The sequence below is a fragment of the Peromyscus californicus genome, unplaced genomic scaffold (genome assembly GCF_007827085.1).
Source record: "Peromyscus californicus insignis strain IS unplaced genomic scaffold, ASM782708v3 Scaffold_4__1_contigs__length_199733344, whole genome shotgun sequence".
Taxonomy (NCBI): Eukaryota; Metazoa; Chordata; class Mammalia; order Rodentia; family Cricetidae; genus Peromyscus; species Peromyscus californicus.
Window position 1 is genome coordinate 136,826,403 of NW_026294562.1, and position 1,153,433 is coordinate 137,979,835.

At 45.5% G+C, this 1,153,433-nt stretch overlaps 9 protein-coding genes, 4 long non-coding RNA genes and 1 pseudogene across 30 annotated transcripts; 7 read left to right on the top strand and 7 right to left on the bottom strand.

Annotated features, from left to right (window-relative positions):
- Nucleotides 1–34,788: 34,788 nt before the first annotated feature.
- LOC128123965 (sorting nexin-4-like) lies at nucleotides 34,789–36,614 on the bottom strand (annotated as a pseudogene).
- A 15,138-nt stretch (nucleotides 36,615–51,752) lies between these two features.
- Entrep2 (endosomal transmembrane epsin interactor 2) lies at nucleotides 51,753–478,589 on the top strand. Of its 5 annotated transcripts, XM_052761570.1 has the most exons (12): nucleotides 51,753–52,182; nucleotides 242,220–242,276; nucleotides 365,234–365,344; nucleotides 401,887–402,021; nucleotides 443,397–443,504; nucleotides 454,112–454,272; nucleotides 455,057–455,192; nucleotides 463,463–463,538; nucleotides 472,306–472,533; nucleotides 475,257–475,405; nucleotides 476,511–476,801; nucleotides 477,300–478,589. In XM_052761570.1, the coding sequence occupies exons 1-12, from the start codon at nucleotides 51,964–51,966 to the stop codon at nucleotides 477,330–477,332; spliced, it is 1,704 nt and encodes a 567-aa protein (XP_052617530.1). In that variant the 5' UTR covers nucleotides 51,753–51,963; the 3' UTR covers nucleotides 477,333–478,589. The 5 variants fall into 5 exon arrangements, with proteins under 5 accessions (XP_052617530.1, XP_052617528.1, XP_052617531.1 ...); XM_052761568.1 differs by having other exon boundaries at nucleotides 476,511–478,589; XM_052761571.1 differs by lacking the exon at nucleotides 365,234–365,344 and having other exon boundaries at nucleotides 476,511–478,589.
- LOC128124837 (uncharacterized) lies at nucleotides 264,866–272,755 on the top strand. 2 transcript variants are annotated; one of them, XR_008222991.1, is made up of 3 exons: nucleotides 264,915–267,353; nucleotides 267,462–267,567; nucleotides 271,957–272,755. It is a non-coding gene; the product is annotated as an uncharacterized LOC128124837 (long non-coding RNA). The 2 variants fall into 2 exon arrangements; XR_008222992.1 differs by having other exon boundaries at nucleotides 264,866–267,567.
- Nsmce3 (NSE3 homolog, SMC5-SMC6 complex component) lies at nucleotides 351,232–352,775 on the top strand. Its single transcript, XM_052761573.1, has one exon. It carries the CDS (start codon nucleotides 351,349–351,351, stop codon nucleotides 352,192–352,194), a length of 846 nt encoding a protein of 281 aa, XP_052617533.1. The 5' UTR covers nucleotides 351,232–351,348; the 3' UTR covers nucleotides 352,195–352,775.
- A 1,477-nt stretch (nucleotides 478,590–480,066) lies between the features above and the next one.
- On the bottom strand, nucleotides 480,067–712,241 carry Apba2 (amyloid beta precursor protein binding family A member 2). Of its 9 annotated transcripts, none has more exons than XM_052761564.1 (16): nucleotides 711,700–711,815; nucleotides 664,512–664,587; nucleotides 597,376–597,425; nucleotides 579,165–579,241; nucleotides 539,928–540,921; nucleotides 521,901–521,981; nucleotides 520,879–520,915; nucleotides 501,289–501,434; nucleotides 500,271–500,306; nucleotides 498,485–498,571; nucleotides 495,233–495,418; nucleotides 491,372–491,551; nucleotides 490,139–490,351; nucleotides 488,912–489,031; nucleotides 484,304–484,444; nucleotides 480,067–481,458 (listed from the first exon to the last, which is right to left on the bottom strand). In XM_052761564.1, the coding sequence occupies exons 5-16, from the start codon at nucleotides 540,879–540,881 to the stop codon at nucleotides 481,387–481,389; spliced, it is 2,253 nt and encodes a 750-aa protein (XP_052617524.1). In that variant the 5' UTR covers nucleotides 540,882–540,921; nucleotides 579,165–579,241; nucleotides 597,376–597,425; nucleotides 664,512–664,587; nucleotides 711,700–711,815; the 3' UTR covers nucleotides 480,067–481,386. The 9 variants fall into 9 exon arrangements, with proteins under 9 accessions (XP_052617524.1, XP_052617520.1, XP_052617523.1 ...); XM_052761560.1 differs by having other exon boundaries at nucleotides 597,376–597,429; XM_052761563.1 differs by lacking the exons at nucleotides 579,165–579,241; nucleotides 711,700–711,815 and adding an exon at nucleotides 712,128–712,241.
- On the bottom strand, nucleotides 633,522–634,487 carry LOC128123966 (uncharacterized). The gene has a single exon (XM_052760223.1). It carries the CDS (start codon nucleotides 634,485–634,487, stop codon nucleotides 633,522–633,524), a length of 966 nt encoding a protein of 321 aa, XP_052616183.1.
- A 55,208-nt stretch (nucleotides 712,242–767,449) lies between the features above and the next one.
- On the bottom strand, nucleotides 767,450–795,655 carry Mcee (methylmalonyl-CoA epimerase). 2 transcript variants are annotated; one of them, XM_052762624.1, is made up of 4 exons: nucleotides 795,515–795,638; nucleotides 786,816–787,030; nucleotides 781,032–781,369; nucleotides 767,450–767,743 (listed from the first exon to the last, which is right to left on the bottom strand). In XM_052762624.1, the coding sequence occupies exons 2-4, from the start codon at nucleotides 786,823–786,825 to the stop codon at nucleotides 767,591–767,593; spliced, it is 501 nt and encodes a 166-aa protein (XP_052618584.1). In that variant the 5' UTR covers nucleotides 786,826–787,030; nucleotides 795,515–795,638; the 3' UTR covers nucleotides 767,450–767,590. The 2 variants fall into 2 exon arrangements, with proteins under 2 accessions (XP_052618584.1, XP_052618583.1); XM_052762623.1 differs by lacking the exon at nucleotides 786,816–787,030 and having other exon boundaries at nucleotides 795,515–795,655.
- A 253-nt stretch (nucleotides 795,656–795,908) lies between these two features.
- Nucleotides 795,909–812,271, top strand: Mphosph10 (M-phase phosphoprotein 10). The gene is made up of 11 exons (XM_052712499.1): nucleotides 795,909–796,349; nucleotides 798,002–798,689; nucleotides 799,272–799,420; nucleotides 800,933–801,101; nucleotides 803,080–803,221; nucleotides 804,612–804,679; nucleotides 805,962–806,099; nucleotides 808,083–808,193; nucleotides 810,138–810,245; nucleotides 811,481–811,711; nucleotides 812,050–812,271. Exons 1-11 carry the CDS (start codon nucleotides 796,261–796,263, stop codon nucleotides 812,197–812,199), a joined length of 2,043 nt encoding a protein of 680 aa, XP_052568459.1. The 5' UTR covers nucleotides 795,909–796,260; the 3' UTR covers nucleotides 812,200–812,271.
- Nucleotides 812,272–815,835: 3,564 nt separating this feature from the next.
- Fan1 (FANCD2 and FANCI associated nuclease 1) lies at nucleotides 815,836–854,541 on the top strand. 2 transcript variants are annotated; one of them, XM_052759988.1, is made up of 14 exons: nucleotides 815,837–815,967; nucleotides 816,149–817,596; nucleotides 821,153–821,293; nucleotides 823,907–824,108; nucleotides 827,422–827,655; nucleotides 833,754–833,885; nucleotides 835,214–835,322; nucleotides 837,120–837,239; nucleotides 844,315–844,479; nucleotides 845,147–845,297; nucleotides 849,865–849,968; nucleotides 850,478–850,672; nucleotides 851,284–851,412; nucleotides 854,049–854,541. In XM_052759988.1, exons 2-14 carry the CDS (start codon nucleotides 816,390–816,392, stop codon nucleotides 854,184–854,186), a joined length of 3,027 nt encoding a protein of 1,008 aa, XP_052615948.1. In that variant the 5' UTR covers nucleotides 815,837–815,967; nucleotides 816,149–816,389; the 3' UTR covers nucleotides 854,187–854,541. The 2 variants fall into 2 exon arrangements, 1 of the variants encoding a protein (XP_052615948.1); XR_008222796.1 differs by lacking the exons at nucleotides 844,315–844,479; nucleotides 845,147–845,297; nucleotides 849,865–849,968; ... (1 more) ...; nucleotides 851,284–851,412; nucleotides 854,049–854,541 and adding an exon at nucleotides 835,849–835,939 and having other exon boundaries at nucleotides 815,836–815,967; nucleotides 837,120–837,232.
- An 8,567-nt stretch (nucleotides 854,542–863,108) lies between these two features.
- Nucleotides 863,109–917,825, bottom strand: Mtmr10 (myotubularin related protein 10). Its single transcript, XM_052759989.1, has 16 exons — nucleotides 917,552–917,825; nucleotides 916,988–917,048; nucleotides 906,346–906,482; nucleotides 904,187–904,259; nucleotides 903,438–903,580; nucleotides 895,104–895,194; nucleotides 889,225–889,408; nucleotides 885,192–885,279; nucleotides 885,021–885,109; nucleotides 883,730–883,860; nucleotides 882,600–882,669; nucleotides 881,825–881,895; nucleotides 876,583–876,752; nucleotides 871,195–871,365; nucleotides 866,630–866,812; nucleotides 863,109–866,079 (listed from the first exon to the last, which is right to left on the bottom strand). The coding sequence occupies exons 1-16, from the start codon at nucleotides 917,609–917,611 to the stop codon at nucleotides 865,483–865,485; spliced, it is 2,319 nt and encodes a 772-aa protein (XP_052615949.1). The 5' UTR covers nucleotides 917,612–917,825; the 3' UTR covers nucleotides 863,109–865,482.
- Nucleotides 917,826–936,445: 18,620 nt separating this feature from the next.
- Trpm1 (transient receptor potential cation channel subfamily M member 1) lies at nucleotides 936,446–1,007,711 on the bottom strand. 3 transcript variants are annotated; one of them, XM_052712374.1, is made up of 20 exons: nucleotides 999,445–1,002,674; nucleotides 998,902–999,025; nucleotides 998,021–998,093; nucleotides 997,117–997,217; nucleotides 988,225–988,395; nucleotides 986,898–987,032; nucleotides 985,865–985,915; nucleotides 982,931–983,071; nucleotides 977,248–977,540; nucleotides 974,707–974,935; nucleotides 969,593–969,715; nucleotides 968,721–968,852; nucleotides 966,399–966,527; nucleotides 963,549–963,800; nucleotides 960,468–960,642; nucleotides 958,093–958,113; nucleotides 956,719–956,863; nucleotides 955,299–955,501; nucleotides 954,513–954,645; nucleotides 936,446–938,071 (listed from the first exon to the last, which is right to left on the bottom strand). In XM_052712374.1, the coding sequence occupies exons 1-20, from the start codon at nucleotides 999,804–999,806 to the stop codon at nucleotides 936,904–936,906; spliced, it is 4,161 nt and encodes a 1,386-aa protein (XP_052568334.1). In that variant the 5' UTR covers nucleotides 999,807–1,002,674; the 3' UTR covers nucleotides 936,446–936,903. The 3 variants fall into 3 exon arrangements, with proteins under 3 accessions (XP_052568334.1, XP_052568335.1, XP_052568336.1); XM_052712376.1 differs by lacking the exons at nucleotides 936,446–938,071; nucleotides 954,513–954,645; nucleotides 955,299–955,501; ... (3 more) ...; nucleotides 963,549–963,800; nucleotides 966,399–966,527 and adding exons at nucleotides 1,002,707–1,002,878; nucleotides 1,004,272–1,004,396; nucleotides 1,005,423–1,005,636; nucleotides 1,007,602–1,007,711 and having other exon boundaries at nucleotides 968,158–968,852; nucleotides 999,445–999,619; XM_052712375.1 differs by lacking the exons at nucleotides 982,931–983,071; nucleotides 985,865–985,915; nucleotides 986,898–987,032; ... (3 more) ...; nucleotides 998,902–999,025; nucleotides 999,445–1,002,674 and adding an exon at nucleotides 982,072–982,774.
- Nucleotides 1,007,712–1,051,786: 44,075 nt separating this feature from the next.
- On the top strand, nucleotides 1,051,787–1,064,691 carry LOC128095009 (uncharacterized). Its single transcript, XR_008213132.1, has 2 exons — nucleotides 1,051,787–1,052,515; nucleotides 1,064,193–1,064,691. It is a non-coding gene; the product is annotated as an uncharacterized LOC128095009 (long non-coding RNA).
- A 26,007-nt stretch (nucleotides 1,064,692–1,090,698) lies between these two features.
- Nucleotides 1,090,699–1,115,410, bottom strand: LOC128125768 (uncharacterized). Its single transcript, XR_008223223.1, has 4 exons — nucleotides 1,115,066–1,115,410; nucleotides 1,113,427–1,113,661; nucleotides 1,112,947–1,113,092; nucleotides 1,090,699–1,091,792 (listed from the first exon to the last, which is right to left on the bottom strand). It is a non-coding gene; the product is annotated as an uncharacterized LOC128125768 (long non-coding RNA).
- A 12,595-nt stretch (nucleotides 1,115,411–1,128,005) lies between these two features.
- Nucleotides 1,128,006–1,131,912, top strand: LOC128094474 (uncharacterized). The gene is made up of 3 exons (XR_008212970.1): nucleotides 1,128,006–1,128,145; nucleotides 1,128,901–1,128,949; nucleotides 1,130,208–1,131,912. It is a non-coding gene; the product is annotated as an uncharacterized LOC128094474 (long non-coding RNA).
- The last annotated feature ends 21,521 nt before the right edge of the window (nucleotides 1,131,913–1,153,433 follow it).

Consider the following 1,153,433-nt stretch of genomic DNA (forward strand, 5'->3'; position numbering starts at 1 on the left):
ATTTGTTTTATTGATGATGGCTACTTTGATGGGGTGAGATGGTATTTTAATGTAATTTCAATTTGCATTTCCCTCATGGTTCAGGATATTGAACATCTTTCAAACGTTTATTGGTCATTTGTATTTCTCCTTTTGAGGATGTCCCATTCATGTATCCATTTATTGATTGGATGATTTGTTTGGTAATTTTTGTGGCGATGGTTTTAATTCAGAGGAGTCTCCATAGACTGGAGATGTCACTCTCCTCCGGTGTTTAGCTACAGAACTCCCATTTTACAGGCTCCCGCTTCACCCTGACAACTCTTGGCTTCGCTGTGCAGAAGCTTTTAAATCTCACACAATCTTGTTTGTCAGTTATTTTCTGAGCTTCCAGAACTCTTCTCAGGAACTCCTCGCCTACCCAAAGCCATAACTCAAGTTCCCTCTGGTTGTCCCAGAGTTTTGGGTCCTCCATTATGGTCTTTATCCATTTTGACTCCATATTTGTACAGGTGGAGAAGTCGGGGTCTAGTTCTACATGTGGATATCTAGAGATGAATGAAAGAGGAGGCGGGGCTTGTGAAGAGTGGGAGAGAACATGGATCTGATTGGACAACAAATAAAATTAAATAAATATAAGATGACAAAATAAAAACACAAAAGCTTCCCTCCTCTAAAAGATTCAAAGTACTTGTAAAAGTGCAGTGAAAAGAAAAAAGAGGAGACATAAGGGGCAAAGAAAAACGAGTTTTGGAGCCTTTTGTCTCTGGGTCTTCTAAAGTTGGCATCCTCCAGGTAGATGGATGGAGTTGGGGTCAAGCACACTTGTAAACCTGTCCTTCCTGTGCCCCGGGTGCTGAGCCTGTACTGGACACGTGTCCACCAGCATGGTCTTCACTCTAGGAGACTCCCGTTTTTTGCACACCAGAGGCCTCTGCTGGCCACACTTGGCTTTTCAGTCTGTTGGGCCAAACAGGCTTGGCCACCCTCGGGGGAAGCCAGTTTGTTAGGCCCTGGACTGGCTAATGTTCTAGCTGGAGTGTGCTGGCTCCAGGGCTTTGGGAGGGCAGAGGGAAAGACAGTCCTGGATAGGTGGACCCATTTCTGTACTTCTTAACCTATGAAGCATTTAAACAGCCTGCTGGAGAGATGGACAGTGGCTGTCATGTCACCTCTGAGCACCTTCAGAGTCCTCAGGCTCTTTTTTTTTTTTTTAGAAACTGTGACTCCAGGGGTCGATCCACCTGCTGATCTCAAGTTCAGGGCTTTCTGAAGTGGTGAGGCCAGTTACAAGGGTGCACGCCACTGTCCAAGCTGAGCTTGGTTTGTTAGCAACTGGCCTGTCCCTTTCGGCGAGTGCTTGAGGTGGCCATGTCTCACCCTGGGGCTGTCAAAGGTTAGATCACAGACCTGCCATTTTAAGATCTGTTACTTTGAGAAGTCAGACACAGCAGCCTGGGAGCAGTCAGACTGTGTTGTACTGCAGTCTGTCCCATGTGACAGAGCACGAATGAAAAATAAGTCCAGCCCCTCCCCAATGTGGCTGCAAGGTAAGTTTATAATCCTACCTAGTGCCTGCCTCTTCCCTTTGACCTTCAGGCTAGGCCAAGCTAGATCACGTAGCTGTCTTGCATCTCCTCTGGCCTTTGAAGAGAAGGCTCCCTCTCCTTTGAAGAAACCATCACACTGTCTATGGTATGATACAGTCCCTCTAGCGCTCTCCATCCTCAAGTCTCAAACATGCCCTGTCCCCATCCCCAAGATCTCTGTCCCAATAAAGCTTCATCTGGAAGGTAATCCAGGGCCAACTCCTTTCCTAAACCTTGCTATAGATTGCTCCTTGTTCCCTGGCCTCTCCCAGTCCTGCCTCTTCCTGGGATAGCTCAGTTTTAAGCAATATTATGTGCCCAGATATTTCCTCTGAGGCATGGAGGGTGACAAACTCCTGTTGATCTGTCCCACCAAGGGAGTCAGCCTCAGTAGCTCTGCATCCAGATTTGCGGCCTTGGGACTCTGTGGGCCAGTGTCTTTTCTCTTGGGCTTCCTCACTTGCCTTTTGGATGAAGACTCTTCTCACGTGCCTCTGGCTACACAGCGGAGCCAAGGGCTGCTGGCTTGTGTGTCTCCCCTCTGCCTGCGGTCCCCTCACTACCTCTGTGACTTTAGAGTTTCTGTGGAAGCCAGTCTGTGTTTATTGTCCTGCGTCTTCTCATTCATCCAGCCAGACAGGGACCTTTCCAAGCCCCATCTTCTTCTCCCCTTCCCTCTCTTTCCCTCCCCTCTCCTCCCCTCTCCTCCCTTCTCCTTCTTTTCCTCCTTCTCCCTCCCCTCTCTCTCTAAGACAGGGTCTCACTATGTAGCCCTGGCTGGCCTGGAACTCACTATGTAGACCACAGGCCTCGAACTCACAGAGGTCCATCTGCCTCAGCCTCCAAGTACTAGAATCAGAAGTGTGTGCACCACATCCAGCCATTCCCATTTTCATATACATTTCCTGGATGGCTGGTGTGACTAGCTTCCCAGTCTTTATCACTCACGTTTCTTTTTGTGGAACACCCATACACACCCTTTATCCAGTGTTCCACTGTGTTTTTTCATTGACTTATTTGCATATTACGAGAAGTATGCATTTTTAATTCCTGTTAAATGGGGGAGTGACAAGTATTGTCACTTCCTCTGCTGTGTATCTCGTGTTTTTTTTTTTTTTTTTTTTTTAGAAATCTTACTACACAGAATAATTAAGTTTTCAAATACACCCTTCAAGAGAGAAAAGGAACTTCAGGTCTTGTTCCTGGGTGGATTTTGTGTATCTTGCTCAGTGATTGACAGGGATTTCTCTGGCTCTGGGAGAGCCTTAGCTAGAGCTAGGCCCTGAGCAGCAGCCTCCCGGCTGCCTTCTGGTTTCTCTCCTCCGATGTCACCTGCTTTAGAGCGTCTCATGATTTTTATACGGAGAACAGAACCCAGGCTTTCGCAGGTGCTAGTTGAGTGCCCTGTCACAGATCTATAAGCCCAGCCCTGGCATCTCCCTCCGAGCATCAGTCAGAACGCCCCAGAGAGCTGTGAAATCCCAAGCCTATGGATCAGCAGGGCTGGGTGGATCACAGGCTAATTCTTACAAGTTCCCCACTGGCACTGGCACTGCTGTTTGGAGGCCACCCTTGGAGAACTGCTTCTCTGGATGTGGGTTTGCCACTTTGAAGCTTCTGGAATCTATTTATTCGCCCCTGTCTTTGATATTTCACCTAGGACCAAATCCTGTCACCTCCTGTCTGGGCGCCTTCTCTCCCCTCTTTGCGAAGAGCGCAAAACTGGATCTCTGCATTCTCTCCCTTCCACTCTTCCCTTGAGGCCTTGGGGTCATCTTGTGATGACCTGTACGTTGTTCAGCGCCCACGATCTGTCTTTGGTCCCTAGGGAATGCCACGTTCGTCTCTCACCTCGGGTATTTTGCATATGCTGTTTGCTACCTTGAATTCTCTGCTCCTGATGGTGCTATTTGGTCAGTTTGGTGGACCTCATTTACCGGGAGGTTTGTATATGGGTCAGATAACTGGGCTCTGACTAAATCTACCGATTGCCAGCATTACACAATCAAGCAGCTTTATATTTGGGGTTCGTTAAGTAGACCCCAGGAACACTCTAAGAAGCAGTACATGGGGCTGGAGAGGTGGCTCAGCAGTTAAGAGCACTGGCTGCTCTTCCAGAGGACCCGAGTTCAATTCCCAGCATCCACATAGCAGCTCACTATTGCCTGTAACTCCTGTTCAGAGGATCTGATACCTCCCCACAGACATACATGCAGGAAAAACAGTGATGTACATAAATACAAACAAACAAATAAATAAATAAAAGAATCAGTACATGCTTTCCTTTGAGAAAATGGCCCCTAAAGAAAGGCCCTTTTTGGACACTGGTGGTTAAAGTGAAGAAAACACCAGTGTTGGTGTCTAACTTAGTTTTTTTTTTTTTAAAAATTATATTATTCGAGGATTCCATACATTTTTACTATAAAATATGACCATGTCTGCTTCCTTTTCCACTCCAGCTCTCCTCATGTCCACCCAAACCGCCCCTTTCCAACTTCAGGTCTGTTTGATAACCCACTAAATCCAGTTAGCGCTGCCCACACATGCACGGATGAGGGGCTATCCTTTGGAGCACAGGAAAGCTACAAGCGGCCACATTCTCAAAAAGACTTTTCCCTTCTCCGGAAACTATTCACTACCAGTAGCTCCCGAGTAATGCCTGTAACCTGGAGATCTAACCTGTCTAGCCTAGGATTTTAGCTGGCTGATCTTGTTCAGGCCTTGTGCAGGAAACCAGGGCTGCAGAGTTCATGAGTGCAATGTCTGTGGGATGTACAGGTTAGCGTTCCTCAACATTCCCTCCCTTCCTCTAACTCTTAGATCCATTCCACCTCATTTTCGAGATGTTCCCCGGGCCATGATGGTGGAAACAGTCATATAGCTGATCTGTTTAGAGCCCGGCAGACACATGGTGTCTTATTCTTACCACTCTCACTCATTACGCACCCTCCATTGACCGATACCCACTGCAAAATGAAGCCTTTCCAAGCAAGGATAAGAGCTACCTAGGGCTATCGGTACAGAACTCCCGATTCTTTTCCCTCAGCCTCGTGAATTCTGGGGTTACAGATCCGTGCCACTGCAAATGACATTTTAAAAATTATTCCTTTTATTTATTGAGATTATGATATTAAATATGGTATTAGTTCATTGAAAGTTTCCTACAATGTGTTGTGATCATATTCCCTCCCAACTCTTCCAGATCTACCCACCATCTCTACCCACCCAACTTTGTGTCCGTTTATTTAAACTCTTCAAGATAAATTTATGATTCTCAGATATACTTAGATGTGTGGTCTGACTTTTTTTTTTAATCATTTCTTGTATTTTAAGGTTAAAATATTATTATATCACTTCCTCCTTCCCTTTCTTCCCTCCAAACACTCTCATAAACCCCTCTTTTCTCTATTTCAAATTCATGGTCTCATTTATCATTAATTGTTGATAAATATATATATTACATGTATATGTTTGTACCTACACACACACACATATACATACACACACACACGTATATATATTTAAAGACATAAACACAACTTGCTCAGTCTGTATCATGTTACTTGTACATACATGTTTCAGGGCTGACCACTTGGTATTGGATGACTAACTGATGTGCTCTTTGCTAAGGAAGACTTTTTCTCCCTTTCCCAGAATCCCTTCAATGCACTGAGTTCTTTGTGTAGAGCTGAGGCCGCATGGTCCTTCCTCTCCTCATGTCAGCATGTCTGCTGGTGTCGTCCTTGCTCTGCTCATGCTTAGGCAGTCGTGCTGGTGAGACTTTACAGGTACACTTCCTGACATTTTTAAAGAAAAACATTGGCTTAAAACAAGAATTGTTAAATTAATCCACTAAATGGAAAAATCTGTATCAGTAGCCTTATGTAGAAACAAAAATAGGTAAATAAGATGAAATAAAGTAATATGAACTTCTCCACTCTGTTCCTTGTGTTAAAGATCATTTCTAGCTTCACGTTGTGATGGATTTCAGCATATGACCAATTTTTTCATTGGTCCAATTTCTGCATTGTAAACTCTAAGTGCTTTTGCTTAAGTTTCCCAATACCCTGATATCCTGCAGCTTAATTTGCAACACTTGATGTCGTGTCTGTGCCTGTAATGTGGCCATTTCTCCTTCTGTAAGGAGACAACATAGGTTACAAATGACATTAGAGAGATCTTGTAGAGTAAATCTGCTATACCTCCTCTATAAGGTAATCTATAAATTGCAGCAAGTTAATGAATTGTTTCCCAAAATTGTTGTTGGAGTTGTTTTTTACTCTTTTTACTCTTTACTCTTTTGGGGGGCCCACCACCCAGCTCCCAAGTAAATCACAAGGAGGCTTATTCTTCCTTATAAATATTTGGCTTTAGCTTGGCTAATTTCTAGCCAACTTTAAAAAATTTTTTCCATCTACCTTTTGCCTCTGGGATTTTATCTTTCTCTATTCTATATACCTTTCTTTACTTCTTACTCCATGGCTTGCTGTGTAGCTAGGTGGCTGGCCCCTGGTGTCCTCTCTCCTTTTCTTGCTCTTGATCTTCTTACTCCTCCATCTTTCTTTCAAGATTTCCACTCCTATTTATTCCTTCTGCCTGCCAGCCCTACCTATTTCTCTCTCTTGCCTAGCTATTGGCTGTTCAGCTCTTTATTAGACCAATCAGGTGTTTTAGGTAGGCAAAGTAACACAGCTTCACAGAGTTAAAAAATGCAACATAAAAGAATACAACACATCTTTGCATCATTAAAACAAATGTTTCACAGCATAAACAAATGTAACACATCTTAAAATAATATTCTACAACACAAAATCTTGTAAAAGAACCAGCATCTGAGTCTTATGTATGGAATGTGATGGGATAAGCACAATATATTTCTATTTTCTCAATAAATGACCATTGTTCTAATGATTAAGTTTTTGGACAAATATAGATATACTACAAATAAGGCAGATCAAATTTTAGCTAATTAATGGAGATGCATGTCAGTCATAGGTGCATTAATGCTATTATATGAAAAGCAATAGAGGGTGGTCATCTCTTTCAAAAAAAATCTCTTTTAAAGTATACTGATATTTTCTTTTCTTTCTTTTTTGTTTAAGCTTCTCCTTTTTTAAAATTAAAGATAGATTATTTTCTCATAAATATATTCTGATTATAATTTCCCCTTCCCTCTACTCATCCCAGTTTCTCTCCACCTCCTCTCCCCTTCACTCCCTTTTTTGTCTCTCATTAGAAAAAAACAGGCTTCTAAGAGATAGCAACCATACATAAAAAAATAAAATATAATAAGATGGAGAAAAAAAAAACTATCATATTGAAGTTGGACATGACAGCCCAACGGGAGGGAAAGAGTCCCAAGAGCAGACACAAGAGTCAGAGACCCACTCCTTCTCATGGTCAGGAGTCCCCTAAGAAACACTAACTAATAGCTATAACATATACACAGAGGACCTGGTGCAGACCCCTGTAGGCCCTGTGCTGCTGCTTCAGTCTCTGTGAACCCACATGCACCTTGCTTAGTTGATTCAGAGGGTCTTGTTCTCCTGGTGTCCTCTATTTCCTGTGGCTCTTACAATCTTTCCACCTCCACTTCTTCAGAGTTCCCTAAGCTCAGAGGGGAGAGACCCAATGGAGACCTCCAATTTAGAACCTCTCTCCACATAATGTCTGGCTGTGGGTCTCTGCATTTTTTCCCATCTGCTGCTGGAGGAAGCCTCTGTGATGATGACTGGATAAGGCACTGATCATATTTGTCTTTCTAGGTCTGAGTTACTTTACTCAAGATGATCTAGTTCCATCCATTTGCTTGAAAATTTCATGATGTCATTAAAAAAATACTAGAGTAATACTCTATTCTGTCAATGTACCACATTTTCTTTATCCACTCTTCTGTTGAGGGACATCTGGATTGTTTCCAGTTTCTGGCTATTATGAATAATGCTGAAATGAACATGGTTCTGCAAGCGTCCTTTGGTAGGATGGAGTGTCCTTTGGATATATGCCCAGGAGTGCTATAGCTGGGTCTTGAGGTAGATAGATTCCCAGCTTTCTGAGGAACTGCCATATTGATTTCAATAGTGACCATGCAAGTTTGCACTCCCACCAGCAATGGAGGAGTGTTCCCCTTGTACCACATCCTCTCCAGCATGAACTGTCACTTATGTCTAATTTAGTTTTTTACACAGCTTAGCCTTTCATCAAATGACTAAACCTGTCATGTCCACATGCTTTGTGTGAAAATGAGAAAGCAGCATCATTTCACTGGCTTCATTTCAACAGTTGGAAGAATTCATAATTAATATTACTCAGGGGTGATGCAGTTGGGCTTTAATTAGCTTTATAAATCATAAAATACTCTATTCTAACATTTATAGACTAGCTTCAGATCTAAAAGTCATCAGAAAGTTCTCGATGTCATTTCAGCTCTTGGGGAAATGTATGCAAGTCAATGCCATTTGGGGGCACTGCTTGGGAGAGCTGCAGTCTCCAGCTCGGGGCTTCACGAATGTCAAGAATCTACACTGTGTTTTGAGCAGATGTCTTTACTTTCTGTACTGGGGGAAGGAGCATGACTTACTGTGTGCATTGAGTACAGGAGACTTAAGCTGGTGGCCAGCCTCAGTGGAGAACAGAAAGCAGCCAGTCAGATGGTGTCTGTTTTTGTAGTGCAGGCTCACCGAGTACATGCAGCAGCATTCTACCAGAGTAGGCAGGACTAACCACTGGGCTGTATTGTTCACACTTCTAACGGGAGAAGAAGCCAGGAGACCAGGCTTTACTTCTCCATGTTGAAGTGACTAAGACACTATAATGCTAGTGTTCTGACACATCCGTAGGTAATACGGGAAGAATTAGGCACCTAGTCCGTTACTTTTAAGATGGAGAGCATGAAAGTGACACACAGTCCATATCAGATCCTGTCCAAGAACTGAAGTCTCCTGGCTTCTAACACATCTGCATGGTTCTTACTCTGATGAAGGAAGCAGCGTTTATCTTATGGAGTGTTTTTCTTAGACATAAAGTACTGTGGTAGGTGTTTGGAGGTCAGGGCGGGAGGTGTGTGCAGATTACATCGCACGCCAAGGGTCTGGCTGACTTCAGGCTCGATCTAGATCTGCGAAGGCAAAATACCAACACTGGCAGTCTTCACTTTTCATAGTTCTGATAGGCATGAAATCTAGTTATAACGGTTTAGTTAAGTAACTCGTTTCCCAAAAACTTGACTCAGGTTTCAGTTGCCATGGCATGTTAGCTGAGAATACAAACTATAGAGAAAAGCTCTGGGAATGCTGGGTCCACAAACCCACATGTAAATAACCAGCTCCAACCGTGTTCAGTGACCAACCACGTCATTTCTTTCAGCGGTTGCAGATCGGTCTTCATACACCAAGTGCTCCGTCCATTCACTGCTGGCCATGGTCAATTCTGCTACCTCGTTATTTTCAGGAATGAGTCCAGGTAACATTTTAGAAGAATGGATAACCAAAAGGAAGGGTTACCCAATAAGAATCAAAGTATATATTTTAAAAAGGGATGAAGACATAGGTGAAATTTGAATTGCAGGAGTCCCAGAGGAAAAAGCTGACAAGCATTGAGTCTTCACTTTAGGCCACTGGCATTGAGGTGTTTGTTTCCAGAGCATGCCAGTGGAAATGCCTCCAAACACACAGGAGCTGTCCTGAATCACGCAGATCAGGAACGGAGGCCATTTCCTCAAAGAAGTTCCTGGGTTCCTTGAGGAGAAATTCAGTTGGCGTCTCTGGTGTCTTGGGCTACTGTGTTAGCTGCTTTTCAGTTGTCATAATAAAAATCCTGAAAAAGGCGATTTAAGGGAGAGCGAGCTTAATTTGGCTTATGGTTCCAGAGGCGTCCATCCATCATCACAGTGGGGAGGCGCAGCAGCAAGGGGCAAACATGGCGGCGGGGGTGGGGGGGAGGTGGGGAGGTGGGGAGGGAAGGAAGCGGAGAGATCACAGCTTCAACCACACCCTTAGCGAAGCGGAGGAGGCCAAATGTTCTCAAAACCTGCCCTGGGACATACTTCCTTCACCAAGGTCACAGCCCCTAAGCAACTCCACCAATGGAAACCAAGCGTTCAAGTACCCAAGCCAGCTGAGGGGCATTTCTCATTCAAATCACCACAGCCACCCCGGGGTAGGTAGACTCCTGGACTCCGAGGAGAGGAATCCAGGTCAGGCCACAGGGAGGAGTTGATCATGTGTCTACTGGTTTTGGGAACATGCATCCCATATTGGGTGTTGGGAGATTTGGGCTGTCTAATTAGGGTGGGCTGAACACCCGATGTCATTGCCTGGGGGGCTGCTTCTTACCTATGCTGGCCTTCAGCGTTTTTAGTGTCCTGTGGAGCCTCTGCTTGGGAGGTGGCAAGTCTGCTGTAAAAGGTCAACACAGCAGAAATGACAAGCTTACGAGAAATACCTGTTTGACTTGGGCCCATGGGATTCCTCTGTCACTTCAATAATCCTGCCACCTCTGGAGGCCCCAGGCATGAGTACAGAGTGATTTTATGATACCTAATGGACAGACATAAAAGCAGAGGGAGGGTGTGACAGGTGTGGCGCTATCCCCGGGAGAGTAATGTCAGCAAAATCCAAACCCAAACAAAAAGATGCTTCGGGAGAAAGGAGCCCCCGGGTGGACTTCAGGACACTCAAAGCATGATGCATAGAGCAGAGGGATCCTAACTTAGGAGGGTGTGCCAGCTCGCTGAGGCCCCGAGACACAGCAAGGTCACTCGCCCCTCGTTGCCATCCCTACCCATAAGAAGGCAGGCTGTGCCCTTCCAACCTTTCTTGTCAAGTTTCTCACAAAGAAATGAACAACATCGGTTTTTGAGTTCTATTGCTTTAACTTACACTGTGTGAAACAAATATCCATAGTCTGTTTGTTTCACTTACTTGTTCGTTTTTGAGGTGCTGAGATCCAACTCAGAGCCTCAGGAACACGTGGCAAGCACTCTGTCATCCGGTCACACTCCTAACCCAATTTCTCTATACATTTGTAAACTACTAGTAAGACAGATTGACAAGTTCGGACAAGCATCTTTTAATGTCATTGAAAAACCTTGCTTTTCCTATTGATTATTAATGTTTCTTTGTGTGGTTTCAGATCTCATGGCCATTATTATAGTTCTATGCTACCATTATAATCTATAACAATTTTTTACCAACATGCGCACTGTTTCTTACTTCTCCTTCTAGCTGAATCAGGGGCTCACCTACACGGGAAGAGTTAAACTATAGATTGTACAATAAGACATTATACAACAGGCATTGAAGAAACATAGGATTAACGGCTAATTAGTCAATGAGATTTTAACCATAGAGGCTTGCATTGTGGCCCAGGCTTGCTTTGAACTCTCTTGCCTCAGCCACCCGAGTACCAGCATTGCAGGCTTGTGCCACTGTTCCTGAAACAAAATAATTGCTATAAACCCTAATTTTCCTGTGAGATCACAGGAGGGAAAGACCCACTATCTAGACTGAGAGAAGATGGTGATGGTGGTGATGATGGTGATGATGATGATGCAAGATTCAGGATCTCCAGTTTGAACAGAACAGTGAAAGGAAGGTGGCAGTGGACGAGAGCAGAAAAGTGTGACCGAATTCACAGCTGACGAGACACTTGTCACACTCAATGTCAGAAGAGAGACTCTGTGACATTCTTCACCTTTAAGAATCTTTCTGGACAAATTATTTGATGTCAGAGTGCAGGTCTAAAAAGCAGTTTTCTAACTAAGCATGTTCAAATCACAAAGACCATGGAACAAGCTAGGAAAAATACGTGCTAAACCAACAGAATTATGCTCAGGTGCCTTCTCTCACTCTGAAACAGCGGTTGTCAACCATCCTGATGCTGCGACCTGTTAATACAGTCCTTCATGTCCTGGTGACCACCAAACATAAAATTATTTTCGTTGCTACTTCATAGCTGTAATTTTGCTACTGTTATGAATTGTAATGTAAATGTCTGATATGCAGGATATCTGATATGTGACCCCAGTGAAAGTTTCACAACCCAAAGGTTGAGAACCACTGCTCTTGAAGGTCTCCCTCAACTGGGAAGGTTCAAATTCTCCATATCCTGGAGTGATGCTGTGTCTCATAAGCTGGGCTGCTCCTTGGCTCTTGGACACGTAGACCCAGGAGATAAGACTCATTAACTCTTTTAATCTTAGAGCTAGAATAATCCTTGGTTTTTAATGAAATTTCCTAACTTGAAAAGGTTGACTGAAACTTTAAAAAAAAAATCGTTATCACTGAGCATGGAAAACAGCACAGTCCTGTGCTGGTTCAGGCTGTCTGTTGCAACTGCTCTGCCAGTCGGTGGCGCTGTTTTATATACAGTATTTATTTAGTCTTGATAATGCAGGGATTGCAACAGGTATGAAGAAACAGGTTTAGCAAGCTGAAGTAGCTTAACCAGGAGGGACTGAGGTCGGGAGCCAGTGTTTAATGCCTCATATGACGCTTTGTTCCCTACTCCATGAGCCTCTGCTGGCTCCTCAACCACGAGAACAAAATAACCCCCCAGCTATCAGCCTGCAAAGGACGTAGATCAGGACGGCTCTGCATATGTAGAAAGCAGGGCTTCATGGCGTGTCTCTCCAGGGCTTCCTCACTGGGATCAAGTTGAATCCATCTGTCCTTATTAGTCTAATCAAATGGGTGATCAATACGGCCTTCAACTATTCTCGCTCCACTATTACTTTCCTTACCTAAGCTTTCTGCCTGCCTTTGAGGGTGAGAATGTGGCCTATTAACTTCACTAACATGATTCAACAATTAGAACTGAGGCTGTGGCTAATTAGACAAACTTAAGTAAAACAAGGTGCTTGTTATTAGCATGTTACAAGAAGATAAGCTTTCCCTGCACGCAGATCGGTTCAGGGTATACTGTTGGATTGGGTCAAGCTTTTAGGTCAACTAAGAGACGGATGAATAGATGGAGGAATACAAGATTAATACATACACACACACACACACACACACACACACACACACACACATATATGATAGTTTTGCTTGAAAATAGTAAATCTAATCTTGGTGATAAAAGTCTTTTTTTTTTTTTTTTTTTTTTTGGTTTTTCGAGACAGGGTTTCTCTGTGTAGCTTTGCGCCTTTCCTGGGACTCACTTGGTAGCCCAGGCTGGCCTCGAACTCACAGAGATCCGCCTGGCTCTGCCTCCCGAGTGCTGGGATTAAAGGCGTGCGCCACCACCGCCCGGCTGATAAAAGTCTTTTAGCAATGTAATTATAAAACTAAATGCAATGACCCCCTGGACGCCCCAAGCAAAACTAGCAGCTAAGATTTCCCCTAAGCCTGTGGCTGAATCATATTTCTGAATCAATATGATCATCAGTTGTCAGCGAGTTAAATAATGGAGACATCTGCCCAGATGACGCTTTCAGAATAGCTTATCTGTAGCTCACCATCATTTGTTATTGGAGAAATACTAATTATGTTTCAATTATTGTTTATAATTAGATGCCCTCCCACACCTACCAATGATAACCCTCACCACAAACCTGATGATACCAATTACTGGAGGAGAGGAGCAGCAAGAGGGGCCCTTGTTCACTGCTGCTATAGATATGAAAATGGTACTGACATTTCAGAAGAGAATCTGTTAGATTTTTACAGTACCAGGCAGCCCGGTCATTGATTCAGAGGCCATACTCAGGTGACTGAAACTTGTTCACCCCCAAAACGCTGGTGTAAATGTTTACAATGGCTTTACTCATAATTGCTCCAAACTGTAAAAAAAAAAAAAATAAATAAAAATCAATGTATACTTCAGTGGGGGACAGATACGCACACTGAGGTAAATCCACACGATAGAATAGTTTCCAGCCATCAGAAGACTGAAATAGCAAGCCACAGAGTGTTGTGGATGATCTTCCTGCATAAGCATCGCTAATTGAAAGGAGTCAATCCAAAAAGCCACATGCTGTACAGTTGCAATCCTCTGGCAGTCATGAAAAAGCAAAGCTGTGGAGACAATAAAGGTATGAGTGACAGCCAAAGTTGACAGCAGAAGTTGAGTAGGTGAAGGATAGGGTATTTTGTAGGGCAAATAGTGCTATAATGGTGAACTCAAGAATCTTCCCAAGCCACATGAAGGAGTTCTAACAACTTTACAGTATAGAGTAAATCTCAGCCAAATTTTTTAAAATGAGAATTTTGGAGAACCCAGGATGAGATGTAAGACGTGACCAAAGGGTCTGCCTGAACCACAGATGTCTAAAAGAACCTCACTGAAAGCAAAGAAAAAAAAGTGCTGACTGAATCATGTTTGAAACCAATGGAGCCTGTTACCCGGCCCCCACAAAGGTCCATAAGTTAAAGGTTTGGTCTCCAGATGGCAGTGCTATGGAGAGGTGACTGGATCACTAGCTCTCTAACCTCAGCAATGGATTTTTCCATTGATGAATTCATAGCAGAATGACTGTCAGGGTTAGGGCTAAGTTGGAGGAAGTAGGTCACTTGGGTCATGCATTTGATGGTGTATCTTGTCCTGGTCTCCGCCCCCCCCCCCCCCCCCCGGGTCTGCTTCCTGCCCACCATTAAGTGAGCAGGTTCCTTTCCACTGTGAGTTTCTACCTTGCTGCAGGCTTAAAAGCAATGGAACCAGTCAACCATGGAGGGAACTCTCTGAAACCGTGAACTGCAATAAATCTTTCTCCTTTAAACTAATTTCCTCAGTATTTTGCCACATCGACTGAAGTTGACACAGAGTTTTACAAGAAGAAGACAAGGTGAAAAAGCTGTTCCCATGCAGTGTGGCTTGACGGCTCTGAAACCTGTGCCTGCACATGAGGACTAAAAAAAATGAAGTCAATAAAGCAGATGATGAAAATTACATTTCTCACTGTAGGAATGAGGAGTTATTAATAAATAGGGTATAAATAAATAGGGGAGGAGATTATAAGGATCTGTGTGGTGCTGGGTTAGAGGTAGAGAGTGCCACATGAAGACATGTCTTTCTTAACATAGACGGAGATGGTTACATCCAGAAAAACTTATAGAGATATGCACACAGGTTAGTATACACACATATATTTACCCACCTGTCACCTGAGAGGGCTCAACAGCAATGACTCCCCAGCAGCCTTGAGTATGTATAGTGTAGAGATGTTGATTTCTAATATGATTCTTCAATGGAAGCAACCAGTGTTCCTTAGAGAACAGTCGAATCTAGAACTTAGCGGGAAATAGAGACTGAGGCTGGCGCATCTGTCAGTAAATAAGGATGTGCTCACAAAAAAGTCTTCACATTGGTGGGGAACAAGGAGCAACTGCACCGAGCAGAAGCTTAATGATGTATGGAGTGTCTCTGTCATAAGGAGGTGAAAACCAATTATACTCTGTGGCTTTCATGCAACGAGGACAGTAAGGAGTGAGGGTAGAGAGTAACTCCACCACAGAGAGACTGACACCCAGTCCCTAGGGGTCAAAGTCACAGCCAACAGCTATCCTGGTGACAGTGTATGGCCTTGACATGACATGGTGAGGAAGGGCCTCTGCCACTTCTTCCTCCTCAAAACACAGTAGTTTAATTGATTAGTTTAATTAGTTAATATCCCCTGATTTCCAATTAAAAGAGTATCTACAAAACAACTAGTTCTAAATTCTCAAAATATGAAGGCCTTAAAAAATACAGTGTCTATAAATACTCACACCTGTGAGAAGTCAAAGGCGATATGACAACTAGATACAACATATATGTGAACTAACCTTAGGGAGAAAACTCGAATGGAGTATGGACTTCATTCATCAGGATGTGCCAGTACTGGTTCAGTAATTGTGATGAATCTACCGCATTGAGGTAAGATGTTGATAATGGGGAAACGGGAGCGCCGCACTATTCTTGTATTTATTCTGTAATAAGTTCCAAAATAAAGCGTCTGTTTTTAACATGGCAAGCCAAGTTGTTGCCCTACTTAAAGCCCTTCTAGTCACTCACTCATTCAAGAAAAAATCATACTGACTCCGAGGTTAGGATCCCAACACACGAGGCTGAGGAGTTAAACAAGATCAAAGTCAACTTCGAGCCTGTCATGTAATAAGGACGATGAGGTCTTTTGTACCTCACAGGAAGAATTTCAAGGAGCCAGGAGAGCCTGGTCAGGGACCCTACTGTGTCAGAGGCTAACAGAGTGAGAGGTGAGCAAGTTGGAAATTGTCGTGGAAGGAAGCCTGCTGCACTCCAATGTGGTTGGTGAAGGGCAAGGGACAGCAAGGTGGCCGGGGTTGGCAGGGCCTGTTGGGGAGCCTGTGGTCTCTTTCAGGATCTGGTTTTCTTCTAGAGAGTTAGGGGCCATTGATCTCATCTCCCCTTTTCAGCTACACGAAGACATGAAGATAGAGTGGGCTCTGGGCTGCATATTCAACACTGACCCCAGGTTGGGAATTAAACTTGAATAACTTAGTGTTTTGGAAATAATTATAGATTCACAAGAAAATGAAAAGAAGAGAGAGAGAGAGAGAGAGAGAGAGAGAGAGAGAGAGAGAGAGAAATTCCCAGGAAGGTCCCATGTACTTGCCAATGTAGCATCTTATAACTATAGTTCAATTTCACATCTAAAAAATAATATTGACACAATACACAAGCCTTGTTCAAACTTCAGCAGTCATACACACGTGTGTGTGTGTGTGTGTGTGTGTGTGTGTGTGTGTGTGTTTCTAAGCATCTGATCATGTGCATACAGACTCATGTAACCCATGGAAAAGATGCTGTACATGAGTCACACTCACCCACTCTTCACAATAACCACTGGGTGGTGGTTTTGCAATTCTATCTTTTATTTATGAATGACATGCTTGAGTGACTCGAGAAAAGGTGATAAACATTCTCTGAAGGGACCAAGGGAGCAAAGAGGAAGTATGAGCATTCCCATCCAGAGTGGAAATGGTGGTAAAAGGTAGACATTTTGGGACGGGCAGACTGTAGGCTGTTTACAGGGATGGCTTCCATGGATTCTGTACTTTGGAATTTGAATAGTTTCTGGTGAACAGATGAGGTGGGGGGCAGTTGGATGAGATGGAGAAGGAGATGGAGGTGAGACTTCCAAGGAGTTAGGAGACCAGGGATAACAGTGACTACTCAGGATGATGGCAGGTCTTGAACGGAGGGGCCACCAGGCACAGATAGTTGTGTATAAGCCACTCAACACAGAAGATTGGTGACTTTGGATTTGACAGCAGTGTGGTTAGCGTGAGCTCACAGTATATGACAGCCGAAAGTCAAGAGCCTCCCAGAGTGTAACTGAGAGATGTGCAAGGAACAGCCTGGCACCAAATTCCACAGAAGCTCCAGGGACGGCACATTGGGGCTGGAAGGAGGGAAGAGTCTCCCTGCCTCCCTCCCTGACCTAGACCTGTGGTCTGAACCCCACCCACTTGGCCTAGCCACAGGTGAGAGATGGAGATGAAATATGAGACCTAGAGTGACTAAGACTTCACCATGCCCTAGGTGCCAGGAAATCAGAGTGGGAGGAAGAGTAGGTTCCCCTAGAAATAAGCAACTCATACATTTTCTTAGTTGTTTAGTTTTAAGGCAAGGTCTTGTTCGTGTGTTTAAAGCAACACAGCAATGGTGAGATCTCCTGCTGTCCCACACAGATGAGAAGCACCCCTGCGTAGCACGTCCATCACACTGTGCATGCTGCCTGCCATAACCACCCAGCCAGCAAAGCCACTGTGGAGGCATTGCAATGCAGGAAGCCTTTGTGCAAAATCTAAGCGTAGTAGTTACTTTTCTTATAGCTGTGACCAACTGTCTGGCTGAAAGCAACTTAAAGAAGAAAGGGATTATTTTGGCTCACAGTCCAGATTTATTACAGTCCATCATGGCGGGGAAGGCATGGTGGAAGCATCATGCAGCAGCTGGAGACGCTGCATCCACAGTCAGGAAGCAGAGAGAGATGAGTGCTGGTGTTCAGCTTCATTTCTCTTTCCCCTTCTAAAATTCAGCCCAGGACCTCATCTCACAGAAGGGCGCCACTCACATTCAGGGTGGGTTCTGGAAACACCATCACAGGCATGCTCAAAGGTGTCTCTCCTAGGTGATTCAAAATCCCATCAAGATGGCAATCCATTTTGTCACTATACCTTTATCATTCACCTTACTTCATCTTGTCCTGCAGATGTTGGAACATCTCAGTCATCACAAGGTCGGGTACAGCAAGCTGTTCTGAGGGAGAGATCACATTCACACAACTTCTATGACAAGCCATGTTATGACTGTTTCATCTCGTCATTGATGACCCAGTACTGCACAAATTGAAGACATCTATGTGAGGATAAGGATGGTATCTGCAGGATTCAGCCCGGCCTGGTTTCCACCTAGCACCACTCATCCAGAGATAGCATTGCCCACAGTGGGCTGGGCCCTCCCACATCCATCATTAATCAAGAAAATGCCCCAAGAAAACTTACCTAAAGGACATTCCAATGGAGGCAATTCCTCAACAGAGAGTCCCTCTTCCCATGTGACTCTAGTTTGTGTCAAGTTGACAAAAACTAACAGGCACATTCAACTTGATTACACCTGCAAAGATCCCATTTCTAGATAAGTATACACTCACAAATCCAGGGGGCTTAGTTCTAAATCATGGGCACATGATTCAGCCCATAGCCCATAGATGGAGCATGAATGTCCTGTAGGAAATCTATCTGATCATAGATCAAGTAAATTGTCCTCCTTCATGGGGAGGGAGAGAAAGAGAAAGACAGACCTGAGATGTGCTTTGATAATTCCCTTCTGTGGCATGAAGATGAGGAGAAAGTTTCCCCTTGGCAAGAGTTGCCTAAATTGAATGATTTCGTTAAAGGAAGATTGAAAACCTACTTAGGCATCCATCTCCAGAACATTCATTATTTAGAAGGGACTGATTTGCCACAGCCTCATTTAGCAAAGAAAGATTGTCTCCAGGGTTTTTGGTGTGTTACAATGTTTTTAAAAGATTTTAGGGAGAAAGACAAATGTTTTCAGAAAGATAGGAAGGCAAAATTGTATTTGTGGATATCTATTTGGGAGACTGGCCTGTAATTAATGAGTAAGATGAATGTTGAAAGTATTAACAGTTACCTGCTTACACAGCAGTTTGTTGAACTGAGGAGAATCACACCTGATGTCTCCCGGGCGTTATTTGCATACCAACAGGAAGTTGTGTCAGGACACTTATAAAGCATTCTTATTGGCATGAATGACCATTTGGATTCCTTTAAAATCTACTATTGTATCAACCGTTCAGACTCCCTTCCTTCCCTCTTTCAAAGTCATCTTCCTGAAAGTTGCAGGGCTGATCAGCACTTTGTACGGTCTGCCCTGGAAACAGTGACACAGTGTGTCTATGGTTGTTTGAGAGCAGCCCTACTTACAGAAGAGAGGGGGGACTCTGTGGCCTCCTAAAGGTGCTTGGTTTGTCTCTTCACAGACTATAATTAAACTGGATGTTTTCTCCAAGAGGAATGCCTCCTCCTTTGTGTGGACCACGTAGGCAGAGCATTAAGGATCACAGGTCACTAGGATGCCACTCGGTTGCATACATTAAATGATCCCACTGCCTTGAAGCACTCCTTTGCCCATGAGTAGCCTACTCTCACTTAATTACAATGGTAATTTACACCTTTTACTGAGGAAGTTATTTCCTAAATGGTGCCCTAGTGGCCTGAACTAGCTATTACAGTTTCCAGTCCTACTTAACTTGGAAGACACAGCCTATTGAAAAACAAAACAAAACAGATGGACTTCATCTCAAACTCACCAGTCTGTGTTCTATTCCCGGGAGCAGCACACTGGCAGGCTGAGTTGGGAACTCTCTGAGAAGGGTCAGAAGCAAGAAGCAGGGCTTTGGAACTCTGTCTTGGTCATGCTAGAGACCGTGGTTAGCCAGGCTGTGGCTAGTCAACACAGAATCCTTGTGCCAATTAGAAAATGCAAAGGGACCAGCCCTAGTCAGGATGCTTGGCCTGGAGAGTGAAGGCAAGTTAAATCTGACTTCACTCATGGCTTCTTTGACTTGGAGTCTTTGATGTGGCTTCCTACTCTGTTGGCCAGTGACTGATTCCAGTTCCAGTCATAGGTGGAGACAAAGTCTTGAGGCACCATGACGAGGGAGTTGGGGGAGAAGATACTGGCATGGAATCTGAAAAACACGCATTTTGGCTGCAGGCCTACGTGCCACTAATGAATTCATTATTTCTATTCTATGCCTGTTCTAGGTCTCTGTTCCCAGGTATAAAACAGGAATTAGAACCCATGTCTTTTGTTGTTGTTTGCCCCCTCAATCTTGAAAAATGGACTCATAGGTTTGTCTCATAGAAATAGATCGGATGAGCCAGGCATGTGGTACATGTATGCAGTCCCATCACAGGGAGACTGAGGCAGGTGGAGTGTGAGTTTGAGGCCAGCCTAGGCGACACAGTAAGACTCTGGCTAAAAACAAACAAACAAACAAACAAACAAACAAAACCCCCAACAACAATACTCCCCCCAGACTCCACAAAGGAACCAATTAAATGACACATTGCTAGTCCAGACAAAGCAGAAGTTGAGGGGTAGCACACTGTCTGCCTCTCTTTCTTGATCCCCAGTGGTCCTTGACGCTGGCCACGAAATGCCCGGACCTTCAGAAAGGATATGATATGACACTCAGGAACCAGGATGGTTTTGAGATAGATATTCCAAGATTCTACCTTCCTATCTTCATTTTCCTAATGTGACACACCCACAGGACACTAGGCTAGTTTATTTATTTTGTGTGGTGTCTGGTGGGGAAGCACTAAAACACACCCATAACTGTAGGAAATGACACCAAGGAAAAACTCATTAGAGTCAGCTCTATATGCACGCTGAGGTCACCTCACAGTGGCAGCATGAGAGCTTCCTTTCTGTCTAGCCCTTCCTTTAAGCCTCACAGCAGCCGCGGGCATCCCCACCCCATCCTCACAAGGAAAGGACCGAGGGAGTATTCAGGAGTTTGCCGCTGGTTACACAGCTGGAAGGAGTTGCCAGTGCAGCCGGGTGTTTTGACGCTGACTCTACTATTTCTGCCTGGTCTGCGTGGCTGTGGTGGTGTTGATCAATCTGCAGATGAAAACTGGGAGAACCAGAGAGGTGACATTAAAATAGCTATAAATCTGCAGTGGGTAGACAGTGTGTTAGCATCTAAACGGCTGCAGAGGTGGCAGAGGGAGAGCCGAAGGGGGTGTTCACAGCCCCTGGTTTCCTTTCATTACATAAAGGGTTCCCTTGTCAAGCACCATCTGCGTGATGATATGCAGCCACTTTTTCATGAGGAATGAAGACACACAGAGGCAGGTTCCAGGAGAACAGCACATATATCTTTGTTCAGTGATGTCAGACACAAAATTGAGTTGTTTTAGAACCTGTTTTCAAACACAAGCACAAAAGTCATCATACAGGAAGGTCATGTTAAACAAGCCAGGAATAATAAACACTGAGCAAACACGTTCGGAGAGGAGATTTAATAAGCCTTTTAATCATATGATTTCTGTCCTTAAGTTTGCTTATGTGCTGTATTACACACAATATGTTACACATATGTTATATGTTGAAACCAACTTTGAATCCTTGAAATAAAAGCAAGATGGTTCTGGAGTAGAATCTCCATCATGCCCTCATGAATTCATTGTATCTTATTGAGAATTTCTGTGCCCATGTTTGTCGGGGGAATTAGTTCATATCTTTATTTTTGTTTTAGTTGTGTCATTATTTGGTCTCAGTTCTAGGGTGATACGGGGTTTATAGAATTAATCCGGCAGTGATTTTCATACCATTTTGTGGAGCAGGTGAAGGAGTACTGACGTGAAGTCTCCCTTAAATGTTGGAGAGAGAAATATGTCTGGTTGTGGGCTTCAATTTCTATCTTTCTTTTCCTTTTTTTTTTTTTCTCGGATGTGGTTTATGTGTCTGAGGAGACTAAAGATGAGTCAAGCATCTTTCTCAGTCACCCACTCTCCATCGTATTGATAAATTAATTGATTAATTTGTTGTCTATTTTGGAGAGTGTAGCCCCGCCCCACCCCACACACCACAGTGGAATGTCAGTGGCGCAATGCTTTACCTGGCTTTTTACGTGGGTGTTGGGGATCTGGACTCTTGTAAGCACTTTACCGATTGATTCATCTCCCCACTGTGTGGAGGAGACCTTATTAGTACCCCAACCCTTCTGCTTCTTGTGGACCTGCTTAAATGTTTTCTATCTTCTTGACAAGACTTCGGTCAGATCTGTCTAGGAATTTATTCATTACTTCTATATTTTCCAGTTTAAAACATGTAAGTTTTGAAAGTGTTTGCTAATCAACTTTTGGTTTTCTCTGGGATCTGTTAGGACAGCCTTATTTAGTTCTGATTTTTATTAATTTGGGTCTTTGTTTTGAGTAGTTTGCCTAAGAGTTTGTCAATGTTGTTTATTTTTTTTCAAAGAACCACCTCGCCATTTAATTGATTCTATATATTGTTATTTTGGTTTCCATTTCATTAATATCTGCCCTAATAATTAGTACTTCTTTCTAATGACTGATGTTTGGCTCCTTCTTGTTTTTCCAAGACTTCAGCATGCATCATTTGGTTATTGAAGACGCCTCTGCTTCTTTAATGTGAGCACTCATAACTGTGGACTTTCTTCTTAGAACCGTCTTAGCTGTGTCCCAAAGGTTCTGACAAGTTGTGTTCTCGTTTGCATTTGATTCAATGAATTTTAAATTTCTTCTCCAATTTCTTAACTAACTCGCTGGTCATTCAAGTGTGTATTGCTCAGACTCCCATACTTGTGCAGTTTCTATGGTTGCTGTTGATTTCTAGTTCTATTCCACTATAATGCTATCAGATAAAAAAAAAAGTTATCGACTGTTTTGCAGTTGATCAGACTTTCTTAGTGGTCTAGAACAGTGGTTCTCAACCTTCCTAATGCTGCCCCCCTTTAATGTAGTTCCTCATGTGGTGATGACCCGAATCATGAAATTATTTTTGTTGCTACTTCATAACTGTAACTTTTCTACTGTTATGAGTCATGATGTAAATATCTGACATGCAGGATATCTGAAATGCAACCCCAGTGAAAGGGTTGTTCGACCCCCAGGTTGAGAACCACTGGCCTGGAATGCGGTCAGTTTTAGAGAAGGTGTTATGGCTGCTAAGAAGAAAGCATATTTTGTTTCTGTTGGGTAGAATAGTCAATATTCCTAACATCTGTTGAGCCCTTTTGATCTATGGTGTAGTTTAACTGAGGTTTCTTTGTTGATTTTTAGTTTAGATAACCATCTAGAGATGAGGGTCAGGCACTGAAATAACCCATTCTTATTACAGGATCTACCTGACCTTTCATGCTCACTGGTGCTGCTCTTTAAAAAGAAGTCCCAATGCTAGAGTCACAATTGTTGTAACTTCTTTTAAAAATTATATCACACGCACACACGCATGCACAATGAACCACAGTGTACTGTATTGTGTACTACAGGAGCTTCCAGGCTGTTTTCCTGTTTCTACCTCCCATCTAGCCGCAGAAGTGCTAAGATTACAGAACATCTGTAATCCCAGCATTCCCATGCTGAGATAGGAGGTGGAGCTATGATAATTGATGGGAAGTTCATAGGCCTTTTAGCCTGAAGTATGTGGCACAGAAACAAAAGAGACCCTGTCGAAGAAGCAAGGTGAGAGGAAAGACCTGACTCCTGAAAGTCATCCTCTGACCTCCTTGCTCATGACATGTCCCATCTCCGCACACACCAGGGAATGCTGGGATTATAGGTATTCACCATTGGTTCTAGCTTTTGTGTATTTTTGGGCTTGAACTCAGGTCATTTGGTTGCAGAGCAAACATCTTCATCTGGTGAGCCACCTCCCTGGCCCTTTTATATCGTGCACACATACATGTGTACGTGCATGTGTGCTTGTGTGTGTGTGTTCATATGCATGTGCAGTTGCATGAGGCTGTGTGTGCATAGACCAGACATTGATATTGTATGTCTTCTCCAACCACTCTCCACTTCTACTTTTGAGACATGGTCTTTCATTGAGTTTGTGCTGCATCAGTTTGGCTAGGCTGGCTGGACAGTGAGTTGTAGGGATCTGTCTGTCTTGTCCTTGCCCACTTCCCAGTGCTGGGGTTACAGATACGCATGGCCATGCCCAGCTTTTTATATGTGTGCTGGGGATCTGATCTCAGCTCCTCATGCTTGTGTGACAGCCGTTTCTCTTCCCTAACTCCTTTCATATCTTTCCCGCCTCTCTATCCACCCAACTTCATGGTTTTGTTTCTCTATTTCTAAAAAACAGAAAAACACCAAAAACAAACAAACAAATAAAAAAACCAGGAAATAGCATCCCCCAAAAAACCTAAATCAAAACAAACTAAGAAAGAAAAAGAAAAGATAGCAAATTAGACAAAAAAATACTAAAACAAACCAAAACAAAAAACCACGGAGTCCCTTTTGTGTTGGCCAACTACTCCTGGGCACGGAGGCCATCCCACGGTATGGTTGATATACCTAGTGACACTCCACTGGAGAAAACTGATTTTCCCTTCCCAGCAGCTATCAATTGCAGACAGTTTCTTGGTTTGGGGTGGGACTGTGTCAACTTCCCCTTCTCATTGCTGGAAGTTTTTATGTTTGAACCTGTGCAGGTTTTCCGTGTGTTGACACAGTCTCTGTGAGTTCATCTGTGTATCCATTTTGTTATGTCTGGAAGACATGGTTTCCTTGGAGTCATCCACAACTGCTGGCTCTTACAATCCTTCTACGTCCTCTCCCACAGAGATCTCTGAGCCTTGAGGGAAGGGGTTTGATGAAAGCATCCCGGTTAGGGCTGAGTGCTTCCGAGTCTCCCACTCTCTGCTCTTCATCCTGCTGTCAATCTCTTTGTTAATTGCCATTGACTGTAAGAAGAAGCTTCTCTGATGTAAGCTGAGCTGACCTATGGGTAGAGGAGAATGTCATCAGGGTCATTTTATCCCTTTGTTCCTTTAGCAGAATAATAGTAGTAAGTTTTCCCCTGGGCACATGACCTATCTAGTCTCTGGTTCTTGGCCACTTTAGCAGTGTCAAGTATGGGTTCAACCTCATGGAGCGAGCCTCAAATCCAACCCAAAAGTGGCCATCTATTCCCATAACATTTGCTTCTGTAGCACCAGTATGTATTGCAGGCAGATCACTGTAGGTTGCAGGGTTTGTAGCTGGATGATATTGATGATTACTGTTCTCCTCTGGTGGTGTGTAGAGTAACTTCCAGAATCACGAATGCTAGTCAGTAGAGGTAAAGATTCCAGGTGGCCACCAGCTTGACTTCTTTATGCTATATAACATAAGTAAATGGTGTTTTAAGCATTTAAGGGCCTTACAATCAGGTTATGGAGAGTCACCAATAAATAGTCTTGGCAATAGCCTGTGATGTTTGGGGTAGGCTCTATGAGACCCTTTTGGCCAATCACTCAACAAGATGTGATTTATTCCTGGCATTGGAGGTTTGACTTGGTGACGTAAAATGTCTCTGTGGGGCATTGTGTCGTTCATTCTATGACAACTCCATTTAAATTCCTTTCGTATGTGTATGTATTTTTGGGACGCTTCTACATATGGCTTTTCAAAGCCTGTAGTGTTAGTTGTCCCTCACACTCCCTCCTCCACTCTGCCCTCCCATCTTCCTGCCATTTAACTGTCCAGTCTAGTCCCCTTTATCTCTTTAGAACACTGTATTCCCCATTACTTGGAAGAGCCCTCCCCCTTACTTCCTACCTAATCCATATGATTATTTGGATTGAAACATACATATCTAAATCTTTTTTTATTAAGAAATATTCATTTCACATACCACTCACAGATTCCCCCCCACACATATCTAAATCTTTTTTTTTTTTTGGTTTTTCGAGACAGGGTTTCTCTGTGTAGCTTTGCGCCTTTCCTGGGACTCACTTGGTAGCCCAGGCTGGCCTCGAACTCACAGAGATCCGCCTGGCTCTGCCTCCCGAGTGCTGGGATTAAAGGCGTGCGCCACCACCGCCCGGCTCACATATCTAAATCTTAAAAGCTAACATCTACACATAAGACAAAACAATGTAGTATTGGTTTCATTGAGTCTGGGTTACTTCACTCAGGAAGACTTTTGCTGGCTCTATCCATTTACATGCAAATTTCATTTTTCTTAAGAGATGAAAACTATTCCATTGAGTACATATAGCACACTTTCATTACCCATTTATCAGGTGATGGACCTCTAGGCTGTTTCCAAGTTCTGGCTATTTTGAATAGAACAGCAATGAACATGGATGAGCCAGTATCTGTAGTAAGATGTAGAGTCTTTGGGTATATGCCCAAGAGTGGTGTAGCTGGATTTTGTGGTAAGTCAGTTTTCAGCTCTTTGAGGAACTCCCACACTGATTTCCATCGTCTGTACCAATTTGCACTCTCACTAGCAAAGAAAAAGTGTTCCCCTTTCTCCGAATCCTCACCAGCATGTGCTGTTATTTGTTTTATTATCTTGACCATTCTGACTGATATAAAATGAATTTCAAAGTAGTTTTAATTTGCATTTCCCTGATGTCTAAGAATGTTGAACATTTCTTTGTTTCTCAGATGTGTGTGTTTCATTCTCTGTTTAGTTCTGTGCCCTTTTTTTTTTTTTAGATATATCCTGACCACAGTTTCTTCTCCCTCCACTCCTCTCAGATCCACTCTGCCTCTGTTTCCCTTCAGAAAATAGCAGGCCTCCCAGGGATAGCAACTGAACATGGCATAACAAGTTACAGTAAGACAAGGCATATCAAGGCCAGAGGAGGCAATCCAGGAGGAAAAGGGTCCCAAGTGTATTAATTGAGGTATTTGTTTTCTTGTTTAGGTTTCTAAAATTAATTTATTATTATTATTATTATTATTATTATTATTATTATTATTATTATTATTTTACTAATTTCTGGCCAAATTTTATTATGTTAGTATTTACAAAACTCAAAAGAGCAATTCAATTTCTAATCAAATATTGTAACAGTGTAACTCGAAGGTATATTCATTTTAAACCAATGCTGAAGAGTGATCATAGGAGAACATTAATAGTCTTTGCTTCAACCAGCACGTTTCCATAACAACACTGAATGTACAGTAACTTAATATGGTCTGGATCCTGAGCTGAGTTGTTTGAGACTGTGATAGTTGACACTGTGTGGTAAGGAGGAATGCACAGCGAGAAGTTTGTGGTACAGTTGGAACAAAGGTTACAGTCCAGTTGATGCCAGCAACACAGAGACAGCTGTCAAAGTCTCCTTAGATTCATTACATGTTTGAAACTGAACTACATTTCCAGTGTTACACACTCCAAAGCTTTTTAGCACTATGAAAATTTTTTTCTTTTTCATTCAGCACACTTTTAATTTGTGGGTTACTTACAGTAGAAATTGACAGTAGCAGGACCCCACAGAAGTTTTTTGATATGTTCTGGCTTCCACATCAGTTCTACATCTGTCTTAGTTAGGGTTTCTGTTGCTGTGAAGAGACACCATGACTGTATCAACTCTTATAAAAGAAAACATTTAATTGGGCTGGCTTACAGTTCAGGGGTTCAGTCTATTATCATCACGGTGGGGAGCATGGAGGCATGCAGGCAGACATGATGTTGGTCACATCTTCACCAGAAGGCAACAGGAAATGAAATTAAGCACTGGTGTGGCTTGGGCATATATGAGACCACAAAACTCACTCCCACAGTGACATCTTTCCTCCAACAAGGCCATACCTACTCCAACAAAGCCACACCTCCTTATAGTGCCACTCCCTATAAGCTTATGGGGGCCAATTAAGTTCAAACTACCATATTCCACTCCCTGGCCTCCATAAGCTTGTAACAATATCATAATGCAAAATACATTTAGTCCAACTTCAAAAGTCCCCATAGTCCATCACAGTCTCAACAATGTTTTAAAGTCCAAAGTTCAAAGTCTTTTCTGAGATTCATGTAATCTTTTAACTGTAATCCCCTATGAAATCAAAATAAAAAATCAGATCACATGCTTCCAACATATGATGCCACAGGATATACATTACCATTCCAAAACGTAGGGAAGGGAGCATTGTGAGGGTATACTGGACCAAAGCAAAACTGAAAACCAGCTGGGCAAACTCCAAACCATGCATCTCCATGTCTGATGTCAAAACGCTCTTCAGATCTCCAACGCCTTTCAGCTTTGTTGATCTCAACACACTTCTCTCTCTTGGGCTGGCTCCCCTCCCTGTTAGCAGCTCTCCTTGGCAGGTATCCCATGACTCTGGCATCTCTAACATCTTGGGGTCATCAAGGCAATTCAGGCTTCAACTTCATAGCTTCATGGAATGGCCTCTCTAGGCCTCCACTCAGGGACACCCCTGACACATGCCTGACTTCAGTGGCTTTCCTTGGGTGCAAAGGCAAATTCCAAAACCCATTTCTTCTATCCTTAACTCTAAAGCCAGAATTATGTGGCCGAAGCTGCCGAGTTCTGCCGCTTGCCTGGGCTGGAACATGGCCCCCTTGTTCAATTATATCTTCACCAGCTTTCTGTTTTTGATTGTTAACTTCACTGCCCAAGCTTGGCTGTCCTGGAACTTGCTCTGTAGAGCAGGCTGGCCTCAAACTCAGAGATCCACCAGACTCTGCCTCTGGAGTGCTGAAATTAAAGGCATGCACCACCACTCCTGGTTCTAAACTTTTCTTTAGTTCCTTTTCACAAGTTGGAATCTTTTTTTTTTAATTTTTATTTTAATTTTATTTTTTTTTTTGAGACAGGGTATCTCTGTGTAACAGCCCTGGCTGTTCTGGAACTAACTCTGTAGACCAGGCTAGCCTTGAACTTGCAGAGATCTATCCGTCTCTGCCTCTCTAGAGCTGAATTAAAGGTGTGCACCACCGTCTGGCTCAATTTCTTTTTTCAATGTCTTAAAAATTTTATTATACAAGTCTTTCACTTGTATGATTAGAGGGTTTTTGTTTGTTTGTTTTAGGCTATTGTGAAAGGCATTGTTTCAGTGATTTTTTTCCCCTCAGTCCTTTTGTCCTTTGTATATAGGAGGGCTACTGATTTTTGTGTATTAATTTTGTATACTGTTACTTTGCTGAAAGTGTTTATCAGTTGTAGAAGTCTCCTGGTGAAGTTTTTGGGTCTTTTATGTATGATACGATAGTATCATCTACAAATAAGGATGCTTTGGCTCCTTCCTTCTCTATTTGTATCCCTTTGATCTCCTCCAGTTGTCTTATTGCTCGAAGATTTCAATTACTGTACTGAATAGATAGGGAGAGAGCAGACATCCTTGTGCTCCTGATTTTAGTGAAAATACTTGTGGCTTTCTTTCTGTTTAGGATGATGTTACCTGTGGGCTTACTGTAAACTGCCGTTATCATGTTGAGGTATGTCCTCTGCATCCTTGGTCTCTCCAGAAATTTTGTTATGGATGGATGTTGGATTTTTTTCCAATGTCTTCTCTGCATCTAGTGAGATGATCATGTGATTATGTGTTTCAGTCTGTATAATGTGGTGGATTACATTTATCGATTTATGTATGTTGAATCATCCTTGCATCTCTGATATAAAGCCAACTTGTTCATAGAGGATATTTTTTAATGTGTTCTTGAATTTGGTTGGCAAGTATTTTAATGAGTTTTTAAATCTGTATTCATAAGGGATATTATATTAGTCCGTAATTTTCTTTTATTGTTTACTCATTGTGTTGATTTGGTATTGGGGTAATAGTGGCTTTGTAAAATGAAGTAGAAAATGGTCCTTTATTTTCTCTTTTGCAGAGTAATTTGAGGAGTGAGTATTGGTGTTAGCTCTTCTTTGAAGAACTGGTATACTTCTGATCGGAATCCATCTGGCCTTGAGCTTTTATTGATTGGGATAGTTTTAATTACTGTTTCTATTTCACTAGGGCTTTTGGGCCTGTTTAAACAGTATATTTCATCTTGACTTAACTTTGGTAGGTTGGATATATCAAGAAATTTCATCTATTTTTTTGGACTTTCCATTTTGGTGGGTTATAGAATTTTTAAAATACGTCCTTATGGCCTTCTGAATTCCCCTCTTGTCTGTTGTAATTTCCTTTTTCCCATCCTTAGTTGTATGAATTTGGATCCTCTCTCTGTCTTTTGCTTAATTTGGCTAAAGATTGTCAATTTTATTGATTTTTCTTAAAGAAACAACTTTTCATTTTATTGATTCTTTGGGTTGTTTGTTTGTTTGTATTTCATTGATTTCAGCCCTGAGTTTGATTATTTTTTCTCCTCTACTCTTTTGGGGTATTATTTCTTATTGATTTTCTACAGCTTTCAAGTGTGTCATTAAGTTATTAGTGTGAGATTTCTCCAGAATTTTTGTTTTTTTTTTTTTAACATAGCATTTAGTGCTATGAACTTTCCTCTTGGGACTGACTTCATTGTGTCCAAAGGTTTGGGTTATGCTGTGTTTTTATTTTCATTCATTCTAAAAAGCTTCTGATTCCCTTCTTGATTTCTGTCTCAATCCAATTTTCATTCAGCTTCCATGAGTTTGTATATTTTCTGAAATTTTGTTAATATCCAGCTTTAATTCATGGTGGTCAGATAGGCTTCAGGATTTTATCTCAACTTTTAAAAATATTTGTTGATTCTTGCTTTGTGTACTAATATGTGATCAGTTTTGGAGAAACTTCCATGGGCTGCTGAGATGAAGTATATTCTTTAGTGTTGGAGTAGAATGCTCTGTAGATGTCTGTTAGGTCCACTTTATGTATGATATTAAACTCCAGAATTTCTCTGTTTTGAATTTCTGAATGTCTTAGTCATTGTTCCATTGCTATGAAGAGACACCATGACCAAGGCAGGTATTGTAAGAGAAAGCATTCAACTGGAGGCTTGCTATAGTTTCAGAAGTTTAGTCCATTATCATCATGGTAGGGAACATGGAAGCTTACAGGCAGGCTGGAACAGTAGCTGAGAGCCACATCTTCCTTATCTGTAGGCAGAGATAGTGAATCTGAGTTTGGCATGGGTTTCTGAAATCTCAAAACCCCCCTGAAGTGACACACTTCTTTCAACAAGGCCACACCTCCTAATCCTCCTATTCCTTTCAAATAGTGCCACTCCCTAGTAACTAAGATTTCAAATATTTGAGCCTAAGGGGGGAATTTTTAATTGAAGTTAACATACTAGATAACCTGCCTTTTGGTGAGAGTCAGGTATTGAAGTCACCCACTGCCACTGTGTGAGGGCTGATGTGTGATTTCAGCTGTAGTAGTGTTTCTTTTATGAACTTGGGTGCTGTTGTGATTGGTACATAAATGTCTAGAATTCAGCTATCCTCTTGGATTTTTCCTTTAATAAGTATGTAGTGTCCTTACCTATCTCTTCTGATTAATTTTGGTTTTAAGCCTTTCTCATATATGAAAATAGCTATGTATGCTTGATTCTTGGTTCAATTTGCTTGGAATACCCTTCTCCATCTTTCTATCATAAAATGGTTAACTATCCTTAGTGGTAAGGTGCCATTCTTGGATGCAGCAGAAAGATAGATCCTGTTTTCTAATATAATCCGTTAACCTATGTGTTTTTATTGGGGAATTTATACCATTAATATTGTGAGTTTATTAATGAGCAGTGTTTATTAATTCCTATTGTTTTTGTTGTTGTGAGATTATTTATTAATTTTGTCATCTTTGGTGTAATAAAACTTCTCTTCAGACTGAAGTTTTTCTTCTAATGCCTTCTGTAGATCTGGATTGATGGGCATAAATTGCTGAAACTTATTTTTAATCCTGATTTTTTTCCTTTGTTGATTGTGATGGATAGTTTTGCTGGGTATAGTAGTCTGGACTGGCACCTGTTGTGAGAAACAAATGCCCAGGTCCTTCTGGCTTTCAGAGTCTCCATTGAAAACTCAAGTGTTATTCTAATATGTGACTTGGTCTTTTTCTCTTGCAGCTTTGTTTGTTTGCTTTTTCAAGACAGGGTTTCTCTGTGTAGCACTGGTTAACAGCCCTAGCTTCCCTGAAAGTTCCTTTGTAGACCAAGCTGGCCTTGAACTCACAGAGATCCACCTGCCTCTGCCACCCAAGTGCTGGGATTAAATGCATGCACTATCAGGCCCACCTTCTCTTGTAGCTTTTAGTATTCTTTCTGTGTTCTGCACATTTTATAGTTTGATTATTATGGGTTGTGGGGAGTTTCCTTTCCGGTCCTGTCATATCCTGTATGCCTCTTGGGACTTGATAAGCACTTTTTTCTTTAGATTGAGCAAATTTTCTTCTATGATTTTGTTGAAAAACACTTTCTTTGCCTTTGACCTGTGTTCCTCCTCACCCTTCTCTGTAGTTATTATTCATAGGTTGCTCTTTTCATATTGTCCCATATTTCCTGGGTGTTTGTGCCTGGATTTTTTTAGATTTAACATTTTCTTTGATTGAACTTATTTATTTATTCTAACTGGTCTTCAACACCTGAAATTCTCTCTTTCATGTCTTTTTAGTCTGTTAATGAGACTTACTTCTGAGGTTTTAGTTTTACAACCTGAGTTTTTTTTTTTTTTAATTTCAATTGGGTTCTTCTTTAGTGATTCCATTTCTTTGTTAAATTACACTTTCATGTTTTGAATTGTCTTCACTATTTCACTCAACATTTTTTGTGTTTTCATTAAAGCATTTATTCATATCTCTTTAAGTCTTCAAACATATTTACAATTGCTACTTTCAAGCCATTGTCTTATGCTTTCTTTCCTGGCCCTGATCATTCATGTTTGTGTTTTTTTGTGCTGGGATCTAGGCACCTGGAGTGAAGATGTTTGGGTTGTTTCTCCATGTAGCTATCCGGTTGTATCTTTGTTGTGTGAGCTTTTTCTTCTTTGGTTTCTATTGCCCAGTTTGAGCCCTAGCCATGTATGGTGGCTGTGACATTCCTGAGCCCCAGCTAAATGTGGTGGGTGTAGGGTCCTTGGGAGAGCATTCTGAGGGTAGGCGGAGAGTAAAAATGAGATGGAGATGGGGTAGAAGGAAAGGATGAAAGGGGCAGTTGGGAAGAACTAGAAGAACCCTCTGTCTGCACAAAGGCAGGGAGTCCCAAGGGATGGAGCCGGGCTGGTAGGAGGGGTTCAATCATGCGGGACCCAGGGTCAATCTGAAGAGCTAGCTGCCTGGATTATTGCTTGTCTTTTTCTTTCTCCCTATTAATATCTGCATTTTGCTATTTTTCTGTGTTGTGCATGATAGATTCCTTCCCATTTCTTCTGTGTTCAGCTATTTTTTTCACGAAATTTATTTTTTCCTAGTTTCCCTTGATTGAGACTGTCTTTCATATCTGTGTATAACATTCCGTTTTAGTTCATACACAGATATGAAAAATACTTTTTTTTCTACATTAATTTAAAAAGACAGTCTTTCTGGGCCTTTCTGAATATAGAAATCTTTGTTAGCTGTTATTTACTTTCAGGGCTTGAAAATCTGTTCTTCCTGGCTTTGGGGGTCTCTGGGGCTGCTCGGATGTGTTTGTGGGTGAGTTGGCCTCCTCACCTTATGCCTGCTAATACTTTTTTTTTTTTTGGTTTTTTCAAGACAGGGTTTCTCTGTGTAGCTTTGGAGCCTGTCCTGGAACTTGCTTTGTAGACCAGGCTGGCCTCGAACTCAGAGATCCACCTGTCTCTGCCTTCTGATTGCTGGGATTAAAGGTGTGTGCCACCACTGCCCAGCCTGTTAACACTTTTTAGTCTGTATTTTTGACATTATGACAGTGATACGCCTCCTGGAGGGTCACCTGTGATTACGCCACTTTGCAATTCTACATACCTTAAATTTCTTAAAAAATCAACATGGCATTTCCTTTATGTATTTTATATGTTTGGCAAACAGCACAAAAATCCAGTAACATTCGCACATTTAAAAAAAAGAAGTCGAATATTAAACAGTACTGAGGGTAGTTTTAAAACTATGGCCTATGCTGAGACACTTTGCCCAGCCTTGGTGCAGGGAAGAGGGGACTGGACCTACCTCAACTGAATCTACCAGGCTGGGCTGACTCCCCAGGGGAGACCTTGTCTTGTAGGAGGTGGGAATGGGGGATGGATTGGGGGGAAGGCTGGGGGGTGGAAGGAGGGAGGACAGGGGAATTCGTGGCTGATATGTAAAATTAAATTAATTATAAAATAAAAATAAAAATAAAAATAAAACTATGGAAATAATGAGTGCACACTTAAGATTCTTCAAACTAGCGGAGTGAAAGTGCTTGGCTCCTGAACATGTACACATTAAAACAACAACAACAACAACATAATTTATCTTTATAAAAAAATCACAGTGAGGCAACAGAAAAGCACATTACTGAAGGAGGCATCAACACATGTGCTTTGTGAGTGTCTTACACATGGAAACAGTATATCTCCTACCCTGAAATGCCATATGCGTGGAGCCAAGCAGAAGGAGTCGAGACTTGTTGCTGAGGTTAACCATTATTTGAGAATAATACTCCTCAGTTACAACTTTCTATATAGCCATTCCTGGATCACAATAACGTATCAATTCCACTGTATATCTGAGAAGCTGAGACTTCACTGTTGGCAGTGTAAAATTTCTGACCCGTATCAATATTTTGGTGGAACACAAACTGAAAGTGTTTTCTGGTGTTGTCAGATGGCACAGAGATCTATGAAAGGGGAAGGAACCCTCATATTTCACAATAAGTTTCTGCTGAGCTTTGCCAAACCAAACAGCTCAACTATAAGGCAAGATAAAATATACCCCTGCAGCAGAAGTGGGTCCTACCAGGTGAAGGTGGGAATTTCATCTTGGGAAGAAACCCTACATGGAAAGATCTGGGACTGTTGGCATTCAGGGGATCACATGAGAAACAACTAACATCCTGACATTGAGTCGTTGGTTCAGAAGCCTAACAATCTGTTGGAATATTTTATTAACTTAACGTTTTGGAATCCACACCAGTTCACCAAAGTTCAAATTGTAATATTTATTCTTGATTAAGATGTATCCTTTTGTGTTATATGAACACAACTGTACTTAGGTTAAAGAAAGCTGATTTGTTCAATTTACTGTGTGTTTTAATGTATATTAGATAGCAGCTGAGTTTCTTTTTACATGTGTTTGGGGTACTTGGAAGATAAAGTCAATTCCCAGGATTACATCTTGCTAAAGCATCCCTTAGCGTTGGTCCAGACTTGACGGCACAGCTAATGAGGGCTTCCTACAGGTCCCAAGCATTCGGTGTTAGCCCATGCATTTTTCAGAAATTCTCTGTCTTCCAGACTTTTAGACGTCAACTGCTGTTCCCCTTCATTTATCTGTTCCTTTAGCATCTTTATTCTGGCTTCTCTCTGCTCTGGAGTTTCTCAACCAAAGAGTTCGGTAGTCACTCCATTCGATGAGAATGTTCTCACAGCCCCAGTGGCCAGCTCCTCACATGACTGTTTCTTGGAAGCCAAGTCCTGAGCAGTGGCTCCTAGTCAAACTGCATAAGCTCGTGCTTCCTGCGCTCAGGCACAGGGCTTCTGGGGGAAAAAAGTACTCTTCAGCTGGTCTGCATAGTGTTCCTCATCTTCCAAAATATCATCAGTAGAAGATGCATACACGTCCATGTGATGCCAACACTCTGTGGTCCATCGCCCAATTCTTTTCGGATGGAATTCCATTCACTAAAAACTCTCCCACGATTCCCATGCATTTTATACACACTGAAGGGACCAGTGTGTTGCAGGGTTCTCCCCTCTGGACCCCGGATTAGGCACAGACCACACCCAAACACCGATTTCCAAACACAGAGATCCTTTATTAAGCAAGGCAAAGAGACAAGGTGACTGAATCTGAATCGGGCAGAAACAGCAGCAAGTAGCTCTTCTGAAAGGGTTACTTTTAAGAGGAAAAGTGGGGAGGTCTGCGTTAGAATGAGCTAGGATGGGTTGGTAAATTCTGATTGAGTATTTTAATTGGGGTAGCCAAACGGGGATTTTTGATCGCTGGACCTTGATGTTTTGGATCTTTTTGATCAGCCTCAGAGATGAATGAGGCAAAAGAAAGCGGCCAAATAAGGGAACAGACCTTGGATGGCCGGCTCTGTAATGTAATCTAATCTAGCAAGGGAGAGGTAAAGGCAAGACCTGCTGGTGCCATGTTTGCCGTGCTCCGGCCTGCTAGAGCCCTTCACACGCGGTAGAGTGGATCTGCTGCTCTAGCTCTTACTCCAAGGAGATGTGAGATGAGGTACCGGACTTCGTACTGCAGCGCTTCAGCTCAGTGAACTCTGCTTGAGTTTTTCGCTCTGAATGTTCCATTAAGAACTTTTAACCTGGAGTCGGCGGCCTTCAGTTGAAATCCAGTCTCATCCACAGTCTTCCCCAGCTACCTTCCTGCGTTAAAAACCAATAGAAGATTTTTGTCTCTACAAAGGACACGATGTGAAGTGACTCCCCCCAAGACACAGTTTTCTAAGCCTATCCGTCGTCTCTCCACAAAGTCTGGATCCATGTTGTCAGCGGAGACTTTATGATACACAAACTCTGTCCGCTGTTCTGGAAGAGGGGGCGCAACGATGTGTAGGTGGGTAGCACACCAAAAAGCAGTTTCTCACCAGCTGGAACTCACTGCACAGTGACTGTGAGAACCTACTGACCGTGACTCAGGGAGGTTACGTGCATTACTTCCGTGTTCACAGCGGTTTTTCCAGGTCCCTTTTCCGCGTCTGCAACACTGATTACTATTTTCTTTTCTTTTCTTTGTTTTTGGTTTTTTCGAGACAGGGTTTCTCTGTGTAGCTTTAGAGCCTGTCCTGAAACTCACTCTGTAGCCCAGGCTGGCCTCGAACTCACAGTGATCCACCTGCCTCTGCCTCCTGAGTGCTGGGATTAAAGGCGTGCGCCACCACCGCCCGGCTGATTACTATTTTCTGCAGCCAAAAATAATTTCCCACCATCCTGTCGATCCCTAAGCCATCTTCCTGGTCTCCCTCGATCTCCTCATCGACCACAGCTTCTCCTGGGGTGCCCAGCAGCTCCAGGGACATAGCGGCAGTTTAGCGCTGCCCTACCTGCCTCTCTGTTCTTAAATGTTTATTTCTTTTCCTAGATTTGGGAAATTTCCTGCTACAGTTTCATTGAATCCATATTCTATGCCTTTAGATTTTATTTCAGCTTTGGATTCTTCTATTTGGACTCTGGATGTTCCAGAGTTCTTGGACACTGGCCATATTTGTCTTATATTTTTTCTCTATTGATGCTTGAAATGTAACTTTTTCTCCATCTATGTTCCATCCCTGACAAGTTTTCTTCTGCTTGTTTAAGTCTACTGCTATTTTTTTCCAGTTTTTTATTTGATTCATTGAGTTTTCCCTTCCTAAATTTCTATTATTTTTAAAATATCAATTTCTTTCCTGAATTTTTCTTCATATTGTTGATTATTTCACCCATGCTGGTGACCTTTTCCTCTATGTTGCTTTCCTCCTCACTTTCTGCATTTAATTTATTAGGTTTTTTTTTTTTTTTTTTTTTTTTTTTTTTTTTTTTTTTTTTTTTTGGTTTTTCGAGACAGGGTTTCTCTGTGTAGCTTTGCGCCTTTCCTGGAACTCGCTTTGGAGACCAGGCTGGCCTCGAACTCACAGAGATCCGCCTGGCTCTGCCTCCCGAGTGCTGGGATTAAAGGCGTGCGCCATCACCGCCCGGCTAATTTATTAGTTTTTATTCTCTTTGAGGTCAACCGTTAATTTTTAGTATTAACTTTTGAAATCTTCAATATTTTGCAGACTTCAATAGCTTTGAGTTTAGTAGTTGAGGAATTCGGATACTTCTGAGGAATCATGTTGTGTTGCTTTTTCATATTTATTGTGTTTCAGTTTGTGCAAGTGTTGGTTTGGAAATCATTTTATTTGAGGAACTTCTGAGTAAGCAGCTTTTCCCCTCATACAATATATTCTGATTATGGTTCCCCCTTCCTACTCTCTGTTCCTCTCCATCTCCCCTCCCCTCCAGACCCACACCCTTTTGGTCTTGCCTTAGAAAACAAACAGGTATCTAAGGAATCATAATAAAATAAGATAAGGTAAATAAAAACCAAAGAAATTGGAATATGACAAAACAACCAAACAAGAAAAAGGGCCAAAGAAAAAGTACAAGACCTCGCACATATAGATATCCGCCCCCCCCACCCCCCGCCACATTCCATTGCACACTCAGGAATCCCATTAAAAACCCAAACCAGAAGCCGTAATATATATGCAAAGAACCTGTAAGGTAGGAAATAAACACCCTGACTTAACATTATGAGATGAGGATCCTCCAAAATGCCTTTGAGTTCATTTAAAGGTGGCCACCTAATGCTGTTAAGAGTGGTTTGTTTCCCCAGTGAGACTCACTTGGAGAAAACTAATTTTCCATTTGCAAGTAGCCGTCAGTTGGAGATAGCTTCTGGGTAGAAATGGGGGCATGTGTCCACTTCCCCTTTCAGTTCTAGGACCCCATCTGGTGCAGCCTGTGCATGCTGCCACCGTCTCTGAGTTCATACGTGCTCCAACGATGCTGTGTCTAGGTGGCCTGGGTTTCTAGTGCCCTCCATCCCCTCTGGCTCTTACACTCTTTCTGCCTCCTGTTCTACAGGATTCCCTGAGCCCTGAGGGGAGGGATTTGTTGGAGATGTCCCTTTTAGGGCTGAGGAGTCTAGATATTTCAGGTGTGCTGTTAAATTACTAGTTTGAGATCTCTCCAATTCCTTTTTGTAGCCACTGAGCGTTACAAACTTGCCTCTTAGAATCACCTTCATTGTGTCCCAGAAGTTTGGGTATGATGTATATTCATTTTCATCCAATTCTAGAAAGTTTTAAATTTTATTCCTAATTTCTGTCTTGACCCATTTTTTATTCAGTAGTGAGTTGTTCAGTTTCCATGAGTTTGTAAGATTTCTGTTGGTGTTGATATAACAGCTTTAATCTGTGGTGGTCAGGTACGCTGCAGGATATTATTTCAATTATCTTGTGTCTGTTTAGACTTTCTTCATGTTCAGGTATGTGGTTGCTTTTGAAGAAACTTCCGTGGGCCACTGAGAAGAAAGTATTTATTTTGTGTTTGGGTAAGACGTTCTCTAAATATCTATTAAGTCCACTTGGTTTATGATGTCAGTTAGCTCCCGCATTTCTCTGTTTAGTTTTGTCTGGATGACCTGCCGCTGGGTGAGAGTGGGGTACTGAAGTCTCCTACCATCAGCATGCCAGGGGATGTGTGATTTAAGCTAAAACAGTCTCTTCATTTTTTTAAAATTTATCTTTATTTTATGTGCATTAGTGTATGTATGTCTCTGTGAGGGTGTCCGGGTACCCTGGAACTGGAGTTACAGACAGTTGTGAGCTGCCATGTGGGTGCTAAGAATTGAACCCGGGTCCTCTGGAAGAGCATTCAGTGCTCTTAACCACTGAGCCATCTCTCCAGCCCCAGTCTCTTCATTTTTGCTGCCTCTTCTTGTTGCAGATTCAAAGTTACCGTTTGGTCTCTTCACACTTTTTCTAGGCCAGAAGCTGGAGCGCAGAGATGTAAATTTGGGAATGAGTACTGATATAATAGAAAGATGATTGGCTCTTGGAGTGTGCCATATGCCAGGTGCTGTTGTAAGGATTTTACATTGTCACATCATTTAATTCCCACAGGGACTCAAGAGGTGGGTAGGGTACTACCAGTGATTTCAGCGGGGTGTGGAACCATTCCAAGGCCATGAAGCAGGGTGGACCCATCTTCTGCCTGGCCCACTTTTCCATCCTACCTTTCACATACAAGAAAAGCCTCAAAGCTTGGATGAAAGTCACATAGGGGTTGAAGAAAGTCATCCTCAGCAAGAATGACCCACTGATTTCTGGAAGCATAAACAAAGGACAGGATGCTTTGGAGCAGAGTCCTGGGGAAACCTCTTGGAGAGTGGGGAGAGAAGTTGCTGATGGCCCAGGGTTCCATTAAACCCAGAGATGACATGCATGGAGAGGGCATCCCATTCTGACATGTAGGTCTCAGTGCTCTGCTCTCATTCACTATTCCTGTGGGGAACGTAACGGACAGGAAAGATGAGTGAATTCTGATGACTATTTTCCTGGAGCCCTCCTGTTTGTCCATAAGCAAGGCATTTTCCTTTGGTTTCTCATTGTAAAAATTGTTAGTGAAAGGGTTCTGGTTGAAGGTGACTCTCATGCTTCAAATCCAAATGATAAATTTCACTTCATTATTTTCTGTTCAGTTGATGGATGAGAATCACAATGTCTCATGTGGCTTGGTTCATAATTTTGATAGTTTTCCTAAAGGCAAAACATTTCCTTCATGTATAATTTTGTCAGAGTCAGTGTGTATGAATATGAATAGCTTCTTATTCTAATGAAATCATTAGAATACATAGATTTCTAATAACTTGATTTAATAATGCGAGTTGAATTAACTTAGCTGGAACTTCCTTCTTAGCCTCATTACCCTCTCTGGATAATCCAGCATCAGTTATTTCTCAGGGGATTTTCAGAAAATCCTAGTCAATAGCAGCTCGGAAGTGATAAGAATTTCCATTTTAACAGAGAGCTTAGGATACAGGATTAATTTAATAAATAGAGTGGACTACCACTATCTGTGAAGGACTGTGCCAGGAACATTAGGATGGCATGCATGACTGGGCAGGGCTCAATATTAGTGGAATAATGCTGCTCAGCATTCAGCTCCCAACATTTGCAAAATCCTTTTCTACTTGTGGTGCATTAAAATCTTATCAAGAGCCTATGAAGCAACAATATCTCAGGGTTCGTCAGGATGAGTGTTCTCCTTTCTGGATACTTGGTTGTCTTTCAGTTACTTTTTTCTTTTTCTTTAAAATACAGTTTTTTTCTCACGTAATATATCCTGGTCATCCTCCCTCTACTCCTCCTAGCCCCGCCCCCAACCTCCCCTCCCATCTGGATCCACTTCCTTTCTGTCTCTCACTAGAAAAACAAACAAGTTTCTAAGGGATAATAATACAACAAAGCGTAATAAGATCAAACAAAAATTAATATATCAGAATTGGACAAAACAAATACATAGAAGGAAAAGAGCCTGAAAGAAGGCATAAGAATCAGAGACCCAATCAATTGCACACCCAGGAATCCCACAAAAAACACTAGCCTGGAAGCCATAGTATATACAGAAAGGACACGGTACAGACCCATGCAGGTAATATGCATCCTGCCTCAGTGTCTGTGAGTTCATAAGAGCTTTGTTCATATTGATTTAGAGGGCCTTGTTTTCTTGATGTCCTCCATCCCCTCTGGCTGTTACATTCTTTCTGCCTCCTCTTCCACAGGATTCCCTTAGTCTTGAGGGGAGTGATTTGATGGAGACATCCCTTTTAGGGTTGAGTACTCCAAGGTCTCTCACTCTCTGCATCATATCTAGCTGTGAGTCTCTGTATTTGTTCCCATCTGCTGCTGAAAGTGTGTGACAATGTGTTGCTGTGATTAGTGTAATAAAAAGCTGAATGTCCAATAGCTAGGCAGGAAAGGATAGGCAGGATTTCTGGGGAGAGAGAGGAAGAGGAGGAGGAATCGAGGCAGGTGTATTATGCCAGTAGACTTGGAGCAAGTCGGACATGCCATACTGAGGAAAGGTAAAAGCCATGTGGCAGAACATAGATTAATAGAAGCAGGTTAAATTAAGTTATAAGAGCTAGTTGGGAAAAAGCCTAAGCAAAGGCCAAGCTTTCATAATTAATAATAAGTTTCCAGCTCATTATTTGTGGGCTGGTGGTCCAAAGATAGTCTGATAGGAAAGCTTGCTATAAGGAAGCTTCTCTGATGAAGGCCGAGCAAGGCACTGATCTACGAGTATAGCGGAATGTCATTAGGAGTCATTTTACTACTACATTTCTTTTTAGAACAGTAGTATTTGGTTTTCTCCCAGATCCTATGTAATCTCAGGTTCTTGATCACCCAAATAGTGTCAGGTATGGGTTCCATTTCAAGGAGTGGACTTCAGTCAAATCAGACATTGGTTGGTTACTCCCACAAGGTTTATGCCATCATTGCCCTAGCATATCTTGCATGCAGAATTGCATTGTAGATCACAGGGTTTGTGGCTCAAATGTACCTTCCTGAACCAAAGACCCTAGAATGTAGGGGCAAAGGCGCTATGCAGGTACCCACTCAACTTCTCCATGTTCAATAAGTTGTGTAGATGTTGTCTTCAGCAATGGGGCCTTGCCATCAGTGTGTGAAGAGCAACCTACAGTCTTGGCAACAAGACTGGGTTGTTTGGGGACCCCTTCAGACAAAAACTCAATTAGATATAATCCAGTCTTGGTATTTGAAGCTTCATTTGGTGATAAGAGATATCTCTGTCTCAATATTTGGCAATTTTATTTAGATCTCCTTCATGTATTTATATACTTTAGGAAGCGTCGATTGTATTGGATTTCAATACTACTCCTCAGATGGCCCTTAGTTTTAGCTATCACTCCCTGTATTCCCTTTCTCATCCTCCTTTCCCCTCCCCTTCCCCACTTGGTCCTCTTGCTCCAGTCCCCTCATCCCTCCATAATTATTTATTCTATTTCCCTTTCTGAAAGAGATCTGTCCCAGCTCTCCCCCCCAGTCCATCACTCTATATCTAACCTCTGTGGTTCTACATATTATAGCTTGGTTATCACTGACTTAGTTGTCTTTCAGTTATTATGGCTGCAAAAAGATAGCTATTTTTAAAGGCAAGAATAGAAACAAGCCACTTTCATACAGATGCTCTTCTCCATCAGTTTACTGGGACTTTCACGCTTCCAACTCCCCCACAGTGGTTGTCTGAGCCAACACACTCCAGAGTTGGAGGTAACAAGCAGGGGATGCTGGTGGTTCAGTCCAGTTCCTGTAGGCGCATACCTCGGAGGGGCGAGCTACCATCCTGTTATCCAGCTTCACTAATCAAAGTCCCTAAAGCAGCAGGTTTCAAGTTTTCCACAGCCTACCCAATAATTACTTTCTGTTTTTTTCTAAATTATAGCCATTCTATTGCATATGAAATGGTATTTCAATGTGCCCCTTTCTTACTGTGGTAAAATACATTTAACACAAAGCTCACCATTTTAATCATTTGTAAGTAAGCAATCCCGTGGCAATAGAGTGTAACTCACTGTTGTGTGACCATCATATGCAGTGTAAGTTTTTAATTTTCCCCAGCAAAATCCCTGTACCTATTCAACACCAGCTTTCCATTGTTTCCTCCTCCAGTGATCAGTCACAGACATTCTATTTTCCTTCTCCATGAATCTGACTACCCCAGGTTCTTCTTAGAAACATAATGGTTGTTTGTCCTTTTATGTCTGGTTTGTTTCATTTAGCGCAATGTGCTGAAGGCTTGCTTGCCCATGTGCATCAGAGTTTCCCGCCTTTCAGTGCTGAATGCTATTCTTCTGTCTGTGTGTATATCACATTTGATCCACTCATTTAGTGTGAGTGTGTGTGTGTGTGTGTGTGTGTGTGTGTGTGTGTGTGTGTGTGTGTGTGTGTTGTGCGTGCACATGCATGCATGCGCCATGGCAGGTATGCATGTGAAGGTCAGAGGGCAACCTTGGTTTTTCCATTCTCACCTTCAACCTTGTTTGGGCAGGGGGTCTCTGGTTAGTCGCTGCTATTGTTCATACACCAGGGTAGCTGGCTCCCAGCAGTTGTCCCTTCTCAGGCCTCCATCTCCTCGTAGATGTACTGGAAATGCAGATGCCTGTACACTCTTCTGGCTTTGACATGGGTTTAGGTATCCTAACTCAGGTCATCAAGCTTGCGTAGCAAGTGTTTCTCCCACTGGTCCACCTCCCAGTCTTCCACTAATTTGTTACTGGGTAGTTGAGTTGTCTATTGTGAACAATGCTGCGGTGAACCTGAATGTACAAATATCTCTTTGAGTCTGTGCTTTCAAATTCCTTTGGGTATGTACCCAGAGGTACACACTTCCTTTCTAAATCATAGGATAATCATTCTTAGCTTTGTTGGGGGAATTCTTATAGGCATTCTTATAGCCAATGACTCTATTATGTTATAACAATGTAAAACTTGTCTTATTTCCCCATATCCTTGCCAGCACATATTATTTTCTGGGTTTAATTTTCTTAATAATGTTCTTTGAATAATAAAAAGGTTTAGTTCCTTGAGTATGATTTACCTAATTTTTTCTTCATTGCTCATGTTTTTGTTTCTATAATTTACCAGTCGACTATTACTATAATGAAGTACCTGATATAATTAGTTTATAAAGAGAATGGGTTTACCTTGGTCTTTATTTTATTTTATTTTTTTTGCAGATTCCAATGCAAAATAGAGTGGATTCATTGCTCGGGGAGCCTCTGACTCACCTATCCGATTGCACCCAGATGACCGTGGCAGGGATTACGTGGTGAAGCAACCCTCGTCTCTAGAAAATAAAAGAGAAAAATGGAGGTGCCAGGCTCCACAAACTCCTTTGAGGGCTGTCTTGATTTCTTTTTCTGTTGCTATAATAAAATGCCCTGGCAAAGGCAATGTGGGCAAGGGAGGGTTATTTTAACTCAGCAGGTTGTGGTCCATCATGGGGAAGTCACAGCAGCAGGAGCTTAAGGCATCACAGCCACAGTCAGGAAACAGGAAACAACAGATATTTGTGCTGAGACCACTTTCTATGGTGATATTTTATTTGTACTGAAATGTGATTTTATTTGTATGTTAATAAATAAAGTTGCCTGGGGGTCAGAGCTAATAGCAAGCCATAGCAGAAGTCTGGCAGTGGTAGCACACGCCCTTAATCCTGATCACATGACAGGCGGATCTCTGTGTGTTCAAGAATACCACCAGCATGGAGACACACGCCTTTAATCTCAATACCAACCATAGAAGACCTGGAGGTCTGTATAGATGGACAGTGACGAGGAGGTCATGTGGTTGGGTTTACAACCAATGAGAAGGCAGAATAGAAAGTCAATAAAAAGGACAAACACACAGGAAGTAGGTCTCTTGCGGAGAGGGAGGACAGCAGCAGCAGTGAAGAGTAAGGTTTTTAATCTCAGCTCTTAGCTCTTGCTCTGACCTCTTCGCTTTTAACTCTGTATTTGGCTCTGTATTTCTTATTTAACAAGACAGTTATATCTACAACTTTCTGCTTTTTATATAGTCTAGGATCCCAGCCTAGGGAATGGTGTTACCCACAGTGGGCAGGTCTTCCCATCTCAGTTAACCTAATCAAGATAATCCCCCACAGGTATGCCCAGAGGCTGGTCTCCCAGGTGAGTCTAGAGCTCATCATAATTACATCGACTTGTCACAACTGTCACAACTCCACTCCCTGCCAATTTGAATTTCAAAGACAACATTTGAAAAATAGCTGCTCATCCCTTGTCCTCAGAATCCCATGCTTATCGAATAATGCAAACTACAGTTCAACCTTAAAAGTGCTTATAGTCTTTAACAATTCCAACAGTTTAACAGTCCCAAATCAACATCTTGTCTGAGACTGAGGTGATTGCCCAACTGTGAACTGCTACAAAATAAAAAATAAATAACTTTTTTCCATCATATAAGAGCACAAATAAATATTCTCATTCAGAATGGAAGAACAGGAGCATGGCAAGGTATGATTGGACCAAAGGAAGTCCAAAATCCAGCAGGGCAAAAACCAAATCCTGTAACTCTATGTCTGGCCCTTGATTACATTGGCTGGGCTCCAAAGGGCTGAGCTAGCCCTCCCCCCAGCTTTGTTATCTGCACCATACATAGCCTCTCTCTTAGGTTGGCTTTTATGACTATAGTCATAAAGTAAAAACTACATAGAGAAGACTACAGTTTTCCTCAGTGGATGTTCTTTGGTCCTGGCATCTCCAATATCCTGGGGTCCCAATTACAACTCCAACTTAACCTTCATAGCTTCACACAGTAATCTCTCAGGATCTTCTTGCAAGGACTCCAGCCATGCCACTCATTGCCTGCCCCCTGCTGATCACATGGACTCCATGATCCCCCTAATCTTGCATCTTTCACACCTCCCAGGGCAGTTCCATGTGAATGATGCTGCCAAGTTCTGATGCCAAGCTTGAGCTGCAGCTGGCCCCCTTAGACCACAGCTGCATTAGACCACAGCTAAGCTGTGGGAAACATATCCTCAGATATCTTTGAGGAGCAGAGAACCCTTTAGTTCAGGCCTCCTTCTTTCAAATGAATTTGGATCTTCCCATGGTAGAGTCTCAGATGGATGGGGTTTTATCTTGAGGACATCTCTCCTAGTATCCCAGTGCAGTGCAGGAGAAGTCTCTTTAGTGGCACTGGTCTATGTACCGATTGCAGCTGCTTTCTTACCACTGGCCTGAAGGCTTTTCCTGTCTTGAACTGTTCTCTGACAAACAGACTAGTCCCTTAGTTTTCAGTTCAACATCATTCAAGTTCTCAAGACATGGCCGATCGCAGCCAGTTTCTTTGACAGCATATATCCTGAAGCCTTGTTCCTAAGAGAGTCTTGTGATCCCCTGTGAAACTTCGGGATTCAGGCCTCTATGGTCTGCATTTCTCTTGGCATTTTTTTTTTGATAAAAAATGTTTATTTCTGTTATCATGTGTATGTTTGTGTGTGTGTGTAGGGTACACACACATGCTCGAGAGCATACACACACACACACACACACACACACACACACACACACACACACAAGTGCGTGGTATACATGTGGAGATTAGCAGACAACTTTGTGGAGTCAGCTCTCTCCACCTTTACACGGGCTCTGGGAATTGGACTCAGATCATCAGGATTGCACTGTTAGGTAGCAAATACCTTTACCCACTGAACCATCTCGCAGGTCCTTCCTTTGTATTCTTGTCTTCCACGCTCCCACCAGAATAGCTCACTAAACTCTGCATGATAGGCTTTTCTAATTCCAAGTACCAAACTCTTCCACACTCTAGCCACACAGTAGTTCCAAGGGTCTAAGAAACACATGGTTAGGTTGGTCAGAGTAATAACTCCACTTCTGATACTGCTTCCTGAACCATTTCTTTTCCTGCCACTGTGATGAAATATCTAGACAAAAGCAATTTAAAGAAGACGGGGTTTATTTTGGTTTATAATTCTAGTTCACTCTCCATCACGGCCAGGAAGTCAGAGCACCAGGAGCTTAAAGCATCTGGGTACACCACAGCCACAGCCAGGAAATAGCAAGGAATGCTATGCTCTGATGACTTTCTCCTTGCTATACATCTAGGATCTCAGCCAGGGAATGGTGCCACCCACAGTGGACAGATTATTCTACAACAGTTAATAATCAAGATAATGCCCCACATGCATGCTCAAATACGGGTCTCCCCGGTGATGCTAGAGCTCATTAAACGAGAGTTGAGGTTCACTATTACAATGGCATACCCTTCATGGCCTGATGACCTAACGACTTTTCCAAGGCCCTAAATTTAAAAGCCCTACCATCTCCCAACAGCACCACTCTGGGGACTAAGCCCTTAAATACATGGGCCTTTGTGGGATGCTCAACATCCAAACTATATCACACATGTAAGAATCAAAGTCAGAGCCATGGTCATGAAGTTTTATACCAATATCGTCTTCCTATGAATTTTATAGTTTTTGCTCATATATTTAGAGCTCTGATGTGTTTTGAGTTAATTTCTGTATGGAATGTGAAATTGAAGTCATACTTTTTATTTTACATATGCAAATACAGTTGCTCCAGAAACTTCAGTTGAAGTTTATTTTTTCCTGTTGAATAGTAGTTGCCTGACACCCTTCTCAAAGATTGGTTGGTCTTGAATGTGTGGATTTATTTATGGATTCTTAATTCTATTCCTATGGTGTCAATCTTTCTCCTCTGATAGTATCATATTGTTTTGATTACTACAGCTTTGTAGTAAGCTTAGGAATCTGGAAGTGTGAGTTTTCCTTTTTGTGGGGGAGGAGAAATCTTGGTATTTGTGGTCCCTGTACTTTTATGTAAATTTGAAGACTTGTTTTTCTATTTCTGCCAAAGATGCTGATGTCATAATGTGTTGGTTCTGTAGAATCACTTGTATATTCACATCTTAATATTGTATTTTTATCCTTGAACATAGTATGTCTTTTCATTCAGAGATTGAATTTCTTTCAACAATGCTTTGTGACTTAGGAGGTATAAGACTTTTATCCCCTTAAATACATAGTCATAGGACTGTACTCACTTAGATCTTACTGCAAACGGAGCTGATTCATTAATTTCCCTTTTAGATTGCTCATGGCTGGGGTACAGAAACACAACTGATTTTTGTGTGTGGGTCTCCTACCTTATAATTTGTTTGGACTTATTAGATCTCACAGCTTACATGTATATTTTGTTGGATTTTCTATATATAGGATAATGTCATCTGCAAATTGACATCATTTTGTGCCTTTCTTTTTAATTGTGATGCCTTTATTTTCTGTTCATGTCTAATTGCTCTTTTTGGTGCAATGTTGACTTGAAATGGTGAATGCAGATTTCCTTGTTGCAGCTCTGATCTTGGGGAAAAAAAACTGGTCTTTCAACATTGAGTATGAGATTAGCTGTAGCCTTTTCATAAATGCCCAATCCAATGTTGAAGGCATTAAGGGAAGGAGAGTTTGGAACAGTGCTTGTAGAAGTAACTCGAGCCTTAGGAAGATGTTACTCTCTCTGGAGAGGCCTTCCTAATGCTTTTGTCAGCTCTTAGAAGGTTGTGTAATATGGGATTGCCTTGCTGGAGGTCGTGTTTGAGCTTTCTGGGCAGTTTTACTCCGATGGCACAGCCATTTGGGGTTCCATAGCAAAGCAGGGAACTGGATTACCTGGTCTTCAGCTCTAGAAACCTCTGAACGCAAACTAATCATTTTAATCCTGTCTTCACCCACCTTGCTGGTTTCTTCCCCTCTTGGATCTTGGCATGATGTCCTTTCGTTTTCTCCATAATTCTTTCATAGATTTAAGAAAACACTCCAAAACATTTTATCTCGTTCTAAGTCACCTTGAGCTGATGTTGCTAGTTTTCCATTCCCAGAAGAGGGTGTCCCTTGGACCACTGCTTGTTGAGGGTAGAGGCTCTGAGTACCAGTTTCTTCTTGTTTAGAGAGGACACGAAAGGACACATTAATTTCTTATTTATCTATAGAAAGGTACATGCCGAAAGGAGCAAGAATGGAATGAATTGCATGGCAGGGTGAGACATTTGGTCAACGTTACTCAGTTTCTCACGGCAAAAGAGGTGAGCAACTTGCCTTTCACCAAGAAATTTAGCTATCTGTTTTGTTTTGCTCAAAAAATAATGGTTTAATCACTTAGTCTCATCTGATCCAAGGAGAAAAAGAAGTTGTCTTAAGTTGGTCCTGGAGGCTGCCCAAACTGCTATAACAGCATGGTGTGTTTTATAGGAGACAAATGCTGAGGATCAAAGGGGTCGGTGAGTTGTTAGGATCAGAGCAAGAGGGTAGGCTCACGGTAGTGCCATCTTCTCCCTCTTCCCTCTCCTCTTCTCCCCCCTCTCTTTCCGTCCCTCCCTTCCTTCTTTCTTCATGGCTTCAAGCCCACGAAATCAGCTCAGTTTAATTATAACTCCAGATTCTAAGATAACTGCAGCCACCATAGTCAACAGCATAGAATTCTAAAATTCTGCGAAACAATGTCCAATGAAATTATAGACTGGGCTCGTCCGCGATGTTACCACAGACCAAACCAGAACAGCGTCACTCATGCTGAAATGCCCAACTGAAGCTGAGTTCTTCTTCTGTCTTCCTGAGACATGTCTAACACTTGAGTTTCTGTGGCCTGATAATGGCATCCCCTCTACTTTAATCTTCACCAGGAAAGGCATTTGGAAACCACCAACCTTTTGGTTGGTTGCTATTTTTCTGCATCCCTTTTCATTTTTTCCATATTATTGGTGCTGTAGAGGAGAGTTCTCTGCACTTCTGACTTGGAGGGCTACCTGACTCACAAAGTGTTTGTTGTCAAATTATTTTGTTCCAAGCTCTTTTTTTTTTTTTAAACCAGTGGGACTAATTTTTAGGACAGCAAAGTAAGCTTAATTTTGGGATCAATCTCTTGGCTCTCTCCATGTCAAAGTTTGCAGTGGAGGTAGGTATTTGTAATTCATCTCACTCACGCCTCCTGCTTCTCGGAACTGTCGGCATGCCACTCATAAATGGAAAAACGTCTACATTTACTTCGGAAGCAATTTAATTAATAAATGAGAGTTTCCTAGAGACAGACCCCTAGCACTTCATCGTGTTCAAACCATCTCCCACAGCTCCTCAACCTCTCTATGTCTGCAGGTCTCCACTTTAACCCAATCTACTACCACCCCTGCTTCCCCCTTACACCACACACACACACACACACACACACACACACACACACACACACACACACACACACACACACGCTTACCAAGCTGATAGCAATAGCCTCTGGACCACAGTGTGACCAGAAAGCTCCTTCCCGTCGTGGGGTGGCAGGTGTAGCAGAATTTTCTATCCCACTGAACCCAGATGCAACTGACTTTGGAGCAATTATTGGTGTGCTGACAAAGTCCCCAGGAGATCAAAAGTCCCCCGGGGGGCTTGTCTGCTTTTGCTTGTCTCAAGTCTTCTCTCTGGCAAACAGTAGGGGTTTAACATAATTTTGACTAGTATACAATGTGGATAAGCTAAATAATTTGCTCATTTGTTATGCTATTTCTCTTTTGATGTGTCAGGGGCAAGGCGTCCGCTTGTTTTGTTCAGTGAGGCACCTTCCCCTAAGAGCCTTAAATGGATGGCTTCTGCTTAGACCCCTAGTCTGAACCGGTTTTCTGAAGAATGCATGAATGGGTGAGGGAGATGAGGGCTGTCCAGTATCACACTTTGAGATTGTTTCAAGCGGACAAAAACGCCGCCTTGAGAACTTCTAGACGGAAAATACCTCCAGGAAATTGGAATTAGTACTAGGGTGCTCCAAACACCTGGCCAGGGGCTTATTCATTTTACAGAGAACTGGGAGAGATGGCAGCAGTTGGTCACAGGCCAATATTTTGAGGTCAGCCACTTTATCCTGGGATTCCTATCCTCTCTCTTCATCCCTTGGCCATCCAGTTAAATTGGAAAATAAATCCCATCCCTGGTAAGGTGTTGGCTGATAAAGGCTTGAGCTATTGCCCCTTCAAGGGGAATTTGCATTTTAATAGAGGCTCGTCAAGCCCCAAAGGAATCAATATCTCTAACGCTGAAATTTCAAGCACCAGCAATTGAGATATTTTCAGGACACTGTTCAGTATTTCAAATCCAGCGGCGCGGGCGTGGGGTGGGGGTGGGGGCGGGGCTCCATAAGTCCCGCCAAGAGGCCATGGAAGACTGGCCTTTGCCTTTTATCTTTTTCAACTTTGCTTCTTATTTTTCGGTCAAGCCTTCATACTTCCAACACTTTAGGGCCCTTTCAACGTTAATAGGTTTAAAGCTGTCTCATCAACAGGGCCACAAAGCCATTACGACGACCGAATTTCCAGATTTCCTTGCAATTCCAAGGAAACCAGTCGTTATTAAAACTGTTGGCAAGAGGGAGTATAGGCGATTTATTAGGTTGTTACTATGTCCATATTTACATTCGTTTTGCATATTGTTTTAAAGCTCAAACTTGGGACTTATTTTATAAAAAGCCCCGCGAAGGAAAGGCGAAGGAAAGAAGGTAACTGCATGCCCAGAGTGTCCTAGGTGGCTGCTAGGGGAGATTCTAGAACTGCAGGAAAGCGCCTAGGCTTATCTTAGTCTCTGCTCTGCAGAGGGGCTGGAGGCCACCACGCCTGGGGTTCAGAGCAGCAAAGGCACATCCCAGGGCTCCTGGCCCTCAACGCCATAGGTCCCACAGCCCGGCTCCCACGCCGCAGCCAAAGGCTCCCCGCCGAGCCCGCCGGCTCCCTTGCCCTTGTGAAGACGCTGCCGTCCGCTCTCTCCTCGGGATCCTCCACCGACCGGGAGGAGGCGCCAGCGCGGAGGACACACCTGCGACTTCTCCCGCTCCGGGCTCCCCGCCTGGTCCCCGCTCCGGCTCCCGCTCCCTCCCGGGCCCAGCGCGCAGCGGCTGGGCTCGCTCCCGAAGCCCGCGGCGGCTCGCACCCGGCACGGAGGCTCGCGCCCGCGCTCGGCCGAGGGAGCGCGCGGGCGGGCGGGCGAGCGGGCGAGCCGGAGAGGGCGCCGCGCGGCCGGCGGGCCCTGCGCAGTGGCGGTGGTATGGGCGCGGGCACCGGCGCGGGCTGCGGGAGCCCGGCTTTCTGCCCGGGCCGGGCCGCTGGCGGTGACCGCGCGTCGCAGCCTCTGCTGTCCGCGGGGAGGCGGTCCCCGCAACCGGCGCAACTTGCCTCGGCGCCTCTGTGAGGAGCGCAGCGCGGAGAGAGCTTGCGGGGCGCGATGCCTCCGGCCGGCGGCCCCCGCACACCGCGCCCGCACGCGCTGCCCCGCAGCCTGTCCCGCTTGCGCGAGTGCCCGGGCCGTTCCCGCATCGTGCTGGCTCTCGGGGCCACGCAGATGGCGCTCGGATGCCTCATCGTGGCCGTGAGCTTCGCGGCGCTGGCGCTCACCACCTCGGCCCGCGTGCGCCACTCCTGCCCTTTCTGGGCCGGCTTCTCGGTGAGTGTCTGCGGCGGTGGCGCGGGCCGGGACCGGGAGCTGCAGTGGCGGGGACGCGGCCCGCGCCGAGTGGGGGCGCGGACGCCCGGGTCTGGCAGCTGCGGCTCGGGTGCAGTTTCCAAGTCCGGGCAGGGGAACTCCGGGGACCGTCGCGAGTCGCGCTGCCGCTCCAACGCGCTGCGCCCGGAGTTACTTTTCCGAGGGGAAAGGGACCAGGAGCCCTCCCCTCGCCACCTGGTGGGGAGCGGTAGGTGGCGGGTCTCCTCCTGGGGCAGCTGCCGGGAGCTCCGCTAGTCAGTGACCGACCCGGGCAGCTGGCGACAGTGACCGTGGTGGCGCGGCGCGGGGGCGCCCGAGCCCGGTGCAGAGCCGGTTGTGAGCGGCTCCCCGCGCTGCGGTCCTCGCCGGGGGCGCGCGGTGCTTCGCGTTCGGTTGCGGGTCAGTCCGGGGGAGACCGTCTGGTCCCTCTCTGGTCACTCACCTCCCTGGAGCGGGGACGTCTTGTTTCTCTTGTAAGCCCGGAATGGCCCTGTTGGACCAGCTGGCGACCGGGAGCCAGGAGTGTGCTTTTTGAACTCCAGACTGATTTTCAAATTCTTGACCCTCAAATCTTCCTTCAGGAAACATTTATTCAAGAAGCCATCGGTCTGAGATGATTTATTTATTTATTTAGGTATTTTGTGGCGTTTTGATGAAAGTTGCTTATTTTCTATATTAATAAAGAACGGGCATATGGGAATTAGGAGATAAATGCTGCACGGGTGTTTATAAAGACCGGCACTTGTTTCGAGAACTCTTGACATCTGTAACTACGTTTGGTCGCTGGTGCACAAATACATTACAGGCTTCCAGTGAACACTGTGCGTTTAAATTCCGCGTACACAGACAGACCCAAACCAAGCCTTTGAAATTAATGATCGCAGTTTGTTCTTAACTTTTGTAATAATAATTTAAAAAAAAGCTCGATCTTGATTTTATTTATTTATTTAGTTTGTAATGGCCTTTGTTCTTGCAAGTTCCTTGTCTGGTTTAAAATGAGATCCTAGCAAAATTACCCTTGAAACAAGGATCGATACAGGTGTGGCTGTTCATCCTAATGGGGGTATTAATTTTCAAAGCTTCTTTCAGGCGGGGTGGGGTGGGGCGGGGAGGGCTCATCTTGGATGACAGAACGGTGTGGTCACAGCTCCCAGTGTTCAGATCGATGAGAGGAGGTGGGAGGCAGCCTCTAGGGAGCCGTGGTCCAAACCCGCCCCTATATATAGTCTCCACACATCTGTTGCTCGGTTTTTAGCATTACTTAATATGCATTGTTTTCGTGTCTGTCTAGTGGGTACTGCGTTTCAGCCTGCTGGAACCAGCCTACAGGTGGCAGACTGGTGAATTAGGCTTCCTGGCTCTTTCCTGAGCCTCCCCCACCTTCTCTGAGTCTGAGCTCGATTTCCCCAGGGTTTGCCAAGAGAACTGCCTTTTTATAATAAGCCTTAAAAAGAAGACATTAATTGGAGACAGCAGAAAAGCATTTATGTTAAAACACACATTCCCTATATTTTGTTTCAGGAGTTGAGTTAAACATGTAAAACAATAATGCAGTTTGTGTTTCAAAGGCTGTACTGTTCAACAGCTCTAAGTGGTTGGTTCTAGTTTTCCCCAGTTCTGAGTCATATCCTGGTGTTTGTTAGGCTGAGTGCTCGAATTTCTCCGGGCTTTGGAGAACAGCACTGAAGCCACCACAAAATGTTCACAGGTTTTACCTCCTACCCTCTGTCCTTGAGTCTGTATCTTCATACTTAGTCAGCTGCAAGTGTTTTTAAAATTCTTCTTATTTTTCCTGTGCAGGGGATGGAACATCCCCATACACAGGTGACAAGTGCCCTGCCACTGAGCTGCATCTCCAGTCCTTAAATTCTTTCAATGCAGTGGATAGTGATTTTCACATGTTGTCTCTACCCTGCAGAAAGAATGGTTTGTTCCAGTTGGGACAGGCTTGCCTGTTGATGTGGTTGTGAGTAGGTAACACGGGTTCTTTGCCTTCCTTATACATCCTGCCCTTGGTATCAGCAGCTTCTGTTGCCATGGATTCAATCAACCAAGGAATGAAAATATTCAGAAAAACTCTTAATTTCTACAGAAATATGTAGATTTCCCTGTCCTTATTACACAAACAAAACATAGTAACCATTTACATGGTATTTATATTGCATTAGTCATTATAGGCAACCTGGAGATGATTTGAAAGCACGCAGGAAGACATGTGTGGGTTATATGCAAATTATATTACATATAAGGGATTTGAACATCCAACCATGGGGGCTGGAGATTCCTGAGATCAATCCCTTATGGATAATGAATATATTTGCCCTACTCCCTTGAAAGGTCCACTTATAGACAGGTGACCGAGATGGCTGGCTTTTATGGAAACCCACACTGGGCTTTGTGCTGGACTCTACTCTGTGAACCTTCTGAAAGGAATTCCTCATCGCTGTCTCAAGCTTTTTGATCATCTGTGATTTGGAATGACGAAGAATCATCATATCAGCAGTTCTTCTATTTAGGAAAAAGTAATACTAAGAAAAACAGTTCTGACTTTATTGAGTACACACTGTGGACCAGACCTGATGATCCCTTTTGCATGGGTCATAGGCCATTTCACTGGTGGCCTCCTGGACTGTTCTCATGTGCTCAGGGTCTTGGACAGTTCCCTCCCTTGGAATTTCCACGAGGTGCCTCACTTGTCTTAGCCAGGGCAATGCCACACAATCAAGCCAGCCTCTCTTCAGGGCCTGCTCCTCATACGGTCCCGGCAACCTGTGGTGAGGGACCTGAGAGGAGTAAAGAAGAAATAAGTCACTGTCCCAAGGTCACTGAGCCAAGAAGTGGCTTTGAACTTAGTCGCTCACTTTAGAAACACCAAGTCCAGCGAGTTCCAGGACAGCCAAGGCTGCACGAAGAAACTCTGTCTCGAAACAAAACAAAACAAAACGAACAGTAAAAAAACACCAGGTGCCTGACTGAAGATGACAGGTAACTGTCCACGGGGCAGAGGATGGAGGAGAGTCGGTTGGTGGAGGAATCCACCTTGGCAAGGCGGTCACACCCTGTGTTTCTTAGGAAAACCCTAACCATGCCTGAAAGGTAAAGGTTCAAGAGGAACTTGAAGATACATTACACTGGGAAAACTTAAAAGTCAATGTATATATGTCTGTCTGTCTATCTACCCATCCATCCATCCATCCATCCATCCATCCATCCATCCATCCATCATCCATCCATCCATCCATCCACCCACCCACTCTCCCATCCATCCATCCATCCATCCATCCATCCATCCATCCATCCATCCATCCATCCACCCACCCACTCTCCCATCCTCCTATCCATCCATCCATCCATCCATCCATCCATTTATCTATCTATGTGTTTGTGTATGTGTATATGTGTGTGTGAGATGTGTATATGTGTGAGTGTTCATATGTGTATGTATGTATGTGTGTATATTATATGTTTTGTGTGTGTCTGTGTCACTATATGATAAGTGTGTATATTTATATGTATGCATCTCTGTGTGTATGTGTGTAGGTACATGTATATGTGTGAATATATGTGTGTGCATGTGTATATGTATGTGTGTGTGCATGTGTATATATGTCTCTGTGTGTACATGTATGTGACTGTGTGTCAATGTATATATATATATATGTATGTATATATATATATATATGTCTGTGTATGTATATGTGTCTGTGTGTGGGTGTGTCTATGTGTTCGGGTGTGTACACACAGGATGACCACGTGGAGGTTTCTGTCCCTGACCCCCTGGCCCATTGCTTTCAGGTCCGTGGCAAGGACCACCCTGTGGTAGGAACGCATATCCTGCTTACTTTGAACCAGAAAGCAGAAAGAAGAAGGAAGAGGAAGGGGCTGAGACCCACCGTCCCTTCCAGGTCACTTGGGACCTCCCACTAGGCTCCACCTCCTTCCCGCAGAGCCTTGCAGGACAAAGTCTTCACCATGTGGGCCTTCAGAGGACATTCTAGAGCTAAACTATAGCAGGGCAGCTTGGCAAAGCCGGAGGCGGATGAGGCGGGCCAGCTGCGGCCAGAGGTCGGTGATGAACAACGAGCCACGTGGTACTCTGCTTCTGAGGACCACCCTCGGATGGTTCCCTGTGCCAGGCTGCGCATGGGTCGCCTCCCTCACGTGTGAACCTCCGGCGCAGTGAGTGGTGATTGGCAGAGCACAGAGCTGGGTGGGGTCTTGACCTGGTACCCTTCAGTGGCGCTGCTTCATTATTTTCTTTCTAATTTTGTCAACGCCCGGGACCCCGAGTAAGTGCATTTGAAATCACCTGCACGGCAGCTGCTGGCAAAGAAGCGAAATCTTTGTGTTCCCTTTAAGAGCGATGCCGCTAGACTTCTAAAAATATTCCTTAAGCAGTATGTAACTGTTGCCATAACTAAAATCCAGGAAACGCACAAATGTACACCCTCTCCTCCATCAGTGCTCTGCTGGTAGGAAACCGACGTGACCAGTGGTGTTTAACGTCCCTCCACGAGTTTCACAGTCACAAGTATATCAGAGTCCTCACATGTGACATGCCTCTTTTTCTTTTAAAGACTGTAAAAATGTGATTCTACCTCCCACGTTTTACTCCGTGGCTCCCTTTAAAATGTGATGCGTGGTGAATGGTCCTGGGGCTAATTGCGAACCCATTCCTTCAGTGGCTGTGTAAGAGTCCACACTGCAGGTTAGCACGGTTTATTCAGGTTCTCTGCTGCTGGGAACTTCCTGGTGACACAGATTCCATGTGTCTGATGCTGTTTATCTTAGATGGCAGTGCCTGCTTCTGAGAGTGACTTCCTAGGGTGGAACTGTTACTAGTCAAAGGGTGTTCCAGTTGGAATCTTGTGTTATTAGATTAGTTGAGGAGAAAGGTTATAATCATTCTCACCCCTGAGCCCTGCATAAGGATTTGATTTCCCCCACCCTTGAGACGTGGGATATTAGCAGCCGTGAGTGCTTTTATTAATCTGACGGGAGAAGATTGGCATCTGTTTTCATTTGAGGTGACTTTTCGTGGCTACTTTATTGTGTCTTGCAGATATCTTCTCACTGGGCTCAGTTCTTGCTGTCTTTTGCAATATTTAAGACTTTCCCAGTCATATGTCCATTTTCGCTTTCATAGTTTTGCCTATTTCACTCTGAGTTATCAATACAAAGGTCACACACATAGCCCTAAGATTTTCCTCCTAATACTTCAATTTTATTTTTTATTTTTTCTAGATGGGAGTTTCTCTGTGAGGCAGTCCTGGCTATCCTGGAACTCGCTCTGTAGACCAGGCTGGCCTCAAACTCACAGAGATCTCCCTGCTTCTGTCTCCCGAGTGCTGTGGTTAAAGGTGTGTGCCACCACCGCTTGGCTTTAATTTTATTATTATACCCACAACTTCACTGATCCAGAGTTTATTATTTTATTTTATTTGTGCGTTTGTGTATACACACACACACACACACACACACACACACACACACACACACACACACGCACACAGGACAAACTTGGCTGTTATTCCTCCTTAGGTGATATCTACCTTGTTTTTTTGAGGCTGAGTCTTTCACTGGGACCTGGGGCTCTGTGGTTAGCCTAGACGGGCTGTGATGAACCACGTGCACCCATGTGTCTCCACCTCCTCAGTGCTAGGATTAAGGGCTTGTACCACCATGCTCTACTTTTTACATGAGTGCTGGGGATTGAACTCAGGTCCTCCAGGCTGCACAGCGAGTTACCACATGAGCTATGTCCACAGCCACAGAACTGAATTTTTATAACCATGTCTTTACTCACTCAGCATTTTTTTTCACATACAACAGTAAGAAAGGGCCTAACTTTGTTTGCCTTGAAAGTTCATTTATAAGCAAGTCCTATTTTGGATTCTATTTAGTTTTTTTCTTTTCTCCCTTAATTGTCTATTTTAGGGTCAATACCTTTCCCCTGGCCCACTTTCCTCTTTCTCCTCCCCCCCCCCTTCAGGTGTTGGAGATTGGATCCCTGACCTTGTACATACGAGGCAGGCCATGTGCCACTGGGTCACACCTCCAGCCCAGTGGGTCATTTTGATCCTGCAAACTTCCTGGGCAAATGGGACCAACACATGGGGATCCGTGTGGGCAGGGAAGGGAAGCTAAGCCATGGGTGAACGAAATCCTTAGAACTATTATGCAAGCATTTCCCTGAAATAAAAAATCCTCGAGAGGTGCCCTGTGCGGATGGGAGAATCAACAGGAGGTGCAAGGAATCGAGACTTGGCCCTGAGATAGTGGCCCTCCTAGACCAAGACGGATTTGGCCGTCAAAGTGAACATCCCGGGCACTTGTAGGCCTTTTGGAATGCCGTAGCCCATTTAATGCTGGGGACTGAGGGAGTCTGTTCATTAAAACAAGATTGTTTAGAAAAGGTTTGAAATGAATGCTGGCCCAGACAAGCTGCAGAGCAGAGCTGAGGACATGTGCCCTAACCGTGATCCCCACTGCCCTGGCCTTGTGCTTAAGGATGCTTTCTCTGTGAGAAACAGATGCAGGATTGTTGGTCTTGTATTTTTCTGAATGCTTTGGGAGCCAGGCTGCTTGATGTGACGTCACCCCTACATGGTTCAGTGTGCTTTCTCCACTGAAGGATGCTATCTAGCCAGTGAAGACCTCTCCACTGAAGGATGCTATCTAGCCAGTGAAGACCTCTCTGGGTTAAGACATCAACACTGGAACATGCTTTCTGCCCAAGCTGCAGACTCTGTTCTAGTTCCATTAGACGTTAACGGTTCTGCTCTCTCTGTGGCCATCTGCTTTCCTCAAACCTGAAGCCCCCACAGGAGGAGACCAATGCTGGTTCATCCTAAAAGCTTCTTCCAAGGGAAACAGACCCGGCGCAGCATCCCGTCTGTATGCTTTGATTCTGTAAGAACACTTCCTTCTGTATTTCAGGCTTTTATGGGGGGAGGGGTGTTCATTGGAAGTTTTGAAGAGGTCAACAGCACTGTACCTTAGGGCTTTCCTGGAGGGAAGGGAGCAAAATGAAGCCTGTGGTGGTTTCTTACCATGGCTACACATCATGAGAAACTTGGCATGGATGCTTTGCAAACTTCCTGGTGAGTCCAGACCCCGTGGGAGGCATTTTACCACTGCAGAGTGGCTTTGGTGTGATGGTTCTAGAAGGAAAGATGTTGACACAGCTTCTGCTCAGCCTCTAGGACAGTGGTTCTCAACCTGTGGGTCGTGACCCATGGGGGGTTGCATATCAGATGTCCTGCATATCAGATATTGACATTACGATTCATAATAGTAGCAAAGTTACAGTTATAAAGTAGCAACGAAATAATTTTTATGGTTGGGGGTCACCACAACCTGAGGAACTATATTAAAGGGTCGCAGCATTAGGAAGGTTGAGAACCACTGCTCTAGAACCTCACGCTTCTTGGTACCCCTTGGGCTGCCACCAGAGAGGTGGCACACCCTCGGGTTCTTTAGACAAATACCTTGAGTGGGGACGAGGTAGCTCGCTGGGTAAAGGCGCTTGCTGCCAAGCCTGAAGGCTTGTTTGAGATCCCGGGGACCCACATGGTGGAAGGAGAGAACCAATTCCTGCAGGTTGTCCTCTGACCTCCACATGCATACTGCGGCATACATGCCATACATGCCCACAAATAAGTAAGTAAGTAAGTAAGTAAGTAAGTAAGTAAGTAAGTAAATAAATAAATGCAATAAAACCCCAAGTACCTTGAGATAATCATGTAAAGTGAAAAGGAATATTTAGCCTCCCATTTATAGAGGATTTGGCCCGTGATTGGTTGGCCGTGCTCGTGATGGGCCTGCAGTGAGGAAACACATTGTGGGGAGCGTGTAGTAAGGCAAACTGCTCATCTAGTGTGTGTGAGTGTGTGGGGGAGGGGTCTGGAATCTTGTTCTTCTTTTTGAGAACATAACCTTGCAATGACCTAGAGATCTCCCATTTGGGCCTCCACCCCGTAAAGTCCCATCACCTCTTAGTTGTGCTACCCTGGGAACAAGAATGCAGCACATGGGTCTGTGGGGGATCACTTAAGAGTCAAACCCTAGTGTCTGGTGGCTGTAATGGGTCTCTTTGCTCTCCTGGAGACTCTGGCTATGTGCCTGCTCTCCTGTGTACAGCCTGGACCTGCCTGTGCAGAGACTTGGCAGGTTGGGAATGGGATTTATAGGCCTGTGTCTTCTCAGCATGCCGGGCCTTCCTGGATTCTATTCCTGTGTTTAGTTACTTTAGCTGATCTTTCACCTTCTGATTTATTGAGCTATGAACAACAAATAAAAAATTACATGCATTTAAGATGGCAACATAGTGCTCTAGTATATCTCATGTGATGACTGCCCCACAACCAAACTCATTAACAACCCATCAGCTGACAACTGCCCGTTGGCGTTTTGTGGTGAGCCCATCAGACAGCCGCCATAGTCAACTTCCAGCATGAAGCACGCTATGAGCTGTCATTGTCCTGGCCTGCACTAGGAACCAGAACATGTACCTGAAGGTTTCTTTGTGCACTCGACTCACATCTCACTGGTGAGTTTGAAATGGTTGGTGGCTTCATGTAGTGATGAACTGCCTTCTCCTCCTCTTCACCTACGGCTGAGAGGTGTTGTATATTCCTTACGGGACACGGTACAGTGTGGTAGACAGCGGTTCATGAAGGGAGCCTAGAGGAGCCAAGAGTGTTAAAACACCGGCATTTTTAGGGGGTTCTGTGAGATACTGGGGCACAGTTAGTGAAATAAAGTGCGTCTTTGTATCAGCGGCTACAAAAGCCTGGAGTAAATAGTCTCAGAGGCTTCCTCCCCACCTCCTCTGAAACAGTGTCTCTTGTAGCACAGGCTGGCTTCGAACTTGTTATGTAGCTAGCTGTGGTTGGCTTTGCACCCCTGACCATCTTGCTTCCATCTGTCCGAGTGCTTGGTTTCCTAGTGCATGGGAGCACACCTGGATTATCTTAAATTTTTAGACTTTAAAATATTCAAATCTACCGTAACAAACCTAACCTTTAAAAATACTATTTTATTTTTTTTGTGTGTGTAAATATTTGCCTACATTTATGTATGCAAAATGTCTGTGCTTGGTGGCCACTGTCATGTGGGTGCTGGGAGCTGAACCTGGGTCCTCTGCAAGAGCAGCAAGTGCTTTTAACTTCTGAGCTCTCTCTCCAGCCCAAACAGCACATTTCAGATGGACATGAAAGTTAATTGTTCTGAAATGAATCCTTAAAACTTAAGCTGACTCTCTTGTAGAGAAAATTTGAAACATGATGAGATGGTAAAATTTTATTTGAAAAATAAGCCTTGCCATCATCTAATTATAAGATTAGTTCAGGCTTGTCACCTGTAATGAGATCAGTCAAAGTGAGTCATTTGTGTGTTTGGGGTCTGCATCTGTGGTTCTAACTGCAGATCAAAAGTACTCTGAAAAAAGCGGTATCTGTGCTGAACTTGTGCAGACTTTTCTAGTCATCCCTCCACAGTGCCGGTGCCTGTATGGAGCCTCGTTATGTTAGGCCTTGCATGCCATCGAGGAACAATTTAAAGCAAATGGGAGAATGTGTGTAGGTTCTATGCCAAGACATCCCTCTCCGCCGTGTGTGTGTGTGTGTGTGTGTGTGTGTGTGTGTGTGTGTGTGTGTGCACGCACACACATGCTTGAGAGGGCAGACTAAAACATCAAGTGTCCTGCTCCACCAATTTCCTCCATACACCTTTGAGACCAGGTGAGACCAGGTCTCTTACTGAACCTGGAATGAGGCTGCCAGCCAGCAAGGATCCTGCTGTCTTCATCCCCCACAGGACTGGGGGTTGCAGAAGTGTTCAATGACCATATCCAGCTTTTTATGTGGGTGCTGGGGATCCAAACTCAGGTCCTTAGACATGTGTAGCGAGTGTTCCTACCAACTGAACTATCTCCCAAGATGTTTTATTGCCATTTTACATAAGATACTTGAGCACCTTTGCATTTTAGTACCTGTGGGGGAAGAGTCCTAAAAACAGTTCCTGCAGACACTGAGAGATAGTCACAGACACTGAGGGGCAGCCACAGACACTGAGGGATAACCACGGACATTGAGGGACAGCCACAGACACAAAGGGACAGCCACAGACACTCAGGGTCACTGCAGACACCGAGGGACAGCCACAGACACAAAGGGACAGCCACAGACACAAAGGGATGACCACGGACATTGAGGGACAGTCACAGACACAAAGGGACAGCCACAGACACTCAGGGTCGCTGCAGACACCAAGGGACAGCTACAGACACAAAGGGACAGCCACAGACACAAAGGGATGACCACGGACATTGAGGGACAGCCACAGACACCGAGGGATGACCACAGACACAGAGGGACAGCTGTGGTGGCTCTCACTGAACGCATACGGTGGTCTGAGATACGTACGGTTTTGGAGTCCAGCAGCACTGGAAGGACGTTAGTGATTGTACCTGTCAAACATGTTGGTAAGCAGCTTGGCCTTGTTGAATATAAACTTACTAAATCCTCTGATTTAACAAATTATTATTTTCTAGTTACACCTAAGAATTTTTTTCAACCTCTCCCAAAGACAGGATCTTTATAGAAACTGACTTTTGGCCCTGTGTCAACAAAGAAAGAAAAACAGCGTCTATTTCCCACCTGCCACGTCCCCACATGCAGACACGGTGTCACCAGGTCCCCATCTCCTGGCTTGCTAGCACCCTTGGGCGCCGTTAGCGGGTGCGGGACACAGTGGTATTGGCTCTTCAAACAGGAGGGAAGTACACTAAGAAATGCCATGGACTGATGGAGGTGCCACATGACGCATGCCACATAGTAGAGACACACACATGCAAGTATACACATACATACAAATACACATATACATGCAAATACATGCAAGTATACTTGCACATATATACAATTACATACATATAAATACATACACAAATGCACACACATGCATACACAGATATACATACAAATACATGCATGTATACAAATATACATACACACACGCATACACACATACATTCAAATACATACAAATATATGCATAGACACAAATATGTACATATATACATAATACAATAATATACATGCACTATTACTCTATTACTCTGTTTTTGTTTTGTGTGTGTGTGTGTATGTGGTTCTATTAAACACCAGCTAACAAACCACAGCCATAGAGAAATCCCAGAATATTCTTAGTGCCCAGTGATATCCAGTTACATTTACGGTTCTTCCCAGCAGCCCAGATGATGTGCGGATTTCAATGACAAGGGTGGAATCGGAGCTCAAGGAATGAGGGAGCCAAGTGCTCCACTGTGGAGAAAGAATCTGGCACCATGTGCTCTCTGGCACTGGAAGCGGTGTAGCCAGCCCTGCCTTATCCATGGGGGATACCTCCCAAGACTCCCAGGCGATGCCCGAAAGCTTGGCTAGTGTGTTTCCTTGTACTTACCTTGCACTGTAGGCATAACTTCTGCAGTCTGAGGTCTAACATCAAACTAGCACAAAATGTTTCCCTTTCGATGTCGTGAATAGAAGATCTGTTCTTACTGTACGTTGTAGCAGCCTTAGCACATGTATTTTCCTTACTAAATGGAGAGGTTTCCATTGTTTACACAGGGAAGCACTTCCCACCCCCTGTTCTGCATCTGAGTTAGCCGCATGACTACTCTTGTGTGTTGGAGCTGTTATTAGGTAAAACCATGGTTACCCCAGTACAAATGCTTGGTAGCATGACTTTTGTCGTGGACGCACAGATGGCTTGGTAACTAGATGACCAAAGAGTCACCCACATATACAATTGGAGACATTGGATGTAAGGATGATTCATATCTCTGGCAGGACAGGGCAGGATGCTATGAGAGTCCACACTGCTTAGCACAGTATGTAGTTTAAAATTCACCAATTATGTCTGGGACTTTTCACTTAGTATTTTAGACCATGGTTGACTGTGGGAAACCCACAGAAAGCAAACCAGGATAGAAGTGGAGGCTGCTGGATATAGTTAAGGATGTGATGGTGATCTCAACTCTGACTTTAAAGTAGTATATGTTCGTGGCGATTAAAATTCAGAGAGTATGTAAGGCACAAACAGAACTGCATAACCCGTCCCTGGACTCCTGCTTGCTCTCCATTGCTCAGAGGTCAGTCTTTCGGGCATTATTCTTCCTCATTGGAGACACAAGCATCATTGTTTTTGTATCTAATGCCACAGTCTCGTGCCACTGAACTGTGGTTGGTAAGCCACCCTGTTTTTCCCCTCCGGTCTCCTCTCTGTTCTAGGTGCTCAGATATTTCACCACATGTACATGGAGGCCATAGCTGCTCCAATGTCTCTTCTTTGGTGCTGAACGCTTTGTAACTTGGTTCTTTCTAACCTGTGCAGTCTCGGTTCTTTTGAACGGAACTCCTGCAGAATATCAGACCTCCTGGGTTCACTTTGTGGGTTTCTTCATTTCTCTCCACAGTTTTTGTTTCTGTGCCTGTTGCTTTTCAAGCTGGGATATTTGTTCAAATCCATCCTCTGGACCGTCTAGTGAAATCTTCAGTGATGACTGCAGCAGGGAGAGAGATGGCTGATGGAAAGGGCACGGGAGTGTTGTGCTGCTGCCAATCCTGCCAACTGAAGCCTTTTCTTCCTCAGGGTAGAGAGGGTCTCACAGGGCCAAGGAAGCTGAGGAAGCTCCGTGTGCTCAGAAAGCTCATGAGACTTCCAAGGCCCCTCTGAGGTCCTGTCAGCATCAAGCAGTTGCTGGAGAAGAGGGGATTTCCATGATCTTGCCTGCCAGTGGTACGGCACCTCCAGTCATCCACACTGGAGTGTGCTTTTGGGTGATGGAGCGGCCTCAGAGTCACCAGTGCCTCTGTAAGCAACCTCCAACCCATGCTCCTGAGCGTGACCCCAGTGAACTTAGGTTCCCCGGGATAGACTTGGGTGGGATTGTTTCTTCTGTGCCCTGTGTCTCGTGTCTCCCCCAGGAAAGTCACATGACATAGACTGTCCCAAATATAGTTGTGCAAAGCTTTATTGAAGGGGCATGGTGGGGGGGGCAGTGGGAGAGAGGTACAGGAGGTCTCAGGGGTCTAGGCCACCCATGGGCAGCTCTCGGGGCCCTTTCTCTGTCACACAAGATGTCCTTGGGAGCAACAGACTCATCAGAGAAGAAAATATTTTCACCTTTCTGGTCATGGAGTGAAAACCAGGTTTCTTGATCAACTCAGGCAAAAACTAAGAGGAAACAAGTGTAAACTACTACGCCCAACATTTTCGCAAACATCTGACGGTTGCTATGGTCTGCTCCCTGGGCTGTCTCAGATCCTCCCTAGCACAGGCTGCCTCTGCGGACTGGCACATCCTTCTGGCTTTTAGCTGAAGATGATCACTGTGATGCTAGGTCCTGCGAGGCTCGTACAAGTTGGTGGTTGGGGGGCAGCAGACCAGGTGAGGGTCATCTGCTCGCTCAGATAGTAGTTGTTCTGTCTAGTGTTTGCCACTTTGACACCCACTAGAGTCGTCTGAGAAGAGACAGCCGCAGCTGAGGAACTGCCTCCATCAGACTGGCTCGTGGGCATGTCTGTGGGACATTTTCTTGATTAATGATTGATGTGGGCTGGTGGTCCTGGGTTGTGTAAGAAGGTCAGCTGAGCAAGCCATGAGGAGCAAGCCAGTCAGCAGTACTCCTCCATGGCCTCTGCTTCAGTTCCTGCCTCTGATTCCCCCGGTGATGGAATTTAAACACTTATTTAAACACTAAGTTGAAATAAACCCTTTCCTCCCGAAGTTGGTTTTGGCCCATGCTTTATTATAGCAACAGGAAGTGAACCAGGACAATAATCATAGTGACTTTTCTGTTCTCTTTCATATCTTATGTTAATTTCCTTAGTATTTGTGCAATTTTCTGGTTGTATTATTTGCTCATTTCTGCTTGATAGTCTTAATTGGAATTGAGCAAAATAAATTTTATGTTTGCACCAGGGACATTTCTTTTTTCTGTTAATTTTTCTGGAGCTATTGTGACTTCATTTTTCTTTAATGGTGGTGGTTCTTGATGATCCTTTGATGTCTATAGTGTTGAGGAAAAGAGAGGCTGGGCATATTTTCTTTACATGTTCTCTCTCTCCATTGAAATGTCCTGTCTGGGTGTGTCCAGGGCTCATCAGCTGACAGGCTTCATCTATGGATGCTTGAACTGGGCACAGTGAGCTCCTCTTTTGAAACAGTGTGTAATAATCTGAAGAACCTGCCTTGGGTATGACTACTCACTTTGGAGGCAGAAGGTTCATTTCCTTGTTGAAGGTAGTGTCCATTTGACTTCTGGAACACACACTAGTGTTGTTAGTGCCAGAGGTGTGAGGGGCTGAGGTACACACATCCTTTAGTACCTGCAGGCCAGACAGACTTATGAGTACAAACATTGTACTCCTCTAAAGCCCCTCTCACGGTGTGATGATGGGGAATGTCTTTCTGTACACTGTAAGTATGTGTTGCTCTGATTGGTTGATAAATAAAGCCTTTTGGCCTATGGCAAGGCAGCTTAGAGAAATCCAAACAGAGAGACAGGAAGAAGGTGGGGAAAGATGCCAGCCGCCACCAAAGGAACAACATGCCCGAAGACCGGTAAGCCATGGCCACGTGGCAACTTATAGATTGATAGAAATGGGTTAATTTAAGATATAAGAGTTAGCTAACAAGAAGCTTGAGCCATAAGCCATGGCCATGCAATTTGTAACTGTTATAAGCCTCTGTGTGTTTACTTGGGTTTGAGCGGTTACAGGACCAGGCGGGATACAGGAATTTTATAAGTGGTCGTGGGCCTTGGTGCCGGGTGAGACCAGGAAAACTTCCAGCTACAGTGCGAGCTGAGGTTCTACCCATAACTGGTCCTACCTTCTGCTCACAATTCACTTGTCCTCCTTTTCTCGTGTTCCGTGAAATGAACCACATCAGCAGGACTCCACAGGAGTGACTAGAGTCCAGGGCTGGTTAGCAGAGCCTGACTCTGGTGGCTGTCCCTTGAGCATGGCCCCAGTGTTCCGGATTGCATTCCATATCTCACGTTCCACTGCTCAGTGCAAGCTTTTCTGCTCTTATTCTAGTTATTGAAGGAATAATATTTATGACAATTTGAGTTGACCCATTTTCTTTTTCTTCCTGGGAAGCATGTTACTGTGTGTTGTGCCAGCTAAATCAGGGGCAGTTGTTGCTTTGGGAGAGAAGCAGGAACTTTCTGGAACAAAGAGCTCATTACTCTGCCTGAGTCCCAAAGCTAACTTCCTTGAGTCTCTAGAGAGACTGCAGCCGTGGAAAACAGGATTTATTGCAAGAGAAAATGAATATTGTTCCAGAAACCTTCCTTCATATACTGAAAGCAGAGCTAGAAGGCTCGAAAATGGTTTTATTCTTAAGTTCCATGTTAATAGGATGGAGGGCATGATGGAAGGGAAGTGCCCGTGGACTAGGAAGTAGGAAGGAATGGAAAGAGCCTCTCTGGGACTGGGGAGAGTTGTAGAGAGAGATTTGGAAGTGTAGATGGGACACAGCCCATCTACTGTATCCACATGGTAGACACCAGATGGGTAAACAGAGCCATCAGTGGTGGTTCCTGTACCCTCTGGAGATACCTAAGCCTTCTTATGCATAGGATAGTAAATATTTTGGGCTTTGTGGGCTGTGGGGGATTCTGTGGCAATTACTAAGTCTGCTGTTGCGATGAGAAATGCATAATACTGTGTATAAAAGCAGCAGGGCAATGCAGGCAAGTGTCAGAATTTGCTGGCCTCTTGTTGACATCTCTAGTTCTAAAATTTCCTATGAATTGCATGAATAGAAGAACACTATTTGGATTTCCGTGTTGATGGGACTTGTTAAAGGTAGCTTAAATACCCTTCTTTAAGGCCTAGCCTGCTGAGCCACCTGACCCTCCCACTCTCCCAAACTCCTCAAGCCACAGCATCTAGCTACCTGGGTCCCACATCCAGCGTCCCTGCTTAATCTGTTCACCCTTGCCTGCACCACAACCAACCTCTAGGCTTCCTCCAAGACTCACCCTAATTGCCCCTGACCCATAGGCCACCCCTAAGTCATACCCAGCCAGATCTACCACCACACTCCAGGCTGCACAAGGACACACATCAGCCAAGTCCCCTCTGTTCACCTGACTTCACACCACTTAAACCATTTCTAGCCTCAAGACCCAACCTTCCCTCAGCCTCCCTTCTGCCTCAACTTGCTCTCTCTGTATCAGACACAGAACTAACAAAAGAAATCCATATGCCCAGATCTCATCTCAAAAATACAATGTGAAAGACCAAGCCATGTCTCCTCTCCAAAGCCTACTAGTCCAATAGAATTTCAAAGAACAATTATAAACTTCAACAAAGAATTCAAGGAGTTCAAAGAAGTCACAAAGAAACAGTTCAATGAAATTAAACCGAAAGAACGTAAGGAGAATAAATGCCTGAGTGATGTTCAAGAAAACACAGAGGTAAGGCTGATGGACATGACAAAGATAATCCAGGACCTGAAAATGGAATTCAGTAGAAACATTGAAGAGGACTCAAGCTGAAATAAAGATGGAATTGAAAAAGTCCAGTGACTCAACTAGAAAATTCAAAAGGAAAGTCTTACATGTTGAGTGAATCAAGCAGAAGATAGAAGATCAGGACTCAAAGATAAAATAGAAGATCTAGACCACATAAGCAAGGAATATGAGAGTTAAAATAAACCACAGGGAAGAGGAAACACAGGACACCATGAAAAGACTAGATCTTCAAAATACAGGCAAAGATGAAGGAGATCACCAGTCAGTGGCGAAGACCAGATCTTTAATAAGATCATGGATGAAAACTTCCCCAAGCTAAGGAAAGACATACCATACAGATGTAAAAACCATACAGCATACCAAATAGACAACACCAGGAAAGAAAACCCCCAGTGTATAACAGTTAAAGTATTAAGTATACAGAGCAAAGAAAATATATTTAAGAGGCAAAAAACACAAGTCACATATAAAGGAAAACTCATCAGAATAATGGCTGATTTCTCAGTTCTGGAAAATTTGAAAGCCAGAAGAGCCTGGAGTAATGCATTCCAAGTTTTAAACAACCACAATGGCCAATCTAGACTGATATGTCCAACAAAGTCATTTTACATAGTTGAAGGAAAAAGAAAAACTTTCCGCAACATAAACAGTCTAAAAAATTATATTCAACAAACCAAGCCTGGAGAGAACATAGAAAGCAATATTTTGGGCTGAAGAGAAAAATGAATATAGCAGAGACACTGGAAAGAAATATGAAGCCATAATTACTGAAATAAAAAATACCATTGAGAATACCAGCACCACCAAAAACCAACACCGCGATGACCGCAGTTAACAGAAACATTTCAATAATAACTCCAATGATCTCAGTTCTACAGTCAGATGACACAAAATGACTGACTGGATCAACAATCGAAACTTCACATCCATTTTCTACAAGAAATATATCTTAGCTTTGATGCTAGGCCACCTTGCTGGGTATGGTGGCACAGGCCTTTAATCACAGCACTCAGGAGGCAGAGGTAGGCGGATCGCTGAGTTCAAAGCCAACCTAGTCTACAAAGTGAGTTCCAGGACAGCCAGATTGTTACTCAGAGAAACGCTGTCTCAAAAAGCAAAAACAAAAACAAAACAAGAAAACAAAAAACAAAGAAAGCTAGGCCACCTTAGATAATAAGATGGATGAAAGTACTCCAATCAAATGGGATCAGGAAGCAGGCAAATGTCGCTGTCCTAATGTCTGACAAATAGATTTCAAACTAAAACTATTCAGAATATCTAAAGAGGGACACTTCATTCTAATCAACAGAACAGTGAACCAAGAAGACATTGCTATCCTTAACATATGCATCAAACTCTGGTGTACTCAGTTTCATTAAAAGGTACTACTGGATTTAAAGACACAGATTAGCATCAACCCATTAACGGTAGGCGACTTCAATACTCCACTTTCTCCAATAGATAAGTCACCTAGGCAAAAAAATAAGCAGGGAAACATCAGAATTAGTTACATCAAATGGGCTTAACACATATCTATAGAGTAGTCTACACAAACACCAAAGAATACACATTCTACTCAGCAGCACATGGAAACTTTTCTAAAACAGACCACATCCTGGGACACAGAACAATTCTTTACAAATTCAAAACGATGGAATTAACTCAATGTGTCTTTTATGAACATAGTGCAATAAAACTTAAAATTGACAGCAAACGAATCTCTAGTAAATACACAAACTCATGAAGATTAAACAATTTGTTTTAATGATGAATAGGTTAATGAAGAAATCAAGAAAGGAAGAAAAAAATTTCCTGAACTAAATGAAAATGAAAACACAACAGAACAAAATCTCTAGGACACATTAAAAATGTCCTATGAGGGATATTTATAGCTCTAAGTGCTTACATTAAAAAGTTAGAGAGATCACAAATAAATGACTTAATGATGAAACTCGAAACTTTGGAAAAACAAGAACAAACCAAACCCAAATCCACTTGAGAGCAGTAAATAATAAAAACCAGAGCAGAAACTAATGGTACAGAAACAGAAAAACAATACAAAGAGTCAATGAGTCTATGAGCTGGATTTTTGAGAACATAAGCAAGATTGACAGGCCCTTGGCCCAATGAACCAATAGAAAGAGAGAGGACACAATTGAACAAAATCAGAAGTGAACAGGGAAACATTATGACAGACACCAGACAAATCCAGAATATTAGAAGGGAACACCTTTAGAACCTGTACTCCATTAAATTGGAAACCCTAAAAGAAATAAATGAGTTTCTAGATTCAGCCAAACCACCAAAATTAAACAAGAAGTCAACAGCCTAAACAGACCCCATAACAAATGAGATTAAAACAATAATAAAAAGCCTTCCACCTAAAAGAAAAGTCCAAGGTCAGATCCAGATAAAATCCTTGTTATTTTACCCACCTCTCCCCTTCTACTGTTTCTATCACACTCCCTTATTAGAGCACTTTGTCCACCCCCCCCCCGTCTTTCCTATTTCACCCAGCAGATCCCTTGCACCGTTCCCTTCTCCATTGCTCCCCCACACCTGCAGGGGTCCATTGTTACTTTCCTGGTTTCTTCAGTTACTCCAAGCTATGAACTCAGGTCTAGAGATTTGGAGGTAGGAGCCTCCAATGAGAAAGAACATGCTGTGTTTGTTTTTCTCGGTCAGGGTTACCTCACCCAAAATGATCTTTTCAGTCTGTCCATGACATGCAAAGTTCATGATCTCATTTTTCTTTACAGCTGAATGGTTTTCCATGGTGTATATGTATCACATTTTCATTATCCATTCCTCGGGTGAAAGTCAGTTTGTTCCCATTTCCCAGCTGTTGTGATTATGCAACGATGAACAAGACTGAGCAAATATCTGTGGAGTGGGATGATGAGTCCTTCAGACATCATCAAGGAGTGGTACACTTGGTCTTATCATGGGTTTATTTTTCAGCTTCGGGGGAATTCACCACACTGATTTCCATAGTGGCTGCACCGGTTTGTAATCCCACCAACAGCAAGTAAAGGTTCCCTTTCCCCCAACACCCCTCCAGCATGTGTTGTGGTTGTTTGGCTGAACTTTGCCATTCTGACTGGAGTAAAATGGAATCTCAAAATTGTTTTGATTAGCATTTCCCTAATTGCTAGGGAGGATGAATATTTTTTTGAGGTAGTTCTAAGCCATTTTTTCCCTTCTTTTGAGAACTGTCTGTTCATGTCCCAAGCCAATTTTTTGAATGGGTCATTTGTTTCTTTGATTCTTCTTTTGAGTTCTTTACATATTCTGGATATCAATCCTCAGCCAGATGTGTAGCTGGTGAAGATCCTCTACCATTCTGTGGTCTTCTTCCAAACTATAGAATCCAGGCTACTGTCATTCTTTGCAGAAATAGGAAAAAAAAACTATCCTAAAATTCATATGGAACCATAAAAGGCCCATGATAGCTTAAACAATCCTGAACAATAAAGACTAAAACAATGATGGAGGGGTTACCATTGCAGATCCTAAGATATACTACAGAGACACCGTAATAAAAACAATATGGTACTGACACAAAAAGAGCCATGTGGACCAATGGAACAATACTGATCAGGGTGGTAGGACTGAATGATCAACCATGAAATGTGGCTGTGTGTCCTATGTGGCAAAGGTGTGTTGTATATGTGATTAAAGGTGTTGAAATGGCCAGATCATGCTGGGTTATCCGGTGAGCCCAGTGTCAGCACAAGGGTCCTTATGGAGGGATACAGAGCATTTCTGTGGCCATAGATGTGATGACAATCAAGAGATTAGGATGCTGTAGAAGGAAGTCACGTGCCAGAGTCTGCAGGCAGCTGTTGAAGCTGGGAAAGACAAGGAAAGGGTTCTTGGTTCAAGAGAGGGAAACAGGTGCTCTGTTCATGCCTCAACAAGGAGAGAGGCCTCTTGACACCTTGAACTTAGCTCAGCGAGACCTATTTTTAAACTTCTGACTCCCAGAACTGTGGCATCAAACAGCTGTGTGGCTTCAAAACCAGCGGGATTGTAATTTGTTTGAATAGCGGTGGGAAAGGAATATGGTTGAGAAATCCAGGGGCATACTGGGGAAAACGGAAGACATTAGCTTTTGTTCTGGTGGTCCAAGCATGAAATATGAACAACCCAGCTGCCCTTCAGCCTAGCAGAGCCTGCTGGGATCAGAATGGAGCAGGAGCTGTTACCACACTCTTACTTCTGGCTCAGGTGACAGCATATGAAGTGATGTGTCTGGGTGGTCACAGTGTAAGCTAATCAGGACAGACACGAGACCTGATATTGTTGTGTCCTTACTTAGGGACATCACTCAGAGTGACTCACACACTATCTCACTTAAACCTTGCATTAATTCTCTGAAGACTGAGTTGGTGTATGCCTGTTTTTGTTGGCTAGAGATTGTCAGGCTCATTCCCTCTGAGGAGATCTCTTTGAGGAGAGGGTTGGGGAGGGATTTGTGTGGAAAATGGAAATTGCAACATGGCCTTGGATGGTAGGATAGAGAGCAAGTGTATGGATCCTGGGTGCTGGGTACCCGGCTGGGGCCAGGAACATGGACACAATTGGTATAGCCCACTTGTGTGTTTGGAAATCCGTGAGGCTTCATGTGTCCTACCTGGTGGTCCTGGATGCCCTAGCAGAGGAGGGTTGAGGCAGCAAAATGAGTCTGCCTCTGCTGAGCAATGACATTAGGGACCACAGGGCTGGCAGCCTGCTGCTCTCCAGGTGTCCCCATCCATTGCCTCTCTTGCTCCCAAGTTGTGGGTGGGTGGACTTACATGGGGTCAAAGACACTTGGCCTGGTGGATGGTGAAGAAAGTTTGTGGAGTGACTGAAGGGCTTCTTTGGCTTTTCTGATTTTGTTTTTGTTTGGCCTTGTTTTTTGCCATTTGTGGAAAGGAAGGATTGAATGTATGCTGCCCCCAGAGCAGACCACACTGAGGCCTGGTAGAAACGCAGAAACCCATCAGTCCCTCATCAAGCATATCCAGGTGGATAATGCGGTACTGTGCTGAGGCGACAGAGCAGGTGGCACAGGTTTCTCAGAGCACTGGTTGGTGAGTCTCCGAGTTCTTACCTGAGGGAATGGCAGGAATGTGGGGGACATGCTGGTCTCTACCTCCAGATCTGGGGGTGGAATGAGTTCTTGCTAGGTATTCTCACCATGTAGACCCTGCAGACATATTAGGCTCTTCCTCTTGGTCCCAAATGAGTGACATATTCACAGGGTCTCCCAAATGAGAATCTGAAGGCCAGGTATGGGGTTAGGGGGTTGCTACCGGAAGCTGGAGCCAGAGTGCAGAGGAAGAGCCTTGGGTGGGGGAAGAACCTGTGGTGGAGATGGTTCTAAAACAAGTTAATGATTCTCAACCTTCCTAATGCTGTGACCCTTTAATACAATTCCTTATGTTGTGGTGACCTCCAACCATAAAGCTATTTTCGTTGCTACTTCATAACTGCAATTTTGCTCCTGTTATGCATGCCTGCACACCATTAGTGCCTGGGACCCACAGAGGCCAGAAAAGGGTGTTGGAGTTCCTTGAACTGGAGTTATAGATGTGCACTGCTGTGTGGATTTGGGGACTTGAACCTGGGTCCTCTGGAAAGAACGGTCAGTGTGCTCTTTAGCTACTGAGCCATCTCTCCAACCCCATAGATTACTTGCCACAGAACAGGTTCCCAGATCCTCCTGATATTTTAATTGGTTTGCAGTAAATTTATGAGTCAATCTAGGGAGATTAATGACTTCATAGGTCTGAACCATTCTCTATGAGAGTATTATTATTTTTCATTTAATTTCTTTTTTTTTTTTTTTTTTTTTTTTTTTTTGGTTTTTCGAGACAGGGTTTCTCTGTGTAGCTTTGCGCCTTTCCAGGAACTCACTTGGTAGTCCAGGCTGGCCTCGAACTCACAGAGATCCGCCTGGCTCTGCCTCCCGAGTGCTGGGATTAAAGGCGTGCGCCACCACCGCCCGGCTCATTTAATTTCTTATTTATTTGTCTCTCTTCCATTCTGTAACGACATAGATGATGGTGGACAATCCATAAGAAAAAAGAGGTTTATTTAGCTCTCACAGTTTTGAAGGTGGGAGGTCCAAATATCGTGTTGTTCATTCTGCTGAGGGCTCCCCTGGCTGCATCACATCATGGTGGGTGGCGCTGTGGTGGTGTGAGATCACGTGATAGGACAGGGAGCCAGAAAGGGGATAGGCTGGCCATGGTCTTTGTAGTAACTCTCTCATAAAAACTAACCAGGAGCCGGGCGGTGGTGGCGCACGCCTTTAATCCCAGCACTTGGGAGGCAGAGCCAGGCGGATCTCTGTGAGTTCGAGGCCAGCCTGGGCTACCAAGTGAGTTCCAGGAAAGGCGCAAAGCTACACAGAGAAACCCTGTCTCGAAAAACCAAAAAAAAAAAAAAAAAAAAAAAAAAAAAAAAAAAAAAAAAAAAAAAACAAAAACTAACCAGGGATCCATGAGACCTTCCAAAGGCAGCACTTCCAGTGGCTGATGACAGCCTGAGGTTCTACCTGCTGAAGGTGCTCCTCTGGAAGCCAACTACGTTACTCCTCTCAAGGCTGTGACGAAACGCAGGACCTGAAGGGAGGAGTGTTCATTTTGGCTCAGAGCTTAAGAAAGGGACACAGCCCATCATGGCAGGGGTGTGACGCAGGCTGGTCACATGGGTCTGGAGTCAGGAAGTAGGCAGCAGACCGGACCAGGCTACAAAAACTCAGGCCCCCCCCCCCCCCCCCCCCCCCAGGAATCCATCTCCTCCAGCCAGGCCCTGCCTTCTCAAGGTTCTACACCTTTCCACACAGCATCACCACAGAACAGTGGGACAAAGCGTTCAGACCTGTGGGACTCCCACCTTCAAACCACAGCCCCGAGCTTCGGGAGCAGGACCATCAAACCATACTGTCGTCCATGGAGAGTTTTCCAGTTCTGAGAGAGTTCTGCCGCATCTGACCAGTTCTTTTCAGGTGTTACCGGGAGTGGGATTGTTTGATTCCTTCTCAGTGGGTCTTCTAAGTGGCTCTATCCATTTTCTAACTGGTTTTGCTTGTTTATAGGAAAAAGACAACTTTCAAATTTTATAGTCAACTTAATAAATACTCTTAATTATTCTAGTAGTTATTACTTTTTAACTCTTCTGTGGCTTTTAGGTATTTGTCATTTATCAGGGATAATAATGATGATGATACTTTATCTCCATTTATTGTTATCTAGATATTTTGGGTTTGTTCTGTCATCCCACAAAAACCATCAACTTTGTCTTTTTTTTTATTGCTTCGTATCTCTGTTGTGAGTCCTTGTGGTGTATGTCCTCTGCTTGATGGATTAGAGTCTGCCTGTAGTCTTCGTGGTGTGTGTGTGTGTGTGTGTCTATGTGTGTGTGTGTGTGTGTGTGTGTGTGTGTCTGTGTGTGTGTGTCTATGTGTGTGTGTGTGTGTGTGTGTGTCTATGTGTGTGTGTGTGTGTGTCTGTGTGTGTGGTGTGTGTGTGTCTATGTGTGTGTGTCTATGTGTGTGTGTGTGTGTGTGTGTGTGTGTGTGTGTGTAGGTACATAAATGAAGGTCAAAGAAAGACTCATAGAAGTTGGTTCCTGCAGATGGGTTCTAGGAATTGAGCATAGGTTGTCAGACTTTTGTGGTAAGGTCTGTTACCTGCTGAGCCATTATGCTGGCCCTATACATTTTTTTTTTCAATTAAAATGTGTTTATATTCTGGTGGTCTTAAAATCTTCAAAATTTTTCACGTTTTTGCTTTAAAAGACAATTAACTTATGGCAAAACTAACGAGGTAACAGTTATCAAGGAGGGTTTAAGCTCAATGAATTATATTTGTAGCCTTTACATGAGAGTATTATTTGCTCTGGTAGTTGTCTGACTTCGGCAATTCATGCTGAGATAACAAACTTTCCACTAAGCTCCTGAGAGAGCTTCCCAAGTGACTTTAGTTATTTATAATACCGCTTAGCTGTGAGTGGAGTAAAGGAGCATTTGCTGAGTGAGGTCATATACCTAACTCCTTGGCCTCCGCCATCCTTGCGAGGACTTGTTCAGTAATTGTTTTAACTGTGCATTTGTGGTGTTCCTTTAATCTGGTTTTGGAAGTGTTTGGGGAGAGTGAAGAACAATGATTTTTTTCTATTTATTTATTTATTTATTTATTTATTTATTTATTTATTTTTCATTTTACATACCAACCACAGTTCCCCCTCCCTCCCCTTTACTCACCACCCCCCCACCCCCCCACCCCCCATACACTCCTCATAGGGGGTAAGGCCTCCCTCAGGGAGTCAACACAGGCTGGCATAACAAGCTGGGGCAAGATCAAGTCCCTCCCCCTGCATCAAGGCTGAGCAAGGTATCCCACCATACGGAATGGGCTCCAAAAAGCCAGTTCACGCACCCAGGATAAGTCCTGGTCCCACTGCCAGGGGCCCCACAAACAGATCAAGCCACACAACTGTCACCCACATTCAGATGGCCTAGTTCAGTCCCATGCAGGTTCCCCAGCTGTCAGTCCAGAGTCTGTGAGCTCCTACTAGCTGGGGTCAGCTGTCTCTGTGGTTTCCCCATCATGATCTTGACCCCCCCACCCCTTGCTCCTATAATCCCTCCTCCCTCTCTTCAACTAAACTCCAGGAGCTTGGCCCAGTGCTTGGCTGTGGGTCTCTGCATCTGCTTCTATTAGTTACCGGATATAGATTCTGTGATGACAATTAGGGTAGTCACCAATCTGATTACAGGGGAAGGCTAGTTCAAGCACCTTCTCCACTATTGCTAGGAGTCTTGGCTGGAGTCATCCTTGTGGGTTCCTGGGGATTTCTCTAGCACCAGATTTCTCCCTAACTCCATAAAGGCTCCCCCTATCAAGACGTCTCTTTCACTGCTCTCCCTCTCCATCCCTCTCCCAACTGGGCCATTGATCCCTCATGCTCTCATCCCCCATCCCCTCCCCTCTATACCCCTTCTCCCCCAGTTTACCCAGGAAATCTTAACTATTTCCCCTTCCTGGGACAAACCATGCGTGCCCCTCTTAGGGTCCTCCTCTTTACCTAGCTTCTCTGTGGTTGTGGATTGTAGCCTGGTTATCCTTTGCTTTGTGTCTAATAGAGGAACAATGATTTTTTTTAATTAATTAATTAATTTATTTATTTGGATTTTTTGAGACAGGGTTTCGCTGTGTAGCTTTGCGCCTTTCCTGGATCTCGCTCTGTAGACCAGGCTGGCCTCGAACTCACAGAGATCCGCCTGGCTCTGCCTCCCGAGTGCTGGGATTAAAGGCGCGCGCCACCACCGCCCGGCAGATTTATTTATTTTTATTTTATGTGCGTTGGCATTTTGCCTGCATGTTGGTCTGAGTGAGGGTGTCAGATTTTGGAGTTATAGACAGTTGTGAGCTGCCATGCGGGTGCTGGGAATGGAGCCCGAGTCCTCTGGAAGAGCAGTCGGTGCTCTTAACCACTGAGCCGTCCCTCCAGCCCTGGAACAATGATTTTGAAGCCATTCTGTTTGACTCTGTGCTGTGGACAGTTGTCCCTCTCTGAAGGACCTTGTGTTTAGGAAGGAAGGAAGTATGAATGTCCTTCCTCTATCTAATTCCATTCCCCCTTTTCATTCTTAGAGTTAATTCTACCCCAGCTCCACATGAGGCTCTTGGTGAAAAACCAGTCACTATGCCCCACTCACAGAATGAGCTCACCACTCAGGTTCATTGGATTTCAAGACCCAAAGGAAGTTTCTAGAACAAATGCCCTCGTTTCCAGTCGTATGAGGATTTAGGATGGTGCTGTCACAGACGTTTAGTCACAATTAGGAGAGAGCCAGAGGAGGATTGTGTGGAACCCCAGACTCGAGGCAGAGCAGAAGGTACAGAAAAATCACGACTCAGTGACCCTGAGCACTGACAACAGCTCATGCCTGAGCTTGTCAGTCTGAAGCCAACGGGCTCCCTTTATTGTACGTGTCATGTGAGTTCAGAGATAAAGACAAAGACGCCCGATTTCGGACTTCCTATAATGAAAACTACAGCTCATTTCTATCTGCTTCAAACATAATTGTTTTCCTTCCGAACAAACTGAAGGATAGCAGATAGGACTCGAGTCTCTTATGCCGTGAGCTTCCTTGTCTTCTCCTCTTTAATGACTTGGCTAAGTTGAGATAGCTGTTGTGGATGTTATTGGTTTCAAGTGTGTGATGTATTCTTTCAATATGCAGTTTAATTTAAATTAGCATAGTTTTAAAAGTTGTGCTCAAACACACAGAGCACAAAGTTCTCTGTCAAGCACAGGAAAAGTGCAGTTCAACACTGTTCAGAATGCTCACATGGCTCTGTCATCATTTTCCAGAGCCTTGCATCTCATGCCCATCAAACAGATTCCCTATTTCCCTCTCCTCTCATGCTCTCATGGCCACCATTGGGTTTCCTGTGTCTATGAACTTGAATGTGTATGTAGTCTGTATAAATGGAACCTCACAGTTTAGTGCTGTGATGACTGGCTTACTTAGTTCAGTGTCCTCAGGGCTCCTCTGCATTGTTACATGTGTCAGAGTTCCCTTTCCTCTTGAGGCTCAGTGACATTGCAGTGCATGCATCACCCAGGCTGTGCCTGCTCACAGGTTGTTATGAATGCTGTTGCTGTGTGCATGGGTGTGCAGATGTCTCTTTGAGATGCTAATTTCAGTTATTTTGAATATATAACAAAAAAGGACTTTCTGGGTCTTCTGCTAATTCTATTTATTATCTATCTATCTATCATCTATCTATCCATCATCCATCCATCCATCCATCCATCCATCCATCCATCCATTCATCCATCCATCCACACACCCACCCATCTATCTGTCTATGATGCAGAGTCTCTCTATGTAGCCTTGACTGGCCATTTTGAGTGACTGTTCTGTTTCTTATCAGAACTCCCATTGTGCCTGTGTTGGCCCCTCTTTACCTATCTTTACTATTTTCTCATAACTGCTCTCTATCTTGTTCAGCATTGTATTGGTGTGTGTGTGTGTGTGTGTGTGTGTGTGTGTGTGTGTGTGTGTGTGTGTGTGTGTTTGCACTTTTGAGTGGGTGTACTTGCCTGTAGGTCAGCTTTAGGTGTCTTCCTCTATCACAGTCTCGTTTGAGACAATCTCTCACCCAGCTTGGATCTTTCCACTTTGGCAAGGCTGACGGACCAGTGTGTCTCCAGGAGCCACCTGATTCTACCCCCCCATCCCTGTGGCTATAGGCTTCACGGCCACATCTGGCTCTGTGTGGGTGCTGGGGACCCAAGCTCAGGTCCTGATGCTAGTACATCAAGTGCTTTCCCCACTGAGCCATCTCCCCACCCCCTGCACTGTTTGTAATTACTAAAATCACCATCCGTGCTGGGCCCCAACTTATTATCTCGTTGTGGACGGGATCGATTCCAGTTTCATTCATCTCCAGCACTCATTTTTTTGTTGTCTGAGAGTTTCACATGTGTGTATCTGTGCCTCATTCTTCTGTTAGTTCCATAAAGTGGGGATTACTTTGCTCGTGGGCATTTTGATATCTGCCTCCTTTTCAAGCCTTATCTAGCTCTTCCCTTTATTTTCCTCCGTCATTTCTGTCCTTCCCAAGTTGGCTGACATTTGCAGTCATTTGTTTTCTGGAATCCTGTTGGTGATTTTTAGCATCTTCGGGTACTTGGTATGACCCTGCTGCCACTGCCTGCCATCTTGTGTCACTCTGACCTTAGAGGAGTCACTCCCTTTACTTCTGCTTGTTAAAAGCCATGGAGTAGGGCTTCCCTTGTGTATGACACTGTCAGTTTGGGTACCATTCCGTATTTTTCATGTAGGATTTCCAGTGTAAAGTCATCTCACAGTGTGTCATACCTGAAGTCTCCTGACAGCGTGGTTCTGAAGGCAACAACAACTTCAAGTTTTGATTCTTGTGAAGTGTTAATGTCTGGTAGCAAAGCAGAAACGTGTTACGTATTTTCAGTGATTCTTGACTGAGCACACAGTTTCTCCTCAGGTGAGCCTGGTTGATGACACCAGCCATAAGCATCAACAATGCTTGGGGTCTGTTTAGGATAGAGATTGTATTCACAGTGTCCTCTTTTGACCAACTGCAGAAAAAGCACAATGGTCTCTTCATTTGTGGTTTCTCTTTCTTCGTTTTCAGTCACTCATGATCAACCACAGTCTGAAAACACGAGTGGAGAATTACAGAAATAAACACTGTATAAGTCTTAAGTGGTTTGCCAGTCTGGCTGGTGTCATCTCGTGCTGTCTGTTCAGGATGCGAATCGTTCCATTGTATATCCTATCCACATGGTATAGACACCTTTAGTCACCTGGCAGCTGCCTTCCTCATCACATCGACTATCACGGTACTGTAGTGCTTGTGTGCCGGCACCTTCTACAAGTGCCCTCGTGCCATGTCACGGTACCTCCATCCCCATTTCCTCTCATCACATACGCACTGTATCTTCTGACGCCATCACAAGAAGGGTGTTGTGCCACAGACATCTCCAACAGAGCTGTCTCATCGATGTTCAAAGATTAGTTGAAACATTAAATCAGTAAAATACTGTCTTTTCAGATTGTAAGCTTATTTTCATTGAAAGATAATGGAAAATATGAGAAATTGAATAATAAATACTATTTGCAAATGAAAAAAAGAAGAGTATTGTGCAAGGAAAGAAGAACAGAGGGAGAGACTATGTGCATACAATTTTTTATTATAGGATGTCATAATTGTTCCATTTTATTATTAATTTTTGTTGTTAATATATTAATATGTCTAATTTAGACATTAAATTTTATCGCAAATAAGTGTATTTATGAAAAGCAGTGTGGATAGGTAGGTTGGTAGGTAGTTTGGTATGGAGGGTGCTTTGAAGTATCCCCTCAGGATCAGGAAATGTGTTCTGAGGATGAGGAAGGACTCCTGCATTATGACTTCATCAGAAGAATTAGTAACAGACAAGGTGGCCATCAGCAACTGTTTTGTGACAAAAGTCTTGCCTCATGGCTGCAGTACAATATTGTGATTCACACCTATACGAAGGCCCTTCTTCTAGGAAGAATTTTAGAAAAGGAAATACCATGATAGATGTTGCTTCCATGAAAAATCCGGCTAATAGAAATGACATTCATCCCCACATTTCCCATTCTCTTTTTTAATGTCGTACTCTTTTTGAAAAAAAATATTAAACCAAAATTTTTAAAGTAATGATCTCACTATACAGTCCCACTAGCCTGGAACTTGTTATGTAGACCAGGCTGGCCTCCAACTCATAAAGATCTGCCTGCCTCTGCCTCTCAAGTGCTGGGATTAAAGGCGTGGCCACCACACCAAGCAAATGTCAAGCTGCCTGAGTATTAAGCTTTATTTTCATTCATAGAATTCCTCCGTGGTCCTGTTAGCTCTCTTGGCTGCTTAGATACTGCTCATTCGCTGCGCTCATGGTCTTGACCTTTCCCGCCCTTTAGTATTGACAACATAATTTCAAAGCATATTGGAAATCACCAGATGTCCTGCCTTTCCTCTTTGGTTAATCTCAGAATTTCACCTTATCCTTAATTGCATTCTGTATCTGTGGAAATGAAACAGCTGTTCTGGAAAGCCAGCTGGAGCTTAGGGTTGGAAAATATTCGGTCATGATCCTTACTGTGGATCAGTTGTTCTCATCAACTTATCCTGTCTTAAATGTATCAGGATCTTCCCCAAAGACCTAGCAGCTGATGCTTATTCAACTTCAGAACTTAGCCACGTGAAAAGCAGCCTTCTGCCCACTCAGTAATGCCTAGTCTTAGTGCGTATCACGGGGTAAGCTTATTGCAGATGTTTGACGGATGGATAGTCAGATGTGTAAATGGCAGTTCGGATTCCGCCCCATACATTGCTGGTGTCGATAGCTACATTCCACCAGAACCCTCATGCCTGGTGAAGTGGATGTATGCATAGCTCTTTCTCAGTTTGTTCCTCTCCTTGGCAGCTAGCAGATTTCTTTTGACATTGCTTGCACGAGACACCTCAATATCAGAGTGTTAACATGTGAAGAGAGGCGGTGTGAGAGGGGAATGCAGAACGGATCCTGGTGTTGCCATCCTGCTTGGCGGAAGATTTCTGCCATGGATCTGCCGAAGGCAAAGCCAAAGCCTGACTTCCCCTCTCCCCAGCACCTGGAGCGGTCTAATCCCACTTTGAAAGAATTTGAGATGCAATGTGCATGTAACTTTTACCTCACTATTTTTAAGAGTGCACTCGAGTAGTATATCCATATTGTTGTGGAGCCATTACAACCCACTAACTACTTGTAGGATTTTCTTCATCTTGCAAAACTGAAACTCTATTCGCCCATCCCCCCTCCCCCAGATAGCCCCTGGCAACTACTGTCCTATGCCCTGTCTCGGCAGTTTGATTACTAACTGAATTATTTTGTGTCAAGTGCTGATTAACCCAGAATGTGGACATGTCCTGCTCTAGTATCTACCTATCCAGTTTAGCATCTAAACTTGTGATTTCTTCTCTTCTCCATATTACTCTGTTTTGTAAAATTATTACATTTAAAGTCCTATTTAGAAATTTTCTTATGTAAATGGACGGAAAAAAATTGTTCAAAATGATTTTTTTTCAGCTCAGGGCATTGAACCTAGGGCCTTGTACATATAACTAGACTATCCCAGTCAAAAAGTGAAATATTTGTCTGCATGTATATGTGTGTGTGTGTGTGTGTGTGTGTGTGTGTGTGTGTGTGTGTGTGTGTGTGTGTGTTTGAAACAAGATCTTACTATGTTAAACTAGGTCTCAAGTGATCGGTCCTCTTGCCTCAGTCTCCCCAGAAGCTGGCTTAGAGGTTTGAGTCACCATGCCTAGCTTCAAAATATTTTGAATAAAACATTTGGTCAATATAAATTTATATAAAAATAAATAAAAAACAAAACAAATACTATATATATTTAATAGAATGTGCTTTGTAAATAGCTCTAGTTTGGCTCAACCTCATTTATAGGAAATCTGAAGAGTGGTAAAACAGAGAATGGGCCAAGGAGATAGCTTGGCAAGTTGGAAGGGCTTCCAGCATGAGCACTGAGTATGGATTCCCAGATTCCACATAAAAGCCAGGTGGCTGTGGCAGCCCCCCTGTAATCCCCGCCTGCAAGAAGTGCTGACAGGGAAGCTTGTCTAGCCAGACAAAATAAAAGCTCTGAGTTTGGAGAGAAACCCTGCCCCAGTGTATATGGTGGAGAGCAATAGAGGAAGATGCTTGAGATCAACATCCAGTCTCTACATACACATGTGCACCCATGCAACCACACACATGTGAACACACATGCAGATACTCACCAGTGCACTCACAACACACGTGCATGAAAACCAGGAACTAGTACAGCAAATCTGAGAGTATTTTAGTGACAGAACCAAAGCCTGCTGGATTGGTCCCTGTGATTTCAAGAGAGTCAAGTTTGCAAAAGACGTGGGGGCACTTTTTCCTATTGTCTTTCCTTAGCCTGGGATGTGCAAGTGGTTTCTGAAGTCACATTTCACATTTTCCAAAAGAGTTAAACAAAGGTTTCTTTCCCCACTAGGTAATTTTAGGGAGGAAAATGGAAAGCCTGTCCTCATCAGGTTCCTGAGACCAAATGGTATGTGTGAGCATGGAGGTAATGGTTTGTGTCTGTGTGTGGTGTGTCCCCGGGTGCAAGGGTCTGCTTCTTTGTCCACAGGCACAGTGGCAGGCCTGTGGCATCCACGAGTTTTAATGCACACAGCTACAACTCACTAGCCTGCCCTGCACCATGGCGAGTCACGAATCACTGGTGAGTAGAGCCTATCACTGACAGCGAGAAAGCAACTCAGATATTTGCATGCTCGTGTTCATGGCGGCATTGTTCATAGTAGACAAAAATATGGAAGAAAGCCATGCCCACCAACAATAAACAATTGGGGGGCATATAAGTAAATAAATAAATAAATAAATGGGGTATATGTGCACCCAATAGACTATCACCCAGCCTTGAGAAGGAGAGACATTCTTTGAAGTAGTTAAACCTTGAGGACATTATGTTAAATGAAATAAGCTAAGCCCCAAAGGATCAAGCTTGCCTTATTACACTTACAGGCAGTTCCTAGAAAAAAGGCAGATGGTGGTTGCTGGGGACTGAGATTGTGTCGAGAGCATGTTTCTCTTTCACAGGGACAGGCATTCAGCTAGGGGAGAGAGAGAGGGCTGGAGTGGATGGTGGTGGCTGCACAGTGGGTGAACTTCGTGACTCTGAACTCTTCACATAAAAGTGGGCTCCCCCCCGCCTCAAAAAGAGGGACCTTATGCCTGGTGCTAGAAACGTAGCCCACTACCCAGGGCTAGTGAGATCATGGATCTTGGAGGAGAGCCTGCAACGACCACTTCACTAAACCAGCACAATCCATAACTACATTTTAAATATTCATCCTTAATACTCACAGATAAGTGTAGTCCTCACCCCTCATCAAGGAAACTTCTCTTTGCAGCAGATGGAGACCATTACCACAGCCAATCAAAATGCAGAGTTGTGGAGCCCAGTCACAACTGATACATCTACTGTGCAGCTCCCGCACCTCAGGGAACACTCCAGAGGAGAGGGTGGAAAGATCGCAAGATGCAGAGAACAAGGAGTTTTCTGTGAGACCGTGTCTCCTGGACATGTCAGAAAAGTTATGCCTGTGAAATCTCACCAACACGGCTGCTGAACATGACCCGAACAAGGACAATGCTAACTGACCTGTTAACTACATGGACTGGGGAAAGCTCACAAGGCCTTTCCCTAGACAGAGCATTATAGGCAAGCAAGGGATGCCGAGAGTGGAATAGCACACCCATTGGTTGGCCAATACCGAGTGGTCAGCCCTGAAAACATACACACAGAAGTAATATTATATGGACTGAGAAGGTTGTATTTATGTATATGTTTGCATTTATATATTCGCACACATATTTATATCAACAATTACAGGAAAAGAGGCCATGAATTTCATGGGAGGGTTTGGAGGGAGGAAAACGAAGGAGGGAAGTGATGTAATTATATCTTCATCTCAAAAACAATTATTAAAAAATGTGTGTCCTTGGTGGTTAGAGAGATGTTTCTGTGGCTAAGAGCATGTGCTGCTCTTCCAGAGGACCTGAGATCAGTTCCTAGCACCTATATCAGGTACCTCACAACTGCCTGCGACACCAGCTCCAGGGGTGTCCAGTGACTCCGGTCTCTGACCTCCATGGGCACCTGCACTTACATGCACATACTCAGCTACAGAAACTCATATACGCATAATTTAATTAAAAGATTTAAAAAGTATGCTTTTTAAAGATCGAGAACAGTCTAAAAATTCACTATCAAAAAGATTTTTTTTTTAAGTAAGAAGATTGGGACAGTATTTGGATGGAATGAAAATATGGCAAACATGAGCCAGGAGCCAGCCAAACAAACCACAGGAGCCAGCTCATTCAGAGACGTGGAAAAGATAGACCTGGCGTGTGCTGAGATGCCACAAAGGACATTGCATATGGAATATGTACATTTTTACCCATTATGTTTGTTCTTGGTGCCATGGGCTGAACCTAGGGCTGTCTGTGTGTGAGGCAAACACTCTGCCGCTGAGCTACACCCCGGCCCGATATGTACATTGATGTTTTTACATGCTCCTTTAAAAATGGATGTGTTTGTTCTCTTGTGAAGAAAGACCTGTCCTACTTTGTCAGCGTGTCATTCCGTTACGTCACCCCAGCAGCCTGACCCCTGTCTGCTTCCTGCTGTCCCTGGATCCAGTCCTGACCCCTATGGCTGGTCCTCAGACTCCTGCACAGGCCCTGGGCTTCCCTCAGCCCTCTGGCAGGCCGGCAGATCCCTTCCATTATTGTGCCCGGCCACTGAGCTATCCAGTCACCTCCCATTAGATACACTTCTCAGCCTCTTCTTCTTCTGTCAGGAGATTTTTAGTCTTTTCTAACACTGAAGTGTGTGGTTCTTTCTTGACATTGAACTCCAGGTCCTTTTATGCCTTGGTGTGTGTGTGTGTGTGTGTGTGTGTGTGTGTGTGTGTGTGGTGTATGTATGTGTGTGCATGTGTGGTTGTTGATACAGGTTCTCATGTAGCCCAGACTGGCCTCCACTAACTGTGTAGCCAAGGATGACCTTGAGCTCCTAATCTTCCCATCTGCACCATGCAGGTGCTGAGATTATGGGTGTGGACCTGGTTATTCGTAACTTCTTTTTCTGCCTTGGTTCCGGTCACTGTTCACTTTCCGAGGAGGCTTTCCTGCTCTTAGGGGAGGACCCTGTCTCACCCTCACCCTGGCTTTTCTGCTCTCCCCTCTCCTTGTGTTGTCTTCGGCTCAACACTTCTCACCGTGTGAAAGCACATTTCTCTTGTATCTGTCTTTCCCCTGGGACACAGGCTCCTTCGGTGGGGCTTGGGGGGGATGTGTGAGCCTCATCTCCAGGCTCACACTTGGCTCACAGCAGGTGCCTAGGAAGCTGGGGAAACACAAGCCGGTGATCAGATGAGCTGAGTCTAAACGCCTACACACAGTGCTCTGGCCAGTTTTTTGGGTCTCCAAGGTGGGGCTGGTTGGCCCCTCAGCCTGCCATTCTTCTTGTTAAGCATTAGCATTCCACCCAGGGGTAGGGAGGATACAGACCCTGTGGATGCCTGGCAGTCTGTGATCATTAAGCCCAGGATGGTGCCGGTGACAAAGGACAGCACCAGCCCTGTCATCTTGAGATGCCAACCGAGCTTTTCAATGGACTTTGTTATTTAAAAAGGTACTTCCCTCATAGCAATGGACAGACCCCATTGTTCCAGACCCACGGTCTCCAGAATGTTACTTAGGACAACTATTTCAAGCCACAGGACTAACTTGTCTGCTTTCCATTTATTTGGAGGGTAGCTTTTCAACTTCTCATCTTTAGAGAAAGCTTTTAGCCATCCTGGTGTTGCGATTGTGTGGCCCTCGGATCACACTGTGAGGAGAGCTCCCTGCGGTGTGCGGTGTGGCTGCCTCATTTTATAAATGGCATCTTAGATGCTCATGACCAGGATGATTAGAGACTTGCCAGGACATGCTATGTTATACTGGAGGGCCATCCAAGTACTAGGCCTTTGAAACTTCATTTGAAAATGGCTGGACACCAAGTAGGACACACAGCTCCACCTGTCTTGGTTTGTTTTTCCCCAGGGATGTGCATCACCTGCCCCCACCCCCCCACCCCCCGCTGCCCTGTTCCTTTATGGTGCCTGGAACAATATCAGTGTGCCACAGTGGGCACATGTTTGAATTCTCCCTCCTTTGACCTCTCCTTGAAGTCTGTGTTCTTTCATTTCAACACCAAAGACGACGGGGAAAGGTTCCAGAAAGGGTGGGGTGACAGGAGGGTGCAGTGCAGGGAGCTGACCTGCCTCAGCCCCATGCACAACTCAGACTTTGGAGCCCCTGAGAAGCTCAGGTATGGAGGAGCAACTGGCCTGCAGGAGCCCTGTTGTCTAGACTTGTTCTGGGTAGCCAGTCATTCAAGAAAAAAGATCAACAGTGTTGGCATGTTTGGAGCAAGGTGATTTCTAGGTGGGCATGCATAATGTAAGGGAGCCAGGGTTTAGCACTGGAGTGTGCTGTTTGAACCTATATCACGAGGATGTCCTGCCAGCTGTGGGCAGGACAGCGGAGGCCACTGTCTCTGTCTGTGCAATTAGACTTTCCTGTTCTGTTTCTTAGGAATTCTGAAAGCCTTCCCATATTGTTCAGAATGGTTCTCTTTCCCACTTCGCTCACTTAACATAGAATCTCATGCTTGCAAATAAAAATTTAGAATCAGACAGGATTACACTAAGGAGTGGAGGCAGGTGAGAGGCCCACTGGGAAATGCAAAGCCACTACACTTTCCAGGTTAGGGCAGATGGATGTAATGGTCAGTCAGAGTGAGGTAGCTGGGCCTCAGAATTTAGCACCACAAAGGTAGAGTCAAGGCTATCTCCATGACACCATCAAGGGTTCACTGCATTTTCTTTTCTTTTTCAAGATGGAGTCTTGATACAGAGCCGAGACTGGCCAAATTCATGACCCCCCTTGCCTCAGCCTTGAGCCTCAGCTCCCCCTGAGTGTTGGATGACAGGTATGTCCTGTTACAACCTCTGCTCATACTGATTTGGATAGAGAGCTCTAGAGGGTGGAAAGAGCCAGGGATTTAACACTCTTGCTCATACCCTCAAAATAATTTTGGAATTTACTTTGTGTCTTTGCACTTCCTTTATGGGAGCTCCTTGGGAATCTTACAAGTCTGAATTCCCATTCTGGGCCATTTACAGACAGCGAAGAAGTGTATTTTTGCAGTACTCTTGTCTCCTTGCTAAAGCCACCACCTTTTATTCATGGTGACAAAATCTCTTGATTTTTTCCTGAACCAGGAAGGGTTTAAAGTATTTAAGGACAAAATAATAACATTGTATAAGAAGTTAGCTGCTCAGTTGGGTCGTTTGGTATTTACACGGCACATTTCTGAAGTCTATACCCGGTAGAACCTTCTGTTTATTTTCATCTTCTCAAACACCTTGATGAAGATGTATTCCCACTGGTTAGAGTCTTAAGGGGAAAATCAGAGGCAGAGTTCAGTTTACTTCAATCCCATAGGTCCCTTATGGGAAAGGAGAACAAGACACATGCACCATCTCCCCTTTAGCTAAGGAGAATATGCACACATAGCTCACTAGTGTGTCATTTGGGCTGATGTATGATGTTGCTATTTTTGTAGGCCACATATGGGCTAGTGTGGGTATCAGTATACATGTCAGCCTAATGTATCTCCTACAGTTCCTGAGTTGTGAGGAATCCTGGGCCCTGAATGTACCATGGCCAAAGGGAGAAATCAGCCCAATGCTGCCCCATCCCTTTCTTTTACACTGAGAATTTCATGTGTGCATATTACGTGCTTTGATAAAGCCCACCCCCCATTCCCTCTCCTCCACTCCCCATAGAACCCCACACTAGTCCCTCCTAATTCTCCTTAGTGTTGCTAGTGTGGACATGGGTGTAGGGCCATTTACTGCATGCGGAGCCTCTCAGGGGCTGCATCCTTGAAGGATGAATTCAGCCCAAAGTAGGACCAATCTACAGACCTCAACTCCTGCCCTGATGGTCCTATATCTGTCAGTTAGTCCTCCTGTCTAGAAGGTTCTACAGTATTCCAATGTGCCACCAGCTGGGGATTTTAAAAAGGTGAGCATGTTGGTTATATTTGACATTTAAATAAGAATTCTGATCCTTGTCATTAAAGAGCACAACTGTTCAGGAGAAAATAAAGAACTATTTCTTGTCCCATTCACTTCCCTAGTTACTCCATCGTTTTCTCATGGTTCCAAGTGTGACAACTGCATCATAGAAAGCCTCTTTCTGATCATGACCTGCCTCCACCCCCACCCCCCACCCCCAACACGTCATTCCACAGAGCTGGTGGCCAAGCAGTTTTTGGAGACCTAAAGTTACACATGGCATGGCTCTGAGAGCGGATGGGCATGGCACACCAGAAGTCCTAACCTTCTGGAGAGTGCTTCCTGGTTGGGTGTGAGAGCTGCTCTCACTCCTTCTCCCCCCTGCCCCCCCCAGGGTACTCTTGAGGAAGGTGAAGTGAGAAGTATTTAGATAGAAGGATAGAAGAATAGAAGAGAAAGAAACAGGTAGAAACACAGGACAGCCTCAGGAGGGCCTGGATCCTTATCCACCCACCCCTTCTAGCTCTTCTAAAGGGCTATTTATAGGAACGCCAAGGGGTGGAGCAAAGACCTCCCCCCTAGCTCAGCCAAGTGTAGACCCTTCCAATCACCTAGTAACCATGCACATGGTCAATCAGTCCTCTAATGCAGCCCTGCTGGGTAAAGCAAGCTCAGATCTCAGTGGGAAACCTTTGTGGCCCTTCACAGTTGGGCAGCAGGATGAGACTCTGAGGCCTGGGTTCTGAGCCTGGAGGGTGGTTATAAGAATCCTACCCCAGGGGAGACATCAAGATCGGGGAGAGGGGAATGCAGTGTCCCACATGTACCTGGCACAGAGCACACAGTGTGCTGTTCTTCTTTTCCTTCTGTAAAGTCTTGTCGCACAGTAGGGTCTGCTGCCTGTGCATTGTAAATATTTACCAGTTTTCATTTGGGTAGTTGAGAATCTTGGCTGTAAGGGTTATCTCGCCATTTATTGCCATTTGCTTAATTTCTGTGCAATGTGTATACTTTCCAAGTCTTTCAGTCTGAGGGTTGTTTTTTTACTCTGGGGGATGTCTCAGATTTATAGGTGTTTAAATCTGATAGGGATTAGAGCCAGCTGAATCCACATTTGCTGGTAGAGCACGTCCAGAGAGGCTGAAAAAATGTGTGTCTCAGACTTGAGCATGGGTTTAGCTGATTTCACTTGGCCAGCCCATTTGTCCAAGCAAGATTTTAGTTTTCAGTTAGAATTGGATGCTGTTTGGCACACCAGTGACCAGTATTCAGCCTCCACTTGCATCTCTTCTCCATAGTTGCTTGAGCAGCCGGTGTTGAAATCACTAAAACAAGTGTGTGGGAGGCAGCGCTGTGTGTCAGCCAGTAGGAAGGTATGGCCATGTTTTCTGCCCACGATGCTGAATAAATGTCTAAGTCACCCAGAGAAGTGTTGTTTTGTAGTATGCCTCGGCCATGACTACTCTACATGAGAAAGCCTTGCTTCCTTCTTTGCATCCTTACATTTTTATCTGTGCAGGATGTATTTCAAGTATGTCGGAACGTTTTAATAAACACAGGTGATTGTGCTAGCTTTCTGTTTGCTGCTGATGTTTTCCAAGTCGAATATTTCCTTCAGGTTGCAGTTAGGTGAGAGGAATCGTAACGCTTTCTGTAATGTAGGATGAAGGCTAAAAGTGGGAGAAGGCAGACTTTCAGCTCAGTAGGAGTAGGATCAGGAGGCCAGTTGTGCAGGATAACAGCTCTGGCTCACAACAGTGCAGTATGCTCTGCAGACTTGCTGCACATGTGAAGTGTTGTCCTCATGGAAAAATAAGTATGTGAGGTAATGGATGTGTTAATTAGCTCAATGTGGCCTTTCCTCCAGTGGGTACGTATTTCAAGCCATGTTGTACAGGATAGCTATATACACTTCAAATATTTTTACTAATTCTTGGAGGACCTCATACAATGTATTTTGGTCATATTCACTACCATTCCTCCCCTTAACTCCCGAGTTACCCACACCTTTCCACCCTCCCCCACCAGCTTCCTGTCCTTATTAAAAACATAATCCAATGAGTCTAGTTTGTACTGCCCATACACTCCTGGATGTGGGACCACCCACTGCAGTGTGGCTGACCTGCCAGGGTCCTCATCATGAAAGGAAGCTGACCCTCCCTCTACCAGAAGCCACGCACTGTTCACAGCTCCTCAGGGGTGCAGGAGGTTCGTGAGCCCATTTCACTTCACGCTCACGTGGTGGCTGCTTAATCCCATGCAGACACCACAGCTGCAGTGAGTTCATGAGTTCGGTGGTCCTGCCACACCCACTAAACACCGTTTCTACCCGGTCATCTCTGACCTCTGCCTCTTACAGTCTGTCTCCTCTCCTGCAATGGTCCCCGAGCCTTGGTGTGGGGTGTGATATAGATGTCCCATTTGTGGCTGAACACTCCACTGACATATTATCTACATTTGACCAGGTGTGAGTTTCTGCATCCACCGCACAAAGAAACTTTAAATAAAGTCTGAGAGTTAAACTGATCTTTAGGTATGGGATATAAATTTAGAGGGCAGTTTGATACTATGTTGACTTAGCAGAATCTTAGTAGGTTCACCTCTAGGGTCTGTGAAGTCCCCAGTTACAGTTCTTAGCCAGATTTACGGTACTCTGTGTTTCCTCCTGTGAAGTGGGCCTTAAACCCAAGCTGTAAGCAGTTGGCAACCCCATGTCTGTGCCACGATTACACCCATGGGCATGACTTGCCAGACTGACCGTTCTTGTAGTTCACAACGTTCACACCTGGCTAAGACTGTTGGTGACCTTTCCCTTCCAGCGATCTGCACAGCACTTGCTGGGACTATGAATGGAGGCCAGCAGGGAGGACATTTCCTAGTTAGTACCAACTTGATTTCTTCATGTCCCTTGACCAAAGAGTGTGGTGTCTTCAGCCTTCAGCCATAGGGTCTTATCATCAAATTCTAAGAGCAATGGCATTGGCCGTTGTTTGGGGGGTGGAGTCTCTCGGACATGTCTTACCAATAAATTGAGGGGAGGTATAGGGTAAATATATAGACAGATTTTGTTTGCCAAGTAAAACCAAAACAGGAAAAAGTAAAAAGAGTGTCCCAGGGCTGGAGAGATGGCTCAGTGGTTAAGAGCACTGACTGCTCTTCCAGAGGACCCGGGTTCAATTCCCACCACTGACATAGCCGCTCACAACTGTCTGTAATTCCAGTTCGAGGGGACCTGACACCCATGGCAAAACACCAATGCACATAAAATAAAAATAAATTAAAAAAAAGAAAGTGTCCCAGGGAGCTTTTTGTCACACACTCCAGCCTCATGCTTGGCTCTCCCCAAGTCTGTGTTTGCCTTTCAAATTCCAAGCCTCAGATAAAGACCGCTCATCCTCCTCCTGTTGAACTCAGGGGGACTTCTTTACCAGTGAGGGCAGGAAGAAAAGCTGGCGTGTAGAGTGTGGATGACAGCATGGACTGTGAGATGGAGACTGCTGGCTGTCGGATGAAAGAACAGGCTTTATTAGTCTGCTGGAGTGTTCTGGGATCGGTAATTTCCTACTAGACACGAGGACCGCCTTCTAACTAGGCTCTTCATGGTTGATGGGGATTTTCTCATGTGAGATATGGATCCACAGCCAGCTTGTCACTGGGGGATACCACAGGGTGTCCCCTAGCACCGGACAGGAAGAAGTGGGTAGGAATAAGGTAGGTGTGTCCCATGCATTGTTGGCAAAGAAGGATGTTGGTTTAATGGGTAACAGATTATGAATTAAGATTTGAGAATCTGTCCATCTGTTGCCCCCATGAGAGGCCATTTCCTACTTCACTATCATGTGCTCAAGAAGGTGGAAGGCAGCCATCATGCCACACCAGCAAACTTCCCCATCATCCAAAGCCTCTAACTTAGAATTTGTTGGAGAATTTGGAATGTCTGTGAAGAGTCTTTATGAAACAGATAGCAGGCATCCAAAGTATGTCTATTAATTGAGCCATTGGTACATAAAAATTGCAGATTTTCCTTCCTGTGTCCACAAGGAGAAACTTTGTCATAGAAAGAATTTCAAAAGAAGGAAAGAAGGGCCATTGGACATAAGAAGAGAACTGTCAGAAGGTAGGGCATGGCTTGTTCTGGGTAGAGAGTACACAGGACTGCCTATATCTCTGCGTATGACAGGAAATACTGAGAGGTCCTATGATTCCAAACCTGGTCAGAACACACAGCCCTGTGTTACAGAGCTATAGGATTATCACTTGGTATCTGTGGGGTGATTGGCTGTAGAGCTATCCAGGGTACCAAAATCCATGGATGCCTAAGCTCCTACATGAAATGGTGTCTATTTGCATCACCTGTACTCATCCTCCATAACTGTGAGAATCCTCTTGGGCTTCCTGTAGTATCACAAAAGTGTCTGATGAGGATGGAAGTGTACAGAGGTCATGTAACAGATCTCATGCAAAGTTTCTGATGGGGACTGGAGAGTACAGAGGTCATGTGACAGATCTCATGCAAATGTTTCTGGTGGGAACTGAAGTGTGCAGAGGTCATGTAACATCTCATGCAAAGGTTTCTGGTGGGGACTGAAGTGTACAGAGGCCATGCGACAGATCTCGTGCAGAAGATGAAATGGGAAGACAGTTTAGTCTTGGCTTCACCCTTCATTTAGTCAAACAAGTTAGGAAAAGTGGCTAGATTTCTCTGAGCTTCAGTGTTCCTCGAGTGCGGAGTGAACATAACATTGCTGTGTTTTAGAGCTCTTCTAAGCCCAAGTATATATAAATACTATGTAAATTGGCTGGAGAATCTTCATGATCTCATTTGAACTTTGTTAAATCAGTTCACCCCTGGATACCATTCTCTGTAGGGGAGACTTTGGGTGTGTATTACTCACATCTTCTTATTTTCTATGTTTTGATGTTTTACAAAACTTCCTTGGAGGGCATGTCCCTTCCAGGGCTACCCAGTTCTTAGAGCTGGCAATGAATGGCCTGTGAGTACATAGTGTAGATGAAATTCTAAACAGTCTTAGTAAATAAGAAACACAGAGCCAAATGCAGAGTTAAAGCCAAAGAGATCAGAGCAAAAGCCACGACTCCCTTATCTGACTACCTCGCTGTCGTCACTTCCCCCAGAGAGAGACCTTCTTTCTGTGTGACTTGTCTTTTTATTGCCTTTCTGTTCTGCCTTCTCATTGGCTCTAAACCCAACCACATGACTTCCTCATCACTGCCTGTCTATACAGACCTCTAAGTCTCTATGGTTGGTACTGGGATTAAAGGTTCGGGTCATCACCCGAGGTTTCTCCACAACGTTGGGCCATCATCTTCTGCCTATAGGCTTAGCATATCTGACAGATTGATTTGTGAAGTAGGATATACACAAGGCCTACAGTTCGACCTCACATTCGGTGAGAGTAGTCCATGTACCAGAAACATCTGAATTCCACTAGTGCCCTGTCATGATTCAGGATTTTCAATTCTGGAACATTGTTCAAATGCATCCCAGCCAGTCTAGATCCCACTTCCTCACCTATTTTCTTCATTAGGCTCTCACTGTGGACCACTATCCACGTGGCCTAGTCACCGCAGGTCCAGGTCTCAGAAAACTAAGACAACCTCTAGGCTCTGGAACCTGAAACCCATTTTCAAATAGCTCATCCTAAACCATTTACTCTCTCACCTTTTCCTTCTCATGGAAGCCACAGTAAAGGCTCATTCGCATCCTTTCCTCCTGGTTTACTGTGCCTCTAGACTGCTCTCTGCTTCCTGGTAGAGTCTGTCGTGAGCTGTGCCTCTAGCTTCTGGAGAACTGTCAAATGAAGTCTCCTTATGACAGTCACTGCTGCGTCTTTGTGTCTTGCACAGGGTGGTTCTCAAATGTTCAGCATGTGTACACGCACAGCCACGTAGAGCCTGAAATGGAAGGCTTTGAGCGGACAAATGTGATATGGAGACGAATGCCCAAGTCTGTCTCTGTTCAGCACCATCGTGTACAATCTCCAGCAAGGGAGCAGCGTCCTCAGCAAAAAGTTTGATAATTGATCACTGGTCACGGGCGTGAAGAAACCTTCAGGTTTCTATGAAGAGACGTAGCCAGCTGTTATAAGCCTCACACCAGAGGTGTGGCCTCATGGCGAAGCTATGTGAAGCTGACATTGTGTGCTTAGCTGTGCCACCTTCATGATTAGTGACTTTAAGTGAAGGAGAAGTAAAAGCTGGAGGGCTTATATAAGCTCGTCTTTGGTACTCATCCTCCTTGGTTTTGTTTGTTATTTGTGTGCCCTCTCAAAGCCCGCTGACGTTAGCTTGGCTCAGTCCTGAGGATCTCCTGGTGTGTGAACATTCTGGCCTCGTGAAGCGGTTGGTAGAGCGTGAGGACAGACGGAGGGAAAGCACAGGTTAATGTCTCTGAGCTTGTCCTTTTCCCCTTGTGGTGATCCCTACACAGCTCAAGCTGTGATGTCTGGGTCTCCTCGGGCGACAGATGGAACTTTGTAGGTTCTCTCAGTAAAGATTTGGACCTCACTGGGCCAGAGATGGTGGCTGAGCCGTGGGAGAAGACGAGGTGACCCAACAGCGATGGTCTGAGGCAGAAACCTGGAGAGCAGTGCTATTTCTAAAACTAGGGCAGAGAATTAGAAGAGGTGGAGGAATGACCCAAGAAGTGGGGAGAGAAAAAGAAGAGAGAAATGGTGCAAAAGACAGAGAAGGGTGTGGCCATCAGTGCCTATACTGGAGAGCATTGTCTATAGGCCTGGAGTGCAGTCGGTGGGTTTTCCGGGTGTTTATGGGTTCTGTTAGGGTTTTTTTTTGGCATCACTGTGACCACAATATCTGATAAAAAGACACCATAAGAAAGGTTTTGATGACTTGTGGTTTCAGAGGGTTCAGCTCTTGGTTGCCTGGCTCCATGTGTTGAGCAGACCATCATGGCTGTGGGGTTGTGTGATGAGGACAGCTGTTCACATCATAGGTGACAGGAAGTAGTGAGTGATGGAAAGGGGTCAAGGATAATATGCGCTAAGTGTTACTCCCAGGGACACCCCTTTTCCAGCCATGACCTGCCTCCTAAAGCTTCTAGAAATTTCCCACATAGTTCTGTTAGCTGGGAATCAAGCCTTCCACACAAGACTCTGGTGGTGGTAATGAGGTAGATAGTAGGAAGGAGAAGATGGCTGGAGCATTGGAAGGTAGATGCTGGATTTTATCGCTGGGGTTGTTGAGGAGTGTGGAGGAGTGTGGAGATGGGATATGAGTAGGGTGGTGCAGAGATCAAGGTTTGGTGGTGGTGGGGTGGTGATGGTGGTGGTGGCAGTGGTGGCGGTGATATGTGTGGCTAGCAAAGAGAATAGCACACAAGAACACAGATGGAGAACCAGGATCCAGAGTGTGCAGGGGGAGCCTTTGGAAGGAGCTCTGCCCTCTTCCTCCCTGACTTTTAATTGGGCATCCCATAATTGAAGGCAGGTTGATTGTGGTGGGGGCCCTCCAGGGAAAGCAGATTGAAGACAAATATTTTAAGGGCCATCACACTCTTCCTAGCTTCCCAGTGTAGGAGGAACCTCATCAGTGATTGTTTTGAGAAATAGATGGGTTAATATTCTTGGAGGACATCATGACTGGCATAGAGGAGGAGGAAGGACTCAGAAGAAACATAGTTTCCAAAGTAAACAATGGTTCAAATAAGTGTCTGTGGTCTCTATTTGAGATCTGACCTTAGTTGTTTATAATATTTTTATAATAATATGTTTTGTTTTTTAATATGTTTCCAGTTTCAAGTAACTGACCCTGAGGAGAAGTTATGGGGTGTAACTTGGGGTGTTAGTAATGACAGATTATAGAACCTTCCCTTCAATTGGAAACATATTAGAAAAAAAGAAATATATCAGCAATAACCTTGTTTTCATTCGACTCTGACATGTAGGATACTCTCTGCCTCTCACCCCTGTGGACCTGAGGCTCCTGTGCCTTAGTGAGACAGTCATGTGTGCACATAAATGCACACTCGTGCCACACCTTCTCAGTCTAGAGTAGTGAGAAGGCCGTATGTATGTGTGTGTGTATACAAATGCACACCTTCTCAGTCCAGTGTGTATGTGCCTTAGTGAGACAGCCATGTGTGTACACAAATGCACACCTTCTCAGTCCAGTGTGTATGTGCCTTAGTGAGAAGGCTGTAGCTGGAAGGTTTTTCCGGTCTCGCCCGGCCCCAAGGTCCTGCAGCCGTTCAGACTCAAATAAACATACACAGGCTTATATTAACTACAAACTGTATGGCCACGGCCTATGGCTCAAGCTTCTTGCTAGCTAGCTCTTATAACTAAACTCAGTCCATTTCTATTAATCTATATGTTGCCATGTGTTCTGTGGCTTTACCTGTGTGCCATTACATGCTGCTCCCTGGATGACAGGATGGTGTCTCTCTGCCTCTCCTTTCTCCTTTCATTCTCTCCCTTGGATTTTCCTGCCTGGCTCCATCTTGCCCTGCCATAGGCCCATGCAGCTTTATTTATCAACCAATCAGAGCAACACATATTCACAACATACAGAAAGACATCCTACAGCAGAAGGCCGTGTGTGTGTGTGTGTGTGTGTGTGTGTGTGTGTATACAAGTGCACACCTGTGCACACCTTCTCAGCCCAGTGTGTATATGGCTTAGTGAGACAGCCATGTGTGCACACAAATGCACACCCATGCATGCCTTCTCAGTCCATTGTGTATGTGGACGTCTGCCTCTGGCAGCTCTGGTGGGCTGGTGTGTTCACAGCAAACAGACTGTGTGTAAAAGAGGCTTTTACTTTCCAGGTTAGATGATCCCAGAGAAGACACCGACTGCCCTGTTTCCTGTTATATTGTCTTATTCCTGGGCCAGCCACAGTGGCTGGGGGGTAAAAGAATAGGAGTAGAAACTCTAAATAGGATCACATAAAATGGAAGAGAATTTATAAGAATGGAGCTTGAGGCAGATAAAATGACGTGTAATTTGATTTGTACGGTATTACCCAGTTATTTTTAATGGCTGCATATTATTCTGCTTTATGAACATTCTCTGTATAGTCATTCTCCTGTCCAAGGAGTTTAGCTAGTTTCTTTTTTGGCTTTTGGAATACAACAATGGTTCTCCAGTGCAGAGAGCGATGAATCACTGAGTTACAGAAGGGCTTGAACATATAGGACATCACAGTGCAGCACATCCCTTACTGTCCAAAGATGCGATTCTTCACCATGAGACTTGATTCTCCATCATAAGGATCTGCTGAGGAAGTATCATTTGGCTCACTCGATGGGTTCTGTTTTGGCATCTTTATTTTTGGGTTCCTTTCCCATTTGAAACTGGCTCGTTATCACTCATGTGGGCATGAGGCCATCGTACCAGATGGTCTTGACTGCAGGCATGCCAAGTGACTCTCACTCTGGGTGTCAGAGGCTGGCTCTCTGCTGGGAGTTGTCGGCCAGGAGGGTGAGCATCACCTCATTACTTCACAAGGACACGTGGCCGCTCCTTCAAATGCATTCTCTTTTTATTTCATTTATTTTTGGATCTGCCCTTAACATGGAGACTGTTGCTGCTTAGGAAGGTGTTCAAGGTCTCACTTGACTCCTTAATGGGAGTTCTGTGGAGCCAGATGCTGTACATTGTCGAAGTAGTAAGGGGAACACCTGTCTGGCTAGCCCCAACCTCTGCTGCTCTTCCTAGCTCGCAGCCTTTCGATAGGAGCCCTTGTCTCTGAGGTTGGGGATCATGGGATCTGCAGTCTTTACTAGCATGCCACCTGATGTGGAGAACTCTCCAGGTGTCTGCTGAATGAATGACATGAAAGCATAGTCTCCGCAGGGCTGATGTGTACCAAGCCAGTGGTCATGGCGGGGGAACCGGCTCACGGTTGGAATGAACTGTTTACCCAACTGGCCCAGGTGGTCAGAATTTCACCAACAGATCTGGGAAGCCTGAAAGAATAGAGGCCTGTGTGAGTGAAAGGGACCTAAGAAGAGGCCGCTGGGCAGGGTGCCCATCTTGGGTCCCTGGAGTCTGAACAAGTTTCCTAGGGAAGATTGTTGCAAGTAGGCACAGAGCCTTGTGTGTTGGATGTAAGATATATATATTTTGGAGGGAGGGGAGTCTGGCTGGGGCTTGTCTTAAAGCTGGAGTTTGTTAGGGGACTTGGGGGCGGGGGAAGAAGGGAATAGTTTGAAGAGACCTCTGTGCAAGAAGGGAACCATCTCACAGCCTGGGGAGGGAGGGCTTGGTCTTGAGTAAGGGACATTTCCCCTGCAACAGAGTCATTTTTTTTTACCAGGTGACTGAAATGTTCACAGTTGCCTTTCAGCTCACTCTACAGAAATGCTTCCCCCCAAGTGTGGCATTATATCATGCACATGGAATTTTAATTTTCCTTTTTGCATCCAAGCTTAAACAATTAATTCTTGTGCTTCGGTATATAGAACACACCTTCCCCTTGCCATGGCGTATTAAATCTACCCATTGGAAACATTTGGATTTAATGAATACAGAATTGATTAGCTCATTCTTGAAGTAAATCAGTTAAACTTGCTCATTTTGGAGGTGCAGAAGTTTCTTTCATAATTATTGAGGAATGTACATGTTAGGAAAGGGAGGGCCTGATTTCTTTGTTGGCTTTCTGGGGCTAGAGTACTGATTTTGTTTTTCAGTGCGTGGTTCTGTGAATTCTAACACATGGAAAGGGTCCTGAAAACACCACCAGTGTCAGGATGGAGACCATTAACTCTAAAGCTGCCTGGCGTTACGTTGCCCTCTCTAAGCCCTCCCATTGTTCTCTACTCTATACTTTGGTTTTGGAAACTTTCGTGCCCCTGGAACCATCACTTTGGCGTAATTAACTGATGGAGGCAGTTGATTCATCCACCTATGGAAGGTGTCTTGAAGTGACCTGTGGCTGGCTTCTTACACTTAGCAAAAATGTTTACAATGTTAACCCAAGCGGGAGCATCTAACACAGTTTTATTTCACACCGTGGCTGAGTGGAGTCCGTCGCGATACACTGTGTTTGTTTGCCTGTTTGTGGCGGGACAAACATTTGATTTTGCCTCTCTGGCTATTGTGACTAATGCCAATGCTAACATTTCTGTGTGAGCCTTTGAGGTTGAACATGCTCTCAGGTCTTAGGCGTGTAGCTAGACGTTGAATTGTTGGGTCTTCTGTAACTCAACATTGACTGTTCCAGGTCTTTCAAATTGTTTTCCAAATTGGACACATTATCTCACATCTCACTAGCCACAGTGGAAGCTTCTGATTTTGCCGCACTCACACCAACACGTGTTTCTCGTGATAATGGTAGGCAAGTACTCTCCCATTCAGCGGCATCCTGAAGTGCGCGCTCTCTGTCTCTCTGTCTCTGTCTCTGTCTCTCTTTCTCTCTGTGTCTATCTGTCTTTCCCTCTTTCTTCTGACAGGGTCTTGTTGAGTTGCATAGACCGACCTTTACGGCACTGTATAGGCTGGCCTTGAACTTGCAATCCTCTTACCTCTGCTTCACTAGTAGCTGGGATTACAGGTCTGTGCCACTCTCTACTTTTGATTTCCTTTTCCCTCATGAATAAAGATGCTGAGTTCATTGTCCTTTGAACATCTTGTTGGGAGAAATGTTGATTCAAATCCTTTGCTAGAGTTTTTAGTTGGATTGTTTTGATCATAACTGGGCTGTAAAATGTCAGATACATGATTAAACATTTTTTTCTCCTGTCCTGTGGATTGTCTTTTCATTTTCTCAGCAGTGTCTATCAAAGGGGACAGCTTCTAATTTTTATGAATCCATCTTCCTTATGTTTCGTTTCGTTTCCCTGCTGCCTGTGAACCATAGCTGGGAAACCGTCAGTGCTCATCCAGAACAAGGAGATGCAGTTCATTGTATTGTTTCCCCTAAGGGTTTCACAGGTTGGGCTTTTATACGTGAGTCTTGAAACCATTGTGACTTAAATTTTATGATGAGTAATAGGGGTTCAGTTTTCTTCCTTTTCATTTAGCTTCCCAGTTGTACTGTATGACTGGTTGAACAGTCCAGTCCTTCTGTATCGTGTTGTCTTAACGTTCCTTGAAAACCAGTTGCCTGAAGTGTAGGCTTATTCCTACACTTATTGCTGTGGTAAGTTTTGGAACCAGAAAGCCTGAGTCTTCCAGCTCGGTTCTGCTTCCCTATGTTGTCTTGGCTCCTCTGGATTGGGCATTTCCATGTGAGCTGCAGGATAGTCTTGTCTGTTTTAATACAAATCTGGCTAGATTTCGATAGGAATTCCATTTGATCTGTAGATCTCTTTGGAGACACTGGTATCTAAACAATGTTAAGTCTGTCAGCCCAGAAATGTGACATCTTTTCATTCATCCAGGTCTCCCTTCTTTTGCTCCAGTGATATCTTTTTATTTTCAGTGTACAAGGCTTGTGTTACTTTTGCTAACTATTTCTGGTGATGTTAGCAATGGAATTATTAATCTTATTTTTGATTGTTCCTTGTGTATGTACAGAAAGACAACTGGTTTGGGTTATTGATTTTGTATTGGAAACCTTGCTGGACTCATGCCTTTGCTGTACTTTTGTGGATTGCTTAGGATTTCTTATGGAGGCAATCAGGTCATCTACAAATATAATTTTACTACTTAGCCAGGCAGTTGGAACTCTGCCACAGCCTCTGCTTGCTGTTTGCATAGAGCCTTCACATCAGTCAGAGGAGACAATCCAGGGCCTTCTCGGGCCTCTCTTGGCCTTGAGACACAACCATTGTCAGGGACACAGCCCTTTGTGTGTGGCCTTTACATTTTCAGGACTATATTGAGCTTTTTCTAAGGTTCTGTAATGGGACATCTCCTGTCCTGTAAGATTTTTTTTTTTTTTTTTTTTTTTTTTTGCATCTCTGCAGCTTTGGTGGCCAACAGGTACCTTCCATTGCTTTGGAGAAACTCCTCCAGGAAGAGCCTTGTCACGCCGAGTGTACTCTGCTTTCCTAGTGGTTCTGCAGGGGGAGCCGCAGATGAGTCAAGTCAGGACAGTTCTCTGGGAACCCCTACTGTGCCCATCCAGGCACTGGCATGCACTGTGCCCTGGTTTTCAGGGTGCTCCAGAGATCTTGAGGTGGGATGGAAATAGGTCAAAGCTCATGCGCTGTGGGCCTCAGCATTCCTACCGAGATTCCTCTACTCGAAGAACCTTGCACAGATTGCTGCGCACTGCGTTAAAATATCCTGAGTTCTAAAAGAGTTGATTTGACAGCTTTCTGCCAATTTTCTCATGGCTTCTATGGAACAGAGAGTTTTTCTTGGTTTTTGCCAACATTATTCTTTTTATTTATTGGAGAGTGTTTTTATATACTTTGGCTACAAATTGTGTATTAGTTTCGTACTTTGTAAATATTTCCTGGGAAGTGACTTGCCTTTTCATCGTCATAACAGCGTGTTTTGAAGACAAGACATTTTACGTTCTGATGTACTGAAAATTGTGCTTCATCTAGAATTGTAAAGATTTGTTCCTTCTACAAGTTTATTTTATTGTGTGCATGAGTGTGCATGGGTGTAGGCAACTGTGTGCCACAGCATGCATGTAGAAGTCAGAGGGCAACTTGTGGAAGTGCATTATCTTCTTCAGTGTGGGTCCTGGGGACTGAACTCAGGTTGTCCGTGCTTGGCAGCAGACCCCTTTACCCACTGAGTCCTCTTACTGACTCTCTCGGGTTGTCAGGTTTGGCAGCAGGCGCCGTCATCCGCTGAGCCAGCTCACTGACTCTCTTCTACAAGCTTTCTGCGTTAACATTTTACGTTTGGTATCATTGGAAATGAACTCTTTTTAAAAAGAGGTATTTTATTTTTAATTATGCGTATGAGTATGTGTCTGTGTGTGGGTATGTGCATGTGAGTGCAGGTGCCCCGGGTGGCAGAGGCATCAGACCCTCTGGGGCTGAAGTTACAGGCCGTTGTGAGCTGCCCAGACGGGTGTTAGGAGCCCAACTTGAGTCTCAGTAAGAACTGGATGGGCTCCTAACTGCTGAGCCATGTTTTCAGCAGGAAGTTATCTCTCGTGTATGAATAGGAAACTTATTTTGCTTTTAGAAATTTCATTTTTCTGGCACCCTTTGTTGAAATGTTTATCTTTTCTCTAAAGAGTTGATTTTGCATCTTCATCAAAGTGTTTGTCCAGATATGGCGATTTCTGCCACAGACATTATGATCTGTTGGTCTGTTTGTCTTATCTTGAGGCTAACACTGTACTATCTTATGTAAGATATTTACCCCCTCCCCGTGTGTGTGTGTGTGTGTGTGTGTGTGTGTGTGTGTGTGTGTGTGTGTCACACATGTGATCAGAGAGGAAACACAATATTACATGTCTGGATCAGAAAACAACCATTTTATTACTCACTACAAGTTTTTTTTTGGGGTGTGGCAATCTGTGTCCGTTGTTGCCCGATACTTTTGTGTTTTGGTACGATTGGGAGGAAGAGAGGAGAGGAGAGGACTGGAGGCCAAGTGTGTAAGCTACTTTCTCCTGTGACAAAAGCATGTTAAGGAAGGAGAGTTCATTCTGGCTCCAAGTTCCAGGGTCCAGTCCAGCATGGGGAGACAGCTTGGCGGTGGGAGCTGGAAGCAGCCGGCCTCACTGTGTCGGCCGTCGGGGAGCAGACAGTAGAGAACCCTGGTGCTGAGCTGCTTTCCTTTACATTCTGTGCAGACTCTCAGCCCATGGATGGTGCTTCCCATCATTTCTTCCTACCTTAATTAATCTAATTAAGACAATCTCTCACAGGCATGCCCAGAGGCTAACTTAATTTAGATAATCCCTCACAGGCATGCCAAGAGGCTTGCCTCCTAGATAATTCTAGATCCTGTCAAGGTGATAATGTGAACCATCTCATGAAAAGCAGTGAGGGGAGGGAGGGCAAAGGGAATGGGACCCTTGTGAGACACGTCTCTCTAGGGAGAACAGGAATGTCCAGTTTCATTACATCTAAAGGCAGCCAATGGCTTTAGGAGAACAGTATTTAACCCCCACCTTGCAAAGGCACTATTTCATCTTTCATGGTGTTCAGATTTCTTTTCAGACATGGTTTCCATTGATGCTTCCTTAGACGGACAGGATACACAGAATTCATGGAGAAAGGCTCCTTGCCACACTGGGACTTCAGCATCAAGCCTTGGAGTACTCTGAACAGCCCCTGAAAGGCTGAGCTAGGGTCCTATTGTGGTTCTTCACAGCCATTTTGATTTTCTATGTCCTTTGACTATGAATGTGAATTTTAGAATTAGCGGGCTGTGTTTTCAATGGAGATGGCTGGGATTTGATGAGAACTGCTTGGCTCTGTAGATCAGGATGTTTCCACAGGGCTCTGGTGATGAGTGGGCTGGACTGGCTCTGGGTTGTCCTCTGAATGAAGGGTGTTTTGTGTCATTTTCAGCCTCAACCAACAGATCGAAAAAGTGCCCCCTGGGCTTGATAGCCAGTGATGTTTCCAGATGTTACAGATATCGCCTGGGGTGGGGAGAACCACCCGTGGTTGAAAGTCATTTCTGTTGATCAATTTGGGGAGAATTGATGACATAAAAATCCCATGTCTTCAGCTCTAGAGACATTATATGTCCTTTATTTCAGTCTTTAGCTTTACTCAACCGTGTTTAGGAGTTTTCAGCTGAATCTCATTGGCTGTTAGTGCAGAGGCTTTAGAAATGGTGTTGACTTCCTCATACTGACCCTGTATTTGCAACGTGGCTAAACCTAGCTGTTATGGTAAAATTTCACACAATGCTGTCTTAGTATTTTTTTTTAAATCTCCAGTTCTACTTTAGGTTTAAACAGTGGATTACTCTCCCATTTTTCTAACTTTTAAATAGGTATCGTGGGAGCCAGGTAGTGGTGGCGCACACCTTTAATCCCAGCACTCGGGAGGCAGAGGCAGGTGGATCTCTGTGAGTTCAAGGCCAGTCTGATTTACAGAGTGAGAGCCAGGACAGGCACCAAAACTGCACAGAGAAACCCTGTCTCGAAAAACCAAACCAAACCAAACCAAATCAAACCAAACCAAACCAAACAAAAGGCATCGTGGGAAGTGTTCTATAGAATTGATGAGTGTTGTTTCTTGTATGTGTATTTGTGTGTGTGTGCGTGCGTGTGAGTGTGTGCACACACTTGTGAAGGCTAGAGGGCAATCCTCTGTGTTGTTCTTCAGGTGCCATTCACCTTGCTTTTGGGCCTGAAGCTTCCCAATAGAGTGAATAGAGTGAGCTCCAGGGACCTGCCCATCTTCTGCTCCCTGTGCTGACTTTGCAAATGTGAACCACTGCACCTGGCTTTTTTGTGTGGGTTCTGGAGTTTGAATTCAGGTCTTCAAGTGCCTTAGTTTCCATTTTTGTTGCTATGATAAAATACCTCAATAAAAAAAGTAACTTTAAGGGAAGTTATTATTTTGGTTACAATTCCAGGTTATAGTCCATCATTGCAGGGAAGTTAAGGCCCGAACTTCAGCTCTCTTGTCACATCCAGAGTCAAGAGCAGAGAGAGAATAAGCTTGAAAACACTTCCCCGGTTGCTTTCTCTGTTCTGTACAGTCCTGAACCCAAACCAGTGAATGGTGCTGCCCACTTTCAGGATTTGTCATCCCACAACAATCAAGGTGATTAAGACTACTCTCCCCGCCCCCCAGACATAGTCACAGGCAATGCAATCTAGACAATTTCTCACCAAGAGTCTTCCCAGGTGACTCCAGGCTGTGCTAAGTTGAGAAACTAACTATCAAACACGTTTGTGAGGTGAGTGCTTTACAGACAAGTATTTTCCTCCAGGCCCTGATGAATACGTTTTATACGGGGCCAGCCTGACAGACTTGAAATGCCCTTGGTTTTGATGACAGTTATTCATCACGGATAATATAAATAATTCTGGAGGGATCCAGGTGGATGGTGGATTCATAGCTAATACATCACAGGCTGACTGGATCTTTGATGGCTAATTTGCTGTGCAATTAGCCCAGCAAATGTCAGCTGAAACTTCTTAAAGTCTACACATTTCTGCTGTCTTTTGTGTATGCTGGGAGAGAGCGACTTTTATCCCTAATGTTCCAGATAAAGCTGGAATTGTTATTCAGTGTGTAGGCTGTCGACTTAGACATTTAAAAAGCTACTTGTTTAAGGTTGGGCTTGAGTTCCTTGACTCGGTTCAAAGGGGAGTTCCTGGCTTCTGTGAGCGAGGAGGGCGTGAGAGAGACTGGGGGTGGTGTGCATTGTTTGAGACTATCAAGAAAGTGCTGCTGCCTGTGACTGTGTGGGTCCCACCTCACTGACTGGTTGAGGTGACTTGGTCGTGTTACAGCAGAGAGCATTTCTGGCTCTCCTGCGGAACAGGGGCTCCACTTATCCTGCGGCAGCGTGCACATGGTCTTGGAAAGCTGCAGCTTTACTCACAGACCCTGTCATCCGTGCGCTGTCTTTGCCTTCCCTGTGTGCCTGCTCTTCTTTGCTGTCCCCGTATGAGATCCTCTCGGATCTTTTCACGGAGCCATTCCATGAGGACTCAAGAAGCTTTCGCCCCTGTCACGAGTTTGCACCTCCTTCTGTGTGGATTTTTCTTCCGCGATGGTATTTTTAGTCTCTGTGGCATGCTTTCTTATCTTGTCTAGCTCTGTGCACGTGGCCCCCATTCTGTACCTTCTGAGCATAAGCTTCCGTGTGTTTAAGACCTCGATTCAGGGCATCTGTGCCTCCCTACAGTCTACCAGGATGGCAGTCTAGAGAGACCTTCAGATTTACTTCGGAGGTATTTTCTCCTTGGTGTCCACATGGCTTCACTGGCCTTTCATGTCTGCAGGTGTCATATGATGGGTACAGTACCCCCTACCCCACCACCCCAAGTTCCACCCCCTACCCCACCCTGCCCTGGAATTCTTTCCACGGTGTCATTTCTGAGAGCTCAACCATCCTCCAAAATGGGAAATTCCAGAAATAACCGAATCATTAGCTTAAGATTGCTTTGGAGGCATATATTGTTAGAACTGTTCTATCATCACTGCTGTTACTGTCTTTCTGTACCTAGTTCACCAGTTAAACCCATCCTAAGTATAGAAAAGGCGTCGTCTGTATGGGTTGGAACCATCTGTGGCTTCAGGTACCTCACAGACATTCCTGGAGCTCAACCCTGCTGCTGATTTCCACTCTCTCTCATCATGGGCTTTGACTTAGAATAACTTGTGAAGAGTGATCAGTTCCCATCCTGAAGCACTCGAGGAATTCAGGAAGGTGCAAAGAATTCGGGGAAGTACCAGGTGCAGCTTATGCAAGAGTGTTTTCTGATATGGACGCAAATAGAGACTATGTGCCTAAGAGGTAGGGGTGTGTGTGTGTGTGTGTGTGTGTGTGTGTGTGCATGTGTGTGAGTGCATGCATATGTGTGTGTTTTGCTCTAAGGATAGTTACTCAATTAGAAATTTATTTTAAGAAAAAAAGGATATAAGTATGTTTAATACCTCAGTAGAAAAGGTTGTACATTTCTTGAGTGGTTGGAGTAATTTTTTTTTAAGCCTTGAAGTCCATGTTTAAACATATTATTCTCTGAAGCTCTCTGATCTTTCCTGGTAGGGGCTGATTCCTCCAGTAAAAATGCTATTCCTGATATGTCAGAACGACTTGGGTATTTCCTCACAAGTGGCTTTTTTGGTGAGGTCTGCCTTGATGGCTTTATTTCCTCCAGATCCTGCCCCACGTTTATTGGTCTCACACTGTGTCTTCGGCCATACTGAAGAATCTGTGTGTTTGTTGGAGGCACTGTCCTTGTCTACCCTTTCCTGCACCCCACTGTCTAAAGGTGGGGTTTTCTATCCCTTAGGCTCCATGTTCTTCCCTGGGCCTAGAACAGTGCTTGGCACACAGCAGGTACCTAGTAAATGGATGGTGAAGATGGTGGCATCCTAAACAAAGTCTATAAACCTTATGAAACCAAATTCCACATGTCTAATGAGGAGCATGGCCATGTTATGGCATAGTTTTATAGATTAGAAGTAGAACCATTCCTTTAGTCAGTCTGGCCATGAAATGGAACTGATAGTTTATCATGGCCACTGTCATTTTCACCTTCCACGGAGTGTTAGTATGATGTTTATAAACAGCTTGGATGACAGAAACACAGACTCTGAAGTAGAGGGTATTGGACATAATAGCATGGCACCCTGGATTTCTGATCATGCCCACCTCTTCTCAGTGATGGGTTTTACCTGGGTCATGGTGCTACCTCTCCACATCAGGGCAGAGGGGTGGGGAGGGGGAAGAAGGAAGAGATTTAGGCTGTATTTTGAATGACCTCCTCCTCAAGCATGCTGCTTCAAGACAAACTTTGTATTAGAGTTCCCAGTCCCTCAATCATTCTTTGAAATTCAAGTTCCTAGGCGAGAGGTCTTCTAGCACATAAAACTCTTGACAAGCAGATCCACTTCATGGTTGGTCAGTCATACACAGTCCCCTGCACAGACCAGAGAGCTACTTCATTCTGAGTGTGGGTTCCTACAGATGCTCTCAGGAATGAGAGGGGGTCCATGGGAGATGCCAGCAAGGCCTTCAGAGCCAAACAGGGGAGCATTTGTGGAACTGTTAGCATCCTGTGTTTTATTTGCCACCAGAGAAGTGTGTGCTGGCTCCTCTGCATCCTGGATCTTTCCTGCTATGATTAATTTTATCCTCTGTGTGTATTGGCAAAGACAGGATGAGTTTGCTCAAGTTGACAGGCCATGTGGTCTCGCAGCCTCTCCCTGAGCTCTGGTGCCTGGGCATACATACTAGTGTTTCAGACCCAGTCCTTTGTAAACAAAGCTGTCCTTTTTTCCAAGCTGCTGCCCTGGGGGACCATCTCCACATATATCCCATGCCTCTGCCCTTTCAGAGTGACTCAGGTTCTTCTTAGCTGCTTCCCATGACTCCAGTAGACTCTGTGGTACAGAGTGTTCTTTGGTATTGGCCATCCCAGTGATGTGATTTTTACCTTGTGAACTTAAACCACAGAAGGCAAGGATGTAGGGAGAGGGGGACCCTTACTCACTGTTGGTGGGAATGCCAACTAGTGCAGTCACCATGGAAATTAGTGTGGAGGGTCCTCAAAAAAACTAGAAATAGATTTACCATCTGGACTTGTTGGGTCTTTTGTCAATTTGTCACAAACCTGCACATATCTGAGAAGAGAGGATTTTTTTAATTAAATTATTATTTTTGTTTTTGGTTTTTCGAGACAGGGTTTCTCTGTGTAGCTTTGCGCCTTTCCTGGAACTCACTTGGTAGTCCAGGCTGGCCTCGAACTCACAGAGATCCGCCTGGCTCTGCCTCCCGAGTGCTGGGATTAAAGGCGTGCGCCACCACCGCCCGGCTTAATTAAATTATTTTTATACAATCTATTTTGATGTTTTTCCTCTCCTCCAACTTCTCCCAGGTCCTCCCTACCTCCCTATTCATCCAACTTGATGTTTGCATTTTCTCTGTCTCTTTCAAAAACAAAAAACAAGAAACACACAAAAACAATCAAACACAAACAACAAAGGAAAACCAAACCAAAAACCAAAAATGAAAATGAAAATAAGAGAAAAACCAGTAAGACTGAAAAAAAAAGCCAAAACAAAACAAAAAGTCCACAATAAAGTACCATGGAGTTCATTTTGTGTAGTCCATCTATCCTGGACCCGGGGGCCTACACTGGGTTGATGTATCTGGTAACTATCCATTGGAAAAAAACTGATTTTCCTCCGTTGCCAGCCATCATTAATTGCAGCAGCTAGCTTCTTGGTTCGGGGTCTTGTGTCTGCGTCTCCTTCTTGGTGCTGGACCCCATCTGATTTGAACCCATTCAGGCCATGTGCACACTGCCACAGTTTCTGTGCATTCATATGTATATCAGTCCCCCTGTGTCTGGAAGACACTGCTTCTTGGGAGGCATCCATCACCCCTGGTTCCTTTTCCACATAGATCCCTGAGCCTTGAGGGGCAGGTTTGATGAAGACATCCCACTTATGACTGAGTGCTCCAAAATAGAAGAGAGAATCTTCATTAAGAAAATACCTCCATACAATTAACCTGCAATCAAGTCTGTGCAGATATTTTCTGAATGATTGATGTGCAAGAGCCCAGCCCACTATGATTGGTGACAACCCTGGATAGGAGGTCCTGGGTGTATAATAAAGCAAACTGAGCAAGCCATGGAGAACAAGCCAGTAAGTAGTGTTCCTCGATGGCCTCTGCTTCAGTTCCTGCCTTGAGTTTCTGTCCTGAATTCCCTTAGTGATGGAATGTGACTTGAGAGTTTTAAGATGAAATAAACCCTTTGCCCCTCAAGTTGTTTATGGTCATGGTGTTTTATCACAATGGATACCTCAACTAAGATACCATATGACCCAGCTATACCCATGAGTACATGGGTATGTACCTAAAGGACTCAAATCCTAATACAGAGATTCTTGTTCTTGCAAGAATTTTTATTTACAATAGCTAGAAAATGGAAACAGTCTATGTGTCCATCAACCAATAAATGAGTAATGGATATTATACACACACACACACACACACACACACACACACACACACACACACACACAATTTTATTCAGTTGTAAAGAAAAATGAAATTATGAAATTTTCAGGTAAATGGATGGAACTGGAAAAAATTAATACTGAGTGAAATAACCCAGACTCAGAGAAACGGATGCCATAATTCTGTTTCATATGTGAATCCTAGCTTCAAATTTTTAGATTTGTATTTAAATCTAATCTGGAGTGTCCAAAGAAGCCAGGAAACTAGGAAGAGGCCTTTAGGGAATGGATCAGAAGGTATTAAGGGAGGATCCATAGAATTTGATATTGTCATTCGTGAGAGACCTGCTCCCACGTTTTCCCTCAGGGTACTCTTGAGCAGGGAGAAGTGGGAAGTATATAGATAGAAATATAGAGGAGAGAGACAGATAGAAACACAGGATAGCCTCAGGAGGGCCTGGATCAAAATTCACCAGCCCCTTCTGTCTCTGCTAAAGGGCTTTTAAAGGAATGCCAAGGGGTGGAGCAAAAGATCTCCCCGAGCATAGCCAAGTGCAGAGCATCCCAAACACCTGGTAACCACACATGTGGTCAGTCCATCCCCTTATGCAGCCCTGCTGGGTAAAGCAAGCTCAGACCTCACTAGGAAACTTCTGTGGGCTCCTACAGGCATTATTACTAAAATACCACATTAAACCACAGAATATGGAGAGATCAGGCTGGAACTGATCTGGAAGCTCCTCCCTACTTACTAGCTTTCACAATGTTCAAAGGTACTGAACAGGCTGCTGGAGGAGAGAAGTCATCAACAGTCTACCCAGCTATGAGTGTTATGAGCTACTATAACTACCAGCTGGGCAAGATAGGCACACTGGCGCAATAGTGGCATGAATTTTATAGGGGTAACCAACTATTGGATTGATATTGGGTTAAAGGCCTGCCCCAGAGGACAGGCCTCATAGGCCTTAGGGGACAACCTACTACTGTGTTCTCACTAAATGGGCATAGCATCAAACTGCTCTCCAAATACTTAGCTTTATACTCATAGATTGGCGCATCTCTTACCCCTCACCAGAGAAGTTCCTTTATTTTTATTAATTATTTTTTTCATTTATTTTACATACTGACCACAGTTTCCCCTCCCTCCTCTCCTTCTATTCCCCCCTCCCTGGCCTCCCATTTACCCCATTCCCCATCCACTCTTCCTCTGATGCCTCCCATGGGCATCAACAAAGCATGGCACATCAAGTTGAGACAGGACTAAGCTCTTCACCCTGCATCAAGACTGAGCAAGGCAACCCAGCATGGGGAATAGGTTCCCAAAAGCCAACACAAACGCCAGAGACAGGTCCTAATCCCACTGCTAGGAGCCCCACAAATAGACCCAGCTACACAATTGTCACACACACATAGAGGGCCTAGGTCAGCCCCATGTAGGCTCCCTGGCTGTTGGTCTAGAGTCTGTGAGCTCTCATGAGCTCGAGTCAGCTATCTCTGTGGGTCTCTGTCTATGTCCCCCCCAGCTCATACAATCCTTCCTCCCTCTCTTGAATAGGAGTCCCAGAGCTTGGCCCAGTGCTTGGCTGTGGATCTCTGTATCTGCTTCCATCATTTACTGGATGAAGGCTCTCTGATGACAATTAGTATAGTCACCAATCTGATTACAGGAGATGGCCAGTTCAGGTGCCCTCTCCACTATTATTAGGAGTCTTGCCTGAAGTCATCCTTGTGGATTCCTGGGAGTTTCCCTGGCATCAGGTTTCTTCCTAACCTGGAAATGCCCCCCCCCCAATCAAGACACCTCTTTCATTACTCTCCCCCTCTGTCCCATCCCCCAACTCACCCATCCTGATCCCTCATGTTCTCATTCCCCTAACCCACCCTACACCCAGTTTACCCAGGAGATCTCTTCTATTTCCCCTTTCCAGGGAAATCTATGCATCCATCTTTGGACTCTCCTTGTTACCTAGCATCTCTGGGGAGGGGGACTGTGGACTGTATTCTGGTTATCCTTTACTTTACACCTAATATCCACTTATGAGTAAGTGCATACCCTGTTTGTCTTTTTGGGTCTTGGGTTGCCTCACTCAGAATGACTCTAAAATATTATCTTACACCTGTCAGAATGACTAAGATAAAAAACACTAATGACAGCTTATGTTGGAGAGGATGTGGAGTAAGGGGAACACTCCTCCACTGCTAGTGGGAGTACAAACTTATACAGCCACTTTGGAAATCGATATGGCAGTTTCTCAGAAAATTGGTAATCAATCTACCTCAAGACCCAAGGATGCCACTCTTGGGCACATTATCCAAGGAATGCTCAAGCATACCACAAGTACACTTGCTCAACTATGTTCATAGCAGCTTTATTCGTAACAGTCAGAACCTGGAAACAATCTAGATGCCCCTCAACCGAAGAATGGATAAAGAAAATTTGGTGCAGTTACACAAGGGAGTACTACTTAGTGGTAAAAAACAATGGCATCATGAAATTTGCAGGCAAATGGATGGGACCAGAGAAGTTTCTTTATGCACTCAATGGTGGTTAATTCAGAGCCTCACAGCTGGTCAAGCGCAAACAACAGGTGACTGTGGGATACTCAGTACTAAGAGGGACATCAATATTGCTCCCTTCTCCTAAGGTTCAGAGAACACTGTGGAAGAGCAAGCAGAAAGACTAAGAGCCCGAAGTTGGGCAGAGTTGCTGTAAAGCAGTGTCTTTTAAATGTGACAAAGCTGGGCTTGTGCACCTATGAACTCACAGCAGTTGTATTTGCCTACATAAGACCTGTGTAGGATTAAGCCAGTCAAAATTCCAACATGGATAGGGCAGGGGTCACTAAGTCCCAGCCCTTGCTGAGGAGCTGTTGACCGTTGATGGCTGCTGGGGGAAGAAAGTTACTTGTCTTCAGGAATGTGGCCCCTGGTAGGTTGTCCAGTGGGTGGCCCTACCCCCACACACATACAGGCAGCAGTAATTAGACCCTGTGGGTTAAAAAATACATGAATCTGGGAGGGGCATGTGTTGGGGGCTCTGGAAGAAGTTGGAGGGGTGAGTAGAAGGTGGCTGTGATCAAAATACATTGTATACTGGCATGAAATTCTCAGAGAACCAATCGATTTAAAAAGTAGTTGGTTTTATGCATGTATTGTTAAATTTCTTATAAATAACCCTTCTTCCCAGGAAGACTTATTGTTAGCATTGAGGTCCCTCACTTCTGCTGGAGATCCATGTTCCTGGTTCAGGATGCCAGTCTAACCTATCCTGGCTCCTTGCCTTGTCTGGCTTGAGGTGCTGTCCCTCAGTTAGGATTGTTGAACGAGTAGGTTGTGATCTGATCAAGTCTTCTGGGAAGTTCTTTCTTAATTGTAAGTTTTTAAACTTCCTGACACAGGTGTTAAAATGTTCATCCCAGATCCTTAAATGTAGGTTGCATGTTGATTCTGAGATTCTGTCAAGGAACTCTTTGCTGGGACATATGGGCCAGTGGAGCCCTTGTTAGGCTCCTGGGTTATGTGGTCTGGCCCATTCATCTGGTTGCAAGTCAAGATAAAGGGCCATAATTTGGTGGAGGCCCTAGGAATTTTGAGCTACATGTTCCTAGCAACAATTCACATTTCATTCTCCAGCCCTTGCTCATTCAGTGCACTTTAGGCTGACCAGCACCAGTCATTAGAGAAACCCATCTTCAACAAATAGGCGATTTTGAATCTTCTGCAGTCTGTGGTAGTAGCTATGAGAATCCAGATGTTGCACTCCTGGTGACAAAGTGTAGGTGTGAGGAAATGTTTCAAGGAAGGAGGTCTAGGGCCATGGAGGACTTGCAGAGGGGGGTAAAAAAGCCTGTGGAAGATAACGGAAGATCCTGGAAGATGGGTGGGAAGGAAGGTGGCTGGTAGGATGGACCCTGGTGACATCTGATGTGGCATGGCCAGAACAGCCAGCTTTGATGCTATTCCCATACTTTATAGCATCCTGCAGTGGGGCTGACTCCTGATGGAAGGCCAAAAGTGCCTGCCTTCTCCTACTACTGTCTTTGGTGAAGACTGTGCAGTCTCATGGGTCTCCTGCTCCATGTGGGTCTGTGGCTTCAGGGTTCCTACTTATCTGTGTGACTTGCTTTACTTTAGTATCATTCCCTGCTTCTCTCCCTCCCTCCTTCCCCCCACCCTTCTATTCCTCTTCACCTCTCTCCTAGCCTTTTATCCTGGTCTTCCTTACATCAGTTTAGAGCCTCCCCAAGCCTCTGCTTGCTCCTTCTAATTCTAGGTGTTGTCTGATGGCTTGCTAGTTCTCATCATATTCCTGTCTCTCGTAAGGTGCCAACTTCTCACTGAAAACCAACTTGCTCACATTCTTTAAAGTTGTTTTTTCCTTTAGAGAAAATTTTGATACACACATGTTCTAAGAGGAGTGCTTCTAACAGCCTGTGGGCAGAAGCAACCCAAGTATCCGTGGGTGGGTGAGCAATAAACAAAATGTGGCATGCACATATAGTGGAAGGTCGTCCATTTGACAAACAGGGAAAAAGGTTCTGACCCAGCATACAGCATGATGATCCTGGAAGGCATTTTGCAGAGTCCAGTTAGTCAGTTCCAAAGGGACACATCCTGCGTGATTCCACTTATATGAGTCCCTACAGTAGTCAGACTCCCTGAGACAGAGGGGAGCATGGTGTGGGGAGGGCTCTGAAGAAGGAGTGAAAGGGGTGTTATTTAATGAATATAGAGATGAGAAAGTTTGGGAGATCTGTTGTATAACAAACCGTATGTACTTAACATTTCATTTCTGCACACTTAAAAATAGACTGGAAGATTTTATGCCGTGCATTTTTGCTATTTAAAAACTCACCAAGACCAAACAAAAAGTATTCTGTCTTTACCCGTCACTCCATGTGCCTCCATTCGAGCTGTTTGCTTCTTGGGACATGCGTCTGTTTTGTGTGCCTACGTTTCTTACCTTGGCAGTCTCCTCTCTAGAGCGTAGCAGCCACAACGCTGAGTTTCCTGTTTTGTTCCCTGGAGGTCTAGAAAAGTTCTTAGCACCGGGGAGGCAGTTCATTAATAATGTGTTTTTAAATCTAGTCACAGTCAGCACTGACCCCAAGGCCCGGACATGGACTTTGAGGGGTTCTGGCAAGGTGGTGGGGAACCTCTATAGTGTATCCACTAAATTGAGACTTCAAGTTTATGTGGCAGTGCTGTGTGTGAAGGGGGACAGACAGGCAGGGTGTGGGCAGTGCTTCTGTTTGTCTTTGACCTGGAGCAGCGTTTACGATCTGGAGCTGCTCCTTCACTACTGGCTGAATGAAGCTGGAACAGCCTTGCTGAAATGAAAATTACTGTCTGTCCACATGTCCCACAGGTCCCCCTGTAGCATGGCAGGTATGTGTAACCCCTATGCACCCCACTCTGTGGACAGGGCAGACTCAGCTTTTACCAAGGGACCAGCAGTTTTCAAACCAGCCTCTGGGTAACCCTGGTGTTTTCAGCGCCTTTACAGATTGCAGGACTCGAGCTCTTAGCAACGTTCCGTTGTGATGCTCGGTCTTGATGACTCATTTGGCAGAGGTGCTCAGAGCTGAGTGTACAGCCAGGCTCATCAGTGGGCCCCTTTGTTTCTGGGTCATGCAAACTGGGGGCCCTCATTGTTGCTGAGAGTCTTTATTTGCCATGTTAAAGGGCAGAGAGAACACAGTTAAAACAAGGCAGCGAGGGAGCTGCTCTCCCTTAAGGCTCAGTGTGTAGGGCTGAGACCTCACACGAAGGGGAGTGTTCAAAGAGGGCTTTCCGAAGAAAGTCGCATGGCAGGTGTGAAGAAGTGGACTTGTGAAGACCCTGATGGATTCCAGAGAAGAAAGGGTCCTTGCACAAATACTCTCTGTAGCATTTACAGAGCACTGGCAGTAGGCCATTTGTGTCTAAAACCACAGCAGTGCAGAGCTTGGCAGTGGGTTAAAGAACTGAGGGTTCACAGGGGTTTGTGCATGGCCTGCTATAGCCATTCGAGACAGAGGGCAGGTATATTAGTCACTCTGGGCTGCTATGTGGCAATACCACAGACTGGGCAGCTTAAACAGCAGATGCCCGATGTCCCTGTTCTGGCGGCTGCAAAGTCCCCAGTGGATTTGGTTCCTGGTGAGGGCCTACTTCCTGGTCTGCAGATGGCTGCTCTGCTGCTGCGTTCTCTTGTGTAGGAAGAGCTGTGGTATTGCTTCATTGACTTCCAAGGGTGCTTATCCCAACATGGGGCTCCATACTCGTGGCCTCACCTAACCCTCATTGCCTTCCAGAGGCCTCATCACATAACTCTATCCCATTGGGAAACAGGGCTTCAGTTATTAACTTTGAGGGGACAGTTTAGTCTATGGAGAAAGAGAATAATGGTTTTGTTGTCTGGATATGGTTCTCTGGGCTTACACTAGTCCTTAACGAGGTTGAGCCGTTTCCACTTTTCCCCCTTACAGGATTTGTTAGTATTATGCATTTCCCCCCCGAGATACATCATAGTTGTATGGGGCCTGAAGCAATGTACTCTGGGAACCTTTTGGTGACAAGTAATATAAAAACATAAATATGCATAAAGCAAAGACAACAGGTGTCTGTGGGTGGAGCCTGAGCCTATGGGGGCCTCCAAAGCTTGATCTTCATTAGTTGCTTGCAAATCTTGTTGGTTCATTCTCTTTCTTTTTTTTTTTTCATTTAAAGATAATGTTTATTTACCATTTTTCTAATTTTAGCAATAATATAGTTCACTGTAGGAGATTTAGAAACTACAGGTGAGCTAACACATCTGGTTTAATTTCATAACCCTACAATAAAACTTGCTGGGAATAAATATTCATCATGGATGGGTATCTTGATTACAGGATGGGATTGTTGCATACAGCACCCTTCCCTTGCTGGAGGCATCTTTATAACAGAGGGAGTGCCAGTGTGTCAGCAGCATGCTTTCCCACTGTGGTCTATCTTTCATTTGGTATCCTAGATGGGCAGAGGCAAGAGAATGTCCTGCCTATGCTAAACTGCAAACCTCTTTTAAGGCTGGAGATGATGGGAGATCAGACATAAGTGGTTCCCAGGTGTCTGAGTAGCACTGCCACCTCACTGGTGTCTGCCATGTGCCTCTGGATGGATGGATGACTGCTGCCACCCTCCTGTTATCCTGTTGTGAAGATTAGTGCATTTCCTGTTTGGATTGTTAGGCCATTGGATGAAATGAGTTTCATTTGTCAAGCATTGTAAAAGTGTGATTAGGAGGCTGGGGAGATGTGTTGTTTAGCACTTTCCTCTGAAATCAAACATTTCAACTGGGAGGGAAGCTCCTTAAGAGACCTAAGGTGTTCTAAAGGGAGGGTCCTTAAAATTCAGGAGATAAACAACTCAGAAGCTTCAGGAAGTCCCTGAAACTGACCTGAGGCACTAGACTCCTTCTTCCCTAAGTGTATATAAACTGTAAGGACTGCTGAGAGCACTCCCAGACAAGTCAAGAGACGTCCAGTGCTGCTGGAAGAGGCTCTTTTCAACTTGCTGAGTTGCCTGCAGGTTGTACAGTGAGCTTCAGGTTTCCAGCCTTCATGAGTCGTCACCCATGCTGATGTGGGCTTTTGAGTCATTTATGCTCCTCTAAGTAATCTCAGTAAAACTCATTGGTTCAACAAGTTGGACTTTGGTCTTTGGTCTGTTGCTGCTTCTCTCTGGAATTCAGTATCCCCAAGAATAGTGTCACACAGCATGAGGTGGCTCAGTGGGTAAGGGCTCTTACTGTTCAAGCATGAGGACCTGAGTTCAGTTCCCCAGCAGCTGGTGAATACAGTCTCTCTCTCTCTCTCTCTCTCTCTCTCTCTCTCTCTCTCTCTCTCTCTCTCTCTCTCTCTCTCTCTCTCTCTGATTTCCTCCATCAAGCATCTATCAGAAATCACTTGGCAGGTTCCTGGCCAGGGTGGGATACATAGGTGCATTTTAGGTGTTTTCTAAGTACATCCCTGTCTAGTATCCCCTGAAGACTGATTCCCGGACCTTATGGATTCTAAGATGTGTATTCATTTACACAACGGCATGGTGTTTGCGTGAAACCTTTGCAAATGTTCTGTTTCCTATTAAATCTTCTCTTGATTACTTATAATACCCGATATGCCGTAAATGCTGTGTAAACAATCATTCTATGTTGTCCAGGGAATTACGACTTAGGAAAAAAGTCTTTTCAGTATGATGTGATTTAAAAAAAATTTGACTTACATTTGGTTGAATGAAGGATATGCATACATATGTTCACCTACATATGCGTGCATGTGTATTGTTGTTTTTGAGATAGTGCCTTTCCCTGAACCCAGCACTCACTGACTTGGCTAGACTGGTGGCCACCAAACCTTAGGGATCCTCCTGTGTCCACCTCCTCACCACTGGAATTTCAGGTGTTGGCCTAGCTTTTTACTTGTGTCCTGGGGCTCTGAACTCAGGTCCTCAACCTTACATGGCAAGCATTTCACTGACAGAGTCATCTTCTCTGTGCCACATGTCACACTGTTGTCTTCATGGGCACCACTGTATACTCACAGCTTGTCTAGTAAATCTCACTTGGCTAGAGGTGTTTTTATTTCTTTATTTACTAGGCATTTGATGGCTTGGCGGTTTTCTGTCTGTGATGTTGAGCTACACATCTGTCCTTGTGCAACTTCAGGAACGGCTCCTCAGGACCCTCCACCAGATCTGCTTCTGCCAAGGGTTGTCTGTGTTTCCTAGGATTTTAAAGGCTTGGTGACAGAGCTGCCACCCACCCCCATGTCCTCACCATCCTCTGGTGCCACCTCATGTGCTGGGCTTGGGAAGGGACACCAGCGTCACTGATTTGACTGATGAAAAATGTTAGCAGTGTGCTCCAGTCTTGCTTAGCATTTCATGAGTTTCTCATGACTATTTTTTCTCTTCTTTGTTGGCATTTGCTCTTTAAAATTCAAATATTTCTTCCACTCAGGTAAAATGTTCTTAATCTAGCTTCAAACAGAAAAGGTCAGAGAGAGAGGGAGAGAGGCTAAAACTCCTAAGAAGCATACATACATAATTCGGAATTAATGACTGCCTTTGCTTAGAAATACCTGCCTCAGCTTTCTTTCTTTAGAGTTTTTTGTCTTTTTTTTTTTAAGAACCAAAAACATTACAGATCCAGCTGCAGCCTTTTGTGGCCTCCTCTAGCTTGTCCCTCTCATAAACAAGGGGCTTATTTCTAATGCTTTATTTCTCTGTCTTGTAATCAATGTGTAGTGCTTTAAAAAAAACCACACATGCACTATTAGCTGTGTGTGCCACTCTGAAACTTGCATTTAGCAACTTGATTTTGTTTAGTGCATCCAACCATGTTGATCTGCATAAATCCTTTTGTAATTCCCCCTGAGAATATGCGTGGCCTTCTTTCTAGCCGGGGTTCTACAACTGCCAGTTCAAACAAATGGGTTGAAAATAGTTGGAGAAAAAAAATGGCATCTCTACTGAACATGTACATATTTCCCTGTCAGTATTTACTAAACAATTCAGTATATCAACTATTTATGATATTTACCTTACATTAGGTATCTCAAGTCAACCAGCTCTGACTTATGAGTATATTGGAGGATGTCTGCAAGTACTGTGCAAGCACCAGGCTGTTTTATGTAAGGCACCAGATTATGTCATAGCTTTTGCTGTATTCCTTAAATTTATTTTCAAACTGTTCACTGTTGGTATATAGATGTATAATTGATTTTTGTATATTTAACTTGTATTCTGTAATTTGGGTTGTATGCTTCAATTGTGTGTGTATATGTGTATGTTCGTTATAGAGTTGGTTTTTTTTTTTTTTTTAAACAAAATTAGGTCATCTGCAGGAAGAAATTAGAAATTCCTGTCTGTGGGTGCATTTTGCCTTCGTGTTTTTTTTGTTTTTGTTTCTGTTTTTGTTCCCCCCCTCCCCCGGTTTTTCAAGACAAGGTTTCTCTATGTAACTATGGTTGTCCTGGAACTCGCTCTGTAGACCAAGCTGACCTCGAACTCATGTAGAGCGAGTGGCCTGCCTCTGCCTCCTGAGAGTGCTGTGGGATGTTCTGTATGGCAAATGTGTTGCTAATTAGTCAATAAATAAAACACTGATTGGCCATTGGCTAGGCAGGAAGTGTAGGCGGGACAAGGAGGAGAATAAAGCTGGGAAGTGGAAGGCTAAGTCAGAGAGACACTGCCAGCCGCCATGGTGACAAACAGCATGTGAAGATGCTGGTAAGCCACGAGCCATGTGGCAAGGTATAGATTAATGGAAATGGATTAATTTAAGCTGTAAGAACAGTTAGCAAGAAGCCTGCCAAGGCCATACAGTTTGTAATCAATATAAGTCTCTGTGTTTACTTGGTCAGGTTTGAGCGGCTGTGGGACTGGCAGGTGAGAGAGATTTGTCCTGACTGTGAGCCAGGCAGGAAAGCTCCAGCTACAAATGGCGTCCAACGTGTTGGCAAGAGTTTCCACCTAAAAACTGAGAAAAAAGATTCTAAAATGGAGCTAAAAACAGTTCCTAATTGTCTCTCTCAAATGAGTGGCAGCTGCCGGTTTGAGCTACTTGTGGGTTCCTAGTGTGCGCGACCTGCTGTATGGCAGGAATGAGGCCTCTGCAAGTGGCACGTTAAGCTGCATGGTAGATTTAGACTTTGCTAGCACAAAACAAAAAAAAAAAAAGAGGTTTCTGGGCTACACGCTGCTTGGATAAAAGCATAGAACCACGATAGTTCCTAGAGCTGACAGAAAACCACTGCCATGTTGGGAAGCTGAGGTGGGCGGAGCCAGCAGCCACAGCTGCTGCAGCTTAAAGCCAGATTCACAATAAGACAGATTCAGATGTAATAGTTTACAATGTGTGTAAAAGATACGTAGGCTTGAAAGAGACAAAAAAGGTGATATATAGAGTTATAGAAACAAATACATAGTTTTAAAAAATAAAGTCTTTAAAGAGACAGTAAAGGTAATATAGAAAATAAGCCATGTAGAGATGAATATTACACAGAGAATCTGGATTGTGTTGTCTTTGGGATTTTTAACTGCAGAAAAACATTTGATTGTAAAAGCTGTTGAGTTAAACCAATATATATATTTTAAAGATACCTTGACTTCAAAATTTGGATATAAGGATATGTTGCTTTGGAAAAGAGTCTCTTTTGTTCCCACAGAAAGCCAGAGGCTAAGGATTTGTTCCAGATTAAGATACATCAGGTTTGACCAGCCAAGACCCCCTGAAAGGTCTCCGATGACACCATGGCCCAGATGATCCAACATCCAGAATGGTTTGAAGGCATCTGGCTCAGACAATACAGCCTCATGGACTATTCCATAATCCAAAAATTTTCTTTGTATCCCCATAAGCTACAGCGCCCCCCTCCAGCAGGAAGTAGTAAGAGAAGCTACGCCCAAATTCCCAAATTATATGTAATTTTACTTTGTTAAGGTTAAAACCTTCCTTTTTGAAAAAAAAAGGGGAAAGTGCTGTGGGATGTTCTGTATGGCAAATGTGTTGCTAATTAGTCAATAAATAAAACACTGATTGGCCATTGGCTAGGCAGGAAGTGTAGGCGGGACAAGGAGGAGAATAAAGCTGGGAAGTGGAAGGCTGAGTCAGAGAGACACTGCCAGCCGCCATGATGACAAGCCGCATGTGAAGATGCTGGTAAGCCACAAGCCATGTGGCAAGGTATAGATTAATGGAAATGGATTAATTTAAGCTGTAAGAACAGTTAGCAAGAAGCCTGTCAAGGCCATACAGTTTGTAATCAATATAAGTCTCTGTGTTTACTTGGTCAGGTTTGAGCGGCTTGGGACTGGCAGGTGAGAGAGATTTGTCCTGACTGTGGGCCAGGCAGGAAAGCTCCAGCTACACGAGAGCTGGAACTAAAGGCATGTGCAACCATGTCCTGCTTCCTTCATCAGATCATAGGTGGGAAATCAATCTTCTTCACCATCAGTGTGAATTTCTCATAATGTCCTTTTGCAAGCTGAGGAATTTTTTTTGGTTCTCTGTTGAGTATTTCTGACCATGAAAAGATATTGGAATTGTTCAAGAACCTTTTCCCCATCAATTAAGATCATCATGTGGATTTGCGCGCTATTCTGTTAAGGAGCTCTATTATGTTGATTGACTTTTGTATGTTGGATGGACTTCATATTTTGGGAATTCAGTCCTGTTTGACCATGGTAAATAATTCTGTTCACTTGTTGTATTAGTGCTTTTCTATCACTGTGATAAAACACTATGAGCAAGGCAGTTTATAGAAGAGGGCTTACAGTTCCAGAGGGAGCAGTCCATCATCATCACCATCACAGTGGGGAAGCATGGCAGCTGGTAGCCACGGTGGCAGGAGGAGCTGCGTGCTCACATCACCAGCTGTGAGCAGGAAACTGAGAGAGCCAGTTGAGGATTGTGGGAGGCTTGTGAAACTTCAAAGTCCCCCCCCCCACCCGTGACATACTTCCTCTAGCAAGGCCATACCTCCTAAGCCTCCACAGTGCTACCAACTGTGAACCAAGTATTCAAATGCCTAGACTATGGGAGCTATCTTATTCAATAACCATAATACTGTTGATTCTTTTTGCTAACAATTTTGCAACTGTGTTTTTACTGTCCTTTTCTTCCCCGTGATGTCCTTGGGTTAGCTATTCTATCTCGTCTCATGATGAATGAAGAAGTGCCCCTCCCCCCACCTATGCTGTTAATGGAAATAGTCATGTCTCCATGAAGAGAAATACAAACATTTTTTTCTATAAAGATATTTTTAGACACTAGCAGTGAAATCAGCTGGCCATAGTCTTGTTGAAGGTTTTATTTATTTACTTTGTTTTCTTGACATAGAGTCTCATTGTATAGCTCAGGCTAGCTTCAAAGTTGTGGTCCTCTTCCTGAGCCCAACAAGTGCTGATCTTATAGGCATGTATCACTCATTTGATTTTTGATGGAGACTTTTTTAAAATGAAAATTTCACCAAACAGTGGGTTTCATATCGCCACATATATCATGCCTGGCACATATTCATACCTCATTGCTCTTTCTTCTCTACCTTTTCCTCACTCTGCTGCTCCCCAGTAGTCCCTCTTCTATTTCATGTCATATATATTAGACATGGAAGAAAACATACAGTATTTTGTGTTCCCATTACCTTCTCTCGTTTCCCTGACTGTTAGTCCCATTTCTACACTCATGTGGTCTCCCCTACTTTCATGAAATATCTGTCTGCATCTCTGTCTCATCTCTCTGTACCCCATCACCTCTGCATCTCTGTCTCATCTCTCTGTACTCCATCACCTCTGCATCTCTGTCTCATCTCTCTGTACTCCATCACCTCTGCATCTCTGTCTCATCTCTGTGCATCCCCATCATCTCTTCACTTCTATCTCCATCTCCCATCTCCATCATAACCTACATCTTCTCTCTTACCTATGAATGTTTTAATGTTTGTGTCAAATTATGTTATAATCTCCTCTAAGATTTGATTGAATTTTCATTGTGTGTGTGTGTGTGTGTGTGTGCATGCAGTGCTGACTAGTTTTATATAAACTTGAGGCTAGAGTAATTTTGGAAGAGGGAATCTCAACTGAGAAAATGCTCACACCAGACTGGCCTATGGGCAAGACTTGGTCAGTTTTCTTGTATGATTGATGTGGATGGGCGCATCCCAGATTTCTGCTACTTAAGAGTCTAAGACAGATGGTTATAAGTTTGAGGTCAGCCTTGGAAACTGAGTGGAACTATGTCTCAAAAAATGTTTTTAAAGGTATGGATGAGCTTGTGGCTTTGTGTTAGAAATTCTCCTAGCATATGTGAGGCTCTAGTTTTGATCCTTACAAAAGTGTGAGAAAGAAAAAAATGGGTGAAAACCCTTCAAAGTTTTGGAGAGGTGTAGATACCCAGGTCTCTGGAAGCTCTAAGGTCTCCAGCTAGGATCAAGTCATAGAAGACATCACCAGGATGCATCACAATCAAACTGGCAGAAATCAAGACAGACGGGTAGCTTACACTGATAGAAAGCTTCTTGAGAAGAGCGCTTGAGCCTACAAATTCAAGATGCAGTGCTGCAAGACTGTCTTAAAACACAAACATTCATACAGATAAACCTAAACAAATGAAACAAAAATTCAAACTGTAACTTCATAGCAGCAAAAACAAGGGCCTGTCATGAACATGGGAGGGTAAGACCATCAGTGCATTTCTCAGAAACCTTCCAGACTGAGAGAGAGAGGAAGGATGGGAGATAATGTTAAAGGCAAACCAAATCCAACTCAACCCAAAACTTCAACTAAGGATACTCCACCCAGCAGAGCTGTCCTTCAGAAGCAGAGATGAAATGCTTTCAAACTGCCCACATGAGATGCCAAAAGGAGCCATTCTAGCAGAAAGGAAGAGTAGTGTTTGGTAACAGGAAAACACAGTAGCATAGAATTCACGAATAAATGAACAGAATCCCATTCAAATACTCCAGTTGTTGTGGTGTGTGAATTAATCATTAAGTACAATTAATCATAGTTATAGGCACCAAAGGCTAGTGGATATGTAATATTACATTTATGAGTTGTGAAATCAGTGACAAGCAAATGTGAATCAAAACAAACCAGCAGTGGCTCCATGTATACCAGACAAAGTATATTTGGAAGGCTATAATAACCATAAATACACGTGCCCTGAGCTTCAAGGTGGTCAAGGTTATATGGCAGATGTTGATGGATTTATGTAGGAAAAAGGGGGAGGGATGGCTCCATGGGAAAAGTACTTGCTGCACGAACATGGAGACCTGAGTTCAGTTCAGTAGCACCCATGTGGTGACTCCAGGCCCAGTGATGTATGTCTGCAGCCCAGTACTGGGGACAGAGACACGTGGATTCCAGGGCCTCACTGGTCAACCAGTCTACTGAAAACAGTGAGCTCCAGGTTCAGTGGGCGTCTTTGTCTCAAAATACAAGAGAGAGCCATAGAGGAGGACATCTAGTATGGACCTCTGATTTTCACACATCCATGCATGAGTGAGTGCAATGTGTGCACACATACTCATACACTCCAACACACACACACACACACACACACACACACACACACACACACACACACACACACACGTTCACGGTAAAAAGCAAACAAACTTTTTTTTTTTAAAGACAGTGGTCACACTGGAAGGTCTCAGCACCTCACTTTCCACAATTCATCAGCACAGAACATCACTAAGGAAACAGACTTCAGCAGCCTTGGAGAGTCCATGAACCCTACAGACAAACAGAGTATTCCATCCCACAACAGCAGAATATACATTCTTACCACCCAGAAGAGAAACCACAGAACAAAACTAGTTCTTAAAAGATAAAATTGATGTATTTTCTCTTTTGGAAGCTTACCTAGCACCTTCCAACCCATGATAAGTGCAGCTCTCACACCCCCTGACAAAGCTTCTTTGTCCTATGCCAACGTCTTATGTCTAATGCCCTATGCCTAGGTGAAGAGCTATAGGTGAAAGGCTGCTGAGGGAGAACCAGTTTCTTCAGGGATAAGACACCAGTTTAGGTGGTCAGCCCTAAACACGTGCAAATAAGCTCAAAAATAATTTGACTTGGCTGGGGTGTGTGTGTGTGTGTGTGTGTAATATAGAAGAGGTCATGAATTCAAGAGGAGGTTGGGGACAGAAGAGGAGTTGGAGAGAGTAGAGGAAGGATGAAAATGATGCAAATACAGTGTATTTGTTAATGTATGAAATCCTCAAAAAAAAAAAAGAAAAAAAGTAAAATTAATGCACGGTTAACTAGACTAAGAGAAGATTCCAATAAAATCAGACATGAAAAAAATGACAGCTGATACCACACAGATACAAAGGGCCAGAAGAGCCTGCTGTGAGCAATCATGCACCAACAAATTAGTTAATCTACAGGAAATAGATGCATGTCTAGAGACACAAGCTGTGGACAGTGACTTGGGAACTAGATGTTCCCAAGTAGAGTAAGGGACCACATTGGTTTAGTAAGAACTGAGCAGTGCCTGCATGGAGGAATTCTACCAAACACTGAAAGAAGGCTTACTCTAGGACTTTTAAACTCTTCCACAATAAAGAGGAGGGAGCATCTCTAAGCTAACTTTACGAGGCCAGCATTATCCTGATAGCCAGAAAAATATAGGCCATTATCCCTGTGAGCACAGTTCAGAAATCCTTCATAAAGTCTTGATAAGTTCACATCAGCATCCCCTTAAGAGGGTTATTGACCATGATTTAGAGTGTTTTATCCCAGTGTAGTTATGGCTCAACATGCACAAATCAAGAAACATTGCATAAGCATTAAAAAGAACAACAAAAACCATATCATTATCTCAGAAGACAGAAGAAAAGTTGAGCAAAATTTAACATCTTTTCATAATTAAAAAAACTTTTAAAAGTATGTATAGAGGGATATGTATAGACCTCACCACAGTAAATCAACACACACACACACACACACACACACACACACACACACACACACACACACACACCATATTCACGAGTCCCAGCTAGCATTGACTCATTGGTGAAGGGCAGAAAGTGTTTCTGCGAAGATCGGGAACAAGACCCAAGCCACTCTCATGGATTTCATTGAGCATAGTGCTGGAAGTCCTAGCAAGAAGACTCATTCTGATTGCCAAGGAAGAAATGGAACTGTGTGTTTTAGATGACATCATCTTACACATAGAAAATTAAAGACACACTAAAAATGGTCAGAGTTCATAAACAAATTCAGTAATGCTGCACGATAGGAAGCCAACATGGAAAAAAAAAAAACAGTAATGCTTCTGTACAGTAACAGTGTACAGAATCTGAAGAAGAACTGAGAAAGAACTCCATTTATATCAACATACACATAACAAGGAGCTTATGGGTAAGTTCAGCCAGGGAGGAGGAAGAAGAAAATGCAAACACTGAGAAGTATAACATGTTAGTGAAAGATACCTATGAACAAGCTGTGTTTAAGAATTAAAGACTCAGTATTGTTAGATATCCATACAGCCCCAATGGATAGACTCAATGGAATCTTAATGAGTTTTTTTTTGGGGGGGTGGGGATTGGGTATTTTTTTGTCTTACTGGCCTTTTGCTTGTATATTATGGTTTCTGATTTTGTGTTTTTATGGATTTTTGGTTTTGTGTGTATCTGTGTGTTTTTTTAAAATTATGGTTTGTTTATTTGCCTGTTTATTTTCTAAAGAGAGAGAAGAAAAGAAATAGTATGGAGTTTGGTGGGTGAAGAGGTGAGGAGAATCTGGGAGGAGTTGGGGGAGGGGAAACTGTGATCAAAAATTTTCAGTAAAAAAGGTTAAAAAAGGAATGAAGAAATACAAAAATCATGGAACTTCAAAGTCTTCAAAGAACTAGCATTTTTCAGTGAACAGAATAAAGACGGAGTTATTCTGTTTACCTGATTTCAAATAGATTATGAAGTATGTTCATCTAAAGAGCTTGGAGTGAGCATAGGCAGCACATACAGATCAATGGACCAGAGCAGAAAGCCAAGAACAACCCACAGATGACCAGAAACCCACAGCAAGAAAGGATGGTGCTCTGGTAAACACAGTTGGGAAAACTAGACATCTAATGCAGAAATGAAATTGCACCCATACCTGATGTTGCACACAAAAATCAACAACTAGTCATTTGAAAATAATTCCCCAAACCACAAAAATCCATGTTTACAGTATATGTTTAGGTGACACATGGGTGCTGGGAATACAACTTGGGTCCTCTAAAGAACAGCAAGTGTATTCAGCTGCTGAGCCATCTCTCAAGAGCCGTGGTTTCTTGTTTCTTAGCATGCTGAACAATTCATTTTTGTTGGAAAATGGACTTTTAGCTGGACAGTGGTGGTGTACACCTTTAATCCCAGCATTCAGGAGACAGGCAGGTGGATCTCTGTGAACTGGAGGCCAGCCTGATCTACAGAGCTAGTTCCAGGACAGCCAAGGCTGTTACACAGAAACCCTATCTTGAACCCACCCCCAAACCCCTAAAAAGAAAAATAGACTCTTTTTATTAGAGGGGAAGCTTAAGAGAGTAACTTACTTTCCTAACTGGGAACTTTTTGTTGTTTACCATAGACCATGGCCTCTTGTTGCTAACTCCATGACTTCTTCTTACATTTTTGGTCATGATCCTAGCCTTCATGGCTGAGCCATCTTTCCAGCCCATACGTGGCTTCTTCTTGCTTACTGTAGACCAGGGTCTCTTGATTACTGTAGACCATGGCCTCTTTTTGCTCACTGTAGACCAGGGTCTTTTTTTGCTTACTGTAGACCAGGGCCTCTTGATTACTGTAGACCAGGGTCTCTTAATTACTGTAGACTATACTTAAACTTTTTCCACTCATGACTCCTCTTCACCCAAGACATTGCCATATTATTCTGGATATATAGGTGTATAAAACAGGCAAACAAATCAGACATCTACTGATAATAAATTATAAACAAATCGGTTTTAAAATATCGTTTGGTATTCATATAATTTTACCATTTCTTTAAGGTAAAAACAAACTTATATACTAGTGAGGTAGATGTGCTTATTTAGTTTTTGCATAAAGAATTTTTTACATAAAGAAATGGCTGAATATTTGATACTGCAGGACACAGAACATCTTCAATGTTTTTCAGAGTTGATCAATATTTTGATTTTATGATTGTTATTTCTGAGAATGCTGCTTTGCATAAATACATAATAACAAACAGCAGGCATGTGTTTAGGGCCATTGTAGAAATTGTTGGAAATCCTAACCTAATCCTGAGCCAAAATCCATTTAACAATTTTTCTTTATGAAACTCAGAAACTCACACAATTCCTAAAATTAAACATTCCAACACGATGATCTAGTCCAGAGATAGACAATTGGAGCCTTGCATGCTGACGAGAGGCAGTAGGAAAGTCATAAAAACCACATTTCTACCGACGAGGAACATCTGTATGGTGCAGTAACTGCGGTCTCTTGTTGACAGCAGTCTACACTCAGGTGCCTCAGACAGTTCTTGTGCCCTGCATGGTTTGAGGTGTGTGCAGTGCAAAGTGCGCACACTGTGTGTTCAGACCTAGGCTGCAGTGAAGTCACATGACCCGGCATGGGCGAGCACTCCAGATTCAGCACACATCTGATTTCTAATTTAGTTCTGCTCGTTGTACTTGAAGCATTTTAGTGTTGCCGTTGTTTTTTGCAACTCATTCCCTGAACCCAGTTATGTGGTCCCTTATGATATTGTGACATATTAAAAAGCTGTGCTAGAGACTGTGCCTTTGTTTTTGTTTTGCGCTCTCAAGGTCTGTGTTCTTTGTAGGTTGTGGTCTCTGAAGCCTTTGTTTTGTCTTGTCTTCTCCTAGTGTCTTCAGAGAGCAGGGAGGGAGGTGGGCTGGAGAGGGGGGACTGGGGCGGGTGCGGGGTGGAGAGGGCAGGAGAGGAGAGGGAAAGGAGGCAGGCTGATTTTGCTGGCATTGGCACACCATTTCCATGCCATCAGCTAGCCAGGATATGGCTCTGCCTCTGCCTTAGCCCTCACATGCTAATTTTGATGCTAATTTTGCTGCCCACCTGATGTGGATGTTCGGGGTCTTCTTGGGTCTCCTCAGAACGGATCCTGCCTTGGGCACACATGTGCCTTTCTGAATCCCTGCGCCCCACAAGCCCCTCTCCTCGCCATGAAGTTTCTTCCTCTCAGGGCCTCAGCACGCTCTCCCATGCCTTGGTGATAATCTTCTGTTCCAGGTGGCTGTTTTCTGGGGGCACCTGCTGCTCTTCCACCCTCAGTGAGTTCTGTTCTGTGAAACTGGGAGACCCCCACCTTGGGTCAGTTCTTCATCAGTCTCCCACAGGTCAGTCCACAGAAGCACGGCGCCATGTGAGCCAGGGACCAGGGCCTGCACTGGAAGCTCAGACACTGTCTTCAAGACACCCCACCCCTTGTCTGAGGCCCTGCATTGCAATAAACAAACAAACAAACAAACAAACAAACAGCAAAACCTCAGCAACAACCCACAGGCGTTTCCTTCTGTTCCAACGGTTTTTCTTGATTCAGCATTTGTGTGGTGACGGTGAACTTTTTACTCTTTTCCTGGCTTCTGACAAAGTTGGCAGTTTCTGCTTGAGTTGTTGATGTTTTAGTGGAGGGGTATCCCTCAGAGATGCCTACTCTGTCCTTTTGCTGATGTGTCTGGGCAGAAGCCAGGAATGTTTAAATGTTGTCAACAAAATATAGTTTGGGCTTGCAGAGTGAGGCTGAGGGCTAAAGTTTGCAGGTTTTAGATGGAGTAAGTATTCGTTGAAACCCAATAAACAATAGAACAATAAAAACATCTAACTTACAACTTGTATTTGTGTCCTTTTCTGCTAGAGCCCTTTTTATTTTGTGTCTTTAGGCATGAAGATGATGTCTTTTAAAAAGCTCTTTGCTCCATGTTGTTGGCAATATATACTTTGTTGCTTTAGTTCATATTCCATTTAGTAAAGAATTTATTCCACTAGTGAACTGTATGAGATGAGACGTGGTGTGCCCTGGGAGGCAAGGTGTAAATTAATAGGGGGAGGGGGGATGCAGCAATTTAAGAAATGTTTTCTGTTCATGATAAGCTTGTTTTCTAGTAAATTACAAGCAAATAAAAATGTTTATGTGTGTGTGTGTGTGTGTGTGTGTGTGTGTGTGTGTGTGTGTGTGTGTTGGTGTGTCCATGTGTATGTGTTTGGAGTACAAATGATTGCACATGGCTCCGTGTTGTGATGATTTGACCTATGACTTTCAACTTTAAATTGATTCAGAAATGGTATACATTCAATAGAGATTTGAACTCTGACCCTAGAGATCTGTGCTGTCCTGCTTTCTGCCTGGTGACAGTGGGCTACATGTATCTCTGAGATATTCATGAGATACTGAGGGAGGCAGCTATCATTATAATGCGCTGTGTTTAGTGGTTTTCAGCTGAGGGTGGGCATATCTGGGTAGACCCTACAGGAAGTCAACTTTCCCATGATAGCTTCTGTATTTGTTATAGTTTATGTTCACACTGTGAACAGTTTTGGACTTGATGCTCAAAAAACACCAAAGTTAACTCTTCCTGCATCCCTGATCCTAGGCCTTCTGAACCAGTGGGTGAGGGCAGTGACTGAAGACTTACTCCTTTAGGACCCAGGATCGTTGACATAGTAACAAAGGAGGACATTTCAGCTGCCTAAGTGATGACCTTGGCAGGGCCTCCCAATCCACTTGAAGTCCACATGAAGGTGTGCAGACATGTGCTACAGCGAGTAAGGAAGGCATGAGGGAGATTTCTGTTTCAACTGAGTTCTTGTTATGATGAGGTGTGAGGTTTAATTGTTCTAGCTCTTGAAGGAACATGTTTGCTTTGACTTGAATTGTAACAAGTGTTACAATTGTTAAAGTGTTTTTAAAAAAAGATCTTTAAACACATGTGTCCTTGCTCCCAAACTTTGAAATCTAGAGGAAGTCCTGTCCATGCCCTGGACTGAACGTGTTCCCTGTGCAAGTCATACACATCCTACAGGAACCCCAGTGCCACGGAAGAGTTAACAAGCAGTACACTGAGTGGAGCAGGAGGATTTTTATGTGGGATTAAAACATCTTACAGTCTATATTGTATGTTGATTTTATCAGAGGTGAGATTTAAAATATACAACTGTATATTACTATAAGATATACAATTTTTATATTAATATTAGATATAAGATATACAATTCCCATATACTAATGTGGTTTCCCACAGAGTAATACAATCACTTATTTTATGGTTATTTAAAACTCCGACTACCAGAAATTTGAGAAGGTTCTTTTGTGGTTGTCAGGAAAGGGTTTCTCAAGTTTGTGTGATGAGCTGAGGACCCAGAATGGTTGATCCAGTAAGGAAAGAACAATCAAGCCAGAACACAGTGCTGCTGACTTCCAGGCCTGCCATAGAGGTAATTACGACAGTGTGCTGATGGTAAAAGCACAGATTGATCAGTGGGACAGACAGAATCCAAGAATAGACCCGTTCAATATAGCCAACTCACCCCCGACAGCAGAACAAGAGCAACTGAGTGGGAAAAAAGACAGCATGTTCAACACATTGTGCTGGGCATCTCCATTCGAGCTCTGCGCCAAGATCAACTATGGACCCGAGAGCCAAAGGCAAAACCTGACTGTATAGCGTCTCAGTGGTCAACAGGAGAAATCCCGATGATGTCAGCAGTGACTCTTCAGATCAAAAGGATGATATTCGGGAGAAAGAAGTGATATGTTAAACTTCATTTAAATTAAAGGCATGCTCCATGGAAGCCACTGTCAAGCCACAGACTAGGAGAAGATATTTGCCAGAGTCATAGCTGATAAAAGACTGTCACCAACACATACATGACTAACTACAGTAATACGAAGCCAGACGACCCAGGGAAAGCTTCAGAAGGTGATGGAAACAGACACCTCGCAGGGATGATGCACAGACTGCAGACAGGCAAACATGATCCACACGGCATGGCCTCGGGGAATTTTACATTAACGCTCCTCTGCATGCTGTGAGGACACCAGCCTGGGCCCTGCAGCCGTGCTGAGCATCAAGACCCCATGCTCACGCATGGAAGAATGCAGTAGAGTACAGTTTGGAGGATGGCTTGCAGTTCCGTCTTCTTTTTGACACAGAGTCTCACGATGTAGCCCAAGCTAGCTTCAAATCCATGGCCCTCCTATCTCACCAGGTGCACCATGCCTGGCAAAATGAAGTCTACTCTTACCATATAGAATAATTAGACTTCGGTTGTGATAAAGTAACTGACGCAAACAACTTAAAAGGACAGAAAGTTGAATTTGACTCGAGGTTTTAGAGGTTCCAGTTGATAGTTTTGGAGTCTGTCACTTTGGACCTGTGGCAAGGCAGAGCGTTAAGGCAGAGCAGTGTGAGTCGGGGAACGTTCTTACGCACAGTGGCTAGGCAGCAGAGAGAACATTATCCCTCAAAGGCACCCTCCAATGACCCAACTTCCTTCCACGAACATTATCCCACAAGGCCTGACCTCCAGAAGGTTCCATCACCTCCAGTGAGCCAGAGGCTGGTGACCATGCCTTTATACATTCTTGTGTCTAAAGAGCATTTCAGATCCAAACATCACATCTGATCATGTGATCACAATGCTTAGTATTTACCTGTGTGAAGTGGAAACCATGCACACACAAAAACGTGTGTGTGTGTGGTGTGAGTACATGTTCACAAGTGTGTGTGCACATGTGTATGTGTAGTATATATATGAGTATATGTTCACATGTATGAGTATATGTTCATATGTGTGTGTGTGGTATATGTGAGTATATGTTCACTTATGTGTGCTTGTATATGTGTGGGTACATGTTCCTGTGAGTGTGTGTGTGTGTACACATACATATATATATATGTGTGTATATATATATATACATATATATATATATATATGTATGTATATATTTATATGCATTTGAAGGCCAGAATTTGATTTTGGGTTGCTAAGTTGCTTCCCTCTTCATTTTTTGATATAGGGTCTTTCACTGAATCCATAGCTCACAGATTCAGCCGAATCTGCTGGCCTTCATTGTCCCGAGAGCCTCTTATCACTGCCTCTCCAGTGCTGGGGTTACAGGTGTGCACCACCGTGCCCTGATTTTTACATGAGGATCCAAACTCAGGTCCTCAAGCTTACGTGGCCAGCTCTGTACTGACCGAGCTGTGTCCCCAGCCCTGCATATGTATATTTATAGCATCTTCATTCATAACTGTGAAAACGTGGAAGCAGTTAGGATGTCCTTCAGAGGCGAGTGGATCAGTAAACCATGTCACATTCAGAAAGTAGACTGTGAGTCGCTCTGAAGAGAAGGAGCCGGTGAGGCAGAGAAATGCCTAGAGCCTTAAATGCGATGACTAGGTGACAGGAGCCAGTTGATAAAGGCCACAAACCAGACAGAACTATCAGATAATAAAAGCATTGGTAATTCTCATGAGTTAGAACAAAGGGATGAATGAAGTTCTTGGGAGTTTGAAGGCAGTGCACTTTCCTGATTGATACTGTGAGTGTGAGATTGCTCAGGAGTCATTCATCCAGACCCATAGAATGGACAGCAGTGAGGTAAACCACTGTGTGAAGTGTGGACTTGGACAGTAATGATCACGATGCTCCAGCAGGTTCATCAGGGTGTCTGGGGGGCACAGTATGTGCACATGAATGCAGGTACCTGGGCGGCAGGAAGAGGGCGTTAGATGCCCTGAAGGTGGAGTTACAGGCAGTTGTGAGCCAACCAATGCGGGTGCTGGGAACCAAAGTTATGTCCTCTACAAGAGTAGCATGTGCTCTGAATTTCTGAGCCAGCTCTCTAGCCCCTAGGCATCCTCTTTCTTGATCCCTTCAGAGCCGAGGTTACAGATGCCATGCCCAGATGTTTTTTGTTGTTGTTTATTATATTTTTAGAATATAAGTTCTGGGGATCTGAACTCAGGGCCTTGTTTTGTTCAGGAAGCACTTTACTAACTGAGCCACAAATGTGCCTCTCTGGTGGGGGTACACTGAGGAGGGCTGTGTGCGTGTGTGTGTGTGTGTGTGTGTGTGTGTGTGTGTGTGTGTGTGTGCGCATGTAGGAACTCTGGACATTTTGTTTCATTAATTAAATACATTTGAAAATATAATGTTCAGCAGTGTGCAGGGTAGAAGGCAGGATCTGCTTACGCATCAAATCTGAGAGTGCTCCTAACAGGGAAGGTGTTGTCTAGGGCTCTGTTCCATGATTTATAAAGGGAGGTGAAGGGACCGCTGTCTTATTTATGGCCTTATCCTTCTTCAACCCCCAGAGTGTACTTAACCAGGCCATGTGAAGCATATAATTTAATATTTTCCATCTTTATGCCTTATAAATGTTTCCTCCAGAATTTTCATTAGATTACATAAGTAGGTATTATGGAGTTCCTGAGTTTATTCACACTGAGCGCAGATGTGGAGGGAACATTCTGCTTCTTTAGTTTTTTATTTTTATATTACTAATCTCTTTGAAAGGGGTGATGCGAGGGAGGATGTTTTGATTCTGTTAATTCAAGCAAGTTTCTTAGGATCTTTCTGGTCAATGTGTGGCCCATATATTGGGGTTCTCTGCATCTCCGGAGGTGTCTGTTAGAAGTTCAGGTCCCGTCCAGAATATCGAATCCCCTTGGTTATTTGTATACATACTTGGGTTTGAAAAATTCCCTTTAGGTCTGGCTTGCTTAGCCCCACTCCATGCCCTGTAGGCCCCTCTCCAGAGTGGTACCAGGTAGTGGGGCATCATGGCTCTCTGACCTGGCCAGAGCTGAGGAATGGGAATTTGGAAACCTTGATCTGTATCTGAAGCAGTATATTCTTTGGTGTTTATGCTTGGTGGTGGCTGAGGTTCACTCTCACTCATGCAATTCCTTGGCTTCCCCAGAATCTCTCAGTGTTTGCTGCTTCCCCACCAGGCCCTCAGGAGTCCCCTCCTTGCTCACTGTAGGGGTTCCTTGTCTCTCAGGTTTCCCAGCTGCTACCTTCTCTGTAGCTGTGGCCTTTCTGGGTCCTACCCAGTCCCTGGGAAGTCAGAGAGATTTGGTATTCCATACCTCATGCTCTTCTGGTTCCTGTTGACATGCCTATGCAGGTGGATTAGGCTCTACTTCCTGAACATGCCCCCCCCCCCCCTGCTGGCAGATGAGCAGACATGCTTCAGTCTATTTCCAGGCCTCCATGAGCTCTGAGCTAACAGCTTCCAAGGAAAGGAGGATTTCTCTGGCTCACAGTTGGGAGGTTTCAGCTCTTTGCAGACTGATTCTATTGCTTTGGGTGCATAGTGATTCATGATGCAGGGAGGGTCCGGCAGAGCTATTTGTTCACCTCATGGCCAGGAAGAGAAGAAAGGATAGGGTGCCACTATCATCTTCAAGGTTCTGTCTCCTAAAGGCACCACTATTATTGATTGGTTTTGCTCTTTCGGGAGGCCTGCCACCCAGTTCCCAAATAAATCACACATGAAGATTTATCCCTAATAATAAATGCCCGGCCTTTGCTTGGCTTGTTTCTAGCCAGCTTTCCTTAACTTTAAATGATCCCATCTAGCTTTTGTCTCTGGGCTTTTACCTTTTACTATTTCTGTTTACTTTTCATTATATCTTACTCCATGGCTTGCTTTGTAGCTGGGTGGCAGGCCCCCCAAAAGAACAAAGAGCCAAAAGAGTAAGAATTAAAAACAACAACAATACACCATTGCATCCCAGTAAGCTTAAAGCTGGGGACTCAGCCTTTAACAATTGAGGACATTAAGATCCAAACTATGGACACTCCTGAAGACTGGACTGTTGGGGAATATTATTTTAAGGTGTGCTACTTTTGTTTATGTTGCATTTGTTTAACTCTGTGAAGCTGTGTTACCGAGTCTGTATAGAACACCTGATGGGCTAATAAAGAACTAGCAGCCAATAGCAAGGCAGGAGAAAGGATAGTCGGGGCTGGCAGGCAAACAGAATATATAGAGGGAGAAATCTGGGAGGGAAAAAGAAAGGAGTCAGAGAAGGAGGAGGACATCAGGGGTCAGCCACCCAGCTACACAGCCAGCCATGGGATATGAGTAAGATTTATGAACATAAGAGAACAGGAAAAGCCCAGAGGCAAAAGGTAGATGGGATAATTTAAAGTTAAGGAAAGCTGACAAGAAACAAGCTAAGCTAAGGCTGGGCATTTATAATTAAGAATAAGCCTCTGTGAGTGATTTATTTGGGAGCTGGGGGGTGGGCCCCCCAAAAGGGCAAAAACCAAACAACACTAGACACCCAGGTGTGTGTGTGTGTGTGTGTGTGTGTGTGTGTGTGTGTAGGCATATGCATGTGGAGGCCCATGGTACTGAATATCTTCCTCCTTGCTCTCAATGCTAATTTTGAGGCAGGGTCTCCTGCTAGTCTAGCTAGCCAGCTTGCTCTGCTGAGCCCATATTTTCACCTCCCCAGTGCCAGGATTCCAGGCAGGAAGCCACGCCCATCAAACATGTGTGGGTGCTGGGGACCTGCACTCCAGTCCCCATGCTGTGCAGCCAGTGCTTTAACCTCCGAGCCGCCCCCCCCCCCAGCCTCCTAGTTATTTCCTGCTGCGTGTTTGTGTTTTCTCTTTATATTGTAGTGAACATTTTCTGAATATTTTTGGATACGTGTCTTGTTACTTTCTTTGGCTGAATCCCTGAGAGTGAAATTATGGCTTCAGAAGAGATACAGTATTTTTAGTCTTAGATATCTTCAGACATGTCATCGAAATCCTACTGGTAATTAGAACCAATACAAATAATACAGCCACAATGTGAGACTTTAAAATCCTGAAAGAAAGCAAAGCAGAGGCAATCTGAACAGCAAGTTTTCCTGTTTAGTTCTGTTTTAATCTAGAGTCACACCAGTGTAATCCAGGTCTGTTTAATGAAAAAGCAGAAAACCTAAGTGTAGGGTTAGCCTGTCTTGACGTAGAGGCTCCTGCAGTGCCCACAGAAGCCAGTTACTGCCGCCGCCTCCAGGCCCTGTTTTTTGGAGGCCAGTTCTGCTCACACAACTGCAGCACTCTCAGACTCCCCACCCCTCTCACCCCAGCTCAGTGGGAAGAGTGGCCTTTGCTTGGCAGGGATTCTAGCATGTGTTCACTGCCTCGTATTGACAAGACCTCGGCGTCATGGACAGTGGAACATCCTAGTTCTCAATGGGGGTGCAGTTCAAGAGAAACCAAAGCAATGACGGGGTATGGAGGTGGGGAAGAAGTGGCAGCCTTAGCCTGTCGGGTCTTGAAATGTAGCTGGAGTGAGATGGGCCATGCCTTTCAAACACCTAGCAGATTTCAAAGACTGGGTGTGCTAGAAATATGTACAATGTGTAATAATTTTTGATGCTGCTTACCTGTTGAAATCACATGATTTTTATGTTGGATTAGAGGAAAAAATAAAATTAATTTTTAGCATCAATCTTTTTTTGTGACCATTAGGAAATTAGAACTCCAGACAAATGCTTGTATTGTATTTCTCTTGGATGATGCAAACTGGAAGGAAGCAGGCGTGATTTTCAAAAGCTGAACAACTGTCTGTGTGGTCCTTATCCGTTCATTGCCTCCCTGCCTGAACGAAGATGAGAAGGCTCAGGCATACTTCAGGTGTACCTGCCTCTTCCACCAGGCGGCACTGCAATCAATTTATACAGTTGGGACCCTGGGTAGAGTTGGTGTGGAGGTTGCTCCTTAGCCCCTGGTGTCTTTGACTTGCAGGAGGGCTCTTCACGAGTGGCAGCAGCTCTTTCTTAGCACATGCAGTGGGCTCAGGGTGGATTGGTGGGTGTGGGCTTGGTAGCTAGGCTTGGTAGGAAAATTCCCTGAAAAATTTCCTCAGAGCTCACGTTCTTCATTCTTCAACTCCAAGGGCTAACAACAAAAGCCCAAATCTTGGGATCTTTGTCTCCTAGCAACAGATTCTTTCCCTAACCCTTAGTTGTTTTTTTATTTTTTTATTTTTTTAAACTTTGTGTTGAAATCTAACAGATATGTACAGAACTGAACAAATATTTGAGAGCACAGCTTAATATGTTTTTACAAAGTGAATCTCTGTGCAGCCAGCCCCCACAGATCAGAAAGCCAGATGTTACCTGTTTCCCAGGAACCTCTTCATGATTCCCCAGTCACGGCCTCCCGAGGCCAAACCTCAATTCTTGATTTCAGCAGCATGTATTAATTGTGCTTGGTTTCGAATTTGTCATCAGGGAACCATACACACTATTCCGTAGTGCCCGACTTCTTATCTTCAATGGCGTCTTCTGAAAGGCCAGTGCTACTGTGTTGCATCGTTGTGGCTCATTTGTGTTCATTGCTGTCCAATGCTCTGCTGGGTCCTTGAGCCAGGTTCATTCATTAGGTCTGCTGTTGATGGACAGTTGGGCGGGATGCAGTGTGGGCTCTCTGGCATGACTGGGTGCATTTTTGTTCACAGCCTTTGATGAGTGTCCCCATCTGTGTGGATGGGTGTGCTACAACTTACCTGCCATGCAGAGAAGCTGTGCAGTTTCACAAAGGGAAGAGCTCTATTGAAGACTGATGGCCAGAAAGCAGTCTCTCCACTGTAGAGGGATTCTACGGTCAAGGGAAATGGAAGGTGTTTGGGTTAGAACTAGGGGTCTTGGTGAGATATCGTGGGATCGGCCCAACAGTCCATGTAGAGCTTGTAGATAATTCTGTCCCTTCCTGTAACTGCTAGTCTTACCCCTTGCTTCTAACTTAGGGCTCTGTCGCCTGGCTCTCCTTCCTCAGCTGCCACTCACTGGAGGACTGTAGTTCTCTCCCTTCCTGTTCATCGTCATAGCCTCTAATGTAGGCATAGGAGTAGAACTCCAGTGCATCTCATCGGTGAAGCATGACCTCAGACTGCCAAGGAGGAGCAGGATACCCAGATCCAGCAAGCAGGGTACCTGGACATGGTAAGGACATCTCAGGGAGCTGCAGGAGTGTGAATCAAACATATCCTCACACAAGGAAGGCAGGAATGTCCAGCTGTTACCCCAGTGCTCAACAACGTCAGCTCCTCTATTGCATTAGGTTAGCACAAATAAAATTCATCCCTGACCTTTCAAAAAGCAACAGGGGTAAAACAAAGAGACCAAGAAAGGTGAAAAATAATGAGCAAAGATGTATAAGGACAAACGAACCAGCATTAAATCAAAGCAGGAGGTACCAAAATGAATGTGAGGCTGGTTTATGCTAACAAAGGTGTATTCTGCAATGAAGAAAAAGTGGATTCACTAACAATTACAGAAAATAAACACTCCTAAAAATAACAGCAAGAAAAACAAGATCACAGCTTTCTGAAAGTTTCTCCTTTTTAGAAAACATGAAACAAAGTGAATAAATGCATGACTTATATGGAATGATGTAAGGTACAAAAGGATCATTTAGTAGTTACATACTAATCATCTGTTCTACCGACACAAACTAACCATGTGATTTAAATATCGATGAATCATTTAAAAACTGATGATAACTTCGAACTCAAGGAAAATATCAGCTTCTTTAAAAATGTTGAAATTGTATATCTATGGTCACCATTTCATAAAGTCACAGTTAGTAGCGGGGAGAGTTGGACAATTAGTTGTTTGGTTAATTAGCCAAACAAATGAAGCAGACACTTGGTCAAAATAACTTTTAAACCATAGGAGAAATAAATGTTTAAATGTTAGGCTCTTCAAGAAATGACATTACCACCCAATAGCAACCATACATACATACATGCATACATATATACAAAGATACTTACATATGCCTATCCATGGAGGAATAATTATAGTTTTAGTCCTTTTGTTGTTACTCAAGAAAAAAAAAAAAACAAAACAATTTTTGGGCTGGTGAAATGGCTCAGTCAGGCTGTGCAAGTCTGCTGACCTGAGTTCAATCCCTGGGTTCCATAGTGGAAGGAGAAAATCAAAAGTTGTCCACTGACCTCCACACATGGGCCATGGCTTGTACATGCCTGCACACACACACACACACACACGCACGCACACACACATGCACACACACACACATGCACACACATGCACACACCTGCACACACACACACGCACACACACGCACGCGCACACACACAGATAATAAATAAAAGAAAACAATTTTTAAAAATAATCTGAACACCTGCCATCGTAAACAAACCAGAAAAAAGCAGTAGTCCCATCTACGAGCTGTATGAGGAAGGAGTTAAGAGACCACTGGAGACGAAGTACTCAGGGAACAGAAAGTAAGAGTTGCTGGATGAGCCCAAGAACTTGTTCCTGGAAAAGACTAACGGTATGAAGATCATGTCTTAATCATCTTCCTCCCCCCAAGGCAGAAGTCGGAAGAAAACGCACCACGCTGAAAAGATGGGTGATGCAGGCAGAGGTAGACACACACACACACACACACACACACACACACACACACACACACACACACACACGGAGCATTTAGCTGCTCCAGTGGTTTTTTTTTTTTTTCTTTTTTTTTTTGGTTTTCGAGACAGGGTTTCTCTGTGTAGCTTTGCGCCTTTCCTGGATCTCGCTCTGTAGCCCAGGCCAGGGCCTCGAACTCACAGAGATCCACCTGCCTCTGCCTCCTGAGTGCTGGGATTAAAGGCGTGTGCCACCACTGCCCGGCTTGCTCCAGTGTTTTAAAAAATCCTATGGAAATAGTGTTTTTCTCTGAAAAGAGGCCCTCATATCTTCGTAGGAAGCAGCAGACACCAAAAGGAACGACACCTAAGGAGAACTTGGAAAAGGAGCTATCAAGGAGATATTTATAATGTAAAAGGGAGATGGTCCCAGCAAGCTATTAAAGCCTATTGAGGTATTTATTTCACTGAAATTAAGTGCCAATAGGATGCTCTGAGGAAAGCTTACTCGAGATAGGAAACATATTCGAGTCTTAACAAAATGTCTAACAAATCAATAACAAAAAATGAATAATTGAGTAGAAAAACAGCAAAAAAAAAAAGCGAATGAGCAGTTTTTGAAAGGAGAAACATGTAAGTGGATAGTAAAGTTAAGGAATGGGATTTGGATCTCAGAGAAACTTTACCAGCATTTAAAGCAGAGAGCCTTGTAAAGATGGCCATTTTTCCAGCACCTTCTGGATTTTGGAATTAGGTGAGTGCATGCTTGTATTGTATCCTCACCCACTTTCTGCCTATGGTTTGGTTGTGTTCCCTTAATTTTTAAACCTCAGTTTTCTAATATATAAGGTAGGTGTCAACATTCCTGACTGAGCAGTACTGAGAACTAATGTGTACAAACCTCTAAATCTATGTAGGGCCTCAGTGGCTACTACATAGATGCAAGCCACTATTGTTATTCTTGTCCACCAAATATCAGTTGACCTGAAGAATGGTAAAACCCACCGTTGGGGAACATGAAGAAGTGGGAACTCCTGCACACGCCCCTTCGCTTGAATGTCTTCTGAGGACAGTGACAGCAGCTTCCCTCTGCGTAGGCCACCTGGATTGTCACAGGAACTGTTTATTCTGAATGTCAGGGGAGGCTGGCCAGTCTTTGGGGTCAATTAGAAGGTTGATTCCAGAACTTTAATAACACGGGTGTTGGACTTAGCAGTCCTACTTCTCAATTTATCCTGAGCAAACAGCCCACTACAAGTGTGGAAACATGCACGGAACCGGTTCAAACCACACCCTGAACACCCTCGTGGCAGAGTTCCTTAGGCCCCTCCCTATCCTGGTGAGAGTGTCGCATTTTCTCGGGCTGCATTATGCCCTCACAAGCCAGGCATCACAGGCGCTCCCCTCCCCAGGACCCAGCCCCACGGTGCCACTAGCATTCTCTGGTCTTGGCAATAACCATATCACACAAGGAAGGGACAGGTAAAAGGTGTTGCTGTCGTTTGGATTTGAAATGTCCTCTGAAGGTCCCTGTGTTACACTTTGACCCCAGCCTGTAGTGCTGTTTTGAGGTGGGAGAGGGCGGGGGAGAGGGCTCAGTGGGTAAGGAGTTTGCTGGATAAACATGAAGACATGGATGTGAATCCACAGAATTCAAATATGCCAGGTGGTGTACTAGGGCATAGCTGTAATCCAGGGCTCCTACGGGACAGTGGAAAAATCCTGGGAAGCTCAGGGGCCAGCTAGCCTGACAGGTGCTGCGGCAGACAACAAAGACCCCCATATCAAATAAGGTGCAAAGCAAGGTCTGACACTTGTTTGTCCTCTGACCTCCACGTGTGTGTCATGGCATGTGCCTGTACTTACACATATGATTGTACTCACACATCACACACACACACACACACACACACACACACACATACTTGAAAAAAAAAATCAAAAGGTGGGAAGAAGTCAGGCCAATTGGGGCATGCCCTTGAAAGGGATATTGACCTCTAGGGTCTCCTTCCCCCCATCACCTTCTCCCTCCCCCTCTCCCTCCTCCTCCCTCTCCCTCCTTCTCCCTCTCCCTCCTCCCTCTCTCTTTCTCCCTCTCTCTCCATCTCTCCCTTTGCTCCTTCCTCTCCTGACCTCTACAGAATGAGCATTTTTCTCCCTCATGGTCCTGCCGTGACCCCTGTGCCCCACCACCATCTCAAAGCTTCTAAACCATGAAGCAAAATAAGCCTTTCTGCCTCAGAAGTTGATATGCCAGGAACTTTGTCGCAGTCACAGGACACCAGTCAACGCGGATGCTGTGTCTTCACTTACCATGAAAATTATCTGCGGTTGTGAAATATCCCCTAAGTGTATCTGTTGACATGAAAAATATTTATGATACATTAAGTAAAAATAACTTCATAAAAAGGATGTGTCTAGGATGAGCCTCCCAAGTCAACGTATATTTAGTTTGATGCTTGAGGGGAATTCTCAAGACTATTTATATCAAGGAATTAATGAGTTGTCCGTCATGGCCTGATGGGGGAGGGGCATTCGTTATGCTGGCTAGCATTTTCATGTGTTCAACAGTGAATATGCACTACTGTGACATGAAGCCAAGATGCAAAAGCAGCCTGTGTCCATCGGTACCAGGAGCCCCACCCACAGGCCTGCTCTGCAGCACCCTCCCACTGCTGTGGCTGTCACCTCTGATGGGGGTTGCGGGGAGCAAAGGTCAGCTGCTAGAACTCGGCAGGCCCTTCTTTGGGTTGTGAAGGTTGGAAGGAGGCAGAGGACTGGAGGTTGGCCACAAGACTGAGGACCAGAGGCTGGCTGTGTCTATTTTGGAGCCCGGTGGCTTCCAAGTGTCTTCCCAGAGGGCAGCGCAGCCTGCTGACATGGTGGAAACTCCCTCCTCCCCCTCCTCGTTGCTCACTTTGCAGGAAGGCCAGTGGCCATTCGGGGGTCAAGGGGGAGCCATGGAAGAGTGGACAGTATCTGCTCTGTGGGTTTGATAAAAGTAGTCACGGTCCGGAGACTTGGACCTGGAGAGGAAGGGGTGGTGTTCCAGGGGCCAGGATGGAGCAGCAGGGACACATGTCGAAGGCCGGTCCCACCTTGGTGGCTGGACCTTGGGGAAGAGCACACACTTCTTCTCTGAGGCTCTACACAGACCTTCCTGCCTGGGGCAGCAGGCAATTGGCATCTGTTTGTCGACAGAGCATTCTGGTGTCATTTCTCCTGGTGTTTTAGCTTAGATGCCTTTAGGCAAAAGGAGACCCTATGGGTGCTCAAAAATATGAACCCAGACCTTTTCCTTTTGTGGTGGTGGTGGTGGGGTAAGTTGGTGGTGGCAGTCAGTTTTACAGTGGTTCCCAACATTGTAATCAATATAATAAAATACACGAAATAGTTCTTCAAACTAATCCTATTAGATAAAAAACAGTTTTGTATGAAAACAACATTTTTTTTAGAATAAGAGGAACTTCAGATATTATAACCATGATAGAGAGGAGGTTTCATCTTGAGCAATCTCCAAGCTGACTAAATTCTGCACATGCTTGTCCCTTCTCTGGCTTTCAGGCTGTTGAACTCATAACTGTATAGATTCTAGAAGACATGTCTACAGAGGTGCACAGTAGGCCAGGGTCAGCAGCAACCAGCTTGGTCCTCAGAGACACCAATCATTGTCACCGGACTCACGTCTCTGTCTCCTGTATTTTCTGGGGACTCAAAGAGTGACTCTTGGCCTCTGTCTCTGTCTTTTTGGATGTCTGGGGTTGTGTGTATCCTTGGCTCCCACTCTTCCTCCCCAGCCTTCTTACCCACATTTTTATCCCATCAGCCTTGCTGGAAGACAGCTTCAAACTCTAGTGTTCAGTATATCCCATGGTTCTTTGAAGTAGATGGACCTTGTAGACCTTGTTCTGTGTCTGGGACCATGTGAGTTGACCAAGGGAGCCAGACATGTCTTTTTACAGCACTGTGGTCACAAGACAGGTACGTCATGTTCAGGTAGGACTTCCTACTCCAGCCAGCAGCAGTAGCAACCATGTCAAGAGTCTGCATAGATTGAATGCTTGCTGGGGATTGAGAGGCTGGCTGAGAGTGCCAGTGCCCAGCATGCTCCTTGGAAGCAGCTGTTGGGGTTGTAAACAGGCTCTACCCCCAGGCCATACTGTTCGTGTCCACCCCACCCCACCCCACCCACTCCATCTCTCTGAAAGAACCCCATGCTTGCTTCTCTGCATGTTCAATGTGAACACACATCTTTGTGGAGGGTCAGAGTTTGTTCTGGATTATTAAATTTAGGGCATGCAGGTTTTATAGGGAAGTAATGTTCCTATGTCCACAGGAAGGAAGGGCCTAGTACTGACATGAAAAGTCAGTATAAAAGGCTTTCTGGCAATCATTGTGTCTTTGTTTTTAAATTTTTCTTTTCTTTTCTTTTTTTTTTTGAGACAGGGTTTCTCTGTAGCTTTGGAACCTGTCCTGGTACTCACTCTGTAGACCAGGATGGCCTCAAACTCACAGAGATCCCCCTGCCTCTGCCTCCCAAGTGCTGCGATCAAAGGCCTGCGCCACCACACCCAGTCTAGTAGGGCTGTTCTTAAGCCAAGGTTGTGAGTGGCTTTCTGGCCTCTGTGGAGTTTTATTTAGCTGCTGCAGTATTTAAGAACGTCTTTTCATCAGGCTTGTAATCTCAGCGTTCTAGAGGCTGGGTCAGGAGGATCATTAGTTAAAGGCCAGCTTAGACTACATAGCCAGATCTTCTCTTAAAAAAAACAAAAAACAAAACCAAAAAACAAACCAAAAAAGCTTTATGTCCTAATTCTTAAAACTTGAGAGACTCCACAGTAAAACACATGCTAACCCCTTAGGCAAGAATAGGGAAATCCGGACCGCACTGGTCTGCAGTCTGTGAGGCAGCTGGGCAGGGCACACGTAAGTGGGGAGCTTCTCAGGTGACAAAGTAGCCTCCTCCCTGAATGGGACTTGTCTCCCTGGAAGAGCTATAGAGCATGCTTTCCTGAGGGTCCTTCCTTCTGTGACACCTTTGCCATCCGTCCCTCACAGCCAAGGCCTTAATGGACACTCTGTGACAGGTGTGGGGTATGTGCCATGCTGCCCGACACTGGGGTGTCACCTAACAGGATGCCTCCTGGCTGGATTCAGTTGATCCCTTGTTTGGTTGGAAGTATTAGGATTTTTCCATAAAAAAACGGACAAGTGACTTCTGCCCTAGAAGAGGGCCTGCCGCAATTGGTCAGGGACCAGTTACCTTGTCCCGGGCAGAGAGGTAGCCAGAGGTGGTAAGGAAGCAGGGAGGGCCTGAGCAGGGTGGGGCCTTGAAGAAGTCAGTGTTGACACAGTGAGTGAGTGAGTGTGTGTGTGTGTGTGCGTGTGCATGTGTGTGTGTGTGTGTGTGTGTGTGTGTGTGTGTACGTGGGGCTGGGGAGTCGGGGGTGGGTGGGGTGGAGCTGCTGTTCCTCCTTGCCTGGGTGTAAGTGTGGAGTAGGAGATAGAGGGTGGGACGGACCCCAGTGAGTGCAGAGACATTTCCAGTCCATTCTGTCCCCTTCCTAACTCACCTCTCAGGAACCACTGGGAAGCCTTGTGAGCAGCCAGCCACCGCCTTCAGCTTCAGGAGCCAAATTGCCTTTTCATTCTCCTTCTGGCAATCAAATGTAAGACGTGTGAGCATTAACTCTGAAATCTTCAAAGAAAAATAGAGAAAGAGGGTTCATATCTACATCTACTATTTTAGTTTAATGGAGCCGTAACTGGTATCATTAATTACATGAATTATATTATCAATATATCTACTGAAGCCTAGATGCCTTATCTAAACGGTTCGTCATTTAGTGCCATTTCGGGAGGTAGCTTTAGATTTTCAAAACCTGTCTTTCGGAAGCTATGATTTGCCTCCTGTCCCTCACCCTGAATTGTTCCTGGTGACACTGGTTGAATTAGATTAGGGACCTGGTTCCAGCGGCTGAGCTATCCCTAGGGATGGAGAAGGTGAGGCAGTCGATAATGTCAGGAGAGATTTGTTCTGTAAAATGAACATATTGAGGTCACTGGCTGTGGTCCCTGCTTGCAAATCTAGAGAAAGATCAAGAAAACCACTCTGTGGAGCTGCAGGCCACCCTGCAACACCCCACGTGCAGGTACTTCTCTGTCTGGGCCTAGCCCTTCGAGGAGTCCATGTGTGCCGCCCTCGGGGCTACGCCTGTCTCTTTCTACCCTTGGACTCCTGGTCTCTTGTTTGATGGCCATCAGCCTTGTCCCTGAAACAGAGTGCCCCTGCCTGCACACACTTCAGCTGCACACACTTGCCCGCACCTTCTGATTCTAGTTGTCCGGCTGGAGCTGCGCACACCCATCTCTGGGCGTGTGAGGGAAGGTACATGTAGCCATGCTAATCGTCATTTCCAGAAGGCTCCGAGGAGAGAAAGAATTGGGGAACACTGCCTTGCAGCCCCATGCCATGTTTTCAGAGAGCGCCTGGGGCCTCAGTGCTGGACACATGCTGTCACAGGCCTCAGCCTTGTCTGTCTGGTCTGTGCCTTGGCTTTGGTGCTCCTGTCCCTGTCCTGCTGTGGGGTTGTGCTGGCCATAGGAGCACTCATGAGGCTGTGGCCAGAGCCCTTGACTTCCTGTATTCCCAGGAGCTGCCAGTCCACCTTTCCATTTCTCACATGGCTTCTTTGTTCTTGCTGTATTGCCCTGCTCCCTGGCCTTCACCTCCTACTTTCTCCCACACTGATGCTCACTCCTCGCCCACTCTCTCCTCCCTCTGCTCCTGCCCTCCTTGCCATATTATCTCCTCTTTTCCTGTCCCCCTCTCTTTTCACAGTGATGAAGTTTCTTTGTCCTTTTGTGAAAGGCTGGCTCCTCAGCAGGGGATCATCACGGCTACACTTCCAGGTCCCTGGCTTCCAGGTTCAGCATGAATTTCCTGTGCCCTCTGCTTTCCCAGGCACAGCTCAGGCTCTAAGATATGAGTGTTCCACCCTGAGACCCTCACTGTTTTGAACCCTCTCTGCAGATTCCAGGGTCCCTGGGCTGCCCCCAGAAATCCTCCTTGGGGGTTTCCCATCATTGTGCACAGTGGTAACAGCGGGAGATGGTTTTGCTTGTTGTTTGTTTGTTTGTTTGTTTTTTTCTGTAGACAATGGAGCCTTTTCTGTCTCCTGGTGAGCTCTTACCAGTTATCTTGTTATGTGAAAATGGAGGTGATCTATGTGCAGGTAGGGCACAGGCCATGTAACCCTGCCACCTACCAACTCACTCTTGTGGGGCCATAAAATTCTCCTATAAGTCCTCTGGGGTTCTGTGGGACCCCACTGATAGCCACTGTCCCAGGCCATGCTCCACCAGATGAATTCAGCAGCAGGCAAGAGAATCTCAGTGCCACACCTTCAATGACTTTCAGCAGAAGTTTTGTGCTCACCGGGAGCCAAAAACCCAGTACACACCACCTCTGATCTGCATCATCTCAGTTAGAAAGCCTGGACTTTAAGATGGGAATAAAACAGTATATACAATTGGTAGGAGCCAAACTTTAGGTTTAGAATTTTGATCTGTTCTTGGGGAAGGGGTGTGCAGCACAATGCTATGCCCCACCCAGCAGCTCCTGGTCAGCCATGCCATTGTGAGGGCCGACAGCCAGAGTTTCACTGTGTTGCTCACACGTGGTGGTGTTTTGGAGACTGGATCTGAAGTGCAGTCTGACTTAATGATATTTTCCATTTACAGTGGGTTTAATGGGCTCTGACTCTACTGTGAGTGGAGGAGCATCTGTTGAAAAGGTGTGAGATTATGTGTGATGGTGAATCTGTTCATATAAAACAAGACATGATGTTTGTCAGATGACTCGTGAACCCAGAACACTTTTAATTGTGACTTGCCAGCATTTATTGGCAATTAAATAATAATAAATTCAGCTAGGAGGGAAGTCAAAGGAGGGATTGCTTACTCTCAGGGTTATCGTGTGTGTGTGTGTGTGTGTGTGTGTGTGTGTGTGTGTGTGTGTGTGTGTGTGTGTGTGTGTGTGAGTGCGCGCGCATGCGCGCGTGTGTGGTGCTAAGGGTTGTAACTCAGGGCCAGGAGCATTCTAGGCAGACACTATAACATTGAGCTACACTCCAGCCCCTCATCTCAGACATCATAAAGGCAAAGTACCCTCTCTTGTCACACTAATAGAGCTAGTTGCTGGAAGGTGACTGTCCAAGACAGTCATGGGTGTCACCTGACCTGTAGATGCTCATTACTTGATTGCGAGTCTGGTAGTTTCTGAAAGATTGAAAAGAGTTTTCAGGTGAGTTTGGGCTTCTGAAAAGGTGACATGGTTGCCCAGCAGTATCAGCCATGGTGGAGGTGGGTGGCTGGAAGTGAACAGAACTGGCTACCCAGAGGGGTGGGGGTGGGGGAGATGAACTGATAGCTGAGATGAAGTTTGCACAGGAGCTAGAAGCAAGGCCCTAGGGACTAACCAGTGACCTCTGACCTGCTGACACTGTCCTGTGACCCTTGGGATTGGTCACAGCAGCCCCAGGATCTTCTGGATTCACTGACCAGACTCTCCATGTCCTGCACCCACATGCACACACGTGTAGTAATGGCAATGCACTGGGGTGCCCTGGGATGCTTCTCTGCCCATCACAGAGGCCTCTGGCTTGTTCTTCCTGTGGTGATGTGTATGCTCTGATTTTCTCTGGTGTGATATGAAGTTTATATTTAATTCTGCATCAACCAATTGATCTTGTCACAGACTTTAAAAGCTGGTTTCAGGAAATCCATTCCTCAGTTTTCACAGTCTTCTTGAATATAATATAATATTGAACTCATATTGCTGAAAAACCAGTGGGTAAGCTTTTCTGACTTCTCACAGACACCGACTCTGGGAAAGGAGCAAATGACTTCCACGGTGGTAAAGAAATGTAGCTGTAAAGACATAGGGGGGTGGTGATTTTGCTATGGATTTTCAAGACTTCAGCCAGGGTCTCTGGAAGGGCCTTGTGGGACCCCTTCTGGGAATGTGTTGATGGAAGCCTTTTGGGCTAGAAGAAAAACTTATTTTTAAAACAAATTTTAACTTATTTAAAGTTTTTCCATCTTTAAAGTTCTTTTTCTTTTCTTTTTGGTCTCAGGATGAAATGTACAAAACAAGGGCCTTATGTGCGCACATCTTCATCCACTGGCCCTTCTTTACTAGTTTTTGAAAGCCTGAGTAACAGGAAGTAGTTGTTCATGTTTGTGGGCGGGGTAAGTGTGAGATTTCTGTCACAGAGTCTGTACAGATAATGCCAGGGCAGTTGTGTTTTGGAACCTTGTCTTTCTCTTCCAGCCCTCAGTAAAATATGCCATGCATTTTTTACCGTGATCACCGGCCCAGCTGTAGAACAGTAGGACCTACGGCTTGTATGTTTTTCAAAGTTGTGATTGTGGTAAAATGTGCCTGTATGTCTGCCTAACCATTGTGAGGTGCACAGTGCGTTCCCACTGCAATGGCGTCATCTCCAGAGCCTGCTCATTGCCCTCAATGGAGAGTGTAAGCATTAGACTGTCCAACCTTCTGCTAGCCCCTGATGTCCCAATCCAACGTGACTGTGGGAGGGTGCTTGAGAATGTGAGACACTGCCTGTCCTGGCTAGTTTCATGTCAACTTGACACAGCCTAGAATCATCCAAACGGAGGGAACCTCAATTGAGAGAACGCCTCTGTAAGATCAGGCTGTAGACAAGCCTGTAGGATAGTTTCTTAATTAGTGATCAATGAGGGGAGGGTCCAGCCCATTGTGGGTGGGGCCATCCCTGGGCTGGTGGTCCTGGGCTCTATAAGAAAGCAGGCTGAGCAAGTCAAGAGAAGCAAGCCAGTAAGCAGCAACCCTTCCATGGCTTCTGCCTCAGATTCCTGCCCTGTTTGAGCTCCCCTCCTGACTTCTCCTTCAGTGAACCATGCTGTGGAAGCGTAAGCTGAATAAACCTTTTCCTCCCCAGGTTTCTTTGGTCATGGTGTTTCATGTGAGCCCCCACATGATGAATTACCTGTAGAATCTGGTGTTCTCTGTGGCACACATCACATGTCTGTGCTCACAGGGGCAGTCATCTGTGTTGTTTCTGGATATGCGGGCAAGGGTTTCCATGTCTGGAGGCAGACAAATGACCTGAAGGCTGGGACAATTAGAAGGGCCGGCAAGGAGGAAAGCCAGAGCCAGGAGTGATGGGTGGGAGGAGTTAACCCAGCCAACAGCGATGAAGGGCACTGGGAGGCTGGTCCCCCCAAGTTCGGATGGAGTGGTAGAAGAACACATCCAAGGATATAGAGTAGGCCAAGCCTAGAGGAGTGAGACTGGCTAGTGTGTGGCCCTGCTGTGCCGTGGAAAGTCTTAATTGGCCTGTGGATGTTCACCTTTTAAGTCTTTTAGTCCTGTGTCCCTCCTGTGAGGGGTGATGTCATGGAAGTGGAGGATGTCATCCTTTTGCCTTGCAGTCTCTGTGCATTGGATGCCTCTGCCAGTCTTGGAAGGTTCTCTGACTAGGACAGAGCCCTGCAGACTTCAAATGCATTGTTATTCATCTGCATCTCACACTGTGTCTCCAAAGAACATCCTGTGTGCACCTCTGTCTCTGTCTCTCTATGTCTCTGTCTCTGTCTGTCTGCCTCTCTCTCTCTCTCTCTCTCTCTCTCTCTCTCTCTCTCTCTCTCTCTCTCTCTGTGTGTGTGTGTGTGTGTGTGTGTGTGTGTGTGTGTGTGTGTGTGTGTGTGTGTAGCTCTTCAGCATTATTAACTGAGCTGCCATCCTGGAAGCAGGATAATACTTATTCTGGATATTTTGTCCCGAGGGTGACAGGGATGTTCTGCCATTATCTACCCATGTTTGGCAATAGACGAATAGACTGCAGGTATGCTGCGTTCACAGACCCTGGGGTTGGAATGTCGCTCAGAACATTGCCTGGGTGCCTCTGGGGAAAGAGAAGAAAAGCTGCCCTGCTTGTGCATTGTTCTTGCCCAAACTCCCACACCTCAGAGGTCTCTCAACTTCTTTTGTGTTACCTGTCTGTCTGCTCTGCCTGTATTTGTCTGGACACACCCAAGGCTGCTCCTGTCTCTCCATCCTTACCTCTGCTCCTTTTGTTCAAGCTCCTGGGTCTCCCTGCGTGGGGGGCAGGGGGCGGGGCGGGTAGCATCCTTACTCAGTATCACATGAGTTTTTCAGGGTAGAGGCTCAGAAATGTCTATTCTGTCAGTAGCCAAAGAAAGCATTTGATCCAAAATCAGCTTAGTGAACTAATGAGTCTACAGGAGCATGGGTGACACCAGGATGTCACAGCAGCCTCCCCTGCCTTAGGTCAGTCAGCCTGGGCAGCTGCATCACAGACAGAAAGCCCACTCCAACATGGGCGATGGCTCACAAAAGTTGCTTAACTAAGGCTGTGACTGCTGTCAACTTCCCACCTCCTATATACTCCAGCACCTCCTCACAGAAAACAGTTCTTAAACAGTTCAGGCCTTCTAGCCATTAAAAGGAAAGCAACCAGTTAGCCTGGAAAGCCACTCTGTGTCCGTGGGAGGACGTTGACAGGTTCAGTCTTGTGAGAGACTTGTGGATGATGATCACAGATGCTCCGATTCGAGGCAGCAAAGATCATGTAAAATCTGCAATAAATAGCACCACCACACTTGGGCTCTCACCTGAGGTTGTAGCATTGTCTTCTGGGCCCTCACCTGGGTATCTATCACAGCATCCTCCCCCAGGCTCTCTCACCTGAGCACCACATATCTGCATCTGTACTCTTACCTTGTTATCACAGCATCCTCCCTGGGATCTCACTTGGGCATCACAGCATCCTCTTTTGGGCTATCACCTAGGCATCACAGCATCATCCCCCAGGCTCTTATGCAGCCTCCTTTGGCTTCTTACCTGTGTGACACAGCATGCTCCCTTGGGCTCTCCCGTGGGGCTTTTGTATCCTCACTGGTTTGTCCCTTTGCTGTTTTCTCTGCCCGCCTTCCCTTGGAGGTCTGCATAATCACTGCGGAAACCTAAGCCAGACTTCAGTGTGCTCCTGGGGGATGGCTTTCACTGCTTTCCCTATTTTCCTGCGTGCTTTCTTGCCTTTTCAGCTGTTGATGGAGATGCCCACACTGGCTTTCCCCCAGTTTACTCTTGTGTTCCATCATGTTGTTTGGTTAATTTTCCTGATCCTTAAGCCAGATTTTTCTTGCCTAAGGGGTTCCTGCCCTCCCTGATCACATATAAAGCAGTGCCTGCACACAACTGATCTTCAGTAAATATTTGTTGCACAAATATCCAGCAGAACCAGGCCTGGCCCAAGGTATCAGCTATCCCAGATCCTGTGTAGCAAACTGAAGGAATACTCACTTAAGCAAAAACTCACTGAATCTGAAATGGAGTCCCGCCACTTGAGAAGCCCGCCAGATACTCCCACTGATTAGATGTTAGTGATAGGCAATTAGTTTTCATTTGTTTGATTTTGGCCTTTTTATTCTTGACATATAATAATTGTGCATATTCATGGGATACAATGTGATATTTTGATTCATGTATGCATTTTATAATTATAAAATCAGAGCAATTAGCATACCCATCGCCTTAGACTTTTATCCTGTATTTGAAGTCATCCCTTTCAGCTGCTCTGTGATACGTTACACATCCTTGCTGGCTTCATTTTACTGTAGTGTGCTGCTGCTGTAAGGACACCAGGATTCATTCTTCCCATGTAGCTGTCCCATTGTACCTCTTCAAGGCAATGACTTTCTACTGTACGTTGATAAATTTTACTTTTGAATGTAAAGCATTTCAAAGTTTTAAATACAACTAGTATCCAGAAGAAGTCAGGATCCGCATTAAAGATTTTTGTGAGTTCTCACTTTGATCCTTGGCTATGCTGATGATGGACTAATAGAATCAGAGAGCTACAGAGAAACGTCTGCAGACACCTGGATGGTCCAACGGAGGTAACGAAGAACGGGAGATGTGACAGGGGACATAGCTTAGGTCAGATGGAGTGCTTGCTTAGCACGCTCCAGGCCTGGTTTCTAGCCCCAGCATTTCAAAACCCACAACTTAACAAATATAAACTGTTATTCTCATGGCTGCTCTTACTATTCAGCTGTAGGTATTAGAATGCATTTGCATTTGTTTAAGCAGAACAGCTGGTGGTGTTTTGTGGACTCTGGTCTTGAACCACTGATGGGTTTTAGCGTGTTACAGGACTGTCAGGCAGTTGTAACTTGAACCAAACATTTTTTTCCCAGTGACTCAGTTACCCTAGTTCATGCCACAGAGCTGGCAAATTTCTTCAATCCCTTCCAGCATTAAAGTCCTCTAAGTCAGGGCACTACTTCCTCACTCCACTCACCAGGTAGCTCTTTCATCTACTTGTGCATTAGAAGGCCCATCTCTTCTCTGGTGGCTTCTGGGCTTCTTGTCCCTTTGAAGGTGGTACCAGCACTGATGAGGGGGAGGGGACGGTGTTGTTGGATGCTGGACAGACTGACTGCTCTATGGGATGGACAGTTGCCACCTATACAGCTTACTACCCCAGGAGGAGCCCTTAAAGCCCTGTGCCTTCTCCCTTTCCACTACAGGCTGCTATGGTATTTTAAAAAATCCGGTACCCAAATGCAGAACATTTGTATCATGGGTAAATTCAGCTGTTCGTTTTGAAAGTCAGCGTTCCAGCCTGTTGAGGTGATCTCATTGCAATTTGGTGTGTCACCCTGATGTCATAATCCTTTCCCCCGACCCTGTCCCTTGTCTGGGCCTGAACTCTGTGTCCTGATAGACCACACTTGCTGCCTCCCAGGTGGTGCTGCCTGCTGACCCCTCCCCATCTCCACCGTCTTCCCGGGGCACACGAAAGACAGTGTTAACATCATATTGAAATAAAGGCCCTCATCTGCTTAGCAATCCTCTAATATGCCAATCTTGTAACCTTATTAAAAGAGAAAATGAGATGAGTTTGGCCCGGCACTTGCTTCCTGAAGTACTCCGAGCCTTCTGCTCTGATAATCCCCGCTCAGATCTGGCCCTTGATTGACAAGTGGTTTATTGGTGTGCAGCTTTTATGCCTTTCTTTTCTTTTCATCTCTACTGTTCTCTATTATGCTTTAAAATTAATACTTAAAAATCCACTGCACACACAACACAGTCCAAATCAAATGGCGACGAGAGGCTGGTGATGAAGGCCCACCCTAGCCCACCCCTGAGGACACTGGGGTTACCTCTTACACATTCCCAAGAGTTGTGTGTGTGTGTGTGTGTGTGTGTGTGTGTGTGTGTGTGTGTGTGTGTGTGTGTGTTTTCTTTCATCAACTAAGACAATATTTTAAAAAAGCACACCTAATTTGTGTCATGGTAAAATATTCAAAATTGACTCTACTAGCCACTTCTGAATATGTGTTCAGTGGCATTTCCAGCACCCATCTCCAGAGCACAGAAAACCTCTAACCATTAAACCCTGTTCCCCCTTTCTCCCACTCCTCACCCCTCACAACCGCCATACCCCTCCCTGTCTGTAGGACTTTGGTGGCTTGAGGCAACTCTAGTAGTATGATCAGATACTATTTGTCCTTTTGTGACTGGCTTATTTCACTTAGCATTCATTGGCCTTGAAAAATGTCCCCCAAGATGCATGTGTGATAAACTCCATTCCCTATGCAGTACTATTGGCAGGTGGAGTCAAGCTCCTCATGAGCATATGGGTTGCCGGTGTTATCTCAGGAATGGGTTTGTTACAAAAGCGAATTTGGCCTTCTGCTGCCTGCACTGTCTACTGCTCTCTTGCCCTTCCACGTGCTTCAACGGGATAATGTAGTCAAAGTCCTTAACCACAGGGCAATGCAATGTTCTTGGACTTTCCAGGCTCCCAAACTATAGGGACAAAACCTCCTTTCTTTGTAAATTACCTAGTCTCGGGTTATTGTTACAGCAACAGAAACTGGACTGAGATAGCCCTCGGGGTTCGTCGATGTGTAACGTGTCAGACTGTCTTTCTTGGTTAAGGCCGAATTATACTCTCTGTGTTTGTATACCAGTTTGCTTCTGCACTCAACCACTGATGGCTGCTTGGGCTGTTCCCGCCTTTCAGCTATCAGGAATAGTTGCTGAGGATGTCTTTTTGTATGCTGTGAATGCGTTGCTCTGATTGGTTAATAAATAAAGTGCTGATTGGCCGGTAGCTGGGCAGGAAGTATAGGCAGGACAAAGAGAGAGGAGAATTCTGGGAACAGGAAGGCTGAGTCAGGAGAGCTGCCAGCCACTGCCATGAGAAGCAAGATGTAAAGTTACCGGTAAGCCACGAGCCACGTGGCAAGGTAAAGATTTATAGAAATGGGTTAATTTAAGATATAAGGACGAGATAGCAAGAAGCCTGCCATGGCCATACAGTTTATAAGTAATGCAAGTCTCTGTGTGTTTACTTGGGGGACGCTAGTGGGAGAGATTTGTCCCGACTGCTGGCAGGCTGGGACACAGGAAAACTCCAGCTACAAGTAGTGCTTTAGAGAATGTAGGTGTACAGACCTTTGAGTCCATGTTTTCAATCATTTTGATTGTGTGCCTAAGTGTAAATGCTGCATCAGGTAGTCGCCATTCCTTTTGAAACTTAAACTGGTCGTATCTTGGTCTTGACTCACATTTAACTAGGGGCAGCCTCTAAACCTTGCTAGTTGGTTTGAGTTCTGTCATCTCTTTGCCTTTCTCTTGATGAGTTATAATCTGCAAATCTCACTGTTATCCTATTGTAAATGCACAGCTTGATGGTTTTAGTGAATTGTATGGTTTCGTGGTCACTTACCTAGGTTAAGGGTAATCCCTTAAATAGACTCCTCGAGGTTTGAGGAAGATTTCTTGTGCCCAGCCCTTATATCAGCCCTGGACCTCACACTTCCCTGGTTGAATCTTGTTAGAGCAGGATATGGTCATGTGGATTCATAGGATGGCAGGGGCATCTCTGCAGCCTGCCTTCCAGAGACCCGATGGGTCTAATGTATAACCTCCTGTTCTTCAGGGGGGTTGAGCTGAGCCTCCTCAATGCCTCCTCCACATGCACCAGCCATCCCAGATACTGTATCCTTGCTTACACATCCATAAAGGAGCTGGACTCCCTGGCCCATGATTGCTTTGTTTCTTTGGCCTTCTCAATCTGTTACCTCTGTGATTTCAGGAGGGAGAAGGGGAATAGAGAGCAAAGTAATCACTTATTACCAGAATTTCCTACTCTTCATTGTGCTGGAAAACACTTCAACAGGACCAGAAGGCACGCATTTTAGAGACATGTTTCTGTTACAATGTGAAGGATTCTTAGGATTGGGGTGCCTGTTTTTCTATGTAAGTTGCAGCAACTTGCCTGCCTGGTTCACATACACTTGGGACTGCAGGGGTCATGCCCACTGAGGGGCTGCTTTGTCGCCAAGATGTCAGAACTCCTGGCGGCTCCAAGTACATTAATTACTCATCATCGCATTTCCTCTTGAAGAATCCAATCTTGTCCTTAAAACATCAGATAAAGAATAGGTTGGTGGCTCTTCATGAGGATCAGACAACAACGGCATGCCTTGGCAGTCTGCCTTCTCAGTTTCTGCAGGAAAGAGCTGGAGCAGGGACTGGAGATGTTCGCCCGTCTTCACCGCAGTATTACCCCCAGCTGCCTGAAGTGCTTATGGAAGCGAAATGTACTGTCTTTGTGTCATAGAATATTATTCAGCTATAAAGAGAAAGGGCTTGTGACACAGGGTGACATGGATGAATCTTGAGGACATTGGGCTGAGTGAAATAAGCCAGTCACAAAGGGCGAAAATTATGAGATGCTACTCCTGGGAGACGTTGAGAGCACTCAGAGCCTCTCACGTGCAGGGATAGAGACAGAAAGAACAGTCCAGGCTGAGGAGAGGGCATGTGGGGATTTCCAGGCTCCGATGGATAGTTCCAAACCCATGTTCACGTAGAAGGTCCCTGTTACAAAATGACAGGATGTGGGAATGGTTGGGGGTGGGGAGTGGGGTGGCTGGAGAGGTGGGAGGGGGGAGATAAGAGAAGGTGAGAGGAGACTGTAATCAGAAAGCATTATATACATGTATGAAATTGTCAAAGAACAAATTTAATAAATAAACACCTTTATCTGTGAACCAGCTCACATTTCCTTACTTACCAGTAATGATACCGACATTGTTTCCGAGCACATTCTAAGCAATTATATCTGGCTGAAAAGGTTTTATGACAGAAGATTTAAATGAACTTGGCCTTTAGGAGATGAAGGGAAGTAAAGGGTAGTCAGAACAATTCTCTGTGGCAGCATGCTGATCAGAGTGACCACATAGAGCAAGGTGACACAGTTCCAGGGCTTTACAACAGGTGTGTCCAACACCCGAGGAGATGGGGTGAAACAGATTTCTTGCTGTCGGTCTGGTGTTGATGCCCAGTTACTGTCTTGAGACTCTATCGTCTGCGGGAAAGAAGTGCTTCATAGCAAGGCGCCCGAGAGAGTTGTAACTTGACAAGTTACCCATTAAATGAGTGCCACAGGAGATCCAAAGCAAGTATAAAGCTGGGTAGCAGACTTTCTTGTCAGTTTACAGTTCATGGAAGATTGACCTGCAGGTGACCTTCGCCAGCAAGCACTTATTAATTGGGGAAGTGGAAGAATGACCTGCATATTATTTTCTTTTATGGTGGTGAGCTAGAATCAGTGGTTTTTCAGTTGGAAGTTGGAACTGTAGAGTAGAGGTCTTCATCTTTGTACCCGCTAAATTTCTGAAATGTTCCAGTGGGCTGACCCTGGCCAAACAACTGCTTAGGAATCATGTCTGATATGTGTATTGTTTCATATTTTAGAGTTTGAGTGTTGACTCTGAAATGCTGTCATCAGGTGTTTTATATTGGCATAGAAGATAAAAATGGATCCCTTTTCCTATCCCTCCCTCCCCCTCTCCCCCTCTTCCCCTCTCTCCCTCCCTCTCTCTCTGTCTGTCTCTCTCTCTGCCTGCGTGTGTGTGTGTGTGTGTGTGTGTGTGTGTGTGTGTGTGTGTGTGTTTGGTTTTTCAAGACAGGGTTTCTCTGTGTAGCTCTGTCTGTCCTGAAACTTGCTCTGTAGAGCAGACTGGCATCGAACTCATAGAGATCTGCCTGCCTCTGCCTCCTGAGTGCTGGAATTAAAGGTGTGCGCCACCACACCCAGTTCCTTTCTTATCTCTTAATAAGGCATGGCAATATCAACATAGCCTGCAGGGAGAGGTTTTTATCACAAAAGAACTGACCTACCAAGTAATGTCATGACTGAATTGTGAATTGTGTTGACAGCGAGTCCTGTGCACAAGTTGGATTCCTCACACAGAGCGTGGGTGGTGACCCTGGGCTGCAGGCCAAGGCCCTGTGCAAACTCTGGCTTTACTCCCTCCTGGCTTTAGGTCACCTATAAGACACTTAGCTTTACTGAGTGTGGTTGGGGGTCAGTTGAGAGGTCAAAGCTATTTAGCTGTTGAAATAATCCATGCACAGCAAACTGTCAAGCTTCTAATATGATTCAAAGATAGCATGTACTCATGGTGATGATGAAAGGTATTTTATAAGCTGGTGGAACTAGCCCAGTTCACTTCGGTTCTTAGAGGAGAGTCCATCCCCAGAGCAAGATGATAGTCATGTTGCCCCTCTGTGGGAGCCCATTTTCAGGTTCCTCGTGGCTTTACCCAGCAGGTCCGAATAGAGGATGATTAGGACCACGGACCTAAGTGCAGGTGTCTGGGATGGTCTGCACTTGGCTGTGCTGGGGGGAGGTCTTTTGCTCCACCCCTTGGTGTCTCTATAAATACCCTGGGACAGAGACAGTCGGGGCCCGTTGGAATAGGTTCCAGGCCCTCTCGAGGCTATCCTTTATTTTCTGTTTATCTCCACAATATAAATCCTTCTATCTAATATTTCCTGCTGCTCACACTCAAGAAAACTCTGGGGAGCTGTGGGGTTGGTGGGTAAATGCCCACACCCCACCCCACCCATGTCACACTAGAAATTTTGTGGCACTGCACACTACCAAAGTCTATGGCCAGATTCTTATCCTCTCCCATGCCATCTCACTCTGTTGTGAGACTATTCTTAGGAAAAGGCTGGATTGACCAGGGGGACTGGGTCCGGAAGGCTTAGAGAAGTGCTTTGGTGGGCCATGGTGGCATTTATAGTTCCTTGGTGGGTCTACTGAATATATTGGAACAGAATCAGCCCATATCCCTTGCAGCCGTCCAGGGGAAAGGCACCCACATTGGACATTGTAGTCATCTAACTCTGCTCCTGAGATAGTGGGAGAGTAGAGCAGGATGCCCATGGAGTCAACTCTTGTCAGCTCTGAACAGGCTGTGTGTCCAGCTGCATCTCTGTCCCTTGGGGAAGAGAAACCTGAGAAAAATCGCACGGAGTCTATGAAGAAACAAATCAAAATAAAGCAAACTATGACTGTGTCAAGTAAAGGATGTTTTCTTGAAGAGTCAAGTATGATCCAGAAAAAGGTTGTATTCAGCGGTGGGCCACCCTCTGTGGAGAAGCTTGTCTTGCAGTGTTTGTATTAAAGTGTGCTCATCGCTCTGGTGGTTTGACATTGTGCTGGGAATGGGAAGGACAGGGAAGGAGTCATAAGAGCAGGTGTATCACTTCTGGGAGGGATTAGAAGTTTCAAGTTGGGTGGAAGAGTTAGAGGAATTGGATCAGGGTTTGCACATGCTTGGAATCACTCCTTTTCTGTGGAACCTAAGGTTCTATAATGGATGATGTTATGTGTCGACTTGCCCAGGCTAAGGGTAGCCCCAGTGGCTGGTGAGACTATTTGTGGAAGTATATGTGACGGTTTCCTAGAAGAGTGAGTAAAGACCTACCCCAATCGATAGGGCAACATCACCTTAGGTATGCTGAGGGCTTGTAAAAAAAAAAAAGGGGGGGCGGATTCTTTTCTCTGCAAAGAAAATTGATTGTCCCCCAGGACTGGCTCCTGCTTCCTGCTTCTGAACCCACCCCTCTTTGCTGAGCCTCATTCTTCCGAATCTGGACACTTTCCCTCATGGAATCTTCTGTGATTGGCCAGCAGTGTCTGTAACTTCTGCCATGTTGTCTGTTGCTTGGGTCTTAGTCGTTTCGTTCATGTTGGGCTGTACAAGGTTCTTTCTTGAGGTTTTTTATATTGGTGATCTTTCCCACAGAGGCTGTAGAGAGTGACACCATGTCTTCATTGTGCCTCCCCCACCCCTCTACCTCACCTAGGGCTGCACTCAGAACGACCTTGGGGAATTTAGTTGCCAACTGACTTGGAGACTTGGGACAGGTTTGGTTTTGATTAGAGGCAAACAATGGCCATGGAGTCATCCCTTTGGTTAAATTGACTGTCTGTCCATCTAGCCATTGATGATGCTTCATCCTGCTTCTTTGAAGCCCTTCATTGGCAACCTCATCGCTCCTACATGTAGGTAATTGTGAACATTTCTCTGGGTACCCTAGTGGGAGATCAGGTAACATTATTCTGGACAAAATTAAAACAGTTGTCATGGGGTCGGGCCAAGATTTGCTTTTGTGTTGATAGTAAGTGACACCCTGAAACAAAGTCTCAGGTGTTATGGAGAAAGAGAATGGTACAGTAGGTTAGATTGTCACCTATTGTCATTTACTGAAATGACCTTCCAGTGGCTGAGTCAGCAAGAGCAACCTGGAGCATACTATTAAGAAATAGTCTTGGCCACTGAACTGTTCCCACATCCATAATAGGAACAGAAACAGTGGCAGCTGTACCAGATATTAAATTCTGTGAAACACACCAGGCTAGAGCTTGGTAGCTTGGCCTAACACACACTCATGGGGACACAGCATGAAAAATTAGTGTGGGCATGAATGGGTGTTTCTTTTGTCTAGGCCCTTCATAAGCTGCTAGGCCTGCAGCCGAGGGCCTCCTCATGTGACTGACAGGTGTTCAGCTGGAAGCTGGGGTGCAACAGGGATTGTTGGTCATAGAGTCTCATCCCGCAGGCTTATTTCTGATTCCTTCCCATGCTAGTGACACAGTTGTATGGTGGTGAGTTCCTGTGTGCAGGCTTCTGCATGATCTTTGATACTGTTCTATTGGCCAAAGTGAGTCCCACAGTCAAGCCCAGTTTGAGAGATGGAAAAGAATTACATGTTTTTTTCATGGACAGAGTGACAAGCCATTGACATTTTGTTTTGATTTGTTGTAATCTACCATAGCTATTGTTGCATCCATTCATGTATAGATGTTCCCCGACTTACAATGGGGTTATGTCCCCAAACCCTCGTAAGTTGAAAAAGCATTTAATGTTCCAATAACCTCATTGAGAAGTTATATAAGCCATCATCAAATTGAACCATTAAGCAGGCACCTCTGCATAATGCATTATCTCTCTCCTGTTGTATAACAAATGGCCCTTAAACTTACCCACCTACAACAAATGCTGGCTTGTTCACAGTTTCTGTGGGTTGGAGAAGACAAAATACAGAGTGATGGGCTTAATCATGACATTTTCGTGCATCTACATCTTTGTAATTTGCTCCTACTTACCCCCTCTACAGGTCAGGGATCTTGGCCCAACTTCTTAGAGTGTTTCTGTTTCATCTTTAGCTGCCTCCAGGGAGTATCTGCTTCTAAGCTTATTCCATGATGACTCTAGTACTCCCTGGCTGGAACTGGGTGACATGTGAAATCAGAAGGCCGAGCCATTGGGAGTATCTCAGAGACTGCCTGCCGTATCCCGCCTCTCTGTATTAAATGTGCTCTCATTATCCTCCATAGTCAATCTAGGAAATTGAGACACTGACAGCAAGCATTGGAGCTGGGGTTGATCCCATGCTGAAGGACAATGACACCGCCCCAGCAATGGGGGGCATCGTGTGGGAAAGATTGATACGATTGACCACACATCCATTAGTGTGCTCCATGTGTCAAACACCATCAACAGAATTGGCAAATCCGGACACACGCTATCCACCTGCCAATCCATCCTTATTATACTAAAAGCAGTCATAAATCAATAAGGAAACATTAACATCAAATGGAAAGGGTCCAGATAGTCTCCAGTCAGCAAGAAGAAGCTGCTGAAGAAATAGAGAAGGCAAGCAAACACAAACACCGAACCTCACAAGTGATCATAGAAAGGCAGATTCAAAACATTCTTTTGCAGGGCAGGGCTTTGAAAGGTCCACACATTGGTACGGAAACTTAAATATCCACTCTCAATATGGATGTGCGTGTTGAAGAACAAATGCACTTCCAGACAACTGGAGGGAAGGTTGATGGGTATAACCTTCTGAAAAGTAAATATTTATGCCCTTTGCTCCCATCACCCGCTAAGAGTTCATATGAAATCAGAGACCACAATAAAACTTTTATAATAAGATATTCAACTGCTTTATTTATCTTGGTTGAAAAATTGCACACAACATGAAATACCACAATAGCAGGATGATTATAAAATGCTATTTCCAGATGCCACAGCCATGAAAACCATGTTTTCAAAGAGTATTCAGTTGGCTAGGCAAATCATTACATTATTTTAGATGCACATAACGTAATTCCTACTAATTGTGATCAATATATAGAGATATGTAAAAGATGGATGGGAGGGACTATGGGTATGGCTCAGTAGAAACAACGCTTGCTGAGTGAGTGTTAGGATCAGAGTTCAGAGCCCCAGAACCCATGTAAAAGCCAGTAGGTGTGGCACTTGGAGGATGGACACTGGGGATCCCCAGGATGAGCCAGCTAGTTAGACTAGTTAGAGAGGGCAAGCTCTGGGTCCAGGGACAGACCCTGCCTCAATAAAGTGAAAAGCTATTGATGGAGATGCCAAACATAACTGCTCCCCACCCCGTGTTCCATCCTACTTGTGCCCACACACGGGAGCATACATTTATACATGCGTGCACACCATATACAAACACAGGCCAAAAAAAGGCTTGCATGGGAACATGACAAAGTATTAACTGTTTATCGCTGCATACAGGGGTATTTTGTTTATTGCCGCCTTCTTCTTCTTCTTCTTCTTCTTCTTCTTCTTCTTCTTCTTCTTCTTCTTCTTCTTCTTCTTCTTCTTCTTCTTCTTCTTCTTCTTCTCCTTCTCCTTCTCCTTCTCCTTCTCCTTCTCCTTCTCCTTCTCCTTCTCCTTCTCCTTCTCCTTCTCCTTCTCCTTCTCCTTCTCCTTCTCCTTCTCCTTCTCCTTCTCCTTCTCCTTCTCCTTCTCCTTCTTCTTTGTATGTTTTCTCTGTTTCCTTCCTTGAGTGTTTATTACCCGTATAATGTAAAGAAGTGGTGGGAAACACCCAGCTAGAACAGACCTAGTGGGCGTGGCTCTACTCTGCATTGTGCTTGTTGTTGTTGTTGTTGCCATGGGGCAAAGCTGGCTGGTCCCTCCAGGACCCACGAGGTCTGTGGGGTTTGTTGACCCTGGGAAAGAGTCTGCTCTGCAGTCAGGATTTATTGCATTTCCCTACCAAGGCCAAAGGCCCATGGCTGTATTTCAGTTAAAGAAATGGATGTTTTTAATCTCTCAAAAACAGAGGTGAGGTTCATATTGACCTGTGCACCCCCATTCTTCTGCCACCTTTAGGACATAGTTGTGAAATTGTTCCGCCCAGGCTGAAACACCGGGCCACACTCTCTCTGTGTGCTGGCAGAATGCTGGGGATGGTAGCATTGCCATAATAGACCAAGATGTTTCTGGTCCTCCATGTGGTGCGGTCAGTTACCTCCAGGTGAGTTTAGGGGGGCGGGGAGCCAGGAGGCATGCTCCTTCCCTTTAGCTTCGCTGCCTTCTTCCTCTCAGTGTTCCTGACCGCCCCTCCCCGGACACACACACCACATGCTGCCTGCTGGCCTGGCCTGCTCTCTGTGGCTCTAACTCCTCCTTCCTGGTACTTTCTTTGGATGTGGCTGTTTTTCCTTTGACCACTCCTGCTCTGGAGTTTTGCTTTGAGTGTTATGTGAAGGACATCAGCTATAGACCTTCAAATATGAGAAACGCAACCTGTATTTTAAAGATGAAATTGCGCCGGGCGGTGGTGGCGCACGCCTTTAATCCCAGCACTCGGGAGGCAGAGCCAGGTGGATCTCTGTGAGTTCGAGGCCAGCCTGGGCTACCAAGTGAGTCCCAGGAAAGGCGCAAAGCTACACAGAGAAACCCTGTCTCGAAAAACCAAAAAAAAAAAAAAAAAAAACAAAGATGAAATTGCTCCCAATAGTAGCAGAAGTGATATAACACAAATACAAATACTAACAAAAGGAGACTCTGCATCCTGAAAAGTAGCTGCCCTCCTCCCTCCCTCCCTCCCTCCCTCCCTCCCTCCCTCCCTCCCTCCTTCCCTCCCTCCTTCCCTCCCTCCTTCTCTCCCTTCCACCCATGCTGTGTCTATCCTAGGGCATAAAGTAGGCAGGGCTATCAGTGTGGTACAGTGTCATTTCCTTTACTGATCAGCAGAGTCAAGCATATGGAACCTGCAGGTGACCCATGACCCACCATCGTCTCCCTATTAGGCACATACAAGTATGTAAGCCCAGTCCTTTCAAGGTGGTAGGCATGCCCTCCACCCTCAGAAGCCATGGATTCTGTACATGGGTGCAGCTACCTCTTTCTCAAAACCATAGCTGGCTTGAGATTCTCAGTGCTTATTCCTCCACGGCCTGCTCCAGTGTGAGAGACAGAGGGTCCAGGTCTCAGTGCTCCTGAAGAACACGTGACTGTGAGCTGGTCCTTGGTGCCACCCTTTCTAAATGAGCTGTGGGTTGTTTCTCTGGTCCTGGCTTGGAATTAATTTGGGGTTACCTAGAGAAGCAAATCAGTTAGACAAGTCAGAAAACGTGACAGGCACAGAAAAATCAGCACTTCATACTTCAGAACCCGTTTTTCTAGAAGAAAAGTTTTAAGTCCGTTCTGTGCAGAATGATACTTATAATTACTTTTAAAGCATTTTCCTGAGCTAGCCTCTGAGGACCGGGTGAGGGTTATGGACCCTTAGAGGAGCCCTTCAGGATGCAGGCAGGGATGGACTCTGCTCTGTACAAGTGATGATGCCTTCAATGATAGGCAGCCTGATGCCTAGTTGTCCTTAAGTCTCTGTCACACACAGGCATCCGCAGTTGCTAGCCATGCATGTTCTCTGCCTCTTTCCCCATCCCCTTCACTCCTACAGAAGCTCTCAGAGCGTTTAGTGTCTGTGGTGTAGTCCTCTGTGGGGTCTGTGTTTCTGTGCGTGCGTGTGTGTGTGTGTGTGTGTGTGTGTGTGTGTGTGTGTACAGCTGTTCAGGTGGCCCGCTGCTGGCTAGCCCTGCAGACTATTGGGAGAGAGAAGAAGTGAGCCTCTAAGGGCTGAGGATAAAGCTTGGTGATGTGGAGCTGTTGGGGGAGCTGATGCACCCACAGCATCAGCCCTGGACCAGAGGAAGCCCGATGCTCTTGCTGGGGTCTGGGAGGCATTCCCACCTGGGTTCAGTGGAAGCCTTCGGGGTGTATTTGGTGTAGTGCTTCTAGTTTATCTTATGTGGAGCAAACTCAGTGTTTCCTTAATGCAAATGAGTGCACAGTTATCATCGTAAGGTAAAAGAATCCAGATTGCCCAGCCTCACCATTGGCGGATGTCATAATTGACCTTACGAAGGGGTGGAGGCAATACATATTCAGTAGAACTATACCTTCAAGTTTGAGCTCTTCGTGGCTGGAGATATGTGTCTTTTGTGATGGTGAGCTGAGACTGATGGCGGCTCCCAGTGAGCCTTGCGAGCACAGGAGAGCTCACTGGGCACTGTGCTGTGTGGCTGAGTGAAGTAAGTGAGAGGTATTCAGTGCAGTGCTCCCCCACATGCTACTATGGCCTTTTATATGTTAGGCAAGTGCTCTGCTACTATGTGTGTATACAATATAATATATACATACATATATGCATGTGAGATATATATATATATATATATACATATATACAGATTATATATACACATACATACATGAATTGCAGGTGTATACTGCTAGGCCCTGCCTTAACTATATTTTCAATTTAGAATATTTTCAATTTGTGATGGAGTTATTGGGACAGAGTCCTATTGTGTCCCTGTGCCATTCATAATCTTTTTCAAAATGTTTGGCTTTAATTAAAACCACACAGTGCTATGGGATGTCTGCTGAGGATGGTGAAAATAATCATTGAAGTCCTAGGCCACCATGTTGGCCTGGCGATGAGGCTGAAGTTACTCACCTTTCTCCTTGGGCGTTGTTCTTCACTGCACAGCATTGGGTTATGCTGTTGCTTTAGTAATTAATCTTGCTGAGACTTGTGTCCTACCAAAGAAATAAAGGGTAATTGTTCACATTTGGTCTCTCTGATGGTTTGTGTCTGTGGTCACTTGTCAGGCTCCTTCATACATCAAAAGTGTTGAAGTTTCTCCACCCCAGGCTGGGGTCCTTCACAGAGCGCTGTGCTCAGAGCTGAGTGTTCCTAGATTTTCTGTAAGATCCAGTTTTACTTCTGTCTTTTTATACTTTCTTGTCTTTTATCTAGATAGTGACAAAGTCTTCATCATTTTGAGGACTGTCCCACCTTCCTGGGCTGCCCTGAGCTGACCCCTCAGGGCACCATGGACAACATCCTGGTTAGCTGTGTCTCTCCATTTGCCCTGTCTTGTGCTGGCATTGGTACTTCCGTCTCCCCTGTACTCTACTTTCTCTTATCTCTTCACCTTGACTGCAGAGGTCTGTAAATGTGACCCTCTTTAATTAGAATTCTGTCTTTCTTCTCCCTCTTCACTCTGATCCATCTATTCTTATTAGACTGGTCTTTTAAATAAAGAGCATTATTAGGTTACGACTGCTATAATGAAATACTTGAGACAATTAACTTATAAAGAGAAAAGACTTGTTGGGATTCAGTGTTTGCAGCTTGTGATAATTTGGGCTCACTGCATGGGCCTTTGGCTAGATAGCACCTCATAACTGGAGTACATCATGGAATAAGCCACTATTTCATCAGTCAGGAAGAAGCAGAAGAGAAAAAACCCAGGGATCTCTCATCCCCTTTGAGAGCATGTCTGCAATGACCTGAGAACCTCCCAGAAGGCCTCACTTCATTAAGGCTCTTGTAACTCCAAATGGCATCACTCTGGGGGCCTCTTCAACACAGGAGCCTTTGGGGAACAGTGTAAATTCAAACCCAAACTAAGAGACGAACTGAGCCTGCTGATGATGCCTGCCTCACTTGGCTTGCTTTGAGGTGATAGTAACATTTTTCTCTTCTCCCTTTTGGGTGATTTCATGCATCAAAGTGTTATGTTGAAGAAGTTTCTCCACCCCATGCTGGGTCCTTTGGGGTCACAGAACATGGTGCTCAGAGCTGAGTGTTCCTAGACTTTCTGAAAGATCCAGTTTTTACTTCTGTCTTTATACTTTCAAAGCTGTTTCCAGATTAATTTTTCTCAAAGCAATTTCTAAGAAGACACCAAGAAAACAGGATGGAAAGAGTTAGATTAAATTGCTTCACCTGGTTGAGCAGTCTAATTCTCCCCTCTGCTGATGTAATGGGATATTTATCATTTGGAGGAGGGCTCAAAAGCTTGCGTATGAACTATTTTATTATTCATTTGGGAAAATGAACCTTTGCATTATTCATTCATCCGATTCTTTTTTGGAACAAAGCCTGTGGCCTGTGGCTGGTTTCTCTGAATAACAGGAAGTATCACACTTAACATTTCATAGGTCAGTGTCAACATCCCATGCCAGGACCCTGCAGGGAACAGTCTGTGTGCATTTAGCATTTGGTACAGAGTGATCCTGACCTGGGCTCACTCCACACAGCAAGGGCCAGAGCTGCTTTACCTGTCCAGTATGCTCAGCCTGAAGTCCTGGAGGGAGGTGAATTCCACATTGTGAAGACATGGAGACCAGAACTGAGGAACCGGGGGCTCGGGAGACACTGCCAAGATCCTGAAGATCTTTATTTCAAATCCACAAAGCCCCACTGTCCCTGAGGGGCTGGAACCTAAGGACTCTCTGTCCCCTTTCTGTTTATACAAAGGGCCTGTGTCTACAGAGACCTGTTTAAGAAGCACAGCTGGTGCCTTTAATTAGCAAGGTGAACCATCTTATTAGAGTTACTAAATAAAACACAGTTGCTCCTCTGTAGCTGCAGGTGTCAGGTCCAGGGCCTCTCGAGGACACCCAAATATGTAGCTGCTCAAGTCCCTAGGAAGTATTCATCTCATACTATGTCCTTCACTTCATCTCTAGTTACATTACCTGTTATAGTGCACATGATCTGTAAAGCATTGTCATGCTGTATTGTTTAGCAAATGATACCAACAAAAAAGTCTTTATGTGTTTAGTCCGGATAGTATTTTTCTTCATATCCTTATTCTTCCATTAGTTGAATGCTCAGATGCAGAACCCATGGGCATAGAGGGCCAGTTCCAGCTGAAAGCTGAAAAAACTGCATTTTTCAAAAATTAAACATATTCAAGGTCCTATGTAAGTTTATTTTATTTTTAAGGGGAGGGTATGGGGATGAGTTTGAGACAGGGTCTCACAATGTAGTTTGGTACTCACTCTGTAGCCCAGACTGGTCTTCAACTCATGGCAGTCATCTTGCCTCAGCCTCTTGAGGGCTAGAGTTGTAGGTGTGAACCACCATACCCTGCTTGAATCTGGATATTTTGGAAGAGGATGCTAAGCTTAGCTCAGACAGACACACAGTGAAGGAGCCTCAGCCTGGCTAAGCTGGGGATGTTGTGCAAGACCTACCTGATTCTGTTCCGTGAGAGCTCACAGCACTCTCTTGAATAGGCAGGCTTGGTCCAATCTCATCTAATGTCAGAATGGTTTACCTCTTCCACGAAAATCTCAAGATAGCTGTCTTAGTTACTGTTCTGTTGCTGTGAAGAGACACCACAGCCAAGGCAGATTATAAAAGAAAGCATTTGACTTGGGGCTTGTGTACAGTTTCAGAGGGTTAGTCCACAATCATCATGGTGGGGAGCATGGTGCTGGAGATGTAGCTAAGAGCTTCCATCCTGATCCACATGCAGGAGGCAGAGAGAGTGAGACAGGACCTGGTGTGGGCTTTTGAAACCTCAAAGCCCACCCTCAGTGACACACCTCCTCCAACAGGGCCACACCTCTTAATCCTTCCTAAACAGTTCACCAACTGGAGATCAAACATTCAAATGTATGAGCCTATGAGGGCCATTCTCATTCAAACGAATACAATAGCCTTCCTGATTCTCTGTTTCAAACATTTTTTTAGAATCATAACAATTTTTAATATTAAATTTAAAATTTTAATTATAATTATGTGATTTTGTTCTCAAATTATAAGTGGGGTTGGCTTGTTGTATATGTGTATGGTTAGCAGAATAGTGATCTCTTCAGTTATGTTGTGTTTTAATCTTTGGAGCATACTGTGTTATGTGGAAAAGAGGAATTAAGGTTGTAGATGGATAAGGTGATGTATCCATTGACCTTGAGGAGGGACATGACCCTGTACTATCTAGGTGAGTGGAAGAGGGAGGCAGGGGAGCTGAAGAGAGGGGATGTGAGTGTGAAAGACTCTACAGAGAGGCACGTGACACTGTTGGTTTGCAGCGTGAAGGGCCTTGGGTTTGAGTGGGATGAGCATGCCACCAAAAATTGGGCAAGGATGCACATGGCTTCATTTGCAAGGCTCAGTGGTGAGACACAACATTAGATACTGAAAACTGTGTTGCTTTAAGCTGCTTAAATATGTGGCCTTTTGTTACGATAGCTGTGGAAAACAAACATCCAATGAAGCAGTATAAGCTTCTATAAGAAGAATGCCAAGCCAGCCCAACCCCTCTCCACAGTGCTGTGTAACCAGGCTCCCCCTTTCTCCTTCCTGCCTTTACCATACTGGCTTTGCCTAATGCCTGTCGCCTACAGGGCCAGTATCTCTCTAAGAAGCATGTATGTCTTCTCAACTGCAGGAAATTGGAAGCAGAAACAATGAGCATCCTTCATACACCACTTCCCCAAGAAGGCTTGCACACATCCCTTTGTGGAAATCAGTTCACATGGCAACTAGATAGTATAGGTGATTTGGAATGGGAGGGTTAGTTTGTGTCTTAGTCTGTTTGGGATACTGTAATAAAATGGCCTAGGATGGGTAGTTTAATTATTTCTCATAGTTCAAAGTCAAGGTAATGCAGAACCAGTATCTGATGAGGACTTCCATCTTCATGGACAGTGCCTTCTTGGTGCGGTGGGAGGGGCAAGCTAGCTCTGCTCTGCTTTATAAGGAAACAACTCAAAGTGATTTTTGTACTCTTACTTTCAATGTTGAATGCTTCACCTCTGATCACGGAAACATATTTGGGATGATTCCCCACATGGACACGTCTCCTGCAGACACTGACAGAGTGCCTTACAATTCAGCCTGGCTCAGCCTGTCTGCCTGGAGCCATCACCAAATTCCACAGTTTGAAGGTACAGCCCAGTTGCAATTCTCACATGGAAACTGTGTTTCTGACCTGCCAGCTATAAATGAGGGTCAGCACCTCTCAGTATCAAATTTGAATAATTTGTCAGCATAGCTTTGGACCTCAGGGAAACACTCTACTTGTAACCGTTTACTGTGAAGGGTACATAAATGTAGATGCCAAGCAGAGGAACAGAAAGAGCCAGAGCTGCTCTCAGGGCAGGGCATGTGAGAAGGGTTTGGGGCTGCCATGCCCTTTGGGGGTGTGTCATCCTGTAGGAAGTCTGTGTTTTTAGCTGTAGGAAACTCTAAATCCCATCCTTTTGGGGATTACTGATAAAAGGATTGGCTGATGGTCAATTTGACATTAAATTTTCTTAAGGTCAGGAGTGGTTCTAAAGTTCCATCCCTCTAAGGGCAAGGTGTTTGCCTTCCTGACGACCGTTCCCCATGTGAAGATGCCCAGAAAACCTGACTGCATGTCACTCACTCACTAGTCTACAGAGACCCCTATACTCTGTGCATTAATCCTGTTCAGGAGGGCTCTGTCATTTAAATATTAGGAGATGGAGCCTCTAATCACCTCCTAGAGGCTCCACCTCCCAATATTTAAATACATGAATGTGAAAATTGGCTAAGCACACAAAGAGCCTTTGGGCATCTTGGTACTTTATCAAATATGAGGAAGATGTCAGTTTTGATTTAAGACCTTGTCTTTTCTCTCAGTTCAGTTTATTCACATTTTAACCTCATTGTCATCTACAGCTTCTTCCTCTTCTGAAGTCCTGGTTTCTGTTCCAGAAGTCAGTGGTTGATTGGCAATGTTTCCCTTGCCTCTCAGCCATCCTCACTTGCTGGTTTTCTTGGTAGAACACACATTGATCACCTAGTTATCCAGCCCTAGCCACAGCTGCGATGCCCGTGCTGTGTCGGGGCTGGATCTTTTCTGATGGCTGACTGGCAATTAGTTAGTCCTTTTTCTTGGTCCAACTTACTAACACCCCAGCAGGGACATTCTCCCTAGACATCTGATGTTTGAGAGTGCCCAAGTTTTTTATTTTTAAGTCAGTACAGAAGGTCTTGAGTGTTGAAGGAGCTGGTCAAACCACATATTGCCTCAGCTTCCTGGGTGCGTGCAGGATCCTTCACTAGCCATTAGGTATGGATTTAAAGTGTAGGGGTGGAAGGCTGGTGTACAGCCGTAACTGGAGGATGACCATATAAGTGGTGACAAGTAGGGAGGTCAAAGTTCAGAGCCCTCTGCTCTAATGGAAATTACCTTTTGTTAGGCCCACCTGAAACCTGAGACGCTGTCAGGGCCGGGCCACAGATCACTACTTGGTTCTCAGCTTCTAGGACCAGGAGGCTTGTCTCTCCCTGAGCGACCCTGTCTTCATATACGAGGACAGAGATATGAAGGGTTTGCTCACAGGCTCTGGTTTTGCCCATTGAAGAGCAAGGCTGCTGCCCTGGCGGTGCTGTGCTGGGACCAGCAGCCTCTGGAGGTCCTCGGGGAGGCTTTGCCCCATGTGTTGGTTTTTAAAGAGTGCACAGTTCTACCAGTCAGTGAGAGCATTGTTTTCCTGTCTTGTCTGCTTTCTTATCCTTCCTTTAGTCATGGAGGCCCCAAGAGTTGGCACTCTGGAAGCTGACATTCTACAGTTTGGCCCACATTATTGTGCTGTGCCTTCTGCTGGCCCATGCAATCTTCAGTCTGGTGAGACTTAGGGTGAAGAAATGGGGGTGACATTCAGAAATTTGGTTGAGAATATCCCCTGAAGGAGGAGTTGGCAGTTGAATTCCAAAGTCTAGATGATTAGAGAATCAGGAGAGGAGAAAGGCTCCATTGTTGTTGGGAAGGGACCTGCTGGAAAAGAGTGATGGTTATAACTTTATAAGGGCAATGTTAACTCAAGGTTATTGCAGAACATTTTATGATTAATACACACCATTCTATTACATGCAGAATAAAAATTGTTCTCATCACACATCGGACTATGTGAAATGACATGCATGTTCTCTGGGACCATTCAATCAAATGAGGAAAGTAAACTAGGTCACTACTGTAGCAATCATTTAATTCAGCAGTGAGGAAGCCAGGGCAGAGGTTCAAAATCACTGAGGAAGAACTGTAGTTTTTAAGATTCTTTCTATAGGAAATTTGAAAACAGACCAAACTAATTTTCAGGGATAGATAGGAAAACAGTGGTTGCCATGGGGCTGGGGTCGACTGAAAGGTCATCCTGAGGTTCTAGCTTTGATGGTAACTTTTACCACAACAGCCATTTTTAACCTGGGAGAACGTTGCGATGTGGAATTATGCTGCCTTTTCAAGGTCTACACAAACTGGAAGACGTGAGAGTAAATGATGTTTCAGGGATGTTACAGTCCTAGAAACCACGCCATCTGCAAAGTGAAGATTTTTTTTTGAGATCTACCAACTTTAAGCTTAGTAATGACACAAAGTAGGTATTTGAAAAAATAAATTTCTGAGATGGGGTTGGATAGAGGTGGAGGGTGTTCTCTCTCTCTCTCTCTCTCTCTCTCTCTCTCTCTCTCTCTCTCTCATGTGTGGGTGTATCTGCTTGGGGTCAACGAGGTAACAATTACAGTACCAAGATCCAGTACGATTAACCAATGAGTCATCTTACTATGGCTCACTTGGTTGGCTCGGCTTTACTTTTGAACCCAGTACTTGAGGGTGGAAGAGAATGGTGGGGAAAACTGCTCATCCCATGTTGTCCAGGAAGTAAGGAGAGGAAGAGAAGGATCGAGGTTCCAGTAGTCATTTTCAAAGGCACACACTCAGTGACCTGACATAATTCCACTAGGCTCTACCTCCTTTAGGTTCTTCTACCCCCAGAGAGCGACATGGCTTGGTGGAGATCAAGTCTTTGGGACTATTTCATAACACTGCTTGTGCCATTGTCTCATGATGTTAAAGCACATTGCTTTGCTGTGGGATGTCCTGTATGTTAAATGTGTTGCTCTGATTGGTTAATAAATAAAACACTGATTGGCCAGTAGCCAGGCAGGAAGTATAGGTGGGACAAGGAAAGAAGAGAATTCTGGGAAGTGGAATGCTGAGGCAGAGAGACACTACCAGCCGCCACCATGACAAGCAAGATGTAAGGTACCGGTAAGCCACGAGCTGCGTGGTGACTTATAGATTAATAGAAATGGGTTAATTTAAGATATAAGAACTAGATAACAAGAAGCCTGCCACAGCCATACAGTTTGTAAGCAATATAAGTCTCTGTGTGTTTACTCGGTTGGGTCTGAGCAGCTGTGGGACTGGCAGGTGAGAGAGATTTGTCCTGACTGTGGGCCAGGCAGGACCAGGAAAACTCTAGCTACATTGCATAGTATTTATGGTTTGAGGAACTGACTTGTGTCCTTGGCCCACGTTTGTATCTTGAACTCATAGCCCCTAGTACTCCAGAGTGTGACTATACTTTGATACTGGGTCTTGAAGAAGGTAAGTAAAAATAAGATGATATGCTATTTTCACTAGGGAAGAGTATGACAGGCAAGCAGAGAGAAAGAGGATGCTATGAACGTACAGGGTGGTGACAGCCACGTACAAGCCAAAGAAAGAGTACTCAGGAGAAGCCAGTTCAACTCACACCTGCAGCTAGGACTTCTACACTTGGAACTGTGTGAAAGTAAATGTTACTTAATTCACCCAGCCTGTGGTACTTTGTTACAGCATCCCTTGCAGACAGATACATACCATTTTTGACACCCTCTCTTGACTCCCATTAATCAGGCCCTCTGAGCAAGACAGTTTAGGAGAAACTGAACTCATACATGAAGAAACACTCCTCAGGGCTCCATGACTGAAGATGTCACAGCTAACACTTTCTACTTGACTTTATCATGGAGTTTCTTTTGGGGAAAAGACAGTCTCAGTGTTAACATGGTCCTCAGTCAGGACATTTTGTCCTAGCCTGAAATTGGAAAGGACATAGTTCTTCAGGTTCTTGTGCCTAATGATTAGATGGGCAAAGTCAACGTTCACGTATATGTCTGTTCTCAATTCTTCTGTGGGTCTTCACACATTTTTATTGATTAAATTTATTCTTCAACAGTTCTGTACATGTGCATAGTGCGTTCTGTTTACTCTCGCTCCCACCCTCTCTTATCTCCTTTCTACCCTTCCCATCCCTCCCTCCTTCCCACATCCATGCCTTTTACTTTTGTTTTATGATCCACTGCTGTAACTAATACTATCTGTGTGGTTACATAATGTGAGGATTTAACAAGGCAACTCCATGTAGCTAAAAAGGAGGTTTGTTTTGGTGTGACTTACAGCCAGTAAAGGGGTTGGTTACAGGATCTAGGAGAGGAGAAGTGCAGTCCAGCGGGGTTCTCTGGAGAACTCTGACTCGGTCTGCCATCCAGCATCCAGGATCATGAGGAACCAAGAGGCCCGGCTCGTCCGAATCTCAAGTCTCAAGTCCCATCTCGGCCCCACCCCAGGGGCAGGTCATAGATAAGTGTAGCAGTTACCAGAAACCTCACTAGGGATAGTACTTCCAGGTCAAAGCTGGAACAGTTACCCTCTACAGTCACATGTTTTCAACTGTCCCCTGGAGCTTAGTGGGCTCACCAGTACATATACAGGTGCAGGAAATTACTATTCTTCTCTCAGAATCCATCAGTTGCCAGTAGTTCAGCATGGAGGGACAGAGACCCTGAGCCCCTCCCTGATCTACAATTAGTTATTGACATGCCTAGTCCTGTGCAGGTCAAGTACAGACAACAACATCTGCTGTGAGATTGTCTTTACCATGGCTATGCCGTGCTCTGAACGGCATTTCACAACCATATACCTGTCTTCTGACTCTTACATTCTTGTCTTGGTATCATGATTAGGGCTGAACACTCAACTGTCATTTATTCTGAGTATCTCAAGGGCCATGAGTGTCTGTATTCCTTGTTGTTTGCGGTAGAGAGAAGCTTCTCTGATTAGGGATGAGAGTAGTGTTTGTCTATGGGTATAATCATAAATATTTAGCATGCAATTTGGTACCATGTCAAATTGGCTACACAAGAGTAGTGAGTTCACCCATGTGACCTCCTGAGCCATGGTATTTTGACTGGACTCACAGTACCAGGTATGTATTCTCTCTTGTAAAGCCCGCCTCAAACAAGCCAGAGTGATTGGTTGTCCTCATAATGTGTATGCTGCTATGGCATCAGTGGGCACATCTTGCCTGCATGTTGATATTGTAGTTGGTAGAGTTTAGAGCTGGGTAACACCATTGATGCCTTTTCTATTCCAGCAGCCTAGAGAATACCTTCTGGAATCATGAGAGCCAGCTAACAGGGAGGAGGATTCTGGCTCAGTTCCAGCTTGCTTTCTGTATGTCTTGCAACCAAAGTGCGTGGTGTGCTCAGCAGTAGGGTCATATCTAGTTATGGTGAGCATCAGAAAGGAATAGCAAGAGTCTGTGTTGTTTCAGAGCCTTGGGGTCTTCCCCGATGAACAGTTCTTACAGAGATACCTCAAACCTAGGTCTAGGGTTTATGCTTGATAAATAATGGCTTGTAGGAGCAGTGTTATTTTGTTCTTAATGCTTACCAACAGTTAGCCTTAAGTTTGTGAGCCTTGGGTTTGGTCTTCTGCACAGCAGATATTGAGTAAAGCCTAGAAACATTGTATTGTCCTGGCACTGTGTCAAGGTGATGACCATGGGCAGGATCTCCATGCACACACTGTCGAGTTTCCCATCTAAGTGTTAAGTAGATCTAAAGGCTCTCTGTGGTCTGATAGCTACCAAAGAACAGAAAAGGAAAAGTCAAAGTTCTGGATTATATTATTTTCTGGATTTTAGTGCTCATTTTCAGATATTTTACTTTCTCATCTAATACAAAGACTATTCTTTTACTGTCCTTTTAAATACATCGCTTTACAAATAAATTGGACATACATTATAGAAAATGGGTCCAGTCCTAGTAGATTCCCTCAAACATACTCTTTCAGCATGCATATGTCTTATGAAGTTAGTTGTTACTTTATCTGCATGTGGGTATGTTGTATGTGTATACACTGCATATGAGAGTGCAGGTGTGTACATGCCATGCTCAGAGGACAACCTCGGGGATTTCTCACTTACTACCTCGTTTGAAACAAGATCTGCTTTTTGTTGCTGATCCAGGCAGGCTAGTCTGAGAGCTTCTGAGAACTCTCCTTTCTGACCATTTCACCCAAGAGTGCTGGGATGATTGACACATATTACCTACCATACCTGGCCTTATGTGGGATTTATAGATACAAACATGCTTTATCCTCTGAGCCATTTCCCTAGCCCTACTTATTCTTTTAAATAACTTAAGATAGTCTTTTAAAACCCACCCCTACAACTAAAAGTCCTTAGTAGATCCCTTATTTGACCACCTGTAAACCTGAAATCCCAGTACTCCAAAAAGCTGAAGCAGGAGGATCATGAGTATAAGGCCAACCTGGGCTACATATCAAGACTCCATCTTAAAAACAAACAAATAACCATAATCTCCTGTATTTAATCTTTGAGACTTCCCCAGACTATTGTTCCTCACTGTTTTGTGAATCACTGCCCATCACTCTTGACTATGCTGTGAATATATTTCAGGGTTTTTGTTGTTGTTGTTCTTGTCCTTTGATTTTGTTTTCAAGACAGGGTTTCTCTGTGTAGCCCTGGCTGTCCCAGAACTTGCTCTGTAGACCAGATTGGCCTTGAGCTCAGAGATTCACCTCCCAAATACTGGGACTAAAGACATGTGCCACCACTGTCCAGCTACATTTCAGTTTTTGATCTGATATCTCATGCATGGACATCTAGGTCATTTTCCACATTGTTGCTCTTGTGAACAGGGTGTGTTAAGAACATTCTCCCACTAACCTCAGGTACAGGTGTCCAATGCTTTTTCTGTGTTACATGCCCAAGAGTCAAGTTCTGGGATGGGATTGCTGATGTGCAGTACCAGGAGAGAATGCTGCAGACTGAGAAAATGCCCTTCACTTTATCCCTCCTTCCATTCTTATCTCTGTACGTCTTTCTCTCATGGCTTCATAGTCTCTAGTCCCAGGTATCATTAGGTCTTGAATACTTTCCCCAGTGAGATGAATATAAAAGGATTTTGAGTTTGTATTCTCTGATCATGAATGATGGTCACCATCTGTTCATGTGTCTGTTGACCACAGGAATGGGTGGATATGAAATAGTCTCAATTAGTCCTTGCTATGTCCTCAAGACTTCTGCCGCTTGTATTTTTTTCCCTTTCTTTTCATGGTTACTTTATCATTTTGTGAGTGTATTAGGGCCCTTTCATGATGCACGCACGCTTCACTGACAGGATCTCCTGAGCACTCTGTCTCTGTCCTATGAGGGAAGTAGACGGCACTCTTTTTTTTTTTTTTATGTCTCCTTTGCCTTCCTGCTGCTGCCACTTGTGTGGCTTTAATGGTAGTCTGGGACCTCGTGTTCATTTATGTGTGGATTCAGGAATTTTAAAACCAACCAACTCCATTTTTGGAAGACTGATGGTGGAATTTTCATTCACTGTAGAATCAGCTAATGTGACTGAACTCAGAGGTAGAGTGTCCTTTAACGGCTCTGAGATTGGTGCAGGTACAAATGCAGAGGAGCTGGGCACCCTTCATCCGCCTCCCCCACAGGTGAACATCTCACATAATCATGGTATGCCCATCAAATCTAAAAACAAAACCAACAACCCGGGCTAGGCTTCAGTAGGATTTTGCTCATGGCTTTTAGTGACCTGTTCCCTTTGATCATCATGACTAGTTTCCCTAATCTTTGGCAGTTCCTTAGTCTTTGCTTGATTTTCATAACCATGGCACTTTAAGGATTACTGGCTCCACGTTTTATAGAATGGCCCCAGCTTTGGGTTATCTATTGTTTCCTCACGATTGAACTGTGGTTGTGGATGCAGAGAATAGTATCACAGAGGTAAGACAGTCTTCTCACTCTCATGTGGAGACGTTACTGACGATGCTGTCTTCACTCACCTGGGCCAGGTGGTGCCCGCCCGTCCTCTCTTTGTAAACACCACCCTTAGCCTTCCTGTACTCACTACGAGTGCATTTGGCCGATACTCTATGGGAAGAGAGTAAGTGAGTGCTGCTTCCTAGAGGAAGGAACCGCACACAATTATGGGACACAAGTTAGCACCTAGTGACTAATAACTGCTCTGGTGAGGTACTTTGGTGAAATGCAAAGGCTTCTCCTGGCAATTCAAGCATTAATTTTAGCACCATTGAGTGTGCTCAGCAATTATCACCACGGTGGTGTTCTGACAGTAGGATTGTTATTCTCTCCCTCCCTCCTTCCCTCCCTGCCTGCTTCTTCCTCCCTCCTTTTCCACCTCTTCCCCCTCCTCCCTCTATCCGCTTTCTTCTCCCTTCTATCTTGTGGGGGGGGGGGGGGCGGGGGACAGCACCTTGCTATACAGTCCAGGAGCTGAGCTCAAGTTCCTTCTCCCTCACCTTCTTGGGTGCTGGGAATCTAGGTGTGGACCCCACACCCGGCCTTTATTCCCCCTCCCCCTCTTCCTTCTTTTTTGGTTTTCAAGACAGGGTTCCTTTGTGTAGTCCTGGCTGGCCTGAACTCCCTTGGTAGCCCAGGCTGGCCTCACACTCACAGAGATCCGCCTGCCTCTGCCTCCTGAGTGCTGGGATTAAAGGCGTGCGCCCCATGGCCCGGCTCTTTATTCCTTCTTTTTATACCTTTATTATTTTGAATCTTCCTAGAGGATGATCTGTCCCACCTTCCCGACTCACTCGTTTGTAATTTGTGTGTCAGGTGGGCTCATGGGTGTTAATTTTATTTTTTAGGTCATAATTAAATATTATGGTTATTTATTTATTTTTGCTCATATTGCTTGACCTCTGGCCACTTGGTTCTTGCTTCCCTTCAATATATGTCCTCCTTTATTTCTTACACATCTATTTTTTTCTTAGCAATTTCTCATTTTTCTGCCATTATAGGAGTCTCCAGGCTCATTTTATGTTTTCTGTGCCCCAGCCCTATCATCAGCCACTTGTCCATTTCTTCTTTTATCAGAAAATCCTGTTGGAAACTACTGGAATATAATTGCTTCTAGGCTCTCTTAGGGGACCAAATGAGGAAATACACATGTAATTAGGCCTAATTATTTGAAGCTATTATGTTCTGTAAAATATCAAAGATTCTGAACTAGTGAATGTTGCATTGTTCCCGGGAGGATTTCAGGGCCAGATGCCTTCCTCTCGTCATATTTCTGTCAATTGATCAATATTAAACCTTGTTTTATTTTATGTGTGCTTCTATTTACAGGTGTGTGTGTGTGTGTGTGTGTGTGTGTGTGTGTGTGTGTTAGATTCATTAACATTGGTCTTACAGCCATTAGCACTAACATTTGTGCCTGAACTTGTTTGCACAATATTTTTTTTTCTGCACTTAGGAACACCATGCAAACCTTTGACACTCTGCTCTGAGGTTTCTTAAGCATCAGACTCACCAACATAAAACACAGCATTACAAAACTGTGCCATTAAATAGGCTGTGAAATAGACACGCATTTATAGTATAAAAGATGCCGGGGGGAAGGCGAGTGCCACTTCCTTTTAGCTCATCTGGGAACATACGTGTTGGTGACTCGAGTTATTTGCTGCCACATATGTGTACCCACAGGGCTGCAAAGGGCCTTAACTATTGAATTTTGGGTTACAAGTAAATTTTAGTAAATAAGTGGATCAACAAGTGAGTAATTGGTAAATAACGAGGCTCTGCTTTATACACAGCAGCCTGAAGATACACACATGCCTGTATGCCTGCCTGTGTCTCTGTATCTCAAGCTAAACACACACTTATACTGACATTAACAGCCTTAACCCTGCACGGTGCAATTCAGTCCACCATCTTGCTTGTTTATATGAACAGAAGTTCCAGGAAACAAAGCCACATCTACTTCTGTAATTGTGGAGAGTAGATGTTACAGGTCTGGAGCCCAATTACTTGAATCACGTGGAGCCCCTTCAAGAGTCATGCATTTCCCACCTGTGTGTGTCCTAACATCCATCCTGTGACTATTAGGTCGTTCTTTGGGGAACATGCTACCAGACTCCTAATTTCCACTAGTCCAAAGGCTGAGTATGTTGTCATATAGCACCCCTAGCCTACACTGTGGGCTGCTACGATGTAGTAGTACCCGACGTCACAATAGCATAATGACTTATTCCCACAGGTGTATCTTTCAAATATCTTGATTTATGATGGTCTCTGTTCTGCTGTTACATAGAATTCATGACTCTGTTACTATATTGGAATATGGCATTTGGGGGTAACCTGGCTCTCTGTTCCCAGGCCATGGTCACTCATATTTGACTTAAGAATATGCTATTTCTTGTTCCTTTTGAGGTGAGAATTGTGCTTTTGCCTTGATGTTTGTTTTTGAAATTTTAAAATTGCATTTATTTGATTGTTGATTTGTGTATTTGTATGCTTCATGTGTATATGTGTGTGTGCATGTGCACATGTGTACGACATGCATGTAGATGTCAGAGAACAGCCTTGACTGTCAGCTTTCATCCACCTCCCTTATTTCAGACAGGGTGTTTCCACTGGATGAGTCAGGCTCATTGGCCCACAGGCACCTGAGGATTTCTCCGTCCCTGCCCCTAGGAACACTGGGATTGTAGATGCTTTTATGTGGATTCTATAGATTTTAAACTCATTCTCTCACACTTCAGTGGCACCCACTTTGCCCACTGACCCATCTCTCTGTCTTGCTCACATTTTTGTTGTTAGCGAGGCCGTTCATTGAAGAGATTGAAGGGGTGCAGCCAGTTGTCCCGTGGGAAGTCTCACATTCTAGATGGGTCTCGTCAGTTCCTCATGCTGCTGCTTGATGGGATGTGCTTTTCGGTCCTCCAGCTCCACTTTTCACTTTCTGGAGACATTGAATCTGTGATCTCTCTAAGAGCAGCCATTCCCGGAGGCCTGTGCTGTGTGGACTGTCCCATCAGTTAGTGATGTGAAAATTCAGGGCCAGAGCCTAGCATTTCTATCCAGTTCTGTCTTGCTGAGGGCTTGAGCTGCCCACTGAACCTCCAGGGTGGTACCTGGCAGCTGTAATTTTTTTTAACTTGCTGACAGGGTGACTTTGGCTGTCCAAATTTGAGTTGGATTCTTTCGACTCGCACAGTGTATTTGTATTTAAGTGACAAACATACCAGTATGTGAGCCAAGGTCAAGTCTGAGATGAAGCCTGACTGCTGTGGCCACTGAAGGGCTTTAGAATTGATGCTTGTCACTGGATGGGGGGGGTGAGTTCCCTTCATTCTCAAGGACAGCACTTGTCTCACTCGAGAGCCGAGGTCTTGATAGCAACTGTCTTGGGTGAAACATTCTGGGAATACATGTCCTTGCTGCACAGCCAGTGAGATTTGTACTTTGGAAATTCATGCACATTTTCTCCAACCCACAGGCGCTAATGAAGAGCTAATGAACCATGGAGCTGGTTCAAATAAATGATTACAATTGACAAGAGAAGTGCAAACATGGCCCTGATGGAGAATAATCAAGAGTGAGTGGAAAGGGAAGATTTTATTAATTATCCAAACTCAGAGCCTAGCTTCAGAACTGTGACAAGTTACAGAAGTTTGAGTGGGGACATTACAGTACACACTTAGCAGGCCACGTGATATAGAAATAGTTTTAGAGGATCATCTTTGACATTTATGTATTTATTTTTGTATTTAGAACTGGTTACTAATTTCTTCTTTGAATCTAGATAAATGAGCTGATTTTATAATTTACGTGTTTACTGATTTATATTGTTTTAGTTAGTTGGAAACTATTGCAATTATTACTATTATTATTATTACTATTACATCCTGGCCTTTGGCTGGTGCACTGCATAGAGGAAACTCCACAGTCCATTGAGAACTTGAGAAGTCGTTATTTTGTGGAAGGAACCACAGATCGCTTAACTGAGCTGATTCCACACCAGCCTCTGGCGTGGCTGGCACACACTGGCAAGCCACAGGCCAGACCAGAAATACCCTCTTTGCTGGATGACTACTGAAGCAGAATGGAAAGTCTAAAAGACAGTATACGTTTCTTGACTAATTATATGATACATATTTTAAATAAGCACACCACCACTCCTCTGTATTTAAAATTTGACTCTATAAAATCAACTTCTGCTAACAAAATGGCCACTTTCATCTGCTTTATGTATTTGAGTGCATCGAGATGTTTCAGGGAATGAAAATTCTCACACACTTTGAAAACTATTGAGCCAGAGACTGAAAAAGGCAGTGTTTTGTTGTTGTTTGCTTGGTTTTTTTTTCTTAAAGAATATCAATGTTATCTGAGGGCCATGCATGGCCCCTCTCAGAGGTGGGTCTCTTACAGTGGCCAGTGACGGTGAGTGTTCATGTGGGCGTGGGTATCACTTGCTGGGATTTTAAGGTTCTTGGGACTCAGGATAAGAATTGCATCAGGGATACATAGTAAGGTAATAGAAAGAGAGACCATTTATTGAGAAAGAGAAAAATCCTGGTGGGCAGGTGACCTGGGAAAAGTCATAGGCTCCAAAGGCACTGTGTCACTGGTCTCGTGACCTTTTACAGGTCATTGGTATAGCAGCTACTTTTCCTCAGTTCGTATCCCTGGACTTTCTGCCACACATGCTTTGCTGCATGTATCCAGGTGCAGAAGGGCTTTCAGTCTATGGCTTTGTTCCTATGTTAATCGCAGTGCCTTTCTCTCTACATCCCTGCCCTCCTCTCAGAACCTGCGGCTGTTTGCCTATAGTCAAGACCCATGGGATATTACTGGCATAAGGAAAGAAAATTTTCAAATGTTATAAACGAACCAAGCACCTACACTTCTCTAGTTGAATGTCAGGTGTTTTACAATACGACACCCGACACCGCACAGAAAATGACAGACGGTGACATCTGAACTCTTGCCAAGGATTTCACTCATTCTCGTATCCTGTAAGTGGAAGAGCCAGCAAGGATGATTCTGCTAACATCAGAGCGTTCTCAGGCCACATCCGACATCCAGCCTCTTACTGTTGGCCTCCCTGCTCGACTGGTTGCCTCAGTAGCGGCAAAGGGGTTAATCTTCTGGCTGATAGGCATGTCCTGCTGTCATGTCTAAGTAAATCAGGGTTGGCAGCCAGGCCTGAGGGCGTCATGGGATGAGGGACTTCCAGCAGCCAAATCTATAGCGCTGTGCTGACCAGGATGAGCAGCTCACCCAGGTGTGACTCTTTGTCTCAGCCACGGTGAAGGTGCACCCTCTGGGTCCTGTTAACATTTGGCACACATGTATTCCTTGGCAGGATTATCTCAAAAGAAGCTGAGGGTCTTATTTTGTGCCTGCCTTTCCTGTTCTTCCATCATAATGATGGTTCAGAACTAAAGGAGAATTTCTAAACTTATAAGTTTATCAAGTTTATAAGTTTATCAAGATGCTTTGAAAACTCGGGCAATTGTTAGCCTCATACACACACACACACACACACACACACACACACACACACACACACACACACACGGGAACACAGATGTTGTTGTGGAACTCTGCCTTCTCGGCGTGACATGACCATTGTCATCTTGAAATTAGAGCAGCTATGCCTACCTGAGATCCTTACAAGATTGAGCCCACTAACATTCCACTTACAAGTGGCACATGACTTTCCTCCTTTTTCCAACTGCTGGAGAGGGGACTCTTCAAGGTCTATCTGCCCAGGAGTCATCCACATTCCTGTAGACAATCCCTCATCAATGCCTGTGCAAGTAACCCCAATTAAACATACTAATTCACCCAGCTAGATTTGAGCCGAATAATTTCTTTCATCTGATTTTGGTATACTACCCAAGGTAAATAGACATTTGCTCACATCTACCTGCGAAAAGTTACACAATACTTGGCACCCAAACAGGGACATGACAGAGTCAAAGAGGAGTTTGGGGGTAGCAGTTACATCATCCCTGCTCTTGTGACAAGATATGCAACTGAAGCTAAGTTGTCTGAGGGTGGAGTACTCATAAGAGCAATCCTGGCGTGGCTCTCCTCCCTGCCTCTGCCTCTTGAGTGCTGGGATGGCATGACTTTTTTTTTTTTTTTTTTTTTTACTGCAGTAGCTGTTCATTGTCCTTGACATGGGCGATAAGACATACAGCTGAGAGTGCTGTGTCTAAAGCTTGGGCATCCATGGAAGAAATCTCAGGTTGGCTTTCCTCTATGTGGTATGGAGTAGCATAACTCCTTGGTAGTTGGGGTCAGATGTATAAGTATAGGATAACCCCCATGGCTGATGGAGTAGAGAAAATGTTGCAGTCCCCAGAAGTAGCATTATGGGATAGAATTGTAAGCAGGTTGTGGGCAATAAGATGTGCTATTGATATTCAGCTGGCTATCCAGAAAGAACTTGGCCACATAAGGGAGCAATTACATGAAAAAAAACCGTGGATGATACCCTTCACACAAGTTTCTGAATTGGGAGAAAAAGTAGGTAAAAAGGGTGAGATGGGATGGATCAGCTGGCTTTCCATTCCTTATTGTTGTGGATGGAGGACTATAAGGGAAGGAGTATGAACTAGATTTGTGCTGAATATCCCTTCCTAGGATCCTTAGGAAGAGTCGCACAGCAGAGGAAGAGGGCGAGGTTACATTATAGAGGGTTCTTCTTAGGCCTCACTTTTGATATTGTGTAGTATAGGAAACTGATTGCCAGGGAATACTTCTCCTCTGAACTGCTTGAGTTTGGAAAGACTTTTAAACAAGAAATAAAATAGGAACATGGGGGTCATTTGTGGTGAGTTGGAAGCAGAGAAACTGAGTAATATAGTTTCTCATCTCTCTTTGAGACAACAGCTACATAATCCAAAGCAATGTGAGAGGACTCAGTCCCTGCTGGCCCGACTTGTGTGAGCCATTGGGAATGCTTGGTTACCACTCAAGTACCAAGGAATATCAGCAACTGGAAGGTGACGGAGGGAAGAAAGGTATTACTGAGGGCATTGGGCATATGAGCGATGGTGTTTAATGCCGAATTCTTGGACTGGCTATGACTGTGCTCACAGGAGCGTTAAGAAAGAAGTTAATTTAGCAGGGACCCTGAGACCATCATGAGGCTTTAGTGACTCTGCTGAGCCCCATGGTGGATAATGATCCCTATAAGATAGGAGAGACTCTGGCAGACTTGAAGTTATTTACATCAGTGTGTAATTCAAGATGAGAAGATACTCGGGAGGGGACGAGAAGGGGGAAGCAGATGACGGGGCCTGTAGAATTCTGGATCACTCAGAAACAAATGTGGCAAAATCTTTGACAAGTTGGCATTCCTAGTGAAAAAACTTGACAGCCAAATCCTGTGCTTGTGAGTCAGAGGCCTTAAAGAAACAAGTCGGTGTGGATATAAATGATAAACAGTACTGATGATAAAGATTAGTCCCATTGCAGGAACAGACGGTTACCCCACATCCCTGTGCGTACTACGTACATTTCACCAAGCCTGAGCCCCTTTCAGCAGGCACTGTGGTCAGTGGAGATGCATTGGCCAATTCCAGTCCCAAACCTGCCAGACCTTGGGAGCTGCCAGCATGGCATCCAGCTACTCCTTCTTGGATCCAGGTGAGACTGGACAGTATGGATTGGCTTAGTCTAGCCATTTGTGATGAGGAATTATACAGTGTTCACAGTGTGAGGAGGTAGAGAGGCTCATTGAGAAAGAAGGACTGTGGATTTCAGAGAGGTAAATAAAATAATGCCTCCGTTCCATGCCACTCTAACCAATGTTACTCTTTTGAGGAAGTAATTAGCATGAGAAATGGGATCTTTTCCTGCTGCATTTGGACCTTGCTAAATATTTCAGTATCCTTCAATTCTCAAATCAATCGGCCCTTGCTTAGAATGGATGATGGAGGAATTTGGAAACTTTTCAATGCATAATGCCAACCTATAAGTGTCCTATAGATTCAGGAAAGAATTTGATATGTGCAAAATTTTAAAGGAACAAGGACTGGGAAGCAGTCCCCCATGGGGCATGGGACAGGCACAACTGTGAAGTTTTGGAGGTTTTATGATTGAGTAAGGTGCAGCTCATGTTCAGAAGGTGACTGAGAAATCCTATAATGGTCTGTGCCTGTAAATGTTAAAACACCAGTGTAGGAGTTTAAATATAGGAGACATCCTACACAAGTGGGAGAAACCATGCTCAGAAGATCTAATTACTAATTGAAAATTCCATTACTAGGGGTTGCCTCCCTCCCTCCAAGCTATTAGATGGGGAGGTCCCTGAATGTCCCCCAAACGATATAGTTATTGTCGCTCTGTTGATTAAATTCCAGAAGTAGATGGAAAAACCCATTGATAAAAACACCCCACACTTTGGTAGCCAGATATGGAGTCAAGCTGGCATTGAACTGTGGCTAACTTTCAGAGTTCCTGGAGGTGCTACATAGGCTACTGGGAAAGGATTGTCACCAAGTCCTGCTCAGTTATAGACCTGATAGACTCCATTACATGCCAGGCAAGGTTCACCTGTGTTTGTAATATGGGGACAGCAATCGTAAGTGCAACCAGTTGCTCTCTAATTGGATTTAAGGCTTGTTCTATAAAAGGAACCAACATTTAGTATTGTAAGCCAAGGTGAGCCTGTGACTGGGAAAGGTCACAGGTCTAGTGGAGAAGCTCCTGCTATTCTTTGGTTAAATGGATGTAATATCAAATTGCCTTCTAAACATTTATATTTAGATTTTGATGCTATTCAGGGAAGTTTCTTTCTGAAGTGGGCAGTGGTTACTGGGGAGACTCATAACCAGTCAATGTGACTGTTGCTCTGGCACAGTGGCTCATTGCTCAGCCCTAAATGTGATAAATCAATCATACGTCGGTACCATCCCTTCCAAGGATCCAGGGTTATCACAGAGGAGGGAAGAGGAAGAACGTAGGCTGGAGGAAGGGTAGAGTGTTCTGGAACTCAGTCCTTCAGGCAGGACATGATCATTGCTGCCTAAAATCAGAGCAGCTGTGAAACCCTCACGAGGTCCTCACCAGGGCTGGGCTCACTAAAACTACTTCACAGAAGGATGGCTCAGGAGGGAGTGAGTGAGACAGAGTATAAGACAGTGTGTGAGGCCTCTCCCTTCCAGAAGAGATGTGAGTGGTTAACAACTGCTGGAGGGCAGAGACTTTCAGTGGGGTAGCTGTCAGACCCAACTATGGTTCTGTAAGCCACCCTCACCCATGCTCCTGTAGGTAACCCTAGTTGAAATCATTAGTTCTTCAGGCTTGATGTGGGTGGAATCATTTCTTTGGATAGATGTTAGTGCCCTAACATGGATGAATGGATGCTTGTTCTCCCTAGGGGAAAAAACACAATGGAGATTAAGCAAGTAATGTTGAAAACAACTCTAGCCTCATCCAGGATGCCTCATCCAAGTCCCAGGTAGATGTAACCTCCGGCTGGATCTGGCTGGATCTGGGAGAGTTTCTTTTTTGATATCCGTATTACAGATGATCCTCTAACTCTTGAAGACTTGGCTTACAATATTTAAATTAACATGATGTCAAAATGATATTCAGTAGGGAACATATTCCAGTTTTGAACTTTGATATTTTAGAAGGCTAGCAGTATGTGGTCCAGACCTCTCTGGTCGTGCTGGGCGGTGGTGGGGAGCTGCACTTCTAGCCAGCCCCAGTTGTGAAGGGGAAACATACTCTGGAGTATTATGTCTTGCTGGTATCTGGGGACATCATAATTCATATTCTCACATCTCATCCTGTCTACAAAATTCCCATCTGTGTCTTCTGCTTCTGGTGTATTAATGAATTTTTGATATTTCAGCCTCCAATGCTTCTATCACGGTGTTCCCCATGAATTGAGAAGATCTGTATGTGAGGAATGTCCTCATGAGGGGCTGAAGTCTGACTGACTGGTCTCACCCTGGATCATATCCTGAGCACAGTGGAGCCACTGATCTCTATTCTCATTTAATAGTTTGCAAACAAAAAAATCCAGATGGAAACGGACTCCCCTCGAAAGGATGATAGGAAGGAATTTTGCTGACAGGAGAAAATGCCTCCTCTTTGTCCAGTCGAACTGGGTAAAAAGGAAATGCCTTGGAGTGTGGTGGGGGAGAGGGAGAACACGGGAAAGATCACAAACCAGACTTCTTGGTAGTCTTGGGGTGAACAATGGCTTTTGGGGGAGCAAAACTGCTCATTTGAGAGCCCTTTCCAGCCATGGCCGTAGCTGAGGTTCCCTGGACCCACGAACTCTGTTTTGAGAAACACGAGTCAGAGAGTCTTCATAACAGTTGGGCCGGGTCCGTCATGTTTCCTTGTGGATTCTCTTACCAGAATACTATCCGGAACTGTTCATTTGCACACAAGATGCTTTTTCAAGGTCTAAATCATCAGGTCTCAAATGTGAGACCCGGCTGCAGCAACTGCTGCCGCCTTGGTCTGCCCCTGCGATCGTAGCTCCAAAAGCACAAAATGAGCTCCAGGTAGAATTAATTCAGGTAGAGCCATTTGCTCATGCTTGCCTCAGGTTGAATCCACCAGAGTGGCGTTCTTCTCCCAGTGGCTTATTTGGCAGTGCGTGGAGGTGCCTTGTGCTCAATAATCTCAGGCATCTGGAATCTTAGTTATGATACATTGTATGGTTGCAGATTGGTGTGGGACCCTGAACAGGTGAAGGAATGCTGATGAAAGGCAAGAATGCAGCTTTAATTATCCAACTCTCCTGAATCATAAACTGTCAGATATGAGGTTTGTTTGCAGAGGCCAAAAGTAATTTACAGTGCAGACCTGTGCACCTGGGAAGCATCTTTTTCAAAGGCGAAGTAAACTCCAGCCCTAGTGCAGAGCAGTGGTCTCTTTCAAAGCAGAAACAATGAATGAAATGCGTGCAAATGCTTATACTGCTGAATTCTGCAATCAGGGAAGCCTGTAGGATGGCTTTGGAAGATTTCAGGGGACTCCTGAATTCCTCAAGATCGGGATGTATTCAAGCAGCATGTGAGTGAGAGCTAAAATAAATACAAGCTTTTGTTCAGTGGGGTTTTTGGTCATCTATTCACACAACATAAAAAGGAAGATGTGGGCCACCCTGCCAGGGTATGCAGCTCCGGGCTATCAGGGAAGCTAGTGCCTTTCCTTTTCATGAAAAGCTGAGGGTGGCTCACTCTTGGTAAGGAAGGTGTTCAGAATGTAGGGTGAAAAACTAGCTGTCCTAAGTTAAAGACTCCTTTGGTGTCTGTCTCCAAGGTCATGCCTTGAGAAGTGAGGGTGCTGGGGGGCTTCTCCTGTGGAATTTCCATCCAAGTGGGACGGGCTTTGTGGCAGGCTTGGAACATCTAATGATGGCTTTCCTCTACAATTGGTAGAATGAAATTTGAGTAAAAGAGACTTTCTGGAAATGGCTTTCTGTTGACTCCAAAACAATCATTTGAAACTAGCTATATTATGTGATGCAGAGTAAGGTATCATTAAATGGTTTGGGCTTTCTCTTGTGGATGTGTGAACTAACATAAACATCCTTAAGACGAAAATGTACAGAAATTGCCAGTGCCATTTGCAATTGCAAAGGGCAAAGGGGATTTTTGACTATTCGTTTACTTAAGCATTACTACACTGTGTGTGTGTGTGTGTGTGTGTGTGTGTGTGTGTGTGTGTGTGTGTGTGTGTGTGTGTGTGTGTTACTGGAGCCCTAACTATGCTCGTAAGTCACTTTACCACTGAGACACATGCCCACATAATCTACTCTTAGTTCAGAATGAAAAGGAGCAAAAAGGATTCTTCCTGGGCAGGCACAGCCTTTGTCACGTTATACTTGGGACGAGGTCGCATCCCCACAAATCCATCCTAATATGAAGATGTCACTGGTTGGAAATGGCTTACGACCTCCTCCTGACCTCCAGAGCACTGTAGGTTTCCACAGCACTGGAGAGCGTTGGAGTTGTCTCCTCTGGTGAGCAGCTGACTCACTGGGGCTGTGGTTCGATGCTGCTGCCCTTATCCTAAGAAAGCGTTATACTACCTAGCTTTGGACCAAGGAAAGATCAAAATTCAGAACCCCAAATATGGTTTCTACACTATCCTAAAGATGAAAAAAATAAGTCAAACTATTTTGAGTCAGGTTGAGCTGTATTAGATTCTAGCTACTTGCTACATGGAAAGGAAAATGTAGCCTAAAGGTCGAGTTAACTGGGCTTGGTTGTGTCCTCTCCTACTAGGCTCAATCCACTCCTCCTAACTATGATGTTGGAGTAGCATCAGTCTCAGTCCCAAGCACTGACTCTGGGTCCAATGTGCTGGTTCAGGTGGATATCTTAGGCTCTGGCAAGGGGAATGGGCATGATTGAGGCACTCTGCTGGGAGAATGCGATGAGAAGGTAGAGGACCAGTGACTGACCTTAGATTCTCCTTGGAGACAGATGCTCAGGAGGCAGTTAAGAATGGACCACAAAGGAGCTGCACGATTCTAGGCCTTTACAATTAGTCCAATAAGGTCCCTTGTAACAGTCAGGGGAAGCCACAGCTGACATCAGGAAGTAGGAGTGTGTAAACTGAGGCATAAGGTCCCTTGTAACAGTCAGGGGAAGCCACAGCTGACATCAGGAAGTAGGAGTGTGTAAACTGAGGCTGATTCTGAGACATCCCCCCCCGCCCCCGCAGCCCAGCTCCTGTAGATGTACACTGCAGTGGTGTGTACAGCCCCACGACTCTCACACTCCTCCATCAGCAATGGTGTTTGCTGGAACCAGTGTCCTGACATGGGCTGAAATGGCATGTGAGGGGGAAGTTCAGATCAGAAACACCTCCTATAACCTAAGATTTAACATGGTACAGATGCAAAGAGGGGGGCATCAGGGTACCTCTCTAGGCAATGATTGGCAGGAAGAGATTGCGACAGTGAAAAGGCATTGATGGGGAGGTCTGGTGAGCAACAGGCTGAAACAGAAGAGAAAACCAAAGGCAGTGGTCCAGACCTGACGTGTGCTTGGGGCATAGGGGGCCTAAGATGGCGAAGGAGGCCTAGGACCAGACGTGGAATGTATTCCAGTCCCAGGAGAATTGAGTTCTATATAGGAATATGCGGGCATTGCCTGGAGTGAGCCGAAGTCTTTTAAGTTACAATTAGAGCTGCTGCAGAGAGAGAACATGTCACTAATTTCATTTTTAACGGCTTTGCTCTGCCTGTCCATTTGAAAGTAAGGATGTTTTACAGTGATACCGCGTACTACAGCCAGAGAGCCATTTTACACAACAAAGGATGGAATCTCAGGCAATTTGTCATGGTTTTGCTGACTATCAAAATAGCCTGTTCATACTGAAAGAAAATGCAAATGCCTTCCAGGCTGCTATTATTACAGACTTTTTGATCAGAGTGGTCTTGTGCTCATTTCATTAATTTGAAGAATTGTAAAGAAGGGTTCTTACTCCAGAATGAGAGGCAATTGGATTGATTTTCTTACTTCTACATCCCACTCATTGCCTTTAAAAACTTACCTAAATTTTGTGTGTGTGGAAATAGGCTTATAAGATTTATTTTACTTTTCAATTTATTTATCTCATTCCCTCAAGTGGTCTGTATCTCCTGTGCCTGTAGACATGGAGAAGTATAAGATTCTAATCAAAGCAACAAGTTTACTGCTACTTAGGTCTAAAAATTATTTCAACCCAAAAGGTTCTATATGCTATATCCATTTGGGTGTAGAGGGTCTCAGAAAATGAATTTTATTATCAGAGTTGTGGTTTTGTGTAAGGCATGTCTATAAAATGTCCCTAGAGCAAGTTGTAAAATTTTATCGTGAGGGGAGTGATTCCTGGCACAGTCGGAGTTGTTAAAGGATGACACAGGTAGATCCCACTGTAAGTAGGTTCATAAAGAGTCTCTGTTATGTTCAATTCCTTATGTATTGCAATAGAGCTGTACTAGTCGGGGCTTAGCAGGGAGAACTTTCAAATAGTTCAGACAGTTGACACTGGAGCCGGAAGGGCTAGGGTCCAAACCACAGGTCCTGCCCTGTGGTTTTTTGAAAGTTTCCTGACCCGTGCCTGGAGAGCTCTGGTTTTCATCTTCAGAATACATTGTAATGGTTTGTCTCTCATCAGATCCTTCTGAGGATGAAGCGAAAGATGAGGCACAGTTTGGCTCACCATAAGCAACGACAATCCATAAATACAATTTAGACTTTAGGAATGGTTGTGTTTGGGAGCAGGTAACAGAAGCCAACTTTGGTAGACTTCTACAAAAAGGAGTTGCTGGCAAACTCTGGGGAGGGTGGAGCTCATAGAAGCAGGAAAGGGCAACCCTGGGTGTAAACGGAGGCAGAGCTTTCTGTCCCATCCACCTGATTATACCCAGCAGTCACTTCCCAAATTACCACACAGAGGCTTATATTAATTACAAATGCTTGGCCAATGGCTCAGGTTTATTACTAACTAGCTCTTACATTTAAGTTAATGCATTTCTATTAATCTTTGTATCGCCCCATGTCTTGTGGCTTACTGGTCTTTTGCATCTTGCTTCTTGGGCAGCTTGCAGCATCTGCCTTGACTCCACCCTTCTTCCTCCAAGTCCTCAGTTTGATTGAACTGCCTAAACTTTCTTGCCTTGCCATAGGCCAAAACTGCTTTATTATCAACCAATGAGAACAACACACATTCACAGCTTACAGAGGGACATCCCACGACACCTGGGACTCTGTACATTCTCATCAGATACTTTACTTCTCTTCTTTTGCCATATAAAAGATTCAGCCACTGATCTTCATTCAGTCACTGGCTTTTTGTGAGGAGGGGGGATCTCCAGGGAAGTTAAATCTAAATAGATAAGGCTTGGTGATACAGTGATGGCTGATCCCACTGCCCTCTTCTAGCCTCTTTGTGCTCTCTCATTCCCTTCCCCTATCTCCACTTTCTGTTCTCCATCTAGCCATCTTTCCATCTACTTGTCCATCCACTCATCCATCCACTTGTCTACCTACCTACCCAGCCACACATCCATCTGTATTAATCATAAGGCTGCTGTGTACCAGGCTTCCATTAGCATATGGAAGCAGAGATGTAGGCAATACAGACTGGGCCTCTGCCTGATGAGTGTACATTCGGGATTAGGAACGACACATAATAAATAAGTGAACCATTAATATCGAGACATGCATTTGGAAAGTAAACAAAACTACAGTGCCATGGGAGGCACTGGGCTTTGCCTTGGGCTGGGCTTCAGTGAAAGCCTCTTTGGGCTGATGACATTCGAACTGACATTGAAGATTTGAGTGGATCCAGGCATGGGAGAAGCCTCCTGTTAGTAGTGGAAGCAATCAAGTCTCTAGGTTATGCTCTGAAAGAAAGACTTTTAGCTTCTTCCCATGTCCTATGTTGTTGAAATCACTAATTTCCTTTTTTAATTATTGAGAATTTTATACAATGTGTTTTGATCATATTTACCCACGCCTCCCAGATCTACCCTTTCTTTACACTCAACTTCATGTCTCCCCCGACCCTGCATACATCAAGTCCAACTTGTGCTACCTCTATATTCTTGGATGTGGGGCCTTCCACTGGAGCATGGTCAACTTACCAGGGGTCCCACTGTTAAAGAAAACTGTCTCTCCCTCTCCCAGCAGCTGTCAGTTGCCAGCAGCTCCTCGGCTGGGGGTGGAACATCATGCCCAAACCCCCACTCCATGTTGTGATTTGACCTGGCTGGAGCTTGTATGGGGCTTGTGTATGCTGTTACAATTGCTGAGTTCATCTGTACAGTTGGCCTGCTGTGTTGGAAAGACACTGTTTCCTAATATACCAATCCATTGCTTCTGGCTCTTACACTCTTCCCAGTTCCTCTTCCAAAATGATTCCTGAACCTTGGGAGGAGAGGATGTGAAACAGATGTCCCATTTAGGGCTGAGCATTCTACAACCTCTCATCTCTACATCTTAGTGACAATTTTGTTTTCTTGGTTTTTGCCACCTCATTTTTCAGATTGTGCAACAGCAAGAAAAACTACCTTGGCCTTGGATGCCACATCTATGGTGGCCCACAGAGGCTTTTACTCAGACCCTTACTCAGGGTCAGAGAATCTGAGCTTCCTTTACCAAACAAGGCTGCATAATGAGATGATTTGACCATGGGTGTGTTTACCAGGTGTTTGGAAGGGTCTACACTTGGCTGTATGATGTGCTTAGATCTTGAAGTGGCGGGGGGGGGGGGGCTTTTGCCTCTCCCCTTGGCAAATTATAAAAAGCCTGTTTGAATAAAGCTCTGGGCAGCAGCTGGGTATTGACCCAGGCCCTCCCAAAGCTACCCTGTGTCTCTGTCTTTCTCCTTGTCGTCTATGTCTATCTTTTATTATTTCTATTATTTTCTCATTCCTCTCTCCTCCACCCAAGAATCTTTTGAAAGGTAGGAGCTGGTCGGAGCTGGACTCCCACAGACTCCCACAGCCACCTGAGTCTCTGGGACTCCTTAGCAACTCCTGTGCAGAAGTGATCCCTGGGTAGAGTGGCCAGCTCAAGTTCTTGTTCCCTCTTCCACTTTGGGCATTTCCTTGGATTTTGCCTTAGAATTAAGTTCCTCTTAGATAAGTATGGTGGTTGGGGCCATAACATAGGCTTCTGGGTGTCATGGAAGATAAAGGTTCAGGAGTATTTGAAAGTCTGGCCATCCCTGTTGCAGGATTTAGGTGGCCTCTGGTAGGCCTAAGCTTGGAAGTATTTTCACAAGGCTGTGGGCAGTATGGAACAGCACTTCATCTTGTTGGCATTTCACCACTAATGACTCATTTACTTCTCTAAGAACTTTGTGACAGGCGGCTTCAAATTATGACTACAGGTTTTAACCACAAACTAGTTTGTCCTTTCCTACCTAATTCAGCCAGAACTGGGATAGAGGGATGGAAAGAATTCAACTAACAATTGTGAGTGGCATATTTAATGGAAAGAAGACAACTTAATGTCTACACATCAAATACATCAGTAGAAAACTCTTCACTTCAGGCTGGTGACAGAGCTCAGCTGGTAGAATGCTTATTTCTTATTCATAAAGCCCTGGACGTGATCCCTAGCACCACATAAAACCAGCTGAGAACACACCTATCTGTAATCTCAGTATTTAAGAAGCTGAGTCAGGAGGATTGCTGCATGTTCCAGTCTGGGCTACAGTGTGAGACCCTGGCCATTCCCTCCTCGTCCCAACTCCAACACAGAATACTTAGATTCAAAACGTACCTTGTAGGTGTTCATCCTTGACTGCAGAAGGCTGGCGGATGCTTTGACTGTGTGCAGAGGGTTCTGGATGTGCCAACCGAGGTAACTTCAGTGTGGACACGTGACCAGCTGCCCAGCAGACCTCAGGCACTGCTCCTCCTGGTGTATCTTCTGTGCAGTGAATGTTGCAGCTTGGGTGTCTGATGACCCATGACTGGATTTTACACATTGTATTTGGCAAGCATTAAGGATGACTGATAGCGACATTTAAAAAAAAAATCATGCTTCCAAAATGTAGTGCTGTTTCGAGATGTTTTCATTATCCCCAGTTTTCTATCTGCCAGCGGATGACAGCATAGGAAGCCCCAAATCATGAAGCCTGTCAATTCTAGGGGCATTTAAAGAGAAACAGTGACACATGAACTGCAAAGACATTCTTCCTTCCCCCTAAAAATGTATGCAAACAGTTCAGAAATCTTACTTTTTTAAAATAAAATAGTTTTAAGAAGAAATGAAAAAGTAAATCTTAAAAAAATGGAATATATATATTTTGCCTGTACAGAAGTCTAGTTATCCAAAAAGATTACTGCAAGAACTAGGAAGGGATTTACCAGGCTAACCAAGGGCTCTTTCTATTTGGTTGAGCAAAGTGGACCTCTATTGAGTCTAGGGGTACATCAGCCCAGGTTTTGTGATTTACTCTTATTTTGTTCTACTGATTCATAAACATGGCTTTTTTTCATTTGATTTCTCAATTCCAGTTCAATTCTTGTAACAGATAGACCTAGGTACATACCATTATTACTTTTTAATTTTGGTGTGTGTATGTGTGTGTGTGTGTGTGTGTGTGTGTGTGTGTGTGTGTGTGTGCGCGCGCGCGCGCGCTCTGTTTATGTTAGGGTCAAGTAGCTTCATGGGTCATTAGTTTTCTACTTTTAAGGGTTTTGAAAGAGCAGGTTCCAGTGGTCAAGTGGTGATGTCAAGTTCAGTACTTTTTGCTTTGTAATCTGTTTGACCTTACTAAAGGTACAGGTTTAGGGGCTGGAGATGAAGCGCGGAGATAGAGGGTGTTTGTAGCATGCGTAGTCCCTCGGTTCCATCCTAGCACAGGTGGGAAGGGAAGAAAGAGAAGGAAGAAGGGAAGGAATGTTTGTAGATGTGTGGGCAGAAGTCTGTGCTCTCACCCAGGGAACCCATGAATGTGTTGCCTTACGTGACAAAGGGACAGTGCACGTGTGGTTAAGTAAGGTCCCCTTGGTGGAGATATTGTCTGGATTATTGAGGTGGCCCGGTGTGGTCACAGGGACCAAATAGCAGGAAGAAGGAGACTGGAGAGTCGGAGTCAGAGAAGGAGAATGAATGGCACCAGGGCTGGAAAAGGCAACGAAACTCCCAGGAGCCTCCAGAAGCGGGGCAGACCACATGGGACTCCTGACCTCCAGAAGGGGCGCAGCTCCACCAACCCATGTGGGGCTGACTCCTGACCTCCAGAAGGGGTGCAGCTCCACCAACCCACATGGGACTGACTCCTGACCTCCAGAAGGGGTGCAGCTCCACCAACCCACATGGGACTGAATCCTGACCTCCAGAAGGGGTGCAACCCATGTGGGACTCCTGACCTCCAGAAGGGGTGCAGCTCCACCAGCCCACATGGGACTGACTCCTGACCTCCAGAAGGGGCACAGTACCACCAGCCCACGTGGGACTCCTCACCTCCAGAAGTACAGCATGCTAAATTTGTGTTGTTTCAAGCCCTTGAGTGTGTGGCAGTTAATTTCAACAGCAATAGTATTCAACACTAATACACTGACCACATTTCAGATACACCATGTTAGATTGTCTGGGATTGAGGCTCAAACAATCTTCCTTGCGTAACTCCATCTCCACTGTGTTTCTTTTCTTTTCTTTTTCTTTTTTCTTTTTTTCATTCATTATACATACCAACCACAGATCCTCCTCTCATCCCTCCTCCTGCTCCCTCTCCCCTCCCCTCCTCCAAAAGGGTAAGTTCTTCCCATGGGGGCGGGGACAGCAAAACCTGGTACATTCAGTTGAGGCAGGCCCCTGCCCCTCCTCCTTGTCTCACGGGTGAGCAAGGTGTCAGACCATAAGTAATGGGCTCCAGAAAGCCAGTTCATGCACCAGAGATAGATCCTGATCCCACTGCCAGGGGCCCCTCAAACAGACCCAGCTACACAACTGTCTCTTGTATGCAGAGGGTCTAGTCCAGTCCCATGCAGGTTCCATAGCTGTCTGTCTAAAGTTCGTGAGTTCCTATGAGCTTGGTTCAGTTGTCTCTGTAGATTTCCCCATCATGATCTTAACCCCTGCCTTGCTCATATAATCCCTCTTCCCTCTCTTCAACTGGACTCCTGGAGCTTGGCCTGGTGCTTGGTTGTGGATCTCTGCATCTGCTTCCATCAGTTACTGGATGAAAGTTCTATGATGACAGTGAGGGTATTCACCAATCTGATTACCAGGGTAGGCCAGCTCAGGTACCCTTACCTCTGTTGCTAGTAGCCAAATTGGGGTATTCCTTGTGGATTCCTGGGAATTTCCCTAGCACCAGGTTTCTTCCTTACCCCATAATGTTTCCCTATATCAAGATATCTCTTTCATTGCTCTCCCATTCTGTCATTCCCCTAGCTCAACCATCCCATTCCCTCATGTTCTCATCCTCCATCTCCTCCCCTCTAGTGCCCCCTCACCCCCAGTTTACTCATGGGGATCTCCTCTTTTTCCCCTTCCCAAGGCAATCCATGTGTCCCTCTTAGGGTCCTCCTTGTTTCCTAGCTTCTCTGGAACTGTGTGTAGTCTGATTATCCTTTGCTTTACATCTAGTATTCATTTATGAGTGAGCATATACTATGTTTGCCTTTCTGAGTCTGGGTTACCTCACTTAGGACGATTTTTTCTAGTTCCATCCATTTGCCTGCAAATTTCATGATGTCATTGTTTCTTTACAGCTGAGCAGTACTCCATTGTGTATATGTACCACATTTTCTTTATCCATTCATCTATTGAGGGGCATCTAGGTTGCTTCCAGGTTCTGGCTATTATGAATAATGGTGCTTAATTGCTTTTTCTTGGTTTTCCTGGCCTTCTTTAAGTGATTTATTGATTTCCTCCATTTTTTGTTTGTTCCTCAATTTCTTTAAGAGAATTTTTTATTTCCTCTTTAAAGACCTCTATCATCTTTTAAAAGTTATTTTTCAGGTTGTTTTCTTCTGTTTCTTCTATGTTGGGATGTTCTACATTGCTGATGTAGAACCACTAGGTTCTGGTGGTGCCATATTGCTCTTTATGTTGTTGAATGTATTCTTGCACTGGCATCTACCCATCTCTTCCTCCAATTGGTGCAAATGGTGTCTGTGTCTCAGGGAGCAGCTCTTGGTCCAATCAGTACTCTTGGTCCAATTGGAGCTGGCAGGGTCTGTGTTCAGGGAGCAGTTATGATCTTATGGGATGGGTAGGTTTAGGCGGTGGAGTGGGGCTTGTTGGTTACAGGGTCCGGTGTGTTGGGGTGAAGTCAGGCCTGCCTGCAGGAGTCCTGCCTGCTGGCCTGCAACTGGGGCTCTTAGTCCAATTGGAGCTTGTGGAGTCTGTGTCTCAGGGAGCCCTTGTGGTCTTGGGGGATGGGTGGGTTTGGACAGTGGAGTGGGGTGGCGTGGGGCTTGTTGGTTACAGGGTCTGGTGGGGGTGGCCAGTCCTGTCTGCAGGAGTCCGGCCTGAGAGCCTGCACTTGGGGCTGCAATGAGTGGGGGTATAACCCCACTGTGTTTCTTATGAACAATGGAGTAGGGGAAATAATTTGCTCTGATGTAGCTGCAGGATAGTAATTAAGTCTAGAAATCTTTGAGAATGGGAAAATTAAGGACATGCAAATTGATAATATGTACTCAATGTTTATAAAATATATAGTCTGTGTAATTATATAGCAGAAATTTATAATTTGCTTTAAACATAAATAAATGATGTAAGCTCAAAAAGCAAAAGGAAATCAGTTAAACAATAACATGGTACCATCACTACTAGAAACCCAATGTCTACAGGCCCCCTTGGTCTGTCTTCTCTCATCACTAGTTTTTATGGGACATGAGGAAAAGTGCTCATGTTTAATCTCGATTGGACAGTTGTTTTCTCTTTGTGCATGTAGAGTACTGCCTATGGTTTTTAGCATCTCACTGATGAGTTGGTAGTCAGTGTTGGTAGCACTTATCAATGTTTAGGACCTATCATTACCCAAATCTATTTCTGTTGTTGTAACAATACCTAAAACTAGATATAAAATATATAGAGAGAAGAGTGTAGGTAATTCAGGCTGGTGGCTCTGGAGCCTGGGATATGCATCATAAGGAGGTTGTGTAAGATAAGGGCCTTGTATGCTTTACCTCAAGGTAGGAAGCAGAAAGCATGTGAGAAAGAAGAAAGAAACCATAGAGGGATGGCTTAACCTTTTAATAGTCTGTTCTTGATACTAATCTAGTTCTGTAAGAGGGAGAACTCACTCCTTCAAGGAAGGTCTTCACCCAAGAGTGTCCATCCCTGTCTTCTTACTACGTCCCAATAGGCCCCACCTCCCTACATAGGACAATGTCAATCAAATGTCAACATACAGGCAGATGTGGTGCAGGCCTGTAATCCCTGCACTGGTGAGGATGAGAGAGGTGGGTTGTGAGATCCAGTCCATAGTAAGAGGATATCTCAGAAAACAAAACTTCCATTGTGAGTTTTCCGGTGGACAAACCATGATCCAACCATAGCAGTCAGAGCTGGAGAGCTGGGTCAGTGAGTAAAGTGCTTGGGTTAGTGGGTAAAGTTCAGATTCCTCAGAACTTGCAGAAAAACTGGCATGTGTATCTGCAACCCCACCACTGGGAATAAAGACAGCTGGATCCTTATGGCTTGTTGGCCAGCCAGTCTAGTCCAAATGACAAGTTCTAGGTTGAGTGAGAAACTCTGTCTCAAAAACCGAGGTGAAAAAGTGATTAAAGAAGACACCTGACATCAACTCCAGGCCTCCACATGTGTGTGCATGGGTGAACACATCTACATGTATGCACACACAAAGACACACCCCTACCCTGGCGATCACATTCCATCTTCCATTGGAGTAAATGTTGCATGGGTGAATAGAGAAATGGAATAAGACTTTAAAATGACTGTGGTTCATGAACTCAGTGAGATTTGAGAGGAAGCCACACGTCAAAAGGGAAAAACTGGCGAAGTGTAACCGAGGCCGGGATATGTTTCTATGAGGAGAGAAACCAGAATATCCAAACAGGATGAGTGTGTGAGAGGACCAGCCAGAGGGTCACGTCTCACACCGAGGGGAATGAAACAAGGCTGGGGAGCTGTGATAGAAGCAGGTGCTCATAAAGGCATGGCTAGGTGCTTTAGCTTTGGTTTTGGCTTTCTAGAAAAGTCTCTGATAAATAAAATTAAACCAAGATGAACATTAACAGAAGAGGAAGGCTACATGTAAAGCAAAGCAAATCAGGTTGATACAAGATTTTAAATATTGTTCTATATATTTATTTATTGTGTATGTGCTTCCTGTGGTGCAGCTGTGACTTGTCTGGGTCAGGTTTTTCTTTCCACCAGGTGGGTCCTCAGGTTGGTGGCAAGCACCTTTACCTGCTGAGCCAACTTGCCAGCTGGTCCTGATCTCAATTTGAATGTTCAAGACCAAGAGCTAGAAGAAAAGGGCCCAGCATCTCCATGTTTTAGAGGGACTCAGTTGTTAAGCATGGATTCTATGGGCTTCTTAGCTCATTGGTGTCAGTGTGCAAATGAAAGTCACCCTCCGCAAGACAATGAATTCAGCCTCTGCGTAACACTTCTGAAAGAAGAAATTGCTTGAAGTGCACAAGTCAAATAGAAAAATTTATCAATAAAGATAAATCAGGAAATGGGAGGCAATGGTATAAATAATGCAGAAGTGAGTGGTACAAGCAGTGGAATGTAAAGTGAAGTTTGAGTTCTTGATGCTAATGCGATTTCCTCGATAAAACCCAGGAGGCAGAGTGGAGAGTCTAAGCCTGTGGCCAGCCATAGTATTTGCATTGATGCATGTGTAATAGACACCTAGTTTCAAACAGATGTTCAAAGATTTAGTCACTGGAGAATAAAAGCAACAAAAAAGTTGATAGAAATAGCAAAAGTCAGGAAAAAATGGAGAAACAAAGGCAATAAAATATAAAAATCTAAAAAAAAAATGGTAGGAAAAAAACCAGGCATGTCAGGTCATCACCATAAAAATAAATGAGTTACTTTTTTTTTTATTTATTTTGCAATACAATTCAGTTCTACATATCAGCCATGGATTCCCTTGTTCTCCCCCCTCCCGTCCCCCTCACCTTCCCCCCAGCCCCCCCTCCATTCCCATCTCCTCCAGGGCAAAGCCTTCCCCACAGACTGAGTTCAACCTGGTAGACTCAGTCCAGGTAGGTCCAGTCCCCTCCTCCCAGGCCGAGCCAAACAATCCTGCATAGGCCCCAGGTTTCAAACAGCCAACTCATGCAATGAGCACAGGACCCGGTCCCACTGCCTGGATGCCTCCCAAACAGATCAAGCCAATCAACTGTCTCACCCATTCAGAGGGCCTGATCCAGTGGGAACCCCTCAGCCATTGGTTCATAGTTCATGTGTTTCCATTCATTTGGTTATTTGTCCCTGTGCTTTATTCAACCTTGGTCTCAACAATTCTCGCTCATATAAACCCTCCTCATTCTTGGGGGTAGTGAAAGGCGAGGGTCGAGGGAAAGAGAGCTTGGGCGAGTGGGAGACCCCAGCTGGATCAACAACAGAGAGGGAGAACAAGGAATAGGAGACCATGGTAAATGAAGACCACATGAGAATAGGAAGAAGCAAAGTGCTAGAGAGGCCCACAGAAATCCACAAAGATACCCACACAACAGACTGCTGGCAGTGGTCGAGAGAAAGCCCGAACTGACCTACTCTGGTGATGGGATGGCCGAACACCCTAATTGTTGTGCTAGAAACCTCATCCAACTACTGAGGGATCCGGATGCAGAGATCCACGGCTAGGCCCTGGGTGGATCTCTGCGAGTCCAATAAATGAGTTACTTAATGTCCTCTGTAAAGGACAGTGTTTTGGGATTCATAAAATAATACAAAAAATTGGATTGTTGCTATTCACCAAAATTATGTTTACAATAACTGACCAAGGCAGTAACAGAGGTCAAGAAAAAGAAGCCACGGCTACCAATATGAGATCAATTAGCATGCAGTACAAAGGTGGTCTAAATAGAGTGTATTAATCAGGGGTCTCCAGAGGATAGTAAGGGATAGCATGGCTGTAGAACAAAAGGGAATTTATTGTAGTGACTTACCCAAAGGGTCTGGGTAGGCCAGCAGTGGCTGCTGTCTGCACACTGGAGAGCCTGAGAACCCGTAGCTGGGTGTCCCAGCCAGTCACACTGTAGCACTGAACGCAGGAGGACTCCTGGAGAGCCCCTGGTCTTCAGTCCACACTGGAGGGCCTGAGAAGCCGGGTTCTCACATCAGCGGAGAAGGCAGACACACGGTAGATGAACCTGCCAGACCTGAAGGCAAGCCAGCAAAGTCATGAAAGCTTTTCCCCTGGGCCTCCTTAAAGCTGTCCCCTCCAACCACACTCCGGGTGGATTTGCCCTCTTCAGTTAATGTAATCAGGAAAATCCCTCACCGGCCCGCCCAGAGGTTAAGCTAATCTAGATAATTCCTTACAGGTGTGCCCAGAATCATGAGCAAGTCTAGATCCTGCCAAACGGACAATATTCACCACCACACAAGACAAGAGGATTTAGAACTAGAAGAAACATGTCAGTCACTAAAGATGCTTGCAGATAGGCTGTCTTTCGGGTTTTAATGGTGGAAATTGAACGTGTTGAGTCAGGAGAATTAGAAAAAGGTGGGTTGTTTGGCAAGAACCAGATTCTTAGAGGCAGGTTTAATACACAGCCTGTTCCTGTGTCTACCAATGAGAGAGAAAGGCGGGGGGATTGGGTGCGAATTTGTGCATAGGACCCCTTGGATAAAGTCCTAAGTGATCAATAACAGGAAATGTGTCTGGGCTGTGGCTTGGTGCATTGCAGACGCTGCCCGCTGTTTCTGCCTCATGGGTAATATGAAAACAAACACAGAATCCACACCCACAGATCCAACCTGCTGCAGGTTGAAAGTATTCAAATCCACATGCAAACATTTCATCTTAAATAATTCAGCTTAACTGTTTGTGTAGCATTTCCTTGGTATTGAACATTGTCAGTCACTTAGAGATTACTTGAGGTCTGCTGGAGAATGTGTGTCGAATGGGTTCTCTCTAAACTGTTCCCATTTTACATATGGGACCTGAACATCTGGAGACTTGTGTTTGGGCCAGTGGTCCTCTAACCAGAGCCCCGAGGAGACTGAGTGTCCTAGTTAATATTAACTGTCAACTTGACAGAGCCCAGAATCATCTGGAAAAGAAACTCTCAATTGGCTCAGTGTTTTTACCAGCTTGGTCTGGGGGCCTTGTCTGTAGGAGATAGTTTTAACTATTAATCGATGCAGGAGGGTGCAGCCCAGAGTGGGTGGCACCATCCTTGGGCAGGTGATCTCGGCCTCTAAGAGAGCCAAAGAGCAAGCCAGCAAGCAGCCTTCCTCCACAGTTCCTGCATTAAGTTCCTGTCCAGGTTTTCCTCAGTGATGGACTACGACATACATGGAAGCATAAACCACATAAATCCGTTGATCAGCGTGTTTATCCCAGCAACCAAAGGACGTACTAGGGGATACACCAAGAGTTAGCAGTGGGCTTCCTCTGGTCAGCTCCTGTTGTGGGTGTTTTCTCACTGGGTGAGTACTGGCTGTGGCACCCTTAACCCTGTCCTGTTCATCCTGCACTGAGCGCTTGAAGTCTGTGTCTACAGCCATAGCAGCTGTATCTCTTTCCATGGCAAAGAAAACCCTGCGTTGACCACAGTGACACACATCTGTGATTCTAGCTACTCATGAGGTTGAGGCAGGAGGATTGCATGTTCAGGACTTATCTGCTCTACAAAGAGAGTTCAAGTCTAGTCTGGGAAACTTAGACATAGAGAAGGTCTGTGAATGTAACCTAGTGGCAGAGCACATGACAAGCACATGCAAAGCCCTGGGTCTAATTCCCAGTACCCCATGCTCCGTAAGGGAAAAAAATCTCAAGACAGATTGTAATGTATTTTTAAATGGCAAAGGTCAGCCTTGCCTTTATTTAAAAAAAAATCCAGAAAGGACAGCATTGCATTCGTACTGTCAGCAGTCGAGGCAAGGGCAGTTCTTTGCCCAGTAGGCCATTTTGTGCCAAGAAGACAAACTTCCAAATGGAAATGTCTTAGAAGCCCAACATTCTCTCAGGATCAGATTGGTGCTGCCAGGAGCAATTGTGTCTCACGTCAACAGAATTCTAAGTTATTTAAATGCCATATTCTCTAGGTCTATGAAGTGTTTGAAGATTACCTGTCCATCTGACCTATGTATCTGTAAATCTGGATAACCTAACTAATGTAACATATAGAGATGACAAGCATAGGTGACTATAAATCTATAAGTCTTATCTACCAAAATAACCTAAGGACTAAGGTTTCATGTAAACAAGGTAAACAGTCTATAAGCAAAAGTATGGTAAAGAACGATGACTTCAAAATTGTGACAATACACAGGACAGTACGAATGCAATGCTGTCCTTTCTGGATAAGCGGGACACAAGGAAAGCGACCACTGTACTCTGCCAAGACAGGGTAAGATGGCCTTTCAGAATTCCTGCTTCTGAAAATGATCTGTCAGATACTCTAGGCCGGTAGCCAATTTGAATGCACCAACAATGCTGAGAAACATTAGGTGACTGTCCAGGCTGCCAACTGTCTCGGTCTACTCTTGCAAGATTCCCGAAAGTTGCTTGCATCCATCTACCATTTCTCAGGTACCATTATATTCCTTCTCAGGTCTTTGATGGGATTGAAGACTAGCAGTTATAGTTACAACTTAGTATATATATAATCCCTTAGATAGAACATATTAAGTATTAGATTCAGGTTCTTTAGGATAGGACACCTTTTGGAATGATCTTTGTAACATACCATTTAGCTACGCTCTAGACTTCTCTGGATTTTAGTATGTGTTTCTTGCTTGATATTGTTTGCATTGATTGTAGTTCCATCTTATCTAGGGCATTATCCCTCATTACTCCTGGACAATATTTGATAACCATTCCTTTGTATATAATCTTGTATTAAGTAAGAACCTTCTTATTTAGACAAAAAGGGGGAGATGTAGTGGGTAGCCATTCCAGCTTTGGTCTGGAAGTTCCAACCCCCACTGAGGCTTCGGTAACTATCACGCCTACAAGGCGAGGCCAAGGGAGGGCCCTGAAGACCCGAGATGGGGACGCATGGCTTTCTCTGTTCCTGGACCCTGGACGGTGAAGGTTGACCGAGCAGAACTCCAGAGAACACCGCTGGACTGCGATACACCTTCCCCAGACCCTACGACCTACCTGTCCCTTCATTTGTAAGTTACGCCACTAATAAACTTTCTTTTTAACTAAAAAAAAATCAAATGAAGTCTCTGTGTAGAGTAAACTCTGGCTACAAATGCACTTAAATATTCCCATTGATTTTTCTGTGTCAGCCCTATGAGTGAGTTGTATTTTCTTCTCTGTAATTTTTCATATTACCTAATTTTAGCAACACAAGTATGCATTACTTAGATAGTCAGAAAAGGGTATTTTCATTTGGAAGATAAAGTGCGCAGCTCTCTCTCCCTGAGTTTCCCCTATAATTTTCCTCCTTAGTATTTTCTGAAGTATGCGCAGGAGTGCCTGCCTAGGAGAGATGCTAAGTATGCATTCTGAATTTTTAATAAAAGATTCTTAGGTCCCATTGGGGAATGGGGAAGGCCTGTGTTCTCCAGGCTAAACCCATTCCTTCCTGTCGTTATGTGTTGGGACTTGTTAGTTACTCCAACACTGATGTTTCCTGGTGGGGATATACTACATGATATTTTCAAGTCTCGTTGGCTATGGGACTTTCTGTATATATGTTCCCTGAGAAGCACATACTATGTAGAGAACATTTTCAGACACATAATGCTGAGAATCAGTGGTTCTCAACCTTCCTAATGCTGCGACCCTTTAATACAGTTCCTCATGTTGTGATGACCTCCAACCATAAAATTATTTTCATTGCTACTTCATAACTGTAATTTTGCTGCTGTTATGAATCATAATGCAGATGGATATCTGATGTATCACCCACAGAGGGGTCACAACCCACAGGATGAGAACTGTTGACTTAGCTTCTTCACTGGATTCAGTTGCATTCTGCCCCCCTTAGTCCTATTAGACCTATGAGATGAACTGTACACACCCAGGTCCCTCGGCTGTCATGTCTAGTCCAGCATTCCCCCCATTCTTCAATTTCATGGGCCCCATGCTCCTTCTGAACCACAGGCTCAGGGGCTGGTTTATATTTATATTTACCTATATTTGATACTCTCAAAGCAGTGGTTTTGAGTTCTTGTCACTTTCTATCTTGGTCTATGCATATGACAGCCTCTTTCTCCAAGAGCAACAACAAAACACAAAAACTAGTTGCTGGGGAGATGGCTTCTCAGGTAAAGTGCCTGCGACACAAACCTGAGAACCTGAGTTCAGATCCCCAACACCCAAATAAAAAAAAAAGCTGGGCATGCTTATGCATATCTGTAATCCTCTTGTCCTCAAAGATTCCCTGGTCAGGCAGTCTCGACAAGTGATAAGGACCTGGGTCAGTAAAAACCCTCTCTCAAGAGATTAGGTAAAGACAGATTGAGGAATATTGGCTTTTGGCTTCTACATGTATCACATACATGTATACAGATGCCTGCATGCACACACACACACACACACACACACACACACATCATATTACATACATATACTCCCCACATACACATCACATACATATACTCCCCACATACACATCACATACATGTGCACAGGGACCTGTATGCACAATGTATACATATCACATAAACACACACACACACACACACACACACACACACACACACACACACACACACACACATTTTGTCATGAAATGTGGAGGGCACAGTCTGTGTCACGAGTCAGATCTAGCCACCCATCTTCAACAAACCAATACAAATAACCAAACTAAAAGTGGAAAGGGATGTGGCCACGTTGGGAAGTGGGACAAAGAGAGCCGATGACTTGTCCAGGTCTGTGTTCCAGGTCCTGAAATGAGATTGACTCTTAAATAGAGAGCTAAGGGTGTGCACATCTAAGCAAGTCCAGCCAAGGGTGGTTCCATCCAGCACTGACCCATCACTGTCTGGGCTTCAGTCTCATCCTGTTTGGTGTCTGACAAGTTGTGTCAGAAGTCTGTGAACTGTGTGAAGTCTCTTTCCAGTAGACAAATTCCCATCAAGCTGCTGCCTTCTTCTCCCAGCGTGAGAGTCCTGGGGAAATTCCCACTTGTGTAGGTTCATTATTTCAATAGTGTGATAGCCAGATTGAGATTCAGAGGTGTCTCTTTAGCATATCTAAATTTATGTCAGGTAATTTGTATGATTACATCATACACACACACACACACACACACACACACACACACACACACACACCCCACACACTTCCTCATGATTTTGTAGGGAAGATGGTAATAGGTATAGGGTTTACTTTGCACAGCCAAGAGCCAATGACTTCCATCCTTATGGTGTTTTCTTTTGCCTTACAGCTACCTGGCATCTTTCACAGTCTTCCCTGATTTCACACACTTCATTTCTGTTGCTGTGGCAAATACACTGGCAAAACACCACATCGGAGAGGAAAGGATTTATTTGTCTCACAAGTCTAAAATATAGTTCATCATTTGGGGGAAAGTCAAGGCAAGAACTCAAGCAGCTAGTCGGAACATTGCATTGACAGTCAAGAGCAGGGAGACATGAAATACACCAGAGCCTGTTTGCTGTCAGCAACCTTTCTCCTCTCAGGCTGTTCAGGACTCCCTGCCTAAGGAGTGCGGCTGCCCACACTGGGCTGGACCTTCCAACCTCAGTTAACAAGTCAGTCCTCACAGGCATGCCAACGGCCGACCTGACCTAGGTAATTCCCCGTTAAGACTGTTCTCCAGTGGTTGTTCAATTTGACAGTTGACTAACCAGAAGAACATACAAACTTGTCGATGCTTGATGGTCCTCCTTGAAACTCCCAGAGCGGGTTACCCTGTTGTTTCTGTTTTTTCAGCTCTCTACTATAATTTAAAGACTGTTAGTTCAGCCTCAGAAGCCCCTTCGGATTCCAATGGTATCATTTACGTCCCTGGAGCGAAGTTAATAGGTGTATTGTGTCCTTAACTTAGGTGAGAGGCAACCTGCTCCGCCATTCAGCCGTTGTGTCCTCACTTGGAGTGATTTTCCAGGACTCTGCCTGGGCTGACTTCAGCAGCTGGCTGGAGGCTGGCTACTTTCCAGCTCTGAGAGTACTTTACTCATGAAATGATAATTGGAGAAACCAGCTGATCTTAATCCTTTTGGTGTTTGGGGGGTGTAGAAACATCAGCTTTCTCTTTCCCGGTGGTGCCATGAAAAATAGAAAGATTTAGGGATTCTGGCATAATTGAAGAGAATAAATTGTCTTTGTATTTAAAAATTTGTAAAGGGGCCAACAGTTTTCCCCCCGGCTGTAATAGATGCCAATGTTACTTAATGTGGTTTGGGCATTTAAGTTTTATGTTACTAGAAAGGAAAAGACATTCATGTCTAATTCCCTTTAAATTAATGTTTTATCATCTAACAAAATAATACAGTTTTAAAAGTAAGATATCAAATAGGATAGCATGGTGGTTCTCTATCCTAATTCGCCCAGAAGTAACTGCTTTTGACTACCAGCCTTCCCACAGCCGGGCACCATGATATCACATTCCTGTGTTGGATGCATGGTTTCTGGATGTTTGATTAATTAATTTTGAGCATCACCTTGAACACCCTTTCCTCCTCATTCAATAGGGTTTCACTGTGTTGCCCAGGCCAGATTCCAACCTTGTTATCTTTCTTCAGTCTCCAAGTAGCTGGACTTACAGACATGCATCACCATACATGACTTATTCGGGGCTTAAATTAGGGAGATGAACAGTTAACTTTCTACTCCACTATCCCTAGAACTTCCTGTTCCTCACCCATAAGAGTAGGTGTGTATGTAGCTAAATCAGTGTGTGAGTTTACGTTATCATGTCTACGCACACATTATTCTTATAGAGCTTTGTATGTTGGGTTGTATATCGCTACCTAACCTTCTATTTTCTTTCAGTTGACAGTTTCCTTCATTTTTTCGTTAGTTTGATTAAGACCTCTTTTTACAATAGTCTCTTACAAGAATTTTGTAGCAGGCCAGCTTTAGCAGATTGTTTTCTTGCTTCTGTTTTCTTCTCAAGACTTCATTTACTTTCTTGGGTTTTCTTGTGGCTGGTTGGTTTCTTGTGGCTCTTCAGGCTTGCCACACAGCGTCCCTCCTAGAAACTTCCTTGGCTTCATCTCTGGCATTCCACTGACTCATTTTTTTTTCTTTTTTTCAAACTCAGTTGTTTCTTACTCTGGATTTGCTCCCTTGTTTTGATGGAGAATCAACTTAATCTAAAGAGAAAATGACTCGTGCTAGTTCCAGCGCTGGGGAGGCAGAGAGAGGGGGATTCCTGGGCCTCCCTGGCAAGCTTCTGAACTCGCAGTCTGCATGCAATGAATAAGACTTGTCTAAGAGAAAAAAAATGTGGGTGGCATCCGAGGTTGACCCCTGGCCTTCTTCTGCACACATGTACATATGCACCTGCACACACATGTGTGAACATGCACATACGACGGTGTGGCAGTGGTAGAAGGCATGATGGGTTGTGTCTTTGTTCATTTTTACTCATATTGTTGCAGTGCTGATTGATGCCAGTCAGTCCCGACATCACAGACCTTGTGTTTGAAAGTTTTAATGAATAGCCATGTAGAACTCTTAGGGTGAAGGAATGGGAGGCTGTGATCTCTTCCACTCACTTTCCTTATTCTAGCCCCTCCTCCTTCCCGATTACTATGGAAAGTGGACCAAAGGTGGTGTCTTACCAGTTTTTCGTTACTATAATAAAATACCTGAGTCCGAGTACTTTTGAAGAAAAGAGGTCTATTCAGCTCATGGTTGTAGAGGCTCAATACAAAAACAACAGAGCGAAAGCTCTGGTGAGGGCCTGTTGGCTGCAACACCTCATGACGGTTAGCCCTGAGAGGCCTTAGGTGTGAGAAGGAAAGATCACCTGACAAGAATGGAGACCAGAGACACAATTCCTTCTGTGGTCAGACCCCAGCTGACCTAAAGACCTTCCACAAGGTCCCACCCCTCAACATCCTTGTACTGAAGACAAGACTTCACCACATGAGCCTTTGGGCATTCACTGAAATCACACTTTCCAGATAGCCTCTGAATTCAGGGTCCATGGTTAATAATTTCCTCAGAACAAGCCGGGACCTGTTGGCTTGAAAGCCTCCTGGTACCTATTTCAAAACTTATACCTATGATTCTTTTAAAATATAACTTAAGTAGATTTTAGTCATTGAAATCCTTCTTGCCTTGCATTACCCAAAAAACCTCCTCAGCAGCTATTGACCACTGATGAAAGAGTGCCTCTGGCTGTAAGACTAGACACCAACAGTGCTCTGCAGGGCTCTGACCCAGCGAGGACTGTAGTGCTGGAGAGTGACCACTGCATATGGAAGTCCCATCATTAACTCCCCCTCACCCTGTGTATTCCCTCCTCCTCTTCTGGGTGGCAGACCCTTGATCTTTAGACTCTGGACATCTCCCGCTGTGACGAACTTTCCATCCCAATCAACCTGCCCAAGCAGCACTCAAGGAAGCTCAGGCATCACTGCTTGTCTTGATTGTATCTCTGTCTTCAATCAGCCTACATACAAATCCCTCTGTCCCAGTTAGCCTGAATTCCCAAGGAGCCTGTTAGACCTGCATCCCAGTCTTGTCTGCTTGGGGGTGTACACAGGGCTGATGTAGACCTGCATCTGAGTCCTGTCTGCTTGGGGGTGTACACAGGGCTGATGTAGACCTGCATCTGAGTCCTATCTGCTTGGGGGTGTACACAGGGCTGATGTAGCCTGCATGAGTCCTGTCTGTATAGGGGTGTACACAGGGCTGATGTAGCCTGCATGAGTCCTGTCTGCGTGGGGTTATACACAGGGCTGATGTAGACCTGCATCCCAGTCCTGTCTGTGTGTGGGTGTACACAGGGCTGATGACTTTTCTGCCATTCTTGCTGTGTTAGAATGGGTCTGTCTCAAGGCTTCTGGATTTTCAGCACATTAGTGTTCACTCACTCCTTCCTGTTTATCTGGTTTTCCTCCCGGTCATTCTGCTTTGCTTTAGTGCAGGTTTTCTGATGATAAATTCTGCTTTGATTGCCTAAAATGGTCTTTATTTTGCTTTTTATTTTTTAAGAGAACATTTTCTTGGGTGTAGAATTTTAGGCTGGAGATTGTTTTCTTTTAAGATTTAAAAAATTTTTCCCCATCATTTCTGTCACAAGTTGTCTGTCAGAATTTGCTACTTCTTTGAAGATATGCATGCACATGCACACATGTGTGTCCAGGTGTGTGTTTATGTGTGCAGGTGTGTGTGTGCATGGAGGTGTGTTTGTGTGTATGCAGGCATGCATGCAGGTATGTGTATGTGTGAAGGTATGAGTGTGCATGCAGGTGTATGTCTAATGCAGGTATGTGTATGCAGGATTGTGTATGCATGGAGGTGTGTTTGTGTGTATGCAGGTGTGTACAGGTATGTGTATGTGTAAAGGTATGAGTGTGCATGCAGGTGTATGTGTTTATAAAGATGTGTGTGTTTCCATTCCTTTGCTCCTTTTAAGATGTTTTCTGTTTTTCATTGCTTTCTCTTTTATGTGGTTGGCCAACTTGGCTTTGCTGACTTTCTTGAGAAATTTGTGATTTAATATTTGTTGTTGTTTGTTTTTTGAAATCCCCAGACATCTTTTCATATCCTTTGTTTCTCTGGTTTGGATGTGGTTTGAGTGTACCCCACAAGGCTTGTAGTGTTGAACTTTGACCTCCTGTGAGGCTCTGAGAGTGTAGAGATTTAGTTTGATTAGGGCGTGTAGAGGCTTTAGAAAGGTCATTAATGTTAGCTGGTGTCTCTAAGGTGGTAAGATACTGGTGTCTTTATAAGTAAAGGAAGAAACCAGAACAAACGTGAGCTACCTGTCTCTTGTCACATGATGCCCTCTACTGTCTTGGGACTGTCAGCATGATAGCTATCACCAGATTCTTGAGTTTGTGTCTTTAGAACTATAAGCAAAGTAACACTCTCTTCTTCCTAAAGCTACCCTGCCTCAGATGTTTTGTTACAGTAACTGCTGTTGGGGTATTGAATGACCCCAGACATCCATATTGTTAGTGCTGGGTTTCCTGGGGTATGCTGGGAGGTGACAGAAACTTAGGGAGTTGGCACCATATGGTACTAATCAAAGGGTCTTCTGGGGCCCATGTTTTTCTCCCTTTTCTCTTTGCTTTTGTCTGATGAGGTGAATGGTTTATTTCTTGACTATTCCTGCCACAGTGTGGTGTCTTAGCAGAAAACAAAGAAATGTGGCCACTTGGTCACGGAGCAGATCTCCCAGAACTGTGAGCTAAATAAACCCTTTCTCTGTGTAAGAGAGCTGAAGTGTTGCCATGGTGACACGATGCTGTCATAAGAATAAAATCTATTCCTTTTCTCTCTGCCTGGAACTTCCATCTCAGCTCACACACAGACTTCCACAGAGGCTTTGATCTTTGCTTTGCTGGGGATGGAGCCCTATGCCCCGAGCATGCTGGGCTCTGCTGCAGAACTGCACTCCTCAACCTGATGCTTTACTTCCTCTCTATGGTTTTGAATGGGTTCATGTCTCACTTTCCCCACCTTCTAGTTTAGCCTTCTGCTATGTCTGATTTTTGTTAAACTCATATGTTGCATTATCCATTTAGGGAATTCAAGTTTTTAGTTTTACTTCTCTCTATTTTTTCCCTAAGATCGTCATTTTCTGGTGAAATTCTCATTCCCATCCTTTTGTTTATCCTCTCAGTTTTGTTGGACATGATAGTAAAAACCCTGTTTCTAAGTCGGTCACCTCCCTTCATTTTCTGGACTCTCTGGTGGCTGTCACCTCCCACCAGGCAGGTGTGCTGTCTCAGAGATGGCTGGAGCCCTGGTGAGGGGCAAGATGGCTTTGGTTTACTGGCCTTTGGGGATCATCTCTGCTATGCCACAGCCTCACCACCTTGTGTGCCCCAAGTACAACTGTTTGCTTCATGTTGCTTTTCAGTGGGGTTTTGCCAAGATTTCATACTTAACCTTTAAATTTGAAAACTGTCCCAGTGGAAAAAAGACTGTACCTCACCTCGTACCCCACCCTGTGGCCATGCTGTGGTCTCCCTTACACTGTCTTTCTGTGTTGTAGAACCCAAGATTGCAGGCTCCTGCTGGTGTTCAATGGGATTTGAAGCCTCTGGGACCTGGTTTCTGTATTTTCTCCAGCTTTGCTTCCTCTTCTTGTTGGGGACACAGACACACTTCGAACTCTGTGCTCCCTGGACAGGGAGAGCCTGTAATCCCACAAAATGCCTTTTAGAAGGATCAAATGGAACTCCATCCCTCTGGATGCTGTGGTAGCTTGTTTGTGGGCAGCAGGTAGGTGAACTATGGTGTACCAATGAAAGTAAATCACTTTCCAGTGTCACAGTCAGGCTCCCAAGGTGGTATCTGCTTTTAGCATGAAGCTGTGGATGATACATGAGGCTGGCTTCTGGGTCACTGGAGAGGCCGGCCACCTGTCTGCCATTTGTTGTTGGGTGAAGGATTCTACTTCATGACTTTCAGAGATTTGGGGGAAGACTATTTCTATTAAATGTCTTTTTATGTGGAGAGAGCTGTTGCTGAGAGCATGCTGTATAAATGTGCAGGTTTTTAGTAGTGTAGCTAGTTACACCATCGCTGTACATTCTTGCACTGTGCAGTACACAGCTTAGACTCGGAGTAGATACAACAGCCACATCTTTAGAGCATATTTGCTGTAATTTCTGAATAAATTATCCCAATCATTATTCTAAAGTGTTCTGAATCTGCTTCTATTCTTACCGCGGTTAGTATGCCACATATTATTCTATTCTGATTTTTTTTTGAGCAAAACATAATTGCTTTTGTGGAATATAGCCCCATTGATGGTGTAATCAAATATTAAAAATAGAATTACAGAGTTTTGCAGAAAATGCAATTAAAGAAGCATGAATGCCTGTGTCTTTGCCCCTATTCATAATGTTCCTTTCGGATTCGGGTTATTAGAGGAAATCGAATCTTGGTTTGAGAAAATTTATGTGGAAAGTCCTTGTGGATTATATTTTCAAGGTAATATGCACCTTCTTATCTATCATGACCATATGAAAGCTCCTTTTTAAAAACTCAAATTACTGCACGTACGCCTGGAGATTTAACGTAGTCTCACTCCCATTTGGAATTGCTTCTATGACGTAGCTCTGCAGCACCAGTGTGGACTCTTCATGGAAGTGATGGAGTATCTCCATGTTGACTCATGTTTTATGAGATCTGTGTCCTTGGGCAGGTTCCTTCTCACCTTGGAGACTTGGTGTCTCTGTAAAGTTGAGGTTTCATACGTAAGCATCATGAGGACTGTGGCTGAGCTGTCCCTTCGGCTCTACTCCAAAGCATCCACATTTCTGGTTAGTCATCATCATCTGTGGAAGATGAGGCAAAGTGTCAGAGCTGTAAAGAGTCCGGTGGAAGAGCAAGGGGAGATGGCTCTGGAGAAGTGTATTGTGGGTAGGGTTAAGCGGGGAAACTCAAGTCACATGGGTCTTGGATACTGTAGCATTTAGGGTATTTTACAAACCTAAAGAAACAAGAGAGAGAATCATTTGAAATACAGTTTGCTATACCAGATAAATTCCTTGGAAGAAGTGAACTGATTTGAGAGCTGTGGGCATAGACAAGGAGACATGATTGCCAGGCATATCAGCAAGGAGCAGGCTAAGAGTGTGGGCTGACCCCACGAGGTTTACCAGTGTGGTCTGTGGACATGAGTCAGGACAGGAAAGGTGACGTGGGTAGAAGACGTAACTAGAGGAGTTGTGTATCTGAACAAGAACTTTAGGAGCCTGGCATTCTCAATGGTATAGAAAAAATAATTTCCGGTGACTGGGGGAGGGGTTTGGTTTGTTGTCTCATTTGACAACAACAAAACCCCCGAAACACAATAACAGAAAAGAAAGGAAGAAATGCAGGTATTCCAGTAACTTTACTAAATGAGCAAGGAACAGACATAGTTGTTCTGGCAGATGAAACTGAAAACAAAAACCAACCGAGCAACCCATGGGCACGCTGCCCACAGGCATGCCTTTACTCCATGGGGGAGAGACTGGAGACACCTCTCCCAGCACAATGTCAGCAGTTATTTTATAATCAGACCAAATGTTTGCCTAGGAAACGTTCACTACATATACCACACAGATACAGGTTTATACTTTGTATACATCTAATAAAATAGCTGCAAAATAGCTAAAGAAACTCAGTTACATTGGAGATGAATTGATCAATCTTCTGTCAAAGGGAGAAAATTAGTCTGAAAAATATATATTTTTTTCATACAGTTTATTCTGATCACTGTTTCCCGTCTTCCAACTCCTCCCAGATCCTCCCCACCTTCCCATCTACCCAGCTGGACTTCCTTTCTTTCTCTTTGTCTTTTTTTTCTTAAGAAATTTTTTATTCATTTTACATACCCACCACAGATCCCCCTCTCTTCCCTCCTCCTGCTCCCATCCAGCCTTTCCCCCCAACCCACCCCCCATTCCCTCCTCCCAAAAGGTAAGGCCTCCCATGGGGAGTCAGCAAAGCCTGGTACATTCATCTGAGGTAGGTCCAAGCCCCTCCCCCCTGCATCAAGGCTGTGCAAGGTGTCCCACCATAGGTAATGGGCTCAAAAAAGCCGAGTCATGCACCAGGGATGGATCCTGATCCTATTGTCAGGGACCCTTTAAGCAAACCAAGCTACATAACTGTCTCACATCATGAAATTTGCAGGCAAATGTATGGAACTGGAAAATAACATTCTGAGTGAGGTAACCGAGACTCAGAAAGACAAACATGGTATGTACTCACACATAAGTAGATACTAGATGTAAAGCAAAGGATAACCAGACTGCAACTCATAGTTGCAGAGAAACTAGTTAACAAGGAAGATCCTAAGAGGGATGCATAGATCACCTTGGGAAGGGGAAATAGATGAGATCTCCATGAGTAAACTGGGGGAATGGCAATAGAGGGCAGGGAATGGGGGATGAGAACATAAGGGAACAGGATGGTTGAGCTCTTTGTCTTTAGAAAACAAACAGACAAACAAACAAAACCCTAAAGAAACCAGAATTTGTTTAAAAAATGAAAAAAACAAAAACAAAACACAAGAAAAAGGCACAGACAAAAAACCCATAAAAATACAAAATTGGAAACCATAACATATGAGCAAAAGACCAGTAAGGCAAAAATATGCTCAGACAGAGCTGTAGGAGACAAAATGTCTGTGAAAATACCATTGAGTTAGTTTTGTGTTGGCCATCTGTTGCCAGGCATGGGACCTGCTCTGAAGTGTGATTAATACACTCAAAAGGAGCCATTTTGATGTATATCATTTTATTGATAGACCATTGAGACAGAAATTTAAACTGATGTGACCATGTGATGAACACAGTTATCAAAGTTGATATAATTGACATATGCAGAATTATGCAAAGTGGAGATAGTTGCAAGTAAATATAATTTTAAAAAATATCGATTGCATAGAATCTGTAAAGTGAGTGTCAAAAATTTTGAAAAATGAATATGAAGAGATCACGTTCCCTTAATTAACTTCCCCAGGGAGGAGCACACCCATTGTTTAGTCAATACCAAACTGTCAGTCCTGAAAATGCACGTACAAGTGACATCATATAGACTGAACAGGTTGTATGTATTGATGTATTTAGGGATATATATATATATATATATATATATATATATATATATATATATATATAACAACAGTTAATGAAAAACAGAGGCCATGAATTTGAAAGAGAGCAAGGAGAGGTACATGGGAGGATATGGAGAGAGAAAAGGGAAGGGGGGAATGATGTAATTATATTGTTATCTCAAAAAGTAAAATAAATCATGTTTTAAAAAAATGAGTCAATGGCTAAAAGATGAATGACCTTAACATCTTTGAAAAGTTAAAAAAAAACATTTGAGTGACTCATTAGTCAAATAAGAAGTAAGGATGGGAATTAATAGCCTTAAGTACTTATAAAGAAGAAAGATTAAAATTGATTGAAGTAAACACTCATGTCAACTTTGGGAAGGAAAGCGGGTAAACTTAAAGATGACAAAGATACAAAGGTAAATTAATGAAGTAGAAAACAGAGCTACAGTAAGGAGGCTGTGGAGGGTCTATCCACCACACCCACATTTCCCCAGAGTGCTCTTGAGTAGGAGCAGCAGGAAATATTAGTTAGAAGGATGTAGGGGGGCGGGGGAGAAACAGAAAATACAGGATACCCTCAAGAGGGCCTGGAACCTAATCCATCTGCCTCCACTGTCTCTGCCCTAGGGTATTTATAGGAATGCCAAGGGGTGGGGCAAAAGACTTCCCCACAGCACAGCCAAGTGCAAACCATCTCAGACACCTGCACTCAGGCCCGTGGTTATCCTCTGTGTGGACCTAGTGGGTAAAGCCACTGGGAATCTGAAAATGGGCTCCTACAGGAGGCTTAACAAGGTCAAGTATAAGATAAAAATCTAAGAAAATCAGTGAGCATTGTTAGAATGAGTAAGAATAAAGAGAATACAAACAGCCACGAACATGGAAGGGGGGTGTGATTACGCATGGAGAAGTGATTGAAAGTGAGCAGTGGCATTTGATAGCTCAGTATAATGGACAGATTTTTTAGGAAAACATGATAAAACTTATTATAGGAAAAGTATTAGCTTAATAGAACTGTTTCATTCTGTAAGTGTTGCCTTTGAAATCAGCAACAGGGGGTTGGAGAGATGGCTCCATGGATTAAGTCCTTGCTGTGCAAGTGTGAGAACCTGACTTCCATCCCTGATATCTGCCTAAGAATCCAGATGAGGTGGTACATGGCTGTAATCACAGGACTGGAGAGGCCAGAGACAGGGGCATCCCTGGGCTGGCTAGCAGTCTACCCAAATCAGTGGGCTCCTGGTTCAGTAAGAGACCTTTTCTAAAAACTTAAACCAAAAATAATGGAGAGTGACTGACGAAGGTATCAATGTTGACCTTTGGCCCTCACGTGCATACCCACCTTTATGTGCACATGCACACTCACACATGTAGAAAAAAATCAGGAATAAGACATACCGAAATATTTGAAGTTTGTGTTAGGAGTTTATCAGCAGGTTACCTGGAAGATCAGTGTATCAAAACCCAGTCAGGTATATTTTTATGTTAGAAGCAGACCAAAGATGTAAAATGAGCCATTTATAATGGCACAAAAATAAGGTATCTAGACATAAATCTAATTAAAATGTTGGGAGCTGGCAAGATGGCACAGTGGGTGAAAGAGCTTGCTGCCAAGCCTGCCAACCTGGGTTTGAACCCTGGAACCTATATGATGGAAAGTGAACCAAAATCTACCAGTTCTCATCTGACCTCCATGCACGTGTCCTGGCACACACATACACAAATAAAAGCACTTAAAGTATTTAGAAAACTGTGTATGCAGAAGAATTTAAAACTCTGTTGAAAGACATTAAATAAGCTTCAATAATCAGTGAGCTAGTTAATTGAGCTGGGCAAAGTCCATGCTTATGAGGATGGTCATTTCTTTTTCTAAATTGATTTGGCTCATCACATTAATAACACTAATGGGAAGGGATGGAGAGATAGCTCCATGGTTAAGAGCGCTGGTTGCTCTTACAGAGAGGACTCAAGTTCAGTTCCCAGCACCTACACGGTGGTTCACAACAATCCATAACTCCATGTCTAGGGGATCTGGCGCCCTCTTCTGACTCCCACCGGCACTGCACACACATGGTGCAGATACAAACATGCAGACAAACACTCACACACATACAGTAAATAAATACATCTTGAAAGTTTTTCATAAAGATTAGCAGGACTTTTTGAGGAGGGAGAGGCATTTTTAATGAAAGAACCGTTGGTCCAAACTCAAGAGACTGCTGAAGAAGTTGAGGGACTTGGTGCTTCTGGGTACCCAGACTCATCTTGAAGCTGTAGAAGTGAAACATGGACATGTCTCCTGGGAAATGTGACCCATAGCCCAGAAGCACAGCTGAGCTGGCTCAGTGGTGGAGGGTGCAGCTGGTGGGGGCAGGTGAGGGCATGAATGCTGTTGGACTACTAGCTGTCCACAGATGGGGGCACTGCGGTGGTTTACTGTCTTTACTGTGACAGATGTGTGTACTGATGCACATCTGTAGTCCCAATGCTCTAGGAGCCAAGGTCAGGTAGTCCCTTGAACTCAGGAGGTCAGGACTAGCCTAGCCAACATACTGAGACTACATCTAAAAAAACAAAGCAAAACAACAACAACAACAAAATGCCAATGAGGGATGGCTCGCTTGTAGCTGAAAGTTTTCCTGGTCCTGCCTGGCTCCTGTGACCCCATGGTTCACAGCGCTCAGACCCAAGTAAACACACAGAGGCTTATATTAATTTAAACTGCTTGGCCATTAGCTCAGGCCTACCACTGACTCGTCAAAACATTTGATGCACAAACCTGATAGCCTGTGTTCTATCCAGAACCTATTTTTGAAGGAGAAACAGCTCTTAAACATTGTCTGACACACTCACACACACAGACATTCACACGTGCAGACACTCACAGACATTCACACACACACACATATATACACATTCACATTTGCATACATACTCACAGACATTTACATAATACACATGTCCACATTCACTCATGCACACACACTTAGACACGCACAGTCATACCACTTGGGCACACACAAGCCTGCACTCACATATCTGCATCTTACAAACACACACAGGTCAAGTGCCCATGCTTCACTTAATGAATTAAAACCTAAACCTTCCTACCACCGTGGAGTTCTGAACACTCCAGTCAGGAACTGGATTTCCCACCTGTCTATGTCTCTCTGTACTGAGATGCAGGGCCTCAAAATTTAACTTCCCAGGGATCAGATCCTTTCTTTGAAAGTTTTTGGAGAATGCAGTCCTAAGGAATTAGCAAATAGCAGAAGTAGTATCACAGAGCATATGTCAGTACTCAGTACTCCTAATGCTTGGGAGGGAGATTGTGAGTTCCAAGCCAGCCTGGGCTACATAGTGAGAGCCTATCTAAAAACAAACACACTCAAGAAAAAAGAAATTAATGGTTAAAATAAGTGCTCTAGTTCAGGAGAGAAGGTAAGGGCAATTCAAGGAAAACCGAGACCCTGGGAACTGTACTGTCCCAGGCCAGGGAACAGACAGATGAGGAAGAGCAGGGCATGAGATTCTGTAAGGATACACCCAAGCAGGGCAATTGTCTGTTCCAACATGGTGTGTGTGTGGGGGGGAGGGTCTCAGGTCTGTGGGAGAGCTCACCATGAATATTGGCAGATGAAAAAGAACAAAGTAATTAGCTGCACTTTAGTACAGTAGTGTGATTTTAGAAGGTATTTTTAAATGCTTTTAATTATTATACTCCCATGGCTTAGTTATGCACAGTATTTTCATCATCATATCGTCAGTGCTGAGTGATGATGGACTGCTGCTCAGCTGGGAAAATGTGGGGTCTCACTGCTGCCCGCAGGGGCGGGGGCCTTGGGAAAGTGAGGGCCCTCAAGCTCTCGTGAAGTGTCAAGTTTAGGAAATTGTCAACAGTAGCAGGAACAGCCCGCAGTCTTTCTGGAGAGCAGCCTAACTCCTCAGACAGTGATAAAAGTGACTCAGATCAGAATGATTAAATCAAACTCGCGTTCCTGGGAGCGTCTCTCTGTGCATTTTACTCACATGTTTTTACTTCCATGTCTTTGTGATTCCAGGCACTCGGAGACTAACAGTAGGTGACTCTGGGAGTAAATAATATTTTCATTGGACGAGCTGCTACGATGACAGTGGTGTGAACCTACAGATCACAGTGTAGTGAGAAAAGGTGTCCTGTCCAGAGAAGCTGTGTTAGTTCCATTTCTGTTAGTATAACAAATCCCCCAAGGCTGGGGACTTTATAAAGAAAAGAAGTTTACTTTGCTCACAGTGCTAGAGGCTGGATGGAAGGATCATGGGAAAGGGGGAGTGAGTGGTTAGATTTGCATTTTAACAGGACTATTCTACAGCCCAGAAAATAAGTTCCCTGTAGCAGGACAACTCTGTAGGAATGGCCTAGTGGTCCAGTGGGAGGTAACAGCCAGACATGGGATGCAGGATGGGCTGCAAAGTCTGCTGTGAGGTGATTAATAAGGTACACCTGGTGGGAATGGGTTTTTGAGGTTTGGGTGGATAGGACACGGGACCTGAGGTGATGCTGGGGTTCTGGTAGGCACACTAAGTGATGGAGGTAGAGGATGCTGAGAGAATAGTTGATCATGGGATTGGGGTATAGGTGGATAATGATACAGTTGGTCTACTGGGCAAGCATCCAACAGATCCCCCTGGGCCAGGTTATGTGGAGGCTGAAGGGTGGAGCTGGAGAATTAGGAGTGTGAACTCTCCCAGGATACCTCTGTGTGGAGGGAGACAGGGGCCTGGAGGAGACACGCTGGAGGGTGGGCACCTGCTTAGGAGAGGCTATGGAGGAGGGGGTAGGGAGGAAGCCAGGGGAGCAGGACGGCAGTTTGTACAAGAGACAGGGGCCGATGAGGACGAAAGTGGGTTAATTGATTCAGCCACCCAAGGCTACCGCTGAGTGAGCAGACTTGGGGTTCTGCAGGAGATGGATCAATGCCTATTGCTTGGTGGAGAACAGGACTAGAGAGAGAAAATAACCATCACAGGGTGCTGAATGCCTTGGTTGGAAGGAAAGGCGTCCTTCATGTCACTAGCCTGGCATACATTGTTCAATCCTCCCCACCCTGTGTTGGGCCTAGAAGTGTCTAACTCTCAGGTAGACATAGGCAGTGAGTGACATTTGAGGGCCGAATAGAGTCCTCTGTGTCCTAGTGAGGCAGGAGGGTAGGGAAGAGTAGGCAGTGAAGGTCTTACACAAAGGCTACAAAGCCAGCGTAGGAGAATGACCAGCTGGCCGAGAAGAAGGCTGGAACCAGCCAGTCAAAGCCAGTGAGGACTGATGGAGCCCATGTACTAGAGGCCTTCTAGAGTGTCTGAGGGTGACTTGTGGCTCATTATAATAAGGAAATCTCCACATTCTGGGAGGAGATTTCAGATGCTAATGAGACACAGGGTACATGAAGTTGTATGCAGAACTACCTGTAGATAGAAGATGTGCACAAAGCCTGTACTATGCAAATAACTCCAAAGCCATTGAAATGTGTCATCGAAGTCCCCATCTTTTGTACAGTGTGGCCCCCGAGCTCTGAAATATTCGGTTCCATTCATTCTTCCTTAACCATTTCTCTTGTCTGATTCCTAGATCAGGGGCCTGGAACCCCTCTAAGGGCATCCACTGAATCCCACTATCCATAAGCATCACCAGTGTATATCATTTCAATGTAGGTTGTGATTGGTGGGCGTGATGGATGGGACTCAATCACTCCACGTGCCTTCTTGCTGTAAGCAAGTGTTCCCCGCCCCCAGCTGCCACTGCCCTCCACTTCCCTCTGCCTCCTGTCAGAACCTCCCTAAGTGAGAAGACAGAGGATGTGAGGATGTACTCTGGCCTGAGTGTCAGATGTGAGAGTATAGGACAGTCAGGAGGGGACAGGCTAGCCTGGGTGGCATAGTTTTACTCCCAAGTTTCTGGGGCCACTATGAGAACTAGTGAATCTGGTCCCTGGGTACTTCACCCCAGGGGAAGAGTTCCCAGAAGGGCACACGTTTTGTACCTGGGCACAACACTTCAGTGTTCACCTGTGTTAAACCAGACAAAGGTGGCCTCAGGGAGTGGGCCTGCCTTTGGAGCTGGCACAAATAGCGTGAAGTTCCTAGCTTCAGCCCAGTGGCTTTTCATTCGGCCATTTGGAAATGAAGCAGCATTTTTTTTTGCTCCAGACAGCCTCAGTTCCTGCTGTAATTCCAGTGGATTTAAAGGTTGACTTGGGTCGGTGAGCCTGCTTTTGTAATTGTAGTTTGGTAGCTTTTCATTATACATAATGTGATTTTAATGGAATTAATGTTCTGTATCAAGAAATACATTGTTTTTTATTGTTGAGCAAAGAAAGAGGCTTCTAAAATGAGAGAACTAAAGTGCCCTGCAGTTTCTATAATAGTCTTTGCTGAGCGGGGTAATGGGCCCACTTGGAGCTTCCCGTCTGACCCTGGTCTTACAGGGTGGTCATGACTACCCAGCTGGCACCTTTCCGGGCCACTCAGGTCTTCCCACCCCGCCACATACCTCTTTGGTCAGCTGGTCACCCCTGTGCCATCACATACTGGAGATCTAGTTCCCTGCCCCTTTATGTGGACCAGTGACAACTATGACCTGGAACCCAGCCCTATCTGAGTGACAGTCAAGGGCCTTTGCTGTCTGGCTCTGACTGCCCACTTCTCCTACATTTAACATGAAAGGTTGGGAGTAGTTTTTAGGGTTTTTTTTCCCACCCTCCCTCCCCACCCCCCCGACATAGGTTTTCATCCACCTTGGAAGATAGAACCAACTACTATTGGCTTGGGTTTTAGTAATGTCTTTTTTATTGTATGTAAATCAGAAATACAAAAGAAAGAAGAGGAAGCCAAATGTGCTGAGGATAGGTTGAGACCCAGCCCTGGCTTCTCCACCTGCTTGTGTGTTGGTGTCCGTATGGACACACTCACTTAGCGGGAGAGTGATCCAGCTTCCCAGATGCTTGTCGCTGCCTTTTGCTTTTATTTGCCTTTCACCAGGTGTGAGCATGTCTTTGGGGCATTGGCTATATTTCCAAGACATGATTTTGTTGTAGCCGTGGGGAAGGGTTCAGCAAATAGCAGCATTCCCCTCTTGGTAATTACCTAAGTTATTTCTAGTTCTCAAATTTAACCCTTTGGCTAATGTCAGCAATTATTGTATGGATGTGTGGGATGAGTGTGTGTGTGTGTTTGTGTGTAGGGTGTGAGTATGTATGTGAGTGCTGGGGAGCTGAACTCAGGTCATGATCCTTGTTTGAGAAACACGCTACCAACTAAACCATTGACCCAGCCCTAGGACCAGCAACTTTAGACCTAGCATTGTGGTTTTATTGTAATGATATGCATTATTATGGTATGCATTACACTATAGGTCATTCAAATGATCATTTTATAATATTAAAATTAGTATTATAGAAAGTTGCACATTTAAAGGCAAGTGTCCCTTCCCCTCAGCTCCGATTCTGCCTCTCAGTGCTGAATTTCTCATGTACCCTTCCAGAGAGGAACACTGATGTCATATCATCACACATCGTTTCTTCTCATTTACTCCAGTGGAAGGGAGACCTCCCTCCTTCACATGTTAGGCCTTGTCTTGTTGACAGGTCAATCACCTTTTACATCCTTGCTCAGGACAGACTTGCCTCCTGTGCCACACTGCAGACCTTCACATGAGATGTAAACAGCATTCACTTCAGTGCTTCTCTGCTGCTGCATTCAGGGACAGGGTTTTGCTGCAACAGTCCTGTGTAAACGGCAGGGCACATGTCTGGCACAGGCTAAGTGCCTGGTGGTAGAGCCTCTGAGTGTGAGCGTGTGTGTGTGTGTGTGTGTGTGTGTGTGTGTGTGTGTGTGTGTGCGTGTGCGTGTGTGTGTGTGTGTGTGTGTGCATCTCTTATTGAGAGAGATTATGAATCTATGCCCCAAGCCAAGGACACTTGTGTCAAACTGTACCAATATCCATCATGTTTCAGAGTATTATTCCAGTAATATTCAACATTTAATTTTTAATATTTTTTTATTGAAAATAGATTTTTTTCATATCATATATTCTTATTATAGTTTTCCCTCCCCTGCTCCTCCAAGTCCTCCCCACCTCCCCTCCCATCCAGGTTCACACCTTCTTTCTCTCACTAGAAAACAGGCATCTAAAGAATAATACTAAAATAAAATAAATAAAAACAAACAAATCGGAATATGAAAAAGCAACCAAACAAGAAAAAGAGCCACAGAACAGGCACAAGAAAATACATATAGACACTGAGACACACATGTTTGCACACTCAGGAATCCCATAAAAACTAAAAACTGGAAGCCATAAATATGTGTGTATAGTAAAATAAACAAAAAGCAACCAATTAACCAAACGAACACAAAACCCTGATTCAACATTATGACACAAAGAATCTTCAAAGATGCCATGGAGTTCATTTAGTGTTGACCATCAACTGCTGGGCATGAGGCCTACTCTTTTTATTTTTTAATTAAATTTTTTCATTTATTTTACATCCTGATTGTAGTTTTCTCTCCTTTCTTTCCCCCGTTTCCTTCCCATGCCTCCCCTCTCCCCTTCCCATCCACTCCTCTGTCTCCATTCAGAAAGGGGCGGGCCTCCCATGGGTGTCAACAAAGCATGGTACATCAAGTAGAAACAGGACCAAGCTCCTCCCCACTTCATGAAGGCTGGGTGAGGCAACCCAGCATGGGGAATGGGTTCCCAAAATCCACTCAAGTGCCAGGGACAGGTCCTGATCCCACTGCTAGAAGCCCCATAAATAGACCAGGCTACACAATTGTCACAGACATGCAGAGGGCCTAGGTCAGTCCCATGCGGGCTCCCTAGCTGTTGGTCCAGAGTCCATGAGCTCCCAGGAGCTCAGGTCAGCTGTCTCTGTGGGTTCTCCCATCATGATCTTGACCCCCCTGGCTCATACGATCCCTCATCCCTCTCTTCAACAGGACTCCTGGAGCTCAGCCCAGGGCTTGGCTGTGGATCTCTGCATCTGCTTCCATCAGTTGCTGGATGAAGGCTCTATGCTGACAATTAGGGTAGTCACTAATCTGATTACAGGAGAAGGCCGGTTCAGGCATCCTCTCCACTAAGGAGTCTTAGCTGGGGTCATTCTTGTGGATTCTGGGGAGTTTCCCTGGTACCAGGTTTCTCCCTAACACCAAAATTCCACCACTGCCGCCCCCTCCCCCACCCCCCAACCCGCACCAAACAAGACATATCTTTCGTTACTCTCTGTGGGACCAACTCTTAAGAGTGGTTTGTTTCTCCATTGAGACTTTCTTGGAGAAAACTAAATTTTCATTTGCAATTGGTTATCAGCTGGAGATGGCTTTGGGTTAGGGATGAGCGTGTATGCCTACTTCTTCTGCCAGCTCTAAGACCACATCTGATGCAGACCCATGCAGGTTCTGTGCATGCTGCCACAGTCTGTTAGTACATGTGTGTGCCAGCCTTGTTGTGTCTAGAAGGCCTTGATTCCTTGATGTCCTCCATCCTCTCTTACATTCTTCCCACTTCCTCTTCCACAGAGGTCCCTGAGCCCCGAGGGAAGGGATTTGATGGAGACATCCCTTTTAGGGTTGAGGGTCCCAAGGTCTCTCTCGGCATACTCTCTGATTGTGGGTCTCTGTGTGTATTCCCATCTGCTGCAGGAGAAACCTCTGATGATGACTGAGCAAGGCATGGATCTGAATATGGCAGAGTATCATTAGGAGTCATTTTATTGCTATGTTCCTGTAGCAGAACAGTCATATTTGGTTATCCCCTAGGTCCTTAGCCCGTCTAGTCTCAGGTTCTTGGCCATCCAAGCAGCACTGGGTATGGGGTCCATCTCATGGAACTTAAATCAGATGTTGGTTGGTTACTGACACAAGCTTTGTTCACTCTTGTACCAGCCTATCTTGCTGGTGGGTCAGTCTTGTAGATTGAAGGGTTTGGGGCAGGGTTGGTGTTTACCTTTCTTGTTTGGTAGTGTGCAGGGTACCTTCCAGTACCATGAATAAATACTAGTCTGTGGGCCTGAAGACTCTAGGTGGGCACCAGCTCTGCTTCCCCATGCTCAATAAGTTGTGTAGGCCCACACTTCTGCCTTTTGCCATAACTTCACCAAAATATTGCCATCTGATGGGTACAAATATTTATATTATTGTTCTAACATTCTAAACTTGGAGTCATTTGAAGCAGGCTGGCTGTTAGAGGTTTATCCTCTGCTCAAAATGAACGGCCTCTTTTTAGAGTTCAGCTATTTTTCCTACTGAATTGTTCTTTTTGTCTTGGTAATGTAGACAAACCTCTTGTAAATTAAGAAAAAAAATCAATCTCTTCTACTATATCCATTATTAATTTATTTCTCCAACTTGGGATTTATATTCTTTTAAAATTACAAATCTGCTTTTTGCCCCTTGCCATAGATCATACTACATTTAAACATCTCCTCAAAATTCAGTGTTTTGTTCTCCTCCGGGTCTGCAGGTCAGTGTGGAGAGCTCCACTTGGTACTAGGCTTCTGCTTTCCAGGACTCAGACTTGAAGAGACTGCAGGCACATGTATGAGGAGGAGGCCAGAGTGCATGGGTGCTGGCTTTACAGGCCTTATGGGTGACAGTGTGTCCTGCTTCCACCTGGCGTGACCAGGCAAGTCTTTGGCCAAGCCTGGTTCTGAGATGGGAACACCCACTTCACCCACTGGCACATGAGAGCACAGTCTTATACCTTCAACAAAAACAGGTGGCAGCATTTAGTCACCCACACTAGTGTTTAAAAACCACAAACGTGAAAAGTTTTAACACATCGGTCTTTTCTGTTATGACCTCTGGTGTTGTCTTATGTTTAAGGCTGACTTCAAGATGGTTTTTAAAATTTTCTCCCATTTTCGTCTAGAACATTTAGGTTTTCTTCTTTGGTTCCTCTGGAATTTGTTCTCCTATGAAGATTAGAATACAGATTAAGTTTTGTTGCTTTCCAAGAGACTTAGCCGGTTCACTTTGTATTGCATGGATCATTTTATCTCTTTTAAATATTTTAATTGGATTTGTGCAGAACGTGTACATTACTGAATCCCTTCTGTCTTGAAAAGGAATGTTTTGCCTCATTTCATAACAAAACTTCCCTTGTCCCTCAGTTTAAGGCAGTGATTCTCAACCTTCCTAATGCTTCAAATACAGTTCTTCGTTTTGTGTTGACCTTCAACCAAAAAATTATTTTCATTGTTACTTCATAACTGTAATTTTGCTGCTGTTACGAATTGTAATGTAAATATCTGTGTTTTCCAATGATCTTAGGCGATCCTGTGAAAGGGTTGTTTGGTACCCCTGCAAAGGGGTCGCGATCCACAGGCTGAGAACCACTGATCTAAGACTTTCTTGGCAGTATTCTTGTCCCATTCCTGTCTGGTCTGTTTGTTCTAGGCCATCCCACCTCTTTACTTGCAAGTCTCATAACTGCAGTTTCAAATTTTATTCTTTTTTCCGCCTTTCCTTGCACACATATAGGAAAGCTGTGTGTCTGGGATTTAAGCACTCATGCCCCCACACGGCTTTCTACAGTAAACAGGGACAGTAAGTTAATGACTGTGCTGTCCTGTTTCCTTCTGCGCATGGACACAGCCATCACACACACCTCTGAGGATGGTCACGGCAGAGTTAAAATGTAAACGCATGGTAGGTGTCCAGCATGCAGCCAGTGCTCAATAAACATAACTACTGACATAATATTTTGATGTACTAATTGCTGTAGCAGGTAGTACACTGAATCAATCCTTCCTTTCTGTCTCCCTTCCCCGCCTTCTCTTCTCTCTTTCCCAATTCTCATGGATTTCTCAGTAATCCACGTTTTGTCTAGTCTTGCTTCCCAATTCCAGTTCTCATAGGTTTCTTTTTCACATTCAGTTTATCAGCTCGCTGCTTCAGATTTTTGTTGCTGTGTGTCTGAATTCCACAAGCCTAGTGGCTCAGAACACCACAGTGTTAGTATTTCTGAGTTTCCATGGGTCAGGAATCTGGGAACTTTGTGTCACATCTTCTGCATGGGTCTGAATGCTCTCCAAATGCAAAGGTCAACCTAACAAGTTCAAACATAATTTAGCCCAAGAATAGAAAATAGAACAATGAGTTTTGAATAGAAGAATGTAATGCTTTAGTAGAAATGTTAAGAATTTGAATTCAGCAGTACTCTTGAAAGAATGGAGCATGATGGGGGGTTCATATCTGGAGTGAAAAGATGCTTCAAGGAGGAGGAAGTGCATGAATTAATCATTAATGTTCATGAACAAATATGATTATTCAGGAGATGCAAAAGAGACAGTTGATAAAAACTTAATGATAGAGATGTATATATCTTGCTCTTAAAATTCGTCCGAACATACTGGTGTAGCATGCAGAACCGTGTGATGGCCTGGGACACCCTGCCCCGTGTGTACACATTTATTTAGCCCTCCTCCCTGCATGTCGGCAGGACTGTGGTTGAGATGGAATCCTTAAGTGAGTTACGGTCTGACAAATGGGAAGAATTTCAACATGTACAGTCACAAGCTTCTTATTCATGGAGATGCACTGTGGGAAGTGTGTTGGCAGTTCCACTGTTGAGAGAGTATTATGGAGTGTGCTTACACAAACCTGCGTGGGGCAGGCCAGCCACTCATCATAGGACTTCATTTTGTTTCTTTGATTTTCCTTTAATTGTGTGTCTGGGGGGAGAGGGATAGGAAGAGTGAGAGGGAAGGAGAGAGAGAGAGAGAGCCTATATGACCACTTGATCTAGACAAGCCAGATGAACAGAGTTGCTGCTGCCATCTCTGTGACAAAATATACAGCTTTATATTTTTTAATTAATGGGTGTGCATTCTAAAGTAATGGTTAAAAAGTATAGAACATTACACCTCAACCAGCAACATTCTAGAATCTGGGGTACCCACTATCATATATGTGGTCTCCCATTGGCAGAAGTGTGTTTTAGGTCCTGGGTCAATTTGATGAAGAAATGGGGCGGGGGCGGCGTTGTGCTGGGTGGGCCTAGCTTGCTGAGGGCCTTAGACCATATCACGTGTTGAAGCTGTGAGGCATGAGAGGAATTCTCTGGGTTTAACTGCTGACCACGAGGAAGCACACAGCCAGGCTGGGATGTGTCTAAGAGCTGAGAGCAGACAAGAAAATGAGGACCAGTCATGTTACCCTCAAAAATTCCACCAACAACCCTGGGAAGGGGCTCTCTGCCTTTGTAGTTAATTAATACTTTTATTAATGCGTGTCTTCCTTCTGGATGATCTTTTTGTTCCTTACACGATGCTGGTATTCTCAAATGACAGTGTTCTTTGCTGTACAGAAGCTTTTCAGTTTCCCAAAGTCCCTTGACTGTCTGTATTTATGGCGTTGGTCTTAGTGCCCAATGTCTTGTTCCGAAGTCCTTTCCTGTGCCGACGTGTTCAAGCCTATGCCCCACCTTCTCTTCTGTCAGATTCAGAGCACCAGGTCTTATGCTGGAGTTGAGTTTTGTGCAGAGTGATAGAGATGGATCTTTTTTCATTCTTGTACATGCAGCCATCCAGTTTGATGATCAGCATTTGCTGGAGATGCTGTCTTTTCTCCAGTGCGTATTTTTTGCTTCCTCATCAAAAATTAGGTGTCCATAGGTGTATGGACTTAACGTCTGTGTTTTCGGTTCAATCGCATCAGTCAACATGTCTGTTTTTATGCCAGTCCCATGCTGGTTTTATTACTTTGTCTCTGTAGTGTAACTTAAAAAAGCAAGAATGATGATGTCTCCAGCAGTTCTTTTATTATTTAGGATTTCAATATTGTTTTAGCTATCCTGTTTTTTTTCTTTTTCTTTCTTTTTTTGTGAGTATGTTTCTATATGAAGTTGAAGGTTTTTTTTTCATTTTCTATGAAGAATTATGTTGGAATTTTGATAGGAATTGCATTGAATTTGGATTGCTTTGTAGGATGACCACTTTTGCTGTATTAATCCTACCAACCCATGAGCATGGGAGGCCTTTCCATCTTCTGGTGTATTCTTTAATTTCTTCTATGTTTTAAAGTTTTTATTATACATGCCTTTGATTTCCTTAGTTAGAATTACCCCAGGATTTTTTTTGAGGCAGTTTTGAATGGAAATGTTTCCATGATCTCTTTCTGAGTGTGTTTGTTGTAAATGCTACTGATATTTATGTGTCAGTTTCATATCCTGAATATGCTGAATGTATTTTCTAACTGTATAAGTTTCCTGTTGGCCCTTTAGGGTCTTCTGTGGAGAAACTTATACCATCTGCAAATAAGGATCCCCTTGATTGCCTAGGTTGTCTTGTTGCTCTAGCTGAGACGTAAAGCACTGTATTGAATGGGAATGGAGAGAGTACCAAGAATGTGTTACCCTTTTTTTTTGAGTTGTTGGCCAAGGAGGCACCACAGACCCCTCAAAACATTACAGGCTATTGTTGGTGCTATTGGTTGCCCTATAGAACTCGGTGGCAAGAACCTATTGCTGAAGATACCACATATTTGAGTTATAAAATGGAGAAATCTAGCTGGTACTCTACTAGAAGCTTCATCCTCATTGGCTAGCTGATTGAAGATGCTATGCATGCTCCTGGAGGAGAAAAGTAATCATTGATCTCATCCAGCTGTGAACCCTAAAAAACTACAATAACAACTGAGCTGGTAAGATATGCCTACTAATGCGATAGTGACATGAATGTCATGGAAATAAGCAACTCCTTTTTGACGACTGGATTTAAAGTCTACTGCATGAGATAGAACCCATATCTAACACCATCAATGAGGCTATGAACCTGTGGCTAGATAGGTCATGAGCCCTAGGGGAAAACCCATTACTATTAATCTGCCAAATGAATAAATTGACTGCCAAATAGCAATAAAATGACTCCTAATGATATATTGCTATACTCAAAATCAGTCCATTGCTCAGCCTCTTCAGAGAAACTTCTTTCAGTAGATGGTAATTAACATGGCAATCCACAGTGTAAAGAGAATAAGAGACATTAGAATGCTCAGCCCTGAGTATGGTGTCTGTATTACTTCTCTCTCTTCTGAAGATGGGGAAGAAAGATTGCAAGAGCCAGAGGTGATGAGTGACTTTAAGGAATTAGTGTTCTCTAGACACAACAGGGCAGAGGAAGATATGAACTCACAGAGATTGTGACAGCGGGCACAGTGTGACAGCAAGCTCAAGCAAGACAAAATGGAGTTCCGTCCTTAACTGAGGAGCCATTGGCATTTGATAGCCGCTGGGTGAGAAAATGTCAGTTGTCTTCAATGGAGTGACACCTGGCATATATATCAACCACGTACCAGGGCAGGCCCCGTGCCCAGGAGTAGTTGGCCAACACAAACCGGACTTGATTTTTTTTTTTTAAGAGAGAATGAAAATAAAAAGTTGAGTGGGTAGGAAGGTGGTGGGGTGTCTTTAAGAAGGTGGGAGAAGAGAATATATATAGTTAAAACACATGGTACAGAACCTTCAAAGAATACATTTAAAACAATTAAAATATAGCTCAAAGTAAGGGTGACAGAAAGAGCTGTCATGCACAGGATGATGAGAGAGGAGAGGAAGAGGAGAAGGAGTCTTCAGAGAAATGCCCCAAACAAAGGGAAATATCTGACCTTTCAAGGGGGGACAGCAAAGTCTATGCCATGTAATGTAGTCTGGGATAGCCTATGTGACAACGAGCTTGGGGGAGCCAGGTACAGGGTAGGACCATAAATTAGAGGCTGTAAAACCATAGCACAGATAGCCTTTGAACTCAGTTTCAAAGAACTTGGGAAGGGAACATGGCCTGACTTCTGTTTCTGCAAGATCTGGTCCCTTAGAGTGGCTGGGACCTATGAGAGCACACGGAGGGCTTTTTGTGGAACGTTATGAGCTCCGTATAAGGGTGCAGCCCCCCACCCCAAGGAAATGGTGTGGAGGAGGCTGGGGCCACAGACTGAAAGTCACTGGTAGTGAGAAGGAATGGTGAAGAGTGAGTTCAAGAGGAGACACAGTCATGGGCGGGGCTGGCATGATGGTGAGTTTGTTTCCTGGTGGTAGAGAAGAATAAAAGACTAAGCAGCCGGTCACCAGAGTAGGTCAGTTCGGGCTGTCTCTCGACCATTGCCAGCAGTCTGTTGTGTGGGTATCTTTGTGGATTTCTGTGGGCCTCTCTAGCACTTTGCTTCTTCCTATTCTCATGTGGTCTTCATTTACCATGGTCTCCTATTCCTTGTTCTCCCTCTCTGTTGTTGATCCAGCTGGGATCTCCCGCTCCCCCAAGCTCTCTTTCCCTCGACCCTCGCCTTTCATTACCCCCACTCATGTCCAGGCTGTTCATGTAGATCTCATTCCATTTCTCTGTCATTGGGCGATCCCTGTGTCTTTCTTGGGGTCCTGTTTTCCGGGTAGCCTCCCTGGTGATGTGAGTAGCAGACAATTCATCCTTGTTTCATGTCTAGTATCCTGCTATGAGTGAGTACATACCATGTTTGGCCAAACACCCTAATTGTTGTGCTAGAAACCTCATCCAACTACTGAGGGATCTGGATGCAGAGATCCATGACTAGGCCCTGGGTGGATCTCTGGGAGTCCAATTAACGAGAATGAGGAGGGTTTATATGAGCGAGAATTGTTGAGACCAAGGTTGGATAAAGCACAGGGACAAATAGCCAAATGAATGGAAACACATGAACTATGAACCAATGGCTGAGGGGTCCACACTGGATCAGGCCCTCCGAATGGGTGAGACAGTTGATTGGCTTGATCTGTTTGGGAGGCATCCAGGCAGTGGGACCAGATCTTGTGCTCATTGCATGAGTTGGCTGTTTGAAACCTGGGGCCTATGCAGGATTGTTTGGCTCGGCCTGGGAGGAGGGGACTAGACCTACCTGGACTGAGTCTACCAGGCTGACCTCAGTCTGTGGGGAAGGCTTTGACCTGGAGGAGAGGGGAATGGGGGGGGGGCGTTGGGGGGAAGGTGAGGGGGACGGGAGGGGGGAGAACAAGGGAATCCGTGACCGATATGTAGAACTGAATTGTATTGCAAAATAAATTAAAAAAAAAAAAAAAAAAAAAGACTAAGCAGCCGGACAAGCCTTGTCACGTGGCTGAGAGCCAGACAAAGAACGTGAGTGGGCCGGGCGAGGGGCGGGGAGAGGTGGCGGTCCATCCCTCCATGTGAAGCTGACCAGGAATGGCTTGAGACAGAGCTGCGGTCTGAAGTGCTCCGGCTGTTACAGCTCACGAGGCAGCGTTCATCCCGGGCAGATCACTTACTCCATTTTTGCAACAGCTTCCTTCCCCAGGCACGGAGCAAACGCAGCCTCTTGGCGGTAAGCTGACTTCGCAGTAGCTGCTGGGCACACCTGCCATGTGTTGGGGGAAAGTAATTGAATTGGCCCTCGTCTTCCTTCTAGAAGGACGAGTTCCACTGCTGAAAATATTGCCTCATCATTTGCCTTTGAATTGGATCTGATGATCTGAACAAAATTCTTGATTGTAGGCATCAACAGAACATTCTAGCGTTAGGAAGACACGATCTACAGAGCTCGCGGATTCCAGGCCTCTCTGGCCGGCAGTGGCACCGTCGATGGAAAACACTTTTGGCTCTAATGGGGCCATTGCTACCTGACAGTCTATTGCCTTCTTCATCACCGTCTGCAGCAGGAACTTCTGACTCAATTCCAGTTTTATCCCTGGCCTCTCCTAGGTCGGGTAGGGAAGCGGAAAGAGCGAGCTGGTACCCTTGTAACTCGACGTGCTTGAAAGGTGAAGCCTCCCCTCTGAGTAGCCGCGCCCTGCCGCTCCCGTTTTTTTGCCTTTTCTTTCCACAGCTGTTTAATTACATGTTGCTCTTCTCTGACCTTCTGCAGTTTTTTCTACATTCTTCGCAAATTGTGGACTTTGAATAACAAAACCCATCAATTAAATGGGTCAGCAGTTTCATGGGGTGGTAATTTCACAGATAGCTTGATTCACAACCCCTTTCCTCATAGGCATGATATAAAATAAACCTTCAGAGCTACCGAGCCCCCAGAACGCGCCACAGCTCCTCACTGGAAGCTGGAGTTGGGCAAAAATAGCTCAAACTAAGACCAATCGTTCAAGGAGCAGAGGCTTTGAAATTCTTTTGTACTGTGCTCTGAAGGACGGCTCTCCCTCTCCTGGGTCACCAGTGAACATGGGCAGGTGTCCCTACAGAGGAAGTGTCCCCTCACTGGAGCTTGAAAGTCCTTCTCTGAACTGTGCTGGCATGGCCCTTGCTGTCCTTGGAACTGGCCCCAGCGTGTCTACACCGGGAGGCAGGAAGCCTGCTGCTTATGTGGAAGCAAGAGAGGGAGTGGTAGATATTGTAGAGTCCAGCACCCCACTCCAGGTAGAGTAGCATATGCAGTGATTTGAATCTTAAATGTCCCTGAGAGGCCAATGCATTGAAGTCTCAGTCTCCTAACTGGTGCTCCTTACTGGGAAGTGCTACCTGTGAGAGGTCATGTGGGACGCCCTTAGGTAATTGGATGAAAGCTCTTGGAGGGTTTTGTGGTGCATCCTTCCCTTCCTTCCTTTGCTTTCTGGCCCTGAGGCTTTTCTTCTTCACACACACCTTATTCATACTGTGCTGTCCTTACCGCAGGCAGGGGCAGCAGAGCTAGCCAGTTGTGCACCTAGACCTCCAGAACTATGAGACCAAGTAAACCATATTTGTGTGTGTGTGTGTGTGTGTGTGTGTGTGTGTGGTATTTGCATGAGTATGTGTTCATGAGTGCATGCTTATGTACATGTCTCTGTGTGTGCACAGACATGTGGGGAGGCCAAAGGTCAGCATCAAGTATCTGCCTCTTGCTCTCCACCTTACCTTTGGAGACCAAGTCTCTCACTGACTAGAGTTCATCAACTGACTAGCCTGCCTGGCCAGGGTTCCACCTTCCTTTGCCCCCCTACCCCCCACCTCCCAGCACTGGAGGTGTAAAAGATGTACCACCGAGCTCAGCTTTTACATGGCTACTGGGATTGAACTCAGGTCCTCCTGGTTACCCAGGAAGCCTTTAACCTACTGAGCTATTTTCCTATTCTATCTGTGCCCTGTGTAAGTGAATTATCTCAGGTATTTTGTTATGCTTATACTTATACTACATATTAATCAATTCTTGCTACTATACCAGAGCAGAACTCCATGGCTTAGATAATGTAAACTTTTTCTCACAGTTCTAGAGGTTACAAAGGCCAAAGCCGAGGTGCCAACATGGTTTGTGTCTCGTGAGGGTTATCTTCCTGGCTTGCAGACACTCGCTCACCTGTTGATGGCCCAGGAGAGCTTTATTTGGTACATTCATATGAGAGAGGGGTGGAGGGAAGGGGAGGGAGAGCCCCCTCTCCTAAGGGCACTTCATCATATAGGCAGGGGTGAGTGAGTAAGGCTAATGTCTGGGCATGGAAGAAGGCAGGGGACAGTCTAACGGCAGATGACTCAGTCCAGCTTTGCCGCTTACTGACCTTTGAACTATATAGTGAGCTCAGAAAATGATGGCAGTCTTGATGGGAATTTCAAATCAACCTGAAGAGGAAACTCTGGAGGTGAAGGAATGGAGCTGGAGTTTGAAAGGTGAAGCAGGAGATGGTGACTGGAATTGTAACAAGATGTCCACTAGAGAAATGGTCCTGCGATCTAACTTTAAAATGAGTTGAGACCATGGTGTCTATCAAGCAGTGATGGATCTGGCCTCACAGAGGCTGTTGGAGATGTTTGGGTATTGGGGCTAGAAGTCAAGTCGTGCATGGTTCTAGGGACCTTTGGAAGAGTTGGACTCGGATGCTCAGAGACCAGAGAGATAGAAGCCAAGGTCTCCCCAGCATTAAAGAGAGAATATCCGGAAAAGGATGCTAGACAGCACATGGTGGAGATTAAAGGTTGTAGTTAACTGTCAATACTGACTGGAGGATTCCTGTGCATTGACTAAAGCCTGTTGGCTGTAAGATCTGGTTCTACTGACTGCAGTCTGTGACTGTGGTGGGTCTGAATGAGAATGACCTCCAGAGGCTCCTGTTTGAATGCTTAGTCATCACTTGGTAGACCATTTGAGAAGGAGTAGGAGGTGTGTCTCTGGGAGTGGGGGTGGGCTTTCATGATTTAAAAGTCTACACCAGGCTCCTGCTTTTTGTCTCTGTCTCTCTGTCTCTCTGTCTCTCTGTCTCTCTGTCTCTCTGTCTCTCTCTCTCTCTCTCTCTCTCTCTCTCTCTCTCTCTCTCTCTGCCTGCTGCCTGTAAATCAGGATGGAAAGCTCTCAGCTAAATTGCTCTAGCACCATTCCTGACTGCTTCCCACCATGATGATCATAGACTAACCCTCTAAATCTGTAATCGAGTTCCAGTTAAATGCTTTCTTTTTTAAGAGTTGCTTTGGTCATGTCTATTCACAGCAACAGAACACTAAGACAGTGACCAAGCAGACTTTGTAGCTCTGTTAGTAGCATGAGCCTCACAGGTCTGGTGGGTCCTTGTGCAGTCCCAGGGGAAAAGTATCCAAGGCTTCCAGTTGGGTCCTTGGCCGCCTGACCCAGTCCCTCAGTGGCAGGTGTATGTGGTCCATCTTTCCAGGATCTCATGTCCAAATAACTTATTTATGATAAGGCCTCCTGAATGATTGTCTTGAACAGCAAGCTAGAGGCTCCTGCTCTGAATCTGTTTAGATACAGGGGTGCCTGGGCTGGCAAGGGATGAGATTTAGTCATGAGTAGCCAGAAAGGAGTAGCATTGTTTTGGAAAGTTGAGATTGTAAGAGGAACACCAGGTCTGGAAGGTTATGGCTTCAGATGCATTTGCAATGTGTTGAGTGGGAGAGCAACAGGTACCAGGAAAAGAAGCCACAGGGGGTGAGATGCCTAGCAGACAGGACAGAGCTCTGGGCCATGAGGGTTAGTCGGGCTGCATGATAGCTAGTTTCTCATGTGACTGGGGAGAGGGGACAAATATCTTGGGAACCTGGGATCAGGGATTAGGACTCTAAAAGATGCTGAAGAGAGCAGCTTGGAAAATGGGAAGAGCATGAGGTGATGGAGAACCACAGAGCCTGGAGGGGTGGGATCTCTTCGGTGCATGGTCCTTTAATGGGCAATGTGAACAGCACCTTGTAGCATTTGGTGACCTCTCTGTGACCTTGAGAAGCAGGGTTTCTGTTAAGTTGTGGAAGCTGAATTACGGATGTTGGATGGGAAGTAGCTTTGTCTCCATAGTCATTGGTTATTCCTGGACCCAGGGAGACTAAGAATATGGGAGCAAAGCCAGTGTCTTCCCTGATTCGTGTAGCCTGTAGAAAAGGTGGGCCTCGGGCTAGATGATGTCACACACTTGAACAGTGGTTTTCTAAAGTATGAACACACAGTGTATCAGTGTGCTAAAGATGACATGGGAGAAGAGAAGCAGGGGTGATAGTAGGGTCCAGGGCAAGGATAGTCAGGGCTTGGTCAGGAAAGGGCCACATGGGCTGCTGGGATTTGGAGTCTAGAAAGTTTCAGAGCTGTCCAAGGAGATATTGCTTATTATCAAGGTGGGAAGCTTTACTGAGAACACAGGGGCTGGAGGGAAGGTGGCATGATGGGCAGCCACATCACTCTTCAGAGTGGCCAGTGAGTAAGGGGTGGCCTAGCCTTTGCTCCAGGGGGTATCTCCCATCCTTTCTGTGATTGTGTAGAACTCAGCCAAGTAAGTTAGAGGACTGGAGAGCACTCAGCAGCTTTGTGGAGAGTCTGGAAGCCCATCCCTCACATACCCTGAAATGCAGTGCACGATGCAATCTGCTCTGTAGTGCCTGGGGATCTTGAGCTGCCAGGTGAGTGTGGTCACAGGCTGTGATCATCTGGAGTGGAGATCCAGCTCATGGGAACACCACTCTTGTAGTGTATGGATTTCACATGCCCTTTCATGGGTGGAACAGGTTGACGTTGATCTGAAAGATGGCCAAGTGTCTCACCTCCCTCTACTCTCCTTCCTTCCAGGTGCTGTTGTCTGGCCTCATTGGTGTCGTCTCCTGGAAGAGGCCTCTCTCACTTGTGGTAAGTGGTACCTGCAGCTCCAGGTGGCCTTGGACAGTGCTTCACCTGCAGAGGAGCGAGTGTGGCGGAGGCAGTGGCAGCCAGCTTTCAGCTGTTGGCAGGAGGTGGTGCCTAGTGTCTGCTATGTGCTGGTGGCAGACTTTTGTATATAGTGTCTGCTTACATGCTGACAGGCTTTCAAGAACTTCTGTGCATTGGCATGCTGGGTTGGCATGCTGTACTTCCCAGCATGCCCCTTGAGTGATTCCTAAGACTGTCCTACCACATCCTTTGTCTGTTGGCTTTGAGGCTATCCCTCGAGGACACACTGAGAACAAAGACATTTTGAAAGTCTGGATGCTGATGCTTTCTCCAGTCACTAAGATCTCTGTGTGCATGGGCAAATACTTACACAGGAGATGGGAACAACACACATTCTACCAAAGTTCAAGAAATGCTAGTTTGGGGGAAACTTAAGTAATTGCATGGATAAAATATTCTTTCTTGAATCATTACTGGGCAGGGTGAGGAGGCGTGGACCACACCAGGGGTGGGAAAGGGTGATGGGTTTTCCCTCTGAGAAGTACCCCAAGCATCTCTGTGTGTATTGATCTGTAGGCTGGTCTTCTCAGTGTGTGCATTAAAATATTGATGTGTCTGTGTCAGGACTAGAAGAAGAGCATTGATGGGCACTGAACAAGGTAGTGTGGTTATGTTCGCCTTTTGTATTAATCAATTATTCAGAATCTTGTTTTAAGTGATAAGACTGGGAGATAATGACGCATACTAAATATTAATGGAAATGGGAAAAAACAAATGCGTTTGTGGAGTGGAAGATACTTCCTTCATGAATGTGACTGTGATACTCTGAAATGGTGTCAGGGGAGATAGTGGCTTGAATTCGGTTGAGCTTCCTCTTGAGTAGTTCGGTTCACAGAAGAGTTTATTCAATTTTTTTTAATATAGAAAATTTCAAATGTGCAGAAAAGTAGAGGGGGAGGCTGATGTAGTGAATCCTGGTGCACCCTCCATCCTGCTTCAACAACAACAAAAAACAGCTGGTCTTTTCTTTTTTCTTCTGTGTGCTCTCCATACCGGCTCCCAGCCCTTCCCTTCTTGGATGAATGACCTTATGGCAACTCCAGCATGGGGATCAAGAAGCTGGCTCTGTGTAGGATGGGTTGGCAGTGCACACACTGGCTGGGGACCAGCCGTAACTTCTCAACGCAGGGACAGTGTGTTCCATTCCTCCACGTACCCCCACAGGACAAACAGATGAAGACCTTGGATGCCAGCCGCCTAACAAAAGAGACTGTGTTCCTTCGGATGGATGTAAAAACATAAAACTTTTGTCACCCAGCCACCCCCTCCTCTATTTCCTGTCCTAGTCCCAGAGTGGAGATCATCACAGGGTGGCCAGGATGCAGGTGCCTTAGAAATACCTTGTGGATGTGGCTCAGATGTATCCTGGGAAAGCTGGAGAGGTTTCGGAGCCTGGTGCAGGGAGGAGGGGATGGCAGCAGCTGGGCCTGCGGAGGCAGTGTTCCAAGTGATAGTTCCCGAGTCCTGCTGGGTGATTGGTGTAGGACCAGCTGCTCTCTGGAAGGTGCTCACATTCACCTTGCCTTGATTGATCTCCTCCCAGGGTCCAGCTGGAGGATGAAGGGCTTCACTGGGGACATGCTAGCCACTGCGCCAAACCCCAGATTTTTAGTGCCTCTGTGCAGTGCAGATTTACTCCCATTGACTCTCCTGTGCAGACTCTGCCCTCAGCAGATCCTTTCTCCACAGAAGGTTTTAGAGAGATTGTGGGTCTTAACATTTAGGGTCCCCCTATTCCCTATGCCTGTGGAGTCTCTGGGATTCAGTGAGGACACACGGGAGGTGGGGTTGGGTCTCCTTAGCCTAACAGTTATGCACATCCTGTGTACATCTCATGGTAAGAACTTGTCACCAGGCCATTGTTACATAGGAGGCTTGCAGATGCTGCCTGTCTGGACAGACACCTCTCAGAGGCAGCTGCACACTGTGGAGGGAGGGAAGTTTTGATGGGTAGTTATTTGTCTCTCCCATAAGAGTGTTCTTTGGTCTGTGCAGAATCCATGGATACAGAGGCCCAACTCTACATATTTACATATCTGTGTATCAGTCAGGGGGTCCCCAGAAAACACAACAAACAGGAGGTATCTAGCTAATCTCTGCCTGCTCATCTATTAGGGTATTTACTTTAAAGAATGTCATGAGATTGTTAGCAAGACCAAAATTTACAGCCTGGGCCTGTAGGCTAGCCCCTCAGGGGAGAGTGAGTGTCCCTTGAGTCTGAAGCCTGGTCCCTTCATTTGGGAGGAAGTCATTCTTTCTTCTCATAGGACTTTCAACTGATTGGATGAAGCCCTATGAGAAGTCCCCACATTAGGCAGGGCATTCTGCTTTATTCAAAGATTATTGACTTAAATGTTCATTTCATGTAAAATACATAGCAACATCAAAACTAGTGTCCCACCAAGTACCTAGCTAGGAATTATGTGCTTGCCACGTTGACACATGTTTTTGGTTGTTTTATTACTCTTTTGGGGGGGCCTGCTACCCAGTTCCCAAATAAATCACACATGGAGAGTTATTATTACTTATAAATGCCTGACCTTAGCTTGGCTTGTTTCTTGCCAGCTTTTCTTAACTTTAAATTATCCCATCTACCTTTTGCCTTTCTCTTACTTCTGTAATTCTTACTTTCCCTCTTACTCTGTGGCTGGCTGTGTAGCTGGGTGGCTGGCCCCTTGCAGCCTCCTCCTTCTCTTGATCCTTGATCTCTCCTCTTTTCCTCCCAGATTTTTCCCTCTATCTATTCTTTCTGCCTGCCAGCCCACTTATCCTTTCTCCTGCTTTGCTATTGGTTGTGAAGCTCTTCATTAGACCATCAGGCAAAGCAATACAGCTTCACAGAGTTAAACAAATACAACATAAAAGAATGCAACACATCTTTGCATCATTAAACAAATGTTCCACAGCACAAACAAATGCAACACATCTTAAAATAATATTCTACAACAGACACATGAAAGTAGCTGTCACTCAGGATTATTAGGTGAATGACCGAAATGCTCCATTTGCAGTAATACCATTCAAATACTGTGGGTAGCAATGGTGGCCCTTGGTTGAGTGTGATGTGTGTGCTTCTCTTCCCAGTCATACAGGCAAGAATCAATCACTTGTGTATTTTAGAAGAGAAGGGGAAACCTCCAGGCCTTAACACAACTAACTCATACTTGAACTCAAGTCCTTGACTCCAAAATCCTTTCTCCCACCCAACCTACCATGGGCCTCATAGACATCCCCTCGTGCCTGCTGGTTCTTCTGCCTGCTGCTTCGTCTCTAACTACACATCCCTTGAGTTGTACATCGCCTTTCACACTGCCACACCCCAGCCTGGATGCTGAGGACTCACTCTTACATCTTACATATGTCTTTCCATACTCATCCACAGGGTCTCATTTTTGCCACTTTAATATTTGTTCACTTGGCCCTCTCTTCTCTGTGCTTTTAGCAGGCCCCAGCCTCCTCTCACAACATCCTAGCATAGACGATTGACAGAGCTCGGTGCCTGTTCGGTTTTTTCTCAAAGCTACTTGGCATGCTCGTGCACACACACACACACACACACACACACACACACACATACACACACACACCAGTCAGTATCTGCCTAGGACATTACACCTAAGGCTGTATACTTCTTAATAAAGAAAAAAGGCATATTTAGCTCACAGTTTTGGAGACAAAGTACAAAATATGGTGGTCTCATTGGTTCAGCCTCTGTTGGGTCTCATGACACGTGGCATCACGGTGGGAGCGTGTGCAGAAGAGATAACACGATGGGCCAGGAAGTCAGACACTAGGGAGCAGCCAGCCTCATCCTTTCATAACAAACCATTCTTGCCGTAGCTCACTTCAGGAGACAGTCATTCCTCCCTTCTGAGGACACAACCACAGTGGCCTAACCTCCTCCACTAGGCCCTATTATCATCAAACTGAGAACCAAATTATAACCCATGAACCATATTTACACACTCAAGCAACAGCCAAGCCATGACATCATGTAAAGCATGCTACGTTCAGCTCTCCGTATTTAAGACCCTCTCAAGTTCCCCAAATCCAGAAAATAGAAGTAAGTTTTGTAGGTGATGAGTGAGTTGTGAGGAGCAGAGGCAGATGAGGGGAGGGGCTTGCTGGAGTCCTATAGCTAGAATGCCTTGAAGTCTTTTTTAGTTATAATTTATCCACTTCTCTCTCTCCCCCTCCAACTCTTACATATCTCCCCTATTCCATCTCAAATTATTGACCTCTTCTCTAATTATTGTTACACACATGCGCACATGCACACACACACACACACACACACACACACACACACACATACAACTTGCTGAGCCCATTTAGTGTTGTTCTTACATACATGTGTTTAGGGCTGACCACTTGGGATTAGATGACCTACCAGGGGTCTGTCCCTGGAGAAAATTGATTCTCCCTTTTTTAGCAGCCATTAATTGCCATCCAGGCGTGGGGCCTTATGAGGTTTCTCCCATTATGTGGGCATGTCAGTTGGCGTTGTCATTGTGATATTTTGTTTGGGTGACTATGTTGAGATTTTATGGATGAAGTTTCCATCATGCATAGAAAACACTATTTCACAGCAGAAGTTTGGGTCCTCTGGCTCTTAGGATCTTCCTGCCTCCTCTTCTGTGATGTTTCCTGAGCCTTAGGTATAGGCTAAGGTTGCATTATAGATGAATGAATTGGAGTTGAAACCAGGATATTTTCTAACTGTATCCTAAATACGTGTATCCTTATAGCTACAGATAGGTGTAGTTCTCTCCTCTCATCAAAGAATCTTCTTTTGCTACAGATGGAGACTATTTCAAAAAAATCTACAACTGGCCAAAACAGAGAACAGCAGACCTTGAAGTCTTGATTTCTTTTCCCCAAGCTGCTGTGTTTATCCTCTCCCTAATGATGGCCCATCTTTCTGGAGGTGCAAACGGACAGGGTCACTGTGAGCTTTCTAGCTCATTCCCAGGGATATCACTGGCCTTTTCTCCTCTGTGGTGACAGCCACAGTGAGTTGACTTCTCTGAAGGGAAAGCGTCCCTAATGGTGGTTAGAAAGAAGCAGTGTTAGATGCCTGCTGGAGTCCCTGGGTGAGTTCAGGGATGAGAGACCCTGTTGGTGGCAGGGATGGCTGCCTCCAGTGTCTGTCGACAGCAGCATCCCTTTGAGACTCTCACACATGAGCGGGTTATTAGGTGTGCTGTGTCTCTTCCCTTGCATGAGTCTGAGCCTCTTCAGCAGCTGTGGGTTGAACGACAGTCAAGCCTTCTAGCACAAAGCTGGTGACACACCGGAGGAAGGATCTGCCCTGGGGGAGGGGAAGGGGCAGCAGCCACCTGACCAGCACTTGGGGGGAGAAGACCTTGTGAGCATGATGCAAGAGGGATAAGATGAAGGAAAATGCTGTGCATGGGGCGGGGGGGGGGGGGGGGGGGGCGCGTGGTGCACACACTCCTGAAGTACTCTGTGAGCGCCTTCTCAGACACTGAAAGCCAACGGCAGCAGTGACAACAATGTACATTTTTGTTTTTGTTTTTGTTTTTTTTCACCTGGTGCCATTTGTCATGTAAAATGTCTCCTACGATTGAGGGACTTGTCCTGTTTGCAGTAAACTAATCCCAAGTTAGTGCCCAGACCACACAGCTCTAATTAGATGATGTGTCAAAAGACTCGAGAGAAGCACCTTGTGACATTTGTGATCCTAATGGTGACGCTCTCATGTGTAATCACAGATAACATGATTTCAAAAGCTTATGTCAACTAGCAATGCGTCGAACCCTGCCTCCCTACCTTATTTGAAATAATTATACTATGGGGACTGTTACATGAAAAGAGTAAAACTAACCCTTTGTCCTCCTCCTCCTCCAAAGAAACCATCCACAAGGCTGAAATATTTTTATATATAACGAATTATAGATTATCTCAGATATCACAGAGCATTGTGAATCTGTTTTAAAGAACCCTCCTCTGTGGCAATATAGGTACCAGAGAGATCTAGGGATGTATTTACTATTGCTTGCCTTTTATGACAGGAACCTGGCTTTTTGGTTGGCTCCTTTGTGAATGTGCTATTTCTCATCATAAGACTGTTTCATTGTTTGTGGGTTTCTTAATACATGGATCCTTCTCTGTTTTAAACAAACAATACTTTATAATGCTGTTGTCTTTTAATTTTTAATGACACATCTTTAGTTTATTATCTATCTATCTATCTATCTATCATCTATCATCCGTCCATCCATCCCTCTCTCTCTCTCTCTCTCTCTCTCTCTCTCTCTCTCTCTCTCTCTAACTCTCTGCATGTGTGTGTGTATGTATGTGTGTGTCATGCCACAAGTGAGGAGGTCAAAGGACACCTGCAGGAGTCATGTGGGTCCTGGAGGTCAAACTCAGGTCATCAGTCTTGGCAGCATATGCCTTTACTTGCTGAGCCATCCCTCCTGCCCTGTTTTTTAAAAAATTATTATTATCTTTTTAATCTTATAAAATCTGCTTAGTTTTTACCCCATTTATGTGGCAAAGTTTTATATGCCTGAGGCTATCTGTGCCTCATCATGTAGCCAAGGATGAGTAGTCACTGTCTCAGTAGGCGTTTTTGAATGTTAGCATTTCTCCTCATGTATGAAGTGTTTCCCCCTCCCGTTGCTGGATGTGGGTCTGTTTATTGATGTCTGTGCTATGGAATGAACCTGTTAGTCTCTCCTGAAGCCAGTACCATCACTTCAATTAACCAATCTTTCTAACAAATCATGATTTTGTTTTGTGACTAATTTTCCTGGCTATTTCTGTACATTTTTCTTTTTAACAAATTTTAGACTAAATGGCTAAAGTTGTCTAATGATTGTGGATTTATTTTCATCATGAATGAATTGATTTTTATCAATGAATTTATGGACAAATGATACCTATAATACTGATAGACATTTTTGGTTACAATTTCTGAAAAGCTATTAATATTTTGACTTCAGATCTGTTTAGCATACACTGCAGAGACTATACTCATTCTGATTATTTGTTTATTTTAGATACTTCAAGAAAATTTTGCTGCAATTTAAAAACAAATTATCTCTTCTTTGTCCTTTTTGGTATGTCTTTCTTGAATCCATTACACCTGCTAAATTGACCTTTTACATTAAATATTTCTATCAGTTTCTTGTCTTTTTCTTTCTTTCTGGGTATATTTCCTCTATTTTATTTTCCAGAGCTATTTGGGCTTCAACTACATCCATTCTACTGGTTAACCCTAGTATTAAGCTTTTCATTTTGACAGACACCTGTGCAATTTGATAAGAACTTTCTGTTCTAGGATGAATTTTTTTTCATAGCATCATTCACGTTTTATGAAACATGTGCCCCACAACCCACAGGTCAATTCATACCCTTTTCCCCCAGGCCCTCCTTTTGCACAACACCAGCAATCCCTGCTTGTCCTTTTCTAGTCACTGAAGAATTGCTAACTCTGTGAATATAAAGTGAGTGACTTATAGACATCATGTGGTTGGGTTGGGTTTTAAAAATATATGTTGTCAATGTCTGCCCCACAATTGAAGGCATTTTCCACTTAGCCTAAGTTCTGATAAGGAAGGATCATGACTCAAACTCTCTTTTCTTTCTAAGTGCCTTACATGTTAAAGTGTTTTTCTAATCCTCTGTTATTACCCTCTTTCATGTTTTCTAGCATAGTACTTGGTAATTTTGATTGTGAGCCTAGCCTTTAATGGCTGAGCCATCTCTCCAGCCCCAGCCCTAGCAGACTACTTTAATTCTATTCTTTTTATTTATTTATTTATTTAGGTTTTTTTTTTTTTTTAAAAAAAAAGAAGACAGGGTTTCTCTGTGTAGTTTTGAGCCTGTCCTGGATCTCACTCTATAGACCAGGCTGGCCTCGAACTCACAGAGATCCGCCTGGCTCTGCCTCCCGAGTGCTGGGATTAAAGGCGTGTGCCACCATCCATCACCCGGCTAATTCTATTAAGAATGTATTTTTGCATTGTTGTCTTAGTTATTGTCCTTGATAACAAGACGAATATCGTAATATATGGTAGCCTGCTTCAGATGAATACTACCTTAATGTCAATACTATACAAAAGCCGAACTTCTGTAACTCCGTTCTTCATTTTTTTGTGCTGTTTTATTTTATTTTAAATCAGACAGGAGAAGAGTTACGTTTCTGTGTAATACTGTCCCTTTCTCTCATTTCTTGTAGGATGTGTCTCATAACAAATTCTCCTAAGTTTTTATTTTGGAATGGCTCAAACTTTCCTTCATTTTAAAAGGATGGTTTTGCTATATATAGAATTCTTGATTCATAGGTTTTTTTCCTTTTATTCTATTTTATGGCCTTAACTATGCCCCATGTTGCCCTTTATCATATATGATTTAGGAGAGACTAGTTATTGATCTTGGGGGGATCCTTTGTGAGTGACAGTCACTTGTTCTTGCTTGTGTGATCTCTCTTCGACTTCAGCTTTTGACAGTTGACCTAAGACGTGTCCAGGTATCAGTTCTTTCAAGTTTGACCTACTTGAAATTCCCTGGGCTTGGATGTTTAGATTCATGTCTTTTATCAGATTTGAGAAGTTTGGGGCCACAACTTCTTCAAACCTTCTTGCTAACCTTTGTTTCTTTTCCTCCCATCCCCTCTCTACACTCCCTTCATGCGTGTTTAGCATCCTTGGTGGTGTTTCATGCATCGTTTAAGGGAACGGTTCTCGACCTTCCTAATGCTGACACCCTTCAATATGTTCCTCGTGTTGTGGTGACCCCCAATCATAGAATTATTTTCACTGTCACTTCATAATTGTAATTTTGCTACTGCTATGAATCATAATGTGAATATCTGCGTTTTCTGATGGTCTTAGGAGACTCCTATAAAAGGGTTATTATTCCACCCCAAAGGGGTCGCAACCCACAGGCTGAGAACCGCTGGCTTAAGGTCTGTTGTGTTTCTTGGCTCCTTGTTCCCCTTCTGTCCAGACTGGATGATGTCAATTAGCTGGTCTTTCAGATTCCTGCTAATTCCCTCTACCTACCCAGGCCTGCTGTTTTACTTCTCGGAAGAAATTTTCATTTGAATTTCTCTGATCTCTTTAGCTCCATAATGTATGGTTGATACTTTCTTATGACCCCTGCCACCTTTTTGCTATTTTCTACTTAGTGAGACATCATTGTCCTGTGTTTTTTTTCCTTTAGTTTTTTCCCCCTTAAACAAGATTTTAGGTCTTTCCAGTATATTTAAAAGAGCTAAGCTGAAGTCTTCAAGCCTGCCATCTGGCCTTCCTCAGGACTGTTTACATTGATTGTTTTCCACTCTCACGTGTGCCTTGCTTGCTATATCTCTCCATGTCACATAATTTCCTGTTGCAAATCAGACGTTTTCAAGAATAGAACATGGCACCTATGGCAATTCAATTTACCCCTCTCCATATTTCATTGTTGATACTGTTTATTGTAGACTTTGCTGCTTGCTTGTTTAGGGATTTCTTAACTAATTTTGCAAAGTAGTGTTCTTTGTCAGACATGCTGCTTTGCTGAATTGCCTACTCAGTAAACCCAGTAGTTAGCTGGATCATGGTTAGACAAAGATTCCTTTAAATGCCTGCAGCCAATGCCTAGTCTCTGCTAAGGGGTTGTGTGTGTCCCCTGGGACACGCCTTTGATGTAATGCCAGGCAGCTGACAATCTGCTTTAGCATTCACTTCCTGCTTACATTCAGTCCTAGACTTGGAGGCTACAATTTAGAGATGTCTCAAGTCCATCTTGGGCATAAACACAACTCTACACATCCAGGTGACATGCTGTGTTCCCAGAAGAATGCTGGGGCTTTTCAAAAGCTTATGGTCATTTTACTCCCTAGCTTTTACTAAAAGGCTTTTTGGATGCTCTTCTAATCTGCCATGGATATTATCTACTACTTAAGCGACTACAGCATGAAAACACTTACCTGTAACTGTATGTGACATTTCCCTCCCAGGGGTCAGACTTTTCATCCTGGGTGGGTTCCAAGTAAGGTAGAGTACAGATAACCATTGAGAATGTTCTCCAAGCTGAGATGTGAGATCTGTCACGTTCACCAACTGAATGCACACCTGGAAAGATCATTTCTCTGACCTCATAGAGCTCTGGTTTCTTGGTATCTCTTAGTAAGACCCATCTGTTATTCAAAGGTGTCATTGGGAAGATGTTGAACACACTTCTTTATCCTCTTGGAGTGTTTTAATGTAGCACATTTCATTACATTGTTTTTATGTTTTAAAAATAGTTCTTTGAGACTCTCCTACAGTGTGTTTTGATCTTATTCACCTTCCCTCACCCAAATCTTCCTAGATTCGCACCCCCCCATCCCTTCCCACAAATCTCTGTGTCTGTCATCCCCTCTTGCCCATCAAGGCCTGTTTTTTATTGCTCAAATATTTTTGAATGTGGCCTTGGGGTGTGGTCAGTTGACTGTCTCACTCCCAGCAGCCAGGCATTGCCAATAGCTTCTTGGCTAACTTCATGCCCAACTCCCCTCTTCACACTGAGATTTGCCTGGCTTGAGCCTTCCACAGGTCTTGTGCATGCTGTCACATGTGCTGTGAGGAGCCCCCCTGCTGTGTCTGAAGACACAGCTTCCTTGTAGTCGTCTACCACTTCTGGCTCTTTCACTCTTTGTGCCTCCTCTTCCACAGTGATTCCTGTACTTTTGAAGGAGGGAGTGAGATATCACACACACACACACACACACACACACGTGTGTGTGTGTGTGTGTGTATCATTTATATATATATATATATATATATATATATGATATATATCATTCATATATTCCATTTAAGGCTGGACATTCTATAGTTTCTTACTCTCTGTACCTCGGCCAGTTGTGGGTCTCTGTGTTGATCATCATCTATTGCAAATAGAAGCTTCTCTGATGAGGGTTGAGAAATGCCTTAATCTATGAACATAGTCCAGGACAGTAGGAGTTGTTTTAATACTGTGTCCATGTAGCAGAACAATAGTAGTAGGTTCTCTCTGAGGCACTGTGACCTGTCCAGCCATAGGGTCTTGGCCCAGTAATGATAACAGGTATGGGTTTCATCTTGTGAAGGAGGCCTTAAACCCAATCAGAAAGTGCTTGGTTACTTCTGTGACATTCCAGCCTCTATTGCACCAGTTGGCACGCCTTTCCAGGTCCAGTGTTATTTTAGTACATGTAGGGTTCACACCTGAGTAAGACTGATGATTACTTTTTTCCTCTGGCAGAATGCATAGCACCTTTAGAGCTAGGAAGGCTATCCAGTAGGGACGAAGCTTCCAGGTCAGTAGCAGCTTGATTTCTAATAGAGCACTGCTGGGACTGAAGAGGCCCTGGTACTGATGAATGCAATATGGATGAGTCTCAAAAGAAATACATTAAAGAAACCAGACTTGCTGTGATAGCACATAATTGTAATCCTAAATCTTGGGAGACTGCAATGTCAAGGTCAGCCTGGGCTGCATAGTGGATCCCTTTCAAAGAAAGACAGAAAGGAGAAAAGAGAAGGGGAAGGGAGACCAATCATGAGAGACCATATGATCGGGATTCTCTGGATGCTGGTGATGGAAGAGGAGATTGCTACTCTTAGGGCTTGAGTGAGGGGAATTCTTGAAGCATATGGGCATGAGGGAACCTCTGGTTTCTATGGAACATTCTATGCTTTCATTCTGGTGGTGTTTACATGGCTATCTGTGTTTGTTAAGATTCATTGACCTGTTCAATTAAAATGATTAAATGTTCTTTTCTGCAAATTAGACCTTAATAAATACAATAAGAACACCCCAGTTCAAATAACACATTCTATCTAATTGCATTAGTCATTAATATCCAAAACAAGCCCAGGAGGTACAGAAGTCATCAAAGAACTCCTCAATGGCTCTTAAGTTGCCACGTGCCCAAGAAGCACCAATGACATTCATTCAGAATTTTAGAATTTACATTTAAATTACATGTGAAATTTAGGTTTCACAGCAGACCTTCTGGCTTGGGGGTTGCTAGGATTCTGGCTTCTGAGTCTTAGGTAGAAATATCTAACAATGGTGACAGTAGCCAGGAAGGTGTGGAGGATCACAGAGTCAAGTGCTTATGTTGAGAACATGTTTGAAGCACCACTTATAGACTGTTTTTTTTTTCTACAGTGTTCTGTAGGAGAAAGACACATAGTAGATTTCAGAAATACTAAAGGTTCTCTGGTGTTCTTACAGTGTTTGAAAAATCACAGTATCAGGTCATAGATGAAAAATTCAGTCTCTTCCTTCAGTAGAATGGCTAAATTAGCAGGTGCATCCAGACAGAGGGTCATTCAGTACTAAGAAGAGATGACCTATCAAGCCAGGAGGAGACAAGGAAGAAACTTAAATGCTTATCACCAAGTGAAAGCAGCCATCCAGCAAAGTCTGCATGCCTTTGATAAAAGTCGCTCTGTGGAGAAGTTGCAAGGGAGTGGAGAATGTCCAACAATTAGGAGCTGTAGGGAAGGGATAACTAGGCAAAACTCGGTCCTTTTAGGGAAGTGAAATGCTTTCGTTGATACTGTAAATGTGAATGCACACCACTATGCATCTGTCTGAACCATGGAATGTTTAACACCCAGAGTGGGCCCCATCATAAGCCATAGACTTTGGGTCTTGATGAATTCGTGGGCTCGCTGATGATAACTAATGTGCCTTCGTGGTGGGGGATGTTGGTAGCAGCAGAGGCTGTGCATATGAGGAGAGAGGGAATAGATGGGAAATTTCAGGTCTCCCCTCTCAATTTTGCTGTGCACCTTAATTATAAAAATAAAACCTACTAAAATTCTTTAAATTATAAACATTGCAAAGATATAACCCCCACATTAGGATGCATCCAGTTTATTTGAAATGACCAATAATAAGGAAAATGCGTGGTCAATCTGTTGCCACTACACCAGCTGTTTCCACCTTCCAGATGGGCTGGAAAAACCTCTAGAGACAGTTGTACAGCGGGAGACTTGAATGGGCAGAAACCACAGCCACAGGGTCTCATCACTTCAGTGTGACTTCTCTGACAAAAGTGGGTATGACAAAGGGTATGGGCTGAGACCCATCCACATACTACCTCCACTTAGAGCTCATGATACCCAGTGAGGCACCTCTGTTGTCCCACTCAAAGAGAAACTGAGGCACAGGACAGGTGTGCAGCAGGTAGACATGGGTGTGCTTTCAGACAGGGCAGACTAGTTCATGATCAGAGTTCTCTGTGTAGCTGAAAGTCCTCTTTCATTAGCTCACTAGGGCGTGACTCAGACTTGTAGCTTGAACTGAGACCACAGCACATCAGACTTGAAAAATACTTGTAGGGCCAATGATTCTTTCACAGTTTTTGATTTGATTAGGAGCTATCACATAGAGGGAAGGTTTTTATTTTTCCTGTCTATGTTTATTTTCTTTAAAAAAAAATGCTTTTAATTGAAGTAGCTTTCTCCACTTTTTCCTTCCTCCAGCCCCTCCCAGCTATCTTCCCTCAAATCTTCCCATTTCCCCCACTCAAGCTGATAGCCTCCCTTTCTTTGATTATTATTGTTACATATGTGTGTATGTATGTATGTGTATGCACAAATCTCTCTATATAAATACAACTTGCTGAGTCTGGTTTTTCGGTGGTGTGTATATGGTTTGACCACTTTGCATTAGCCAACCAGTAAGGGGGCTCATCCTTGGGAGAGGCTATCTCATTCTCCCAGTAGTCATCAACTACCTACAGTTCTTGTCTAGGGGTTGAATCCCAGGAAGTGTTTCCCCTTCCATGTTAACATGCCCACTGATATTGCCTTTGTTCTGGTCTTGTTTATGCAGCCAAATCTAAGAGAAACTGTTTCACAGCAGACATTATTATTATTATTATTATTATTATTTTGGTTTGTCTAGTTCTCTGTTATTGCCCTCTTTCATGTTTGCTAGTATAGTACTTGATATTTTTGGTTGTGAGCCTAGCCTTTAATGGCTGAGTCATCTCTCCAGCCCTAGCAGACTACTTTAATTCTAATTCTAATTCTAATTTATTTATTTATTTATTTTGGTTCTTTTGAGACAGGGTTTCTCCGTGTAGTTTTGGTACCTGTCCTGGATCTTGCTCTGTAGACCAGGCTGGCCTTGAACTCACAGGGATCTGCCTGGCCCTGCCTCCCGAGTGCTGGGATTAAAGGCATGTGCCACTGCCGCCCAGCAGCAGACTTTTAAACTCTGGGTCTTACAATCTTTCTGCCCCCTCTTCAGTCATGTTCCCTGAGCCATGTATGCTGGAGCTGTGATGTGGATGTGTCTGTTGGGGCTGAATTCTCCGTGATCTGTTAATCTCTTGCATTGCATCCAGTCGTGGTTTTCTGGTCTCTGTTTTCTATAGAGACAGGCTTCTCTGATGACAGGTAGCAGCTATACTTATCTGTGGGCATAAGCATAAGATTTAGAACACAGTAAGGAATTATGCCAGTCTAGCCAAATGGTATTAATAGATTCTTTTCTAAGGTGCATGAACTCATTAGCTGGCTAGCTTTCCAGTCCTAGGCATGATTTTTCTCCTGTTGAGTGGAATGGGACTTAAGTATAATCAGGCAGCTATTGTTTGTCACTAGCATAATTTGCAGGGTTTTACATCAATTTAGGCAAGTGTTGAGATGGTTCTTAGGCTCAAGGTTACATCCTATCGCTGATAAACCTACCTGTGTGGCACAAAGAGACATCACGTATGTCCAAGGACTGTTGTGGACAGTGATCAACTCATGTCGTTACCAGAGCTTGCTGACATCATCTTGGAATGGAAGCAGTAAGTTGCAGGATTGGGAAAAACAACCTTACCTATTTATGAATAACCACCAATGACTAGTTCTTATCATGGTTTTGAGTTTATTAGAAAGCCATAGATGAAGAGAAATGGCTTTTCGGTCTTTCTCTTCAGCTAGATTCTGTTGCTCTTATTTTCCACAACTGCAGTATTTAACTTAACATGCAAATGCCAAGGAACAGGAAGTGCATGATGGATGAACGTCATCCAGGGTTAGTGTGCTTTATGTTTCTCTCTCTTCATTGCTATGCCGATCATTTTTCAATGTAAGAAATCTTAAAACCCTGGGCTGCATACATTATCTTCTTTCCAAAAGTGTCTTTGAATTTCCGTACTGACAGAAATGATTCCTGCTGTGCCCATCAGAAATTCATCCCTAGTCACACTACAAAGTCATATGTCTGACCAGATTCTATGGGGGGAGAAATTATGAATCACTTTAACCTTTAATGCGAGTTCTAGAAAGCCTATGGGGCTTTCTTCCTAAGCCGTGAATTGATCTCAAATATAACTTTAATATGCTATTAAAATATAGGTGAGTTAAAGGTTAATATATTTAATGTAAATCTGTTTGAAGTCATTATTCAGGAAATTCATTATGAATCCACTTTGGGAGTTTCTTACAGTCAGGAAAGAGCAGGACCTCTTTTTAAGAGAATATATTTTGCTTGGTCATATTAAAGATGAATCTTCATGGGTTAATTGTGAAGGAGAAGGAAATAAGCTGTACGTATACTTCCTTGTACAGGTCTTGGAAGCAATGAGAAATTTTACTTTTCAAGCAAAGCTGTTTAAGTATCTAAATCTTCTTGTCTCTTAATCTTCACAGTGCCAGGGCTACAGGTGTATGCAGACTTGTCAATGGTTTTTATGTAGATGCCGGGGATTTGAACTCAGGGTCTCATGTTTACACAGCCACTGCTTTTGCCCATTGAGTCATTGTTTCAGTCCCCATTCCCTTTACGTTGCTAGCAGTAGGACATGTTAACAGGGAAAGGGTGTCTAATTAGAAAACAGATCTAAACACACCTTTCCAGACCCTGTTGATGATTAGTGTTAATGGACAGCCTTACAGAAGTTAGAATTCCCTAAGAAATGGGCCCTTAGGTATGTCTTTGTGGGATTATCTTGATCATGCTAGTTGGGGTGAGAGGATGTATCCACCGCGGGTGGCGCCATTCCTTTGGCACCATTTCTTGGACTGTGTAGTAGTGGAGAGATTGAGCTGAGCACATTTGTTGTGTCATTGTTGCATTTGTTACATCCATTTGTTACACTCCTCTTCTGATTGGAGATAGGATCTGACCAGCCACTTCCAAGCTCCTGATGCCTTTATTTCCCTGCTGGAATGGACCCTATCTTGGAATCATCAGGTTAAATAAACCTTTCCTCCCTTAACTTTCTTTGGTCAGGATATCTCATCACAGCAATGACGGGGAAAAAACAAATAAAAGTAAGATACCGTGTGAAATTAAAAATTGCCATGGGAAAATACTCCTTTTTAGTAAAGCTGACAGTGATCTAGATTCCCTTAAATGACTCTAGTGAGGAATATAAGCTGCTTTATTTTGATCCATCAGGCGTGTTTTCAGTTAGAAATGTACTAATACTTTGCTTTTGGCAAGAGAGAATGAGCAGATTATATACAAGGTTGACAAAGATTCTTGATAAGGTAATTATGCACTCAACATCACAATGAGTTAAATGCATCATCTTAAAATTCACCTGGAAACAGTTGTAATAGGCTTTTCTTGATCGTTGCTTCTAAGTGCTGTTAGGAAAATCCTCAGAAAGAATTAATTATTCCCATGGCCCCATTGGAGAACGGTACACCTTTCCTATCAAAACAGGTGGTGACCTCCATAGAAACAGTGCAGAAGAGATGGGTCCTCTGGTAGCTCAGGAGGCCTGGAATGGGGTGTCACACCCTGAGTATCTATGTTTATAGTGATGACTGCTTTACTATAATCTGTGCCTCATGGTTAATGTGCTCTGAGTTGTGTATGTGGCCCCCAAGACCTTGATAAATCATCAGCTTATCATTGACAGTGGGCATCAATGAAGTTTAAACAAGTTTTCAACAGAGAAGAGTTTCCCAGCTGCTACAGTGTAGGCCGAATGTCTCTTGGTGTGCTTTGGCAATGGCAGGCTATGAAGAGGGTGACCTTGGGGTTCAGTTTCTCATACTGTCTCTACAGTGAAGGGCTGTCATCCCCCAGTGGTTCTCAGAAATGCCAGGTAGTATGGCTCAGAGTCTCCTGAACCACAGCCCCTTACAGACAATGGGACACATTGTGCAAAGCCCTGAGCCGTGTGCTGAACTGGACATCAGAAGCATGAGAGATGGTTCATGCCTTCAGGGCGTTCTAGGTGAGGAAATGATAGGATCTGGGCAAATGAACATGGTAACGTGTTAGTAAGCCTTCTGGCACTGTAACAAAACACCTCAGGTGATCTCTAAGGAGGAAATGTGTGTTTTGGCCCATGATTTCAGAGGGTTCCCTTTGTGGTGGTTTTGCCCTGTTGCCTTCAAGCCTGGGGCAGGCAGAACAACCCTAATGGAGCATGTGGGAGAGCAAGCTGCAGAACTGTGGAGGGGGAGGAGGGGAGAGAGAGAGAGAGAGAGAGAGAGAGAGAGAGAGAGAGAGAGAGAGAGAGAGAGAGAGAGAGAGAGAGAGATTTCCTCTAGGCTCTACATCCTCAAAGGTCCATCTCCTCCTGGAAGCACCATAGGCTAGGGACCAAGTTTCCAATGCATGGGCCTTTGGGGGCACTTATCCAACCCACGGCTGGCCATAAAATATTAAAATAGTATTACAGTCAGCCCTCAGATCAGTGGGAGATTGATTCCAGGACTCCCTGTAGATTTCAAAATAAGTGGACGCTTAAGTCCCTTATATTAAAGTAGAATAATATTTACGCACAAACTATTCTCTGATAAATTGTAAATCATTTCTAGATAACTTATAATACAAAATACAATGCAAATGGGATGAAAATAGTTGTACTGTGTTGCACAGAGAATAGCAACAAGGATAAAAGCTTGTATTTGTATAAATGCAGTTGTCCCACCCAAGTATTTTCAACACGTGGTTTGTTGAATCTGCCAATGAAGAACCCACATCTGTGAAGGGCTGATTGTGGAGGTATAGTGGGAAGAAGCTGTAAGAAGTAGTAAGTTAGAACTTAATCAAGGATGAATTATATACATATAAGAGAAAAGGAGGATGAAGACCTCTTGCTATTGTACAGAGCTTAAAACATCCTTTCAAGACCAGGATCCCGTTAGGGATGAAAGACGTGGCCTTTTCAAACACATAATTGGCTCTGGTCCTGGGGCAGTAACTACTACAGCATGGGTGGTTGGTCTTGTTTGCATTCTAAGGGTGTGGTTCATCATGTTCTGCTGCTTCCTCTGGGGTTAACATAGAGAAGATGGGTGCACGCTGAACTTGGTGGCCACAATGGGATTGAGCATCAGCGCTGGATAGATAGCACTTGGGCAGATGGATCAGAGGAGACTCTCTGCAAGTCAACAGAGCAGAATAAACTGTAGCAACCACCTCGACCAGCAAGGAAGACACAACACTGAGCTCTTCTTTCTGCCGTTTATTCAGGAACCTTGAACAATCTTCTGACCCCGGGGAAAGCCAGCCCACACCCTTTATAGCCACAGGGCACCCAACCCCGTAGTGCCACGTGGACAATGCCGATAGGGTCAGACATACGCAAGCAAGCCAGATTCCATGCCCAAGCCAAATAAGGAGTTGTTTATCCCAGAGAACACCTGCCATCGGGAAGGCAGAAGCCGGACGCCGGCGCCATCTTTGAGGCGCAGCTGTGCACGGCTCTCTAAAATAAACAAAATCCAGGAAGCAGGCAAAGCACAGGGTGAAGGGCCTGGGGTAAAAACAACTGTCAAAGCTCTTGAGAAAAAGTGTAGCAGTGAAGGAGTCTCTGGCCGGTTCTTGGAGCCTTTACACAGCCTTGTAGTAGCCCTCCCTCAGCCTGGGCTTGAGCACCCCGATATCAGGACCCCCAGATGGCTCACTTCCACCATGCAGTAGTTTCTAGAAGTGCTCCAGTAAGTGGATCTTTGGTTGTGAAGACTTTTGTCCCCACACTGAATGAGCACTCGATGTTTATGGTCAGCCAAGGAAAGAGCCAGCTGCCGGGGCAGATGGATCCTTCTCTGTCCAACTGGTTTAACCAACCAGCAAGCCAGCAGAGGGGAGAGTGCAGTAGGGTGACCCCTCAGCTGAGAATGTGAAATTCGGGGACCAGTGGCATGTTGGTGTGTGACTTGCTACATAAGCAATCTTTTTTGCAATTTTTATTATATATATATATATATATATAGTATATAATAAAATTCCTATACATACACACACACACACACACACATATATATACATGTATACATATATGTGTGCAAACATATATATATATGGGTGTTTTGCCCGTGTGTATGTCTGTGTACCATATGCATACCTAGTTCCCAAGAAGAGGGAGTTATGTAACTCCTGGGACTAGAGTTATAGGTATAAATGGTTGTGAGCCACTATGTGGGTGCTGGGAGTAAGAACCGGGTCCTCTGGGAGAGCAGCCAATTCTCTTAATCACCATGCCATCTCTCCAGCCCCTGTGTTGGTAGTTTAATTTGCTACTTTAATGGTGAGCTTCATAGCCTTTTGTTTTGAAATGTATGTCAAATTTGACAGGAAGTGGAGGATCTGCTATTTGGAGTGTTCTTGGCAAGAGTCATCTGGTGTACACCTTAGAAATCCCAACTCTGCTAAAATGCTTCCCCTTCCTGATGCACTTCCTTTGCCCTGGGGCCTTTGTGGTCTCCTAATAGAAAAAAGTCGTTAAGGAAAAAAAATGTAATACGCTGAGGTAGCTCTAATATAGGAAAAGTAATAGATGAAGTGTCATGAGATTCAAAATGCGTATTCTTTCAGAAAGAAGGTAATTACTGTTGTAAAGATATGGCATTAGGAGAATTATTACAGCTGGGAAGTATGTGATCTGTCTGTCCATGGCACAGTTAATTTTAAAAGTATCACCAAGCATACAAATCATAAGAATAAAATGCTGAACCATACTAATTGAAAGTGAATTTAATATGCGGTTCTGAGGAGCCGTTTCTCCTTATGCAGCTTTGAACAATGTCGACCACATAAGCTATTAGTTACCAACTTTTCTTTCAAATGCCCAGCTCCTTTTAATAAAGAGTACCACTCCTGTGCCTCCTCTCTGATCCCTGAGTAATCTCATGCTATCCAGTAAGTTATGGTGATAACGAAACATCCTGTGTTCTGATTTTTGTATGTGTGAATCAAATTACTTTAGGCTTAAGTGTTTTAACAAAACAAAAATCTCGATTAGGGATGAGCATAAGGCTCAACTTTGTTTTGGTGTCCGGTTTGTGTGTTAATAGTTGGAAAGTGACTGAAATTGACCGAAGAGGGCCTTACCTACACGATATTATCTGATGAGTAGCAGAAGCTGTTAGGCACAGAGAGACTATGGGAGCTGAGTCCTTCCTATGTGTTTGTTCTCCTCACCAAACATGGGTCTTTATAATGTTTTTCTCCAATAGTGTCTTGACAGTCCTGACCCTTTGTTCTTCATGGAGGTTTTAGGAGTGACTTGTCAGATCCTGTGAAAAATCCTTTCTTGAATTTTATTGGATCTGTGTTACATCTATCATTGGTGGAGTGTGGTCATCAGCCTGCTTTCACTATAACAAAACACCTGACATAATCAACCTCTAGGAAGAACAGATTTTTGTGACATAGTGGTCCAGAGCTTTCAATCCTTGCTTGGCTGGCTCCATCACTTTGGGCGAGGCAGGGTGTCATGGTGAGAGAATTATGTAGAGAGTTGGGTCATTCTCAGGGGTGTACAACAAGGGAAAAAGGAAAAGCTGTGGTCCTACTCTGGGAGGTGATTCCCAATGACCTAGACACCTCTCGCCAGGTTCCACCTCTTAAAGGTTCTACCACTTCCAAGTTGCTCCATGGGTAAGAGAGGACTATCCCCTTTAACAACACATGGGCCTGTGACAGACACATATCCATACCACATCAGGGAGGAGTTAATGTCTTTGTAATAATGAGTGGTCCTTTCCATAGGATACTGTATTTTCCCACTTACTTAGGCTTCTTACAAAGCAATGGTTTCTTTGAGGTGGACTTGCCTGTCTTGTAATGAATCTTACTTTTAACCACTCTATCAATGATATCTTTTCTGGTCTATCTTCTGATTTTATAAAGTATGTTCAGTCTTCCACTTATGAAATTACCCAAACCAAAGATAAAATACCATCCTCACAGAGAGTAAGATGCAGTTGTTTAAAATATGGAGTTGAGTAATTTTTTTCCAGCCAAAGTTAATGATCAAGGGACCCTCCCTCATCCTCATTGGAATAGAAGGCATGGTATCGTAAATAAAGCCTACTCAGAAGGACAACAACTTAAAGATATCCACGTGAAAAGTGAGTAAGTTGACATTTTTTATTCTGTTCATGTAAACCCCTTCTTATCACAATTATATGTAAAGACTCGAGTTATACCAACTTCTTTCCCTCCCCAACACCCCCCCCCAACTCTTTATCTTAGTTTCTTTTGCTGTAGCTCTGATAAAATAGCCCAACCCAAGCAACTTAAGGGAGCGAGGGTTTATTTTTTAGCTCACAGTTCAAGGGTGCAGTCTATCATGGTGGGCAGAGTCAAGGTGGCATGATCTTGAAACAGCTGGTCACCTCACGCCCACTGTCGGGAAGCAGAGAGCCATGCACATTAGTGTTCAGCTTGCTTTCTCTGTTCTGCACAGTCCAGGATCCTCACTCACTTAAGGAATGGTTCTGCCCACAGTTGAGATGGGTCTTCCTGACTCAATTCACCTCATCAAGATGTTGTTCAAATCTTAGATGGCCTTTTAATAAAAATTCCAGAGCCAGATATTGGGGTGAAAGCTGAAAGGTCATAGAAGCAGAGCAGCCAGCCACTAGTTCTTACCTCTTTGAAATCCTCAGTCTAAAGAGAGTGAGTTCCTGTTGCCTCACACCTTATATACCTTTCTCTACCCAGACATCACTTCCTGGGACTGAAGGCTTGTGTGCTTCCCAGTACTAGGATTAAAGGTGTGTGCCACACTGCCTGACTTCTATGTCTAATCTAGTGGCTGGCTCTGTCCTCTGATCCCTAGGCAAGTTTATTAGGGTACACAATATATCACTACATAATCCCTCACAGCCTTCCTCAGAGGCTAGCCTTAATCTAGATAATCCCTCACAGATTTGCCCAGAGCATTATCTCTGATGTGATTCTAGATCCTGTCAAGTTGACAACAGGAACCATCACATGTCTCTGTGGGAGTCCTTCGTGAGCCCCAGGTTTCACCCTCCCTATTGCTCCATGCCTGACTTTAGCTCTCTTTGGGTAGGTATATATATTTGGGGTGGATATATATATATATATATATATATATATATATATATATATATATATATATATATTACATATATCCCACTGGGTATGAAAAGGCAGCCATATGTCACTTTAACATAAGAACAATTTATTTAGGTTCAGAATTCTTCAGCAATCAGGTTTTTTGGCATTAGCAACTTGAGGAAAATTCTGAAGTCAAAGCAAGTTTCATTTTGTAATGAGAGCAGAATGTCTGTTCTGGGTTCTCCTGGGGAACCATGTATGATGGATTGTTCAAGTCTGTGCTTCTCCCCCCTCCACATGTGACATTTCTTTCTCTTTACATGTATTTCTCTGTCTTTTTGGTGTTTTTCAGCATTGCTTGAGTTCATTATCATCAGTGGCTTTTAAACTATTTTTTAAAGCTTTAGAACACTTAAACTGAAATTATGAAGCAGAACCACAGTTTATAAAAAGGCCTTAAAGACACAGTGGTTCTGCCCTGGCAGAGGCCCAGGGCTGTGCATACTGTTTCCTTAAAGGCTCAAAAGGGCACTGATGACGTATTCACATCAGAACGCCCTAGGAGACAGCGAATCGAGTCCACTGAGACCAGTCTCCAGACAGTTGAAAGGGGTGTGTGGTGTATCCAGAGAGAAAATAAAACTAGCAAAACTGGGGGGAATTTGACATTCTGCTCTGCAGAAAGCACTTTAAACAGCTTTAATTTTAATAGTTGGAAGTGTCTGGCCTGCCTTTCCCTATTTGCGGCACAGATTTTAATTGGGACTCTCTCCGCTCTTGTGAAGTCTTTTCCCGTCTTGGTGCTTTTCCTTCTGGATACCAGCTATTCTCATCTCCTCCCTTTCTGTCACTGAGATTCACTCCAGTCTCATGGAGGAAATGTCCTTTTATCCTCAAGTGACTCATCAAAATTATCCAAGGATTTCTTCTGCTATCATGAAAGCATCGACCTTAGAGTCAACCAGTGGCACCTTCGTCGTTTGGAACACACCCCCACTCTGTTACAGAAAGGCCTTATTTAGATGGCATGTGCTCGCTGCTTGCTTTGTTTGTGTGCATATTTATATACGTTTTGAAAGGAATGTGGGTTAGGGTTCTTCAAAGAAAAGTAACCAACAGGCTATCTACCTAATACACCAGTAGAAGGACTGTTACAGCTCACGAGGTCATGGAGACAGGTGGATTCTACAGTTTGACATCTGTAGGGAGACCCAGAAGATCTAGTGGCATAATCTAGTCAGTATTTGAGGACCTCAGAACCTAAGGGAGGATATAAATCCTGGAATCTGAAGGCCCGAGAACCAGGACAGGAGAAGATGGATGTCCTAACTCAAGGAGACAGTCTCCTCTCCTCCGCCTTTTTATTCTATTCTGGAACCAAATGGGATAGATCCTGCCTTCCCTCCCCATAGATGAGGGCGGATCTCCTTTACTCAGTCAGTGATTTGAATGCTAACCTCTCCCCAAAATAGCTCAAACACACCCAGAAACAGTGTTTGGCCAACTCTTGGGATATCTCTCAGCTCTGTCCAAATGACTCATGGAATTATTCCCTGTCACACAGGGTCGAGTACAGGGGCCTGTTAGCACAGTAAGCACAGCCAGGGTTGCTTGCATGTGTGAATGCTTTATGTGTATAAAAACTCAGCAAGAATACTCATATGCATGTGTGTATGCCTGCATGTACACACATACAGATGCACACACACAGATTCACATGCACAGTACAAAATTACCCACCTCCCTGTACATATAAGCCTGTCTAGGTAGGTCCTATCATCCCAGTGCCGAGACACAAACTTCATATGGTGTTTTTCATGACCTCTGCTGTGTAGTGAAGTCCCAGCATTTCCCTGAAGTACATCCTTTCAAATGAACCAAGCCATAAGGGATCAGAGAGTCTTTCCCATTACCTAAAAAAGCCTGTTGCTATTTTGTATGATGATGATAACAGATCACACACACACACACACACACACACACACACACACACCCCACATGTATAATTTTGAGAAAATTTTGTTTCATGATTTCTTAAAAAAATTTGTTTCTCTTCTAAGTTTACATCCTATGAAAGGAAGTAGGCACTTTAATGAACATGGAATATTCATATCACATGGGGAATGAATACACCTGAGTATCATCTTTACACGAGTTCTAAGCCTTTTTGTCACAAAAATCTGTATGACTTATTCTACAGAAACAAGAGCTGGGATTCCACTGTTTGCATATCTTGACTAATGGAATTTGAAAGGCTGTTAAAATAAGAAGGGAATAGTGCTCTGTGATAATAACGAAATGAACCAAATGATTGGTCCAGGGGGACAAGAAGAAAAAAAAAAACCTAAGAAATATCAAAAGGGAACTTACCAAGTAAAAAGGGAGGAAATCATTTGACAAATGAGATAATAGCAGCCGCCCCCAGGTGGAGCCGGATTGACTGCCGTAGCCAACAGGCATCATCAGCATGTCAGAGCGAGTAGCATCTCCGTGATAGAGGAGTGAGGAGGGACATGCTCACCAATGGCAGGATGCTGAGTGAGTGAGTACATCTGTCGGATGATGAATGAGCTGGTGACGCGGACCTGACAACGGGCAGGAGAAGATGCCTGGAAAGAGGAGACAGCAGGGAAACCCTCACTCCTGGACCAAAGGACTCTGAGATGCGCTGTCATACGCAGGAAGGGTCTTGCCCAGTCTGCTTTGGCCACTGTGGGAAACGTAAGAAAACTCCTGCTCAAGAGAAAGCTGAGACCCCTAGTGTGGGCCTGGCTGTTTGTGGTGTGTGTCTTGTTTATCTCCTCTAGGCTTTTCCTCCTCATTCCTCAGGATCGTCGTCTGTAAAGCAGCAGTGATGATGATAATCGTGCCATCCATCCTTCCCTGTGGGGTCATTTGAAGATTTCAAAATGCTGAAAATGTTGCCAGCACATAGGTAACTAGGAAGACTACTCTTGATTGCTGCTGCTGCTAACCTATCATCCTTACACTTTTAACTTAAAAAGGATTTGTGTATGTGTGTGCGTGCATGTGTGTGTGTGTGTGTGTGTGTGTGTGTGTGTGTGTGTGTGTGTGTGTGTGCGCGTGCGTGCACACGCGCCTCGCCCTGTGAGTGCTAATGCCCATGTCCAGAAGAGGGTGTCAGATCCCCTGGAGCTGGAGTTTTGGGTAGCTGTGAACTGCCTGGTGTGGATGTTGAGCCATCTCTCCAGCCCCTGTTTTCACCCTTCATTTGTTCCCCTCTTGGAGTGCAAACTTGACCTTGCACATCCTCAGTTCCTAGTTAAGCAAATGCCTCCCTCTCATGAGTCCTCGAGTCATGTCTCTTGGGCAAATGAAATGCTGATAAATGACTTATCTCATTCATAATAGTAGGAAGTAGTATAGACTTTAGAGGAAGTTCATAGGATTTTTGTTTGTTTTCCATTTCCAACGTGAATTTTCAAACTTTACCAACACCAGAGGTGAATTTAAATTTCTGTTTGTAATTTTTAATAGAAGTAAATGCATAAATCCACAAAAGGAGCGATTGAAGTAAGGACAGAAGAATAGTAATAAATTAAAAATTCAAGAGTAATAGAAGCAGTCAAAGAAACTCAACATTCTTTGAACATACTGTGTTAATATCTTATTATTAGATAAAATAGAAAAAGGAATAAAAAGGGAAAACAATGTAGAGATTTTAGTTGTGATAGTCGGCAACCTTGTGTCAATATATTTGAAATTTTCCATGAAATGCCTAGTTTTCATGAACAATTTAAAGAGCCAAAAAGTATTCTAAGAAATCGACCCAAATAGAGTAATACTCGTTAAATGCTTGAGTTAGACTGAGATGTTCCTGTTCCTTGCTAGACAGCTGAGCTTTATAACTACAGGTGAAGTTTACCTTAAGAAAACGTTAGTAGCCATCATTGTGTGGTTTGTAGCGTGCTCGGCAATATTTGTATATCACAGTGTGGGACAACTGTAAGCTGAGGTCTCTTAAGAATAACTGTTTTCAGTATCTGCAAACACAAAACATTACGGGACCAGTGTGCCCTCTCTGCCCCGCACGCCCTAGCTCCTGAGGAATCCTTTGACTTGTTGCTGAGTTTTCCTTACTGGAAGCCAAAACACTGCCTTCTCCCTCTTTCTGGCAGCTTAGAGATGTTTCCAATTCGTGCTATCGTTTATATTGTTAGTTTACAGTCTGGCTTGCCAGTATGCCGTGGATAGAAGTCCCCAAGCCAAAATTTATGTATTCATGATGGATGCCAATTTATATGCAATATAGCTTATATATGTTCCTGATTAGGCTGTTTCTTTTAGTAGACATGCTAACAATCTGGAGTCTACACCCTGGCTGTATTTTGCCTTTGCAATTGTGTAAACATAAAGCTGTCTTCTGATTTCCCTTCACACAATATGGGGGTCGAGGGTACTGCTCTTCTTTTTGTGAACTGTGGTGCATGCAGGGGACAGGGATACAAGCACTTCTTGGTGAAAGCAGATTTTTCAGGGTACACACAGTGTTGTTCATATAGGAAGGTCTGAAGAACTTTCTGGAAGGTGTGGGAAAGCAGATTGTGAAGTAAGGATAGCTCCTCACCCCTCCTGCGCCGCCCCCCGCCACTCCTCGCCCCAAGTCAGCATCAGCTGTGCACACGAGATCAAGCTGTGCCCACAGCCACAGCATCCCCTCTCCTCCAACCTGGCAGTTACAACCACACTTGATGAGTTAAATTTGAGGTGAAGTGCTCAAATTAGGTCAGAGGACACACTGACTGACCTCGTTGACCCATGTTAAATTATTTGATTAGAATTCAGATCGAAGTTCACATTTATGTGAAAAAAACTTGAGAACATGACCATTAGGTTTTCCCTCAGGCTGTTAAAGTTAGGAGGCTTTGATGTGGGTTAGCTTCTTGCCCAATGCTGAATTTTGAACGACAGCATTTTCCCTAAATGATGCCACGTGGCTGGAACCACTGTCTCTTGACTTCTTGTGTGAATTCTTCTCTATGACCTCTGGCAGTTTCCTGTTGGGCTGGATTTTTACCAAGGTGTGGGCCACTGTGGGCCACATTACAGAAGCCACACCTTGTTGTTTTGCTGTGTTACTTGGGTGAGAAACAAAGATCCTTTTCAAATTCATTCTAAACCTGCCCTTTCTGTGTTGGAAACTCTCCAACAGGCTAATAGCCAGGCTACCCAGTGTGTCCCCACCTCTCTACCTGCCATGTTTCACCTGACCCCTCCCCCCTCATCATCAAGCCCTAGCCACACTCCCCCTCCCTGTTCCCAGAGTCTAGACCCTTCTCTCCCCAGAGAGCTACAGTACCACGGCCTCATCTTTGAGTTTCTGTTGTTAGCATTCCACTGAGGCCAACCCCACTGAGAATCACCCATCCTCCTCCCGGTTTTGGTTTTCTCTGCTTGCCTCCTGTATTAATTTTGTGTTACTGCAGTGCGATAACCAACTTGTGCTACATATGAAATCAAGAGAGCTCTGTTTTGCCTCATGGTTCTGGAGGCGTATTTGCTTCGGGCCTCTGGTGAGGGAGGCATATCATGGTGGGAACAGGTCACGTCTTCAGTCAGAAAGCCGTGAGAGAGGAGAGACAGACAGGTCCCACAGCCCCTTTTGAGGGCATACTCCTGAAAGACCTTAAGGTCACCCATGAGGTTCTGCCTCTTAAAGATTCTACCAGTACCACTTAGAGACAAAGTCTTTCTTTCTTTCTCCCCACTCCTCTTTTTTTTATTTTGAGACAGGATTTCTCTGTATAGCCCTGGCTGTTTTAGATGACCAGGTTGGCCTTGAACTCACAAAGATCCACCTACCTCTTCCTCCCCAGCGCTGACATTAAAGGTGTGTGCCACCACCGCTTGGCAGGGACCAGGTCTTTAACACAAGGACCTTTGCGGGACACTCAACCAAGTCATAGCACTGCCCTTCGTTCTCTGATTTGTTCATCCTCCCACTCTTTGGGTTCACTCACCAGTGTTATTCCTGCTGCACCCCCAAACGGGGACTAGTTCCTGACACCTGGAAGATATGCTCGGATCTTTATTTGGGGGTTAAATCGATGAATTCAGAGTTCATAAACTACAGATGCAAGATGGGACATTTGGCGCTTGGAGGTTCTCCCTTGGAAACCCATTGACCTTTTCCATCCCGAATCAACAACCTAACCATATTCTCCATTCATCCCGTTCCGGGTCTGCTGTAAATTGTGACTGTTCTTGGCGCCTCCGCAGACACCTGGCAGTGAGCCGGAAGGTTGGTCCCCCGGCAGCATTCTTCCATTAATGCTTTGTGGTGCAAGAGAGAAACTGAAAGTCAGCTGATCTTTGCCACCAGGTACATGGAGTGTGCACCCCCCGCCCCGTGGAAACCAGCCTGCCATGCCACTGTTGCTGATGTCTGTGAGCCAGCATTGGCCTCTAATGAGTCCCTGTGTTTACTGTGCTGTTTGAATCCCTGGTTCTAGGTGTGTGTGTGTGTGTATGTGTGTGTGTGTGTGTGTGTGTGTGTGTGTGTGTGTGTGTGTGAAGTCATAATAATGTGTTCTTCTTCTAGTACTGTCTTTTCTCTGTTTCTAAGCACCTAGTATGGACCCCAGTGCCTTGTGAATGCCAGGGAAGCTCTCTACCACTGATACTCTGTTTCTACCCCTTGGTTTTTTTTTTTTGTTTTTTTGTTGTTGTTGTTGTTGTTTGGTTTTGTTTTTCGAGACAGGGTTTCTCTGTGTAGCTTGGAGCCTGTCCTGGAACTCACTCTGTAGCCCAGGCTGACCTTGAACTCACAGAGATCTGCCTGCCTCTGCCTTCCGAGTGCTGGGATTAAAGGCGTGCACCACCACCGCCCGGCTACCCATTGGTTTTTTGAGGCAAGGTCTTGCAACATAACTCCAGGCTAGCCTTGAATTTTTTTTAAAGGTTTATTTATTATGTATACAGTGTTCTGCCTGCATGCCAGAAGAGGGCACCAAATCTCATTCTAGATGGTTGTGACCCATGATGTGGTTGCTGGGACTTGAACTCAGGACCTCTGGAAGAACAGCCAGTGCTCTTAACCTCTGAGACATCTCTCCAGCTCCCTTGAATTTTTTTTTTTATGTAGTCTAGGTCATTATTGAACAACTGGTTTCCACCTTGCTGAGATCACACACCCAAATACTTTATGATACTTACGGTAAAAAATCATGCCTGGCACTGGATACATATCCAGCTACCCAGGGCTAAGGAAGTCAGAGATCTTGGAGAAAAGCCTGCTACTACTACTTTCCTAAACCAGTGTTATCCCTAACTACAGTCTAAATATCTGTTTTTATGCCCACAGACCAGTATAGTCCTCACTTCTCTTCAAGGAAACTTCTCTTTGCAACAGACAGAGTCTATTAGAGAAAACCACAATCAATCAAAATGCAGAGTTGTGGAGCCCAGCCCTGAATGATACATCTCCAGCACAACTTCTGCACCTAAGGCTCAGAGATCATTGAGAAGGGGCGTGAGCAGAAAGATCATAAGAGCCAGAGGAACAGGGAGTTTGCTGTGAGATTGTCTTCTGGAAATGTCAGAAACTACACCCATAAAGTCTCACCATCATGACTGCCCAAACATGACCTGAACAAGGACAACAGCAGTAGACATGTTGATGTGGACAGGAGAAAGCCCACAAGGCCTCAAGACTACACCAAGAACTCCAGGCAGTTAAGGAATCCTGAGAATGAGAGAAACAGTCTTCCCCCGGGAAGAGCACACCAACTGGCTATCCAATACCAGATAGTCAGTCCTGAAAATGTATACATACAAGTAACATTATACAGGCTGAGCAGGATGCATTTATGTATGTAAGACTATACACACACGCATACACACACACGCACACACACACACACACAAAACAACAATTATTAAAGAAAACTAGTCGTGAATTTAAAGAGAATGGATGAGGTACAGAGAGGATTTGGAGGTGAGAAAGGAGAAATGTAATTAGAATCTCAAAACCCAACCACATTTAAAAATGAAAAAAGAGATCAGCATCACTAATCAGTGGAGAAATGCAACTCAGAACCAAGAGATACCATCTCCCATCTGTTGGAAAGGTTATTATGAAATAAACAAATAATAAAAAAACATATTATTGTGGGATGATTTATGTCTCCAGTCTGTTGTAACACACATTTCCTTGTGTTTATGTGTTTGCATGTAAAATACAGTAATGACCCTGTGTGAGACAGGAAAACTTAAAAGTTAAGAAATCAAGCACAGAGGTCCTTACTAACAAGGATCAATTTAGTGACTTTCCCACTTTCTTATGATATGAAGGACAGACATTTAGAAGAAGCTGACGTTAGTTCCTGTGGTAGCCTGGAAGGTCCAGGCTTTTCTCAGCATGCTGGGCAGTGGCAGGAAGCTGCTGTCCCAGGCACCTGCCCGTCACCTGGGAGACAACCAGCCCTGTAGGGTGGTGTGCTACAAAGCTGCTCTGTGGGTTATGGTAATGTGGGGTATGCGTTTGGTGCATTGCAGCCTGTGGTATTTTCAGCTTGTTACAAGTTTATCAAGACATTCATCACAAACACAGCAGTGTTTCGGCGGTATAAGGCAGGAATTGTTCTTTTTTATAGAAATATGAGGTCAAGAAGCATGAGCTTCAGGCTGTATTTAACCTGCCTTCTCAAGGGCATTTCCGGTGGCTGTTTATGTCAGGCCATCCTCAATTGGCTCCAAACTTTTCTATGAGCTGTAAACAATTAGTTCTTCACCTCACTGGAAACACATCAGCACTCTTGATTTGTGAACTTAAAATTCTCATGTTTTTGCAGATAGACTGGAAAAGACTAGATAAGATCAGGTTTCACCCAAGGTCATCTACCCTCCTTTATTGCCAAGAATCCACAAAATGAGAGCATTTTCTGAAGGTCACATGACCTCATTAGAAAAAGAGAAAGAGAAATCTCTGAACAATGTCGCCACAAATCTTTGCTTACTCAGGCGATTGGGATGACGAGTGATGCTAGGGAAGTGAATTTGGAAGTCTTCGGAGAGGGCTGCTAAAGGAAGATGCCCTTTCATGGAGCCAGCCCATAAAGTAACAAAGAATTTAGTTAATGCAAACATTTTATTTAATGGGCTTAATTTATGGAGACAAATGGATACCAGCAGGCTGACTGCCCTAGCAAAGCGAATTCCACAGTCCGCAGCTCCTTTGCTCCGCCTGCTCTCTGCTGCCATCTTGGGGCAGGGTGTGTGCAGAAAGAAGGACAGTGAACAGAGAGCTTTTTGCCTTGAAGCAGAATCCTGGCACCCTCAGAGTTCTCTCAGAGAATTTCCCCAGGAACTAGCAGCTCTCCTCTGGTTCCTGCTGGTTTCTTCCCTGGGCTTTGGTCACAAACATCTGCTGATATTTTTTTTTCCAGTTTTATCTTCCTCTTTGCCTGGCTGTTCACATCTTTCTTGATTTCTGTTTATCTTGACCCTCCAAAGCTCCCATCATGCCTTTCGTTGTCTGGTGCAGCTTCTGCTCCTGAGGCACCTGCCTGGAACTGGACCCAAGTTCTGTTGCTTAGCAGCTGGGCAAACCTCCAAAAGTTATTCACTTTCTGTGTCTCCTTTTCCCCATCTGAAAAGTGGTGATCACCATGGTGATTCATACAGTTGTCACGAGAATTTTAATAGTTCATAATACAGTACTCAGTCCAGCGACGACTGAGGAATGTGTCAGCTGTCATCATGATTCTGCCTCACTGGGGCATGAGCCGTTGAAGGACAGTGACATGCACTCCCAGAGAGGCAGGTGACATGACAGCCGAGCGGGGATCTTGAGTCCATAGTACCATCTTGGGTTGCAGGGAACTCTCTACACTCAAGTTGGCTTTACACTACTCCCAAACCAGAGCTGGAGACAAGGGTGCAGGGGTGGGGGTGAGCCGAGATGCTAGAAGATTCTCTGAGGTGCATTAATGATGATGCTAAGCTGGGCTGGAACTTCAGTGATCTGGTGATCTGGACTTGAACAGGATGGCCAGACCTGATGGGATCAGTCAGAGACAGAGGGTCCTCAGACAGGGAGTCTATCAGAGAGAACCCTGGACATTCAGAGAGCACATGGTATCAGGACAGAAAGTATGTCCCTAAGCACCTCACAATGTCCACCGAGGTGACTGGATCCAGTAGCTAACAGAGCCAGCACAGGTGTGTGTGTGTGTGTGTGTGTGTGTGTGTGTGTGTGTGTGTGTGTGTGTGTGCGCTATAAGGATAAGTCCCTTTCTAAAGACACACTGGAAAGGGTGTGTGTGTGTGTGTGTGTGTGTGTGTGTGTGTGTGTGTGTAACATATGTCCAGGTGTGCCAGTGTGTCTATATGTGTATTGTGTGCCTGACTGCCTATATATTGTTGATGAAAACAACTCTTTCTCCAAAGAAAGAAAAAGATAGTTTATTCTGAAGCCAAATTTGAGTGGTTATAGCCCAGGAACACGGATTCATGTTTCCCCAAATACCACCTTCCAACATGGTAAGGATTTGGTTCTTAAGTTTTTATGGCAATGGAACAAAAAGCCATAAATTAAGACACTCTTAAAATACATTGGTGGGAACATCAGGTAGGTGGGTTACAGCAGAGCAGAGAAGTTTGTGTTAGAGGTTTCAGATATTATCTGATGGCATGCTTAGCTTCCAGGTTGGTGGAAGCTAGGGGGTTTGTTAGTGCATCCCTAAACAATTGCATCTGATAGTTACAAAAATGTTAGGTCACACACAGAGGGGCAATGGATGCTGTTAAGGGGGGTACATGCAGCCAAGATAGCTTTTCTCCTTGTCTCAACATTCCAGCTCTCCACAATCATGGACGTTCTCATCAGTCTATCAGCTTTGTAGGCTCTTTAACACAGGTGAGCTGTGGCTTTTCCCCAGGAATCTCAGTCCACAATATACTCATGTGCACTTACCTAGTCTAGGGGGTATGTCTCACTCTGCATCAGCAAGGGCTTTGCCCACAGGTCCTCCCTCCCCATGGTTGAGTATAGAGAGGTTGGGCTGGAGAGATGGCTCAGCCATAAAAGGCTAGGCTCACAACCAAAAATATAAGAGTGTACAGGGGCTTGGGGTTGGAGGCAGAGAGAAGGGGTATGGATCTGAGGTCAGATGCTCTCACTGTCTGTACCACCCAGGCTTTTATCTTTCCAGCCCTAGGTCCCTTCCTAGCCACTCTGCTGAGCAAGCGCCTCAGAATCTTACTCCTAGAGAGGGTGGGGAACTCCATTCAAGGGATCCAGTGACAGTACCCTGTATAATCCCCTGGTGCCAGCTTTCACATACTAAGGAAATGCATGTCCCTTATCTCCTGTGAGAAGGAAGGTTGTGGGGAAGGAACCATAATTTGTTCAGGGCTTTGAATCCTTGGCAATCACCATCCTGTTGGGATTTCGTCATGATTCATCCAGCCGGGATGAGGTTGCCCACTTTACAAAAGGAATTATAGGTTTGGCAAAGTGCAAAAACTTACCAAGACACATGTGGATAGACCTGGGCGTGGACAAGTCTGTGCCTATAGGTAGCATGTGTGAGACTGTGTGTATATATGGTCTGTGTTGTGTGTGCCATATGTTAGTATGTGTGTGTTTATACCTGCGTGCTGTGTTTCAATGTTTGTGTTATGAGTTTATGTGGGTGTGCTGTGTATATGTGTTTGTGCTGTGTGTGTTTTTCTATGTCTGTGCTATGCCTATGTGTCTACATGTATGGCATGTGCATGTATGTGTGGTGTATATATTATTATATGCATACCTGTCACTATATGATATAGTGTGTGTTTGTGGGTGTGTGTACGTGAAGTGTGTGTGTTTGAGCATTTATCTCTGTGGCATCTGTGTGTATGTAGAGTATGCTGACTGATGTTTTGTCAGCTTGACACAAACATGGATATATTTTGTGAGAGGGAATCTTAACAGAAATCACCTCATCAGAATGATCTATAGGCATATATATATGTGTATATATATATATTCTTAATTAATTATTGATGTGGTAAGCTCACTTTGGGCAGTGCCACTCCTGGACAGTTGATACTGAGTTACATGGGAAAACAGGCAGATCAATCCAGTAAACAGCATTCCTCTATGGCCCATGCTTCAGTTCCTGCCCAGCCTTCTCTCAGTGATAGACTGTGACTTTGGAGTGGTAAGCTAAAATAAACCTCTTCCTCTCCACGTTGTGTTTAGCCCCAGTGTTTATCACAGCAATAGAGAGCAGACCAAGGCATAGGGTGTTGTAGAATATTATTTTAAGGTGTGTTACATTTACTTATGCTGTGGAATATTTGTTTAATGATGCAAAGATGTGTTGCATTCTTTTTTTGCTGCATTTGTTTAACTCTGTGAAGCTGTGTTACTGTGCCTGTCTGAAACACCTGATGGTCTAATGAAGAGCTGAATGGACAATAGCTAGGCAGGAGAGAGAAATAGGTGAGGCTGGTAGGCAGAGAGAATAAACAGGAGGAGAAATATGGAAGAAGAAGGAGTAAGAACAAGGAGAGGAGGATGCTAGGGGCCAGCCACCCAGCCACCCAGCCACCCAGCCACCCAGCCACCCAGCCACCCAGCCAGCCCCGGAGTAAGAGTGAAAGTAATTGTACAGAAATAAGAAAAGGAAAAAGCCCAGAGGCCAAAGGTAGACAGGATAATTTAAAGTTAAGAAAAGCTGGCTAGAAATAAGACAAGCTAAGGCCAGGCATTTATAAGTAAGAATAAGCCTCCGTGTGTGATTTATTTGGGAGCTGGGTGGTGGGCCCCCAGAGAGTAAAAGAGTAAAAACAACCAACAACAATAGGGTGTCTGTATGTTTAATTGACCACACTTCTGCCCCTGTGACCTCCCTGGCTCTCAGAGGCCACTAATGTAGTTTCTTTCCAGTGTGTTTTCAGTAGATGGATCACTCTTTTAGCACATGCCATTGGGCAGACTCCATTATCCACAAGCACTGGGCTGCTCTGTGGACACTGTGGATGCTTGGGAACAGGCTGTCTATATGGGCCCTGTGTATACTCCTGTGGGCTTGGAATTCTCAGCTCTCCACCCCTTCGTGGACTAGCTGTGTTGAATAAGGCAGTAGCTTTTGGAACTGTCCTCCTCGGGGACGTGTGTTGCTCAGCAGTCATCCGTGCAGCCCTGAGAGCCAGGTGTTATAAGTAACAGTGAGTCACCATAGAGCAGTGCTCCTAAGAAGCCTGTTCATCAGAGCCTTTCTGCTGAAAGTAGAAAGACTATGAACTGATGCCAGCACTCTGTCTAGCTGTCAGGGATACCACTGCAAACTAACGGGGTTGCATAGATTAGCAGGATGGAGGCTTCTGGAAAATGGTTTGTAGTTCCAGGGTGAAGATTTCCATATGCTTTGCTCTTGGTTTTTATTAGTTACTTAAGGTTAGGTTTAAAAATGTCAGTTTATGGCATGGTGACACATGCCTTTAATCCCAGCTCTCCGGAGGCAGAGGCAGGCAGATCTCTGTGAGTTCAAGGCCAGCCTGGTCTACAGAGCAATGGCAGGCTGGGTGGGGCTATATAGTGATACCCTGTCCCAGAAAACCTTGAACAGCTCTGAATCCTTGCATATGAGTGTATGTGAGTGTAGTTCCTGAGAAAGTGACCCCTGATTTCTGGAGTCTCTCAGGCTAGCGGTAGCTCTGTGAGAAATCCACATACACGTGGGATGGTGGCCTGATATGGGGCCAGGAGTAAGAACAAAGCTTCTGTCTTTAAAAGAAACCAGGACTCTTAAATATCCTATATATTTTAAATGTGGTACAGATATGATAGAGAGCTGCAGGTTTATTCTAAGGGCTGGGGTGCAGGTCATGCTGCCGGCACGTGTGAGGGACGGTGTTTGCTCCCAACAAGCAACACACAAAGACAATTTTTTTCCCCCAGAGGAATTTAGCTGAATAAACTTGAACCATTTATTGTAGAAAATATATAACTTTTGCTTCTTACTTTACATAGAATTTATTTTATACCTAAAAAGTTATTTTTGCCCCAATGTTTTTCCATCTTGAGTAGGTGGTTATATGATTTAATATTTCTAAGTGTGAAGCTGGAGGTTTGGCTCAGTGATAGTGTGTGTGCTTAGCTTGCCTGAGGCCATGGGTTTGATTCCTGGAACCAGGAAAAAAAAATCGAAATATAGCAACGCTTAAACAGTGAATTCCCGCCTCTGCCCCAACCCTATCCCTCTCACACCTAATTACTTCATTCATTTCTTTAAGGGGAAATAGTAATGTTCTCTAAAGCACAGAATCACCTAGGAAGGGACAGACATAGGGACAGAGACAAAGACAGACAGAAAATGAAAGGGCGAGCTATGTGGCCAGTGTAAAATGTGGGATGCAAGCCTGCAGGCCGAACATACAGGCTCAGATAGCGGTCCTGAGTCTGAATTCCACAGGACAGCAGGCTGGAACTCAGATGGGGTTTCTTCCCATGCCACGGTCTGGAAAGGAATTGCTTCTACTTTGGGGAACCCCAGTCTTTGCTCTTATAGCCTCCATCTTACTGGGTGAGGCCCACACTCACTCTGGAGTGAGATCTGCTTTACGTGATTTTACTGTAGATATTAATGAATTCTAAAGAACACTGTCACATCTACCTTTAGACGATTGTATGACTGAGTTGTGCATTATGGCCTGCCCAAGTTGACATGTAAAATTGCCCACAGCTGTTCCTTTCTGAAGCCGAATAAAGGAAGAGCAAATATCCCATCATTCCTTCAGCTTAGCTAAGGAGTTAATGTGCTTTGCCTTCTGCTGGTAGTTTGTTTGGAGATCTTTCTAAACTGGACCCAAGAGCTTCCCCATTTCTTCTGACCCACTCATGGACCATTCTTTGCAGCTATAAAATTTGAATAAGTACGATTACATCAAAGTAAAAAAAATAAAAAGAAAAGAAAACTTCTGCATGGCAAAACAAATAAATAAAACATTTTTTTTCAAAAGCAAACAAACCCCAAAGCTTAATAACCTGGGGAAAATATTTCCAAGTCAGATCACAAACAGTTCATACTTCGTAGAAATGTATTAGAAAGAGACCACAAACATCCAAATCAAAACTGAACATAGACACAGAGCTCACAGGAAGGGAGATGTAAAAGACCTTAACCACGTGAACACTGGAGACTTCCTATGGGACCAGAAATTCCAGGGACAGCATGGAAATACCAAATTTTACCCAACTCCCCACCAGCTAGGTAACATAGTCTTCTTTGTGAGGCTGTAGGGACACAGACACTCTCGTACTTTGCTAGTAGGGGTATAAATGGAACAGCCCCCAGGGGGAGAACTTGGCAGGGTTTAACCAACTGTAAGTTAATTCACAGTTCAATTCAGGAGTCTCCATTGTGGGATTTGATCTGAAAGGCAGGCCTGTGCTGGGAAATGGGACCTCATCCCAACAGTACATGAGATACAGAAACCCCGGGGTCCATCTTGAGGAAGCAATTGATAAACTATGACACAGCTAGGTGGAAATCCCTTATTGGGCAATATTTTAAATGGAAAGCATGCTCTGGGGCTGTAGATATATAAACGACAGGTGTAGAATGCACAACAGTGCCTTCACCTCGCCTTACAAACATGCATGTATGATCCCCGAGTTCTTCCCTCGTCTCCACCTTCATGGTACCTCAATGATTCTCTTTACCCTCTCCTAATCTACACAGCAGCTGGGATCTGGACAACTTCTGCTCTGTGCAAGGCATGTCAGAGGGCTGGAATCTGCTGCAGCATTCAGGGGATGGACTGGCCTTAACTTGTAGCAGACCCCTTTATGGGAGTAAGGGCCTAAGTGAGCTTCATGAAAGACCCAAATAAGACCCCATCAGCATGTTGCCTTGTCTCATGTAGGAAAAAAGTGAAAATGTTGCCTTTGGCCTGCGGATCTTGCCCAAGCTGTTTGCTTTTCTGATGCTGTCCTACATTCTAGCTGTGGCCCCCTGGCAGTTTCTGGAAATATCTGAGATGTCCCCCTGTGGTTGGAATATGCTTCCTGACCCTTCCTCTTGTCACAGGGGCTCCCAGTCCCAAGTGTGCCACCCCCTTTTCTGATGGCCCTCACCCACCCCTGCCCACACAACCTGTTTGTTTCCTCCATAGTACTCGACACTAGATTTTTTAGGAATGTGGGCGTATGTATGTATTGTGGATGCGATTTAATTTGCAGATCCGGGAGAGAGTCTTCCATCCCCACTGGGCTCAGTCTGCTGCAGACCAGTTCTGGTTCAGTGTGCCTGTGGCACCTGCATCCTGACCCGTTCAATGCCCATCAACCTCCTAAGGCCTCTGTCTCCACAGCTGAGCTGTGCCAAGAGCCTTGTATCTTCATTCCCTGCTCGGTATGTGGCTGCAGACGTGTCCCTGACTTCACAGCGGAAGAATGAGCCGAGAGATGGTCAGAAATGCAAGGGAAGGCATGATCAGTGAAGCAAACCCCTCAGTGCAGGCGGCAGAGGGAGTGTGGAAGAAATGAGGGACTCTAGATTTCAGCTGCACCTCGGTGGGAAGCTTGAGAAAGTGTGATGAGCTGACCCCAAGAGTGCCTTGACTTCTCCACCTCTCCTCAGAGTAGTTCAGAGTTCTTCTCTACCCAGGCCTCTCTGGATGGATGGAGTGCAAGTCCTGTGCCACGGAAGCTGGTTCTGGCCGGATCACTAACATAAATCTGTGAAGCATTAGACTCAAAGCAGGAGCAGATAGTAAACAATGCACTGTGCTTTTCCCGTGAGCCGTTCCCAGCTCTGGAGGCTTTTACAACCCTTTTCGTTTTTACTTATTTTATGTGGCGGGTCACAACACAAGGCAGGGAGTTGGTTCTCTCCTCCCACCTTGTTGCAGCAGAGTCATTTTCTCTGCTGAGCTGCATGGTTCAGGTTAGCAGACCCACAAGCTGCTGGCTGATTTTTACTGCCTCTCTTCTTGCCTTAGGCATGCTGGGGTTTTTAACATGGATTCTGAGGATCAAATTCAGGTCGCCAGGCTTACATGACAGGCGCTTTCCCCATGAGCTGTCTGCTCAACCAGTTTGTTTTGTTTTGGGTCCTGGAAATGGAACCCAAAACATTTCTCACACATGGCATTCCTCAGCCACATTACCAGATCCTCACTGTTGTCTTTTTATTATTTTTTCTTTAATGTATTAGCAACATTTCCATTCACAAATATGGTTGGGTGTGGTAGTTTGAATGTAATTGGCCCCCATAAATCCATAGGGAGTGGCACTATTGGGAGGTGTGGCCTTGTTAGAGGAAGTGTGTCACTGTGGAGGCGGGCTTTGTGATCTCCTTTGTTTAAGCGCCGCTCAGTGTCACAGTCCACTTCCTGTTGCCTTCTGATCAAGATGTAGCCAGCACCATGTCTGCCTGTGCACCGCCACGCTCCCTGCCATTGATGATAGTGGACTGAACCTCTGAAACTCTAAGCAGGCCACTCCAATGAAATGGTTTTGTTTTATAAGACTTGCTGTGGTCATGGTGTCTCATCACAGCAATTGAAATCCTAACTAAGACATTGGGGGATGTGTTGAAAGGTCCTGGTGGTTTCCCAGGATCATATATGCTTTTGATAAAAGTTTCGGTATGAGAATCGCCACAACCTGTAAGCCTCTTCATGCTGAAGGTCATCGCCACTCTTCACAGTCTCTGCTGCCTACCTTTCTTCATTCTCACCCCAGTCAGTGACTCAAGTTTCCCAAGGAGGCTGCTAACTCGTGTAATCAGAAAATACTGTACCATTCTCCTGAAGTGCCCTCCACGAGCACCCTGCCCACCTCTATCCCTCCACAAGTCCTCCTTTCTTACCACCACCTTCCAGGTGTCTTTACACCCTGCTCAGTGCCTACCCTGTTCCTCTGAGTCTGTCAGCTGGCACCTGACGAGTCGGCAACACCCTCTGTGTGGCATTTCATCGCCGGGCTCTGTGTGGTGCCCATGCTGACATGTTCTTGCAGTCAGTCTGCTGTGGAGTAATCCTCCTGTGCACTGTAAAGATTTGTCTCTTGAATTGGTTTAATAAAACACTGATTGGCCAGTAGCTGGACAGGAAGTATAGGTGGGGTGACCAAACGAAGGATGATGGGAAGGAGAAGGGCAGAGTCAAGAGTTGTCAGAAGACACAGAGGGAGTAGGAGATGAACATGCCGTGCTAATAAAGGTACCGCCACATGGTAAAGCATAAATAAAAATTAATTTAAAACGTAAGAGCTAGTAGGTAATAAGCATGAGCTGTTGGCCGAGCATTTACAATTAATATAAGCCTCAGGAATGGTTATTGGCAACAGGTGATTGGGACAGGAAATATCCGATTACATATGACATTCCAACACGGGGCTGAGATTTCCACATAGAACCTGATAAAGTTTAAAAAAGGATTCTAAACACATAAAACATGGAGTCAAAAGCAGCTTCTTAGTAACCATCTTTTCTTGGGTAGGCTCTGTTTGCTGGCACTGAGCAGAGGCTTGACTCCTTTAAGATGTGGCTTCTTGGCTCAGTACTAGCAGCAAAAAATGGGCAGCTCTTTTAAGAGCCCTGCTGCCAAATACTTATATGGTGTTTATGGCATGCTACTTGGTGGTGGCATGGATCTAGAAACTTGCCAGAGTTGAGGTGGTAAACATGGTTCCCAGAGCTGACAGTAAACATGCCTCCTTCGCGAGACTAGACTCTCAGGGTACCGAGGGGGAGGATCCAGCACCAGCATGCCATGATCTAAGTTATTTAGCAGTTTATTTGCTCAGACAGAAAAGGTTACAGATATGTAATAAAGACAGATTCAAACAGAAAAAAACTCTAAATAGGTTACAGTGTGTTTAAAAATATATGTAGGCTTGGGAGAGAAAAGAAAAGGGGTAAAAAAAAGTCCTTAAAAAGAAATAGATTAATAAAAAATATGATAAGCCACATAAAGATGGGAAATACATAAACAGTCTGGATCCTGTATGTTATTGTGTTGTCTTTAAATTTTATGATTGCTAAGGAAAGAATGACAGCCGATAAGACACACTGAAATATGAAAATTGCTGTATTAAACCAACCTATATATTTTAAAAATATCTTGACTTCAAAGTTTAAGTCAAATTATATGTTACTTTGAGTAAGAGGTTCTGCTTATCTTTGCACAGGAAATGAGAGGCTCTGGACTCATTCTGGGTTAAGAAAAATCAGGTTTGATTGAGGAAGACTCCCTAAAAAATCTCTGACAGGAACGTATGGCCCAGATGATCCAATGTTTTAGAGCTCCTCTGTTACAGTTTCCTCTGAGTTCTGCATCCAGAACAGCTTCAGGGCTCCTGGCTGAGATGATCCAGCCTCACAGACTACTCCAGTCAGGACTTGACCATAATCCTAAATTTTCTCTGGACCCCTAAAGAATATCAGCACCCCCATTCAACAGGAAGTAGTCTAGAGAACTACACCCACATTTCCAAAAATAATAATGAATGTTTGTCATCGTTTAGGGGGGTTGCTTGCAAGCTGCTATTGGTAATAGGAAAAATGCTGAACAGAGGAAATTAGATTCAGGGATCTCATTCTAAAAAGAAGAATGGGGGATATAGAAATAGGATAAAAGGGTAAATTATTGAATCTACTTTTAAACCAAAAAGGCAACTTCTAGTCTTAAATATTTTATAGTATGGATTTTGGTTTATTGATACAAATTTAAAATTAATTTTGTTATATTGTATGTGTATTTCTACTCTTGTTTGAGGTATTGTGCTTATGCAGCTCATTTAAAAATGTATAATTAAGAAATACAGATTAATAATCATCTATAAGAGTCAAACTTATAGTCATGTTTGCTGTGGGATGGTCTGTATGTCAAATGTGTTGCTGATTAGTCAATAAATAAAACACTGATTGGCCATTGGCTAGGCAGGAAGTGTAGGCGGGACAAGGAGGAGAATAAAGCTGGGAAGTGGAAGGCTGAGTCAGAGAGACACTGCCAGCCGCCACGATGACAAACAGCATGTGAAGATGCCAGTAAGCCACGAGCCATGTGGCAAGGTATAGATTAATGGAAATGGATTAATTTAAGCTGTAAGAACAGTTAGCAAGAAGCCTGCCATGGCCATACAGTTTGTAACCAATATAAGTCTCTCTGTGTTTACTTGGTCGGGTCTGAGCGGCTGTGGGACTGGCAGGTGAGAGAGATTTGTCCTGACTGTGGGCCAGGCAGGAGAACTCTAGCAACACATGTTAGCTATGTTTACAAGGTCATAAACATATATTTAGGTAGATAGATGATCTTCAAACACTTCAAAGACCTACAGAATATGGCATTTAAAATGTTTTAATAACTTAGGCTTTTCCTGACAGTGAGACATGTTTGCTCCTGGCAGCACCAATCTACTTCTAAAGAGGATGATGGGCATCAAAGAAACTCCTTAGGGAGTTTGCTTCCTTTGTGGCAAAGCTAGCCATTAGGGCAAGAAACTGCCCTTGCCTTGACTGCTGACAGTACCCTTTCCAAACTGGACAAGGAGGATGCAAGAAAGACAACTGCTGAATTTTACCAAGACAAGGTAGGGCAATCCTTCAAAATTCCCTGCTTCACAGGAAAGTCTGTTAGACATGCTAGGCCTATAGGCCAAAGTTGGATGCCCCAGTGTTGCAGAGGAACTTTGGGTGACTTTCCAGGCAGCCTGATGTCCCTATCATTAGGTAACATTTCACCCTTCTGGGGTCTTTGATGGAGTTGAAGACTAAATAGTTATTGTAGTTTTCCTTAGTTATAATAGAAAATAAATAAGATATAAAATTTGAGACTCACCAAGATAAAATAGATAACTAAGTATTTTCTCTAATTTTGCCAAATGCAAATGGATTAGATAGTGTTACTATAATTCTTAATAACTTTTTGTTATATATAATCTTACTATGTTAAAGTTAAAACCTTCCTTTTAAATTTAGACAAAAAGGGGGAAATGCTGTGGAATAACCCTCCTGTACACTGTAAAGATTTGTTACTTGGATTGGTTTAATAAAACACTGATTGGACCAGTAGCCAGGCAGGAAGTATAGGTGGGGTGAGACCAAACTAAGGATGATGGAAAGGAGAAGGGCAGACTCAGGATTTGCCAGCAGATGCAGAGGGAGCAGGAGATGAACATGCCATGCTAATCAAGGTACTGTCACATGGCAAAGCATAAATAGAAATATGGGTTAACTTAAAATGTAAGAGCTAGTTAGTAATAAGCCTGAGCTATTGGCCTAGCATTTATAATTCATATTCAGCCTCTGAGTCAGTTATTTGGGGTCAGGTGGTTGGGACATGAAAATATCCATTTATATCAGTCCATTTGTCAAACTCCTGTTTATCCTGCAGAACCCAATGAGATATCATCCCTGACCCTGAAATGCACCACAAAGTGAGGTATACTTCTTGGTTTGGATTCTGGTTCATTTTGCTAATGGATGAAGGTTTCTCCTTTATTCTTACCTTCTTGAATGAAAGAATTTAGCTGAGAGACAGAGACAGCAGCAGTTGAAACAGAAGTTTATTTAGTAAATCAAAACAAAGCATGTACTGCTGGGGAGACTGCAGTGGGAGATCCAGGAGGAGGAGGATTAACAGCCCATTGGATCCTATGTTGTGGGTTTTGGAGAAGTTTCTTATGAATATTTATGAAGTGGGTGGTGTATCCCTTAAATCCTAACCCTTAATGTGGACTTGCTTTCCATTTTAGGATCTTTCTTCCCATGTTCCTCTTGAAATAGCTAACAAAGAGGGTCAAAATCATACTGTAAATGGTATGTTATGATGAACCTGGACTGTCTTGAGGTCATAAACTTTGCTAGTGCACATAACCTACAATTGGGGAAGTGCCCTGGTGTCGTTTTCTGATGTAGGAGGAATACCCTAACTATAACTTCAAGCATGCTTCACCACAGAGGGACGTTTTGACTGTTGAGAGACAGTGTCCTTGGGTCCCTCACATCTAACTTCCTGCCCAACCAGGAGACAGCTAACAAGACCCAGCTGCCATTTTCCTTGGTCTCTAATATCTGCCCCCTCCCCCCCAACCCCATTGCAGTTTTGCCCTCATTTTGTGCAACATTTCAGAATTCTGACTATTTGCTCTCTTCCTCTGGGTATACCCGATGGCCAGATTTCTTCAATGTGGTTTTATCTTGCAGCAACTTTGAAACAACCCTTAAGGAAGCTTTGTTAAATACTAGTGCTTTTTTAAAAGCCCTAAATATCTTGACCTCATACAAACCCTAATCTGAAGCTAGCTAGAAAACCAGAAATTAATCAAATGTAATGTCCTATGGCAAAAACATTCAGTTTGTGACTCCACCTGAAGATGATGGGAAGTCCACGGGCCTTGCATCAGGTCCCTCTGCAGTGCCTTGCTGTCATATTTTCGGGTGTTGCTGGGACCACGTTTCATGTAGCAGTTTATTAAACAGCAGCATTTCATATATTAATGAGTGACTTTGTAGCAACAGGATTGCATGCCTTACAATGATGATTCTTTATATTTGAAAACCTCCCTAATTAGACATCTTTTTCTGCAAGTCAAAAGATGTAATTTATCTTGCAGTTATGCATAAATTGGAGCACTGCTGGGTGCCACTGCCATTGTCATTAAAACATTATTTGGTAAATTAGATCTGTATTTAGTTCAGATCTAATGATTGAAATATTGTTGTGACAGATAGCAGAGGAAGGCTGAGTGCTCCCCTGTGTGGATTCTCTCACTGTCATATCATGTCATAGCTCTTCTCCACATCTCAACTCTACAGACCCTCCCAGAAAAGCCTGGGTCCTCCTGTGGGCTCTCACATCTCACTGATCTGTCCACATGAAAAACCGTGTGCATTTTCCATCTCTGCATCCCCAGCCTTTCAAACCTATTCTAATTCTTCCTTCTGGATTTCCTTTTTCCTTCATGAAAAAGCCTTCTTAGAAGGCATAGTCCCCAGACTTTGACCCTCACTGGCCCTTTCCAGTTGACATTGGAACTGCATGGTTGGCCGAGCCTATTGGGCATCAGCTAAGACCCTTCTGCAACTGGGCAGCCAAACATGGTTGGGCTGAACCAGAAATGCAGCTCCAGGATGGAAGTCTCTTAAGGGAATGGACTTTCCATAGCTGATCAATTAAGACCAGGTGTGATCCTCCTTTTGAGGATGGCAGAACCCCAGGGGCAATGCAAACACACAGGAAGACTAACTGATTCCCAGTGTTCTGTGACCCCAAAATGTAGAGGACTGGGCCAGGTAGGCTCCAAGGCTTAGATGTATCAGCTGACAATTGAAATGGAATTGAATGTACTGTTTGCTGGGAATCAACCATTTTGACACTGTTTTATCCCAGCAATAGAGAAGTAACTAAGACAGTGTTTGTCGAAGTCACAGATGGCCAAGTAAATGGAGAGGGTCGGGGCCTATGAAGCAAAGGGAAAAAATAGCTGTGGTGTCTCCTTACTTCTGGGGCAGCTTCCTATGCAGCCATCCAAGAGAAAGGTCCTGCTCCATGGGGTCAGTTCGTACCTGCCTGCTGTCTTGGCCTTGTCTCCAAGTCCTGTCTCATGCAATGACCACCCTTCTGTTTACTCCATAGGTCCAACAGAACAGAGGTACTTGTTTCTTTCTTTCTGGTGATGGATTTGATGCCAATGTGGCCACAGCCATTGGTGATGGACCTTGCTATGGGTTTGTGGTGGTGCTTAGTCCTGCAGTACCTCCTCCATGTAGGAACTGTGTGTGTGTGTGTGTGTGTGTGTGTATGTGTGTACTATATGAGTTTTTATAATATACCCACATAGTCCACATATATGTGTGTGATTTGTGTTATTATATATGATAGATTACATATAAACACATACAGGAGCCTCCACATATTTGTACCTTCTACCTTCTGTAGACAGAATAATAGAACTCTTTATATAGCATTTACATTGTATTAAGTCGTCTAGAAATGATACAGAATGTATAGGAAGACGCAGATGAGTTCTATGCAGTTAGGACATTATTCTGTGTGAGGGACTTGTACATTCCTAGACTTGGGTGCCTTTGGCAAGTGGGATGTCCTGGGACCAGTCTTCTGTGGATACAGGTGAAGGATTGGGCACACACGCAGGCACACTCATAGAAGCAAACCCCACCTCAAGAAATCCTTGTAAAATGAGTGGTATGATGGCTTTTGTTGGACAGATAAGGAAAATGCCTCCCTTGGAGGTTGAATTTTATGGTTTTATTAATGTCAACACAGCTATGAAATGTCACAGTATACTATTTGACAGCACAGGCTCTGGGGTGCTCGGGTAGATATCCCAGCTGTATGCCTGGAGGCCACTTTGGGATCAAACATCATTTACTGTCTCTCTGTTCTTTAGTTTCTCATTGGTAACATGAGACAGAACATCATGGTCAATTATAAAAGCTGATCAGTTTAAGAGGGCGCTCAGGTAGGCATGGTGTGTGGTTAAACCTTCAGTGTCGTTGACTGTTATGAATCTCTGGGGTTGAGCTCAACACTGAGCATCTAGTCACAGGTACCGTGAACACTGACTGTCCCTTTGACCTCATGCTCCAACAATTACTGCTAGTGTGTGCCTCTCTCTCTATTAGTTGCTTCCTTGTCACTATGACAAATACTGACAGAAACAACTTGAGGGAGGAAAGGTGTACCTTAGCTCGTGGGTTCAGAAGGTCCTGTCCATGGTCACTCAGGCGGAACATCATGGTGGCAGAGAGTACAGGGTGGAGAGGAACTGTTCACTTCCAGTGACCTGCTTCCTCCAGCCAGGTCCCACTTCCCAAGGTCTCCAGAACTTCCAAATAGAGCACCACTGGTTAGGGACTAAGCTTTCAAACTACAAGCTTGGCAGGAACATTTCAGGTTCAGATCATAACAGCGGATGCCTGTGGAGCTCACCAGAGTCTCCCTTCCCTGTAACCAGTCCTGCAGCAGGGCTGGCATGTGGGAGACTTAGCCCAAGTCAGCTCCCTCCCATTCCAGCTTCAGTGGGGTTCTGAGGGTTACAACCATCCAGGTCGCTGTGTTCCCACACACATCCACAGAGAGGCCTTTCAGTGTTCTGACTTTATTTTAAATGGAAATGGATTGACACTCCCCACAGTACTCCAAGCTTTATACTTTCAATTAGTATTTGCATAATCATCCAAGTCTATCAATGGGGATCTGCGATTTGGTCTTAACAACTGTGTAATGCTTTTCTTTGAAGTCTGCAAGAAATTCATAGTCTCAAATTAATTTTCCTTGCTATACATAAATTAAATTTTTTTTCCTTAACAAAAAGATAACCAAAATAAAACTTCATTTGCAGTAAACAAGTGAGCAGGCAACCTCAGACCTGCAGTTCTGAGCATTCTGCAGGATATCTTGGGGGAAGGGATCGATAGCAAACCTTGCACCTGCTGGAGGCAAAGCGAGTATGAGCAAAATGGAGGCATGTATCCAGCATAGATGGAATGACCTTGGCATTTCTTGGTAAGGAGATGGGGGCAGGTTGGTTTCATTTAGTCCCTTTCCTTCCATGTGCTGACATCTGGACTCTGGGAGCCAGCTGTGAGATCAAGGAGAGCTGTCTCCTGTCCTGCTGAAATGAGAATGACCTGGGCTTGAAAAGAGGCTTCGAGGGCACAGAGTCTTGTACACAGGACAGTGATGAGCATGCAGTACAGTTGGATACAGGTTAGGGTCCTTACTTACTTTTATATTTCAGTGTGTATTGAACCAGCAGAGAAACAAAAGAGGCAGATCTCAGGCTGTGTGGAGGATGCTTTGTCTCAGCTGACTCTAAGGAGATACAGGCTGGCTAGAGCAGGAACACTTGAGCTGCAAGAGCTGGCTCTGGCTGCAACAGATAACTTCCATCCCTACTGATTCAAAGAGCCCACGTTTCCGCGACATCTTTGATGCCTCCTTGGAATCAGAGCCACGGAGCCCATCCATGCCTTTAGAAAATCATTTCTGTTATCTGTTTGACTCCCACTTTGGAGTAGAGTCCTGCTCGATCTTTGAGCATTGCAGGAGTGTGCTCTGGCTCCCTGTCCTTGCCACCTTCCTTGGACAGCTGTTAGGAGAGTGAACACGGGATACTTTTCTGCTAGGTAGCAGCACTGTGTAAGATGTGCTTTGGCAAAGGTCCTGCAGTCCTTTGTAGTGAGAAGCTATATTAATCCCACTTGATTGTTAAAAAGCATCCCTAATGGAATTTCAGTTGCACTGCAGCCCCTGGATAAACCTGCCTAACTCTGTTAAAAAGTCTGAGATGAAAACATATTTCACTGACAGAGAGCTGAGCTTTAGTTTTCTGTTGTGGATATAAACTACCCTGAAATGCAGCAACATTGAACAGCTACATTTTTATTTTGTTCATGATTTTGTGATGGAGGAATTTAGGAAGGGCACAGTAGAAACATTTTACTTGAGACTACAATTCCCACAGATGGCTGGGACATTTGGACTGGGGCCCTAAGTTTGGGGTCATAGTTCTGACTATTGGTCAACTTTCTTGGTTCTCCATGGCATGTCTCCTGGGGCTATATATTCAAGAAGACTCTTGTTATGGATTGGATCTTAAGCGTCCCTCAAAAACACATGTGTTGAGGTTTAGTCCCCAGTGCAGCAGAGCTCAAAGGTGGGGCTTTGGAGTGTGATTGGATTATGAGGGATCTGACCTCCCTTGATGGATTTAGAGCTTAATGGTGTGTAGGAGGTGATAGAGACTATGGTTAGTGGAATATACTTGGAGAAGGGCAGTCACTGGTATGGGTCCTTGGAGGGCATGTCTGGTCCTGAGTCTCCCTCTCTCTTCTTTATGACTAAATGATTTGAGCAGCTCTTCTCTACCCAATACTCATTGCCACCAGCCCAGGAAAACGTGGAGCCAAGTGACTTTGTACTGAAACTCTGAGCTAGTTTAGTAAAAGTCCTTTCCTTATGGACGTTGTCACAGTGGCTGAAAGTTGACAGGCACAGCTGTTCCTCTCACACACTGCAGCAAGACAGGATGCAGAAGCGGAAGCAGCTACCCCACCAGCTTGCGATCTCTGTGTGGCCTTTCCGTGTGGCTGTTTGAGCTGTCTGTGGAGTGTGCCCATTTCACGATGTCGTGCCTGTTACATGGCATCTAGCTTCTCCTGGGGTGAGCTTGGGCCAAAGCTGCCTGGACCCTTCTGACTCATCTTTCTGCTTGAACATCATCTCGAGTACATTCTCTTGTTCAAGCAAGTCACAGAGGCTGGCCCATATGCACAGGGTGGGAATTAGACCTTCCTGCTCGACAGGAAGGGACGCTACCTCTAATGTTCTACAAAGAGCTCCTTTTAAATCCCAACTTTAAAGTATTTTAATACCCTCAGATGCGGTTCAGCGTAATGTCCTGCTTTAATATTTAATATTTTGCTCAAATGTTTCACATGATGGCAGAGACCATTTCATCCTGGCTCTTAAGATCTTCAAACTGTCAAGACGTGCCCCTCAGAACTGATGTGTATGAGAGGAGAAACTGCTCTGAATGAATGACTGTCTTGGAAAACGCTGCTGCACATTTGGGTAAAGCATTCTGTCCTGCTGGTGACAGTCATCTGGTTTCTAGCAAACGGCTGGAGCTGCTTATAAGCAATGGTCACCCTAATATATGACAACCGTAACATCTGCCCTGGGGTTTCTGTGGTTGTTTTCTGGGTGACTGTGTTCCAAGAAAGTTGTTGCAGTGAACCACAGATTGTGCAGGGTAAGCAGCAGAAACTTCCTTGTGTCTCAGTGCTCTGAAGGCTGAGGCCTGAGATGATGGTGTTGGCAAGGTTGCTCCAGGAAAGAGCCCTCTTCAGGACCCTCTACAAACTCAATGGTTTGATGGCACACTTTTCTTCTTTGGTTCAGAGGCACGTCACAATGTTCTTCGCCCTTCTGGTGGCGTGGCATCCTCCTCCTGTGCATGTCTGTCTGTTCAGTTCTCTTCTTTGCATAGGACACCGTTGGATTGTATCGGGCCCCTTCTATTCTAGTACAACTCCGTGTTCATGGATACTGGCTGCAGTGGTCTTCTGTTTAAAAGGCCATAGTCGAGGTCTTGGGGATTGCGGTGCCAATCTATGAATTTCAAGGGAGACAAAATTCAACTTACGAAATAGGATTGCCATTGAAAATTAATAATTTTAATTTTTCCTTGGGAAATAAGAGAAAGCAGATAAAGCCACAAGAATAATTTAATACTAAAAATAAATACAAATCAGGACAGAAGGGTATTATAGTGAAGAGAGTAAGGTCATCGAATTGTAATTTTAATGCATTTTAGCGCAGGTAGCTGTCCATATGCCCTTCAAGACCAAGTGCCCTGGATGGAAGTGCATGTATTTTTCACCAAGGGTAGAAGGAGGAGGTGGTTCTCTGTGCTGTGCCTCCAGATAGCTGTCCAGGCTGCCCCCAGCACAGGGCTCAGTTGACAGTTACCCTTTCCTTCTTCTGAGACTAATGGTTCCCATGTAAGAATCCTCACTGGCCCTTCATGGACCCATCTTCTCTGGGCTCAGATCTCAGGAGTTGCATACACTTGTATAGAGGTTTAAGAGTAACTGTGTCATAATGGTTATTTAATTTAGATTATGAGTCATCTGTTCTCTTAATTATGTATGTGAGAGCTTATTCATAGCCTCTAAAATTTTTATTATAATTTATTTAGTTAATGAAAGCATTGTAATTGTACATATTTGTATGACAGTATCATTTCAATGTGTGCCATGTATAACAGCATTGAGGATAACCAGAATATATATTGCCTTAAGCATCATGTCTTTGTGTTGAGAACATTCAGCATCCTTTCTGTTAGCTATTTTAAGTGTAGTTGTTGTCACTGAGGTTTTCCCACTGTGTTAGGGAATGGGAGTCACTCATCCTATTCCAGGGCACTTCTATGCCATTGTTTGTCCTCTCTCTGTACCCCCTCACCACCTTCTCCAACCCAGCAATCACAGTTCTACTCTCCCCTTCAATGAGATCAGCTGAAGTCAGGTGTGACCACTCCCCTGGACTCTTCCTGGTTTCCCAAGATGGTATGAACAACCATTTAGTGGTGTCCCCGAGGGTCTGAATCTCACTGCTTCATCCTCAGCCGTTGTCTGAAAGGGACATTGGTGGCCTGCCCCCTCCATCTCTCTCTCTCTCTCTCTCTCTCTCTCTCTCTCTCTCTCTCTCTCTCTCTCTCTCTCTCTCTCTCTCTGTCTCTGTCTCTGTCTCTGTCTCTTCTCCCCCCAGGGTCTCACACTGTACTCCAGACTGGTGTGGATTTCCTATGTAGAGGCTGTCCTTGCTCTTCCTGCCTCCCAGAGCTGGGATTACAGGTGTGAGCCTCCACATCAGGCTTGGGATTTCCTGTTTCCTTTCATCTGTTTTTCTCAGGGTGAGAAGACGTGTCCAGCAGCTTTCTCTGACCTCTGTGTGAGCCTCACACTGGCATACATTTTACTAAGGTGCATTTTATTTTGTTTGTTAGTAGTGTTATCCTAACAAGAAGTAGATTATCACCTTGAGTGTATAAGTTATTGGCATATGTTATTTGTGCGTTAGTGTCTCTGAGCCCTTTATCCCCATCCAGTCCTTACAGAGCTGATAGCTGACAGTGTCAGACAAGCTTAGTGAAAATGCAGTTGTGTTTTGGGGCAATGTCACGTTCCTCTCCTTAGACACCCACTCTCCAGCTCTACTGCTCAGGTGGATTAATGCCACAGGTGTAATGAGAGGGAAAACGGGACTTTTGGTTCTTCAGGCACCAACCCCCATTCCCAAGATCCCTGAACTACCAGGAGCTTAAAGCATGAATGGTTTGTTTCTGGTCTTGGGCAGTTCTGCCACCATGGGAAGATGGCACTTACAAAGGTGAATAGCTTGTCTTAGCCAAGCTGCTCAGCTTGTTGTCTTGGTATGTTAGCACCACACCGTCCCTGCTGTCACTGTTGGGTGTGAGTGGGCCAGTGTTCATGATGTACGTTCATGTATGTTAACAACACACTGTCACTGATGGGTGTGGCTGTGTCAGTATTCATGTTGTACATTCATGTTCAGATGCCACCTGGGAACCTTCTGGTTACATAGATTGTTCTTAGGATGATGAGATGCCCAGCCTGCAATGCTGGGTCTTTCTTGCATGCCAGAAGGCAGATGCCAGCTAATGATCAGCATGCCCCTCCTGCAGACTGAGAAGCAACCCCCCCTTTGGTGATGCTGAAAACCATGCTCTAACATTTTTTTCTTCCTATATCAAGCAGGAAAACATTACATGAAACCCATTCATTCTGACTGGAACTCATCTCCTGTGTAAATTAATTTGATTCAGGGATAGAATCAGGGCAGTGACAGCTTACTGGCATGCTGTAAGTGTTGTGAAAGCACAGTACTTGTGCCCAGCCCTGCGGATATGAGCAGCCAGTATCCACTTATTTATAAAAGCAGCTTATAGGGAGGTGAAGTGTGACTGTGGGAGATATTTATGCTCTATGATTGCTGTTTGGACTTCTAAAATACACTTCATCTTTTAAAATAGTTTCACATTTATGGAAAACTTGGGTGGCTGTCTAAAGAATACATGTTTCCCTCATTAGTGGCCTCTTGGATTTGGACAGTCCATTTATGAAAATTAATGAGCCAGTGCTGATGCAGTATTATTAATCCAAACCCATAGTCTACTCACATTTCTTTAGTGTATACCCAGATCTCACCCAGGATGCTACATGTTAGGAGTTGAATCTGATATGACCCCCATAGACTCGTGTATTGAACACGTGGTCCCCAGCCGAGACACTGATTTGAAGGTTATGGAGTCTGGGAATTGGGGTCAGTCTAGGAGTAGGTAACAAGGGGCAGACTTTTGAAGGTTATACCCACTCCTAGCTCTGGCCTGCTTTCCGGTCCTCCCTGTGAGGAGTCTCTACAATATACTCCCTCCCTCCTCCTCCAAGATCTGAGCTGTTCCCACCAGGATGGACTGAATCCCTCCGAAACTGTTGAGTTCAAACAGATCTTTCTCTGGAGTTGTTTCTGCCAGGCATCCTGTCTCAGTGATGTGAACTGTAAATTATACTTTCATTATGCCCCTCCATTGTGTCTCCGTATATTCTCTTGGCTGTGACCTTGGCAGTCTTGGAGAGTACTGGTCAGAAATTTTGGAGGATGCCTCCCTCCCTCTCTTTTTAGAATCTTTATGATATTTGTCTGCTGTATTTGGTGGTGTTTGGAGGCAGAAGACTGCAGGGCAAAAGGACATTCTCATCCCGTCATTCCAAGGGTTCATAGTGTCAAGGACCACTGCCACCGAGGCAGTGAGTGGCACTCATAGTTCTCTAGGAAAAGCTAACCTCCCTTCTCACTGTACTTTTTTGGAGGAAGTCCCTATGTTCAGCCCTTACCTGAGGCATGAGGAGTGACCTTCCTCTAGCCTGAGGATGAAGGATCTGCCTAAGTTATTTGCAATTCTTCTGCTTGTGAGATTTCTTTCTTCATTGTTTATTTCCACATTTATTTACTTTTACAAATAAAGATTTATAAATCATTACTTAATGTTTCTGTTGTATTCCTTATTTATTATGTTGCTGAAATTATTTCTGTTCCGCTTCTGTGTCACTTAAATACAACCCCAGCATTGTGAGGCTTTTGTTGACTTTTGTCTTTTTTTTTTAATAGTGTTGGACCTCACCTGTGCTAGGTAAATGCTTTCCCACTATTCTGTATTCCCAACCCATCTCATCATTTCTTTACTTTCTGCTCATCTTATGTTTCTCACCTGGTTTCTGAGCAAATCAGCCAGTTCTCCAAGGAGTCTGGATTCTGGATCCCTTTTGTTGGAGAACGGTATTGGGAAATCTGGGTGCTGGGCTATTAGTACTTTTTGAGTTCTTTGCTTCTAAGTTTCCTCCCCACAAAATATGAAAATACATATGTCTATCAATGTGTATATACGTATGTGTTTTGCAAATGTTCTTGTTAGTAGCCACCTGTATCTATAGGAATACCTAAGCGTGAGTTTGGAGTGATGTCATGAGTGACAGTCTGTGCCACATGATCATCCTAGCCTCCTCCCCCTGCTCTCACTTCAATAGTGAGATGGCCCTCGACATCTGCTATTCATTTGCTCCCTTGTTTAATTCCAGCATACATGTGGGGTGGTGCTAGTTGTTAGCTGGTACCCCTAGTTGGGAGACAGCTTTAGCAAGCAGAGTGGGTTGCTGGCACACGGCCTCATCTGCCTTCAGTTATACAGACTGTGTTTACCTCGAAGAGTTGCCAGGGTCAGCCGAGTCCCTGCTTCAGTGAGGTCATTTTACACATTTCCGATGTGGTTCTCTTGTTCTTTCATGCTCACCACTCCATTTTAGGACTCTCTGCCACCTGAAATGATTACGTTGTTGGTTTGTTCTTTGTGCTGTGTGGAGCATCCGCTCAAACATATGCCTGTTGTCATGTGTTCCCTGTTACAGCGCTGCAGAGGCAGCTCCCCCACTCTCCTGCACTTCAGCCAGCCAACCCTCCCCACAGCTGTAAAGTCCCGGAAACCACTGGCTCTTTCACTACGTCTGTCTGTCGTTTTGACTTTCCAGACTGTGAGCCTTCTCACTGGACCTGGAGAGTGAGAGCTGAGATAAACAGACCCAGGTGTGAGGGGAGATAAAGGATATGGGCCAGGTACAGGAGTGTTTGCTGGGCTCCCCCTCTGCGTGCCAGGGGCTCCGAACTCACCTGTTCCCCCTGGTTTTGTCCCCTCTTTTGTCTTTGGACTTCCCTGAGAAGTCCATGTCTCGCAGCTCTTTCGGCTGTCACTCATATGATCATCCTGAAGCACTGCTGGTGTGGGAAGCCGTGGGGTGAAGTCATTTGCTATTGTCAAGTCTTTTGTGGGTCGTGTGCCTGAGCTGTGGTCACCACAAATGCTTCTTAGACTGCCTTCCCCTTAGGTAAGACAGGAGTAGGGAAAAGACCCTTTTCCTAGGTGGGAGAATGTGCTGGTCAAGTCTAGTCTCCTCAGAGTAGGCTATCTGGCTTTTGTCCACACTTCACCAAGAACAGCTCCCTCCCTGTACACAGCCCACAGGCGATCTTCCTGGGCTTCGCTGTGAGGACATGAGATTATTCTTAGAGATTAAATGCCCTCAAGTGTGGGGGTTCCTAAGGCCTGGCACTCAGCAACCTTTTACTTTTAGCCCAGACTCAGCCTCCAGCATTTGGCCAAAAGCAATCTTTTAAAGACCCTCATTAGCCTATGGCTCCGGGATCGTCTCCAGATAAGCAGGTGCTCGACACTGGCCTCACGGGATTCAGATTTCAGAGAGGTTTGTGTAGGGACCTACCTCTCTAAAGAATGTGAGCAAAGTCACCTGTCTTCGGTGCGTGCTTTTGTGCTGTACCTGGAGGAGCACAGAAACTGGATGTTACCGTTTGCTTTTTTGCATTAGAATTGTTACTCCAGATGGATCTCTTACCAGTGGCTTGTGTGTCCAGAATCTGGGCATCTTTACCTCTAGTCTTGGGGGTGTGGGTGCATCTGGGCATCTTCACTCTAGACTTGGGGATGCGGGTGTGCTCTGCTATGCTGTTCAGCCCCTGATAGCACTTAGAGTCAATAGTTGGAGAATGAGAGCTTCTGAACAGTCAAGGACATCATGGTTCATTCAACCTGAATTCGTGTGTATTCTTGCAGAGGAAGTGAGACTTCCATAAGCTTCTTACACAGAAAGACTGGGGTTAAGAGCTGGGCATGTTGGAACATGGCTGAGGCAGGAGGATTGTGAATTGGAAAACAGCCTGGGCTAGACAAAAACAACAACAAAACAAACCCCTTTCTCTTCCCCTCCCCCGCTCCAGAACTGGCTAGCGCTTTACCATTGGTGTCTGACTCCCATGTTATTCCTCTCTCCACTGTGGCTAATTTGAAAACACAGGAGAGTGTCTGGAGTTCCTAAGACGCTGTATTTCCATTCATCTGAAATTACGTGACAGCCTGCTGTAAACTGTCTTCTGATGCCAGTAGCAATGCCCCTGGCAGCAATGAGGTACTCCTGGACCCTTCCCTGGGGGCTCTAGTTCAGGTTGAGTTGGCAGCACAGATATCAAAATAAGATGGCCTTGCTTTTTATACCTCTGTTTTGAATAGAATAGATATTTTAAACAGCATACAGTTAAAATGTAGGTTTTTATATGGGCCTTTAAGTAAGTTTGGCTTCTCATGGCTCACACTTTTTCAAAGGAAAGGGCTGTAGCTATCTGAGTGAAAGAGGACAAACTGGTTGCTCCCTGATCATTGCCAGTTTGCTTCTCTCTGTTGCACGAAGCCTACAGACAGGCTGACACAACTGTCCCTTTATTTGTGCTGCTGAGAGTTTGCCATCAATGTATATATCATTCTGTTGGGACTATTGAAAAGCCAGCGCCTCCAATCAGGACACTTCTGTGGACCCTGTCTGTTAGTTCACTGTGGGAACCAAGTTCAGGTAAACATTCAGTTATATAGGACTCAAGATTCAAAAAAAATGGTAGCCAGTAGTCTGGTGATACCATAGAGCTTCTAAATTACCTGTGCCTGTACTGTCCCAGTGCAGAAGCCGCACTTGTGACACCTTGGGAGGAGGCTGCATGTGTATGACCTGAGTTCATTGATTGGCCTTCACCTCTTGCCTTTCTGTGAGCCAGAGTCAGGAATCTTAGAGACCGCTGATGCAGTGAGGTGTTCATGAGTTGGTCACACGGCCGTTGTACAAGTTTTCTGGATTAATACATAAATATTATTGGGATGAACACAACTGGGGTTTTGTATGGTATATCTAATGCACTTGAGCATTTTAACAAGCCAGCAGTTATGGTAATTTTAACGGGAGATTCCTGTTCCACTTTGCATAAGTGATGAATTTAAATTTGATTGAGTCTTTGAATGCAAATCCTCAGAGAATAAAGATGGAATTCCTTAATGCTTTGTGGTCTGTCTCTGAGTATTTTGATTCAAGTATTTCATTTTTACATTACTCCATTTACCAGGGCATTTGAAAAGGAACATGGTTTTGCCTTTGGCTTTGTAATTACCATAATCTGATTACTATGCTTTTTTAATGGACCAATAGGCAGAATATGCCTGAAAACTTTGGGTGTAGCAGAGCGGGCATCCGTGCTCCTACACGTTTGAGGGTATTGATGATGGTAACTATGTACGGTTATAGATGCTCTTTAGGGTAACTCCGTTTGACCTAGCATTTGAAAGTGGCAAGAACTGAAGGGTATTTGGGGCCATATACTGAGTTCTGTTCTATTATTGCAGTTCTGCATAACTGTCAAACCCTGAATTCCTTATTTCCCCTTTAAAACCTCCTTTAGATGGTTGCTTTCATTTTTGCTTAATGCTTTTACTAACTTGGCAAAATTTTATTCGTACTAAAAATTTGTCCACAATACAATCATACTGCATATGGCTTTTGTAATGTCATTAATTTGCCTTATAACTTGAGGGGACTTGAGATCGTGAGGACATAAGAGGTTCTGGCAGATGGGTTGTGTCACCAAGCAGAACAGGGATCTAGACTGTCCTCTCTCGTGTTTTAAAAGATGTTAACTGTGGACAAGCTTAGGCATATGCAGAAGTGAAGAGCATGGTGCACGGAGCTGGCCTGCTGCTGCCTGCTGTGACTGCCACTCATCCCTGGCCATTCTTCTCATCAGTACCCGTTGCTGCTCCCTCTCCCTGAGTGAAGCCAGTCTGAGACATCATGCTATTTCATTTCTAGATACCAAAGAAAGTGACCTCTTTTAAAAATGGTCTTGCCACCATGTCCTGAGTGTTCCTGTAAATATAACCGCTTTTATTTTCTGTCAGCTGTGCCTTGTGTTCAGGTTTCTCTTTGTCTGTTTGTCTCTCTTCTTTTTGCTCTGGGCTGTGTTTCTCGGTTATTTTTTTTTAATCTCTCCTTTCTATTTTTCCCTGCTGCTGGAGACCACATGCCCATCTGTGATCGTTAGATCCACGTGCTAGGAAAAATGTATAGTCACATCCTGCTTGACAGTGGAGGCACATTCAGAAAACATGCTGTCAATTAGTTTCATCATTGACCAGATACTGTGAAGTCAGTTGAACAAAACAGATGCTATAGGTCAGTGGCCTCTTGGTGTAGTCAGGAAATAGGGTGGACTTGAGATGTGAGAGGCCAGTTTGGCAATAGTCATTGGTTTTTTAATAGGTAGGAGTACACTTCCAAATAATGATTTAAAACTCCATAGTACAGGCCAGGGGTCTAACTCTATAGATAGTGTGCTGACCTGGTCTGTACAGTGCCTGGGTTTGATCTCGAGGGCCACTTAAGTGGGGACTGTTGGTGATTTCCTGTGATCCAGCACTGAAGAAAGTAAGGGCAAGAAGATCAGAAGGTCAAGGCCAGTCATGGCTAAATCATTGACCAAAACATCTTCATGTGGTTCACAACTACAGCCAAGTGGTTAGTTTTAATAGTGCCGCTCCCTTTGGGGGCCATTTTCTTTCAAACCACCACACATGCATAATTCAGTTTTTCTTGAGAATTCTAATTGTGATCCCTGTTCTCTCTAACCTGTTTCCTTCCCTTCCCTCAACATCTCAATCCCCCATAATTACTGCTCTTTTATGTGTTTTCCTTAGTTTTGTTGAGTGCCAGGAGTTGAACTTCCCCTGTGCCTGCTTCTATTTAGAGCTCACAAGCAAACAGCACACTGTCCATCTAGGGCACGTATGCATGTGTTCCCTGCATGCGGCTGTAGCTCTTGGTTCTGTAGCACAATGCTACGCAATGCTTTATCCTGGGGATCAGAGGAGGTCCGTGAAGAAGTTTATCCCCTCCACAGTTGCGCAGGACCCATCAGTATGATGGATGTCACGTCTTTCTCCATGACACTCTTCCTCGTCTCTTGTTTATCATTTGCGTTTTTGATTTACCTCTAGTGGCTTTTGTATAGAGTATAAAAGATTTTTATTTTGTGAAGCTAAATTTATCAGTTTTTTGCGGTTGTGGAAACCCAGTTTTTTGGTCTGTTTCTCAACTTCAAAGCTATAGAGGGATTTCAATTTTCGTCTGGTGTTTAAATGGATGTTCTCTGTCTCTCTTTGTCTCTCGCGCTTTCTCCCTCCTCCCCTCCTCCCGCCCTCTCTTGCCCTTTACTTACCCTCTCATTTGCATTTCTGTTCAATTTGGAAATAACTTGGATGTAATCGGCAAGAAGCAGATACATTGTTTTCCTTGTCCTCACAGCAATAGATATAGCATGCCAGTTATGGGCAGTATGCGTTTTCTCAGTGATTTCAAGTGACCTCCTCATCATACACTAGATTGCTATAGACAAATGTATCTGATTCTGGCTATTTTGTTTCCGTTCCGCTTGTCTGTCAGCTCACAGATCAGTATCGCCCTGTTTCACCCAGCAGACACTTTATGGGATACTGTAATATCTCCAGGGCTAGCCTTCCTTGCTGTTCTTTATTGATCTTGCTTGGTTGTTCTTCCAGATGAGGCGTATAATCAATTTGCCTGCCCTCTAGGCAACAATGATGGCAATTTTGCTTTATCATAATGCCATTACATGTATGGATTGCCTTTGAGAGAACTGGCTTTATTTATTTGTTTTAGAGTGTATACCAGGCTGGCCTCGAACTTGCTACGTGTAGTTGCTATGTATTAACTACTTTTTTCATCGCTGAGACAAGATACCCACGACAGCAATTTAAGGACGGGAGAGCTTCTTCGGCTCATCATTTGAGGGTGTAGTGCATGTTAGGAGAGAAGCCATAGCAGCAGGAGCTTGCGACTGCTGATGGTATTGTATCCACTGTTAGCAGGAGACGGATAGAGATGAATGGTGGTATTTGGTTCCCTTTTCCTTTTTCCTTTTTTTTCAGCCAGGGACCCAAGCACATGGGATGGCACCTCCTACCGTTAGAGTGGCTCTTCCCACCTCAAGTCACCTAGAAAGCCCCTCCCAGACATGCCCGAGGTCTGTCTTCTACGTGATTCTGGATCCTGTCAGCATTCGCCATCACAGTGACCCAGGCTGACTGGCTGCTCATTGTCCTGCCTCCAGCTGAGGTGACAGGCAGGCATCACCACACCTGGCTCTAACTCAGGGCTGCTGAGGCTAGGCAAGGGCTCTACTGAGCTACACATAGAGCATATCTCTAGTGTCATCTACTGCTATCCACGTGCATGATGTATCTCTCTGTCTATTGAGATTTGCTTGCGTGAGCATGGCAGCATTTCATCATATGGCTTTTAGGCAATTCCCATCATGCTCACAATCCTATAATTTGTGCATTCTGCTACCGTGGCTGTATTTTTCCCTTCTATTGCAGTTTGTAACTGGATGGCTGTGGTTTGAATATACATTACCAATTCTGTATATTTATTTTTCTTTTTTTTTTTTTTTTTTTTTTTTTTTTTTTTTTTTTTTTTCGAGACAGGGTTTCTCTGTGTAGCTTTGCGCCTCTCCTGGAACTCACTTGGTAGCCCAGGCTGGCCTCGAACTCACAGAGATCCGCCTGGCTCTGCCTCCCGAGTGCTGGGATTAAAGGCGTGCGCCACCACCGCCCGGCGTATATTTATTTTTCAACCCTTTGAAAGTTTTCTTTATTTTTTGTGTACATTTTTTTCAACAAATATAGCCACATGCTCTACAAATAAAGAGAATTTAACTTAGTCCACATGTTTTATTCCTCTTGTAGTCTTCTCTTATCTAACTGTGTGGGGATAACGTCACAGATTCTAAGTCGAAGCTCACTAGACACAATTCACACACCTTTATTCCACATCTGGACCTGAGAAGTCTAATTGATTCTGTTAATTAAAATGCTGTTTTTTAAGGTGTGTATGTTATAAGTGAATACAATTTCTATCATGTGAGAGTATGATGGTGATGTTTTCCAATTCTGTCCTGCTGTTTTGAGATGAAGGAATGCCAAGCATTTTCTTCCTCATTTAGCTGCTTTCCTCTAGCTCTACCAATTCGATGTTAGTGTGTTTCCTCGTGGTGAATCATGCTTGTGTTTCTGGAGTGAAGTTATTTCTGACTGATTCTGGTCTTCCTGAATCGGCTGCCTGCCATGAATTGATTCACAGCAGGGCATGGTCTTTGGTTTCTGTCTCCTACATCTGTAGTAGTTTCTAATACTCATTTATTGCAGGAACATTGAATGGATTTCCTTCTCTTAGGATAAAGATTATACTAAAAAAAAGAAACAAGACAGTACATTTTTCCAATAAACTAAGCAATGCAGAAAAGTAGTAAAAGCAACAACAGTTCTCAGAGTGGGAGTGCCCAGAAACTATCAGTTTAATATTATATGTCCATAAATTCATAAGTACTTAATCATATGGTGATAACAGACTTGAGCTATGGAGGAACAATACTTCGTTCATCTGTTTTACAAGACAGAGTCTCATACAGCCCAGGCTGGCCTTGAGTTCCCTGTCTTCCTTTTTCCGTTGCTGTGATAAAATACCCTGACAAAAGCCATGGAAAGGACAGAGAGTTTATTTTGTCTCACAGTTCAGGGTCACGGTCCATCATGGCCGGGAAGTTACAGCAGCAGGAGCGGGTCACATGACACCCACAGTCAGGATGTGGAGAGGGATGAATGCTTGTGCTCAACTTGATTTCTCTTTTTTATTCAGTCTGGGACCTTAGCCCAAGGAATAATAATTCCACCCACAGTGGGTGATTCTTCCCACCTCAATGAACCCGATCAAGATAATCTCCTGCAAGCTGCCATGTGACACTGTTCCTGAGAACACATGAGCAAATATTAATTCACTCCAAATTGGGCATGGACGTCAGGCCACATTAACAATTACCGAAGTCCAATTTGGTTGAAGCACTGAGTTTACTGGGGTTAGTTATAGGAGTATGGGTGAGGCGTTACTTAGAGGAGCAGCTATGACACAAAAGCAGTTAGCAGCATCAGCCAAAAGCCTACTCCAGCCTGGGCTCAGGAAGGCCAGTGCTGTCTGCACAACATCCAGCTATCTTGACATATCAGGGTGCTTCCTCTCTGCAGCAGACTTCACTTCTTACATAACCTTAGGGCAGGAAGGGTCTTGTAAATCTGGTAAGTTTCAGGATTTCCTGAGACTTACGAGTTGTTTATTTCTTAAGTCTTAATAAGCCTCCTTCCAAGATGGAAGTTTCTAACTGGAACTTCATGAGTCTTAATGAACTTCCCTTTAAAAGTTACTGAGTCTTAAGGAGCCTACACCTAGAATGGCATAGTTCAATTTTGAGGAAATTGCTAAACATCACAAGTATACCCAGATGCCCATCTCCCTGGTGACTCTAGAACCCATCAAGTGACAGTTGGGAATAGCCATCATACTTCCTGTGCTGCTGGCAGCTGAGGCTGGCCTTGAACTACTTAATCCTGCTGCCTCCATATCTTACATGCCGGTATTATGGGCATACTCCACCATACCTGTGTAATGTGTGTTTTAACAAATATTAAATTTAGTTTAATGGGATAGTTAGTATGAATTCTTTTTATTTTCTTCTTCCTTTTTTATTTTTTGTAGTGCTGAGGGTTAAACTCAGGTCCTCCCATAACTAAGCAGATACCCTACCACACCACAAAGCCCCTGTTTATGTTTTGAACAGTTGTCTTTGAAATTAAAAGAAATGAAATTGGAGTTTATAGTGAACTTTAGATTATAAGTCTTCCATTATAAAGCATTTCATTTTTCGAGTTCAGAAAAAGCTTCCTGGGTCTATACGATGTCCCTTCATTGTCATTTAGCGTAGACAGCCTCTTCCTTCCTCAGAGGAACTCGGGAAATGCCACACTTCTTCCCATGCCATTACTTTGATTTTCACTCATGTCTTCTCTGTTCCTGACTGTTTCTAAATTATTTATGAGATTTGCGATGGTGGGACTTTAATTCTCACTTTGTAATTGCTTTCCTTAGTTCAGTCTCTAGTCTCCTTTTCATCCTAGCCTCATCTTTTATCACTTCCAATCTTCCTTTTGCTGGATTCATATTCTCATTAACTTCCTAGACTCCCGGCAGTTGCTGGAGGGAGCTTTTCTCTTGGTATCTTCTTCCCTGTGCGTGAGCTCTGTTTTCACACGTCTGGTTCCATTTGCTTCCTTGCCTGACAGATCTGTTGCGTGTTTGCACACGTGCTCTGCCAACACTTTGTCCTGCTCAGGCAGGATGCAGTCCTTTCCTCCCTGCACTCCTGAACACAGCTGTGATGTGTGTAGATGCTTCCCGACAGATTCTGCCTGATGGGGACCTGTCTTTCCCTGTCAGAGGCTCACTTTCAGACATGGATGTTGCCATCGTACATTGTCCAGCCTAGGAGAGGGTATCTGGAATGCACAGCTGCTCCACACTCCCTTGCAATAGCGCTGGACTCCTGTGGCCTTCTGATGCTCTATGAAGTGTCCTCTTGGCCAAGACAGGGGTGGGTACCACAGCTATGAGTGTCACTCACTTCAGCCTGGACCCTGTCTTCCTTGGTTGATCTCCTGCAGGTAATACATAAGCTTTTACAGCAAAGAGAAAAAAAAAAAATTCCCTGGTGCTGCCTATGTCCACCTTAGTTCCTACAACCTCAGGTTTGAAAATGGTGGTGAGAATTCTAATTCTGTCTGCTCCCACCGTGATCTTGGGCGTGACGAGACTCCAGTGCCGTCAGAGACTCCCTTTTCTCTGTCGACTTCTGTCCCTGGTGCCCTTCCTGGCTCGTATGCATGATGCCATTCCCTTCCTCTCTCTAATTGCTGTCAGTGAAACTCTTAAGATGTCTGTCTTGTCCATGTGAAGAATCAGGTAAAGGATGCTGTGGACTGTGGGACAGTTCAGATACTTGCTCTTCAAAGCCTAGGGAACAAAGTGACTCCTTTAGGGGTGTGCTCTTGAAGGGCAGGCTTGAATGTGGTTCCTGTTTGTGTTGTTTTTGTTTGTGTTGTTTTTGTTTGTTTGTGATAGAGTCATATGTGGCACAGCTTGGCACTAAGCTTATGATCCTTATGTCTCAGTTAGTGAGAAGCATAGCTGCATACCATCATACTTAGCAATACCTGTCCCCCTCCCTCTTCCTCTCTCCCACACCTCACTTCCTGGACACTGCAAGGTGGAATGATTCCTCCACCATGTGCTGCCACCATGATATGTCAGCATGGACAGTGACTGAGGGCTCTTGGGTACCAGGTATAATGCAAATTAGTGCAACACTTTCCTTGGAGCAATGTTATGTCATACAGTGCCCTGTATGATGGGCGTTACTATGCAGCACCTTACATAAATGAGGACACTGAGGCACAGGGACTGTCACTTCACATGAAGCTGCCTCTGAGAAGCAGGGGAGAAGGGGTTCCACTAAACACTGTGACAACAGTGATGACCTAATGACAGGTGCCTGGGCCTTGGAGTTACAGAGTCTGACACTGTGCTCAGGGATGCGGCTCCATGGCTGTCACTATGACTATATTCCACTTAATGACTTCTGAGTGTATTTTCTTGCATTACAAATATACACGGAGTTGTAGGGAAGCCAATTTTCCCTCTATTCTCTCAGGGTTTTCAGCTGGGTCTGATAATTAAATTGACATAGGACAGATTAACAGGAAGGAGAAAAGCACACAGACTTGCACAGCTTTATGCACACAAGAGCCCTCATAGAAAATTACCACTAACAGAAGCAGCTAACCCCACACGCTTTCATCTGGGATGAACAAGGGAGACAGCCGCTGGAAAACTGTGGGGAAGGTACAGGAAGATAATTATTTTAACAAGGCTGTTTGTTCCAAATTCTCTTGACTGTGACTCCTTGTGGAATAATGTCTCATTTCCCCTGGTGGAGGAAAGGTATCTTTCATATGAGTTTTTTTTTTTTAATGTCTTGTTGAAGACAAAAGGAAATTAGGAAGTTTTGTTTAGGCTGGGCATTCTAGCCTGTAATTCCAGCACATGGGGGCCTCTGATAGGAGGTGTGCTGTGAGTTCAAGGTCAGTCTGGGATACAGAGTGAGTTCTGAGCCAGATTGAGCTATACAGAGTGAGACCCTGTTGCAAAATACATACATACATCACACATACATACATACATACGTGTGTATGTATGTATGCACATAGATACGTACAGCTCAGTGGTAAAGCACCTGCCCTGAATGCACTAAGCCCTGGAGTTAATCCCCAGTCTATAAAGAGTAATAAAGTCTTTTTCTTGGCAGTTCAAGAAACTTTAACTTGGACTACCCCGTACACTGAGGCACCCCACTTTGGCCTTTCACATTGGCCTTTCACTTCCTGTGCTGTTCCAGGTACTGCCTGAGCACCTTACCTGTGTGGTTCCTTCACTCCCTCAGGTGACCTACAGGAGACAGAGATGGCTGTGTGGCCGAGGAATCATCAGGGGACCAGAGGGAGTGAGGTATGCCCCCAGCGTCACCGCACTAGGGAGGCAGGTGTCTGGAATCTAGTGAAGGTCTTCAGTTTCCAAGGCCATGCTTGCTTTGAGACATTGTGTTCAGTCTTCTGCTTTGCCTGTTCCTGGGGCCCGGCATCACCAGGCATGAGATTAATGGCAACGTGAAACCGAGCAGCAAGAGAGCCTCCCACTTTCCTGTCAGGGGTGACTGATGGGCTTGCAGTGAGTAGGTGAAGTAACCCATAGACAGGCATTTTAGCGGGGAGAAATTTGTTAAATTTTCAGTTGCTCATCTTCCCCAAAATGCTGTATACGTGTATTAAGTATTTTTACTGCCAGGCATTCTGAGACACACCTATAACCCTAGCACTCAAGAGGCTGAAGCAGGAAGATTGCAAGTCTGAGGCCAAGTTAGATTGCAGAGTGAGTCCCTGTCTCAATAAACAAAACAGTGACAACGCAACACAATGGACATTGTAGCCAGTATATCCTCTCTATGATTCAAAAACAACAAACAAATAAAAGCCTCCTTAACTGGGCGTCTTAGCTCAGACTTGAAACAAAATATCACAGACTGGATTCCTTAAGAAAAAGTCGTTATGTTCTCCCAGGTTCTGGAGGCTGGAAGTCTCAAGTCAACTAGGATTCCCTCCTACTGAGTAGGCTTTAAATCCAATCAGACAGCTGTGGTTACCCGTAAGGGCTGCGTTGCACCATTGTGCACGTCTCATCAGGCAGGTCCTCATTGCAGCTCATGGAGTTCACAGCTGGGTGAGATGATCGATAACTGTTATCCCCCTGCTTAGTACCTCTCTACACTGCGAAAGGTAGCCAGCAAGGAAGAGGCCTTCAGGACAGTACTACCCTGATTTCTCCAAGTCAAATGAAAAAAGTGAATGGTGTCTTCAGCAATAGTGATTTACCATCAAGTTCTGGTGGACAACCAATAGCAATTAAACAGATGTGTGCATATATATGTGTATGAGTATACATATGCGTATGTGTATGTGTGTGTATATATATATATATTTATGTGTATATGTATGTGTATGTATATGTGTGTATATGTGTATGTGTACATATATGTGTATGCATATGTATGAATAAATATGAGAAGTTTAGAGTAGGATACAGGAGAGGGGCCAGGGAAAGGTTGGAGTAGGGATTGAAGGGTGGATATGATCAAATGCTTTGAATTTGGGGCTGGAGAGATGGCTCAGGAGTTGAGTGCTTGTTCCTGTAACAGAGGAGCACAGTTTGGTTCCCACACCCACACCCAGCAGTTCACAACCCACCTGGAACTCTAGCTCCAGGGGACCAGACAACCCTCTCCTGGCCTCTGTGGGCACTTGTACTCCTATGCCCCAACCCTTACACAGACACACAGATATCCACATGATTAATAATAAAATAAGTAGTTAAAAAAACACAAACGAAACCAGAAGTGCATTGTATTCATGTATGATACTCTCAAAGTATGTTTTTTTTAATGTGAACTTTTTTTTAAAGATTTATTTATTTATTCTGTACACAGAAGAGGTTGCCAGATCTCATTACAGATGGTTGTAAGCCACCATGTGGGTGCTGGGAATTGAACTCAGGACCTCTTGAAGAGCAATTGGTGCTCTTAACCTCTGAGCCATCTCTCCAGCCCCCTCAAAGTATGTTTTAAAGGGTGTCACATGACCAGGTTCTGGCGAGGGCTATGCATGCTCACAGAGCCCTTCCTAAGTGTGTGTGTGTGTGTGTGTGTGTGTGTGTGTGTGTGGTGTGAGGGGGTCTCAGAGAGGGGCTGAGGCAGAGAAAAAGAGACAGACAAGACAGAGAACAGACAAACTTCTCTTCTTCCAAGCACAATCAATCTTTCAGACGGGATTTGCCCTTATAACCTCATATGATTTGAATTACCTCCTAAAACTCCAAATTGCGTCACGTTAGGTGTCAGGGCTGCAGCATGTGGGCTGGGGGTGGTGGTAGTCCTAATCAGTCTATAGAAATGGAGAAATTATTTTTTCTCTTAGTCTGATTTCTTCCATTTTTATGGCTATGTTTACATAGCAAATATCTAATGTTGGTTATAAATAAATTGTAAAAGCCAGGGGTGAACTTGTCTTTCAAAGTGTCTGATCTACAAGCCATCTAGAATAATTTTCTACTTAATTTTTCAATGTCAAATGAGAATAATGGTAGAAAGTAATGAGAATGAACTGGGGCTTCCAGCTCATACACCTGTAATCCCAGAACTCAGGAGGCCGAGGCAGAAGGATCATGATGTGGTGTATGACAACCTATACCACATAGCAAGTTACAGGCTAACCTGGGCTATGTAGCAACACTGTCTTAAACCACTCCCTGAAATAAAAGAAAATAATGGGAGTTATCAGTATGTTTGGATTACTTAACCATTCAAATTGATTTTGGGCATTTACAAAATAAATTAAAAATAACATGTGACCAACTTTTAAACTTGGGTTCTCAGATTTTGATTCTGATTAAGCAATTTTTTTGTATAAAAAGGAGAGGGTGCCTTTTATGGCATCAGGAGAGATGTATATTTGAATGTAATGTTCTAATTCAGTTACAAAAAAAGCAGGGAGAAACACTGCTTTAAACAGTTGGATTCTTGGCAACGGGGCTTAAAAATAGAATATTGCTGAATTTTTCTGTAGGTCGTAGGAACCTGGCTATAACTTGTTCTTGTGGGGGGAAAATGTAGGAAAAGTATAAAAATTGGCATGGTGTGAGTAGAAAGAGAGTCTCATCCTTTTAGAAATGAATTCCCAACTTCCTTAAAAGAAATTAATTGCCACAGAACATTCCAGATTTGTCCTGTATGGCTTCCCCATCAGTAAGCATTTCTTCCCTTCTGACTATAACTTCTTGGCACCCAGCAGCCTCCCAGTCATGAACGATGACCATTTCCTTTTAAACTCTTCTACATTGCCTTATACCCCATGCTCCATATTAAGCATGCTGGATCCTTCTCCCTCATCTCCAAGGATCCTATTCTGGTGCTAGAGAATTCCCCAGGACTCTGATTCCCTGCCTCACTGATCCTTACTCTGCCTTTCATCCTCAAGGGACACTACCAGCAGCAACCCGCAGGGCATCATGACACCGGTGTCTTGGAGCACTTCCATCATATTCCAAACCTGTCCCCTGCTGTTTAACCCCAGGGCATCATTTAAAACACCCTCTCCATGTGGACCCCAGGGCAGCAGAGCCTTACTGTCCTCCCTCCCTTGCTGGCTGCCTCCTCCCAGCCTGTCCTGCAGACCGACTCCCAAGTCTTCCTCTCTGTCCACCTGTCTTTCTAGTGTGATTTCAGCCACACTCAGAGATTTAGTGATGTCTCTCATTCTCTTTCTTGGGCTCTTGACTGATGTGTTCAATGGCCTGGACAATGTGTGTAAGTGGATGGATGTCTGGTACACAGATCTAAAGTTAAACACAGCCACAACAGAAGGATAATTCAAGAACTTAAAAACTAATTAAGTTGGCTTATAATAATATCCATAATTATTACAATTTGATACACTCCTGCAGGTATAATAATCAAATCAGAATATCACCGTTTTTAACTCTACAAATAGTATCATTCTCAGTGTTAGAATCCACAGGGTCTGCTCTTGTGTATAAGATTACAGTTGCCCTACCGTGCTCTGAAACAGTATCATAAAATCCCCTTAAGTAAATACCCTTTGGTTCCTGTTATCCAACCTCTTCTTCCCATCCCCACAACCTTCCTATTGTCACCACTGTTCATGTCCACTTCAACATGGTCACCTCCTTGAGCTTCTGTAGCTGGCAAATGAGGATGTTGTGTCTGACTTTTTGTCACTTAACATAATGCCCTCCAGGTCCATCCATGTTGTTTCAAATGATAGGGCTTTGTCCTTTGGGGGGGATGAATACTATTCGGCTATGTTAGTATACTATGCTTTGTGCATTCATGGGCCAAAAAACATCTTAGTTAAATCTATATCTTGGCTATTATGAATAGGGCTGCTAGAAGAACAGGCATACAGGAACAGGGCAGGAGAGTCTTGACACCACACCCCCTACCCCCACCATCCTGTTTCTCTTCACAATTGTGGTAGTTTGAATGCAATTGGCCCCCATAAGATCATAGGGAGTGGCACTATTAGGAGGTGTGGCTTTGTTGGAGTAGGGTATGGCCTTGATGGAAGAAGTGTGTCACTGTGGGGGTGGGCTTTGAGGTCTCATATATTCTCAAGCCATGCCCGGTGTCTCAGACAACTTCTTGTTGCCTGTGGGTCAAGGTGTAAGCGCCCTCAGCTCCTCTCTAGCACCGTGTCTGCCTGCATGCTGCCGTGTCTCACCATGATGACAGTAGACTGAACCTCTGAACTGCAAGTGAGACACCAAATGAAATGTTTCCTTTATAAGAGTTGCCATGGTCAGGGTGTCTCTTCACAGCAGGAGAAACCCTAACTAAGACAGCAGTGTTTCATCTCAGTAGGCACAATGACATTTTCTCAGTTGCCCAGACCATTCAGGTGCCCTTTCCTTCCATTCCCCTCCTTTCCTTTTTCTCAGCAAGTTCCGCCAGCAAGACCTGCTAGCAGATCTTTCAAGCCCATTGACTTAATAGTTTAAGGGGCTACCTTTGGCTATGGGGCAGAAATGGGCAGTAGGTAAATTCTAAATGGAAGGGCCTGGCAAGGAGATAGTAACTATGACAGCTGATGTGCTGTGCCCATATGGCTGGCCTTTGGGATGTCTGTTCAGAATCACAATTGTTCTTACTGGGTGGTGTATTGGTCCATTTTCCATTGCTATAATAAAATGTATTCAGCTAACTTTTGTGGGGGTTGGAGTTTCAAGATAGGGCATCCTCATTTAGCTTCTGGTGAGGGCTTCATGTGACATCACAATGGTAAGAGCAATTTCAGAACAGACCATGTGGTGAAACAGGAAGTGGAGAGCAAGGAGGGAACTTCTCGAGAAACATTCTTCAAGGACCTATCTCTAGTGACTCAGTCCTCTTGGTGGGTCCCACCCCCATACAGGTGTCACAGAGTCCCAACATATGAGCCCTCGGGGAATTTATACCATATCCATCCAGAGCATTGGAGAACCCCAGAAAAGGATTAGACATTTCTGTGGAGTTGGTTGCACTAGGAAACAAATGACGACTAGGTCAGAACATATGATACAATAAAATGTAAAGAAGTAAAAATAACTACACAAAAACACGATCTCATCAGGACAGTCATAACATTGAAAATGGCCCTTTGTGTCTTCTTGCAGCTGATCGGCAGGAAACAGCAGAAGGCAAGCCCTCTGTGTTCCAGGTGGCAGGATAGATAAGCCAGGCCCAAGGGGGAAGGAGAGCTAGGTGGCTTTTGGAGTGTCTCAGAGGTCTAGAGTGGGCTGGATGCAAGATGAGTCCAAGAAGAATAAGCCTTTCCAAGTCTGATTTGACAAATGATCCTTTTGGTTAAGCAGCTTTCTGTTTCTATGGCAAAATAACTGGGGATTAGAAGGAAAGTTTTCTCTTGGCTCACCATTTCAGAGGTTGGTTTGTGGTTCTGTAGCTGCCCTATTGCTTTGGGCCTGTGGTGAGGGAGCACATATGACAGGAACAGACAGCTGAAGAAGATGCTCACCTTAGGTCAGCCAGGAAGAAGAGAGAGATGGGAAGTGCAGGTGTAGCAGTCTCACTTTGGAAGGCAAACCCTAAATGTAACCTTTCACTGGGACCCACCTCTTAAAGGATCCATCATGCCCCAATACTGCCATAGGCTGGGTATCAAGCCATTAGCACATCAGTTTGGGGAACACTTCAGACCCATGTAGTAGCTTTTTCCCAGGGTGGCGGTTGTAGTTATCTTTAGTTGCCAACATGGCACACGTGGGAACAGGGAACCTCCATTAAGGAATTGCCCCCATCAGGTTGGTCTGTGTCCATGTATGTGAGACATTTTATTAATTACTAATTGATGTAGGAGGAGCCAGTCCATGGTGGGTAGTGCCATCCCTCAGCAGGTGGAGCTGGGCTGTGTAAGAAAAGCAGTTAAGCAATCCAGTAAGCAGTACTCACTCCTCCACGGTCTCTGCTTCCGTGCCTGCCTCCAGGTTCCTGCCTTGGCTTCCTGCCTTGGCTTCCTGCCTTGGCTTCCCTTGATGAGGAACTTTAACCTGCAAGCTGAAATAAACCCTTTCTCCCCCAAGTTACTTTTGCCTGTGGTGTGTTTCACAGCAACAGAAAGCAGAAAGTCAAGCAGGACAGTAGCCAGAGTTCAGTCAGGTGTGTGGTCTGTGTGATCAGCTGGAGCCGAAGTTCCATGGCAGAGCGCTCAGCCCATTAGAAACAGCCCCCAGCACGAGGCCTTCTACTATATGGCTATTAGAAACACATGATGTTACTTTGGACAACGAATGATATCTAAATCTAAACAAATAAACAAAAACAGGGAACATTCCAAGACAGAATGTTCCAAGTTGATGAGCTTTCAAATTGCTCAAGGATCCCAAAAGCAGTTCTTTCTCTTGTGGGAAGTGCCCTGTTTATAACAGCTCTCTCTCTCTCTCTCTCCACTTGCTATGAAATGAGTTGAAATGGTTGGCAGGGAAAAAGGGATGTAATTATATTTGGCAGGCAGGGCAGGGTTATAAATATGCCCATTTTGGAGCCATTGTGAAGGCTCTTGTCTCATTCATTTGAAAATCTAATCTAAAGGAGTCTAGCTTTTAATGGACTTCGCTTTATCAACTTGCAGTGGAATTAATTTTCATCTGCCATCAGCCTGCTGGAGATATTGCTGCATTAGTATAAAGGAGCTAAGTGTCTTTAGACAATGGAGCCTGAGCCTCCCTGTCCCAACAGCACCACTAAAATGCAATGAACGGGGACTTCACAGATTTGAAGGTAAAAATAGATGGGTGAGTAGCTTCAACTCTTAATAAACAGAGTAACATATTTTAGTCCCAATCTTGTAATCAAATAATTTTTCTTTTTTGAAAATTTAATTCATTATTAATCTCTGTATGTTTGTGTGTGTGTGTGTGTGTGTGTGTACATGTCTAGGGTGTGCATGTGCAGATTTCATCTGTGGAAGTCAGAGGGCAGCTTTCAGGAGTCAGTTCACCATGGGCTCCAGGGATGTAGCTCAGGTTTGCAGGCTGGAGTGGCAGGTGCTTGTACCCACTGGGTTATCTCGTCCACAAGAATTTTTTCAGATGGCTTTTATCAAAGCTGGTTTCCCATTTCTTTTCCTCGTGCTATTGGAAATGAACCTCTCACCAAACTCTCCTCTCAGACATTTGCAGTGTTGGGATAGAGTGAAAATGTGCATGAGCAGAGCCAACATAAAGAAATACAAATGCACGAGAAAAAAAAATAATGCTAAGCATAGAGCTTAAATATTCACAGTTAAACAAGATCCCGGATGTCTGAGCTCATTGCAGCTATGATAACAAAATACCCAGGGCTGGGTGATTTATAAGTCATTTCAACTGACCACTTGCATTTATAGAGGCTAGGAAACCCACGGTTATGACTCCAACAGGGTGGGTGTCTGGGGAAGCTCTCTGCTTCTTGGGTTGTTTTCTTCCCCTAATTACATTTATTTGGTGTATGTCCAAGTGTGAATGCATGATTGGTTCTCTCCCTCCACCATGTAGGTTCCAGAGATTGAACTCAGGGCTTCAGACTTGGCAGCAAGCACCTTTACCTACTGAGCCATCTCGCTGGCCCAGGATGGTTTTTTCCTGCTCCGTATTCACAGGGTCAGGGGAGGTCTCTCAAACCTCTGTTCTTGAGGCATGAATGAATCCCTGGTTGATGACAGAACACTCATGACTTAATCACTTCCCCCAAACTTTACCTCTTAAAGTCATCCAACAAGTGAAATGGGCAGGGAGGGGGCATTTCAACCATCAGACCAGTATTTCCAGAATGCTGCTCTGTTGAGTCATTCATTGCATTGACACCAATGCCAAGACCCAGACAAAGGAAATGTCTGAAGACAGACAGACTTACCGTAAAAAAAACTTTAAACCACATCCATTTGCTAAACATTTTTTTCTGTCAATGCTGTTACATGGTAAATTGCGGTAGAATTACAGACGAGCAGACGGTGTTCAGAACAAAGTGCTCTGAGTATCTGAAATTTCTGTGGCTGAAAACCTTCAGGACACAGAAAATGTATTTTTGCCTTCTCAAATAGAAGCTTTATTTGATGAATGAAACTCTCTTGGGGCTCCAAGGAAGTTTCTAAAAACTAACAATAGTTTTCTTGAATTCTGTTAAGTAAGATTCCCTTTATTTTCTATCTTTATAACAATGAGTAGCAAAAACTATAAAGAAAAAATCTTTTTAAATAGCCCATAATCTTAGCATGAAAAAATCTCTACCGATAGCTTAATACAAAATATAAGTGACATAGTTAGCAAATTCAAACTGTGCATAAAAAATGCAAAATAAACGTAGAAGGGCCTGTTTGACGCTTGCGTCCCGGTCTTCCCCAACACTTCCATTGTAAGCTTTGTCTCTTTCTGAAATCACTGGTGATTGTGTAGCTTTGCGTTTATTCATATACAAATTATTTCCTAATGGGAACAAAAGTGGCTTGGCAACATCTGCTCTGTACCTTGCTTGTTATAATAAATCATGGTGACTGCACACAGTTTCACTCATTCTTCCCCATGGCAGCGTGTGCACACATCCATCGGTATCCTGGGAGGATGGCGGGCCCTCCTGTGATGAATGCTCAGATGCTCATGTCCCTTGTGAAAGATGGGACAGTGCTCCTGGGTGACCCCCACACCTCCTCCCATACACTATAAAATATCTCCAGATCACTTGTAACACCCCAAACCATGTAAATGCTACATGAATAGTTGTTATACGGTGTTACTTAGGAATGACAACATGAGAAGCCTGTGCATGGTAAATACAGATGCACCCATGGAGGCCTAACTACACAGCTCCTGAGGGGCACAGGAGGGATGGCGTTCAGCCAGCCAGTGCTGGTGATGACGGAGGGTCTGTGACGTGGCTGTGGCCTGAGCATGGGCTGCTTACACATCACTGCAATCCTGAGGACTTGGTGCTCAGCAGGCAACAAATTCAAGTTTTGCTTTTTGGAACATTCTGGATTTTCCCCTCCTGAACATTTCCTCTGTGTGGTTGGCTAACTGAGTGGATACTGCAGAACTTACAGATGCAGGGGGTGGACTCTGTTCTGCCTAAGGCCTGAAGCCAGTGATCTCCTACTGCATGAAATCATGCCTGGCATCTGTACCCATTCATCTGTCCTTCTATCCACTGTGTGGACAAAAATAGGGTTTATTGTTTTTGTTTTGTGCGGATAGAGTTCTGCTGGGTAATCCAGGCTAGTCTTGAACTCATATCCTTTGGAAATTAGAGGCACAGGACACAACATCCACATAGGGAGGCTGGCTCTAGGAATGCAATGGTGAACCAATCAGGCAAAATATAACTGTCTTTGTGAAGTGTGCAATCTGATTGGAAAGCACAGGCCTTGTATAATTTTTCCTGGGGAGAGGTTAGCAAATGTCTCCAGATAGGGCACTGATGATAGATGAAAGAAACAGCTCAACCCAAGTCTGACTTAGTGAGCCAGTGAGTTTATTGAGTTTACTTCCAGGAGGATGAAAAGGGGTTAGTTACAGGAACATGGCAGACTGTAGTGGTCTCTTCACCTGAAGCACGAACCTAACTAGTCTTATCAATAAAAACCAGGAGTTAAATATTGGGGTAATAACCCAAAAGATCAGAGAAGCGAATGAGCAGCCACTGGTGATTTTTACCTCTCCAGATCCTCAGACCAAAAGGGGCTGAGAATCTGTCTCCACCTACCTTGTATTTTTGTCTCCACCTCCCGATTGTGCTGGACTAAGGGCATGAGTCTCTCAAGTGCTGGTATCAAAGGTATGCACCACTACTACCTGGCCTCTATGGTTAACTAGTGGCTAGCTCCACCCTCTGATCTCCAGGCAAGGTTTATTTGTCAGAACACAAACAAAATACCACCTAAAAATTCCCCCTTTCTGTCTAAATAAAAAGTGAAGGTTTTAACTAACATAGAAAAACTATATACAATAGTACAATAACTATATACAAATATATACAGGCAATAATTACATTAACAATGTGTAGTCCATAGCGTTTGACAAATTCAGAGAAAAGACTCCATTATCTATCCTGTCTTGGTGAGTCCAAAGTATTGTACCTAATTTACTTTCTATCCTAACTTGCATCATCACATTTCTATATCTCCCCTTTTCTTTTTACAACGAGATCCCTAAATCTAATCTCCTTTGTTCAGCTTTTTTCTTGACCATTACCAATAACAACTTGTACTCAATCCCCATTAAATGATAATAAATATCCGTGACCCATTTTGGGGGAATGTGGGAGTAGTTTTCTAGACTACTTCCTGCTGATTGGGGATGCTGGTAATTTTGGGGGGACCCTGAGAAAATTCAGGATTATGGTCAAGTCCTCACTGGAGTAGTCTGGATCATCTCAGCCAACAGCCTTGAAGCAATCCTGGATGTAGAACTCAGAGGAAACTGCAACAGAGGTGCTCTGAAACGTTGGATCATCTGGGCCATCTGTTCCCATCAGAGATTTTTCAGGGGGTCTTCCTTAATCAAAATTGATTTTTCTTAACCCAGAATGAATCCAGAGCCTCTAATTTCCTGTGGAAATAAAAGCAGAACCTCTTTCCCAAAGTAACATATCTTTTGACTTAAATTTTAAAGTCAAGGTATTTTAAAATGTATAGGTTAGTTTAATTGAGTAGCTTTGACAATCAAATGCATCTCATCAGTTATCATTTGCCCATTAACAGTCAAAAAAAATCCAAAGACAACACAGTAAAATACATAATCTAGACTCTTTGTGTATTTTCCATCTTTACATGGCTTATCATATTTTTATTACTCTATTCCCTTTTTAAGGACTTTACTATTATTTTTCATTTTTAAATCATTTTTTAAATCTATTACTGTTTCTACCCTTTATCTTCAATCTCCCAAGCCTACACACATTTTTTTTAAATACTGTAAATTGTTTAGAGTTTTTTTTTTCATCTGAGTCTGTCTTTATTGCATAGCTCTATCTTTTTCTGACCACATGAGTGTTTAAACTACTAAGTGGCATGGATAGGACCTCCATCTTTGCCCTGGTGACTGGCTCTGCCCTGCTTGGTTCCCTAAGAGCCCGGCTTCATGGCAGAGACATTGGCAAGAGCCATGTTCACCTTCCCAACTCTGGGGAGCTTCTGGATCCACACTGCCATTGAGCAGCATGTTACCAGCTACTCACAAGTCCCATTTAAGTGTTTGGTAGCAGGGCCTCTTAAAAGAGCCATGTGGTTTTTGCTGCTAGCACTGAGTCAGGAAGCTGTCTCTTAAAGGAGCCACACCTCTGCTTGCTGCTAGCAAACAGAGCCTACCCAAGAAAAGGCAGTTACTAAGAAGCCATGTTTTGGCACCATTTTTGTGTGTTTAAAATCCTTTTTAAAGCCTTTTCAGGCTTTATGTGGAAATTTTTGTTCATGCTGTATGAAGTGTGAACCTAATTAGTCTTATCAATAAAAACCAGAAGTCAAATATTGGGGTAATAACCTGAAAGATCAGAGAAGCAAAGGAGCAGCCACTAGTGACTTCTTATCTCTCTGGATCCTCAGACCGAAAGGGGCCTGAGATCTTGTCTCTACCCACCTTATGTTTCTGTCTCCACCTCCCGATTTTGCTGGAATCAAAGGTGTGAGCCTCCCAAGTGCTGGGATCAAAGGCATGGGCCTCCCAGGTGCTGGAATCAAAGGCGTGAGTCAACACCATCTGGCCTCTTTGGTTAACTAGTGTCTTGCTCCATCCTCTGATCTCCAGGCAAGCTTTACTTGTCGGAACACAAACAAAATACCACACAGCAATCACCAAAATCCCCACCCTAGCATGGATAATAACCCTCTTCTCACCTACAATTATCCATATTTATATAGCCTCGGGGGACTCGTGAATCCTGCAAAGTTCAGGATGTTCCTGGAACTTGGGAGTTTTTGTACTTTCTGAGTCTTAGTGAACCTCCCTCAGGATAGACTGTTTTTAGTTTGGAGGGAACACAACCAGGGAACAAAAGCAGTTCAGACAGTCAGATTATGTTAAGTGATTAAAGGCAGAAAGACCACAGAGGGCATCAAGGGTGCAGGGAAGATTTAATATCTCACAGGCTGGCCAGACAAGGCTTCTGGAGAGGTGAGTTGAGAAGGGTGACTGTCCAGCCTGGTGGATGTCCCAGTTGAGAGGGCTCCAGATGACAGGGAGAACAGATCTGAAGGCTGTGAGGCAGGGTCCTACCTGGAGAATGGAAGAAACAGACTAAAAGTCAGTATAGCTACAACTCCAAGACCCCAAAAAGGACTGCAGTGGAAGCAGGCCATGTTGGCCACTGAGCAGAAGCCCCAGATAGGATGGGGCAGACACATTACCACTTTGTCCCTGAGAATCTCTGACCAGCAGAGCTCACAAGCATGGGAAACACTGGTGGAGTTCAAGTGAGTACAGGTTGAGTCACTCCTACCCAAAATGCACAGGATGAGAAGTATTTCAGATTTTGGAATACTTTACAATAGATAATGAGATATCTTGGGGCTAAGACTCAAGGGTAAACGCAAACATCATTTATATTTCAGTACATCATCTCCTCAGAGCATGAACATCAATTTATATAGCATTCTTGCTGCCCCTGCATTTTGATTGAGCACTGTCACATGAGGACAGGTGAGGAATTTTCCATTGGTGATGTCATGTTGGTGCTCAGAAAGTTTCCAGTTTGAAGCATTAGCATTTTAGACTTCAAACATGCAAATTAGGACTGCTCTGCCTCCAGCAGCCACAAAACCTGTGCTGGGGGTTCATTTGGATGCTCCACAGAGTGTCATTATGCACTCATCTTCAGTTTGGGGATCATAAAGTACTCCTTAAACCTGCCGTAGGCAACAGAGCTTACTGTCTCCAACCTTACATGGTCAAGATGTTTTGTACACATCTCCAGTTTACTCACATATTAGTTTTTCTTCTTCTCCGCTCTCTTAATCTTTTTCCCCCTCATTTTTAAGTCGTATTTGTTAAGGTTTGTTAAGGATTTTTGAATCTATGTTCACAAGAGAGGAAATGATTATGTAATTTTCCTTTATCATAAGGTCCTTGCTAGAGCTTATGTTGCCTTTACAAAACACATAGGAGGATAATTCTTTTTTGTGCCCTCTGGAAGGGGTCATGTCAGACTCATCCTGCCTCTGCCTTCAGCGTCTACCAGCACCCATCCTTTCGCTCTGGGCAGTTTAAATTTTGCATTTCATCCCATAGATGTATCCACAACTGGTTGTAGCTCTAGCTCAAGGGGAGCTGGTGCCCTTGTCTCACGTCCATGGGCACCAGGTACATGTGATGTACATACATACACGGGGGCAAAACCTGCATACATATAACGTTTTTAAAAACTAAATGAAGTTCATTTCATTTCCTGTTACCTTTTCCTAAATTTTTGGTTTTAGTTTCTGACTTTGTAGAAAAATTAATTCTACTATTCAGGCAGGAGGTGCTTAGGACAATGTTACTCAAAAAAATTCTAAATATTGACTTGACAAAAATCTTTATTTCTTGTTTTTATCCTTTGCAAAAAGTTCCATTTTCATTGTTTCTAACTTACCTTTTAAAAACCGAGCCCAGAGCCCTAAACACTGGACCATGCTTTGAATCCTGATGTTAACTATCCATGTTAGGTTACATGCATTTAGTTTTTATAAACATATGTCATTTTGTATTTACTTATATACCTGCACAGCTAGGAACTAATCCTATTCCTGAGCTAAGTCCCTGGTTCTTGTTTTGTTATTTTTAGTTTTTATGTTTTTTTAATTGTTATCTCATACATGTATACAGTGTATCTCAGATACTGGAATCCCTTCTCCCACTTCCTCTAAGCTTGTCCACCCAAAACCTTTCCCTCTTCCCTTTGTCTCCTCTTCTAAAAAAACAAGCATTTAATTGAATTGCAATAACAAACAACTGAATCCAAGCAGTGTGCCCTGAATTTGTAGGAGTGTGAGACTACCACCTGAGCAACCTATCAGAGTCCACACCGTGGAGATTTACTGCCTCTCCTCAGTGGCCATCAGTTACCAGCAGCTCCTCGGCTATGGGTAGAAGCTCACGAGCCCCTCCCTCACCCAAGTCAGAGTTTTCATTGGCATGATCTTTCATGAGTGCAATGACCATGCCATGTCTTGGAAGACAGCATTTCTCAGCACTCATCCACATTCTCCAGCCTCCTCCTCCACCATGTTCCCTGAGCCTTAGCCAGTGGGGAAGTGGGTGTTGATATAAATGCCTCACTTAGGGCCGAGCATCCGATCACTTATTATAAGCACTTTGGCCACTTAGGGCTCCTAGTATTGGCTGATGTCTACTGCAGAAAGGCGGTTCTTTGAACAAGATGGAAATTAGCACTGGACATAAGTACAAATATATAAAAGGCAGCTTGACATGTCCTTTTAGCAAAACAACAGTAGTGCAGTCCCCAGTAGGGCCTATGACCTTCCCAGCCATGGCTTCTGGTTACGTTTACAGTACTAGGCATGAATTCCCTCCGTTGAAAGTATTGGTTACCCCTATAACAGTTATACCACTATTGTAACGGTAGATACATCTTACTTAGCAGGTCAGTATTGAAGCACGTCCGTGTCTGGGCAAGTCTATTGATTTTTCTTCATCAGCAGGCTCCATCGTACCCTTTGGTACTATGAAAGCTAGATAGCAGGAAGGGAGTTTCCGGACTAGTTTAGCTTGCTTCACTATGTCATGCAACCAAAGTGTATGATGTCTTCAACAGTATGGCCTTACTATGTAGCTGTGGTAGGGCAACCAAGCAACTCTTATTTCAGTTCTGATAAATAGATAATAATTGCATTTGTTTATGGAGTATAGTATGACATTTCAATGCTTGTATATAATTTATAATCCTTAGAACAGATAATTGGCCTATCTGTCAACTTAAGTATTTGTCATTTTGGGGGATGAGACTATTCAAAATCCCAAATAAATATATAATGAATAGTTGTAAGTTACTGTACTGTGCAGTAATTAAAACTTATCCTTCTAATCCAGCTGGACCCCTGTGCTCACTGTCCACTCTTTCCCCTTCTCCTATCTGTTTCCAGCCTCTGGTCACCACTGTTCTACATCAGCCAGATCAGCTGTTTAAGCTTTCATATACAAATGAGAACATGAGGCATTATCTTCCTGTGCCTACTTACTTCATTTAACATAATGTCTTCCGGTCCCATCCATGTGGCTGGACAGGGCAGGGTTTTGTTTTTGATGGCTGACTAATGTTCCATTGTACATTTGTAGTGTCACATTGTCTGTATCCACTGACCTGTTGATGGAATCTCAGGTTGCTCCTGTAACTTTGCTGTTGTGAATCATGCTGCCAGAAACAAGCCTATGTGGAGGCCTGTTTGACATATGAATTTCCTCTCCATGGCAGGGTGCTAGGTCATGCAGTCATTCTATTTCTACTTTCTGAGGCACACACATCCTGTTTTCTAGACTGTACTAATTAATACCTCTACCTTTCACATGCAGGAGCACCACTCTCTCTGTATCCTCACCTTTCTAGTGGGGGCAGGGTAGTCTCAGCTCTTCCATGGTGATTACTGATGTCAAATAGTGTTCCGGGGCTGGTTGGCCAGTTGTATACACTTTGTGAGAAGTTTCTATTGAGATCATTTGCCTATTTTAATCAGACAATTGTGATTGCTGTAATTAGGCTGTTGTTAGCATCTCATATACTCTGGCTGTTAATCCTTTTCCTGATGAGTGGTTTCCATCCTATTCTGTGGGTTTTCTTTATGAAGTATCTTCTTCACCATACAGCAGCTTTTTGGTTTGGTCTAATCACATCTGTCAGTTTTTGTTTCTGTGGCCTCTGTTTTTTGTTGGTTTTCCCCTTGGTCGGGGGCGGGGTGTCTCTGTTTCTGTTGTGATTTGGTGTCTAAGGGTTCGTTTCAAAACCTCTTTGCTGGCTATCTAGCTCAAGTATTTGTCATGCCAATGATTGTCTTTCTGTTTAAGATTTGCTATGGTGGGTCTAAGGCACAGGTTGGGAAACTTACTGTAAATGGCCAGGATTGGGAACCACTCACTGTATATACTTCTTCGGTGAGATGTAAAAGCTATTCTCAGCTACAGGCCATACAATAGTGGGTCAACAGGTTGTATTTGACTCCTCTCCGGCGGTTTGCTAGCCATGGTCTACAGCCACCCTTTCTCCAGGGATCAGGTGACCTGCTTTAAGGCATGGCTTTCTGAACAGCTGGCTGAGTGTCCGGGGTACACTGTGCTGTTTCTCTGTGGCTGGAACTCCCATTTCATTGCCCAGCTCTGGAGCATGTTCAGCCCACAACTGTCTCTCTCATTGTTTTCTGCAAGGCCTTGAACTCTCACTCTGCATAAGTGCATCTTTGGGTCTGGAAAATACTTAGGGACACTGAAGATTCCTAGAGCTCGCCCACACAGTTTTCTTCATTCTAATATGCTTCTAATGTGCAAAGTCCTTCCCTATGGACAGCTATACTTTGTGATCCACCTAAACAGGCTCAGTGGGATGTGTGGACCCTGGGCTCCACCCCCTTCTCCTGTAGCCTGTGATGTATGCACCACGTGTTACAGAAAACTAAAAAGTCTTGGCATGTATGCTTTCGCCTCTCAAGAAATAGGCCTTTGTATGACCTACCTGATGTCTGAGAAGAGCTGCCTCCATTATTCGGCCAGCTGATTACAGTGTAAGATTAATTCACTCCATCGCAGCAGGAAGCAGTCTTGAACATGACTTTTAAAGTAGTGGTTTCTTTACATTTGGTAGTCATTATTGGTGAGAAATATACAAGTAGCTGATAGAAAAACAATAAAAATATTATGTTCTCATGCCACCCCCATCTCTCTCTCTCCCTTCCCCTCTCTCCTTCTGTGTTTGAGGCAGGGTCTCATGTGGCTCAACTGGCCTAGAACTCATTACCTCACTGTGTAGCGAAGGTTGACCTTGAACTCCTGACCCTACTTCCACCTCCCTAGTGTTAGGAATACATGTTAGTGTGTGATCTTGCCTGCTTAAACAAACTGTGTGTGCGTGTGCGTGTGCGTGTGCGTGTGTGTGTGTGTGTGTGTGTGTGTGTGTGTGTGTTTCTGAAGAGTGATCCTGGGGTCTCATCGATGCTGCACAACTACTCTATTACGGAGCTATATTCAATAAAACTTGGGTTATATTTTCTTTCTTCCCTTTTCTTCAACCCTTCCTCCTCCTCTCCTCCCTCCCTCCCTCCCTCCCTCCCTCCCTCCCTCCCTCCCTCCCTCCTTCCCTCCCCCTTCTTTCTCCCCTCTTCTGTTTCTTCTTCCTCTTCTCCTCCTTCTTCTTCTATATCTCACTGAGTAGCCCTTGGCTGGCCTGGAAATCTCTATGTAACATAGAACAAAACAGCCCTGAACTCAAAGAGATCCTCCTGTCTCCACCTCCTAAGTGCTGGGATTAAAGGTGTATGTCACCACATCCTGCTCAAAGCTTGTTTTTTCAACCATGTACCTTTATATTTATATGAAATTACATTTTAAAAAGTGAATATGGGGAGAGGTAGCTAACACTGATGACCTTTGAAATGGCAGTAGAGAATCCCACTAACCATAGAAACTTACTAAACTGCCGGGCGGTGGTGGCGCACGCCTTTAATCCCAGCACTCAGGAGGCAGAGCCAGGCCGATCTCAGTGATTTCAAGGCCAGCCTGGTCTACAGAGCGAGATCCAGGAAAGGCACCAAAAATCTACACAGAGAAACCCTGTCTCAAAAAAAAAAACAAACAAACAAACAAACAAAAAGAAACTTACTAAACTGTCTACATACACACATATGGAATCAGTCTAAACGGAGCTGTCCTGCAATGTGGAGGACAATACCCAAATTAGACACTACCAGCTCTAGGCCTAGTTCCAGGAATGGATTCTCTCTTTTGCAGTAGGGCCCCAAACATTACAGGCTGTTGCTGTTGTTCTAGGTTCCCTTCAGAGCTTGGTGGTAAGAACCTCTTGCTGAACATAGCACATACTCGAATCACAGGACGTGGTGAAATCAAGCTGGTGCTTAAATGGGAGCTTCATCTATACTGGCTAGCCTTGGTACTGGAAAGTGCTATGCAGCTACAGGAGTAGAAAAAGAAGCATCAGGTTTACCCAGCTGTGACTCCTGTAAGCTACGATAATGACCCACCTGGTAAGATATACCCAGTGGTACAATAGTGGCCTAACTGTTGTGGGAGTGGCCAACCACTTCTTAAAAACTGGATTTAAGTCCCACTGCACAACATGGAGCCCATACCTGGCACTGTCAACAAGGCCAAAATCCTGTGGCTAGATATGCCCTAAGGGGCAACCTAGTACTACCATTCTGCTAAATGGACTAGTATTAAAACAGTTTCCAATGACTTATTGATGTACCTTAAATCAGTGCATTCTCCCAGATCACATCGACCTCCTCACCCTCCCAGTTTTGTCCTCCCCTCCCTCACTCCACCCCTCCATCTCTCTCCCCCTCCCCCTCTTCACATCCGGTTTGTGTTAGACAACTACACTTCAGTGTGGGGCCAGCCCTGGAGTGTGGTTGAATACCAGGGCTCACACTAAATAACACTGACTCCATTTTCCAGCAGCTGTGCATTTCCTGTGGAAGTTATTTGGGCTGTGGCTATCATGGATCCATTAAATGCATATGTGAACCCAAATGGCAGGAAGAATATGTTCAAATGAAGACAGAGTTTCGATTCCACCAACTGAAGCTACACCCTCCGGGAATCTGGTTCTTCTTCAGCCTTCCTGTGCACCATATGACTACAGTCTTGGGGCATCCAGGATACAAGCATTGTCCTCTGGGCCCTTGGTGCTCAGTGAGCAGCACTAATTCAGAACATCATGGTAGACAGATGATAGCTACATGTTCATGTTGTGTCTGCTACCCGTGACTCCACAGTGCACACCATTAAAACCTGATTTGTAGAGCCCTCTACAGCCTTGGCCATCGAGTCTACCCAGGTGCCCCGAAGACAGCTCTCACCCATGTGTTGATAGCTATGTTCCACAGCATAGTACCTGGAAAGCTCTAGCTCGTTTCTATTTCTGTACAAGTGGATGCTTTGTGATCTTAAGGCAAACAGTTTGCAGTATTTCCTTACACAGCATTAGGAAACTGACTACATATAGCCTAGTCCACTTGCTATTTTAATTTGGATTATTGAATGTGTATGTTATAGGTTTTTGAAGACAAGGTCTCACTAGGTAGCCCAGAGTGGCCCTGAATTTGCTGTGTAGCTCAGGCTGGCCTTGAACTTATATGATTGTCCTTTAACTAAACCCAGTATATAAATCTTTCAAATATTATTTATATCTGTTTGTTTTAAATCTAATATGTTTTATGATTTTCTGTACAGTTTGGGGATTTTATTTTTTATAGGTTCACAGTACCTTGTATTCATTTTAGTGTAGGTATTTCATAGCTTTTTATAAGGCTCTCTTTTTCAGTGCAGTTATCTTGGGGGGTATTTTGAGGGAATTAGTTCCAAGATGCCCTATGGATATCAAAATCCTTTGATTCCTGAGTCCCCTGTATAAGATGGGTAGTGTTTTCACAGAACCTATGTGCATCCTCCATGTACCTTGCATCCACCTCTGGATGACTTCCTACTCTCTAATGTATGTGAGTGCCGTGTAATGGCTGTTTGGTGGTACTACTGAGGGAGTGATGACAGGGATGAAGTCTGTGTTCATTACATATACATTCTTTCCCAATATTTCAGCCCAAGTTTCACTGAGTCTGTGACTGGAGAACATGCTAATACAGAGGGCTGACTGTATTCCCTATTAAAGTTTTTTGGTTAGAAATTGTAACCTTTGAGTCATTTTCAACCTTTCTGTTTCTCTTGACCTCTTATCTAGTCTTTTGGGAAATCCTGCACATCACTTATCATCCCACAGATCCCCCTCTCCTCCCTCCTCCCACCCCTCTCACCCCCCCCCCACTTCTTATTTCCTCCTCTGCCGTTCCCTAGTCCTGACCATCATCATCTCTTATCTGAATCAGTTTTTATTGATCGGTAGGCCCCAGATAAAGAGAATCAATAGAGAGGGGGAGAGAGAGAGAGAGAGAGAGAGAGAACAAAGAGAGATACCATCTGAAGGGGTTGACTCATGAGGTTGTGGAGGCTTGGTGAATTCAAGCTCTTCATGGCTGGTAAGCAGACCCAAGACCCAAAATATCACCAATTCAAGTACAAAGGCAGTCTGCCGGCAGTCTCCCTTTCTCAGGATGGTAGCCTTTGACTAGCTGGATGAAGTCCATTCATAAGTGGATAATATTTAAAATTGTGTGCTAAATTTTATGTCTCTAGATGCTTCGACTTAGCACAGGCACACCTGTCAATTCTTCAGTGGCTGGCAGTGGTTGGATGCAGGATACTGGGTACAATGAGCCTCCGCCATTGGAGGATCCTACCTGGCTCCCTCGTCCCAGTCTTGGGGAACTTAGCTGTCTATGCGCCTGCCCCACATCCTCATCTTGTCCCGTCCACCCTCTGGTCCCCATTGCCCTTGATCCCAACTCTAGCCTAGCACTAGAGTCTGTCCTGCAGTGAGGCAGAGGCAGGGTTCTTAGCAGATGTTTCACTCAAGACTTAAAGTGGAAGTCAGCAGAGTGTTTGAGGGGTCCTGGCATGAGTGGCATGCGGTTTTCAGTGTTCTTGGAATGAAATCAAATCCAAGTACCTTCACAAATTGTCTCCTGCCACCATTCCTGGCCTCCTTTCCCCCCCTCCATGTAGTCTGGCTCCAGTGACCTCTCAGTTCCTTGGGTGAGGCCCCGTGATCCTCCCCCCTTCCCCCGCAAGCCTGGCTAACTCCCTGTAGCCCCACACCTCCCACGGGAGACTGGTGGGCCAAGAACTGGGAAGGCTCCTCCAGCATCCCAGACCAAAGATAGCTCCCTAAGGTGAGCTATCTTTCCTCAGTCGCAGCTCTGACTTGCACCGGGGGTGGGAACACCCTGCCATAGTCATTTTTATTTTCTGGATAACTGTACATGAGACACATCCGGTCTCCTTGTGGAAGAGGGGACCATGCTTCCTCAAGCCCTTCACTGTAACTCTTCTCAGGAGGTTGTAGTGGCCTGCATGCTTTCGTTTCTAAGATAGGGCCCTTATTGTTTGTACGCACCTTTCCGTTTCCCAGGTCAGCAAACAAAAAGCAAGGAGTTTCTGTGGACAACGTCTAATTATTTATCCACCAAGCCACCAAGCCACTCAGGACAGTAGGCTTGAACCTGAAAGCAAGGGAGACATACATCTGTCCACTTCCCCTCCCTGGGGGCCAAGGGCCTCTTTCCCCTCCAATCTACCCACAGCTCTACACCTAGGTTTCCTTCTCCATGGAAGCTCACCCTAGTGATCCCCATGGTTGGACGTGGGCCATAGCATGCACTGCATTATGCTGAGGACTCAATGGGGTCTTCTCTGGACTGTAGACATGGGAGTTTGTTTAAAAGTAAAAAAGAGAAAAAAAACCTTGGATATGAGGGTGAGTCATATGGCTCAGTGGGTAAGGCGCTTGCTGCCGAGCCTTTGTTTGATCCCTGGGACTCACATAGAAGAAGAAAAACAAAACTCTGAAGTTTTCCCCTGGCCTCTACACGTAAGCTGTGGCACATGCACACCCACCCCAATGGATAATAAATAAATAAATGTAATTTAAAACAGTTTTTAAAGGAATATAAATGGCACACTCACAGTGGGACCCCAGTGGAAAACCAGGAGCCCCTGACCTGAGAATAGTAGGTTGCACCACAGCCATGATGACGGAGGTGGCAGCAGCCTCTTGGGTCTCACAGGCTTCACTTTATCTAACTTTAAAATGGTAATAATGACATTTCCCTTTTGTTCTTCAAGCTGACATTTAAAATGTGCTTTGAACTTCTTGGAAGAAAATGACCCCATGTAAGCCTTAAAGATGTGCTGTTATTAGCAATAGTTACAATGCATATTCAAAGTAAATACACACTCAACAAGTATTTCTTTTTATAACCATTCTTCCCGAAACGCAATTAAAATTAGATGATGTGAGTTAACAGTAGAGGAACAAAGGACATTAAAATGACATTAAAAGAACAAAGGAAGAAAGATTGAAACTCTCAAAGGAAATGGACAGATGGGAAATGTCAGCAGCATTTTGGAAGGATGAAAAACGAGCCATTGTATGGTGACTGGGTGGGCTTCTTTCTGCTTTCTTCCCCTGCTGAGGGCTGAGGGTAAAGCTTGGTACCAGGAGGAAACTGACTGATTGAACTTTAGTCCTACAAAGACTCTGGAATTAGTCAGCAGATGCCCGAAGGGAGGGGCAGGGGCCAAGGGCAAACACTAAAGGATTAGTTTACAGTCTGGGATAAACAGGTACACTGCCCAGAGTCCTAAGCAGGGGAAGAACAGTGATCAACTTGTCCCCTGTGAGCTCAATAGGGAACCAGATTGACACATCGGAGCTGAGGGATGCCAAGTGCAGGTGAGGCAGGAGTGAGATGCCTGATCGCATGGGAGTCTGTGCTGTGGTAGCACCCACCAGAAAACCCTTGGGAGTTCAGTGTCTCAGCACAGCAAAGGTTTGTTCCTGGCTTATAAATCACCTCATAGGGGGCACAGGGCCTCTGCAAGGCAGCTTTTCCCTGCGTGGCCAGGGAGCCCAGGAGACGTTTTCTGCTTTAGAGCTCTGCCTGTTTCCTTTGGCTCTCAAAGCTGCTGCCAGAGATAAGAAAAGGATGGGGGTGGTGGTGTCACCCTGATGGTGAGTGCCCCAGAGTGGAGGGACACTTGCCTCTCACACATGTCCAATTACCTACTGCAAAGAAGGCTGGAAGTGTGTCAGCATTTGTGGATGTTAGGTGCACGTGGGTCTTCCCTGCTTCATGAGATGAAGTGCGAGGCTATGGAGAGAAGAATTAGATCACTGTCCATCTTGCCCTCAGCTGCCTTTGACTCCCATGAAGGTGGCCAGTCACCATTGTGGCAAGGGGCTGATGGAGGCTCTGGTGTGCAAGTTCCGAGCTCAAGAGAAAGAATAACCCCAGGGTTTGGGGAGGGCTCCTTATGTAGTCACTCTAATAGTCTTTTATTGAGCAGTGTCTTAGTTAGGGTTTCAATTGCTGTGAAGAGACACCATGACCATGGTAACTATTATAAAGGAAAACATTTAATTGTGGTGGCTTGCATACAGTTCGAATGTTTAGTCCATTATCATGGTGGGAAGCAAGACAACATGTAGGCAGACCTGGTGCTGGAGCTGAGAGTTCTTGCATCTTGACTCACAGGCAACAGGAAGTGGTCTGAGACAATTGAGTGTGTTTGAGTATATGAGACCTCAAAGCCCACCTCCACAGTGATGTACTTCTTCCAACAAGGCCACACCTACTCCAGCAAAGCCACACCCCCTAATAGTGCCACTTTGTTTGGGGGCATTTTCTTTCAAACTACCACAAGCACCTGTATGCTAGGAAATATTCTTGATGCTGTACAAAATAACAAGGAATAAAACAGACAAGATTCACATTCTCTTGAAGCTTTACTCAAATGTTGGGTGGTGGATGATTAATCAAAAAGATAAATCCTTGCCTACTAATGAAACCAAATGTCTCTTCATATTTACTAAAGATTTGAGTACTTTATCAGTCGGAGACCTTGCCCACTTTCCATTGCGTTGTTTCTATTTTTCTTAGTTATTGTGTTTTGTTGGAAGTGAACCTTTGTCAGTTTCTGTGACTCATTGGATATATGTGTACATACATGCACATACAGAAATACATGCGCATATTCCTTGCATTTCAGAGCTTGCCTCTTCACTTCAGTGTAGTCTTGGTGTCATGATTAAAAAGGAGTTTTTCTTACCTCAGGGTAACTGTTATATTTTAAATCAGGGGACAAATCTTTATAACATCATTAGCTTCCTTTTCGCATGTGGAACCAAGACTTAATTCTTCCAGCCTCAAAAGCATAGTTTCATCTTTCCATACGACTATCCAATGGATCCCAGGCTACTTACTGAGGAGAAAGTCATTCCTCACAGCTGTGCTATGCTATTTTATGACAAACGATGTATCCTTGTGTCTGTAAGTCACTGTCTAGGTTCACTGTTTGAATTGATTGATCTTTTGTGTCTTCTTGCATAAAACCTGGTTGTTTCAGTAGCTGTAGATAGATTCAGGAGTCTCTGTCTAACACTGTAAGCACTGTGTTCATCGTCCGTGTTCAGCTGTGTCTGTCCTCTATGTTGTCATATGGATCATAGTCACCCTGTAAAATTCTGCAAAATAACCCTGCTGGAAATGATGGTGGGATTATGATAGATCCATAGAGTATGCAGCTGTCATCACGAGCGGAGCAAGCCTACTGGTCAGGTCGTTTTTAATTACACTAATGGTCTTTAGTTCTTTTAGTAAAGGCTTTGCGGTTTTTTTTTAGTTATATGTCTAATTTAAAATAACTATGTGTGCTGGTGTGTGTGTGTGTGTGTGTGTGTGTGTGTGTGTGTGTGTGTGTATGATATATGTATATGTATGGTATGTATATAGTGTATGTGTATGTGTGGTGTGTATGTAGTGTGCATAGTGCATGGTGTATGTGTGTATGTAGTGTGCATAGTGCATTGTGTATGTGTGTATATGATATAGTATATGTATGATGGGTATAGTGTATGTGTGTGTGGTGTGTGTAGTGTGTACGGTTTGTGGTGTATGGTGTGTGTATCTATGTGAGTGTGTGTGTGTGTGTGTGTGTGTGTGTGTGTGTGTGTAGTGTATATGGTATGTAGGGTGTGTGTGTGTGTGTGTGTGGTATGCTGGTGTTCAGTTGTGTACTTCTGTACCTCAAACAACTACAAAAGTCACTGTCTTAAAACAACCCCAGCCTAACATTCCTATGATTCTGTGTTTTTCTTCTGCTGGTCCCCACTTTAAGTGACTCATTGATGGGGGCTGGGAAAGCTTAATGGTCCAAGTGGCCTTGGGAAATGGTGGAGCCTGCCATCATTTAGCTCATAGTCTAGACTGGGCTTCTGTCTATGGCACAGGAAACTGCTAAAGGCTGTGTTCCAGAGGACCCAAGTAGACAGTGCCAGCTTCTGGAGGCCTGGGCCCCAGACACGCACAAACAGAACCTCTGTCACATTCTGCTGCTCAAAGCATGTCACAAAATTAGTTCACATTTGAGAATGGAGAAACAGTCCCTGCTCCTTCATTGGAAAAGCAGCTAGCCACATTAATCTATGTGGGGTGAGAAGTGATATTCATTCATTTTTGAGAAAATGTATACATATATTTTAATTCTATTTTCTGTTTGTTATAGGAAAATAGATATAAAACTGGTTTATGCATATTAACCTTTATATCCAAGTACTTTAATACATTCAGTTATTAGCTGTATTACTTCTGAATTGTCTGCCTACCCTATGTTGTTTGAAAAACAAAATAATTTTCTTTCCTTCTAAATATGTCTGACTTTTCTTTCTTTTTTTCTGATTGCATTGTCTGGTCTTCCAGTGAAGTGTGGGCATGAGGGTCTTTGTCTCTTTTCTTACCATTCCCAGCATAGCACAGTGACGTGGGCTCTGTGCAGTTGTTTGGGTGACTGAGTTTTCTTTTGTTTCAAGCTTGCTGAGTTTCTGCTTGGCTATGACTGTATAATCTGCCTTTCTTTTGAGAAGACCATATGAAGTGAATCCTTTATTCTGATAATATGGTAAGCTACCGTGATTGATTTTTGAATGTTAAATGCACGTGATTTCCTTATTTGAACTCACCCAGACTCCTCCTGACTCTCTTGATTTTTATTGTTAGTGTTTATTCAAGATTTTGATTATATATTCACGAGGGAAGTTGGCCTTTGGTCTTCAGTTTTTAAAACGTCCTTGCCATATTTTTATATTGTAATGCTGTCTTCATAAGAGACACTGAGGGAATAGTCCTCCTTCTTCTACTTGGAAACATTTGTTGGGGTTGAGGTTATTTCTTCTATAAATGGTCAGTAGAATTCACTAGTGCAGTGATCTGGGTCTGAGATTGTTTTTAAAGTCGGTTTTAAAATTCTGAGTTGATGTGCTCCAGGGACTATTCAAATTTCAGGCTTTGTATTAATTTTGTTTGGTTGTGTCCTAGGATTTTCCAGTTTCATCTGTGCTTTCCATGTTTATTTGCAAATGTTAGACTATTCTGTTGTTGCTGTTGGCCGTTTCTTTGAGCGAGCACAGGGATGGTTCTGTGCCTACAGGAGCTGGAGACCAGAGATGGGGCCCTGCCAGTGGTGTGGCAAGAGGAGCAGGTAAAGGATTTGGCAGGGCTCTCTCTGCTTCGCATTTCAAGTTACTGCAATGCCTCCTGTTGAGGGATTCAATAGAACACCATCCATATTGGTCTAGTTTCTGTTACTGTAATTAAATACCCAGATGTGGACAGTTTATTTTAAAAAAAAGGGGGGGGGTTATTTAGCTCACAGGTTGGGGTGCCAGCATTAGCTTCATTTAGCTGAGAACTTCATAATAGGTGGTGTCAGATTGCCTGGAGAGTGTGTAAAAGGAGGACACATGCTCCCACTGTGACCCAAGTATCACCCAGTAGGCCCTTCATTTTAAAGGTTCTAATCCCCACATCTGCCACACTTAGCACAAAGCCTTCAGCACAGGAGCTTGTTGGAACAGGGAGAATCTAGTCCTTCAGTGAGAGGGATGCTTCCTAGCTGAGAGGGCTTAACTGGAGTTACGGTGCTAGGGGCTCACTACGACTCAAAGCTGCCACTTAGTGCTTCTGGGTTCTGGTCTCGCAAACTCAAAGGATGAAGTTCACAGACCACAACAAGGCAGGTGTTTAGAAAGGAGTTTACTGTGGGTTCATAGGTGGGAGCTTAACATTTCGAGCTCCTGTATTGCAGGATCCCAGAGATGGGTGCCATCAAGTTTCTCGGTTAGGCAACTTACAGCAGAAACTGGGAGGCATGGCAGATGAGCTGGCCATCCAGTTGGCAAAGCTGTGAAGTATCTGTGCATTGTCCCATCAGAGTGGCTGGACTGGAGTTCTGGTCACATCCACACACACAGTTTCTAAGCAGCTTCCTAACAGAAGAATGATAACAAGAAACTAAAGCAGGAATCAGAACCCCAAACATGCCTCTGACCAGGACAGAGCCAAAAGTATTTCTGGTTTCTGAGCAAGGGCAAGAATTGAGGTTCCCGTCTCTAAACTGCCAGATTCTATCTCCCATTCTTATCACTATATAAGGTGGATTCAAACCCTCCCCGTGGCAGTGTCTAACAAACAAGAAGGCATGAAGAGAAAGTCAGTCCTAGCGGCAGAGATTAGCGGGTGTCTTCACCCCTCTCTCTCAGTGTTGCCCATCTGAGGCCTTTAGAAGGGTGCCTTCCTGCACTTCATGTGTCCTCCTGCTCTTATTCCTGAGGTGTATCAGGATTATCTGGGTTCAGAATTTAACAATATTTTCACTCTCATTTCAAGGATCTTTATCAACATGGTCATCCCCACCTTACCTTTTGATCAGTATCAGGATCCCATATATGGTGGTCAGGATCCGATGGTGGTTCCATAGGAGTAATGGAATTGAAAACTTCTAATAAGTGATAGTTATCCCTTCTCTGCATTTAGATATAAAATTACCTCTGTACTACCATCATTGACAATATTTAGTTGCACAGATGTATAGCCAATGAACAATGGAGTAGTCCATATAGCATATATGTATATAGGTTGGGCCATCTAAGTTTATCAAGCATACATTGATATATAAGCCAAAGTCACACGGCAAGGCATTTCCCACAGTGTGCTCATTGTTAAGTGGCATGTAACTGCATTATAAAATCTGTTGTTATATTGATTACCATCCTCTTTCTCCTTCCTAGGATCCTTGTTAGCTTTGTTTCCCGTGGGAATGTGAAGAATTATTTTTAGTGTACCTAGAAAGTCTTTGTTTCCTGACGCTGTGTGTCCAATAATCTATTCTCCTGTACTAGCATAATGATAGCACTCCTGGGGAGAAAATTCTCAACCCAGTGCTCTCTCTCACTACTAACCAGGTCTGCATTTCCTGGTCTGCCTCTCTCTGTGATCACAGGTGAGGAGTATGGTATAAAATTACTCCCAGAAACTCATTGTTCTTTGTGCCTGGAAGCTTGTATGATTTCATGCTAGAATTCAGAGATTTTGCTAGGGTGCATTTGAACTCAGAGTGTTCAGGACGCCTCTGATAGGAGTTCCCAGTTGTTTCCCCTCTGTTTACTCCCTGGCATAGCTTTGTTTCCTCCCCAGCTCCTATTATTTACCCAGAGTGCCTCCTGCTCCTCCTCCATGTCTTCATTTGTGATTCTTAGTTCATTTAACTCTTTGTCTTGTGTTGTGTGACACATCTTTCATTTGGTCTCCTAAAACAGTAATGTGTTCTCTTTCAGTGGGCAACATTCCTTTCTGACAGTTCCTCTCCTAAAATTTTAAATTAAAATACCAAGCACTGTTCTGGCCTGGTAGCGTTTTATCACACTCTAATAATAACTCCTTATGTGTTCTCATTATGTCTTTATATTATAAAGTCTATTTCTGTTTCTGCCATTAGTTCTGCTCCACCGTAGCCATCTGTTCTAGAACTTGGCTGCCGCCTCCCTTCAAACCACTGTATTTCTGAGGTCGCATGCAAGTTTGCTCTCTCTGATCATCATCTTGGGTATAGAGCTTCCCCAGGGCTGGTTTGGGCTCAGCTCAGACTTGGATAGTTACAATTCACTGAAGGCCACATCCATTACTGGGAAGAGATGGAGACATGCAGGGGTAGTTTTCTCTCCATGGTGCCATAGCAAATAAGCATCTCTCTCTCCTTTTCCCTCTTCTTCATCCCTCTGCCCCCTCCTCTGTGGGTGTACATATCCACGCACGCGCACACTAGGATTTAAACTTACAACCGCAGACGTGCTGGGAAATCACTCTACCAAACTGTCTCTTTAGATATAGCTGGGGGTGGGATGGGGTGAGATAGTTTCTCTTCTGAATCACCCTCAGGCCTCACTTCCCTTTCAAAGATGACAGCTCAGCCTCTCCACAACTGATACCTTAGTTTCCTTGCACTTCCTTGTCTGATGCTCAGGAAACCCTTGGATCAGCTGACTAACTACACTCTCCCAATGTGGCTGTCCCCCATCCTGGGCTCTAGCACAAACATGGTGTCTCTCCAGGTCATGTGACCTATTACTTGCAGATTGTCCCTGAATTTGGATCCCTGTCAATGCTGAGTATGTGCTTCTACCATAGACTGTGAGGACCAATAGTTGGCCACCTTCTGGACAGACAAAGTTATACCTCAGGCACCAATCAGTGACCACTGGAGACCAAGAGAATGTGTGCTTGGCTGGCTAGGAACTTTCTGTTTTCCTGTGCCCTGCACGTTACAATATAAGGGCCAGAAAACAAGGCCAAACTTGGAGGTTCTGCATGAGTCCAGGTACTGAAGATATTCATACTCCTAAAGACTTTGAGACGTTTGGATTGTAACTCCCTGTCCCCTCCTAAGCAAAAAAAGACCAAGGTTGCATTATGAGTGAAGTCTCAGAAGGCCAGGTTCAGCTCCAGGTGGGGTCACAGAGAGTGTCTATATGTCAGCTCACCATGTGAGATCAGAAGGAACTGGGTCTAAGGACAACCCCTAAGGCCTAGTGTCAGGTGGGGACTCTCCTCAGTGGCTGCTCTCAAGGAACCGCTGCTGGGCCCTAGGCATCACAAAACATGAAGATATGGGGTGATTTTAAACAAATTCCATTTTTTTAATCTACAGACACCTGGTCAAGCTGTGGAGCTTTTCCCTTTGCCCAAGTCCCTTGTAACAGCTGGATGTCTTTTTTGCTATAGAGAGGAAAGCCAAATATCATTGCCTGTGCACCAAGGTCTGAACTTCGGCCACCTTTTGGGTTCAGCCTTCAATTGTGCACAGAGCCGAGATAGGCAGAGTAGCTGGCACATGGGCATCAGCCGGGGCCCCAGTATTGCTAGGTGGAGTTGGTACACAGCCCACTGCCCAGTCCTCCTGCTAATCTACCTAGTCCATCGATGTTGGTTGGAAAGCTTTAGGGTTGCTCTTGGCAGCAAGTGAAATACCACGTGACTCACAAAATCTTGACAAAGGAAGCTATGCCAGATCAAGTGCACAGAGAGGCTGTTCCGGATGTGACATCACAGCCTACCAAAGTCAGGGACTTGCATTCTTCCCAGTTCTCCACTCTGCCACTTCTAATGTGTTTTTGATGCCTTGGCCTAGCTCTTCTTAGCCATAAGGTGACTGCCATTACTTAGGGAAATACATGCAGATGGAAAACGGCCAGTATAAAAGGACAGTTTTTTTTCTTCTTTGACCACAAGCCTCTTTTTAAGAGCAAATAAACATCTCTCAGATGTTACCCAAAATATCTCTCACAGTCCATTGGCTTGAATAGGGGTCCCTTGTCCATTCTTCAAATACTCACTTGATATTTAACATCCATGTAATGTGCTGCATAATTTGTTTATAAATTTAGAAATATCATCCTTGAATAAGGTTCATCAAGGAAGAATGTGGATGACTGTTAATATTAAGTGGCAGTGAGTCGTGCTGAATTCTGTAAGTTGTATCTAATAATCACACTTAGACATGAAGGATTAGCATAACAGATGTATCCACATTAATTAATTACTATGTGAAATTTCCCAATACACAGCTCTTAAATGTCCAGAATAACAACCGCATTGAATTAGGTAATTTGCTTAGAGGTAAATGTGCTAGGGGGAAAGATGCTGAACAGTGTGGACCACTTAGATAATTATAAACAATCTAGCCATTCGAGAGATTTCACCGGCATGCAGTTAGTGATTGATTAGATCCAAGGAAGCAGCTAATTAGTTGATGTTTGCTTTTCCCCACCACCTCGTTCAAGCTTGTGGGATAAATAAGATCTCAAAAGAAAGAAAGAAAAGAAAGAAGAAAGAAAGGAAGGAAGGAAGAAAGAAAATAAACAAACAAAGAAAGAAATAGATAGATAGATAGATAGATAGATAGATAAATAAATAAATAAATAAATAAATAAATAAATAAATAAATAAATGTAAGAGTCTTGGTGTATCCATCCAAATTAGGTGTTGCCAGCTTCAGGGGGACAAAAGCTCAGGAAGTCTAGATACTGCTCTTTTTGTGCATTTAGGGTCCTCCTTTCCAGGGTGGTTCCCTGACTGATGAGCAGGGCTGCAGCCAGGCCAGCTGAGACAGAGCCAGGAGGCAGGCTCCCTGTGCTTGCTTCCTTCCTAGAAGAACGTGATTCTCACCTACAGAGCTGTCTCTCCCCACTTCCTCAGTAGAGGTGTTCATATGTGTTTGCACTTTACTGTCTTGGTATTTTTCCTGGTGTACAGGATCCCTCTTGCCTTTTCCATTTTCTGCCTCTTTCTTACCCAAACTTTCTTCGTACCTTGTTTTCTCTTACTGAGATTAAGTTTGTTTATCCCCTGAAATGTCTGTCTTTCTCTTCCTTCCTTCCTTTCTTTTCTTTTCTTGGCTTTTGACGACTTCATATAGCAGTCAAAACATCTCTCGAAGGAATGGGACCAGAAGGGGAGGGAGAGAATCGAGAGAAGTTGAAGGAGCAGACATGATCAGAGAACAATTTATAGGTATAGAAAAGTGTTAAAAACAAAACTCATTGTCTTGTATAGTGAATATACATTAATTAAAAACCATGCCATGTAGCACATTAGCAACTGGAGGGAAATTAAAGTTTCCTTCAACGGTGGGTTTCTAGTGGCTGCCCACTTTAAGTTTGTTGATCATCTTGGCTACTGAGTAAAGTTGCTTGCCAACATATGATTTACACATTTGCAAGGAGTTAGGGGTAGGCCTTTTTAATTCTGTGGTAGAAGTGATCCCATCCCCTGGGGGTATTTCAGGGTCATATACACACATCTCAGGATTTGCACTGTGAACTGTAAGTGCATCAAAATGAAAGCAAGGAGTTTGGGCAGCAACTTTCTGGGTTGAATAGTTTTCATATTAAGAAAAGCAGGGGTTACATTTCTGTAAGACCTTCATATTTTGTCCCTTGGAACATGAGACGTAACAAAGGAGTCTGAGTTGCTCAAGTTCTAAGCACAGTGCTCCTGGAGCTTGTCACCTCCAGTGAAAATGCATTGATTGGCATCTGTATGGCTTGCGGGAGACAGTGTTATATTTGTGTCTACATTAAGCAAAAGAGTAATCATTGTTGTATCTATTACTACTTTATGGGTAGTGCATCGTGGCAGAAACCTGGTCAGTCAGCTAAGTGGACAGGCTTCCCCACCATCATTTCCCCCAGTCTTTCTCATTTTAGGGCTGCTGTGTTTTCCTTACATTCAGAGTCTTATTGTTTTCAGGAGGCATACTTGGCAAATGATTGGCACTAAGAGCCATTAAAGCCAAGGAACATGATTTAGTGAAGAGAGGTAGTGTTAACCCACTTTCTGTTATGTTACTTCCGATAACAAGAAAGAGAAAGCTCAGCAGGAGGGCGGTTTATCTTGGTTCACATTGTCACGGTTTTTGTCCAAGGCTGCTTGGCTCTGTTGCCTTTGGGGCTGTAGAGAGACAGTCCATCCTGGGTGAGTCCACAGCAGAGGAAACTGCTCAGCTTATGGTAATCAGGAAGCAGAGGAATGGGAGCAGCCAAATTCCCAACATCCCTTTCTAGGGCAACACCCGACCCCATCCAAACCCTGCAAATATAACTTCTTTCAACTATGTCCCTTCGTCTAAAGGCTCTGCCACCTTTCAATCCCACAATGATCTGGGAAACAAGTCTTTAACACAGAGGCCTTTCTTTGGGAGACATTCAAGAGTCAGACTATCACAGATGGCATATGGGGACATGAAACATATGAAGCTTTGGGCCAGATAAGAGCAGATGTGTATATATATATAGTGTATGCACACACACATATGTATGTATGTGTATATAATTTTTGTTTGACTTCCTTAATCCATTCTACTTAAATAGCTGTTTTGTTTTGCTTTGTTTTTTTATTTTTAACTACAGTAGAGTTTCTTCAATGCTGTGTGTGGAATTAAAAAAAATGTGCCTATGAAACATGGGGAAAGAATTTAGTTTTAAATCATGTGTCATGAGCATATCTTCCACAAATGTTCACAGACATTAATTTTTTTTTGATTTTCAAATTATTCCAGATTGGGTTGTATTTACTGGGCTATTGAGGCAGGAGCTTGTTCCCTGTGGATAGTCAGCGAATTGGCTCATAGTAAAGACTGCAAGCTGCTCACATAAACTCCAATGAGGACAGAGGCTGAAGTTAAAAGGGTGAGGAAGGGTTAAAAAGGCAAATCCTGAAACACAGGAAGAGAAGGCTGATGGCTGGGTGTAAGGTAACCAGACTGACAAGGTCAGAGGAGGCCCAGGAGCCAGTAATGTCAGGCTCTCGTTAGCGTCCCCAAAGGCCGCCTTCTGGAGGAACCTATGAACAAGATTCTTGCTTTTAATCCAGCTAATTGTGACAGTCTAAATTGTAAGGAAAGACAGCTTCTCCCTCCACCTATGTCAGGAAAGAGGCCCCAGATGCTCCCACAGATGATGAGTTAGAGAGAGAGAGAGAGAGAGAGAGAGAGAGAGAGAGAGAGAGAGAGAGAGAGAGAGAGAGAGAGAGAGAGAGAGAGAGGGAAGGAGGGAGGGAGAGGGAGAGGGAGAGGGAGGGGGGAGAGAATCTGAACAAGAGAAACCTGAGACACCTGCTGCAAGGTCAGAGGTACCATCTTAGGTCCTGGAGCTAGGCACAAAGTCACACTCAAAATTCTCAAATCACTTTGAAACACATTCCCCAATATAGGATAATTCATTCATTCATTCATTCATTCGTTTGTTTGTTTTTTAAAGGTATGAGTACTCTGTCTGCCAGAAGAGGGCATCAGATCCCACTATAGATGGTTGTGAGCCACCATGTGGTTGCTGCTGAGAATTGGACTAAGGTCCTCTGGAAGGGCAGCCTGTGCTCTTAACTGCTGAGTCGTCCAAAAGTCTCCAGCCCCAAAGACTGATTCTAATGTGGTGGATTTTTTTTCCAGGTAGCCAGTGGTTTCTTAGCAGTGGCTAAACACCACCTGGGAAGCACCAGCCCACATCGTGTCCACAACTGACTCTGTGACATACCCTTGATTTTGTCCATTTCTCAAGAATATGTGCTAAGGCTGGGCTAGTGGATGGGGTCCCAAGGCCTGCTGCTGTGCATGGCTTTGCTGCCAGAAGCCAGGTGGCAGCCAGAGCTCCCATTTCAGTTTCCTCAAGTAATGTCACTATCCTTATTGAAGTCTGATTCCTGAGTAGTTTCTAAGGAGAAACACCCCTCTGTTCTAGAAGTCACAGTGTTATGTCACTTAAATAAAGATAGAGCCAAGATAGGCAACCCATTGTGTCTCATCAGGTGCTTCCCGTGACCCACCCAAGAAACAAGGAATTAGGAGTTTATTTAAGAGTTGTTAAGTACTGGGGCTGGAGAGGTGCCTCAGCGGTTAAGAGCACTTGCTGCTCTTCCTGAGGATCCAGGTTTGGTTCCTAAAACCAACTTACAACTGCCTGTAACTCCAATTTCGGGGGACCCAACCCTCCACAGGAACCTGCATACATATGATACACATAAGCTCTCACAGACTAACACACACACACACACACACACAATGCTAATAGTTAAGTGTTAACTATTAGAATGGCTTTTAATTTTCTTTCCAATACATGTGCATGGTTTTTCATTTTTAATTCTTTCATAGGATAATGAGCTTTAAAACTGAAATATATTACCTGCTCAGACCCTCCTTTCTGCAGGGAAAGGCTGAGACCTCACCAGTTTGAGACTTTCTTCCTGGACCCACAGGAGGTTGGTGGTAAGAACTCTGACAAAAATCACTTTTTTTAAATAGTGCAGCATATTTTAAAGATGCCTATTTTAGATTTAATCTAAAATGTAAATAAGCATGCTTCCTGATTGTGACTGAAATCATTATTTCCACAGGAGACTCTCCTTTGTTGGGTTTTGATTGATTTTATAATTTAATTTTTTCTTTGTTGTTAATGCAGAAAGTGTGGGCATAAGACTCAATCCACTTGATGGTTCTCAGTGTTGGCTTATCATCCGATTTCACTAGACTTATTAGAGATTTTTGGCTTAGCCTTCACCTTTTTTTTTTAAATAGGGTTTATTGAGTTACCATTAACACACCATAAAATATACCTGCTGAAAGTACTATTTTGGAGTTCTTTTTAGCATATGTACAGTTATTGCACCATCTTCTAAATCTCTCATATTTCTATCACTCCACATCTCATACCCTTGATGAGTTACACTCCATGTAGCTGGGGTTATAGCCTGTACCACCAGGACCAGCCTTTTCAGTCTTCCCATTTATCAGGTATGCTTTTGGCCTTGCATCTAAAAGGTCACTGCTCATGCCAAGGTCACATGAATTTACTTCCGGGTTTCAGTCTATAGTTCTATAGTGCTGGCTCTCATTACTGACATGTGATGGACCCACTTTGTGCTCTTTTTGTGCATGGTGTAAGGTCAAGGTCAAAATTCATTCTTTGCTATGTGTGCTGTCCAGCCTGGCTAGTATCGTTTGTTGTTAATCGATTGGATTCTTGTAGCCTCTTCTGAAAATTGATCATAGAGGTGTGACTTTATTTCTGGACCTGTAGTTCTGTTCTCTGGCTCTGTCTGTGCATTGCTTGGCTATAGCTACTGTAACACAACACTGAAGACTGCTGGTTTACACTAGAAATCTTTCTCATAGATCCAGAGGCCACAAATCCAAGATGAAGGTTTGATCTCTCCTGATCTTTTCACTGCTCGGCATGTGAAATGGCCACTCCTCACTCTGAGGTCTTATGGCTTTTTATTTTGTGTGTGTGCATTGTTGATTTCTCTCCTTCGATAAGGGCACCTGTCCTAACGGTTGAGGACATCATCCTAAGTGCCCCACGTTTAGCTTAGTATATTTAAGTTAAGTAGACCTCCAAATACAGTTATACTCTAGGGCACCAAGGATGGAACTTAAACATACGAATTTTGACAGAAACACAGACAAGCCCATGACAGAGCTATGCTTGTATAATGCTGCATTAGTAGCCTTGGTTAAAGTCATGCTATTGATGCATTGTACAGCTCTTAGCATTTTGTTATAGATTGCTTCTGTTGGGTCAGTAGTGATGTCCTACTTCCCTTCTGGATTTATTACTGGGGTGTTATCCCTCTGCTGGGATCAGAGGTGGGTCAGGGTAGCTAAAGGTTTGCCAGTTTTGCTGTTACTCACTCCTGTTCTTGGACCACCATTCCCTCCATCCACCTATGCGGGGATGTTGTGCTTCTCCCTTTTGTTTTGAGAGCATGTGGATGGAAATCACTAGAAAATTGCTAGACCTACAGGCAGTGAGAACCCTAGGGTTTCTGGCATAGAGGATGCCAGCCTCATGACAAAGCTTCTTAGAGCCCAAGACTTCTGAGGGAAACTGCTTTCTCTCCCAACCTTGAGGCCTAGTATATTTTCATTTGCCCATAAGGTTTTGCCTGAGGGCTGTTAGTCAATAGTCCAGCACTTTGGGGAGGAGGGGAATGCATCCACAAAGAAGATAAGGTTGTAGTCATTCTCAAAAAGGAGATATAAACTTCTACTAGTGCAGGCCCTACAACATATCCAATCCTCCCGGGTCTCCCCTGACCTGGGAAAGTGGCTAGCTAGTTTTACAACCAGCACTCAGGCTCTCGGGAGGGAGGAAGCTTTTGCTTGTCCCTGCCTCTGCAGAACTTGGAGAACTCATGGCCTCTGGTCATCTCATTCTAGCCCTGAAAGCCTGCCATTCAGCTTGCTAGTCCAAGGGAGGCAGCCAGCAAGGATATGGGACAGAGACATGGACTGTGTACATTTACCATGTTCGGGATTCCAGTTCCATCTGCTTCTGTTTGTGGTTGTCTACCTCAGGACCAATAGTCATGCATACACAGGATCATTCTGTATGGGGTGAATATTTTTTTATTATTTTTCTTTTTTCATTGATGTTTGTTCATGTTTAGGAGGAACAATGCTTGTGGATTCTTTAATTTCTCTAACATTTTCTCCATTTCTTTCTGCTGACTTTTATTTTCCATCCCAATGTGTGTGCTTTTCACAAAAAAAAAAAAAAGTGTCTGCAGTCTCAGTTCTCTTTGGTGCCCTTCCTGGTGAGTACAGTTCTACTGCAGGCCAAAGCGTAGTTTGAAAGAATGAGGCCCTGTTTCTTGCATGCTGGGGCCTCTGGATAAATGCTGTGGGTTAAAACATGGATAATCTGGAGTAGCAGGTGGGTTAATGTGTCACACAATATAACATTTCAGTCAACTGTGGACCTCAGATGCCACGGTGATCCTACAAGATCGCATTGACTATGCTTATCCAATAACAAAATCACCTAACAATATTCTGCCATTAAGTGACATATGACAGTATCCTCCAAGCTGTCTGAAACGCCAGGGGTAAGTGGCTAGAAAGTGCATACACACATTTGTATACAAAAGTGTGGCCCTTCATTACTTGCCTCCTCTGTCTGTCTTCCTAACAGGTAAAATAATAAGCAAATTCCCCAGCCACGGAATGTTGTGTCAGATTGTATTCAGTTATCTTCCCATGGTGTTAAAAGGTCTTCAAGGGAGATGTTTACCTTCTCTACCCTCATTCCTGTTCCTGTGCTCCACAGTCCCTTCCCCCTGCATTCTCTTTCCCCTGCATATTTGATTTCCCTGCAGACTTAGCTAAAACTCACTCAACTTCAGGTGCCAGAAAGCAGCTCAAAGCAGATTAGGTGAAAGGTGCCCCAATGTCCAGTTATCTGCAGGAGTCTAACCTCAAACCCAGGACATGGAAATTCAGATGGCAGGATGTGAACTATTTCTCCATCTCTTTGGTATCGTTTGAGTTGGCATCACCATGAGGGAGGTCTTTTGACAAACCACAGCTATAACAGGATAGGTATATATTACCCTTCAGCTTACTAGCTCAGGAAAGAGGACCTGGGTGTGAGCACCCCTTGAAGGATGCTGGTTGGATGCCATAATCACTGTGCTTGGCCCAAATCACGTGCACCAGCAATGGAAGAAAGAGTAGTATCAAGGTCTCTTAGAGGTGGAAGAGGCAATTTCCAAAGGGAAACAAATTGCAGTGGGAAATAGAAGCCAAGCAAGCAAATCAAGTCTTAGTCCTATTTGAGACCTTATATGATCATAACTCAATACCCCTTAGTGCTTTTCATCAGGGCCCTTGGTAACTGTGTTGTTTCTGTTTCTTGAAAAGAGCATTCAATCAGAGGCTCTGTGCCAAGTGGCTGCAGTACTGGGAAGGCACTGTCTCATCAGCCCACCCCGTCTCCCAGCCAAGGAGAGCTTTGCCAGGCTTGATCAACTTTTATGAGGAACAAAATGTTCCATGCAGTCTGCCCTATGGTCCAGTCTGGAGGACCTTTGTTAGGGATGGGTAGTCACAGTTTTTACGAGTAAACAGTGAGTGGATGCGAAGAACTTTACTGAGGCCTTTAAAGTGTCTTGCTTGCCATTGTTGTTACCTAGCACCAAAAACAGTATTTGTGCCTCAGTTCCTTCGCACGCCTGCTGCACACTGTCCCATTTTCTTCTCCCAGAAAAAGGCAGGGAAGCTGCTCATGCATGCTTGCTGCGTGCTTTGATCATTCCCTCTCTTCCCCAAAGGTCCTCACCTGCTTTTAGTGCTGTGTTGCCATTAGAGGATTTAAAATCTTCTTCTGGTTCTACGAGAAATGTCAGTGAATGGAGAGGGGCCTCTAGTAGATAATGAAGATGATTAGAGCTCATTGGCAGGCATTCGCTGCCAAGGAGATGGAAGAAAGCATTTAATTACTTAGAGATGTTTAAAGCGCACTGTGTAGCCTTTCTCAGTGCCTTTGAAATCTTAGCTAGTGTGGGGTTTGCCTCAAAGAATTTTTATTTTTCCCCTTTGTTTGGGGTCTGATGATAAATGCAAAAAGGTCATTAAGACAAGGCATTTGAAAATTTCTTTTCTGCTTTAATCATTTATCTCTGTGACTTCGAGGCTTCCACAGAAAGTTGCACTTGCCATATGCTAATCACATTGAATTTACTAAAAGTTTGAACCACATAATGGGCAGAGTATTGTGTCACTGCAGAGTGAGGCTTCACCGAGGAGATCATTTTCATTTATCTTCTAAACAAACAAACAAACAAATACAAATCAACCTTTTTATTTCTCCAAGTGTATAGCCTTAATGGCACAGTAATGTCTATATATTTCTTTCCAACCTTTTGCTGCTTTTTATATGTGCACACACTCTGGCTCTGCTGAGCTGAACATCTTTCTAGTGCAGGATAGCAGAATATGCCACCCGGAATATGCCACTTTGGCATGAGGGTTACTTTGAGCTAAAGCACTTGAAAAACAGCAGATGCGAGAAGGGCAGCCTCAGCTCCTCTCTTTCCGAAAACAAGAGATAAAAACTTGCAAGCCGAAGGTGCCTGCCCACAGAGAGGAAAGAGACATTACTGGGTCATCGCCAAGAGATCTCTGGGCAACCTTTGATCACTTCCCTTCTTTATACTTCCTACATAATTTAGTTACATTTCCGCAATTATTTCTCTTTGTTCAAATACAGAAGTATCCAGTCTCGCGGCTCCTTTGAAACTTTGTTTCATTATAAAAGCAACAGTGTCCCATAACACTTGGACTAAAGGTGTATGTTTTCGTCTAGTTAATTGGTCCCAGGGTCTGTGGGTATAGCTCAGTGGTAGGACATTTGCCTAACGTATGTGAGGCCCTAGGTTTGACCCCCAGGATTACAAAAATCAAATTAAATTTAAAAACTCTCTCATGAATTTAATTCTGCAGCACAGCCAGGACCCTAAGAGACACACACAACTGTGTATCATCCTCAAAATTGTCATTAACACAATCCCTCTGAAAAGAAACTAAGGGTAATTAAACATGCTGCCAGACCCTGTGCTAGGTACTTAGCAAACAAATTTCAGTTAATTTCTTGAATCCAGGGTTAATGGTAACATATTATTGGTCTGGAAGTTGAAATTTGGAGTGTCAGTAGCTTTTTCCGATTTGTAGTCCAGATTCCCTGATGTCAATCAAAGCTGTACTTCTTCAAGATCACCATGTCTGTACCCCACACATCTGTTTCTCTGTGAGTGAAAAGAATTAACAGGCCTCACAGGGTTGTGGTGGGGCCCAAGAAGCAGGATTTACAGTTGCCTTTGTAAAAAGCATTAGCTGCTGCCATTTGTCATTATCAGTATTATTACTGCCACAGTTTCTACCCAAGCCTCTGTGGCTTCCATTGTCTATTTGAAGTGGAATGTGGGCTTTGCTTAACTTCCTCAATGCAAGTTCTAATTCTCATTTTAGTAACATTGTTTTATGGCTGTATTTTCTCACTTCCATTCTGGATAGCATGGAGATAGGTGTTTTAAGACTTAAAACTGGTATCTTTCTTCATGTGTTTTGAGTCATGATCATCGGCTGTCTGTGCGGGGGTGCTGTTCAAAGATGCTGTGGTTTCTCATCCTGGGTGCTGGGTGCTAGCCTGACTGCTGGAGCTCCTTGGCGCTTTGTGAAGAAATTAACACAGAAAATACTGAAAACCAGCCTGATGGCTGACAACAGTGCTCATCTTATTTCCCATTTCTCTCTTATCTCTTGGCTGCTGAAATTATTTGGCTCAAGGCATAACTGATCCTTCTGGAAGGACCTTTTGCAGAATTTTAGATCGCAGGAGGCTTCTATGAACTTAAATACAGATTTCAATTTTCGTGAGAACTGAAGCAGATGAATGGCTCACTGTAACAAAAGAGAATTGCCATGATGCTATGCTTTATTTAGTTGATCTTAGTCCATTTTGTGTAGCTATAAAATAATACCATAGAGTGAATAATTTGGAAATAGCAGAATTGTATTTCACTCATGGCTCTGGAGGTTGGAAGGTCTAAAGGCAGGCTGTAGCTGGAGTTTTGTTTTGTTTTTTTTTTTTTAGTTGTGCCTGGCCCACGGTCAGGACAAATCTCTTTCACCCGCCAATCCTGCAGCCGCTCAGACCCAACTGAGTAAACACACAGAGACTTATATTGCTTATAAACTGTGTGACTGTGGCAGGCTTCTTGTTATCTAGTTCTTTTATCTTAAATTAACCCATTTTTATTAATCTATACCTTGCCATGTGGCTCATAGCTTACTGGTACTTTACATCCTGTTCCTCATCATGGCAGCTGGCAGCATCTCCTGACTCAGCCTTCCTGTTCCCAGAGTTCTCCTCTCTCTTTGTCCTGCCTATACTTCCTGCCTGGCTACTGGCCAATCAGCACTTTATTTATTAACCAATCAAAGCAACACATTTAACATACAGAACATTCCACAGCATCAGGTACCACATCTGTTGAGGGTCACTATATCATGAGATGGTGAGAGAGATTATAATGGTAAAATAGACTCACTCTTAACCCATTACAGAGAACATGGCATTCGTTCACTCATAAAATAACAGTCCTGCTACATTGGGGATTACGTTTTCAACATGTAAGCTTTGGAAGACACATTCAAACTATAGCAGCCTTTGTAACTGAGACTAATGCTTGAGGATGTTTGGACCCTGTGTGGAAGAGAAAGTTACTGCTCATAGCTCACTAGATTTCAGAATGTTTGCATCACAACATGGAATGAGATTTTATATTAGCATTGCAGGTCCCATTATCAGACTGCATTTTCATATTGAATTATAAACAAAAATTTTATGCTGCTTACATTTAATGAAATTTTAATAAGGCCATATTTTGATGTTATTATTCAAATAATGTGATCTGAATTGCTTTCCTCTGAATATATTTGCATTAAAGAGGAAATCAATTTGAGTTCATTCTTTGAACAACTTACCTATTTTCTTTGTAGCTTTAAAAAGACAGAGGGAAACTCAGTTTCTTTGTCAGTAAATGGAGAAGAAACACATTACTAAGATCTGTAGCAGCAATGGCAACAGACTGCTGATGGTTTGAGCTAATGAAATGACTCATTTTGTCTATTAGAGTTGCACAATTTAAACCATCTACAAACCGCACACATTACAAATTGTAGGGGATGATAGCCTTCCTTTCTTATTGAGACTTTAAAGCTTATATATTAAGAAAGAAAATTAAGAGATCCACATTATTGCTACTCCCAACCATTGGTAACCTAAATTAAATGGTATTCTCTGGAGAGAGCAAGTGTCTCTGGGGGGTGGCATTCCTCTGACATCACGTTTCTGCTAAAGTTGTGAGTGTGGGTCCAAGGCAGTTTTCTCAAAGGTAACTTCTAAAAGGTCAGCGCACATTACCAAGCTAAAACACATTATTGGCAATGCTTATGTGGTTTCTCATAGTCGTCTAGCTGAAGTTTAATTAAGAGAACTGAGTCTGGAAATAGCAAGACAAATCTTGCTTTTGAGAATAATTTCCCTTACAGACTCCAAGGGATTGCACAGAAATTAACTGGCCACAGGGTATGAACTCTGCCCAGGAAAAGTACCCAAACGGGATCCTCTAGTTCTTTCATTCCTCATTTGGTACACAAATAAACGCTTTTACTTTTCTTCCCAGGTCTTCTTTTCCTCTGCTCTTTATTATCCCCACCCCACCCCACCTCCACACATTTATCCTTTGTGTTCCATATACAAATTTTCTAGTTTAAATACTCAGCAAAAACTGTAAAACGTGCCTAAACCGGTGTGCCCTAGAATCCAGCCGTACACTTGCACACTTGCCGAGGAGTTTGGTTCGTGTTTTCTGTTTATATGATTTCATAAACACCATTCGATACTCATTAAAACCGGGGCTGGAGCCCAGAAGAGGCAGCCACCGCCAAGGCCTTCCGCATGCGCAGTAGCCGCGCGGATGCCCCGCCCCGTCAGGCTGACTCCCGGCTGTATCGCCCCGCCTCCGGGACGCAGCGCGCAGGCGATATGACGTCACACGCGCGCCGCTCTTCCTTGCCGATTTTCGCGGGGCGGCTGGGTACAGGCTTTTGGCCGTTACTGCGGGTCGGACACGGCCGGCTCTCCGAGTCCCGGTGACATGCTGCAGAAGCCGAGGGGCCGCGGCCGGCCCAGCACCCAGGTCGATAGGGAGCGGGAGTGGGGAGGCGCTGGCGAGGAGGCGCCCAGCACGTCCCGCGGCACGGGCGGCACGGGCAGCGCGTCCCAGGGCTCCCGCGCCTCCCTGTCGGCCCCCGCCGTGGGGCCGCGCACCCAGAAGCAGCTGGAGCTGAAGGTGGCCGAGCTGGTGCAGTTCTTGCTGATCAAGGACCAGAAGAAGATTCCCATCAAGCGCACCGACATCCTGAAGCACGTGGTGGGTGACTACCGGGACGTGTACCCCAACCTGCTGAGGCTGGCCGCCGAGCGCCTGCAATACGTGTTCGGGTACAAGCTGGTGGAGCTGGAGCCCAAGAGCCACACCTACATCCTTATCAACATGCTGGAGCCCGTGGAGGAGGACGCGGAAGTGAGAGGCGATCAGGGCACACCCACCACGGGCCTGCTCATGATAGTCCTGGGGCTCATCTTCATGAAGGGCAACACCATCACCGAGACTGAGGTCTGGGACTTCCTGCGACGGCTCGGGGTGTACCCCACTAAGAAGCATTTAATTTTCGGTGACCCAAAGAAACTCATTACTGAAGACTTTGTGCGGCAGCGCTACCTGGAGTACCGGAGGATACCCCACACCGATCCTGTGGACTATGAGTTACAGTGGGGCCCGCGAACCAACCTGGAAACCAGCAAGATGAAAGTTCTTAAGTTTGTGGCCAAAGTCCATAATCAGGACCCCAAAGACTGGCCTACACAATACTGCGAGGCCTTGGCGGATGAGGAGAACAGGGCCAGACCTGCGGCTAGTGGTCCAACCACTTCCTCTTGAACTCTTGAGGTGCAGTCTGAGGAACTCCCGAAATCCAGAATAAAAGAACGGGAAAGGGGGATTGGTGAAAGCTTGATTCTGCTAGGCATAAATATCTTGTAGCGTTAGGATGTTGTGCAGGGTTTTGATGTTTTATTATGGTTGGAGCTTTACTTTTTCATTGCTAAAGAGATGGAAGAAAAAAATGCATTGTGTATTGTTTAAAGAGTTATCCAGCTTTCTAAACATTACTGGAAAATTGTAGTATGATGTCAGACATTTACAAAAGAACACTTAGGTAAATTGCTTTGATGCTCTTCCAGAAGAAAAAGAAGCAAGATAGCCATTGTCTCTTAATTACTCTAGTTTTTGGGAAAAAGAAAAGTCTGTTTAAAAATGAAAGTAGAAGTACAATTGTTTTAGCTTCATGTCAACACAACTTTAAAAATACATATTCTGTATGGGTATGAGCACTGTGTGGTTCCAAACAATCTATATGATGTGTTCTCTGACATTTTTATATTCACAATTATTACTGTTACCCTATGAATGCCATTTACGTTTTTTTTTCTATTTATAATAAATACTGTGCTTTTGAGTCAGTTCATCATTATATTTGTTGTTTTCCCTGTTAGAAATTGTGGCTCTTAAGGAAATACTGTTCCAAATGTTTTCGCCATGATGCTAAGGTCAATGATGTTGCAGAGTGTATGAGTGTATATTGGAGCAAGTTGTGAGTCTCAGGTTTATAAAACATTGTCATAGTGATTAACCAGGCCTGTTTGAGAATCACACTGCCAAAGTGCAGATCCTAGCTCAACCTAAGACTTTAACTTGTGTACCTATAGAATGGGCCAAATCCCATATGGAGTGTGCCATTGTGGTGAATAGATGTGGAACTTAGTGTAAAATTCAGCAAAGGGCCTGGTGTGATTTAATCACTTTATACTTTATTTTTACTCTTGATTTTGAGCTGTTCTTTATGTCAGGCTGGGTCACTCCTAAAAGAGCAGTCACGAGTTCTGGGGCTCAGAGGTTCTCCCCATTTTCTTTAGCATATTTGAATAGTTCTTTGAAGAACTTACCATGATGTCTGGTGAGGGCAGCCCAGGCAGACCAGTGTGAACAGGACAACCACAAGATCCCCTGGGCTTTGGGAGGTGTGGCACAGTACAGTGACAGGATGGGTTTTGAGGTCATCTGACCTACTCAGTTTGAATTAAAGGTCAGGCTCGTTCTCTGGGGGTAAGTTCTGAGCTCTGGGTCTCAAATGGAGAAAACAACCTTATGGTGTTGTAAATGAGCCAGCAGAAGAGTTGAGTCTCTTTGAAGTTCTTAATAGTATCCAGCCAAACACAACATGCACTGAGTACAGTTGTTGAGAGTTGCTCTAAGTTCTTCATCAGAGGAGGCAAATACTTTGAAAGGATGCAGGGGAGGGCAGGCGGTTTTCATCAGCCTTGAACTAGAGGTCAATTTGTGGTAGTTAGGAGGCGGGGAGGAGCGAGAGGGGCTACCGATAGTTGATTTGTGTTAATAATAGTGCCCTAGTTTGCTTTCTACCGCTGTGACGAGTACCGTGACCACAAGCAGCTTGGGGAGGTAAGTTTGTTTCAGCTGTATAGTCTATCACTGAGGGCAGTCTGGGCAGGGACCTGGAGGCTGGAAATTAAGCAGAGGCCATGGAGGAGCACTGCTTACTGGCTTGCTCAGCCTGCTTATACAGCTCAGAACCACCTACCTGTCGATGGCATTGCCCACAGTGAGCTGGGCAATCAAGAAGATGCCCCACAGGCCAATCTGATGGCAGCTTTTTCTCAATTGAGGGTCCCTCTTCCCAGATGGCCCTGGCTTGTGTCAAATTGATACAAACAGCACGAGTAGATTGAGAGATTTTAAACAAGGATTAGTTTATCCTTAAGTCCCTCTTTTCTTGGCATGCATTTTATGTCAGCGTGTGAATTACCTCTGCCCACTGGCTCCTGACCTTGCTGAGTCAGGCTTCAGTTGTGCTGTGGTACTTACATTGTCATCTGTACCCATCGTCTCAAAACTGTCATACAATAATGATATCCCAGTTTTCTGAGATCCTCACAGTTTACTGTCAAGTTAGTTTGCTCGGGGTGCTACATTGGAGGGTAAATCAAGCTCTTACATCTTTTCTTTCTCGTCAGATTCCAGGGCTGCATTTCATGCCATTATATGTTTTTAAAACTTTACTTGTATGTGCATGTTCATGACGAATACATGGTTTCCTTTTGTGCACTTTCACAGTTTATGTTAGTGTCCTTGTGTCCTTGATCACAGCTGTTTTCAGCCGGTTTTGGAATTTATCAGTGTAGATGCGTGAGCTAATTGATTCATTTTGAAATCCTTTCGTGAAGGAATGGCAAGACAGGCTCCTCCCAGCATTCTGCTTTGGCAGGCATGTGTGCTACCTCAGGAGTTCAAGCCAGAAGCTAACAGGTATCAGTGATACTTGCCAAATGGCTCTTGAGCACTATCAGGTTACACTTCCACAGGGATCTAGACAGTTTCTATTTTGTGTGTGCCAGTCAGCCCACACTCTGAAACCCTTGTGAGCACTCGGCCTTTATAGCCCTGCCATGGATGTGTCATTAATACTTCACTGTCATTTAGTTTCCTCTTGCCTATAAGTGACATTGCACATCAGCCCGCCTTTTATGCTCCATTCTGAGCATCGAATTTTAAACATCAGACATCTTTCCTGTTGATTGATTTGCAAGAGCTGTTTGTATCTTCAGCACATCAGTTCACGGCTGAATCCAGTTGCAAATACCATCTGCATTTTTGTTTTTGTCGTACACATTTGGTTTTAATGTGTCTTAATTGTTAGCATTGTAATCCCTGTATTTTGTTCTATGCTTTGAAAAATTCTAATCTTAATTATGAAGGTATTATTTTCTTTTTAGAATTTCATACCTGAGTACTATATTGACATCACTGCTACCCTTCCCCCCTCCCCACTCCAATTCCTCCTGTCGACCCCCCCCACACACACACTGTGTGTATAAATGCAGCCTGCTGGAACATTAGGCTGACCAATTGGATTAGACAGTCAATTAGGGGATTCCTCCCTGAAGAAAACTAATTCTCCCTCTCTCAGCCATCATTTACTATCCTGCAGTTCTTCTAGAAGTGAGGCCTTGTGAGATTTCCCATCAGCGTTGGTGTGCCAACTGCTGTGGTCATTTTGGGGGTCATATTGTTAGTATTGCATGGGTGCAGCTTCCCTGTTACACATAGAGGACATGGTCTCCCAGCAGACATCCTGGTCCTCTGGCGCTTACGGTCTTTCTGCCCCCTCCTCCTGTTCCCTGAGCCTGAGGTGTACTGGTTGTGTTGAAGATGTGCCAATGGAGGTTGAACACCCAATGTGCAGCTGTTCTCTGCATTCTGACCAGCTGCAGATTTCTGCAGCCTCTGTCTGGTGCAGAAGGAAGCAGCTCTGATGAGGGGTGAGGGCTGTGCTTGTCTGTGAGTTTAAGGCTAAGTGTTTAGAATGCAGTTAGGAATTACAGTGACTTAAGAAAGGGGCGGGAGTCAGTTCTTGTCTAGGGTCCATGACCTCACCAACCGGAGGTTGTTGGCTGGCTTTATAGTACCAAGCATGAATTCCCTCTCATCTCATTGGGCCTTAAGTTCAGCTAGACAACTATTAGTTATCCCCAAGATAAGAACCACTGCGATTGCACCCTTGGGGATACCTTGCTTTGCTGAGCATTAATACAGTTCATAGGCTTTATGGTTGGCTAGGCTGCTTATTGCTTTTCTCCCTTGGCAGTTTTCATAGCATCTTTGGCTACTACGAACCTAGTCCTTGGGGAGAAGGCTTCCAGGTTAAATCTGGTTCCAGCAACCAAGGGCAGTGACAATAGCATATCGTTAGGCCAGTCTCTTTGACTCCCTTAACCTACAAACAACTCAAGAGGTTTCCCATGTCTGATGCTGGGGGTTTTGTTAGTCTGTGGTTCCGAGAGGAAGCCTTATCACTCCAAGTGGCATAACTCCATTCAATACACATGCATAAATACAATGGCAACAGCCTGTTCAGGCTGGCCTTGAACTCACAGTTCTCTTTCCTTTGCATCCATGTTCTGAGATTACTGGAGTGTGGCATAATGCCTGTGGGAAAAAAAAAATCCAAGTATGTTTTTAAAACTTGTATTTGGAAAATTCCATGTTTGTAAAAGTAGGAAAGCAGTGCAGTCATTTGGCTGCGTGGGTAATTTTGTTCCTGCTGTGTGTGTCTCTGTCCTCATCTCTTAATATCATCTGTACGTATGTTAGATGTGTCTCTGAAGATAGGAATTCTCACAGTGGGACAAACGGTCCCCGTGTTGCCTTTCAGTCGTGTCTGTGTTGCTTCTCTGGCTTTCTTGCTCTTCTGCATCAGACCCCCTTGGCCATGGAAGAGACCCACTGCCATTTGTCTTGTGCTGATTTCTGGCTTTGCTTCACTTCGACTAGAGTGTGTACTTCATATAATTACAGTCTTTCTGTATTTGCTGAGGATTTTCTGTGTGTCTCCTTAGGTACTTTGGTATCTACAGTTTTCTTTGGCTGCCTCTGGTTTCATGATGACAGCCTTGCATGACAAGAAGTGCTCCCTCTCCTTCAAGTTTGGAGAAAATAGAATTGTTATTAATTCTTAAAGTGCTTAAGAGAATTCACTGGGAAAGGAGATGGGGCTGCACTTTCTACCCTTTGCTAGGATTTTGATTTCTGATTGATCTCTTGTGAGTTTATCAGCAGCTTAGACATCTCCTTCCCATCCAAAAGTTTACTTTTATGTGGTGTGTGTGTGTGTGTGTGTGTGTGTGTGTGTATGTGTGTGTGTGTGTGTGTATAAGTAAATGTTCACATGTGTGTCTGTGATGTATATGGTATGTGTGTAGTCGGACCTTTCTCCTGCCTGCCTGTTCCCAAATACCTGGTAGCCGCTTCCCAAATAATGGAGGCTTAATATAAATTGTAAATGATTGGCCAATAGCTCAGGCTTATTACTAACTAGCTCTTACGTGTTAAGTTAACTCATATTCCTTATTACGCTTTGCCACATGTCGGTACCTTTATTAGCATTGCACATTCATTTCCTGCTCTCTCTGCATCTGGCTGGCAACTCTAGATTCCACCCTTCCTCTTCCCAGAATTCTCCTAGTCTGGCTCCTGAGCTCAATCTCTTCCTGCCCAGCTATCAGCCAATCAGCTTTTTATTAGCAAATGACAATAATACATATTCATAGTGTAGGAAAAGATTGTTCTACAGCATATGTGTGTGGTATGTGTTTATGTGGTGTGTGTGTATATGTGGTGTATGTATGAATAAATGTTCACGTGTATGTATGGCATATATGTGTGTATGTGTGGGTGTAGTGTGTGTATGTATGGTGTGTGTATGTGGTGTGTATGTGTTGTGTATGTATGGTGTGTGTTTATATGTAGTGGGTAGCCATTCCAGCTTTGATCTGGAAGTTCCAACCCCCATTGAGACTTCGGCAACTGTCACGCCTACAAGGCGGGGCGAAAGGAGGCGCCTGGGGACCCGAGATCTGGATCGGCGGGCGCTCTCTCTGTTGCTGGACGCTGGACTGGAGAGGTGTACCAAGCAGAGCTCCAGAGAACACCGCTGGACTGCGATACACCTTCCCCAGACTCCGCGACCTACCTATCCCTTAATTTGTAAGTTACGCCATTAAATAAATCTCCTTTTAACTACGTGGAGTGGCCTTAATAATTTCACCAATATTTATATGTGTTTGTATGTGGTGTGTGTGTGTGTGTGTGTGTGTGTGTGTGTGTGTGTGTGTGTGTGTGTGTCCTGTCCTCATTTGCTTCACATTTGGGGGACTGGGTAGTTTTGATACATATGCTTATCGCTGCCTATTTTTATAAACTACCTCTTGTTTTGGCACATTCTGTACTTTTTACGATCCTCGTAGCAACTTTGAAGACGTTAGTGTAGCCTCACTAGCTCCTCCTCTAGTCACCAGATGCATTTTCTTGTGCTGCCCTTTTAAATATTTTTGTCTTTTTACCTGAAGATAGACTTTCTTTGTGACATGGTGTAGATCTCTTTTTAAAAGACACATGCTACACCTTCTCTGGCTGCACATCAAGTATTTAAACCATCATGTTTTAAGATTTTTTTCTACTGCTTCCTCCCTCCCTCCCTCCCTCCCTCCTTTCCCCTCCCATTTCTCTTTCCTTCTGTCTTTATTTTACATCCTGACTGTAGTTGCCCCTCCCTCCTCTCTTCCTAGTCCCTCCCCCTCTCCTCCCTTTTGCTCCCAGCTCATCCACCCTTCCTCCATTTCTATTCAGAGAAAGGCAGCCCACCCATGGCTATCAACAAAACATGGCATATCAAGTTGCAGCAATGCTAAGCACCTCCCCTTGTATTGAGGTTGGCCAGGGCAACCCAGTAGGAGGAAAAGGGTCCCCAAAGCTGGCAAAAGAGTCTAAGACAGCCCCTGCTTCCACTGTTAGGGGTCCCATAAGAAGACCAAGTTACAAAACTGTAACATATATGCAGAGTGCCTAGACCAGTTCCATGCAGGCTCCCTGGTTGTCTGTTCAGTCTCTGTGGGCCCCCGTGAGCCCTGGTCAGTTGACTCTGGGTTTTCTTGTGGTGTCCTTGACCCCTCTGGCTCTTACAATCCTTCCACCCCCTCTTCTGTGGGATTACCTGAGATTGGCCTAATGTTTAGCTGTGGGTCTCTCCATCTGTTTCCATCAGTTGCTGGGTGAAACCTCTCTGATGACAGTTGGGCTAGGCACCAATCTATGAGTGTCACAGAATATCATTAGGCATCATTACACTGACATTTTATTCATTTATTTATTTGTTTGTTTGTTTGTTTTGCCAGTTGTGTTTGGTTCTATCCTACGTCTCTGAACCCTTCAAGCTCTAGGTCCTGGCACTCCAGGGAGTGTCTGTCATTGGTGTGCTCCCTCTCATGGCATGGGTCAGAGGCTGGACCATTCATTGGCTGGCCACTCCCACAATCTCTGTGCCACCCTCCCCCCAGTGTATTGCATAGGTCGAGGGTTATGTGCAGGGAGTGGTGTCCCACTCCCTCCACTGGAAGCCTTGCCTGGTCACAGGAAATGGCCAGTTCAGGCTACGTATCCGCTACTGCTGGAAGTCTTAGCTGGGGTCATCCTTGTAGATTCCTGGGAGTTTCCCTTGCACTAGGTTTCTGCCTAACCCCCAAAATGCACCCCCCTTTTCCTATCATCTCAGTATTCTCCCCTTCTACCGCCCCACCACACCTGATCCCTCAGTTCTTTTAATAATTGCTTCATTTTGGTTGGATGGACTTTCCCAGTGTGCTGTTTTATTCTGTATTACATCCTTTCACTGCTTGTCTTAAATACCCCGTCTTACTTGCATATTTACTTGTTTACTTACTTTTGCTTTTTTGTTTGCTCCTATGGGTGCTTTAACTGTCTGCATGTCTGCACACGTGCCACGTGTGCGTTGCCCACAGAGGCCAGAAGAAGGTGCTAGATCCCTTGAAATCGGGGTTAGAGATGGCTGTGAGGTACCATTGGTGCTGGCAATCAAACTCAGCAGCCAGTGCTCTTAACCGCTGAGACATATCGCCAGACCCTGCCTCGTATCTTTTAATTTTTTTTCAGTGTTAACCATGAAAATTACAGTTGACATTTATATTGGTCATTTTCCTGTTGCTATAAGAAAATATCGGACACTGGATACTTTGATTTATAATTTTGAAGGCAGAAAAATCTAAGATTGAATAGGTCCTCTGGGTTCAGCTTCTGCTAAAAGCATGATGATGAAGGGCATCCTAGAGGCACACGTAAAAGGGGGCATCACCTAGAGAGGCAGGAAGCAGAGGGCAGAGTGACCAGTCCTCTCTTCTAACAATCCACTCTCAATGGAACTAACTAACAAAGGCCTAAGCATCTCCCACCTGGCTCCACCTCCTGAACATCTACCACTTTCTAGGACTGACTCTGAGAACCAAGCTTCGACTCACAACCTTTGGGGCACAACTCACATCCAAACCTTAGCAACACCCTAAGTTTCTGGTCGTTCGTTGGGATTGGTTCCAGCTTGGTATCAGCAGTGTCTATTAACTTTAATTCTTCTTGATGTCACACCCTTGTTATTACATCTTTCAATATTGTGTAACCATTGACTTGTTTAATACATTTGCCTATTATTTCAACCAAGAAACCAAAAGAGAAATAATAGACTAAAAACCCAATTCTCCTTTTAAAATAGTATGTTTAGTTTTAAAAAACAGGGATCTTCACTTCCTTATATGGCTTTAGCTAGTTTCTAGTATGTTCTCATTTCAGGTAAAGGGTCCCTATGATATTTCTTGTCGACCACGCCCTCCTGCTTTGAGCACCAGCTCTTATTTATTTGGAAGCATCTTCCTTTTGCCTCCAATGTAAAGGCTAGATTTGCAGGATGTATTCTGGGTTGACAGGCTTTCCTCTGTTTAGAACTTTAAACCTATCATCCCACTCCCTGTAACCTACATAGTGTCTAAAGAAGAGTCAGCTACTGTTTAGTAAGAAGTTTCATCTTGCTCTTTGCAAGCTTTTCTTCACAACTTCGGACTTTGCTAGCTTGGTTACAGTGTGTTTAGTTGTTGGTCTCTGAGTTTCTCCTTCCTTGAGTCCCTGAGGCATCTGCAGCAAGCTAACATGTGTCTTCATCAAATACCAGGAGATTTTAGCCATGAGTCCTTCAGATTCGTCTTGGCTTTCTCTGCTTCCCCTTGACCAGCCGTCAGTTGAGTACACCTGAGGTTAGTAGTTTCTGTAGGTTTCTTGGCTTCTCTTTACTCCTTTCTTTTTCCTTCCTTGTGCCCAGGCTAGCCCCTGCTTCCCCGCATCGCACTCCCTGCTTCTTACAACAACTCAAGTCCACAGCCAGACTCCTTGTGTCTCCATCCAGTCATGTCGCTTTCCACCTGCAGTTTCTGTCTCTTTCCTTTTTGTTTCCCCGTGTGTTGACATTCAGTCCTTCTTCTCTGTCATTTCCCTGATTTCCTTTAGTTCCATGCCCAGGGTTTCCTGTAGCACTTTCAGAATAGTGAAGATTTTTCATTGAAAGTTTTTTCAACTAAATCCCCATCTGAGCTGTCTCAAGATGTTTTCTGTGGCTTCTTTTCCTGTGACTATCCGTATTTTGCTGTTTCTTCCTATGCTTTGTACATTTTTGTTGGCACTTGGGACCCTTGAATCAATATTCAGTAACGGTTAGCTGGCTAGCTCTACCCAGATAGCATGTAGGGATGGGAAATATGTCCTTCGGGTACTGGGCTTTGGCAGTGTTTGAATTCTTAAGTTTTTGAGGACAGCCGCAGTCGCAGCAGTAGCAGCAGGTGGCGCCCTCTACTGTTAACATCTTGTGTAGGCCTCAGGTAGTGGGGCTCTTATCTCTACAAGTGTTAGCACTCTTGGGTAGCTCCAGGTAGATGGGATTTCTCTGCCTTTGCTAGCAACCATTGGTGCAGCTTCTGGGCAGGCCATAGGTACTAGAATTGCTCAGCCCTTAGGATTCCTCAGCCCTGGATAGAGACCAATGTTATAGCTCCTAAACCCGGTGTGGGGTGGGGAGTGGGGTTTTGACATCCTTGCGGGAAGTCTTCACAGCTCTCTGGGACTCTCCTAACACCAGGGCCTGCATCTTATCTTCTCTCTTTCCAGCCTTCTGACTTTCAGCCTCAGCTTCCTACCCTCTTCTTTTCACCCCTCTTGTCCCTCATGGCGGCTTTCTGGGACTGTTCAGCTGCCTCTTGTTGCTGTGACTGTTGTTGTAGCTGCCGCTTTCAGGAGAGGTCTGTGGCTGCTCTTAGCTGCTGCCACTGTCCAGCGGCTCTGCATCTTTTGCAGCTGCCAAGGCGGCCAGGTACTCCAGTGCTTCTACAGTGTGGCCTGCTCATGGCTCTGCCCTGCCTCTTCTTCAGCTCTGAAGTAGGTAGCTAGCCTGACGCTTCTGCAGCGTGGTGTGCAACCAGCTCAGCTCTGCCCCTTCTCCAGAAGCCAAACAGCTGGCCACTGGCTAATCCTGCGGCTCTGTGTGCTGGTGCCCACTCTGACTGCCGGTGCTGCCCCGTTGCCTCCGCCCTCACCACCCGTCCACTCGTTCTAATGCTGCGTTCTTCGTTGCTTCTTCCTGCGCGTCACCGACACAGCATGCTCCACTTAAAGTAGGCAACAAGAGAAGCTTTTACTGGACCCAATGTTGCAACAGCAGGGGAGGCAACAAGAAGACGTCCCCAGCTACTCACCAATCTGCTAAATAGCCTGATGGGACAGTCAGAGGCAAGATCTGTGCACCAATCACAGCAAACTTCTCATATGGATAAGGATTGGCGCTTGCACCCATCAGAACATTGTCTCTTTTGTACCGATCACAATAATCCTATTAGGCCACCAGAAGTGTCCCTCCTCTGGCCTAGGGGGGAAAAGGCTATCTAGAGTTCACCAAGGCTTATGATAGCAAAAAAGTTGGGTATCAATCGTTTAAAACAGTCATGACTGGGGCTGCATCTTCAGGAGACAGAGCAAGGCAGCTGTGATCTTCATGTTTCTTCAAAATGTCCCTGGAGTGTTCAAAATGGCCAGTGTGAGCATCAGGGTGGGATGGATGGCTGTTTGACTGACAGCCCTTTTGCTTGGGGAAGCCAGAGGAGCAAGGGGGAGTCCAGCAGCTGCTAAGTATGGTCAAATTGACCACTCTGCAATTCTTTTCTTATTTATAGGAAATGAACATCAGAATGAGCACTTACAATATAAACCTAGCTTATGATTGACACTGAAAGTTATCTTAACAGTGTTCACCACCTGCCCAGTGTCCCAGGGAAGGGTCTATTCCCTCATCTGTTTTGATTTCCAAATACTATGGTAATCAGAAATCATTCTTAGAAATAATAACTGAACAGCGAGAAAGGAGCCCAACTACACAGAAGAGAACCTGTGGGTTTACAAGGCCATACTTTTGACTGTTCCTGGTAGAATGCATTCTAAAGCTGCAAAAGAGATCTCCATCTTAAATTGTCTCCATGGTGTGTTTTTGTGGTTGGAAGGGCATTGCTATTTTGAGGCTGTTTTGAAGACAAAGGATTCTGGCATGGTTTGAAGGATTTAGACCTAGAACTGATGGGTTAGGTTAAACCACATAGATTCCAATTGGATTCAGAAATGTCAGTTGCATGTCTGGCAACTGGAGATTGAAAATAATGATCACCTAAAGAGTAGAGAACAACTTGAGCAAAAACTAGTGGCATCTAAATCTTGTTTCCATTGGAAGGTACCCACACTGTTCCAGAGCAGAGGCAGGGAGTGTGTAAGGTGGTCCTGGAGCCCCCAAAGATCCAGGAAGCAAGAAAGAAGTTGAAGTTCATAGGCCCCAAGTAGACCCTAAGGGTCAAGGGGTCAACTTGAGAGTACTGTGATGAAGGTGATTGAAACATGTTCATTGAGTTTAGATCCATGGTTCCTAATGATACACTGCACTGCACACACACACACACACACACACACACACACACACACACACACACATCAAACCAAATCAAAGCACCCATTAGTTATCCTTACAGAATGCTCAGAAACAGGCTTTAAACATCATAACAAACATAGGTTGAAGATGATAAAACTCATTATTTCAAGAGGGAATCAGGACATTGCCCAGGCATTTCTAGTAGAAATTCAAACACTGCAGACATGTGGGCTGTCAGTAATCCTGAAATACACTTAGAGGTAGATGTGAAAGTTGCTGGTAGCCATGGGTGACAATTAGTTCCATGCCACCAGACAAAATTTCTTTACATTTGTCTTGCCAGGAGTCATGTGCACTAATGTCCATCTTCCGTCACTCGGAATGGTTTAAAATGGCATAATGACGATGATGGACAAAGTAGATCAGAGGGCACACTTGGAACCATCAGCAATTAGTGCTTTTCACCTGCTTTAAAGTTTTTATAAGGCTTCCTGATACTCCCCCTGCTTTGGGTCATATTAGTTTAGATTACTCTTGATCCCAAAGAGGTGTACTGGGGGACTCAGCCTGATTATCCACGCTATGGGGCTGATGAATTGTTTTTTTCTGTAAATTTTGAGGAAAAACCACGAAGGTGGAAACCCATAGATTTAGGATTTGCCCAGCATTTGGGAGGCAGGGGAGGAGGATTGTGAATTTGAGGCTGGAATGGGATATGCAGTGAGACCCTATCTGGAGAGGAGAAGAGAAGAGAGGAGAGGAGAGGAGAGGAGAGGAGAGGAGAGGAGAGGAGAGGAGAGGAGGGAAGAGTTCATTAATTCTTACACCATATGAACCTCCACTATATCTTGTGTAACCTGACTCAAAGCATGGAAAATAGAGACAAGTGAGGCAAGATGATCATTCTAGAACTTGATTCTAATAAGTCTTTAATTCTAATATGCATGACTACAGTACTTCAGTAATATTTACAAAAATGGCTCGCAATTCTTTAGAAATACACACTGAAACATTTAAGGATGAGATTATATGGATTTCATTTGTGGCAGAATATTCCCCAGGGGAGAGGCAGTGAAGAAGAGCTGACCCTGAGTTGGTTGATTATTTAAGATGGCTGATGAGTACCCAGGGCCTCTTTATACTTTTCTCTTTTGCACATGTACAAAATTTTCCACACTAAAAACTAAACAAAATCAATTTAACATCCTTCTAATCAATACACTCCTTTCCTCAATTTTGTTTAATAAGTTCTGGCATGTTCCTATTGAGCGTCTGGAATGCATAGTATTTTCAGGTTTAGCTCCTAAAATTTAAATCATAAGTTCCAAAGAAATTCCTGGTAACTCGCTGTGGCTTTCCAGTGTTCTCACATTTGTTATTTAGGGTACCGTGAAGCTGCCGTCTTGAGAAACAATCACATTTTCCTTCAAAGCATATAAACATTGTTTGTGTAATTACTTCATCAAGCCAAAGTGTTTGTAAAGCCAAGTCATTTTCCCTCCAAGCCTCGCCGAGTGGGTAATCAATTTGTGTTTGGTCTGCTTCCAGATCACCTTCTTTATGCTGCTCTCTGCAGTGTGTGTGATGCTCAACCTAGCCGGCTCCATCCTCTCCTGCCAGAACGCCCAGCTCGTCAGCTCCCTCGAAGGCTGCCAGTTGGTGAGTAGTGCAAGGCAAACTTTCCGTAAAGGTCGGAGGCTCGGATATGGCGGGAAGACATTTAAGGGATAATTGTACTGTGTTCTTCAAGTCTCAGAGAAATATGTATTAATTCGTTAGCTTTTCAGTTGCTTAAGGAATTTCAGTCACAGTGGTTTATTTCTGTGGATTCTCCTGACTAAAACTTACTCTTGTAAATTATCCCCCCCCCCACCCCTTTTTTGAGTCAGTATCTCACTTATATAGCTATGGCTGGCCTGGAATTCATTATGTAGACCTGGATGGACTCAAACTTTTGAAAATGTTCCCACATCTGCCTCCCAAGTGGTGGGATTACAGATATACCCTTATTGCAGTTAGCTCCAGCCTCTCTCTCTCTCTCTCTCTCTCTCTCTCTCTCTCTCTCTCTCTCTCTCTATCTCTCTCTCTATCTATCTCTCTCTTGCGTGCGCGCGCGTGTGTGTGTATGTGTGCCTGTGTATATATGAGTATATATTGTGTGCCTCTGTGTGTATATGAGTATGTGTGTGCCTGTGCATGAGTATACATGTGTATGAATATGCATCTTAGTTAGAATTACTATTGCTATGATGAAACACCATGACTAAAAGAAATTTGGAGAGGAAAGAGTCTGTTTGGCTTACACATCCTGAATCTTAATCCATTGAGGGAAGCCAAAGCTGGAACTCAAACCAGTCAGGAACCTGGAAGCAGGAGATGATGCGGAGGCCATGGAGGGATGCTTCTTACTGGCTTGCTCCTCATGGCTCACTTAGCCTGCTTTCTTATAGACCCAGGACCTGGCCAGCCCAGGGGTGGCCCCACCCACAATGGACTGGTTCCTCCTACATCAATCACTAATTACGAAATTGCCCTGCAGGCTTGCCTACAACTCAACCTTATGGAGACGATTTCTTTTTTTTTTTTTTTTTTTTTTTTTGGTTTTTCGAGACAGGGTTTCTCTGTGTAGCTTTGGAGCCTGTCCTGGATCTCACTCTTTAGCCCAGGCTGGCCTTGAACTCACAGAGATCCGCCTGCCTCTGCCTCCCGAGTGCTGGGATTAAAGGCGTGCGCCACCACCGCCCGGCCTGGAGACGATTTCTTAATTGAGGTTTCCTTTTCTCAGATAACTCTAGTTTGTGTCAAGCTGACACAAAAATAGCCAGCACAGTGTGTGTGTGTGTGTGTGTGTGTGTGTGTGTGTGTGTGTGTGTGTATGTACAGGTATGTGTGTGCCTGTCTGTATGCACACAAACAATGGTTCAAAAGAGCTTTGCACCTAAGAAAATTACAGGCTTCCTCATTTAGGATTTCTATTGCTGTGAGGAGACACCATGACCATAGTAACTTTTATAAAGAAAAACGTTTAGTTGGGTGTGGTGGTATTGTGTTCCCCAAAATATTGTGCACCCTAATAAACTTATCTCGGGTCAGAGACAGAACAGCCACTAGATACAAAGGCTAGAAAATGGTGGCACTCACACCTTTAATCCTAGCATTTCGTAAGCAGAAATCTCTCTGGATCTCTGTGAGTTCAAGGCCACAATGGAAACAGCCAGGCACGGTGACACACGCCTTTAATCCCAAGAAGTGAGCCTTTAATCCCAGGGAGTGATGGCAAAAACAGAAAGATATATAAGGCATGGAGACCAGAAACTAGAAGCATTTGGCTGGTTAAGCTTTCAGGCTTTCGAGAAGCAGTTCAGCTGAGATTCAGAGGCTTCCAGTCTCAGGAAACAAGACCAGCTGAGGAACTGGCGAGGTGAGGTAGCTGTGGCTTGTTCTGCTTCTCTGATCTTCCAGCATTTACCCCAATAACTGGCCTCGGATTTGTTTTAATTGATAAGAACTTTTAAGATTCCTGCTACAGTTGGGGTAGCTTACAGTTTCAGAAGTTTAGTCCATTACCATGGCAGGACATGGAAGCATGCAGGGAGACGTGGTGCTCGAGAGGTAGCTGAGAGTCCTACATCTTGATCTGCAGGCAGTAGAAGCAATTGTGTGTCATACTGGGCCTAGCCTGAGCATAGGAGAACTCAAAGTTTTCAAAGAATTCAAAGTGTGTCCACAGTGACACTGGTCCTTCAACAAGGCCACACTTTCTCCAACAAAGCCACCCCTCCTAATAGTGCCACTTACTACTGGCTCCATTTTCTTTTAAACCACCACACAGGCAGTGTGGTGTATCTTACAGAGGATTAGTAAGTGATTTGCTGGATAGAATTATCACCTCATGGTAAGTCAGCTTGTGATCCTACAATATCCTTGGCTTTCCAGAACAGAAATGAAAGTACATCCAATGACATGGAGTCTGGGTCAACTTTGACTTCCTGGAAGACCATGGCTCCCAGGTACAGGGGCATTGGCATTGCTTCATCTTTATGACAACACTGGATTCCCCTCTTGAGCCACACTACTCCCCAGCTGCCTGTCTGCTCGGCCTGTCAGTGATCATTCTGAGAAGTTAGGGGGAAGTACCCTGAGCATTTCTATGACGGGCTATTCTGCCTTTTCTTGTGGCCATGTTGTTTGGGCTCAAGGAGGAGAATTGGCTAGATTTCCTCCACTGTGGTGTTCCCAGCACCATCCTCTGCAGGTGCTGTATCCCCATGGTTACTAAGACCCCATATATCCTGGACTCCACCTTTATCAACAATGGGGACTTGCCATTCTGTCTCTATAACTTGACACTCTCTTTGTCCCTAAGTACTTTGTGCAGTGGACATTGTGTAACCCAGTCATTTATAGGGCCTCAGGCAATTTTATTTGGGATTTTTATTTTCATATGCAAAGCACTGTGGGAGACAAAGTGACTGGGAAGGGGTGAAGTGGCAGTGCCTGGAAGCCCAGATAAAAGTGGAAACTCACACACAGTCTCTGATCTTGAGGTGCTGTCCTTCCCAAGCCTTCATGTTAATCTCGGACTGATCCTGTTTCAGAACATCAAGCACTGGAAGGCAGAAGAGGAAAGTTAGATCCAGTTTCCTCCTGCCTTCTTCCTCTGGTGAACGAGAAGAGCATCGTATGCACACACAGGGTCGCACTGATGCCCTCTTTGACAAGTATCTCTGGCTAGGTGATGCTGTGGAAGCATCGTCCTCTGTCTCCCTTAGAGGGCATCCAAAGTGTCCCCCTACCCAGACACACACAAGCCAGTCCTCTGAGGCTTAGGTCCGTGTACGTAATAGAGCTCTGTTTTTGGAGTCATGGTCTTCTGTTAATATGATCTGTGCCTTTCTCCCCCGACTTTACTTCCCTTTTCTATTATATGTGGTGATTCCCTGCCCCCATTCTTCATAGGGTACTCAATGAGATAAAAATCTATAAAAACATGAAAAATAGACCCTTTTTTCCTACTGTTGAAATAGTAGGAAAATAGTTGAAAGAAAAGTTCATTTACAATTTTATCAATCAGTTTACAGTATCTTTCCAGACTTTCCTGAGCATACTATATGTGTGTATGTACAGCTATATCTATATGTAGTATGCTCTAATACCCATGCTGCTTTGTGCTTGCTCTACAGTTGCCAATGTATATTATTCCATGTTTTAGAATACTTTACTACAGCTAACTGAATTCAGTAAGATTCAAGAGGTAATTCACCAGCACAAAGTCAGGAGTTGTGATGATCTATATTGCCAATTTCACAAGGTTTAAAATCTCCTTTGAGACAAAGTTAGGATTTATCCATGAGGAGGTTTTCTAGGTTGGATTCGTTGAGAAGGGAAGTCCAATCCTACATATAAATGAACCATTCCATGGGCTGGGGTTGCAGGTGGCATTAGAAAGAGGGAGTGAGCTGAGCATCAGAATTTATCTCTCTCTGCTCTCTGGTTGCTAAGTAACCAGCAGTCTCTGGCATCTGCCATCATGCTTTTCCCACCATAATGGATTGTAGCCTCAAACTGTGAGCTGAAATAAGTCCTTCCTTCTTTGACTTTGTTACAACAATGAGGAAATGTGGTGGAGGCCAGAAATGTGTGATGGATGGTCTACATGCAACCAGTATCTACCCTCCCAGAACACATACATGTATGAACATATATGTACACATGAACAGTTAGACACATTTATCTACTTCTGGGCTTTTTTTATTCTGTCCCAATGTTGTGTCTGGTCATTAGTTACTTTCTTTTTGATTTTCTTGTTTTTTGAGGTAGAGTCTCATTTTGTAGCCCTGGCTGGCCTGGGACTCATGATATAGATCAGGCTATCCTCAGACTCCATAGAGATAGATCCACCTGTCTCTACCTCTCAGTACTGAGATTAAAGGTATACATCACATGCTCAGAAAATTATCTTCTCAATTTTTATAACTGATTGGAAATCCCTATTCCCATACTTATCACAAACGTCTAGCCTACTTCTTAAAAACATTCTTGCCTGTTCTTAAACGTTTACTCTCCAAAATGAACTTTGAAATTTGAGGAAGTCTAGAATCAAAAGAAAGGATTTGAGATTTTAATTGGAATAGATAACATTTGTACTTAGCCTTGAGAATTGATGTTAGATAGTTCCTTGTCTTCCCACTCAAGGACACAGGGTGTGTTTTGTTTTATCCAAATTTTCTCAACTAATTAATTTTGGGTTTTAGTTCTCTTTAGAATAGCTGGTACATAACCACATGGACATACAGTATTTGTCTCTTTTCTCTGCATAATTTAAAGTCATCTAATATTCTCTGCATAAAAAAGATCTGTAAGTGAAAGTAATTTTCTTACTCTAATATCTCAGACACATTATCTCCCAGAAGTAGCATCTAATAGTTTCTTCTTACCTTCCTAGACATTATTTCATGCATGCTTTTTTGTGTGTATCATTATTACATGTGTGGCTGTTTACACACAGGCACATTGCTTTTGTCAAACAACCATGTCCCTTGCATGAATTCTTGGAAGGATTTTTGCTGTTAAACAGAGACCAGTGGGGAATTCTGCTTGATGGATGTGTGGGGCTTCAGTCACTGCAACTTCAGAGAGGGGTCTAGTCTTTTGATCAAATGAAGATGATTGAGAATGTGACTTTTTTGCACACTCACTACTCAACAAATGCAAAGTGGGGGTGCTGGATGCCGGGGAGCTGGATGCCGGGGAGCTGGCCTAGGTGCTGAAGGCATGGCTGTGCACAGGACAGGAACCTGCCAACAGGCATGTAGAACATCAACTCAGAGCAGTCTCAGTTAATGCACGTGCCTGCACTTCAGTTTGATTAAGTGCGTTGGGTTTGGGGGAATGCCTCTAATCCCATTGCTTTGAGGCTTAGATGGAAGAATCACAAGTTACCTTGGGCTGCCTACTGAGATTTATTTCAGAAACCAAGAGTAGTGTTCTTGCCTAATAAACTCAAAGCCCTGGGTTGAATCTCACAACAGGTAGACAGACAGACAGACAGACAGACACACACACACACACACACACACACAAATAAATAAATAAATAAATAAATAAATAAATAATACAATTTATGAACTTATTTATAATTGGTCTTCAAAAACAAGGCACCATGTGACACTTTTGCCAACAATATGTGACTGTGCCTGGTTGCCCAGCCCTATGCAGATACTTGTGTGTATTATCAGAAATGTTCCTCGTCAATTTGGCAAGAAAAGTGAGATCTTGTTATATAATTTTCATTTCCTTAATGAAAAGTAAGGTTACATTTCTGTGATTTAAATTTTGTTAATTGTTAATGTGTATTGTTACTTATTTTCTGTTGTCATTTTATGATTAATAAGTATTACTATATTAAGAAGCCTAGACTTTATTCTATGTGTTGTAATTGTTCTTTTTTCCCTGGGGTTTGTTATTTACATGTTGACAATTGCCATGGTGTTATCTCTGGGGAAAAATTTTATGTTGTATCAAATGCTTGTCCATCTGCATCCCCTGCTGACTTCCAGATCATGTGGTTTGCCCAGAAAAGCTTTCCAACGTTAAGTTTATGAACAATTTTCTCACTTCTCTAAATTTTAGAAATTTTTCTTAAATATTGGTAAAGTTTTATGAGGCTTAGGTATATCTGTGAAGCATGTAAGTTCAAGAGCTCTCAGAGGCCGGAAGAGCTGGGGGTCTAGACAGTTGTGAGTCACTGTGTGGATGCTGGGACCTGGACTCAGGACCTCTGCAAGAGCAGCAGATGCTCTTAACCACAGAGCCATCTCTCTATCTCCTGGGTTTATTTTTTATGAACATTACTACACCTTTTGCAGTGATCTTAAAGAACACACAGGTGGGTAGCCCCTGGAGAAGTCATGGTGTGTGGCATTCTGTGGAGAGCTAGGGCACAATTGCCAGCAAGAAGCACATGAATGCTTTCCCCAAAGGTTTCTTTCCTAAGAGCCCGCATAGGAGTTGAAAAATCATTTAGGGATTTAAAACAAACATGCTGTGTCAATTGAATTCATGATAAGGGAAAAAAGTAGTATTGATTTTCAGTTTGTCCCCAAATGCCTCCCCATGTTGCTTAATTCCAGACTTCATGTGCATCAAACTATGACGGCATGAGCTTTGTTTAAATGAAGCCTTGTTTATCATGACCAAATCCTTCCGGTCTGTTTGGGCTTCATTTTGCACCTTTTCTGTGTTTTTAAATGAGAAGTCTAACAAGAATGCTTTTTCAATGAAATTTGATACATAGGATGATGATTCTTCTGTCTTAAATGAAAAGACGCTAGTTTCTCATTTTTTCTTTTTAAAATACAAATCAAGTCTCATATAAAAGATGCCAGCAGCACATAAATTGGAAGGAAAGTCTAAGTCCCCCTATCTTTCTGCCTCCCACTCCAACTGCACAGGCACTTGCTTAATGATATAACCACATCTTTCATATTCATAGATATTTATGTGCATATATATGTACACATATGTGCTCAAATATAATACTTTATGTTCAAATGAGGAAGCTTGTGGTGTGGATATTTGTGGGGGATGCCCTTCCTACTCAGGGCTCTGTTTCAGCATTACCATGGGTCTCTTGGAGACACAGGGTGCTCTGTCCTGCTCTTTACCACTGTTACTCAGCCTTATGAACAACCACTCTTGTCTGTGAGTCTGAGAACTTTGGATGCAAGCAGGTAATAACTGTTTTAATAAATAAAAAAAATCGCTGTAGAATGGAGTGAATGGATCCGTTTGTCCTTGGTATTGTCACAGGAACTAGACATGCAGGCGAAGGGTGAGGCATATTGACACCTTTCATTAAGGTCCAGACTTGAAATGTGCTGTTTAATGTTTTTGTGCCGACCTGGCACTGTCTGACCCCTGGTGACAAGGATGACAGTGAGGGCTGCTGTCTGTGTTCAGTGCTGGCTGTGTGCAAGACTCAGCTCTCAGCCCAGGGGTCTCAACCTTAATGCTGGGACCCTTTCACACAGTTCCTCATGTTTTGGTGAGCCCCAATCATAATTTCGATGCTACTCCATAACTGTCATTTTGTTACTATTGTGAATTGTAATGTAACTATCTGATCTGCAGGATATCTGATATTCCGCCCCTGTGAAAGGGTCATTTGACCCTGAAACCGAAAGGCTGAGAACCACTGCCTCAGCCCCTTGCATGCACTCACTTATTTACTTTTGGCCACTCTGAACACAAGACAGTGACTGCTGTACCCCGTCTTCAAGGCAGGAAAACAGAGTCCTTGAGAGTTAAGTGAGTTATTCCAAAAATCATGCAGCTGTCTGTATGGGCATCAGATTCCAGTCTGGCTTCTTAACCATCAGCAAATCGTTACATGTGACCTTTGAAATCATGCTGACAATTAAATAGGGAACAGGGAAAGGGTGTGAAGTGCTGGACAGCAGAAGGCAAAGGATTATTCTTGTTTATATTTGGGCAGAGTAGATTTTAAAATTAATTAACTGATTTATTCATTTATCTTTGTAATAGTGGGAGATAGAAGCCAGAATATCACAAATGTTACACAACAAGGTAAATCTCCCATAGAACATAGATGCCATCTCTACATAGAATGGTTTCCAGGAGCCTAAGCTAAAACGGATGTCACTACAAAGAGGCATGGAGCCAACGGTATGCAGCTTTGTAAGAAGCACCGATCAGTTCCTTTGTAGTCACACCAAGCCTATTAGAGAGTAAAGGACACCCCCCCAACACACACACACACACACACACACACACACACACACACACACACAGAGTAAATAATAGCATGACTCCCTTGTTTACCCACAGCTACACCAGCAATTTGGGCTCCTTCAAATTAGACTGCTATCACACTGCAGGGATAGTGTGATCTGTCCTTGTTAGCTGTGAAGCCAGGGTGTCCCCATCCTTCCTGGGACCATGGTATGCACACTAATTGGATGCCTCTCCAGTCACTATCCAGGCTTGCTGGTAGGCACCTGTGTCCCCTAGAACAAAAGAGGTGGCCCAGGAGGCCTGACATGTGTGCAGCCATTTGGATGCAGAAACAGCAGCTGCCTCCTTTCTCCTGCCTGATGAGCTCTAACCTCGGACTCTCTGTCTGTGCCTCCCATGTATGGTGCCTGATTTCTCAGTTCAGAATGCAGCCCATTTCCTAGGAGTAATTGGTAAGGGCCTCTTTTTACAACCCAGGGGAGCGGGCAGCAAAAGAAAAACAAGCATCGTATGGCACCACGAGAAGCCTTGGTGTGCTTGGTTATTATAATTTCTATACCACTCCTATTTTTTGAGACAGGATCTCATTATAGCCTAGGCTGACTTTGAACTTACAATATAGCCAAATAGCATCTGCTTCCACCTCCCTGAGCATTGGGATTACAGGCACATGCTACCGTGCTCCATTTCTCTGATGCTGGAGATTGAACCCAGCTCTTCATACATGCTAGCGAAGTGGTCTATCAGCAGAAAATGCCCTGGTCCAGTCTCCACCTATCTAATTGGTTTTCACATCTTTACAAGTTATCATTTAAAGTACTTAACAAGCTAATTTCCAAGTTGTATTTTCTGTCCCATTGGCCTGTGTGTCCTCCCTTCCAATGTATCACACCAGCTTGGTTATTGCTAAATGCTAAAATGTAATCCTAGATACAGTGATTCCTCTCTGTGGTCTGTGTTTTTAGGATTTCTTAGTTGCTCCATGGACTGAGCCTTTCAGAATAAGTTGTAGAATATGATTTTGCTCTACAAAATTCTTGCTGAGATCTCGATGGGGATGATATTAAAGTTTGAGACAGACTGACATCCAGCTATATCCGTGGTTCTCAGCCTTCCTAAGACTGAGACCTCTTAACAGTTCCTTATGTTGTGGTGACCCCCAACCACAAAATTACTTTTGTTGCTACTTTGTAACTGTGATTTTGCTACTCTTATGAATCATAATGTAAATATCTGATATGCAGGATATCTTATATTTGGCCCCTGTGAAAGGGTCATTTGACCTTCAAAGGGGTTGCGACCCACAGACTGAAAACCACTAGTCTATATGGAGGCCTCACAACAGTGAATAGAGTATGTCTTGCTATTTGTTTATTTGTCATGTATTTACTTATTATATGTTTACTTAAGGATTTCATCCTCTTTGGAATGCTTTCAAATGATTCTTTCTGTTTTAATTTATGAATATTTTATTTGCTATGTGGAAATATTATTTTTATTGGTGTTTTGTATTTTGTGACCTGGCTGAACTCATGTGTTAGTTCTCTGAGTTTTTGGTAGATTCTTTGGGATTTTGTATGTATTAAATTATGGCATCTTCTAGCCGGGTGGTGGTGGTGCACGCCTTTAATCCCAGCACTCGGGAGGCAGAGCCAGGCGGATCTCTGTGAGTTCAAGGCCAGCCTGGGCTACCAAGTGAGTTCCAGGAAAAGGCGCAAAGCTACACAGAGAAACCCTGCCTCGAAAAACAAAAACAAAAACAAAAACAAAAATTATGGCATCTTCAAAATGAAGGGATGGTTTTGTTTTTTAACTCTTAACTTATTTGCTTTTTATTTCCTTTTCCTGCCTCTGGCACTGGCTAGCACATCTAGCATGCTGAGGGAATGTAGAGAGTGGGCTGGTTTGCTTGGTTACTAATCTTTTTGTGTGTGTATGGTACTAAGCATTTGATTTTAGTATTTTTTATTTTTTTTATTTTTTGTGACCTACTGAGCATTTATTACTGATTTATTGGATCACAGGCAACTCATCAGTGGCTACACCTCTAAAGAAAATGACACCACCAGCAACAGCAACCATTAACTGCCTGTAGCTCCTCAGAAAGGGATGAGACCTCGTAAGCCCCTCCCCATCCATGAGGCGATGTTAATGGAGTCTGTCCTGTGAAAGTAACTGTAGCTGCTTTGAGTTTATGAGTGCATTAGCCATGTAATGTCTAAAAGACACCATTTCCCAACACTCCCCCACATCTTTCAGTTCTTATATGCTTCCCACAGTCTCTCCCACAGTGTTCCTTGTGCCTTGGAGAGGCTGGGATAGATGACCTATTGACCGGTTATGAGTCTCTGCATTAACAATTGCCCATTATAAAAAGAAGCTTCTTCGACCAATTAGGCTGCAAATAGCACTTATTAAAAGCAGCTTGAAAACATGCCAATGTAGCAAACAGTACTAGTAGGCTCCGCACCAGGGTCTATCATCTCTTCAGCCATGGGCTCTTGACCAGGTTTGTAATACCAGGCATGAATTCCCTTCTGTGGAACTGGCCTCACATCCAGGCTGAGAGTTATTGGTTGCCCCATAACAGCCATGCCATTGTACTGTACACTATTTTGTTGTTGTTGTTGTTGTTGTTGTTGTTTTTGTTTGTTTTGTTTTTCAAGACAGGGTTTCTCTGTGTAATAGCCCTGGCTGTCCTGGAACTTTCTTTGTAGACCAGACTGGCTTCACACTCACAGAGATCTGGCTGCCTCTGCCTCCCAAATGCTGGGATTAAAGGCATGCTCTGCCGCCACCTGGCTACTGTACGGTATGTACACTGTTATACCAGTGGGCAAGCCTTGCCTGGCTGGTCAGTATTGTAGCCCACAGGGTTAACAGCTGGGTAAGACTTCTGGTACTTCTCTGCCCCCATCAGTTTGCATAGCACCTCCCAGCACTAGGGAAGTTTGCCAGCAGAAAGGAAGCTGCCAGCCAAGTTCCAACTAATTTCTCTATGTCCTGCAACCAAAATACTTAGTGTTTTCAGAAATAGGGTCTTAATGTCAAGTTCTGTTAGAAAACCAAGAGCAATGGCATAACCTGTATTGTTTTGGAGGCCACTGAGGCCTCCATGACCAACAACATATAAGAAGGTATCCCATAACTGGCACTGGAGTTATATTTAATAACCTATGGCCTCTGAAAGGAGCATTATTCATCCATGTGTGTTACCTCTGTTCAAATGCTTTTAAATGAATTTCTATTTTAAAATATGCATTCAAAGTTTGCATATGTCTTTTTCATAGACCCTTACCATTGGTTGAACTTTTCCCTGATTGCTCTTTTCTATCCCCTCATCCCATCTCCACTTGAACCTTCCTACTCCTGGTATCCCAAATTTCATAACACCTGTGTTCTACTATGTCCCTCTCCTCAAAGCCCCACCCTATCCTCCTATAAGAGCTTCTTGTCCTCTACGTTCATTTCAAGTTAAACACATTAGTCTAAGAACTTGAAGCTAAGATTTGCATCTGAGATAGAGGACGTGGCATTTGTCTTCTGGGCCTGGGCTACTTCATTCAGAATATCTTCTGGTTCAAGTACCTGTGAATTTCACTTTTGTCTACAGCTGGATAAGATTTCGTTATATGTGTCCCAATTTCCATATCCATTCATAAGCTGGTGGACATCTAGTTTGCTTATATTTCCTGTTTACTATGAATAGAGCAGTAATAAACTCAGCTGGATGAGTATCTCTGCCCTAGACTATGGAGTCTTTTGGGTGTATGCCCAGAAGTGCTATATAACTGGGTCATATGACAGTTCTAATTTCAGCTTTATGAGAAACCCCAACACTGATTTTCATAGTGATTACACGCCAATCAACCTTGCCAAGCTTAAGCTGTTATTTGTTTTCAGTGCCATTCTAACTGGGGTGGACTAGTGTGTAGATATCTATTAGGTTCATCTTACTTATGATGTCATTTAATTTCAATGTTTCTTCAATGATTTTTCTAACTGGTCCATTTGTCTAATGGTGAGTGTGGGGTATTGAAGCCACTATTATTGTGCTGGGGTTAACGTGTATCTTTACATGTAATGCTCTTTGCTTTTTTGAAATTGAGTGCACCTGTGTTTGGTGAGTATATACTTAGAACTATAATCTTTTCTTAATTGATTGTTTCATTGGTCAGTATGAAGTGACCATCTTTATATCTTCTGATTTAGTTTGAAGTCTGTTTTGTTATATCAGAATAGCCATACCAGTTTGTCTACTGGTTCCATTTTCTTGGAACACCTTTTTTTCTCCATTCTTTTACTCTAAAATAATGTTCATCTTTGATGGCAAGGTATGTTTCTTGGAGGAAGGAAAAAGAAAAATTCTGTGTTATAATCTAGTCTTCTAGCCTGTGTCTTCTAATATGAAAATTTAGATCATTTATATTCAGAGTTACCACTGGAAGAGGTGCATTTGTATCTGTCATTCTGTTGAATTTGTAATGTTTTCCTTTCTTAATCCTCTTTTGCTTAATGATTATCTTAGCATTGTTTCGTTTTTTCCTTGTAGTGTCTTTGTATGTATTTTTCTCTTCACCCCAAAGTAGTTCTTCCAGTATCTTCTGTGGGACTGGCTTTGTGGTCATAAATCCTTCAGCTCGTGTTAATTGTAGGAAGTTTTTCCTTCTCCTTCAGTTATAACAGATAGTTTTGTTGGGTTTATTAGGATGGGTCGACAGTTGTGGTCCTTTGGAATATAAAATGCATCTGTCTAAGCTCTTCTGGATTTTAAGCTTTCCATTGAAGATTCAACTGTTCTTCTGGTGGGATGCCTCTGTGTATGATTTGGCCCTGCTCTCTTACAGCTTTAAATAGGCCTTTTCTTTCGTATATTCAGTGTTTTAACTATAACATCATGTGGGGAGCTTCTTTCCTGGTCCCATTTATTTGCTATTTTGTCTGCCTCTTGTACCTGGATCAGCCTCTCTTTTCATACGTGTTAGAAAATTTCTTCTGGAATTTTATTGAAAATGTTTTCTATGACTTTGGAGTGAAATTCTCCTCTTATGTTCATAATGGTAGAGTTTACTTTTTCATGGCATCCCAAGATCTTGCATGCTCTCTTCATACTTTATTGACCTTGACTAAATGGTCAGACTCCTCTGCCTTGTCTTCAGGCTGGCATTCTATCCTCCACACCAGCCATTCTGTTCACAAGACTTTCCTCTGACCTATTTCCCTACTGTGTTCTCCCTTCCTGTTATTTCCGTTTCATCTTCCTTCAGTGTTTGTCTTTATTGAATTCTCTTTTGATATCACATATTGACTTCCTTATTTTACTCAGCTGTTTGTGTTCTCTTAGAATTCAGGAAGTTATTTGCATTTTCTTTGAATTCTTTGAGTGTAACTACGATCATCCTTTGATTTCTTTGTTCAGAATTTAATATGAATCACTCTTATTGTGAGTTACAATGGATTGGTAATTTTTGGAGGAGGCATGTTGTCTTGGTTTTTCATGTTGCTTATGTTTTTGTGTTGGGACTTTACCATCTGTGGTTAGACTGTTGATTTCGTTTTTGTTGTTTTAGTTCAGGTCACCTGTCTTCTTTCACTGTTGGAGTTTGTAGCATTCAGGAGAGACTAAGTTGCAGTATGGTTGAGGTAGTATTTTTCTCTGTTAGATTAGTGCCCTGGGCATCAGGCTCTATCCCCTGTCCCCCGCTGAGAATTGAATACTGTCTATAACAACAGTCACTGTTGAGCAATAGCTCCCCCCCACCCCCCGGCACTTACAACTACAAAACAGCCACTCCATTAGTAGCAATTGATTTAGGAGTAAAGAGACATTGATGGTACTAATAGGTGAGTTATTGTGGGTGTGAGTGGGGAAGGAAAGGAATCTCCATGGGGATAGTATTAGGTTGCTGGAAGTATGGATACATACACATGTAGGAAGTATAGGGTACATACACATGTAGGAAGTATAGGGTACATATACATGTAGGAAGTATAGGGTACATACACATGTAGGAAGTATAGGGTACATACACATGTAGGAAGTATAGGGTACATACACATGTAGGAAGTATAGGGTACATACATATGTAAGAAGTAAAAAAGAAAAAAGAGAAGAGTATAGAGAAACGGGGGAGAACAAAAACAAAGAAAGAGAAAAATATATAATGTGCAAACAACGGGGGCCTAGATAGGCTGCTATTGATGTTGTGTATTACATAAATGAGGACTAGCTGTGGGGGAGCTGAGCTGGATGGAGATACAAGATAATAAAAAGGATCGACTTCAGTATTGGATTTGTCTCACCACTGGGAAAACCTCTGCCTTGTCTCCCCTCAAGTCCTGCTCCAGACCACACTCCACGTTGATTTTCCCTTGTCAAGGTCTTCCCTTGGAGATCCTCTGTGTGACATTCTCTCACGAAAGCAATGAGCTCTGCTCTAGGAGTTAGGGATGTTTAAAGGCACCTCCACCTAGCCAAGGCAGGTACAGTTGGGTGGGGGTGGGTGGCAGCTGGAGGGGTGGGGTGCAGTACTGTGCATTGGGGCTTGGGCACCCTTCCCACTGTTTCGTGGTGCTGCATTGGGGCACTGAAGACAGTCCTGGGGGCAGCAGCTGACTGGAGACCCCTTGTTTAAGAGCCCAACTGAAGACACTTCTGTTGATTCTGGCAAGAGGGAAGAAGTCCCTAAGGCCCGCGTGCCAGCAGACATCCACAGTGGTGGCTCGGCTACATTGGCTGTAGTGGCAGCAGTGAATCTGATAGTCAGGGGTTTCCTTGGGCAATAAACTTGTGATTGTGAGGACAGAAGAATACAGTGATAACATACTCCCCCTACCTCTGTTTCCCTGACTTTAATCAGCCACGTGCTCCACCATGACTTCTAATCCACCATTTTATCTGGAAAGTCCCCTTTAACTAATTCTTTTTTAAAAATTTAAAACAAGATCTCACTAAACTGCCCAAGCAGGCCCTCATTTTGTAATCCTCCTGCCTCAGACTCCCAAGTAACTGGGATTACAGACCTGCACCACTAGTTTCCCAGAATTAAAAGAAAAAGGATCAGTCTTCAGGCATTGATGAATGCGTGATGTTAGCTAGGGTATCTATGTTAGGCTACATGTGTCATACAATTAAATATGTATGCATGTGTGCAAACCTTACAGACATGTAACTGTATTTTATCTAAATACATATTTCAAACTATGGTCACTCCTCTCTATTCCTGGCTTGCTAAGTGGTGTTTTTATAGTTTAATAATTTAATTTTTTAAATTTAATAGTTTTTGATAACTCCATGTTGGGATTTTCAAAAACCCCTTTTCTTATTCTTGTCTAGTTTGCTGATGGTGATGTGTTACATTGACTCACGGGCAGGGGATAACAGGGGTCACGGTTTGGGCAGACTGTTTCCACGGTCTTGGTCTCTTATCCACATACTTGAAAACAAGGCCCAGACAGGTTCACAGAAGCAGAAAGAAAACTCTATTTAGAACAGAGCCATATCGAAGGAGACACTGTCAAGATTGACAATGGGCCATAGGAATGAGAGTACTCCAGGGCCTCACATGGAGTCGAAGAGGAAAATGAGATATGGTATAGTTTGGGTGGTTCTCAATTTTGATTGAGAGATTGGGTCATTGGTTCTTTTTTCCTCCTGGGCATGCCCCTTCCCATAATGCTTCTGATTTTAATCATGCGCACACCATATGCATAGTCATAAGATAGTAAGTAGAGGATTTTCTCTAAAAGATACTGGAGGACACAGTTTTGTCTTTCTGCACTTATACCCCAAACCAGTTCAGACCAGATTGGTCCTTTAACTCTTCATACCTAGATATATTGGGAATGTCCTTGAATAGAAACTGCCTAGATCTGATTGTTACCAGGGTGGGGAGACTTGTACCATTGTTTAGAAATGGGAGTTCAAGCATCGTTGGGAGAGTGGTGTGTGAGCATAGAACATGTAGGTGAAGAAAGCAGGTTGCCAAATGCATTAAAACAAAAAATATTGTGTGCACATAACCCAAAACAAAATGGGGTCATGGTACTAAACTATCTGGCTTGCCTCGCTTAACATACTGGTTAAATGAGGGTCACTTGATGATGGTCTATAATCATTTTTATATATTGCTGGATTTGTTTTTTTTTAAGTGCTTTGTGGTATAATTTCCTCCCCTGTGCCCCTCCCCTCCCTTCTCTCCTCTCCTTTCCCCATCCCTACTATGACTCTATGGTTTTAGTATTAGGCTAATGGTTATTTTGTTAAAGGTACTACAGCATATTCTCTCCTCTTTTTTAGAAAAGCTAGCATTGTTATTATCTTCCTCCTTGCTCTGATAAAGTATCTGACAAGACCATGTAATGAAGGCGGGGCTTGTTTTGGCTCACAGGTTCAGAGGGCAGTCCATCACAGGGGCGCATCACAGCAGCCAAGATCAAGGTCACATTGCATCCACAGTCAGGAAGCAGAAAGGTGAATTCTGGATCAATCAAGATTGCCCTTGTTGATCCAGCTTCTGAGTAAGGAATTGGGAGGCTCATGTGAGACTCTTCCTCGTTTCTTAGATAAGCATCTAGTTAAGTGGTTCTCAACTTGTGGGTCGAGACCCCTCTAGGGGTTGAATGACCCTTTCACAGGGCTCACCTAAGATCATTGGAAAACATAGATATGTACATTACAGTTCATAACAGTATCAGAATTAGAGTTATGAAGTAGCAGTGAAAATAATTTTATGGTTTTGGGTCACCACAACATGAAGAACTGTATTTAAAGGATCATAGCATTAGGAAGGTTGAGAACCACTGATTTAGTGTGATAGGTAGCCCTCTCAGTATTGACCAGACTGGCCTCAGATGCCTGGTTCAGATAATCCTTTAGCCTCAACTTTTCAAGAAGCATGGACAACAAGTGTTTGCCACTGTACCCAGATCATAGTATTCTTTAATAAACATGTTACAATATTTTTTATACATTTCAAATATTTTGTGCTCTTTTTTTATCTACTACCCCATTGATAATTTATATATTTTGTTTTTTCTATTTTTTATTGGCTTCACTTGTAAACTGACAATTAAATGGTCTGCCATTCTGCTTATGAAGATGAGAGTGGGTTTATTATGGCAAACTAGACATGATATAAAAGTTCCATTTTAACAATTTTACTTGTAAACAGTAGTGCCATTAAGAACATTCATACCATGTACAACTATAACATCTCCGCATTTCCAGAACTTTTTCATGATCCCAAAGAGAAACTTGGTGGTATGTCCTCATGGTCCCCTCCTTCCAGCCACTGGGAACCAGCATTCTGTTTCTGTCTTGTGATTGCCATCCCAGGTAACCCATCTAAGTAGAATCACACAGTTTATATCCTTTTGTAGCTGACTCCTTTTTAGTAGGTTTTAAGGTCTCATTTTTCATTCTTATTGGTAAAGTTATTTAGGGGAGGTATTTGTACATGACCCTATTGACATCTCTTAGATAAGAATAATTAAAATTCACAATATGACTTAGACATGCAGAATCATGCACTTTGTTGTCTGTGTCTCACATGGGAAGACAAAATAAATGTGATTCTTACCAGTGCACAACAGTTCGGTCTGCCTCCAATATGGACTTTCTCCTGGAGGGAGTCAGCCCTTTACCCTGTTTCCCTCATCTCCTTTTTCTCTCTGGTAGTTCCTGGCCATGGGGAGGGATTGAGCATGGTAAAAGTGCCGTGTGCCACCCACATGGAGCCAGATAGCCCTTTTGGGCAGTAGATTTGGTGTGAGTTTAGTATCTCTGGCAGAAGATCAGGCTCCTGCCATGGGCATAGCTCTCCAGGTGCTTAAAAACAGACCTCAGACTCTCTCTAAAGCCATTAAACCTCTGCCTTGTCCTCAGCCTGGCAAAGCCATGAGATCCCCATCTTCCTCTTTCTAGAACATCAGCTCTGGGGTCACATCCTTATCACTTGCCTGCTTGTCTATTCCCCAAGCTGCCCCCAGATCTCCTTTTGTCTGTGTTCAACATGGGGCTATGGCGGCAGCTCAGGAAACATTTGTTGAGGGATGATCTGGACAGAATATTCATGACAAACTCTGTGTGGCGGTCTAGCAGGTAGCTGAAGTGGCTTAATTAGAGTTCTGTGGGCCCATGATGTTTTTCTCAGCACTTATTATTTTCATGATCCATTTACTCCATGGACTGCTGCTGGGGCTGTCAGTGTCAGGAGCATAGGTGGGGACACTCAGTGGCACATCTTGAGGAGGACCTTAATCTTTGGACTGTCTCTTTTTATCTGGAGCCAGTTCGTTTTGTTTTTTTTTTTTCCTGAGGCTCATGGCAGCATTTACTACCAAGGCTCTCATCTCAGCCCCGAAAGCCTCCAGTAACCAAGCCAACACCAATTACATAGCCACATCTCTCAGAAGAGCCCCTCAGTAACCAGGGAAACCCTGATTTAGCTTCGTGACCATGAATAGTAAATTAGAAGAGGACACAGCCTCAGGCTGGGGCAGTTAGACGGGCCTGACTCGGAGGGTAAGGGAAAACTTGATTGACAATCCATGGTCCTCGGAGGTCTTGCTGGCCATTGCTTTCATCATGGGTTTGGGAACTGCTAAAGGTTATTTGTTTGTTTGTTTGTTTGTTTTTAATGTTTTAGTATCCTAAGCACGGCTCAGGAATGGTCTTGGCTTCTCTGGGCCTCATGAGAAGGTTAGCATTTCACTTCAACTGGTACTTTGTTATAATGACTCATAATGTTTTCTCTTCTGGAAATACCATTCGATTATACTTTATCATTGAGTGGATTTGCCTTGTGTGAACAAATAGATTTCATTGCAAAAATGATGATTTGAAAGTTGATTCCAAACTCAAAAGTTTCCTTGCAGAAGAAATACTCCTAACAAAATAAAAGTCAATAAAGTAACCTAGCAACAATTCCAGGCCAATGTTTCTCAGTGTGCGATTTCTGCAGATATGCTGTTCTCTTGCTCATGGGATGGCACATTCTGACCCAGGGAAGACCCCATATCTGGCACATTCCTGGTCCTGGGTAACAAGATAGAACATTGTGACACACCTTCCTCAGAAAAAAACTCATGTTCCAATGGGGCAGTGTTAGGTAAACTGTTACCAGGAGAGAAGTGGGGAAACGCTCGCAGGCGAGGCATTCTGAGCAGGTGGCATGTGCACTTAGGCTCTGCAGCTGCCCTGGAAAGGCCCGGGGCTAACTTGTGAGGTCTGGGAACTGAAGGGAAGGCCTTGTGGCCACAGGTTAGAAAGAAGCACAGAGTGGGGTGCTGTGAGTGTGCCGCTGTGACCTCCCTGAGTCGGGACTAGGCTTCCTCACTAGGTCCTAGCTCCCCCAGTACTTTGGCTACACTTGCCTGGGAGCACACTCATATGCTGCCCTCTGGTGGGTTTCCTTCTCTGTAATCCCAGGGCAGGGGCACTTAGACCTTTTCAATGTCTCTCCAGCCACTAGTATAGAGAGCCAAATGTGCCCATAGGAGGGAGCAACTCAGCCTCCCTCTCATAACTGCTCACTGAGGCCTAGAAGGAACTTGAGGGTAACTACCATCTACGCAACAAGAAGAACTGTGATAAATCCCTTAGCATTCCAAGGAGCCCCAATACCACCATGTGTGGTCCAGTTCACACCTGTGGGGCTGGATTTCTCCAGTGTTCCAAGCTTATTGCTGGCTGCCTGTGTGGGCAAGCCTTGGACTTGGCTTAATCCCAGTTGGGACCTCACCCTCATCAGTCCTCTGTCAGCTGAGTGGAGTGGAATGAGAAGTCCCCCATTCAGGGGATTGGGACTCTGCTGCAGGCATGGGGTGATGCCCCTGTTCTCTCTACCTCTCACCCAGAGCAGAGACAGCACTGTAGCCAGGCCTCCCGGGTGAGTATGGTGTTTAGCGGGGCTTTTTCAATTTTACTATTTTATTTATTTGATGTGAGGGTGTTTTGTCCATATGTATGTTTATGCACCCACCACATGCCTGCCTGGGGCCAGAGGAGGACAGAAGAGGGTGTCGGATCGCTATGAATCTGAAGTTACTGATGGTTGTCAGTCACTATGTGGATGCTGGGAATTGAACCAGGGCCTTCTGGAAGAGTGTCAAGTGATTTTAACCACTGAGCCTTGTCTCTATCCCCTTTGACTGGGCTTTAAGGTTTGCTGGAGTGTGTGTGTGTGTGTGTGTGTGTGTGTGTGTGTGTGTGTGTGTGTGTAAGAGAGACGTGGAGAAGAAGGGAGGGAAGGAAAGAGGGAGGGAGGGAGGGAAAGAGAGAGGGAGGAAGAGAGAGACCCTCATTGTGTGGATTCTTGGCTCGCTTTTAGATGGCCTGAAGCTGACAGCCAGGCTGTATAACTGATGCAGCACCCATATTGTGTCTGTCTCCCTGGATCCCTCGATGTGTCCTTAAAGGAGAGGATTCTACTGTGGGGACTCGGCACAGAGGTGGCAGAGGGTACCTCACATCTCTGAGTAGAAACAATAGAAGCTAACAGTCTGTTGGGGCCAGGCCAGACACAGAGAGCTGTGAGCTGTGAACCAGAAAGCTTCATCTCAGGGGACTAGCTCCCACAGAGGCCTATGAGGCCTGGAACTTGGCATTTCCTAGAAGAAGCTAGAAATAGAAAAGTATGAGGCATTCTCAGATTTCACCCTCAAGCACAATGCGGGCCTCCCACCTCACGTTTGACTAACTGTCCCCTGGCCCAAGGGCAACCGGTCAGCCGCTCTGCCCAACTTCTTTATCTAATGTGTTTGCACCATTTGACCCAGAACCCAACTACCACTGATTCTGCATCTTCACATGCAAGCACCTCCAGTTCATGAACACTCCAACAATACCCAGCACTTAGGAGGCTGAGACAGGAGGATTTCAAGTCAAGGCCAGCACAAGCTACATGAAAATCCTGGTTCAAAAAGCAAAAACAAGTTCCAGAAAATTCCAGAAGATTAAACCTGAATCTGCTTCAGACCAAGAACTTTGCAGAGTCCATGAAAGTGAAGCATGTAGACATCATGTTTATTCCATATCATAAGTAACATGGAGATTATTTGAAATAGGCAGGTATAGTTCATATGCAAATACTGTGCCATTTTTGAGGAAGGACTTGAGCACTCTGGGATTGGAGTTGGGCATGTCCTGGAGTCCCAGAATTCCATGGACATGAAGAAGCAACTGTAACTTGTAGGTACTATGTGTTTCCAGCTTTCCCAGAAATATGTTCACTTCTATGAGCCATGTCTTCTCATGGAGAACTCTGAAAGTTATGAAACTGTGCTCCATTATTAAATTCAAGATGAGAAAAAAATTAAATTCATAAAAATGTGCTTTATTGCATTATATTTATGGTCTAGGAATAAAGGGATGCCACTTGGCAGGCAGTTGTATCTGTGAATAGAGGACAAAGAGGGGCCTAAGCACAAGGGAACCTGGGTCCTGCCTGTGCCCTTTGCAAACGAAGTTCTGCACTGGAAGAGCATGCACCTGGCCACGCTTCCCCTGGCTCTTCACACTGCACACCTCACAGCACAGCCCCTAGCCTTTGTGACAGTGGGTATGGTCTGCTCTTTGACAATGATGGCCCTGGAGAAGAGGAAGATGAGGGAGGGCAGGATAGGCTTGATTCTTTTCCTGGAGGTGTCAACATGCTCTAGAATGAGAACAGTCAGAAAATTTGAGCTGGACAGCCATTTTTAAGCTTTGGCATCTGTTTATCAAGGCTAGGTCTCCTGTGTAGGCTATAGTTGAGGAAGGGATTGAACTTCCGATCCTCCTGCCTCCACCTCCCCCATGGGTAACCCTTGAGAAACACTGCTTTTCCTAGTTAATTTGACCATGAACCTTCCTCTTGGGCATCTCATGGTTTTCTGTTTTTTTCTTGTTTTTGCTTGGGTCTCCATCAAGAAAGATATTCAGCGATTCTCATTTTCCCATTAACCAGCAGGATTCTCCTCAGACCTTTTTCTGTTTCTACCAACAAAGTGCAGCTGTTCTCTGAAGACAGTGCTAATTGATAAGATTTTGGCTGAAAGTGCAACTGAGTCCACATAATTAACACAAGCAGTCCCAGGAGGAGGTGGGGTTTGCAGCCTCCACCATATCTCTATAGACAGAGTCTCCATGTGGAGCTCCTCAGCTCTTCTCCAGTGATACCAAGGCCTTGGGAACAGCAGCCTGGCTTTTCTGCTTAGTGGGTGAGCATGCCTGTCTTAGTGATGGATGCTGGTCTTGATGGTGCCTCCACATACAAAGGCCTGTGAGAATGGCCAGGACTGATGCCACATCCTTTGAGGACAAGCTTGAGTTCCTGAAGCATTGGTGAGGCTGGCTGGGCATCCCATTAGACGGCAGCCTTGCTGTCCGGAGTTCCAGCTGGCATCCTCCAGTCTCACATTCAGATTTCTCCTTTCTCTCTCCGTCTCTTATCAGGGTGGCACATATGTGCTAAAGTATTAAAGACTTCCAACTTGAAATAGACCCACCGTTTCACAGATAGTCTGAGTGTCTAGCGAAGACACAAAAGAAAGGGAAAGAAGCCAAAACAGTAGGTAGACCCCGCCCCCGCCCCCTACAAGGTGAAGGAGAACCTTAGGCTTAATTAACTGACTTAAAGAATAAAAGTCCTATCTTTTGGAATATTTCCTTAAATATGTCATGCACATGCAAGTAAATATGAAGCCCTAGTTCTGTAGTTTGGATTACGAATGTCCCTCCAAGGCCTCACGTGTTAAAGACTTAGTATCCAGCCTGTGGTGGTATGGGTAGCAGTCAGGCCTAGGAGAAGGAAGTTCAGTCATTGGGGGTATGCCCTAGGAAAGGGATACCTTGAGCATACCCCCTTCCTCCCTCCCTTTTGCTTCCTGGCCATGGTGAGTACAGCCTCCTTTGCTACATCTCTTCATGGAATATTATTTCATCACAGCTCAAAACCACATGGCCAACCCACCAGAAAGGAGTCAAAATGTATCTATCCCCCTTTTGAGTTCATTATCTATGGTACTCTATCCCAGCAATAGAAAACTAACAAGCCTAGATTCTCTTCAGATTGTTCATTTTAAAGGAATGGATATTTTTTAAATGCATTTCCCACCATCCTCACTTACATATGCTCCAACATGCTCTTAAGAGAACGCAGCAGCTTCTAGACTTTGACAAGGAATGAATGCTTTTCCTGGGCTGTCCTCCTGTGCTCTGGGGTGTGAACATCAGAAGTCAGAAATAGTAATTGGTTCTTATTAGCAGGCCTCCTTGATGGCCTGAGATGAGGTGAAAGTAACACACTGGCAAACACCCACTCAGTTTTATAGGGGTGAATTCCAGCTAGTGGTCTTAGGAGGAACCAGGCTGAGGCTAGCAGTGCCCTTTATTATTATTCTGGCAGCTCCTCTGAATTCACATGAGCAGTATGAGAACACTCAAAGCCCCAGTGTTGAGGTAATGTTGCCCTCAGAGCTGAGGGGAGAGTGATGCTGAGCCATGCACACATAGACCCCAGGCTGGGCTGGTGGGGTGGGGGCACTGCCTCAGGTGCTGAGTGCAGTGGGTTGTGACTGTGATCATCTTACTGTGGAGCAGAGCTTGGGGTCTTTCCCTCCTGTCTGGCTGTAGTGATTGAGCCTTTGACCAGCAACTCCCCAGGCCCCACCCCATACCTCTGATATTTCCCAGTCTACCCCCAGTGTCCATGAGATCAGTGATTTTATCAGTGGGTGAGATCATGCAGTAGGGTAAAATGTGTTCTGACGAAAGCAGAAAGAATGAATATTAAGGGCTGTCTCCACAAACACTGTAAATGAGGTCATGTGTTGTCATTGAGCTGCATTTAAGCTTTCCACTGTGTGTGTGTGTGTGTGTGTGTGTGTGTGTGTGTGTGTGTGTGTGTGTGTGTGTGTGTTTCAAAATGTTATGTTGTATGGGATAAAGACATATAGTGTTATTTATCAATTTAAAATGTATAAGTGCTGGGCATAATGGCACATGCCTTTAATCGCAGCACTCAGAAGGCAGAGGCTAGCTTTGTCTAAATAGTAAGTTCCGGGCTAGCCAGGGCTATGTAGTGAGACCCTGTCTCCTCAAATAATCAGTGTGTGTGTGTGTGTGTGTATGTGTGTGTGTGTTGAGGGCTGACTGGTATCAAGTATAGACACCCTGCTCTACTGTTTCTCTGTTGTCTTTCTCATACTGCTTAACTAAAGCTTTGTTTTTCCATTGTCTCAGAATACAGTATGTGTGTATATATATGTACATGTCTGTGCATGTATATGTGGGTACAAGTATATTCATATGGAGGCCAGAGGTTGACACTGGGCTGTCATCTTGTCTCGCTCATCACCTTATTTTTGTTTAGATAGATAGGGTCTCTAACAGAACCCAGCAATCGCCAATGGGCTAGACTAACTGGCCAACAAGACCTAGGGACCTGCCTGTCTCTGTCCCCCAGCACTGGGGTTACAAGGATGAGCTGCTATGCCTGCCTTCTTATGGGAGCCCTGTGAGTCCAAACTCAGGTCCATCTGCTTGTGTACCAACCCATCTCTGCAGACTGAGTAACTGCGGGTTCTACAGAAAAGCCTCCCCAGTCACGTGATCTGATCTTCAGGGTCAGAGAACTCTGTGATATTTACATAGTTTACAGTCCACTCTTGAACTCTAGGATGTATACTGACACACTCAAGCACAAGTGTGCCAACCAGCTCTCTACTGTTGAACAAATGCTTGTGAGGATCGGTTTATAAAGAGAGAAGACTTACTTGGGCTCACAGTTTTAGAGATGCCTGTTCATGATTGCTTGTCCCTTTGGGACTATCATGAGGCAGCAATATTAGAAAATAAGATCTAGAATTCATTAGGGTTCAATCCACAGGGTGGGGAAGCATCCTATAGCAAAGGAGAAAATAGTTTTCAGGGTTTTTATACAGAGAATCATAGCATCTGAAAATAAAGAGACTTTGACTTATTCCTTCCTATTTGTGTCCCTTTCTTTCCTTCTTCTGTCCTCCTGACCTTGGTAACATTTGAAGTACTATATCAAATACGTGTGGAAACAATGGAGCCCATGTCTTGATCCTGATGTTAGTGGGAACGCCTCACGTTTTCCCCACATGGTGGGATTTGTCTGTAGGCATGTTATACATAGCCCTGACTGTACTGAGATGTGTCCTATCTATTCTTAGTCATTTCAGAGGTCTCGTCATGAACGTATGCTGGGTTTCATCAAAAGCCTGTGTCTATTGAGATTATGATGCAATTTCTATGCTTGAGTCCATTTGTGTGATCTATTATGTGTATTGATTTGTGTATACCTCTGAACCTCTGGGATAAGGCCAATTGGATCATGGTAAATGATCTTTTGTTGTGCTCTTGAATTTGGTTTACAATTATTTTATTGAGGATTTTTATATCTATGTTCAGCACAGAGATTGACCTGTAATTTTCTTCTTGTTCCTTTTTTGAATTTTTTAAATCTGATTTTCATATCTGGCTAATTATAGCTTTATAGAGAGGTGGGTAGTGATCTTTCCTTTCCTATTTTGTGGACTAATTTGAGAACTATTGATGTTAGTTTTGCTTCAAAGTTCTGATAGAATTCAGCACCGAATCCATCTGGGCCTAGATTCTGTTTTCAGTTGGGAGGTTGTTTTAATTGCTGCTTCAGTGTAGTTATTTGTTCTAGGTCTTTTTAAATAATTTATTTCATCTTGGTTTAATTTTGGTAGGTTATAGGCATCTAGACATTCATTCATTTCTTTTAGATTAGGTAGTGGAATATGAAGAAAACATCAAACACTACAAAATCAACAAAATGACCAGAATGAATACATCTCTTTCAATATTAACTCTGATTATTAATGGTTACAATTTCCCACTCAGAAGACACAGGCTATCAGATTCAGTTATAACATGGAATCCATTTATTGTTGTACATAAGAGACATACCTCAGCATCAAAGACGGATGCAACCTCGGGTTGAAGGGATGGGAAAAGGTATTCTAAGCAAAGGTTTCTAGGGAATGACAAGTGTGGCACTGTTCCAACATCTGACAAAATGGACTTCAAACCAAAACTACTCAGAAGAGAGGAAAGCCACTGCACATTGATTAGAGGAACAATCCATCAAGAAGACAGGACAGCTCTGAGCATGTATACAACAGATGCGGGCACACCCAGTTCCACAGAGGAAGTGATACCAGTGGTAAAGACACACTAACCACACTACAGTAACAGTGGGTCTTGGAAGCTGAGCTGAGGACATGTGGGTGCCCGACAAAGCTGTCCCCTCCTTTGGATGAATCCATGTGATGCACACCCTGAATCCATGTGGTACACACCCTGAATCCATGTGATACACACCCTGAATCCATATGGTGCACACCCTGAATCCATGTGATACACACCCTGAATCTCCCTCTAATCTAGTAAAGCTTCCAAGTCCTGGAGAAGTCCAGATGGCACAGAGTGGCTTATAGGATCCCTGTTGACTGAGTAAGCACCATGTGCCGGGCACGCATGCCATGGGTGGTCTCATGACCCTGAAAAGGCTCCTCTGGTTTAATACCAATCAACCCACAGTAAGAGACTACAAGAAATAGTTACTTTTCTTGTCTTTTTGTCTTTCCTTGTGACTATATCAGTTCCAGTCAAGTCCCATGGTCAAGTTTGCATTACACCGTAACCTTGGGCAAGGAGGTAGGTGTGGTTGGGTCTGAACCATCCCAGCAGGACTTGTGAGGCTGTCTGTAATTGGCTTCAGCTCCTTTATTGCTCTTTTGTTTTATTTAGTTTGTAGAATGAGTTCTGCTGCGTAAGTCAGGCTCTCTTGGAACTTGTCACCCTTCAGCTCTGCCTGCCCAGTTCTGGAACTGCAAGTGCATACCACCACACCTGGCTCCAAAGTTCACCTTTGGATTTTTTTAATTATTGTTTTATGTGCATGGGTATCTTGCCTGCATGTGTACCCTGTGTATGCCTGGGGCCCACAGAGGCCGGAAGAGGATGTCAAATCCCTTGGAACCGAAGTTACAGGCTATTGTTAGCTGCAGTATGGATGTTAGAAATCAAACCCCCAGTAGTCTAAAAGAATAGCCAGTACTTGGAACCCCTGAGCCATCTCTCCAGCTCCCAAAGTCCATCTTTTAAAAAACAGTCTCTGGGTAGTCTGTGGGTTCTACCAGGCTGACTCAACTCTGCATTTTCACTGCGGTGGGCATTATAAGTCACCTAGAGATGACCTTCAGCACACAGGAGGACATGCACAGGTTGTGTATAGATACAATAGCATAGAGGATCCTCACAGGGTGGGGTGGGGTGTCCAATGGATAGTGAGAGATGACTGTCGTTTATCCTCAACCATCTCATGAATGTGGGAGAAATCATTACATAATCCTAGCTCCATCTCTATGCTTATCATTGACACTAAAACAGCTCATATAAAAGGCAAAACAGTTTCTGCAGTTCAGGATAATCCCAGGGAAAGGAAGGCAGGTTGACTTAGCTGAAAAGCATGTGGGTTTTTTTTTTCACTCCAAAGAACCCTCTAGTGGCCCCAGGGAAGAGACATCCAAATAAATCGTTTCCATCAGTTATTTCACTGAGTTTGTGATTAATTCGAAGAGGAATTCGGGAAACCTCATGATTAGTTCCCTGACCCTGACATCTGGGTGTGCAAGCAGCTGACAGATTTATTTCAAGAGTGCCCCTTGGCGTTGGGGTCACTGGAAAAGACACAGCAGAGCTTTGCGAATGAAACCACAGTAATTCTTTGTGAATCTCTTTGGAGCATTTAAAAGCGAACCTGCCCCCTTATTTATGGTCCATCAGCCTGTCTGGGAGAGGAAAGGGCTTACACAACAAAAAGAGGGATGCTGCACCCCTGCCATCCTCTGATAGAAGCACAAATGAGCTAGATCTGTGACCTTCGGATGCTGCCAAAAGGACAATGTTGCGGGGAAGGCTGAACCTAGGAGCCAAGTTATTAGCCCAGGGGAGGCAAGGCAGGAGAGGGGAGACAGAGGCTGATGAGAGTGAACTGTTGATTCACAGAGGGCATGCCAAAGTCATGGCTTCAAAGATTTTTACTTTATATCAGTTGAAAGCATACCCAACCTGTGTTTTCCACTCAGTATTCAGTAGATTATGTAAGGCAGCAGAGTGGGGACTTTGTGTTTAATTATGCCCAACTGTAGGCTAATGTGAACATTTTGATCATGCTTGAGGTAGATGAAGCTGAGCTGTGCTAGCTAGTAGGTTCAGTGCAGAAATTCATTTGTGGCTTAACTGTGTTCTGAACTACAATAGTTTGGTGGGCTATAACTGCCATCTGTTGAGGGCCGCAGAGTACTCAAAGTATCACTTCTGAGTCCCAGATTTCTAGGACCCTGTTAAAGATCAGAAAGAGCCCATGTCATTGCTAACACTGTTGTCATTGTTATTTTAATTATAGAATAGGTCTGTGAGAACCAGACGTTAATTTTCAACTGTGGCAGAAAACACACAGCATACAATGTCCTACCTTAACCATCTATGTGTACACTGTCGTGAAGCCCATTTTCTGGGACACCACCATCACCACTGCCTCTCTACAAATTTCCCATCTTGGAAAACTAGAACTTCTCCCTCCTCCCTGTCCCATGAATGTGGCTGCTCCAGGTGCCCCACCTGAGCGGGATCCCAGTGGCTACCCCTCTGTGACTATGGCTTCTTTCACCCAGTATACAAACCAAGAGGACTTGCTGGATACATGGTAATTCCAATTTAAGAAGAAATGCTGTGTTGTTTTCCACAAAGGCCGTACCATTTTGCCTTCTTGCCAGCAATATACAAGGGCATATGCAAGAGAATTCTAATTTCTATCCCTTCTTGCCATAACTTGAAGCATCTTTCGTTGTGTATATTCATTGTGTATTTACATCCGACTGTACGTTAAACATTGATCAATGACTCATATCCCCTGACCAACCCTTCCCATTAGCTCCCTGTGTTCCTACAGTTTCATCTCTACTTTCATTCATCTATATGTATCTATGTGAGATCTAGGAAGCACCAATAAAAGAAAACACAATATTGTGTGACTGGCTTCCTTTGTTTCAGGCAATGATGTCTCCAGTTGTATCTAATTTCCTGAAAAATTGCATAATTGTGGTGATACATTGTGTACCCTAATAAACTTGCCTGAAGATCAGAGGACAGAGCCAGCTACTTGATTAGACAGATGTCAGGCAGTGGTGGCACACACCTTTAATCCCAGCACTTGGGATCTCATGCCTTTGCTTGGGAAGCACACATGCCTTTAATCCCAGGAAGTGATATAGCAGGCCAGAGAAAGGTATATAAGATGTGAGGAAACAGGAACTCACTCTCTTCAGGCTGAGGATTTCATAGAGATAAGAACTAGTGGCTGGCTGTTCTGCTTCTCTGATCCTCAGGCAAGTTTATTAGGGTACACAATATATCACCACACATAATTCCATTCTTCCTTACCTATGAATGAAATTCTACTGAATATGCATACCACCTTGTCTTTGTCCACTCCTCTGTTGTTGGACATCTAGGTCAGTTCCATAACACAGCTCTGGAAAGCAGTGCCCCTATACCCACTGAACCTCGAGCATATGTGTGACACTTTGACTCAGAGTCTTTCAGGTGGACAGACAGGGGTGGAAGAGCTGGGTCATAGCCTGGGTCTATTTTTAGTGTTTTTGAGACTTCCCTTTATCACTTCAACAGTGGCTGGACTAGTTTCCACCTCCACCAGAGCTCGCTCCTTGTAAGTAGACTGAAATGTCATTTTCCTCATATCACACTCCGTTAGGTCATTGTTCCTTTTTCTGACACTCTCTTACTGGTCTCTATTTTAAAACCATTTTCTTAGTGTGTTGATTGTAGCACCTCAAACAGGAGACTGATGCCATCCCTCCCACGGTTATTCTTTGTAAAGAATGTTCTGGGTAATTCTTGCACACATAATTTTTCTATAAAATCTCTAAGGTACCATCTTGCAGTCTACCCGCAGCATTGGGATTCTGACTGGGTGCCAGCACACAGCCGTGTCTTCCTTGGGAAAGGCCACATCTGGAGGATTTGCAGCTTTCTTCACCCAGGAACCAGTTGTGTACCTGTCTTGATTCTCCAACCTAGTAATGCTTTTGTTTATGGAAAGTCTATCATTCGTAATAAACATGGATACTGTACTAAGTGAAGTAAGTCAGGCTCAGAAACACAAGCACCACATGACCCACTTAGATTGGAATCCAAATAGTGAACTCATAGGAGCAGGGCAGAAAGGTAATTACAGAGCAGGAGACATGAAAGGGAGGTGTTCATCAGAGGGTACACAATTTCAGTTAGATCAATGGTTCGCAACCGGTAGGTCAAGACCCACCCCATCGAGAAGCGAACTACCCTCTCACAAGGGGTCACCTAAGACCATCAGAAATATCAGATATTTACATTATGATTCATAGAAGTAACAAAATTACAGTTATGAAGTAGCAATGAAAATAATTTTATGGTTGGGGGGGTCACCACAACAAGAGAAACTGTATTAAAGGGTCACAGCATTAGGACTACGGAGTTAGGTAGAAGGAATAAGCCTTAGTGAGCGATTGTGCAGTTGTGTGTATAATAAATAATAGTATTACATAATTTAAAATTTGCTAAAGGTAGATTTTAAATGTTTTACCACAAAAGAGTTGGTTTGTGGAGTGATAGATTTGTAAATTGGTGTAACATAATGCACAATGTAAAATCAACACTACATTGGATCCCCATAGACTTATAATATATATAATTAATTTTAATAAGAAATAAGAGACGTTGAGGAATAGCAAAATTAATCCAAAATAATTTTATACCTAACCAGAACAAAATATCCAAAGCCAGAAGGTTACATTGGCAAATACTCCAAATATTTTAAAAATTAATATCATTTCTGCATGTTATTTGAGGAATAGAAGAGTAAGTTACACTTCTAAATTGATTTGATGAAACTAGTATCATTCTATCAAAAGCAGAGACAGACAATGCAGACAAAGAGACCTGGAGATCACTCAGTAGCATATGTACAAAAGTCCTTGAAAATAGCAAAAGGAAATACATATTCATGTTTATAAATTATACACATCATTACAAAGCCAATCAATTTAATTCACTCTTTCAACAGGACCAAGAAGGAAAGCCACATGGTTATATTAGCTGTTGGCGAAAGCACAGTTGGCAAAATGGAACATCCTCTTGTGATTTAAAAAATAACTTATCAGATTTAAAAAATATTGTATGAAAAAAATCCATTTCCATCAAAAAAAGGGAGTCAGAACTCCCTGATCTAATATTAAGAATTGGAAAGCAGTCGTGACTATTTTGAATAATTGTATTTTGTGAGATGACAACTCCGCTTCATCTGACTGCAGTTTAGGATACTGTGTTCTAACTGTATTAGCATTTCTCTGATTGAATAATATGTAGAGTAATTAAAGAAAGTGAGCTCATATTTTTAAGAAAAATATAACAAGCAAAAAATGACTTAGAAAAATAGGTAATGCCCTCAAGCTGGAAAAGTGACTGCGAAACACACAATTGATGATGAAAGACTGAAAACCTTTCTCCTAAAATCAAGAACAAAGCAAGCATGCTTATTCTCACAGGACTTACTCAACATGGACACCAGATGAAAGTTCAAGCCTATGTAGTCAGACAAGAAAATAAAATAATGGGCATACAGATTGCAAAGAAAAACAAAATCAACTCAATTTAGATGGCCTTGGTATCTATGTATAAAATCACAACGAAATTTTTTAAAGGACAGCAACCAATACAAATAGATGACACCAACAAAGAACTATTAGACGTGTTTGGAAAGGTTACAGGACACATTGAAACACAATTTGATGTATTGCTCTACCTTAGAAATGAGAAAGAAGACACTGAAATGTAAAATGAAGTATCATTCATGGTCACTCAAAACCAATATAAATCTAACAAAGCATATATCAGACTCATTCACTGAAAAGTCTGTAACAGTAGTGAAATAAATCAAGGTAAGTCGAGAGATGTGATCTATTCTTGAATTCAAACATAACATAAAAATTAGTGTCCATTCTTCCCAAATTGATGTGCAGGCTTACTTGACTCCTATCAATATCCCAGCAAGAAGTTTTATAGACATTGACAATCATATTCTAAAGCATATATGGGAAGAAGAAGAGGGGGAGGAGGAAATTTTGAAAAGAATAAAATGGGAAGAATCCTTCTATTCCATTTCTGGATTATAGCTGTAGTAATTAAGACTGTGTGTGGTGGAGACAGACAGACAGACCAGTGAAGCCAGAAATGGATTCACACAGATATGAAGCAATGCAGGGGAGAAGGCCTTGCCACAAATAGTAGATTAGCTAGACTAAATCTCTAGGCAAAAATAATCAGCCTCAACCAAAGTCATCTTACACAAAAATGAACTTGAAAAGTCTTCTGAATCAAAAAGCAATGATAAAATATAAGGCCATTAGAGAAAAATCAGTAGAACATCATTAGGATCTAGGGCTCAAAAAACATTCTTACATTAATGCTGGGGATGTAAGAGTAAAAAAAAAAAAATGGACATCACCAAAATTGAAAACTTTTGCCCTACAAGTAATTGTCTCAAGGTGATGGAAAGAGAGACTGAAGGATTGGCAAGCCATGTATTTAACAGAACCGTGGACTGTGTGTCCTGGCTCTTGGCTCTGAAGTTAGAATTGTTTTATTATGCTGTTTAGTGTCCTGTGTTCCTGTTTCTAATTCTCCTCAGTCGCTCCAAAAGGACTGAAGAGCTCTCAGTGTGAGCCTTTGGTGAGCGTTGCTTTCCATTTTCGGAATAGTTCCCGGAGCTGCTGCTTCCTGCTTCAGTGTGACTTGCTTGGTCTCAGAGATGGTCTGTTTGTTCCCTTCGCATTGCCTCGGGATTTCCTTTATGTCTCGCCTATGTACATCATTCTTCTTCTTCTTCTTCTTCTTTTTCTTGGCTCCGTCTCTCATTTTGGTGAATTTCTCTCTTCATTACTTTTCTTGCCAAAATTGTTAAGCCAGGATATGAAAGTTAAGGATACTGGCACTGTTCTGGTGGCTTATAAATTGGAAAAGAAAGAAAGGAAGGAAGGAAGGGAAGGAAGGAAGGAAGGAAAAAACACAGTGGAAATTTTCTTGCATTATCTACTACAAAGATCCCTAGAGGCCCAGTAGCTCCATTCAGTAAGTATATTATACTCAAATGAAATGCTGCATGTGTGTCCTGGGACACACATGCACAATGTCATAGCAGCTTTACTTTTAACTACTGTCTAATTAGGTTTCTGTTGCTGTGAAAAGACACCATGACCACAGCAACTGTTATAAAGAAAACATTTAATTGGGGTGGCTTGCTTACAGTTTCAGAGGTTCAGTCCATTCTCATCATAGTGGGAAGCATGGCAGCATGCAGGCAGACATGGTGCTGGAGTAGCTGAGAGTTCTACATCTTGCATGCAACAGGAAGTTGAGTGGCTGTCACACTGAGGGAAGCTTGAGCAAAAGAAACATCAAATGCCTGCCCCCACAGTGACACACTTCCTCCAACAAAGCCACACTTCCTAACAGTGCCATTCCCTTCAGGGGACATTTTCTTTCAAACCACAACTACCAAGCATTGGCAACAACTGAAATGTCCATCAGTAGGTTAGGCATAAAAATAGAGGTATTTTAATATGCCATTTAATATGATGCCAACAAACATCACTCACCCACATCTAAACATAGTAACACTCTCGGAGTGCATAAAGTTAGGAAAACGTGAAAGTAATCAAATGGTAAAAATATACAGATGGAAGTAGGCAAGTGATCACTAAAACAGGAAGGGAGGTGGTGAGCTTCCTGGGCAGGGGAGAAAAGGCCTGTGTGTGTTTGCCTTGAACGTTTGTGTGTGTGTGTGTGTGTGTGTGTGTGTGTGTGTGTGTGTGTGTGTGCGTGCGCGCGCGTGAGCTTTTTTACAAGATGAGTGGTAAAGAAAATGGGCAAGGTTGAAAACAGCCCCATCTCCTAAAACGTGATGCTGTTTTATGACACACCCCACAGACAGCAGTGTGTCAGTCCAGCATCACCTAGGGAGAATTGATGAAGATGCAGGTGAGCTGGGATGCTTATGCCCTTATTGGTAGAGGTATCATTTGGGTAATTTGAAAACTGTTAGGTTTTTCATAATAATGTCATGTATGCACATACCAATGGGCAGACTAGATACATAGCTATACTCCATGAATCTCCTGCTGAGGCCTGGGCTGGGGTCCTTCAGTTCCCCAGAACTTAGTGTTATCTCTTTTTGAAGGTCATTAGTTCTGGAAGGAGGGTGCAGAATCACAAAGCCTAGGGAGGTTAAGGCTCAGAGCTCCCATCCTATCCCTTCTGCCCACATTGGCTGGTGAGAGCCAGTCACAAAGCTCCCCAACCCCCTGTCCTGGGGGGTGCACTGGGATGCATCTGAAGCTGTTCTCCTGTTGATTGATGTGGAGAAGCTGGGGACACAAGCTCCCACACCAGGAAAGCAAAGGCCGAAAGGAAACAATTCTTAGAAGCCTAGGTAAGCCATGTGATGAAAGGGCCATAGGAACATAGGAATGCAGGGAAAGAGCTTGGTGTGGGCGTTGTTCTGGGACACGGCTCAAATGGGTGCAAATGGAAAGGCAACATGACATCTGGGGACCTGAGCTCCATACTCGCAGGGGACATGTCCCGTAGGAAGAGCCAGCCTCTGATGAATCCCTGCACATTCCTTGGCTCTGTGGATGTGGCGGATGTGTCTTGAGTCCTACACCCAGTGATTAGGAATGACAGGCATGATACATGGAAGTCTGTGGCACCATCCTTTGCAGTAAGTACATCATACAATGAAAAATCATTTGTTACAGTTACAGTGGGCCAATATTTGTCTGAAAATAACACGGGCACTTTGAGTCACCTAGTGTGAAACATTTGTCAGGATTTATTGGAAGTGGGCACCTGCTAGTCTTAAGGAAAAGAATTTGTTTCGTGTTACATCGGCTTTGAATAAAATCCCACAGATTTAAGTGAATGTTTTCTGTGTAGGCATTTTATATCCAGGTTTTCTTTCTTTCTTTTTTTTTTTTAAATCCCATTTCCGCTCAGGCACTGGTAAATCTGTTCTTTTTCCTGTAGCTGAGAATCTCAAACTTTTTTTTTTCTGTTTCGCCATTGTTTTTCAAAGTTCTAAGACTGCATCTGTTTCCTTTCATGGCCCTTAATTTTCTGAGCCATTTTAACTTATTCGGAATTTCCTGACAGTGACGAGTCCATCTGAACCACATGTCGTGTGACAATAAGCTGTAACTCCAGCTAAACAAAATGAGTGTTGGGTAGAGGTGGGGATGGAAGACCCAGCCAAGCCTTCAATATTAGGATGGACTGCATATTGATGGATGGAAAGGAGCTTCAGGGGTCATGGAGTGATGGACTGAGACAGGAAATTTCTGACCATGAGAGGAGAATGGGGCAAAGCACATCTCCACAGACCAATAAACCCCTGAGTGGTTTTCAGATCACATCTATTTCTGTAGCTCACCTGCAGTTCATGGAACTTAAAGATGCCTTCAAAAATAATTTTCCGCCGGGCGGTGGTGGCGCACGCCTTTAATCCCAGCACTCGGGAGGCAGAGCCAGGCGGATCTCTGTGAGTTCGAGGCCAGCCTGGGCTACCAAGTGAGTTCCAGGAGAGGCGCAAAGCTACACAGAGAAACCCTGTCTCGAAAAACCAAAAAAAAAAAAAAAAAAAAAAAAATAATTTTCCTGTGTGTGTGTGTGTGTGTGTGTGTGTGTGTGTATGTGTGTGTGTGTGTGGTGTGTGTGTGTAAAGCATACCCATGTGCCATGAGAGGACAACCTTGCATATATGTCCTCATTTTCTACCTTGCTTAAGACAGTGTCTCTAGTGGAGGAAGGGGAAACTGTGGTTGGGATGTATTGTATGACAGAAGAATTTTTTTTTCCAGGAATAGATTTCAAGAATCAATTTTCTTTGTCAATGTGCACACTAAACTGGCTTGCCTGTGAGCTGCAGGAACCCTCCTGCTTCTGCTTCCCATCCTACTACAGGAGCTCAAGGTTTGCTGACACGTGCTACTTTTTCTAGCTTCCCATAGGCTCTGGAGATTCGAACTCAGATGCTGGTGTGCATGTGGCAAACCCTTTATCCGCTAAGCCAGCTCTCCAGCTCTCCTTTCTATTTTGAATCATTGCTTTTGAAAAAGAAGTTGAAGTAATTCCTGGTGGCGTTCATGGCCTTGGTCAGTGGAAATGGCTTTAGGTGTGATGGTATGTTTCCAATGGAGCCATGTCATGTGTCCTTCTATGTCAGACCTCGGAGCATACTTGACAGGCCAAATGTCGTGCTAACGCGAGGCTTCTCTGTGTTCCTGTTTAGATCAAGTTCGACAGCGTGGAGGTGTGTGTCTGCTGTGAGCTGCAGCACCACTCCTCCGGATGCAGCAACCTTGGGGAGACCCTGAAGCTGAACCCCCTGCAGGAGAACTGCAACGCTGTGAGGCTGACCTTGAAGGTGAGGCTAGCCACTGCCTGTGCGCGCATTTCTTCCCTCTCCTGGAGACATTAAGGAAGATTTATTAGCATATAGATTCCTTTCAGCTCATGATTCATCCAGGTGGTTGGATGCGGAGGGACCGTCCTTCTGGAAAGAGCATTTTAAAGGGCTGTAGATTGTCATTTGGAAGCTCTGATTCCTGGGTCCCTGTTTCCATCTTTACCGGGTCGTTTTCCTGCCTCTGACAAATGCAAAGTAGGATGAAAATGGCTGAAAGAGTTCTTCACAGATGAGGTTGCCATGGTTTCTTCTGTTGTCCTCCCAGTCTCTGCTGTTACTCCAAGGACCACATGGTTATTCATTTTACTTTTAAAAAGATATTTAGGGCAGGTGAGATGGCTCAGTCGGTAAAGACCCTTGCCACCAAGCCAATGACTGAGTTAGACCCCCAGGGCCCACATGGAGGAAGGAGAGAACTGACTCCAGAAAATTCTCTTCCCTCCTCCTCACACACAGTGGCGTGCTCATGCACACCCACATATAAATAAATGTAATTCAAAGATATTAAAGAAAGAAATCTTGAAATCTCCCATGGCAATCTCTTCTCCTATAAAGCATTTGATCTTTTATGAAGGGGACATAGGGTCTGGGCATGGAGATGCTCCTTTAATCCCAGCACTCAGGAGGCAGAGGCAGGTGGATCTCCGTGAGTTCAAGGCCAGCCTGGTCTACAGAGCGAGTTCCAGGCCAGCCAGGGCTACACAGTGAGACCTTGTCTCAAAGAAAAAGTGAGGAAGACCATATGGAAATGCTCTCTATATTCTTCTTCCCCCTGTCTGTCTTCTTACAAGGGTTATTTTACTGAAACCTGAAATGGCTGCTTAAAAATACATATGGACAGTTTACCCAGTTCTTTTCTTGTCCCTGAACAAAAGCAGCTGAAATGTTTTGAAAAGCTGTGCTGCCATCAAAGGACCTCTTGGTTGGTGGTGAGACTGTGTTTACAGTGTAGGGCTCTGGCCTGTGGCAGGAAACAGGGTTTATAAGGACCACAGGCTTCAAAGACAGCTGCTTCCAACCAGGAGAAGAAGGAAGGTGGCCATGTGGGATGTACCTGCACTTAGTCTGGACGGAGTTTCTCCAACACCTGCTCTATCCACATGGAGAAATGGGCCAAGTTCAGGGTCCTGGTTCCCACCGAAGTGACAGCTCCAGTGAAAACGGAGGAAGGCAGAACTGCAGGTTCCCAGGGATGCTCTTCTGGTGCCATTGCTTGTGGTCCTACATTACATACCTTTACCGTCCGTACTGTCTCACATGCTGCGATCTGCTCAGGAGCAGTGCCCAGTGCCTGCACGGCCACTCATAGCCCACTGGGGAGTGGGCAGACTTTGCTGATCTCATTCTGACATCGTCTAAGTTGCTGCTCGAGCCCAGGTGTGCTTTCTTTCCACATTTAAAGAACATACATAGTCAGACCATAGGTAATTACAGAGACAGTATGACCACCCCCTCCTAGAAAAGCCAGCAAGCTCCCAGGGAATCTCAGGCTCTGAGGGCCACTTGTGTGTATCAATCAACTCTATGCACTACAAAAAATATCGAAGTAATCTACTTGGGAGAGAAAAGGTTTAGTTTGCTGTATAGTTTTAGAGTTTCAAGTGTGTGATCAAATGCCTTCTGCTCTGGGCCATGGTGAGCCTGCACATCATGCCAGTGAGCGTGTGGTGGGACAGAATCACTTATCTCACCACAAGCCAGGGGGTGGAAACAAAAGAGGAAAGGTCCAGGCTCCCAGAATCCCCTGGGAGGGTATCCTCCAGAGGACTCTTAAAGTCTTGCCTCCTAACCCCTCAAGTTGTTAATATTTATTTATTTTTATTTTATATAAACTAACATAAAATTTCTTGTTTGTGCCTGGTGACCACAGAAGCCAGAACAGGATGGAATGGGAATTACATGAGGTTATGAGCTGCTGTGTGGGTGCTGGGAATCAAACTCTGCTCCTCTATAAGAGCAGCAAGTACTCTTAACTGCTAAGCCGCCTCTCCAGCTCCAAGGATCCAGCTTTTAACAGTGGACCTTTGGCAGAACATTTAGCCAAACCATCCCGCTAGTTCTTTAAGCTCATGGGTTATATAGAGTATTTGGTCTGTTACCCCAAAGCCCTGGACTTCTCCTTGGAATCTTTATTCAGTGAGACTCAGGACCCACATACACGAGCCCTCTAAGGAGCTGTGAATTGAAGTTTGGGAATGATGCTATCTTTAAGGTGCAGGCTCAAGTCTGGGGTGGCCTGGACTGTGCAGTCTCATCCGTGTGCACTGTACTAGTACCTTGATGAGAGATAAGGCAATGGGGAATTTGTTTACAGGTTAGTCAAATGGAATGAAGTCCAGGAATTCAAACCAAGGCTGGCTGGCCTACCTGACTGTTAGAAGCTGGTCAATGACTCTTCCTCATGTAGATGCAGATACCCTGGATGCTGGTAAGAGTTGAAAGGCTCTCCCAAACTTTTTTTTTTTTTCAAAATAGACTCAAGGCAGAAACTATCAGAGCTGATGGCAGGAGGCTCAAAGGAGACAGGTTGATGCCCACATTGGGAGGGTGATGACCTAGCCATAGCAGTGACTGGAATTAGGAGAAGAGGGACCTTGCCCCTGTCCCTGAATGGAGGCCTCTGTAGGGAGTAGTGGTGCCGTGAAGAAAACTCGCTGTTGCCTGAGAGCAGCAAGATGGAGACCTTTGGACTGTCTGTCTGTGGCTTATTGCTGTCTTCCAGTTTTGTTATTCTTCTGGACTTGTCTCTATTATCCTATGTCCTTAGAATTTCCATATACACTTTAGATTATGCTTGTCAGTTTCTATGGTGGCCCTGCTGGGATTTTGATTGAGATTGTGTGGAACCTACACATTGCTTTGGATGTGTCTATTTAGGTCTTCTTTTATTTCAACAGTGTTTATTATCTTCATCAGCATGTAATTTTCAGTTTATAGATCTCCACATATTTTGAGATATTTGTCCTTTCCCCCATTTATTGGTGCTATTTTCATAATACTTTAGAATCATCTCATATTGTTATGTCTGAATTTGATGCTTGTTACTGACCTTGTGTCCTGTGATCTTGCTAAAGTCGGTTACTAGCAGTAGGGACTCTTTGGTAGCTGATGTTTTGCTAGTGCAGAGGCTGTTTGACATCTCCTATTCTGTATTAGCCAGTGTTGTCTAGGGAACAGACCCAGCAGGGCACTTATAGACATAAATACACTCGAGGGATTTGACTAGGGCTGTCCACAGTCAGAGACCCTGGGGTTCTAGCAATGGAGCACACTCCAATGCCAAAAGCTTTCGAATCAAGGAAACAGATTATAACCCTCAGCCTAAAGCCAAAGAACCTGGGAAGCCTCTGGCATAAGACCCAGAGTTCAGAGTCTTGGAGTTCTTCATGTCCCAGGCAGGAGAGGACTGAGAAAGGGGGACCTCACCATCACGTTTTGTTGTGTCTGAGACTCCAGCTGATTGGATGGTGCCTAACCACACTAAGATTTGACCTTCCCATGTGCTCCATGACTCATGGGCAGCTCCCCTTCCCAGACACACCTGGAAACGTTGCTTTACTGGTTCTCTAGGCATCCTTCATCTAGCCCATCAGCACCTGAAATGCCCTCTCCACACTCCACTCTGGATGGCTCATTCCCTCTCCTTGCTTTTTTGCTGTAACTGGGAACTCCAAGACACTGCTAGATGGAGATGTGAAGGGCACATGTTCTCTCCCTGTTCCTGACTTTAAAGCTTAAGAATACCGTTTGCTCCAAATCGCTCAGCGATCCCCATCACTGGATAGTATAATCCACTCCTATCCATGAGAGGATGTTGGATTTTGTTCTTTTCTTACAGCATCTATGTAGGTCATCTACGTATGGAAATCAGGCTCTCAAAAAACCAAATAATACTGATGTATCCCAGCAGGCAGTGGACAGAGCTAAAGCTCTGGAATCCAGCCCTATTCTACAGTTTGTTTGTTTATTTTTCAGCCTCTGTAGTTTGAGCAGTGGTATTGAATTCTGTCAATGTCACCATCAGTCTCTCTGGATTCTGTGTATGTGAGCATCCTTGGGTGGTCTCTGGGTCCTTGATTACTGAAGGGAAGTTTCTATTACAGTTTAAGCGTACTTAGAGATGCAGCTATTGCAGACAGCCCCTGGGCCATTCTTTGGTAAATGAGCTCTTGCAGTTTAACAGGACAGCTGTGTCAATCACGTCTTAGGACATCTTTGCAAACATGCTTTGCAAACCTTTGCCTTCTTGAGATAAGAGGAAAGGGATTCAACTGAAACAGGCAGGAGTACAAGCAGAGCTCAGTAAAATTTTAACACATCTTAATCCTACAGCTCTACTTAATCCTGTGGCTCTCAGGCAGAACCGAGGAAGCCTTCCTAGTGCAGGGCAGCAGCATCACAGAATACTAAACGTCTAGCCTATGTTCTTCATTTCCTCTTTGATCTTATACTCTTATCATCTGCAGTCTGATAGCATGGTGACAGAAAGTGACTTCTCACTGGTGAGCCAACCTGACACCCCTAAACTCTTCTCAGTCACCTCCCTTGATTATATTGATGGCCCTATGTAGATGTAATTCTGAACAGTTTTACTAAATAAGAATCATAGAGCCAAATGCAGAGTTAAAAGCCCCAGAGGTCAGAGCAGTAGCTAAGAGCTGAGACCAATACCACCTTCTTACCATCCGCTGCTGCTACAGTCCTCCCCCTGAGAAAGAGACCTACTTCCTGTGTGTCTGTCTTTTTATTGACTTTCTGTTCTGCCTTCTCATTGGTTGTAAACCCAACCACATGACCTCCTCGTCACTGCCTGTCTATACAGACCTCCAGGTCTCTATGGTTGGTATTGAGATTAAAGGCGTGTGTCTCCATGCTGGTGATGTCCTTGAACACACAGAGATCTGCCTGTCATGTGATTGGGATTAAGGACATGTACTACCACTGCCAGACTTCTACTAAATGGCTTGTTATTAGCTCTGATCCCCAGGCACTTCTATTTATTAACATACAAATAAAATCACATTTCAGCACAAATACAATATCACCATAGCCCTAGGTATTAAAGCATTTTTCATTTCTGTGACTTCTTTTTTTATTTTTTCAAGACTATGTAGCCAAGGCTGGCCTTGAACTTCTGGTCATTCTCATGCCTCAGCCTTTTGACTGCTAGAAATTCCATGTAGGAGCCACTGCTCCTGGCAGGCAGCTATTCCCTGTTCCCAGTGTTTCCACTAGGCTGGTCCTTCTTGCTTCCATCCGTCTGGTGACTTTATTCGTTGTCCATCTTTTCCACTAGAGTTGGTGTTTGGCTGCATTTGTTCCGGGCGGGTTCTCCTGTTTCTCCTTGGAGGTTCCATCTCTCTCTAAGAATTTGGTTGGTTGCCCTGTGACCTGGAGTGTGAACGGGCTCAACTTCAGTTGGGATTTTTGCAGAACTCGGTGTTCTGTCCCAACTGTAAGGCAGTGCCTTTACCAGTTTTCTCTAGCCTATGACACACATGGACTCCTGTTCCAGAAGATTCTATCTCTGCCCATATAAAATTCTTGAGAACTGCTCCCCCAGACATCCCACCTTAGGACATGCCATTCTCTTTTGTCATTGAATATTTACAAAGAGAAAATCCTAAAATCCTCCTAACACCCTTTCAATCTTTTATAAATGGTACTTAAAATTCTCTAAGCTGGGGCTGGCGAGATGGCTGAATGGTTAAAAGTACTTGCTGCTCTCACAGAGGACCCAGATTCAGTTCCCAGCATGCACATGGAGACTCTCAACCTGCTGTAACTCCACTTCATGGGGACCCTTGCCTCTTCTGACTTCTGCTGGCTCCTGAAGGCACATGGTGCAATACATATGCTCAGTTACATGCACATACACATAAAATAAAATTAATTTTAAAAATGCAATTAATTTATTAAACTAGTTTTTCCCACAGATTGCAAGGCTGTATTTCTCAGCTCCCCATGGTTGCTGTGGGCACATGAGCAAACTTATATGTATCATTTCCAAAACCTTGACTGTGGAGTGAGTCTTCCCTCTGCCATGGAAAGTGAAAAGTTTCAGTGTCCTGTCCCATGAGCTGCTCACCACAGGAAACAGAGCCTCAGGCACCTTACTCAGATTGGATGTATAATATGAATGAGAAGTAAGGTTTTGTTGTTTTGTTGGGAGATATTTGTCACTGCGGCTGACCAAGCCCACCTTGCTGTATGCTCTTACTCCTTGTCCATCTTTCCCCCTGGAGTTGGTATGACAGTTTTTGGGTGCAGTTTCAATAGCGTTTTTCAATTATTAGGTCTATGAGTCTCACTAAGGTATGTCTTGATACCCTGTGGCCATTAGGTGTATGTTTGCATTTTGCTCTATTTCAGACAAGTTTTATTTTTTAAGGATTTATTTTATTTATTTATTCATTTATTTTTTTTATTTTGCAATACAATTCAGTTCTACATATCAGCCACAGATTCCCTTGTTCTCCCCCCTCCCGTCCCCCTCACCTTCCCCCCAGCACCCCCCCATTCCCATCTCCTCCAGGGCAAAGCCTTCCCCACAGACTGAGATCAACCTGGTAGACTCAGTCCAGATAGGTCCAGTCCCCTCCTCCCAGGCCGAGCCAAGCAATCCTGCATAGGCCCCAGGTTTCAAACAGCCAACTCATGCAATGAGCACAGGACCCGGTCCCACTGCCTGGATGCCTCCCAAACAGATCAAGCCAATCAACTGTCTCACCCATTCAGAGGACCTGATCCAGTGGGGACCCCTCAGCCATTGGTTCATAGTTCATGTGTTTCCATTCATTTGGCTATTTGTCCCTGTGCTTTATCCAACCTTGGTCTCAACAATTTATTTATTTATTTATTTATTTATTTTTGTTTTTATTTTTTATGTATACAGTGTTCTGCCCACACGTGTCCTTGCAGGCCAGAAGAGGGCACCAGCTCTCATTACAGGTGGTTGTGAGCCACCATGTGGGTGCTGGGAATTGAACCCAGGTCCTCTGGAAGAGCGGTCAGTGCTCTTAACCACTGAGCTATCTCTCCAGCCAGCCCCAGGATTTATTTTTACTACTACTTTAAAATATGTTTCAGTGTGTGGATGTGTGCATATGGGCGTAGGTACCCGTGGAATACAGAAGAAGACATCAGATCCTCGGCAGCTAGAATGACAGGCAAGTGTCAGCCGCCCGATGTGGGTGCTGGGAGCCTGACTTGGGTCCTCTGCAAGAGCGGTGTGACTCAGGCACGTCTCTCCCACTCCACACACGTTTTCTTGAAGAGTGTATTTGATCCTCCCCTCCCTCCCCCACAGTTCTATGTGTTTACAACAACAGTGGCACTTTGTGTGGACCGTTTTTATCGATATTTCATAACTGCCATTTTTCTCTCATTACAACTGCGTTTCCCGCCCCGGTTCACTCTGTTTTTCTGAAGTCTCTCCCTGGCTGTCCCCGCAGCACTGCCTTGCCCTCTGCTTCCAATGTGATGTTGAGCTCGGGCAGCCCTCTTGTCAACCTTCTTCATTCAGTCCCAGAAGCCTTGGACCTGGGGCTCAGCCCTTGGACTCCAGCTGCCTTCTTCTCCCCCTCGTCCAGCTCTTCACGGGTCTTTCATAGATCCTTCTTCTGAGCAACGTGGATACATCAAAGCCCTAAGGCAGATTCTGGCCCTTTCGATGCTAACACAAGCTTGTGCTCTTTAAATAGGTTTTGCTTAAAACATTTTACTTTCTTTTCACAATTACAGATGCTTCTTCCTCTAAGAGATGCATAAATCTAATCACGTTGTCAAGTCTTCTTGTAATTACTGGTGCAGTCATTTTTAACATAACGTTGCTGTTGAAAACTTAAGACATGCCGTGATGGATGACTTCCTCCTAGGAAGGGGGGACTCCTCGGGGCCCCGTGTTGGGCCTGAGAACAAATCTGGGTTGTGGCAAATGGGGTCACCCTGGGCAGGATTGATCTGCACATATGTTCAGGGGGGCCCTGTCTAGCCTTTGAGGAGTGCTCCCAATACCTAGTGGGTGAGAGGACTTGAGAAATACTTCCTTGATTGGTTTCCTTCATCTCTCTGTTTAGGTCAGCAATTACAGTGGCTTCATTGATCTTTGGTATGGTCTCATTTGAGGTCTTGCTTCTCTTATTAGTAAAACTGCATGTCTAAGTGTCCATATTTAATTATAGATTATCCATCCTTGGATAAGGAACTCAGCTCTTGCTGGCAAAATCCCATATAGTTGGCGTGGCAGTCAAAGAGCTTTGGTCTTTGTAGTGCTTGAATGACTGGCACTGACTTAGTTTGGCTAAATGCTTGTTGCCTGTGATACTGCCCTCCCTGTCCCCTGCATGGCACAAGGAGGTTAGTCACACAGGAACAAGGAGCCCAGAGCTATGTCTGTGGCTGATGCGGAAGGGACTTGGGATCCACAGTAAGATGCAGATATGGAGTGTCTTATCCCTCATGTAGTCTTTGCTTGTTTGGAGGCCTTGAAGCCCTACATTTCTTTCTGCCTCCTGCCCTGCCCTGCCCTGCTCTGTCCTGCCCCACCCTGCCCCACCACACCACACCTCTGGCCATTCTGAAACATTAATAAGAATGGGTGGGGAGAGAGACACGGCCCTCTCTCTTAAACATAACACACAGCCATGGTGAAATGTTCAATTCTGTATCCACCAAGTTGAGGACAGAACAGACCCGACAACTTAAGGGGACCCAGAGTTCCATTGTGCCAGGCTGGGATTCTCGGATCTCTATAGACTGGGGCATGGTGACATCCTATTGTTGAAGTACTCATTGTGTGGGAGAGAAGACCACAGTCTGGGAGAGGTCAGGAGGGCCCTGCGATCTGGGCAGTGAGCAAGTCTCCGTTGTGGGTCTCAGTCCCCCATGAACCCTGCCCTGCCCTGGTGAAGGGGCATAACTGAGTCATTCTGAGTCCTCAGGAAGCAGGATATGAAAATGAGGATATGGCTCTCTGATTTCCCAAAACTTTGACAGTGGCAAGTCAGTGAAAAGTCAAGTCTGTGCACCCTTCTGGATGAAGTACTGTCTATTCTTCTTGTAAGAAAAGATGATGAAGAAATGATAAGCTTTTTAAAAATTAGTGTTTAAAGATTGTATTTACTGGGTCAAACCCACACAAATCTGTGACATTTTCTATTCAAGTATCGACAGGATTTTAAAGTCATAAAAATCAGAATTGATTCATGGAATATCCATAATGTGCTATACTGTATTTACCCCCCCCCAAATTCCTTGCTATTTTCAAGAAAGCCATTGTGGTTTTGTTATAGTGACCCAATTCTAATTCAAAACAGATTGGAAGACCTTGTCTCATGTACCTGATTTAATTTATCAAGCGACACTAAACCAAATAACCCAAGGAAAGCTAACCTGCAGGCGAGGAGATCAGCGTTTCCCCAGAAACCAGAGAGTTCCCAAGAGGGTGTATGCTGACTGTAATGGTGCTTTGTCTCCAAGAAAGCTTGAGAGAGAGAGAGAGAGAGAGAGAGAGCCAAGATAGTTTCCCTAAAAACCTAGAGATGTGAAAAATCAACTCATCCCTCAGTCTTGATCCTGTTCTTATTCATGCTAAGGAAATGAAAACAATTTGTGAATAAATGAATGATTTTGTGATAAATCCTGAGCACTGACTGCAGTATGAAACACCAGACCCATACACCCCATTTTATCAAAGACACATGCACACACTACATATACCCCTCAAATGCACATACTTGCACATACCCCATACATTCACGCCTGCACACATACACTTTCCCAGCATGCTTATGTGCACACATGCTGCTCACATTCACACCTCTCCTAGGATTGCCCATTCCATTTTCAGAAATGGGAATCTACACAGAGCGGCTCTACAGATGCAGCACATCTCTACACAGCTTAAGAAATCTCATCCCCAAAGTTCTAAAGTGGTGGGGTGGCTGATGGGCACCTCCGGCAGATGGGATATAGTCAGAGATGAGACAGGTGTCCCATCTATACTAGCAACCTTAAGCCTCCGAGTAAAGGAACATCTAGAAACACTGAGCTAAGTTCTGATCACTTAGTCCCAGAAGCCTGCCTCTCCTAGTAGAAGAGGGGGCCCTGTGCTCCCGAACAGCATCTCTTTCATTGGCTGCTTCCTGCCCCATGCTGCTAATGGTATCTACTTTCCCCTGCAAGGCGAAGATACCATGTTTCTTCTGACATACACAATGACCAACGCTTGAAACACTGATGGTGTTAGCTGTCCTTTGAAATAGTCACATTGACTGGCTAGTCCACTGAAGAGTACTTGTACCTATTGAGTTCACACCCAGTCCAAACAGTTCAGATACTGAGGTAAAAGATAGTTTTGTGGAATATGTATAGTGTGTGTTTAGGTATATATGAATAGGTATATTAATCTCATCCTCTTAGCAAAATTGGCAAAGCTCTCAGGGAGTAGCCTAGTCAGACTGTCTTTCTGTGATTCTAGCCCCATGTAGCTGGAACTTGTGGATGGATATCAGGAGCACACATATACACACTGCTCTCACAAGTTGGGACCTGAGAAGCCAGACATAGAGGAAGCAGGGGCAGAAGGGCCACTCACTGCTTAGGACCAGAGCGTTTAAGTGATGCTATCTTTACCTTCCTCCCCCACATAGAAAGCTACCCTTAAGTCTCCTTCTCTTTCTAGAGAAGACGCACAACTTTCAAGGAAATGAGCCACACAGAGCCCTGGCACTCCCTGCACTTAACATGCTCTTCTCCAGTACCAGCTTCTACTCCCCCAACACAGAGCATGTCCCCACCTCAGGTTGTCTTTTGATCTCCAAAGCATGTGCAGTGGGGCATGGTCCTAAATTAATGTAATACGCGATTTAGGCACGAATGGGTGATGGAAGGGCAGTTATAAGAGTTGGCAGCAACTGAGAAAGTGGGAAGACCCGAGGTGCATCTGAGGTTCTGTTGCTAAATTATCTCCAACCAGAACTGCTGCGTATGTGGAGATTATGTAGGCACAGATGCCCCACCTCTTATCACACCTGAAATACAAAAGTCCTATGAAACCAAGATCCTGCGTCACCATGGACATTAAGAAAGACAGAGGAACTGGTCCTTTCTGGAGTGTTCTAGAAGTTTCTGCAATACAAGCACCAAGCAATATAGATAGACCAGCTTTTTGAACCTTTATATGTGAACTATATATGAAGAAGTACACCTTAATTTTGCAGAGCAAGGACTGCTAGGTGTCTGGTAGGCTAGATAAGAAGTCAGTTATGATACAAATGGGGTCATTTTTGGAAAGCTTAATGCTAAAGACACTCTTAATCTCTGTGAGCTGTGACCTCATTATTTAAAATGACCACAGATATTTTAAGGTCTAATGTAATGCAGCCTGCAAATGTACCTTCAAGATGTGACAGCCCTCTCAGCCTCCTGCCCCCCACACCATCCACCCAGTTGGTTGCCCTGGTTCCTCTCCTAACAAGAATTTTGTAGCCACTCCTAATGCAGGGGCTGTGACACAGAAGAATTCAAGCCAACCTCTTAGAGGGCAGTCTGGGGAGGACTCAGATGCATTGTGAGAGAAACAGGTGCAATCCTTCACCCCTCACAGGAACCCACAACTTCTTCCTTCATGCTGCAAGTTGTCTGCAGCATGCTTTCCATTCCAAGGTCTAGAGACAGGGGACTGTCAGGGCTCAGCAGTGGACTGGTAGTCTAGGACTCACTGACCTCATCTGTACACTCGAAAACATCCCAGTCACTCAAGTATCCGAATAAGGGGCTTAAGGGGGTTCTGTTGCCTTGTGCAGGAGGCAAGTATGAGGCTAGAGAATGTGTCTGAGCAGCAGCCTGGGGAAGGTGCACTGAGCCCACACCTGGACATGAGAGGCTGTTTTGAAGGCATTTCATTGTTTTCAGAGTTTGGAATGAGGATTGGAATGAGAGGAGAATGTGATGTGGAGAGGTAAACATGCCCTCGGAGAAAATGTACAGGAACAAGGGAAGGCTGAGACTATCAGAAAGTCGGCACAACAAAGTCTGCTGGTGGGAGATCAAACTGCGTGAGTAAAATATGTACAGATACTGTGTACAGGAGACCATAAGAAAGCCTTTGTTATAGATGAGTGGGTAAAGAAAGAAAGGATGGAATCAGAGAGAGAGAGAGAGAGGAGAGAGGTAAATTCATAGGTTTCTTTGGGGCATTGATATAATTCAGCAATCAGTAGGCAACCGGTTACAGGAACTTCCGAGGAATAATGTAATCACAGAAGAGCTGAATAAAATTATTGTGTGTGGCTTGTTATATCAAGTCCACGGGGGAGGTAGTCAAATTGAGAGGGGCCTCAGGAGAGAGGCTGTGGCATGGGACATAATGTACCATGGCCGAAGCAACTTAGGGGCAGGATAAGACCTGATAGTGTGATTTCTTTTCTTTTTCTTTCTTTTCTTTTCTTTTTTCTTTTTGCATAGGAACCTGGTGGGGCTTCTCTGAGTGACATCCCTTGTGAGTTTGTATGCACAGCTCTTTTAATACATTGTATTGTCTTCCAGCCTCTGTGAGGCTAGCAGGGTGGTGGACTTCTTTGTTTTCATTCTAGAGGGAGAGACAGGGGGGCCCTACAATGTGTAGGGAGTGAGCTGCATTTCACAACTAGATTCCTTGGCTTCCATACCTGATTTGGTCCATCCTCTGCTCCCAGCGTAATCCACTTGCTAGAGGACAGAGAGCACTGTGGCCGACCCCTGGACAGCCAAGGAAGCCGTGCTGTTCAAATGATAGGATGCCTGTGGCAGCCCCTTGCCCCATGCAGCGACTGGCACATCTTAGCATCGATTAACATACATCCTGCCCCTCAGAATTGATTAACAAGTTCAACACACACACATACACACACACACACACACACACACACACACACACACACACACACACACACGACAATGGTGTGACAAGTAGCTCCAAGCTTGTCTAGCCATGACACTTGTGTTAGTTGGCTTCCTGTTGCTATAACAAAATTCTTAAGACCCAGTCATTTATAAAGTATAGAAGAAGCTTATTTGGCCCATGGTTCTGAACAGTGGGGTGCCCCGAAGTGTGGCATTTGGTCTTGGTATGGCAGAGGGTGTCACATGATGAGCAGAGCAGTGTGCTAGCTAGTTCATGTCTCCCTCTTCATAAAAAGCTACTAATACTGTCATGGGGGAGGGTGTCCCACCCACTTGGCTTCATCTAGTCCTTACACCACCACTCCCTGCTACCCCCTGGCAAAGGAACCCACCTCCAACTGCCTTCAACATATACTTTTAAGGGGAAGTTTAATTTTGTTTATCTTTTTATGTGTATGTCTGTGAGCTTGCATGAGTTTAGGGGCACCATGTGTATACAGGAGTCCACAAAGGCCGGATGAAGGCATAAGGTCTCCTGGAACTGAACTTACAGATGGGAGGGAACCAGGTCCCCTGGAACTGGAGTTACAGATAGTTGTGAGCTGTCATGTAGGAGCTGGGATGGAACCCAGGTCCTCTGCAAGAGCAGCCAGCACTAAGCCACCTCTCCAGCCCCATCAAGGTTAAGGTTTAAACACAGGAAGTTTGGAGGTAAAGCGTTCAGACCATAGTTTATTATAATGTCCTATGACATACCCCGATGGAACCCCTCACCTCAGTGTTCCCTCCTTCCTTCCGCAGGTCCCATGATGGCTTAGAAGCAACCTTTGTCATGGGGTGACCTTTGCTATTCCCTGCATGGCTGCACACTTTCACCAAAATTTACATAATAGTTCGCCCATTCATGGTGCAGTGAGCAACGTTGCTTCCCACCCATCTTCGCGTGTCTGTACCATGTAGATATGGGCCACTACAACTCTTGTCATGCATGTCTCCTGTGAGTGGATCTGCCTTGTCTCCAGCTTCTCTGGTGTAGCAGTGGGCGCTCACTCGCCATGTGCACTTTGCAGGACAGGCTAGATTTTCTCTAGCGTGCATACCTCTGGTGGCGGGAGGATGCACTGGCCAGACTTTCCCTCTTGCTCTCCATGGCAACTGTACTGACTCACTCATGGGCATTGGAGGAGATGCCCTTGCTTCTGGATGCCATCACTTTACACATGACTTCTTGCTATCTGTGTCTCTAATGTGAGGGTGGCCCATCTTGTCATTTTCCCTGGTAGGTTATTTGCTCTTTATTCTAAACTATTGTCCTCTACCATTGCAGTATCCCTCTGTCTCTGTTTCATCCTTCCATGTTGTCTGGGTGCTGTTTGTTGTAGGGGAGCTTTTGGTTGTAAAGCAGGCAAATTCAATTCCTTTGTGATTATCATTTTGTATTGGGTTTTAAGAAATAGTTTCCTGTCTTTAACTCATAAACATATTTAGATTTTATGTTTCAAAACTTGGCCTTTCACATTTGGGGTTTAACTTTGTATATGTTACAAATATGAATCTAAGCCTGAGACAGCACCATGCATCTATCATCCCAACATTCAGGAGGCTGAGGCAGGAGGATTGTGAGTTCAAAGTTATCCTGAGCTATATAATTAGACCCTATCTCATACACACACACACACACACACACACACACACACACACACACACACACACACACACACACATCTCCTTGTTTAAAGATGTCTAGTTTTCATTTGTTCATTGGTTGGAAGCTCTTTACTGAGCATACCCTGCCTTGGCACGTTCACCCACTTCCACAGTCCCATGAGTCCTTATCTCTGTGTTGGTCCCTTCTCTATTTAAGCTGACTCGAACCCAGATGACCCACTTAGGGACTAGATGCCTGTCACCCACCACTCCGATGACTGAAGACTGGCTCACTTTCACTGCCTGCTGTGGCTCCAAGCTATTGTAGGTCTGTCTGTCAGTCATTCCACACTCAGAGATGACCTAGACTGTTCTCACAGATGAGGATCCCCAGACAAGCATGAGTTTACAAGCCTCCATTTGTGTAGCGTCACAGAGGCTCAGCCGACAAGCAGGACTCCCTGGGTTTGGTCCCACCATTCTCCTCAAGCAGCTCCCTAATGGGACCTAGCATCTCAGCTCCTGCCCCTCTCTCCCCAAAACAACCAGTGGATGATATCATCATCACTCCTGGTTGTTCAGGGTAAGAGCTTGGGGTTGTCACCTCTTCCTCTCTATTCCCCTCCTCCAACTCCCCCCCCCATTCCTCCTCTTCTCTTTTCTAGGCATCCTGTCCATCTTGTCCTTCAGTCCATTCTCTACTACCTCCTGCCTGCTGGTCCACTCCTTTCATTCTAGCTACTCAGGAAACTGAGGCAGGAGGATCACTTGAACCCAGGAGTCCAAGGCCAGCCTGAGCAACATTACGAGACCCTGTTCTCTAACAGGGGAAAAAAGTAAAAGCTAGGGCTAGCTCTGGTGGGGGACAGGAAGTGTGTCAGAGGGAAGAAGAAGGGTGCCTAGATTTATTGTGGGAACAGATCTTCCAGCCGCTGTGGGAAGAGGACTCAGAGGCTTGGGTTGGAGGCCAAAAGCTGGTGAGGGCTGAACCTTCAGAGGCCATGGCAGAGGAAGAGGAGTGTAGGGGTTGATTTGATCAATGTTGCTCCGCCATCCTTCTTTGGCTTTCTGAAATTTTCATGACCCACAGTCAACCTTGATCCAAAAATATTAACTAGGAAATTCTAGAAGTAAACAACTGAGAAGTTTTGAACAGTGTGCCATTGTGCATAGCATGATGAAATTTCACACCATCCCACTCTCTCCCACTGGGAACATGAGTCATGCTTTTGTTCAGTGTATCCATGCTGTATGCACGGCCTGCTTCCTCATCAGTCATCTACAGCATCTGGGTTACAGGATCAGCTGCTGAGGGATCACAGTTCAGACAACCATCATTTTTCCTCAACGGCAGTTCCAAGAGCAACCGAGGAAAGCAGGACCATTATACATATGGGCTTCAGACACCCACTGTGGGGATTAGAAAACACCCTCTACAGATACTGTTTCAGAGGTGTAACTGTCAAAACTGGAGACCAGGAGGCAAGGAAGAGAAACATTCTGAAGTCTCCTGGCCTAGCCCCAACAATGAAGTGCCAGGGTTATCTGTCGAGCATTGCCTTGACAGGGGGGTGGAGGGGTGAGGGGGTTGGGGGGGTAGGGGGTGGGGGGGGTGTTGAAGACTGCAATAAAAATGTAGGGACTCTAGGTTCCTGCCCAACATATGTCACCTTTCCTGGCAGGCAGATCTCACAGGTGCCAGCCCCTGCTTGGTCCTTGGTGGGTTTGTTGTCTGTTATATGCTGCAGTGAGATGGAGAGGAATGCACTCCTGACCTCGGGTAGCCAGCAGCTGCTCTCCCCTCTGCGTCCCTCCTCAGCCTGTTCCCACTCTCAAGCACCGGCCATTCTGCCCTGAAATTTACCTCCGTGTTTGGGCTTGGGAGATGACTCAGTTGGTCAAGTGCTTGCCATTCATCAAGACCAGAGTTCAACCCCCTAAAACACATATGTTGGCCGGATGTGACAGCACGTGAGCCAGGAGGATGACACTGGTCAGCCCATTTAGCTGAATTAACCAGCTCCAGGTTCAGTCAATGACCCTGTCTCAAAAAATAAGGTGGAGAGTGATGGAGAAAGATACCCAACATCAACTTCTAGCCTCCATACATCCACACATGTATGTACATACACACAGACACACACACAAAGACACACACACACACACACACACACACACACACACACACACACCACCACCACCACCACCACCACCACCATGATCCTTAATAACCTTCTCCCTGTATCCTCAAATGAACTGCTATCTCTTGGCCCTGGAGGGCATTCAAGGGAACTATCCAGTCAGGCAGAGTGAGGAAAGAGGCAGGCTGATGGCTTTAAGGGAGTGTGAGGCTGCTAGTTAAATAGACTGGGAATGTTACTTCTGGCAATAGACATTTCCCAAGCACTCAGGAGGCAAAGGCTAATAAGATCACTTAAATGACTTTGTGTGCTATTGCTATTTCCCACAAGTGCCTCTTCATTCTTTTTAACTTCATTCTTAATCTTCCTAGACTTTAATCAAACTGCTTTTGCTTATACTTAACCTTATCGGGGTAAAACAAGTCACCAGGAGACAGAGCATTCAAGAACCAGGAAAATAGCATAAGAAAAGGCAGGAAGACATCTGAATTTTATTTGATCATTTGATCAAAAGAAGAAAAAGAATATGGTATAATATTTAGGCCACACAAGAACATTCTTTGGATAAATGTGGTTTTAGTCTATTTTCTGTTGCTATAATAATATACCCAAGACTGGATAATTGATAAAACTAGGAGTTAATTGTCTCACAATTCTGGAGGCTGGGAAGTCCCAGAGCGTGGTGCTGGCATCTCCCTCATTGGTGAGGACCTGGGACTGCATCCCGACAAGGTAGATAGTACCACTGAAGAAAGACCAATTTGGCTTCTGTGACAACCTGCCCTGGAGGCAGTTCATTAGCCCATTAATCAATCTACATGATTAACCTATTCATGACCACTAATTGTCTCTTAAAGGCCCCACATCTGGATACCTCCCGAGAGGGATCACCTCTCAGCATGTTTGGCAGGGGCCCTTAAGCCATGCAGCTGTCTAATCATCGGTAGTACTGATTGACTTGAGCATCAGAAATAAGGACTAAAGAACTCTGTTGAGTTCATCCTCTCACGCCTGCTTTTAGACTCTGGTACTCAGGTGATTAAGAGTTTGCAGTAATTAGAGGTAATGCTTATTGAAGCTTTCAGTGTGCCAGGCATTGCTGGGAGAGCACACTTATGAACTAATATTACCCTCGAATTACCCTATAAGGAAAGGCATTATTGTTCTCATTTAACAGATGAAGACCCTGAGGCATGTGACACTAAACCCCAGAATCATCTAGCATTCAGAGGTGGGGCAGGGATTCCCAGTCAGGCAGAGGACAGTTGCTCAGCTACCACAAGCTGCATGTGAGTGGCGGGAACAAGGCAAAGCCCAGCAAGTAACTGATTCCTTTCTGAATTTGTGAAATAAACTTGCTCACTCTCACGGATGTTCAGTGTCTTTAAAAAAGAATACTTGAAAACTAACAAGCCATGTTTTCACGTGTTTCATATTGAGCATGCTCTCTCCCTAACAGAATGCTTTCTGATGGATGTGTTCCCCATGCCCAGCTTTCGGTGCGTTATGGAGTCTGTCTATTAAATAAATGACCACTGAGCGAAGTTTGTACTTTAAAATGTGATGACAAAACTTTATGGTTCCCAGCACAAGGTGTTTGGAGTCTTGATAGACTCCTGGGCAAAGGCGATGTGTCCCTTCACCCTATGTGACATTCTGTTGTCATGTGAAGGATAAATTGTCATTTTGACATGGGGGAAATGACACTGCCTCCTCCATGAAATAGACAGCACCACACGGGACTTGGGGACTCAAGGGCTCCGCCTCCCAGGGAAGTCTCAACTCGTAAACTAGCAGTAGGTTAGATCTGCAGGTGTCTATATCTAGGAATTTACTAGCGTAACAAGTCTTCACTTGCAAATTTTTTCTCTAAGGGCTAAGATTGCATTTTCCTCTCAGAAAAATGTTTGAAATAAGCCTGGTTATTTTCCTGAATCTTGAATATTCCTCAATCATCTAAATAAAAAGAGTGGGATTTTCTTTCTATTTTTGGCTATCAAGAGATTAATTTGAACTACAGAGTTTCTCTCTTATGAATAGTTTTCAGTTGCTGCTGTAATTGCTAATGAGAGACTCCAAGGCATACTTTAAAGCAATTAAAACTTTGTTCCCACTCAACAGGAACTTAAATACAGGAATAATCATCTCCACTATAACTTCCTCGAAGTACTTCATAACGTCTAGAGCTGAATAACTGAGTTACTGTCTGCTTTCTGGGATGGGTTTATGGATGAATTTCGGAGTTGACTGAAATCAGTCCAGCTGTGACAACCAATCACAGAGGCAGGAAAATGAATGGTCCCACCCTCCCCTAGTGGCCTAGGTCCCCTGTAATCCAGACCCCTCCCCCAGTAATGAGCACCTTGATACCACAGGCAGATAGCTGCACACACCTGACAGAGGTTGTTCCAGGGATTGGTCTTGGGAGGCTAAACTGGTCCCAGCCTCACAGAGGAGGAACTCAAGCCCCAGCCGTGAGGAACCACTCAAAGCCACATGCCCTGGAGTAAGAGATCAAGATGAGGGAGACTTCCTGTACGATGTGACCAAGGAATGAGTGCCTGGGGAGAGGCAGCAGCTACAATTCTGTCTTTTGTCACAATCACATAGAAACTGGGCTAGAGAGGACTGTTGTTCAGTGCTGAGTGCTAGAGTCATCCAGACTTGATGAGCACCTGGGTACAGCACCTCCTACCTATCAGGTTGCTTGGCCACAGCTGACTGGCCCAGGATTGGGTACCTAACCAAATGAGGTCAGTAAGTCAATACCTAAGCTAGGGACCAGGTACCAGAAAACTAAGCCAGTGTCCGGTCCTGGCAGAGCAGGAGGTCTACCAGGGAGCTGTTCTACAGACACACAAGAGGGAGGCGAAGGGGTTTCATCAGAGTGCAGAGTGGACCCACAGTAGCTGGCTACCCTTCATAGGCTATAACCTGTGGGGGACTGAGGCCAGCTTTTGCTGGAGCAGGTCCATCGATGCTCAGGGAGTCTGCATCAAAACAGGCAGGACTGGACTCCATGTCAAGTTCTGCTTAGAGCTTGGAGGCTTGGCTGATGGGGATGAGTTAGAGCCCTGGACATACTGGCCATGAGCTTGGAAGCCTGGGTAAAAGAAAAAGAAATGACGTAATGCAGACTAGGAACTCCTAAAGTGGAGTCAGGATGTTACAAGGGTTTTAAGGGTTAAACTCCAGAACGTTCCAGGAGACTGAGATAAACAACTGAAGTCAGTATCTGCAATCTCTTCTGCTGGGAATAGTAATTCACTAACCAACAGGAAGGGTGTGAGTTTAGGTTTTTCTCCCCAGCCAGTGAACTGCCTCTGAGTATTAGTATTACTGTGCAAACCCCCTGTAAGAAACTTCTTTAGCATTTGCCCTATGGAAAACTATTCAAGTCTCCTCTGTCTCAGTTGACCCAGATTACAATCTTTGTTCCCCAAATAAATGCTGCTTTCTTGGACCTACGAGTCAGTCTTTATCAGTTGATACTGAATATATGCTCATTGGATATGTGTGCCGTGAGTACAGGTGTGGGGAGGGGAGGTGTGGGTGCGGGGTTGGCGGGGGATGCGAAGATTCTGTCTCTACCAACTGCGTCAGTGACACAGCCTAAAGCAGGAATAAAGGACAGTATAGAAGAGTAAGGGGCATGATCTTACTGCCCTCTCACCTCCCTCCCCTCACTGTCCCTGTGAGTACCCTGGCAGTGGGACTTACATTATTTCCTCTATGTCCATCTCTGCTGACCGTCTCTCCAGGTGAGTCTTCATTGCCCCCTACCCATAGGTGGGGACCTGTAATGTCACTGGCCAAGAGCGGAAGCTGTGATCTGAGTCCTCTCTTTCCCATGGTTTTCTCTGTCTGCCTGACCTTTTCCTGTTCAAATGGAATTGACGGGATGACTACATAGCCCTTTTCTGCTCTTGAGACCCAACCAAAAGCCGCCACCTCTAGGGGCATCCCTCCCGGCTCCCTGTTCTCTCCATAGCTCTCCCCATGAGGCCTTGCTGCCCTGTTCCATTGGAGGATATTGGGGCATCACCTGTGTCTGAAAAGCCATCTCTTGCGGGAGTGCATCAGATATTGGAGGACACCATCCTCAGCCCAGCCGTCCCTGGAATTAAAGGAGACGGGACACATGAGCACTGAGTTGATAGAGCACTGCCCAATTACACAATGAAAATGAAATCAATAACTAATGAAGGGACAGTTACTGGCTGCTTTGTCTGATTCTGAAATCCAGAGAGATCCCTGCCTGAGGATCATAGGCTTAGAGGGCTGACTAATTGAGTTCTTTAATATTGACATTTTCTTTCAGTCATGCGCAAGCCTAATTGGCCATCAATTCCTAAGCAAAACAGATACACTCGGGGTTGTCTTGAGCAAAAACACGCTGCACCTCTGTGTGTGTCCCTGGGGAATTATTTGGCAGTGGGAGGCGGCACACAGTAATGGAAGACAGTGCAGGTTAAAACCAATGTTCCTGTAGGGCTGCAGAGTGGGGCTGAGTGGACAGCTGCTGGGCGCTGGCTCCTGGGCTTGAACGCTCACAGTGGCAGTGTGCGGGAGAGTGCCTTAACACACAGGCGAGAGCCTGACTGGCCTTTTCGTACCTGCTCCGTGGTGTTCTCAGCTGCAAAGCCTTTGTTTGCTCTAAAACCCTCCTTGCAGATCATTCCACATGAAAGCTGAGAAAACACCTTGTGGAGCCTTGTTATTTTAGCCAGTGACTAATTAGCTCGGAACAGCTGAGACATTTTATGAGCCCCTTCGCCTTTACGAGAAAGGGGATTGCTAATGAAAATAAAAGATTTCCTAATGTCAAAATTAAAACAGCTGGTAAAATAATCCCTTGTTTCCAACACCTTCCTGGCTTTTCCAGCAGGAGGAGGGGGGAGGCAACTGCAGGGCGGATGGTGTGAATGCCTCCATGCTGCCAGGTGTGAGCCTTCACCGTACTGCTCAGGGTGTGCAGGTGGCTGTGGCTTGTTATTTGTGGGAGCGTATGTACCCCAAGAAGTGCAGAATGCTATAATGCAGGCCCTGCAGACAGAAGACAAGTGGCCTTAGGAATGATCTTAATGATAGGAACTACACACACACACACACACACACACACACACACACACACACACACACACACACACATGCCTTGGTCAGTGTGGACTACAGCAGGAGAATGCTTACACTGGGTGGCTTTAACAACAGAGCTTTGTTTGCCTCTGTGTGTGTGTGTGTGTGTGTGTGTGTGTGTGTGTGTGTGTGTGCGTGCGCGCGTGCCTGGGTGCCGGTGCCTTTCCCCATGCATGTGCCTGTGGAGGCCAGAAGTTAGCATCAAGTGCTTTCTTTTGTTGCTGTCCACCATATGTTTTGAGACAGGGTCTTCCACTGAACCTGGGGCTCACTGATTCAGTTAGACTGGTTGTCCCGTGTGCTCTGGGGATTCGCCCAAAGCTCTGTGCTTTGTCTCTGTGCCCCCTCAGCACTGGGGTTACTGATACCCACTGCTGTGCCTGTATGTAGGGATCTGGACACAGAACACTTGTAGCTTATGTGCTAGGGACCTATCATGGAGCCGTCCCCGAGCCCAACAGACCTTTCTGTTCTCAGTGTTGTCATCACGGGAGCTACAAGTCCCAGGTGTGAGGGCCAGCATGGCCAGACTCTGGCAAAGGCTCTTTTCTTGCTCAGGAGTGACTGACTTCTCATTTTTGCCATCACACATCAGGGAGAGAGGGGAAGAGTGGTCCTCTTCCTGCATCTTCTCACCAGGGCAGTAATCCCAGGGGAGCCACATTCCCCTGACCTGCTGTCTCAAATGACATCTCCTGATGTCATTACCTTGACAAGAACATTTTCAAAACAGGTACTTCTGGGGATAAAAATATCCAGGCCACAGTACTCACTAAATCTACATTGCATTTAAATGAGCTGAATTAATTTCTTTCATTTGTATTCTTTTCCAAAACATCTATATTATTGACAACTAAGTCATAATTTATTAATGATCTTTTAAATGTACTGTTTTGCTTTGAACTAAATGTGTTCAAATGTAAATACAGAAAATTATATCATAGTTTCTGCTGACATACTTTCTTCCTGAAATTTAATACATACATTTTTAAATGAATTAGTAGTTCAGAAATGAATGCAATTTTAGCAGACAAATTTTCTGCAGATGTTGTCACAGCACATCCCTCTTCTGACCCTTTTGTGACCTACCCCTTGCCCTTCCACCTCAGGTCTTTGTCACATAGTTCTGTCCACAGGTCATAGGTCATAGGTCACAGGTTACCACTCAGAACGCACATTGTTCTCAGGCCACAGTCACCACTCAGGTCTGAGGTCACTGATCACAGTGACCTGTGGAGGACAGTACTGCCTCTCCTTGTGGAGGGTTAGGACTTGATCCCTGCCTCTGTGGCAGACTCTACATGGATGGCATGCTTCTGCATGTATCAGTTTTGCCTGGTGCCTGACCTTATTCCAGGGGCCATGAAAGCTCCCTCTCACCCAAACAGTAGTCACACCCCTAACCCTTCCCTGGGCTCTGTGGTGAGGGGTCAAATCCCTTCCCTCTCATAGACATGGAAAACAAACCTCTCACTTTCTGGACCTCCCACTCAGGTGCGTTTACACTTGGGTATCACGAATGCCTCACCTTCTGCAGTCTCTGTAGAGCCAGACAGCCATCTCATGCCACAGCATGTTAAACAACATACATGTACATACATTTGCACACCACAGATGTGCACACATACATGGATTCATGCACACTCACAGGCATATGTGTGCACACACACATGCACATACATGCACTTTTACTCACACACATACACGTGCGCTTACACATGCACACACGTACACGGGACACACTGTGGATCAATGTGATCCCACTCCAACACTCTGGCCAGGTCCCTTCTGGTCCAAAGCCTGGCAAACCTCCCACTGATACCCAGGGGCAGCCATCTAACCCTCTGCCTGATGCCTGCTTTCTAAACACAAACCTTGCCGGCCCAGCCTGTCCCCAGCACTTTCTTCAGGACTGCTCAGGATGGCACCACCGTAAATATCAAATACCCCAAGGGTAGGTGCTCCCACTGATGGCATCTCCTGGGCATGAGGTCAGGAATAGACCAATCTTTTGCCAGATGACAATCTGGCAGGCACCTTGGCTTGGTGTGAAGCACTCCGTGGAAGGTGGCTCTTCACATGGCGGGCTCCCTGCCTCGGCTGCAGTACCAGCTGAAGTCTCCAGTGCCGTCTGGCTGCCTCCAGACTTCTTGTTTTATTTAACATTGTGTTGGTGAGGAAGGAACCTAAAGCTAGTCATCACCACAAAGTCCCAGGACAGACTGACTCTGAACATTTGTCATCTGGAGTTGAATTAATATTTTTCTTTCATCCTTTTTCTGCTACCTTGGCATTTATTCAACAAAACCTATCATTTTAAGGCTGATTCAGGGTAGACCTAGAGTCCCACAATTGTTCTGAGAAAAATTTTGCAGAGTAAAAGGCGTTTTCTCAACACCCAGTGATTACAACATGCACCTTGAGCATGGTGTACCTCCGTGTAGATTACACTTGTTATTTTCTGTGCCTGGGGTAAAGCACCATGGACCAGGCAGCCTATAGAAGGAAGGTTTATTCGGTTCTGTGATTTCAGAGGGATGGGAGTCCATCACCAGCATGAGGAAGTGGCAGACATCCTGGCAGATATGGGACTGCAGCAGCAAGCTGGGAACATACATTTTGAACTGAAAGTGCAAAGCAGAGAGAAGAAATTGGAAGCAGGGCAAGGCCTTAAGCTCTTAAAGCCTGTCCCCAGTGGCACACTTCCTCTAGCGAGGCCACACCCCCTAAGCCTCCCCAAACAGTGCCACCAACTAGGGACCAAGTGTTCAGATGCGTGTGCCTATGGTAAGAATCTCATTCAAACCACTACAAGGATGAACTTTTATTGTCAAAACAATACCTGACCACTAAAAACACTAAAAATTAAATTATAGGTAGATGAATGCATTACAGATTAGGTAGGTAAAAATTCTATAGTGTGTTAATTCTTCTTTTGATATTTTCTATACAACATCCATTTATATATGTAAAATATTTAACCAAAGCCAGAGCCATTGTACTACCCACAGCAGTGCCCTTCATGTATGGAAGATATACACCAAGGTTCCCAGGAGATACATGAAATCACAGATGGTTCCAGGGTACACATACCACTCTATGCTTTTACCTATACATATGTGTTTACATCATAGTTTGTTTTATAAAGTAAGCATGGTGCAAGATTGGCAGGAACCAAAAGCAAAACAGAGCATTTGTGTAAATATGGTATAATACATTATTTTAAACGTGTGGCAGTTTTTTTTTCTGAAATTTTCTATTTGATGCTTTTGGACCACAGGTAATTGAAATCCAATAAAACAAAAGTACATATAAAGGAGCAAACTGTGATAACTGTGTTAGCAACTTTATTTTTTCAAGTAATATATTGTGGATAGAGTCAGAGACAGACGATAGATGGGCTGGTCATTGGTTGCCTCTCAATCTCAGAACCTGTGCTGAATCTCTGAGCTTCAGGGCTGACCTGCATACTGCGTGCCCTGGGCTCTCTTCTCTCTGCCATCTGGCTGGGTTTCCCCATGCAAGACACTAATAGGAGAAAGGTGAAGGTGTGGGCAGCATGTTTTTCTCCAGCTGCCCATTTTCCCAGGCAGTTTTTGGCTACAGACCCTGCTTTGTGGAGGGGCACCTCTCTTGGCTATACTTCGGCTAGACCTTGATAATGTGGCTCCCTCCTTTTTTTGTCAAGCCTGTGATGATAACTGTCCCCTGCTCTGGCTAACTCTGGGGTTTTCTATTCTTTGTTGATTTCTTTGACCTGCTTATCATCCTCTAGTCAGCATTTGAGCAATGTGTATTAGTGAGCTTCCCATCACCGTGACAAAACCCCTGTCAGAAGCAGTGTGAGAGGAAGGTTTTATTTGGGCCCATGGTATGGAAGGTTCTGTCTGTGGTTATTTGACTCTGTGACTCTGGACATGTTGTGAGGCAAAACATCATAGGTGGGGGTGAGTGGGGGACTTCCTGTCTGTGGTAGACAAGAAGCAGTGACCAGGCATACAGGAAGGCAAAGTCCCTAGGGACACAAGCCAGTGAACTACTTTCTCTAGCAAGACCAAGTTTCCAAATCACTGAACTTGTAGGGATCTCCAGATGACCCAAATCCAGAGAAGATGTGGCATTCTGCAGCCCTTCCTATACTCTCCCAGACTCTCTGCCCTAAGATCTCATGTGTATCCTTTGTTGTACGCTTGGCAGTCAAGTACTATGCATGTGTCTTTCTCTGAGTTTCCGAGTTCTTCTAGCAAATTACACCCAGCAAGTGGGTTGTTGGAAGCTCAGTTTGTGGCCAGCAGGTCAAACAACCTGGGACTAGAGATTGGCATCTGAGGTGGTGGGCAGAGGCGATCATGGGCACTGCTTAGCCTATGGGATCTGAGCTATCTCTAGGTAGTTTAGAACTGTACTGGATCAGACAAAGCCTTGGCTGGTGTCTCATGCTGGAGAGCTGCCTTATTGTTTGTTGGTGAGGATGAACCTCACATTTGGGGTTCCAGAAGCCTGAGTTGTTTTTTTCTTGTGCTGCTTCTGAAGATATGCGAGTTTCATCCTTATGGATTCCTGGGAACCTCCCCAACACTGTCTCTCCCTATTCCCATGGTGTCTTCATTTATCATGGTATCTCTTTCCTTGCTCTCCCAGAGTTTTCGCACATTCTCAGACTGCAAATAAATGGCACTTCTGACCTTTGTATTTGTCCTACATCTGCCCTTGTGTGTGAGCCATCCATGTTGGTGGGAAGGAATCTAGCTCATTTTTTTCACTTCTGTGCTTAATTTTACACTGTGTGGGCCTGCAAGCATTTATTTAATGGAAATGTGGGCTCTTGATGTCTTCTTATTACAAACAGTAGTACACTAAGCATCACATTCATATCTCCTGGGCACCTAGGAAATCACTGTGTCCTGCAATTTCTGCATCTTCCACTTCACTGAACACTGCTAAATTGTTCTCCAAAGAGGCTGGATGAATTACTCACACCACCACTTTGTCCGGGTCCCCATGCCTCTGTTTCCATGCCTTCTGCTGTGGCCACCTGAGAGGAGGGCATAACATCATACCAAGGCTGGTCTATGCATCCCCCTGACCACAGGAGATGCCAGGGCTTTCCTGTGTGTGCTAAGACCATTGAGGAGCTTTGTTGATCTCTTTCACTACTTTTACATTGAATTGTCTATTTGCTTTTCATTTGTAAATGTTCCTTTTGCCTTCTGAATAGTAACTGTTTCTTCTTCTAGTACTGTGGACAGAACCTCCATCTGCACCCTAATTTTCCTTCTTTTTTTGGTTTTAATGTCTTTTTCTCGCTAAATGTCTTAACATTTTAATACAAATGTTCATCATTTTCCTTCTAATTTCTGCCTTTTGCCTTGTTTAAGAAATGCAATTAATTCTCTTTGTTCATAGCAATTATATTTTCTAAAATTGCCCTAGACACCAAATCCCACAGGAAGCAATTACTCCTTGGTAAAAACAGAGCTCGGTTCCTTCAAGCCCTTGGTCATAAGCTTTTGCCAACTGATCTATATAGAACCATGTTTTGCATGTGTTTCTTTGAGGCTGAGGGCAGTGGGGGGGGATGAGGACACAGCTCAGTGGAGATGGGCAGGTGCTCTGCAAGTGTAAGATCCTAGTTGGAGTTTGATGTGCCAGCACTCAAGTGAAAACCAAGCATACTACACATGCCCATAGCCTCAGCATGAGGGAGAAGGTAGATAAACAGATCCTAAGTGCGCATTGACCCCTCAGTCAGAGGACAAGCTTCCAGTTAGTGAGAGACCCCTTCTCAAGTCAGAGAGTGATAGAAGAAGGCACTTGACATCCTGCTATAGCCTCCACATGCATGCACATACTCATGGATGCATGTAACACACACACACACACACACACACACACACACACACACACACACACACACACACCATTGTAGCTAGGGTTTTCCTGCCTTGCCCACAGTCAGGACAAATCTCTGTCACCCGCCAATCCCACAGCTGCTCAGACCCAACCAAGTAAACACAGAGACTTATATTGCTTACAAACTGTATGGCCGTGGCAGGCTTCTTGCTAACTGTTCTTATAGCTTAAATTAATCCATTTCCATAAATCTATACCTTGCCATGTGGCTCATGCCTTACCGGCATCTTCACATGCTGCTTGTCATGGTGGCAGCTGGCAGTGACTCCCTCCGCCTTCCTGTTTTCTCTGTTCTCCTCTCTGTTAGTCCCGCCTATACTTCCTGCCTGGCCACTGGCCAATCAGTGTTTTATTTATTAACCAATCAGCAATTTGACATACAGACCATCCCACAGCACACCACAGACCCACAGAGTACAGAGTGCACATGCATCCAGAGAGAGAGAGACAGAGAAGGAGACAGAGATTTTGGAGTTAAAAATATATCTTAGCAAGGACCCAAATACTGTATATACAAAACTCACAAATAATGGGGAGCCCCTGTCCTCCTCTCCCTCAGAGCTGGTTTTATATTTTCATCCAAAAGTTGTAGTCGCAGATTGCAGATTTATGGTTTCTAATTTCTCCCTTGTGAATGGTGTGACATTGCTGGTGGCTCTCCGCACATAAATGATGAGCCTGGTGCCATTTACTGTGACCCCAACCTTTCCTATTGATTTGCCATGTGTCACGTCTGTTGGCTCTTTTTGTGAACTCTACTGCTCTTTGTCCATTTTTCTTCTTTTTCTTTATTCTGTTCCACCTTACTCACTCTGTTTTGATGACTAGCTCATTTCCACAAATCCCTCAGTTGTGCTCTGTGTGTTGGTAGCTTGTTCTCACTGCTCTGGAGTTTTCCATCTGTGGGTAAACCACAGCATGTCCAGCCCTGTCCTGTGGAAGGGGGCTTTCTGTTGGCCCCAGAGCTGGTCAGAGCAAGCACCTGTGTGTCCATCTTACAGCCCAAAAGGAGAGTGAACCCCGAGAAGACTGGTGGAGATATTCAACTTTTAAAGATAATACCTTTCATGTCTACCCGAAATGTCTTAGCGTCCTTGTTGACACACCTCCAGTACTTGGCATGGTTATTTATAGAATTTGTCCAGCAAGTTATCTTGTGGTTTTGATGTACATTTCTCAGCTATTACTGAAATCTATTTCCATTATTTAGTGTGTGTGTGTGTGTGTGTGTGTGTGTGTATTCATGTTCATATGTATACCATGACTGATGCATGCACAGAAGTCAAAGGACAACTTGCAAGAATCAATTCTCTCCCACCACATAGGTCTGAGGGATCAAACTCAGGTCAGGTAGCAAGCACATTTACCTGCTGAGCCGGCTTCCCAGCCCTGATGAGCTTTTCAGATATCTGCCCACCATTCCATTTCTTCTCCTGAGCCTGGCTGTTCACGTCTGCTGTTGGGTTTTTATCTGTTATTTGCTTTTTTAAAAAATTTTAGAATTAATTTAATTTTACATATCAGCCACAGATTCCCTTGTCCTCCCTCCTCCTGCCCCCTCCCTCCCCCCAATCCACCCCCCATTCCCATCTCCTCCAGGGCAAGGACTCCTCTGGGGATTCAGCTCAGCCTGGTAGATTCAGTTGAGGCAGGTCCAGCCCCCTCCTCCCTTCACCTAGGCTGAGCAAAGTGTCCCAGCATAGGCCCCAGGCTCCAAAAAGCCAGCTCATGCACTAAAGACAGGTCTTGGTCCCATTGCCCGGGGGGGCCTCCCAAACAGTTCAAGCTAATCGACTGTCTCACTTATCCAGAGGGCCTGGTCCAGTTGGGGGCTCCTCAGCTATTGGTTCATAGTTCATGTGTTTCCACTAGTTTGGCTATTTGTCCCTGTGTTTTTTCCAATCACGGTCTTAATATCTCTTGCTCATATGATCCCTCCTCTTTCTTGCCAATTGGACTCCCGGCGCTCCACCTGGGGCCTGGCTGTGGATCTCTGCATCCGCTTCCATCAGTCATTGGATGAGGTTCTACCACGACAGTTAGGGTGTTCTGCCATCCTATCACCAGAGTAGGTCAGTTCAGCTTTCTCTTGACCATTGCCAGTAGTCTATAGTGGAGGTATCTTTGTGGATTTCTGGGGACCTCTCTAGCACTCTGCTTCTTTCTATTCCCATGGTGTCTTCATTTATCATGGTATCTCTTTCCCTGTTCTCCCTGTCTGTTCTTGATCCAGCTGGGATCTCCCGCTCCCCTAAGCTCTCTTTCCACCAACCCTTGCCCTCCATTACCCTCCCCCAATGTCCAGTTTGCTCATGTAGATCTCATCCATTTCTCTGTCATTGGGCAATCTCTGTGTCTTTCCTAGGGTCTTCTTTACTTTTTGTCATTTCTGTGAGGTTTGTTTTGTTTAAGAAGTCCATTGCTACTTTGTAAGCATAATGATGTGTTTATGTATTAACTTCCCTTTCAAATTCTTCTTAATCTATTAGGCATTACTTTTCATGTATGTTGTATAAACAGCTGTTTATTTTGGTATTATTGACTAATTCATTCTTCCCATAAAAATCTATTTTTTGCCTTGTTAGTCACACATCAAGTTCTAATATTTCTTTTCATTCTTTTCTACTAAACATGCCTTTATTTCCTCTCTCTCTGCCACACCCTTGTCCCTTGGGATCTGCAAGATGTCTCTGAAGGTGTCCAAATGCCTTATAGAAATTGCACAGTGCCAGCATGTGCCCCATACAGTTCTCACGTAGACTTAAAATAACATGCTACCTAGCAATGGAATACTAGGCAAATGGCTATTCTACTGTGTTATTTAAAGACTGGCGGCAAGAAGAAAAGCTTGTGCATGGGGCAGGTAGATGGCTCAGTGGTTCATCTCTAGAGTTCACAATGGAAGGAGAGAATCGACCCCCCCCCTGGAAGTTGCCCTCTCACTCCACACATGCATGGCGTGGTTTACCTGCACTCCCCCCCCTCCACAATAATTAGAAAGAAATAAATGCTTTCAATCCGAACATATTCACTATAGATCCATTTCCCCCTGAGTTTTTTTCCATCCACAGTTGACTAAATCTGTGGATAGGAACTTCAGGCAGTGGGGTTGTGCCACACTGCCATGATTGTTGTCACTACAGTCTCTTGCTTTTTAAGTACCCGTACATCTTCCCATCATTTTCTGTCTTTACTCATGAGTATATTCCTGCTCTCGTTGTTAATGTGAATGGCATCTTTTGGAGGGTACGCCCTGGTTCTTGGCAGTATGGAGAATGCCGTTCTGCTGTTTGCCTTGTGTGGAACAACAATGCTTGACGTCATACTTAATTCAACTACTTGAATACATCACCGGGTTTCTGTACAAATAATTACATTCTAATTTGAATACTTCTTTTTTAATTCTTTTATCAGTAGCCTCCTGTCCAGTGTTGAATGGTGAGTGATAAGGATATTATCCTGTGTCCTTCTGCATATTTACTGTAGAGTTTCTTGAGTTACAGAAATCCCTATTGATTTCCAGTTCATTAAAAAGCTTTTTAATACTAGTGTTAAAAAATCAACTCCTACATTGTATATATTGAGATGATTATATAGTGTTTTTCATTTAATATGGTGAGTAGCATTATGAGATTAACTTATATTAAAATGGGAATTAGCTAAACTTGGTGGCGATGTGGAGATTTTATATGTAGTAGTTTTTAGCTTGTCAACATCTTAGGATATTTGCATCTCAGATCATATGGAAGAATTTTCCTATTTTTTTTTCCGCATCTAGATCTGTTTTGTTTATGCTTTAAAAAAAAACCCAACTGTCCTAACAGGCTATATAATGTGCCATTTTCCCTCTCAATTTTAAACTAGTTCTTTGAGAATTTCATATTGTATATTTTGATCATATTCACACCATCCCTTCACTCTTCCAAGATCCACCTTTTGTACTGGCTGCTTTTGTGTGTCAATTTGACACATGCTAGAGTCATCAGAGGAAGGAGCCTCAGTCGAAGAAATGCCTCCATGAGATCCAGCTATGGACGTTTTCTCAATTAGTGATCAATCGGGGAGGGTCCAGCCTATGGTGGGTGGTGCCATCTCTGGGCTGGTGGTCCTGGGTTCTATAAGAAAGCAGGCTGAACAAGCCAGTAAGCAGCACCCCTCTGTGGCCTCTGCATTAGCTCCTACCCTTTTTGAGTTCCTGTCCTGACTTCCCTTAGTGATGAACAGCAATGCTGAAGTGTAAGTCAAATAAACCCTTTCCTCCCCAGCTTGCTTTTTAGTCATGGTGTTTTGTCGCAGCAACAGAAACCCTGACTACTACCTACCAACCCAGTATTGTGTCCTTTTAGAATTTAAAACCCATCATGTACAGTTGGTGCCACCCATACACTCTTGGATGTGTGGCCTTCCACTGGAGTGTGGTTGACCCATCGGGTGCTACGCTTTAAAGAAAATTGACTCTCTCTCTCTCCCTCTCCCAGAAGTTATCAATAGCTCTTAGCTAGAGAGGGACTTTGTGCCCATTTCCCCCTCTCCATGGTAGGAGTTTGTTCGGCTTGAGCTTGCAAGGTCTTATGCATACTGTCACAATTACCAAGAGTTAATGTGTGCAACTGTCCTGCTGTGTCCACAAAACGGTCTCCTTGTAGTCTCATTGCCTCTGGATCTTACAGGGTTTCTGTCCCCTCTTCCCCAATGATCCCTGAGCCATGGGAGGAGAGGATATGACATCGATGTCCCAGGTAGAGCTGAGCATCCTGCTGTCTCTTATTCTCAGCACCTTGACCGGTTGTGAGCCTCTGTGGCAACTGCCACCTACTGCAGAGAGAAGCTTCTCCAAAGCCCATTGAGAGATGCACTAACATACGAGATATACAAGTATAATAAGTCATTAGAAGCCAGATCAATACCCTATAATACCTTTACCAGAGTAGTAGTAGTAAGAAACCCTGTAACATGTGCTCCCTTAAGGCGTATGACCTGTCTATTCACAGGTTCTTGGCTCCAACCTGCAGGTTATAAGTTATGGGTTTCAACTTGTGGAGTGGGTCTTAAATTCCAAATCAGGAAGTGGTTGATTACTATCTTGGAATTCATGCCACTATTGTACCAGAGAGCATGTCTTTCCAGGCTCCTTGTCCTTGTAGCTTGAAGGGCTCACAGCTGGATACAATAGATGATTGCTTTTCTCCTCTGGTAGTGGGCGTAGTACCTTCCAGCACTATGAAAGCTACCCAGTAGGGATGAGGCTTCTAGTAGAGTACCAGTTTGATTTCTTTATATTCTAGGAAGGGTCAGATGAGGAGGGGACTAGGAAGGTAAGGTAGATGAGGAAATATGGAGAGGGATAGCTAACAATAAAGACTATGAAAATCCATATGGAAACCTACTACTGCAGACACTTCCATATACATACATACATACATAGACAGACATACACACAGATATATATATGGAAGTTAAATATATATAAATTTAGTTCATGTATATTTAGTTCATATTATATATATTATATTAATTACCTTATAATGGGGCAACAAAGCCTCTACTGAGCACCACAAGCTAACAAATAAAAGTCCTAGTGGCAGGAATTGGTTACCCCTGTTGAAGTTGTTGGCCAGTAGACATTATAGGTGATTGCCAATGTTTTTGATTAACCTGCTGAACGTGACATTGGGAGTGTTGCTGAAGACCCCAGACAGTGTGTCACTTTCTAGGGACATTCCTTTATCAATGCATCTTACATTCCCATTATATATTTATAGTCCATTTTGATGTACTCAAGGCCTTTCTTTTCTAAACATTTTTAATAATTCCTACTTAATTTTTTCATGATTTTGAGAGTTTAGGTAGTCTAGTTTTTAAAATAGTGATTGAAATCTACAGGCTAATTATAATCGCAATGAACTTAGATATTCAGAATTTATTTAAAAATAATTATATATATGCACATATGCATGATATGTACACATACATGACATGCATACAAACTCATAGATAGATGGGTTTGCCTGCTTATCTGTCCTTGAATAGCAAATAGCAAAGAATCAGTAGGTAGTTTTCTTCCTGCTAAAACTGTAGAACTGTAAGAAAATAATTCATCTATGAAGTGCAGTTATTTACTCAAAAGTGTAACTTAGGAGTTTATAAACATTTCATGAAAGTTCAAAGCTGCCTTTCAGAGGACAAATAAGGGTTTCCAGTTCAGAGATAAAGTGCATGTCTGCATGCTGCAGAGGTGTGTGTTTCCTCAGCTGCTGAAGGGCCATTGTGTGTTCAGCATCCCTGTGAGGAGCCATGTCCAGCATCCCTGTGAGGAACCATGTCTGTCTAGCATCCCTGTAAGGAGCCATGTCCAGCATCCCTGTGAGGAACCATGTCCAGCATCCCTGTGAGGAACCATGTCCAGCATCCCTGTAAGGAACAGCACCACATTTTTGATACTCAGAATCAGGCCAGTTCACTTCCACTCAGCAGTCGTAAATAGGATGTTAGCATCTTGAAAATACAGCTCGCTCGGATCCTCCCCAGCTGGCGTCACTCATGTTCTTTATAGGGCAGCCTGATTTTAGCACTTTCCCTAGGGTCTGAACTCTAGCCATCCAGGACTTATGTATCCAACCACTGTCTTCTACAGAAGCAATTTAAGTGGCTCAGGATCTGCTCCATGATTGTCAAATTCTTTGAAAAAAAATGTGGAAAATGGAAGCCACAGTATACACTGCACACAAACATTAATTGTACTACCAAATCAAGGGGGTTGTTTTGTGTGTCTTGTTTTACTGAGTTATTTTCTGCATTACTTTATAGAAGGGTTAAATTGAATTTTTTCCTCTGTGTGTAGTTGGAAATGTGAGAATTAAATTGTTTCCTTCTAGCCTGAACTTAAATTTCAAAAAGGCACAATGAGACATCTTATAGATTTTCAAATGAATGTTTATGAACAAACCATTCAATCATCTACAGTGGTGGAAGACGTGGTCTCTGGCCTTGCTGTCTTTCAAAATGGAAGTCGGAGTGTTTTGTATTTGTCGGAGATTTCACCTCCTTTCAAACTAACAAACCAGCCTGTTCTTGGTTGCTGTTATTTCTCTGACAGAAGGCAGGAAACTCCTGGTTCAGAGTCAGGGAGTTTAAATGCTCACAACAGCAGCACTGTGCAGAGTGACCTGTGTCTGCCCTCAGTCAAGGCTCCCATCGCAGAGCGGCACACACAGTGAGCGAGATGATGGACCAGGACTGTGGGACTTGGGGAATCTGTGCCTATGTAGTAAATCTACACTTTGGGGCACATGTCACCTCTTTCCTCTTTCTTCAGAACTGCTTATTGCAAACTCAGCCCAAGGAAGTGAGCTGCACAGAGCAGTTAAGATCTAAGTGGGCAGGAACTCGGAGGTGGGCCACGCCTGTGGCAGACTGCCTCCCCCACACAGATGAGTAAATGTCAGGTTGGAGTACATAGCCAGTGTCAGATATGCCAAGGAAATAAACAATGTGGGGAGTGGGTACCTAAAATGACAGTCCAGGTAAAGCCCAACCCCATCCCACATGCAATCACACCAGATATTCATTCTCTCCACCTCATGTCTGAGGCTGTACAGCAGGACACCTTGGCTGGTGATGGTCTGCGAAACTTCTTTCATTATTCAAAGAGAGAAAACATGTCAGAAGAGAAAAACCTCGTGAATGAACTTGCAGAAAGGATTATGGGAGCTTGTCATCTGCACAAGGACATTTCCAGAAGGCAAAGGAATCAAAGCCCTGGACTTGGAGTTTCCTAATGTGGAGGCATCTGTGTGTTCTCAGTGCTGACACCTGTCTCTAGTCATTATGCTGAGAGGATCCAGATTTGCTTGGAGTGGAGAGAATATTCGGAGAATTCATCGTGTGTAGATTTGCCTAAGTCTCTAAAACGTTTTTCCTCTTGTTTTTGTTCTGTGCGCGATGTGCTCTGTGAGAGAGTTTCCTAAGTGTTCGTGTTAATAACTTGGGAGGTAAGTGTGACAAATGTCCAGAGGCCAGACTCAGTATCAACAATGACAGCCGTGCGGTTTCCACACTTGCCATTTCCACTGACCGTGTAAAGGGATTTTACAGACCATGAATTTTAACATTTGTGGAGATGCCCTGAGAAAGCTGTCATGGCGGTAAAGGTGTTATTTAAACCAGAAAGGAATTGTAAAGAAACATTTAAACCCACTTCCAGTGGTGTGCTGTTAGGAAAAGCCAAACACTGAGGCAGCTGGGGGAGCAGTAGGAGAGCAGTCATTTTGGAATGTGTTTCAAACAAACACACTTCACAGGACATAAAGCAATGTTTGCCTCGGGGTGCGTATTCGTACCAGAGGTTTTAAGGCTGGTGGGAGTATATGCAAAATTAGTGTTATTTTCAAGGAATTCGTCTCGGTGATAATGGAACATGTGGTCATTAAGGTTAAAATTCCCAGGTTTTAATCTGCTTCTAGCTATGCTGAATCGATATGGATCCCTCTCTGTCTTAGTTATAATTTGGAATTAACCCTCAGAGACATGTAAAATATATGAAGAGTCCCATATAGCCTTCCAGAGTATTATTCTGTGGTGTGCCTGTAAGGTAAAAATGGTGATCCCACTGCGGACATGTGTCTTCTTCAGGGCACTGGTTGGGAAATCCTGACCCCCGAAGTGTGATGGTTCTAGAAATGGGAGTAAATATAGGTCACTGGACACATGAGGAACATCCTCAAGGTCAAGATCACGGGACAGCTCCTCCTCTGCTCTCCAGCTCTGGCCACTGTCATGAGCTGCAGATCTATTTTTCCCAACTAATCTATAGCTTGTCTGTGGGATGGTACCCTGGCATTAAGCCTCTCCATGTCTCAGACGACACTTGTTTGAGACAGTCATCTCCCATAGCCCCCTGACCCTGGGGCTGGTGTCTCATGGTACTCACCAGGATCACCTCCTGTCGTCTCTTCGCCCTCATTTCATTGTCCCCCTCCCCATCAACAGTACATGGCTGCGCTGTATTGGCTTGGGCTCGGAAGTCTTGCTCAGACACTGTCTCCATACTTCTGTGGGCCCTGGCTCACACCCCTCTCCAACAGCATATCACCAACCACTTCAATGTTTCCAGACTTTCAATCAACAGATTCTTGCTGACAGTTGAAGCTCAGGTTCTGTGCTATAGCCTTCAAATTGCTTTTCCAGTCATTTGCTAATGAAGATCTTATTCCCACTTTTCCAACATCACACATTTTCATTGGTAACTCATTACCCACAAAACACATCCGAGCTCCTGATCCTATAACTCTCTAGAACGGTGTGTGTGTTCTGTTCCATGACCAAGCTCCCACCCTGGAGAAGAGGGGGGCATATGGGATGACCATAGCAACTTTGCACAGCCTGCTCAGCTCTGCCATAATCAGAAACAAAAAACACCACCCAGAGCCTCTTCCCGTGATGGTGTATTTAGGGACTAGGTTTACCTCCTTCCTGAAGCAACCACCAAATTGACAACATGTATGAAAATGCAATAAAGGACTGTGGTTCCTGGGAGAAGGTCAGCAAACAAGGGAGTCCCACAGTCTCCTCTCTTGCTGACTTCCTGAAGAAACTCCCAGGGCTCAGTGCTGAGGAAAGTAACTTAGGAGCCCCTGAGACTTCTTGAGTTGGGGCGACACAACTGAAGGTATGAGATGACCAAGACATGGAATAGACCTCTCAGGATAGAGATGGGGGAAGATCTGCACACATAACTGTGGGGTCTGTGGAAGGTGTCCCTTGGGTATTCTGTTGAACACTGTTAACATATGCTGATGAAGAAACTGCTAGAGGCCAGGGACAGAGCCACCTGAAAGGGTTAGAGACACAGAGCCTGGGCTCACAGGGCTGGGCAGAGTCCAATTCTCACATTGTTTTGAGGTGTCGAGAGGGCAGGAATGACGGTGGGAATAAGCCCCAGACTAAGCACTTCTTAGATTTTAAAAGCCAGATTCCTTCCTCTGACTCAACATTTACACCGGGCTGTACAACCTTGAGCACCATGAAATGCCATGAGCTAAATTTACCCTCCATAATATTTATCATAACCACACCTCTTTTCTATCTCACAAGTTGGGCTTGAGGTTCTGAGGAAAGGGAGTAGACAGTGACTTCTGCAGCGACAGACAGCTTACAAGAGAGTGGAAAACTTCCTAGAGGGTGCTATAGAATTGAAGACACTGGCTCATGACTACAGGAACAAGCCCTGGAAATGCTGCTGGACTAGAGAGTCAGATTTACACAGAGACCCTCATGTAGATGGAGTTTTCCTGCCTGGCCCACAGTCAGGACAAATCTCTCTCACCTGCTAGTCCCACAGCTGCTCAGACCCGACCAAGTAAACACAGAGACTTATATTGGTTACAAACTGTATGGCCGTGGCAGGCTTCTTGCTAACTGTTCTTACAGTTTAAATTAATCCATTTCCATTAATCTATACCTTGCCACATGGCTCGTGGCTTACCGGCATCTTCACATGCTGTTTCTCATCATGGTGGCTGGCAGTGTCTCTCTCACCCAGCTTCCTGTTCTCTCAATTCTCCTCTCTGTTAGTCCTGCCTATACTTCCTGACTGGCCACTGACCAATCAGTGATTTATTCATTGACCAATCAGCAACACATTTGACATACAGACCATCCCACAGCACCCTCATGCAGGCACAATGTCAGGCACTGAGAAAATCATCTTTTATTTGCTCTCAGGGATGCTCACCCCTTGATAGTTCATCATACCTAACCTCAATACTGCTGTCCTTCTAGGAAAAGACAGGCTTTACCGGTAGCTGTTGGGATGTGTATAATATTTTGCCTACTCAAAAAAGCTAGAGTTGAGTGGTGTATCATTGGTCAATTTTGTGAATCTTTGGGGTCATTTTTGTGAATCCTATTTATGGCATTTGAGAATGAATTTCCTAAAGAAGAATGAATTGCCTTTGGACAGTTAAATTCCATAAAGTATACCCTCTAAGATAAAGAACAGTGCCATGAAGCAGACCCCTAAGGTGGAGAACAGTGTCATAAAGTAGAACCCCTAAGATGGAGAACAATGTAATGAAGTGGACCCTCTACGATGGAGAACAATGCCATGAAGTAGACCCTCTACAGTGAAGAACAATGTCATGAAGTAGAATTCTAAGATAGAGAACAATGTCATGAAGTAGACCCTCTACAATGGAAAACAATGCCATGAAGTAGAATTCTGAGATGGAGAACAATGTCATGAAGTAAACTTAGATGGAGAACAATGTCATGAAGTAGACTTCTAAGATGGAGAACAATATGAAGTAGACCCTCTAAGATGGAGAACAAGGTGAACATGCCTGCTTTTGTCATCTCACTAGTCTTGTTACTCCCAGTGGTTAGAGTCCCAACTAATGTCATAAGTCAAGGAAAATGAGCAGCAGCATGTAAATCACAGAGAAACAACATCTGCAGATGACTTCTCTGCATAGAAAATGCCAAAGCACCCTTAAAAATGGCTAGAACTAATGAATTCAAGATCACAAAATACCACATAAACACACACATACAGAAATCACATTTCTATATACTCACAATGAGCATGTGGAAATTAAAATTAAAAGGACAAAAATGAACTGCAACCTAAACCTTATCCAATAATTACCTCAAAATGAGTCATGGACATGAACATAAACAAAACTCTAAAAATGTTTAGGGAAAAAAACATGGGAAAATGTTTAAGTATTTAGAGCTAGGCAGACTTGGCACCCAAAGCATGGTGAAAGAGAGAGAGAGAGAGAGAGAGAGAGAGAGAGAGAGAGAGAGAGAGAGAGAGAGAGAGAGAGAGAGAGAGAGAGAGACTGGAAATTTGTGTCCTGTGAAAAGTTCATATTGCAATGGACTGAATATTTTCCTCCCCCAAATTCATATGTTAAAATACTGAAATCCTGAACCTACTGTGATGTTATTAGAACATCAGGACTCTAGACATAATGAGGACATGAAGGTGGAGTTCTCCAGGGGTTCAAGTTCTTGTCAGAGAACCCAGAGAACTTGCTGCCCTGTTCACTGAGGTGAAGCCACAGCCAGAAGTTGGTCACCAGATCCGATGCCTTGATCGATACCCTCAGCCTCTAAAGGTAGGAAACAAACGCCTTGTTGCTGTGGTCACACATCTGGTGGCATTTTTGTTATTGTCCCCCAAACTCGGGCACCATGGGAAGTTCTTGGAAAGATATGCTGCAGTTTGAGAAAATAATTTCCGAGTCGTGTGCCCATGAATAACTGGTATAAAGAACTTTTGAAAGCCAAGAGCCAAAGGACAAACAAGGCAATGGGAAAATGAGCAAAACCTGAAAGACATTTTGCTAAAGAGGAACCAGATGGCAAATAGCAAGCAAAAAGAAATCGTTCAACATCTTTACACACCATGGAAATTCAAAATCGATCTGGAAATGTACATCCATGCATACCTATCAGAACAGCTAAACTAGAAGTCACACAAAATGTGTGCAATGATGCAGGGAAGCTGGGTCGCTCATGTGTCGTGGGTGTGAATGTAAAATGGCTCAGCCTTTGTAGAAAGCACCTTGACTGTTCCTTGCAAAACTAACTATACAATAACTATACCTAGCAATTGTTGTCTTAGACAATTTCTACAGAAAATAAACACTTACCTTTGCATAAACACCTGTGCAAAAATGTGCACATTTTATTTGTATTAGTCCCAAATTACAAATCACCCAGGTACTCCTCAACTGGTGATGGTTAAACCAACTGTGGTACATCTATGTGGTGGAATGCTACTCACCAATACAAAGGAATGAGCTGTTACTGTATTCAACAGCCATGGTGTATTGTAAGACAGTTGTGAACTTTTCACAGAGCACAATTTCACAGAGCTGAATGAAGATGGAAAAAAAAAGAAACAATTGCAAAAGGTGACATGCTCTGTGATTCTATTCATGTAACATTCTTGAAACAAGTGTTGAGAAGCAAGATAGTGGTTGACAGAAGGTATTTGGAGTGGAAAGCAGGAGGAGGGTGGAGGGAGGATTGTTTTTAAGAAGCAGCATGGGAGACCCATGGTGATGGGGCCTTCTATTTCTTGACTGTACTGTCAGTGTCTTGGCTGGGATGTGAACTAAGCTGTGGTTTGGCAAGATGCTACCAGTGGGTGCACCTGAGAGCTCAGCATTATTTCTGACAACTACGTGTGAATCTACAATTCCCTAAATATAAAAAATGTCATTTAAAAACCTGACATTTTATTAAACACTCATCAGTGTCAAGCTACACTTTGTGATTGATAAAAATTACCCACCTTCTAACGTGAACATCCCAATATTTTTTAGCTATTTTACTGACTACCTAATAATTACCAAAATCATGAAAGACATATTTTAGTATTAAGAACAGTTTGAGCAGCATAGTAAAAAAAAATAAACAAATATGTGTATTTTAAAGGCTAATTTTTAGCATGAATAAAATACAACCACACATGAAACCAGCCTTCTGTGAAGCAGTTGGCAGCTGCCCATGCTGTCCTGGACCTGGGCTTACTGTGTACCCTGGATTCTGCATCTGGGTGACCAGGAGGAACTGACCCTTTTCCTGCCTTTTGTCTTTCAGGATCTCCTCTTCAGCGTGTGTGCCCTCAATGTCCTCTCCACCATCGTGTGCGCCTTGGCCACAGCCATGTGCTGCATGCAAATGGTCTCTGCTGATGTCCTGCAGATGGTGAGTGACCCCACTCCTGCCCCGGCCTTCAGAGTGGCCAGCCCAGGCCTCCCTCCTCTAACCAGCTGGAGTCCAGTGTATACGTGTTCTCTACTTCTGGTTAGAGAACCACGGGGTCGATCAGTCCAAACTGTCCTTGGAGATCCTTGGAGTCACCTTGTGATGCACTCTGAAGAGGGGGACTCTGCAATATTTGCTCATGTTGCCTTACTTCAGACCTTCAGACATCAGCAGAGTTCCATGTTTATGATGGAGTCACCCCACCCCACCCCAGAGCACCTAGAATGTGTCCCTGAGTCAATCCGGTTCTGTTGTGTTGGACACCCCCTGGAACCTTTAGAGCAAGGCCTGTCCTTATTCTTCAGAATTCTCTGTAACAGAAGAAGTTTGGGGTTGTTAGAAGGTGATTTCTCAAATTGAAAAACTGCTGTTCTTTGCTTTTGAAATTTGCTAATTAACCCTGAGGTCATGGTTCAGTGGCCCTCATCTGGTGCCATGGTCAGGGTCTTTAAAAAAAAAAAAAGACCTTCTGCTCCCATGGGAGTGGTAAGGCCAGAGCAGGGGTCATGTTCTTATTAATAAACATCTCTAAACACACACTTCATAAGTCATGATGGCTCTTCGTTGTCTCAGCATGAGTGGACCACAGCCTAGGGTTCAATACATTATTGTGGAACTCATAATAAAAAGAAATTGGTATTGGTTTTTGGTGCCGGGGGTAGGAGCCACTCTGTGCTCATTATCTCTTCCTCCTTCCCACTTGCTGTCTCTGCTTTTGTGTTCTCTTACTGTAACAGATCAGCCAAGACGAAGTCATTTACAGAGAAAGTAGGTTTACTTAGCATCCAGTTCTGGAGAGTGGGGAGCCCAAGACCGTACAACTGCACGTGGTTGGCCTCCGGTGTAAACCTCCCGGCAAGTGGCAGAAGGGCAGTGGGTGTGTGTGTGAGACAGAACACAAGGGCTAACCTTGTTTTGTTTTTTAACAGCCCTGCCTCCCAGTGGTAGCTAACCCTGCTCATTAGAGTGAATACTCATTCCGTCTAGATAGCGTTAATCCATTCAGGAGGGGTTGACCCTTGTTACCCAAGCGCTTCCCACTAGCCCCACCTCTCAACACCACCATTTTGGTCTGGGACAATCCACATTCAAGCTGTCTGTGTCCTTCAGCCTGACCCTCAAGGCCACTGTGCCCTCCACCCAATGTTTTATGCATTTCATGAAAGAAAAGACAAGTTATCCCTACAGTGGGCTTTTCTTTTAAATCTTCCCCCTCACCCACCTCTTAGCAGTGCATCCGTTAATCAAGATATAAGGCCAGAGAGCATCGTTCCCGATATGTTAAAACTCCGCTGGTCCTAATTGTACGTGGCGTGCAGCCTGGTGCTCACAGCATACATCCACGCAGCTGTCATAGCGAGCTGACCTTTCTGAGGGGTCTCGGTGTTCTGAGAGGTGTCTAATTAAGCAGTTATTCAGCAAGATGAACTTTTGGCCTCATTCATCGAGGCCTCATGTTGGTAATTTTCTCCAGCATGCTGTATAAAGGAAAGGTTAAATATAAATACCAGGAAGTTCTACCCATCTCGGTAGATTTTGCTATTGATCTGTAAATATCACACCAATTGGACCAAACTAACAGAAGTGAAGGCTGTTAGATGATAGCAGTTTGTATCCCTGTACTTTTAAACACTAAAATGAAAATTGTCAACTGAATAAGAATAAGGTATATTCTAGCTGTGTAAGCAATTAGAATTAAGCCAAAGTACGCATTGTCCTTATTGGTGGCCATGTAGACCAGAAATAGGCCTGGGGTCATGCGTCAAGCATGTCTGCATCTGAGCCCCACTGCTTCTGCCTCTATGGTGCCCTGGAGCACATCACCGAACCTACTTGTCCAGTAGTTTCCTCACCTATGAAAGCGGCCCCACAGGACAACCTGCGGATCTCTGTTGATTTTTATTTGATTCTTTTATTTGTTGGCCGTGCTGGGGATGGAGCCTTGTGCAGGCTAGGAAACAGCTCTACCACTTTGCTATGCCCCAACTTTCTCTCCATTTTTCAATGTGGCAGGAGGAGCAGCCAATTACTGGAATCATAGCAATGACCTCACAGCTGTGACATCATAGTAATGACATCAGAGCAGTGACGTCACAGCAATGGCATCACACAGCACTGACTACAAGTGCAGTACTGCTTTGCTGTACTTCACTAACTGTGGTGTGTGCGGTGAGCAAGCAAATTCTTACAGGATTATCAAGGCTGTGTCTTAGTTTTCTGTTATAATGAAATGCCCTAGGGTAGACTCCTGTAAAGAGGTTATGCAGGTAATGGCTTAGAAGGCCAAAGGGGCCAAACGGCATGGTGCCTGCACTCGTGAAGACGTCCTCACCTGTGTCACAGCGTGGTGGCTGGCATCACAATAGGCAAAGATATATAGAAGAGACCAGGCTTGCTCTTCACAACAAGTTCTCTAAACTGAAAGCATGACATTACTTCCTTCCTAAGGCCTTGCCTCCAGTCACCTAACTTCACCCCCACCCCCCCCACCCTTCCCAGGAGGCCCCACTTGTGAAAGGTTCCATACCACCTCCCAGAAGCACCATGCTGAGGGCCAAGCCTCCAACACAGGGACACACATCCAAGCCACAAGAAGATACTATCTGAAACCTCCAGGCTTGGAACTAGGAATAATTGAGTTTCCTGCTGATAAGGCCTTCTCCTTATATGGCCACATGCTGTGGCACAGGCAAGGTTCTGGTCTCCTGGTCAAACTGAGCTGTGTATGCCCTCCCGCATCTTGGGGGAGGCAGAAGGAAGAACTGTTTATAGCCACAGTACCTGTGAGACCAGCTCGTGAACCTGTGGGCACGTCACCTCCCACTGGTCTTCCTTCTTTTGCACTGAAGGCCATGAAGTATTTGAGCCTTTCCATCCTGCAAGACTGCTGAGAGGATGGATCATGTGATGTATAGAAATGGGTTTTTTAGAAACAGGGTGGCCATATGGAGTGTGGCTGGCCCAGGCTGGCTACACCCTGGAAGAGGTGGGCTGACCCAGCGGGCTTGTGGACTCCACCCAGTCAGATGGAAACGGGATGTTTAGGAAGATGCCTTGAAATCTCTTTTCAGGCTTCCTACTTCATTTCATTCAGTTATTTAATTAAAGGAATAATATGTGATCATTGGACGAAGCTCTATTACATAGCAGTACATAAAGAAAAGTTAATGACCTTCCTCACCGGCCCGTGGGAGAGACAAACGCCACAGCTTTGCAGCGAGTACTTCCATTCCCCCATTATATCTAAGTGCTTATACAAATGCACATAAATTAATTGTCTTTCCTCCCGGTCCCCTTCCCCCAGCCTAGTGGCTGTGAGTTGGTATTCCATTGTAGTTTAGATTTGCATTTTTCCAGTGATTAGTGATTTGGTTCTCTTTCTGTGTGTTTAATGGCCACTTATAGATCTTCTGTGGAGGAACGGACTTTACTTTGCCCATGTTTAAAATTGGAATTGTCAGCCGGGCGGTGGTGGCGCACGCCTTTAATCCCAGCACTCGGGAGGCAGAGCCAGGCGGATCTCTGTGAGTTCGAGGCCAGCCTGGGCTACCAAGTGAGTTCCAGGAGAGGCGCAAAGCTACACAGAGAAACCCTGTCTCGAAAAAACAAAAAAAAACAAAAACAAACAAAAAAAAAAAACAAACAAAAAAAAATTGGAATTGTCTCTTATTGCTGAGTCATAAAGTTCTTTGTGTGATCTGGATCCAGGTCTCTCTTCAGATGTACGGTGTGCAGATGTTTCCTCCCGTTCCATTGATTACCTTTTCACTTGCTGGTATCTTTCAGCCACAACTTTAGTTTCAGCAAGGCCTAATGTGTCTCTTTTTCCTGTTCCTACTTTTGCTTTGGGTGTCCTGTCTCCCAAGGAAATGAAATTATTCCTTCTGAGAGTTTTGCAGTCTTAGTTGATGTTGAGGAACATCTCTCATAGGTTGTCAGGCACATTGTGGGGGAGGACTGGTTTTGTGTGGCTCCTGGCACCATGTGTTGAAACGCAAATGTTAACCCACTGAGTTGGCTCAGTGTTACTGGCGGTTGCCAGTTGACCAGAGATGCATGGGTTTATCTGGAGATGCATGGGTTTATCTGGGGGCTCCCAGTTCCATTTCATCAGTCTTTATGTCCACCTTCACGGCAATTCCATAGAGCCCATGGTTACCATGTTATAGTCACTTCTAAAATGGGTGTGAGAATCCTCCAGCTTCGTTTATTCTCATGCTGGTTGTGAAAATTCTGTACCCTTGTAGTTCCCCATGAATTTCAGAATCAGTTTGTCAGTGTCTGAAAAGTAATCACACCGGGATTGTATTAAATCTGTGCGGCAGTTCCGCCGTGTGCCACTCACCATGACCTCAGTGTTATCTCCTGTGTGTTGACATCCCAGTTCTGGCTGGATTCCCATTTGTTGGGCTCAGTTGTGGCTCATGTGACTTGCCAATCATTCTTCTGGTATTTTTACTTGAGATTCTCAAAGTGAGAAGTATAATTGAAGTGTGTGTCTGTGTTTGTGTGACTGTATATGAGTGTCTCTGTGTGGGTGTCTGTGTGTGTCTGTGTGTGTATGTGTATCTGTATCTCTGTGTGTAATCTGTCTATTGTCTGTGTGTGTGTGTGTGTGTGTGTGTGTGTGTGTGTGTGTGTGTGTGTGTGTGTGTGTATCTGTCTGTCTGTCTGTCTGTGTGGTACTGGAGACTGAACCTCTCGTCTTGTACATGTTTGGCAAGTGTCACATACCACAGCCACAGCTCCTCTAAGAAATACTCATTCATGACAAGGTTGCTACTGGGGAGCAGCCCCCATGAGCATGTATGCAGCCTCCCATTGGCCATTCCTCCTAACCAACACTCAGGGCTGCTTTCAGAGAGAACTGTGGGGCACTCCTGCTGCTGCGTGCGCCCAGCTCCTGCTGCCATCCTTACACATCTTCCTGAGCAACTCTCCACAGAGGGGTGCTGGGCTGAGGGGGTAAAATCTGGCCCCAGCACCATACTCTGGACCCTTGTCAGTTCTGGTTTCCATTGCTGCGACAAAACGCCATGACCAAAAAGCTGGGGAGGAAAGGGTTTGTTTGGCCTACACTTCCACAAAGTAGTCTGTCATGGAAGAAAGCCAGAACAGAAACTCAGACAGGGCAGGGACCTGGAGGCAGGAGCTGATGCAGAGGCCATGGAGGGGAGCTGCTTATGGCTTGCTCCCCATGGCTTGCTCAGCCTGCTTTCTTGTAGAAACTAGGACCACCAGCCCAGGGATGACACCACCCACAGTGGGCTGGGCCCTCCCCCATTGATCACTAATTAAGAAAATGTCCCACAAGCTTGCCTGCAGCCTGATCGTCTGGAGGCATTTTCTCAGTTAAGGAGCCCTCCTCTCAGATGACTTTAGCTTGTGTTAAAGTGACATAAAACTATCCAGCACAGCCCTGTCTTGGTTCTCTTACCTGACATCAAGGAGAAGATCTTCCTGTACTGCCCCAGAGGCAGGCATGCAGTGAGGGGTGGGCGGATGGATGTTCCTGGGGTCTAATAAGTACTTCAGGCCCGCATTGTGAGCCCAACATGTCACACACACTTCCTTATAGTTCAATATGGGCCCTTTGGACACGAGTATCTAGGGATCCACATACTTCATAGGACATTGCTCCGAAGGTGAAGAAAGCCCATGAGCTCCAGAATATTCTGTGGGGGCAACTGTGAACACTGGATGCCACTTAAAAATACCAAGGGAAACATTTGAATAAAACAAATGCTCTCTGCCTGGATTTCTGCTTCGAAAATATTAACCAACACTTGTTTCCTCTCTAGCCTCGGGCACTCCTGCCAGAGGTAAACTGTTCCATGGAAATGTCTGAGCCATTGCTTCATCTATAGGTGTAAAATGACCCATACTGCATGGGCTCCAAGCTTTCACATAGCCCGTCAGTGAAGTAAGAGGAAAGAGACAGACACTAAGACTCACGTGTACACAGTGAAACACAACAGCTTTATTAGCAAATACAGTCCTCCAATCAGTGTGGGAAGAGGGGATCTACAAGGCACTCATGAAGCAGATGAGTTCTAAATGGGCCTTGAAAGACTGGAGGGACAGCAGAGGCTGGGGCTTCGGGAGAGCCTCCAGGCTCTAAAACGGGTGACCAGTGAACAATGTGTGTCACAAGAGGAAAACAATAGGGATCTGGTCAACCCTTAATTCCGGGGATAGGCAGGGGCCAGTGAGGATGTTGGAGCTGGGTGGCAGGGAGCACCCAGGGGTGGCAGGGATAGGGTGGGCTCATTCAGACAGGGGCGGGGCAGGCAGGTGGAGAATTTCTGCACTAGCAGGGGTGAGTCCAGGCTTCAGAATATGGTCAAATGCAGCGAAATCAGTGTGCTCTGGGCTGATGGTTACATCTGAACGAGGGACCCATGGGATTAAAATGGCCACCGCCAGACTACCCAACACACATTCCCCGCCCTTCCAGCTAGTCTGACTCATTGCTGTTTCTTTAATTGTCGGAAATTAGAGGGGAAGGGACGGCTGTGAGTAGGCTGGATGTGTGCTGTCATCCTCTGCCTCAGAAGCTGCTAATCCCTGTGCTTGCTGCTCAATAGCTAGGCAGTGACCCATCCCTGGGCATCGTTCTGCCATACTGCAGGTCTCACTTTACTCTGGAGTGTCAGCAGATAAAACCCCAGCCATGATTTCTACTGTGGCTCATATATAACTGTCACATTAATCTCTCAGATGAGTCCCAAATTGTGTCATGAGCTGACACATTCACTCATTTGCTCTGTGGCCCCCTTGGTTGATTGTAGGAGCCACTAGGCAGCTCTGTAGTTGGCTCATGGATACAGGCGACTCAAGGTCATGACCTCACCCAGGAGCTCAGCAGCACTATTGGGACTTTAGAATTCTTTTTTTTTTTTTTTAAAGGGGGACTTTAGAATTCTAAGTACCCACATCTTCCTTGCAATTTGAATGCATCCCTATTGGGGCTGATTAGCTGCAGTTGGAACTAGCATCATGAATGCATGAGATGGCAAATGTTCCTTCTACTGTCAGGACTGCGGAAGCCCAGCCTTTCTAACATGCGGAAACAGTAGCTGCGTGATGCTACAATTCCGTTTATTGACACAGCTCAGTGGAGAAGGTGCTTTGCCTCCTAAGTGTCTCTGGTGTCATTTCTAGTGTGTTTTTAAATGCATCTCATTTGCCTACTTTCCTCACCATTTCCCTCACACACACACTGCCACCTTAGCCTCAGAGGCATCTTCAGCTGTTACACAGCTTTGCTGGCCACTGTCCTCTCCTAGTAGTGCCCCCATGTTCTCACCCTCTGCTCACAGGTTTCACTAAGGAGAGCTCCCTTTGGGAAGTGCAGATGGGTGTGTTCTTCACACAGGCCTGATAACTGTGAGCATGCAGCTGGAAGACGTGCAGGATACTCAAGGTCATGACCCACCCCAGGAGTTTCACAGTCACTCAACGAGCCAGAATGCCGAGGGAAAGATGGGGATAGCCTCTGTTCCTGGGGGGTGGGGAGAGGCAGGGAAGGTAGTGAGCCTGGCTTCAGGCAACTCCAACCCCGAGGCACCCAGACTCTTGCTGTCCAAGCCTGCCTGCCCTTCATCCTGTTTCCCTGCAGAAGATCGGGCCCAGAGACAAGAGAGCTAGTGGCTAGAACAGAGGCCTTCATTTGAGCCTCCTGACACTTCTGCGTGGATCTGTGACACAGGATGGCATTGCATGATATAATCCTGGTAGCACCAGGGAAAAGGAACCTGAGACTAATAGGTCAGTAAGGTGCAAAGTCATGTGGGCCTCAGTGGTCGTTCAGTGTCGGGAGACCAGACTTTTGACTGATAATCTGATGTCCATTAACCTCTTCATGGTCTCTTCCAGACTGCAGAAGGTAGACTGTGTGAGCTGAGCCAAGTTTTAAGGGCTTCATGTTGTAGGCTTTGGGAATCTACCCAGGGTCGAGTAACTGCACCTCTCAGCCCCCCTTACTTTCAGGTGTTCCTGGAAGAAGCCTCCTTTCCCACAGCAGACAGAATGTAAGGTCTCAGGTGCACACTGCTATTGTATGAATGGTAAACTCTGGGAGGATGTGTGAGCGGCTCAGTCAGTCTCCACACACACGTGCTGATGTCTCCATGTAGTTTAGACAGCCCAGGGAAGACAGAACCCTGCAGGACAGAAGAGATGACTCAGCCCATTTTCTACCCTCTCCAGGAGATGTAAAGTTATGCTTTATACCTAACCATGGAGGTGTAGACGTGAGGCCCCAGAGCATGGAACCTGAGTGGGGAGGATGTGGGCTGGCAGACAAGCCTTCCAGTCACGGACATTCTGCCTGGTCTTGAAGGAGGTCTGGCAGGTTGCCAGATGAGAAGGAGCTAAGTTGCCAGGAAGAGGAAACAAGGCACATATAGTGTGGAAGGTGGCTGAGCAAACCTTGCTCGGAGCAGGGGGCAGTTGGCCCTGGTTGGAAGGAAGCTGGAAACTGGATGGGATTCAGTGTACAGAGGTCTTGATGGTAAAAGATTTTCCGACAGCATGAGCTCATCTGGGCTGGTTTAAAAATAGCTCCTGCACAAGATGGAGACTGCATTCCAGGAGCGGAGGCCAGGCAGCTTGCTCCTTCGCTGCTGCTCTGTTGGCTGCTTCTGCGGGGGGCAGGAGAACAAGGGCACCACAGCAGAGAGGTATCCATCCCATCCACTCAGCTGAGCATGTGCTGTGCCCCATTTAGGAAAGAATAGGGGGGTAAAACACAGGCAGCCTGACAGTGTATCCGTTACTTTTCTGTTGCTGTGATTAGAACACCATGCATCTTATAGAAGAAAGCAACAGTCTCCAGGAAAGACAAAGTCGTGCTCAGAGGGGATGAACTGTCTTTAACTTTGGTCAGGTCTCTGATGTTGGGCGCTTTTGCATTTCATGCACTTTGCTTGAGTATTCTGTCGATTCTTCTCATTTCTGATAGAGACCAATTTAAAATAGTTCCTTATTAGACCCCAGGAACATCCGCCCACCCCTCACTGCCTACCTATTGAGCAGCAAGCACAGGGATTAGCAGCTTCTGAGGCAGAGGATGACAGCACACATCCAGCCTACTCACAGCTGTCCCTTCCCCTCTAATTTCCGACAATTAAAGAAACAGCAATGAGTCAGACTAGCTGGAGGGGCGGGGAATGTGTGTTGGGTAGTCTGGCGGTGGCCATTTTAATCCCATGGGTCCCTCATTCAGATGTAACCATCAGCCCAGAGCACACTGATTTCGCTGCATTTGACCATATTCTGAAGCCTGGACTCACCCCTGCTAGTGCAGAAATTCTCCACCTGCCTGCCCCGCCCCTGTCTGAATGAGCCCACCCTATCCCTGCCACCCCTGGGTGCTCCCTGCCACCCAGCTCCAACATCCTCACTGGCCCCTGCCTATCCCCGGAATTAAGGATTGACCAGTTCCCTATTGTTTTCCTCTTGTGACACACATTGTTCACTGGTCACCCGTTTTAGAGCCTGGAGGCTCTCCCGAAGCCCCAGCCTCTGCTGTCCCTCCAGTCTTTCAAGGCCCATTTAGAACTCATCTGCTTCATGAGTGCCTTGTAGATCCCCTCTTCCCACACTGATTGGAGGACTGTATTTGCTAATAAAGCTGTTGTGTTTCACTGTGTACACGTGAGTCTTAGTGTCTGTCTCTTTCCTCTTACTTCACTGACGGGCTATGTGAAAGCTTGGAGCCCATGCAGTATGGGTCATTTTACACCTATAGATGAAGCAATGGCTCAGACATTTCCATGGAACAGTTTACCTCTGGCAGGAGTGCCCGAGGCTAGAGAGAGAAACAAGTGTTGGTTAATATTTTCGAAGCAGAAATCCAGGCAGAGAGCATTTGTTTTATTCAAATGTTTCCCTTGGTATTTTTAAGTGGCATCCAGTGTTCACAGTTGCCCCCAAAGAATATTCTGGAGCTCATGGGCTTTCTTCACCTTCGGAGCAAGGTCCTATGAAGTATGTGGATCCCTAGATACTCGTGTCCAAAGGGCCCATATTGAACTATAAGGAAGTGTGTGTGACATGTTGGGCTCACAATGCAGGCCTGAAGTACTTTTCAGGACTCTGAGAAGGGACTTATGTATAGAGCATGTGCCAAGTATACTTTGTGACAGAAACTTACTGAGTGAGCATACTCAAAGTCTAGCTTTTTCTCCTAAAGTGCTGTTTGGAAGCATGAATGGTAAGTGTCCTTTTGACTGCAGTGTTTAGGCAGTAGAGTCACAGGAGTGAAGATTCCCAGTAAAAAATCTGTATTAAAGACTTCCCAGGCAGCAGTTTTACCTCACACACACACAAGAAATAAAAATCAAAGGCATCCTGCCTAGCAGAGGAAGCAGAGCAGAGGGAGGGCCTCTCAGGGCTTCCCTTTGTAAAGTGTGTGTTTAGCAGTCACGGCTTGGCAGGTTAAACTAGGCGTTTTATCGTGGTAAGTAATATGTTTGCAATTAGCTCCGTTAGCCACCAGCCACGCAAGGTCTGCGATAACGCTGCTTCCCTGTGCTTTCCAGTTCTTCCCACAGAGGTCCCACTCTGCCAGTGCCGCCTGCCTGACTCCGCACGGCACCATTCTCCACCAGACTCTGGACTTCGACGAGTTCATCGCCCCCCTCCCGCCTCCACCCTATTACCCTCCAGAATACACCTGTACACCCACAGCGGAGGCCCACAGGTCAGTGTTCCTCGACGTGTCCTGTGTCCCCTGGTGTGTGAGAAGCTGCAGACAGGAAGCATCTTTGGGAGGAGGAAGTTGTGATGGCAGAGGAGAGAGAGGTGCAGAGTGGAACAGAAGAAAAACCAGTACAGCAGTATGCACCTCACAGGGATAGGAAGTAAAGAAAGGAGATGGGACCTAGAAATACAGTTCTTTCTTTTATTTTTGTTCTTTGGGGTTTGGGTGGCTGTGATGAGTCAATTGTGTTCCACTTTTATTTTTTTGTTGTTGACAGGGCCTCATTGTACAGCCCAGGGTGGCTTTGAACTCTCCATGTAGCCCCAAATGGCCTCATACTTATGACGCTCCTGTCTCGGTGTCTCAAGTACTGGAATTACAGGCGAGCACCACAAGGCCTGACGGAATAGCAGATTTCTGTCGAGGTCTTTGCAGTGTTACCTAAATGGCACCATAGGCTGGGGCTGGAGTCAGCAGCCTGCTGTGTAGGCCAGGCTCTGTGGTATGCTTACATGTGCAAAGTTGCCCCTGAGTGACAGTCACCACCGAGCGTGGAACATTAATTAGAAATTTCATCAGCTTTGTCATTGATTTAATTATAATAGACAGAGCTTAAGTGTTCAGTGAAATATGAGCATCTTTCAGAAGAAAGACAGAAGTTAAACCTGCTCAGTGAGTCAGGCTCTTATTTTTCAACGGGACAAGTGTTAGACAGTCGATACTTGGAGAGAAATGTCAGACCCTGGCCTGGGCCCTCAGGGGCTGACCATGTTCTGTTTTCTAGGGGCCTCCACCTGGACTTCGCTCCCTCTCCCTTCAGCACTCTGTACGACGTTGCCATCAACAGCCCTGGCATGCTGTACCCTGCTGAGCTGCCCCCACCGTACGAGGCCGTGGTGGGTCAGACTCCCGCCAGCCAGGTGAGACTCGGGCCCTGACAAGACCGGCTTTTATGTATACCCCACTTCCTAGCCTGTCCTCAGAAAGCTCCCAGACAAGTGTTGGCTGTGTCACAGACCCAGCGACTGCCCTGTGATGAAGCCTGGGCATGTCCTGGGCAATGTGTGAGCCTTACAGAAACTGCAGGATGCTGATTCCAGCTGCAGCCTGGGCACATCACTATGTGAACTTGCCCTTGGGATACTCAACCTAATTGCTGCAGCCAGACCCAGCCTAAGTCAGATGTGCCTGTGTTCCATGCTGCCCAGTGTGTCTGGAGAGAACAGAAGGAACCAGGACAGCTTCTAACCTGTGACCCGAGCAGGGGGTGCTGAGCTTGTGGACAAAGGACTCAGGGGACCAAGACCTGTCTTAGCCATGGCTGTAGACATGATCTGATGGAGCTGTAAGAGGCCAGGCGGCCCCAGACCAGGGATGTGCCTCTGCTGCCAGCTACTTGGAAGCTTCTCTGAGCTGTGTGTGCCGGGGGCTCCTATTGCTCCATGGTCCCCAGCCATTAACAGGCATTTCGAGTATGTCTGTAAAGCCTTGGTTCCTTCTTCTGAAAAATGATGAGGGAAAAAAAAAAACACACATTAGTATCAAGCTCATAGGATGAAAGGAAATGGTGCTCTGCAATGTAAGCCTGGGAACATGGTAAATCCTGAATTCAGGAGACGTCTCTAGGCATATTTTGGTAGCATTTTTATCTTGGCCATTATTGTTGTTGTCTTTCTTGAGTGTGAAATCTCTAATCAGGCAGAAAGGTGAGGTCATGGGACCAGGGAGGTCTTAAGAGGAAGCGGTAGGGAATGAGCCAGAGGTGGGGACATGGTAGTCGGGTAGTACAAGTGTCGTGTGTTGAAAGCCTGCCCCAAGCACAAGTCACAGAGTTGGATAATACCACAACATGGAGGCTCTACAGGGCATTCCAGGTATGTCCACACTCTGCTCCCTTAGCCCCTGCTGCCTGACCCCTGGATGACAGCCCTGGCGAAAGGCTTAGACTTTTTGATATCCCCTCAAGCTCTGATCCTGCACCTTGGACATCAAAACGACCGGAAGAAGTGGAGGAGAGCCAGCTTTACTGGTGTTTACCTCAGCCACTGACAGGATATGGATCCCATGAAGAAGCTTTGTTTATGGAGTACTGCTTGGCCACTGTACCGGCTCAGCTTCATAAGCCTCAGAGATAAGCACAGCCATCAGGGTGGGTCACTTTCTGTAGGCTGAGTCAGGGGACAAGGAAAGGCAGCAGGGCACATGCACACTGTGATCCATGGCAAGGAAGCATGGACAGTGCTGTTCAGGCTGTTGGCATCAAAGGGAAAAGAAACATTTAGCCCAGGGATTCTCCCTCAGTATTGGGCCGGCCTGGTGAATCCCTCCTGCCCTGACATAACCAGAGAATCCTTGAGTAATGCCTTTGTGCCCACTCCAATCCTGAAATGCCCTGAGTGGCTTAGTGGCTATAGGTGGCACCTCCAGACCCAGGATCTTGGCCTCTTTTGTGTACATGGTAAAAGTCACGGTGTAGGAACTGCCTGAGAGGAAAGGGTGATTAGAGACTAGGTTAAGGCGAGATCCTGTCATCTCTCAGCTTGGACAGCCATTTGCCTAGACTGTCCAAGCTGAGCAGGAACCTCCGAGTTAGCAACGAGGTTTATCTTTCTGTTTATGATAAAAAAAATAGTGAAGATAATTATTGTGATGACCAGCCTTAGCTCTCAAAGGTTCCTAGCTTGTACTAGGGTATCCAGGGAGGATCTGGGGGCTCAGATTTAGTGATGTGAGGAAGTGTGCCTGATTAGAGATTTCACACTCAACAAAGACAACAACAATAATGGCCAAGATAAAAATGCTACCAAAATATGCCCAGAGACGTCTCCTGAATTCAGTATTTACCATGTTCTCAGGCTTACATTGGATAGCACCATTCCCTTTCATCCTATGAGCTTGATACTAATGTGGTTTCAATGGATTGTAGATCCCAGTGGGTATCCAAGTCCCACAAAACCTTGTCAACCAAATCCCAGTGTTGGGTCCACACCCAGGAGTTCCAAGTCAGTGGTTGGTTGGGGAAGGAGGGAGGGAGCGTGAGGAGTTTGCATTCCTAACAGCTCCCCACGCCTGTGGTTCCTGGGGCTCACTTTGACAACTGGAGCAGATCATTGTGGCAAGGTTTGTAATGCAGAGATGATAACATGATGGATCTTATAGGCAAATGTGGTACCGGGGCCTAGAAGGGTGGGAGGAAATATCACCAAACCCACATGGCAAGACCAAGAAGAGAGTGCATTAGGCCCAGAGCAAGGCCCTCCATGGATGTCAGAGAGCAGGAAGTCAAGAGGTGATGGGGGAAGGCAAATGGGCAGCTCCATTCTGGGAAGCAGGGACCCAGAAGTCATATCTGCAGTAGTTTGTCATTTCCTTGGTGCCTTGGGTGGGAGGCTCTGCCTTTTCCCACTCCTCGGCAAGCCTGCTAAAATTCCAGTTTCCTGCTGGGGAGCTACTTCTTTGCTTCCCTTTGTGAGGTGGTACTCATTTTCATAAGAGAGGGCTGGGTGGATGGATCACGATTCAATGGGCCCTTCCCTATGGACAAGACCAGGCCTGGGGCATTGCCCTGTCAGAGCCTTTGCTTCCCAGCAAGACCCTCTTTCCAGAAACCTCATGCTGGCTTCGCAAGGCCCTTGAGTGCAGATGTGGGCTGTTGCTGCAGACTTCGAGTGTGACATTTAGTACCCCCACCCCACATTGCACACTAGACAGGTATTGATTCATGTTTCATCACCAATTTTCTCTTTCCCCGAAGAGCACAATATATTTCAGGTTAATGTATGGTTCTGGGATCAATATGACACTGTTCTTCCAAGGCGCTGGAAAATTCTCCCTTCCGTGATTTTTCTCAGAGAACTTGGGTACGGAGGGCTAAAGGTCAAAGCTGTGTCATGTTAGTTTACGTTAGCTCAGAAACCTGCCACCCGCAGGGACTGGCACAAACTCAATCTGCTATGGAGCAGGCCAGGTACATGTGTCACATGTCCTGTGGCCCCTCTCCAGGCCACCTGTATAGCAGAGACACAGCTGGTGATTAAGGACGTGCAGCTCGCAGACCAATTTTCTTTGATGCTCAGGTGTCAGGGCACTTTTCAATTCCACAGACATCTCTGGGAGTCTGGAAGTGAGTGAAACCTATTACCATCCACAGAGGGAAGGCTGCGCCCGCCACCTGCCCCCTCCTGCAGGGTGGTCCATCTCCCTTGACCAGACGTCAAGGAGCTGCCCCCTTCACAGCGTGAGCATTTTCCCTGGGTGAGGGGGTGGTTAATTGCTTGCCCCTGCACAACAAAGGGTGTAAGAAATTGCCTATCAGCAGTGGTTAGAGCAGAGCAAACTACACAGAGGGACATGAGTGAAGTGGGGACACACAGGCAGTAAGGGAGTAAGAAATGGCAGCCGGCGGGAAGATTTTTTTTTTCCTGACACACCGTCGGTCTATGTTGTCCAGGCTGGCCGTGAACTCTCAGCCTCAATGGAGCTTTCATCTCCAGTCTCCAGAATAATTGAGATGCCAGGTGTGCCCCTGAGAGGATGTTTTTAGTCCTTTACCTGAGGATGCTCATTCAGACCTCTTCCCTTCCTTGATCAGCACATACTCCCTTCTGGCTTAGGTATGGATGTCATTCCATCCCACAGCTCCAGGCTGTGCTCCACAGCAAGATCACAGAGGTGAATCTCTAGCCATGGCAGCAAAGCTACTGAGAAGTTCTCACTTGACGTTCCTGCCTAGACACAAACTTACATTCCAGGGACCACTGGCGGCCGGGCTTCATAGCCACAGGATATAAAACCATGAGTCTACTGCCTCGTGGAGTTAATAACCCATGTGACGACAGCACAGCTCACCTCCCCTGGGACTTTAGGGAGAGAATCGTACCTGGCCATCTGGGTAGGACTGTAGCATGTGGGAAACAAGAAAGGTGGTCCAGGTGGAGAGTGCAGCATGCAGAGGTGAGGGGGTGGGGCAAAGTCTGCTGTAGTGCTCTAGGTACAGGTTTTCTGACCTTACACGTCTAACTGTGGAAGTGTCTTTGATAAATCCAGTGTCTAGGTTGACCTGACCCGGAAGTACTTGACCGGGTAGCAGTACAGCTAGGAAGGGAAGTCTAGTATGATACTAGAAGTTACAAGAAAGGAGATGGGCAGGCATGGTATCATCAGCTGTGAGTCTTATAAATTATATGTTTAAAGGAAATGACCCCTACATTTTAAAACTGGGGAGTGGAGTATTTCGAAGATGACTTTGAGTATATGAAACCCTCATTGACAGCTGATAATTAGCCCCAAACAGTGGCTTTTCATGAATCTGGTACTAGATGGTTGACCTCATCCAGGAGTGAGAAACACATCACAGAAATGAGGCAGAATTCCTGTGCAGGGTTCCCCACAGAGCCCGTCTGCCTAAATTCCAGTTGATCCTTCAGCTCCAATGGCTGGTCCAAGTAGCATCTCAGAACTAGCAAGTCCCAGGTTCGGGCCCTTCCCTAGTTTGCTTCTCTGCTGCTTTGATAAAGCATCATGACCAGGACAGCCTATAGAAGGACCGCTTTATTTGGCATACAGTTCCAGAGGGACAAGAGTCCATCATGGCAGGGAAACAGCAGGCTGGCAGCTGAAGTAGCAAGCAGAGAGCTCACATGTTGAACTGCAAGCACAAATCAGAGAGAGAGAGAGAGAGAGAGAGAGAGAGAGAGAGAGAGAGAGAGAGAGAGAGGAGGGGGGAGAAAGACAGAGATAGAAACAGAGACAGAGAGAGAGCAACAGAAAGAGCTAAAAGTAGCATAGTGTTTACTCTCCAAAGTCCACACTGCCAGTGACGTACTTCCTCCAGCAAAGCCACACCTCTTAAACTCCCCCAAACAGTGGCACCAACTGGGGACCAAGTGTTCATATGCCCGAGACTATGGCAGACATTTCTCACATGGCTTGGGGTGTCCCAGGGCAAGTTACATAGGAAGCTTGTCTCTCACAGTCCTCACGCTCTTCATTCTGCCAGGATCCCTGTTTATGAACCTTAGTGGCTGAACTCGAATCTCAGTTTAGAGTCCGCGCCACACTTGCCCATCCCCTTGACTGCCTCTGTAGCGCTGCTGAACCGAATGGCCATTTCCCCCACAGCTTTGTGCAGTGAGGTGGCCTCTGCCATCAGATTCAAATTAAACCCCTAACACTCTGCTCAGAAGTGATAGATGCGCTCCCAGGAGCCATCTCTTTTCCAAACCACATTTCCTGGTGCTCGAATACGGGAGCCAGAGGGAAGTGAGTGATACCCTGCAGAATATGAAGCAAATCCAATTTCCTCTTGACCTTGTCCCTTTGTGGATTCTATTTCTCTTGTTTTATTTCTGTTTCTTTATTGCCAAAGCTTTCTTTCTCAGGCAGCGTGTTTCTAAGTTCCCTCTTTCCCTCTCCCTCCCTCCTTCCCTCCCTCTCTTTGTCTCTCTCTCTGTCTCTGTCTCTCTGTCTCTCTCTCTGTGTGAGTGTGAGTGTGTGGGGGGTTAGATATTGGGGAGAGAGTTCTGGAACAACATAGCCCTTTAGGCAGTTTCTTTTTGTTATTTAGTGGAAGATTCTTGGCAGACATTTTCAAAATTGGTTATGGGCACATAGTGAGTAGAGTAGGGGGAAAGGTGTGTGTAGATGCGATGGTGGCATGAATTCTCTCTCCCTCAGTTCCCTCCCCAGCAGTCCTGGAGTGCTTAGGAGGGAGAATTGCTCCAAAGCATATCCGTGGATGGAAGGCAGCATGGAGGCTGCTCTCCTCCCTGGTGTTAGCTTGATTTCCAGCTCCCCTCAGCCCCCCACTTCCCCACCACCCCAACAGGGAGCATCTCACACCCTTCGTGTTGGTACCACAGCTGGAGGCACCTGCCCTGACTCCATTACAGTTTGCAGAGCAGAGATGAGGACTATCAGCTAGCTGGTTGAAGTGGCGGGCGACATGGGAGGCAGGAATGTAATTACCTGGGCTGGAATCAGACCGAGCCACAGGGGCTTGCCTCACCTTCCCCAGTCTCCTCTCGAGCTCATTACTTGGCAGTGTGTCCCCAAAGCAATTCTGAGATAACACAAGAAGTCAGATATTGTTTCCTGAGCTGGCAAAGGGGTAGGTGGCAATGTGGCGGATGGACAGGGTGTGGCGGATGGACAGGGTGTGGCGGATGGACAGGGTGTGGCGGATGGGCAGGGTGTGCCATGTTTCAAGCCTGTGTCAGATGCCTGAAGCACAGTTGGAAGAGTTGTGCCCATTAGGGAGGAAACTGCAGCACACACAGCCCAGGTGAGATGGGACAGGAGGCCATGGGGCTCAGCCTCCTGCGTCCTGTTTCCTGAGGCCTCTCTAGATCAGAGTCACTCCATGTACTGGCCAGTTTTGTGTGTCAACTTGACACAAGCTAGAGTCATCAGAGAAGAAGGAGCCTCATTTAAGGAAATGCCTCCATGAGATCCAGCTGTAAGGCATTTTCTCAATTAGTGATCAATGGGGGAAGGCCCAGCCCAACGTGGGTGGTGCCATCCCCAGGCTGGTGGTCCTGGGTTCTATAAGAAAGCAGGCTGAGCAAGCCATGGAGAACAAGCCAGTAAGCAGCACTCCTCCATGGCCTCTGCATGAGCTCCTGCCTCCAGGTTCCTGCCCTGTTTGAGTTCCTGTCCTGACCTCCTTTATCGATGGACAGTGATGTGGAAGTATAAACCAATTAAACCCTTTCTTCCCTAATTTGCTTTTTGGTCATGGTGTTTCGTCACAGCAATAGAAACCCTAACTAAGACAGTCCAAGAGGAGAGTGGCAGAATCTCCCTAACCTGAGCTTGAAGAGAACTCTCCAAGTCCACTTTCCACCAAGTCAGGGTGATTCTTAATGATATGCCATTGCTGTCACACTGTGGGTTGGCATGCAGACTGGCACCCCACCCAGCGTGCACCTGGACCCTGACCCACAGCTCAGGCAAGAGAGTAGTAGCCTAGGAGCTCCCTCATTCTGTCTGCAAGGGAACAAAACAAGTCCAGGACAGGGCGTTCACTTGGGATGCAGCCGTTTATCCAAGTGCTCATGCCACACCCTAGCCACGATGGAGTGAAGCAAGTCGGGTCACATGACCATTTGTCCCATGGTTTATTCTTCCTGGAACCACAAGGAAAAAGTGAGAGAAGGCATTTGGGGGTTGGGACTGTCCTAAGTCCCACCAGAACAATGGAGGATGGCCTTTTGTCTTAGAGTTACTGTTGCTGTAATGAAACACCGTGACCAAAAGCAAGTTGGGGAGGAAAGGGTTTATTTGGCTTATACTTCCATATCGATATCGCTGTTCATCATCAAAGGAAGTCGGGACAGGAACTCAAGCCGTGCAGGCACCTGATGTAGGAGCTGAGCAGAGGCCATGGAGGGGTGCTGCTTACTGGCTTGCTGCCCTGGCTTGCTCAGTGTGCTTTCTTACAGAACCCAGGACCACCAAGCCCAGGGGTGGCACCACCCACAATGGGCTCGGCCCTCCCTCATCAATCACTAATTAAGAAAATGCCTTACAGGCTTGCCTACAACCCTATCTTATGGAGACATTTTCTCAGTCGAGTTTCCCTCCTCTCAGATGACTCTAGCCTGTGTCAAGTTGACATAAAATTATCCAGCCCACCTGTCTGTAGTGCTCTAGTGGAAGGTGACTAGACTCAGTGAATGCCAGGCCCCTGGAAGGTACTCTGAGTGCAGAAGACCAGAGAAATGGGCTTCAGTCTTATGACTTGAACTCTCGAGTCTTACACATACCCCCACCTCATAAACTTAAGTGAGAAGAGAGGAATGTATGTGTATGTCTCCATTCTTTCTCTCCAGATGAGCCTTAAAGCCAACCTGCACAGTTGTTTCCCAGAGTATTGTCCCAGGATGTCCCCCACATACCCAAACCCACACCTGCTCAAATCCCTTGCATAAAATACAGTGCTGTTTGCCCGGAACCTATACATGTCCTCCTCTGTACTTTAAGCCTAACAGGATGCATCCATGTAAACTCAGCATAGGTGCATGGAGATTCCTATTTCACCCTTTGGAACTTTCTGGGAAGTTTTGCCCCGATAATTTGGAATCTATGTTGATTGAATCAAAGGCATTCGAGGGCTCGGAGGACTGGCTGTGTTACTGGAGACTGCCTGGGTGTTCTGAGCAAGGGTGACGCTTTGTGTTTCTTGCTATAGGTTCCAAGTGTCGATCACCAGGTGGCTGACTCCAGTTCCGGGGATCCAAACACTGCTGCTGACTTCAGCACACCAGGTAACCGGACCTCTCTGTTTGAAGCACTGCTTGTGTGTTTCCCAAGGATGTCTCTCTTCTCCTGTTTCCTTGCCCCGCATTACCCGCCTCCTGCTCCCTCCTCTCTACCTGTAGCGTGGCGCTTCGGCCACAGCATTCTTCCCTAACCTAGGTCCAGTAAGTTGTGTCCCCAGGAGAGCTCACACTTCCTCTGGGATGTTTTGTTGACTCTGCCCTCAGGGTCCTTTCTCCTTCACTTGAGTATGTGAATTTGAAGAAAAAGTACCTTCAGCTTGAGATCCACTCTTTTAGGAACAAAGAGGAATGTTTAGATAGTCCCTGGCTCTCAATGATTTGACTCAGGCTTTTCTTTTTTATTATTATTTTATGGTGGTAGAAAAGTAATGTGCTATTCGGTAGAAACTGCTTTCAGCTCTGGGATTTTATATTTTCAGTAAACGGTATGACTGATCAGCACACTTCTATAAAAGGGACTTTGCATTAGGCAGCTGTGCATAACCGTAGGCTGCTGTGTGTGTTCTAAGCATGTTCACAACAGGTGAGGCTGAGCTGTGATGCTCAGGAGGTTTAGTACATACATGTGTTTCCACTTAGAAAGGTCTCAACCTGATGAGGTTCTAGGATGTGACTTCAGTATTCACTCACGAACATCTGTCCCAGGCTACTGTGACTGTCCTCCTCCCTCAGCAGGAGGCAAGCTGGACTAAGGCTTCCAAGGACAAGGCTGGGCAGAGGATAAACCGCAAGTCATGAACTTGACAGCTCTGAAAGACAAATATGAAAGACCAGATTCCCGAGCACACTGGAACCTCCATGGCACTGATCTGGGGTGCAGGAGGGGTATTAGATGAGCAGATGTACCTCGGCATCAAAGGCAAAGGAGAGGACATGGGTTCAGAGAATTTCTTGGGGACTCCATCTAGACTCATAGGGACAGCTTATTTGGAGAGCAAAGTCATATAACTCATGGCATCCCGTAACTAACCACAATTAATTCTTGCTTCCAACAAAGAGTTGACATCTAAGAGGAGCAGGAAGAAGCCATCGTTTAGAGAGGGCCCCTCTGTGTTGCAAGGAACCCCAAGTCTCTGCAGACATGGGATTCAGAAGTGATCATGTCCCTCCCTAGGCTACTTCAAGGGGCCATCAGAAGTTTCCCTAGAGTCTGGTGGAGTGGTTAGAAGGTGATATCATACCACTTTGCTGCATTCCTGGGTTTTGCCCCACAGCTCCCAACCTTGAGATGCCTACACATTACAAGTTCCTGGAAATCATGGTTGAAAAGGTTCACAAGGTAGCTGGGACCTTCTCTGGCTATTACGTAAGAGTGGGTGGAATTGGACAGAGGAATCTGGGTACTCCTTGCCCAGGACCTGATCAGTGAGCTCTGGAGCTGGCCCTAAGACCAAAGGGTACTTCCAGCACCCAGTCTTCTAGAAATGATGCCAACTACAAGGGACTCCAGATTGTACTAGTTAATACCTTAGAGGTCTGCAGGCCAGCAGACTTATCTGCTTAAAAGATACCTCTGCTGTACCACAATGAGGTTGGGTTAGGTCTCTTTTCTGTTTTTTTTTTTCTTATATGTCCAGTTGCTCCAGCCCATTTTTCCTCTTGCACTTTAATAAAAAAATACATGTTAGAAAAAGGTGAAGATGTACCTCAGTCATAGAGAACTTGCCTGTCATATGTGAGGCCATGGGTTCAACTCCCAATACTGGAAAAAAAATAAACAATTCAGTTGGACATAATTATGTGGATCTGTCTCTAGGCCCTCTATTCTGTCCCCTTAATCTGTGTGCTGCTCTCCCAGTGCCATGCTATCCATGACAGCAGCCATTGAGTGGGCTGAAAAATCTGGAAGAGTATCATTCCCACGTCATTCATTAATGCATGATGGTTCAGTCCTGGGGTCTATGATTTTCCATATGCATTTTGGAATGAGTCATCTCTATCTTCATAAGCCATTGCTGGGATTCTGTAAGAACCACATCAAACCCATAGAACAATGTGGAGAGACTCTGCTCACCTACAACTACACATTCCAGTCCATGGATTCAGTCCCCTTCCCTGGACCACACTCTGGTTTCCTTCAACTTGACTTGATAATGTCTAACCTCTAGATGCTACCGTCCACAGTTCGTTAGGTGCACACTCATCCCTTGATATCTATGGGGGACAGGTTTCAGGACCCTTGTCAGATGCTCAAACCCAAAGATATATGATTTGAGTCCCTTATATAAGATGACAAAATACTTTATGTAACTCATGCATGTCCTCCAGTATACTTTAAAATAAGTCACCTCTAGAGTATGAGTCAATGTTTTGGTTTGGTTTGGTTTGGTTTGGTTTTTAGTTTTTCAAGACAGGTTCTCTCTTGCTTTGTATAGCTAGAGAAGTAGTTGAGAGTCCTACATTTTGCAGGCAACAGGAAGTTGACTGAGACACTGGGCAGTATCCTGAGCACAGGAAACCTTAAAGCCTGCCCCAACAGTGACATACTTCCTCCAACAAGGCCATACCCACTCTAACAAGCCACACTTCAAAATAGTGCCACTCTCTATCAGATAATGGGGGCCAATTACATCCAAACTACCACATTCCAACCCCTGGCCCCCATAAGCTTGTAACAAATATCATAATGCAAAATTCATTTAGTTCAACTTCAAAAGTCCGTATAGTCTATCACAGTCTCAACAATGTTTTAAAGTCCAAAGTTCAAAGTCTCTTCTGAAATTCATGCAATCTCTTAACTGCTATCACCTGTAAAAATCAAAATCAAAAAGCAGATTACATACTTCCAACATATAATGTCACAGTATATACATTACCATTGCAAAATGCAGGAAAGGAAGCATAGTGAGGAAATACTGGACCAAAGCAAGACCAAAAACCAGCTGTGCGAACTCCAAACTCTGCATCTCCATGTCAGATGTCAAAATGCTCCAGATCTCCAACTCCTTTCAGCTCTGTTGAGTGCAGCACACTTGATTCTCTTGAGCTGGTTCCACTCCCTGTTAGCAGCTCTCTTTGGCAGGGATCCAAGAACTCTGGTATCTCTAACTTACTGGGTTCTCCAAGGTAACCCAGGCTTCAGTTTTACAGCTTCATGCAATGGCCTCTCTAGTCTCCATTCAGGAACATCCCTGACACATGCCTGGCCTTGCTGGCTTTCCTTAGGCATGGAGAAAAATTCCATTACCCATTTCTTCTATCCTTAATTCTAAAGCCAGAACCATGTGACTAAAGTTGCCAAGTTCTGCTGCTTGCTGAGGCTGGAACATGGCCCCCTTATTCAATTTCATCTTCACCAACCTTCTCTTTCTGATTTTCACTGCCTAAGCTTGGCTATCCTGAAACTGGATCTGTAGATCAGGCTGTCCTCAAACTCAGTGATCTACAACCTCTGCCTTCCGAGTGCTGGGATTAAAGGTGTGCACCACCACACCCAACTATAAAATTTTCTTTGATTCCTTTTCACAAGTTGGAAATCTAGCTAGGTGGAATCTTGCCCTGAGGTCAATACTCCCTTTATTCCATTTCTTAACCTGTTTATCTCCTTAAACACAGAACTCACTCCAGTCCACTTTCTGGTGCTCTTTTTCTCCAGAATTATTATTCCTTGTTCAGCTTGCTCCTTTTCATTATATATCTTCATTAGAGTTAACACTAGTAACCACAAAACAGAGTCTATGCTAGGATGTTTTGAGATTTCCTCTGCCAATGGAATTAGTCCCAAACCCTTCATTTTAGCCTCAGGCAGACTCTTTGGACAAGGGCAAAAAGAAGTCATTTTTTTTTTTCACCAAAATTTAACAAGACCAGTCTTTAGGCCACAGACTAACATTCTTCTCCTCTGAAACCTCTTGATCCCCACAGCTCATCAGATCACATTCAGCACTGTCGTCCATGTTCCTACTAGTTTGGCCTATTAAGTGGTGCTTAAAGCATTCCACTGCTTTCCTAACCCAAACTCTCAAAGTCCATATTACTCCATAGAAAAACATGGTCAGGCCTATCACAGCAACACCCTAGTCCCTGGTACCAACTTCTATCTTCGTTAGGGTTTCTATTGCTGTGACGAGACACCATCACTATGGAAACTCTTATAAAGGAAAACATTTCATTGAAGTGGTAGCTTACAGTTAAGAGATTCAGTCCTTTATCATCATGGCAGGGAACATGGCAGCATGAAGGTAGATGTGGTACTGGAGGAGTAGCTGAGAGTCCTACATCTTGCAACAGGAAGTAGACTGAGACACTGGGCAGTATCCTGAGCACAGGAAACCTCAAAGCCCACCCCCACAGTGACACACTTCCTCCAACAAGGCCAAACCCACTCCAACAAAGCCACACCTCCTAATAGCACCACTCCCTATGAGATTATGGGGGCCATTTACATTCAAACCACCACATTTAGCATAGACACAAAAGTTTGCAAAAGCACAGTTGGTTGAATGGATGGATGCAGAACTCATGCACACAGAGGGTCAACTGCACGCCTTGGGATTTCATTCTCTTTGCTCAGGAACAGTATTGCATTTGGGATTTTCAGGTCCCCTTGGTCATTGTTACTGAGTGTGATGGACCATGCCATAGAGATGTGATTCACTTTTACGTTGATCTTGTCCCTTGTTACCATGCTGAACTTGCTTTTTAGTGTTACCATTCTTCATAGATTCTAGTTGCTTTTAAACTATCATGAATAATAATGTAGGTTTGGACATGGGCAAGACCACAGGGGAGCTACAACCCAGAATTTTGACTGGCATCTCATAAACCATCCTGTCATTTTAGGGTTCTTTATCTAGAAGCCATGTTTATATTGTTAGTTGGAGTAATCTCCAATTCTGGAAGTGCCCTGGGGTCTAACATAAGGAAAGCAACTTTAAAAGTGAAGGTGTTTTCACTCTTCGTCATAGTGAAAACCTGGGGGAACAGTGAAGTCCATTAATGAGAGCCATAAGAAACATGTGTCGCATGCTAGATCTACATTTCTACATTAATTAGGAAAACTAATTTTTTTTTATGAAAAATTGCAAGTCCATTAGGACCGTAACTGTCATGAAAACAGGCATGCAGCATTACCCCAGTGACAGTGAGAAAAAACAGTCACCAGTCTTGGGCTGGGAGCTTTTTCAGTAGCTTCTGTAATTTTGTGTTTCCAGTAATTACATATATATAATTCAGAGCGAAGTCATCCTTGCCTATCTGTGACTGGGTTGTGTTAGCACTGGCAGTAAGAACATCGGATCAAGAAGGGTTAGGAGGCATAAATCGAAGCTGTTTAAACTATGGTTTGGGATGTTGGGCTAGAGAGACGGCTCAGCAGTTAAGGACACATACTGCTCATGCAGAGGACCCATGTTCAGTTCCAGCAACCACATCGGACAGCACATAAGCACCACTCCAGCTCTAGGGGGATCCCATGCCTCTGGCCTCTGTGGGTACCTGTCCTCAAATGTAGAGTCCTCTCCGCTGCAGACTTAAATACTTTCCAAAAATGTGAAATAAATACATACTTAAATCTTTTCCAAAGGGTTAAATAGATGTATACATATGAGCAGTACTAGTATTTGATGCTAGTGTGTGCATATGTATGTATGTATGTATGTATGCATGTACATATATAGGGTATGTATGTATGTATGTATGTATGTATATGTGTATTTATTTGGGAGCAGTACTGGTATTTGATGCAGGGCCTTGCACATTCTAGGCAAGCATTCTACAATGATCTATACCCTTAGTGCTCTCTTTACTTCTTATTTTAAGGCAAGTTTTCACTAAGTTGCCTAGGATGAGCTGGAAAAATATTCTGTATGTAGTCCAGACAGGCCTTGAACACTGGTCTTTCTTCCTCAAGCCTCTTGTGTAGCAGGGATGACAGGCCTGCTCCACACAGCTCAGCTTGTCTGAGATGATCTCAGCACACCACTGTGTAGGCCTGCTCCACACAGCTCAGCTTGTCTGAGATGATCTCAGCACACCACTGTGTAGGCCTGCTCCACACAGCTCAGTTTACCTGAGATGATCTCGGCACACCACTGTGTAGGCCTGCTCCACACAGCTCAGCTTACCTGAGATGATCTCGGCACACCGCTGTGTAGGCCTGCTCCACACAGCTCAGCTTGTCTGAGATGATCTCGGCACACCGCTGTGTAGGCCTGCTCCACACAGCTCAGCTTGTCTGAGATGATCTCGGCACACCGCTGTGTAGGCCTGCTCCACACAGCTCAGCTTGTCTGAGATGATCTCGGCACACCACTGTGTAGGCCTGCTCCACACAGCTCAGCTTACCTGAGATGATATTGGTACACCACTGTGTAGGCCTGCTCCACACAGCTCAGCTTGTCTGAGATGATCTCGGCACACCACTGAGTAGTTCCCTAGGGAGTAACTAGCAGAGGTTGGCTGGGGTTAACAAATGCCGTTCCTGTCTTTGAAGTTCTCTGGTATAGTCAATTATTGCTTCTTTTTTACACAACCTCTTCATCTCTGAGCAGTTGTCAAATTATGTCCAGTAATAAACTCCTGGGAGCAATTGCTGAGTCCAAGGGAGCCTGTGTTGTAAGTGTTAATAGAGCGGCCAAATTGCATTATGGAAAAGTTACACAAGCAAGTGAGAGGCAGGGCGCCGTCACTCCTGCCGGCTTCTCTCCCCCTCCAAGGGAACAACCGCTCCCAGCCTTGGGTTTGAGCAACTTTTTTACAGGTCTGTTGTCCATGTGTGTGTCTGGATTTGACTCACTTCTTTCATTTGAAGTGTTTTTTTTTTTTTTTAGAAGATATTTTTGGAGTAGATTCATAAGAAAAGTGCTTATTAAATCAAGTCACGAGAAAATGTATGAGGCCTTGCAAGACCTTCCTAGGACTGGTCCCTGCTTTGCTTCTGCTTTGGCGGCAGCACCATGTTCTTTATGCAAGCATACAACTTAAAAAAAAATGTATTGATTCTCATACAGTACATCCCAACTGCAACTTCCCCTCCCTTTACTCCTCCTACCCACCCCCATATCTACCTCCCCTCCCCTGCCTCCTCCCAGAAAAGAGCAGGCCTCTCAGGGACATCAACCTAATAAGGCACAAAAGGTACAGTAAGACTAGCCACAAACCCTCACATCAAGACTGGGTGACTCAACCCAGCAGGAGGAAAAGGGTCCCAAAGCAGGCAAGAGTGAGAGACACCTCTCACTCGCACTGCCAGGAGGCCCCTCAGAACACCAAGACAATAACCATAACGTATAAGCAGAGTACCTAGTGCAGACCCATCCGGGCGCCGCAATTTCCATTCCGGTCTCTGTGAGCCCCCAGGAACCCTGCTTAGTTGATTCCCTGGGTCACAGCACACAACTCTTTATTGTCAGGTTTCTTTCTCCCCTTTACAGTTTCTATCCTGCCCGTGAAGTCTCTGCTCCAAGCTGCAGATGTACTGTTACAGGTTTTCTTCTGCTCATTTTACACCCTCCAGAAAGAAGGGTTCATCTCCCTAGAGATTGGAGTGTTTGTTTGTATACAATGTATGTGGTAGCATTTATGTTTTCCAAATGGGCCATTCATTGTCACCCACTGTTTATGGAGGGGTAGCAAGAATGCTTTAGAATCTTCCTTGGGCTGCTTCAGGAGTAGGCAGTGAGTACTGAGTGGTAGGTGGTCTGGGGCAAGCTCATGGGCACAGGGGAGCATGGGGCGCTGACCGGGCCCTGTGGAAAGAGAAGGAAGGAGCAAAGCTTGAAGCTTCCCACCACTGATGGAAATCAGGCTGCTGTGATGGAACAAGTGTACCTCGAGCAGGTTATCACCTTGCAGTGTCTGCCCCTGGATGGAGCCGGTAGGCTGTTGGTAATTCCAGTAGAGTGAAGGAAGAGTCTACCCATCGGGGCTTAATGTTCATGTGTTAAACAGTGTCTTGTGCAATCCCTAGGCTTCTGGCCTGAGTGGTTAAGAAGCTCCGACATGGCCAGCCTCACTGGTCCACCGTGGTGGTGCTCACAATTTCGTGCTTATCCAAGTCCAGCTGAGGTTTGAGTGGCCAGGCTACACCTGATCCTGCCCCCACTTCAATGTGTGCCGAATCAGAGCCCATCCCTCAGCTACACCCTCAACCCTGGGTTCATTTCTGATTGTTCCCAGGTGAGGTTGATGCTGCTGCCCAGGGCCTACTCTGGCAGCCAAGGCAAGCATCATGTGGGCTATGTCTGTCCTACATATCTCATCTAGGGGCTGCAGGCCAGGTATGGGGTTGCACTTCCTGCCTGTCCTGGTGTCCTTCAGAGTCTGTGTTCTTTCTTTTTTTTTTTTGGTTTTTCGAGACAGGGTTTCTCTGTGTAGCTTTGCGCCTTTCCTGGAACTCGCTTTGGAGACCAGGCTGGCCTCGAACTCACAGAGATCCGCCTGGCTCTGCCTCCCGAGTGCTGGGATTAAAGGCGTGTGCCACCACCGCCCGGCCCGTGTTCTTTCTTGTATGAGTCCTGATCTACAAGCAGCAGCTTGGTGATCAAAGCAGCTGAGTGTTGACTTTAGCCTCTCTGGGAGTGGGAGGGGCCTGAGCTCCCCCACCCTCCCCCTGGCGTAATTCCTGGGAGGCTGTCTGCTTTCCCCCAGGCTTTTTATCCATGCAGCAGTGCTTGGTGACCTGTCTCAGCCTTGGCCTGCTTCTAACGGTGGAGTTCATGTAGGTTGGGTTTGGAGGGCAGACGGCTGGCTGTTTCTGCATTCGGGTGCCTTTGCAGCCACTCACCCTAATACCGTGCCCATTCTCTTGCAGTGCCTGCCAGTAGCACGAGTCTCCCAACATCAGAGGGTGCCACCTCACTGGGTCCGAGCCACCCATCCCCTGATGGCACCTTAGACACTCCACCACCCCTTCTGTCTACTCCAGTTCCTCACCATGTGTCTCCAGAAGCAACAAGCTTGAACACACAGGCACAACCGAGCCCAGGGCGTGTGGCCCGCTCGGCCAGCGACCCCACCTCCTGCACATCCAGTGAAGCAGGTATGGCTTGTATTCTCAGGGTGGACCCAACTTGTAAAGCAGGAAACCTCTGATAATTGAGGCCCAGCCTTGGATCCTGGGAAGGGTCATCCACACATTTGAGGGCCCTGAGCTGGGGTGGAGGGGTGGTAGTCTTAGGCCCTTGCTGTATTGCTAGGGAGGCATCCTTCTGGCAAGGGAGGAAGGATTCAAGAGTTGAGGGTAATGAGATTCCCTTTAGGTGGCCAGCACCTCGCCTGCATGAGCATGACGCTGAACTACATGCATGCTCTGAGGTCCAGGTCAGAGTAGGTGGCCGCAGGTAAAGACTGTGTGTAGGTGGTGTGTCCTCTAGCCTGAGTGTGTTCAGGGAGGGTCTTAGCTAGGGTTTCTATGGCTGTGAAGAGACACCATGACCACAGCAACACTTATAAAGGAAACAATTAATTGGAGCCAGCTTACAGTTTCAGAGGTTTGGTCCATTATCATCATGGTGGAAAGTATGGCAGTGGGCAGGCAGACATGGTGCTGGAGAAGGAGTTCTACAGCTGGATCCACAGGCAGTAAGGAGACTGTACCACACTGGGCATAGTTTGAGCACATAAGACCTCAAAGCCCACCCCCACAGTAACGCACTTCCCCCAACAAGGCCACACCTACAGGACCTCTGTGGCCAGCTGCCCAGGGATGCATATGCCATACCAGCTTCCTTGGGAGTCTTGCTTGTGTGCCTGAAGCTGGAGAATGGACACCTGAACCTTGATGTTATAGGGGAATAATTTCTGCCAGTAAGGACTGGCTGGTGGTCTTTGACTCTGCAGCACCGTGGGAACTTTTGTCTGATTGGATTTGAAAGAACTCTACAGAGGGCGGGTGTAGGGGTACCCACACCAGCCTCACTTCAGTGGCCTTGTGTGGCTGAACACCAAGCAGCCTAGAGTCTGGCCATGCCAAGGGAGAGCAGTCTTTGGAAGGAACCAAAAGAGTGACAGAAGCCAGCTACCTGGGAGCACCTTCCTGGTAGAAACATCAGATTTTGCACCTGTAGATTTGGGGTGCCACATTCCCCCACCCCTTGCACCTCCCATGGAGAAAGTTCAATCCAAACCTGGAATGCTGTCTTTGCTCCTTTACTTGACACCATACGGCTTCCCTTCCTTCCACCCCCAAGGGCAGCATGTGGGCTTCTGTGTCCACTTGCCCTCATGGAGCTTTGAGAGAGGCTCACATATGGTTGGAGGGGATCGGGTCCCTTCTCTGGCCTTCTGATAGCTTTCTTTGGCCTGTCCCTCTCGGTGGAATTCATGGTCTATGACAAACAGCCACAAGGATGGGGCAAGGGAGAGGTGGCTGCCTTTCCTACCCAAGGTCCACACAGCAGCCCGCTGCCTCAGCCTCCTCTTGGCCAGAGGAGACTGCCATTGCCCCACATGTGGAAGGCATGTGCCTTCTGCGTCCCTGGAGAGCCTCAGGATTGGAGGCTGTCCCCAGGCACCTGCTGGGCTCCTGTGGGACCCAGACCTGGAGAACTACAAAAGGCTTCCTTTTAGCTACACATCTGCCTAGCCCTAGGCAGCTGGTGAATTTTACCAGACCCCCGCCCCCCCCCCCCCCGCCGCCCCTTCCTGTGGGGACTGAATGTTCTTCTGGTTGAGGTACAGCCAGGAGCCTGGGATAGGACTGTCCTGGGCTGCTCTGGAGAGAAGTGAGGCACTCCTCAAACACTTTGACATCCACCTACCGTAGCGGGGAGGGTCATGACTAGTGGTCCTTTGCTGCCTCTGCATTCAGCTGCTCTAGCTCTCGACCTAGAATGTGAGTTCCTGACTCAAGGTCATTATATCAGAGCCTGTAACTCACAGCATACATATGCTTAACTTATGTACTTACATTTCATTTTGTTTTGAGACAGCATCTCATGAAGTAGCCCAGACTGACCTCAAACTCCTGTCTCAGTCCCAAAGTGCGAAGACTGGGGCCATTGCCCCCTGGCTTTGCCAGTTCTGCTAAGGGGGTCATTGGCCCTGCCTAAGAGGTTTATGCATCATCTTGTATTTAATTACTAAGCTTGCCTGCTACTATCCCCAGGACCCTAGAACAGACCACCCAGAATGTGTCTATTTTGGGTGACATGTTAAGCAAGCTGATTCTCAATATGATCCTTGGACGGTGGACCACATCTCCCGACCCAAAGATGCCCAGTTCTTGGAGGTCCCATTTACGCAGTGTTTGTCCTAATTCTGAGGTAGAGTGATATTTGTGACATCTGATGGAAGCCAGAGTCATTCCTCCAGGCCCAGCCTAGAGGACACTGGGGGAAGACCCTGGGGAGAGGCTGCTGCCTACACATGACATGGGGGAGGAAATTCACTGCCTTTCTGCCAGCTCTAGTCTTAAATCAGACTGTCTCTAGATGTTCCTACTCTGCCCCCAACAAGTCATCAGACCACAGAGGACAGAGGCCACGGAGCTGGAGGAGGCTGAGGAGAGCTCAGGAACCCCCCACAAGCCCTTCTCTTGGGCCCACCCCTCACTTCACCCCTCACCTCAATCCTGAGAGGTTAACACCAACTTCACCCCAGGCTGACAGGAAATAAAGTGATCCAGGAAGCTGGGTCACACTGGGGTGCCTTCTCTGAAATAAAACTGGCAGCACGCTTTTGTTCCTTTTTTTCTCCCCTAGAACTTTGGTTTGGTTTGGTTCACGGTTGTTTTCAAATTTCCTCTTTCACTTCGATTTTTAGTCTCGACATTGCGCCCAGCCATGGCTGCCTGTCAGCACCAGCTCTCATCTGCTGGCAACCCAGACACCTGGAAAACGGACCAAGGGACCAAGCCAGAGACCGTACAGACCGTCTCCAAAGAGCGGCCGCACTCCTTAGTGGAGAGCAAGGTCTACACAGACACCAGGGTTTTGGTGGCTAAGTTTTTGGAACACTCACACTGCACCCTCCCCTCGGAGGTGCGACACGTGGTGGGCACCATCCGCTCAGCAGTCCCCTCGGAGGAGCCCAGGGTGGAAGAGGCCATCTTTGGTGCTGGCGTCCTGGACCAGCTATGAAGCAGCTATAGACCTGGATGTGGACACTGATGGGCCCAGTGCCTGCAAGATCCAGTCCTGCATGACACCACTGTGCTTGATAGAGAGAGGCCTTTGGCCTGCTGGGCAGAGAACAAGCAGAAATACCCCGGCGAGGCTCTCTGGTGGCCCGGGCAGGGAACTGTTACTCATTCTCCCATCAGTTGTCTTCCTGGGGACTGTTTGTCCCCTGTCCCACTAACTCAGAGATATTTCTCTCCTGCCCTTAGCAAGCTCTGGTTGCTTCAGGGGTATAGCACCTTGAACTGAAGAATGTGACAGGAATACCTATCCAGGGACAGGTGACACTTGTGGAACGTAAGGACATTGCATCTGTTCCAAGACAACCTTTAACACAACTGGGCCCAGCTTAGATCAGTGTTACTTGAGTGGAGGGTGGCGGCGGCAGCAGCAGCGGAGCCATTTGCCATGTGGCCGGTGTCACTCTGCAATGAAACCTTTATAAAATCCAGACCTATTATTTCCTTTCAAAGGAAATAGGCAATGTTAGCACAGCCTGGGCCCGCCCTTTTGCCCACCGGGCTATCATGCATATGAAACTACAATGAAAACTCTTCCTAGGCACCCTTAGAAAACAAGTAGGTGTCATAAAGGTTTGAAATGCCTGCCTCCTTGTATCCTGGGGCCCCCCACTAGGCCTCTGTCTGTGGGCTGCTAAACCCACCTCCTTTCCTGGTCTCCTCCCCATGGCCTCCCATCCTTTTAACCACAGCAAATAATTATTTCTTAACAATATGCTCCTCTCCCCATCCCCTGGAGGGCTTTCCCTTGGATGTGATGTCACCCAATTGGGCTGGGAAGGCCAGAGTCTGAGCTAAGAAGCCCTTGTCTCTGTTATGTGTGCATCTTTGGCTAAGGCATGCCTTTCATGACCCAGAGTTGTCCCTCCTCGACTCAGGTGGCGGCAGGCACACCTGTGTTGAAGGATACAGATGGTCAGCCACTTATTTCTGGGAGAATGCCAGTAGCGAATGTGCCGAAGCAAAGCAAGACCTGCGTGGGCACAACCAGGGTGGCTTTGGGCAAAATGGCCACCCCAGGCTTTCTTGGCTGTTCAGACGTCATTTTCTGGCAAGATCAACAGCAACCACTTCTCAGCAACGGGGCCGGAGCAACCTGTCTGCAAGAACTTCCTGCAAAAAGTGGAAACGCCCATATCTGGTTCATCCAGAGCAGCAGCTACAAGCACGTGAGATCACTGTACCCCAACGAGCCTATGGGCCTCAGTATCAGTGGCACAGAAGCCCTGAGTCTATGGGAAGTGCCCGGGTGGACTGGAGTGTGACCACTATTGTTCAGTGTCCAGCTGGCAGGCTTATGCAGCTCTTTCCTCTATTCTGCCTGCCATGGCCTGTCCTTCGGCCTCTACTCCCCTGTTCCAGCCCCCCAATTCCCTGTAGCCAATATGCTGAGGCCCTTCATGTGTTTGGAAGCTGTGGGGCTTCAGCCCACATGGCTTGGGAAACACCCAGTGGTGGTGGTCAGCTATCCATGCTCTGGTGACTTTACCGTTGCCATAGCTGTTGCCTTCCTGAGGTTAGGGAGCTGAAAAATATAAATCAGGCATTTGATGGCAACCTTGCCTTTTCCACAGGAGACGTAATAGAGATGAGTTTTTGAGCACTTTATTCAGACTATAAAATCCTCTAATTTTTCTCAAGTGAGGACTTTGTCAAATCTCTTCCAGGTAGAATGGCCTCCCCTGAGCCTATCAGCTTGAAAAACCTCCATAGCCTGGGCTTGGGTGTGTGACGTTTTCATCGCCTCAGAGATGAAGCGAGGCAGCTGCAGGTGTCTCGTGATTGGAGGACCCATGCAGCAGTGTAAACACCTGTGGACTTCAGAACAAGCTGAGATCCAAGAGAGGCCAGGACCCGCCCCATCCCAACTGACCCAAGCTCTAGGGTATTTTCATAGTGTAGCCAGGGTGAACAGTTTCTGGACACAGTGCGGGACTCTGTGGCCTTCATGCTGCCTTTTTTGCAGCAGGCCCTCGTCTGTCACGTGGCACTCTTGCCTCAACCTGCACCTCCCCCAGCTGCAGGCTACCACCACCACCTGGAAGCCCTGAGTCCCAGACAGTCTCAAGAAAGGGGTATGTATAAACCATCCTGGCTAGGTTATGAGATGGCTTTATCTTAAGGATAAAGAAACCACAGGACTTCATGCTCCTGGGTGGATGAGAACTCCTGGCTCCCAGAGCAAGGCTGTTAGATGACAGATCAATCCCCATTCACCTTCACAGGGCCCCAGATGGCCCACATGAGCACTAGAAATGCCCAGGGTCCAGGTTTCCAGGAAGTCAGAGGTATTGGATATAGCCGCTAGATGGCATTCTTGCAATTTGACTTGTCTCTTCTGGGTCCCTCGGCTCTGCCTCAGTGGTGACCTAGTACTGGGAACCCCAGGCAATATGTGGGTTCCCTGAAGCCAAAACCGCCATCCTCCACATTGCTTGCACATCCTTCCACCTTGGAAGCTTTGCCCGTGCTTTTTTTTTTTTTTTTCCCTGATATCTGAACTGGGCTCACCAGTGATCATTTGGGAGGGGATGCTCTCACTCCAGGCTGACCAGGTCTCGGCCACCCCCCCAAAAAAAGGCCAGCATCTTCTAGGACATCCTTCTCATGTCTGCCTGGAGGCAGGAAGATGCTGATGCGAACCCACTGTGGGTACCAACTCTACTTTGGGGAAGGCAAGGGGCAGGAGTCTCCATCACAAGGACAAAGGTCTCCTTCTCAGGGAGGCCATAACCAAATGAAATGCTTGCAGTCAACCCTGGAATGGAAAGCTCACTTCGGATATTCTTTCCCCCTTCTGCTCTAGCAGCTCACAGATGCTGCTGAAGCAGAATTTATAGGAAATTGTTTTCAGGCCACCAGAGAGTTGTTTGTACAACTTGAAAGGTTGTATTTATTTAATGTACCTCAAGGTGTTTTAATAATGATCAGTGTTTTAATAAAAAGTATTTCTGGTCGCTGAGGTCTAACTGGGACGGAGAGGGTCCTGGAGGGACTGGATTTGGGGGAGCAAGAGGCCACCATGGCTGCCCACCAAAAACTCAGTGCCAGGGGCTGAGGTGAAAAGGCAGTCCCCTATACCTACAGTCCAAACCACAGCTGCCCCTCTGTGGACTTGACATTCAAGGGTACCTGAATTCCAAAGTCTCCCATTTAAGGTCCTGAACTATGAGTACAGGGGCTGGGAGATGGCTTGGTGGGTAAGGAGCTCATTGGGCAATCGTGAGGCCCTGAATTTGGATTCTTAGATGGAAGGGAGGTGCATACTGTAGCCCCAGTGCTGGGATGTGCAGACAGGCAGATCCAGGAGTCCGCCTGCCGTCCAGCCAAGCAATCTCCAGGCTCTGTAACAGACTCTCAAAAGATAAGGTGTGACAGTGGACGATACTCCGCATGTGCACAGACAGTCACGTGCCTGCACACAGGTGAAAACACATGCACACACCACACCCACCATGCCCTCATATCATCTCTAACTGCATCTTCTGTCTGGAGCTGGACACATGCTTGTCCAGGACGCATGGGGGCATTCCACTGCGAGGGCAGCAGGTACCAGCTCCTCTGTTCTCTAGCTTTCACCCCAGGGACTGTTCTTTTCATTCTGCAAGAAGGCATGCCATCTAGATAGCAGTCTATGAATCTTGGCACAGGGACACATTGTCCTCAGTTCTTCTGTCTTTGGGGAGTGAGGAGACAGACCCAGAGACCTTTGTGCTGCATTTCTGATGACGTTTCCCACTGCAGTGTTTGGAGCCAGAGTGCCCGGGGAAAGGCTGTTCCTCACCTGCCTCTGACCGCCAGAAGTGAAGGGAGCACATGGCTCAGGCCCCTCAGGTGGTTCCCGCAGAACCATGAGCAATGACAGCACCTGACCAACGGCTCACGACAGCAGGGCATGCCCTGCTATGGCAGGTCAGACAGGAGAATCTGGCTCGCCAAGGTCTCCCACCCCAACCTCCTGAGGAAAAGCCCCAAGTTCACCCCATTCCCCACTCACGTCAGGTAGCAGCAGGCCTGTGGCCACTGACCAAGGTGCAGAAGGGCACAGGTGTTAATATTACACAGGTCGGGAGAAATGTCAGAGTGTGGGCCAACTTCCTTTCACATCCCCGCGTACGCGCCCTTCTCCTGAGGTAACAGGTCTGGAGCACCCTGTCTCCACCGCCCCCTTATTTAGTCCTCAACAGTCCACAGCCATGTCTCGTCCATGCAGCAGGTGACTAGGGACCCTGAAACTGACCTGGTGCCCTGACACCATCAGGGACACCTAGTGATGTTAGCCGCTGCCCTCTACTTCCCGTGTGAGAGCTGCTAAGCTTTCCAGACCGGAGCGGGGTGACGCTACCACAAGGCAGACTCACAGAGCCACTGTCCAAACTGTGGAGATGAGAGGCCCCCGGGGCCTGCTCAGCTGACAAACGAGGTACACAAGAGTGCTTTTCTGTCATGACTTCAGGTTTATTAGCGATATGCAGGAAGTCTTCCTAGGGTTAGCTGCATGCAACACACAGGTCACTCCTCGAGTACAGTAATCCTAAAGCTTTAGTTACTGTGTGATAAGGCTTCTTAAGTCACAGTGTATTCTTCAAGGCCTGAGCCAAAAAAAAAAAAAAGAGACTGCCAGACAAAATGATGTCAGTTTACATTGATCGCTAATGCGCCGAGCCGGCCACTGGGCTCCTTGCTCCACACACACTAACACTGCTCTGCACGGGATGGCCAAGCACCTCACTTGACAAGTAATTTGCACTCTCACTGGTCCCTTCAGGAAGGGTAGAGGTGGGGTTTTCTGGTGTGGGCTTGCTTTGTCGGGGACAGTGTGTGTGTGGCTACGTGTGCGTAGATTTTTTTTTTTTAAAAAAACAGGGACGTCTCCCATGCTTCTGCCTTTGTTCCTGGCAGGATGTTGCCCCCTAAAATAGGGAGCCCTGTGGTGGAGAAGTCAAAGTGAGGATGCCCAGGGAAATCCACAGGGTCTCAGGGGACTCAGGACAGGCGAGGACAGGAGAAGCAGCTGTGGTCACAGGGCGTCGGAAAACCCAGACGTCTGAAGAATGGCTTGCCAAGGTCAAAGTCCAAACAGTCATATTCGCTAAATAAATATGGAGTTGTGACATCGTGACCATCGTTTTTTTTTTATTTAACTCGGGAGTATCCCCTCGCTGCGTAAATACTTACAATCAATCACAGGTTCCCACACTCGGCACAAGTCTCATCCTGGGAGCCAGGTTGTCCCTGCTCCTGTGTAGATGGAGGCCAACGCCAGCAAGCAAGCCCTTTTAGGACCCCGCTGGACCCCAGGAGTCCCAGCCCAAGGGCAGAGATGGCTGCAGCTGTATCGCAGAGGGTTCCCTTCACAGCCGCGCACGCGGGGCAGGCACCACATTCACATTCCATAGCCTCAGGGAGGAAAAACACAGCACACCACACAGAACTACCTGTGAGCACCCTTCATCAGCCGCAATGAGAATGTGGCAGAGGATTGGTGAGTTTTACAAAGGACTGTCCTTCGACTCTCGCTTGGTAAAGACATACCTTTTTTTTTTTTTCCTTTTTCTTTTTGTGGCAAAACTCCAAAACAAAACTAAAAAAACCAAACAAGAAAACTAGGTGACGAGGACACACCCTCCAGGGGAGCCAGAGTTCTTGGTTGGGCTGTGGGGTCAGGGGTCAGGGCTTTGTCCTGGCTTCTGGCTCCTCTGGGCCCAGGTGGGTCTGCCTGGTGTCCCTGCTCCATGGCGAGGCTGGGTGTACCTAGATGTACAGAGGGGTCTCCTGGCCTGTGAGGAGTCTGAACATGGCCGCAGGCATGGTCTTCATGTGAATCTGTAAACAGAGAAGGAAGGCTGAGCTGCCCGCCACTTCTCAAGTGAAAATGAACAGCAGAGGCCCAGTCCCAGAGAGGCTCTCGGAGGGACCGGGCTGAGGTAGGTGGGTCCCTTCCTCTCCAGGGTGTCATCCACTGGGCAGCACTCTTTTCCTCCCAAGTCGACACCAGAAGAATGAAACATTAGGGCGACTACTGTCTGCCCACTGGAGGCAGGCACCCCACCCCAGAGCTGCTAGGAGCATGCTGTGCTTCTGTGACTGACACTGGATGACATGAGTTCTGGGGCTAGGAAAAGGCCAAAAGGGAGGGCAAGCTGTTCCACGACTCCATCCTGTGAGGATCAAGTAACAGATGGCTCTTAACAGCCCACTTGCCCTTGCTGGATCTCCATAGGCTAACCATGGGTTTGCTTCCGGGGCGGTGGGATGGAGGAAGACACTGAGCCCCTGAACGCAGAGAGCAGGCGAGCTTCATTTTCTCATTTTCCTCTCAACAGGGCCACACTCCCGGGCTTGGGTTATACTGTGCTCAGGCAGAGCCTGCCAGGGTCTCAGCTGCCTCCAGTCCGTTCTGCCCCAGGCAAGCAAGCCCTGGCTCTACTCTGCCCGGCTCATACAGGTGAATATCTGCAGATGGTTGCTGCGTTCATGTTTAAGCTCCTCCGCAGCCCAGGACAGCCTTTTCCTACCCCACCCACAATGAATGTGGGCTCATTCGCTTGTGACTCCACATGTGCTTGGGGTTGGTGGAAAACGCAGCAGACATTTTAATCTCCCAGCTGGGAGGGCACAGCCCCGACCCACAGGCTGGAGAGTCTGCCATCCTCCACCTGCTTTGCTACCTTCTTAGATATCCATTATTCTCAAGCCTGAGGAAGTAGAATCACTTCTTGGGGTCCCAGGCCCACTCCCCCACAGGATTGATTTCCTTAGGTGTGAGGCTGAGTGCTCCCATGAGGGCCGTCCTTTCTGAATGTCTACTTAGGAAAATTAGATTTTCTTTTCTTGGAAGCCATTAGTAAGAAGTAGCCAATGGCCCCTTCCTGTCTTCTCCTTGAGAGCCAGCCATCATTACTGCCCAGGGAATGTGCCTCTTCCCTGGCCGTGGTATTTCACAAGAGGCTGACTTTGTCAATGTGGCTCCAAGAGAGGTGATCTGAGGGACATTAACCAGGACACTCTGAGGAAGAGGCAACTCACACCCTTCCCTGCCCACGGCAAACGGGAGCCCTGACCATCTTTTACCTGCATGGTCACAAGGTGGCCACCAGAGGGAGTTTGGCAGACGGCCTGAACCTGCAGGGACCTTAGAATCCAACCAAACATCAGCTGGCACCCAACTCTCCCCACACTTCTCCTGCTCAGTGCTCACCCTCTGTGCTAGCACCCACACTTTCCCAGAGACCTTGGTCCCACTCACTGTGACTACCCTGCCACTCACACACTCACACCCACTCCCCCATACTCATGCATATTTGGACTCACCTGCACCCATTCTCATATTCAGATGTACACATCGTAAGCACATGCTTACCCCCAAAATTCACAAATGCATTCATACACACACACACACACACCCCTGCATTCATGCACACCCATTCTCCTACATTTATGCACACATCACAAACACAGCCTCACCCACAAATTCACATGCATCCACACCCACACTAACACCCACACTCATACAAACCTATGGTCATACTTCATCTGTCATCTGCCTCTACATGCACAGGTCACAAGCACACACCTTTCCCACAAACTCACAGATTCAATCACTCATTGCGTAAATACTAACACAAACACCTCACTTTTAACACATTCCCATACACATCCATGAACACATCAAAACACACTCTCACACCACAAACTCACATGCATTTGTACCGACATCCTTATACTCACTAGCACCCACACTCATACCTGTTCTCACAGACCTAGTCATATACAGCCATACAAAACACTCTTACCCAAACCTCCTATAAACACTAACATCCATACACCCATACCCTCACCTCAACTCCTCCCCACTACACATGCTCATGACACCTCTCTCATGCACATGCACGCACACGCGCGCGCACACACACACACACACACACACACACACACACACACACACACACACACACACACACTGGGTAAGTCCCCTTTCTCTGTACTGTGGCATCACCCCATCTGGCCTGCTCCACACCATGCACTGTGATGCTCACCTATGAACTCCTTGAGAGCAGCTGTAACCCCTCCCCTGGTACCCTCTTGGCCATTCTCTTGCTACCATGGAGATGACCCAAGAAGAGCTGAACTTGGGGACGGTTACAAACGAGTGAAACAGGAGAGGAAAAGCAGCCTGACCTGGGCACAGACAGGCAGCAATGGCACAAAAGCTATGAGGTGACCAGAGCCGCCTGGCCTAGGGGGCTAGGTTTGCAGGATTCTGTTCAGAAACGGTGCTGGGAGCTGTGCCTCGTGACTCTGCCCAGTGACCTCTGCCCTGAGATACCGGAGTCCGGAGAGCACTACCTCACACTGTGCTCATTCTATTTATGGACACTGTGAGGTGAGGACACAGGCTGCTTCTCAGCTGACATCCAGTGGCCGCTGGAGGGAAGTTGGGTCACATACGTTAAAGTGGGGCATGAGTCAGCCTATGGAGGTGAGTCCAAGGACTCACGGGCTCAGGCTGTCCTGAAAAGGGCCCCTTCTCCTCAGAGGGACCAGTGGCTTTTTCCAAGCACATCATATGGACCACAGGGTTAGCTGTTAAGTAGAGAAAACAGGAGCCCAGACATCCTGGACTCCATCATGAACATGATGGATTTTGGGTGCAGGTTAGCAATCTTACCTCTCCCACGGAGTTAGACAGAGCCTGGACTATCTTCTCATGGGCTGTGGCTACCACACTCTGTCCGTTGATCTCGATGATACGGTGGCCGACACGGACACCACCTCGCTCTGCAATACCCCCTCTCATGAGGCTGCAGATCTATGGGGACAGGTGAAGTCAGCACACACATTCCCACCACACCCTGTAGATGTTCCACCATGTCCCAAAGATTCGGGAAGAGGAACTACTCTAGCAGAGAGGAACCCGACATTTCACTCTTTGACTCATGAGCAAGGACATCTGTGAGTTAGGGTGCAGTTTGCAAGAGAAGAGGCAGCACCACTGTGTGGGTGTCAGACTGCCTTGGTAGAGCAGGAAGCTTCTTCCTGCTGCTGCCTACAGTGAGCATCTCTCCATCAGCCACACCCTGGTATTCTTTCTGAGGAAGACAGTCAGTCCCTCCCTTTCCCACCCCAGAGAGTGAAGTGATAACTCCAGGAACAAATGGAGTTTGGGAAAGTGACACTGTATCCACTCACTCACAAAACCTATTAAAAACCAAGGCATGAGAAAAATGGCATCCAGAGAAGCCATGGAGAGGAGAGGAAGATGTCGGTCATGCACAGGGAAGGAAGGCCCCCACCTCCCTCCAGCTGCGTCCTAGGAAGCATGGCGTTAATTAGCCAGGCAAAAGGGGGGCAGCCTGGAGGAGGAGCCATCAGAGAGCAGCTGCACTCAGACCTAGGGGTCTCTCTCAATCACCCCACCTCAGACACCTGGCCTGCACGAGTGAGCTTCCAGGAGCACCTACTATCCACCCAGCCATGCTGGGGCAGTGCTCACACCTGTCCTGTCCTGGCTATTCTTGGGTGTCAACTTGACTACTATACCTGGAATGAACTAAAACCTAAGTGGCTGGGTACACCCGCAAGGGATTTTTGATTGAATCATTTGAAGTGGGAAGACCCACCCTAAATCTGGATCTTTTGAGGTGGGAAGATCCACCTTTAAACCCGAGGCATTCCTTCGGCTGGCAGCCTATATAAGGACATGGAGGAAGAAAGCTTGCTCTTTCCTGCCTGCCCTGGCTCTCCCTGGCAAGTCCATTCCTTCTCTAGCATCAGAGCCTACTTCTTCATGATTTCGGGATTCTGGCATAGACTGGAGACCAACTGAGGTATCAGCCTCATGGACTGAACCACTACTGGATTCTTAGACTTTCCATTGAGAGTAGCCATTGTTGGAATAGTCAGACCATAGCCTGTAAGCCACTCTAATACATGCATACATATTAGTACTTATTAGATTACGTATTTATATATACAAACAGAACTGATTGTATATAGGATCATTTATATGAATATAGATAATCAGTTCTATTTCTCTAGAGAACCCATCTCCCCATTGCTGTTCCAGCACCGCCAGCCAGGGTCACACCTCATTGGCTGGGTGTGAAGACAGGAAGACTGGTCCAGATGCAGCAATATTAGCCTGGCAAGTTAGGGAGCCCAGGCAGGCTAGCCCCGGTGCCCTAGGGCCCAAGTGTCATATGAAAGCTTCAGTGGACAGTCCTTCCTCGGTCTGAGAACACTCACAAGTCCAGCTAATGTCTCATGGTTTTATGACACTTTACGGGTCCTCAGACTACATGACTCGGGGTCAAGCACCCTAAAAGATCAAAGGTCAGTTGCCTATGGGAGACATGGGTGTATGTGGGGGGTGGGCAGCAGGAAACTGTGGCTGTGTTCTTCATTTACTGGAAGTCTTGCCTTATTAGAGACTCTCCTTGGGACCCTGAGCTGAGCTCCCAGCCCCACTCAGAAATGTGTGTAGTGTTCAATAATGGCTCACCTTGCATCAGAGCACTAGGTGTGGGGTCTCCTCTTCCAACCCCTTCTTGGCCACCTCCACAGCCCACCCTCACCTCTCTCATTGCCCACATGACCCAAGAAGCTTAATGCCTCTGACACAAGCTGGCTCTGGCAGCCCCATGCCTCAGATGGCCATTTCTTTTGTGGTTTTGCTTGTTTCCAAACACCACGGGTCTTCCCATAGCAGGGTGAGTGGGGAGTCTGATGTCGACACCCACAGTCTGACCCTTTCAGCACTCAGGATCCTTCCCTTCCTGACTGGGATATGAAAGAATGATGTCTCAGTCCAGGGACACTGCCTGTGTCGGGCTACCAGGACTGTGAGCCCGACTGCCATGCCCAGGCACTCTGGCTGATGAAGATCCAGCAGAGGTGTCAAAGCAGGAGGGGCAGCCTGGGCCTCAGGTCACCACTGCCCAGGGAGCTGGGGCCAGCTCTGCCCCACAGGGCTCACCTTGCCAGACTGCCTACCTGCTATACGCAAGCATGGAGCTTTGATTTGAGTCTTTCCCCAAAGTGAGTTAGGATATTGTGTGATGAAAGCAACAGGTTATTTGAATACCCTGAGCAAGGTGATTGGGGTGGCCTGAAGACAGGGCGCACTTCACACTTCTGAAGATGCTATTTTGATTACACTCCTTGTGGCCACTGACTTTTGGAAATTAGAGAAAGAGGACAAAGAGGGGAAAGAGGGAAGAGAGTGAGGCTTGTGCCTTAGTAAGGTGTCTGCGGGGAGGGGGACTCAGGCTGTGGAGTACAAGACACTGGGATTATGGGGGCAGCAAAGGGGTGCAAGAGGCATTGGAGGGAGCTGTCAGGTACTTGGTGCTGTTGGCCTTCCAAAATGAGGCTCCCACTGCATGCTCTAACTGCCCAGGATGCACTTTAGGGAGTCTCCAAGCTGGAGACTTCTTGAGTCCTTGGGAGATAGTGTGGGAAGAGAAAGGAGGATCCAAGTGGAAACAGCCTTAATTGGGTCATCTGGGGCCTCTCTGCAAATTAATGTGTTGTGCTTGGGGTGCGATGAGGCTGAAAATGGAGAAAGTACTTATGCAAACCCAGCTCTGAGGTGGGCAAGCTTCTCCAGGATGCTCAGGGGAAACTCAGTCACCGAGCATAGCAGAGGGGGGCTGAGGCTCCCTGTAGGCTTAGCAGGAGAGACTGGCCGCTGGCCACTGGTGGGGGCAGAAGCAAGTACCTAGGACCTTACAGGCTATTGAAATCCTAAGTCCTAGATACAAACACATCAGTCCTCCTGTACCAGTCCCAGGTGTCCCCAAATCTATACATGCCCTCCACAGACACCCCAAGACCCTCTCACAGCCTAAGCAGGGCCTTTATGAAGTGTGGCTCCTTTCTTAGCCAGGAAAACTGAGATCAGAGGGACAATGGGGATTCAGTGGCAGGTAGGACTTGGATGTCTCATGGACAACCCAGGGCTTCACAGACTCACTTATCTGGGTCCTCATCATCACCACTAATTCAGATCCTGAGCAAGGTCTGACCCCACTTCAGAAAAAAACCCCTCCTGCATGCCCCATGACCTTTGGAGACTAACAATTTTGTACTTAAAATCATACATTTGTTCCATCAACTCCAAATCCCTCAGAGCCAGACTTCTGAGCTCTGTACCCCCAGACTTCTACCACCCACCTCACTGCCCTCAACAGGATGCCCTCCATCCTACAGGCCTCTGTGAGGAGGATGTTGCAGACCTGTTGGTGATCTCCAGCACACACACACCCCGCCCCCCCCCCACACACACACCTTGCCCTCTGCTCTGGCCTCTGAGGAAGGGCCTCATATCCTACCCAGCTCACTACAGGGGCTCCCTTCTCTCCTCACTCATCTTAATTCAGCCCCCACAGGCTCAAGTCCTCTCCAGTCAGCCTTGCTGGCCTGCTGTGTGTTCTAAACAGAAAGGGACACGGACTCCAGGCCTGTGACATTACCCAGGCTCTGTGGCCGTACAGGACACAGTGAAGACAATTTCTCTCGTTGGTAGTTGTCTTTCTAGAATGCTGTCCTAGTGGTTTCTCTTCAGGGCCGTTGGAGATCCCCTCATCCCTCCTCTTCCTAACAAACGCTCTCCTCCTCGCCCTGTGGCACTCTGAGCTGGTTTAAGCAATCAGGGAAATGGCCCCTTCTGTATTTATTTAGTGGCAGTAGCTTTGCTCTTCAGGACCTTTGCAGGACGTAAACCAAGGAGCCTGAGTTCACGCTGGCCAAACAAGTCAGAGAAGGTAAGAGAAGAACTTATGCTCGGGAAGCAGGTAGATGCTTGGCCCAGCGTCCCTTCCTCCAGGAAGGCCTCCTGTCTTCTTAGTGCCTGCCATAACGCCTGACAGGGACAGGGGTTTCACATGTGTCTGCTGAATGGATACGCAAACGGGGAAGTGAAGGAATGAAACCAAGAAAGATGTGTTTGTTGAGCACAGTGTGATGCCACCAACTGGCTGTGTGTGTCCAGGCTACAACAGCTGACAAGGTTTGCCATGCCTTCTTACAAGTCAGCGCGTGATGAAAATAATCCTCAAAGGAACACTGGTCTGGGTTTGAGGGATCCCAGGACCACACACTGGCTCTCCCTGTCTGCCTTGGCCAGCATGCTCCATCCGGATCTGTCGGGCCTGGATGCTCTCCCTCGAGCTGGTCTGCTCAGCTCTCTCTAGACAGAGTGGCACCCCAGCCTTCTGCGCCCAGTCCCTACACATGGAATGTGTAGCCCGGGCAAGGAGTGTGGGGATAGACTCACGATTCCATTCTGCACGCTGAAGCCCAACTGGTACTTGAGGTCTGGACGCTTGATGAGGACTGTGGTGACTGGCGGACAGCTGACAATGTTGAGCTTTACCTGCGTTTGGTTCTTCAGGCCCTGCAGAGGATGGGGACAAGTCACTATCTGGCTCCTAGCTTTCTCAGGGACACAGCAAGAGGAACTGAGGGACTGAATACAAGGGTCACCCTCAGGGGGCATGGGAAGGGCTGTCACCGGGCTTTTACAAAAGAATGTGCTCTTCTGAAGGGCTGTGAAGCCATGGCTATTTAACCAAACACCCTCCACAGATGGACTCTTTAAGAGGAACATGCCAGCTCACTGAGAACCTGAGCAGGTGCTGGGGGCTCAGGAGCTGCATCAGGACAGCCTAGCTAGGAGCCAAGAGAAGCCAGAAGGTCTAGAGAGGACAGGTCTGTCGCAGCATCCTGGGCTAGAGTGGCTTGGCCTTTCATGGCTACAATTTAAACATACCCAGAGATGGACGTCCATACAGGGCTCCCAGGACGTGTAGCCCCGCAAAAGCCAGGCTGGGCCTGTATGTATCTGTCCCATTGGATAAAGGCTTCTCTAGGTGGGCTCGCAAAGCCCCTTCATGTCACATTTTGGTCTTGGAAAAATCCCTCATGTTGAAAGGATAGAGGTTCATCCTAGTTCCATGATTATGAAGGGTGGGCGGGGGGAGGGGGGGAGATACGGCTTACAGCGCTGCTACAAAACCAGTACCCACCAGTTTGAGTGTTGAACTGGGCCATATGAAGACCTGACCCCCACCTACTTGTGCTCCCTCTGCCTCAGCACCAAAGGCAGAAACTCACAGGTCAGGTGATCAGAAAGAACACCAGCCTCCGAGTACCCTGTCCACTTAAGACAACCCACCTTCCAGGCTGCCATGCCTGAGATAGCTTCCAGAAGTGCTCCCTGCAGGGCTAACCTGGGAATACCCCAGGCACAGCAGACTGAGTCAACACCCTACTTACATAGGTCCTCAACACCTTGCCTGGAGTGAGATAACACCTTCCTTTTTCTGTGCTGGGGAAGTCTAGGTTTTTCCTCTGACTGCAGGTATGTGCTGATAATCATGAGACCAGCTGACTGTCGTGGACCCATCACTGGGTCTCTCTGGGCTTCAGTGTCAAGTGAGGGTCATGGGTCAAGTGGGGTGGGGCTGAGGAGACTCCCAGCACAGGATCCGAGAATACCCACCTTGATGATGCCCTGGCAGGTAGCAAGGGGCAGCCCCACCAGGCTGGTGCCATTGATGGACATGATCTGGTCCCCAATGCTCAGCTTCCCTGAACGAGCTGCAGGGCCGCCATTCATCATATTCGCCAGGATCACAGTGGGCAGGATGGAGCCCCAGCCTGATTCCACGACCACCACACCCAAAATCTCACCCTTGTGCTTCTCTAGCTGCAACTGCAAGAGAAGGGGCAGTGTGGGAGGGCACACTTGTGGCCAAGCCCAGGAATAGACAAGACTAGCCTTGGTCCCATGGATTCTGTCCTACCCTTAGGCAAAGGCCAGTTTCTCTCAGCTAGGAAAAGTCTGGGGCTAAAAGAACTACCTTTCCTCTGGACTCACCCTGTACCAGTTTCCCACACTATCCAGGACCCAGGAGCATTCTGGGAATTGAGAAGAACAGAGTTCCTCTCTTGCCATACTCAGCAGGGATCCCGGGATGCAAGCATGGCTCCTGAGCCCTGAAGCTCTCCCACCCACCAATCCCTCTGAGGCTAGAGGAATGCCCTCTAGTGCCCATACCATGGCCGAGCCTTTACTTTCTTCTTGAAAGTCCTATTCTTTGTTTTAGTGATGTCTCTCTCAGAAAACTATTTGCCATACATTCAAGAAGCCATAATTGGGCATGCACTCTACAGGGATCCAAGATAATTCATTCACTCACTCCTCCAACAAACACACAAAATCCTTCCTTCACTAATGCCCAAAGAGTAGACTCATTCATTCCCAAGCCCCCCAAGGAAGGCCTCTGAGATCAGCTAGGGCCTCGGCCATCAGCCATTTTACAACTTCCCTGCCAACTCACCCAAGCTCCCTATTTTAAAGATGCCTGCTGCGAGCTCTTCAGAAATATCTCCTAGTGCTAAGCCGAGTGGTAACATTAAAAGGCACATTTTCAGGGCCATTAAGACTGAGTGGAATCTTTGTCCCTGCTGCAAGCATCTCATCTCACACCTACGTGCACAGCTCCAAGGCAGCAAACACATTCTGACACTCTGGTGAGTGTGAGGCCCAAAGCCTTCATCCCATCCTTGCCTGGTGAGCTGAGCTGAGGAGGCATTGAGACAGCCCCACACCCAGACTGCCTGGCCCATCTCTGAAGGAGTTCAGCTCGGAGAGCAGGGTCTAGGAGAATGAGCTTTGGGGGCCCCAGCTGATGTGGCTCACCTCCTGGGGACCCCAGCTGATGTGGCTCACCTCCTTGCAGTTCTCTGAGTTGGAGAAGTGGATGAGGTCATCATTGTACATCTCCTGGGTATTTATGATGTCACTGTATTCCTTCTGGCTCAGGTCTTCAGGGTTGATGCCATTGGCCCTCAGGAACTCCTGGTAGGCCACACTGAAGGCCTGCCCAATAGACTGGGCTATCAGCTGGGCCTGTGGGAGGGGAGCAGACCTGCTAGATCAAAGCATGGGTACACAGGCTCCACTAGGTGCCTATGAGCCCTCGAAGGGGCCTTTGTTTGGGCTTCAAAGATGAAGGGAATGACTCTGGGCTCTAGGCTGATGAAAACTGTCTGCCACTCACATCCCACCTCAGGCCACCATGATGAACCTCTCTGCTGTCTGTGTTACTTCATGTCCAGACGCTGGGACGAAGCAAGGCTTTTGTAAAAAATCACAGAAAGTGACAAAGTAGAAGTATTTGCTAAATATCAAACTATGACTTTAATTAGGAACTGTAATTTACTTTGATTTTACCTATTTTATTCTAAAATTAGAGTGCAGGTCCTACCCTAACCCCTGGAGTGATGCTTGCACGGTTAGCTGTCTATTCTATCTCTCCAGAACTACAAAGCCCAAATAGGTAGAGGCTGGTGTGTGTGCCGCATTGCTCTGGTCTGGAAAGGTGTGCCAAGCTGAGGGCCACAAGAGGCATGGACCTGGGACCCAGAGCAAACTCCATGTCATTGAGAAGGTCACTTCTTTCTCTGCCCCCAGAAAGAAACCGATGGAAGCCTGGACACTGATGACAGACAGTCTTCCTGCCTCTGGTGCAAACAGGACACTGGGAGGCAGGCTCTAAGGAGGCCATCTCCTGGACCACACACGCATCCTCCAAGCTGTGCATGCAGGAAGGCATGGAACTTTTGGGAACATCTCAGTGCATAGCAAAACCAACACCCCCATCCCCCACCCACCCTCTTGCTGTGTGAGCTCCACCCAGCCCAAGTCCTCCCTAGGGACCTCCTCCCCCACACCTGCCACTGAGAGGCCTCTGCAGGGTAACCCCGAAAACCTTGGTTCAGTATGAGCTGAGAACAGGGGGTCTGGCTTCAATTCTTTTCTCCCTCTGCACAAAACATGATTTAAGTGCTTCCAAATGAATAAGCATACCTAAAAATCAAGCTAGGCTGGATCATAGCCTCAGCACGCGGGGCCTTGCTTTAAATATGCAGATTCTAGGTTGAATTGCATGCCCAAATCGGACCCTGAACAGCTTAGAGGAAGGATACCACAATGTTCTTGTTCCCACATCAGCCTATTAGCAGTGGATGGATATGGCAGCCCAGAAACCGCTAGGTGGCGCTGCCGGCCCAGATAAGAAAGGAGCTGGTGCAGGAGCAGATGCGGGTCTTGAGGGTAAATCAGCAAAGTGGGGTCTGTGGGACCCACAAAGGAGAACGGTCACAGATTGGAGGGACTGCCCCATCTAACTGACATCTCAGTGGTCCCGCCACCAAACCCTTATGTCTCCACCTGGGAAGGGCGGACTGACGGCATCAGACGTCTTTACCACTAAAGCTCCAGACTGCCCACTGTCCTAGGTTCTTCTGAGACGCACCGCCCATCCTCCAACCCACTCTTCCTGCTAAATTATGCCCCTTCTTCCGACCCCATGGGAACGCCGGGGAGACTTAAGTCAGCCTCGCATCTTGAAATGATCGCGCTCTTCAAGAACAATCCACGGACCCGCGGAGTTGCACTGCCTGCTGTTCCCCCACTTTCCCCACCTCCTGCCTTGCTGTCCCCACCTCCCCTGCTGCCTCCCCACCTCCCCCTTCCCCTTGTGCCTTGGTTTCCCTCCTGCCTGGACAGGAGCCAACTCAGAGGGCTCACTAGCGGAGGCCCTACTCCAGCCCTTCCTTCTGGCAGGGGTTCCTGATTGCTCCAGTTCACAGCCAGGCCTGTGGGTATAGGCTGCTATAAGGCCCCAGCTGACCTGAGGGCTAGGTGCAAGGGTCTCAGTGCCTGGCAGCCTCCTACAGGTGGGCTCAAGGTCCCACAGAAGTCAGGAGGAGGCCGCGTGCCCAGCATTACTCTTCCTGGCTCTGTCATCCTCCACGGTAGCGTCTACCCTTGCCTTAGCCCCAGAGCCCTGAGTTCTACCTTACAGAAGGGCAGCCAGGACTCAGCAGCCCACCCGGACAGGTTTACCATCACATCCTTTCTCTGAGCAGCTGCTCTGGCGTGCCTGACATTGTCAGAGCAGGTTTTTTTTTTTTTTTCTCACTCCTTCAAGTATTATTTGAGTCCTTCCTTCACTGTGCTCCCAGCTCCGTCTCCTGCCCAGTGGACGGCAGCTAATGGTCACCAAGGCAGCTCCTACCTCAACCCCTGTGCCTGGCCCCCTCGTAGTCCTGGCTCCTCCATGGTCTGCACACGAGCCCCAATGTTTGCTGTCTATTGCTCCCACTACTCATCACTTAACATCTACCACACCGGCCGAGACATCCCCAAACTCCCAAGCACACTAACATGCCTGTCCATCTGGCCACAGATCCCCACGCAATGGTGGAAAGTGTATACCTGTGCACTAGCAGGTCAGCACAGAAATACTGGCCTCTATTAGAAAACTCCCATTGCTTTCAAAGCACTTTCAATTGGTGACGTAGGAAAAAAGATAACAGTCCTCACACACGGGTCTGAGCCTTGTTTTCAGATAACGATTCTATGCTGTGTTTCAAGTCACGAACTATAGGGACCCTACACGGACTCAGCAAATGCTTGCGAGCCCTCCTGTGAACAAGCATGCCTCAGCGCCTTGGGAGATTGGTGCTGCCACAATATTGTCGCCACTGACAAAAGCTTGGAATGGCCTCTTCACAGAAGGTCAACAGAGAAAAGATAACAGCCCAACTTCAGCCTTCCTAGAAGGCCAAGGACCTCATCAAGACACTGGTGCCCCGCCCCCTCTCTAGGTCACCTCTGGGTTTGTTTTTGTTTTTTAGGCAGTTCTGACTGACACATGTGATCCCACTGCCTAAGCTTCAGAGGAGCTAGGAGTACAGGCTTCTGCCACCCTAGGATCTCTGAAGGATGGTGTTGAAAACTTCAAAAAAAAAAAAAAACATTTTAACTTGTTACATGGTAAAATGACACAGCAAAGCAGAGCTTCCCTAGCCTTGGTGAAGACACCTCCTCCTGCGCATCCTTGGCATGTAAGTATGTGCATTTTCACAACACAGAGAAGTTAGGCCAAGATGAACTCTCAAAGTGAGAGTCTCTACAGAATGATTTCTTTTGTTGGATAGTTGTTATGTATTTAACAGATCTGGAAGCTGCAGTGGGGTCTCTCTCGGTACGCCGTGAATAGATGCTGTTCCCACTGGTTAGTAAATAAAGCTGCATTGGCCTATGGCAGGGCATGATAGAACCAGGTGGGAAAATCCAAGAGAGATAATGAGAGGAGAAAGGAGAGTGGGGGAGACGCCAAAGCACCGTCCAAGGAACAACATGTAACGGGACACAGGTAAAGCCTAAACACGTGGCGATATATAGATAAATGGAAATGGGTTAATTTAAGATGAAAGAGCTAGCTAGCAAGAAGCGTGCCACAGGCCATATAGTTGGTAATTAATATAAGCCTCTGAGCGATTATTTTATAAACAGCTGCAGGACTGGAGAAACACTGGACCACAGAGCCGGGCGGAACCGGAGAAACTTCCAACTACAGGAAGCACCTGTTCTATGAAGGGAAGTAAACCTGCTTATTCACAGATGCAAGTGTGAGAAAAGGTGCTGATTCCTCTCACGGGTGGACTCTGGAGCCGAGTGGCGCACTGGCTGTTGGGAGAGCGGCCAACTCCCCGCACCCCACACCTAGCCTTTACTTACGTCCTCTGACTCGAACACGTGACAAATCATCTTGTACTGCTTCTTCCCCTCCTGGGCCCCAGGCGTGGTCTCAATGCAGTCCTGGGAGGCTGACCGGGGCATGCGGCGTCTGGCCATCAGAACCACGATGTTCCCGATGTCTGCAATGTAGGAGATGGTGCGCAAGGCATGGTCCATCATGGTTTCCTGTCGGGAGGAGGAGAGGCCACATCAGGAAGCACCGAGAATATTCGCCACTAACAATCCATCTAACCTGGAGTTTTGCAACCTTGGCCCTCCTACCATTTGGGGCCAGATTATTCTAGTACAGAAGGCAGGGCTGTCCTGTACACTGGAGGATGGCAGTAGCATCCCTGGCCTCTACCCACTGGATACCAAAACCAAAAATATCTCTGGTCATTGCCAAATGTCCTAGAGGAAGGGTGGGGGGGTGTTGCCGTGGCCCTTGTTGAGGACCACAGCTCTAGTTAACACAGTGTTTCATGATGGTCCTGGACAAAGTGACCTGTGTGATGCTGGGGTGGGGCTATTCAGCCTTGGAGAAGAGCACGCCTTGTGCTGAAGCACACCCCAGTAACATGTACACTTCCACACAGGCAGACTCCATACCCTCCCAGCTTCTCTGTGTCAAGGTCAGTGATGAGTGTGTCACAGTCAGGAGAGGAAGTAGCGAGCTTGCCTGTGGTCGGTGAGTCTCCACAGTGGTCCCTGGCCAGGTCCGTTACTCTTGATGTCTTTTGTCATTTGATAGGAATCTCCTTGGGCATCTTGCCCATGACCCCGTCTCCTAACAAGGCTGCACACAAAGGCTCTGAGAAACTAATCAGCTGGTTTTTTGTGCCTTTGTTCTCCCGTCACAAAGGGAAACGGGGTGTTTCTGAGGCTCTGACCTCTGGAGCTCTTTCCTTCTGCATGGATTCTTTTTCTCTTGTGGTGTGCATTGCACGCACCTCTAGGCAGTGGTCTACTTTCTGTCAAGGTGGTGAGGGGGCTCATCATCCACAGCACAGGGGTGGGAAATCAGCACAGGGAAGGTGGGGGATGAGTCTTCGGCACTGAGACACTGGCATCTGAGACACCGGCCACTAGCGAAAGCTCCTGAACCATTCCCCAGCTCTGACTCCTCAGACAGAAGCTGCCAGTGCAGTGCCCTCTCTCTCCCTGGCCATGCCTGGCCGCTTCAGCTTCTACTCTGTCACCTGTTGCCACCCTCCAGCCATCTGCCAGTGTTTCAATTTTCCATTCAAACCAGCATCCCGCTGCCGCCTCCTCTCCAGTTCATTCTAAACGGTGACTTGGAATGAGCTCACTAGCTATTGATGGCCTCAGCCAGGGACAGGGGATGGAGACAAATGACCACCTCAGTAGGCTAAATGGTGGTCCCAAGAGAGGCTTGTCTACAAGGCCCACCCTCCGCTGGCACGCGGGAAGAGCAGCTGCCACCATGCTACCTGCTGAGCATGACCCCCATTGCCTGAACTGTTTGTGTGGACGGCAGAGCCTACGTGGGACACCTCCACTCTTTCTGGAATTCTGCAGTCTTGCTACATGGCAGAAAGAGGGTCCCTATGTGACCAAACCCCCAGACAGGACCTTGGATGCTGAGACACCTCCCTGGCAGATACACTAGCAGTGACATTCACTGCTTGGGGAGCTAAGGAGTCCCTGGGGACAGACTCTGAAGATGCAGCAGGGATTCTTCTGCACTTCGCCCAGATACTCTTCCCTTTGCTGACCGCTGCAGCTGCATCTGGGATGTCCCCAAAGGTCCCTCCCTACCTGTGGGGCTACTGAGAAGCGGCAGACCCTTCAGGAGGCTGGGCCTGGGGGAATAAAGCTAGGTCAGTGGCGGCACATCCTGGGGCTTATTAGAACCTCGGGCCACCGTTTCCTCTGTCTTCTCCTGAAAGTCACCAGGAGATAAACAACTTCCTCCCCTGTGTGCTCCCACTACGATGGCTCCCTCACCACCAGTGCGTAAGCAGTGGCACCAGCAGGCTGTAGACCAGTGGTTCTCAACCTTCCTAACGCTGTGACCCTTTGATACCATTCCTCATGTTGTGGCGACCCCCAACCATAAAATTATTTCATGGCGTCTGCAGAACTGTGATTTTGCTACTATTATGAATTGTTATGTAAATATTCAATATGCAGGATATTCAATATGTGACACCCAGGGGTCGCAGCCCACAGGTTGAGAACAACTGCTGTAGACTATCACTGCCCAAACAGTGAGCCAAACAAACCTTTCTTCTTTGATGCTGATTGGCTCAGGCATTTTCCCCCACGGAAATGAAAAGTTAACTAAATGACAGAAACTCTGATGCTGGGAACCAGGGTCCAGTGTATGGACTGGGGAGGAGAGCGCTACAATCCCAATAGGGGTCTCGATATGATGAACTCACAGCCTTTTGCAGCACATACACTCTAGCTCCGTGAACTGTCAGGGCTCAGGGGCAATGACCCGCCAGCAACAGCGAGCATAGCCAGCAGCTGGGCCCACATTTATATATGTGTCATTATCTACTAAAACAAGCTGTGGGGCCCTGAGAAAGATGCCTGGCTCAGGCCTGAGGACGGCAAAGTGCAAAGTTATTGCCAAATACTTAGGGTCCCAGAAAGTAAGAAAGGGTTCAAACGTTGGAGGGGGAGCACCAAAATATCACCACGAACAACAAGGTTCTCAGCGGCTAGCAGGAAAGTGAGCAGGGAAGACGGGGAGGACCTTTTCACAGAGCAACACGAGTCAGCAGTAGAGATCGTGGTGTCATTATAAACCACTGCTGTGTATTTTCTATGTTGCAAACAATATGGGCAAGACTGTCAACCTCTGCCAAGAACTCAGGGGTGCTACGGATCAAGGGCACAGAGGGTCTAGTGCAGGGCTTCTCAACCTGTGGGTCGCAACCCCTTGACAAACTCCTAGCTCTAAAACTATTTACATTACCCTTCATAACAGCAGCAAAATTACAGTTAACAATGAAAATAACTTTCTGGTTGGGGGTCACCACAACATGAGGAACTGCATTAATGGGTCGCACGCAGCATTGGAAGGTTGAGAATCACCGGGTCTAGCGTGTCACCTTCCTGCTTCCCCGACAATGACAAAGAAATAAAGGTACCTTGAACCTGGGCATAAGAGCACAATCCTCCTGGGGATAGCTTTTCTGCAGCTGGATGCCTGCTCTCCTGCGGCCCCAGGCTCAGCTGTTGGCTATCATGACTCTGGACAACAGTCTGTCAAGTGCTCACCTGCGTGTCAGCATTTAAAACCTTGATCCTCTGGGTGGAGATGAAGAGGTCTACTTCCGTCAGTGTCTGAGCATCGCCCTCAGAATTCTAAGAAAGAACAACAGATGTTGTCACCACCCGGAAGTTGACCACAGTTCACTGCCTCATACTTGACTATAGTGGCCCTGAGGTGCTATGGAAGAAAACAGTAATCCAAAATGGGGCAGCCGCTGGCAGCCTGCATGCATGCGTGGTGCGGAATCCCCTCTTGAGTGTGAGCTCTCAGGGTACAGAACACAGGGAGAAGAGGCCGCTTGCCACAGCAGGTGTCTGGGGTCTTACTGGGCCCCCTTGGCAGCAAGCGGGGTCCCTTGGCTAATTCCTCCTGGATGCCGTGATGGTGACTGTCACCACGCTCCAACGACATTCTTGAGGTTGGAGACTCTAGGAAATGGGGGAAGGGGAAAACGTTCTCAAAGAGGTTCGGTTCAGACCCAAGCCCTTCCTTTTTACTTAAATGTTCATAATCACGTGGACACCCTTCCAAAGATCGTAATGAGAGATGCAGGACAGGGCCAGGCATCACCTGACAGTGTGCCATGCGGGTACAGGGAGAAGTTGTCGCACCTCGTTTGTGTCCCCCACTGGAAGCAGCTCAGTCTGTGAGCTGTGTTTCAACCCCCTGCTCTGAAGCTGAATAGCTTACTCAAGGCCTGCCCCTAAGAAGGACAGCTTCTGATTGTTTTTCACACCTGTGAGGACCCTCATTCCCTGATAGTGGCACTGAGAAAGAACCACCCCCCAACCTACTTTGCCCACTGGGGTGAATATTCAGTGTGGTCACTGGGGGCTGCGGTGGTATCCTCCATCACAACAGAGCAGAGACTGTGACTTAATTATTCAGTAGACAGACTTCCACTGTAGGGAAAGGGAGCCCAGCATGTGTGGTCCTTTGGCCACAGAACCAGAAAACGCTGTCACTTTGAGGACAGGGGAAACTAAATCTCTTGTTGTTGAAATGTAAGGAAAGAAAAGGGGGCAGGTAACAAGCTACTGTGCTGCATCTCCATGGACTTACCCAAGGCCCTCTGACACCAAGTTTGCTGGTGTCTCGTGTAAGTACATAGAAAGTAAGCAGCATTTATGAAATGACGAGGTCAACACACCAACGACTGTCAACCGAATTTCTGAAAGTCTACCCAGGCTTAAAAACCTTTTCTTTTCCTTCCTTTTTCTTCTTCTTTTTAGGTGTGTGTGTGTGTGTGTGTGTGTGTGTGTGTGTGTGTGTGTGTGTGTGTGCGCCAAGACCTTTGCTCGCCGGGTAGGTGCTCTACCACTGAATCACATCTGGTAGAGAGGGCAGTTCCAAGACAAACTACTCTTTGTCCCGGTTTAGAGGGTGAAAACTAATGGGCCCAAGAAGCAGAACAATGTAGTTAATGATAATGTAAAAGCCGCGTACTAGAACATTGTCCTAGCAAATGTCCTGTTTAGAAGTGTCCATGCAAAACAGAGTTCTGCAGACATGAGCCATGCTCCAGGACATGGGAGACAGTAGATAAGAAAAGTTGATTAACGTGGGACAACGAAATAAGCATGAAGTGTGGCTTCATTCCAAAACCCAGCATTCTCCTAACAAGGAAGAAAAGCCTGCGAGCTCTGTGGTGGTACTGCCTGAGTTCCTGCTGGGAGTCCCCATGCATAGAGTAAGACACGCACGCATGCATGCACACACGCATGCACGCACACACGCATGCACGCACACACGCATGCACCACTGTCTCAGGCCCACACAGGTCCTACACACCGCTTTTTTCTTGATCTTAGCAGCCTTCTGCATCCTCTGAGCAGCATGGAAGAGAAAAAGAAAATCAGGAAGGAAGCTGTGGCAAGGTTATTGCAGCCTTGTGCTTAACAGAAAGAACTCAAACTCTGCAAGTCTGGGCCAGTGGACCATCACCACTGTGCTGAGAACACACAGGAAAGACAGACCATCCACACTTGCCACCCCCAGGGGTAGAAATGACTGCCGACCACTCCATATACCTGAGGATGGGACTGGGTACCAGGAAACAGGCCAAGGTGGGTCAGGGCCCAGCACCTTGGTCTAAGGAAAGAAGCAGCCTGGGCTCAGCCCTGGCTCTGCCTGCTCTGCCTTGCCTTCACCAGCACAGATGGCCTCGTGGTGCCCTCTGTTCCATCCAAGGAGGCTAGTGGGTAGTGAGGACAGACAGTGTGGGGGGTAACATGGTTCCTCATTCCCACAGGCTGGCAGTATGTTCAAGCTCCACCTTATCCAGGGTGGGGCACCAACTCATATTGCCATGTCCCTTCTCCTTGACCTTACTTAGCTTTACTGGTATGGTCTCATGTTCTCCCCTGCCCGTCATCACCTCCTGGAAACACCACACAGTCCAAAAAGCCTACAGAGCTCTGAGGACGCCAGTTTTCCTTGCAGCCATGCATTTGAGTGACACTTGATGTATGTCCCCTGCTTCTAGAAGCACTTTGGTGCTAAAAATACATGGTTGGGACAGGATTTAAGGCTCCAAACAAATATGCTTAAAGACTGGAATGCTTCAGAACTGTCAGCTTTTCTTTGATTGTTTCCCAGTGACTGAGTGGACCACGTTTAAGGAGCTAGGGGACGACTGTGCCCAGCTGAACATTCACCAGCCAGGCTACAGGTCTCTTTGGAGATGCTGGGCCATGCCTGCTCTCTGTGCTGGGCAAAGCTCCGGAACCCCACTGGACTCGCCCACTTCAGCGCTCCCCCCAAGGGGCCCACCCCAGTAGCCCTCAGGGCCCGGAAGGAAGCACCCCACCTTGACCCTGCTGACAGCTTCCTGAGCCTGCATCATTCGGATGTTTTTAGAGGGGTTACGCTCAGAGAGCAGCTGGGTGGAGCCCAGGTAGTTGGCTGCGAAGATGATGCCATCGATGAGGTCTTCTGGCTCACAGGGCCCTGGAACTGAGGAGGTAGAGAGTGAGTGCCTTCCTGAAAGAGATCCGCCAGGAACCAAGGGCTTAGATGCCCGGCCCAGCACAAGGTACACAGGGACCAGGAGGGTGAAGCCAGGGGACTGAGCTGTGCAGCAGATCTGTAGCTCAGGGGAGACCAGTCCAAGTCACACAATTGACACATGGCTGGACAGCTCTGCATGAATGGTCCTGGAACCCAGGCGACTGTCTCCCAAGGTAGCTCAGCCTCCAGGGTGACCCGCACCTGCTGTCCTCCCAAACACAGCAGCACTTTCCACCCTCTCATGGAGGTCCATGACGGTCCATGCTGAATTCTTCGGTGACTTTGTCTCCTCCCCTCTCCAGTGGGGCTCCTGCCAGCCTGCAGCTTCTCATCCCACCCAACCCAGGCCTCAGCGGGGCAGCACGGCCCTGATTCTGTCTGCTGCCTCTAGACTATGGCAGTCCAACAGAAGCTCTGATGGAGTGTTCTACCTCTGCTGTCCAAGGCAAGGAGGACCATGGCCACTGGTGCTCTGAACGCTTCCACTAAAGACTGACTGTTCCCGAAGGTGCAGCCGACTGATGCTCTGTATCTGTGACCCACATCTGGGATCTTTCAGATCATGCACTGTGTAGTGAGACCTGAGATGGCTGTGTCTATGCTGAGCAAGTGCGGACTTTTTCCCTTGTGGTTATTCCCTGAAAGAATACAGTGTGACTGTTGTTCACCTGGCACTTCTATTGTAGCTGGTACTTTAAAGACATCTAGAGAGAAATTCAAGTATGAAGGAGGGTGTGGAAACTACATTTTTATCCAAGGGACGCTGGCAGCTGGGGACTGGCTTCCAAAGGGGTCTCGGAACCAGTTCTTGAGAGACGTCAAGGGAGAAATGACCAATTTTAATAAATTGTAATATTGAAAGCCACCGGTTAGTGTCCCATGGCTCCTGAAAGGGCACCGCAGCTCCAGGGAGGGGTCTACTAACGTGCTCTGTAAGGGGCAGATGGTGACTGTTTCCAGGCTTGTCCCGTCTGTGGCAAGAACCGACTTCTGCACTTGAGATACAAAAGCTGAAATATGGAAAGGAGTGGGCAGGGTGTATCCTATTAAAGTTTTATTTACAATATCAGGCAGGACTACAGTCAGCTGACAGGCAACCTGGTGTAGGCTTGCAAGGCTGCTCCAGCTGCCAGTCAGGACCTCTCTGAGCATCCTGCATAGATGGAAGCTCTGGTGACTTCCGGTCTGCAGGCACAGCCTTACACCAGTGCAAAGCCATTGAGCTCCCCTGCCACTCCCCATCCTCAGGGAAGAGGCCTGTCCCACTGTAGAACCCAAGGACAGTTGGAAGGTAGATGTGATGATTCAAAGGGGAAGGGAGATGGTCCTTTCTCAAGCCTGTGTCCAGAGGTGGAGATGTGTTCCCTTGCCCCCCTTCACCATGACAGCCAATGTGACCTGGCTGACACAGTTCTACCTGGAGATCCTTGGGCAGGAGCCATGCTCCAAGGCTGTCTGGGGGCTCTGCCATCTTTCTGGGTTCAAACTGGCAATCCAGTAAGCACCCAGATGCCCAGCAAATGGTCACATCACAGGTTGTTCCTACCACTGCCACTGTCCCCTTGCTGATGGGCAGTGCAGCTGCCTCCTGCTGCTCGGGTGATGCTTTTGTTACCATACTCCTTCCAGCCACCCACGCTACCGTCAAGCTCCGTGATGGCTCGGGTCAGAAAGACGGATTCAGCTGAAGCTCTCTGGTGGATGTCAGCCCATCATGAGCTCTTGTGGAGCTCCCCTCACCTAGAACTCCGTCCTAGATCATCAGGATCCTATCCCACAGTGCTGGCCACCAGTGCCCCATATGTACACATAGACACATGCTACACACACACACACACACACACACACACACACACACACACACACACACACACACGGGGAGGGGGAGAGGGAGAGTGAGCAGCTGCCAGGTGGCGCAGGCTGTGTCTGGACCTTGCCCACTGGCCCCGTGCTCCTCCTGGGAATGGAGGGGGTGTGAGCTTCCAGCAATGAGGAGCTCTTGGCTCTGAGTGGAGAGCAATAGCCTCTGTGGAAGACACCTTAAATTATTAAAGCAGCAAAGTGCCTGTGATTATCTTAGCCCAAACTCAGATGAAAGAAGATGGCTATGAAGTTGGAAGGAATTGCTGGCACCTGAGGGAAGCCAGTCTGGTATGTGATGGCCAGGTCTGGCATCTGATGGCCAGGTGCCGGGTTCCAGGGAGATGGCGTTCGTGAGCCAGCACTGCTCTGGGAGCCAGCTACTTTACCCTTAGTGGGGACAGAGGGAGCAGGGGGGTCACAACACTCAGAGAAACTCCCAATGAGATCAGAGCCATTCCAAGAAGGGACTCGTGAATGCAAAGCAGCTGTGGCTGCCTCAAAAGATTGGATCTCTCAACACTTCATCATGGGAGAGGGAGGGGCTCACGAGGGTTCTCTGCCCTAGGTCTACTAATGGTGGCTCAGGGAGGCATGTCACTCTCTTCAGTGATGTGACCACTGACAAGTTGTCATGCTCTAGTAAAGAAACCCTCACCTGTGCCATGTAAGTTGCCAATAGACACAGCACCCTCTCTCTCTTACACACACACACACACACACACACACACACACACACACACACGCACACACACCCCATGAAGACAAACACCACGAAGACATCAAAAGGGAGCCGGAAAAGGAGGGGACTCATTGGGGGAAGGTTTCAGTAGGAGGGGGAAGGATGAGATGGGGTAAAGGGGTGTGGAAATGACCAGCGTTAATTATATACCTGTATCAAACTATCAAAGAACAAAAGAGAAGAATCAAGGCCTTGGCTCTCAGCTCTGGGCTGCTGGACCTCTGAACCTGCCCTGAGTGTACAGCTGAGACGACAGAGGATGAAGCAGGGGCCCCGCCCAGCACCTGGGCAGGCCTGGTGAACTCCCCAAGCCCCGGGGTTGGGACAGGCGTGCTCAAACGGCAAGATGGCCATAGTGGAGCGGAGTAGAATCGGGAGACTCCTCCCCAGTCAGGAACTTCCCAGGCCAAGTACCCTCTGGAAGTCATAGATCCACACTAGCTTTCTCGAGCTAGTTCTCCCACACCCCCCGCCCCCAAGGACAAGCCAGCTTCAACTGTCCCTGCAGCTCTCCAAGGTCAGGGCCTCATCAGGCTCCTCTTTCTATCAAAAGCACCATAGCACTAGGTCTGGAGCTGGCTATTGGCAGCGATGGCCCTTGTGCAGGTGTACCACCCGGTGGGGGTTCAGAAGCCACACAAAACAAGGGACAGGAACCATCACAACCCAGACACTGCAACCCTGACTTCTGGGACTTTGGACTGAAGGACTTCAGTTTGTCCACCATAGGCCACCTGGGGCTTCATTCTCTCCAGCAAACACAGGTTGGAGATGTGTGTATCACTGGCCAAGGGGCAGCTCATAGGCCTGCATTCCCCAAGTGGGGCCCAATGCAATAATAATATGTGTGTGTGTGTGTGTGTATATGTGCATGCGTGTGTGTGAAAGAAGAGGGGCACTACTGTGTCCTGCAGCTGGTGCAGCAACTTTATCTACCCTTGGTGAGACTCAGCCAATACCAAGGTCTCAGCCAGGTAAGTGTCCCCTCCTCCTGTGGGAGGGAGGGGCAGGAACGGGCCTCTCTTCTGACTTTGACTCCCACTTTCAGAGGCTGCAGTCTTATGGCTCCTTCCGCGAGTTCCCCAGGCAACATGGCCAGCTCTCTGGACCTCCATGAGGCTCATGTGTCTGTCTTCAGCCACGCGCCTGAAGAGACTGTTGGCAGGACTCTTGCTCCTCACTGATCTGAGAGCAGTGGAGGGCACAGACCCCTGTGTGTGAAGGGCACTTGTTCTTCCTTTGCCGAACTCCGGCAGCAATGCTTGGCTGACACCAGCAGAGGGAGACAGAGAGCACAGTAACTCCAACCGTTTGACAGACAGGTGAGCCTGAGTCCCCAGAGGGCGACTTGCCCCTTCCTGATGTACCTCTGACTCACACAGCATATGTCCCCTGTGTGTGCAGTTGACAGGGGTGTAGGACACTGTTCTTCCTTCCCTTCCTGAAGTAGCCTTTGTTTGCAGCATGGTTAGAGAGCCCGCTGTCCTGCCCCGGAGAGTCCTTGTGCTCGTTGTGTGACCTTGGGGCCCGCACTTGGACCTGAGGCTTCTCGCCAGCTCTGTGGACAGGGAAGCGCTGGGGTCTTGTGGAGCTGTACCTGGGATCGCCCATCTCTGCTACTTGGGGAGGACAATCCTGCATGTTAGGAGTGGGCAGAGGCTGCTGGACAGCCGTCTGCTTCCGTTATTCTCCTCAGCTCCAAAACTGCCCACCTCTCCCTGGGTGCCAGAGGGCACAGCTGTGAGGCTGGAGCACAGCACCCACTGGGCGGGCAGAACTGTGTGCGGCTGGGAGGGCCAGGTGCAGCTGCCATGTCTCACTCACCAGCCCCGTGTGAAAGCAGAGTCGTAGCCATCAGTCCTTCACAATCCCGTGAAGTCAACCTCATTATCCCACTGTATGAGAAAGACCACTTAAGGCCCCAGGAAAAGGACTTTCCCCAAATCAGTATCCAGCCTGGGAGGACTTGTGATGTCACAAAACATGGCTCACTGGCTGGAGGGTGAGGCTGACACCAGTCCACAGGCCAACATAAACTCATCATGATGGACTGTGGTGAGCATCGGGAAGGGAGGGTGTGGCCCCGATGGAAGAGGAGCAGGCTCAACCTCTTGAGGAACCCGGGCGGGGCTGCCAGTGAGTGGAAGTCTGTAACACTGGACGGTATCGGCGAGTCAGAGAAGAGAGCTTTCCAGGCTGAGGCAAGAGCAGGTGCAAAGGTCCGGGGGTGGCAGAGAAAGAAGCAATTCAGAGGACTAAAGGATGTCCTGATGACCTGGTGCAAGGAATGAGCCAGCTGTTGGGATAAGTCAGAGTGTAGAAAAAGCACTGGCCAGACATGAGGACTTCGGAGCCCTTCCAAAGATGGTCACCCTGGCCTAACAGCCAGGAGTAGCCCAACCACACCACTTTCTCCAGAGAGATAAAACAGAGAGGAAGAATGGACAGCCGCTAAGTGGCCACTGCAGGGGTCCAAGCCAGCAAGACAGGATGCTGGGATAGACCAGGAGGATGATGGAGGCGGAGAAAGTCAGCCAGAATTTGGGCTGAGTGTGAGGTGAGGTTGAGGGGGATTGGAAGACTGCCCTTGGCTAGATGGTTGGAGCTTCTACTCACTATAAAGGGTTTCTTGGGAAAGGACTGGCCTTGGGGTGGGACTTTTGGACCAGTTTAGCTAAAGGGGCCAGGGCACCTTCCAAGAACAGCTTAGAAGGCAGCCCAGGTTAGACGACAGACGGAGAATGAGCCGTGAGAGGTGCCAGCTGAAGCTGCAGGCATGGGTGAGTCACTGTGGAGAGGACAGGGAGAGAGGTGGCAGAGGGAGGCCCCAGGAACCAGCTCTGCCAGGCATCATGACAAGAAGGGGCAGGGAGAGAGAGAGAGAGAGAGAGAGAGAGAGAGAGAGAGAGAGAGAGAAGCCCATCTGTACCGTGCTGGCAGGAGGCCATCTATAAGGGGCCCCCATGTACCGGGCATCCTGACAAGGCAGCCAGCGGTGACCTTGGAGCAGCTTCGAGGGATAGCAGGTGGGATCCAGCCCATGGGGGGAGGAACGTGGGCAGGTGCGGGCTGTGAGCCATTCCCTGGTTCTGGCTCCAAGGAAAGAATAGGATTGCTAGTTTGCAGATATGTAAGACAGACAGATGGATTCAGTGGGAGGGAGTGAGGAGGAATAGGCATTGGATCTTGTGAGGACTATGGTGCCGAGGGACGCCTGTCTCCATGGCCTCAGAAAGGCCACAAATCTGATACGTCATTCTCAGGAGAGTCTTCAGACCACATGTCAGGGCAACCACCCAGGTCCATGAGGAGCCAAGCCATGGAAAGAAGGCCTCAAGAGGGGAAGGAATGGCCTCCAGGCCCTCAGGAAAGGCTCTGGGGTCTACATTGCTTCCCTCTCTACAGCAGCCTACCCCAAAGCAAAGCTTGACTCTGCAGCAGCTTGGGCCACTGAGAAGCCCCTGTGCAGCTCATAGATGGTGCTACCTGTAAATTCAGGCCTGACACAGTGAGGGCCGTCATGGAGAGGGACAACTCATAGTGACATGGTGTGGTGCTTTAGAACACAGTGAATGACAAGGGTCAGTGGGTGCAGGAGGAGAAGCTGTGGCAGAGAAAAGAAGGCCAAAGCCAAGTCCAGCCCAATCCCCAGCTCTGCTGAGGACACTGTAAGCATTAGCTTTTGTATCTGGGTGGCTGACTTCCAAGAAAAAGGAAAAAAGAAAAGAAAAGGAAGGAAGGAGAAAAGAAAAAAAGAAAAGATTGGCCAAACAGGAAGATGCATTTTTCTATGGCATTATTTGTGAAGGCAAAACCCTGGGAAGTCCCCACGCACAGGTGAACAGGAGCCATCCTACAGTGGAGTCCTGTGGAGCAGGTTGGAAGGTGACTAACACCATGCAGTTCCTGAGCACATGGCTAGGACTAGTGCTTAGAAAAAAGGCATGATGGAGAACAGAAATCTAAATTCACCCCACTTACCTAAACCGGGGAAGGTAAGCTCACAATAAACATACATGAAACATTAACCATCACATAAACCAAGTACGTAAAGAAACTTCCTATAACGTCCCCCTCCATAAAATCCTATATAAAACTAAAACAGGACTTTTATGTTTTATGCGTCCATTTAGAAGTTTATACAAAGAAGAGCGTATTTTGGAAACCTGAAGAAGGCGATGTTAAACGTTATAAATGACTGTCTATATGGAGAAGTATCCATAGAGAAGATAGGAGATAAGGATCCAGGACTGGACACCTCTGCACACAACAAAACCCTGGTGTGTGTTTGACTTTAGACCCATGCAAGTACTTTCCATAGTCATACTGACAAAAGCTTATTTCTAAGAATTAAAAGTAATCTAAATGTTCATTTGTGACATAATCAAAAAACTAAACATGAGTCCCAAGCATTTTAAATAGCTGCTGCAGGACACAGTATTGGTCTGGGACAAGCCGCCGTGGAAAGAGAGGCACTGGAGGCCCCAGAGCCTCCCCAGGGCTCCTTTCCTACTTGAGGTCATTTGGTGGTCCATCCCACTAGGCTTTGCTATGAAGACAAGAATGAAGGCCAAGAAATCCTAACTGAGCCTCCAGCCCTGAATCCTTGGCAACACCGATACTGTTACCTCAGGAACTGGTGTGTGATTAGCAGAGTAAGACAAATGCATAATCACTTTGAGAATCAGAACCTGAGACACAGGAACAGGAGAATATGAATGCAAGAGCCCTGAAGCCCTGGCAAAAAATATCAGTACGAACCATTTTGCAGTGCAACTTTAAAAATATAGCACACTCGTTATTGTTTATTGAGTATAATTGCATAAAAATTACCCCCAAATTTAGTGGCTTAAAACATCAAACACTTATTATCTTGGGAATCCAGCTATGTCTCAGCTGGGGCCTCCGGCTCTGTGGAGGCTGTAGTCAAGGTAGCTGGGAAGCCTGTTACAATCTTAGGCCTGAACAAGAAAGACCAATTCCAAGTTCCCTCCCAAGGTCGTTGGCAGAGACTCAGCTCCCCCGCCTGCTGCCTCTCTGCAGGGCAACTCAGGACCACAACAGAGCAGCCTGGCTCCCTTAGAGAACAAGCAAGATGGAGTGATGCAGACACCATTCTCTTCCTATTTTTCTCAAACCTAATTTTGCAGGCAATATCCTATTAATCACTTTTCCCAACTCATGGTCAGGATGAGGGGTTTGCATGGCTGTAACTATCAAGAGATCACTGGGGGCCTTGTCACACATACATACCATATGTGCTCACTTCCTGAGCTCTTCCACAGGGAGCCCTGACTTCACCCAGATTATGGTCTTTAAACAGTATTTCCACCTAGCTCCATGATGAAAGGATTAACTGATTCCATTCCCAGGACAAAAATAACTTTGAATTGTGCCAGAATATTAGAACACACTGAGGTCATAAGACTGAGGGACTAACAGCACAAAGCCAGTTGGCTAGAGACATGGAAATATCCATAAGCACAGCGTCTTCAGGGCCACCCACTAGGCTGCAACCCAAGGATGCCCAGTGACAGTCCCTAGGCCTACTGTCAACCTGTATAGATTGGTAGGGAAATTCATTATTTTAAACATTGTTAAAGAGAAGAACTCAAGGCAGCCAGCTTTTCTTGCATGCACTATAATCAGGGAAAGTTTGTCTGGATAGGAGTTCAAAGAATCAACAGCAGGGAAAAAGGTTCTATCAGAATAACCAATGAATGGATTTGGACAATAATTTATTTCTGCTAAAATCACCGAAAGGGAGACAGACAGATGTAATGCTATCTATGAAACTCTGCCCAAGCAATCAAACTTATCATGACTGGGCTCTATCTAAACCCTGACCATTTTCCTGGACTTGGACAGAGGGCCATGCAGAAGACACCCTCAGGATGCAACCAACCAAGCCCAGGGTGCTGAAAAAATGCCACAGACTGAATAGACTTCCACGATGCATCACCAAGACTGTGAAGAAGAGAGCAGATATCGTTAGCTTTGTCAACTTGATGCAGTCATCTGAAAGGATGACTGGGAGGCCTCCCTAGGGGAACTGTCTAGATTAGATTGGCTGGTGGGCATGTCTGTGGAGTCTTGTCTTGATCGCTAGTTGATGGAGGAGAACGCAGCTCATTATGGGCAGTACTTTCCCCAAGCAAGTGGTCCTGGGTTATATAAGAAAAGCTGGGTAGGCATGGGGTCTTTGAGCAAGTCAACAAGCACACTCCTCCATGGCTTCTGATTCAAGTTCCTGCTTGAGTTCCTCCTCTGACTTCCCTCAATGAAGGACCGTCACCTGAAAATGTAAAACAAATCAACCTTTCTGTCCTAAGGTGATTCTGGTCACGGTGTTTCATGACAGCAACAGAAAGAAAATCAGAGGAAAAAAAAAACCAAACAGATGAGTGGAGAATCTGTAAAAGGCAGAAGAGAATTGTAAAATCCATCAGCCAGGCTCACTGAGGACCTGGTTTAGATCTCTGTGGGAGGGACTCTGTGCATGGGCAAATGCACATACTAGCTGCCACTGAATGACACATAGAAATGGCTGCTAGCTTTCTTTTAGTTGTGACAATAGCCTTGTAACGGTTTTCAATAAAGTTCCCATATTTTAGAGATACATAGTTGAAATCGTTAAAAGAAAAACAGGATCGCTTTAGAAAACTAGGGAGAGTGTGGGGCTGGAGGTTAAGACTACGGGTCACGAGGAGGTGGGCACTGGGAGTCTGAAGCCAGTGAGGGTGCATGGTGATGAGTATGATTTTCTTTCTAATTTCTGTATGTGTGAACATTTTATAACAAATTAAAAGGATGGATCTTTCAAAACTAGTGGGCACATCCCGTTATTATATAACACTGTTCCTTATTTTCTACCCAATTTAGTGAGATAAGAGCAAGAACTGGTAGAAAACAAGAAAGGAGAGAGTGGAAGGCATTCTAATTTGCAGATGGTATGATTCTAAGCCAGGGAAGAGCCAAGAACACACATAAAAATGTATTAGGGGGGAATAAAACTAAGAAAATTGACCAAACCGATGGTTTAGAATTTAATATAAAAAAATCAATAGGTTTCTTTGGACCTACAAACAAGTCAGAAAAATGTAACGAAGCAAAAGATAACATTTACCAAAACAAGTGGGATAAAAGACCAAAGGATAAATGAAAAGGATATGCCTCAGAGTTTCCGAACAAGCTTTAAAGATAAATCCATTTGACCTGATGGGATGAGAAGCCTCTTTGGGCATCAGAGATGTCTACGCTGTAGAGCTGACACGTTTCCTCTAACTAGATAAACTGAGCGGATGCCAAATAAAGATGCCAAGAGGAATTTGTGTGTGTGTAACTAGATAAGCTGATCCAAACACGTATATAGAAAAAGAGCCACACTAAAGTCTCTGGGGAAGATGTGAAAAAGAACAGTGGCGGCAGAAACACATAAGCCCCAGCAAGTTATAAAATGCATGGAAATCCCGTGAGGAAAGCAGCTTCAGTTGGGACCCCGGTGGACCATCCCCAGATGGACCCAGAGCCAGACAAAACCCAGCATAGGTAGAGCCCTCCACACCGATGTTCTGCCACAGCTAGTCAGCTGCTTGGGTACAGGGTACTCGAAATGTGACCTCTGTCTGTATCTATACACCAAAACTTTGCAGATGAATCATTTATTTTTTAAAAAATATAAAAGTTCTAGATGAAAACTTTAAAAAATAATCTGAACAATGAGAGGATTATGCTGGACTTAAAAGTTACAAATGAAAAAGATTGATCATTTGAACCCATAAAATTTCAGCAAAATAATATACGTGTGTGTGTGTGTGTGTGTGTGTGTGTGTGTGTGTGTGTGTGTGTGTGTGTGAAGAGAACAAAGGCTGGGTGTGGCTGTTCACACCTGTGAACCTAGCACTGGGAAGACTTGGGGAGACTGAGACAGGAGGCTTGCAAGTTCAAGGCTAGGCTGTGCAACAGGGTGGAATTCTGTCTAAAACAGAATAAAACAAATAAACCCACAAAGTATAGATAAGGATAGCCTGGGACAACTTCCCAGTGTGAATCAAAGAGCTCACTTCTTTCAAGTGAGGAGACAGCACGAGTCCATAAGAAACATAAAGGCCAGGCCAGGGCTTATGCGGAACATTGGTCAAAGTGTAATGACATCCAGCCACAGACAGTGAACTTGCCGACCCAGCACACAGCATGATGGCTACTGACCACCACCACCAGGTCCACAGTCCCGATCTTCAGTTCAACCAACTGCTGACTGAAATGATCTTTAGCTGTATGTATTGAACCTGTACAGACATGTATTCTTGTTCTTATCCCCTAAACGATACAGCATGACAACCAGTTGTACAGCATTTACCTGTGTTAGGTATTGTATGTCACACGGAGGAATCTGGCACCCATGAGTATGAACTTGCACAGATTCTGAGAGTGCTCTGTACCATTGGCTGTACAGGACTTGAGAATCTGTGGGGTTTGGGTATCTGGGGGGAGTCCCTGCATATCAAAGGGTGACTGTAGGCTAGGAATTTGCTAAGACCATAGATCTTAAGTGTTCTCTCTCTACTCCACACAGGAGGGGGGCTGTGATAGAGGAGGATGTGTTAACTAGCTTGACTGTAGAGAGTACATCACAATGTATTTTTATATCAAAACATGTGCATATTTACAAACACATTTTGTACTTTCCAATTATATTCCAATACATCTCAGGGAATGGAAGGGTTAAATCCAATAGAGGAATGGACAAAGAATAAGTTTTTTGTTTGTTTGTTTGTTTGCCTGTAGTTTTGGGGTGTGTATGTGTGTGTCATATGTATGCACTTGTGGGTGCAGGCACCCATGTGTGTGTATGGAGGCCAAAGGCCAATGTTCAATGTCTTCCTGTGTTGCTGCTGCTCTCCACTTTATGTTTTGAGGCAGGGTCTCTTACTGAACTGGAAACTTGAGGTTCCAGACAGACTAGCTGGCTGCAAGCCTCCTACCCCCAGGATTTGCCTATCTCCAGCATCCTGCTCCCCTGCTCTCCAGTACTGGGGCTACAGGCATGTTCCACTGTATCTGGTTTTTAGGTGACTATTAAGAATTGGGCCGGGCGGTGGTGGCGCACGCCTTTAATCCCAGCACTCGGGAGGCAGAGCCAGGCGGATCTCTGTGAGTTCGAGGCCAGCCTGGTCTCCAAAGCGAGTTCCAGGAAAGGCGCAAAGCTACACAGAGAAACCCTGTCTCGAAAAAAAAAACCAAAAAAAAAAAAAAAAGAATTGGAACTCGGGTCCTTCAGCTTGTGCAGTAAGCATTTTTGCCACTGAGCCATCTCCTAAGCCCCACAAATGCTATGTTAACAATTTGGATCTAAAGTGTCTCCCGGAAGCCCATGTACTAAAGGCTAAGACCCCCCAGCTGATGGCTCTATCACGAAGTAACAGGACCTTTAAGGCATAACCTTAAGAGGAGGAAATTAGGGTATTGGGGTATGACCTTAAAGAGGATTTGGGACTTCAACCCTTTCTCTCTCTCTTTCTGCATCCTAACTGCCATGAGGTAGAATCTCGTCCCCTGCCCTGTGCGATGGGGTTCTACCTCACCACAGTCCTCCAACACAGCCAACCAACCACAGACTAGAACTTTTGAAACCATGAGCCCAAATAAATTCTTCCTTCTTGTAAGTAAATCTGAGTTACTTTGTCACAATAGCAGCACACGGGAAAGGCTTAAGAAAAGAGACATGAGTCAGGCATGCTAACTTGTACCTCAACCCCAGAATTTGAGAAGCAGAGGCAGGAGAACCATGACTCAGAGGCCAACCTGGGCTACAAAGAGAGACTCTATCCAAGAAACAACACAAAACAGAAAGAGAAGTTGGGGGGGGGGCGGGGAGACGCAAATGGCTTAGCTCAGCTTTTGAACTTCTGGCATGGTGTTTGATTTCACTTCCGAGGAAAGACACGTATGTGAAATCTGTGTGAGGCCACTGTGTACCCCGTGCCTGGGGTAAGAACGTTGAGCTGGAGGGTACAGTGTGCTAAATGTGAAGTCAGTACTTCCATCAACAGCTGTCAGAGTGGTTATAGCTCGGATATGAAGTGTCTCACCAAAAGTCTTGTGACCCAGTCACTGATTGAGAGGTGACCTCCAATCACTGATTGAGAGGTGCCCCCAATCACTGACTGAGAGGTGACCCCCAATCACTGATTGAGAGGTGACCAGATAACACGCTCTCTGACCCGATCAATGGGTTAATTCAGCAGTAGATTCATAACTTGCTGACACCATTGGGAAGTAAGGAAAGCTCTTGGAGGTGGAGCCCAGTTAAAAAAAGTAGGAGGCACATTCCTAGGGGCTGTACCTTGGGGCTCTCTGTCTTTCTCCTTCCTGTCGGCCATGCAGTGAACTGATTTGCCCCGCCACATGCCCGATCACCACAGGCCCACTGCCATGGAGCCCTGACAGAGTGACACAGATTAAATCTTTCATCCTTTATGTTGTCTATTTGGGTATTTGGGTCACGACAACATAAAAATGATTAGCACAAGGACCAAGGGCGGGTCCATTGTCCCCTCCTGCAAGGCACTTCGGCCATGTCCATTAAAGTTAGCATGCTCTAACGTTGACATAGCTGCTAACCCTGCTTTATACATGGAGCACTTCTATGGAACAACTCACATCCCAACACAAGGCTGTTCACTGCTGCGCTGGCCAGAAACCAAAGAGTTGGTTTGTACCAGACTAGTTAAAACGCCACTGCCCACCCATGGGCCATGCCCTGGATGACTGCTTAAATAGTCAGCTGGATCTGGGTGCCCGCCAGCATTTACCAAGAAAAGAGAGTGCGTGGTGAAGACCCCACTTGGCCAGTGCGGTATCTGTCTGAAGGGGAAGTCTGTATGTAAGCTGGTATACATCCAGGAAGCTTCAGGAGGGAGTCACAAAAGAGCAGAGAGTCTGAACCGAGTTTTCTGTACTGTGCAGGTACAAAAAGACATTCCTCTGGGATCTCCAGAGGGAACTCTTTTTCGCTTCTGCGAATCTTGGCCTGATCCAAACTCTATCCTGAAGAACTCTTTCAAGCCCTCTGCTAAGCAATAATAGTCCCTATTTTAAAACATGTGTAATTCCTGTCCTTGAGTGCTAATAAAAATGATCTTGTTTGTAAAAGAGAAGAGCTGTTTGCCTCTCTAACCCCTCTTTGAACTCCCATAATCCTTGTGGTCCTACAGAATCACCTGATTCCCAGGCTGTCAACACTGCCCCAGACCCATGCCATCTCAGGAGCCTTGTCCCCTCACGGTCAAAGACGACACCTCTATTCAGGGGTCTCCTCTAGACAGACTTGCCCCAGGTGTTTAAGAGCAAGTAAAATCTTGGATACAAGCGTCCAATAGGGTAGCTTTGTCACTGTGAAAACCCCTGAGAGAAGAAAGGTTTGAAGAGGAGTGGTCTCAGGCAGGACAGAAGCCTCATGGGCTAGGGTCCCCATTCTTCCACTTGGCCAGCATGCAGACCAGGTGTGGCACACTGACAAGTAAGAGATGGGTCATTAAGGAACCTCACAACTCTGACACATGAGGCTGAGAATTACGGCAGGACTAGCCTGGAGCAGAAGGTGGTGTGCTGGGATTGCAGACATCTCACAAGAGCTTTGGCTCACTCACGGAAGGAGCAGCAAGCATGAGGAATGGGGTATGAGCTTCTGATCTTGGTTACTTTGGACTAATGCAGCCACAGTTAGGTGCCATTGCTTGTGTACCAACCTTTGGGCTTTAAGAAGCACACGCAAGCTGGACTTTTACACAAGATTGTTCACAGGCTGCAGCTCTTGCAACGTTCTCTACCCTGGATTTATGTGCTTCCAGCTCTCATATCCTGCAGTGGGGGGCATCTTGAAATGTGCCTTCTATCTTTCATCACTTATGGAAGTCTTCAGGAGTCTCCTGACATCTGAAGGTCTCTTCTCCAGTGAACGCCCTGGAACCTGAATGGTGTGTCTTCTAGTCCTCTTCAGGGGCTGTTGATACCAAGCTTTGCTTAGGCAGCTCAGCAAAAGGATGATGAGCTGAGACCAAAGCCTGGGTTCCAACCCCATTCAGCCACTCTATATCTGGTGACTTTAGGTCAATGACTCACTCTCACTGAACCTCTATTTCTTCCTCTGTAATGGCACCTACCTCTTATTGCTAATAGAGTGACTGAGGAGTTAATATATTGGATATCAACTCTTGATATAGTAGATATTAATATATCTAAGTGCTGATATATTGGAACACTTAATTCAATCATGCCTGGCTCAAGCTAAGCACCTGCTGGGTGTTGCCTACCTTCTTATGCAGGTTTTCACCATCTTTCTATCCACCCACCCATCCATCTATCCACCTATCAATTTTTGGTGCTGGGATTGAACTCAGCGATTCACATATGCCAAACATGGGCCCAACCACTGAGCCACACCCACAACTATCCTCATTTTCAAGGGCACATTGGATAGAAATCACAGGCTAAGAACTAATGGCTCTAAGTGCAGGCATGGCATTATCCCTCTTCAGCCACAGGCCATCAGCTATGTTACTTTAGCCTTACTGTGCCATGGGACAGAAAGCCCATATTCCTCGTAGGGTAACTGCTCAGGTGACATGATTCAGGCATGGTAAACAGCATGGGGCTGGGCCACACCATGCCCAGGTGTGGGACTAGGATTTTGGTTTGCTTTTTTTGTCAACTTGACATAAGCAACAGTCATCTGAGAGGAGGGACCCACAGTTGAGAAAATGACTACATAAGATTGGCATAGAGGCAAGCCTATGGGGCATTTTCTTAATTAATGATTGATGTGGGAGGGCCCAGCTTATTGTGGGCAATGCCATCCCTGGGCTGCTGGTCTGGCACGGTAGAAGAAAGCAGGCTGGGGAAGTCAATATGCAGCATTTCTCCAAAGTCTCTGCTTCAGTTCCTGCTCCCACGTTCCTGCCTTGAGTTCCCACCATGACTTCCCTCAGTGATGGAGTGTGACCTGAGAGTGGGAAGCTGGAATAAACCCCTTCCCCTCAAGGTAGTTTTGGTCATGGTGTTTATCATGGCAATAGAAACCCTAAGATACCTGGTCAATGATAGGATGAAGATGATCTCACTTGAGTTTTACTGTTGTTCTTGAAATCGTAACAAGTATCCCAAGTGAAATAAGGCCTGAGCTAGAGTGAAAGGCCATCTCCCATTAACTTTCCAGAAAAGCAAGCTTCCAGGTAACTTAGACTTTTGAGAAGGGTGTGTGTGCCCACTCCTAAGCTACAGCCTCACGGGCATTTATTTCTCTGTTCTTCAGCATTTCTACCACAGTTCTCTTCCATCTAGAAGTTTGAAATGCTCACTAGCTGGAGGCACTAGTTTAGCAGACTAGGGCTTGTTCAATCAGCACCTTTCTAGATCTTCCGCACTGCCACAGAAAGCCCAGTACACAGTTCCCCACTCACCCACCATTAAAACAGGGTGGGATTAGAGGCTTCATATAACACAGCTCTGCCCATGAGAGGTAACAAATGCATTGAAGAGATCCTCGAGGTGTTTTGTTTTTGAGACATGGTCTCATAAAGTGCAGAATGGCCTTAGATTTGCTATGGAGGATGACCTTGAACTCCAATCATGCTCCTCTGCCTCCTCAGTGTTGGAACTACGGGCCTGTACCATAACACCTGGATTCCCCTAAAGTCTTCTAATAAATTTCCCTAAACATTCAGACTCTTGGGGCACCTGAACCTCAACTAGACACAGGGCCATTTGTTTTGAGGGAATAAGATGGGAGCTATTGATCACTTGCCTCTCCCACAGAATCCACACAGAATTATGTCCTTGCACTGTCCATAGCTGGTCTAACAGAGCTGCTTGATGGCCCAGCTCTGAGTGTACAAAGCACCTACTGTGAAGAGCATATGGACCTCATGTAGTTTAAAAACCTGTTGCCAAGAGTTCTCAAGGTCAGATAGTTTTCATACCACTTATATGTAGCTTCCAGGGACCCTCCAAGAGACAGACTGAATCACATGAGTGACACCCTCAATGATTATTATTCCCTCACCTAGATACAAAGCCGACCAGCCATGTTTATTATAGCATTGCTGCTCACTGATAGAGCTGACATTCCCCCACCTAGATACAGAGCCAATCAGCCATGTTTACTATAGCATTGCTACTCACTGAGAGAGCTGACATTCCTCACCTAGATACAGTCTGCTAATCCAAGCATCTTTGCCATAACAACACTGCTCATTGATAGAGCTGACAAACTATTTCTTAGTTACCTGGTGAACAGGCTTAGAAAGATAATGGAAAACACAATTCTCAGACAGATAACATATTCACCCGTGTGTGTGCGTGTGCGTCTGCATGTGCATGTGTATGTGATATGTATGTGTTCATGCAGGCACGTGTGTGTGGAGGCCAGAAGTTAGTGATGGGCATGTTCCATGATTGCATTCCACCTTACTTTTGAACATGAAACCCAGAACTCATGAATTTGGTTAAGCTAGCAGCCAACGAGTTCCAGGGGTCTGCTTGTCTTCAAGCCCCCCCCACAAAGGTGTTGGGGTTACAGACATGCATCACTGCACATGACTTTTTATATGGGTGCTGGGGATCCGAACTCAGGTCTTCATGCTTATACAGCAGGCACTTGAATAACTGAACCACCTTCCAGCCCCTTTACTCACTATTATTCACAGAAATCCTTTAATGTGAAGGGAGAGACAACAATGTTGGTTTGGACATTTCCCTTCCTTTCTTTTCCTTACTGGAGCAGGAAACAATGGCTAGAGTCCTGCAGACAATGAGGTTACAGGCCTGAAGACGAGACCAAGGGAAGCCAGGTAGCTAATCCAACATTACAGTCACTGAATGGTCAGTGGCTCCCCTCGAGACTTCTTTCCACCACTCATATGCTTCCCTGCTACATAAGCAAATGTCAAGTGGGTCCTTGCACACAAGTCCATCCCAGCTGGTAAAGGTGTCTAACACCAGATGCGTCTCTAAGCTCATTATAGTCTAGGTTTTCCTGTGATAGATACTCATCACTGTCTCTTTCTGTAGTTTTATAGAACTGTTGGTCCATGCAGGTTTTGTTGGATATGAATTCTCTCATATGAAGGGATTGGCTTTTGATTAAGATTTCCATATTTTCATAATGATCTATTAGTTTCTCTCCTAAGTTGGGGCTAATTTTTGAGTTGTCCACGCTAGTGTGAGTGGTCCATACTGGTGTGAGCTGTCCATACTGGTGTGAGCTGTTCACAAGCAGTTTGTACCATCTGAGCTGGTGTGAAGACTCTATCTTCTAGAAAGCGACATGATACAGTCAGATGGAACATATGGACAGCTTCTGGAATACCCCCTTCCCCATCTCCTTGCAGAGTTAAGATTGCCCCGCTGTCTCTGCTACCCATGCCCTGTCCAGAGACGGTTTGAAATTCTTTCCTAACAAAACCATGGTTTATTGACAAGTCCGTTTCTTAGGTCCATAAGACCCCAGAGCCCTGAAGGGTTGTGACTGAGTTGTGCCCATTTTATCTTCAGCCCAACAAGAAAAATAGTAGGGAGAGATGAGATGTTTTTCATTGATGTTGCCTCCTTCAGATCAGAACCCGGTCATGCCCCTCCATGGAGTGACAAGAGGGGTGTGGTCTCTCCCTGCCAATCATAAGGCCCTGAAAAACTATGGCCAGCCAGGTAACAACAATCACCTGCTGTGATCTAATGCAAACCAGCTGGAGTCAGTTGGAACCAGTAAAAAAACACGCAAGGCATAAGTAAATTGTTGGGCAAACCCTTTTGAGCCTATCTGCATTGGGCATCATAGAGTCCAGCCTACTTGAGTTTTAAATAAGAGTTCTCACAGTTAAAACTGATTCTCTTCATAATTAAATGGCATTAAGCTGGTTATAGCAGTCAACATAGTGAACCAGTTTGAACTGGTTAAGCCTGGTTCAAACTCATCCTTAAAGGAGAGCTTGGAGGCTTCTGTTATTTACCATGAATACAGAGCAGAATGGCAAAGGTTTAAAGCCATTTGTTTCTGCAGATCCATTTACTTTGCTCCTATAAATATTCATAAGAATTAATTATCAGCTTATTGAAAGAATTAATAAAGCTCACATTGTTTATTATAACACATTAGAGGCAAGAAACATTCTCCTGGCAGAGAAAAGGCCTACTTAAGAGGTTCTTTGCTCTGATGTTGGACCCAACAAGGACCCCGTGGGGACACCTGTTACATGAGGCCACTGTAAGTCAGCTTCATCAAAAGCCCAGTAGGAGTGTCCCCACCCCAAACACTGACACAGAACCAACCCATCAAGTCAGTCTGCTTTGCTCTTTATGGGATGTGAAGATGCGCTGCTAATCTTGAAAAGGGTGGGAGGAGAAAGTGAGAGAGGGTGTGAAAAGGAACAGCCAGCATTTGGATGTCGTTATAACCACCCTGATGAAAAGTAGATCATAATGAGCTACTTAGATAGACACATCTCAGTGCATTAATCCAGCCATTCGTGTCGTCTATGATGCAGTTCACGAGGGTAAAACACATGAATGGTCCTTGCTGTTCAGTTCATTGCATTGAATCAGGCAGATGAGCTGGAAGCCCCTCTCTCCACAGCTAATGCAGCACCCAAAGGGCCAAATGCCTGAGGGCACCTTGTTGGAAACAGTGCTTTCCAAGGAAGAGTCTCCAGAGGAAACCCACACACAAAAGGACCATTTGCTTTTACATAAAGTGTAACTGCCTCCCGAGAGATCAAATCTGAAGTCACTTACCAGCCACAAAGCTTGGAAACGATGCCACCTTCTTTGTCTGTTGAGAAATAACAAAGAGAATGAAACAGAATCATTGCAAAAGGCTGACTTAATGAGAACTATATCAAGATATATACCACCCTGGGCTGGAACAGTCTAACCCCATGAATGGCTGGTATTCCCAAGAAATCAGATCCACACAGCAAGCTGGTCTTCTATGGGACACAGGATGCTGAAAAGGATCACACAAGCGCACAAGTCAGTCCTCAAGGACCCTTAGCTTAGCATGTCATAGCTGGAAAGAGCGTTAAGAGTAGTCAGCTCAATGGTTCTCAAGTCACTGGGCCTGAGAACTTCCTGGGCATGTCTTCAAGACCACAATAAAGGAGTTGGGAAGCCAGTCCATTGATGGCTATGACATTTCAATAGCACTAGACAATCTTGTCTCAAGCACCCCAGAGAGGAAAGGTAATCTGTCTAAGCCTTAATTTGAATCAGATAACCATGTTATTGGTTTAGACCAGTAGCTCTCCATCAGGATGATTTTTGTCCTCAAGGGCACATTGACATTTTGTTATAACCGAGGTACAGAGTAGTGGCTGCTGGTATCTAGTGGGTAGGGACGCTCATAGACCACCTACAAAGCACAGGGAAGCCTGTCAAAAAATGACTGTCCACCCTAAATGTCAATGACTCTGCTATTGAGAAATCCAGGCTACCCTTGAGTTTCTACCAGATTAGGGAGCACCAAGGATTCCCACACCATCATCAGGGAGCACCAGGGATCCCCACACCATCAGCAATGCACCAACAGTGCACAATGCAGCTGTGAGTCCTCAGGATATGTGAGTCCCCTCCTCCCAGGACAAAAAAAAACCCACATCTCTTCCTCAGACAGTGGTCCTAGGTTGGCTTGATCTGAACTCTCTCTTCCCAGGATCCTGGGTGGTACAAGAGCTAGGAGAGTGAGTTGACCATAACACAGCCAGCAACTCCATCATGAGAACTCTGGTCCAGAACTCTCATCTTTGGAAGGGAATTACCTCTGGGATGTTGTTATTGTCAGTGGGTCCATTGAGATCAGAGCGTTGCTGCTTCCTTGGCTGCTCCAAGCCATTGCAAACCTGGAAACCAGAAAGTTGATTATGTTTTTATATAGTAGAAAATTGAACTCAGGTTAAAAAAAGCTGAATATTCAATGAAATTCAATCTTAAAATACACATGTGTAGGGACACATACACACGTGTCCAAGTAGTCATACACATTCAATTAAATTGTTATACAATGAATATGAATACTTTTATATTTCTAAAGTTTTTAATTATTTAACTTTTACTATTTACTATTATTTTTATTTTAATAAAGCACATCATTTACCACCTGAACTATCTTCAGTATACAGCTGAAGGGCATAAAGTATATTCATACTGTTGTATGTCATCCCCACCATCCATTTCAAGACACACTTCATAATACAAAACTGAAACCTGGGCTGGAGAGACTGCTGGGCTGTTAGGTATGTGTACTGCTCTTCCGGAGGTCCTGAGTTCAGTTCCCAGAACCCACATGGGGCCACACACAGCTGCCCTTAACTCCAGCTCCAGGGGATCTGACACCTTCTTCTGGCCTTCATGGGCTCTCATATGGACACATACAGACACATACAAATAACTAAAAATAAAGGTAAAATGTTTAAAAGCAACCCCACCAGCAACTACAATTCCCCAGTCCCAGTCCTCTTTGCCATGACAGCCTCCATTCACTCTACTTTCTGGATCTATGAATCAGACTGTTTTAAGTGCCTGGGATATATGGAACAACATAGTGCTTATCTGTTGGTGAGTGGCCTGTTTCACTCAGCACAATGTCCTTAAGATTCATCCATGTTATACTATCAGGATTTCCCTTTTCAAGGCTGAGCAGTGCTCCACGGTATGTATGTGGCACACTCTTTTTATTCATCCATTGAAGGCAGCTTGGGTTGCTCTTTGACTATGCCAAGTAATGTTGCTGAGAACTTGGGGGGGTGTGTCTTTAAGACTTCGTTTTTGTTTCCTTTGGACCCACATCCACAATTATCTGCACTGGGGCAGATGCTGAATCCATTATAGTTTTTTTTTTTTTTTTGAATGATTCTATATAGTATTTCCCATGGTGGTACCTTCCTCTCACAGTGTTCAAGAGTTAAAAATCATATTGTTAGAATAAATTTAGGTTCTTGAGTAAGAGTAAATGCAAGTGAGTCAACCTACTACTACTATGACAAAAAAAATAATAAAACACAATATGAAAGGCAATTTCCCCTTAAAATACAATCTCAATCCATAACTTCCCTCCCTCAAACAATACGACTTAACCCTTAAGTGTGTTTTCTGCATTCAGTTCTTTATGCCATGCAGAAGACAGATGCAGGATCCAAGGTACTGAAGTCACCACCCAAACCAAACAGCTCTGGGGAGCAGCCCCGTAAGTCACAGGACTTCCCGGAAGTAACAGCAAGCGGTAGGATGATGACACAGTACCACAGTAACAGGAAGTTGCATTTATACACCGTTGAGTGCATCTTCCTGTTTCTAGTACATGAGCTTCTGCACGGACTCCCTTTGTTGAAGGCCTACCCTGCCTCCTGCTGCTGACCAGCCCCACTCAACCCCAAGAAGCCCTTGAGAAAGCAACATACAGAACCTACCACACACGCTACAGCTGGGGTGGTGCCTAAACTTCAGATAGACAGACAGACAGACAAATAGAGAAATCTTTATACCAGATATGGGGAATGGAACACAGGGCGCTGCACCCTGCCCCCAGGTTTGAAACAGACCGGTCATTAGGCCTTTGGGTAACTTTAGGCTAGAGTTCATGGCTTAGCCAGGGGACACAGGAGAAGTGTCAGTTCTTTTCCTATGCCCTGCCTCTGGGACTGCTTGACATGGGGCTACAGGATGGGGCATCCATGAAAAAGCAAGGTCTTCCCTAGGTACCACCCCTCCTCCATGTCAACATCTTCTCGAATGTATTCCCAAGTGGGCTGCTCGTCACCATGACAACCACGTCTTTCCATAAACAGCCAGGCTTATTTTCAAAGAAGGAGGAGGGTGGGCTTGTGATGTTTCTCTTCAGGAAAACCTGTCTGGTGGTGAGCCCCACCCAGGACCTGGAGTGGTAAGGGGACTGGCAGCATGGGACCAGCATTGGAAGTTCACAGGGTTTGAGGTCTATATGAATTTGGGGCTCCAGGCCTCTTGGGTAAGGATGCTACCTAAATCCTGTTGGACACTCCCTTGGGTACAGCAGCCAGCCACATGTCAAAATAAGACATGATCTTATTTTGAACAGTGTCCTCATCCTTGGCAGCGGCCCAAACCATCAGCCATTCACCAAGAACAGACAAATGCTAGTGCAAAGCCTGTGAAGGGAAGCATGCTCTCACGAGGAGTCCCACTGTGGTGTTGTGAGGACAGCACATCAGTCTGTAGTGTGGCACAGACTGGGTGATCACGCTGGGACCCAGGGACAGCTGCTCAGCGCAGAGATAAACACCCTTAATAAAAACACGAATGTGAATAAATCATCTGAATAAATATGTTGGCTCCAGTTGGTGCAAAATAAAGTTTGGCATTTTGAAGGTGTCGATTCTGATTTGTCTGCTTAACTCAACTGAAAACCCAGTAATATAACCCACACTGCTTGAGATGAACTCACAGGAAACAGGCTCACACCCACTCAGCTCACGCCATCTGGAACAACAGCCTTCTCCTGAACGACAAACATGTTAGGAACAGACAACATCAGCTTAGATCTGGAGAAATCACAGCATTTGACTGTGTCACACCTCCCCCTCCAACATGACCCTGACACAGACAGATCCCAGGGCTCATGGATGACTCAGATGACTGTGTCCTCTGGGGACTATTTCAGACTTTGTTTTTTAAAAAAGAGCCAGCCTGCCCTAATCTTCTGATATCCCTACAAAGATTTCTTCCTCCACCCAACTCGAGTGGGTCAGGCCAGTTCTGCCACACAAGGGTAGCTCTGAGTGGGGATAAACCAGAAGCATGATCTGCCAGGGTCTACTCAGGAGTGTGGAAATGTTCTTTCAAAAGCTCTGAGAAACCACCCTCTGACACACACAGGACTCAGGGGAAAAGGCTATTATTTGTTTTCTCCATTCCTTTTACAGCTCTGGCCACTACCGTGATATTTACTTTGAGGGAAATGGGACTGGGATAAGGTATTTATTCTTGTGATAGGGTGATCACCTTTGCAAAGAGATATATGGCTTCAAAGTGTCACGGCAGACACATTAGGGACCACCAGCTGGTCAGAGAATCTGTCTTGTAAAATATGTAGGTAGGTCTGTAAATGGGAGGAGGAAGGGCCGTGCCCTGCTCATGCCAAGAATTTCATGAAACACATTAAACTAAAAATTATGCATCATCTGCCTGAACTCCAGTTTTTCCATTGCATAAAACGTGCCCTCTCAATTATGTGCACGTAGAGTTTAGTATCACTAAGTGCGTCTATAATGTTGGGCAATTATTATCACCATCTTTTCATCTTGTAAAACCCACACTCTAGACACAACGTTGGCTCTCTAAGTTAAAGGGTCCCTTTATTGTGCTATTTGTCAGTCTGGCCACCCTTCCGGAGACTGATGGCTGATGCCTTTTCTCCAGCCTGACTTTGGACTCTAGGTCTGGCCCTCTGACATCCTCTCCCCTACAGACCAGCATAACCAGCCAGACAGAGCATCTGCTTTTCTGCTTGTGGGCTTTCCATAGGGCCTGGGAGAGTACAGGCCATGGAGAAGGGTGCCTTGCCATGCATTTCAGAGCATAATCCCATTTGTTCTAAACTCACATTTGCATGCCAGCCTTTGTGAAGGGACTGTCCTGTCCACAGTGGCCAATCTTGAGTGTTTATGTGTTCTGCACTATTCAGGGCACTTCTAAGTAAGGACAGGACATATGCAATGAGGACCCTACCCTTGACATTCCACAGGCAGCATGGAAACTGGACTTAACATTTTTGCCAAGTTTAAACCTTCCCTGGGATAACCCAGGGCATAAACAGATTTACAGTGAACAAAAACTATCCTTTAGAGATTAGGCCCGGGGAATTTGAGAGGCCAAGTCTGGCCTGTCACAGGATCGGGACTATTACATTTTTTTTCCAATTTCAGAGTAAGCAGAACCCCCACTGATTGCTGGTGGGGATGGAAAATGCTCTGCCACTGTACAGACATAAGCACTCATGATCGTACAGCCCAGAAACTCTGCTTCTCCCTACACACTCCATAAAGCTAAAAAAAAAGAGTCCATGAAAACTTACACATGCATAACTCAAAGCAACTTTGACATTAGTCATGGAAGCAACCTAAATGTACATCAGTGGTTGGAGATAGGCATGACATGCTCCACTCATCCCCTGCAATATCATGCAGCCCCAAAGGAATGAGGCTCCAACACACTGATGCAACACAGGTGAACCCCTAAAGCAGGCTAAGGGAGAGGCCAGACAAAACGGACAGCATAGCACAGACTGAACTGTCTAGACTAGATGAATCCATAAAGATAGAAGGAAAATTTCCCGTTGTAGGAGGTTAGGGCAAGGGAAGATTACTTAAGGCTGAGAGGTCTTTGGAGGCAATGGGAATGTGCTGGGACCAGATGGCAGCAATGGCTACAGCATTTATTAAAAGACGTTGAATGAACACTCACTTCAAAATAGGCCCAAGGTCAAATTTTATATCATGTGTTTATTACTGTAATTTCAAAATAATGGCAGCTGACAGTGTCCAGCAGTGGTTCAGCTCTTGCCTAGCATGAGCGAGGATTCAGGATACATACACAGCACTGCTAAAACAATAAATGGAATGAAACTACTGAACAAAAAAAGAGTGAACAGAACCCTCTAGACATCTAAACATCCTGCCTGCTTCATGACCCAATCCAGCTCAGCAGTACCCTGCTGCATGACTGTCACCCTCCAGCTGCAGCATGCAGGGCAAAGTAGAAGGGGCCGCCAAGGGAAGGGGTGGGCCACACGGACCTCACACCACGTAATTGTTTATCTCCGGTGCACCTGCCTCACATGTGGAGCGGTCACACTAATGACCTTTAAGGGGACACAGGCGTTCCATGGCTCAAGGCAACGCACACTACATAGCAAGGGAGAATCCTACTTGGTTGTGATCAAGTTTTCTACAAGAATATCCCAACCCTCCCCGCCCCCTCTGTAAATCCTGCTTTGTGTCAACATGGCGTCTTCTACCACTGGCTCTCCTAGTTAGCCATAAACAGCTGCAATCTTCCCTCCTGCTTATCTGAAGGGAAGACGATGTATGGACAGATTTCAATAGTAACAACGCACTGGGGTGCAAAAGCAATGACTTGGAGTTACCCACAGCTCAGACCTGGAATCCTCCCAGGAGCCTGGCCTGGACCATCCTCTGAATTCCCCTAGCTGCCCTGCACTTAGCCTCAAGCCTTGTGCACACATTCTGAGAAAACGAGCTTGACATCGGAGAGAGGAACGGAACAAAGGTGCTCTGTCAAAAAGAAAGTCAATGGCCAATGCTAAGTCAATATGAGGATGCAATTTCCAGGGGACGTCTTTGGTATTTACTTCCTGGCAGACCACATGGGCTGGCGTGACTGGCACGGAATTGCTGTTGCCAAAGCTGTGTTCTCCTAAGAAGAAAGAGTCCCCAGCTTCAGTCAACATGATTAGTCCTCAAAAGTAAACAAGTGACTTCAGAGTCATAGGAATGGCCTACTGCAGCCGACACGAAGGCTAAATCCTGTGATCCAGAATTTAAAAGACATTTCGCCAAATAGCATAGTAAAATGATACCAAGGATCCAATCAGCTTCTCCCTGCCAAGCTTTTGGGAAATGTAAAAATGGAATGTTTGCTTTTTTTTTTAATTTTGTGGGAAGAGAAAGAGTAGAATTAACAGTCGATGTTAGATATTACAAGACAGGAGGGCCTCACTTGATGACCAGACTTTTCCATTCTTCGACTTCACACGGATGCAAATACAACATGCATTCAGGAGGAACTGCACTTTAGATGGTGGATTTGGACCTTCCAAGGACAGAGAGCATGCAATGCAGTCATCTGTCAGGATGCTGGCCAACACAGCAAGCCACAGCTCCCACCAGCTACGAAGTTGGGAGCAGAAAACACAGCTATCCTCAGCGTCCTATGCAGCTAGGCCCTGATGCTGGGAATGTGGTTGTGCATTTTTTACTTACAGTTTTCCACATTAAGACTTATGGACTCACTACAATGTAAACCCTTTGTAATCCAAGGCATGTCTCTGTGCTGACATTAGTATTCACAGGGCGTGACCTCGGCCACTCCCCTTTGTCAGTTGTTGGTGCTTACAACATTTTTAATAATCTTTTGTGTGACACTTCTGCCAAGGTGTCCGATACTGACCACAACCCAAGACCTAGGAGAGAAAGGGAGCCCTCCCTTCCCACTCAGGAAGTGCTGAGCCACTCACAGTCCTGAGAGTTTCTAAAGAGCAGACCTCATGACCACATACATGCCCTGTGCTTGCAACCTAAATGGGGGTAGGCATTTCATCTACTGCTGTTCTTACTAAACCAATTTGATTGGCCTAAATGGCTTTGTCTGTGTTTGTGATTGTAGATACTCACATTCAGACAGGCTCAGCTTGTGTACTGATGTTCCAAATAGACTCAAGTCAGTTAGTAACACAAAGATCTTCTATAATAGTAAGTAAGTTTACCCTGCCAACCATTTTAAAGTGCACAGTTGAGCAGCTTTGAATATATTCCCCATAACCCACACTCAGCTCTCCTGGTGTCCTGCACAACTGAAAATCCCGTACCTCTTAAACCACAGCTCCCCAACTCAAACCCCACCCAGTCCCTGGAAGACACAACTCTACTTCTGTCCTGGGAACTTAATGGAACTCTAGTCACATGGCATTTGTCCTTTTGTGCCTGGCTTACTTCCTTCTGGGCTCAGTGTGCTACGAATGCTGAATAATGAATGTCACTTGTAGGTAATGCTTTTCTTTGTCCCTTCATCACAACTGAGTCACATATGAGCCACAAATCCCCGAGAAAGTTACCAGGTCAATATCTCTCCCCACCAGCCAGATTGCCCACCTTGCAGGTGTTCTGATTTTTCACATTCTTCTTGAAGTTCAAAGGCAAAGGAGAGGAGAGAACGTGTAAGTGAATGAGCTGTTAAACAACAGAAAGCGCTGCTTTTGTGTCTCTGGGTTTCGAGGACTGGGCCATCTTTCCTTTGTTGAAGACTGAGTGCTGCTTCGGAAAGGGGCCATCATGCTGGCTTTTACAGACCCAGAGATGAAAGAAGGAAGGAAGAAATGAAGGAAGAGACAAATGAATGAACAATGAGGAGGTTAGAGGTGCATGTCAGTGGTTAAGAGTGCTGGTTTAGCACGTACAAGGTAATGAGTTTCCACCCCCAATACCACACACACACACACACACACACACACACACACACACACACACACACACACACACAATATTAGAGGAGAAGGAAATGGAGCAGGGAGTAGATTGCAGCAAGACAAGGCTTCTGTTTTTAGAGACTAGAAAGAGAGGAGTAACAAAGGGGCTTAGGGCTCTTGAGAGTCAGGGCCTTGATATAGAGTGGTCTCAGTCTGAGGCTCTTGGGTGGGTGAGTCTATGCAGGAGTGCACAATGGCCAAAATCATCAGACATCTCCCACCCCCAGCACTCAGAGCAACGGTCAGTAACAGAAGTCTCCCAGCTGGTTTCCACAATTGCTTTGAGACGAAGCAAGGCTGCGTGGGAAGTGTCAGGAAGCATTGATAGGGTACATCAGAAAGTAGGACGGGGCACACCAGTCTCATAGGCAGAATCAGAGGCTACTTGCAAGCATACAAGCCAAGAAGGATGACAAGGGTGGATGGGTAATGTCTCCTCCAACAGCAGCATATGTCTGGCCAGAGCCATCTCTATGAGCTGCTCCCTTGGATCATCAGCTTCCCACCCACCTACCCATCTTCCTGGGTGGGCTCACAGTCTTACATAGTCAGGCTGTAGGCAGAGCAGGCCACCCTGAGGTAGCACTGCAGTGTGTCAGCACCAAGGACAGTGCCCATCTGATTTCCACAGCAGGCTCTCAGATCAAAGAACCATGAGCATTCCTGGCATACTTGTCAGTGGTTAAAAACAAGAAGCAGGCACTGGGCTTTGGAAAACTTAAATGTGGCTATCTCTCAACTCCAACTGTTTGGACCTTAGCTTGGCCCCAGGTGGAGAGACACCAGCTTCTTTCCTGTGAAGGTAGGCATTCTAGAAACGTAAGCCATGGGATCCGTGGGTAAACCTTGATTCAGCCAGTTTGGGATGTCACCATCTGTTCAGGGGCAACACCCTACACACATCCTTTTCCAGCATGACTGGGATGTGCTTGTTTTCCCATGCTGTCTGACACTGTCTGCCATATGGTTACAAGTTATTGCTGATGAACCCCTTGCTCCAATGGCCCCCATCTTTCTTAGTGTCTGATTTAACACTGACTACAAATGGAGGCTATGGGGTGAAATCCCACAACCGCCATGTCACACTGTCACACTTCAGGTGAACACACCACGTGTGGCATCATGCATCTCCACACTTCATGTTTATCCATGCTGACTTCCTTTCCAAGGTCAGCACTTCTTTGGCAATGTCATGGGACTAACCATGTTTGTGAACTGGATGTTGGTCTAGCCTCTGGTGATTATGAGGCCCTGTGCAATACTGTGGGCCATGGACAGGAGCCAACGAAGAACAGAGAGAGGAAATGTGCAGAGGCCAGCTCCCTGCCTCAAGTCATGTACCTGAAGTCTTTCCCACTGGTCCATTAGTGAAATTCTGGTAAGTATAACAAAGGCATCGGGTCGCCCTCTCCAGCCTGCTGCTGTCTCTTCAGGTCTCTCCTTGTATGTCCCTATAGATACGACCTCTATCCTCTTTTCACTTCCAAGGGTGACTCTCTGTCCTCTCAACCCACCAGACCTGCTCCACCTTGCCCCTGGAGACCCTCATGACCACAGCTCTAAAGCACTTTTCTTCCCGACAAGCCCTCCCATACTTGCCCTGCTGACTTTGGCCTTCATGTCTCTAGCCCTTGGCTTTTATACTCAAATTCTCTTCTAGCTCTGCTTCTCACCCATGATGACCATTCTCTGTTTCCTTCTCATTACCATCCTCAATCTGGATCCTCTGCTTTCCCTGTGTCCTCTCTGGGCTCACAGTCCATCACAGCTATAAGCCCAGTCCATGCTGAGGATATTCACCTCCATGGTTAGCCTCACTCATGAGCCAATGTTCCAAAGCCCCCCTCACTTCTCACCCATGCTGGAGTCTATCTTCTTCCTGGAACTCCTCATCGTGGTAGGCATCTTTCTTGAATACCCCGCTCCACCTGGAAAGGGGTCTCTCCTTATCTTTCTCCCCCTCTAGAATGAGTTCTGAAGTGCAAGAGTAGGGCCATCCTCACTTTGCCAACCTCCATGCCTGATACACACAGGCACCAATCAAAATGGGTGGGAGGGAATGTGGAGCCAGCCAGCCCAGGGCACGGGGTTACCTGTAGGGGAGAGTTGGCTTTGAAGGAGAACAGACTTTAAAAGGAAACACTGGTGAGATGGTGCCCATAGTGAGGAGAGCCCAGGGCAGCATTTGAAGCCAGTGAGAAAGCTCATCTTGACGTCTGTGAGGCCAGTGTGGGTTCCCCATCACCCTTTCCATTAGAAAGCAGGTATAAGAAAACCAAGGCAACTACAAGAGCTGCGGGTGTCTCCTGTCCTCCAAATGCAGGGCTCCAGGGAGGAAAGAGGCTGAGGAGATGGCATGTGAGAAACTACCCCTGGGGTGACCTTTCAAGAGCAGCAGCTGCCCCACTCACCCCGCCCTGCTCCTCTGCAGCTCTGCATAGTCTCAGCCATCCTCCCGCCCTGCCTCATCAGCTGGGATTACCTTTCCCTGTGTCACCCCGATAACAAGGCCACCATTTAGCTTTACTGGAACCCCCAGTGCCTGGCTGTCATGGCCTATCTCACAAACTGAAGACTTCCGTGGACTTAAAACTTGCCATCATCATCATCATCATCATCATCATCATAATCATAATCAGGGCCAGTACCACACACCTATCAGCACTCAGGTTCAAGTTGATATTCCTCCCCAGACCCTGGAGATGGATATAGCCAGTGCAGGCAACCTGCCTAAAATGTTCTGGAAAGCAAGGTGAGGTCCAAGTTTCCTGACTTTGGGAGATACAGTCTCCAAATATTACATGCTACACTCTCTATAGGGACCAGGAAAAGGGCACCTTCTGAACGTCTACTAGTAGACTGATCATTTTGGAGGGTGCGTGTGCCATGTGTGTATATACACATGCATGTGAGCATGTTCATGGGTGGGTGCATGTTTGTGCTAATGCACATGCCTGTGCATGCCCAAGTGTGTGAGGGCTAGATTCTGACATTGATCCATGGGTCTCCACTTGGTTTACAGAAGCAGGGTCTCTTGCCAGTTCAGCTAATTTAGCCAGCTTGCCTGGAGGATCACATCTTTGCCCTTTGAGAGCTGGGAGCAAAAACTTCATTTTTTACATGGCTGCTGGAGACTGGAACTCCAATCATCACACGTGAGCATCCAGTGCCTGCATTGACAATTATCATAAAGAATCAAGAATGGTCTAATTAAGCCATTCTACACTGTATACATGATGAAATTATGACACTGCACTCCCTTAATTTGTGCATTGAAAATAAAAAATATATAAAGATCAGTTCATTAACTTTTGAAACCAAAATAGTTTACACCTTGACTTTAACAGAGTTTTCTAAACCTCTGCCTACATTACCACTTCCTGCTAAATTAACTGCTTCCTGACAATAACAGCCACCTCTGGTGACACATACCAAGCCCCTTCTTAAAGCCCAGTAGAGCGGTTCTGCTGGCTGGGCCAACATGCCCCAGCATCAAGTTCAGAAGCTCTGGGAGAAGGGGCGGGCAACAACATCAAGCAGCACCCACAGGGTTTCTCTTTCAAAAACAATCCTGGGAAATTGTTGAAGTAGGTGCAGAGGTCACCCTGTCACATTGCCCAGAGAGAAGTGTGATTAAAATAAATAAAGGCCCAGTGCACCAGGCAGTATGGGCTATAGAAATCAGCCCATAGGCAGACACAGAAGGCATGTGTGAGCAGAGGCATGTGTGGATGGGGAGGATGGGTTGTAGGAGGGCTATATAGAGGAAGAGGCCAGAGGTCCTCCACAGAGACCCAGGGCCTGAGGAGTCTGTCCTCCTGACTAAGACTGGAGAGGTCCTCAGGAATCCCCCAAAACCTGTGTCCTGTAGGCACTTTCCAAAACACCACCTGAACTGGGATAGTTTGCACCCTCTGGGCACAGGGCAAACACTAAAGCCCTCCTTCCCAGGCCTTTCTGGACTCCTTCTGCCCACTGCATACAGACCAGGGAGGCACCACTGCATACAGACCAGGGAGGCACCACTGCATGCATACCAGAGAAGGCACCACTGGATACAGACCAGGGAGGCACCACTGCATGCATACCAGAGAAGGCACCACTGCATACAGACCAGGGAGGCACCACTGCATATAGACCAGGGAGGCACCACTGCATGCAGATCAGGGAGGCACCCCTGTATGCAGATCAGGGAGGCACCACTGCATACAGACCAGGGAGGCGCCCCTGCATATAGACCAGGGAGGCACCCCTGCATATAGACCAGGGAGGCACCCCTGTATGCAGATCAGGGAGGCACCACTGCATACAGACCAGGGAGACACCACTGCATGCAGATCATGGAGGTACCACTGCATGCAGATCATGGAGGTACCATTGCATGCAGATCAGGGAGGCACCACTGCATGCAGATCAGGGAGGCACCACTGCATGCAGACCAGGGAGGTGCCTAGATGCTAGCAATCCCTGTGAACTCTTCTCTTGGTTCTCTTCTATATAGTGGGAGCTAACCCTTGCTTCACATACCACCAGACAGGACATGGTGAGGTACCCTTCCAGAATGTGCATGGCACATTCTGACTCCACCAGAAGTAGGTCAAAGTCAGGCATGCAGATAGCACTGTCTCTGCCTATTTGGCACCAATATTCACATGGCAATTTGGAAAAGTCCTTTACAAAACAAGCCTCAGTGAAATGTCACAGACAGAACACCTCTGCAATGAACAGTGATGGACGGGGCACTCAATGTGGCTGAAGGCTCTGGATCACACTTCACTTTAGCTGTTGTATTAAGCTGGCTATGAGGTATTGATTTTCTTGTTTTCCTATTATCAGAGGGTTCTTGCTAGAAAACACTGCTGGGTTGGTGATAAATAGAAATGATGAAAACTACAAATAATCAAAACATGTACTTGGTGCATTGGACCCACAGTGTAGAGCTGCTGAACTAGGCTGTAAACCAAATGCTATCAACTGAATGATGTTAAGGTTCCAGAGAGGGAACAGCCTGAAATCCCCAAGGTCCAAAGGACTAAATTGCTCTAGGGACTTTTCAGAGTGCTTTATCTCACGACAGACCTCACAAGGCAGCAGCAGGTAAGGGGACAGAAGTGAGGGGGGACTCCAAAGCAAGCTATGTAGCACTTGCTAAACCCAGTTTCTCAGCAGCCCACATGGAGAACTTGACACCACACAGGCCACCATATACACCCATAGAACAGGATCTCTGGCACTGGACAGATGTGTTCTCACAGTGTTCCTCAAGAGCACAGGTGAGCAAAGCCAGGGAGCAAAGATCAGCCCTTTCAGCTGTACAAGGAGGAGCTGCTTATCCAATGTAGAGCTCAACCACCTTGTGGTTGGCTGAACAACAATGGCTCCCATAGGCTCATAGATTTGAATGTTTGGTTTCCAGTTAGTAGGCTGTTTAAGGAGGAATATGGGGTGCTACCTTGCTGGAAGAAGTCTGTCACTGAGGGTGGACTTGCTTTGAGGTTTCAAAAGGCCACACCATTTGCAGTATGCTCTCTGCCTCCTGCCTGCAGATCAGGATGTCAGCTCTTGGCCCCTGCTCCAGCACCATGCTTGACGGCCTGCCACCATGCTCCCCAAGAGGATGATCATGGACTAAACCCCTCTGAAACTGTAAGCAAGGCCCCAGTTAAATGTTTTCTTTCATAAGTTGCCTTGGTCATGGTGTCTCTTTGCAACAACAGAACAGTAACTCAGACACACCTCATTTGTCTCATGAGTCCGACCTCAGCACTGAATCTTTGGATGCTCCAGGAATTCCTGAGATCAGAGACTTGGAGCCTTTTGTACCATGCCACAGGTTCCCCTGCCACCTTCGCAGTTACCCAAGAATTCTGTATAAACTGAAGCCAACCAATCATTAAATCTTCAGATATGAAAGGTCCCAATGATGCCAAGAGGTGCAGCATTGGTGGTATAGTGGTGCGCACAGCTGCCTTCCAATAATGACAAGAATGGAAAGGGCCCATCCTCCACCATTTTGGGCCCCTCCTCCACCATTTTGGGCCCATCATCCACCATTTTGGGCCCCCCATCCACCATTTTGGGTTGGTGTTAAATCATCCTGGAATTGAATAAGAGATCCTGGACCTTAGGATGAGATTTGGGTTGCTATTTTCCACATATTTCTCTCCTAATGGAGAGAAAAGGCATGAAGCTATGGGATGTTGGAACACTGGCCCCACAGTGCAGGTATCCTGTGCAAGCAATGAGTGATCCTTGAAGGAGAGGGAAGTGGTGTAGAGAAATTTCCTCAACTCATCTGCCAACTAAGCATAGCCATCCCTCTGTACCCACAGGTTCCACATCTGAGGATTCAAATGACTGTGGGTGAGAAATATTCATAAAAACAAAACTGCGTTAGCATTGAACATAGCCTCACTTTCTTGCCGTTATCCAACAACTGACATGGCGTGACACTCTGTTAGGCATTATAAACCATCTAGAGATGATCTGAAATAGAGATGGCTGCTGGAAGCTAAACGCAAACATTATATATAATACTTTTCTCAGGGATTGGAGCCTTGCAGATTTGGAGATCCCGGGGACTCTTGGAAGCCACTGTCTCAGTCAATCTTCTCTTCTGTGAAGCTGCTGCTGCTGAGTATCTGTGCCCTCTGTGATTACGGCCTTCTACCTCAGAAGGAAGCTCTGTGAGACATAGGATATGTCCTGGTTGGCTTTTTGTCCCTTCACACAAGCTAGAGTCGTCTGGGAAGAAGAACCTTGGATGAGAAAAATGCCTCCATCCGATTGCCTATAGGTAAACCTGGAGGGCATTTTCTTGACTCATGATTGCTATAGGAAGGGTGGTACCACCCCTGGGCAAGTGATCCTGAGCTTTATAAGCAGGCTGAGCAAGCCAGCAAGCCGTGGGAGGCAAGCAGCATTCCTCCATGGTCTCTCCATCAGTTGCTGCTTTGAGTTTCTGCTTTGGCTTCCCCTGATGATGGACTGTAACTTGGAAGAACTGGAGCCTTTTGAGCATGCATAGCAACCTACAGCATGGGCAAACACTACAGGCCATCCATCCCACTTCCTGTCACACCAAGTAACTTGCTTTCCAGAGGCCAAACTAAAGCAGTGTCTACTATAAATTCATCTCCCAAGTGTGGGAAGACAGAGTCATATGACTCCCTCCATATCCCAAAGAGGCAGGAGGAAAGCTGATAGGTCATCTGTATTTCAATAACCACAGAGATGATGAGAATAACATGGTCCCAATTCAAAGGGAAACATGCTGAAGGAAAATATGCAGCCAAGGTACATGAAGCACTCTGTGAAATGGAGAAGAAGAAAATCCCAGAGATAAGAGGTGGAAACCATATCTCATGGAAGAGGGGAACACAGCAGACAAGTTAGTTGAGTGGAATTTAAAGTGTCAGCATTGATATAAGACTCAGGCCCTGGCCCTCAAGAAGTACATCAAAAGACAGAAAACACCATTGGCACTAAAATGACTGTGCCAGTCTTACATACAGAAAAAAAGCACCACCCACCACCTGCATGTTCGGTAGTGGGGTAGGCACAGACAAATAAGTAAATGGCAATCATGTGGCATGTCACCCAAATGCAACATTAAAAGGTCAGTGAAGCGGGGTGGTGGTAGCACACACCTTTAATCCCAGCATTCAGAGAGGCAGAGGCAGGTGGATCTCTGTGAGTTCAAGGCCAGCTTGGTCTACAGAATGAGTTCCAGGATAGCCACAGCTACACAGGGCTGCAGTTTGAAAGTAACACAGAACACGTAAACAGTTCTTTAGGATGGGTGGTTGGCCTGTGAGAAATGCATCTCTCACACTTATTCTGTGTACTTACTATCCTCCATGCAGTGACTGAAGGATGCTCTTCAGTACAGCCTACGCATCCTGCACAGACTACCTGGGAGCACCGGTGGGTTTAGATTTGTGGTATTTTTCGGACTTTGCAATGTCTGCGTGTGCATAAAGAGATATGCTGGGGATGAGACCCATGACATGAGAGTTCATGTGCACTTCCTGTATGAAGATCCTGAGGGCACCACACTTTTAATGTGCTTGTGCTTTGCCTGTGGCCTGTCTCGGGATGTCAGGTGTGACATTTTCCTCCTAGAGCCTATGTCAGCAATCAAGCGGCTGCAGCTTGGGAGTATTTAGGATTCTGTATTTTCAGGTTAGGAAAACTCAAACCACACTTCAAAAACTAACCCTGACTATATTTTTCAAAGTTTAAAATGAGTAGGGGAGAGGTAAGGGATGCTGCCATGTCCCTCCAGCTAGAGACTTTCACAGCTTTGCTCCTCTGACTTGAATGTGCCATCTTGTTGAAATGCACATAGGACTGAATAGTTCTGGGGTGCCCCATGTGAGGCCCATGCTGTAGGCCAAGGACACACTTTATAAAGAAAGTCTACACGGAGGCCAGGGCTGTCCAGCCCTCTCTTCGGCTGCTGCAACCTCAGTTGTAGGCAGCTCTGCACTAACCACGTGGATGGCTCCAGGTACCGGACCAGTGGCTCTCTGACTTGCTATTTTAGGCCAGTCTTTTGATCATTCCTGGCACTGCTCAGCTGTCCCCAGGGGAGTAAAATATTCCTTTTAGGAACACAGCTGTGACTTCAAACGAAGCACCTTCGAAGTATTCAGTACCATGCATTTTCTAGAGAAGCTGGTTTCCAAGGCGATCCCATCACCAGTGGATATTTATGGCCCAATTTCAGAGTTCCTTGTGTGAGATGAGCTACCCAGGACTACAGGATATATGCCTTACCCACATAGCAAGGCCCAATAGAGTCTTCCAAAGGCACTCAGCTCATTTATTTGTGAGGGCCTGGTCAGCCACGAGCTAGGTCCTGCTTGGCTCTCTCTTGATTGGATTAGTTTGTAAATGAATGGACAAATTAATGAATGAGTAATTACAAAAAACAAACAAAAAAAAGAAAAGAAAAACCTTACATAATCATTAGCTAACTTTCATGAATTTTTCTAATGTCTTGGCTAAGAACATTGGTTTAAGGACACCTTGGGCTTAGAGACTAAAGACACCTGCTTTTCCACTCAACACCTTTCTCTGAAAGAGCAGACTTCCTTCTTGTCTCTCATGATGGCTTGAGACTTCCTCTACTTCCCCTTCTAACTAGCCACCACCACTCATTCATTCATCCATTTGCATTCATCCCCCCCGGCCCCAACACTCTAACCCAAAGGTCTATGCAATCTCATTCAATTTAGCATCTGGTTATCATGAAGCAAAAAAGAGGAAAACACTAGGTCTTCTCACTCCACACCAGGTGCCGAGATAATTTTCTCTTGACAGACCTTTGACAGGAAGGCCACTTATTACAACAAAACACAGCATGTCACATGCTCTATACAGCCCACGTCCATCCCTGCAGTGCCTTCGCTGCTGTTGGGGACAAGCCCATGTTCTGAAAATGAAGGAATAAAAATGTGGGCATTTTGGCCTAAAGCCCAGACCAGGGCCCAGATCCCCTGCCCCCAACATTCACTAGTACAATAACACTTTATATCCCACGGCACTCCCCACGAAGGCAGAACTGCTGTGAATGACAGGCGCACCCCCAAAGTGAAGTCAGCTGGTACTTATTAACTTAGCAAGAACAAAAGGCACCAGAATGTATGGGGAATCTCACAGCAAGTCAATGTGATTCACGTTCCAAATACAAGCTTTCACTCGTGTGTGTGTGTGTGTGTGTGTGTGTGTGTGTGTGTGTGTGTGTTCAATTCAATATATATTGACTAAATATTCAAACTCACAAAACCTTCTGGGGAAAAATAAGGCTTTACAAACCAGGGAAGCAGTGCATACAAAGGGCCAAAGAGAAGTTCTTTTATACAAATGCAGTAATTACATCTACTCACAGTGATTTCTTCTTCTATTTGGGGGGTTGGCATGGTGGTTTTTTTCAAAAGAGTTTATTAGACTACATACTTGTTTGATGTATCTTAAATAAACCATGGTTGTGCTTAGATCCCTTGTGCTAGAAAACATTTCTTCTCTATGGTTTCATCAAATTTCAAACAATGATGTTCAAGACAGTAGATTTTCATAACTAAGTCAGTTGTGTCAACTTTGGAGACATTGCAATGGGCACTGTGGAATGCACTCATCTCCCTAGGTAGGGAAGTGCATGAAAGCCTGCAACCCCCTTGCCACCATCCTGACCAGGGCTCTGCTGGCCCGAGGAAGCCACCTCAGTGAATCAGAAGGTAACATGGATACTCTCCTGCCAGGAGCAGGTTCTGGCAGTGGAGTAAAGACAGAACCTCCTGAGGTCAGGGCATTTCTTAGGAGACAAGAGCTGCCTATCAGCCCTTTGGTGGTATGGGTTCCGGAATTTAAGGGATGGACTTGTAAGTGACCAGAGCATCCCTAAACCATCACAGTTACTGAATGAACTGCACAGCAGCTAACTCTCCTCTACCGGTCATCATCCCTCGTAGGCTTCACTATCTGCTGGATGATATCTCACTCTCCAGCGCCCACTACCGCTTCCCTGCGGGTAGTTAAAGCCTACCTGCTCTTGGGGCCACTTTGGCCTCTCCTCTGGGGTCCTGGTCTTGGTCTTGAGTCCTCTCTGGGAGTCTCCAGGGTGTTTAACCTCAGCGGGGAGGTTCAGCGACTTGGGCCTCGCCTCATGCCTATTGGGCCCATGGCCAGTCTCGCTGGGTGGACAGGCCTCTGTGGAGTCCCCAGGATCCAGCTCAGGCATGTGCTCAGGGCTAGCCTCACTGGCACTGGTGATACTGGTCATGCTCAGGCTCATCTTGATCTCAGCCACTATCTGGTCGATGTCTTCCTCTTGATCCTCCAGGTCCCCATCCCCACGCCTCACGCGATAGGGGGAGGCGCCACCTGTGTTCCCATTGGCCTCTGTGGGGTAATAGTCCTGGTAGCTCTCTTTGCTGGGACAGTAGTGGTCATCTTCTTCCTGGTCATGGACCTCCAGGGCAGAAGGGTCATCCTCTGGGATAGGCAGGTGGCTGTCCGGGTATTCCTGGCTGTTTTCAGCCCCGTGGCTATGAGTATGAGGGCCCACTGAGTCCGTCCACTCCTCCACTGCTTCCTGACACTCATCGGTGTCCACGGGATGTGCACCATGGGCTATGTACTCCTCCCCATTACAATCCATGCCCTCCAGGTAGCTGTCATCCTCAGGACAATACCGGATGTAGTAGGTAACACCCTCCTCCTCCTCTGGGAGGCCCTCATCATAGTCCTCCTCCTCAGATGTGTTGTTGACATAGTCAGAGCTGGAGTCCCCATCAGGGCTATGGTTGTGGCACTCCTGTTCCTCAGGTGTGGGGCTCTCTGGCCGCAGAGTGTCCAGCTCCAGGCCAGTGGGTACATAGCTCTCCAAAGGCAGCTCTGTGTCCTCACTCTCAGGCTCCTGGTCGTGGGGGATAGGACCTGGCCTGGTCCTGTGGTCCAACATGCTGCTCACAGTGCTCTGGCGCTTGCGGTGGGCCATGGCAGACACTCACACAGCCATTATTACCTGGAAGCAGCCACTGTGGAGAGGAGGGTAGAGAGAGCTATCAGAGTCACATAGACCATGGCCAACCCAAGATACATGCCACTTGTTATGTGACCATCCCCACGTCACTCTATCTTGACAGCACATTTGCTCAGAGCACTGTGAATGCACAGTCATTCAAAGGACATGACAGTCCTGTCTGAATGCTTCATGGGCAGGGGAAAACCTATGACTGGGCCAGAGGGGTCTGAGGAGAGGCAGAGCTGGAACGAAGGCATGGAGGAGAGGACAGTCACCAGGATGCCCAACCCCACTTTAGAACTCATAGGCTCACTGGTTTGTGACACTCTGGTGCTGGGGCGGAACCCAGGTAGGTGCTCTGCCACTGAGAACGCCATGACATATTGCTTCATTCCTGACCTCTGCACAAGGACAATCCAGGTGGCCAAGGCAAAGGGTCATAAGATTGGGTTCATTGCTCTCAAAAGAGAAAAAGAGCAGCATCTACTGAAGACACTGCGAAGACCCATGATCAGTGAGGAAAGACATGAAATCTTCTGGTCCAAACCCGTGTTTCAGCACTCAAAGTACACACATACTGAAGCATCACACGGTACCCCACATTGATACCAACACTGTATGTCAATAAAGTGAAGTGGATAAATAAAGTACGTGTGCTGGTTAGTTCAATGTCCATTTGACACAAGCTAGAGTCATTTTGGAAGAGGGAACCCCGATTGAGAAAATGCCCGCACTGGCCTGTAGGTGTGTCTAGAGAGTATTTTCTTGACTGGTGATGGCTGCAGGAGAGTACAGCTCAGTTTGACTGGTGCCACTCTTGGGCAGGTAGTCCTGGATGGCATAAAAAAGCGAGCTGGGCAAGCCACATAAGCAGCTCCCCTCCATGGCCTCTGCATCAGCTCCGGCCTCCAGGCTCCTGGTCTGTTGGAGTTCCTCTCCTGACTTTCCTCAGCAACCTGAAGGTTCTAAGTTGAAATAAACCTTTTCCTTCCCAAGCTGCTTATGGTCATGGTGTTTTATCACAGCAATAAAAACCAGAATTAAGACAGAATGTTTGGGAAGACTGAGTAGGACTCCACACAGAAAAAGGTTAGATTCTATATTTTCTGTTTGCACATTTTTAACTGTAAAAATGCACTCCTTTTATAACACACCAAAAATGCATTAATTAAATCTGAAGTTCCCTGGAGCCCATCTCAGTCCCCCTTCTCTGTAAGTCTGCCCTGTCCTTCCCCTCCTCCCTTTCCATAATTGTCTCCACAGAGGGGCCAGTTGGCAGAACGGTCTTAGTTGAACAACAGACGACTCAATGCATGTGTGATGCCTGGCAGGCTTTGGGGCTCAGCCGGAAGAAGAGCGCTACCCAGCCAAGGGGACGAGAGGAACAAGATGTAGCTGCAGTCCGCAGGCTATGCAGCCTGGAACTACAGGAACCCTGCAAGGACCCTGTGCGACCACACTGGCACAGCATTGCCAGCATCGCCCAGCAGTCAATGCTTTACTTCTTAACCAGGCAGGATCACTGGGAATTGTTAGGGGGCACATACAAGATTCCTCTGCTGGGATCCCCTCTGTGGGCCTAGTGTGGACTGGCTGCTTGGGGGAGACAGGAAGCTGGAGAAAAGGCAGCTGATAAGGGGTATCATAGGCCTCAAGAAGGAGTGAGTGACACTAGTTCATGACAAAGGTGGGTGACCAAAAGTCTGGGTAATGGATCCCTTAGGTTAATGGTGGCATTAACAACACAACATCTTTGTTTGCATGACAATTACTTTATTCTCTGTGTGTGTATGTGTGTGTACATGAGAGTTTGTGTGTATATACATGTGTGCACATACACCAGCCTGCCTGTAGGGGTCAGACGACAACATGTAGAAACTGGTTCTATCAAGTGGGTCCAGGGGATGAAACGCCCGTCATTACCCTTGGTTGCAGGCACCTTTCCTCACTGAGCCATCCCACCAGCCCATAGCTACTTATTTTTTAAAAGTATATCCCAGTCATCCAGTTCAGAAATGAGAACTTCCATTAACCTAAAAAGTAGTTAAGACAGTGAATTTATTTTATATCTCTTTACCACAGTTAAATAAAAACACAGAAAAGAAGTGAGACATTGGACTAGACCAGTGGAGGGTGGGCGTGCAGGGGCTGAATGGGTATTTAGGTGTTGAAGGCAGTGTGTTAGACATGGGGAGGCTGAGGACAACCTACAAGAATATTTGTAGCAGCCACTGACCAGGTTCCCAGCACAAGCCCTCAGCAGCCTCCCTCTGAAACCATGCCTCCCCACAGAGCTCACAAACCAGAGCTGTCCACATCCTGTGGTCTGGAGTGCCCTGCATAGACACTTGCCTGCAGTGGTGTCCAAAACACCTCACACTCCTCACAGTGAATTTCCCATGTACCAACCCCCCCACCCCCACCCTCTCACCCCCACACACTGTGATGGTCAGTTACCCCAAAACACCAGATACAGATGTGCCCAGACTTACAATAAGGATGTATCCTGATATACTTGTTACACTTTGAAAATACTATACATCTAAAGTTCAGATTTTTAAAGTTGGTCATTTGTCGACACTAATTTGTTTTGGATTCTATGAGTGCCGTTTATAGCCACAGCTTCTTGAACTCAAGGGAAGGCTAGACTTTTATTGGAAAAAAAATCTCATTGGGTATTTCCAGGGCTGTTTCATTTTAGAATTGTTTGGAACTCATCTGCAGAAACAGTTGATGAAGGGACTGTTACTTTAAAGAAAAAGAGATAAATCTCTATAAATTCTGTAAAAATATTTATCAAATGAAGGAGTTGTTAGAAACTTTTAAATTCCTGCTAACAGCCTTTTCATTAGTCTTTTTGTTTATTTTTTTATTTTTTGTTTTGTTTTGTTTTTCCAGACAGAGTTCCTTTTTGTAGCCTTGGCTATTCTGGAACTAGCTCTGTAGACCATACTAGCCTCGAACTCACAGAGATCACCTGTCTCTGCTTCCTGAGTACTGGGATTAAAGGCAAATGCCACTGGGCATATCCACTTTGTGGTACGGAACATGTTTTGTGCACAAGGCATAAATATTGATTTTGATTATAAGATACACTGAGAAAGTGGTTTAATGCTGAAGTAGCTATCTAATATATAGTTCCTATTGTGAATGTTTTACCTGTAAAATATATGAATAAGAGATAAAAGTTTCTAGCCGGGCGGCAGTGGCACATGCCTTTAATCCCAGCACTCGGGAGGCAGAGCCAGGCTGATCTCTGTGAGTTCGAGGCCAACCTGGTCTACAGAGCGAGATCCAGGACAGGCACCAAAACTACATAGAGAGACCCTGTCTCAAAAAACCAAAGAGAGAGAGAGAGAGAGAGAGAGAGAGAGAGAGAGAGAGAGAGAGAGAGAGAGAGAGAGAGAGAGAGAAAGTTCCTAACAAAAAGGAAAGAAAGACAATCCTGTAAATAAAACAATGAATTCAATCTGTATATACTAGAGAGCATCAGCATGTCGCTCCCCTGACCCCAAACATGCTCATGACCCAATATTGCACTCACCTATAGTTGGGGAAAATTCACTAGTACAAAGTTAATCATCCACTAGATAGTGAATAGCTTGAGTGGATTTTGAACCCGCTGGCAGTTCAGTGAGAGGCAGGGTGGTTGCACGGCTACACTGGCGCACGGTTAAAAACCCGAGAGTCGTGAGTCCTAAGACAGGCTGTCTGCACTACCCTTTGTGTAAGCCTAGCTCTTCCCCGACTCTCTAGTCTATACCATTTGTTCTCCCCAGCACCAGCCCCATGCCATTTTAATTACTGTGGCTGTGAGATTTTAACATCGGATAAGTCAATTTTCCCCATTATTCTCATTTTCAGATCTCTCAGCTATTTTCACATCTATTCTCCCAGATGAACTTAAGAGCTATTGAGTCCAAATGTCCTCCAGTACTCCACTATTATTGTGGTTGGTATAGCCTTCAATTATTGATTATTTTAGAGAAATTTTCAAACTCACGATACTTGATCTTTTTATCCAATTTCCCTCCACAAATAGCTCCACATCTACCTAAGTCCTAAATGGCTCTCAATGGCTTTGCAGTTTTCTTCAAGCTTAGAAAACATCCTTTGTTAAGTTTATTCTTACATTGTTTTTGTGTTGCAATGAAGTTTCTCTCCCCTTATTTACCTGGTTGTTGCTGGTATATAGGAAAAAAAAAATATGTACTGGTCAAGGAATGTTACATCTTATTAACCTACTTATTCTTGACTGTTTTTAGTTGATACTGTTGTGTCCCCAGGCAAAGGACACCACCTCACAGCCTTGCTTCTCCTTCCCATTAATGTGCTCATCTTGCTGACCACCATCCTATGTTCTTCCCTGTGGGATTAACTAGAAATGGTCTTAGATGCATCCTTCGCTGTGGTTATTTGAATGAGAAATGTCTCCCATGGGCTCACATGTGTGAACACTTAGTCTCTAGTCGGTGGCACCATTTGGGGAGGTTTAGGTGGTGCAACCCAGCTAAGGAAAGTACACCACTGAGGGTGGGCTTTGAGTTTAAAGGCTCTGTGCCACAGCCGCTCTGCTATCTGCTTGGGATTTGATGTCATCACACTCAGGATGTGATGGCTCAGCTTCCTGCTCCCACCACCACATTGCTCTGGCCATGCCTCCCTGCCGTTAGGGACACTTTGGAACCATGAGCCCCAAATAAACTCTTTCTTGTATGAGTTAGTTCTGGTCATGGTATTTCATCACAATAACAGAAAAGTAACAACTATATGGATTTATTTCTAATTTCAAAGATGTCTCCACTTGCTGTATATATTTTTTGTCAGTGTACACACACACACACACATAGGTGCACATGCCCACGCATGTACAGACGCCAAATGAAGATGTCAGGTGTCCCCCCATCACTCCCTGACTGTTCTTTGGAGGCAGGATCCCTCCCTCAACCTGGAGCCCGTATTTTCTCAGGAGGGCTGGAAGCCAGCAAGCCCTGGCTCTTCCTTTTTCTGCTTCCCTCAGAGCTGGAGTTTGACTGCTAGGCCATCTCTCCAACCCCACCACACCCCTTTATTCCTAACCTAATTAAATGTTTTTGCTTTATTGGTGTTTTCCTAGGGATGCTAAGACCAAAATTTTCAGGAAGCAGAACAAGTAATATTTTAATTACAATGTTTTAAAACAACAACAAGAAAAAAAATCAATGGCAAATGTCAGAATATTAAGGAAAGATAGGGTTGATATTACTGGATTTTTTTTTTTTGTTTTTTGTTTTTTGCTTTGAGCCACAATATGATTCTAGTGGGCAGTGGTGATAAGGGTCTGTTTTTTGTTTGTTTGTTTTTGTAATTGTTTCACTATGAAACATAGCTGTGGCATCTGGGTTTGACATCATAGTCCTAATCTGGGCCTCCTTTCGGTGGCTACAAAGAGAAAAAGACCCACAGCAACCACCTGGGAGGGGAATGATGCCCCTTCAAAGAATCTGCAGAATTCCACTTCACCAACTGGGAACCTTCAGTATAAAGAACATGCTCTCCCACTAAAGATGGACACGAAGGCCCTTGTTCAAATTCAGAAGCCAGCTTTCTGGGAGACTTTGGGCAAAATATTTGAGATGGCTTCCATGCTTAGGAAATTGGAAATGGCCTATCTGCCTGCAGGTCTTGAAGAGGTTAAATGGGAGAATTTAGTCTACTTTCTGTTATTGTAACAAAATACCTGAGGCTGGGCAGCTTTATAACAGAAAGTGGTTTATTTAGATCAGTTCTGGAAGTTTCAAGGCCAAGATGCCAACATCAGTTCCTTCCAGTAAAAGCCTCGGAATAGATGGCATAGGTGTGGTGAAGAATGGTCAAAGGGGAGAGGGAATGTTAACCAGACAACCAATGAGCACTCCAAGATCCAAGCTGTTGCCATAACAATTAGCTTTCTCAACAAGTAACTCAGGATCTCACAAGAACTAATTTAATCCCCACTGAGAACAGCATTCCCAGTGACTTAAGGGTCTTCCTCTACCCCCACCTTTTAATGATTCCATCACCTCCCTCTATTATCACACCAGGTCCAACTTCCAACATATGGACCTCGAAGGCAACATGCCATATTCACACCACAGCAGAGTAGCCAATTCCAGTCTGAACTCAACAAATAAGGAGTTAAGAAAGCTACAAATGAAAGTTAAGGAAGATGATGCATGGTCAGAATTGTGTCTTAGGTGACTCTACCAACACAGCAGGTGTGAGTGGTGATGGCAGGTGACACTGAGTGTGTGTGCATCATTTCTTCAATGGAACACGAGGGCATCTAGGTAGCAGTGCACATAGAAGAGGGATCATAGCAGAAAGCAAAGTGCTGCCCCCCACCAAAGTGCTGTGCTCACTTTGAAGGGCACATGTCAACTTGGGGATCTGCATGTTCATGGCACATTCTGGGTGGGTGTGCCAAAGCCTAGCCTGGAGCTGCAAGTGCTTCTGCTTCAAGCAAACCTAGGACTTCATTTGAACAGTACATCCCAAATATCTGTCTGTGGGTCTCTGGGGACTCTCCACTCTCCATGAGGTGGGTCTGATCTCTTTATCAAGCAATAGAGTACCTTTCTCTGTGTGCCCACCCCCACTCATGGGGCACAGGGAAAGAGGAGACTCCTACAGACTATTTTCAGATCCATCTTATAGGTTACTTCCACTGCTACCAGCAGGGCAAAGGGTGGCTAGTCTGTCAGTGTGGGGCCATTTGGAGACTAGTAGACAGTGCCCACACCAGGGGACATGGTGTGGCTGAGGGGCAGTGAGACAACCAGAGTGCACAGAGATGGAGGTGGAACAAAACGATTCCTTATAAGGAGTTCTGCTAGCTTTCTCATACCTATGTCTTAAATAAAATGTTCATGTGTTGAGGTATTTACAAGTGAATTTGTGGAGATAATTGGATTAGATGAGGTCATGAGCATGGAGCCCCACATGATGTTATTAGTATCATTTAAAAATTATTTATCTTTTTGAGATTATAATCTAATTATATCATTTCTCCTTTCCCTTTCCTCCTTTAAAGAATTCCATATACCACCCCCCTTTCTATCTTTCAAATTCATGGCCTCTTTTTTACAATAATTGTTGTTATGTAAACATGTATATATATATACATATATATATATATATATATATATATATATATACATTTCTAAACACAAACTGTAACCTGCTCAGTCTGTACAATGTTACTTGTATGCATTATTAGTAGCCTTTAAGAACACATGCGAGCTCAGATACTCCTCTGTTCATTTTTAACACTCCCCCATGCTACATCCTCAGCAGGTGCCCGTGCCCTGCTCTTAGACTTTCCAGCTTCCAGAAGAGTAGCTAGATGAAGTTCTGTGCTCCATAAGTCACTCCTTCTGTAGTAAACAGTCACAGAATAGACATGAAAACAACATCCAGTGATGTTCAGGCAGTGTGTATTCCAACAAGGCGTCAACATGCCACATATGGGAATACTTTACAGCCTGATGCTAAGTATTTTCAATACCTCATCTTCAAAACAACTTTTTCAAGGAGCCCCTTAATGCCTCGAGGAAGCACCCACAGAGCCACGAAACACCGCCTGCTTGGCTGCCATCATAGGTGAACTCAGGCAGCAACTGGCGGACAGATTTCAATGGCTTAACTGCATACCACATCTAGGGGTACAGCTCCTGTGTGGGGACAGCTGCCCTGTGGGAGGCCTCGAAGAGCTTCTCTCCCTTCACTGGGAGAGAGCCAGAGGTATGAGCAATCGGCATGCTGTCTGCTACAGTGATGTGGGCAGTTTTATACTCCGGGGGTGACTGCTTCTGAGGGCTCATTTACTTTCTGGTGATGAAAATGGTGATCCATTGCTCTGTGGATTTAACGAGAAAGGAGAAGGGTCAAGTGATCCAGCCAAAGATAGCCACTGCACGCTCTGTGGGGTATTCCTTTCCACTCCTTATTCAGCACATCTCTTCATACGGCTAAGAACTTACTGGAAAACACAGTTCTGTGTTCTCCTCTTTTTCTCTCTTATGGTATATTTTACACTTTCATTTATTTATTTGTGTGTATGTGTGTGGGTGTGTGGTGGGGGTGCCTGCAGAGGCCAGAAGAGAATTTCTGATTATCCCTTGGAGCTGGAATTACAGTTGGTTATGAGTAGCCCAAGATGGGTGTTAGGAACCAAACTCAGGTCCTCTGCAAGAGTGAGTGTTCTTAAGTACTGAGGCGCCTCTTCAGCCCTTCCTCTTTTCTTTTAATGTAACACTATAAGCAATAAAAAAATCCCCATGAGTTTCATTTTAATAGCTGCATCATAGTTTCAAGATGAATAGATAATCTGCTATAGACTGTATGGTTGAGTCTCCCAGAAGTTCCTATGCTGAAATTCTAACCCCTAAAAGGATGGCATTAGGAGGTGGAGATGTGAGGAGGTCATGTCAGAAAAGCTGAGCCTTCTGAGTCTTATAAAAGAGATTCAAGAGACTCCCCTTATCCTTTCCACTGTGCAGGGACCCAGTGCGAAGGAACCATCTATGAACCATGAGAGAACCCCAGTCAGATACCAACACACCAGCATTTTGACCTTAGACATCCCCTCAGATAGCCTCTGAACCATGAGATATGGATGCCGCAGCCTGAGCCACACTCTTCTGCAGTATTTTTGTTAGAGTCGCTTCGACTGATAGAGAAACCATTCCCTTCTGAATGCAGTGTCCTGCTCTTGCATGGGTGATGTTGTGAGGCTTCCTAAGGATATGCCAGAAGCCATTCCCCCACTACAGGGCCTCTGTTCAGAACACTTCAAAACCACTGTTGCATGGCCTCAGATTAGGCCAGGGAGGAGTGTGGCCAGGAGACAGTTAACTGCATACCCATCAGGGTCCAGAGGTTTCCTATTGCAGAGCATGTACACAAACATATTGAGGTCCTTTGCTTCTGATTAGTCATATTAAAGACAAATCCTTCATAACAGACCATCTGGAAAGCCATTTGAATGTACAGGGGAAGCACGATTACCTGCTACATGTCCAAGAAAATGAGACCCCGTGTCCAGACTCAATTAATTCTGTGACAGCACATAAATCAACAGGAAACACTGCCTCTGACACTGCTCAGCGCTCGGCTCCTGAAGCATCCTAACGAGATGGGGATAAAGGCTCACTGTCGACAAGGAAGAGCTGCAATGTCCTCATTACACGTCACACTTGTCTTCTCCGTGGGAGAACGCACTAGCTGGCTCCGAGAGGAGCTTGTAATGTAACAGATGGAGACGAAAACAGCTATTCAGCTACCACAGTCCAGGCTGGGGACAATCATAGAATACAGATAAGACGTGGACACAGCCAGGCTGGTGCCAGCACTTCTGCCTGCCAGTATGGCCTCGTGTGCTGTAAAGATAACATTCTTTTGTTCCTTTCTAATATAATTTAGCTGCTTTAACGACATGTGATTTGCATTGACATGATCTTAGAGTTCACTCATACAAACAGCTCAAACTCTCTAGACAGAAGTCACCAGATACGTTTTCTTCAAGATCGCAGGCTCAGAGGGGCCAGTTCATAAACTCTTCTTCTAAAACCCAGGCTGAAGTCCACTACTGTCAATCAAGACCCTAGAACCTACTTTGGATCACAGGAGGTATGCTTTTCTTTGAAGGCACAAAACTATTGAGTATACATAAACAAACCTTCGTTAACAGGATCCTATTTAAACCAGTATTGGTACAACCACAAGACAACTATGTGACCATAGAAACATTTACAGAGTTTAATATAGAGAATGCAATGCCTTAGTTCAGCGACACTCATGTACGTACAGAACAAATTGAGAAAACGCATTGAAATATTAGCAAGCACGGCCTTTGAGTCATAGGACAATGGCATTTACCTCCTGCTTTCCTTTATATCCTCACGGCACTGCTACAGTCAACAATTAAAAATCAAAACAAAAAAAACAGTGCCCCTCTGCAGGCCCTATGGAGCCCAGGCAGTCACATGGTCAGGTGGCTTTTCTACAGCAGGAAGTATGTAGGTCTCAGCCCTTCTTAAGGGGCACAGGGTGGGGGTGTGGACTAACTTGTGTGGGATAATTTGTTCCTTTGGGATACTGTTATGCTTAGTTGGCTTCCCTACCACATTCTTGTCTCAGAAAGAGTGCCAAGGAATGGCCTGAAGATGCAGCCACAAACTATGTCAGCCCTTCTCAATCAGCAGCAAGGCCACACGAACTGGCTTTTCCAGAATTCCATAATGTAACCTGTACTCAAGCCATAGTTAATATCCTACAGGTCAGCAATGGGCGGGTGGACTTCTGCACGGAAACGTGAATATCCTCACTGGTTACCTCTAACCAGTAAAGACAGTGGATTCTTCTGCACAAGAACTTCTCAAGAGCTTCTGGGAAAGGTAGTAGCTTGCTGAAGTTAGCCTCTGTGGGCGTATTTGTTCCTGAAAGCTGTGTGGGCTGCTATGCCTGTGGTCTTGAAAGTCTTCTTGAGGCCCATGTGTTAAAGCTTGGTCTACAAAATGGCACCACAGGAAGCTGGTGAACGCTTTACAGAGGTGGAGCTGTGCCCTCTTTAGGTCACCAGGAATGTGCTTTTAAAGAGGGCTTTTAGACCTCTAGGACCTTCCTCTACTCTTGTGCTGCCTAGCAGTCAACCTTTTCTCTCTGTAAGCTGATGGTGTCAGATATTTGTTATAGCAATGGGAAGCTGACGAAGGTAGGGAATGAGCAAGAGTGGTGATAGGAGGGCAATTGACCAAAACATGCCCAACACTCATCACGCTGGAGAAACAACTTCTCCCCTTAACACACACAAGCTGATAACAACAACAATGCTGCTAAGTATATCCCTTCCCAAACCTGTTCTCAGTAACAAAGAAGTCCAACCTTCTCAGAGAAAACAGCTATAAGATTGCATGGTCTAAAAGGATTGTTGGTGCTGCTGACTTGTTATTTTCATGTATTTTCAAGCACATACATCAGTGAAAATTTAAAATAATCCAGGTACATGTTGGGTCCCATCCCCACACCCACCACAAACTGCACATGTAAATGTCAAAACCCACAGGACCTAAGAATACAACCTTAATTTGAAGTCTGGACATGGCAGATGTGACTCTCTCAGTAAGGTCATTTGGCCAGGCCCTGATTCTTGGATGACTGTGTCCTTCTGAGAGGGAACATCTGAAGAAACCCCCAAAAGAAAAGCAGAACAGATCCCCTCCTGGAGCTCAGAAGGAAGTGACCTACTGATGGTACCTTGATCTTTAGCTTCTAGGACTGTGAGGCCATACATTTCTGCTGTTGGTGTCATCGTGGTGGGGACTTCGTTATGGTGGCCCTGGAACACTAACACCATCCAGAAAGCTAATGTACACATGACTCAAAGTTAGTTCTGTGAAATCTCCACAAGCAATCGGGGTTGTCTTTTTTGTTTGTAACTTTGGATTTGACTACTGTTTCAACTGTTCCATTTCCCTTGCCCTTCTCTATAAATTTTAGAAGCAACTTCTCAATATCTATTTTTGAAAGTCCTAGCAGGTATTTTATTGATTAGGGTTGCTTTGACTCCATAGAACAACCTGGGGGGAATTTACATCTGAACTATACTGAATCTTCAGATGCATAAATGTGATAAATATTCTCATTTATTTAGGTTGTCTTCCCTTTCTCTCAACATCATTTTATACTTCCCAGCATGCACATTCTGCATGCTTTCTTAGTATAATTATTCTTTCCTACCCTGTCCGCTGGCCTGCCTTCTTTCTTCCCTTCCTCATCATTTTCTTTCTACAACTGGCTCTTGAGTTTAGTATAGAAATACCACTGATTATTGAATATTAGCCTCACTGAGTTTATTCATTAGAGCCAGGAGGATTTTGTAGGCGGCAAGGATTTTGCAGAAAATAATGCAGCCATCTGAGGAGCTGGCTTAATTCACTCCATTGTGCGCATGCAGATTCATCAAGGACAATATTCTCCATTTCTCGTTCTTCCTCAGTCCCTCTATCTATCCCTGCCCCTCCAGTCCATCCTCCCTCCTTCTGTCCATCTCTTCTTCCGTGCTCCCTCCCTTTTGTGTCTGGCCCTCATGCCTCTCCATCTTTCCTTCCCTCCTCCTTCCTCCCTTCCTCCTTTCCTTCTAATCCTGTTTTATGGGTTACATTTATTTTTGCATGAATGGATGTTGAATTTTATTAAATGTTTCTACCCATACCGAGACACCCCTGGCTTTTCTTCTTTTCACTCTGTTACCACCATGGAATTCACTAATGAACTGTTGAATTCTGAATTCCAGCCATGTGTGGGATTAGCCTACTTCGCCATGATGTATTTGCCTTAGATATGTTGAGTGCATTTTGTGAAGGATTTTTCACATCTACTTTTGTAGGCTGTTTGATCTGAAATTTTCTTACAGTGTCCTTTATTTGTTTCTCATATGAAAGGAATGCTGTGGTCACATCTGAATTGCTTTTTCTGTCTTCTTAAAAAGGCTGTGAAGGATGGGTATCATCCTTATTTCTTTTTGAAATATTGGGAAGAATTCTGCAATGAAGTCATTTAAGTTAACTTGAACTTTTAGAAGTTTTTTCAAGCATAAATTTGACATTCTTAATAGATATAGGAAAATTTAGATTATCTATTTTTAAATGAGTTTTTCAGTAGTTCATCTTTTTTAATGAATTGGTCTATTTCTCTGGGTAACAGCTTATGTCGGTGAAGAGTGTGCATCTTTCATTGAGTAATATAAAGTTTCCCCAAAGCTCTATTTTAGCCGCATACCACAATATTTAACATATTAGAATTTAATTTTCACTTCTTTCAAGCTGTTTCATTTCTTGAGATTTCTTCTTTGATTTATGGGTCTTTAAAAAATATATTATTTCTAAATATTTGAGAATGTCTTTATTCTACAGTTTCCAGTTTAATCCCACTATGATCAAAGAACATACTTTGTAAAATTTCATTTAAATTTATTATGATTTACTTTATAATGCACAATATGATCGGGCTTGGTGATGGCCGACGCTCACTTCACAATGTCTCTCTTGCTGTTAGTGCGTAGAGTTTCCTATAGATGACCATAGCAGTTTAGTTGGTCAGACTGTCCATCCGCTCTGTACTTCTGCTGCTCTTGCCTTATTTGTTCTACCAGTGAGTGCTGCTGAGGTTGTTGGTTACCTGCTGCTTCTTGCACTTCAATCAGCTTTTGCTCTGTGTATGTAGGGGCTCTGTTGTTAGTCACATTCACATTTAAGACATCTACATCTTCTTGGTGAATTAGACCTCTTGTCATCAATAACTGTCCCTCTTTATCTGCTAGTAATTCTCCTTGTCCTCAGGTAGACTTTCCCCAACACTAAAATAACCATTCCAGCCTCCTTTTAAGTTAAAGTTGGAAAAAAATATCTTTTACTATCCTTCTATTTTAATCATGTACATTTTATCTCTGGTACTAGAAATAAAACCAAGGGACTTGCACATGCTCAGCAAGTGCTCTCCCACCAAGCTACAGCTACAGCTTCCACCTCCGTACTTTATTATTATTTTTTATTTTATAATTTAATTTTACATATCAGCCATGGATTCCCCTGTCCTCCCTCCTCCCACCCACCCCCCGCCCTCCCCCCAGCCCAACCCCCATTCCCATCTCCTCCAGGGCAAGGACTCCCCTGGAGATTCAGCTCAGCCTGCTAGATTCAGTTGAGGCAGGTCCAGTCCCCTCCTCCCTTCACCCAGGCTGAGCAAAGTGACCCTGCATAGGCCCCAGGTTCCAAACAGCCAGCTCATGCACTAAGGACAGGTCCCGGTCCCACTGCCTGGGGGCCTCCCAAACAGTTCAAGCTAATCAGCTGTCTCAATTATCCAGAGGGCCTGATCCAGTTGGGGGCTCCTCAGCTATTGGTTCATAGTTCATGTGTTTCCACTAGTTTGGCTATTTGTCCCTGTGCTTTTTCCAATCATGGTCTCAACAATTCTCGCTCATACAATCCCTCCTCTTTCTCGCCGATTGGACTCCCAGAGCTCCACCTGGGGCCTGGCTGTGGATCTCTGCATCTGCTTCCAACAATCACTGGATGAGAGTTCTACCACGACAGTTAGGGTGTTTGGCCATCCTATCACCAGAGTAGGTCAGTTCAGGCTTTCTCTCGACCATTGCCAGTAGTCTATAGTGGAGGTATCTTTGTGGATTTCTGTGGACCTCTCTAGCACTTTGCTTCTTCCTATTCTCATGGGGTCTTCATTTATCATGGTCTCTTTTTCCTTGTTCTCCCTCTCTGTTCTTGATCCAGCTGGGATCTCCCGCTCCCCTAAGCTCTCTTTCCCTCGACCCTTGCCCTTCTGGGCTCATGGTTTGTTGACATTATGTTTTAACATTAAAGGCATCTTTCCACTGTCTTCTGGCCTCTGTGATTTCTAATGAGAAATCCAATCATTGAGCCCCATTTCCCCTCTTGCAATGAGCCTGCTGTGATGATGCTGTGTTTAGACTCAGTTTTCAGAGGGATGATGACTATGTGTCTGTGTGTGATTTTTCTTTTGGCTTATGCTGCTGGGATTTTTGAGCCTCTGTAGTCTGTAAGCCTATATCACTGACGAGAGATGTTTTAGGGTTTTTATTTCATCAGATGATTTTAGTTTGATATGAGTTGTTGTTTGAACAAGGTCTTACTCTGTAGCTCTACTAGCCTAGAACTCATGATCCCCCATACTCTGCCTCCTGAGTGCTAAGATTGTGAGAGTATGACATCACACCCAACTTCAGGTATGTGTGCCTGCGTCCACCCCATCCCCACTCTGTGTGTGTGTGTGTGTGTGTGTGTGTGTGTGTGTGTAGAGGGAACATACACCCAGCTTTCTTTTCACTCAGGAATTTCAATGATATGGATCTCTGGATCCTTGCATTTCTGATATTACTCTAGTAGTCTCTGAGGACTTGCTATTTCTTGACAATGTTTTCTTCCTGTTACTTGAGTGTAATTCTATTCATCTACTTACAGTTAACTATTTTTTCTCTGTGCCATGTCTATTTTGCTTCTCAGATCATCCAATGGATGTCTTTATTTCATATATATTTTTCAGTTCAAAATTTCCCCTTTTCTTCTTTTTTAAATTTTATATTTGTCTAATAAGAATTTCTTTCTTTCTATTCACTTAAAAATTGCTAACATCTACTTCATGGAACACTTTAAAGTCCCTGACAATTGCAACATCTAGGCCACCTCAGGGTGACATTTATTATCTTCCCAACTTCAGAGTTGGTCTCTTTTTTAAAAATAAAATCAGTGATTGACTGGAGAATTATGTAGATTTTCTTCATGCTTTGTACATCAAAGAAATTCGGGTTTCACCCTAGACATTGTCAGGATTCCCTTTGGAGACTCTATTGAATGTGAATTTTCTTCTGTGTGGTTCCTTGGGTAATCTACCCACTTAGATTCAGACCTCAGCTCTGTTACACTATCTTCAGGAGGTGACTCGGATGCCAACTCAGTTTCAAAAGCTTGGCTGTGACCACCGAGTCTCTGCTTCACATGAGCTGTCTAGGGATTAAATATGGGTCCAGGACCATGGCTCATACTGTAGGTTAGTTCCAAAGCCCTTGCTAACGTTCTGTGGGTGTATCTGATGCATACAGTTGGTCAAGACCCATAGGTAGGTAGTAGACAAGTAGGTAGGTAGTAGGTAGGTAGATAGTAGGCAGGTAGGTAGTAGGTAGTAGGCAGGCAGTAGGTAGGCAGTAGGCAGGTAGGTAGCTGTCCTCTCCAAAATTTCTTTCACATTCTCCAACTACCAAAGACTCCTTGTTCTGGATCCTCTCTCCACACAGTTGGGCATTCTCAGAGTATTAGCCTAACACCCAGTTTCACAGTTTTGTTCAGCTGAAGGCCAGGCTGAGGTCAGAATGGCAAGGGAATGGGAGGTGGGAATCTCCTTGATGTTCACATGGTCATTAGTTCCCCTACCCAAAGACAGAGATGAGGTACTTCCTTCAGTTGTTAGTCTGCAGGCCAGCCAAAGGCCCATTCTCAGAGTTCCACCACCCCTGCTCATTAAACTGTCTCCCAAATGAGTTAGAACTGCTATTGAAGGGAAGTAAAAACCCCAAAGCAGAACTCAATGCCAAAGCACTGGGCATCTAAGCATGGGCCAACTTCCCCAGGGTATTGCCTCTAATTCTGTCCAGGGAAAGAGATTAGCCATGGTGCGGTGATGCCATCTGACCGGCACCATGTGCTCTCCATTGATCTTTATATTGATTTTGAAAAGTACTTTAAATTAAAAATCTACTCATTTTTATTTCATTCACTTCAAACCAATGCAGCTGCTGTCACTCTTTGGCTTGGCTCGGTACCGTTGGCATTAGCAGCAGCAGGAAGACCATGCCACAGGAAAATGGACAAATACTACCAGCCCTGGGGACTTCAATCCAGGATTCCTGGTACAATTAAGCCACCAGTTCTAAAAATATCAATTTGTGGGTCACATCCTAGTGCTAGTCCTGAGCAGGGTTCCAAGATCTCCATTGGAAGTCTCTGGATGACTAACACATAGTTAGAGGTGGAGACACTGAGTGAGATGTTCTGAAACCAGAAAGGGTCCATGGCCTGTTAGGGTCCTGTAACCCCTTGGGGTGCACAGCTCCAGGTGGAGAGAAAAGGGAGAAGATAAGGAAGGATGGGGAGGGGGCGGTGTTGAAGGCTGGCTAAGCAGTCATTTTTCTGTGCCTCCCACTGCCATGAGCATCTGAGACCTTTGGTATGTATAACATGAGGCCATCTATCACACTTGCCCTCAAAGACCTCTGTAGCTAGAGTTTTCCTGCCTTGCCCACAGTCAGGACAAATCTCTGTCACCCGCCAGTCCCATAGCCGCTCAGACCCAACCAAGTAAACACAGAGACTTATATTGCTTACAAACTGTATGGCCATGGCAGGCTTCTTGCTAACTGTTCTTAAATCTTAAATTAATCCATTTCTATAAATCTATACCTTGCCACGTGGCTTGTGGCTTACCGGCATCTTCACATGCTGCTTGTCCTGGTGGCGGCTGGCAGTGTCTCTCTGACTCAGCCTTCCACTTCCCAGAATTCTCTTCTCTGCTTGTCCCGCCTATCCTTCTTGCCTGGCTACTGGCCAATCAGTGTTTTATTTACTAACCAATCAGAGCAACATATTTGACATATAAACATCCCACAGCAGACCTACTGACTCTAGTCTTTCGTACTAATCTACCACATGGACCTCAGAGAATGGGTGCAGAATCTCAGAACCCACCCAGCTCTCATCCCTCATGCATACACATGGAATATGGCTTTCTCTTTACACTCTAATATACCACTGGAATAAAGGTGTATGATCAATGCACATTTCAGGCAAGGGCTCCATCACTGACTTTATCAGTAATAGTACCACTATCTCAAGTTCCTTCTAGTAAGCACACAGATGAGCAAAGGGCTGAGAAGCACACAGAGACACAGACACAGACACAGACACAGACATACACACACACGTGCGCGGGTGTGTGTGTGTGTGTGTGTGTGTGTGCATGCACACATCACTTCAGGCTCCCTATTCCAGGTAAAGGAGCTAGATTTCTGTCTTCATGCTTAACATAAAGCTTTAGTCCTATTACCCTGGGGACCTGAATCATAGGACTTGATACTAAACTGTCCATTTTCACAGGACAGGAACCCAATTCATGGCAGGGAAAATATAAACTCGTTTTTCCCAAACTAGCCTTCCAGGATGGACTGTGGTTCTGGTTCCCCACACTCTGTGGTCCTCCCCAGCTGGGGTCCTTGTCAACTCCCAGCTACCCTTCTGCATCTTGGGTGTAAGGGGCCCAGAAAGAGTTTTTCAGAGGTGCTGTAGAGGAAGGTACTGGAATGGAACTTGAATGTGAAGATGTAGAGAGAGGATCACAGTACCAGATGACCAGCTGCAGCAGAGCCCCAAGGATTGTGCAGAAGTGCCAGAGAGTGTGGACAGGACTCAGGGCATAGGAGGTCATGATCCTTGGGAAGGGTATTCCCTCTAACTTCTTCCCAGTCCCACCTAACTCTAGCTGCCTCTCACAGCCTGCTCCAGGCCCTCTCTTACAAGGGATATTAATTACCTGCACAGCCCTGCATTCTCCACCCATGGTGACAGCAAACCTGTGACCACACAGAAATACTCATATCATCCTCCCAGTAACTCATGCAGACAGTGTGTCTGGTCCTTGGATCCTTCTGTCCCTGAGGCCTTCACACCTACCCAGTCCAAAGCCAGTGCAATCTCTGTTAGCATACTCTTGAAGTCCTCCCCCGACCCAGGATCTCAGTGATGGCTGATGACAGGAAATTTAAAAAAAAAAAAAAACAAAAAACCCAGAATGCTGAAATGAAAAGTCTAGATGGATACAGCATGGTCTACTCCATCACTTTGTCAAACCTGAATAAAAATCTCCCAAGGGGTAACTGTAAGTGATCAGTTTCTCCTTGCTTATTTTAAATGATCCAGTTATATATTATGTACAACAGACTTTACACAAATGTTCCCTGTGGGAACAGAGCAGAGGACTCTTGCAGAGGAGATGTGGGTGTCCCCCACCGCACCTCTGGTTACAGACCCAGTAGGGAGAGCCCCTCACATCCTTGGCTAAGGTAAAGGTGATCGCACCCTATGCCCAAGCTTCTGGAGTTAGCCGACAGGGAGCCTCCCAGATTCTCCTGCGCTCATCTCTAACACGGGCTCAGGACAGCTGCCTTCCCTCCTGGCCTGTGTGCCCTGGAGCCTCCTGGAACATTCTCCCCAGGAGAGCATTTCTGCCAATGCTGCCCTTCCCCAATGCAGGTGTCTCTGAAACCCCTGTAGAAACCTTTGTCTCCTGAAGAACAGGTTCTCCCGAGAACAGCATGCTGGGAGCAGAGACAGTGGACACTTTTAAGAAAAGGCCCTGGCTGTGACTTGTCAAGACAAAAATAAAAAAACACGTCCACTGTAAAGCAGCAAGCTGTAGCTGACAGATTACAATGAAGCATGAGTCTGGGGTTCCCCTGCACGGATGCATGACCCTGGACTCTTCTAGCTTCTAGAGCACCTTCCCCACCCCAAGGGATATTATGCCAGGACCAGGTGAGTGATGTCCCCAGGAGTGGAGCCCCTGGTCCTTGGCTTGCAACTGGGAAAGTGTCCCATTGTTGTCCTTGACTGGTCCTGTTCTATCTCAGCTCTCTCTGTGGCCTCATGCCACCTCTGGACTGCTTCACATTTGACAGCTCCTTTGTGTGACAGCCATCTGAGAGCTGGAAAACTCCCGGCAGGTATGAGGCTGCAGGGGGTAGAGTTGAGAAAGTATGCTTTCAGCATGTGCCCCAAGTGTCATCAGGAACCACTGTTTTAGATTCAAAATGTCACATAGATTTCTGGTCACATGAAGACCCCTGCCCAGTCTTCAGCAGTCACATTTGTGGAACTGATAATAAAAAGGCCATGTGGTTGGAGAGATGGCTGGGCAGTTAGGAGCACTTGTTGCCCTTCTACAGGACACAAGTTTAGTCCCCAACATGCACATTGGGAAGCCCCGCAATGACCTGCAACTCCTATTCCATGGGATCTGACACCCTCTTCTGTTCTCTGTGGGTACTGCATACACACAAGGTGTAGGTTCATGCATATACTCACTGCCCCTACAGACACAAAATAAATCAATAAACCTCTTTTTTAAAGTCTATGATGACTTCTCAGAAAAGTGGGTAGATAGATTCCAGATCTGAGAGGGACTAAAATGCAATCTATCCCTGATTCCACTATGCCACTGACCATGAGGGAGAACCCTGATTTCAAAGGCATGTCCACTGTGATGAATGGATAGAGCTGGGTGACAAGACCCCACCTGAAATAAAGTTCCATTCCCATTTCTTGCCAAAATCTGCCAAATACAACAGCTTCCCAGAATATCTCATTTTCAGAGTCTGAAGGCTATTTACTAAATATGCTAATGAACTCTCAAGTACCCCCCATGATGTGTTTGCTGTGCCCTTGTCCTTCTTCACAGAATTCCTGGATAAGGTTGTGGGCTCTACTAGACCAAACGGAAAACAGCGTCTCAGGGAAGGAGGTTCAGAAACCCTCCTTCAGAAACCAGGGGAATCAGGGCTCTGGCTTCTTTTATTGATTCAAGGACAGGACAGAAGTCAGGTGCCCTGCTGGAGGCAGAGACTCCAAAATCTAGGCTACTGATGTCCCTCTCCAGAGCCCATGCCCTGGCACTTGAAGAAGACAGAGGCAGTGGCCTATGTAGGACCAGTCCACCAACTTCTATCACAATCCAGTGAGTCATGCGATTTGGGGCCCTAATGGCCAATGGCAGCTGGACAGAGGCCCCAGAAGAGACAGAAGGGCAGGAAGGACCACACTGGCAGCCTGTGTGTGGAAGCAATCTCTTCCTGTCAAATTCTCCATTCTATCATTGTAATCTCAAAGGCATGGCGTTGTAATCTCAAAGACTCTGAAGTGAGAAATGCCCAAGGGGGGTCTATTTCTGTGGCATTTCAGTGTGGTTCCTGGACCAGAAACAGCCGCATCACCTCGGAACTTGTCAGCCCTGGAAAATCCTGGGTACCACTCCAGGCAAACTGAAACTTCATGGCAGGATACAGCACTCTACCTCCCACCACCATGATGTGATGCACTTTTGCAATCCATCACTCTATCTTGACATGTCATCACTCTGTTGGGAACAGTTTGGTGCTCTAAGAGGACAGCCTGGTTCTCAGCATCACCCTTGGAGTAAACACATATATGCATGTAACCTTCCCCATCCCTTCCTGTCATGGAGTCTTCATTTGCTTCATATTAATACCAAGTGACAGCAGTCAGCCTTTGTGTAATAAGCAACTGGGTAACCTCTACCCCTAGTTTCTGGGAGGGAGATCCTGAGTCCTATTTCCCAGTGGAAGAAGTGCTCTTGCTATTCATGATGGGTTCTTGAATTTATACTCCAAGGATATAGGCTTCTTACCCCTAAGAGACAAGCCCAGCTATTGTAGGGTTTGACTCCAAGATACCTGGTACAAGCTGACCTCTGGAAGGAAGGACAGGGAGGCTGGAGATGACGTTCAACCAGTAACATAATCAATCACTCACTCGGTGAAGCCCTAGTAAGCACCCTGGACAATGAAGCTCAACTGAATCTTTCTTGGTGGCTATACTTTGTTTATTATCACATTTCAGTGCAGGTAAGAATTATAGATCCCTGAGAGTAACAGAAGCTCTGAGTGTAGAAGTCTTCTGGTCTTCACCCTATATATTTCTTCTCCTAGATTATAATAAGACCTGTAAGTTTAGTGCTTTCTTAAGGCCCATGAGTCTTTCTAGAAAATTACCAAATTAGGATTGCTACCTGGAAGCCTAGAATCTGTAGTCCACTTGTCAGAAGTAAGAGTGGTTTTGTGGAAGACTATCTTTGAACCTTTGGTTTGGCTAACCCTGGCATCTGGTTAGACAGGTTAAGACCCATAGGTCTAAGAGGGAAGAGAATACAAGAACAGTGGAGAATGTAAACCAAGAAAGGACACCTAAGGAAAAGCGTCGGGCACAAGAGAGACACCCAAGATGGGAGGGCTGAGTGGCAGGTGCCTTGTTACTCTTGGCATCAGAAAGTGTTCTATTCCATAGCTTCTGAACCCATCCCATGTACACATACCACTTTAGCATCTTAATGATATTACAATTCTGATCCATGTGGATGGGGAGCTCAGGGTACTGAGTAAGGTAGGCAGTGGCATTTGGGGGATGAAGGGTTTAGCAGCAGGTGGCTCTCTTCTGAATCTGAGATTGTCCCAAGGCAGAAGTTGGTGAGACAATCAAATGGATCACTAGATGAAAAGGTGAGGAACTGGTGGGAATTTTCCAGAAAAGAGCTAATGGGGCAGGTACAGAGAGTTGTTCCAAGTAAATAGCTCACAAGTTCTCGAAGGCTGGCAAGTCTGAAGTTTGCAGTGAAAGATGATGAGGTAAAGACTCTGGCAGGGCCTCATCATATAGTCTTGAGTCAGAAGGCAGCCCATAATATAGTTCCTTCCTCTATGAGGATTCTGCTCTTTCCTCTGAAGGCCTCCATCCCGTGGAGAACAGTGTACTTTATTCAAAGTCCAGTGATGTATCTCTCCAGCCACACATTGGTGTTTGGGCCAACCACCAGAGTCACATAGCCTAGTAAATATGACACACAAAGTTGTACCATAAATGCATGGACATTACTTTGACCTCAACATACATTGGCCAAGGGTACCACAAGCCAGGGCAAATGATACAACATCAGGCTTCCAGTGTAGGTATCATCTGTTTCTATTCTTTCCAACTTAGCCTCCAGGTATCCCATCCCTTCTGAGGAAATTCTCTCCACTGCACAGCCACAGCCAAGCTGTTAACATCACCTTCCTCTTCTCGGCACCAAGGCAGCATCACTTCCATACCCACCCCCATCACTGTTTCCACTTCTCCTCCAGTGGGTGTGGTCATCCTAAGGTTCATAGCTAGGAAAACATACTCTGGGCATCAGACCCTGGGCAGTGGTGTTTGGTAATAGGTACTATACTATCCCCAACTCAGTCACTCAGATCCCAGTAAGGAACAGGGTTCCTCTTTTGGGTACATATTCCAAGAGCCAGACCTTATTTACTTCACAGTAGAGGTCTTTACCAGAGGTCAGTTTGCTTACCTAATCTTCAAATACACACAGAGATCCTTGCTGTCCACACACAAACACATGAATGCACCAGAACCTAAAGGTGAAGTCCTAAAGCACTTCATCTGTAGAATTTAGGGCAAGTGACCCATAATTAATAGTTTGTAGTAGACATCATTCCTGACCTACAGACCTATAGCCTATAAATGGTCTGTTCACTCTCCCAAGCCTCTGGAGTCCCCCATCTTCCAAGGCAACCTGAGATACTTATTCTTAAAATGACTCTGAAATAGAAATCCATGGCAGGTACTAAGCAACTATGTTGGGAATGCTGGAGGCAGGCCTGAGAACCTGTCTTCACATAAAGCATTGTGGGCGACTCTTACACATCTTAGAATCTCATCAGTACAGCCAGGGCTCTGTTCTTATGGGCTACTCACTTAAGAACTCCACCAACTGAGGACTGAAAACATTTGAAAGAGAAATTTTGCTATTCCCAAACACACACAGGCTTTCCGCCACAAGCCATAAAGCATTAACAACTACTTACAGAGCATCCATGTTGTTAGACTTTAAGAAAACTAAAGAGTAATTTTCAGGGCCCCATGAAAATCAGAAATGCAGCCTGCTCACCATTTGGTTTTATGCTATTCTTCCAAATGGAGTTCACTATCTCTGCACTCTGCTGAATTGCTCAGTCCATTCAGAAGTAAACTGAAGAAGAAAATCTTGTGAATGGAAGTACACTGTTGATAAAATGTCATCGCTTCTATTTATTTGGGGTTAATTTCAAACATGCCATGACATTATGACCTCATGTTCTTAAAAGCAGGCATTTCCCCTTCTCTCCTGTCTTCAGTTCACTAATTCTCTTTGTTTTTATATTCCACTTGCTTTGCATAAAGTGAATAAAATCTCATTTCTGCCAAAAAAAAAAAGAAAGAAAACTAAAGAAAATTAAAGCTCCTGGGTGGACGTGTATAGTTTATATGTGAACACTGCACCATGACATAGAAGACTTGAGCATTCCCTGATTCGGGGCATTCATGGAGGTTCTGTAACCAATTCCCCATGGATACCAAGGATGATGATACTGGTTTGAGGACACTCTCTTCTTTTCTATTTTGTTGTTTTGTTTGAGACATGGTCTTGGTATAAAGGTCAGGCTGTCCTGGAACTTATGATTCTCCTACCTCAGTCTTCTGTGTGCTGGGATACAGGTGTGCACCTCCACACCCAGCCAAAGGGGCTCTCCTAGGGTAAGAGTACATGAAAATAATCATGAGCATGCAAGGGAATGCATGTCCATTATTTAAGCAGCACAGTCTGTGGGTGCATGCTTTGGCAGCCCTAGGACATGAGTCCATCGTTCCTCACACTTGGTTTTAGTGCACTCACTGGAAAGCAGACCGTCAGACTTGAGCTGCCTGGATCCCTGTACCCAAAACAAAACAGATGAGGACTGCCAAAAATAAGCAAGGAGGAAAGATCTACCAAGTAAGTGCTAACAAGAATGAAGCAGGTACAGTGATATTGATTATGCAAAAACAGATGTAAACAGAGAAACATACAAAGATAAGAAAGAAATAGTTCCTGGATCCATTTAGCAACATACTCCCAAAACGCCCATGATGGTGAGTGAAGGGGAGATTGACAGCCGTCATCCACATGGGAAACAATCACAGAGATCAAATTAAAAAGATAAGAATATGCAGGGACATACAAACTTAAATAACAATTAACAAAATATACTTAGAACTCTGAGCTCAATATAGTTTAAAAAGAAATTTATAGATGTATGTATGTATATGCTAAGCTTTCCACACACATATGCACACACACACATATATACATACATACATATGCTTTAAGTAGCCCTGAATGTGTAGCATCAAACTTCAAAGGAAATTGCACATTTTATAAAGGGCAATTTGTGCCCACCACATTCACTGAATAAGTATGTGGCAAAATGAGAAATGACAAAGTGATTGTGCCAGTTATATCAGTTTATTGCCTTGCCATTCAGCGCACATCCTTCCCCGTATGCTCTGTGATGAATGACAGAATTCCCTTAAGCTCCACACTTTCTTGATAGAGAATGAATGGTAAAGGGGCGCACAGGAAGAAGAGGTCTCCCACCATCTCCAGCTCGGGCCACAGGTCTGGAAAATTGCAACCTTGAAGCTCTGATCTCGCCTGCTGCACTCCCTCAGACCCACGAGCATCTGGTCAGGAGGGCGTAACTGCTCAATCCACATGTTCTGTATTTCCCCATGGCTCCTGCCCTGTTGGAGCCGGAACTGTCCCCACTGCCTCCAGCCAGCAGGAGCAGTCCCGTCCTGCACTGTGGAGGGTGATCTGCTGGTATAACAGAAACTGCACACTCAGCTCGGCTGAGCCCGCGAGCTTCTATGATGTTTATGGGCTGAACAATGCCTTTCCCAGTGCAGTCTGAGACACCCATGTTTTCCTCTACCTGGGCATTCTTAGCCTTAAGACCCCACATACAGTTCTATATTTTCATGTTTGAATATTTGTTTGGCTTTTATCCTTTTCCTTGGCTATTCTTGGCTGTGGTGCTTGTTTCCTGTTTTTGTTTTGGTTTGGTTTGGTTTGTCTGTTTTTTGGGGGGTTGTTTGTTTGTTTGTTTGTTTTTTGAGACAAGGCCTCACTCAGTATGCAGTCTGGGCTGGTTGGAAACTCATGACCTTCCTGTCTCAGTTCCTCAAGAGCTGGGATTACAGGAAGTTACAACCATATCCAGCTATACTCCTGTATCTTATAATCACTATTTTACCATAGTTAATCATTCTCTACCTGAATGTTCTCTCATATTTCTGTCTCTTGCTTGGATGCAGGCTGCTAGTGAGAAATTCCCCTAGAGGTTGTGTTTGCAACTAAGCTTGGTCACAGTGTTCCTGGGCTTGGGTGTCATGCTGAACTCTCAACAGTGGAAAGTGGCATGCTTGTGTCCCACAGCATGCAATGGCACCACACTCAGTCTGGTTACCAAGTGCAGCTGCTATGTCAAACTGACACCATTTTAGGAATACAAGGAGCTTCCTGTACGTGACTGCCAAGGCAGGAGTAATGGCTACATGGACTGGGGTAGGCGTGATTCTTTTGAACTCATTTGGGGGCATCTGATTCGCCAAGTTGTGGTTTGAGAATCAGAAAGCTTCCATAATGGCCCTGAAAGAAGAATTTTTTGAAGCCACATAGCTATTATTGCCAGATGTCACACATGAAATTCAGTTATGCAAACTGCTGAGTGATAAAAGAATTCACACACTGGCCAATTTCATGTCATGGCAATGATCGGGAAAGAATGAGGCCTTGAAACTTGAAACAGGAATTTCTAATTATATCCAAGAGAAGGTAATATGTGAAGTCCAATCCATGCTGACACTCCCCTGTCTCTAGACAGAACTCTCCCAAAGGTGTCTAAGGAGAGACCTTTACCTTGACAACCTCGTGGAATCTTTACTGGAGGATGGTGGATGGTGTTTCAAAGAGATGCTCATTCTCTTCAAGAGAACCCCCATCACTGTTTGTTACCATGACACCCATAACTTGGGATAAGTCCAATAGACTCCAAGGCCAGGTGCACACTACAATCCAGGAGGAAAAGTGTAGTGGGTAGCCATTCCAGCTTTGATCTGGAAGTTCCAACCCCCATTGAGACTTTGGCAACTGTCACGCCTACAAGGTGAGGCCAAGGGAGGCGGCTGGAGACCTGAGATCTGGATGGGCTGTGCACTCACTCTGTTCCGGGACCCTGGACAGTGGCGGTGGGCCAAGCAGAGAGCTCCAGAGAACACCGCTGGACTGCGATACACCTTCCCCAGACCCCGCAACCTACCTATCCCTTAATTTGTAAGTTACACCATTAAATAAATCTCCTTTTAACTACGTGGAGTGGCCTTAATAATTTCACCAATAGAAAAGACCTTGCAAAAACAGACAGAAATCTGGAGAACATGGGTGGCAATGTAGCCTGAGGGTGTTAGGTAGACTGTGAAAAGTGAAATGTAACAGCAGGCTGAGCCAAGTTAATAAATGAGAGTGGGAGTCAATACCTCACAAGATTCGCTGACTAAAACATGGACATGAAGATGGTCTGCCTTGGATAACTTCTGATATTATAGCTTCTCTGTCATGGAGGAAGAAATCCAAAGACAATACTCTTGGTATGACCTATATGTGTGACCTGAACAGCTAACCCCAGCTAAGTTCCTGAGAAGGCCTTGAAGGTATTCTCTTCACAAAGGCATTGAGAAATAGACTTTTGGGGTGAGTACTTGCACCCCTAAAAGGCCTATGGTTGCTCTGCTTTCTGGGTGAGACTGTGGGGAATATCACAATTGAGACAGGTTTCCAGATGTTTAAAATAATGGAGGCCAGATGTCAAAAGGAGGCATGTCAGCCATAACGAAAAGCAGGGCTGTGACCTCAGCCAGAATGCTTTGTCCTACAGAGGGAGGTGTTTGGCAGTAGCTGATTAATCATGGTGACTTGAGGACAAACAGATGGGCAGCCCAGAAAATGGCCTTGAGTCTCCAGAGGAGGGAATCATGATTTCTCCCCCAGAGTCAGTTAACACATCTCAAGCCCCTACTTTGAAGGTGAGGCAGGAACCCCTGAAAAAGAACTGTATAGTTGCCCATTATTCCCCCAAGGGACTGGCAACTGAAAGCTTCGAATTGGGTTAAAAATATCAGTTCCATCTTGGGGGAGGGGTTACTAGATGCTGACTATGAATAAGAGACAGTTTCTGGTAACCCAAACATCATTATAGTCACTAGTTAAAATAATGGCCTACTTACTTCAATCCTGACTCACAGTGGGCCCAGCTGGTGCATGGGCCCACTACAGGGTTATTTTTCCCCAGTTCTGAATATTCCATTGGAGAAAACATATTTTGCAACTGACAGAATCCACTCAACATTCTCTGATTCATGGGACAAAGCCCATTATTGTAGGAAGGGCTACATGGACATTTCTAGACCTTCTTTGCATTCCCAAGATAGTAAAATGAACATAAATTCCCATCTTTGGTGGGGGATGGGTATAGAAATCAATACTGCCATCAATGGCAAACCTACAAGGTTGCTGATTCTTATCACAGTCTTCCTTAATTCACTGATATGACCTCTGCAAAAGTCAATGAATCAGACAAGGACTGTGGGCTAGCATAGCCTCAATCAGGTAGTGATTTCAGTTATAGTTGCTAGCTCAGATATGACATTGTTGTAGGAGAAAATTAGCCTCTGGTGTATATGGTGTGAAGTTACCCACCCAGGGAAAGCCTTTTCATCCACACCAACCTGTAAGTAGCACCCGAAGCAGGATGCCTTTTCCTGGCTGGGTCAGTGGGACATCTGTATACTGCTTCAACCATGCTAACTAAGGCAATTCTAATCTCTACAGTGACTCTGTCTGTGGAACTCACAATCATCTTAACATTCCAAAAATCCATCACAGGATGCACTACACTGACAACTTCCTGCGGATTGACTCTTATTGGTAAGAAGGTAATCTCAGTGAGAGATGGCCTAGTAAGGAATCCAGCAGTAAGAAGATAGGAAACCTTACATTTTTGGTTGTGAGCCTAGCCTTTCCCAGCACTCAGGAGGTAGAGGCAGGAAGGTCTCTGTGAGTTCAAGGCCAGCCTGGTCTACAGAATGAGTTCCAGCACAGCCAGGCCTACACAGAGAAACACTGTCTTGGGGGGAAAAAAGGAAAGAAAAAGAAAAGAAGATAGGAAACCAACCCACTGATAAGAAGCCAGTGCCACTCTGAAGCTTCTGGGGACCCCATGGCCTGGAGCATGTCAAGATTCCTCTCTGTGATGGAAAACAAGTCACATTCCTTGTGTCACCCTCCAAAGGGGAAGAGACACAATACTTGGGGACTCCTCTTGTTTATTTGAGGAGCAACACAATCACACAGGAGTATGCTGTTTCCAGCTACCTGCAGAGTCACCTGCTTTTGAGTGGGGACCAGAGCAGACAGAGGCACTGACGTGTTCAGTCTGCAGCACAGTTTGTTCTGCCACATCCTCGACGCCCTGACACAGCAGACATGAGGACACACGGTGTCCCCAGAAAACAGCGAGGGCTCACAGGATAATTGCAGGCCAGCCTCTGGGATAACAAAGCAGGCCCAGACCCCTGCCTGTTTAGGACCTGTTCTTTTGAGAATCTGCTTCTAGCCTGCCACTGTGTTGCAACAGCTTGGGTACAGTTCCAGGGAGTAACCCAGTATGTTGCAACTTAAACCCCTCTGTGAGATGTGTAGGAGGGTGGGAGCTTGATCTAGGGGGTTGTTTGTTTTTGCAGTGTTGGGGATTAAACCCAAGGGCTCCCATGTATTAAAGAAGTACTCTCCTACAGAGCTACACCCCCAGACCACCTGTCTCATTTAGAGGTGAGGCCATCTGGAGTAGTAGTTGACATGATTTCATCTTGGTGGTGTGAGTGCGTATGTATGTGCACGCATGTGCACATGTGGAGGCCAGCGGCAGACAGTGGTACCTTTCTCAATTATTCTCAACCTTATATTTAAAAAAAAAGTCACTATTATATGCATAATATAATATGTATGTGAGTGCAGGGGTTGGGGCGAGGGTGCCAGGGCACATATGTGACGGTCAGATGGCAACGTTGTGGCGTTGATTCTCTCCTTCCACTTTTACATGGGTTCCAAGGATGGAACTCAGGCCATCAGGCTTGACCAGCATGTGGGAGCTCCCAGTCAGTCCCAGAGATGGGCATTACAAGATCAGAACTGAACCACTTCTTCCTGGACCAACTGCTTACATGTCCCACCACCTGTTAGGACCATCAGCTGGATATGAAGCTTCTGATCCATGACTCTTTGGGGCTGAGTCCCATCCCATGGCAGAACTCTTGCTCAGAACTGCAACCGCCCAGTGCTGCCTCTGTCTTCCAGCCGCTCTGACCATGCTCGATGGTTTTTGCATACACCTCTCACTGTTTGAACCTACTACATGCCTTCTACCTCCTGGAAAAATGATGATGAATGACTGTAATGACTTGAATAATTTCCAAAGAAAACAAATGTTAATAATAAAAAGGAAACAAATAAAACAAATAAAAAAGGAAACAAATGTTAATAAACAAAACGTTAACACAGACTGAGCAGATCTGGTGAGGGTGGTGTGTGTCCCTTGTCCTGCTTCCTCTCCTACTGGGAATGAGAAATGTTTAAGTTCAACAAAATGAAAATAATCGTCAGCTTAGACACATCATCACTGCTGGCCTTCTACCATCGGTCAGTGTCTTAGACCAAAACACCTGGTCAATGGAAGCTCCGTAGGACCTAGTTTGAAGGACCTAACCTGTTCCTGAATAAAAAGACACTTTACGGACCAGCTGGTGCTACAAAGTAAGGCTCTGTCAGTCAATCAACCAATAAAGAAGCAAGCATTTCAAAGTAAATGAAGGGGCTGGAGCGATGGCTCAGCAGTTAAGAGAACTTCCTGCGCTTAGAGAGAACTGGGCCCACATCAGGTAGCTCACTATCACCTCTAACTCTAGGTTAGAGCGTCTGACCCCTCTTCTAGCCACTGAGGGCACCTGCACACAGGTTCACATACTCACACACAGATAGACAAACAGACATATCATCTTTAAAACACAGACTGAGAAGCAACTTTCTGAAACTGTAAAGGCAAACTAACAGCAACCCGCTGATGGGTGATGTTGCTCTGTGTGCTGTGAATGTGTTGCTCTGATTGGTTGGTAAATAAAATGCTGATTGGCCAGTAGCCAGGCAGGAAGTATAGATAGGATAAGCAGACAAGGAGAATTCTGGGAAAGGAAGGATGAGTCAGGAGACGCCAGCCCACCGTCCAGGGAGCAGCATGTAATGGCACACAGGTAAAGCTATGGAACACATGGCGATATATAGATTAACAGAAATGGGCTGAGTTTAAGTGTAAGAGCTAGCCAGTAGTAAGCCTGAGCTAATGACTGAGGAGTTTTAATTAATATAAGCCTCTGTGTGTTTACTTGGGTCTGAGTGGTTGAGGACCAGGTGGGACACAGGAAAACTTTCAGCTACAACCTGCAGCAGAAGGTCGTGATTGACAGGGAAGCAACAGAAGGCTTTCTGTAAAGGGAGGGGTGGGGGCAAGGAGCAGGGCACCAGCTGCCACTGTCCTCAGCAGCTTTGTACAAGTCACCCTAGCTACAGCCGCTACCACAGGACAAGCCTTGCACTGTGGTGATCTTGAGAGGAAGAGGCAGGAGAGCTACTTGTCAGATAAAAAGGCTATCTTCCAGAATGAGCAGACAAAACAGTACAGCCAAGAAAAATGTTCAACCAGATGCCAAGGTGCCTCAATATGAAGATTCAGTGGCTGTCCTCTGCATCAGCAATTAGAAAGATGTGACAATGAAATGCATCTCATGGGAACAAAGTTATAAAGCATCTAGAAAGAAATAATAGAGACATACAAAAATTCTGTCTGAAAATATTCACTATGTTCCTGGGATGAAGAAATACTGTAAATATTTTAATTTGGTTTAAATCAATTTAGAAAGTCAATGTAGCTCTTGCAGAATCCCCAGCAAGAACAATAAAGCCCTGACGGCAGAGGAAGTGACTGGAGAAACATTATAGGACAACAACGAAAGACAGAAAAATAAAATCACACAGGAAGCTTTTATTAGCATAGGAATGAACAGAAGTATCCAAGAAGACTGTCCACAGCAGCCTAGCAAATGTGGGGATTTAGTATATGATGATGAAGAGGAGTTCAAATTAACTGGGGAGGGTGGTACAGTCTTTGTAACCCTTTTACTTAAAAAGATCTATCTGCCCCCAAACTTTTCACAAAAATAAACTGTAGAGAGGCTAACATGGAAAACAGATGTCTCTAGAATACTAGGTGCTTGGCATAGGGAAAGCCTTTGTGAATGACAGACATCACAGTCATCAAGGAAAGGAGTGACTCCCATCAGGAAGAGCAAGTGAAACCTCCCTCACATCTGTGAGGAAGGCCACTGACTCAAACAGGAAAGGAAAGGAAATATGGGTGGGGCAGTGGAGGAATGGCACCCTTGGGAGTTGCTAGTGGAAATGTAAACTAGCATGGCATCTACGGAACCCAGTGTGGAAAGTCCTCAAAAAAGAGAAACTATAATTTTCCCTAATAACCCTATTCCTGGGTATACATCCAAGGAATGAATTCAGGCTGTGAAAGAAATGTCTGCCCACACTATTCCCTGCAGAATCATTCATTCACATTATGTCAACTCTGCAGACAGCCTCCATGTCCTCTGGCAGGTGGATGGGTAAACAGGATACGGTGTACACATGTGACAGTGTTACTCAGCCTTCAGAAAGAAGGTGATCCTGCCGTTTACGGCAATGGATGAACCTGGAGAGAGTCTCATCAAGTGCAACAAGCCAGGCACACAACCATGCGTCTCATGCTGTTCCTGGCGTGAGGAATCTACCACAGGCAAACTCCTGGCAGCAGAGAGCAGAGCAGCGGCTGAGGGCTGTGAGGCAGGAGTGGGCAGGGAGGGGCTGGTCAGAGGAAACAAAGCTTCAGATAGGCAAATAAGCACGTTCTAGAGATCTGCTAAAAAGGGAAAGTTAACTTTGTACCAAACACCATTGGCCAGGAAGGGAGATCTTCTATTGAGTCTTTTTATCTCAAAAATAAAGAGTGAGGGGGCAGTTTTTGCAGGTGGGTGTTAATGGCACAGATCGCAGAGACACAGTAACGCAGTGACTGGCAACACATGCTCTCACTCATCCCCCAGGTTAACAAGATGCACGAGCTCATTATGTATAGTGTCGGTATGCCAACAAGACTGTAACCACGGTTTCAAGAAAAATAACTTTGATGATACTAATGAAAAAAATGAAAAATTTCCTCCTACATTTTCTTATTTATGATTCCTAAGTAAATATTAGGTCAATTATTTAACCACAACAACAAATAAATTTTATCCCTGCATTGGAAGGAAAAAAAAAATTAGAAACCTAAAGTAAAAAAAGACAATCGCAAATCATGGCCTGGAAGAAAACAGTAGCCATATGGGTACCAACATACCCTATGTGCATCAATACGAGATAGATAGATAGATAGATAGATAGATAGATAGATAGATAGATAGATAAGAGAGAGACAGACAGACAGACAGACACATAGACAGATAGGTAGGTAGATAGAGCAACTAGCCCAATGGAAATAAGAAAAAGTATAGAAAGATAATTGATGAGAGAGACAGACTGGTATTATTGACCTCATAAAGACTTGGGACACTCAAGAATCTAGATCTTTCCTCTCATTGAGCAAAGTTCCAGTATCAGCACCAAATGCCACAGTCCACTCCAGAAGCAACATGGCGGCATCTGTGGAGCTGTGGAGGCAGCCATTCCACTTCCTTGCCATTTCCTCAGAGAACCATTAGCCCACAAACATCCTGTTTGTGAGAGCAACCATCAGGAAACAATCCAAGTGTTCATTAGCAGGAAAGCGTTCATTACACGGTACCTAGTAAAGCTGCTCAGGGAAGCCTCTACTGCAGTTAACACAAATGAGGCCGAGCTCCTGATGGGACTGGTGGGGTAGCTTTCCCAGAGGCGGCAAACGTCACAGACTCTGGGATGCTGCCCCTGCCTGTAAAGCCCACCACAGCTGTGTATGTAGCCAAGCCTAAGGTAAGATGTTGGTGCCCCAAGGTCTCAGGTGTTGGCATTTAATCCCCACAACGAAGCTTCCACAGGGAAGAAACAATCCATCCGATTGACTATGGGCACCGAGTTGTGGAAAAAGGAAACCTCTTCCTCTAACAGTGTTCAGAGGTGGGGTTCAGATGATGAGTAGATAGGGTCATATTAGAATGGACCTCAATGGTCGGTCCTTGGGTTTGGGGTTGTTTGTTTGTTTGTTTGTTTTTATCAGAGAAGGGACAGAGAATATAATAGACACACACACACACACTGCCATGGTGTCACTCAAAATTATCCAAATGTTTTTAACGAAAATACAAGAGCTACAGAGATGGTCAAGCAATTAATACTGCTCTTGCAGAGGACCGGAGTTCTATTCCTGACACACATGTCCAGCAGCTCCCAATCACCCGTAACTCCAGCTCCAGGGAATCTGATACTTCTGACCTCTAAGGCACCTGCGCACGTGTGTTTGTGTGTGTGTGTGTGTGCACGCACACACACACACACACACACACACACACACACACACACACACACACACACACACCCTCCCCACATACACATAATTAAATAAAAATAAATCTTTGGTTAAAAGAAAATACAGGGGCTTAGAGGTAGCTTGGTGATTAAGGGCATTGATGCTCTTTCAGAGCACCTAGGTTCCGTTCCCAGCACCCACATGGTGGTTAACAATAGTCTGCAACTCCGGTTCCAAGGGATCCAATGTTCTCTTCTAGCGTCCTCAGGCACCGGGCAGGCATTCGAGGGTGTATAGACATACAAAACACCCATACACATGACAGACAGACAGACGACAGAGAAAGAAATCACAGACTTCTGCCTATCTATAATAGCCTTAATTGAAAATAAAGGGCGATAAGAACCAAGCCAAAGGGAAATATGAAAGGGTCACTCTTCTCCTTGGAGGGGTGCAGTGTGGGAGCGGCCCCAGAAAGGGAGGGAGAAGGTAAAGTCAACACAGGGCCTGTGAAACCAGCTTCCACCTCACTGCCAGCAAGGCAACGGCAGGGCCCTCATCACGCCACAGCTGGACCGAAGGGCAACCCCAATCTAGCATACAGAGGAAGGTGAGTTCCATCAGCCCCGAGTCAGAAAAGGCCAGAGCTCCAGGCCAGTCCCCACAGTGCTCTCCCTGCTGCTCTACAGTGTTATCTCCCTGCAGGCAGCAGGCAGCAGCAGACCTTATTCTCCAGCTCCGATGAGAGACGCAGGGGCAGTGCAGGTGACAAGGTGACACCAGGGCAGTGCAGTGGCCTAGGCTGTGACCTCTCCCTTAATGGAGGAGTAGAGCTCATGTTCTCTGATGTTTCTCCAGCATCAGGTTCTTCTGCTCATGGCTCTACCACCTCCCGTGCCTACTGACCATCTCCCATGCCTATTGACCATTTCCCATGCCTCTTCGACCCTGCTGTTTGCACAGAAGCCAAGAAAGTGACGGTGGGCTTCGCTGGCCTCTGAGCATCAAAGCTCCAGCCCTTAGGCTTCCCTTCAGTTCTCCCATGCACAGCCAGGCACTGCTCTGTCAGACACCCCTATGCCCAGACTCCACTCTCCACAGCTACCCTTCCCCACCTGCCTGTCCCTGCTGGAAAGATGCCTCTGGCAAGAGTATACCGCAGGCCCCTGGGACACCAGCTCATTCCTCTTCTCCATAGGCCCATGAAACTTAATTCTCCATACAGGCCTTGTAGGGATATGCCATCCTTCCCACTCTGTAATGGGCCAAAGGAGCGGAGAAACGAAAATCGGATGGATGCAATCAGAGCCTCCCAGGCAGCCGTGCAGTAAAAAGCACTGGAATGGTTTCAGTGCAGGTAATCACACCACGCCTCCAGAGGAACAGCTTGTCACATCCAGCTCTCAGCCGTGTTGCAATGGGAATTACTGGGGAGCTAAAAGGCACACATCTTTACCAATAGCTCTCTATGCTAATTCATCAGTACCCACACTCCCCTCAGAGACCTTGGCCCAGCTGGCTGGGACAGACCCCAGGGTTAGCTCCCCTGCAGAGACCGGTGCAAATAGCTTTCAGTCAGCTGCAGATGCCAACGGACCACCAGGAAATACAGGCTGGGGGAACACAGGGCCCGCAGAAGGAAGAAAATGCAGGTGAGGTAGGGAGCGCAGGAAGCCAGGGGAGACAAAGGCAGCAGCATAGGGTCCTGGCAACTACTGAAGAGAAAGATACCACCCACAGCCCGGAGGAAAAGCTTCCAAAGCAGAAGTTGGCTGGCCCAAACAAAGCAAAAACAAAGAACAGCGATGGAGTGACAGCTCCTGAGAAGTAAGACAAAGCTGGGAAGACTCCAAGCAGCAACTTAAAGCTAAAGTCAGTGAAGTAGTCAAGGAAGAGGAGGAGTGTGTGTGTGTGTGTGTGTGGGGGGGGGGATCAGGATAACAGATCCCAAACCAAGAAGAAATCATAAGCAAGACAAAGGGTTAAATCGGCACGAGGAACACGGAGACTGGGAGCTTCAGGAAGAAAGAAACAGAGAGCTGCAGCTCCATTCAGGGAGGCTTCCCAGGCTTGCTCTGAGCTGAATGTCCCCGTAGCTTGGAGTCTCTTCCTCCCATGGGCACAGGTACCCTGAGCAGATGCAGAAGCATCAATCTGCGGTCTCCCTTCCACAGCCACACACAGAGAGACACTCAAGCAGCCCCGGCCTGTCCTCCTCCTTCAGAAGCTCAGCAGGGCCGTCTTCGCAACCATCCTCAGAGTCTGGATTCACAGTCATTTTGATTGGCTTTCTTGGGAAGAAGCACGGACATATTAATCACCACACCTTTGGTTTTATTTCTACTGATGAAGCTATACACGATTACAGCAGGCAGGTGAGTAGGGTCAGCGGGCAGACACGTCTGCTACCCAACCTGAAGTCCTGAGTTCAATCCCAAGAACTCACATGGCGGGAGGAGATAATCAACTCTACCCACGAGTTGTCCTCTGACCTCTATAGGTGTCCCATGGCATGGGCATGTCCAAACACATGAGTACACACATACCCACACACATAGACATTAAATAAACAATTTAAAATAAAAAGTGTCTTTGGTCATGAAAACATGAAAGCTGCTTTGCATGCGCACCAGTCCAGACTCCAGCACTCCAGAGCACATCCTGGGCCAGCCCCTGTGGCTCTCACTTCTCTTCCCGACTTCCCTTGACAACAGTGATGGTCAGGTAAACATCAGTGGATGGGGAGTGCCATTTGCAGGCCCATCAAAAGTGGCTCCTGAATGCTAATGCATACTCCACACACTCACATAGGTGTACAAGGAATGATGTTGCCTTGGAAAGCAGCTTTTAAAAATCTGCAGGCTAGTGTGCTCCAACCTCGTGTAGAAGATTTGGGAACTTTCTATAGTGGTAGACCATTACCTGCCCTGCCCCATACAGTGAGCACTGAGCCTGGAGGCATGGCCATTCCACTAAGGAACCAAAGCTTGAATGTTTTCCTTCATTTACAGAGCTGCATCCAGCTAGCAGATATCAGATAAAGTCTAACTCTGAGATGCACGTGTTAAAGGGATGGTTTGAGATAAGAAAATTAATTAGCATTTAAGATGAGTTCCATGGAAATAGGTTCTCCTGGGTTTCTACAAAGTGGTGGCGGGGGAGGGGTGGATTTTAGCAAGATATGTAGGAGGTTCTTTCTCCCAAGTTCTGTGGACTGCCTGGAAATATGAAAATCAGAAGATGATGAGGTGGGGGTCCAGCGCAGAGAGCTTCCCCACCACATACACAAATAAGACATCACAATCTCCGCTGCGGGCCCTCGGCACGTCTGGGCAGAAAGGCTCAAACCATTGAAGGACTAACCAGAAATCTGCACCATTGATTGTCATAGGATACCTGCAGCTAACGGGCCATTTGAAGTAGCCCTCCCCAAGAACCTTTCGCCAGAAGCTTCTGGGTCTGTACATAGATCTCGTTTCCTCAGGCTGCTTAGTGGGATGGCTGGATTATATGGTAATTCCATCTTTCAGTCTGTTGAGAAACCTCCATACTGTTTTCCACAGCGTGTGTAGTAAAGAGCACCCCTACCAACAGTGTGTCAGGAATCTCTTTCCTCCACGTTCCTACCACACATTATCTTTTACCTCACCTCACATGTTATCTTTCATTGTTAAAGTATTCAGAAAAGCTCATGTACAAATCATTCTAATGTCCAATCAGTGGGAGAATGGGTAAAGAAAATGGAATGCCATTAGCATATGGAATATTACTCAGATGAAGTTGTGTTATTTGTGACAATGTGAATGAGTCTGGGGAAACAGTATGTTAAGTGAAATAAGCCAGGCAAGAAAAGATAAACGCTGTATGATCTGACTCATCTATGAACCTACAAAGGTTTTCTGATGGAAACAGACTAGAGCAGTGATTACGAGAGGGTAGTGAAGAGGATGATAGCTGGGAGAGACTGGCCAGTGAGTGCCAAGTTGTAGCCAAAAGGAGAAACAAGTCCTCATATTTGATTACATAATACGGTGGTTGCAGTTAACAATAACACATTGTGCATTCTAAGGTGGCTAAAATGGAGAATTTCTGAGTGTTCTCACCACAAAGAAATGGTGAGTGTCTGAAGTGCTGGACATGCTGAGTATCTTCATGGGGTCCTTACACCTTATATATGCATTAAACAGCTGAAAATATGCACAATTATTATGTGTCAATCTTTTAAAAAGCTTTCATGACAGTCGTGATCTTCTGAGATCATTATTTTTTTTCTTTACATTAACAAAAGAAGCCTCTGATACAAACAACCCCATGGCTCAAGCAAGGTGAAACAATGCATGGAAGGGCTCGTTCTCTATTCAACTTACACTGTATTCTGTAGGGCATTTGATGAATGGCTGAAAAATGCAAGTCCTGAAATACCATTGGGTACCACCACCATGACCTGGTAGGAAAAGAAGGAAACATCATTCGCAAGAGATGCCACACCCAGCTATAATGCACTAACCTGCATCTGATAATCATCCCAGCACCAGAGAGCTACCATGGCAACTAGGACCTCAGGGGCTGAGGTGGAGACCTGCAGGGAAACACGCCTCAGTAACTCGACATTCAGTGGTACCTTCCTACTGTGCAAGCTCTCTGGAAACTCAGGTATCTACAAGCCATGGGGTTGAAGAAAGAAGAAAGCAGCAAACCTGATAACAGCACCAAGCAGAGCTTCTGGCGGTTTCAGGGGCCTTGGGGAAGAAGTGCAACCTATGGCTAATACAGCAGCGAGAACCGAGAACCAAGCTCCCGGGGACGCAGAGCCTGGGTGTCTCAGGGAAGGACAGATGCTGGAGCCATAGGAACAGGACAAACAGTGGTGCTTGGGTATCCCCCTACCTGAAATACTTAAGAGCATGCACAGGTAGTTTCAGTTTCAGACTTCTTTAGGGTTTTGGACGAACTGCACGTATATAATAAGAATCTTGAGAATGTAAATCAGTTCTAAAATAAGACATCCAATTATTTCACAGATTATATACATAGCCTGCAGGTAATTTACGCAATACACATGGTAAGGGTCTCGGTTTCATTTTTGTTGCTATGATAAGATGTTCTGACAAGAGCAACTTAAGGGGAAAAGGGCTGAGTTTAGCTCCCATATCAAGGTATAGTACATCATGGCGGAGAAGTCAGGCAGCAGGAGCCTGAAACAGCTGGTCACATTACCCCAGTCAGAAGAAGAGAGCAACAAAAGCAGGCACTCAGTTCCCTCTCTCCAGGACCCCCTACCTAGGGAATGACGCCGCCAGAAGTAGGTGTGTCTTCCTCAGTTAATACAATCAAGATCATCCCCCATAGACATATCTAGAGGCCCATCTTCCAGGTTATTCTAATATGTGTCAAACTGGCATTTAACATAAACCACTACAACCCCACCCTTGGACAACTCTACCTTCCATCCTTGTCCCCTTAGGCTCTGATTCTAAAGTATTTCATATCTTAGATTTGAAATGCTCAGCCATGTAGGCTTGGTTTATAACCCAAAGTATAAAATGAATATCCTGAGTTACAGGAATGTAAACAAATGAGCTGACAAACAATAATGTGGAAGACTAGACAAATATTCCCATTCAGAATTCCAAGTAGTGTATGGATACTGTCCTCTCATGGAGACAGTGCCTCATTCCCACATGATCAAGATTACTGTCAGCAGTATAAGTTACACACTCCTGATTTAACAGGACCAAAATGGCACTTCCCAGAGTGACTGTCTGTCTAACCAGAAGAAAACATCACATATTGTGTGTCATTCTTGATCTGTGCTCTTCAGACCTATCAAGGTCACCAAAACCAAGTAAGGTTTACCTAGCTGTCTGAAAGGGCCTCCAGAGGCATAATTCCTGAACTTAATACGATCATGGGTAAAAATACAAGAAAATACAACAGAAGTGCAGGCTTCGGTTAGCAATCACGTGTGAACCTCAGTTCACCAGCTGCCACAGGCAAGCAACAAAATAAAGAATATGGTAGTTAAGGGAGTGTCTGGATCACTCTGTATCAGTCTGCATCACTGCACACCTGAAACTATGCCAAAGCTTATCTATTCATTATCAGTGTGTTGATCATTAGACCAAGTAGACTTCAGAAAAGGAAGCTGCCCCAAAGGAAAAGTGAAGGGATTTGTATTGCAAAGGGCAGCCCACCAGTACTGAGTTCTAAACAGGTGTGTGTCCAGGTACTGGATCTCACTCTTTATAGAGGAAGAACTGGCAGGGCCACAGAGTCAACCCTGAAGTCAGAGGTGAAGTGAGCTTTCTTAGCAATGTTGTGCAACTGGCTGGTTAATAATCAAAGCAACTATATAAACACTACAGTCAGCAACCTTCGCTCATTATCATACATGCTCCTGAACTGAGGACCTACACTCCAGTACACACAGAATACTTCATCAAAATTAATTACATAGAGAAAGTCTAAAGGTAATAAACAAGTTTCAAAACACTGACACTGAATTGGCATTTCTGACTACGGCATAATTGAGCTAGAAATAAACAACAAAATACAACTCGGGAAAAATGCAAAACATTTCTGAATTAGTTCCTTTAAAATGACCCTCAGATCAAATGATGAACTGCGACAATTAAACACATTTTAGTTAGTTAATAATGAAAATATAATGTGTCAAAAACTGTGCTTCACACTCATGTTCTTGGAAGCCTTGTTCATAGCAGCCACAGATGGAAGCTAGCTAGCAGCAATCCATGGATAAACAGAGAAATCACATATGGTTTAGTCACACAATGGAATACTATACAGACTTTAAAAGGGAGGGAATCCTGACATGAGAGCCATTATTTATTTTAAAAGCTGAAAACAAGCAGACAGAACTTTATGATTCCACTTGAATGTGGAAACAAAACAGGTCACTTCATACACATATTGTACGGAGGTCTTGCCAAAGGGCAGTGTGTGGGCAAATAGGCAAGATGAAGATGTTTTAGAGATTCGTTTTGAAATGCAACAATACTACCTAACCACACACTTCATGATATTCAGACGATATGTTGTACACTTGTGTTTTACCACAATTTTAATAACAATGCTAAAGCCAGTTTGGTAAGACATTTACCCCTTTAAATTCATATATTAGAAAAAGAGTAGAAAAGTATATAACTATGTCTTTTCTCTCATGTGGTTTTAAAGTAACAACATATTTAATCCCAGATAAAACTGAAGAGAGGGAAGAAATATTTTTTTAAAAAAGAAAGAAATTGAAATGGATAACAAATCTAAAATAGAAAAAAACTCAAGTTGGGGGAGAGGAATATTGCAAAAAATTCAAGACCACCCTGGACTACAAACACACAGTAAGACCTTTCTCAAAAGAAAAAAAAGGCGGGGGAGACTCTACAGAGCCATATGTTGATTCTTCAGGGGGAATTAAATTAATAAATCCCCAAGAAAATGATGAAATGGGGGTATGGGGAGAAGAGAAGTGAGCACCCACAAATGTGACATCAGCACAAAAACGTGGCCAGCCCTCTTAAGACAGCAGTAAATGTTTTGAGCAATTCAGTACCAGTAAGTGAGGCATGTTTATGAGATGAAGACATTATTGAAAACACATGTGATGGTAGCTTCTGTCAACTTGACCTAACATAGAACCACCTGGGAAGACAGTCTCCCTGAGCGGTTGTCTACACTGGACTGGCCCATGGGCGTGTGTCTTAGAGTTTCTATCGCTGGGAAGAGAGATCATGACCACAGCAATTCTTATAAAGGAAAACATTTAATTGAGGCTGGCTTGCAGTTCAGAGGTTTAGTCCATTCTTGTGGGGGCAGGAAGCACTGTGGCATGCAGCAGACATGGTGCTGGAGGAGGAGCCAAGAGTTGAACATCTGGAGCCACAGGCAGCAGGAAGAGACTGTGAACCACTAGGCCTGGCTTGAGCTTCTGAAATCTCAAGGCCCACCCCCAGTGACACACTTCTTCCCACAAGGCCACATCTAATAGTGTCACTCCCTGCGCCTCTGGGGGTGTCATTTTCATTCAACCACCACAGCGTGTAAGTGGTGGGAGGGGGGTTAAGTTATGCAAAGACCCAGCCCATAGTGAGTGGTACTATTCCCTGAACTGTGTAAGAGTGGAGAATAGAGCTGAACACAAGCAAGTGCATACACACTCACTTCTCCTGACTCTGGATGTGGTGTGACCAGCTCTTCAAAGTCCCTGCCCTGACTTCCCCACAGTTATGGACTGCAATCTGGAATTTTAAGTGGAGATGAGTCCCTCCTCCACTCCCCACAATTGATTTTTTTCATCATGCTTTAACAACAGAAAAGAGGCCATAGCAGCATACAGACATCAAAACTGGTATGAGAAGAAAAACTCCAAATGGCCCTGTATTTCCAAAAGAAACTGTATTTGCCATTAAAATTCTCTTCTCAACTTCAGAGTTCACAGGCTTCCCATGTGAATTCTTCCAGTCAGTGTGAACTTGACACAAACTAGAGTCACTTGGGAAGAGGAAATCTCAAAGGATGAATGGCCACCATCATATGGACCTGTGGGCATGTCCAATGGGGCATTTTGTTAATTAGTAATTGATGTGAGAGGGCCCAGCTCACTGTGGGTGGTGCCATTGGTAGGCTGTATAAGAAAGCAGCTGACTAAACATGGATCGGCCAGTAGGCAGCACCCCTCCAAGGCCTTAGCTTCAGTTCCTGACCTGACTTCCATCAGTGAACAACTGTTCCATGGAAGTGTATGCAGAATAAACTCTTTCCTCCCCAAGTTGCCTTTGATCATGGTGTTTATCCCAGCAATGGAAAGTAAACTAAGATAGGCCAATAAATCAAACAAAAGCCACCAATGTTACCCAAACTCTATGGAGAAGAAAAAGAGGAAGTACCCCCAAACACTTTATGAGGTATCCATTACTCATATCCCAAACACAGTCCTTAACACTGCAGTAAAAACAAAACAAAATAAATATAGCAAATCACTTTTGAACAAAATTACAAATAAAAATATTAACAAAACATAGCAAATTAAAAGGAGTTACATATAAAACTTACATCATATTAGACCTGGTTGGATTTGACCCAGGAATTCAAGGTTAGCTCAGTATTTAAAACTGAATGCTATAATTCACCTCATCAGTGAGCTAGCATGGAAACAAAAAGAGTATTTCAGAAAACTTTCCACTCCCTCTTGATAAAAACCTAAAGTAAACTGAAACTAGAAACGAAAGGTAATATTCTGAATTGAACAGAGTACTTCAAAACATTTAAAAGAAAACAGGAAACACAATCACAACTTTTGAAAGGAAATGACAGAAAAAATCTCCCCTAAGACAGAAATCACCAAACTGGGATTTTCAGCAGGTACCAAAGGGGGAGCTCTTATTGGTCATGGACAATATGGCTTCACAGCTATAAAAGTTTAAAATAACCTACAAATAACTATCAAAATTATTAGCCAAGCTTAGTAAGGATTCTGGATATAAAGGAAATATATGAAAACATATTTATAGATAGCTATAAAACCTATTATAACAATTTTTAAAATACATTTACAACAATGTCAGGATTCAAAAAAAAGATGTTCTACACACAAAATTATCCCCCCCCAACAAAAAAAAAACAGATGTAAACCACAATGAAGGTAGATTAAAAATCCATTCATTGGACAACTTCCCATTACATTTGTCAACTTCTAAATGGATCTGTACCTCAAAGGATCTCATCAGAACACCTGCAAGGGTTCACATTTAGGAACAAGTATTTATGTGGAAATTGAGAGGATGGATCTAACTTTACGTAGAAATACAAAGGGTAAACATAGTAAGACACTCTTAAGGAGCACAATCAGAGGACTAAACAGGACAGTGAGTGCATTTCATAAAAATGAGGTAATTAAGATGCTGCAGTGTTTATACATCGACAAATAGGCCAGTGGGGCTGAATGCTCACAGTGATTTCATTTGTGAAAATGTGACACCCGTGTTGAGATCAAGCCAAGGGAGGCGGGATCAGTCTCCCACCCAAAAGTAGTTCAGACATGAGACTGGGGATCGCACACAACACTAAGAGGAGAACAAGGCATCCATGAAGGCTGGTCCAGTGGCATGGGAGAAAGTGGGAGGGCCTTGATGGTTAGGGAACTAGGCCTTGGGGGAGTCTATGTGCAATAGCAGAGCTTACATGGATTGAAGTTGTGGTTGGTGTTCGGCCCTTCTTAGGATGGTCAGTTGTGGGGCAGAAAGAGAAGTGAGAATGAAGTCTGAAAACTGCCAGACCTGACATCAGAAGTGGAACCAGACCCTCTGTAGAGAGTCATGAAGTGATTAATAATGCTGGATCCACCAGGCACCCATGGAAAGGAAAGCAAACCTTGGCATCTACTTCATCATCTACTTGGCATCCATTCAGACATTCAGAAAAGCAACTCAAGTGAAAGTTAAAACAGCAAAGCTTCAAAACCTGAATGGCAGGGGCTGAAGAGGGGACTCGGTAATTAGGAGCAATGGCTGCTCTTCCAGAGGATCTGGGTTTGATTCCCAGCATCCACATGGTGGTTCACAACCGACTATAACTGCAGTCCCAGGGCATCTGGTACTCTCTTCTGTCCTCCATATGAACATACATGCAGGAAAAACACCCATATGCATTAAGTAGTTGCAGTGGAATAGAATATTTGTTTAACTAAGTAAAGATTTGTTTCATTTGTTTATGTTGTGGAATATGTGTTTAACTATGTAAAGATGTGTTGCTGTGCCTGCTTGAGACACCTGACTGGTCTAATAAAAAGCTGAACAGTCAATAGCTAGGCAGAGGAGGTATAGGTGGGGCATAAAGAAAAGAGAAGGAGAGAGAGAGAGAGAGAGAGAGAGAGAGAGAGAGAGAGAGAGAGAGAGAGAGAGAGAGAGAGAGAGAGAGAGATGCCAGGGAGCAGCAGGGGCCAGTCAGCTAGGAGCCAGACAGACAGACAGACTGGAGGAAGCAGGAAAGCGGGATGGACAGAATGTAGATGAGGTAAACGAGCCTTAGGGCAGCATATAGATTAATAGAAATGGGTTAATTTAAGTTAAAATAGCTAGCTAGAAACAAGCCTAAGCTAAGGCTGAACAGTCATAAATTAATAAGTCTCCATGTTATGGTTTGGGGACTGGTGGTCCAAGAAAGCCTGCTACAATTAGTTAGTCAGTGAATTAGTTAACTGCAGAGTGCTTTCAAGGTTTTGGAATGTGTATAGATGTCCTGAATAGGACATTTATCACACTGACTTAAATTATAAGGCTGATAACTTGGCTTTCTGTTCATCAAAAACCACCTTTGAGACCAAGATAGAAAGCATGTAAGAAAATGTCTCCAACATATATATGTAACATAGGCTAAACATGTTGAATATATGAACTCCAACAAAGTGCTAAAAGAGAAAAGCCAGCAGAAAAAGGAGCAAGGTCCCCACACAGAAACTTCAAGTGAGATCTCCAAAAACAATAAAGAAAATTCTAAAAGGGTATTTAACTCCATTAGTATTCTGACAAATGCAAATTTAAGCTACAGGATCTCACTATACATCCGCCAGATATAAAATTAAAACTGACAACAGCAATTAGTAGCAAGATGTGAGGCAAACTCAACTCTTACACTTAGCTGAACGTGGAATTTGGAACAACTACTTCAGAAAATGGATTAGTCCTGTTCACTAAAACACAAATCCATCCAGATCCCACAGCTTTTCCAGCTGATCCCTAGAGAGATACTCCCTAGGAATGGAAGCATGTGCACCCAACATACAAGGATATTCCTATGAGAAATAATGTCCACAAAATGGAAAAGGTCCTGTGTCCGTCAAATGAAGAAAACATAAACTCTTGTCTATCTATACCATGTAAACTTAGAACTGCAGTCATCAGTAAATTACAGTCACACTCAATACCAGTGGATGACTCATAAGTACAGCATAGTTTGAAAGAAGTTGTCCCAAAATAGTACATCCATTATTTTAAAATTCAAAAATTAGCAAAAGTACCACATGGTGATAGGATTCTAGGAACCTTTGGGTGTGGCAGCTGTTGTGGTTTGAATGGGAAATGTTCCCCATGGACTCAAGTGTTTAAACACTTGGACCCCAGCTGGAGGCCTGTCTGAAAAGCCATGGAACCATTTAAGTGCTGGATCCTCACTGCAGCAAATGGGCCACTGGGGGTAGTCGTTGAGATATTACAGCCTGTCCACTCTCTGCTTCTTAATGCACCAACATGTGAGGAGTCCCAGATGCACATTCCTGCTACCATGGAGCCACCTGCCACCATACCTTCCCTACCACAGAGGCCGTGCCCTCAAACTTCACGTCAAAATAAACCCTTGCTTCCTTTCACAAGTTACTTTTGTCAAAACAATGAAAAAGATAACAAATACAGAAAATTGGTACAAAGAGTGGGACAGTTGCTATGAGAAACCTGACCATGCAGTTCTTCTGCCTTCAGAGCTGGTTTGCAGGAGGAATGTGGAAGAGTTTGAAACACTGGACTAGAAAATCTCCAGAGTGCTGTATTGGAGTTAAATGAGCCATTCCAATGGGAGTCCAAAGACGAGAACTCCAAGGGGAATGTAGACAGGGGGGTCTAGCTCAGAAGGCTTGAGAGGGCAATGAGGACTCTATCAGGAGTGGGGAATAGAGGCCGTTCACGTTATATTCTAGAAAAGAATCTCACTTCATCCTGCCACTGTCCTGACACCTTGGGGCTGAATTAAAAAGTAATGGACGACTTTGTTTGGTGGAGAAATTTTTAAAACAGAATAGCATTTAGCCTGAGGCATGGGCACTGCACATTGAACTAATCTGGGTTTACAATGAAGGAGAGCGAGTGGAATGGAGCTGTAAGTGTACAGTTTGCAAGGAAAAATGTATAGTCCCAGTCGAGGCAGGTTGTAAGCAGCATTAACTGTTAGCAATTAGCATCATTAAAATATAAACACCTCCTGCTCTGCACTGGGACAAAGGAAAAGGTATCCTGAGGGAAAGACTTCACCCATTAAAGGGTCCTACTGGTAAAATAAAAACCAATTTAAAAGAGTCTAAACTAAGACTACCACTGTAGGGGTTCCCTGCTCAAATGCAAGCATGTAAGCAAATGTATCCCCAGAGTCAGTCTCAAAGAAATATACAGGCTTCTGCAACTGTGACCCAAGAGGTCAGACGACATTATGAACTGGAAGCAGAACTACATACTGTTATTTATGTGGTACTGGTTTGATAGGCCTGAGAGATGCAAGAGAGAAATGGAGACTTGAACTAAATTTTCCAGAAAGCCATTGAACCCAGGCTATATGTAGTAGTGTCAGGTTCTCTGTAAGAAGGCCCTGAAAGAGCATGAAGCTGGAAACGGGATACCTAAATTGCAGTGGAGACTCTAAAATGTTGAAGATGTCAGGACCATAGATGTCATCAGAAGAAACTTTCAAGCTTATAGTGAATCTGTCCCAAGAGAAAGGTTTCTTGTACTGTAGACAGTTGGGCTGGGGGAAGGCAAGGTGTCCCAGTGTATGGATCCCAGATGAGTCCATCACAAGCCCCAGATGCCAGACATGAAGCTGTAGGATTTAATGTTTGACCTGGTAGGTCTTGGTCTTGCTATAAACTGAACTGTCTTTACTACGCTCTCATTCCTCTTTTGAGTGGTAATCTTTATGCTATTAATGAATTGAAAAGTGTGTAGCTTGTTTTTTGTTGTCCTTTTTTTTTTAATAGGGGCTCAGAGCGAAGAGATTGTCTTCAGTCCCTGTGAAGGGTATATTGTTGGATAATCTTTTCATACATTGTGAAGATGTATCTTTGTCAAAGTACCTTCTGATTGGTTTAATAAGTAGCTGAATGGCCAATAGCTAGGCAGGAGAGGATAGGTGGGATTTCCAGGGAGAGAGAGGAGGAAGAGAAGGAATCAAGGTTCTCAGAGACACCAGTGAGCAAGTCAGACATACAGTACAGAGGAGAGGTAACCAAGCCACATGGCAAAATGTAGATTAATAAAAAGCAGGTTAATTTGAGTTGAAAGAGCTAGCTGGGGACAAGCCTAAGCTAAAGGCTAAGCTGTCATAATTAATAAGAATTCTCCATGTCAGTTTTTGTGAGCTGGCAGTCCCAAAAGAAAGTCAAACAAGGATACTCTTGGTTATCAATTTGACACACTTGGGAAGGGAGAACCTCAACTGAAGAACTGCCTCCATCAGATTCACCTGCGGGCATGTGCTGTGGGGCATTTTCTTGATTATTTACTGATTACGAAGGGTCCAACCCAATGTGGGCAGTACCATCTCCAGGCAAGTGGGCCCAGACTATGTATGAAAGGTAGCTGTATGTGTGTCCAGGAGCAAGCCAATAAGCAGTCAGTCTCCTCCATGATTTCTGCTTCAAGCTCCTGGCTTGAGTTTCTGCCTTGGCTTCCCTCAGTTGTGGGACTGTGAAGTATAAGATGAAATTAACCCTTTCCTCCCTGAGTTGCTTTCTGTCAGTGTTTTAATCACAGCTACAGACACAAAACTAGGAAAGTCTCAAAAGAGACTTTGGACTTCGAATGGCATTGAAATTGTTAAGGGCTATGAGACTTTTAAAGTTGGACATGATACATCATGGTGATCTCGTTCACTGCTAAAGATTTTCTTTAATTCCTTTTCAGAAATTGGAAGCTTAGGTGGGTGGGGTCTTGCCTTGAGGTCACCATTCCCATTATTCCATTTAGCATCAGGCTTTTCTTTAAACATTTTATCTCCTTGAGCATAGGACTTAGCTCATTACACTTCCTGGGACTCCTTTTCTCCTCAAAATTGTACTTTTTGTATTTTTCCTTGCTTAGCTTGTTCCTCTTTATTATAGATCTGCCTGAGAGTGATTACTAATAACCATACCACATAGTCAATACTAAACTGTTTTGAAATCTCTAGCAAAGCCATTAATCAAAAACTCTTCAACTTAGCCTCAAGGAAGATTTTTAAGACAGAGCAAAAAACAGCCACATTCTTTGCTAAACTATCACAAGAATGGTATCTAGGCCACTTACTAATACTATTCCCCTCTGAAACCTCTTTGGGCCATCATAATCTACATTGCTCTCACCACCACTGTTTTCCATGCTCCTATTAGTATGGCCTATTAACCTCCACTTAAAGTGTCAACTCCTTTCTTAATCCAAAGTCCCCAAATCCACATTCTGCCAACAAGCAACATTTTCAGGCCTGTCATAGCAACACTTTACATCCTTGTACCAATTTCCTTCTTAGTTACTGTTCTATTGTTGTGAAGAGACCCCATGACCAACCTGACTATTATAAGAGAAAGCATTTCATTGGAGGCTTGCTTACAATTTCAGATGGTTAGTCCATTACCAGCATGGTGGGAAGTCTGGCAGCATGCAGGAAGGCCTGGTGCCGGAGGAGCTGAGAGTTCTATATCAGGATCCTCAAACAGCAGGAAGAAAGAGCTTTTGGGCTTGCCTGGTCTACCTTAGGCTTTTGAAACCTCAAAGCCCACCCCCAGTGACACACTTCCTCCAACAAGGCCACACCTACTCCAAGGCCACACCTCCTAATCTCTCCCAAGTAGCACCACTCCCAGTTCATGGAATGACCATAACACAGAGCAGAGACATCCTTTCGGGAGATGGTCTGCCTGTGGAGTGCAGCTTTGCCTATGCACGAAGCTTCAGCAACCCTTCCCTGAAGCCTTCCCTGTGGATTTCAGGCCTGCCTACACAGGCTACACCACCACATAAGCTGCTTCCTTACAGTGTCTTAAAAGCTATCCCTGCTTCACCTGTTGGCTGAGCCTTGACTGGCAGGCCAAGAATCCCACCTACCCTCTACGATTCCAGCTCATTCCAAAATTCAACTGCTGGCACCCACACACACAAATGGGGAGTCTCTTCACATGGGTTCCTACTGGTCATTATCTACTGGTTCAAGCAAAGGTGTAGTATAGTTTAGCAATTTCACAAGTAACTGAGAGCACTGGTACGAGCTTGGAGAGGTAAGTTTGATCAAATTAGATGGGTTTCTTTCCTGCACAACTTCCCAAGGCCTTTATTAAACAGGACTCTTGGGGACTGTCCAGCTGGGGGACATGTGGACTAAATTCAGGACCATCACAGGGGACTCCACAGAATGCAGCTGGGGAAAGCCTGCTTGCATACTGCTATCATTAATTAGAATTGGACATAATTAACCTGATCTGAATATCCTTAATAAAAAATTACATACAGAAAAGGCGGACTTCCTTCAATTTAATCACACTAATTATGTTGGGCTTAACCTACTTGCAGTTCCCTGTGCTGTTTCCTTAGCACACTTTTCATCTTCTTGAAGGGGGTGTTGGTGATTTTTTTTTTCTCTCTCTCTTAATGCAACTTAAAAAAAATGTCGGTGTCAGAGTAGAACTTTCCAAATATTTGAAAACACGTTCTGAATCTGAGAACAAACAATCAGGCATCTCCTTTAAGCCTACTCCAGGGGACACTCAGTATCAGAGTGCTTCCATCAGTTGCGTTGGGTTCCCTGGGTTCCCACTTAGCAGAGTAGGAAAATGCATTTCTGGACACCTAAGAAACTAGAATTAAATAATGATCCCTTATTTCCAGAGCATCCATTAGCCACGAAGCACTGGGCTATGGACATGGATCAGTGGTGACAGGAATCCGCACCAACATTAGGAGCAGAACATCAGCAGGCAGGGCTGTGGGGTCAGACTTCCAGCCAACACCCAAAAGCGTGAGTTGTTTGGGAAGAGGTTCAAAAGCACACGAGAGATGGATAAGCTCGGCATGGCCCAAGGCAGCCTGAAATGCAGTGGCTGAAAACACAGGGCCAGGTCAGTTAGCACAGCCTGGCTCCTGAGAAATCCAACACTGCAAGGAAGAGACAGACGCAGGACCACCTGAGAACAGGTGAGGCCAGGGATTCAGCCAGTCAGTGGGGCCCCTAGCAAATGGAAGCAAGGCGGTACAAAAAGACACATGATTGCAGAGTAGGGAGGAGTGCCACATATGGGTGCTACCACAACCTCTCTTTTGTATGTGTGTCGGGGGCGCACACATGCACACATAGTCCTCTGTATGTGTTTATGTGCGGGCAGGTATGTGCGCACATGAAGTCAACATCGGATATCACTCCTTAGGTGCCATCTGCCTGCATTTTTGATCGTTTTTATTTTTTAATTATTTGATTACATTTATTTATGTTTATTTGTATGGATGTACAGACACAAGTGCCACAGTGAGAGTGTGGAGGTCAAAAGACAACTTGAGGAGTTGGCTTTTCTCCTTCTGAGATGTGGGTCCCAGGATTGAACTCAGGTCATCTGGCAGCCCCTACCTTGTTATTTGATACCCAGTTTCTCAGGGGGCTGGTGCTCACTGGGCTAGCTGGAAACCCCAGGGATCCACCTGTCTCTACCTCCCCAATGCTGCTGTTAATTTAAGCATGTGCCACCACACCCAGCTTCTTGTATGTGGGTGCTGGGGGTCAAACTCCTGTCCCCAAGCTTGCAAGGCAAGCATTTTAGCACCTGAGCCATCTCCCCGGTCCTACGACAACCTCTTCTTCATGAGGTTCAGCATCATGAGATAAACAGAACAAAGCGTAGAGAGTGATGAGGCAGAGACCCAGGGACACACACCAGTCGGGCTTAACCATTGTTCATTTTCTCTGCCTCCCAAACCACTAGACCCAAAACACTAACAAAGACATTCTCTCATGGAGAATGAGCCCTGGTCTCTTCTATTTTGTTTTAATTTATTTAAAAAAAAATGTTCATTGTGACCTATGGTTATGTCTGTGTGCCAGCTTGACTGGGCCACACCTGGCTAACCATAGTGCGTTCTGGCTCCCTCTCTTAGGGTATTCTGGGAAGATGTCCATTTGAACTGGTGGGCTGGGTAAAGCAGATGTGTCTCTCAGGATTAGGGGACCTCCAACAATCCAGGGAGGGCCTGACTGGAATAAAGAGGTGACAGAATATGCCCTCTGCCTGACTTCTTAGCCAGGACACCTGCGTCCTGTCCTCTAGACCCTGGCTATGAGGCTGTTGGGCCTAGGCAGGAAGCTGTACTCAGTGCTCTAGCTCTTGGGACTGTGTGCCTGCCAATGGGCTCTGCTGGATCTCCAGTTTGTGCAGGCAGATCCCAGGACCTTGTTACAGATGAGCCAGTAACTGTAAAATAATAAACCCACAATAGTAAATCTAAGACACTAATGATATATTAATACACTGACAGATTCTGAGATCGATCCCATGACTTCTGGTTTTCTGGAAAACTCTGACTAATTCATGGCCAACAAAAAACATATATACCTAAGAGTGGAATGGTTGGATCACAGCATTCCACAATTGTTCTTTTTGTAAACTGTGCAGTTGCTGTCTGAAAGGGCTTTTAACCAATCTGCCCTTGATAAGTAAGGCATGAACACCTTCCCCCTTGCTTATTCTTTGGTTTATCCTAATCTGCCAAAATATGCATGTGAAATGGTATCTCATTATCTAACTTGGCAATTCCCCAATTGAAGACAGGAAGTATTCATTAGTCTATAAGCCATTTAGGCTTTTTTCATGCTATTTGCCCATTTTTCAAACTCTGTTATCTCTCTTTCTTGGTTCTCTTTAAAATGTTTACTTACATGTAATTAATTGTTATTTTGAGAGAGAGAGAGAGAGAGAGAGAGAGAGAGAGAGAGAGAGAGAGAGAGAGAGAGAAAAAGTCTTCCATGTACTTTTACCTTTTATTCTTCATACACAGGTCTTCTACTCCATGGACATACACTCATGTAAGCTATAATACCCAATCTCACCTTACCTTTTCCTACATAACCCATCAGTTGTCCTGCATGTCATGGTTTAAATATGAAACATCTCCCACTAGTTCATGCGTTGAATGCTTGGCCTGTAGCTAGAGTCACTATTCCTTAAAGTAGTAGACACCTTAGGAGTTTGGGGTCTAATTGAAAGACTAGAATGTTACTAAAGGATAGGTCTCTGAAGGTTAAACTAATGCTTCTGGTATTTTCTCTGCTCCATGAACACCGTAACATGAACTGGACTTGCATGCCCTCCCTCACCTCTCCAGATCTGCCATGCCCTCCCCCACCTCCCCACCACAATGGACAGAAACCTCTGAAACCACGAGGTTGAATAAATTCTCCCTCCTTTAAGTTGCTTTTATCTTAGATATTGCAGTGGATGCGAATGGTCCTCACAGACTCCTATGTTTGAACACTTGATCCATAGTTGGTGGAACTGTTTGGGGAAGATTAGGAAGTAAGACTTTGTCGGAGGAAGTGTGTCACTGGGGGTGGGCCTTGAAGTTTCAAAAGCCCACTTCATTCTTAATTACCTCTCTCTGCCTCGTGCCTGTGATCAAGGGTGAGCTCTCAGCTGTTCCTTCCTCGACCAGTCACCATAAACTCTAACCCTCTGAAACTGTCATCCAAATCAAATGCTCTCTTTTACAAGTTGCCTTGGTCATGGTATTTTATCATGAAGTAGCTAAGACAGGTATTTCACCATAACAATAGGAAAAATACCAGGTTCCTCTGGGACCATAACATAGCTCTATCCTGTCCCAGGTTCCTACACATATCAACTCTTACCATAGAGTCATTTTGTGTGTCTCCTGTGCCTCTCTCTCTCTCTCCCCACACAAATACCACAGCCTCAATCACGGCAGCATCCCATCAGGAACACACAGCCCAGGCCCAATGCCATCTTCTCTTAGTGTTCTGGCCCCGTGTTTCGGGGTTGTTGTTGTTTTCAAACACGGTTTTCAAGGTTTCACACAGCATTGACACATGTCTATGCTGGGGCAGCAGCAGTTCCACCAGCCAGCCATCTTCATGATTTCAACAACACCTCATCTGTGCTGAGCCCTCCGTGATTTACGTAGTTTACCCACTTCTCAGTGATCCTTCAGGATAACCACTGAGTTCATGATCTTAGTCTCCATGCATTCTATAAATATGCATATTCAAAATAATGAGGATTACAAATTGACTATTCCGGGGGGGGGGGGGGGGGGGGGGGGACAGAAAAGGATCTCAAACTTTTACAGCCAGCGGAAGCACATTTATAAGGTTATTCTCCTATAAGACACCAGGCACACCATGGGCATTAGTATTCTGAGATTATAAAATGGCTCCATTTGCAGCAGGAAAAGATATAAAGCCAGACTTCTGCTTCTCTTTGCAGCTCTCCGAGCAGAGATTCATTCTGGCATAATTGACATTTAAAAATATCCATTTCATCACCACTTTTCTTTCTAAGAAGGAATATGCTTTTCTTCGGGGACACTGTAAGGAAGGATGATGAGCACATTCACTTAAATGATGGGTTATCATACTGCTGATAGTAAGAGTGCTTGGGAGGGGCCTTGGCTATTGCAACTGGTACAGATCCTCCGTCCATATATCACAGAAAATGGGACACAGAAAATCCCAGCAGGCCTTTTTGTAGGCTCGGAAGGGGAAAAAAATACCTTGTGTTTTGGAGGTATAAACTGAACCATCCCACGGCTCCAGCTGACTGCAATATACCTGGATTTCATTCTGGAAGACTCTAAGGCACCAGTTTCACAGTGGATAATTCCTGGAGGGTGGGAGGGATGTACTGTTTGCAGGACCCAGGCTCCACGGGATTAGAATTTCACTACAATTTATGAGGCTGCATCCTCATTATTAAGGCCACCCTTCACAAGCTGTCCCCATCGCAAGTTACAAACAAAACCCTGCCCCTTTACAGAACCTGGCCCCTAAATGCTCTATCATTTCCAGAGCTGAGAAAGGCCGGTGCATGTCTTGAAGTTAAGGGTGAAATGTGCGCACAACTCTTAGCACAAAATCAAACGAGATGGGAAAAGCTCTTGGAGAGCGTGGGGTAAATCCACCGTGTATGTAAAAACAGATGACGGAGAACGAATTCAGAAACACTCAGCCAAGACCTGTTAGAAGCCAGAAAAAAGCTCCACCTTGTCCCCTGGAAAAGCTCTGAGTGCTCTACAACTCCTAACTGCTTAGGAATATGCCACAGCCAAAAGTCACCACACAATCCAACCATAACATTTGTGACAAGAACACACCCAGTGTGTTGCACAGGAATTCCCGCCTGTGTGCAGCACCAGCTGTCTTAGCAGTCCCTCAAACACAAGGTAGATGCTGGAAGCGAATAGTCGCCTTGCTTTACAAATGAACAACAATAAACCCCCACTGTTTATGACCCTTGGACTTCTGTTACCCAGAGCAAGGCAAAGCAGTGCTTCTGAGGGTAGCCTTGACCTCCAGAATCCCACCCTTGGTCTGGTTAGTCTTCTCGTCATCTTCAGAACTGCCACACAGCTCCCCTAGATAGGACATGCAATGTTTCCCTCTCCTAACACCACAAGCCATCACCTCCCTCTGAGTGATATCGCATGGTTACTGCATCCTTGTACAGCTGCTGTTCCTTCTCGTGAGTCCAGGGGGAGTCATAGAGCTGAGCAGAGGCTCTGAGGGCTCTGGGTCAGGACACAGTGACAGTGTATTGCTCAGCTTCCTGACCTCAATAACCCTCACCTCCGCTCCCTGCTCTCCAAACACACCCCAGGTTCCGCACAACCAGGCCAGCTGGTGCAGCTCTGGCCCAGGAAGATAAGCCAGTTCCCTTGCTACCCAGAATTCCTCCTTCATCTTTCCCTTTGCAAACACATGGCTAGCCTCAAGCTCCGTCTTGCAGGTCCTGCAGGGCAAGCACAGGCAGATGGCAACCTGGAACCACCTGGCTGAAGAGGCCTCTTTCTGCTCTAAATTAGATGTCTTGTGCTTGGCTTCCTGGAATTTCACAATGGCTGGCTTCCCAAAGCAGACTACAAATTGGCTAACCCTTATCCAAATTGTTCAGGACTAGAATTGCTTATGATTTCCGAGTGTTTAGACAGGGGAATGTTCGATAGACTTTTTGCTTTGTATGCTATTGCTGTTATATTGTTGTCTTGTTTAGGGGTTTTGTTTTTAATGTTTATTTGTTTGCAATGTTAGAGACTGACCCCGGGACTTTGCACATTCATGTTCAAAAAGCTAACTTGATTCAACCACATTTGGGATATCTAATTTTCAGACTGAGGATGCTGGAGCTATAGCAGTCATCTGAGTTGGATACTGACAGGTCTGCTGCTAATCTCAACCTTTAATACATAGGACTCCCTGGGAGGACAAGAGTTCAGAGGAACACCAGTCTGAGAGAGAAAGGACAAATAGGGTTTGTGCATATTGCTATTGTCATGGGGTGGTAGGCAAGGACCAGTTCCAGGCAAAGTAAATGATCAACGGTGAGCTCGGGTCTGTCTATGCCTTTACAGTCAAGTCAAACACCAGCTTCAAAGGTCTGTGCTCAGGAGCATTGAACTCTACCCATGCATTTCCCTGGAAATGGGCATGGCACTGGACCATCTGCTATGGTGGAGCATCCCTCTGCCAAGGCAATCCCAGTTTCCATGTGACGGAAGCAAGAAGTAATTCCAAGCAAGACCACTTCTACTCTATGCAAGACTGCCTCTGATTTCTTACCAAAAACGAGTGCCTTGATAATGTCCTGAAAAGCCTCCTGGTGATCCAGTCTTCCTGGAATAAAGCAGAAGGAACAGAAAAAAAAATGACTTAGTTCCAGAAACGACAATGATGCTTATATAGGGCTGGCTCTTCCACGCACACAAATTTAAATGAGAGACTTTGAATCCCCTGCAAAAGTGAATGAATAGGATGATAGAAAATACCCTAAACAAATAATTAAAATGTTTCTTTAGCCATTTCCTTGCATAATTATTTCCCTAAGAAAAACGTGTTGGGCAAATAATGATGGCTTATGTACCATTCTAGAAGGAGAGACTACCTGCATATTAATGAAGCTCTTCAAAGACCTCATGAATATTCATTTTCCCACAACAAAGCTTGACCCCAGTGGTTGGTGTAGAACCCTTGTTCTGTGACTCTTTCAAAGACAGCTGGGGTCCATGCAAGGGTTGAAGACAATGAAGCGAAGCGTTATTAAAGGAAGAGAAAGGACATCACTCACTTTCTCTGTCACGGGTCTCAGCCCTCCCTCCTGGCCATGACGGTTCATTAGAGAACCAGAAAGAGGACCAGGGCCCTCCATCTCCCCTAAACAGACTGCTTCACAAATGAAAGCTGAGGAGGGAAGTCAACAGACTTGAGAGGTTCAAGACCAGACCTTGGGTTGGATCAGGAAGGAAGGAATGTCCTCGGAACCGTCCCTAATCCCCTTCTCCACATGCTACAGCTAAAGAAGGATGAAATTATGAAGGATTTTCTGTTTCTTTTCGTTTTGTGTATGTGTGGTGTGCTGTGTCTGTGTGTCTTTGCGTATGTGTCTCTGTGTATGTGTGTCTATATGTGTGTGTGTGTGTGTGTGTGTGTGTGTGTGTATGCATTTGTGCATGCATGTAAAGGTCAAAAGCCAACATCAAGCATGTTCTTCAGTTCTTCTTCTTTTTAAGACAGTTTCTCTGATCTCTGAGCTCACTAACTGGCTAGACTGGCTAATCAGTAACCTCAGATACCCTCCTGGTCTCTGCTCTCCCAGAACTGAGGTTACAGGCACAGGCCATTGCACCCAGATTTTTACTTGGGTGCCAAGGGTCCAAACCCACATTTGCAGGGCAAACACATCATTCATTGAGCCATCTCCTCAGCTCCTCTGCTCGCTTATAAAAAGCCTCCTCCTGAGGTCTTCCAAGACAGAAGGCCAAGGGCAGAGGCTTCACAGGCAGTTACACAGGATAGGCAAGTCACCTTCTACCTGCTGTGGGGCCTGAGGTCATGGTGGGAGGTGGGGAGTTTCATTCACTAGGGAGGAAGAAATGGGTCTTGCTCCTAGCACAGGGAGCTGATGGCTTCTACTCTGGGACAAAGACCTGATTTATACTTGCATTATCACATGTACCCCAAGGCCAGATGGTGATTCTCAGTTCTCAGACATCCTCAGCAGCAGGTTCTCCCAGTGTTGGAGAAGTTCATCTGCCCCCACATAGCCCGTGCAAATGCCTCAGGTCCAGGGAGAGATAACGAGAATCCTCCAGAAGACTGTTAAGGGATCTGTAGACCCTTAGCCTCTGTGCCTTCCCTAGGGTGGCAGGGGCAGGAATTCACACAGCTGCAGGTCCTTCCCAAAGGTCTAGTGCATGGGTGGCATGTGAGTGCCTTCCAGATTCTGTCTCTCAGAAGAGGCCTCTTTATCACACCCAAGTGAGCACCCCTGATGAGGCATTTCAACCACACACTCACTTCCCAAGGTGCAGCCAGTATGGGCTGCTTGCTTCCTATGTGGGCATCAGCAAAAGCGTGCAGGAGCGGCGTGAGTGTGGAGACAACGAACACTGAGGCCTGAGAGATCCATCAGTCGGCAAAGTGTTGAACGATGGCACCAGTGAGGACCCAAGTCCCATCTCCAGAGCCCACATTAAAAAATAAATAAACAAAAAACCAAGAAAACAAAACAAAAAACCAAAACAAAACTGTGGTTTGTGCTTGTAATCCCAGCACTGGGAGGTGGAGCTAAACAGATCCCTGGAACTCACTGGTCTGCTCCAGGCCAATGGAGACCCTATCTCAAAAAGCATGGTGGAGGAAACTTATGGAATGACACTCAAGGTTCACTTCTGGCCTACACACACACACACACACACACACACACACACACACACACACACACACACACACACACACACACACACCAGTGCGGAGGTAGCAAGAGAGAGAGAGAGAGAATAGAATATATACATATTAATAAACACATTAGGAAAATAAGGTGAAAGAAAAAAATGCTAGAAAGGCATTTGGGAAGGTGAAACCCAACAGATCCCCAGAATAACCCTGGAGCCACACTCCCATCAATTATTCCCTGTTACACAGCACAAGCTTGCCACCCCGGAACCTTCAAAATCAACTGATTATGGAGTTAGTGTATAGAATACATGTTACAGTTCCCTGGATAAAACACTTCACTGGCACACCAGGAAATGGTGCCCCTGCTCCTCAACTGGTTAAGGAGGTGGCCCCACAGTCCCAAACTAGTCACCCGGTGCTGACGTCTGAATACAGCTTGTCCTTTCCAAGACTAGTGTTGGAGTCTAGTTTCTGCTGTGACATATTTAGAGATGGAAATTTATTCTGACCATGGTGTTTGGGGATGAGTGGGGGGTTGGAGGAGATCATCAAGCTAGGACCCGCCACCTTGAGCTCCCACAACTCACCCTGGTGGGCTTACCAGAAGAGGGAGAGACATTTGAACACACAAGGACCCTTGCTCTCTTGACCTCCAGAACCAAGAGCCAAATGAAGCTTCTTTTCCCCAAAGTAGTCATCTTTAGTGTCAGTTAGCATAATAGAAAATGGTAACACAGTGGAGAGAAAGAGAAAGAGCCTCCATCTTCCCCAGGAAGACTGGCTAGGAAGCTAGACTCTGCAGCCCACCATACGGGCTACACTCCACCCCAGAAGCATGTGTCTCACCTCCCGTTCTGGACCATCAGGCATCATCACAGTTCACTATGGGCCTGCAGAGGACCTGTGCGCATTGGATCTAGTCTCTCCTGCCTCTGACCAGAGGTACCTGGGAGAAGCCCAGAACCTGTCCAGGGACTCACTTCCCTGCCCAGGGAGAACTACCCCTGCCTCCTTCCCTAGAGAGCCTCTCTCTACAGAGCTCCCTCTCCTGTGAAGCCCAGGAAAAGGACAGAGTCTCATTCATCTGGAGCAGCGCTCCCCCACCTGCTCCACATAGAGTCCCTAAGAAAGCACAAAATCCTCCAGCTTGGAAACAGTGGTGTGTGTTATACCTTACACAAATACTTCTCCATGCGAGGAAACAGGCCCACAGCTGAACTCAATTTAGAACGAGGCTTTAAGTGTCTATTTATAGGCTCCATGCAGCCATCCCTGGTGGCGGTGGAGCCAGGGCTCCTGTCCACTGCGATGCAATTCATTTGCATTCTTTTTATGTTTATCTTCCCCAATTTCCCAGAAGGCTTTTAACTCAAATGCAAGGTCACCTACCACTTGGACCCAGCACCACCACCAGTTTCCCCTGCCCTCTCCAGGACCTTCCTGAGACCAGGGGAAGGCCCTGGAAGGCCAGAAGGGTCAGTAACTATCTCTCTAGTTAACTGGGTCACCGGGAAATTCCAGCTCCTGACAGTGGCTTAAGAGGACACAAGAAAGCAGTGTGCCTGCTGCGGTTCCTGGGGCTTCTCTTCACATCTGGTGTGTCCAACCATTCCTACCACCCCCAAACACGCTTTCCTCTCCCTTCTTGCTCCCCAGGAGTCTGGCATGGTTGGCCTGCCTCCTTGGCCATTGGTGATCAGACAGTGCCTGCTTCTTACCCTCCCACCCCACAGCCATCATCAGAATAATCTTCTAGTCTCCTGCAACCTTCAGACTGGAAATTAAATCTGCAGGTCTCCCCACAGGACTAAGACACTTTGCACTCAAGGAGATCTATCCACTCATAGGTTTTAGTTTTTGGATGGAGGTGGCCGATGGTCGACCTTGCAGCTTGTCTTCCCCCAGAAAGACATGTAAATTCAAGCCAAAGGATTCCTCCATCCCCATACTTACAGTAGGATCCTCCAAGGTACCCTGCCATAGGAAACACCATAGAAGCAGCGGCATTCTGGGCTATTGTCCTGTCTATGGCAGGAATCAGACATAGAGGACACATCCAATGAATAGCTTCCAGCCACCTGACATCATATGTCACTCTGGAGGTCCCATTTCTTACAGGAAGTAACTTTTGTGATTTCTGGCATCAGTTTCCAGCACTCATTAACTTTCTCACAAGACACCACTTCAGATGCCACCATTGGTCCTGTATTTTTCAACATGCAAGTTTCTGGGAATAAATTAGCATGTGGTCAGACACAGCCTTTGAAATGCTGTGTTTCCAGGCATTCTGGAAATAAAAATTCCTTAGAGGGGATGATTCAAAATCTGCTGATTACTTTTGATGGTTTGTGGGACATCCCAGATCATGTATGTGTACACACACACACACACACACACACACACACACACACACACACACACACACACTGCTCAACAGAACCTCACTCCCACTCCTGGCAGGGCAGCTCATTGGACCATCCATCCAAAGCCAAGTCCCCAAGAGCACAGGCATGCACAGGCGTGGCACACACACCACAGAAGCATCCTTGAAAGCATTTTCTTAGGAAATTCAAGGCAAACTGTTACAGGTTCATAAAGTCCGGGACCTGGAAGGAATGAGGAACCAGGAAGATGGAGAAGTGAACACACCCAACTCACCAGGTAGAGTTGACAACTCTGATCCTACCCAGGCACACTGGCATCCCCATTAGAGAATTAGAGGACAGGCTGGGCTGTCTCTAATATCCTGCTGACCACAGAGCTATGTATTAACTTCCTTGCACTAACTGGAAAACTTGACATTGTAAGGGGCTGGATGCCAGACACACAGACTGGGGATGTCTGAAATTCTGTGCTTGGGATGGAGGCTGAGCACATGTGCAGACATCTGTGAACAGGACCCTGGCCACACACTGCAGAGGCCCTGGGATGGCTCAAGGAGTCCTTGCCAAAAGGATTGGTCTAGGTCCAGAAGCATCAAAGACAGAGGCTTCCTCCTGCACCCTCACACCCCTGCCCTGGCACCCACAGGACTGTTGGTTGGGTAACTTGCTTGCCCTGGGATGCCTCACTGAGAAAAGCAGGCACTGGACAGGTAGGTTACAGACCAGACAGTCTTTCTAAGGCCTGGAACTCAAGACCCCATCCAAACTGCCCTGAGAAGACTGCAACAAGATGACTCATATCCCCACAGATGGGGCTGGACCCACACACCACGCAGGATGGAACTTCTCAGAAGACAGAAATGGGGGTTCCTGGACCATGGGTATGTGTCAGAGGACTAAGGGTGTGGGTCTGTCACTTATTGGTGTGACACACAAAGACAGTGCTCAGGTGGACAGAGCAAGGATCTTCCAGGGGAAAGAGAGAAAGTGGCCCAGAGGCACAGCTCCAAGAGCTGATCATAGCAGTGTTTCTGTGAGCAAAGAGAGGCTGAGCTCAAAAAGGGTCCCAGGTCCTCAGATCCAATGGGAAGGAGAAACAAAACAGCAGAAGCCCAGGTACTTCTGTTTATAAATAAAATGTTCAAATCCTGAATCGCCAAGTCCCTATGCCGACTGCCAAATAAAATCTTCAATGCTAATAACTCTATTTATAAAGATGAGAGTGTGTTATTTTCCTCCTGTGCAAGCTGCATCTTCAGAATAAAAAGCTCAAATCTCAAGACTCTTATTTGTGCAAATGTTTTGGGAACAAGCTGGATTTAAAGTGAGTCTTTGATGATCTCAAAGTTTCGAAAACAACTGCTTGTTACAGCAGGTGCTTTTGACTGTGCTATCGAAAAGACTTAAAAAGCATGTGCAAACTATCGTCACAAACATGGTTACAAAGCCCCAGCCTTGGAAAGATATTCAAGTCTGGAGGTGACGGGCCACGTCAATGTCAATGAGTGACATCAAGCTGCCTGTCTCTCACTTCCTGCTCCAGATCTGAAAGCAGAGACTAGGTGGGAGAGGTCTTCACTAGTTCACACAAGTTCTTTCAAGCGTGACTATTGCCTCTAGAGGAAGCCCTGGCAGCCACCCTAAAGGAAGAGTTGGGGGTACAGACGTGAACTGTTTCAATCAGTTCAATACTCAGAAACTTGTTCTCAAGACCACCAGCCTTTCTGGCTCAGAAATGCATCAACAAGGCAGCACTCGAGACCTTACTCCATGGCTTGCCCCTGTTTGCTTCTGCAGAGAATACTCCAAGGCACTCTCAAATATAGTCACATGGCACATAATGACATCTGGTCAGTATGGCACCACATTAAAGAAAATAGACGGAGATTATACATTAGATGGTATCACAGAATCCGTGTGATGTATTACGGCACATCAATGACAGTGGCCAGAGATCATATGCCCAAGGACGTCACAGTTCCTTGCTGTAGACAGTTTCTGCACAACAACAATACTTCTCAGAACATGTCCTGAGCAAGGCATGACTGCAAAGCCTAGCTATATATTAACAGGTCTTCTGGAACTAGAGATTGCCTGCCTCCACTGTACATTACTCTTCCACTGCCCATATGCAGCCCATGCCATCATGGGGACAGAGCACAGTTCCCTTGCCCTTCTTAGCAAGACTGACCACTCTATAATCTCTGACATATTTTTCCAATGATTCTCCACATTAAACTCATCCTGTTTTCTGGAGTCTCGCCAGAGGACAGTACAATACTGAGGTATTAAAAACTGGACCTGGGATGCCGAGACTGTGGATGTCACAGACCCACAGCAATACCAGTGGGAGGCCAGGATGAAAGGGAAGGGACAGCTTGCTGGCACATCAGCACAGCTGCATCCAACCTCAAGGTGCCCAGGACCAGTGAGGGCTCCCCAGCCTCCCCAGCCGCCTCTGCTGGCTGCCCTTCTCACTGTCATTTTCTCCAAAGCAAATGAAGCTTCTATTTTTGCTATGAGGAGCCTGATGCCTTCCCATTCCCAGGCATCCCCTGGAGGGAGGCTAGGATTTCGTTTTTTTTTATTTAGGCAGCTTGGGGATTGAAGGGAGGGTTGTGCAGAAGGCTGAGAGCCAAGTACAGCAGCACCTGCTGATCCATCAAAAGAGGGCACAGAACTCACCTGGGCTGTGGGAAGGGTGGCAATGCCTGTGTACAGGCTCCCATATGACCTTGCAGGATATGGCTAGATGAAGTTAGGCACCATCTGCTATGGCTCAACTGTGTCCCCCACAGGTTACCCATTGGAGCTCTAAGCCAAAGGCAAGTGTTGAGCAGCAGGACCTTTCAAAGGTATTTAGATTAGGAGGCCTCTGTCCTCATGAATGCATTAGTGTGGATATCAGTGGAGTGGTTTAATTGTTCCAGGAGTGGGTTTCTGATGGAAGATGAGCTTAGCCACCTTTCTTTCCCCTCCCTCTGTCTCCTTCTCTGCCTTTTCCTTTCATCTTCTGCCATGGGTGACACAACTCTTATTAGACGTGAGCGCCTTCATATGGCCTTTCCCAGACCGCGGAACTGTAAGCCACAGAAATCCAACCTGCACTAGTCTGTGATAGCAGCAGCGAAAGGACCAAAACGCTGCTTCACAGACACGAACCTGTCGCCTTTCCCAGCCCACTCACATAGGAGGAGACCCGGGCATGTGCAGGTTGATTAGCTTAGCCAAGGCCACAGAGGAAGTGCCACACCTAGGATTTATCCTGGCAGGATGGCCCTCAAGTCCACAGTCTTAGCCCTATGTCACATTGAGAGGAACAAAAGGGAAAACACATCTGCAATACATAAATCAAACAGTGGATCAGACTGACCACAAGAAAAGATGACATGAGGCAAAGGGTAGACCCAGTCATCCCCAAAGAATAAGTAGATACAATTAAGTATAAATACATAAACGTAAATACACGAAAGATGTTCCATCTCAGTGGCAGGCAGGGAATGGAAATCAAGGCCTCATGTGGTGTCTTGGTTACTTTTCTATTGCTGTGCAGACACCGCCTTATAAATAAGGCCATTGATAGAAGAAAGAGTTTATTGAGGCTTACAGTATCAGAGGGTGAGTCCATGACCATCAAGACCGGGAGCATGGCAGCAGGGTGATTGATAGGCATGGTGCTGGAGCAGAAACTGAGAGCTTACTTCTTGATCTGCAAGCAGGAGGCAGAGTGTGTGTGAGTCAGGCCTGGAGTGGACTTTTGAAACCCCAAAGCCCACCCCTATTGACATACCTTCTCCAACAAGGCCACACCTCCTACTCCTTCCCAAATAGTTTCAGTAACTAAAGACCAAGCATTCAAATATATGAGCCTATGGAGGCCATTCTTATTCAAACCACCACAGGTATGGAATACATTTTGACTAACAAATACTAAAAACATCTGAAATGCTGAGTGTTGTCAAGGAAAGGGCAAAGAGGAGACTCACACACACACACACACCGGTGGGAATGCTCCTTACTCCACCCACCCACTCTGGAAAGCAATTCGGCTACTTCTAGTAAAATTTAAGATTCATATCCTCAATCCCACAGCAATTCCTTGTTAAAACACGCCTCACAAATCTGGCTCATGTTCACAAAGATACACACATAAATATCCATGACAGCCTTGTTTGTAACAGCCAGAACCTGGAAAGCAGCTGAACATCCATCAATGGAAGCCGACAAGCAGCACCACGCGTCACTGACATGGTGAGCTCCAGCTACAACTCCTGTGGGGGAGAGTCCCCCAGCAAAAGGTTAAGCGAAGAAGGCAATGACAGATAAAAAAACAAATGCTGTGACCTGATGTCATTGACAAAGTGCCTGCAGACAGCCTGTCAAATAATAGGTAAAGGCATATTTGCAAATGCAGTATGTTACAGAAAACAACAAATGGAAGCAGCTGACTGCTCTCTGCAAGAGACAGGGAGACGCCAACAGGAAGACGCCCTACACTGGTCTCTCTGGTGCTTTAAATGTGCACATACAGTTTTTGATAAGCCCTTCAAAAGTGGGCCCAGTCCCCTTCCCCTAGGCGACTGAACACAAGGTCTTGTTCCTAGTACAGAGCAGAAAGCGGATGTGACAGCGAGACCAGGAAGACAGGGCATTGATGCTTCCTGTGGACCCAGCCACTGTGGTATAAATCTAGATGCATCCCCAAATCTCACCATCAAGCTACTGAAGATGTTCCAGTGTAGATCTCTACTGAGAATATAAATCAGAATCATGGGTTGGCAAGATGGCTCAGCAGGTAAAGTCACCTGCCACACAGTCCTACAATGTGAGTTCAATTCCTGGGACGTACAGTTTTAGGAGAAAACTGATTCCTAAAGGTTGCCTTCCAGCCTCCAAATATGTGCTGTGGCACACACACACACACACACACACACACACACACACACACACGCACGCACACATACACACAGGGTGCACCATCACGCACGCACGCACGCACGCATGCACGCACACACACTCTCATACACATCCAAAATTGATCTTGATTCAAACAGCCCCCTTTCTTACCACTGTCTAATGACAGACACGATAGCATGCCTAATAAATTCCAAGCTTGCTTCCCTTCTGGCAAAACACTTAGGCCGAAGTGACAAGAGTTTAATCCAGGCTTTTCCTGTTTTCTTTTGACCTTGATCTGTTGGGAAATGACATTGTGCTTTCTGTTTCTCATCACTCATCACCCTCTAGCTGGACCGAGGGAGGAGAAGTGAGAAATGCGAGCATGAAGAAAAGTGTGCCCATCCTCGGCAAGTGCTCTTACGCCAGCACCTCAGGGGGACCGAGCTTCACTAGGCTGTGACCAGCCCAGACCCTCCTTCTGCCTCCTCTCCCCTGAGGTGTGCTGCCCCAAGCCTCCCAGCCATTGCCACCCCCAGACTCAGGTCTTCTAGATCTTGAAGGGGTGTGATGACAGATGACCTTGCCCTACAGTGTTTGAGACCAAAGTCACACTGTCCTACATCCCAAGCAGATCTGTTTCTCCCACAGAGACAGCTGGAGGCAGGGGCACCTACCTCTGCTACCAAGCTATGGCTGCTCCAGGGCTCAGATCTTCACTGGAAATGGGACCCTGGAGTTCCCCAAGTCCTTCTCTGGTTCCTTGAGAGAATTCAGATCCCAGAGGCCACCTGGGGCCTGAGGTTGGTGCCAGCAGGAGACCTGGGGCTCTGTGACTGTAGCAGTCAGTATGAGTCACTGTGACAGAGCATGGAGGAAAGGTGGGCCTTGACTCAGTTTTGGGTGCTTCAGAACTTCCATTGTGTCTGGACTGTGGAGCAGCAGTCACAGCCAAAGGGCACCACACAGGGAGCCATGAGACTCAAGGGGGAAGAAAGCAAAGGCATGTCCCACCAGCCTCACTTCCTCCCTGCCTCCAGAAGGTTCTTCCTCTTCCCCATAGTTTCATAGCCTGGGGACCAAGTTTTTGATGCATATATTTTTGTTGTTGTTGTTTTGTTTTTGTTTTTTGTTTGTTTGCTTTTTGGAGGCATTCTACATGGAAATTATACTAGGGATCACAGTCAGGAACAGTCTCAGCAATTAAGTGGGGTAGGGGTTCCTAGGAACGTATGCCACGGGCTTGTTATATGGCTTAAATGAAGTCTGTGGAAAACACGGATCTTGTTCTAAGGTCATCAGAGTCACACAGCCTGGAGCTACCCCTACAGTGATGTTTGTCACCATCTCCATTATGTGCCCCACCAAGTCACCCTGTGCCCAGCCTGGCATCTGTAGTACCAAGCACCAGGCCTAGGTTAGCCTACCCCTTTGCAACTTAGCCCACCATAGTCAATTTCATCAGCTGCCCATGCCTCACACCAAGTTGGAGAGTCTGAGCACTCTCTAGAATACATTAAAAGAGGAAGTCAGCAGAGGAGACCACATTCCTGAGGTAGCCTGGGTTTTCTAGCATGGCTAACCCCAGGAGTGGGGACCACCAGATGGCCTCAGTGCTTTGGATCAGAAGGTCCTGAGAATCGGCTCCTAACCACCTTCCCACATGTGCTCTAGACCCACACACTCCCCAGACATGGGCCTCCCAGTGATCTGGCCCAGGGCCCTGGAATTTGTCTTTCACACTCAGGCTGCAGGAGCTCAGCTGATAGCAGAGCTGATGTGTTTGTTACTCCTGAATCGCTGACCAAAAAACCTACATAAACAACGGAAGAGAGTCGGTGGCTGGCTGGCTCTGTAACTTTGGGCTGGAGCCCAAGATGAACTGTAAGGCTGCAGACACAAGTGAGGGAGAAGGCCATCACCTCATGGAGGAGATGAAGAGGGAAGAGAGGATGCCTGTGTTCCAGGTGCCTTCTCTCCATCTTCGGCCCACCTTCACCCCAGTGCCATAATTCAAGAGCATCTTCTCCACTATTGCTTCCCTCTGGAAACACCAATCTCCAGGTACTTCTTAATGCAATCAAGTTGACAATCAAGATTAATCATCATAGACCAGGTGGCCCACCCAGAGAGTGACAAGGTGATGACCTTGCTCACATCCTATACCCTGGATTTCTACATCCCACACAAGCCTTGGAGAAAAAAAGTCACTTCTGAGTTTGAGTTTGGTTTTTTTTTTTTTCCAATATGCTAAGAGACGCTACAAAACTGCTATTCGTGGCCCCAAACTTCAAACTTCACATTAGACAGGACTCAGGTGGTGTACTCTATCACCACGAAAACCAATTATTCAACTGCTTCTAATATGGACTAAAGGAAAGCAGCTCTCCTGGAATCCCCTAGGCCTACAGCATCAGATTGGGAATGCTGACACATTTAGCTTCAAGAAATGAACAGCTACTGGGTTCTCAGTCTCTCCAGTGGGATGGAGTCATTGTTGGACTACCCAGACAGTATTGTGTAGACCACTCTAAAAACCCTCTTTTGATACATGCTCATCCTACTGGTTCTGTTCTTCCCTACTACAGAGGGACACCCAATGCACAGCTTCCACCTGTGTGAATGGAGTCTTGTGTCACACTTTTCATTGTTACAAAGCGATGACAGCAACCTAGGGTCATTGCCAAGGGAGGCCCATTATCAAATCTCAATTTGGCTTCCAGAGCAGGCTGACACTAGCTCTGTGGGCAGCCATGCCAGGCTCCTGCGAGCTTAGGTGGGATGATGGATGCTCAGCACATCACCAGGTATCTCTGCGTTTGTCAGGGTTCTCCAGGACCTCTATGTTAGTTCTCCGTTTCATGATAACTGTTGTTTTGTTTGTTTGTATCTGTCTTCGTCAATTCTTTGTCCAGTGATTAAGTTTTAGAAGGACACGACTACTTTGAGGACTTTAGATATTTCTTCCACTGCAGAAATAGAAATATAGACAGGAATATATGCCTCAGAACATAGGAAAATATATGAACCAACTCTAGGATGAAGTTCACACAGTAGAGAGAACAAAGAGAAACAGGACCATGATTACAAGGTCAAGCCATAGATCAAATCTTGCCTGAAACCAACTGGATTTCTCAATTATATGAGGGAAAAAAAAGATTCCTGTTGCTGCAAAATGTGGTTTTGTTACTTTGCATGAAGCATGTTAGTGGATGAGGAACCATCTCAGAGAGACAGCATGACCTGGTCATCCAAAAAGCAGGAGAACAAGATGAATTGGAATCCACAAAGTCCAGACTCTCATATCCAAATATTGGGCCACACAATTTAAAACAAACACAAAATTCCTTATTACCTTGGAGGCAGGTGCACTTTTCCAGTCTTACACAGCAGAAATTAAACTCAGTCGGAACTCTCATAATGCTCTGAACCTAATGGTCAACAGCAAATCTACTAAGTACTTTGGCTACATGGAGCGGTTGCCATCTCTAAAGGACAGCTTTGACCCTCGTTCACCCGCTTGTGCTCATGGGAAATCTTAAGGCAGCCTTCAGATATAAATTTTCTTTTAATCAGCAGAACAAATAAACACTGTTCTGCTGATCAGCTGGCTCTGGCTGTGTGGGCTTGATCCCTCACCTTAGCCCCATTCAATAATGGACGCAAAGACCCAAAAAACAATCAAATCTCTGACCTCCTCTGCCCATCCCACTCAGGGCCTGAGCACCTGAGGTCCCAGAAGCCAGTGAGTTGCTGACAGTCACAGGCCAGGTCAAACTGACAATGTCAGAAGGCTCCAGACTAATCTCCCCACTCAGTCTCCCTGCCTGCCGTGAGACCACATGTGCCCCACAGCCATCTGCTAATAATGCAGGCAGGCGGCCATTGGTGCCTTCAGAGAGGGACTCCAGAGGGACGGGAGAGTGTGTGAGACTCCTGCCAAGTATGGACAGCCACAACAGATACAGCAACAGGCTCGCACAGACGGGGAGGGTTTGAAATAAAAGTTGGACCCTACCCAAAAAGGGGCCCCTAGTTCCTGCGCCACACCCCGCCCCAGAGAAACCACACTATCTTGAAACTGGCTGGAATGCTCTACACCTGAAGGGTCACCGGTCCCTGACTGAGGTGGGCAGTGGGTACCTTTGATGGACAAATCAAAAGGCCCCGAAAGGACCATACTCTTGACCTCTGAAAACACAAAGTCCCAAAGGAAACTAAATGACCTTCTCCCAATGTGACAAGAGCCCAGGAGAGCCACCAACACCAATAAAGAAGAGCAGAGACACAGGAGAAGAGCCAGGGGAGACCTAGGAGGCAGGACAGCTGGGGCCACAGCATCACTGGAGGGCAAAGACTGTGGAGAACTAAGGGGGGGAGGGCTGGGCAGCAGGAGGGGTACCAGAGGCCCAGCCTGCAGTGGGCCCTGGGTTGGGTAGCAGGAAGGGATAGAATAGCTGGCCAATGCATACCCTGGAAAGTGCTTGCTTAGAGCCTGGCTAGCCTCAAGTACCCTTGGAAGGTGGCAGGTGGCAGTAACAGTGAGACTCGGGCTATGCTGACACCGCAGAGAGCCCAGGGCTTCAGACCCAGAGGATTTTAAAATCTGTGTCCCTGGACCTGCTGTACAGAGGCCTTTGACTAATCAAATGCTTTCAGGACCATTAAGCAACTCCGGCTGCTCAAGATCCTTAATGGGTTTGGAAAAATACAGTCCGACTTCTGCCACTAGCCAAGTCCCTTCACCTGTCTGCCGAACTACACGTTATGCAGAAAGGAGCTAGTGCCCACCCACCCGCAGCCCTGAGGGAGCACGGCATGAGTGCTCCATTCTGCAGGATGCAGCTGCTGACCCACCATGGAAGGACATTCACCCTGCACCAGTGCACAGACAAGCATCCTCACAGTTGGGTCTGCCGCAGCTCACAAGCTACCGACAGTTTTTCTAAGAAAGATGGGAAATGAACCTCCTTCATGGCTCCCTTGGGTGCCCTCCAAACAAGCTACAGGCCTGACAGCTGGACACCAGGGAACTCTTTGTTCTTCCTTCTGCCTTTTCACAAAAACAGTGTGCCTCAACCCGCCCGAGGGCAGCCAGCAGCAGCAGCAGCAGCAGCACAGCTACCTACGGCCTCCATGCTCACAGCTTGGGCCAGCATCCTCTTCCCTACCTCCAGAACACCTGAAGTTCAGCAAGTCCATGTGACAGACACTCAGCCACCTAAGCAAAGATGGCCCGGGCAGCATCCTACCGCAGTGAACTAACAGGCACTACTTAAGTCTCCCACGCTGTCACACAGCTCGGGCAAGCAGCCGTAGGATATGAAGAAATGACCGAGTGATGGGGAGGTGGACATCAAAACCATCCTTTGAGAAGTGACAGTGACTTTACCCTTGAATGTGATAGAAGCTGTGAACAGAGGGAGAGAGATGGAGGCTAACCCACCTGACCCAGCACCCAACCACACTTAGAGTAAGCCATCTCCATACCCTGGGGAGCTAGACTGCTTTTTTTTTCCCTTGAGTGCTGGCTTTAGATAATATCTTAGCTCACATCCACAGAGTCACACACACAGCCCCTAAAGTAACAGAGCTGGGATTTGACCCAGGTCTACCTGAATCCATAGCCCAGCCTAGTCTCACTGTCTCTAGGCAGTCGACGTGGGAGGTGGACAGTGAGTGAGTCTAACTGCCCATCACCAACTCTTTGACAGTCTGCGGGGAAGGTCCTCACTGTGTGCACTGTTCAGAGTTTCCAAGCTGGGAAAAGTGAAAGGTTGTATGCTGGGCCTGCACGAAGCTGTAGCAGGCACACGCTGGAGACTGTGCCTCATTCCACTGTGATCCCAGGTTCAGACACTGGAGAGAGGTGACCAGTTGGGTGAAGCTCATCACCCCATTTTGAACAGGCTTTTAATCAGTAAAATGTACCCACTTTCAATGCAGCAGAAGCTGGCCTTGAACACTCTAGGGACACTCCTGTTCAAGCCTCTTGAGTGGCTGGAAGTTGCTCATGATGCTTTATCTGGCCTACCGGGGAGTCTCAAGATAGCCATCCAGGAACGAATTGTCTCAGTCACACACTAATGGCTTCCCAGAGGAGAAGAAATCGAGGTGCCGAGTATGATGGGCCTCATATGTGCCCCACTGTAAAGCCAAAGAGGATGATGAGAGGGTACAGGCCACACTCAAGGATAAAGACAGGCGCCCAAAGCCTAAAGTGAAAAAGCACATGAGCCCCGCACCTCATAGGAAACACATCACAATGGATATGGTTTAACACATGAGTGTTAGAAAAGCTATTAATGCCATCAAATAATTTGTCAGGGGACATGATGAACTCAACTGATGCAGAAACCATTTCATAAAATTGAAACATATGATGCGTTCATAATTACAGGGAGAAGAGAAAGCCCTCACAAATTAGGACCATGTTGTGATTTGCATATAAAATGTCATGTGTTTGGAAGGCTTCATGTCCAGCCAGTGGCACTACTAAGGGGAGGTTGGCTCGAAAGAAACTGATTTCAGCCATGGGTTAATCCATCCATGAGTTCACAGTTGAATGGATGGGGTACTAGGAGGTGGAACTGGGGGGTGCGCCTTTGGAGAGGGATTTTATCCCTGTCCGTTTCTTCTTCCCTTTGCTTCCTGGCCACCATGAGCCACCATGAGCCACCATCTGCTCCCTACCTTATCTGGGCCTTGCCTGAGCCCAAGGCAACAGAGCCAGTCAACCTTGGACTAACCTTTGAGAAACTGTGACCCCCAAACAAACATTTCTTCCCTTTCATTGGTGTGTCTCAGTTCCTTTGTCACAGGAATGGAAAGCTGGCTGACACAGTCAGATAAAGAATCTCTTAAGATCATGGCAACTTCTGAGTGTATGCGAGTGCCGACCGAAGGATAACACCTCACGAAGAATCTGGTCCTTTTTTGAGACAAGTCTCTCACCATGCTGGTGCCAGCAAACCTCAAAGGTGGTCCTCTTTCCAACCTGCCCAGTGCTAGGAGCATAGCATGTGCTGCCTCCCTGGGCATCTTTACTCCAGTCCTCATGCTCTCAGGGCAAGCTCTTTGCCAATGAAGCCCTCCTTGCAGCCCTCGGAAGGGGATTTCCTCAGTAGAGTGAGGGCCTAAAGTCACGGCATATGCCAAGCTTAACTCTTCCAGGGGACCACACAGGTCCAGCGACACTGTGTTGTCTCCTCATCCCCAACCAAAGGGAGAAGGAAACAGAGGTTAATAAAGGACATGGGCTGCCATGGGTGGGACATGCTCAGCTGTCCTTGTTTGCAGGAGACATGCAATCCAGTAGATTCCATGAGCTACCTGACAAGATCAACGAACAGAATATGAAGACCCAAGCTCAACAACAATCAGCAAAGGTCACTTCCACACAGATGTCACTTGTTTAGGAGCAAAGAATAGATGCCTAGGAACTAGTCTGATGCAAGCATGCAAGAGCTTTATAGGAAAGTATTTACTACTTTCTCATGGGACATAAAAGAAGACCCATTAAAGTGAGACCCTGTGTGCCACAGACATGCATTGATCTAGAGTGTTGTTTTCCTAGTAATCCAGAAAGGGGTCAGGGCAGAATCAAAGTCTGGATTCCTTGTAGACCATTGGCAGGGGCAGGGGCTATCTGAACAGCTCTCCACAGGCTCACCAAGGCACTGTCAAAGTGGAAGTTGTGCCAATCTGGGCAGCAAAATGGCACTTGGGTTTTAACGCACATTTCTCTTCCAGGAGAGATAGGATACATTTTCTTACACTCAAAAAACCATTTGCATTTATTTCTCTGTAAATTACCTGCTGAGATCTCTTATCCGTTTTCTTTTGGGGTTTTGACACCACCTCCCTCCATGGATTTCCTAGCTGTGCTTTAGAGGGCTCTTCACACTTGGCATCCTCTGACTTCTCTGCCTTTGGATGTAACTAGCAAATATTTCCTATGGGTTTATCAGCTGGATTTTCCTTCTGCTTAGGGCATTTGTTCCCTATTTCCCCTAAAGCAGCTGCATGGATCCATCTCTTCTTGTCTTGCTTTTGGATTTTGGATCATAATTCTGCCTGTCAGAGACATGTGAGAGGTTTCCTAAGCTTTCTTTTCCTTCTTGTGGTGACCACCTGTCTGGGGCCACTGAAACATACGCTGGTGTTGGATGAAAGACGTTGATTAAATTTATCTTTCTCCAAATCCACTTGTAAAGTAGTCTCTCTATTGACTATGTAGGAATTTCACATCATCTGGTAGGGAGCTTTCTTTCAGAGCATAATCTTGAAGTTTCTATATTTTTCTATGCTCTGAAATATTCTAAGTAGCAATGACATTATCTGGGCTATGCAGAGAGAATAGAATTCCCTTGTAAAAATACATAAGTTTGGAGACTTGGGTTTTGTTTTGTTTGTTTTTTCCAAGTGAAGATTGGTTTATTTAAACTGTGTCTACTGAGATCGGTCTAGATAAATTGTCTTTTTCTAGCAAAAGTGTCTGTTCTCTCCACGTCGTTCACATTTGCTCCCATGCACAGCACTAAGTCACTTCCAATGGTTTCGTTAATGTGCTGTCTGTGCTGATGGTTATTCATTTGTATGTTTGCATTCTTATCCCCCCAACGTCAAACACGGGGCGTTCACTGGCTCTCCAGTGATAAGCAATGCTTTGTATTGACTGCGTCTATTCTCTTCTTCTCTCGTCTGTATTTGCCAGCCTTCCCCATACTGCAGCTTCAGTTGATACTGCTGTTTTTCTCTAACGCTCTGAATCAGATGTTTAATGCATCCATTGTTAACATTATCACTGAGATCATAACTACAACTTTATTCAGATCTTCATAGATTGATACATCTTCATTATCATTGTATTCTGGAAATTATGGAAATTGGTTGTGTATTTTTTCACCCAGGAACATATTGAGGAGAATTTAATCTTGTAGTTTTCCACACTGTAGGCCATTTTTGCTTTTTTACCAAATGATTAATTTTTCCTTTTATTGCGTTGTGACTGGAGAATATTGTCTATATCATTTCCATGATAAGGACCTTATTGAGGTTTCCTTTGTAATCTAATACATGTCAGATTTCATAAATGTCTCAGGCAACCTTGAAACATGATTGTGTTCTCTATTAACATGGTACAAAGTCTGATATGCTTGGGGCACATCTCCTTGTCTCCTTATATGTCTTAGAGTGGCTGTCACATGGTCGTGGAATCAGCACATGCTTGTGCCTCCCTCTCCTGACTGTGGTTTCCATCTGTGGAGGTGCTGTCCATGTGACACGTAGCACACTCAACCACAGTTACCACATCTTGTCTGCAAACTGAAGGCCGAGCTGTCACCCAGTGTCTGCTGTTTAATCTAGCACCTCTGGCTGAGCGTGCCTTGGGTTTCGCTGTTGAAAGCTCTCTTGTCATTCCTGGCCTTCAGCGTCACTCCCATTTAGATAGGATTCCTTCCTATGGTGGAGGGTGGATGAACTGGGTGAACAACTTGAGTCTCTGCTTGTGATCGATGAGTTAAATTCGCTTAGATGGATTGATTCGAGGCCAGCAATATAGCTCATTTAATAGAGTGCTAGCCTGGTACACACAAAACCCCAGGCTCAATCCCCAGTACTGCATAAACCAGGCAGAATGGCACACAGGACTGTAATTCCCACACTCCAGTGGTGGAAGTAGAAGGATCATGAGTTCAAGGCTATCCCAGGTTTTTGCTAGCCTAGGCTACATGAGACTGTCTCAGATTTAATGATGTGATGGCTTGGTTTGGTTTCATCTCTGTTTATTGTGTTATTTCTTGTGTGTGTCTGTGTGTCTATGTATGTGTGTGTGTATGCATGCACATGTATGCATGCATAGTTGTATCTTAGTTACTTTTTGACTGCTGTGAAGAGACATTATGACCACAGCAACTTATGAAAGAAAACATTTAATTGGGGGGTTGCTTATAGTTTCAAAATGTGAGTCCAGGACCATCATGGTGGGAAGTGTGGCAGCAGGCAGGCAGGTGTGGTGCTAGAGCAGTAGCTGAGACCTTACATCTGATCCACAGTAGGGAGCAGAAAGAGACAGGGCCTGGCGTGGGCTTTTGAAACCCAGTAACATACCTCTGTCAACAAGGCCATACTTCCTAATCCTTCCTAAACATGCATATACAGCCATGCCTACTAGAATTCCAATTCAGGTTCTCATGTTTCCACAGCAAGCACTTTACTCTTGAATCTATCTCCACAGCCTTTATTTATGCTATTTGTACAGTATGTCATCTCTGTTTGTGTGTGTGCATGCATGCACATGTCTGCGCATGCATGCATATGTGTGCTTATTCCTCTAATAGTTATTTTTACTATTTTATTAATTTCCTGCCGGTGTACGCAGACTGGGTTTCACGCGCCTTATCATTGTACTGGGCTCACCGTACTCTCTGCCCTCCCTACCCCTCCTCCTACACCTTCAGCCCATCATTGAGTTTCATGACTACTTCAGAGGGCCTGTGTTGTTGTTTCCATGGCCATGCTTTCACCAATAAGGCCTCCTCCTGGATTTGTCAGCTATTGAAGCCACACCCCCTTCAGGGCACTTGGTAAGCCAATTCTACCTTCTTTCTTATTTCACTTGCCATTTTTATTTCCATTTGTCATAAAATATGGTATATTTTAAAATATACCTAAAACAATAAATATATAACAGAACTTTTGCAAAAAGTATCTCTACCATCTTTGTCCTGTCCCCTGCTATGTGGCACACATAGTTATCTGTCACCTCTGTCTTCTGTGGAACAAAAATGTTGTCAGTAATTATCACACAATAACCAGCAAGGATAAGTATTCCCTTGACAGATCTGTAATTATTAAAACAATAAACAAATTTTGAAGATGCCTTTTAGTCCAAGACAGAATTTGCATATTGCAAGACATTTCCTGTGTCATGTTCAAATGGCAGTTGTCAAGCAAGAAGGTCACATCTCGCCCCTTGTTCACCGTTTGACTGTTTACATCCTCAACGTGTCAACCACAGCACTGATAAAACTCGGGTTCTGGGCCCAGTGTGATGGCTCAGCAGGCAAAGGTGCCTGCTGTCAAACCTTACAACTCAAGTTCAAGCCTCAAGACCCGCATGGTAGAAGAAGAGATGGGACTCCCCAGGTGTCCTCTGATACCCACATGCACCTCTGATACCCACATGCACACTGTGGCACATATGGTCCCACACACATATACACACACAAATTAGTATATGCTATAAAAAAATTTAAAACACAAAAATAAATGTTGTCCTCTTACCTCCACACATGTACTATGCAACTATGTCCAGATACACTCTTTCCTGATGTTGTTGTTGTTGTTTGCTTAAGACAGGGTCTCTTGTAGCCCAGGCTAGCCTCAAACTTGCTAGGTAACCCAGGATGAACTTGAACTTCTGACCCTTTGAACTGTGAGTCATGGGGGTTCTTTTGCACTAGTCACTGCTTGTTAATTACATTTCATCTGCGTCCCTTGGCTTTTGTCCATGTCTTATGTCCTGTTTGGGAGCTGTGGGGCAAGGTGCTTGGTGTGCTCACTGCAGTGTGCTAGGACACTCTAGTGTGCCAGGACCAGCACCCCAGGAGACCAGGTAGAGCAGAGGGAGGGGTCTGCTCCCATGAGCACTGCTCAGTCATGCCTCCTCCTCTGCGCCCTGAAGCACAGTGTGTTTCATGAGCAGTGATCTCTTTAAGCCCTGTTCAGGTTCTCACTCTTGCCGGATGAGGTCATGTCAGGCGATATTCTTGCCTTCCTCTGCTCCTTCCTTCTATGCCCTTGCACCCCACCATTGGAAGAGAGCAGCTGATCTCAAGCGCCTCCTTTTCTCCCTCAACAGCCAGCACTGTGGGTCACTGCACGGGAGCTATACTTACCTTTTCCTTCCTTGGGAGAATTGAGCTCCATGGTGTCAGCCCTGCTCTGGCTCCATTGGCCTCCTTCTGATATGACTCTGGGTGGTGGCCTGTGCTCTAAACCCCAATTCTGTACTCCTTGAGCCCCTTCCTCCCTTAGGGGAGCAAAGCCTGCTGCACTGATGACCTCAGCTGTGCTGTGATCTTGCATGGATGGCTACCCGAGTTCCTACTGAGCCTGTGGTTTTCGGGGAACACAGGCAGAAATTCTGTTTTAACAGCCATTATTGGGTAGGAATCTTCCAGCATCCAGTTGTGACTTCTTGAATGTGCCTCAAGTAAACTCATAAAAGAAATGTTCACTAAAAACTTACCCATTGTAAACATATTGGAGAAATGCTAGCTGTTTATAAATGTTAAGTCGTATGAGTTCCTTGGTTGAATTTTTGGGGTCACTTATGTATACCATCATGTCATCTGCAAATAGTGAAAGCTTGACTTCTTCTTTTCCAATTTGTATCCCCTTGATCTCTTTATGTTGTCTTATTGCTCTGGCTAGAACTTCAAGCACTATATTGAATAAGAATGGGGAGAGCGGACAGCCTTGTCTTGTTACACCTGTCAGAATGACTAAGATCAAAAACACTGAAGACAGCTTATATTGGAGAGGATGTGGAGCAAGAGTAACACTCCTCCACTGTTGGTAGAAATGCAAACTTGTACAGCCACTTTGGAAATTAATATGGCGCTTTCTTAGAAAATTGGGACTCAACCTCCCTCAAGACCCAACAATACCACTCTTGGGCATATACCCAAGGAATGCTCAATCATAAAACAAGGACACATGCTCAGCTATGTTCATAGCAGCATTATTTGTAATAGCCAGAACCTGGAAACAACCTAGATGCCCCTCAACTGAAGAATGGATAAATAAAATGTGGTACCTATACATAATGGAGTACTACCCAGCAGAGAAAAACAATGACATCATGAGGTTTGCAGGCAAATGGATGGATCTAGAAAAAAATCATCCTGAGTGAGGTAACCCAGACTCAGAAAGACAAACATGGTATGTACTCACTCATAAGTGGATACCAGATGTAAAGCAAAGGATAACCAGACTGCAACTCACAACTCCAGGGAGGCTACCTAGTAAAGAGGACCGTAAGAAAGACACAGGGATTGCCCAGCGATGGAGAAATGGATGAGATCTACATGAGCAAACTGGGAATGAGGGGGATAATGAAGGGCAAGGGTCCGGGGAAAGAGAGCTTAGGGGAGTGGGAGGTCCCAGCTGGATCAAAAACAGAGTGGGAGAACAAGGAAAGAGATACCATAATAAATGAAGACCCCATGGAAATAGGAAGAAACAGAGTGCTAGAGAGGTCCCCAGAAATCCACAAAGATACCTCCACTATAGACTACTGGCAATAGTCGAGAGGGTGCCTGAGCTGACTTACTACTCTGGTGATCAGATGGCCGAACACCCTAACTGTCATGATAGAACCCTCATCCAGTGACTCATGGAAGCAGATGCAGAGATCCATGGTCAGGCCCCAGGTGGAGCTCCAGGAGTCCAATCGACAAGAGAGAGGAGGGATTATATGAGCAGGAGATATCGAGACCATGATTGGAAAAAGTACAGAGACAACTAGCCAAACTAGTGGAAACACATGAACTGTGAACCAATAGCTGAGGAGCCACCATGGAACTGGACCAGGCCCTCTGGATAAGTGAGACAGTTGATGAGCTTGAACTGTTTAGGAGGCCCCCAGGCAGTGGGACCAGGACCTGTCCTTGGTGCATGAGCTGGCTTTTTGGAATCTATGGCCTATGCTGGGACACTTTGCTCAGCCTTGGTGCAGGGAGGAGAGGACTGGACCTGCCTCAGCTGAATCTACCAGGCTGAGCTGACTCCCCAGGGGAGACTTTGCCTTGGAGGAGGTGGGAATGGAGGGTGAATTGGGGGGGAAGGCTGGGGGTGGGAGGAGGAAGGACAGGGGAATCCTTGGCTTATATGTAAAATTAAATTAATTATAAAATAAAAATGTTTATAAATAAATAAAAGAATAAATAAATGAATGGTAAGCCCTGGGAGAATTCATATGAAATGAAATGAAAAACAGGAGTAGTGATCACAATGTGGGTACAGTGGGCACTGGATCAGTGGTTAAGAGAGCCTGAGGTGTGGCCTGATGGAGTCTTGGGCACCAGGAGATGTCAACTTACCACACTGGTGACACATTAGCCTCCTGAGGGCTGTGAGTGGGATATGTGTGCATGAGCCCTGACTGAGGAGGCAGAGCCCTGACTGAGGAGGCAGAGCCCTGACTGAGGAGGCAGAGCCCTGACTGAGGAAGCGGAGTCCTGACTGAGGAGGCGGAGCCCTGACTGAGGAGGCGGAGCCCTGACTGAGGAGGTGGAGCCCTGAGACTGGGCTTCCCAGACCAGCTCCTGTCATGCTTGACCCATCTAATCCTCTCCCAGGGCTGCTACCCACTCAGCATCAAGAATACACATGTTCTCGGCCTCCCTTGAATGGGGGAACTTTTCTGTTCCTAATGACTGTTGGTGACAAGACATCAAGATGAATGTCAAGGGCATCTTAAAGTAATAGGATGCAGATAGAATTAACTACACAGGAAGCATGAGCAGTAGTTCTGAAATTGTCTTTTAATAATCCCTGTTCAGAACAGCCATTCTATATGCAGAAGTTCACTGAGAGTGAACGAGGCAGGTATTTGAGTGGCTTCTTTAAACCATCTCTGTGTGTGTTTTTAATCTGTGAGTTAATTAGAATAAAGTGATTTTATTACAAGTAATAATAATAATACTGATGATGAGGGGTACTCAGAGTGAAGCTAATATCTAGAGAGTCCTGACTTAACAAGACTCTATGACCAAGCCAAGCAAGCACACACACACACACACACACACACACACACAAAGGATAGGAATTCAAAGAATAAATTACCCCTTTAATAACAGTAATTATGTAATAGATTTACGCATTTTAACATTATGTAGTTAAGACAGTATAATTATATGAATATGTTTATGTTAAATAAATTGTTATGTAAAATCTAGAATGATAAATAATAAAGAAAAACTCCCAGGGACGCAAGGCTATATGCTTTTGCATGTGGCTGACAAAGCTGCCACCTGCTTTATGCCCCTTGACCAGTAAGCACTGCGTTATTTGGGGTTTGCAGAGTGATGGGAAGGGTTGAATATTATTCTGACATTTAAAGGAATCCCCAGAATAGACAAGAGGCAAATTCTCTGGAAATCATACAGGTGGCATAAAGCTTAAGGTAGGCATCTTGGAAGCCAAAAAGGCCCCTCCTATCACATCCGGGAGTAGAGTTGGCTGCATTTCTGCAGCAGACACCACACCTCACCCAGTCTATGTGAGGAAGTGCTACACTGGCTCTGACTGTGGCTTCCACACTGGGGAACATTCTGGAAAACACACCTAAGTCCATCCCTTGACTCCACAGGGAGCTTTGTAGCCTTTTGGCCCCTCCATCCTTAATTGTAAGTGGTCTCCTAGTCAGACCTATGAAATATATCTCATTCCCTGTGAGCACCAGAGAAGCCACCCCGTTGTCTAAAAGCCCCATGACCTTATGACCTCCAGAACCATAGGGGATAAGGTCCTGCTGCTCAAGTTCAGCCTTGCTCCTCGGTGATGCCCTCTCCTACCTGTTCTCACTGCATATGAAAAGATCCAGAGCCTTGGATGTGGGCCGCGCCTACCACACTGGTGCTGAAATTGGATTCTCAATACAGCAGGCTTGGAAATGAGACTTCACGAGGAACCTCAGTCTTGTATGACTGGATCAGTTCTCAGAGGAATGGGCTGCTTCTCAGGACAGCAGGCTAGTAGTACAAAGAAAGCCAGCCTTGTATCCCTCCCTCATCCACACACCCCCCCTCCTCTGTGAGTTCACACACACACACACACACACACACACACACACACACACACACACACACACACACGTGACTCCCACAAGAAGCAGAGCAGATGCTGGTGCCATGTTCTTTGCCCTCCAGAACCAGGAGCCAAAATACTCTTTTCTTATAGACTATCCGGCCTCTGTTATGCTGTCATAGCAACATAAAGTAGATTAAATAGAGAGTAAAGCTTTAAAAAGGAAACCAAAGCATAGCTCCTCAGAGGACCACGGAGGGAGTCAGTGTAGACACAGAGGCCGAGAAAACCGCAACTGCCCAACAAGCTGCAGCCATTCTTCATCACCCAGGACCACAAGACACTGCCCAGGGACAGGGTGTCTCACACCACTACTGACCTCCAACCATCTCTGAAAGTTTCGAAGTCAGCCAACAACAGTGAACAACTCTCAGGACCCTGCTCCACTCCATGGTGGGAGGTACAGCCTCCTCACGTCCACGGGGCTCTGTGCAACCAAATGTGGCTCCCACCCCTCCCTTTATGTCAAAGCCATACTTCTCTGGGACACAAGTAAGAGAATGGCGTAGGCCTTGCTCCCAGGATGCTTGCCCTCCAGACGTGGGTAGGTGGTATCACTCTGCTTCTAAATGCACGATCATGTGCTCTCTTGAACCACAATTGTCCACAGGGTAGAACCACAAACAAGAAGGAAGCGGCATGCTGCCAAGAACTGTGTGCTCAGCTGCAGCACCCTGGGGGCACAGGCAAGAACAGAGCCTCCTACAGGAGCTGGGAAAACAGGGGTGATGTCGTCAAATCTCCCTAGATCTACGTAAGACAGTTACAGCAACAACTCGAAACACGAAAGCTGAACTACTCAGGCAGCATTTATACACGGCTAATGAGTGTTTCCCACACACACTCAGAATTACAGCAAGGTGGGAACACACAGTCCTCGGGACCTGTGGGGTCTGGGCTTCTGCAGAGCCACCCAAGGAATGCGGCAGGGACCTGGGATGCCTGTGAATAAGAGGCCCCCCCCAAATAAAGAATGGGAAGCCTGATAAAGAGGAGAGAGAGGTGAGAAGGAGGGAATCAGAGGGGTGACTTCAGTGGGGACTGGGTGCTGCAGGCCCTTGGAGTGGAAAATAGGTCCCCAGCTGGGGATCCACCTAGGACAACATTACTGGAAGTATGTCCAAGTTAGTCAGGTCAAAGACTTCAGAAAATAAGATCCAGGAGAGGTAGGAAGGAATCAGAGATTAGGGCATTTCAGAAAGCCATGCAATACACACAACCGAGGAGAACGTTCTATGAACCGTGTCTCCTAAAAAAACCGGGACTTTATTTCATTTGAGAAAGAACAATAAAAAGACTGAGATCACATGCCACGTAAGAACACTACAAGAAAAAGAGGGAATTGTGAGCAGACAGCGAGAGAATGTTCAAAACGCATGAACTCACTGAGCGGGTCAAAAGGTCACCTGTGCTCCAAAAGGGAAGGAGAAACAACGAAAAGACATGGAAACCAGTGTAACCCAAATTAGAAATACTCAAGAGCTGGGTGAAAGAACTCAGATAAGAATTAGAAATGCTTTTATTAGTAATGAAATGTTTAATTTTTAAGAAGAATCAACCCAAAGGAACATACAAGCAAAGAGACAGAGCAGGCGACACCAGGAAAAAGAGGCAGAAGGGAGCAAAGCTTAGGAAGCCGAAACTAAGAAGGGGAAGATAATTCTAAGCTGGAAAGGATGATGCAGGCCTGTGACCTCCACAGTTGGGAGGCCGAGGTGGGAGGATCACAAGTTCAAGGCCAGGCTGGGCAACTTAGTGAGAGTCAGTCTCAAAAAGTCAAGAGAGCTGGGGACGCTGCTCAGTGTTATATATATATACACCCTTTCTTCCCTATGGAAATTGATAACTACTGAGGTTGGCTGAGTCAAAGAAGAGCTAATAATTGTAAAAACTCTTAAAGAAAAAAAAAAAAAACCAAAGCAAGGGGAAAAATAACTAGTGAAAACTCATTCAAGATACTTTCTTATATTAAAAAAAACTAATTGACTATTGAACCAGCCTAGCAGGTATTAAAAATTCTAAGTTTGAATAGCAATTATGATTGAAATATTTTCTGGTAAAATAATAAGGTTAAAAGACGGTCCTGAAGCTGGGCAGTGGTGGCGCACGCCTTTAATCCCAGCACTCGGGAGGCAGAGCCAGGCGGATCTCTGTGAGTTCCAGGACAGGCGCAAAGCTACACAGAGAAACCCTGTCTCGAAAAACCAAAAAAAAAAAAAAGACGGTCCTGAGAAGCAGGGTCACTGCTGTGACCGCCTGACATTGTTGCAGGACTCTGAGTAGATATGCAGAAGGATGAGTTTGGACCTGCAGGCTAGAGAAGCTCTGGAGTGCTGTGAACAGAGCTGAAGAGCTTTGTACCATTGTGGTACAGAAAGCCAGAACACCAACAGAATAGGGGCAATGGACTTCAGGCTCACGAGGCTTCCGAGGGAACAGGGACTCCTGTGGGAATTGATCTACAGGCCACAAAATGTCAAGCCACAATGCTGAATTGGAAAGTAGCACAGTCAGTTTTTTGGCAGAAGAAAATTCAATATAGAAAATCATCCAGGCTGTGCCATGGTTACTGCTCACTGCCCTTCACCAGATTTATGTTGAGTAAGTAAAACAGAAAGATCTGGAAAATGTAGTTTGGAGAGGAGAGGAATCTGAGTTTCAAATGGCATATAAGGCAAAAAGAGGGTCTATATGTATTAAAGAAATCAGAGATGTTAAAAAAAAGTAAGTTAAGCATGTAGCTCAGTGGTTAGAGTGCCCGCCTAACATGCACAAAGCCCTGGGTTCAAGCCCCAGGACTTCATAAACCAGCTGTGGTAGCACAGAGCTGTAATCACAGCACTTAGGAAACAGAGACAGGTAGATCAGAAATTCAGCCCTCAGCTACAAAGTCTGTAGCCAGCCAGAACTATAAAGACCTTGCCTTTAAAACAAAGAAGAAGACACAGTTCTGTGAGTTGAGGCCAGCCAGGTCTACCTACCTATCCTCAGGCCAGTCAAGGCTACAAAGTGAGATCCTGTCTCTAAAGAAATAAATGGGAAAGAAACAAACAGAGAGAGTGCACTGGGGCTACAGGAAAGATACCTGGAGGGCAAGACCATGCCCATCAGGAGCTTCAGGGCACAACAATACAAATTCCTTAGAAAGGCTGGTGCCAGGGAAGCAGGATAGCCAGACTGAAAATGACCATTTGGGGAAGAAGCTTCCCTAGGCTCAGCCACAAGGTATACAAACCACAGCATCTTTGGGCCGAAGTTACCAGGCCACATCTCAAGCCAATGGAAGGACATGTTGCAACCAGTTTTCCAGGCAGAATGCAATCCTTAGGGGTTAGGAATGGCTCGCACCAATGTTGCATAAAGCTACCAGGCCAGGCACTAGGTGACAGGGTCGGATTCCCTGTGAAGAGCTCCAGAATGGGCTGCACGTGAAAGTGCCATGATGAAGCTTAAGTTGCAGGGGAGACTCCGGGACACTGGAGATGTCAGAAAAACCAGAGCATCCAGCAAGGGAAACTACAGGCACTGAGTGAAGCCATCCCAAGAGAGAGGCCACATGTGATGCAGAACAGACCATGCTACCAATAGCCCCAGATATCAGACATGGTACTATAGGGTTTGGTGTTTGCCCTATGGCCTGATTATTATTACTACTACTATTATTGTTTTGTTAGCTTAACACAAGCTAGAGTCATTTGGGAAGATGTAAACTCAATTATGAAAATGTCCCCACGAGAGTAGCCTATGAGGAAGTCTGTGGGGGATTTTCTTGATTAATAATTGATGGAGGAGGGCCCAACTTACTGGGACTGGTGCCACCCCTGGACAAGTGGCCCTGAGTTCTATAAGAAAGCAGGCTGAGCAAGCCATGGAGAGCAAGCCAGGAAGCAGCACCCCTCCATGGCCTCTGCCTCAGCTCCTGCCTCCAGGTTCCTGCCTTGAGTTCCTGCTTGGACTCCCCAGTGACCTGAGAGGAAGCTGAAATAAGCCCTTGACTCCGCAAGCTGCTTTTGGTTGTGATGCTTCATCACAATAGTCTTTCTTGGTCCAGCCTTCCTTTCTATGCCCCAATTCTTCTCTTTGGGGATGACATGTAGAAAAAAAGAGGCAAAGAGGTTTACTCTGTACCAATGTGCAATGGAAGAATGCAACTCATTTGTTTACTTAACTGGGACTCACTGTTGAGAGTCCTAGAAAAGGTTCTACTCTGGAGCTTTGGATGTGTTGGAACTACAGAACTATGGGGGCTTTTGAAGTGGACTGAATACATTTTACAAGGCCATGAGCTTGTGGAGTCAGAGGTGAAATTTTATGGACTGGAAGTGAAATGGTTTCGACCACTTGGCCCCCAGATGGTAGCATTGTTTTGGAAGGAAAACAATGAACCTCTGGATAGTGGAGCCCTGCTGGAGGAAGTGAGTCACTAGGAGTGGGCGTTGAGGTTGTACAGTCAAGCCCTCATTCCTCCCTATTCTCAGCTTCCTTTTGTTCAGGTCTGTGAAGTGGGGAGAACTCAGTGGCTGGCTCCCACTATGAAGAGATGCTGCCAAGCCCTCCCTACCATGATGGACTGTATCCCTTCAAACTGTGAGCCAAACCATCACCACCCCCAACCCCATTAACTTGTACCTAGTCAAAACAATGAGAGAATTAATAAAGGCCTCCATGGAAATAAGAAAGAAGTCATCTACACTTTGCTTAAAGTAATGAAACTACACCACCACTAGGCTGTGATAATACCCAAACAGCCACAAAGAAAATTAAGCAAGGCTGTATATTCCAATGTACAATAACTAAAGCAAAGCAGGGCTGTAAGATATGCTGAAGCAAGTCATAGAAGGGCGAGGAAAAAGAAATGGATGAAAGAGAAATGAAATTTTAAAAAATGTAAGAGATATATTTAAGCTCTAACATGTCAACAGCCATTTTAAATATTAATAGTCTAGGAATATCAAATAAAAGAAATTGTCAAGGTTGATAAGTACATCCCGGCTATGTGCTGCCTACAAACACCACCACACCACAAGGAGATGGAAAGCGAAAGGATGGAATCTAAGTCATAACACCCTGACCGTACTCGATCTCGTCTAAAAGTAACAGGGTGGGGGAGACCTGCCATGTGCACATAGTCAGGAGAAAGCAGAGGAGGCGCTATGGAGATCAGACAAGGTAGACTTCCGAGTAGAGGAAGTCAATGAAGACAAGAACATGTATCACATGACGACAGAACGCTCAGCCTACAAGATGCAGCAACCCTAAATGCTCACTCCCTGGTTCACTAATATAAACCCTCACCCTGACAGAGGAGAAACAGAGACATTCACAGTGACGTTCTGGAACCTCCACCTCCAATAATTGAGAAAACTCCTAGACAGAAAATCATTGAGGCTACAAAAACAAGCAACAGCACCAAATCATTAGGATCCAGCTGATACTCTGCAGAGACTCCACCCACAAACCGCAGACCGTCGCTGGCTTACACAGTCAGGCGTACACTTGGTAGAAACCACACTTCGACTGCAGGCTCTGGTGTGCTTTCCTGTCCTGGTCCTCTCTAGGATGCCGGGGCATGAGGGGGAGCTTCAGCCACCCCATACTCTGTCGTGGCCTGTGTGGTTGTGCTCTGATGTGGAGTAGGTTACGAAGCATACTTTTGACTTGTGGCATTCTCATATTAACTAGGTGCATCTGGCTACACACCCACTATAAATGAGGACTATCTGAACATTTCTAATGGTTTACGGAATGTCCAACTAGACAAACCTGAATGAACTCAAAACAATCACGATCACACAGAAATCAATAACTAGAAAACCCTGGGTGGAAAAAACAACCCAAATATTCATAAATTAACCAACAAACTTCTCAATAATCTATATTGTCAAAGAGGAAATTTCCATGGAAATTTTAGCACACACAGAAATGAAGCAAAGTGAACACACCAAATGGATCAAGTGTGGTTCAGAGAGCATTGAGAGGAAACATACAGTTAAATAAGCAAAAGGGCACAAGGAAGCCTGCAAAAAAATTAAGACTTTGTCTAAATACTGACAACAAATAAGCAAAAGTAAAAATTAAAATAGAAATTAGCACTTATAATTTCCTCCAGAGTAGTAATGAGATGCTCATACATAATAAATGTTTAAACAAATTTAACAAACCATGCACAAGGTTTATAAACTAAAAGTGATGCTAAAATACATGAAAGACCTAAACCAGTGCTTCTCAACCTGTGGGCACGACCCCCACATGGGGCCCTAGATCAGGTATTTACATTATGATTCGTAACAGTAGAAATTACAGTTATGTAGTAGCAACGAAAATAATGTTTATGGTTGGAGGCCACCACAACATGAGGAACTGTATTCGTGCAGTTCCTAATGCCATAGTGTTAGGAAGGCTGAAAACCATGGACCTAAACGAATACCGTGGAGAGAAATACCATGTTCATGGATGGGAAACCAAACTGGATAAAATGTCAACTCTACCTAAAATTATTTTTAAATTTCAAAAGTCCAGTCGAATGTTGAGGTGGGTAAGGCCAAAAGCACTGAGCCACGCCTTAAGCAAACAAAGAGGTGTAACATGTACAGAGAGCACTCTAGCCAGGGGAAATCTGACCCATAAGCTCCAGACCAAAATATGATGACCTGCAGCCCAGAGCCAAACGGGAAGTGCCACAGCAGCTGAAAGCAGAGTCCGCCAAAAAGTACACACATAAATACCTGTGCCCTTTGTTTAATAAACGAGATTGCTCGCATACCTCCCAGAATCTGTGCCGTTGATTCTGGTGTCTGTCCACCCCCTGCCCCCAGGATCAGAGACAGTGGGACCCCAGCTGCAGAGCCAGCAACAGAATGTCCTGAAGACTTTTGTAGATGCAGACAGACTTATGATAGGAAAGCTATAGACTAGCTAAATAATTTTGAAAATGCGTTTGTCTTTCTAGAAACGGGGATCCCCCCTCCACCCGGCAGTAAGGCGTACTATAAAGACACAGTAGTAAAGATGGTGAAAAGCGTCTCAGATAAATGTGATCCAATTATTTACAAAAACCAAAAGTAAATCAAAAGAAAAGACAGCCTTTTCTGCAAATGGTGCTGGGCTATCTGGGCATCCAGAGGACAGAGAAAGAAGGGAAAAGAAAGGGAGAGGGAGAGAGAAATTTGACACGAATCTCACACTTTATAACAAACAAACGAACCAAAAACTCAAAATAGATCCTAGGCTTAAAAACATAAATAAATAATAAACTGCTTTAAAAGACCCCAGGGAGGACTCTGAGAGCTGTGATTAAGTGGGGTGTCAGCCACAGCACCAAATGCAGTATACAGAAAAAGGCGGAAGTGATAAAAACAGATCTCATCAGAACTAAAACTCTTTTCTCTGCCAAATCTAGCTTAACCATATAACAGCAGAGGAGACACTTGCAAATGACACATTCAACAATGTACTTGTGTGGAGAAGAGATAAAGAACTTCGCAAAAGGCATTTTTTTTTTTAAATCTCCCAGCAATCTAATGAGAAAAGAAAGTTCTAGGGAAGTTACACACATGTCGCTCAGGAAGTGACACAGGTGGAGAATGACCTCATTAAAAGTTGCCCAACAGCATTAGCCATTAGGAAAACACAAAGTAAAACCACCATGGGGTATCAAAGCATGCCTACAAAATGGCTTAAATTAAAACAGTGACAACTTCAGATGCCGGCGAGGATGTGGAGGAACACCAGGTTATCTGCACAGCACTGGTGGGAATGTGGCCCAGCGCCACATCTGGAGACTAGCTTGGCATTTCCTTTTCAATTAAAAATATCTTCACAGTGCAGCCCAGCAACTGCAGGTCATGGATTCCAGAGGGATAAAACTCTTGTAGGGACTGAGGGATAGCTCAGAGGTGAAGAGTACTGGCTGCTCTTCCCAAGACTCCTAGTTCAAATCCCAGTACCCACATTACAGTTTACAACTGCCTGTAACTCAGTTCCAGGAGATCTGATGCCTCTTCTTGGTTTTGCTCTTACCAGGCACAGACATACATACAAGCAAAACACCCATGTGCAAATGAAATAAAATGTCAACTTTTTAAAATTTTAAACTCATTTATACACAGAACCTTGTCCATCATCAGAGTCACAGATCCTGTATTCATAACAATTCCAAATGGAAATGACCCAAATGTCCTTTAATAAGTAAACAAACCAACATGACAGAACCATATCATCGAATACTCAGCAACAAAAAGAAATAACTACTAATATACCTAAACCCAAAAAGAATAATGCTACCTGATAAAAGCCCATCTGGAATGATCCTTACAGTAACGTTCCATTTACATAAGCCATTCATGAGTAGCAGAGATATGGAGAATAGAGATCACCCAGAGTTACAAATGGTGGGAGGTTGTGTGTGTGGTTGCAAGGATTAGCATGAGGAAGTCCTTTAGTGGTAGCACAGTCAAATGACTCCATGAAGTTCGGCATACCATTGCACAGAAATGCAAACACATTCACACATATACTTAGGCACAGATTAGTGTGTGACTGGTGAAATATAAGTTCTGTTAGCTATACCAATATCAATTTCCTGGTTTTACTTTTACACAGTAGTTTTGCTAGATGTTAACAGTCAAGAAGAATGAGGTGAAGGTGTGTGGTGGATGCCAACACTAAAGAGGAACAGGGTGAAGGTGTGTGGTGGATGTTAACACTGAAGGGAACAGGGTGAAGGTGTGTGGTGGATGTTAACACTAAAGGGAACAGGGTGAAGGTGTGTGGTGGATGTTAACACTGAAGGGAACAGGGTGAAGGTGTGTGGTGGATGCCAAGACTGAAGGGCAGCAGGGTGAAGGGCATTAAGGACTTTTCTTACCATTTCCTTGTACTTTATTGTAAATCCAAAATGATTTTAATTACAATAAGCTTTAAAAAGTGTGCATCAGCTTACCCCACAAACACAGTGTCAGTGGGATGAGGCTCTCTTGGAGTCGGTCAGATTGCTGTCATTGAAGTTCTGGTCACAGCTACTCCTGATGAACTACAGTCTACTTTCTCACCCTCTTCCCGTAGCAGCAGATACTAGACCTGTTTTAGCTCTGGCTGTGAGACCTGTGGGCAGTATGATTTCAAACGGGTGTCCAGAAGTTTCTCTCCAGTCTTTTCTCGCTTATGAAAGGGGTGGGGCAGACTAAAAGGAGTCTTGCTAGAGACATGATCATGACCGGCCTCAGCACAGTACAGGGCACAGGGAAGGACTCCTCACCTGGGGAAAAGTGAATGTCTGTGAGGGTGGGACTGAGAATATTACATGTGTCCTCTGCCAGGCCCGCCTGCGTGATTATTCCCACTGCCGGGTAACAAGCAATGCATAAAAGGGCCCATCTCCACACCACCCTGGAGGGACCTTTACACTGAAAATACCACATCACCACAGGCAGCTACACCAAATGAGCAGAAAAGCAGAATTAGGAAAGTGCTCTTCAAAATATGAACCTGAGAACCAAGTGTCCAAAGAGCACTCCTGCCCCAGGGTGATTCAGAATTCGACACAATATGTGGTGCACTGTGTTTACAGCCAGAAACACACAGGCATTACTGCAGAGATCACCTGATGAGTGCAGTTTGGCATTTGCCTTATATGGGGATAACTTGGCAGTCTCTTGCCTCCAATTGGCTGGGCCTGCTGTTATGATTGGGTGAGTGGCTGGCTGTTATGATTGACTGAGGGGCCCGCTGTTATGATTGGGTGAGTGGATGGCTGTTATGATTGACTGAGGGGCCTGCTGTTATGATTGGTGGAATGGCTGGCTGTTATGACTAACTGAGGGGCCTGCTGCTATTGGCTGAGGAATTGTTATGATTGGCTGGGACTCAGCTGCTTAGTTATCAGTAATTGTTAGTTTGTACTTTGCTTACCTGTCAAGCTGGATCATAGTTCACGATGAACAAAGACTACTTTGAGCCAAGTTTTATCACTAAACTGGTTTGGCCCATATTCATTTAACACAGTCAAGATGAAATTTATTTCATCTTAACACAGTCAAAAATGGCATAGTGATCATTACTCAGCTGAGAGCTTTGGACCACTATTGGTGAAAGTATTAAGGCGACTCCACATAGTTAAAGGGAGGTTTATTTTATGGGGTAACTCACAAGTAAAGGGATAGGTTACAGGTCCTGGAGAGGTGAAGTGCAGTCCGGTGGTGTTCTGTGGAGAACTCTGCTCGATCTACATCCTGCATCCAGGATTACCAGGAACCAAGAGAGTCAGCCCATCCGGATCTAGGGTCTTAAGGGTTCCTGTCCCAGCCCCACCTTGTAGGTGTGACAGTTACAGGAAGCCTCAATGGGGGTAGTACTTCCAGGTCAATGCTGGCACAGCTACCCACTACAGACCACATCTCACCTACAGCATCCAGCCAGCTTCCTCAATGCCTCCCACACATGCAATGCCTCACACAGAATTTCCAAGCCTTGACTGCCACAAAGATCTGCAAATCTTCAGAGGGCACTGGTATCTGTATGTCAAGCCCTTATATTGTCCAGCGAGTGGTAAAAACAATAACCTAAAAAGGACTCTGTAGCCCTTACATTTTGTCAAGACAATGTCAATATCTTAGCAAACAGAAACGATACAGGATACTTCCCTAATAAGCTAGCGGGAGGGGTATGGAAAAACCAATGCTTCATTTTTAGAAGGCCAGGAAGTGTCAGTGATGGCTGGGGGTGGGGGAGGGTCAAAAGTCTCAAGGACTACGTTGATGACTCTCGCACTGCCAAAGGCCAAACGTTTTCAAACAAATAAAAGTAATCCCTGCCCCAGCTCAGCACCTATCAAACGTGTTCAAGCCCACGAGTTCAAAATGACAGTTAAGAAGACTAAACTGGCCACTTTTGGAAGATGGAGAGGACTATGGTGTGAAGGCGGTGTGAGGGCTGTGGTGTGAAAGCTGTGGTGTGAAGGTGGTGTGAAGGCTGTGGTGTGAAGGCGGTGTGAGGGCTGTGGTGTGAAGGTGGTGTGAGGGCTGTGGTGTGAAGGTGGTGTGAGGGCTGTGGTGTGAAGGCTGTGGTGTGAAGGCGGTGTGAGGGCTGTGGTGTGAAGGCGGTGTGAGGGCTGTGGTGTGAAGGTGGTGTGAGGGCTGTGGTGTGAAGGTGGTGTGAGGGCTGTGGTGTGAAGGCTGTGGTGTGAAGGCGGTGTGAGGGCTGTGGTGTGAAGGTGGTGTGAGGGCTATGGTGTGAAAGCTGTGGTGTGAAGGCGGTGTGAAGGCTGTGGTGTAAAGGCGGTGTGAGGGCTGTGGTGTGAAGGTGGTGTGAGGGCTGTGGTGTGAAGGCAGTGTGAGTGAGGGCTGTGGTGTGAAGGAGGTGTGAGGGCTGTGGTGTGAAGGTGGTGTGAGGGCTGTGGTGTGAGGGCTGTGGTGTGAAGGTGGTGTGAGGTCTGTGGTGTGAAGGTGTGAAGGTGGTGTGAGGGCTGTGGTGTGAAGGTGTGAAGGAGGTGTGAGGGCTGTGGTGTGAAGGTGGTGTGAGGGCTGTGGTGTGAGGGCTGTGGTGTGAAGGTGGTGTGAGGGCTGTGGTGTGAGGGCTGTGGTGTGAAGGTGGTGTGAGGGCTGTGGTGTAAAGGTGGTGTGAGGGTTGTGGTGTGAAGGCGGTGTGAGGGCTGTGGTGTGAAGGCGGTGTGAGGGCTGTGGTGTAAAGGTGGTGTGAGGGCTGTGGTGTGAAGGTGGTGTGAGGGCTGTGGTGTGAAGGTGGTGTGAGGGCTGTGGTGTGAAGGCGGTGTGAGGGCTGTGGTGTGAAAAGGCGGTGTGAGGGCTGTGGTGTGAAGCCTGTTTGTTCCCTCAGTACAATCATGTAGGAGTCCAGTGAGAAGTGTGTGAGTCTAAAATCCTGTGAGTGGATGGTCCCCTTCTTACTGGGATGGATTTGCTCTCAGGGAAACTCACTTCCCTTTCTCTCTCCCACACACCCCTTCCTTCCCTTCCACTGCCCACAGGGGTTGATATCTCATGAGGCTCTCACAGGGCAGCAGGTGACACTGTAACCTTAGATTTGCTGCCTATGGAACGAACAGTTGAAAACATTCCCTCCTCCTTATAAATTACCCAGATTCAGGATTCTGTGATAGCAGCTAACAGGAATTGAGAAAAATGAGGAGCACGCTTGTTGTCTTTACAACTGCTGAGCATCTCCACAGACTGTCCCACCGTGTGGCCACACACAAAGGCTGGTACCTCTTTAGAGAGGCATTCCCAGCTGAGGACTGAAAAAGACATTACAGAATTAAAGGGTCCCTCTTCTAAAATAAGTCATAAGCAATAGTAACCATCAGAATGTATGTCCCAGACCAGTTCAATCTGAATTCCAGTCAGCTTTGTTTTAAAACTCTGGCCCATTAGTGAAGGTGGACAAACAGCACTAAGAACTGCCAGACACCATGCAGGTTCTGTGACGGCTATTCTTGGTTGTCAACTTGACTACATCTGAAATTAACTAAAACCCAAAAAAATGGCGGAGTATACCTGTGAGGGATTTTTGTTTAATTTAAAGTGGGAAGATCCATTTCTAATATGGATCTTTGAGGTGGGAAGACACATCTTTAATCCAGATCTTGGAAGACCCACCTGAATCTGGGCCACACCTTCTGCTGGAAGCCCTTATAAGGGCATGGAAGAAGGAAGCTTGGCTCTCGCCTGCTTGCTATGGCCTTGCTAGCAAGTCCGTTCCTTCACCGGCATTAGAGCCTACTTCTTTGGGATTCTGGCATATACTAAAGACCAAATGAGACATCCAGCCTCATGGACTAGACATCTATTGGATTCTTGTGTGTGTACTGAGAGAGAGAGAGAGAGAGAGAGAGAGAGAGAGAGAGAGAGAGAGAGAGAGACAGAGAGACAGAGAGACAGAGAGACAGAGAGAGACAGAGACAGAGAGACAGAGAGACAGAGAGATTTTCACTCTATAAACTCTGTTAATCTAGAGAACCCTGACTGATTCAGGCTCCTAACAGTCTCATGTGAGACAAGCTTCCCCACCCTCTTCATATACCCCAGGATCGAGTTCGCCTTTAACCCTCCAAAGATGGTCAGTACAGTCAGTCCTTTTGTCAGACTTCTTTGTACTGCCAACTCCAGTAATGACATGGAGACTTCTTACTATGAATGCTTGGCCTTAGCTTAGGCTTGTTCACAATTAGCTCTTACAACTTAAATTAACCCATTTATATTCATCTATGTTCTGCCAGCTGGCTCCTTAGTTACCTCTCCTCCATACTGTATATCTGACTCCTCTGTGTCTGGCTGGCTTAATCTCTGCATGCCTCAGATTCTTCCTGAGTTCCTCTTTCTCTTCCCCCACCCCCACCCCAGGAAGTCCTGCATATTCTATCCTGCCTAGCTATTGGACATTCAGCTCTTTATCAAACCAATCAGAAGGCACCTTAGGCAGAGATACATCTTCACAGTATACAAAAAGATTATCTCACAACAGCTCAGTCCTCCCCATCCAGCTCAAAGCCAAGTGGTCTTGGGTGCTATAAGAAGCAGGCTGAGCAAGCCATGAGGAGCAAGCCAGTAAGCAGTGCTCCTCCATGGCCCCTACATCAGCTCCTGCCTCCAGGTTCCTGCCTTGAGTTCCTGCTCTGACTTCCCTCGGTGATGGACTACAAGCTATAAGATGAAATAAACCCTTTCCTCCCCAAGTTGGTTTGGGTCATGGTGTTTCACCACAGCAACAGAAACCCTAAGACACAACTTTACCAACAAACAGCTTATAGACCCAGCAATCCTCACTGTAAGTGGAAACCAATTTCATGAATGCATTACACTTCTCGGGCTTTGCATGATGACTCAGAACACGTGGCACACCAGGGCTCCCACATGCCTGTCTGAAGCCAGCTCCCATGTACAGCTCCAGACCTAGGCAACCACTCACTCATCTGCCTTCTGGGCCTATATTTAGTCATTTTCTAGAAATGTTCTATAAACGGAATTGTACAATATGTAGTCTTTCGTGTCTGGCTTCCTTCACTCAGCATGTTTTTGAGAGAATTGGGTAGCTTTAAATACAGATGGGGATTTGATATTTCAAGGCATCCTGGATAGATCCCTCAGTAAGCACGTGGACCACTTTTCACTGTGATTTCTCATCTTCCACTTCCTGATGGTGTAAGAATGATGCTTGTTTTGGCTCCTCTTGAGCCCAGCTTAGTCCCAAGGGTGGTGTGTATCCAGATCCACATGACATGTTTGGCTCTGCTGGGGCAAAGATGCTGGAGCCATAGTTCTCATCCCATCTTTCTTGATGGCCAAGGCTTAGATATGTCTTCTCCCCAAAGATGCTGAAAAGTTGGGACCTAACATGGGAGCTTTGAAGTGATGGAATCCTGAGTGATCAAGTCAGGTGCTGAGGCTCCACACCCAGAAGAGATCAATGCTGATTTCATGGGAGTAGACTGGTTCTCACTCGTGTTCCCCCTCCACTGTACACACACTGCCCCTCTCCCTGTGTAACTTGGCCCTTAACCTCAGTGTGCACGTGGCCACTTTCCTCAGTATGTACACGGTACCTCTCATCAATGTGTGCACATGGCACCTCTCATCAGCGTGTGCATGGCCCTTTCTTCCTGTGTGTCCTCTCTTCCAGCTGTCCTTCTGTGAGGTTTGTGTTCCAGTGTTCTTTTACTATAAGGACATCAGGTGAGTTGGCTGAAGTCACTGTGGTGACCTCATTTTTAACTTCATTACCTCTTTAAATACCTATTACCAAATACGACCACATTCTGTGGTATTGGGTCTGAGACTTCAGCAGAAGAACTGGTGGAGAACATGGCTTAACCTTCTCAGGGACAGATGACACCATGTTTTTTGCTTTTATGTAAATTTTTCTGCGATGGAAAGTTAAGCTTAAAAATATTTTCTTAGCAAGTAGCTACTGACTGAGCAAGACAGTGCTAAGAATATTAGTGGGGCCACATGGAAGAAAGTCTTGGAAATTCTCTGACATTAAAAGGACATTTCTGTAGTAGAATCAAAATTGGGAATAACGACCAAAAACGACTCTCTTGCTTTTGAAGTCTAATGAGGTCCGGGGAGTCAGGGGCTATCTCCTGAATTTATATAGGCTCGGGTCTGATGAGACTGGAAAACCGAGGCCATCAACTCCAGGCAGAACTGTGATGTTCACAAGTTCTGGGCAGCGCTGCCTCTCTTGGGGCAGCTGTGGGCAATCAAGCTGGAGCTGAGCACCACCTGCAAAATATACTCATTAGAATACCATAATTAACTCTCCAGCAGGAGAAACCACCTACAGGAAAAGGCAGCCTATCCCCAGCCTGGAGAACATGCTGCCACCCCGGGGGCTCTTTACACTGAGCCATTAAGCCTAAGATCTGGCCCACAGCGCCACCGTTTCATCCTAGCCCATATTTGCACTTAGAACTCTAGGTTCCTCAGATCCATTAGGATAGATGGGCTTCTGCAGTTGATAAGAAATCCCTAAATCACTGTGCCTTGGTCCAATAATGATTTCTGTCTTGTTTCATCTCCCGTGATCCCAGGGCAGATGACGGCCACTTTGATGTCAAGGTGTCTCCCGTGTCCACCTGTGTTGGATGTGATCGAGTGTGGGCTTTGACCCACATGGCCAGTGTGGGAAACAGTATGGCATGTATTCAAGAAACTAAAAGCACAATGCTACGAGCCAGCAACCCCACTGCTGGATGCGTATGCACAGAAGCTGGAAGCAAAGATCCTCATCACTCACAACAGCCAGAAGTTCATCAGTGGGTGGGTGGTAAACAGAATGTGATCCATACATAAACAGATTATTATTCAGCCTCGACCAGACTGGAAATTATAGGGCTGGGGAGCTGGCTCAGTGGCTAAAGTATGTGCCATGTAAGCATGAGGACCTGAGTTCAGATCTCCAACCCCCACATAAAAGCCAGATACAGTGCTGGGAGGTAGAAATGGGTGGATCTAAGGCTTGCTGACCAGTCAGCTCACTGCATTGGTGACCTGGTCTCAAAGATGCAAGGTGGAGAGCAACATCAAGACACTCAACAGTGGTCTCTGGCCTCCACATGCATGCAAACACACACACACACACACACACACACACACACACACACACACACACACACACACGCACGCACGCACGCACGCATGCACGCACGCACACACACACACACACGCACATGTTCATCAACAGAACACACACACCAAATGAGAAAAAGGATGGAAATCATGATACATGCTGCATGGATGTGCCTTGAGGACATCACACTCAGTGAAGCAAGCCAGTCACAAACACAGGTAGGCTAGATGTCCCCAGGTGTGCCTCTTGGGCATCTACACAGCGCTTTGGGTGAATATTCTTTCCAAGTCAGATCACATCTGCCTCTTAGGTATGGCTCTGCAAGCAGCCAAATTCTGAGAGAAAGGGGACAGAAAGGTGACGGAAGGGCTGGGGAGGAAGAGGGAATCGTGCTTAGCGGGTTCAGGAGATGGGTAGAAAGATACAGAAATATCCTGTGCTGCTCACAGCTGTGCGATGTGATGCACACTATCCCGCTGGCTGTCCACCTGAAACTGATGGGATAGGAAGGGTGTGTGTGTGTGTGTGTGTGTGTGTGTGTGTGTGTGTGTGTGTGTGTGTGTGTGTGTGTGTGTGTGTGCGTTTTCCAATGGGTGGCATCTAGGACTCACTGGACGAAGTCCAAACGGTTGACATGATTTCACAAAGCCTTCCAAAGCCCAGCCTGCACTCACTGCTGTTGGTAGCTACACCCGTCTGTGCCATCTTCATCCTCTGAATGCCCACAGTGCTGTAGAACATGATACCATGGTACGTAGCCAAATAAAATGGCGCCTCCCAGCCCTCTGAACGCAAATCCCCAGAGTGCAGGGAAAGCCTGCCAGCCTCTCTGTCACACCGGTACCCAGCACAGCACCCACACATGTAAGCAAACTACACCAGTTCTTTACAACTGAAGATATCCAAGCTGACGGCAAAGCCTGCACCTGAGACCCACATCCCAGCCCAGTGCTGCTCTGGCTGTGGCACACACTGGAGTTTATAGCCTCTGCCCATGTAGCTTCCAAGTCTGCAGAGGTGGTGAGCACAGCTCTTTCAGATCTCACAGCTCCTGGGTGGCCCCTCAGCTCCTTCAGGGCTCAAACTAAGAGAGGGACAATGGCCTTGCACAATACCACAGATCCTTGCTCCCCAGACACCCACAGTGGGAACATGCCCAGAACCCAGAGGCCACATGCCTTCCTAGACACCTGAGCAGCACATGGAGAACTCTTTCTAATTCTAATCACTCCTATGCTTCTGAAGATGGAAACAGCTTCTAAATTATTTGACTTCATTGTTATCTACAGTTCAATCAATGACTATAAAACCAGCTTTTTAGACCCTCTTAATTACCCAGAAGAATTCCCACAAAAGCTGCACGTCCCTGAATAGAGCAGGTGGGCAGCTACAATCAAGTTTCTTTAATAGACATGATGTTCCTCTTGGGGTAATTTAAACAAGCCATGACGGCACAACCATTAGCATTAATTATAAAAGCCTCAGAAAGCTGCATGGTGGGAACCTGGGGCAGAACTCCAGTCCCCGCTCTTCAGCAAATCCACCAGTGCATTTGATCTCAGTCTGACCCTTCTCGTGCTCCAGGGGCAGGCTTCTCACCCACTGCATGGTGGATATGGCAGAGAAAGCTGCCCTCATGGATCCCTGGAGGCCCACAGGCACATCATGGGCAAGTGCATTGAGGAGCAACCAAACCCTAAAGCCAGCACAGAATACCGAACATCACAATTCTGCTGCTGAGCCAAGAAAAGGTTTCCTGATATTTCTGTGGGTCTGAAAGCAAAGAGTATGAAAAGAGGCCAAGAGCTCCAGATTCTCCTCCGTGCAGCAAGTAGAGTGAGCCTGCAGGTCGTGGGGTGTGCATCTTAGGATTCCGCCAATCTTGGGCAAAATACCCAGGAAAAAATATATCTCTTTGCTGAACATGTCTTTTTTACATTACATTTTATTTATTGGGGGGAGGGATCACGGCACCAGGCATGCCATGGCATGCACCGGGATCACAGGACAACTGCGGTAATCCTCAATCATATTCTCTCCTCCTACCATGTGGGTCCTGGTGATTAAACTCAGGTTGTCAGGATGGGTGGCAAGCACCTTTACCCACTGAGTCATCTCGCTGGCCCACGAACATGTCATTTTTTTCTTATCATTACCCACTAAACAATGCAGCATGACAGCTATTTCCACAGCACTCACAGTGTGTTCAGTACTCGATGTCACCTAGAGATGATATGATCAGAGCACTTTGTCTACACATATGAAAACGTCACAATGAAAAGCATTCTTTTTTCAATTAATATACACTAATATTGTTTGAGAGAACATTACTACGTAGCTGGTCTCAAATTCACATAGGTCCTCCTGCATCTCCCTCCTGGGTCCTTGGATTAAAAGTATGTGCCCCCACACCCTACTCCTTGTAAAGCAATTTTTGTAAAATTAAAGCATGTGGAGAAATGCGTTTAAATTCTACACACTCCAGCATTTTGTATATGAGGGGCCTGAGTATCCTGGATTCTGGCAGCCCTCCTCAAACCAATCCCTGTGGACATGGAGGGCAACTGAATCATCAGATGGTCCCAAGAATGGGTTACCCACTGGTGTTGAGGTGCACCAGGGTCCCTCTTCCCTGTGGAGGACATGAAATTCACCCATCAGTGTCCACATGCGTGCCACCCTAATAAGAGGAAGGGCCCTTCTCCTGGATATGAATCCATAGAAGCCAGACAGCCAAGTCCCAAGAAGTTCTGGGGGTTCCAAGCAACTTGAACCAGCTACATGTGTTATGCTCTGGCTTCCATATACATACACTCTAATAAATAAATGTAAAAAAGAAAATGCCCTACCCATGTGCAGAAGCTGTCCACACTCACAGCTTACTCTCCAAGGCTCCAGACAGAGACCAACACACATGTGGGCATTTGTGATGGGAAATGACCTGACTCAGCAGCAGGACTAGCATGAACATGGGAAGGTGTCAGTGCAGTGTTCAAGGAGGCCCTGGCTGCCGAGTGCAACCTGCCATTTGCCCCCACGGACAGTGGGCACCTCCTTGGACTGTGTGCCAGATCCTGAGAACAGACGTGGAGCCGAAGGAGGCCAACTTAGAGCTCTGAGCTCCCCAGCTTCCACTCAGGAGTGACAGAGGGCATAACTAATACTTAAGTTGTGGAGTTAATGGAGAAGATGCTCCCACTGGATGCGGAGTGGGCAAAAGCAGAGACAGGAGGCACAGTGCCAACTGGGTCAGTCTGCAGAGGCCGTATAGAGAGGAGAAATTGAAACCAGCACGTGAAGGTGCTAAGCTAACCAAGAAGGTTTGAAAGGGCCAAGTTTTTGGAAATAACATGGGGGAGAAAATAAATTAAGATGGCCCTCTGGCTTTTCCTCTAACAAGAAGGGTAATAGAAAATTCTATACCAAGGAGTCACAGGATCTGGTTTAAGATCTAAAGGGACAACTAAGATGACCTTAGGACACTGCCTGGAGATGTGGGGTGGGGTAGAAACAGGAACCCTGTCAAGTGATACAATCCACAGGAGATGACAGGGTCATAGCCCACAGTGACAGCAAAGGCAAGCAGGCATGGGATTCTGGAACAGACTAGCTGTAGGATTTGGGAGAGACAGAAGTCAGGACTGACTCCCAGTGAATATAGCAGAGGCATGTGAGGCAGGAAGATGGTAGGGAACAACAGGGTGCCTGCTGTGTTGGAATGTCAGTTGGACTCACCAGTCTGGAGTCCTGGGGAGGATTTAGGGGTAAGCTGTGAATGTGGGGGTGCTTTCACATATGGATGATACATGTTTTTACACTTACTTGCTTCTTTATTAGAATACATATGTGTGTGTGTGTGTGTGTGTGTGTGTGTGTGTGTGTGTGTGTGTATGTGTGTGTGTGTGTGTGTTATCACATGTGTGGAGGTCTGAGGACAACCTGCAAATACAGTTCTCTCCTTCCACTATGTGGGCTCCTGGGACCAAACTAACTGCCAGGCTTAGCAGCAAGTGCCTTCATCCATTGAGCCAAGTCATGGGCCAATGATAGTTAACACTACAGGGCTGTATGCAACCAACAACCATGTGTACATGGACTGAGGAGACAGGAGGCCCATGCATAGATTCTGGGGACACTCCAGGACTTTGAGGCCAGGGAAGAGACTGAGTGAACTCAGTCCTATGAGGTGAAGGAAAATTCCAGGCTTCTGGCAGCCTGGAACCAAGGAAGACTGGATTTCTGGGGAAGAGGATGACAGGACAACAGTCCTAGAGAGTGAATGGAAAGAGGATTCAGGGCTGTCCGCTGGACCAGTGAAACAAATGGCCTTGCTGGAAACAGTTCCCGTGCCAAAGGCACCCACAGAAGTGTTGCAAGAAGTGGTATATGTCTGTCTGGAGTGGGTGTGAGAGTGGGAGGGAGGGACGAGACAGCTAGGAGAGACAGACCTTCCAGAAGCCTCGGCTAAACAAAGCTGGAAAATGGGACAGGAGAAGGAGGAGGAAGTTGGAGCCAGGGACTTTTCCTCTCCAAGATGGGAGAGAAAAGCAGCTGTTGGAATGTGTGGGGAATGAGCCAAGAAAACAGGCTGTGATGCTCAGGGCAAAGCAGCGAGGAGCGACATCTGCTGCTGAGTACAGAGGGGCAACTCTGCAGGGATGTTTTATGTCAAGCCCCAGGAGGAGAGAAAAATGGGGCCACCCCCAAAATCTTAGGTCCCTGCCAAGGGAGACCATGTGAGGAATCACATATGACCGACCACCTTTGCTTTCCTGCTCTTGACACAAACATAGGAGAGATGGCATAGTCTTAGGGTACTCTGCATACAGAAATGTGAGCCTTTTTTTAAGATTTATCATTTTTTGTGTGTGTGTGCCTATGTGTGTGTATACCATATTCGTACTGATATCTTGAGGCCAGAATAGGGTGTTGATCTCCTGGAGCTGGAGTTACAGGTAGTTGTGAGCCTCCAGATACGGATGCTGGAAACTAAACCCAGATCCTCTGCAAGGGCAACTGCTGTACTGTCTCTCCAGCCCTTTGTGAGCCTGTTTCTTCAGCAGCTTGGAGCTGGCAATGTTCACACCACCACTTTACTGATCAGTTTCCTCAGCTACACAGAGACATCAGAGACTTGCTTTTCTCAGGACTGCTGAAAGGGTACATAACTGCAGAAGTTCTCAGAGGACGGGAATCTGAGTTGCAGACTCACAGTAACACAGCATCTTACAGCATGTGCCACATAGGATATATACTCACTGTAACAAATAACAGCACAGCCACGATCAACAGCCAGTGTGACAACTTAACTCATCCAGCATGATCAACAGTCGGGATGACAATACAACACCAAGAATGACTGACAGCATAGCAACACCATGGCTCACCTGAGTGACCAACATGGTCATCAGGACAACACAACTCACCCAAGTGATCAACATGGTCATCAGAACAACTCCACAGCTCACCCAAGTGACCAACATGGTCATCAGGACAATACCACAGCTCACCCAAGTGACCAACATGGTCATCAGGATAACACCACAGCTCACCACCATCTGTAACTCTAGTTCAAGGGGATCCATTACCCTCTTCTGATTTCCTTGAGTATTATACGAGCATGTGGAATACACACACACACACACACACACACACACACACACACACACACACACACACACATACACACACACGGCAAAATACCCATACATATAAAATAAATAAATTTTTCGTTAAATGAAAGTACTCAAAACATGAGCAGGCAGTGGTTTGTCAAAGTGGCCCAGAAGGTATCTGGAACTTCTATTATTTTTGAACAACTTGAGCAGAAAAATCAATACTGTGGTACGATGGCCCCTTGGCACCCACAGGGCTCATCCAGAACCCCTTGTACACAAGAGTCATAGGAAGCATGAGTCCTTCATGTAAAACATTGTGCTGACTTCGCAGAACCTGTGCCCACCATCCTGTCTGTTTTCAGTCACTCCAGCTGATTCATAATCCCTAATGCAATGTAGATGCTGAGTGTCTGAGAAAACAGTGAATGACAGGAGAAAATTCTGTGCATGTGCAGCACAGATGCAGTTTTCTTAAGTACTGTCAATCACAGGTGATTAAATCCATAGATGTGGTACCTATGGATATAGAGCATTATGGTGAAAAATGCAACAGCAAAACCAGGAATCCATACTAATACACATGAATGTGTAAATGAATGGATAACTAAGTAACATTTTCCCATATAGAAATCCCAAATCATTCATGCACACACTCTCCCTATGACTCCCATCCCTTGGACAGCTTGCTTCTACGGCATCCTTTGGAAAGGAAGAGGGTAGTTTTACATTGATCACGATAGCACATGATATTAGGGTAACACTTCACTTCTGTGAGCTTCCCCCTCATAGCTCATAACCAGGAGAAAAACATTAGGGAAATCCAAGCTGAGGTGTGTGCAGTCTACAAAGTTGCAGCTCCTTACTCCTCAAAACTGCCCAGATCATCAGAAACAAAGGAAGTCTAAAAACTGCCACAGACCAATGTGGGTTCCACTGTTGTGGCAAATGGCTCACTGTGGCAGCAGATGCTGAGGGAACCAGGGTTGGGGATGGTGTTTCTCTGCGTTATCTTACCATCACTGCAAACTCTCCACACATCTAAAAGTGTTCTAAGGTTAAAACTTCATCAACAGTGACCAAAGGAACAGGAGGCCGCCCACGGGGCAGCACTCCTCCTCTGTGATTGGGCGGCTTCACACACCTGCCCACACATCCTGGAACAGCTCCTGAGCCTCTGCAGACGCCCAGCTCCCGAAGCTGTTCTGCCCTGATTCACCACCTTCCCAGGGTGGTCGGACAGCTCTACCTCTCACAAGCATTCCCCTACCTGAGGCCCACACAGATGCATACACAAGTGCACACACACACACACACACACACACACACACACACACACACACACACAAATACACACACACAGGCATGTACAGACACACATAGGCACATACACAGAGACAAACTCACACACAGTCACATACACAGGCACACACAGGCAGATACACAGACACAGGTTGGTACCCAACCCACTTTGTGGAGAAGGCAGCTCTTCTGATTCCAAAGAATATGAGCAAATGAGCAGGCAACCTATTAGAGAATCTTCCATCCTGGGCCACCTGCTACGTAGCTCAGCCATCCTCTCTGTCCCCTTCTCTGTCTCATCTCCTGACGTGAACAAGAAACACGCAAAGCTGAAGCCAAATCACCTCCATGTTGCCTCTCACTCCTGTAGAGTCCCCTCAGTTGAGGACTTGAGTCTCCCCTCCTCAGGCCATCCTTCCAACCTCCCTGATCCTCAGACTCCAACTTCTTGAGAAGCCACTTTGTGATCTAGTGAGTCTAAAACCACACAGCCTCTTCCCATGACACCACTGCAGTGCAGCAGCCTCCCCAGATGCCGATGGCTGCACGGCCACACCCAGACTTCATTCCCATTTATCCCAGCCAACATCAGCAAGAGGACCTGTGCAGCTAGGCCATGAGATGGATAGGGAGCCAAGAAAGGGAGAGAGGAGAGGAGGAGAAGGGAAGGGGAAGGGATAGATAGAGAAGCCAGGAAAACTCTGAGGGCTGAAGGCCCCTTGAAGCTTGCAAAGCTCAGAGCCCTGTGAGTCAGCCTCTTCCCCAGGCACACCAGCCTCTGTCGGCATGCAGCATATGCAAATGCACTAGCATTAACCCACCTCATCACCTCTCTGTGTGCAGGAACCCGATCCCCTGTGTCTCCAGCAGAGGATGGGGCTTCCCAAGGAGAGTCAGACAGCAGTGGATCCACGTGGAATTACTCCTTCAGTTCCTCAGTGTTCTCTGAAAGCCACTTTGCCTATTAATGAGCCACCAGCAGAATCTCCACTTCCCAAACCAGAGATTTAGGGGAAACCTGGGAACAGGCTAGTGCACACAGGCCTGGCCTCTAACAGGAAGTTGATCCCACCCCAGTGAGCACTGCAACACAGTTCCTGTCTGCAAATGCTCCCTGCAAGGCTACAGCAGCACCCCCAATTTTAAGGCTCATTGCCCTGATGACAGCCCAGGAGACTGTGCAGTCTAACTTTCATTCCTGATGGCAGGCAACAAGATACCAGGTCAACCATGCCTAGGCAACTTTGAAGGAATACATATAAGAAATGAACCAATCAGCAGGAGGAGCTGAGCCTGAGGGCAGCAACCTCATCACTGAGTGTGGGAAGAGATGCCTGGGGAAATCTCTCTAGTATCTTGGTCCACCTGCCCCACAGTGGGACGTAACTGAGAGGATGAACAGTCGACTAGCCAGGGCTGGACCACACAGCACATTCTACCGCACAGGATAGCAGACCCACTGCTCACTCTCAGGTTGGGGTCCAGTCGCCTCCATGGAGCTGCCCCAAGTCCACAAAGGATTTCCCAGAGTTTAGCATTTCAGAAGAGCTGAAGGGTAAGCCTGCATCTTCCAAGAGATGTGTGTAGCTATGACCATGACTGGGCACAGGTAGAGGAGCTGGTGTCCATAAGAAGCCACAGCTATTCATGATCAACAGTGCAAGACCTAAACAGAGACAAAACCATTGGTGGGAGGAGCCACTGTTTAGCCCTGATGCCACACTGAGGTTTAGCCTATGTTTTGTTACAGTAACATGAAGTTAACTATCACAGTTACAATGACAGGTGCCCATCCAGATAATGGAGGATAACTTCTCCACCTCAAAACCTTTACTGGGACATCAGTAGAGTCTTTAGGCCATGTGTAAAGGAACAGACTCATACATTCCCAGGATCAGCATCTTTAGGGCCTATTTTCCTGCCTACTTCAGCCTCTCAATAATATGTGGTCATCAATTGGCACACTGAGGGAATTAATTCCAGGCCACCTGATGATACCAGAATCTGTGGGTGCTCAAGTCTCTGTATAAAACGCCATCGCATTTCCCCAGAACCCCTGTTCATCTTCCAGTGGACTCCAAACCACCCACTGAGGATGTACTATAACTAATGCAGCAACAGCACCATGAAGAGAGGCCTGGGGAACAGGAAGGAGTGAACAGACTCACACAGGCACAACTGTCCCCAGACATCTTCCCTCCACAACTGCCGATAAAAGTGGATCAGTCGCGCTCTCTGTAATGAGAGCAACATGCAACAAAACCCAGGCCTGAGTTTAAATGACAAAAGAAATGAAAGCAAGTACCTACACCCACACAAAAACAAGCACATGTGGAACATGTACCTATATCCACACAAAAGCAAGCACATGTGGAACGTGTACCTACATCCACACAAAAGCAAGCACATGTGGAACGTGTACCTACACCCACACAAAAGCAAGCACATGTGGAACACGTACCTATATCCACACAAAAGCAAGCACATGTGGAACATGTACCTATATCCACACAAAAGCAAGCACATGTGGAACATGTACCTATATCCACACAGACTCTCATGACAGTGACTAGTCTATCATCCATTAACTTCCACCCATCACACCAAACATGGGCACACAGGGCCAGGCCCTCCTTAGAGGACACCCCTTAGCTGCGTGCAAAGCCCCACTTCTCTCCACATCTGCTTAGACAGTGTGACACAATCTTACTCATCCAGAGCGTCGCCACCCTCACGGTTCGTGGAGACGCACACACCAATAATCAATGAGTTTAGATGCTTCCCTGAGATTTTTAACTGCTAGACAACACCCTTTCCCCTTCTAATGATGAAAAACATTCCCATCAAAGCCCTAAATCCTTAATGCTAACAAAGCAATCTGAGTACCACCACCTGAAGCACTTACCTCAGGGCCTGGGGAGAGTACAGGAGTCTGTGTGGTTTAAACGTGAAGATCACCCATGGCTTTCATTTTCATTTCAAGTCACTGTCAACTTGAAGCCTTTTCCTGCTACCTTGTGTTTATGCCATACTCCTCTTTGGTACGGCCATCCCACAGGGGCCACGCTCCATCTGACTCTGCCAGTGATGCTCACAACCACACACCAAACACAATCTGCCATGTGTGACCTACTCCACAGCAAACTTGTCATGAAAGGGTTCCTGTCCCTCAGAGGTTGCACATCCACACAGGGCCACTGTTTCTGGGAGTACTTAAGCCCCTCCCCTCTCCCCAGAGCAGCCTGAACAAAGCATCCCCGGCCCAAGTGGGCCTGGAGGAAACAGGACAGGCCTTCCATCTAGCACAGCTCCCGCCTCCCATGCATCTTCTGACGCCTGTCTTGGCATTGGGTTGCCCCTCTGTTAACACAGCCTGGGTTCCAATGACCACCAGCCCAGCACCAAGTACATATCTTGAGTGAAAATGGAGTGCTACTGTCTGAGAAGGATGATCCAAATGATATTTTACACATTGTGAGCCTAATTCTGCCAAAACAAATCTGTAAAGTGAGTATTTCTGTTACAGCCACTTCACAGAATTGAGGAGGAAGACTGAGGCTCAGAAGGGCTGCCATCAGTGAGAACTTGACAAGGCTGGTCTTCTATGGGCCTCTATCTACTCTCTGTCCTCCCAGGACCCCTGCCCCCACCATTCTAGATGCCTCCAGCTCCAGCTCCACCAGGGCCTCTGTGCTTCCCATAAACTTGCCAGCAGGTGCATGGCATGCTCCCTTCATACACAAGGCCAAGGGCTCTGCGGACACTGGCCATCACTCCTCTGCATCCTTGCTCCATCCTGCAGGGAAGCAAGCATGGGAGGCATGAGAGCCTGTCAGTCAAGCCCTGTCCCAGGATCTGGTGTCCTCTAATTAGCACTGTCACAGCTCCTGGGGGACCTGCAGAACCAATAGACCAGCGCTCCTCTGCCCAGCCCCTTGCCAGGCCCAAAGGGCTCTGACACAGGTGCAGACCTGGTGCTGCTTGCTGTACCCAAGATTCCCTGACATCCTGGCAGGTTGGCCCCTAAGTTTCACAGAGGGCCTCTCTGGCTAGGTCACGGGTCAGTCGGGACAGAGTATCCTCAGCTTGTACCAGCGACATTTCACTAGAACATATCAGTGTACAAGAGGGCTAGGAGGGAACAGCAAGTGGTAAAACCGGAGAAACAAGCACAGAATGACCATCGTCTGCCTTTCCATGCCCGGCCTCTTACCACCCCAGCCTCCACCATGGCTGAGGCTTCTGGTCCCTCTGTAGCTGTTTTCCACTGCACTGAAATGCTGTTTTCCGTTGGCTGGGGACTGTCAGTCATTGCTCTATAAACAAGCTAATCAGCATGCTAGGAAACTGAGCCATGCCTCCAGAAAGGATGGAAAGATACCACCCCAACCCTCCCACCGTACCCCAACTTGTCCCTCTGGGTGGAACAGACAAGGATTTTCCCTCATCTGATTAATGGGAAACATTCTGCAGGAAATACAGATTCTTGGGAAATATGAAGTAAAATAGTACAAAATATGCTGAACAGAAAAAAAAAACAAAAACAAATCCTCCCGTCTTCTCTTAGACAACTAGAGGTCCCTAACTAGAACAGCTTCACTGGCTTCTGCCGACATGCCCTGTATTCTCAGCAGAGGTGAGCTGTCCCTCCTGGATGGGCCTAGCCTGGAATATATTTCCTGTGCTAGATTTCAGTGGCCAATGCACTCCAGCCACACTCTCAGGTTGGCCCTCAAGTTCCAGCCCGTTTGCTGGATTTACATGACAACTTAGAACTTCACTCTTGTTTGACTAATTTCTTTTGCCATAACAGAACATCTGCAGCTGGGTAACTTACAAAGAATAGTTGATTTGGCTCAGTGTTCTTTCTGTAGTCTGAGAAGACCAAGAGGATGGCGCTGGCCTCTGGCAAGGGTCTACTTGCTGTATTGTAACGTGGTAGAGGGCATTGTGTGGAGAGATGGTACACAAAGTTGGGTCTCTCTCCCTCTTCACACAAATGCCAAAATGGGCACCAACCCTGATGACCTTGTCTAATAATGATAACTATCTCTCAAAGTCATCCACATATGACTTAGTGGATTACATTCCCATTCAAGCCATAGCAACCTTCCTGCCTGTGTTCCCTGTTAGCCCCATGGCCCAGCTCTCTGATGGCCTCTGTCCATACCCAGAGGAGCTAACTGGCAGGTCTTGCTTGGCCTATCAAGCTGTCCAGTCCTGTGGCCCACGGCCCTTCCAGCCCTAGAACCCCATCCCCAGGACAACTGAAAAGCCCTCCCTGGACCCCAAGCTGCAGGCTTAGCTCCCCATCCACACCTGACTGGACTGGTTCTTGTCACCATCTGGGCAGGGATGGGCACAGCAGCAGGAGAAGCAGAGCAGGGAGGGCCGGGGGCAGATGTACCAGGTGGCAGGAGCCCAGGGCCAGGTCATTTCCAGGATCTTGACCTCCTTAGAGACACCTGTGCTCTGGGACTGTCCGTCACACACAAGAATTAAAAAAAAACATGTCACAGCAACAATAAGTCTCTTCTTTTCCCAGTTCACCCTGCAGGGAGAGAGGAAAATGCCCCTTCTCTTTTGCAATAACGGTCACAAGGAGCAAGGTGTGGACCACCTGGCTGGACCCTAGAAAACCAACAATGAGACACTCACTTCCCAAATAGGCTCTGGTCAAGTAACAGAGCAGGTGACATGTAGACTTTGGACTCCTGGGGTGGGGCTTCTAAGATGCCTAACCATTCATGTCCAACACCTCAGAAAAGAGGAGAAACAGGAGGAGAGGTGGCAGGCCACAGCTGGCTCACTCCAGAGCCAAGCACACAGGGAGATGTTTCGGTACAGCTGGGTTGGCAGGACCGCAGCCGACGCTACCTCTTCCCTAGGAACAGAACTTGGTTAAGCTGATGTCACACAGCCTCCATTCACTTAGGGGGGTGTAGCGAGCTCCTGATGCAAAGGACAGAAGCCTTGGGTGTATGTGTCACAGCGGATGTGTTCCTCTACTGATGGGCAGTGGGCTGGTTCCTGACTCTGCTGCTCATTGTGAATCCTGAAGCAATAACCCACAAGTGTCTCTGTGATGTGTTCACTTAGAGGCACACAAAGAAGACCAGCTGGGTTGCATGGCAGCTCTGTTTTTAGTCTTTTAAGGACCCTCCATACTGACTTTGATAGTAGCTGCACCAACTTGCCAGAAAGAAATGAATTGTCCCTAGAAAATGGACTCAACTAGAGGTAGTCATATTAATCAAAACAAGCCAGACTCAGAAAGATAAAGTACGTATGTCTTAACAGGGTAGGATTATGTGCTTGAAGGGTGTATTGGTGTACCTGAAATATGTATTAGTCTTTTTATGCTGCTACAACCAAATACCAGAGGCTTAGAACTTTTATCGGGGGCAGGAATGGTTAATTTAGTTCATAGTTTAGAACTAGTCTGAAATCAGCCAGTCCACTGATCCACCTTTGGAGAAGGTGTGTGAGGGAGAAGGAAGGCTCACTTGGCGAGGAAGGAAGCTAGGAAGTAGGGACCAGAGGCACTCTGTCTAACGATCGGCTCTTGAGTGAACTGACTGGTAAGTTGCAGCTCCCTGCTGAGGCCAGAAGAGCACACTGGATTCCTTAGAGCTGGAGTTACATGTGGTTGTGAGTCACTAAAGTGGGTGCTGGGAACTGAACTCACATCCTCAGCGACACTCATTCTTAGGTACTCACTCATTGCTTCATGCCCTAATCCCTTCTGAGGGGCACACCCCCAACAGCCTCACCATCTTCCACTAAAGCCTACCCCTTAGACATCATCCCACTTCTGACTCTACCACTCCAGGACCCAAGCTTCCAGCCCCATCCACGAAGGAGACGAAGGCACCCTGTCACTGTCACAAAGCTCAGTGTGCCTCTGCAGTGGCAATGGGGGCAGCCCGGGGAGGGGCTGAGGCAAACAGATCTTCAACAAGGCACAAGACCTCCGTGCCCCACAGGGCCACCCCATTCTGTTCTTCCCGGGGACAGGGTGGCTCCACATGCCCCAACTTAGAAATCCTGAGTGTGGGGCTGTCCCCACACCCAGGCACTGCCCTAGGGATACAGAGGCTGGCCTGTCTGGAAAAGCTCCAGGGAAAGCTGACCCATCTGCAGGTAGCAGTGGCCCTGGAGTCCACTGCAAGTGTAGGCAACTGTGGACAAGTGTGGACACAGTCTCAGGGACTGTCATGTCCATACCCATCATGCCCTGAGTCACAGACTGTCACCAGAGTCACGGACAGTGACCATAACCCCAGCTCAGCTGTGCAGTGGCTTTGTTTCTGGAATTTAATAGCCCTGTGCCCCGACTCCTGCTATTTAGAGACACTGCTTTTTAAATTCAGTTACCCATAGTCAACTGCCACCCAAAAACATCAAATGGGAAATTCCAGAAATGAACACTTCAGCAACTGTGAATGAACTGTAGTAATGCATGGGTTATTCATTACTGCTGGTCTCCTCCTGCACCTAATGTGCACCTCACTCAACTATGAGCAGGTAGCACAGTCGGTGGCCTCAGGCACCTGCAGACCATCCTAGGCACTAAGGAAGAGCAAGAGCTGACTGCTAAACTAGGAAAGGAGGCTGGATTCTGCCTCTGCCTCCCTGCAGCTATGTTGAGACCCAGGAGCCAGGTGGGGAAGGACCAACTGCTGTAGACCTGTCCCAGATGCCCCTTGGCCAGCATGGAGGCTCTCCCACAGAGACTTCCTCTACATGAGCATCTGTACATTCGAGCATAACTTCTCAAAATACACACTGTGCGGTTGTTTCCAAAGATGCAAATAGAATCCCAAATACATACAGCTAAGACTGACATTGTTATTTTAAATTGCAGTTAATTCAAATAGAAATAAAACTTTCCCATCTCTGAGCCAGATGCAGACAACACCCCAGTTCACCCACAGATACTGCTGAACTGAAAGGACCCTCCAGGCCCACCAAAGAGAAATGGCCCCTGAGCCTAGGAAATCCAGCAGTGAATCTAGATGTGACACCATGTCCCACCTCCACAAAGTGAGGCTGGCTCCCCAGCCACATGCTGAAGGAGAGAATGCCATGCCAGAAGGGCTAGTGACTATAACCTTCAATGGTAGCAATACGAGTCCCAGACACAGGGGACAGGGAAGCCAGATCACCCTATCAAGCCTTCCCTAGAGAAATGCAGGGCAGGTTGGAGAAGTCCATAACCTCCCATCCTTGGGTCTCCTTGAGGGTCTAGGAATTACAGAATGGACAGCTCAGGCAGTTTCTCCTGGGAGGCTATGAGATGGGGCACAGTGGTCCGTGTGGCCCAGGATGCTGCCCTGGCCAGCAGAGGCAACAAGCACCAAAGAGTAGATGTCCCAGGCTGGCTATAACAATATCCTAGCCCACAGATCAGCAAGAAGGTCAGTGGCCTAAGGAGGAGAGAGGGGCTTTGCTTTGCTTCCTGAGTCAGACTTCTAGAGGTGGCTGCCAAGTGCTAAGTTCCCAGTGCCTCACAGCCCACTCCTAAAACTTCTGAGTATCCAGAGGTGGGAGGTAGCCCCCAGCCATATCCTGAAGGGCTAAAGAGCCTCTGCCCAGGAAGAAACCATCTGTGGACACAGAGTTCTTCCTGGGGACATCTCAAAGAGCCAGCCAAGAGGCTGCTGAGGTATCTGGGGTGGACAGAGCAAGCATGGACACCGGGTTAAATATGTTCTCAGCAAGATCATTTCCAGGGTATCTCCTCCAAGGGAAGCCAGAACTCAACACCTCCTGGATGCTGAAAGTGCCAACCTGGCCATCAGCAGCCAGACTGCCTTTTCTAAAGATACAACACCCTCAGGCTCATCTCCTGGCACTGGCAGGAAGGGATGAGCAGGTGCAGGTCTGATGACAAGAAGGCAGCCAATTGAGGAGGGGAGGGGCATGCACAGCCCTCCCCCACCACTGCTCTCCAGGGTGGGGCAGGCTCTAGCTAGGAAGGAGACTTGGGGTCTCTGCAATCACTCACCACATCTCCAGACAACACCTTCCCTCGTCGGGAAGCAGCCAGGACTCTCATTGCCCTAGTGTAGCAGAAAGCTCCAAAGCCCGTCTGACCTCCCCGGTCAGGGAAGAGTGTGCCTTCAGGACACGTGCCGAGGGACAGTGGGGTGGGAATGGGCCTCGCTGCTCTGTTAGTATCCAGCCTCGTGGATAATAAATACAATAGAGGGTACAAAGCAGCACTGGGCAGTGACAGGCCAGGCCAGGGGAAGCACCATCAGGAGCCACGCACTCTCCTCCCATAAAACTCTCAACCTGGCATCCGCTAGCACAAAGCTCTACATGGGGAAGGTGTTCACAGCAACTGACTGACGACAGCCCTGCTCAGAACCACAGGAGCTCTGTCCAACCTCTGCCACCCACTGGCCAGGGTGCAGGGATCTGTCAGGAGGGTGAGGCTGAGGCCTGGAGGTCCCTGCTGCTGCAGGACTGACCGGGCAACATTCAGGGGCATGGCCCATGGCGTCGTAAGGGAGCCAGATTCACCCTCTGGTTCCCTACCCTCAGGGATGGCAGCTGTGCTCCTCCACCGTGGTGGGTGGCAGAGCCACACTTCCTTTGGTGAGATCTGGACTTCAGGGAAAATGTCCTTCCGCCTCCCTTTGATGGAATTAGGAAAAATAATTAAGAGAAGAACAGATGGCAACCACTTAAAATCTGTTCGTGAGAACCAAATCAACAAGATGTGGGGGTGGGGGCAAGTTTGCTTTTCTGGATGCGTGGGCACCCCACGCTGTAATACCCAAAGCAAAGCAGTAGGACTATGGAGAGGGTGGATGGGAACTTTGTACAGCAAGAGAGTAACAGCTCAAAATGTAGATGCAACCATAGAAAAGCCACTTTCTCCTATGGCAACCAGGCTACTCGGGATGCTAGGGAGGCCCTGGCTTCAGCAGCACTACGGGGACATTTTCTAATGACAGACAGATCAACACACCCAATGATAAGCCAGGTGTCATTGCCCTGCTTTTAAAATAGTGACTGTAGGCTGATTCTTCCTCTCCCTGAGAACTTCTCACTCATAGGCTGGCTGCCTTAGTATCCCTTTTCTGCTACTGCAACAAAATACCTGAGACTCTGTACTTTATAGAGAAGGGAGGTTTATGTAGATCATGGGTTTAGAAGTTTCAACTCCAAGACCGACAGACTCCATCATCAGCCTCAGATAAGTGCACCCTTGGCTGCATGAGTACATGGCAGAGAGACAAGGAAACAGCTGAAAGGAAATGAGGCCAAGTGCATTGAGTGGGCTCACCTTAACAACCAGTCACAAGAACGAGGGAAGGAACCATGAAAACTAATACCTTCTAAGAACATGTCCCAGTTACGGGATTAAACCCAGGAGGCTCTTAAGTTCTGCCATCTCTCACCATCATCATATTCGGGATCAGTCATCCAGTGCATGAACCCCAAAAGGTAAACCATAGCCAAATCACTGAGCAGTCAAATTCATCAAAGCCACCAACCACAGAGAAACCCTCCAATTAGCGGACCACACGTTTTGGCCCCCATCAGTTGGCACTCAGGGTATTTTCGTTCAGATCTTGTCAAACTCTCACATAAGTATACAGATAAGTGCAAACCCATGGGCGAAGTTCTGGGCTCTGGATCTCATGCAGGAATGGGTGACAGACAGGAAGAAAAAGATTTAATCCTTCAAGTAAAGAATGCAATTCCAGAAAATTACCAAAGAAATTAAAGAGGGGCCCCCAATGTGTAAAGAGCCATGAGTCACTCCATCTTAAGAGGGGAACCCGCCAGGGAGCCTGAAAATCAGTTTGAACTTTCTTAGAGCTATCTGTGAACTTTGATTGCAAATGCCTCCCTCCCCCAGGATCTGAAGGGACAGGTGAACTCAGCGCCACCTGACACCTCATCACCTGAACAGTGGACTCCCGTGACAGGTGGAACAGTGGACTCCCATGACAGGTGGCAGGTCTTAGGGCCCAAACTTTACCCCCAGGTCCCCACTAGGTTCTCTCTAAGAGGAACCAGAGTAGAGAACGGGGAACAGTCTTCTCTCAAGACTGGAGGAGGGGGTGGGGACCCCCTAGTCTTCCTGTCTCACCTCAGGCCGGTGCTTCCCACGATGGATTGAATTACAACTTTTCTGCTTTCCAGTGTCGAAACAGACACTGTTTCTCGCTTCCAGAACAGTGTTCCTCAAATCCCATGACCTTCAACACTTGGTGATGAGACGGTTTTGGTGTTGAGATGGTTTTTTACCAGTGTGATGTAATCTATGTGCCGAGCTCATGAAGTTTAGTTCTATGACCTGCGTCCCAGTCATCACGCTTTCCAGTCACAACCATCATGGCTAAAACCACGGTAAGTGGAGATGCGTCTACCCAAGAAGAAATGTGGGAAGGTAACGACTGAAGGGAACAGCCCACTGGGAGGTTACAGAATGCTTTCCTTCCTGCACCTAACACCACCCAGGCTCCAGCCCAGCAGCATGAGAGAAGCCCAAGAAGCCAGCCACAGAGGACCACAGCCACAGCGGACCACAGCTGGCGGCTTCTCACGGGAAAGATCTAGCACATCTCTATCTAATGTACCTAGCACAGCCAGCAACACATAGCGACAGAAAACAGGCTGACGGTCTCCAGACACTGCGAAGGGCAGCACAGAGGGAGAAGCAATTGCTTAAGGGTAATAAATGCTTCCTACCAGAGAGAGGAGAGGGTCATATTATACCAAGAACAGGACAGAAGCATAAACCTGGAATGCTTCAACCAAGGAATGATAAAAAAAAAAAAAAAAAAAAAAAAAAAAAAGATGCAGCACTGGTCTGTTAGAGCTGAGATCTGGAATGCCCCCAAAATCTCACATCTGACTTTTCTGCATCTTCCTTCTTAGTAGGGCATGGTACAATTTCAGGAGGTGGGGCCTCGTTGGAGGAAGCAGCTGGTCATTGGAGGCATGCCTCCCCCGCTCCCCTCACCTGAGCAGCTCTCTGCTATGATGTTCCACCTTCTCACAGGCTCATAAACAATGGAGCCAGCTAGTCATGGACTGAGACCTCTGAAAACAGGAGCCAAGATAAGTCACATTCGAGTGCTCTCTTCAGGACTTTTGATACAGCAACACAAAGCTAACATAGTATGTACTATAGGACACTGTGATGGCTCACCTTGGTTGTCAACTTGAAACTGAAGAGGGACCTTCAGTTGAGGAACTGTCTCCCTCAGATTACAGTGGGATCACTTTCTTGATGAATGATTGATATAGAAGGGCTCAGCCCACTGTGGGCGGTACCATCCTTAGGCAGGCAGGCCTGGGCTATATAAGAAAGGGAGCTGAACTTGAGCAGAGGAGTGAGATACTAAGCAGTGTTCCTCCATGGTCTCTGATTCAGTTCCTGCCTTCAGGTTCCTGCCTTGAGTTCCTGCCCTGACTTCCCTCTATGATAGACCATAACCTGTAAGCTAAAACAAACTTTCTCCTCCCCATGCTGCTTTAGGTCATGGTGTTTATCACAGCAACAGAAAGCAAGCCAGAACAGATACCAACCATCTACCATTAAAGTTAATGAATTCCTGTTACTTGAGACAATGTGGATACTAATGTGCTGTGGACTGATCCTTCTGCACACTATGAATATGTATTACTCTCATTTGTTAATAAAATGCTGATTGGCCAGGAGCCAGGCAGGAAGTTAGATGGGATAATCAAACTGAGGTCTGGGATGGAGAAGGGCAGAGTCGAGAGAGACTTGAACCAGCCAGCTGTCCAAGAAGCAAGAGGACCAGTAAAGCCAGACCAAGTGGACAACACATAGATTAATAGAAATGAGTTCATTTAAATGTAAGAGATAGGTAATAATAAGTCTGAGCTATTGGCCAAACATTTATAATTAATATAAGCCTCTGTGTGATGATTTGGGAAGCTGCTGCTGGGTATTTGGGTACTGGTGGGCAGGAGAGAAACCTCCGTTTACACTATTGACATCATTCCCCTAACTGAAATAAGCCAGGTGCATAAAGACAAGCGTTACCTGAAGTCACTCACACGGAGAATTCTCAAGGAGCTGAGCTCATGGAAGCTGAGAGTAGAATGATGGTAACCAGAGGGAGGTGTACTGACCAGGAGCATGCTGTGGTACAAGAGGGTAAAGACAGTAAAGTACAGTGTGTCCCCAATAGCCACGGGAGGGCCTGCCAGATAGGTCAGCAGGGAAAGGGGCTTGCTACCAAGCCTGATGACCTGAATCCAAACCCTGTTCTCTAACCTACATATACACACACTACAAAACTATATGGGGAACAAAAGCCACAAGAATACCATAAAAAGCATAAATGTTTGAAGAGATAGATGTTTACCCTAATTTAAACACTATGATATGTACAACTTATCAAAATACCATGCAGTCACCATAAATACACACACGTTTTACATTTATGTATCAGTTTTAAAAATAAATTTAAGGGCCTGGAATATGGCTCAGTCAGTACAGACCCTGAGTTTGGATCCCAGCACTGACACAAAACCCAGGATATGGCAGTGTATACCTGTAATCCCAGCACTGAGAAGCAGAAGCAAGAGGCTCCTGGAACCTGCCTAGCCAGTGAGGCTAGCCAAATCAGTGATGGAGCAGCTTCAGAGAGAGACTCTGCCTCAAAAGTTAGAGGGCCACTGAGGAAGACACCCAATGTCAACCTCTGTGCACATCACATGCACAGATATACACAACACCCCTGTACACAAATACACCAAGTAAATATAAATAAATTTTAAATTATTATTATGGCTAATGGTAAATTTTTGTATTATGTGTATTTTCCCCAATTTAAAACCTATCAATAATAGCACATTACTGGTGAATCCTCTAAGACCAACAGGGAGGGCCAGCTCTCAAAGTTCCTGGGCCCCAGGGAGACGGGGGGGGGGGGGGGCAGTTGTGGTGCAGGGAGTGTCTAGGAGGTCTCACACATGAAGGGGGTGGTGGGGCAAGTCAGAAGTGGCCATATTGGCTCCTGTTTTTTAGGAAGAGTCAGTTGACCCCTTTCTGTATCTTTTGAAATGCAGGTCTCCCTTAACAGGGCACCAAAGCAGCAGCAGCAGCAGCAGCAACAACAACACAGGGTGATGATGCCCCCCATTGGGGGAGGAGAGAAAAGCACCCTCCTCCCCAGTCACCTCCAGAACTACCAAAGAGCAAAGCACAAGGCCTTGGCACAGCAGGGGTGAGCAAGGGTCAGGAGGCCCTGCTGCTGGGAGGCCACGGTGTGATGCTCTGTGGAAGAAGGGCAATCGTAGGGGAGAGGACACTAAGTGGGGACCAGCAGGGAATCTGTGTGCTCAGTGCTGAGGTCCCAGCCCCACTGCCCCTCACCAGATACAGTGTCAGCCAACAAACTTGCCTGTCCCTGCCCTGTGGTGCATGCAAAGTTTGTGTTTACACTACCCTATGCCCACTAAACGTGCAATAACATTGTGTCTAAAAAATACAATATGCGTATCCCATTAGAAAACACCACTCAACACAGACACTGAGAGCAACAACCAATAAATGGGACCTCCTGAAACTGAGAAGCTTCTGTAAGGCAAAGGATATGGTAAATAAGACAAAATGACAGCCTACAGAATGGAAAAAAAATCTTCACCAACCCTACATCTGACAGAGGGCTGATCTCCAAAATATATAAAAAACTCAAACTACACATCAAAATACCTAACAATCCAATTAAAAAATGGGCTACAGAGCTAAACAGAGAATTCTCAACAGAAGAATCTCTAATGGCCAAAAGACATTTAAGGAATTGCTCAACATCCTTAGTCATCAGGGAAATGCAAATCAAAATGACTCTGAGATATCATCTTATACCTGTCAGAATGGCTAAGATCAAAAACACTGATGACAGCTTAAGTTGGAGAGGATGTGGAGCAAGGGGAACACTCCTCCACTGTTGATGGGAGTGAAAATTTATACAGCCACTTTTGGAAATCAGTATGGCAGTTTCTCAGAAAATTGGGAATCAATCTACCTCAAGACCCGGCTATACCATTCTTGGGCATATACCCAAGGAATGCTCAATCATACCACAAGGACACTTGCTCAGCTATGTTCATAGCAGTATTATTTGTAATAGCCAGAATCTGAAAACAACCTAGATGCCCCTCAGTCAAAGAATGGATAAAGAAAATGTGGCACATATACACAATGGAGTATTACTCAGCAGTAAAATCAATGACATTATGAAATGTGCAGGAAAAGAGATGGAACTAGAAAATATCATCCTGAGTAGGTAACTCAGACTCAGAAAGACAAACATGGTATGTACCAACTCATATGTAAATATTAGAAGTAAAGCAAAGGATAACCAGACTACAACCCACAGCTCCAGAGAAGCTAGGTAACAAGGAGGACCCTAAGAGGGTCCTATTCACCCTGGGAAGGGGAAATAGATGAGATCTCCTGAGTTAAACTGAGGATGAGTGGGAACAATGGAGGGTAGGGGATGGGGGATGGGAGCATGGGGGAATGGGATGATCCAACTGAAACAGGGGTGGAGTGGGAGAGCAATGAGGGAGATATGTTGATAGAGGGAGACATCATGGGAATAGGGAAAAACCTGGTGCTAGGGAGGTTCCCAGGAATCCACAAGGATGACCCCAGCTTAGACTACTAGCACTGGTGGAGGGGGTGCCTGAGCAAGCCTATCGGGTGATCAGATTGGTGAATGCCCTAACTGTCATCACAGAGCCTTTATCCAGTAACTGATGGAAACAGATGCAGAGAGCCAAGCACCAGGCCGAACTCCAGGAGTGCAGTCAAAGAAAAGGAAGAGGGATTCTATGAGCAAGAGGCATCAAGACCATGATGGGAAAACTTACAGATACAACCGAATCAAGCTAGTAGGAACTCATGAACTTGGACCAACAGCTGTGGAGCCTGCATGGGACTGGACTGGGCCCTCTGCATGGGAGAGACAGTCATGTAGCTTGGTCTGTTTGAGGGACCCCTGACAGTGGGAATAGGATCTATCCCTGGTGCATAAACTGGCTTTTTGGAGCCCACTGCCTATGGTAGGACACCTTGCACAGCCTTGATTCAGGGGAGGGGCTTGGACCTGCCTCAGCTGAATGTGTGGGCTTTGCTGACTCCCCATGGAGGCCTTTTCAGAGGAGGGGATGGGGGTTGGCTGGAGGGGAAGGCTGGGGATGGGAGCGGGAGGAGGGATGATGGGGGAATCTGTGGTTGGTATGTTGAATGAATAAAAAATTTTTAATTAAGAAAAAATAGGAAAAAACTACTCAAAATTCTAACAACCATCTGAGCTGTTGGGAAGACTTGCTCAATCTGAAAAATCCAGGGACCATGGCAGGGCAGACTGAAGGGCAGTCAACAATGTCTATCTACACCTCACATCTGGGAGATGTCTGCTAGAGTAGCATGGAATTGACTGTCCTGATTGGCACTAGGAAGTTAACTACAGAAATTATAGTATAGTATAGTATTAGTTAGATGACAGAGCTCCAAGGCTGGGAAGCTATGCATTGAAGTCTTCTTTGTCCCAACAGGACAGGAAAAAATACCAGTGTAAAGCTGGAATATGCCTGAACAGTAGAACAGCAATCTAAGGCACAGAGGCAACCTAAGGCACAGAGGCCTTGGGTTTACTCCTATGCAACACACACACACACACACACACACACAAATGGCATGAGCATTTTTTCAGAAACGTGAATGTAAATACATAAGCCAATCATATAGTAAATCATGTTTTGTAATCCAGCTTTGCTACTATAACAAAATGCTTAAGATGACCAGCTTATAAAGAAGAAAGGTTTATTTGGGCTCACAGTTTTGGAGGCGGTAGCCCATAGTTGGTGGATAGTGCAACACATCGTGACAGAAAGCATATGGAGGAACATAGCTATTGGTCTTGTGGGAATACAGGACGAAAAAGAAGAGGAAGGGCTTGAGTACCACTGTCCCTTCTAGAGCACACTTCCAATGACCTGAAGACCTCTCACTAGGCTCCATCTCTCCAAGGTTGTACAACTTCATGATGGAACCACCCCAATGATCAAGTGTATAACATATTGAAATTCATGGGACACTCCAGATCCAAATGACAGTGACTATCATCATCAAGTCACTGTGTGCTGCATTTTCATATGACCGGCTGTGCACCCTGCATACACATGGATGGCACACTGTACTGTCACAGCATGACAGCTCAGGCAAGCTCACTAGACTGGAGGAATTCTTCAGGTCCATTCCAATCTCGTGTGTGTGTGTGTGTGTGTGTGTGTGTGTGTGTGTGTGTGTGTGTCCCATTGTTGACCAAGAATGCCATTATGCGGTGCAGGGAAGACAGTCCACAGAAAAGAGCAGACCCATGGTTTATTACAAAAGAGAAAGAGGAGGTCTCTGAGGGGTGATTGAATTTTCTGTTCGCTGGGAATCTGTGCCATCCCTAAGGAGATCCAGGACCATTCCAAAGAATGGTCTTTCTTGGTTGTTGGGCTTGGAGTTAACCTTATGACTCAGAATCACACGATCTGACCCTACCTTCCTCTACCATTTGGTAAGAGACAGAGATACCAGGGGAAAGCTGTGTGAAGGTTAGAGCTGTGCTGTCCCAAGCCAAATGACAACAAAGATGACTGGCTAAAGCCACCAGTCCTTTCCTGTAGAGCCCTCAAAAGAACCTCCATACCAGCACCTTGGTCTCAGACTTCAGTCCTCCAAAACTGAGATACTACATACCCAGCTTGGGTACTTTGTCATGCTAGAAACATTCAGAACTGGCCACTCTCACTCCCCAGCAGGAGGTGCCCCAGAGGTGACACATCTTCACATCCAACCATAGCTGCAGGGACCTCAGACCCAGCCCAAGGACCCAGCACCATTCACTTGGGACTTCCTGTACAGTTCCCAGCCTGCTTTCTGCTAAAGGGGCCTGTCCAGAGCAACAGCACCTTTGGGCTGGCTGCCTGGGTCACCCATGAATGGTCTGGGTGTGGAACAACATAAGAGCTGTTACTCCCACACAAAGTGCTGAGACCCTGCTTACTTCCTGTCAGCTCCTGCTTCCTGAAACCCTGAAAGAGCTGATGGATGCCCTGGACCCATCACCACTGACCAGGAGGCAGGGTCTCCAACAACATATCATGGTGGATTGGAGGTACCCTGACATCAGAGACAAGAACAGTCGTTCCCATGGGCAGGACACAACTGGCGGATCTCCTGGTCGTTTGTCCTCTGCTGGTTTTCCCCAGTACCTTGCGTCCTCTGAACATGCAGGTTCCACATCTGTAGATCCAACCAACCACAGAGCAAAACTGGTTTTATTCCAAAAGTCCTACAAATGCAAAACATTTCTCACCAACCAAACCCACCAGACAACAGCAGAGACCACATGAATGGTATGGGCATGGCCTGGCCTTTTCCCTGGGCTGTGGTATGAGACTTATGATGGCCCAGCACATACTGAGCATGGGTGCAGTTACATTTCTTGCCATCCCCTAAATAATAAAACAAGTATTCATATAGCAGCTACAACATATGAAGTGTCAGAAGTCACCAAAGGAGGATGTCTACATGTCCCATGTAAATCTTGAGCACTTTACATAGGGGACTGGAGCATCCTCGGATCCAGGAACCCACAGAGGTCCTTGAAATCAATCCACATGGACACCATGTGAAGACTGTAAATGTGAATGTTTCAAACCAGACAAGGCTGAAAATCAGCACGAATGTATTAGAGTTTTGTTAGAGAAAGGAGAGGCTGTCGCTTAGCATGTCAATGGGGAGTTGTCGCAACTGCACATCAGGAAAAACTGGAGTTGGGAAATGCATCCCACTCACCGGCAGTCTTCACACAAAGTCCAGGCTCCAAAGGGTCACCTGGCCGAGCTTCAACGGTGCTTCAGTATCCAGAAAACTGCAACAGAAAGATCACAAATATGGTGTCAGTGGGCTGGAATGGCAATCCACTCATTCACAGACGCAGGACAGGATCAGAACCCAAGTATTCTCCTGAACAGGCAACATCTGGAAATATAGAGTGCAGCTGGTCACAAGTTTCCTGACATCTTCAGGGGGGCTCTTCATAATCACACATAAAGGTCAGCACAGACCACTAACTGGCCTACAGTTTGGAGCCATGTTGAGTATGTGAGAAATAGATTTCTCCAACTCTTTTGCAGGAAGACCCTGAAATCAATCAAAATATCCCTCCATACCCCCACATTCCTCCATAACCCCATATTCCTGCATACACCCATATCCCTACACAACCCCACATCCCTACACACACACACACATATACACACACATACACACATACACACACACACACACACACACACACACACACACACACACACACACACACCACATCAAGGCTCTGTCTGCCCCCAGCTTGTTTTTCTCTCTCAGAGTAGCAAAACACGACACAAGGCCCAGAGTTCTTTGCAATTCAAGTTACTTCTCTTAAAACAGTATTTGCGACATGTGGATGGGATGCTTCTGCCAAATGCAATGAACAAGGACTCTGCAAAGAAAAAGTGACCTTGCTCAAGTGCCAGTGCTTGAAGAGAGCCACCAGGTGGGCAAGAGACACTACGTCCTTGGTGGCTTACTTTTTCTCTCAGCCCTGAGCTGCGAAGACAGACACCTTGGTTTCTATCTTAGCTCCGCTCCGGGGAGAGCCTGGGAAGCCAGCACACCTGCCTGAGCCTTGGAGGATGGTGCAGCCCAGAGTTTGCACCCCCTCCTGCCCATGCCCTTGGTTCCTTCCCTCACACTCTGCCCTTCCAAAGGAGGAGCTGCCCTGGAAACCCATGCTTCCTTGAGCTTTAAGGCAGGTGCTGCTGCGTTCTCTCCTACAAATTTTCTGTCCTGCTCAAAAAGCAAGCCACCCGGCTGGAGCCTCCCCAACTTCTGGGATCCACTATAATGCCTAAGGACAAGGGGAGAGGAAACACAGGCCAAAACACACCCATGTCTGACCCACCACAGTGAGCATGAGGAACCTGTTTTACCCAGGGACTTTCTCAGTGAGGATGGAGACATGGTAAAACAAGACACTGGCTCTGAAACATGGGGTGCAAGGTGACTGAGGCTCAGCGCCATACACACAGCCTTATCCTGTCACACCCCACAGCCTCACCCCACCTGGCTTCATAACGACATTCCTGCCATCATTAGTGTTCCCTTGTTTATTCCTATGGGATCTCCCCAGCACAGCTCTGTTCATTCTTCAAAAGCCGACTGGGGACTCCCCTGAAACTCTGTACCCAGCCTAGTTGTAGATCCCAACATGTCCCCTGCTCCCCACAGAACTCATTGCTCCTTCTGGAACCAGCCTGGCCTCACCAGGGTCCAACCTTTAAAAGGCTGAAAATACTTTATCACCAGCAAACCTCAAAGGCAGCCTCCAAGAAAGGAGGATAAAGGGGAAGAGATAAAATAAACAAACAAACAAACAAAAATGAGGGGGGGAAGTTGAGGCGACGGCTCCATGGTTAAATTGTCAGTCATGCAAACATGGAGGTGGGAGCTCAGACACCCCAGAACCCACAGAAGTGCCAGCTTGGGGTGACTCCAGCATCTGAAGGTAGGGACAGAGCACCCCAAGGGCAAGGTGGCTAGCACCATCAGCCACATCTGAGAGCTCTGGGTTTGATTGAGAGACCTGCCTGACGGAATAAGGTAAAAGACCCACTGAGAAAGAGCTCCAGTATCAACCTCGAGCCTGCACGTGCATGGGTACCTATGTGCATGCACATCCACAGCCACATGTGCCTCCACACATGTAAACACGCACTGCGCGCGCACGCGCGCACACACACACACACACACACACACACACACACACACACACAAGACAAAGAGAATGAAAAAGGAAAACAAGAGGGAGGAATTCTGAGGGTAGGAAGGAAGCATGTGTGACGTCAGAGGGTAAGCACGTGGAGGTACGCTGTAAAGGCAGATCCCCAGGCTCTTGTCTCACTGGCACTGAGGTCCATGAAAGATTTCAGGCTATAGGAGGAGGCCATTGTGTCAGTGAGGTACATGATGACCTGGGAGAGACAGGGCTCACTGCTGTACCTCAGAACAGAAGGCAATGGTCTCCACTGGGGGTAGAACTTGTAGACTGTAGATCAACAGGACACTCACTAAGCAACTCCTTCCACTCAGGATATGCTGATAAAATCATTCAGGAAAAAAAAGTAGGTCCATAGAAAACGTCCCCCTGACCTTGGCTGCCTCCCCTGGATCCTGGCCAGGCGCCCTGAGCCTGCCAGTCTCCAAAACACAGGCACCCATCACTATCTCACTGCACACCTGGCCTTACTAACCTGTGAATGCCACCTGCAGCGTGTTCCTGAGGCTAAAAATACACCCCCAATCCTCCTCCAGGAATGCCCCCATGGGAGAGCGGAGGCTGCCTGGGAGCCAGGACAGCTGCAAAGGCCCCATGGTTCTCTCTCTTGCCCTCCATCCCACACCAATGATGGGGCGGGCAACGTAGGAGCAGGGCTTAGGTACTTGGCTTCCTTCAGAGACCATTCCCAGCAGACGACCCTTCCTGCCTGGGCACCTTGGCATCCTGCCCTTCTTTCTCAGGCTGGCCACACTCCAGGCCCACCCAGGAAGCACATTTACAGGGAAGTGCGGGCCACTCTAGCCACTTAGGATCCCCACAATTGTTAAGCAGCCAACAGAGCTCAGTTCCCAGGGCCAGCTGCTTCCCTCTCCCCCATACCTGACCCACAGAGCACTGAGAACAAAGAGGTGGGCCCCCACATCCCAAGCCTGCTCTTTTCTGGTACTGCCCACCCTGGCTCACCTCACTGTGAATGCTGACCAGGTGGAAACAGCCAAGCCAGGCTAGTCAGAGGGCGGCTTGGCACACTGGGAAAGGCACAGGAGGAACAGCACCCGACTTCTATCCCCAGGCCCTCTAGGGACCCCAGGTCAGGGATGCCCTTCTCACTGGAATTATCACTTGTAATGGCTAACATCACATGCTAGAGCCTGGCTATCATCTGGTATAGAATATTATTTTAAGGTGTGTTACTTTTGTTTATGTTGCATTTGTTTAACTCCATGAAGCTGTGTTACTGTGCCTGTCTAACACACCTGATGGTCTAATAAAAAACTGAACGGCCAATAGTGAGGCAGGAGAAAGAATAGGTGGGGCTGGCAGGCAGAGAGTATAAATAGAAGGAGAACTCTGGGAGGAGAGAAAAAAGAAGGAGCCAGAGCAGGGAGAGGACTCCAGGGACCAGCAACCCAGCTACACAGCAAGCCACGGAGTAAGAGTAAGATTTACACAAGTAAGAGAACAGGAAAATCCCAGAGGCAAAAGGTAGATGGGATAATTTAAGTTAAGGAAAGCTGGCAAGAAATAAGCCAAGCTAAGGCCAGACATTTATAATTAAGAATAAGCTTCCGTGTGTGATTTATTTGGGAGCTGGGTGGCGGGCCCCCTGAAAGAGTAAAAACAACCAACAAGAATCATCTCTGCCCCCAACCCCTATGTCCACCCACACAGGTCAGCAGTTGCATTGACGACAGTCACTTACAGTTCCCATGGTGTCCCCGGCCAGCTCCTTTCCAGGAGGCTCAGGGAGCCTCTTCTCTACCTAGAGAACATGTCATTCAGGTCAGCTGACACAAACAGGACTATATGAACCAGGGCACAGGGAACCAGGTGCAGGCATAAGGACAGCGAGATGACCCAGCTTCCAATAGCTAAAGAACAGCTAGCAAGAGTCTCCTCCATACACCATTCACCCTCTTGGGCATCCCTGCCCCAAGTGAGTCTTTTAGAATCCCTCATACTCACTCTTCCTCTGAAAGACAACTTAAGGCCCCTGCTGCATGAATTGATGACAGTCTGGTCTCCACCAAAGTATCCCATCCAGTTGACAGCCAGAGCCCTTGGTTACTCAGTAACATCCTGGACCCATCTCCTTCCATCACCCCCATGAATTCTACACTAGCTCTACCTCTGAACTCCACAGATCTCCCATCACTGCTCCTGCTCTCTTCACATATTATCTGGCTTCCTTACTTGTCCTTGAACAGACAAGCAGAGGGGCTACCACAGGGCCTTTGCATAGGCCATTCTCTCAGATATCCACACCCTCCCTCCTTTCTCTCCACCATGCTTCTGGGCAGGGGTCAGCTTCCTGACCACACTGTTTAATCCACAATCTGCGTCCCCAGCCTTCCCTACCCCTCCCAGCTTAAAGCTTCCCCTGTCACTTATCAGTCCCAACAGAGACCATCTTTTATGGACTGTAGCCATGTCTGCCTCCCTCACCGGAAAGCAGGCTCTATACTGGCAGAACTGCTCTCTGTCACAAGCTCTCAGATCAACAGGGGCATCTCCTTAAATGTCCCTGTCCCTTCCAAATGCTTCTGGGAGCCAGACCTGTTCTGTGAACAACCCCCACCCTCACTATGGGCAGCTGTTCCCTGTCCATGTTCTGAAAGCCTTGAAGGGGGCAGGGCCACCCAGAACAGCACACACAAAAAGTTCAGACCAAGTGTCACAGCACTTGACAAAGTGTTGAACTAGAAACCCGGAGTACCTCAGAGTGCAGGGTGGGAAGAGGCGGGAGCCAGACCCAACAGAATGGGGAGGGGCCCATGGGGAAGAGGGCCAGGACCCTAGTGGAATCTCATTCAGATGCATGGCCTTTTCAGGCAGGCAGCCTGGGACATTCTAACTCTGAGAGAGCTCCAGACTGACCTGCCCTGTGAGGAGAGCTGGCAGTGACAGAGCCTCCCCTGAGGGAGTCCAGTGCAGAGTGACAGGCCTGAGGGAATTCTGTTCTCATCTTGTCCTGCCAAGCCAGCCAGTCACTGGTTCCGAGTCTCAGAGCTAGGTCCCAGTGGAATCAGGGCCTGCACGCTCTCTGCCTGTCACCATGTGGCAGGAGCAACCTGGGCTCTGTGAGCAGCCGGGGTCACCACGTGGCTACATTCACACCCGTTGCCTTTTCTGCTCTGTCGGCTCTTGGGAATGTTAGGACTTTGTTTTATACCAAGAGGAAAATTCTCCTTTTCTAGAAACACCCCCAAGATGGTCAAAGGGACAGAAGATCAGAGAAATGTCACAAGTTGTTCACCAAATCTCCACATGAGCTGAATGAAGTGCCCAACATCGGACAGATAAAAATTGGGGGTGGGGGAACATTTGAGGATAATCTGGCCCCTGGATCCTCAGACAAGCACAGATTAGAAACAGTGAGCCCTCAAAACAGTGGGTTCTGTCTTCCAGACAACCACGCCCACCTGTGGGAGCTGAGGCCCTCGGACTGGGAGGGACTTCCGTACCTTGGGTGGGCTGTCATGTCAGGTGCATGGTGCCTAGTATAAGACCATGGACCAAAGAACATTCATCTGAGCTATCAGCTCCCCGGTCTCTGGGTTCACTCCTCAACCAACACCTCCAAAGCACGCCTACAGGTGACTGCCTTTCAGCTGGTCCAGGCTGGGCCTCATCTCCCCTTACAGGACCCTGCTCCACCCACAACCTCCTTCCAACAGCTAGACTCTCCATCTGGGATCCCTCTTGACTACTTTCCTCCTGAGCGAGCACGCTCTAGCTCCAGACTGACTACAGCCTTTCCCCCTGCCATCCTGGCTTCCACCCCCAACCCTGGCTTCCACCCCCGACCCTGGCTTCTACCCCCGACCCTGGCTTCCACCCCCGCCCTGGCTTCCACCCCTGACCCTCAACTCCATCCCACATCCTGGCCTTGACCTCCTTCCCCAGCCTCAACCTCCAGCTCTTGGGTTTTCACCTGTGATCCTGCTTTGACTCTAGTCCACAGTACCTTCCGCCTGGCCTCTCGGGTGTACCCATCAGTACAGACTGATGTCCCCTGTAAAAGCAGGACAGTCGAAGGCCCGTATGGGGTAATGCCCAGCAAACACTTATTTAAACTTTTTATTTGATGAATAAAATATGAGTGCTCTATCTGCATGTATGACTTTATGGCCAAAGAGGGCATCCGATCCCACTACAGATGGTTGTAAGCCACCATGTGGTTGCTGGGAACTGAACTCAAGGACTCTGGAAGAGCAGTCAGTGCTCTTAACCACTGAGCCATCTCTCCAGCCTTGCAAACACCTATTTAAAGACAGTCCAGCAGATGGGGAGTGACTGAAATGGGCACAGGTAGAATGCTCTGGAGTTAGGTAATGACAAACGTCATGAAGATACTTAAAGCCACTGAATTGGATACTTTACAGGAGTGAACTTCATAAGATATGAATTATCTCCCTAAATCTGTTAGTAAAATATCAACCAGAAGTGGGGTCCCATCATCCTCGGCTGCACCACAACTGTCTCCCAGAGTACAAGTCCTCAGGATGCTTGGAAAGGCTTCTCTCTGGCTCCATGTCCTCTGGCCTTTCGCCTGTCCCTTGCTCTGCCCCAGTCCCATGGATCACTGCTATTCTTTGGACCCACCAGGCCAGCTTCTGGTAGGACACCAACATGGATGACCTCCCCAGAGGCCCTGCAGATGCTACTAGTACCCCACCCACCTATACTGCACACCTCTGACAGTAACCACAGTATTTACCCACTGTCATCACCCACTGGGGCAGAAGACTGTCTTCATCTTCTGTGTCCCTTGGTATATACCCCCAACACTTAACACTGTACTTGATGGTGACCCAATGAGTGTGGACTCAGGGACAGGCTTGCCCCCCCCCCCCGCCCCCGTGAGTGTTCAGAAAAATCAATGGCTTCTCAGGTAGCCCAACTTCAGAACCTGGGATGCTTCAGTCCCAGTTCAATCTACAGCCCCCACTCTGCACTTACACGCTGCCCTCTGCTCAACCCCTCCTACATCCCTGCACTGGGACAAGGTGACAAGGTGAGCCAGGAACCTTGAGTATGACTTGGAAGCTCAGCTCCAGGCTACAGCTTGGTGGTGCAGCCAAAGCTTCCCAGACCTCCTTACAGGCCCTCAGGGCCCCCACTGCTGCACAGGAGCCTGACCCTGAGGGCTGGAGCAGGTTCCACTCTCTGAGTCACCACAGCCAAATGCTACAGGCCAGGCTTCCCCCGTGGGGCGGGGAGACAGCCTGTTCCTCAGAACCACCCACACCCAGGCTATTTCCTGTTTCAACAAGGAGAGGGGCTGGTGGCTCGCCTACTGAAAAAAATTAAGCTCTAAAATCCCCTCCCACCGCGTGTCTATTCATCCTCACAGGCAGGAACGGGAACATTAAAGTGACATGGGAACTCCTGAGGTGCAGGAGACCGTGTGCCTCCCTCTGAGCAGTGACCACAGCCACACGCAGAATGCCACACTGTCACCCACTCATGCACCATCACGTAACGGCACAGCTGGCAATGGCCACCACCTTGCTCCCCTCTCTAAAGCCAGGTCTTCGGCAGCTCCCGTGCACCCATACCCACCCAACTCACCCATTCATGGTTCTAAAAACAAAAATCTCCAGCCCGCCAGAATGTTCCACACAAATGAGACCAACTTGGCTGGAGCCAAGAAGGGGAGCGTCCAGCCGGGAGGCCCAGTGCCTCTCATGACTCCCATTTAAGATCCTGGATGTCCTGAAGACCAGAGCGGGAGAGGAGTTACATCAGCATTGCTCCTTCTCTGGTGCAAGCAATGTGTGGGTCGTGCCCCATAGCCAGCCACCATTCCAGTGGGCCACTGGTCATTCCTGGACAGAGAAGATGAGGTTAGTCCTAACTCTGCCACTTACCAGGCTCCGTGATACTGGGCATGCTTCTTAACCTCTCTGAGCTTTACTACCCACAGCCAGGGAATGGACATGGCCACCTTCCACCTCTTGCAGCTCTGTGAGATGAGACATGGAGACGGCCTGTGTTCACGAGGCTGTGATGATCAGCCTGCTCCTTCCTGTGGGGTCTGCTTTGCTGAGGAAGGGATTTAGGGACACTCTAGTGAAACACAAGGGAGCCCAAGCAGTGACCAGCTGCACTAGGCTCCCCAGGGGAAGCACAGGAAAGGTGCTGAGACCAGAGAGGCAGAGGGACACAAGGAACATCATTCCCCAGAGCAGCCCACCAGCACCACAGCAGGATCTGCTAACCCTTCCCCCATGCCACGGGAAGCAAAGAGGAGGAAGGATGTGACAAGATTCATTCCTGTAACAAGAGCAAGTTAGTGAAACAAAGATGTCTGCATAAAAAGAGGTAAGTTGGGCCGGGCGGTGGTGGCGCACGCCTTTAATCCCAGCACTCGGGAGGCAGAGACAGGCGGATCTCCATGAGTTCGAGGCCAGCCTGGGCTACCAAGTGAGTTCCAGGAAAGGCGCAAAGCTACACAGAGAAACCCTGTCTCGAAAAACCAAAAAAAAAAAAAGAGGTAAGTTAGACGAATCACTGTAACTCTGTCAAATTCCAGAGAAACGCAGAGAGGGAGTCACAAAGTACACTGTGGACAAAGCAAATAACATATCTTATGCGGGCATCGCAGTGGGCAGTGTGACCCAGGTAAGATGTGAAGAACAGAGGGAAATGGGGGACGTGAGACAAGACGCCCAGCAAACTAGAAACTTGATGTTCAATTTTTTTTTCTACAGACCTAAAACCAGTGAAAAAGAAAGCTTGATTTAAAAAAATATATATTGCATGTGATAGGGTATTCAGGGAGCTAAGTGTCAGAATGGACAAAGTTATGAGCAATCCAGTAAGCTGGAAGATGAGCTAAGTTTTCCCAGAAGGCAGTGCACATGGACCAGATTTCTAACCTTGCCTGCTGTCCTGCTCCCCCTTCTCTTCAGACTGGACAACGTCAGTGGGAATCACTTTCTTCCCCCATATTCATAGATGGTGAAGGGGACAGACGGGAATAGTAGAGAAAGCCTTAGGGACCATGTCAGCCTTGGTCTGGACCCCTAACTTCCCCTAACTGGGGATTTCTCAGTTCAGAACCCACAGGAGAACTCCCTGTCTGCATTTGGCAGCTGGTGCTTTTTGATTTGGGGTATTTTTTTTCCCATTAAAAAATATTTTTGGCCAACCTGCTGACTCAGCTGGCAAAGGCCACCTCCGACTGAGTTCAGTCCCTGGAACCCATAAGGGGCCTGTCTGTGTATGCGGGGGCATGGGATGTCTTGTAGGATCTGTGTGTGGTGTGATAGGATGCATGCTGTGGAATGTGGTCGGTCGAGTGTGGAGTCAGTATGGTACATATATGTGTTTTTGTGTGTATGCCATGATGGTGAGGTGTGCAGTGTGAGGTGCAATGTATGTACATGTGTGCATGTAAGTATGTAGGTGTGCTGTGTGGTTAGGGACAGAGAATAAGTGTGTGTGTGTGTGTGTGTATGTGGGGGGGGGGGTACGGGGTATTTGTCTGTGTTATAGGATATCTGTGGTATGGGATATTTATCTGTGGTGTGGGGTGTTTGTTTGTAGTATGGGGTGTTCATCTGTGGTATAGGGTGTTTGTGGTATGGAGTTTATGTCTATGGGACAGGACATGTCTGAGGTTTGGTATATTTACCTGTGGCATGGATTATCTGTAGTATGTGATGTTTGTCTATGATATGAGGTAATTGTCTGTGGTACAGGCTTTGTCTGAAATATGGGGTGTTTGTGCTGTGAATTATCTGTCTGTAGTATGGGGTGTTTTTCTGTGGTGTGGGGTGCTTGTCCATGGTGTGTGGTGTTTGTCTGTGGTGTGGAGTATCTGTCTGTGGTGTGGGGTGTCTGTCTGTGGTGTGGGGTATCTGTCTGTGGTGTGGGGTATCTGTCTGTGGTGTGGGGTATCTGTCTGTGGTGTGGGGTATCTGTCTGTGGTGTGGGGTGTCTGTCTGTGGTGTGGGGTATCTGTCTGTGGTGTGGGGTGTTTGTCTGTGATGTGGGGTGTCTGTCTGTGGTGTGGGGTGTCTGTCTGTGGTGTGGGGTATCTGTCTGTGGTGTGGGGTATCTGTCTGTGGTGTGGGGTGTCTGTCTGTGGTGTGGGATGTCTGTCTGTGGTGTGGGGTGTCTGTCTGTGGTGTGGGGTGTCTGTCTGTGGTGTGGGGTATCTGTCTGTGGTGTGGGGTGTCTGTCTGTAGTATAGGGTGTCTGTCTGTAGTATAGGGTGTCTGTCTGTAGATGGCATACATGCACTAGAGAGAACAGGCCCACTGGCAGTTTGTAGCATGTGACAGTGGCCATCTGCACCTGAGCAGGGCTCTGAATATGAAGTGCTAAGTGGCCAAGTCCCAACCACTCAGGCCCTTGTGGGCACTAGGACACCACTTGGAGAGAATGGGACGTGTGTCATGGCTTCACTGAAAGCCTCACTCACCAAGAGCTGAAGTAGATGACAGACTGAGAGAGCATTTGACAAAACCTTCATACCTTTTCCTGGAGGTGAGCTCACAGCAAGAGCCATGCAGGAGGCTGAATTGTGAGGGGAGGTGACAGGCAGATCAGTGTTTGTGGCCGAAGGATCAGAGTATTTGCATTGAACAGTCACCTCTGCCTATAAACCAGAGTGCCTCGCCCCAATGCAGGCCACATGAGTGTCCACAGAAGAACCAAAACACACCGTGAGGACACCATGGCTCAGATGGTCCAAAGGCACCACCCATGACTAGAGCTACTGCTTCAGGGTCTCCATAGTTGGGGTTTGGGTATGTGGTGCTTTCCTACACACAGATCCTTCAAAACTCGTTTTCCTTTCAAGGGACCTAATGTGATTGTACCCAAACAGAAGCCAAGCTTGGGAGTGAGCTGATTTCCTGGACTCAGAAATGGCTAAACAGGACATGCGAGCACACTGGAGGGGGAGCAAGGGAAGTCTAATCCTCATCCTCTCTGTCTCTCATAACATAATTCACAGTCCAGACATAATGGAAATCACAAATCTTTTTCCAGAGATGCCATTTCTCTAAAGGGTCCCCTCCAGGCCTTCCTGGTGGAGAAAGGAAAGATACACACACACACACACGCACGCACGCACGCACGCACGCACTCACGCACGCGTTCCACAGCACTGACATTCCTAGAGGGATGACATGGAGCCCACTGACTGTCGCTGAAGCCCAGAAGAGGACAGAGCCTCTTGTTCACCAAGATGTCAGCCTAGAGCAGGCATTAGTCACAGAACAGAATATGCCAAAGGGGTTTCAACTCCAAACACAAAGGACAAACCTTAGGTGGCTTTATGCTGCAACTGGTGTAATTATTCTCAAATTTGAAAATAACAGCCGAAGTTACAATGACGACATTCAGTTAAAATGATGACCAAGCCTGCCCAGAGCAGGCAAAGCAGTAAGGCTCCACAGAGGACCTTAACCTTGCTTGATTTGCAAATGTTAAGTACAACTTAACTTGAGCTGTTGCCTATTGTATTACCCAGAGTTCTCTAGAGGAACAGAACAGACAGAATGAATCTATATATAGATACAGAAGGGGATTCATTAGAATGGCTTCTAGGCTGTGGTCCAGCTAGTCCAACAATGGCTGTCTACCAACAGAAGGTCTAGAAATCCAGTAGTTGTTCAGTCCAGGAGACTGGAAGTCTCCTCTGGTCTTCAGTATACATCAAAATCCCGAAGTAGGCTCTAATGTCAGTGAAGGAATGGACTTGCCAGCGAGAGCAGAAGCAAGCGGGCAAAGAGAGCAAGCTTCCTTCTTCCATGTCTTTTATAGAGCTGCCAACAGAAAGTATGGCCCAGATTAAAGGTGGATCTTCCCACCTCAAAAGATCCAGATTAAAAGTGAGTTGTCCCACTTCAGATGATTTAAATAAGGAAAAAACAAAACCTCACAGATGTACCTAGCTGCTTAGGTTTTAGTTAATTCCAGATGTAGTCAAGTTGACAACCAAGAATAATCTCACACCTATAAATATCTGTTGAACTAAATTCCAACCAATCAGAAGCAGCCAACACATTTAATTCTGCAACTAGGAGCTTTCCGATTGCTTACACAAGTGAGGCAACTGTGCAGTTGTAACCAATGAAATGTTTGTTTTGCATTATTTCCATGTCTGTTCTGAAAAAGCCTCCCCTGGTAAGTACTGCCTGGCAGAACTCAGCCTCTTGCAGTTTGGAGCTTCCCAAATCATTATTTAGTTGAATAAACTTTATAAATTCTTATATGCTCCGTCTATCTTTTAACAGCAACAAACTGCACAGGCAAGGACAGCGTCTTCTATTAGAATCCCATCATCTCACCCAGCAGCCAGCAGACACTGGGACTGCAGAAGGATTGACTGAATCTATCTAGAAACTACTGTGGGAAGACAGGTGGTTGACCAGTTATCTCGTGCCAGCTCTTGGTGGTAACACATCAGGAGTCAGTAGGGCACAGCTCCTCCCAGGGACAGCTCCCCAGGGACTGCCTTGAAAAACTGTACTCCCAGGGCTAAAGTCAGAGGATGGTCCACAGCATCCAGGAGGAAGGAATGGACAGGCAAAGGCACTGTGGCCTGGCAAGCTCCTGGAGGTAGAACACACGCTGAATGGTAGTCTTATGGTCCCCAGTGAGGCATGAACTAGACCACAACTTCACCTGCCATGCCATTCCTCAGACAACTATGAAGACAAAGTCAGCACATAAACATGGAGGCTGTGGACTGACAAGAAACTGGGGTAGCCATAGCAGGAGGGTTTGGGGAGCAGCACACTTTAACCTCAGCTACTGAGCCACTCGACCAGGCCGATCGATCCCTTCTGGTCAAGAAATTCTTGCTTCAGTCTGTGTCCATATCCAGTATAGACAAATGCCAGTGTAGATGATTCTGCCATCAGCATGACTACTGGTTAGTTATGTTTTGTTTGTTTGCTTTTAATCAATTTAACACAACTCAGAGTCATCTAGGAAGATGGAATTTCAATTAATGAACTGCCTCTATCAGACCGGCCTGTAGGCCAGTACATAGGGTATTAATTGATGTCGAAGGGAACAGATCACTGTGGATGCCGCCTCTGGATGGGTGGTCCTTTTCGTATAAGACAGGTAGCAGAGACCACCCATAAGAGTGTTCCTCCTTGGCCTTAGCTTCAGTTCCTGCCTTGAGTTTCTGATTTGGCTTCCCTCAATGGACCATGACCCTGGGTACGTGAGCCAAATAAACCCTTTCCTCCCCAAGTTGCTTTTGATTGTGAGCTTTAACACAGCAATAGCAACTTAACTAAGAAAATAACAAAACTCAATAGTCCCTGTCCCAGACTGCACTGGTGTACTGATAGGCAATCTAGTTATGGCTTGCCTATCACGGGCCTGGCACACAGTAGGTATTCAACCAACACTTGCTGAGTGACAAGGGAATGAATGAATGGGGAGGATGCCATGTCTCTAATCTTTTCCTTGTAGTTTTGAAGTAAATACCTGAGGTCGCAAGGTACCATCTAGGGAAAGGCCCAGGGAACAAGCATAAAGGTCTGGAGACAAGGCAGGGGCTTGAGAGGAAGCTCCCTAACCCTGTGAAGGCCTGCAAGAAACAAGCTAACTCCTCTCTCATGTCTCCCTGGGACAGGAAGAATAAGAAAGAACAGCCTTCTGCCTCTCTGAGCCCCTATGAGCCCTGCTAGGTTGACTCTGTGGGCCATGTTCTCATAGTGTCCTTGACCCATCTGGCTCCTACAATGGTCTTCTGCAGGGTTGCCCTGGCTCCACCCAGTGTTTGGCTGTGGGTCTCTGCATCTGCTCCCATCAGTTGCTGGATGATGCCTCTCTGATGACAGCTGGGCTAGGCACTGGTCTCTGAGTATAGCAGAACATCATGTCTGAGTCTCTGGGCTGTCCTGCCCCTGGTTCCTGGCCATCCAGGCAGTAACATGGATCCTGTATGAGTCTCTGCATATATGTTACGGTTGTGTAGCTGGGTGCTCTTGTGGGACCCCTAACAGTGGAAGTGGGGGTGTCTCTGACTCTTTTGCCTGCTCTCGGGACCCTTTTCCTCCTGCTGAGTTGCCTCGTCCAGCCTTGATAAGCGGGCTTGTGCCTAGTCGTACCTTAACTTTGTTAATCCCCATTCAGTGGACATCCCCGAGAGGCCTGCTTTTTTTGTTTTAAATGAAAGGAGGAGGAAGAGTGGCTCTCGAGTAAAGGAGAGGTGGGGGCGGGGCCAGGAGGCATGGAGGAAACTTCAGTCATCATCAGGATGTGATGGATGAGAGAAGAATTTTAAAAAAAAAAAAAGAAAAAAAAATTTCTTTGAAAAAAGAAAACTAAGAAAGAACCACCCGGGAATATCACAAGGCCTGAGCTGAAGGGATTCCACAGACCATCCCTGACTCTGCACCCTGAGGCCTTTTACTCATGCCTGGGAAGGATGAAAAAGGCCAGAAATGAGGCTTGGTGAGGCTCAGCCATCAGGGCACTCTGTAGACTGCAGATGGATCCCAAATCAAAGATTCAGCCCTGCAGGGAGATGCACCTAGCCACCCACCCAAGGACACTAATTACTCCTCCCCAGCTCCCACAGGTCAGGTTGAAAGCAGGCAAGGACAGGCCTGCGAGTGTCCTATGCTTCCTGTTCTGTCCACACATCTGAGAAACAGAAACGCAATCCTCTGCTCTGCCCGTGAGTCAGCCTGGCCCTCACATGCCATGGCATGAGCAGGAGGAAGGCCTCTCTGAGACCCAAGTACTAGTCCTGCAAATACTTTCCTGTCTTCCAACCAGTAACCAAAGTTACTTCAAATAATTTTCTCTCAAACCCATTTCAGAGAAGTCAAACATCTCAAACCAGTACAGTATTAGAGAGAATTGTTACAAAACTAACAGCAAAAACTGGGCGTGGTGGTGCACACCTGTAATCCCAGCACTCACGCAGGAGTATCTCCACTTCGGTGTGGGCTACAGAGCAAGACTCTGTCTTTGAAAACAATTTAAACAAATATAGCAACAGAAGTAAGAAAACAAAAATATACTTTAAAAACAATCACTATATTGAATTTCAGAAATACTTGTTATGATATATAATATTGTATATATAGTATAATATATAATAATGTAATATAATAATGAGCTTCAGAAATGCACTAAAATAATACATTCTCTCTTTGCACCCATCTGGAGACTCTAAGTGATGTCTGGCTCATGCAGTTCCACAGTCTCATTACTTAGAGTGGCCATCCCGGGAAAGCATCCATCTCCATCCCTCTGCCACTTACATAGAAAGGAACCTGTGATCTGCCCCCAAGCTGCTGCTGTTCTGGTTAGGATCAGAGCATCTCCAGGGGGCTCAGACAAGAGAAGGGACTGTCCTCTAGGCCATGCTGTACTGTGTGCAGGTGATGAGGGGCACGCCACAACAACTACCTATTGTTTTCTTAAATGTGAGACATTAGCAAATGACTCCAACAATGTGTGTCTTAATTTAAATGCTCCGTTAAAAATGAAGAAAGAAAAAGGAGTCTGCACAGAGCGCCAAAGAAAACAAGACGGTGTTATTCATGGCAGAAATGTAAATGAGTTTTGGGGGGCATAGAGGGGTGTATTAAATTAAATGTCTTCCACTGTGGCACCTAAATAGCTCTAGTGGCTCTGGGCATCTTATCTCTACCAGGTAGGGTGGCAGACAAGCTCAAGCCATAGGCACTCACCCCAGTGTGAGTAAGTAATCATTTTATTTGTTTCGGAGAAGCAAAATGATGTAGGGCTGGTGGCTGTGTCCTTTCTTCCCTAAACCAGCTGTAGCTGCCCTTCCCTGGCTCCTGTGTGCCTGAACACAGCAAAAAGGCAGCTAGTGAAGTCCAAACTGCCGGACCATGCCTGGGCTCCTCTGGAGCACAACAGACCTTTGCCGCTGCTCCAGAACCACAGCCAGCCAGCCAGCCTCGGCTGAAATCAAAACTGAAACCTTGTCTGCTTGAGGTTCTTTTTAAGCATCGATGTATCGGGGGTTCCTAGACAAAACCTAGATGTTTTATAGAAATATTGCTTCTTTCTAAAAAGCACAGAATGTGAAACATCATTTGGGGATGCTGATTTTTTTTTTAAAGGCTGGATGACACTGAGATATTACCCTAAACCCAAGACTTTTTAATTCTGAAATGTTAATTTTTTTTAAGTTTCAAGTAAGAGTGGATCCCACTTTACAGAAGGCAAACTACCACAAGTGACATTGATAGGCAGATGATAGGGGAAAACTTGGAATGGATGTGACCACAGGAAAAACAGAAAAAGTTCCGTAGGACTTCTGAACATTCTAGAACCCAGCTTTGAAAGCAAAGTGTCCTTTCGCAAATGGCCAGTGATAACAGAGAAGTATGGTGGGGCTCCCCCAGCTAACCCAGGCTACATGGTGTAAGCGCTGAGCACAGCCCACTATGTGGAAAATGCCATCCCAGGCACCTTCCATGGGCAGAAACATTGCTACTCCTTAGAAACAGGATATTGATGGATATTTTTCAACCTCAAAATGCACCACAACTGTTGGGGACAGCACCCCCACTGATGGTCTACCACATCTGTCAGGCTGTGCCAAACCCAGGGCCCCTCCCATTACTGGCACCTTCCACTTGCCGCCTGGTGTTGTTGAGCATCTTACATTGTGATTCTCTTCCTTATCCTGCCTATCTAAGGACGGACACCACCAGCTCAGTTTTACCAAGAGACCTGGGGAGCAAACCTGACAGATGGTCACTCATTGTTGTGTGTGTCCCCAAAGAAGACAATCCTCAGTCCACAGTGATCAGATGCCATGAGAGCATCTCCTGAAAATGACGTCACCCAGTCTGGATTTCCCCACCTGCCACTGCATCTCTCCAATCATTTCCCATTTTAAAGCCTCTGATGGTGGTTCCCAGAATTCTAAACACATTCAGCTCTATTTCTGGGTATGTCAACTGCAGAGTTTTTTACCAACATCCTCATCTGACATGGGAGCTTCAAAGGCAGGGACTTCACAGCTCTGGTGCAACTGATCATAACCACACCAGCTCTTGCAGACTCCATTTTCTATTGTTTCCAGAGCTTGGGAAGGAATGGATGCTTCCAGAGGTCCATCCAGTTCTGAACACACAGCTACATCCATCTGAAGGCCTGGAAGCACACAGCCTCCAGGACGGATACAGAGTCTTCTCTATGAAAAGCCCTGTCTTTGAATTCTGCAAAGTCCAGTGGAGAAGCTAGCACTAACACACAGGTTGCTACTTTTCTTTGAGGAACCAACTTTGGAGCTCATCTGCAGCCTTTGCACTTGGCAGACTCAGACGCTCATGGGAATCAGTGTTCAGATGCAGGAGGGAATACCCCACCCTGCCTTCTCTATCCACAAAGACAGTGTCTCTTCAGAGACCACAAGCAGCTGAGATTAAGTCCTCTCTTGCTTCTTGGGCTGTTTTTACTACATGAGCTACAACTCCTGGTACCCAGCTGATGAACAAATTAATACACTGTGGCATATACATAAAGTTAAACTTTATTCAACCTTAAAAAGGAAAGCCAGATAGCAATGAGGAATTATTATAAATAATAATGTACATAATGTACTGTACATCTCCAAAGGCTAGAAGGGTTTTGAAAGTTTCATCACAAGGAAATCATATTTGTTTGAGAAAATAGATATGTTTAGCCTGATTTAAATTTTGTACAGTGTATACCTGTATTTAAACACTACACAGTACCTTATAGTTTTTGTTTGTAAACGTGTCAGTTAAAAAACAAATGTATTGACTTTTACGTATCAGTTAAAAATAAATGTACATGGAAGGAACAACAGTCTGGCACAGCTACCAGGGGTAAACTTTGAGAAAATCGTGTTAAGTGAAATGAACCAGGCAGAAAATGGCAGACACTATTTGAGTCTACTTACATGAAGTGCTGAGAGATGTCAGGTTCATAAGGACAGAGGTGGAACAATGGCTGCTGGGGGCTTGGGAGGAATGAATAGTTATGATTGAATGGATAAGATGAAATGTTCTGCAAGGATGGCAGCAACTCACACACACCCGGAGGAAGGCACTTCAACGCACCAACCTTACAGATAAAAGTGAGGCAGATGGTGGGTTTTATGTTACACAAATTTTATTGGAATTTTTTTACACTAAGGAAATAAAAATATCCATGATGAAAGAAGAGAGGAGAGCCATGTCAGTCAACTCATTCCTCATCCTCCACTGATGGGGCAACCATGAGCCTGGAACAGCCAAAGGGAGAATTCCCCATGCGAAGAACAAGACCTCAGAGGGCCAGCTGGTAGAGCCACAGGAAGGGTCTCTCCGGGAGCTCGCAGTGAGAGCCGAGGAACACGAGGGACCTTCTCAACTAGACTGTAAGTGAGCAGGTAGCACAAGACCAAGCCCCAAGCCCGTGGCATGGGATCCAGGGCACCAGCCAATCATGGGCACAGGCTCACAGTCACGGCACAGGAGACAGAGGACACAGGAGAATATTGCCACCAATGACAAGGTGAAATTTTTAACAGCATGACAAGTTGGCTCACTTGCTTGACTGCTTGTTTGCGCAGTGGTGAGGGTTGGTCCCTCAGCCTAGAGCATGCTGGGTAAGCCCTCTCCACAGAGCAGCACCCCTCAGCCCTCTCAAAAGGGTTTTGAAATAGACTTCAGAAAGTCTCTTCTCTGTACATCAACAGCCCAAGTTCCGACACTCAGGCAGACTCCTTGAGGACTGACTCAAACAGAGACACACAATCCATACCTGCCCATCTGGAGAAAAGCAGACTAAGGCCACAGAGTCCCTGAGGCTCCTGGGCTTAAGCTGAAAGACACCCCTTCATTATACAAACCATGCTCAGCCATGCTGGGGGAAGGCACCCAACACCTTTGTCCCATCCTTCCTGATACTAAGACACCCCAAAACACAAGTCATTTAAATGTTGAGACACCACAATGAGCACCTTGCCTGGCTCTCCTCCCTGACTCTCCATCCGGGAAGCATTTGCACAACTCAAAAGCCTGTGGACCCTGCAGCAAGAACAGCTCTGACCTGAATACAACATGTTCTGGGTGGTGGAAAGCCACGTGGGTCCCGAGGTCAGGTGCAGGGCTTCTCCTCTGCCCCAAACTGCCTGGGCTGTGGCTGGCCCATTCGACCCTGGTCCTAGCAGGATGAGCCAGGATCCACCCAGGCCACCTTGGGGGCAGAACGGTGAGGCAGGCTTTGATCACGCGGCTCTCGTTAAATGAGAGGAAAGTGGGCTATTGTGAGAAGAGTCACAGAGAGGTAGTTAAAGGTTGTCACCGTCCACTCATCCGAAATAAAACCTATCCCATTAGGAACACTGCAGTGGCAGCCCATTTCCAGTACTGCCCTCCGGGTCAGCCCAGCTGTCAGAAGATAAGGGTTTAAAATTGAAAATCAAAGAGCCAGCGCACACTTTTAGACAAAAGAAATGATGTGCGTGTGGGCAGATGTTAAATTCACCCACACGAAGAGCTGCACCAGATGGGCACCAGGATCCCTAATAGAAGTCACTCCTGATTTCTTGTCCTCAAGCAATGCTCGGGCACAGGAGGGCCAAGGCTGCTTCCTTGACCAGGCTGTGCTGGCCAAGTCCCTGCTTGGAACAGTGCTGTCTCCCCAGGTGAGGGGTAGCCGGCAAAGCCAACTTCACTGTCACAAAAAGCCACCTGCCCCATTCTCAGCTTCTGCCCTACAATTCTAGAACCCAACCCAAACAGAAGGAATGGTCAAATGAAGCAGAACTCACGCTCAGCGGGCCAAGGAATGATCTCCTTTAGAATGATGGGGACCCACCAATCCTTGGTGTCAAGCATCTGGGCTGGGCCACCAGGAAAGTTGGGTAGCCCCAGAAAATACCCAGCAATGTACAGCACCCTAGGGAGAGAGGCCTCCACACTCAGGCAAAAATGCCCAGGAAAAAAAGCAGATTCCTACCTAGCCAAGGTACTAACCACAGTTTCTGTTACGAGTTTCAGAGCTCACTCAGGAGTTCAGGGTCAGCCTGGGTAACCCAGAATTTTAAAAACAGGAGGGGATCTGGCTTAATGGTAGAGAGCATACCCAGTATATACAAGACCTTAAGTTTAATTCCCTGAATCTAAAAGAAGGGAAGGAAGGAAGGAAGGAAGGAAGGAAGGAAGGAAGGAGGGAGGGAGGGAGGGAGGGAGGGAGGGAGGGAGGGAGGGAGGGAGGAAGGGAGGGAGGGAGGGAGGGAAGGAGGAAAGAAAGAAAGAAAGAAAGAAAGAAAGAAAGAAAGAAAGAAAGAAAGAAAGAAAGAAAGAAAGAAAGAAAGCAGAGTTGTGGGAATTCTGAGTACCAAGACCCGCAGTCTGCAGATAGGTGCCTTCAGGTGCTCAGCAGACAGCAGCCCATAGCCCCAGCAGCCAACAGCAAAACAGAAGGGGACCCTGCTTAGGCAACATGTCCATGGCTCCGTGACATCACCCCCTCCTCATTTTTTAGTGGCATTTTAGCTACATGAGATCAACCATATATCCATCACATTTCATTTGAAAATAGGCCATTCTGAAAAGCACATTAAGAGATGGCCAAATTGATCTAGGACATACATTTTAACCCATGGTCAACTTCTTACGCCATTCCCAAATTGACTGTCTTGTTGGAAGCATTCAATCGATTTCCAGTTTGATCCTCCCACTTAACGGTTAGGCTCACAGACCCTGGAGTCAAAAGGGGCCAGCCCTCCTCATTGACCCCTAACATAAGGGCATGTCTCCTTCCCTTCTTCCCTTGCCAACTCTGCAGATGTCTCCTAAGGCCTCCCACATCCCAGAAGCCAGCTCTTCCCATGTGCACTTCTGGCTCTGGACCTGGACAGCATGGTCCTCTTGCTGGCTGCCCTCCACAAAGCTGGCCAAGCTTGGCCTCCATTGGCTGGAGACATCCTGGACAACAGTTCTTCCCCCACCCCCACCCCACCCCCATCCTCCCTGTAAACAGAAGAATCCAGACTGAAGAAAGCTGGAAAATGAGGCATCCTGTGGAATCATACAATGGGTAGATTTCCAGGAGATAAGATGTTGATAAAATAAACCCCAGGCCCCAAGCTTGGACCCACACCTCCAGGCCAGCTTCCTCTCCTCTCCCATCAGATTTCTGACCCCATGAGTTTAGACCATGTAATAGGAAAAATAACCCCACATTTGCCCAGCAGTGGGCAGCACAGAGCCAGGTTGCCCTACTGATCCCCACTGATGGGAAGAGGTTAATTTCTAACAGGGCCCAGCAACCAGCCCCCAAGGGGCCAAGCACTGATACAGACATCCTAAAGAGACCAGGCGGGCTAGGCCAGGTGGGCTGGTTGATTTCATTATATGATTCTATTCTTCACAAGCTGGTGAAGAGGGGCTGGAGAGATGGCTCAGCAGTTAAGAGCACTGGCTGCTCTTCCAGAGGACCTGGCTTTAATTCTCAGCACCCACAGAGACTCATAACCATCTGATTTTCAAGTTCCAGGGACTCCAACACCCTCTGCTGGCCCCCTCAGGCCCAAGACATGCATGTAGGCAAAATATCCGTACATATAAAAAACACTTTAACTAAAAAATATAAATGATGATGAACCAGTATTAATAGCTATAACGTCTTACAGAAAGATTCTATATTTTTAAAAAGAAAATAAAATTTAAAAGAAAGCAAACGAAATGGGAAATGACTCGGGGATCTAAATTAGCAAGAGTAACACCTACCGCTGTCCAGGAGACTCGACTAAGAACCCACAGCAATGGGTAGCTGCTGCAGGGGACGCTCCAACCCCAAAGCCACAGAGACAGAGGAAACAACCAAGGGTGATGCGTCACAGGCTCTGGGGGTTCCCTAGAGGAATGGGGTCTGGTATGAATTCCTTGGCCAGAAAACACATCTTGGCACAGCCAGAATGGGGTCTTCCTCTGGCTAACCACCATCACAGTCCCATAGTGGGGTCCATCTACCTCCCTGATCCTCCACAGCCGCCGACTCACGGCTCTGCTGGTCCCCATGCTTGCATCCTGGGCACTCCTTCCTGACTGTGCCGAGGCCACAGCGCTGTGCGGAAGAAGGAGAGGCCATCAGGAGTCACCTAGCAGCTTGCTGACTTGGGAGTCCTCACCATCACCGCTACATATCCACTGACATCACCCAAGGAGTTGCCCTGGCTGTTGCTTCTCCTAGAGAGCAGGACGTAGAAAGCGCCTCTAAGGGTCCATGGATGAAAGGTTCTGGTCAGACCACTGCCCTGGCCTGGAGAAGCCTTAGTACAGGACTCCTTCCCTACAGCCCGCTCCAACCGCACAGAAACAAAGCTCTCCCTCTGACCACCACTTGCTCCCACTTTGGAACAGACAGAGTGGCCTGGAGGCTGCTGAGAGCATGCAGGCTCATGTCAGAAGATGTCCACAGACCATGAAGCCAAAGGGTTGCCCCCAAGGAGCACATAATTAACCAAGACTCTCACCACGGTGAGCGAGCGAGTATCCAAAGGAGCAAACATCTGACAGGAAAGGCCAGAATGGACAAGTGAGTCCCCAGCCATGTAACCAACAATCCAACACCAGCAAGGTGACCAGTCTCCATATGCAGAAGCCCACAAGTTTGTAGTGACTTCAACGATCAGCTAGAAAACGGGGTGAGGGAAGGCGGTGATCCGGTAACAACAGCAACAGGAGCCGGACAGTCTGCCTGGAGACCTAACCAAAGATGAACAACTATATTCAGACCACACCACAAAGCCCTAGTGAAGGACGTGAAGAATGAAAAGACTCAGAAGGCATCTCTTCTGGCCTGTACCAACCTACAGAGCCATCCCAGCAAAATCCCTGGCAGGCTGGAGGTGAGTTAGCTTACTCTGCAGTTTATCTGTCAATAGAATACATGGCAAAGACTATGGAAGCTAAAGGAGCTGCCAGGTTCTCAAGGGCTTTCCCAGGTTACATGAACAGTAATAACTGTGGCGGCTAACTCTCCCATTAGGCCAACTGCCTACAAACAAGACTCGGTCCCAGAAGTCCATACACATGCTGGGGTGGGCTTTTCAGTGACACCTGCCATTGAGTCACCCATGCTCCGTAAGTGACCCCAATAAGCTCATTGGTCCACTCTGCCTGACTTGGGTGGAATTGTTCCTTCAGTCTGCCATGGGTGCCCCATCTGGGATGAACAGACATTGCTCACATCTTGCCAGCAAAAGCCACAAAACAGAAAGTCTGAGGGGAAATGGAAAAAGAAGAAAAACAAAGAGGCCGTGACCCTAAAATAACACAGCAGTCCCGTGCTTTCATGACATTGCTGTCAACAATATGAGCCACGGCATGTCCATTAAATTTGGATGTGTAATGTCACAACTACTTCAGGAAGGGTACCCCATGACAGTCTCACATGGAAAGTCATGACCACGCTAACAGCCGATACTGCCCTAAGAATAAACAAGTAAATCAGAGCTTCTAGACACTTGGAGAAATAACCCAGAACACCTCAACAACAAACTATGCATGCTGTGATGATCTGAGATCACCAGGTGGATGAGCCACCAGGCACATCTGTGAGGGATTATCGTGATTAGGTCAACAGAAGCCGAAGATTCATCCACTGTTGTCAGGAACCATCCTATGAGTCCAGGTCCCAGGTTGAGTACAAAAGAGAAAGCCAGCTGAGCATCAGCATTCACCTCCTGCCACTTTGGACTGCAGAGGCGGTGTGACCAGCTGCCGTAAGTTCATGCCTCCATGGTGGATTGGACCCACAAAATGTCAACCAAAATGAGTCCTTGCATATCTAAGTTGCCTTTGTGTTTTGTTTCTGCACTGTATCACAATGCAGAAAGTAATAAGTACTCACAGTCTACATGTGCAAGCCCTTGGATTAGCTAATAAACCCACATCTTGAAGAGCGGGCTGGGGTATCTCAATGGTAGAGTGCAGGCTTACCTGCAGGAGACCTCGGATTCAACCCCTATCACCAAAAGGAAAAAATAAGATATCAAAGCAGAGATACAGCGATGGCTCATTAATAAATTACATTGGGGAACTATTCATGTGGGAAAAAAACATCTTCAATTCACAACATATCTAAAAGTATATTGCAGATGAATAAAAGAAGATGTGGATATAAAACTGTTGGGTACAAAAAGGAAATAGGAAGCCAGGCATGGTACCATAAATCTCTGACACCAGGACTCAAGAGGTAGAGACAGGAGGGTTGAGAGCTCAAGGTCATCTTTGGGGCACAATGAGTTCAAGGCCAACCTGGACTACATGAGACTCTGTCTTAAGATAAAAATAAATGAAAATAAAAATGGAGAGTGTTTATCTATCTGCACTTATGGTAGGGATGTCTTTTCGGTAAGACACAAAATTCGGGAGCCATAAAAGAAAAGCTTGATAGATTGGATACCATAAAAATCCCAAGGTTTTGCATTGCCAATGACATCATTAAACAGAGTTGAGGAACACAAAGACACCTGAAGAAAATATCTGCCATGTCTACGGCAAATGAGAAACAGCCCTGGTATGCCAAACACACCAATAAAGCGATGAGAAAACACTGAACCAATCAGCAGAAAGACCGGCAACAACAGTAAAGAAGAAATTCAAATTCTTATGAAGTACAAGAATCTGGCTTGTGGCTGCTCACCATTTGTACTTTACAAGACAAACTTCTTTACCTTTCTGTGTGTATGTGTGTGTGAGTATATGTGCATGCATGGAGAGGCCGGAGGAGGGAGTCAGGCATCCTCTTCTACCACTTTCTGTCTTACTTTGAGGCAGGATCTCTCCCTGTATCTGGGGCTAGGCTAGCTACCAGCAAGCCCCAGCAATCCTCTTGTCTCTCTCTCTCTGCCCCCAAATGCTACAGTTACACGTGCAATAGGCCATACATGGCTTTTTATGTGGGTGGGAGGGATCCAAACTCAGATCCTTCTATTTGTGCATCAAGCACTCTTTACTCCCTAAGCCTCATCTCTGGCCCCTGTTCATAATTCTAAAAGTAGCACGGTGAAAACAAATATATGTATAAATAATGTTTGGGGTATGTGCCGAGGGGATGCCCAAGACAAGGCACTATGAACACTGTACATGCTGTTTCCTAAATGTGTGTGCCTAAGGACAAAAGTCAACTTACAAATTAGGCACAGAAAGAGCTAATAACAAAATAGAACAATTATAACACTCTTCTAAAATGTTACACGAATATTCCATCTCCTCTCCATCTACGCCCCCTTTTCAGATCCAGATAGATATGTCTATTTTAGGACCCCAAGTGACCATGGGTAACTGAAACCAAGGACTGAGAACTACAGATGAGGGTCTGAGGCAGGCTGTAACTGTATGCTCCCATGGTGAATGAAGGTGCATGAAGCTGCAGACTGATATGTTCATCAGTAACAAGCCCACGCGGCTGCAGACCCCACAGCCAGCACCATTTAAATGTATCACCACAATGGCAGTATACATTTGTAATCACCAGACCTAGGGGTGGAGACAAGTGGATACTTAGCACTTGTGAGTAGCCACATAACCTAGTTCTAGTCAGCAAGCTCCAAGCCAGGGAACCCTATCTAGAGTACAAAGTGGGCAGGCAGCTCCTGAAGAATGACGCTCTTCATATAAATGTGAACACACATGCATACACCTGCACACACATGAACACACACACACACCCTTGCACACATACACACCTGCACACACACACACACTTCCTACTCGCATCTGATGCTCAGCATCGCCTCCTAGCCAGGCCAGAGCTGTGTTTCAGAAGCACACCAGTGGCTATCAAGGAGATAGCTATGACACTCCACCCCACCCCTAGCTTCGAGGGTGTGAACCAGCAACTACTCCAGAGTTCAGTGAGTCCATGGCTGTCTATCACAAGTGTCGGAATCCAGCATGCTGCATGCACAACTCACAAGGCGCAACATGTCAGGCACATTGCTCCAGATGAGGTCGCATTTATAGAGACATTTACAGCCTCTATATGGGCTACAGACCCCTCATCCAAAATGCTTGGCACCGGAAGTGGTACGGCTTTCTGATTGTTTCAGAATTGGGAATATTTACTGAGATTTATCTTGCGGCTGTGGCCCAAGTTTAAATGAAAAACCCATGCTTCATATAGAACATACATGAAGTAACTCTATAAATATTCTCAACTGTATACGGTTTTATTTGGTATTTGAAAGACTTCTGTGCATGACACAAGGTTTACAGAGAGGGAGTGAGAGTTGGAATTTTCCACTTGTGACATCAGATTGCTCAGATAGTTTCAGACTGTGAACCATTCATTTTGAACCATGAGATAAGGAATGCTCAACCTATAATTTGATCTCATTTTGTTGAAAATATTAAAAATAATAAATATGTATGTATTCATATAATACCCAAGTTTAAAAAATCCCATAGAGAAAGAAAAATTATACACCAAGCTGACAATATCTGTCTATGCAGGGGTTAAGTGGGGGGGGGTTCATTTTCTTGGTTATTTATTTCTGAGCTTTGAATTTTATTATTATGGTATATTAATTTCATAACCAGAAAAAAATAAATGGAAAAAAAACCTGCTTGTACAAAATGAAAGGCAAAGGGCTCCTGAGTCTAGAAAGTGCTAGGTGTCCTGTCCCTTCAGGACCAAGGTCTTGGCAACCTCCAGCTCTGATGCCAGAAAACACTCTGTGCCTCCTCCAAAGACAGAGGATAATTGCTCTAGGAGGCAGGCTCTCACACAGAGTGCTGTCACATCTGTTTATCTTCATTATTAGCTCTTTGTTGTTAGATAATGAAACAATACACAAAATCTCTACCTCCCGCAGACAGCCAGGGACGGAGCTCGCTGGGAGTCAGCTCTGTTTCAGTCTTTCTGAGCCTTTGGGTGGAGCTGAAAGGAATGATCACCCCTGGCTCAAACAACCCTGACCAGGATGCTAAGATCCTGCATCTCCCTCTCCTTCAGGGTAAGGGGACACTGCCCCCAGACATGAACCCCATCCCCAGTCCCGCAGCCTCTGGTCTTTAAAACATCTTAGTGTTTGGGAATGAAATGCTTTAAAATTCATCACCCGAGGGTTCCCACGGAATGTGCTTCCATGCATAGAAAATGGCTACAAAGTCTAGTTTGTAGGAATTGATGTAAATTGTTTCATTTTAAGTTCCTCAACCAGAAATCTAAAAGCCCTTGCTTCCAGCCCAGCAGAGCCGGCCCAGGAATCCATCACTTCTGCAAAAGGAGGACAAGGATCCTCCTGGGGAACAAGACAAGGCAGCTTTTCTGGAGATGCTCAGGGCTGCCAGCAGCTCTGGCTGTCTGGACGCCAGCCGGGCTCCAAAGGCTCCTATTGGTGGTGGTCATCTGACCCAGATGCCCCCTGCTGCTCCATCTATGCCAAGTGACAGGGGAAATTAATTACATCTTTAAAAGCACAAGGGCTCAGGGTTCTAGTCAGGAGCCCTTCCAGGGGTGAGGGTGTCTCCCTGGAGCACCACAGGAAGTCTGGGAAACTTCCCACAGGGCTAACCACAAGTCCTTGCTTTCCCCTCCAAACACCATCGGCCAAGTTAGAGCAGTGTTCCACGGGGCAGCTGTGAGAATGCGGCTGACGTGAGGTGTTACAAGTCCCTGCCCCGAGCTGTCCTCCATGAGAGAGATGGAGGGAGGGGATAAGGAAAGGACATTTGAGGGGAGGCAGAGACAGTAGGGATCTCTGGGGCTCTGTGGCCAGCCAGCCTAGCGTTCTCTGCAAGTTCAAGGCCAATAGAAAAACAAGGAAAACTGTGTTGTGGCGGTGGCACAAACCTTTAATCCCAGCACTCTGGAGGCAGAGGCAGGTGGATCTCTGAGTTCAGTCCAGCCTGAGAGTGAGTCCCAGGACAACCAGGGCTATACAAAGAAGCCCTGTCTCAAAAAAGGAAAGAAAGAAAAAGGAAGGAAGAAAAGGAAAAGGAGGGAGAGAGGGGGGAGGAAGAAAAGCAAGGAGGATGGTACCCAAGGAAGAAAACCCAAGGTTGACCTTTGACCTCCACATGCACATAAACACAAGTACGCATGCACACACCAAAAGGAATAAAAAGAGGGAAGGAGGAAATGAAGGAAGAAGGGAAGAGAAGCAACACCAGGAGGTTCAGCCAGGAAGAAAGCACCACCACCACCGCCACCACCACCACCCCAACCTCTCACACTGCTCTTGGGCAGTAAAGCGTTCCTGGGGTCACCTACAACATGAAAACTGTGCTCAGCAGTTGTTTCAAGAAATTCATCACAAGAGAGACTCATGGGTGTCTGAAAGAAAAGAAAGAGGATGAAGAGAGGGAGAGAGAAAAAAGGAAGGGGAAGGAAATGTGGGGGGAGAGGAGAGAGAGAGAGAGAGAGAGAGAGAGAGAGAGAGAGAGAGAGAGAGAGAGAGAGAGAGAGAGAGACTACAAAAGCATCAGTCATAACAGGAAAACCTTCTCAACACCCTCAGCATCCAGCCCTGGGGTGTCAGCACAGCTCAGAGGCCAGGGTGCAGGAAGAAGGGTCTGTGAACACGGACAGGGCCCCTGACAGAGGTCGAGGGGAAGGGCGCTGGCAGCTGTGTGCCTGAGCTCAAGGGAAGGAAGCGCTAAAAGCGGCCCTGGGAGGAAAGAGTTCCATGTCTCAGAGTCCTAGTTTTTCCCCTAATGCACTGACTTGTATATATGTAATAACTAAAAATAACATTTTTTTAAAATAAAAATGTTCTCCTACCAAAGCTGCTTGAATGCTAAAATGAGCCTGAAGCATAGGAAATTACCTATATTTGATCACTTTGACATATAAAAATAACAGTTTCATATGGCTCCATCTAATTTTGCCAAAACTCCGGAGAAGTGGCGGGACCTGCAGGAACCGTTTCCTCCGACAGGCTTCTGGGACAAGTGAGGGAACTCTGACTCAGTCGGGCCCCTGTGCTAGTCATCTTTCCGCCACTGTGAGGAAATCCCTGAGAGAAGCGACTTATGGAAAGAAAGCCTGTGCTCCGGCCACAGTTTTGCAGGCTGCACCCCGGTAGCAGATGCACCCATTGCTTCGGGCCTCACGTGAGAGTGCCAGGTGGCACTGCCCAGGAAACCACGCCCCTTGTGGCCAAGAGGGGGGAAAAATAGATAAAAAAGGAGCCAGAGGCCCCTGGGGCTGAGATGGGTCTGTTTGTAAGGCCCCTGGCAGTGGGACCAGGACCTGTCCCTGGCGTATGAGCTGGCTTTTTGGAATCTGTTCCCTATGGTGGGATGTCTTGCTCAGCCTTGATGCAGGGTGGGGGGGCGGTGAGCTTGGTCCTGCCTCAACTTGATGTGCCATGCTTTGTTGACTCCCATGGGAGGCCTGCCTCTTTCTGAATGGACCTGGAGGAGGAGAAGATGCAGGGGAGGGGATAGAAGAGAGGTGGGAGGAGGGAACGGGAGGAGAGGAGGGAGGGGAAACTGATTGGTGTGTAAAATAAACTTTAAAAATTTAATAAGAAGGAGCCAGAGTCCCACCATCCCCTGTGGAGGAACACCCCACCTCCAGTGCCCTAGGGGTTCCCATTCAGTTTCCTCTTCTAAAAAGGCCCACAGTCCCTCCCAACAGCAGAACACTGGGATCAAGCCATTAACACTCGGGCCTTTGTGGGACGTGTATCCTGACTATCACAGTCCCCTAGGCAGAGTGAGTCTTCTGTCTCTTCCAAGGGTCATACTTCCTATTTCTAGCCCACCACAAGCGTCCCCTGTCTCACGCAACACAGCACCATATACCAAGTCCCATGTCACTCAGCACTCCAAGGGTGTCCCTGCTGCTGCAGCGGGGAGGAGCCAATGATGGACGTGCAGTGCCACCCGGCCAGGCTGCGGGGACAGCTTGGGTCCCTGGCAGGCCCAGCTGAGCCTCCACTGAGCCAGACCCATGCTTTCAGGCTGCACAACAGGCCCGAGCCCTGGGGTCTTCTCCCTTCCACTTCATCCTGTGCCTCTGCTAAACACATAGGAGGTGACAGTTATGGAAGTTAAGGGAACTAAAGCTAACATCTGCAGCCCAGGGTTTCAGCTGCTGGACTCAGTTCTCAGGCAGCCCCCTCCCGTAGGAACCGAGCAGATGGAGCAGTGTGGCTGAGGATATCAATGCCAGCCCGACCCGTGCAGACAGCCTGCTCCTTCTGCCTCCATGCTTGACGATGAAGCACACATCAGCCTTTTGTCTACTGGGATCGATATGTTTTAAAAAGACCCCTGTGGCTCCAGGGATTAATCATAAGAGAGAAGCAGAGGTCAGAGGCACAGCTGTCCACAGTCATCAGAAAAATGAAAAGTGGCCATCCCCTGAGTGGGCTGTGCAGGGTGGTTCAATTCCCCAGGCACCAGATACCAGAAAATGGGTAATGCGTTCTTGAGGCTGGGTTTATTTCCCTTGGCAATGATTTCTAAGTAAGGGGAGACACTGCACCAGAGAAAATTGTCTTCAAACACTCAGATACTTGGGGCATACAAAAATATGTATTCTAAATACCGTTATATCTTAGACCTTACACACCCAACCCCAAAGCCAAAGTGCTGAATGCTTGGTCCCCAAGTGCTCCGGCCAAGGTAGAGATGACCAGATGGTGAGGGCTCTGACCTCATTAGTGGACTCATCCATTGATGGAGTGACCGCTCAGAGGGTTTCCGAGGGACAGGCTCTGCTCAAAAGTGAACTCACCCTGTTTCCAGGCCACCAGGAAGTGAGAGCTCTGTTTGACACAGCCCTTCTCGGTGATGCTCTGCCTTGCCACCAGCCCACAGCAACAGAACCAAGACACTGAGATCTGAAACCATGAGTCCTCTCCCTTCTCAGTCCTCTCTCCTAAGTTCTGCTCCAGGTGATCTGCCATAGAAATGCAATTCTGGCTGCCTCAAACACTAGACCAAACACAGTCCCCGTTTTCTCGGAAACGGTACAAGAGGTCCCATGGGGATGTCCCATCTCAGGCCCTGGAGCTGAATGATGTCAAGAACTAGGGGTACTACCGAGGGGTACACAGCCGTGGGACTCCACCTGACTCAACCTGAGGTTTTATGGGGGTTTCGTATCACTGTTTTGTTTTGTGTGTGCAGATGTATGTGCATGTAGTGTGCATGTGCTTGCAGGTGAGTAGGCACATGTGTGTGATACCTGTGGGGGTCCAAGGCTTATGTCAGGTGTGTTTCCACTCACTTTCTACCTCACAGAGAGATGCTCCCTGATTTGGCTAGACCCAGCCCCCACCTCTCAGGGGCTAAGGTGACATGTGGCCGCTGGGGTGCTGGGTCCCCATGCTTGCTCATGTTTGTGCCTGCTTGTTGGCCAGTGTGCCGCCCCATCAGCCAGTTCCCCAGCCCTGGTTCTATGGTTTTGGAAGGCTGAGACTTACTTACAGGAAAATGACAAAATGCTTATCACAGCAGATGAAGCAAGACTGGTCCGTTATAACCAAGTAAGTTCATACTGGCTTCTCCTTCCCTCGGTTTCCCCAAATGCCCCTTTTCTGTTCCAAGACCCTATCCAGAACACCACATCACACCCAGCCATCTGCCTCCTCGTGGCTGTGACAGCTGCTTAGACTTTCCTTATGATGACCTACACCAACGGTTCTCAACCTTCCTACTGCTGCGATCCTTTAATACAGTTCCTCATGTTGTGCTGACCCCTGACCATAAAATTATTTTCGTTGCTACTTCATAACTGTAATTTTGCTTCTGTTATAAATCATAATGTAAATATATGATATGTAGAATTTCTGCTGTGTGACCCTCAAAGGGGCCGAGACCCACAAGTTGAGAACTGCTGACCTAGACACTCCTAAAGACTACTAGGGAGGTAGTGTGCAGAATGTCACTCAGCTGGATCTTGTCTGAAGGGTTCTTTCTCTGATCAAGAATCTCCACACAGATAAATGCAGGAGACCTGAGGCAGAAGGCACAAATGAACTCAGAGAATTTGCTTTCTACACTTCAGTTCTGGCACTCTGTGTGTGTATGTGTGAGAGAGAGGGAGGGAGTGTATATGTGTGAAAGAGTGTGTGTGTGTGGTGTGTGAGAGTGTGTATGTGTGAGTGTGTACATGTGTGTGTGAGAGAAAGAGAGAAAGAGAGGAGAATGTGTGTGTAAGAGAGAGAGTGTGTGTATGTGTGAGTGTGTGTATGTGAGAGGGAGTGTGTGTGAGAGATGTATGTGTGAGTATACATGTATGTGCACGTGTGTGTGAGAGAGAGGAGTGTGTGTGAGAGAGTGTATATGTGAGTGTGTGTGTGCATATGGGGGGTTGTGAGAGAGAGAGTGTGTGTATGTGTGAGTGTACCTGTATGTGCGTGTGCGTGTGCATGTGCGTGCGTGCGTGCGTGCGTGTGCGTGTGCGTGTGTGTGTGTGTGTGTGTGTGTGTGTGTGTGTGTGTGTGTGTGTGTCTTGCTTATAAAATCCAGCAGGGTCAAGGCAACATCAGGTCCCTAGAAGTAGAAGACCATCCACAACACAAGATGTACTCTTGTGAGTACACGTCCTCAGGAAGAGAGCTGTGGGGCCTTCTGTGTAGGCTAGCTCCTGAGGGCTCCAGATGTTCAGACTCCAAGACAGCCAGTCCCAGGTCCCAGACCTGGGGAATAGCAACCCAATATTCTGCCTCTCCTGGACCATATGGAAGCTCTTTCTGAGCCTTAGGCCATAGGCCATATTGACTAAATTATTGTACTTTCTGATACCAGGGATATTGTACGAGTGCCCAGAGTGAAGCCAGGGACACAGAGTGAATCCTGTCACATGGCACTACCTTATTTCATTCACATCTTTTGGAAACAACTGCAGAAGAGGATGCTGAGGCAGAGCTGTGCCTGGTCCTCGGGTTTCAGTGTGGCAAAGCAGGTATATAAATTGAGAAAACATCATTCGACTTTTTTATTGACAAGTTACTGAACTCAAGGCAAAGTGTGGGTTGCTGAGAGCCAGTGAGCATCCCCAGCCATGGTCAGGAGAATGGATAGCGTAAATGCAAAAGAAAGACATGCCAATTGACAATATGACGAGGCATCCATAGCTTTTATGAAGGTAAGGAGGCAAGAGCCTGGCTCTCCACCAAGCAGCTTTTCAGTTCTGAAGAAACTGACATTCAAGAAGTCCTTGTACAGTGACAAAAAAAAAACAAAACATAGATGAGATGAGACATCCCACATAGGAAAACAAGATGCAAATGTAATCTGCCGGGTACTGGGATCAAAGCACACTGAATAGTGCCCAGGTAGTCCATCATCACATCTGGAGAAGTACTGAAAGTGAGTGTACAATGTCTCCAGTCAGTGTCACCAGAAACACCACAGCATGATAACCACAGTCACAATGTCACCAGACACACCACAGCAGCATCACCAGTCACAATGTCACCAGACACACCACAGCAGCATCACCACAGTCACAATGTCACCAGACTCACCACAGCACAATAACCATAGTCATAATGTCAGCAGACATACCACAGCAGCATCACTACAGTCACAATGTCACCAGACACACCACAGCAGCATCACCACAGTCAATGTCACCAGACACATCACAGCAGCATCACCACAGTCACAATGTCACCAGACACACCACAGCAGCATCACCAGTCACAATGTCACCAGACACACCACAGCAAAATAACCATAGTCACAATGTCACCAGACTCACCACAGCAGCATCACCACAGTCACAATGTCACCAGACACACCACAGCACAATAACCATAGTCACAATGTCACCAGACACACCACAGCAGCATAACCACAGTCAATGTCACCAGACTCACCACAGCAGCATCACTACAGTCACAATGTCACCAGACACACCACAGCAGCATCACCACAGTCAATGTCACCAGACACACCACAGCAGCACAAGGTCAAGGCGACAGGAAACAGCAACAAGAGGACACGTGGAAGCCCAGTTGAAACAAGTGTGGGGATCGTCAACAACGTAGGAACCCAGAGTCTGCAACCAGGACTGACACATGAGACCCTCCAGAGTACCTAGGAGGGTGGCAGCAGTGCTGCCTAACCAAGAAGTGAACTTACAAAGCTTAGCACCATGGGCTCACACTCAGGAAATGGTACCTGTTACCATCCTGACCCAGAGCTATGCTATCCACTGATTCTGAGGAGCCTGGAGAACCCAGGCCAGGCTGGGAATGGCCAGGGAGGAGAGCTATGAGGACCTATGGTACAAGGCCAAGTCCTGGCAAAAACACAGACTCTGCTTCTGCTACCTTCGACCCTGACCCCCATCTTCTTGTCCGTCCTTACCTAGAGCAGAACTGACCCAGCGCCAGACATCTGTGTTCCCACTGCTCCTCTGCCTGGAGTTCCTCTTCGAGCCTGGAGCAGAATGCTGTGCAGGTACCTTGACCAGGTGCACGCACACACACACACACACACACACACACACAGAGGCACCTCCATCCCAAAACCTTGGCGCCATGAACAGCCCGCCCACTGAGCTGTGCCTTCTTCCTCACAGGATGTTAAGGAAGAAGCAAGTGCGTATACATGGTGAGCCGCTCAAAGTGTATGGACACACAGAACACCAAAGCCTCCAACAGCCCACAGGGGACTCCACAGAGGGGTCAATGACCCGTGGCCATAGTGGTACTCTTTCCAGCCAGCTTGAGCCTGTGAAGCCAGGTTGGCCAGGGCTGGCAAGAGTATTCTCTACAGTCATGGCCGTGTCTTTGTGGGCTCACAGCCAGTACATGGGAACTAAGACAGCACTAGGAAGGCTGAAGTAAAGTCCAGAGCAATGAGGAGTTTGATATTGTTTGGCTGGATGGGTGGGGGTGGTCCCCTGAATGCTTATGATGAGATTTAAAAGGTAGGGCCTAGTGGGAGGCAGGCCTACAGGCATGCTCTTAAAGGAGATATTGGAACTTCATACCCATTGCGACATCACCAGTGTCCTTCCTCTCCTGGCTTCCTAGCCACCATGACATGGGCCATTTGCCTCTTCCACTGCTCCTGTGCCACATGCTGCCCCAAGCTGAAAGCAACAGGGCCCAGGGACACAAAGTGAGACCTTTGAAACGATGACCCAAACTCAATTTTCTTTCCTCTTACTTCGTGGATTATCTCAGGAATTTGTCAAAGCAACAAAAAGTTAACACAGAGTACATGGGTAGAAGGATGGTCATGCCAGGGAGAGATAGATACCAAGAGGGCCAGCACCTCTGGGGATCAGGAGTGATGGGCCCTTGTCTAAAGGGAACCTCTGTCTATGATTCACAGACTGCAAGAATGTGGGATTGACCCTAAGGAGCTGTCCATGCATTGCCTACCTGATTACTCTTCTTCAAGCCTTTGGATTCCCGCTCAATGGAACCACTCTGATGCTTTGACATTTGGGTTAATCGGGTCTGGTTCTCTTTTAAAAAATAAAATAAAACAAAGCTGGCCTTTGGAGGATTCCCATCCAACCAAAACTTCTGCTATGTGCAGCAAGAGAAGCTAAGTTATCTAAGTTAATATCCATACCAACTAAACCTGGAAGGGTCTCAGATCCACGCTGCTTGGATCTGCCTACCTTGATCTCATTCTCAAAACAGTTTGTATCTAAATATGAGTGAGCATTCATTGTAATGGAAAATTTTAATGATCTCACATTAAACATCATCATTTTAGCAGTAAAATAATCCAGCAGTCAGTCAACTGAAGTTCTCCAGGAAAATTCAAAGCAGTATACTGCTCTAATATAAACTTCTTATTGAATATACTGTATATGGACAGAAAGTTCAATATCATAAATGGAACACTGGCAGCCCCTGACGGAGGTCCGTTTCCATCCTATGTGACCTCTAATTGCCATCTGCAAGGATGCACCTGACATGGCTGAAGTTGTCTGTTGAATGTCATGTAAAACAACATATGCAGCACAGACGCTCAGATCTAGGACTTGCTCAACATCAGGGGGAAAGGCTCCTCTGTCCCTCATGTCCCTGGCATGCTGGAGGGAGAGCTGTTTCTGACCCATCAGCCCCAAGAGAATAATGCATGCTTCATCCTATCAGAAAATGAAGGGGAAGGGGGAGTGAAAGCTGTAGCCCTTGGGTCTCTGGGCTAAAAAGGAAGCACTCAAACATCTTCTCACTGCCTGTCATGTTGCTATGGCTGGGAATTCAGCTTCCACCAAGCAGAGGGGCTCGGTTCCGTGGCACCCACTTGTAGATTCTCCACTCCCTGAGTGCTGTCCTGTGTGAGAATAACACTTGGCGTCCTCATCCGTTCTTCTGCCGATGGTTATCTGGCTTGTTTGCAGACTGACAATCATCACCGTGCAGCTGTGGACACCTGCATGTGTCTCCTGGCAGCTGTATTAGTTTCTTGTGGCTGTTATTATGAATCATCACGAATCTGAGTAGCTTAAAGCACATGTGACATTCTCACAGCTCTTGTTGCAATAGATGGGCATTCAGGTGTCAGCAGGGCCATGACCTCTACAGCAGACTCCTGGAGACACTCCATGGTCCCTTGCATCATCCAGTTTCTGGCATTCCTTAAGTTGTAGCTGCATCGGAGGGATCTCTGACTCCATCCATGGGCATGCTGCCTTTTTCTTTCTGCGGCCAGCCTCCTTCTGACTCTCCTATAAGGACGCTTAGAGTGGTATTCAGGATCTACTCGGAGAATCCAGGATGTTCTCATCTACAATCCTTAATCAGTTTGTAGGCAACTGAAGGCAACATCCATAGGGATTAGGGTGTGAACATGTTTGGGGCCCTCGTACACACTTCACATTTGCTGGGACTGAGATTGCTTGGGAAGCTGAACAAGGGAATTTAACTTTAGCTGATACTATGAGGTGCCTCCCTCGGGCAGCTGTGAGGATTTATACCTAATCAGTATCTAGAATTCCAGTTCTTGACCAGCATATCATTGCCTGCGTTTGATCAGAGCTAACCTGGTGGATGTGGGGTACATTACAGCTATGATTCCCTTTGCTGATAGCTGGACAGAGTCCAGAACCTTTTTGTCTGTAAATTCTACTGTGTGTGTGTGTGTGTGCGCGCGCATGTGTGTGTGCAAGCACATACGTGTGCATAAGCACGCACACATAACATCCTCTATCACTTCCCCTATGTGGTTGTCTGCCTTTTTTCTTGTAGATTATTACAGTACATCGTTGGATTTCAAGTATTTGTTAAAATATATTCCACTAAAGATGTGAGTGAAAAAGAAAAAAAAAAAATCAAGGTGCCAAGGCCTGGGATGTAAGGTCCAAGCAATCACTTAGCACTAACTCTAGAAAATAAATACCTATAGTGAACTCCAGATCTCCATCAGTTTGGATGGCTTCCAGTAAGGAATAGAAATGACAGCACACTGGTTGTTGTGGGGAACAGGGTGAACAGGACAAAAGTCAGCCTCCACATAAACCTGGAAATCAAAGCTAATCTCGCCCAGGTAAGGGAAGGCCACTGGAAGACTAAGTTCCGCTTGCATTTCCCAGACATGTGTGACTTCTGTGGGTCTTCCCCGGTTCCACGGGCATGGCTGACCGAGTCAGAACAGCAGAGGCCCATATCCAGAACCGAGTGTTGGTTCCTGCTGCAGTTACCCCCATGTGGGCACAGCAAGGTGGTAATGTCAGTAAAACAGTTCTACTGCAGCCTGTAAGACGTTAACTACACCATGCTGTGAAAGAAGGTGGACTGGAGACTCAGTCGATGTGAACTGCAGTGTAAAGCCTGAGTGTCAGATAAAAGACATTGAGATGGCGGAAGGGTCTACACACAGGGTGCCCCCACCACGGCCAAGGGCAGCTTCCCTTTCAAGCTGTGATTTCCAACCACCAGCAGGCCACTCCCAGCTATGGCACCTGGGAGTAAAAGAGGTCATGAAGGGTGGCAGGGGTACCATGAGCCTCATGAGAGAGAACAGGGTCCTATACTTCCACCCTGAGCCACAGGATAAAACAGGCTGCCTGTATTTCCAAAGACGGGCACCTCTGCTGATACCTGGCATGCTGGAGGGAGAGCTGTTTCTGACCCATCAGCCCCAAGAGAATAACGGCTGCTTCATCTATCAGAAAATGAAGGGGAAGGGGGAGCGAAAGCTGTAGCCCTCGGGTCTCTGGGCTAAAAAGGAGGCACTCAAACTTATCTTCTCACTGCCTGTCATGTTGTTGAGGCTGGGAATTCAGCTCCCACCCAACAGAGGGGCTCAGGATATCTGACGATAACCACAGCCCTGCCCTGCCATGCCCTGCCCGGCCCCGCCCTGCCCCAAGCCTGTGGCACGGCCAGCCCAGAAGCAGCAGCAGCCAGAAAGCTACTGGGAGCCCAGGAAATAGTGACCTGTGTCCCAGAGAGGCCAAGGCTGGCTGTGTGCAGACAAAGAGAGGCTCAGCTGATACGTCCCACTGCAAGTCTGTCCCGAGAGCCACCTCCTCTTAGCAGACAACTGGAAATGTATTTCCCAGGGCCTGGGCCCTGCCTAGAGTAAGTCAAGCAAAGCTGAACAGGTTAACTCTGCGTGAGCAAATTAATAATGTGATGTATGGTTTGTCATACGCCTTGTCGTGTCTGTAGAAGAGCAGGGGCAATTTAATCTAGCAAGCCTATAAATCTCTAAAGGGTGAAATTAAACATCCGTGCTCGTGCTTGTGAGGCTGGGACTCGGCAGCCATGGCCTCCCACAGAGCACCCTGGGGAGGGAGAGGGCTCCTGCCCAACCCTCTCCTTTATCCTCAAAAAAATCCCTCTTGGTAACCTCAACATGGCCCCATACCCCTACATGACCCCTATTCTTCCCTGTGAGCCTCTGTGTGTCACCTGTGGATGTGACCATCATAAGGCCTCTCATGGTCATTTACCCATGATCCTACTCTCAGGCCTAGGAGCATGGTTCCAGAAAGCCCACTATAGCTTGCTCAGTAAACTGTACTATGATCATTCCATCTGCTTTACCCCCCAATCCCTCGGGACCACTCAAGGCAGCCCCAGACCTACCAGTCAGGACCCATAAACATTGTGCACCCATGTGGGCCCTGACCTACACAAACTATATAATCCTAATGCCAGAACACTAGTCCCTCCCTGGGCCCTGATTTCCCCGCGAAGGATGGCCCTTCTGCTCTAAAACGGCAAGTTTGGCCCCTTCTCTAGAATGGGGTCTGGGAACACTCCCACCAGACCTGGCATTCCCACACCTCCTAGTATGTGCTTCCCAGGGAAGAGTTTGAACCTAAAACTAGGACTGAGCTCTGGTACCATGAAACACTCTCTCTTCAGCAACCTCACCCCAGACCAACCCATCCCGTGCCAACTTCACCTGGCTCTAAATAGGGAACAGGAAAGACAGACTCAGCAAGCACTCAGCAAATGTCCATTGGATGATAGATGGGGGGGTGGAGGGATGGATGGATGATGGATGGATGGATGGATGGGTGGGTGGGTGGATGGGTGGGTGGGTGGGTGGATGGATGGATGGATGGATGGATGGGTGGGTGGGTGGGTGGATGGATGGATGGATGGATGGATGGATGGATGGATGGATGGATGGGTGGGTGGGTGGGTGGATGGATGGATGGATGGATGGATGGATGGGTGGGTGGGTGGATGGATGGATGGATGGATGGATGGAGCCCTCAGCAAAGGGACTTAGAGGCAACTAAAGTAAAGCATTTGACTCCTCAACTGACTCCTCAATTTGAGCATTGACAAGTCCCTGTATATCCAGTCAGTGAATGATAATGGCTAGGTCAGGGGCTACCTTTTAAATGCCCAGAAATCTCCCTATCTCTCCCTTCCTTTACTAAATTAATACCGCATAAGATGGGTAAAACAAATAACAGGGACTAAAGGCATGGTTCCACAAAACATGGGGCAGGAAACATTGCCAGCCCAGGCCCTCTCAAAACAGCCCTCCACATGGGATCAAGGTAGGCTGGGGGGACACTGCCCTGGAGAACAGCAACTCAAGTGTAGCAGCCCCCACTATGGCAGCTGATTAAGCAAAGGTCTGGCTGTGATCAAGAAGAAAATCCATACTTGATAAAAATGGAATTAATTTCAAAGCTAAAATCTGCTAATTCCCAAGAGTAAATCAAGACTGGCAGTTTCCAACCCAAAACATCACAAAGACGGGGCCCCAGAACCAATGGCAGCCCCCCTCCCCCTGACACACACACAAGCTGCAATGCCCTGGCACTCAAAGAACAAAAATGTTCCCAGGGGAATCTTTACCACAAAGTGAGGCATCTAGCAGGGATGTGGGTTAAGAAAACTGACCATACTCAGTGCCATTCCCTGGAGAAACAGACGCCAAGACAGACTCACTCCTGCCTCTGGGGCTCAAGATCTACTCAGGACCAACAGCCAGAATCAGCCCACCCATCCGTCAATCAAACAGCAGCTATCACGGCCACCAGTCAGAACCAGAACCAGCTATGGGGTGCAAGGTGGCACCAGTTATCAGAGACATGGCAGGTAGGTTAGAGATAACACACATATGTACACACTCCTGTTCATGCACACCCGACCTATGACCACACTGACTGGGAAATGTGTGCCTACATCCAGAGTGCACACAGGTGCACATACCTGAGCATGCACACCCGACCTATGGCCATACTGACTGAGGAATGTGTGCATACATCCAGAGTGCACACAGGTGCACACACTTGTACATTCACACCCGACCTATGACCATACTGACTGAGGAATGTGTGATACATCCAGATTGCACACATGTGCCCACACCTGTACATGCACACCCGACCTATGACCACACTGACTGAGGAATGTGTGATACATCCAGATTGCACACATGTGCCCACACCTGTACATGCACACCCGACCTACGACCACACTGACTGAGGAATGTGTGATACATCCAGATTGCACACATGTGCCCACACCTGTACATGCACACCCGACCTATGACCACACTGACTGAGGAATGTGTGCATACATCCAGATTCTACTTCTTCCTCATCGTCACTCTCTGGCCAGTGAGGACAGTGGTGCAGGTGTATGTGTCTGCCCGTCTCAGGACAAGCCTGGTCACACTGGAGCAAAGACAGCCTGCAGCTGCTGGAGGCTAAGCCCAAGTTCCTGAGTTTCCGACTCCTCACACATGTCTCACTCTGCTCCACCCTACCCATGACAGCTGTCAGCAGCTCTGGATAATATGGACAGATGTTCCAGCACATGGCTCACTCACTACACCAAAAGACCTAAAAACATAAGCTGTGTTTTATGTGAACAATGCACAAACTTGCTGTCAGAGAGACCTGAGAAATCCATCATCCCTAAATGCATGCACTCACTCAATTGATGGTTCTCCTGTTTGGGAAACAATGGATTCCTCAAGAAAACTGCTAATCAAACCAACTGGGGAAAACCATAAACTATATATATATTTTTAAATTAACAATGCACGCAACAGTTCAGAGTCATTTATATTTAGTGCTCCCTTGCTGGGAATCAATTTCAGGAATATAAAACCAAACAAATGAAACAAAAATAAAGCATATGCACACATAAACACACATATATATATGTACTCACATCAACTGGGAATTCTAAAGGCCGGCATCACTCTCCCAGCTGCCATTTACTAATTTGGGTTTGTGCAGAAGTGGCTGAATGCTTCCAGACCAAGCACATCTCTCTCCCACTGATTCTAGAGACCAGAAATGCTAAGAACCCACGTCCACTTCAAGTGGAACGTGGAAAACACCCAGGGCCCCAGCAATGGCAGCTGTTCTGAATGGCCCCCAGCCCTCTTCCTAATCCCTGTGGCACTTGACTCCCCAGCCATCAAGCAACAGATTGTCCAAGCACACACTGCAAACTAACCCTGTGTGCAATGGGGGTGGAGGATCCTGAGTGTCGGGCTCACGCAGTTTATAAATACATACCCCAGGAAATGATCCCCCAAAAAACACCTGGAGGGAGATGTGCCTACACTCCCCCCAACCAAGCCCTCAGGCCAATCCGGGCTTCCTGGTCCTCAGCCTGTCCCCTGCAGAGTAAGACAGCACCAGGCACTTCCAGTGAGAAGGAAAAGCATATAAAACAGCAAGCGCAGCGAACCGGAACTCAGCACACAGAGCCATCTCACGTGGACTCACTTCTGCTGGTTTCTCCATCAAACTACCTTCAGATGCTGGAGTCCTTCCGCTTCTAGAAAACACTTCTGGAGTCAGTCAGTGTGGGAATCTCAACCACATACTTTTATCTTTCTTGTTTGATCTTTCAATCACAAAACAACAGATGCACCTGACTTTGGAATGGCACTGCAGGGTTTAGGAAGCCTCTATGCTGGGTTACGTTAGTGGGCTACCACTGAAACTCACCAACCTTACCTCCCAAGCAAAACAGAAAAAGCCCCAGTGGGCCGGAAACCACACCGGCACCCCATGAAGCCATGGCTATCATAACAGAATCTGGCATCAATTCAATACTGGCTTGCATCCATGCCTCAGAACTTCAGACATGGTGAGAAAGGTTCCAAGGCAAACGAGTAGCACACGGCCCCAGGGACAGAGGCACAGCCAGGCTGGAGTCAAGGTCTCGTTGTGCTAGATCCCATCCTCTCGCAGGAAACGGGGGCAGCTCGTGCTACCAGGCCAGAACACGGGCAGGGGAGTTAGGCAAGAGAAGGCTTCCATCAGCAAGAGCTGTCCACAACAGACAGGCAAAAACTGAACACCCTTGAGACACTGGGTCTGACGTGAGGTACGGAACAAGTCTGGAAACATTCAGTGGGGCAGGGAACGTCCAAAAGATGGCTCAAAATGTCAGGGCGTTTGCCACTAAGCAACCTGATTTATATACCCAGGTAGAAAGAAAGACCTTCCCAAGGAGTCCTCTAGCCTCAATATATGTGCATAGGTATGTGTTCCTGCACACACACGTACACACACACACACACACACACACACACACACACACACACACACCAGTGTATTAAAATGTAATGAAGGGTGACGGGGAACAGAATAAAGTATTAGAGAAAAAAGAAAAAGGAAAGAAACATCCAGATGGACGAGAAAGGAACCTCTGGTAGCTGGGCCTGCCTGATTGAATACAATCTAAGCCAGTAAAAATTCAAAAGGCCCTTCAGTGGGAAACCAGAAGGCCCATTCTATGGGCTGAATCAGCCTCACCCCCGCAGCCCCTTCTGATCTCCACAAAAAAAGGGGGGGCTTGCACAGTGCAGTACCATGGTTCTGTCCCGCCCGTCACTGACCTCAAGTTTCTGCCCTACGTTTCAGGATCCGAGCATGAAGATGTCTTGGTTCCAGCCCTAGTTATAGGGAGAGGCAAAGATAATGATGCCTCTAGGGTTCAGTCAGTTGTCATTCATGCCAGGATAGCACTGAGGATCTACTGTGTGCAAGGCACAATTCTAGATGCTAGGGATACAGAAGTGAACAGTCTTTACATTTAAGTGTAAGAGACAGACAATAAACAATGAGCAGTGTGTGTGTGTGTGTGTGCGTGTGTGTGCGTGTGTGTGTGTGTGTGTGTGTGTGTGTATGAGAGAGAGAGAGAGAGAGAGAGAGAGAGAGAGAGAGAGAGAGAGAGAGAGAGAGAGAGAGGAGAGAGACTGGGTGTTAAGAAGAAACACAAAGCTGCATTAACCATGGAGAAGGGATGCCAATGTATGGAGGGCGGTCAGGGAGCTGGTATATGAACAGACAATGGAATAAATAATGGAGCAAGCCAGGCAGGCGTCTGAGGGAGCCAGAAAGCTGATGCAAATGCCTAGAGGCATGAGCAAGCCCAACAACTTGAGGTCAAGGGATAAGAGAGGAAATCATTAGCTGAAACCATCAAGGATGGACACTGTGACTTGGCCCCAGGTGGTAGACTGTGACAGGGTGGGTGATAAAAACAAAGGCAAATTAGGTACGGGCTGTCTGCCGGGAGCCTGGGCAGCCTCGAGGGATCCCACTTAGGGAGAGAGAACTATGGAAATCAGGTCAAGAATGTAGGTATGGAGTAGGCAATGGGGGGTCACTAACTACTTAGGAAAGTGAGACAGACTAGCATTGCCCCATCTGACCAAGGGCCAGTCTCAAAGCCCAACCCTAGGAAATGCCAGGGCCAGCACAGAAAGATAGCCAGGGCCAGTAAGCCATCTCAGTGAGTAGAGGCACAGGCTACCAAACCCGATGAGCTGAGTTCAATCCCCAGAGCCCGTATGGCAGGAGGAGAGAATCAACCCCCATAGGTTGTTGTCCTCTGACCTGTTAGTGTGCACACACACACACACACACACACACACACACACACACACACGAACTGTTAAAAAAAAAAGGGGGGGGGCAAGTCAACCTGCACAGATGGGGTTACCCAACGGCAGTACACCCAATCGGTGAAGTTTCCCAGAGCCTGACAGTATGACCTTGAGGGTGCTGCCCTCCTTGGGCTCCCTTGAAGGTCTGGACAGGGACAGAGTGAGGACCAGCTGCAGGAGAGGCGAGAAGCCAGTGCCCATGATGCTGACTCAGCCTGTGCCAGCAGGCTGCTTGGAGACTCCTGCTGGCCCTGGCCCAGCTGGTGGGGGAGGCATAGGAGAGGAGGAGTGGAGGAGAGATCCCCTCTCAGAGCTGTCACCCAATCATCCTCCAAGGGCATGAGGAAGCACCCTTCTGGCCCCTGCCCCGTGGGCCATCACCTCAAGGGTCACCTATGTCAGGAATGCCTACCTGCCAGGCAGTAACCACAGCACTCCCCACCAGTGACTTACATGTCTCTCATCCTCCTGGCCACCAGCAAGACAAGGAAGGGGGAACAGGAAAAGAGGGCACACGGCCCAGGCTGTCACCAGACCCAGGGCACAGATTGCAGGGCAGGGTATGCAGGTGTGTGCCATTTGCTCTGGAGGGGCCTCCAGGCCCGCGAGGGCTGTGTGTAACCTCCACACCCGTATGTTCCTAGGATCGAAAGAACACTGTGGTGTCTTTGGAGACCCTCACCTGTTGAGCCACATATTCAGAGCAGAGATGACAGAAGACTGTGGGGGATACGTTGAGGGCTAGAGGATTCCTCTGTGTCCAGGTACTACCGCATTCTGCCCCTCCAACAGGCCTCCGTGACCACTGCCCAACCTCTAACAAAGCCCTGGTTGATGCCAACTTCACTATCAAATGTGTTTTTCCTCTGAGTTCCTCAGTTTTGTCTAGGAAAAGTCAAGGTGTTTTAGCGCTCCCTCTCAGCCTCCAGGGGTGTGATTGGTGTCTTTTACAATTATCTTTTATTTTTATCTAGCATTTCTTAGCTCAGTTGGCAAATTGGATATTTATGCACCTCCATTTCACAAACCATCCCCACCAATTATTACTGTGAAACTAATATTTTATTCAATAATTTTTTTTTAAAAAAAAACCCCATAGGGGTGTACTTCAGAACTATTGTAGGGATAGTGATGCAAACTAGTTAACAAGCTACCACTTAGGCCTGGGGTTGCCTCCCGAGGGCAAGAGGAAGACAACCAAACGCTAATGGTCCTCGATGGCAGCTCCTTCCAGCAAGAAACGACTCTGGCTCACACCTACTCACAGACCAACTGCTTCAATGGAGTCCAGCACCCTAGACATGGAAACGCAGCAGTGGGGTGAAGCTGCCTGCTCCCTAACACCACAGAGATGAGAAGAGCCTGGGGGTGGCCCACTGCTACACCCAGCTCAGAGACTTCCCCAAGGGTAAGCATACTAGGGTTGGTGGTGTTGATGGGAGGGCTGTTGGAACCTCCAGCTCACAGCCGGCTCCAGTTATCTACTACTGCCTTCCACATTGCTCAGAGTCCCTGCGGATTCCAAGTCTGCATCACCCCCTCCCTCTGTCCTAGAGTTCCGAAGCTCAGGAGACCCTCTGCAGCCCGCTATGACCACTCAGCAATCAGAGTGCAGGACAACGTGGTTCAGTCACTCTGGCCTGAGTCCCCGGTCTCCAGGCTGTTGCTGACCAGGAAAACCTCTGCCTCGCCTCACTGGAGGGACCCTGACCCAAAGGAAGACTGCCCATTGGCTCTTGGCACCTGCAGATCTGTACTTCAGAAAAAGTTGTTCCTTCGGACCCTTAAAGCTTGCAGGTCTTTGTTTCTGAAACCACTGTCCTTTCTCAAAGGGTAAGCAATACCCATAAGGGGGGTCATGGGGCTTGAGAGACCAGGGGCGAACCAGCTCAGGGAAGAAAGATTGAGAACAATATGCCAAGTTTAAGAACTTCACCCTGCACAAGGCGAGGGTGAAATGGATACATTTAAATTCGGATTTAAGTCTGGCCTCTGTCAAGTTCCATACAAATAGATATCAAAGAATTAAAAGTCTTCCGAAAGTAAAGTCTAAGACTAGCAGGCTCCGTCTAAGGCACCTTATAGCCGGGGCAGGCCCTTGCACAGCTCCATTGATACCTACTTCTATCCCTGCTGGACTCAGGGGAAGTTCACCCACGGCTTTGGCATATAAAGGCCTGCTGCCCATACTGCCCAGTGTAAAAACAAGGCTCAGAGAACCTGGGATCAATGTTCGCCTTCATCCTCTATGTCCAAGTCCCCTTGCCAAGCTCTGCCTGCCAACAGGAAGTAGCCAGGCCGAGGGGCATGTCCCCACCGCACCCCCAGAGAATACCGGGCGTGGAATTTTTAACTGAGTTTCTCCCCTCGGGCCTCATTATAAAGGGAAAAGGGGGGTGGGGTACAGATCAATGATCAGTTGCCTGGGAACGGAGTTGCCGCCCAACATTGGGACTTAGTATCAGTACCAAGCAGCTCCCCCCCGCCCCCCCCCCCCCGAACGGACTAGCGGCCGGACCAGTAAAAGGAGACCCAAGCAAGTGCCCAGTTCCTCTGACTGCGCCTGGTAGCCCCTCGCCGAGGCACAGCCAGCCCCTGATGACCGAGCCCCCAGCTGGTCCCTGCCGCGCCCGGCCGCTGGTCAGTGACGGGGAGGGTCCGGCGGGTCCGGGGAGAGAAAGGGGCGCTGGTCCGCAGCACCCCGAGGTCCCAGCGGTGGCTCGCCCTGTCGATGATGCCCCTCTGCCAGTCCAGAGCCCTACAGGGTCCGAAAGGGAGCGCTGGGACTACAGCATCCGAGCCTCCCACTGCGCCCCGGCCCCCCCACTACGCCGAACCGGGTATCCCAGGCTACCGCCGCGGCCACTCGGGCGCCCCGGGCCCCGCTTACCTGCTGCCGCGATGCGCCGCCACCCCCGACTGGGTCGGCGAGGCCGAGAGCGGGGCGCCGCCGCAGCTCTTTGTGAGCCCGCGCCGAGCCGCACACCGAGACTGCTAATGAGCCCGGGAAGCTGGATAGCGGCGGGCGCGCCCCGGACGCCGCGCACGGCACGCAGGGCCGCCTCTGCCGGGTGCACGCGGCGCGGCCCGGGAGCACCCGCACCCACACCGCCCTCGCCGCCGCCACACCGGCCGCCCCCCTACTCCCCCCGCGCCCGGCCACCCCGGGACGGCAACGCTTTCCGGAGAGACCCTAGGGATTCAAGGGATTCAAGACCGCGCGGGCACGCAGAGCGCAGACAAAGATGCTCCGGCGCCGAGCGCGGCGCCTCCGGGCGCGGCGCGGGGGACAGCGGCGGGGCCGGCAGACGAGCCCACCTGGGACCTGGGTCCTCGGGACACGGGCTGGGGCCGGCTCCACGAGTCGCGGTGGAGCCCTAGGGAGCACACGGATTCCTGAGAGTGCGCTGGGAGCCGCCGGTTGGGGAGCCTTAGAAGTCTGGTCCCTGGCGGGCCGAACAGGTGAAGGCGATGCTGCCGGTGCCCGCACCCTGCCCCTGACGCCGCGCTGCCCCCTGGCGGGCTTCGCAGAGCGTACGGCGCTGAGGGGCTGCGGCGACCGCGCCCTGCTCTGCCGGCTCCGGCTCTGTGCGGAGCCTCGGCCGGAATCCCTTGAGTCCCTAGAGGATCATAACCTCAGAAAGCCTTTCTTGAGGGGAGAAGCCTCGTCCTTCTTCCCCCACCATCGATCCCCAGGCCTTCTCACCGGGTCCCTGGTGACCACCGACTCTCTGGTACCTGTGTTGTCTAGGCTGTCCAGAATGGAGAGGCCCCCTAACCTCCAATACTCCCACAGAGAACCAGCTACCAGCCCCTCCGTGTAAGCAAGCCTCTTGAAGCCCTTGAAGGTTGGGTAGATGCTGGTGTCACCTTTGACCTTTTACTCCGTCCTGTGCACTTGTGGCAACCCGCAGGTCTAAGGCATACAGGGTGCCCTGTTTAAGGGACAGGAGCTCCCCTATCTCACTTGAGACCCCAACGCTTCCAGTTGACCTCAGCTCTCTCTTTTTTTTCCTTTCAGTGGTGGATTGGGATGAAGGCTAGGTGCCACAAAAATCAGAGTGTCACAGAAGGAAGAAGGGCTGGGTAGGGTATGGAGAACTCTTCTTGATATCCACAGTGCCAGAAGAGACCCTGAGTAGGGCCAGGAGAAAAGCTGAGTGTGGGGGCAGATCTAGTAAGGACCTCCTGGGGCTGTGGCCTGTCTGCCTCTCTCCCAGTCTCCCTTCATCTCCCCCGGCCAGTCACAGCAGAGCAGGTTCCGTGGCCAGGAACCAAACAGGCCAGCTCCACCCTAGACCCGTTCTCCATCTTCGTAGAGATGAGCATATTTTACTGCTTATTTTCCATCACCTTAAAAATTCCAACGGAAGTTCAGCCCAAGCTTTTCTTTAAATGCAAATGGTTCCACAGTATTGAATGTTAAGTGTGAGGTCCAGAGGTGTCCACATGCTTTGCAGTGCACGGGACTTTGTGCACACACTAGGGAAGCACTCTACCGACCTACCCGGAGCTATGTCCCTATAACTCTTGTTTTCTTGAGATAGGTTTGTGCCATGTAGCTCAGGCTGCCTTTTAACTCACTGTCCTTTCTCGGCCTGCTAAATGCTAGGACTACAAGTGTATGATGTCTCCCTTGGCAGTCCTGCTTGGCACTAAGGTGATCAAGCTCCATAGGAAATTAGACACCTATGCTTGAAGATCCGTACTCAGCACCCACTATACCCTGTGTCTGGGTAGTTTGAGGCCATGCCCCTCCATAACTGCTCTTTCCAGACTCACAAATGGTAGTCAGGAGCAACAGTGTCTGGTGTCCATAGAATCAAACATCCAGGCCCACACCCAGCCTCACTCTAGAGAGACTGGGTCAGCCCTGCTCTTCAAAGCCGCCTTAAAGAATGGAGTGGAGATGTACTAAGCTTGCTACGAAAGTGAAAACTCCTGCCTGGAAATCAGCTCCATAAGCAAAGAAAACCATAAAAAAAATGTTTGCAAACCAATCATAGTTAATTTCACTAATATATACATAATACTGAGAAGTGCTTTTAAAGAAATTTTGACTGAATTAAAGATAAAATGGGCAGTTCTCAGGAAAGGACTGAGTATTACATGTGTATTACATTTTGAAGTGTGTGTGTGTGTGTGTCATGGTGTGTGTGTGTGTGTGTGTGTGTGTGTGTGTGTGTGTGTGTGTGTGTCATGGTGTGTGTGTGTGTGTGTGTGTGTGTGTGTGTGTGTGTGTGTGTGTGTGCGCGTCGAGGTCATAGGACAGCTTTTCAGCAGTTGGTTCTCCCTTTCCACCATGTGGTCCCAGGGATTGAACTGAGGTCATCCGTCTTGGCTGCAGGCTCCTCTTAACCGCTGAGCCATCCTGCCATCCTACAAACAACCTTCAACACATGAGGAGCTGGGAGTGTGTCTCCACAATGGTACACGTGCATAGCACATACAAGACCCTGGCATCGCTCCCCAGCGTCACAAAAGAAAAGGAAAGAAAACTGAAACCATACTCGGCTGGCATTGCTTTCACCTGTCAGAGACTCGGGAGATAACAGCACACTATGTCCCAGAAGTCAAGGGGGAACCGGCAGACTCCCTCACTACCCAGGAGTGTAAACTGTAGGACACCTACGGAAGAAAATCCAATCACTCATGTTAGAATGGCGCGTGCCTATTACTTTGCATCTGTTAGCTTTCTCTAACAAACCTGCCATGAGAGCTTCTTAAAGGGGAAGTTCATTAGGTTCAATCTCCAAGGTTCCAGCCCACTGGTCAGTTGACCTTGGCCCTGACACAGTTGACCTCTGGTGACACAGGACATCATGGCTGGGAGTACATTGCTGAAGAAGCTGCTCACGGGGAGGGGTAGGGGGGACATACCACTTACAGTCCCCATTAAAGGACACGCCTCCAATGACCTAACTTCCTCCCTCTGGACCTCACCTCCTAACAGTGCCAGACTGTGGACCATGCATTTAACACACGAGCCTTTGGGAAATAGTCATCTAAACTATAGCAAGCCCTTTAACATAATTCCAGCTCCAACCTGTCGAAGGGTTCTTGCGGGGAGGAGAGAAGAATGAGGAAGTATTAGATAGAAATATAGACCTAGACGAAGAGAAAGACAGAGACACGGGATAGCTTTGGGAGGGTCCTGGGTCAATACCTAGTCACCCAGAGTTTTATTCTAATGGGCTTTTTATACACTACCAAGGAGAGAGGCAAAAGACCTCCCCCTTTCAAGATCAAAGCACAATGTACAGCCAAGTTTAGACCCTTCAAAACACCTGGAAACCACACCCTTGGCCAAATCATTCTATTATACAGCTCTGCTAGGTAAAGCAAGCTCAGATTCTCTGGCCTTGAGTAAAGTCTTACTAGGGAGCCTCTGTGCATTTCTACAGGAATAGCATACATATGCAAAGGGGCCGGAAGTATGGTCACTGTAAAGTAAGTGTTCCTAAATGGAGGACAGTTATGCACACTGGGCATATCCGAGCCCTGCAATTGCATACAGTCAGAAGAGAAGGAAGTAGAGTCCCATGGGACGGTCTCTGGAACATAGTGGTAAGTGAAAGGACAAGGAACAGAGATGGGTGTCCATGTCCATGATTAAAGGGAAAGGAAGCAGTACACCTGTAATCTCAGCACTTGGGAGGCTGAGGCAGGAGGACTGAGTTCAAGACCACACTGGAGTACACAGGAAGACGGATGTAAAAGGGAGGAGAGGATAAAGGTTGACTCAGGAGATGCCTTCATGCAACTGTAAGCCTCTCCCAGAAGACCACAAGAAACTAATAAGATGCTGGTTATCCATGGATAGAAATAAGTGGCCAAACAGGAGTAACAGAAAAAGTTTTCATTGTCTGCTCTTTTTGCTTTTGAAATATTACACAATATCCATCCCTGGCTGTTTATTTTTTTAATTATTCATAGCTTCAGGGGTAAATCCTTTGGAGGATAAAAGACCTATGGTATCTCAGCATAAAAAAAAAATGAAGTTGCTCATCTGGCCAGGAGAAATAGAAGATCTATTGAAAGAGACCAGGTCCCAAATCCCCCTCCAGGGCATTTCCTCAGTCACATGAAGACCTTCCAGTAGGTATTGACCCCCAAAGGTTCCATCAACTCCCACTAGTGCCAGCAGGAGACCAGGTGTCAGCATGGCCTTGGAGGGACACCTGAAATCTCTGGTCCCTTCCTCTGGGGAGAGAAATCAAAGTAGGTAGCCTGTATATTTGGATCACGTGGCTATGCTACCTACCGCCACTTAATGGCTGTATTCATGAATTGCAGGCCTGTTGCCAGTGCGTGCAGGGCAGGAGTCGGTGACCAGGTCAGATTTCCTGCAAGGCATTGTGAAACTGCAACCAGATTACTCAGCTCTTACCATGACTTATTTCTTAAAATAACACATGCCTTTCTTGTATAGGAAAGAATATAGACATTTTGAGTTATATACTAGGGAGGATGCATCCTTAATAACTTCCATGCAACAGAAAAATTGCCTTTCATTCCTGTGCTGAATATATAAATAGATGCATCTGATTGACAAAGACACGTCTTTGTTCTGTGGAATGGGCAGACCATCTCCCCTACCCCCTCTGCTCAGCAGAAGCCTCTCTGGGTCTCACCTCTCTTAATGCCAAGCACTTGGGTCCCCCTTCTTCACATCACCCTTCATCCTCATACAGTCTGAAGAATCATGATCCAGCAGCCAGACCTAAATCTGTCTTAACTAATACACTATGTGAGGCAAGGCCTTAGGCAAATCACCCAGAGCCTGTATGGCCGTTTCCTCCTCTGTTCCCTTTCTAAGGAGACTGACTTCAAAAATCCCTAGTATCCAGGATGTCCAAGGACAAATGTATCCTCAACCATATCTTGATGCTCTTGCTGTCAGGATTTAGGTGAGTGAGGACATTAGCCGCCAGAGCACACTCTAAAGGATTCTTCCACAGCTCAGAGCTTTGTATTGGAAGACAGAGAGACAGGGTGTGGAAATGCCTTTGATGACCACGGAAGCAAACTACCTCCCTAAAAAGTAACTACTACTGATTTCTTGGCTGAGGGTAAGATGTAGATTCTGAAAAAAAATCAAGGCTTTGTAGCAACAAAGGAATAATCACAAACCACAGAAGCCTCTGGTTCCCATCCCTCCAAACCCTGGCCTCTGGAGCCACAGTGGATAGAGTGAAGGGTAAAGTACCTGAGGAGAGGGGTGAATATGCCCTTGCTGCGAGGCAGAGCCTCTAAGGAAGGAGCAGCTGACATGCCTGGGAAAGGCAGCCCTCTGCTCCTTGTATGAGAAGTTACCAACTGAGTCTGGTCCAGGTAGGGTGGAAAATCACCACAGTGCGGTCCTTTGCTCTCTGGTGGTGAGAACAGAGAACAGGTCACAAAGACGAGGTGTGGCTCTCGGTAGCATCTCTAGCAGAGATGACAGACAGTATGAACAGCAGAGTCACTGTAATACAGTTGCTGTCCATGTTCACAGGTTTCACATTTGAGATCCAAGCAAGAATTGAAAATATTTGGAAAGGCCAGTCTGGGGATTTAGCCCAATAGTAGAATGCTTGGCTAGTATGGGGAAGGCTATGGGGTTGATTTTCAGCACCACAGACACAAGGGCAGGGTGAGGGGTGGGGAACGGCTTGAAACAAATTGTATCTGTCCTGAACCCATACTGATTTTTCTAGTCCTTATTCCTTAAATAATGCAGTGTTAAACTATTTTACAGCATTTTCTTGATATTAGGTTTGACAAGCTGGCTGGAGATGAAGTAAGGTCTACAGAAAAGTGTGTATAGGTTCTGTGCAAGTGCTGTGCCCTTTCTTTACAGAACTTAAGCATCAGCTGGGCATGGTGGCATATGCCTGTAATCCCAGCACTTGGGAGGCAGAGGCAGGTGGTCTCAGTGAGCTTGAGGCCAACCTGGTCTACAAAGTAGTTCCAGGACAGCCAAGAGAAATAGTTTACAGATCTTGGCATCTTCAAGGGGTCCTGAGTCCATCTCTTGTCCTTTGTGAGTGCTGGATACTGAAGAGTGACTGTAATAACGCAAGGCACTTCAGCATGCCTGTGTAAAAAGGGCTTGAGCTATACCAGCACAAACACATGTCTTACTAATGGAGAGGAGATGGACAGACTGGGAATAACCCTCCCATGTGAGTCAGGCCAAAGAAAGAATGTTGGAACAACAGAAGATAAGCTTCAAAGAGGACCAGGACAATCCAAATCAAAGCCAGGCTTCACAAGGCTGGTTGTGCACAGCAACTCAGAGGAAGGAACATCTTCCCAAGACCCCAAATGTAGCCTGAGAGCTCCAGGTGACTGTCTTGGGTACCTGAGGTGAGGACCCATCTGCACCTGTGGAGATGTGTTAGAAAGGCCAAAGATGGGCTACACACCAAGAGAGAGCCCCACGCATGGGAGAGCATCTGGAGTGGCTACAGGCAAAGCCTTGCACCCATGCAGATCCCAGAGCTGAGCAGAGGCACCTGGGAGACTTGGCCACAGGAGGACCAGGAGAATTCACCTTCAAGGCTGTCTGTGGGCATGGAGAAACTGGCCATTCAAAGTCTGCAGACCTGTCCCATGGCCACTGGGGCATCCTAGTCCAGAACAGTTTCAACCAGGATAGAGAAACCTCCTGTTGGCCACCGGGTTACACTTCTGTGATGCTCAGGAGAAGGGGAGTAAGTGGCACTTGTGACTCATAACCAGAATTGAAGCAGGCAGCGAGGCAACACCCTCTGCTCTTCTTGAGCCGTGGACATTGCACTACTGGGTGTTTTTGCCCAAGACAGGTTGCCCTTCTGGTAATGGCTACTCGGATGTTCCCTTAGGACCCACCATCCTCATCCTCTGCCCCCTGGATCAGAATCTGGGTTTGCCCCTCCTGTGCTATGGGGATGAACACATGAGTTGCATCACAAAAACCCATGTATTCCCTCCCTTCTCTAGGTCTAAGCTTGGTTACGTGATCCAGGTCATTCCTGTCAGACTCCATATGGTCTAGTCTCGGTCTCCCTCAACTGAGATGGTACTCAGTAGGGATGATGTGAGCTTCCAGCTGCACCTGCGGAACAACCGCTGGACCTGTTGTCAGAGCATTGGCAAATGAAAACAGAGGATGAACACATAATGAGCCATGGCGATATCACTGTGGGTTCTGGATCCAACCATGCCCGACCTCCCTGCCTCTAGACTTTTCAGCAGCATGAGTCAGTTCTGCTTTCAAGGATATTCCTGTAAGCTAAGGAATCCTGGCTGATGGGGTGGGGGAGATGCTCAGTGAATAAAACGCTTCCTGTGCCAACATAAGGACCTGAGTTTGAGTCCCCAGAAGTCATGTGAGAACAGCTGAGTTCAGTGGTATGCAGGAGAACATGCAGCAACTCCATCACTGGGGAGACAGGAGGATCCCTGGAGCTTGTCCATCAGTGAGCTCCAGGTTCAGTGAGGGACCCTACCTCAAAAGGAAGATGGAGATGTGATGGAAAAAGACATGTGACACCAGACTCTGGCCTAAACACAGAGGTAGAGACAGAGGCAGAGACCAGCTAATACAATGAGAACCTGATGGCTATTTATTGTTCCTTGTGGTTCCCAGTACCAACACGTACTAGGGAGCTGCAGAATCATGAGGTTCCAAGAAGAACAGCAACATTTGTTGTCCTGGGTCCTGGGTCAGCTTCAGAAGCATTCTAGGGCAATGTGTCCTGGAGCCAGAGCACCGTGTCCAAGCGGAAATGAAAGCATGAGGTACCTGTGTGGCAACAGTTCAGAGCTGCTTTGGGAGGCTGTGTGCACTGTGCCCAACTCCTGCTAAAGCCAGGCCACAGAGTGGTGCTCCAAGGAACATTCTATTAATGGTTCCACTTGGTTCTGTGTGACCATCCACATGACCCAGGCATGCAGGATGGCTCTATTGAGCTATACTCGGGGACTCAGAGATAACCACACCATGTCGCTTTTCCATAGAGCGGGACCCTGAGCTGAGAGACCTCACCCAAAACCCCAAGTTCATCTCTCCTTTCTTCCTGCTCTGCTGAATTTGGTTTACCCATGAGTGACCACATTTTCCAGACTCCCCTCAGAACATGGAGGCTGAACCAGGACATCAGTGGTTGTTTGGTATCAATTTTATGAATGATCTGGCCAAGTCTAGAGGTGGGCTTGTCAAAACTTAGAGGAGTGGGACTCCTGGAATTTAGTGGGTGTGGTTCACGTGATCTGCAGAGCACAGAAGATCTGTCTAGAGAATAAAGCATCTGCCTAAACCAAGAGGCCATCAGGCTTGACACTGACAAACCCCTCCATGTCCCCTCCTAATGTGTTTGTCCACTTATGTGGGGGGGGGGGATTGTACAAAGATATGAATGTGAACCACAAGTTGGGAGTGACTGAGAATGAGGAAATCTGTTGCTGTATTTCCATAGTATAGTGGTGACAGAGCTGTGACCAAAAACAGCCCCTGGATCCAGCCAGAGACACCATAGGCTGCTCACCACAAGTGAGGCCGTGCTCATCCAGCCTGCCTGGTCATCAGCAGACTACTCTGGGGGTAGATCAGGGTCAGCCATACCATACCCTGCTCTCTGGCCATCCCCTTGAGACGGGTCCGGCCAGGAGCATCCTGATCGGAGAGCAGATGCCCTCAGCACAAGAAGAAGGAACTAAGTTGGGGTCCTTCTTTCTCAGCACCACCCCCAGAAAGATGACCCAAGACTCCACCTGGCTGTGTCTAGTGGGTCACAGTGTTGAGAAACAAGCCAGCACCTGACACCAACATGAAGGGCAGAGAGCCAGCAGCTGACCCCTGCTGAGGTAAGGGGTGCTGCCTTGCACACCACGACTCCCACTGCTGTCTCACCAGGCCGCTGTTTCTCACCCTGCACCAATGGCCATGCTAGATTCCACTCACCTCCGTGGTCTGGCCACCTGTCTCAGACGCATTCCTGGGACTCTTTCAACAAAATTGTGTGTGCCTGGGAAGCTCTGTAGCTAGAGATTTCCTGCCTGGCCCACGGTCAGGGCAAATCTCTCTCACCCGCCAGTCCCACAGCCACTCAGACCCAACCAAATAAGAGACTTATATTGGTTGGCCTGAGAAGGTCAGTCATTGTCTGTCAGCAGCTTGCAGCACCCAATCATGTGTAGTCCTAACAGGGGCCTTTGCTGGTGTCCTGGAGTCTCGTGCAGGACCCTCTCCCCGGTACGTCAAGAAAGCCCTCCACACACTGCCCATCTAAAATAGACTGGACCCGGGAAGCTCAGCTGCTGGCTTGTCCCAGCCTGCACCTTCCTTTTGCACTTCCGTTGTGCCTGCAATCCTTTATTCCCGCATGTGGCTAGCAGCTCCCTGCGCTCAGACAGGCTCGCCTGTTCAGATACAGAGCACTCCCCATGTGTTCTCAGCTCCTGCACAGTGCCTACTGCAGAGTAGACACCCAGGAAAGGTTTGCTGGCTGAATGTGTGAACAGGTGAAATGAAGTATTGAAGAAGCAATTTCAAGGCCTCCCTAATACCCCAAATCTGTTTTATCTGCCTTCCTTGGGTGTGCCCTCAGCCTCAACTACTAATCACCTATTAGACAGAAGTATTCTTCTCACAAAACCTGTCATCACTTCACTAAGTTCATTCTTGAAGGGCACAGTGGGGCTTCAGAGAAGACTGGCAGAGGGGAAAGAAACTGGGGAGCAATGGCTGGGAGAAATGCGGGTCCTGACCCAGATAGAGAGCTGCATGGCATGGCTTCACTTGACACCCAACAGTAGCTCCTCCCAGGCCTGGGTCCCGTAGAGACCCCAGATGATGGATGGAAGTACTCAGAGGCAGCGCCCCTCGTGGTCTGGCTTACAGATGTGGAGACAGCAAGAACAGAGGGTGTGAAGTGCACCAGCCTGCCCTGAATTTGTTACAGGACCTCGAGTCACCATGGGCAGGCTGGGAAACAGCATCTGGCCAGGAGCATCAGTGGAGTGTGGAGCCTCCAGCTGCCTGAACTGGATGCAGCTCTAGGGGCCCACCTCTGAATGAATGGACTTTTTCTATGGAATGAGGATCAAAGGGTTTGGGGTTTTGTCCATTCATTCGTTTTTCAGTACTGGGGATTAAACCTAGTGCTTCATGTACGCTGCTTGGGTGCTCTTCCAGCGAGGTAGAGCCATAGTCCTCTTTTTACATTTTTATTTTGAAATGGGTTTGTGCTGGTTAATTTCTGTCAACATGACACAAGCATAAATGTATCAGGGAAGAGGGAATCTCAATTGAGGTGTTACCTGTATTAGATTAGCCTGTGGGAGTGTCTGTGGGGGCATTTTCCTAATTAATGATTGAAGTGATGTGGCACTATGGGTGGTACCACCCCTAGGCACATGATCCTAGGTTCTACATGAAAGTAGGCTGAACAAATCACAGTGAGCCAGCAAGCAGTACACACACACACACACACACACACACACCATGCTCTCTGCATCACTTCCTGCCTCCAGGTTCCTATCCTGCTTGAGTTACTTCCTTGGTTCCCCTCAGTGACGGACCGTGATGTGGAGCTGTAAGCTGAAATACCCTTTCCTCCCCAAGTTGGTTTTGATCACTATTTTTTCACAACAGAAAGCAAATTAGAATGAGTGTCTCATGAAGTTGTCCATCCAGATCCTAAACTCACTGTACAGCCCAGGTGGGCCTTAAATTCCATCTCCTTCTGAAGAGCTGGGCTCACAGATCTCTGTTACTATTCCTCACCAGGTTCTAAGGTTTGATTTAATGTTGATGCTATTTCAATCTCATATACAACTGAAGGGTTAGGTTGTACATTTAGGAGTTGGGATTTAGTGAGCAGAGTGTATGAAGATATACGCATGAATCTATTCAGCTTGGAGGATCCCAGGCCAGGCCATAATTCATCAACTTTAAAGCTTTGGAATGCTCCACATTTTAACATCTGTTACTGGTTGGATTGTGTCTCCTCCCTCCTAAAGATGTTGAACGCCTCATCCCCCAACACTTTGAGTATGGTCTTATTTGCAACTTAAGTTAAGCTGGTGAGGGGGGTCCTACTATCAGGCCTTTGATGTCCTTAATCAAGAGAACATTGGATACAGAGACAGACATGCCCAAAAATCAAGTGAAGAATGTGGGCATGCCAGGGACACACACACAATCTATGAGGTTATAGGAACCCATCCAGGAAGCACATTCTTCCTCCAGCCTCAGTGGAATCAGGGACACGCTGAACGTGGACCTCTAGCCTCCAAAACTGTGAGACTACAGCTTCTGTCATTTAAGCACCCCTACCTGTGGTACAGCCAGCTGCCCACATCTGCAGGTCCCACAAACTGAAGGTCCCATATCTGCAGGGTCAACCAACCTCAAAGCAAAAATGTTTGAAAAATAGTATCTATATTGAACATGCACAAACACCTCTCTCTCTCTCTCTCTCTCTCTCTCTCTCTCTCTCTCTCTCTCGGTTTGTTTTTCAAGACAGAGTTTCTCTATATAACCCTGACTGTCCTAGACCTTGCTCTGTAAACCAGGCTGGCCTTGAACTCACAGAGATCCACTGGCCCCTGCCTCCTGAATGCTGTGATCAAAGGTGTACACCACCACCAGCCAGTTTACAGACATGTTTCTTAAAAAAAAAAAAAGACTTATTATTATTTTATGTGTATGACTGTTTTGCTCCATTTATGTCCATGCACCACGTGAGCGCCTGGTGCCCACAGAGGGCATTGAATCCCCTGGAACTACAGTTACACAGACAGTTGTCAGTCATTGTGTGGGTGCTGGGAGCTGAACCCCATTCCTCTGCAAGAGCAGCCAGTGCTCGTCATCACTTAGCTGTCTCTCCAGTCCAGACGTCACCTCTTCTTGAAACCACAATGTGCAGACATGTTTCTTGTCGTTACTCAAATGATAATTTCCTCAGCTTTTACATTGTATCCGGTATTGTAAGTCATTCAGAGATGACTTAAAGTACACAGCAGCGTGTGTATGTTGTGTCCAAATACTACTCAAGAGCCTTGAGCATCCACATGTACATCTGAGCATCTACTGGAGGGCCTGGAACCAGTATCCCACAGACAGTGCCGACAACCGTACATTCCTACTGCAGCACTAGCAAAGGATACATTTCTGGAATAGGGATGCAGGGGGCACACAGCAGCCTCCTGGTAGCACTCAGCGGCTCTCTCATGCACTGTCCACCAGCTTCATGAACAGGTGTCTTGCTTGCTTGTTATTGTGATACATACCTTGACCAGAGCGACTTAAAGGAATAAAGAGTTTATTTTGGCGTACTGCTACAGAGGTGGAGGAGACGTGACAGCAGGGAGGGAACGCATAGCAGCCCAAGCAGGGAGGCTAGATGGTCACGTGCCATCCAAATGCAGGATGCAGAGGCTGAACAGGAAGTGGGACTGGGGTGTCAAGTGTCAAGGCTCACCCCGCCCCATTCACTTCCGCCTCCTCAAGGTTCCCCAGCCTTCCTCAGTAGCATCACCAGAGCCAATGGGAAACATTTCACACTCCAACTACAGCACCAGACTCTCCTCCCAGGCCTGTGCCTAGACTGTTAGAGCATTTGTCTTCATACCACCCGAGTCACTGAGCCTTCTCAAGCCCAGAATTGGAACTGTATAAGAGGACACAGCTTCACCCCTGTCACTAGTCCCCACCACCACCAAGTCTCAAGCAGGTATAGAAGTCTAGGGGCTCTCTTACCTTGAGGCAGGACAGACACCCAGAGCTGCCTGATCCTCTGCAGTGCCCTATGGCACTGAGCCACAGCTAGGAAGTCACTAGAGGTCACCCAGTTCAGCCTCTGCTGCTGCTCTGTCCTGCCGTCCCTCTGTCCCACTGTCCCGGGCATGCTTCTTCAGAAAGGCGTTTTCTCAGGAGGCTTCATCTTGGCTCTGCTGGAGTGCACCAGAACGTTCTCAGAACCACAGTGCACAAGTGGTTGAGGAGGCCAGCACTGAGGCTAGGATTCTGGAGGTACACACCTGGTCAGGCGGGGGCAGAGGAGAGGCACCCTGAGACCTGTGATCCATGTCACACAGATCTGCCGCTCCTGAAGTCCCCACTGATGGGGAACAAGCCAGGTGGAAAGGAATTCCTGGATTGTGAACATCTGCTGGGTGAAGGGAGAAGAAGGGGAGTGATTCAGGTTGATTAACGACCAGCTGAGTCAAGTGACGGCATTGAAATAGACCCTCCCCTCCCTAAACCACAGAAGACCTGGCCCAGGACCTTGGAGGTGGCTGAATTCACAGCCTTGGCAGTACTGAGCCAGAGTCAGGTCCCTGATATGGAAGGGGTAGGCCCCACTCAGAAGATCCCTGGGTGAGGAAAAGAACTTCTCTCACGGGCAGAACTTCAGGCAATACAGCTGGTCTTTCATTTGAAGAAGAGAATTGACTCAAAGTTAGCTATTTATGTGAAGTAGCAAATGGCGTGGCTCCTTGATCATGGCCTAAGAACAAGCCTGGGTATTCTATGAAGTGGCCCCCACACAGTAGATGGATCTGTGTGAGTGGGTATCATGTGAAAGGATTTTGGCACTTCACATTGGTGCCCATCAGAGAGCACCCAGCACAGCGCTGGCATGAGACCCCAGGAGAGCAGGAGGGCTCATGTCATGGATGGCTACCAGTGTTTGTCCTCGGGAGGCTGAGCGCTGATGTAATGGACTGGGAAGGGTAAACATGGCGTTGAGAAGAAAGCTGTGTCTGCCAGCAAAGCCTGGGCTCCCACCAAGACTGGCATCGTTGCACGTATTCCCAGGAAATACAAATCTCCAGACTGGGGTTATTGGGGCTAGAGAGGTGGCTCAGCAGTTTATCACACTGGCTGCTCTTGTAGAGGACCCAGGTTCAATTCCCAGCACCCAGGTAGCAGTTCCAAAACATCTGTAACTCCAGTTCTAGGGGATCCAGTGCCCTCTAAAGACAGGCAAAACACCAGTGCACATGAAATTTAAAAGAATGGTAATAATAAAAAAAATTAAAAACTGGAGTCTCTTGGTTGCATGAGGAGTCTGGGTGTCCCCAGGAAGACCTTGCAATGCTGTCACAGTTACATGCTGTAATCGTCCCCCCCAGTTGTTCCCTACAGACAGATGCCTTTGGCCCTTTACGGGGAACACATGTCCACTGGGAAAAGGGAAATGTCAAAACCTTTTAGGGACTTTCAGACATGGGCTCTGAAATGACGTTAAGCCTGAGGACATTTTTTAGAAAATTCTTAGAACAATAGGTCACTTTGCTCAGTCACTGAGAAGGTCCATGGTAGTCAGGTAGCATTTGGCCCAAGCCTGGATCTGAAGCTTTAACCGGTGGTCACTTCTCAGTTCTGAAGCATGTGACAGGGACAGACGTTCAAAGCCCCTCACTCTCTCCATAGTCCTTCCTGGCTCATGGATCGAGGGTCAGCACAGTAGTGATGCAGTGTTTTTTAGTCAGGCAAGACCTTTCTTTCAAAGCCTAGTTGTACATGGCCAAGTACCCAAGATGCCAGACCGTTGAAGTTATGAAAATTGATCTAGGACAGTGGCTCCAAGTTCATCGTCTCCTGCCAAAGAAATGTAATGGCCCAGGTCCTCATGGGAGTATGCAAAACGGAAACAGGCTTGATGAAGAATTATTATAGAAGAGTGAGAAATTAAAGGAAAGTGAGAAGTTACATGAGGGGGAAAAAACAGCAAGAGAAACTACCAAGAGTTGGGAGGGATTTTCCACGAAAGACAAGATCATCCATGTCTGTCTGTCCAGTATTTCTATAGGCCAAGGGCAGAAAGTGGGCAAAGGCAGAGGCAATCACTTCAGAGATCAGTTAATTCTCTGGATTATCATGGACCAAGCCAGTGGGAGGGTCCACATGCTCTATGATGCTCATGCACTGTTTATGAGCTGCTGACACAGTGAGGAGTAGTTGGAGCCCCCCTCAGTCCATCTCTGGCTCCAGCTTTGACCTGACAGTCTGCCAGCTCTTAGTCACTTGGCCAGCGTGACTTCCCCTACCTTGCCGGCATCTCAAGTGCTGTTGATCACACTATGCTATCTTCATTCTCATATTTACTGGATCTGCCTGTAGATTGACCATGGCAGAAAGTTCACTCTAATGCAGCCACCAGGATATAGCCACAGCCCTTTGTGGTTATGCCATATTCCGCTCTTGTCTATGGGGTGGTCGGGGATGGTCTCCTAGGTGGAAACTTCTTGTTTTCAGCCATTCTTATGGTGGGGCCTGTTACCATGAGTTGTATTAGAAACAAGGATGTATGAAAAGACAAGAGTGCCTAACTAATATATGTTCCTCGAGGGCTTTGGGGGACAGCTGCTTATCATTGGCTCGAAGTCCTGCCCCTCCTATCTGTCTAGCTTGATTATCTCATACCCAACTATAGCCCTCTTATTCCTCTTCCTCAGCACTCCAGACTCTGCTCTTTTAACCCCTAATCTTCTTTTAACCCCAGGTTCTGTTTAATCTACAAAATATGTGAACAGCTTGCAGTTTTCAATGTGGGCCCTCCTATCTCACCACCCACAGAGAACAAGCCCCTGCCTCAGTCAGAAGGGCAAGGCACACCCCACCCCCAAGGAAGCTGCAGAGACCTCTGTCACCGTGATGAGAGTGGGGTGATGTGAAGTGGGCTGACTGTTATTTCCCCGTTTGATTTGACTCTTTGCTCGGGACAGATGTCTTAGGAGAGACGTGGAGGACAACAAGGGATTTCTGTAAATTTGATACAGCTTCAACTGCACCTGTTGTTACAGATGTGGTTCAAGAACGTGCCAGATGTGTTTCCAGACTTCAGTATACAGCATGGCCCTCGGCACCTGGCCTACTTTGCCTTAATTAACTGTTTCCCTCATTCCCTCCTGTAAAGGAATAAGTGAGCCTCTTAGGTTCCAAGTGAGAAGATGGCTGAGTCACCATAGTCACGCACTGGCTGGCTGGTGGGGTTTCTCCATCCTCAGGAATAGCAGGAGGATAGAGGTGAGCTGCACAGGAGCCCTTTCCTGCTCCTCTAGAACTATTCTGCCTCCTTTCCTCCCATGCTCTATGTCCATGAAATCACCTATGGGCTCTGAGTGAATTAGATTTTGTCAACTTGACGCAATCTGGGGAGGGGGAACCTCAGATTTAAAAAAAAAAAAAACTAAATCCCTCCATCAGATTGGCCTACAGGCAAGTCTGTGGGACGCTTTCATGACTAAGGATTGCAGTGGGAGGGCACAGTCCACCGTAGATGGTTCCACCTCTGGGAAGTGGTCCCGAGTTGTGTAAGAAAGCAGGATGAAGGGAAAGCCAGTTAGCAGCACTCCTCCATGACCTCTGCTTCAGTGTCTGCCTCCAGGTTCCTGCCTTGAGTTGTGGCCCCAACTCCCCAACTTCCTTCGGTAATGGACCATGGCGTGGAAGTGTAAACCAAATAAACCCTTCCCTTCCTAAGTTGCTTTTTGGCTGTGGTGTTTTATCACAGCATAGAAAGCAAACTGGGGCAGGAGGGCTCCTAGCACTCTGTCTGGGTTTGCCCAGTGGGAAATACCGTAAGACAGTACTCAATAACTATAGGTGATGTCCTATGTCACATCCAGGCCTAATGGCACTGTGAGTGTGAGCCTGATGACCCACGTTTGTAAGCCTGGCTTAGTTGAGCTCTCCAGTGCCTGCAAGAGCACCCTCTGTAACAAAACTGCGATCTCCTGAGAGACTGAAAGCCGTGGGCACTGTCTTAGTTAGGGTTTCTATTGCTGTGAAGAGATACCATGACCACAGCAACTTTTATGAAGGAAAACATTTAACTGGGTCTGGCTTACAGTTTCAGAGGCTTAGTCCATTATCATCATGGTGGGAAGCATGGCAGGATGCAGGTAGACATGGTGCTGGAGAAGGAGCTGAGAGTTCTACATCTTGATCCACAGGCAATAGGAAGTAAACTGAGTCCCACACTGGGCATAGCTTAAGTATATGAGACCTCAAAGCCCACCCCCACTGTGATACCCTTCTTCCAACAAGACCACACCTCCTAAAGGTGCCACTCCCAAGAGACCAAGCATCTGAACACATGAGTATATGGGGGCCATGCCTATTCAAACCACCAGTTTCTATTGGTGTAAAGAGAGACACCATGACCACAGCAACTCTTTTTTTTTTTCTTTTCCAGACAGGGTTTCTCTGTGTAACAGCCCTGGCTGTCCTGGAACTCACTCTGTAGCCCAGGCTGGCCTCGAACTCATAGAGATCTGCCTGCCTCTGCCTCTCAAGTGCTGGGATTAAAGGCATGTGCCACCACCACCTGGCTACCACAGCAACTCTTATAAAGGAAAACATTGAATTGGGACTGACTTACATTTCAGAGTTTTAGTTCATTATTGTCATGACAGGAAGCATGGCAGCGTGCAGGCAGACATGGTGCTGGAGGAGGAGCTGAGAGTTCTACATCTTGATCCGCAGGCTGTGGAAGGAGACTGCCACACTGGGTGTAGCTTGAGCATATGAGACCTCAAAGCCCGCCCCCACAGTGACACACTTCCTCCAACAAGGCAACACCTACTCCAATAAGGCCACATCTCCTAATAGTGCCTCTCCCTAAGGGTCAAGCATTCAAACACATGAGTCTATGGGGTTCATTCAGATCCAAACCATCACAAGCACTAACCAAGCCATGCCTAGCCAAGCTACCTATGCCCAGGCTACTAACTCACAGAAAGGGGTGATAATAAATATTTGCTCTTTTGAGTTGTCAAGTTGGGGAGTAATTTTTTCATGTAAGGAATTAATCCTGACAAATAATGGAGCCCATTGGTTCACAGAGCTGAAAGGTTTATTTGGGCTCACAGTTATACAGTTTCTACCCCTGACTGATGGGCTCCACTGTTTTGGGATCTGTGGTGAGTCAGCGCATCGTGGCAGGGAGCATTGAGAACACACTGTTCATCTTGTGGAGGCTGGAAAGCAAAGAGGAAGACAAGAAGGGGCTGCTGTCCCAAATCCCCTTCAAGGACTTGGTCCTGTGGACCTAACTTCCCTCTACTAGCCCCGCCTCCTAGAGCTTCCTCAGAGTCCCGGTGGTGCCCTTGGCTGGCAGCCAAGCCTGTAACAAATGCATCTGCAATCACAGCAGTAGTTAGCTGGCCCAGCACCTACCTCACAGGAGAATTCATCCAGTCAAGGAACAGTGAGGCCCCACTAAGCGCCAGGTTCCTTGTAGGTGCTGACGGCCTGCCCTGAAATGACTTAGGCAGCTGTTTCAGAATGGGTAGTGTAGGAGCCTGGTTTGAAGTTCTGAAGGAACAGCAGAGGACATGAGGAATGGTCTTCTCCCTGCAAGCGCCTGGCTAGCTTGACATGGCTTAACATCACCAGTTCCTAGTGTCTCTCCCCTCCCCCACTCTGGGAAAGGACTGATAAGCAGACACGTAGGTTCACACCACCATCCTACAATTGCCTCTTCACAAATTAACATGTTATAAGGAACACAGAGGATTCCTTTGGGTGTTTTTACAGCTATATAGAACTCGATGTATAAACGTGTCCTTCACCCTGCACCTCATGATTCAGTGGTGGATTGTCTATAGCCACATGCATTGCAAACTGTTATAGTCACCACCACAGAACTCTACACTGGAAGTATCTAGAAAGTGGGTCAAACCATATCAGGATGTGTAACTTTGACCAAACTTGCCAATTACCATGGCAACAGTACCGTGGACCAGAAGACTTCTCATTTACAAGCCATGGTTCAGATAACAGTGTGCTGACCACCCCCCCTCCCCAACACACACACCATCAACAGCGTTATAAAATCATTCTCATCTCTGTCAATTTGGTCAGTAAGAAATGGCAGCTCAGGAGGGGTCTGGAGCGCGCCTGCTTGACTGTGCATGAGGTAGAGAATCTTTAGCTGTGCTTCTGTGATGCTGACGGCACAGGTGTGTCATAAACATGATAATAAATAAATAAATAAATAAATAAATAAATAAATAAATAAATAAACAAATAAACAAATAAACAAATAAATAAATAAATGCCCCAAAGCATGACACTCTTTCTGCCAAGAGCCGAACAGATTGCAGGGACCGGAGCAGTTGCTGCAAGCCCAGCTGAAGGGGGATGGGGAGATAGAGGCTGGCAGATGGACTGAAAGCCAAAGAAAGAGGCCTTTGTCGGCTGCCTGTGTGTGAGTGTGTGCCTGCTCTTAGCAGGAGGGCTGGTGAGGGAGCGGCCCTGCCAGGATTCCTCTTCATTCTCTGGCTTGTGCAGTGAGAAGATGGTGCCCTTCCTGGAGACAGGCAGAGCTGAAGGAGGGCCAGGTTGAGGAGGAGGGTGCTCCAATATGTTTCCACGGTTGCTATGAGAACCCTGAACTTGCATTTACTATATCCTGTGTCTTCCTCCTACACCTTAATGGAGTTTCACATTTTAACACATGTCTGAGATTTAACATATTTCAAATACCAAGCCGGTAAACCACACACAGAGGGACCTGCCAGGCCATCTATAGCTCGCTGGAATTGTGAGGGCTCATTTGCATAAGAAGGCTGTGGGTGGAGGCTGGGATCACCGGAGGGACCTCTCAGCCTGGATGCGCCTGCTGGAGTCACTCCTGCTAACTAAGGGCACAGAGAAGCAGGCTGCCGGAAACTAGTTTTCCTCCATCTTTGCCCACTTGAGACATGTGAAGTTCTTTGGTCTTCTGAAGTTCTTCTGAGCCATGCTGTGTGACACTGGCGTTCTCTGGTTGGCTGCACCGGATTCCAGCTAAGTCCCAGAGCCTGCTCTGGGTAATGAGAAAAACACCTACAGAGAAGAAAACAAAGCGGCCACAATGACATATCGTGTGTGTCTCCTGGAACAGCAGGCCCTCACCTCAAAATAGCAGCCAAGTTAGACGGGTGGTCCTGTGCCCCATCCGTGTGGTATTTTCCCGGGAACCCCCACTTCTCCAGGTGCACCTGCTCAGATTGTTGCCTGTGAGTACTATCCCCAAGTTGGCAAAAATCAGAGCATAAACAATTTCCTGGCTTTAATGCTTCAAAAACAGAAGACAAAAAAGGCAAGCTGCATTTGGTTCCCTGTTCAGTACCTCAGTCCGTGGGTTTCAGACTGTTTCCCAATCCCCAGCATGAACATTGTCTCACAGTTGATTCCACCAACAAAATCCCAGACCTCACCCCAGATCCACTGACCCCAAAAGTCTCAGTGCAATGCAAACCAGTCCCACCCCCACCCCACCCCGACACACACACCCTGGTGATTCTGATGTATGCTCAAGGCTGAGAAACACTGGCCCTTGAGAGCCACTGAGAACCAATGGCTGGGAGAGCTCTGCAGACACACATGGAGACTAAGAAGGCCTCCGAGGAGCTAGCTAATGCTGCCATAACCAAATAACCAACACTTGGTATTTTGGAAAGAAAACGGGCTCCCTTTGCTCACAGTTATTGAAATCCAAGCACACAGCACAGCGATTGCCTCTGGTGAGACCCTTGTGGCACAGAGCAACCTGTAGTTGGAGTGGTGGGGAAGAGACTGAGCTGTATGGCTAGAGAGGAAGCCAAAGACCAGGGAAGGGCCTGGCTCAGTCATAGCAGCCTGTAGCATGGACTATTCTGAGACCCCGCTCACATCTAGAGTCTTGACTTTTTCCTCACACAAAGGCATTCATGTCATCACCTACTAGGCTCCATTGTAAAGACCCCACCACATTTCAATACTACCACACTGGGGACAACTTTCATCACCTGAACCCTTGGGAGACAAAGTGCAGCGTGAGCCTCTGGCAGGCCAGCCCAAATTCCCTGAGAAGAGATGCCTGTTGGGTGCAGACAGCACCCAGCTAGATGAGAACTCTGGGCTGAGGACAATTTGGCACAATACACTCTCCAGGAGACAAGAACACATAAACAAATTCAGTGTTTTTAGAATTAGATATTAAGTAATTAGTAAATTATACAATTATTAAAAATTGTTTAATTAATGTAACTATTTGCAGATGATATATAGAATCCAAAATACTTAAGTATAATCAGTTAAAAATAATGCATGAGGGGCTAGGAGAAGTGGCTCAGAGCTGGCAGCAGAACTTGAAGACACGTGATGCTACAGTAGACAGCAGTATAGATGCCTGAGGAAAGGAGAGAAGACCTTCACAGAGCTGCTGGAATGAGGCCACAGGCCCAGGTAAGGTCCCAGGATGCTGAGCCCCCTCCCTACTCTGGTCTCCAGCTGCACTGGCTCCTGGCCTGGGAGTCACTGTTCTATGGAGCAACAGTCAAGAAGCAACTTCTGTTAAGACAACATCATGCTCACATGATTAAAATCACTATCCCTATGGGACATCATAGATACGGCAAATAAGATATGTTAAAGCCAGGTAATGAATTCATGGCTGAGAACGTAGATAAAAGAATCCTCAGGTCAGGCATGGTGGCATACACCTTTGATCCCAGCACTCCGGAGGCAGAGGCAGGTGGATGTTTGAGTTTGAGGCCAACCCAGTCTACATATTGAGTTTTAGAACAGCCAGAGCTAAACAGAGAGACTCTGTCTCAAAAAAGAAGAAGAGGATCAAGGAAGGAAGGAAGGAAGGAAGGAAGGAAGGAAGGAAGGAAAAAAGGAAGGACAAAAAGATATAGAGCCCTCCCTGAATTTAAAATAGTAATTTTCTCCTTTAAAAAGTAGACAAGCAGACATGGTGGCCCAGCACTCCAGAGACGGAGGCAGGAGGATGGCAGTGAGTTTATGGTCATCCTGGGCTACATAGAAAAACTCTCTCAAAAATACAAAACAAGGGTCTGGAGAGATGGTTTCGAGGTTAAGAACACCAGATGCTCTTGCAAAAGACCCCAGTCTGGTTCCCAGAACCATGTCAGGCAGCTCACAGTCATCTGTGACCCCAGATCCAGTGATCTGGTGCCCTCTTCTGGCCTCTTGGGTCAACTGCATGCATGCGGTGCACATAAACTCAAAGGCATGCTGATGCCTGTGCACTCTTTCGTTCTCTCTCTCTTTCTCTAAAAAAAAAAAAAAAACCACACACGCACACACACACAAAAAAAAAACAAAGTAAAACTACAAGACAATGCCTGTCAAAATCATCACAGTCCACTTTCAGATCAGAATATGCTGTGCACAATACACTCTCCAGGAGACAAGGACACAAACAAATTCAGTGTTTTTAGAATTAGATATTAAGTAATTAGTAAATTATACAAGTATTAAAAATTGTTTAATTAATGTAACTATTTGCAGATGATATATAGAATCCAAAATACTTAAGTATAATCAGTTAAAAATAATGTATGAGGGGATAGGAGAGATGGCTCAGAGGTTAAGAGCACTGGCTGCTCTTCCAGAGGACCCAGGATTGACTCCCAGCACCTACATGACAACTCACAACCTCAGTCAAGGGGATCCAGAGCCCTCTGCTGGCCTCCAAGGGTACTAGGTCATGGTGCATAGACATACATGCACGCAAAACACTCATTCATACAAAAAGAAAAACCCCTAAATTCAAAAATTTTTTAAGCAATATGTGATCTAACAATATTACTATCTATAAGGATAATGTGTTAAAAACAACCATAATTCTCTGTATTAACAGAAATGATTAGGTAAAATTTTAGAATAATTCCATTTTAATAGCATCAAAAAACTATCTCATACACAGGAATAAACTTGAGTGAATATATGGAGAGTGTAAGATGCAAAGCTACGCTATATCATCTGAGGGATTCAAGAGAATCCAATCCAAATCCAGGCATTTGTATGTGAGCATGTGAGGCACACACATGTACATGGAAACACCAGTTCTGAGAAGGGCACAGGGCTGAGACTGCAACAATCCATAACTAAGTTAGCATGTTAGTGATTGCAGTCACAGGCATGGATCCAGAAGTAGATCACACGTCTGGAGTCATCCAGTTCTCTTTACAAAGGAACACCACAAGAGGTGGGTCAAAGGCTCGCTAGCTAAATAAATGATACTCAGTCAACTAGCTATCCATATGGAAAAGTAAGCTCTCTCTATTTGTACCACATACAGACATTAATTCCAATTGTAGTGTAGCTGTAAACTAGCAAACAACAGAATCACTTAAAAACATTAACCTATTCTCCTAGTGTTGAGGTGGGCAGGAACTCTAACGTCCTGTGTGAATGACGGGCATGTCTGATCATTTGAATTGGAGGACTTCTGTTGGTCAGGAAATTATCACTCAAGAAGAGACAGACAACACACAGGGTGACAAAGGTGTCACACTCACGTTTTATGATGATAGAGTGAACTCTGGAAACTCAGGAAGAAGAAGGCAGACATCCAGTGGGGACAATTGGACAATAGCCTGGACAGGCATGTCACAAACAAAAGAATTCTCAAGATATTAGAAACGCACAAGATGATGTTCATGGGTAAAAATGAGCAAAGTGCACATTAAAGTTGCAACAGGGGGCTGCAGGTGTGAGCCAGGGATGGTGTGATTACCTGCATGTGCAGGAGGCTGCAGGTGTGAGCCAGGGATGGTGTGATTACCTGCATGTGCAGGGGACTGCAGGTGTGAGCCAGGGAAGACGGTGTGATTACCTGCAGGTGCAAGGCCTCGTTGAGAGAAGAGACCTCACCTCTAGCACTGCAAAAGCAAAGAAGACCCACACTGAGTCATTGACTCTTCAGGACAACTAAAACCGAAGAGACAGATAACTCCAAGGACTAGCCAGGACATGAATCAGATGAAGCCCTCATTCATAGCCCTCATGAACTTCTACAGTAGTTTGTGGGGAGGGTTGTAGTGTGAGTGTAGGTGTGCAGGGTATGTGCACATGTGTGTGAGTGTGCATGCCTATGCACCTACAGAAGCCAAAGGAGAATTCCAGTGTCTTGCTGTCACTCGTTGCCTTATTCCCCAGAAACAGGGTCTTTCACTGAACCTGGAAGGAGGCTGGTGGCCAGTACACCCAAGGGGACTTCGTGTGTCTGCCATACAGCCCTTAATGCTGTAGTTACGGGTGCACATGCATCCAGACCTGATGTTTTTTTATGTGGATGCTGGGATCCCAACTCAGGTCCTTATGCTTGCTCCATAAGTATTCTTACCCACTGAGCCATCTCCCCAGCCCTTACAAAATAGTTTAAAAAAAACTGTTTAGCAATATCTGTGAAAGCCACATCCCTCAGAACTATATGTGGGAATGCTCCTATTGATGTTAATTACAATTAATAATTATAATTAATTACAATTAACGCATAATTTGAAAACAACCTAAGTATATATCAGATAGCAAATTTTGATGAATTTTCTATCATGAAATGCTATATAGGAGTGACATTAACAAGCGTAGTGTCATGTAGTAACAAGGGTGAACTTCACAATCATTATGACAAAAGAAACCATGCACAGTGTAAGCCATTCTGTAAAATTGCAGTTAGTTAAAGTTCAAAATAAAACAGAATTTATGAGTGATATTAGAAGTTAAAGAATTGGTCACCTCGAGACCTGAAGAGGGAAAAGGATTTGGAAAGGTCATCAGGGATGTGGATGCAGTAGACTATGGATTTGTTTTGTGGAGTTTCTCAAAGTGTATGATTTGTGCATACTTCAGAACAGTGATTATTGAAAGTAAGAATTGTTCCAGGACCAAGTGTGTTTCATCCTGGAAATGTGAAGATAATGTCACATTATAAAATTTATCACAGTAAAATTAAAAGCAATCCAACTGATATTTTTAAAACAAAACTGCTTAAATTGCATGCTTATTGATCAGTAGAATGAACATGGATGCTGAGCTGGCTAAGGGCATCAGCTTCCCGGCAGAGACTGTTAGTTGCTCAGGTGACATCTCTTATCCCTCCTTCCTTATTGCAGATGAGGTGACCATGTGCCTTAAAACACTCGTTTTCAGGTAGGTAAGACACTACTGTAACCTAGCTCCAACCAAAAGATGAAAATTAAAGACTCTTCTCCCCTGCATGTCTGCAATGTAACCAAAGCAGTCACCCTGTCATGGTGAAACCAAGAGTGACCAGGACAGAACCAGAAGGCTGCAGAGCCTCGAAGCCTTCTGTGTACCAGCACGACAGACTCGCGGCCCGTATTTCTTACCTACCTTTGAACAGGCTTCCTGCTTTTGCAGTTATGAAGGTCAAGCTGATAAATCCACGAAAACTCTACAGCAAGCGCCAAGTTTAGTGAAAAGAAAAGAACCAAAAAGACAAAAATCAGGAACAATATATTGATGTTTATTTTTTAGGGCCATCAACTAACATTGTACTTATAATCAAGCAAGAAAGAGGAATTGACAAATAAATATTTGAAAGGAAGGTGGAGACCTTGTTATTATTCATAGGCAATAGGTTTCCTGCCCTGCCAATCCTAAGAAAACCAATGGGAAACTATAAAATGGATTCAGCAAGTGATCCAATACAACACCAAATATATAAAAATCAAAAGGTTTTATGTACTATGTCTATGATTAATCAAAAATAAGATGAAAGGAGGCAGTATCAGCAAGAGAACCTGAAGTTAACTAAGAGACACAAAGGCATGGCTCGGGGTGTGGCCTAATGCACTGTGTCCAGGCCAGAGCATCGGCTTTGTGAGGCTCAGTGGCCCTGCTGTTCATCCACATCCCAATGCAACTATAGTCAAAAGTCAAAGGATTTGTGTGAATGCATCCAAGAATAGGCACTGTGATTCTGAGAAGTGCATTTACCAATTTGGTCTCAAGACTTATTACACGCCTTTTTCTTGTTGTTGCTATTGTTGCCTTTGGTGATCATATTGGGAATTTAACCCAAGACCTCATGCATGTTAAGCATATACTCTTATCACTGAGCTACACCCTCAGGCCTTATCACAGATATTAAATACATACTGTAATACTGGTTCAGGGACAGGATGGGTCAACAGAAAATGTTAAATAAAATACCCAAGACCAGATACATGTTGTGTGGAAATTTTTTAGCCACTGGAAATAACATTATGAATCAGTAGAGAAATAACTGGTTATTAAGTAAACAGTCCAGAGGAAATTGGCTAGTCTATGTGGGAAATAATTTAAAATAAAACTCAGAGAGAAAAATCCATAAAAGCAATTTTAAATAATTAGGAGAAAATACAGGAGAGTGCCTTTAAACTCATTAGAGAGATAATTAAACCCAACCTGCATGAAGAGAGCGCCTTCAAATGCAGGACACTTTGTACAGAAACAAAAAAATACAGCATTACTAAATCGTACTATCCCAAAGCCTTAAACCGTGCTCATGAGAAAAGAGTCTCTTTGCAGCAGGTGGAGACTGTTACCGAAAACCACAACTGGCCAAAACGCAGAGAGCAACTGATCAAGAGTGCCCAGCCCCATGCCTCTGCATCCAAGGTTCAGGGAACATCTCAGAAGAGGGAGCAGAAAGACTGTAAGGGCCGGGGACCTGGGAGCTAATGTGAAATTGCATCTATAAGAAGTGGCAGGGAGCCAGCCCTTCATGGTGATGTGCCCTGTTAATCCCAGCACTAGAGAGGCAGGGGCAGGCAGATTTCCCCGAGTCCCGGGCCAACTGGTCCATGTGGTTCCAGTCTAGCTAAGGCTACACAATGAGACCCGGTCTCAAAAACAAACAAACAAACACAAGTGACAGAAAAGCCATGCCCATGATATCTCAACACTATAGTTGCCTAAACACAACCTGAAAAGTGACAGCATCAACAGACATGCCAATGTAAAAAACGGAAGTCTCACTTGGCCCCACCCCTAGACAAAGATCTACAGGCTAATGAAGATTGAAAGAGGTGCAATTAATCTTCCCCGGTAATGAGCCTCCTAATTGGTTATCTGATACAAAGTGGTCAACCCTGAAATTAAACACACACACAAGCCACACTAGACGGACTCGGCAGGTTGTAGTTATATATTTATGCATATATATGTAACAGTAATAATAAAAGAAAAAGGCTATGGGAGGGGTTGGATGGAGGAAAGGGAATGGGAAAATGATACAATTTCAGTAAAATATGCGACTCTAAAAAAATTAAAAAGACCTCCAGTGTGAGATCAACACAATAAAATAGATGACAAGTCACCAACAGAAATGTCTCAAAATTCTTTCCAAGACAATAATTAGTGTACCAGTCACACAACTAACTCCTGTGAGTCAGCAGGAAAGGGGAAGCCTGCTGGTGGTGGGGGGGGGGGGGGAGGCCAAAGGACACGGCTGGGAATTGACAAAAGAAAAACACAGACCTGTTCAGCGGGCTTACAAACACTTGGTGACGGAGGTGTGGATGGAGAGGGCTTGCCGCGCGTGCAAAACACCCTGGGTTTAACTGCCAGCACGGCAAACGGAAAGGTGACTGAGCCTTTCCGGTACTCACAGAAATTGAAGTTAAAATAAAGTGCCACTCTCCCCCATTACACTGGGACATTAATATTCCTGACAACAGCAAGCCTTGGGGAGATTTTGGGTAAGTTGAGTAGTCTTACAAATGGCTGGTGGGAACGTAAAGACTGCTTTGGTGGCATTAGTGAAAATGTGAATGTTGTAAATTCTGTCCTCGACAATTCCATCTCTAGAGAGCTGCTCTAGGAAAAGGAGAGGATGATATCCTCTACACACTGCATGCCACAGTGGGAGCCTGGGACTAAGGCACTGTTCAGCCACGCTGACCCCATGGACAGAGCTTAGAAAACCGTCAAGGGGCTATGTCTATTTAGGGTCAGTGCCATTCTCTGGTTTTCTTTGTCAAGTTCCCTCCATATCTCCTTCCTTTGTCTTTCTTCTGCATGTGTAGATGTGGAAGCTATACAGGTGTGTGCTAATCATGGAGGAGAGGCAAGAGAGTGGAACACCTGGATGTCAGGGAGTCCCTCAGCCAACGTCTCCGAACGCATAACTCATATCACCTGGGAAATTAACCTCGCTTTCTGCAAACCACTTCAAGTAGAGTTTCTTTTGCTCAGAGCTCAAACCATTCCTAACTGATTTAGCACGTTTTTAAAAGCATGACTGTTGTGGTTTGAATGCGAAATGTTCCTCACAGGCTTATGCGTTTGATACCCAGCTGAGGGTGGTGTTTGGGGAAAGCTATGGAACCTACAGGAGGCAGAGACTTGCTGGAGGAAAAGTATCACTAGGGTTAGCATTTGAGGCTTTGTAGCCCGGCCCTGCTTTTCGTTCTCTGCCTGCTTCCAGACTGCTGATGCAATGTGACAGGTTGTCCTCACATTCCCACAGCCATGCTTTCCCACCATGATGGACTGCATCCCCTCGGGAACTGTGAGCCTGAATAAACCCTCCCTCCTTTAAGATGCTTTGGCCAAAAGCATCTTTTTCACAGCAACAGAAGAGAGACGAAGACAGAGACCATCATAGAAGAGAGGCAGAGGGAACCACAGGGAAACAGCACAACTCCAAAGGTACCATTAGTAGATGCCAATAAAATAAAATCAAAGGGTGCTGACGAGGGTCCATGCTGGCTGGAGAGTGGAATACATTATAAATCCTCAACTTTCCTTGCAGATGTTTTTCTCCTTAAGCCCCCACCCTACCCAAACACACACACATTTTAACCTGGATGTTTGGGGTATCTACTCCAAAGATGTATCACACACACACACACACACACACACACACACACACACACACACACACACACACACACACACACACACACAGGAACCATCCAGGAAAAAGGTCCCAGATACTAAGAAATTAGACCCAGGCACTGACCCACTGAGCCTTGGCCTTTGATTTCTTGACCCAGAACTGTGAGAGATGGATTTCTGCTGCTTCTCACCTCCCTGGTTGGTGGTCTTTGTTCTAGCTATCTCAGTAGACTAAGGGAAGTGGCCCAGCTGACTGTATGATGACTTCTGCTCATGGGATACAGTGAGGCGTGGTCTTTGGGGTCTCAACAACTAGACTGTGTCCTCACAAGTCAATTGTTTTAATTGGGTCTCCTGAGCAAGTGTTCACTGTGAGTAAGGACTGTCATTTTTTCCTGTTAGCAGTGATATTTAGTACAGTGATAAGGAAGTACTTTTACTTCAGTTGTCCTTGTCTGTGTGTAGAGGTCAACTCATCCATGCACAGGTGAAGAGACCTAAGACGTCAAAGAGGATGAAACTCCTAGAATCTTTTGAGAAACCAGGCTTCTTGAACTAGGCGTGGTGATGCATGCCCGCAATGCCAGCATTCAGTGGGCTGAGGCAGGAGAATCAGGAGTTCAAATTTACCCTAGACTACTTAGAGAATTAGTAGTTAGCCTCAACTACAGGATACCTCGCCTTAAAACAACACAAAGAAATATCCACCAAACAACACACAGAAAGACATCTTGAGATGGGGTGATGTAATTAAGAGTTTAGGGTTTATATGTAACTCACAAAAATAAAAAAAGAAATCACAATTATTTATTGAAAAGAATTCAAAGCATTTTGCAGTGAAGGAAAGCAAACCACTCTACATACTTCCTGCCAATCCCCAGCTGGTTGTGATAATGTGGTCACACACACACAGAGACACATACACACGTACATACTCACACACACACACACACACACACACACACACACACACACACACACATACACACACGCTTCCATTTAAGTAAAATTATGTTTGGAAGATGGGAAAATGGAATACTGGAAGAAAGAGTGGGGAGATGGGGAGAGTAAATGGGGTCCAGGAGGAGATAGAGAGAAAAGGTTACCTTTCATAATGGGGACTCAATAGAAAATACTAAGAACTGAACTATCAAGAAATAGTGACAACAGAGGGAGCTGCTAAATGTCCAGCAGGTGGCACACGGGCAGTGTGACTGTGCCGGTAAAAGTCACATCACAGCCAGAGCAGAGGGACCATACCAACCTTTCACGCTGCTCAGGCCAGACACAATTTCAGACTCATGAGTTATTTATCTCTGGAATTTTCTGTTCACTGTTTTCACGCCATGGTAGAGTGTGGAAAACATAACTACTGTATTTCAAACAGAGTGCTTAAAGGGAAGCTTTTAAGAAAGTAACTGACTAATTAGTAAAACTATATGCTTCATTTTATATAGTTCAAGCAAAACAGTGTTTGTTTCTGTCAAAACATGGTCCAAGAATGTGAGGAGAATTCTGATTGCTTATGAGAAAATGCCAAGAAACCAAGACAAGAGTTTTGTGACTTGGTTTCTTCAAAAATGCAGAATTGTTCTTGAATTATCTTTCATGCTCTCCACCCAGGTGTAGTGGACCAGGAGTGAGTTTACTTCAGATTATTCAGTACAACTGGCTACTGTTATTTGTTTATGTGCCTCTATAGAAAAAACATGTTTTTGCCTTGTGTGTCTCACCCTTGTGATTGGACCCATGTGACTCTCTTAGCCTCGATGTATAAATTATCTGATGCTCTGAATAAAGCTGGCTATTACATGAAGACTGTAGGCTGCCTCATTTATCGGCTCCATTCTCCCAGGTCCCATAGCCTCGAGAGTGACAAACTGTATCAACTCTGAGCAGGGATGTAGACACCTCCCAGGCTGCAAAGACGGCATGAATCTAACCAAAACCCTCACAACTTCCTTGAAGAAATCCACAAGCAGACTCTAAAAGTGTCTGAGAATGGACTGCAATAGCCAATACAGCTCTGAAATACAGGCTGGGTCCCTTACATTTCCTTATTTCAAATAGTACTTTCGCCAAGTGTGGGGCCTACTCTTTAACCGGCATTTGGGAGGCAGAGGAAAGCAGGTCTTTGTGAATTTGAGGTCAGCCTGCTCTACATAGTGAGTTTCAAGCCAGCCAAAGTTACATAGTGAGACTCTGTCACAAAATAAAAGGAAAAAAAAAAAGAATGCTTTAGAAGAGACGTCACAAAAGTGACAAAAATAATGCAGGCCATATGGACAGAAAGACAGACAGACAACAAACTTGAATGGAGTCCCAAAATGTAGGCAATGGATTCTCTCTCTCTCTCTCTTAATGTGTATGTGTATGTATATATGTGTCTGTCTGTCTCTGTCTCTCTATGTGTCTGTCTTGATCTCTATGTGTGTGTGTGTATGTGTGTGTGTGTGTGTGTGTGTGTGTGTGTGTGTGTGTTGCACATGCTCATTGGTGGATATATGGAGGCTGGCTAGCCTCACCTTCCTTTTGAGACAGGCTCTCCTTGCTCTGTCAGCTAAGCTGGCTGGCCAGCAAGTCCCCAGGATCCACCAGTGTCTGCTTCCCCTAGCAGACTTTTTACAAATTTGAAAAAAAAAGAAAAGAAAGATTGCTTGAGTAAATGTGTATCTGTACACAAAAAGATGGATTTTAAGCCATATCCTGCACTGTACATGACAATTAACTCAAATGAACCACAGACTTAAATGTAACACCTAAACTCATAAAAGCTCTAGACTCCTAAAAGGAAATTGTGACCTTGGGCTCAGCAAAGATTTCTGGCACTGTACTAATGCATGAGTCATAGAAGAAATAGCTGGTAAATAGGCTCCATAAAAATGAGAAACTCTGCTCCACAGTAGATACCGTTAAGAGGATTAAAAGACAAGCCATGGAAATGGAAGAGAAATACATAAAAATCATATATCTGATGGACATTTGGTTCCAGAAGGAAAAATACTTATGAAATTATGCACATTAAGTATGTACTATTTGTGATCAACCCATACCAGTGAAGCTGTTTTAAAATGAATGTAGTTGTGACCTGATGTTGAAATCTATGTGGATATAAAAGTCAGCACTATGGTGATAATAAAATTTGAAACCCATGTGTAATGCAGGGTCGGGGGCTGCACGACACATATGATTTTCTCTCGCCAAATCACTATAGGAGTTGCAAATAGTACCAAAGGGCCATGGAAGGAAATGCCAGGAAACTAAGGTCAACAGAGAGCCAAGCACCAGAACCCAGAAGATGCCAGAAGCTGTGGTGGCAGCATCACTTTCTCGGAGAACATGCAAGCATTTGTCACTAGGGCTGGCTTTCACTGGGTGCTAAGTCTACAAACAGCACCTTCAGATGATACTTTAGGAGGTCGGGTGTGGATGGTTACTAAACTACAAAAGCCCTGAACACCCATAAAAAAAAAAAAAAAAACACACAAAAAAAAAACCCAAAAAAAAAAAAAAAAAAAAAAAAAAACCAACTATGCGATAGAGAGATAAGCCAGGTCACAAAGACTGTGTCTGAGATCTTTGCTGACCCAGGGGCAGGTATCTGTAGGTCCAATATCAGGGTGAAAGTGGCCTACTTTAAAAGGCGGAGAGTAGAGGAGCTGATGGTGGCAAAGTGTCTCCCCATCCTACTTCAGCCTGGCAGAGGCTTTTAACTTAGCAAGAGGAACTCTCTCACACTGCAGAAGGGTTTAACCAGCAATAAAGTCTCCAGTCTGCTGCCAATTTGCAATGCCCAAGATGGTAAAAATTTCAATCAAAAGCCCAAGCAAGCAGCTGGGGGACATCTCTGGCAGTAAAGCGTTTGCAGCGTAAGCATGAGAACCCGAGTTATACCTCCAGGATCCATGCACAAAGCTAGGTGTGTAGATTGACCTCGTAATCCCAGCATTGGGAAGGTGGAGACAGGTAGATTGTTGAGGTTCGTTAGCCAATCAGATCCATGTGATCAGCAAGCTCCAGGTCCCAATGAGGGGACCAGTAAAACAAAGGGGGCAGCTCCTGAGGAACAACACTGAGGTTAACCTCTGGCCTCTACAAAAAGCATGCATACATGTGTGCAGATGCACACCAGTATACACACACACACACACACACACACACACACACACACACACACACACACATACATACATACACATGCATAAAAATAGAACCAAAGATGGTGGCTGACACTCAGGCAGAGTGGGCGAGAATCTCCAGAGAATAATCTGGAGGAAGCTGAAAAATAAATTATCAGAGAAATAATGGACTCCCAGATCTCTGGACAAAAGTTCTTACCCAGATCAGCAGCAGTGATAAAAGATGGAGAAGCCAAATATTTCTCCCCCAAGCACTGGGTGCTTAGCATTAACAAGTGACACAGCACAACCACAGTCAGGCCACTCCATTTCCACAGCTTGCATGCCTCCTCAGCTCTCTCTACATCTAACCCACCAGACTCAATACCCAAGGCCAACATGGCCCTGCTCTGTTCTTGCCCAGTTTTTATTTTATTTTATTATTTTGTGCTTCCCTTCTCCACTTTTCTCCTTACTCTTTTCTTTTGATTTTTTTCTCTCTCCAAAAGCATAGTCTGACTAGGTTTTCAGGGCCCCTGGGTTTCAGGGCCTCCCAAGAGATACTCTACATTATCTGATAGTCTCTCTCTGTGTCTTGGTCTCTGTCTATCTGTCTCTGTGTGTGTCTCTCTTTCTCACCTCTAGCCTGAATTCTCTCACCCCTGCCCCTTGTTTGGTCTCTACAGTTCTGCCTCCCATCCACACCTCCTCTAGTCAATCGCTAGAGTCTAACCGTGTTTGTTTCTTTCTATTTTCTTTTCCTTTCCACTTATACCTACAATAACTAATGCTGTACATATAATGCTATCAGTTTTCTTTCCTCCCTAATATGATTGGCACTTTAGGGGTTATTTTTGTATAGTTGGCTATTATTCTGTGTTCAGAGTGGATGTACCCCCTGGTAGTGACTGTTGTAACAGAGGAACTTAGGAGGTAGAACTGAGTCCTCAACTACAGGGGAAAATAATGCCCCAACCCTACTATGACCTACTCCCTACAGAGCATCACAATATGCCACAAATACTTCCAACTGAAAGAGGAAAAGTAATCTAAATAATTTTTAAGAATTAAAACAGTGGTCTAACTCTTGACATACATTCTCAATGCAAACCCGTAATCAACATGAAAAATAAAGACACCATGTTCCTTCTAAGATCTACTGATTTCAGAGTAAATGCCCCTAAGGAGAGTGACTAAGATGGCATTCCACACAATGAATTCAGAAGATGGATGGAAAATATGTTCAAAGAAATGAAAGAGGGCATGAATAAATGCCTGATTCAGTTACAAAAGAAAGCAGAGGAGTGAAATACAGAAGTCGATGTGGGATATGAAAATAAATCCAAATTAAAATGATGTTGAAAATGAAAATTTCAATAAGCCCCAAGAATCAATACATCATGGGGAGGAATACCAGGGCCTGAAGATAAGGCAGAGAAACTGAAACATTTAGTTAGGGGCAATAAATTCAAAGGCCCACATGAATAGAATATGCAGGATCTCTGGATAAAATACCAAATCTATGTATTATGGGCATGGAAGGAAAACTCTATGCAAAAAGCATACAATATATTTTCCAATATAATCCTAGCAGAAATTTCCTGAATCTAGGGAAAGAGAAACTCATCCATGTATTAAAAGACATATAGAGCACCAAATATGCAGGATCAGAAAAAGAAATCCCCACATCATATTACATTGTGTATACAGGGAAAAAAAAGTATTTTGAGGGCTACATGAAAGAAACACTAACTCACATATTAAGGCAAGCCCATCAGAAAAACAGTTGGCCCTCTCAACAAAAACTTCAAAAGCCATATAGGTAATGAAAGACATATTTCAAGTCCTAAAAGACCACAGCTGCCATCCCAAGCTACAATACCAAGCAAAACTATCACAATTGATAGAAAAATGCAAATATTCCATGGTAAAACACCAAAGGAGCATATGAGCACTAAGCTAGTTCTCCATGGGAATAGGTAGGAATTCTTCAGATCAAAGGAAATTAAAATAAATAAATAAAAATTTTAAAGAATGTATCTAAGAAGCTACAAGGAAGAAATAAAGCAAAAGAAGATTAGGGAAAATGCCAAATGTTACAAAGTCAACAAATTGACAGGATAATATATACCTTTCTATGATAACTCTGAATATTAATTGTAGCTGGAGTTTTCTCTCCGGGTTCCGCCAAACCCCGGCAGTCCCTTGGCCCACTTATAAAATAAACATACAGACGCTTATGTTATTTAAACTGCTTGGCCATTAGCTCAGGCCTATCATTGTCTAGCTCTTACTCTTATATTCAGCCCATTTCTATTAATCTATATTTTGCCATGTGGCTCTTGGCTTACTGGTACCTTACATCTTCCTTGTTCTGGCGGTGGCTGCAGACAGTCTCCTCCTTCCCTTCCCATTCCCTTAATTCTCCTCTCTGTTAGTCCCGCCTATACTTCCTGTCTGGCTACTGGCCAATCAGTGTTTTATTTATAAACATATTTGCCATACAGAACATCTCACAGCAATTAATGGTCTCAATTCCCACAATCAAAAGACACAGAATAGCAAAGTGGATTTTAAATCAGGATCCACCCATTAGCTGCCTTCCAGAGGACACACCTTGCCTTCAGAGACAAATAATGCCTTGGAATGAAAGGATGAAAAAGGGCATCCCAAGCAAATGAAAGAAGCAGGTGTTGCTGTTCTAACATCCAACAAAATCAAGTTCAATCTGAAACTAGTGAGACAAGATGAAGAAGGACACTTCATACCAATTAAAGGGAAAACCCACCAAGAGGGCACTACAGCTCTAAACATCCACGTCACACTCAAGCCACCCAATTTCATGAAGCCACGGCTGTAAGATATAACGCCACAGATTAACCTGGCACAAAAGAAGTGTGTGACGTCAATCGCCCACTCTCACCAACAGACAGTCGAGCCTGACAAAAAGAAACTAAACAGAGAAATGTTGGCTTTAAATGACACCACTGGTCAAATGGACTTCACAGACTTCTACAGAACACTCTGTCCAAACACCACAGACCACATTCTTCTCAGCAGCACACAGAACCTTTTCTGAAACCGATCATGTGACGAGATTGAAGCAGTAATTAAAAATCTTCCGTCTTGGAAAAAGTCTAGTCCCAAATGGATTTGCTGCCGCATTCTGGGAGGGCTTTACAGAATGCACACAAATCCTTCTCAAAGCACTTCGTAAGTTGGAAAAGTACAAAAAACGGCTTCCAACCTCATCTCATCTGCTGCCACCAGGTGCAGCACAATCCCCCATCCAGTCACTTAAAGAGTTGAGAGCTGTGTGGTGTTACATATAGACACGTGCTCCTTAAAGGTCCCAGCCACCCTAGGTCTCTCTCTCCCTGTCTTGTTTGTTCTATCTGTCTCATGTCCCTACTATGAGATGTCCTTTCAATCCCCCTCCCCAATAACCTCTTGCATTAGATCTGTTGCATGGCATGATCTCTCAGCAGCTCACCTTGGACAGGCCACCAAAGGTACCTTTTCTGCCACTTTATCCTAAGAACAACAAAAAAAAGAAAGAAAAAAGAAAAGTATAGACCAATCTTCCTGATGAACATAGACATGAAAGTTCTTAACAAAATACTTACAAACCAAATTCAAGAATAAATCCAAAAGATCATTTATAATGATCAAGCTGGCTTCATTCCAGAGGTATAGGGCTGGTTCAACATAAGGAAATCAATAAATATAATCCATCACATAAATTGACTCAAGGACAGAAGTCACATGATCATGTCAATAAATGCAGAAAAGGCTTTTTGACAATATCCAGCACCTTTTGCAATAAAAACCCTGAAGAAACTAGAAACAGAGGGACGGTGTCTCCATATAGAAAAGGGTACACACAATAAACCTACAGCCAATGTCGCAGGCACAAGGGCAAATGTCTGGTTCTTGACAAAGACTGTTTATGGTCTTTTAAAGGTAGACGATGGAGAGTTTTGCTCATAGATCACATTGTTATTGAAGGCCCAAGCGTGGCAAACATGGTGCTGGCAGGTATTACCCTCCCCCACTCCCTCTCCCCCTAGCTAAACCATTAGATTCCTTCGTTAGGCATTTCCACATCGCTAAAGATGGCCGTCAAGGTCCACTTCCTTATCTAGCCACTTCCTTCAGCCTGACTCATTCCTGAGGCTGACCACCAAGGTCCAGCTATCAAAATTCCCTATTTGGCCCTACTGACTAACGTCCAGTCAGAAGCTACCAACTCACCCTAGCTCATCCTAACATGGACCTCCCCCTTTTTTTCCCTTTAAAAGTCACTCCTGCAAAGTCTTTGGCTGCTGTTTCTGCCCGATTCAGATCCAGCCACCTTGCCTCTCTGTCTTGCTTAATAAGGGATCTCTTTGTGTTGGAAACTGGTGTTTGGGTGTGGTCCGTGCCTAGTCCAGTGTCCAGAAGGGAGTACCCCTGCTGTGAAGGTCCCTTCAGTTGTTCCTATAGGCCACCAGAAGCAGGCTAGCTTTAGATAGTAAAGAGATTTGTTTAGCCCCAGCTTTGATGCTAGGAGTTCAAACAGTATGACACAGGCTTCGTTCGTCAAGGTCCCCCTTAGCAGCCTGACTCCTAGTGGATGATAATGACAGGAATCTGCTACGGTGTGGAGGCAAGCGATCACATCTCTCTAGGGTCCTGCCATTCTTTCTGAGAGCACACCCAGATCACCCATGGGCCTTCCCCTGCACAGAGGACCAAGCCTCAACACCGGAAACTTCATGCGGCAAGCTTAAGCCACCTCCCCACCATACCAGTTTCTGGTCTATTAAAATTACATTGATATGTGTAAAAAGACAAGTTCGCTTGGTTTAAAAAGACAGTGTTTATAGTTTTCCAAAAATCATAGGCTTTATAGTTGTTGGAATGTGTGATTAGAAGTGGCATGCCACTCACTGCACACACGAGGTCAGAGGACAACTCTCCTGCTCAGTTCTCTCCTGCCACCTTGTGGGATCTGGATGGAAGTCAGGTCACCAGGCCTGCACACAGGCAGAGCCCTACCTGCTGAACCACATGGCCAGCCTTTTCCCTGGTGGTTTAATGAGGTATGCAAGCATGTAATTTGAAAGCTGCTGCTCCAAACTATATTTTGCTGCAGGCTTTCTGAAGGGTTTGGCTTATCAGTCTCCGTGACTTGCAGAGAGACATCCCCACCCCTCAGAGCCTCTGGGGTCCTTGCCATGCTGCCTAGAACACAACTCCTGAGCTGTGTACCTGACCTCTATGCTTCTCTCCAGGGACCCCCTAATGGAGGAGCCTGGCCTCCCCTCTGGCAGTTCTTCTCTCACGGGAAGTGATCCTGGGTCCCGGAATACGACATTCTCATTTTTTCCCCCGGTGAATCCAGCATCCTCAAACAACTGCTTTATCATGGTGTTTTCTGGGGTATACCATGAGTGTGTAGAGAGACATTTGCAGGGAAGATGTTTGAGCATGCTCCATATCCATCATGGGGATGAACTGGAGGACATACATATTTTAGAAGCACCCAGAGCTTTTCGTAAAGGGGAAATTTCCTTTCAGGTTTTACCACCAGGCAGGGTTGTATTGTGTGGACTGTGGGTTAGCTTTAGTTTTGAGGATCTATATATCTGTAACCATTGCTCATTGATGTCTGGAGATTGCTAATTCATTCAACCATACACATACATAGGCTGCCCTGAAATGAAGCAATATATGTAATGCACTCCAAGTCAAACACAAAGGAATTGCCAACTTTCATGTGAATAACTCCATTGAACTTGTTTGGCACCATAAGTTGATATTAACCAAACTTATGGAGACTGATATATAAGCCAGAATTTTGTATTATTCATTATGATGAAAACTACACCTATTGGGTAGACCCGGGATAGTGGCGTTGACATGTTTGTTGAGTGCAGAACGATGACAAAGAGCAACGGAAATACACTAACCCTACAACCTGGCAGCCACGTGACAGCCAGGCAGGCGCGTCAATTTGAATCTTCCCCTGAGAGTGGAGGGACCATCAACCGCCATTGCTCCTGTGAGCAGATTCCATACAGCTTCCTCTGCCTCCAGGAGTCAAGTCTACTTGTCTGTTCATATGCAGTGCCTGGGGAGGCACAGAACTTCCTGTGCTCCCAAAGGTGTCCTTCCTGCACCAACACTGAGGAACCAGTGGAAAGGGACGGCTCCAGGCAAGGCCACCTTCTTTGCCTTCCCCATCTGTCTGGCCTGGAATGTTCATGAACAGTAGAGGAAGACATCAACCGGTCCTCTTACTACGCAGCCCTGTAAGAGAAATGGCCTTGAACATCTGTCTCTTCCCATACTGGAAATTTTAAATAACTTACCATGTACAGTATGAAACATAATGGAAAAAAGCAGACTTTGGGTAGGAATACAGCTAATGCAGATGGACCATCTAAATCAGGAGACAGACTCCTTGTTTGTAGAAGGTCTGCTCGAGACTTCCGTGGACACCGAGGACCGCAGACAACCCTGGGTCTGTGAGTGCTGTGCTCTTGTAGTAGCAAGTGCTGGTGGAAAAGCCTGATTCACAAATTAGGCGAGAGGTTATCAACAACTAAAATCGAGAGGACAACTGCAGCAACATACTTCTGTAAAAGTTGTTTTAAAACTTAGAATGGTTTATTTCTGGAATATTCCATTTAGTATTTTCAGACCATGTTTGGTGCTGGGTAACTAAAAACGGCAGCTAATTCCAACCCATTGTCTTAAGTACAGTTTAAGATCCTGCTGTTGGCCTGGAGAGATGGCTCAGCAGTTAAGAGCACTGGCTGCTCTTCCAGAGGTCCTGAGTTCATTTCCCAGCAGCTACATGGTGGCTCACAACCGTCCGCAATGAGATCTGGTGCTCTCTTCTGGCCTGCAGGCATACATGCAGACAGAACACTGTATACATAATAAAGAGATAAATATTGAAGAAAAAAAAAGACCCTGCTGTCTCTCATTCAATAACCTCATGTTAAAGGGGAATTTCAGCAACAGGAACCTAGAACATGGGAATTGGGTTTAGACATTCACACACAGCCCTGCATGCAGCTGCTTTACACATCTCTGAGCTTCTCCAGCTTCACACAACTTGGGATTCGGGTAGCATGTGAGAATGTTTGGGATTTTTGTTTGTTAGTTTGTTTGGTTTTCATCCCAACCAGAGCTCACATTTTCTGAACCTCCCCTTCCACTTCCCACCTTTCAGTCAATCACATCAGATTATGAAACTGAGTTATCACCAGTGGGATGAGACTCAGTCATCATCTGTATGCCAGGGATAAATGCCAGAGGCCATTTTGGTGAGTTTGTTCCATAGCCTAGTCTTGGATCTGATGTTCCCTATTTGCAAAAGGAGAAATAGCCTTTCTAGATTACTTCTCTTTGTCATGTGTTCCTTTGTGGGACACTGAGATTGTTCTTTCCCCAACAGTCAGAATTCTGAAGAAGGATGAGTTGAGTAGCAGCACGCAGATTTAGAGAAGCCCATGCGCAGCTGCCCAGTCCATCCCAGAGTCGCTAACTCACATTTCTCACCTGCCTCACTTCTCCCTTGTCTGATTGCGGTTGTTATGTCCTGGATCTTTGATCCTGGTGGATTTCTCTAGAGATGCAGCACCCAATGGCAAAGAAGATAAAGATTTGTCTTAGTAATTCTAGAACATGATGCTTTGAAACACCTTCCAAAATTGCCACAAATGGCCAGGTGTGGTGTGTACCTTTAGTCCCAGCACTCAGGAGGCAGAGACAAGTAGTTCTCTGTGTTCAAGCTAAGCCTAGTCTACACTGCAGGTTCCAGGTTAGTTCAGGCTACATGGTGATATACTGCCCAGCCCTACCCCCTAAATTGCCACAGACCCCTGTGCATTGAAGCATTTCCTCAGAGAAGGAAACAGAGTCACTAAACAGGAGAAGAGTTGCTTGCAGTTCTCCTGAGGAAGACTTGGGCCTGAAATAGATTCCCATAATCAACAGATCAGTGCCTCTGTCTTGACTTTTAGGAGGTATGCATACTTGCTATGATAATACAATACCCAACAAGTAAATGACCTACTTGTCTTTGCCTTGAATAAGTGAGTATCAATAGCACATTTTTACTGAACTGACACCCTGAAGCACTCCTGTGGTACCAACCACAGTCACTGTTAATCAAGCATTTAAAATCAAGTTTCAAAAGATAGTAGATAATTTAGAGCCCATTTGCAAAAACTACATGAAGCAATCCATCCAGTTTCTTGCCCTTATTGGAAAACTTTCAGCTTAATCAGTGTGGATGCTGGGGCTTTGCAATTGGGGTTTGCTTCTTGCTTATGTAATTAGGATCTTTTCACTTTCCAGTAACAGAAGCCTCAACTCGGGTTGGCTGTAAACATAAAGAATTTGTGTAGGGCAAATGGCTCAGCAGGTAAAGGCTTGTTCCGACAAGTCTGAGGACCTAAGTTCAATCTGTGGGTCCCCCATGGTAGACCTCCATAAACATCCTGTGGCACTTGTGAGCGCGCGCGCGCGCACACACACACACACACACACACACACAGAAATACATGTACTCAAAAAGCCTGGAAAAGGACATTGACTGACTCATGTAAACAGTAGTTCAAAGCGGACTATGGTTGCTGAGGCAGGGCAACCATACGTTTTTTACTATAATTTTTTTCTTCAGAATTTTGCACATGTCTACAATGAAATGTGATTAGACCCACCCCTCATTCCCTCCTCCAACCTTCCCAATATCTCCCCCAACACATCTTCCCCCAGGTTCCTCATGTCCTCTTGTTTTGTTCCTCTGACCCACTAAGTCCAACTAGTGCCGACACAAGCATTGGTGGGGGACGTCCGCTGGGGCAAGGGAAACCTACCAATGGCCACACCCTCAAAGAGTAGTGATTCTCCCTCCCCAGCAGTGGTCTCCTGCCAACAGCATCTCTGTAAGGGGTGGGGCCCGCTGAAATTTGGGCTGGCTTGATCTTTGAGGCCTACCTGAACTTCATAAAAATCTTCATGATAACATGGGCTGTGTAGTGTATCCCTGCTTCAAAATAGTCATTATTATTATTATTATTATTATTATTATTATTATTATTATTACTATTATTATTATTATTATCGTGGGGGGTTTTTTTGAGACAGGATTTCTCTGGGTAGCCCTGACTGTCCTGGAACTTGATCTATAGACCAGGCTGGCCTGGAACTCAGATCTGCCTGTCCCTGCCTCCAAGTTCTGGGATTAAAGGCATGCACCACCACCCAGCTTATTTTATTTTACTGTTGTGTGTATGTGCGTTTTGTTTTTATGTATGCCTGTATAACACGGGCACATTTCAAGACTGCAGAGTCCAGAAGATGGCACTGTAACTCCTCTGGAACTGGAATTACAGATGGTTGTGAGCCACCATATGGGTGCTAGGAATCAAACCCAGGTCCTCTGAAAAAAACAGCCAGTGCTTTAAACCATGTAAACATCACTCTATACCCTCAAAACTCTTATAAAAGGTAGTTTAAAGCAAATATTTCAAAAATTAAAGATCTAGTGATTTCATATGTCTTTGAAAACTGCAGACTTCAGTTTTTGTTATGAAATGAATATGAATACTCAATGCTGCCAGTATAACCTAAGAATAAAAAAGCTGAACAAATGGAAAATCAACAAACACAAACATGAACAACTAAGACAATATGCCTCCTCCAGAAACCGGTCACTGTTGTATGATATTTTGTGTTCTGACAGATAAAGCTTGCCTGGAGACCAGAGGGAGGAGCTAGCCCCTAGTTAACCATAGAGGCCAGGCAGTGGTGGCTCATACCTTTAATCCCAGCACTTGGGAGGCTCATGCCTTTGATCCCAGCACTTGGGAAGCTCACACCTTTAATCCCAGCACAATTGGGAGGTGGAGCCAGGAATATAAGGCAGGTGGAGACAGGATTTCAGGCCTCCTTCCATCTGAGGATCTGGAGAGGTAAGAAGTCACTAGTGGCTGCTCCTTTGCTTCTCTGATCTTTCAGGTTATTACCCCGATATTTGACTCCTGGTTTTTATTGATAGCACTAGTTAGGATCATGCTTCAAGTCATCTATTGCAATAGGCCCTGAGAAAAGCAATTTATCTGAAGCACAAGACAAGGGCTTCAAAATAGAAATTATGAATATGTTCAAGGGCCTTAAAGAGGATGTGAATAAATCCCTTAATGAAGTCTGTGAAAAAACAAACAGTTGAATGAAATATGAAAACAATTCAACATGTGAAAGTAGAATTTAACAAAGGAATAGAATCATTAAAGAAAACCCAAACTGGCTGGGTGGTGGTGGTGCATGCCTTTAATCCCAGCTCTTGGGAGGCAGAGGCAGATGGGTCTCTGTAAGTTCGAAGCCAGCCTGGTTTACAAAGTGAGTTCCAAGGCAGTCAGGGCTATACAGAGAGAAACCTTGGCTCAAAAAACCAACCCCCACCCCCAAAAAAACCCTCAAATAAAACCGGAAATAAAAAAAACTTAGGATTTAGAATGTCAAATAAAACCCCAGAAGTAAGCACTATCAATAGATTAAAGGAAATGGAAGAAAGAATCTCAGGAAGCGAAGACAAGATAGAAAAAATAGATACCCCAGTCAAAGAAAACGATAAATGTTTTTTTTAAAATCCAGGCACAAAACAAACAGGTAATTTAGGACATTATGAAAAGACCAAACCTATAAATAATAAGTATATAGGAAGGAAAGGAAACTCAGGTTTCTGAGTCAGAGAGACACTGCCAGCCGCCACGATGAGAAACAGCATGTGAAGATGCCGGTAAGCCACGAGCCATGTGGCAAGGTATAGATTTATAAAAATGGATTAATTTAAGCTGAAAGAACAGTTAGCAAGAAGCCTGCCATGGCCATACAGTTTGAAACCAATACAAGTCTCTGTGTTTACTTGGTCGGGTCTGACGGCTGTGGGACTGGCGGGTGAGAGAGATTTGCCCTGACTGTGGGCCAGGCAGGAAAACTCTACCTACAAATGGCGTCCAACGTGGTGGCAAGAGTTTCCACCTAAAACCTGAGAAAAGATTCTAAAACGGAGCTAAAAACAGTTCCTCATTGTCTCTCTCAAATGAGTGGCAGCTGCTGGTTTGAGCTACTGGTGGGTTCCTAGCGTGCGTGCTCGACCTGCCTATGGCGGGAATGAGGCCTTTGCAAGTGGCACTTTGAGCTGCATAGTGGATTTAGCCTTTGCTGGTGCAGAGCAAAAGGGGAGGTTTCTGGGCTACACGCTGCTTGGCTAAAAGCATAGACCCCCAATAGCTCCCAGAGCTGGCGGTAAACAATGGCCATGTTGGGAAGCTGAGGTGGGTGGATCCAGCAGCCACAGCTGCTGCAGTTTAAGGCAATAGATTCACAATAAGACAGATTCAGATGTAATAGTTTACAATGTGTGTAAAAGATACGTAGGCTTGAAAGAGACAAAAAAGGTGATATATAGAGTTATAGAAAACAAATACATAGTTTTAAAAAATAAAGTCTTTAAAGAGACAGTAAAGGTAGTATAAAAAATAAGCCACGTAAAAATGGATATTACACAGAGAATCTGCATTGTGTTGTCTTTGGGATTTTTAACTGCAGAAAAACATTTCATTGTAAAAGCTGTTGAGTTATGCCAAAATGTATATTTTAAAGGTATCTTGACTTCAAAATTTGAATATAAGGATATGTTACTTTGGAAAGGAGACTCTGCTTTTGTTCCCACAGAAAGCCAGAAGCTATGGATTTGTTCCAGATTAAGATACATCAGGTTTGACCAGCCAAGACCCCCTGAAAGGTCTCCGATGACACCATGGCCTAGATGATCCAACATCCAGAACGGTTTGAAGGCATCTGGCTCAGACGATACAGCCTCATGGACTTTTCCATGATCCTAAAATTTTCTTTGTATCCCCATAAGATACAGCGCCCCCCTCCAGCAGGAAGTAGTAAGAGAAGCTACGCCCAAATTCCCAAATTATATGTAATTTTACTTTGTTAAGGTTAAAACCTTCCTTTTTTTTTTTTTTTTTTAAAAAAAGGGGGGAAGTGCTGTGGGATGTTCTGTATGTCAAATGTGTTGCTGATTAGTCAATAATTAAAACACTGATTGGCCATTGGCTAGGCAGGAAGTGTAGGCGGGACAAGGAGGAGAATAAAGCTGGGAAGTGGAAGGCTGAGTCAGAGAGACACTGCCAGCCGCCACGATGAGAAACAGCATGTGAAGATGCCGGTAAGCCACGAGCCATGTGGCAAGGTATAGATTTATAAAAATGGATTAATTTAAGCTGAAAGAACAGTTAGCAAGAAGCCTGCCATGGCCATACAGTTTGAAACCAATACAAGTCTCTGTGTTTACTTGGTCGGGTCTGACGGCTGTGGGACTGGCAGGTGAGAGAGATTTGCCCTGACTGTGGGCCAGGCAGGAAAACTCTACCTACACAAAGACACAGAAAATACTTTTTAAACAAAATCATAGAAGAAAATTTTCCCAATCTAAAAAAGAAAAGATGCCTATCAAGGCACAAGAAGCATACAGAATACCAAATAGACAGGAGTAGAAAATAAACTCTCCATGACACTAATAGTCAGAACAATAAATGTACAGAACAAAGAAAAGACATTAAAAGCATGGAAACAGACCAAGTCACATATAAAGGCAGGCCCATTAGAAACACCTGACTTTTCAATGGGGACTCTGAAAGATGGAAGGGGGTAGATGGTAGGGAGGTGGGATGGATCTGGGAGGGTTTGGGACAAGGGAAGAACATGATCAAAATATATTGTATAAGAACTTTAATAATTATTTTAAAAAGAAAGTAGATATTAAATATTCAAATTACACACACCCAGATAACTAGTTGAGGTGATAATGTGATGTGCTAATTAGCTTAGTTGCAGCACCCATTTCACATATATACATATATCAAAACATCATGTTGTACATCTTGAATAATTTAATTTTATCAGCCATGCCCCAATAAAGCTGAAAAGTAGGCAGAAAGATCGTGGAGTTATATAAGTTGCTAATGTCTATTACAAACCCCAGGTATAAATGTATCATTGATACCTAAGAAAGGAAGGAAAATAGAATAAAAAATGTTCAATTAAAACCACAAGAAGTATAAAAACTACAGAAAAGTAATGGAAAACCAGAGCAACAACAGAGACAGTAACCCTTACAGTGGACAGTGTGTTATCTAAGCACACTGATGATCATTCGAATACACAGTTGACAGACAGACTCAGAAAGAAAACAACCAACCCAACTACACGGTGTCTATAAGACATCTACTTTCAATGTGCAGACCCCTACCGAAGACAAGAAGAGTGACGGAGAAGACAGACATGCTGATGCCAACCTTGAGAACACTGAACAGCAATGTTAACTTCAGGCAGTAGACTGCAAAGCAAGGGAGATTCTTAGAGGTAAAGAGGTCGTTTCAGAATCCCAACTACCAGGGTAATTATTCAAAAGTACACAACAATCTCTGTTGTGTGTGTGGTTAACAACAGAACATCAATATATGTGAGCAAATCTGAGTTTTCAAAAGTGAGGCCCAAATGAATATATTATGATAGTCAGAGAATTCAACTCCAGTAGGTAGAGAATCTGCTAAGACAGTTAAACTCAAGAGCACTCATCAGCTGTCAATAACTGACACCCATTACCCCTCATCCAACAGCAGAGTCCACATTCTTCCACAACCCACATGAAATTGTCACCAAACAGCACATTCTAGACCAGGACACGCAGCTGGCAAGTTTAAAGAGAGGAGAATCATACAGCTGATACTCTCAGATCAACACAAGCTAGAAACCGGTGACAGAAATGATTAGTAAGCACCAAAATGCTTAATGATTAAACATGGCATTTCTAAATATCACAGATGGGTGAAGAAATAACAAATTTAAAAATACTTAGAACTAATAAAAAAATGCTACAATTAGGTGGGAGTTTATGGCACTGAATGAATATGTTAGAAAAAAATCTAAAACCAACTGTCTATGTTTCCATCTTAAGACCTGGACAAAGGAGAGCTAACTAAACACAAAGCAGGCCACAGCAAAGGAGTACTCAGCATCAGAGCAGAAGGGGCGAGGAAGTAGATCAGTGGTAGAACACTTGGCTGGCACGCATGAGGCCCTGGGTTCAATTCCTACGTGGAAAACCAGAAAACAATCAAACAAGTAAATTCTAGAGCAGAGGAGAGTGACATCACAAACAGGAAATGAAAAGAGAAAATGGAGCCAATGGAGTGAAAAGATGCTTCTCTGAAATGATCAACAAAATTGGTGAGTTCTACTCAGACTCATTAAGAGACATGGCAGATGTAGTTAACATCAGAACTGAAAGAGGGGACATCACTAAAGATCCTCTGAATGTTAAAATTTTTGAAAAGAGGTGACCCCTCTCATGAGAAGACCATTCTCACATCAATTTTGTGTATCTGACATTTTCTTAAGCAGCCTGGGCTACATAGTGAATTCTAGGCCAACCTGGTCTATGATATCATATCCTGTCTGAAATAAAAAGGAAGGAAGGAAGGAAGGAAGGAAGGAAGGAAGGAAGGAAGGAAGGAAGGAAGGAAGGAAAGAGGGAGGGAAGGAGGGAGGGAGGGAGGGAGGGAGGGAAGGAGGGAGGGAGAAGGGAGGGAGGGAGGAATTAATGAACGAAGGAGGAAGGGAGGGAGGGAAGGAGGGAAGGAAGGAAGAAGGGGAGAGAGGGAGGGAGGGAGGGAGGGAGGAAGGAAGGAAGGGAAGGGAAGGAGGGAAGGAGGGAGGGAAGAGAAGCTATGGAGATATAAAACAACCAGTAGCTGGCAGGATCTTGGGTCACGAGTTGAACAGAGCAGAGGAGTTTCAGGCATGAGTCTTTCTGTGTCCCTTAGTGGCAGGTATCTGTCATCATACATATGTCCAAAGCATGAGGCATGCACTGCACAGAGCCTGATGGAGACTGTGGCTGCTGTAGCGGGCAAGTTTATCAGTTTTAAGGGACATATTCCTCTTGGAGAAGAGGCTATCCTGCCTAGTAGAGTAGAGGCTGGAACTTCCCTTTCTGCCCAATTTTGCTATACACAACAAAACTGCCATAGAATGTGGAATCTATTTGGAAAGAAAAAGTATATGGTGTATTTTAATTAATTAGAGTCAATTAATTAGACATCAACAATTTTCAACATATTAGCTATAAACTGTCATTCAAAACAAAAATATAAACCACTTTATTTTTAAATTATATGAATATAATGACAGCTAGGGTATTCACCAATCTGATTACTGGAGTAGGCCAGTTCAGGCACCCTTTCCACTATTGCCAATAGTCTAAGTTAGGGTCATCCTTACGGATTCCTGGGGAATTCCCCAGCACCCTGTTTCTCCCTATCCCCATGATGTCTCCCTCTATCATGATATCTCTTTCCTTGCTTTCCCACTCCATCCCTGTTCCAGCTTGACAATCCTGTTCCCTTATGTTCTCATCCCCCATCCCTACCTTCCATTGCCCCCCTCACTCCCAGTTTACTCATGAATATCTCATTTATTTCCCCTTCCCAGGGTGATCCATGTGTCCCTCTTACGGTTCTTCTCGTTAGCTATCTTCTCTGGAGCTGTGGGTTGTAGTCTGGTTATCCCTTGCTTTACTTCTAGTATCCACTTATGAGTGAGTACATATCATATTTGTCCAGAGCCTTCATCCAGTAACTGATGGAAGCAGATGCAGAGATCCACAGCCAAGGACCAGACCATGCTCCAGGAGTCCAGTTGAAGAGAGAGAAGAGGGATTCTATGAGCAAGAAGCATCAAGATCATGATGGGGAAACCTACAGAGACAACCAAACCAAACTAGTGGGAGCTCGTGAACTGTGGACCAATAGCTGTGGAGCCTCCATGGGACTGTACTAGGCCCTCTGCAGAGGTGAGACAGTTGTTTAGCTTGACCTGCTTAAGGGGCCCCCTGGCAGTGGGATCAAGATCTGTCCCTGGTGCATGAGCAGGCTTTTTGGAGCCCAGTTCCTATGGTGGAACACCTTACATAGCCTTGGTGCAGGGGAAGGGGCTTGGACTTACCTCAACTGAAGGTACCAGGCTCTGCTGACTCCACATGGGAGGCCTTGCCTTGGAAGAGGTAGGAATGGGAGGTGGGTTGTGGGGGAAGGCTGGAGAGCAGGAGGAGGGAAGAGAGGAGGATCTGTGGTTGGTATGTAAAATTAATAGAAAATTTCTTAATTAAAAAACAGAAGAAAAAAATTATATGACTATTGAAAAAAATTTTCAATAAAATGTAAGAATGAGTGAACATAGATAAAGCTAAGGTACCTATTAAGGTGAAATTATTTTGCTCATCTTATTTTTAATGTTCAAAGAATCCCAATCAAGATTTTTTAAATTATGTAAATGTATTGGATAATTAGCATTTTAAGAAACAATGTTACTATAACATTTTTCTTAATTTTAAACATCTCACAAATATAACAAAATTAATTTTCTATTCAGTATTAAATACACTTTTAAATGTAAGCTTTTTCTCATTATCTTGCCAACAAGGATCATTACTCTAAAGGTATGTTTTTCATGGTTGTTGGATAGTTGCTAGTAGCAACCGTAGATGTCTGTCTCTCTGTTCACCTCTGATATGAGGCTAACTTCCTCCAGCTCTGACCTTCTCACTAAGAGGTAGGAAAGAACATTTCCAGATGTTTCTCAGGAATCTTTCTTTTTATCTACATATGGATGATCTAGTCTTAAACTCACCACTGGCAAGAATGACGGAACCAAGGCCAACTGGGAGAATTTCCTGAGGCTTGCATATGTGTGTGGGGTTAGGGATGCATATTTAACAAAATCAGAGAATGGTGGATGCTGGGAGGCTACACAACCTGCACATGTACTGTTTTCTACATATTGTTACTAAATTCTATTCACTTTTTGAGAGTAGAAATGTATGAGTTGACTTATGAATTTTATAAAATGGTTGTTGTATTTCCATTGTCATCTCCCCTTAAGACTTGCTTCATCTCAACATGTAAGCTATTGGAGTGTGGCTGTTGTCTGTTAATGATACGATTTGACTCAGTTGTGACTAGGACATATTCTTCATGCTTTCACTAATTCTATACGTGTTTGATGATACCAGGTATTTCCCTCACACGCTCAGAGGAAAGCATGCTCAGCATCAGTAGGTAACCGTGGAGTTCTTCACAGGGTTGTTTACTTTGTTGAGGGCTTTTATCTGTTGTTAGAAAGGATCATTGAAGTTATAAATTGTTACTACATTCATCTTTTTACTGTGTCAATTTTCAGTTCTGTGTTTCTGGCTGTATCATTTGGTGTACATAATTCTACTACTGTCTTCTTGAGCTTGGAGCATTCTATACCATTACATAATGTGCCTTTTCTTCCTGGCATTTTGTTTGTTCTGAAGTCTACTCACCCTGCAGGAACACCACCACTCCAATTTGCTTTGGACATACATTTATATGAAAGCTATTCTGATCTTTCACTGTTAACCCATTAATATATCGTATATTTTATGCAAGTTTCTTCGGGTGGTGTTGGTTCGGTCATTTGCTGAAGATGCTTCCTTTTCTCCAGCTTACATGTGTGGCAACTTTGTCAAATATTACAAGGTTGAAGTTATGCATACTCATGTTTGGGCCTTTGACTTTATTCTGTTGGTCTACACGATGCTTTTGTGTCAATATCATATTATTTTTATTACTGTGGCTCTGTAATTTATTTTAAGATCTGGAATGGTAATCCCTCCAGCATTTTTTTGTTGTTGTTTTTTGTTTGTTTGTTTGGCTGGTTTTGCTCAGGACTGTTTCATCTGTGTGGGATCTTTTGGGGTTCCATATGAATTTTAAGATGGGTTTGTCTATTTCTGTGGTGAAGGAGATAGGGATTTTGATTGAGATCTTATTGAATCTATAAATAACTTTTGATAAAATGATCATTTTCACATTGCTAATTTTACCAACCTATGAGCCTAGGATGTCTTTCCATTTTTTACTGTCTTTCTCTACATTCGTCAGAGGTTTAAATTTTTCATTATGGAGGCCCTTCACTTCCCTCATTCGGTTTGTTCCTGGATATTTTATTTTCTTTGAGGCAATTGTGAATGGGAGTGTGTCCGTGATCTCCCTTCACTGTACTTTTATTGTTGACGTGTAGAAAAGCTATTGATTTATGCAAGTTGAATCTGTATCCTGCCACATTGCTGAACTTGTTTAGCATTTCAACCAGTTTTCTGGGAGAATTTTGGGGATCTCTAACGTATCATGTTATCTGCAAATAGGGATAGTATGACTTCTTTTCCTATTTATATCCTTTTAATTTCCTTCTCTTGCCTTATTGCTCCAGGTAGGACTTAAAGCACAATATTGAAAAGGAGTGGAGATGGTGGACATCCCTGTCTCACTCCTAACGCTGGTGGGATGGCCTTGAGCTTTTTCCATTTAGGATGATGTTGGCTGTGGCTTTCTTGTATATAACTTTTATCATGTTGAGGTATGTTCCCTCTTGCTTTTCATCCTCTAGAACTTTTTTTTTTTTTTTTTTTTTTTGGTTAGGTTTTTTCGAGACAGGGTTTCTCTGTGTAGCTTTGCGCCTTTCCTGGAACTCACTTTGTAGTCCAGGCTGGCCTCGAATTCACAGAGATCCGCCTGGCTCTGCCTCCCGAGTGCTGGGATTAAAGGCGTGCGCCACCACCGCCCGGCAGAAAGTAACTTACTTTTTAAATGTTTTTGGTGTGAAGATGTCAGATCCTCTGGACCTGGAGTCACAGATGGGTGTGAGCTGCCATGTGGGTGCTGAGAATTGAACCCGGGTCCTCTGGAGGAACAGTCAGGGCTCTTAACCACTGAGCCATCTCCCCAGCTCATCCTCTAGAACTTTTATCATGGAGGTCTGTTGGATTTTGTCAAAGGCTTTTTCTGCATCTATTAAGATGACCATGTTTTTAAGTCCATTTGTGTGATTTATTAAATTGCCTTGTATGTGTTAAACTATCTCTGCATTTCAGGGATAAAAAGCCTACTTGGTAATGGTGTGCGGTAATTATGGTGTATTCTGTTTGCAAGTATTTTATTGAGCATTTTTGAGTCTATGTTCATCAAGGATGTTGGCTTGTAGTTTTGTCGTTGTTATGCCTTTACAGTTTGGGTATTAGTGTGATACTGGCTTTGTAGAGGGAGTTTGAGAGCGCTCCTGCTCCTTCCTTTCTGCCTGCCTTCCTTCTTTCCTTCCTTCCTTTCTTTTTTTATAGCTTAAGAAGTAATGGTTTTAGATCTTCTTTGAAAGCCTGGTAGAATTCTTCTGTGAATCTACCTGGCCCTGATTTTTTTTAAAGTTAAAAGGCTTTTTTATTACTGTTTCAATCCCCTTATTTGTCTGTCTAGGTTGCTGACATCTTCCAGTTTAATTTTGATGGTTTGGAGCTTGGATGAATATAGAAATTCACCCATTTCTTTTAGATTTCCAGCTTAATGGAGTACAAGATTTTAAAATATTTCCTATAATATTCTGAATTTCTTTGGTGTTTGTTATAATGTTTCCTTGTTCATTCCTGATTCTGTTAATTTGGATCCTCTCGTTCTCTTGGTTAGCTGGGCCAAGGGTCTGTCAATCTTTTTATCTTCTCAAAGCACTATCTCATAGATTCATTGTTTGTTTGTTTGCTTTGTTTTTGTACTGTTTCATTGATTTCTACTATTTGGATTTGGTTTGTTCTTGTGTTTCCAACTCTTTGAGTTGCATTATTAAGCCATCTATTTGAGCTCTTTCTGATTTTCACTGCATGCACTCAGACAGAGCTACTGCCTCCTAGGGCTGCTTTCAACGTGCCCCAGAGGTTTTGTCATGTCGTGTTTTCATCTTCATGTAGCTCCAGGACATTTTTCATTTCTTTCTTGCCTTTTCTCTTTGGGTCATTCACCATTCAGTAATGAGTTGTTTAATATTTAAGAGTTTGTATATTTACTAGAGGTTTGTTTGCTGTCAATCTTATTACATTGTGATCAGATAGCATACAAGGAGTGATTTTATTCTCTTTGAATTCATAAAGAATTGTAAATTCAAATTGTAAATTGTAAATTCAGGATGTGGTCTATTTTAGAAAAACTTCCCTGTGCAGCTGAGTAGAATGTGTATTCTTTGGTGTTAAGGTAGAACATTCTGTAGATATCTGTGAAGTCCTTTTTATATATGATGTCAATTAATTCTGATATTTCTGTTTATTTTTTGTCTAGATGATCTGTCTATTGGAGAAAGTGGAGTATTGAAATCACCTACTATTAATGGATTGATGTTATTTTGTGTCCTTAAATCCAGTAATACTTGAGAAAAAAAATATATTGGTGCACATAGGTTTAGGATAGCCATGTCCTCTTGGTTAACTGTTCCCTTGATTAAAATGAAGTTTCCTTCTTTATCTCTTCTGATTAGTTTTATTTTGAAGTCTATTTTGTTAGATATTGGGTTAATAAGGCCTGCTTGCTTCCTGGTCCCATTTAATTGGAGTGCTTTTGTCTATCCTTTTACTCTGAGGCAGAGCCTATCTTTAAAGCTAAGAGGTGTTTTGTTTTGTTTGTAGGATTTTGTTTCTTGATCCATCCAGTCAGCCTGTGTCTTTTGATTGGAGAATTGTGACCATTGATATTTAAAGCTATTATTGAAGCGTGTGTGTTAATTGTGGTCATTGTGTTGACTTTTTGTGCTCTGTTCTCAGTGCTACTTTGTGTTTTAATAATTATGGTTTTATATTTCTTTCCACAGTCTCTCTGCTATGCTATATTTCTTTCCCTGCCTCTCTTCAGACTGAAATATTGTTTCCTGTATTTTCTTTAGGTTTGGTGTGTTGGATATCAATTTTTTTAAAAGCTGTTTATATTGTGGAAAGTTTTTCTTTCTCCTTCAATTTGGCAGATAGTTTTGCTGGGTATATTAGTCCAGGTTGGCAGTCATAGTCTTTTAGGCCTTGGGATATACTGCTCTGGGTTCTCTGGCTCTCAGAGTTTCCATTGAGGAATCATCTGTTATTCTGATGAGTTTTTCTTTAGATGTGACCTTTTTTTTTCTTGAAGTACTCAATACACTTTCTGTTAATGTATACTTAATGTTTTAACTATGCTATACTGTGGGGACCGTCTTGTCTTATGTATTTGGTGCTCTGTATGCTTCTTGTATCTATATGGGTGTGTCTTTCCTTAGCTTTTGGGACATTTTCTTTTTCTTTTATGATCTTGTTGAAGACCTGGTATATGACTTAGGATTATTTTCTCTTGTCTATGCCTGCATTTCAAAGGTTTGGTTATTCATGGTGTCCCATTTCCTGTGTGATCTTTTCCTGTTTGTTTGTTTATCAAGTCCTCATATTCCTTGCTTATTTGGTCCTGATCTTCTATCTTCTGTTTGATTCACTCTTCTTGTATGGCTTTCTTTTGAATATTTTAGTTAAATTATTGGGTTTTCACTTCCATGTTCATTTCAACTTGAGTCTGATGGGGGAATGTGTCTCTGTATGCTGTGAATGTGTTGCTCTGATTGGTTGGTTGATAAAATGCTGATTGGCCAGTAGCTGGGCAGGAAGTATAGGCAGGATAAGCAGACAAGGAGAATGCGGGGAAGAGTAAAGCTGAGTCAGGAGACGCCAACCTGCTGTCCAGACAGCAGCATGTAATGGCACACAGGTAAAGCCATGGAACATATGGCAACATATAGATTAACAAAAATGGGCTGAGTTTAAGTGTAAGAGCTAGTCAGTTGTGGGCCTGAGCTAATGGCCAAGCAGTTTTAATTACTATAAGCCTCTGTGTATTTACTTGTGTCTGAGCAGCTGCAGACCAGGCAGGACACAGAAAACCTTTCAGCTACATGATTCCTCTTCAATGATTCCATTTCCTTGTTGGATCCTATTCTCAAGTCCTGGATTATCTTTGTCATTCCCATCAGCCCTGTGTTTGTGTTTTCTTGAGCATCACTCAGGTTTTTATTTTCCTTAAGTTCTTTCTCTTTAATTTTGTGTCTTCTTTAAACTCCTTAAATTCTTTGATGAAGTTTATGATTGTTCTTTTAAATTGTATCTTTTTGTTGTTGTTTTGGTTTTTTTGAGACAGGGTTTCTCGGTGTAGTTTTGGTGCCTGTCCTGGATCTCACTCTGCAGACCAGGCTGGCCTCAAATTCACAGAGATCCCCCTGGCTCTGCCTCCTGAGTGCTGAGATTAAAGGTGTGCGCCACCACCGCCCAGTTTAAATTGTATCTTATAGTTCATCTAGGGAATTCTCATTGGCATGCATTTCTTCAGAACTGGCAGGCTGTGAAGAGAAGATACTGGCTGGATCTTTCATATTGTTGGTATTTTTGCAATGGGATCTGGACATGTGGGTATTTTGGTTAATTATAAATCTGATATGGACACAGCAGGCTGAGGAAGAAGAGATCGTGTTGAGGGTGGTTTGCCCTAGAGGTTGGAAGTGGGTTAACAAAGTCAGGTGGACTGAGGAGACTGGGGTAATGTACAGGATATGCCTCCTTGTCCAAGACAAGGGTGTGGGGAGGTAGATCTGGCTAGGTGCAAAGGTTGGCTATAATGTGGGAGGGTCTTTGAGTTGGGAGATAGGTAGGAGGGTCCTAGCAGAAGCCTAGAGATCAGTTACAGGGCAGGCAGAAGAGGTCTGTCTAAGCTGGGGCAATTGATGCAGGACCTGGCCTGGATCTGGTGGGTTGGGGAGAAGGTATGAACTAGGAGGAAGAGGGAGACTCACAGGATAGACCCTGGAGAAGGATGTGGGAGATCTGACTGAGTGGAAAAGTTGGGTGCAGTGTCTCTGAATATCATTTTAACAATGCCAAGTATTTACTAATTAAGATTTCCCTCAATTTTAAATAACAAATATACATATATTTTATATACACATGTGTACATATATTTTTAATCTTTCTGTAATTAATTTGAAGTTTTAGTCGTGGAAGCAGTAGCATAATACATCTGATAGTGTTGATAAGGGTTGCTTAGGTCAAGTAAGTGTTGCACAAATAGAAATCATGCTTGCTCCAGTTCTACAAGGACCCCACCACAGTCTTTGGGATGGAGGAAAATCACGGGTTTCCCATGTGCTCCTATTTTGGTTTCATCAGTCAGACTATGAATCTTCTTTTTCTTCAAATCCTTCACAGCTGTGTCTATATCGTCCACCTAGAAAAAGGAGAAAAATATGGGTACATCTGAGATGATAAAATACCAAATGCTGCTGTATGTCTTGAACCCATGCCATCTGTTTCCTCTGCCTTTGGACAGGATTATTCCTAAACCATGCAGCCCTGAGTTCCACCCTCAGCACCAAAACAAAACAAAAGCACCCGACAAAATAAGCCTACATTTTTCAGGAAAAAAAAAAAAAGATGAAAACTGCAACACCAAAGAGCATTCATGTTAGATGTTTCTTTTTATAACCTACATTGTGTATATTAAACTTCAGACATTTAATATTGAACAAACTTTTTCTGAGGGAGTTGGGTTTCTCATCCATAACAGAAAAGAAAAAAAAAAAAAGGTTGTTATGTGTGGATCTTAAGTTCCCCAAAGGTTCATTAGTAAACACTTGCTCCCCAGGTGGTGCTGTTGGGATATGGTGAGAGCCTTTAGTAGGCAGGGTTTAGAGGGAGGTTTCCAGCATTAGAGCTATGCCTTTGGAGGAGACATGGAGCCACAGCTGTTCCTCTTCCTGGTGTCTTTTGCTTCCTGTCATGATGTGCTGCTGCCTTATTACAAGCAATGAAGACAATAATTCATGAGTTGGGCGCTCCAAGCCAGCGAGCCAGAATAAGCCTTTCATGTGGTGATATTTTATTTGTGATGAAATGTGATATTTTATTTGTATGTTAATAAAGTTTGCCTGGAGATCAGAGGTCATAGGCACAAACAGAAGTCAGGCAGTGGTAACACACACCCTTAATCTGATCACATGGCAGGCAGAGTCTCTGTGTGGTCAAGGACACAGCCAAGCGTGGTGACATGAGCCTTTAATCCCAGTACAGACCATAGAGACCTGGAGGTCTGTATAGACATGTAGTGACGAGGAAGTCATGTGGCTGGGCTTGGAGCCAATGAAAAGGAAGAACAGGAAAGCAATAAAAACACAGGTCAGACAGGAAGAATCGCTCTCTGTGGAAGCCACTGCGTGGTGGTAAGCTAAGGCTAGTTGTGGCTATTCACTCTGATCTCTTTGGCTGTTACCTCTGTATTTGGCTCTGTGCTTCTTATTTAATAAGACTGTTTAGAAATTCATCTACACTTTCATTTTTACAAGTACATTGTCTCTGCTATTTCTTTTAGTGAAGGAAATCTACTAGCCCAAACATCTACCATTTGAATAATTAAAATAGGGTGTTTCTCTAATCCTAAGGTCCCCTGACTCTCCCAGAAATCCTACCTGGTTATGACCTTTGAGATTAAAACTAGAAATGAAAATCACTACAAAGCTGCTATCAAAATGTTACTTCCACCATAAGACCACAAACTTGTGATTGTGCAATTCTCTGCTGAGTCGCTTCCATGTGTCTCGTTTATTCGCAGTGCAGGGGAGGAGGGTCAGACAAGTGATGGGGACAGTGGGAGCCCCGTGTGATAATGGCTTAGGGATTTTGCTGCAGGGGCCAGTAAGCTTATGGGGTTTTGAGTGACAACTCATGTATTCTGCAGGGTTACATACACAGATACAGATACATGTATTAGTCAGAGGGCTTGGAATCGATGACACCCCAACAGCAACAATTCAGACACCCAGATCTTGTTTCTGACACTATTCTCCAGTTATAGGATCACGGCTTCTTGGAAAAATACTGAGTCTGCAGCCACAGGAAACAAGAAAGTTTAGAAACTTTTGTAGAGTTATTTATTTGTATGTGTAGGAATGTTTTGTTTGCATGTATGTCTGTGCACCGTGTGTGTGCCCAGTGCCTGCAGAGGCCAGAAGAGGGTTGGAGCCTCTAGAAATGGAGTTACAGTCATGAGCTGCCATGCGCGTGCTGAATAGAACCGGAGTCCCCAGAAGAGCAACAAGTGCTCTTAACTGCTGACCACGGCTGAGCCACCTCTCCCGCCCCAGATAATAGAAAGGATTTTTTTTTTATGGTGTGGTATGTCAACCCACATAGATCCAAATAGCTCCCAAGAGCTGAAGCTATAAACACAAGTGCAGGCTGATGCAACTTTCCATTTCGTAAGTGAGGCTTTGCATAATGGCTACCTTCCAAAGAGAAAGTATGGAGGGAAAAAAGGAATGGTTGCTTTACAGTGGTATAATGAACTGACTTAGGTAGACGAGCAATGTAATATTATATTTGGTTTTTCGAGACAGGGTTTCTCTGTGTAGTTTTGGTGCCTGTCCTGAATATTGCTCAGTAGCCCAGGCTGACCTCGAGCTCACAGAGATCCGCCTGCCTCTGCCTCCCGAGTGCTGGGATTAAAGGTGTGTGCGCCACCGCTGCCCGGCCTGTGTTATATCTATTGACGTGCAAGAATAAGAATGGCAGCTGCCAGCCGGGCGGTGGTGGCGCACGCCTTTAATCCCAGCACTTGGGAGGCAGAGGCAGGCGGATCTCTGTGAGTTCGAGGCCAGCCTGGTCTCCAAAGCGAGTTCCAGGAAAGGCGCAAAGCTACACAGAGAAACCCTGTCTCGAAAAACCCAAAAAAAAAAAAAAAAAAAAAAAAAGAATGGCAGCTGCCTTTCCAAATCAACAATCTCAGTTCAACCAGGAGAAAAACGTCAGGCAACTCCCCTCAGTGACAGACAGTAACCAGAAAACCTTCTAATGTGTCAAGGTCACCAACACAAGGACAGTCTGAGACACTGTCATGGTAAGAGGAGTCCAAGGAGACAGCTGAATCTGACATGAAATTCTGGCACCACAACAACCAAAGGACACTGGATAAAAGGTATGGAAATCTGAACAAAATCTAGACTTTAGTTACTAATAGTGGCTCAACCTTGGTTCTTTAACTGTGACAAACATATCACACTAACGATCAGATGTTCTTTAATACAAATAATCTGAAGAAATCAATCACGCTTGTGATGACCGGGTCTTGTTAAATACTGGTTAGAGGAAGTCAACTGTAAAATGACATCTGTAACTCAATTTTGTAAGTTTGATTTATGGCCTGTGTGTAGATACTCATTTCAGAGAGCTACCTTTAACTCTGATTGGCATAATATCATCTAATGAGTACCTATTTGATAGGTCAGGGCAAAATGACATGTTGGAAATTACTTTAAGATGGTATAACAAAGAAAAAAGATGTGACAAGCTCTTGAAAACTATTGAATCTGGGTGGTTGGAATTTAGGGGTTCATATTTTTTTCTACTTCTCATGTTGAAATTTTATAAGTATATATTATTTATAAGTATGATGCCTTTTGATAACCTCTATTTAAACTGTGGCAAAAATAAATATCTACATCTACAGTTTAGATGTTACATCCTGTATTTTAGTGTATTATTTAATAGTCCATAATCTAAGAAGCAATCCTATGCTAAATGCCTTAGTTAGCTTTGTTCTGTTGAGATAAAACATCGTGACCAAAAGCAGCTCTGGGAAGAAAGGGTTTATTCCATCTTCAGCCTTAGATCACACTCTATCACCGAGGGAAGTCAGAGCAGGAACACCTCTTATTGGCTTGTTCTCCTGGCTTGTCCTCTAGTTGAGAACCAGACCCATCTAAGGCTTCCTAGAGATCCCAGTGAAAGACAAAGAGAGCAGTAGTTCAGTGTCCTCGTCCAGGGGCAGACTTGGCAAGGTCAGTCTGGGGCTGGATCGAGGACCTCAAAGGAGTCAAGGTTACAGTTTCTGGGGATCTTTCTATTCCCCTTGAGCTGTGGTTATCAGTACTAATGCTGGGTCTGAGGTGTCCTGTGTTCTCTTTGCCTACAATGTCTGATTTAGCTCTCTGCTGACCTCGGTCATTTCCCCCCTGTAAATAGTAATATAAGAAGCTGTGCAAGATTTCCCCATCCCAGCTTTTGCCTTTGTCTTCTTTATTTATTTACCATCCCGTAATACCCTGCCTCTGTTTGGGACTCTTATTCCTGAGGGTTTGGGTCATTCTCTTATACACCTTGAGGCCACCTGCCTAGGTGTGGCACCACTCACAATGGGTCAGGCCCTCCCACATCAATCACGTAACCAAGAAATACCCCACAGGCTTGCCTACAGGTTGATCTTAGGGAGGCACTTCCTCAGTTGAGGTCTCTTTCTCTCAGGTGACTCTAGCTGAGAAAAACCCAGCCAACAAACTAACACTTCTAAAATGGAACAAGTCACTTTTCGAAATCCTTATTGGACCAGCATCTATTTCTATTACTCTTTCTTTCTCTGACTCGTTTGATTTTAAAGATCTTGTGCTAGATCCACCCTTCTGTTAGTGTTGCTGTGAAATTTACAATCCTTTTTAATATTAGATTATTTTTAATTATGTGTCTGCGCGTGGGTATGTACTTGTGGGTGCAGGTGCCTGGAGGCTGGAGGCATCAGGTCTTCTGGAGCTGGAGTGGTACAGGAGGTTGTGAATGCCTGACATGGGTGCTCTTAACCACCAAACCATCTCTCTAGCTTAGTAGTTCTCAACCTTCCTAATGCTGCAACCCTTGAATACAATTCCTCATGTAGAGGTGACAACCACGAAATTATTTTTGTTGCTACTTCATAACTGTGATGTTTGCTACTGTTATGAATCATAATGCAAATATCTGATATATCCAATGGTTCAAGGCGATCCCTGTGAAAAGGTCATCATCCCCCCAGGGGTCGGAACCCACAGGTTGAGAACCACTGCTCAAGCTCCAAATTTACAGTTCTTTAAGAATACTCTCTTTAAGAAATCTCTCAAACCCTGTCTCGAAAAACAAAAACAAAAACAAAAAAAAAAAAAAAAGAATTCTCTCAACACGTTATTTGATTACAAAAATATTAAAATAAAACTGTCTTTATTTTCTGAATTGAAAGTACATGCAATAGCTGCAAAAGAATGCAAAAACAAACAAACAAACAAACAAGCCCCAACAACTTGCTTTGGGAAATAAATTCTAGCCGCCCCCCCCAAACAATAAAAACAACATGGTCAATAACACCCACCTTTAAAAGTGCCTTCGCTATCCTGCACACCAGCAGTTGTGCCTCAGAAAGTTCTCTGAATGTCATTAGTGTAAATCTGGGCTGTCTGATTCCCTCTTTAACTTCTTGCCAGCAACTGAATGTGAGTCTGGAACCGAGGCTGATTTTCCCTCCTTATGGTGAGTTAAGAATGGCAGTTATCAAAGCTTTAAAATGTTTGGATTATCATAATTAGAATTCAGAAGAGTCAGGTAAATTTTTATCGCCTTAAGTACTCAGTGGCCCCATTTAAAAATGACAATGTGGGGCTGGAGAGATGGCTCAGTGGTTAAGAGCACTTGTTCTAACAGGACCTGGTTTTGGTTCCCAGCAGCTACAATGGTGGTTCACTACCATCTGTAACTCCAGTTGCAGGGGACCAAATGTCCTCTTCTGACCTCTGTGACACCAGGCAAGCAAGTGATAAACGTACACACATGCTGGCGAACACATCTACATATAAAACAAAATGAATCTAAAAAAAAAAAAACTAAAATGACAATGAAATTTTCTTTGCTAGCAGGCAAATTTTTACCTTGTGTCTTTAAAGTACATAATTCTCAGTTTAACAAACAAGCAAACTGTTATAAACAAGTAGCAATGTGCCAGTTTTAATAGTTCATGAGAATTTGATTGATTTAACAAAGAGACTTCATTTTACATAAAAATACAATGTTGTTAATTGATAACAATAATGAATAAATTAAATCCTCAAACTGATTTAAATCTATTAAAGCTAAGTGAAAAGTCTAGATTAAATATTCATGTTTCAATCCTACCCTAAAGGCTAAATCTAAGTGAACTGTATAAGCATAGCATTATTCTGAGTAGAGCAGGACTGACTGCTCAGTAGTTAAGTGTTCACTGCTGCTTTCCTAGAACACCCAAACTCAGTTCCTAGAGTTCGGTTCCCAGCACCCATGCTGGGTGGCTCACTACCAACTGTAACTCCAGCTCCATGAGACCCAGTGTCCCACTCTGGCCTCCATAGGCACCCCATAATAATAAATCTTCTAAAAACTCTCCCTCTCTTCAGAGGCTTCCTGTGTATTCCTAGGAATGCTTCAGGTGGCATTTGTTCCCCAAGTTTCCTGATTTGCTACCAAGCCTGGTAGTGACTATGTCCAGCATTTCCCAAATGCTGGGCTCCACTGAAATGTTCACCAGTTGACAGTAAAACACTTTTAAAGGCTAGATTTTAATGACAGGTGCTACAGTTTTGCTCTTGACTATCCCCAGAGGCCTGATTTCCAGACCATAGTTCTATTAGGGGTGGTGGAACCTTTAGAAGTGGGACCTCATGGGAGGGAGCTAGGTCACTGGGGATATGCTCTTGAGGGGTGTGGTGGTTTAGAAGAAAATGGCCCCTTATAGGAAGTGGCACTATTAGGAGATGTGGCCTTGTTGAAGGAAGTGTGCCACTGTGGGGGTGGACTTTGAAGTCTCCTCTGCTCAAGCTATGCTCAGTGTGACACACAGTTTACTTCCTATGGATCAAGATGTAGAACCCTCAGCTCCTTCTCCAGCACCATGTCTGCCTGCATGCCCCCATGTTGCCTGCTGTGATGACAATGGACTAAACCTCTGACACTGTAAGCCAGCCCCAATGAAATGTTTTCCTTTATAAGAGTTGCCGCGGTCATGGTGTCTCTTCACAGCAATAGAGACCTAACTAAGACAAGGGGATGATGGCATACTGCCCTCTCGTCTTTCTCTGTAATAAAATACACTTATAAAACAACGATAGTATGAAGAGAAACCTCACCAAACTGTCCACCTGTTTTGCTTTGCCTTGTTCTCTGTAAATGTTGCCATCCCATGAAATCCCCTCATCTAGGAGACAGTGGCCCAGACACCACTAGCAGAGGATGTCCTGGGGAGGGTTATCAGAAGCCAAAAAGAAAATGGAGCTTTAAAGGTTGTTCACTATGCTGCCCCGACTGTCCTTGAGCATGTATGATCCGGTGATGTTCCTGCCTCAGCCTACAGGGTGGGTGGGACAACAGGTGTGTGACACCACTCACTAGACTGAAGTTATTCTTTGTGCGGCTGCACGCAGGTCAGAGGTCTATGCCTTCTTCAATCACTCTACTGTTTTTGAGACAGAGTCTCTGAACCTGGAGCTCACAGGTAAGGCCAGGCTTGCTGGCTGGTGAGTCCAGGGACACCTCTGTCTCTGCCTCCACAGTATGGGGATTATCGACAAGTGTCACCACACTGGCTTTACAGGGGGCTGGGGATCAAGCTCAGGTCCTCACACTTGTGTGGCAAGCTCACTAAGCCATCTTTCTAGGTCCTTGAAATTACTTTTGAAAGTGGAATTTCTCTCTTCTTGGTTGAAGAGCATTCCTCAGGATGGAGGAACTAAACTATTTCACTAGCCTTTTACTTTCAAGTCACATATCTTTCATAAGGCCTGCACGGCTCGATGAAGAAGGACCTGTAAAACACAAAAACATGAACGGGAAAACAACTCATCTATGATGTGGCCATTCCAACACCAAAACTGGAACAGTGCTGCATGTTTTTACCATTGACCTATCTTACATTAATAATGGTATTTTTCTTATATACTTTTTCTCATCAGGCTGCAAGAGTAGGATCATTTTTAAATCAAACCTAATGTTCTTCCTGTACAAACACCTGCTTCCCGTTCCTGTCTCTACACTCACCCGTCTGGTTAAAGGCCTCGAGGTAGTCAGTCTCTGCTGTCCCTCGCCAGCAATGTCTATACTGCACCGCCCCAGCATGCTGGGCTGCCTCCTCACCCACCCCTTGTGACTGCACACCTCCTTCCACTTCAGCTCACACTCATCATGCTATGGCACACTTCCCCTGCACACCCAGAGGCCCCTCTCCCTGATAATACACAATTGTTCCCTAAACCACAGGCTCCGCATCTTGCTTGGGCCCCAACAACATGCACCCAAGAGTCCCAGTGTATAGAGCTTCCTCATCCTGTTTGTGTCTTTCCCGTACCTGCCCAATGAATCTACCCTTATGACAATGAACCTATTCAGGCCCTGGTGCTCCATACCACGCTAGCTCTCATGAGGGCACACATCTCATAACACTTGGTCTCTGGCTTCCTATGTTAATCATCGTTTCCATGAATGATGTACTCTACACCTCACTAGCCCTGACCCCACCTTCCCATGCTAAGCAACCTCCACCCCCAACACACACACACACACACACACACACACACACACACACACACACACACACACACACCACTCTCCCTCACACTGCAGGTCCAATCCTGTGTGGACCTCTTATCAAGTACGGCTTCTACTCACTGTACTGGGCTGTGTCTCATCTCCTGTAGCTGTCACACAGGACAAGAAACTGGGCAGTTTACAATCAACAGATGCTGTTTTCTCACACTTCTAAAGTCACAAAGTGTGTCCACAGCAGATACCACACAATCAGAGGTTTCGAATGAGGTCTCAGTGAGAAAGAACACAGGATACTAGGCAGAAGAAAGCCATCTCTCCAATGGGTGGCCTTATGATGGCCAAAAAGGAACAACTCTATGAAAGAAATGGCAAAAGACATACAAGCTAGAAAAGAAGTATGAACACTTACAGATGTGTAGTTCTTCAATCTCCCCCCTTCCCCAGAGTGACTTAATGCAGCCAGACGCATTAAGCTGCCTATCCTCCAGAGTGCAGAAAAACAAAGCCACCCTTCCACTGGACAATGTTTTCTGAGGCCAACAGAATCCCCAGTAAGAGCAAGGACAGAGTGCACATAAACACACATTGCTGGGCTGAGTCTGCTTGGGCCCTGTTATCTAAGCTGTGGTCACTTCTGCTGCCTTAATACTAGGTGGTACCCTAAGTCTATGGCATCAATTCTGCTGTAGAATAGGAGTCGCAGAACATAAGGGACTGGTATGCAGGGTGCTGGCAATTTTGCAATTAGTCATCCACCACATGGTAAGTAAACCCCAATTAAACCCATTCTACTCATCAAGGTGGAGTTGGATGAGTTATTCTTTGGGCTGTTGGGGCCCTTGAGTTCAGACAGACATCTTTCATGTCTCCCCAGAAAAGTCATGCAACAAAAAGATAGACATATCTTAATAATGTATATGACCAAACTGCTGGAGAAAGCTGAGGAAACCCATGTTTATGATTTGGTGCTTATGAACCTTCTACCTCGTCAAGTTTTTCAACAATCTTGAGTCTCATGTTCACAAAGGCTAGACATGTTGCTGCTTCTGGCGTATGTGAATGCTGCTGGTCCCAACCCCCACATTACTGGTAATTTGGAATTCAAATCATTTTACAGCTTAAAAAATTTCACATTAGCCGTTTTCTCAGAACACCCATGATTATAGCACATGGAAAGCATGGCTCTTTCCATTACAAGTCAGGATCTAGGAGTCAGAAGGAGACTAAGCAGTTACGAGCACCGCCAACTCTTTCAGAAGGTTAGTTCCTGACACCCACATGGAAGCTCACAATCACCTGTAACTCAAGTTCCAGGGGATCCAGGGCCCTCTATGCCCTCTTCTATCCTCTTAGATAACAGTTACATATATACATGCAGGCAAAACACTCACACACATTTAAAAAAAAAAAAAGGCAGGATCTAGGGACTTGCTCTCCAAAAAGGCCTGTTTCCAACCTGCCTATTACCAATAGGCAATGGCAGAAGGCATCATCAGAAGAGACCACACAGTCCTCCCTAGTTTTGTGGGGATACACACACATATAAACTCAGAAAGAAAGAAATCCAGCTACCCTCGGAACAACACTTAGCTTGCCGAGTCCAAGAGGACTCCTGTAGAACCTCCTATTAAAAGTCCTGTTGAGCTCCAAGCTGTAAGAGTGCACTCAGTATCAGTCACACGAGGTGGGCGTCTGGGAAGGCACTGGGGTCAGTACTGCCATGTGTCACATGAGAAACCTTGAGTAGAAACTGGGCAGCAGCGATCCAGCTCCCTGACTCATCCTCCTGAGCAAACATTGACACCACTCTACTACACGGCCACAGGAACCGGAACGATGACCCCAGAGAGGGCTTCTGATTGGCTTTATCATGACATTCTATACTTTAGAAGACAGTTCAAGACCCAAGTCCTTCAGCCAGAATAGATTATTACAGCTATAGTCCTGTAATACACTGAGGTTGAAATCTCAATATTCACACTCACAAATACGTTTTCTGTTCAAGGAAAGGCAAGACATTTTGCTCCACCTGCTCTGAGGAACTAAGCCCACTTCATCTTGTGACACCACTATCTGAGAATGCCACAGCTCTGAGAGAACTAAAAATTGTCCATTGTCTCCATCTTATAGTATCTCTCCATCCAGAAAAAAGGTAAGGCTATCTTGGCAATACTGGTTTTTAAAATTTTAAAAGTTGGGGCTCGAGAGATAGCTCAGTGGTTAAGAGTACTTGCTGCTCTTCCAGAGGCCTGGAATTTAGTACTCACATGGTGGTTCACAGCTATCTGTTCCAGGGGATCTTACGCCCCTTGCTGGCCTCCACAGCACTGGCCGCATGCACAGACATACATGCAGGCAAAACACCCAAATGCATAAAATCAATCCTAAAAGATAAATCAATAAAAACTGTCGAGTGTTGCAGAGATTGATAGACAAGACTGACCCAGACGGATGCTCTCACTTTCTTCCTTTTAAGGATAAAAACCTCCCTTTATTCTATCAGGACACATGGTTGCCTAGACATAGACTACATTCCCCAGTCCCTTTTACAGCCACGTGTACCAGCTGACTAAGTTCAGGTCCGCGGGATGTGAGTAAAAGTGACAGATAAAATGCCCAAGTCACCTCACAGGCACTCGCCCTTATTCTCTCTCTGATTCCCTTCTCGTCAGTTGTTAAACAGCAGTGCCTGAGGCAGTCCCGTAAACCATGTGTGACAGTTTAGGACAGGAAAGTGAAATCCGTGTAATTAAGCCACTTTGGTATGCGGCGACTTCACGACAACAGAGGCGTATCAGACTGGAGTAGACGGAGCACTTCCTACACTGTCCCATGTCACCCACCTCATTTTGGGCTCATAACATTTCTATTTCCCTCTTCTGATCTCTACTTTGGAATTTGCTGTTACTTTCCTGGACTCGCAGTCTTTTTTACTTAACTGAACTTCTGACTCACAGCTGGCCTCCTTTGACGGCATGAGCTCTCTTGATGTGGAACCTAGACCACACAGTGGAGGAGAAAGAAGAGTAGACTCAAAGGCAGATGGTCCAGCTTTTCATCCTGGGGGCTTACACAAACCCTCTGTCCACCGATAAAACCTGCAGCCAAAGCAACCTCCAAGGATGAAAGAAAGGATAAACACAGGCTGTGTGTAGTCCCCTGGCCTGATGTTGGATAGCTTCCCCAACCTCACATTTTAAGTTCTGATCATACAACGAAGGCAACTGGCCTCGAGGCTAAGAGTGCATACCCTGGAAACAGAACCTGAGCCTTGCCATGTACATGTAATGTTACTGTGGGCAAATTAATCAAGTCTTGTTTTTTTGTTTTTTGTGTTGTTCCTCCTGTCATATGGGTTAGTAGCATCCTAATGGAGTAGCTATGAGAACTACAGAAAAGAATCTTCCTCAAGTATTTCATACATGCCAAAGGGTATGCATGTGCTTGTCAGCTGTTATGATGGCCTTTCCCCATGCTACTCCCTCTGCCATAGCAGCCCTCTCCTCCTATTCTCTGGTGGAATCCTTCACAGTCATTATAGCCAATGCCCCGTGATACCTTGCAGCTCCTTGACCCAAGCAATCAACCTCTACCTCATTGTATTACCGAACAGACACACATCTTAATTCCATTATCACAGTAGAGTCCACTTGACTGTTTAAATATCCCCACCTCACTGGAGACATGGTCCATGTATTTTGCTGAATTCCAGGTACTTAGCAGAAAGTAGGTTCTCATGTTTGAATATATCCTTGACTTCATTCTGGTCAACCTCGCTCTCTTCTGGATTAGGACTGAGGCGTTGCCATTAATTCTGTCATTATGTCTTGCTGATGAATTTTCCTATCAAGTTCTTTAAGCTGAAGCCTAACTGGCGTTGCTGGTAGCCTCAAAGTCAGTTAGCCAAACATGACCATCTGCAGATAAAAATCCTCTAATAAGAACGCTCTTGTCAAACATTTCTTCATGTTTTCTTAGATACTGCTAGCAAAATGCAGTTTAGAAGACATTAAAAAACCAGGGCCCCGAGAGATGGCCCCATGAGTAAATGTGCTCGCCACCAATCCTGATGGCCTGAGTTGGATCCCCTGAATACACAGAGGAAGCAGAAAACTGGCTCTTGAAAGTTGCCCTCTGATCTCCGAGTGCGTGGTATAGTATGGGGTGGTGGTGGTGGTGGTGGTAATTTTTTTTTTAAACTTCAGTAATTGAAAATAAATTGGTTTCGTAATAAGGAACAAGTTGTTTTTTTGTTTGTTTGCTGTTTTTGTTTTTCGAGGCAGGGTTTCTCTGTGTGTAGTCATGATTATCCTGGAACTTACTCTGTAGACCAGGCTAGCCTCAAACTCACAGAGGTCCACCTGCCTCTGCCTCCCAAGTGCTGGGATTAAAAGCATGTGCCACCACTGCCCGGCAAGTTATTCAATGTTTTAAGGATAGATCAGAATTATGAGACTACTTTGGCTGGGATGTAGCCCAGTGTCTGGCACATGGTTAGCTTGCACGAGGCCCTCAGTTCAATCCCTGGCACTGCAACTAAAGCCTCGGCATGTTGATGTAATTCTTATTTTTTAAACTTTCTTCATGTGTCTAATTGCCTTGTAGTGATAGTGAAAAGCACTTACATTCCTATTACAAGGGAGGCCACATTTAATCAAAACATCTACTTTGGTGGCCTATTTTAAGTCTATTGGATCTAGTTGTCCCCAAAATACATTAATATTATTGTTATAGTTTCCTGAAAGGAGAGTGAACGCATGCACATACATATGCATATACATACTTGCATGAATACACACAGACATACACATTCACCTTTAAAGAAAAATAATAGTAAGAAGAGTAATAGTACCATTCATTTTAAAACATAATAAAAGATTCTGGAGAGATGGCTCAGAGGTCAAGAGCACTGGCTGCTCTTCTAGAGGTCCTGAGTTCAATTCCCAGCAACCATATTGTGGTTCACAACCTTCTATAATGAGATCTGATGCCCCGTTCTGGCCTGCAGGCATACATGCAGGCAGAACACTGTATACATAATAAGTAAATAAATCTTTAAAAAAAAAAAGATTCTGGTTATATGTAGGCTTAAACAGTACAAAGCATTTGTGTGAGAGAGATTTCAAACAGCACACATTTAGATGATAAAATACCTCGATGCAGAGGTGATGCATTCCTCCAGCCTTCTTCTTCTGCAGAAAGCCTGAGATTGGACTGTCGCTCCCCAGTGGGTGAAGAAGTTCCAGTTTGGTGTTGCCCAGGTCGACAAAAACAACAGATACTCCATGTTCTGGAAGAGGGACCGCCTCACTTACCTGGGCCCCCAGAACATCCCTATAAAATGATGAGGCCTTTCCCAAATCTGGCACTGCTATGGCCACGTGATTGAGCCGACCCAGGTTCCACACAGGACCTGACATTTGATCCAGGGACTGTGATTTGGAAAAACTTCTCCCTCCGGCAACTGGAATTTGGACTCTGGAGAAAAGCCCTGAAAGAAAAAAATCAAATGGCCATTTATACCTCTCTTTTGAGAATTCATGTACTTCTAAATTTAATTTTAAAAACTGAACAAAGAACTATAAAATGCATTGTTTACATATCTATGTATTTTAATTATTTGATATTAAATTAGAAAGACTTATGTGAAAACTACTCACTCTGCTCTGCCAAGAATTAAAGAGATGTGTGTCACCCAAGCCTGGTGGCACAGACCTATAATCCTGGCAGCTCTGGAGGCAGAGCCAGGAAGAGTGGAAGTTCAAGGCCTGCCTAAGCTGCAGAGTGCGTTCAAGGCCAGCATGCCGAGGACACAGCTAATCGGCAGAGCATTTAACTACTAAGCACGAGGCTCTAGGTTCAAACTGCAGGAGGGAAAGCTATTTGGTTAGAATTAGAATCTCATTCTTGGGGCTAGAGAGATAATTTAGAGGTTAAGAGCACTTTCTGCTCTTGTAGAAGACCCGAGTTCAGTTCCCTTTTGCCTGTAACTCCAGCTGCAAGAGGAGTTTATGCCTCTGGCTTCCAAGGGCACTTGCACTCAAGTACACAAACCCACACCCAGACCCAAACACTTACACACAATTAAAAATAATAAAAATACTTTAAAATTCCAATTCTGAGCTTCACTTTCACTCTGAACAAAGAAAAGCACTTCTCATAGTAATTTATATTTACTGTAACACTTAGGGGTAAAATTTTGCACATTAGGAGTACTCAGTGATGTTTGCATTTTATGTAAGTTGAATGTGATAGTGAGCAGCACACACTCAATGATAAGAACAGGCAATTTTTTTTTCCCAATCTGTACCTACTTTTTGTTTTACACCATGGGATGAATTCATCAAAGGTGCTATGCAGTACTTTGGGTGTATATTTTGTTTACTATCAACTAAGGAAAGCATCTAACCTCTTGGTGGAAAGCAAGAATGAGGTGTATACAACATGTTGGGATTTCTTCTGAGCCAGAGTTTTACACTATTCCTTTATTTAATTTTGGCAGAGCAGAAGCAGAACTACTTCGGGCTGTGAAGAAACCCTCACTCAATGTGCTGGATAGTTTTTATGAAAACCTGACACAAGGTAGAGTCATTTGAGAAGAGTAAACCTTAATTGAGAAAATGCCTCCACCAGATGGGCCTTTGGGGAAACCTGTACATTTCCTTAATTGGTGATTAATGTGGGGGAGCCTAGCCTATTGTGGATTTTGCCATTCCTGAGCTGGTACTCTGGGTACTGTAAGAAAGCAGGCTAAGCAAGCCAGTAAGCAGCACTCCTCCATGGCTTCTGCCTCAGTTCCTGCTGTGAGGTCCTGCCTTTACTTTCCTCAGTGATGGACTGTTACCTGAAGGATAACATAAAATAAACCATTTTTTCCTTAAGTTGCTTTTTGTTGTAGTATTTATCACAGCAATAGAAACTTCACTAAGACATTTATGAACTGAAGGAGATGATATGTGTGTTTTGGGGGGAGGGTCCCCTATCTGTTACTCTCCTCCCTACTTCTGGGCTTTAAAAGACAGACTCCACAGAAAGAAAACTATATACATATGATGTAAATACTTAATTGTAAAAAATATAACATGTAAGCGAGTGTACTGGCTGGTTTTGTGTGTCAACTTGACACACGCTAGAGTCATCAGAGAGGAAGAAGCCTTGGTTGAGGAAAAGCCTCCATGTGACCCAGCTGTGAGGCATTTTCCCAATTAGTGATCAATGGGGGAGGGTCCAGGCCATGGTGGGTGGTGCCATCCCTGGGCTCCTGGATTCTATAAGAAAGCAGACTCAGCAAGCCATAGAGAGCAAACCAGTAAGCAGCTCTCCTCCATGGCCTCTGCATCAGCTCCTGCCTCCAGGATCCTGCCCTGTTTGAGTTCCAGTCCTGGCTTCCTTCAATGATGAACAGCAATGTAGAAGTATAAGCCAAATAAACTCTTTCCTCCCCAACTTGCTTTATGGTCATGATGTTTTGTTGCAGCAATAGAAACCCTGACTAAGGCAGTTTAAGAAGGTTTTCTACTACGTCGTGGTCCATGACAAATTAGTGAAAAACCCAAAAGTGCTCATCACCTGTAGTTAATGTAGTCCAATGTTATGTACTCTATGTATTATCATGAAATCTAAGTGTATTAATACTCAAGATACACAAATAGAAATGCACAATTGAAACCTAATCTCAACAAAGAGAATCAATCTTTACAATGTGAGATTCTCTGAAGTTTTCTATTCTGTCTCTGTTTTCAAAATGTTCTAGGATCATCCACTAAATATTCAATTTTCTGGTCCAGTGTCAAGAGCAGACAGGTGGTTCCAAAACCACAATGCAGTGCCAGACACTTAGAGCAGGCACACGGTGAGTTCACCCACTCTCGCTGCAAGTGTCGCGAGCCAGACCAACTCAAGGCTTTCACAGAGGCCTTGTTAAAAGGACAAAAGGGAAGTTCAGTTCTATGTCCTTGCCTAGGGACAGACTTGGCAAGGTCTGGGCTGGGACTGGGCCAAAGTTTCAAAGGAGTTAAGGTTTCAGTTATGGGAACCTGATTTCTTCCCTGAAGGGTTGTGGATATCAGCCCTAAGGCAGCTGTGTCTGAGGTATCCTGTGTTCTCTTTGTCAATATTGTTTGATTCAGCTTCCTGCTGACCCATGGCCCATTCCACCCCTATGAATAGTATGTTTTAATAGTATAAATAGTATATTTATAAATAGTATAGTATAAGATGCTGTACTTCCTGATAAACTTCCTTGGCATAAGTCATCAGCTTTGTGCAGGACCTCCTGGTACCAGATACCTGTCCTTCTGGGTAGGGAGGACCATCCCTAGTCCTCCCCTTCAACACCTTACCAGTTGGGATACTTTATTATAGTTTGTGTCAGCTAAGGACATATAATGATGGCTATCAATGAATTGCACAAACATTATCCATAAGCCTATTTCAAGAGGGCACAGTAATACCATTTCACAAATGTGTGGGGAGTGGATGAAGTCCTGAGTGAATGTGTATTGTTGACATGGGCGCAGTCATGTCAAGGACCCCAATGCTCAACCCATGGAAATGGCAAAGCCTTCCTCTAGTCCAAGTAGAAGTGTATTTAGGAACAACTGACAAATGTATAAAAACCTAGCAACAGCAGCTCCCTCCTCCCAGATGACTGCAGCCCGAGACGGCTCCCTTACAGAGACCTCCCATCTAGAATAGCTAACCCACCCCTTTTGTGTGTGCATAAACACACGCTAGGTTTCCCGGCTGTGCTGATGCCCTCCATCAGAGTGAGCCCAGCCCACTCCATCCTAGCTTTCCTCTGTGTGTGTGTGTGTGTGTGTGTGTGTGTGTGTGTGTGTGTGTGTTGTGTGTGTGTGTGTGTGTGTGTGTGTGTGTGTGTGTGTCTGTCCTTTCTTTACTCCCGAGTCACCCCAGTCAGCTTTCCAGGACTCACCAGTGGAAGACAACGCACAGATGCCAACATCTTTAGTCAAACCGCTCCCCCGCACCCCCCCCCCCCCCCGGCCCCCGTGCATTTCTCCTGACGGTGCTAGTTTGCAATGGGCTCAATGAAAAAGTATTTGTGTTTTCAAAACAACACAGACGGACAAGGTCAGTGAGCTTCCAGATAGTTGGTGCAGTAAGACGTTGTAGGGAGATGTCAAATACTGAGTCCAGGTCCCACCTCTGATGGCCTCCCACTAGGAGGAACACACAGAAATGCCAAAGGAGCAAATGACAGGGTGTTCAAGTGAAAGCCAACTTTAATGTCCTACGCAGTCTGCTCTAAGGACATTGCGGACTCTGGCACATCCAAGGAAGCCTGAGGGGCAGTTATTGGGGCTTTCTCTGTAGCTTCTTATCATTGGGGTCACTGGAACAGCTGGTTCTTTTGATTTAATAGAAAACAACCTTTCTTGTGTATGTCTTACATATAAAGGACAACAGTATGTTGTAGTTAATAAGCTTTTGACACCATCTTACCTCTAGAAGTAAGTGGTAACTGGTTTCTCTAGGGATAAGGTAACTGGTTTGAGGTATCTCTTTTTATTGGCTTTCTTTGGTCTCTGAAATGCATATTTTAGGGATGGTGTAGAAGGTTATTATGATACCAGCGAAAACTCAGTGATAGAGTTTACTTCAAAATGAAGGGACCGGGCTGGCATAGTGGAGCACACCTTTAATCCCAGCACTCAGGAGGCAGAGGCAGGCAGATCTCTGTGAGTTCACAGCTAGCTAGGACTACATAGCAGTTCCAAGATAGCCAGAAATATATAGTCAGACCTTGTCTCGAATAGATAGATAGAGATAGATACATAGACAAATTAAAGGGATAGGATACAAATATATAGTCAACAGGCACATCAGACACTCAGTAGCATCAGTGACTGTCAGGGAAGGCTAGTGGGTTTCATGGTGAGATGCACTGCTTCACACCCAACAAGAAAGCAAGAAGAAAAAAGAGGAAATCAAAAAACGTGTACATTGTTGACCAAAAGGTAAAATGGTATGGCTGTCATGCAATGGTTCAGCAATTCCCCAAAACAAAATTTAAACACTGAATTATCAGAGGACCCAATATCTATTCCTAAGTACTAAAAAACAAAACAAAATCCTGAAAATCAAAACTCAAACAAAAACGCATAGCCTGGTATTCCTAGCAGCAATATTCCCACAGGAAAACAATGGGCTACCATCCAACGTTACTGACACTATAACATGGAAGAACCTCTACACACATCATGCTAAATGATAAGAACAGAACATAAAAGTCATACACAGTATGATCCCATTTACATCACATATCAGAACAGCAGAGAGACAAGCAGAATTGTGATTACTAAAAGCTGGGGGGAAGCGAGAATGGGGATTGTGGTGGTTTGAATGAAAATGGCCCCCATAGGCTAGTATATTTGAATGCTTGCTTCTCACTTGGTGGAACTTTGTGGGAAGAATTAGGAGATGGGGTCTTGTTGGAGTTAGGGGTAGGCTTTGAGGTTTCAGAAGTCCATGCCATTCCCAGTGTCTCTTTCTCTGCACCCCACTTACTGATCAAGGTATAAGTTCTCAGCTACTGCTCCAGTGACATGTCTGCCTGCCTGAGGCCATGCTTCCCCAACGATGGGCATGGACTCACCTTCTGAAACTATAAGCCCCCAATAAACACTTCCTTCGATAAATTGCCTTGGCCATGGTATCTTCAAGCAATAGAAACAGAGAGTGACTGCTTAATACATGTGAGTTTCCTTTTGGGTTATGAAAACATTTTGCAACATGATAAAGGTGACAAGTGTACAACATGGTGAATGTAACAAATACTGTACATTTTTAATAGGTGAACTTTATAAAGGAGGGAAAGGTATGGTTCTGCAACATCTTAGTCAGGGTTTCTATTGCTGCGATGAAACACCATGACCAAAAAGCAAGTTGGGGAGGAAAGAGTTTACTAGGCTTACACTTCAGCATTGCTGCTCATCACTGAAGGAAGTCAGGACAGGAACTCAAACAGGGCAGGATCCTGGAGGCAGGGGCTGATGCAGAGGCCATGGAGGGGAGCTGCTTACTGACTTGCTTACAGTTACAGAGGTTCAGTCCTTTATCATCATGGCAGGAGCACGGCGGCATGTAGGAAGACAAAGTGCTACAGCTGTAGAGCTGAGAATCTTACATCCTGCAGGCAACAGGAAATGGACTGAGACACTGGGCGGTATCCTGAGCATAGGAAACCTCAAAGCCCGTTCCCACAGTGACACACTTCCTCCAATGAGGCTACACCCACTCCAACAAAGCCACACCTCCTAACAGTGCCACTCCCTATGAAATTATTCAAACTACCACATGCAGTAAGAGTCTGTGGACAAAATATTGTAGACCAAGCAACTGGGAATAAAGGGTTTAAAATAATGTGATCCCCCCCTTAAGTTTTATTGAGGTATGACTGACAAGTATAAATCATAAGATATGATTTATAATTTATAAATATGATAACTTAGTTATAATTATAAATAAAAGTATAAATGCTGGAAATTTACAATGTGATGTTTTGATATATGTATACCTTGTTTTTGAGTCAGGTCTTGCTCAGTGATTGGCTGGCCTGGATGGTCAGTGAACTTTGGTGAGCTGCCTGTGCTCCCCAGAGCCACACCTAGGACTGATATGCCCAATCAGGCCTAACTGTTTTATATGTGTGCTGGGGGTCAGCACTCAGCACCTCGTGCTTGCAGGCGCTTTACGACTGGGCGAGCTCCCCGGCCTCAAGCTACTGTGTGCAGATATTTTTATTCAGAGTCTCGGGAAATCACAACTCTAGTTTGAGGTTTCTCTCCTTCAGGTCAGAAGGTACAACAGAGTTTCAGTCCTCTGACCTCCAGAATGTTTAATTTGTCATTCTTCCAATAAGGAAGGATTACTTTGCTTGAATAAACTACAATGCACCATTATCTATGAATAAACCTGTAAGGCACTTATAAACAAGAGGGTTAAAAACAGGAGTGCAAGAAACATGGTAATATAAAGAGTTAAAAGGGAGTAATGGAACAGGAACGGGAGGGGATATGGGGAGGGATAATTAACACTACAGGTCATATGGAGACCTACTCCTGTAGAAGTCTCTCTCTCTCTCTCTCTCTCTCACACACACACACACACACACACACACACACACACACACACACTCTTTCAACTCTGATGGGGGTGTATAGCTCAATGAAAAAACATTGCCTACCACATACAAAGATCTGGGTTTGATTTCCCGCATCACAACAGAACAAAACCCCTCTGATTCATGTATACTGCTCATGACTATTTCTTCACTTGGGGAATTTCTTTTCATATAATATAGAAATGGAAACGAAACAATAAATCTGTCTTTCAGCAACCTATTAACCAGTCCTGCCCCAATGCTATATACTATCACACACTCACACCCCATTTAAATGGAGTTACCCTATAATGGGGCAACAATGCCTCCATTTGATACACAGGGTAACAAATACAAGGCCCAGTGCCTACTGCAAAGAATGGGTTACCTCTTCGGAAGTAATTGGTCTAACGGATAGCATAGATTCTCCAAACTGCAAGCTACTGCCAATGCTCTTGGTTACCCTCCAGAACGCCTGTTGCTGATGACACCACGTAGCTCAGTGACAGACTGTGGAGAAACAAGCTGGTACTCACTGGAAGCTTCATCACAGTTGGCTATCTTTCAGATGCTGTAGGGGCTATGCACACTACTGGAGGAGTAAAGTAACCATCAGTCTGACCTAACTGTGAACCATGACAGCTACAATTGCCAGCCTGCCAAGCCACGCCCACTGGTGCAATAGCACAAATGTCATGAGAATAACCAACGACTTTCTGATTGGGTTTGAAGGCCCGCTTTACAAGTTGAGACCATACCTGACACCACTGTCAGTGAAATGGAAACTGTGGTTAGACAGGTCACATCCCCTAGGGGAGAACCTTCTACTCTCACTCCGCTAAATGGGCATAGTATTAAACTGACTGTTAATGACTTATCGGTATACCCATAGATTAGTGCCTCTCTCAACCCTCATCGGAGAAGCTTCTATTTAAGTATCTGGTGATTAACACAGGGACTTGAAACTGGTCACAGTACAGAAAATAAGAGCTCACTCAGTCCTAAATGGAACATATATATCACATCTCCTCCTCCTAAATGCAAGGATTACTGTGGGAGAGGGGGCAGAAGAGTGTAAGCCCCAGAAGCAGTGGATGACTACAAGGAACACAGCAGTGCAGCCTCACACATGAATCCAGAGCAGCTCTGACAGCATGCAAAAGACCTTCAAAAACTTAATCCAGACAGAATCCCAACATGGAAGGAGAGGCGGGCGTGAAGGCCCACCTCTAGCTGAGGAGCTATTGGCAACTGATAGCTGGTAAGAGAGGGAGAGTCCGTTTTCTTTGAGGGTATCTCCCTCGGTAGTTTGGCCACACTTCAGTGGTAGGCCACACATCCTCTTGCCTCTACCTCCTATATACAAAGGTTACAGGCATGTTCCTCCAGCCCGTAACTCATTTTTCACTCTGGAAAATCTACCACGAGGGGTATGGTTTCTTAAATGGTTGAAAGTATTCAAGTATTTTCTGACTCCTGACATCTTGATGGAGTTTGGCTGCTAGAGACTATTAGACACACACGACTATGCTTTTGGGTAAAGGAATATACATTACAGTCTTTCTGAGTTAAAATCTGTTGCTTATAACCCTCCAACTCTGACAGGGGTGTCTAGCTCAGTGACAGAGCACTTGTCTAGCATGCACAAAGCTCTGGGTTTGATCTCTGGCCACACAACAAAACAAAACTGCTCTGACTCATGTTTATGGTTTATGACCTTTTTTTTTTTTTTTTTTTTTTTTTTGGTTTTTCGAGACAGGGTTTCTCTGTGTAGCTTTGCGCCTTTCCTGGATCTCGCGCTGTAGCCCAGGCTGGCCTCGAACTCACAGAGATCCGCCTGCCTCTGCCTCCCGAGTGCTGGGATTAAAGGCGTGCGCCACCACCGCCCGGCGGTTTATGACCATTTTATCTCGTGAGGACTTTTCATATACCACAGAAATGAAAACTAAACAATAAATCTCCCTTTGAGCAACCTACAAACAACTGAGGCAATTCTATATGCCTCAGTTTCTAGGAACTCTCCATGTTTTGCCAACTGCTAGGATTCATCTTTAGTAGAGAACAGAACTGGATGGGTAAATTAGATTCTATCCTTTTCCAAGTACAGACCCACGGTTTTACTTCATTGTTGTATTTATCAATCGATGCTATTATGAAATTTTGCCAGATCTGCAGTCCTTCCAAACTCCATTGTGGAAGCCCAAATGCTGAAGTGGGAGGCCACAGTACGGTCACATGACTTTGCCTTTTGTCTACATGGCCATAAAATAAAAATAATGATAAAGGTACACTGAATACCTTGTGAGATTTAATCTTTACCATGACCCTATAGGTTGGATATTATGGCCTCCATTTTCAGAAATATGGAATCAGGCCTATAGAGACTAGGTGCTTTTCCTCAACATGACTTTAAGTGGCAAGGTAGAGCCTTGAGCCCAGGTTTGTCCGATATCAGAGGTGATACTGGGAAACTACTGTGCTTAACTCACTCCTCTCCAGCTCCTTTCCTTTCCTTTGTCTTTCTTGCTGGGGATCAAACCTGCGCTCTTGCATATGCTAGACAAGTACTGCACATGGGACTACACCCCGAGTCTTTGCAACCCTTTGCTTTACACTAAAAAAATTAATTATTATTTTATTTTTCAGATAGAGTTTCAGGTTGAAGGGATGCTAGCCCTCTTGAGCATGTGGCTCTGGCAGGCCTGGCCCTTCATCCCATTCTCTCTGCCTTGCTGAAAAACGTTAGGCTACCTTCCTAAAGCTACCCACCAAGGTCTAATCCCGTATTTGGCCACTTCTTCCCCCTGAGGCTGACAAGCGAAGTCCAGCAATCAGAAGGCCCTTTTGGCTCACCTAACTAACATGCACAATTCAAGTTAAACACCTCATCCTAACACAGGGTTGCCCCCTTTACCTTTATAAACCGCCATTTGCCTATGTGTCACATCTGTCTCCTCTCTATCCAGAGGCAGTCTGTTGTCCCTCCAGGACAAATATCCCTGCCCCTTTCCTTTGTCCCCTTCCCCTTCTCCCTTGTCCCCTATCATCCTAACGCATTCTAACACAGACCTCCCCTTTCTCTTCTTAAGACTGACACCTGCCAGGTCATTTGTTGCTGTTTTTCTGCCTGAGTCAGAAAGCAGCCACTTTAACTTCTCTTCCCCACTTAATAAAGGATGTCTGTGAAAGCAGGTGTTTGGGTGTGGTTTGTGCCTAATCTGGAGGTCTGGAAGGGAGCCCCTGATGCGTGGAGTGCCCTTCATTGGTGCCGAAATTGGGACTGGCCAGCAAACTCCCTTTTTCACGAGTTCCAATCCTCCTGGTGCCCAATTCTCTCACCCAACAGTGGCTGATTGGTAAGTCCCCAGACCCTGCTGCCCTAAACAGTCCCCAGGTTATCTATTGACAGCTGTCCAGTGTCAGGTGTCCCTCCTCTGTCCTATGGGATTGGGGAGACTGCACCAACCACAACTGTGATTCACTAGTTAAGGTGGACTCCCAGACTGGCACACATTCAGTCCAGTCTGGTTTGGGTAGGGGCTTCCCCCTTTACGTTTGGTGGCTGCACTGCGGGAATCTGATGTCTGCTCTGTACTGTCTGTGAAATCCTGTCGATAGGTCCCGGATTCACAGACCCACTGGGGTCACTCTCTTGGTGATGGAGCTTGGGTGATAACCCCCTCCCTCCCAGAGAATCTGTTCAGGGCCTCTCAATAAACAGGGGATGCCTTGACTCTCAACCTTTGGCCCACTGATCATCCACCACTGGTATTGGGTTCTGCATCATCCATTCTTACTGACTTGCCTTTGGGATGTCTCCTTCAGAATTTCAAAGGGTTAAAACTTTCAGACATCAAATCTCCTAAACTAATTCACTATAGTACCCAGGCTTGGCCCTATACCCATTAGATAATCAGTCTAATTGGCCACCTAACAGCTCTGGATCCTAACATTATTCAGGATCTTTACACCTTCTGTGAGTGCACAGGAAAATGGAAAGAGATCCTTTACCTCTCCACTTCTCTCCTGTCTGTTCCAAGCCCTCTGTATGACACCTACACTTGATGAACTTTTCCGAACTCTTCCGAACTTTGTAAACCTTTGCACCATTTTGGGTCCTATTTAACCCTCTGTGCACCGCAAGAATACTGACTGCTAGGCACTCTGCGCCCACTAGCTGCTGCCAGTCTCCACCCCCTTATCCTCTTCCTCCTTCTCCTCCTAACTTGCTTTCCCAACAATCCCCCTTGTCTGGCACCCTCCCCACTGCCCCTCCCCCACTTCCTCCACTCCATGTCCAGCCCCTGGTGCTACAGAACCCGGGCTAAGCCCACAGCTTCATAGGTCACAGTCCTCAGGCCCAACTTCAGCAGCTGTTACAGTCCCCTCTGGCCATAAGGTGCTGGAGTCTCCCCCTTCCTTCCAGCCCACCTGAGCACATCAGTACGGCATGGAGCATCAGCCTCTCCAACACTCCTTAACAACAGGTCACTCTTCTCCCTCCAGAAACTGCAGTTCCCTTAGGCCCAAGTCTGGGCACAGGGACTCCCTCTGGGCCTCTGGGCCTGTGTGATGTCCCTCTGATCCCTGCTGGAAGAACTACAGGTTCCCTAGGCCCATACAGGGCAACTGTGACCCTCCCCCACCCCTTCCCACTTCCTCCTCCCCCACTTGTTCCAGCTGTGCTGCTCCAACAGGCCCTCCCTCACTCCCAAAAGCCCCCTCTCTCAGCCAGTCACCACTCCCCCTCCCTTCCCAAAGCCAAATTCTTCACTGTTGATAACCTAGTAAACTGGACAATTCACAGCCTTGTGAGAACACCTCCCTCCACCAGGGTCCTTGCTGCTGCCACTTCCCCCCCTTAACCCTTCCCTGTGCTGACACTGCCTACATTATAAACTGTCACTGATCATAAAACGTACGTGTTAATTATCAGTTACCTCATAATCATACGCTTTAATATATTCATAACTATACTTACAGTAATGATTAATGACAGAAATAAACTTCATTTAGCCTCATATATGAGGCTTTGAAACTAGTAACTACAAAGTTTGTCTAATCCAGGTACACGTATCGATAATGGTCCTCAAACTCTTCAGAGATTTGCTAAATAAGACATTCCAAAATGTTTAATTAAAAAAAAAAAAGCTTTTCATAATAGAGAGACATGCCAGCTCCTGGCAGAACCCCTAATCTTCTCTAGGAAAGATGGATGGGCACAGAAGAACTCCTCCTGTAGCTTGCTTTAAATGTGGTAACCTTAACCACTGAGTGAAAAACTGTCCTTCACCTTTACTGCTGCCAAGACCCTGTCCAAACAGTGGACAAGCAGGACACTGGGGAGTTGATTACCCCACTTTGCTTAGACAAGGTAGGGTGCCCTTCTTTGTCGGGAAAGTCTATCGGATCTCCTGAGCTTGGCAGCCAAACAACCATGCTGCCCTGAGACCTCTGTCCCCAACAACCATGGAGGAACCTAGGATGACTGTTCAGGTATCCAGTACATCTCTGTCATTTCAATTGATGCAGAAATCATTTAAGTTATACTTCCTACTCAAATTTATCCTTCACAGATCTCTGACAACATCGATGATGAACTGTAGCTTTAACAACAACCAACACTCAGTCCATTTCATGTGTACAGTCGGCCTTGCTGGCAGGCCTCACACTAATAAAGATTTAAAGTTTCTAAAGGTTATAAAAAAAAAAAGAAAAGAAAACTAGACCAGTAAGTTATGTAGGTCAAGGAAAACGAATGATACAAGGTATGCAGGTCTAAGATAGTCATAAAGTTATGGCAATATGTATTAAGATCTAAAAATATAAAGGTTTAAGTCATGAAAGTTTGAGATGTAAAAGCTTAAGTTGTGATAAGAAAGTAATATAAGGTATATGAAAAGTTGTTTCAGATTTCTTTCCTTTTCTCTATGCCACTGTTGGCAGAATACACAATCAGTCCTCTAGACACTTCCAGATTCCTCCCTTAACTTGCTCCTTTCAAGACTTTTTTCTTATTCCCTAATGTCCTATTCTAGGACTGAGCTACTTGTCTCCGCCCAGATCCTCAATTTTTAATGTCATTAGTGTATGTCTGACAAGTAATACCTACTTTTTAAGAGAGACCTTGCTAAGAGAGAATATCTGATTTTGCCTTAGAAAATATTTGCAAAAAACAAAAACTTAAGATGAACTAAGACGGTGACTTATATTTGACCAGGTATATAGAAAACATATCAACAAGAAGTATTAGCAAAACTTCAGCGTTAGCTGTTAACCAGAAAATCATTTTAACTACTGTGCTCTGCCGAATCAGGAAGTGGTGGTACATGCCTTTAATCCTAGCATTTGGGAGGCAGAGACAGACAGATATTTGTGGGGTGTGTGTGTGTGTGTGTGTGTGTGTGTGTGTGTGTGTGTGTGTCTGTACTAAACTGATCATAAGGCAGCTATATCTATCTATTAAGATTACTTTTTTGTTTTTTCTTTTGCCTTGCCTTGGGGACTTGTTAGGACAGAAAAGGAATTTTGTGCCAGGCGGTGGTGGCGCACGCCTTTAATCCCAGCACTCGGGAGGCAGAGGCAGGAGGATCTCTGTGAGTTCGAGGACAGTCTGGGCTACAAAGTGAGTTCCAGGAAAAGGCGCAAAACTACACAGAGAAACCCTGTCTCGAAAAACCAAAAAAAAAAAAAAAAAGAAAGAAAAGAAAAGGAATTTTGTGATTGGCCAGAAGGGCTAGAGGGATTAAAAAAAAAAAAAAAAGCAAATTTAGTTTGAGCGCCGACTCTGAAAGATGACTAGCAGTGTCGGTTTCAGCAGATGAGCAGACCGAACTTTCCAGGCAGGAAGTATAATATTAACAAAAGTTCATTAACAAAAGTTCATTGCCCTGAATACCTTTTGAGCACGCTAGTTAAAGGATTTGTCACAAATGTAACGAAGGAACTCTGGAACGACATTGCCTTATATTTTCTTCCAAACAGAAAATCTCAGACTGAGGGCAGTAACTGCCACCAGAAAGGAAGAAAATAAAATGGAAGAAGAGAAGGGGAGACAGACAGAAAACTTGGCCCTCTGTCACTACGATTCTGCTGATGCAATAAAAGACATGGAGGTCAAAAGAACTCAAAGAACTTACAAATCCTTCTGAATGTTCCTTTCCTCTTTAAGTCAGATGAAAAATATAAGGGGGCAGGTGCGTAAAACATGCTAGGACTCGGAGAGACTTTTCAGGACTCGCCACTTCGTTGGTTTCTCCTGTCTCTTACAGCAGAGTCCCCTCCTGATTTACTGCTGTCCCAGCCTTGCCTGTGCTCCTGGGCAAGGTTACCTGTCGGGTCCACGTTTGCCAAGGGCAACCCAATAGCAGGGAGACGAACAATACGGAACTTCTGCGCTAAGGGAACGAAGCTCCCGGGAGCCCAGTGTTTCAGACCCAAGCCTTGGCCACCCGCGGCCTCCCGTCCAGCGCGACCTGCGCCCCGGCGCCCCTGACGATGCCCGGTATTCACCTGTAGCGCTCGCAGCCAACACGGCGGCCTTCACTATATGCTTCATCTCCTGAAGCAATGCGCTTGCTTGCACAGCGACCTAGTAGGGCAGAGTGGACTGGGAAGACGGGCAGGGGGCGGGGACTGAGGTCTGGGGGCGTGTTTAAAGCTTATGTGGGCGGGGAAAAACGGCCAGGGGCGGGGCGCGAGTCCAGGGGCGGAAACACCCTATTGGGGGCTGGGACATCCTGTCTGGGTCTTGACCTATGGCTGAAGAGAGCAGGGAAAATTCATGGGCAAGGGGCGGGGCATGAGGCCAGGGGCGGGGCCACAAGACCAGGGGTTTGACTGATGTCTACAGAGGGCGGGAAAAACGACGCAGTGACAGGGCGCGGGGCCGGGATCTTTGCGGATGCTGCGTGAAGCGAGCTGCTCTTCCGTTACTTTGAAATGCTTATTGGATCGATAGCAGAAACAGAAAGCAATCACTCGACATCACTTGTAGTTCTCTTAGAAATACAGAACAAGGCATTTGGAGAAAGAGCCAAGGCGCTTGGGACGACCAATAGCGCTTTTCGGTTTTCTGCCCCGCCTCCACGCATGCCCAATAGGAAGGTTCGCAGTGCTATAGGCACCGTCTGGATGCAGGGCCGGAACCTGTGCGTGGCGGAACCTTTGGCTCTGAGCTTCAGGTTGCGGAAGGTGCATGTTTGTCGCGCGGCTTCCGGCCGGCTCTCAGCATTCGCGTGGTGTCGTAGTTCACAGCTATGGCACCTCGCGTGACCCGCCGACAGACCCTGGAACGGTGTCTGAGGGAAATCAAGAAAGCCACCAGCCGACCCGAGTGTTTCCTCACGTAAGTTCAGATCCAGGCCTGGAAAAGCGGCCCGCATCGCACGGGTGCCGGGCGGGCAGGCGTTCGGCAACTTCTGAAAGACAGGAAGGGAAGTGCAGGTCCCTTAACCCCAATTTCAGACAGTTTTTATTCTCTTGGCCTGTCAAAAGTTTATTAGTGAAAGCCGGAGAGTGCATATCTCCTAGGTGTATGCTATTGAAATAAAGCTCAATTATTAGCGTCCAGAGAGACTTATGACGCGTGCTGCCTTATTGCGTGCTAATTGCACTTCTCAATGTGTGTCCTCAAGATACCCACCGCTTACCAGTCATTAAGCTTTATTGAAAGTACGTACTTGGTGCTTGTCAATTATGCACTTTCACGACTGAGTTTGAAAATTAGGGCAGACTTCTATCTTTCTTCCTAGCACTCGATTAAAGTCTGTAAAACTATGACTCAGATTTTTATTGCAAATCCATACTCTTTAGCATCACAGATTCACTGTGTCCAAACTAGAACCCCCCCCCATATACTCTTCTCTCCCCTGAAGTCATTTACCCATTCCTACTACCTAAGTTACCCTTACTGCCTCAGTAAATGACACTTCTGTCATTTTATTTATCCATAGTCAGATTGTCTACTTCCTGGGTGTCATCATTTTTCTCTATTTCTTGTATTTCCTCTGCCTGATTCGTTAGCATCCTGTGAATCCTGTCTACAGTATATTTAGACTTTGGTTCCTATTTGCCATACTCACTGTTGTGACTCCAACATAGACCTCTGACATCCTTTGGGAAGCTGCTTAAGTTTCCTCACACATCTACCATTATTATTAGTTCTCTTTCCAAATTGTAAGTCATCATTTCAGCCTTCCCCTTGCAGCTTTCTGTGTTCTCGTTATACTTAAAGTGACCCTGGTCTAGGTCCTGGTCCCGGCCCCTCCTCCCCCCATCCGAAATCTCAGGTTCATACTCTGCTTCTTTAATCACACTGTAGCTGTTTGGGTCTTGTTGTTCTTCACATTGCCTGAACTCTTATCTTTTCCAGGGAATATATTCTAAATGTTTCTTAGAACCGGAATACATGTTTCCAGATCTTTACTAGGTAGTCTCTTACCCGTAGGTCTCAATCTGTAGATCTTATCTCAGAGGTCATATCCTTAGAGAAATTTTCCCAGACTTACAGCCAAATGGTAATCACTCGTCAGGTGAGTAATAAAAAGTGTATATTATGTAGCAGGTTTGAGAATTCCTTTTGTTTTGTTTTTGGACACAGGATTTCTCTGTGTAACTTTGGCTGCCCTAGAACGCACCCTGTAGACCAGGCTGGCCTCGAACTCAGAGAGATCCACCTACCTCTCCCTCCTGAGTGCTGGGATTAAAGGTGTGCACCACTACCGCCCAGCTGCAGGTTTGAGAATTTGAGGCTGACTTAGTGGGTATCTCCAGGCAAGTAGATGAGTAGTGATTGTCCAGCCTACAACCTATGCAGCAAAGTCAGATACTTCTGGCTCACCAGCAAGATACACATTGTTGGGAGCCAGGGTCTTTACTTAAAATTGATGCTTCATTTACATTTTATTTTGCAAATAAGGTGTGTTTTTTATTTTTTCTTTTATTTCAGAATGCTTGATATTATTGTATATAATTCATCTCAATCTTCTTTCCCAATAGGATTCAAAATGGCCTAGCATCAAACTTCACTTCTCTAACAAAAGTTCTTTATGATTTTAATAAAATATTAGAGAATGGCCGAATCTCTGGAAGTCCTTTACAAAAACTTGAGATAAATAGTTTTGATGATGAGCAGATTTGGCAACAACTAGAATTGCAAAATGAACCAATCTTAGAATACTTCCAAAATGCAGTTAGTGAAACAATTGAGGATGAAGATCTCAGCCTTCTCCTAGAGAGTGAAGATCAGGAGTGTGAAGAGGAGGCCTCAGAGCTGGAGGTTGACAGCCAGGAGAACATAGAGACTGATGTGGAGGAGGAACAGCTGTCAGATGTGGGTAGTGATGTTCCTAAAGGGGGTGAGAGACCTAAAAGCTCAGGCAGATCTGACCCAAGGACAAGTCCCATTTTCAGTGATGAGGACTCCGACCTTGACTTTGATATTAGCAAATTGGAACAGCAGACCAAGATGCAAATCAAACCACCTGGAAAACCAAGAGAAAAGTCTGTAGTGGACGACAAATTCTTCAAACTCTCTGAAATGGAGAACTTTTTAGAAAAAGTAGAAAAAGAAGAGGAAAAAAGACCTAAGGATGAAGAGGAGGAGGAGGAGGAAGATATTGACCTTTTTGAAGACATTGATTCGGATGAAGATGAGGGAGGGCTGTTTGGACGCCAGAAAATTAAGGTAAGGTTTTAGGGAAAGAAACTTTTAAATGTCATATTTTCCTAGGGAGAGATTTAATGTGCCTCAAAATTCATTCGAGCACAAACGAAGTATTGAAGAAATTCATTAAATTTAAAAGCTAAGCAGTGGTGCAGGATGTAAACATTTTAAGTGGGAGGCAGAGGCAGGGAAATTATGTGTTCAAAACTAGCCTAGGCTAAGTGATGAGACCCTGCCTCAAAAAACACTCCTCCCATGCATCCCCCGAGTAAATATAAAAAAGAAAGAAATGGCTGAGAAACGCTTTTAACAATTATTATTTGGAGGATGGGTTTTTTTTTAATAATGGTAACTAGAAGTTTTGAGACATGAAATAGTATGCTTTTATTTATGTGTTATGAGTAGGTGTGTACTTCCTTTCAATTTATTAGGCTTCCATTGTGAGGTAGTTAATTAGTTGCTAGTTTCCCTAATAGCTAATTTTGCCTGGGGTAGTATTAAAGTTAGAAAGCAATTTGTATGTGTGTATAATATGCACAGGCACATGAGTGTTTTTATACAGTTTTCCATCTTTAAACTTTTCAAAAATGTTTTTTATTTTAGTCAAATAAAAGTTCCAGAAATCTGAAATACAAAGATTTTTTCGATCCAGTTGAAAGTGATGATGACATCACTAGTGTTGTTGATGATGAGCTGGGTTCAAACAAAGAGGAAGGATTTGCGGAGGAAGCAGAAGAAAGCATTTCTGAATCGTGAGCATTTCAAATCTTTCTTTAGTTTGTTAGCAGCAGTGGTCCAGTCATAGATGTAAAATATGTACTCAGAGTTGTCAAATACATAATAGAAGTTAGACTCTACATCTAGTAGAAGGTTCTCTGATATCAAACAGCTAGAAAAATGTCTCTGAATTTCAAGGGACATGGTGATTATTTAAAGAAGAAAATTTGCACCAGCAGTAGCAGTTAGCCTTTTATATTATAAGTAAGGACCTTGCAATTGGGTTTTGAGCTAATAAAACATTGTCTTTGGTTTTTTGGTTTGGTTTGGTTTGATTTTTTTTGTTTGTATGTTTGGTTGGTTGTTTTTTGTTTGTTTGTTTGTTTGTTTTTCTGAGACAGGGTTTCTCTCTGTAGCCCTGGTTGTCCTGAAACTCACTCTGTAGACCGGGCTGGCCTGGAACTAAATTCACCTGCCTCTGCCTCCCTAGTGCTGGGATTAAAGGCATGTACCACTGCCACCACTCCTCCCCCCCATTATTTTATTAAAAAGTTTTTTTTAAGTTTATTTTATGTGTATGAGTTTTTGTTTACATGTATGTCTGCTCACCAAGTGTGTGTTTGGTGCCTGCAGAGGCCACAAGAAGGGGTCAGATCCCCTGGGACTGGACATACCAAGGCACTGGATGGTTGTGAGTTCCATGTGGGTGCTGGGCATTGAGTCCAGGTCTTCTGGAAGAGCAGCCAGTGCTCTTAGCCATCTCTCCAGCTCCTATTGTTATCTTTAAGTAAGCGTTTTGTATCGTGAGTTGATGAATAATGTATTCCCTGTATTAATGCTTTCCATTCTGTTTCTACATAGCAACCATTTCACCTAAAGATCGATTCCTTAGCCAGGTGTGATGGCTCATGCCTTTGATCACAGTACTTGGGAGGCAGAGGCAGGAGGATTTCTGTGAGTTTTAGGGTAGCCTAGTCTATTAAGGGAGTTGAGCCAGTGAGATGGTGACTTAGTAGATGAAAGTACTTGCCATGCAGCCTGGTGACCTAAGTTTGATCCGCTAAACCCACAAGTTTTTCTCTGACCTCCACGTGCATGTTGTGGTACATATATCGCCCACACATGTCATGCATACAAAATAATAATAAATAAATTAAAGTTAAAAAAAAAAAAAAGAATTCCGGGGTCTGGAGAGATGGCTCAGAGGTTAAGAGCATTGGCTGCTCTTCCAGAGGTCCTGAGTTCAATTCCCAACAACCACATGGTGGCTCACAACCATCTATAATGAGATCTGGTGCCCTCTTCTGGCCTGCAGGCATACATGCAGACAGAACATGGTATACATAAAAATAAATAAATCTTAAAAAAACAAAAATATTAAAAAAAAAAAGAATTCCTTTTGTTCCTTGGAGCCTTAGCTACCCTGGGAGTTCTGAATATTGAATGGCATTAGGTGTTAAAAAGTACTTTATCATCAGAATATTTATTTTTGTATTCATAGTGGTTTTTTTAGTGTTCTCCCTTTGATAACCGTCTTGCTGTTGTAGGGATGAAGATAACGACCTGGAAGAAAGTGAGGATGGTAAGCAACATAAAGAAGGCTTGAAAAGAGTGACCTTTGCTTTGCCAGAGGATGAGGATGAAGATACAAGTCCCTTAGCTGTAAAACAAGAATCTGATGAAGTCAAATCCTCTTTTGAAAAGAGACAGGAGAAGGTAATTCCTAGGAATTCTGTTATATATTCAACATGGTGGAAACTCACTAACCTACTCTTTTAAAAACAAAGGCCTTGCTCACTAAAGATTATGTATACTGAGCTAGGTATTGTGCATTCCTGTAAATCCAGTCTTGGGAGGTTGAGGTAGGAGTATTGTATCCAGTTCAAGGACAACGTGAGCTACATAGTGAGCCTCAAACCTGCCTGGGCTATGTAGCCTACCCTCTCTCATTAAAAAAAGAAAAACCTGCCAGGCGGTGGTGGCACATGCCTTTAATCCCAGCATTTGAGAGGCAGAGCCCGGTGGATCTCTGTGAGTTCAAGGCCAGCCTGATCTACAGAACGAGATCCAGGACAGGCACCAAAGCTACACAGAGAAACCCTGTCTCGAAAAAACAAACAAAAAAAAAAAAAAGAAAGAAAGAAAAAATGTCCTGCATATACTGTATATAGATATCACATGAAGAGCATCTTATAATTTGTATAAGTTGTGCCTCCATTTCCTAGCCCGTAGCATTAATTTTGGAGCCAGATTTGTGAAATCTTTTTTCTCTGTGCTTGTTTTCCTGTCTGGGATGCTTCTGCTCAGTCATCCTGTGACCCTCTTTTAACTGTTTCAGCTGCTGCAGGAGGTATGTCTCCTAAATGAATGCCTGACAGATGATGGGCAACTTGATTTTAGTAACTTTAACTTGGCTCTTGTCCTTTGGGTCTGTCATTTATTCATGTTAGAATTACATCACACAGAAATGAGAGCAAGTAGAAAGTGAAATATCAAGATTACCTAAAGAATTGTTTTTCAAAAGCAATTCGAATTAAGTTCAGGATTGTCACTGTGTCCCTAGAAGAGATAGGAAGTCTAGAAGCAATAACTTTATCTTTTTTTTTGTTTGTTTGTTTTTTGTTTTTGTTTTTTTGTTTTTTTCAAGACAGGGTTTCTCTGTGTAGCTTTGGTGCCTGTCCTGGATCTCGCTCTGTAGACCAGGCTGGCCTCGAACTCACAAAGATCCTCCTGGCTCTGCCTCCCAAGTGCTGGGATTAAAGGCGTGCACCACCACCGCCTGGCGGCAATAACTTTATAAGGAGTTACTACCCTAGTGTCTTCCCACCACCGACCACCCAAACATATTTGGTTTCACCGAGGAATTATGCAAACCTTCAAGAAATAAATAATGTAATGTTTAGTTGATGCCCACATATAAAAAGTAAAGCAGAATTTATAGACAGGACTAACTATATCTGACTCATGTAAACGTGTAAATATCCACATTGTCTAGCCTCATTCTTGGGTAGTGGTACACAAATCCAAAATAATGAGAGCAATGCCACCAAATCAGATGAGCCTCAATTGTTTAATTCAGTATAAGGTAATCAAGCATAATTCTCGACTTCAGAGATGGAGCTCCATGGATGTCAAGGAGATTTAACCATATTTTATTCATTTTTTTTTAATTCAGTGAACTGCAAATACATCAGGTCCAAAGCTGCTGTCATGGTTACTGGCCAGATTCTAGAAACATCTTTTTAACAAGAATTAGACAAAATGTCCACTGTGACCTACCATCTGTTTTAGACTTGTCAGTGTGGCATCAAAAGCAAAAGCTGAGGAAGGCTACAGTGAAAGTGTTGTTCCTTGCAGGGGATCCTGGGCAGACCTAACAAGTGAGCAGAAGGGCGGGTGGGAAAACAGGAGGACTCCAAGATAAAACCGGCCTTGTGTCTGCTGGTGGCTCTAAGATTGTTTGTTACAGGAGAGATGAGACATTCGGGTGCAGAGCCAAGAGCCAGGCTCCATCAAAGCGAATATTCCAGACAAGATTCACTTTAGGATGTTGTAATAATTAAGCATGCTAGTGGCTTGTGCAGATTTAGATCATTTGAATAGAACAGAGCCCCCAAATAGACCTAGTGCTTCTGGAGAGCTTGGTACATTAGTAAGTATAGCACTTCAAAATAACTGCTGTCTTATTTCCTAGATGAATGAGAAAATCGCATCTTTGGAAAAAGAGTTGTTGGAAAAAAAGCCTTGGCAGCTTCAAGGGGAAGTGACGGCACAGAAGCGGCCAGAGAACAGCCTGCTGGAGGAGACGCTCCACTTTGACCATGCTGTCAGGATGGGTATGGTGCCTCCTGTGCTTCTGCAGCTGCCTTCCTCTGGGCTTTTTCTGTAGTTCCAGTTCAGAAAGATTCTGAGTCATGTCTGTTTTCTTCCTGCTTTTTGTTGTAACAACTTGCAACCATACAGAAAAGTGTAGTGGATATCTGTATGCCATTTAACTGAATTCACCAGTTGGTAACAGTTTACAGTCTTTGCCTTAGGTCTCCAGTGTATGCCTCTCCCCCATCATTAAAAATGAATTGTCAGGGGCTGGGGAGATGGCTCAGTGGGTAAAGTTCTTGCTCTGCAAGCATGTGGACCCAAGTTGGGATTCCCCAGCACCCACACAAACAGATCCTGTAATCTTAGCACTGAGGAAGCAGAGATGGGAGAATGGCTGGAGATTACTGACCAGTTAGTATAGGGGAATTGATGTCTGTAGGTTCGGTTAGAGGCCCTGCCTCAAAAAATAAGGTGGAGGGCATTCAAGCAAGGTCCCAGCCTCGACCTCTGGCCTACACATGACACATATGCAAGTGTGCACATGCGTGTACTCACTCAGAAGAACAGCTGCCAATATCTTGACACTTAACTGCTAAGGAGGGTGTCCCAGGGCATTGGGATGGAAATGTTGTCCTTTACCATCTCCATTCAAGTTTACAGCTATAGCTCAGTTGGTGGAATGCTTGCCTAGAATGCTTGAATTCCTGGATATGACCCCTTGTATTGCAGAAAGCAGGCATGGTGGCCTATCTTAACACACGAGAGGTTGAGGCAGAAGGATCAGAATTTCAGTCATCTTCAGGTTACTTGGCAGGTTTGAGACCAGCTTGGGCTGTATGAGACCCTGTTTCAGTACACACGCACACACACGCGCGCGCACACACACACACACACACACACACACACACACACACACACACACACACAAACACACGGAGTTCTGCATTTGAACCTTTTCCTTCCTTCCTTTCTTTCTTCCTTCCTTCCTTCCTTCCTTCCTTCCTTCCTTCCTTCCTTTTTTAATAGATATTTTCTGCATAGCTCTGTCTTGAAACTCACTCTGGAGACCAGGTTGGCCTTTAACTCAGATCCGCCTGCCTCTACACTTAAAGGCGTGTGCCATCACACCCAGCTTTGAACTTAATGGATACAAAAAAGAACTTGCTTAGATAGTCAGGGTTTCCAGTTTAATTGTGAACAAGTCAGTGTACTGTGACAGGGTGCAGGCCTAGAAACAGAATACTATAAGAAATTCTCCACTGTCTGATTTAGAAGGTGTAGGGTTGGCCTGAGAACTTGTATTTTTAGTAAGTTCCAAGGTGCTGCTTATGTTGTGAGTCCAACAAGGGTTTGAGAATCCCTGGTCTGACGTGCATTTTTCTAACAAACACTTTATGTTTCTTTTAGCCCCTGTAATCACAGAGGAAACTACCCTCCATCTAGAAGATATCATTAAACAGAGGATAAGAGATCAGGTCAGTAAGAATGGAGTGGATTTTAATTTAATTCTCACTGTAATATTTAGAAATAATGCTTTCTTAATTTTTATTTGATCCTCTTGACTTTAAAGCCCTGACACTGGACACAGGGATTTTTGCCTTCACTGTAGGACATAGCTCTTTGTTCATACCCAAGAAAGTAAGGTGCCTGATGGGAACGGTGGCCAGGGCCATTGCTAGTACTGTCTGTTCTGAGTCTTGTTGACTGGGTGGTAATAGGGCTTATGATGGACATCTGGCTTGCTGTGGTCAAACCCATGACCCTTCCTCTGTCTGGGCACAGTATCTGCTCTAATAAATCAAGGGTGGATCTTTTTAGATGTTAATGGCCCAGCAAAGAATTTTTGGGAGTTGATCTGGTTTTGTAAGCTTAGAATAAAAACAGGCATTATATAATAAGTATATGACACTTATCTTACTAGAGATGCTTCCTTAATGTGTCGAAAATGGAGGAGCAAGAGCAGAGGGTTCGATATGAGAGGATCTGAGAGGATCTTAAAATTTGGAATGAAGTACAGAACCTAGGTTAATTTAATCACATAGTAAGGTGGGCTGAAGAAATGGCTCTTAAATAAAATAATCTAAGGGCTGGTGGTGTGGCTCTGGTAGAGCTCTTGCTTGGCATATGCGAGGCTCTGGTTCAATTCCTAGCAAATGGTTACAAGGAAATTAAAGTGGGTAGTAAGAGAAAGACTAATTTTAAAATAAAGACAGAAGGATATTTGGGCTACTGTCCTCTTTGCTCTTCATCATGCTTTATTATTTGCTACTTGAGAAGAAAAAAAATCACTTTTTTTTTTCTTTTGAGAGAGGGTCTCACTGTGTAGCCCTGGCTGTGTAGACCAGGCTTGTTTAGAACTCACAGATCTACCTACCTCTGCCTCTAAAGTTCCAGGATTAAGGTGTAGGCCATCGGATCTAACACTTTTTTAGTTAGTATTATTATTATTGAGACAGGGTTTCACGTGCCCATAGATGGCCCTGGAACTCACTAAATAGCCTGAGATGACCTTGAACTTCTGATACTCCTGCTTCAACCTTTCAAGTACTGGTATTGTGGGTATAGACTACCATGCCCTGTTTATGTGGGGCTGAGGGTGAACCCAAGGCTTTATGCATGCCAGACAAGCATTCTACCACCTGAGCTGTGTCCCCGCCCCAGATAATCACTTTTGAAGTTGAAAATTAATTTCTTTACTATAGTTCTTACGGAGCATGGAAATCAATGTTGGAGTCTATGAACATATTTGCATTTCAGGCTTGGGATGATGTAGAACGAAAAGAAAAACCCAAAGAGGATGCGTATGAATATAAGAAGCGTTTAACGTTAGACCATGAGAAGAGCAAGCTGAGCCTTGCTGAGATTTATGAGCAGGAGTATATCAAACTTAACCAGGTAAGCTGACCTCCAAGGCCAGGCTGTGACTACTAAAGGGTAGAAGAGGAGAAGCAGATCTTCAGTCAGTCCTGATCTAATCCAGCTCTCAGATACCTGTGCAACAGCACATGCTGGGAGCAGAGGGCTCTAATGTTCCCCTGAATGCAAGGGAGGTGGGGCTTGCTCTGTAAAGAGCATTGGCAATCTTAATTTGTATAATCAGCTATTGACTTTCCAGCAGTTATTTTACGGTATTGTTATTCTAAAATCATATTTATTGGTATTTGAAGTAATTGATGTATTTTATATCTTTATGAAATGATCTTGATCTTTAGGCTGTTTTTCTTTTCTTAAATTCTAAAATGAATCTAGTTAAATAGCAGGACAAGTACATATCCTGGGAAGACTTCTTTCTTCACCCTGGGTTTACTGGGATGAGCGTTGATGACATGTCATCTGACCTGGGACCCAGGCACAGAGCCAGTAACTTCTTACTCCTGTGCCCCCACCCCACCCCCTCCCCTGCCTCTGCCTCCGGCTTAATTATAAAGAACAAAAGCCAGCAAACGAAAGCCCATGTTAGCCTTTCACAGTGCACACTGGGGGCCAAGGGAAGAACAAATAAAAAATTACCTGACTCTATAGAATTTAATGGGTGTCGTTTCCATATTAGTGTGATTAATCTGAATAAATCTTGAACAGATTACATTCATATAACATAAAAAACATTTTTTGACACAAACAGTGTCAGACAAGATGGTGCACTCCTAAAATCCTAGAGCTCAGAAGACTCATAAGAAGGATGATCACATTTTGAGTTGGTTCTGTGCTACACAGTGAGACTGTCTTGAAAAACCAAAACTAAGTAAATGAATAACTCAGAAGCACCTGTTGTAGTTTTTCTCTGTAGTTCCCAATCCTTGCTCACCAATCTGCCGCTTCCTATCCCTTCCCCTCTGCTATCTTACACTCGAGTTCTGTGAATTTGCCTGTTTTGGACATTTTGTATAAATAAAGTCACACACTGTGTGACTTTCATTTTGCATTATGTCTTTATGTTGGCAGCATATGTCAGCCCTTCGTTCCTATTTTCTTGTTGGGTAATGTTCCGTTTATATATGTCCATGGTTTCTTGATTATTCTTCAGTTGATGAGCATGGAAACTTTTCCCACCTTCTGGATATAGTAAATCCTACTGTGTGTGTGTGTGTGTGTGTGTGTGTGTGTGTGTGTGTGTGTGTGTGTGTGTGTGTGTGCGCGCGCGCACGCGCGCGCGCGCACATAAGTTTATCTACTTTAGTGTCCTTGGGTTTGTGTCAGGAGGGAAATGCTCTTTAACCTTCTGTGAACTGCCAAGCTTGCTGCCATTGTGGCTACATTATTTTACTTTGCTACCAGTAATTGCCAGGGTTCAAATTTCCTCTTCCTCACTAAAATTTGTTAATTTTCCTTCAATTTAGTGATCCTACTGTGGGTAGCTTAACCTTTGGTGGAAAATACCCAAGGACTTAAAAGTATTAGTTCTTAATGTCAGAGGTAATGGGTACTAAAATGTGCGCCCCTTGTGGTCTTTGCTAGGCATTGGCAGCATTATGTGCTGATACCTTTAATTTTCCTTTTGGAACCTTCTTCTCTCCTTCCTTTTTAAAACAAAGTAACACTATGTAACCCAAACTGGTCTTGAGCTCCCAGTACTCCTGCCTCAGCCCAGAGGGTTGGGAATTACTGGTAGCACTGGCATCCCTGGCTGGGGTGTTTTTGTTTTTGTTTGAGACAAGATCTCACTATGTAGTCCTGTCTGACCCCAAGCTCACAGAGATCTGCCTGCCTCTGCCTCTCAAGTACTGGAATTAAAGGATTGTGCCACCACGTTGAGCTGGAATGCTGCTGGATAGTTAAAGTTGTGGTTCTGAGAAACTAAGGGTACTCTCATTGCCTATAACGTTTTATCTGTGGTCCACTATTAAACTCCTTCATCTGATACTGACCTTACTCACTTAGCAAAAAACTGAAGAAGAAGAAAATCCAGAGCATGTAGAAATTCAGAAGATGATGGATTCTCTCTTCCTAAAATTGGATGCCCTATCAAACTTCCACTTCATCCCCAAACCGGTATGTGAATTAACCGTTCAGTGTAAAAAACAGCATATGTAAACTTAATAGCTCTGAGCTCTGGGGAGTCCCGCTTTTCAGTTTGTATGAAGTTACAGCAGGGCTTCTGTAAGTGAGGCTCACTTGGTTTCTGGGTTAATTCTGCCTTCTGTCCTGCTTCACCCCGATCTCCAGCAGGCCCCTCCCTGGTCACCTTCAGTTCTGAGCCTCAGTGGTTCCTCCTCTCCTGACCCTGTCAGTTGTGTTTAATTGTGTGATGGTGTCTGTCTCTCATGTTGATTGATGCCTGCTGCAAGTCATGTTAGGTCCTTTGTTTACATCACTTTCACTGCCCAAAACACTAAGGTGTTTTTACTGGTTTGCACATGAGCAAACTGAAGCTTGGAATGTGGGAGGGCAGAGCTAACACTGGGCCCATGTGCTCTGCCCTGCTTACTGTGTTCTGTCCAGTGCCAGGCTTCTCAGCCCCCTTTCCAGTCTGAGTCCTTCCTAGGATGACTGAGAATCTCGTGACTCCCTGAAACTCCGTCTACTTATGAAACAGGCTGCACCCACCTGCCAGTGTTTTTCATGTGTTGCCCTTTGGTGTCTCTTGTGAAGGTGTTTAAATGTTATGAACTAAAGACCGGTCTAGATGTCAGAAGCATGCAGAGGCTGAAGGAAAACATCAGGTGTTTTCCTCTGTTGCTCCTTTTGATACAAGGTCTCTTCATTGATTGAGTCTGAAGGTCACTGTTTCAGATAGACTGATTTGTCAGTGAGCCTCCAGATTCTGCCTGTCTCCCCTTCCCCAGTGCTGGACGTAACAGGCATGTGCAGATATGCCCACTTCTTTAATGGAGACTGGTGATTTGAATTTAGATCCTCCATCTTTTGTAGTAAGCACCTAGCCTAGCAAACCATTTCCCTGGCCTCTGTTTTTGCCTCGGTTTAAAAGATGTTCTTGTTTTGCATTTAACTTTTCAGCAATGCCCATGGCTGTTATAGGTTCCTCTCATGTTTTTCTTATATCCGAGTCTCTGTGGGCACGAACTGTTCACCAGCTGCCATGTTGTATTGTGTCTTAAGATTGCCTCTCTGTTTCTGTTTGATTGTGGGGGAGCACAGAATTTCTCATGAATATCTAAACAGTGGCCCAGTTGAAAGAGATTTTTTTGTTCACATTCCATATTTTCTTGCTTAGACTCTAGGATCCTGTCCTATTTCTCGTGTTTTTGCTCTTTTGACATTTCCCTGGAACATTGTCCTCTGGGTGTGGCTTGAACACTGTTATCTTGAAATGACAGTCGCTGTGATTACCAATACAGCTCCTCACGAGATTGGGTTCATTAACATTCCCTCATGTACATTATTTTAGTTTTCACAAACAGTTTATACCATTTCATGCTAATATATAAAGATAGGTTTCCAGTAGTTTTTTTTGATTGTTTATCAAATAATCTATATTTTTCTCATAAGCATTTTTTCATATATTTCTTCAGAGAGCTTAGATTTTTCCATAACAAAAGGCAAGATGATAATAAGTCGATATATTTTATTAAGTAGATGGGATTGCATGGGAATGCCCCCATAGGTGACATGGAGCAGTATCTTACTGCATCAGAAACGTAGACCTCTGGAGCTGTAAATGCTATTGGAATGGTCTGATGCTGCCTGTTGTCAGGACTGTCATCCAGTCAGCACAGTAATGGTTTGGTTTGGTTTTCAGTGTGTGTGGGTTTTTACAAATACATCAAGGCTGGGCGAGGTAACCCAGTAGGAGGAAAAGGGTTCTAAGAGCAGGCGAAAGTCAGAGACACCCCACTCCCACTGTCAGGAGTCCCCCCAAAACACCAAGCCAACAACCATAACATATATGCAGAGGAAGGCAACTCCATAAAGAACTTCTTGGATGATGTTTGCTCCGTTTCCTTCTCTCCGCTAAATGCCTTATCTCTTTTCTAGCCTGTTCCTGAAATTAAAGTTGTATCGAATCTGCCAGCCATAACCATGGAGGAAGTAGCCCCAGTGAGTGTCAGTGATGCAGCCCTGCTGGCCCCAGAGGAAATCAAGGTAAGAAGCTAGGTGGAAATGTTTAGTAACTGCAAGTAAGGTCATTGTACCCAACTGCAGATTGAAACTAATCAGTCAAGAAAACTGAATCTGTATTGAACATGTGCAGACTTTACAACAGCTGTGTGTGTGTAGTGTTTTCATTGTCCCAGGGCTTCATGGGATCCATGCACAATTTGAAGAGTATGGAAGCATGGATGTAGGTGATATACATAGTTCATTTTATATACAAGATTGAGCATGTGGGAACTTGGGGTGTGTGCAGGGTCCTAGAATTGATCCTCTGTGACTATGGATGCCTACCTAGTGAGAGGAATGATTAGTTATAGAGTGTACTTAAAAAAAACTCTTGTGTATTCAGACAGATATGAGGATTATTACAAATGTTTTCAAGTACCTGTTTCAGTCCTGTGAAAATCCTGTAATACTTTAGTGTTTGCCCATCTCCACACTGATTTTGTCCATAATAATCATAAAGTGCAGTGTAGTGCTTATCAGAATTGAAGTCTAGACTCCAGTAGACCACTTGGACACTGGAACACATTGGTTATACCAGGTGCTGGCATCCTCTGACCCCTGAACATGGAAATTCATGCCATACAGAAACTGGCTCTGGCAGGCCCGTGTTCTCCATTGGAGTGGCATCCGGGTCTTTCTGTCTCACCTGCTTTGTTACATGTACAGCCAGCACTTCTGTCAGAACTTCTGCCATCTTGTGCCAGTGATAACCTGGCACCATGCGCTGATAGCCCAGGAGAAATGAGGATGTCACTCTTCTCTGGAGACAAGGTTCCCTGCTTCCTCTCTTCAGTGATCTCCAGGACCCCTCCCCCCCATCCAAACCCAGGGGCTGCCATTCACAGCTTAGAGTCAAGGCTGAGTCAGACATGTCCTGTGACCCGTGTTGGAGAGTACCTGTTGGCCAGTACTGTGAGCCTGAGTGCCTAGTTCTCTGTTTCCTTCGTGAGTTCATTTGGGGCTGAACTCCCTCGGAGTTAGTTCTGGCAAAGAACAAAGTATAGGCTGTAAAGTTACCAGAGCTCCTTGGATCCAAACAGGGCTTGCTCTGCATCCTCGCACACTGTGCCACAGGCATCCTCCAGCCATTGGCCACTGTGTGCATGCTCATCTTCTCATCCCTCGGCAGATGTTAGACTGGGATAACCAGTACGGTGGTTGTTTAGGGTTTTTGTTTATTTGGTGGGTTTGTTTTGTTTTGTTTTTCTTCTTAATAGGAGAAAAATAAAGCTGGAGATCTAAAAACAGCTGCTGAGAAGACAGCTACAGACAAGAAACGAGAGCGCAGGAAAAAGAAGTATCAGAAGCGTTTGAAAATAAAGGAAAAGGAGAAGCGGAGAAAATTGCTTGAAAAGAGGAACCCAGATCAGCCTGGGAAGTCCACCAGAGCGGCAGCTGCAGAGAAGCTGAAACAGTTGACCAAAACAGGCAAAGTGTCCTTGTTAAAGGTAAGTAGGGAGAGGCGCCTGTTGGGGGACTTCATGGCACGCATTGGATTGTCTCAACTAGGGTGTCAGAGCTGCCTCTGGGTTCTGGAGCACCCTGCTCAGCGGTGGCCTCAGCACCCTCCAGACTTGCTGTAGACCTTTGCAGCGACAGGCCTGGCAGCAAGTTTCCTTCTCCTCTCTTTTCCCTGAGATACAGGGTGTTGTGATAATGGTTGGGTTTTTGCAGTGGATTTTCATGTTTGTGCATCTGTTCATTGTTGTGATCATAATGTACTGTAGGCTTTGGGTTTTCTCACATAAGCATGTTTTGTAACATCTCTGTTTTGTTTTCACTGCAGGATGAACGGAAAGATAAGCCCTTAAAGTCATCTCAGGCTTTCTTTTCTAAATTGCAAGATCAAGTAAAAATGCAGATTAATGATGCAAAACAACCAGGAAAGATAAAGAAGAAAAAGCAGGACATTTCTGTTCATAAATTAAAGCTGTAATATATTTGAATTAATGTATAAATCTGTAAGTTTCTGTCATTGTTCTATTTTATAATAAATTCTTGAGATCTATCTTAGTTTGCTTCTGGTTGCCTTGATAAAGACCATGACCAGAGCAACTTGTGGAGGAAAGGGCTATTTCATCTTACGGCTTACAGTCCATCACTGAGGAACTCAAGACAGGAACTTGAAGGCAGGAACTGAAGCAGAGACCTTGGAGAAACACTGCTTACTGTCTTGTTCTCCGTGCCTTTCCCAGCTTGCTTTCTTATACAACCCAGAACCACTTACTCAGGGATTGCACCACCCATCGTTGGCTGGGTCCTCCATCAATCATTAACCAGGAAATGTCCCACAGACTTCCCTACAGGCCAGTCTTTAAAGCCATTTTCTTTTAAGTGGTTTTTGGTTTTTTTCTCAGATGATCCTGTCTGCATTAAGTTGACAAAAAAGATGAAGTAAATAACCAGCAGAGACCCATCTTTGCTTGATGGGAACTACTTGAGACTTCACAGTGCTGTGGCAAATTTAACTGGGAAGCCTCTCTGAGACTCAGGGTGGCACACACCCATAATCAGAGCCACTCAGGAGATGGAGGCTGGAGGATCAGAAATTCAAGAATTTTGTTAGCTGAAAAGTGAGTTGGAGGTCAGGTTAGATCACACTAGCCCCTAAAACAACAAAAACCAAATAGACCGTCTGGGTTTCTCTGGGTGTGAAAGGGGTCTGAGCTTCCCCATCCCCTTCCTGCATTGGTGCTGTCCTGCTGATTCCACTGATGTGCCATGTTGCCTGCTATGAGACAGACCCAGAGCCAGCCACATTCCTCACAAGCAGCTGTCTGTGGACATAGTCCTTTGAGTTCTTGGTTTTCTTCTCCTGCTGTTATGAATGCTGTTTCACAAAACAACGCTTTCATGTATGTGGCTTACATCTTTCACCTTAGGAAAATCTTAATACCTGGACAAAGGGTTACCGCTACGGTTCATAGTAAGACACAGAGAAGACGGATATATGATCTAGAAGGGAGTCCAGAAGCAACAGACTCAGTACAGCTTAGAATATGGACTGGCAGGCCGTCTTCAGAGTCCCCTGGGTGTTAGCATTTAGGCCTCTGTACTGACCTGCCCTTAGGGTCCTGACAGGATGTACCTCAGCTGCAGCCAATAAGAGTACCTCTTGTGTGCATTCGATACATTTCCTGACAAAAGGCGGACTTGTACAACCTCTTGTCTCTCCTTTCTCTTTCCCTTCCTCGTCCCCAGGGACCGGTCCCTGCCCCCTTCTCTGCTCCTTCTCTCTCCCCTTCCCCTCAATAAACCTACATGGACCCTGTTGTATGGTGTGACTCCTTCCCGCCGTTTTTAAAATACAACACTGGGATCACCAGTGTCCATTGCTCAGACCTCCCCACTCAAAAAAATGCCTTTCACTGATAATGCCATGACTGGATGGAAAAATAACCAGCCTTAATCCAGCTGGGCAGAGAAAGAGACTCAGATTAAGAATGACTGGAAAGGCTCTAGTTTCTCAACTGCAGAGACTAAACCCAGTGGTGAAAAAGATCCCATTTAGAGTTATTAATGCTGAACATGACTGCAATCAGAGAGAACTAAGTTGTATGGGGTTAGATTAAACACTGAGTCTACTGGTGCTGCTACAAGAAACTCAATTTGGGTAATTTATAGATTTTTTTTTTTTTTTTTTTGTGCCTGTCCTGGATCTTGCTCTATAGACCAGGCTGGCCTTGAACTCACAGAGATCGGTCTGCCTGTGCCTCCTGAGTGCTGGAGTTAAAGGCATGTGCCACCACTACCCTGCCGAATTTATAAATAATTCTTAACAGTCCAGACAGAGTGGTGTCTGGTGAGAGAGATGTCAGCATCAAAGTGGCATTTTGTTGCTTCGTCCTTGGGTAGTTAGGTGGGGAGGACTCCTCCCCCAAGGTTTGGTATATATGTGTGAGTACCTGCATGGTTGCATGTGCATTGGCTCCCTGGAACAGGAGTTGCAGTTGCTTGGAACTGAACCCAGGTCCAAGTGCTGTTAACCTCGGAGCCATCTCTAGTCCCAATTCCCAAGTACTTTTTACAATGGTGCTAATTGTATCCAATCTCTAAGGGTGATTCTCTCCTGTATGGATCCTGGTCCTCTAATTCAGGTTGTCAGGCCTTACCTGCTGAAACATTTCTCTGTTGGCCATTAAATTTTAACACGAGTCTGGGGGACGTTCTCTGACTATGACACTACTAATATGACATTAAAATTTTTCCCCAAGTTGATGTTTATTTTTGAGACAGGGTCAAACTATGCAGCCCCAGGAAGCCTAGGAAGCCAATGTAGACCAGGCTGGCCTCCCGCTCAGCTCTACCTGCCTCTGCCTCTCAAGTGCCAGGATTAAAGGTGTATATCACCACAGTTAGAAACTTTCCCCAAAGTTTTATTCAAAATAGAATTTATTGCTATATTCTTTACCTATGAATAAATACTTTTGAGTAATGGTTTCCTTACACCTTAAGATGTTTTAGTAGTAATTTTTGAGTATTATATGATCCTAGGAGTTTGTATTTGTTAGGATCCTGCCCTCACTCCCACACATGCGCAGCTCAGGGTCTTGTGTCTTGCTTCAACAACAGATGCTGGCGACTATGTACCCCTTAAAAAGCTGGACTCAGACCCCCACCCTCTCTGTTTCCTCTCTGCTCTTTCTCTGTATCCTGCTCTGCTCTCTCCCCCAGGCCTGGCTCACCTCTCTTTCTCCCCCCCCCCCCCCCCCCCCCCCGACTTTCCCTCCTAATAAAGCTCTAAAATTAGCACTGGGTTCTGTCATGACCGTGACCTTTCCATGCAGTAACCAGCACTGCCACCAGTGCCATTTACCTATCAGTATTTTTATGGATTTTAAAAACTGAAATGATTTGCTATACTGGGCTCTTGTATGTGACACATAGTTGGGAACTACATTTTAAGGCTAATCTGATTGGTTGTACCTTTTAATTATATGAATCAAAGACCATTTAATGCCATTATTAACCTAAATTTATTTGGTTTTGTACTTATTCTCTTTTTTTTTTCCTCTGCTCCTTTTTTCCTGTCAAGTTAAATTAATTGTAATATGTTTATTATGATCAGCATATCTTAGGTGTATTTCTTTGAATTAATTTTCAATTGTGTTAGGAAAGCTAGGCCTAGTGGCACACACCTTTAATCCCAGCCCTTGGGAGGCAGAGGCAGGATGACCTCTGAGTTCAAGGCCAGCCTGGTCTACAGAGTGAGTTCCAAGACAGTCAGGGCTACACAGAGAAACCCTGTCTTGGAAAACAAAACAAAAAGGAATTACAGTAGCATCCCTAATTTACCACCCACAAAAGGTTAGCGTTGTGCTACTCTAGTGTATGGCTTGTGAAGCACTTGAGGCTGTGCGGTCACATGGCTGCTTTCACTCATTTTGCTATTGCTAACACACACACCACCCACTCACACCCACACCCACCCACCCACCCACACCATACATCATATTTCATCTAGCAGGGAACCATCTTCGACCCTCCAGTTCTCAATCCGCCCTCCCTCAGCTCGATCGCTCGGGCCTCCACTTGCCGAGCCTGTGCAGACTCGGGGATCGGCTGGGAATGCCTGCAGCGCGGGCAGCCGCCGCTGTGCCCCTTCGCGCGCCGCTGGGCGGGTTCCGCTGCAGTGACTTCAGGGCGATTCTGAGAGAGCGAGCATCCTCTTTTTAAGAAGAATGGTTCTAGAAAGGGCCTGGAAGTAAGTGCAGCTCGGTCCTTGTGAGGCAAGGGACACAGAGCCTGCGCGGGGCTGCAGGACAGCCCCGATCTGTTGTCAGGCCGAGGGTTCTCATTTCAGAAGTTGCCATTCCACGTTTCAGTTGTCTTCCAACCCCGTGGATGCGTAAAAATGTTTTTAACTCATGTATTTTATTTTGTAGGGAGAAGAAATTAAACGAATACCGACACCAAATGTTATGTCACTTTGCATTAGTTCAAGGCGAAAGTAAAAGTAAACTTTTGGGGTCATTCACCCGGGGTGGCCGCTGTCTTAACTGATGAGGTGATAGCAGGCACCTTTTCTTAATTCAAGCCAAGGGAGTAAAAATAAAACATTGCGGTCCTTCACCTGAGATTACCCGAATTTCCTTCTTGGGTCACCCACTTTTTCTGATAGTCGTGATGTCACAAGGGAAATCACCTGACCAAAAAAGGCCCCGTAGAAGCTTATCTACCAGCAAAACTACAAAGAGCCAATCTCATTCGATTATTTCGTATTTTAACAATGCGCCACCTGCTAAACTTGCGTGTTCAATTTGTCATAAAATGGTGCCTAGGTACGACCTAATTCGGCATCTCGATGAGTCCTGTGCTAACAATGGTGATGTCGTTCAGGTTGAGCCTGTGCAGGCTGGTTTAACAAATCCAACGGTGCCCAGGTCAAATTTACCCAGTAATGCTTTAGAAGACATAACACCTCAGAAGTTGTCACCACCAAAGAGAAGTTTAACCCTCGTCCAATGTGGTTCAAAACTGGGCACACAACAGCAGACCAGTCCCTACTTTAAAGATGCTTCGGTGTGCAGAATTCAAAATGAGCTGCAAAATCAGAATGTGGAAATTGTGTCTCTGGGGAGTCTGTCGTCTAAATTGTCCAGAAAATACATAAAAGTTAAAAAGTCCCTGGATAGGAAGGAGGGACTGGCCAGTCATTGTCCACAGAGTTCTCCGTCCACAGCTGGCACCAGCCTGGTTGATGTATGTTCAGAGACAGAGGACAAAGATGAGATTTTGAACAGTTCTCAAAAGGAAAACATGTTTTCTTGTGCATCGATAAAGGAAGAAAATGCTTCAGAACACAAGGTAGAGAGCAGTAAAATCACGGAAGATGAAAGCGGAGAAGCTTCCCGCGGGGAGTCAGCCCTCACCCCTGCATCTTCAGCTCATGCTCCTGCATTGTTTCCATTAGACTTAACTCTTGCGAATAACATGAAGTCTGCTTCAGGAGACAGTTTTGTAGAGCAAGAGGATGCCAGAGGGGTCGGTGCGGGGGTTGCTAAACAGCTCGAGGCATGCGCCCGTGAAGAGGTAGAAATGACTGTGGATGCCGAGGTTCAAACGCCAGTGTCTGGTAACGAGGTAGAATCAAACAGTCCCATGGATGCTTCTACAGGGAGTAACAGCCGAAAGAGACCAAAGATTTACAGCCCCCTGAAGCAGGGATCCAGTTGTAAGGTTCCCAGGGAGACAACTCAACCTCCACTGAACCACCCATACTACCTGAGGAGCTTCCTGGTGGTGCTGCAGGCCATCCTTGAGAATGAAGAGGACATGAAGCTCTTCGATGAACAGGAGAAGGGGATTATAACCAAGTTTTACCAGTTGTCAGGTATCTTCAGCCTGTTTACTTTCCAAGTTTTCTTCCTTATCTGACTTGTGTGTGACGTAAGGGGCAGTAGTGTACTGACCACCAGGAGTCACTGTGGGAGTATCGTGGGACTCGGACTCTTACAAGGTCTGTGTCCAGGATAGGCCCATTAAAAACAAGTTGCTGTGCCTGGTGATGTTTGCTGGGCAAGCAGTACTTCAATTACGATGGCAGTAGCTTTCTTCTTCTTACTATTTTTTCCCTTGATTTTTATTTTATTTTTTGAGACAGGGTTTCTCTGTGTAGCCCTGGATGTCCTGGAACTCACTCTGTAGACCAGGCTGGCCTTGAACTCAGATATCTGCCTGCTTCTGCCTCCCAAGTGCTGGGGTTAAAGGTGTGCCAGGCTCATGCTGTCTTATTTCTTATATGTCTGTTTTGATGATGGTAAAGCGATGTCCAGTGTCCAGATTTAAAAACAAACAAACAAAAAAAAACAACACAGCACTGGCACACAGAAGTGTAACTGTGCTTCTGTCCTGTGATCAACGTTCCCATTGAGGATGTTTTCTGTTTCACATCCTGTGTCTTCAAGAAGGACAGTAAAATCCCCAGGAGGGGGTGGTGATGGTGAGATGAGGTGGGGTGTGGAAGAAATGGAAAAATGCAAGCTTAAGTTGGTGCATAAAAAGACGAGTTGGTTGCTTACATCCTCGGCAGCTAGTGGGGACTCCATGCTGGTAGTGCAGGTTGGATGCGAAAGCCATCCTGTGTGGCTGTCACTGTTAGTCCCGAGCCATGATGTCTCTGGAGTTTAGGTAAGAAGACCTGCTCTGGTGGCCACGTTGTCTTCTAATGAAGTGTGGCCATGTCAGGGCATTAAAATCAAAGAAAGCCGGGCGGTGGTGGCGCACGCCTTTAATCCCAGCACTTGGGAGACAGAGGCAGGCGAATCTCTGTGAGTTCAAGGCCAGCCTGGGCTACAGAGTGAGTTTCAGGACAGGCTCCAAAGCTACACAGACAAACCCTGTCTCGAAAAACCAAAATAAATAAATAAATAAATAAAATCAAAGAAAAAAAAAAAAACCTGAACATTACTTCAGAATCCACCCGGTAACACAATGGTGTTGCTTTTGAATATGCGACAGTAGTTCTGTGGGCACAGTTGTGTCCACAGCTTCTGTCCGTGTGTGGTTCTCACCGGAGGATGGAAGTGATCACGTAATAGCATTCCTTGACTCCTCATCCAGAGTGGTCAGAATTCTCTGGTTAGGTTCCGACTGTTGGAATGTGACTTCCTGAGTAGTTGGTAGCTCTGCTTCTTCAAAACCTAGAAGTTGGAACAGTTTGGGAGCGGGGTGTAGTGGTGCACGCCTTTAATCCCAGCACTCAGGAGGCAGAGGCGGATGGATGGATCTCTGTTCCAGGACAGCCAGGGCTGTACAGAGAAACCCTATCTCAAAAAGCCAAACCAGAACAACAAAGAAACAGGAACAGTTTATCCAAGGCAAGTTCAACAGGTTCTTGTGTGTTGCTCTTTATGGAGAATCATTCACAACCTGTCTTTTTTTTGCTTTTTTGATTTATTCATTAAAATTTTTTCTTTCTGAGGGAGGGTCTCATGTAGCTCAGGCTCTCTCTGTATCCGAAGATGACTTTGATCCTCCTGCCTCCACCTTTGGAGAGCTGGGCTTACAGGTGTTTGGCATCCTGCCTGGCTGTATACAATGTATCTTAGATGAAAACAGCTGCTGCTAATTGCGTCTGTTTCCTTAAACGGAAAAAAAAAATGTTTGAAATTTTAAGATATGTAATTATATCCTTTTACAGCTGGCAGGAATTTAAAGATAATCAAAGTAATAAGGAAACACGAAATAGGTTAATTAAGTAGGTTTACATAAATCAAAACTAGACATTTCGGGGAGGAAATTCAGATTTTTTTTTAATTAAAAATAGAATAATGTATATTGTCTTAGTTAAGGTTTCTATTGCTGTGATAAAACATCAGAAGCAAAAGGAACTTGGGGAAGAAAATTTATTTCAGCTTACACTTCCACATCTCAAGTCTATCACTGAGGGAAGACAGGCCAGGAACCCAAATGGAATAGGAACCTGGAGGCAGGAACTGACGCAGAGGCCATCAAGGATTGCTGCTTACTGGCTTGTTCTTCATGACTTGCTCAGCTTTCCTTCCTTCCTTCCTTCCTTCCTTCCTTCCTTCCTTCCTTCCTTCCTTTCGTTTTTCCAGACAGGGTTTCTCCGTGTAGTTTTGGTGCCTGTCCTTGATCTCACTCTGTAGACCAGGCTGGCCTTGAACTCACAGAGATCCATCTGGCTCTGCCTCCCGAGTGCTGGGATTAAAGGTGTGCGCCACCACCGCCGGCTCAGTCTGCTTTCTTTCTTTTTTTTTCTTTTTTTTTTTTTTTTAGCTTAGATTACTAGTTACATGTATCTTGTGGTTTATTAGTCACAGCGTTCTTAAGAGTAACAGAAATAATAGGATATGTATGTAATATATATTATATAAGGAGTATGCTGGCTAATTTTATATCAACTTGATGAAAGCTAGAGGTATCTGAAAGGAAGGAACCTCAATTGAGAAAATTCCTCCATAAGATCTGGCCGCTATGCATTTTTCTTTTTTTTCTTTTTTTTTTTTCTTTTTTAATGCCGAATGTCGTTTATTGAAGGAGGGAAGAGGTCTTAAATACAGACTTACAGCACAATGGGAGAACCCTGGAGGGCAGAAGTTCACTACTGATGTTTTACAATCTTGCATCTAAGCTGTTAACGCCCATTATGCAGGATACATAGACAAGGAACTTCCCTTAAGCATTCAGGAGGGTGAAACCCGGGAGGGAATTAGCATTGGGAGGATATCAAGGTCAAGGTCAGCAAGCAAGGCAACAGTTATCCAAAATGGGGGCCAGGGCCCTACAGGTCCCCCTTTTACTAATAAATGAGCTTCTGACTTAGGTTGCATGGGACATCAGCAGGTCACCTTACCCGTCATGGAGATGCCTGCCCAGGCCACACAGGCACTCTGTCTTAGGTTGGTGAGCGCCCCCCACAGCCTGCTTTCTTGAAAGCACCCAGGACCACTGCTCAGGGGTGGCACTGCCCACAGAGCTGGGCCTTCCCACGTCAGTCATCAATCATCAGTCAAGGAAATGCAGCCCAGGCTGGCCCACTGGCCCATATTGTGGGGGCATTCTCACAACTGAAGTTCTCTCTCCCCAAATGACTCCAGCTTGTATCAGATTGACATAAAACCAGCCAGCACATGTGTTAAACTACAAGCAGAGAACAAAACAGCTAGAATTCTGGGAAGGGCTTCTCTGAGGAGTAGAACTGTTGCATTAAAAAGTAGGGGAGCTTGATTTTAGAAGTGTTAATATGGCCAGTGTTCATTGATAAGGTAGAATTTTAATGGTTTATAACATGAAATGACGTCATTATACGTAAGGTAAAAATGTGTAATTCTAATAATACATATTTTATCTAAAAGTAAATGAGATCTGTATGTTTTTTGGAAGAAAGTTATAATTTTTTGCTGTTTTCCTGAACTTTATTGCAGCTAGTGGTCAGAAGTTGTATGTAAGGCTCTTTCAGCGTAAATTAACCTGGATCAAGATGGGTAAACTGGAGTATGAAGAGATTGCCTCAGACTTAACCCCTGTGGTTGAAGAATTAAAGGATGCAGGCTTCCTTCAGACAGGTATGGTTGGAGGGAGGAACTGAGAGGAAAATGGAATTTAAGAATCCCTTTCTGTGGGATTTCTATGAGAAAGCTAGTGTGGTGCCATCTCCCGAGTAGTGTCTGCTAAATAAGGACTACTTTAAGAAAAAACCTTGAAGCTTTTAGTTTAGGGCAACAGGTTATCATGTGACTTAAGACTACCAGGTTCTTGGCGGAGGCCGCTAGGGCAGTGAAGGATGGACTGCCATTGCTTTCCTGGTGCAAGCGTAGTCTCCCAGCCTGAGATGGGATGAGCTGTAGAAGGGGACATTCCTCTTGAGCACTTGTCTTCCATCGAGAACCTGACTCATCCTGCCCAAATTCCTCATCTCTGACAAAATATAGCCAGCTGGGATGAAGTAAGTGTTCCTCTAAAAACATCTATCCCCACCGTGCCCACACATACCACCTCTGTCTGTTGATTGCCTGTAAAATTTAATTAGAGCTGTGTGAACGTTAGAGAATCCATCTATCTTCTCTTGTGGATACCCTGGGTTGTGCTGTAAGTACCGGATGGAAAGGGGCATAGGGAGAATGAGGATGTGCAGCCAAGTTCAGTGGACACTTTGGACAAAATAAACAACCACAGTAGAAAGCTTTAGGGGGAAGAGTTTGTAGTGGGGGCAGTAGTTAAAGATGGTGTTAGGGTGATTGCTAGGGTGTGGCTGGATGGGCTAGAGGTGGAGCATGCTGGGTGAAGGGGTGGAGCTTGTTGGGTGAAGGGGTGGAACTTGTTGGGTGAAGGGGTGGAGCATGCTGGGTGAAAGGGTGGAGCTTGCTGGGTGAAGGGGTGGAGCATGCTGGGTGAAGGGGTGGAGCATGCTGGGTGAAGAGGTGGAGCTTGCTGGGTGAAGGGGTGGAGCATGCTGGGTGAAGAGGTGGAGCATGCTGGGTGAAGGGGTGGAGCTTGCTGAGTGAAGGAATGGAGCATGCTGGGTGAAGAGGTGGAGGTACAAAGCAGCATCCTGGCTTAAGTGGTCACCTCTGCTTTCCAGTCCCTGGTGGAAGCTGATCCTTGCTTCCTCCTGACTTGGAAGATCTGATGAAAATTCTATAGATTGACATGTTTGACAGAGGGGACTTACCTTTAAACCTTACCCAAACCAGAGCTCCGATGGCTCACCATGGACATTTCATGGCTGTTTGTCTGCGTCTTGCAGCCACACTGCAGTCCTCAGTGGTCTTTGTCATGGTGAATGCATTCTCCTTTCAGAAGCTTGGACTTAATGGCTTTTCTGCCTGGGCCAGTGCCCACCGTCCTACTGCACAAACCTGTCCCTCGTCACATTTGACTCTGCACGGTGCCCTCATAAGAGATCTGCCTGACTGTCCTGTGTAAAGCAGCCACCCTCCCTGCCAAGCTTTGTTGGCTTCCCATAATTTTGTTTTTCATTTAAAAAAAAAAAAAAAAGGTTTATTTTATTTCCTATCACTGTGTTGTGTCTGCGTGTGGGCGTGTACTTGAGAGTACAGGTGCCCGAGCCAGAGGCATCGGGTCACCTGTGGCTGGAATTAGATGGCTGTGCTGCTGGGAACCGAATCCAGGTCTTCTGGGAGATCAGCAAGTGCTCTTCACTGCTGAGCCATCTGTCCAGCACCTAGCTCTTGTTTTTCTTCATACCACCCTTTCCTGCCTGGCATGAGTAATTACTGTGGTAGGAAATGAGCTCCCTTTGGTCCTTGCTCACTACAGTGTCTCCAGGACCTTAGAACTGTACACCCCGTAAATACTTACAAACGGAGGAAGAAGACATTGCCTGAAACTGAGTGTCTTAAAGACACATGGCTGGGCTGGGCGTGGTGGCGCACGCCTTTAATCCCAGCACTTGGGAGGCAGAGGCAGGTGGATCTCTGTGATTTCGAGGCCAGCCTGGTCTACAAAGTGAGTTCCAGGAAAGGTGCAAAGCTACACAGAGAAACCCTGTCTCAAAAAACAAACAAACAAACAAACAAAAAGACACATGGCTGGGTCTGATTCAGCCCAATGCATTCGGCCTGGTGTGGGATCTGGGGTACACCATAGCAGGATGCTGGAAGGCTGAGCCCATGGAAGTCTTTCCACTCTGTATCATGGAATAGAGGGCTGTGTGGAGGAAAACTGATGGTCACTTTACTCTGTGATCTGGTTTGAAGAGGACCCCTCACATGGCTACAGATGAGAAAGATGGAGGATGTATCCCAGTAATGTTTGTTCATAGTTTGTTGTCTATAGCAGGTTTTTTTTATTTTGTTTGTTTGAGATAGGGTTTCTCTGTGTAGCTCTGGTTGTCCTGGAACTCACTCTGTAGACCAGGCTGGCCTGTAACTCACCAAGATCTGCCTGCCTCTGCCTCCCAGGTGTTGGGATTAAAGGTGTGCACCACCACCACTGCCTGGTTGTTGTCTGTAGTCTTCAATGGAAAGAGTTTGGTGAATTCTTGGGAAACTCCTTTTTTATTTATTTATTTATTTGGAAAACATTACAGTTTCTCTAGTGAAATTTCATTTTATTTTCATTTAGCTAATTCTCTTCCTTCCCCAAGTAAATGATGTTAGGTGATAGGAAATTCCACAGCACCACTTTTAACTTTTGGTTGTTGTTAACTGTTTCAGAATCTGAGTTGGAGGAACTCTCTGATGTACTTGAACTCCTTTCTGCTCCTGAACTGAAAGCCCTGGCCAAAACCTTCCACGTGGTGAGCCCCGCTGGGCAGAAGCAGCAGCTGGTAGATGCCTTTCTCAAGCTGGCCAGACAGCGCTCAGTCTGCACTTGGGGCAAGACTCAGTCCGGAATCAGAGCAGTGATTCTAAAAAGGTCTGTGGCCATTGTCTCTGAAAACATTTGCTGTATCGATAAGCACACTAACTGCGTGGTTTAGGCTGTGTACCCTTTCAGACTGTGGCTGCTCATGACAGTTGCATTGCGATTGACCCCTGAAAGCCTTTACTATACCGTCCTCGGTGCTTTATTGGTGGTTTATCCAAAATTCTTGTTGTAAGACTGTTCTAATTTCTAGAAGCAAGAAAAATCAGTAGGCGATAAAGCAAAGGCATAGAGCTTTGCATAGGCCTTTGCTTGCATAGGCCTTTGCTTGCATAGGCCTTTGCTTGCATAGACCTTTGCTTGCATAGGCCTTTGCTTGCATAGACCTTTGCTTGCATAGGCCTTTGCTTGCATAGACCTTTGCTTGCATAGACCTTTGCTTGCATAGACCTTTGCTTGCATAGGCCTTTGGTGCTGATTCATGATTTATTATCTAAGAACTAAAAATAGCAGTGACTACTGTTCTTACAGACTTTAGGGCAGCTGTCAGTCAGTCACACTTTTACTTTACGAAGCTTGTTATTGGAGTATTGTGAGCCAGGCTTAATATGCATCTTTTTTTTCTTCTTCTTCTTTAAGTTTTCCCCAGTGCTTTGGATGGTTTCTCTAGTCTTTGGGAAGCACTTGAGCTATTCATTTAGGGAGGATCATAAAAACTTGTGGAGTTCTTTTACTGTGAAATCTATAAAATCAGAGTATATCTAATTTAGCCTGAGATGCAGTATTCTGGAGCAGTTGAGGATAAAATGAGATACTTGTTTATTTTGTATGTTACATAGGTGTCTCTGCATAAACAACTCCATTTTAATAAATTATGTCTGTAGAAGTTGACTACAGAATTATGAAGTCCTAGGCCTTGGGTTGTAGCCCAGTGGTCAAGCACCTGCCTAATGTGTGCAGGGTCCCAGGTTCAATCCCCAGTACCAGAAAAAAAAGTGTTTGTACCTACAAAAGTATGAAATCCTTATCTAGTTGGTATGTTAATTGTTTTCAAAATACTGTTTTTTGTCTGTTTTTATTTTTAAACTAGAAGAAACCTTATATGTCACGTTTTGTAAGTAGATGTGCATTAAAATTACCAGCTTTCATTAACAGCACTTAGATTCTGACCAGATGTCGTAAGAGAAATAAAGTGAAGAGTTTGCAACACCAGATTTGGAGTTGCATGAAGATAACATTCTCTGGGCTATCTTGCTTGTACTGAAATCCTTGAAGATGATCTGCCACAGCTCCACCTGTGGCCAGTGCCTGGCTCCATGGAGGAAACAAATTTGTGCTTTCTTAATCTAAGAGTCCCTGCATGGTCTTCTGCAGCCCAGAGGCTTGCTTTGCTGCGCTCTGCATGCCCAGGCCAGTAGACACAGGCAGATGGAGCTCCACCCCAGCTTAGGAGTGGGTGCTAGCCTTTGTGGGTGAGCAGTTCCCATCAACTGCCGCTATGCCAGGGCCCTTCCTGCGCCTCGGGGCTCTCGGAGTGGCACTGATCCCTGCAGTGCCCCTGGAGATCAAGGACTGCTTTTCGTTGAGAAGCTTCTAGATGAGAAGGTGTGAAGTCTTCGCTAGGGCCGCTGACTCATCTGGGGGTGACTTTGCCCCTCAGGAGCATCAGGCACCATCTAGAGACAGTTTCTGATTGTCACCACTGTGGGAGTGGGCAGTGTTAATGGCATCTTGTGAGTGAAGCTGGATGTGCTGAGCATCCTGTTATAGAATGCACAGGAGAACCCCCAGCCCTCAAACAAGGAATTGCCCAGCCTAAATACCAGTGGTATCGAGGCCGAGGAACACTGTTGCTGTAGCCCACAAGGGCCACATGGCCCTAGATTTAGTTCAGCCCTCCAAACTGGCCCTGCAGATGCCTCTAGTTGTCCTGGAATGGCAGTGTTTCCAGACAGCTTTGCAAACGGGAATAGCACCACACCTTGAGTATATCTGTACCACTTGTCTCAACTGCTGCCTGCCAAGAGCTTCTGCTAATGATGGTTTAAGTACCTCATCTCATCTGCCTGCCTGCCTGCCTTCCTTCCCTCCCTCCCTCTTTCTGTCCCTTCCATCCTTCCCTATCCCGCTCAATCTCTTTTGGGGAGCAATTCATCTTTAATTTTTAAAAAGCTTATTATAGTGGCTGGTGAAATGTCTCAGCAGGCGAAAGAGCTTGCCTCTTAGCACCCTGCTTCCCAGGACCCACGCGGTAGAAGGAGAGAACCGACTTTGACAATTGTTCTCTGACCGCTATACGTATTTGGCATGTGTGTGTCCACACACGTATGTGCACACACACACAAATAGAGAAATACATGTAATCGTTTTTAAAAGCAGGCCGATGGTAGAGGCTGCTTGGGCAGCTTGAGGTCTTAGACTCCTCTGACTAGAGCTTGGTGTTAGAGTAATAGAAAGCAGTGAGAATGATCGAGCTCAGCAAAGCAGGGTGTCTGTGTTGTTGTTTGTGGTGCTGAGACCGGTACCAGGGGTTCCGGTCTGCAGGTGACTATTCAGATCAATAACTGAGAATCGCTAGAGCCGGGCGGGGGTGGTGCACGCCTTTGATCCCAGCACTCAGGAGGCAGAAGCAAGTGCATCTCTGTGAGTTCAAGGCAAGCCTGGTCTACAGAGCAAGTTCCAGGACAGCCAAGGCTACACAGAGAAACTCTTAGGAAAAAGAAAGAAAGGAAAAAAAAAGCCCCCCCCCCCCCCCCCCCCCCCCCCCCCCCCCCCCCCACCCCCCCCCCCCCCCCCCGCCAAAAAAAAAAAAAAAAAAGGAGAGAGAGAGATTTGCTGATATCAAAGAGGTAATACATTTTTTTCTTTTTTTTTTTTTGGTTTTTCGAGACAGGGTTTCTCTGTGTAGCTTTGAGCCTTTTCCTGGAACTCACTTAGTAGCCCAGGCTGGCCTCGAACTCACAGAGATCCGCCTGGCTCTGCCTCCCAAGTGCTGGGATTAAAGGCATGCGCCACCACTGCCCGGCGAACATTTTTTTTATGAGTTTCCCTGGTGTTTTGAGTGTTCACGGCCATGGTACACCCTGTATAGTCGGTGGCTGGGGAGGAAGCAACATTACTGAGTAAAAACCACGAGAAACCACTTGGAGATAAAAATTCAATCGTTTTCCTGTGTCCCAAGTGAGGCTCTGACCTCCAGAAAGGCTAAGTAGCCCTCAATTGTACCACAGCAGGGGGTGACCCATTTGCTGCCTGTTTAGAACAGTGACTGCCAGTTGTCTTTATTTTAGCTGAGAATCATTTGTAAAATCTGTGTCCAAATGCGTAAAAGCTAGAGAGGTGATTCTGTATTGTTTTATTTTAGAGCTAAAGACTTGGCTGGACGGTCCCTGCGAGTCTGTAAAGGCCCCAGGGCTGTGTTTTCCCGGGTCTTGCTGCTGTTTTCCTTGACTGATTCCATGGAAGATGAAGAAGCTGCTTGTGGGGGTCAAGGTCAGCTTTCTACTGTGCTGTTGGTCAATCTGGGCCGAATGGAATTTCCTCAGTATATCGTCAGTCGGAAGACCCAGATCTTCAGGGACAGAGAGGACCTCATCAGGTGAGGTCACACTGAGTCACTACGATATCTCTGTGCGTTTTAAAATTTAGTAAGGGGTCTTGCTATTTTTTTCTTGCCAGCTGATGTGGAAACGCGGAGTGCGTGCCACGGTCATTTTTCAGTTTTTGGGGCTTATCATCCCGTGCCTTCCTCACGTGCGCTTTTCCATCTACAGGAGAATGCAGACATGCACTTAGACCAGGGCTGCCGAGTCAGTGAGTTTAGAGTTAAAGCCACAAAAGTTTTCACTAGGTTCCGTTCCTGAGTAGCTGGGGCAGGAAAGACTTTCGTGCCACAGACGTTTTGACAACCCTGCCTTGAGGATGTGTTGGGATGAATAAGGCAGAATGTGTTTTCCCAGTCACAACGCTCAGACCAGACTGATAAGAGCTTATGTGTGTGTGTGTTAGGATCACATACACGCTGAGTTAGAACTTGGGAGTTTACACAGCACGTTGTGGAATTTATGAATGTTGGCTTCATCACCAATGGGCTTTTGACTGAAAAATGGTATCGGTCTTAAAGAAAGAAAGAAAGAAATACCTAGTTTTTGTTTGTTTGGTTGTTTGTTTTTTGAGACAGGGTTTCTCTGTGTAGTTTTAGAACCTGTCCTGGATCTTGCTCTGTAGACCAGGCTGGTCTCGAACTCACAGAGAACTCCTCCTGGCTCTGCCTCCTGAGTGTTGGGATTAAAGGCATGTGCCACCACTGCCCGGCAGAAGTACCTAGTTTGTTTTTTTAAATATTTATTTATTTATGTGTATGTGCATTGGTGTTTGTTTTGCCTGTGGAAGGGTGTTGGGTCCCCTGGAACTGTAGTTACAGACAGTTGTGAGCCGCCATGTGGGTGCTGGGAATTGAACCTGGGTCCTCTGCCGGAGCAGTCAGTGCTCTTAACCGTTAAGCCATCTCTCCAGTTCCCCTAGTTTTTATTTTATTGCCTTTTTGTTCATTTTTAGATAGGGCTTTTCTTGCCTACGTAGTCTAGGCTGACCTAGCAATCACAGTCCTCTTGCCCTATGCTCTTGACCCACCTGAGTGTTGGTTATGTGGGTGTGTACAACCATGCTGTTGTATTTCCTTAAAAAAAGGAAAAAGCCACTTTTATACGAAAAATGAGTTTCCTGACTTGTCTCTTTTGGTTATTGATTTAAGACTTATAACTCAAATTTAACCAGTACTGACTCAGACCTTTGCTTTAGAGCATTAAGTAGTGTTGAGAACACTCCTTCTCTAACTGAAGTCATTGGAACTATTGAATCCAGTCAGCGTCGAGGTAAACCAATCTTACCGTCTTCTGCCTCCGCTGCAGGAAGCTTGTGTCTTGCTTGTGTTCGTTTGGAATGAGTCTCCAGCCAGATCTTCTTCGGTCCTGAGAACTTACCCTGTTTCTAGGTGTCTCCTGCCTCTCGTGGGTTTTATTCTTTGTGGCTTTATACTTTTTTCTTTGGTGAGCCTGCCTACCCTGAAGCCACGCTCCAGCCTCACTGTGCTCAGGACTGTGAAGTTACTCTGTCACAGTCACCTCATCTGTGGCAAGGGAGAGCGGTGGTTTATTCTCACGGATGGGTGTGAGCACGTGGGAGGTGCTTAGAGTCTGGCCTTCGTGTAGTGCCTCACACAGCTAGTTATTGCTGTGAATGTCATCACGACCCTCATAGGACAGGGATTACCTTTCAGTTCTGTGGTTGACAAAACCACGGGTGGCAAGCTCGTACCTATGCTCTCATGAAGTCATTACAATCCCGTTGGTTATGAATGAAATGGGTTTAGTTGACCTCTGAAAGTGCCATAGGATACGAACCCTGAAACATGGCAGCCGACCTGACAGTCCTTTGCCCACGTCTGCACTGGAGATTAGTGATCCTCAGTTATTCAGTAAAGCTGTGTTGAGTGCTCGACCCAGCAGTGGAGTTAGAGCAGTGGAGGGGGTAAGGCTGCTGACTCCGTGGGGACCATTCACTGGGGAGACAAGAAGCAGGGAAATTCCAGTGTATAAAAATGATGTGACGTGGCGGCAGAGCTGCCCCAGCCCCTGAGAGCCCTTGCTGCTCTTGCAGAGGACTTAGCTCGGTGTCTGGCATCTACATGGCTGCTCACAACCATCTGTCACTTCAGCTCCAGGGGATCTGATCTGTCACCCTCCCTTGGCTTCTGTGGGCACCAGATAGACATGCAGTGCATTTACATACATGTAGGCAAAACACACATATACATAAAGTAAAAGTAATAATTAAAATAATGATGTGACCATTGAGAAGTAGGCTGCAGACGTTCTACTTTGTAAGTAGTGTTGGGGAGTGGCCCTGGAGAGTTGACATCAGAAATAAGACACGAGAATGGGAAGGCAGCCATGCCTGGACCAGGGTGGGCATGCACTCAACAATAAGGTAAACTGAGGCGTGGAAGAGCTGGCTGTGTTGGAAAAACACAGAAGGCTTCTGGCTCGAGCTCTGGGGAGCAGCAGTGTAAGGACGAGCTGCAGGGACCAGAGGTTGCTTGACCTCAGTGAGATGGGCTGCAGCCTGGGTCTTCCCAGTATTGGGAAGCCGCTGAAGGGGGTATTCCATGATTCCATGTTTTTAACCAGAGCAGCCTTATGGAGCAGAAGTCAGAGGTGAGCAGGAGAGCTGAAGAAGGCTAGTTTGACTCTGGTGGTGGTCTAGGTGAAGGATGAAGGTGCCCAATACTGATTGGGCAGTGGCAGTGGACACAGGTCAGTATATCAAAAACAGTTTGGAAGCAGAAACGACTTGATCATTAGTGGATGAAGGAGACAGATAGGAGTGGATGGTGCCATCATGAGATGATGATCAGGAGGGGAACATGGGAGAGCTGTCGAGGCCAGGGGGCAGGATGTGGGGTCCCACTAACCCTCAGTAGATGCTGTCCTGTGTCACCCTTGACATGCTGTAGGGGGAAGGGAGGGCAAGGCAGTTTTGTTGTTTTGTTGCAGTGGTCTTGAGTCAGGTAGGACCAGTTAGCCCCCATCCTATGATTTCCTTCTGCAGAAGTCGGGGCCTTGGGCACAGACAAAGAGGAGAGAGCCAGTGTGCACACCAAGAGAGCTGGACTGACTGGTTCTGGATGAACGTGCAGGTCATGAGGACAAAGAGTGCTTGTGGCCAACATGTCATGGTGGCCATGGGCAGCCAGGATGCTGTGAGCTGAAGAGTTCATTGCTTGCACTCAATTAAGTTAGCTGGGGTGCTTCGGCTGGCAGCCAATGGATGAAATACTTGAGGTCGAAATTTTGAAGACGATGTAGTTCACTGGAGATAGATGACTCTGAAGGGCCACGGGCATGTTGGTAGGTGAAGGGAGGTGGGGAAATGGACATTTAAAATGCTCTTCTTCATCCTCAGTGATGGTGAAGTCATTGGGTCATTGTGATAGGTGACTGTGGTGAAGCAGGTAGTCAGATAGCCATTAGATGAGAGAAGCAGCCTGCCTGTGCCTGTGAGGAGGCAGCAGGTTCTTCCAAAGAAGCAGAGAGCCACAGGAGCAACAGTGGGCAGGAGTTCCTCCATGTCTCAGTGCCAAGGTTGGAGACCTGGGGGAGGAGCCACCCATATCACATGGAGTGAGTGGCAGGGGAGATAAGCCTGGGGATGGGGAGATGACAGGACCACCAGTGGGTGGAGGGAAGGGGCTGGGCATGGGGGGAGGGGAGGAGACAGTGGAGGGAAGGGGCTGGGCATGGAGGGAGGGGCCAGGGGGAGACAATGGAGGGAAGGGGCTGGGCATGGGGGGAGGGGAGAGAGAGCATGGAGGGAAGGGACTGGGCATGGGGGGAGGGGAGGAGACAGTGGAGGGAAGGGGCTGGGCATGGGGGGAGGGGAGGAGACAGTGGAGGGAAGGGGCTGGGCATGGGGGGAGGGGGCAGGGGGAAGACAATGGAGGGAAGGGGCTGGGCATGGGGGGAGGGGGCAGGGGGAGACAATGGAGGGAAGGGGCTGGGCATGAGGGGAGGGGAGAGAGAGCATGGAGGGAGGAGGCTGGGCATGGGGGGGAGAGTACTGTTTGAGGTCCGTGTGTCTACTGCCATTGAGAAAAGGTTGGGGAAGCAAGGACTGTGGCTTCCGGACAGATGAGGGATGGGCACTGTCCACGTGAGTTCAGATGGTGACAAGGACTAGCCGGGTGGCAGCTGAGGGAGATGGCGTAAAGTGTGGGGGGCTTGGTTCCCGTGGGAGTTGGGTCAGCTGTGATGCTGAATGTGTGATGCTGCTCCTGCCCTGGTGATGGCTTGAGGTGGGGAGGAGGGTGTACCACCTGCCTGCTCTAACCTCCAGACGTTTTTTCTTTTTCTTCTGAGAAGGGTCTTGTGTAGCCTAGGCTGCCCTGGAGCTTGCAATGAACCCAAGGATGACCTTGGAGTTCTGAATCTCTTGTTTTGATTTGTGCCAACACAACTGGTTTATGCAGTGCTGGGGATCGAACCTAGGACTTTGTGTGTAGCAGGCGAGTGCTCTATCACTGAGCTACAGTAGTCCCTGACCATGTTTTTCTGTTTCCTTAATTCACCTTGGATTGTCTAGTAGCATATCATAAATAATTGTGTCTGTGGTAGCAGTTCTCAACCTGTGGGTCGTGATCATTGGAAAACACATATTTCCAATGGTCTTAGGAACCCCCAACAGTAAATTTATTTTCATTGCTACTTTATAGCTAATTTTGCTATGGAGTGCTGTCTCAGTTCCTAAAACTATTGGAAAACACATATTATAAAACATGAATGTGTTTTCCCATGGTCACGACCCATGACCCACAGGTTAAGGACCACTGGCCTTTGGGTTTGTGGGCAAACTTGACCCCTGGAGGCAGGCTATTTTCTTGTTAATGTTAGTGTATTACATGCTTTTCTTCTCCAAAATACAATGAATATGCTCTGATAGTATTTCAGAGTCTGTTAGTCACATGTCATTGATTTTCATGTCTAAGGAAGTAATGAAAAGTCATATTTCTTCCACTAAATTGTTCATAAAATTTCATCATTGCTGTCTCCCCCGAGTGTTCCCGGTTACTTTGGAAATACCCTGTCATCCTTTTGGCTTGGGCAGTGCCCCAGTGCGCTTCTGACTACATTGCTTACTGTGTCAAAGTGACATCTTGCCACAGTTCTGAAGTCAGTTACAGATTTACTTGGTGCCTCTCAAATCAGTGAGCGAGTGAATGCCAGCGCCCAGGAGCTTTGTGGAGTTACAGTGCAAATGCTTCCGTCTTCCTAATAGGGCAGCCGGAACCAGTCACGGCCATTCTGAGCAGTGGGGGAGAGCGATACTAAATTAGTACTCAAATGCAACTTAAATGTACCTCACTTTTTTGTGGTTTTGAATTTTTTTCATTTTTGAAGCAGGGTGTAGCAGAATCTTTAAAGTTCTTATTAATAAAATCAATCCTCAGGCCAGTTATTGGGGTGAGTGCTGGAAGATCAGAGAAGCAGAATAAGCCACAGCTTCCTCACCAGTTCCTTAGCTGATCCTGTTTCCTCAGACTGGAAGCTTCTGAATCCTCATCCGAATGTGTCTCAGCTGAACTGCTGCTAGAAGCCTAAAAGCTTAACCAGCCAAATGCTTCTAGTTTCTGGTCCTCACGCCTTATATATCTTTCTGCTTTCTGCCATCACTCCCTGGGATTAAAGGCTCACTTTCTGGGATTAAAGGTGTGAGTCACCACGCCTGACTATTTCCAATGTGGCCTTGAACTCACAGAGATCCAGAGGGATTTCTGCCTCTGGAATGCTAGGATTAAAGGCGTGTGCTACCACTGCCTATCCTCTATGTTTAACATTGTGGCTGTTCTGTTCTCTGACCCCAGATAAGTTTATTAGCATGCACAATATTTTGGGGAACACAATACCACCACAGCAGGGTCTCAGCAGGTAGCCTCAGGTAGCCTGGAACTCTCTTTGTAGACCTGGAACTTAAAGATCCACACATCCTCTGCTCTGCTTCCCAGTGCTGGGATTGAAGGCAAGCACCACCGTGTCCTGCGCATCCCTCACATTCTCATGAACATAATAAGCCCAGTGGCCAGGATGTGGGAATTGTCATGGAAGGACTCCTTGACTTAGACCCACGTGGCATTTTCCCTAGATATGCAGCGGCCGCACACCTGCTGAGTGACATTTCAGCTGCCATGGCCAATGGGAACTGGGAAGAAGCTAAGGAGCTTTCCCAGAGTGCAAAAAGAGACTGGGACCAACTGAAGAGCCACCCTTCGCTGAGGTGAGTGCTGTGTGTTTTCTTTTATTTTGTCTCCCAGTGTTGGGGGTGGAACCCATGGCTTGAGCTCTGTGCTCAGAGGACGTTGGAGAGAGTCGAACGAAGGTCCTGGGCGGAGGCTATGAGGAAGACGCATTGTATATATGTATGAAGTAGTCAGTAAACTAGAAATATTAAAAGCAAGAACAAAGAGCAAGGTGGAGACGGGTCGAGGAAGACACCCAGTGCCAGCTTCTGGCCTCCTTGTGTACAGGTGCCTGCACACACTTTAACACACACACATACACCTCCCTGCACTGGCTCGTTTTCTTCCAGCTAGAGTCAGCTGAAGAAGAGAACCTCAACTGAGAAAATGCCTCTATAAGATCGGGCTGGAGGCAAGCCTGTAGGGCATTTTCTTAATTAGTGATGGATGGGGGAGGGCCCAGCCCATCACGGGTGGTTCCGTCCCTGGGCTGGTGGTCCTGGGTTCTATAAGAAAGCAGCTGGACGAGCCAGTAAGCAGCAGCCCTCGATGGCCTCTGCATCAGCTCCTGCCTCCCGGTTTCTTTCTGCCTTGTTTGAGTTCCTGTCCTGACTTCCTTCAGTGATGAACAGTGGTGTGGAAACATAAACCAAATAAAGCCTGTCATCCCCAGGTTGCTTTTGGTCATGGTGTTTCATCTCAGCAGTAAACCTAACTGAGACAGTGCCCAGAATGAAAACAAACCCTGAAGTGAGTGGTATTAAAGAGGTAGACTGTTCAACTTGATTACAGCATTGGCGTGTATTGGAGTATCATGTCACACTCCATTAATTATACAGTTTTTGTGCGTCTCTATGTCAGTTACAAAAATGAACTTAATTTTAAATAGTTGGTTCAGTATATGCAGAAAGGTAAATAGTAGAATGTATTTTTAAGTAATGTTTGAAGAAGGTTAAACCCAGATCTGAGGAAGTTTGAAGGCTTGTCCATGTTTGTAGGTGAGGTTTACATGCTGACCTCAGTTCAAAATCTCATTAGGTATTCTCATCTCACCCCACTGAGTGTCCTGGGGCAGGGGCTTGGCTGTGATGATATGTTTGTGGTGCAGAAAGTTGTACATGCAACTCAAAGTACTGGAGTATATTGTTTTAGAGATTAGAATTCAACACTCTGTCCCTTCTTACAGTTCTCTTATAAGTTATAGAGAATTCAACGCTCTGTCCCTTCTTACAGTTCTCTATAAGTTATAGAGAATTCAACGCTCTGTCCCTTCTTACAGTTCTCTATAAGTTATAGAGAATTCAACGCTCTGTCCTTCTTACAGTTCTCTATAAGTTATTAAGCCGTGGGTTGGTTGTCGTTTCAGGTACCACGAGGCCTTGCCACTCTTTCTGCGCTGCTTTACTGTGGGGTGGATTTACACGAGGATTTTCTCCCGGGCTGTTGAAGTGTTGGAGAGACTTCGCATGTATGAGGTTAGAGCACCCTCCTCCACCCTTCACTGATAGGACTGTGATACCCATGGGAGTGAAGACCTCTTGGGCTCTGGGTGTTTCCCGCTATTACATCAGCACTAAGAGCCTGAGGAAAGCTTGTTTACTACAGGCACCCTGCTGTCCTGGCTCTCTTTGGTAGAGAGAAGATAGCCATTGTCAGCAGCCATTTTGTTTGCTTGTGACCTGATGAGTGTGCCTACTGGGAAGCCTTGATGGTCATGAACAGAGCCTGGTAGGTAGGGGCTCAGAGCTCAGTCAGCCTTTCCTGGGTCTCAGAACTTGGTGTAAGGCCCTGTAGTTACCCTAGATCTTGTGGGTAAAAAGCTCACACCCCCTTGTCTTCTGGTGTGGATTGTCACAAATTGACAATTTGGTCACATCCTTAGATTAAGATTAAGAAATTGCCAGAGTTCCCTTTTATTGTGGCGTTTCTGTATTGACAAATGATATTTTACAAAGAGGAAATGACAAGCTGGGTTTTTGACTTCGGTCTCTCGAATCCCAGGAAGATCCATGAACTTGATGTCACATCTGTCATTCTGAAGCTTTTAAGCTCCATTGCTCCAAGAATGCCTGATAGGTGACGAGATTTAAAGGTAAAAAAAAGTTGAAAATTAAGTAAAATAATGCAAGCTGGTTTCCTTACCTTAAAACAGTTCATTTTGAAATTGTAGGTGCATTTGTTTGGTGCAATGTTGGGGTTCAGGATGAAGGAGGAGTGCTGCGTGGATGTGGTTTCATTGTTTTTACGTCCTCTGGGGGACGGGCACAGTCTCTGTGAGCAATTCTTGCTTTATCAGTTGTGTTGAAGTTTCTGACTCACAGCCAGAGCCCAGAGTGAAGGGAATAGTGTGGAATATTTATTTAACTATGTAGAGATGCGTTGCATTTGTTTGTGTTGTGGAATATTTATTTAACTATGCGAAGATGCGTTGCATTTGTTTAATTATGTAAAGATGTGTTGCTGTTTCACCTTGCCTGCCTGAGGCACCTGATTGGTCTAATAAAAAGCCGAATGGCCAGTAGTGAGGGTGGAGGTATGGGCAGAACTTAAGGGCAGGGAGAAAAGGAGGAGGAGAAAATTAGGCTTGAAAGAAGAAAGAAAAGGAGACCCAGGGAGACGCCGGGGCCAGCCAGCTAGCCAGACATGGAGGAAGTAGGAAAGTAGAACACAAGAATGGAAGGAAGGTAAAACGCCCCAAGGCAAAACGTAGATGAATAGAAAGAGGTTAAATTGAGTTAAAAGAGCTAGTGGGACAAGCCTAAGCTAAGGCTGAACATTCATAATTAATAATCAGTTCTGTGTCCTTATTTGGGAGCTGATTGGCGCCCCCACTTACAAAAAAAAAAAATTCCATCTATAGACTTCTCTCCCTTCCCGTGTCTCCTTAATCTTCTATCTGTCCTGCCTGACAGCATGCCTCAAATCTCAGTGGGTCTAGGGCCTGCTGGGTTCCCAGAGTGTCAGCATTTTCCAATACCAGCCAGTGCTTGGCTGCCAGGGTCCTCAGTAGCCCTGAGCTGCCAGAGGGGATTTGGTGAAGACAGGTAGCTGCTCCCAGACCTCTGAGGGCTCAGCACCACCAGGCAGGGACCTGGGGTCAAGTACAGATGCTCGGGCAGCTAAGTGGTCATGCAGGGGAACATCTCAAACTCCTGCCTGTCAGTCCTGGTCCTTGGCCTTCATTGTGAACAGACCAGCCCTGTTGTCTTCTGACTATAATTAGAGCCGATGCTTCTAGCATTTAACAGCCTTTCTTTTTATTGCTGCTATAGGAAGCCGTTGAGGAACTTGAAAACCTCCTGTCTCAGAAAATCTACTGTCCTGACAGCAGAGGCCGCTGGTGGGATCGCCTGGCTCTTAACCTGCACCAGCACCTGAAGCGTCTGGAAGCGGTAAGTGGCAGCATGCCAGGCTGTTTGACTTGAAAGTGATTTAATAGCCAGCTCTAAGTACTTCAGCACTGGGGATGGAACTGAGCTCCTCACGAGTACTTAAATAAGCACCCTGCCACTGAGCGGCCGCAGCCTAGGAAAGCACTTTCTTTAGTTAACTTATTTTTTTTTTAATTTACTGGTGGGGGGGAGCAGAGTCTCACTATGTAGCTCTGGCTGTCCTGGAACCCACCATCTAGACCAGGCTGGCTTGGAGCACACAGAGATCCACCTGTCTCTGCTTCCCAAGTGCTGATATTAAAGGCAGGCACCACCGTGCCTGGCCATTTATTTTTATTTTAATTAAAAGGTAATTTTATCACTTCCTCCTTTTCTTTTCCTCCCTCTCAAAAATCTATGGTTCTGAGAAAATAGTAAAAAGTATGATTTTTTAAAAAAATTAATATTGATGTATTTCTATATAATATATATAATATATATAATACATGGAAATCTATATAATACATGGAAAACTCTAGATAAAACAAAAATTTTTAAATATTTAATTTTTATCAAAAACGTTAGAAACCACTAATGCAACAAATGTGACGGTGAAATAAAAACTTAATAAATGAAAAGAAATTCTAAATATAGTTAGAAGATATTTTTCCTTTCGTTAATATTCTTTGATTGAGTTCTTCCAACCCTATCCCCAACCCTGAAATCGCAGGGATGATTCTAACACTAGCATTAAGTAAAAGCAGGAGCTGTCTATTTGCTCTGACTGGGAGGGGAAAGGGGTTGACAGTGGCCGCCAGGAAGTGGAATTAAGGAGAAGGAGGATCAGATGTGTCTCAGCTCTTGCAGGTTCATATTCATTCTCTCCCTGCCTGCCTCTCCCCTCCCCCTCTGTCTCTCTCTCTCAGATTGACCCCAGGATTTGTGGCTGGAATTGGTGATTTTATTTACTTGTCACTCAGTGCTTCTAGAAACAAAGGCTGATGGGAGGCATTCTCTTCCTAATTTCACTGCAGGTGCTTGGGAGAGTGTCTCTGTGCTTCTGCAGGGCATTTGGCCCCACCTCTGGAACAGGCCACCTTCTCTGGCAGACCCCAGGGATCTTGGGGACTTAAAATAGACAGATTCTGTCACTGATGTGGCAGGGCAGGGTGGGGCCTTTGAGGCCACCGCCTCTGAGCCAGGCGGGTAACAGTGACTCTTTGTGTGGCTGCCTGCGGGTTGATTTCCATTCCAGCCCTGTGTTTGAACTGAATGGAGGGGACTGTGTCTCAGGGAGGGTTTGTTTTTCCAGTGCTACATTAAGTGAATTGGGGGATAGAGGGGTGGAAAAAATTGCCCACGGAATGTGAAAGTATGAGGTAGTGTTTTTACTGCTTTTTACTCAAACAGTGCCTTGTTACCTCAGGTGCCCGTGAAAAGGCCAGCAGAAGCTGTTTTCTGTCCTGGAGGTGGGCAGGGTGGTTGCAGGCCTAGAACCCAGCTTGGAAGGGAGAGCGCATACGTCTGTGCTACCTCTGCCTTTCATTGCATGAATGTTATGGATTCCCCCCAAATCCCCCTTTGGTCACAGTTCTCAGAACACTTTGCCTGTGGTCACAGGGGCAGACAGATCGCTCAACTTAGTTTTCATTGATGCTAAGGAAGTTGAGTTCTTTTTAACCTTTCCCAATGACTCCCTGCCATACACATAGCCCTTATTACCTTATTACCCTGTCCCCTCACCTTCTGTCTACAGGACACAAGCCGCCAGTAGCAAGTGCCAGCCCCTGGGGAGAGATGGGGCCTCCCTGGCCATCCTTTCCTCTGCCGGGTCTCTGTTGCCTGCTATCCCTACAGGGACAGAGAGAGCTGCAGTGTCCCGCACCCTTCCTGACTCCTTCAGACCCACGTAGCTCCTCAAGGCTTGAGCTTTCATCCATTCCTATTGTTTTATAAAGTTTTTCTTTAAATTTTTTTTTTTTTTTTTGGTTTTTTCGAGACAGGGTTTCTCTGTGTAGCTTTGCGCCTGTCCTGGAACTCACTCTGTAGACCAGGCTGGCCTCGAACGCACAGAGATCCGCCTGGCTCTGCCTCCCGAGTGCTGGGATTAAAGGCGTGCGCCACCACCGCCCGGCAAATTTTCAAAGTATAGTGTGTGTGTGTGTGTGTGTGTGTGTGTGTGTGTGTGTGTGTGTCCTGTATATGAGTGTGTGTATGTGAGTGCCACAGCATGCATGTGGAGGTCAGGGAGAAAACCTCAGGCAGTGGTCCTCTGGCTCACTACAGCATGCACCCGGCTGGCTGGCCCTTGAGCTCAGGGGATTCTCCTGTGTCCCCTCCCATCTTGGGGGGGGGATGCTAGCATGACAGATGAATGGTTGCTGTATGCCCTGCTTTCCATGGGTTCTGAGGAGGCAAACTCAAGGCCTCACACTTGTGCAGCAGGTGTTTACCCGCGGAGCCATCTCTCCAGCCTCCTCCTGATCGATGCGAACCAAGTCTGACTCTTTGTGACCTTTTCCCAGCGATCTCCCTGGTCACCCTCATAGTCCAGTCGCCTGGTTTGTTTGACTTGGTGTTTGCTTCCAAGTTCCATCATATTCCAGCATGTCGTAATTCATTTGTTTGTCATGGATGAATGATGCATGCGTTCATTTGTCCAGTCACCTGTAAATGGGTGCCCAAGTTTCCACTGCCATTTGGCTATTGTGACTACTGTTGCCATGGATATGGGCACGCAGTACTTCCTGAGTGCCTGTTTTTAATTCTTTAGGGATGTACCTAGGGAAGAATCTGCTAGCTCTGGTGGCAATTTTACGTTTGGCTCTTTAAAAAGCTGCCACTGTTGTTCACAGTGTTTCCTCCATTTTTATATTCCCACCAGTAAGCCAGGAGGGCTCTGGTTTTTCCACATCCCTACCAATACTGGTTATTTTTCTACTTTTCTGAGCACATTCATCTTGGTAGATGAGGAATGATTTCTTTCTGGAGCTTTTGTATTTATGCTTAACTTTGAAGAACCTTAGAAAATAGGAACAATAGGTTCCTCTCCCTGTGAGCAGGGACTCTTGCTCAGCTCTGTGGTCCTGCCTGCATGTGAGAATCACTTTGTACGTGGTTTGGAGACCCCTGCTCTGTTGGTGAGGTGGGGCATGTGTGACTTTCACATCTTCCCAGGTGATGTCCTGAGAACTGCGGAGCAATGGCAGTAAAGTCTCCTTTAGCCTGTGACTTGAGCGTCTCTAAGGCCATGGTCTCTGAGGAGGTAGCTGCTGGGACCCTCTCATCAGTGGGGTTATTAGGATCAGAGCCTGGGTGCTGACACCACTAACAAGCTAGGCTTTGTCCTCATGGGCCAATTGCCGAGATAAGTAGTAGCAAAAAGCATTCTCTGCCTTCTGTACGCTGTGTAGCCAAAAATGGGAAAGGAACAAATACAGAGATCCTGTGACCCCCCCCACCCCACCCCAGTCCATCTTCAGGGTCCTGGCATGAGGTTTGGGTTTAACAGAGGACAGAGAGCCTTGGCGCTACCTTGGCGACAGCAGCACCATGTTGGCTCTGGTGGCCAATCAGTCAGAAGAGCTCAGCCCCAATCATGACATGGCCATTGAGACCTCAGAAAAGGGACAGTGAGAAGCATTTGAACAAATTGAAGTACCTGAAATAGACGTAATGAATAAGTCAGTGAGGAGATGTTGAGGGCAGAACAGAAACAGAACAAACTTGAGAAGAAGTCAGACTTGATGGGCCAAATCCCAGACCCCCCTCCCACCCCACCCCGCCTCCCGTTGTCAGCTGTCCACGAGGATCTGCACTGCTTGGGGAGGACGATGGAGTGGCACTGAGCAGACCAAGAGACAGAAGCTGAAGGTGCGGGTTTTTATTTGGCTGAGAACCCTTAAGTTCTCTCCAGAGTTTCATCCAAGTGAGGGTGGTGATCTGATGTTGGAGACCACTGAAATCAAGTGGAAACTCAGAGAGGATCTGACAGAACAGCAAGTTAAATCCGGAGTGTGGCCCGCAGAGAGAGGCAGCGGGAAGGACCAGAGGTGAATTTCCTCCCAGGTTTACTAACTGTTCTCTGCAGGTGCAAAGACTAGGAGAGGTCATCAGAGGTGATGTTTGGCCAGATCCCTTGCAGTACAACTGGTTCCTGAGATGGAGATGAAGGGAAGATGATGATGTAGGGAGTGGGGGAGAATGAATGCAGGATGATGCCGAAGGGGAGGAGAGCGGAGGATGAATGCAGGATGACGGTGGAGGGGAGGAGAGAGGAGGATGAATGCAGGATGACGGTGGAGGGGAGGGATGACGGTGGAGGGGAGGAGAGAGGAGGATGAATGCAGGATGACGGTGGAGGGGAGGGATGACGGTGGAGGGGAGGAGAGAGGAGGATGAATGCAGGATGACGGTGGAGGGGAGGGATGACGGTGGAGGGGAGGAGAGAGGAGGATGAATGCAGGATGACGGTGGAGGGGAGGGATGACGGTGGAGGGGAGGAGAGAGGAGGATGAATGCAGGATGACGGTGAAGGGGAGGAGAGAGGAGGATGAATGCAGGATGACGGTGAAGGGGAGGAGAGCGGAGGATGAATGCAGGATGACGGTGAAGGGGAGGAGAGCGGAGGATGAATGCAGGATGACGGTGAAGGGGAGGAGAGCGGAGGATGAATGCAGGATGACGGTGGAGGGGAGGAGAGCGGAGGATGAATGCAGGATGACGGTGGAGGGGAGGAGAGCGGAGGATGAATGCAGGATGACGGTGAAGGGGAGGAGAGCGGAGGATGAATGCAGGATGACGGTGAAGGGGAGGAGAGCGGAGGATGAATGCAGGATGACGGTGGAGGGGAGGAGAAAGGAGGATGAATGCAGGATGACGGTGAAGGGGAAGGATGACGGTGGAGGGGAGGAGAGAGGAGGATGAATGCAGGATGACGGTGGAGGGGAGGGATGACGGTGGAGGGGAGGGATGACGGTGGAGGGGAGGGATGACGGTGGAGGGGAGGGATGACAGTGGAGGGGAGGGATGACGATAGAGGGGAGGGATGACGGTGGAGGGGAAGGATGACGGTGGAGGGGAGGGATGACGATGGAGGGGAGGGATGACGGTGGAGGGGAGGGATGACGGTGGAGGGGAGGGATGACGGTGGAGGGGAGGGATGACGATGGAGGGGAGGGATGACGATAGAGGGGAGGGATGACGGTGGAGGGGAGGGATGACGGTGGAGGGGAGGGATGACGGTGAAGGGGAGGGATGACGGTGGAGGGGGGATGACGGTGGAGGGGAGGGATGACGGTGGAGGGGAGGGATGATGGTGAATGGGCAAGGAGGAGGAACAAGAAGATGATTAACACTGATGGAGTCTAACCCTTACATTTTTTCCCCTTTTGGTTTTCTAGTCACTAGGAATAAAAGCTGTCCCTGACTCTGCTCAGTTGACTTGCTTTGGGAGTTCCTTTTCTTAATACTGTGACTCTCAACTTAGGGAAATATAACTTAAGCAAAACACAGAATCTCCACTCTTCTGTTCTCAATTAATCCTTATCATTTCTTATCTCTACAAAAACTATGTGGAGTCCACACCTGTGGGAAAGACCTCCCCTTTGCCTTGCCAGAGGCTGGGAGAGTGAATTCTAGCTTCTCCCTCCTTTTCTATATATTGGGCTCGGAGACTACACTGTGTCTCTGTGAATATGGACAATGAGTATTTCCCAACATGTATCTATTTTCTCCTGTTTAATAAAAAGGGAAAAAGTTTTAAGTGACTAGAAGGTCAGCAAAAGGTAGGTTTGGGGTGTTGTGTGGGTTAGGAGGGCAATTGGACAACATGCTTTCTCTTATAGCTTGTGTAACTGTGATGTTTAATGGACAATGCAGTTTAAAATGGCACTAAAAACTCCTTTTTCGATTTATTTTATATGTGTGAGTGTTTTCCCTGCATGTATGTATGTGTACCGTGCGAGGGCCTGCTGCCCATGGAGGGCATTGGGTCTCCTTGAACTGGAGTTAAACATGGCTGTGAACCGTCATGTGGGTGCTGGGAACCCAAACTAGCTGGGTTTTCTGCAAGAGAGCAACAAGTGTTCTTAACAATCCTCTAGCCCCTGGGGGCGACATCTTTAGAGTAATATTCTCTCCTAATGATGATTGGAGCCCAGCCACTCAATGCGAGAGATCACCAGAACCTGTGAGGTTTTATTTGAAATGGACTTGCCCTGTTGTAATTTTTAAAAGTTATTATTTTATGTGTATGGGTGTTTCGTCTGCATGAATGCCTGTGCACTCTATAAATGCAGTGCTGCGGACGGCCAGAAGAGGGCATCAGATTCCCTGGAACTGGAATTACAGACAGTTGTGCCCCATCACGTAAATGCTGGCAATTGGAACTGGGTCCTCTGGAAAAACAGCCAGTGCCCTTATTGAACCGTTTCTCCAGCTCCACCTCACCCACTCCCACTGTCATTTTGCCTATTTTAAAGTTTTCCCGCCTGGGTGGACAAAAGTGATACTCAGTTTTCAAGGTTAAAAGCATACGTTGCTTTGTTACAATAAAACTAAATGTGTACACAAAGGAAAACCCATAGAGGACCAGAGGCTGCAGAGCCGCACGGTTCTGGGCCAGGTGTGGCCCGGCCCAGGGTGGACTGTCCTGGTCTCAGCTCCGGTCTCTCCTGCAAGGTGGCCTGACAAGTGGTCAGAGCTGTGCACAGTCTTGTTCCAGGAGACAAGCCCCTTTTCTGGCAGGCCTCAGGGCCCCAGCCTTTTCTCCCAGCGTGAGACACATGTCAGTTTCTTGGGGCCTAGGAAGGGAAGGGCACAAGTGTCTCCCTAGAGTGTCTTCACTCCTGCCAGGTGGTTCCACTCTGGTCACGTGAGTGATGGCAGGTCAGCTGTGCAGCAGCACATTTTACAGTGAGAGGTCCAGTTCAAGCCATTGGAGCGAGAGCTAAGGAAATAGCTTGTATTTCTCTAAGCGCTGTTTGCCCATTTGCTAAAATGAAGTAATTAGTTGTGAGGCTTCTTGTCAAACTAAATCAACAGCTACTGCCTTCAGCACTTTCGGGAACCTGACATGTGACCTGTTGATTGCTAGGCAATTAGGTGCATCAGCAAAGGCCTCGCAGATCCAGCAGTGAGGACAGGACACCGACTTTCACTCTATCAGCGAGCTGTGCGCCTGCGAGAGTCTCCCAGCTGCAAAAAATACAAGCGCCTCTTCAGCCAGCTGCCAGAAATTTCCGTGGGAGATGTCAAGCACGTAGGTGTCCTTTGGGTGAATTGTGTTTTTGGTTAAACTCGGGCGACATCCCCAGTTCTCCTTTGACTGTCCTCAATTTAGACATATTTACTTAGATTCTTCTGAGTGGAGGCCCCCGGGAATCATTTTAGTGTGTTCCTCCTCTTGGACTCAGAATGGTCGAATTCTCATCTGGGACGGTGATATCACCATTGTATCTATTTTATTATAATGCCCTCTTCTCTGATATCTCAGGGCTACCCCATATGGCCACACCAGGCTGGGTGACAGACCTGCTGAATAAGAACTTGAGTGTTTTCCGATTTTGCCTGCTTCTCTAGGGGCCTCTTAGATGCTCTTCAAAGGCTTGGACAGTCACATCCTTCAGAGTGTGCCAGGGTGGGTCATACCTTTCATTCTGCTCTGCAGAAGTAGGCAGGCTCATCCCCAGAATGCCGCAGGCGGGTTTTCAGGGCCTTCCATTGAAGCAAGGCTAATCAAGGTGTGTTTGGTTTTGTTTTTGAGACAAAGTCACACTATGTAGCCTTGGCTGCCCTGGAACTCACTGTATAGACTGGGCTAACCTCAGACTCACAGAAACCCACCTGCTTCTGCCTCCCGAATGCTGGGACTAAAGGTGTACACCGCCATGCTCGACTTTGATTAATGTTTTTTGCTACCCTTCTAGGTGACCATTACAGGCAGGCTGTGCCCACAGCATGGAATGGGCAAGTCTGTGTTTGTCATCGAGGCTGGAGACACCACGAACCCCACCACAATCCTATGCTCCGTGGAGGAGCTGGCACTGGACTATTACAGGAGGAATGGCTTTGACCAGGGTAAGCCAAGCAGTGTTTCCTGCAGCCCAGCCTGCCAGCCAGCCAGCCTGTCAGCCAATGGGAAAAGAGTGTTGGAGGGTGGTTCATCAGTAGTGGGCTGCTCTCCTCTCTGACCTCAGTAGAAGCCACAGCTGGCCAGAGGTGTGTGAAAAGGAATTCTGTTGTTTGTTAGGGGTCCCCTTGCTCTTTCTACAGTTTCTCTACCTGCTGGCTGTGAGGACGGTGCTCTGTGGTTGGAGGAAGGTCTGGTCTTTGCTACCAGAGGCTGGCAGTGAGTAGAGATGGTGAGAAAGGACAGAGGACTGTCCTGTAAGAGACTGTCTCATAATGAAGCTGTCCTTGAGGCCCAGGGCCAATGCGTCTGAGGAGATTAGCAGGCACACAGTGACGATGTCATAGGTGTGAGGAGCTTGAAAGACAATCTCAGGCCGCAAGGAAGAGCAGCAATTTTAAGTTCCTTTTGAAATGAGCTCTCCATACAGACCCAAGGGAGAAGCCGCCAGACTGGGAGCTTGTCCCATCCTCCCTTCCAGTGACGGGTGGCTTCTCACTCGCCTGGCCCCCGCCTTTGGCAGAGAGACTGCCAAGTGAATCTTTGGCACCACTGACAGAGGCGAAGTCAGGGAGAGGATGCAGCAGTGCTTCTCACTAAGCCCCTCCTCTCTCCAGCCTTCCAGAAGCTTCCGTTTCCTTTTTCCTGGTGGGAGAGGGCGGTGTGCATGCACTTGTCAGAGGTGTGTGTATGCATGTGTGCGGGAGAAGGCAGGCGCCCTCATGCGTCCATGAGACTTTGTGCCTTGAGCTGCTGATCTGAGACTTCTATCTCTAAACTAGAAAATCAGTGGGACCAGGGGCAAGGTTGCCTCCAGCTGTTTAGGATTTTGTATGTTTCATTCAAAGGCCACCTTCTGAAATGCTTACAGCCTACAGAAAAGGACTTCTGCTAAGTGGTCTCGGCAGGTACTGCAGGGTAGAAAGGAGGGATGCTGAAGGGCCCTAGTCTGCTCACTGGATGTGAATGTCCAGTGAGAAGCTACTGTAGCATGTTGACCAACGTAGAATTGAGAGGTTTCGTAAACATGACTGGCCACAACAGATGCTGCACACCTACCACAATGGCCTGGACCCTGAGTCCTGTTGCCGCATTTCCTCACAGTCTCTTGTCCTGCCTCATTGCCAGAGAATGAGGTGACCTGACCTGTGGTTGCCCTTCTACCTGTCCTATATGCTGCCCTTAGGACATTGGGGTGCTTCAGGATGTGACACAGTCCCAAAGGGTAGGTCTGCCCCAAGAGGGTGGCCCTTAGCCCTGGTGAACGTGTTTGTGTGTCTGTCAGGGGTGAGTGGAGGATGTGTGCATTTGACTGCTAAGTTCCATATTTGGGATCTGAGAACGGCTGTTTGAGAAAACCACATGTATGAGTGTAAAACATGCTGGTCCCCTGTCCGCGTTCCTGACTTGGTAGTTCCAGGGCCTTCTGTGGCGGGCAGTCACGGGGTGAGGGGTTGGCTCTCCTCTTAGAATTCCTTGGCCTGTGTGTAGGAGGCTCCTACAGGGCCCATTGACCACCATGGTGCCTCCCGGGAGTGGGATGGTGAGACCACATGTGTCATGGTTGGACCTGCGTGGGCACCGAGCTGAGTGTTGGTGCAGTCGCCCGGACTGACAGCTGCTGTGGCATTCTCTTGTCAGGGTGGTGGCCCTGGTGCATGACAGCCGTGAAAAGGTTTGTTGTTGTTGTTGATAATCGGCTAATTTCTTAGGTCAGTTGGCAATTCCTTGAGTTCATGTATTTGCCAACAGCAGCTTCTCTCTGCCTTTCGGTCTTTCTTCAGAACTGGTCTCAGTGAGTATACTGTAAGTGATGCTTTAGCTACAGCCCGAAGAAAAGTGGAGGCTTGAGCACTTGCCTTAGAATTGAAAAAATCAAATGTCGCCCCAGACCGCAGTGTAAACTCTAAGTAGGGAAGCACTAGTCGATTCGGAGGCGGAATTCCAGAGCAAGCTCCCTGCCTGGTATCAGACAAGCAGGGTGGACCAGTTAGCCTGGAAAGTCCCCAGGGTTCGCTCTATTTTCTTTTCTTTTTTGAGACAGGGTCTCCCTCTGTAGCCCTGGCTGGCCTGGAACTCACTATATAGATCAGGCTGGCCTCAAACACACAGAGATCCACCTGTCTCCTAAGTGATGGGATGAAAGGCGTGTGCCTCCACGCCTGGCTATTTTTTCTTGTTATGAAATACTGTGTCATGGACGATACTGACCCCAGTGCTGTGTGAAGGTGGAGAAGAGTGTATGCTGGCCCCACAAGCCCACTCAGCTCTTCCATCTTCTTCCTCTCGCCCTGGATCGCAGCAGATCCTGGACATCCACTCAGGGTACTTGCTCTGCAGCTCTCATGGCTCTATGCTCTCATGGCTCTCACATCCTGTCCCTGTGTTCGGGTAGACCTCTCCCTGTGCCCATGCTGTCGGGCTACTAGTGAGAAACGACTCCAGTACCATCAGCTAGGTGGTGTTGTGTGGGGTCTTGGTTAGTCGGGCCGTGAAGATAGGATTTCACAGACTAGGGTTTCTTCCTGCTGAGTGTTGAGATTAATCTCCTCACATCTCTCCTGCTCACAGGGAAGGGTCATGTTCTAGGGAAGAAGTGCTGACACAGTGGAGACGGAGAGGTGCAGTGAGCCTGAAAGACTTAGAAGTCAAAGAACAGAATGGAAATTCCAGGCCCCAGATGGTGTCACAGGAGACATGTAAACTGTCCGTTTAGTGGCTAGAGGAAGGGCAGTTATGAACGGAACACAGAAAAACCCTTCCAATTTTACCAGAAGCCTGAAAAGCCGCAGGCAGTTCTTTTTCCAGAACATTAACTATTTCCACATAAGATGAAATTTATATTACATTATAATACATTAGAAAATTGATGTGGCCACAGTGAGCCAACTTGCTGCTGGGCTTTAATCTAGAGGGGATTTGTATAGAGACAATTTCAAACCCCCCAGGGGAAGCTATTTCCGAATAAGGCAGGAGGATCACACCAAAAATGACTAGTCAGAATCCAGAGCACAGCAGAGGTCGGGAACGACTTTGACCTCCGTGTCACTGACTGAGTAATATTCACACAGGGACAGAAACCCAGAAGTTAGGCCCAGCTTTCTTCCCAGCAGTCCAGAGTCTGGTGTCTTGATGTGAACACTCCTGGGAGCTGGAGGACTTGCTTCAGCCAGGCTGAGCATGCCGTCCGTGTTCACTCTGTCCTTTGCATCATGGAAACAGGCCAGAGGATCAGGAGCCAGAACTGAGGGGGAACAGACAAAGCTCAGCACAGCTCTGGAGCTCAGGGTAGAGGAGCATGGCCACTGGCTGCCACCGCCTCCCTCTCCCTCCCCAGTGCACTTTCCCGAGGGTACCCAGTGAGCAGGAAGCCCAGCATCCTTCACTCCAGACCACCTGACCCATGCTGCCATCTCTCCGTGCTCTCTGTGAGCTTGACTGCCAGTGTGATCATGATAGGAAGGTGGAGAGATGGCCATGGAGCGGCCTTCCTTGGTTGGGGGTGTATAGCTATGTAGACACCCAGCTTGGAGAGAGGAGCTGGGTGAGTCGGGGCTCTGAGGGACACAGGTTTGGAGTCTATGCCAAGACCTTCATCACTCTCCAGACCCTGATGCTGATTTTCAGTGACCCTAGGGCCCAGCTGTTCTCTGAGGTTGTCTCCCACTGACTGTGTGTTCAGCAGGAGGAGAGCATTGGAACTAGGTGGTCTTTACTAGATGGTCTTTGCAGCTGGCAATTTCTATAAAAGCCTTGCATATCAGGAACACTGAGCTAACCTCATCAGGCCAAAGCGGCTTAATGAATGAGTGAAACAGAGAGTGAATGGGAAGAGTCCCGGGTGAGCCTGAGGTGTGGGCTGCCCTGAATGAATGAGTGAACCTAGTGAATGGAAAGAGTCCCGGGTGAGTCTGAGGTTGTGGGCTGCCCTGAATGCCTGGCCTTCTTTGTCAGTCCTGTTGGGAAAACATTTCTTGTAAGTTGCCAGGGGCCCGAGCCAGAGCCAACCCGTGAGTTTTGCACCCAGCCCAGTTTGCCCACTTGTTTAGAACTTCCAGCAGAGGGAGGGAGCCTGCCTTGTTAAAGCAAGCCTGCCCCTTAGGCTGTCCAGCAACACTGAGAACTCTGCTTTGCGACTTCCCCATGTTCATTTGAAGTGTTCCCCTTAAATAACGCTTCTGTACACAAAGAATATAGTGTGAAGAATAAATAGAAATAGCATGAAAATGGCATGGCCTTCACAATCAACCATATCTCAATTATTTCCCTGAAATAGAATCTACATTAGGTCATCATGATAGTCTTTTTTTTTTTTTTAGACAGAGTTTCTCTGTGAAGTCCTGGCTGTCCTGGAACTCACCATGTAGCCCAGGCTGGCCTCGAACTCACAGAGATCTGCCTGCCTCTGCCTCCCGAGTGCTGGGATCAAAGGCATGTGCCACCATGCCCAGCCATCATGATATTCTTGAACAAGCAGATAAAACGAGTCCTTTTCCTCCTTGTGTGACGTTGTAGGGATTCATGGGGAAGGATCAACCTTCAGTACCCTGTGTGGCCTTCTGCTGTGGGATATCATCTTCATGGATGGAATACCGGATGTCTTCAGAAATGCCTACCAGGTAACCTGCTAATGCCATCCCCTTGGGGCCTGTCCTGTGCATGACTGTGCTTCACGCCCACCTCTGCACCAGGGTCTGATACCAGCAGCAACCTGGCTTCTTGGTGATCTTTGGGATCTCCCCACAGTGGTGCTAAGTGCATGGGAAAGGACCTTTTATTTTTAAAGGGGAACTAGGAGATTTTATCCCCAAGGCCAGTATCCCTGATTGTCACATTTTGTACTTTTAATACCGAGCACCCTTAGCCGAGCACCTGTCCTAGCAACACCCAGTCCAGGGCTCTCCCACGCAATCCATTTGCACCAACTGGAACTCTGCCGGTTCAACTTAAATGATCCCTGAAAACCCAGGATAAGAATTGACAAGGTTACATGTGTCTGATATTTTTTACTCATCTCTTCTGAGGAGAAAAAACTGCCAGCTTCCAAATCCCGCAGGACTTGAGCATCCCTCTGTTGGAGTGCCCTTCCCCTGGCAGGTCAGAAAACTTTCCTTTCTCCTCCACACAGGCATCCCCCCTGGATCTGTGCACAGACAGCTTCTTCTCCAGCAGGGAGCAGGCCCTGGAAGCCAGGCTGCAGCTGATCCACAGCGCCCCTGCTGAGAGCCTGCGGGCCTGGGTGGCAGAGGTGTGGCAGGCCCAGCAAGGCAGAGTGGCTTCCCTGGTCAGCTGGGACCGCTTCACTTCCCTTCAGCAAGCTCAGGTACTACCCTGCCGCCAGCAGTCTGCTCAGTTCTTGTTCGCAGTACTGGCTGCGTTTCGGCAATTGTATCACAGTAAACAGAGATGTGCGTGTGTGTGTGTGTGTGTGTGTGTGTGTGTGTGTGTGTGCGCGCGCGCGCGCGCGCACACACGTGTGGTGATACTCTATCCCCCAAGCCTGGATGCTACTGTCAGTGTTAGACACGTGAGGACATTCAGAAACCTCCAACTTGACGCCTTTCCCACGGTTTCCTTTCCTTTTGCCGGACTCCTGGTGGAGGCAGGGAGGGTAACTTCTGTGCCCTGCAGCTGCTGACCTCTGTAAGGAGTGATGACTCCTGAGTGCTGCATTAGACTCTCTCTTCATCAGATGTGCCATGGGACACCCACACCTGGCAGAGGTTGGTAACTGACCATGGAGAGCTTTTTGCCAGAGCTTACCTATGGGGTTTTGCCAGCCACACTGAAACCTGGTCCAGGCAGCAGAGCCTCTTCCGGTGTTCCTGGAGCCCGTGTTTGCTGAATTGTACTGCTGTGCTCTGATGGCCGCTCAAGCCCATTTCAGGGTCTCCGCCCTGAGGGCGGGTAACTCTCCTTTTGTTTTGTGTTTAGGATCTTGTCTCCTGCCTCGGGGGTCCGGTCCTCAGTGGTGTGTGCAGGCGTCTGGCTGCTGACTTTCGGCACTGCCGAGGGGGCCTCCCTGACTTGGTGGTGTGGAATTCTCAGAGCCATCGCTGCAAGGTCAGCAGAGAACGCCGTTTGTAATTTTATCAGCAGCTGTGTCAGAGTCCATGTGCCGGGCACTTTCTTCATGGCTGATGGGAGGATTGAATTCCATTACTGGATAGCCACTAGGCTGAGGGCGGGGGTTCTCAGAAGCTTCTCTGAGAAGCTGGGGTGCAAACAATTCTCATGCCGCCCCATCACAGAGGTGATAGTCCACCAGTACCTCCATCCTGCTGCTAGAACAAGTCACCAGCTGCAAGGCACTGAGAGGCAGGGCTTCCTTCACACAGCCTGTGGACCCAGGACCTCAGGAGTCCACAGCAAACCACATTCCCTGGCCGGGCCTGTTCCTGCCTGTTGCCATTCGCTGGTTGGTGTTGTCGCACATGTTACACACTACACGTGTGCTCATACTGTCTCTCCTTAGCTTGCTCCTCCTTCCCCCTCTTCTCTCCCTCTTTTTCTGACTCATATTTCATCCTGGTCTGTGATTTGTCTTTTTCTTAGTATCTTTTTTTTTTTTTTTTTTTTTTTGGTTTTTCGAGACAGGGTTTCTCTGTGTAGCTTTGTGCCTTTCCTGGAACTCGCTTTGGAGACCAGGCTGGCCTCGAACTCACAGAGATCCGCCTGACTCTGCCTCCCAAGTGCTGGGATTAAAGGCGTGCACCACCACCGCCCAGCAGTATCTTTTGATGATGAGAAAATTTAAAGTTTGATCAAATTCAGGTGTCAGATATCAGAATTACTTACATAATCTGAAACCACAGAGAAGTTCTCTTGTGTTTTGTTCCAGAAGCTCTGTGCTTACATTTGATGTTTATTTTGTGATCTCTTTAGATACTCTTCTGTCTGCTGTGGGATGTGGAATGAAATAACTGTTTTACTGGGGAGCAGCAGACTGTTCAGTTCCATTTTGCTGTGTCTGATGAGAATATTTTTGTTTGTTTTGTGTAGAACTCCAGGCCTGTTGAGTAAAAGACCGAATTTAATTCTTCAGCCTGGGCTTCTGCTTCCCCCTTAGTGTGTGACTATAAAAGGTTACCTGACTTCTCAGCTTCTTTAGCTGAAAGGTTTGCCCCTCCCACTTCTGCCAACCCTGTAGGTTTGGACACACAATCTCCATGAATGCCAACAAATTGCCCACGCTGGCTTTTTTCTGGTATCAGAGCAGACTCTAGCACCATGACCTTGAAAGAATGACCTCCACCTCCACTTCTCACGCCCATTTATGTGAGCTTCCGGGTGAGAGGGGAGCTGCCTCTGGCTGGCGAGCCTGGCTTAGGAGAAGAGGCTTGCTTCCAGGATTCCTTCGGGAGCAGTCAGCCGGTTCCCTGTGGTACCCAGAACAAGATGGTTATTCTACATCCTGCATCTTCCTGGATGCCCTTCACTTCACTGCTGCCCTAGAGATCTATATCTCTTCCCCTCCCCAAGCTAGTGTGTCCCACCGTGCCGTACTTTTCTTATGAGCTCTGGGGATCAAAATCAGGTCGTCATGCTTGCATCTCAGCACTTAGGAGGAGGCAGACTGCTGTCTGTGAATTTAAGGCCAGCCTGATCTACATTTTGAGTTCCAGAGCAGCTAGGGCTACATAGACCCTGTTTCAACACCCCTTACCCCACTCCTGCAGGAAACACACACACACACACACACACACACACACACACACACACACACACACACACACACACGTTTCCTGCACTTCCCCTGTTTTTATTGCTGTCTCCTAACTTAGCAGGGAACAACACTGGCCCAGCTCCTGCCTTCCTGCACCTGATACATAATAAACACTTTAGGGCCCAGCAAGATAGCTAAAGGTGCTTGCCACCAAACCTGACAACCTGTTAAATGCCCAGACTGACTCTTTGAAAAACATTGAAAAAGGGGGCGGTTTGGCCTTACAATAAACATCATGACAAAGTACCTGGGAAGATCCTCCTGAGAGACTGGGTAGGTCTCTGTGAAATGAGCTTAAGCAGACCCTTGAAACATAAGAAACCTTGCATGAGGGCTGGAGAGATGGCTCAGTGGTTAAGAGCACTGGCTGTTCTTCCAGAGGTCCTGAGTTCAATTCCCATCAACCACATGGTGGCTCATAACCATCCATAATGAGATCTGGTGCCCTCTTTTGGCCTGCAAGCATGCACGTAGGCAGAATACTGTATACATAACAAAAAATAAAAAAAAAAAAAAGAATTAAAAAAAAGAAAAAGAAACCGTGCATGTGATGAACAGAGACATATCCTCAGTAAATGTCACGGGAGGTCCTGGGGTGGGGATGAGACTGGTGTGCATGAAGCCTTTGGGATGATTGACAGAGACTAAATCCTACTTTTCTACATCACAATGTGAAGTTTAGGTTCAAATGCAAACGTAACAGATTGAAGGGTTGAAATAGGGAACAGCACCCCAGTGCACACTCTAAAACCATTTCTGTTGCTGAGGGCTCAGTGAACTGATTCTCCAGAACTGTCTAGTTCCCACAGACTAATTTCGCAAAGGATCTCCCAGTTGCATATCTATTTGCTGAAATATGCATAGTGGTATAGACTGACCCATCTACGTAGGTGGCGGTTTAAGTGGCTCTAGATCCTTTGGGTCCCTCTCCGTTTCAGTAAGATGTTGCTAAGTCTGGAAACCTCTCTTCCAGCTGGTGGAAGTGAAAGGCCCCAGTGATCGCCTTTCATGTAAGCAGATGATCTGGCTGGATGAACTACAGAAGCTTGGGGCCGAAGTCGAAGTCTGCCACGTGGTTGCAGTCGGAGCTAAGAGCAAAGGTCTTGGCTAAAAGATGTCGCCTTGGGGACATCTGGCCAGCCACAGGGACAGATCTCCAAGAGGATGAAGCTGTTCGTGCTGCTTTCACTTGGATTTGTCCTGACACCTGAGATCAGAATGACTCATCCTTGTACGGTGTCTGTATTCACAGACCTTGCTGTATGCTGGAAAACACTGGATCCACAGTGTGTGGACTGTTGAAAATGTAGAAGTCTGCATGGGCATTGTAGGAGCTGAATGATTCCATATTACTAGGCTAAAAAAAAAAAAAGCCAGAGGAAAAATGAACATGGTGCACCTTTGGGATTTTTTTGAAACACAAATCATGCTTCTCTACTAAATGCACTGGCAATGGAAGCTCCTGAGTTTGAGTTTGTCTCATGATTATCCAAGAAAGAAAGAAACCACAGAAATTCTGATTTCCTTGGGGGGGGGGGGGCAGAGAAAACCAACCCAAAATAAATTCTTTATTTCAAGAGAGGAAGAATTCAGAGTATTTCACTTGTGGTGTCATGGCGCATGCCACTCTTGAGGCTTTTGGATAATGTGTGCCAAGACATTAGGGAAAAAAATGTTCTCTTCAGTTATTCTTCCTTTGTCAAAAGTTGGTCTAGAACCTCATTCCACTCCCACAGTTGACTGTGAGATAGTTCACGTCATCACAGGCAACAGGCGTACCCCATCCTGAAAGTGAAGTTGGCTGTCCACTGGCCTCTCTACTCTTGCCTCCCCTCACTGAGCCCCAGCACTGACAGCGAGACCCATGCTCTGCTGCCCATTTGCTGAAGGGCTGCTTACCAAGTCACTTCATTTATTCATGAACTGACCAGCTACTGTGTGCCAGGTACGGTAGTTTAAAAGCCAGGAAGGTAGTATCATATGATTCTGGCTTCTGTGCTCACCAGGAAGTGTTGAGGGAGGAGGAAAATATGGGAAGAACCAATTACAGTACAGTGTATGGTAACAGTTACTGGAGAATGGAGAAGAGAAGGAGGCCTTCATGTAGACAACGAAAATCTTCCTGCCATTCAAAGGACATTGTAAAGCTGGGAATGGTGGCTCACACTTGTAATCCCGGCACTTGGGAGGCTGAGGCAGGATTACCTTAAGGTTAAGGTCAGACTGGACTACAAAGTGAGACTGTCTCAAAGGGAAAAAATGCCCATTATGAGTGCTCTGGCCACTAGAATCTTACTTTATCTCTCATGGAACAATCAGATTAATAAACACACAGGGGTGAAGTGTGAAGGGAGCGCAGAGATATGGCTCAGGGTACAAAGGTGCTCCCAAGCCTGAGCTGAATTTGAAGCCTAAGACCCACGTAGGAGGATAAAACAGAGTTCTGAAAATTGCCCTCTGAACTTCACCTGTGTACCATGGTATACACCAACTAATATACACACAATAAATAAAACATGTAACAAATATAAAAACCAACAACTCAGTGGGCTTTGCTTAACTGTGTAGGCCGGGGGAGCATTAGAATAATTCTATCTGCAGAAGTGTGTTAATTCGAGGATACTGCTTTACAACACCTTCCATACCACTAATCCAGGTCTCTCTGATGACCCATCAGTCTCCCACCTCAGCCAGAATAGAAGCTTCACTCAACTTCATTTAAGGCCTAGTAATGAATGGTAAGCCAATTACTTTGCCTAGTTAAGGAGCAGAGTTCAATAAAAGTTATCACTTGATCTCTTAGGGTTTTCATTGCTATGAAGAGACACCATGACCATGGCAACTCTTATAAGGAAAACATTTAATTGAGGGGGCTCACAGTTTCAGAGGTTCAGTCCATTATCATTGTGGCGGAGAGCATGGTGGCATGCAGGCTAACGTGGTGCTGGTGTAGTAGCTGAGTCCTACATCTTGAAGGCAACAGGAAATTGACTGAGACACTGGACAGTATCCTGAGCATAGGAAATGGCTAAGCATGCCCTCAAAGTGACATACTTCCTCCAACAAGGCCATACCCACTCCAACAAAGTCTCGCCTCCTAATAGTGCCACTCCCTATGAGATTATGGGGGCCAATTACACTCAAACCACCACACTTAGTATTAAGGTATTCCTTCAGTCAAGTTCTTTTGAGGAATTCAAAGTTTTCTCTCATTTATTGTGCATCAGTGTTGAATACAATCATGGTGAAAATCCTACTATTCTTTTTTAGAGATTGTCATACACCACTCTGTATAATCTCCATTACAAGTTTATAGAATATGTCTTTTATTTTAACATTCCCAAATAACAATATCAAGCCATATAATTCTATAGCTCCTAGCAAGTTCCAGGCATGGTTCTAATCACTTCACATGCATTATATTGTGGGAGCCTCATAACCATAATTTTTGAGGTGAGTACTTCATGTGTGCATGCGTGCGTGCGTGCGTGCGTGCGTGTGTCTGTCTGTCTGTCTGTCTGAGGGTTGCTCCCAGGGCTTCATGCATGCTAGGAAAGTACTCTACCAACAAGCTATATTCCCAGCCCTAACAAGGTACTGTTCCCACCTCACGTTACAGTATGAGATGGAGGCTAAATAATGTCCCCAGGGTGGATTTTAACAGTAGTGAATCCCAAGTTCTAAGTTGGGCATTGTGGCTCGTGACACAGTAATATGCAAATGTGTAGTAATGAAACTTCATTGTGAAGAGAAAATTTTTAAAGTGAGAAAAAAAATTTGAGTATTTATTTCTTGTTTATTTTATTTATCATAATGGGATACTTATTCTGACTTGAAAAAATAAGGCAATATTATTGTTTACAACAACATAGATAAACCTGAAGGACATTAGGTTAAATGAAATATATAAGAAATGAAATAAAATCGGTCCCATTTATTGTTTGTCTTAGTGCCTGTGCTAACAGTGTTGTTTGTATTCATAAAGTCTTTTCCTGTGCCAATGTGTTCAAGGCTATTCCCCAATTTCTCTTCTGTCAGGTTCAGTGTATCTGGTTTTACGTCGAGGTCTTTGATCCACTTGGAGTTGAGTTTTCTGTGGAGGTGTTAAGTATGGATCTATTTGGATTCTTCTACATGCAACCATCCAATTTGAATGGCACCATTTGTGGAAGATGCTGTCTTTTTTCCACTGTGTTTTTCTGGCTTCTTTATCAAAAATCAGGTATCCATGGGTGTGTGGATTTATGTTTGGGTCTCAGTTCTGTTGTTTTGTTGTCCAATGTATCTTTTTTTGTGCCAATACCATGCTGTTTTTAGTACTCTAGCTCTGCAGTACAATTTGAGGTTGGAGATGGTGATACTGTCAGCAATTCTTTTATTATTCAGGATTGTTTTAGCTATCCTGGGTTTGTGTGTGTGTGTGTGTGTGTGTGTGTGTGTGTGTGTGTGTGTGTGTGTGTGTGTGTGTGTGTTTTCCATATGAGGCTGAAAATTGTCAATCAAGACCTGTGAAGAATTGTGTTGGAATTTTGATGGTGATTGCATTGAATCTGTAGATAACTTTTGGTAGGATGGCCATTTATACTGTATTAATCCTATTGATTCATAAGCATGGTAGATCTTTTCATCTTCTGATATCTTCAGTTTCTTTTTTTATCTTAAACTTTTTATCATACAAGTCTTTCATTTGTTTGGTTAGAGTTACACCAAGGTATTTTATATTATTTGAGGCTATTGTGTAAGGTGTTATTCCCTGATTGCTTTTTCAGTCTGTTTGCCATTTGTATATAGGAGGGCTACTGATTTGAGTTAACTTTGTAGCCAGCTACTTTCCAGAAAGTGTTTTTCATTTGTAGGAGTTTCCTGGTGGAATTTTTAGGGTCGTTTAAGTATACTATCATCTGCACATAAAGATGCTTTGACTTCTTCTTTTCCAATTTGTATCCTCTTGATCTCTTTTAGTTGTCTTATTGCTCTAGCTAAGACTTTAAGCACTGTACTGAATAGGTGTGGAGAGAGTGGACAACCTTGTCTCATTTCTGATTTTAGTGGAATTATTTACTTTAAGTTTCTCTCCATTGAAGTTGATGTTGGTATGGGCTTATTGTAAACTGCCTTTATTATGTGGAAGTATGTCCCTTGTATTCCTAATCTCTCCAGTTCTTTTGTTTGTTTGTTTTTGTTTTGTTTTATTTTATTTTTTAAGAGTTATTTATTATGTATACAATGTTCTGTGTGCATGTATGCCTGCATGCCAGAAGAGGGCACCAGATCTCATTACAGATGGTTGTGAGCCACCATGTAGTTGCTGGGAATTGAACTCAGGACCTCTGGAAGAGCAGCCAGTGTTCTTAACCTCTGAGCCATCTCTCCAGCCCTCTCCAGTTCTTTTTATCATGAAGGGTGTTGGATTTTGTTAAAGGCTTTACTGCTTCTAATGAGATGATCATGTAGTTTTTGTCTTTCAGTTTGTTTATATGGTGGATTATATTTATCAATTTATGTTGAACCATCCCTGAATCTCTAGGATGAAGCCTTCTTGATCATGGTGGATGATCTTTTTTATGTGTTCTTGGATTAAGTTTGCAAGTACTTTACTGAGAATTTTAGCATCTATGTTCATAAGAAAAAGTGGTCTTTAATTCTCTTTGTTAAGTCTTCATGTAGTTTGGATATCGGAGTAACTGTGGCCTCATAAAATGAATTGGGTGATATTCCTTCTGTTTCTGGTCTGTGGAATAATTGACATAACTCTTCTTTGAGAGTCTGGTGGAATTCTGTGCTAAAACCATGTGGCTCTGGGCTTTTCTGTTTGTTTGTTTGTTAGTTTGTTTGGGAAACTTTTAATGACTGCTACCATTTCACCAGGGGCTAAAGGTCTATTTAAATTGTTTATCTGTTCTTGATTTAAGTTTGGTAGGTAGTACCTATTGAGAAAATTATAATTTATTTTAGATTTGTCCAATTTGGTAGACTACAGGTTTTTAAAGTATGTCTTTATGAGTGTCTTAGTTAGGATTTCTATTGCTGTGAAGAGACACCATGACCATGACAACTCTTTTAAAGGAAAACATTTGATTGGAGCTGGGTTAGTGTTTCAGAGGTTTAGTCCATTATCATCATGACAGGACTTGGTGGCATGCAGACAGCCAGACGTGCTGCAAAAGGAGATGACTGTTCTACATCTTGATTCACAGGCAGCAAAAGGACTCTGAGTTCCACACTGGCCATAGCTAGAGTATATAAGCCCGCCTCCACAGTGGCACACTTCCTCCAAGGCCACACCTCCTAATAATGCCACTCCCTGTGGGCCAACACTCAACCACATGAGTCTATGGGGCCATACCTATTCAAACCACCACAAGGAGTCTCTGGATTTCCTGGAGTATCTACTGTTATGTCCCTCTTTTTGTTTCTGATTTTGTTAATTTGGATATTCTTTCTCAGTCTTTTAGTTAGTTTGGGTAAGGGTTTGTCCATCTTGTTGGTTTTTCTCAAAGAACCAAGTTTCATTGATTCTCTGTATTGTTCTCTTTGTTTCTATTTTATTGATTCTAGCCCTCAGTTTGATGATTTCATGTCATCTACTCCTCTTGGGTGTTTGCTTCTTTTTGCTCTAGAGTGTCGGTTATTAGTAGGAGATCTCTGATTTTTTGTGTAGACACTTAGTGTCTTAGAACTGACTTCATTGTGTCCCATAAGTTTGGGTATTTTGTGTATTAATTTTCATTCCTTTTTAGAAAGCCTTTCTTAATTTCTGTCTTGACCCATTTTTTATTCAGTAGTGAGTTATTCAGTTTCCATGAGTTTGTAAGCTTTCTGTTGTTATTGATAACCAGCTTAAATCCGTGGTGGTCAGGTAGGATGCAGGGTGTAACTTCAATTTTCTTGTATCTATTGAGACTTGCTTTATGTTCGAGTATGTGGTCAGTTTTGGCGAAAGTTCTATGAGTGCTGAGAAGAATATATATTCTTCTGTGTTTTGGGTAAAATGTTCTGTAAATATCTGTTAGGTCCATTTGGTTTATAACATCTGTTAGCTCCATTTCTTTGTTTAATTTTTGTCTGGATGACCTGTCTATTGGCAAGAGTGAAGTATTGAAGTCTCCCACTATTAGTGTGTGAGGGTCAATGTGATTTAGGCTATAGTAGTGTTTCCTTTATGAACTTGAGTGCCGTTGTATTAGTACATAGATGTTAAGGATTGTAATGTCTTCCTGGTAGATATTTCCTTTGATCACTATGAAGTGTTTTCCCCTATCTCTTCTGATTAGTTTTGAAGTCTGTTTTGCCAGATATTAAAATGGTTATACTAGTTTGCTTCTTAGGTCTGTTTGCTTGGAATATCTTTTTCCATCCTTTTATCCTGAGGTGATATCTGTCCTTGGTATTAAGATGTTTCTTGAATGCAGAGGAATGGGTCCTGTTTTTGCCTCCATTGTCAGTCTGTCGTATTTATTGATGTTGAGAGATATCAATGAGCAATGTTTGCTGATTCCCATTATTTTGTTGTTGTTGTTGTGGTTGTGGTGGTGGTGGTGGTGGTGGTGGTGGTGGTGGTGTGTGTGTGTGTGTGTTTCCCCTCTTTGATTTGCTAGTCTGGGATTATTTATTCCTTGCGTTTTCCTGGGCGTAGTTAACCTCTTTAGACTGAATTTTTTTTCTTCTAGGGCTTTGTAGGGCTGGATTTGTAGAGACATTGTTTAAATTTGGTTTTATCATGGAATGTCTCATTTTCTCCATCTATTGTGACTGAAAGTTTTGTTGGGTATAGTAGTCTGGACTAGCACCTGTGGTCTCTTATTAGAGTTTATAGAATGTCTGTCTGGGACCTTCTGGCTTTTAGAATCAGGTGTTATTCTAATAGGTCTGCCATTATTTGTTACTTGGTCTCTTTCCCATTCAGCTTTTAATATTCTTTCTTTGTTCTGTACATTTAGTGTTTTATTATGTACCAAGGGGATTTTTTTTCTGGTCCATTCTATTTGACATTCTGTATGCCTTGTGTACCTTAATAGTCAGTCATCTCCTTCTTTAGGTTGGGGAAATTTTCTTCTGATTTTGTCAAAAATATCTTCTGTGCCTTTGACCTTTTCTTCCCCTTCTTCTATTCCCATTATTCATAGATTTGGTCTTTTCATAGTGTCCCAGATTTCCTGGGTGTTTTGTACCAGGATGTTTTTCAGATTTAACATTTTCTTTGACCAAGGTATCCATTTCTTTTATGATGGTTTCAATGCCTTAGATTCTCTCTTCCATCTCGTCTGTTGGTGAGATTTGCTTGAGGTTCCTGTTTGAGTTCCTGAATTTTTCATTTCCAGATATCCCTCAGTTTGGATTTTCTTCATTGATTCTATTTCTGTGTTTAGGTCTTGAATGGTTTCCTTCCATTGTTTGTGTTTACATAGATTTCTTAAAGAAACTTATTCCTCTTTGAGAACCTCTAACATATTCATAAAGGCTGTTTTAAGGTCTTTGTCTTGTTTTTCAGCTATGTTAAAATTCTCAGGGCCTACTGTGATAGGGTTTCTGGGCTCTAGTAAAGACGTATTGTCCTGGCAGTAACTGGTGTCTAGGCATCTGAGTTTGCAATGATTATAATTCTGTGTTGATACCTGGTCTTGTCTTTGTTGAGTGGATGTTTTGTTCCTTGGTTTCTGTTGCCCTCTGGGATTCTCAGGATGGTGTGGTGACTATGTGCCTCCTGGTAGGGACTTTGGGGATTCTGCTAGGTGTGGCCACTGGGAGTTCCAGTTAAAATGTGTTTCTAGGTATAGAGAGCTAACATTTAGAAATGGGGATATTCTAGGGGTGGTGGTCCACAGGAGGGAAAAGCAGGTGTTCCACCAAGTTCTACATAGTCCTCTGGGAATAGGGGCAGAGTGAAGAAAGGCCATAACAGGTAGTTTGCTACACAGCTAGGGATGAGACTGAGGGGTTGGATTTGGAGGAGAGGATGGAGAGAGATCTAAAGCTCACTTGCCTGCTTCGCTGGCCTACTTGCTTCTCTAGCAGGCTTGGTGAGCAGGTACCCGGGGAATGCCTGCTAGAGTTCCTGGCTGGCAGGTTCCCAGGGAATGCCTGCTGGAGTTCCTGGCTGGGATAACAGGAAGAGTAGGAAGGTTGGGGAAGGTCTGTGTGATCCAATGGAGATGGGGACAGAGAGGAGGGAGAGGCCACAGTGGGTGGTTAGCTACAGAGTTAGGAATGAGACAGGGTGCTGGCATTAGAGGTCAGGATGGTGAGGTGAAGAGGTACAGTTAGGTCACCTGGTTCCCTGGGCAGAGTGGCCTGTGGGTTCCCAGGGAGTGCCTGCTCTTGTTTGGGGCTTGGACTATGGGACGAGTAGGGGGAAGAAAGGTCAGAAGAGAAGGTCTAGGTGATCTATTGGAGATGGGCAGAAAGGAAGAGGAGTCTACAGTGAGTGGTCTGTTACAGAGCTGGGGGTGAGACTGAGGGATTGGATTTAGAAGAGCTTCACTTAGGCTACCTGCTTCCCTGGCCAGAATGACTTTTGGAAAACTCCTTGTTAATAAAACATGATTATAAAATAAAACCATGCCACTAACTTCTCATATCTCTGTAAGCACCTGAGGCTAGATTAACAAAGGCAGGACCAATGTCAACGCATTTGTACATCCTTTTTAGGAACATCCCCATTGGCTAGGTCGGGTTAATTTTATACATTGTAATTGTAACAGGGCTGCTCACTACTACTGCTTGAAAGAGTCTCAGGTTAGAGAAGGGACCTAGAAGGAGGTGACTTAACTCTACAGCAGGCTCAGGACTCAATGTGGGCTCCCAGACTCCAGGGACCAGGGAAACAGAATTCCCCAGTGTTAGAGCATTGATACCCATGTGGCCTAACTACAGCCAGTTCTGAACTGATGTGAAAGTTGTTTCTCCAGCCCATCTTAGAGGGTATTCAAAAGAGATGAATGAAGGATACACAAGTACAGGTGGGAGCCGAAGCCCCACCCCCAACACCAGTCGCTATGGTCTTATGGATTGTTTCATACAGGTGATGACTACAAACAGTTTCAATGGAAATTTTATTGAGCAGTCAGAATTCCCTTTACATCCTTTCTGTTGAGCAGTATCCGGGCAACCTGCTCATCCTGCTTCAGCTCATCAGTTGTGTTTAGGCACAAAGGTTTTAGTTTTGTCTCAACACCAAGTTTTAAGTGCTTGAGGTTACTGCTACAGCAAGATCTTGTTGAAAAATGAGTTGAACCGTTTTTATCTCCTGTCAGTACAAATTAATTTCCTTTCCTTAAATAGAGTTAGGCATTTTTGGTTTTGGAATTGGTTCCCATCATAAAACAACAGTAAGACACTCCACCTTTAGGATTAGTACTAGAATGTCCAGTGTCACGGCCTTTGCAGGGCACCACCAGCACAGGCTCTGCCCACAGGGCCTCTGAGACAGTGGCATCGAGCTCTTTGGTATGCTGCATGCAGCCATGCTTACCTCGTCGGCCACCACAGTGTCATTGGCTAGCAGGTGCCAAGCAGCTGCCCCACAGGCCACACTAGGACTTTGGAGCTGTTTTACAAATTTTACGCACAATAAGCTGTGGCACAATAATCATGATATAACAACCACCCAGTGTAAATATAAAAACATTTACAATTGATTATCATACAAAAATATGCAATTTCCATCATAAAGTAGTGTTAATAGTACCTGACCTCTTTGTAAGTTAACAAAAACTAAGTTCTTAAAGGAATTGAAGTAAATGTGAGGGATGAAAATTACAAAGAAATAAATTGTCAACCCCCAAATTAATTTAGAACAATTTACAGAAGTAGCAAAGCAGCTTAATGAAAATGGGGGAATTACTATCAGGCTCCAGTGGTGGCGTGGTCATGTCTCAGGCCCAGGGCTGCTCTGCAGCAAGGGACTGGAGCATCCTCACTGCTGATAATGCTATTTCCAGAAGTCAACAACAGATGGGTGGAAACATTAGGTTCAGCCATAAGAGCAGAACTCATTAAGCTGTCTTGTAAGAACATGTGCTCTTTAAATGCAGACATTATTAAACAGTTGGAAAAGGTAAAAAAGTAGAACTGGCTAAGCAGCACATACACAGGCCAACCTATCTTGAGAAATTCTGTTTTAGAAAACCAAATAAATCAGCACTTTACTATAAAGTAGTTTGAAATCAAAGGTGGTGGTTTAAGACACTGCCATTGTCCATTAGGAAATAGTCACCTTTAAACGGGGAAAAGAAGCCCTCCACACATCAACACTTGGGAGCTTCTGAACTTGGCCCTGTAAAGCTGGCCAGGTTCTTAGCATGGTTTGGAACAAGGGCTTCTCAGCCTCTTGGCATTGCCCCCCAAAGCCAGAAGGGGAGCATCTCTGTATTAAAATGGCAATAGTTGGGGAAGTCTTCTAGTCTGTGCATGTGTCCCCCAGCAGTTATTTCTAAGGAGGAATGCTGGCCTGTGTCAGCATGTCAGCTCACGTGATCATGGGAGGCCAGAGCACTCCCAGCAGCCCGTGGTGAGAGTGTGGCATGCTCCTGTCCATGGACTGGGCACCCTCAGCCACAGTTGGAGCTGTGCACCTGCTGCCTAAAGAGCCTTTAAGGGTTGTACCCCATAGACTGCAGGGTGACTTCCTGAGGGACAAAACTGTGGCTCTGAGAACTACTGGCTATTGGTGAGGCTTGTTGGCAAGAAGCTATTCCCGATACACAGTAGGGTCTAAATGCCCTAACTTTAAACAGTGGGATTATACTTCCCTCTGTTATTCTAGCTTCTTTGTTACTCTTAATGTCAAAGGCACTTCTAGGTTTAATTAGCTACAGTGAATGCTTTAAAGTTATAGTGCATTTTTTAAAACTTAGTTGTATGGAATTAAAGCAAATTTGTGATTTTGAAACACAGTGATCTAAGGTCCTAAATGAGGTGAACTAAAATAATAAAGTCTTACCTGGAACACAAACCCTCATTAGCTAAGTTCAGAGAAACATATATGGATGCCAACTGAGGCCTGCTGGGAGTTTTATCAGCTGACCGGAAATGCATTAAAAACTAATTTATGACTTCCCTATCCACCTTCTTTGGGTTGTAATCCGACTATCAGATAACCTCTAATAGGTGGTAGGAAAACAGATGTTGATGAAATTCACATAGCAGAGAAACCTACTGTGATCGCAGGTGTGAAGGTGAGGAGTGTGTGCTGCAAGTGACCCAAATGGGCCAGACCCAAAGGACAGAGGACAAAACCAGAGGTCACACTGCCCTTAGAATACTTGGAGGCAGCATGATTAAGCGCGTTTTAAATATTAGTGCAAACTTCTTACATATAAAACGATGTTTTAAACACCTAGATTAGCAATTTCAGTTCAAAGGGAAAATGTACAGCTTCTTGCAGTATGTTCAGAAAATACCTCGGTTTAGTCTTCATTTGCTAGTGTCTCAGTAGATAACCATATTTTGGCCCCACTTAAAAATTTGCTTAATGGTGTCCCTAAGATGCTACGTCTACATAGATTTCCTACAGGAGAAAATGGAAATGAAGAGGAGAGATACTCTGGTGTCCCCAGAGTGTCGTGTGGACCTGTGGCTCTGAAGTACATCCTGCTCTGGTCCAATTCTGCATAGCAAGCTTCCAGAGGGCCGCTCCGATGCTGCCTCAGCATCCTGCCTAGCATGTCCACCTCATCAGCCAGGAGAGAGAGCTTGTGGAAGGCCATGATGGAGCCCCCAAGGTTGATCTGTGCCTCAGGGACCCAGCGGAAGTAGCACAGTTTCCACAGTTTTATGTGTGTTCCGGAGAGACGTGGGAGGATGATGCCATGTAGGTTGGCTGGTCTGGAAAACCACTCTTTAAAATACTGTTCCACTCCACTGTTCTGGCTGTCAGTGTGCTGAAGTGGGTCTGGCTTCAGTTTCAGTATTAGTGAGTTTCTCCTCGGAAGCAATTCTTGGTCACTGATGACTCCATTCTTTAAACATGACGGCATTCCTCTCAGTGTGGAGCTGTAACTTTTCTGCACAGAAGACAGATCTTGGCATTACTCTACTGGAACACCCACTTTTCCAAAGAACTAGTGGTGCAATGTAACCAGCTAGGATTGACAGATGTCAGGAGGGGTTCAGCCTTGAAGGACATGGTCTTCCTTTCCCTGTGGGCTTATGCTGGTCTTCTTCTCTGGAACTAGCTTTTTGGATCGACTCTCCAAGGTTATTACCATGTCAGGAGAGTAGAAGGAAATCAAGTACCATTTGCTTTAGTGCATGCTCATAAGACTGTGGAGGTAGGAAAAGAATCTATACTAGCCCATTTCTAGAAAGAATGGGCAGGCTAACAAAAAGTCAGGCCCAGATCTGCCATCTGCCATCTCTTATGGTGACTATAAAAAAGTCAAGCTATTATCACATCGGTTAAAATGGGAAGGCCTCTCAAAATCGGCACTAGCTGTCTCCTGGCAAAGGGCCTGTTTCTATCACTTGTAAAGACACCATGTCTAAAGCCACGTGGTACTGCACCAGCATGGGGATGGGGTCTCCACTGCTAATGGGCTGCTGTCTGCAGTTTACCTTAGAGCGCTTAAGAGACTTCCTGGAGCCATTCTGTACACAAGGAGTGCTCTTGCCAATGTAGAAGGGGTTGTGGAAAAGGGTCCGATCCTTTGCTGTGAACTGAAGAGCCCAGTCCCAGACCGAGGGGAATTTCAAACCCTTTTCATCACCCAGTTGAATATTTTTGCTGATAGCAAACTCCTGTAAAGCAAAGCACACATGTGAGAAGATACACACCCTGCCTTTTCTCGCGCCTCTACCCTCTGGAGATTTTGTCACTAGAGCACTCAGCCCTCATGGGAGCAACAACTCTACCCTGAAAATGATGATGGATGTAAGCGAGAGAAGCACGCTGCCTGTTCATCATGTTCCCAGCCTTTGGACAAAGGAAGCTTTGCACTCTGGGCAATGAAGGTGCTAACTGAAAAAAATGTTATCACTAAACGGGTCGTGCAAACCTTAGACTGCTGCTGACCTCCCTACTTTAGGCTTACAGACACAGTGACCGAGGTCCCCACAGCAGCACACGGAACAACCAACAAGTGTGTGACACGTGTCCTAGCACAGGACAGAGATGGGCTCCCCTGGAAGGTGACCCCCAGGCCTTCTGAAAACCAAGCAGTCACCCTAGTGACGTAGAACAAGGACCCTCATCTGACAAGCCAGCTCCCTGGAAGAAATAGGTGGGAAGAAGTATGACTGGCTCTTATTGTCTATTTGGTAACTTGGAATCTTTTACAAACTTCGTATTTTAAAAGGCCAGGAATTTGCTTGAAATTAGAAAAAAAGGCAAAGTAGAAATGTTCCGAAAAAAATGTAGAGCAATCAGGTTATATAACTGCATTACAGGCAGGGGAAGTTTGTAATCACTGAGAAATGGTTAAGCTGTGTGTGTGTACACGTGTGTGTGCACAGTAGACGGACCTGTGCATGAGTCAGTGAAGGGGGAAGGTGGGGATGGCTGAGGGAGGCAAGAAAAGCCCAGGAAGGGTGAGTTCCCAGTAAGGCAGGCACACAAATCATAAGGGGGTAAGATTACAGCTGTGGAACTGGGAAGCCATTTATTTTATACCTTGGGAGCCTCTGGGCTTCAGTTTTACATTAGGTACTGTTAAATCTTTGTAGAAAAACAGAGAATAAATCACACAAAATTTCCTTCTCAAATTGATCAATGTGGGGCTGGAGAGATGGCTCAGAGGTTAAGAGCACTGATTGCTCTTCCAGAGGTCCTGAGTTCAATTCCCAGCAACCACATGGAGGCTCACAACCACCTGTAACGAGATCTGGTGCCTTTTTCTGGCCTGCAGTCATACATGCTGTATACATAATAAATAAATAAATCTTAAAATATATATATATATTTAAAAAAATTGATCAATGTAAAACACTGTTTAACACAGAAACATGAGTTTCTCTTGAGTCCTGAGTTCACCAAGCAGCAATGCTGAGCAATCTTACTGCCTCTGTGTTGAGGACTCTCATGTGAGACAAGGCCTGCCTCCTCTCCTCTTGATACTGGTCTGCGGGGGCGGGGGGGAAGGGGGGAGGCCGGGATCCCTCACCCCCACATTTCCCCAGAGTACTTGAGTAGAAGCAGCAGGAAATATTAGAAGAATAGAAGGGAGAGAAAAAGATATAAAATACAGGATAGCCTTGAGAGGGCCTGGATCCTAATCCATCGGGCCTCAGCTGTCTCTGCCCTAGGGTATTTAAAGGAATGCCAAGGGGTGGAACAAAAGACCTCCCCACAGCACAGCCAAGTGCAGACCATCTCAGACACCTGCACTCAGGCCCGTGGTCCAATCAGCCTCTATGCGGACCTGCTGGGTAAAGCCAATAGGAAACCTAAAACTGGGCTCCAACACTGGTCTCTCCCTAATCAATCAAGGTCTGGTATTCTTTTCTAGGATGCTCCTCACTCCCAGCCAAAAGCAGCCTGACTAGGGTTTTTTGCCTCTCATACCTAGACACATGCATGTGTCACAGTTGGTAATGTCACTATACACAATGAGACCAAAGGCACCACTTTTTGTTTAGTTTTTAATTAAATTTTTTCATTTATTTTATATACTGACCACAGTTTTCCCTCCCTTCTCTCCTCCCGTTCCCTCCCCCCACCTCCCATCTACCCCCCCCCATCCACTCCTCCTCCATCTCCATTAAGAAAGCGGTGGGTCTCCCATGGGAGTAAACAAAGCATGCATGGCACATCAATTGAGGAAGAACCAAGCTCCTCCCCCTGCATCAAGGCTGGGTGAAGCATCCCTGCTAAAAGCCAGTTCAAGTGCCAGGGACAGGTCCTGATCCCACTGCTAGAAGCCCTACAAACAGACCAAGCTACACAACTGTCACACACATGCAGAGGTCAGTTCCATACAGGGTCCCTAGCTGTTGGTCCAGAGTCCACGAGCTCCCCCCCGAGCTCAGGTCAGCTGTCTCTGTGGGTTCCTCCATCATGATCTTGACCCCCACCCCTTGCTTGTACAATCCCTCCTCCCTCTCTTCAGCTGGACTCCTGGAGCTCAGCCCAGGGCTTGGCTGTGGGTCTCTGCATCTGCTTCCATCAGTTACTGGATGAAGGCTCTCTGATGACAATTAGGGTAGTCACTAATCTGATTACAGGAGGCCAGTTCAGGTACCCTCTCCACTACTGCTAGGAGTCTTAGCTGGGGTCATCCTTGTGGGTTCCTGGGAATTTCCCTGGTACCAGGTTTCTCCCTAACCCCAAAACAGCCTTCCTATCAAGACATCTTTCTCATTACTCTCTACCTCCATCCCGCCCCCAACCCGCCCAACCCCATCCCTCGTGTTCCCATCCCCCCATTCCCCCACCTCCTACCCCCAGTTTACCAGGAGATCTCTTCTCTTTCCCCTTCCCAGGGAGATCCATGCATTCCCTCCCTTGGGCCCTCCTTGTTACCTAGCCTCTCTGGGGCTGTGGACTATAGCCTGCTTGTCCTTTATTTTACAGCCAGTATCCACTTATGAGTGAGTACATACCATGTTTGGCTTTCTGGGTCTGGGTTACCTCACTCAGAATGATTTTTTCTAGTTCCATCCATTTGCCTGCAAATTTCATGATGTCACTGTTTTTTACTGCTGGTCAGTACTCCATTGTCAAAGGCACTACTGTTACATGATGGAACCACTTTGCAGATATGGGGCTGAGTTTACAAGCCTATTTCTGAGAGAACCACAGGCCTTGCATTTTCTAGACTGGGACAGAATTAAGAACTCGTGCTCTGAGGCCACATTACCTAGACTGGGGCTCAGAGCTGAAGCTGAAGGCCAGAGTGGATGATCCCTCAAGCCTACAGAGGCTCCCCTCTGGCTTCCCTCCACCGTCACTGCAGCATTGCTGGGCTCTTCCCACTGTGGGTTCATGTGGGGGGAGGCAAAGCAAGAAGGGTCACACCAGTGGTGGGGAGGGGCTGGTCGCAAGCCGGCTCAAGACTCTTAGTCCTCAGTCGTCTTCCTCCAGCTCTATCGACTGTCACCACGGAAGCAATCCCATCCAGTGGCTGCCATGTGACATGAGGGACTCTGAGAGTATACATGGTAATAGTGTCTGCAGAGAACTTCAGTCTACCTTTGTGTCTAAACTTCCTGTTCCATGACTCCTTAAGAAACAGTTGAAATACAACTTTTATTCTACTGACTTATCAGAAAATAAATGTCTTCAGTTATTGATCAACAACTCAGATGTACAAGGAGTAACGGAAAAGCACAAGAGAGGTGGCTGGCTCAGTACTGTGAGCCCAGCCGGCTCAGTACTGTGAGCCCAGCCGGCTCAGTACTGTGAGCCCAGCCGGCTCAGTACTGTGAGCTCAGCCGGCTCAGTACTGTGAGCTCAGCATGCAGGAAGCTGAGACTTAGGGATTGCCAGGTCAAGGCCCGTCTAAGTAACTGACAGACAGCGTCTCAAATTTGGAAGAAAAAACAGAAGATGGCAGAGGGGAGGTGTTGAGCTAGGGCTGTAACTCAGTAGCATGCATAAGGCCCCGTGTTTGATGATCCACCAAAAATATCCAAAAGTATATTTAGTGGTGGTTAAAATAATCGATGTCCTTAGACATATTTATTTACAAGCAATTTACACAGGAATACAAAATGAAAATAAAATTAGATTTCTTAATGCATTCTGAAATTATTCTGAAAGGTTAATTTTAAGTCACATATTTTAAACATGCAGTTAACTGTACTTCAGTCATATTTCAAAGTTGTAAAAATGGGGGGCAGGGGGACACTGGAGAGATGGCATAAAGCACTGGCTGTGCGAGCTTAGAGCCAGAGTTAATGGAAAAGCAGGGCAGGTATGGCGGCAACCTGTGATCCCAAAACTCAGGAGACATGCACAACTCCTGGGCTAAGTTGGCTAGCTCGAAAAGCCAGAACTGGCAGCTCCAGGTTCTGTAAAAGACTTGCCTCAAGAAAACAGAGTGGAAAGCATTGAGGAAGACACCAGACATCAACTTCAGGCCTTCACATTCACATACACCTGCACACACCTGAGGACATGCATACCTACATACTACATACAAAATGCACATGCACATACATACAAATAGTAGCATGTCACTTACGGTGCTTTGCTTCACCCGCTGATGAGGAGAATTGAACAGGAAGGTGCCAAACAGTGAGATCCGGGTACTATCACACAGCACTGCTAAGTATGTCTCGGAGAATTCGAAGGCTGCTGGATATTGCTCTAACAGCTGCCACGTGGTGTCCAAGAACAGCAAGAATAAAGGAGACTGGCAAACACAGACAGACAAAGAGGTTATTTGATGCTTCCCTCTGGTTGGCACATGTATTCCTACATTTATTATTGGAACTGAAGAGGATAACATGAAAACATCTAACCCTCAAACACTTGGCTGGGCTGAGCTGAGGCCATGTGAACAGATAGACCTATCTATGTCAAGACATACATTTAACTAAAAAAAAAAAGTGCTGGGAGGTGGTGGCACACACCTTTAATCCCAGCACTCAGGAGGCAGGGGCAGGTGGATCTCTGAGTTTGAGGACAGCCTGGTCTACAAAGGGAATTCCAGGTCAGCCAGTGCTACACAGAGAAACTCTGTTTCAAAAAATAAAACAAAACAAAACGTAACTCTTCTTGATTAGCAAGTGGAGTAACAGAAAAAAATGAGTATGCTGCCCTGAATGACTGTGGACGTGTTTAAACATGCTGCAAGTGGGTCTACAGAGCAACACAAAGCCATCAGCCAAACCTCGTAACTTCTGGTTGACCAGCACGTTCACGAAACTGGCATCAGCCCTAGATGGAGTGCCCCGGGAAGCAGCTGCTGGCCGCTCATTTGCATGAACTACCCCTAGTCAACAGTGCTTTCTGAACCAACACTGGACGAGCCAGCCTGGCTGCCTGGCCTCGGAAGTATTGCAGGGCCTTCTGAAGCTGAACAGGGAGCCCAGGGAGCCACACAGGTGTTACCTCTCAAAATCTGGGTTCCTAACTGCTACAGCCTATGTTCAGGAAATGTGAAAATTCCAAAGATGATTTTAGTCAGCTAGGACACTCTTAGCATTTAATTCTATACAACAGGGGGATTGCATAATGCCATTTCCATACATGCATATGGTGACTGTTACCATCTGCCCTCTTACACTTATACTCCTATTCCCTGGTGGTTCTGCTCCTCACATAGAGAAAACATGTTATCCCGTCATGACCTCCAGTTGCCCCACAGTCCCTCCCTTTTTATGGTACAGTACTATGTCTTGTAGACATACACTGGATTTTTCTTACCATTTAGTTGGGATGATGGGCACCTAAACTGACTTCACAGTGAACATGGGCAGTATCTCTTTTGTATGTAACCTTTGACCCTCCTGGCAAGGAGTGGGACAGCTGGGTTATAAGGTAGTTTATTTTAGATTTTTAGGAACCTTGTGGTAGTTTGAATGTAGTTGGCCCCCAAAATCTCATAGGAAGTGGCTCTATTAGGAGGTGTGGCTCTGTTGGAGTGGGTATGGCCTTGCTGGAGGAAGTGTGTCACTGTGGGGGTGGGCTTTGAGGTTTCATATGCTCAGGATACCGCCCAGTGTGTCAGTCAACTTCCTGTAGCCTGTAAGATGTAGGACTCTCAGCTCCAGCACCAATCTGCCTGCATGCCGCCATGCTCCCCATCATGATGAGAATGGACTAAACCTCTGAAACTGTAAGTGAGCCACCCCAATTTAATCTTTTCATTTATAATAGTTGCTGTGGTCATGGTGTCTCTTCACAGCAATAGAAACCCTAACTAAGACACAGCTCCATACTGAGTCTGAGGGCTTCACTAATTTATGTTCCTGCCAGCTCTGCATAAGAGCTACCTCTACCCCTCATCTACACAGCACTGACTGTTTGCCTATGCTTGAACTTCCTGTATGCTTTCCTCTAGTCCCATATTATGAGGCCTTTGATTCATTTTGAATTGATTTTTTTTTTACAGGCAGAGGAAGGAATCAAGTTCCAGTCTTCTAAATGTGGATAATCTGGTTTTCCTGGCAACCACTTATTAAAGAGACTGTCTTTTCTCCCATGTATGTTTTTAGTACGTAGCTGCCACTGCATGGACTTCTCTCTTAGCGGACTCTTTCTTTCCTATTGGTCTTCACGTCCTTTTGTGCAGTCCAATGCTGGCTCTGTTGCCTTTGCTCTACAGTATGATTTGAAGTTAGGCAGCACGGTACCGCTGGCATTGCTTCTTCTACTTTTTTTTCATTTGTTAAGAAGGCTATGTCCTAAAATAGGATCTATTTTGGAAAAAGTTCCATGGGCTGCTGAGAAAAACGTGTATCCTGCAGCTGTTAGGTAGAATACCCTGTAGATGTCTATTAAATATATTTGTTCTGTAATGCAGTTTAATTCTGCTGGTTTTGTTTTTAATCTTCTGAATGACTATGAATTGGAGGAGTCTAGTCCACGGTGGAGAAAGCGTGGTAGCAGATAAGTTGTGACAGCTGTGGCAGCTGCTAGCTCACATGTACATGGATCAGGAAGCAGGGAACAGATAGGAAGTGGTGTCAGGCTATGACTCACAGAGCCCTGCACTAGCAAGTCACTTCCTATAGTGAGGCTCCACCTAAAGATCCCAAAGCCTCCCAAAACAGCTATACAGCTGGACCAAGTGTCCAAATATATGAGCCTATGGGAAACATCCATATTCAAACCACCACACTGCCAATGGTCCCCATAGGCTCATGGCCAGCTCAGTGCAGAATGCATTTAGTCCAGCTCCCTAAGTCCCCTAGGCTCACAGCTTTAACATTATTCAAAAATTTAAAGCCCAGTCTCTTCTGAGACTCAGTGAACTTGTACTGGTGAGCCCATACAAAATTAGAGAATAAGTTACCTCCAACATAGACTGGTAAACATTCCCACTCAAAAGACAGGAATGGAACAAAGCAAAAAACAAAACAAAAATACCAAAGCAAGGTTGAAAACCAGCAGGGTAAACACCAAACCAGTGGCTCTCCACCTGGCTGGGTCACCTGTGCTCAGATGGGAGTTTATAGCCCTGCCTCCAACTCTGGTCCCTCTGACACACATGGCCTCCCCCTTGGGCCAGTTCCTGCAGCTTGTTGGCATCTCCAATATCTTCAGTCCCCACAGCACCTTAGGTTTCACCCTCACAGCTTCGGGCACAGCACACCTGGGTGTCCACACAGGAAACCTAATGGGTTTATCAAACAATTGGCACAAACCTCCATGTAATAGCTCACCTCCACTCTTGCATTCTGCATGCCTCTAACACTCTCACCACGTGGGCAACGCCAAGTTCACTAACAGCTCAAGGTGTAGTTTGAGTCCCTTTGAGCAGCACTGTAAGTCAGGTATTTTGGTCACACTTTTGAGCACTTGGCCACTGAACCTAGGAAAGCACTTTGCTGACTGCCATTTGCTCTGTCCTTTGGAAGGAAGACCTTTGCATTAGGTGAGGCCCTTCCCCCAAGCACCTTTCTTACTGTTTTTTACAGTTCAAGGTTTCTCCTTCACGACCCTAATCGTTTTAAGAATCGCAGCCGTTCTGAGTGAGCCTCTCACCAACTTTAATCTGGTTCAAGCTCTTCTCCTCATCAAGTTGCCCATTTCTGTGCACAACTTTAACTAGATCCACACTCCTTCCCTTGCCAGAAGTACACTTTTAATATCTCCCTGCTCCACTTTCGGCCCTCACTGCAAATCTGGGTAAGCAAAGTGAACAACAATGACCAGTCTGCAGCATGAATAGTCTGCTGTATGGAATCAACTCTGCCAAACCAATTAGCCCATGACTCGAGTTCTGCCTTACTCATGTTTTCTGGACCTGAGCAGAGCACAGCTAGACTGACAGACTAGCACATGAACGGCTTCTAGTCCTTGTTCCCTTTAGAAACCCTCTGAGCATGTCTTCACTCTCCATGTTCCTACACTTTCCTTGTCTTTCCACTCACACTAGAATGGCCCATGACACTGCGTTTAGGGAGTTCTAGGGCTACGTTATTTTGAACCTCCTAAGTTCCTTCAGAACGCCAGTTCCAATGGCCTATAAACTGTCAGGTTCATGCCAGCAATGGCTCCACTTCCTGCTACCAAATTTCTGTTACTTAGTTTTCTCATTGCTGTAACCAAATATAAGAAGCAACCCATGGGAGATTTATTTTGGGTGGCGGTTTGAAGGGATAAAATCCATTATGGTGGGGAAGATGCCATGGGGTGGATGGCTCTTCCCACATAGCAGAAGCTTGGCAGTGGCTTGTCCCATGGACCATGAAGTGGAGGGTGAGAGGTAGGCTTAGTTTATAAACCACAAGCCCTACCCTAGTGAAGATCCACCTCCTAAAGGTGCCATAAAAAGCCAACCAAACAAAAAAACTTGTCGCGTCCAGGGACCAAGTGTTCAAACGCACAAACCCACAAGGGGCATTGTTATATTCATGCTGTAACAAAGGTGTATTGATGCTATCCATAATTGTTGTATTGGGGTCAGCTTTATGTCCAGCAATGTTTCCAGCATCTGATGCAGCTATGTTTATAACTGTTAAGTATTTTGATGAATTGTTCCCTTTATTAATGAATAACCTTACGTCTTCTAACTAATTCTGAAGTCTGCTTTGTTGGATTTGAATATAGCTACTCCTGTTTACTTAAAGATTTCATTTGCTTGAAATAACTTTTTCTACCCTTTCACTTTCAGACTGTATCTTATCTTTGCCAGTGAGGTATGTTTATTGCAGGCAGCAAATACTTGGGCCTTGTTTTTCAATCCAACACTTTTGACAGTCTGCCTCTTTCAGTTAGTGACTTGAAATCCTTAAGGTTTGGTGTTACTATTCAAAACTCTGAACTAACTCCTGTCATCTGCTGTAATTCCTGATTCACTCTCCATCTGCTTATCAGATCTTCTAGTGAGACTTGTCTCCCGGTGTGTTTCTCGTCCTCCTCTACGTGGAGGACTCTATCTATTCGGTACTCTTCAGGGACTGCTTAATGAATTTTAGCTTATGATCTTTATTTCTTAGGGTCTTTATTTCTTTGATTATGAAGCATAATTTTGCTGGTAACAATAACCTAGCTTGGTAGTTTTGGGTTTGCTTTTGTCTTTCTTTCAGGACTTAAAATACATCATTTTAGGCCTGCCTAGAAGATTTCAGGTTTCTGCTTAGAATTCCACTGCCATTATGATGGGTTTGCTTTTCTCTGAGACTTGACATTTCTGTCCTGCAACGTTCAATAGTTTCTCATTTTTCTGTTCATTTAGTGTTTTAAAATATATTATAATGGCCCTATAGTGAAGACTCAGTGATTAAGAGCATTTGTTGTTTGTGCTGGTTAGTTTTTCTCAACCTGGAAGAAACCTGAGTCACCTGGGACTCTCTCTCTCTCTCTCTCTCTCTCTCTCTCTCTCTCTCTCTCTCACACACACACACACACACACACACACACTTAAAAAAATGTCTAGTAAGGCAGTAAGACTGGTTACCTCTTTCTCTGACCTCTTCAAGTGGTTGCATCTGTCGAGGAACTGATATCCTACCATGACCCACTCCTTCTGAATCAGACTCTGAAATCCAGTAATTGTCCTGAAATATGGATCCATCATCACTTGAACAAGGGAAGCTACCAGACAACTCAAGTCTCTCCCCTCCTCCTCTGTAATAAAATGGAAAGAAAATGATGACCAAGAGAAATCCTGACTGTAAGTCAGATAATGCAACATTATATACTTAAATTGCCTTCAAGATAGTCTACGTAGGAGAATTTTAGTGGATTCCAGCAGCTCTCATATATGATAATTTTATATATCATGTTCTGTTTTTAATTGGAGATCTATATAAACCAAAAGAAGTATTAAAGCAAATCATCAGTGAGTAAAACCAATTACATTAGTTTATCCTAATTCATTGCATTACACTGAAGAGGTCAGTACTCACTGAAGCACTGACTATGGATGGACTTTCAGGTGCCACTATTTGCCAATGCAGTTCATAGATCACATTTCTTACATCTCAATAGTTTGTGGTACAACATCTTTCTAGAATACATTCTACTACTGTTTGGTCAAGGATATTAAATAAAACACAATATTTCCACAGGCATCTTACTTCATATGGCAATGGCTCAGAAGTGAGCAATGGAATGGAATTGTCCCCATCACATGAAAAGCTGGCAAGCATTTCCTTCCCGTCCTTTACAGCTATTTTCCTTTTCTTTTCAGATTTTTGCTTTTTTTTTTTTGGTTTTTCGAGACAGGGTTTCTCTGTGTAGCTTTGCGCCTCTCCTGGAACTCACTTGGTAGCCCAGACTGGCCTCGAACTCACAGAGATCCGCCTGGCTCTGCCTCCCGAGTGCTGGGATTAAAGGCGTGCGCCACCACCGCCCGGCCAGATTTTTGCTTTTTAAGACATGGTCTCAATGGACCATACTGGCCTCAAACTTGCAATGAAGCCAAGGGTGCCAATGGTCCTATCTCTGCACCCCAAGTGCTAATATCACAGTTGTGCATCTTGCCACTCAACCATTTCCTTTTCAATGAGTCTAGAATTACCTTACTATCAAAGCCAGGCAAAATGATAAAAAAAAACTATTAACTGATAGCCTTTGCAATTCTAGATGTAATAGCCATTAATAAAATATTAATATAACAAATTACTATGAAAATTTAGGAATAATTCCCTGGAATGCAGGATTGCTTCAGCATTTGACAAAGTAAAGATAGCATATTAATAAAATAAAAGTCAATAATATTATCATCTGGAGGCAAACTAGCTTCTGACATACTTCTATATTTATTCCTAATAAAAACTCTTAGCAAATTAGGAATCAATGGGAACCTTATCAGAGGCATCTCCCAAACCCCTACAACTAATATCCTCCTTAATAGTAAAAGACTGAATGCTTCTTCCCTAAAATTAGGAATGAGACAAGGATGTCTGCTCTCAATACTTCTACAGCACACTGTACAAGAGGCTTGAATCAAAACAATTAGGCAAGAAAAAGAAACAGCAACAGCATCAAAAAGATTAAAAACTGTAGTTGTCAACAGTGTAATCCCTGTATATTAAAGACCAAGGATGAAGGGCAGATGGCTCAGTTGGTGTAATCCCTGTATATTAAAGACCAAGGATGAAGGGTAGATGGGTCAGTTGGTGTAACCCCTGTATATTAAAGACCAAGGATAAAGGTAGATGGTTCAGTTGGTGTAACCCTTGTATATTAAAGACCAAGGATGAAGGGTAGATGGTTCAGTTGGTAAATGTTTGTCATGCAAGCGTGAGGACTTGAGTTCAGATCCACAGCACCCACATGAAAAGCCTATAAGCCCAATGCTGGGTAGGTAGAAAGAGGTGAATCCCTGAAGCTCACTGGCTAACCAGCCCAGCCAAATCTAAGAGCTCCAGGTTCAATGAAAGACACTATGTCAAAAGATGAGGTAGAGAGTGAATGAAAATAACATCTCATGTTGATCTCTCGCCTCAACACACATGAATACACATGGACATGTACATACATACACCACACAAACACAAGGAAAAAATTAAGGAATCCAGAAAATAACCACTAGAATAAATGAGTAAGAGCACAAGAACTCAATATATAACAACAAGTATACAATAAGCCTGGAAATGAAGTTAAGAAAACACTAACCACAGAAACATCTAAGAATGCCTTAAATGTACTCAAGAGATTTAATACATCAGTGTAAACTGTAGAGTCTGTAATCACTGCTGACAAATGAAGGAAGACCAGAATAATGGGGAGACATTCACTTCACAGTTTGGCCGATTCCATACAGATGGCTTTCTCCCTAACAGATCCATGGATTCAACATACTCATATAAACATTCCAGTGGACCTTTTTGTTTTGAACCCTAGAAATTACAAAGAAATATAAATAACCGAGAATAGCCAGAACAATTTCAAAGATCAAGCTGTATAGTTCAATGTCTCAGTTTTAAAGCTTACTGAAGAAATACAGCATTCAAGACACTGTGTAGTAGTGTGAAAAATTGACATAAGCTCAATGCAATAAAATAGGAAAAAATAAACTTTTGGCATTTATGAGTGATTTTTCATAAAGCACCAAGGCAATTTAATGGAGAAATGAAAGTCTTTTCAGTAAATGGTACTGGGGCTATTTAATATCCACATACAAAAGAGATAATTCAGTCTCTTAACCCTATCTATCTATCTATCTATCTATCTATCTATCTATCTATCTATCTATCTATCTATCTATCTATCTATCTAAACCTCTTACCTTCTCTCTCTCTCTGTCTCTGTCTCTCTCTCTGTCTCTCTCTCTCTCTGTCTCTGTCTCTCTCTCTCTCTCTCTCTCTCTCTCTCTCTCTCTCTCACACACACACACACACACACATACAGACGTACACACGCAAATTCATTCAAAATAGACTGAAGACCTAAATTCTAAGAGCTAAACCTATAAAAGTTCTATAAAACAAAAAACACAGGGAAATGTCCCTGTGACCTTCAGTTAGGCAAATAGTCCTTAAATATGATATAAAAACATGATCTATAAAAATAGATAAGTTATACTTCAAAACTTTTAAATTAGTGTTTCAAAAGACAAGAAGATGGACAGACAGGACACAGTAAGAGAAAATACCAATTGTGTAGGATTAAAGGAGCTTGTACCCAGAACACACACAGAAGTCTTAGAACTCGACGGAAAGAGGAAATGTGTTGGAGAAATGTAAACAAAAACCACAATGAACTACTACCACTTCACCTGCTCCTGAGTGATCATAAGATAGACAATGGTGCTGGTAAGGATGTAGATGAATCAGCATCCTAATCTGTGCTGAGAAAGAAAATGTGGTCCAACTGTAACTACTCCGGCAGAAATGAAGATATTCTAAAGAGATAAGTGTGTGTCTCTCGATCTGACTATCAGACCACTGAAACAAAGGACCCCAAGGAAATGGGAATTTCCCTAGGAATTTTAAGCTAGGAAAAGGAAAGGTGCTATCAGAGGGTGAGCTTGATTCACAGGAAGAGACTTCACACAGTTGTAACTTTTCAGACACCTTACAGGATGAGACTGAAGCCCAGGCAGTGATGGGTCAGTGCTGGATGGAACCACACCCCAACTAGGACTGCTTAGATGTGCACATCCTTGGCCCTCTGCTTAACTCTAATCTCACATTAGGACCCAGTCAGATGGACTTGAGGGTCGCTGGGTCTCTTTGTCCCTCTTCCCGATGTGGTCACACTGAGTAAGTCCCCTTTTCCCAGCAACTTAAAATCATGTCTTCCAAAACACTTGTGTGAATATTCACAGCAGCACACTCTGTAACAGCCCCCATATGGGAACAACCTAATGTCCAACAACAGGTAAATAGATAAACTGATTTACAAACAATGGGATACAACTTTTAAAAATACGTATGACATGTATGAACCTTATAAACACTATGGTAAATGAAAGATGCCATAGACAAAAGACCACATACTGTGTGATTCCAATTACATGAACTATCTAGAAAAGGCATATCTATAGAGACAGAAAGTAGCCTAGTGAGTTGGTGCTAAGACATAGGCAGATCTCTACGAGTTTAATATCAGCCTGGTCTACACAGCAAGTTCCAAGCCAGCCAGGACTGCATAGCAAGACCCTGTCTCAACTTCCTATCTACACACACACACACACACACACACACACACACACACACACACACACAAAATACCCTTTTGGGGTGATGAAAATTTTCTAACACTTGACTCTTGGGGACTGGAGAGATGGCTCAGTGGGCAAAGATCTTGCTGTATAGACCTGGTGATGTGAATTCAGGTCACTGGAACCCAAGTAATTGAAACCCAGGTCATTGGAACCCAAGTAAAAGCCAGTAAAGTAGTACAAGCATCTAGAATCCCCGAGCACCCCTGCTTGGAGCTGAGTCAGAGACAGGAGGACCAGAAGCCTACAGGCTAGCTCTCCTGCTTACACAGCAATGAACAAGAGGAGAACTGTCCAAGGTGAAAGGCAAGGGCCAACACTCGAGGTTGTCCTCCGATCTCCACATGGGTGACATTGCATGTGTGTGATCACAATAACAAACAAAACCTAGGCTCTCTATTTACTAAGTTATCAGTATACTCAATGCGCATCATACCTCAACTAATGGTTTAAAAAGTCACATGTTGAAAGTGTTAGTGAAACAGGTTCAGTACTTCTAAAACCTTTTGTGCACGGAGAAACTGGGGCTCAATCCCAATAAGATGAGAACACTCACTGTTAAAGAGAAGGGATGGGAAACTGTGGTCGGGATGTAAAATAAATGAAAAAATTTAATTAAAAAAAAAAGAAGAAAATTATTGGCTATTTCTTCTGAATTCTTGATCTCAAATTATTTTCTTAGGGTCACAATTTAGTATGAGTCAGTAAGCATTTAAGCTAAAACGAATTTGTCTGAATTAGAAAAACAGCAAGATTAGAGAGGATACCTTGCCCAAATTAGCATCAAGTATCAGTCCAGTCAGGGATGGACCCACCTCCCAGAAAAGGCTGGGAGAGTCTAAGTGGGAGAGTCTGCCTTTCTATTCTGCCAGCAGTGTCTGTGCCAGCGAGACAGGACAGTCACACTCGGCAGTGGGCCTGCTGGTACAGCAGCGCTGTGGAAGAGCAGATGGCTCAGATGGACTTGAATTACGTTATCGTAAGAGCCGCCAGGGCTGCGGTGGTGTTCCAGGATTATTGTAATTACCTTGCAGGACTACAGAGAGACGCTGGCTTTCTAGTATGTACACAAGTTCTGCTGAGTGTTGAAGGAAAGCTCTGGAAGGAAAGGGAAAACACTGTTAGATGTCAAACTTCTACCATGTATACATGCCTCTCTCTGCTGAGATGTCCTGTCCACCTGCATAAATATATTTTAAGTGTTTAAAATCAAGCAAAACTCATCATCTGCAACATATACACATACTTTCAACTTTTATGAATTTCTCTGGTATTAATAGGAATGATTCTTTAGGGGATAATAACAGGGAAATTCATCAATTGTATATTTTTAAAAAAAGAGGCTGAGGGCTAGAGAGATGGCCCAGTGGTTAAGAGCAGTGGTGGCTCTTCCAGAGGACCTGGGTTCAATTCCCAGCAGCCACAAGAAAGCTCACAACTGTCTATAGTTCCAGTTCCAGAGGATCCGACACCCTCACACAGACAAAACTCCAATGCATATAAAATAAATAAATAAATCATTAACAAATTTTAAAAAGAGGCTGGTTTACATAACGTTCAAGCAGTGGTTGTCAGAGGGCATGGATTAGGGGAAGATTGGGGAGAAGGCGGAACTATACTAGGTACTAATGAGATCTACAGATTATAGCAAAGTTGATTATCTGTTTTGGATGCTGCACTCCAGTTAGATAAGAAGTTACCCTGAGGGATGCTAGGTGAAGGGCACATGGCTCTCTGTACTAGCTTTTACTTCATGTGAGCTAATAATTATTTCAAAATAAAAAGTTAAAAAGTCAACACACCTGACATATTCTAACCACCGAGTATTTTCCAGTGAAGATAACCATTTCTCCTCAGTTTCTTCAAAAGGCTCTGAAATACACACATAACACCATTAAAATGCCGTTAAGTTCCATAAGCTTAGTCTTACATAGTCAACACAAGAGCTAAGCAATGTCCGACGCATGTTTAACAATTAGCTTTGAGGAGGCAGACACATGTTTACTTCAGTAAACACTTAGGAAGACATGTTCTGGTTCTTGACTGTTTTTAAGACAGTGTCTTCCACAAAGCCCAGACTGGACTCAAAACTCTGGGCCCTCTTGCTTCACCCTCTCAAACGCTGGGGTCACAGCTATGACCACTGTACCAAGGTGACATGTTCCAGTTTTATAAGAAAACACTCCCCTAGGTCCTGTCTTCTCCCCTCTGGCCTTTTGAAGGAAGCCCTGGCAAGCACAGCTCCCAGTGTCCTGAGAGCCGGTGACTCCTGGCTCCCCGGAAAGCGATGCCGAGACTAGGGTCACTTTACAGCATTGCTGCTCCAGGTCCCATCCTCCCACCTCTCCAGCTCACAGCTGCCAGTGCCCCCTCTGTGTGCACAGAGCCCTGGAGTCCAACACTGCCCTGCCAGGGTGCACACAGCCATTCAAGGCCCACTCTCGCTAAGTTCTCCTACACTAACAATGCTGACACACCACCCACGACCTGCCACAAAGCCCTTCTCCCCGTGCTCAGGCGACACGGGGCTTCTCTCCAAGAGGACCCACTCTCCTCCAAAGAGGCTTTCATAAGACAGCCTGCCCAGAGCAGTGCAACCACTTACCTACTTTTAGTAGAGCTACACAGACAACATGCTGAGCTGAGGCACTAATCTAAGTGTGCGCACTGAAATCTCAGGAAGCGCTGTCTACAGCACATGCTTCTTTAAGGTGGTCTACATCTTTCATGACTTGGGGGACACTTAGCAGGTTTGTTTGTTTGTTTTTTTCTCTATGAAACCAAAAGAGGTTTAGACTTCATTTTCTAGAGGCTGAGTCTCTCCTTAGATGTCTCTACTATATTTTTAAGGAACATCACTTTCCCTGATAGTTCCCACATAATTCTTTATTCCCATTCATTATATGTGTGCACAAAATAAAAATGTTATTACCATTTACACACAGTTGCTTAAGTTTTACAAATGCCGCTTGTATTTCATGGATATTGGGCAAGGTCTTATCCAAGTCTGACTTGTAAACATCACTTCTCTGTGGATGACTTTTAGTTATTGCATTGCAGATCCTAGTAAAAACAAAATATTTAGTATCTGTCCATCCATTTCAAGATAGAACATTTACATTCCAAGTATTTTACACTTCCTAGCTAATGACACAATGGTGTCACCTTATGGGGCCTAGTGAGGAAGACAGGCAGTAGTCGAACTGCCATCACATCTAAATCAAATGGGAAACTGTGAAGGAAAACCAGAGAATGCCCAACAGTGAGGTCTGAACTCCTTATAAGGTGCCTCAGAACTGAGATGGATGAGGGTCAAGTCTGTGGGGTACCCAGTGTTCATGGAGGAGCATGAGGAGGATGACCTAGGAAGGAAGAGTCCTGTTGAACGTCCCTCAGGACAGTGAAAGGACTGGATAATTTTCAGGTGTCAGAGCCCATGAAATGTGACACAGAAAGAGACAATGACTGCACTGATAACACACAGGAGGGTAGAGAGGCAATATGTGGGTTCATAAGATGTCTCAAACACAGTGTCAGAATCCTGAGGGGCCACAGAGGGAGAAAGGAAAGGAGGAAGGCACCAGTCTGGGGTGGCCATATCCTTGAGCTCAGTTTTAGATATAAAGTTTAAAGGGCCTTGAAGATGTCCACACGGAGAACGTCAAGCTAGAGATAATATTAATGTGTTAGTTACTCAAACCACGGCCCTCAGTGACTTTCATAGACAGGAACACAGGTCAGGAGGAAGGGGCCTTAGACCCCAGATGATGTTTAGAGAGAACAGGACAGGCCTGTGGATGGCACAGGGCCAACATGGAACAAGGGCAGCAGTGGAGGACCCAGGGCATTGAGAACTGTGGTCAACTGTGAGCCTGCGGTTGTGAGTACACCTGAGAGAAGCTTCCTGCCAGACAAGGAGGTTACTTCTGACTTCTGTAGACATTGCCAAACTTGTTTATGTGAACCCATTAAAACCATTTCTGAACTATTCTGACTTCATTTACCTAGATAAGACCCATGAAATTCAAAGAAGTTTGATTTATCGTGAAGTGTCTCAAGTGGAAATCGCTGTACTTTGAAAGTATGTTAAAGACAAGTTTTATCAAACAAAGATGATTTTAGTCTATTCATTCTTTTCAAAATGGTAATCCTTGTATAGCATGTGTGAGATTTTCTGCTCTTGTTTATGATACCAAGTACACTGAGAACCCTCTCTCGCCTACCTCTGGTCGATCTTCCTCTGCTGCAGCACATCTTTGATGAGGGCCATTCGCACAAGGGCACTGCCGTTGGAGTGGCTCCAGCACCAGAACTAGGAGACAGGCAGAAGCCTCACTTAACCGGATGCAAACAGTGGACATTAGCATCAATGACATCCCACAGAAGTCACTTACTGGCATCCTTCTTCCAACAAAAGAAGGGGAAAAGATCTTCAGGTCTTGGTCTGCTAATGAACTTGGCACGACAAAGTATTCTGGAAGGCTAGAGGGAGAGAAAGGGGTCGGACGTGAGTCCAATGCTCACCGTGTTCACTGCTGCTCTACTCACAACCTCAGTGAAGAAAACGCCCCACCAGATGGGCCTGCAGGCGAGCCTGTGGGACATTCTCTCAATTGATGATTGATTGGGAGGACCCACTCGCTGCAGGGGTACCGTTCCTGGTGTGGTAATTCTGGGTACTGTAAGAAAGCAGGCTGAGCAAACCTGCATGAGGAGTAAACCAGCGAGCAGCATTCATCCATGGTGTGCGCCTCCGGGTTCCTACCCTGTTTGAGTTCCTGCCCTGACTTCCTTCAGTGATGAAAAGTGATGTGGAAGTGTAAGCCAAACAAACCCTTTCTTCCCAAGCTGCTTATGGTCATGGTGTTTTATCACAGCAATAATAACCCTAACTAAGATACTGCCCACCAACCGATGACTAGATAATTAAAATGTGGTCCATATACACAGCTGAATTTCATTCAGTGGTAGAGGAAAATGAAATCATGACATTTGCAGAAAAATGATGGAGCTGGAAATCATTCTGTTAAGCAACACAAGCCAGACTCAAAAAGACGAACACTACATTTTCTTTCATATGTTGAACCTAGATTTAAATCTGTGAGGGGTACATGTTTGTGAAGGTCATAAATCTAGGAAGGGGACCATGAGAGGGAGGGAAGATCTGAAGGGGATGGGGAGAGGGAAAAGGTAACGGGACAACATCAGCTGTGAAAGTAGGGGGTGCTTGGGGGAGGAGACCATCAAGGGGGGACAGAAGGACAGGAGAGGAATGTGGGAGTTGGGGATGAAGTGGAACGAAATATAATGGCCCAGATGTAAGCAAATAACATTATTGATAACAATAAAACCCATTGTTTTTAGATTAAGAACTTAATTTCAAAATGGAGCTGGAAGACAACTCAGTCAGTAAGGCCCCGGCCACTGAAGCGAGAGGACCTGAGTGTGACTCCAGAAGGCATGTACAAAGCTGGCACGCCGGCACCTGCTTCCAATCCTGGGGCTGGGGAGGCAGAGGCAAGTAGATTCCTGGAGCTCCCTGGCCAGCCAGCCTAGCCTCACCACTAGCACACTCCATCTAGAAATACAGTGGTGGACCAAGTCTGGGGAATGGTACCTGAAGCTGCTCTCTGGCCTCCACATGCACACAGATACCCCACCACCTCGACTGAGTTTTAAAAAGGAAGAAAAAGTAGCATACTTAAAACACAATGATGTGCTCTGTGGACCTCAGAAACATGTGAAACACATTTATCTCCTCTTAACGTGCAGCACTTAGTAGGATGGCATCATGTATGATGTGGTCAATTCTCATAAATAAAATTAAAATTTGAACATGAGAAAAATACAGAGCAATATAAATGATTTTCTAGAATGACTATTAAAACATCTGTACTCTCTAGGAAACATCTTCACTTATGGAGCCATGTCTTGAAAGGCTGTGGGAAAGAAGAGGCCAGGCAAAAGAACAAAGCCTGTGTGATGGTTTGAGTAAGAATGGCCCCCATAAGCCCATATATGTGAATGCTTAGTCATCAGGGAGTGGCACTGTTTGAGAAGGATTAGGAGGTGTGGCTTTGTTGCAGGAAGTGTGTCAAAAAGCCCACACTAGGGCCAGTGTGCTCTCTCTGCCTGTGGATCAGGATGTGGCTCTCAGCCACTGCCCTGGTGCCTGCCTGCATGCTGTCATGCTCCTCACCAGAATGATAATGCACTAAGTCTCTGAAACTGTGAGCCAGCCTCCAATTAAATGCTTCCTCTCGTAAGAGTTGCCTTGGTCATGGCGTCTCTTCACAGCAATCACTACAGTGAGAAGGACAGCCTGTGAATCTACAAAGATGCTCACGGCCTTCCTTGTCTTCCTCTTCTACCCTCTTCACCCAGACACTCTCAGACCACAGCTACTGGGGGGTAAGCTCACTGCTCTGTAAAGCATCCTCTTTTCTTTCTTCTACACAGCCCAGCAGGTAGACGGAGGCAGGCCTGGCCGGGCTATGCCAATGGCTTCTCAGGACACACACTGGCACAAGCTGACCAGAAAGGTAATCTGAAGGAAAGCAGCAGAAGAAGAGAACTACATGATCCAGAGTACCTTTCCCAGACCCATACACCGACAAGTCCCTTGTAGAGGATCAGCCAGTGATAGCACCATAGCACAAGTTTGCCCCCAAGAAAGCTGATTCTAAGCCAATGGAGACTTCAATGGTCTCAAAGTATTCTCAAAACTTCACCAATACTAAATGACATTAAACAAAGAAACAAAAATTCCTGGTCACTTTTAAAGAATTCTAGGGCACCAGCTCACTATTCTAAAAATTGTTGAGTAAAAGAAAGATATTTATTGATTTATATTTATATACACACTTTTTATATTTTTCATATGAACCATAGTTCATGATATTCCACGCTGATGAGGAAAAGTATGCTAGAAAGCAGAAAGATCAGAGAAGCAGGCTATAACCAACAGGAACCATTAATGAAATAGCAGATTCCCATTCCGTGAAAGGTAGTGAGGGACACAAAGCATGACATACAAATGGAACTTTACACTAGACAGAAGAGCAGACAGCCCTCAGGCCTGTCAGTCAGTCAGCACGATAAGGACACACGCAGATACAGTGAGCTAGCCAGGGAGACTGAGAAAGTGCACACATAGCAAGCAAGCTAGAGACTAGATGGGATGCCCAGGGGGCGGCACCACCTGATGAAGCATTCCTGCAAAAACCGAGTCTGGATCAATTACTCCGCAGGATGCAGAAGAACATGTTAAAGGACAGCACAGAGGTAAGCCAGGGATACTTAGAATGTGGGGAATTCCACAGAACACCACTTTGGTTTTGTCTGTAAATGCGTAAGTATAACAGGAGGAGGACAAGAACATTGTACATTAAAAGGCCTACTGTGGGATGTCTTTCTGTAGGCTGTGAATATGTGTTGCTCTGATTGGTTGATAAATAAAGCTGCATTGGCCTATGGCACGGCAGGATGGAGCCAGGCGAGAAAATTGAAGAGAGATAATGAAAGGAGAAAGGAGAGGAGAGGGAGATGCCAGACCACTGTCCAGGGAGCAGCAAGATGCCAGCAGACCAGTAACACCACAGCCATGTGGCAACTTATAGATTAATAGGAATGGGTTAAGTTATAAGAGCTAGCTAGCAAGAAGCTTGAGCCATAGGCCATCCAGTTCATAATTAATAAAAGCCTCTGAGTGATTATTTTATAAGTGGCCGCAGAACCATGGGGCTGGGTTGGACAGGAGAAACCTTCCGGCTACAGAGGCCTATGGGACACATCACTCAAATTCAGTGTAAGACATTCCTGAATTTTAAATCAACTTTAAAAAGACAGTTGTAAGAAAACTGCAAACCAGCTGGGTGGTGGTGGCACATGCCTTTAATCCCAGCACTCAGGAGGCAGAGGCAGGTGGATCTCTGTGAGTTTGAGGCCAGCCTGGGCTACAGAGCGAGATCCAGGAAAGGTGCAAAGCTACACAGAGAAACCCTGTCTTCAAAAACCAAAAACCAAAACAAACAAACAAAAAACTGTAAACCAATACTTACTAGATTTCTAACAATAATAAAAAGTTACTGTTAACATCTTTGGAACACTATGGATGGTGTGTTTATGTTACAATGTCCTTTAAAATAAAATACCCTTTAAACCCTATTTAAAACAGGTATTAACCATAACTGGCAAGCTTATCAATGAAAGTGGGATTATTCTTCACAGAAGTTTTTTCCAGGTGTGTGTGTGTGGTGTGCGTGGATGTGGTATGTGTGGGTGTAGTGTGTATGGGTGTGGTGTATGTGGGTATGGTGTGTATGTGGTGTGTGTGTGGTGTGTGTGTGGTGTGTATATGTATCTGGTGTGGTGTGTGTGTGTGTGTGTGTGTGTGTGTGTGTGTGTGTGTGTTAAAATCAGACTTACCAAGTAGATATCATGTAACCCTCGTTGACAGAACAAACTCTCCACCCAGAAGCGCCTGTCCTCTTGATCTCTCTGTCCCAGTCTGAGTAAGTTTCGAACAGTGGCGTCCTCTGGCTGCTGCCGCCGCCGCCAGCTCCACTCCATACTCCTCCAGCTCCCGAGGCTACTCCGTTAACTTTGTTGGCTGTGGGAAAAGCAATATTAATTTTGTTGAACTATGCCCTCTCCGCCAGCATTTGCTTGTTGTCTTCTGTCACATGCATACCCTGAGGTGGGACCTCCTGCCTTATCTTTCACGTCTCTCTTTCCCGCTCCTTGCCGAGCTCTTTGCTGCTGACCAGACCCCTTTTCCTTTCCTGTTCTCCACTGGCTTTATCGCCCCTGTGCTTACAGGCAGCGGGCCAACTTGATTCTGAAGACTTTCAGGCCATCCCACTGGTTGCTAACGCTGCTGTGACACACACTGTTCTTTTTCTTCTAGGCACTTCCTTATATAATGAACAATGCCTGCTGCCCATACTTTGTCTCCATTTACTGTCCTTATTTTTCAATTCTCTCCCATTCCTACCAATTTCTGAGCCTCAGTTCCCTCACTGTTCCAAACTGAGGGGTGAATCTGCCATCTGCTTACTTTCCCCACACTGGGGTAGGAAGTTCATGGATTCACCCAACAGTTTTCAAGTCCTCAAAATATTTTGTTTTTCTAGCATCACGTTCGCATCTGTTCACTAGATGATTCTTGGCTTTGTAAAGCTACTCAGCTTGAGAAGCTGACAGAGCTGCTTGTGCGGCACTAGAAGCTACGGCACTATCCCACATGTGAGTCTGGAGGTGGGTCTAGATTTCACCTCCTTAGCAAGGAGTGTTGCCAAAGACAGGTGCATCCCTACGGCCTGGGAGCACCTGACAAACAGGAGAGCAGCTGTGCCAGCCAGTCTGCTGTGCCTTGGGGTGATGCCATGACCCCTCTTGGCCCAGCACCTCACTGCCACAGGTTTAAGTGGCAGTTCCTAGGCTGACATTTCTGACCTGATGGTGTACTCCACCAACACCAATGGTGTTTTCACGCAAAAGAACGGTTTCATGACACTGGCTTCTCACCCCAACCTTTCAATGATGCTCCTTTTCTAAAAGAATCCAATCTAAATGGCTTCTTTAGGCCATAGAGATCCCTCACATAACTGTTTATTTACCATCATTTCCAACTTTCTTTCTTTCCTGTGGCCATGCAAAATGCCTAATTATCACATGAACATGCTACACCCCATTCTCAATGGTTAGTTCTCAAAAGTTAATTAGTAACTCTTGGTACAAGAGAGGTATTTTTGGAGAACTTATGATGAACTATTAAAGTGTGAGAACAGAAAGGTAAGTTTTCTATCTATTATTATGAAAGCTGTAGCAAGCCAGTAGGGAGTGTGTGTAAATATTATGAGCACTAAATAAACTATATACACTAGAGATGTAGAAAGGGATGGGCAAGAAATCTATGCTGACTTGACAGAGTCCTGAGGAAAGTATCAAAAGTTGCCAGGGAGCTGGTGAGGAGGAGGTGGGCATGCTGAGCAGGGAATGGGACGATGGTAAGGCTTCAAGGAATCCATACAGCTGGAGCAGGGAAGCCAGACATGGTGGGAGAGCAGCTATAGATTACATGAGGCCTGGACTTTAGATCTGTGCTACTCCAGAATGGGACCACTCACCAGTCACAATGGCCATTTATATATCAACTAAAACAAAAGTTAAATGAAACTAATGCCAGTCATTCAGGTATACCAAGGGCATTTCAAGTGTTTAATAGCCCACATGGAGCTGGTGGGTACCCCACATGACAGTGCAGAAAAAGGATACTTCCATTACTGGAGAGTACAAGTCTAGCTCACCAAGTGTCTGATGTGCTGTGCTAGGAATTCTGAATTTTACCCCTTACAAGGCTCTACTTTAGAATTAGCCAGTGAGTCTGATTTTAACAGGGTTTGACAAAAATTATAATGCTAATTAACTTATATCCTCACACCCCACTCCACTTCAGTACTTTCTATGGAACATAACACCGAGAAAGTATGCTGGCCGACTCACAGGACTTCCAGGTGACTAATCAATACAGCGTTCCAAAGCATTAAGCAACTCATCATATTACTAAATGTAAAGGGGGAAAACCCCCATATGATCAGTTCAGTAAGTACAGAAAAACTTGTGGTAGAGCTCAACACCTGTTTTTGTTTTTTTAAGACAACTTTTCCAACTTGATGTAGAGTATTTTTCCAGAACCTTCAGTAAACAAAATTAACATTAAAACCAAAGACAGAAATGGTGCCTTCTAGCCAGCACTGCTATTACTTACCACTGTACCACAGACTTTGGCACTAAACAGGACAGTCATCACAGGACACAGATATAAAAAACACACTCTTTTGTGGGGGTTAGCACTTGGGCAGAAAATCCCCAACTCAGTTCATGTTTAGTTTTCTGAATTTCTGAAACCATCTTGAGGGTGCTCTACTATTTGAGATTGTTTCTTTAGATCTACTTACGAATAGACAGATTTTCTGAGCCTAAAGTGAGAGCATTCTGGGGTCCTATGTGTGTGTGCTACTTTTCAGGTTTCTCTTGTTTGTTTCTTAGTAGCTGGGACTGACTACACTGTCATCAGCTCTGTGTCTTCTTTGGAGTTCATCATGATAAGTAATCCGACGGCACAGACTGCAAATTCTAGTGCTTCCTAAAATGCCCCCAAGGCCTGCTCTCTCCGAGGACCACTTAGAAGCATTGCAGCAGCAAGCTGGTCAAAGTGAGTCATCTTAGGAGACCTGTATTTCCTGATGGCTACTTGACAGGTTTCACACACAGCTCTTCAACAGACTAAATGAACCTAGGCGCTAGGCATTCTAGACCCCTGCACTTTCTATGGTTATTTTATATATCTAGTCCTAGAATGTAACTATTTACATAAAATACATTTTAGAGCTATTATATGTAATTGACCCCCCCCCCCAAACTGGCACTCAGAGTGACCTCAAGTAACAAGAAAAATAGTAAGAATGGTCAAAATATGCAAAGAAACCCTACCACTGTGATGGTACCATGGGAATTAGAAGTCACAAAGAAGGATAAAGAAGGTAACCTCAAAATACTGAGGTTGTTCTTAGTGGAGACTCTGACCCTGAGAGCCTGTGTGGGAGCCAACATGGCAGTTTCTATAGTGATCTGCTGTTTTGGTGGCTAGCATTCCAGAGACAAGATCGATCACATCATTTATAGTCACACTGAGAACTCTACAAGCACCCAAGCAACAAACTGACAATTCCTACACTGTTCCAAATAGTTGCAGACTACATATTTTTTCAAAGAAGAATTTAAAATGAAGCCAGGTGGTGGTGGCGCACGCCTTTAATCCCAGCACTCGGGAGGCAGAAGCAGGTGGATCTCTGTGAGTTGGAGGCCAGCCTGGGCTACAGAGTGAGTGCCAGGAAAGGCACAAAGGTTACACAGAGAAACCCTGTTTCGAAAAAATAAAAAAAAAAGGGGGATTTTAAAATGAATTCTAAAATACTAATTTAAGGTCTATATTACTATCCATTTTAGGATAAATTTAATGAAGTTCACTAAAAATGTACATGTTTTAATGGGATAGCTTTGGCTTACAGTAGCATTTTTAGGTGTTGGTGTGAAGCAACTCTTCTGAAGCCTTTGGAGCTACGCACTGCCCTGTACCTCAGGATGCTCACTCAAGTGTGTGGATGGCTACTGATTCTTTCAGAAATGGTTCTGACTCATCTGATGCTGGACACGAAAGAAAACCTCACATTGCCTAATACAATAAGAGGGTCTTTTCCAGATAATTGCAGGGGATAGTCTCTAACTTCAGATCCTATTTGTGGAAACATCTTTGTCACCTACCTGCCTGAAAAAGGGCTTCCTTAATCCAGCCAATGAGTCAAGGTGCCATCCAGAGGTTCAAGAGAGGGTAACTGAGCATCTTTCACTCACTGGGAACTGGGAACTGTGACTGCAGTGTATGCAAATTTCAGGCTTCTTTTGACCTTAGGGATGTAGTTTATGCTTCTGTAACAGCATGGAAGGATATTAAAGGATGTTACCCTATGAGGAAACTAAGGAAAACTTTGGCCAGAACTATGCTTATGAAGAATTTGCTGAAGGAGGAGGGGTTAGAAGGATGCACTATTAAAAAGTGCACCTGAATATTTTTAGTCATTACTAATCATCCAATTGCATCAGCCAGTTATAAGAAACTAAGAGGGACTGGTTTAGAAGAACACATGGAGAACTTCAACTTTTACAGATTGGAGATGCCTACACGAAATGAAGGTGGGAGGGTCCCAAGAGTAACTCAGGCAGGTGTCAGGTCACCAACTGTACAGCTGACTGTACTTGGCAAGCCCAAGACATCATGTCTTTGCAAAGGTCTAACTCAGCCAACAAAACACTCCTATCAGAAGAAAGCGGCATGAAAAAGTGGGCTGTACCACAAGCAAACGGAAGCAGGCTCCCAAGACTGACGGGAAATTGTCATATGAGCTGCTGTCTTGAAACAGGGTACCTCACTAATGAGCCTGGTGATCACTGCTCTGTAGTTGACACTCAAGAATTTAGGTTTTGTTTTCAGATAGGAAGTGGATTTACATAAAAATCTCAACTTCAAAAATAAGTTGCTCCAGACTAAATTAGAATCACTGTACATATGGATAAGAAAAATTAAGATACAAATACTGTGTTATCCAATTTCTATGAAGTAGAAAATGAAGCTGTTCTGAGACGTTATTTTCAAGTATCATCTCTAGCACTGATAAGTACCTTCCAAAGTAATGCTGTCCTTAAAGCATCTGTGTCCCAAGCTCTGATGCCACATTTATATGCAATGACACCACAGTGAACATAGGTTATGTAAATTAATACCTTGTGTTTTAAGGTAAGAAGTATAAAGGTTCAGTACAATTAATTATCTATAAGCCCTCGAGCAGTGGTTCTCAGCCTTCCTACTGCTGTGACCCTTTCATACAGTTCCTCAGACTGTAGTGACCCCCAACCATTAAATTATTTTCCCTGTTACTTCAGAACGCCTTTTGCTAATGTTATGAATCACAGTGTAAATACTTTGGAGATAGAGGTTTGTCAAAGGAGTTGCGACCCACAGATTAAGAACCAAGCTAGGACAAGTGGATCTTTCATTAATTTTTCTTCCTTCAACAGTGGTGGAATGTGTACTGGTAGCTGTCACTGAACAGTCACTAACCCATGAGGAGGCTAACAGAAGACACATGGTCACTGCGTTAGGAATTACGTTATCTAGAACACACTATTTAAAACAGAATTACATGATCAAATCTAAGGTTTTTTTCTTGATGCTATCATAGCAAACATAGATATGTGGATAAAACTATTTACCACAAAATTACCTAGAATATATCTATAGCTTGACAAATGCTCATCTTCTTTCCATTGATTTTAATCAGAACAGAAAGTCGGTATTTTAAAAATCTTAACAAAGTTCTCTAAAAGATTTTAACCATTTCAGCTTTTATACAAAATCACATTTTGCCAGAAATTTTGTGGTTTTCAACTATCTTTTGGTTTTCTGCCAGTTTTAAAACTTAAGCTACAAGTAAAAACAGCAGGAGATACACCGAGCATACAATACAAACCAGTGCCTACAGGGGAAATTGGTGCTTTGACCAATTTGCAAGCTGGGGCTTAGGGCTGCCTAATGGCTGCCTGGGCACTTCTCAGGAGACACCGACAGACAGTGGCTCTTCTAGTGCATTGGGTTTACTTCCTACACTCACTAAAACTCTAACAAACATACAGATAAAATGGACACATGGAAAGTTAGTCACAATACTTAGTATTTTCATATTTACCTGAATTGTGGTATTTTTTCCCAACATATTCAAATGCAAAGAGTAGCTGGAGGTCTGTTGGCTGGGAATAATGAGCTATTGCAAGGCATACCTAGGAAAAATTCTACATTTAGAATTTGAATTTAACACACTTAGTTAAATGAAATGTACAATAAGGCCTTGCTTGGCCACTGGGAGAGTCATCCTGGGACAATGGCTACAGATACTATTTACATGTTTTTCTGTTTACCTAGAATATGAAAGAACTATTTAAGGCCAAGTATCTCATTCATTGTTGTGCCCCCAAGACACTGTTTAATCTTTAATTAGTACACTGTAAGTATTCAGTATGTATTTGCTGAGTTCAATTTTTAAGTGGAGTAATTTTATCTATAAATAAAACTTGAAAGTTAAAGAAGCATTCTCCAAAACGACAGTAACAACATATCCACTTAACAACAACAAAACCCAAAGTTTCAATTTTAGTGGTTTTAAAAAAATCTTCAGGGATTAAAAAAAAGTCTAAACCACAGCTACAAAAAAATTAAAATTAGGAGTATCTGTATCTATACATAGATGAAGATGTGGCTGGCACAGAGAAGCACATTTTAAAAAGCATTCCAGTAAACTGGGTTAAGACTAGAAGAGCATGGGATAGCAAACCAACAAATCACGCCCTGAGTCCTAGCTCTACCAAGCGCTTGTATGAATTCACTTGTGTGAGGTGGTTCTTTTCTCATAGCCTTGGCCTTCTCATCTGTGACATGATGGAAACACCTGAACTGCTTGAAGTATTAACAACTGAGCATGCCCAGCCTTCAAAGGAACTCTATCTAGAAACACTACTATTCTCAAAGGCTATTGGATAGAAGGAAGGACAGTGTTCCATGCTTACAAGCCATGGATGAGACTGAGGAAGAAAACAGCCCTAAGGGAGCAAAGAAGACAAAAGAAATCTAAGGCATGTATAGAGCAAGAAAGGTAGAAGGTCTTTCTTAAAGTGGTTATGTATGACTTGGAGGTGAAGCATAAACCAGAATGATATACTTTTGACAATGAGCAAGCAAGAAAAGTTTATTGTCAGCTCATTTCAAATCAGTGGTGTCTTGGGTGAGTTGATGCAAATTCCATTAACCATTAACTATCTGTCAGCTTGCTACTTAAACTGTATTTTAAAGTGTCTTCCAGATAATTACATTTCTTATCATAAAAAGTTAAAGCATAAACCAAGGAGACAAACTTATCACTGGATTTTAATGAAAGGAAAAGCTTTCTAAAACTTTTATTGCCTTGATTTCTCAGTGCCTAACCACAGAGCATCCTGTAAGGGTCCCACTCACAATTTTATAAGACTACCTCTATTCCTCTTTGCAATTCCTATTCTGTACACCAACCTGTGCGCTGTTTAGTGTTAACTATCACCTCGACAGAACCTAGACCCACTAGGAAACAAGCCTCTGGACACTCCCTGACTAGGTTAACGGATGTGCAAAGGTCCACCTAAACTGTGGCATGACCATTCCCTAGGCAGGGGATCCTGGACTGTACAAGTCGAAAAGCAAACTTCTCTGTTCTTGTCACTGTGGTGTAATGTGACCTGATGCTTGCTTCAAGCTCCTAACCCAGAACTGTGAGCTGAACAACCCCTTTCTCCCTTCAATTGCTTTGGTCAGAGTGCTTTGTCACAATAGGAAGAGAAACTACAACAGTCTTCCTTGAAGGGCTTCTAGCAGCAAAACTGTTCAACCTATGCTGTGACAAGGCCTGCATTACCATCTTTACTACATACACACACTTACTGCACTTTTCACCACTGCCCTGTTTTGCTATGCTGCCGTAACTATATCCTGAAGCCACACGTGTTTTCTGGTCCCTCTGTGGCCTTCCCTGAATTTTATGAATCTACACTTAAGGACTGTCTTCTAAAATGTGTTTTTGGCTAATTACTTGGCTGTCTTGGTGATCTGCTGTGGTTTCCATGTAATTGTACAGCCCTCCTCACTGGACAACTCTTATCTTTCCGAAGTCCCCTTAGTCATCTACAGTCAGACAAAAGCATGTCTGCATACATTATGTCTAGCCTACTGCAGCCACATCCTCTGCTGTGCCCACTGCTCCTCTCAGGCATATCTAGTAAACATGACTCTTACCAAGTTTCCCTGGATGGAGCCCAAGAAACTGAAGCTTCTGTGTGCTGTAGCACCACTTGTGACTTTCTGGACAAGCACTGTGTCTAGCAGTGACAGCCCTACACATGCTATCAGATAGATCAGTTACTAGTGTAATCATGAAAATGCTATCCACCACTATAACTAGACTACTGCTTTTTCTAAGAAAATTAGAAAGTTGCATAGGCCCATTGACACAGAAGAAACTCACAGATCACTAATGATAGAACATGTTTATGAAGCAAAAGAGCACAAATCCCATGTGTAAAGCAAAACCCAACACAGCCTATTTCTAAAGCTCCTTTAAAAATCAGACAGTGGCACACTAACTTAGAAGAAGGTACGTCAAACAGCATGTACACTTAAAGACAATAAATACTACTGTGAAACTAAGACTTGGTTCAGTGACTTCCATGACTGCTGCTTTTCTGAGAAGGAAGGGGAGCTGGTATGACAAACTGAATTTGCTGTTCAGAAGCGCGACTATACGGATGTCGTATATACAGGCGTATATACACTTGCATATCTGGAGGAGAGTCATGTTGTTTCTGTGGAACACCCACAGAAGAGAGAAAGCCAGATGTCTTCTGTTTTGACCTTTTTCCAACACATTATTTTAAAAGCTTATGTCCAAATTCCTGGCTTCTACTTGCAAGAGACTTTGAAAGTCTTTATAAGATCTCTTTTGCATGTAAAATTATTCTTATTATACAAATATTGCCTAATTAATAATTTTTAAAGTAAAAATCCATAGTTGATTTATCTTCCAATTGAAGCACAGCACTGGAGACATCAAATCCAAGGATGATTAACCTCCAGCTCTACCACATTTGCAAGCAATCCAAGTTCCCTACATTTCTGTGGCTTAGTACCAAGGAGGAGTATCAGGTTCCAGGCAAAATGACAGCCCCCACCAGGTGTACTCACATCTGCAATCCCACCAGCATATGGGAGACTGAGACAGGATTACCACTTTCAAGCCAGCCTGGACTACATGGTGAGATCCAGGCCAGCCAAGGCTACAAGGGGAGACTGATTCAAGAAAACTGAAACCAGGGCTAGTGAAGAAGACTAGTTTACACAACGCTTACTGCATAAACACAATGCCTAGAGTTTGATCTCCAGAACCACATCAAGAGGTGGAGGCAGGTGGTGGTGTATACCATTGATCCCGGCACTAGAGAGGCAGAGAGGTGGATCTCTGAGTTCAAGGCAGCCTAGTGGACAACGTGAGTTCCAGGATGGCCAGGGCTACACAGAGAAACCTTATCTCAAACACAGGCACGCACACAGAGCTGGAGACAGTAATGTGCACCTGTCATCCCAGAGATGCACAGTGAGACACAGGTAGATCCTTGAGGCTCACTGGCTGGCCAGCCTAGCCTGCTACTGGGCAAGCTCCAAGCCACTGAGACACCCTATCTAAAAAACAAGGTGGATCGCTCCTGAGGTTGACCTTTGACCTACACAAATACAGGTTAACATTGACTGGTTTTGGTCGTTTGTTTTGAATTTTTTTTAGTGTTTTATTTGCAGTTCAGGTTGGCTTTGAACTCAGTATTCTTCTACCTCAGCTTACCATATGCTGGAATTACAGGCATGTACAACTATGCCTGGCTTTCCAACCTTTTTGTTTGTTTGTTTTTTAACTGTGTATGTTTGTGTGCCGGAAATGTCCACAGAGACCAGAAGAGAGCATGAGATCCCCTAGAACTGGAGTTACAGGAAGTTATGAGCTGCCTGATATGGGTGCTTGGAACTGAACTCAGTTCCTCTCTAAGAGCAGAGGTACTTTTTAACTATGGAGCCATCTCTCCAGTCCTACTCTTGAACTAGATGAACGAAATTCATTTCTAATTGAAAATAAAAGATATCAGATATATTATTCAATCACCATGCATCCATCTACCCGTGTATTTTTAAAGTGACAAATCATTAAAAATAATCTGAAGATATTTCAATTAAATTTTTTTACACATCAGTTTTGAGCAAGAGTACATCAAAAGGAAATGGTGGTTTGAAGTTTCTATGAGGAAACTGTCCATTTCTGTATCATTAAATTCCTTTCTTCGGACAGACCTTTACCAATATCATTATTTCCCACGATAGCACCGAGACAGTAAAGATGAAAATGGCGTGATCCAGTTGCACACACTAGCCTAATTTAGTCAGGACACAATTGAGAGAGAGCCAGTTAGACAGCCAGCCAGGGTTAGAGCAACAGCCAACAAGATGGGAACCAGTGAGCCAATCTAATATTCTGAGCATTCCTATTTCAAACAAAAAATAGAAATGCTTTTAGTGTTTCAAAATAATCCATAGTTCATGCATCACAGAAGTCCAAGCGTATACCTGATCCTTTTAAAAGAACTTACACAAACCAAAGCATTTCCCATAGGAAACTTAACATTAAAGATTCCAGGAAGCAAATCAACTGAGCCTTCACTTCCCAACTGATGCTCGCTGCTTTCTGTTCCCAGAGACAGGGCCTCACCATGTTGTCTATAGCAGCCTTGAACTCCTGGAGAGTTCAGGTAAGCCTCCTGCTTCACTGTCACTGGGATGGTGGGTGGGTGCACAGTCAAGACTGCAGGGCTCATTGTTTTTCAGAGGTGGAATCCCTGTTTGCAGCACAGGCTGACCTTGAACTCAAGATCCTCTGGTCTCAGTCTACTAAGTAACTGGGACTACAGGTATATGCCATAGGGTCAGCTCCTTCCAATTTGACACGAAAACCTTCACTTGAAATGTACATTTTGCCAACCATTTACAACTCTGTATTTAAAACACGTAAGTCAGAAGATTTCTAGTGTTTTATTTCCTCTGCTTCCTTTCCCCTCACCTTTCTCAGTACTGCACAGAAGACAAGGAGTGTTACTTTGGGGCCCCAGCGGTACTTTCTCTGTAAGACACTGGGAAAGGGTTTGTCAGAGGCTTGGCTTTGACACTCACCAGCGTGGCAGCTCCTTCACACTCGTCTGTCCCTGCCTCATCCTGACTAGACTTGCACTCTTCAGGGAAAGAAGCCACATCCTGCCCTCCCTTTCTATCTTGGAAACCTAGCACATTGTGAAGGAGTTGTCCAATGACACCCTCCCCTCATCCAGCGCTGGATAATTTCATGTCAACTGGACACAAGCTAAAGTCACCTGAGGGGACAGAAACTCAGTTAAGAAAATGTCTCCATAAGGTCAGCTTGTAGGCCGGGCAGTGGTAGCACACACCTTTAATCCCAGCACTCAGGAGGCAGAGCCAGGCAGATCTCCATGAGTTCGAGTCCAGCCTGGTCTACAGAGAGAGATCCAGGATAGGCACCAAAACTACACAGACAAACCCTGTCTCAAAAAAAAAAAAAAAAATCAGCTTGTAGACAGCCTGTAGGATATTTTCTAAATTAGTAACTGATGGGGGAGGGCCCAGCCCATTGCAGGTGGTGCCATTCCTGGCCTGGTGGTCCTGGGTTCTATAAGAAAGTGGCTAGACAAGCCAGTAAGCAGCTCCCCTCCATGGCCTCTGCATCAGCTCCTGCCTCCAGGTTGCTCCCTGTTCCTGTCCTGACTTCCTTCAGTGAGGGGAAACCAAATAAACCCTTTCCTCCCCAGTTTGCTTTTGGTCATGGTGTTTAATAGAAACTTTAACTAGGACACCCTAGAAGAATGTGAGCAACTGAAAACTGAAAACCTCCTTACAGAATGCACACCAAAACATAACCAATAAGTACTCCAGAACAACCCAGTAATTCTGACTTCCATTCACCAAATATGTCATCTGAAAAACATAGCAAGAGTGGGAGAGCTTTCAACTTTCTGAAAGAAAACTAGATTTCTTAGGTAAAACACTATTAACGCAACCTCACAAGTCCCATGGTATTCCTACTCTCAACATGCTGCACATCACAGTGAGAAAGTTTTCATAGGTAGGTTTGAACTTCCTTGGTCAATGAAATTACAAGTATATATTTAAGCTTGAAAAAAGTGACTTGATTAAATATTTTACTTGTAGCGTTCTACCTAACCAGTCCTAAAGCCTTTCTACATAAGAAGGGCACTCTGACATAAAATGCCAAAATCACAAACAGCAGAATCCAGCCACTGAAAGGAGCCTTAAAGTTCCAAGCTGAATGTTCATGTGATGGTCATGTCGGCTGCAGATAAAAACAGTAGCTCGGACACACTACTATCACTCTGCTCACAGGTCCAGCAGCCATACATTTTTAGGTATCCATCTCATGCTTGCCTTCCAGGGGAGAAACTGCTGGCTCTAGTTCTAAAGACCAGTCTCCCACCTCCTCACCAAAGGATATGCAGACAGCTAGCTGCCTTAAGATAGTTCTGACAGCCTTAACTGGCAACAACAGGAATTTTACTGCAGTCTACTGAGCATGAAAAACAAATGCACCACTGGTAGGCTAGCACTGTGAGTCCTGGTCCATGAGGACACTGTGAGTACTGGTCCATGAGGACACTGTGAGTCCTGGTCTATGAGGACACTGTGAGTCCTAGTCCATGAGGACATTGTGAATCCTGGTCCATCAGGACACTGTGAGTCCTGGTCCATCAGGACACTGTGAGTCCTCATCCATGAGGACACTGTGAGTCCTGGTCCATCAGGATACTGTGAGTCCTCATCCATGAGGACACTGTGAGTCCTGGTCCATGAGGACACTGTGAGTCCTAGTCCATGAGGACACTGTGAGTCCTGGTCCATGAGGACACTGTGAGTCCTGGTCCATGAGGACAATGTGAGTCCTAGTCCATGAGGACACTGTGAGTCCTGGTCCATGAGGACACTGTGAATCCTAGTCCATGAGGACACTGTGAGTCCTGGTCCATGAGGACACTGTGAGTCCTGGTCCATGAGGACACTGTGAGTCCTGGTCCATGAGGACACTGTGAATCCTAGTCCATGAGGACACTGTGAGTCCTGGTCCATGAGGACACTGTTAGTGCTAGTCTGTTGGGACACTGTTAGTGCTAGTCTGTTAGGACACTGTGAGTCCTGGTCCATGAGGACACTGTGAGTCCTAGTCTGTTGGGACACTGTGAGTGCTAGTCCATGAGGACACTGTGAGTCCTAGTCTGTTAGGACACTGTGAGTCCTAGTCTGTTGGGACACTGTGAGTGCTAGTCCATGAGGACACTGTGAGTCCTAGTCTGTTGGGACACAGTGAGTCCTAGTCTGTTGGGACACTGTGAGTCCTGGTCCATGAGGACACTGTGAGTCCTAGTCTGTTGGGACACTGTGAGTCCTGGCCCATGAGGACACAGTGAGTCCTAGTCTGTTGGGACACTGCTGCTCTGGTCCTGCTACAGGGGACCAGGCTTTCCCCTGGGACTCTCATCACTTTCTGTGTCTTCTGCATCATAACAGAGGCTTCATCCTACCAGCTTCACCCCACTGGCAAAACTAAAACAAGGAACCAAAGAAATTATTTCTGCTCTTGACTTTTACTGAGAGAGGAAATATTAAACATTCCCTGGAAGTCAAGAAAGAAATGTCAATTAGAAAGTGTCTAGCTTTGAGTTGCCTTTGCAGAGTAAAATTAATTCATGAGGGTCTCCTTAACCACTAATAATCACTATCTGCCTTCTACAACTACACATTCACCCAATCCTTATGAAGCCAGAGCCTAGCTTTCACTTTGCTCACAAAGTTCTCTGGTACTAAACTAAACACCTCACTAATTGAAATTACAGTAGATCTCCAACTTTTCAACATTTTTTTAACTAAGAAAGAATCTGGCTAGCACAGTCAAAAATCAGAAAGTATGCTTATTTCTATATAAGTCTTTAATATTTTAGTAGCTGATAAAAATACATAGATCACTTTAAAGTAGCTATAAACAAATACAAGAAAATAATTCCCTGAATATTCTTGGCTTTAACTATATTTAAAGAGACAGCTAATAACTTCCCCTAAAAACATATGAGCAATTAAATGTATGCAAGGCGAGGAGAGCCTTCAGCAGGTAAAGGCGCTTCCAGCCAGGCCACGGGACGTGAGTTTTATCCTTGGGATGGAAAGAGGCCCAACTACAGTAACTGGTCCTCTGACCGACACGTGTGCTCATGCCTACACATACACAGTAAAGGAAATAATAATACGTACATTTAAAAACAACTTCCACATAACTAAAAATAGAAAAATAGTATAGAATTCAGAATTGGATAACGCTTAACAGGATTACCTTTTTGGCACTTTCGGGACCCGATTCATCGAAGCGAAATCTGACAATTCGGAAATCTTTACAATAAATTATTAACTCCGTTGGATTAAATTTTAGCTTCTGGTTGGGACCTAGGACTTTCTGCTTCCTCTTGTGGTCATTCACTTAGGAAGAAAACAAAGGGGGTGGGGAGAATGTGACAAAGTTCTGCTCTGTGCTCTTCAGCATTCTTAAACACCTTCCCAGCAGAGACCCTTGCTGGAGCAGACCCCATGGCCAGATGCTACGTCCTGACTTTTCATATCTACCTGCAGCTCCTAGAACTGTGGAGGGTTAGCTCGATGATTTTGGTGATATTTTAGAAGACTTTGCATTGATACATTTAATGATTGGATTTTTAATTAAAAAGAAACCATAATTTATAAATAAAAAATCATATCTTCATTTTACAAGGATTTCTTGACTTCTCTGTTTGTTGCGTTCTTGGGACTTAAAAGGAATAAATATAAAAAGCAAGTCTACAGAAATAAAATTCCACCTCAAATATTTGGGACTATGGCCCTACAAGGACTACTTCTGGATTTCAATCAATTTCTAGAGCCCCATTCCATTTCATGAAATAATCTCACTGTGCTTCCCAGGACAGCCTTGGGCTCTGGCACTCAAGAGACACTTCCGCCTCAGCCTCCCTAGTAGCTGAAGCTCTCCTCTAAGCAGGGCTATCACATGCAGCTTCAACATTTAGAGAGCACACGCAGAATACCACATACCTGTGACGATCTGCTCAATACATGTCAAAGGGACATCATGTTCTCCAAGAAGAAGGTTTCTGTAATGGAATTTCTGAAATAAAAGATGATAATAATGTGAATTTTTTTCTCAATGACCTCGAAATGGTAGTAGCAAGCCTTACTTTTAATGTGATAAGAAACTCAGTATACTATTGTCAAGGAACACAAACCTTTGCTGCGTGACAAGGGCCCTCCATCCACAGAGAACAGCATCTCATAGCACACGTTAGGAGGAAGTAGAGGGAGGGCACATATACTTTGAGTTTTGAGACAGGGTTTCATGAGGTAGCCCAGGCTGACTTTTAACCCCTGAGAACTCTTTAGCCTCAACTACCTGTACGCAAGGATTACAGGCATAGGTTGCCACACTTACCCCCTCACTTTTATTCTAACAGAAGGAAATTAAAATATATACCACAATGCTACTATAATATCTGAGAGATGTAATATGATCAATTCTTTATAGGCAAACAATTGCATGCCTAGTTCTAGATGAATTGGCCACAAGATAATAAAAGAAAGGGAGCTCTTAGGTCATCAGATTTTAATGAGTAAAATCATATTTGATTTTTATAAGAGAGTTAGTGTGGGAAGTGACTATCTAGAACATAACAATGACTAAAATTTTTTTGTTTGTTTTGTTTAGAGATAGGAGCTGGCTCAGGTTCACCTTAAAACTGTGATTCTCCTGCCTCAGTTTCCCATGTACACAACCTTAGAAAAGGATTTGGGGCTGGGGATGTAGGTAGGAGTCTTGGGTTTGATGGCTAGCACTGAATAACACTCTGGCAAGGTGGAACACATCTGTAATTCCAGGATTCAGGAGGTAGAGGCAAGAGGATCGGAACTGCATTCTCAACTACACATGGAGTGTGAAGCCAGCCAGGGGTACATGAGACCCTGTAGAAGGACAGTAGTGGGCAGAGAGAAGAAAGAGAAAGTGGTAGAGAAGGCTTTCGATGAGCGACAGTCCACTGTTTACACCTCCTGGAAAATACTTCCTGATCATTTCCAAACCGAAACACAGCTGTCAGCAAGGCACCGCTCTATCACTGGACCTGGATTTAAGGTTTCTCCTGCTCAGTGAAGTCTGGGGCCAGAGAGCATTCATGAAGCCAAAGACAACCGGGAAACTCAAGTTCACATCAGAAGAGCTTGTCTCCCTGCATAGCAAACATTGCTAATGCCTTAAATTTAGTCTAAGGATAATTCAGAAGATTAATACATACAAGACGATGCAGAAAATACTGGAAAATTAGTGAATGACTATATGAAAAAAAAACGCTTACACACAAATCATGCAAAGAAATGCTTGGGTTATTAAAGAAACATTCAGTCAATTTTTTTTACTCTTACTATACACTAGAAAGTAGAATTCAAGTTTCTGGAAAAAGAGCTAATTAGTTAGAAAACAAACAAATAAATCAGTAAAATGTTCAACATTTATAATATTATATGCCAAATAACTGAGTTTTTCTCTTCATGATTAGTCAAAAAGAACATTTGTTTTTAGAAACACATTTCTAAAAGTGGAGGAAAAGAAATAACTCCCTTAGTGAAAGGGACATATCACCAGGAATCCCAGAGGATAAATGAAGAAGAGTATGTAAAATCATCTCAGCCTAGTGTGAGGTGTCATCAAGTTCTCGGGGAGGCAGAGGCAGGAAGATCAAGAGTTCAAAGCCAGCCTGAGCTATCCCATACACATTTTCTGGAATGGGAATGTAGCTCAACAGCAGAACATGTTCAAAGACCCTAGTCTGATCTCTAATACTACAGCAAAAGAAAACAAACCCCAAATCACAAAACCCACTCTTCCTTGAGCAAGTTGTGACATTCTCCTTCACTATATTTTGATTTTTTAAAAATTATTTTTGTTAGTTCTTTGAGATTTTTGTACAATGTATTTTGATCATACTCATCCCTCCCCAACTCTTCCCAGATCCATCATTCCTTATCTACCCACACAAATTTATGTCCTCTTGTTAAGTCTATCAACTCCATTTTATAGAGTATATTTCCAACATTAATGATTCATTGATAATTTTTCACAATTTTCCATCTCTCTTATTTATATAACAATACATTCCACTTAGAGTTAAAGCCTTAACAAAACTAAACAGTACATAAATCAATACCTGTAAAGGCATTGGGTCATCTGTAATAAAGGAGATTTTGAAGTTACTGCATATCAACTTTCCCCACAAATCATACTGGCTTGTGTCTGTTGCGATGCATTTTCTCACAAAATTGACTTCATTTACAACAATTTCTCCTAGAAAAAAAAAATCACAGTGAGCTACAAATATACCAAACAAACCCCCAAACCACTGTGTGACCTTACTGGAGGACCTCATGACTGGTGACATCTGAAACAATCGTGAAGAGGAGCTGCCACTGGCTGCTGGCATTTGTGGGTATTGGGAGTGCTTTGTGTCCTTAATGGGTATGGTACAGAATGAGACTCCAACAGCTCTGGGGTCTGAGCTGACTGACCCAGAAAGGCTGGCCCCAGCCTGGGGCTTTGCTTCTGCTTTACTGCCTCTAGTTCACTAGGCCCACAGGTGTTCCTGAGAAATCTGTGATGGAGTATCTGTGTTCTGCTAAGATGTGACATGCACTAACAATCATGTCTGATCATTTTGTAAGGGATGAGAACCAGCATCCAGTTTTATCTGCTTTAAAGTATACTCCATAAAACGTTTGCACTCAAATTGAAATAAACATAAAACTTTAAAATAAAGTTTGAGTTAAAAGGGAAGACTGGAAAAACAAATATTAGAAACCCAAATGAGACCTCTCACATGCTTTTGAAAGGAGCAATCTCTCGAAGAGGAATTGAAAACCTGATCATCATTTTAAGAGCTACAGTGAGATTAGACAAGGCACATTTCTAAGTGTCGATGGCAGAAAAGCCAGGATACTTACACCTCCTATTTCCAGAACACTGTTCTCACAGTGATGACCAGACATGCTTGCTGACGATCCCCAAACACCTAATTCCTGAAGAATGGAACTTTAGTTTTAACACAATCCTCTAACAAAAATGTTAACAATAAATCTGAGTGATGATGAATAAATTTTGTTCAAAGCTCTTAAAAATTCATGAGGCTAATTTTAAGAGCAACCCCTAATATTTACTTGAGGAATTAATTCATATGCTCATGTCAACTTTCTGGCTCAAATCACTTGAGAAAATTTCCATCCTGAATACAAGCCTCCTTCACATGGAGTAAGGCCCTGAATGCCAAGTCCTGCTCAGCTGTCTTCCTCGCCCTCCTGCTCTACCCACAATGGCCTTCTATGAATCCCTTTATATACCACACTGCTTCCATTTATGGGTCTTTGGACATGCCCCTCTGTCTTGGAAGACTCTTTCAGACAGCGGCTGCGCTCAAGAATGCTTTAAAACAATCTCCCTGCCTGGATGAAATCCCTCTCATCACAGCACCGTAGACTTGTAATTCCAGTGCTCATCACAGCTACAACGGGATCACATGTTTACTTTCTAAGTTAATGCTTGCCTCGCAGCCAGGAGTATACATCCAATGGTGGTAGAAAACAGACGCTTTGTTCAGTGCTGACACTGTAGTGCATAGAACAGTACCTAGTACATGTTAGGTGCATGCTAAGACAGTGCTGAATAAAGGAATGAAACCAACTCTATGCCCCTGGTTTACTGAAAAGGAATAAAACCAGTGACCTGAGTGGCTAAGCAAAGCAAATGCCTTACAGGCAGCTCACTAAGTTACATGTGGTACTGTAGCCCAGTACTTAGGCAGAAGGACCCAGAGTACAAGACCAATCAAGTACACAGTGAAACTGTCCCTAAAAAGCAACAGCTGGACACGTAACTCAGTGTTAGAGCATGTACAAAGTCCCCAGGTTAGACCAACAACAAAACAAACCAACTCTATTTCTCTAGGAAGCCCAATATTCTCTAGCTTAGGTTTTCATGTGAGTAGGTGATATTCCCAACAGAGAACCAGCAGCAGCATAACTCAGGCTGCTCTGAACAGTGCTGAAACCAGTCATTCATCTGGTCACGCAGCCAGCTGAGTTGAAAGATGAGGACTGTTTGGGTACACAAAGGCAGAATGTAATCACAGAAATGCCACAGCTGTCCCTCCACATACAGGGAACAGTATCATCTGGGATTGGTGACTTCTCAGTGCTTATCCTGACTGATTCTTTAGACAGTCTATATGAGAGATGGGCAGATGTTTTCTCTACTACCGAGATAAGGGACTTGGCACCAAAAAGGTTAAATGACTTTCATACTCTTAAGACTTTAAAAACAGACATAAATGTAAAACTTCCCAAGAGTCCCTCAGCACCCATGGGGGATTGGTCCCAGACCCTGTGGATGCTAACGTTCCTTATATACATGGTGGGGCAATGCACACAACTTAGCCACAGTCTTTAAAGCTTCTTCGATGGCCTGAAGTACCCAAGACAATGTCAGTGTTGTGTCACTGCACAGTACTGCTAGGGAATAAGGACAGGGACAAAACTGTCATGTTCAGTCCCATGACTTTAGAAGAGCTGCCATCAAGAGTTGGCTGAATCCATGGATGTGGAACCCAGCCACAACAGCCTTCTGTCCTTGTTTCTACATACTTTCATAAATGTAAATGTGTTGTAGTGACATGGAGCAAGTATCAACATTGAATTAAAGATTCACAGTGCTGTTCCTAATTGCATTCTAGTGAGAAACAAATGAAATTATCTATAGTTCCTTCCACAGAGAGCTTACCAACTGCCTATCACAATCCAGGCTACTGAACAGTCAACCTCTGTACCCTTAGTTCTCTATAAGACTAAAGTAACTGAACTAATTATTTCCACTACAGACAGAAAATACCTTCCTGTATTGTAACCCAGACCTTCTGCTTAACCTCATATTGCACCACCCCCAACCAATTTATCTGCAATAGGACTCTCAAAACAATGTTACAGAAAGGCAAGAGCTGCATCATTCATGATTCATTCGTACTTGTATGTATGTATGTTACACTCAAATGAAACTCATCTAAAAACAAGCAAGTCAAGCCACACTGTAGGATTTCCTGAGAAGGGGTAGAGGCAATCATGGTAAGAAAAGGATGAAGGGCTGCAGGACTAAGACACTGTGACTGTGTGAGTACCATCTGTCAATTGTATCTCTATCTCCATCTCTATCTGTCTGTCTGTCTGTCTGTCTATCTACCTACCTACCTACCTACCTACCTACCTAGCTGTCTATCTGTCTCTTACTTACCTACCTACCTATCACTCCCCATCCCCACAGCGGCCCTTCTCTAGCAATTGGACTCTTACCAATGCAGTCAGGAATAAAATACCCAGCCTTCGAATTTAGTGAGGCTGAGGCAAAGGAGGGGGGGATGCATATGATGGCTGCATGGAATGGTAAACCACAGCCCCTGGCTACACAGAGATCTTGCTTCTTTTTGTAAATAAAATTTTATTCTTGTGCTGCTTTTGCTGCTTCTACATTGACCTCGCCCACAACACCTACAACGTTTATTGTATGGCATTTGACACAAAAAAGTTTCCTGACCCCGGCATTACAGATGACTTCTTAAAAATGACAACTGATAAATTACCTTAAACAAAGCTTAGATGTGTTTAGGTGTTCTTGTCTGAAGGCAGGTGACTATGCAATACTGCAGTAGTCTAGGGAGCCCAGGGGGCCCACTCAGTGCTAGGATGAACACAGAAAACCTGCTTAAGAAACCATGTCCATCAAAGTCAAGACTACTCTCACCAATGAGCTGCAGCACCCAACAGAAATGCTGCCTACTCACTCAACAGTGGTCTGCTCCTAACATTTCAAAGGAGGGAAGAGGTGTTCTAGGTTGCTGTCATAAAAACAGCCTTGCTTAAAACAGAAGAAAGAGTACACACAGCAATCTCTTCCCACATAGGCTTATGAAGAGTAGTGATGCAAAAAGTGTATTTTCTTCTTTACACTTAAATTAGTGGCCCTTTGGTGTGTAATGTTTTTATTTATCTCCAAGGTATTCTTTATAATAAAGTAAAAAAAAAAATAAAGTTAGTAATCTTGAAGGAGAAACTTGTATTAAAAGCTGTAAAACTCCAGAGGCCATGGACTTTCCTGGAGACCACTCCCATACTGGTTCGGTAATGAGAGGTGGTGCCCTAGGGACAGCTCACACTGGCTTGCATCACTTCTCCAACTCCCTACTCAGCATGCTCAGTCATAGAGGAACTGTCCACACCAGCAAGCGCTTTCCAGAGCAGCACTTTGGGGATTAACCGAGAGTGCTCATGACAAGCAAGCAGGCAGGGAACTGGCTTTAGTGTGGAATAAGCAAAGGCATCCTAGCAAAACTTGGCAAATCAGGAGCTAGCTGAGAGCTTCTACCAAAGCGGGAGGGAACCAAGAAAGCACTGAAAGGTTTTCTCAAAACTCTTCTACCTCGAAAGACAAATGAAAAAAGAAATGGAAAGACAATGACCTCCAAATGGTATAAGAAGGGAAAATTTTAATCTCCAAGGAGGAAAAAGATCATACATGTTCTCTTTAATGCCCCATGGAATTATTAAGTCAATATATGTTTGGTAAATAGAAATAAATTTTCCCATAAATTTCAGTTTGGAAAATAATCCAGAGCAAAGTCTTCTGTAATTCAACACATGGCTTGAAACAGAGGGACCTCCAGCTGACCTTATATGGGAAGGCTTCCCTGGACATGGGGCCTGTAGCACTCAAGAACAGTATGGGGTAAGCTGTCACCAGTTATTCACCCTAACTTTAAAAGTTGTAACTGCAAGTCCGAGGTACGTATTAGATAAGCAAAATGTGTGATGCTGCTTCTGGTGGTGACAAGTCCGAGGTACGTATTAGATAAACAAAATGTGTGATGCTGCTTCTGGTGGTGACTGTGCAGGTCACACACAGCACAACAAAAGCCCGTCATCCAAGCACCACATCCAGTGAGTGCAGCCCACAGGGGAGCAGGACCGTTGCTACGGTGCAGGTCTGGGGAAAGCACCAGAGTGAAATAACAAACAGAAAGGTTGTGACAGTACAGAATGTGACAAATGTGACAGTGACAAAGACCCAAACAATGAGTGAAGTGTCTGGGAGGCAGTGATTGAAGGAAACGTTAGTACCGTGGAGTGTTAGCAAATCTACAGTAAAGACTTGGGAGTTTATCCTGCCTTAAGTAGGAGTTTACTTAAGAAGTTCAGAAGCTTCTCAGCACCAGTGGAAAGACTGATGTGAGCAGCTAGCACCATGCTGGCTGAGGTGCTGAAGCAGGAGCATAAGAAATGCACCAATGCAACATTGTGAAGGCTCCAGGTGAAGCCCAAGCCTAGTGCTAAAGTAGTGCAGTTGGTGACACCCTTCCCAAGTCCAGGGGCATGTTAGCAGTCCTTTGATCTTCTAAAACAGTGGATCTATGAATTAAAATACTACAAAGTCAGTCTAAAGCATCTAGGAAGCCATCTTCAAACAGGTATTATAGGAGCTCTTTAAAAGACAGTTTTGTTTTCGGTTTCGCCAGCGAGCGATTTACAACCCAACCGAGGATATGAGACGCAGTGTGAGGCAGAAGACAAGAACAATACATAAATGGTACAAACAATGAATGCACAACATAAATGAAGACAGCCACACACCGATGCTGCTGTCATTTCCCAGATGGCCTGTGGATGGATACGTCCCTGATCTGACCACAAGAGATCTGATAATTAGGGCATTCCCTAGCTGACCTCTATAACTGGAGTGCTGTTGGTTCTGTACTTGGGAAGAGGAAGAATGAACTGAGCTGACACAGGGCTTCCAGAACAGTGGCCCAGGCTTAGCTGACACTTTAAATTCAGAGGACAAACATTTCCTGAGAAAGCTTTTGCTGACACTCCTTGATGAGCCCCAAATCTGACTTAGGTGACTATCCTGAGCCCTTACAACCTCTGTTCTCCTCCACTACAGCACTTCCCCCAGTAAACTGAAACTGTGTAAGGGCAGAATCCTAACCCCTACCCTTCCCAAAACAAAAAACAAAACAAAAAACCTCTGCCAAGCAACACCGGGCATTCCATACCTGTAGAACAAAGCAATCCATTATAGTTAGTCATAGCATTTCAATCTTCTCCCTCCCACCTCCAGGATCCTTAAAAAGATCCTGCCTAAGGGAGGGAAGAGAGCAAAGGTCATCTAGCCCTACTCACAACAAACCTTGCATCCCAATCACAAAGGTGCTGGCATTCTACCAGTCACTCCTCAGCAAGGCCAGCCACAGGAAATCCCTACCTCTTAAGACATGCCATTTTCTGGCAGCTGAAATTGAAAGTTCTTCCTCACGCTGGGTCAAAATCTGTCACTGTTGTGAAAAAAGCAGGGCCAAAGACATGGCTCTTTTCATCCCACTAGAGAATTTTTTTTTTTTTTTTTTTTTTTTTTTTTGGTTTTTCGAGACAGGGTTTCTCTGTAGTTTTGCGCCTTTCCTGGAACTCGCTTTGGAGACCAGGCTGGCCTCGAACTCACAGAGATCCGCCTGGCTCTGCCTCCCGAGTGCTGGGATTAAAGGCGTGCGCCACCACCGCCCGGCTCACTAGAGAATTTTCTCTTGACTGACAGTTAATCCGCCCTCCACAGTTTCAAAGCATGCATCTGTATGTGAGAGTCACCGGCTTGGCGAGGTGGGCCATGCTGCAGGCCGTGCAACACTGGGCAGCCTCCCTAATTCTGCTGGTTCTCTCAGCTGTCAAATGAAGACAGATTAGTACCTTGCTTGACAGGGCTGCTGTGAGGATTGACCTAAAAGGTACATCAGCCAAGGATGAATTCAAAGTTCAGGTGTCGGAAGCATGCCTGGAACCAGGTTAGCAACTTTGTGTGTTAGCTGGACATCAAGGACAAAAACAACCCAGAGGCAGCTTTGTGTGTTAGCTGGACATCAAGGACAAAAACAACCCAGAGGCTAACACCGTCATTCTAGCTCATTCTATCCCGTCAGTGTTCTCCGACCTTTGGCACGGGTTTTCTGGAGGTGAAGGACAGGGGACCACCAAATGCTTTCCTTACTATGAACCCAGGCACATCTGGAAGCAGCGCTGTGCTGTTCACATGCTCACACTATGGCGGGGTAGAGTTGTGTTACCACAATTTGTCAAAAGGAGGACACCTAGACAGACAAGTAACTGATAATCTCTGCATGGTGCTCACTAAAGTGTACTACAATCAACTCAACCTGTGCTTTCCAGTTTACATTCCAAACATGTCTACACATTAAAAAAATAAAATAAAAAATTAGGGGACCAAAGTAGAGTTCCTAACTTTGTATTGTGCCAACTTAAATTTTTTTACTCAGCAAGAGAATATATCCTAAATCAAAGAAGCTAGGGGATAACATCAACACAACAATGTTTAAATCAAGTAAGTTCAACATTATGAAAGAAAGTGTCCATCTTCCTGACTTTCCCTTTGACCACAGCCTAGCACAAAACACTTCAGGCTGAGCACAATGGCCCAGAGTGCCAGCTGTGGGGAGGCTGAGGCCAGGGGATCATTGAACCCAAGGGTTTGAAACCAGCCTAGACAATACTGTTTCAATCAAACACTTAAATAAATAAATAAATAAATCACCCCAAACATCACCCAGGCCGTGCCTGGAATTTGGGAAACACTTAGCAGATCACATTCTTCTACAGGCAGCAAGGGACCCCCTCAGGGCCCTGTTGGGATCCAAATTCACTATGCTTCAAGAACCTTTCCCTTCTACACAAAGCCTAGTACCCAGGAGGTCCTCATATGCTCACGTACATATACAGTTACACACTATTTTCTAAAAGCATGAAATGAGTGACATCTATACAATATAACGCTAAGAAAACAGGATTCACATAATGAGCTAATGACAAAGAGAATGGTAACTAAGCTAACACGGTACATCACTCCAATTATAGGCTCAGAGGCAATTCTCTTGAGATGTATAGTCTGAAATAGCAGCGTTTCTCTTGCTCCGAAGTCCAGAAGCTGGTCTGGCTACACACATGCATGCCTAAGGTAACAGTCTAGGCAGGGTGGGGTCCTTCGGGTCAATCATTCACTCAGTGACAGCACAGTGTCACATTGCAGGCACCATGTAAGATATCAGGATCACAAAGCTAAATTTGATACAATCCCCATCTCAAAGAGCTTCATGAACCAGGAAAGTTGAAAATTACTGACATAAACCAGAATCTGAATTAAATTACTAGTCATTTTCTTCAATTTTTCCTTACTTAATAAATGATGGGGATCATTTCAAACTTAGCATTAAGGCCTAACAGAGCACATGAGGAAGGCACACAAGTAAACAATTGATTTTGTGTTCTAATTTCATCTGCTTATTGAATCAAAAGTTCAAACCTCGGGCAACTGAAGTAGGATATCCTTGGACTTAAGGCAGTAAGCCAAAACACAGCATGCAATACTATATCATTGAACAATCACTTCTTGTTCTGTGTGCCTGGGTAAAGAAAGCCACAGGTGACTTGGACAGATTTTCTCTTGCCCACTGACTGCAATGAAGGCCAGAACTGTATTAGCCAAGCCCTCAGTAAAAGTACTATCCTAGCTTAGGTCTCTATGGTTGTTCATTCATTGTCATTTTTGTAGTGGTGAGGAACAAACCCAGTGCCTTGCACATATTAAGCATGCACACAATCTACCATGAGCTACAACCCTCACTACTCTAGGTTGTTAGATAACAATACTTCCTCCTTGTTCTCCAGATTACATGTGTAGCGTGCCATATTGTGGGCAGAAGACGGACAGCATGGGTTCTAGCAGTAATCACAGAGTTGACATTAGAGTTAAGGCAGGAAAAGGGGACCACAATGGGATGCTCAGCCCGAGCACAACTTCAAAGAGCATGGAAAAGTGGGAACGAGAGGATAAAAACAGGAGAGGTAAGGCAAGGGGCAAGACTCTACAATTCAGGATCAGCTCCGTGTTCTGTAGGGATAAGTGAGGAGCAAAGAGAAACTGGACATCAGAGTTACCATGCATACAAGTATGGGATTTGGAGATGTCATGAGCTTTCCTGCAAGAAAAACTAATAGAGGTCAGGAAGTTTCTTAACGGGCAATTAAACAGAAGGCAGTGTTATTTCTAGAAAAAGAATACTACTCACAATCAGAAACTTTGTTAAAATCTTCCCAAGAAAATGGTTATTTTTTTTTTTAGTAATTTTAAAGACTAATTCTTCACTAAGAAAATTCAACCATATTCATATTCACTGACACTTTTCCTAAGCATATCTTACATTTAAAAGCTAATTTTAAAAGACAAGCCATGAGCATTTGTAGCTAAGATTACATTGTTTTTAGTGTCAAAGCACAGAGTTGTGGAAGAGGAGATCAGCTGTTTGAGAACCAGACCAATTCAAAGTAATAACAAAGTTCAACAGCTCACAGGCATTCAGTCAGCACGCATTCTGTTCCCCTTGCTGTTTTTAAAATGCCTACAGTGGCGAATACCAACAGAGAGCATGCACAGGGAGCAAGGGTCACTCAGTACTTGTACTGCTCACTCTCCGGGAGAGCAGAAAGGGTTCATTAGTCAACACTGAGTGAAAGACACTAATACAATCCAGAAAAACAGAACTCTAATAAAAATAAGAGTTGGCATCTACTGTACAGAACCAAAGGTTGACGTGTTAATTGCTTATCCCTACTTACTACTTTTTTTAACTTTCCACAATTGTTAAGTTACTATCTACAAAGTTTTACTTATTTAAGTAATGATTCTGGGGTTTCTTTTCTGGCATAACAAACTGGTATTTGATTATAGTTTAAGATAGGCCTTCCTACCTGTCTGGTTATTTGCCCCAAATATCTTATTAAACAACTGATTTTTCTTTAGTTATTTGTGTAATTGTTACATAATTCAAAACAGTAATCAAGTAATAGTTTTTCAACAGTAAAACTGTTCCCTATGAATCCCTACTTCTATTTCTAAGGTCCTTCATCTCGGGCAAATTTGTTCTCAACAAGTCTTTCTCAACCCAAGGATGACCCTAAGAGGCACACATGCACCCCCCCCCCCCCCCACACACACACACTCCCTCACACACACAAACATAGATAGGGCAATGCCTGGAGACCTTCTGGTTGTGCTGAGGACATGACAACCAGTTAGCAGGAGATGGGGTACCACTGGCACAGAACAGATACAGGCCAAAGATGTAGGGATGGCTGTTGTCAGCTCAGGACAGCTCTTCACACAACAAAGAACTGCCCAGCCAGAAAGGTCAATAGTGCCTCTACTGGGAAACAAAGTTCTAAACTGAAAAAAAAAAAAAAAAAAGCAAATTGGCATGCAGTTGACAACTTCAAAAAACAATTACAGAGTAATCCAATGTCTGCTAAGCTTTGTCATTCACTTAGAGACACAGACATGCTTTTCATACTGTCATAACACATTAAAATGATGATGATCTGATTATCAATCACGAATTCATGAGGTGCTAACACATATGTAGGGCAAGAAGTACTTTCACTACCCAAACAACTAGATACGTCTTTAAATGAACATTTCGGAAGGCCGGAAAGAAAATGAGGTAGCTATGCTGTTGAATGTCTTCTAGGGTACTTTGAACTTTCTGAGACAAACATCAATTATGTCCAGCCAACTCTTTCTCTTCTCACTTCTAAAGTTTTTTTTAACTGGAGAATGTTTAAAATAATAGAAAGGGAACGTTAACCACACAATACTGTTCCGTACAACATCAGTCCAAAACACATTAGAATTCTGCAGTTTACCTGGCAAAAGGACTGGTTCCAGTTTTTTAATCTTCGGTTCGGAACCGATCTTATCGTCGGTCTGAAATACATGAACAAAATAAAGCAAAATCCAAATGCCGCCCTCTCATGAGACACTAAGGCAAATTTTCTAAGTGATGACACACGCGACAGACATAAAGCTCCTACTTAAAACTCTTTCCCGTCCAGATCGAGATCGTCTTCAGATCTACTCAGGATCGACTCGAGAGTCTGACAATAAACCACCTTTACCACAGCGCAAGCCGCTTTCAAGAGTTCACAATTAACTAGACAGGTAAGCTCGGCTAGGTGTCCACGGCGCTGCAACCATCTGGCAGTCAGAGCAGGGTCGGCGGCCAACCCCGAAGAAGAAAAGAAACGCAGCTCGGGACGGTCCCTAAGGTCTCGTCACCCGGCAGGACTAGGGACCGACCGCAGGACTTCGGCCAGAGAATGGCCGCCGCGGAGCTCTACAAGTTTCCACCGCGCCCGTGGCTCCCGGGAGGCGCGCTTCCCCGCGCCGCGTCCAGGTCCCGGGCGGCCCGCGGAGCGGCGAGCGCTTACCTGGGGCGGCGGCAGGAGGTAGGACCTGAAGCTGGGTCTGGGCGGCTTGAGGGAGAACATGGTGCCGCTGCCTGGGCGCCCCGGCCCTGTGGCCGGCCAGACGCCTCCGGGATCAACCTTCCCGGTGCAAATGCCCAGGCGGGGTCTGCGGCCCGCCCCGCCGGGCGGACTGACGGGCCGGGACCGACGCGGCCCAGGGTCCGCCCGCGGTGGGCGGGGCCGGTCAGAACCACGCCCATCCCCGGAAGCGGCGCGGGGAGCTCGGGCCGAAGCTCCCGGCCTCTAGGCCGGACTGTCGCGGAGCGCGACGCTGGTGCCGGGCGCCGCCGGGGCCCCCCGAGAGGCCATCTTGAGAGCACGCTTCTACGGAGGCTCGCAGGGGTCACGGCGGCCTTCACGGGCCTCCTGCGGACTCGCTTGGTTCTGGCGGTCACGCGAAGCCTCTGTGGACTGTGGTGTGCACTGTAGCTGCTGTCCCTGACCCCAGTTCTCAGGAGTCTGTCATCTGCGATAGCTGCTGCCTGTTAGTCTTCCCTCCTGAGCTACTTTCTGGCATCGTTTTGTTGTTGTTTGTTTGTTTGTTTGTTTTAAAGCAGGAGAATTGCAGGCTGGGGAAAAGACCCCTGACAACCCGAGGCCTCAGGGTTCCAGGTGTCTGCGCGTTGAGGGGTCCTCCACTGAGGGGTCCTCCTTGTGGAGGACCCAAAGATTTAGGCATTGTCACAGACCTGGTTGTCAGAGTAGAACTCAAAGACACAAGGGAGGATCTCTTGCCAGCAGTTGACCTAATTACTGGTTTCCTTGAGGTGCAGATTTGGCCTGTGCTGGGTGGCCGGGACAGATGATATTGGCTGATAAAGCAGAATCCTCAATTTAGTTTACCGATTTTATTCTTCTCGTTAAACTTTAAGTGAAAAAAGATATTAAGCAAGTTGTCCCCTTCCCTTCCCTTTCCATCCTCATATAGAAAGAAGCTATTGAACTGATAAGTCATCAGAAGCCCAGTGAGAGAAAATGCCAGCGTATTGGGGACTACATTGGATTGTGGAAATGAGAATCTGCCCCAAAGTTGCAAAGAGCAGCCCAACTTCAGCATCGTGCAGGTTATTTCTAGACTTAACCATGCTTCTGAATTGAAGTAGCCTTTGGTAGGAGAGAGCCAGTGGTATTCCATGCCATTATACTTTGAAAAACAAAGCCCCGACCCAGCATTTTATCACGAATGTCACAGGGAAACTGATGTGGCCCCAGAAATCAGTCACCGTGCTGACAAATGTGCCCGATTCGCTAATTGTGTGCGTGTGTGTGTGTGTGTGTGTGTGTGTGTTCAAGAAGCAGAGATCCAAAGAGTTGCTCTCCCACTTATCTTTCTTGCTAATCATTTAGTCACACCTGATTGTGAAAAACCACTGGTGCACTTCAGTTTTTATGACGATTCTGTTACTTCCCTACATGAAATGGACTTAACCCCCTAATAGTCTTCAAACACTTGTGCCCTTTTCTGGGTTTTGTTGTTCTTGTTTTCTTAGGATCTACGACTTTAATATGCATGTCAACAAAATTTAAAAAGTGGGAAAACTCCAGATTTGTTATTGGTTTAACAGTAATTTTTGTGGATAATTTTTTCAGTAACATATTCTGGATATCTAGTTGTATTAGCCCACATAGGCACTATAACAAAATATTGAATGATCTGGCCTGTTGCTCCTGTCTTGCTGCTCCAGGCACCCTGATCTAGACAACAAAAATGTATTATTTATCACAATTACGGAGTCAGAGAAGCACAAAATCAAGGCTCTGTCAAAATGATTTTGAGTTTCTGAAAGGACGATAAATGGCGCTGGTTACCGGCAGGAAAATCACGAGCCACGGCCACGACTACCAGAGTTAGAGAGCTTTATTGGGAGGAAGGAGGGGATAGGAGAGAGGAGAGCCAGGCCTGGAGAGAGAGAAAGATGGCTGGAGCAGAGAGAGCGTGGGGTCTGCATCCAGCTACTTAAGGCACATCCGTAGGGCCCCTTGATGAGTAAGATGCAAGACCCTGAGCTGCGCATGTACAGGAGTGAGGACAGGATCCTAACAGTTTCTCTCCCCTTTTCTTTTTCTTGCTGTACTAGACACTCTACTGAATAGAGCGCTTCCCATGTACTCAGCAAATGCCCTACCACTGAACACCAGCCCCAACCCCTTTATTTTGAGATAGGGTTTTACTGAGTTGCTGGCCTTGAATTTAGGATCTTCCTGCCTCAGCCTCCCTGTAGTAGATGAGATCACAGCCCTTGCTACCAGGCCAATAGGGCTCTCGGTATCGTTAGCCAATAGCTTTCTTCTTGCTGTGTTCTCACATGGTGGGTCTTTCATCTTAGAACTCTGAGCTTATCTGATTAACACCCCAACTTTTTGTCTCAATGGTCCTGTCTCTAGGTCCAGTCTCATTAGGCATCATTGGTTCAGACTGTGTGTTTGAGGGGTGCTGGAAGCCCGTCTGTTGCTGGGTTTTGCAGCCTCTGATTCTGACCTTGACTACTGCAAGTGCCCCCTTCTTTTGGCTTTTGTGTCTCTGTTTAAGCTGTTTGTCTAATTTCACATGTTTCCAAAGTTGGTTTTCTACTATAGGGAACACTGGCATCCCCGAGAGATCACTTTCTTTTCCTTGACAGAAAAAAGGAAGAAAGAAAAGAAAGAGCTAATTTTTTCTGAATACCAATAGGTATTTAGTCACTCATTCAGTCAATTCACAGATTTTTATTGAGTGCCAGCTTTGTATTGGGCCTAAATCAGGACTTGAAAGAGGCCAATGTTCTTTACATTCATGACATTTTCATTATGAGTAGAAAGAAAAAAATTAATAGATAACATATAACATGGTTTAAAGGTACTGTAAAGGAAATTAAGAATGGGAGAGAAAAGTAACTGTATTTATTAAGATTTAGGTCAAATCAGGAAGGCGTTACTGCATAGATCACATCTGAGCAGAGACTGAAAAGAGTAGGGAGGTGAAAAGCAGAAGGAAGAGTTTTGGGGGCAGAGGTCAGCAGCAGAAGTACCCTGAAGTAAGAGCCTCAGAGTAAATATTTGAGGCCAGGATCCTAAAGCAGCCTAATCCCATGGAAGAGGAGGTCAGAGGGAAGCAACAGGTCAGGTGACAGTTCCTGAAAGTTGGCAACGGAGCTGAGCTGAGAAGTGAGTGACCTGACTTACAGTTTGCAACAGCCGCTGCTGTAGTGGCAGGACATGGGAGACAAGTTGGGGACTGTAATAACAGTGTAGATGAAAGTAGGGGACATTGGGAGCTGTGGATTTAGCTAGAGGTGGTTATACTTGGTGTCTACAAAAGAATGCCTTTGGCCGGGCAGTGGTGGCACACACCTTTAATCCCAGCACTCAGGAGGCAGAGGCAGGCGGATCTCTGTGAGTTCAAGGCCAGCCTAGGCTACAGAATGAGTTCCAGGAAAGGCTTCAAAGCTACACAGAGAAACCCTGTCTCGAAAAACCAAAAAAAAAAAAAAAAAGAATGCCTTTGGCTGGATATATGATTTTCAAGACAACAAGCATTTTAAAGTGCATTAAAGGAGAATGTAGGACAATTTAGAATTTAGATGACAAGCCACAACAGTTTTTTTAGTTCTCCTATAAAACAGACAAAACAACAGCAGAACAAAGAAACAGAAAATCCCCAAAACCACCCTGGAGAAGCCCCAACAGCACATGTAAGGGACATTATATCCACAAGCTTCCCAAACTGGAGCAAATGACACTAACAAATGCTCCCGACCCTGCAATGTTTGCCGTATCAGCATCAGGAATCAATGAGGCATCCAGAGAACTCCAGAGTAGCCCAAGGTGTTTGCTGGAAGAGCCAGCCAGTCCGGTCAAGGACAGCAGCTGAAACCGAAGGGTTAGTTCTTCAAAAGCAGGAGAAAGCAAATGACTCCTGATAAGGTGTGTGTCGGAGGAGGAAGAGACTGAGAATTTTAAAAACCAGCCTAAGGAGACTCCCTTCTGGGAAAGAGATCCACGCTGAGAACCAGAAGCTGAGAATGGAGCCTAACTAAACAGACGAGAAGCAAAGACAAGAAAAAGTTGGCTGAGAGGACGAGCTTCCTGGAAAAGCTGCCTTAAACCACCTCAAAAACTTAAGAAAACGAATTTCTCAGGAAAGTATGTGAGGTTTGTTGCAATGAGCAGGCTGGGGAGACCACTCAGTCTGCAAGTACCTGCTGCACAAGGGTAAGGATCTGAGTTTGCTCCCTAGCACTCACGTAAAAAGCCAAACACAAGTGGCATGTGTCTATGACCCCAGCCCTGGGACAAAGCAAAGACAGGAGGATCTCTCAGACTTGTCGGCCAGCTATCATAGCTGAATCCCAAAGTTCCAGGCTCAGTGAGAGACTCGGTCTCAAAAACTGAGGCAGAAAGCAATAGAAGGCACCCCACTTCAACATCTGGACTCCACATGCACCCGTACTCACACACAAATGCATAAACACATGGACAGCACACACACACACGCACACATGCATGCACGCACACACACGCTACAAAGAAATGAAGAGTTGTAATGAAAGGGAATAAGAAGGAAGCAACATTCCTACAGATGACAAAACACACCCGAGAGACTGACCCACTAAGCAGATCAAAACTACTGTTTCAAAGGGAGCACAAAGGTCTGAAGAACAGGAAATGGTAGTGTTTCTAAACTAGAAACAGTAAGTGAAATTGGAAACAAGGAAAAAAATCATTTCCAAAATGAAAAACTAAACTAAAATGATCTGAAGGAGGAATAAGAAGATTGAAGATGCCTTAAGGAGGATGCAAAGAGAAAAAAAATGAAGAAGTAGTGAAAAGGCAGAACAGATTGTTCTTACCGGTCTCTTCCTGCCACTATGATAAAGAAGACATGACCAAGAGCAACTGGGGAGGAAAGGGTTCATTTCACCGCACAGCTTGTCGTTCTTCACTGAGGGAAGTCACAGCGGGAAGTTAAAGTAGGAACTTAGACTCAGGAACTGAAGCAGAGGCCATAGAGGAGTGCTGCTTACTGGCTTGCTCCCCATGGCTTCCTCAGCCTGCTTTCTTACATAACCCAGGACCACCTGTCCAGGGGTCACACTGCCTACAGTGGGCTAGGCCCTCCCACATTAATCAGCAATCAAGAAAATACTCAACAGACTTGCACACAGGCCAATCTGATAGAGGCATTTTTTCATTTGAGGTTCCCTCTTCCCAGAAGACCCTAGCTTATATCAAGTTGACAAGAAAGAAACTCACCAGCACAACTGACCCCTTGTCAATTTGACACAAAAACTTGTCACAATTAAACCATAGCCTTTCCTTTCTTGTTTATCCCCAAGATATCATGTTAATATAAAATATAGTATAACTTTAAAAGTCTCAGTCTTTAAAAAATTCAAACACTTTAAAAGTTCAGTTTCTATACCCAACACCTCTTTAAAACTACAAAGTCTCTCAACTTTGGGTTCCTGTAAAATAAAAATAAAAAAAGTTAAATACTTCCTTACTCCAAGAAGGAAGGGCACAGTTATAATCAAATCAAAGCAAAACCAACGTTCAGCAGAGTAACAAATTGAGAAGCTCCATATCTGTCATCTGGGATTCACTCATGATCTTCAGGTTCCAAAGGGCTTGGTCAGCTCCCCTTCTCTGGCTCTGCTATCCACAGGACCCTCAGCTTGTCTTGTAGGCTCAAGTCAGCTCAAGCTTCACTCCACACACACTGCTGGTTTGAGTGGTCATCCCCCAGTCCTGGCATCTCCAGGATGCTGGAGTCTTCACTCAGACCGAGGCAGCACCTTTGCTAAGGCTCCCTGGCCTCTTGTACAGACCCCAACCCTGCCATATAGTGCCAAGCTCCAAGCTTCACTCTGTGGCCCCTTTAATCCTGAGGTCTCCACTGCATCAGAGGTTGCACATTCACCAACGCCTCCCCACTACCCCTGCTCTCACAATGCCACACTTCCAATGCTCTCCACGATCCCTTCACTCCTATAGCTTTAATGCCACAAACCCCAGAACCACAAGGGAGATTCTTACACATTACCAAGTTTGACTGCCAGCATGAGATGCAGCTTTGATCACAGTGGACCATAGCTTCTGTGTGGCAACCCTGAGGAAACAGTCCCAGAAGATTTCACCTTAATGATGCTGGTCTCTTCTTAGTAACATCTGATCTCTCAGCCCCAGCTGACTAGCATCAATTGTCCAAGGAAAACAAAGGCTTCACTTCAATGGTGCTGGTGTCTTGTTAACCACAGCTAATTCTTTAGCTCCAGCAGACCAGAAACCCAGACTCTCACAGGAACAGTCCCAATAAAGTCTCTGATGGAGTCTCCAACTTACCTCTGAAACCACATGTCAGGCCTTCATGGTCTGCATTGCTCTCAACATTCTAATCTCCCACAAAACATCCCATTAAGCTTTACCAAACACTTCTAAAATCCTCCCCCAACCAACATGGACAGGTCTGTCAAGTAACATCCCGTTCTCTGGTACCAATTTCTGCCTTACTTTACTTTCTATAGTTGTAATAAAGACACCATGACCAAAAGCAACTTTGGGAGGACATGATTTATTTCCAGTTGTAGCTTGTGGTCCATCATTGAGAAAGTCAAAGCAGGAATCTGGAATCAGGAACAGAAACAGAGACCATGGAGGAATGCTATTCACTGGCTTGGGCAGCCTGCTTTCTTATATAACCCAGGACCACCTGCTCAGGCGTAGTACCACCCACAGTGGCTGGGCCCTCCTACATAAATGCCCACAGACTTGCCCAAAGTCCAATCTGGTGGAAGCATTTTCTCAGTTGAGTTTCCTCTCCAGATGACCCCGACTTGTGTCAAGTTGACAAACAAAAAGACAAAACCTAACCAGCACAAGGACAAAGTGGCAGATATTTACTACAGACAAGAGATTCAATATACAGAGCATATATTATCCTTGAGTTGTAGGAATGTGGGGGGGAGGGCAGGGCGAGTACAGGGTCAGAAAACAGAAGAAATACTACCAACTGTGTTTTAAAAGAAGTCCTTCTTCTAGATGAGAGAGCTGGAAGCAGCCTCCATGTGCTCCAATTAAGGAGAGAATCAAGTATTCTATCATAACAACAAGAAAAGAAACTAAGATAATTGAAAAAAACCAGTGAGACAGCCTCTTCAACAAATGATACCAGGAAACGGGACATCTTCATATGAGAAAAGGGTATTAGACTCCTATCTCTCACCCTGCAAAACCCCAATTCAAATGTCAAAAAGACCTTAAGATCTGAAACACTGAAAGTTCTAGAAGAAAACGTAAAACATTTCAGGAAAAGGACTGCCCCTTCCCTTTTTGCTCTGTTTGTCTTGAGACAGGGTCTCACTGTGTAGCCCTGGGCTGGCCTGGAACTTGCTACTGTAAGAGTCAAAGTTACATTTTAAGTTTTAATTACTATGCCTAAGAGATCCGTGAAACAAAAAAAAATGCCTCTGTCTGCAAGCCCTTGCCCAAGGACAGATAGTTCCTGAAATGCTAGAGGCTATTGTTCATGGGAGATAATAAGCCACATGTTTTCACTCCCCCAGACAAGTTTGTTTGACCCAACTATACCAGATGTGATTGATCACATGTTGGCAGGAGGTTCACAGGCAGGAAATACATTAAGATGTATGCTTGCCCCTGGTTGGACCTGATGGGAAATACTTAAGCCCCTACAAACCACAACTCAGGGCCATTTTCTGGGAAACCAGAGATGGACCTGAACAGAGAGTCCATCAACCTGGTCAGCATTTAATTAAAGCTTGCCTTTAATTTGACTTTAACCTGTGGTAGTGGTTTTATTCTCAACTGGTGGGTTAACACTTGCCTTGCACCCAAAGAGGTCTACCTGTTACTGCCTCCCCAGTGCTGGGATTAGAGGGTGTGTGCTACCACACTCAATTTGACTTTTTTATTTTTTTCAAAACTGTATTTTATTTTCTATATAGCAATACACTTTACATGTTAAATAACACTATTATAAAATGATTTGGTGTAGTTCTGAACAGAAGACAAAAGGGGCGGGGCGGTGGTGGCGCACGCCTTTAATCCCAGCACTCAGGAGGCAGAGGCAGGTGGATCTCTGTGAGTTCGAGGCCAGCCTGGGCTACAGAGTGAGTTCCAGGAAAGGTGCAAAACTACACAGAGAAACCCTGTCTCGAAAAAAAAAAAAAAAAAGACAAAAGGGAAACTTCTCAGTGTATAAGATCCCTCCACTCAGTTTTTGTTTAATTCACTCGTTCTTATTGGGTCAGTACAACAAATTACCCAATGTCTCGTTCCCATTGTGCTGATGGTACATGCACACTCCTTTCTTCCACATGTATGGATAAAGAAATAAATGTCATTTCGAAATGAGAAGACCTTCTGCACAGAAAAAGAGACAATAGGCACAGTAGCTTACAGAATGAGAGGATGTTTTTGCCAACTGTACATCTGACCCAGAATCTAGAAAGAAATACAAATATTCCAAGCTCTCCTAGGTCATCCAAACCGACTAACCAATTGAATAGACACTTATTTAAAAAAATCTCTAAGTGTTTATGAAAATGCGTGTGTCGAGGTGTTGTGTCTGCACGTATGTCTGTGTACCATATGTGCGCCTGGTGCCCATAAAGGCAGAAGAAGAGGGTGCTGGATCCTCTGGAATTGGATAGTTGTCAGTTTCATGTAGGCCGTAGGAACTGAACTCTGGCTCTCTGGAAGAGCAATAAGTGCCCTTAACCGCTGAACTATCTCTCTATGAATAGACACTTTATAAAGGAAGAAATACAAATAGTTAGTAAATGCTTTAAAAATGTTCCATATCCTTGGCTTCAGGGAAGTGAAAATCAAAACTGCTTTGAGACCGTTTCACCCCGATCAGAATGTCTGTCACCAAGAAAACAAATAACAACAAATGTTGAAGAGGATTGCAGAAAGGAACACGTCTTAACTTCCGGTGTGAGTGTAAACTGGTATAATCTCTGTGGAAACCAGTAGGGTGTTCCTCAAAACACAGAAAGCAGAACTATCATATGATTCTGCTATGCCGTCCCTAAGACAGCCCCCATAGAGACCTGAGCACATTCATGTTTGTTAATTGTGGTACAATAGCCAAGAAATGGAACCAGCCTAGATGTCCACCAACAGGTGAATGGATAAAGAAAATGGTATATACATACACAAAGAAATATTATTATCCAGTCATAAAGAATAAAATTATGGTATTTGCAGGAAAATGTAAAGAACTGGAGATGATTATGTGAAGCCAAATAAGTCAGACATATATGCAGTATTTTCTCTCATATGTGTACATATTGACGGGAGTAAAAAGAGAGCCATGAGAGGGGAGAAAGAAACTGAGGAGAGGAGAGGGAATAAGTGTGGGTACTAGACTATACAGGACATGAAAATAGAGGGAGGGGATATTTGAGGATCAGTGAGAAGGGGAAAGGGGCTGGGATCAAACAGTCCAGAGGAATAAAAGCAGATATAATGATGTATATGCATGGAAACATCACAATGAAAACCATTCTTGCTTGGAAAGAATAACTTCATTGACATTAAAATATGGGTTTGAAACCACAAACTGAAAGAACATATTTCATTGAGAACACTAATCTGGACTTATCAAGTATTAGGTCACATTCCTCTAGAACTCTCAGACTCTCAAAAAAGAAAAAGAATGAAAATATCTTTGTAGCTAGACAAACAAAACAAATGAGTTTGGGGTGAAAGAAATCAGATTTTATCATAAGTTTTGGTGGCCACATCCTATGCCAGAAGAAAATCAAGTAACGTATTTAAAGTGTGAAAGAAAGAAAATGGGAGAAGATAATAAATAGGGTGGTTGAACTTTACCACGTGCAGATATAAGCCCATTGGATCATGAGTGTGCTTTAAAAAATGCGACCAGCAGTCGCTTTCATACAGGAAACTGACGCATTGTGAAGGCAGCACATGGAAGGGAGCAATCAACCAGTCCTGTTTCACCAGATGAGCCATCCTGCTGTGCACACAGCCAGTGGATGAAGGCAATCACCTCTTCATCAAGCATTCCGACAAAGAAACCAAAAGAATAACAGAATTTGGATGCTCCGGTGCTTTATATTGATTGATTGATTGATTGATTGATTGATTGATTGATTGATTTGGGGGGAGTACATGCATGGAGGTTGGAGGAAAACCCATAGGAGTCAGTTCTCCTCTTCCACTGTGTGAATCCCTGGGATCAAACTCAGGTGTCAGGTTTGAGGACAAGCGCCCCAATCCACTGAGCCATCTTGCCAGCCCAGGTTATAATGTTTGATCTCCTATGAATAAAGGAAGCTTGGCATTGAGCATCAACACCTGCTGTGACAAAAGGACAAGTTGAGTGTCTCAGGACGAGTGGGGCAACACTACCTTGCCCGAAGTGCCAAACTCTGAACCCTGCTGGGAGCCCTGGGAAAAAGAGGTCCAGCCTGCTCTGCTGCCAACAGCCTGAGAAGCCCCGCCTCCCTTAGGGACCTGGACACAAATACAGCTTGCACTTTGACTACCCCACAGACAACAATTTCAGATGAGTCAGGGGGAAGCAGAGTTGGTGAGGCTTATTCTAAAGGCAAGTACACACTTTAGATTTGAGAGTGGATGGCGGAAGGAGAGATGTTTACCCAACGGTGAGGATACAACACAAGACTGGATGTGAGCATTTTAAGAGCCACACTTAGGTATCTTTGTGATGGCTGCATTCATGGTTCTGTGGCTTTCTGAGTTATGCTGCTGAAAGGTTATGATTAACAACAAGGCTTACAGATGAAGCAAAGCTAAAATTTAAGGGATTTAAAAATTAAGTAAAAATTAAGTGAGCCGATTTGCTTAATTTTATCTCAAAGAAAAAAAATGTTATTAACTATAAGTAAAATTACAAGGTGGCCTATTGAGGTACATGTTTCAATTTAAGGAGGGAGGTGTGATAATATGGTAAACCTCGGGGTTGCCTGCATTCTGGCCCTAAGTAAGCATGGTTCATTTGCTGTTTTTAGCATCCTTACTTGAGATGTCTTTAGGAAAATATACATCTATACAGGTAATTTTGGCTTTATTTGTTCTGTTGAAATTTCTTGCCTTCAGTGAGAAGGAAAGGCAAGCTGGATTCCAGGCTGAGGGGCTTCTTTTTCTTCTCCTGTCCCTTGATTTTCTTTTTGTATTGCTGCAAAACCCAAGTATAAGCAACCCTGGGAGTCCTCTTGCCATTGTGCAGAACAGAAGAACATACTGAGCTGCTTGGAAGTATCCAGGAGGTAAAATTTAGAGCAAAGGGAACTTGGCATGACAAATGAGCCATGCTCTTAACAAAGAAACTATAAGGGGGAGATCGAGCCAGAGGGTCAGCCAGGAGATTAACACAGATTTCAAAGACCTTCAAGTAAAAACAAAAAGATAACCACAGTTCCAAGAAACCTTCAGATGGTAAAAACCATAATCAGTGATGAGAACAGTGACTTTAAAACCTGTCGGCAAAAAATTCAGCAAATTCCTGTATGTGACCCCACCCACCCCTTGAATCTGAGCTGGCTTTGGTGACTGACTCAATTGTAGCCAACAGAATGCACTGGAAGTAAGTCTGCATGACTTCTACCTCAAAAATGCTGACATTTCCTCCCTGCTTGAAAGGACACTCACTTTTGGAATCTGGAGCCACTATGTGAGAAATCTGATCACTATAGGGGAGCCTGGATCTCCCCAAAATGCCACAGATAGGCACTCTGTTCTGAGGTGGCGATCCCAGCAGAGAGTCAGGCTCAGCTTTCAGACATGTGACTAAAAATGTCTCTGCCTTGTGCCAGCCCTCAGCTGTTGAGTCACCCCCAGAGGCTGAGTCTTCCCTGGAAGCCGGGGAACAGAGACCATAATATGCTGTTGCTGGCTGAGGCTGATGTGTAATAGGCAGTGGTTGGCTTCTTTGTCCGATTCTACACTCAGAGTTCCCACATTAGTAGTTTGAAATTGGTAGAAGTATTTACACCACAGAAATCAGCAAATATTCAGGGTGTTGATTACTGGCTGTGCCTATGAATTCCTGACTCTCAGAAACCATGAGGTGAATGAGTTAAGCCACACAGTTTGGTAGTCATTAATTATGGATGGCAGCAATTGGAAAAGAAGGAAATGAACTTTGTGAACAAGACTACTGCTGTGGGATAATCCTTCTGTGCACTGCGAAGATGTGTTGCTCTCATTGTAAATAAAGAGCTGACTGGCCAATAGTTTGGTAGGTTTTTGGGAGCAGAGAGAATGCTGGGAAGAAAAAGGGCAGAGTCACAAAAGTTGCCAGTCAGATGTAGAGGAAGCAGGACATGAACGTGCCATGCCGAAAAAATGTACTGCCACGTGGCAGAGCATAGATAAGAAATATGGGTTAATTTAAGTTGTAAGAGCTAGTTAGCAACAAGCCTAAGCTATCAGCTGAGCATTTATAACTAATAATAAGTCTCAATGTGAGTATTTGGGAGCCAGCTGGTGGAACAGAGCTGACTGCCAGGACACAGAGAAACTCTACCTACAGACTACTGTCTTGTTTCTTTTGGGAGAAGAAAGGTATCAAGACATCTGGAGTGAATGGTAAGTTCTCTGTTTTTAAAACTGCTTCATAGTTTTTACTTGATCATTATTATTGTTGTTTGGATGAGGGTCTTACTGTGCTGCCCCAGGCCAGTCTCAACCTTGTGAGCTTGAGTGATAAGTATCTAGGACTACAGTTACACATCACCACAACTAAGTTGGCAAATTCTTTAATCTTAGTGGTGGTTGCAAAGATATTCATCGTATACTATTTAACCAAATCACATATTTTTTCATGTGATTTTATGTATCTTTTATAAATAAAACATGTTTTAAAAGAAATCTTTCTCTTTATTTCCAATGTATTCAGCAAGATGCATTTGAATATGGAATTACTGTTTCCTAACATTAACAATTTAAATGTAAAAATTGAAACCTAGATTATGGAAGACTGTAGAGGGCACTAGGCCCTTGTGCTCACAGATAGCACTAGAGAAACTAGGAATCTTAAAAAGTTGTCTCTTCAACAGAAGAGACGGATTCCTGTTTTTCACCCAGAAGGCTGGGAACGGATGTAGTTAACAGCCTGGTGACCTGTGCTATCTGCAAGGCCAGGCCACACCTGAATTCCCCATACTCTTCCTCCCCCAACCTTTATCTTGAACATTGTTTCTCAGTCAGTAGAGCCCCTCCTTAGGGGAGATGTCACACGTCCTTTATAGCTTGGTGACCTCTATGATGACCAAGACCACGTCAGATCCTCCCCTAGGCCCTTAAGCTATAGAACCCATTTTTATGGCAGAGGTCACACGTACTTAGCAAAAGAGTTTCTATTTAGTTACACCTTAAGCTTTATTGTGCACACCGGATTGAGATAATTGTTACCAGGAAATTTTTTTCCAAATTTGTCCTGTACTTAAACGTTTTAAGTAAAGTGCCTGGCGTCAGACCCTAGAAGTTTGAACCAACACTGGCTACTGAGTTGTGTTGAACCAGATCTCCTTCTTGTCTCATGTGGATAGTTACTCTGCTGACCCTGGCACTTGCAGGGACTCCCACAGAAGACCAACAAAACTGTGTGGCCATATGAAATATAATCAGAATGGAAACAGTCACATAGTGTCAAAGAAGAGATGTCCTTGTGTGGCCTTTTGATAGTCTGAGTTCCTAATTCCCATAGGACAGAGTTGAAAACAAGCTTAATATGTTAGGAATGTAAGTAAAGCCATCTTGTGTGACTTGGAATAATGTAATGCTTGCAAGATAGGAGTCAGCCACAAGGCAGCTCCTGTGTGAGCCACACCTATGATAGGCTCTGATAACCAACTCCAAAATGGCTCCAATATGTTAGCAAATCAGCCCTACATTGTGAGCCAGATAGCAGCACAAAGGCAATGCCCACTGGAACAATACAAAACACTGGAACTTTGGAGGCTACGCCAGAATCCCACTGCCAGAGTCCAGAGACAAGACATCTCAAGCCTCGGCACTGATTCCCAACGGCAAAAGGACTTTGAGACTGGCTACTGTGTGCTTCTGGTCCTGGTGACCATGGCTGTGCTCACACATGCCCGCCTATCAAGGCTAGCCTCTGTCCAAAGCTCTCAAGGACCTTCTGGATATTCCAATAGTGTCATCCTCCCTGCCTGCCACAGCTGAAGGATGCTGGTAGAGCTTGCTCCCACAGCGCCCTCACCAGAGAGGAATCCCTAGCAGAAGTCTACAGCATTTCCTGCCCCACTGTTCCCTGCTCTATAAGATGTCTGTTTACATGAGACTACTGTAATAAATGGTATTGTAAGGAACGTTTGTGTGAATAAACTGAGCATATTCTAAAAGCACATCTCCTGTGGACATCCTAACTGCTGAGTGCCTCACGGAGCAGCAGCTCTGCCCACCACATTTAGTATCTACCAAATGTCATATTATAACTTATATGTGATGTCTGAGAATTTGGGGTGGTATAAGTCCAAAAGCCTTATTATATTGTGTGTTATATAGAACAGAAATAGAATCTGTGGAATCTGTATTTATTTACCAATACAGTTCAACGTATGTAGTGTTCTTATTTGGGATATACTAGATGGTGCTATATATTTGGTTACATTGACTATTTGTCCCTAATAGTTGGTTCTCTGTATTTAGACAATGTTGTAATGACAATGGGAGCAGTAACAATGCCATACCAAGCAGCTGGGCCCAGGCCTGTAGATAAAACTCAGTACCTGAGTTTTGCTGTGTTGGTAAGAGTACATAAGTAGCTACATGGTATGATTTAAGCTATATAATAAAGCTCTTGAGAACATCTGGGCTGCCATAGGTTCTCAGATTTCACCATTAGAAGCTATTCATTTCTATCTGTAGAACAAATATTCCTAAAAAACGTTGCTTTGGAGCGACACCTTAATAAGATATAATTGCCACCATTCTTAGAGAGATTTACAGGGATGGGACAAGTATCCCCTACCAAAGCAAGGTAGGTAGGAGAACTCTTAGCAAGTGTGTGTGTGTGTGTGTGTGTGTTGAAAAGGTAGGTGGAGAATTCAGGGACAATCTTTCTTTTCTTCAAACCAACTCTGTTCAATTACAGATCCTCAAGCTTTTCTTAGAAATCTGCTCCCCTCTCAGACTTGGCTAAGGCTAACAGTTTTTGTTATCAAAATACAGAAGAATGAGGAAGGAGGGTAAAATAACAGTAAGGATATGGAACTGAGCTATTAACTACTTAAAAATACCTGTAATACACGTGATTCAGAGTATAAATATACATATATAGAGTAGGTGAAATTTTCCTATCTAGGTTGACAATCCTTCCTCCAAGAACCAAAGACCATCTAATAAAAATCCCAATACCAGCCATGAGAAGCCTTCTTTTGAGTTGTTGGTCAGGGTTATCCACGAGTCTCCCAAAATGTCACAGCCTATTGCTATTGCCTCCTAGAGGTGGAAGGTAAGTCCCTATTGCTGAAGAAACGATACACTTTAGATGTGCGGCTCAGAGCTGGAACTGACCTGAAAGCTTCCTCCCTGAGGACTAGCTTCCATGGTACCAGAAGACACCATGCAAGATTTCAAAGAAGGAAGCAACCAAAAGTCCCACCTAAGTATGATAGCTATGAACCACAACAACAACCAGCATGGCATGATAACCCTAAAGGTGTAATAGTGGCACACATACCTTGGCAGTAACCATCAGCTCTCTGATTAGACTTAAGACCCACTCAACAAGAGGGAACTCATGCCTGGTACTGGAAAGCAAGTCAACTACCTGGGCCAGTCAATTTATGGATCTTGGAGGAGAACTTATAACCACTATTTTTTTTTTTTTTTTTTTTTTTTTTGGTTTTTCAAGACAGGGTTTCTCTGTGTAGCTTTGCGCCTTTCCTGGAACTCACTTTGGAGACCAGGCTGGCCTCGAACTCACAGAGATCCGCCTGGCTCTGCCTCCCGAGTGCTGGGATTAAAGGCGTGCACCACCACCGCCCGGCTTATAACCACTATTTTACTAAACCAGCATAATCCGTAACTACACTCTAAATATCTGTCCTTATACCCACAGATAAATGTAGTTCTCACCCCTCCTCAAGGAAACTTCTCTTTGCAAAAGAGAGAGACCACTACAGAAAACCACAACCAATCAAAACGCATAGTTGTGGAGCCCAGTCTCATCTATAATATAGCTCCTGCACCTAAGGCTCAGGGATCATTATGGAAAAGGGAGAGGAAAGACTATAATAGCTGGAGGAACAGGGAGTAATTGGTGAGGTTTTTGTCTACTAGGAGGGTCAGAAGCTACACCCCCGAAGTCTCTCCACCTAAACATGAACTGAACAAAGACAATAGATATGCTAATGTAAAGAGAGAAAAGCCCAAGAGGCCTCAACCTTACACAAAGAATGACAGGCAACTAAGGAATACTGAGAGCAGTAGAAAGCTTTCCTCAGAGCAGAGCACACCAATTGATGATTCACTATCAAATGGTCAGCCCTGAAAACACACACAAGTTGTTAACACTATACAGACTAATCAGGTAATACTTATATATGTAGGTATGTGGGGTGTATGGGGTGTGTGGTGTGTGGTGTGTGTGTGTGTGTGTGTGTGTGTGTGTGTGTGTGTGTGTGTGTGTAAGGAAAAAAAGAGGCCTTGGAGGGAGGAAAGGGAGAAATGATATAATTACATTAATTTCAAAAAATAAAAGGAATAATTTTAAAATTTTTTTGTTATCAAAAGGAAATGTTTAGGAATGAGAGAAGATGTAGTGGGTGAAACAAAATGACTAAGGTAACGCCATCTTGTTCTGACTCCATTTTATATTTGCTTCGACAGTTCTCAGCACTCTACCCACCTCCCCAATGGTCACATCTGCCTTGCAACACATTTGAGATTTCCATGACCTTGACCATGGTCCAGATGTATTAATCAAAATGATTAAAGTAATCTAAAATAACTAGAAAAGATATAAGGAAAAATAATTGGCAGGTTATTATTAATAATTGGCAGAGCACACTTAGTATGCTCTGCCAGGCATGGACGTTTCATGGTGCTCCAATCCTTATCTAACTTTGATGTAAATTATGGTCTTTGTGGGTTTTGCCTTTAAAAATTCTGTTCCCCTGAGCTTGGGCACCAAGATGCTTTTCAGAGGCACAAGCCTGCTCTTGGTCTGGCCATCCATATAAAGGACTTAAATTTTTTGATTGGCTTAATCATCGTGGTTGTCAATAGCAATGTTTTGTGGATCATTTCATGAAACATGGAGTCACATACACACATGCAGCAGGAATGACTAAATATGTTCCATGCAACAATATGCAAACAAGCAATAGTTTTGTTGACTACATAAATGCTATGGATTAAATTTCAAAGACCCACCCACCTCAATAGTGGTACATCAGACCTTTCTGAAAAGTTCATCCCAGTTCAGAGGTTTTAATCTATTAAAATCTCAGTCTTATTTTAGGAAAAAAGGATTCAGTCTCATTCTTGGTCATCGCATTAGCTCATTTCCTTTGGCACCTCTGAGGTGAGCTTCAAATAGAGGACAGATCACAGACTCCTCTCTGATGCTCTATGGCTATGTCTGCCTGTCTTCATGTGTCTCCCTCTATCTCTCCCTCCCCACTGGAACTCAGAGAGAGAAACCGACTTGTTCGTCTCCCCCTTTTCCTTCTGTTTAAATCATCATCTCTCATTTTCGTCTGTCATGGTCCCTTACTACCACTGTTACTTCTTAGATCTTGGATCCACTAGCCAATGGTTCTTTTTATGAAGTCCTTGGCCTCAGTGAGAGCTATCAATGATTCCAGGCAGGAGACTGGCTCTCTGTGTGTGCTGGAGACTTCCTTGAGTCCTTATAAGAGGTACTGTGAACTAACTAACTTCCATTCTAGCCAGAGAAGTCCTCTTTCCATTCCATTGTGTATATTTTCGTGGTGACCCTCCTAGATGGTATCCCTGTCCCTCCCCAACTCCTGCACAAAGGTGTTGACTTTGTGAGAAATCATTGTATAAAATGGAGTTAATCCTGCCACACTTCAGTGAAATAGGTCAGCTGATGGAACTGCAGCTATCCCAATGAGACTAGCTTTCCATAGGCGCTACCTCCATCAGACACTCAGCACCTGCCAGCTCCTGTAAGCACTGGGAATGCCAGTGAGCCTACTTTGGTAACAGAGTGTATGACATTTGGGGTCTTAAAACCCCAACCTTTCCTTGGTTCTCAGAGCATACTGCATTTCACCTGATCCTAGGCGTACGTGTCAAGATAGCAATGCAAACCTTTAATTCCAAAGGAAAGTGCCTTTTTGGATGCCCACCCCTTTGTTTTGTATGAAAATTATGTTGAAGCATAACACCTTGTGTTCTTGGCCCTGAGCCGTCTCTGTGGCTGTTGAGGCACTAACCTTTAGGTTTTACCTACAGCTTTGTACAACCATTCCTAGAGAAAGATACAGTGATTTTTTTTTTTGCTATTGAGGACTACAAAGACAAGAAAATGCAAACCCAGTAACCTTGTATTCACAAAACTCAGTCATCCTATATTATTAGAACGTGAGGTTTGATAGAATTCTGTGCTTTCCCCCTTTGTATGATTTTAAAACATAAACCAGCAAAAACTCCTCATAAAAACATATGAAAGGTGTGGCTACTGCTCATTTCTACTGAATTTTTTCCTTCCCTTCCTTTTTTCACATCTACTATTTAACTTATCTGTCATTACTCATTAAGCGACTCAGTAGTGACTTCAGTACCTTAAGGCCTCTGCCAGGCTGCGGGTGGCCCTCAGAACAAAGAGCTCATGCAATCTTGATAGTGACTATGATCTTTTATTTATTTGTTTGTTTTTGACAGTCTTAGGAAGCCCAGACTGGCCTGGAACTTGCTACAGAGCCTAGTATGACTGTTGACTTTCTGATTCTGCTGCCTCCACCCCCATGAGTGCTAGGATCACAACTGTATAGATGTACCACACTACACACAGTCCATGTGGTACTGAAGTCTGAATCTCCGGATTGTGTATAATAGGCAAGCCTATAAACCTAACCTGGCAGTATCCCTTTCATTCTGTTCTACTCCAACTAAAAACAACACAGTTGACTAAAACGTGCTTAACAAGACATGGCTGTAAGTCCATTACGGTTTAAATATTTTTCAATTTTTTAAAATGAAAGCATTTCCGGACATCGATAATGTTTTGGGTGACCAACATGGCACCCATTCATGGTTCTGGTTGTGAGTCTGTTGCTCTGTTTTTGTGGTGGTGGTTTGAATCAGAGACCTAGAACAGATTAGCATTCAGTTTCCGTGTTTCTTTTCTCTTGCTTGGCATTTTGTCCCTCTGGAGCAACCGACAGGACTGCTAAATTGCTCGCACTGCCAGCATGTCCTGCCCTGTCTAACCTGCTAGGCGTGGCTTCAGCACTCCTAGGATGACCATGCAGACTTCTTGACCGTAGACAGGGGAATCCTAAAGCCTGGTGAGGCTTCACAGACAGTAAGTTTTCCTTTTCAGTCCTGTCTGCGGCAACCGTGAGGGCGGAACGGGAGATCTGAGGAGCCAGGAGAGGACCGCTGCGCTCATCTTCAAGCTCATCTGGCGCCGCTGCTTCTGACACAATGTATGGGATGTCTGTGCTGCGCGAGCGCGTGATCCTTTGCACCTGGCATTTCCATTCTGCCGAGTGGAAGTTCCATGCTTGGTCCATGATTGAACTGTACTCGGCACCCCAGTTGCTGAGTCCCCGGACCAGCTTTCTGCCCTCAGAATAGACGAAGCTCCTGGACTTCATTGTTTTGTAGGCATTAGGGTCTCCCGGGTAGTAGCGCGCGAGTTTGCTCTCCCGCAGCTGGTGGGAAAGGGTGCTTTCGACCGTCAGCTGAGTGCCTGCAACAGCGGCTGCATTCATAGTCGGTGCAGCTTCTGCGCTCTTGAGGTCAAGTTCGCCAGCGGAGGTTCCGGGGTCCAGTCCCGGTCTGGGCTCTGCGCTTATGGGACCGTCCAGGGCAAGCAGGCTGCGGCCTGGAGTGGCGGGCGGGCTGGGGCCCGGGGTGTGGTGCAGGCTGCCCGGCTGGTCCAGGTGCGACTTTGCATCCTCTTCCTTCACGCGGAAGGAACAGGTTTTTTTCCGGAACGCCGACCCTGGAACCGTGGAGAGGGCAGGTTCCTCAAACAGAAGCTCCTCGCCATTGAAATGGTAGCGGTACATGCTGTAGCCATCGGCACTGTTGATGCTGCTCTGCCGCAGAAGGTAGGTGGCCTCGCATTCTGAGGATGCTCGCGATCGAGCCTGGATCAGATCAGACCTGTCAATGCCCGCCAGATTCTCCAGAGCGCTCACCATCCTGCCTGACAGCTCTTCCAGTTGAGAAAGCCGAAGGTCAACAGTCTGCAGAGATGTTTTCATGAAATTTTCTCTTTCATTGATTTCCTCCAACCTCATTGACATATTTTCAACTCTGGTAAATACAAAGGGATAGGTTTATTACATTGAGAGTAATTCAGTATTGAAAACAGTAGAGATAATGTTGTCGCTGTATGAGCCTCCAGGCTTTGATCACTGGCCTGCTGAGCCTGTTTGTGCATGTTGCCTACCCCTAATACAAGCTCTCCCTCAAATTATGAGAAGTATTAGGAAATATCAGTTAGCACAGAGTGTTTGCCGTATGCCAGGTATTCTGTCAGAGCAGTGTGCGCTCACTAATAAGTCTTTACTTGGTGCTGGTCTAGGCATAGTTAATCCCCATCAGTGCCCTATGAGATAAGCGCTGTTACTGCCATTCCCATTTTACAGAAAGGAAGTTAAGGCGCAGAAAGTGTAAGTAACAGAGGTCACAGCTAATAAGCTCAGGATGTGTGATTTGAGCATGCAACGTTTGCTTCTGCCAGTTGTCTCTCAGCTGGTTCCTCATGCTGCCTTAGATGAAGATACTGTGAAGACTGTTGAACGGCCAGCTGCACTGGACTAAGGAAGCTTTCAAGCACCCAGAGCCTTACTGAGTACACCTTTGGAAGCACCTGTGAGGGCATTTCAAGAGAGGATTAATTGAGTGGGAAGACTTCCATCCCACTGAATAAAAAAGGAAGAGGAGAACAGTATACCAATGAGCCATGTAGGCCTCGGCCTTTCTCTGCTTCCTGACCTTCCAGATGTGAGCGAGCCCCCACCCCCACAGCACAAGGCAGCTGCCATGCCTTCTGCCATGATGGACTATACCTCAAGCTGTGAGCCAAAATAAATCCCTCCTCTTTTAAGTTGCTTCTACAAATACAGTACAACCTCTGTAGCTACCAGAGACTGGTACCAGGACCCTCATGGGTATCAGAATCCATTAGATGCTCAAGTCCCTTATAAAATGGCACAATAACTACATATAACCAGTACACCTCCCATGACACCATGGCCCAGATGATCCAACATTCAGAATGGTTTGAAGGCAACTGGCTCAGACAATACAGCTCATGGACTATTCCATAATCCTAAAATTTTATTTGTGTCCCCATAAGATACAGCGCCCCCCCTCCAGCAGGAAGAAGTAAGAGAAGCTATGCCCAAATCCCCAAATTATATGTAATTTTACTTTGTTAAGGTTAAAACCTTCCTTTTTGAAAAAAAAAAGAAAAGGGGAAGTGCTGTGGGATATTCTGTATGGCAAATGTGTTGCTCTGATTGGTTAGTAAATAAAACACTGATTGGCCAGTAGTCAGGCAGGAGGAAGTATAGGCGGGACAAGGAGGAGAATAAAGCTGGGAAGTGGAAGGCTGAGTCAGAGACACTGCCAGCCACCATGATGACAAACAGCATGTGAAGATGCCGGTAAGCCACGAGCCACGTGGCAAGGTATAGATTTATAGAAATGGATTAATTTAAGCTGTAAGAACAGTTAGGAAGAAGCCTGGCATGGCCATACAGTTTGTAAGCAATATAAGTCTCTACGTTTACTTGGTTGGGTCTGATCGGCTGTGGGACTGGCAGGTGAGAGAGATTTGTCTTGACTGTGGGCCAGGAAGGAAAACTCTAGCTACAGGTGACAAGCACTTTTATCCACTGAACCATCTTGCCTGCCTTTAGTATGTATTTTCAGCCTGAGGTTGTTGCATCCACAGATGCAGAACCTACAGATCTGGAAGGTCAAATGTATTAGCCATTACTCTTGATAATTCTAGCTATGACTTTCAACAATACGTGGGCCAGGACAAAATAAATCAATAAAAATTTTCATTGGAAGTTCAAGGCACTCCAAAAAAAATTTTAACAATTAAGTGCAGATTAACACATAACTTACTTGAAGGACAATGGCTCATTAAATTGTCTGATTACTAGATTCTTGTTTATATTTAATAATATTCTTTTAGTGAGGTTCCACAAGAAAAGATAATGGCAAATTATAAATATTTGGTGTTAGATAAGATTTTAAAAAATCTCCCAGAGCATCAAGCAACAGTTTATGAAACTGTAATGCTGCTTGAATGGAAACCTGCTAGAATAAACCTTGTTTTATATTTCAACATGTACAATGTGGATAGGTTCACGACATATAACTCCAGGAGGCAATGAGGTATGCCCAGGATTTTGGACTACCTTCTAAAAGTTGAATTTGTTCCAGGGATGACTTGGGAGTCCTGGCTCCAGGATCCTGAAACAGCTTGTCCAGGCAGGTCCCTCCCTCTGTGATGGCAAACACCTTGATGCAATGCCACCAGGCTTTGATTTTCCTCCCAACTTTCTTCAAAGGAAATGTGTGGTTTCTATAGTAACTTGGCTTGCAGTGCAGTCTCCTTTTAGGCCTTGGGTGTCCTTGCTACATTTCACCATAAACTCCTTTCTGTTCTGCCGACCTCCCTCACACCCACACTGTGAGAGTCTGCCCTTCCCCTTTCTTCATTGGTCATCTGGGTGATGCCTGGTGAGCGCTCTTCCTTGCACTACGACCTCTGCTCACACTGGACATCCGGTGTGTCCCACACAACTTGCCCATGTGCTGGCAAGCGTGCCTGGCATTTGCCTGGAGTTGCTTTCGTCAGGGCTACTCTTGTGTTGCCCACACTGACAGCTGCACTCTGCTGCATGGCAGGGTCCTGGTGTCTATTCTTAACTCTTTTCTCATTAAGGGAACTATTCATGTGCCCCTTGATGAGCTACATCATTTGAGGAGGGAGGGTCTGGCTTCCTAGAAGCTTGCCACTAAGGAGAATCAAATCCAGTGTGGGCGAGAAGACCTAGCTGCCTTATGGTATAGCCTCTCTCTCTCTCTCAGCCAGTCCATGCCTGAGGATTTCTTTGCTCTTGCCCCTCGGGGATGTGTGGAAGAATCGCACTGAAGGCTTTCCATTACTTTTGAAGGACACTTGGAGTTGACTGTTAAATATGCTCCTTGCTCTCTCTTCTCAACCCAGTGATTCCTTTTGTATTCAAACCACAATGCCTCTGCAACAGTTGAGCTTGAAATCCTTCAACAAACATCACAGCCCAAGATAATGCAGCTGTGCACACATTTAAATAGAAATAAACCGCTATAAATAGAGACAGGCATCTTTCTTCTGACATCTTCTATAATTATCTGCCCCTTCAGATTAACCAGTTCAGAATGTAGTTTGCCAGCCACTCATACGTGAAAGAAGAACCCTCAAAGTCAAAGTCATTGTTTTTTCATTCTGCTCGTACTCTGGTTATCTCTCTAACCCTCTGTCCCACTGCATGGACTCTGCTCCTGGCCTCTGGGAGGGTTCCCATTTTGACCTCTCACATCTCCTTTCTCTAAGGCTACTTCCTGAAGCTAAGGAAGAAATGTTTCATAACCTAACAGAGGCCAAGAGAAACTGCCAGATGCCTGGTTAGAACCCATAAACTGTTGCCCATTTTTTATCACTGTGCTGGATGGAAGGAGGTTGATCTGAGGTGAGGTTCTTTTTGTTTGTTTTTTGCCTTTTCTCCCCCATGCTAAAATTTTATAGGATATATACAAAAGGAAGGGGAAAATAGGCTGATTTCATCTACTTTTGAAATGATTAATGAGAATAACAAATTATGAATGTCTCAATTACTTTTCTATTGCTGTGACAAAATATCATGACCAAGGCAACTTAAGAAAGAAGGTGTGTAATTTGGCTTATAGTTTCAGAGGGCTAGAGACCATGATGGGGGAGCAAAGGAACAGCCGAGAGATCTTGTATCTTGATTCACAACCATGAGGCAGAGAGAGAACTGACTGGGAAAGGCATGGGTTTTTGAAATCTCAAAGGGCCATGCCTCCTCCAACAAGGCCACACCTCCTCATCCTTCCTAAATAATTCCACCAACTGGGGACCAAGTATTCAAATAAATGAGCCTATGGGGGCCATTCTCATTCAAAGCACACATTTCACTCCTTGAAATAGGCTTGTGGACATACATAATGCAAAATGCCTTTAGTTCAACTTTAAACGTCTTCATACACCTTTACAGTCTCAACAGTTTCAAAGTCCAAAGCCTCTTCTAAGACACAAAGCAACTTATGAATTGTAGCCCCCTGTAAATTAAAAAAAGCAAGTTATACACCCCCAACATACAATGGCACAGATATACATTACCATTCCAAAAAGGAAGAATGGGGACCTACTGAGGAAATACTAGACTAAAGCCAAGACCAAAACCCAGCAGGGCAAACTTAACAGCTATAGCTCCATGTCTGATGTCAAAGGGCTTAGATGGCTCCCCCACCCCCAGCTTTGTGCCTACAACATACTTCTCTCTCTTGGGCCTGTTCCACCTCCTGTTTGTGGCTCTCCTTGGCAGGTCTTCCACGCCTCTGGCCTCTACAGCATCCTGCTGTCTCTAACACAATCTGGGCTTCACTTTCACAGCTTCATGTAATGGACTCTCTGTGCCTCCATGCACAGACTTCCCTGCCACACACTTGGCCTCAGTGGTTCACCTTAACCACAGATAGAAGATTCCAAAACACCTCTATCCATGTATCCCTCATAATTTGAAAGCCGGAACCACATGGATGGCACTGCCAAATTTGACTGCTATTTTGGGGTGAATCCAGGCACCTCTGAATACTATTTGTAGCTGCTTTGATTTGTTGTTGTTGTTTAGGAGAAAATTCCTTAGGCAAGTTCTTTTCAGAAATTGGAAGCTTAGCCGGGTGGGGTCTTGCCTTGAGGGCACCCCTCCCTTTATTTGATTTCTGATCATACCACTCTTTGATCTTCTCATTTCTTCCAGCACAAGCATTAAATTTCTTGGTGCTCCTCCTCCTCCTCTTCTTCTTTCAATGTACATTTGTATTTCTTTTTGATCCACTTGCTCTTTTTCATTATAGATTTGCTTAAGAGTGATTACTAATAACTACATGACAGAGTCAATATTAATCCTGAATCTCTTCTGCCAAGGAAATTAGTGCATTACTTTTCAATTTAGCCTTGGGCAAATTCTGGGGACAAGAGCAGAAAGCAGTCACATTCATTACCAAAATATCTCAAAAATGGTCTCCAGCCCAGTTACTGGTACTGCTCTTCTCCGAAACCTCTTGAACTGGGTCTCCACAGTCCACACAGCTCTCAACACCTATTGTCTTCCAAGTTCCTACAGGGAAGGCCCATTAGGTTCTGCTTGTAGAGTCCAAAGTCCCAAAGTCTTCCACATTCCTCCAAAAACAGCAAGGTCAGGTCACAGTAACAGTCCACTCTCTGGCTCCAACTTCTGTCTTAGTCACTTTCCTGTTGCTGTGATAAGACACCATGACCAAAGCAATTTATAAAACAAAGTGTTTGATTTGGCTTATGGTTTCAGTGGGTTGGAGTCCATGATGGTGGAGTGAAGGAACACTGAGAGCTTACATCTTGATTCACAACCACAAAGCAGAGAAAAAGCACACACGCTAGGAATCTCATGAACATTTCTGAAATCTCAAACCCATCTCCAATAATAAACCTCCTCCAATAAGGACACATCTCCTGATCCTTCCTAAATAGTTCTACCAACTTGGGACCAATCATTCAAATAAATGAGCCTATGGGGGCCTGTCTCATTCCAAACACCACAATGAACTAGTCACGCTTTGGAACTTCTTACTAATCTTGACATCTGACAGAGTGATTCCACATGGTAATGACAGACTACCTAAGATTTACTTGACTTCCTTCCTCCCTCCCTTCATTCCTTCCTTCCTTTCTTTCTTTTCTGAGACAGGGTTTCTCTGTATCCTTGACTGTCCTGGAACTCATTCTGTAGACCAGTCTGGCCTGGAATACACATAGATCTGCCTGCCTCTGCCTCCCAAGTGCTGAGATTAAAGATGTGCACCACCACCACCTGGCTTACTTGATGTCTTTCAATGTGCTTAGTTGCTAACATGAGAAACCTCTATTCTTTATGATAGAGGCTCATAGTGAAATATGTTTAATTAGTAAATACATAGATAACCATGTTATTTACAAATAAGAACAGTTCTATTTCCTCCTTTTCAAGAAACATGCAAGCCATTTATTTTTATGGTCTTATTGAAGGGGCCATGACTCTCAATATATCACTGAATAGCCATGATGAGGTAACTGTCCTTCCATGTTCCAAAATTTTAGGAAGCAAGCAATCAGTTTTTCATCATGTAGCTACAGTTTTTGGAAATTCAATTCATCAGATTGAAGAAAGTTTCTAGTTTCCTTAGAGGATTTCACTTTTTAAAATTTTAAAATTATTTTTATTTTTTAAATTGTCTGTGTGCACATGTGTGCATGCATACTTGTTTGCACTCATGTGTGAACATATAGAGGCCAGAAGTTGATGTTGAATGTTTTCCTCTATTTCTCTCCACCTCATTTTAAAAAATATTTATCATTATTATTTAAAAATTGTGTGTATGTGTGTCTATATGTGTTTGTGTATGGGGGGGTTGTACATAAGTGTTGGTGCCTGTGGTAGCCAGAGACATTAGATACCCTATAGTTGAGGATGCCAACAGTTGTAAGCCATCCATCATGGGTGCTGGAAATCAAATTTGGGTCCTCTTCAAGAGAAATGTATACTCTTAATGGTTGAGCCATCTCTTCAGCCCCTCTACCTTATTTTTATTTTTTGAAATAGATCTTATTTAACCTAGAGCTCACTGCTTCAGCTAGACTTGCTGGACAAGGCCCCAGGATCTGCCTGTCTCTGTGCCCCTAGGGCCCCAGCATTGGAATTCTTGGCACGAATCTTACCACTGGGCTTTTATGTGGCTTCTGGATATCTTAACTCAAGTCCTCAATGTGTGCACCAAGTGGTCTTACACACTGAACTATCTTCCCAGCCAGATTTCTTTCTTTCTTTTTATTTTTCGTCATGAATGAACATTGAATTCTGTCAAGTGTTCCAATTGATATAATCATGTGGCATCATTTTCTCTGACTTGTTAGTATGGTAGATTGTAATATTTGCAATTTTTGACCTAGCCTTTTATCCCTGACTAACCTACTATTTCATTTAATATTAAAAGACATACAGTCCATTATTTTATCTCGATCTCATAAACAAACATGCAAATTGCTAGGAATAGTCTCCTTGCCTGCAGTGTCTTATTTGTGTTTTTTTGTTTGTTTGTTTTGTTTTTTTGTCTTTTTGAGACAGGGTCTCATCCTGTAGCCCTACAACTCTCAACCCTCCTGCACAGTCTCCCAAATGCCACCACACCCAGCCACCTCCAAAATTATTTTACTCTAATCCAAAAGATAACACAGATATGCAATTATGGTGCTCTTTGCCTAAAAACAGTAGCAGCTTCCACACAGGATAAACAGATTTTGCTGGATACAAGGGGTGTGCTAAGAGCTCCTGTAACTCCACTGGTCACCATTCCATGATGTGGACAATGAGCATTTTTCATGGTATAGAGTGCCGTGTAAGTGCTCAGCAGATCTGACCTCCTGTAGGGATTTCTCTTCCATCCCTATGGTCACATCTCTTCAGACGCGCCCCCCCCCCATCTTTCCTTCCTGGCTCGTCCTGTTCTTCGTCCTGAAATTTGCTCAAGCCTTCTTCACAAACATCATCAAAATGGAAAAAAAAATTCTCTAAGAACTTGAAGACTCCAAACACCCTATGCCTTTGACTCCGATCTCAAAAAAAAAAAAAAAAAAAGAAAAAGAAAAAGAAACTCTTCTTACAATGGCAGTGCCTCCAGTATATACCAAAGAACCAAATGAGTGACAGCCGTGTGTGTGACACCTGGGACCTCCAATACTGTATGGAAAAGCAAATGTCACCTGACTTCAGACATGACTTAAATAGACTGACTTGACTATGTTACTTACTAAATGGCTTTTACATTTTTCAAATATTTATTTTATAAAATGTGCCAGTACTCCATTCAGATGTTTCCAATAACTTGATCAAGTCACTCACAACTGTTTTTCTAGCATGACTGGTACTCCAAGCTCAAGGGCAGACCTCCTTGGTCGGCAAGCAGGTCCTTTGTGATGCACTGTTCTTCTGAATGCCCCGACACTGATTCCTGACCAGTTCTCTTGCTATTTCCCTCCACACTGAGCTCCTGGTTTCTGTAACTACTTCTGCAGGCAGACTCACTTGTGAATCACAGGAAGCAACTCTGGGTTCTGTTTCACACATCACAGCAGCATTCACTTACAACACAGGTCACTCAAGAATACTTCTGCAAAGGGCATTGGGGTCATTTTTCTAACTGTCAAACATGGGGTTTTTCATCTGGCAGGGTAGCAGAAAATTCCTGGGGGCTAGCCTTCTCCTTTTATATGAAAGGAAATTCACACAAATAAAATCTCTAAACTTCCTGGGCTCACATGCATCATGCCTTTGTCTTTGAGTAGAATTTTTAGCTCCACTTAAATTTCCAACACCAGTTTTTTCACCTTTCCTCTTTCGAAAGACATTGAGGAGCCCAGAAATGAATTTGCTTAATCATTTTGGACTTTAACTAATAATGGTAGCATCCTGTACCCCTTAAGATTTATCTGTCTGATTCAGAGGTTAGTATAGATTGCCTTTGGATTCCTCTGTTAAGAGAGTACATCCTAAATGCTACCATCATCCTCCAGGTTTCAGATTAACAGCTGACATTACATACTTACTCTTTTTGTTTGTTTAGTTTAGGTTTTGTTTTGTTTGTTTTTTTAATAGAAAAAACTCAAGGCTGTTTCTGATTAATCCCGTACCAACTTTGGGACTCCTGTTAGAGCTGGGGATGGAGTTACTCTGTCCTGTTAGAGCTGGGGATGGAGTTGCTCCTCCCAGTTCTCTTTATTGTGCATCTGTCACCAAGAGTCCCTTTCGAAAGAACAATAGTAGTGAGTGGCTGGAGCACAGTTAGCTGCATTGGAAGACTTACTTGAAACTGTATATGTGAAGGTTCCCCACAAACTGCAGGTGCAACTTGAGTGTCAGAAATATGCCTGAGTGGAATGAGGTGCCGTTACTAGCCTCCTCCACATCACCACCAATCTCGACACTGATTACTAAATAGGTATTTTGGTTTTAGTAAAATATCCATAAAACTCAAAGTTGAGCAAAAACTTTTTTGTTAAAAAAATTGAAGCTAGTGTTTCCATATCACTTTAAAACAATAACACATTTAACAACGTGAAACTTCTGGACAATATGTGGAACTTCTGTAGTCATTTCTAGGGGATTCCCTGTGCAAGGTATGATTCTGTTGGATTTTGCAGTGGTTTCCATCTGTTAATGTTAGTCTCACCTTCATCTTCCCATGGTGAGACCCTGTGTGTCTTTTTGGAAGGAAAGGACCTAGATGCTCTACCCTAAGCCAGTTATTAAAACATATTTTTTTGTGCAGCCACCTTTCCAGGGGGAACAGTCACCCTTTACCTGCAAGGCACCTCACAAATTACACAGAATATTTCCGTAATGACAGAGTTAAATATTCACATCAAAACATGATGTTAGTGGAGTTAGGTCCAGTTCATTCTTGCACAAACCCATGTTTCAAGATCCCATGGTATTCTACACTTGCGTTCTAAGACTATTCCTACTCTATAATTTCATTCCAGATCCATAGATCATAAAGTTGTCTAATCCACTCTAAATTTTACATCAGGCTATTTTAATTTCCAGTTACTTCCTTGCATAGGGCTGTCTTTAAGGTTAGTAATTATAGGGAGAACACCCAGGGTAGCACCTTGCCCTGACTTGCAGAGATTTCATACATGAAAGACTGAATGAGAACTAATGATGACAGAATGAAACTTAAGCCTTAAGTCTCCTGTCCTTCTCACTCTTTGAAGTCAACAATACACTGAACAGTTTTTAGAAGAAGAATATTAAGCTCTCTGGGACGCTAGCTCTGTGTTCTTCATTTATACACCTCCACCGCTGTTCATGAGTTTCTAGAATTCTAGGCATCGAAATCACTAGCTTCTTCTGGCACTTTCTGTTTGGGCCAGACCCTGTTCAGCTGCTAAGTGAAGCCCATTGGCATCCTGGATTTTCTCTTCCACAGTCCTAGTTCCCCACCCTTTGCCTATCATCACCAAGGCTGTAGAGCCTGGTAAAGATAGATAGTGCCTAGGGGCAATCAAATGTGTTTATGCTGCCATTGGTGACACTAGTATTGTCACAGCTAGTTGATTGTGGGTAGCAGAGCCTCTTCAGCCTCCAAGCCCCATGCATCCTTACATTGGGGCTATGGAGTGAGTGCTAGATAGTCTTATGTCAACTCGACACAAGCTAGAGTCATCTGAAAGGAGGAAGCCTCGATTGAGAAAATGCCTCCAGAAGATCCCGTTGTAGGACATTTTCTTAATGAGTGATTGTGGGTGGGGCCATCCCTGGGCTGCTGGTCCTGGTTCTATTAGAAAGCAGGCTGAGCAAGCCATGGAGAGCAAACCAATCTGTAGCACTCCTCCAGGGCCTCTGCATCAGTTCCTGCCTCAAGGTTCCTGCCCTGTTTGAGTTCCAGTCCTGACTCCCTTCTATGATGAACAGCGATATGGAAGTGTAAGTCAAATAAACCCTTTCCTCCCCAACTTGCTTTTTGGTCATGGTGTTTTGTCGCAGCAATAGAAACCCTAACTAAGACAGGATGTCTCTGATGGAAGCCATGGAAGCCACACTGACATGTCCCAGTACAATGCCATGCACTCTCATTATTGCATTTCAATTACTCTGCCAAACAATCCATGGCTATCACCCTTCTGTGTATATTTTCCCTGAAAGTAAACATGTGCAACTAGAGTCACCCCTATTGGGTTCATGACCTCTGTAGCACTCATGGGTGGTCCTGATTCTTGATATCTTTCCCTTCTGTGTTCTCAGTCTTCACATCAGTGTCTCCTGCCACTGTCGTGGCCTTTATTTCTTCTAAGGAGGAGTGGTCTTCTGATTGGGGGTTGGAATCCAGGCCACCTGCACGTTTTTCCTTCTCTCTGAAAATCAGCTGTCTGCAAGGAAAGTGGTTTTCTGTTTGTCTTGGTCCTACAGAAGCTTGGTGGGACCGACGACCGTGAGCAGGAGCTGTGATTACTACTGCCAGTGACTGAACTGGCACGCCTAATCCTAGGAGCGTATTTGGCAAGCACTGAGCCACATTGTCCAGTATAACTCCATTGCTAATGAAGTTGATATTTTTATCTGTTTGCCTAATCTCTCTCTCTCTCTCTCTCTCTCTCTCTCTCTCTCTCTCTCTGAATCGGCTCTGTGCTTGTTAGTTTCATGTCAACTTGGTAAGAGCTATAATCATTCTGGAAGAGGGACTCTCAACTGAGAAAATGCCTCCTAAGACTTCTAAGATTTGCTTATAGGAAGTCTGCAGTGCATTTTCTTGATGAATGATTAATGTGGGTGGGCCCAGTTCACTGGGGGCAGTGCTGCCCCTGGGTCTTCAATGATATAGGAAAGCTTGCTGAGCAAGTCAGTGAGCAGTGTGCCTCAATGGCTTCTGTCTCAGTTTCTGCTTCCAGATTCCTGCCTTGAGTTCCTGCCTTGGCTTTCATCAACGGACTGTGACTCAGGATATGCAAGCCAAATAAACTCTTCCTCCCAACTTGCTTTTGGTCATGGTGTTTTATCACAGCAATAGAAACTGTGACTAAAACAAGCTCTCAAAGTCAAATGAGGAGTAAGAATGTCATTCATTGAGCCCATAAGGCTTCAGCATTTAATCCATCCCTTTCTCTGTCCAAGCAGCCTTGATTCCCATTAATCTGTAAGATGAGAGCATTCGAATATAATTGGTCCCAAATGTCTTTCTCATTACTGTGTGTTTTGTCTTCTTACACTCTCTACATCTTTCTAAGATTGATCTCTTCTAGCTACCATCTTTTCTCCTTGTTGAGGTCTCTTTACCAGCACCTCCTCTTCCCCGTCACATGAGAAAAGGATGCCAAATAACATCTCAACACCATGGATTGTTGGCTTCCTGTCAAGCCTACAGGAGACCCAAGACTTAACCCAGATCCATGAATCTGACAGAAAGTCCCCCTGACCAGAATCTATGGTTACAGGTTTAGCTAGCCCAGGCCTAAAGTTCTCCAGAGACAGGGCCAGTTGCTTTCAAAATTTGTAACTTGTGAACTCTATTCTGTATATTTTGAGATATTAGACATAATAAAACTTATGTAAGTGCTGCACTGGAAGACTGAGGCAGGGAGCTATTAATTTGAGGCCAGGGTGGACTACATAGCAAAATAATACAAATGGCAGCAGAATATAATTTTGAAAGGAAAAGAAGAAATATATCACGTATTCTAAGGCAGAGACTAATATATTTATTGTACTCAAACATTAAGTTTTAGTTTTAGAATTCCTTGAAGCCACATGGGCAGAATAAACATGGTGGATAACAAAATTCTTGATTTTGAAAAATCAGAAGTTAAATCTCTGACAAATATTTTTCAGAAAAGATTCTTTCCAACTCAGTTGGCCCTGTGGACCCACTGTAGAGGTGCAATCAGCAAGAGAACTCCACACTAGACTTGCAGAAAAATTGGGGAGATGTTGGCACTCCAACCGCCAACCATACACATTGCCAGCTAGTCATTAAGCAGGAAGTGATAATCTCATTTTCAATTCAACTGGATTTGAATCAATTAGGAGACACACCCTGTGTGTATATAAGGGTGTTTCCAGAGAGGGTTAACTGAGCCAGGAAGAATTATCCTGATTGTGGGTGGCACCAACTATGGGCTGAGGTCTCAGACTGAATAGTGGAAAGAAGAAAGCAGTGAGCTGAGCACCAGCATTCATCTCTCTCAGCATCCTCACCAAGGATTCAGGGAGACTGGCATCTACACACTCCTGCCAACATGCCTTCCCACCATGATGAGCCTCAGACTACCATCCTAAATAAAACCCTTCTTTCTTTAAGTTTAGATATTTTATCACAGCAACAAGAAACTTAACTAATGCATATGATGAAGATGAAATGTTCAAGGTGACGAGCTCTGATCTGTCCTGCTGGTGGATATTATTATATAGTCTCCTGCCCCCAATTTTTGGTTGGCTGCTGTTGTGATTTGAGGAAAGAGACAATGCCTGCCAATATTAGCCCTTGTTTTGGTGTTGCGAATATTGAGTATCCCTCCTCTCCATCCTTCCCTCCTCTCTCCCCTCCATGTCTCTCCTCTCTTTCTCCTCCTCCTCTTTCTCTTCCTGTTCTTTTTATTTTGATACACAATTAAGGCTGCTCTAGAATTCATTACAAACCTTAGAATGACTTTAAGCTAATGATTCTTCTGCCTTAGTTCCCAAGTGCTGGGATTAAAGGCATGTGCCACTACGCCCAGCTGATACCAAATGTCCCGGGAGCTGTGCATTGTATGGTCCTTTGCCTTTCCCATTCTTAATAAGAATCACTAAGTCTTCAGGAAAACCAAAACCTTAATTCAGATACACAAATCTGACAGAAAACCTCTTCACAGGGTCTGGGAGAAATCAGAACCTGCTATTAAAGGATTAGACCATTTAAGATCAACAGCTTCTTTAGTACAGGACCAACTGCATCTAAATGCATACTTTATGACCCGCATTATGTCCTGTATATTTTGAAGTATCAGAATACATAAAATGAGTAAAGAGAAGACCGTATAACAAGATTCATGAACAAGTCTATGAAAAAAAAAAAGCTCTAGTATAGAAGGTTCTAGGGAATCAGTGTCTGCCATTACAGGCTTGGCTAGTGAAAACCATAGACATTTGAGCCCAGAGGGAGCATAGTTGAATCCCATCACCTGCCTCAAATTCCACAAGGGAACTGGTTGAGAATAGATTAGAGATTTGTAGTCAAGTCAAGAATGAATGAGTTTTTAGTCATTTATTCATTCATAAAACTCTGTTCATACCCTGTGGAATTATCTAGGTGGACAAAATCCAGACATGCTGACTATATCATAAGGTTCAATGGTCTTGACCCAGTTACGTGTGTTTGGTGGTCAGGGAACTTTTTCACATGGCATTGGCATTTGAGCAGAGATCCAAGGGATGAGTAGGGAAGGGGAGTGTGGGTGGACCAGATAGAGGGATTGGCATGGGCAGAACCCCTGTGTCAGAAAGGACAAATGCTTTGAGGAAGTCAAAGAAGAGTAAGGTAAGAAACATGAATCATGGTGACATTCAATTTCTGCCTTGTTGAAGTGGCTGAATGGTAGTGCCATTTATGGAGGCTGGAGCCCAGGAGAGGTCGTCTATATCTGGGAGAACTCTGAGATCCAGTGGGCTTGTGGGTGGAGCTTTGAGTTGAACCCTTTGCTGCAACCCAGGGCTATGTTATCTAAAAGTGAGTCATACTGTAAATCTCTTACTGAGGACCTAAACGTTGGGTGTTACAAAATATTGGCATTTGGTAACAAAAATAAGTGCTAGAACTTAGTGTTCATTTCCAAGCATTAGGAAGAAGCCATGTGTGGAGTTCCCACCTTGACACACATGCTCAGCGGACCCTTTGTGGAGGGCAATGCCTAATGTGCAAAGCCCTGTGTGAGCACATCAGGGAGACAGTGAGGAGACTTCCCAGTGTGTGTTTGCAAAGACACTTGGGCAACCGAGAGGTGAGAGAAAGTCTGATGAATGCCTTGCCAGACCTGACCCCACACCTGGTGGCTGAAGCAGACGCCACTGAGAGAAAGAGCAGTCAGTCATCAAACAGCAAATACAGGGCAGAAATGAACTGACTGGAGAGATTAAAGGGGTGGAAGAATTAGCAGAAACTTCCAAACACATGAACATCTGTTTTGAAAGTAACCACAAGTACCCCAAATTAGGTACAGACAAGGAGCATCCCTTCCCTGCCTCCGAGGCACTTGCTCCTCTGGTGGTCTGGTTATTGGGAAGAACGTTCCTCCTAAATGCCTAAAGCATTCACCTGTGAGTCAGCCTTGGCAAGGAGCAGCAAACGGAAGTAGAGGAGCAGGAATTTGTTCCCTTCTCTTGTGGGGGCCTCAGAAAACAGGAAATAGTGTGTTTGTATTCTCTGCACACTTTCATACCTATTACGTGTGCACAGAGCCCCAAGAGAAAAGCGCAACTTGGTTGTGCACTGATAACTACATTCATTGAATCACTGGTCCAAGAATGATAAAAATCCAAACAATGCTACGGGAAGAGAGAAGGGAGAGAGTTCAGAGCAAAACCAAACACAATTTCCATTGTGAATGGCTGACTACAATTATATTCAGGTCAATGTCTAATTCCCAAATGGAAAATTTCTCACTACATTTTGAAGAAATAATTCGTATGTTTTAGAAGCTTAGCAACTACTGCAAACCCATCAATTGAGCATTTCAAAGTCTTATTAAAAATGTACTTCATTAAGGCTGAGTGTTGGTGCAGGTAATCTTTGACTTTAGTTGGTTGAGTTTAGTTGAATTACAAGGTGACTTGGGTTAGGAGGGGCCAGGGACCAGATGTTGCTGGGGCACAGTCAATGGCCTTGCACGCTCCAGAGAGGCTTGAAGATGTGTCTGAGTTCTGTAGCAGTGGTTGGGCTTGGTTGGTCAAGGCTGGCTGAAGAACCCTTTTCAAATTCTATCGTGTTTGTGTTTCTCAGCATATGCTGACATCTGTACCAGAAAACTACTAAGTGCTCATGGATATAGGATGGGCTAGACCCTGCTTAGACGTGTTTCCTGCATCTGTTTCTACCCACGGTTAGTGGGATTCTCAGGAACAACATAATAGCAAGATCTGAACAAGCTCACATTGCCTTTCCTAAGCAATAAAGCGTCCCAATAATTCTGATTTGAAAAAAATGTAAATAGAAAGAGTTTGTTGTTCCTGCCTAACATTTCTTTGTGGGCTACTTATTCCCAGTTTAGGGAATACATCAGACTGGCATACTCCTACCTTTGTCTTCCCCTTGACTTTCCTTCATCGAAACATTCATTGATTTATTCATCCATCCACCCACCCGTCGGTCTGCCCATCCATCCATGGTTAACCAGTATCATGCTGATTTCTCTGTCTACAGGACAGATCCTGCCTAACTCAGAAGATTAAGGGAAAGGGACACCCACTCTTTACCTCAGCCCTCCCAGATCTCACTCTTCATGCTGTACCAGAGGTGGGAACCTTTTCTCTGGACTTCACGGCAGCGGCAAGGAACTGTGCATACAGGCAGGATGAGGAGCTCAGTCCCTGGCGGGCCACCGGGCTTGGTAAAGGGATAGAGGCAGGGATTTTATGGTGGTTTTCTGTAGCTGATATAGGATTTGAGGTAAATACTCCACTTGACGAAGTATATTTTCTTTCCTGCCTGATTATTTGAAACAAACGTTATTTCCCACTTTTGTATACAATTTGCATCACTCTTGCAGAGGTGGGGGAAAGGTGACTTTTTAAAACACAGTTTAAAATGCAGGAGAATTCTGAGCAACTACATGTGATCTTAGCCAAAAAACCAAGAAGTGGTTTGAAATGAACACCCCGTGTAGACTGGGGTGCAGAACTTGGCGCACCTCTCGCACGTGACCCGGATGCGCTCGTCACTGGACGACTGCTGCTCATCCTCCTTTTCCCGGAAGTGCTCCTGCACGCACTGCTCCTCAAACTCATGCAGTTTCTTCAACTCGTCATCACTGAGGAACAGCTCTGTGTAGGGGAGAAGTGCCGGGCACGTGAGGATCGCTTTTAGAAGAATCGCTTTAGCTGTGTGACTGAGAATTTTATAGTCAGCCTTTGATTAAGCTTTAGTTCTACACCACGGATAGGCAGTTTCTTGATTACTTCAAGTAGTTGTTAGCCCCTCACGCCTCTCCAAAAAGAAAGACTATCTCACGCAGCATTCCAAATGCTATCAGAGCAAAATGGATCACTTTTTAATGAAAAACAAAAGTGAATGGCATCTGTCTGGAAAGCAAAAAGGTTTCCCAGAAAACATTTTGCACATTATTGCATGGGCAGTCACCGCTCATGCGGCTTTTCTTACCCTCTTTAGATGGAACACATTAATACATTTAAAAGGGTCTTGAAGCATATGGAGGTGTATATAAGAAGGATTTTGCAAGCTTTCAGTCTCTGGTCTCCATGAGTTGGCTTTTTACCGAATTGATTACACTATATGTGAGCAAAGCTAGAATACACAGAAAGCAAGAAACAAAAATTCTAAAATGCTCAGCAGTTGGACTGTTGTGTTTTTCACACACCTCAGTATTTTGCTGAGGCTGCAATGAAAGTGTCTATTTAGTACCTTTTTTTTTTCTTTAAATTAGCCCACAAATAGAAGTGAAGAATCCCCAACGTACTCAATCCACGGTCCCGTTCCTCCTGGTCCCCTTCTCTTTTTTTTCTGCAGCGACCACTGAGGCGCATAATGATGATATAGATGTGGCTTAAAATGATCATTGGCGGGGGCAGGACTGGCCTGTCATGAAATGTCATGATCAGTTGGTATCGCTGGAACTTCCACACTTGATTAGATATTGACTTTACTTCAAAGAAGGTGTTGCTTTAAAAGAAGGCAGTTTTACAGTTAGTTTCTATTGTAACTTGGGGCTATCTGTTACTTAGATTTAAATGAAAATACATCATGAGATGGACTTAATACAACCTCACTGAGGCAGATTCCTTAATCACCTGACTTTTTGCCTTATCCATCAGTGTGGATTATCTATGCTCAAAAATATCAAGTATGTTGAATTTTGGTTTACACTGTTTTCTTGAAAATTCACACCAGACTCTGCGGATTAATATGCTCAGTGTGTTATTTCATATTTTAAAGGTGCTTTGAAGAGTTGAAACTTTCCATTTAAAAGACTAGATGACTTGCTTTTGTACTTTGTAGATGAGTGGCTGATTAATTACTGAGCTTATTTGGTTGAAGGTGCACTGTTTTGGATGTGGGTAAGTGCAATCTTTGTCATAATTTAGCTGCAGGAGTCAGTCAGTGCATGATTGTACGGTCTGTTAGCACTGGGGCTTTAAGAAAGCCCATTATTGTCTAGATACCGCAGCTGGAGCCTTGTCTTGTTATATGGTATGACTTCACAATTCTAGGGAGAATTTTTCTTCATATGCCTCAATTTGGCAGATGCTTTGTTTTTGTGTTTTGTTTTTTGACACAGGGTCTCATGTAGCCCAAGCTGGTTTTGAACTTGCTGAATGGTTGAGGATGACTTTGAACTCCTTGATCCCCTTGCCTCTATTTCCCAAATCCATCTTAGAATTTTTTCATCATTTTAAAGTATTGTCAACATACTCAATGCACGTCAAATGGGCAGTTTTATAAACACTTGATTTAGTAATTTCAGCCACTCTATAGCCCTGACTGATAAGATTTGATATTTTATATATAAAATAACCACAACGGCTTGTGAAGTTAGTATTTTTGTGTTTCTGGTAGTGAATGAAAAGTACAACTTGCTCAAATCTCCTCTCACTCAGGAGACTTCTGCCTAAGAAAATATTTTCATTAGATTAAAATGTGTGCTTCAGTGTTAAAATACTAGCCCAGATTAAATTTAAATATATTTAAGAGCTGACTACATCAAGACTGATTACAGTTGAGCAAAACGACTGCAAACACCCATCACTTTAAAAAGCTTTAGCACATTTCTCTGAACATATATGCAAGAATCCCCATAACTTTCTGACCCTGAATTGGAGATCTGTAGAGCAATGAACAGCAGCCACCAGGCCTCTGTCACACTCTGTCATGATACATACTTGAAAACAGCAATCAGTAGGTTGACCAGCAGGATGTTGGCCACCAGGAGATAACAGGCCATGAGGGCAGGTGTGAGCCAGGCACCAGGGATGCAGGGAGGGAGTCGCTTGCCTTCCTCATCATAGAGATTTTCACCACAAGGAGCTGCAAGAAAAGTTTGTTGGGGGGGGCTTGTTTTATATATGTAATGAAAAGGACAAATATCTAGTATATGTGTTTTGAGTAATCTTTTTTCTTTGGGGTTGAATCCATACGTGTCTGTGTATGCACATCTGTGTGTCTGTAATGTAGAGCCCAGATGCTCTCCACCTTACTTTTTGAGGCAAGGTCTCTCTCTGAAGCTGCGGTTTGCTATTTTGGCTACACAGGAACCAGCAAGCCCCAGGGGTCTTCCTGTCTAGTGTGTGTGGCTTCACCTTGCTTTTTCACATGGGATCTAGGGACTAGAACTCAGGTCCTCATGCTCTCACAGCAAGCACTTTACCCACTGAGCCATCTCCCCAGCCCTGTTTTGTTTGAGACAAGTCTTACTATGTGGCCCAGGCTGGCTTACACATTTGAGATCCTCTGGCCTCAAGCGCCGTTATTATGGTTATGCACCCCCCCCAACTTGACTTCATTTGACTTTTGTATTTCATAAGCAATAATTTTCTAAGCAAAAATATCAAATCATATAAAGAAGGTAATACAATTTATATTTTCACTCTGAGATGGTTATAGTGAGCTTGTTGTGTTTGAAAACATTTTCCATTTTCTTACCACCCTACCCCCTTGCTATGTTTAGAAACCTTGTTCATTTGTTTGGTAGTACCGGGGAAAATGAACACAGGGTCTTGTGCATGCTAGGCAGGCATTCTACAATTGAGCTACGCTGAATATATATATATCATCAGTTCTTAAATTATATATATATATATATATATATATCATCAGTTCTTAAATGATGATTAAACAGACCCATTTACCATTATTGTGTCTTCCTATGTTGTCTATTAGAAGCTTACTCTGTTTGCCATTAGCTTATGCTATCTTCTTGTGATTTCCTTGCTTTCATTGTACATTAACTCTGAAAATGCTTTTGGTTTCAGGTGTGGGGTAGGGGTCCCTGACAGGCTCTCAGATCAACTATGGAGTTGTGTTTGAAAATGAGTCCTTTCCTTTCTGTTCACATAGGAGACCTATTTCCCAAAGCAGGCAAGATAGGATGGTCTTACAGTCTGCTTACTTTTTATTTGCAGTTTAAAAAAGTACTAGCCTCAGAAAATTGAAGACAGATTTAAAACTAGTATAAGACTATCAGTAATCAGTTGAGGAAAAAGATTACTCAAGACAACCCTTCTCAAACCCACCCCACCAATTCCACGTGAACTTACGGTTAATTTCCATGGCGTACACTAGACAATCATTGGATATGAGGAGTGTGTTTTGTTTTTCAATTGTCCCAGGAGGCGAGGAAAGAAAACAAGATAATGAGTGAGAGGAGCATAAAACAATTTACCAACACTGCTAAGGCAGGCAAAGACTCAAGCCTGCTTAGAATGAATGTACCCATTATTAATTCTGAGAAACAGATTTTGTGAATATTCATCTAAATGTATGTCTTTAAGCAACAGTTCAAGCTCCAGGGTTAAGCTCTGGAAAAACACGATGTTGTTGCAGAAGATCCTTAGAACTGTTGAGTGTGACCATCAAGCATCCCTGGATCCTGCCACAAACACCTCAGCAGCACAAATAAATACAAAGGTACGGTGAAGCAGGCAGATGAAGAGCTGAAAACCCATACTTAATGATGTTACTGAAAAAGTATAGTCTTTTGTTTACCTCGTTATCATCCCTCATGAACCAGTGTGATTAAAACCATGAACAATAAAAATACCACAGCTATGTCTGTAGTCAGAAACTTCTGTCTTTTTGCTTTAAATATATGTTTAATTAAATTTGGTTTTAGACCAATTTCTCACATGTATACAAGTTGTACCAACCACTTTCATTCCTACCTTCCTATCTCCTCTGTCAACCTCTCCTCCTCCACACAAATCTCTCTCTCTTATTCGTGACTATTCATTGGTTTTGTGACCCACTTAGAGTAATCAGGACCACTCATGTGCCCACGAGTTTGGAGCTAATCTTTGGAGTCTGGTGGGCTCAGCAGAGAACACAACTATAGGCAAAGATTCTCCCCCTTTCCCAGAGTCTATTGATAGCCAGTAGTTCAGAGGTAAAGGGTAGGGCATTGTGAACACCCCTCATTTCCTTGACTTGTTGGTAGTCCTGGTCTGGTGTGGTCCCCATGCAAGTAACTACAGTTGTTGTGAGATGTTGATTGTAAGAGTTGTATTGAGTCTAGAGAATGGCGTTTTGTAGCCCATCCTTCACCCCATCTTCATGACATAAGGGAAGAGGAGCAAAAGGGATAATGGAGGAAGATAAAATACATTTTCTCTCTTATGTAGAGTCCAAATTTTATGTATGTGTGTGTGTGTGTGTGTGTGTGTGTGTGTGTGTGTGTGTGTGTTAAATACGCACACACATATATGTAATAGCAAAGCAGAAATGAGGCTATTTGAAGGCAGGAAGGGGCCAATAAAAGAGAGGAATAAGGACAGAGAGGATACTGGGAGAGAGATAAATAACAGAAAGATACAATGACATGTGATGTGAAAATGTCATAATGAAGCCCATTGTTTTGTATGCTAAGTAAAACACAATAGAAAAACTAGAATGATATATATGTTTACTTAATCTAATTTGAAACCAAATTAGATTTTGATGTTTTGATTTACAAAGCTACAGTAAGTGGTTAATTTTGTAACATTTGTAATAATGATGTCTTTAAAACCTACAAAGAAGTTATTAGTCCAACTCTGCAGCAGCAGATGTACTGACAACTTTGGATTTCACATGAGAGGAGAGTGTTCTCCACCTTCTGTTTCCAAAGAGCAGAACTCTGCAGGCGGCAGGGACGCTCGGACTTGGTGCTTCATGGCAACGTGTGAGGGACAAGATGTGGTCACTGCATGGAAATAGGACTGAGGTCCCTGGTTCATCAGAGTCGGAAGTGTCCCGGTGTCATGCACACAGGGACACTCGAACTTCACACCCTACACCACAGAGGCACTGCCACCTACCAGCTCGCCTGAAGAGGCACTGGGGCTTACAGCCCATCCTCGCTTGCAACATCCTTCCTCTGCTAATCCTAGGTTATTATTGAGAATAAAAAACTGGCACTCCTGTATATGTGCATTGGATAGTCACACTGTAAATTTGTAAAATCATGTGTCAGTTGAAAATAAGTAAATGATGAATACGTTTTTAAGAAGAACACTGGTGGTGAAGAGGAAATAGAGGGCTGTATGGGAAACAGTGTGATGATGTGAAGAAAAGGACCATGTCAGGTATCTGTCACCCTGCTGTGCACACTGCTTCGTGGACTAACCCTACCTTCTTTTTCTTTGGGTGGGAGGAAGATATCTGGTTTGAAGACAAATTAGTGTATGGGGCTACATCATGTGATGTAAGGCCCAACCACTCAAGGGAAGTGAGACTCAGAATTCTAGAGTGGCTTTTAGAGAAAAAGAAACACACTTCACAGTCTGTGCTTATTTTTTCATAAAATAATCCATTGCCTGTGGCAGAATGAAAAATACTTTACTTCCAAATTAATGGATGCTCTTCCATTAACTTGGAACTAACTGATCATCTGCCCTGGAAACAGGGAAGAGAATCTTACTATGAATTCTAGTCTTACGGTCTATCTGGTCTGCAAACACCTCTCCGTAGATCATCCAATAGGGCATGTAGAAGATGTTTCGGGCCAGTTTCCAAGAAGGCTTCTCCTCTGGGTGCAAGATGGCTTGGCGAGCTACTCCAAAACTCATCAGCACAACCAGCATGATGACCACAAAGTACAGCATGTCAATCATCTGTGTAGGAAGAACACGCATCTTACAATATGGACTCGTGGACCAAGTTCACCTTGGCTCAACCTATTTGTGCTCCTCAAAGATGTCACTTTAATTATGATAAAGAAAGCTTCTTTCCCATCTTCCCTTCTCATCCACAGGCTGGTAGCTTTTTTTTTTTTTAAAGATTTATTTATTTATTTATTGTACAGTATATATTCTGGCTTCATATACTCCTGCATTCACGAAGAGGGCACCAGATCCCATTACAGATGGTTGTGAGCCACCATGTGGTTGCTGGGAATTGAACTCAGGACCTCTGGAAGAGCTGCCAGTGCTCTTAACCACTGAGCCATCTCTCCAGCCCCTGGTAGCTTTTTATACCCCATGTAAAGCATGTGTCTTATTCCAGAACTCTGCTGCCTTCATCTGCTTGGGATCTTTCTTGCTTCTCTGTTATTGCTGTCCATTGCTCTAGTTCAGTTCTAGAATGCCCGTCACCAAAGGTTTTTGAATCATGTTTCTAGTTCGCATCTAGACTATCCCTCACTAAAGGCCATGTGTTGAAGGTTTAGTTTTCAGGTTGACGCTATTGGTCCCCAGGATGGAGATGGAACCTTTGAGAGGTATGGCTTTGTGGGAGGTCCTTAAGTCATCAGGAGGATTGTTGGACCCCATCTCCTTCCTCTCATTCCTCCTTGCCTTAAGCTGTAAGCATGCTTGCTCCAACATGTACTCTTACCATGAGGCGCCTCCTTGACACACACCCAAAGCAACAGGCTCAGCCAACCATGACGGAGAGCTATACTAGACATTTTCTTTTACAGGTTGTATTTTATTATGGTGACAAAAAAGCTAACTGACACACCCATACACAGATGTTCTTCTGGTAATTGTAACTGGAAATAGAGAAAGGGCTGGCCGTTCTGGCACACATCTCTAATATCAGCACTTGGGAGGCAGAGGCAGGGAGTGTTTTGTGAATTTGAGGTCAGCCTGGTCTACATGCTGATTACCAGGCCAGTCAAGGCTATGTCTTAAGATCCTGTCTTACACATGAAAGTGAATAGAGGAAGGGAGGTCTCATAAGAAAACATGGGAGTTTCTAGGAACGACAGCAAGAGAGACGTTTTCTTGGAAACAAAGACATGAAGAACTGTGAAAACACGCTAATCTCCACTTACTACATGAATGCTGAGTGGCCAGTGGTCCTGATGCTAAACCAATATAACTCCCACTTCCCCCCTTTTTGGAGTGCTATCAGTACATATGTTCTAGGCAGGAACTGAACTCTATTGCCAGTGCTACACTACTGTAACCCCCAATTTAAACAAACTCCCCTTTTTATGTGTGTGGGTGCTTTGCCTACAAGTCTGTCTCCACCGCATGTATGCGGTGCCTGCAGAAGGTGTCAGATCACTTGAGACTGGAGGTACAGACAGTTGTGGCCAACATATGGCTTCTGGGAACCGAGTGAACTCATGTTCTCTGGAAGAACAGCCAGTGCTCTTAATCATTGAGCCATCTCTCTAGCTCCTATAATCTCTAATTTTGAATATCCCTGAGTATGAAGGTACTTACTGGAATTAACTAAACCATATGTCCTGTAGCTCAAATACACTTCTATTAAAGTATTTTAAATGATAATTATTATTCTATTATTATCCTCTTACTTGATTATTGCATAACTTAGAAGGTTGGCTTTCTTCTGAGACTAGTCCTAACACAAACCATTTTATAATGTAGGGACAACTTGCTGGGTCATGGTTAGTATCACATTCTGTAGCCTGTTCTATAATAAATGTCACATGGATGTGTCTCAAACTAATCACACAAAGAACATATGTCCACCATCCCACACCAGAGCATATGAGCCAAAGTCTGTTGGATTACAGGCAGGGCCAGCCTTGGTCCCCATTGTCACTGGCTTCTGCCAGAGGCTAGGAAGTTACCAATCTGAATTTTATTGTGAAAGCATTCTGAAATGGATGAAACTTCACAACACACGAAATCCAAATCCTACTGTGAAGAATTTCTAGCCGGGTGGTGGTGGCACATGCCTTTAATCCCAGCACTCGGGAGGCAGAGGCAGGTGGATCTCTGTGAGTTCGAGTCCAGCCTGGTTTACAGAGTGAGTTCCAGGAAAGGCTCCAAAGCTACACAGAAAAACCCTGTCTCAACCCCCCACCAAAAAAATAATAATTTCTATGATGGTTTCAGCCCCCTAAGAGCAGAGCAAGTAGATTGAGATACAACTATTGCTGATGAATTATTTTTTAAAAATTTTAAATATTATATTTTTTGGGTATGGGTACTTTGCCTGTATGTATGTCTATGCAATGTATGCACACAGTGCACTCAGAAGCCAGAAGAGAGTGTTGGATCCCCTGGTACTGGAGTTATAGATGGTCATGAGCCACCATGTGGGTGCTGGGAACTGAAGCAGCCAGTGCTCTTAACCTCTGTGTCATCTCTCCAGGTTCCTGCTACTGAACTCTTACTACATCTAAGAAACTTAGGCTCTCTTATATCCTGGGACAGCAAAACAAATTCTTTTTAAAAAAAGTGGAGGATGTTTTCTTTTCTCTTGCTATCAAAATATATTCAGTACAAAATCAGAACAAATTTGATAAATGCAATTGATCATCCTACAGTTTAAATATGATATGGAAGAAGGACTACGTCATACATTCAGTCCCTAGTACACAGTAATAGATAAATGTCTATATAAGGGTGTATGTATAGGAATCTTCAACTCATGGTTTCCTGTTGGAATTTATTAAGATGTCAACACGCAGGGCAACTGTACATGTTAAACCAGCTGCAAAGGAAAGACCAAATGAAATCAAAGGAAGCCACACCCAAGCCTGGTCCAGTGTTCTAATGCCAGACAAGTATCTGGTTACTCATGGGGAGTTGTTACTAACCATCTTTCCAATCATCATCACGTAGGGACCAAGGTATTTGTTGACACCAAAGATGTCTAACACTCGGATGTACCAGAGGATGATGTCCACACAGTAGATGACCCGGCCATAGCCCATGTATGGCTGGTTCTGGAGGCGGAGGATTGCCCCAACCATGAACATAGAAATGGCCACAAGGTCTGTGATGTTCCAGTACTCCTGAAGCCACACTTTGATTTTCTGGCTGAGTTTGCCTGGTTCCGACATGAGGATCTGAAAGTAAACCCCGAAGAGCAGTAAGTTGAGGGGGACCTATCAGAAACCCCATCTTCATTAGAATCTAGGAAAGACAAGAGTGCTGGGAATTCTAGGGCATCTGGGCCCTTTGTGGCTCAAGATCTCTGCACATCGATTTCTCAGGCAGAGGGTATAACTAGAGGGGGAATATGATATGGAACTAGAGGGGGAAATTCCATGGAATCCTCTGTATTCTTAGATTCAGGGCTTTCGTAGACTCAGGAAATGCCTTCCAAATTGTCTCCTTCTGACTGTAATTAGAGCAGCTGCCTTTTGATTCCCTTTTTAATTATCTGGACTCATGCCTGTTGGCTCACATTCCAGAACTGTAAAGAAGGAAAACTCTAGAGCAGGAACAAGTTCTCTGTTACCACAGAGGGACGACCCACCTGGAGGAGATGGCTGGATGGGGCTGGGAAACACAGACTTGCCAAAATTCCTTCTCAAGTTAGACGTGAGAAGTCAGAGAAAGTTGAAGCAGATTTTCCCTCCTGCTCGAGATATTATCCTTTTGCATCACCACTGATGAAAAGGACACTTCCACAGAGTCAAGTGGAAACTATTCGGCCAGCAGTATGCACAGTCATGCACTTACAGTCATGACAGGCACATGGCGGCCAAACAGGGCAAGGCAGCCAGGTCAGGGTACCCCTTCAGCTCTGAAAATCATGGGGAGATCCCAGAGTCCGAGGGCCAGTGGGGTATTAGCTGTCTATCAATTAATCCAGAAGGGCTCACTGGCTCAGCAAGCCGTATGACTGACAGCTGTCCCACCTCTCCTATAACTATAGGCAGGATCTAGATCTTGACAAAGGGTCAGCAAGATGGCTCAAGGGATAAAGGCACTGGCCATACATTTCTAGTGACCTGAGTTTGATCACCTGGGACCCACATAAAGGTAGAGGGACCAAACTGGCTTCCCCAAATTGTCCTCCGACCCCTGCATGTGCCCTCCCCCCATTATGTAAAGGTAAGTAAGACATGCACCTTGGGAAGCCCTGGATGTAAAAGCCATGGAAATCTAACGGAGGCCAGCTAGAGAGGCAATAGGCGTCGTGGAAGAGGGTGTGGTGTAGAGTGTATTCACGACACTCTTGACTGCTCAGCTGTCACTTGACTGACGACATCAAACTTACTCTACTGGATGTGGTCAATAGTAATTACAAAATAGAGTTATGAGCTCTGTGTCCATTGGGTAGAGGTCAGCGATCTGTGCTGTGTGTTTCTTCACTGTAAGTCCATGCTCTGCCCAGATAAAAACTTGTTGTTTATGAGTGAATGTAGTAATTTCGGGCCTGTGGGTGACAGCCCATCCCAGGTAGCATTTTTTTTTTCTGCCTGAAGAAACTGCCTCTTGGCTTTCCATTTTAAATAAAAGACCTCGGTGATAGGTGTCATGCGTGAGAGTGTGTTCTTTTTCAGCACTTCCTTTAAAATCTGGACCCCTCTGTTTGCGGCAGATGCTCTGGGCCCAGCCCAGCTTCCCTGGAGCCTCTCACCAGGTGGGCTTGCCACCCATCTGCTGCAGGTGCTGCTGTGAGGCCCACACCTGCCCCTTTCTGGGAGGCCTGCCCTTGGGTAATTGGCATCACTGCTGTGCTGGGTGCCAAACACTGGTGTGGGTATGAAACTCCTCTCTCTCTTTCAGGGTGGGTCACTTATGGGATTACACAGAGAACAGTCTCTTTCTGAAGCCACACCTCATTCAGCTCCTTCTCCTCTGGCTCCTTCCCCTGTTCCCTCTCACCAAGAATTCTTCCTCCATGCACTCTGGAACAAGAGACCAGCTGTGCAAGTGCATTGTGTGATGCTAAGTCCCAAGTTATAGCAAAAATGCGTTCCAGAGGCTGGGGAGGTGTGCCTTTTGGACAAGTCTGAGGCCCCGAGCTTAGATGTCTGGAACTCACATAAAATCTGGACATAGTGGTGTGTGCCTATGAGCCCAACGCTGTGGTTGGGGGCAATGATGGGGGTGGAGGGCGTTGCAGAGACAGAGGAATCCCGACTTTCTCACCAGCCACTCTAGCCAAAACAGTGAGTTTCAGCCTCATTAAGAGACCCTGCTTCAAACATGAAGGTAGAGGAATGATGGAATGAAGCTAACCTGCACCAGCATGGGCAAGTGTACTCACAAGGATGGGTGCATTCATGCACGCACGTATACATACACACACACACACACACACACACACACACACACACACACACACACACACACACACGTTGCCATCATATGTATTCCTTCAGTTTTAATCTCAGGTCCCAGAAGACAGCCCACTTGTACTTCCTGGCTTATCTCAAGTAGCTGGCAGCATTCCCTACAGCTCTTCCACACACTCAAACCTGTTTTCATTATCAAGTGTCGTTTCTGCTGCTTTGTGTTTTGAACTGTAAGTTCAAAGACAGTCAGAGGAGGTGTATACATCCGAAGCAAGTGAATAGAATGACTTGGGACGGTGATGCCTCACAGGGAGGGTCCTAGGGCAGCCACCATCTGCACACAACTCTGCATTAATACAGTCTGAATTGGAACTCAGCAGTTAGTGGGCTGGGAGTGGCCTCTTCAATAATCACCTCTCGTATTTTCTCTAACGCCAGGCTCACAATGTAGGAGATGACAATCCACTCTTGAGGGGAGGGCCATCCGTCCATCCGAACCAGGATGACATAGTTAAAGAGCAGCAGGTAGCCCAGGTAGGAGATCTGAAGAAGAAGAAAAGCTTGTGGTCGTGTCTCAGGGATAACATTCAGGGCTTCATCCACAAGGGATTCTCTTCTTCTCATAGACTTAGTGGGTACCCTTCCTCCCCTGACATCACCAGTGCAGAAACTGAGGTAGGCTGGGGGTGCCCTACAACTTCGGTGTAATGCAGGCGCTAACAGTCCATGCTCCGCCATCTCTTTGTTATGAAGTTGCAAGAATCATAATATACAAAGGACCTTTTTGGTAATTTGCTGGTGTGTCTTCTACATTCTGGGAAAAAAAGGCAAAGGTGACTTAGCCTTCCTGCCTTTCACAGCTGGTTCTTTAATCTTCCATTGCAGAAGGACAACCAAGAGTATAGAAGAGAGAACCTGTGGGTGAATTGTCTTCTGAGGCCCACAGTGCCAGCCTAAGAGTCCCCCCACTTTCCAGTGACAGGTCTGTGATTTTCTGTGGCGGCCATAACAAATGATCCTTTTGACAAGGAAAGGAATGGAATTGGGGTGGGGAAGAGGTGAGGAATATGGGAAAGGGTATAGCTGCCTCTGTGGTGGTATTTTACTTGTACTGAAATGTGATTTTAATTGTATGTTAATAAATAAAGTTGCCTGGGGGTCAGAGCTATTAGAGCCATAGCAAGTGCATGCCGGCGGTGGCGCATGCCTTTAAGGACCTGGAGGACGGTACATACAGGCAGTGACGAGGCAGTCACATGTTTGGGTTTACAACCAATGAGAAGGCAGAACAGCTAGAGTATATAAAGACATACACACAGGAAGTAGGTCCCTGGCGGAGAGCTCTCTTGGCTGAAGAGGATCCCTGAATCAGGAAGGGTGAGGCTCTTAGCTCTGACCTCTTGGCTTTCTTCTCTGAATCGGCTCTGTGTTTCTTATTTGATAAGACCGTTGGTTACATCTACATGCCTCTCTGCCGCTGACTCTCTAAAAACGGCGCTGTGACCAAGCTATAGTACTCCTGGGCACGACTCTGGGACTGCATGTAGGTAAGCCTGTTCCATCTAAAGGATGCTCCAATGTGGTCTTGTGTCCTATCCTGCTCTTGCTTCCAGGGAGCCACGTTCTCGGAGGAGTACCGCTCTAAGGCTGGAGAACGGCCCGCTATCGCCCAGCACATCTGTTTGGTGAAGGCTTTAGAGAAGAAAGTCTTTGCGGCCCTTCGAAGTGTGTGTCTGGGTTCAGCCTTGCTATTGTTTCTACTGGAAATGCTCCCACTGGCCCATGTGTTCCCGGGGCTGTGGTGCAGCCTTTAGGAGCTGGGACCTGGGGGGAGGCCGGTGGGGGTGGGCCTTTGAAGGTAACCTTGGGACTCTAGTCCCTTCCTTCTACTTTCCGTTTTATTTCCTGTCTGTGAGAAGTGTGGTTCTGCTCTGCTGCTGCCTCCCAGCTGTGATGTGCTACCTTACCACAGGTTACCGACTGACTGTGGACTGAATCATCAGAACCATGAGCAGATGGAACCCTCTTCTCTTTATTAGTTGATCAGTTGGGGGGGGGGTGTGGTTTATAGCAATAGAATGCTGACACAAGCTATATCCTTTCAATAACCATGTCATTTTAGTGGAAAAAATGGGATCTGTGAGTTGGTTCTTTAATCCACTAGTCACTTTTATTGAAGAACATTTTTACATTTATTTTAAAAAAATGTATGTGTATGGGTATTTTTGCTTGCTGGTTTGGGTACCATGTGCCCATGGAAACCAGAAGAAGGTGTTGGATCCCCTGGAACTGCAGTTACAGACAGTTGCGAATCACCATGTGGGTGCTGGGAATTGAACCTGGGACCTCTGGTAGGGCAAACAGTGCTCTTACTTGCTGAACCATCTCCCCAGCCCCCATTTTTTGTTTATTTTAAAGCCAAATAAAACTTCCCTTAGTTTCAACTACTAAAAGCATTTTAAAAATCCTTTCTCTTAAGCAAGTAGAATATGTCTATTTTGCTTCATGAAGTGGTCATGTGGGCTGGGATGGCCAATATTCCTGAATATACAAAATATGGATGACAATGTATCGGGATCTAATTTTAAAGCTCTCAATTAGTCCTAGTTTTGGTCTATGACTCATTTTATCTTAATGAACCTTTGGACATTTTTTGAAGCTTTGAACTTTTTCTTGATTCTGGTGTAGCTCAGTATTCCCCACGTGACCAAGGGCAATCGTCAGAGAGAGCCTTACTGTGTAAAACCAGAACTTGACAATGGGCGCGTTATAGAATTCACAGATCTTTGTTCCAATGGGAATGCTCCTCTGCTTTTTGTGTTCATTCTCCTCATCCCCCTTTCTCGAGCCAGCATCTGCATTTGCATCCTGGAAAATAGCACAGCATATGGCAGGCAGTCTGCAGGTGGGAATAGGCCATCCCCAGCACACGGCAGGCAGTCTGCAGGTGGGAATAGGCCATCCCATCCCCAGCCCATGGCAGGCAGCCTACAGGTATGAATAGGCCATCCCTAGCACATGGCAGGCAGTCTGCAGGTGGGAATAGACCATCCGAAGCTCATGGCAGGCAGTCTGCAGGTGGGAATAGGCCATCCCCAGCACATGGCAGGCAGTCTGCAGGTGGGAATAGGCCATCCCATCCCCAGCCCATGGCAGGCAGCCTACAGGTGTGAATAGGCCATCTCTAGCTCATGGCAGGCAGCCTGCAGGTATGAATAGGCCATCCTAAGCTCATGACAGGCAGTCTGCAGGCATGAATAGGCCATACCCAGATCATGGCAGGCAGTCTGCAGGCGTGGATTGGTCATTCCCAGATCATGGCAGGCAGTCTGCAGGCATGAATAGGCCATCCCCAGCTCATGACTGGCAGCCTGCAGGTGTGAATAGGCCATCTCTAGCTCATGGCAGGCAGCCTGCAGGTGTGAATAAGCCATCCTAAGCTCATGGCAGGTGGCCTACAGGTGGGAACTACCCCATTCCCAGAACAAAGTGGCCTTAACAAGAGGAAATTCTCCAAGTGGCCCTGTTAACAAGCTTTCTAAGTCCACGGTAAAACACATCTGAACACTGCGAGTGAGAGACACGTGACCCTCTTGGGGGCCACTGACCACATTCTCCTCTTCTTTCTCTTTGCCATCTTCATTCTCCTTGGATGTTTGGTATGAGAAGTCATCATATGTACGGAATTCCAAAAACAGGATGGTGGGTGGTAGAAGGATCCCCATGATGACCTAGGTGATGAGAAACAAATGCAGTTTTTAGCTGTGGTAATCCACGGAAAATCTAGTCTCTGTCGGTTACTTCTTGGCGTGTTGGGATGAAATACCTAAGAAAACAAGTTATGGGAGGAAAGACTTATTTTAAATCATCACAGTGAGGAGAGGGAGGGGAGGGGAAGGAAGGGGGGGAGAGGGGAGGGGAGGCAAAGCATTGCCATCCTGGCAGAGGGGGCGGGACCTGAACCTGCACTTCAGGCTTTCTCCCTTTCCCTTTATTTCATCCATCTGTAGCCTGTGAACTGACGCCATCCACATTTTGAGTAGGTCTCCCCTCTCGCCCTTAGTTAATCCTTCCTGGGTATGCCCTCACAGTCCCCCGAGAAGTGTGCTTTACTGATTCAACAACCTTAGATACCAAAACCTGTGGGCACTTACGGTCGTTACGTGACACAATGTTGGCATATGATCTCCACGTGTCCCTCCACACGCTTTGAATTATGCCTAGATGGCTGCTAACCTGATGCAATGTGAGTGCTGGGTTCAAAGCTGCTCTACCCTATTGTTTAGGGAGTGAGACCAAAAGGACAGCTTACATACATTCAGTTCTGATATACTTACAAATACGGATTTCTAAAAATCACATATCCATCTAGTGTGTGCGTGTCACATGCCACAGTGAATTCGTAGAGGTCAGAGCACACCTTGCAAGAGCTGGTGCTCTCCTTCAACCTTGTGGGTCAGGGATTGAACTCGGGTTGACGGGCTTGGCAGCAGGCACCTTTGCCCACCAGGCCATTCTGAAAGCCCTTAAAGGGGTTTTTGATATGTGTTCAGTTGATTTCAAGAACATGAAATCCTGGGAGCCGGGGGGGGGGGGGGGGGGGGGGGGGGGGGGCTGACTGTTGAAGCTGTAAAGTTACACCGACCACACTGTCGGTCACCTGGGAGCCTGGGTTGTCCTCATTCCTGCCCTGATGATCGGTGGTTTTATGTGCTGGATACTTTGGTAGAATTGCAGATCATGAGAAATTTGAGAATATCCACTGATTTGTTTTTTTCAAAAGAGAAATGACAAGCAATGTTGTGTGTAATCCAGACTTTAAAAAGCAACATTTAAACATTAAATCCCCACACAGGTAAGTCGAGGTAGAGGCTTAGCTAGAATACTTGCCAGCATGAGTGTGTCCCTGCACTGACTCCCAACACCGTAAAAGCAAACCACACAAACAAAGCAAGTAGATAACTAAATTAAAATCTAATGAATATAGTAACACCTCTGTTTTATATAAAAATACTGCGGTGTGATGAGAATATGTGCATTTGGACTTGGAAGGTTCACAGAGGAAGGGCTGAGCCGAGCCCAGAGGGGGAAGTGATGCCTGGCTCACAGATAGAAGCTTGCTGCTGTTTTATCCATGCTTCTCTATGCTCCACTGATTGCTAAAAACCTTCCAAGTTTGAATTCTGATCAAACCTGAACCTTAACTTTTGTGTGTAGCTTTAATTTTTCCCTGAAATTTAGATTTCCCATCTGTCTTCTTGTTAAGGAGTATCAACAGTGTTTGCTTCCCTGTTCCCGCAACCTCAACACCTGGGGGCTTCTTAGCCATTGATCAATCTATCTGTTAGTCCCCTCTCTCTCTCTCTCTCTCTCTCTCTCTCTCTCTCTCTCTCTCTCTCGCTCTCGCTCTCGCTCTCGCTCTCGCTCTCGCTCTCGCTCTCGCTCTCGCTCTCGCTCTCACTCTCTGTGTGTATGTGTGTGTGTGTTTCTATGTGTGGGTGCACATGTGTATGGTGTATGAGCTCATGTGGGAGCCAGAGGACCTACTTAGTTTGTTTTGCTTTTTGATATAGGGTTTCTCACCAGCCTGGAAGTCACCAATTACAGTCTCCTAGCTGACCAGCAAGCTCAGGGACCCATCTGTTAGGTCTCCCCTGCAGTGAGATTACATGTCTGACTCTTTATTTTTTTTTAAATGTGGGTTCTAGGAAGTCAAACTTAGTACTCAGGCTTGCAAGGTTAAATGTTTGACTGAAGCATCTGGTGTATCCCCTTCTTCCTGAGTACATCCTTCTTAGGCCCCACAAAACTCTGCATTTATTCAGTTGAACTGCCTCACATTCGTTGCGTGGACTGCATATGGGGTTTGTAAAACACAGGGGCTTATTTATTCTGTGCAATCTTTTGGAATGGGTATGATGAAAGCAGTTTCAGTGTTTGTCTGGTTTATTTTGTATTTATTTTTGCACTACTTGGGATCAAACCCAGGACCAGGCAAGGGCTCTACCGCTAAGCTGTATCCTCACCGATTTTACGTTTTATTTGAGGCAGAGTCTCATTGAGCTGTCCCCGCCGACTCTAGCTCACTCTGCAGATCAGGCAAGCCTTAAACTTGCACGCTTTTTACCTCAGCTTTGTGCCACCAGTCCTGGCCTGGTGCTTTGCTTGTTTTAGAGGAATCTGATTTCCTTGTGCATTTTACTTCTTATTCTGTTGCCATGACAGGATTTGAACCCAGGACCTTGTGCAAGCTAGGCAAAGGTTGAACCACTGAGCTACATCCCTGGCTGTCCTCATATGTTTTAAAGACCCGGATCAGGTGGGAAAAAAAAATCCAGATTCTAAATGTTTTTCCAATCAAAACCATGAAGACGAAGGCCTTGCTTTTCTGCTGACTTCTAGGTTACAGCGCTTCTGTTGCTAAGCCAACGCTCATCACGTCACACTTGACCTGTTTTCTTTAATGCCTTTAATCTCTTTGACATTGACATCCTGAAAACCAACTACATTTGTTAATATCCAAGGCTGTCTACAATATCAATGTAATGAATTGGTGCGCTGTGTAGCACTGGACAGCTAGGCACAGCACCTGTAAGAGGTGGAGTTCTTCTGCTAGTCACTGTGCCATACAGAATGAGTGCCCATCGGAAATTCTAATTACTCCAAAAATCTGAACCCAACTCAGTGCACAGTGGGAAATCCCACACCTGACTTGACTTAATGTAATGGGCCATAGTCACAATGCAGGCACCCTAGAAATGGTGAATAAAATTAACCCTCAGGATGTGAATAGAAAGTGAATGTGAAACAATTGATTTTGCACTTGGGCTTGAATACCATCTCCAAGATATTAAGTCTGTGTAAAAATTCCAAACCTAAAAAGAAATTGAAGACACTTTGGGCCCCAGACATTTCAGATAAGGGATAGTGATCCTGCAGTGTTTCGCCTCTATTTTCATAGAGAGCCCATAAAATCAATATATAATATAATTATTTTATGTTGCATGAATTCTAAAAGGTTTTTTTAATAAAAACCCCTAGCCAGATATTGGGGTAAATGCTGAATGATCAGAGAGACAAAGGAACAAGCCACTGCCACGTCTTAATTCTAGAACTCCTCAGCCTGAAAAGCCTTTAGTTCCTGTCTTCTCATAACTTATATACCTTTCTCTGCCCAGCCTAGTCCTGGGATTAATGGTGTGTGTGCTTCCCAAGCAGAGGCATGAGATCTCAAGTGCTGAGATTAAAGGCTTGTGATTCCCAAGAACTGGGATTAAAGGTGTGTGCCACCACTGCCTGGCTCTGTTTCTCTCCTAGACTGAGTCAATCTTGTGTAGTCCAGGGCGGCTGCGAACTCACAGAGATCCAGACGGATCTCTGCCTCCTGAGTGCTAGGATTAAAGGTGTGTGCCACCACTGCCTGGCCTTTATGTTTAAAATAGTGGCTTGTTCTGTCCTCTGACCTTCAGGCAAATATGATTAGGGTACACAGTATATCACCACAATTATATAGTTGGATTTCTGGCTGAATAAAATCTTTTCTCAGGATAATCTAGGAGTTTGTTAACTGTTTAGAACTCTCCAAACCTTTTCATTGTTTCGCATTCTCTCATAAACCATGTGTAAGGGAGAGGTGTTGTCAGCCAAAGTACTGTAGAAACAGAGGGCAGATCTGTACTTGGTTTTTTTTTTCAATGATTAATTTGTTTTTATGCCTATGGATATTGTGTTTGCATGTGTGTCTATGCACCATGTGTGTGTCATGCCTGAGGAGGCCGGAGAGAGAGTTGGCTCTCCTGAAACTGGAGTTACACATAGTTGTTAGCCACTATGGAGGTGCTGGGAATTGAACCTGGATCCTGTGATGAAGAGCTCTGAGGCAAAGCATGCTGGCTACATGGGGACCGGAGTGTCTGACTACATCAGCTCAGGTCCTGTCCTGTACCGGCCAGATCAGACCCTGGGCAACTTCATCGCCGAGCTTTGAGTTCCTCACCTGTGAAGGCAGAACTGTTGGAGTGTCTGCTGTGTGGGGTTGTGGAGGGGAACACAGCGGTCTGTCCCCCTTACCTCTCTTAACCACCCCAGATGCCTGACACAGACAGTGCTGACCTCCATGTCCTCTGGGTGGTGTCTGGATGTCTGTGGCATTGCCACCTAGTGGCAAAGCTGAGGCGCCCTACATTTCACACCCCGCTGCTGCCTCCTGAGCATCGCCACTCTCTTCTGTGGGGCCACGAATAAGGAACTTCAGGATTACTTGAATACAAGCACTGGGGTGTTGTGACAGTCGATATGCTAACTGAGATATCTACTAGGTGACCAATGGGTAGGCGCAGCACATGTTGTGGACAAGCCGACGATTTATGTTTGGGGGTCGGGGTGGGTAGAGTGGGATCATCATGCTACTCAGAACAGTATACAATTTACAACTCAAGCAAGAAGATTAGGGTAAAGCTCAGTAGCGGGGAGTCTTCATCTGTTTTACAACAGGCCCTTGATTGCCCCCCAAACAAACAAACAAACAAAAAAACCTTACGAATTCATTACTTCTTGAATTTTCCATTGAACATTTTCAGGCTGTGGGTGACGAGGTAACAGAAAGGGGGGAAGTGAACTCCTGTACCGTAAGGGCCACTGCAGAGGGAATAAGCCACAGGTACTGGGCTCAGCCTAGTGTCCCATCTGTGTGACCCCAGCGTAGTGACTGCATCACACCCACCTTCAGGCCAGGGTTCTTCCTCATGCGGAGCCTTCCCATCCACATGTCCGTCAGCAGCATCTGGCTGCAGGTGTGAGCGATGAAGTCCCGGTGCTTGGCCGCCACAGCCAGCTTGAGGCAGGTCGAGTTGCTCCAGTTTTTGAGCTCGTAGGTCAGAAGCTTCATGGCCACCTGCTCATCGTGTTTGTAAGACTGATCTAACAGCTCCACAGCAAGCTGCCCGAAATCTCTGCGGGGGAGGGGGGGGAGACGTTGGCGGTGGCGATGATACCACAGGGGCTGTGAGTTTGTGCTTAAACATATATGTCCATAGGGGAGCTATACAAGACACAGAACACAGGACTGAGAGTGGCTTTGATGTCCTCTTTAAGTTCTCAAGACCTGTCATCAGAGAAGGGACAATAAGTAGCAAGCTCTGATTGGCCAGAGAGGGGATGGATTGCCTTTCCTCCAAACAGAGCTTAGCTGTGTCCCTCGGGACCCCCAGGAGACAAAGTCTTTGACTTGGGATGTACAAAGAACAGTGAGGCGGACTGAAAAGGCAGGATCTGTGGGGTTGCAAGCGGTAGTAACCAGCACCTGCTTCAGAGGGACCAATGAGTGGGGTTGGTAGAGCACCAGGATGGCTTGTGGGTGTTGGTTAGGTTCTGATTTTAAATGTGGGTGCCGGCCATGCCCGCGTGTAAGCCAAACATTTAAACCATGTGCTTTTCATGTGTCGTGTAAGACTTCAACAAGCCGTTGGTTACAAGATAATTCAACATGCCCAGAGCAATGGGACAGAGTGTAGCTGTCACAGGGCCCAGAGCAGGTCATCTGATGGTGAATGGCAGCAGCAGCGTAGGAGTCGGGACATGCAGAAGGTGACATGGCTGAATTTTGAGCATAGTTTGCTCTTTTCCCCTAATGACTCTGATTTTATAAAGACAGCTATAGCCACTTCCTGTTCCTTCGTCTTTTTTTGTCGTGGGATGGGATTAAAATATGGCCACATAGTGATCGTTCTCCTCTGGTTTTGTTTCTCCACCTACAGGATATTTTGTTGCAGTTATGATGAAGATGGAGATGGAGGAGGAGGGAGAGTGGCCATTCCTGTCCCTTGAAGACTCCGCAGTGCACAGGACTTTCTGGTCCTGGTCCTAGGCTGCAGGGTGGCACATCACCAAGGGAGGACTCTCTGCAAGGCAGGACTGCGTCACCCAAGGCAGGTGAATGTATCTCTGGCCTAAAAATCCTTAGGCTCTGAAGTTAGAGAGATGGCGTAATGGCTAAGAGCATTCATTTCTTTCTTCTGCAGAGGACCGGGGTTCAGTTCCCACTACCCACATGGTGGCTCACAACTACCTGTAACTCCAGCTCCAGGGGATTGGACACCCCTCCTCTTCTGACCTCCTCAGACACCAGGCATGCAGGTGGCATCACACACACACACACACACACACACACACACACACACACACACACACACACACACACAGAGGCAAAACACTCATATTCATAAAATAAAATCAACTGAGGGAAAAACATTACAGTCTTTGGTGCTAACGTTTAGAAGGCAGCTAATGGTTTTGGAAATCACTGAATCCAGAACAAAAGCACAAGGCTTCCAGACAAAGCTGTCAGGTGCTGGCACAGCTGCCTGGCTGGGTCTGCCTCAAGTTCATGTGCTAGAAAGCCGTCCCTGGGCTTCAGATTTCCAGTCTGGCACGTGATGAACTTGGAAAGGGCTGGCCACTCCTAACAACAGATGAAGCGCTGAACAGGCTGGAGCTCAGCCTCCCTTCCTCACTCCATCCCAGGGAAGACTTCTGTCCCAGCACCGCAGGGACAGGCGGGCAGACACAGAATCATTGCTCACTGTAGCAGACGTGTCCGCAGAACCAGGGCGGGCTTAGGAAACACAACTCTAGCTATAACCCATGTATTACTGATTGCTTGCTATGATCAAGTCCAAATGTAATCAAGTCCAGGGCCCCACCCAACCAGGTTCCGACAGCGAATGTAGGAGCACCCCCTCTTCCGGTAGGGGAAAGGGAAAAGGAACCTCATTAAAACCTGGCACTACTCTGCCCTCCTTAGCAGGCCTGCCCCAGGAGAAACTAGCTAAACAGAAAGCCTAGCCTGCTGCGGGTATCTGCATGAAGAGAAAAAGCCAACACCAGCCTCCTTTAGCCATCTGCCCCAGCTCCAGGGGAAGAAAAATCCAGAAGGCCTTCTGACATTCAGAGCCCAGTGCATCGATGTGCTGAAGTTTGTACAGCATCCATGGGTGTTTCTGTATGGGAATCTATTTCACTACTTTTGTACAGAGGAGTGCTTTGATGATTTGCATGAGAAAGCAGCAGACCAAACCAGTAATAATAGCCCAGAGGGACAGCCGTGAAAATACTGACAGACAGACGTGATGGGCAAGGCAGTCTATGAGTAAGCCTCAACCACAATGGTCCTTAAAGGAGACGCCTGCGCAGTGGTCATGCCTTCAGTGGGGAGAACACCAGGGCAAGAGTCAACCGTGGCCTCAGGTTCCCTCAAGATACTCACTTGGAATTGTTGTCCAGATCCTGAGAGATGTCATCTACCAACTCGCTCTCGGAGGACTCGTGGGCCATGGCCTTGTAGAGCTTACAGGCCACCAAGGCCTTTGCCATGCTCTCCTCCCCACGCTGCCACAGGAAGACAGCCATCTTCTGGCGCTTCATGAGCACAGCCCACACCATGAGCTCATGGAACGGGTACTGGAATCGACTCACGGCGGGGTCGTCCACATCAATATCAATCTCTTCCTCTTTCTTCTTCTTCTTTTTCTTCTTCCCTTTGGCTGGAGGTTCATCATCCTGAGAGGAGAGAAAAAAAAATGGCTCTTCCTAAATTGGCAACAAATTAGCTCCCCAGGAGCTAAAGGAGAGAGGAAGACTTCCACGTCAGAAGCAGCTGAGAGCCTTGGTGAGCCAGGCTCTGGCCTCCACTCTGCACGCTGGTTCCTATGGGAAGGCGCACATGTTTATTATGAAAAGCAAATCACTTAAAACCAAGTGAACTGCAAAGGAATGCTGCTATTTGAGTAACTTAGCGCTGGGTTAGCAGCTCTGTTCTTGTTTTTTGTTTTTTTTTCTCCAGAGGTTTTTAACTGAGGAGACAAAATAAACATGGAGCAACCTCCCCAGAAACTAAATACAGATAGCACAACAGGAAAGGTGAAGTCACTGTTTGTCTCTTCAGGGACATCTTCCAACACAGCAGAACAGCGATATTGTTTGCAAGATAGAGCTGAGCTAAGAACTGACAGAAACTGCGTAAGCGGGGCCTGGTGGCACAGGCCTGTAATACCAACTAACCTGGAGACTGAGGCAGGAAGTCAGCAAGTTCAAGCTCTTCGTGGGCTACAGAGTGCGTCAAAGGCAAGTCTGGGCAACTGAGTGAGATTCTGCCTCAAAATAAAAGGAAAGGGCTTGCTATGCAAGATGAGGAACCGAGTTTGGATCCCTATGCCACATAGAAGGCCAGCTGAGGCAGCAAGGGCTTCCAACCCCAGCACTGGGAGGCAGAGACAAGAGGATCCCTGGGGTTTGAAGGTCAAGTCAGTCTAGCCAAACCAGTGAGGTCCAGCTTCAGGGAAAGACTGTCACCAAAAAAAAAAAAAAAAAAAAAAAAAAAGTGGTCCAACAGGTTCCTGGTGCTAAGCCTAAGGGCCAGAATTCAATTCCAGGACCTCCATGATGGAAGGAGAGAACAGACTTCTACAAGTTGTCCTCTGACCTCTATTGGCATGTGATGCATGCACGCACGAATGAACGCAAACACGTGTACACACACACACACACACACACACACACACACACACACACACACAGGAAAATAAAAATGTAATTAAAAAGAAAACTCAGAATAAGAACTACACATCACTGAAGCTATTGGACAGGCAGAAGAGGCTAGAATGTTGTGTGAAGCCTTGTAAAGGCGAACTTGAAAGTCTAGGTGAAGTCACTTTTAGGAAAATGGAAATGAGCAAGTTCAACTCTCTCAGACAGGAAGCCTAGAGGAATTCATATCCTCAGCGCCTCTCATCGAGGAAATGAAAAATAAACTAAAACCAGGCTTGGAGCAGAAAATTACCAACGCACATCGAGACCTCTTTGTAGACCAGGTTGGTCCTACCAGATTGAAGGACTCCAGAGAAAGGAAATAACGGAAGACTTGGGGCTCACAGTCGAGCCAGAGCTGGGCCTTAGCTGTGAATTCTGAACTGAAGCTTTCTTTGCCAAATCCATTCAGAATGGGATGCTGTTGAACACGGTAATTTACTTATAAATACACTTACAGCATCTCTACAGCTAGTGTGCTGTTGTTTTGTGTCCCCCCCCGCCCCCGCGCTTGGTGCTTAATTTTTAAAGCTTTTTTTTTTTGGTTTTTCGAGACAGGGTTTCTCTGTGTAGCTTTGCACCTTTCCTGGAACTCACTTGGTAGCCCAGGCTGGCCTCGAACTCACAGAGATCTGCCTGGCTCTGCCTCCCAAGTGCTGGGATTAAAGGCGTGTGCCACCACCGCCCAGCTTAATTTTTAAAGCTTTTTATTAATGGTGTTGTCAATTCTTTTGTCCCATGGTGAGGTCACTTGAGTTGCTCTTCCTGATGTCAAATAGTATTATTTGCTGATAGTCATTTTGCGAAAGAAACGTAGCAATAAGGTGACCTCTAATGACATTCCTCCACACCTATAGATCAGTTTCTCTCTCAGTCCTCATCAGAGAAGCTTCCTCTTGGAACTCTCAGTTCTAAATGGGACATTTTCACCAAATCCCTCCCGTCTGGGCTCAGGGAACTTTGAAGAAGAGGAGGCAGAAAGATTGTAACATCCAGAGAAACTGTCTTCCAGATACAACAGGACTGATCCACATATGAACTCACAGAGACCATGGCAGCGTGCATAGACCTGCACAGAGCCAAACCTCACAGAATCCCAGCACTGAGATGGGGCAGTAGACATGAGCTCCCATCCCCAACCAAGAAGCTGTCTCCACTTGATAACTATTAGAAAGGGGTATAGAAATCACACTTAAGGTCAGCCCATACCCAGCAGTAGATGGGCAAAAAATGAACTCATTAGTATCTTAGGGGATTTTTTTTTAAACCTTACTGGTCTTTTGCTTGTATATTATGGCTTCTGGTTTTGAGGTTGTACGGATTTTGTTTGCTTGCTTGTGTGTGTGTGTCTGTGTGTATCTGCGTTTCTCATGTTCTTTCCTAGTTTCTTTTTTTGTTGTTGTTGGATAGTTTATTTTGCTGTATCATTGTTTGTTGTTTTTATTTATCTGTTTGTTTAAGAGAGAAGAAAAGTGTGCAGTTGGAAGGGTTAGGAGGTAGGGAAGATCTGTGAGGAGATGGAGGGCAACCATGATCAGAATTTATTCTGTGAAAATAACTTTATTTTAATTAAAAAAAAATGTTAGGAATATTATATAATTTTTAGCTTCCTCATTAGTATCTACTGATAAATATAAATGATCATGTCATATCTCTTCCTTGTTTATCTTAACAGTGAGGCAACATATTAAAGACTTACTAACATTAAATTATATTTGTATTCTTAGGAAATCTAAATTTCTTATTGAAGACATTACAAAGTTGTATTGAGATTTTTTTGGTATTTTATGGTTTTTAAATAATAGAAGTAACATCATTCTCTAAGGGTTTCTGTTCTTTAGGATTTCTTTAGAAACTGCTTTTACAAACTTTATAGCATTAGTTAGGTAGCCTCTATCTTTAAAAGTGTCTGTTATCCCATAGACACCCTCACCAGATATTACAGGTTGTTATCATTGCTTCTGGTTACCTTCCAGAACTTGATAGCAAGATCCCATTGCTGAAAAGACCATGAGTCAAGGAGAAATGAAGCTGGTACTGACCTGGAAGCTTCATCCCTACTGGCTAGCTCTCACAGAGCTGGAAGGCTCTGTACACACTACCAGGGAAGAAAGCTAATCACGTCCTACCCACTGGGAATCCCGTGAGCTACAGTAATGACTGGTCTGACAAGACAAGCCCACTGGTGTGATAGTAACATGAATATTTATTGTAGTAACCAACACTTTCTGATTGGATTTAAGGCTAGCTTCACAAGATGAAACTTTTGTTCTTGTGCTTGGTACTGGGCCCAAACCCATGGCTGGCTAGGTCATAGGCCTTCAGGGATAACCCAATACATCTGCTAAGTGGACATAGTATCAAACTGCCCCCAAGGCATTTTTATGCTTATAGATTAGTACATCTTTCAAACCTTATCACAGAAGCTTCTTTTTACAGTAGAGATTGTGGAGCGCTCATCTCTAAAGGGGACATTTACATCATATTCTCTTTCTCCAAGACTTAGAGATCATTGCAGAAAAAGGGGAAGAAAAATTGTAAGAGCCAGAGGTGGTTGGCATCTGCAGTGAAACAGTACTTGCTAGACATGCTAGACATGTTGCCTGTGTGACCTCACAGTGGCTGTGACTGTTTGCACAAGACCTGTGTAAGATCAAGCCAACCAAAATCCCAGCATGGGTGGGGGAGGAGCTTATAAAGTCCCACCCCTAGCTGAGGAGCTACTGGCCATTGATGTCTATGGGGGCAAATAGAGCCAGTTTTCTTCAGGGATGAGGCTTCTGAGAGGCTACCTACACTTCATTAGGTGGTCCTACACCCATGTACATACAGGTGACCCTGAGAGGACTCAGTGGCTTTAAAAAGCAGCCCATGCATTTGGGAGGGAAGAAAGGTGCAAGGATATGGGAAGAATTGGAGGGGAGTGAATGAGGGTGGATTTGATTGATTAAAATACATTATACACAGGTATGGAATTCTCAACAAAAAAGAAAATTAATTTTTTAAAAATATGATAAGCATAGGCTGGGGAGATGGCTCCATGGATAGAATGCTTGGCTGTGAAGTGTGAGGACTGAGTTTGGATCCCCAGAACTCAGGTAAAAGCTGGGCAGGCATCATACCTGCCTGTAATCCTAGAGACAGGAGATTTCCCCAAGTCTAGCTGGTTAGATAAAGTAGTTATAATCAGCAAGCTCCAGGTTCAGTGAGAGATCCTGTCTCAATAAACACAGTGGAGAGCAACTGAGGAAGACGTGTGAGGACAACCTCTTGCCTGCACACACCCACACACGTAGGAAAACACAGCTTCCCCCCATTAGCATGTAAATTTTTTTAAAGGTTGTATGACCTTTTATATGATTCATCCAACTCATCTAAGATTTTGGTGAGTTGTGTAGAGTACTTATTCATGGAAAACATTGCCCAATTTTGTGTTAATCTAGATCTAAAAGTTTTCACAGAGTGACCAAAGTATCATAAACTACTACAGACCCGCTGTACTTACTTCCATTCCCAGAAGTTTAAGCGCCTTTGGCTGCATAATGAAGAAGCAGGAAAAGAAAGAAGTTTACTCAGGTAACTGTGAGTACTGTGTTAATGAAGTCAAATACTTTGTATCACCACTAGTTAATAACAATATCCAAGTGAGGAAATGCCTTCAAATGGAAACCACTTCTGTCAGCAGAAGTCAGTTTGGAAAGACGTACAGACACACAGCCCTCCTTGTAAGTAGAACCGAACAAATTTCCCAGCAGAGATTGTGGAGTAGGAGTGAGGAATACCTCCCACAGAGCTGAGGTTCACATGACTGGGGTTTTGAAGGGCTGGAGCAACAAGAAGCATTACGGCAGGTCAGGAATTAACTTTGATTATGGTAGAGGAATACGACCTATTGTGGTAGGGTGGGGATGGCTTGCCACAGCTGTCTTGGATTCCTTGGCTGTACCATGAGTTTGGCTATGATTGTTTGACCAGCAGGGAGCCCTGGATTTGGGGGTGGGGTGGCAACAGATGTTTTTCATGCCCCATGCTTTAGAAGATGACAGCTGCTCCAGTGATCTGTAGGAGGACAGGTTGAGAGAGTAGACATGGGACCCAGGAGGAAGGCTATTGTGGGGAAAGAGGGAGGCAGACATGCTTGACGGGTTGCACTGACTGAGCCGGTAGTAAGAGGTGATATGCATGGCTGCACATGGAGCTGGGAGGCCTCACACTGGGGATCAGGGCAGAGGTAGCGTGGGTGTACTCGGGGACACATGGCGTGAAGAGTTGGGTTCTGCACAGGTAGACTTATCGGGAAGCACATCAAGGAACCACATGCCATTCTGGGAGACACAGGACACTGCGTGTCTGCTGATCTCTACCCTCTTAGGGCCAAACAAGTTGTTGTAGAGAGTCCGGAAACTTTTACGAGTGTAGTTGCATCGGTAGGCGCCTCCCATGAGATACTCCAGCACTAGCCCTATGTCGATGAGGCTGATGTGATAATCTGGTGGAAGGTTGCTCTGTAAAAAAAGAAGTTCACTGTGAAGACATCATCCCACAAGTCAGGCACATGTCATCACCCCGGTAGCAACTTGGCTGTTACTATAACAACCAAGTTCGGTCTGTTACCATATGATGTGCAGGGATGGCAGGTTAAACCACATTCCAAAAATTGGCATAAGCTCTCCCATTGAGAAGAAAGAGTTAGACACCCAGTCACCACAGAGTCTATGGCACACTCATGGCCAGAGAGAATGGTTTGTAGCTGGTATGTGGAGGTGGAGGAAGCTGTGTGGTGCCGGTGGACTATAAGCAGATTTATTTGTATGACACATACCCTTGATAGCCCTTTGGAGAGGGGAAGCTAGCCTCAGGGAGGGGCCAAGTTTCATTAGGGAAGTGGGTCTCATGGGAATCCATAGGAAGCCCACGTATTTTTCAGGACTGGAGCCTCTCTGGCGAAAGTTTAAATGGGACTCAGTGACTCTGGGGGACACTGGATCCTCAGTAAAAACACAACCAGCAGCTGTCTGGTATGACAGAGAGCTACCAAAGGGACTGAATCTTATCACTGTGGAAGAGGGTCTGCTGGGACAGAGTCCCAGTGGTGAGAAGAAATGGCCTGAAGAGAGGCATCCCCTGCATTGTGCTTACACATCCACATTCTAGACAGGCTGACACATCATTGTGTCAATTGATATTCTAATAGCTGGAATGATTTGGTACACTGGGATCTATTGAATGTCATTTTTGTAAGCAGACTAGCTACACTGGCTGAATCCTTTGCTCATGAAATCTGTATTTCTTCAGATTCTATTATGATCATTGACTATGTTGGGTGTTTTTTACTCTTGGGACTTTTCAGTGCTGAGGATTGACCTCAGGGTTTCATATACTGTAGGAATGCATTCTGCTGTTGAGTTACATCCCAGCCCAAAGATTCCTTATTGGTAACAAGGAGCTGTATGCTGGGGGAGGGGGAGGGATGAAGCTGTGAAGAGCAGCGCACAGCATCATGTGGAACTCACAGGAATGTCTGAGATGCCTAGGTGGGCTTCCAGGAGACGATGATATAGGAGCAGTGGAGCAGGGATGATGGATAGAAAGAGAAAGAGCAAGTGCTGTGAGACAGAACACAGTCTCCCAGGGCTCCTCCCCACATTCAGGTGGGTTGGCTTAGAGTATGGTGGAACGTGGTGGGAGGGAGTAGGGGTCACGGGCATGGGCCAGGCCCATTGGGAATTTATGTGTATTCGAACAAGCTTAAACTTCAGGTTGCAGCCATGGAACAATTTGGGGGTGATGATTATGAACAGGGAATCAAGTGGGAGATGGGAGGACTGTAGGAGAAGGGGAGATTATTGAAGTCATTCAGCTGGGAAGTGGTTGGGCTTGAACTTGGACAGCTCTCACTTCGAAAGTTTACACTTCCTAATCTTTCTCCCACCTGGATCTTGAGGGAGGGAGCAGACTTCTTGTGTGTGTAACAAGGCTCTGGACCAGAGAGTCTCTGAGGTCCTCAGTTCCCAGATCCACTGATTCTATTCTGCTCTGTAGAAATCATATTCTCGTATTCTTAGAGCTGAATATTGATAAGAAATATGACCAGACCATCCAGGACTCTGACCCAAAGCCCCACTCTCTCATTCTAGAGAGATAGATTGCTCCTATGAGAACCTGATCTCATCTCTAACTTGTGATGACAAGACACAAGAGATCCCAGGGTAGGACTGAATGAGCAAGACCCCACAGGAACACAGGCTGTCCATAGTGGGGAGCCCTGGAGAATGAGGAGAGCGGTTCCCCTTAGAAATGAGGGAACTGCAAAGGCTGAGAACCTCTGATGCAATGCCCAGGACACACAGGCCTCCTGAGGAGCCTCCTGTTGGTACTTGTGGAGTCACGTTGGTGCTACACTATAATCCCGCAGCATCAGTGTGCTCCTGGGCTGTGACAAAGCTTATTCTACCTCCCTGCTACTTCAAATTTTAGTTTTGCTTTTTGTATGTATGTATGTATGTATGTATGTATGTATGTTTGTTTGGCATGCATGCATGTGTGTATTTGTGTTTGTATGTGTAGGTACACATGCATGCATGTGTGTGCATGCCTGTGGAGACCTGAAGTTGACAAGTCTGGTGTCTTTCTCAGCTTCTCTCTACCTTATGTATTGAAGTAGAGGCTAAAATGAACCTAGAGCTTGCCAGCTTAGTTCACGGATTCTCTGTCTCTACCTCTGGCAGGCTAGGGTTACGAGGTGGGGGCACCATGACCATCCTGCTTAGATTTTTTTAAAAACAATTTTATATATTTAGTGTGTGTGTGCGCGCGCGCGTGTGCATGTGTGTGTGTGTGTGTGCGTGCGTGCGTGCGTGCGTGCGTGCGTGCGTGTGTGTGTGTGTGTGTGCATGTGCGCACGCGCACGCATGCCACAGTGCAGCTATAAAGGTCAGAGGAAAACATGTAGCAGTCACTTCTCTTCTACTGTATGAGTCCCAGAGATCAAACTCAGGTACTCAAACTTATCAGCAAGCACCTTTACCTGCTGAGTCCTCTCACAGGACCTCACCTAGCATTTACTGGATGCTAGAAATCCAAACTCCAGTTCCAAGCACTTACAGCCTCTCCCTTTATTCTTCTCTTCTTAAAGTAATAAATAAACTCTTGCTATGGACAGAGGAAGTAATTGTTCCCTGTGTCTCAAATAATGTTCCCTGTCTCAAATAAAAAGGTAACACATGTCACAAACAGAAGATTGTTCTCCAAACTATTTTAGCGATGGATGCTAGCAGGTACAGGGCAGATGGACTCACCTTCTTTACATCCCTCACCAGCAGATGAAGGGTGTTTGGTGGACCCAGTCTCTGAAAGGGAAGCAGTCAGCCACAATAAGTATGGTTGGCTCTTCAACTCTTGAGCAAAATTCTGCCCCACTGAATTGTGGGATTTGTAATGTACTACTGACTCATTTATTTTCTAAGACACCTGGCTGTGGTCCCCACATTCAAATGTGTGTGAAATACTTTGGATAGTTTCAGTGTTCTTGCAGTGTTGAATATCTGCATGTTTTACACCGTGTCTTAGAATGCCAGAAGAAGAAGTAAGTTTCCAAAACTTAAATTGCACTAGTGTAGGCAAAGCAGATTTCATCCAAACCCTTCCTGTTCTGACACAGCACAGCTCCTACCTGTTAATATTTGTTTTCCCAAGCAACAGTTGACTAATAACCCTGGTGACTGTTCAGTCTGCAGCTGCCTTAGGACAGGAGGGCCTCTTGCTTCACAAGCATAGGATGTAAATGCAGACTTGCAGGGGTTCATCTGGTCATTTTTAGACTTTTCTCTGTCGCACAAGTAACACATGAGTCGTCACGAGACACTGGATCTGAATCCTTTCCCCAGGCTAGTGATCCACAGTCTTTTCCTCATTTTCCACATGAGCTGCAGCTCTGGGTAAGCCCCATACCCCCAGGGAATGCCTGATGCTATGATGGTGTTTTGTGTCATGATGTTCAGTGGCTTAGGACCATCACGTACACATTTTCACCACAGAGATGGCTTTATGAAGATGTGAGCCCCATTGTACAGCGAGGGTCATCTGTCTACTCTAGCTGGAGGGACTGGCTGGCATGGCACAGTTGCTGAGAATATCAACATAGAGTGGCCAGGAGGAAGTGAGAATTAGCTACCCCCCATGGCACACTGGCCTTCCAGCTGAGGCTGCCCCAGTGAGTCTAAACTCAACTGAGCGCTTTTTGTTGTTGTTGTTGTTGCATAATATGTGTCAGTGACAGGAATATTCCGAGGGCCAGTTCGCCTCCTCCAGCCTTCTCCCTGGGATGCTCACGGTGTTGTAAAGCTCCTCCAGCCTCGGGATGGTGAGGAAGTGTTGCATGTTCACCCCGTTTTCTATCAGGAGCTTCACAAAGTCAACCCGATCTAAGACGAGAGCATCCAGCATGGCTTGTTCCAAGGCATTCACCTGCACGAAATCCAGAAGGGAGACCATGAATTGCCTCCCTGGAGACTCCAGGCAGGGGACATTCGGACACATCATGGAAAGTTCTGGAATGTTCTGAGCTGTATTCTCTGTTTGTTAACCTGGTGCTGGGCATTGAGCCCATGGTCTCACATAATGCCAAGAGCTGTACTAATGGCTGCACCTGGCCTGTGGTTCCCAGGGTTGTTTCCTTTGAATGAACGTGCCTTAACCTTCTCTCCTTTCTGCTCAGCCTGGTCCCCACATGCTCTGTCAAAGTCTGTTAGAGATTTTATGTTTTTAAAATGAGTTGAAGAAGGCTGGGGAGTTGGCTCAAAAGCTAAGAGCACTTACTGCCCTTGAAGAGGACCCAGGTTCAATTCCCAGCACTTGTATGGCAGTTTACAACCTGTTTGCCAATGCTAGCCTCAAGGGATCCAGTGCCTTCCTCCAACCTCTGTAGGCACTAGGCAAGTACGTGATGCACATACATATACACAGGCAAAACACTCATACACATAAAATAATAAAAATAAACAAAAAAATCTAACTTTTTTTTAATGAGTTGAAGACAACTATCCCAACGTTGCCCTGTTCAGTTTCTCTCTGCTGTTTCCTTGGCTGGGGGGCATCTTTTGATGGTGGTAGGACCATGTGGGCATGTCACAGGCCACTGGGTTGCTGTGTGGGTGAGTGGTCACACACTCCTAATTATGGAACAAAGGTACCACTCTGAAAGGAAGCCCTGGTCATTGCTCTCTCTGCTTGGCAGGCATGCAGACACTTGGTACAGAAGAATAAGGGAACCTGACCACATATTTACAGTTCACACAACAAAACCCTTTTGAAGATAGAGCTGGTGGTAGTATGGAGAGGGGTGATGGGTGAGTAGCAGCAGCTACCCAGCTTGGGAGGCTGGAGCCATCTGTGCATGATGTTTCTGGGTCTCCCTGCTGCTGAGACAGGCAAGCAGGCCTCTGCAGTGACAAGCGCATGCCATAATGACAACCACTCCTACTTATGAAACAGTGGTGAACACACTATTGCCACTGAAATATTGGCATCAGCCCATCAGTCCTCCATCCTGGTGGGATGAAGCAAAGGAGACTAGAGTGTCCCTTCCCTGGAGAACTAGGGCAAGGCCAGCTCTGGTCTTTGCAGTCTCAAGACACGTGAGCAAGGACTCTCCACACACCCAGTTCAGCAGCTCGATCTTCCGGGGGTCCGTTTCTTCTTCCACCTCCTCTTTCACTTTGCCTTTCTTCTTGCCTTTTCCTTTCCCTCTCCCCTTGGTGGTGGCTGTCGGTGGCTTCTTCTCCTTCTCTGTGACTTTGGTGTCCACCGGAGGGGCCAGGCTTCCCAGTGGCTGCAATCCACAGCAAGCAGTGTTGGGAAAAGGTACCAAGACTGCCACTTATTCTAAGATAAGCATGGTGGCACCCCAAACTCTATATGCACACACATGGAGTATGTACACATACCTACATCTACATGCTCACCCATGCACACATGGCATAGACTCACATATATCCACACACATGAATAGTACAAACACATGTACACATTGTAAGGTGTACGTACATGTGCACATTTACATTCATGCAAATAATGTGCACGTGGTGAGGGTGTACATACCCACGGGTAAACCTATGAACATGTGCATGAGTACACACATATCATACACCCAGGGCACATATGCACCAGCACACACAGGCATGCACACATGTACACATGCAAACTCTTGTCACCATGGCCTGGATGTCTGATGAAGAAGATCCTAATACTGTGAACCACTGTTCATCATGGGCACAAAGACTTAATTGGTCTGATGCAATGGCTGTGAGTATTTGAAGTGGATAACATGTTGATTGATGGGTATATTTTGAGGAAAAGATGCTGAGAAGTAAATCAAAAGGTACCAAAGGTGTGCTGATAGTCCTCTAATGATGGGAGAATGTGACCATGAATGAATCAGAGGTAATATATAAGAATGCAAGTCACTGTCCAGGAGGAAATGTGAGCTGGAGATTTTTGTGGCTACAGCAGCTCTAGCAGGTGCCTTGGAGCTACACAATGTGGTTGGTGGTGGATGGAGGCTTCAGAGAACATGCAGTGTGGTGATGGATGGAGGCTCCAGAGACCATGCAGTGTGGTGATGGGTGGAGGCTTCAGGGGCACATGCAGTGTGGTGATGGGTGGAGGCTTCAGGGGCACATGCAGTGTGGTGGTAGATGGAGGCTTCAGGGGCACATGCAGTGTGGTGGTAGATGGAGGCTTCAGGGGCACATGCAGTGTGGTGGTGGATGGAGCTTCAGGAACACAGGCAGTGTGGTGACAGGCTGAAGACCTCGAAGGCAGAGGGTGCTCACTCAGTGGAATAGGAGGTCAAAGAAGTGGGCCTGACCTCCCGGGAAGTGTGGAGTGTGGGGTGTGTCATGGTAACGCAGCCAGGGGCAGAAGCACTGGCCCCCTGTGAAGTCCTCTCTCCACCGCCTTCCTCCCACCTCTTCCGCTCTTGGGTCATCCCTAGTCCCTCCTCTTCTCTTTCCTCTACTTGCTTTGCTGTGTCTTTCTGTCCATTGTTCTGGCTTTGGTCACTGGTGACAATGCTGGTGCCCAGGTCCTGGGCATTACTCGGCCCCCTTCATGTCAATCAAGCTCTTAGTCACGTGACTCAACAACTGCTTCCTCCCTTAGCCTTCTTTACGAAGGGCACTGCAAGCTCCAGCTTTTTTTTTTTTTTTCTGTGTGGCCAGTGCTCTTCTGGGCTCTGCCCTTAGCCCCTGTCACTTTGATTTTGCTCTCTCCCTCAGCAGTCTTATGGACACTCACACCACCAGCCACTATTAATTCATGAACGATCTTCCCTGTCTAGTTTCAGCCCACACTCCTCCCCAGAGTTCCTTTGGTGAACTCAACACCTCTACATGCATGGCTCACAGACTCATCTGTATTAGTTAGCTTTCTGCTGTTGCAACAAAATACCGGGAGCTGGACACTGTGTGTAGCCTATGGTTTTGGAGGCTGAAACTCCAAACAATATGGGTCCGGCACTGCCCAGGGCTCCTTGCTGCATCATGACTGTGGGGGAAGGGCCACAGCGGGAGCAGCTGTGGCTGGTGAGGCAGGAAGCCAGAAAATGGGGGAGATGGGGCACCCTTGCTCCTTTTCTTTATCACAGCTTTTCCCACAGAAGCTAGCCATGGTCTGAAGAATGACAGCAATCCTTTGTGTTTGTTTGTTTTAAGATAGGACTTCTCTGTGTTGCTCTAGGTGTCCCGGAACTTGCTCTGTAGACCAGGCTGGCCCCAAATTCACAGGGATCCACCTGGCTCTACCTCCCAAGTGCTGGTATTAAAGGTGTGCTCCACCACCACCCGGCTTCAGAACCCACTTCTTAAGGCTTCTTCCATCTCAACACTGTGGTGATATTTCATTCGTGCTGAAATGTGGTGATATTTTATTTGTATGTTAATAAATAAAGTTTGCCTGAAGATCAGAGGACATAGCCAGCCCTAAACAAAAGTCAGGCAGTGGTAGCACAGGCCCTTAATCCAATCGCATGGCAGGCAGAGTCTCCGTGTGCTCAAGGACACAGCCAAGCGTGGTGACACACACCTTTTTTTTTTTTTTTTGGTTTTTTTTTTTTTTTTGAGACAGGGTTTCTCTGTGTAGCTTTGCGCCTTTTCCTGGATCTTGCTCTGTAGACCAGGCTGGCCTCGAACTCACAGAGATCCACCTGCCTCTGCCTCCCGAGTGCTGGGATTAAAGGCGTGCGCCACCACCGCCCAGCTTGTGACACACACCTTTAATCCCAGTACCAACCGTAGAGACCTGGAGGTCTGTATAGACAGGCAGTGACAAGGAAGTGAGGTAGCTGGGCTAAGAGCCAATGAGAAGGAGAACAGGAAAGCAATAGAGGCACAGGTTAGACAGGAAGAAGCTGGTTCTCTTGGGAAGCTATGGTGGTATGGTGAGCTAAGGTTAGCTGGTGGCTATTCCTATTTCCCTGATCTCTACGGCTTTCACCCCTGTATCTGGCTCTGTGTTTCTATTAAATGAGACTGTTTAGAAATTTGTCTACACAACACTACTGTTCTGGGCACAAAGCTTCTAGCAGGTGAACCTTGGGGAACAAACCAGAGTCGTTAGGATGCCTATTATTAAAACAAGCAAACAACAAAGGTCTGTAATTACAGTTTCAGGAGATCTGATGTCCTCTTCTGGCCTCCATGGGCACTGTATGTACGTAGTGCACTCACATACATGCAGGCAAACACCAATATTCATAAAGTAAAAATAAATAAAAGTCTTAAAGAGTCATTCACCCTAGAAGGCTTAAAAAAAAAAAAAGGCAGAACCTTAAGCCAGGCAGTGGGTTAAGGTGCACGCCTTTAATCCCAGCACTTTGGAGGCAGGGGCAGGCAAATCTCTGCGAGTTTGAGACCAGCCTGGTCTACAAATTGAGTTCCAGGCCAACCAGGTATACACAGAGAAACCTTGTCTCAAAAAACCAAAACAAAACAAACAAATATAAACAAAAATAAACAGAAACAAAGCAAGAAGTAGAAAATGTTGCTGAGAAAAGAGTGCACCCAGGAGACATCTCCTCCAGAGCAGTCCTTTCCAGTGTTCCTCATCTCCACGAACTTATCAGCCGTGCAAGAAGTGGAACTGAGTGTCCTTGCTGATCTCTCGCTCTCTGCCTCCCTCCGTGATTAGCCCATCCTTATATGCAGTCATGTTCCATGCCCAGAACTGCTTGATTCCATCCCGTTTTTGCTTTGTTTTTTGTCTCTGCTCTAGGTCCAAATGCTTTTCCTCATCTGGGTCACTTTAATATTCCATTAGAGGGTTACACAGCTGCTGCAGATGGTCCCCTCCCAGTGTTTCTGAAACAAAAAGCCCAACACAGCCTGGAGTAGATGAAGAAAGTATATAATGCTCTCTACAGACACCTGCACTCAGATGCACACACACACACACACACACACACACACACAGAGAGAGAGAGAGAGAGAGAGAGAGAGAGAGAGAGAGAGAGAGAGAGAGAGAGAATGTAGTAGCAATAATAATGATACTGTCTAAAGAGTAAAGGCAACCTATAGGACAGCGGTTCTCAACCTTCCTAATGCTATGATCCTTTAATACAGTTCCTCATGTTGTGCTAACCCCCAACCATAAAATTATTTTGTTGCTACTTTATAACTGCAATTTTGCTACTGTTAATGAATCACAATGTAAATATCCAATATGCAAGATATCTGATCTGTGGCCCCCAAAGAGGTCACGGCCCACAGGTTGAGAACCACTGCTATAAGATGAGGGAATACGTCGCAAATCAAAAATATGAAAAAGGATTAATGCTCAGAATGTATGGAGAACTCCTAAAACTCAACAGCAAAAATCCAATTCAAAAATAAGCAAAAGACTGAATAGATATTTCTCTGTGGTGATTTATTGTGTATCAAATAAAGCTTGCCTGAGGATCAGAGGACAGAGCCACTAGATTAAACATAGATACCAGGCAGTAGTGGAACACACCTTTAATCTTTGCACTGGGGAGACAGAGATCCAAATGGATCTCTATGAGTTCAAGGCCATTACATGAGATTGACTCAGTCTAGGAGAGAAACAGAGCCAGGCAGTGGTGGCACACACCTTTAATCCTAGTACTTGGGAGTCACACGCCTTTAATCCCAGCACTTGGGATTTCATGCCTTTGACTCCAGTATTTAGGAAGCACACACGCCATTAACCCCAGCACTAGGAAGGAAGTGAAATGGCTGGGTGGGGAAAAGCATGTAAGGTGTGAGGAGACAGGAAGTAGGGCCTTTTGGCTAAGGACTTAGAGGATTTGTGGAGATAGGATCCCGCCTTCCATTTGGCCTGAGGATTCGGTAGTCATGAGAAGTTTCTCTAGCGGCTTGTTCCTTTGTCTCTCTGATTTTTCAGCATTTACTCCAATATCTGGCTCTGGTTTTTTTTTTTATTAAGACTATTTAGGAATTCATGCAACATTTATCCAAAGAATTACACAAGTGGACAGCACAGATGCTCACCACAAGGGATCACGAAGGAAACACAAACTAAAATCAGCCAAGATGCCATCCCAACACACTAGGATGGCTATTATGAAAAACTAAAACAGTAGAAAATAGTACATGTTTTTGAAAAAGTAGAGGAATTAGAACATTGGCACTTCGGCTGCAGATATGAAATTGTGAAAACGTTATTGAAAAGATTATGATGACTCCCAAAAAACATTAAACAGAATTTTGCATAATTAGGTGAATTATGACAGAAATTCACTTCTGGATATGTTCCCAAAGGAATTTAAGCAAGACTCAAATGGATACCTGCACATCCACATTCATAACAGTGCCACTCCCGATGGCTAGTATTCACCATGGATGGATGGATGGATGGATGGATGGATGGATGAATAAGCAGGGCCAACACACACAAAGTGGGACTTTTTCTTTTTTTTCTCTTTTTTCTCAAGAAAGGGTCTCCCTGTGTAACCCTGCTGTCCTAGAACTCACTTTGTAGACCAGACTGGTCTCAACCTCACAGTGCTCCACCAGCTTCTGCCTCCTGAGTGCCAGGATTAAAGATGTGCTTCATTATACTAGGCCTAAAGTGGAACATTTTTCAGTCTTAAGAAAGAACAGCCAGGCATGGTGACACATGACTTTAGTATTAGCACTTGAGAGGCAGAGGCTGGAGGATCTCTGAGTTAGAGGCCAGTCTGGTCTACAGTGTGAGTTTCCAGGGCATCCAGGACTTCACAGAGAAGCCCTATCTTGAGAAACAAAAAGACAAGAGAGGGAAAAGAGAGAGAGAGAGAGAAAGAAAGAAAGAAAGAAAAAGAAAGAAAGAAAGAAAGAAAGAAAGAAAGAAAGAAAGAAAGAAAGAAAGAAAGAAAGAAAGAAAGAAAGAAAGAAATGAAGTTAGAAAGGAAGGAAGGAAGGAAAGAAGGAAGGAAGGAAGGAAGGAAAGAAGGAAGGAAAGAAGGAAGGAAGGGAGGAAGGAAGGGAGGGAGAAAGAAAGATAAGAAGGAGACCATTCTGACACATTGCACATCCAGAATGGAGGGGTCTTGAGGACACTGTGCTAAGTGGAAGAAGCCAGCCACCCAAGGATAAACTCCATGCTTCCATTAATGGGAGCCTCTGAGCCAGAACTGCACAGCTAAGCCACCCCCAAGTTCCTGACCCTCAGAAATGGTACAGGATAACAAATATTGTTGCTTAAAAAAAATTCTGTGTATCCCCCAGCTTCTAGGTCCCAGCATTCAGTCCTGGATTTTGTTTGCAGGAATCAGCAGCGCACAGCCTGGCCAGCTTTCAGCTGAGTCACCCCCTTCTCACTTTGTAGTCCAGTCATAACGCTCCCTTTTCACATTGCTTGTTTTGCCCATCCCTTTCTTGTCTCTTTCTGTTCCAGGTGCCCTTCCTCCTGGGTGGAAGCCAGCATCTCTCTGTTCACCACCCATACTCAGTGTCCACTCCATGTTTCCAGCAATGTCCTTCCTGGTATTCCATTACGAATTAGCGCCCTATATTCTCTCTCACGCAAGCACATTTTCTGTCTTAGCTCTTCTTTTTTTTTTTTTTTTTTTGGTTTTTCGAGACAGGGTTTCTCTGTGTAGCTTTGTGCCTTTTCCTGGAACTCACTTGGTAGCCCAGGCTGGCCTCGAACTCACAGAGATCCGCCTGGCTCTGCCTCCCGAGTGCTGGGATTAAAGGCGTGCGCCACCACCGCCCGGCCCTTAGCTCTTCTTATAACTTGGAATCCAAAAATTGTCTACTATTTTGTTCCCTACCAGCTTCCTTCGTCTTTCCATCCCCCACCCCCACATCTGCCCCCGGCGTTACAGGTTTTCGTGATTCTGCTCTCTTTATGTCTTTGTCCCCAGCACATGAAACAAGAGCCCCAGACAGAACGCTTTCTGAATGAATGAGTGAGTCAGTATGCAGTTTTGGAAACACGTTTAGCAAGTGTGGAGTGGCGGCCGTTCTCTGCTGCAGCTTCTGGCCTTGCAGTTGTGGGGCGTGGAGAAGGCACAAGGGGTGTGACCGCCATAGGAAACGAGCTTCTCCTTGCTCAGATGAGCTCACCTACTCTGCTTCCTGGCTAACATCTGGGATTCCAAGAGCACTGTGGGCCACTTCAGAGGAATAGCTTGTAGCCTGGGCTGGTAGAGGAGGGGTTTCTGAGGAGGGGCCTCAGGGGCTGTCCAGAAGAGGGCAGCTGATGGGTGGATGTTTACACTTTAATTGTTGAAACTCTACACTAGATGTCATAATAGGTTAAAATGGAATGTTAGGGGGAAATCCCAGAGAGCAAGAGAAAAATGGTAGCCTAGAGAGAGACCAGGTTATTGGTGGCACTTGCTTCAGCCACAAGGAAAATCAGGTGATGACATAATTGGACTCTTACAAACGCCGATAGGGTTGTGACATGGTAGACTAAACCTAGCAAGGTAAAAGGTAACAAGGAAGAGAGTAGCAAGGCCCTGGGTGCCTGCTGCCTGGCCCTAGAATAGCCACTCTGTCCCCAGAGCTGTGGAATGAGGGATTTGTGTAGCAGGTGGTGTGTATGCCAGAACTCTTGGGGGATTTTTGCAGGTGGGTTAATAGGGGTGAAATGATTCTGTTTCTGGGCTGGGGGGATGAATAGAGCCAGCACAAGGCAGGTGATAGTCATCTGTGCTGTGCAGGTGAGATCACATCCAACATAGGGTATTACATTGTAGGTACCACAGCTTTAAAGGGATGTGGGTTGGCATGGACCACATCCATAAAGAGCAAAGTTTGCTTCAAACTTCAAATACAGGCTGAGCAATTATTGCTAGCAATAGTGTCTCTGACATTCCTTTGGGATCCTTGTGTGGCTTTCTAGCCTGTCACTGGATTATGGTCTAGTTTTTAGAGCAAAGGAGTTGCTTTGTTTGAAGGAGTGTCTTAAGGATGCCTGAGTCACTCACCACACATGCTAAGTGTGTGTGCTCTTTATGGTTGCCTGTGTGTGCACATACACACCGTTTGCCCTACACCACAACACACACAATCTTCCAACCACACACATACTGTGTGTCTTTCATATACATTTTCACAGCCATAAACATACAAAATATCCCTCAATAAAAACACACATACACTTGCCAGTCACACACATGCACACATACACATATACCTGCCTCCACACATCATACCACAAACACATCATATAGCACATACATAACAGACACTATTCTACAGATGTGACAAGCATGAAAGTTACATGTGTCCATTCTCTCAAGTTCACACACACACATACACACACACACACACTGAGAAAGAGAGAGAGAGATACATGTTATAAACCCATATACACCACACATGTTAAACTACATCCTTGTATCACAATCCATATATCATAAGTCACATATGCTGCACACACGCTGTGCACAGACTTGTTGCATACAATACTTTAAACCATACCACAGATACTAGAGCAAAGATACCACATACAACGGTCACATCATATAGACAACATGCATGGAGTTCTCTAGGCACCCCAAAGTTTCATGAAACAGCCTGAAAACTCAGTGCCCTGGAAGGAAACACTGTGGTTAATTTTAATGATCGATTTTCTTCTTTCAAAGAGTAAAACCCTCTTTTACCAGCAATGATGAAAGGTTTGGTGATTAGTTTCCTCGGGCAGACCCGCTCAGTGAGGAATCAGTACTGGAGCCTTTGTTTCTTTGGTTTCTTTGAAGTTAAACAGCAACATCTTCCAGTAATCTCATGGATTACCCAGATCAGAACCCAAGATCCATGTCATGATCAAGGACACACTAACATAGCACCATGCCAAGTCACGTAAACATTCTAAACAGAAAACCGTTCCACCAGGCATAGTGGCGATGGTCTTTCACCTCAGCACTTGGGAGGTGAAGGCTGGAAGGTCAGGAGTTCAAGACCTGTCTTGCCTCCATAGCACCTTCTTGGCCAGCCTGGACTATACGAGACCCTGTCTCCAGAAAAACAAAAACAAAAGCAACAGAAAAAAAAAAACAAAAAACAAAAAAACGTTTTACCGGCCAGTGTGGGCCAAAGACGAAGATCTGGCTTCGTGCTATGTCAACTCGGTTCCAAGCCAGTGCCAAGCTCAGCTGATCTGGAGCCGACGCGTTGGTTCCTGGGAAAGGAAGAAGTGAGAGTGTCCTCACTTGTGTCTGGACCACCTGAGTTTGGCACGTTCTGGGGCGGGAACTTGGGCTTCCCAGGGGAACTGGTTTGGAACTAAGCACCTGCTACTTCCTCCTTTCTTGTCCCAAATGCCCACCAAAGCTAAGAACTCTGATTTTTTTTTTTTGAGGTTTCCTGAGAGGAAGCCAGAGGCAATTTCATCCCAAGCCAACTGGGCATAGTTTCCTGGAAGGGATGGAGGAGAACCTACCAATTCAATTCGTTCTTTTCTCATCTGAAAAGGAGAGAAATCTGAAACAGCCTGACATCTGCCAGGCTGGGCCGAGGACCATAGGCCCCGAAGCAGCACAGAGCACAGGGCAGCATCAAGTCTGTAGTGACCCTCCTCTTGTCACTGTGGCCCCAGACTAGCTGAGAGGCAGGGCGGAAATGCACTTCCCGCAGGGAGACCCCACCGTATCATAAGCTCCTGATCACAGCCTGTCATTAGAGGTGGGTGCAGTGTTCAGGAGTCAGACTTACATAGGACAGCTATGGATAGAAAAAGCTCTGACAAGTCGGTGACATCCAGGGGTCCCATCAACCCCGTTCCACAAAAAGCTCTCTCAGAGTCTGGTCATTCCAGCATTTCACGCTGAGGTCACCCCAGGCAACCCGGCTGGCTCAGGGTTCTTTTACCCAAAGTCCTTGGTAGGATGGGAAGGAAGCAAAGGAGCACTTGCTACTGGCAAAGCCCTTGCCAGGGAGCTCTGAGGAGACAAAAGACAGAATCGCTACTTCCCAGAAGCTCACCTTTCAGCAGGGCAGTTAAAATGGCCATCTCAACATCTTGCTGACCCTCAGCACCCATCCGAAACACAGTGACCTGGGAACAGGTGAATGGGGGAAAGACAGAATCAAGGCAACATTGAAACCAAGAGGAAGAATTGAGCTGGTTTGTTGTTTGTTTGTTTGTTTGTTTGTTTGTTTGTTTGTTTGTTTGTTTTTAAACTGAACACAAAGAGTGATGCAGTGAGCCAGAGAGCTGGTCAGACATTCACAAGAGTTTTCAGTCTCCGGGAGTTTCCGTGTTATTCTTGCTATGGAATCCTTGCCTGGACTTGGAGTTTATTCTTTATCCCACCTTGGGAGGAGGGTGCTGACCCAGGATCTTTCCTCCAATATCTAAATAGCCAACTGAGCTGGTGAACACGCGTCTAATCAGAAGGAATATGTTAACAGGGCATTTGCGAGTTTAGAACTTTGATTCTGTCGTCATAAGTGAATGAGGGGTGCCAGGGCCCCATGAAGACAGCTGCAGGAAGGAACGAGAAATGAGCCCCGCATTTGCAAAGGGAAGCGAATTTGACTTGGCAACCGCCTCTAAAGGGCTGTCGCGGCGTGTCTCTGTTCCCAGGGATTTTAAGTCTGATTTACGTTTTGCATCTCTGAGTGGAGAGACATGGTATGACATCACCTCACGTTTGCTAAGGTCTGGGAACACCTGGGACTCTCTGTGGGCTTGTTCCCCTCCCGCAGTGCACACAGGCAGCTAGTTGGGAATGAGTTTCTAAGTTGCCTTTTGGGGAGGTCAACTGAAGTATGCAGAAGTTCCTGGAGCATGTATGGCAGAGCCAGACAAGGAAACAGCTCTCTCCATGGAATGTGGTCGGAAATAAATTCAAGATACTCACGAGTTCTTTCTTCTTCATGCACTCCATGATAATTGCAAACAGCTGATGTGATTGTGACTTGCTGTAATTAAATGTTTTCTGAATGGTGACTAGGAGCTGGTCCCGCAGGGACTCGTTTATGATTCTGTTCAAAGGGAGACGGAGAGAGAAGGAAGCGAGGGAATTAGGGCAATTCCCGCGTAAACCAGACAGCTTTGCCCACCCAAATGTTTTTGATTTGTGACCGCTAATGGAAGAGTTTTGTGTACAGGAGACAAAAAGTCACCCTGGCCTAAAAGCAACATTAAAAAGTGGCCTCAGTTTAGCTCTTTGAGAGACTTATAAGGGAAAACAAAGGTGCAAGAGAGAGGATTCGGCAGAGAGGATTCGGTCAGGAACATGAGCTCCCAGGAGCTCTCACACTGACCTTGGGAACTGGAGAGGAGATCAAGAAAACTCCTTATGAGTTAGACATTTCTGAGATGTCTGAGCGGATCAAGTCAGATGTCCCCTCAGCCTAACAGAAAGCATTAAGAGCTTGCCCGCATCACATGCCACTCTTACCCTCCTTCTTCGCAGTATTTGTGTGCAAAGGACAAAATGTCGGAGGCGCGTCCGCTGCCGTCGCAAACCACCACGGGGACAGGAGGGTCTTCTCTGAGGTATTCCAGGACAACAGAAACCACATTGGGGCCGCCCTCCACCACGAGGCCCACGACAGGCACACCCTGGCCCAGCCCTGCGACACAACCACACAAGCCAGCTTGAACATCACCAACTTGTCCTAAGCGCCAAGACAGCAAAAAAGCACACACTTCCTGCCCCAGGGCTCCCCCTGTGGCGTTAGTGCTGACCAACAGCTGGACCAACTGGCGAACTAAGTCAGAGGAAGCGTGACTGTGTTCATTCTTGCATTTGAACTTCATATCACGGCCTCACTGTAAACTCCAGAACCTCAAAACTCGTGAGCTCCCCGACACTCCCGTGTGACCTAACTCCTGTAAAGAACCTGACACAGGAACACCTGGGAGTGAGTTTTAAGAGTCATTGATAAGAGTGCTCCTCTTCTGCCTTGCCTGGGGGTGAAATGCCCACGCTGGAGGCTGTCTTCTAAGAATGATCCAGGGTAAGGAGGGCTGGGCAGCTAGAGGGGAGCTAGGTCAGTCCAGGGCATCTCCGGTACTGGCATCACAATGCCGAACCAATGCTCAAAGCACCATCTCACAGATGAGCAATTGTAAAAGGAACGATGCCCTACTTGACTCATGAAGAGCAATGGATCTGGAATATAAGAACACATTTGCGTTTGGGACCTTGAAGAGGCATACACGTGGAGCAATATGCTCTGGTTACTGTCACCAGAGCCTGGAATAAGACAGTACAGGTTAAGCATGCCCAATCTAAATATCTGAACTCCAAAACTGAAAGCATTTTAGGTATCAATATATTTTTGATTAGAGACAATCATTTGTAAATGTTATGCAAATATGACAAAATTTCATCAACTCTGAAGTCTGAAACACTTCTGGCCCCAGTATATTATCTTAGGGTTGAAAACATGGACCATTATTAGCCCATTTTTAATGACTTATTTCCAGGGTCTGCCTCTGCTTTAAAATAAGTAAATAATTGGGCTCTTCAAGAACACAGTAGAAATAGAGAAAGGTTTGGTGATAGATCCAGTAGGGTAGGCTCTAGGAAGTAGGGGGTGATAGGAGAATTCTGGGAAGCCGGGATCATACTGAGAGGAGAGTGGGAGAGAACTCTTCACGACAAATTTGCCTACCTGGAAATGTCAGCCCTGCCTGGCCAGGACATGTTACGTAATTGTTCTTTGGTATCTACCGGGGATTAGTTCCAGGACATCACACTATCCCCCTGGGTACCAAATTCAAGATGCTCAAGTCTCTTATATAAAATGGTGTATTATCTGCATTTACATTCTCCCGTGTGCTTCAAACCACCTCTAGAGGACTTATAATACCTGAATGATGCAATAGCAATAGTAGTTATTATACTATGTTGTTTAGGGATAATGACTAGGAAAAAAGCTGTCCACATTAATTAAAGACTAAATTTCTCTCCTGAATGCTTTCCATCTGTGGCCAGTGAAGTTCTGGGCTTTAGACCCTGTTAGGATTCAGGGTCACTGTTTGCTGGTCAGGTTCTGCTAGGTTTCCATAGTTCTGATCAACATTACAAGTGACAAATAGGGAAAATGCCCTTGACCTCACGGTTCTCAAGAGCTTCGGATGAAATCTGCCAACACAGGTTATAAGAAACCTTATAAGAAGAAGAGAATCTCAGTGAGGGAATTCAGAGTCTCTGGCTTCCTCCTGCTATGCTTTCCTGAGTTGATACTTAAGTATTTAGAACAGCTTTGTTATCTGTTGCTGAAAGAATTCCAGTTAGGTTTATTTCAGCAAACAAGCATTGAAGGTAAAACATGGGCTTCATGGCCATGAACAAGAAATGGATCAAAATGGCGTTGCTTCAGTCTTTGACATTCCCATCCAAGCAGGCTTGGGATCTTACATCTTTAGGAACGTGGTGACTTCGTCTCTGGAAGCAGAGGTGAACTTGTTCTTGGCTCAGGCTCCCAGAGCTCTCTGGAGTAGAGGTGACCACTGAGCCCCCCTTTGCTGTCCTTGCCCCACTCAGAGGCCTAGGCAAAGGATGACAAAGGGAAGCCCACAAGTCACAGGTCCAGGAAGAACTCACAAGTCCAAAACAATTAAAGTGTAAACCAAATGCAACAGATTTATCAAGAGCTGATTCTTAGGACCACTCTGTACTCACAGCAGTGAGGCTGGCTGCGCCAGATCAAGCCAGTCCGCATTTCAGCATGGAAGTGGGGAGGGGTTGACAAGTGCATGGTTTCTGTGAGAAGGAAGTCAGCTCTCTTTAAGAGTGTGCCCACCCCCACCCCCACCCCCCGTTGGTTGACCATACTCCAGTGGATGGTCCCACGCCTGTAAGTGCACGGTCAGCACAGTAGGACACAATGAGTTGTTTTTAAAAAGAGGGCATGAGTTCAGTGGGTAGGGAGGTAAGGGTAGATCTGGGAGAAGTGGGGTGTGTGTGTGTGTGTGTGTGTGTGTGTGTGTGTGTGTGTGTACAAAAAGAAATAAACTGTATGACATTCTCCAAGAATTGATGGAAATATTTTTTGACTGGTTCTTGGCAATCCATAGCCTTTCATGGAGGCCACCCTAATCCTAACCACTTCCTTACATTATGACCATTTCCCAGGCCTAGATTGTCGTGCACAAAGATATTACTGGTGATGTTAAGAATAAAATATTCTGTGAGATGATTTAATAATTGTTTGACAGAGTTTTTGCATGTGGCCGTGTCCCAGGAGGTTATGCCAGCTCCCTTTGTTTTAACAAGCTCTCATCCTTTCGTCTGGTTGGAGCCAGTCCTTTCTGAGAGAGACTCAGACCTACAGAGATGTTTAATGACCCTACAACACTTATCCGTTCATAAGATGAATCATACTAAGTCTTTGGAGAGCAATTTTTTTCCGATAAAACATTAAAGAAAAACAAACAGCCCTAACTACAGTAAACAAGAATGAGGACAAGATGATGGGCAGTGCCCTCACCGTGACCAACAGTGCAGGGGTATTTCTCAGACCAACTTGTGAACTTGGGCAAAGCGTCACATGGCTGCTGTGTGAAGACAATGATAGGTGGCTAGGGCAAAGGGTCTGACCATGTTCCGTGGACCTGGCAAGAATCAAGACTCTCAGCATCCTTGAGTAACTTCCTTCTCAGCGGGCATCCACTCCGGTGGAGCCAGTCCCCAGCCTCCTGGGACTTACTTGTGTTGATCTTCTGGAGGGAGATGTGTTTCTCCAGCTGCCTTCGAAGCTTCACCTCAGCACCATACTTGCCCAGGGTGCCGTTGTCAGCCAGGATGAAGTGAGTGTGGGAATTGTTGAGCACCGAGAGCTTGCTCAGAGGGTTGGACATGGTCTGGTAGACTCTCGTTACCTAACAAAAAACACGATGCAAATCCAAGCTGTAGGACTTAGGTATTAAGAGTCACAGGGCACTCAAGCACTGTGTACATGGACCACATGTGGACCACATGTACACTTAGTCTCGTTTCTCTACCGTCCACACTGAAGGCTGTTTTCTCAATCAGTGTGTTAAGACAGAAAGAAACTTGTTTGCTCCAGCGGAGGCTCTCAACCTTCCTAATGCTGTGATCCCTTAATACAGTTCCTCATGTTGTAGTAACCCCCCAACCATACAATTATTTTCGTTGCCACTTAGTAACTGTAATTTCACTCCTGTTATGAATCGAAATGTAAATATCTGATACGTAGGGTGTATTTTCATTGTTACAAACCGACTCAAAGGGGTCGCAACCCACAGGTTGAGAACTGCCGCTTTAGATAATGGCAACCCAATAATTGAACACTTATTTATTGCAGAGAAATGAAAATTGGCAGTAACACAAAATCTTGAGCACACATTAATGTCTCTGTGTGTGCCTCTATGTGTGTATGTGTGGTGTATATACATAGATATATGTGGGTGTGGGTGGTGTATGTACATAAATATGTGAGTGTGTATGAGTGTGTGTGTGGGGGGGGTCAACCTGAGCATCTGCCTCAATTGCTCTCCACCTTATTTTTTAAGACAAGGCCTCTCTCATTAAACGTGGAGCTGACTGACTTGCTAGGCCGGCAGACACTGAGCCCCCAGAACCCTGACTTCATTTCCAGCACTGGGATTACAGTCACAAGCTATCAAACCTGGCTTTATATGTGAGTGTTACGAATCCAAACTCAAGTCCTTATGCTTGTTCAACAAGCATTTTACCCACACTGAGCTGTCTCCCCAGTCCTCTGAGCACACATTTTATAGCGACTTTATTTTTAATAGGACAGCTATAAACTGTGTGAGATGTTCTTCAAGAGACAGTGGTTAAACAGTCTGTAGTAGTATATCCAGATCACAGAAGACAACACCATTCATCAGTGGGAAGGGACACATGGCAATCTGAGTGTCCTGAGAGTGACATTGGCTGGAAAAACCCATCCCTATAAGGTTGCATATTATATGATTTCATACCCTGAAAGTAACAAAAACATTATAGAGATATGTAACACATTGGTGATTGTCAGGGTTAAAGTGGAAGCAGAGATGGGAGGAAATTGGTATAGATATTTAAGGAGACAGGGGGCTTCCTTGGGTTGATGGCCATGTTCTGTGTCTTGATGGTATCAATGTCAACATTTTGATTGTACCATCATTTTGCAAGAAGCTTCCACCAGAGGGATGAGTGAATTTCTTACAACAACATATGAATTTACAATGATCTCAAAATACAGAGTTAAATTTTTAAAAGTTGTCAATGTCCTCAGAGAAAACTTACGTCTTTCCCAACCAGGTCTTCCTTGTTCTCCACCATGCCCCACGGAGCGATTCCTATAGCACAGAGCCGGCCTCTAGACTTGGAGGAATGGTCTTTCAAGGCATCTCCCACATGGCTGACGACACCTGCGAGCAGCCATAAGCCACATTTCAGGCCCTTCTATGCCACATCACATCACCACTGACAAACTTCAGGGGCGCCTGCTCTGAGCCTCCATAATCCCTGTGGATCAGGGGTGAAACCTATTCTCTTCACGAAGAGAATACATCCCACACAGGTCCTTGTTCATCGTAACCACTGATCCTGTGTTAACACCTGAAGTAGAGAAATAAGAGCAGACCCCAAAACAGCTGGGCAAGGAGTTCCTCTACAGATTTCTATGACCCAAAGCTGGAAGTCACTGAAATCTCATCCGTAGTCCTTGGCTACATTCTGCTAACAACAGGAGACAGACCACCAGTCACATTCCTTAACTCATATATTTTCAGTTTATTTTCCCACAAAACATGGAAACAGTGCATATTGATTGGCTCATGGACAAGGACACTTGTCCATGGCTATGCTCAGAGGATGGCACAGACTGAGAGCCTCAGATGTTCACTGCCACCACTGTGGTTCTCACTGAGGTTTAGACCTCAAATGTCCCCCAAAGCCCCATGTTGGATGCCTAGTGTCCAGCTGGCGACTGTTGGGAGGCGGTGGGAACCATAAGAGAAAGGACCCAGCACGTGGTTGGTGGGTCACTGGGTATGCCCTTGCAGAGCTGGCAGCTCCAGCCACGCTCTCTGTTTTCCTTTACTACGTGCTCCCACCATGAGGTTCTGCCACAGGTCCAAAGCAGTGGGGCCAACTGACCACAGGCTGAAACCTTTAACACTGGGAGCCAGAGCAAACCTCTTCCCTTTATAAGCTGATTCTCTCAGGTGTCTGTTGGGTGCTGGAAAGCCACCTAACAAAACTATGTTTAGACTATTTAAACGGATCAGCCACAACAACAATAAAACCCTGCTGAGTAAAGGTTCCATTCTTGTTACAGCGGGGATCAGGAGTCCATGTGTCCAGTCTCCTGGCCATTCTTACTAGGAGCCCCTCTGCAACCTCAGTTGAGTTCCAGGTGTGTAGATTCACAGCAAGGGTGGGGCCCCTCTTACCGGTGCTCACACCCCCCGTGAAAATCCAGGCCCCTGTGGTCATGGCAGCTTTGATCAGGCCTTTTCCAAACACCTGCTTCAGCTTGGGCTGCATCTCAAAGCTCTGGAGGCCTCCATGCACGGATATCAAAAGCTTGGGGAGCTCCAGCTGCCAATCTTTCACCATGAGATGGAGCAAGGAGTCTGGCTTGGTATCGTAGGAAACGCGGATATACTGCAAAAGAATGCACGGTGCTCAGCGCCTGCTCTTGGTTTTGTTTCTCCTGTTAGAGGGGACCATGAGTACCACACATGTTCAAGCAAGAGCTCCCTCAGGGCCTTGAGGCCCTCTGTGACCTGGGCCATCTGCATTAATCTTTAGCCAAGTGACTAAAGGGAACTTGGGGGGAAAGATGGCCAGATTTAGCAAGGGAAAACACAGGACACCAGGGCTATGACCCAAATGTTTGTGTTACCCTGACAGCCACATGCTAAAACTCTATCCCAGTGCAGCAGTGGTAAGGGCTAGATAAGGGACAGTGTTCCAGAGGCCCATGGAGTTGACTCATTCGTCCTGTATGCGAACACACAGCAAGAAGGCGTCATTTATTAAACAAGGGGCAAAACTGGATGAACTGGGACCTTGGCTGCAGACGTCCTAGCCTCTAAAACTGCAAAGTACATTTCTGTTTATAAATTCCCCCCATCTAAAGTGTTGTAGTATCCGCTGACCAAGCTAATGTGCCTGTCTAAATTTGGATTTTTAAATGGTTTAAAAATGAATATTTTAAATGATTCAGCACAGTATCTTTACACAAAGTAACACATCACATGTAAGAGTTGGTACGGAACTGTACTAAAAATTATGTCTTCTTTTGTCTGACAGTCAACACATCTGAGTGTCTTATACTTGTTTGCAAACTTAACCTTGAAAGAATCAATTTCCAGTTGGCCCAGCTAACAATGGTCCAGGATGTCGGGCAATGCTGTCATTGAATGAACAGGAAAGGGTCATGAGCCCACATGTGGACTAGCCTTCTTCTCCTCAGGGTGAAAAAAGAAATTAACGGTCAGGGGTCATAGTCCCTGTGTGTTGCCTTTTTGTGTCCATGCTAATACATAGAGTGCATTCCAGAAAATTTTTGTGTTGTGGTATTTGGAACATAACTGAGTTTTATTTGAATAATAATGTTGGACCAAGGAAATGAAATTGCAAAAATAGCATTGAGAATCAGCAGCATGGCATTGTGGGCTGGCACCTCCCCTCACTGCAGGGCCCACCAGAAAGGGAGCTAGTATTCCCTATCTACAGCAAACTGTGAGGGACTGTTCCTCTCCTCTTGCTAGCTGAGAAGAGAAGACACAGGGAAGCTGACTTCAGAGGGAAATGCTTGTAGAGGCTCTCCTATGCGCCAAGGACGGTGGCAAGTCCACGGTTATTATTACTGTTTTAAAGAACTTTCTTATCACTAGGTGTACCTTTTTTGGGGGGGGTTTGTTTGTTTGTTTTATTTTGTTGTTGTTTTTTGTTTTGTTTGTTTGTTTTTGTTAACTCGACATAAGCCAGGGTCATCTGGAAAGAGGGAACCTCAACTGAGAAGATGCTTTTATCAGACTGGCCTGTAGGCAAGTTTGTAGAGCGTTTTCTTGATTAATGATTGATGTGGGAGGGCCTAGTGCACTGTGGGTGATGCCAGCCCTGGGCAGGTGGTCCTGGGGTGTATAAGAAAGGAGGCTAAGCAAGCCATGAGGAGAAAGCCAGTGAGCAGCACTTCTCCATGGTCTCTGCTTCCGTTCCTGCCTCCAGGTTTCTGCCTTGAGTTCCCTCAGTGATGAAATGCTACCTGGAAACATAAGATGAAATAAACCCCTTTCTCCTCATTCCTTTTGGCCACAGTGTTTATCATAGCAATAGAAAGCACCGGAGGACACCAGGGTGGGGCAATAGAGAGTGTGTGCAAGGTTGGGCTAGGGTGTGCCTTGTGGTTTAGAGCTTGGAGTGGATTCATGGAGGCTGCGTGTACTTTACAGTGATGTAAAATCCATCCGCGCAGATTCACCTCATGGGCTTGCAGTAATGTGCCTATGAAGGTTTAGCTGTAAGCCCGAGGAAGACCCAGGTCTCTGCATCCTGGGGGCCAGGAGACAGGCTCTGGTGAAGTGGGGGTCCCTGTGCACAGTGTCCCATCACCCCTCTTACCATGGCTTTATTAGAGTAGCCCCCGCCCTGGAATTCGAGAATCCCATAGGAGTCTGTTGGGTAGCTCTGGGTGTGTTTGCTGACAGACCATTTCCCTGCCTGCGCGTCCACCTGCTTGCTGTCCTCCCCTGTTGTGCTGGGAGCCCCACTCGGCAATGGGGGGATGTGCTGGTTAATGAGCTGACCACAGCAACACCTGAAAGAAGAGCGAAGCAGACTGGTCAGCAGTTTTTCTTCCTTCCCTCCCATGAGTGAGTATAAACTAGCCTGCATGGATGAGCTGGGTCCAACCAGGGCCACAAGACTATCTTCATCATCGGCTTCATCAGGGACAGAAGTGATCCCTGTGGTTCTCTTTCCAAAAAAGCGACACATCACTACTTATATACCAGTCTGCTTACAACACAATGGATGGCTGTTCTTTCTTACTGGATGAGTGAGTGGTCATCATTTACTGTCTTGAGGATATTATCAGGAGCTGAGCCCTCTGAACACTGCTGAACATTTTGTGACAAAGTACAGCCATAGCTTTGGAGCAGATAAGTGGCCTTCTGGAATTCTACAGTGCTGCAGGATTCTTCTGTTTTCTAGTGAAACCTTTTTTTTTCTGCCCAAGTAGCACTGGAGGTTGAGTGGTCCTGTCCTGAGCAGCCATGTTTGGGCTTTGCAGATCTTGATGTTCAGTGTCTCTCCACAACTCAGCCAACCTCTGTCACACGCTCCTTCCTAGTCTCCTCTGAGCATGTCCATGGTCTTTCCATGCATGCCCAGGTTTTCCTTGGTCACTGTCATGGCTGGCTGCCACACAGTTCATGCCTGAACCACCAAAGCTTGGAATGCCCCTTAGGGAGATCAGCAGGGGCCCAGAGTGATGTCTTGGTACACGTGGGAGGCTCCCCTCCCCTTCTGGTTACTTTGTCAGTGTTGTGAGCTGATATTTGAGGTTTCTCTCTCTCTCTCTCTCTCTCTCTCTCTCTCTCTCTCTCTCTCTCTCTCTCTCTCTTTCTCTCTCTCTCTCTCTCTCTCTCCTATTCCATCCCCTTTTCTCCCCTTTCCTTTCTACTCCCCCTTCTTTCTTTTTTCCATTCCCTTCTTTCTTCTCTTTTCCCCTTCTGCCTTCCCCCTCATCCCATCTTTTCCCCCCTTCCTCCCTTCTTCCCTCCCTCCCCCCTCCTCCCCTCTCCCCCCTCCTTCCCTCCCCCTCCCCCTCCCTTCCTTCCTCCTCTCCTTCCTCTCCCTCCTCCCCCTCCCTCTCCTCCTCCTCTCTTTTCCCCCCTCCTCCCCTCTCTCCCTCCCCCCTCCTCCCTCCCTTCCCCTCCTCCTCCCTCCCCCTCCCTTTCTTCTACTGGTTTTCACCAGTCTGGGTTCTTACAAAAGCTCATGTGCATTTTAGAACTGGATTGTCAACTTCCATAACAAAGCCACTCGAGTGGGGAAGTGTTAGTCAGACTTCTGTTCCTGCTGTGGGGGGACAAGGAAGTGTTGTGGGAGATTCTTTGTGGAGTTGGACCTCGGTCTGGAGTCCACATTCAGCTTCCTAAAGCGGACCATAGAGCTTTCTGGCCAACTCCGAGGAAGATAGAGGGGCACACAGGAGGAATTAGGAGGGGCCAAAAGAGATGCACAGCCTTTTTTAACAGGGAAGGTAGAGAAGAGAGCGAGGTGATTGTTTCTCTGTTGCTCTGTGGATCTTTCAGGTTTATTCGCTAATATCTGACTCCCGAGATTTATTTTTCAATAAAACAATAAAAGAAGCCACAATAAGGAAGAAAGGTTTAGTTCACAGTTTCAGAGACCTGTGGAGGAGGAGCAGAACCAGTCCCCTCTCTGGCCAGGACACAGGGAGAGAAGGCCTGTGTTAGAAGTCCTCTTTCTCTCTCTCGCTGTACCAGGGCCCCGGCCTTGGGGCTGGTGTGTCTCACACTCAGGGCAGACCTTCCTCCCTTAGCTAGCCCTTTCTGGAACCATCCCAACAGACACACCCAGAAGTGTGGGCCACTAATGTAGGTGTCCCTTAATCGAGTCAAGTTGACATCGAGATTAGCTGTCATCTGGGGATTAAGTTGAATTTGTGTGTCGTTTTGTGAGCCATTTTAATCATGACACATCTTTGAATCCGTGAGCAGGGATGTTTTCCAAATTGCTTAGAACTTCATTCATTTCTTTCACTAATGTCTCAGTCTGGGAATCTGTATTACTGGCTTCATGCAGCTAGTCGGCAGAGCGCCCCCCCCCCCCCAACATGTTTTGGGCAGAGCTTATGGAGAATTTGTGTTGGTTCTTTTGGAATGGTTTCAGAGGTCAGTGGAGAGAGACCACCTGGACCTGGGTTCATTCTGATTGCTAATAATGACCAATGGGGAGGCTTTCGACCACTGACCCTGACCGCACCAGTTACTTAATGTGTATATGTTTCAATTGAATATTTCTCCCCTGAGCTAGCTTGGGTAGTTTGTACCTTTCTGGGAATTTGCTAAATTATCTAATTTGTTGTACAAATCACAGTATTGCTTTGTGCTGATTTCTGTTTAAGACTGCCTGTTACAGTCTTAACTCTTTGGACCTTTTCAGTTTGGCTAATTGAGTCACAGATTCCTGTTCTTTTCCGAGAACAACGTCTGGCTTTTGCCACCAAAGTCGCTCTGCCCTGCAGCATGGGCCGCACAGGCCTCTCCTTCCTGTTGAAGCATGGGTGTCTTCCTTCTGCTTGTTCCCCGTCCACTCTGCTCTTAACCGTGTCTTCTGGTGGATGACTATTTAGAAGTTCTCTTCTTTCTTAATCTAGGTGTTTATGGGCACGAACCTCGCTCTCAGCCTATGTTAGTGCATCTCCTCAGTTCTGGTGTCTTTATTCTCATTTATCTTGGAGTATTTTATTCCCCATCTGTTCTCAGCTTTGATCTACTGGTTACAGAGGAGTATCTTCACTTTGTGAGGTACCAGTTTTTTTTTCTTCTTCTATTGATTTCTAACTTTATTTAATTATGGTTGAGGACCATGCTTTGACGTGTTTAAGAATATTAAGGCTTATGTCACAGCTTGGCCTCTGGTCTGTCTTGGAAATGATCACCTGTACTTGAAAAGATTGTGTTGGTCACGTGTTCTGTAGATACGGTTGTTCCGATCCTTCCCAGAGATAGAAGTTCTTTTCATATAAATATATTAGGGCCGGGCAGTGGTGGCGCACGCCTTTAATCCCAGCACTCGGGAGGCAGAGGCAGGCGGATCTTTGTGAGTTCGAGGCCAGCCTGGTCTCCAAAGCGAGTTCCAGGAAAGGCGCAAAGCTACACAGAGAAACCCTGTCTCGAAAAAACCCAAAAAAATAAAAAAAAAAAAATAAATAAATAAATAAATAAATAAATAAATAAATAAATAAATATATTAGGGAGTTGGACTGCAGACACCCCAGAAGATTTCCTGAGACTTTCAAAGATCTAGCTGGGAGAGAGCCCAGGGAAGAGCTACAAAGAGGAATTCTCTGCCAGGGCGTTTTCGTCTCAACAGAGGAGCTTATTAGCCCCATGACTCTTTATTAATGGATCCTGTGGGGACAAATTCTGGCATGTCCTTGCCTCTTCGCCCTTCTCCCACAGTCATGAGAAGAACAAGCCCTGACTCAGATAATGCTTCCACAATAGCATCTGACATACCTGTTTGGGTCTTTTGTGCTGGGAATTACAAAGATGCATTCCCTTTTGCAAAATGTTTTCTCTATCCAAGCTTTCTGACCCTGGAAGAGAAAGGAATGAAAATTAGATTCCAAAAGCCATCACCAGGGTTCATGAAAAAAAGTCACATGACTTGTAAGATGGATCAGAGGGTAAAGGTGTTCGCCATCATGCCTGATGACTTGAGTTCAATTCCTGGAACCCACATCTAAGGAGAGAGCAGACTCCTGCAAGTTGTCCTCTGCTCCATCTATGCACCATTACACATGAGTACATGCACACAATCAATCAATCAATCAGTCAATGTAATTTTAAAAAACTAACATGCCACTAATAGGAAGTTTTCTATCGTGTGTGTGTGTGTGTGTGTGTGTGTGTGTGTGTGTGTGTGTGTGTGTTTCTTTTTTGTATTGCTGGGGATCAAACCTAATGTCTTACCCAAGGCTGAGCCGTGGTCTTGGCTTTGGCTAAGATATCTGAATGGTTGTTTCAATGGAGAGGTTGCATGTGTTTAGGGATCTGGTGTTTTGAAAGAGAGGTGGCCCGGAAACATATATTTCTGTTTCCCACTTACTGAACTTAATTCACTGGCATCTACCGGCTGAAGATATTCTTTGTGCAAGGTTCTATGTTGGGTGCTGTGGAGACTCTCCAAGGAGAGGAAGCAGAGGACAGTGTCCTTCGCCCTCTAAAAACAGCAGGTGATGGCTGAGGAAGCACAAGGAGAAGGGGTAGGGCAGCATCAGGCTGCATCCAGGCCACAAGGACTGAGATAACTTCCTGTATGGCTTCTTTTATTGAGAAGGCCAAGGCCCAGATGCCTCTATTCAAGTTACATTGTTCTCAGACACCAGGAATACCCTCAGTGTTCCTCAATGGAACATCCTCAATGGAGGAGGAGGCTCAGAGCAGTGAAAAGACTGGCCTGCCTCAGGAGGAGATCATAGGTGGAGAGTCAGGAGATCCCTGGGAACAGGTGCTGAGAGGTCCCTGGCAAAACCTGCCCAGGCTGGCTGGAGGAGCATTAACAGTGTGTGTGTGTGTGTGTACTATGTGTTAGATAGATATTATGCATGTGCGTGTGCTGTATTATGTAGAATGTGAATGGTGTGTGTATTGTGCTGGTTTGTGTGATATCTCTGGAGTGGTAATGGATGGCTTATCAGATACTTGCTCAGCATGAGACTCCTAAGTAACATCTTAGAGAAATGGCAGAAAGCCTCATGTCCGTGGCTGCTTTCCCACAGTCTCTATTTGGAATCATAATAGTGTTACCTGAGACTAGTGTGTGACCCTGGTGTCTAGAGGGACAGGCCTCCGTGGAGCCTTGATGTCCTCCTCCCCATACTTGGCATTGATGTTGACCTAGGGACTCCCTGTCTCTTTAAAGTTGCCTCTCAGGGCAGTAGCAGTGACAACACAGTGTCACAGCAAACCTCCCAAGACCAAGGACCTGATGCCCACCTGCTGCTTCACCAGAGCCCTACCCAGCCCAGAGACATAGACTACTGTGTTCCTCTCAGAGAAGCGTTTCTGGGACCAAGTCCATTGGTCACTCAGTGTCTTTTTAACTAATGGCAGTGAGTGTAACAAAAAATCTTCTCCAGGGAACCTTCAAAAGCCAACGCCGTCTCACCCTTCAAATGACCATGTGATGGTGCTGTGTGCACTTGTTAGCTTTTATTGTCAACTTGACACACCTAGAGTCACCTGGGAAGAGGGAACCTCAGTTGAAAATTACTCGGATCAGACTGGCTTGTGGGTGTGTCTGTGGGGGCACTGCTTGATTTTTAATTGATGTAAGAGGGCCTAGTCCATTGTGGGAAGTATCCCTAGATCCTGGGCCATATGAGAAAACTAAATGAATACAAACCAGTGAGCAAGCCAGTCAGCAGCATTCCTCCATGGGGTCTCTTTCATTCCTGCTTTATTTCTGTCCTGACCTCCCTCAATCATAGAACGCCCTGAAAGTGTAAGCCAAACAAGCTTCTCCTCCCCCAGTGTTTTTGGTCAGAGTGTTTTATTACAGCAGAATAGGAATCCTCCTGTCCCACCCCTGTGTGTGTGTGTGTGTGTGTGTGTGTGTGTGTGTGTGTGTGTGTGTGTGTAAAGCACTTGCATGCACACAGTGGGGATCAGTCAGTCCCAAAGCCTTTCATATGCTAGGCAAACACAACCACTGAGCTAAAGTCCCGTGCCCAAATGATTTATTGACTGCCTGATGATGGTTCTCAACTTGTGTGTCATAATTCCCTGGACAAACTTTCGTTTCCAAAACAATATTTACATTACAATTCATAACAGTAGCAAAATTACAGTTATGAAGTAGCAGTGAAAATAATTTTATAGTTGGGGGGTCACCACAATATGACTGTATTAAAGGGCCCCAGCATTAGGAAGGTTCAGAACCGCTGGGTCTTGAACACTGTGACGCTGGCCTTGGAAGGAACACATCAGCACAGAGGATGAAACACGGGAAAGTGAGTAGAAGCTTCATCTAGCCCAGACTTCAGGAGCAGAATGTTAGAGCCCGGCTCCACAGCAAAGCAGACATCCACTGTTTGGAGGGAAGCATGCTCTTCCTGCTTTGTACGTTATTTCTTGCCTCCCAGAGAAGCTCGCAGAGCATGCTCATGTTTGATTGTGAAAACAAGGTCACGGTGCTTAGACTGTATGCCACAGAATCTGGAATATGTGCCAGACAAACAAATCCTAAGCTCCTACAACTAGATTACTTCTTCAAAGAAATGCTAAGAGAGCAGTTCTGACAAAGTTCTCTATGTCATCTGTGAATGAACAAGTCAAGGGAAATGAACAAGTTATGGATGGTCGGAGCTGGTCTTCCACTATTGGAGAAAACAGTTCAAATCTGAGAAATGGAGAAGAGTTGAATGAACTGGACCCAAGCGAAATTATCAGTGTGGAGCAATAGTCTGTGATATGTAGGGTTATATGAGAATGGATGTGCCATCTTTCCACACACACGTGGGGACACAGGACACACGTCTGTATGACATGGTGTATATATTATATGTTGCTTAACATTACGAATTGCCTCAAGACCTAGAGCTTAAAACAATAACTATAATCTTGCCTGTGGGATCTAGGAAGTGGGTATGTATAAGTTAGGTGCTTCTGAAGGATCTTTCACAAGGATTCAAGTAAGCAAGACTGTGGCCTCTTCTAAAGAGATGGGTCTGGGGAGGATCCATTTCTTGACTCACAGAGATTTGACCCTCATTCCATCTCCTGCCACGTGAGCCTCTCCATGGGCCCACAGCATGGCAGTTGAACTCATCAGAGTGAGCAAGCACAAGGGCTCCATGACCTCGTGTCTGAGGTCTATTGCATTACCTTCCCACATTCTGCTCATTAGAAGTAAGTCACTCAGCACGTCCCACTCAAAGGTATTATATAACAATGACCCCAGGAGGCAGGGACCAGTGAAGTCACGTGGTGACACACACAATTCAGTCGATGTGTATACAGTGTCATGTCCATCCCTTGAAAGGGTCTAACAGCAACGACATTCACACAGCCATAGATATACCCAGTGTCCAAATACTAGTTTCTAAGTTCCAGCCTTCACAAGACCACGGTTCCTTTAGAAACAAAGCCAGAGCTAGAGCCTGTAACTCCAGGGAGTAAGGAAGTGTTTGTTACTCATCTACAAACGTGTCAGAAGAACATGGGAGCCACACTGGAGGACTCCCATCGGCTTCATCTGTGTGTGAAAATAAGTGATCACAATAAAGAATGTGACCTTTGGCTCGAATGTATACCCATGAATCCACACCTGTGTGCACATTAGGTAAGTACACGAGGGTCGGGAGAGCTGTGTCTTCCAGTGGAGGTATTTAATACTTGGAAGCAGAAGGAATCAGAAAACCAGCTCCGCACCCATCAATCAAGGGTGTGAAGAGTAATAGTGAACTTATGCATCTGCAAACACAGGTCATAGAGACTTATTATTGGAAAGAGTGAGTTGGACAGTGGAGCCATTTGGTGAAATCTGAGACTGCGTGCACACCCTCAGCACCAGAAAGGTCTAGCCCCTGAGTCTGCTCAGGACACCCAGACAGCCTGGGGACAGACATCCTGCTTGTCATCACCCCACACCCTCCAAAGATGTCCAGCCAGTGGAAAGAGAGGGATTCTGTTCCCAGCACCCACATGGCAGCTCACAGCCATCTGTAACTTTAGTTGCAGGAGATACAGCACCCTCTTCTGGACTCTTTGAGCACCAGGCACTCACGAGGTACACAGATACACACCCAGGCAAAACACCCATACACATAAAATAACAAACAAAAGACCAATGTGTGCCTAGACTCTGTCCCTGCTGATGCTTTCCGGCATCCTGGAGTAAGAAAGGCAAGGAGGGAAGGTACTGGGGAGGTGGCTCAGTGGGTAACCTGAGTTAGGATCCCAGCATACATGAAAAAAGACGGCCATGGCCCATGTCGGCACCTCCAGTATTGCAGGGAGGTGTGCGGAGACAGGTGGGTGCTATGGGATGTTCTGTATGGCAAATGTGTTGCTCTGATTGGTCAATAAATAAATCACTGATTGGTCAGTGGCCAGGCAGGAAGTATAGGCGGGACAAGGAGGAGAATAAAGGTGGGAAGTGGAAGACTGAGTGGGAGAGACACTGCCAGCCACCACGATGACAAACAGCATGTGAAGATGCCGGTAAGCCACAAGCCACGTGGCAAGGTATAGATTTATAGAAATGGATTAATTTAAGCTGTAAGAAAAGTTAGCAAGAAGCCTGCCATGGCCAAACAGTTTGTAACCAATATAAGTCTCTGTGCTTACTTGGTCGGGTCTGAGCGGCTGTGGGACTGGCAGGTGAGAGAGATTTGTCCTGACTGTGGGCCAGGCAGGAAAACTCTAGCTACAGGTGGGTCCTGAGAGCTCCCTGGCTGTCCAGCCTAGCTGAAAGTGCGAACTTCTAGTTCAGTGAGAGACCTTTGTTCAAGGCAACATGGTGGAGAGCATGAGGAAGGCACCGGATGTCCTGCTCTGGCTTTCACACTCACATGTACGGTCACACAACGTGGGTAAAGACTCTGGGCCAGGAGTGCATGTGCCCTGGCATTCAGGTCTGTGTTTGTTCTAAGGGATGTGGGGTCACAAGCTGCATTAACAACTTGACCTTCTTGTCTATACTTGAAGGAGGGTGGTCCAACAGGGAGGGTATGGGAGGAAGCAGGGCTGCTAGGACACACTCTTGAGAAGGCTAGGGCCGGGTGCGAGGGTGACATGGGCGGGCTGCAAAGGCAGGGTGTGACTTTGCTATGGCAGAAACGGGAGAAGCGACTTCCAAGTATAAACACTAGTTTTCTGCTGCATGAGTCTGTTTACGCAATGGCCATTTCTTGGGCCAAAATTAACAGCACACTCCACAGAGAAATGGCTGATTTGTGGACCAGTTTAGTCCGGAGAAACCACTCATTTCATGTGTATATTTAGAGCAGACAACTCAGACTCTCCCCCATGGCTGCTCATCCCACACAGGAGCTTGGCTGGACTCTTGCATACGAAGTGCAGCTAGTTGGCATTAGCACTTAAGAGGAGTCTAGACCTCTGGCTTCTCCTTTTAGCCTTCAGGAGGCGGGGAGACTGGCTGGTGTCCCTGCACACTGCAGGTGTCTGTGGGGTTCCACCCTTGCCTGGATCCCAGGGGAGGCCCACCTGGGGGGGCACCAGCTTGCCAGGGAAGTTCTCCATTGCCAAAGTCAGACAGGCTCCCCAGCCAGAGAGCGCTTATGTGCACAAGGGCTTAAAACCCACAATCATCCCTTCCTGCTCCACCCTCTGCTTCAAGGGAGGCCCTGGCCTACTGCCAACAGGCCTTTCTGGCTCTTGTGTCTCAAGTTAGACTCGGCCTCTCTGTCCCTGTGGCAAAGCATCCCCTAACATTGCCGAGCTTCTTCCAGAAAGTGAAGGTGAGGCTGTCTTCGTCTAGGGACTGTAAGCAGGTCTCAGACTCAAGTGTTATGGTGTCCATGACGGCATCAAGACCTTATTTCTGGTGGTTCGTTTTCAAAACTCCCTCAGAGGCCCAGCCTATGTGAAACGTCAGGAGTTGCCCCAGCTATCCTTCCCAGTGCCAGGGCTCCCTCTGTCCTTGCCAGGGACATTGCCCTGGGGACACTCTGGGGAGAGTCCCAGATGGGAGTCTCAGGGAAAGAGAGTGATCTTCAAGGCAGAGGAGGGCCAGGTGTCCTCCAGTGGTGTGGACTGGTAAGTTGTCTGTCTCTGGTGACTTCCTTCCCACCCACTCCTAGAAAAGTGACCCCGGTTAAACTCAGTGTGCAACACACAGAGAGACTGGAAGAAGATTAGTTGGGGGGAAGGAAGTTAACAGGAGACGGAGGGAATGAAAGAAGGTAATGGGATTGATATGAGCAAAATACACTGTATGCATGTGTGAAATTGTCAAAAAGTGAGTAATTAACTGAGGTATAAGACCTAAGTCCTAGAACTTTCCTTAAAGCTTGCAGCTGGGCGCTTTTAGTCCATGTCAGGGATTGCATGACCATCAGCACCACCTACATCAGAACATTTTCATGGCTCCTATAAAATAGTCATGTGGGTTGATGAAATGGCTCAGCAGGTAAGGAAGGCTCCTGCTGCCAAGCCTGATGATCTGAGTGTAGTCCCCAGAATCCACGTTGTAGAAGGAGAGCACTAACTCCGACAAACTGCCTGTACACCTGCACTGTGGTACACACACACACACACACACACACACACACACACACACACACACACACTAAATGAATAAAAACATTTTAAGCAATCATGCACCTGTTAGTGTTACTTCCTAGCTCATCCCGTTCCCTGCTCCTGGCAACAACTGATCTTGTCATGTATGGGTATCTTGGATGAGTAGAATCATATGATCTTCCAAGCCTGGCTCTTTACTCTTAGTGTGATGTTTTCCAGGTTTATCCACATCCCAGCCTGTGTCAGTCCTGGATTCCTTTTCAAGTGTCAGAAACAGTGCATTGCAAACACCCACAAAGCCCTGGCTGAGAGAACTGTTTCCAGTTTCCCACCATTGTGATCAACGCTATAAGACATCATTATTTCTAAAGGAAATGTTAAGACCGCCAGGGAAAGGGTGAAGGGAATTCGTACTTGTTGGTAGGGAGTGTCTGATATTTTCTCTAATTTCTTCATTGTTTATATTGCATTTTTAATTTTCTAAAAATAAGCATGGTTTATTTTAAAGGGAAGAAAAAGAGACTGTCCCCGGGGTGACCCAGTCAAGATGAGGTAGTTCCCACACCTAGTATCCCCCGGCACCAGCAGGCCCTAAGTCTGGGCTTCTTGTCACACCCTTGGTATGTGGCAGCATCACTAACATCTTCTAGTACTGTTACTGGTGGCCATGCCATATTCAGCTTCCCGCCACTGTGATAAAATCCCAAGGAAATCAAGTTAAAACAGGAAAATCACTTCACCTCCCTAATCACTGGAGATTACATGGACCATAGCAGATGTCCTTCTTACCCACGGATGGGACTCCAGGGAATAACCATCAGGGGTAAAGAAACAGACAGAGCACTTGTTGCTGGTGAGATGGAGACTGGGATAGCCATTGCAAAAGCTGGTGCAGAGATTCTTCAAAATTCAGCACAGAATTAGCATAGGGTCCAGCAATTCTATGTGTTTATAACCCAAAGAGTGAGAAACAAGTCATGAAAAGAAGCCAAGAGGTAGAAGCAATCTATTGTCCATCAGTGGACAGATGGATGCACACAATGTTGGGCCAGATATGCAGTGGAATAGAATTCGTCGTTTAAAAAGAAAGAAATTCGGACACAGGCTACCACATGGCTGATCACTGACGGCATTGTGCTAAGTGAAATAAGCCACTCCCAGAAGGACAAATTCCGTATGATTCCACATGCATGAGGTTCCTAGAGCTGTCAGACTCACAGAGACAGAGACTGCAATAGTGGCTGCCAATAGTGCATGGGGCGGGGGGGATACGGAGTTATTTAATAGGGACAGAGTTTCCGCTCTTCCAGATGAAAATAATTGAGATTGGCTGTACAGTTATATGAGTGTAGTCAAAGCCACCGCAGGTGAAATTAGCCAGACTCAGAAAGACAGACAGCACATTTGCATGCATCCTAGCACGTATATAAATATATGGGGAAGGGGACAGTGGGAGCCAAACGGGGACACGGGAGAAAAGGGACAGTATGGGGCGACTATGGTCCAAGTTCATGATATATTTGAAAGAAATTGTCTTTATGAAACCCAATGTTACATAGGATGCATATATTCTAATAAAGTTTTTAGTAAAATATCTATAACTTTGAATAAGACACAATAAGATATGTATGATGCATGAAGAAGCAGATGGTTTTGTATTTCAACCAAAAAAAGTATAAGAAAATAAAAAAGGTTGAGAGTAACTTATATTTTGTATATTTTGCCACAACTGAAAATTAAGCAGATTAATAATAATGCTGATAATTAATGCTGATTTGTGGTCTGCCCAGAGAACCAGGGCCTAGGAGTGTGCATTTTAACAAGCCCTATCATGGGTGGAGGCCAGATCGGTGTGGGCTATACAAGCACGCACTGTGCCTGTCTGGGGGTCCTTCCAAGGCAGCCTCTCCAGGAACTGCAAGTTCATGTATTGGAGACAGGTCAGAGAGACCAGTGGCTTGGTACAGCACCAGGATGATGACAATGTCTAGGCATATGTTGGAAGAAGGAATGTTAATTGAAAAGATGCCTCCATGATTTTGCCCTCTAAGCAAGTCTCTGGGGTGCTGCCTTGATTAATGATGGATGTGGGAGGGCTCAGCTCACTGTGGGCAGTGCCAACCCTGGGAAATCATCCTGGGTTATGTAAGAAAGCAGGCTGAGCAAACTATGGGGAGCAAGGCAGCTAAGAGCACATCTCCTTGGCTTCTGTTTCAGTTCCTGCCTCCAGGTTCCTGCCCTGACTTCCCTTCATGATGGAACTGATTGGGACATGTAAGCTGAAATAACCCCCTCTCTCTCCAAGTTGCTTTCGGTCATGGTGTTTATCCAATCAATAGGAACCATAACTAAGACAGAGATTTGAACCAGGTCATGGGGAATTCCTATGACAGACCTAGGCATGCATTTGTGGCAGGTTTTTGGTGGTACTGGAACTTTGGGCAAGAAAAGCTGTTGAACATTTAAAGCTCAGTGGATTGTTCTGTGGGAGCTTGGAAGGTAAGGACGTTGAGAGAAACCCAGAAGATGAAAGCCTGGCTTGTAAAGTTTCAGAAGGAAGTGAAGACTCTATTGGGGCCATTCGATATTTTGAATTCAGAATTCGTGTCTGGTCAGCTGGGACTGAAGAGCCAGTGTGATTAGGAAGAGACCAGCATTATTGAAGATTACAAATCTGAGACTATTTCCTCGGAGCTAGCACACAGAAGCTATGATCCAGAGGGGGCCAAGGCTGCACCCCATCTTGGCAGATAAACTTCATAATGTGTGAGAGAGAATTACCCAAGTGACACTGGGTTTGAAAACATGAAAGAGTCATGATAAACAACCGAGGCCTGGCCCTATCATAGACCATGGGAGGCCACTGAAGAAGGTGCGGACTCAGTTGCAGTTGAAGCTCCAATACTGAAGGGGTCATGAGAAGAAAGCAAGGCCTAGCACATGTAGCAAGGTTAGAGTCCCTGAAGAGGGGCCAGGGGAGGGTACTGGTGAAGGTGCATCCCAATTGCTGTGCAAATCCCAACATTTTGGAGATGCCAGTACCATGGACGACCACCAAGGACAGCAGCAGCCACGCAGGAGTGCCCACCTGAGCCACATGACAAGCTGTGTGTGTGGTAGAGGGCAGAGCTGAACAAGTGCCACGGGCAAGCCCTGTGGAGCCCACAGGATTATGAGTGGGTCCCAGATGTGAAGAGCTGAACTTTTTACACAATTGGACCTTGGTTTTGTTTTATTTGTTTGTGACTGTGTTCTGATTCTTCCCTCTTGGAATATGAAATTATGTAACTTGTTTTTTTTTTTATGGGAGCCCACAGTTAAGACACTTTGGACTTTTAGAGAGACTCTGTAATTTCAGAGAGGCTGTGAACTTTGAAAAGAGACATTGGATGTTTTAAAGAGAATGAACTTTTATTTTTATTGTTTTTTTTTTGAGACAGGGTAGATAGAATTTTTAAAGTGTTTGAATTTCTAAATATTGTAGGACTTTTAAAAGTTGGAATGTTTTATATTATAATATTAATATTGATATGAGATCTTAGGAATGAACAAGAAAGGAAGGTTTATGGTTTAACAGTTATGTGTTATGTGTCAAGTGGACAAGGGGTCAATTGTGCTGGTTGATTTTTTTCAACTTGACCCAAACTAGGTATATCTGGGAAAAGGGAACCTCAACTGAGGAAATGCCTCCATGAAATTGGCCTGTAGTTATTGTCTTGATTAATGATTAATGTGGGACGGCCCAGCCCACTATGGGCATTGCCACCCCTCCCCCTGACAGGTGGTCCTAGGCTATGTAAGAAGGCAGGATGAAAAAAAAGGGCTATAGAGCTAAACAGAATTCTCAACAGAAGAAGCTCAAATGGCTGAAAGACATTTAAGGAATTGCTCAACATCCTTAGTCATCAGGGAAATGCAAATCAAAATGACTCTGAGATACCATCTTATACCCGTCAGAATGGCTAAGATCAAAAACACTGAAGACAGCCTATATTGGAGAGGATGTGGAGCAAGGGGAACACTCCTCCACTGATGGTGGGAATGCAAACTTGTACAACCACTTTGGAAATCAATATGGTGCTTTCTTAGAAAATTGGAAATCAACCTTCCTCAAGACCCAGTTAGACCACTCTTGGGCATATACCCAAGGAATGCTCAGTCATACCACAAGGACACATGCTCAACTATGTTCATAGCAGCATTATTTGTAATAGACAGAACCTGGAAACAACCTAGATGCCCTTCAACTGAAGAATGGATAAATAAAATGTGGTACATGTACACAATGGAGTACTACTCAGCAGAGAAAAACAATGACATCATGAGGTTTGCAGGCAAATGGATGGAACTAGAAAAAATCATCCTGAGTGAGGTAACCCAGACTCAGAAAGACAAACATGGTATGCATTCACTCATAAGTGGATACTAGATGTAAAGCAAAGGATAACCAGACTGCAACTCACAACTCCCGGGAGGCTACCTAGTAAAGAGGACCCTAAGAAAGACACAGGGATTGCCTAACGACAGAGAAATGGATGAGATCTACATGAGCAAACTGGGGGTCGGGGGGAGGGTAATGGAGGGCAAGGGTCAGAGGAAAGAGAGCTTAGGAGAGTGGGAGGTCCCAGCTGGGTCAGGAGCAGAGTGGGAGAATGGGGATGGAGATACCATGATGAATGAAGACCCCAGGGGAATAGAAAGAAGCAGAGTGCTAGAGAGGTCCCCTGAAATCCACAAAGACTACTGGCAATGGTCGAGAGAGTGCCTGAGCTGACCTGCTCTGGTGATTGGATGGCCAAACACCCTAACTGTCATGATAGAACTCTCATCCAGTGACTGATGGAAGCGGATGCAGAGATCCACGACTGAGCCCCAGGTAGAGCTCCAGGAGTCCAATCGACAAGATAGAGGAGGGATCATATGAGCAAGAGATATCGAGACCATGATTGGAAAAAGCACAGGGACAAATAGCTAAACTAGCGGAAACACATGAACTATGAACCAATGGCTGAGGAGCCCCTATGGAACTGGACCAGGCCCTCTGGATAAGTGAGACAGTTGATTAGCTTGAACTGTTTGGGAGGCCCCCAGGCAGTGGAGCCAGGACCTGTCCTTGGTGCATGGGCTGGCTTTTTGGAGCCTGGGGCCTATGCTAGGACGCTTGCTCAGCCTTGGTGTAGGAAGGAGGGGATTGGACCTGCCTCGGCTGAGTCTACCAGACTGGGCTGACTCCCCAGGGGAGACCTTGCCTTGGAGGAGGTGGGAATGGGGAGTGGATTGGGGGGGAGGGCTGGGGGTGGGAGGAGGGAGGATGGAGGAATCTGTGGCTGATATGTAAAATTAAGTTAATTATAAAATAAAAATATTAAAAATAAAAGAAGGCAGGATGAGCAGGCCATAGAGAGCAAGCCAGTAAACAGCATTTATCCATGACCTCTGATTTGGTTCCTGCCTCTAGGTTCTTGCCCTGTTTGAGTTCCTGCTTTGGCTTCTCTCAATCATGGACTAAGATTTGTATGGGTCAAATAAGCCCTTTCCTTCCCAAAATGCTTTTGGTCACTGGTCTTTACCCCAGCAACAGAAAACTAAAACAATAAGCACAAGGAAACACATCTTTGTACACTCACTGGGAGATTTAACAAGGTGACTTCTTATTGTTCATCCTGAGACAAGGATTCCCACAGCCCAGTCTGGCCTCATGCTTGCTAATGTAGCCCTGATGGCTTTGAACTACTATTTCCCTGCTTTCCCCTCCCAGGGGCTGCAATTACAGACCTGTGGCATCACATTTGGCGAATAAGGCAACTTAGAGAGTAAAACAACCCGCGGCCACATTCAGATTCAAGGCAGCTCTCTGGAGAAGCCACAGGCCTGTTTTGTGGAAATGGAATCAGTGCTGATTCCCAAGTTCAAAAGAGGTTTCAATGGCTAAGTGGACTAGGAGTCCCTGAAAAACAAAAAGAACGAATTGGAGAACTCAGGTTTCCCAGTTTCAGCCGGCGCTCACAACAGTGTGGTACTGGCATAGAGCTAGATGTATAGACCGATGGAAGAGGGTTTGAAGTTCATGAATGAAGGTAGGGTCCTCCAGATCCACTCCCCTTGCTTGCCTGCAGCCACCCCAGCCACTCCAGAACCAGGTGGATTTTTTTTTTTTTTTGCACACACAGCCTGTTAGAGAGCCTCAGATCCAGGCGGCCCATGTACCAAGATGCCTGGTGCCTCATGGTGTCCTGTGTCCCTGAACCCAGAGAGAAACCTCCAGCCTGGCCTCTACCCAACCGAATTCCACCAGAGGATGGTGTGGCATCTTGGTCCTCACCCCCATGAGGCACTATTCACTAGGACCAACAGCCTCTGCCACCCAAGGGCTGCCTGTGGGACCAAGTGAGAAGGTTGACAGTGAGAACCTTCTAAGCCTACAGAGGATTGCTCCTGAGCTCAGAAATTTTACCTGTATCACTCTGACACATCATTACTCCATCAATACAGAGTGTCCCCAAGACTGAACCCCATGCGCTTTTCATCTGGTCCACAAATTGACAAGCTTGGGTAACAGCAAACAAAGATCCAAGTGCCCACTCAACAAGGCAAGACCAAATATCCACACCAAGAAACACCACCAACTACCTAACTCCGATGCCTAGATTTTATAGCAGAAACATGAACAACATGAATAACCAAAACGTCTCCTCCAGAAATCAAATGTCCCACCATAATGTTCCCTTGGCTGATGCACAAGACGGTGATTTTCAAACTTCAGTTATAGATGTGCTCAGAAATAAATCCACATATCTATGGGAAATTTTGTGTAATGAAGGTGTCAGGAGCTCTCTGCGGTGGTCTTACAACAAATAGTGCTTGGGAAGTTGTATCACACACACCAGCAAATACACGTAGACCCTTACCTCACACCCTTCACAAAGCTAGCTCAAATGGAATCAGACCTAAAATTAAGGGTAAAACCGTAAATCTCTTAGAAGAAAGAGGAAAATGGGGCTAAATCTCCATGATCTTGGACTTGGTGATGCACATCTGAATGACACTAAAATTGGAGCAACAAAAGAAAATAGACAAATGACTTCATTAAGTTAAAACCGTGCATAAAATTTTATCCAAGGACATTCCATAGATTGGGAGGAAACATTAGCAAATCAAGTCTCTGGTGAGGGTTTAGTGTCTAGATCATATGGAGATGCCTTGCCACTCAACAACAGAAGCACAAGTGAGCTGAAAAGGAGCCAAGGGCGGTACCACACCGTTTGGTTGCAGGATGTAGCAGCATCAAGCTGGAACTGGCCTGAAAACCTTCTCCCTGCCAGCTAGCTTTCACAGTGCTGGAAGGTGATTTGCATGCCAGTGGGGGAGAAAAGATTTTTCTTACCCAGTGCTGGACCATGTGACAATATCAACCTGCCAGACAAGACGTGCCCACTGGTACAATAGTAGCCTGGGAATTTGGGGGACAACCAACTTATTTCTGGTCAGACCTGAAGCTTGCTCCAGAGGAGAGAATTCATGCCTGGTACCGAAAACCTGGTCAGAAGCCAAGGGCTTGGGTGGTCAGAGGTGCAAGGGCAAACCTACTATAGTTGATTTGTTAAACAAACATGTTAAATAGCCTCATATGATTTCCATTTCCACCCATAGATCAGTGCTGCCTTCAACCTTGGCCAGAGCATCCCCTTTCTGCAGGGGGGTGGCCACGCAGACTCATGACTGGTCCAAGTGCTCAGAATTAGTGATTTCTAGAGTGCTCAGCTCTAAATGGGACATCTAAATCAACCTCGCCTTCTGCACGTGGCTCAGGGAACATTTAGGAAGGGGAACAGAAAGAATGTAAGAGTGGGAAGATGGGCAGGAGTGCTGTAAAATGCTGTCCTCTGCATGTGGTGTGCCTGTCGTACTTATGAACTTCCTGCAGCTGTAGTTATTTATGTCAGACCTGCACAAGGTCAAGCCAAGACGATCAGTCAGCTTTCTAGAAGGTGGCACTAACTGGACTCAGTGGAAAAAAGAAAGAAGGAAGGGAGGGAGGAAGAAAAGAAAGAAAAGACATGAAACTGGGAGAGAAACAGAATGGAAAGTATCCTGGGGGTGTGGGAAGAGATTTGGGGTTGAGGATGATGGAGACACAGTGTATACATGTCTGAAATTATCGGAGAATAATTGATACATTCTAAAAGAAAAGTCAGCAAAGAACTTTAAGAGGCAATTCTCCCTGGAAGATACACAGTAGCCAATAAATACCTGAAAGGTTGTTCAGTGCCACAAATCATTAGGGAAATAGAAATCAAAGCCACAGTGAGGTACTGTCCACCTTCACTATTGCCCCATCCCCCAAAGAGAAAGCCAGGCCAGTGGGCACCCGCTTGCAGTCACAGTGCCGGGGGGGGGGGGGGGGGAGACGACCCTGTCTCAAAACAGTCAAGGTAGATTTGTCTGAGTAAAGACACTCAAGAAAGACCTTTGACCTCTACAGACACATACACACACATACATACAGCAGCAACCATATGCATGTATACCATTTATACCCACGCATGCAAATGCGCACACACACATACATATAGACATGCACACATGCTGGAAACCAGTAACCAGTGCTTGCAAGGATGTGAACAAACTGATAACCTCATACACTGTGGTGGAAATGTAAAATGGTGCAGCTACTTGGAAAAACATTTTGGCAGATCCTCAGCAAGTTCAAGGAGGAATTATTGCATCACTCAGCATTTCTACTCTTAAGTGTACTCCCACCCCAAAGGGATGAAAACAGGGGACTCAAACAAATACATGTTCGTAGCAATAGTCACAGCAGCCAAATACTGGAAATTGCTCAAGTGTCTATCAATGGCTAGTGTAACAAACTGTGGCCTATATATACAATGGAACAGTATTCAGCCGTCTAAATAAAACTATGAAACCCCTCCATAATATGGATATAACACACATGCTCTTACAGTAAGAGTCTTTAATAGGTAGGAGGAGTATACTCAAAAGAGGTAAGTAGTATAGCACTGTGAACACAGGAGTCATTTTTTGTCACTATTGAACATTGTATACTGTTCACACACTGGGTTTTACCCTATCATCTCCACATACCCACAGTGATGCATTGTGATACAGCTTATCTCTGGCTGGAATATCTCTGGTGTCAGGAATGTGTCCACTTCATCACAATACCATGAGACCTTGCCATCCGCGCAGTCTGTTGTTAGTGGAAAGGTGCACAGGACTACATTTACAAGTGCTTCATTTCACTGTCAGATAACTTCAAAAAGGGAGAAATGGAGTCGTACTGCCTGGGTCTGATGCACCCCATCACCCTTCTTCTGTGCCACTGGCTTCGATCTGATTGGAGCACTGAGGGATCCCAACATAGACCTTGAAGCCCATCAAGAGCGCCTGCTCAGGGTTTGCATAATGCTGCCCAGCAGGTTCACACAGAAGGCCAAGGTCATCAGGAAGGCACAATGCAGAGGGCCTCTCTTTGTGGGCCAAGAAGGTGCAACTCAGGGCCAGCTCCTCTCCTCAATTGGCTCCCATGGACCACACCCTCTCTTTTCTTGTGCTCTGTCCTTTCCTACTCCTTTGGGTCTTGTGTTCACTACTTATCTCTAAAGCATCCCAGAATGCAGGAGGCTACCCCACTGTGTGCCCAGGCACTAAACATGTGAGGTACCAGGACCTGCAGGGTGGCCCTCCTGGTCCCCCATTAGTCAAGAGTGAGGATTAATCCAAATTGTGGGTTATGCAAATGTAAGACTAAAACAGAGTTGTAAGTTCTAGTAAGTGTAAACATCTCTGTCGTTGACTGGAAGAGATTATGTCAAGATCATTCTGATAGGATCTGGCTTTATAGAAACACACTTGCTGATATGGAAAGAGCTAGAACTGGTTTGTCTAGCACGGCATACCCATGGCTCAGCACTTGAATGTGGTCTCAGCTGCAGTATGCTGGGAGACCATCACAAAGCCATTCACCATGACCATGTATGCCCCAGGGTCTGCAAGATTTCAAAGTCCTTGTGCAGAAAAGTGACATGAAATATCACTTTTATTGAGTTCAGTAAACTGTGGAATTAAAGTTAATTTCACTCATTTTTTTTAGTGTAGCTTTATTTCATTTGCAGTCACAGCAGCATCTCCTGCATGCTGTTTCAATTTGTCTCAAGCTGAAATTGCCTTCCCCCCCTTGAGACGGAGCCTCACTATGTAGCTCCGTCGATGACCCCTCCTGACCCAGCCTTCCAAGTGTTGACATCTCAGAGGTGTGTAAGGGGTAAAACAATGCTGACCAAACTCCATGAGTCTCACTGTGGCAGAGCAGGTGAGGAGAAGCAGAAGCAGGCAGTCCTCAGCTCTCCCGTCTGATTTTTTGTCGTTATTTATTTATTTTTTTTCGAGACAGGGTTTCTCTGTGTAATTTTGGTGCCTGTCCTGGATCTCACTCTGTAGACCAGGCTGGCCTCAAACTCACAGAGAGCTGCCTGGCTCTGCTTCCCGAGTGCTGGGATTAAAGGCGTGTGCTACCGCCACCCGACTTCTCCCGTCTGTTCTACGTATTCATGCATTACATTTACAGTCATTTACAGTCATGAACAGATAGGGGGGAAAGCCTCATGGGCTGTCCTCCCCGAACACAGCTTTTCTGCCCCATGCCAGAGGATCTGCCTGTCCTGATGCTCTTTTATTAGGAGGAGGGCCCCAAACATGAATGTAGTCTTCAACATCCAGCATATCAAACATTACCAAACCCAGTGGGGGAGGGGCAGGCACAGGAGGACAGATAAACTGTTGACAGAGGATGCCTGTGCTTCGCATATTCACAGAGGGGCAAACCTGGAGGGTGACATCCCAGAAGGAGGGGATATAGGAAATGCAAGAGGCCCAGCTGCTGGGGAGAGCCTGCAACTGAGGATAGCTCCTGTTCTCGAAGTGGCCTCTAGCACTGTAAACACACACACACACACACACATACACGCACACGCACACGCACACACACACACACACACACACACACACACACACACACACGCCAACTAAAGATGATTTCTGGAAAGCAGTGAGTTAATACTAATATACCCTTTCTGCAGGAGTCCGGGAGAATTGTCCTGACTATGAAGTGTCTGGGACATGGACCAGTTTCTTTCCTGGGCCATGATGGCTTCCAGCATTGCTCTGCCTCATCTGCCCACTGCCCAGTCTAACAGAACTAGTAAAAGAGGGACCAGCAGGTGAACTCCCTGGTCAGATCACCAATGGCCATGTGTCTCTAGTTGACTGTGCCTTTTTTTTTTCTTTTTCTTGAGACAGTCTCACTATCCAGCCCAGCTGATGACTCCTCCTGCCTGAGCCTTACTGGTGCTGGAATCACAGGGACGTGCTGCCACACTGGGCAGGCTACTCTCTTTTTAATGGAAGTGTTTAGGTATTGAATTCCTCTAGGCTGCAGAAGATATTGGTGGATAGAGATACATTGTGCTCCTAGTTGGGAGCTTCCAGTTTCCAGGCCCAGGCCCAGACTCCAATTCTCTCTCTGTCTCTCTGTCTCTCTGTCTCTCTGTCTCTCTGTCTCTCTCTCTCTCTCTCTCTCTCTCTCTCTCTCTCTCTCTCTCTGTCTCTCTCTCTCTCTGTCTCTCTCTCTGTCTGTTTGTCTCTCATCTCCAAAATATCTTGAAAAAAAATTTAGCCAAAGTGAAAAAAGAGTTTTTCAAAAGCATCTAATGTCCCCAAGTAAGAGACTTTTAGCTTGTTGGAAAAAATCTATTTTCACCCAGTTCAGTCTGGGGATGACAAGCAACCTCAAATGTCTGAGTGCCTTCCCTTTTCTTGTACTACTTACGAACTTAGAAGTTAGAGAGAGTCAAATCAAGTTCTAGATTTCTAGAAAATAATCAAGCAAACAACAATTATAGCAAATACATGTGACATGAATTGACATTTCCAATGACATTTTCTTACTTCTAAAAGAAGCTGCAAGAGAGTGGCCAACTCACACTACAAATATAACTGCAAATGCCACGCAAAATACTGCCAGAGACAAGCCTTCCCCAGTCAAAACTGTCATCCCCCTGCGGAGAGCCCGGGCCTTAGTACCGTTGCTGCCCTGAGTCCAGACAGGGTGCACGTGTCTCCCCTCTCCCCTCCTTTGTTCTTGGTGCCCACGCCTCTACGCATAGTCATTCTCCCCATTAATTAGGTAGATCTTTGAGGTTTAAAAACATGCATATTCGATTTAAAGAAGTTGTTATAGGGGGTCTGGAGAGATGGCTCAGTGGTTAGGAGCACTGACTACTCTTCCAGAGGACCCAGGTTCAATTCCCAGGACCCGCATGCTGACTCACAACTGTCTGTAACTTCAGGATCCAACACCCTCATACAGACATGCATACAGGCAAGAGACCAATGTACATGAGATAAAAATCAATTAAGAAATAAGTTGTTATAGAAACTTCCAGAAAGGGGAGACATACAAAAGAACAAATAAGCAGGTGCTCCCAAGGCCTCCATCCTAAAATGACAATTGATAACGCTCCCACGTGCTCACTCTGCCTTTTTTTCTGCAAATGCATTAGACATGTGGTTAGACATGGGCAGTGCAAATCTCAAGGCTACGAGTGAGTCTTCTGTATGTGATAATTATACCTTTTCTCTGTCGTTTAAAAGGGTCTCATAATATTTCCTATGGATAGGCCAGGATTTATGTGTGCTCTGCTTCTGGCCGACCCTGGGTTGCACTGAGGTATACAGTGCTGGATAAATGTCCTCAGACCTCCAGGCCGTTTCCTCAGGACAGATTCCTCCATGTGGGATCGCTGGCCTTGGCACGTGCTGTTGAACACGCCAAGGGTCCAGTCTACACTTCTGTTGTAAAGTGATCAACGAAAGGGAATGGGGCCTCTACCATATCTCCCCAGAGCCTAATTAAACTTTATCAGTCGAACGTTCCTGCAGTTGGAGGCTTCTAAGTACACACCCTCACCCTGTGAAATTCAGTGTTTTGGAGATTTTAAGGAAGATATATGTTTCCCCAAAGGAAAGGCGTGGAGGTAAGACACCGAGAGAGGGTAGGTGCTGCCCAGCCCTGGAGTTGGGGCTTCCCAGCAAATCCCAGGCACCTGCCGCCCGGGGACACTCAGAATAGTAGCCATCCCCTGACCCGACATACCCTCTGCTCTGCCGGTCAAGCCATTAGGCAGCTTCGAGTCTTTGGGACCCCAGGCTGAGTCTGGATCCAGTGCTCACTTCCAGGAGGCCCTGAGGCCACCTTGGCAGAGAGAAGCAAGGGGCTGAAAGAGCCAAGCTCCACTGCTGGACTTACCTGCCTCAGCTGCCACGCAGGAAGGGTTCAGCCTGGCCTTCCCCAGCCTCTTCCTTGGCCCAGGCAGGAAACTGGGTGAGGGGGGCTCACTCTTTAAGAGGAGCAGCCCACATGAAGAGCATGTGAGTGTCTATGCCCTGTTCTCATGATCCCCGTGAGACGATGGCCCCATGACCCGGCTCCCAGGCTGCTCAGTGTGGTATGCACAAAAAGCCAGCTCCCTTTGAAGTGGTCCCCACCTCCTCTGCCCTAGTCAGGCCATCCAAGCTGCAAATGTCAGCCCACTTTGCATAATTGAGACAATTGGACATAATCATTCTTTCAGAAGCCCCACGTCAGGCGGCCAATGCCCCGGCCCTCATGAGCCAGGAAGAGGAGCCACATGCTTCTAATTACTGCTGAGCCTTTTCAAGTTGATCAGGGCTGGGCCAGAGGTTGAGATGAATCCAACGGCAAACGCTGGGAGAGTCCCACATGACTTTAGGCCCACGTGAAGCTTCTAATCCTCTCTGTCCCTGCCCTGCCAGCAATCTGCCTGACTGGGGTCACAGTCACCCCCAGGCCACCGCAGTGAGAGCTTTTTGGATGTGCTGTAACAACACGCCTGCACATGTGCCCCGGCCTCTGACATGCCTTCTCCGCCTGGGCAAGGCCAGTCCTGAAAGGCTCCTTGACATCCGCTCCTTTCGGGCCGCTCTTCACCACGGGTCTGGGGGGCTCCTGGGAGCAGGCCCCTCTCTCCTTTACCAGGAACGTGTGTAGTTGCAGACAGCTGGGATGCCTGAACAGGTCCCTTTTGCAGAAAGAGACCCTGAAGGTAGGGAGTAGCTGACTTGCCCAAAGAGCACGTGACCTGGAGCAGGCCTGGCTGCTCACTCCAGGTTGTACTATTCACAGCAGAACCCTAAGGACGGGAAAGTCTGAACCTGTAGACCTCCCTATAGCCAGCAAACTGCAGAAGATCATGGCAGGAGTTGGGCATGTGTCCAGGGCCATGGCGAGTCTGAATTCCCCCAGAGGATGCAGCTGGGGGGGTCCCAGTCAGGCCAGAGACTGGGCGAGTCTGCCCTTTCCTTTCCTTGGTTCCTTTAAGCTCTGGGCCCACCCAAGGTTGGCACCTGTTGTGCTAATGGACAGGAATTGTGGACCAGTGATTGACATCCCAGGCGCTGAGCTGGGTAGACACCTGAAATGGCAGGCCCACACCAGAGCAGCCCGGCCGCAGGTCTGGTTCTTCTGGGCAGTGAGTATTTGGCTCCAGTGGGAAATGGTCCCAGAAGGACGATGCTAGGCTGCTGCAGTTCTACCTGAACCGGTGGAGGCTGAGCTTGTGAGGGTGGTTGTTCCCTGGGCGCAAGAAACCTGCCTGAGAGTGGCCAGCAGAGCCAGTGCGGCTCTCCTTATCAGGAGGAAAAGCAGGGGCTTGGTGTCACTGTAGGATCTGGAGTGCTCCAAGGGCTGCTTTGCTGCAGGCTGCATGATAGTCATCGAGACTTGCAGGGTGGCGAGCTCGAATGCAATGGACTCTTCATTTGAGGACTAGAACTTAGATGGAAAGAGAAGGTTGTTCACACAGCCGAAGCAGGGAAACGGCTCTCCTTTTGGGACGTGAGCTGGATCCTTGGCCTCATCTCTTTTCTTTGCTCTGACTGACAGTACAAATGCATGGTTTTGAACATGTTGAATGCATCTTTAATCCACAGATTCTTCTTTCCTCACTGTGGCTCCAACTGTCCAATTTCCTGTGGGCTCCCAAGTTCTGCTGATACCGCCCAGGAGTGTCTCAAAGTGTCCCTGCTCTCTGACATGCAAACCTGAGGTGTCCATGATTCAGGCATAGGTTTTGCCACAGATCTGGACTCCACCAGTCCCCCAAGCAGCCCTGTTTTCACAGTACCTGCTTCTACATGGAGCTGTTTCTAAGCACAAGAAAGAGAGTGGAATGTGCAGGGCAACTGAGGTGTGTGTGTGTGTGTGTGTGTGTGTGTGTGTGTGTGTGTGTGTGTGTGTGTGTGTGTGTGATGTTAAAATGTCTCAAGAGCTCAAAATGTCAGTTTGCAATTCAAATTCGGAACACAGGGGCTTAGCATACTTAATGCTACATCCGGGTCTCTTTCTTTGCTCCTAAAGTCTCCTTCCTAATGGCTAACACGGTTTCCCCTTTCCACGGGTGCAGTTTAGGAAACAATGCCAGCTTCATTGCTAACTGCTGAAGCAGTTTCAAATGTTGTTTTCTTGCTCTTTTCAACTTTAGGAAAAGACTCTTAGGGTTCTTCTGAATCTCTTACAATAATTCTCTTCTAGCTATTCTACAAATGTCTTACATAGTAAAGTTTACTTGCTTAATTTTTCTTTGGTTTTTACATGAGTTAGCTTTTAGATTTAAAAATGAGTTATACTTATAGGAAACATTTTCATCACTGTGAAGTCAAATGTGCAAACAAGATTGATTCCAGAGTCCGGCTGTTGTGTCTCTCCCTACTGCCCGCTTCTCCACAAGTGAACCTGAGGGGTGTCTTGCCTCCTTTTGATCTTCAATGTGCACATGTTTGTTTCCCTCCTCTTCCCACAGGGACCTTCACACCGCTTTCCTGCCTTGTCTTGTGCTTAGCAGTTCCACTCACTTCTGGGGTTATGAATTCCTTTATCTCTGCATAGCTTCGCAGCTGGGTGAATGTATGGCAGCTGGCAGCCATGCTCCCCCACTCAGAGACTTTCAGGGAAGCTGATGGAGCCCGTGCCCTCTGGAGGACTCTTGGGTGGTTCTCCATCTTACAAACCACACTGCAACCCAAAACCTCTCCGTGCATCTCTTTATACTTGCCAGTAATCTTTAGGTTAGACTCCTAGAAATGGGGCTTCTAGAAATGAGCAATAAAGGGTAAATGAATGTTCCGTCTTTTCAAGGTTGCTTTTTACCAATGCTTACGGTGGTTCTTGGCTTTCTGCAGCCTCGTCACACAGGATAATGCTTAGCCTTAGAATGACTTTTGCCCATCTCATTTAGAATGCTGTCTCAATAGGGTTTAGGTGTAGTTTCCCTTCCTCATCTGGCTTTGCAAAGCAAGACTGACCTTGGAGAATAAAGTGAGAAGCACCAGCAAGGGTGGTGGGTTTAACAGAATTTACCAGTGACACTATCCTGGTCTGTATTTTCTGGTCAGAAAGCTTTAAAATCACAGTTGACCTCTATCTATCTGTTTAGATTTTAAAATCAGTTTCAATAATTTATTTCTTCCAAAGATATTTTTCCATTTCATTCATTTTTTTTTAATTTGTTGTGCACAGTTATTCATGTCTTTGTTCCTTTCATTTCTCCTTGCTCATCTGTCTGTCTCCAGGTTCATCAATTATGCCCACCGTCTCACAGGATCAACTGACTGACAGTTATTTCTTCTGTGGTTTTTCTATTCTCTGTTTTATCAATGTGTCATTGACTTTCCCTCTGCTCGACAGCGGTTAGGTTGTTTGTTTTGTTTTCTCAAGTTGAAAATGAGGTCACACACTGTTTACAAGTTTATATTAACTGCATAAATCACGAGATTTGGTTGTGACACTCCCACGCGGCCTTCGGCCTGCTTCCGCCTTTCATGTGGATACTCAAAGCAGCAAGCTTCCCCTTAGGCATTGCTTGAGGTGCATCCGGGAAGTTTTAGTAAGTTTAATTTTTGTTCATTTGAAATTTTTTCTCTTTTTTCTCAATATTTCTTTAACCCACTGGCTCTATATGGCTATATTATTTGATGTCCACATATTTGTGAATTTCTCAAATTTCTATTATGGGTTTCTAGTGTGGTCCCATGTGTGTGAAGATATAATCTACATGATCCCAGTCCTTTAACATCTACTGAAACTTGCTTTGTGGGCTGGTATATAGCCTATGCTGAGGGACATTCCATGTACACCTGAGTAGAATGCATGCCTTTGGCTTGGTGTGATGGCTCAGCCAGAAAAAAACGTATACATTCTTTTACGGTTTTATTTATCATTGTGTTTGTGTATTCATACTGCTGTGTGGTGGTCAGAGGACAACTCTGTAGTGTCAGTGCTCTCTTTCCACACTTACATGGTGTGATGGTTTGAAAAAAGATGGCCCCGCAAAGGGGTGGCACTTCTAGGAGGTGCCACATTCTTACCTCACAAATATGGTGATCTGAGTTCAGTTCCTGGAACCTATGTGTCTTAGATAGGGTTTCCATTGCTGGGAAGAGACACCATGACCACAGCAGCTCTTATAAAGGAAAATGTTTGATTGAGGTGGCGGCTTATAGTTTCAGAGGTTTGGTTCATGGTGGAGAGCATGGAGATGTGCAGGCAGACATGGTGCTGGCTACATCTTGATCAGAAGGCAACAGGAAGTGTTCTCAATGTCTCACTGAGGGAAGCTTGACCAAAAGAGACCTCAAAGCCCACCCCTACAGTGACACACTTCCTCCAACAAGGACGCACCTACTCCAACAAAGCCACACCTCCTAGAAGTGCCACCCCTTTGCGGGTCCATCTTTTTTCAAACCATCACACCATGTAAGTGTGGAAAGAGAGCGCTGACACTACAGAGTTGTCCTCTGACCGCCACACAGCGGTATGAATACACAAACACAATGATAAATAAAACCGTAAAAGAATGTATACATTCTTTTTTTCCCCTTGGACAAAGTGTTCTACTGCATGCCTATTAGGTCAGTGTGGTTTAAATATGTTGATTTTCTATGTTGCAGGTAAGCATCTTTTCATATTTGAGGGCCATATGGCATTTCTGTCTCTGTGGAACTTTGCACACCTCTTGCACATTTCTCCATGTGGTACTTACTTCTCCTCCACCCCCTTTAGAAGAAGCTTGGCATTATACTAAAGGATTGTGGTACAGTCACAAACACGTGCAGTTCATCATTCATCCCTCAACTTTACCTGGGCATCCTGACTTGTGGCTGCTTTCTCATCCACAGTCTACTGTCCTAACTGGTTGTGAACATCATTCTATGCTCTGCACTGCTAGTGCTGTGTGTGCTGGAGGTGTGACTCAGAAATGACCTCCAACTTGTCACAAGCTGGGCGGTAGGTGGTCCCCACAGGAGCACACTGGAAACAGGCATCCTGAGGTAAATGTGGGGGATAAGTTCCAGGTACCACACCCCTCAGATGTTCAAAAAATGTTACAGTATTTGTCCACAAGCTACATCCACCCTCTTGTAGATGTCAAATCATTTCTAGCTGACTTAGAATACTTAACGCATTGCAAATGCCATGTAAATAGTTGTGTCCAATACAGACGAAAGATTTCTGTACACAGTTTGACCCGAGCTTGGTTGAATCCAATGATGGAGAATTTGGAGACCAAGAGGACCAAATGCTCCAGAAAGGGGAGAGGAAGCACTTCCACCAGACATGCAAGGCAGAAAGGGAGAGAATCTCTCATTCAAGAGAAGCCAGAGGGCTCCAAAGTGTGGGGTGGTTTGGGTGGGAGTCCGGGTGGCACATAGGCGAAGCTGCTGTCATAGGAAGCTGTGGGGCTTCAGAGAACCTAGGGTAGAAGATGGAAATGACTATTTTAATGTGGAATTTCCCATAGTGCCTTGTGAACAGAGGAAGCCAGGTGGTAACTTTAAAATCTTCGATTTTGTTATAACATATAATTTTGAAAAATTACCAAAGGTAGTTATGAGTGACTAGATGAGACAAAGACCAAGAGATTGACAGATGCCATTGACTGCTTTGAACTTAATCTGTTTTTCCAGGAACTGACTAAACAAAAATGTTTTCCCAGTTGGCGGGAAAGAGTAAGATCTTCAGACAGTAAGAGTTGATTGAGGCTTTGGGAATTCCTCTCTCTATCTGAAGGGCAGAGGGTCTTTCCAGAGAGCAGACTAGTTCAGCTAGGCAGCAGGTATGAGCCCACAACATCTGCTGGCCAAAAGAATGCAGGTCGGCGTTCTTCAAAGAACTCCGGGCCTATCAATAATTTAGTATCCCAGCAGCCTTCCCCGGGGAACACAGCCCTCGGCACAGCTCCAGCCTAGCAGGAGCTGTATTAACCCTTCTGTTTGGGGGGGGTGCAGGTTCAGGAGAGCCAACGGTGTAAGAGTCCATGAGCAGATTTCAAGTGGGCGGTGCCTCCCTCTCAGCTTGTAAGGGTTTTCTTTTTCTTTTTCTTTTCCTCTCTCTTTCCGTTCTCTTCTTGCATCTCAGAGGGTTATGTTGTAATGCTGGCAGACGACGTGCTCTGGGATAACACACACATTGGTGCAAAGGACCTGCCAAGCCTCTAATATGCTTTAGTTTCCAGGATAATGTCTACAGTGAAGATGTCAGTGGTAGCTCCAGCCCAAGAGTGCTGCAGCTCTGTGGATGTCTCATGATATCATGCATGTGCATAGAACCGGCGTGCCCCTGTGGGCAGGCCCCGAGCTCTACAACAGAAGGCAGCAGCTGGAGCTTCTGGATGTTCCAAGGAGAGAGCCTGAGAGCTGGCCCACCATGTTCCCACATCTCATCAATCCCCCTTCCACCACTGGCTGACATCCCAGCGTCATTGTGCTGGAAGCCAACAGACCCAGTGTGACTGATTGACTGCCCTCTGCTGGGACCCAGCGAGGACTTGAAAACACTGTGACTCATGCTTCTTCAGTCACTTGGGGCTGCGGTGAACCTCCCAGAACGTGGGTCTCATTACAGGAAAGTCAATGTGGCCTTTTCCTCTTTCAAGATGTCTGTGTTCCTGAGCAGAAATCTGGGCAGGAAGCAGAGTAAGAACTTATTTTGCCTAGGCCTGGCTGCAAACTTGTTTGGGGTACAGCAGTTAACTAGGCAGGCAGCTGTGCCTCCTCACAGGCAGAGGGAAAGATGCTTCAAGTGTGAGTGAGGGTGTGATGCTTGGGGAGGCGGGGGCATGCTTCCAGACAAGCCGTGATTACTCTTCCGTGCGTTGTGCAGAAACAGGAGCACTCAGAGTCATCAAGAGGGTCTTGTTCCAGTCACAGCCTACTTGAGTGATGTGTCACCACTCCTAAAATATAGATTTTTATTGCAATTTGGGGAATAATAAATAACCTTTAAAAAAATATGAACCTGTATTAGTCAGGGTTCCCTAGAGCTTGTCAACAGTTCATCCCAGTTCCCTAGGCTGGGAGGCTTCGTTTAGCAGTTTTCTCCTTTCCACAGTGTGTGGCTCCTTGTTCCCAAGAGACAAAGTCACTTTTCCTAGTGACTAAGATGAACGGTGTGGTATCTATTTTGAGGCATCCCTAACTCAGAAATGACCCCTCCTGAGGAGCCAAGGAATGGCATCCTCAAAACTGGCCTAGTCAGATCTTGGGCCTTTTCAAAAACCCTCTCCCTGTGAACAGAGTTTAAGTGACTTGCATGTGGATTTTCCTCTTGAGGCTCATAATATATATGCAGTTACTAGAGCACTGAGGACTCTCCCAGTAAGGAAACTTCTTTACTTCTGGGCAACCCAGCCTCTCCCTAAACGTAACTGCAATTTCTCTTTTGTTCTGAAATCCTTGTCAGACCCAACGTGGCCCGAGAAAGAACTTGGGATGCTCCACTCCTCAGGCACCAGAGCTTTGCAGCCCAGGCTGATGAGTGCTCTGCATTGCACAGCAGATGCCCAAGCTTCTCGTGGAAGGCAGGAGGCTTCTGAAGGTCCCTGATGAGGGCCCGATCGGCTCTGCTGAGGTGAGAATCACCTCTCCCACTGATGGCTCTACAGAAACTACTTCTACGACCACTAACTGCATCTGTCTGCTTTAGCTGATGGATGGAGGCTTCTAACTATTTGCAGGATAAGAAGGCGAGGACAAACCGCCCTGCCTTGTCCAGTCTTTCTTATCCTCTTTCTGGCATAATCTAGAGATAGTCAGCATCAAGGGAGCCCTGGTGACTGACCTCTGCATAGAGTTCTCAGAAGACCACTTGTATTCAGAATATTCTGCCAGCCCAGCCCTCGGGTTCTACCCGGTGGCACCTACCCAGCCAGTTAATCCTGTCCTTTCCCTTTATAGGTCTCCAACATACACTGCAGATCTACTTTTCTTCTTGGATTGGCCTTTGACCTTTCCCGTGGCACATCTGTGAAGCCTCTGCCTCTCTCTCCATGGGAGTGCATGCTGTCCACAGGAAGGCCTGGGCAGAAACCTGCAGCTCTCCTGCACACACCAGTGGCACAATGGACTCTATCCTTGCTCAGCCTCATTGCCCATAGCGTCTATGGTGGGAATTAGCCGGAACTTGCCTTTTCAGTGATAAAGAGTTGGGGAAAGCATGTGGATCTGACTTTTACTAAAAAGCATTGACTCCACTTGAGTCCACAATGTAATTAAAAATGAGCTGGAAGCCTGGCATCTCTGTCCTTCCTTCTTTGGAGAATTTGTTTACCACTCAGAGAGTGTTTATCTAGAAACACGTGATACTATCTCATTCCCTCTACACTAAAGGCACAGAGGCCATTGTCCAAAACCTGTAGTCACCTTGGATTTGAGGATGAGCAAGACCTCACAGGTGGGACAGAATGTCCCCAATATGAGAATAATTGTCTATGATGGAGAGGCTACATCCTGCAGCAATTTATCATGTAGATGACCAAATTGGTCCTCTTAGGAGATGACTATCACGACCAGATTCACAATTTATGGACCACTCTTTGGGGCTGGAGCTGGACCATGGGTAGGCCCACACCTTGACAAGAACTGTGGAATCAAACTTGTCTCTTACTCCTGCTCAAGTCTTCTTCTCTTTAAACCTAAAGCTCATATCATTCGGTGCCCTAAAGATGGAGTTGGGGGTCACTGCACCCCTTTATCACTTCTTCATCCCAGTGTGCATTGATTATGCATCTGCTTTTCATCATCCCTTATCTCCTAGGTTGGTATTTTAAGGTGGGTGGCCAAGCCTAGCTTTCTGGGGCTCCTGGAGACAGCGCCTTTGCCTTAAAACTCCAGTCACAGATCCCATCTTCTTTAGGAAGCTGCACTCCGCAGGGGAGGGAAGGGACTTTTTCTCAATGCTGAGCAGAGTCCTCTGGCTCTCAAGCCTCAGTAGGGACTGTCATAAGCTCCCTGAGCTTTGCATTTGGGTTGTAAGAGCTACCCTGTGCTGGTTAGGTTTTTACCAGGTTGGCACAATCCAGGGTCATCTGTGAACCTCAATTGTGAGAATTCCTCCATTAGATTGGCCTGTAGGCAAGTCTGTAGAGGCATTTTCTTGGTTAGTGATTGACATAGGAGGGCCCAGCCCACCGTGGACAGTGTTATCCCCGGACATGTATAAAAGAAAGCAAGCTGAGCAAGCCATGAACAACAAGCCAGGATGCAGTGTTCCTCCATGGTCTTTGTTTCAGTTCCTGCCTCCAAGTTCCTGTTCTGATGGCCCTTTGTGATAGACTGTAGGCTGGAAGGTGAAACCAATCCTTTCCTCCTCCACTTTGCTTTTGGTCATGGTGTTTATCAAAGCAACAGAAAACCTCAGTAGGACACAGTCCCTCAGGATAAGGGTGGATAAACCAGTCTGCATAGGGCTGCCATGGATTAGGGGTCTTCTGGGTGACCCCTGAGATCTTGCTTTTTAGAACTCAAAGTGCTGGGGGGCGGGGGAAGAAATGAAAATCCTCTCTGGAGAAAGATGACATGGTCTTATACCTCAAATAATTTCTAACAACAATTTCAAGAATGCTTTATTGTATACAATTAAATATGACCAGACACTTTTGATTAAAAAGAACCATGAAAAAAAATGACTTATACTTCATCCTTCCTCACAAGCTAATATTGCCCTCTCTTGGTCTCCTTTCCAAATGCTGTGCTAAACCCACACTTATGCCTGTTCACATATATTCATGTACATATTCCAGGATCCTCATATGAGGAAAATATGTGTTGTTTTTTGTTGTTGCTGTTGTTGTTTGTTTGTTTCTGAGTTTGGGTCACCTGGCTTAATAGTATACTTTCTGAATTTGTACATTTTCCTTCAAATACCTTCTTTGTTTGTTTTTTTTTTTTTTGAGACAGGGTTTCTCTGTGTAGCCTGGCTGTCCTGGAACTCACTCTGAAAACCAGGCTGGCCTCAGACTCAGAGATCTGCCTGCCTCTGCCTGCTGAGTGCTGGGATTAAAGGCATGTGTCACTACCACCCAGCAAATTCCATTTTTCTTTACAGCTTAATAATAATCTCTTTTCTATGTCACCACATTTCCACCCTCTATTTGTCGATGGGTGTCCATGCTAATCCCATTCCCTGGCTATTGTAAATACAGCAGCAGTAAACACAGATGTGAAAACATCTCTCCAGCAGTTTATGGTGTTCTCTGGGAGTGTGCCCAGGAGTGGAAGAGCTGGGTCATTTGATAGTTCTATTTTTACTGTTTTGAGGAACGTCCAACCTGTTTTCCACAGAGGCTGCATTAACTTGCACTCCCACCAGCAGTGAGAATGTTCCCTGTTCCTCACAGCCTCGCCAACATTTGTTGTCAGATCTCTTGGTCTTAGCCATTCTGAATGGGGAGAACTGGTGTCCCAAAATAGTTTAAATTTGCATTTCCCTGATGACTAGGGATGCTGGAAAAAATTTTAAGCAGTTATTGGGCATTTCTGTTTCCTTTTTTTGGGAAAACTTTCTGTTCAAGTCATTAGTGCCTTTGCTGATTGGCAGTTTCGTTTCCTTAGTGTCTAATTTCTGCAGAGCTTTGTAAAGTCTGTATATTAGCCCCCCGTCTGCAGTGTGGATGTATTGTCCCCTGTTCTGTGTGCTCTGCTGATGGCTTCTATTGCTGGGCAGAAACTTTTAAATTCTGTGCCATCCTTCTCTCGATGCCTGGGCTGGTTCCTGTTCTGTTGGGGTTCTGTTCAGAAAGTTCTTACCTGTCTCGAAGTCTTGAGGAGCATCCCCTATGGGCTCCCCCAGCAGGTTCAGTGTTTTAGGTTTTCAGCTAAGGCCTTTGATCCATTTTAAATTGATTTTTGTCCAAGGTGAGAACTATGGATCTTATTCCAATCTTCTGCAGGTGGATGGCCCGTCTGTTGAAGGGGCTCCTTCTTCCCTTTGTCAAGAATTACAGGAGACAGATTTGTCAGTTCCGGCCCAGGTCTCCTTCGGTTCCCTGTTGTCTGTTTTAATGCCGGTGCCAGGCTCTCTATCACCACAGCTCTGCGGTGTATAATTGGAGGTCAGCTATTGTGATACCTCTGTGTTCTCACTCTTTAGGATTGTTTTTAGCTATTTGTGGTCTTTTGTGGTTTCACATGAATTCTTGGAGTTTTATAGATCTATGAAATATGAAATTGGAATTCTGATGTTCATACCTTAAATCCATAGATTAGGCTGAGTGTGGTGGTGCAAGCCTTTAATCCTAGTACTTGGAAGATAGAGACAGGTGAATCTCTGTAAATTCGAGTCCAGCCTGGTCTACATAGTGAATTTCAGAAGAGCCAGGACTACAATAGAGAGCTACTGTCTCATAAAAACAAAGAAACATAAATAATCTGTAGATTAATTTTGTAGTATGGCCATTTTGACAATATTAATCTTGTCAGTCCAGGGACATGGAAGGTCTTTCCATCAGCTAGCATCATCTTTGGCTTTGTTTTTCAGTGGCTGGATGAGTTCTTTTTAGAGGTCTTTCACTTCTTAGGTTAGACTTACGTCTAGCTACTTCATATTATTTTGGAAGAAGGATGGGTTGCAGGCAAAAGGATACATGAATCATGAAAGAGCATATAAAGCTAAGTTGTTTTTCTAGTTTCAACTGTGCCAATTTTTTTCTTTGTGGTGGATAGGTGAATAAGATGTACTTGATGGTGAGAGTGAAAAACCCCAACTGAAGTTCCACGGCTTCAGAATGGCCATTCTAACTGTGTAGAAGGTCATTGAGATGTGTAGCGTTTGGACAAGTGTTTGAGTGACTACTTAAACTATCTGTGTGGTATTTTTCTTTGCACATTCATTACAATAAAGTGATTCTATTTAATAAAGCTCTGAAAAGGGCTTGTAGAAGTAATGGAGAGAAAAAATAAAGATGCTCCAGGAAGGTAAGACCTCGAAATATATGACTATAGTTAAGAGTGAGTGTAGTGACTGCTGGCCAGAAAAGGGCAGCCTCACACAGCAGCCGCTGTCCTCCACCCTCTACAGCAGCCTCCCCACCCCATTCTACCATCCCATGATCACGTTCACCTTTTAACAAAAGAGAGAGAGAGAGAGAGAGAGAGATGCAAAAGGCAAGTGAGAACAGCAGTTCCCAAAAGAAGAGATGGAGGGGGGAAAGAGAGAGAGGGAGAGAGAGAGAGAGAGAGAGAGAGAGAGAGAGAGAGAGAGAGAGAGAGAGAGAGAGAGGGAGAGGGAGAGGGAGAGGGAGAGGGAGAGGGAGGGAGAGAGGGAGAGAGAGAGAGAGAGAGAGAGAGAGAGAGAGAGAGAGAGAGAGAGAGAGGGGAGAGGGAGAGGGAGAGGGAGAGGGAGAGGGAGAGGGAGAGGGAGAGGGAGAGGGAGAGGGAGACAGAGAGAGAGCAAGCCTGCACCTGTTTTAAAGATTCTACGGGCCCAAATGACTAAATTTCAAGGTTAAGGAGAGTCAAAAGGTTGCAGACTAGAGTCAGATCATCTTAAGCTGTTTCCAGTTCCTTCGGAAGCCACCCACTGCTCACTGTGTCTAACCTAACTTCCTCGTGGCTATCAAAACCTTACTATGTATTCTTAGCAGACCACGAGCTTCCGCCAATCCAAAACCTAAGCACGCCATCAGATAGCATCTGAAAGCTACAGCAGAGTCTCTGCACTTTGCTGTTACCCTCCTATCTATGTCCCCACAATGGCAAATATTTGATTTATAACTTCCTTTGTTCCCTAATTAAGAGAATGTCAGGTGACTACTTTCATGGTGCAAAACACAGTATAGGAAAACTGAATCTGTTCCCTAACCATGGTCACTCATATTTGGCTCCAAGATCAACTCTTACTTCCTTTGAGGTAAGTACTATGCTTTTTGTGTACACACACACACACACACACACACACACACACACACACACACCAAAAAAAAAAACAGACTGAAGAGAGCAGCCAATTGGTAGAGTCAGGCTTGATAGAGGAGGTACTTGATTTTAAGTGTAAAGTCACAGATTAAAGTAAAAATATAGGGGAAGTTTTATTATGCTAATACTAGTCAGAAGAATGCTAGAGTCACTACAGTAATTTCAGAGGAAGCCGTCTTCAGGAAGAGACAAAGATGCAGTAAATAATGGCAGAGGGTCTGCTCCACAAGAGGACATAAGAACCCTTCATGAATGTGAAGGTGCCTGATGACACAGTGCCTGTCTGTAGGAGGCAGAAGCTGGTGGAGCTGTAAGAGCTGATACACAGATCTACTACAGCAACTGAGAGCACAAACTTCCTCTAAGTAATTCATCCTTACAACTGCCCAAGAAAATCAGTAAGGGCTTAGCAGTAAAGGCACGACTGAGCTGAACAGCAGCATCCATAGACTGGAACTAGACTTATAAAAGACTCCGTCCACTACTGAAGAATGCCTGCATACATACACCCCTGAAGGTTCGCTGAGAGATTGTATTTTGAGACATGAGATAGACCTCCTTGGTGTGGCTCTCAGACCTCTCCAGAGAAGTCTCTTTGTGCAGTGGACAGAGCAAAGACTCACACCTGGTCAAAGAGCAGAGAGTAAGTGTCACTGGAGTTCTCATGCACAAATGGATGTCCATATGAGACAAACCACACAGCCAAGGCTCAGGACCATCTCAGAAGAGGAGGCAGAAGGACTGTAGGAGCCTGAAGCTGGGGGAGACCACTGTGAACCAGGCTCTTCCAGACTAGACTGCAGAGCTCACGAACTCACGGCTGTGGTTGCCTGTACACAATCCACAATCCAGCGTGGATGGCAGAGGGGCACACGAGCCCTGACCTCAGCTGAGGACTTAGTGACAGTTGAGGCTTCTAAGGGAGGGAGAGTCGGTTTTCTTTAAGGGTGTGGCTCTTGGAAGGCCCACCCTGCTGCAGTGCAGTGGTTACCCCCATACCCGAGAGTACATGGGGTACAAACTGGACTCCGTAGATTACAATTAAAAAAAGACAAAGTTGGAAAAAGGTGAGTAGATGGGGATGAATCTGGAAGGAGTTAAGGGGGAAAAGGGGTGAATATGATTAAAATATACTGTTTTCATATATGAAATTCTCAAAAATAATAAAATATTTTATAAAACTCCAATAAATTTAAAATAACAGAAATGGAATTAAATCAGAAAAAAAATAAAGAAAAGAAATCTCCAAATATTTGGAGACCAAACAACTCACTTTACGTGGCAATCTTTTCAGAAAATGGAAGCAGAATGAACAATTCCTGACTCATTTTATAATGTTAATGTTACCCTAATATAAAAACTAGAGGAACTATTATGAGGCATGAAAACTACACACCAACATTTCTCCCAAATGTAGATGAATTTTTCTCAACAAAATATCAGTAAATTGAATCCATGAAAAAGTGATGGAGTTGGATTTATTCCAGGTATGCAAGGCTGGTTCAGCATTAATACAATTAATGAAATACACCGTATTAACAAATCAAAGGAGATAATCATATAATTATATCAGTGGATGCCCAAACAACATTGGAGAAAATTCAGCATTCATGTAATGATAAAAAGGAACATCTCCAAGAAATAGTAGAGAGGGCCTACCGCAGCTGGTGAGCAAAGCCTCCAGCTCACATTACATGGAGTGATACAGAGGCAGAATCCTTCCCACTAGAAACAGGAGCAAGACAAAACAGCTAGTCCTCTTCTGGAGGACACCGCTGTTTTTCAAAATCACACCGAAAATCATATTAAATGTGCCAAGATAAAAGGAAATAAATGAAGGTGTATCAATTGGAAGAAGTAAAACTGTTCACAGATGTCTTGATGATTTTCAGGAAACTTTTAAAGACTGGGCATGAAAGTTGTTGAAATTTGGAAATGATTGCAACAAATTTGAAGGATGTGCTGGTAATAGACAAAGTTGATTGTTTTCCCATGTGCCAGGAATGAACAATTAGCTTTGAAATTAATAACACAATGCCATTTATATTAGCACCCGAATGAAGTATCTAGAGACAAACTTAGCAAAAGATGTACAAGAAAAACAGGAGGGTCTGGACATAGTGGCACATGCCTTTAGTCCCAGCACTTAGGAGGCAGAGGCAGGTGGATCTCTGTGAGTTCAAGGCTAGCCTGGGCTACAAAGTGAGTTCCAGGACAGCCAGAACTACATAGTTAGACTCTACCTCAAAAAACCAAAAGAATAAAGAAAGGAAGGGAGGAAGAAAGGAAGAAGAGAAGAAATAAAGAAAGAGAGAGAGAGAACCATGAAGAAAACTGTAAAACTTCAATGAAAGAAATAAATCAAGTTTTAAACAGCTGCAAGGTTATCTTATGCTTACAGGTAGGAAGAGCCAACAACCTTAGGATGTCAGTTCCTGTCCACATGATCTATAGAGTCCAATCAAAGCCCAATTAAACTTTCAAAATGCAAGTTATTTTAGGGTACTGACAAGCTACAGAGAGGCAGAACACCCAAAAGAGCTAATAAAATACAAGAGAAGGAAGAATAAGGAAGAGGAGGAGAAATGGGGGAGAAGAACAAGGCCAACGTACAGATATCAAAGTGCTTAAGACTTAGCAATAAAGCCACAGTTGAAATAGCACAGTACTGGTGAAAGAGCAGAGAAGAAGATCAATAGAACAGAACAGAGAATGTAGAAACACACTCACTTATATCAATACAATCAACTCAGTTTGAGCAAAGGCAAGAAATACCGCAACAATAGCTGCAAATGACTCTGGTTGCCAGCATGACACCCTCCCCAGCAACTGACTCAAATGGACCCCAAGGCTTAAAAGTGAACCACACAACTGTAAAACCTTCAGATGACAGCTGTCTAGTTACTTTTCTATTGCCGGGATAAAACACTAGGACCAAGGCAAGTTACAGAAGGAAGAGTTTATTGGGGGCTCACAGTTCCAGGTATGAATCCATGACCATCATGGCAGGGAACACAGCCCCAGGCAGACAGGAACAGTGCTGGAGCAGCAGCTGAGAGCTCACATCTTGATCCGCAAACAGGAAATAGAGAGAGCGCTAGGGATGGTGTGAGGTTTTTGAAGCCTCAAAGACCATCCCTGTGACACATCTCCTCTCCCAAGGCCACACCTCCTAATCCTTCTCAAACAGTTCCACCTACTGAAGACCAAGTATTTCAATGCATGAGCCTATAAGGGCCCTTCTTACTCAAACCACCACCCCCAACCTATGACAATCAAGGTGACCTTGAGCTTGGTGATGGCTTGTTAGATACTGTCAAAAGAAAGACTTATGAAAGAAAAAAATCAAGAGTGAGACTTTATTAAGATGAAAAGTTTGGGGCTGGAGAGATGGCTCAGTGGATAAGAGCACTCATTGCTCTTGCAAAGGACCTAGTTCCCAACACCCACATGGTGGTTCACAACTGTCTGTAACTCCAGTTCCAGAGGACCCAAACCCCTCTTGATGAGCACATGTGGCACTCATACAGACAGACGGACAAACCCTCACACACATAAAATAAAATAAATAAATCTAAAAATATACTTTGATGGAAAATTTACACTCTAAGAGGTATCTTTAAGAGAATGAAAGAAAAACAAACTGGAAGAAAATATCTGAAGATCTCAGATGAAAAAGGAATTGGATCAAAATACACATTGAACCCTTAGAACTCAGGGATGATTGGATGATCTCTAGCAAACTTTTAAAGAGTGGACTTCTGAGTAGAAAAACAAGTAACAGTTTTGAAAATGATCTATTACCAGTATGTTGGGGGAGGGGCACATGTGTCCCGTGGAGCATGTGTGAAAGTCAGGAGACAATTTGCAGAAGTCTGTTCTCTCAATGTGGATCCTAGGGAACCAAATTCAGGCCATCAGTTTTGGCAGTAAGCTCTTTTTTCCCCCTGGAGCTGGGGACGGAACCCAGGGCCTTGCGCTTGCTAGGCAAGCACTCTACCACTGAACTAAATACCCAACCCCTGTAGTAAGCATCTTTATCCACAGAATCATCACATGAGCCCCAAATAACCATTTCTAAACAGTGGAAAGATCTGAGCACCTCACCAAAGAAGATGCAAGGATGGGAAATAGCCCTGAAAAAGATGCTCAGCATCATGTACCAGGAACGGCGGGAATTTCAAACAGCAACGGCACACACGGAAGCATCTGTAAGAATAGCTAAAGTGCAAAAAGTGACCACCACAGACGACAGCGAGGATGCAGATGGACAACCCTCCTTGGTGCTGCTTTACAATGGCTCTTTGAAGGGTAGGCAGGCAGCCTCTTATGAGCTCAACATTGTCTTGCCACATGCCCCAGTGCAGAATGAAATCACAACTTCAATGTCCATCCAGACATAATGGCACATGAATGTAACTCTAGGACTCTATAGGCAGAGAGCTAGAAGGATTGCCACAAGTTAGAGGCCAGCCTGGTCTACATAAGCAAGGCTAGCCAGGGTTATAAAGTGAGTCAAAAGCCCAAACAAACAAAACCCGCATACAGATGTTTATGGTAACTTGTTCACAATTGCTGAAAAGCTGAAACAAACAAAGTGTCATTCAACAGGTGAACAACAGGTGAACTGTATGTCACATAAGATAATATTATCATCACTAAATGAGAACAAGGCACAGATATTGGGGATCTTAACGCAAGTCACTTAGTGAGAGAAGTCAGTCTGAGAGGGCCACCCAGTGTAAGTCCCACCCTGCTGTGGGTTCAGGGAGATGGAGGCAAGGATGAGTAAGTCAGCTGAAGCACAGGAGACTTATTTTAAAGTTATTATTGTGTGCACGTGGGTATTAGAGAATGTTCGTGGAGTCATTCTATCTTTCCACCTTTGTGTGACTTCCAAGGATCAAAGGCAGGCTGCCAGGCTTCTGCAGCAGCCGCAGAGGTGGATGGTGGGGGTCGAGCGCCTGTAGTCTCCACTGACGGGGTTAGAGGAACTGGAGTCCCGAGATCTGCACTGCCCAGGGGGCTAATACTCTACCTTGAAAAGTTATCTAGCTAGAATCCCAGGTAACAATAAAAGTCTAGAAAAAAGCATAAGCCTTCGAATAGAGAGAAAAAAAACAACAAAAACATTTAATAATTAAAAAAAAGAAGCAGAAAAGGAGAGATGGGGATACAGCTCAAACATAAGATACATGAATTATAAGATGGAAGACTTAAATAATTGTGTCAAAATTATATTGCATGCAATACTATAAATGTTTTACATAGAAGGCTAAAATGTCATGTTTTATTTAAAAAAAACTAAACTATCATACGCCATTTACTTACAATATAAAGCTGTAGAAAGCGTGAAATCAAAAGGAACAAAACAGAGAAAATTAATCTAGCTCAATGGTTCTCAATCTTCCTAATGCTGCGAACCTCATGTTGTGGTGACCCCCAATCATAAAATCATTTTCATTGCTCCTTCATAACTAATTTTGCTACTGTTATGAATCATAATGTAAATATATGATATGTAGGATATCTGATATGTGACCCCTGTTGAAAGGGTCGTTCCACTTCCAAGTGGGTCGCGACTCACAGGTTGAGAACCGCTGACCTAGGTAAAGGCCATAAGGTAAAAGAATGAATAATATAAAGATATATACTGAAAATCTGGTTCATATGTAAGATGGAATACTATTCAGCTCTGTGGAAAAAAATGAAATTGCAAAATTTGCAGGGAAATGGATGGACATAGAATATATATTAAGTGAGGTCGCTCCATCTCAGAAAAAAAATAACTGGATATGTTCTTCCCCATGTGTGGATCCTTGCCTGTGCTACAGACATGTATATCAATAAATGAATGTGTGAACCTAATATAACATAGAGTGAACAAGAAAGGGTGCTATCAGGCAATGAGGAAGACCAGAACTCAGGTAAAGAACACGTGAACTGTGAGAAAGTATATGAAGCTAATGGTTTTTCCACTTTTAACCCTGTCATGGAGTTTTCTCTTTTTATGGTAGATGCATGCATTAAAAATATAATCAACAGTGAAAGTGTAAAATCCAAAAAGAAGCTCCACAGCTTCCAAATGGCTGTTCTAACTACATAGATGTTCATTACAGCACACAGACCTTGGGTCTGGACAGCTGCTGTGTTAACCTCCCTACATGATGTTTTTATTTGCAAGTTCTTGACAATAAAGTGACTTTTAAAAAGGTCATTCACCAACAGCCATGCTACCACGGAAGGGGGAAATCTCACTGGGGCCCCATCGTAAGCAAAAACTACAGGCAACTAAGGAATGCCGAGAGTAAGCGAGTCTTCCCTAGGCATGAGCCCAGTCATCGACCAACTGGTCAACCCTGAAATCATCACTACAAAACGGACTGAGTAGGTGGCATTCATATATTTATGCCCATATATGTATATGTCACAGTAACGAAGAAAAAGAGGTCAATTCCGCAAGTGGGCAGAATTGAAGAGAGGAGAAGAAAGGGGAAATGATGTAATTATGCTTTAATTTTTAAAATATAAAAAGTTGGGGCTGGAGAGATTCCTCAGTAGTTTAAGAGCACCAGGGTTCAATTCCCAGCACCCACATGGAGTTAGTTCACAATGGTCTGTAACTCCAGTTCCAGGGGATCTGGCACTCCCACACATACAACATACACAGGCAAACACCATTGCACATTTTATATATATATATATATAGTCATTATTCTGACAAAAATAAAGAGAAAAGATTCTTGCCAGGCAGTGGTGGTGCACACCTTTAATCCCATCATTCAGGAGGCAGGCAGGCAGATCTCTGTGAGTTCGAGGCCAACCTGGGCTACAGAGTGAGTTCCAGGAAAGGCGCAAAGCTACACAGAGAAATCCTGTCTTGAAAAACGAGAGAGAGAGAGAGAGAGAGAGAGAGAGAGAGAGAGAGAGAGAGAGAGAGAGAGAGAGAGGATTCAGTTCACCATGTGTACACTTCATCAAGCAGAGGGAAAGTGTTCTGATTTTCTCTGCACTTCACAAATGCGTCCTCACCTTGCCACCTTCACAACTGCAGAAGCTGGTGGGAAGGACGCGAGCACCCACTTTTCTCCAATGGAGAAATCAAAAGATTTGCCCCTGCTGAGTGGAATGTGAATGTCCCAAGCCGAGTTTTCCTACTCTCCTTGGGTTTCTGGGCTGTTGCCTTGATAATGGCAAAGCATAGCTCACAGACCTCCTTGGAAGTCATTATGTGTATTTCTAAGTCTGTCATGTGGGGACCTCCTGTGGAAAGCTGCCATCTGGCTGCAGTTCAGAACTGTGCAAGGCCTACCAGTGCCTAGGAAACTCTCTCTCTCTCTCTCTCTCTCTCTCTCTCTCTCTCTCTCTCTCTCTCTCTCTCTCTCTCTGTGTGTGTGTGTGTGTGTGTGTGTGTGTGTGTGTGTTTGCTAGGAATCAAAACCAGAGCAAGTGCTCCCCACTGAGCTATGTACCTAGCTCACAGAAATCATCTTAGATTCTGAGCAGTAAGGCTCAGGCAAGAGAATTCTGAGTGACAGCCAACACAGTTCCGCAAGAGAAAGGAGGTGTGGCGGCGGCGGCGGTGGCGGCGGGGTGCTCAGAGGAAACTACAGGGTCCAGAGCTCTGTGACAGCTGAGGACAGACAGGCAGCTGAGGGCATCTCAGGACAGCTTCAGTTTTATATTATTCCTGAGACTACACACTAACTAAACCGCCTACAACTGCCTGTGGAAGGACAGGGGCAGCCATAAAAGGGACTAGTGAAGAGGAGGAGCTTTGTGACATTTGCAGTCTGGAGGGAGAGAGTGGAGGGTGATGGGTAGCTGTTTCCTTTGATTGAAGTGTCCCTCTCTGGTGTGTTGGGGTACAAGGCCTACCCAACTCACAAGAAGTCCTGTCTCCGAGGCCCTCCCTGGAGTTACAGAAGCTGTAAACAGTTCCTGAGGAAGAGGAGACTCTCAGGTGGTGCCGCCTGCAAGCTAGGCACGGACTGCAGTGATGCATCTTTTGCAGTTGCCTGGCTCTCCTGTGCTTCTGCAAGTAACCCCAATAGACTCAATGGTTCACCAGGCTGGAAGTGGCTGCAGTCGTTACTTTGACATGCTGTTCCCACCTCTATCTGGGGAAACCAAAATAGTCTTTCCAGGAAAAGTCATGCCCGCAGGTGAGTCTGAGAACTCCCAGAACGAATAGCAGTTGTGGAATGAGAGAGATCGAGTATCGCGAATCTTGGTCTCCCAGAACATGAGCTAACATGGTTTAAGGCTAGGAGAGAGCTATTTCTATTGGGCCCCAGTGGCTGGTGGGGTATATGCCAGGAATCCATCCTATTCCTGGAGGGAAGAAGAGCTGGCTTCTCTGTCTTAGAACCATGAAGTCACCTGTGCTGGCTAGTATTATGTCAACTTGGCACATGCTAGAGTCATCTGAGAGGAGGGGACCTCAATTAAGAAGTTGCCCCCATAAGAACGGGCTGTAGGCAAGCCTGTAGGGTATTTTCTTAATTAGTGATTGATGGGGATGGGCCCAGCCTATTGTGGGTGGGGCCACCCAGGGCTGGTGGCTCAGGTTGCTGTAAGAAAGCAGAATGAGCAAGCCATGGGGAGCAAGCCAGTAGGCAGCATCCCTCCATGACCTCTGCATCAGCTCCTGCCTCCAGGTTCCTACACCGTTTGAATTCCTGCCCTCACTGCCTTCAAAGATGAACAGTGATGTGGGAAGGTAAGTGAAATCAACCCGCTCCTCCCCAACTTGTTTTGGCCATAATGTTGCTTCACAGCAATAAAAACCCTAAGACACAGCCCGTCACTCAAACCTCAGCTCAGGTGGGCTCTGGGTTTAAGGAAGGCCAAGGGCATCTTCTTGGCAGGTGAACTGTGCTGTCACGTAGGGTCCTGTAAGAGTGGGCCTGAATTCAGGTCCATGCTCGACTGCCGTCTTGAAAGTTTTGAAAATTTTTAAGACAAGAAGGCGTGCATATTTTTTGAGCTGTCACCAACAAATGTTACAGCACATCTCCAATAGAAGTCCCTCCAATGCCAAACCACGGGAGCCCCCACCAAGTGCCAAAGGCTTGCCTACTCTCAGAGCGGTGGCCTCCTCTGGGGCTTGCAGGGTGGAGACAACGCCAGTTAAAGAGGGACTTAGGCACTTTGTGACAAGCAAGTGTCCCCTTCTGAGTGGCTCATGCCCCTTGGCTAACTGGCTGAGCTTCCTCTCCGCTGCGGGTCAGTTCAGGGGACTCCCAGGGCGTGGCGTGTCTCCTGCCGTGGAGGCTTGGAAGGAGGGCTAGGACCCTCGAGCTGTTGCTAGTCTCACATCTGTCCCACCCTGTCCAGCCGGGGAACTTGGCACTCTCCCCATCACCCTTCAAGGGCCCACCTCTCCCTGCTGCTGAGCGAGGCTCTGCCGGCTCAGCACTCTGCTGCCCCCACCTGGCTGTCTTCAGAGCCAACCTGACCCCTAGCTGTAGTTTGCGTTCTGTGAAAGTATTTATCAAATTGGCTGCTTTTTCGGTTCAAACACTGACCTGCACAAATGTCAGTTAGAACGTGCACAAACCAACCCCATTAGTCACAGGAGTTTTATAAGCAGGGGCGGAAAGACATAGAGGAGTGAAAATATTATGAAGGACAATCCTAAAATATATTCGGTGTACGCCAAAGAAGCTGGAGGTTCGGGGTGGCCCGGGGGCCGTGTGACACCATGGTTTAGAAACCTCCGGAGAGTGTGATGTGACACCCACAAGCCACCCTGACAGAGCTCTTTCCACAGGCTCTGTGGACTCCTGGAGCCGTAGCTATCACCTGTGTGGTTTGGGCACCCAGCCCCTTCTCCGTGTCACGACATAGGGCCAGGTCTTCAGCAAGGGTGTACTTGAGGGGTCCAGGTATTCCTAGGTACCCAAGTGGAACTGGTCCCAGGGCTCCAAGGTCTGTAAGGGCTCAGGTCCTTTGTACAAGACAAGGTTGCATGTCCACAGAATCTATGTACATTCTTTAAGACATATCTGGATGACTAGGTGTATCTATGCTCCGTGTGCATATTGAGTGAAGATGTGCATATATGTATTTTGGTGGGACTAGGGCTTGAACCCAGATCTTTCCACATCCTAAGTCACTGAGCTACACTCTAAGCCCTATATACCACACAGACCGTGTTACTCTGTATTGGTTAGGCGATAGCAATACGGAAAAAAGTCGATTTAAATCCGTGGACTGAAATCTGAGCATGTAAAGGGCTCATGACACATCAGTGTGCTTCCTTGTGGGTCCGTAAATAGGTTTTTTTTTCCAGAGCTGCAGGGCTGCCTGGGCCCTAGGCCAGTCCTAGGACCCCAAAACTGAAAGAACCTGCCCCCGGGTCCTGTCTGGCTCCTGGACTTTTGCACCGACGGCTGTTTGTCTAGCCAGAATGAGAAGATGAGATGGGCTAGCGCAGGGAGATGTAGGTACAGACTGTTTATTGTGAGAACATTCACTGCCTGCCTACTGGTGGGTGAATTGGCCCAGGGACTTTAAGATGGGGTCGATGAGCAGGGGTCCTAGGACTGAGAACCCTTTTGCCCCTGGCTGCTTTCACGCCTCCAACATCAGCCTCAGCCCTATCTCTCCTTGTCTCTCTGGGCTGCCTATGAGTACCATTCTTCCCTCTTCACTGAAATGACTCCCAACTCCCAGCATAACAAAGTAATGCTGGTAGCTGGGCTCAGCAGCCAGGCCTGCTTTTCCAGGATCAAAGTCTTATCGACAGCCGTTAATCACATGAAAGCAGATATTCCCAAGGCATTAGGCTCCACCAGATGCTGTGCGGCTGCCTGGGCCATTAGGAAGATTATGCTTGGACCCAGCCAGCACCCAGCACCCATGGTCTGGGGATGTGGGACTGAGCTCTTGATCTTTAAGCAGGGGAACCAGCTTCCTCCCTGCCCTCTCTCTGTAATAGCCCCTAGATTTCTCTGCTAAAAGATCGCATCTCCCCAAGCAGATGTAAAGATCCCTTCCCATGGGCTCTGCCTACCTCAGAGTGTATCCTTCTAGCCTGATGCTCAGCCACACTGGCAGCCTAGTAAAGTAGGAGCTCTACCTCCCCCCATACTGGAGGCTCTGCCAGGCCCAAAGCAAGTGAGTGGCCCTGTAGGCGCCAGAGTAGGAAAGGCTGAGCCCAAACCAGGAGCAGGTATTCAGCTGGGTACCAGGGCTGAGGGGAAGAGGAAGGGCCTTGCAGGCCAACAGTCACAGCGCATGTCCCTTTGCACAGTGGGCTGGCCACTTCAGCAGACTTATCCAGGGCACACCACTGCCCAGTCTAAAGTGACCTCATGGCAGAGGCTCACTGTTTAAGCTCTCCAATTCCAGTTCTAGTCTGTATATGGCCAGGTGTGGTCCATTTCTCTCAGTGACTACCCAAAATGTCCTACTGTTGGACTATAGAAAGTATTGGCTGTCAACAAAAGGAGGGCCGCTTAGTAGTTCCAGCAGGCAACGATCCTTTTGCTAGTAACCATGACAACTAATAGTAAAAAGTACATTTGTTTCAGAGGGCTCAGGACATATCAGACCCTATAGAAACACATGTGGAGACTGGGGAGTGCCCTTCCTCATGGGGACCTCTCGGGTCTGGGAAATAATCATGGGAATGGCTGATTCAGAGTCAAATGGCCTGAGGAATGAACTAAGTGGACAGTGGCTGGCCGGGATGAGGCTGCCAGGGAGAAGGGCCAGCTGGTACTTCAGCCCCTCTCAGGCCAGCTAGTAGGAGCAGCTGGAGGTCTGTGTGGCTGGAATGCTGAAGAGGAGTGTGGCCAGGAAAGGCTGTGTTGGGCCTAGTAGGGCAGGGGTAAGCCTATCCGTGTTCACTGAGTCCCTCATTTCTCATCCCCATTGTCTCCAAAACAGCTTTGGCTGCTTCTAAGAATCTTAATTTAGATCTTCTAAAGCACAGGGAAGAAGCAGCGGAGATGGTTCAGTGAGCAAGGAGCCTGCCACACAAGCATGAGGACCTGATTTTGGACGCTAAGAACCCATGTCAAACCTAGTGCGTGGTGGTGTGACTCTAATTTCAGTGCTTCTGCAGAGAGAGGGGAAGTGGAGACAGGAGACTCTCTAGAAGCTCTCAGTCCAGCAAGCTTGACACACAATATCCAGCAGCAAACAACACAAGACCCCGCCTTAAACCCAGTGAGGAGGTGAGGACTGGCACTTCAGCTGATCTCTGACCTCCACATGGGTGCTATGGCACAAGTGCACACACACACACACACACACACACACACACACACACACACACACAGAGGAGGTGGATCAAAATAAAACACAGAGGGCCATGGAAATTGTCCTGATGGGTTTCAAGACTCTAAGAAGATCAGACATGCCTCTTTGTTATAAGGATTATTTTGAGTAAGTTGGAAAACCATGGACAAAATCAACTCTGAAAATGGAGCCGAAGCAGCCCTTCCCAGAAGGAAAACGCACAGCTCTGAAAGGCTCTCCGTGCTGGGCATGGCTTCTCCCCACCAGGAAGCAAGGGTGACTCTGTGCCACAAGAGATTCTCCTAGATGAAGCTGGAGAAACGGCTCAGCCGAGAAGAGCGGATACTGTTCCTGCAGAGGACCTGAGTTCAGTTCCCCGCACCCGTAAGGTGGCCCACAGCACCCCGAAACTCTAACCCCAGGAGACCCAGTACTGTCTTCTGACTTCTGGCGAGGGCACCTGCATTCATGTGAATAACTCCTTCCTCCCCGACACACACACACACACACACACACACACACACACACACACACACACACACACACACACACACCCCTGCAGAATAAGCCCTATCCTATTTTCACAGGCCTTTGCCCACACCCTCTTTTCTGTCTTTATTCAAGAGCTGTGTGTAAGCCTGGGGTAGAAAAAAGATCTTGGAGATGTCACAGCTCTCTGGTTTTCTCCTGTGTATACAGCGGGTGGTCCTGTCATTAGACATCTGTCCCAGTTGCTTGTGTTAATCTGCCTTTTGTTGCAGGAAGTGTCAGCATGGAGAATGCAAGAAAAAAAATGGACTCCCTTCCCCCCAATCCTATGTTAAAAACACTGCCAAGACCCCTGGATGTGTGTGTGATCTCCCCCTACCCCCACCCCACAGTAGCATACGCTCCCTGGAGCAGAGAACTCAGCAGGTAATATACCACCGAAGCTAACGTGAGCTTCTTGGGAGAAAGAAGAAAGCTCGAAGGCATAAAGACAGACCCCTTCCTGTACCTCAGAGTGTCAGGTTGTGCACAATAGAGATATACAATTTTTATTTGTCAGTTTAAGAATCAAAACACAAGGCTGGAGAGAGGGCTCGGCGGATAGAGTTCTTGGCATGTCAACACGAGACCCTGAGTTCATATTCCAAAGCCCACATTTTAAAAGCTGGCTGCGGCAGCACGTGTTTGTAGTCCCCGCATCCCTACAGTGAGATGGGAGGTGGAGACAGGTGAATTTCTGGAAGCCAGAGGGCCAGAGAGCCTGCCGGTCATATACTGTGTAGAAGGTGTGGAGCGACACCTAGGGTTGTCCTCTGACTTTCAAACACACTGCCTTGCATTCATACATGGGGAGATGTAATATATGCATATGCCATACAGACACCACACACAGACACACACACACACACACACAGAACCTGTTGGACTCAAGGACATATATGAATGAAGTAACAGAAATGCAAGCGAGGGAGGATCTAAACTGTCTGAAGTGGGACAGTAATGAAGTTGAAGAACTGAGACGTGTTTAGCTTTGTATTATTAGCCAACACCAAGATGCACTGCCAATAAATCCCTAGTGTATACACTATCAGGCTGGTGGGAAGGGGTGTGGCCGCTCCTTCCTTGGAGAGGGAGGGGCTCTGCTTCCTTTGCACGGGTGGTGAGGTGGGAAGAGCAGCCAGAGCTCCCTGGTGTCCCCAAGGCATCCCACATGACTGTGTGTCTCCCAGGAGCTTCTGCTGTGCTGGGCTTCTGCAAACAGGAACTTTGGCCTCTGGCCTGAAATACACATCACAGGCTGTTTACAGCCTCCGGTGCTCATGGGGGCATTTCTTCCAGCTGCCATGCACAGCTTCCGCCTGAACTATCATCTCACAGCTTAAGTCTAGTTGCTTCTGAAGATGACCATAATAATGCCAGTTCCACTTGCTCAAAAGTTAGATCCCAAGTTGCTCTTTCCCTGCAAACTTCCTTTACTCTAGTGTCAATGATCTTATCGAAGTTCAAAGCCAGCTGTAAATGAAGGCTGCATCATAGCCGGGAGATCCAGCAGGTACCGGGACACCTCCTTTCACACATCCCTCCCACTCATCTCTATTCCTCCTCTGCCCCAAGTCTCCTCAAACTCTCTGGTCGTGCACCGGCTCTTCCCTTCCGCCAGATGCTCTTCTTGTGGGTGTCTGCATGGCTCCCTTCTTCATCCTTCAGGCATTTGCTCAGTGTGCCCCCTACCCTGATGTCCAGGCCCCTCGTCGGTCCCTCTCCACAGCACTTAGCATAGCTGACTCCTCTGGGAAGTCCACCCCTGGAGGGCATGCTGCTGTTTTCCGACTTACATTCTAGACTCCCAGCTCCAGGGAGGCTGCTGGACACACAGCAATGCTGGCGTGTGCTTGTGAGAGAAAGGAGGCGTGCATTTATTAAAGACCAGCCTTTGTCCAAACACCACAATGGGTTTGCAGAGAAAATTAACAAAGAGCGAGTCACAAACAACTCCTTCAGTACAATCAGTTTTTGTGCTGGTTTGGGGTTTTGCTTTTCAGTTGGTGTTGTGAACATTAAATCTATACTTGTTACAAGGGTAGTCTGGTGGTGTAAGGCAGGTGGAAACTGAAGACATCCTCAATGAGGGACACAGGAAAATCCACCTCATTTTACTGATGAGGAAATCAGGCCCAGAGAGATTGAATAATTTTGCTGTAATCACACAGCAAAACCCTAAGCAGGAGTCCCACAGGCTAGGGTAGTCAGAGACTTGATGTGAAAGCTCTATATGTGGAATGCCATGGCAACCTAGTTTCACCCGGAGCCACATCTCAGCTCTGTGTGGGAGGGACCCGTGGGGGGATGTGAGCAGGTGCGAGACCCCACAGAGGCTGGGAAGTCCTGGCTAGGAGCCAGCCGTGGAACTGCTCTGCCCATTTCCAAATCCCAGAGGCAAGGGGTGGGAGAAGACAGGGCGGAGCCAGAAGGCTGGGGGAAAGCCCCTGCCAGACCGTGGCCCACTCTGGCGGACAGGCAGGGGTGCCAGGAGTGTGGGGTGCGGTTGCAGAGCTCAGAGGCTGTGTTATGCTCCAGTATATCTCTGACCATGCAGGGCTGGGGAGTGGGACACCTGCTGGCTTTAAGGTAGGGTAAGAGAGAAGGGGGAGTTCAGCGGTCCTTCACAGCCAACAAAATCATCCTGATCTCTAAAGTGCCACCTCTGGCTCTGCCCCACCAAGGAAATGGCATCATGGCTCAGAGAAGGATGCGTGCGCATTCTCCGCCTCAACACACTATGCATGTTTGATGAAGGCCAGGGCCGTCCTGCCCTCCCGAATCTAAGGGCCCCTGAGCAGAATGTGCTGCAGCAGAGATGGGCCCTGTGCTTCAGCAACCCACCTCCACCTCACCTTCTGTCAGTGTTATTGGTTCTGAAATCTGAACGTTTTCTTTTTAGGGAATGTCACTATTTCGTAGTAACTTTGGATGGCAACATCAGGAACACTTTGGTGTGTCTTCTAGGCAAGTGTTTCTCAACTTTTGGGTTGCGACCCCAGATATTTTACATTATGATTCATAACAGTAGCAAAATTACAGTTATGAAGTAGCCATGGCATAATTTTATGGTTGGGGGTCACCACAACATGAGGAACTGTATGTACCAAAGGGCCACAGCGTTAGGAAGGGTGAGAACCACTGTTCTAGGCGGTGCTGGGTAGTGGGAGGGGGCGGGCCTGTTCTGTGCTGTGTGGGACTGGAGCTCACACCTCAGGTTATTCTCAAGAGTCAACTCTCTCATTCTCTGCACCCTAACATGATGCTTCCTAGCCTGGGGCTCCATAAACAGTCATGTGGCCCTCGAATGAAAAGGATTTCTTTAGGGAACTCTGCTGGAATGCAGGTTTCCCACCTCAAGACTTCTCAGAGCGAGCCTTCAGTGACCTGATGTGCACTGGAGGGCTCTCACAGTGCTAACTCCATCGGTCTGAAGCTGGAATAGTGTTCCCGGGGTGCACCGGACTTTAGTCTGGGTTGGGGTTTCTGTGAGGTGCTGAACAGGGAATACCTAAGTTATGACTAGTCCTGAGTCATCTGCAGCTTTTCCTTAAGCCTTAGACCCTCCCCCTCATGTCTCAGGCCAACCAAACAAATCTTCCAAATGTTTCCTGGCCTCTTTGGCCAGGATCCTCCCCAGAAGCACAGGGCTGCCACCGAGGGTCCCCATCCAAGGCTCTTCTCCTGTGCACTTCTCCTGCAACCTGTAGGGAAGTGGCTTAGTGTCACACGGCCCCTCGTGTGACATGTACTCTTTAGAGGTACCCTTTGGAGGTCTCCAGGCTCTCGTGGGAAATTCAGTAAGTGTTATGACCCAGGCCATGGACACCCCTCAGCCCTGGACTGCATCTTGATGCTCCCAACTGCCACACCTGCTCATCCTGATGCCAGTGCCCTACCTGGGCCCTGTCCCCACCCAGTCCTGATGGATGCTTCCACTGCCTCTGACATCCTGCACAGGACAGAACTACACATTAACATGAAAGCCTACTGGGATCCCCCAGATTCCAGCCACACCCTCTGAGAAGTGAGGTGACCTCGAGGGAATCGGGTCTTGTCCTCCTGCTTGGTTACTAAGGTGAATGATGGCTCTTGGTTCCTTGAGTCAAGGTGTGTCTGCCACTTAAGCTGCTACAAAGGGCGAGGGGATACAGAGGACAGTGGGGTACAGAGGGCAGCAGAATACAGAGGGTGGCAGGGTACAGAGGGCGGTGGGGTACAGAGGGCAGCGGGTATGGAGGACGGCGGGGTACGGAGGGCGGTGGGGTACAGAGGGCGGCGGGGTACGGAGGGCAGTGGGGTACAGAAGGCGGCGGGGTATGGAGGGCGGTGGGGTACAGAGGGCGGCGGGGTACCGAGGGCTGTGGGGTACAGAGGGCGGCGGGTATGGAGGACGGCGGGGTACGGAGGGCGGTGGGGTACAGAGGGTAGCAGCAGGTACAGAGGGCGGCGGTAGGGTACAAAGGATTTTTGGGTACAGAGGGTAGGGCAAGTTGGCCAGCCCCTGTGTGCAGCTTTTGGACTGAGGAAGTGAAGGAGATGCTAAGCCAGTGATGTGGAATTGTTTCTCTGAGGCCGGTGGCAGGCAGTGCGCCCTGAGGGCTTCGGTGCCACACCTGGGCTTATTTGAAAAGGATGAAAACACTTCTCAATTGTGAAGGCAACGCTTTGATTTAAAAATCATAAAACGGGTTAGCTGATAGCTGAACTCCGTTTAAAAAAAAAATGGAAGGAGGTCAGAAAACAGAATTTACATGCAGGACATGAAGAAAGATTATAGACAGAACTAACCACCTCTTTCCTGAAGAAATACATCATTTTTTAAAAAAAATCTCCTTGTGTATTTTGGAGTTTCTATGAGAGGCTTATTGTTTCAATAACATAAGTTCCAGGATTTATCCGTGTTGATACAAGTGACTTGGCTTGCTCATTTTAAGTGCTATATAGCATTCCATTCTTCAGAGCTGCAGAAGCCCCAGCTCACCCTGGCCAATGAGCTCCCGGGCTCCTGGTCTGCTGCTGCATGAGACGCTGATGTGAACATTTTTGTGTATTTCCTTGAGTACCCATGCTGGAATTTTCTAAGGGAATCGAAGGTACAGTTGCCAGGCTGTGCTACCATTTAATTTGTTCAAGACCTTGATCTTCAACTCCAAACTTAATCTGTACTGTTTAGCCAAGTAAAATCTAGGCAGGGCATCCACGTCCCACTTGGCCACCTGGAGGCTTTTCCTGCCGAAGGCGGGCTGTGGAAGGCTGAGCCTCCTGGACTAGAGGCGGCTGGCCTTCTTTCACTGATTCAGGTCCACTGGCTGGTTAACGTCTTGAGCGGTGGGGTGGGGCTTAAGACCAAGGGAGGAGCTGCCTAGCAGGAATCGCTGACCAGCCAAGTCAAAGGCCAAAAGTGCCTTTTACAACAATGGACCAGGAACGACCCCTCGGAAGGGCACCAAGTCCCCAGGGACAAAGGAGGCCCAAGTATCCACGAAAACAGAGGAAACCACACTTGGTACTCGCGGAACTCGTTCCTCAGTATCCCCTCACAGATTAACTTCCTTAAAAGTCCTACATACTGGTGGGCATGCTGGCTCACCCCTGAAATCCAAGCACTGGGGAGACTGAGGCAGGAGGATTGCTTTGAGTTCAAGACCAGCCTGGACTACACCATGAAACAAAGAACAGTCTTAAGAGCCATCCTTCATTTTCCCTTCAGGGCTCTCATTCTTGGCCTGAGGACTGTCATAAACAGGCCAGGGTACGTGAGCACTGAGCCTTTAACTAGGTTGGGTTCTGGCAGGGAGGGTCTGGGGAGTTCAGATTTGGAGGTTGGGGAGGGAGTACAGGGGATGGAACCCAGGGTCTCTCACAGGCAATTCACGTACTCTGCTACTGGACCACACTGCCAGCCCATGCAAGAGGTTATCATAAATTGTCAGGGGATGAGGTCACCTTGGAAGGGGAGGGGCATCCTCATATATATATTACATCCTGGCCACAGCCTCCTCCCACACCCTCCCCTGCCAGTACCTCTCCCCCCCTGCATTTTTCCCCTCCCACCCCGCAATCCCCTCCTCTTCTGTTCCTATCGAGGAAATGGCAGATCTCCCATGAGTATCAATAAAACATGGCATATCAAGTTGCAGTAAGACTAAGAACCTGCCTGAGTATTAAGTCTGGGCAAGGCGACCCAGTATGAGAGCATCCTCTTCTTAAGTGCGAAGTAAAATTGAGTGTGTAGGAGTGGGGGGTGGGGAGAAGGAGGGAGAGGGAGGGCAAGGAAGAGGGAAAAGGAAGAGGAAAGAGAAAGGTGCTCGTTTTCAATGTTGACCACACTCAAAGTGCTTCCTCCCTCTGCTGAGTTTACCCACACCCAGACTCGCCCGCTTCACTGGGCTAAGCACCAGGCAGAGAGCAATCAGAGACGTGGAATTCCAGAACAGCACAGCCTGCTTCCTGTCAGCGCTTATCAGTTAGCGTGAGCAGCTGTCTTCTGGGGAGGAGAACCTTGCGGCTCCATGTGGGTGCAGCCGCACAGCTAGTGGCGTGTGAATGTCGCGTTCCTGCCAAGGGTGGTGGTAGATTTGTGAATGTTAATTTACAAGACACCTCCGTGGGTGTGCAGGCTCTGGAGGAAGGATGCTGACTCTCACGTGCCTGGGAAGACAGAGAGATGTACTGGCCCCCACCCACCAAGAACCCCTGGGGGTGGATCTTCTCTATTCTTGAAACTGGGAAAAGCCTTAAATATTTTTTTTAAAGTTTCCCATTTTCTGTGTGTGTTTTCGGGTTCCTGGGACATCAGACACTGGGAAATACTTGGCTCTGGATGCATGCCCAGCTGTTTATGTGCAGGGAGACCACAGCTTGGCCAGCTCCTGAATGATGACCCAGTGTCCTGCTTGAACAAAAACCTTCCCCAGGGCACTCAGCTGGCTCACACTGCTGCCCTGGTTTCTATCTCAACACTGACCAGGGCGCTGGCTGGCACTGTTCAGAAAGAGCTCCTGCAGGGAAGCACCCTTCTGATCATACTCTCTCCTTCCTGTCCCTCACCCTCTGCAGAGGAAGTGTCTAAGAAGGAAGAGAGGATCAACACCACCCCACCACCCATGGACTCAACAAGCAGCGTTCAGGAGCCTCTGCCTCCTGGCTTGGGCTCTACCTGAGGTCAGCTGAGTAACAAAGGACCAATCCAGGCCACCGAGTGCGTGAAGAGTGTAGGCCTGTTTGAATGAGCATTCATGACATGAGCATGGCCATGTCAAGGACACCAGTGCCTCTGATTCATGGGAACTGCAAGGCCTTTCCCTGGTCCAAGTATGGATGTTGATGATGGGTGACCTGTGGCTAAAAACAGTAGCACAAATAATACAGAGCTTCCTAGTCCCAGATGACTTTGTGAACACACCCTCAGAGGCTGCTCCTCTGCAGAGACCACCTACTGAGATCAGCTGACCAGCCTCCTTGTCCGTACTGTATATAATAAACACAGATTGGCTGACCAGCCTCCTTGTCCACACTGTATATAATAAACACAGATTAGCTGACCAGACACACAGAGTATCCAGGCTGCTTGCTGGTTTGTCTCCATCTGAGGGCATGGCCCACTGGATCCCAGTTTTACAGTTATTTGTATCTGGTTTTCTTAATCTCCAGTCAGTCCCAGTTAGGTTTCCAGTACCCAGTTGCATGGGCCATGGTAGCCTGGATCCAAAGGGCCCCTTCTTGCAGCCTAGGGACACCCACTCCTGGGCTAGTGTTCAGTCATCTTTGACAGAAGACAAGTCAGCCTAACAGACATGGTAGGTGGCTTTTACACAAGAGGACTTCCACACAGCCTGCTCCGAGGTCACGGAAACCCAGGCCCAGCTCAGAACTCACTCGGGGTCACCCTCCCTCTTCTAGAAGCCTCACTGCTCCCCTTCCTCTGGTGTACTCCACACCCTGAGGGTGAGGCCCTCACTGTGGGCATCCTAGATCCCCCAAGTCTCCTCAGTACTTCTATGAATCTGTGAACAGAACAAAGCAGGGGGAAGGGGACCGCACAGGAGCCCTTACACGGTGTCCTGTGGTGTAGACAAAGGATGTCATGGCTCACAGCCGCGAGGACACTGCCCAAAGGTATCTGTGCAACATTCTGAGTGAGAAAATGGAGACAACAGACACGGGACACAGAGACAGGACATGTGGGGTCACCTCCTAAGAAGGGAGCTTGATGCAGAAGAGAGTATATATACACACAACACAAACACAACACATACACACACAGAACACACACACACACACACACACACACACACACACACACACACACACACACACACACACCTGGAAGGCAACAGTCCACTGGAGCAACACTCAAACAGAACAGAGACCCATGTCCCTCTACCCCGCTGTCCATCTGCCCTTGGGCCTCAAGCAAAGTTCACTCACCTTCTGGGACCCGGATGTGGAGCTCTTGAGAGAGCCGCGCTTGAAGGAGCTGCTCATTTTCCTCAGGGACCCCATGGGTTCTTCTGCCTTCCCTGTGAGGCCCAGCCTGCTGCAGGGGAGTCCCTGGTGGGCTGAGGCAAGAGACACACAGCTCTCTTTACCAGGCTGGGCACCGGGGCTCAGAGTGTGGGGGAGACTGGTGGCTGGGCCAGCCCAGGAGGAGCTGGGCTGTTTCCCACCTGCCTGCTGGACTCCCACCCAGTGCTCAGAGACAGGATGGCTTCTGTAACATCTGTAATCAGCTTTAATCCTCCACCACCCCCACCCCGGCTTGGTTTTTACGCGGCAGATTTAGCAAATGGCGATTGAAAGTAAAATCTACTTTGAGAAAGTAGTGGCTGCAAAGAGGTGGTGGGGGCACACACGACAAAGATTTGGGGATCCAGAGTGGTGATCGGTGAGAACCTCCAGCACCGGTGCCCAACGCCCCTTGTTGGACTGTGTCTCAGTCAATGTTTCCATTGCAGGGAAAACACATGACCGAAACAAGTTGGGGAGGAAAGGGTCTATTTCAGCTTCTAACTCTCAGGTCACAGTCCATCACAGAGGGAAGTCAGGGCAGGTACTCAAGGCAGGAACCTGGAGGCAGGGATGGAAGCAGAAGCCATGGAGGGGTGCTGCTTACTGGCTTGGTTGCTCATGGCTTGCCCATTCTGCTTTCTTCTACACTCCAGGACCACCTGCCCAAGTGTGGCACCACAAACCCTACTGTGGGCTGGGCTGCCCACATCCATCATTAATCACGGAAATGCCCTACAGATTTGCTTACAGGAAATCTGATGGAGGCATTTTCTCAATTGAGGTTCCTCTTCCCAAATAACACTTGTGTCAAGTTGACTAAAGTGTAATGAGCACAGACTGTGGCCAGGTTCCCAGGGAGTCCATGTACCAGTAGGGTGAGTGTCTAGGCCCAGAGAGGGTAGGTGGAAACTCCCTCCTAGACACCATTAAGGTGCACTTCTCCAACTAACTGGGTAACAAAGCAGTGTCCCTTGTGCGTGTCCTGTGTCCAATCTCAAGTCCATTCCACATGTTCTACATGGGCCATCACATTTCAGGGGTGTGGCCTTCCCTTCTAAAAGATAGGACAGGACACAGATCTGCTATGCTGCTGTGTGGGATAGGGGACGAGTGGTGGCACACAGCAGATCCAGAAGTGCCCCCAGGTCTATTCTAGCCCACCCATGTGTCATCCTTTTGGGGAAGCCTCTCAAGGTGGCTTCATTGGGTGTATGTGTCAGCTAATGTACAGAGGAAAAAACCAAGGCACAAAGAACATAGACAAGTAGGCTCACTAGCATAGACAAGAAGAAAAAGAGGAGGAAAAGGAGGAGGAGGAAGAGGAGGAGGAGGAGGAGGAGGAGGAAAAAGAAGAAGAAGAAGAAGAAGAAGAAGAAGAAGAAGAAGAAGAAGAAGAAGAAGAAGAAGAAGAAGAAAAAAAAAGATCAGCACACAGAGTAGACAGATAAGGCTGAAGGTAAGTAAAATCTACCCTGCTCGGCCATGCAGCCCAAGATCCAATCCTCTCCTCCTTGGGTGTGGCTTCTTGTCCCAGGAGGACTGCTTGGCTGTGGAGGTCCAGAGGCTAGACCTGTGGAGTGGAGGTTCAGAAGGTAGGTTCATGCCCTTTGGGAGTCTGGCTTAGAATACTGGGGAGCTGGTCTCCCCAGCACATCCCTACCAGGCAATGCTGGTTGTCCACTCCCCAACCCGTTCCGCTCTCCACGCCCTTCAATCATTCACTCAATACAATTGACTTCTACCACAGCCATTTCAGCAGGAGCTTGGGACACAGTGGTGATGACCAGGTGACAGTTGTTGTTCTCCTGGAGCTGATCCTTCCTGGTAAGGGGGTGTCTTAGTTGGGGTTTCTATTGCTGCAATGAAACACCATGACCAAAAAGCAAGTTGGCGAGGAAAGGGTTTATTTGGCTTACACTTCCACATTGCTGTTCCTCATCAAAGGAAGTCAAGACAGGAACTCAAACAGGGCAGGATCCTGGCGGCAGAAGCTGATGCAGACAGAGGTGGCCATGAAGGGGTTCTACTTACTGGCTTGCTCCCTGTGGCTGGCTCAGCCTACTTTCTTATAGCAACCAGGACCACTAGCTCAGGGATGGCACCCCACACACACAATGGGCTGGACCTCCCTCATCAATCACTAATTAAGAAAATGCCCTACAGTCAGATCTTATGGAGGCATTTTCTCAGTTGAGGTTCCCTCCTTTCAGATAACTCTAGTTTGTGTCAAATTGACCTAAAGCTAGCCAGCACCAGGGGAAACCAGACCCACCACCGTTAAGCAATAAAACACAGCATGGTGGAGGCTGGTGGGGGGTGGGGAGAGAAAGAGAGAGCAGTGATCGATTGGGTGGAGGTGCTTAAGTTTAGAGGGGAAAGTCTCAGAAGACCTTCAAACATCTGGGCAGAGGGTGGGTGCAGGATCATGCCTTGACTAGAGGGTGTGCCTGACACATTCCAGAAAGAGCTGGAAGAGCGGGTAGATGGGAAGGAGTGATGTATGGGAGAATGGAAGAGCTTAATTGTGCCCCTAAGCACTGAAGACTGAGATTTTATTCATTCTGGTTGACAGTCTAAAGGGCGGTAGTTTCTGGACTGGACTAGATGGGAGTCAAGCCAGAGGAATGAGGCCTCTGGGACAGAGTGGTGGCTGCAGCCTCGTAAGGTGCTGGCCTGACTTCAGGGAGAGTCTGAAAGTAAAGCCAAGAGGACGTGCTGAAGGGTTGGGTGCCCAGTCTAAGCAGACGATAAATGACAGGAAACTGCAAGGCACTGGACCGGAGCTGCTGGAAGGATGAGGTCCCTCCGATGAGGTGCAGACTAGTGGGATACAGTGGCGCGGGCCTGCAATCCCAGCACCAAGGATGCTGAGGCAGGGGGCGTGTTCTGAGTTCAGGAGTTGAAGTCCAGCTCAGAGAACAGAGAGACCCTGCCTGTCTCAAAATGAAATAGAAAAGAAGAAGAAGAAGAAGAAGAAGAAGAAGAAGAAGAAGAAGAAGAAGAAGAAGAAGAAGAAGAAGAAGAAGAAGAAGGCGGCTATGTGGAGTGGAGAGCAGGTGTGGGCCGTGATCCAACCTCCATGTTGCTGAAACTAGTTGGGTGTTTTCAGTCCCAACTTTTTGTGGCCTCCCAAAAGAATTGAACTATGCTCATGCCTCATCAGCATTCGGCCCTAGCTTTCTTCCTGGTCCCTGCCAAACCATCAGTGCTCCGAATGGTCCAGCTTCTTACATCCCAATCTGTGATTGCTATTCCTGTGAAGGCTCTCTGCAAGCCTCAGGCTCTCCTCACTTCTAACTTCAAATCTAAGCGGCGCCTCTCTGGCCTTCAGCCATTATAATTCCCAGAGACATCTGCAGCCCCAACCCCTGCTCTGGGCCTTGCCCCTTGCACTGTCTGCTGTACTGATTCCCCACATGTACAGCCCAGAGCGAGGCCAATTCTTGCTAGTCCCTGGTCTATTGCCCACAGCTGGTCTGCCTCCAGGCTCCTCCCCTCAGTGGTGGGTACCCCATGAGGAAAGGATAAAGTCAGAGGCCTAGGAGACTTTGAGATAGTCATGTGCCCTGGGTCCCCTACCTTTACCCGATCCTGGTCACCTCCAAACTGTCTCCCAAATCTCTCAAAGGTCAACCTACGCCGTACTTACTAAAAGGAATACCATTTCACACCTGCAGGTGTACACACACACTTCTTATTCAAAGCCCTTGGCCCTTAGGCTAGCCCACCCCTCAGCACCCCAGGGTACTGCTCCTGCCTCCCTCTTCCTGTGGCACTGCTCTGGACCTTGCTCCCTTACCTTCCTCTCAGCTCCTTGAGGCCTCACTGCCTCTCAGCAATACCTAGATACTGCTCATGGCCTGTGGGTGTAAAGTTACACAGTGAGTGTCCCCCTCTCTCTCCTCCCTCTCTCCCTCTCCTCTCTCTCTCTGGAGCTCTCGGGGGCCTTCCCTGGGTCTGTTGGGCTCACGTCTTAATTCTATCATTTCTTTAATTTTTAGAGGGAGGTGGGGGGGAGGGGTATGGATACCTTTTGGGCTTATTTGATGGATGGTGCTGGCACAATCCTAGCATAAAAACCTGACCAGGAGAGGGCACCTTTGGCCAATTTGCTGTGAAGCTGTAACAGAAGTAAAATTCATAGCAACTATAGGCACAAACTGGGCCTCACAGAATTCTAAAACGTAGGCACCACACGACGAGCAGGCCCTACCTTATTCCCAGAATGCACTCTTCAGTGCAAGAAAATCCATTCATACAGTTGAGCACATTAACAGATTGACAAAGGCATTCTATGATCATCTTTGTGCCATATGGCCCATCCCAGGAGGGCTAAAACTGAGAAAAAGAGCAAAAATCTCCATGATTGACAACATATAGCCACCAGTCCATACTAAGTCAGGAACAAATAAAAATGCTCAGCATCCTTAGAATATGGGAAATTCTGTAGCTTGTTAAGTGGAGAAAAACTTGAAGCATTCCTACCAAGATCAGAAATAAGTCAAGATGTCCTCTTACTCCATTCCTATTCAATATAGTGCTTGGATTCCTAGCCAGGTCAGTAAGACAAGAGAAGGAAATAAAGGGATACAATTAGGAAAGGAAGAAGTCAAAGTATTCCTATTTGCAAGTGACATGATTCTATTCAGTGGAGACCCCGAAGATTTCACCAGGAAACTCCTAGAGCTGAGAAATACTTTCAGCAAAGTGGCAGTTTACAAAACCAGTAGCCTCCCTGTATTCCAAAGACAGACTGAGAGAGCAATCAGGAAAGCAATCCCATTCATAATAACCTCAAAGCAAAAGACCTATGCAACGAAAACTATGTAACACTGAAGATAGAAATGGAGAAAGACACCGGGAGATGAAGAGCCCTCCCAGGCACATGGATTGGTAGGACTAATATTGTGAAAATGGCCACACTACTGAAGGGTTCAATGCAATACCCATCAAAATTCCAATATAGCTCCCTCACAGAAAAAAAAATGTAATCTTAAATTTTATGTGTATGCTTGAAGGATCTTGGATAGACGAAAGAATGCTGAACAATAAGATGTTGCTGGTGTTGGAGGCATCACCACTCCTGACTTCAAGGTATACTACAGAGCTACAGGGACAGAAGCAGCATGGCACTGATGCAAACCCAGACACAGTGACCCAGCAGAAACATCATCCTCTTAACATCTCCAGGACTTTATCACAAAGGCATGATGACCTTTGTCAAATGCTCTGCAGTATCAAGATGATTGTGTGGTTTCTGTCCCTGAATGTGTCCATATAGTGTGTTACATTTATTGATTTATGTATGTTGAGCCAACCATCCTTTCTAGGATGAAGCTCATCTGGTCACAATGAACGAGCTGTTGAGTTGTTGGTCAGAGGTATCCCAGAGACCCCCCAAAACAACACAGGCCATTGTTCTTGGTTAGCTACTAAAACTTGATGGTAAGACCCTATTGTTGAAGACACATACACACTTTCATCATAGCGCACGAGGAAATCAGGAAGCCTCCTTTCTGCCATCTAGCTTGTCGTAGCACAAGAAGAACTGGGTAAGCTGTTGGGAGACAAAAGTCATAACAGTTTACCCAGCTGTGAACCTTACGGACCACAACAATGACTGGAGTGGCAAGAAATGGCCATAGATACAGTAGTGGAAAAAACGTTTTGGGGGTAACCATCCTGACTATAATTAAGCCTTACACCACAGGAGGAAATGCATGCTTGGTACTGTAAATCTGGCCATGTAAATCCACAGCTGGGGAGCTCACAGGCCTCAGGGATGAACATACTATTATTGTTTTGCTCAATGAACATAGCATCAAACCGCCTTCTAAATCCCATCTCTTCACCCATAGATTAGTGGAGCTCTCAGACCTCACCAGAGAAGTTTCTCGGTGCCGGGGATGGCCATGAAGTAGGTGATAGAAACTCACACCTCATCAAAGTGCAGAGAGTCAGTGTCAGTGAAGGACTCAGCTGCAAATGGAACATCTGGATCACTTCCCCCGCCAGGCTCAGGGACCATTGCCGAAGAGGTCATCGAAAAATTATAAGAAGCCAGAGGTTGGAGGTTGGAGGATTGGAGCAAAACTGTCTTCTGGACATGACAGGGCCACTGCACTCGTGAACTCACAAGCTCCAACCACTAACTGAGGAGTTATAGGTAGCTGATGGCTTCTGGAAAAGGGACAACCAGTTTTCTTTAAGGGTGTGGTCCCTAGTGCCAGCCATGCCACGTTAACTGTCCCCCACACCTGTGAGTATGTGAGGGGCACAAACTGGATTTGTTGGGTTATTAAAAAACAAAACAAAAGGATACAAAGTTGGGAAAGGGTGAGCAGTGAATGTGAGAGGAGTTAAGCGGAGGAATGTGGGTGAATATGATTAAAATACATTGCATGGAATTCTCAAAGAATTAACAAAAATATATATTTTTAAAAGTTGATTCAACATCACTTGACTTTGAAGGATCCTTGTGATATATTGTTATATAGGATAAAGTGCAAAGAGAGGTAGGTTATGTAATACAATGTTGCTTTATAAATGTAGTATGCTTTTATCTATCACCTACCAGTCATCTACCTAGTGACTATGTACTATGATACACAATGAGTCTGCCTTAATTCTAGTTCTATCATTTAACAGTAGATGTGTGTACTGAGTACAGATATACGGAAAATGTATGGACAAGTAGTTCTTGCCCCAGGAGTAATCATTTCTGACCGACCTGAGTGTCTGCGTCTTTGCTATTTACTTATGCATCCTACATAACATGCTTCCAGTTTTGTTTTTTGATTTTGGACATGGGCTTGGGTTAATACAGATGTTGAACACCATTGCTCTCCACCTCCTCCCTATCCATATTTTTGCACCTTTCTTATGGGTGATAGCCTAATTCTGAAGTGGAGTTAATTTAATGTATTCATGACTTTGATTTAAAAATTACTTATGTATAACTCATGTAATATTTCTATAATTCTCTTCCAGCCTTTTTTTTAATGGAAGTTGACACTTGCATTTTCTTTTCTTAAATTATATTTTGAGTGTTTCAATTTGTAACATCACTGAGCTCTACATCTAAACCTGCAATGTTACTCTCAATATTGTAAAGTTGGTGACATATGTCCTCCATTTTCTTCAGGGTTATTCGGTATGGTTAATCCAGTGCTTCCTGCACAATTGTAGTACTGGGATTTGTCTGACCATCTTTATGGGGTTTCCTGACACCTGGCCCTGGATCCCACAAGTTCTTATTACTTGATATGTTTGATTATTTGATAATAGTTTTTTTAAACAATAAGATATATTTTTAATTATGTGTAGATATGACTTTTGTGGGTATGTGCACATGAGTCTAGGTGCCCAAAGAAGTCAGAAGAGGGCATTAGATCCCCAGAACTGGAGTTGCAGATGGTTGTGGGCTGACATGTAGGTCCTGGGAACTGCACCTGGGTCCTGGGGAAAAGTTCTCTTAGCCAAAGAGCCATCTCTCTGGCCACTGGTAGCAGCTTTTGGTAAAGGAAGTCTAGGAAGTACATTTTCAAGACCCTGAACATCTGAAAGTATCTCCATTCAACCTTGGTGTCCGATTACATCTAGTGGCTGGGGCGTAAAACCTTAGCTGGAAGTTAGTTTCCAGTTTAGCATTAATGAACATTGAGAAGTGCCACCATTCACAACTTATAGGGGACAGGGTCTTATTATTCAACTCAAGCTGGCCTGGAAGTCATTATGTCGCTCAAGTTGGCTTTGGACTTATAATACTCTGCCTTGGGCTTCTGAGTGCTGGAATTCCAGGCATATGGCACCATGTTTGGCTGATTCACAATCTTTTGGATATGAATCTCTCTCTCTCTCTCTCTCTCTCTCTCTCTCTCTCTCTCTCTCTCTCTCTCTCTCTCTTTCTCTCTCTCCAAACTTTGAATAGTATGTGGTTTGTCTCTTTAAAAAAATCTGTTATTATGCTGTGTACTTCGTGGGCCCCTAGCTCTGTGTGCATCTCTTGTGCTGCCTAGCAGTCTGCTGATCTCTTTGTTCTTTAGGGCTAATGCCTCTGTTATCCATTTACTATCATTTTAGTGAGGTTTTTTGAGAGGGAGCAGAGGTTAATGCATATTTTCAATCTACTATGTTTAACCAGAAGTCCATAATAGATTTTAAAAGATTAGTGCTTGATGGAGGTGCGGAGTCCAAGGGAGAAGTTCAAAAGAAAAATGAATGCATTTTTAAAAGGCGTTTAAATTTTTATGATGCTTGTATGATACGGCCCCATCACCATATGTGTGTGCGCACACGCATGTGCATGCACTGTGAGATGTAGACAAAAATGGCCCTCCATTGCTAATGCTGGCTATCTTGGGGTAGCCAGATTTTATAGATCTATATCTGTATCTATGTATAGTTACACGGATTAAGCGTTTTTCTTTCATTTGCTTGCTGTTTTGTGAGAAGGGGTGGGGACTATAATCCCCTTTCTCATCACCCTTCCTGCCCACCCCGGAGTTCGCCTGCAGATATTTCCAGATGTGCAGAAGTTCTGCCTCCTGAGACAACTCTGACAAGCCCAGCTTTTATTTAGCTTCCTTCCTTCCTTCCGGGGCGCTGCTGAAGAGCCCCTCAAGAACAAAGAAACCCGTGCTCCAAGATGCCTGGCTGCCTTCACCCAGCAGACAGGAGACTGTGCTCCTGCTTGAATGGGATTTAAAAAGAAAAGGAAAGTTCTCTCTAGTCAGACAGCAAAGTGCATGGTGTGTTTGTTATTTTTATTCTGCCTGAAGCTAGAGGTACTCACTGTGAAAGAACCAGGACAGAGGATGACAGAAAGGCTGGACGCAGGCCTTGGCCCGTGGGACTGGCACTCCAGCATGGATGAAGAAACTGATGCCCAGGGGAGGGCTCCGTCTGGAGATAATTTGTTCACTGTTTTACCCAGGGACGGCTCTATGAAAAACCCCCAGGGCTGTATGGCTGGGGGATGGTGGGGAGGGGCAGGATTCTACACCAGTGTCTGCCACTCATGGGACTGACCCTTTTGTTTCTTCTGATTTTTGGACCTCAAGAACTTAAATGCGGAGATCTAAACCTAACCCACTGTCTTAGTCACTTCCTTAGAAAGACTCCCAACAGACTTAGCAGGATAGATCACGAGGGCTATAGAAAATGTCAAAAGAGAAGGGCCAGTTGTCGAGATGTTATGTGTTGTGTGGGTCAGTTGAAGAAAAAGGTCACTCAAAGATGAAATTTTAAGGCCTGTGTGGCAGCAGGAAAGTCCAGCCTCTAATGAACTGACCCCCGAACAACTGGACAAAGGTGTATTTATTGATTGTCACACAAAGTTGTGTTTTGGGTAAAGTATTTCCTCGTACCAAGGTCCCTCCCTAATCTAATCTCTATGTCTCTCTAAAGGAAAGCATCGCTTGCCCTCATGACTTAGTCCTTTACTGTGTACCTTTTGCAGTACACAATACTCCAAGAACCTTGGGTGTGCCAGAGGTGTCTTAGGACCAAAGTCGTGGGATGGCTCCAGTGTCCCTTCATATAAACGTTTCTACAAATCATGGAAAATAATCACTGTCTTCTACAAAGATTCTTTACTGTTTACCACAATGATTCTTTGAGGCCAAAGTACTTCTAGATAACAACTATTCATTCTCATGTCTACCCCAGATAGAGTGACTCTGCTAAATTGCTACAACAGCCAACTATGTCTATCAGAATCACAGCAGAGGAGCTTGTCCCTACATACTATAAAAACAGGTCAGCTGGGCTTTGTAGAGCCGGGGGCATGAGGAGCTGGACAGGGTCAGTGGTCCTTGTGGGAAGGCTGCAGGACAAAGGACAGTCTGCGCTGGTGATTGGAACCCCTCTCAGAGCTGGACTAGGACAGACAGACAGACAGGACAAGACTGCAGACACCAACCAGGGGCATGACATTTTGGGGGTGCCAGGTGAGCCATGCTTGGAGCCTAGCAGGCGTCCATGATTGCAGTGTCTTGATCATTTGCCTCACAGGTGTGGTGGGGTTCTCCAGTGTCCAGGTTACAGCTTTCATCCCTGACAGCATTAACGCAAGGAGAAATACTGTGATCTCTGTGTGTGCTCTTACCAAAGTGGCTATAGGTAAAATTCTATAAGGCCAGGAATTTTTCTCAAAATAATACTGAAGGGAGAAAGTAGAGGAGGCAGGGATGAGCCTGAGAGCATCCAGATGGATACCAGGACATGATATCCAGGTGTGCTGAGCAAGATGAAAGGGGAATTGCAAAGCTGTTCTTCTTAATCTGTCCTAATTGTGATGTTTTAATTAATCCAAAAGTCCAGTTGTTCAAGACTTAACACACATACTGATGTAACTCCATTTACTTGAGACTTTTATTTTAGCCTTTGGCTATGGAGTACAGTGCTCCTTGGGTTCTGATGGTTTACATCCCAGTGGGCCCATCATAAATTAAAAATATCCTAAGTAGGAAATAACATTTTAAGCTACCAAACATCACAGCTTAGCAACAGGAGACTCCAGAGCTCTGGTTGTTTCCTCTGTCACATGGCTGACTGCGGTCACTGCACCTGCCCAGAACTGGAGAAAGAACTGTGCTGAATCTCTCCAAGCCTGAGAAAGACCAAAATTCACAAGCACAATTTCCACTGCCACAAATCCCTTTCGTATTATAAACCGAACCGTTTTGACGACACCACTGAGTCCGAGGTGAACTGAACCTGTAGTGGGTTCCGAAGGCCTCATTGCAACACTTCACCAGCCCACCTACCGTTCTTTGATGAACACACTGTTGTTACGGAATATTTGTTTACACTGCGAAGATGTGTCTTTGCCAAGATGCCTTCTGATTGGTTTAATAAAGAGATGAATGACCAATAGCTAGGCAGGAAGAGGTTAGGCAGGACTTCTGGGGAGAGAGAGGACTCCGGGAAGAAGAAAGGCGGAGTTGCCAGTGAGACAAGGACAGGAAACAGGAAATGCAAGATAGAAGAGAAGTTACGGGAGAGCAGGCCCTGCACCTCACGTGGGTAGCACAATAGAGCCAACCTCATTGGCAGAGGTATGGGTGAGCCAGCCCTGAAGTTGTGAGCCACAGAGAGCTGTCCCCACCACTCATCTGTCATGTGGAGGCATGGGCAGGAAAGGGATGCCCTCCCCCTCTCCCACTCATCAACACCTGAGGCAGGTGGGACAGCTGACCCTGAGGTCAGAAGGGTGGAAGAGCTGCCCCTGACCTCCACCAGCTGCAACACTCGGAAGAGCAGGCCTTGCACTTCGAGTGGGCAGCACAATAAAGCTAATCCTATTGGCGGAGGTGTGGGTGAGCTAGCCCAGAAGTTATTAGCATGGAAGAGCTATCCCCATTACTCACCTGTCATGTGGCATCATGGGCAGGAGAGAGAAGCCCCCTCACCCACCTATCAATGCCTGAGGCAGGTGGAGAAGCTGGCCTTGAGGTCATAAGAACAGGAGAGCTGTCCCTGCCCCTCATCAGCTACAGCACTTGGGAGAGCGGCCTCTATGCCATGCCTGGGCAACACAGTAGAGCTGACCCTGAGGGTGTAGGTGTGGGAGATCTGACCCTGAGGACATGAAAGCAGGAGATCTGATCCCATCCCTTGCTCATTGCTGCAAGGTGTGAACTCACCTGGACAATGCAGGAGAGCTCACCCTGGTGGTGAGGACAAGGAAGAGCTGGCAGGCTGACCAACCCTGCAACTACCCAGGCCCAGAACCAGGATTACGTGTTGGCCCACCCCAACATCCACCCCAACATCTGTGATCTGCTGCAGCATGTGAAGGGGCTGGTTCTGCAGACCCAAAGCTGCAGGATCTCCACAACACAGGGCAACAGCAGGATAGCCAAGAGGAGCTCCAGTGAGCGCCCAGCATTGACAGTGCAGCAGAAACCAGAGGCCTCGAACCAGACCAATGACACCCAAAGGGGTTTATTGTGTGACTCACTGTGTCACACTACAGCTTCCATGATGAGATTTTTTTTTTTCTCTTTTTCACTCTTTTCTTTTTTCTCTTAAATTTCATCGGGGAAAGGAACTGCAAGGGCAGAGACACAGGGACAGGAAATGAATGGGATTGAGATGCATGATGTGAAAGACACAACAATAAATAAAAAAAGAAAAATTAAAAAATACATTAAAAAATAAAACAGGTAACTGCACAATTGTTTAAAAAAAGATGGAAGAGAGGTAACGCCACATGGCAGAATGTAGATTAATATCAATGGGCTAATTTAAGTTACAAGAGCTAGTTAGGAATAAGCCTAAGCTAAGGCCAAGCATTCATAATTAATAAAAGTGCCTGTGTCATTATTTGTAAGCTGGTGGCCAAAAGAAAAATCTGTCTACATATTGCCTGTGTCCTCCAGCTTCAAGCATGGAGGTTTTTCTTCTCTCATCTGACTCAACCGGTGTCCCCATCCCAGCCTTTCCAGAGCACCATGGCCTCTCCTGTCCCAGAGAAGACTATTTATTCCCTGGCTGCTTTCCCTAACGTGATGAAAGACACTGGAGTCTCCTGATAGACTTCTCACATCAGCTCCAGGACCCTGTGGCTTGAGCTGTAGAACATGGAGTTGGGGGACAGAGAGACTGACTTTAAAAGAATGAGTTCTAAGCAGCGCCACATTCAACTTAGAAGCCACTGGTTCAGTTTTATTCTGAAAAACAAGCCCTGCCACTGAGGATCTTCGCTCCTGCTAGAGGGAAGTCTGTAATTACCAGGAAGAATAGAATACTGCTCTGCCTGAGGCACCTGCCCAACACAGCCATGCCTCGGAATCCACAGGGCTGGCTCTGGCCTCTTGCTCAGATACCAGAATCTGTGGATGCTCAGGTCCTCTGTGGCAGTGGTTCTCAACCTGTGGGTCCAACCCCTTTGGGGGTGGCACATGGGACAGCTTGCATATCGGATATTTATGATTCATAACAGTAGCAAAATTACAGTTATGCAGATGCCATGAAATAATTGTATGGTTGAGGGTCACCACAACATGAGGAACTGTACTAAAGGGTGGCAGCATTAGGAAGGTGGAGAACCACTGCTCTATGGGAAGTGGTTTCTGCATCTTTCCAATGCACACACATCCTGTCCTATGCTTTAAATCTTCTCTCAACAACTTCAGATGGAGGGCAGTGTAAGAGCTATGCCCACTGTGGCTAACCTATGTCATTAGGGAATTATGGCAATGAGAGAGGACAGTCCAGATTTTTTGTTTCTCACATATTTTCAGCCTGCAGCAGGTGAATCCACGGATGCAGTACAGGTGCTTTGGAAGCCTGGCTGTGCATGGCCATGACTGCCTGGCACTCTGGGTTGGGAAGACACTGAAGCGACTGTGGTCACTGTGACCTGAGATGGCCTGGGCTGCGTGTCTGGTCTCAGGGCCTGTCTCTCTCCTTCCTCCTCCTCATTCTTAGTGCCCTGCAACCTGCCCCTTAAAACTGTACAGTTAGACCCTCGTATTCACAGGCTGTGCTCATGATGATTCAATGACTAACAAATTGAAAACATTTTTTAAAAATGTTATCTGAGTCGGGCAGTGATGATGCACGCCTTTAATCCCAGCACTCCAGAGGCAGAGGCAGATGGATCTCTGTGAGTTCGAGGCCAGCCTGGTCTACAGAGTGAGTTCCAGGAGAGCCAGGGCTGTTACACAGAGAAACCCTGTCTCGAAAAACAAAAACAAAACAAAACAAAATTTTATCTGCACCAAACATGGAGGGTTTTCCTTGTTCTTCTTTATGTATTATATATAGTATGGTGATTATTTACACAGTTTGTATCACATTATATATGATAAGTGGATTAAAGATGGTTTAAAGTAGTTAGGAAGACCACACACATTAGATGCAAATGTTATGTTACTTTGTATGAGGAATGTGAGCATCCATAGGTTCTGGGACCAGCCCTCCATAGCTATTACGAATTTCCATAGCTGCCTAAGTAAGGAGTGACTGTATTATCTTGTCAGGATTCAGAAAAGTTCTACTGATTTGGGGCCCAGGAGCAAAGTCACAAAGCAGTAGCACTGGCTGGGAGAGTTTGGCAGGAGAGTGCTTCACAGGTGGGAACAGGTTAATTCTAGAAGCAGATAAGCCTGGAGCCTCCTGCAAAAATAAATCACAAGAAAGCTCATGTCATTAAATGTACTACCATAAAGCTCTGGGCCCCACATAGTGGGAAGAATTAAGTTCACACTAAGCCCAAATGTTATTGCTCTTGTCCATTCCCCAGGCTTAAGCTCCCTGCACTTTGGAGGGTACTAAATCGGGATTAAAGGCAAGCCTGTCGACCAGGCAAAGCTGAGCCCCTACATGAAAGCTGGGGCACACCTGTGTTAGTTATCCAGCAGGGCTGGGGTGGAGGTGGGTGCGGGTTCTTATCTCTGAGGCACATCTGGCTGTCCACCTGCCCCCGTGTCACAGGACAAGACACAGGTGGCCAAGCTCGGAGAGCCTGCGTGCTCTTTGCTAGGCGAGGACGGAGCCAGCACAAGTCCCTTCATGGGAAGCTATGAGCTTTGTGCAGTTTTATTCTTCATAACTGCCAAAGCCCCTGTTTGGGTAAGTGCTCCTTATATGTGCAGAAGTCACTTATAAACTATAGAACATTCCATCATTTACGTTTGTCCTGGTTTGATCTCCACTGCTGGGACAAATACCATGACCAAAAGTAACTTAGAAAAGGGGTTATTTCAGCCTAGAGAATCCACAACTGAGGAAAGTTGGAGCACGAACCTACTACAGAAGAAATCATGGAGGGATGCTGTTTGATGGTTTGCTTGAACGCTTACACTTAGCTAATTTTCTTATACAGGCCCAAACCATCTGCCTAAGGAATGATGCTACCCACAGTGGGATGGGCCCTCCTCTGTCAATTAACCATCAGGATAACCCCCATAGACATGCCCATAGGCCAATCTGATCTAGGCAATTGAATTACTTAACCAACCAAGGCTGTCCTCTATCTGAGTGGTGTCAACTTGACAAAGCTAACTAAGACTAAGACCTAAAAGATGGTTGCTGAGACCCTGCACCTCACTTGGGCATCACAATAGGGCCAATCCTGTTGTCAAAGGTGTGGGTGAGCCAGCCCCATAGTTGTGAACATGGAAGAGCTGTCCCCATTACTCATCTGTCATGTGGTAGCATGGTGGGCAGGGGAGAGATCCCCCCCACCCCCCATCAATGCTGGAGGCGGGTGGAGAAGCTGGCCTTGAGGTCATAAGAACAGGAGAGCTGTCCCTGCCCCTCATCAGCTACAGCACTTGGGAGAGCGGCCTCTATGCCATGCCTGGGCAACACAGTAGAGCTGGCCCTGAGGGTGTAGGTGTGGGAGATCTGACCCTGAGGACATGAAAGCAGGAGATCTGATCCCACCCCTTGCTCGTTGCTGCAAGGTGTGAACTCACCTGGACAATGCAGGAGAGCTCATCCTGGTGGTGAGGACAAGGGAGAGCTGGCAGGCTGACCAACCCTGCAACTACCCAGGCCCAGAACCAGGATTACGTGTTGGCCCACCCCAACATCTACCCCATCTGTGATCTGCTGGAGCATGTGAAGGGACTGGTTCTGCAGACCTTTGGTCCAGTCCTGGGCTCCAGGATCTCCACAACACAGGGCAACAGCAGGATAACCAATGATTCTTTGCAATGAACACTTGCAAGTAAAGATATATGGATGAAAGTGTGTCACATCATACCTTCCATGACAAGATTGATTTTTTTTTCCTTCTCTCTTTTTTTCTTTTTTCTCTTAAATTTTATTTTATTTTGGCAGGGAGGTTGCAAAGAATAAGCCTAAGCTATGGGCCAAGCTTTCATAATTAATACGAAGTCTCCATGTCATTATTTGGGAGCTGTCTGGCAAGACAGAAAAAGACTTGTTACACTCCCACAGTCTGGGGCTTAAACAACAGAACTTACTTGCAGTCCTGGGTGCTGGAAGTCCAAGATCCACAAGTCTGCAGGGCTGATTTCTCCTGAGGTGTCTATCCCTGGCTTGCAGATGGCTGTCTTCTCCTTGTGTCTTGACATGGTCTTCCTCTGCAAGTCTTTGTCTTAGTAATGCCTTTGTCTTCTTCTAAGGAAATATTAGATCAGTGCCCCAGGTCTCATTTCAATGTGGTAACCTCTTTTAAGGCCATGTCTCCAAATGGAGACACTATGAGGGTTGGGGCTTCAACATAGGGATTAGGGGGATTTACCCCTCTGGGAGGTCCCCTCCCAACTTCAGTCTCTTTGCGTATAACCTCTGGGACACACGCCCTAAGGAACCTCCCCATCCCAGTTCTTCATGTTGCCCATTAGCTGCACTGCTCTCTTGAGTGCCCAAAGGGACCTGTGGCAGGACCATGTTTTAAAAGTTCAGGAGTCTTTGGTCCAGTCCTGGGCTTTAGGGCACACAGAACCAGTATTGACCTAACAACCATCGAGCGAATGAGTTAGTGAGTGGCATTCAGACACTGCTTTCCTAGAAGCCCGAGCTAGCCTGGTGAGGGGGAAGAGTCTACAGGGGGAAGGAGTACACTGTGGTTTGGTTGCTGCTACAACAAAGCCCCCCTGAGATCTGGCTTTGGCTCCTGATGTCTGGCCTCTTTCTAGTAACGTGGTGTTTTGGTTGTTATCCTCATCCTGTCCTCCTCCTCTTTTCTTGTTCTTGTTCTCATTCTCCTTTTCTCCTCCTTCTCCTCCTCCTTCTTAGTTTATTTATTTTTATTGTGTGTGTGTCGGGGGAGTATTTTGCCTGTGTGTATGTATGTGTACCATGTGCATGCAGTGCCTATGGAGGCCAGAAGGGGGCATTGGATCTTTTGGAACTGGAGTTTCAGGTGCGTATTAGCTTTCCACATGGGTGCTGGACATTGAACTCAGGATCCTCTGGAAGAGCAACAAATGCCCCTAATGACTGTGCCATCTCTCCAGGCCAACATCCTACTCCTGAGATCAGTTTCCCAGGGGCTTTGAGGATGCGGGAACTTTGGCCCGATCTCCTGTTGCTGAGTGCTCTGGATTGTCCTCTCTCATTCCTCTTTTTCATGGATCACTTTCACTGTGTGTAGTCTGTTGGCACACCACCTTACTCCTACCCAAGGATGGGGGGAAAGGAAACCTTCTTCAGTCTGGGCCCTAGCAAGGACTGCCACTGATCACACACCTCTTAGGTTTCTGGTGCACACAGAAGGAAAGACCCAGGATCCGCCAAGCACAAAGCTTGTACCATCTGAAAGACCCTTCTAAAGAAAGCAAATATCAGCCGGGCGGTGGTGGCGCACGCCTTTAATCCCAGCACTCGGGAGGCAGAGCCAGGCGGATCTCTGTGAGTTCGAGGCCAGCCTGGGCTACCAAGTGAGTTCCAGGAGAGGCACAAAGCTACACAGAGAAACCCTGTCTCGAAAAACCAAAAAAAAAAAAAAAAAAAAAAAAGAAAGCAAATATCACTGGGATAAAACACCATGACCAAGGCAACTAATAAGAGAAAATGTTTAATTGGGCTTACATAGGTGTGACAGCCGATTATGGTTGTCAACTTGACTATACCTGGAATCAATTAAATCCCAAGCAGCTGGGCACACCTGCAAGGGATTTTCTTGATTGGATCATTTGAGGTGGGAAGTCTCACTCTGTAGTACGAATTCTAAATGGTCTTTTAATATAAAACTTGGAGCCAGATACTGGGGTAAATGCTGAAAGACAGAAGAAACAAGCCACTGCCATGTCTCACCTCGCCAGCTCCATGAATCCTCTGACTAAATGTCTCTGAGTCCTCGGCCGAAAGGAGTCCAGCCAAAAAGGCTCTAGCTGGAAAAAAGGCCTCAGTCAAAAAGGGCTTCTGCAGAAAAGGCTTCAGCTGAAAAGGCTCCAGCCGAAAAGGCTTTAGTTCCTGTCTCCTCACGCCTTATATACCTTTTTCTGCTCAGCCATATCACTTCCTTCTTAGTGCTGGGTTTAAAGGCGTGTGCTTCCCAAATACTGGTACCAAAGGCATGAGATCCCAAGTGCTGGGATTAAAGGTGTGTGCCACCGCTGCCCAGCTCTCTTTCTCTCCTAGACTGAGTCAATCCCATCCTGTAGTCCAGGATGGCTTTGAACTCACAGAGATCCAGATGGATCTCTGCCTCTCAAGAGCTAGGATTAAAGGTGTGTGCTACTACTGCCTGGCCTCTATGTTTGATCTAGTGGCTTGTTCTGATCTCTGATCTTCAGGCAAATCTTCTTAGGGTACACAATATATCACCACGTCACTCTAAATCTGGGCCCCACTTTCTGGTGGCAGCCCACATAAAAGCACGTAGGAGAAGGCAGCTTTTGCTTTTTGCATGCTTGCCCTCACTCTCAATGGCAAGTTCATCCATCCTGTCACTAAGACACTCCTTTGCTGGTATTAGAACCTACTTCTTTGGGATTCCAGGGTATACTGAAGACCCACTGAGACAGCCAGCCTTGTAGACTGAACAATTACTTAATTCGTGGCCTTTCCCTTGAGAGACAGACATTGTTGGACTAGCCACAACCTGTCAGCAACTCTAACAAATCCCTTTTTAATGTGTATTCATTCTATCAGTTCTGTTTCCTTAGGGAACCCTGACTAATACTGAGGGTTAGAGTTCATGATGATGGAGAAAAGGTGTGGCAGCAGGAACAGCTGAGAGCTCACATCTCACACCATAACTAGGAGGCAGAGAGAGCAGAAAGATTTTGAAACCTGAAAGATTGCCCCCATGACACACCTCCTCCAAAGCCACACCTCCTCATCCTTCCCAAACAGTTCCACCGGCTGGAGGGAGACCAAGTTTTCAAATATATGAGTCTATGGGTGCCACTCTCATTCACACCACCACACCAACTTACAGATGCCTCATTACGTACAAGGCCTAGGCAGAGGACACACACAGAGAGGCCCTGTCTGAGCTTCCCTTGCTCTGTGTGCTCATAGGGGTCAGGGCTGCAGAGGCCCCTGGCCATACACACATACTGCACCAATTTCATTTTGTTATGTTTGGTTCTGGGGTGTGTGGGGGGTGCTGCAGAGGCCCCTGGCCATACACACATACTGCACCAATTTCATTTTGTTATGTTTGGTTCTGGGGTGTGTGTGTGTGTGTGTGTGTGTGTGTGTGTGTGTGTGTGTGTGTGTGTGTGTTGGCTAGAGAATAAGCTCTGGTTTTATCCTCAGAAATACTGCCCATCTCTTTGGAGACAGGGTCTGTCGTGGCCTAGAGCTCTAGCTGCTCTGGATGGCTGGCCAGAGAGCCTTACAGCCCCCAGTGCTGGGATTATAAGAACAGCCCACCATATCTGACTTCAAAAATGTTCTTTAAAAAGTTGGGGATTTCATACATGTATATGTGTTTTGACCAGATCCACCACACTCCCTTCCCTCCAACTTCCCTCACACCCCTTCATCACTTTCCTCTCCCAACCTCATGGACCCTTTTTAAATCCACTGAATCCCGATTAGGGCAGCTGTCAACACTCATCAGAGAAGCTTCTTCTTGCAGTTGACGGCAGTTATTATGTCTGACATTTGTATGTGGGTTCCAGAGATTAACTAGGTCCTCATGTTCGTGAAGCAAGCACTTTACTGAGTGAGATATTTCCTAGTGCCCCCCCCACCTCACCCCCCAACCCCCCCCCATTCCCAGTTTTGTTTTCTGCAAGCAGTAACCAGGCCTCAGGCTCACTCCCACCACCGAAGCAGTACTGAGTGTCTGTCGTTTGCTGACATACAATGCATATTGTGAAGTAGACAGAGGCCCCTGAGAGGCCACGTAGGAAAGGGGAAGTGCTGGGTCACCCTGTTGCACAGTGACACTTGCGGTAACCAAGGGCCGGCTGCTCTGTCATCTGTCTGCGTTGGCTCCTTTGAAAGGCTCGCATGGTTAAAATGAAACCACACTTTTGTGCACAGATCTACAAACCGCCCACCTCTGACTGTGACAGAATCTAGCCATTGTTCTCTCTCCATTAAGAAGAGAGCCGGTGGGGGAGCTCCTGCTGAAGGCATGACGTCGTTCAGATGAACTCCCGAAAACATGGGGTGTTGACACATGGCTCACCGCCCTCCATCAGATTGAAAGTGAAATTGCAGCAGGTCCTGAAGATGAGCATTTCAGAGCAGTGATGGCTGCAGCAAATGACTTCCTTCAGAGCTCTGGAGAGCCCCCGAGCCTCCAAGGCTCAACTACAGAAATGTCAGGACATGTTTGAAGCACCAAAACCCTGGGAGAGAGGGAGAGGACCCAGACCACAGGCCTGCCACAGGCAGGGCCGTGACTTGGGAGGCCCAGACAGTTGTTATCTCCTATGGATGTCCACAGAGGCCTCTGAACCCCTGCACAGGGACAGTGAGGGACACCCGTGTCCCACAATCTGTACCCTGCTGTTCCCACCAAACACTAGTATTCTGTCATCTCACTATTCCATACTTTCTAGCCCCTGCACCCCATCATCTATATACTACCTAACCAAAGGCCTGCACCCCACATCTGCACTGCTTACATCAAACACCTCCACTCTACGATCAACACCCTACTGTCTATACCAACTGCCTGCACCCCACCCTACTGTCTATACCCCAACCCTGCACTAATCCTGTGTAAACCTGTCTGTACTTCTCACACCCTCATGGCCTCACCATGCTGCTCAATGAAGGCCGGTTCTAGCAGGATTCTACCAACCCTCAGAATTAGTGTGGCCTCCTAAAGAGCAGGACAGCCACCCCCAAGGTGGTCAGTCTTTAATCTTCAAGCCTCCATCTTGATCTCCCAGGACATCCCCTCCTCTAAGATGGGCCACCATCTTAGTAGTACGCACACGATCTCCTGAAGATCTTATTAGCGCTCCATTTCTTAGCAACACTGCTGTCCCCAGACCATGCAGTGTTTTGTTTTGTTTTTTAGACAAGGTTTCCTTATGTAGCCATGGCTGGCATGACACTAGCTGTGCAGATTAAGTTGGCCTCAAACCCGTGGAGATCCACCTGCCTCTCGCTTCCAAGTGCAGGAATTTAAAGACATGGGCCAGCATGCCCAAGCCTGAACCATGAGCCACCATGGCCAGCGGGAGTCTGAACAACTGTGCCCATGAAGAGTCAAGACTGAGTCATTGTGCTCCAGGGGCTGCTGTCAAGGTCAGCTGCAGGAGCTCTTCAGCTTGTCTCTTGCCGTAGCCCCTGGAGCTTTCCTTCAGGGAAGCATTTCCATTTGGCTATGCATTCTGCCCTGGGAAAATGTGTCCTTCTTGGCTAATGAAAAGTAAAATTTGCCAGATGTGTGTGTGGGGGTGTTGGGGGGGATGTTCTGGGAGGATGCTCTTCTTCCTCTCTGCTGCTTCCTTCATCTCCCCTCTCTCCTTTCTCTGCCTAAGCGTACCCTGGGTTCTGCAGGTGGGGGTGCTGCTTTTCAAGTGTGAGGACAAAAATCATTCATTAGACAGGGAGTCATAGGAGCCTAAGTCCCAAGGGTGTCGCAGACCTCTGTTTGATTCTGAACCACTCACTACCAGGCTTCTAGCTATCAAAAGAAAGGAAGGGAGGAAAGGAGGAAGGGAGGGAAGGAGGGAGGGAGGGAGGAAGGGAGGGAGGGAGGGAGGCAGGCAGACTTCACTTGGCTACCTGACTGTTTTGCAGGTTTCTTCACACTCCATCAGGAGAGATTTTAATCAAGGATCCCCACTTGGGAGTTTCCTGGCCCATTAAAGGGAAATGTCTCCGAAGAGAGCAATAGGATGCAGGGTGCATTGGAAGCACGCACCAGTGACTGCCGATGAGCCCGAGTCTTCGCACTCAGCGATGCTGATCGAACTTCATTTGGGACTTAATGAAAACAGGGATTACTTGAGAGGAACAAAATGCACTCCGTGGATTACAGCTGAGAGACTTAGACAGCACATTTGGAAAAAAAGAAGGAGGAGGAGGAGAAGGAGGAGGAGAAGGAGGAGGAGGAGGAGGAGGAGGAGGAGGAGGAGGAGGAGGAGGAGGAGGCGGCGGCCAGGTCCTACTGAGTCCGGTGCCTCCCATGCGGGACCCAGGGAAGAACAAGTCACTACAGAACCTCACAGCAACGCCACAGGTAGGGCCAGCCCACCAGGAAAACAGGGGTACTTCCCTTCCTTTCGGGGCTCCAGGATGCCCAGACCTCCCCACAACTCTGGGAAGGACACAGGCGTCATGCTGGAATTGTCTTCTTTACTATATTCATAAGAAAGAGTTGTTCTACTGCTTCTTAATCATAACTAACTGTGATTTTCTGTTTACATTAGACATTTTACATTTGTCCTTCCCTGCTTCTCCCTGAGAAGTCCAATTAGACATCCTGGAAACAACAAAGACAACAAAAGAAGAACTCAGAAAAGTATTCATTGAAAGCAAACTGGTTAGGGCCCCAGCATCAGAAGATGACCTCGGCCCAGGGCTTCCTGAGGTCAGTATAAGGTGGTGGGGGCAGACCCCCCCCTCCAGCTGACGCCTGAGTTCCACCCCTATTATGGTTAGGGTTTTAAATGTCTCTCACAGACCCAAGGTTTGAACATGTGTTCCTGAACTGCTGGTGCCATTTGGGGAGTCTGTGGAAGCATCGAAAGGGATAATGTAGCTGATAGAAGTAGGTGACAAGGGGTGGGCCTTTGAAGGTTATACCCAACCCTCCTGGGTCCTTCCTGGATTTCTGCCTCTTGGTCTGTTGAGATGAGAACAGGCTCCCCCACAGAGTCCTTCTGCCAGGAACTGAAATATCATCATCCCCTCCCCTGTGAGATGGACTGAAATCCTCCGGAACTGCGAGCCAAAACAGACCTTTCCTCCCTAAATTTTCCTTTCCAGCATTGTCATAGCAACAACTTTCATTGTTTAAATCTAAATGTCCCCCTCTGCAGCCCATCATTGGGTTGTGAATGTTTAGTCCCAAATGTGTGGCACTGCTGGGAAGGCCGTGGGGCCTTAGGAGGCGGGACTGGCCTGGTGGACGTCATTCTCTAGGGGTGGGTCTTTGAAGGCTATACCAGCTTCCGGCTCTGAACTGCTCTCCCTGCTGCCATTTGAAGACGGACACGCCAGCCACCATGGGTGAATTCTCCTCCTCTTCTTCCCCACTATGACAAACTGAAACACCTCTGAGATCATGCACTGAAATAATCGTTTCCTCCCTGAAGCTATTTCGACGAGATATTTCATCCCAGTGGTAAGAATAGTAATACAGAAAATTGGTTCCCAGTGAGGTGGGGCCATTGCTGTGATTTCCTTAGCCCTTTTAGAGCTCCAAACAAGCTTTTCAAACGGGTTTATGGAGGGAATGTAAAGGGTTTGGAGAGGTGGACTAGGAGGCTCTAGAATGCTATAAACAGAGCTTGATGGAAACTGCAGGGGGGATTCAGAAGACCAGACCGCTGATAGAAGTGCAGGCCATAAAGATTGCTCCTAAGGCTTTGAGTGGGGGCAGGAATTCTGTCAGGAAACAAAGGGCCATTTGTGTTACATTCTGTAGATGAAAACGTCTGGCTGTTTGCCCCTGAAAAAATCTGAGTGAAGCTGAGTTAAAAAGCAACGGGTTAATTTATTTGGAAAAAGAACTTTCAAGACATTGTAACGGGGCTGTGGTATTGTTATCGCACATTGCTTTCAGTCAGATTTACAGTGAGAATCTGGCAGGGGCAGGCTGGAGATCAGAGCAGAAAGATACGCATAAGTTAGTGAAGGAAGGCACATAAGCACATTTACAACTGGCTCAAGGTGAGTGCAGACGAATCCTTTGCAATTGTTAAAGAGATGAGTGCACTAAACAGAAGCCACATTCTTCGGGACACAAAGAAAGGTGCCTTCGGGCCACAGGGTGTGGAAATGTAAACTCATTTGAGAACATTTCAGTGGAAAGATGCTGGGATAGAACGTCTCCAGGATGCCCGGCTGGAAAGCGGCCACATAGGGCAGCATCTTTCCCGGCTTACCATGCAAGCACTGGAGTCCAGTGCACCCGAGGTCACAGGAGAGGTGGCACTTCTTGAGTGAGCAGCAGTACCTGGTATCAGCCAAGTAGGATGTAAGAGTTACGGGTTCGTGGGGGTTTGTACCAAGATTCTAGGGAGAAGAAAGCCTGTGAGAATGGGCAACATGCAGTCTAGTCAGATCTCCTTCATTTGTCTGATGGGAAGAGCAGTGAAGGTAAAGCCTAAATTTCATTTAAGAGTCTAGGATGTTGGACACGCTAGCAAACTGGGGTGCCTGCTGAGGAAGGTTATAAATGCAGGCCACAGGCTGCCCAAGACTGTTGGAGCCCAGGTGATGCTGCTGAGCCCTGAGTGCCGGACATGAAGTTGCAGGATTTGATCTTCTGGGCTTTGGTCTTGTGCTTGCTCGTTCTTTCCTGTCTTCCTAATCCTCTCGACTGGGACAGGAACTCTTCTGAGACACTGGATAAGGGAACTCTGATGTTTCCTCTTTTTTTTTTTTTTACTTTATGGTGCTTACAGAGATTGCTTTGAGTTTCAGAAGACACTTTGAACAGTGTTGGAACTCTGAAGATTTTGGGAGACTCGGGGTTGACCTAAAAATATTTTTCAGTACAGCATAGTTGTGAGGCTTTGGAGATGGGGGGTGTGTGTGTGTTAGGATTTGAATATAAAATTTACCCCGCAGGCTCATGTATAAGCACTCAGTCTCCAGCTTGGGGCGCTGTTTTGAAAGCTGTGGCTCTTCCAGGAGGCGGAGCTTGCCTAGTGGGAGTAGGTCTACAGGTCCACTTCACACTCCATTGTGTTCCTTGGATGGGGCCACTCAGCTGTGCCTTGCTCACCAGGAAGGGCAGAATCATGAGCCAAATCACACCCTCCTGCCTTAAGGTGTTTCTGTGGGGTCTTCCCGGCAGCTCTGTATTCGGTTACTTTTCTCCTTGCTGTAACAAAACACCTGACAAGAAGCAGCTTAAGAAAGGAAACATTTTAGTTTAAATTTAAAAAAAAAGATTACATTGTGTGTGTGTGTGTGTGTGTGTGTGTGTGTGTGTGTGTGTGTGTGTGTGTGTGTGTGTGTGTGATGCATGCGAAGCCAGAGGACAACTTGATGGAGTCAGTTCTCTCCTACCACGTGGGTTCTGAGAGGCAAACTCTGGTTTGGGAGCTTGGCAGCAGGGGCCATTACTCACTGAACCATCTTGCAGACCTGGATTTGTCTTATGGTTTGGAAGGGATGCAGTCCACCACGGGGAAGGGATGGCTACAGGAGGGTTAGGTATACCCTAACCCTATAGTCAGCTGCCACCTATAGTCAGGAAGCAGAGAGAAGACAGGAAGTGGACTATAAAAAACTCAAGAGTCAACGGTGATCCACTTCCGGCAGTGAAGCACTACCTCCTGCATTATAAAACCTTCCTAAACAGCCCCACTAGATGGAGAATGAGTGTCCATGAGCCTGTGGGGAATGCTCCCTATCTAAATCACAACAGGGACTAGTACAGCAATGCAAACGTATCTGATACAGGCTGCAACGCCAGGCCAAGTCCAGCAGACATGTAGGAGGCTAATCAGAGGCCCCGCTGATGATCCGCATCCTGCTGAAGGCTTATCAGCGACCCCGCTGATGATCGGCATCCTGTGGAAGACTGATCAGAGACCCCGTTGATGATCGGCATCCTGTGGAAGACTGATCAGAGACCCCGCTGATGATCGGCATCCTGTGGAATGCTGATCAGAGACCCGTTGATGATCGGCATCCTGTGGAAGGTTGATCAGAGACCCCGCTTCTGATGATCGGCACCCTGTGGAAGGCTGATCAGAGCCCCTGCTAATGATCCCCATCCTGTGAAAGGCTGATCAGAGACCCCGCTTCTGATGATCGGCACCCTGTGGAAAGCTGATCAGAGACCCCACTGATGATCCCCACCCTGTGAAAGGCATCCCTTCCCCATCAGGTCCAAGACCCATCTCCATTTTCATTACATGTCATGGGAGATACCTTGAAGCGGCAGAGGTGACCTGAATCAACAGAGGATCCCACCACATCAAGAGCTCATCCAGAAAACTTCTTTGTCCCTCGAAGACTATGGCACCAGACAGTGGACAGCATGATCAAAGACGAACTTTCACAAGCGCTGAGCCCAGGAAGAACACCGGCCTCCTAGGACTGGAGAGCTTCTTTCTTCTAGAAACAAAGGCCAGGGATAAAGAAGGTTCTTCTGTCTCCTCAAGCAGCACCCTAAGGGACCCACTGAAGACTCAGCCACACGAGAAAAACCAGGCAAGCTGAAACAGCACAGCAAAGACTCTGAAAATCAGATGTCATGCAACCACAGCCCACAAAGTAGGTCACACCTGCAGTACTGAACCTAAACACGGTGACTGACTACTAATGGAAAAGGGCTAGGTACGACCTGGGCTCTCCTCATGTAAGAGTCAGTCAGCATTTCACACCACAATAAAACAAAACACCCAGCATACCAAGAGCCAAGAACACTGAAATCTGACAGAGTAATTGACTCTAACACTGAAAAGAAGCCGATCTTGGAATTATTTAATAGAAACATTTTAAACAAGCATGCTCAAAACGGTTCAGTAGTTAATTGCAAACTTCCTTGAAACAAATGGAAAAATAGAAAAACCTCAACAAAGAAACAGAAGTTATGAAAATAACCAAATGCTAATTATAAAACTGAAGATGGCGAGTGGACTAATGAAACATACTCAGTTTGAGCAACCAAGGGGGAAAAAGGCCTGGGAAGACGAACAGAGTCTCTGGAACTTGTAGGGAATAAAACAAAAGACCCAGCATGGTCTTCTTGGGTGACAGCTTAGTTGGCGTGAAGATGGGAGTCCCAGCTCCAGGACCTACATTTAAAGAGCCAGGAGTGGAGATGAGGGTTTGTAGTCCCAGCTCGGCAAGGCAGAGTCAGGGGGTTCCAGAGCTCACTAGGTGTCTAGACTGTTGGCAAGTTCCAGGCCAGGGAGAGAAAACAAGGGGGATGGTGTCTGAGGGATGGCAGCTGAGGCTGACTGCTGGCCTGTGTACACATGTGTGTGAACACACATGTGTGTGCCACAAAAGAGCAAACAGACACATAGACACACAGACTCACAGACAGAGACAGACCAATAGACAGACAGACACAGACACACACACACACACACACACACACAGAGAGAGAGAGAGAGAGAGAGAGAGAGAGAGAGAGAGAGAGAGAGAATCCCCATGAAGATTGAAGAGGAACCTGAACCTTGCAATGAGGCCGACTAGTGAAGGCGCTCTTCCTCAGAGCCAGACTACAAAGACTGGGAGAACTGACTGCTTTTGAAATAAGTGAATATCAACAGAAAAGCTGTGAGGCATACCAAGAAACCGGAGCTATTTGAAGGAACAAATGTCCCTAAAGAAACACTTTTTTGTTTAACCGCTTGATGATAATTCTAAACAATATTCTCAGATAAAATGAACTAAAGAAGACCTCTGACAGAGAGCTAAATAAAAACAGGAAAATAACAGGTGAGCAAAATAGGCATGTTAAGAGCCATGATAAATGATAACGGAAACAGAACTGACTAGAAATCCTGGAGCTAAAAGGTCACAGCAACAAAACTGAGAAGTTCACCCGAGGGAGCACCAGCTGCTGGGAGAAGCAAGAAGAAAAGCAGAGATCCCGAACACGGGTCATGTGGCATGACTATTTTGTGTAGAAGAATAAAAAATCATGACCTTTTACAAAAACAAAACCTTGTAAGTGAACAGAGCCCAAGGGACTTATGGGATACCATCCAGCAGACAAATGCATAAAATTTGGTGGTCCCACCATCAATAAGACAAAAAGACAGTCTACAGAATGAGAAAAGATTGTCACCAACCCCACTTCAGACAGAGGGCTAATTTCCAATGTATGTATATAACTAAAGAAACTAGACATCAACAAACCAAATAATCTAATTAAAAAATGGGGTACAGATCTAAACAGAGAATTCTCAACAGAGGAATCTCAAACGGTGGAGAAACACTTAAGGAGATGTTCAACATCCTTGGCCATCAGGGAAATGCAAATAAAAAGAACTCTAAGATTCCATCCTACACCTGTCAGGATGGTTGAGATTAAAAACCCAAGCAATAGCTCATGCTGGTGAGGATGTGGAGCAAGAGAAATACCCTCCCTGCTGGTGGGAATGCAAACTTGTACAGCCACTTTGGAAATCAGTATGGCAGTTGGGAATCAGTCTACCTCAAGATCCAGATGATGGTGTTTGGTTTTGCTCTTTTGAGCGCCATCCAGCTCCCAAATAAATCACACAAGGAGGCTCATTCTTAATTATAAATGCCAGCCTTAGCTTGGCTTATTTCTAGCTAGCTTTCCTTAGCTTTAAATTAGCACATCTACCTACTGCCTCTGGAATTTTTTCCTTTTCTTCTGTAATCTTACTTTCACTCTTGCTCAGTGACTGGCTGTGTAGCTGGGTGGCTGGCCCCTAGCATCCTCTTCTCCTTGTTCTCTGGCTCCTTCTTCTTTTTCCTCCCAGATTTCTCCTTCTATATATTCTCTCTGCCTGCCAACCCCACCTATCCTTTCTCCTGCCTTGTTATTGGCCATTCAGCTCTTTATTAGACCATCAGGTGTTTTAGACAGGCACATTAACACAGTTTCACAGAGTTAAACAACTGCAACATAAACAAAGGTAACACACCTCAAAATAATATTCTACAACACCCAGCTATACCACTCCTGGGCATATACTCAAAGTACACTCCATCATACCACAAGAACACTTGCTCAACTATGTTCATAGAAGCTTCATTCATAATAGCCAGAACCTGGAAACAACCTGGATGTCTCTCAATTGAAGAATGGATAAAGAAATTGTACATTTACACAATGGAGTGTTACTCAGCTATTAAAAACAATGACATCATGAAATTTGAAGGCAAATTGATGGAACTAGAAAAGATTATCTTGAGTGAGGTAACCCAGACCCAGAAAGACAAATATAGTATGTACTCACTTGTAAGTGGATATTAACTGTCAAGTGAAGGATAACTATGCTACAATCCACAGACTCTGAGATGCTAAGTAACAAGGAGAGCTCAAGGGGGGAACATGAATCTCCCTGGGAAGGGGAAATAGAATGGACATTGTGGATGGAGGGGAGGGATGGGAACAGGAAGGATCAGGTTGGGGAAGGATGGAGGGAGAGAGTACTGGGAGAGACCATTGGGATTGGGGGATATCTCTGAGAAGAGCTAGAAACCCAATGCAATGGAAATTCCCAGGAATCTACGAAGGTGTAAGACTCCCTAAGACTCCTAACAATGGGAGATACACAGCCTGAATTGGCCATCTCCTATAACCAGGCAAGACTTCCATTGGAGGGAACATTGGACTTCCATTCCATGGGACACCAGCCACATAACATTCAACCTACAATTTGTCCTGCCTATAAGATGTGCTGGGGTAAAGGTGGTGCAGAAATTGTGGGAGTGCCCAAACAATGACTGGTCTGGCTTGAGACAGACCCATGACACAAGAGGGGGCCTACCCCTGACACTGCCTGGAAAGCCAGGACCCTGAGGCTGTATAGCCCAGAGATCTAGGATAGAACCAAACATAACTGGCAAAAAAAATCAATGAAATGAAATGATTCCTAATGATATTCTGCTATACTCATAGATTAGTGCCTAGCCCAATTGTCATCAGATTCATCCAGCAACTGACGGAAACAGATGCAGAGACCCACAGCTAAACATTAAGTGGACCTCAGAGAATCCTGCAGAAGATGGGGAAGAAGGATTGTAGGAACCAGAGGGGTCAAGGGCACCATAAGAAAACCCTCAGAATCAACTAACCTGGGCTCATAATGGCTTACAGACACTGAAATGACAACCAAGGAGCCTGCATGGGAATGACCTAAGGCACTCTGCGTATGTGTTACAGTTGTGTAGCTTGGTCTTCTTGTGGGGCTCCTAACAGTGGGAGCAGGGGCTGTCTCTGACTCTTTTGTCAGCTTTTGGGACCCTTTCCTCCTACTGGGTTACCTTTTCTAGGCTTCAACTTGATATGTCACACATGGTTGATACCCATGAGAGGCCTGCCCTCTTCTGAATAGAAATAGAGGAGGAGTGGGTGAGGAGAGAAAGAGAGAGACCTCATATTACCAACTAAACAGCACACCCTAAAGCTCTAGAACAAAAGAGGAAATCACACCCAAAAAGAGTAGACATCAAGAAATAATCACAATCTGGGCTGAAATCAATAAAATAGAAACACGCAAAAACAATACAAAGAATCCAGTGAAATGAAGAGTTGGTTCTTGGAGAAAATCAATAAATTCAATAAACCCTAACCCAAATTAGCTAAAAGACAGAAAGAGAAGATCCAAATTAATAAAATTAGAGAATAAAGGTGGTACATAAGAACCAAGGAAATCCAGAAAATCATAAGGACATTAAAAACCTCTACTCCACCAAATTGGAAAACCTAAAAGAAATGGATACATTTTTCGATATATACCACCTACCAAAGAAAAATTAAAATCAGATAAGCAACTTAAACAGACCCAAACACACATAGTAAAATAGAATCAGCAATTAAAAGTCTCCCAAGAAAAAAATCCCAGGACCAGATGTATTCAGTGAAGAATTCTACCAGATATTCGAAGAAAAATTGACACCAATACTTCTTAAATCATTCCATAAAATAGAAACAGAAGGAACACTGCCCATTCATTTTACATGGCCACACTACCCTGATAACTAAATCACACAAAGTCCCAACAAAGAAAGAAAATTACAGACCAATTTCCCTTATGAACATAGATGCAAAAATCCTCAATAAAATACTTGCAAACTGAGAATAAGAACACAGCAAAAAGATTATCTGCCATGGTCAGGTAGGCTTCATCCCAGAGATGCAGGAATGGTTCAACATGTGTAAATTATAAAGATGGAAAAACAAGAACCACATGATCATCTCACTAGATGCAAAAAAAAAAAGGCTTTTGACACAAACCAACACCCCTTCACAATAAAAGTCCTGGAAAGACTAGGGATATGAGGACAAACCTCAGTATAACAAAGATGATTTATAGACATCCCACAACTAATATCAACCTTTTAAACAAAGAGAAACTGAAAGCATTTTCGCTAAAATCAGGAACAAGTCAAGGCTGTCCACTCTCTCCATACTTATTTGATATAGTACTTGAAGTCTTACCTAAAGCAATAAGACAACTGAAGGAAATCAAGGGACACAAATAGGAAGGGGAGAAGTGAAAGTATCTTTATGTATATATGATGTGATAGTATACCCAGATGACCCTAAAAACTTCACTGGGAAACTTGACAGCTGATAAACACTTTCAGCAAAGTATCAGGATACAAAATTAACTCACAAAAATCAGTATCCTTCCTGATGGCAAATAGACAAAGAGGTCAGGAAAACAATACCTGTCACAATAGCCTCAAAAAAAAAATCTTGGTGTAACTCTAACCAAGCAAGTGAAAGACCTGTGTAATAAAAATTTTAGGACACTGAAGAAAGAAATTGAAGATGATATCAGAAGATGGAAAAATATCCCATGGTCGTGGATATGTATGATTAATATTGTGAAAATGGCCATCCTACCAAAAGTAATCTACAATACAATTCCCATCAAACTTCCAACACAATGCTTCACAGAAATTGAAAGGACAATTTTCAACTTCATATGAAAATACACACACACACACACACACACACACACACACACACACACACACACACAGAGGATAGCTTTTAAAAAAGGAAAGAAAGAAAGAAAATTGAATAATAAAAGAACTGCTAGAAGTATCACCATCCCCAACCTCAAACTTTACTACAGTAATAAAAAAAAAAAGCATGGTTTGACATAAAAACAGCCACATTGATCCAAATATAAATCCATACACCTTTGGACACCTGATTTTTTATAAAGAAAGTAGAAATACACAGTGGAAAAAAGACAACATCTTCAACAAATGATGCTGGTCATATTGGATGGCTGTATGTAGAAAAATGTAAATAGATCCATGCTTATCACCCTGCACAAAACTCAACTCCAAATGGTCCAAGGACCTCAACATAAGGCTAGATACACTGAATCTGATAGAAGAGAAAGTGAGGACTAATCCTGAACTCATTGGCACAAGAGCCAACTTCCTGAATATAACACCATATCACAGGCACTAAGATCAACAATAAATGGGACCTTGTGAAACTGGAAAGCTTCTGAATGGCAAAGGACACCCATTTGGACAAAGCAGCAGGCTACACAATGGGAAAAGATTTTTATTAACTACACATTCAATAGATGACTAATATCTAAAATATACAAAGAACCAAAAAAATTTTTAAAAAACCCACAAATAACCAATTTTAAAAAACAGAGTACTTGGGGAATAGAGAGATGGCTCAGTGGTTAAGAGCATTGGCTGCTCTCCCAGAGGACCCAGATTCAATTCCCAGCACCCACATGGCAGCTCACACCTGTCTATAACTCCAGTTCCAGGGGATCTGACATCTTCATAGAGACATACATGCAGGCAAAACATCAATGATCATAAAATAAAATTTAAAACAGGGTACTTATATAAACAGAGTTCTCAAAAGATGAAACACAAATGGCTGAGAAACACTTAATGTTCAACATCCTTAGTCATCAGGGAAATGCAAGTCAAAACTACTTTGAGATTTCATCTTGCACCAGTCATAATCGCCAAAATCAATAAAACAAATGACAGCTCAAGCTGGTGAGGATGTGGGGTAAGGGAAACACTCATCCATTGCTGGTGAGAGTATAAACTTGTCCAGCCACTATGGAAATCAATATGGATAGTCCTCAGGAAGCTGGGAGTAGATCTACCTCAAGATCCAGCTGTATCACTCTTGGACATACATCCAAAAGACTCTGCATCCTACTGCAGACACTTGCTCAGCCATGTTCATTGCTGCTCTATTGATAATAACCAGAAACTGGAAACAGCTGAGTGTTGGAGAATATCATTTTAAGATATTTTACATTTGTTTATGCTGTGGAACATTTGTTTTAATGATGCAAAGATGTGTTGCATTCTTTTATGGTGCATTTGTTTAACTCTGTGAAGCTGTGTTGCTTTGCCTGTCTAAAACACCTGATGGTCTAATAAAGAGGTGAATGGCCAGCAGTGAGGAAGGAGAAAGGATAGGCAGGGGTGGCAGGTGGAGAGAATAAATAGAAGGAGAAATCTGGGAGAAAAGAGAGGAAGAAAAGATCAAGAAATGAGAGAGGAAGGAGGAAGACTTCACGGGCCAGCCACTCAACCACCCAGCTACATGGCCAGCCGTGGAGTAAGAGTAAAAGAAAGATAGACAGAAATAGAAAAAGGTAAAAGTCCAAAAGCAAAAGGTAGGTGGGATAACTTAAGAAAAGCTGGCTGGCAACAAGCTAAGGCCCAGCATTTATAATTAAGAATAAGCCTCCATGTGTGTAATTTATTTGGGAACTGGGTGGCAGGCCCCCCAAAAGAGCAAAAACAAACAACATTTTGGCACCCAATGTGGGGCTGAGGTTAAAAAAAGAAACAAACTACAGCTGAGATGTCTGTCAACAGATGAATGGATAAAGAAAATGTGTCACATCTACACAATGGAATATTACTCAGCTGTCAAAAAGCAAAAACATGAAACCATGAAATTTGTAGGTAAATGGTTGGAGAAAAAAATAATCATCCTGAGTGAGGTAATCCAGACCCAAAAAGACAAATATGGTATACATTCACAAGTATGTGGTTGTTAGCTATTAAGTCTTTGATAAGCTACAATCCATATAACCACAGAATTTAGGTATAAAGTAAGGGATGAGTGGGGGAGGGATGGATTTCCCTAAGAAGGAGAAATAGAATATATATTTATGGGTGGATGAGGGTAGCTGGAATAAGAGGAATAAACAAAGAAGGGGAAGGGAAGGGTGTAGCTAGAGTTTTCCTGCCTGGCCCAAAGTCAGGACAAATCTCTCTCACCTGCCAGTCCCACAGCCGCTCAGACCCAACCAAGTAAACACAGAGACTTATATTGGTTACAAACTGTATGACCGTGGCAGGCTTCTTGCTAACTGTTCTCACAGCTTAAATTAATCCATTTCCATTAATCTATACCTTGCCACATGGCTCATGGCTTACCGGCATCTTCACATGCTGCTTGTCATCGTGGCGCCTGGCAATGTCTCTCTGACTCAGCCTTCCACTTCCCAGCTTTATTCTCCTCCTTGTCCCGCCAATGGCCAATCAGTGTTTTATTTATTGACCAATCAGAGCAACACATTTGCCATACAGAACATCCCACAGCAGAAGTGGGTTGTTTTAGGGAGGGAATACACAAACCACACTTAAAGGTAGGCCTCAAAATTCAGATTATACATACATACATTGGGATATACATATATGCAGTATATTATGCAGCTATAGCTTCTCCAGGTTCTGCAATCATTTGACCAAAATTGTAGAAATGTCTAGCACACTCCATTTTTTAAAAAGTAAAAAACAAAATCCCAGAAAACAGCAAATTTCTGTTACTATTGTGGTAACTGGAACCTTTTTTTTTTTTTTTTTTTTTTTTTGGTTTTTCGAGACAGGGTTTCTCTGTGTAGCTTTGCGCCTTTTCTGGAACTCACTTGGTAGCCCAGGCTGGCCTCGAACTCACAGAGATCCGCCTGCCTCTGCCTCCCGAGTGCTGGGATTAAAGGTGTGCGCCACCACCGCCCGGCTTGGAACCATTTTTTTAATTAGCTTCTCAATCATCATCTGGACTCTCACATTTAAAAAATTTTAAATTCAGTTGCATAATTGTATCTCAGCAATTTATTGCTGATGCTGTTCATTCATCAAATTTTATTTTTTATTTTTTGTTTCTGCCATGTAGTCAAAACTATGCTGAACTCTAGGACTATAACAACAAGCTTCTGTATCAGTGAATGTTTAGGTTATTACTGGTGTATGTATTTCATGAGCAGTATGCATTGAGTATCAACAAGTCTCTGTAGGACACATCTCTGTGTACTTACCTTCTCCTGAGAACTAGTTCTTAGAATTGGCTTGTCAGTGAGTCTTTTTATGTAGGATCCATATATATTGCCTAATCACTCTATCAAAGGTACAAAATGGAAGAAAAGAAACAAAGAAAAAGAAAACAGTGGAGCATCAAGTCACAAGGGAGTATTGTGGTGGACAATTCACCAATGTGATGTCAAAATTCAGCATTTTGTTGTCACAGATCTAAGTTGTGTTGATATTCTGATGAAACAGTGGGTCATTGTGAAGGTACAATGCAGCACTGTGATGTCATAATGTAGAATTCGATGAGACAATGGAACATTGTGATGGCATAGGAAATGGGTCATTGTGATGATACAATGCAAAACAGTCATCAAAGAATGGTGTATTGTGAAATTGTGGAGCATTGTGATCTAACAGTCCAGGTGCATGGTGACACAGTGGAGTATTATGTGTCAAAGTATGTTTGTGATGGACCAATGTGATGACACAGTAGAAGACTGTGATGATACAATGTGGTTTGGGCTGTTAAAATGGAGCTTGTGATTGCACAATGCAACATTGCCATGATCCAATAAAACACTGCAATGTCACAGTTCATTGTGATGTCAAAATGCTGCATTGTGATGGCATAATAGAGCACTCTGATCAAAACGCTAACCATTGGGATGAAACAATGGCGCATTATGATGTCACAATGTATTACTGTAATGTCAATAGTGATGGCACACTGCAGAATGTGCCATCATTGTGGAGCAATATGATGGCACAGTGGAGCATTATAAAGTCACAATTCAGCATGTCTGTGGCACAATGAAGCCCTGTGAGGGCAAAATTAAAGATTGTGATGTCACAGCACAGCATTGTGACAGCACAATGAAGCATTCTGAAGAAACAACGGAGTATTGTGATGTGACAATTAAGCATTGTGATGGTACAATAGAGAATTGTAATGGTAGTATTTAAGATTATGATGTCCCAGTGCAGCACTGTGACGGTAATATTCAGTAGTCTGATGCCACAATAGAGTACTGTGATGACACAATAGAGCATTGTTATGACACAAGAAATGCTGTGATGTCACAGTTCAGCATAGTAAAGTCATGATGCTATACTGTGATGACAAAATGAATTACTGTGGTGGAAAAATGGAGCATTGTGATGTCACAGTTCAACACAATATAGTATTGTCATGAGAGAATGGAGCACTGTAAGATCACATGAAGCATGGTGATGTCATAATCCAGCACAATCAGCATCATAATGAAACAATAAAGCAGTGGGCCAGCACAATATGGAGTTGTGATGTCACAGCACAGCTTGTGATGTTAAAATAGAGAATTGTGGCATCATGATGCAGCATTATTATGATACAATAAAGCATTGTGATACCAGTTCAGTATTGCAATATCATAATATAGCATTATAATGACACAGTAGAGCAATGTGATGTCACAGTGTAGCTTGCTGTGATAAACTAGAGCATTCTGATGGCACAATGTGGTGTGAGATAATAAAGCATGGTGATGTCATAGTTGAACATTGCAGTGGCACAATTGATGACAAAATATACTGCTTATTGGCATGATGGAGGACAGTGATATCAAAGTATTTGATATGCAACACTGTGATGTCCAAATGGACCACTTGACACTGTTGTGATATGAAACTGCAGCATTGTGATAGTACTGCAGAGTACTTTGTTGCCAAAATGGAGAGTTGTGATGCCACAATACATTATTGTGGTAGCTCAATGGAGAACTGTGGTGACACAATGGACCACTGTGATGTCACAATGTAGATTGTGATGGTAAAATGGGGCCTCAACACAATGCAGCATTATGAGGAAACAGGGCAACATTGTGACGTCACAGTTTTGTACTATGATGACATAATGTTAAACTGTGATGGTACATTGTAGCATTGTGACATTAAGGTGTAGTTTGTTGTGGTAAAATGGAGGATTATGATGGCACAGTTTAAAATTATTTGGGCACAATGAAGCATGGTGATATCACAATCAAGAAGAGTACTGTGATGACACCGTATATCATCATGGTGACGCTGGGGCACTGTGATGAAACAATGGAGCATCAGGATATCACCATGTAATACTGTGACGTCAAAATGGACCATTTTTATGAATCATGTGATGGCACAATATATTTTGTGGTGATAAAATAGAGCATTGTGATATTACAACGGACCATTATTATTACAAAATGAGGCACTCCAATATCATAGTTCAGCACTCTAATGATATTCCCTATACTATTGTAGTGAAATATTGCACAGTAAATCTCACATTGAGCACTGAAATTATGATGTCACAAAAAATTTAAGATTGTAATGTCACAATAAACCATTATGAGTACATAATGTCATATTTTGATGTCACAATTCAGCAATATGATTATACAATGAAGTATTATGTTGACACAACACAGCATTTTTTTTTTTTTTTTTTTTTTTTGGTTTTTCAAGACAGGGTTTCTCTGTGTAGCTTTGCGCCTTTCCTGGAACTCACTTGGTAGCCCAGGCTGGCCTCGAACTCACAGAGATCCGCCTGGCTCTGCCTCCCGAGTGCTGGGATTAAAGGCGTGCGCCACCACCGCCCGGCACAACACAGCATTTTCAATAACAGTGTAGATTGTGATGCTAAAATGGAACATTTGGTGGCACAATGGAGCATGTGATGTCATAATTTAGCCTTTTATGACACAACAAAGTACTATGATGTCACAAAGTATCATCATGATGGTTACATGATACAGCATTTTGATCCCAGTAAAGCATTTGGTGGGAAAATGAAGTATTGTTATGAGAGAACAGAGCACTGTGATAATATAATCTACTATTTTAATGGCACAATAAAGCACTCTGATCACACAGTGGGGTGTTGTGATGGCACAAAGCAATCTTCTAAGGATACACTAAAGCATTATGATGTCATAATTTAACATCATAGGGGAAGAATGGAACAATGTGATGCCACATTGTAATAGCACAAAGGAACCCGGTGAGCACACAGTGTAGCATTGTGATGTCACAATCATCTCTGTGTTTGAGGGATAGAGTTTTATTGTGTTGAGGTATGTTCCCTTTATCCCTAGTTTATTCAGGATTTTTACCATAAAAATGTGTTGAATGAACAAGACCTGTGTAAGCTCGAGACAGACAAAAATCCCAGCATAAATGTAGAAAGGTGAACCCCAAATCCCACCACTGGCTGAGGACCTATTGGCGTTTGATAGTTTTGGGGAGAGGCAGAGCCTACTGATGTGAGTTGGACCACACGCCGGTTGGACCACTCTCAAAGACTAGTTGGACAACACAAACTGGACATGATGAGGGGATGAAAAGAAGAAGAAAAAGTGAAGGGGTAGGTAAGGAGGGAGGGGTGAGAGGGCAGATTAGGAGGAGTTGGGGAGGAGGGTGAGTGTGATCAAAATATATTGTATGAAATTCCCAAGAAATAAATAAAAGTATTTTTAAGGATATGCTAACTTTATCAAATGCCCTTTTACCATCTGATCGTGTAATTTCTGTCTGTAAGTCTATTGCTGTGGTGGATTACATTTATTAATTAACATTTTTTTCAACAAACCTTGTGTCCCTGGCAGGAACCCAGTTTGGTAGAGGTGTACTATCCATCTTCTTAATGTCCTTAACTTTGAAAGTATTTTGTTGAGGATTTCTGCGTCCACATTCATCAGGAAGAGTGGCCTGTGGTATTCTCTTGATGGCTGTGTCATTACCCGGCTATGATGTCAGAGTTACACTGATATCGTGCAATGAGTTGGGCAATACTCCTTCCCTTTACATTTTGTGGAACAGTTTGGGAAGTGTTAGCATTAGATCTTCCTTGAAAGTTTGGTAGCATTCAGTAGTAAATTCATCTGGCCCAGGACGTTATTTTATGGGTAGACTTGAAATTGCTGCTCCAGTCTCATTGCTGTTATTGGTCCATTCAGGGTGTTTCTAGCTCTTGACTTTAACTTCATTAGGTAACGTGCCCCTAGAAATCTATTTCTTCTAGATTTTCCAGTTTGTTGTGATGTGACTGTTCATAGTGTTCCCTGGTCTTCTAGATTTCACGGGGATCTATTGTAACAACTCCTTTCTCCACCTCTAATTTTATTAATTTTGAATCTGTCTATCAGTTAGTTTAGCTTGGGATGGCCAGCCTTGACAATCCTTTCAAATAACCAGTTTTTTGTCTGATTAATTCTGTGCTGTTCTCGGTCTCTGTTTTACTAATTTCTACCCTGCTCATTACTGTTTCTGGCCCCCTGCTTCCCTTGGGTTCGCCTCTTCTGGCTTTTCTAGAGCTTTGAGGTACATCACTGGGTTACTGGAGATCTCTGACTTTTTATATGAGTACTTGTAAACATTCCTCTTAAGTCTACCTTGCCTGTGTCTCATAGGTTTTGGAAGGTTTGGGTCTCATTTTCCTTTGACTACTAGGAGTTTTTAAATTCTCCTGTCTGATTTCTTTGACCCACTTTTAATTCAGCAGTGTGTTGTTCAGTTTCAATGTGTCTGTGTATTTTCTGAGGTTAGCTGTCAATTTCTAGGTTTATTCCACTGTGGGATGCATTGGGGATTATTTTCATTTTTTCATTTCTTAAGTCTTGCCTTGTGGCTTATAATGCAATCAGTTTTAGAGAAGATTTCATGAACTTCTGAGAATAGATGAATTTTTTAACTTTAGAATATCTGCTGTAGTCACCATAGTAACAGTAAAGAAAAAAGTCCATAGGATATATACAACCAAAAATGAGAAACGAATCCAAGTGTTGCATCATAAAAGTCAGCTAAATATGGGGGGAAACAATCATGAGAATTCAAGACACCAAAAGAAAGTTTTGATATTCATAAAGTAATTTCTAAGAACACAATAGCACAATCTTCTTTTCCAGAAAGAAATTTAGACATACATGGATTAAACTCCACAACTGAAAGTCATCAATGGGCAGAATGTCTAGAAAAGAAAGGAAAGCAGACCTGAACTCTATGACCTATGAAAGACTTGTTTTTATTAAAATCTAAGGAAATAACAAGTTGAGAAGGAGGGTTGTGCAGTGGAGATTAGTTAATTCAAAGATTCCCAACTGGTCCAAGTGCTGAGAACCGGTGATTATTGAATTCTCAGTCCAAAACGGGACATCTTGATTAACTTTACTCCCCACAATGGTCAGGAAAAGTGGAGGAGAGAGGGTAGGAAAAACAAAAGAGCCAGCAGATGAGGAAGGATGCTGTGAGGTTCTGCTTTCAGGACAGGACAGAGCTATTGTACTCATGAACTCAAGGCAGCTGTTGTTCCCCGAAGATCAAGCCGGCAAGCTCCGTTAGCATTCCAAGGGGCAGCGGTAATTGGACTTAGTGGGTTATGAGGTGGTAGATGAGAAGTTGGGAGAGGAACATGTTGGGAGTGTCTGAGGGAGTGGAAGGGGGAAGCTGGCAGTGGATATGATCAAATCTCGTTGTTTACATGTATGATATTGTTAAAAAGCAAATAAAAGATATTCTGCTTTTTAAAGGAAGGATAGAAAAAGGTGATCCATAGGAACAGTAATTAATATGAGCTTACCATATTAGTACTAGGAAAAAAAATTTTATCAAACACACACACACACACACACACACACACACACACACACACACACACACCACAAACACTAGGCATAGAAGGAAATTACACATTGATTAAAAAAGATCAGAGACCAATTGGTAAACGTCTTCCATGCAAGCCTGAGGATCTGATTTGCTTTTTTTTTTTTTAAGGTAAGCATGGTATTACATGTCTGTAACCCCAGTGTTGTGAAGGGACCAGGCAGACCTTTAAAGTCAATTGGCCAGTCAGCCTACCAAATTGATGAGTTTCAGGCTTATAAAGGTGGAGAGCCATCCAGGAAAAACACTTGGCATTAGCTTCAACATCAGACCTCCACACACATGCCCACACACCTGCAGTCACACCTGCATGCACTTGTTCATAGCACCACAAAGACACACACATACACACACACACACACACACACACACACACACACACACACACACACACACAGTCTTCCAAGAAAATGTAAAAATTATGAATATATGGGCACCAAACAGCAGAGCTTCTAGACACCTGAAGAAAATATTGACAGAATTGAAGGGAGAAATAGATAACTCTATAGTAAATGGCAGGGAATTTTAATATCTACCTTCAGGAACAGAACAACTAGATGAAAATCAATGAAAAATAAGAGCCGTATTTATGACAAGGGCAAAATGAATAAAATACTTAATAAATTTAATCAAGACGAAGGAAAACTACAAAATGAAAGAAATTAAAGATGACACCAAAAAAATGGATTGAAAGAAAATATTTGTTCAAATGTCAGTGCCGTAACTAGAGTGTCGTGGCAGAAGCCCTGGCTCTGGCAGCTCCATCAGTCTAGGCTCAGCCACCAGCAGCATGCATCAGTTAAGGAGAGGTGTCATGGTAGATGCAGAAAAGGGAGACTTAGATTTAAAGAAGTCTGGGGAACCCAGGTTTGTACCAAGAAGAGCTTCAAGTTTGGGGTTGTGTTTGTTTGTTTGCTTTTTAAGGGGTGTTTTTCTGTTTGCTTTCAAGACAGGGTTTCTCTGTGTAGCCCTGGCTGTCCTGGAACTCGCTCTGTAGACCAGGCTGGCCTCGGACTCAGAGATCTACTTGCCTCTGCCTCCCGAATGCTGGGATTAAAGGCAGGTGAGCTTCAGTTTTAAACAAAGGAAGCATCTGGCAAGGTGAAGGGTATATACAAGTAAGCAGACCTGCTCGAAGTGTGGCTGTGTTGATCATCGCCTCAACTCCTGACCTACAAAATGGCCCGACACACTGCTCATCTGCCGATTGCACTGAGGCATGGGGAGGGCTACCTCGCCATCAGGGAGCACAGCTGTCTCCATCTTGGGAGACTCTGCCCTTGCTGTGGGATGGTCTATATGTCAAATGTGTTGCTGATTGGTCAATAAATAAATCACTGATTGGCCAGTGGCCAGGCAGGAAGTATAGGTGGGACTAACAGAGAGGAGAATTAAGAGAACAGGAAGCTGGGTGGGAGAGACACTGCCAGCCGCCATGATGACAAGCCGCATGTGAAGATGCCGGTAAACCAAGAGCCATGTGGCAAGGTATAGATTAATAGAAATGGATTAATTTAAGCTGTAAGAACAGTTAGCAAGAAGCCTGGCACGGCCATACAGTTTGTAACCAATATAAGTCTCTGTGTTTACTTGGTCGGGTCTGAGTGGTTGTGGGACTGGCGGGTGGCAGAGATTTATCTTGACTGTGGGCCAGGCAGGAAAACTCTAGCTACAAATGGTGTCCAACGTGGTGGCAAGAGTTTCCACCTAAAAACTGAGAAAAAAGATTCTAAAACGGAGCTAAAAACAGTTCCTAATTGTCTCTCTCAAATGAGCGGCAGCTGCTGGTTTGAGCTACTGGCGGGTTTCTAGCGTGCGTGCTCGACCTGCAGTATGGCGGGAATGAGGCCTCTGCAAGTGGCACATTAAGCTGCGTGGTGGATTTAGACTTTGCTAGTACAAAACAAAAAAAAGAGGTTTCTGGGCTGCACGCTGCTTGGATAAAGGCATGGACCCACGATGGCTCCCAGAGCTGGCGGTAATACTGCTGCCATGTTGGGAAGCTGAGGTGGGTGGAGCCAGCAGCCACAGCTGCTGCAGCCTAAAGCAATAAACTCACAATAAGACAGATTCAGATGTAATAGTTTAAAATGTGTATAAAGGATATGTAGGCTTGAAAGAGACAAAAAAGGTGATATATACAGTTATGAAACAAATACATAGTTTTAAAAACTAAAGTCTTTAAAGAGACAGTAAAATTAATATAAAAAATAAGCCACGTAAAGATGGATATTACACAGAGAATCTGGATTGTGTTGTCTTTGGGATTTTTAACTGCAGAAAAACATTTGATCATAAAAGATGTTGAGTTAAACCAATATGTATATTTTAAAGGTACCTTGACTTCAAAATTTGGATATAAGGATATGTTGCTTTGGAAAAGAGTCTCTGCTTTTGTTTCCACAGAAAGCCAGAGGCTATGGATTTGTTCCAGATTAAGATACATCAGGTTTGACCAGCCAAGACCCCCTGAAAGGTCTCCAATGACACCATGGCCCAGATGATCCAACATCTGGAATGGTTTCAAGGCAACTGGCTCAGACGATACAGCCTCACGGACTATTCCATAATCCTAAAATATTCTTTGTGTCCCCAGAAGATACAGCGCCCCCCTCCAGCAGGAAGTAGTAAGAGAAGCTACGCCCAAATTCCCAAATATACCAAGCTGACTTTGGAGATGTGTAAAGGTTAAAACCTTCCTTTTTAAGAAAAGAAAAGGGGAAGTGCTGTGGGATGGTCTGTATGTCAAATGTGTTGCTGATTGGTCAATAAATAAATCACTGATTGGCCAGTGGCCAGGCAGGAAGTATAGGCGGGACTAACAGAGAGGAGAATTGAGAGAACAGGAAGCTGGGTGGGAGAGACACTGCCAGCCGCCATGATGAGAAACAGCACGTGAAGATGCCAGTAAGCCACGAGCCATGTGGCAAGGTATAGATCAATGGAAATGGATTAATTTAAGCTGTAAGAACAGTTAGCAAGAAGCCTGGCACGGCCATACAGTTTGTAACCAATATAAGTCTCTGTGTTTACTTGGTTGGGTCTGAGCGGTTGTGGGACTGGCGGGTGGCAGAGATTTATCCTGACTGTGGGCTAGGCAGGAAAACTCTAGTTACATGCCCTGCTTTTGGGGCTTTGCTATTCCAGGAACTCTGGGTGCCTGTGTGGTTAGGACAGTGACCTTTGATCCTTCCACCTCAAAGAAGCATGAGAAAGTTTAGGTAATCCTGGCTTCGGGATGGATATTCCTTGAGTGATTAAGGTCTTGCAGTGGTGGGTGGTGACTGAAAGTAAAGGCAACAGGATCAAAGTGAAGGCAAAGACATCAGGCCTTTATCCTCACTCCTCAGTTATCTTGTAGCCCCAGTGAGCAGTCCATGGTTTTTAGAACAAGCCATTCCCAAGAGCCTGTTATAATATACAAAGTAGTCTATGGATACAATTAATCCTACGGAATCCCAGTTATGGTTCCTTCAAAAGTAGAAAAGCTCATCCTAAAATTCACACGGAGTTTCAAAAGGCCCCAAGTAGCCAAAACACTCTTGAAAAAGAAGAAAGCCAGAGGCCTCGTGCTTCCTGTTTAGAAAGCTCATTACAAAGCTACAGCATTCAAACGGTGTGTCGCTGGTGGAGAGGCAGACACATGGACCACCTGAATAAAATAGAAAGCCCAGAACTCTCCCACATTGAGTCAAATAATTTTCTTTTTAAAATTGGCTTTAGTTTCAGTTCTACCATGGGACAACATTTCCTTCCAGACAGTAGAGTATATGAGGAATAGTGCGAAGACTCTTCAATGGGGAAAGACAGGCCTTTAACAAACCATGAGCAGAAAGCTAATAGCCATAAACAGAAAAAAAGAGAAAAGGAGAGAGAGAGGGGGGGAGAGAGAGAGAGAGGAAGGGGAGGGAGGGAGGGAGAGAGAGAGAGGAAAGAAAGAAAAAAAAGAAAGAAAGAAAGAAAGAAAGAAAGAAAGAAAAAAGGTGGACTTTTTTTTATAGTGGACCGTATAAAATATAGGTCAATGAGCTTGAATGTGTCAGAGGCCAAACTCTTAGGGCTAAAAACATAAATCTCTTAGAAGAAAATGAGGGGAAAGTGTTCCACGAGCTTGGGTTTGACAATAACATTCTGAGCATGACACTGAAAGCAAAGGCAATAAATTAAAACTGAGGCACTCAGACTACACAGAAACTGGAAGCTCATGGGTCAAAGGATGCGACCAGTGCAATGAAGAGGAGACCCATGGAGCAGAGGCCGGGGTGGGGTGTGGTGGGGGGTGTTGTTTGCAAGTCACATAGTTGATAAAGGGTTATTACATAAATTTCAGAAAGAATCACTACAACACAGCAACAGCCAAAAGAAATTGAGAAGCAGGAAAAGGACTTGCTTACAAGTCTCACCAAACATACATAAACGGCAACAAGCACAGGGAAAGCTTGACATCATCAAGCAATTACGGAACAGTCAGAATCACAGTAAGAGAACACCTCTGACCCATTCAATAGGTGCAACAAAATAATTCAGTTCTTCAAAACTCACCAAGACTGCTCTGTAGGGAGACGGCTCCATAGTTAAAATGTTGCTTTTCAAGCACACATACACTTGCACACACATGAACATGTTCCTACACATATACATACATAAGGAAAAGGAACTGAAAGATGCATCATGATCAGCAATCCCACTTCTGGACTGGTGTCTTAGTTAGAGTGTCTATTGCTGTGAAGAGACACCATGACCACGGCAGCTCTCATAAGGAAAACATTTAACTGGGACTGGCTTACAGCTTCAGAGATTTAGTCCACTGTCGTTACGGTGGGAAGCATGGCAGCATGCAGGTAGACATGGTGCTGGAGAAGGAGCTGAGAGTCCTACATCCGGATTGACAGGCAGCAGGAAGTGAACTGGCTTGAGTATCTGAGGCCTCAAAGCCCACCTCCTAGCGATGCACTTCCTTCAACAATGCCATGCTGACTCCAACAAGGCCATAACTCCTAATAGTGCCACTCCCTATGGGCCTCTGGGGGCCAATTCTAGTCAAACCACAACATGGTACTTCTAGAGACTGAAAGCGGGATCTTGAGTAACTATTTTTATACCTGTGCTCACAACAGTGTTATCCACAATATCACAAATGAGGAAGAAACACAAGTGTCCACTGGTGGATAGTCCCATTAAAAAACTGTGGTATATGTCTCGAAAAACCAAAAAAAAAAAAAAAAAAAAAAAAAAACTGTGGTATAGCCATGCAGTGGAATGTTATTTATCCCTAAACAGGAAAGAAATTCAGACACATACTACCACGGGTATGAACCTTGAAGACATTGTACTCAGTGCAATAAGCCCGTCATAAAAGGACATGTATCAGATGGCACTCATTGGAGGGCCCTGGGGAAGTCAAACTGATAGCAACAGGAAATAGGGTGGAGGTTGGCCAGACAGTGGGGGGAGGGAGGATGAGGAGTTTGTGTTTGATAAGAACAGTTTCAGATTGGCAGGATGGGAAGACTTCTAGAGTCAGGCTACCCTGGCTCTCCATTCAGAAGTGACTAAGATGGTAAATTATTTCTGCCACACATATTTCACCACAATTAAAAACAACAAACACTGACTAAGAGGACTAGAAATGGATGACGCGTACAGAGCTGAGGAAATATGACATGGCACAGGCACTCCAGGAGACAGTTTGGCATCTTATAAAATGACGTGCGTGACTACCATATGACCCAGCAATTGCACTGTGGCACTCATCCCAGGAAACCGAAGATTGTATTTTTCACATGAACGTCTGTACATGAGAGCTCAGAACAGCTTGGTTTATAAGAGATTCGTGGTGGAAACAGCCCAGATAGTCAACAAGTGAAGGCTTAAGGATAAGCCACAAAACAGAACAAGCTAATGCATATGTAATTTGGATGAGTCTCTAGGGAGTCACTCTGAGTAAAAGAAGCCAACTCCGAATAGCCACACACTGTGATTCCGCCCAGGTACCACTTTTAAAATGGAAAATTCCAAACAAAAAAAAAAACCAAAAAAAACAAAACCCACATAGTGTTGTGGTCATCAGGAGTTAAAGAAAAGGACGGGCAGGGCGGCAGGACGGGCAGGGCGGCAGGACGGGCATCACATAAAAGGGTACCAGGAAGAAGCTGTGGGGGCAGGAGGGCTGTGGGTGTGACTACTTCTTGGCTGTCCTGTAGTTTTGCAGGATGTCAGCCTTGGCAGAACTGGTGGAGGGTACAGGGGAATCTCTCGAGCATTGTTGACTTCTACTACAACTATCTCAAAACAAAAAGGTTAACTTTAAAAGGGTACTAATCGGTTATTATCCTCTGTGGTTTCTGTGGGCTTTCTCCTCTCCGTCTGGGACCAGCGGCAGGCTCTTCCCTCACATATGTGGCAGTCAAACACTGCTGGTGTTGAGCACTTGAGCTGGGCTGTCCGCCAGAACACTGACTCATGGCTTCTCTATGTTGCCTGGACTTCCTCACACCGTGGTGTCTGGGATCAGGGGAAAATGGCCCAAGAAAAACAGAGATGGAAGGTGTCTGCGCCTCAGCAGTCACCCAGCAAAGTCACCCACTAGGACCAGGTCCTAAAATCTCACCATGTACAGTGTGAGGGACTAGGATGCTCAAGTTGTTCAAGTCGTTGTGGGCAGTTCTGAAAGTAGTATCCTCCACAAACATCTCCCAAGGCCCAGAGGTTCCAGGACCTCAGTTCTTCTATGAACCACACTCTGGGTCCTACGGCCTAGGAAGAGGAGAGGGAGAATGGAGTATGAAGGAGACAGGAATATGAAGAAATTCTCAGAGGACATTTCCATAGAGCCAAGGAGAGGGCAGTGGCTGTAGGCAGCTCACGGCCCTGCTTATGCTCATTCTTGACACACCATATGGTATGCTGGGCACAATCCCATGTAACAACACACAGACAGGAGGGAACTCAGAGAAGTTGGGGGTGCAGACCAACGCTTCAGCAGTGATGGGTGACACTGGCAATCACTCCAGACTGTGGCCCAGAACCCAAGGAGGAGGCACCACCAGAGTAGCCCAGAGGTAGGACATTGTGCAGGAGTAAGACCTACCTGAGGTCTTTTTGGAGGAAGGGGACCCAAGGACACCCCTCTTCAACCTTCTTTTCTCTCAGGGAAATGACCCTGGAAAATGTCATTATCCAGAAATGAATGACACATGGTTCTTTCCCTTCGCTCCCTCTGTCCCACCTCTGGGACCGGCTGTCCAGCAAATCTACAGTCACCAGCTCACTCAGGTGCAAGGGGAGGGACTGGAATCCTCTTCTTAGTGGAAACAGCAGAGACTCTACAAGAGTGAATATTGTTATTGGCGATGTTGTGAAGTATCGTCCCTGACAAAGTTCTCTCAAAGTAGTGCAGTACAGTGGCTCCAGGAGGAAGCCTCCGAGACACGCCCGCGAGGAGCAGGTGGGACTGAAATACACTAGTGGATCTGGTGCTCAGAAGGAGGTGACCATGGGACCCTAGAACACAGGGGGTCCTCCCTGAGGTCCCTGATTGAGGGTTGCAGCCTTGGGAGATGGGGCAATAGAAATGCAAAGACAAGGCCGTGAAAGAAGTCTGTTGTGGGGAGGGGCGTAAACAAAACACAGTTGTGAGCTGAGCCACATGTTATAATTTCATAGCTCTTCTAGTGTGTTTTGCGTTCCTCTGCTCTGTGGAGATTCATCCTCTTCCAAGCTGATGCGGGTTACTGGCAAATTCCATTTGCAAGCCACATGACTTTCCTCAACCTTGTAGTGACAAGGCTGAGATTCCCCCCCTTCCTTAAAATACCCGAGGTTGGGTATTTTAATGATAAAGGAGGCTAATTTAGCCTACAGTTCTGGAGACTCAAGAGTGTGGCTCTGCTGTTGGTGGGACTCTGATGGGAAACCACGTGGAGGATGTTACAATGGTGGGAGCCATGTTTAAGAGAGGGATTCAGGGAGGTGTCGGGCTTACAATAATGTTCTTGTGGTGACTTAGCCAGTCCCATAGGGTCTGATCCACTCCCATGATAGAGCATTAGTCACTCATGAGGTTAGAACCCCAAAACACACTCCCCTCCAATTAAGCCCTGTCTCTTAAAGGTCTCAACATCTCAACATGGGCTACACGGAACACTGAACATCCCACACAGGAGCCTTCAGAGGGCAGACCACACCAAAAGACAGCGCTGACTGAAGGGCTCTTGGTTCTGCTACTTCAGAGGTTTGTGGGTCAGTTCACACACGGCCAAGTAGAACCTCTACTTCGGGATTTGCCAGGTTCTGCTCTGTCATCCCTTAGGTGGAGCTCACCACCTGACTCTCTCCGATCTTGTAGTACAAGACTAGGATCCTCCACTTCCTTGGTAACTGCTGGTCAGCTAGCAACTTGTGTATTGCTTGAGGCTGCTCTTCTGCCAGCCAGACCCCACAGGCAGTTAGCAACACAGCAGTCTGGGACCTTCCAAGCCAGGTCTGTCTGGACTCTTCTTTTATACACTCCTCTGACTGGATCAGGCATGCCCAGGATAATCCAAACAGTCTCCCTCTTGGTGATCTCAAAGTTGACTGCCATGTGCCTATTCATGAGGGACACCTGTGGTAGAGCCCAGTTCTACACTCAGGAAGAAGGCGTTATATAGAGATTGTGCTCTAGAATGGGAATCCTGAGACATATTAGATTCATCATATCTGGGTTTAGAGACCGCATTTATACCTACTTTTTGTTGTAGAAATTTCTAAGGATGACACAGAGTTCTCCTCAGCCGCTGGTGTTTTTGCAGTACATGTGAACGGCAGATGAAAAATTCTTGCATGAGCTAGGCTTGGTGGCACACACCTTTAATCCCAGCACCCTGGAGGCAGAGCTAGGTAGACCTCTGTGAGTTTGAGGCCAGCCTGGTCTATACAGTGAGTTTCAGGCCAGCCCGAGATACGTAGTGAGGCCCTGTCTCAAAAAACTAAAAAATAAATTTTAAAAAGAAAAACTTCTCTCAGGAAGGAAAGTGCTGAGTTGTCACTGAAGACATCACATTTTAAGATTCCAACCAAGGGTACAGGAAAAGCATTCACTGTAAAAGAAAGTCAGAAGGCAAGAAACAGGGTTAGCATCACAGCACCCGGCCGCCACAGGGCAAACCCGAGTCTCTTCACAGGTGACTTAGGGTTTCTATTACTTTGTCAAAACATCAAGATCAAAAGATCCACGAGGAGGAAAGGACTTATTTGGCTTACATTTCCACACCATAGTCCATCATCTAAGGAAGACAGGACAGGAACTCAAGGAAGGAACCAAGAGGCAGGAACTAAAGCAGACGCCGTGGAGGAGTGATTGCTCCTCCTGGCTTGCTCCGTTTGCTTTCCTGTACAACCCAGGACCACCTGCCCAGGGGCTGCAATGCCCATAGTGGGCTGGGCCTTCCCACATCAATCATCAGCCCCAAAAATGCAGCACACACCTGTTCACAGGACAATTCGATGGGTACATTTTTCTCAGCTGACGTTCCCTCTTCTCAGATGACCCTAGCTTGTATCAAGTTGACCAAAGATAAACCAACATAACACATGTATGTATAGTCATCCTCTTTCATCCATAGTTGAAGTATCCCGAGGCATTCAGCTGATGCCTGGACTCACAGATAACACTGCAACCTGCACACACTGTTTTTTCCTATACATACATGTGTTTGAGAAAGTGGAAAGAATTATAAATTGGGCACAATAAGATTCATAGTAACTAATGATGAAATACAATGTAATGGTTAACTGTAACAGAGGTTATTTAAGAGTTTTGGATTGTTTCTGGGTTTTGAATTCAATAGTTTGGAATCACAGTCAGGAAAGGGTAAATGAGAACAGAAAGTTTGTGCCCAGTGGAAGACTGCCCCAATGAATTAGTGTGTGCTGAGCTGTTCAATCCACAAATTACTTCAGAACAATAAGAATGGCTGAAAACCACAATGAGCTGCATTTGGGAATTTTTGTTATGAAATTAAAGCATTAAAATATTTTGTCATGCCGGGCGGTGGTGGCGCACGCCTTTAATCCCAGCACTCGGGAGGCAGAGGCAGGCGGATCTCTGTGAGTTCGAGGCCAGCCTGGTCTACAGCGCGAGATCCAGGAAAGGCGCAAAGCTACACAGAGAAACCCTGTCTCGAAAAACCAAAAAAAAAAAAAAATATTTTGTCATATCTTCTGCAGTGACAAAAACCCACTCACCTATTTTTATGATGGACTCTAGTACTCGATCATGATGCATTCAATTTGTGGTTAATTTCCAAAACTAAGCTTCGCTTCGAGAATTTTAGGGAATTCCAGTTACTATTGCCTCAGCGGAAGGAAGTGCTCTACACTAAGTTAAAGATATAAAAGTGATTTGGGTTCAAGAAAGCTTGTGTGGCTTGTCTCTGCTACGGGTTGAGCATGGATCTGTGAAGATCTTAACAGACTGAAATTAGAGACTTGCTGAATAACGACAGGGAAAATAAATTTTATGGGAGCAATAGCAAGCTTATGACTTATGACCTTATTAATCATGCAGACAATGGCACCAGCAGCACAACCAGGCACACACAGTAATTAAACTTGGTCATCTGTGATATTTTTTGCAGGGTTTTAGTCACATTAAAAAAACTATATAGTTTGACACATCTCACTTGTTGTATGGCTTTTGCATACTTAGATTCGCAGTCCAAAGGACCTGGCTGCTGCTGCTTTAGGAAGGTGCTGGGCAGCTGGGGTTGGGGGATTTGCTCGGGGATAGAAGCTTGCCTACTATGTGCTAGGCACAATCCTAGTACCACAAATAGAAAAAGAAAAAGGTGCCTCTCGGCCAGGCTGGCTACCAGCAAATCACAAATCACTGGATCTGTTGGACAGGCCCTCAATGGCACCACCGTGTGGCTGATTCGTGACATGGCAGGAAGATATTCTCACCTCAAGGAGGAAATTCTGACATTTTGGTCCCTGGGATGGTTTGAGAATTCAGAGAGAGGTAAAAAAAATGCAATCTTTTCTATTTTTAGGACATGTCAATTCCTGAGTGATGGGCTTTAGTGTATAGTTTACAGCCTTGGGTTTGTGGAGCCGTTTGTACTGGCTAAAATCATACAAAGAAAAGCTTTGTGTGCGTGTGTGTGTGCAGCAGGGAATAGGTGGGAAAGGCTGAGCTCTAGGATCTGGACCAGACCTGAGCTGGAGTGCTGGTTTAGACTGTGAGATTTTGCACACAGTTCTGGGTAGCCCCAAGCCTGTTTGCTCATGGGAAACCCAGACCTGAGCTGGAGTGCTGGTTTAGACTGTGAGATTTTGCACACAGTTCTGGGGAGCCCCAAGCCTGTTTTCTCATGGAAAACCCAGGCAACTTGGATGTCACAGGGACGCTGATCCAAGTTTGGCCCGGACTTGGTAAGGGCTGGACAGTATAGCTCTTCTCCTCCTCAAGCTCCTTCTCTCCCTCTCCCTCCCTCTTCCTCACTCTCCCCCTCTCTCTTTCTCCCCTTCCCTCTCCTTCCCCCCTCCCCCTCGTCTCCTGCCAGGTACCGATGGGTACGGCTGAGTACCGATGGGACAAGGTAGAAAGTCAGGATGCCAGCCTCCAAGAGCGTGGAATCCCTCCTTCCCCTGAGACCCTCAGAGGGCTGCTGCCCCGGGGTCCCCCTCCTTTGCCAGGGGCTCCTAACTTCACTTTTGTCTTTGAGTGTCTGGCACCTGATGGCCCTGCATCTTGAGTGGCAGGACCACGGAAGACCCGGGGATGACAGCTGTCCTTGCTGTGGAGCACTCAGCCCTCACTGCCCCCGTCACCGGTGTCCCTGCTCCTGGCCTCCCTCAACAAGGCCATTCCTTTAGTTGTCCTCTGACACACAACCCGATTGCTGTGTCCTTACAGATAGCCCCACCTGTGAGCAAAGGGACTGCAGCTTTCTGAGGAAACCGACAAGAGCCACGGGTGTTCTTTTGTGTCCAGACAAACTTTCTGTTATGGTTTGAGAAATCTTTAAACTCTTATTCATGAACATTTTTGAAGATAAAAAATGAAATGAAAGATCTCAGCTACTCAGCCTTGCCCGGAAGCCCCGCAGTCTCCACCCCTTCCTGCCCTCTTGACTCTCCTCTGCATCCCTCCCACCAACACCCAGCCCATACCTCTTCTACCTCTTCTGCCTCACTCCCCCCAGCCCTCCTGACCCTCTCCTGCACCCCTGCATCTCCTCCCTCTCAGCCCTGATTTCCTCAGTCTTCTTGGAGTGAGTGCCTGAATTCACGTCTCCTGAAGCTGCCCTTCAACGGCCTCCTGGGACCAAACTTAAAGAGTTTGACTCGGAAATGGAGAAGGGGAGAGGGAGGAAAAGGGGAGAGGAGAGGGTTCGTTAATGGTGGAGCAAGCCCCACTGGAAGGTTCTCACTGTCTGGCACAGAGAGCCCTCCCCCGCTGACCAACCCCACAGTTATCTCAGGGACCCTGAGGTACTGCAGCAGCAGCAGAGCTATCTCCCTGTCGCCACCAGCCCTGGCCCTTGGCGTGTGAAGAAAATCCTAAGATCATGCTTACTGTGGGGTTCAGCAGTTAAAACTGAACAGATTGCATCACTTTCATTTTTCCGTGTGTGTGTGTGTGTGTGTGTGTGTGTGTGTGTGTGTGTGTGTGTGTGTCTGTGTGTCTGTGTGTGTGTGTGTGTCTGTGTCTGTGTGTCTGTGTCTGTGTCTGTGTGTCTGTGTGTCTGTGTCTGTGTCTGTGTCTGTGTCTGTGTCTGTGTCTGTGTGTCTGTGTGTCTGTGTCTTTGTCTCTGAAGTTAAGGGAGAACTGGAAATGAGCGCCCTGTAACCCTGGAAGAGGGGGCAACAAGGGTGCTGGGCAAAGCCTTCCTGACAGAGGACTTCTCACCTCCCCAAGCCATCACCAGCAGGTGGGGACTTCAGTCACTTTCTGTCAAACACTAGCAAACCGGTGCTGGGAATTTCTTGCCTTGAAGAAGCCAGTGTTTGTCCTGAGAAACTTCTGCCCAGAGCCTGCTGGGAATGGAACTAAGAACCTGCTCTCTGTGCAGGGAGAGAGCCCGTGCACACAGGAGTGCCCCAGCCCTGGCCCAGTCCTGCGATTCTGCCCCCACGGGGTGCTTCTGCCTCACCCCAGCTTCTAGTTGCTGGAGTGTGGCCTGCACCTTCAGACGTCAGGACTTACCCTAGGCCTTATCACCAGGAGCAGAAGGTTCCAGAGTCTGGCTGGAAGCCTGCTCTGAGGCCTGGCAGCCCTTCCTGCCATCCTACTCTGCTGTGTCCCGGAAGCATTCAGCCCAGGCTTGGCTGCTCTGGCTGCCTGCAGCTTCTTCTACAGAGCCGGGGCTGCTTGTCTCTAGGAGGTGGGAAGACAAGGAGAATCTGCCTGCTGGGGGACTCGATGACTCAAGGTAGTTGGACGGACTGCCTCTCCTCTCACAGCGACTCCGCCACCCCTGTCTGGGTCCTGACTTTCTCTCACCCCTCCCCTATTTTTTGTGGTTCTCCCTTACCTACACAGGTTTGGAGTTTGATGCTCTCTGGACTATTTATCCCCCCTGAGCTCCTGGGATCCTCCAGCAGCCAGGCCTTGACTTGTTCTCTCTGCCAATCTGGAGGTAGATGAGGTATCAGGCCAAGACCAGCCAGCAGTAAACTTTCCAAGTGACTGGCTAGACATGAGTACACCAGAAGTTACAGTGACTGAGGCTGAGTGTGACCTCACAGATGCTCCTTGACGGTGTAAGATTGAACATTCTAGAAGGGTGGCTGGGAGACACACTTCTCTCCCTCACTGCCCCCCAAAGCCACCGACTGGCATGTGGCTCAGATCTGACATTCTGAAATTTGGATATTAGCCTTGTCCAGAAGCAGGAATGTTTTCCACCTACTGATCTGTCCAAGTCGCTAGGTTCACAGTCATGTTTGGTGTGGCAAAGGCCACTCTGTGCCTGACAGATGTGAAACTAGCTGGGAATTACTCAGCTATTCACACTGGTGCTCACACTGCTTCCCGAGGACAGTCTCCACTTGTACCCCAGGCTGAGACTGTGCACTGGGTCCCGTGTCTGAACATAAGAAGATGAGCCCCACCTTCCTCCAAAATACACGCTGAGAGATGAGCCCAACTTTGCCAGTCAGTTTAAATGTCTACTCACTATAGATTAGGATCATTTGGAAAGAGACCCTTGAGGAGTAGCCTAGATCAGGTTAGCTTGTCGGCATGTCTGGTGTAGGGGTGGTGGTGGTAGGGGTGTCTTCCTTGCTAATGATGCACCTAGTCCACTCTGGGTAGCACCATCCCCTGAGCAGGTAGCCCTGAAGTGTATAAGTGAGAAAAGCTAGCTGAGCACAAGGAACCTAGCAAGCAGCAGAGGTGTGTTCATTTCTCTCTACTCTTGGCTAACCAGCTGCTCTGCGTCCCTGCCTCGACTTCCCCTTGATTGAGAGACTGTAACCTGAGACTGTAATTCAAATAAACCCTTCTCTCCCTAGGTCGCTTTGGGTTGAGATGTTTTATCGCAACAACAGAAATGGAACTAGGTCACACACCTGCCTCCGAAACACCTGCTAGACCTGGGTGGGAGAGACAGCGGTCTGTCTGTCTCCTCTCTCCATTCACCAAAGGGCAGAGCATCAAGTGATGCAGTGGGATTCGGTGGACGTGGTGACAAGGAACTTCCCAAGGGTCTCCGCTAGAGGCCAGAAGAACCTTGCAAGGATGCAGGACACTCAGATCCAGAGAGCAGGAGACACAGAGGCCACTCCACGGTGCTATGAAAAACAGAGGCAAAGTCCATATGGGACATGGGCTCCCTGGCCTCATCATCTGTCTTTAGAGAACCAAACTTGCCCAAGGTGATGTGGCCTCACCCTGGTAGTGTCTGGATGCTTGTTCATGGTCATCTGTCATGGTCATCCACTAAGAAGGCTAAATAAACTCTAGCGTAGATCAGAACTGACCAAGGGGAAGGGGAGAGCCTATTAACCCTCATGGGTCAGCATATGGAGATTCACTGCGGTGGCATCTCTTTCTTATCTACCCTCTGATCAAAGAAGTGGGACACGAGAACCAGCAGTTGTGGCTGAAAATGTCTGTCCTACCATTCCAGGACAGACGGGAGGGTGTGTGTGTGTGAGGGGGGTGACATGTGTCCAAGGTTGAAGTTGTGAAGCCTGAGCAAGTGCTGTGTGCCTCCTGCCCGAGCCCCAGGCCAGAGGGGATAAGAGTCCTGGTCACAGTGGGTCGAGGCCACATTGGCTCATGTGTCTTCCCAGCCACCTTCCCAATGGGCCTGCAATTGCAGAGAGTGATAATTGTCAGAATTTGTGTCCATGGGCTGAAATTTGTAGCATGACCACAAATGTAGCATGCCAGAGATGACGCAGAGCGTGTACAACTAAGTCACATCTGAGTACAGTTTTACCGTCAGATGGGTCATACCCCGACAGTACCTAATGACTCCAGTTGAAGCAGCATGCAGAAATCCCATCAGAGCGCTGAAGTTTAGAGACAGGGAAAGCTGATTGTTAAAAACAGGTGATATCAAGCCAAGCAGTGGTAGCATATGCCTTTAATCCCAGCACTTGGGAGGCAGAGCCAGGCAGATCTCTGTGAGTTCGAGGCCAGCCGGGTCTACAGAGTGAGATCCAGGATAGGCACCAAAACAACACAGAGAAAACTTGTCTTGAAAAAACAAACAAACAAACAAACAAAAATAGGTGATATCACTCTGAAGAGTGTGCAAGACAAAACGGAACAAGAAAAACTTGAAAGACCCCAAAACATTATATAGTTCATACTGAGAAGAAACCTACTAGAGGGTCCCCAAGTTGGGGTTTTAGAAATGTATGAGATACTACTATCAATAAATTGTGAAGCTGAGAGCTTTCTATGCCACTGAAATCTGTTTGATGCCATACCTCCCAGATGATCACGGCCAACAGGCAGTCACTTGTTTTCATATTTAGTTTTACTGGAAGATACCACCCTCATCTGTTTGCATCTATCTGTAGCAGCCTTCCCTCCAGTGACAGGTGAGTAGTAACAGCGACCAAGTTGTTGGTTGTATGACCCTTTACAGACATGCTTGCTGACTCCTGTACCAAATAAATTTTTAGTTACCCTTTAAATAGCTGTACAGTAAATTTGGCCTGCGGGCTTGGAGACGGCTCAGTTGGTAAAGTGCCTGTAGTACAAGCAAGAGGACCTGAGTTCGGATCCCTAACACCTGTGTAAAAGCCTGGTGAAGTGATACTTCTGTGGTCCCAGCCCTGAGGAGGTAGACAATCAGGTCTTTGGAGCTTACTGGCTAGCTAGCCTAGCCAACATATTAGCTCCAAGTTCAGTGAGAGACCCTACTCAAGGCAGAAAGCGATTGAGGAAGTCACCTGGCTTTCAGCCTCAGCCCCTGACCGTGAGGCAGGTGGGAGAAGGTTCGGAGTTGGGTTGGTCATCAGTGGTCTTGAGTTAATCAACCATGCCTTTGTAGTAAAGCTTTCCATGAAAACACAGGACAGGGTTCACAGAGCGTCCTGAGAGCTGAGCATATGGAAGGTCCTGGAGAGTGTGGGCTGGGAGAGGGTCTATTCCCTTCCTTCACACCTCTCCACATGCCCTGCTTCATCCCTATCTTCTGGATAGTGAGCTTGAGAAAGTGTTTCCCCAAGCTCCATGAATATTATTTCTTGCAGACTACCAGAGCCTGAGGGGTTTGTGGAACCCCACAGAGATCAGCTGCACTGATGGAACAGCCTGGGGCTTTCAATAGGCATCTAAGTGGTGTGCTGGAGAGTTTTATGTCAACTTGACACGAGCTAAAGTCATCTGAGAGGTGGAAGCCGCAATTAAGAAAAATGCCTCCATAATATCTGGCTGTAGGAAAGCTTGTAGGACATGTCTTTAGTTAGTGATTGATGGGGGAGGGCCCAGCCCATGGTGGGTGGTGCCATCCCTGGGCCGCTGGTCCTGGGTTCTATAAGAAAGCAGGCTGAGCAAGCCATGGGAAGCAAGCCAGTCAGCAGCACCCCTCCAGGGCCTCTGCATCAGCTCCTGCCTCCAGGTTCCTGCCCTGTTTGAGTTCCTGTCTTGACTTCCTCTAATGATGGACTGGACGTGTAAACCCAATAAACCCTTTCCTCCCCAACTTGCTTTTTGGTCATGGTGTTTCATTGCAGTAGTAGTAACCCTAACTAAGACAAGTGGGGAGATAGTCAGAGATAGCCCTCAAGCTATGGAAAGTGAGCCTTTATCTCGGTAGTGTCAAAATTAAACTAGGTTAAAGGACACCCAGTTGGAGTCTGCCACAGCAATGGCTGCTTGGAGTCGTGGCTGGCGTCGAGAGAAAGTAGCAGGTGGCTAGTGTCAGAGGTGATCTGCATTGTGGGGGTGTGCCAGCAGGAGCTGAGGCCTAGCTCTGCCTTTCCACTGCATCTCCACGGTGTTGGCCAGACTTATGGGATACATGCAAATGCAGTGGGCATTCATTTGGACTCCTTCGACTTCCGTCAGCTTTCGTTAGTTACTTTACTCATCGTTATGACAAAATACCAGACATAAACAGCTTCAGGGAAGACAGCTCTCCTGGGATCACTCTTCAGAGATCTCCATCCAGGTTTGCCTGGCCTCGTGCATAAGAACAGAGCATCATGGTGGTGGGAACATGTAGGGGAAGAGGCTGCCTATTCACCTCATGGAGTATAAGAAGCAGAGAAAGGGAAGGGGCAAGAGACATGGTGTAACCTTCAAAGGCACACTCTCTTAGATGTAGTTCCTCCAGCAGTCTCCACATCCTCAAGTTTCCAGAGCTTCCCAAAATAGTGTCACCCGCTAGGACCAGTGGTGAACGTTCAACACGTGAACCTGAAACCACAGCACTAATCTTTTAAAAAATGATTTTGTGTGACAATTAGAGAACTCTAAGTACTGAGGGGATGCCAGTTGCAAAGGTTTGGAGTTAATCTTGGAGGCTGTGATAATGGACCTGAGTTATGTGAAAAGTGGGAAGAGTCAGTATCTTTTAGAAATATGTTCTTGCCATACAACTGGCTACAGTAATGGCCTCCAAGGCTCCCTGTTTCAAGGTTATTTGCATATCCTCTCCTACTTGAAATCTGGCTTAGGCTGCATGACTTGTTTTGGCTAATGAGACATTAGCCAACATGATGCAAGCAGGGGCTTGTGAAGTCCTTGCATACTGGGGCTTGCCTTCTCTTGCCGCGGGCAACTCTTGGAATGCCTCCACTGCTGGAGCAAGCCCAAGCTAGCCTGCTGCTGCTGAGGCTATGTGGAGAACTGAGCCACCCTGCCTGATGGCCAGACCAGTGAGGGAGACCATCAAAGGCTCTGCAATCCATGTCTGAGAGCTTAAACAAAAGCGGCAGAGGAACCATCCATTGGATAGCTCAAGTCATCAGACTCCACTGTCAGGATTCAATAGTTCTACAGTCCCGATGCGTGGATGATCTTACAGATGTCCGGGGATTTGCTTCTGAAGGTGGGTAAATACAGATGTCGGTGAAAGGAAGCTGGTTCTATGCTGGCAGTGAAGCTGGTGAGGGTTTCATCTTGTTACACCTTTGGTAATATTTGGAATTGCAATTTCCAGGAACAGAGAAAGAAGGAAGAATTAAAAGAGGAGGGGATTGGGAAGATGGTTCAGTGAGTAAGGTGCTTACTGTGCAAAGGTGAGCCTCTGAGTCCAGATCCCCAGAACCAAAGTAAATCTGGGTGTGGTCACACACACACACACACACACACACACACACACACACACACACACACACACACATCTGTAACTCCAGCACTCCTACAGAGAAATGGGAGGCACACACAGAATTCCCAGAAGCTCATAAGCCAGCAGGTCTGGCGTATGTACAAGTGGGAGACAAGGGCCAACCCTCGAGGTTATCCTCTGACCTCCACACCAATGCTATACACGTGCAGGCTTTCACACACACATACAAAAAAAAAAAAAGAAAGAAAGAAAGTAAGATTGGAGGGGAAGGAGAGGAAAATGAGCCTTCAATCTATTAACAGATAAAATCAAGACACAAAGAAGCCAAGAAAAATTTTACAGTACCACAGCCAAGTCCAACCAGAGCTCGTTGCTGGCTCTCTTACCAGCAATTACACAGAAAAGGTACACACAGGGATCATCACTTATTGCTTGAGAAAAACGTGTAACCACTCAAAGACAACAGGAAAGGCGAGACTGTTGATGACAAATGTTTTTTTCCCCCTATTCTTTGAGGTAAAACATGTTCTGCCATGTGTGTGCATTGTATTTCATAAAAGATCATCAAAGATGCTCCCTTCCACACCCTGCTCCGCTGCTGTTTGGCACCCACAGCTTGTTCTGTTTTCAAACGTGTGTAATAACTATGACAGAGATAAGCAGGGCTACAGTACCATGTGCCAGGATAGCAATACTAAAAATTCATCTGCAAGTCCAAATATATTGAAGTTGTCTCTTTCCCACACATTCAAAATGAGCAAGGCTTTCATTATTCATCAAATGGGGAAATTAAGCAGTGCAATTATCTGTCTATTGCCCCAGGATAGCTTGGGCACCGTTTAATCAGCTATGAGAGGCTGCAGACTGCTTCTGACCATAAACAGACATTAAAGAGAGTTACTTCATAAAAAATAAAATAAAAATAAAAAAAAAGATACTTCCTGGTCTTTATACGCAGGGTTGGTTTCCCTGAGAACTTCTGAACCTTAGAACTCGGCTGGAGTTTAGGGAGAGGAAGGAAGATTCTAGAAGGTGATAACTAGACTAAAAAGCCAAATCCAACAAGGTTAAACCAAATTGCTGTGTTTCTCATAACTGAATTGGCAGGGCCCCTGCCTTGCTTTTCTTGGGAGTGGTATTCAAGAGGCCCACAGGGCTCTGTTTTTATGTTTGATGACTGGTCTGAAATCCTAGAGCCTTGGAGCCAGCTGGCAGAGCCTGGTGTGGCCCATGTGTGGCCAAGGGCAGAATCAGCAGTGCTGGCCAGTGCTCAATCCAGTTCTACAGGTCACTGTAATAGGCAAAGACATCCTGGGTGGGCAGAACTGGGCCCCAGTTCTCCCTCCTTCAAGGCCTGCAGGACCCGAACCTGAATCTTAGAAGGTTCTGATTATCTGTGGGTCACACTCAAAAGTCATATTACTTTGTCCTGACTATTTGCCATTTTCTTAGCAAGAGAAAAGTTTTGGTATAAAGGGATCACTGGGTGGAGATAACGGGGAAGTTGAGAGTTCAAGGCTCAGGGTAGGGTTAAAGTTTTTTGACTCTGCAGCCCCTCGGATTAGCCGACTGGGTGCCCCCCAGGAACGGTGGGTGGGGACCCTTCCTCCCTCCCACACGAGGGGGAGGGCGGGTATGAAGAGAGACAGGATATCTCCCTCCTCAGCAGTTCTGTCCGACTGCAGCCTGCTGCCCAAGAGAGCTCAGCCTGTTACTTTCCCAGAGCCTCTGCAGCCCCCGGCACTGACAAATGTCACTTTTCACCCATTTCCTCTCTCTCCTCTTCTTCCTGTTCCACTTCCCTGTCCTGCCCCTTGGGGCATTCCACTGCTTGCACACACAGGAGGAAAGCTCAAAAGCTAAAGGCAGTCCTGGGGACAACTAATGTTCGCCAAGCAGTGGGGCCAACCTAGATACAGGCAAAAAGGGGGTGGAGGGGTGGGGGCAGGGGGGGTTGCCAGTGCAGCCGTGCTAAAGGGGGCTTGAGCTGAATACACAAAAGGGTGTGTGTGCCATGGTGCAGTAAACACAGACTTCACTTGGCCAGGAAATACCTTCTCCAACCTGGCAGTCCTGCAGGGAGACTGGGCCAACCCTGAGCCCCCCTAGGTCTCCATTTTCAGAGAGGCTCAGTCAGCCAAAGCATTGGCTGAGGCCAGCCTCCCACATCTAGCAAGGAGGGCCATGGCAGGCATAGACTGTTGGAGGGAACGGGGTGGGGCTGGGAAATATTCAGTGAGAGCCTTACTTATCCTCCTTCTACGGAGACCCCAAACGGGAGAGCTCAGAGGGGTTGGGACATTGTCCGCCATTACCGGTACACTGACTAGTTGAGTAATGCAAGGACTAGCCCAGACCCCCAGTCCCATAGGTCGCTGGACTACCAAAAGGCTCAGCACCCATACTGCTTTGGTGGCCAGTTCTTGCTCCAAGCCATCCTACAGAGGCAGACACCTCAATACTGCTAGAGCAAAATGTAGTCACGGGTGCAAGGTGGCCTTAGCAGTGGCCACTGCCAGGGCCTCTGGAGTCAGAGCCATCTAGACATCATCAGTCCCTGGAGGTGGGGGATGGGACTCCCTGCACCCTACCCCGCCCCACCCCAGGAAGCCGGCTCAGGGTGCGGAGGCGTGTGGCTGACACCAGGGGGCAGGGCGGATGATGGCACCCGGAATGGGAGCTGCCCAGAGGGAGACCAGGAGAACCGGCGGACTGAGGGATCATGGGGGCGTCACTCGGGCATCGTGCACACCCGTCCTCTGCTCTAAATTCCCAGAGCAGTGCAGCCAGACATGCGACATCTCCGAAGTCAACCTGCGGGGGCCCCAGCCACTGCGTGTGCCACAGCCTCGCCCCACCCCGCTGCTCAAGCCCCCCTTCCCGCTGTGGGCGACCCCGCCCACCCGTGCCTGCGTGTCACGCGCGGATGCCACCTACTGTCGCACGGGAGGCATCAGCGAACAGGAGCCCTGTCGCCGAGCCACAGTCCGGTCGCGGCCGGCGCTGACCCACTTTCCCTCCCGCCTCCCCAGCCAGAGCCCAGAATAAACGCAGCCACACAGCAGGGTGGGTGCCAACCGCCCTCCCTGCCCCCACGCCCCCCTCGCGTGAGAGGCTGGAGAAGGGAATGAAAGGAGGCTGAGGGAAGAGGGAGGGGGGGAAGGAAGCCAGAGGGAGGAAGGAGAGGAGGGGAGGGAGGGAGAGGGAGGTCGCGCCTGTGCAGGCTGACAGCTACTGAGGAAACCTTGAAACCTGAAGTGCGTGACAGCCCCAGGCTAAGGATTCCAGAACCCCAACCCTCGAGCTCATGCCCTAAGAAGCTCCAGATTCTTTCTGCACACTCATCTTCTGGGTCAGTCTTCCCCAGGCTTGGACATTTATAGACAAGACCACTTATTCATTGACTGTGAACTTGGGGAGCGATGGGCCCATGTGCAAGAGAAGATGACATCAACCTGGTACTGGGAAGCACTCGTCCTGAGGCCTCCTTCTCTGTCCTCAGAGGATGCTGGAAGGCACTTTGGGGGGCCTAGCTGCCTGACGTGACACCCGAGAAAGTTCTCTGTCTGGTTCAGGGGCTCTATGAGTGTTAACGCATGTCCACGGAAGTGAGTTTGCAAACCTACTCTCCTAAAAAGACCTCCACCAAGGGCAGGGATGTATGTTAATACACTCTCCACAGAAACTGAAGCAGAATGTTCTAGAGATGAGGGCAATAAAGTATTCACCAAATGGCAAGCCATGGTCTGAGTCTTGGCACCCCCGGCTTTAGCCTCATGTACTTCATAAAGGTTCATTCCTGTCCTCCGAATTTTTCATAGGAGGAGCTTGAGGCACGGAGAGAGTGAATCGCCTGCCTGGCTCACACAGGTAAGACAGCCAGGATTGGAATCTGTCTCCAGAGTCTGTAAGACAAAAACCAGGCCTTTCTGTAACGTATGTGATACGAATTGTTTTCACACTAAGAGTGTTGCTTTCCGCCACCTTTCTAAGACACCTAAGGAAGACTCGGCAGCCTAGCACCTGAAGGGTTTATAGGTTTTAAGAAGAGTGGGGGTCCTGGAGCCAGCCTGCTCCAAACTTGACCCTCCCCACAAACCCCTCGGGTCATAGGTGGGGAAGAGCCAAGGGCAGAGACCCACACAGACCTGGGAAATGGGCTAGGTGAACTTTGGGCTGAGACACACCCACACCCACATGTTCTGGATGTCCCAATGGGAAGCAGAATAAAGTGTGGCCTGAGTGTGGCTTTGTCCAGATGTGGTATCCTGCCTGGTGGTGACAAGGACCTAGAGTCGGTGTGTGGCTCCACACTGTCTAGGACCCTATGGGTGGGCTGAAGATTCCAGACTTGTTTACTATGCTCATCCTCAAAGATCTCATCTTGGTTTGTAATTTTGATCATCAAACATTTCACAGAGTATTACAAACGAGAGGGGCCAGCAAGACGGCTCAGTAGGTCAAGCACTTGCTGAGCGAGCCTCCTGACCTGAGTTCAATCCCCGGAACCCACAGTAGGGATAATGAGAGAACCATTTAACAATGTTGACCTCTAAACCTTCATGTGTGCACCATGACACTGGCAACACACACACACACACACACACACACACACACACACACACACACACACACACACACACATCACACACAACAGTCAGCAAAAATGAATAGAAACGATTGAGGAGGAGAATTCTTTATCTTTTAAAAAGGATGCTTCTTGGTTTACAATAAAGTTGTACTTCAGTAAACCCACTGCAAATTGAAAACAGTTTAAAGAGAAAGTGACTTGGGCTCATCTATCCAGTGTGGTTTTTTATTGTCAACTTAAGGGGTCTAAAATCACCTAGAGACAAATCTCTGGGCCAAGCCCTGAGGGAGTTTCCAGATTATGGTCACAGTGGAGGGAAGACCCACCTTAGCTGCAGACAGTCCATTGCGTGAGGTGGGATCCTGGACTGAATAAAAAGGAGAAGGCAAGCCTGGCATCAACATCGCTCTCTGCCGCCCGGCTGAGTACATGTGACCAGCTGCCTTGTGTTTCTGTTAGCGTGTCTAAACCTCCATCTTAGACTCTCCCTTGAGCTGTGAGGTGAAATAAACCCTTCCTTGTGCTTCTTTGGTCCAGCATTTCACTACAGCAACAAGAAACGTAACTAATACAGCGGTGACTCTCACAGCATCCAGAACGCTGCAGAGGTGCAGCCCTTTCTCATCCTGCCAGAACCGACTGGAGCTGTGGTTCATTGGCACACCAGCGTCATTGAGAATCCTGCTGAGTATCGCCAGCCCGGGAAGAGATCAAAACTGAAATGCCAAAGGATGGCTTTGACCGAACGAGTGTGCCTTAGGCACCACGATAAAATTGGGCAACTGTAGGTCCAGGCACCATGAAACTGGGACCGTGTGTGTGTGTGTGTGTGTGTGTGTGTGTGTGTGTGTGTATGCGTGTGTATATGTATGTGTGTGTATATGTATGTGTGTGTATGTGTGTGTGTGTGTATGTGTGTGTGTCTGTGTGTGTATGTGTGTGTATATGTATGTGTGTGTATGTATGTGTGTGTGGCGTAGCTTATTGGCTCTGCTCCAGAGAACCTGAGAGACAAAACCCTGTTGGTTCTAACCTCTCGACTGCCAGGTTTCTTTGATATGAGAACAGGACCTCTCCATGACAGAACTGGAGGCTGGTTATTTTCCATGCGAGCAGCCGCTTCTAACTTTGGCATCCGGGACACTTCTGTATGTGAAGAATCCTTGCCTTCTTCACATGACCCTCCAGGATTTTTCTGTACAAGGGCGTTAACCTTTGACTATTCCGTGTGCTGTATTTTCTTGCTGGAGAGCATGTGTCTCTATTTTGTTTGGAGGTAGCTTCCGTCCTAGAATACATTTTTTACGTTTGCTTGCTTACCTTATGCCTGTATGAGAGGAACAGTGCTGTCGCATCTGTGTAGGTCAGAGGACAGCTCGTGGGATTTGATTCTCTCCCTCCACCATGTGAGTTTTAGCTAGGGCTTGGCAGCAAGGGCCTTCACCCTCTGAGCACTGCCACTGGCTCCTAGTTACAATCTTAAAGCCTGTGACAGAAATCCAGCTCAGTAAAATATAATGCAGAGGGTTTTACCAAGAAACTCATGTAACTAGGATCATATTCAGATATGTGTATGTATTAGGAAGCAATACATCTTTCAGCTGATGTCCTTAAATGAAATTAAATTTTTTCCTTGACTAAGTCTCTGAAAGTTTTGATTAGATCTTGGATTGTTTGATTGTTTCTGATTTTTGTTCCCATTGCACATTTCCTCTCCTCCTTGGTATGCAAGGGCAGTATTGATTTCTGTTTGTTGTGTCTGATTGCCACGGACTCTGAGAGCCCATTGGGCCTCTTGTGGATTAATTACACTAATATTGACGTCATCTTCCAGCTCTTGCAGTAGCCTGTGTTCTCCTGGATTCTGTTTCTTCCCTGTGTTGAGTTCCTTCCTTGTGCATCTGGATTGTCTCATCCCATTTGTGAGTTCCCGAACAGTGGCTCCCAAAGTCCACCCGATGGGTTCCTGAGACTCTTTCAAGGGCATCTGCAAAGTCAAGACGATTCAGTGGGAGCACAAAGACTTGTTCTCATGGGTGTTGAGAGGAGTTTTCCAAAGCCCACACGATGTGTAATATCACAACAGCTTGCCGGCGAATTCAGATATGGAAATCCAGCTGTCTGCTAAGCCAGACACTGGGAAGTTCTTCAAAAATATAAAACATTGTCACTCTTTTATTAAAAATGGCTATTTTTCATAAAAAATATTCTAATTAATGTCATTGTTACTACTATTTAAAAATAGATGGATATTGGTTTTTTTTCTTCTTCATTTGTAAATGTTAAAAGGTTTAAATAAAGCACTCTGGAACCATGCATCACTTCTAAAAAAATGGGCTCGTCAGTTTTCCCAGTTTTCTGTGTCAGTCAGTTTCCATAGCTATATCAAAGTCTCAAGATACCAACCTATAAAGAGAAAAGGCTGGGCTCAGGGAGATGGTCCCATTGGTAAAATGCTTATAAGACTTGAATTTGGATTCCCAGCATCCATGCATAGGTGCTCACGCACACATACACTCATGCACACACAGGCAAACACAGGAGAAAAAGTGCATATAAAGCTAATTGTTTCTCTAGACGAAATTATGTCATGGATTTTTTTGTTTAGGTGGTACATATGTGCATAAAATATATTCGATACTGAAAGTGTACATTTTAATGTGAAGCTTCACAGTTTCCATTCCGAATGCCAGCTCTAACTGTACAGAAGTTGATGGAGTTCTTTAGACTCTGGGTCTGGTTAATTTTGGTGTGTGATTATTTTTATTTATTTTCAAGGTTTTTATATAAGGTTTTGTGGGGTGTTTTGTTTTGAGAGAGAGGGAGAGAGAAAAGGTTGACATCAGCTCATGGCTTCAGAGTTTTCCGTCTCTAGTTAGCCCCGTTGACTTTGGACTTTTGTCTTAATTAGATTTCTGTTGCTGCGGCAAACACCAGGACCCAGAGCATCTTGGGAAGGAAAGGGTTTATTTCAGCCTATATAGTCCATTGTAGTGGGTAGCCATTCCAGCTTTGATCTGGAAGTTCCAACCCCCATTGAGACTTCGGCAACTGTCACGCCTACAAGGCGGGGCGAAAGGAGGCGCCTGGGGACCTGAGATCTGGATCGGCGGGCTCTCTCTCTCTCTGTTGCGGGACCCTGGACTAGAGAGGTGTACCAAGCAGAGCTCCAGAGAACACCGCTGGACTGCGATACACCTTCCCCAGACTCCGCGACCTACCTATCCCTTAATTTGTAAGTTACGCCATTAAATAAATCTCCTTTTATCTACGTGGAGTGGCCTTAATAATTTCACCAATATCTGGCGCTCACGTGGGGCAAATTCCAAAGGCCTGGGTGGCTCCCGCCCTCAGCCTCTTCCCCGGCTCGCGGGTACCTAAACCCGCCTGCAAAGTTCCATATAACCAGGGAACGCCTACAGGGTTCCATTCCCTAAAGAGGGAGCAGCTAGTCCGGTCTCAGTTCCCTAGCTTAGCCCCGAGACCAGCGAAAGAGGCACTCCCCGGCTTCCCGAGTGCCGGAGCCAGCTTCGGCTCCCGCCATCTTGATTCCAGCGCTTTGGAGCTGTACCAACGCCACCTGCTGGCTGAAAAGTACTACTACACCCCCCAAAAACCACGAAAGGTAAGCAAAGGCACCTGATAATTTTACACCTTAAAATTGACTAACAAATTTTGAGTAATTCTTGTAATATGGCTGACAACATTACCTCACAAGAATTCGAAAACCTTTTTGCTTGTATGATGAATGACATCTTACTGGAAATATACGACCTTCCTAAGGCATATCTGGCCTGTACCATTTTGGCATTCATTGTAATAATCCACACAGTGTTCAAACACTGGTTTAATAACAAGAACAAAGATGAGTCATTATTGGGACTGATACAGGCTTTAAGCGAGAGCAATGAAGGCTTACAGAAAAAGATTCTATCTCTGGAATCTGCTTTAAGGGATAGCAATGAGACCTTAGAGAGAAAGATTCTTTCTCTGGAATCTGCTGATCAGGATTTACAAAACAGGCTTGTACCAAAAATTGATCTTATTGATAATAAATGTGAATATTTAATGGACAGAACACTAACTCTCCAGACACTATATAAGGAAGAAAGATTATCATTAATTGATAAGATAAGGTCCATGGAATCATGTGTTTCTGAGGAACATAAAAACTTCTATGATTCCATGAGGAATCTGGAGTCCCTTGCCAGAGAGGAGGCTCACTCCATAGAACAGACCCTAGGTGCTCGTTTGCAGGCCTTAGAAGAAACTCTCAGTAAACATGACAAGGGACCTAATAAGCAGAAGGGCAAGACCATAGAGGTTGTAACATCTCCAAATGGCTCTCACACAATGGCTTATCCTGTTATCATCCATGAGAAGCCAGCGGATGACACACACCCCAAGCCATATACTACATATACATTACAACCAATTTCAACAAGGGACTTTAAAAATATAAAGGAAGCAGTAGTTACATATGGGATACACTCCACGTACGTAAAACAGATGTTAAATTCGTGGTCTACCTCACATAGAATCATCCCAGATGACTGGCATCAGTTAATTTCAGCTGTTCTAGAATATAGCCAGCAGCTACAGTGGAAAAGCTGGTTGAGAGAAGAGGCAAAAATTTTAGAACAACAAGGTAAACTCAGAGGTTTCGTGATCTCCCAAGATCAAATACTTGGTGAGGGATGCTTTGCTGACAGGAATGTACAAGCCATTTATGATGAGCATACAATATCCCTATGCCGTACAGCAGCTCTAAACGCTTGGGAAAAAATTCCAGAACCTGGAAAACCAACTGAGGTATACACAAAGATATTTCAGGGACCACACGAACCCTTCACTGATTTTTTACAAAGACTGAACACAGCTATAACAAGAGCTGTATCAGATAAAGAATTAAGAAAAGTATTAACTGAGTCCTTGGCATTCGACAATGCTAATGCAGAATGCAGAAGAATACTTACACCATTAAAGATCAGATCAGCTCCTTTGGAAGAATGGATTCAGTATACTAATGGTGTTGAGTCTCGTAACTACAGTAATGAGGCTTGGATAGGAGAGACAAATCCCAGAGGTGAAAGAAGGCCCCGTGTTACCAAATGTTTTACATGTGGTACACCAGGTCATATAAGTAAAAACTGTACGTGGGGTACTCCTAGGAGTAATATTCCTTTTAGGAATGGCCTAAACAGGAGACCCCAACCACCTCCCGGATTATGTAGAAGGTGTGGCAAAGGCCGACATTGGACCAGTGAGTGCAGATCAAAAATAGATATACGAGGTAACCCTTTACTGGCGGGAAACGCCTCAGGGGGCCTCTTGCAGGCCCCCAAATCCAATGTAGTACGAACATTCCCAGCCACTGTGGAAGAAATTCCTCTCCAAGACAACTGAATAAACCAATGCTTAATGTAAAAACTGATACTGCAATGGATGATAAAACAGCTCTGATGGATGGATCACAGTTTACAAAGAATACTATAAAACAAATATTTTGGCAGACTTCCATAAATGATCAAAGACCAAAGCTTAGAATTCGAATTAATGGCCTGGTTATGGAGGGACTGGTAGACACAGGTGCAGATGTGACTATAATTACACCAAAATCATGGCATCCAAATTGGCCTCTTCAAGAGGTAGATGTCCAACTTTTAGGGATTGGCACCCTATCTCAGATAAAACAGAGTTCGAGATGGGTTGAATGCATAGGGCCAGAAGGACAGAGAGGAAGGCTGAAGCCATATGTAGCAAATGTAGCAGTAAATCTTTGGGGCCGAGATCTGTTACAACAGTGGAATACCCAGATTAAAATTCCTACACTTTCAGAAAAAGAATACAGACAAATGCATGTTTCTAGGAATAATATCATCACATGTTATAAAAATCAGGCACCAACCATTCAGGCTGTTCACAAACAGAGCACAACTGCTATTGAACCCTCAGAAGTACCAACTGCCTTACCTTTAAAATGGTTAACTAATAAACCTGTCTGGGTTGGACAATGGCCTTTGACAAAAGACAAGCTACAAGCTTTAGAACAGCTGGTTCAAGAGCAGTTAAATGCTCAACACATTGAAGAATCTACCAGCCCTTGGAATTCTCCTGTATTTGTTATTAAAAAAAAGTCTGGTAATTGGAGAATGCTGACAGATCTGAGAGCTATTAATAAAGTAATTCAGCCAATGGGCTCCCTACAGACTGGGATGCCCTTGCCCTCTCTGCTACCTAAAGAATGGCCTATAATAGTTATTGACTTAAAAGACTGTTTCTTTACCATACCCTTACAAGAAAATGATAGAGAAAAATTTGCCTTCACAGTACCTAATTATAACAATTCTCAGCCAGTCAAGAGATATCAATGGAAGGTCCTCCCACAGGGAATGTTAAACAGCCCTACCTTGTGCCAATACTTTGTGCAGAAACCATTGGAGATAATTCATGTAAAGTTTCCACAATCCATAATTTATCACTATATGGATGATATCCTATTAGCTGATCCAAAGTTAGATACATTAGAAAGCATGTTTGAAGAAGTAAAAAAAGTTTTGCCTCGCTGGGGACTGCAAATTGCTCCTGAAAAAATACAAAGAGGAGATTCTATTAACTACTTAGGATATAAGATAGAGCTACAAAAAATTAGACCCCAAAAGGTACAGCTAAGGAGAGATCGGTTGAAGACTCTTAATGATTTTCAAAAGTTATTAGGAAGCATTTCCAACTTACTGGGCATCATGGGAATACCCAAAGATGGACTACAAAATTTGGCTAATACTCTAGAAGGGGACAAAGAATTAAATAGTCCAAGAGAATTATCAGCCGAAGCTGAGAAGGAATTGGCTCTAGTAGAAAAGACAATTCGAGAAGCACATGTGGATCGTGTGGATCCAGAACTTAAATGCATTCTTGTCATATTCCCCTCCAGACATTCCCCAACAGGTATTTTGATGCAGAGGGAAGATATTATATTGGAATGGATATTCCTACCACGTAAACCAAATAAGAAATTAAAGACTTATATAGAAAAGATCTCTGATTTGATTCAAAAAGGTAAACTAAGACTTCGCCAGTTGACAGGAATGGACCCAGCAGAAATTGTAGTACCTTTAACTAATGAAGAAATTTCATCACTATGGAAAGATAATGAATACTGGCAGAGAGCCTGCAGTAACTTTTTGGGAGAGATTAACAACCACTATCCCAAAAGCAAGAGAATAGAATTCATAAAGAAGACTGAATGGGTCCTTCCTCACATTGTACGACAAAAGCCAATTTCTGGAGTCCTCACATTCTATACTGATGCAAATAAATCAGGGAAAGCAGGATATAAATCAGGAGACTTAAGTAAAGTGGTACAAAGTCCATACAGCTCTGTACAAAAGGCAGAACTGTATGCCATTCTTATGGTACTGATGGACTTCACAGAACCCCTCAATATAGTCACTGACTCTCAATATGCAGAGAGAGTTGTTTTACATATTGAAACTGCTGAATTTGTTCCTGATAATACAGAATTAACTTCATTATTCATACAATTGCAGGAAATCATCAGAAAAAGGGAACATCCTATATATATAACACATATCAGATCCCATACAGGTCTGCCAGGACCTCTAGCACAAGGTAATGATGAGATTGATCAGTTACTAATAGGTAATGTGCTAGAAGCTTCAGAATTTCATAAGAAATGCCATGTAAATAGCAAAGGTTTGAAGAAGGATTTCTCCATCACTTGGCAACAGGCTAAGGATATTGTGAAAAAATGTCCTACTTGTTCCATCTATAACCAACTTCCATTACCTGCAGGGAGCAATCCAAAAGGTATACAAAGAAATGAAATTTGGCAGATGGATGTGTTTCATTTTGCAGAATTTGGAAGATTAAAGTATGTACATCATACCATTGACACCTATTCAGGATTTCAGTGGGCAACTCCTATGAGTTCTGAAAAGGCTGATTCTGTGATTACACACCTATTAGAAGTTATGGCCATCATGGGAATACCTGTACAAATTAAGACAGACAATGCCCCAGCATATGTCTCCAATAAAATGAGACAATTCTTTGCCTATTACAATATAAAGCATGTTACAGGTATACCACACAATCCCACAGGCCAAGCAGTCATAGAAAGATCCAATCGAACTTTAAAAGATATGCTAAATAAACAGCAACGGGTAACAATGACTCCTAGAAATAGATTGCATAGTGCTTTATTAACCTTGAATTTTCTCAATGCTGATGAGAAAGGAACAACAGCTGCAGAGAGACATTGGACGACAGACAAAACTCCTGAACTAAACCAACCGGTTTATTTCAAGGATGTGCTGACCTCAGAATGGAAACCTGGATATGTTCTACGCTGGGGAAGGGGTTTTGCCTTTGTTTCTGCAGGAGAAGAAAAGCTATGGATACCAACAAAATTAATAAAAATTCGATTCGAACAGGAAAAACCCCTTGATGAGGAATAAAAGATCATCCACCAATGTGATATCTCTACAAGTTGTAAGAAAAATTTAACAATCAAAGGTTGGGGTAGGGTTCTGTTTTTGTCTTTCCAGGATGATGGAAATACCCATCTTACAGAAGTCATAAGGCCTTGGATATCCGGATGTTTACAGCAGAAAGAAAGAATCTATTGGTACCAATCTACACACGGTAAAATCTCACTGTCTAATATCTATCTCTCTATCAATCTAGAAAAGTTGTGGTTCCAATTCAATTATAAGCCAAGCTGACTTTGGAGATGGAATTGGCTCACTCCTTCTCTAAACCCAAGCATATTGCTAAAAGGAAGTTTGAGAGATTCTTCAGTCCCATATCTGAAGAGCCCTCTGGTGTGGGACAGAAGGAAACCAATAAAAAGGGACCATTGTCTTCTAGATTCTAACTCTCTCCATGCTTACTCTTGATTTCTCAGAATCCTTTCTTACATGCTATGTCCTCTTTAAATCCAAACCTTCCATTTTGATAACAAATAAGTTTTTCTAATAGCAATCTCAGAAGTCTCCAGAAGGAAGATGGGGCCCCAACAACAACTCTACCCAATCCAGAATGATGCCATGGTAATCATCATCATACTACACTTCTTACCAGAATTTCAGACAATCTTACCCATTACTCTAAGACTTGCTGCAGAACCTACAGTTAGTCTAACTGAGATTTAACTATCTGAGCTTTCTCATAGTACCCAACAGAGATAACATCACCCCCTAAACAGCAGGAAGTAATTCTAAGAAAACGACGCCCCTTCTCCCTTAGGTTTCATAATTCTCAGGGTTATGGATGATGGTTATAGGGTTGGGGGTGGAAGGAAATATTAAACTCAGTATTCTAAAAAAAAAAAAAAATGAAAAGAAGAAATGGAATGGATAGGTATAAGGTATTATGGTAGATTATTATGTATACTAGTAAACAAATTTAGTAAAATAGCAGCCTTAAATAATTTGCACTGTAATTTGCACTGTTATGGATTCTTATATGTTGATACAAATGTAAACTATTTTTATATTCCTGTTTAAGATAATTTGTATATTGATACAAATACAGAACTATATTTGTTATAATGTACATATATTTCTACTCTTATTTGAAATACTTGTATATTGATACAAATGTAAATTTATATCTGTCATACTTTATGTAGGTTCTACTTCTGTTTAGGATATTCGGTATATTGATATATATTTAAGATTATTGTCATATTGCATATCGCACTATATACTCCTACCTCTGTTATAACATCTTGTGTATTGTCACAATTTTGAAGTCATCGTTCTTTACCATACACTTGCTTATAGACTGTTTACCTTGTTTACGTGAAGCCTTAGTCCTTAGGTTATTTCGGTAGATAAGACTTATAGATTTATAGTCACCTATGCTTGTCATCTCTATAGTTACGTTTGTTAGGTTATCCAGATTTACAGATACATAGGTCAGATGGACAGGTAATCTTCAAACACTTCATAGACCTAGAGAATATGGCATTTAAATAACTTAGAATTCTGTTGATGTGAGACATAATTGCTCCTGGCTGCACCAATTTGATCCCGAGAGAATGTTGGGCTTCTAAGACATTTCCATTTGGAAGTTTGTCTTCTTGGCACAAAATGGCCTACTGGGCAAAGAACTGCCCTTGCCTCGACGGCTGACAGTACTAATGCAATGCTATCCTTTCTGGACAAGCGGGACACAAGGAAAGCGACCACTGTACTCTGCCAAGACAGGGTAAGATGGTCTTTCAGAATTCCTGCTTCTGAAAATGGTCTGTCAGATACTTTAGGCCTGTAGCCAATTTGAATGCACCAACAATGCTGAGAAACATTAGGTGACTGTCCAGGCTGCCAGCTGTCTCCGTCTACTCTCGCAAGATTCCCGAAAGTTGCTTGCATCCATCTACCATTTCTCAGGTACCATTATATTCCTTCTCAGGTCTTTGATGGGATTGAAGACTAGCAGTTATAGTTACAACCTAGTAGATAGAACATATTAAGTATTAGATTCAGGTTCTTTAGGATAGGACACCTTTTGGAATGATCTTTGTAACATGCCATTTACCTATGCTCTATACTTCTCTGGATTATAGTATGTGTTTCTTGCTTGATATTGTTTGCATTGGTTGTAGTTCCATCTTATCTAGGTCATTATCCCTCATTATTCCTGGACTATATTTGATAACCATTCCTTTGTATATAGTCTTGTATTAGGTTAGAACTTTCTTATTTAGACAAAAAGGGGGAGATGTAGTGGGTAGCCATTCCAGCTTTGATCTGGAAGTTCCAACCCCCATTGAGACTTCGGCAACTGTCACGCCTACAAGGCGGGGCGAAAGGAGGCGCCTGGGGACCTGAGATCTGGATCGGCGGGCTCTCTCTCTCTCTGTTGCGGGACCCTGGACTAGAGAGGTGTACCAAGCAGAGCTCCAGAGAACACCGCTGGACTGCGATACACCTTCCCCAGACTCCGCGACCTACCTATCCCTTAATTTGTAAGTTACGCCATTAAATAAATCTCCTTTTATCTACGTGGAGTGGCCTTAATAATTTCACCAATAGTCCATCAGGAAGGGAAACTAAGTCAGGAGGAACTCAAGCCGGGTAGAGACCTGGAGACCAGAGTTGATGCAGAGGGCATGGAAGAAGAATGCTTCCTGGCTGGCTCTCCATGGCTTGCTCAGCCTGCTTTCTTATAGCACCCAGGACCGCCAGCCCAGGGATGGCCCCACCCACAGTGATCTGGACCCTCCCACATCAATAACTCCACACAAACTTGCCCACAGGCAATCTGATTGGGGATCTTTTCTCAGTTGAGGTTCTCCCTTCCCAGATGACTCTCTGGCTCATGTCAAGTTGTCATAACTACCCAGCACAGCTGTGGTGAGAAACACATCCCTTCAGGGAGCACAGAGCAGACCAAAAGCACTCACCTTACAGCCAGGGCACAAATAAATGGAAAGGAAGGGTCTGGGTGAAGATATCCAACAACCCGGAGATATCCCACTATGCCCTACCATCTCCCATCAGTACCACCCCCAGGGACAACCTTTGCCAAACAGACCTGTGGAAGAAATTTAGTGTTCAAACAGGGCAAAGGGTCCCCGAGCACAGCGGGCTTGGGAACTGCTGATTTTGACTGATCACCTCTGCTACGTGGGGCAGTTCTGGAGAACCGGCAAGCCTCCCTTGTGGCCTGTGCTGTTTGAAAACCTCTGCACCCCGGGGTGCTTGTGGAACAAGGAAGGGTGTATGGGAGAAAGAGTGGCTTCACGGAGCCCCTGATCTTCAGCACCTTGCCTCCCATTTTGGCCGATAGTGACCTGACAAGGACTTGGGTGGAGCCAGGGTCGGCTCTGGAGGTCTCTGTCAGTGTGAACACTAACTCTACATCAAGAGCAAACAGGATACCCTCTGGGCCACTAGAAGGTCCTGTCTATGTCCCATGACTCATGTCCCTCTCCTCTGGAATCCCCCCAGGTCCTAACTTCAGGAACTTTAAGAGATGAGCACTGGGCTCTAGGCTCTGCCTAGATGGTGAGGTCAGATAATGGTAAACGATTATCCGACCTCACCTGCCCGGCTCCTTCATGAAATCCTCCATTGTCCCTTTAAGGGACAAGTCTCCTGAATCTTGAAGGTGCCTGAGGATTTGATTTTTAATTTATTTGTCTACTAACTAGAAATGGGAGGGAGGGATTGATTGGGAAGGAAATACACCTGAGTTTGAAGTCAGACACGTCTCAAAAGGGGGAAGGTCAGATAGACGGCAAGGTGGCTCAGTGGGTAGCGGCCCTTGCCACTGAGTCTGATGACCTGAGTTCAATGCCCGGGATCCGCAGGATGGAGAGTCAGAACCAACTCCTGCAAGTTGTCCTCTGACCTCCACACATGTGCCACAGCGTGTCCGTGTCTCCCTCTGCCCCCATCACCACACACACACTCACACACAATAAATAAATAAATAAATAAAAAAGACCTGATGCCTGCCTGTGTGCTCTCGTCTTAAGTTGGGTGACATCTGTGTGTGAGGACTGTCACAGCAGTTACTTCAGCACCGGGTATAAACACAGACACATTGTGCGGTGCAGCCGATGTTCCTCTCTTCGGGCCTAATTTCATTTCGGGAAGTTAAGGCTACGGAGTATAATTCTAGAAGGAAAGAATGCATTCCCTTCCTGCGTGCCCGCCCTGACGTTTCAGAAAGACACACAGCTCATGCTTCTCGGGCGCCGGGCCGGGCCAACATCTTCACGTAGGTCGCTAGTAGCAGAGGGGGGGCGTAGGGACTGTGCTAGTCACTGTCCTCGTTGTTACGATCAAATGCCTGGCAAAAGGCTGCTCACGAGCAGAGTTCATTTTGGCTCGAAGTTGGAGGGGACACGGCCATCAGGAGGTCATGACAGCTGGAGTGTGAGGAACGGGTCACGTTGTTTTTGAAGACAGGAAGTAGGGCCAGGCCATGAAGCCTGAAGGCGTGTCCCCCCACAGGTTCCACCGTGTTCTAAGAGAGTGCCAACAGCTGAGGACCAATTGTTCACACATGACCCTATGGGAGAAGCCCTCGTTCACACAACAGCAGAGACCACGCGGAGGATGCTGCGGGGTTCTTTCTGCTTGGGGAATGCTGCCCTCCCTCCTTGACCTGATAATATCACAGTTGTTTTCACATGAAAAGCAGACAAGACTCAAAAGATGGTATCGAGACAGCAGAGGGGCCCTAGGGTGACTCTGGAGCAGACTGGGTAAGGAACACAGGTCGCCTCACATTTTACTTGAAAGCAAACCCTTTCCTCCAGAAACAGCCGCTGAGCTACTTGCCCTGGCACAAGTTTAAAGAGCAAACCCACTTCTCTGGAAAGTGTGGCCACACCCTCCGGACATGGGACATGGGAAAGGCTTTCTTCTCCATTTCAAATGACCCCGTCTCTCCTTTTTTAGATGCAAATGTTTATTTGGTCTGACTTTGAAATACCTCGGTGCAGCTGAAATAATTTAAGACAGCCCTGCAAGAGACAACCACTTCCTGACCTTCTGAGATGAGAGCCCTGGCTGGGGCCACAGAGGGAATGCTCAGACACCTGAGGCGCAGCCTGGGCCCTGCCCTCCAGGGCCCTCCTTGGCCCTGTGGACAGGATCATCACTGTGCTGGAGACCTGATGTGGCTGCACAAATGGGCAGGGCTTAGGGCTTAGGGGAGAGCTGGAGTTGGTAGAGGACGTTACATCCGCCAGTCATGCCCATGTGGGAATCACCTTTCAGGACTTAGCTGTGCACTTTACCCCACATCTTAGAGGCACAGGATGTGCTCAGATCTGTGACAGGAAATGACATAAAAAGTATTGGGGGAACTAAGTTCATAAACCAGCAGTCCCTCCATATCCACAGGGCACAATATCCAGGACCCCAGATACCCGAACCCACAGAGACTTGATTTTCTTCTGGAAAACAGCATCATATTCTCATAGAACCTAGACACAGCCTACTGTACACTTTAAAATCTCTAGATGACATAATACCCACAAAGATATGTTGGCCACATAAACAGCTCTGTTACCCTGGAGGGACGTTCAATACAGTTTCCCCCCGCCTAGACCTGTGCATGGGGAACTGGAGGCTGGCTATACCCGGAAAACAGGAGATGGGTGTGAATGGGTATCACTGGTGGTAAATGGTGAGCACTGATTTGAAGACTGGTGTGGGTCTCAAGGACCCTGTGAATGTCAGGGGCTGCCACAGCGTTATCCCATTTGTAAGTGAGAAAATGAAATGTTCTGTCCACAGCTGGGAGAGGGCTGCTGTAGCTAGGCAGCATGCCTCCTTGCTGGCCCTGCCAGTGGACGGTCAGATAGGCAGTCACAACAGATGCCAGGGGTGGGGGGTACGGTGGTGGAGATGGGGGGCAGTAAAAGGAGAGGAGGGTGAGAGCTCACCCTGCATAGAAGGGCAGGTTATTCAACACAGTGCAGAACAACCAGCCCACCAATGGGGAAAACCACAAGTGAGTAGATACCTCTTGTGAGCCAAAACAAATCCCAAAGAGATCCCAATGGATCAAAGATTTAAATGAAAAAAGACAGAAGCCATAAAATAATGAAAGCAATTTTTTTAATGGATAACGTTGGAGCTTGAAGTTTTTGATTATGTTATCTCAAAGCCATAAATAGCATCATGGATTGATTCTATCAGGTAAAAGCCAGATATTATTGCAGGACTGAAGGTGTCCTGATTAAGGTTAAAAGACAAGCTGTGAACAAGAAAAACGAGCAAACAGCCAACACAGTACTAGGATGGAGTCACCACGCAGTGTTAGAAAGGGCAAGACACATGTGTTCCCCTTGACCGACAATAGTGTCCTCTGCATAAAAATGTCTGTAGCTGATGTCATCACTGAAAATCGATAGGACAGAAATTCGACAGTGGAATTGGAAAATAGGCAGTGGATAAAAATCCTTGCCTGAAAGGAAAATACCTCTGCACGTTTGAAAGTATGCTTACTCTAATTACAATTTAAAAAAAAAACGCAAAATGAGACATCAGTGAGATCCTACCTTCTGGCCACCGAGTTGGTAGCTGCTGTGGAAGGGCAGGCAGCATCTGGTCCCTAACCTAGAGCACTGTGGGAAGGTGCTGAAACCTCTCAGATGCGGACTGGTGTGGGAGTGGTAGATCACCTGGGGGCATGCCCTGGAGTGGGATATGCAGACCTCAGATCGGTTCTGTCCGTGTTGCTTCCTGGCTGCCCTGAGGTGAGCAGCTTCTTCTGTCGTCATGGTAGCAGGAGTGTGTGGGAGAGAGGCTCCTCACAGGTTAGCAGATGAGCAGAGACCTCCAAACCGGAACCAGAAACAATGCTTCAAGGCCCACTCCGGCATTCCATTCCTGCTATCTAGACCATGTGTCTCAAAGGTCCACAACCTTCCAGAACAGCACACCAGTGGTTCGGCAAGTGACTGAACACACAAGCCTATGAGAGACAGTCTACATACAAACCAAAGAACCGTGAGAAGTCTGTGCCCATGCTTTACAAGCCCTAGCCGACTGAGGCTTCAGAGGAAGGGGTGGGAGGCGCCAAGAGGAGAACGCTCCCCTTGCCTCTTCTCTTGTTCTGTTGCAATGGTTCAGTCCAAGCACAAAGTGTGCTTTCAGTTCTTTAAACAGTCAACTTTGGGCCTTTGAGAAGCCACAGGGACTGAAGGTCAGCCAACTCCTCCTCATCTTGGGTCTACACTGCTGGCCCTGGGAGGCCAATCCCAGCACAGCCAGTGCCCCACCAGTCCGAGGCCATCCTGAGCTGAGGTCTGTGAGACAGCCAGGCCACAGCAGCAGGAATTCCTAACACTCTTGCCATGGACTGCCATTCTTTCATGTGAGCACCTACCCAGGCATTGCTGGTGTCCCCGGGTGATGGTACTCCCCAGGGCCAGTGGTCAGCAGAGCAGGTCTGTGCTGGGGGGGCTAGTGATGCACCCAAGAGATGTCAGTTCAAACTGTTCAGAGGAGGCTCCTGAATGTGGGTGGAGCTCATGTGTCACCCATTATCTGTACGTCCCTTCATCCCTGGCAGGGTCTCAGTAATGTCAGGTCCTCTCAGCCCTTCAGCATCCCACACCTCTCTCCTCTCTCCCTTGGGAAACAAAGGAACTGAAGTCTTCCACACTCCAGGAGCAAGAGGAGCTTGGGACTAACATATTTTCCCACCACCTGACTTAGAGCTAACTGTATATTTTTCTAAGTAAGCACTGGATAATGTCCTGATTAGCAAGCAAGATGCCCAAGCTTACTGGCTTCCCTGATACACAGCTGTGTGACCACGATACCCTGCTGTGTAATCTACCAAGGACACGGCCATGGGAAGTGGCTGTGTCTAGCATCCAATCATACTGTCTGGTGTTGGCCTGGTTTCCAGGCATCTGTGGCTCCAGGGCAAAGCGTCATGCTCAGAGAGCCCTTGGCAGAAGCAGAAGGTAGCTGAACCTGGATCACAGCAACGGGCTTAGTCTCCATGGTGATACATGCCACGATCACCTGTGCTGCCTCCCTGGGAACCTGCAGCCGCAGAAGTGAAGGTCAACCCTAGAAACTGCCCCCCACCCCCGACTGCTCTGCAGCAATGCACATCCGTATCAGTACCACACCAGTACTCAGTCTTACTAAAGACAGACACTGTTTCAAAGGTAGATAGCGGTAACTGGGACAGCTGTTGGGCAGGCAGCAAGTGGCAGAGAGCCTATCAGCAGCCACGCAGCTCTCCGTGGCTGTCTCACGCCATCGTTGTTGCTGGTTTGAATCTGAAGGCATCTCTCACTGTCGCTGTGAAGGGACAGTGGAGCAAAGCATGGGGAGGCCATGTCCCCTTCCCTGGCACCATGCTTGGCTGGTAGCTGGATCACAGGTGATTGGCAGGGGCTCAGGGTGTGGGCATTTCTGTGGCTATGCATACAGCCTTGGTCTGGCACAGCATCGCCAGGCACTGCCCCTCTCCCTGGGCCTATGTTGGCACAGTAGGGCCTGAACTGGGGGCTAGAGCTTGTGAGAGGGCGGCCTCAATCGGTCCACTGTGAGAATACGGCACAGTAAGGAACTCACTAGTCCTCACAGCGGCTCCCGGGACATGAGGACTATGACTGATGGACAGAGGTGTGAGCGAGGTGGTAGAGGGTAGAGCAGACAGCAGGGAGAGACTGCGGGTCCGTTCCCTCATCTAAATTAGAAGCCTGGGTAGTGTGCGCAGCTGGCCTTACAGAAGGCGTGTGGCAGGGGAGTGGAGAGGAGCCGCAGGGCTGACCACACCCTGTGGAGAAAACCATGGACCCAGGTCTCTCCACTGCCCCCCACAGAGAGGAAGCGTGAGTCTGTGCCCAAGGACTTCACGAACAACAGAAGATCGGGGTGAGAGGAGTCTGAGCAAAAAAGTAGATTGAGACATGAGGAGAAAGACTCCCCCCACACCAGGAAGAGCCCCCCCCAAACCTTTCCATCACTGAACCCCCAGGAAATCAGCAGCCTTGGGTCCCCATGAACCCAAATGTAAGACTTGAAAACATTTACATGTAAAGGTCACCCAGCAAATGACTCTGTTTTGGATGCCAGTCTAAGGCCACTGCTCTGCCAAGTGTCCGGGGAGCCCTGGAGCGCCGTGTCCTGGGACATGCGCAGGGTGTGGAGGTGTCGGGGCAACAGGGCTGCCAAGGAGGAGCAAAGCGTGCAGCCAAGCCACAAAGGCTCACAGAAGTCAGAAGGGGGCCAAAGCCAGCTCTGAGGGACACTGTGATCCCACGGACACTCCAGAGGCGAGAGGAAAGGGGAGGAAGGAGCCATCAAGGCAGAGCAAGGGGACACCTGCAGACAGAGGCAGGGCCGTGAACATGCCCAGGAAAAAGGCAGAGACTGTCAGGAAGAGACAAAGGGCAGACGCAGGGTCAGTTGGCTGAAGTCCGACTAGCTGGAGCTGTGAAAAGGAAGAACAGAGAAGAGAGAGCTGGACAGACATTTGCAGAGAAATAATACAAGGAAGCTAGCAACCGAGAGATGGGGAGGAGAGAAAGAATCTAAGCCGCTCAGGGCGCATCAGGAGGAAATGGCGCACGCTGGCAGTGGGGGCTGGGGACAGCACAGACAGGGGCCTGAGCAGCAGACTGGGGTTAGACTTCACAAGGACAGCAGCAGAGGCAGAGGCCGGGGCAGGGCAAGGCCTTGGGAGTACTGGTGAGAAACTGTTTTCAACTTAAATTTGTATGGCCAGACCGATTCCTTTCCAAGTGTAAAGTGGTAGATAACTATTTCTCCTACCATACTCCCCAAGGCCATTTTCACGCAAGTGTATACCGTTCTGTAGCATACCCGCTTGCCTCACGGCCCTCCCTTCCTTCCTCCTTCCCCCCCATAGTCCCTCACCCACCCTAGACAGTTTCAATTCTGCCTCCCTGTCATCTGTACATAGATGAGTTTGTGAACCTTTGAAGTCTAGAACCCACAAACAAGAGAACATGTGATATTTGTCTTTCTGAGACTGACAGTTCGCTTTAACATAATCAACCTTCCGCTATTTCTCGGTGACTTTACGATTTCTCTGGAGACCCTGAAGGACTTGCCCCCACCAAAACAAGTAAACCAGTAAAAAGGGGAGTTTGGGGTGCAGGCAGCAGGGTACACACCGAGAGGACAGAGAAGCCCCAAGAGAACAGGAAGTGAGAGGCCAAGAAGGAAGCCTCCGGGGACACTCCATGGGTCAGAGTCTGGAGGACTGACAGGTGTTTGCCAGGGATGGATGCCTGGGGAGGTTAGCCCTGGGACAGTCTGAGCTAAGTGAATGGCATTGCAGTGGGAGGTAGGAACCGTGAGAAAGAAGCGTGTTCAGCACGCTGTACAGTGAGCATGGCACCGCGTCTTGGTCACGTAACACTGACTGTGAACTTAACCGGAGGTGATGACAGAGAAGGAACAGGAGGCAGGACCGTGACTTCAAACAGCTGCGGGAAGAGAGGCGCCCGTCATCTAAAGTGCAGTAAGAACAGCCGGATATTCAGAGCAATTATTTAAAAGTATGTGTGCCAGTGTGTATGTGTGGTATATATGTGCGAGATGCCACATCCAGGGCAGCTCCAGGAACAGGCCTGACAGAAAGATAGACACGTGGACCGAAAGCTGGGATCTGGTGGGCTGAGGTCTCTGCTGAAGACACAGCAGCACCCCAGTTCAGCATGTTTATTATAGAGCTGAACAGAGAGGCGGGGTTATCGCACACAGCTAACAAGGATGCAGGGTTTATAGAACACAGCTGGATCAAGGAAGCAGGTCCAGCTCATCTCAGTAGGCACAGGCTCTGCAGAGAAGCAGTCTGCTGGCCATAAACATCCCAGCGGGAGAGAAAGCAATCCCGGACATCTTCTACACACACTGGCAACATTCACACTCATATCTACAAGGCCGACTGTGCCATTTCCCTCTAAGTCTCACTCCGAGGAGAAGGCTTTACCATTCTTCTGTGAGTCTGAGGCTATGGGGCCCTTGAGATAGTCATGCCCACGTCAGCAACACACGTTCACTCAGTCAGGGCTTCCTCCACTCTCTACAGTGGGATATGTACATGTTGGAACAAGGGTATGTATGTATGTGATAGCCCAAGATCAACATCAAATGTGATCCTCTATCGTTCTCCATGTTTTTTATTTCTCTGTGTGCGGTGTGTGTGTGTGTGTGTGTGTGTGTGTGTGTGTGTGTGTGTGTGTGTGTGTGTTGTGCATATATGTTTCAATGTGTAGGCCCGTGTATGTGTGCACGTATATGTCAAGGCCAGAAGTTCCCACTGGGGTTACAGGCAGGCCATCACGCTCATCAGGCACTTGTGTGGGTGTTGGGGAGCTGAACTACAGTTCTCATACAGTAGGGCAAATGCTTTGCCCACTGAACCATCTCCTTCTTGGCCCAAGAAGTTAGGGGTTACTTTGTTTTTGCAGTGCTGGGGACTGGACCCTAGGCAGCCATGCTGAGTCCATGCTCTACAGTGAGCTAGAGTCCCAGGGCCCCTCACTAGATCCCCAGGAAGCATTAATTCAGCTAAACCAGCTGTTCAGTGAGCTCCATAGATCCGCCTGTCTCCACCTCCCCAGCACTGAGCTTCCAGACCTACACCTCTGTGCCCAGTTTCTATGCGATGCCAGGGACCCAAACTCAGTTCCTCATGCTCATGTGACAAGCCCTTGACCAACCAAACCATCTCCACGGCTCGGAATTTTCTTTTTTAAAATGAAAGGGCTTCCCCTGGGGAATAGAACTGTGGAATGAGACACGGGCAGAGAACAGCTATGTCACACTGCGAGTCTAAATGACGGGGGGGGGGGGGGGGGGGGGGACGCACACACTGCGTGGGGCACACTTTTCTAAAACACAAGAGGAAAGGAAGCTTTCCCCCCATGTGCTGCTGCAGGCACTGTGGAAGAGCGGAGTGTGCACCAGGAGTAGGTAGCACCCAGCTGCTGGGGGGTGCGGGAAACCCTAAGGAACTGGCGTAGAGCCCATGGAAGAACCCTGCCTAGTGGGCTCCCTGGGGACAGAGGCCCTTGCATAGCTTCAGCAGCTGCACTGACTGCTGGGAAAAACCCTTAAGAACACCAGTCCCAAGTGCTGGGGTACCAAGAGAGAAATGGGCCTTTGTGGTCTGGAGGGCATGGCTTCTTGAGAGGACTTGGGGCTTGGGTGAGGGTTCTGCCTCTTTTAGGAAATAGTCGTAGCCATCGTGGCAAATGTCACCGAGACCATGTTTCCGTCTTTGACAGGGGGCAGACCTCTGAGACTCCCTGGCTTCTGTGATTCCCTGTGGCTTTGGCTTCTCCTAATCTTGGTGGGTGCTGGCCATACTGAGACCTCTGTTAGTAAGGGCCAAAGGCTGGCCTGCAGAGAAAGGAGGAAATGACGCCTGAGGGATGAGAGGCAGAGGAATGGCAGATCGTTAGGATGGTGACTGAGCCCCCAGCCCTGACTCAGGAGAATGCCAGAGACCAGATTGTGTGGTGTTGTCTATTATCTATCAGTAAGGGACAACCACAACTTTGACAACTTAAAAAAGCAAACAGGCTCAGATCACCCAGCCTCAGGGGGTAAGGACACTGGGAACAGCTCAGCTAGCTGCTGTCCCTGAGGGCTTGTCTTCAAGCCATGCCCATGGCTATAACAGAGAGGCAGCACCTCACCCATGGGCATCCAAACAGCTGCTGTTGACTTGGCTTCTCTCAGAGTGAATGACCAGAGAGGCAGAAGCAGACAGGGTTATAGACCCAGGATGCAGCGCAGCACCTTACAATCCCTCCTGGTTAGCTTTTTTGTCAACTTGATACAAGCTGCAGCCATCTAGGAAGAGGAACCTCAACTGAGAAAAATGCATCCATCAGATTGGCCTGTGGGTAAGCCTGTGGGGCATTTTCTTCATTAATGATTGATATAGGATGTCCCAGCCTACTGTGGGTGGTACCAGCCCTGGGAAGGTGGTTCTGAGTTGTGTCAGAAAGCAGGCCAAGGAAGCCACAGAAAGCAAGCCAGTGGGCAGTATTTCCTCCATGGTCTTTGCTTCAGTTCCTGCCTCAGGGTTCCTGAATTGGCTTCCCCTGTAACCTAGACTGTAAAATGTAAGCTGAAATAGACCTTTTCACCCCCAAGTTGTTTTTGGTCATGGGGTTCTATCATAGCAAGAGAAAGCAAACTAAGACGCAAGCCAAACTTGGAAGTGGAACACCTTCTCGATGGTGTTGAGATCTTACGAAACCCCCGGAGATCAGTAAGGTAAACGCTTTGCCCCATTGGTGCTGTGGGAGGTTATGAAGTCTTTATGGAGTACATAAAGCCAAGGGGAGTCTTTGGGGTCACTGGGTTTGTGGGGACTGTTGGACCCTGGACAATGGACTCTCACTTCCTTTTACTTCCCCAGTGAGACAAAGTGTTTGCTCTAACACACACTCCTCAGTGGTACACCCTTACAGGGCCAAATCCACAAGCTGAGAAGCCGATGCTCTTGACAAGTCTGTCGCCTTTGGCCTTGGTGACAGTGACAGGAAACAGGTCAACACATCCTCACCTTGTGTGACTTGTCTCCGAAGGCAGGGCCTTGGAGGTCAGCTTGTAGTGGTAAGAGGACATTCTTGCCTGGGACTGTGTCTACAGCCCCATCCCAACCCGAAGAGTAGAATGGCTGGCTCCTGCCTTCTGCTTCACCAGGCCCGTCTTCTCTCGAATCTCAGCTCACCCTTGTCTCACGCGTTGTGCACTGGACACGCGTCACTAATGGGTTCTTCTTGCTGGATGAGGAAATGAACTCCCGGAGACAGACCCACCCCACCACCGGTCCTGTTACAGGGAGCCCATGAGTCAGAAAACAGGAAAGAGCTGGTGACGAAAGGCACATGCCCCCATCTGAAGTACCAGAACAAATGTGACTAGGAAAGCCACAGCCCCTTCCCTACGAAGGGAGAAGAGCAAGAGAGGGGACAGTCTTCAGCCCAGCATCTCACACGTAAACACGCAAGAAAGGGCAGAGCGGGAGAGCTCAGAGAACCTGGCTTGGCCGCCAGCCCAGGAAGCATCTTTGAAGAGGAGGGTGGCTGGCAGCTTCTCCATGGGTCAGAAAACAGGGGCCAACCTCTGACCTCTCTCCAGGCTGATATTAGCTTGAGAGAACCATGAATCACTTACTTTTTTTGTCACAAACACGGTTTAATGCTTGAGAGTAAAGATCGAGCCCCAACTTAAACCACGAAGGCACCCTCCCGCCGTGCGCCCTGCGCCCTGCAAGGTGTCTTCTTACAGAACTGTAGAGTCGCCCAGAAACAAGCATCTAATTATAGCCCAGCCATCTGCGGAGCTAAAACAAGGGGCTCATCAACACTATCTTTCAGGTTTTTCACCAAGTCAGAACAATCTGCTAAAAATATCCTGTACTGTATCCGCAACGCCCCCAAACAATGTGTTTTCCCAGCACCGCAGCCTGCCAGATCCCCATAGCTCTGGAAGCCCAGGGGGAGCAAGAAGCCCAGCTGGCAGCCGCCATGGCCCTTCCTTGACTGGTTTTCATCCTGTGTGTCGTCACTGGGCCGTAGAGGACAGAGCAGAGGGAAAGTTGGGACCAGATCCCAGCCTGCCACAGACATCCAGGCAGATGCCTGCTGGGTGAGTTTCCTAGGAGCCTCTCAGGGGTCCTGGGCCAGTGGCCAGGTCCTCAGATCCAGGAATCCTGCTGGGTCTGCTGGTGCTGTCACATCCCCAACCCCCGCATAAGGGGCCCAGACACTAGCGTGCTGCCTGCATAGAGCCTCAGTGTGAATTAGAAAAACAGACAACTTCAGAAGCCACTTGCATCCTGGACTGGAGACTTGGGGCAATGCATAACCTACTCAACGGTTCATGGCCTCCTCTGGAAAACGTGCATTAGAAAAGCTAGGAATACCTGGGCCTCTGAACCACCTTTGGTCTTAAGGGACAATCAAAGCTCCAGGGCCACCCAGGTGAGAATCAGGGTGGAGGTCCTGTGCACATGAAGGCCGGCACCCTCTGGGTGCCGCTGAAGCAGGAGGGTGACTGAGAAGCCATGCTGGACATCAGCCAAGGACACCAGACCAGGTATTCGATTTGCGGTGCTAAATACAGGGGGCGTGGTGTGCAGCTGCCAGGGGCTGGAAGTAACCACCACTTTACAGCTGCAGGGAAAAGACCTTCTGAGAAGAGGGTGAGACAGAGACCGCAGAGTTTATGACCACCTGCTCTTCCTGAAGGG

Excerpts from the sequence above, each read along its gene's own strand:
- Entrep2 (XM_052761568.1), top strand. The coding sequence starts at position 51,964 with ATGCCTCCGGCCGGCGGCCCCCGCACACCGCGCCCGCACGCGCTGCCC. Across the intron at positions 242,277-365,233 it reads AGAGGCCTCTCTCACTTGTG|ATCACCTTCTTTATGCTGCT; the intron begins GTAAGTGGTACC and ends GTCTGCTTCCAG. Across the intron at positions 475,406-476,510 it reads ACTCCTTAGTGGAGAGCAAG|GTGGCGGCAGGCACACCTGT; the intron begins GTCTACACAGAC and ends TCCTCGACTCAG.
- Nsmce3 (XM_052761573.1), top strand. The coding sequence starts at position 351,349 with ATGCTGCAGAAGCCGAGGGGCCGCGGCCGGCCCAGCACCCAGGTCGAT.
- Apba2 (XM_052761566.1), bottom strand. The coding sequence starts at position 540,881 with ATGGCCCACCGCAAGCGCCAGAGCACTGTGAGCAGCATGTTGGACCAC. Across the intron at positions 520,916-521,900 it reads ACAATAACAACATCCCAGAG|ACAAAGAAGGTGGCATCGTT; the intron begins GTAATTCCCTTC and ends ATTTCTCAACAG. Across the intron at positions 491,552-495,232 it reads ACGTGTTCGAGTCAGAGGAC|GCCCAGCTGATAGCCCAGTC; the intron begins GTAAGTAAAGGC and ends CCCCTCCCACAG.
- LOC128123966 (XM_052760223.1), bottom strand. The coding sequence starts at position 634,487 with ATGATTGTACTGAGGGAACAAACAGGCTTCACACCACAGCCCTCACAC.
- Mcee (XM_052762623.1), bottom strand. The coding sequence starts at position 795,560 with ATGAAGCATATAGTGAAGGCCGCCGTGTTGGCTGCGAGCGCTACAG. Across the intron at positions 781,370-795,514 it reads GTTGGCTGCGAGCGCTACAG|GGCTTTTCTCCAGAGTCCAA; the intron begins GTGAATACCGGG and ends TTTTTCTTTCAG. Across the intron at positions 767,744-781,031 it reads TGCATCACCTCTGCATCGAG|GTGGACGATATAGACACAGC; the intron begins GTATTTTATCAT and ends TCCTTTTTCTAG.
- Mphosph10 (XM_052712499.1), top strand. The coding sequence starts at position 796,261 with ATGGCACCTCGCGTGACCCGCCGACAGACCCTGGAACGGTGTCTGAGG. Across the intron at positions 808,194-810,137 it reads TCCACTTCATCCCCAAACCG|CCTGTTCCTGAAATTAAAGT; the intron begins GTATGTGAATTA and ends TCTCTTTTCTAG. Across the intron at positions 810,246-811,480 it reads TGGCCCCAGAGGAAATCAAG|GAGAAAAATAAAGCTGGAGA; the intron begins GTAAGAAGCTAG and ends TCTTCTTAATAG.
- Fan1 (XM_052759988.1), top strand. The coding sequence starts at position 816,390 with ATGTCACAAGGGAAATCACCTGACCAAAAAAGGCCCCGTAGAAGCTTA. Across the intron at positions 833,886-835,213 it reads AAGAGCCACCCTTCGCTGAG|GTACCACGAGGCCTTGCCAC; the intron begins GTGAGTGCTGTG and ends TTGTCGTTTCAG. Across the intron at positions 851,413-854,048 it reads CTCAGAGCCATCGCTGCAAG|CTGGTGGAAGTGAAAGGCCC; the intron begins GTCAGCAGAGAA and ends CCTCTCTTCCAG.
- Mtmr10 (XM_052759989.1), bottom strand. The coding sequence starts at position 917,611 with ATGTTCTCCCTCAAGCCGCCCAGACCCAGCTTCAGGTCCTACCTCCTG. Across the intron at positions 889,409-895,103 it reads GAAAAAATACCACAATTCAG|CCAACAAAGTTAACGGAGTA; the intron begins GTAAATATGAAA and ends CTTTTCCCACAG. Across the intron at positions 866,080-866,629 it reads AGTCTCTTAAGCGCTCTAAG|AAAAGTTACAGCTCCACACT; the intron begins GTAAACTGCAGA and ends TCTTCTGTGCAG.
- Trpm1 (XM_052712374.1), bottom strand. The coding sequence starts at position 999,806 with ATGAAGTTCAAATGCAAGAATGAACACAGTCACGCTTCCTCTGACTTA. Across the intron at positions 999,026-999,444 it reads AAATACTGCGAAGAAGGAGG|AATCATAAACGAGTCCCTGC; the intron begins GTAAGAGTGGCA and ends CCCTTTGAACAG. Across the intron at positions 998,094-998,901 it reads GCATGAAGAAGAAAGAACTC|GTCACTGTGTTTCGGATGGG; the intron begins GTGAGTATCTTG and ends ACCTGTTCCCAG.